The sequence below is a fragment of the Narcine bancroftii genome, chromosome 7 (genome assembly GCF_036971445.1).
Source record: "Narcine bancroftii isolate sNarBan1 chromosome 7, sNarBan1.hap1, whole genome shotgun sequence".
Lineage (NCBI taxonomy): Eukaryota > Metazoa > Chordata > Chondrichthyes > Torpediniformes > Narcinidae > Narcine > Narcine bancroftii.
In genome coordinates, this window is record NC_091475.1 from 42507170 (window position 1) to 43479095 (window position 971926).

The 971926-nt window shown below is 40.1% G+C and overlaps 5 protein-coding genes and 1 long non-coding RNA gene across 51 annotated transcripts; 2 read left to right on the forward strand and 4 right to left on the reverse strand.

The window, feature by feature from the left end:
- Window positions 1-58005: 58005 nt before the first annotated feature.
- On the forward strand, window positions 58006-169551 carry scml2 (Scm polycomb group protein like 2). Of its 3 annotated transcripts, XM_069889842.1 has the most exons (15): window positions 58006-58084; window positions 65043-65146; window positions 68398-68466; window positions 82889-82959; window positions 85924-86158; window positions 105739-105827; window positions 112042-112285; window positions 137711-137958; window positions 142148-142283; window positions 142826-143029; window positions 147068-147250; window positions 159250-159375; window positions 162318-162584; window positions 167584-167747; window positions 167998-169550. In XM_069889842.1, the coding sequence occupies exons 2-15, from the start codon at window positions 65122-65124 to the stop codon at window positions 168121-168123; spliced, it is 2187 nt and encodes a 728-aa protein (XP_069745943.1). In that variant the 5' UTR covers window positions 58006-58084; window positions 65043-65121; the 3' UTR covers window positions 168124-169550. The 3 variants fall into 3 exon arrangements, with proteins under 3 accessions (XP_069745943.1, XP_069745944.1, XP_069745945.1); XM_069889843.1 differs by lacking the exon at window positions 147068-147250 and having other exon boundaries at window positions 167998-169551; XM_069889844.1 differs by lacking the exons at window positions 58006-58084; window positions 65043-65146; window positions 68398-68466; window positions 82889-82959 and adding an exon at window positions 85328-85803 and having other exon boundaries at window positions 167998-169551.
- Window positions 169552-191608: 22057 nt separating this feature from the next.
- On the reverse strand, window positions 191609-237762 carry rai2 (retinoic acid induced 2). 2 transcript variants are annotated; one of them, XM_069889884.1, is made up of 2 exons: window positions 237500-237762; window positions 191609-201204 (listed from the first exon to the last, which is right to left on the reverse strand). In XM_069889884.1, exons 1-2 carry the CDS (start codon window positions 237515-237517, stop codon window positions 199444-199446), a joined length of 1779 nt encoding a protein of 592 aa, XP_069745985.1. In that variant the 5' UTR covers window positions 237518-237762; the 3' UTR covers window positions 191609-199443. The 2 variants fall into 2 exon arrangements, with proteins under 2 accessions (XP_069745985.1, XP_069745987.1); XM_069889886.1 differs by lacking the exon at window positions 237500-237762 and adding an exon at window positions 236512-236860.
- A 55702-nt stretch (window positions 237763-293464) lies between these two features.
- LOC138738828 (uncharacterized) lies at window positions 293465-419124 on the reverse strand. Of its 11 annotated transcripts, none has more exons than XM_069889861.1 (13): window positions 418409-419122; window positions 397623-397775; window positions 397077-397238; window positions 370912-371144; window positions 362359-362445; window positions 360193-360267; window positions 357448-357549; window positions 350504-351053; window positions 349556-349759; window positions 344808-344917; window positions 338071-338239; window positions 298593-298796; window positions 293465-293776 (listed from the first exon to the last, which is right to left on the reverse strand). In XM_069889861.1, the coding sequence occupies exons 3-13, from the start codon at window positions 397171-397173 to the stop codon at window positions 293592-293594; spliced, it is 2016 nt and encodes a 671-aa protein (XP_069745962.1). In that variant the 5' UTR covers window positions 397174-397238; window positions 397623-397775; window positions 418409-419122; the 3' UTR covers window positions 293465-293591. The 11 variants fall into 11 exon arrangements, 8 of the variants coding, with proteins under 8 accessions (XP_069745962.1, XP_069745963.1, XP_069745964.1 ...); XM_069889862.1 differs by lacking the exon at window positions 418409-419122 and adding an exon at window positions 417979-418067; XM_069889863.1 differs by lacking the exon at window positions 418409-419122 and adding an exon at window positions 398512-398577.
- Window positions 419125-438361: 19237 nt separating this feature from the next.
- LOC138738827 (BEN domain-containing protein 2-like) lies at window positions 438362-483604 on the reverse strand. 14 transcript variants are annotated; one of them, XM_069889854.1, is made up of 16 exons: window positions 483065-483400; window positions 481291-481382; window positions 479724-479855; window positions 472046-472263; window positions 470499-470654; window positions 467379-467578; window positions 465611-465700; window positions 462784-462858; window positions 460017-460121; window positions 457672-458218; window positions 455982-456185; window positions 455389-455504; window positions 449447-449660; window positions 443610-443813; window positions 439574-439700; window positions 438362-438741 (listed from the first exon to the last, which is right to left on the reverse strand). In XM_069889854.1, exons 5-16 carry the CDS (start codon window positions 470590-470592, stop codon window positions 438690-438692), a joined length of 2028 nt encoding a protein of 675 aa, XP_069745955.1. In that variant the 5' UTR covers window positions 470593-470654; window positions 472046-472263; window positions 479724-479855; window positions 481291-481382; window positions 483065-483400; the 3' UTR covers window positions 438362-438689. The 14 variants fall into 14 exon arrangements, 13 of the variants coding, with proteins under 13 accessions (XP_069745955.1, XP_069745954.1, XP_069745948.1 ...); XM_069889853.1 differs by having other exon boundaries at window positions 472046-472280; XM_069889847.1 differs by lacking the exons at window positions 472046-472263; window positions 483065-483400 and adding an exon at window positions 483473-483604 and having other exon boundaries at window positions 479704-479855.
- On the forward strand, window positions 483308-677257 carry LOC138738833 (uncharacterized). 11 transcript variants are annotated; one of them, XR_011341804.1, is made up of 10 exons: window positions 483308-483493; window positions 508589-508664; window positions 509357-509515; window positions 546590-546699; window positions 596473-596669; window positions 598012-598036; window positions 648203-648270; window positions 651928-653710; window positions 656846-657081; window positions 674173-677257. It is a non-coding gene; the product is annotated as an uncharacterized lncRNA (long non-coding RNA). The 11 variants fall into 11 exon arrangements; XR_011341805.1 differs by lacking the exon at window positions 508589-508664 and having other exon boundaries at window positions 483309-483936; XR_011341806.1 differs by lacking the exon at window positions 508589-508664 and having other exon boundaries at window positions 483309-483493.
- On the reverse strand, window positions 499630-943118 carry LOC138738824 (actin remodeling regulator NHS-like). Of its 10 annotated transcripts, XR_011341787.1 has the most exons (11): window positions 942699-943116; window positions 590889-591041; window positions 568357-568478; window positions 554754-554816; window positions 545980-546175; window positions 528541-528672; window positions 522987-525983; window positions 521304-521424; window positions 507636-508202; window positions 505919-506056; window positions 499630-499802 (listed from the first exon to the last, which is right to left on the reverse strand). XR_011341787.1 is itself a non-coding variant. In XM_069889837.1 (10 exons), the coding sequence occupies exons 1-10, from the start codon at window positions 942973-942975 to the stop codon at window positions 499754-499756; spliced, it is 4668 nt and encodes a 1555-aa protein (XP_069745938.1). In that variant the 5' UTR covers window positions 942976-943118; the 3' UTR covers window positions 499630-499753. The 10 variants fall into 10 exon arrangements, 7 of the variants coding, with proteins under 7 accessions (XP_069745938.1, XP_069745937.1, XP_069745936.1 ...); XR_011341788.1 differs by lacking the exon at window positions 505919-506056 and having other exon boundaries at window positions 507576-508202; window positions 942699-943115; XM_069889837.1 differs by lacking the exon at window positions 505919-506056 and having other exon boundaries at window positions 522996-525983; window positions 942699-943118.
- Between the last annotated feature and the right edge of the window lie 28808 nt (window positions 943119-971926).

The following is a 971926-nucleotide window of genomic DNA, read 5'->3' on the forward strand; positions in this document are numbered from 1 at the left end:
TTTTCCTTGATGCCAACACAGTTCTTTTAGCTTGTTCTGTTTTAAGTTGCCATGCTCGTAACTTATCCGTTTTTTTTCTCCAAGCTCATGATACTTCTGCTTTATTTTCATGATGTTCTTCTCCATCTTATACATTTGTAGTGTTTTGTATTTTATTTTTTTGTCCGCTAATTCTCTTCTTTTTGTTGTATCTTCCCTTGTTGCTAGTTCTTTTTCTGTACTTACTATTTCCCTTTCCAGCTGTTCCATTTCCCAATTGTAGTCCTTTATCATCTTAGTTACATAACTTATTATCTGCCCTCTGATGAAGGCTTCCATTGCATACCATAATATAAATTTGTCTTTCACGATTCAGTATTTATTTCAAACTACATTTTAATTTGGCGCTCAATAAATTCTCTAAAATTCTGTCTTTTAAGTAGCATGGTGTTTAATCTCCATCTATATGTTCTTGGTGGGATATCCTCCAGTTCTATTGCTAATAACAGCGGTGAGTGATTAGATAACAATCTAGCTTTATATTCCATTTTCCTAACTCTCGCTTGGATATGGGCTGACAACAGGAACAGGTCAATCCTTGAGTATGTTTTATGTCTACTCGAATAATATGAGTATTCCTTCTCCTTTGGGTGTTGCCTCCTCCATATATCCAAAAGTTGCATTTCCTGCATTGATTTAACCATAAATATGGCTACTTTGTTCTTTCTGCTAGTCTTTTGTCCAGTTTTATCCATCTTTGAATCCAAATTAAGGTTAAAGTCCCCTCCTATCAATATATTTTCCTCCATGTCTACAATCTTCAAAAAAATATCTTGCATAAATTTTTGATCCTCTTCATTAGGTGCACATATATTGACCAAATTCCAGAGCTCTGAATATATCTGACATTTTATCATTACGTATCTCCCTGCTGGATCTATTATTTCCTCCTCTATTTTGATTGGTACATTTTTATTAATATAGCTACACCTCTGGCTTTTGAGTTATATGATGCTGGCGTTACGTGCCCTACGCAGTCTCTCCTTAATTTCTTGTGTTCCACTTCAGTTAGATGCGTTTCTTGCACGAATGCTATATCTATTTTTTTCTTTTTTCAGCAAATTTAATAGCCTCTTCCTTTTGAATTGGTTATGTATTCCATTAATATTTATATAGTTCAACATGGCCATCTCATACTCTGTTTACATCTCATTTCTGCTTCCTCACCACCACCTTTCCTCTTTTCATTTCTCAGTTTTCTTTTTTTGAACGCCCTGCATGACAACACTTCTAAAACATAAAATATTTCAACCATTCCCACATCTAAAATTCCCTTAACCACAAGTTCCCACCTCTCTGAGTCGCCCCTCGTCCCTTGACGGGCAACCACAACTCCCCTCTCCATTTGGACTGCGAATTTGTTCGCAAGCGTCAACTGATTTCGCAGTGACTGTTACTCTCTCCCACCCAAACCCCCCTCCAGAAAAGATTTTTATCTTCACATTACAACAAAGTTCCGCCTCTTCTTTTTCTTTTTATTATTTTTTTTAACCCCTCCTCTTTCTTTTTCCCCCCTTCTCCCTTACTTCCCTTTTCTTCCCTCTTTTAGTTCTTACTTGTACATTATTTTTACATCTTTATATGTAGTTTGTCGTCGTTCTTTGTTCTTGTTACATCTCTTCTCCTCTCTTTCTGTCTTGCAGGTGTTCTGCAAATCTCGTGCTTTCTCCGGATCCGAGAACAGTCCGTTTTGCTGCCCCGGGATAACTATTTTAAGCACCACTGGATATCTTAATATAAAAGCCTTTTTCCATAGGATTGATGTTGCTGCGTTAAACTCCTTCCTCTTCTTTAGGAGCTCAAAACTTATGTCTGGGTAGAAAAATTTTTTTGGCCTTTGTATTCCAGTGGTTTCTTGTCTTCTCTAATTTTATTCATTGCCTTCTCCAATATATTTTCTCTTGTCGTGTATCTCAGAAATTTTACTAAAACGGATCTTGGTTTTGTTGTGAATGTGGTTTCGGGGTTAATGTTCTGTGTGCCCTTTCTATTTCCATTCCTTCCTGCAATTCTAGCATTCCCAGGACTTTTGGGATCCCTTCTTTTATAAATTCTTTCATATCTTTGCCTTCTTCAATTTCCTTGAGGCCCACTATCTTTATATTGTTTCGCCTACTATAGTTTTCCATTATATCCATCTTCTGAGCTAACAACTCTTGTTTGGTGTTTCTTTAACTTTTTTGTCACTTTCTTCCAATTTTCTTTTTAAGTCATTCACTTCCACTTCTACCGCCATTACACGTTCTTCCACATTTTCTAATCTTTTCCCTACATCTGTTATGACCAGCTCTATTCTACTCACTTTCTTCTGTACTTTTCATTTTTCTTTTCATTTCACTAAATTCTAGTGTCAACCATTCTTTTAATACTTTCATTTGTTCTTGAAAATTTTTTTATCAATGTACGGTCAATTCATTTTACCTCCTGTTCCTCTGTGCAGACCTTGCTGTTCTTCTTCTTCTTCTGTGTCTGCTCTTGGATTTGTGTCTTCTATTTCTCCTCCTTGTATCTGTGTCTCTTTTGACTTTCTTGTTGAGTTGCTTGTCTCAGTTTGTTGGGTATTTTTTTTCCATGATTTCTTGATGTTGTTCCTCTTCTTCTGGGCTGGTTATCTGTTTTGTCTCTTGCTTCCTTTTTTATTTCTCACCCCTCCCTTTCCCGTTGCTTTCTTTATCTTCCAGTTTGGAGCCCTGTTGTTGGGCATCTCTCAGCTGTTCGTGCTGTGGAGTTTCACTCACAGCTGGTCCCCCCTCCTGTCGGTGATCTCCTTGTCATGCGCATCGCGCATGCTCAGTTGCGCACCTCTGTTTGGCTCAGTGAGCCATTTTTGAAGTCCCGCGGTCGATGGGTCGCGACCCTGCACGGTCTCCACTAATCTCGGAGAGCGGGCTCCTCTTTCCACAGCGGATTCCTGCTTTTTCGTGCAGGTAAGGCCTTCACCTTTCTCCTCTGGCGTCTTTCCTTCTTCTTTCTTCCCGTTGTTTTTGGTTTTTCTTTCGTAGGTGCCATTTTCTCTACACCTTTTTTTTTATTTGTTGTGATTTGTGTGTCTGGGGCTTTGCTTTTTCTTTGCTTTTTTTCCTCATTTTTGGAGAGGGCTGGTATTCTCCTACCAGCCACTACTCCATCACGTGACTCCCTCCCAAGAATCTCCATGTTGATGCAAATACGAAGAAGGCTTGCCAGCAGCTACACTTTGTAAGGTGTTTTGAGGAAATTCAGTATATCACCAAAGACCCATGAAGACTTCTACAGGTGTACCTTAGAGAGCATTCTGGCTGGTTGCATCACTGTCTGGTACGGAGATGTCAATACTCAGGACAGGAAAAAACTCCAGAAGCTGTTAACTCAGCCTGCAATATCGTGGGTACCAGTCTTTCCTCCATTGAGGACATCTACAAGAGACAATGTTTTAAGAAGGCACCTCTATCTTCAAAGACCCCCACCACTCAGGCCATGCCCTCTTCACTCTGCTACCATCAGGAAAAAGGTGCAGAAACCTGAAGACAAGCATTCTGTAGAGCAAGGACAGCTTCTTCCCCGCTGCCATCAAATTCCTGAATGATCATTGAATCAAAGACACTGCCTCACTTTGACTTAACATGCACTATTTTTATTTATTTTGGTAAGGTGATTAATTCAATGTTTGCACTGTGGCAAGTTTTGCAACTTGTTCATAACAATAAATTCTGAGTCTGAGTCTGATTCTGATTACCTTTGCATCCCGCTCCCCCCTCCCCAACCAGCTTCTCTTCCATGGCCTTGCAAAATTTTCTACACCATATATTTTTCCAATTTCCTCTTGAAGGCCATAATGGAACCTGCCTCCATACATCTTCAGACAGTTGTTTTCAGATTCCAACCAGAATATGCGCAAAAAAAGTTTGCCTATGCCAGTCTTTATTTTCTTCTCCTTTGTGCCTGTGACCTCTTGCCCTTGACCTTTCCACCAACAGCCTCCTGCTATCCATCATCATCAAATCCTTATCCTCTCAGCTATAGAAATTAGTTCTACCCTCTATAATCTATCATTGCAGTTATAATAATCCCTATTTCCAAGAACCATGCTCATTTTTTTCTAGACCCACTTTTATGCTCTTACATTACTAACTATAATGAGACTAACCAGAATTGAACATAATTCTCCAGTTTAAAGTGGACAAGTGTAATAACAACGTAAATTGTTCTTTTTAGAAATTAAGTATTAAAATTAACTGCCAAATTATGAAAGTAACTAAACTTCTAAAGTACCATACTTCATTGGTTGTAAAAGATTATAGGAAATCCTGAGGTTAGGAACAAAGACATTTAAAAGCAAAGCTTTTATTTAAATGAGTTGCCATGAGAATTTACTTATTTTGGGGTAAATTCTAAATTTAATATCCACAATTAGATGATGAACATAGCTTATTTTGATTCACCAGGAGAGGATGGAATTGAAAAATTCGCAAATCTACTCCATCGCAACACCTACTGTCAACAATAATTAATTTTTCACCAGAAAAAATGAAAAACTTCAAAAATAATTTACAGTTGAATGTGCTGACAAATCACTTGGGTTAAAAAAAAGTTACAATTAAGCTACGGAAAGATCATTGGCAGGAAAACTATTGCAAACTGGATCTGGTTAATTTTTATGCATTTGGCAACTTCTGCAAGTAATACGACTGTATTTCAAACATGTTACTGAAGATATTACTAGGAATGCTTAGTAATTGTAAAGTGTATAAAAGGAAGCAGAGTCGACCGCTGAGGTCAGCTAATCTAACACATTTCTGAGGCAAAACATGGTTGTCAAAACTGAAGATTTGATGTTTCATTCTCCAGTCTTGTCACTGTAGATTTGTACAATGTACAAATCAAGTGCTTTCACACAAGAAAGAAAGGAAATCATGGGGGAAATTTTCATGAAGAATATTAATTTTTAAATAGAAGTCTGCAGTGACCTCAGCAATAAAGAAAATGACCTCAAAGGAAAGGCACCCAGGTAGATTTTCAGCTAATGTAAGATTATAAAATAATCACTTTTCAGATGTGCAGATCAGAAAATAGTGGCATTGTCAGATAGCTAGACCACATTTGTGAGGTGACAAAAACAAAATCAATGTTTCAGACTTCTTTCTGCAGGCTAAATAGTTTGTGAACTTCACTTATTGCATTGAGTAATAATGTGAAGAATTTAGGAAGTGAAGAGCTTTATTAACAGAGCATTACAGCAGGCAGAAGAACTTTAACAGAAATAACAGTTATGTTATTTTAGTGGTTTTTCAGTTAATCCAATGTTCAATTTTGTTTTTACTCAAGCACAGAAAAATAACTCAACTACATGCCAAACCTCTATACAATTCTTATCCATAGTTGTGCAAATTTACATTTGCTGAAATGAAACAATAATATCCGTTTTGACTGCATGAATAAAACAACTGTATGATATGAGTTGCATTTCAGTAAAATGGTTTCAATTATCCATCAACCTCTCATGATTGAGTTTTATTACTCTCTGTTGTAGTATTAATATCCCTTGGAAATGTCTTTAATTAGCCAGTGATATACTGATGGTCTGTTTTAATTTCCTCCAAATGTTCATTTGAGTAATGATTCAAATCACCAGTATTAATATGAGGCAACTGTATTCTGAAAGAACATAATAAGAGGAAAAAGTTTGAACTATATAATTTTCTTTGAATGTTCATGATAATGTAGAGCATATTTTAGGATCGGGTTACATCTGGCCTGAATATTGTTCAAAGGAAACTCAACCAATTTCTGGCACAGCTGGAAGAAGTGAAGTACAATTTTAGTTTTTGTTTGAACAAGATTTTTTAGAACACTGATATGTTAAACATTCAAGAACTTTTCTTGATCATTGAAAATTATAATGCTCAGGAATATTCTAATAATTTTAGCCTAGGACATCACCGTAACTGCTTAGTTATTTGAGGTTACATCTGTTGAAAATCTACTGAAACTATAGAAGGAAAATGGTTCCATTCAATCTGTTCATAGTTGTACTGGGTGGTCTTAAATAATTTGAATGATCCTTGTGGCTTGAACTATTTGAGCAAAGAATGAAAAACAATTTATTTTGTTGTTCAGGACAGAAAAGCAAGAGAGTAAAGCAAAGATTGGCTTCAGGAATATATAATTATTGCCCTTCATCTATTTTACCACAAGGTCTTTCAAAGCAGAATGAATAATTACAGGTATTTTAAGTAAGAGAATTTTAAGTCCACAGGTTTCCAAATGAAATAATTTGATTCATGTTGAACCTCAATGTAGGGTTAAGGTTAGTACTTAGTACTTAATACTGGACCCATTCAATTTCACTTCAACAGCACCACCATTATGCATTTGGCCTAAACCAGGGGTGCGGTGCTGCCGGAGCTCACTGGCATCTCACCAGGCCGCTTCGGGGCCAGAGGAGGTGACCCCCTCCCCCACCCCAACTGCCTGCCAGCTAAATGTTATTCTCTATTCTGGACATACCCGTTTCTTCTACGACCGGTCGTCCTACAGTGTCAAATACAACATGGTGGCCACCAAGGCCATGTCTCGCGAGACCTGCTTATCGCCATTTTGATGAGCTCCAGCACCTAAAAAATTAGCCCTGCACCCCTGGCCTTAACATATTGATAAATGTGCAATGACAATAGATGCATTAATAATTATCACCACAAAGATTTGCTTTCCAGTGTGGTCCAAATTCAATTGTGCATCTATCTATGCATGTGAGAATGTGGTAACTAAGAATTCAGTTATGCAAACTTGTTCTTTTCAGTAAAATCATTGTAACCTGTACCAGCAGTCCAACCAACAATCAGCTCTGCATGCTTTATTGCTGAATAATAGCAAAAATCTATCAGTTTCAGTTATAAATTAAGTGAACTATCATCATTTGCCTTTTCCAGGAGAATTTTAAACTTCCATCACTTTGCTTGAAGCTGTTTCCTAACCTCTCATAAATATCTTTATTGACCAAAACATAAACTCAAAACACTAAGAAGTCTCTTGTTTTCATACACTATTACTGTTTTGTATCACATTCAGTTGTACAATTATCCCCAGCACCAATTTCCCAGATTCAATGACCAACCCATTCATAATGGTGTTACCCCTGGTGAAAAGAATAGCATTACGAGGATGGATTGGATGCTACAATCAACATCATTCGCAGCTTGCATGAAGCTGGGGCATGGCACATATTGCTCAAGTTCATTCAGTGTATATTTTTTGGCCAGAATCAAATTTAACTTGCGTTGTCTGGATGGGACTCATTCCCGTTGCTTTCAAAACTTAATCAATGTTCAAAACAAGCTAAAACACGGTGCTAATAAAGATGGACTCATGGTCTGTTGTACAGTTTTGCATCTTATTATAGCAATGATGTTTCTGAAGCTCATCTATTAATAGCAAATTGTTTAATGGAAATATTTAAAGAATAACATGCTATTTCAGATCTTCAAAATGTGATCTATTCAGGTTATTCTTAAATATCTTGAACCAGATTTTGCCCTGAATTTTGTGTTGCTAGTGTTACAGAATTATGCTATTTATTAATCTTTACGTTTACTCCGTGGGTTTGGAACTAAGGGAAAGACACACATAACACTATTTTGAAGCAGACACTGAGATTCTGTCAGGAGAGCTGAAGAACCTTGTTTATTGTTCAGTTAAAAGTTGGAGAGTTATGAAACTCAGAGTTCATTGTTCCATTGAAATTTTTGAAACAATGGAGGTTTGCTCAGAAAGGCACCTGTTTACACAAGCAGCCATTTGCCTGTTGGCCTTTGTAGACAAGACGGAGACCATTTGCCATAAATCATGCTTTTGGAAAATGAAGTGGTTTCTGTGGTGGAATGCTGAAATGTATGCATTGTGGCTGCATCAATGTTACGGCAGCCATCTACCAGGAGGAGCTAATCAGGGACACGTGTGGCTGGCTTCAGGTCTGACTATATCAGACAAAGGCTCCTGGAGAAGGGCGATTGGACCCTGCAGGATGTGGTTAGTTTTGCCAAATCACTAGAGACAGCCCAACAGAACGTGGAGGTTGACTCCTCAGGCAATACATCCACCATATGGGGAGCACAGGCGCCACCATCTTATGATGCAGGGTTCCAAACAGCAGCTATTTTGACCAATCACTCGAAGTGCCATTACTATGGCCAGATGAAACCCCCATGCAAGAACAGCCCTGCCTGAAGCTCAACCTGCTCCAGCTGTGGAAGAAAAGGACACTATGCAAGGGTATGTAGGTCTAAACCTTCCCCCTGCAGTGCCTCATATGGGCAGCATCTATCGCCATCTTGGACTGTGTCATTACCAGCTCCTCTTCTGGTCACGGAGAAGAGCATAGCGGAAACCCAAGGATGATGGCTCAGGTTGGCATCACTTCCGGCTTCATTTCTGGTAGCAACCATGTGCGAACAGGGCAGACGTCTTGGAGGTCACCAATGCACACATACAGAAGTGAGTCGGACAACAAGCTGGCACTGACATCTATCATTCTGGACCAGAGGGGTCCACATCAATTAGCAAGGTCCACTGTGGACATCGAGGTAAATGCCACATGACCAACTCCTTGTTCGACATGGGAAGCACTGAAAGTTTTATACACATGGGTACTGTACAGCACTGCTCCCTCTCAGTGACCTCAGTCCAGTGTAAAATCTCATTGGCATCAAGGGTTCCCTTTGGAGTCACAAATGGGGTTTCGGTCTTCCAGAGGGAGGTGGACCGAATGGTGGATAACCAATAACTGAAAGCCATGTTTCCTTATCTGGACAACATGACCATCTGTGGCCACGACCAGCAGAATCTCAATACTAACCTGCAAAAATACCTCCAGATATCTAAAGCCCTAAACCTCCCATATAACCAGAAGAAATGTATGTTTGTACTTCACATATGGCTATACTAGAGTGTGTGTTGGAGAATGGAGTCTTTGAATCCAGCCAAAAGCATACGCGGCTCCTGCTGGAGCTCCCACTCCCCCTTAGCCTCAAGGTCCTGAAAAGGTGCCTGGGGTTCTTTTCATACTATGCACAATGGGTTCCTAATGATGCAGACAAAGCCAGCACTCTGGTAAAAACTGCCACAATGACAGAAGCCCAAGAGGTTTTCACTCTCATCAAAGGCGACATTGCAAGGCGGTGGTGCACACTGTAGACATCCTATTTCAGATGGAGAGCGATGCATTTGACTTCACCCTGGCTGCCATGCTTAACCAAGCAGACAGGCCAATGGCATTTTTCCCACATACCCTCCAGGGCCCCAAACTCTGGCATTCAGCCATTGAGAAAGAAACCCAGGCCAAAGTGGAGGCTTTGTGCCCTGGAGGTATTATCTAGCCTGCAAACCATTCACACTGCTGACTGAACAACATCCGGATGCATTCATGTTTAACAACAAACAATGAGGAAAAGTTAAGAATGACAAGATCTTGAGGAGGAAAATTGAACTGTCCACCTACAACTATGAGATCTCGCACCAGCCCAAGAAACTCAACGAGCCTCCCAATTCCCTGTCCTGGGGCACCTGTGCCAATATGCAAGCAGACTGCCTCCAAGCCCTTTATAACAGCCTCTATGTCACCCGGGGTCACCAGGCCATCAGGAAGCTGACCCACAGCTGCCCAGTCTGAGCTGAGTGCAAGCCGCACTTCTATCAGCTGGAGAAAGCTCACCTGATCAAGGCCACCTGCCCCTTCGAATGTCTAAGAATTGACTTCAAGTGCCCCCTTCCCTCCATGAACCAAAACTTGTATTTCCTCAATATTGTTGATAAATACTAACAATTCCCGTTCACCATCCCCTGCCTAGATATGACCATGGCCACAGTTATTAAATCCCTGCGTAATCTCTTCATGCTCTTCAGACACCCCAACTTCATCCATGGTGACTGAGGTCATCATTCATGAGTGAGGAGTTGCACCAATACCCTGCTGACCAAAGGCATAGCTATGAGCAGGACCACCAGCTATAAACTCCAAGGGAATGGCCAGTGGAAGGAGAGAATGACACCATTTTGAGGGCAGTCCTCCTGGCCCTTGTCAAAAGGGCTGCCTGTCTCCTAGTGACAAAAGGTCCCTCCTCTGTACTGAAACAAATGCTACCAAGCATGAAAAATTATTCTCCTTCTCCAGGAGGTCAGTGAACAGTCTGGTTTACAACCCCAGGCCTGTGGTACTCCAGAGCCACAACAGCACCCATAAAGTAGATTCCCTGGTCGAGAAGTTACACCTCATCAATGTGAACCCCCAGTATGCCTATGAGCAGTACCAGGATGGGTCGAGAGAGACACTGTCTCTGTCCAGGACTGGCACATGCAGGAGCCCCCACAACTGAGGCACTCGCTGGACCTCCCATGGTCGACCAACCAGCACCCCCTCTTCCCCCAGACTACCAGGGATACAGTTAGGTATCCAACCCCACCATTGGCACCAGTTGCACCACCCCAACCCACACCCCACCACAACCCAGCCCCAAATGATTCTGTTCAGTCATCCAAATCACAGCCCATCACACAGAGCACTGCACAGGAGCCAACATCTACACCACAGCTGACACTGTCAGTTCGATGGATGAAACAACCGGACAGGCTGAACCTATAAATAGACTCCTACACTTCACCCCATTGGACTTTGTGAATGTGGTGGAACATGCATAGTACAGGCTGGCCCGCCCCTGATACTGTAACTCCTCCCTCTCAGAATTTCTAATAAAGGAGGTACTACCCAATCCTCTTCCTCAGTACTGCCTTGGAATCGGGCCAATAGCATGTAAGAGATGCCTGTAAGTTTATAGCAATTAAACCCTGTTAATCTCGACTTTTGGTCTGTCAGGTATAATTGATAGTGCCACAGTTTCTGAAAAAATGAAACTTCAAAAAGAACCAGTAATTATGCCATTTCATGTGATTATGAGACCAAGAAAATATCTTTAATATGATCAAACAGTTTCATCTAAAGTCAGAAATACAGTAACATTCTGTGAGAAAGGACTGCTATTGTGTTCTCCTTGTCAAGGGAGGAACAGAGGATCAAAGAGGCTTCAGAAAAGATGGTCTTTCTTTGTGAAGAGCAGTGCTACTGTGGCCATTGTAATAGTCACTTCATCTAAAACCCTTGCCTGAGTTTGTGAAATCATCATGGAAATCACAAGTTCCATAACCTCCTTGTAAGAGAGGGGAATTTTGGAAAAATCATTCATATGAAGATACATTTCTATGAAAGCAACTCAAGAATTTGTGAGTTTTGAGAAATCTGATAATTTGGTGTCTCAACTACATAATTACTTCTGAATAAAAGTTTGATCCTGAGTTTCAACACAAAAGATTTGTAAGACTGAACTTTGAAAATTACTTTTCAGAATTGTACCTGAGCTGTAATGGGGTTAAGCTTAGAGTTAAGTAAGATTTTATATTATTAATAGTTATTAAAAAAGATTGTTTTGAAGATACCATTGTCTTCGTGAATTTCTATTACTGCTGGTCTAGGTCGTAAAACTACTCATATTATATCAATAAAGTGAGAAAATTGCTGGCATGGTACAGTTTTCTGTTTTGTTACAAGAACATGATAATTAAAATAAGTACATTCCAGTCGGTGATGGATGTGGTATGTATGAATTTTAGCAAGGGGTTTGACAAGGTTCCACATGGTAGGCTCGTCTATAAAGTCACAAGGCATAGGATCCATGGAAACTTGGCTGCATGGATTAAGAATTGACTTTTCCCCAGAAGGCGGAGGGTGTAAAGAAAATATTATGCCTGGTGGTTGGTGACTTGTGATGCTTCAAAGGGATCTACTCTTAGTGATTTTTATAAATTATGGGCAAAGAAGTGGATGGCATGAAAGTAGGAGGTGTTGTGGATAGTGTAGAAGGTTCTCAAAGGTTACAGCCAGATATAGACAAGATGCAGAGTTGTACAGAGAAGTGACAGATTGAGTTCAATTAAGAAAAGTGTGAAGTGATGCACTTTGGAAGTTTGAAGTTGAAGGCAGAGTATGTCGTTAATGGGAGAATTCTCAGCAGAGTGGAGTGGAGGAATAGAGATCTTGGGGTCCAAATCCATAAATCACTAAAGGTTGCTGCACTAGTTGATAGGGTGAATAAGAAGGTGCATGTCTTATGAAAAAAGGTTGACCAAGCTAGTACTTTTCCCTTGAGAACAATGACCAACCTTGTGTACAAGATTATAGCCACTTTCACACTTGCAAGTGATCCCGGGAAATAACCGCCAATTGGCCTTTAGAGTGTCATCTCACCCTGGCTCAACCGCTAGTACAATCCCCAGCATCGGCAGATGCTGGCTTTGCAATCAGGCAAGTGTGAAATGGGCAAATGTATTGTGGGATTGAAGTGACCCAAGTTTTTGCCTGAGTGCAGGAACATGAGGAAGAAAAGATTAAAATGAAGGTATAAACTTTGTCGTGGGAAATTCGTAGTGGGAGAGAGAAAGGAAATGAATAGGAATAAATAGCAATAGCAGATAATTTTTAAACAGTGTGGGAAAGTTGGCAGCGCTATAGCGCACAATTTATAAAGACCATAGAAAAAAGCAAAGCAGACCTGACCTCCCAGAATCTGTGTGGCCGAGAAACCCCTCCATGAATGCTCTGTGCATGCATACAGCCCTTTCTCTGCAGCATGGAATTCTGGGAAGGCAGGTCCGCCATCGATTTTTCTCATGGTATTTATAAATTGTATGCAATAATGCTACCAACTTTCCCATACTATATAAATTGTGCACTGTAGCTCTGCAAACTTTCCCACACTGTATAAATTGTGCACTAAAGTGCTACCAACTTTCTCACCCTGTTTAAAAATTATCCACTATTGCTATTTATTGCTAGCACTTTCCCACAGTCTCTTATAAAGGTTTATATGGGTTGGCACTACAACAACAGGGGCTGAAGGGCTCGTACTGTGCTGTTCATAAAGATTAATTATATTATAATTAGGCATGATTAATTTTGCTCAAATATATCATAATACATTGAACAGGTTTTAGGGCAAGTCCACCATCACTCAATCATGATGTCACCGGTAGAAGGAAGAACAGTCCTATCCCTGGGGAATGGCTCCTTGCAAGTGTGAAAGCATTCAGTGTTCCAGTTAGGAGTGGCCAAGTGTGAAAAGCCAAACCCCATTCCTATCCCAGAACAATGAATGCTAATTTAGTGGGATGCAAGTGTGAAAGAGGACTATGAGAGGCAGAGACAGGGCAGACAGTCAGCATCTTTTTCCCAAGGTGACAATGGCCAATACCAGATGATATCTGTTTAATGTGAATAGAGAAAAGGTTAGCCGAGCCATCTGAGGTGTGCTGGGTGCCTGGAATACACTGCCAAGAGAGCTTGTTCAAGCTGGTACAATAGGGTCATTTAAAAGACTTAGATAAGCACATAGATGTAATAAAAATAGGTTATGAGCTGTGAGGTTGGAATGTGTTAGAATGACAGTGGAGTTGGTTTGTATAGTCAATATGACACAAAGATTAGCGTAATCAGAGCCGTTGTCATACCCACACTCCTGTTCGGCTCCGAATCATGGGTCCTCTACCGGCATCACCTACAGCTCCTAGAACGCTTCCATCAGTGCTGTCTCCGCTCCATCCTCAACATTCATTGGAGCGACTTCATCTCCAACATCGAAGTACTCGAGATGGCAGAGGCCGACAGCATCGAATCCACGCTGCTGAAGATCCAATTGCGCTGGGTAGGTCACGTCTCCAGAATGGAGGACCATCGCCTTCCCAAGATCGTGTTATATGGGGAGCTCTCCACTGGCCACCGGGACAGAGGTGCACCAAAGAAGAGGTACAAGGACTGCTTAAAGAAATCTCTTGGTGCCTGCCCCATTTACCACTGCCAGTGGGCTGATCTCGCCTCAAACCGTGCATCTTGGCGCCTCACAGTTCGGCGGGCAGCAACCTCCTTTGAAGAAGACCGCAGAGCCCACCTCACTGACAAAAGACAAAGGAGGAAAAACCCAACACCCAACCCCAACCCACCAATTTTCCCTTGCAACCGCTGCAACCATGTCTGCCTGTCCCGCATCGGTCTTGTCAGCTACAAACGAGCCTGCAGCTGACGTGGACATTACCCCTCCATAAATCTTCGTCCGCGAAGCCAAGCCAAAGAAAGATGGCCTGTACAGTGTGGTCTACATTTTTTGCATATGCTGCTTAGTCCAGTGATTTTCTCCAACAACTAGTTTTTTGCTCTAGATTCCAGCATCTGCCATCTCTTGTGTCTCCAAACTTTACAAGACATCGGAGGACATTTGTACAGCTTCAATATATTTTAACGTGTTAGGATGAGTAAATAAAATTTAAGAACAGCCCTAAATTAAGGAAGCATAACACTAAAAGTCATAATGCTCAATCCTTTCAAGTCATTGGCAAGATCACACTCAGAAAAATTTCGAACAAACAAAATATTTCAATCATGCAATTATTGTTTTTGCAACATGTGGTAGAAGCAGCGTACTAACTGGCCAATCTCTGCTGCAAGCACTTTTAAATAATTACCTACACCTGCTGTGCATCTTTCACCTTGAGTTAAAATTTAATTTAATAAGGGTGCAGAAAATCTGTTCAGCAGATCTAAATTCAAGGAATGCTTACAATTAAAAATGAGTAGCTATGTATTGGGACAAACATGTTTATTAAGATTCTATGCGAGTTTAATATACTTGTCATGTGATTTACAAAGGAGAGGAGGAAAGAAGTCTTGGACATAAATTAAGTGAAAGGAAACTTAATGTGAAGGCAGAAAGATAACTGCGATAAAAGTTAATGCTTTACTTTAATCATGGTGTCTGAAGACTTTCTTGTTTTACTTCTGTGATAAAATGATTGAGTTTTAGGTTGATGGATAAATGGCCATTTAGTTTTAGGTAACCTTAAAGAAGATTGCAATACTGCACATTCTGTAAACATAATATGTTCACATAACTTGTAAGGCCTTGCCACCCAATTAACCTGCCAATACATCTCATTGCACTGCAGGATTCTGAAGCAAAGATGAGGAAAATAATGCTCACTTTGTCAGCTTCTTGTCAAGCCTTTCTTTCAATTCTAGTTGGAGCAAGTGTTTTACGTGAATTTTTCCACCTGTAAGTAATAGCCTTCTCATGATTACCCTTCATGATTACCTCAGCATTGCCCCAACTCTTGTGTTTAGAAATATGGCAAGTAGGCTTTTGTTGGTGTATTAATGTACCAGAAAAGGCTTTCTAGGAGAGTTCACACCAGATGGAATTATTTCTCCAAAACCAATGGTTAATTTTCAGTATATTATCAAGTAGAATCAACATTACATTAGGTTGGGCAAAAATCTGATCCAGCACTGGTTCATATCTGGCAGTGACAGGGGATTAACAATGTTTTAGGGTTTTTTTTTAAAGTTTGGATAATGAACTGAACTTTCCCTTTAACAGCTGTTAACTATTTTCACCTAATTACATATCTGAAGAGATCATTTCCTTCTGCACCAAGGCACAGTTGCTTTAAGTGCTTGACCTCGTGTTGATGAAATTCCCTCAAATATTTGCCAATCACCCTGATGGCACAACCAGTGCTGGGTTTGCATCAGTATTTATTCAAGAAACTGGCATAGTATATGGCAGTGGTTTTCAAACTGCCACTCCCCTTCCCAACTCCCATCTCTATGCCATAAGTGCTCTGTGACAATAGACAATAGACAATAGGAGCTGGAGTAGGCCATTTGGCCCGTCGGGCCAGCATCGCCATTTTAGATCATGGCTGATCATTACCATCAGTACCCCTTTCCAGCCTTATCCCCATAACCCTTAACTCCGTTACCCACAAGAGTCTTATCTAACTCTCTTTTGAACATAGTCAGCGAATCCGCCTCTACCACCCTCTGTGGCAGAGCATTCCACAGATTCACACTTCTCTGGGTAAAAAAATGCTTTCTCATCTCCGTCCTAAAGGGCCTACCCTGAATTCTTAAACTATGCCCTCTAGTCCTCGTCTCCCCCATCATTGGGAACAAGTAATCAGACTTCACCTTGTCTATCCCCCTGATGATTTTGTATACCTCAATCATGTCCCCCCTCATCCTTCTAAACTCCAATGGATACAAGTCCAGTTTTTCTAGCCTTGCTGCATATGACAACCCTGCCATCCCTGGAACTAACCTTGTAAATCTGCGCTGCACACCCTCTATAGCTAGTATGTCCTTCCTCAAGTTTGGAGACCAGAACTGGACGCAATACTCCAGGTGGGGTCTCACCAGGGCCCTGTATAACTGCAGAAGGGCGTCTCTATTCCTATACTCCAATCCCCTCTTTATGAAAGCCAACATTCCATTTGCCTTCTTCACAGCTTTCTGAACCTGCATGCTAGCCTTCAGTGACCGGTGAACAAGTACACCCAGATCTATTTGCACTTCCCCACTCCCTAGCTTGTCTCCATTTAAATAATACTCAGCTTTCCTATTACTTCCCCCAAAATGAATAACCTCACATTTGTTCACATTGAAATTCATCTTCCATTTAGCCGCCCACTCCTCCAGCCTGTCCAAGTCCCTCTGCATTTTCCTTACATCCTCCTCACACCGCCACCCAGTTTAGTGTCATCTGGAAATTTGCTCATGTTATTTATAATCCCCTCATCCAAATCATTAACATAAATTACAAACAACTGAGGACCCAACACCGATCCCTGAGGCACTCCACTCGTCACATCCTGCCATTCTGAAAAAGACCCATTTACTCCAACCATTTGTTTCCTATCTCTTAACCAATTTCCTATCCATGTCAGCACCTTACCTCCAATACCATGCTCCCTGATCTTGCCCACTAGACTCCCGTGCGGTACCTTATCAAAGGCCTTCTGGAAGTCCAAATACACCACATCCACTGGCTCTCCCGAGTCCACCCTCTTTGTCACATCCTCAAAAAATTCCAGAAGGTTAGTCAAGCATGACTTACCCTTAAGGAATCCATGCTGACTAGCCCTTATACTATTATTACTGACTAAGTGTTCTGCTATTTCTCCTTTTATGATGGACTCCAATATCTTCCCCACCACTGATGTCAGGCTAACCGGTCTATAATTTCCTGTTTTCTCCCTCCCTCCTTTCTTAAAAAGCGGCACCACATCAGCCACTCTCCAATCCTCAGGGACCTCCCCGGAATCTATGGAACTTTGGAAAATGTCGACCAGTGCCTCCACAATTTCCATAGCCACCTCTTTAAGCACCCTAGGATGCAGCCCATCAGGCCCTGGGGATTTATCAGCCCTCAGTCCCAACAATTTACTCATAACCTCCTGCTTCTGGATCCGGATATCCATTAGATCCCCTACCTCCCCAGTAAAGTTCCCCAAGTCTCTTGGTACCGCATGACCACTACCCCCTAACTGACTATAATCAATATCCTCCTTGGTGAAGACAGTTGCAAAGTATTTGTTAAATTCCTCTGCCATCTCCTTGTTTCCGGTAATAATTTCACCCTTGCCCATTTTCAAAGGGCCAATTTTAGATCGAACCAATTTCTTCCTCTTCACATACTTAAAAAAGCTTTTGCTATCCTCCACAATATTATCTGCTAATTTCCTCTCATACTTCATTTTCCCGTCTCTTATGGCTTTCTTAGTTACCCTCTGATGTTCTTTGAAGGTTTCCCAATCCTCTAATTTCCCACTCCGCTTCGCTATCTTATAATTACTCCCTTTGGACTTGATAATGCACTTGATTTCCTTAGTTAGCCAGGGCTGCCATTTGCATCTCCTAGAGCCTTTCCTCCACTATGGAATAAATTTGTCCTGAATCCTGTGAAAAATGTCCATAAAAACCTGCCATTTTTCCCCAGTTGTCCTCCCAGCTAATGTATCTTTCCATTTTATTTTGGATAGCTCCTCCCTCATAGCTGCAAAATTCCCTTTATTTAACTGAAGTACAGATGCTTCCGACTTCCTTTCCATTTCCCTTTCTAAATGCAGCTTAAAAGTAACCATACCATGGTCACTATTCCCTAATGGCTCCCCTACATCAAGGTCACTTATTAAGTCTGTGTCGCTGCACAGCACCCAGTCCAGAATCGACTTCCCCCTGGTAGGTTCCTCCACTAGCTGTTCCAAGAAAGTATCTCGTAGACATTCTATAAACTCGCTCTCTTGTGTTCCTGCCCCCGTCTGATTATCCCAGTCCACCTTCATGTTGAAGTCCCCCATAACTACCGTATTGCTACCACTTTGACATGTCACTCTTAATTCCTGATTTATACTACTACCGATATCTGAGCTACTTTTCGGAGGCCTGTAAATGACCCCCATTATATTCCTCTTGCCCTTGCAATATCTTAATTCAATCCAAGGGATTGCTTAAGGTGGTACGTGAGTGGGAAGGTTGAGAATCACTATTCTTGACCCAATTGTTACGGAAATATTTTGCTTGAGAAAAATTGACATTGGCCCATTTCCTTTGGAGTTATGAAACCGTGCACATAACGAGTCAATTAGGTACGATTAAAAGAGTGGTTTTCAAACTTTTTCTTTCCACTCACATACCACCTTAAGTAGACCCTACTAATCATAGAGCACTTATGGTATAGGGACTATAAGGTGGAATGTGAGTTTAGGGGGACAGTTTGAAAACCATTGGTGTATAGGGAAGGAAGGGGGAAAAAAGCAGGAGTGTCATGGAACATATAGAGATTAAAGAAGAGGTGCTTTCTGCCTTACAGTGAATAAAGGGAGATAAATTCACCGGGCCTGACATGATATTCCCTCAGAACTTGAGGGAGACTAGTGTAGAAAAAGCACAGGCCCTGGCAGAGATATTTAAAATGTCCTTAGGCATGAGTGAGGTGGCGGAGGATTGGAAGGTAGGTCATGTTGTTCTATTGTTCAAAAAAGGCTCCAAAAGTAAATCAGGAAATTACAGGCTGGTGACGTCAGTGGTAGGTAAATTATTGAAGGGTGTTCTGAGAGATTGAATATACAAGTACTTGGACAGCCAAGGGCTGATTAACGATAGTCAGCATAGCTTTGTGCATGGTAGGTAGTGTTTAACGAATCATGTAGAGTTTTTCGAGGAGGTTACCAAAAAGCTGTGGATATTGTCCACATGGACTTCAGTAAGTGCTTTGACAAGGTCCCACATAGAAATAGGAGAATAAGGAAAATGTTGGATGTTGTAGGAATGTTGTCTTATAAAGAGTTGAAAATAAGAAAACAGAAATGGAAAAGGAGGAAAGGTAATGATGGAAAAACGGAAAGAGAAGATAAACAAAATATAAAAGGGCTATGCTGAACTATATGTCTTTAAATATTAATGGAATACATAACCAAATTAAAAGGAAGAAACTACTAAATTTAAATGAATAAATGTATTCCATTAGAAAAAATAACATATAGGTTAAAAAATAATATTGAAATATTCGAACAAGTATAGGAGCCTTACATTAAATACAATAGCGAAAACCTACCGGGGACAAACATTACCTAAGTTGATGGAAGGAGAAGGAAAGAAAAGAATGGACTCAGTAGAATTTCTGGTGTAATTTTGTTGAATGACAACATTGTCTGACTGGCTTAATGCAACCTAGATTGTATACCTAAAATGGATGAGAGGGGGGGGTGGGGGGGTGGCTTGGGAGGAGGGAGGGGGGGGGGAGAAAAAGTCACTGTATATGTGTGAAAAAGAAAAAGTGTATATCATGGCTAATGTGATTTATGGTGTGAAAAAAAAAAAAAAGTTCAGAAGGTTATGACACTAGGTATCCGTGGAGAGGTTGTAAACTGGATTTGAAATTGGCTAAATGGGAGAAGACAGAAAGTGTGCATTTCTGCATTTCATTATTCCAAACTCAGGTGTGACTCCGTTTTCCAAGCAACTGCAATACACTTACTGGCTAATGCAATTTTAACAAATTCTATCTAGTATTTAGTTAATTTCAACTTGGGTCTAATGCCTATAATATTACCTAATAAATATAATTCTGGATTTTGTGGAAATTGAACTTCTGTAATTTGATCTAAAAAATTTCTTAATTCCAGTCAGAAATGTCTTACTATATCACAAGATCATGTTGAATGTAAAAAAACATTCCCACCTCTTCACCACATAAAAAGAAAAGCAGTGATTTTGATTTATTTAATTTTTGTGGTGTGAGGTATAACTGATATAAAAAATTTGTATTGTACCAGTCTATATCTTACATTTATTGTATTAATCATACAGTCTCAACATAAATCAGCCCAATTCTTCTCATCTATTATCACTTTTAAGTCTGATTCCCATCTTTGTCAAGATTTACGAATCTCCAGATTGGAGTAAATGATAAATTGTCGAAATAGATTTCTTTGTATTCCCTTTCTTATTAAAATCTCTATATCACTACACTTTGGGAAATACATTGCTGGATCCAGCTTACCTCTTAAATATGCTCCGATTTGAAAATAGAAAAATATTGTATTATTAAGAATATCATATTTATTCTTAAGTTGCTCAACTAACATCAGTTGCCCTTGCTCATAACAGTATTCAATGTATCTTATCCCTTTACAAGACTAAATTTAATCATCTTTTGATTATCTAATGTGCAAGGTACAAGTCTGTTATGTCAAAGGAGTTTTAAGAGATAAATTAGTCTTTATTCCAATATCTTTATTTGTATTATTCAAAATTTAAATCAAATGTTTCAATAGAGGAGTTTCTCTTTAAGCAGCATTAAGCATTCTCATCCCATTTATATATATCAAGTTTTCAACTTTTCTCTCTCCTGCTTTATCTAATTCTATTTTTACCCAAGCAGATTTTTCCTCCTCTTCAAAGAAGGAAGTAAGAAGTTTTTTTTGGGCTACTCAAACTTTATACCATAAACCACAAGCTAAAATCATAATCAATAATTAGATATCAGAGGTGTACCCCTTGAGTAGATTGAGTAGACTGTATCCCCAGTGCTTAGTATTTTAGCAAATGAATCGCTGGCTGAGATACCTACTAACCCTCCATACTCCGCATCCAACATATTCTCCTCCGCATTTTCCATTACCAACAACAAGATCCCACCAGCAAACACATCTTCCCCTCTCCACCTTCCGTAGGGACTACTCCCTACGTGATTCCCTCATCCACTCATCCCTTCCACTGATTGCCCCTTGGCACCTTCCCCTCTGACCACAGGAAGTGCCACACACCACCTCCCTCACCACATTCCGGGGTCCAACAGCAACACTTCACTTGTGAATCTGCGGGAGTCATCTACTGCATCCGGTGCTCCCATTGTGGCCTTCTCAATCGGAGAGACTGGACGCAGACTGGGAGATTGCTTCGCTGAACACCTTCATTCTGTCCGCATTAATGACAAGGATCTCCCAGTGGTCAAACATTTCAATTCTGCGCTCTGCTCTCATGCCAACATGCCTGTCCACGGCCTCATACACTGCCAAACTAGGGTCAACCGTAAATTCGAGGCACAATACCTAATATCTCATCTGGGAACTCTCTAACCGAATGGCATTAACATGATCTTCTCTGACTTTGATAGACCACTCCCTGTTCTTCCCTTGTCTTCTTTCCTCCAGCTTTCCAACCCCTTCCTTCTTCATTCAGAACTATTCCCCCATCCCCCTGTTTTCTCTTGTGTCCTCCTCCTTTTTCCACCTTTTTACCTGTTTCCTGTACTCCTCCCATTGCCCTTTCCTCCCATCATTTTATTCAGGGACCTGCCAGCATGCTGCTCATTGCTTGATGAAGGACTCAAGGCCAAAACATTTGTTATGTATATTTGCTAATATAAAGTACGCTCTGTGACCAGCTGAGCTGCTCCAGCACTGTCTTTTTACTTCAATCAGTGTGTATGCAGATTTTCATGTTTCAATCTATGTCCTTCCAATCTGTTTTCCAGTAAACTTCTTTGATTTGTTCACAGAGTCCCTGTAATAGCCTTGCCTTTGCCCAGTACAGAGGGCTACACTTTCTATTTCTTAACATTCTCCAATTTAATGTGCTTCTTCCCAATGAGAGCTCTATAAACTTCTGATCATTGTGTCCCTTCATATGATGGATCAGTAAGCACCAGTGGTAATAATGTCTTAATAAATTATAAAATAATTTTGATCATCTGAGGTTGTATATATAATCTTTAAAATCAGGTTCTTGCATTGCTCTCTTTCCCAGTGTTATACCAATTCTTATTTGTGCTTTTCCCTTGTTAACTTTTGCTCTGCCTTTAACAATAATAGTCCCAAACAAACTCCTGGACCTCAGTGTTAGTACCCATTTCTGCAATTGGATCCTTCATTTCCTGTCCTGCAGAATGTAATCAGTGAGAATTAATGACAACACTTCTTCACAATAATCCTTAACACCAGTCCCCACAGGATTTCATATTTAGCCACTTACAATACTCCTTATGCATACATGACTGTGAGGCCAAAAACAGCTCTAACTCCATTTATAAGTTTGCAGATGACATTTTTGTTGTAGGCTGGATCTCAAACAATAACATGACAGAATATTGATAGGGGATAGAAAATCTGGTGGCATGGTGTCAAGACATCAACTACTCCCTCAATATCTGCAAGATAAAGGAACTGGTCATTGACTTCAGGAAGTGGGGTGCAGCACACACCCATCTTGATCAACACTACTGAAGTGGAGATGGTGTAAATATTACCAACAACTTTTCCTGGTCCAACTATGTTGATGCTACAGCCAAGAAAGTGCACCAAAACCTCAACCTCCTCGGAGGTCTCAGGATAGCCAGTGTCCCTGACCAAATTTTATAAATTCACCATGGAAAAATAATTTCTGGTTGCATCATAACTTGGCATGGGGGAAGTGCTACGTCCAAAACTCCAATAAACTGCAGAGAATTGTGAACGCAGCTCAGGCCATTACACAAACCAACCCCCTCTCCATCAACTCCACCTAATCCTCCCATTGCCTTGGGAAAGCTGACATCACATTGAAGGACACATCCCACTCTGGTCACATGCTCTTCTCCCTCACCACGCCATCCACCCACCCAACTATCAGTTAACAAATGTACACATTTGAAAATATGCACCTCCAAGTTCAAGGAGAGTTTCTTCCATGCTGTTATCAGACTCTTGAACAGAATGAGTAAAAGATGATAGGAGTAAATCATTAAAGTCTGCTGATGCCGTGACTGAAATAAAAACACAATGCTGGAGAAACTCAACAGGTTAAACAATGTATTTTATATAGCAAAGAAAAATATAAATAACTAATGTTTTGGGCCTGAGCCCTTGGTCAAGGTATCAAGGAAGTGTTTAACTGTACTTTTCTTTTTAAATTTATACCTTGCTTTTTGTATGGTATGACACCATACTCTGACTTTTTGTTTTATTGTAATATCATCCATAAAGAGCTGGAAATCAGTTCACACAGTTCTGAAAAGGAGTATTTTGCTGATAAAAATCATTTAGTATTTGAGTGGAGAAAATCTGTATGTTCAGGTTTTTGTGAGTTCTTCAGAAAATCTGTCTCCTTATTTTATCAGTCAGATTTGTGATCTCTCTTGTACTTTTGTTCAATTTACAATTCCCCAACAGCAAGGGTTTGCCAATGCCATTTCATCTGAAACCATGCTAAGCTACATGCTGACAACTATGAGAACTTACGACACACATCAATAAACTATACATTGATGAAATCAATTATGTCAATTTCAGTGCAGTTTCCCTTCAGTAAATTTTTTTTTAAACTTCAGATCATATCCAAGATATCCTGCAGTGGGAGGGAGAACAGCTAGAGATTGTGGTACATATTGGTACCAATGACATGGGTTGGAAAAATGAAGAGGTCCTAAAAAAAATTACAGTGAGTTGAGAAGCAGGGCCACAAAGGTAGTAATCTCTGAATTACTGTCTGTGCCAAGAGACAGTAAGTATAGAAATGGAATGAGATGGAGGATAAATGCATGGCTGAGGGATTGGAGTGGGTGTCATGGGTTCAGATTTCTGAGCATTAGGACCTCTTTGGGGTAGGTGGGACCTGTACAAAAAGGACGGGTTGCACTTGAATCCAAAGGGGACCAATATCCTGGCAGGGAGGTTTACTAAGGCTATTGGGGAAAATTTAAAATAGAATTGTTGGGGGGGGGGGGTGGAACCAAAGTGAAAAGACTGAGGAGGAAGAGGTTAGCTCGCAAATAGAGAAGGCTTGGAGACAGTGTGTGAAGGAGGATAGGCAGGTGATAGAGAAGGGAAGCACTAAGACGGACAGTTTGAGGTGTGTCTATTTTAACACAAGGAGTATTGTGAGCTTAGAGCGTGGATTAATACTTGGAGTTATGAAGTGGTGGCCATTACAGAGACATGGACAGGATAGGTTACTTCAACTGATGGGCTTTAGAAGTTTCTGAAAGGACAGGGAGGAAGGCAAAAGAGGTGGGGCATGGCACTGTTGATCAGAGATAGTGCCATAGCTGCAGAAAAGATGGATGATATGGAGGAATTGTCTATGATGTCTCTGTGGGTGTAAGTTAGGAAGAGTAAGTGATCAATAACTTTACTGGGTGTTTTTTATAGGCCGTTCAATGCGAATATGGTTATCGAGGAGCAGATAGGGAAACAGACTCTGGAAAGGTGTGGTAATAACAGAGTAGTTGTGATTGGAGATTTTAATTTTGCAAATATTGATTGGCATCTCCCTAGAGCAAAGGGTTTAGATGGGCTGGAGCTTGTTCAGGAATGTTTCTCGGCACAATATGTAGATAAGCCTACAAGAGGAAAGACTGTTCTAGATTTGGTATTGGGAAATGAACCTGGTCAGGTGTCATATCTCTCAGTGGGAGAGCATTTTGATCATAATTCTACTCCTTTACAATAGCATTGGAGAGAGATAGGAACAGACAAGTTAGAAAATGTTTAATTGGAATAAGGGGAATTATGAGGCTATCGGGCAGGAAATTGGAAGCTTAAATTGGAAACAGATATTCTCAAGGAAAAGTATGGAAGAAATGTGACAAACGTTCAGGGGATATTTGTGTGAAGTTCTTCATAGTACGTTCCAATGAGACAGGGAAGTTATGGTAGGGTACAGGAACCATGGTGTACAAAGGCTGTACAAAAAAATCTAGTCAAGAAGTAAAGAAAAGCTAACAAAAAGTTCAAAAAGCTAGGTTACAAATCTAGATTATAAAGCTAACAGGAAGAATCTTAAAAAGGAAATTAGGAGAGCCAGAAGGGGCAATGAGAAGGTCTTCTTGACAGGCAAGATTAAGGAAAACCCCAAGGCATTTGACAAGTATGTGAAGTGCAAGAGGCTAAGACATGAAAGAATAGGACCTATCAAGTGTGACTGTGGGAAAGTGTGTATGGAACTGCAGGAAATAGCAGAGGTGCTTAATGAATACTTTACTTCGGTATTCACTATGGAAAAGGATCTTGGTGATTGTAGTGATGACTTGGAGCAGACTGAAAAGCTTCAGCATGTAGATATTAAGAGAAAAGATGTGCTGTAGCTTTTGGAAAGCATTAAGTTGGATAAATCACTGGGACTGGATGAGATGTACCCCAGGCTATAGTGGGAGGTGAAGGAGATTGCTGAACCTCTGGCAATGATCTTTGAATCGTCAATGGGGATGAGAAGAGGTATCAGAGGATTGGAGGGTTGTGGATGTTGTTCCCTTATTTAAGAAAGGGAGTAGATATAGCCCAGGAAATTATAGACTAGTGAGTCTTACTTCAGTGGTTGGTAAGTTGATGGAAAAGATCCTGAGAGACAGGATTTATGAACACTTGGAGAGGTATATGATTAGGAATAGTCAACTTGGCTTTGTCAAGGGCAGGTGTGCCTTTTGAACCTGATTGAATTTTTTGAGGATGTGACTAAACACATTGATAAAGGAAGGGCAGTAGATGCAGATGTAGTGGCCTGTCAGATATATTAGCTTGTTCTTTAAAAGTCGGCTTAGGTTCCAATCTTAAATGGGCTCAACCTATATCATGACATGCTATACTTCCAGGAAGTAAATTTATCACAATGAGACAGAATGTGATGCAGGACTTCAAGTAACCTGAAACCTCATTCATTTTATGATTCTTCATTGACCAATGTTTTGCATGGAAGAAGGCAGGGAGAAAGAATCAGAATTTATTGTCACAAAGAAGTCATGAAATTCTGTGTTTTGCGGCAGTGCCTGTGGTTCATTGATTATGCAGGAATCTGTTTGGTGGTCGTCTTTAGGCTCCTGTACTCTTTACCAATGGTAGTAGAGTGAAGATGGCATGGCCTAGGTGGTGGGAGTCTTTGAAAATAGAGGCATCTTTTTTAAGACACCACGTTATGTAGATGTCCTTGATGGTGTGAAGTACCTGTCATGTCACAGGCCGAGATAGCATGAGGTTGAATAGTATCAATGAGAAATCAATGTGAATATAAGATAAAAATCATACCTGTGCAGATACCCACTTTGATCACAAACCAAGCCAGTTTATTATATCCTCAGACATAAGGAAAAGTGAATCAATACCATTTTTTCAGGCTGCCTATAAAAACAAGTCATGATCTCTGCACATTTTCACAATGACCAAATACCCTTTCCATCACTTTTCACCCACATAATTTCCCAGCAAAGGGAAAAAATCCCAGCAGAATCTTCAGGCCAGTTTAGAATAAATGCTTAGAAAATTCTCCTTTAATGCATGAAGGCATTGAAATAGGTTCCAATTGTCCCTAGTGTTTGAAAGACATACCTTGCACAATATTTTACAATGCAGCTACAATAACAAATGATCTCTCATTAATTCCAATGTTATCTGAATGGGAAAGAATGGTCACCTGCCAAATTAGTCTTATATGCTTCCAAATAGGAAACCAACATCCGTACAACGTGGATTCCCCTTACTTGTCAATGATAAAGCTCGCCCCCATATCTCTCCATTTTTTATAATTTTGTCCAAGGACAGAGTCCCTCTCATCCTCACTTTCCACTTCACACCTTCCATAACTGACACATTATCTCTGACACCTGCCAACTTCAATGCGATCTCATCATTAACCACATCTTCCCCTCCCCACCCTATCCACATTGTAGGGATAAGTCTCTTTAAGACTTCCTGGTATGTTCTTTCTTCACCAAAGTTCCACCCCTTTGACATTTCCCCACTTCCTGCAGTAATCACAGAAAGTGCAAAACATGTCCTTATACCTACATCCTCACCACCATCCAGTGCCAAAAACAGATTTCAAGTGAGGCAGAGTTTTACATCCAGATCTTACAGCCAAATCTACTCTATGCGGTGCCCTCCTGAACATCAGTGAGACCAAACACAAGATTGGGTGACCACTTCACTGAACCTTGTTTGTGAGTCTTGAGCTTGTAATAGCCAACCACTTTCACTCACCCAAACAATAACATGTCTGTCCTTGGCCTCAACCATTGTCAGAGCGAGATGAAACATAAATTTGAGGACCAACACATCATATTTCTCCTAGGCTGTCTTAAATCAAACAGGATAAATATTGATTTTTCTAATTTTAGGTAATTCAAGGTTCTATTTATTGTCACATACTAATGCATTAAAAATATAACATACATGATACACTAACTTTTGTCTGCCATAAGGCAAACGAAGAGTCACCATGAGCCTGGCAACCCTAACAATAGGAGAAAGCAAAAGAGAGTACCTTCAGAGTCAGTGAGGGTCCATGGATTCACATCCAGCATTGCTGCAGCCTCTACAGCTTCACAGACTCCTGTTCGATTCATCGGTGACCCAAGTTCCAGATCCAAACCTCTGATATGATCAGGAAATCTACAGCGCTGGAGACCCTTCAGGAACCCTTCTTTACCTCAGTAACCCCTCATGGTTCCCATGAGCCAGTCTCCAGAAGCCCACAACCCATGTGGGTCCCATAACCGCAAGTCGCCTGCAGCCTGTGTGGGTCCCTCAGCTGCTGAGCCTGTTGCTGGTCCACTGCTTGTCTTTCTCAATGGGTGTGTTCTTGCCATTTTTAGTGCCATGCGCTGATCTGCTGCTTCCTGGAGTCTGCAACCCTTTCTGGCCACTGCCGAGCTCAGGAACCACTGTCTCAAGCACAGACTTTGCGGTTGTAGGATTTTACTTGCAAACTCCGTTGGCTGCTTTAACAGGCCATTTAAAGCCTGTACAGAGATGCTGGCATTAGAACCAGGCAGTTGAACCCTTCAGAGCAGCGCTCTGCCATCTGATTAAACTTTTCTATCTCTTCATTAACTGCACCTGTTGATTCTTTTCTCTTGAACTTTTCTTCTCCGCCCCACTTCCTCATAGTTTCTCCCTCTATCCAACTCTCCACCTCCTATACTCTCATCACCTCTGTGCCCTTCCCCCAGCTTCTTTCCCCTTTGTACAGTACCCTCCATAATGTCTAGGACAAAGAAACCTTTTTCCTTTATTTGCCCCTGTGCTCCACAATTTTAATTTTTCAATCAAACAATTCACATGTGATTAAAGTGCAGATTCCAGATTTTATTCAAGGTTATTTGTGTGCATTTTGATTTGATCATGTAGAAATTAAAGCACTTTTTATACAGAGTCCCCTCCTGTAAGGGCACCATAATATTTGAAGCATAGCAATAGTATGTATTTTAAAGTAGTCATGTTTTGTACTTTGCTGAGTGTCTTCTCTAGTTATACTCTGCTAGGCCTCTATTGCAGCCATCTTGAGCTCATGCTTATTTCGGGGACTTGTCTCCTTAAGTTTTCTCCAGCCTATGGAAGGCATACTTAACTGGATTTAGATCAGATAACTGACCTGGCCATTCAAGAATTTTTCAATTTTTAGCTTTGAAAAATGAATTTGTTGCTTTAGCAGTATGCTTAGGGTCATTGTCTTGCTGTAGGATGAAGCACCATCCAATGAGTTTGGAAGCATTTGCTCAAACTTTAGCTGATAAGATGTTTCTATACACCTCACAATTCATTTTGCTACAGCCATCAGCAGTTACATCATCAATGAAGATAAGTGCACCAGTACCTGTGGCAGCCATACATGCCCAGATCATAACACCTCCACCACCATGTTTCACAGATGCAGTGGTACTCTTTGGGAAGTTTCTTTATGCCTCCACACTTTGCTCTTGCCATCACTGTGATACAGGTTAATCTTGGTCTCATCTGTCCACAGACCTTTTTCCAGAATTCTGCAGCCTTTTTAAACACTTTGTGGCAAGCAGTATTATGGCCATCCAGTTTCTGTGGCTAACTAGTAGCAGTATTACCTCTGAATTTCTGTTCATGAGGTCTTCTGCGTATAGTAGTCATTGATGGATCTGTACCTGCCTCCTGACAAGTGTTTGAGGATTATTCTTCATTATGATGAGAATTCTTCTTCCATGAGCAATGGAAGTCTTCTTTGGCCTACCAGTCCCTTTGTGATTACTGTACTCACCAGTACATTCTTTCTTCTTAATATTCCAAACAGTTGACTGTGATTATCCTAAGGTTTGGACAATGTCTTTTACGTCATAATGGGTTCTTTGATTTTCATTGGCACAACTCTGGCCCTCATGTTGAAAAATGGCAACTCCAGACTCCAAAGGTGATCAAAAGCTTAGAAGCAAGCCTAGCTCTCTTCTACCTGCACCAATGAGGCAATCACAAACATCTGTGAAGCCAAATGTCCCAAATAATGATGGTGCTCTGAAATGGGAGAACTATGTATAAAAAGTGCTGTAATTTCTATATGGTCAAACCAAAATATATACAAATAACCATGAATAAAATCTAGAATGTGCATTTTAATCACATGTGAATTGTTTGATTACAAATTTAAATATGTGGAGCACATGAGCAAATATATGGAAAAAAAGTGTCTTTAACCCAAACATTTTGGAGGACACTGTATATCTAATTTTACCTGTATTTTAAGTCCTGAAAAATGGTCAGACCAGTAACATTGACTGTCTCTTGACCATTTCTATCCATGGATGCAGAATCTGCATCTATTGTGTTTCCCATACCATAAATTGACATGTAATGGGTTGGTTTAATCACCAGCAAGCCAAATCCAGATGGATAATAAATCTTTCTTTAGAATCTTTCTTTAGAATAGGTAAAGAAATACTCCATAATTGATACCAATAAAATAATCAGTATAGACGGTCTAATGATACCTTCGTTTAATGGCAAGGTACAGATGCAGACATTCAAGCAACAAAAAGGGTATGTTTGGTCTTAGGAGACCCATTTCATACTTTTGCACAGAATGAGACACATAATAATTAAAATAACATTGGTCATAATCTGAGCCATACCAAAACTATATTCTTCACTGAACTTAATAAAACCTTGAAATAAAAAATATATTCACACACCTGAATAGATCTGACAATTTAATCTCTTTAATTTTCTCCAGCCCTATTTAATTATCTAATTAAATGAGATATTTCCACTCCTCCAGTTCTGGAGTCTCATTCATTCCTAAATTTAACCTCTATTATTGACAATTTATGTCTTAAGCTTCCAAATCCATAAAGTCTGGAATTCCAATCCCAAATGTCTTTCTTTTTCTCTCTCCTCCTTTGCTTTACTAGAACTCATTATTTTCACCAAGGTTTTTTTTAATCATCTATAGCTTAATGTACATTTTATTCTTATTTGAAAACATTTCTCTGAAGGGTATTTGGATGTTCCTGCCTCACAAAAGTGCATACACCCTAACTGGAAATTGTTGTGGCCTGCTTACTTTATCTTTCCAGCTTCGCCCATGAGTAATGTAGACACGTAAATTGTCATTTGCCTCTGGCATAAGGATTAAACCACTACTTATGAGGTGCCAATTTGCCATTTGAAGTGAGTTATTTTGAGAGGCAGGTTTCTGACTCTGATAGCACCACTTTTAAATACATGTTACTTTATCTTGACAAGGGCAGGAAAGCCACATACATGCTTCATGAACTGCTGTATCTCAAACTCAGTTCAGTGCAAACTATCGTCTTTTGATTAAGACTTTTTAGTTCCATCTTCTCTCACAGGTGGAGGGTGAAAAAAGACTATTTCAAAAAAAGACTGAAAGATCTCTTTAAATTCTCAGAGATTATTTACTAAAGTATTATTACTAAAAATTAGTTATCTGGTTATTTTCATTTTTATTTATGTGATCTTGCTGTACATGATCTGTTAAATGTCTACCAATTTTTTTATTTCACAATAGTGACTAAACTTTATAGTCTATAACCTATATTAAACAAAAAAAATTATATCCCAGCAATCCAGCTACTCCCACTCCTGTATCCTCTCCCATGGCCCTTCAATTATTTTCCCTTCAGATGCATAGCCAAATGCCTTTGAATGTTGCAGTTAAATCTGTCTCCCTGGTGGTCCATTCCTAATCTTGACTACTTTATGTAAATACATTTTTCCTTGCATCAGTTTTTGTTGTTTTGCCAATCATTTTCATTCTGCGTCTCTTACTTTTCAACCTGTCTTATCATGAAGATGATTTCTCTTTATCTATTTTGTCCAAACATTTTGTGATTTTAAATATCTCTGTCAAATTATTTTGCAACCACCTCAGTTCCAAGAACAACACTATTTTCTCTAATCTATGTTCTGATTTAAAGACCAGCATCCATGAAACCATGTAGGTAACCCCGTTCTGCAACCTCTCTCCATCATTCCTTAATTGCCCCACCCATAACTCTACTCCAGTATTCAAGTTGCAGCTGAACTATTGTTTTGCTGCTGGCATGCTCACAATGTGCCAAATCGTCAACTTCAGTGATAATTTCGATGATTTTTGTATGACAAATTGGAAATGTGCTGCATCAATTCAGGTTTTTTTTTCTCATTGAGATGTTCTCCCACTTTAAACAATGAGATTCTTCCATTTGAAAAATGTGATTCTTTTTCACTATGTTCTGACTCAAACTGATCTTTTAGATGTTAAACTATAATTGCAGAAGCTAACAGCTGAAGTTCTTTTTTTTTACCCATGCCATCATCCCATTCCCAGTCTTCCTCAAAGAAAATCTGATGTGATAAAATAGAATTTGAACAATACACAAATTAAGGTTTATTCAATTTACTTGTCTACATTACTAATTACTGGTGTAAAAGAAATCAATAGAAATTCAATAACATGCAGGAGGGGTAAAGAGCTTATTTTACACACAGCTGCAATTTCTACTCAAGTTCTATAATATTGGGAATATGGACATCACATGCTGACTAAACTTTAATCACCATTTTAAAAGCTGAAACATTATGCTGCTGGCTAACCGTTATATCGTATTTCAGAAACAGAATCGAGGGTGGAAAACAATAAGAATGTGCAGTTTTGTTTCAAAAGATTGTCTCCAGGCTGAGCAGCTTGTTAATACAGGTAAATGAATGTCCCCTGAGTCCTATCACCATTTGTAATGCACTGAGTGAACCAAAACAATAATCTAACACCATAAATTCTTCAGAGTAGGCTCACTCACAGCAAGGTTCCTACTGTCAGCTTCTCCATTTGCAGTTGCTGCTTCACTGGTTTATTCTTACTGCCTTTGATCCAAGTTACTGATTTGGATGTTGAGTAGTTCAAGTTGGCAAAGGCTGAAAATTCAAAAGATGAGCACAAAACATTGGATTGATCAATCATCTCAAAAATCAAGCTTTCAATCGAAAAAAATATTAAAGAGCTTACATAGTCTGTGTACTTTTATTTATTGAAACACTTGTGATAAACAAATCACACACTCTGAACCAGACAAATATCTTTATTCTATAATGAGCAAATTGGAAGATTCAGATGGTCAAAAGAACAGACCATTGAAGAAAAATACAGACAAAAAGCCACTATTTTTATTGTAGGAAGTAAATTCAATAACATTCAAAAATGAGCAGAGAATAGGGATGCATGACTGACCTGCGCACTCTCAATGGAATGCAGCTGAAATGCCAAAATTATACTGCGCATTAATTAGAATAATTGAACAGTCCAGCTGTGAATGGTACACAACAGTTACATTTAGATTAAAGCTGGCATTCTGCTCTGACAGAAGGTTCATTGAGGTTGGAGCAAGTGCTCACAGGTTAAGGCTCAATTGTCAATTATGGAACAATATAGAATGAAGTAAGCTCAATGGCATTGGAATGTAGCTCCAAAGGTCTTGCTGGAAAAGGGAATTACTTCTTTCTGCAGAGGATCCTAAGATGGTCCAGACAGATACTAAAAATACGTGGGAACAAAACTCAGCAGTACATGCAATGCCACAAAATATTCAATTACCTTACACCTCAAGACGTCATTGAATGCATCTTCAAATGCCATATCCTTGCAACTGTGTTGGAAGCCCTAAGCACTCCTTAATGCACTGCATTCCCATTGCTCACCTACCAAGAACTTCTGTCAATCAGTAATGATACCAAACATTTCCAGCATCACTATATCCTCACACACTTTTCAATTTTGCAAGTTTTATAGCTTGCACACATCTTTTAACTATGCAACTATGCCAAATTTCTGTTAAATGTGTTTCTTGTACAAATACTATATCTATTTTCTCCTTTTTTAATGATGTCGATAATTTTTTTTCTTTTAATTTGGTTTTGTATTCCATTAATATTAATAGTCATAAATTTCAATGTATTCATTTTGTTAGCCCATATTTTCCCACATACCCCTCAGATCCTCCAACTTTCTTCCTCTGACCATACTCTTGAAAATTAACATTTTTTATTATAAATGATGACACATACACCATAAAAAATTAAGAACTATAGGAAAACTAAAGAACTGTAAAGAACGAAACAAAAACAAACCCCCCCCCCTCCATGGAGTTGACTTTACTAACTTGCAGAACAACCACAATGCCCTTAACTTGGTGGGTTGTGGTATAAACTGCAATTATCAACTGATTTTGCAGCAGGACTGTCCCTCCCCATCCCCAACTCTCCCCCAGAGAATTTACAACATATTTTTCCGAAAAACTTAAACAAAGTTTTCATGTAATCAAACTATTACCGTCCATTCTCTTTAACTGTTCTTCTGTTCTATCAATTACTCTTTTCCTTGCTGAATATTTGGTAGTTGATTAGCAAAGTATCGAGTCTTCCCTAGGTCTTCAAACAGCCTATTTTATCCGCCAGGAATATTTTTAACATTGCTGGGTGATGCAAGACAAAAATTGTAGCCTTTCCTCCATTATATGTCTTTTGTTGAGTTAAACTCCTTGCGCTTCTTTAAAAATTCAAAGCTTATGTCAGGATAGAAAAGTATTTTATTCCCAATATATTCCAATGGACTCTTAATTTCTTTCACTCTTCTAGCAGACCGCTCCAATATTTTTTCCCTTGTTAGATATCGTAGTAGCTTAACCAAAATGGAGCATGGATTTTGTTGCGACTGTGGTTTCGGTGTCAAAGCCCTGTGGGCTCTTTTGATTTCCATCTCTTCTTGAACTTCTTCATTCTCTAGAATTTGCAGGATTCATTTTTTAAAATGTCCTTTTATATCCGTGCCTTCCTCACCTTCGTTCAGGCCCACTATTTTTATATTATTATGTCTGCTAAAGTTTTCAAGAATTTTTTCAATTTTCTAGGCCAATAAATACTGTGAGTTCTTAACCTCTTTATTCCTTGCTTCCATTTTTTCCTTTAAAACAGTCATTTCCATGCCTTTCACTCTCCTACTTCTTCAAATTATTTTTTCATATCAATTATTACATTTTCCATTCATTTCATTTTTGTATGTTTCTAGTACACAGCCTCTATTAACTTTAATGTCTGCCTTCAATGTTCCCATCAGCACTCTCATTTGATCATCAAAGTACTTTATATCTACCACTGTGTTTGATTTTTACCTTTCATCTTCTTCTGTATCTTTCTTGTTTCTTCCAAATCTTCAGTCTCTTGTTCCATATCTTCACTTTTGGCCTACTTCCACAGCCGTTTCTCATGTGTTCTTTTCCATTAGGCTTGCAGCGGCTTGCTGTTGGCATCCGCAGTCCTCTGTGCCTTGATTGGAATGTGTTCTGCGCATAGACGATTCCTCGTGCACGTGCATTGGCGTTCCTCTCTCCGACTCTGCCAGCTACCACTGGAGCCTGCCCTGCAGTTCGTCACCCTGACACTGTTCGCCTAAAAGCTTCACAGCTTGGGCAGCCTTCCCCAGGAGAGTTCCTGGATCCGAAACACAGACAAAGCCTTCCCTTTTGTCTTTGCCCATTATTTTCATTTCTTCTTTACTATTCGATGCAATTTTCTCCTTCTTCAGTGCCATCCTCCAACTTTTCCTTCAGTGTTAAACTGCTGATTTTTAAGTTTTGTGCCTCTTAGTTTGTTTTTCTAACACTTTTTTAAAAAACTTTTCTCTGGAGAGAGCTGGTTTCACTGAACCAGTCGCTACTCCATCATGTGATCCTTCCGTGTTAAATCAATTCTGAAAGACATGGCTCTGTGATTTCAGCACATTTCACAGCATTACTCTGTAAATCTTTTATACAGGTACACAAATATTGCATAGGCATTGCAGGGTGAAAATTCATGTGATGAAAGCACAAGATTCACCAGTTTAAATGTCCATTGAAATGAGATCTGCACTGATTTCCTACCAGGGTAAATGATAAGGATAATGTTGGTACCAGAGAACTGCTGCAGAGGATTTGGGTCAGCCTATAGATAAAGGCTGCTAGATATGCAAATATGTGGTGCATCAGAAAACCTGCGAGAAAACCAGCTTTCAATTTCAAGAAACATGGGCAATCCAGTACCAACTTAACAGAACTTTGTGCAAAACTTACGTGTGTTCACATATTTGTGATGTACATCAAAAGGAAAATGATACAGCTTTCAATAATTACCTTTGGCAAAAACTCATATTGCCATCAAGTTTTAACAGTCCTTTCCTGGCTGCAGATCATAGTGTACAGTGTCAAAATTCCTTAGCATCAGAATAAATGCAAATAGGGCAAAGTCAAACCCATACATCTAACTCTGCAGTCCCAAATATCTGTGTCTGGAATCTAAAATGGGAGAATTATTTCACAAATTGGTCATGATATCCAGACAAAATAATCAGTCTCATGTAATCATATCTCACAACAGATATCTGAAACTCCAGAAATTATGTGTATAGTACACATAGAACCACCAGAAATGAAGGCACAATGCAGTCCTCATGAGGAAGTGGTGTAGGAAAACCTAAGCTCCTTTAAGAGTGGCTCAACATGAGGAGCACAAACTTCCTGATGAGTTCTAAAGCTCATAGCTGCAAAACAAGCTGAACTGATAAACCTACATGACTTTATCCTCATCAATCTACACATTGATAGCACATATGTTAGGTGTGAATGCTGCATTCTGAGTAGATTTAAGGACCTGTCATTATACTGTGGACACATTATGAAAATTGGGTGTGGCATGTCCATCAACTTAAATTCTGGAAATATCTCACTGTTGTAAATTGGGCATCATTAAAGTTATCTCGTAATTAAATTTATAAACAAACATTTTTCAGCTTCTTGGAATAATTAAAAGTGAATAGTAAATCAATCTGGAGATATCAATAGCTAATTTTTCATAAAAGTACACAGCCTAATGTTTACACACTTCAGAGAAAAATATCAGTATGTGGTTTAATGGTAACCAATACTTTGGGAAGATTACTGACCATTTCATACAGGTTCATGCAGTGAGGACGCTGTGATCCAAATGCATCAGGTCAGTGTTGCTGTATAATTTAAGCTGCTCATAACAATGGCAATGTTTTGGCAGAATTTCCATTTTAAACACAGTACATAGATTTGGAATGAATCAAGGGAAATGAGAAAGTGATTATTTTCCAAAGTTCAATCAGCTATGGTACTATAATTCTCGGATTAGTTTTGGATTGGCAAACACACCCTTATTCAGCAATCAAAATTCATCAAGAAAATAAACATCCAAATGAAAACTACGTAACATATAAATTGTTTCTTTTTACTTATGGGGCAAAATTCCATGAAATCAATAGAAATGTACTCTTAAAATGAATTTAATATTGTTTTCACAATATGGGGCTTTTGCCATGAGCTGTAATATTGTACAACGCAAATCTGACAGTTTGTTATATTGTGGAGGTTTTTGTATACAAATTTCTTGGAAGGTGTTTGAAGGCGTGATAAAGAAACTAGATTCTGGCAAAAGACAGCAAATTAGATTGATGGATAGGCAAGGTGGGCTGTAAAACAGAGACAGCCAGTCGCAACATTTTCAGGCTTCACTGACTTAAAGGCAGCGACACTCTCCAATCTTAGATAGAAGTTTTTAACAGAGGAGTTGGGATTTTCTTGTACATGTCTATCAGATTGGACAAAATAATATATTTAAGGCAAACACCTACAACATCTCCAGCCTAATTGTTTGTAGTTGTAGTCTTCAATTAGCAGCTGCACAGAATTTCACTGAGTTGTACATTCTATCTTCTGTATCCAGAATCAGGATAATAAATTAAACCGTTGCCAAATAAACACACTAGTGCCCAAATAATTATAGAAGTATTTCAGATTTGAGAAGGAGAGAGAAAATCTAGTTTTTAAGTGCAACAGTCCACCTAAAGATAGCCATTTAGAATTGAGGATTTAGATGGAACAAATAATCCTTGCTGGAAAAGGGGACTCCTGAACCACAGGGAAGGAACAGATAATGTGGCTCAGCCATACTATTCACAAGAAGATTGTTGTAGAATCACTGAAACAGACTAACCATTAGCATTTAAAACATCCAGAAGGTAGTAAATCTTCATTATTGAAGAGGATCTTGGAGCCACTTTAAGACAGAAATTAGTTTTTGGTCTTGCATCTATTAAATCTAAATGACTGTTATAATCATAATGTAAGATTGTTTGTCAATGTACTCAAAAGTTACAGACTGCAGTGGAAGAAATCAAAGGAGGGGTTAGCACAGGAAAAAAAAGCAGAGATAAAATATTAACCTTGATCTTAATAAAAGGCAAAGCAAGATTCAGGGCTGAATAGTAAACCTGTTTCAACTTCTGATATTCTTGTTAACTGAATGTTACTATATTATTAATTATTATTAATATTACTATATTATTAATAATGGAAAATAAAATCCGAAGTGTCACTTCCATCATTCTCCAATCACTAGTCACTAAAACCCCAGTTAGTTTCATTATAGCTGGCTGCCTTTGGGTATGAACAACTCATCCCAGCCATATTTTCCAAATGTTTTTCTCTTTGTACTCCCTTGTTCTGCAGACATCAATCAATCCCTTGGCAATCAGGAGATGGGAGTCCTGAGTCTGGCTTCATCTCTTTGGGAAATGGGAGAAACAAAACAATAGAATATAGAAAATGGAAAAGTGGCAATGAATACTTCTAAAATATTAACTATTAACAAAGGCAAACTGGATTAATTACAAAAACTTATCAATGAGGCATATCATGGAAAATGAACAAAAGAAATTGTCTTCATTTGTACACGTACCAAATATCCCCAAGCTACTTGCCGAAGGATAATGTAATAGTTTATTTGTATACAAAATTGATTAACATTCAATTTGACTACAAATTACTATGAACATTTTGTAAAATACAAAGTCTGCTGACTCAGCAGGTCAAACTATACTTTATATTGCAAAGATATAGATATACCCTGTATAACCGACCTTTCAGGCTTGAGTCCTTCAAGTTATGGAAAAATGTCAGCAGGCGTCTGAACAAAAAGATAAGAGGGGAAGAGCATGGTCCTAAAGGCAGGAGGTAATAGGTGGACAAGGGAGGGAGGGCATAGCAGTAAACAGAGGGAGGAGGGATGGCTAGGTGAATAAAGAGGGAAAGAGGTGGAGAGCTGAGGGAAGGACATGGTGAAGGGAAGGGAGGGAGAATGGAGAGTAGGTTAACAGAAACCGGAAGTTGATGTTAATGCCATATGGCTGGAGAATGCAGACAGAAAATCAGAATCAAAATCAGAATATATTGTCATGAACAGGTCATGAAATTAGGTGTTTTGTGGCAGCATCACAGAGCAAACATTCATATTATAACCATCTTATATAAATATAAATATAATAGAGCATGAAAAGTAAGGCAGTATCTTTAGTTCATTGATTATTCAGGAATCTGATGGCAGTGGGGAAGAAGTTGACCTTGTGCCATTGAGTGCTCGCCTTTCAGCTCCTGTACCTTTTTCCCAATGGTAGCAGTGAAGAGGGCATGGCCTGGGTGGTAGGGGCCTTTTGAGAATAGAGTCTGCTTTTTAAGACTGCCTCATGTAGATGTCCTTAATGGAGTGAAGTCTGGTGCCTGTGATGTCGCAGGCTGAGTTAACAACCCTCTGGAGTTTATTCTTGTCCTGAGAGTTGGTGGTGCTGTTCCTACAATTTATGGGTGATTTTAGTGGGATAGTATATGAGACCATGGGCAGAACTGAAATGGTTAGTCACTGGGAGGTCCCTGTCACTGATGCGAACAGAGCGAAGGTGGTCAGTGAAGCGATCTAGCAGTCTGTGCCCAGTCTCTCTGATGTCGAGAAGGTCACAAAGGGAGCACCACATGCAGTAAATCATTCCTGCAAATGCACAGGTGAAGTGTTGCTTCAGTTGAAAGGCCTGTTTAGGCCCCTGAACTATGTTAAGGGAAGAGGTGTGGGCAGTGGATGATGTCAGGGGTGGGATTGGGGTTGTGGGGGGGATTGTTGGGGAGGGATGAGTGCATGAGGAAGTCACAGAGGGAGCGGTCCCTACGGAAGGCAGAGATGGAAGGAGAGTGGAAGATGTGGCTGATAATGCGATCCTGTTGTAAGTGCCAGATATTCCAGACGATAATATAATGGATGTGAAGGCTGATGGGTAGTAAGTAAGAACAAGGGGAATCCTGTGTTTGTGTTTGTGGGACAGAGAGAGCCAGGACAGATAAGTGGGAATGAAGGAGATGTGGGTAAGGCTGAGTTGATGGGGTGGAGGGAAAGCCATATTAGTGGAAGAAGGCAGACATTTCAGATGCTCTAACCTAGAAGTCCTCATCTTAGGAACAGATGCAGTGGAGACAGAGAAATTTCAAGAAAAGAATAGAATACTTGCAGGGGACTGAGTGTGAGGAAGGGTAGTCAAGGCCATTGTGAGAGTTGGTGGGCTTGTCAAATATGTCAGTGGAAAGCTTGTCTCCCGAGATAGAGACAGAGAGATCCAGAAAGGGGAGAGATGGACCAGGTGAATTGAGATCAGAGGGAAGTTGGCAGTGAAGTGAATGAAGTTGATGAGCTCATTGCAGGTGCATGAGGTAGTATAGTGGAGGAAGAGGGCCCTTGCCTGTGAAAGCAGCATTGCTCCACAAAAAGACAGGTGTAGCTGGGACCCCTTTGATTTGAAGGAAGAGAGATGAGTCAAAGCAGAAGTTGTTAATAGAGAGGACAAGTTCTGCTAGGCGGAGGAGGGTGATGGTCAGATCTCTTGTCCAGAAAGAAGCAAAGTGCTTTGAGATCTTCTGTATGGGGGATGGAGTTATAAAGGTATTTGACATCCATAGTAAAAATGAGGCTGTCCAGCTCAGGGAATTTGAAGTCATTGAAAAGATGGAGGGCATGTGAGGTATCATGGATATAGGTGGGGAGGGATTGGACTGGGAAGAAAACAGAGAGTCAAGGTAAGACAAAACTAGTTCAGTGGGGCAAGAGCAAGCAGAAATAATGTGTCTACCTGGATGATTGGAATTATGTATCTTGGGTAAAAGGTAGAACCAGACTGTGTGGGGATGGGAAACAATGAAGTTGGAGGCCATGGGAGAGAGGTGACCTGAAGTGACGAGGTTAGAGATAGTATTGGTGATGGTGGCTTGATGAGCTGTGGTGGGGTCTTGTGGAAGGGGTAATTAGGAGATGTCAGAGCAGGTGAGGCAGCTGAGAACACAGTGTTTCTTTCAGGTGCATAAAAAGCTCCATTGATTCATTCTCATCAGTTTTTAAACTCATTTAATAGTGATATTATGCGATTCCAAATATTTACCCAACACAATGTGTTTCCAGATATTATTGCAACAAATTAGATAATTAAGCACAAAAATTAGTATCCAAGTTAATAGAATGATTGATTATGTGTGTTGAAAGATCAAACTATTAATCTTACCAATAAATTCAAGTGAAATGGTGGAATCAGTATTTTCAACAATTGTAAATCACATTTCCATATTTTGTAGTTCAAAATATCAATGAAAGAATTATATCTGGTGCATTTTTATAAATAATGGATGAAACATCTTGAATTTAATCACACTGAAATAATTTTACATGAGAAGTTCTTACAGCTTTACATTTACATTCATACAATTCTTGTGATTCTGTTGCCAAACCAAATTCAAAATAATTTGGGAATTGTTTTTTTTCTCTCTCTTCTTTGAGAATGTTGTTACTGAGACTTTAACACGTACAGACATTGTTGTTCAGACCTGAAAAAAATCCATTCACTAAAGAGCCTGGGGCTGAAAATAAAACATTCGACAGTTTTTCAGACATTAGTCCATTTACTGCTCTTTCTTTCTCTTTTCTAGTTACTCCTTTGTAGTTGATCCAACTTTCTCTGCCCCTGCAATAAACCTGCCATCTATATCAAAGGCTCACATTTGATCATTTCTGCTTTCCTTTTCCTCAACTTCACGTGAAAAAATAATTTAATAGAAATACTTTAATATTATGATGTGTAATGAAACTCAAAATTTAAATTCATATAAATATTGATCATTTTATTTAATTTCTGCTATCTTAAAAACACTGAGTGTCACAGGGGCACTGTTCTTCTAGAACAAAGCAGTCCTCAAGTACCATTTACTGCTCCAGCAGGTGTGGAGACATTGATGCTTAGAAATTTGATCATGTTTTACAAGTTTAGAGGCCCTTAATGGCCCAATATATTGCAGTCTGCTGAAGCTACCAGAGTGCTTTATACAAGGTAGATTACCTCTATTACATTTCCAATGGATAGCAAAAAAAAACATGAGAAGACTCCTGGATTAGTACTAGAGATTGGCCCAAACACACTAATTACAATACTTAGCAATGGCATGACACCTGTTGGAAGATGTAATAGGAAGAGCATATACATGAATCCTTTCAAATATTAGTAGGTTTCATTATCTTCCTTGAGGAGGTTGAAAAGGTACTAAATCCCACACTTTAAACTGACCCAAAATATATTTGTTTTGGTGTTAGGAATTGGAACACATTTTAATGGTTTCAAGAAGTTTCTGTTTTCCACTGTCTGGCTGGGACGTAACTTAACTTATAGTCCAGCAAAATCAATGACAATAGTAGGTTGGAGTAAATGAATTCTCAGTAGCAGGCTTGGTAATCAAGACACTTAAACCAGACAGACTGTTAATGATTTATCAACAGGCCTAGTTTATGGATTGAGACAAGACCATCCTCAAAGGGTGAGTGATTCTTCTCAATTAGTTTCGGATAATCGGTTTATGGTGTGAAAAATAATTTTTTTTTAAAAAACCAGGGTCACATGCAACCCACAAACCAATCAGGTGGGGAATGTCATTACCCAGCGTCACATGCAACCCCTGAACCAATCAGGTGGGGCATATCAAAAAAAAATTAGTTTCGGATAATCTTACAAGTCACCTACATGTTTCCTATATGGAAACAGGAGGTTTACTAATGATCTCATAGAACTGTATATAATTCAGCCAATTAATTACTGTGATATTTAAGATGAACTCACACCCTCTGTTCAGAGGCAACTGAACTTTTTTTTTTAAATGCTTTATTTTTGATGAGGATGGTGAGCTGCCTTCTTTATTCGCTACTGCCCTTCTCGTAAAAGTACTCTCACTATGCTTTTCAGGATTTAAATTTAGAAATGAATAAAAAAGATCAATATGTTTCCAAGTCAGGATGGTGTGCAACTTGTCGGTGTGCTCTTGCCCCTAATGCCCTTGACCTACTTCTTGGAGTTTCAGGTTAGAGCATTCTGAGATAGTGCTGGAACAGCCGAAGCAAGTAACTACAATGCTTTTTAGGCTATGTTTATTGCCCTACATCTGATGACTTAAGCCAAAATATATCACAACAGTGTGACAGGAATGAAGGAATGTTTCAGACCTCTAGTTTATTATGTAGCACATCAGTCACCTGGAACACCAGACACCAAAGGTACATACATCAGGATGCTCTTTATCAACTACAGTTAGCCCTTCAGCACCATCATCCCCTCAAAACTGATCAGCAAACTACAAGACCTGGGCCTCAATACCCCACTGTGAACTTGGATCCTGGATTTCCTCATCACACCACAATCAGTGAGGACTGATAAGAACATGTCATCCACAATTTCCATCAGTACCGAAGCACCACAGGATTGCATAGTTCCCTGCTCTACTTGCTTTATACCTGTGTCCGTGTGGCTCAGTATGACAGTAACACCGTCTACAAATTTGCTGTGGGTTGAATAAAAAATGGCAATGAGTCAGCATAAAGGAGGCTGAATAGTGTACTAACAACAACCTCACACTCAATGTCACCAAAACAAAGGAGGTAATTGTGGACTTTAGGAAGGGAAAACCAGTGTTGTACAATCCAGTGATCACTGTTGAATAAGAGATGGAGAGGGTAAACAAATCTAAATTTCTTGGAGTCACTGCCTTAGAGGATCTTTCCTGAACCCCAACCACTAATGTCATTGTGAAGAAAGCACATTAGTGCCTCTACTTCCTCAGGAGTTTGCACAGGTTTCGTATGACATTGGAAACCTTGGAGAACTTCTACAGTGTACTGACCAACCGCATCATTGGCTTGGTATGGGAGTACCAATATCCCTGTGAAGAAAGCCCTGCAAAAGGTAGTGGACACAGCCCAATACATCACAGACAAAACTTTTCCCACCATCAAGAAAATCTACATGAACGCTGCAGTCAGAAAGCAGCAACAATCATCAAGGATCCACACTATGGTCAATTCTCAGAATTACAATTTATAGTCATAAACATGTCACGAAATTCATTGTTTTGCAGGAAAATCACAGTGCAAACATTTATATAAAGCATTTTACCAAATTAATAAAAATAGTGCAAAAAAAAAATGTAGTGTCTGTGGTTCATTGTTCATTCAGGAATCTGATGGCAGCGGGGAAGAAGCTGTCCTTGTGCTGATGTGAGCTCGTCTAGGCTCCTGAACCATTTTCCAAATGGTAGCAGAATGAAGAATGCACAGTCCTTGAGGATAGAAGCTACTTTCTTAAGACACTGCCTCTTGTAGACGTCTTCAATGGAGTGAAGACTGGTAGCTCTGATGTCGCAGGTCAAGTTAGCAACTCTCTGGAGTATGTTCTTGTCCTGAGCGTTGGCACTTCCATACCAAACAGTGACACAAGCAGCCAAAATGCTCTTCATTGTTCTCACTACTGCCATCAGGAAAGAGGTATAGGTGACAAAAGGCTCATACCACCAGTTTCACAAACAGTTGCTACCCCTCCACCATCAGACTCCTAAACAACAACCTTAAACAAAGACTAATTTAAGGACTCTTTACACACGATTTATTACTGATTTTTTTTTCCCAGTATAGCAATTGTTTATATTTCTCTCTATTGTATATGCATCTTTTCTTGAGTAGTTTTATTGCACTACCAATACATTGAAATTCTGCCTAGCTTGCAGGGAAAAGAATCTCAGGGTTATGTCATGTCATGTATGTACTCAATAATTGGAGTGTTTAGCGATTACTTGGAAGAATAGAAATGTATTGTCTTTAGATAGGTGGTATTCAGAGATGAAGTTTTGTTTGGTTATGGAAAGAATATCTTTTTCTATACAAGATAAGATGTCTTTTTATGAGTTAAAGTCGACCCCATTCATTGATTATATACAATTTAAACAAGTTTGAATTAATAATTTTTTTTCTTTAAAAAAACTTTTTTTTAATTATATATTTTTTCTATATGTTTTCTTTTTTTTTCTTTTTTTTAGTTTTTTTATTATTAGTTGGTTTTTTTTCATTTAAGTTCTTTTTGTTTTTGTTTTTTCATATATATTCTTATATAATAAATTTTTTTGGATTAATAATTAAGACTTAATTAATATTTTTTTGTTTTTTTTATATATATCGATCTTTTTTTAAGATATATATTTTTCATTTTTTTATTATTATACTAATAGTATTAATTCTTCACTCTTTATCGTGGGGGTGGGGAGGGGGGGTTTAGGGGTTAAAAATAGTTTTTTTTAGTCTTAGTTTTTAGTTGTTAGGGGGAGATGCTGAGATTGGTATTGTATTAACGATGTTACTTTGTACTTGTATTACTTTATTTTGTATTTTTTCTGTACATGAATTACTTACTTTCTTCATATGTTCAAATTAATAAATAAAGTTTTAAAAAAAATAATTGGAGTGTTTGTGTATCAAGAAAATTAGCCTTAACGTTATGGTAAGAAAGGGCCTCTGAACATAGTGATGTGAAGTATTTTGACCCAACAAAAGTCTTGTCAGATGGAAATATTTGTCTAGATTTGATTTCAGATTTATTGTCGAGTATATAAATGACATTACATACAACCTTGAGATTCCTTTATCTGTGGGTAAGGCAGAATTATCACTTATTGGTAGGGCAAAAGATGTTGTACACAGCGTATACATGTAAATAAATAAAGAACTGTAAACAGATAATAAATGTAAATAAACTGACTGCAATATAGAGAGAATAAAAAAAAAAACACTGAAGCGCAGAAGTAAGTGTCTTTAAATGAGTCCCTGATTGAGTTTGTGTTGAGGAGTCTGATGGTAGAGGGGTAGCAGCTGTTCCTGAACCTGGTGGTGCAAGCCTTGTGGCACCTATACCTCTTTCCTGATGGCCACAGCAAGAACAGAGCGTGTGCTGGGTGATACGGATTCTTGATGATTGCTGCTGCTCTCCAATTGCACTATTCCATGTAGATGTTCTCGATAGTGGGGAGGGTTTTGCCTGAGATCTCTTGGACTGTGTCCACAACCATTTGGATTCCCATACCAGACCATGATGCAGCCAGTCAGCACACTTTCCACTACACATTTCTAGAAATTTGCCTTTCCTGTAATACTACTTTCATTGAAATAGATGCATCTGGGGGCGTGGCCATGCTAATGAGCTGAACAGAAATGTTTTGAAAGAGTTCTCCTCAAAAAGTATTAACAAGACAGTTTAAAAGCTCAAAAACCAGAATTTTATCATTAAAAATGGATAAAACTAGTGCTAAACGATTGAGGCAACCAAAAACAAAAACTGAAGAAGTAACAGCTCAGCGAAGAACATAGAGTGGAAGCCTAATGAGGAATGACTCAGCAGGGGCCTTGGGAATGGCTGAAGCCAGCAGAGCTGGAGAGTCAGCCCAAGATATAGTCACCACCCTGAACATGATGGAAACTTTATGCAGTAATTTTAAGACTAAGGAATCAGCAATGAGAGATAAATATCAGAGAAGGTAACGGATATTAAAAAAGTGATGGAAGACTTAAATGAACGAATGACTCATTCAGAGGCTGAGCTGGGCAAAACAAAAGGCAGCTGAAGGCACTGGAAGTAAAAGCAAAAATATGGGACACAGAAAAAAAGGACTGATGGTCAAGATCGACTTGATGGAAAATTTTAGCAGATATAACAATGTAAGAATCACTGGGCTGAGAGAAGGAAAAGAGGGAAAAGATGCGGTGAGTTTCTTTGAAACATGGATCCCACAAATGCTGGGACAAAATAAGTTAAAAGCAAGGCTGCAAATTGAAAGGGCTCATCGAGCCTTCAGAACCAGAAGAACCAATGAACAGTGACCACGACCCATCTCGTAAAGACTTTTAAGTTACCAGGAGAGAAGATATTAGTATTGAGAAGTAAGAGAGAAGGTGAGACAGAAGTTGGTTGGTGATGTGAAACAAGATTTATGGTGGGATAATGGGCAAATGGAACCAGCCTGTGGAATAGGAAAGATGAAGCAAAGGAGAAGAAATCCAATGGTGGCAGATGGAACCTGGTGGAGGAAGTGTGATAAGGCAAGGTAACGGGGGGGGGGGGGGGGGGGGAGTTGGTATCACTTTTATACCTTCTTAAAGTAATATCCATGGGAAAACATTTGTCATTTTAAGCTCTAAGATTCATATTCATCCACATTTTTTTTTCCAAGATCATAAATGAAACAGATTAGTGTTATGGACCCAAAGGACCCCAAAACCCAACAGTAATAGAAATTCACCAAGACAAATGGTTACTTCAACAAAAGTTGCTTTTAATTATCTTTAAACATAAAAACAGGATAACATTTTAACTTATTACTATAAACTTAAACCCCCTTCTAATTCTAAATGCACATGTATGTAATGTGTGTGTGTGTAAGTTCAGAAAAGTTCTTTGATTCACAGTCCAATCTCATTTCTCACTCTTCTAAGTTCACTCATTCCAAGAAATTTTAATACTGTACACAGAATTTAACATTTATGAATTTCACCAGGCTTTGGTGCTTGAAAGGTAAACGGTTACCATTCAGGAAGGTTCTTGCCGAAGGAACTTGCCCCATCAGGATTTTCCAGATGATAACCTCTTTCTTTCAGGTCACCACAGAGTTCCTTTCTGTTTCCCTTATTTCAAGTGAAACATTATACAGCCAGCCATCTCCTCTTGCATGGTCCACAAGGGCTTTGACCAGACTGACTAAGAACTCGCACCCCATCTTCCAAATGGGGTTTTCCACAAGCTTCCCAGCTTGTCCTGTTCCAGTCCCAGCTGCTGCTGCTGCTGACTGTAGAACTGAATTTTCTCTCTCTCTCTCTCACACACACACGCGCGCGCGCGTGCACAGACACGCATGCACGCACGCACACACACACACACGCGCACTCACACACACACGCATAGAGAAAACTAACTATATGACTTTCTTAGAACAGCAAACTTCAATCAGACAGCTCCGGACCTAATCTTCTGAGTTTGTTCATCTGTTGCTTTCCAAAACAATAATCCATTACTCCACAGCATGTCCAATTAACACCTACTTGTGAAGACCTTATAGGCATTCTTCAAAGTTTTTCCAAAGGCACACAGAGCCTGGACTGTCTGGATTAAGCCAAGCTCTTGCATTTTAAATGAGTTCTGTTTTAAAGTGCTTGTACTTGTTTGTGACCTACACTAAAAAACCTGCCACAATTTATCTCCTTTAAAACATATAAAATAACATATAACATAATCTGTCACATTAGCCAGTCATTATTTGGATGCTCCAGATTTTTTGTATTGTTTCCTGCATTATTACTTCCAACAAGGAGCTCATTGACTGTATAATACTGTGGGATGCTTGAAATTAACCAAAATGGAGGAAATGGCCAGTGAGTTGGGCAGTATTTGTCACAAAGAGAATCAGGATGAACTTTTATACAGTTACAGAAATAGGCCCTTTCACCCACCAGAACAATTTTTTGTTCATCTACACTAATCCCATTTGCCCGCATTAGGGCGATATGTTTCTACAAGTTCTCCCTGCTGTGTAACTGTGCTCTTCAGATGTACATCATTCATAGAAATTTAATGTTCAGATGCAGCAAGGAATTAGGAAAAGAAACATTATGTAAACTTTCAGTGACAGAGAATTTGAGTACAAGATGAAAATGTATTATTTATGGCCAACGCAAGGGCGCAAGATCATAGACTTAGCGGCGGAATTAAGCAACAAGTCTGCTCTACAATTCAAATCAGGGCTGATATATTTTTCCTTTCAACTCCATTCTCCTCCCTTATCCCCATAACATTTGATGATCTTACTAATCAAGAACCTATCTTCTTCTTCTTTGGAAGAACCTATCTGATGCACCATTAATCACTCAGGAAACTATTGGTGGAGAAACCAATAGACTTTAATTCACTTGAAAACAAAGCATAGTCCTACTGTTTGGTTGTCCTGCACTGAGTTGCAGGGGGCTATGGAAATGTCACCTTTATACAGGAGCCTGTGGGGAAGGGCCACAGGTACAACTGTCCAATAGGTATGTTTGACCAGATAATTATACATTACAGTGGTTTACCACATTGACCTTGTTTTTAAAAAAGAGTCCTGTGGGATGGTATAACTTACAAAGTTAAAAGTTTACAGTTTGAAAGTCATAAATTCAGCCTATCAGGCCGTCTGGTCGATCGCTGGGACACCGTAGAACTGGTTGTGACACAGCAGCAGAGTCCTGGACAGACTCGGGCACCCATTCATATTCATCAGTATTGTTCTGGTGGATGGGCACCATGCCTGGTGTATCCTCCATCAGGTAGGAGGCAGGATACCAGACGTCGGGTGCATCATGTGTGTTCAACAGTGAGGAGGGTGTGGGGTGATAAGCAGCAGTCTCCAGGGCCCCTGAGGGAGTCAAGTCCCTGATGGAAACAGTGTCCTCATGTCCATCCGGATATGCCACATAGGCATATTGGGAGTTGGCATGGAGGAGGTGGACCCTTTTCCTTAAAGGGTCAGACTTATGGTTCCTCTCATGCCTCTGGAGCAGGACAGGCCCTGTGGATGTCAGCCATACTGGTACTGGTAGTGTGGTCCCAGTCGCAGATTTCCTGGGTTGGAAAACATTCGTTCATGTGGTGTAGCATTAGTGGTGGGGCACAGCAGGGATCTGGTAGAGTGGAGGGCCTCCGGGAGTACCTCCTGCCAGCAGGAGACTGGGAGACCTTTGGACCCCAAGACCAGGAGGACTGTCTTCCAGACCATAGCATTCTCCCCCTCCACTTGCCCGTTACCTTGGGGGTTGTAATTAATGGTCCTGCTTGTGGCAATGCCTCTGGCAAACAGGTACTGGCGCAGTCATAACTCATAAAGTTTCCCAGTCGCTGTGGATATAACTGGGGAAGCCAAATAGACTGAAGAGGCTGCACAGGGCCTTGATGACTGTAGCAGTGGTCATGTCCGAGCAGTGGATGGCAAATGGAAAACAGGAGTATTCATTGATGATATTAAGGAAGTACATGTTATGGTCGGTGGAGGGCAGGGGTCCTTTAAAGCTAACACGGAGTCACTCAAAAGGGTGAGTGGCTTTAATAAGTTGTGCCCTGTCTGGCTGGTAGAAGTGCAGCTTGCACTCAGCACAGACCTGGCAGTTCTTTGTCATAGTCCTGATCTTGTCAATGGAGTACGACAGGTTGCGTGCTTTAACAAAATGAAAAAACCTGGTGACTCAGGATGACAGAGATCATTATGAGGTTTTGCAGTCGGTCGATTTGGGCGCTGGCACAAGTCCCACAGGTGTCTGGTGGCTCATCAAGTTTCAACATGAACGCGACAGTGCGCTGATCGATCAATAAAGTGAATCTCTTACTGTCCGGGTAATGGCATCAGTGCCGCACTGCCTCGACAATGGCTTGGGCCTCTTTTTCAACTGAGGAGTGTTGAATCTCGGGGGCTTTCACGGTTCATGAAAAAAATGCGATGGGTCTGCCAGCCTGATTAAGGGTGATTGCCATGGCGAAGTCTGACGCATCGCTTTCCTCCTGAAAAGGTATGGATTCATCCACTGCTTGCAGTGATGTCAAAATTGATGCAGTTGAAGGCTGCATGACCCTCCTCCACCAGAGGGAAGAAAATCCCAAGGCACCTCTTTAAGGCCTTGAGACTATGGGAAGGAGAAGCCTCAAGAGTGGTCACATGTGGTCTGGGTCCGGGCCAATTATGCCATTCTCCACGACACAGCCAAGGATGTCCAGGAGAGTTGTGCGGAAAACATACTTGGCCTTGTTATACATCAGATTAAGGAGCTTGGCTGTCTTGAGAATCCTGCAGGTCGTGGCCACAGATGGTGACGTTATCGAGATATGGGAAAATGATCCATTATGGGGTCCAGCTCCTGCTGGAAGACTGAGACACCATTCGTGATGCCAAAGGGGATCCGCAGGAAGTGGTAAAGGCGGCCATCCACCTTGAAGACCGTATACTGGCGGTCCTCTGGGCAGATGAGTAGCTGATGATATGCTGACTTTTGGTCAATGGTCGAAAAGACCCAATACTGGGCAATTTTGTTGACCATGTTGGTGATTCGTGGAAGGCGGTATGTGTTCAACTGAGGGCATCTATTGATGGTCTGACTGTAATCGATGACCATTTTATTCTTTTCCCCGTTCTACACTACCGCTACCTGCGCTCTTCAAGGGTTATTGCTGGCTTCAATAACCCCTTCCTAAGTAAGCACTGTACCTCTGCCTGGTTGAAGACCCTGTCCCCGACACTGCACAGTCTGCTTTTAGTCACAACGGGTTTACATTCGGGGGTGACATTGGTGAATAGTGACGGAGGGGCGACTTTAAGTATGGTGCATGGTGAGTGGTTTGGTTGGTGGACATGCACGGTGGGGGTTGGCCATCAAATTGCTGGTTATGAACAGTGAGAGGAGGATGGGGCCCATTAAACACCATTGTCATGCTTTTAAGGTGACATTGAAAATCAAGCCCCAACAGTACAGCAGAGCAGAGCTGCAACATTACCATCAGCCTAAAGTTGTCAAATACAGTACCCCGCCCTATTAGTCACAATACAGAAACCCTCAACGTTCACTGTCCACAACTTGGATGCCAAGGAGACCTTCTGGTTCACCATCAGTACTGTGAGGGAGAGGCATCCAGATGTATAAAACTTTCTGTACTCCTGCTATCAATCAACTCGTCACGTGGCCGTTTACCTTGAAATTCAACATCGACCTGACAAGTTGGTACGGATTGTCCTGGTTGAGGATGATGGAGGCTAGAGTTGGGTCGTTGAACCTCGATGCAGTAGAAGATGGCGACTTCCAAGCTGATGGCCCCCAGGGCCAGCATGTGGTGTTGCTGGATCCAGAAAGTGGAGCCCAAGATGGCAGCCTCCGCAGCCTGTACGTCGTACAGCTGGGTCCTGAAGATGGTGTCCAAGATGGCAGCCCCCATGGATCGCACATGGTGCTGCTGTCCCCAGGTGATGGCGGTGTTGCGGAAGACGGTCACACTATCTGCATGTGGCGCTGTTAAGAAGGGGGTTTGGACTTACACACTTTGGCAAAGTAGTCCTTTTTTCCACAGCTGGAGCAGATTGAATCCTTCACTGGGCAGCATTTCCTCTGATGTTTGCCCAAGCCACAGAAGTAGTGCTTTGGGGTTCCTGGAACACCGCAGCTGTGGTCGGGTAGTTACCAGAGCCAGTTGAGAATGTCAGGAGGCTTTCGCAGAGCACTACTGCTGTAGTCTGATTGCTAGTGGAGCGGGGAGGTGGTGACGCATCCCAGAATGGTGACCACGAAGTGGCCGCATTGTCAGTCAAGTAGGCCTCCATGTTCTGGAGAGCCACCTCCAGCATACTTGCTAGCTTGACTGCTCTCTGTAGACAGAGCTCCCCTTGCTCCAAAAGTCTCTGTCATACATAATGCGACCTGATCCCTGTGACTTAGGCATCCTGCATCAGGTCATCTGTGTACTCCGCAGCGGACATTACTTTGCATTTGCAAGCCCTGCTCACAGGGCCCGAAGATATTTGGCGTTTGTCTCACCGGTTTGTAGTTTTCGAGTCAGTATAAGGTATCTAGCATAGACAACAATGATTTTATGTAGGTATTGCCCTTTAAGGATGTCCATGGCCTCCTGGTATGTTGTGGGGTCCCTGATCATGGAGTACACCAGGGTGCCGACCCGGGAGTGCAGTACTTGCAGTTTATTGGTCTCTGATTGCATAATAGTAGAGCACAGACTGAATTTAAAGCTGGTAGACACCTCAGGCAATTTTGGTTCAATTTCCAGTTTTTCTGGTTTGAGAATCTGCTCCAGTGTAAAAAAATTCAAGTGAATTAAATTGATGAATCATTCAGGAGGCTATTGTGAAGAAACCAATAGGCTTTCATTCACTTGAGAACATATTCCTACTGTTTGGTTGTCCTGCACTGAGAGGCTTTCATTCACTTGAGAACATATTCCTACTGTTTGGTTGTCCTGCACTGAGTTGCGGGGACGATGGAAGTCATCTTTATACAGGAGCCCGTGGGGAAGGGCCAGAGGTATAACCAGCCAATAGATAATTGACCAGATAATTACATATTACAGTGGTTTACCACGATCAATCTCTAAATATATCCAATGACTTCTACATTGGATTCTACAGATTTGCAACCCCCTGGCTGAAGAAACCTTATCATCTCTGTTCTAAACAGGCATCCTTTTAGTCTGAGGCTGTGCCCTCTGGTCCCAGACTCTCCCACTACTGGAAACAACTTCTCAAAGTCAACTCTATCCAGCCCTTTCAGTATTCAGTATGTTTCAATCAGATTCCCCCCCTCATCCATCTAAATCCCAGTGAGCACAAGCCCAGAGCCAGAAAATACTCTCATATGTTAATCCTCTCATCCCTAGATCATTTTTGTAAACCTCTCTGCACCTTTTAAGAGGCCCACAATTGCTCACAATACTTCAAATGTAGTCTCACCAATGCCTCAGCATTACAGCTTTGCCTTTATATGCTCTCAAAAATGAATGGAAACATTGCATTTACCTTTCTCATTTCTGACTCAACCTGCTTGAGGGAATTCAGCACCAAGACTCCTAAATCCCTTTGGATCACCGCTTTCTGAATTCTCTCCTCATTTAGAAATTAGTCTATTTCTTTATTCCTTTTACCAAAGTGCATGACTATACATTTCCATCTGCCACTTCTTTGCCTCTCCAAACCTATCCGAGACAACACCTTGGAATTCATTGCAAAAATCTGGTTCTAGAAAGTGGTTGTATCCTTAGTTCAAATATCTTTAATCAGAAATGGAAAAATATTAGTGATTATAAACAAGTTTTAAGATATAGAAAAAGCAGGGTAGCAAGGGTACTGTATGCTCTAAAAGTCATGATTGTACAAGGCAGAAAGAAGTACCAAAGAGACACAAAGAGGAATGAGGAGAAAAGGCAACTCAGAACAGAAAAGACATTATTGAAATTGCAGAATGTCTGTGTCCAGTAATGTTTCTCTACCTTAAATAAAAAATTTAAATCCTGGGAATATGAACCACGACAGGTAGGATTCATGAGGGGGGAAAATGATTTTTATAATTCAGCTTGACAATCTCCTAATAGCACCTTAGTCAACTAAGTTTATGTAACAGCACATTTTTTTTCAGCCAGGTATATTACAGCTTAAATGTCATAACCACTATTGTTTGTCATTTATATTTTTAAAAGGAGACGGCAGACATTTATTTTGAAATGTTATCTTTGCTACTGTAGTAAATAATCTGTTCTATATTTCAGTAATATATCTCATCTGATATTTAATATTTAACCAGGCAGCTCCAGGTAGATTCCTCTCTGACCATGTATTCTGATTAAATGGACTGAATTATTTTTTATACTCAATGGTGATGAACTTACACTACCTCCCAGCTTGTTTTGAGGAATGCTGCTCTGCCCCTTTCTTCAAAGCCACAGAAGAACAAGTCTGAGGAATTTTCAACAATTTCTTAGAAACATTTCCTCTGCAAAAAATTCACATCCCCCCACCACAATTCCAAATTGCTTTAAGCTATGAAACAGAATCTCCTGCTGTTATGGGGTCATGGGGTCAATTCACAAAATCATGGAAGATAAATAACTAAATAGACTATATTATTGCGTTTGGTGATTGAACTCAGGTTTTGAGCAGAAAAGAATAATTCCAGCTGTTTTTTTTCATATGACAGACAAGTAAAGAAGCTCTTCATTAGAGATTTACAAAAATAAATATTTGAATTTGAGGTAAACTTAATCTGCCATTGTATTTTCAGTTTAAGCAATCAGATCTTTCATATGAATCAATTATTTCCTCTACTTTAATTAAGTATGCAATAGATCCCCTTCTACCCCTCCATCTAGTTTCTCAGCAGCTTTTATGTAATTTAAGATTTTTGTTTTCATTGAATAAGAGCAGTCTTTTCCTTTTTGAAGAAATATTAATTCATATGCCATCAGTGCAATTATGCCATGCATATAAATACACCATTCCTATACTGGGGGACACAAGAGACTGCAAATTCTGGAATATCGAACAAAAACTATCTACCTGAGGAACTTAGCAGGAAAGGCAGCATTGATGGAGGAAAATCCTGAGGCAGTGTCGACTATCCATTTTCTTGTAAGAATGCTGCCTAACCAGCTGAGTTCCTCCTGAAGTGTTTTCCCCAATGTTTGCCTTTTTTTTAACCATAATCTTCTCCACCAAACTGAGGTTTCTTGATGCCACTCCCAGCCAAAGGCAGCCTTTGTGATCAGAATGGTCATGTTCACCTTGTATCTGCACTTTATTTCTTTTATGATCAGTTGTAATTATGTTTTGAACTGAGTGGACTTGGCTGAATCCAAATAAAGTGAGATGACACAAATCTATATATTTCATCCCTAACGTCGAAGTACTCGAGATGGCAGAGGTCGACAGCATCGAGTCCACGCTGCTGAAGATTCAGCTGCGCTGGGTGGGTCACGTCTCCAGAATGGAGGACCATCGCCTTCCCAAGATCGTGTTATATGGCGAGCTCTCCACTGGCCACCGTGACAGAGGTGCACCAAAGAAAAGGTACAAGGACTGCCTAAAGAAATCTCTTGGTGCCTGCCACATTGAACACCGCCAGTGGGCTGATATCGCCTCAAACCGTACATCTTGGCGCCTCACAGTTTGGCGGGCAGCAACCTCCTTTGAAGAAGACCGCAGAGCCCACCTCACTGACAAAAGGCAAAGGAGGAAAAACCCAACACCCAACCCCAACCAACCAATTTTCCCCTGCAGCCGCTGCAACCGTGTCTGCCTGTCCCGCATCGGACTTGTCAGCCACAAACGAGCCTGCAGCTGACGTGGACTTTTACCCCCTCCATAAATCTTCGTCCGCAAAGCCAAGCCAAAGAAAAAAAATAAGCAACACAAATATTTTTGTATAGAGAAAGTACTTAGGGATAGTGTTTGCACCAGAATTGCAAATTGCCATGGCATCTTGGTACTTTAAGATAAAGACTTGGTTTAGAATGAAGATAAAGCCTAATTATCAGCAATGAGATGATAGCAATGGTCTTGACACCAATAATGCATGGGGCAAATGTCACCCAATATAGTAAATTAAATTAAAATTTTAAAAGTGACTGATCCATGCAATCTGAAATAAAAGCGTGAAAATGCTCAGTGTGTCAGACAGAATTGAGGAAAAGAGAAACAGCATTGAAGTTGTGATGGGAAATCCCTTTTTCAGAACTGGGAAGAGAAAAAACGTGTTAGCTTTAAGATGCAGAAACAATGCAATGGACAGGACAATGGGATAGGATTTTGGCCAGCACTATTGAAAGTGCAAAGGTAAATAGAATTTAATGAGAGTGATCAAGGCAAGAGATTAACATAAATCCCATCGGTGGGCAAAGCAGGGCTTTAATATTGGCATTCCTGGAAGAGGCATTGAATTCAACAGTAAATGAAAACCAAACCTGCTGATATTAGAAGTCTGAAAGAAAGAAGAAAATGTTGGAAACAGTCAGCTGCCCAGGCAGTTGGAGAATCCTTGTTCGAAAATGTTAACATTGTTTCTCTTTCCACAGACACTGCCTAATCTGGTGAGTGTTTCCTATTTTCTGGTTTATGCCATAGTAAGAATAGCAGTACCAATACAAGAGAAACTCTCCAGTGGTTGGAGTCACTGAAGTAACAAAAAGAAACTGTTAAAACTCCTGGCAAGTTAAATATTTTCATTTGAAGTATATTTGAAGTTCACGACAGCACTTTAAGCCCAACTACTAAGAATTTTATTCAATTACAAGGATAATAAATAGGGTCATTGACTGAATATTCTGGCCATCTATGCATAAAATAGAGATGACTGAAAAGTAGCAATTAAAATTTAAGCAACAGGAAGTTAGCAACCTGGGATTATCATTTACCTTTGTATCAAAATCTCAGGGCTAATTATTGATTAGAAACTCAGCTCCATAAAAGATTTGGTCACTGTAATTGATCAGATTGGCTATTTGGTGAGTGATTGAGTCCTGACTCTACTTCTTCTTTGGCTTGGCTTCGCGGATGAAGATTTATGGAGGGGTATGTCCACGTCTGCTGCAGGCTCGTTGGTGACTGACAAGTCCGATGGGGGACAGGCAGGCACGGTTGCAAGGGAAAATTGGTGGGTTGGGGTTCGGTGTTGGGTTTTTCCTCCTTTGTCTTTTGTCAGTGAGGTGGGCTCTGCGGTCTTCTTCAAAGGAGGTTGCCGTCCGCCGAACTGTACAATACCTCTCTAATTAACCATAAGGTCTAACGATAGAGCTTGTGGAATTCTCTTCACTTATCTGAGGTTAAATATTGCTGCACAAATCTCGAAAAGCTTTGACTTTCATTGAGTCGACCTTGCAATTTTAGCTCCAAGACTGCAATTGTGCTGTCTTCTAGTGTTTGATCACAAAGAAATTAATTCCAGTTCACATCTGCACTGTAAACGTTCTATATCTGTTTCGAGTGTCAAATCCATTGAAGCTTGATATTGACAATGATGAAGAGGGCACATCTCAAAAGACTTGTGCTTTGACATGGTGAGCAAGATATTGTGGGTAAGATACAAGCCATTAATAATGAGATTTGCGTGTTCATTACTTAAATGTCAAGTGAGATCTCCCAATTGACGATCAATGAACTCAAGAGCTGATCTATTCAGAATGTTGTGAAGACAACAAGTTTGAAGGGCCGCAGACTGGAAACGTGGAAGTGTTGAGACACAAGAGGCTGCAGATGCTAAGGGGCAAACAAACAGGCTGGAGGGAAATGTTTGGCCAGTGTTTCCTTAAAATTGATTTAAAATCAGCTTTATTTCATCTGATTCAAAAACACTTGGGGGTGCTTTCAATTTATTCGTTAGGCGGGCGACAACAAACATACTCACATTCGACATGTTATGGTCAAAGGAATCCAAAGCTGACTCACTCACTCCACTCCAAAGGCAAATCCGCTGGTCCCGGGAGCGCGCCGTGCCCTTGCGGCACGTGCACCTCCACCGCGAGCTGCCCCGCTGCGTGAGGAATGCGTGTGTGCGATGACCCTGACGTCGTGGATACGCAGCGGAACATGGCGGCTCAGTAGCGGGTGCGATTGCGGAGCTGAGCGACTCTCAGCCGCTTTTTACACTGCTGGTGAGTGATCTCTCGGGTTGGGGTCAGGTCGACTGGCCATTACTTCTGGAGGTGGGCGAGTGTGATGGGGAGGTCAAGTGCCGTCAGTCCGGGGGGGGGCTGGGGGGCAGCCAATTTGGCGACGCGAGGAAGCCTCATGTCCTGACTTTGTATCGTGAGCTTCAGCCGCCGGCTGCTAGATGCGTCTCGCGCCTGGCCAGGAGCGGACTGGAGCCGTCCCAGCCGAAACCTCGGACTCGCGCCCCTCCTCGCGGGGGCAACGGGGAACCTCGCGCCCTCCGCTCACCTGTCGGCTCGTCCTCGCAGGAGCCCGCAGCTCGGGTTCCACTCAGCAACGCGGGGGGGGGGTTACGGCTGCCACTGCAGGATGCGGACTGAGGGGTTGATGTGTTCTGGCAGAGGGATTGCTGATCTAGTGATCGAAGTTGCCAGTTGCTCCGTCGGGCCATCGCAGTTCCTTGGCTTGACTTTTGCCCATTATTTGTGTCATCTCCCCGCCTACCTACCGCCTCCTTTTTAAAAACAATTCTCTGCACACACCTGGGTAACTCGGTTGCATCAGTGACGAAAGTCTGAAAGCTCTGCAAACATTTTCCACATTTTGAGATATTTGCGTGCGAATAAAAAACCCTGATCTTCTGTCATTTTTAGCAGTTCTATTCTTTTAATGACTCGACGGCTGATTTCTAAGCGTGATACTTCTGTATTTGCAGTATTCGTTTTGCTAAAATTGTACTTTTTAAAAATAATTTCATTCTATAATTCAACAAAATTAGTGTGGTAGACCCCCAAGTTGTTTTTCAGTGCTTTGAATCGTGCAACATTAATATACTTTGGGAAATTACTTTTGCCAGAAGTTAGAATTAACTATGCATCTTTTACAAGTGGAGTTGATCCTCGCCCTGGAATTGACAGGAAAGATGCATGTTCAGTCTGCTTTGCCCTGTTAATATAACCGTTTGTAGTTTCTCCAATAAATCTAGAATAACTGACAAAGAAGTTAATTTGCCAGGTAGAATTGTGGATTTCTTTTTGGTTTGTTCCAAATATCTTCTAAAAAGCCCATGCATTATCTTTATTCATCAATACTGTGTAGGGGAAATCTTATAGTTTTGTGATAGTTGCCTGTCGTTAAACCCATCAAGATATGAAAGCATTGTCCATCTTTACTTAATTCCCATTTTGTGTTATGTTAATGTCCTCTGTATATAAGAATGCATGTATGCATTTGTTATTTGTGTCCTCGAAATATTGAGCCTTCCTAAGGAGTATATATAACTTTTTAAAAAAAAAAACAAATTCTGACACATGGCCAAAGAATTAAGTATCAGAACATTATAACTAAAAGATTTAATTAAAAGACTGGTGCATCATAATAGACCAATCCCTGTTCTTTCTTCCCTATTTCTCTTGTCTCCTCCAATTCTCCACTCTCTTCACTCTCCATTCACAGAGCCATTACCTCTTGCCTGTGGGACTGTGTTCCTCTCCTGTCCCTCCCCACACCATTTTATTCAGATGCCATTTTGCTCATTCCTTGATGAAGGGCTTGGACCTGAAAAGTTGGTTATGAATCTTTGCTTTATAAAGTATGCTGTTTGTACTGTTGAGTTTCTCCACCCTTGTGCTTTTATTTTGCATCATAATAGAGGTGTTTGGGCAGGGAGTTCAATCTTTGCATATGGACAACAGAAAATCTTCCAGGCAGGATGCTACAATTAAAATTAAATACACAGCACGCAAAGAAACCAGAATGAGAGGATTGCATTAATTTGGAAGGCTGAGGTGGGACTATTCAGATTGAAATGTTGTATGATCTGGTTTCCAGGTTAGGAACACAAATTCAGAGTATTTGTGAATTATAGGAAATACTGTATTATAGGAAAGCTATTCACAGTTAAACAGGAAAGTCTGAAAACACTAGGGTATTGCAATATACAAGTGCTGGAGACACTCAGCAGGTCATGCAGCATGCATAGGAAAAAAGAAAATTTGTCAAGGTGTAAAAACTAGGAAGGTGCCTAAATAAAAAGGTGGGGGAAGAAGGGGTGAAGAAGGGGCAGGGGGAGCACAGGCTAACAGGTTACTGGATATAGGTGGAAGGGGTTGAAGAGAAAAAAAACCTGAGGTGATTGGGGGAGGGGGAATAACTGAATGGAGAGGGAAGGGAGTGGGGAGATGGGGATAGGGAAAGTGAGAGACTCAGGGGAGGGGTTATGCCTGCCTTATTGGCTATGTGGAGCAATCCATGCCACAAGCCTACACAGGCAAGGCTCCTCAACTCTTCACTTCATCGATGCTGCCTCCTGCACCCATAATGAGTTCGTCAACTTTATCCTCTTTCCTGCTAACAGAGTGATGGCAAGAGCAATGTGTGGAGGTGTAAAGGAACTTCCTAAGATGCAAAGCATACCACCATTGCCATGGTTTGCATCTTACAGTGTAGCTCTGTATTTCTGCATATAAAGTCTTCTGAGGGCAGTAGTCATTGACCTATCCACACCAGCTTCCTGAAGAGTGGTTTCTGATCTGTCAGACGTGCGTTTGGGGATTTTTCTTCATTATGATGAGAATTCTTCTGACATCAGCAGTGGAGGTCTTCCTTGGAGTACCATTCCCTTTGTGACTATTGAGCTCACCAGTACGTTCTTTCTTCTTAATGATATTCCAAACTGTTGATTTTGGTAATCCTATGGTTTGGGTGATGTCGGTTACTTTTTTATTCTTGTTTTTCAACCTCCTAATGACTTCTTTGACTTCCATTGCCATAACTCTGGTCCTCATGTAGAAAAATGGCAACTACTGACTCCAAAGGTGATCAAAAGCTTAGAAGCAAGCCAAATTCCATTATACCTGCAATTAAACATTCTGGAGTAATCACAAACACCTGTGAAGCCAACTGTCCCAAACATTATGATGCCTTGAAATGAGGGGACTATGAATAAAAAGTGCAGAAATATGGTCAAACCAAAATCTATACAAATAACTTTGAATAAAATCTAGAATATGCATTTTAATTACATATGAATTGTTTGATTATGAATTGTTTGATTACAAATTTTAAATGGTTGAGCATGGGCAAATAAAGAAAAATAAGCATCTTTATCTAAAAAATTATGGAGGGCACTGTATATCCACATATCCCTTCTTACCTGTTAGCTTGTGCTCCTCTCCCTGCCCCCCCACCCCCTTTTTATTTAGGTGCCTGCCTGCTTTTTTTGCTCGTGACAAAAGGTTCAGGCCCAGAAGATTGGTGACCCTTTACTTACTTCTGATGCTATGTGTCTTGCTGAGTTTTTCCAGCATAAGATTGGAAATGGATTAGACGGTAGAAATGTTATTTGCCAAAAGGTCCTTGAGCCTCCTTCTTGTCACTTGCCTGTGCGTTATTATGAGGTTGTGCTTTGAATTCCTGTGCACTCTAAGGGAGAGTAAAGCACTATTAAAGATTTGATTATTTGCTTATTATAGCAGAAGGAGGCCATTTAGCCCATGGAACCATTCATCTGCCTACCTCCCTTCTCCCTGCAACTTGTTTCCAATCATGTTTGTATATGTCCTTGGCTCTATTAATCTTGAATTATGATAATTTTATTATGTACATTGTATAATATACATATGAACCAATATTTTTGTATATTGCAGCAAAACATACTTCATATAAACTAAAATTATATACATTAATTAACAAGATAGTAAATAAAAAGATAGATTGATAATATTGAGTTACCATAGAGCAAAAAAAAAGTTTTTCAAGTGCAGACAGGCATTTTTATGGTGTTGAAGTAGTTTATGATTAGTGCAGCAAGGACCTGTCAGTCATTGGAAAGAAGCTGTTCTTGAATCCAAAGATGACGATCTTCAGACTTCTGTACCTTCTTTGTGAAGGAAGCAGTGAGATGTAGTTCTGAACAGGGTGATGGGGATCTTTTATAATGTTGACTGCCTTCTTGAGGCAGTGCCTCACATGGATGTCTTCACTGGATGGGAGATCAGAGCCTGTGATGGACTTGGCTCTATTTGTTACATTTTATAGCCTTCTGAGTTCTTGGGCACTTGAATTACCAAAAGAAGCTGTGATGGAACCAGTCAGTATGCTTTCCACAGTGCACTTGTAGAAGTTAGAGTATTCAATAAGCTGCTAAATCTCCACAGATTTCTTAGAAAGTAGAAGTGTGGGTGTGCCTTTGACATGGTTGCCTCTGTGCTGGCTCCAGGAGAGATCTTCTGATGTGAGGAGTCCCAGGAACTTAAAGGTACTAACTCGTCCCATCAATGTGGATTGTTCTGGCACCATTCACTCAAATTGTCTAACTCCATCCTGTGTTTTCCAGTTATTTGGTCAATGACAGTGATGTCATCAATGAATTTATAGATATGTGGAGCCGAGCTTGGCAGTGCTGTCATGAATGCAAAATATGTGCTGGTAAGTTAAATTATTATTGTAAATTATTCTTTAGTGCAAAACATGACCAAATTAAAGAATCTGGGATTTGTTCGTCCATCTGCAACTGGATCCTCGACTTGTTCATCAACAGATCATGGCAGCACAGTTAATGCAACACTGGTACAGTGCCAGCAATAGGGATCAGGGTTTGAATCCTGCGCTCTCTGTAAGGGAATAGAAGGGGCCTAAACACACAGCTTTGGGGTGTCCCTTTGTTGGTCAGTTTGGAGGAGCTTATGTTGCCTAACCACGCAGATTTTAAATTTAAAATTTTAATTTAAATTTAGACATGCAGCACGGTAACAGGCCATTTCGCCCCACGAGCCCATGCAGCCCAATTACACCCAATTAGCCTACACATCAGTTCATTTTGAATGGTGGGAGGAAATTGAAGCCCCACAGACACAGGGAGAATGTACAAACTCCTTACAGAGAGCGCAGGATTCAAACCCTGATCCCTATTGCTGGCACTGTACCAGTGTTGCATTAACTGTGCTGCCATGATCTGTTGATGAACAAGTCGAGGATCCAGTTGCAGATGGACGAACAGATCCCAGATTCTTTAATTTGGTCATGTTTTGCACTAAAGAATAATTTACAATAATAATTTAACTTACCAGCACATATTTTGGTTGCAGGAGGAAATGAGCACAAAATAGAGTTGCCTAACTGGGCAAAGGAGAATTTGACATTTCACACATGCTGCATTTGAGGTGTGGAACATTCCCAGTGTCCTTCAAGCTGTGAGACAGGTGCACTAACTACTTCACTGTCATGCTACTCAGTCCGATTCTCTCTTCAGAAACGTGAGAGAAATGAGCTCCATCCTACCCAATATGTTAGCAACCGTCAGTTCAAAGTAGAACTTCACTCTACTTCTGAAACTCGTATCTGGAGACACAAAATACGCACTGTATTCAAGAAAATTTCCATTTGTTAGCAAGGTTTTCTTGCTTATGTATTGAATTCTTAATGCCATTTGCCTTTCTAATTACTTAATTCCTGTATTGTAATTAGGATAGTCAAATCCCTCTTCTAATACTTGGTAGCTTCTCATCATTTAAATTTTATTGTTCTATATTTTTTCCCAATTAAATAAATAGTTTTCCAGAATAAAATTCCCATTGGCCATCTTCTCCATTAATTTACTGTCAATATCCCTCACCAGGCAATTTGCATTCTCTTTGTAGTATATTGAGAAAATAAACTAATGTAATGTGCTTTCTTCATCTGGATCATTGAGAGAAATTGTAAAGTAACAGTGTTCTGATTTCAAGTCATTTATCCTATTGTTTTCTGTTCTTTACCAGAGCTCTATTCACATTAACATTTCCCCAACCCACTGTTCTTATTTAGTCTATTGGCATCTGTGGTCCCATACAGACAGTACTGGATTTGAACTGGGGTCACTGGCGCTGTGATAGCATTGTGCCCTGATATTCTCAGATGTATAGCATCCACAAGAAGAACGAGGGCAGTGAGTGCAGGGAAACATCACTACCTGCAGGTCCCTTGAAGTTGCATATCATCCTATCTTGGAAATGTATTTCAGCACCTTTCACTATTGGTAGACCTAAATTGTGGTACTCTTTATCCTGTTTCACTGTGGGAGTATCTTCAGTGGAAGGACTGCAGCACTTCAAAGATTTGTTCGCGACCACAACCACTACACTTTAAGGGCAATTAGGGTTGAGCAACAAATGTTGTGGATAACTGCAATGCCTAAATCCTGAAAAATTAATTATTGAAGAAATTGTAGCTGCTGACTCGAACATGCTGCTGTCAATTGAATCTTTGTGTTAAGTGTCAGTTACAGAGCTATGAAGAATTTACCCATTGAACTAAAATCTGACTGTGTCAGGTTTGGGATACTGTGTTTGTATATTTTGGTAAAACTTTGGGTATGTCATTTCCTATTTGTATTGCTGCAGATGTTTTTTTGATCCTCACCAAGTTTATAAATGGTTTGAGGTTCTTTTTATGTTGATGGTTGGGTATGGTATAAATTGTAAATATTCTTGGTTTCAATTAATTCATTATAGTTGGGTCAGTTTTTAATTTTGTTCCTACGCAGATCTTTAATGCTTGCACTCAAGCAATTATTCTTTATCATTTATTCTCAATAAACCAGGCCACATTTATATGCTTTCACAAGTTAGCTTTAACCATTTAACAGAAAGTAGGGAATAACATGCAATATATTAATTTGATATTGGAATGGTTTATATGAACTAAATGAGGAGTATTTTTTTCCAAGATGTAAGCTACGCTGTTTACTTTCTAAAGTTCTCTCACCACCTCTGGTCAAAGGTTGAACCAGAAAGCAAACAATGTTTAAAAAAAGGTGCAATTTCCTGGATTCTGGTGAAAACTCCATATTTCCTTCACAATGTATTGCACTATATTTTGTCACAGATGCTGTCTGACCTATTTGCTATTTCCAGCTGTTTCTATTTTTATAATTGATTGCATCCTCTTGTCATCTGGATAATATTTTGTAATTCTTTGCAGGAAATCATTCTTTCAAAAGAAAGAAGTTGATGTGGTTCCAGCTTTTGGATTGTGTGGAACATTTTGCGCAAGAAACATTATGGGGAGGATTTCAGCAACAAAAGGTAAGCATGACAGATCAAACCATTTTATCGATATGTCACCTTAACCTACAGCATGCTGATTGGCAGCTGCAATTCTTAAACTGATAAAACAAGTTCCGGAGAAGAATATGTACAGGGGTTGGAGTTTAATTGGGGCATTTGGGCGGCACAGGCTCATCGGCTGGATGGGTCTGTTACTGTGCTGTACGTCTAAATTAATTTTTTTAAACAGTAAATCACCAATTTTAAAAAATTTTTTGGTTCTTGGAGTCGAAATCATTTAATGTGGTATCATCAAAAAATGGATTTGCTGTAAAAAGCTTTCTGTGCATCACCGTCACAAATAAACTGCTGTCCAAAAAAATTTCAGATGAAAATAGCCATGAGAAACAGATGAGTAAAAATAGCAAAGTAGATTTTTGTTCAGTGAATCCTGAAGAGGGCGCACAAAATCAGTGAACCGGTGCAGACTCGAAAGGCCAACATGGCCTGTTTCCGCTCCGTAAATGGTTATATGGTTATATATGGAATTAAAAGTGCAAGAAAGAAGTAATACATTACATCCCTTTGTTTTCATTGGATCTTTTTTCTTGTTTCTTATTATGTGTCTATTGATCCAGAATTATAACATTAACATTTACTCAAGAGCTAGAATACAATGCTCAGGAACCATGCATGACCTTGTTTGGTCAGTGGGTAGCCAATTTCAAAACACTGGGTTTAGGGTCTGCCCAATGGTATCTTTTTCCAGTCATGTCAAGAAATTGCTTAATTGGGCTAATGCTCAGGATATTTACTGGTAAGGTCTGCTGGTTGTCCCTGACTAAGCTGCTTGTAGGTAAATGTAGGGGAATGCTGATTACTTGTGTAGTTTTGAGTGATTTTTGTGTGTTTTTCTGAAGAAATTTGATCGCGTAGAGGGTGTTTGGTATCTTCTGTTTGCCATTTTCTCTCTCTTCGCATCCGAGGGTCATTGGTTCTATTACAATAAGAATGATATTTGTTTTCTTAAGGCAGCCAATGATAAATCAGAAGCTGATCAACACCATGATTTTCATTTTGTGAATTCTGTTCTTCTATGGGACAGAAGTACAATACTAAAGTAATAAGGCTAGTGCCAAAGTTCTGCTGTCTCCATTAAAATTTGCATGCTTCCAGATGTTATCACAAGCACAGATCTGCATTGTTCTGTTCAGAATGTTGGGGGCAGGGGACTCTGTGATCTAAATTTGTGCATTTAGTGAGTAGGCATTGTTCCAGATGATTGAGGCTTTTTATTTGAATAACAATGATGGAAGAAGCTGACCATGGATTTGTTTTAAATTGACATCAATCTCGTTCAGAGAGTTCTGAACAAGACCATTGATTTTATGGTATATTACACCAGAAATGGCATGAAAGCTTGTCATTACCTGTCTTGGTATTTGGAGCTCTATGCAGTTGCACTTTTGAAGTAATGATGATTCTCGTTCTCTGAATATTTATTAGCTTTGTTTGATTGCAAGTACTCCTTTCAAAGTCAAGGATATGCTCATCTTGTAGTAGAAGTAGAAATATAAATTGCCATCATCAACAGTACAAAAATAAATATGGTAAAAATTAATGAGTGAATGACATTCAGAAGTAGTTTATCATCTGCCTTGTACTCAATATAGTTTCATTTTTTAATATATTTCTTACTATTTTTATAGTTATAATGGTGATGAAACACCCAACTTTGAAGGGTGCAGACCAAATATCATGATCTTTGCAAAATTTTAACTATGCTAGTACATTTGTATCAAAAGCAAATTGTATTAAAAAAAAAAGGGACATGAATGTTGATTATGTAGCAGTCGACTGAGAGAAAAAAAAATGGTGGAATTATTACATTTTCTTTTTCCAATTTGATCAGGGAATTATTGCGAGTTAGATGTAGTGAAGAGATCAAAAGCACAGTAAAATTTTTCATGGATCAATTGCAAGTATTTTTTGTAATAAAGTAGAATAAGCTTAATTCTTAGTTTGTAATGTCAACAATGTAAGGAAATTCATGCCTTCAGAATGATATCCCAATTCTTTTCTTAGTCGTTCAGGAATAATAAATAGAAGATGTAGTTGGTGCTTCTATTCCAGCAACATGGTGCTTGTTTTGGTTATGAAGTACAGTTAAGAAACAGTATAGAGTGAAGCTGTGGGGTCTGTAATTTTACTTCCAGGAGGCTAGACTAGTCACCGTAATTATCTTGGCATTGGAGGGAAAAATAATTGTAGGCCATGCAGGAAAGAATGAATAAATGGGACTAATTGTTCCACTAGAAGCCTGTACAGTTTCAATGGGATAAGAAGTCTCCACTAATGTCATAAAAATTCTTTATGATTATGCATTTTTTATGCACTGAGTTCCAGAAATCTAGGCCGCCTTTAATTCCACTGCTTGCAGTGATGTCTGTCACTCCATTCTGTTGCAAATTAAACTGGGGTATCTGCCTCCCTGATTTTGTGCTATTCAGATTTGACTTTGGGTCAGAAATACTTTTCGTTTCACTGGAGATTATGGGCTTGGATAAGGTAATCATTATTAAATTATTTTATATGCACATTAATCTGTGAACTCCTTGCAGTCTCAGAAATATAGAACTACTTTATGTCCCTGCAATGTTGATTCATTCTTTATTTCATTCTTCAAACTATTTTTCTGTAAATTGGTATAATTAACTTTAGTCCTATAGTTATCAACTTCATATTAATCAATTGTTTTTTTTCATAATTTACTGAATGAAAAAGATTTAAGCTCTGTAAAATTTCTATTTTCCTCTACTCTCAGAAGAAAACCCCAGTTTCCCTAGTTCTTGATGTTGTGCTATTAAACTCCTGCATATCCTCTCAAGGACATTGACATTGATTGCAAAATTGTTGTGCCCAGAATTTGATCTGCTATTCTAACTGAAGCTTGTCCATTGCTGATGTATTTTGTATCTGCATTAATTATTAGGTTGCTGAAGTATTTTTGACAAGCTTGTTTTAGGTAGCCATACTCCAAGTAAAGGCAGTTTACGATCTTGGTTTATGTAAATGAGATGTAAAACTAGACATTGAAATTTGTATATTTTTTAGTAATTTTTTTGTACACATGCTTTATCCTTTGATTCTGCTCTGAGTGTCTAATCAGAATATCTTTCAAAAGGAGTAAATTAATTATTTTGTATTTATTTTATTTGTCAAATGAAGGGATTATTCTTCTATAAATAAAATAAATGTATTAAAGCAAAATACATGCACTGTTTTTTAAGATTCAAAGGAAAGTCGAAAAGAAAAGTCTGGGAAGAATCATCTGCCAAATAATTCTGTTAAGAGCAATGGTAAGTTCTTATCTTTGGAAATTTTGACGTAAAAGCACCTGATTTATTCTATATTTTTTATTGCACTGTTAAGCTTGTTATTTTGCCAAAAAGTACATAATTTGGTTAAAATAAATTTGGTTAAAATGATCTTTCCCTTCATTTTTCATGGCTTGACTTGAAAATACTTTTTAAAAAAATTCAATATTGCAACCTTTTTCAAGTGTTATGGTTCTGTTTTTCTGTATTATTTATAAAACAAGTAAAATGTTATAATAAAATTTCTCTCTTCCTTAATAAAGATGTTATTTGAATTTTTACTTCAAATGAATGATTAAGTATTGTTGACACAATTTCTGGAAGAGATTGAGCTTATGATGAACTTTGTGGCACTTCACATCTCTAGGTGGCTTTTAACGTGACCAATAGTATTGGAAAGGATGCATTCATCAGATTGTCTCAACTTGGAGTTGAGAGTACAAGAAAGCTTTTACTCTAACCCAGTTACAGTAATTAAGAGTTATGTTTGGATAGTTTGTATCATTCAGAGAATATGGTGAATCAGTTTATATTTGGTTAATGCAAGTTCATGGAGCAATTAGAGTTATATCCTATTTTTTGCTATCTTTGCTGGGGGTGGTGGTTTCAAGTAGCTTGATAACTCATTTGGTAAACTAAATTGCTCAAAAATATTAGAGCTCTCTTAAGTCATTATTGTTTCCATCTTAAGATTTGTTTAATTTCAGCAATTAATACTAATTTATGAACAAACTTAAAATCACACTTTCTCTTCGGCAGGGGATGCCATAGGGGTTTCGGGGAGGTGAAATGGTATTTGAGGTGGGGGCCCTCTGTTAGAGCTGGTGGCGCTTTTGGCATGACATTTTGCTTCCTCTGAGCCGTATCTGCATTGCTAATTTTCTCTTTTGCCATTTCTACTAGTTTTACTGGTCATTATCACTGCTGCTCATAGGAGTTGCTTTTTGTGCAAATTGTCTTTTGCTTTTCCTTAACAGTGACCACATGTGAAAAGTACTTAATTGGCTGTAAATCTCTAGGTATATCCAGAAAGAGACATGAAATTTTTTTGTGCTTCACATTGTATCGTATTAATATCACTCCAGCTTTTTTAACTATTCTCTGTTTTAAGAGTTCACAGACATTTCAATTTTCGCCCTATTCAAGTATGTCCATGTACAATATTGTTTTCCTTTTGATTTAAAAAAAAAGCTCATTAATATTCATGCAAGTCTAATGGTCTGTGTGTGAATTTCTTTGCACTCTAGAAAGCTGATCTGCTGATTGGTTCACAAATCTTTGTGTTTGTTTGGTATTTCAGAACTTGTCTTTTAAGAGATTTTACACAGAAATCCTGCGATATTGCTGTAAGGAAGACCCAGCATTAGGCCGGATTTGAACTGAACAAAGCTGGCATAATGCCGGGTCAGTGTGTCTATTTACGCAGCAAGCCAGCATTCCGGGAGCATAAGAGGCGGGACATGTAACACAATGGCGTCGGCATCTAGTGTCACGTATAACATACTGTATTTGACAGCATGTAAGACCCAATTTTTGCCCCCACAAAAAATGGCTCAAAATTCTTCCCCTAGTCTTGTATGTGAAGTTGAAATTCTAATGACAATGGTGAGTAATGTCGACAGTGATCAAACTCGCAGCATGGCTCACTAGCATTACCGCTGTCTTATCATTGGGGCTGGTGGCAGGGCTGTTGGGAGATTCTCTTGGCGGCCCACTGTCAGTCCCCGCACTGGTCATTGCTGTGTTGAGAAAGGGTCAGGTTTGAGAGACAAGTCTGGACACAAGGGTTTGCGATCAAACTTTACTTTTATTAACACACAACAATTAATAGAAGAGCATGGGAAAATCATAGTGGAAATAAAACGCGCACAATTTTTAAAAGAGCATTGGGAAATCTACTGTAAATATTGATCTATAGCAGTGGATTTCAAACTTTTTCTTTCTACTCGCATACCACCTTAACTAATCCCTATGCCGTAGGTGCTCTGTGATTAGTAAGGGATATGTGAGTGGGAATAAAAGGTTGAGAACCATTGCTCTAGACCCAATTGTTACTGAAATATTTTGCTTGAGGAAAAATGGTCATTGGCCCAATTCCTTTGGAGTTATGAAACCATGCACATAACGAGTCAATTAGATACGATTAAAACAGTGACTTTTAATTTCCACTCACATACCACCTTAAGTAATCCCTTGTTTGGGTCTGGTTATAGGAGTTCTCAGGGGGGAGCAAAGCAGTGGGCTTCAGACTGTTCAAACTGAGGACAAACCCACAGACCAACTTGCTAACAGCACAAGGTGACTAGAGATACATGTGGACAGCTGAGAATGGGGCATTGGGATCAGCGTGGGGGCTGGTCTTTTAAAATAATGCCACTCCCTAACACTAATTTCTTCTCCCTTAATATTTGAAGCTCTTTCGTGACTGTCTTGAATACATTCTGTAACTGAGCATTCACACCCTCCTTTGGTAGTGTTCCAAATTCATTACCCTTGATAGACGACACTTTCAATCTTTAAATGTGTCCTAATTTCAAAGTATCATCTTCCAAAGCATGAGCTATGATATCCCAAATTTAGATCTCTTTAATCCAACAAATCAAACTCTATGGCTGTTTCTTTTTAATTCATTGATAGAACAGATAAACATTTTGCATAACTTCGCAACATGATTTTCATAATGATGAATAACAAAGCATTTACTGTATAATGATACAAAGATATATAAAGATATAAAAAATTTTTAAAGATACACAATGTATTTAAAGAGATACAAAAATTCAAAGAAAAATTTCTCGTGGTCACACTTCCTGCACATCTTGTAGAAAAATAAAAACACGCTGTTAGTCTGCGTGAATATTATGACATTAGATCATAGTCACTATGGTAACACTGCAAACAATAGTTTTCTTAAAGAGATAGGCACAAAAATTAACTATGGGTTTAAAAATAAGGTTTTAACCTTTACACCCTTTGATACAAAATTTTATCCTATTCATGAATGATCAAGCCCTATTTTGAAAGACCAACAGCCGTGTCTTATCTGTCCTGTCAAAACCATGAATTATGTACTTGTGAGTTAAATCATCTCATTCTCCTTCCAGCAACACATCAGTGCTTCAACCCATGCTCTTTTATAAATTGAGTGTATGTCTTATTAAATTGTACACATTCTTCCCCCCCCTCCACTATTTCATAAATTGTGCACATGTGTGCTTTATTCCCGCTATGATTTCACTGCTCTGAAGGTATGTAATACGTCACTCAGGATATCACCACTGAAGATTGGGGCCTCCCTTAGCTCTGCGATACTGGGTAGGTAATGTGAAAGGCCGCACACAACCGGTTTTTCTTGGTCCAGTGTGAACAACCCCACCGCTATTTCAAAATGGATTGTTCACATCCTATTTAGTAGTTTGCCAATGAGGAAAACTTACAATTTGCAATTTTTTTTCTCTGCACAAAAATTTAGTCAGTTAAAAGACGATAGTGCCCTCCACTGGAATAATTTTGTCAATACAGAGAGTCTCCAGGTTACGAATGAGTTCTGTTACCTGAGTCTGTCTACAAGCCAAATTTGTAATAAGTAAGGCAGAAGAGGTACTTACAGTTCTTATTTAGCTTTCATGAGGCAATATCATATGCATGCACAAATTGGGGCATAATGCGCATATGCCAATTGGGGGCACAGTGTGCAATTATGCACACGTGTGAATTGGGGCACAATTATGTGCATGTGCGAATTGGAGAGCTAAATTAGCAATCTGAAGCATTATGGAGGGCCTCTCATACCAACACTAAAAACTTCTTGAGAAGTTCATGGTATCATTTTGTGTGCACTGTTGCAGAGAATTCTTTGTTGAGTCTAACAGTAGGATCTCAGCTGCCAGTATTTCCAAGTCTATATTACCTTTGAAATTGAATGTGGCACAGGTTCGTTCTAAAAGATGAATAGACATTTAGACACTTTTACATTTCATTCCATGATGAAGGGCTCAGGCCAGAATGTCAGTTATGTATTTTTACCTTTCCTATATAAAGGATACTGCTTGACCTGATGATTCTCTCCACATTCTGTCTTTACATTTCAACATGCAATCAGCACCGTAACAGGCCCTTTCAGCCCATGAGCCTGAGCCACCCAATTGACCGATAAGCCTTGTACATTTTTGAACAGTGGGAGGAAACTGAAGTACATGGAGGAAATCCACACAGACATGGGGAGGGCGTACAAATTCCTTCCACACAGCGCCAGATTCAAACCCCAGTTACTGGCACTGTAGCAGCATTGAGCTAACTGCTATGCTAACCATAAAGCTCTATTGCTCTAAAGGAGATGGGCAATCTTTAGAATATTTACTTTATTCTTGCAGAGTTGTGGCTGTGTTGCAAGTCCTTAATATTTTAAATATTTTTAATTGTAATTTTAATTATACAGTTTCTAATTGCATTTGAAAGTCTATAAATGCAACACTCGAGGATACAGAAGAAATGTAGTTGGATTTTATCAACAATGGAGGATGGCAGTTGCATGTGAACAATGGATAGGCTGAAATTTATTAAATGGTATATTTAATTAATCTACATAAAAATGAAGCACCTAGATAGGTTACATGGTTCCCATACATTGATCACTTTGAGAAAATCCATTTCAGTTTTTTTGGGTTATGAGCATTTATTGTCTTTTGCTTGTTGCCCTTGACAGGCAGTAGAGAAGTAACTTGAAACCATTGCAGTCCTTCAGGTGAAAATACTGCCTCATTGCTGATTTGATCCAGCAATGATGAAAAAGTATTTGGTGGAGTGTGCCTGTTTCTATTATTCCTCTTGATCACTGCTTGGCAAGGTGCTCAGAATATTCTTTGGGATTAACTGCAGTGTACTTGATAGATTGTGCATGTTGTAGCCAGTGTTTTGGTGATTGGTGAATGAACACTTCAGATAGTTGATGGGATACCAATCAAGCAGTATGTTTTGTCATGAATGGTGTAAAGCTTCTTGAAAATTGTTGGAGCTGCATTCATTCAAGCAAGAGAAGTAACTCAATCCCTTTCACATTGCTGACAAATACTTTGCAGCTATGAGTCAGCAGGTGAATAATATCAACCTTTATCTGCCCTTGTAGACACAGTATTTATGTGGCTGGTCCAATTGAGTTTCTGATAAATGATGATTCCAAGAATGTTGATGGTGAGGAATTCAGCAATTATAATCCTTTTCAATGTTCAGGTTATTAATCAGATTCTCTTGTTGGAAACACCAATCAATAACTTCCTCCAATGTGCAAATGTTTTTTTACCACTTGTAATCCCAAAGTCTGGATGTTGTCTCAATCTTGCAGCATGCAGGTATGTAGTGTAGTGGGGTTTTTTTTTTTGCAGTGTTGCAAATGGAATTGAATAAACATTATGTCATGATCAGTAAGCATCTCAATTTCTGACATTTGGGTGCAGGTCCTTAATGAAGTAGCTGATAATTGGGCTTAAGATGCTGGCTAAGGAATTTCTCTTGTCTTAGTGTTTTAGGATGAATAATTTTCATCAACTAAAGTCATCTTGTGTGCAAAATATATCTCCAATCAATGTAGTGTTTTGCCTTTGATGTCCAAGTAGCTAGAGAGAAATTAAAGATATCTTTGCACACAGGTGGGTTAGATTCTGGGACTCTGCATGACATCTACATTCAAAAATTACTTCTTAAAGCATTTTAAATGCCATTGCACACAAAGTCATGGATTGAGGAACTGGAAGGTGGCTCTTGAGCTAGAAAGATTTTTCAAGCCAGCACAAGATCTATCTGTGCTTGTATTCAATGTTATTTTCAGCTGTTTAATAATTGTATTCTATCACGGGATAGGCCAGCATTTGCTCTGGCAACTCAAATTCTGGTCTGACCGAGAAACTAAATATAAAGACCCTCAAATGATTGTATGCCAAAACATAATTTTGCATGTTCCAGATCCCTATAGAAGTTGCATTTGTATATTTTTTTTAAACTCTAGGCATCGCAATTTGGTTTTCAGCCATTGAAGTGCATGGACTGTTGTTTATGAATTCAGACAACTGATTTTTACCTGGTAAAGTGTCACTCACATTAGTTAAGTAAATAACATGATCATTTCTTTTGAATAATTAGCCAGGATCTTGGTTTTTCCAGTGCCCATTTAGGACATTGCCATGTAATTTTTTTGTATGTTTGTATGTCACTTGAAAGATGTTGTTTGGAAGAGTATCCAATTCGGTGGGTCACACAGAGACAAGTTTGGACACAAGTATTACAATCACAGGTAACTTTAATAAACACACAGGAGACAAATAGGGGAGAACTTCAAACAATACTCAATTATGATATTACTAAACAACATATTATTATGATGACATGCTCATCGGTCCAAGGTTGGACTTTGATACCAGTGGCCTACATGCTCGTAGATGTGTGCACATTCTTCCGATGGACTTCCACACACACTCCCAGTTCCCTGTACCAATGGGGGTGAGACTCTGCAAGCCACTGATCTATTGCAATACTATGGCTCAGTTTCAGTGTAGTGCACACCTTACCCGCGGCACTTCCATCCATGTCCATAGTAATGACCTGGCAAGAAGTGATATCTGGGGCTTGGACCACGAGACAGAGAACAAGAATATGCTATGCATCGATGTTGTATGCAGTTCTGATCTGGGTGCCTAGTCAATAATGACCCTAAACAATTTAAACAAGCCAATGGTAAGGTGTGTACTAATGGGTGGCCGGAGTCCAACTTTGATTGACAGGTGATGTGACTTCCAAATAAGTTTCTGACAGCAAGGATGCATGGCCATCTGCAATCCACGGGTGAGGTGCCGGAAGATTGGAGGGAAGCTCGTGTTGTTCTGTTGCTTAAAAAAGGCTCCAAAAGTAAATCAGGAAATTACAGGCCAGTGAGCCTGATGTCAGTAGTGGGTAAATTATTGGAGTATGTTCTGAGAGATAGGATATACAAGTATTAGGATAACCAAGGGCTTATCAAGGATAGTTAGCATGGCTTTGTATGTGGTAGGTCATGTCAAGAGTTTTTTTAGGATGCTACCAAGAATGTAAATGAAGGAAAGGCTGTGGATATTGTCTATATGGACTTTAGTAAGGCCTTTATCCATGGAGAGGTTGAAAACTGGATTTGAAATTGGCTGAATTGGAGAAGACCGAGAATGGTAGTGAATGATTGCTTCACAGACTGGAAGCCTGTGATTAGTGGTATGCCTCGGGAATTGGTCTTGGGCCCATTGTTGTTTATTGACTATATCAATGATCTGGATTATAATGTGGGAAATTGGATCAACAAGTTTGCTGATGACACTAAGATTAGAGGTGTTGTGGACAGTGAGGAAGGTTTTCAAAGCTTGCAGATGGATCTGGACCAACTGGAAAAATGGGCCAGAAAATGGCAGATGGAATTTAATGTAGACAAGTGTGAGGTGTTGCATTTTGGAAGGACAAACCAAGGTAGGACAAACACCGTAAATGGTAAGGCACTGAGGAAGGACAAACCAAGGTAGGACAAACACTGTAAATGGTAGGGCACTGAGGAAGGACAAACCAAGGTAGGACAAACACCATAAATGGTAGGGCACTGAGGAGTGTGGAGGAACAAAGGGAATACAGATACATAATTTCCTGAAAGTGGCGTCACATTTAGACAGGGTTGCAAAAACAGCTTTTGGCATCTTGGCTTTTATAAATCAAGATATTGAGTACAGGTGTTGGATGTTATGGTGAAGTTGTATAAGATATTGGTGAGGCCAAATTTGGAGTATTGTGTGCATTCTGGTTGTCAAACTATAAGGTAGGATATCAGTAAGAATGAAAGAGTGCAGAGAGGATTTACTAGGATGTTGCCAGGTCTTCAGGAGTTGAATTACAGGGAAAGATCAAACAGGTTGGGACTTTATTCCTTAGAGTGCAGAAGAATGAAGGGAGATTTGAAAGAGGTCTACAAAATTATGAGGGGAATAAACCGAGTAAATGCGAGTAGGCTCTTTCCACTTAGATTGGGAGAGATAAATACGAGAGGATATAGCTTTAGGGTGAAAGGTTTAGGGGAACATTGGAGGAACTTCTTCACTCAGAGTGGTAGGAGTTTGGAATGAGATGCCATCTGACGTGGTAAATGTGGGCTCACTCTTAGGTTTTAAGAATAAATTGGATAGATACATGGATGGGAGTGGTCTGGAGGATTATGGAATGGGTGTAGGTCAGTGGGACTAGAGGAATGATGTTTTGGCACATACTAGAAGGACCAAATGGCCTGTTTTCTGTGCTATAGTTTTCTATGGTTCTGATCCACAATATTCCAGACAAGCCATGTGTTTCTGCACAATGTTACAGGAAAACTACAGCGATCTGATTTTGCATGCTTTCTAATTGTGGAGCTATTTTACTCAAAAGTCTTGAGTTCAATTTGAGTCCTGAACCATACAACTCATAAGTGCTATTCGAGTCAAAGCTGACATTTTTACTATGTACAAAAGTGTTTGAAATTATCCAGAATTAATATCACTCAGGGTTGTCAATCTGTTCTTCCTGTTTGGTCTTTTCAAAAGCTGTTGTATGCTTTTGCACTTACCTTGGTATCCTCTGAAAGTTTCCTATTTGAAAATTAAAATTGAATTGACTTAACTATTATTTCTGTTCATTACTGATTAAGGATTTTATTTTTTAATCGCTTAATCTTCTTGGTTCTTTAGGCCAGTTTCTGCTCTTTTATTGAAACTTGACCTAAACTTTTATTGTGTGTGCTCGGTGGTCCTTGGCAACGCTGTTTCATCGTGTTGTACAAGTACAGTCAGAGGATAATAAATGAACTCTTCATAATTGTGAGCCACTTTAATGAAATATCTCTTTAATATCATATTCTAATATGAGACATCTGAATTTCTCTGTTCTCCAGGAAATTTCTCATTTCAAGCACTGTTGCAAAAATGTCTCATTTAGCGTTTTCTCTTTCCCATTGTTGTAAAATGTCAAAGTTTATATTTAATTTAGGATTGATGATTTGTTCTAATTGGCTGCTGCAAATAATGACTAAAGTGAAAAGCAATCTGCTGGAGGAACTTGGCAGCATCAGTGGGTGAAAAAGAATCATTAATGTTTCTGGCTGGAACGTTGTCTTAACCATATAACCATATACAGCAATGAACAGGCTAGTTTGGCCCTACTAGTCCATGCCGGACGGAACAAACCCCCACCCTCCTAGTCCCACTGACCAGCACCTGGTCCATACTCCTCCAATCCTCTCCCCTCCATGTAATTATCCAGTCTTTCCTTAAATGTAAATAAGGTCCTTGCTTCAACCACCATTTTTGAAGAATTCCACACTAAAGCATTGGCTATTATTCCCCCCCCCCCCCCTATTAATGCTGCTTGATGCACTGAGATCCTCCAGCAGATTTAAAAAAAAAATTCCAGCATGTGCAATCCCTTGTGTGTTATGAGTAAATACTATAATCTCTAAAAATACTAGATTTTCTGTAAGGTGGAAGGGAAATTCTAATTGTGTAATGTCGTTATTTAAATAAAATGAAAAGGTAAAGTGTTGGATTTATGCATCAATGCACAGCTTCCTCACTCAAATGCATGACAATGAATAATCTAAATTTCCCTGCCTAATGTGAGTAGTTTACCTCCTCAATTTAAAAACTTTTGATCATGTTTCAACATCTTGACAAAACCTAGAGCTCACATAAAAATAAATCTTCTCCTAAAATAATTTGAGTCTGTGTAAACATTTTTTAACCTTTTAAAATTTTTATTAGATTTTTATATAGGAGTACATACAAAAAAGGAAAGATGTATAACAATGATACAACTGTAACAAAGCAAGCAAGCAAACTCACTATAACAAAAAAGATTTATTATGCAAAATATCAACTTGTTTTTATCCAATTATTAACCGTATTTATCTTGGACTATTTTTACCAATCTGAATGGGAAATCTAAAACAATACATTTTTTTGTAAGTTAATGTCTTAAAACCTATTAAGTTCTAAGTTTTGGTTTGCTTCTTCAGCAATCAATATTAATTGTACATTGTTAAAGTGAAATTTTACTGTTTGCTAACAATGCCTGTTACTAAATTATAGTAGAATAAATTGGATTAAGAACAGCTTTGAATTGTTTTAATGTCTGACACTGCAGATGCTAAGACAACATTATGAAAGTTTCTTCATGCCAGATGTGCTCATTTTCTAAATTAGCTAGGTGGTGATGCCATTTTCAGGTATTAAAACAAGTGCACTGAAGCATATCTTAATGAATGCTGTTAATCTCTCTATTATTTAATTTCATTTAGAAGAATGGTTCGGGATCCAAACAAAAGATACATTAAAAAAAAATTGGGACTACAGTAATTACAGGACACTTTCCAATTCCTGGTGTTTGACTTTTGTGTTGAAATGGCCAATAGAGCAGGATGGCTAATACATCAGTTCATTTGAACCAAAAGCAATTGAGTTAACTAGAAAACTTCTAGATATGGCACAAAATCAACTACAATAATATAAATGAACTCATTCCAATTTACTTCAGCAAGATATTTCTGTTTGGATCATTAACCGATTACCTCAGCAAAGCATGCCTTAAAATATAATATTTAATCTGTTAAAGTAATTACATGAATGCAAAATTTTCCTTTTCACATTAGACTTTTTTCTGTTAGTTGGATTTTCGTTTAGAATGCACCTTCAATATCATGATCCTTACAACCAATGCAGTTTAGTATTGCTTTTGCAAGCAATATCTTTTTAATCATGTTGGTTGAAGGATAAATATGCTTCGTTATTCATTTAGATGAAAGCTAGTTTTCTGCCGTGATTCTGCTGCCTGACGTGATTAACAAATGTTCAGGTCTCTGTTTTGGTTTCTGTCTTGTCTCTTTTGAGCATTTAAAGCCTTCTGGGGTAATTTCACAGAATTTTAGTCAAGTTAGTCACAAGTGAAGTATCAGCAAATGTTTGGTTACAAATTAAGTATCTTGTCTCACTTTGGAGAACTGATCTGCAGTTCCAGGCATCCTAGAGAGGCAGAATATTTCTGATTACACTGGACAACAATTTTTTTTCCAAAGGGCCTACTTCCTGGAAAAAAAATTGGAGATTATTAGAGACAACTTTAGAGGCTAAACACAAAGATCATTTCAGATGCTGTATCACGTAGGAAGTTTGAGAAAATGTTATTGAATGTAGCATGTTTAATTGCATAATGATGCTGACACATTGCATCAGTTCAACTGACCTAAAAATATTTTGCCGCTGTTTTTAGTTTGTACTCAGCATCCGATGCTTCTTGTGTCAGTGTGCAACGATAATCTGCCAGCATTCATGTATTTCAGTTGCCCGATATTTTTCCATGGTCACAACATCCTGGTGAAACCTTTTCACTGTGTTCATTATTGCGCTAAGATCAACAGAAAAGTCCAAATACAAATGCATAAAATTAATTTTTAATGACACGTTGCACTTCATGGCTTTGTCTGCTTCAAGTCGGCTTAAATGTGATAGGAAATCACAAAAATAGCTCAAATCTTTTTTAAAAAGTACATGATAGAAATATTTTGTTTTTTTGTGATTAACAGCCCAAAAGCCATAAAATATCACAAAAGTGTTCAGGAAGCCAAATCTTCATTGTCCAGTGTCATTGATACTGTCATATATTTGAAAGTACAGTACAACTTCAATTATCTGAAATAGTCAGGACTGGGCCTATGTCAGATAAACAGTTTTATTTTGGAAAACCAGTCATTTTTTAAAAAATAGCCCAGTAGCAACAGCAAATCACTTGTAACAGTGTTTAAATAACAACAAACAACAAGGGAAGGGAAGCATTAAAATAATGTTTAATTCTCACCAAAAATATTCAGGCTGCCAACACCTCCCTATTGAAGCCCTGTGCTCCTGCCTCATGTCTGCACTCCTGTCTGGATGGCCACTCTCCTTGATGATATTGAGTCAAGGGATTCTTCTGACTGCTTGCAGCTGGGAGACAGTGGCACACAGTTTGAGAGGGAGAGTTGGAGAGAAGAGTCAATAGGGAAAAGTAAAGGAGAAATGGAAAGAGAGGGGAGGGAGTTACCTGAAATGAGGACAGTCTTCGTTATAATTTCATGTTGAGTGAATTTTTTTTCAACCTGTGAGGTCAGCTCTGAAAAAATTTCAGATAAATGAGGATTTCTGATTTGTTTCAGATATCCTTAATTATCTGAAATGTAAAAAAATTTTTTGGATAAATGAGGATTTAGGAAAATACAATTTCAGATAATCAGAGTTGTATTCTCTGTTTCCTTGTGATTACACCTCATTCTTCTAAACTCAAGCCCAACTGCTCGATCACTTTCAACGTGCTTGATGGCATCACTGCTTACAAAATGAAATTTGTGATTGAAAGAAAAAAGAAATCCATGCCACTGATATTGATATTTATGGGCAGTTTTCTTTATTTTTAATAGCACCAGAATGTGACAATTGAGAGCAAAATCTGGGCAATTATATTTTGTTTCCTTCTTGGGCACTGTGGAATTGCTGCAGATGATCTGGATCCACACTTCGAATACTTCTAGTTACAGCCTGCTAACTTTTTTTTTCTTGTTTTCTGCACATGAATCAAAATTTGGTGGTTTTATCCTTCATTAACTACATGCGGCATCTTATTGAATGCTTTTTTGAAAGTGCAAATACACATCATTTTCTTCCTTTATCAGCCCTTTTTGCTGAAACATTAAAACTTATTTGTCAAAACATTTTTTTCATAAATCCTGTGTTGTTGTGCAGTCATAAAGTTGGCATTTTGTAATTTTCCAAGTGTTCAGCAATGGGATCCAATAATGAATTCTTGCATTTATTCTGAAATGCCAAGCAAGATAGCTTGTAAATAATGTCATTGCCTGTTTTTAAGTCAGGCAAATTGAGAAAGTGGAGAATTGGGTGGGGGGGAGAAGGTGATGTATTAGAGTTCAGTTTGAAATTTAGAGGCACTCTATCTACATAAAGTCTTGCTCATGTCAGCCATTTTTGGACCTGGAATAGAACTCCTGCAGATAATGCAAAAAATATACATTAGAATTTGTTATAATTATGTCACAAAGAGTTTTTTGAATATTTTATTTAAAAATTTCCATACATGTATTTAACTTTCAGTTAATACAACAATAAAGTTCAAAGTTACACTACATGTATTTATAATTCCCACACCCCCATAAAAATTATTTAAAAGTACAATAATGTAGTGGTATTAACTGAAAAGAAAATCTTCAAAGATTGCTCTGAGATGCATGATCAAACATGCAAGATTTTAGCCAATCTTCTATATAGTCAGTTTTTCGAGGATCTTTACAGGGCTTCAGGGAAAGAAAGAAGGGCATTGCATATTTATGCCTAATATTTTCATATACAGGTGCCATATTTTCAAAACCATATTTATTTCTCAAATTGAATGTAATTTTCTCTAAAGGAAGGCAACTCTGAATTTCTGCATGTTTGTATGCTTTTTATTTTCCAAAGTACTAATATCCACATTGCAGAAATGGCGGGTGTTCACAATGCTTCCTTGCATTGAAGTGTTGAATAAAATAATGATTTCAAACCCCATGGGGAAATTAACTCAGAAAAGGAGAACCATGCTGTAATGATATACAAATAATTATTTGCAGATATTGTATTAAGTTTCTCTGCTCCATATTCACATCTCATGATACACTTTTGTGCACAATTTCTCCATACAAGATTTGAATTTTATTTTTATTTTGCAACTTTACAGCAACAATCTTACTGGGAACAAATCAACTGTTTGAAATTCTTGGCTCCAGATCACCATAGAACTAATTGAGAGTATTATTTTAAATTATCCATGGGTCCTTCTCAACAGTGAAGGTGATAGTTGCTTGAATAGTGATTCAAATTTTCCTTAATATAGCAGAACTTGTGTATCACTTCTGCTTATACATATGAATAAGCCTGATTGGTTTTCTAGTGGTCCTTGCTTATTTAATTTATTGTAAACTTCATGATGTGTTCAGCTGATTTATTTGAACCTCTGAATCAAATGGGAGCAAAGAATAATTAATTTAGAACCAAAAGAACATTAAAATGTGATACCATGATACCTCTATATTGCTTAATAAACATATTATAAGATTGTGCACAAAATGAAGTAATTTGTTAATTTATAGGAAAATTTTATATTTATTTCAACAAAACTATGTTCATCTTTACAAGATTCTTTGAAATCTTGAAATTTTGTGACCCTATCTACTGTACTTGCAAGAAATGTCTAAGCATCCTTTGATCCTAAATACATTTTGGGTACAATAGCAAAAACACCAAGATCAGAACTTGTATAAGACTCCAATGCACAAAATTCTTCTTCTTGTTTGCAGAACATTTTAACTGGGATGATTACTTGAAAGAAAGTGGAGAAGTTCCAGCTCCCCCACATTGTTTTAGACAGGTATGTAACCACAGGCACTGAATTCAAAATAGATAATATTTTATAGGATAAAAATCAATTCTGTTTTGAAGCAAAATTAGTTATTCATTTTATGACCTGATCAAGCGGTTCAATATTTGATTTGAATTACCGGTAGCCACATTACCTACATCTTCATTCTCATGTTATTAACGTTCTAACACAATATAAAATTCAGGGTATCAATTGTAGTAGTTTTTCCTTTGTTTACAACCCCCTCATTTGTCTGCCAAGCTACATGAAGGTCTGATATTTTTCCTATTCTCATTCATTATTATTCAGCATTCAATACTTTGAATTTTCTATATTTGGTGTTAATTTTTCACAGTAATTGTATAACCAATCTTGTAGAATTTTTCGAGGAGTTTTCCAGGAAAGTTAACAAAGGAAAGGCTGTGGATATTGTCTACATGGACTTTAGTAAGGCCTTTGACAAGGTCCTACATGGGAGGTTAGTCAAGAAGTTTCAGATGCTAGGTATTGATGGTGAAGTAGTCAACTGGATGGGAGAAGCTAGAAAATAGTGGTAGATGATTGCTTCTCGGACTAGAGGCCTGTGGCTAGTGGTGTTTTTCAAGTATCGGTGGTGGGACCATAGTTGTTTGTCATCTATACCAATGATCTGGATCTGCAATTCCCAAACTGGGTTCCAAGGAAAGTCGTAGGAGTTCTGGGAAAGAAATGACAATCTGCATGGGTGAAGCCAGTGACTGTGGGCCAGAGTCGGCGTTGTGCCATTGCTGGGGTAACGTGTGCAGTGGTTTCTGGGGGTTGGCGGCGGCATGGGGATTTGCAATGTGTGCAGGGAGGGGGCTCAGAATACTGGTATCCAGCCTGTCACCTGCGGTAAGTGAACAGTGGGAGGGCTGGCGGTGTCTGATGCGCCAGGAGTGGCCAGGCTATAGCGGGGATCGAGGGACGGCAGGGGTAGCCAAGCCTGTGGCGAGAAGTGAGGGGCGGTGGGGGTAGCCTGGGTCCATAGCAGGGAGCAGTGGGGGTGACCCGGGGAGTGAGGGGTGGCGGAGTAACCAGGCCTGTGGTGGGGAGCGAGGGGCTCCGTAGGTAGCCAATCTTGTGGCGGGGAGCGAGAGGCAGCGGGTGTGACCTGGGCTGTGGCAAGGGGCAGCGGGGTTAGCCAGGCCTGTGGCGGGAGTGAGGGGAATCAGGGGTAGCCTGGGCCCATGGCATGGCAAGTTTGTGGTGGTGGGGGAGCCTTATTAAAGCTCATCTTAGGGCCCAGGTGGAAGTTAATCTGGTACTGGGGAGTATATCTACTTTCTTACTATGCTTACCAGGTCTTTAAACTGTAATTGGCAACTGGGTTCCACAATTTCCAAGTGCTCCACTTGACGGTTACATGAGCTGAAAAGTTTGGGAAGCCATGATCTAGATGATAATGTAGTAAATTGGATCACCAAGTTTGCAGATGACACTAAGATTGGGGGTGATGTGGACAATGAATAAGATTTTCAAAGCTTGCAGAGTGATCTGGACCAGCTGGAAAAATGGGCTGAAAAATGGCAGATAGAATTTATGAGGTGTGAGGTGTTGCATTTTGGAAGGACAAACCAAGAAAGGAGGTACACGGCGAATGGTAGGGCTCTGAGGAGTGTGGTAGAACAGAAGAACCTGGGAATGCAGATGCATAATTCCCTGAAAGTGATGTCACAGTTAAGTAGGGTTGAAAAGAGAACTTTTAGCATATTGGCCTTCATAAATCAAAGAATGGAGTATAGGAGCTGGGATGTTATGATAAGGTTGTATAAGACATTGTTAAAACCTAAGTGTATAGTTTTGGTCACCTAACTACAGGAAAGCGATCAATAAGATGGGATGTTGTCCAGACATCAGGAACTGAGTTACAGGGAAAGGTTAATCAGATTAGTTCTTTATTTCCTGGAGCATAGAATAATGAGGTGAGATTTGATAGGGGTATTTAAAATTATGAGGGGGATAGACAGAGTAAATGTGGATAGGCTTTTTTCACTGAGGGTGGGTCAGATACAAACTAGAGGACATGGTTAAGAGTGAAAGGGGAAACATTTAGGGGAACATGAGGGGGATCCTCTTTACATAAAGAGTGGTGGGAGTGTGGCACGAGCTGCCAGCTGAGGTGATGAATATGGACTAAATTTTAAGATTTAAGAAGAATTTGGACAGTTACGTGGATGGGAGAGATATGGACTGGGTGCAGACCAGTGGGACTAGGCAAAAAAAATAGTTTGGCACTGAGTAGAAGGGCCCTGCTTCTGTGCTGTAGTGTTCTGTGGTTTTAATTGGCAGCACACTATAGCTCCTTTGAAAACTGGTTCATTTAATCCCATTCGGATAGGTATTGATATTAATTTAGAAATGATAGTAAAAAATTAATGTTTTCTTTAACTTCAAAGATTTAAATGCTTTCATCTTTAGTCATGATTAATGCAGGTGCTGTCTGTAAAGTAACTTGAGATGCGCTTTTTACCAGTGTGCACTTGTCCTCTCTATCATGTCTTTTTCAAGAGAAAATCGAAAACTTTATTATGTACTAAATAATATTTGACTTCTTGATTTAGAAACGGTGACTTGCATACCTTTGATTCATTTTTAAGGAACTTGGAGCTTTCACCATTTGCCTTGTTTCAAGATGATATGTGAAAAATGAACAGCCCATTTGTGCAATATAGTACTTGAATCACTTCCCTTTTAGCATCACTCACCATTGAAATAGTTTGCATTTAGATTTGCAACAGTGCCTCAGCAACATCAGAATGGGCACAAGGAATCATATGATCTGGGAATTGGAGCATTTTGAGGGGTGCACTCTCATTTGGGCAACCTGAAGTGGTTAGTTGCTTTGAGTGTATTTCCATATAGAATTGAACTTGAAATGTATAATCTTTTCAAGAAAATGAAGACACAGATTTTCACTGAAGACTTGTGTTTGTATTTATACCTTTACTGCAGCCAAAAATTCCACCCAGCAATGAGTTCAAAGTTAACATGAAGCTTGAAGCTCAGGATCCAAGAAATGTTACCTCAATTTGTATAGCTACTGTAGTCGGAATAACAGGAGCAAGGCTACGATTGCGGCTTGATGGAAGTGACAACAAAAATGACTTTTGGCGATTAGTTGACTCATCTGATATACAACCGATTGGGACATGCGAGAAGAACAGTGGAATGCTACAGCCTCCACTCGGTAAGAAAGCCTTTGTTTGCAACTTTGAAATCTTTAGATCTTAAACATTTATTTAGACTGATTTAAATGCTATTCACTTTCTACACAACCAATTGGTTAAGTAAAAGATGTTAAATTCATTGTGCTGTACAAATTAATAGAAAAAAACTTTTTTTTTTGTTGTTCTTTGATAATAGTTACAGAGAAAAGGGTTACAGTAAAACCACTGATATCCAGAATTCAAGCAACTGGTTAAAAAAAAATTGAGGAAAATAAATACCAAAAATTTAAATAAATGAGAATTAAAAAAAACGTGCAAGTTTAAAATTGTAGCACACAAACCTTTGATGAAGATGGGAGTAAATATTCAGCCAGTGGAGTGCCTTGGTTGTGCTTTGCTTGTGGCAGCTGTTTAAATAAAGTTGTGTGAGATAGCATTGCATTACCTAGGATGAAGAGCTGGTTGATGCTGCTTGCCATTGGAGTGACTCTCAAAGAGTTTCCTTATCCCTCAGTAAGATTTGCCCCAGTCAGTAGCTATATCTATAAACTTGGGGGGAGGTAATTATCTATTGTACATCTTTCGGGCAGCTCTGTCTAGGGGGCATAACCTGCAGAAATGCTTTAAGGTTTATACAGTCCATTCATGCAAGTGATTTTTATTTATTGTAAGTACAATATAGTATTTCTGTCTTTTATACTGTGTATTCTTAATGCTAGGCATTGTAAGGGTAAGTCTCAAGCAACCGGAAAATACCTGCATCTACCAATCCCCTTAGGTACCAAATACTGTATTTTAAAACTTGTTTGTGCATTTGTTCCAAGACCTTCATGTAACATTTAATAAGTGGGTCCTTTCCCCAAAAACGTTGTCCAAATATGTACAATGTATATTCAATTTTGCAAGCCAAATGATGGAATCCTTCTTTCAAAAATTTATGTGGTTTTTTTTTATTTAAAAAAAAAATGAACATGTTTTAATTCTTCTAAGCACAAAAGAATATCTCAGTAATATTTTTGCAAAGAACAATCCAGTGAGGCCAGGTGGTGTTGATGGAAGCTGTTTGCCCTTTGATAGGTTTTCAGCTGGAATGTATTTGGTTTAATTTTTTTTTAGTTTAGAGATATGGTAACAGGCCTTTCTGGTCCACAAACCTGCACCGCCCAAATACACCCAAGTAACCAATGAACCTGCTAACCCTGTATTTCTTTGGGATTGGGAGGAAATTTGAGCACCCAGAGGAAACCCAGACACTGGGAAAATGTGGAGACTCTTTGCAGACAGCACTAGATTTGAACCCAGGTTGCATGTGCTGCAATAGCATTGTGGCAACCACTACACAGGACGAGGGCTGAAATTTTTGTGATAGGACTGCGGAGAATGTCTTCATTGGATGGGTGAGAATTCCTGCTGAGGGTTGAGGATAGTCTGTTGTTGAATATATCTAAAGCTTGTTGATTTTGTGTAGTATTGGATTTGAGTGACAGCAAAAAGGCATGAAAGTAGATTTGATTCAAAAGGTCATTGTGATAGTACAGACCTATCACCAATGTATATAGTTACAGTATCTAGAGTGTAATGACTGCTTACAGCGATTGGCTGAGAGCTTAGCCACGCCTACTGTCTGGGCCTTAAAGGGTTGTGTCCCTAGCCAGGTTGGATCATTCCGGACTGGTCGGCCACCTGTGAAGAGCTCCTGTCTTTTGCTAATAAAAGCCTTGGTTTGGATCAATAAGTCTTTGGTTCTTTTGACGAGCTCTACAGTCATCCACTATTCTATTGAATGGCAAGGCATGACAGAGCTGGGCTCGTAGCTTTTTGGCTTCGTCCTCCTCTTGTTATGCTTCAAAGAGAGAGGATAAAATTTATCAATTTGAATGGATTTTTTTGTTTGAAATAGCACAATGTGGATGGACGCTCTTACTGACTTTGTATTAATTGTGTAAAATGTTTTTTGCCCTTCAGTACAAACTAATGTATTGTAACTGCAGCTACACTGCTCCTGCAATAACACACAACCAGACGGGTTGAGCTCAGTGAGCAGACTGGTTTATTGCAGCCCGGACCTGACTGAGAACCATGCTGGAGGGTGCTGACATCACCCGGGCGTCACATGGTCCCCCAGCGCAGGTTTCTGAGCGCCATGCTGGAAGGAAGGGAACCCCCCCCCCCGACTGTGCCATTTTGGCCGGCTGCCCCATCGCGTGGCTTACAAGCGGGGCCAGTTCGCCTGCCTTGTGGTGAGCTGCCACAGTATAAAATTTATTAACTTTTCACATCAAACAGAATGTTGCTCAAATGTTCATTTTAAAATAAGATCAATAAAAGTTCCAGAAATACTCCCCATGTTATTCTTCATGATGAAGCAATTTAAAAATTTTATTCAAATTCCATTCAGGAATCTTACCAATATATTTAGTTGACATCTAAAGTACAATACTTTCCATAATGTTTGTGACAAAGATTTTTTCCTTTTATTTTTTGCTCTACAGTCTTAAATTTGTAATTGAACAATTCACATGGGATTAAAGTGCACATTCCAGATTATTCAAGGTTATTTGTATACATTTTGGTTTGACGTATATTGCGGCGAACAAGTCGATCAGAAGTCGAGTCCCCATTTTTGATTTCAATATTTTCATTACATTTTCAATAATAATACCAAAAGTATAAACCATATTTATCTAAAGAGGTAAATATGAAAAAATATTCAAAAGACAGACTTGTATAAGAAAAACTGTTACATGTAAACTAGATATCATAACAATCAAAAAAGGGAAATAATAGTAATCATTTAATCAGTTCCAACATGTAGCTAATTGAAAAGGATTTTTAAAAATAAATAAATATGTACTATACTACAAACCTTCCTCCTTCCCTTCCAAAGTTATTTGATAAATACATACAATTTCACTACCATTTAAAAAAAAAACACACACGCACACAAACTTTCAAGTCAAGATCTAAATGATCTTGTAGATTATGAAAAAAAATAAAAAGACCCCATAAGCTTGAAAAGTTCATTTCCATTACATCTGAATTTTTTTCCAATGTTAGACATGCCATTATGTCATATAACCATTGAGTATGAGTAGCAGGGACAGCATCCTTCCATCTCATCAATATTGAATATAAGGGAAGCGAAGACACAGTTAATTTCAAATCAATTTCCTTAGTTGATCCAAACAGAGTAATTAAAGGATTAGATATAAGATTTGCATTAAGAAGTGAAGATAAGGTGCAAAAGATATCTTCCCAAAATTTGGAAAGAAAGGAACAAGAGCAAGACATATGTAATAAAGTACCATCTTCAGTCTTGCATCTATCACAATTTGAAGTATTAGGATAAAACTTAGCCAATTGAACTTTAGAAATGTAGGCTTTATATACTACCTTGATTTGTAGAAGCAAAAGGTCATGACATTCAGCATCAAATGTTATCACAATTATAGTAAACAGTATTACAAGTCAATGCTAGTAAATACTTCTATAATAAACAGTAATGCAAGTCAGTCCAAGCTGGTCAAAAATCACTTTTGAACTTCATATGACATAAAGGTTAAATTCAATGTGGTCATGACATTCAGCATCAAATGTTAACCCTACTGAACCTCCTTGGACATTTCTAGAGTGCTCCATGTTAAACAGACAGACATGCACACATGTTATAATTTTCTTTGATGGTACTAAAACTATGTTTAAACAGTCAATACAAGTTGTCAGATCTCTTCTAAAGACTGCATTTTTGTAAAATAATGAAAATCAAACAGAAATGTTCATCTCAAACCTGCTGAGAAAATTAGCTATAACCTTGAAGAAAGATGTAACTAGGAGACAGCATGAAAGATGTCAACATCTACTGACTGCTTGCAACTTCCATTTTAACCCTTACAATGATGGTGATTTTGAAGGAGTCTAAATGTTTTTTTCAATAAAAATATTGTTCTAATTTACTGATAGCAAGAAAATTTGTTGTAGTTGTCTTTTTTGGGGTTTTTCAAGGGTTGACGTACACGGAAAAATATGGTATGTAGAAATTACAGCACTTCTTATACATAGTTCCTCCCATTTCAAGGCACCATAATGTTTGAGATATTTGGCTTCACAGGTGTTTGTGAATACTCATTATGTTTAATTGCTTCATTGGTGCAGATATAAGAGAGCTAGACTTGCTTCTAAGCTTTTGGTCACCTTTGAAGTCTGTAGTTGCCATTTTTCTACATGAGGACCAGAGTTGTGCCAGTGAAAGTCAAAAAAACCATTGAGGCTGAAAAACAAGAATAAAACCATAAAGAGACATCGCCCAAACCTTAGGATGGCCAAAATCAAGAGTTTGGAATATCATTAAGAAGAAAGAGCTCGCTGGTGAGCTCAGTAATGGCAAAAGGACTGGCAGGCCAAGGAAGACTCCACTATTGATGACAGAAAAGTTCTCATCATAATGAAGAAAAACCCCTAAGCGTCTGTCCGACAAATCAGAAACACTGTTCAGGAAGCAGGTCTGGATGTGTCAATTATGCTTTTTACACTGCCCTTTTGTTACGGGACATTTGCTCCTTTTTCTTGGAATGCCTGCTATGTAAAAAGCACTGAGATAAAATGGGGGGGGGGGGGGGGGGGTAGGGCTCATTCCATTCCTGGCTTTTTTTCCAGCAACGGACCTAGTAAAATTCCTGGAACGCCGGCAGTATAAAAGGTGCTTTCTGGCATTCCAGGAACAACTTGGGTAAGTAATATGACATGATGATGATGTATAATGTGCACAATGATTCAGCGCAAGATTTGAAAATTTTAAACCTACAGCCATTTCGCCACATTTAAACGACCATGATGAATGTCAATTGGGGTGATCCAGAGATCCGCAAACTCCTCACCATCTTTGCGGGAGAACAAAATAAACTGCCACATAATGGGCACGGTGAGGGATGGACCGATAATAGGGTCACTCAAAAAGTGAGAGGCGGGCTTTGCTCGGGACAAGACCCAGGTCATTAGCAAACTGAAATGCTTGCATAAGAAGTACCACCAGATAAATGACCGCAACGGCAGGAGTGGCAGGGGCGTTTGGACTAGCCGTATTTTGAACTTTGCTATGCCACTCAGCACATCCGGTTGCCTTTCAGAGCAACATGGAGGATCCATCATCCCCTGAAATTGTTCCAGGTGCATCTCCCTCCTGCAGCACCAGTCCTGATGTCGGGGTCCCAAGCGGCATGGAAACCGAGGCTAACAATACAGAAACTGCACCTCCTGAACCACCAGGTAAAAATTTATTTCTTCTCGTGATTAACAATTTTTGTCATGTGTTTTGTAAGTGTGTCTGCCCATAAAAAGCAATCTTGCTAACGTAGCTTGTGCTCCTTTGTTTTCCAGAATACTAGCTGTCTAAGAAGAAACAGAGACCTACTAAGGCACAGGTGGTGGCCCAGGAAATGAGGGAGATGTTACTCTCTTTGGACTGTGATAATGTGGGAGGATCTTCAGCAGGAGGTGCAGAGGGCCTGTGAGGAATGGATGAGGAGAGAGGCACAGGAGATGGAGATGGCAGTACATGAGGCTGAGAGACATACTTGGACAAGGAGATGACAGGGTTTGGACAAATGTTTAAAGACTTCCAACAGGAAATGCAGAACCAGGCCTCACTCAAGAGGGAGATGATTACTCTAATGTCATCCTCTGCTCGACAGCATCAAGCTCTCACTGCAGTGCAATAAACTCCATTACCACAGTACCACACTCATCAACCCCGTGAACAAGTATTTCTCTCAGGCACCTCTTCAGAATGACTTCATGCAACACTCAAACAAGCCATATGAGTCATTTCAATCACCTTTGACCTCCTCCTTCCTCCAGTTGCTGGAGTGATGAGTTTTGCAAATGGTTATTGATGTTTGGTTTTAATGCACTGTTGTAAATAGTTAAATGCAGTTGAATTAAAAGTTTTTATTTTCATTTACATGTATCCTTTTCACTACAATACTCTGGCAAGTGCAATAAACATTTACTAAATGCTGTCATTTACTAGCTTAAATTACTTAAAGAAGGGACATAATTGCCTTGGATTGCCTGATGACTGTGCTTGTGCACCCTGACAAGCAACCTGATCAGGCTCTTCAGGGAGGTCGGGTAAATCAGTGTTCCACTCAGGCAAGAAGTGTTCCTTGTTGATTTAACATATATTGTGTAGAACACAACAGGCAACAATAATGTCTGATACAAAAGAGGTACAAATATCAAGTCGCTTGGCCAGGCACTTCTAGCGATCTTTGAGATGTCCAAAAGCATTTTCCACCACCATCCTTGCTGAGTTCAAATTGAAGTTAAAGCTATACTGCAATTGATCCAGTGCGTGGTGTTTAGTGAACCCTTTCATCAACCACTTCCTGAGGGGGTAAACTGGGTCTCCAATTAGATGCATGGGAATTTCCACTCCGTTAACAGTTTTGGATTTCTGTGGGCAGAACAATATAGATGTCGAAGTACCTTATGAAAACTCTGAAAACACAATCAGTTCACTAATGATTTCTAGTGGCTGTTTTACATTAACAGGATTGAACCTGACCCTTCGACTTGTCATGAGTCTCATTTGAAGTAGACTCAGTCATCCATTCATTGAATTTAAACCTATAAACATTTCACTGTCATTGTATCATATATGGTTACATGTGACAAAAAACGCATTAGACTTATTGACTGAACGGCACTTAAATTACTGAACTGTATATTAACTTATTTCATGTGGAAAGAGATACCCGCCTTGATCCTCGGCCTTTTTGTAGATAGGCAATTTGGCTAAAACTCGAGCATCATGGGTGCGACCAGACCAACCCACGTATACATCTGTGAAGCTAGAACAACAAAGTATGTGTTTAGATAGAAATATGAAACATGCTAATTGATAAAGAGCAATAATTGTAACTCAGGGCATGATCCTTACCAGTAGTTGTGGTCTACAACAGCCTGAAGTACAATGGAGTGCCACCCTTTTCACTTGTAGTAGGCTAGTGGATCCCCATGAGTGGCTCTGATGGGAAGGGAATATGTGTGCATCAATGGCACCAGCAAACATTGGGTACCCCCATTCTGCAAATCCGTCCATTGACTTCTGAAGTCGAGCACCACTCGGCAGGTCAACAAAACATTTAAATAGGGCCCCCTTCAACGCTTCAGTAACTTGACATACTAACACACACACACACACATAGTGGCCACACCGATACCAAAAATACAACTTGTGGATCAATATTCACATGGGGTAGCATACCACCAAAATGGAATGGCGAGTCTAAACTGAGGTTCCAGAGGCTGTTGCCAGTTTGTTGTCTTGCGTCTTAGGTGTAGCTCAGCGAGTTCCAATACGAAGTCAATATACGGAAATGACCCTGTCACTCATGCTCATCAAAATTGTTTGGGACATTAGACCAGAACATGGGTTTATGTGGTCTCTCCTCCACATTTTTCTATCTGACAGCACAAGAAGGAAGCGTCTCCATCGTCTAAGGTTTGTGTGCATTTCTGCCTCAAACTGCTACCTGCTTCTCTTCAAATTCTCTTCCAATGTATTTCTGATCACACGAATACGTTGCTTGCACTGATTCTGCATCCATATATGCATAATGAAGTCATGTATGATGCTCAAGAAATTAGCCTGCGTTCAAAAAGTGCATGTTAATGGCTAGTAGTATAAACCCATCAAGATGTACTGCTATTTTTGTTTTGAAGGAAATGTCAGGTGCATATGTTATACATTACAGTAGGCGTCAATGCAGTGAAGTTACATTTCCCACCTCTTTTGCTCCCGCAATGCTGGCTTGTTGTGTAAAAAGCCACACTGACGCAGAAAATTTGCAGGCTTTGCTCGTTTCAGTGTAAATTACCAAAGCCGGCTTAATGGCGAGTCTTCGTTATGGAAATATTGTGAAAATTCTGTTTTTTTTAAAAAAAAGTAAGAATATTAACCACAGAACACTTCATGAACAGAAATACAGGCTATACTGCAAGATGCAAACCACTAGTTAGCCATAGAAACAGGATGGCCAAATTACAGTTTGCCAAGTGTAACGTTCTCCCATTTTTTAGTTCAGTTTATTGTGTGGTTCTCTCCCTTTAAGAGAACAGAATTAACAAATTGCCTCCAGGATTTGAAGTGACTGTGAAATTAGCAGCAGGGTTTGAACATCATATTCCTTTTACTGCATGCATTTGCAGAGTCAACACAGAAGCCCTGGAGAAGCCAGGTGCAGAGACCTTGTGACCAGCTTATTGAATGTTCAGGCCATTTTAAGAAGGCAGTACAAGAGTAAACAGCTCTTTATGACTGCCTTTGTGGGAATGAGAAGCCTGTTTGGCCTCATTATATGGTTATAGAGAGAATTTCAGATTTCCTCCATTTGCTTATTGAGGAATGAGAAGACTAATTCACTGACCCACGAAAAGGGTTCTAATTACAGAAATACTGCACTCTACTTTGACTGACCCACGAAAAAGATTTTAATTACAGAAGAAATACTGCATTCTACTTTTCAAAGTACCTTTGAAAAGGGTCCTGGATGCTTGTTGAACATCACTTTTTTCATGTCCTGTATGCCAAAGAAAACTTTGAAGCCCTTCAACAAGGATTCCGTGGGCTAATTAACACTTTGTCACTCTTTCACCCACTTCATAAACTGTTAATTTCATCTAAGGCCAGCGTGTCTCACCCATCTTAAAGCCTGCATGTTGCATCAATTTAAAGCCCACGTGCCATCGCTGAATTTGCGAAACTGAACTTTGAACTGCCTTCCAAGAATTGAGCCTTCAGCTGTAGTGGTTTGAGGTATTCCTCACACACCAATATATTTGTGCATAGTTAAGTTTCAATAAGTTAGTTAAATGAGATTAGGTGTTATATAATTGTTGATTAATTTAAAATTTTAAATATAAGTCTGGGGCTAATTTTTATCACTGCTGTCATGCATGTAACACAAGAAGTATTTAAAAGAGGCTGCAGAATTCCAGAAAAAGTTCTTCAGGGCAGATGAAACCAAGGTTAACTTGTATCAGAGTGATGACAAGAGCAAAGTATAGAGGCGAAAAGGAACTTCCCAATATCCAAAACATACCACCTCATCTGTGAAACATGGTTGTGCAGGTGTTCTAGCTTGGGGATGCATGGCACACTTATGATGATGTAACTCCTGATGGCAGTAGCAAAATGAATAGTGAAATGTATGGAAACATCTTGTCTGCTCAAGTTCAAACTCATCAGACGGCACTTTATCCTATAGCACAACAATGATCCCAAACATACCGCTAAAGCAACAAAGGAGTGTTTCAAAGCTAAAAATTGGAAAATTCTTGAATGGCCAAGTCAGTCACCCAATCTAAATCCAATTGAGCATGCCTTCCATATGCTTGAGAGAAAACTTGAGGACAAGCCCTGAAACAAGTAGAAGATGAAGATGGCCACAGAGAAGGCCTGGTAGAACACCACCAGAGAAGGTACTCAGCACCTGGTGATAACAGTGAATCACAGACTTCAAGCAGTCATTGCATGCAGTATATATGCAACAAAGTACTAAACATGACTACTTTAAAATACTTAATATTGCTCTATCCCAAATATTATGGTGCCCTGAAATGAGGGATCTATGTATAAAAAGTGCTATAATTTCTACATGGTCAAACCAAAATGTACACAAATACCTTTTAATAAAATCTGGATGTGCTCTTTCATCACATATGAATTGTTTGATTACAAATTTAAAATTGGAGCACAAGGCCAAATAAAGGAAAAAAATGTCTTTGTCCCAAACATTATGGCAGGCATATAGATTAAGTTACTGAGTTGAATATATATTTATAAATATTGTTTATATTGTATGGATATTTAATATATTGAAAATACCCTTTTCAAATTTATGCCTCATGCCACTCAAAAATTCTGAAATAAGATGAGTATGTAAATTTCACTCTGAGCTTGCTTCAAGACAGTCTCATCAAATCATGATTACCAGTGACAAGTATGAAATATTGGCAAAAAAGAGAAAAGAAAAATTACAAAATGAAAACCCATTTAAACCCCCCCAACCCCCATTCCCTACGTACCCCCACTAAAAACTATTAAACTAAAAAAAAACTAAATTGCTAAAATATTATAATAAACATAGATATATATTAAATTGGATTGCTTTTGGAAATACTCAAAGATTCCCCCCCCCCAAAAAAACAAAAGAACATAATTTATTAAGGGAAGACTTCACTGATCTGGAGGATTCAAAAGAATTATTTATAAATTCAAACCTAATGTTTGAGTACATGGGTTCCAAATCAGTAAAAATATAGAATATTCACCTCAAATTATATGTAATTTTTTCTCTAATGGAATACGACTTTGAATCCCTGTTTGGCATCTTCCTAATGTTAAAGAGAGAACTGGTTTTCAAGTAACACCAATACATTTCCTTGCTATCACCAGAGCTAATTTAACAAATTTCAATTGAAAATCTGATAAATGTAATTTAGGAGTTATATTTACAAAATTCCCCATCAAAATAACTCAGGATTCAATAGAAAAACAACACTTATAACCTGTTGCAAAAATTTACTAACAGAAATCCAAAAATCTTTAACTTTTGAACAAGACCATGAAGAATGAAGAAAAGTTCCAATATCTTCACCACATCTAAAACATTTATCCAATATATCCTATTTTCATTTATTCAATTTTTGAGGCGTAATGTTGATGTAAAAAAATTATACTGAAATAATGTATATCTTACATTAATTGTATCAGACATAGCATCTTTATATACATTTTACCAAATTTTTTGATATGTTAAATTTAAATTGTGTTCCCATCTTTCCTTTGACCCAAATAAACCTAATTTACATGTTTTCTTTTGTAATTTCATATGTGCTAATGAAATAAACTTCTTGACAATTCCATCAGTAATCAATTGTTCTAATTCCTTTAAAACCATCTCCAGACCTAGTTTTTCTCTCAAATAAGCTGTCAATTGAAAATAACAAAAAAGAGTATTAAGTGGAATGTTATATCTAATTCTCAATTGATCAAATGACATCAATCTACCACCCTCATAACAATATCCTATTTTACAAATTTCTTTACTATACCATATTCTTAAAAAAGGATAATCTTTTGAGAAAGTTATGAGGATTAATGGCATTTTTGTTGACAGAGAGCTTCCATCATTTTCTAATTTAATCTTATTCTAGATATTAATCAAATGTTTCAATAATGGGGCATTCCTGTCAACAGTGATTAACCTTGGTTCCCATTTATAAATTCTTTAGCTATATCCTCTTCAATTTTATTTAATTCAATTCCCACCCATGCTGGTTTAATATTTTCAAATATGGAGGCAATAAACCTTAACTGTGCTGCTTTATAATATTTCTTAAAATTAGGAAGTTGTAACCCTCCATGTTCATATTTCCACGTTAATTATTCTATTGATATTCTCGCCATCTCTCCTTTCCAAAGAAAATTTCTAACTTGTTTATTTAATTCCTTAAAAAAAAATTGTGGTATAGAAATTGGCAAAGTCTGAAACAAGTATTGAATTCTTGGAAATATATTTATTTTAATACAATTAACTCTTCCAATTAAAGTTATAGGTAAATTTGTCCATCTTTTCAAATCCTTATTTACTTACTTACTTAAGTAATGGAATATAATTTAATTTGTGTAAGTTTTAAAAATATATTATTTGTACATATTCCTACATACTTAATCCCAATGCTAGACAGACTATTTAAATTGAATATCTTTTTGACATTGTGAATAATCACCTTGTACTAATTCCCTAACTTCACTTTTATTCCAATTTATTTTATAACTGGAAACTTTACCATAATTTATCAGTTGCTTATAAAGTCTTGGTAATGATAATTGTGGATGAGTCAAATATACCAACACATCATCTGTAAATAGACTAATCTTTTGTTCGGTGTGATTTACCATAAAACCTTTTAACTGTTGATCTACATGAATCATTTGTGCAAGAAGTTCTATAGCCAATGCAAACAAAGCAGGAGATAAAGGACAATCTTGGCTACTTGACATAGTCAAATTAAATGATTGAGATATTTGCCGATAGGTTATAACTTTAGCTTCGGGACTTCTATTAAGTTCTTTAATCCAATTTACAAAATTAAACCCAAAACCAAATTTACCTAAAACTTTAAATAGAAAATCCCATTCTAATCTACTTCTGCATCCAATGCAACCGCTACATTTAAGTCTCTTTTTTTTGTGGTAAATGAACTATACTTAGGAATCTTACTAGATTTTCAAAAGTTTGTCTTTTTAACAAAACCAGTTTGATTGATAATTAATTCAGGAAGACAATTATTTATTCTATTTCCAGTATCTTTGCTGTAATTTTATAGTTAAAATTGAACAACAAAATAGTTCTATATGAAGCTGGTTTTAATAGCTCTCTGTCTTTTTAAAAAATAACTGTAGTTGATGAAAAAGTTTCTGGAAGAGCATGTACACTAGAAGCCTTTTCTATTACTTGGAATTATTAAGGAATTATTAAGTCTTTAAATTCTTTATAAAATAAATTCTTTATAAAATTCCACAGGTAATCCATTTGCTCCTGGAGACTTATTATTTTGTAAACTATTAAGTGCTTCCTTAACTTCTTGTTCAGTAAATGGTCTATCCAAATTATCTTTATCTTGCTCAGTTAATCTATGCAATATTATTTGTGACAAATAATTATATTAATATCATCATGTAGTGATTCTGAAGTATATAATTTTTTATAAAATTCCCTTAAAATTTCATTGACGGAACCAGACATCTGCTGTTGTTTGGAATCTTCTGGATTTTGGAATCATTTTAAAATGCCAGCCCCATGAAGCAAATGCGATGTTTTAAAATCGCACAAAACAGGGGACAAGGGATGTTAAATGAATTTAGATTAATGAAGACCATAAAAGGCCATAATATCACCAGTTTTTTTTAAATTTTAAAGTAAAATCTCAAAATAAAACTGACTCAGACTGCCATCCTCGCCCTCACTCTCTCTTACCTTTGGTGGAAAGGTGACTTTTGGACCCAAGCTTGGAGTTCACTCACGGTAGTGGCTGGCTCAATGTGGGAACAATGGCCATCTTCCTTACGCATAATCCCCCCACAGCTGGAACCGCTCTGACGCTCGGTAAGGAAGATGGTCATTGCTCCCTTATTGAATCATCACAAATGAACTCCAGGCTCAGCAGCAATGCACCCCTGCTGCCTCGTCGGGAGTTAGATGGGAGGGGAGGTGATGGACAGGGTTGGGGGGTATGGACAGACGGCCTGGGCAACCAACGACAGCTGGGGTGGGGGGGGTGACTGCCAGATGGCCGGGGACGAGGGGGTGACCGCCGCAGAGCCGGGGGCAGGGGGTGACTGACAGATAGCCGGGGATGGGACTAGGGGGAAGGTGGTGGCAGGGCCGGGTGGGGGAGAAGCTGGGGGTGGTTGGGCATTTTCATTACTGAAAGAAGTGGGTGGTTTTGGAGGTTTCCGCTGTACAGTATCCCAGATAAAAGGTTAAGCACCTGTAATGGATTTTTCTTCCAAAGTGCTTCAAATATAACAAAGGGAAGAAAATTACTGAAATTAAGCACGTGAACTTTAATTTAGCAAACCACAGTTTAGCAAGAGCAAGATATAGTTAATGGAATTTTAGATGTAAGGGTTTGTGTAAAGTGTAAAGTAGCTAGATTCAGAACTTTCTGAAAGTACAAATGCTTGAAAGTTAAGTAACATTGTATTCAAATTTAATCTGTAATTTATTAATTGTAACATTCCTTTTCTTGGAGCAAAGCCTAGAATGAAAGCATCATTTATCAGTGGACTTCACATTCCTCCCAAGCTTTGAATGAAGTAACTAGAAATAATTTGCAGGTCAAGGAGTAGTTGCAAAGAGAAAATCAGTAAACATTTTGGATCATGTGTTTTTATCAGAACTGTAGGAAGTTATATACTGCAGGAAACACGAAGCAAGCAGTAGGAGGAAAGAGGAAAACAAAAGGCAATGTCTGTGACAAAATGCAAAGTAAAAAAGATAACAATGCAAGACATAAAATGTCAGTGGGCCTCATGGACAGATTTGTTGCCTAACGTTCAGAATATTTGCAGATTATTTGTTGTTCTTTTTAGTGTTCAGCTGGCAATTCTTTTTTTTAAACTTTATTTATTCATTCAAAAAACAATATATGACATATACAGCAATTAAACATGAACATGAATATTTTTTTAATATATACATAAAAAAAGAAAAGACCCCCCCTTCAGCCAACTCTCCTAAGAAGAGCCATAAAAAAAGAAAAAAAGAAAGAATATTAAAAAAAGTTAAATATACATATTAAAATCTAATCAATATAAATTGACATGTAAATATTATGAGTATAACAATCACTTATTAATTAAAAAAATTATAATTATCGTGTGAAACATATGTAATTTTTTCCATTATTAAACAATATTTCATCTCATTATGCCATCTATTAATATCAATCATATTTCTATCTTCCAACGTACTAGCAATACATTTTTTCATTACGGATAAAGCTAAAAGCAAGCGGAAACTTATCTAATCCCAAGCCTTTCAGAGGTTGCAAACTACCCAATAAAAATACTGTTGGATCTAAAACTATTTTAATCTTATACAGATTTTCTAAAAACGATTGAATTTTCTTCCAAAAAGATTGTATATGTATACATGACCAAACAGCATGAAAAAAAGTTCCAACCGTATCACCACATCTAAAACACAAATCTGATTCATTAAAACCATATTTTTAAAAATTTTCAGGTGTCAAATATAATTGATGTAAAAAATTATAATTAATCATTGCATAATGTGGATTTATCAATCTAGTTACACTATCATAACAGATATCTAACCAATCCTCTTCAGAAAAAGTAAAACCAATATCCGCTTCCCATTTAATTTTAGATCTATCCCAACCCTTTTTATCCATACCATCCTGTAATATTTGATACATAAATAAAATATAACCTTTCTCTGGTTCCTTCATAAGAGAAGTCTAAAATTTAGTCATTTTAGGTAAATCATATCTCTACCAAACATACATTTTACCAAAGATCAAATTTGATAATAAAGAAATAAAGAATTCTTAACAATACCAAAATCTTCCCTCATCTGATTAAAAGATAAAAACTTACCCTCTCTAAAACAATCTCCCAAATTTTCCACACCTTTAAATCTCCAATGCAATAAACTTTGATTATGTATTGAAAAAGAAATAAGTTGATTATTATACAATGGAGTCAAAGCCAATAATTTACCCCTAGAGCTTATTTTATTTTTCTTTATCCATAACTTCATTAAATGTTTTAATATAGGCACATTATATTGTTGTAACAATTCATATTCCACCTAAGCAAAAATTGATGATTTCAAATTCAGAAATACTTGCCATTTCAATTTTAGCCCAACTAGGAGGCCGTACCAAATCCATCAATGAACTAATAAATTTAAGTTGGGCTGCCTCATAATAATTTTGAAAATGTGGTAAACGTAATCCCCCTAATTCATATTTCCAAGTTAATTTATTCAAAGCTACTCTCGAAAATTTACCCCTCCATAAAAACTCCCTAACCATTTTATTTAAATCTCGTAAAAAATTTTATCAAGTAAATACGGAATAGATTGAAACAAATATTGTATACGCGGAAAGATATTCATCTTAATTGTATTTATCTTTCCCATTAAATTAAAAGGTAAATCTTTCCATTTAATCAAATCAGTTTTAATTTTTTTCATTAACGGAGCATAATATATAAAGATTGATAATTAACATTCAAAATTATACCCAGATATTAAATTCGATCAGTCCACTTCAAATTAATAATATTCTTATAAACTGAATAATCTCCTTCACTTACCGGTAATATTTCACTTTTTTCTCAATTAACTTTATATCCAAAAAGACATCCATATTATATTAAACGTTCCTTCAAATGCAAAAGTAACTGAGCTGGATTTGTTAAATACACCAATACATCATCAGCAAATAAATTAATTTTATACTCCTCATCTAAAACTTTCATACCTTGTATCTGTGTATTTTGTCTTATCAACTGTACTAAAGGTTCAATCACTAACACAAACAAAGCTGGTGATAAAGGACAACCTTGACGAGTTGATCGAGTTAACTTAAAAGATTATGAAATCAAGCCATTCGTCAATACTCTAGCTACTATATAGAGCCCTAATCCAACCAATAAAAGAAGGATCAAAATTTCTCCAAAACTTTAAACAAAAAATTCCATTCAACCCTATCAAATTATTTTTCTGCATCTAAGGATATCACCATCGGATGATCTAAAGATTGTCGAAATCTATTAATCAAACTAATCACTTGCAAAATATTATCTGAAGCATATCTATTCTTTATAAAACCTGTTTGATCAATATGTATCAACTTTGGTAAAAATTTAGCCAATCTATTCGCTAATACTTTAGCTATTATTTTATAATCTACATTTAACAACGAAATTGGTCTATATGAAGATACCTTCGAAGGATCTCTATCTTTTTTAGGAATTATTGTAATTAAAGCACTAGAACAAGACTCAGGTAAATCATAATATTCTCCAACTTGACGTAATACATCCCCAAACACTGTAGATAAATCATCATAAAAAAATTCATAAAATTCAACTGAAAATCCATCATCACCAGGTGATTTACCATTTGGCATTTCCAGCGTAGCCATTTTAATTTCTGAATCAATAAATGGTTATTCTAATTCCTATATATCTCCATCCTCTAATATCGGTAAATTCAACTGTGATTTAAAAAAATCAGTCGATCCAGTTTCCTGTTTTCCTTCAGATGTATATAACTTTTTAAAATGAATAAAATTCATCATTAATCTCACGAGGTTTATAAGTAACGAGAGAATTCCATCTAACAGCATTAATAGTCCTCGATATCTGTTCTTTCTTCAATTGCCACGCCAATACCTTGTGTGCTTTCTCTCCCCATTCGTAATACTGTTGTTTAGTCCTATTAATCACACATTCAAATTGATAAGATTGCAAAGTATTATATTTCAGTTTCAACATAGATAATTCTATTTTCTGATCTTCTGTAGCATCTTTCTGAAATTCCTTTTCTAACTCATTGATCTGTTTCTCTAATTAAAGACTCTGATTTAATCGATTCTTTTTTATTTTAGAAGTATAACTAATTATTTGTCCTCTCAAATAGGCTTTCATAGCATCCCATAATACAAACTTACTTTGAACAGATTTAGAATTTCCTTTAAAAAAAATAATTTGTTTTTTCAAAAAATTAATAAATTCTGTAATTTTTAACAACATTGCATTAAATCTCCAACGATAAGCTATTTGAATTTTCTCAGAGGTTTCATATGTAAAATATAACAGAGAATTATCTGAAATCACCCTACTTTTATATTCCGCTTGTTGTATTTTCCCTTGTAAATGTGCCAGTACTAAAAAGAAATCAATCCTTGAAAACGATTCATGTCTAGATGAATAAAAGTAAAAATCTTTCTCTGTCGGATTAAGACATCTCCAAATATCTACTAAATTAAGATCTTTCATCAATGCTTGGACCTGGATTGCCATCTTGGATTTTTTAACTTTCTTTGGAGATTTATCTAATAAAGGTTCCAAAGCACAATTAAAATCACCAGCACCTAAAATATTATCATTAGCTTGACCCAAAAATGCATCTGAATAAATACTTCATCATCTGCATTTGGAGCATAAATATAATGCCCAAAATTCACTAAAAATCTTACAATTCATCCTGCCTTTTCATCCATTGATTGTAATTCAAAAGATAAATTTTTATGTATCAAAATTGCTACACCTTTAGCTCTAATTAAATGAAGAAGAATATACAAATATACTTTCCTTCACATTCAAATGTGTTTCTTGTAAAAAGGCAATATCAATTTTCATTTTCTTAATATACGCCAAGACTCGGTTATGTTTAATCTTACTATTTAATCCTCGAACATTAAAAGTAGCAAACCTCAACTTCGACATATCTACTATTATTACTAAATACCAATAATATCTTTATATAAAAACTCAAATCAGCATATATAAGGCCCTCCAATTAAAAAAATCACAAATTAAAAGCTAAGAAAAAAGTTTAAAAAAAATAAAAAAATCCCCCCCCCCCAAAAAAAAACTACCAAAAGGTAGTAATCCCCTAAACAAAAATTGGGTGTGGATACACCACCAGTGGCTGATGACTAGTAAAGAACTTAATGCAAATCTTCCCCTCCCCAGCCAAACAATCAGTAACATCCAAGTATCATAATAAAAGAAAAAATAAAATAAGAAAATTCTTCTTCTCATCTAAAAGACTCCAGTCTCGAAGGTCCCAATTTGGAAGGAGGTGGACTCTTTCCATTCCCATTTTTCCCATTTCTGCCATTTCTTCCATTTCCAGATCTACCAAATTTTTATTTAGGAGATAATGGTGAGCTACGTCTTTGTCCTCTTATATCCGGCAATGAGTCAGCAAAAATCATTGCTTCACAACCAGTTTCAAAAAACCGAAATTGATAGTCTCCGTAAAAGACCTTCAACACTGCAGGGTAGAGAAAAGTAGACTTATATATAACCTTTACGCCACAAAACTTCTTTAACTGGATTAAATCAACGTCGATTTTGAATGACATCTTGACTCAGATCAAGGTAAAAAAAGCTACTATTCTGAATCAATAATGGGGTTTGTCGTTGTCTCGCATTTTATACTGCAAGTCGAAGTATTGCTTCTCTATCCAAATAACTCAGACATCGAATTATTACCGGTCTCGCGGGTTGACCAGCTGAGGGTATTCTTAAAGCTCTATGGGCTCTTTCCAGTGCCAATCCCCCAGAGAAAAGTTCTTGCCCTAATATTTGCAGAAATCAGTCTTTAAAGAAACGAAGAGGGTCTTGTCCTTCTATACCTTCTGGCAAACCAACAATTTTCACATTATTCCTTCTGCTTTGATTTTCCAAATAATGTATTTTTCTTTCTAATCCTCAAATCTTTTTGCAACAAAGAGCAACATACCATTTGTCTTCCTACTATATGTGCATTTTTAACATTTTAATTTATTTTCAAAATAAGAATTGACGTGTCTCAAAGTTATGAGAATTTGGGCAAGTTCACAAATCCATTTGCGACATAAAAGCCTTTCGCTGTAAAGTTTTTGAGCAATTTTTGTTTGTTATTATGGTCTATGTTTCTAATTATTGATTGTCCATGTAAAAAACCAGGGGTCAACTTGAGAAAAGGTGGGACTCTATCTGGTATTGGACCTTAATTTTGCTATTCCCAACATCTTTTGTTAGATTTTCTATTTATGATGCAAGGTACTTTAATATGTTACATAATTTTGATCATTTGTACCTGTGAACTGGCAAGCAAAATGGCTTGCTTTTTTTCAATAAATCACTATTTAGCCACTTACGGTGGAAAATCCCAGTTACTAACAACCTTGTTGTGTAACTTGGAAGTGGCTATTTTTCCCATATATCTTCAGTTTTCAGTGCTGTTTGAAGTCTAACTTGTGTTTGTTTTACATGAGTGGACAGGATTCAGAATGAATGCTTCCTCCTGGCCAATGTTTCTGTTGAGAACACTAAATGGAGCTGAAATGGCCCCAGCATCTATATTTAAAAAGGTAAGACCTGTACTTTACAAAGAATGCACAAAATAGCAATTGCCATTTTATCTAGTGCCTGGATCTATAGAATTTTTATTGATGTGACCAACATTGTCCTACCATCAATTAAACAATTAGATTTCATATTTTATTATTTGGTGATGCTGGTCTCAAGAGGCTACTTTTCCATGAAAGAGTGTAACCCATCCCTGGAAACTATACATGGATGTTTTCCATGGAAGTGATGTAAACTATTTTAAACAAATTTTCATGCCTTTTCTTAAAATACAGTTACTCCCTGATTTAAGGCCTATGCAACTAAAATCGATGTGCACACATGACAGATATTCTACCCCCCCACCCCCCAGTGATGATCCTCTGGATCCCATCTCTCTCTTCCACCAAGGATGCCATTCAGTTCTCCAGGTGGAGACCATTCCACGACAGCCGCTTGCAGGTGCAGATGTATATTCGAAGCTCAGTGCCCAAGCACAGTCTGCCCCGGTCAATTTCCATTAGTTTCCCTCCATCTCCTCCCCTCTCCTTCCCTTCCTTCCTATCTGCCTCTCTCCATTCACTCCTGCTGCATGCAATCTGCAAATGCAAACCAAACTAAACTTCTGGCAATATCGCTGAGCACTGGTTGTCACTCCTTGGTGGATTCGGCCGGCAGGCCAGATGTCCTCCCAGCTCCACTGCTCCAATGACAAAATCGGCAACTTCACCACGAAGGCACTGCCACGCTGAGATAACGTGGGAGCTTTGACCCAATTCAGAGGGGGGAAAATAAATTTTAAAAATCTAAAAATTATGTGATTACAGGCCTATCTGTGGAAAATAACGGCAGTGGCCAACCTTTCACGAGTGCTGGCCTTGGTGGCCACCATGTTGTATTTATCAAACTATTAAAGGGTATAGGGCAATTCTGACATGCATCCATTTCCAAGATCCGACTGGATGCCCAGAATGGAATACGGACTTATGTCAGGGAGTACCTGTAGGAAGTGCATTACCTTAAAAGGTTAATAAAAAATGTCAGAATATTGAAAAGACAAATGTGGAAACCCTTTAAGTCATGTTGAAGACTTTCCTAATAAATGTAGAGGGGTTCACTTTTAAAAATATTTTTATTGAGTTTAACTTATAAATCCTACATACATAATCTTTACTAAATCAAAAACAGGTCATATATACATATGGATAGAAAATAAGTAAAATTACATTAGACTATCCCTTAATCTAAACAAAGGGTAGTTCTGTCTAGTTTATTGAAATGATCAATGACCATATTTAACAAGTTAATCAAAAAAGAAAAAAAACAAACCTAAAACTAAATCTGATCCATCCCTTCCCTCTAATCAAGATTACCTTGTAGAAAATAATGTAAAGATAGAGATCAAATAGCGACTTTCAGACACTAGACAGAGAATCACTGTATCAACCAAACTTCTTAAATCTTCCAATCATGATAGCATTCTATGAATGGGCCCCATATCTTTTCAAATTGAAACTTTCTATCTTTAATGTTGTATCTAATTTTCTCCAAGCTTAAATAGAACAGTATATCATGTAACCACTGAGTATGTGTGTGTTTATACTAAGGACACCTCGCATCTCCGCGATTTTTTGTCCCTCGCATCACTGCGCATTTTAGGACTACCCGAACTGTTTCTACCGAGCGATGAATACGCGGTGATTCAGGGCGATGCGAGGTGATGCAGGGCGATGCGAGGTGACCAGGAAGTCCGATGAGCAATCGAAAACCGCGGGTGAAAAATCGCGACTTCCGGTGAGTCACCCACGATGTTTCCACTGCGAGGTCGTCCCTCGCATCAACCACCTCAAAAGTAGGACACCGGAGCACCCTGAATCACCGCACATTGGCCACAACCGGATGTGTTTACAGTGCAGCCAGATTCGAGGTGTCACCACGCATCACCACGCTTCATCTCGCATTACCTCGCATCACCGCACTTTTCCTGGCTCAGTAGAAATACCCCCTATGAGTAAGTTTCATTTCATTAAAATTGTTTGTCTGGCTATCAACATGATAAAAAGCTAAAACTTTCTCCTGGGTTGCAGACAGAGGTATATCCAATTCGCGAGAAAAACTAAACAAGGCAATTAAAGGGCATGGTTCCATTTTGATCTTAAAAATCATTGATAAGGTTTGGAAAATGTTTTCCCAAAATCTTCCTAAATTGGGGCACTCCCAAAATATATGTATCAGTGAAGGGGTTGACTTTTCAGTGCACTGGATGCCATCTTAGAAATAAATTTAAATTTAGCCTACTGAGATGGATGTAATATTTCTTTGCAATATTTGAAGAACAGGGAGGTCCTCCAGTGGCCTGTGGAAAAATTCTTCCATTTGCTGGTATCACCTTCTAACAGATTATCTGGCCATAATCCATTTGCGGTACCAGAGATATCCCATGTTTACTGATGTAACAGATCACACTTGAAAAGGAATACAGTACATTAGGGTTTCATGGTATGATGAAGCATGATTTGATTGCAAGTATGGATCAGTAAGAAATAATGATGGCAAGATAAATTCAAAAGATTTATAAGTGCTCTGTAGAAATGATATACTTGGCTCATCCTTGTGCTGGTGAATTAACTTGAGCTGTAAACGTAGAGTCATAAACAACTTCATTAATCCAATATGACAGGGAGCAGAATGACATGCACTTTGGAAGAGAGCACCTCTTGGAGCAAAACAAATTTTATTTTGAGATAAGATGCTGGCAATACTTCTCAGCTTCAGGAATCCATTAGGTGCATTAAATATTTTCACCAAGAATATCAGTGCTTTAGTTAACAAGCCTTTAAATTCAGAAAATCTCACTTGATGACAAACTAAGGACATTGGGAGCTTGATAATTTAGAAAACCAAGCAAATCTGTGACCAAATTATTTTAATTATCAGCTGAATCCAGAGGTTAAAGTTAGGAGTTGGGAGAAAATGGTAAAATATCAAAGAATATGTCGTTAATAGTAGCTGTTACTTTCAACTTTTTCAGTTGAGGGTCTATAAAATGGCAGCAATGAATCTTGTCTCCCAAATTCAGTCCCTGATTCAGGTAATTGACTATACTGCCAATCCACGATAATTCTAAGTGACGGTGAAAGATATGAATTGAAATTTAAAGTTGTGATTTAATCTAATCTTTTGAGTAGTTTCTTCTTTCCAAATGCATCGCTCGGTTATATGGAGAACTTGCCATAATGTCTTATTTTCAGCTGTGAAAATGAATTGAAAATCTTATTAAATCTTCATTTTATTTTTGATTTAAAGCAAAAATGCATCTAACCAGATCAGGGTGCACAAGGCAGAGTGCCCAGTTTTAAGAAGGGACCTTAAAAAGAAGCATTTAAATTCAGTGAATGGTATAGGTGCAGTGGTTGAACAATTACATTTATAAATAATAACAGACCAAAATTTTAGGGCTGGGAGAGATGACTGAATATGGTAGAAGGTAAGCTATAGAATGATTTGAAAGCAAAGTTAACAATTTGAATATTGAAACATTGGATCAACATGCTAAACATTTGGGCTATGTGGAACTGTCCCAGTTCTAATCCCAGTTGGGTACCACTCCCCAACTCTTCCTATGTTGCATTGACAAATATTTTACCTCTTGTACCTGTTTAAAATTTTACAATTTTATTTAGTTCATTGCCAACATCCACTTTGCCCTTTTTCTGAAATCTCTTTCTTTTTCCTAGATTTTTGTCTCCATCTCAGGAGACAAATTATCCACAGACATCTTTTGCAAACTACGGACTGTTACTGGATTATACATCTTTCCATATGTCTGTTGTAAGGAAGCCATCCCTTTCTCCCAATTTGCAGCCATATCAGTTTCCAGCATGAGGCCTTCCACTCCCGGATATCTGAAAAAAAATTATTTTATAAATGTGGTGTCTACTCCACTGTCATTGAAAAAATCTGTACCTGTATATCTCTTGCACTTTCACTTTCACCTCATCTCCCCCAAGGCAGAACAAGGATGAAGTCCCTCTGGTCTTCTCTTTCCACCCCACCAGACTTCTCATCCTCCACGATTTATACCAACTTTTGCATGATCCCACTACCAACCAGATCTTCCCCTGTCTACTCCTCTTGGCCTTTCACTTGGATCAATCTCTCTGAAACTCTGTTTCACTCTTCCCACCCACCCTTCTGCCCCCTTAGGCATTTTCCACTAGAAGCAGAGAAAGTAGATATCTTGTCCTCACATCTCTCTCCTCCCCTCCATCCAGGGCCACAGACAGACTTTTCAGATGAGGTAAAGCTTTACCTGCATATTGTCCAACCTAGTATACTTCATTCAGTGTACTCAGTGTGCCTTCCTCTACATCATTGAGACCAAATGCAAGTTGGATGACCACTTTACTGACATCTGTGCTCTGCATGAACTTTCTATCACCACCCATTTCATTTATCTTCACCATTCCCTCACTGACATGCCTGTCCTGTCAGGGTGATCCAGATGTAAATTTGAGGAGCAATATGTTTTCTTCTTGAGCATCCTTAAACCTAATGGCATGTACATCAATTTATATAATTATAGGTAACCCCCCCACCCCCCCCCGTCTTTTTCCTCATATCTATTTTTTCTCTGCTATTTTTGTTCTTCCTTTTCTCTCTAATTTCCTCTTCCTGTCTCTTCACCTCTTTCGCCTTCTGTCGCCTATCGCCTCTCAGCCTACTTCCAACTTCTTTCCCCATTCATAAATATAATATTTACTGCCTTTTCCTTTTTTGCCTGATCTGGTGGGTTTCTCTGGGATTTCATAGTTTGCTGAAGATTCCATCAACTTAAGTTTTTATGCTTCTCTTAAGTTTTGGATGACCTCTGGTTTTAGAAGGATAAACCAGAGAAGACTGGCATATGTGCATTGGAATAGTGTCTGGCAGTGACTTGGACGTGGATGAGGATTTCAATAGCTGATAAACTAAGATTGGTTTGGAGTTGATTGTTGTTATGGAAGTGAATTTAATTGACCTTGGTGATGTAAATGTAGACTGAGCTCAACCTTGGTCAGATATCATGCAAAAATTGTGAATCATTTGGTACATTTAGATTATTACTTGAGATATGGATGAAGTTACAAATGGTCAGGATTGGGCCTATGTAGGATAAATGGTTTTCTTGGATAACTGGTTCTTTTTTAAAAACAGCCCAGTAGCAACAGCAAATCACTTGTAAGAGTGTTTAAACAACAACAAACAACAAGGGAAGGCTTTTTAAGCATTAAAATAATGTATAATTCTTCCCCCCAAAAATGCTGGCCACCGCCAATCACTGACATCTCCCCACCAAAGCCCCGCTCCTGTCTGGGAGCACATGGTTCCCACTCCTGCCAGGAGCCCAACATCCCTGCTCCTGCCCAGGAGGCCAGTCTCCTTGGTCTTGGTGACGCCGGGTCAAGGGATTCTTCCGACCACTTGCGGCTGGGAGACGGTGACACGCAGTTTGTGAGGGAAAGTTGGAGAGAAAAGTCAATGGGGGAAAGTAAGGAAGAAATGGAAAGAGAGAGGGGAAGGAGTTACCTGAAATGAAGACAATTCATCATTCTAATTTCATGTCAGGTGGATTTTTTTTCAACCTATGTCACTCCATAAAAAATTTGGATAAGTGAGGATTTCTCATTTGTTTCTGACATCCTCATTTATCTGAAATTTTAAATCATTTTTGGATAAATGAGTATTATAAAGAATCCGATTTCAGATAATCGGTGTTGTACTGTTTTTGTCTTTCCTCCAGATGCAGGAAATTTCTGTTCACCTGGTTCTGCAGTTAAAATGAGTTAAATAACATTTTAGAGTGAGGAAAGGGGTTATAAGATGTCATGGCAAGATGGACTTGGGTGTGCTTATTGTATTTATGGAACAATATTACTGTGGACAGGTATGAAATGTTATATTTCTAAATCTGTGGAATGAACATTTTCCATTGAAGAACCAGCCTTTAAACTTAAAAACTTTCCTATACTCCATATTTCTTTAAAAAGAAACAGCATTACATTCTTGGCCATTCATCTGCAAACATAATTAGAAAAATATTTAAGTGCACATTCAAAACTACTGAAGAGTGGCTGCTAAACTTTGATACTTCCTTTTGCACCAAAATTTGTTTATGATTAATGTAATGCAGTATTGTTTGTAAAAGCTTTAAATGAATGCATAACTTTTTAAAAAAATATATAATTTCTCTTGGAGGAACCTCCAAGTCCACAGCATAATCATTTCAAAGTTGGGATGAAATTAGAAGCTGTGGATCGGAAAAACCCTCATCTGATTTGTCCAGCAACTATCAGTGAAGTGAAAGGAAATGACATTTTTATAACATTTGATGGTTGGCGAGGTGCATTCGATTACTGGTGCAAATATGACTCTCGTGATATTTTTCCAGTCGGGTGGTGTGGTATGACGGGAGATGGGCTCCAGCCACCTGGAAATAGGGGTAAGTTTTTAAATTGAATTTTGTTTAATTTTAAATTTTGAAATGTACATATTTATATTTTTGAATATTTAACTAAAATTTGTATTGTTGAATGATGCAGAATATGTGAAAGTGTAAATTTTATCACCACCTGGCCAATTTTTATACCTCAACCAAAATATCACAAAATTACCCTTAATTCTTGCTATAATATCAGGAGAATAGCTTATCATTTTCTCTGATGCTACAACAATGATTATGATACAATGGGATTTCCTGAAGTCATGAAGTTTGCTTTCAAATAAAAGTTATTTTTCTAATTTAATTTAAATGTTTAATATCTTATCAATTCTTGCATTGCTGAAATGTTCATGTTGTTGACATTCAGCTGAAAATTAATTTATTGATTTTATTAGGATGTGGGAGCCTTTGCCCTGAAGAGTTTACAAGTATTGAACTTTATAATTGGCTCTGATAAATAGAATACCATATATACCGAAATAATTGTCGATACTGTGTAATAGTCCCTACCCCCCACCATTTTATGGCCTAAAAATTGGATGTTTTTTGTATGACCCATGTAAAAGTCAATCCCCCTACTTTTGGCCACGCCTATCCAAGCTCCCAGTTCTCTGACCGCGGATCCTCACCCTGATAGCCACCCATTCGAACTCCTGATCACAGATCCTCATTCCAGCCACCCACCCATCTGAGATACCGGCGCCCCAACCATGAACTTACCACCCGGACCTGGCCATCCAAGCTCCCGATGCCTTGAATGACACAGGTACTCATGAGGTTAAAAGTTTGACCCGTATAAAAGTCAACGTCCCTTTTTTTTGCCGCAAAAAGTGGTCCAAAAGTTCGACAATTACAGGAGTATATACGGTAATTTAAGATGTTTACTTGTGATCCAAATGTGGTAATTGATTTCCAAGATGTCAGTCTTCAATAAGAAAATAAAGAATAACTTTTTCAGGTTTTTTACATCAATACGAATTGACAGATAGCATTACCGGTAATTCAATTCAACTGATTTCCCATGAATCTGAATTTTGAAGTTGCTGCCAGATTTATAGTGCCGCGACAGTGAATGCTGATAGATTTTTTGATGTGGCAGTCGTAGAAAATGTGCTTCAAAAAAGATGGCAAAAAGCACTATTAAGACATTATTGAGTACAGAGACTAAGTGTGTGGTGCAATTGGTGATACAGGTATACATTGCTTTGAGAAGAATTCTTTCATTCTACATTTCTGTGAAATCATTTTTACAACATTGAACATGAAATCTTCTGTAAACAAGTTATTTCAAGCAATGCCTTTGAAAGTGTCATTTGCATTAAAATATTCTGGATACATTTGGGAATGCTAACTGATTAAGAGTTTTGCCAGAAGTTTAAAGGAGTTTTATTAATGCAGGTGACATTGGCTTTATCACATTTACTTGGAATCTAGATAAACCCTTGTGCATAAAGAGGGTTTAAGTAACATAAAATGTTCATTAAAACTGAACAGACCCACTTAGCTGTTTATTATGGATCAGTAGTCAATTTTGTATTTAAAACCTTTTCAAGAAGTTTATTTGTGAGCTTCAAAGAGGGTCCTAATAATGGACAAAATTGGTAGTAAGTCATGACAGAGATTAATTTGATCTGAGAACTTGACTGAAGTGATCAGAGCAAGTTTCAAGTAACTTTTTTAAAGATGGTACCAAGATCATGGGATCTATATTTATGCTTGATGTAATCTGGAGTTGAAATTTCTTGAGCTTTTGTATTGGTTTTATTAACTTTAAAATAAATTGTATTTGGAAAAATAACCCAACATAATGGAAACAAATGCACATTGCATTGCTTCATACATATTTTTTACAGCAGATAATTTATCTATTTGAGTCTTTCACATTGCATGCAAATTTATTTCAATATTTGCTGAATGTATTTTTTCTACCCTGAAAGGAAGAAAAAAGGAAATGAATTAAAGGGAACATTTATTTTTTTATTGGGGAGAGGCTTTGTGTTAAGGAGGATTTTTTTTTTGTTTTGCAGTATTCTTAGACTTGTAGGATGCTAAATATATTATCATGTGTGTTTGAAAATGCCTTAAGACTTGAAAATGCCTTAAGACTCTTCCCATCTAATATAGTGCACATTAAATGAAATTTAACATAAAACCAGATTGTCATAATATTGAAACTGGAAAATTTGCATGTTGGGAGAGTTACCCAGGTAATTACTTACATTCTCATCCCTGACCTTCCAACTGTCATTGGTGTATCTTTTAGCGATACTAATTTTTTCCCCCAGAAACAAAAAGATATGACAATTTTTCCCCGAAGGAGCATTGGATGATTATTTGAACTGTGTATTTTTATGGGAGTTATCATACCCTTGCATTAAATTTTCTTTTTTATCTTAGCATTTTTTTTAAAAACTAGAGCAAAATATTTGCTTTTTCCAGAAATTAATTTTGAGTATAAAAAGTAAATAACTTTTAAAACAAAAAGCTGGTTTTGGAAATTACAGGTATTGTAAAATTGATAAATTAAGATTTGGTTCATAGTATTTTGGCTGGTCTTTGGTTCTGATTAACAGTCATTTTGTTTTGACAGAACATGAGAATCAGATCATGTTTAATAGAGTTAGAGTTTAAAATGATGCTCAGAAGACACTTCAGTTGCATGCAAACACGTCAAATGTGAAAGGGAGGGAAGATGCAGCACATTCTCATCTGAGCCAATAAGCCAGAGGGTCCTTGTTTTCGAGGGAGTAAAACTCAAAAGTCTGCAAACACCATGATTGATGTAAAAACCTAATGCTGGAGAAACTCAGCAGGTCAAACAGCGTACTTTACACAGCAAAGATAAAGACACAAAGTTTTGGGCCTGAGCCCTTCATCAAGGTATGAGCAAAAGTAGGCAGGCTTTGCTATATAAAGTATGCTCTTTGAACTGCTGTTTCTCCAGCATTTTATTTTTAATTGTTTTCAAGGGAGTCTGATAGCATCATGGTGGCAGTGTAGAATGTCTGCAGTGAGCAATTTAACTTTTATTGGGTGTCAGCAGAATTATCTTCTGGAAAAAGGTTTGAACTATTTATTTGTCCTTCTAACTGGATGTTTGTTTATTTAAGTTTTGCTAGGATACTTTGAAGTGGTTTTGTGATCAAATTTAGCCTTTGAATACCAGTAAATTAAATATTCAAATTATGGATAGAAATACTTGCATGCTGTAGGTTACTCAAGTTGATACATGCTCATTTCTAGCCCTCTGTAAGTGCCTATCGTAAACTGCTCCTATCAGTTAATCAGAACTTCCTCCTCTTGTGACCAAGCAAATTTCTTTTAATTGTAAAAATGGACAATATTGTTTAATATTCATGGGACCTGGTATGATGTAATCATTGATTGGAAAAACAGAAGGTAGAAATAACTTATGAGCTTTACCAAGTATTTGATCATACAGAATTTGTTTGGGCTTTGGCAAATGTATATTTGAGTTTTAAATTTTAAGTTGTAGTAAAAAATAGTGCTCAAATTGATGAGGTTCATTGTGAAATAAATTTGGCTATTTTCCCTCTCTGGGAACTAATCCGATATTTTTATTATTACCAGCATCATTATTAGAAGCAAAGTCACCAATGCATGAGAAATTGATAGAAACATTTTTGGTTTTGTTTTATTGAAAATGTTTGGAATGGTTACCTTTATCTACCAATGCAAATGACAAATTTAGACTTTTATCATTTGTGGATCTTCGACCCTTTTTACCCTTTGAGCTTGTGCAAAAGCTGGGATGAAAATACTAGGAGTAGATGACCAATGAGCACTGTTGCTTCATTCTGCACACAGCATACACATTGGTTTAAAATGTTACTCTCTTTTCTACCCTTCCTCCACATACCCCCAGATCTCTAAAGTAATGCAAATATCATCAACATGCTATTTGGCAATCGAGCTTCGGACAACAAGGTCTTTGACATTGAGTTGGTAGGCAAAGGAACTGCATTTGACAGGAAATTTAGAAGGGAAATGCAGGTTTCTTAATTTGATAGGAATTGGTCTGAAAAAAATCAATCTATAATTAAACCACAGTAGACATTACTGAGCATGAAAATACTTTTATTTTATGTTATTAAAATGAACCACGGTTGGTCCTCTTTTTGTTTTGCCTTCTAACCAAAAATGTGATAAATTGATGTTTCAATAAATTTGGAGTTAGATCTGTCCATTAAAAATGATTATATATTTTAATGCAGTTGGTGGATCATATTTTGCATATTGTGGTGTTGTGCTTAATGATTCTTAAATTAACTTCATTGTCAAATACCGCCAAGCCTGCATCTTATTGAAGAACTTATTGAAAGATTTGTAATAGTCATTTGTTTCTTGGTAGATTTTTTTTGTTTTGCTAAAGTTTAATTGCATTTAAGATTGTAGTAATTTAACAAACTTAAATTTTCATTATTAAAATTTAGCAATATCAATAAAATTGAAAGTGCGAAGAAGATTTACTAGGATGTTGCTGGGATGTTGAAAATTCAGGGAATTTCATAACACAGAGAATAGTGGGGGTGTGGGACGAGCTGCCAACTAAAGTGACGAATGTGGGCTCAGTCTTAACATTTAAGAAAAAATTGGATGGATGGGAGGGATATAGAATGGGTGCAGGTCAGTGGGGAGTCGACAGAATAATAGTTTGGCACAGGCTAGAATGGCTGAAGGGCTTGTTTTGTGTGCTGCAATGTTCTATGGTTCTATTTAACAAAATATAAGTGATTTGGGGAAAAGGGGAAATTTTAGGGATTGAGGAGCTTTTATTTTTGCTGTGATCTTAATTAAATGTTTGAGTAGAACAGTAATTCTGTATGTGGCATTATGATTTGTGAAATTTTAATACATCATTTAATACTTTTATGGTGACCAGTTGCTTCATTTCAATTGCTAAATAATTACCTCTTGTTTTAGGCAGAACACAAAAACACACATATAGTGGAACCCCCTTATAAAGTGATGGTTTAGATCCAAAAAATCGGATCGCTATATAAATCGGGGTTTCACTACTGTATAATGTATACACATGACAATCATGGCAGCAACTCCACCACCACCCCACCTGTTTGCGGCAACACTCACCCCCACCCTCCATTCATGGCAGCACTCACCCCAACTCCCCATTCGTGGCAGCACTCACCCCCCCACCTTCTGTTCTCAGCAGCACTCACCCCTCCAACCCCCTCCTTTCGCGGCAGCACTCACTTCCACCCACCCCCACTCCCCCTCCCATTTATAACAACACTCACCCCCATCACTCTCCACCCTTCCCAACTCCCATTTGTTGCTGCACTCACATCCCCCCATTCTCAGCAACACACAACACTTCATCCCCCCTACATCCATGTGATGTATTCCCCACCAAGATAAACATTATTGTACTTTAATCATTTGAACATGCCACTTTCTAAACATCTACTGTGCCCCAGGTGGCCATCCCTGGCACTGCATCATTTAAAATGGGCTCGCTTAATGTCCTATCTCAAAGAATGGAACTTGGACGTTAAGGGGTCAAATGACTCATCGCGTTATATCCGAATTTGCATTAAATCGGAATGCATTAAATCAGGGTTCCATTGTACAATTAAAAAAGGAAACAAAATATTAAATTTCACAAGGAACCTTTATTCATCAAGATCTTACTTGTATTTTCAAAAAAGAAATGGGCACAGTGGCATTACTTATAAATTCAACAATTAATATGTTTTGTCTCTTAACTTTTTTTGTTTTTTTTGTCCCCTTAAGATTCTTCATTTATATGCTATATATGTGTAATAATCAGATTTTTTGGACCAATTTTTCTGGTCAAATTTTGGGAGAGGGGTCAAACTTTTGACTGCAGTAAAGTACCTGCAGTGTTGGTGCTGCGTAGTTGCTCAGCAAAAGGAGTTGTAATGCAATCCTTCTGTTCAATAGCCTATAGGTCACTCTTGGGCAAGGTGTAGTACCTGTTTAGCCTTCCAATCAGGGTCACGTGAAGCCATGGATTGCAGATGGTGGATTGCTTTTACAGGCAGATTCTACAAAGTGGAATTTATGGTTGTAAAATTAAAATCCCTGGGCAGATAAATTTGCTGATCAATGGTCAGAGTTACCCATCCAGTATGGACACTGCAACTGACAAGGCAACGGGAAACCACTTCATTATTTTTCCCATGTATAATCATGAACTCAACATCAACTACGGTCTCAGCTCAAAGATGGAGCCTTCACTGAAGGAGAGCCAGGGAGGCAACAACTGCAATTCAGGGGGTCAGAGATCGTGACAGATAGAGAGACATGATCGCCCATGCTGAATGGCAAGGCACCTGAATAAATGAATGAAGTACCTGCATTGTTCAAGGCTTCAGGAGCTCTGATGACTGGGACTGGGTGGTGAGTCAGCGTTTGGGGTGCCAGGAGCTCAGATGGGTGGGCAGTCAGGGCATCAGAAGCTTGGATCGATGGGCAGTCTGGGCCAAAAAAAAGGTGGTGGTCAACTTTTACATGGATCATATGAAAGCATGCAATTTTGGGGCCAAAAAAGGGGGGGGGGTCAACTATTACACGGTATTCGTGATTACAAGTATATACGGTAATTATTTAGAGGCAGTGGATCTACTTCATGAAGCTGTTTAGGTTAGATTATGAAATCCATTGTGAAAAGTATAATGACTAAAGTTTGCCATTCTTCCATCAATAATCTCCCTTCCCTGTTGGTAGTTTCTGTGAACTTTAAAAAATTAATTTACGTGTCAGAGATTGCTGGCAGGCAACCATTTATTGTCCATCACTTGAAGCACCATTTTTAACTGGTGCATGTAATGCAGGAACTCTGGATGTTATTGCATTCCTTCCTTGCATTTAAAAATTGCAGTCATTTTCATTTGTACTGCAGTGATTCTCATTCGTCTACTTTTCTTTCCATTGATTTCTCTTGATGGGGCTTTTGGTAAAGACCTTCCTTCTGGTTGCTAAAAGTATTGGAGGTGGGTGCCAATCAAATAATATTTTATTCAGATCGTGTTCAGCTTCTTGAATATTTCAAAAAGGTCAGTATAGAGTATCACATCACTCTCTCAATTTGTCACTGGTAAATGGTGGAAAGGGTTTGCAAGCATGGGGAGATGGTTAATGTGTCATAGAATATCATTCCTCATAGGTATTCTTCTAGTTAAAGTGGTTTGTCTAATCAAATTTTCTGCTCATCTGTGACATCAATAGTGCAGTGGTGATACCATTACCATTGGAAACAGTTATAATATTCCCTTACTGATGATAATCGTTGCCTAACCAATTGTGCAAACATTGCTTACCACTCATCATTTGAAGCCTAAGTGTTGCCCAGTCCTTGATGCGTTTCATTGTCTTGAATCACAAATAATATGAAACTCTTATCAACAATTAATTCACTTCTCATCTTGAGAGAGGTTGTTGAAGCTTTTAAAGATGGTTGTGCCAATGCGCTGCAGACTATGAAAGAATTGGCAGCTGAAACGATAGGCACCTGACAAGGCAGCCATTTTTCTTTGTGTGACAGTGATTCCAGTTGCTGTACTTCCCCCATCCTCCCATTGCTATTGATGAACTTTGCTAGTAAAGACGAAATAAACAGTCAATTGAGTTGCAGTCATGTTCACTTGATATCTGATGCTTAAAATTTTTGTCCATTTTCTAAGCACAGCTAATAGTAATGTTTCAAACCAGCTGTCTTTGGCAGTACAAAATTTAGAACCATAGATTACTACAGCACAGAAAACAGGCCATTTGTCCCCTCTAGTCTGTGCTGACCATCATCTCCCTAGTATTATTGACCTGCTCCCATTCCATAACTCTCCAGGCCTATCTCATCCACATACCTATCCCATTCATTTTTAAAACACACAATCGAGCCTGCATTAACCACATCATATGGCAGCTCATTACATACTCAAACCACTCTCGGAGTAAATGTCCACCTCAACCTTTTCCTTTTCATCTTAAAACTATGACCTCTCATATTTATCTCCCCCAATCTAAGTGGAAAAAGCCTATTCGCATTCACTCTGTCCATACCTCTCATAATCTTGTAAACCTCTATCAAATCTCCCCTCATTTTTCTTCACTCCAAGGAATAAAGTGCTGACCTGTTTAATCTTTCCCTGTAGCTCAACTCCTGAAGACCCAGCAATATCCTAGTAAATATTCTCAATCTTTTTCAATCTTAATGATATCCTCACCAATTTGGCATCACCAATGTCTTAGACAACTTCAATACAACATCCCAACACCTATTCTCAATACTTTGATTTATAAAGGCTAAGATACCAAAATCTTTCTTTATAACTCTGCCTACATGCATAGACAGCAAACAATAATGGTCCCAACATGGATCTTTGAGGCACTCCTCTAATCACAGGCCTCCAATTTGAGAAGCAACCATCCATTACCACCCCTTGTTTTCTCCTACACAGCCGATTTTCAAATCCACTTTACAACTGCTCCATGAATACTTAGTGTCCTAACCTTCTGAACTTACCTCCCACGTGAGACCTTGTCAAAGACTTTATACTACAGTCCATGCAGACAACATCCACAGCCTTTCCTTCATCTGTCTTGTTGGTAACCGCCTCGAAAAACTCCACAAGATTTGTTAAACATGACCTTCCACGCACAAAGCCATGCTGACTATCCTTAATCAGCACATGACTATCCAAGTACCTATATGTCAGAACTCCTTCCAATAATTTATCCATTACTGACATCAGTCTCACTGGCCTATAATTACCTGGTTTATTTTTGGACAACATGAGCTAGCCTCCAATCCTCTGACATCTCACCTGTGGCTAAGGACATTTTGAATATATCAGCCAGGGCCTCTGAAATTTCTACACTAGTCTCCCTCAAGGTACCAGGGAATATCATATCCAACCCAGGTGACTTATCTACCTTTATTCGCTGTAAGGCAGCAAGCACCTCTTCCTCCTTAATCTCCATTCATTCCATGACTCTTCTGTTTGTTTCCCTTCCTTCGTTATGCACTCTGCCAGTTTCCTGAGTGAATACTGATGCAAAACAAACTACTTAAGATCTCCCCCAATACTAGGGGCTCCGACATGGGAAGCAAAGTGTAAAGTGTAAGCATAGTTGATGACATTTACACAGCTCTGACTGTTTAAGAGATAATTGGATGGTTTAGATTGGACCTGCTTTGTTGAGCCAAAATTATAGTTGGTAATTTTCCACATTTTTGGATAGATGCTAATGGCACATCTTCACCAAAGCATTGCTATTTTGGTACTGTTGCTGGCATCATATTCTTGCTAATGCATGGTACTGGTTCAAGAAGATGTTACTGATAGTGGAAGCCTACTGTCTGAAGCTGTACTTCTGGAAGTGTGTCCAACTCCAACCCCCATCAAACTGCTTAAAGCTGTGATTGGACTCACTATGGAGTATCCAGAATGTGGAGTAAGTGGTTGATAGTGCCAGCTCATTGATTATGCTGCAAATATAGAAGCCAAGGAGATGGATGACCACTTCACCAAGCATAAGGGCAATCTGGAGTACCCTGTGGTTATTTCTCCCTCTAAATGGCTCTACCATGCAAGATATTGTTGGGGGAAGATGGGAATGGCCTCTAAGGGGAAAATGGCCTCCTTCATGGCACCATGGAGGGTTTTATTGTACATAAGGAGAGGAATAAGATGGGAGAGGGACAGTGTTGGGGGAAGAGAGGCAGATATGCATATTTGCATCTGCCAGAGAGTCTCCAAAATGGAATGTTGCTCAGTTCCAAAATTTCTCAGTGGTTACTGGTGCTCGAGTCAAGGATGTCAGAGTGGTGACAGTATAATTTGAAGCAGGATAATGAACTGATAGCAATATTGGTATATATTTGTTCCAATGAAATGATTAGGAGTAGGGCCTACAACATGAGTTTACAGAGCTAGATTGCTGGTTAAAAGGCAATACTTCCAATTGATTAATCTCCAAATTGCTTCCTGTGCTATGAGCTAGTGAATATTGGAATAAAATGATAGATCAGATGAATCAGGTTGAGAGGATGGTGCAGGATCTGGTTGCACCTGAACTGGGACTAATACCTTGGCAAGGAGAGTTGCTTTGGTCAATGGAGAAATTGGCAGGGAAATAGAGCTCAGAGTACATGTTCAGATGGGGAGGTCAGATACCTGCATGAAAAAAGGTTAGCAGCGCTGGCAAGTAAAAGCATATGAATTGAACTGCCTCTTGTCAAATGTACAGAGATACAAGTAACAACCTTAATTTTGTGTGTTATCTAGACATCAACTCATACAGCAATAGGTGCAGGACAAACAAATGAGACAGTGTAGGAAGTAGTGTTTCAATAAGACAATTTGTATAGGGTATAGAGAAAATAGTGTGAGTGGATCTTGTTTTGCTAGCATGTGATCTATTTAACAGTCTGATAACAGCAGGAAAGAAACTGTCTTTGAATATGGAGGTTTGTGTTTTCAAGGAATTGTATCTTCTGTACGACATAAAGGAGAAGAGTGTATGACTGGGGTGGGATGGGTCCTGAAATTTGTGGGCAACTTTCCAGGGGCAGTTTATATGGAGTCACTGGAGGAGAGGTTAGTTTGCATGAGTTTGCAAGTCTGGTTTCTTGTAGTCTTGGGCAGAGCAGTCCCTGTATCAAGTATGATGCAAACACACCGAAATACTGGAGGAATTCAACTGGTCTTTACAGCATCTATCGGAGACAAAGATATATTGCCATCATTTTGGGCCTGAGCCCTTCTTCAAGGATAAATCAGAAAAGGTAGAAGCAGGATATATCAGAAAGTCTCCAAATTCAAACAATGAGGGAGGAATCCAGACCAACAAAAGTTGTTAATTGGATATGATAAAGGACCAGGAAGAATTTATCATGTCTGTGTGAAGGGAGACAGAAAATGCAGAGAAGAAGGGGATGGGTGGGGGGTTTAAACAAAAGCCAGAAAGATTGATATTAATGCCATCCGGTTGACGGTGCCCACTCGGAAGATGAGGTGATGTTTCTCCAATTTGAGGGTGGTCCCAGTCTGGCAGTATGTGAGACCATGCACAGACATGTTGGCAAGGGAATGGGATGGAGAATTAAAATGGGTGGCACTGGGAGATCCACGCTATTGCAGCAGACAGAGCTGACATGCTCAACAAAGCAGTCTCCCAGTCTCTCCAATGTAGAAGAGACCATGGCAGGAGCACCGGATGCAGTGGATCACTTCTGCATATTCACAAGTGAAATGTCTCTTCACTTGGAAGTAATGTTTCGGGCCCTGAATGGTGCTGAGGGAGGAGGTGTAGGCACAGATAAAGCATTTCCTGCGGTCACGGGTAGGTTCCAAGCAGACAATTGGTGGGGAAAGAGGAGTGCACAAAGGAGTCACAGAGGGAGCAGACCCTGCGGAAGGTGGAGAGGGGATTATGTGTCTAGTGGTGAGATCACATAGTAGGTGGCAGAAATGCCGGAGAAGAATGTGTTGCTTGTGGAGGCTGGTGGGGTGGTAGATGAGGACAAGAGGAATCCTGTTTTTGTTGCGAGTGGTGGTGGAGGAGGCCAGGGCAAATGTACGGGTAATAAAGGATGTGCGGATGAGTGCTGAGTTGATGGTGGTAGAAGGGAAGCCACATTGTTGGAAGGAGGGCATCTCTGGTGATCTGCCATGGAACTCCTAATCCTGGGTGCAGATGCGATGGAGACGGAGGAATTGAGAGAATGGAATTGAATCTTTACAGGGGACAGGGTGGGAAGAGGTGTAATTGAGGTAGCTGTGGCAATTGGTGGGTTTATAGAAGATATCTTTTGAGAGTTTTTAACCTGAGATGATCGAGGAAAGGGATGGACCAAGTGAATTAGAGGTCAGGGCAAAAGTTGGCAGTTTGTGTACACCCGTGATCTCACCATGGGTACATGTGGCAGGGCCAAAGTAGTCATTGATGTAATAAGGGAAGAGTTGAGGGGGCTTGCATGTGTAGGCTCGTAGCATGGATTGCTCCACATAGCCAACAAAAAGGCAGGCATAGCTGGGCCCCATGTGGGTACCCATGGCTACCCCTTGAACCTGTAGAAATTGGGATGAATCAAAGGAGAAAAATCAAAGGAGAAATTATTGAGGGTGAGAACAAGTTTTACCAGCTGGAGGAGGGTGGTGTAGGAGGGGGACTGTTTGGTTCTATTGTCCAGAAAGAAACAAAGGGTTTTGAGGCTTTCATTATGAAGATTGGATATCCTTGGTAAATACGAGGTGATCGAGTTCAGGGAACTGGAAGTTTAAGTGATGAAAGGTGTGTGAAGTGTCCCAGATGTAGGTGGGAAGGGACTGGACCAGGGGAGACAAAGCAGAGTCAAGGTAAGCAGAGGCCAAATTGGTGGGGCAGGACTACGCTGACATGATGGGTCATCCGGGACATTTGATTTGGGTAGGAGGTAGAAACAGGTGGTGTGGGGTTGGTAAATAATAAGGTTGGAGACTGAGACAGGGAGGTGACTGAAAGTGATGAGTTCAGAGATGGTGCATGATACAGTGGTTTGATGAGTTTTAACCATATAACCATATAAAAATTACAGTACAGAAACAGGCCATCTTGGCCCTTCTGGTCCGCACCAATTTAAGTGAACACCACTAGCCCCGAATGCCCATAACCCTCCAATCCCCTCACATCCATGCACTCATCCAACCTTCTCTTAAATGACAAAATTTACACTGCTGCAACCACCTCTTCCGGAAGGTCATTCCACTCAGCCACCACTCTGTGAGTGAAAAAGCTTCCTCTTATGTTACCTCTAAAGTTTTGCCACCTAACCCTTAATGTATGACCCCTCGTTCCAATCTCATCTACCCTCAAGGGGAAGAGTCTATTCACATCTACTCTATTTATCCCCATCTGGTGGGGTCCGGCTGGAGGGAAGCTGTCAGAGTTGTTGTCTGGCTTCAACCAGATAGGTGACTGTGCATCATACCACAACAGGGCCACCCTTGTTTAATGGTGAAGTTCGGATTGGTACGGAGAGAGTGGAGGGCCAGGCATTTTGAGGGGTTGAGATTGGAACGAGTGAGGGGAGTAGTGAAGGTACGGTTGATGTCACAGCAGTATTTGGAAATATAAAGGTCCAGAGAAGGTAGAAGAGTGGAACAAGATGTCCAGGAGGAGGACATTTTAAAGCAGGAGAAGGGATCTGTAATATTGAGTGGAGAACCATAGTTGTGGAAGTAAGCATGGAGAGGGAACTGACGGAAAAAGAGTTCAACATTTTGGTGTGGGCAGAACTTGTTAGGGTGTGGGTGAAAGGGGATGAAGGTGAAGATGTTGAACTCTTCTTTCATTGGCTCCATCTCCATGCTTACTTCCACAAGCACGATTCTCCACCCCCCACTCCTTCTGGACACCTCGTTTCGGTTTTCTACCTGCTCTGGACCCTTATTTTTCCAACTGCCACCGTGGCATCAACCGTATCGAATTCACTACTCCCCTCACTCATTCCACTCTCACCCCCTTGGAATGCCTGGTCCTCCACTCTCTCTTCACCAATCCAAACCTCACCATCAAACATGTAGACAAGAGTGGTGCTATTGTGGTCTGGCGCATTGACCTCTATTTGGTCGAAGCCAGACGACAACTCTCAGATGCCTTACTTACCCCTCCAACAGGACCCAACTAAACTCATCAAACCACTGTATCACACACCATCTCTAAACTCACTTCCAGTTACCTCCATGGCACGGCCTCCAACCTTATTGTTTCCGAACTCCGTATCACCCATTTCTACCTCCTACCCGAGATCCACAAACCCAATTGTTCTGGCAGACCTATCATGTCCATGTGCTCCTGCCCCACTGAATTGGGCTCTGCTTACCTTGATTCTGTTTTGTCCCCACCTACATCCAGAACACTTCACATACCCACCATAACTTCAACAACTTCCAGTTCCCTGAACTTGATCACCTCATATTTACCATGGCTATCCAATCCCTATGCATTTCCAATCCCCTTAGTGAAGGCCTCAAAACCCTTTGTTTCTTTCTGGACAATAGAATTAACCAATCCTCCTCCTCCAGCTGGCAGAACTTGTCCTCATCCTCAATAATTTCTTCTTTCACTCATCCCAATTTCTACAGGTTAAAGAGGTTGCCATGGATACCCACATGGGCCCCAGCTATGCCCGCCTTTTTGTTGGCTGCATGGAGCAATCTATACTACAGACCTACACAGGCAAGGCTCCTCAACTCTTCCTCCACTACATCAATGACTACTTTGGTGCTGCCTCATGTATCCATGATGAGCTTGTTTACTTCATCCAATTTGCTGCCACTTCCACCCCAACCTCAAATTCACTTGGTCCATCTCGAGCAACACTCTCCCTTTCTTCAATCTCTCTGTCTCCATCTCAAGAGACAAATTCTCAACAGATATCTTCTTTAAACCCACCAACTCCCACAGCTACCTCAACTACACCTCTTCCCATCTGTCCCCTGTAAGGATTCCATTCCAGTCTCTCAATTTCTCTGTCGCATCTGCAACTGGGATGAAGAGTTACATATCAGATCATTAGAGATGTCCACCTTCTTTAAACAACATAGTTTTCCCTCTAAAAACCATCAACTTGGCACTCAGCCGCATATCCTCCATTACCTACACATATGCCCTGGCCCCAACACGCAACAAGGATAGGATTCCTCTTGTCTGCACCTACCATCCCATGAAACTCCACAAACAACACATCCTCCTCCGCCATTTCCGCCACCTTTTATGTGATCCAACCATTAGACACAAAATCCCCTCTCCACCTTCCGCAGGGTCTGTTCCCTCCATGACTCCCTTGTGCACTCTTTCTTCCCCATCAATTGTCCACTTGGGTCCTACCCCTGTAACCGCAGGAGATGCTCTATCTCCTCCCTCAGCACTGTTCAGGGTGCCAAACAGTCCATGCAAGTTTAGCAACATTTCACTGTGTATCTGCAGTCATCTACTGCATCTGGTGCTCCTGCAGTGGTCTCCTCGACATCAGAGAGACTGGACGCAGACTGGGAGATTGATTGTTGAGCATCTCGATTTTGTCTGCCGCAATAGTGTGGATCTCCCAGTGAAAATTTTCCATCGCATTCCCTTGCCAACATGACTGTCCATGGTTTCATGTACTGCCAGACTGAGACTACCCATACGTTGGAGGAGTAACACTGACTGGGAACCCTCCAACTGGGTGGCATTAATATAGACTTCCCTGGCTTTCATTTAAAAAAAACTCACGCCTCTCTTCCCTCATCATCTCTCCATTCCCTGTCTCCTTTCGCACAAACATGATAAATTCTACCTAGTTCTTTATCATATCCACTTAACACCTTTTGTTGGTCTGAATTCCTCCCCCATTTTTTGAATTCTGAGATTTCCTGATTTATCCTGCTTCTGCCTTTTCTGATTTTTCCTTGAAGGGCTCAGGCCTGAAACGTAAGCAATATATCTTTGTCTCCTATAGATGCTGAAAAGACCAGCTGGGTTCCTCCAGCATTTCAGTGTGTTTACTACAATCATAATGTCTGCAACCTATCGTGTTTCACTCAAGCTATTATGCACCTGGACAGGAGACTTTCTATGGTACATATGTAAAAGTTGGTAAGAGACTTCAGAGATGTGTTGAATTTCCTGAGACTTCTTAGAAAGTAGAATCTTTGAAATACTTGGTTGGTACAGGACAAGTTGCTGGGAACATGAACTCCTTTAAAGTAAGTTCACCTCAACTCCATTGATAAATAGAGACATGTGACTAGCTGCTTTGTTTTGCAGACATTGATTGTTATTGGTTGTTATTCCAACATGATGCCATCAGACTATCTCCTTTCTGAAACTCCATCCCTTTGGTGTTCAAGATCAGCCCACAACAACAATGCCACCTGCAATCTTTTGGATGGAATTAGAGCAGTGTTTGGACCCTCAATCATGAGTGTATAAGGAATACAGTAAGAGGCTTAATGTGCAGATGTGTGGGGCACTGGTGTTCAGAATTATCATGGAGTAAGTTTTGTCACCAACCTTCACTGCTTGCGGTCAACAGGTTGAGGATCTAATTGCAGAGGAGGTGCTGATACTGACATCTTGTAGTTTTGAGAAGAGTTTTTTTGGAACTCTCATGTTGAAGGCAGAGCTGTAGTCAGTAAATGGGCAAAGGACAAGTTTAGACCCACAGAGTTCTGATTGAGCTTCCTGTAGTCATTGATTTTAACAACCCCAAATTCCTCCCACACCCCACCTCTACTATAATTCTGTAAGTGCCCAGTGTAAAGGAATCAGTAACCAGAGGATAGGCCTTTAAGGTGAGGGTAGAGAGATTTAACAGGAACCTGAGGGGTAACTTTTTTTGGGAAGTGTCTGGAACAGGCTTGCAGAGGAGGTGGTTGACGAAGGTACTATTACAATGTTTAAAAAAAAACATCAACTGATACATTAGGATAGGTTTCAACAGATATGGCCCAATTGCAGGCAGGTGGAACTAGTGTGGGTGGGATATCTGGTCAGCATTGGCAAGTTGGGCGGAATGACCTGTTTCCATGCTGTATGACATTATGTCAGTGTTGTACTTTCCTATTCCTCCTGAACAACATTAACCCCAACGGCATGAACATTTATTTTTCTAATTTTATGTAACCCTACTGTTTCCTTCTCGTTTACATACTCCAGAACTTTTTTTTTCTCCCTCTAACTTTTCATTTCCTTCCCCCCCCCCCCCCCGATAGTTTCTTCCTCTGGCTGTCTCTCCACTTCCCACACCTTCTGTCCTTTATTGCCTCTGGGGCCTCCCACTTTATGTAATTTCATCAGGTGTATCAGTCTTGAGAAAGAGTTAACGTTGACTATCCATTTCAACCCATGAATAATGTCTGACCTGCTGAGTTTCCCAGCAATTCTTTGTCTCACCAGCATGCTGTCTGGAATGAAGAGAGGTTGTACAAACTTTGGTTGTTTTCTCTGGAGCACTGGAACCTAAGAAAGGCTTAATAAGAGTTTATAAAAAGATGACAGGAATTGATTGGGTAGATGGTCAGAATCTTTCTCCCAAGGTGAAACTGTCACATGCAAGAGGATAGGCATTTAGAGTGCCAGGGATAGTGGTAGAAGCAGATACAATAGTAGCATTTAAAAGGCTTCGAGGTAGACACAAGAAAATGCATGGAATAGAGGGATAGGTATCGTGCAAGTAGCAGAATTTTTTGTTTAAGTTAGGAATCATGTTCAGTGTAGACACATGGGCCAAAGGGCTTATTTTTGTGCTGTAGTGTTCTACACCAAAATCACATTTCATCTGAGGGTCAGATTTTGAGCATGTTTCCCAACTTTGCACCTTGATTTGTTGCATGGATTCTTCTGATAAAGAAACAAATTCACTTCATGAATGTTGGAATCATTATGGCCTATTCATATCTGTGATATTTGTGGAAGTAAGAATCTGCCTAGTACAGAATAATGTAGATTAATCAATTTGAATTAATATTCACATTTGCTTTGCTGATTTGTGAGGGAATGCAGGGAACATCATAAATACCATAACATATTGTGAGGCCCCACACTGCTCTTATCAGGACAAACCTTAGCCTGCTAGTAAATCTAGTGTTAGCTTTGAGTTCCCCAGATTATATGACTTGAAAAAAACAATTTAGTCAATTACCAGGTTACAAATTGAAATTGCAGAAGAGTGAATTATTCCCTTTGGATTCTTCCTGCTCTTTTGATTTCTCAATCCTTTTAAAAATTGTTAAAAAATCAATTCAATTATTTTGGTATTACTGTTACTAGAAAGATCACTAACGTTTAAGGAAATTTTTCTTTCTTTATTGAATCTTGTTTAAAAATATCCTTATCTCAATGATGTTTTCTATGGCATTAATAGAGAGGGTTAATATTATTCTTTTTGAAGTAAAGGCTACAATTCTTTTTTGAATTAAATTCAAGGAAATGTTTTCCTGTTGAGAATAACCAAGCAAAGCAATACAAGGGTAAGGTTCCACTTTGATCCTAAGAATCTCTGATAGAGTTTGGAAATATTATTCCCCAAAATCTTTTAATTTTGGACAATCTCAAAGCATATGAATCAGAGAGGCCTCAAAGATTTCACATAGTGGATCAACATCAGAATAAAAACGAGATAGTTTAGCTTTTGACATATGTATTCTATGTACCACTTTAAATTGTAATAAACAATGTCATGCTCCAAATGAGGTATTGTTAATCGGCTCAAGCGTAATATCCCAGTCTTCATCTGGAATTGATATATTTAAATCTCGATCCCATTCATTCTTGATTCCCTTCCCTGAACATATTTTTAGATCCATCAAGTTATTATAGATGGTTACTATCAATCTAACATGATAAAACTTATATCAAAACGTAAATCAAGGATAAATCAGGAATTCGAGGAAAATTAGGAAGTCTGGACTGAGCAAAATGTCTAATTTGTAGGTATCTTTAAAAAAATGCCTTTTAGCAAGATTAAATTTAACTGTTAATTGTTCAAATTAGGTGAATTTTCCTCGAATGTACAAATCCCTAAAACTTTTTATACCCAATCTGACCTACTCATTGAAACCTACAACCAAAATAGAGGGTTGAAAAGGATGATTCCAAGCAAGAAAAAAAATTGAGAAAGCCAATTTTTTTCCTAAATGATGGCCATATTCTTAATCTATGTCTCATTATCAGATTATCTGTCAGTTTCAAAAATGAAAAGGGTAAAGAAGTACCTAAAACGAGCAATTTTGATGAAGTGGAAAGTTAGTTTACCACCAACTCATATGCAATGGATACAGGACATTATATCTTGCTTGAGCTTGGAGAAAATTAGATATAACATTAAAAAGACCGTGATTGAACTTTTCAAGATATGGGGCCCATTTGGACTATTATCATAGTTTGAATACATAGGTGGGGGCATTTTGGGGGTTTCCTGTCCATTGTCTGGGAACCGAGACTTAATTCTTTACATGTTACAGTATTTGATGGTGACCGTGTTTCGTGGGAGGGGTAGGATTAGTGTGGGTTTTTTTCACACTAAGAGATTACTTTAATTCGATAATTTATCATGAATAAGTTATAATGTTAGAATGTGATATGAAGTTTTTTTAAGGGAATTTACATTGCATTTGAACATTGTATTTAAGATGATGTGCAAATTACTTATAATTCATATTGTATTCTAGTGTATTATGTTGTGTGATCAATATGTAATGTAATATTTCTCTTGTCTAAATCAATAAAAATGTGTTAAAAAAATATTCTTTTAAAATATTTTTGTTGAGTTTAACTATTATCTGATACAAAATTTTAAGGAAAACAGATAGCAAATCATCTCGTAATACATACAAATATAAAAAAAAGGATGGAACTACATTAAACAGGATGAAACTACATGAGACAGTTCTTTAATTAAAAAAATCCTGCCTAAGTTCTTGTATGTTTTTCAAGCAGTCCCATTATTTGCTCCCAAGTCTTTTTTTTTATTCATTAGATGCAATTATTTCCTTTTTTATATGGAAAAATAAGTGTCCCTGTTTGATTAAAAAAAAACTTTCAAAATACTAAGAGAAATGGGGGTTTGGGATTACCTAATTTGAGACTTTATTACTGGGGAACAAACATTAAATATATCATTATTTGGATATATCATAATGAATATTCAAGTGTCTTCATGATGGATTGACTTAGAGATTAAAACCATTAAAGACACTCCCTCATCTCAATACTAAACTAACTGATAATTTGGTAATTAGACATACTTTGCATATTTAGTTCCAATTTAGAAAGTATTTTGGTTATCATAGATTTTTTATTAATTAGTCCAATTTTATGTTTTTTTTAATCGTCTGTTCAAGACATTGGATATACTATTCTCAATGGTCTAGGTTAGATATTCAATCTTCAATGGACGTGTATATATAAGACCAAAACCTTGCCTCTTTTGAGCAATTATCTGCCAAATTTAAATTACTTAATCAACATTTCTTTTGCTATTTACAGATTAGGAGTTTCTTAAACTCCTTAACATTGAGGCTTCCCTAAGACTTAGATTTTAATCTTATCTGGGAAGTACATAATTTTAGACCTAATCAGAAAGGATTGCTTTCAGCCCTTTATGAACTACTTTTAAGATCCAGCAATAGTTCTTTATCTAACATTAAGAAAGTTTGGGGACATAACTTTCGACAACTGTTTCCTGAAGATACATGGGTGTCTATTTTGAAAAATGCACATTCATCCTCTCTGTGCTATAGACATTCCTTATTATAATTTCGGGCCCATTATTCCAAAGTTCAGTTAGCTAAATTTTACCCCAATATATCTAAATGTGATAAGTGTACAACTCAGGAAGTTACTTTATATCATATGTTCTAGCTATGTCCCTCCCTCTGTAACTACTGGAAAGAGACATTAACTGTGTTCTGAATTTTGGATTTTTACGGATTTCGGAAAGTCCACCCGAATTGTGCTGCCTATCCATCCCCATCCCCTTCCAGTCACCCGGCAGTCTCCCCCAACGGCTGTCTCCTCCGACCGCCGGTCCCTCGGCCGTCTCCCCCGATTGCTGTCCCTCAGCCGTCTCCCCCAGCCCCGGCCGCCGCTCCCTCTGCCTCCCGGCCGCCTGCCCCGACCGCTGGTCCCTCAACCACCCGGACACCTCCCCCGACCACGGACCTTCGACCACCCGGACGCCTCCCCCCGACCACAGATCCTCGGCTGCCCAGACGCCTCCCCCAACCGTGGATCCTCGGCTGCCCGGACGCCTCCCCTGACTGCCGGTCTCTTGGCCACCTCCCCCAACCGCCAGTCCCCACTTGCCAGATTTTGGAGCTTTCTGGATTTTAAGTGTCCGGATAAAGGATCATGTACCTGTATTTAAATATGGAAAGATCAACTCTTGAAGAGTGAACAAAATAGATAAAGCATAGACATAGCTGCACCTTCAATTTTGGACTTGCAATTCCTATTAAGGCAGGTTCAAAGAATCTTGTCATTGTAATGTTGAGGAATTGTATAAAAGAGCAAGAAGGATTGAGCTGTGCTTAAACTTGTTCACAGCCTTGAACTGCCTGTTATTGGGAGCCACAATATCAGAAGATCTTTCCTGAACCTGACACAATAATGACATTGTGAAGAAAGCATGTCAGTGCCTTTACTTCCTTGGGAGTTTGTGGAGGTTTGGTATGACATTGGAAACCCTGGCAAATTTCTGTGGTGGAAACTGTGCTGACTGGCTGCATCACAAGATGATATGGGTACATCAATACTCCTGAGTGAAAAGCCCTGAAAAAGGTAGTGGACACAGCCCAGGATATCATAGGCAAAACCCTCCCCACCATTGAGCACATGTACAGGGAATGCTGCAGTAGGAAAGCAGCAGCAATCATCAAAGATGCACACCACCTAGCACATGTTCTGTTTTGGCCGCTATCAACAGGAAAGAGGTATAGGTGCCACAAGAATCTTAATACCAGGTTCAGGAACAGCTGTTAACCCTCCACCATCAGACTGCTCAACAAGCTCAATCAGAGACTCATTTAAGGACTCTTACTTTTGCATTTTATTGACTTTTTTTCTCTCTATATTGCACAGTTTGTTTACATTTCTGTAATTTGTTGATATCTATGCATTTCTAGAATAGTTTTTTTTCCATTACCTCATCCTCAAGAAGAAAAATCTCAGGGGTGTATGTAATGTCATGTATTTACTCTGGTAATAAATCTGAACTTTAAACAGACTTTATTATGTGCATAACAGTCACGACTTGTGTGTAAAATGCCGCAGAGGAACTAACTTGAAGTACCTGTTAAATGGCTTAACAAACTTTATTATGTGCATAACTGTCACGAATTATCCATGCATTGGCTGCAGAGCAATTGATTGTGCGATCCTGATTACTGCCTGCTGAGCTGATCAAGGCTGAAATGCTCAAGACCGATACAGGACATGCCTGCAGCAGGAGGTAGCTGTGAACCCTTATTCAGTCGTGTCTGGCCAAAATACACAGACCTATCTGACAACTGATGTATAAGAAGCAGCCTCAGACCTTGTTCAGGACTCACCCTTGGTTTTAGATATCTAAGCTTATGAGCAGTACTCTGTATATCATCTGAGCAATGCAAGCTTGTGAATAAAGGGTGTATGGTATGTAGTTCGTCAGGTCTGAAGTTACTTCCGAGGTCTGAACGGTAAAATTGATGGAGCTCCGTAATGTCTGTCTCACCAGGGATGATATTATCTGTCATATAGAAGATTTATGAGAGAACTAGCTGTTCGAAAGATGAAAGGATAGCTCTTTATATAGAATAATAAAATAATGGTTACCAGAACATTCTTTGAATTGATTTTTGTAACATTTTTGTTACATTTGCTTGGGTTGGTAACCCCAACTTAATGGAAAGTTGGATTCACCTGAGGAATTCCAGCTTTATCAAAAATCATTGAAGATGAAGATAGCTCAGAAACAGAATACTATTGGTTATCTATTTTTGTTTAGAAAAGTTGTATAGCACAAGAGGTGGGGAGAAGGGAAACTCTGTTTGCTTTGAGAGCAATCTTGTATTACTTTAACAAATATGAAAAGAAGAAAGCAAACGAACCAGAGGGGAGATGATTAGCAATGATCTTGGACAACAAGTTATGGTTTGGCCTGAAAGTGCTGAATGAGGAAATTCAACAGTCATATCATAAGGGAAGTGGATATATGCATGAATAGTCAACTCTTTCAGAGGAATGGGGAGCAGCAGAGATGATCTTGGTTGGGCAGATCCTTCTGGATAACTTCATAATAGTTTTCTAAAGGTTGTAAAGTACTGAAGATAAATTGCTGGAAATATTTGTGAGAGGCTGAATTGTACAGGTAAGTAGATATAGTTACTTTTTTTTTCAGATCAACTTAATCCTCTAAACAAATTTATCCAACCAACTCTTTCTCACATTTACTGTCTATGTTATATTATTGACATGGGTATGAAAATATAATGGTTGAAAGCCTTGGAGAGGAGTGAAATGACTATCTGTGAATGAGATTTTTCAGATCTTAAACGTTGATTTCTTCTGAAATAACTATAAATAGTGTGACAGAATTGTGCTATTATTAATCTTTAGTTATAAAATATATATTTATTAGAAAAGGCTCTGTTGGTAGACAGGGACACACACAGATATCACAGAAACCATTCTGAAAGTCAAAGCGTCCGCTAAATCATTGTTGGTTGAAGCTGTGTAAACAGCCGTAAAACCTGAAATAATTGTCCATTGAAATGTTGAAGACAATAGTGCTTGCCGAGGAGAAGCACGTGTGTACACAAAGAGGACTTTTGATTCAGTGGCTAGCAAACAGAGATGAGTTATTTGCTTTTGAATTATAATTTTGAAATGGTTTGAAGGAACATCAAAGACAGCAGTGATGTGGGGCTAAGGGAATATTGGATGTGGGAGTTGTTGAAGTATTTTGTTTTAAATGTGTTGTCATACATTGAGTTTAAAAATGGAAAACTGAGAGACGAAAATGGAGAAAAGGGGGATGGTGGTGGTGAGAAAGCAGAAATGAGGCATAAACAGGATAGGAGATGGCCATGTTGAATTATATGACTATAAATATTAATGGAATACATAACCAAATTAAACGAAAGAGGCTATTAAATTTAGTGAAAAATGAAAAAATAGACATAGCATTTGTGCAGGAAATGCATCTAACTGAAGTGGAACATAATAAATTAAAGAGAGACTGGGTAGGGCATGTAGCGGCAGCATCATATAATTCAAAAGCTAGAGGTGTAGCTATATTAATTAATAAAAATGGACCAATCAAAATAGAGGAGGAAATAAAAGACAGCAGTGATGTCATGTGATAAAGACATTTCAGAAAGACATATTTTGTATTGCATGAAGAAACATCTGAGGTGAGAAATGCAGTAACGTTCTGTGAGGAATGCTTGTGTTCTGTTTGTCAAGGGAGGAACAAAGAATTGCAGTGCCTTTGGGAAGGATGGCCACTTTGCTGCTTCTCTTGGTCAAGAGAGAGGAAGCAGTGCTGCAGTGGCATCTTAAATAGCCACTTTTCACTGACGCAATTCTGAGTAAAAAAGAAAGCAAGATCATTCTTGTTTCTGGATCATATAAACTATTATGATGATTACTTCATCAGACTCATACCTGAATTTGGGAAATCGTGGAAGAAAACATGTTCTGAAACCTCCATGCAAGAGAGGAAAATCATTCATATGAAGAAACAATTCTCTAAAAACAACTCCACAAAAATTTTGAGTTTTGAGAAGTTTGATGCCTCACACCGACTCCATAATTACTTTTGAGTAACAATTGAAAGAATCTGAGTTTCAATACAAAATTGACTGAACTTTAAAATTGATTCATTTTACAGTTGTGCCTAAACTAATGGTTTTGGATCTCTCTCTCTCTCTCTCTCTCTCTCACTCACACACACACACACACACACAAACACTTGTTAAGTGAGAAGTAATAGTTATTAATAAAAATTATGGTTTTGAAGATACCATTGTTTTGGTGAATTTCTATTGCTGCTGGTCTAAGTATGTAAGAATAGAAATGGCCTTATTCAAGAGGGAGCATCAAGGATTGGTTGGCTTTTAATTCTCTGACATCAGTTTATCTGTAATTGCCAATAAAATAAATTAGCTTCTGTATAAAATAAGTAAATGGAATTTTGGTGCAAATACTGTTTGCTAGGATTAATTGAACTGGGAAGTTCAATTAGACCAATCAAATAAGAATAAAACTGGAATTCCTGCTGCTAGGCTACGATAAAACAAATAATAAATTTGGTTTCTTTAGAAATCTACAGCAAAGTACAGACCCTTCAGCCCACAGATTGCCTGCGGTTATCTGACATTATTTAAAGAATAGGTCAAAGATTCTTCTGATCCTGTTTATTTCCTAATTATGAAATAACTCGCCTTTTCTGACTTTAGGATATCTGAATGTGATAAGCAACCAATTAACTAATTTTTCAAAGAATTGCATGGACATGAAGACCATTATGCTTGTGCACAAGAATCTGCAAACAATAATGAGAACTGTTTTATTGAGTTTTAATAACTATTTCTGATGCTCTGTTTCAGTGCATGTGGTTGAGGTATAAACTTTTTCCAGAATACGAGAAATCCTCTGTTCTTAAGATCTTTTATATCCAGCTTACAACATTAAAATGTCAGTCTAGATTATATTTGCATCTCTGGAGTGGAGTTTGAACCCATGACTTCTGACTAGGAGGTGAGCATACCATTATTGAGGTCAAGCTGAGACTAGCATTAAAAAAAAGATGGATTAATGAATATCTTACTAGAATGCGAGGGAAAAATATGCAATGGTTTGTTGAGAACAAGAAGAATTTTTTTTTAAATGACATGGTGTTCTGTTTTTTTTCAGTTTCTATTCCAAAAAGTATTCCTGCAACTCCATCAACTCCATCCAGATTGACTAAAAGGACAATGCAGTCACCAGAGAAATCTGATGAGATTCCAACACAGAAAGGCCGTAAAAGCATTCGAGGCAAACGACCTAGGCAGTCCACATCAAAAAAGACCATACCATTGCAAATTAATTCATCACCTCAGTCAATTTCCAGTCCTGATCTAATCAGACCTGCTAAAAGAGGAGCAAAGCCTGGACTAAAGGTTTGTTTGGACATCTGCTTAAGCTCTTCAAACCTTTGTAAATGTAGTATACAAATCCAAAAGTATTTGTGCTACATGTTGAAAGAGACAAAAAGTGCTGTTTACGTTCCTAGATACAGTAAAACTCCGGTATCAGGTACCTATGGGGATTGGTAGATGCTGGATAAGTTTATTTTCCAGTTGCTTGAGACTTGCTCTGACAATGCCTAACTAATTTATCTTTATTAAAAATAAACAAGTTAAAGACAAAAATACTATACTGTAGTTACATTGAACAAACTTCATTTGCAAGAATATTTAAACCTTAAAGCATTTTACTTTATTTTCAGTCACATTCTTTGAAAAAATTTAATTGTCCCTGCATCTGCAGTTTTCCTCCCTCCAAACAGCCGCCCAAAGGTGAACAATAACATTATAGATAATTAACTCCCCCACCCCAAGATTACAGATAAAGCTTCTGACCAAGGTGAATCTTACTAAGAGATAAGGAGACACTTTAAGAGTCACTCCAACAGTGAGTACCATGAACCAGCCATTGTTGTTTCATGCAACCTTATTCAAACAGCTGCTACGAGAAAAGCACGACCAAGGCTGGCTAATCTTCACGAAAGAAGAACATTTACTTTGTTAATTTTAAGCTTGGGTATTTTTTGATTTTTGATATTCATGATTTTTATTTCCATTTGCTGGAGGTTGCTTGAATTCTGGATACCAGGGAGTTTTCTGTATTTAGTACATTGTTGTTCAAAATGTTCAATAATAAATTTAGATTTTATTTTAAAAATATGCTAAATGGACTTGAAGGAATGAGACTCTATATCTGTGCAAGTAAATTCTTCATGACCAGAGAGATTGTTTGCTAGTAATTAAGATTAATTACACTATTTTAAATTTACTTCCACATGAATATGTTATCCATAACTCATTTTTGTTATGTTCAGTTAGTATTTGTTTGGTATGAGTAATGACTTTGTCTTTTTAGATATTTTCATGCTGTCTGTTGACAATATCCTAATGCAGCAAAGTTTATGGATGTGCAGTGTATCTGATAATATCCTAATTTTCTGCATTTATCTGTCAGTGTGAAAAATTCCCTGCTCTTCAACCAGAAAGATTACAATGGTGTAAAAAAAAGTCGGCAATAAATAGTGGCTATACCAGTGATATTTACATCCTGTAAAATGATATATTATAAAAATAAGATAATATCACTGTCAAACTTGCACATTTATGATGACGACCATTTCTATCCTCTTTTACTCAAGTCTCAATATCTGGATTAATAAATCAGGCCAGTTGTATTGAAAATTTTTAAAACCTGTATTATTTCTGAAGTAAGGATTTTGAATTGAAATGGGATAGCATTCTGGATGTGTGTGCTAATCACGGACAGAGGAAGTGTACAAATCTTGCATTCTGTATAGTATTTATTAAATGCAATTCAATACATTTGTATTTGTTTACGTGGGAAAAAAAAGAAAAAGAAGAAAAAAAACCTGTATTATTTCCTGATTCAGTATAAAATAAATATTCAAGTTTAATCATTTTGATCAAATTCTTCTATTGATAGGAGTGGAAGCAGATAACATGCTGTCAGTGGCAGGCATATGGGAGAATTGTTCAAAAAGGAACTACTGAAAGGTATTCAGTGGCAGGAAGAGCTTTTTTCAATAATTATTAATATAACAGCAAAATATTCCAAATAACTTGACAAGAATTTTATCAAACAGAAATGAAATTTGATGGAGCATGTTGGCTCCTCTGAACTGATCATCTATTTGCTTAGCTGATGGCAGAGGAATTATATTCAAGGGTAAGAAAGGTTCCAGAATTAGAGAAAAAAATATATCTTGGTGAATTATTGGGTGCCGAGATATTTAAAAGATGGCAAATAAGACACTGCAGATGCATTTGACAGAAAGAGAACTTGAAAATCGATAAATCTGCAAAAGTTTCATTGCAATTGATTTACTGCATTTTTGTTTGTTTTTCTGATAAAACAATAAAAATAATTTTAAAAGAAAATCGAGATATTGCTTAAGCAGGACTCAGTGCAGATCAGGAATCATGGGTATTGTGGTGTAAGAGCGTGGAGAGTGGAGTTAAGGATGTCCTTAATATTAGACTCACTCTAATCAGAAGCTACAGATGACAGCAGAGGTGCATGTGCTGTTCAGGTACTGAGACATTGCCTTCAGAGCAGACAGCAAGGTACTCCTAGCTGCTGCAAGAACCAAGCTGTCTAAAGCCCTCAGGGAAGCAAAACGTGCATGTTCTGCGCAATCACAGTCACTTCCTGGACAGCAAAGACATGCGATTCATGTGGAAGGGCATCCAAGATATCACCAACCATGACACGACACCATCTGACTGTGCTGGTGATGCCTCCTCCAGATGCACTGAACAACTTATGCGTGCGATTTGAGGGGGGGGGGAAAATGACATGGCAGTGAAGAAGACCACCTCTACTCTAAATGATCAAGTGCTGTGTCTTGCAATAGCTGATGTGAAGAGAAAGTTAGGCAAGGTCAATCCACAAAAAGCTGCTGGACTGGATAACATTCCCGGCAGAGTGGTCAGGGTTTGTGCAGCTCAGCGAGCAGATGTTCTCACTGACATCTTTAACATCTCTCTGAGAAGCGCTGTAGTCCCAACGTGCTTCAAAGCTGCCACCATTGTCCCTGTGCCGAAGAAGTCATCTGTATCCTACCTCAGTGATTACCGCCCTATCCCACTCACGACCATTGCCATGAAGTGCTTTGAGAGGCTCATCATGGGGAACATCAAGCTCCTGCTGCCCCCGTCACTAGACCACCTGCAGTTCGCATACAGATCCAACCGCTCCACGAGCAATGCCATTGCCACCGCCGTCCATCTAGCTCTCAGCAACCTGGAAAACAAGGACTCGTATGTTGGAATGCTGTTTATTGACCTCACTTCGGCATTCAACACAATCATACCTCAGAACCAGATAAGAAAGTTGAGCCTGCTGGGGAAACTCCCCCCTCTACAATTGGATTTTTGACTTTCCTTCAGGGAGACCTGAAGCAGTCCGGATTGCTAACAGTATTTCCGAGACCATCGCATTGAGCACAGGGGCCCCCAGGGCTGCGTGCTTAGCCCACTGCTGTTCACTTTTTTGACTCACGACTCTGCAGCTAAACACAGCTTAAACCACATAATCAAGTTCACTGACGACATAACCATGGTGGGCCTTATTAGTAAGAATGAGGAGTCAGCGTACAGAGATGAGATGCCGTTGCTAATGGACTGGTGCAGAGCCAACAACTTGTATCTGAACGTTACTAAAACAAAAGAGAGATTGTCGACTTCAGGAGGGCCCAGGGGACCATGCTTTACTGACCATTGACGGCTCGACTGTTGAGGTCATCAAGAGTATTAAGTTCCTTGGAGTGCACTTAGTGGAGAATCTCACCTGGTCCCTTAACACCAGGTCCATAGTCAAGAAAGCCTAGCAGCGCTTCTACTTCCTGCAAAGGCTGTGGAAAGTTCATCTCCCACCATCCATCCCCACTACATTCTACAGAGGATGTATTGAGAGCATCCTGTGCAACTGCATCATCTGATTTGGAAGCTGTACCACCTCGGACCCTGCAGAAGATAATGAAGTCAGCAGAAAAAACATCTACAACACTCAATGCAGGTGAAAAGCAATAAAGATTGTGAAAGATTCGTCACATCCCTCATGTAAACTGTTCTCCCTTCTGCCATTTAGTAGCACTCGGGCCCTTACGTCCAGATTGGGCAACAGTTGTTTCGTTGTTTCCCCCAAGCCATCAGGCTCCTGAATTCCCAGAACATTAGTGGATAATGTACCGTGAACTTTTACTCTATATGTCTTAATATTTTAATATTACAACATGTTTAACTTTAACATATATTTATGTAAATATGCTCCATGGTCCTGGAGAAACGCTATCTCGTCTTTACTGTGCGAGCATGGTATGGACAATAAATAAAGGTGACTTGGCTTGAGACTCCTAAGGAGTAGAAATGAATGGCAGTGTAGTGGGAGCAAAGGGACTTCCAAAGACAAGTATTCAAAGATTAAATGAGTACTTACTTTGTTCCAGTAAGTTCCCATTATACATAAACAAAATAAATGCCTTTTGTAATCTTTTACATGGTATGAAAAAATTGTAAAATAACACTTATTTTTGTGCTTCAGAGAAAGACTCGAACAGTACAGAGTCCACTTCCTCCTTCACCCACCACAACAACACCCGAACCTGACATTAGCAGTGCCCAGGGACTTCAAAATACTGCCAGTATTTGCAATTCATCTTCATCAGTATTGTCCACAGGTAAACCTCTCTGGTCATTTAAAGAGACACAAAACAGTTGATGATTGGGGAGGTGCATTGTAATGCTCAGATTCCTCTTGTATTAAAAATGTGCTTTATTCTTTAAATTTACAAGTTACAATTCTAATTGTGTGTGCTTAACAAAGGTGTGAATTGATCATTTTAAGAACTGATATTTAATTTGAACTCCAGGCAGCGAGAACTAATTCATAGATTTTTCAGTAAATTTGTTTTCCTATTTACTTTGATATTTTAAAATAAATATTTGGACACGTTAACTTGCAAGTATTGGAATATTGGAAGTTTAATACCTGGCTAACTTCTCGGCTTGACAAATTTTATAATTCTGTCAGGTCACTCTGCTAAGCGTTCATTGATATTATTATGTAAAAGTGCAGAGAATTTTTGTTCTTTCTCATCTTTAAATAATCCTTTCTCATGGCATCTTGATATACAATGGAACTTATCCCTTTTTTATTAGTTTAACTATAACAACATTTAAATTTAAGTCTTTATAGTTGACAGCAGCTGTTTTGTTACAGTTTGTGTGTACGTTAACAAACATGGAAATTGTGGACCACATCTGAATAAAAAGAAAGTTCAGCAGCTTCCAGATCACTTTGGTCCTGGTCCTGTGCCAACTGTGCTTCAACAGGCTGTACAGGGCTGTGTCGATTGTGCGTACCAGGCAAAAACTGTTTTCTCATTTCTGAAGTCTGGACATCATGGAGGAGAGGCAATTACTGGTGAGAGGATTTGCAGTTACTTTTGTCAATTTTGATACATTAATTTAAAAATATTGGTAAAGCGAGATATAAGTATTTAATTTTTTTCAGTGTTATTTTATAAAGGAACACAAAGTTTCTCGTACATTGGAAAAAAGTCAGTTACCCCAAATTGATTTGTTCCATATTGTCATGGTTTAGATCCTCTTTAACAAGATCAGAATGCACTACAGCCAATAAAGGTTGGCCATTGTAAACTAACTTCAATTGCTTTGTACTTCATGATTTTTTTTTTTAATATTCTCAAAATGGAAATATTTATATGTATCTGGAGTCAAAAGATGGTGTGTTTTTTTCAATATGGGTAGCAGGGCAAAGAATGCCAAATGCTGCTGATCCATTGAAGGCGTAGAGACGTGTTGGCAGTTTATATTACTGTCACAAATACCGGTAATTACAAGTCCATCTGGCAAGTATCTCAGGCCAAACATTTTGATTTTGGCCTAAGATACTCATTCTGTATGAGCAGCTAGGAAAAATCCTTGAACTGTGAATAAATCACTTTAGAAGAAAATTCAGCATTAAATTCTGCATTTTATGTACTAGGTGCTTTTCTATTCATTTTAATTCCGTTGAGTTAACTTAAAGTAGTGATGCCTTGCATATGGGCTTTCAAATTTTCAATAAATTGTTCTAATTAAATCTGAAATTAACTGTACAGAAGGAAATTATTTAGAATGTGTGTGCCAGCTGCATCTCATCCAGTGATCTCATTTTTCTAGCTTATTCAAATACACTTCTTTTGTGATCAGTATCTCTACCTCAACCACAGTTTCAAGCAGTGTTTGTTCCCTCAATAACCATTGAATTCTTCTGCCAGTTCTACTCTCAAATTACTCCTCTACTAAACTATCTGTGTCAAGGTCCTCCTCCACCCCACTGACCTTACACCTGCCTGGACTTCACCATTCCCTCCGACCTTCCCTCCCTTGGAAGAATGCTCTGTTCTCAGTAGAGGCATCACCATCATCCCCATCTGCCCATCCCTCAACGAGTCCTGTACATGCCATAATGCTAAACTCTTCTTCTGTCAGTTCCATCTCCATGTGCAGTTGTATAACCAGAATTTTCCACACCCTCACTACAGATCCTTTTTCTCAGTTTAAACCTTTTTCCTCCTCCGAGGCACCTCGCTCTGGCCTTCTGCCTGCTCTGGAGTTTTATATTTCCAACTGCCACTGAAACATTAACTATATTGACTTCACCACCACACTCACTCATTCCATTCCCACCCCATCAGAATGCCTAGCCCTCCAATCTCTCCGCATGTAATCCCAACATCACCATCAAGCCTGCAGACAAGGGTTGCAGTGTTGTGGTCTGGTGCACTGACCTCAACCTGGCTGAAGCCAGATGACAATTCTCAGACACCTCTTAATTACCCCTTCAACAGTACCCCACCAAAACTCATCAAACCATTGTACCATGCACTATCTCTGAATTTATCACTTCCAATCATCTCCCTAGCATGGCCTCCAACCTCATTGTTTCCCAACCACGCACTGTCCATATCTATCTCCCACCCAAGATACCCAGACCGATCGTTTTCAGGTACTCCTGCCCATGAAACTGGTATCCGCTTACCTCGACACCGTTTTGTCTCCCCAGTCCAGTCCCTCTCCACCTACATCCGGGATATTTCACATACAACTCCCAGTTCCCTGAACTCTACCACCTCATCTTTACGATGGACATCCAATTACTCTACACCTCCCTCCCCATACCAAATGCCTCAAAGCCCTTCATTTCTTTCTTGACATCAGACCCTACCAGTACCCCCACCAGCATTCTTCTCCATCTGGCAGAACTTGCCCTCACCTTCAATAATTTCTCCTTAACTCATCTGACTTTCTCTAAGTAAAGGAGTAGCCATGGGTACCCCTTTTTGTTGGCTATATGGAGCAACCTATGCTACAAGCCTACACAGACAAGGCCACTGAACTTTTCCTCCGCTCCATCCACGACTACTCGTGAAATAGTCAATCATGTGTAATAGTCAACACCCCCCTTTCTTGCCCAATAATTACGTTTTTAGTATGACCCTTGTAAAGGTCGGCCTTCCCCTCCCATTTTTATCCCTGATTTCTCTCGCCCATCCAAGCTTCTAACATCCCGATTGCCTGCTTATCCAGGCTCTCAACGCCCTGACCACAGATCCTCACCCCGGCTGCCTGCCTGCCCACTGGAATTCCTGGTGTCCCGACTGCTGACCCTTGCCCTGTTCACACCAGCCCATCCGAGCTCCCGATGGCCCAAACACAGACTTGTCATCCGAGCCCAGCCATCCAAGCTCCTGATGCTTTGAGCGTCACAGGTACTTAACGCGGTCAAAGGTTTGACCATATAAAAGTAGATCCCTGAAGTTTGACCCAAAAAAATTGGTCCAAAAACCTCGACCATGATATGAGAATATGTGGAACTTTGATGCTGTCTTGGGCACTCACGATGAGCTCGTCAACTTAATCCACTTTGCTCCCAAGTTTCACTCTGACCTCAATTCATTTGGTCCATTTCTAGCAACATTCTCCCTTTTCTTGATCTCTCTGGCTCCATCTTGGGAAACAAATTTCACAAACATCTTCTACAAGCCCACTAACTCTCGTAGTTACCTCAACTACACCTCTTCACATCCTATCTTCTATAAGGATTCCATTCCTTTATCTCAATTCCTTAGTCTACTTCGCATCTGCACCCAGAATGAGGTCTTCCATGGCATATCATTAGAGATGTCTTCTTTTTTCAACAACATGGCTTTCCCTCTACCACCATCAAATATGTCCTCTCCTGCATATCCACATTTGCCCTGGCCTCTCCACCCCAAGTGCACCTCCCACTCTATCAGTCACCGCATCCAACATATCTTCCTCCGTCATTTCTGCCACCTGCTACATAATCCCACCACCAGACACATATTCCCTTCTCCTCCCCTCTCGACCTTCACAGAGACCACTCCATCCTGACCCCCACCAATTGGCACATAGCTCTGTGACCGCAAGAGATGCTCCACTTCCTCCTACACCTTCTACCTCACCACCATTTGGGGCCCCGATAGGCCTTCCAGGTGAAGCAGCAGTTCACTTGTGAATCTGTAAGAGTCATCTGCTGCATCCATTGCTCATTTTGTGGTCTCCTTTACATCGGAGAGACCGGACACAGACTGGGAGATCGATCACTTCATTAAGGACTTCGGCTCTGTCTGCTGCAATAGCGTGGATCTCTCAGTGGCCATCCATTTCAATTCCCTGCCCCATTCCCATTGCTGACGTGTATGTCCATGGTCTCATGCACTGCCAGACTGAGACTGCCCACAAATTGTAAGAACAAAGCCTCATATTTCTGACTGGGCACCCTCCAACTGGATAGTTTTAACATCAACTTCTCCTATTACCATTAGAAATGCCCCCACCCCCATATTATTCCCCTGAATCCTTACCACTCGCACTCTCTTGTCTCTCTGCCTCCTTTCACAGAGCCAAAATCAATTCTCACCTTTCCTCTCATCATATCCAATTAACTCCCTTTGTCTGTTGGTCTGTACTCCACCCCCTCCCATTCTTCCCTCTTTCTATCCCCAGTCTTTAATTCAGACATCTGTTTTTTCAGGAAGGGCTCAGGCCTGAAATAGTAATATATCTTTACCTTCTATGAATGCTGCGAGACCAGCTGAGTTCCTCCATTATTTCTTTCATTTGGCCATCATAATTATGAACATTTGAATCTCACTTCAATTTCCTCAATTCTAGGTAATGAATTCCAGGTAAACAACCCCAGTGTACCTGATCTTTGTTCATGACACAAACTCTCCAGCCCATATCAGTTTGAAACTTGCAAAAATAAGAAATTAAAAACATCTTAGACTGCAGTGGATAGTCATTAACTGAAATAAATTTAAAAGATTCTGCATTTAATTGTTTAAACCTAATTTCTTTATTGGTATGTACAATAATGTTTTGAATGGAACATTTAAGGCACATTTTATTTTTTCTTTTGTCTTTGTAGCTTTATTTGATGGAGAGAACCACACAGTGAAGCTTCCATCTGTAAATAGTGTTTCATTTGTATTAAGATTTCTGGAAAAACTCTGTTACAGTCTGAAGTGTGAGAACCTCTTTAGCAGCCAACCTTTCAGCCCGTATATAGGAAATACACATAGTCCAACAGAGTATGGGAGAGTAAAATCAGGTAAAGAGAATTCAATTTTTGTTCTTAAAATAAGTACACAATTATGACTTCAAACTAAAGCTTCAGATTTGGCAAAATACCATGTCTATCACTTTGCTTAATTAGGGTTTTGGGAAGTAAAATACAGGGGATATAGGCTGATATCTGCATCAGGAAATTGACTTAGATGTGTGAAGAATAATAAATTGACCATCCTTGAGAGCTGAACAGCGGATTTCTTCACATGATCAGTATTTTAGGGAGACAAGGCAATACTTAGATAATTATTTTCATCAATTTCACATACCTCATATTTGGCAGCACGGTTGGCGTAGCAGTTAGTACAATGCCTTTACAGGACCAGCGATCAGGACCAGGGATCAAATCCCGCACTGTCTGTAAGGAGTTTGTACGTGTCTCCCCGTGTCTGTGTGTTTTCCCTGGGAGCTCCGGTTTCCTCACACCGTTCAAAACGTACATGGGTGTAGATTAATTGGGTGTAAATTGGTCGGCATGCATCATGGGCTGAAATGGCTTGTTACTGTGCTGTATGTTTAAATTTAAAATAGTGAACGGTTTAGGGGCACCATCTGCTGACAGTGATGTGATTTCAATGAAAAGACTAATATGCAATATGTAACCTGAAAAAATCTTAAGATGAACTTGATTATTTTCTTGAAAGAAATCTTGCCAATCCCAATGTGCTGATTTTCTGGAGAAAGGGTTTAAATCATAATGAACTTCTGTGCAATCACTGGAAGATGATCATGTGTGTTCATTTTGATTAGAAGACTGTACCTGCTGAACAAATAAATTTTGAGATAATTTTGAAATGTGAAAAGCTTAAATAATGCATACATTATTTAAGTTTTCATGGAATAATAATACAGTAAAATCCCCGTTATCCGGACAGAGATCTCATTTGCTGGAAATGCAAATTTTCCATTTGATTGAGACTCACTCTTACAATGCCAAACTAATACACCTGCATTAAGAATACATTGTTTGAAAGACAGACATTGCAAATTGTAAAGTAATTTGAAAAAAAAATCATAGTATTGTAGTCTTTAATTGTGTTAAGATACTTTAACTTACAAAATTTAAATTTAAACCCCGGTCATTGGCGCTGTAACAGTGTTGCGCTAGCCACTGCGCTAACCGTGCCACTGTCATAATTAGCACCCCTCCTCCAAGTTTATAGATAAACATAAAACTAATAAAAACTAAATTCTTACCAGACAGGAATGGAGAGACTCTTTGGGAGAGTCGCCCCAGTGCCATTGACCGACTCTTCATCCTAGTGTGGTCAGACACTCAGTGCAACCTGACTCATTTCTACAGTGTCCTGGTCAGGCCCTCAGCACAGTTCGACTCACCACCACACCAGAGTTTCAGTCAGGCCCTTGGCACAACCCAATTCACCTCCATGCCAGTGTCTTGTTCAGGCCCTCTGCTCACCTTCCTTTAAGAAGTAAAACACAAAAGTCTGCAGACACCACGGTTGAAGTAAAAATACAATGCTGGAGAAACTCAGGTCAAACAGTGTATTTTATATAGCAAAGATACATAACCAATGTTTCAGGCTTGAGCTCTTCATCAAGATGTAGAAAAACCATTTTGTTCGGGCACCTTCTTTAAATTCGAACCCCATTTTCGAACACTAGTAGCGTTGCACTAACAGGTACACAAACCGTTCTGCCGTCATAATTAATCCCTCCCCCCTCCCCCCCCTTCCCCAAGTTTATAGATAAAACCTTACTAATATACAATAATATACTAATAAAGATAAAGACTCTTACCAGGCAGGGATAGGGAGACACTTTGGGACAGTCACCCCAGCAGTGAGCAGCATCGGCTGGCTCTTCATTCTGGGTGCTGTCATTTTATTCAAACACAACTTTATTGAAACTTTATTCAAACAGCTGCAGGCAGGGCATGACCAGGGCGATCTGCTGGCTGAATGTTTGCACCCAAGGGGTTGTGTGTTGCTTTGGCAAACATTTACTTTTACGATTTAAAACTTCTATTTAAACGTTTATTTAAAACCTTATGTATTCTTATTTTTAGATATATATATATTTATTTCCTCTGGTTTTTTTTCCCCTGTTGTTTGAGTTTCCGGTTGATTGAATGTCAGGGTTTCTTACTACAAGATAAAGTTTATTAAAAAGACTGCACAACAGATAATTCAGTGTTAACTATTCTCAAAGGTTTTGTTTTTCCTTGTGTATTCATATATTGATCATGTGTTGAGGTCACAGCTTAAAATTGGCAGACAAGTTGGAGATCACGTTGTATGAATTATGAATAATTCAATTGAAGTGTGTTACCTTAAGTGTCATTTTATTTCTTGTGTATATTAATAAGACACTAATTCAGAGCCAGCTCTTCAGCGCTTGACGTCCTGCTTTGCGGAAACTGCCAAAATGTTTGGCCTGGAAGTCAGCCTGAAGAAAACTGAGGTCCTCCATCAGCCAGCTCCCCACCATGACTACCAGCCCGCCCACATCTCCATCGGGCACACAAAACTCAAAACGGTCAACCAGTTTACCTATCTCGGCTGCACCATTTCATCAGATGCAAGGATCGACAACGAGATAGACAACAGACTCGCCAAGGCAAATAGCGCCTTTGGAAGACTACACAAAAGAGTCTGGAAAAACAACCAACTGAAAAACCTCACAAAGATAAGCGTATACAGAGCCGTTGTCATACCCACACTCCTGTTCGGCTCCGAATCATGGGACCTCTACCGGCATCACCTACGGCTCCTAGAACGCTTCCACCAGCGTTGTCTCCGCTCCATCCTCAACATTCATTGGAGCGCTTTCATCCCTAACGTCGAAGTACTCGAGATGGCAGAGGTCGACAGCATCGAGTCCACGCTGCTGAAGATCCAGCTGTGCTGGGTGGGTCACGTCTCCAGAATGGAGGACCATCGCCTTCCCAAGATCGTGTTATATGGCGAGCTCTCCACTGGCCACCGTGACAGAGGTGCACCAAAGAAAAGGTACAAGGACTGCCTAAAGAAATCTCTTGGTGCCTGCTACATTAACCACCGCCAGTGGGCTGATATCGCCTCAAACCGTGCATCTTGGCGCCTCACAGTTCGGCGGGCAGCAACCTCCTTTGAAGAAGACCGCAGAGCCCACCTCACTGACAAAAGGCAAAGGAGGAAAAACCCAACACCCAACCCCAACCCACCAATTTTCCCCTGCAACCGCTGCAACCGTGTCTGCCTGTCCCGCATCGGACTTGTCAGCCACAAACGAGCCTGCAGCTGACGTGGACATTTACCCCCTCCATAAATCTTCGTCCGCGAAGCCAAGCCAAAGAAGAAGAATTACTATGTAATCAGGAGGTGGAGAAAATGAAAAAAAAAACATATTGGTCAGAGTTTAACAGGTTGAAATTAAATTTAAATTTAATTTTTTTTAAATTTAGACATACAGCATGGTAATAGACCATTTTGACCCATGAATCTGTGTCACCCAATTGACCTACACCCCCAATAAGTTTCGAACAGTGGAGGAAACCGGAGCCCCCGGGGAAAACCTACTCAGACATAGGGAGAATGTACAAACTCCTTACAGACAGTGTCAGATTCGAGCTCCGGTCCCAATCACTGGCACTGTAAATGCGTTGCACAAACCTCTCTGCAATCCCTGCCGCCCATTGATTCTGTAATCTAACAATGGCATTCTGGAAAAAGTTTGTCAGGTGCCATGAACCTGTCATTGGCACAGAATGGCCTTGTTAACTAGTGTGGAAAAACTAATCTGCTTAGTTTGCTCCAAATGGAACACCTTGTTGAGGAGCAGTACCAGAATCACTGGAGGTGTATCTAATCCTGTTAAGTTTAATTATCTAGGAAAGTGATCTTAAATTGTATTGCCCATATTGAAGGATCACTGCAGCATTATGTATTTTTGGTGTTGGAACCAACCAAGATTTAAATCTAATGGAAACAAAATTACTTCATTTTTCCTCTCCAAGTGACAGTCCAATGTTCTTTTTAAAATTTATTCTTGCCAATAATATTACGAGTATATACAATAAAGTGTGGAAGATTAGTTTAATATTTCCATCTCAGCAATGCAGTGGTTAGGTTTCTATATTGGTCACTGTGACACCTGGGCTAAAAGCCAGAAATGCAACTTCAACTGTGGCAACTATGGTATTTAAATACAGTTAATATTGCACAATCCATATTTTTTTTAAAAAGTTTACTCTTTGTAATGATGAAAAGGAGACCATTGTAAGAAATCAAATTCACCACTGTCCTTAAGAATAGGAAGTCTACCATCCCGTACCTAGTTTTGCTTATGTGTGATGAATTGCTGGAAAAGACTGCACAACAGATAATTCAGTGCCTTACTAAATTCCTTACTAAAATGGCCCACTTAATTGTGTCTTTTGGTTGCAGTAGTTAAAATAGAAGAAAGGAAAAACCAGGCAAATCACCTGGATGCCAATACAGACACAAATCATTCACAGACAGTGGTCTGTTCCTAGTTCTCACAAATATCAATGGATTAATGCCAAAATTGGGAGAACTGTAGATTTAAAAATAGATATAACCACAGAATCATAAAATGCCAAATTCTCCCATCGTAATCCTTGAGTATGTGTCTCCTACCATCTGGGCAGATCAACCAGAATTGGTGGTATGTTTTGAGAGTTCTGCGAAACATTTCCAAAATGCACTGAAAGTAGCAAATGTATAGAAACTATTTTGTGTATGGGCTTAAACATCCATCACCAAGAGTGGCTCGATAGCACTGGCACTAAAGGGGAATTAAGGCTCTTGATTCTCCTCTAATTTGTATTCTGTGTTGTGCCATTCCTGAATTGACAACAGTTCAATAGTGAAACCATGAAGCTTGAAATATGAAACAGAAACAATAATGGTATCTCTTTGGAGGAAAGTATTAGAGGATGCATTGATCACTACCAGAACTACTAAACTATAGAAGGGAAGTGTTTTCACTAACCGCCATCTTCAACAAATATTATTTGAGGGTATATCATTTAACTTGGCTGGAAGATTATTAAGAATTCGATCTAAATCTCTTCTATGTGCTGTCTGAGTGATTTTTTGAAAAGGGGAATATGTTCCTGTTTCTGTGAATCTGAACCATTAACCAGATCAGTCTTTGAAGACCAGTAATTATTTCAAAATAGGAAATATTACATATGTGATGTATTTAAGATAAATACGAAGTGGAATAAAGAACATAAAGGAAAATATAAAATGGAAGACAGGAGGCATTAAAAGAAAGGATTGATGGTGCAAGGGAAAAGGGGAATGCTACTGAAGCCAATTTGAAAGATCAGCGTTTGGAGACTGCTGATATGTTATTAACCTCTGCTGACAGGAAAAAAAAACCCTCCTGAATTGGCCTGTTTTCTTGTTTATGTGCTCTTCCATATTCTAACTTCCAGTCATTCATCTCACTTTCCAACACATTCAGTGAAGTGGCTGGTTTTTACCAAGTTAATTTAATTAAGTTTTAACTATCTTACTTATTTACGAATGAAATCTCTCTCTTCCTTTCTTGCTTTGGCTAAATTTTCTTTGGAAAAAATCAGCACAAGAAAATCATTTTCCTCCGTCCTTAATTCTAAAGTTTGGAATTATATGCTTTCAATTAAAACAGAGTACTGGGATAAAATGAGCAGAAAGGCATGGAGTCTGATTCAAACTTTTTTGCAGCATAATGTATTTCGATTTGTTTCCTACTTCTTCAAATTTCCAGTAAACTTTGAACAAATATTGTTTTGACAACTGCCTTTCTGTTATCATACATTTTGTACCAAATGCTAACACTTTTCCACGTGTTGCTTCTGATGACAACTTTGACGCAATCCTAACGAAGAGCAACATTTCTCTGCTGAAGGGAAACAGTTGCAACTTGAAATTAATATTTAGCGCCCAAGCATATCAATCTTTCTGGAAAGAGTGAAGATGTATGCGGTTCAATAGAATCATTACACCAAAGGAAAGTTATTCAAGTAGTCAAAATATCATTGATCTTGTGCTAAAAACTATCTAGGTTTGGGCTGAAGTTTTGAAGAAATTTTTTTTTTTTAACCAACTCAAACACAAGATCAGGTTCACCCATCAGTATTTAGATTAATAAGATTTTATGATTGATTAATAAGTAACCTAAATTAAGAACAGAAATGCCACTACAGGGGACTAACCTTTTATCTGAAATTCGGAAACTAGCAACCTCCAAAGACCGGCACTTTTTTTGGTAGATGACATTACACATAAGAAATGTTAATTTCCCATAATAAATTTTCTGTTTTCAGAGTGAGACCCTTCCACCGCCCCCACCCCCAGTCCCATTTTCCCTGTCCTGGTGGGCGCCTTCTCTTACCTTCGGTGGAAATGTGATTCTCAGCCCCCAGGAAAGAAGCAGGCAGTGCCTGGCTCAATGCAGGAGCAATGGTCATCTTTCTTATCCATAATCCCCCAAGCAGCTGGGACTGCTCTGGTGCTGGCAGAGCAGTCCCAGCTGCATGGGAAATTAGGGATAACGAAGACAACCAGCCATTGGTCCCACATTGAGCCAACACCACGATCTGGTGCGGCGCTCCATAAACTCCGGCTCAGCAGCACTGCACGCCTACTGCTGCAATGAGGGGACAGACGGTGCTGCGCTGCTGGGGTGTGCCTGAGGGCTGGCCCGATAAGCTGGTGGAGCACCTAAAAAGCTGCCGTTGCTGGGCTCCACCGCCCCGACGGCCCGCTCCTCCTGCAGCTCTGCACCTCTTGTCCAGCTTTCTGCCCTGCTTGCTGCTGGCTCCAAGTACTTGATTTTGCCTGCCTTTTTGGCTGAGCTCTCAGGCCACCCTGTCGCTTCCAACCTCCACCTGACCGACACACTAGTCAAGACCCTCCTGTTCAACACATGTCGAAACCACCGCTTATCCTGGTCACTAACCTTCCCCCCCCAACTGCATTCACCAGCCAGCTCTCCACCCCCACCCACTGCACTCAGCCTGGCCTTCGGGCGCAAAATAGTCTGGCACTGGCCCTAGGGTGGGGGGACTGATGTTTGGATGGACAGATGGGGGGGGGGGGAATGGACGGACAGCCAACCAGGGGGGTGGGGTGGTAAAGACGGCGGGGGCAAGGTGCGAGGCATTTGCTTAAAGGGACCGATATCAAAATGATTCAAAAATTTGGAAGATTCTGAACAATGGCAGGTGCCTGGTCCTGATGATACTGGATAAAATATTAGGCAGCTGTACACCTTGAAAAATGAAAAATGCACATGTGCAATCACTGATTCCACTAATGCAGTGAGTTTTTACTATGTTGTAACTTTGTTGTTTACCCTGCAGCCAAAAGGAGCAATTCTTAAGGCAGCCTAAATTAGCTCTGCCCTAAATTAGGAAAATGTCTGACATGCTAGGCTTGACAGTTAGTAACCCAAGAGCGGTTTTTACAATTGAGGTCAATGATGCTGAGGAACTGTATTGCTTTTTAGCACCAATTTCAGTTGTTAGATGAAAGTGACTGTTTACTGATAGTTTTTGTATATGTAAATGTCATTGTATTGATGTATTGTGACAGTTACAAGCCTACATTTCCTTGCTGTTTTGCGTGCTCTGGACTCCTTGACCTTCATTAGTCTCTCAACGCATCTCAAAAGTACTCCAGCACTTCAGACACCAAAACATTTCAAAGCAAAGTAGCATTCAGACCATCAAATCATCTTGAACATCTCATTCTCTTCAATTGCCTCTTGTTCAGTAGATTAGTCTTAAAGCCACACATCATTAGAGCCATAAAAACACTACATTTATATAACAATAGACCCATAATGTAGCTCAAGATGATATAGAACATCAGACTCATGAAGAACATCAAGTAAAGAGAACATCTCAGATCTGTAAATCATCTCAAACTATTAGAATACAATGGAGGCATAAAATTAAAATAAAATTTTCTAACAGCATAACAACTCACCCATAAAACCCACAAAATCATTATATAACTTCAAGTCCATAATGCATTTGAAACTATTACAAACACTCAATCTTTAAAAGCTCAATTAATACAGAACCATAAACATCTCAAATTATTGCATAATCTCAAACAATTTTACAACATTTTTATCAAAAAAGCCCCTTAAACTGTGGCACCACATAAATTCATACTGTGCTTTGCAACCCAAATGAATACATGCAAGTCAGAGTTAAGGTATTTTAAATTATAAAACCTTGTACATAAAGCACCTCAAAGGAATACAGTAACCAAGTAAATCTCAAACTGTAACAGAGTCTAGGACCATAAAGCACCTCAAATTAATAGAATGCCACAGGCCCATGATTTATGTTAATGCAACATAAAGCACTCAAAATACAACACCTCAGAATCATTAAGCTCAAAAATTCCATTTTTCAGACATAAGCTATCCTGCATGTAATGTAATATAGCACAGCACAAAAATTGAAATAATGGGTTATCATAAATGCATAGAACTTATACATTTACAGCATTTCAGACCATAAGGATATCAAAATAAAAGAGCACCTAAAATGAACAAACCTGTGCAAGCTATTGCAGCATCTCAAAACAATAAACCTCTCTGGGTTTATATAATGCTGTTCCTTCCCCCACAGAATCTCTTGCCCTCAAAGAACCTGAAACTGTTCTACATAGCACTTCAGGTGAACTCGGTAATTTGTGTTAATTCCTCAACACAGACCCATTGTGCTAAATGAATTATTATTACAGTATTTCAGAACCAAGCTTAGCTTTTAAGATGCACACAATCTGCCACAGATTGTTAACGTCAAGGCTAAGTAGTGCTGATGTACCGTATTTTTGTGCATATAATGTATGCATTAAATGCTTATTTACAAATTAGGAACCCCCCCCCCCCCGCATGGTATAAGTGTGTGTGTGCACTATACGAGAAAATGTTCTTTCAACTTTTACATGTTGAAAGAACGAGCACAATTTATAGCGGGCGTGCAAAAATTGAACCAGCAATTTATAGCAGGCGTGGGAATATAATAGCAGAATTGAAAGAATGCACACAGTTTATAAAGGCTGTGGGAAAGGTGCACAGGTGATTTACAGCAAGCATGGGAATATTATAGCAAGCATGAGAATGTAATAGAAGCAATGATAGAATGCACAATTTATAGTGGGTGTGGGAAATTTTGATCTTGGGAATATTTCTTTGAACTGAATGCCATGGTATTCCTATAAGCAGGACATTCTGGCTAGGGCACTGCACCTTATCAATGTTAATTGCCCAGTCCCGTTTCTAAGGAAGGAGATTAATATATCAAGTGGCTCTGATATGAGACATTAGAATTAAAATCCTGCTTAATTCTGAAGTCTGTCTTCGATTTATTTAATTGATTCCTCTCCAAAGCTTGTTAATGTGTTGCAGCAGGATATCATCTATATAATGGGTGATTGACCCCTCTGGGGGAAGTTGGGAATTAATTGTGGGAGATTAACTGTGGCAGAAACTAGTAGGTGCTTTGTCTTCTGTCCCAGTTAAATGCAAATTGCTTTTGTCAGTTGAAATTTAGAATACTACACCTACACAGTATCTGCATTTGCATGTTATAAAAAAATATTTTTACACAATTTATGATTTTCTGTATGTTATATGCATGTGTGTATTATATCATGTCATACCCACACTCCTGATCGGCTCAGAATCATGGGTCCTCTACCGGCACCACCTACGGCTCCTAGAACGCTTCCACCAGCGTTGTCTCCGCTCCATCCTCAACATCCATTGGAGCGCTTACATCCCTAACGTCGAAGTACTCGAGATGGCAGAGGTCGACAGCATCGAGTCCACGCTGCTGAAGATCCAGCTGCGCTGGATGGGTCACGTCTCCAGAATGGAGGACCATCGCCTTCCCAAGATCGTGTTATATGGCGAGCTCTCCACTGGCCACCGTGACAGAGGTGCACCAAAGAAAAGGTACAAGGACTGCCTAAAGAAATCTCTTGGTGCCTGCCACATTGACCACCGCCAGTGGGCTGATAACGCCTCAAACCGTGCATCTTGGCGCCTCACAGTTTGGCGGGCAGCAACCTCCTTTGAAGAAGACCGCAGAGCCCACCTCACTGACAAAAGGCAAAGGAGGAAAAACCCAACACCCAACCCCAACCAACCAATTTTCCCCTGCAACCGCTGCAATCGTGTCTGCCTGTCCCGCATCGGACTTGTCAGCCACAAACGAGCCTGCAGCTGACGTGGACTTTTTACCCCCTCCATAAATCTTCGTCCGCGAAGCCAAGCCAAAGAAAGATTATATGAGTGAAAATACAGTACTTAGCCAACATGGTAATTTTAATTTAGAGGTACAGCATAGTAACAGGCTTTTCTGGCCCAAAACTACATTGCCCAAATACACCCATCTCACCAGTTAACCAACTAACCCTGAAAGTCTTTGGAATGTGGGAAGAAACCAGAGCACCAGGAGGAAATCCACATTCATGGGAAGAACATACAAATTCCTTACAGACAGCACTGGATGCACATACTGGTCGCTGGTGATGTAATGGCATTGTGCTAAACACTACATTATCTGTGCAGCACCTGTATATTTTAACAATTTTATAAATATGTTTGAAATTGACAAAAAGTGAACACATATGAATGTTTTAAAACTCTAATAATTTATTTTAATGAAGATTTAAAGCAAAAGGAACAACTAAGTAATTTTAAATTAACAATCCCTTTGAGAAACCATTGCTTCTACATTTCTGATTTTCATCACATTTATTTATCCTTTTGTATTTCTCTTTTTTTGTATTGACATATATTATGGTGTTTTAATTTGTATTATTGTAGTTAACATATCCTGTGTACCTCTGGCTTCAACAAGTAATAATTTCAGTGCATCTGTACATTGTACTTGTGTAGTCACAATAAACTTTCCTCATAATCACTGTCTAGCGTAGTTTCATATATAATAGTGAGATGGCTTAATTTCCTTATATAACACTTGTGTTATTTAGCATCAAACCACAGACTCAACTATCACTTGACACAGCTTGCAATTTGTCAGTTTTCAATAACACAATCAAATCTCTCAAAGCTGCTATTCATTTTGTAAAAATAATATTAAAATGTGGCATTGGCCTGTCAAAACTGAATTAGTGTATGAAAATAAATTAACTAAAGGCATTGGAAGATTTGTTTGTAATGGGTTGCTGTAATTTTAATCAATGAAATATGATCCATTCAGAGATTATCAATTCAATGTAAATTTTAACTTGTCCTGTTTATCAGTTTCAGATCACTGTATGAAGAAAGTACATGAAAGTTAAATTTGTTGGAAATTTATTGAATGTATTAATGTTTGTTTTTTTATGTGAAATGTTTTGATGAAAAAAACCCATCAAATTTAGAATAGTACCCAAAAAACAAGTACCATTTTTGAGCTGCCACCTGTCCCCTGTTCAAGTGAGGGAAATTATGAAAAAGAATCTCCTCTGTCACAAAATGTCTTCACTTACTGTATTTTAATGGACCAAAATATTATTTTTGTTCATAACCTTTTTTCCCCCAATTGTACTCTGTAAGTGCACAATAATTGCAGTCAAGTGCTTTTGTTTCAAACTAAATGGGTTATTATTTTTTTCACAAGGATATTTCTTTTGAACTTCTAATCCAAGTTCAATTTAGTTAAATTAACCAGAGGTGTAGCATTGAGATTCATTAATTTGAGATTCAAAAGTGGCATCCCAATGCTGCCATGAAGAAAGGCCCTTAAATTGGAACTAGAATTGCAGAAAGCTGAACAGCTGCAGTTTAGAAATGATGATACAGGCTCAGTTACAGCTTTTTAAAGAAGTACTGGATTATTTTTATGGTTATCATGCTAAATAACTGAAATAGTTCTGAAACAATTTTTTAAAAAATTCTACATTTTCAGTTTACCAGACTGAAATATCATACTATGTCAGTAATGTTATGACTGCTTTAATATATTCATGAGAATTCTGCATCTCTTTTCCTTAGCCAAAGAAGAGGTGTCAGATCAAGTGACACTAAGCAGGGGATTAAAACGATTTCCACAGGAATCTCCACCCTACACTGCTCCCCTCTCTCCAAAACTTCCAAGAGCAGAATCTCATCCTTCAGAAGGTACTGTATTGAAGGTGACCCATTAATTACTGAAAATAAATAATAGTGAGTGTAAAAGTTGTATAATTTGAACGCAAACTATGTTTATCTTGATGAACATTCCTTTTTGTGTTGTTTGCTAACTATTGAAATCCTAAAAGGGTATGGACTGGAGTAAAACTTGAGTTATAGTTTTCTAGTATTAGTTTAAATTACTCAGATTGATAGCGTTGCAGTTGATGAGATTTAGGATATTTTTCATACCATGAATATGTAAGGAGAAGATTGAGTTAACATTAATTTGGTCTGTCACTTGATTTGCTGCGTATCAATGTGAAAAGAATAGACTCGTACAATTCTAATACAGAATTCTCTGAGATTGGCTGTCACAGGGAGTCCACAGTAAAGCCCAGAGATCATAAGAATTTCAAGTTAGAACTTGAGACTTGAAAAATACACATTGCTGCTCGCTTTTTAATTTTAGGCCCGCTGGTCTGGCAAAATTAAAATTGGTTGTTAATGCTGACTAAATCAAAAATGCAAGGCTAGAAAGTTCAGATAGAATGTACATAGTAATTATTGTGCAACTGCAAATGATCATTTTGTATCTTAAAGCTAAAATAACAATTTGTCAATAGGTGGCCTTTAAACAGTGGATTTTGTTGAGAGTTCACATTTCAGAAATAATATTATGCATTAATTGCTGTAAATCTTGAAGTTGAAGTGCACTTTTTAATCCATGTTGCCAATAATTTCCTTGCATATATAAAATTTTCAAGAAGTATTTCACTTGTTCTCTCTTCTTAGTCATTTATATTGCATCTCCTGACAAGTTGAAAAAGGAAAACTTCCGGTTGTTTCCATTCCATCATTTCACGTTCACCCTCCTCAGGAGAGTACACTCAAATAGTCAACAAAGATGAATCTCTGTCTTGTCCAGCTATGTCAACTATGGAATGTCCTGAGTGTACCATAGATATTATCAATATGCACACTCACAAATTAGTCGCATGGCACCCCACACGAGTTGTACCAGAGTTTCCGAGTGGAATCCATGCCATCAGCCTGGTGAACTGAGTTTGAGGTTTGGCAAGCAATCCAGTAATACTGACCATCACATATTATGACTGAAATAACGTGGGAAAGATGTGTACTTTCAGTGGAACAATACACCCATTATTTTGTGTTAATTAGTAACTTAAGTTTTTGACACACTGGAAGGTAAATGGGCACACAATTTCCCTGTATTGTGACAAGTGGGCCTAAAATAACTGCTTGGCCTGCTCTAAGACAACAGCAAAAACACCATGCAAGGATATACTATATTTAAATGTTCCTTTTGACCACATTCTCACTCAAAATCCAAAGTTAGATTGTGGGACTGCTTGGTCGTCCTGCCATTGGCAAAGTATTATGCAGGCTTATGAGATTGAGGCCTTCTGCTCCTTCTGATGCTGATAGCCCAAATCCCTGACTTCCAATAGCAACTAGAGTGTTATTCGACAAATTCATGCAATTTCTTCAAGCTACCATATTGTGAATTACTGTAAGGCACATATGATACAGGCTGACATGAAATGTTCTGGCACCACCTATGTTGAAACAAAACTGTTATGGCTATTTTGGGTAGCCTGTTCATTCTGCATTTGCTGAAGATTTAGATATTGCACGAGAAGTTGGCGCTCACCTGATCATTAATAAATGTTGCAGTTTCTTTTAGTTTGCTTGAAAAAATCTGACAATAGTCACATATCTCTTGTTCAGGAGGAAAAATCACTTTTGTAAGTCTCCATCTATCCAAGGAGGTAGAAAGTTAAATTAATTACTTTATCTGTTTATCTATTGCACTTCTACTCAGAATCTTTTAAAGAATGACTAGAGCTATCACAGTCTAGATTGGTACAAAAAATGACTGTAATGGATCCACATTGATTGCTTTGCATCAAATTATTGTAGTGAGGTATAAGCTCATCCAACACTTTTTACTGTTAATATTTTTCTCTTGCTGCTTAGGCTTATTTAGGTGGTTTGCTGAGCCATATAAATCTCCCTTATTTTAAATAAGAACAACAAACAATCTGCTGGAGGAACTCAGTAGGCCAGGCATTATCAGTGCGAGAAAAAAAATGTTTGCTATTTCAGGCTGGAACCCTTGGAGAGTGTAGAAAAGAGATATTGTATCTAGTGTAATAAAGACAGGGAACAAGTGGTTGGACAGGCCAAGAGGGATTGGTGAACCATGGAGAAGTGAAGAATGACAGAGAGAGGCAGTTGATTGGCAAATGCCAAGCAAAGGAAGAGAAAGGGGGCAGGTGGAGGAAAACGAGTCAGACAAGGTGTGTTGGAGATCAGACATGGTAAAGGATGCCAGAATCTGATAAGGTAACAATCATGGTATAATGAGAGACCAGATGAAACTGAAAGGGGGTGGAGAGGAGAGAAAAACAACTCAGTGAAGAAAATGGAGTTGGCAGAGGGAGTGGGATATGAATGGGTGGAGTCAGGGGTGCAAAAATGGAAGTGGGAAAGGAAGTGAGTGGAAGGGTGGAAGAACAGTAGTTCGGAAAAAGAGAAGAGGGGTAGCTATCTCTTCTCAATTCTCTCTTGATGAAGTGTTCTGGCCCAAAACTTCAACCATTCATTTTATTCCATTGATTCTGCTCAACCTGCTGAGTTCCTTCAGAAGATTGTTTCGTTCCAGATTCTAGATTCTGCAATCTCTCTTGTGTCTCCAAAGGATGGGACTTGGCTTGACACTCAAGGTAATTTCTGTTAATCTCTTGTTTTCAGTCTCAGAATTTTTTTCTGAAGAAATCGATAAAGATTGATTATTATGTGCACTATTGAGTAGATGCTTGAGAAATTGTGATTTCAAGGCCATAAGTTCCAAAGCATAAATCATAGTGTAGAATGTAATTATTTTAACAGACAATGGGTTCTCAGCTTTTCATTTTCACCTTTAGCAGAGATATTGCCTGCAGAAGATAATATTACACCAAAGGAACACAAATATTCAGAGTCCTTGGATTCTGTTCTGAATTCTGCTGAACCACCTCAGCGAAATTCAAGTGAATATCGTAACTCAGGAAATAAACTTGGTTTCAGAAACTCAGTTATCCCATCATGTTCTACCTCAAACTCTGCTTCCTTTCGAAGAGTGGCTTCAAACTCCATAGCAAATAATGGTTACTACGATGTCAACCGAGCCCGAATGCAAAGGAGAATAGAAGGTTAGTACTATATACTGTATGTGTCAATGTATAAGGCAACTGAGTGTAGAAGTCGACCCCCAGAATTTCCACTTAAAATGTTGGTTTTGAGCTATACTCGCTGTATAATACTACCTCAGTCTAGCACTTACCACTAAGAGCTGACTATCCCAATAGTTCTTTACCATCCATCCCACTGACTAGTGTAGTGATGCTGTTAAGTACACCACTAAGCAACACAATCTTGCTTATTTAAAATTTAGCCAATTAATTTCAAGTAATGGCAAAATACTGTCAATTACCAACCATAATATGCATCAAACATTCACAGCTGTTGTAACTTGAATACCGTTGATGTCACTTCGGTGTCAATTTTTTTTACAGGAACATGCATGATGTCGAGTATAATTTTATCATTTATTTGAAATTGATTTACTGTTTTAAATATCGGTAGTACTTCAGTTCGAAGAAGAGGTTTGTGCAGTTCATCTGTGGATACCAAGGTGATTTTGCAGTCCCAGTCTGGAAGTGCAGAGTCTAGCACAATGGGAACACTGGAAGTCCATTTTTGTAATAACTGTGGCTGCTGCTTTGTGACGCCCTTCACTGTTTTCCATCATTTTTTGACAGCGTCTGACTTCAAAACTGGGCTCGTCAGCGGGATCTGTCAGCAGCCATAGCTTCTCGTTCTCTTGGCAGGACGCAACAGTAGAGTGGAGTTTCCTTCACAACGTCTTTATAGCGCTTGTGTGAGTGACTTTGAGGCCTCCTTCTGGACATCAGTTCAGCATAGAGCAGCTGGCGAGCCATATGGTGGTCGATCATTCTGATGATGTGTCCCATCCACCGCATCAGGTTTCTGATGATCATGGACTCATTGCTGGTGGACTTGGCATGACCCAAGACCTCCAGGTTGAAGACAAGGTCTTTCCAATGGATGCTAAGGATAGAACAGTGGGTGTGTATGTGGAATTTCTCCAGTTGTTTGATGTGATGTTGGTACAGAGTCCAGATCTCACATCCATATAGGAGAGAGGGGATGACCACAGCTCTATAAACTTTTAGCTTTGTGGAAATGCGAATGTGGTATTGATTGAGCCCTCTGGTACACAGCCTCCCCGTTGCCTGGCTGGCCTTGAGTCAATTTCTTTGTCCAAAGACCCATCACTCAAGATTATGCTCCCCAAGTATTTGAAGCTGTTTACATTTGTCATCTGGGTGTCATTTGCAGCATTTGATGTGTGTGTGTAATTAAATGCTGCAATATGCTTTCTCATGACAGAATATTTGTCTATTGTGTTAGACATTCTTTGTGATGTAAGAATACATAGTAACAGGAATGAAAAGGAAATATGAGGAGATGAATGGTTCCAGGTTGGTTGTAAGTTAAAGTAGTTGTTTTCCTATCCTGGAAAACTGTTCTCATTTTTGCAGTGAGTGACACACTGCAACAGCATTTAAAAATTTGTACTCTTCAGCACTGTGGTTTTGCTTGCTCCATATTCTGGAACCTCAATTTTTAAATGTAGTAATAGAAGAATGAATATTACACAGAACTATTCACACCTATATAGAATAAGAGCACGAAGTGTTGCATATATTCATTAGATCATGCAGAATGTGTAATCTGCTATGCGTTTCCACCAGTGTATTTGCTTGCATTTGCTGCGTTAGATGTAGTATCTTTCTGTGGACTCTGAACCACAAATTCCTTTTCTTCCTGCTCTGAACCCTCCTGCATACTGACAGGTGATGGGTCATGACTATGGGTTGGAGCTTGTAGTTGTAGATCCACACAGTTCCTTCTCAGAGGTGGCCCTCTCTCTGTCTGGATCTGGTAGGAATGTGGATCTATTTCTTCTTGCACAAATGCTGAAAAGGCCCATGTGCCAGTATTGTGATCTCAGATTCACACGGGAACTCCAGGCTTCAGGATTGGTAAAGCTTTTTGGAGTCTTGTAATGATACTGTTTCTGTTTTATTTTCACTTCCATTTTAACCTGTTTGACTATGTGCCCCATTGGGTGTGCATTGGAAGGTTGGTCCATATGTGTCAACCCATCAATACTTGGGCTGGAGAAAGGCCATTCTGTAGTGGCACATTTCTGTAAGTCATCAAACTTCTGTGGAAATCCTCTTGTCCATCATGCAGTTTCTTCAAGAGGCTCTTCACCACCTTCACAGAATTCTGCTAGGCTTAAAGTTACATGCTGAAGCCCCCAAGTATTGGCGAAGGACTTAAATTCACAGCTCAAAAATTGTGGACCATTGTCTGATACTATTTCACAGGGAACTCCATGCCTCGCTTTCACTTTTCATGAAAGCGTTAACTACTTTGCCAGATGTTGACTGCAGTCAAACAAATCTATTCCAACTTTGAAGAGCGGCCTGTCTGGTACAGGGTTTGGTGTAAGCAGTTCTGCTTGCAGCTTTGATCTATTGGCAAGGCATATTTCACATGAAGCAGTGATCTGGCTTATGACTTGGTTCATTCTTGGCCAGTACATCACCTCTCAAGCTCTACGTTTGCATTTTTCCTCACCAAGATGCCCTTTGTGTATCTTCTGGAGCAATTCCTTGCATAGCAACACTGGAATCACAAACCTATTCCCTTTGAAGACTAGATCTTTCACAACTGACAGTTTGTCTTTGTAAGCCCAGTAATCCCTGATACCCATTGGACAGACGTTCTTAGATGCCGGCCATCCTTTCTGTATTTACATGTATAATAACACAGAAAGGTAGATTTTAAAGAACATCTTATAAAGCAATGAGATTTGGGGAATTAATTCGTAGCATCTTGTCCAGACAGCTGAAGGAATAACTATTAAGTGGATCAGTGGTTTTGCTCAGGAGAAAACTTGATATAAGAGATGAAGAAAATTAATTTAAAGTATCCATTAATGTTAAGCAAGTCATCTAAAATTATTTGAATAAACCATTTTTATTGTATTCTGTCTAAACAAGATTTAATCAGTGTAGGGCAGTATATACAATACAGCCATTTATAATGGGGTGGCACAGTGGTTTGTACAACACTATTACAGCACCAGCGACCAGAATTTGAATCTGGCACTTTCTGCAAAGAGTTTGTACATACTGTTTCCATGTGGGTTTTCTCCAGGTTCTCTGGTTTCCTCCCACATTCCAAAGATGTACGGGGTTGGTAGGTTAATTGGTCTCATGAGTGTATTTGGGCAGCGTGGGCTCATCAGCCCGAAGGGCCTGTTACCTTGCTTATTCTAAATTAAGTAATCAACCATGGCTATAAATGAAAGTGTAGTGCCTCCCTGGAACCAAAGAAGTACACTGCTTAGCAAAAATGTCCAAATCTGTACTTTTTAAAAATTCCACAGGTGCATGAAAAGACCAATTTTAAGATTTGGCCTAATTGAGAAGAAAACTTACTGTTTAAAGTGAATTCCTTTTAGTCAATTTTTTTACCCCAATTATTGAGAAGCCAGAGACACATTAAGTTGCTGAAAAAGCTAAAAGACCATGCCTTGTGAGTCATACAGAAGAAATACAGGTACACGATCCTTTATCTGGACATGTAAAATCTGGAAAGCTCCAAAATCCAGCAAGTGAGGACCAGCGGTTGGGGGAGGCGGCCGAGGGACCGGCGGTCGAGGTAGACTGCTGGGCGGTCGGGGGAGACGACCGGGGGCGACTGTCGGGCGGCTGAGGGTCCGGCAGTCGGGGGAGGTGACCGGGGGAGACTGTCGAGCGGCTGAGGGACCAGCGGTCGAGGAAGACGTCCCGGCGGCTGAGGGACCGGCGGTCGGAGAGACAGCCGAGGGAGCACAGTTGGGGGAGGCAGTCGGGGAGACAGCTGAGGGACCACAGTTGGGAAAGGTGGCCAGGTGGCCGTGGGACCACGGATGGGGGAGGTGGCCGGGCAACTGGAAGGTAGTGGGGGTGTATACGGCAGCACAATTTTGGTGGGCTTTTAGAAATCTGGAAAAATCTGAAATTCGGAATACGCTGTCCCCCAAGGGTTCCGGATAAAGAATCGTGTACCTGTAATTTGGCTGTTGAGCACTATTTGGTAGTGTATCATACTGACTCGTGTAATTCCAGTACATTCTCATTAAATCCAGTCTGGCCTTTGACCTCTTCATTTGTTCTAAAACATAGAGTAATTGTTTTGTCCTTTTTAATAGATCATCTGACACCGCATCTCCGTTTGCATTGTTATTACCAGAGGCTCTAACTAAATTCCTAGAGTCTCTTAACTCTGACCACCACTCTGGCTCTCGTCATAATTTTTGTAATTACCATTTTGTCAATGCAATTGCTCCTTTCTCAATTCAAAGCACACACTTGATGCATATGTTTATATTGAACTTTGATCAAAGTTTAATGACTTGAAACATTTACTTTTTTTTATTACTGATGCCTCTCAGTGCAGAGCATTTCTAATATTTGCTGGTTTTATTACAAGCTGCATTGAATATTCTAAATGGGCACATTTGTACCACAAACTACTTCACAGAGAAGGAGTTGGGTAAATATGTAATTTTTGGAGAAAATTGGAATTTTAATTACAGAAGTGGTTCATTAATGAGGTTCCGGGGGGGAAAAAAATCTCAAATTATACCATTAACAGACATTTAAGAATTGTAGTTCAACTATTAATTTGGCTACTAATCAGAATTATTTCATTCATAATCCTGTTCCATGGTTTGAGTCTACTTTATAACACTTAAAGCTACATACTGAAATAATATGAGAGAGCTAATGAAATCCTTCAATTCTCAGTTCATTGCTGGCTCCCGTTAATTATTTTTTGGCTTATACTGTGTTTCAAAAACTTAGTGTTCACAAACTGGATATATCCAAAATAATATTTTAAGCATGGTTACCCAAAAAAAATCAATTAAAAAAAAACATAGTGAGCATTTCAATAATTGATGTTAGTTTAAAACAATTTTGCAGAGTTTATTGGGAAGATTCCAAAATTATCAACCCTGGAACTTTTCAACATCTGCTTGATATTGATTATATTATTTTTGTGTAGCTGCAAGTTCCACCACTGGACCTGATGTTCATTTGACCGAACGAGATTCTCCAAGAACTAATAGCAAAGATCCATCAACTTGGTCTATTGAAGAAGTCATGAAGTTTGTTAAGGATGCAGATCCTCTAGCTTTGGCACCACATGCGGATCTCTTCCGAAAACATGCAAGTCTTTTTCAGAACTCCTTTTTAAAATCTGTTTATCACCATGACATCTGTCACAGGATTTGCCTTAACATGCTTTTTTTAAATGTTTTTATTAGTTTAGAAGAGAGAAATATTACACGGCCATATATTGAGAAACAATATACAATAAAATACAGAACATGAATTATAAGCAAATTCTACATGATATTGTGTAACAAATAATGTCATAGAACTTGAGTTAACATGAAAATATGTTATGCTATTGCAGGAAATTGATGGGAAGGCACTACTCTTGCTGCGAAGTGACATGATAATGAAATACATGGGGCTGAAGTTGGGCCCAGCTTTGAAGCTTTGTTATCATATTGAAAGACTGAAGCATGGAAAATACTAACAGAAGAAAATATTTCTTTTTCATCATCCTGGTGGAAACTTTGATCCCGAAATCCACAAAATCCTCCTCTGTGTGAAATAATGTCCATATTTCTCCTGGTTTAAATCATGAAAAATGTACAGTTTTATCCTGCAATGTAGTATTTGGTGGGCCTTGTTTTAATCTTGTCAAAGAATATTTGTGCAAGTTTCATTGTTGCTTTAATATTTCAAATAAGGGTAAAAAATGCTAAATATTATGCATTGATAATTTTTTTGTAAATTTCTTCATTCTTGTGACACAATTCAGTCAGCAGTTAGTCTTACAGGTTGCACGCCTTTCATTTCTATCTTCATGCATTTAAAATGCAGTCGTGTGACCATATTCCATTTGCAAGTTTCGGATAATCCATAACTATATTTGGTTTCTTCTTACCAAAATAGCTAAAGTCCAAAGGATATCTACATCAGGATTTTGCTGTACTAAAATGTTTATGCAAAGCTTCTGGATTACTAGAAGATTTTTAAAAAATTATCAGGTGTTCTTGCCTTGGTAGCAAATCATGTGACTGTTCTTACCTAGCTCTTCCAGGCTCTGGTGGAGCAATCAGTCTTGAACCCAATGATTTTTATCATAGGACTAACCAGGCTAATACTGTCACCCTTAAAGGGATCAGACAGTGGTTTACACTGTTATGCAGTCATTGAGAATTAGACCAGCACAATCTTTTCAAAGGTTATATTTAGACCTTTGTACATTTATAGTATGTTTTTACCCTCATTTTTTTTATATATACTTTGTTGACTATATGGTTTAGTCAACTAGCCATGTTTTTATACACTGTGAGATCTAATATGTTGATAGTAATCTATTTTACTATCTGTGCCTGTGAAGATAAATTAAATCAGGGACAAGAATGTAAAATTTCCTAGCCAGTAACAGTTTGAATGTATTTCATAATGAGTAAATTAATTGGAAGAAATAACTATTTTACACAAGTATGTAGTCTGTGAAAATAGTTTATTTTGTTGTTGATTGCCTTTTTATACAAGGTCATTCTTTTTTAGTACAAAAAAAAACAATATTTTTTGCATAGGTAATAACACACTTATGGAAAAAATGCTTTATGCATAATAAACATTTTGTAGTTATACAACTTGTGTAAGTGTAGTCATGTTATAATTTAAATAGGCTCTTTGTCATTGTTTACGCACAGTCCTGTTCCTGGTTTTAACTGAAGATTTCTCTCTTGCAGTTCTGTTAAGCAGTACATAATAGGGCAAAATAAATGATTTTGGTCAATTACCTGTTTTGTGATTCACTATATTAATAATATGTTGACATGTATTCCATCTTTAATGTGAGCATTAAAAAGATATATCATCACATTTGAAACACTGGGGAAATAGTTGCAATATTCTGAAACGAGATAAAGCATCACGACTGAAAACTTAATACTCTTTCTCCACAGATACTATCTGACCTGCTGAGTATTTCCATGATGGGTTTTGAATGAATAAATAAAAACTTCCTGTGGCAGAATGGTCAGTCAGCATGTAGAGGACACAGATTTAAGGTGATTTTAAAATGAAAATAAAAGCAACTTAAAGAAATACATTTTACATAGTGAGTTGTTTACAATTCAATGCCTGAAGGGTAGGTGCAACCTGGTACAATATTTAAAAAATAGTTGCAAGAATAATTGAAGATTTTTTAAAAATGCATGACTATGGGAAAGATTAGAAGTGAAATTAATTGGATAGGTCACCAAAAAGCTGTGTTTTAAAAATTACCATATCTGTTACAAAACCAATAATGCTGTCATTGAGGGACATATTGGTGTTATGTTAATTCTGCAAGTTTATAGTTCTTTACTTAATTTGATAATGATGATGACCTGATACTTTTGTGGAATATTGAGATGTAAAAATGAGCAAGAGCAAAATTAATTTGTGATTAAAGCGAGGCACTCTGGTCTTATTAATGAGAAAGTTTACACAACTGATGGATTCTTCGGATATAAAAATCTTGCTTTCTGGTGAGTGAAAGATTGTATCCCTCTGCAAGATTCAAACATACATTCTAGGCTCATTCATTGAGGGAGTGATGTTCTAAGGTTTCTTGAATGGAAGTACACCATGAACAGAAACAGCAGAATGTGCTGTCTTGTGCCTCAACAGCCATGAAGTGAAATCACCAGTCAATGCATGTACACCCTCAATTCTCATGGTTGAAGGATTACAAGGTTGTCAGAGGTCAACTCTCTCCGCTTGGATCTATTTAAGGGTTCAGTTTCAATAGCACTCTTCATCTTCACCAGAGCACCACAGGGCTGTGTTCTTCGCCCCCTGCTCTACCTACACACATGACACCTACGACTGTGAGATTCAGTACGACAATAACACCATCTACAAATTTGCCACGGTAGTGGGTTAGATAAAGGAAAGAAATGAGCCAGCATAAGAATGGAGATTTAAAACTTGGCTGAATGGTGCCACAGCAATAAACTTGCACTCAATGTCACCAAAACTAAGTAGCTGATTGTTGACTTCAGGAAAGTTAGAGGTATATAATCCAGTGATCATTGGGGGATCAGAGGTGGAGAGGGTGAGCACATTTAAGTTCTTGGGATTCACTATCTTGGGGGATCTTTCCTGGACCTAACACACCAAAGGCATCGTGAAGAAAGCAGGTCAGTGCCTTGAATTCCTCAGGAGTTTGCGGAGGTTTGGTATAACACCAAAAACCTTGGCGAATTTCGACAGAGGTGTGGTGGAGAATGTGCTGACTGGCTGCATCACAGTCTGGTATGGGGATACCAATACCCCTGAGCGTAAAGCCCTCCAAAAGATAGTGGATACAGTCCAGGACATCACGGGCAAAACCTGAACACTGCTGTCAGAGAGCAGCAGCAACAATCAAAGACCCACACCAACCAGCACATGCTCTGTTCTCGCTGCTGCCATCAGGAAAAGAGGTATAGGGGCCACCAGGTTCAGGAACAGCTGCTACCCCTCCACCATCAGATTCCTCAATGGCAAATTCAATCAGAGACTCATTTAAGGACTTTCTTGATATTTTAAATTCTCTGTATTGCACAGTTTACATTCGCTATCTGTTTACAATTCTTATTTACATGTATACGCTGTGTACAGTTTTTTTGCACTATCAATTATTAGTAATTCTGCCATGCCCAAGGATAAAAGAATCTCACGGTTTTATGTGATGTCATGTATGTACTCTCATAATAAATCTGAAATCTGACTTGAGGATGAAATTTTGCAACATTCAAGAAGAAATTCCTTCTGATCTTAATTTGAAATTGTCACCCTTATTCATTTATGGTCCCTTAGTTCAGGACCCAGCCCATCAGGAGAAATGTCTACCCTATCAAAACCCTTGTAGAATCTTACATATTTCTTTTCTTAAAATATTTTTATTTATGTTTACATTATGCACAATTGAACAGTACAGTTTCATATTGGTTAAAAGCTGACAACAATCTGGAGATGATAATAGACCATAAATGAGCCCCACGTGATTTGTAAGTTAGTATCTGAATCTTCAATAGCATATCTAAATTTTTTCTAAACTTAAACAAGACATAATATCACTTAACCATTTTGTGTAGGTGGAGTATTTGTCTTTCCATTTAATCAAAATTACACGTCTGGCTATCACTGAAGTAAAAGATGAAATTCTGTGTTGGAGTCAGTAATACATCATCATCTTGAAATGATCTGAATAAAGCAATTAAAGGTTCTAATTTGAACTTAATAATCACCAATAATGTTTGAAAGATATAGAACCATGGAATGCTACAGCACAGAAAATAGACTGTTTGGCCCCTCTTGTCTGGGCCGACCATCATCTCTCTAGCCCCACTGAGCTGCTCCTATGCCATAACCCTCCAGTCCTCTCACATCCAAGTACCAATCCAATTTACTCTTAAAACACACTATTGAGCCCCACATTCACCACATCAGATGGCAGCTTATTCCACACTCACCACCCTCTGGGTGAAAAACTTCCCCCTAAACATCTCCCCCTTCAGCTTAGAGCTATGACCTCTTGCATTTATCTCCCCCAATCTAAGTGAGTCTATACCTCTCATAATCTTGTAAACCTCGATCAATTCTCCATTCATTCTTCTTCACTCCAGGGAATAAAATTCTAACCTGTCCAATCTTTCCATGTAACTCAACCCCTGAAGACCTGGCAACATTCTAGTAGTTCTCTGCACTTTTTAAATCTTACCCTTCCTGTAGTTTGATGCCCAGAACTGCACATAATATTCCAAATTTAGCCTTACCAATGTCTTAAACAACTTCAACATAACATCCCAATTCCTATACTCAATACTTTGATTTAGAAAGCTTTCTTTACAACTCTGTCCACATGTGACGCCGCCTTCAGGGAACAATGTATCTGCGCTCCTAGATCCCTCTGCTCCTCTGCACTCCTTAGTGCCTTATCATTTACTGTATATCTCCTACCTTGATTTGCCCTTCCAAAATGCATCACCTCACACCTGTCTGCATTAAATTCCATCTGTCACTTTCTAGCCCATTCTAGCTGGTCCAGATTCCTTTCCAAGCTTTGATAACCTTCCTCACTATCCACAACACCTCCTATAATTCACACCATTATCATCCAGATCATTGATGTATACAACAAATAACAATGGTCCCAACACAGATCCCTGAGGCACACCACTGGTCAAAAACCTCCAATCTGAGAAGCAACCATCCACTACCACCCTCTGCCTTCTCCAACACAGCCAATTTAGAATCCGTTTTACCACCTCTCCTTGAATACCTAGTGTCATAACCTGAACTATAATCCCATGTGGCACCTTGTCAAAGGCTTTACTAAAGACCATGTAGACAACATCGACAGTCTTTCCTTCATTAACCTTCCTGGTAATCTCAAAAAACTCCACAAGATTTGTTAAGCACGACCTACCACGCACAAAGCCATGCTGACTGTCCTTAATCAGCACATGACCATCCAAATACTTATATATCCTGTCTCTTAGAACTCCTTCCAATAATTTACCTACTACTGATATTAGACTCACTGGCCTATAATTACCTGGTTTATTTTTGGAGACTTTTTTAAACAATGGGACAACATGAGCTACCCTCCAATCCTCCAACACCTTACCTGTGGCTAAGGACATTTTGAATATATCAGCCAAAGCCCCTGAAACTTCTACAATGGTATCCCTCAAGGTTTGACAGAATATTCTATCTGGCCCAGGTGAATTATCTACCTTTATTTGCTGTGGCAGTAATTATCTCTTTCTCCTTAATCTCCATCATTCCATGACTCATCTGTTTGTTGCCCTTCCTTCCTTATTCTGCTATGCCAGTTTCGTGATTAAATACTGATGCAAAATAAAACTATTTAAGATCTCCCTCTTTTCTTGAGGATCCACATATAGGTGACCACTCTGATCCCCTAGGGGATCAATTTTGTCCCTTACTATCCTTTTAATATATTTTATAGAATCCCTTCCAGTTTATCCTCACATTATCTGCCAGAGCAACCTCGTGTCTTCTTTTTGCCTTTCTGATTTCTTTCTTGATTATTCCCTTGCTTTTTTTTTGTACTCTTCAAGCACCTCATAAGCTCCTTATCATCTATACTTGCTATACATCTCCCTCTTTTTCTTAACAAGGTCGCTAATTACCCTTGAAAACCAGAATTCCTTATTCCGAGTAACTTTGCCTTTAATTCGAACAGGAACATGCAAACTCTGCACTCTCAAAATTTTGCCCCTGAAGGCCATCCACTTTCCTAACACACCCTTGCCATAAAACAACATATCCCAATCCACTCCTCCTAAATCCTGTTTCCATAAAATTTGCCTTCCTCCAATTTACAATCTCAACATGAGGACCAGACTTACCCTTTTCCACAAATAACTTGAAGCTAATGACATTTTGGACACTGAACCCAAAATGTTCACTTACATGTACATCTGTTACCTGACCTGCCTTATTCTCTAATAGGAGATCAAGTACTGCATCCTTTCTCACTGGTACCTCTATGTATTGGAATAGAAAACTTTTGTACACATGTCACAACCTCCAAACAATCCATCCCTTTTACAGTATGGGATTCCTAGTCAATATTTGGGAAATTAAAATCATCTACTATCATAACATTCTGCTTCCTACATCAATCTGCTATCTCTGCAGATTTGCTCCTCCAATTCTCTCTGACTACTGGGCAGCCTATAATACAACTCATTCAGTGTGGTCACACCTTTTTCATTCCTTAACTCCACCCATATGACTTCTATAGACAAGTCCTCCTGGCTATCCTGACTTACACAAATGAAATATTTTCCCTGACTAGCAATGCCACTCCTCTCCCTTTCACCCACCCCCCCATCACATCTGAAGCAACAAAACCCCAGAAGAGTAAGATGCCAGTCTTATCCATCTTGCAACTAAGTCTCACTAATAGCAACAATATCATAATCCCATATGTCAATCCATGCCCTAAGTTCACCTGCCTTTCAAGCAATACTCCTTGCATTAAAATAAATACACCTGAGAAAATTTCTATCATGTATAAACCTTTGATTTTTGTCTATACATGCAGTCCTCGCATGACCTTTATCCTCCTCCTTCCCACTAATTACTATAACATACTGGTTCCCCTCCCCTTGCAAATCTAGTTTAAGCTCATCGGGTCAAGACTAACAAACCTTCCCACAAGGATATTAAACCCCTTCCAGTTCAGATGTAATCTGTCCTATTGGTACAAATCCCACCTTCCCTGGAACACAACCCAGTGATGTCAAAACTTGAACCCCTCCCTCCTACACCATCTCCAGCCACGTATTAAGCCACCTTATTCTCTTATTACAAATTTCTCCAGCACATGGCACAGGAAACAATCCTGAGATCCCTACCCTGGAGGTCCTCTTCTTCAGCCTAGTACCTAACTCCCTGAACCCTCCTTTCAGGACCTCATCACCTTTTCTACATATGTTATTGGTCCCTGCATGGACCACGACATCTGACTGATCACCCTCCCACCTAAGAATGTTGTGAACTTGATCTGTGATATCCCATACCCTGAAACCAGGAAGACAATATAACATCCGGGATTTACAATCCTCTCCACAAAACCTCACATCGAACTTCCTAACTATGGAATCCCCTATCACTACAGCCCACCTTTTTTCCCCCTTTCCTTCTTAGCCACAGCACCAAAATCCATGCCGGAGACCTGATTGGCATGGCTTTCCATATCTTTCCAAACTTTTTCTAGACTAGGGCAAGTCCAGAACATGTGAACCAAAGAAGCATCGCCAATTTTACATTTGTCACATAGAGGATTTATATCTGAATAAAAAAAATGATACAATTTAACTTTAGATATATATACTCTATGACCACTTTAAATTGCAACAGTGTTGTGCACAGGAGGTAGTATTATCAGATTACAAATAGAATCCCAAACCTCAAATGAGAATTAAAGATTCAAATCCTGTTCCCAATCCTTCTTGATTTTAACTAATGAGGCTATTCTTAAATCAAGCAAATTATTATAAATAAGAGATACTAAACCTTTAAGAAATTTGTAAATCAAAAAACGTATCAATGATGTTTGCCTCAGGGATTCACGGAAAGTTGGGGATCTGAGATTGAACAAAATGACTAACTTGTAAATATCTACTTCGATTTTTTTTGTACCCATGGTTTCAACTGGCATAACTGAGATTTCCATTTGCTTTTTTAATTATCTTCTTGACTTACCCTGTCACCCTCAAGGATTTATGAATTTTCACTTTTGGTTTTTAGCATTGCTGCTCCAACTTCAAACCAGTAGTGCAATGGAAAATGTCATTGAGAATCTAGAGGGGCCAAAAATTGATACGGTTAGCTGTACTTAAAAATTGAAGCATATAACATGGTTGAGGAAAGTAAAAGAGGAAGCTGCAGGTGTCCACCATTTGAAACTTTATCAATAGTGCCTGAGAACTGAAATGTATATACACACTTGTTTAACAAACCCAGTAGTTACAGGTCAATCAATATATTCTCAGTAAGATAAATTAAATAAACAATAATCAAGCATTGAATTTTCAGTCCTTGGACAAGTGTGGATTGATAAGAATGGATTTCTTAATTAGCCTGGTCTCGCTCACATGATAATTGTGTTTTTAAAGGTTAGGTGGTATTTTCTTTTCAATTCACACAGCTACCATGTTGGTATTTATTATATGAGGATTTGAGTGAAGCACTAATATCTCATGACAATTTTCTAGGGTCTTGGTGAGTCCAAACTTGGAGATCATACAATTGCAGGAAAGTTTGCAAGTGTTGCTCCAGAGGAGCAAATCCTTACAGGATTTGCAGGTGGATGTGAACCAGAGTGCCAGAACCAATAGTAGAGTGGAAGTGAAAAAAGATTGTGTAAAGACTGCAGACAAAGTCAGGAATCAAAGGTTTGTGCATGTTGAGAATAATGTTCTGAGGTGTGTCTACTTCAATGCAAGGAGTAAGGCAGATGAGCTTGGAGAGTGGATTGGACATGGAATTACATCATTGTGGCCATTGGTGAAACTTGGTTGCAGGAGGGGTAGGACTGGCAGCTCAATGTTCCATGTTTCCAGTGTTTCAGATGTGGTAGAGGGGATGGATGAAAGGGTGAGGGGTGGCATTGCTAATCAGGGAAAATATTGCAGCAATGATCAGACAGGATAGACTCATCATCTGGCGCTCTATGGGTGTAACTGAGAAATGGGAAAGGTATGACTACGTTAATATGATTGCATTATAGACCACCCAATAGTCAACAAGAATGGGAGGAGCAAATCTGCAGAAATAACAGACAGCTGCAGAGAACATAAAGTTGTGAAATTAGGTGACTTTAACTTTAAACATATTGAATGGGACCCCCATCCTGTAAAAGAGGTGGATGGGTTAGAGTTTTGTCAAATATGTTCAGGAAAAGTTTTTTTTTTAAATGGCAGCACTGGCACGGTGGTGGACCTGTGGGGAGTAGAGACACAACACTCCCCAACATCCCATTCCACCATTGTCTGCTCTTATCCAGGCTTTAAACAACTGTTAAAAGAGCCAAAGGTGGTTTAATTTAAAATCTTGCGACCTTGGGGTCTGGGCCCTAGATGGCAGTACCTGTGAATGGCAGCAGCCACAAGGGGTTGTAGACACCAGGAAAGCAGAGGACTGGCACAGGGCACCAGAAAACAGGGATACCAGCCCCAGTTTGAGAAAGAGAAGCAGATGACCCTACAGGATGGTAACCATAACAGTAGACCAACAAAGGGCTCTGAGGCTGAAGAACATGCACATGGTGGGCTGTTGGTGTGACAAGGCAAGGAACCTATGCAGGCTGCAGATGACTGTAGTCAAGGGACTCACACCAGGCTTCGGACTCCTGGAGACTGAATCAAGATGCGAGAGGATACCTCGGGTGCTGGAGGCTTCCTGATGGTGTCAGATGTTTGCACTTGAAGCTCAGGTTGCTGATGGTTTGAACTGAAGGCTGTGCGGCTGCAGATGCTACAGGAGGCGCTGGATGCAAATCCATGGACACTCAGTGACCCTATTTTGCTTTTTGCTTTTCTTTCTTCAAGTGTAAAGGGCACTTGACAAATTCTGTTGATGGTGAATCTTTGGCTTATGATAGACCAATGGAAATTTCATTTAATATCATTTTTTTTTGTTTTATTACATGACATTCTTGAAATCTTAAATCAACATGCAATACTGGATCTCCTATTAGGGAACAAGACTAGACAGGTGACAGAAATATGTGTTGGGGAACATTTTGGGTCCAATGATCATAATGCCATTAGTTTCAAGGTAATTATGGATAAGTCTAGTCCTCAGGTTGAGATACTCAATTGGAGAAAGGCCAATTTTAAGGAAATGAGAAAGAATCTAGAAAGCATGGAATGGAACAGGTTGTTTTCTGGCACTGATGTGCTTGGTAAATTAGAGCCCTTCAAAGGTAAAGTTTTAAGAGTACAGAGTTTGCATGTTTCTGTCAGGGATAAAGGTAAAATTAACAGTATAAGGAACCATGATTTTCAAGGGATACTGGGGATTTTGTTAAGAAGAATGGAGAGGTGTATAGCAGGCATTGGCATCAAAGGGCAAATGTGTACCTGAAGAGCATAGACCATAAGGTACAGGAGCAGGTGGAGGGCATTCAGCACACTGAGTCTGAATCCATGAAAATAAACAAGAAAGAAATTGGGAGGGCTAAAAGAAGACATGAGGCTGCTTTGGCAGACAAAATGAGGGAAAATCCAAAGGGGTTCTACAGGTATATTAAGAGCAAAAGGATAGTAAAAGACAAAATTAGTCCTCTCGAAGAATCAGTAGTCAGCTATGTTTGGGGCCAAAAGAGATGGGGTTGATTTTAAATGTGTTTTATTTGCATCTGTATTTAGTCAGGAAACTGGAAGTGGAAGGGAAGCAAACAAGCAGCGAGGTCATGGAACCTCTACAGATTAAATAGAGAAGTTGTTTGCTGTCTTAAAATAAATAAAGGAGGATAAGTCCCTAGGGCCTGAGAAGGTATTCCCTTGGACCTTGAGGGAGGCTAAAGTAGAAATTGCACGGGCCCTGGCAGATATATTTAACATGTCCTTAGCCACGAGTGAGGTGTCGGAGGATTGGAGGGTAGTTTCAACAATGGAGCAACATTGTTTAAAAAAGACTAAAAATAATCTGGGAAATTATAAAATGGTGAGCCTGACATCAGTAATAGGCAAGTTATTGGAAGGTGTTCGGAGAAATCAGATATAAAGTATTTGGATAGACAGAGACTGATTACCAAAAACCAACATGCCTTTGTGCATGGTAGTTTAAGGTTACCAAAAGGTTAATGAAGGCCATGGATGTTTTTTTACATCGAATTTTGTAAGGCCTTTGACAAGGTCCCACATGCGAGGTTAGGAAGGTTCAGTTGCTGAGTTTTCATGGTGCGGTGGTAAATTGGCTTTATGGGAGAAGCCAGAATAATACTGAATGATTGCCTCTCAGACTGGAAGCTGTGACTAATGGTGTGCTTTGAGGGTCGGTGCTGGCTCCACAGTTGTTTATCATCCAAGTCATTGATATAGATGACAATGTAGTAAGATTGGATCAGCAAGTTTACAGATGACACAGATTGGAGGTGATGAGAATAATGAGGAAGGCTTTCAAAGCTTGGACCAGCTGGAAAAATGTGCTGCAAAAAGACCAATGGAATTTGATGCAGATAAGTGTGAGGTGATGCACTTTGGAAGGACAAACTAAGGAGGACACACACTGTAAAAGGTAGGGCACTGAAGAGTGCGGTAGAACAAAGGGATCTGGGAACACAGATGTACAATTCCCTGAAAGTGGCATCACAGGTAGATAGTCATAAAGAGAGCTTTTGGCAAATTGGCCTTCATAAATAATTAAATATAGAAGTTTGAATGTTATGGTGAAGTTGTACAAGGCATCGTTGAAGCCAAATTTGGACTATTGTGTGTAATTTTGGTCACCTAAGCACAGGAAAGAGATCAATAAGATAGAAAGAGTGCAGAGGAGATTTAAAAGGATGTTGCCAGGTCTTTGAGAAGTGAGATACAAGGAAAGGTTAAACAGATTAGCACTTCTGGTGCACAGAAGAATTAGGATAGTTTTGATCAAGGTATACAAAATTATGATGGGTATAGATAAAAGTAAATAAATGCAAGCAGACTTTTCCACTGAAGTTAGCGGAGATAACTAGAAGACATGGGTTAAGGTTGAAAGGAGAAAAGTTTAAAGGGAACATAAGGGAGAACTTCATGCAGAATGGTGGGGCTGTGGAACAAGCTGCCAGATGAATTGGTAAATGCTGGATACATTTTGACATTTAAGAAAAGTTTTGACAGGTACATGAATGGGAGGGGTTTAGAGGGATATGGTCGAGGTGGGAGTCAGTGGAACTAGGCAGAGAAATAGTTTGACATGGACTGGAAGGGCCTGTTTCTGTGCTACAGTGTTCAATAATTCTAATTCTGGTCAGAAAGATGTTATTGCCAAAGAAGATTCACCAGCTAGTTCCAAGGGTGGCAGGTTTACTGTTGAATGGAAAGATCAAATTGACTAAGGCTGCAAATTCTAAAAGAACAAGAGGTGATATTTATAAAGTATGCACAATTGTGTGCTTAATTGTCAGATGTTTCAACAGTCCAGAACCAGGAACCTCACTCACAAAATAAGCTAAGCTATTGCAGATCAAAGTAAGGAGAAGTTTCTTCATTAAAAGATGGAAATCTTTAAAATTCTCTCCTCCAAGAGAGTTGGGGTTCAATCCATGAGTTTATTCAAAAGTTGGATACATTTTTAATGTCAAAGGATTCCCAAATGGATTGTTTGCTTATGCTTTTAGCTGAGGTGGGGGAAGGGGTGCTTGAACTAAAATGGCAACAGATGAACACCTGTAGTGGAGAAAGAAGGGCAAGCAATGATAGAAACAGACTAGAAGTTAAAGCCACAAAGCAGACACCCAGTGCAAAGTTAAAAAGACAAGTCTTTGATCAAGATTGAATTCATTCTTATGTACACAAAATAGTTGTACTTGCAGCCTTGGGCAGAGCAGTTACCATACCACGCAGTGTTACATCCTGACCCTACATGGTATTGTACTTTCAATGGTGCATCTGTAGAAATTATTGAGGGACACTGGTGACCAATGTCCTCAGGCATCTAAGGAAGTGGAAGCACTGGTGTGCCAAGGCCCTGAATTCAAGTAAATGGAACTACAGAGGTTTGAGTCAAAAGTTAGCAAAAATAGATTTTGAATAGATTATGCCAGTCTGGTACCAAATGAAAGTGGCTCAATTGAGATTAATAAGGGAAATGAGGACAGTATTGGATCAGAGGAGAGGCACAAATTGGCCAGAAGTAGAATATCTAAACTCAAGTGACTCATTAGGAGGAGAAAATTGAGAATGAGAAATAAAAGTGACCGTTAAATCTTATCTAGATACATGAAGGGAAAAAGATTAGTGAAGATACATTTTAGTTTCTGACAGTCAGAAACTAGGTAAATTATAGTAGGGAATAAAGAAATGTAGACTAACTGAACATACTTAGTTCTGTCTCAAAAAGGGACAAATATCCAGCCAGAAATATTAAGAAAGAAATATGGGATCTAATGAAGAGGAACTGAAGGAAAACAGTGTTAGGAAGGAAATTATGTTAAAGTTGATGGGAGTGAAGGCAAGAGCCAGCAAAGATTTAAGAAAGAGAAATGATGGTTGACAAATTTAATGTTTTTTTTATACAACTAAAAGAGTGATGGGGGTGGGGAGGAGACCATTAGATATGGTGTATTTAAAATTTCAGAAGGCTTTCAACACTAGTGTGCAAAATGAAAACAAATTGAGGGAGGGAGGGGAAATGTAATGATGGCAGACAAGAAAGTTAAGATGACAAATTAATCAGTCCTTTCCCTACTGTGAGGGAGTGACAAGTGGAGTGCTGCAGGATTCAATGCTTGAACTATATGTATTCACAACCTATTTAATTCTGTTGTGTAATCCATGATAAGCAGAACAGTGAGGGCAGATGTGAGCAAGAATGGCTAACTATAAATGTACAAGGCTTTGGTAAGATCACAGCTCAAGTATTGTGCAGCTTTTACCTCCTTATTTGAGGATGGATATTCTTTTTACAGAAGAAAAATTCACCATATTGTTTCATGGGCTCCCAGGGCTGATACATGGAGAGATTGTTCAACGAGTCTTTCAAGTTTATTATCATCTTGACTGTACACTAATTACAACCAGACAAAACAGTGTTTCTTTGGTCCATGGTGAACACACATAATACATTTCTCAGTAATCAGGTCCCTTGTAAATCTTTCTCCTTTCACCTGCAATCAATACCCTCCAGTTTTAGATTCCCCTACCCCGGGAAAAAGACAATGACTATTTAGTAGAAAGCCTAAATATTTCTACTAAATCATCAAGAATATTAAAGATGTAAAAAGATAAAATTATGATAACTAGAAAAATCAAGGCATAAAGGAAACACGGGTTCATCGGAATCTGGATGATCAGCCACATTTAAATTGAATGGCAAAATAGGTCTGCAGGGCCAATTGGCCTAATTGAGTGGTTCTCAAGCTTTTTCTTTCTACTCACAGACCACTTTAAGCATTTCCTATGCCATAGGTGCTCTGTGATTAGTAAGGGATTATTTCAGGTGGTATGTGGGTGGAAATAAAAAGCTTGAGAACCACTGCAATAAAGTCTGGTAGCAATTATTAAGTGCTAAATATTTTTCTGTATTTTTTTTTAAAGCAAAGAATTTTGAGATAATTTTATCAATGCAGAGTAAAAACAATGAATCCAATGTCCTTACCTTTTTAATCAAACAATTCTGCTTAAATTTGCATTTTAAATATTATTAAGGCATAGTTTATGCATAAATCTGTCTTGTTTTAAAAAAAGCACCCCCCCTCCCACCCATAAAATCAATTCTAAATGTTTTAAACAACATATACCTGCATTTCATGACCAGAAAATTGTTATGGTAAGAACAGCACTGATGATGCACTCTCAATTCAATATCTTTTTACAATTTCATTACCAGTAATATACTTGGCAATTTACTCCCAACCTTTTTTTTAAAAAATGCTTTAAGACAAACTTGACAAAGAAACAAGTAATTGAAATAGAGTATCAGAAATCTGAACTAGAATCTGCTTTGTAAAATTTGATTAGAAGAAACTTTTTGGAACTGTTTTAGCTGTAATATTGAATAGCTATGCTAATGAATGGAAACAACAAGGGACACCCAACAGTTGTGGCAGGGCCGAAGTGTCATAACCTGTAACAAAACCAAATCCAATAAAGTAGCAGATGGCAAAGTTTCTCTCCCAGAGGAATTCAATGCCTTCTACACCTGATTTGACGACAGTAACAGCGAAAAACCACTTCTCCGCGCCTCCACGTCCCCTGATGATCCCATCCCTCAAATACAGTCATGCGTGCTGCCTTCAGGAGAGTGAATCCAAGGAAAGCATCTGGCCTGATGGAGTACCTGGCCAAGTATTAAAAATCTGTGCTGACCAACTTACCAAGATATTCACAGATATCTTCAATATCTCAATCCAGCAGGGCATGGTACCCACCTGTTTCAGACAGGCATCAATCACACTGGTGTCCAAGAAGAGTGTAGTAACCTGCCTTAATGACCATTGACCAGTAGCACTTACATCAACAGTGATGAAGTGTTTTAAATGGCTAGTGTTGAAGCATATCAGCTCCTGTCTGAGCTTTGACATGGATACATTCCAGTTCGCCTAATGTTGTAACAGGTCTATAGTGGATGCCATCTCAATGGCTCTACACAAAGCCCTGGAACACCTGGACAGAAAAGATGCATATATCAGGATGCTCTTTATCAACTACAGTTCAGCATTTAACACCATCATCCCCTCAAAACGGATCAACAAACTTCAAGACCTGGGACTCAACACCCCACTGTGTAATTGAATCATGGATTTCCTCAACTCCAGACCACAATCAGTGAAGATTCAGTGAAGAACGTCTCCTCCACAATCTCCATCAGTACTAGAGCACCTCAGAACTGTGTTCTTAGCCCCTTGCTCTACTCACTTTACACCTACAACTGTGAGGCTCGGTACGACAATAACACCATCTACTAATTTGCTGACGATACCACAGTAGTGGGTTGTATGAAGGAAGGTGATGAGTCAGCATATGGGATGGAGATCGAAAACTTGGCTGATTGGTGCACTAACAACAACCTTGTACTCAATGTCATCAAGACTAAGGAGCTGATCGTTGACTTCAGGAAAAGAAAGCCAGAGGTATACAATCCAGTGATCATTGGGGGAAATCAGAGGTGGAGAAGGTGAACAAATTTAATTTCTTAGGAGTCACTATCTCGGAGGATCTTTCCTTGACCCAACACACCAATGGCATCATGAAGAAAGCACGCCAGTGCCTCTACTTTCTCAGGAGTTTGCAGAGGTTTGGTATAACAAAATTTCTAGAGGCACGATAGAAAGTGTGCTGACAACTGCATCATGTCTGGTATGAGAACACTAATACCCATGAGCATAAAGCCCTCCAAAAGGTAGTGAACACAGCCCAGGACATCACAGGCAAAACCCTCCCCACTAATGAGTACATCTACAGGGAACAGTGCCATTGGAGAGCAGCAGCAATCATCAAAGACCCTCACCACCCAGTACATGCTCTGTTCTCGCTGCTGCCATCAGGAAAAGAGATATAGGTGCCACCAGGTTCAGGAACAGCTCCACCATCAGACTCCTCAACAACAGACTCAGAGACTCATTTAAGGACTCTTACCTGTGCACTTTATTGATTTTCTTTTTGTCCTCTCTGTATTTCAGTTTGTTTACATTAGTTATCTGTTTACAGTTGTTTACATGTTTACACTGTGTACAGTGTTTTTTGCACTGCAAATTAGTGGCAATTCTGCCTTATCCACAGGAAAGGAATCTCAGTAGTGATTCTCAGTTGTACGTGATGTCATGTATGTACTCTGACAATAAATCTGAATGCTTGCCTCATTTCACCACCACAAAATGACATTTTATCTTTTTTTTTTAACTGCAACATAGTGAGATTCAACTATTAGCAAAAGGATCACATTGCATTACCAAAGTTTAAACTGCTGGAGCTAAGCCAGTGTTATGAATATAATAGAGTTGGAAGCACATAATCTTGCATAGCATAAGATCATTCAGATTTTTTTTTTGTTTCAAGGCCTCTTATTCCAAATTCTTGCTCTTTAGGTTTTCATTATTAAATGTTTTCATTCACTTTTGAACATTTCCACTGCATCTGCTTTCATCACTAGATGCTGCATCCATATTTTAAATTACTGGATTCTACATTTCCCTTCTAGCTCTTTCCAATAAAGTCAACAAGACAAAGCTAATATCTGCACAATTGCATCACTGTTCTATTGCAGAATTTTTCTGCTGAGTTTCCCCTCATTTTTAGTGAATGTACATTAAAAGTATTTTAGTGATAAATAATTGACAAGGAAAATGGGATTAGAGCATGGAATTTTTAAAGGTGCAGGAAAATGAATGGTAGTAATTGGACAAAAAAAGGATGGACTTTGAGATAGTATATTTAAGTAGTAGTAATAAATAGGGAAGGGTGGAAAAATCTGATAAATGCATCTATGACTGGGTAGATTCTCAACCTTTGACCAGCCTTTATCAAATCCACATCCAATCATTCTGACCTTGCCATCTACCAGTACCCACAATCCTACAGATTAAGATCTAAAGTTGTAGAGCTGAGATATCAACTTTTATTTTCATCGGTTGATGCTGCAGCATTGTTTGTTTTACATTTCATGGATCGTGAAGCAGTTTGAATGGCTTTAGGGATTCTTTGGCTTGGCTTTGCGGACGAAGATTTATGGAGGGGTAAAGTCCACGTCAGCTATTTCTTCCAAATATATCCAAATACATCAACTTGAGTGTTCAAGAGAAATTTTTTCATGCAAATGATCTTTATTGAGAATATTTTATAGTGAGTGTTCATTCAATTAAAAGCCTTTAAAGGACAGGAACAGCAGCTTTTCTATTGTGCCCCTAAAATGTCTTTAAGCACTTTATATGAATGGATATTAGAACATGGGGACGTGACTAAAGATTTTTACCTGAAAAGTCTGATGAGGACAATACAAAAGACAAATGAGAGGAGGAGAGCTAAAAAGTTTAAATATCTAAACCTTTCATCAAGGTCAAAATTACTGGAGTCACCACTAATCATGGGCACTTAAAAAATCTGAGCTATGAGAGGTACATCATCAAGTAACCATTGATATTTTAAAATGCTTCATATTTTCAGAAATGGAACATATACAGTAATTATTAAATTCAAACTATAACTTTATCTGCAAAAAAGTCTGACTGTTTAGAGTATGAATTCATTTGATTATTTTTAATCAAATCACCAGTCTTTTGTTGCATCAATAAAACATTATTAAAACATTCATCAGAAAAACTGTACTTGCAATACATTCAACACAAGAAATAAATGTGGTATTAAAAAATTTGTAATCTAATCTGGTTCATGTGCAAGGATGGCATTTCTGTACATGTTAACTAGAATAAAATATTGTTAGATACATAAAACAAAAATATCATAAAAAGAATATTTTCATACATAATGTTTCATAAATGATACAATTTGATATGAATTGGATATTACAGAATCCTCTTGATGTAATGAACACAGGCTGAAACAAACAATACTCCAGAGATTTGCAAATTGATCTATTTTTCATTTTAACTTTCAATCCAGAAGTTCAAACAATCTTTCTATTTAAATTAGTTATCAACATGCATGCAAAATCCCTTTACTGAGCTGTATTCATGTACATAAATCATTAAAATTAATTCAGATCACACCTAATGAATTGAATCTACAAATCTACATCAAACTACATGGTGCAAACATTTAGGAAAATGTTACATCTTCCTGGTACATTAAGAAAAGTAACATTTTCAATTAAATATTCTGCTTAGATACCTCAACAATATTTTAATCAGCCCAATTTTATGCTAGGCTTTGCAACAATCAAGAATTGATACTAAAAGGGAATGAGTGATAAAATGGTCCAGTCCAAAGAATCTAGAATGATTTATACTGTTTTATGCATTATCAAAATAAATGCTATTTTATCAATTCTATTATTCACATTCATAGTCTATGTCATCCATGATACAGCTATATGATACACAATGGATCACTCATGAAATTTCCTTTGCATCTGCAAGGATATTCTCAGATGGATTGAAAAGATCTACTGATTTGAAAATACCATCATTCATTCTGCCTTACTATATGTAAAGAACAATTTTCCAAGTCATATTTTCTTTGGGTTTTTATTTGTTGCTTTGTCATAACCATATGGTAGTTTCTGGATGAAGTAAAACTGTGCAAAGTAGAGAAATTAAATCCATCGTCAATTTTAGCACTGCACCACAATTGTGAAATATTTGGTCAGAATAATGATCTCCATGTAATTATTAATTAAGAAGCATTCCCTAACACTGTTGAATAAAGACTAGGGAACCCATCCATTTGAAGGAAGCAGACAGAAAAGTTGAACCATGATATAAAGTCAATTGCTTAAATAGCATCAAAATAATGGTAATGAAAGAATCTACCCATAAATAATAACTTGGAAAAAAATAACTGTAGCCCTTAAGGCAACAATTGGACAATACATTTGTGCAATGATACCTGGAAAATTAAAGTTTAAATTTGGAAGGGCATGCTTAAGAGAGCAAATTAATTTGGTTAGAACATTAGAGGATTTTTCTTGCAGCAAAAAAAGCAGAACATTTTACAAATTTTCAAGGTGTGTGCACAGGACAATGCAATGAGAAGTGTCATTAAGAGAATTGGTCTCAGCATTGGTTGGAATGATAGTGTTAAATGAAAACTTTGGAACCACACAAGATCCAAGTAACTTACTGTTTCAAACAAGTTTAAATTTACCTGCAATTACTAAAGAAAAATTTAATCTGTTAAAATCTCCACTTATGTGTGGGAAGGAGTATTTCAATACTACTCCACAATGGCTGAAACTAAGTAATAATACTGCAGGTTTGTGAATATTAAGCATTGTGTTTAAAAGCCTCCTATATTTTTAATCTGTAAACCTAACATACCTGGAGTTCTGATAAAATTATGCCACAAGACTAGGTTTAAATATAAATTTTATTGTCATTAGCCTGAAGACAATCAAATGACATTCCAAATCCTGTAATTTTATCTATAATCAACATTTGCACAACAAAGCAAAATGACGAGGTGCCGAGGTATAACCATTTCATTGAATTATTTTCACACTGAGACTTCAGTTTCATATCAACCAGGGTATTAACCACAGGCATGTAAAAAAAAGACAAAGCATGGCTTGAATCCAGAATTTAGCAGAAAATGCTATGGACTGTTACATTTCCTCTCCTTGGTTTAATCTGGGTGGAAGTAATGTTGCCTGTGGAAACCAGCAATAGCATGATGCATCTCAGTGCAATTACAGAATAGTTCTGCCAGGACATAGAGCGAGTTATACAGATTTAGAGATACTTATGTAGGAAAAAAAAAGTGTTAGGTAATGTTGACTGGCAGATAAAAGGAAAGTCTGGTGTGGTAGGAAACATGAGCAAAATTTAAAGATTTCCACACCTACCCATCATACCTAGAAAACAATAGAGTATTGTAATTAATTCCCAGTCTTAGTTAATAACAGGACTGCAGTTTGACTACTATATATAATAATTTATTAAAGTAAGAACACAATCACATTTACAATGATGCTAAATAACAAGCTGGATGCCAATTTTTGACCATCTTGTGAAAAAAATTATTGTCAAGGTTAACTTAATTTAGAATATATAAATTTCTCTCAATGTTTAACAATAAAATAAAAATTACATTTAAAAATTTGCCATAAATACCATTTTCAAACCACCATTATTCCATTTTGGTCAGTAATTTATCTTACTATCACTTATTGTTATCTAAGGCAGATTTAAATGGGTCAATGTGCAGACTTTATACCATTAGCACTGGGAAAAATATACAGCAATGACTGAAAAGCCAACCAAAATAAAAACAGTGCAGGAGTTAACTGGTCTCTATGTGGACCTTGTACATAATACCTGCTTAGCCAAATGGTCATATAGATTATCAAAAATCATTTACTACCAATGTTACATAAACATAGCACTTTGATAAATTGTCATAACTTATTCTAAACAGACCTTATCAACCATATTCCTTGTCGACCTCAGCACCAACATTTGCTATTTCCATATTACTTCCAAATCAGGTAGTGCAAGCTTAAATGCAGAGTTACTTTTAAAAAAAAAGTTAATATAACTCAAGAAGTGGCCACTTAAGACAATTTAATTCCAATCCAGGGGTAAATTTTGGATCCATGTCCAAATGCTCACTTTTTTTAAAAAAGAAACCATATTTATAGCTAACTAAGTTAAGATGAATTAAGATTGCTACGTTGTTTGGAATGACCTGGAATCACTGGAACAAACATGAATGCACTGGAAATTGTCCATTCCAGTAAGTGGTCATGTGCAGTCATTCTGATGTGCCATGGGCATAGGGAAGAGCGATTCATTACTGAAATTCATGGGACCAGTGGATGGATTAAGAACAGGAAGGAAGATCACACCAAACAGGAAAGTGATAAGAAGAAAAAAATGAAACCACTAAAGTTTTACAATAGACAAAAATGCTGGAAAAACTCAGCAAGTCATGCCAGCATCTATGGTAAGTAATGGGTAACCAACAATCCAGCCCTTTGACATAATTCCCCATGTCCTCACATACTCTACATCCGACTTATCATCCTCCACCCTTGTCCAAAGGGCTCAAGCCCAAAACATTGGATACCCTTTACTTGGTTGATGAGGTCTGTTTAGAATAAGTTATGACAATTTATCAAAATGCTAGGTTTCTCCGGTACTTTTGTGTATTGCACTACAATCAGTGTCTGCAGACTTTTCTGTTTAAGAGCCAGTAAGGTTGTTCCTTGTGAGTGGATAACATGTGTACCTTGCTAGGATCTTTTAGGGAGTGGCACAGTTGTGAAATTATCCATAATTGCATTGCAGTTCAAATTCAGGGCAGTGTTGATGTGCGAAGCAAAGTATTCAGGACAGGAGAAATAAAAATGAATGAGAGATGGTCACGTGGGGAAAAAAAAGTAAGAAAACCCTTGTTGGGAGTAGTTTCATCTGCCCCTTTTCTCAAGTTTACTGAGGGGAAGACAAACAATAGAGAAAGAATGGGCAATGTATGTGATCAAGGAGAGCATGGTTCACTGATAACTAGAATATATAGAAGGAATCATTTTTAATTGAATGATTACTTGATATTTTCTACAAGAAGTATTTTTATGGAAGGATAATCACATTCCATTCATACGAATTTAATATCAAACTGAAATTACCCCACCTAAAAAGCAACTGAATCAACAAAACTGGAGTCCAAGACTTAAACATTAGCTTATTTTAGTTAAAAAAAAATACATACAAATAACTAAATATTTTTCTTATATCTTCATGATTATGTTTCCAATATTAGTGGCTTCTTCATTTTTTAAGCTAGAGTTAATTCTTGCTCTAACAGTGCAAGAAGAATTGCTTTAATGACTCTGTGTGTGTGTGTGTGTGTGTGTGTGTGTGTGTGTGTGTGTGTGTGTGTGTGTGTGTAAGAAGAATTGCTTTAATGACTGTGTGTGTGCGTGCAAGAAGAATTGCTTTAATGACACTGTGTGTGTGTGTGCAAGAAGAATTGCTTTAATGACTCTGTGTGTGTGTGTGTGTGTGTGTGTGTGTGTAAGAAGAATTGCTTTAATGACTGTGTGTGTGCGTGCAAGAAGAATTGCTTTAATGACACTGTGTGTGTGTGTGTGTGCAAGAAGAATTGCTTTAATGACACTGTGTGTGTGTGTGCGTGCAAGAATTGATTTAATGGCTGTGTGTGTGCATGCAAGAATTGCTTTAATGACTCTGTGTGTGTGTGTGTGTGTGTGTGTGTCTGTGTGCAAGAAGAATTGCTTTAATGACTGTGTGTGTGTGTGTGTGTTTGTGTGTGTGTGTGTGCAAGAAGAATTCCTTTAATGACTGTGTGTGTGCAAGAAGAATTGCTTTAATGACTCTGTGTGTGTGTGTGTGTGTGTGTGTGTGTGTGTGTGTGTGTGTGTGTGTGTGTTAGTTAAAAATAAAATTTGATATTTTGTTTGTTACACATTCATACTTTTGACCTAATATGTGTGTCCATATTTCTGAGGCCATGGCACAATTTGACATCAAAGAAAATGATAAATTCAATGAACCAATCTATTATGTTAAACTGTACAATCTTGGAGTCCTTGATTGCTGAAAAATATTAAATGTTGCATTATTTTGGCTACATGATAAACAATATGTTGTTGGGTGGTTGTTACATCACCAGCAACCAGGACTGGGACTTGAATCCCACACAACCTACAAGGAGTTTTGTGTGTTCTCCCCATGTCTGCGTGGGTTTCCTCCCAAATTTCAAAATGTACCGGGAGTGCAGGTTAATTGGGTGTAAGTTGGCAGCATGAGCTTGTGGGCCTAAAGGCCTATTACCATGCTGCATGTCTAATTTTAAAAAATTTAACCTCAAATTTGTTTTATTGGTCTTTCTAATACTTTATTAATCATTTTTTTTCCAAAAGAGGAATATTGTTTGGCAATATCGTTAAGTAATCTCTTTAGCATCATGAGCAATTCAAATTTAGGATTCTTGAAAACAGCTCAATTTTATATTTTGTGTGCCAATTTTCAAAGTACTACATTCATAACATTTTAAAATAAACTGAATAAACAAAACTCAAATATATTTATCAAGATGTATTCAAAATTAAATTTCAAAACTCAAACTCAACTTACCTAAACAAGTAAAATAATTTTCATTTTTTCTGCTACTTTGTTACATTGGCTGAACGGAGAATACTGAAAATACAGCAGTAATTTAAAAACAGGCCTTACTCCTGGTTCAGAAGGCATCATCAACCTTAGTTATAACCGATGATGAAAACAAGAGTCTTGAAAGAATTTAACAAAATAAACTTTCTCCATTTCTCACACACACACACACACACACACACACACACACACACACACACACACACACACACACACACACACACACACACACACACACACACCATCAGCTTTCTGCAGTGATTATTGATGAGTGTTCCCCATATTTGCCATGATGCCAGAGATGTATGACTACTTTTCACTAATGTACAATAAGCTCACTAATTAATTGACATGTCTAAATAAATACCTTGAACATGTACTGCAGAATCTGCTACGTCTGGGCTTCTATTAATGTGAATTTGACTTTTACCCAATTTTTGCTAACTTAAATTTAGACCTACAGCATGGTGAGAGTTCCCTGCAGGTGGTGCATGGAGTGACATGCTTTTTTTTTAAAGCTGCTCTTGACCCTTTCAGCTCACATGCCTTACTTTTTTTTAAAAAAACTACTTTTTCCTAAATTTGGAGTCTTCCTTTAGTTTAATTCTTCTTCTTTTCCAACTTGTTTTACATTTATATAGTACGGATACTGAAGCTACAAGAAAGGAAGAAGAAACTTCTACCTCAGAAGATTTTACCTTCATTATGAGATATATTAAGAACTTGAGTAAAGATATTAAAGAGTTTAAAAAAAGATGCCAAATATATGAAAGCTTCTCTTGCTGGAAATATGGATGAACTAAGAGTTCTCATCCAGAATTATGACTCCAAAATTAAGGATTTGGAAACAGCTGCTGAGGTGCGCGATTCTCTGCTGGATGACATAGAATCCAATAATCTGGAATTAAGGAAATCTCATAATTTAATACTGAAGAAGATCACAGACTTGGAAATGAGGAGCATATAACCATATACAGCACAGAACAGGCCAGTTTGGCCTTACTAGTCCATGCCAGAACAAATCCCCATCCTCCTAGTCCCACTGACCAGCACCTGGTCCATACCCCTCCAATCCTCTCCCCTCCATGTAATTATCCAGTCTTTCCTTAAATGTAAATAATGCCCTTGCTTCAACCACCTCTGCCGGAAGCTTATTCCAGATCCCAACCACCCTTTGCATGAAGAAATTTCCCCTCATGTTCCTCTTATAATTTTCCCTCTGCAATCTCAAACCATGACCTCTGGTTTGAATATCCCCCACTCTTAACTGAAAAAGCCTATCCACGTTGACTCTCTCTGTCCCTTTTAAAATCTTGAACACCTCCATCAAATCCCCCCTCAATCTTCTATGCTCCAGAGAAAAAAAGCCCCAGGCTGCTCAACCTTTCTCTGTAACTCAAACCCTGACATCCAATTTATGGGTGGTCTTGGTGGGATAGTACATGAGGCCAAGGTACTCAGCGAAGCCATCTCCCAGTCTGCATCCAGTCTCTCCAATATTTGGACAGATAAATGCAGAGAATGGGTTGAGAGGAATTTGGATCAAACGCAGGCCGATGAGTGGAACATTTTGGCCTGATTCGAGACAGTAAGACTGTTCTTCCATTTTGTTCACTTCAGTGAATTTTCCCCAAACCCCTCTGTTTCTGCCAGTGATATCCCCACAGCGCATCTACTCATCCTCCTCCTTGCTCACAATCCCACCCACTTTTCCTCAGAAGAAACAATCTCAGATTTATTGGCTTAAAGAAGGGAACCAAATCAGGCAAGCCTTCCAAATTATTCGCTGAATTTCTCTGCAAGGTTTTTGGTCAAGATTTATTGCCAACTCTCCCTGAAGTCGATAGAGCCCATCGCTCACTCATCCCCAAACCTGCTCCTGGTATGAAGCCTCGATCAATCATTCTCTGCCTACATCATTTCCAGATCAAAAATCAGCTTCTAAGAGAGTTCCGACACAGAGGGACCTTACATTATTGTAATCAGAGCATTAGGGATCATGACCCTCCTGAAGTTATGAAAGAATGATCTGCTTACAAAGAAGTCATGTTCCAACTCAACAATGCTGGCTTCAAACCATCATTGCTCTATCCAGCTAGACTGAAAATCACTGTGCCTTAAAGTATTTGGAAGTGGTTAGTCTCTCTGAAAAAGAAACTTCTAATTCCAGCTTTTCAGTAAAACATTTACTTATTGACTTTTTTTGCTATTCTTTCTTTTTTTTTGTCTTTTTGCTTATTTTGAGATGAATGTTCTGTAAGATTTGTATGGTTTTTAACAAAAATTCCTTAGGGAAATCTCTTTTTTGTATAAAGAGTACTATGGTCTTTTAAGTCTTTTTTAACTATTTACATTTGTGGGAAGAAGGGTTTACCTCTTTTTTTAAAATTTCCCTTATGGGGTAACTAATGCTTTTGCTTTATAATTAATTACTGAGTTCTTGGGAACCTTAACTATTTTTTCTTTGTATAGACAGAGTTTTCCATCTGTGTGAGCTCCTTTATCTTTTATGCATAGTTTTGAGATAACTGCCAGCAGCGAGTTGAGGGAAATTACTGCTTTGTCTGTGAGCTGCTGCTATGAACAAAGGGTGGGGGGGAAGAGGTTTGTCATGTTAGTATGGGATTCTTTTGTGAGGGTAGATTGGCTTTTTATTACTGGGCATGCCATCACTTTTATAAAATTTTGAATTACTAATTTCTCAGATAACCAAAGATATTAAGATCTTATCTTGGAATATCTCAGGCTTGACCCATTCAGTTAAATGTCAAAAGATCTTTTCACATATTAGAAAGTTCCAACCAGAGATTATTTTCTTACCCATCTTCGTGTATCTGATACCTCACGCTTTTAGAAGGGACAGCAATTTCATTCAGCATTTATGGCTAAATCTAGGGGAGTTTCAATCTTGATTGATCAAAGTGCCATTCATTAAACACAAGGTTATTATTGACACTAATGGTCATTTTTTAAAATTCTGTCCAGTAATCTATACAAGCTTACATTTTTGTTAACATTTATGGTCCTAATACGGATGATCCACTTTTTTTTTAATGCCTCTTTTCTCTTTTACCTGATTTTAAATATGTACTCTTTGATAATAGGTGGCAACTTAAATTGTTGGCTCAATCCAGTACTTGACTGTTCGTCTCATAAAATTGCTAATTTAAACAAGTCAGGTATACTCAAATTCTTTTATGCTACAATCTGGTGTTATTGACATATGGAGATTTCTCCATCCTGATTATAAGGAATTCTCTTTTTATCCAAGATCCACCATACATATTGATTACTTTCTTACGGGCCAACAATTAATTTCTTCTGTTGACTTTTGTACTTATGAGAACATACTAATTTCTGACCACTCTCCAGTGATTTTATCTATTAATTTCCTGGATTTACCTAGACTTACTAAACAATTGGCTGTTGAACACCCTTTTATTATCAGACCCTGATTTGTTTTGAAATTCATGAAGGATCAAATTGCCTTTTTTTTAAAAAAAAGTAAAAACTCCTCTCTGGAGGTTTCTGTTTTAGTAATTTTGGATGTTTTTAAAGCTTTTTAATCAGAGGTCAAATAATTTCATTTCTGGCTAATGTTTAAGAGAAGACTAATTCTGAGAGATGATTTGGCTAATCAGCTGAAGTGTATTGACCAACAAGATGCCTCAACTCCAAAACCCAAACTTTTTAAAAGAAGGGTCAAACTTAAAGCTAAACACGACTTGCTTCTTACATACCCTATACAGACCCAACTTTTAAAGAGTAAATCAAGTTTTATGTGTATGGAGAAAAAGGCTGGAAAACATAGGTAGCCAAATTAAAAATTATACAGCTAAACACCTTATTACTGAGATTCAAAGAGATGGTAAAAATTACTAATGATTATGCTGAAATAAATGATATTTTCTCTCAGATTCAATCAAAGACCAAACTTCTATGTTGCATTTTCTGGATGGGTTGACTATTCATACAGTTTCTTCAGAGAGTAAAATAAAGCTGAAACAGCCTATATCTGAGCAGGAGATTGTTCTTTGCAGTTTGGTAAGCTCCCTGGTCCCGATGACTTCCCAGTGGAGTTGTATAAAAGGTTTTCCTATTTATTGAAACCTTATTTGGATTCGGTCTTTACTCAATCTTTAATTAGTGGGAAGTTGTCAGAAACTTTTTATGAAGCCTCAATTTCTCTTATTGCTAAAAAGAATAAGAAGCCATGAGAGTGTTCCTCCTACAAACCAATTTCCCTTCTAAATATTGACACTAAGATATTGTCCAAGATTTTAGCCTGCAGGTTAGAAAATATTATACTTTTTAATTATCTGAGGATCAAACTGGATTTATTAAGGGACATTATTCACACTTTAATATTTGTCGTTTGTTAGATATTCTTTACTTCCCGACAGTTTCACTCTCTGAATGTATTACTTCTTTAGACGCTGAAAAAGCTTTTGATACAGTGGAATGGGAATACCTATTTAGTGGGTTAGAGAAATTTAATTTTGGTTCCCTATTTCTCAACTGTATTAAATTAATATATTTATCTCCTACAGCTTCAATTTTTACTAACTCAATTAAATCCAAACTACTATTTACTTTGGCTTTAGAACTGCTTGTAATGGCCTTTTGGTAATTGGCTGATATCTCAGGATCCTCTAGGGCTGGAACTGTCCATAAGGTGTCTCTTTATACAGATGAACTTTTGCTGTATATATCAAATCCTGACCAATTGATTCCATCTATTTTATCAATTCGGTCAATTTTCAGATTATAAATTAAATTTGCAGAAAAGTGAGATGTTCGCTTTGGGTAAATCCTGCTCTTTAGACTCCACTATTTATTTTAAAATAGTTAAAAATCAATTTATCATTACTAAGAAATTTAATCATTTGTTTAAAGAAAACTTTCTTATCTTAATGAATCATGTCAAGATGTCCTTGATACAGTTGTCCCCTCTTTCAATTACATTAATTGGATGTGTCAATATTATCAAGATGAATATCCTACCTGAATTTTTATATATTTTTCAAGCTGTACTGATTTTTGTTCCCAAATCCTTTTTTGATTCACTGGACTCTCTCAACTCTTTATATGGTAAAATAAGTGCCCCCATCTAAAAAAGTTTTTATTCAAAATATTTTTTTTTAAATGGAGGCTTGGCATTACCCAATTTTAGGTTTTATTACTGGGCAGCCAATATTAGATATGTTTTTTTTAATCCATCATCAGGAACATCTAAGTGCTTTATGGTGGATTTATTTAGAAATGAAATCTATGAAAAAGTATTCCTTCAATGCTTGGAGTGTCTTTATCTTTTTTGGCTTCCAAATTGACTGATAATTTTGTTTTGTTGAGAATTTGGTTTCAATTCAGGAAACATTTTGGGTACCATAGGCTTTTATTAAGTTGTCCTATTTTAGGCAATTTCTTCTTTTTACCTTTGGTTCAAGATATTGGTCATCATCAATGGTATCCAATCTTTTTTAGATTTTTTTTATTGACCAAAATCTTGCTTCTTTTGAACAAATTATCCACCAAATTTATAATACCTGAACACCACTTTTTTTGTTATTTACAAGTTAGAAGCTTCTTGAATTTTTTAATTTTGAGGTTCCCTCAAGATCTGGAACTTAATAGGATAGGGAAGACTTATAACTTTAAACCTGATCACAAATGGTTGCTATCAGTTCTTTATGAACTATTTTTAAGAGCTAGCAATAGTGTTCCCTGGACTGAATTTAAAAAAAAATATGGGAACAAGATTTCCAACAGTTAATTTCTGAAACTACAGGGACTCTATTTTGAAGTGAGTGTATTCATCGTGCTAGACACTCATTTAATCAATTTAAGGTAGTCCACCAGGCCCACTTTTCTATAGTCTAATTAGCTAAATTCTATTATAATCTTTCTTCTAAATGTGCTAAATGTATAACTGAAGAAGGTACACTGTGACATATGTTCTGGTTATGTCCCTCTCTTTCCAAATTTTGAGAAAGTGTATTTTGTACCTCGTTTTTAGTTCTTAACATCCTTTTCTTTCTCTTTTTGGAACAATTGGACCAATGGGTCTGATATTGACTGTTTCACGATCCCATGTAGTTGGCCTTTGCCTCACTTATCGCTGGAAGGGCCATATTAATGAGATGGAAAGATGCTGTCCCTCCCACTCATACTCAATGGTTGTCTGATATGATGGCATGTCTGACTTTGGGGGAAAAAAAATTAGATGTTCCACTACTAAAATAAATTTGTAAAGTTAGATTACTTTTGATTTTTTTTACCCCATTGATTACCTTCCCTTTTTTATTCGATAGTGTACTGTTTATGTTTAACCAGCAGCCTCCGAAGGAAGGGGGTTGACAATTAGTACAGTGTTTTTCTTCTTTTCAATGTAACATAGGTCTTAACCACCATTTTTATTTCTGTTTGTGATGTAACATTTACCTGATGAAACCAATTTTAAAAAATTGAAAAAGACATACAGCATGGCCCTTTCTGTCCATGAGTCTCAGCTGCCCATTAAAACTTAATTGACCTATACCCCCAGTATAGATTTGAATGGTGGGAGGAAACTGGAGCAAACCCACTCAGACATGGTGAGCAACATACAAACTCCTTACAGACAACACAGGATTCGAACCCCAGTCCCAGTTGCTGGCGCTGTAACAGCATTGCGCTAACCTCTACACTAACTGTGCCAGTTGCTTTCACATGAAATATCTAACAATGCTGCTTGTGTATGCTACATCAAAGAAATGATTGTAATGGGTAGAATGTGAAAATGACTATTGGAATCCTCAAGAGTCCTTCACAGAAAGCTAAACCCTGTGATTGATGACAAAGATTCAGATTGAAGCTTCCCGATAACAGTTTTGGAAGTTGATGGTAAATCGCGGTGTTGAAATAGCAATCATTGGAGATGGAAGGTCATTTCTGGGCAGACATTGCCTAATTTAGCGAGGCACACAAAAAGTCATAAACATCGGTTTACACTATCACAGTCCTATTGTCTTCCAGCGAATTTGACTTTTGAGGCAGTTTCGGGTCTACTTCAGAATACTGCAGAGTCAGAATTTCAGAACAGCACAAATCATACCAATTTACTGGGCTACTAAAGCACAATTGAGGAGGCCTGTACTTGGGCTGCTATAATAATAACGTGCAAATCACTCATTATCAATTTCTTATAATTGTTTAAACCAATTCTAACAATCATAGATGACCAGGGGGAAAGCAAACCATTTATAATTCTTGTAAATTAAGCACAGCATTTAAAAATTCAGTGGGTTCAGACAAGACAGTTATCCCAATGAATTATGTTTTAAACAATTTGAAGAAATATACTCAAAAAGGACCACTGAAAATGATTCACTTTAATGTGGGATTAATCCCAATCACATGACAATTGGCTTATTCAAGTTGAAGATGGAGAGATCCGATTCTTGTATTAACACTTAAACCAAGGCAGGAAAGAGATTTAGCAACTGCAGAGTCAGTGGATCAACATGAAAAATTTCAGGATGTAAAATAATATACCTTGTGATTGTAATTATGTTTATAACAACTGGCAATTTTACTAAATCTCCAATGCCCTTTCTGAAGGAAGAGGAGGTCAAAAATAATTTGATTTAATCCCAATACAAGCTGTCGGCAAGTATCAAACAAAGCTTATTTAATAAATATTCCATAAAACTTCATTACCACAAGAATGAATTTCAAAACAGATGATTCAGCTAAATCTGTGTTAGATTTTTTTTCTGAAGGTTTCATTTTACTGGATATAGTTCCTGTAGCACTGTTAAATATCAAACATTACTTCCTTGCAAAAAAGGCAGCTAATCGTTGTTTTTTTATTGGGAGAACATGGAAATCTTGTGAGCTCATTTTCTTTAATTTTATGCCTCTATTTTTACTGGGCTTTTTGCTGTCTCTGAGTTCAAGTTGAGATTTGACATCATAACACTGTAAAACAGACTCCTGCGATAAATCGGTCTTATAAGAAAAGTTTTTTGTAGATACTCCAACAACAGTTTTTATTTTACCACAGAGAATAGCTGGGCCAGCATCCTTGACAGACACAATGACTTTTGCAGTATCTGTGCTGCTCAAGGTGTCAGTATTATTACCAGCTCGCGAGTCATCTCTAATTCTATTGTAGTTTTGATCCATTACCCACTTATGCTGGCTTGAAAATTCACAGCTATTAGACATGGCATGTAACACTCCTTCCACTTTTTGTGCACCTATCAGTGGCACTGCATTAGACCAGGATTCACCAGAATGAGACAGAGGTTCATTCAACAAATTAGCTGACAGATTAGAAGAAGCATTACCTGGTAGGTTCTGACTTTCTTTCATTTTCTTGGGGGTTGTAATTGACAAATCCAAAACACCATCCTGTTCAATCTGTTGATAAAAAAACTCATTTTTCTTTAACACAGATGTTCTTTTCATTGAAAGATCAAGAGCTTCTGCTTCAGTACTGAACTTACAATTGGTGTTCTGATAGTCCTGTACTCCTCTCTGCTGGATGCACTCTAAGAAATTTTGCTCTTTTTCAGTTGACGTCTGGGTTCCTCTGTTTGTAGTGCTGTTGGCGGTAGTTTTTCTCCAAATATCCGTCAATTTGTTAGGGTCTGAATCCTTGGCCATGGGGATAGGAATGGGGACAGGAATAGGAATTGGGACTGGAAGAGGAACTATAACTGGATATGGAACGAGAAGAGTGGCAGGAGGAACTAATGGAGAGAGCAGACTACTGAGATTCTGGTGTGGAAGTGAAGAGAATCCTGAGGACACGTTCTCAGGGCCCAATTGGATATTTGGTACTGGTGGCATGGTATGAGGAGGGAAAAAGTCCTGAACTGTTGGAAAACCAGGGATCTGAAGAGGGGGTGGTAGGTCATACTCCTGTGTTTGATTAGAGGATTTCTGGCCCAGTGGTTGAGGTTGAATGTAAGAACCAGCAGTGCCTTGAAGAATGTGGTTCTGGACAGAGTTCACAGGACTTGGGGTAGGAGAAGCCAGCAGGAGTGGAGAATTTAAATGCTGAATCAAATGCTGCTCCAGTAACACAGACAGTGGCACAGCACCTTGATTTGTCATTACCCATGGTGCATTACTACCAGGAGGTACCTGTGGTGTTGAACTACCAGCCACCTGCAAATGGATTGGTAGGACCATAGGATTATCTCCTAAACAAATTGGTTGCAGTACAGTGGCAGCCAGTTTGAGAGATACCCCACTTGTTGCGTCTGTCTGCGGTGTCATAATAGAAGAAGCTGGAACGACAACTAAAGGGGAATGTGCTTTTTTCATGATACCTGTAGGATTGATATTCCAAGCTTCTGCTGTGATGAGCTGCGTCACTCCATTCTCCAGCTTGCTGTTTGTTATTGCAGGGGATGGAGGGTCTGTAACATCAATCGGCAGGTTAGATTGAGACTCTTTGTAAAATCGATCCATCTTGTACTGGTTTAAACACTTCATGCTACAGAATTGTATCTTGCTCTCAGTGTCACTGGTGTCCACATTGTCTTTGGTGTGGTGAATATGTTTACACCAATTGCAGGCCTGCAAGTTAAATGGAAAAATCTTTTTTTTAGTTATCAGGGTCTTTTAGGATTTTTCGCCCTAGCTGGTGAGTCATAACTTTGTTAAACATAAAATAAAATCTCAACCAAGGATAGTGTACTCGAGGCACATTAGAATACTCAAGGTTAATTTAAACAAGTAATTCTTTATTCTCTTTCCTAACTAAATCCAGTGGTTCAGTGGACTAAACTGCAACCCCCCACCCCAAAATGATCATATAAATAACTTACTCACAGTTTTCTGCTCATATCTCAGATCACTCAGTCAGACACTGATCCCAATTCCTCAAGAGATATTTCCCTCATAATATCGTCCTTCAGCCTTGCACTGCCCACTTCTAATTCCTTCCCAAGTTCTGCAATTTCTTGGAAGAGCCATTGTTTCAGCCTATTCTTGCCTCTCCAAAATTTCTTCCAACATCATTGATGCCTTCTTCCCTTACCCTGTCCATTTATACTCATATCCGTAACATATTTAATCGCCTATGCCCCTTTAACAGTTTCCAGTTCCTAAGTGGTTTAAGGAACTTCACAAACAATCCCTCTACACCACCACTCCAATACTAGGATGCTTTAATCCCTTCTACTTTTCCTTTGAAGAGGCCCAACAAGTTCCCTTTTACTAAGATTCATTCTTACACTGAACAACTTTTATTTCCACTGGTGTTTTTCAAATCAGTGAATGTAGTGTTATGAATGAACATGAGTCTAAGCTTTCCTTGAACTAACAAGTAGAAGAATCCTCGAATCATCCCTATCCAGGAGTAGATTAGATGACTAGTTTGCAAAGTACCTCTGTCAGTAGGGTAACTCAACACTTCCACATCGGACACTTTAATTCTTCACCCCACTCCCACTGGTCTATCTGCTTAAGGTCTCTTAAGCTGCTTGAGGAAGAAAGTGATTTTGGTCTTATGTTGCAGCCTTCAGCCAACAAAATCTGCAATTTCAATGAACTTACTTTTTCTCTTTATATATATCTATTGTACGGTTATCCACCTGTAATATTAAAGAGCCTTTTTGCTCTTCACAGACACTGCTCAATGTGCTCGACTTTTCCAGGTTATTTTTAGGTTCAGCCAAAGATGTGACCTGCATTTCACCGTTTTATCATACCACTTTATTTTCTCTCTTTAATTATCCTCATTAATCTGTCTAATGGGACAGCCCTGCAAATATTGGACTTAACTGAACAAGCCTCACCTCAAGACAGATTTCCCTTTGTATTATTCATCCCACCTCCCATGAATAACTAACTTGTTCTTGTTTGCCTAGTTCTGATGAAAGAGTCTTTGAGCTGCAATGTAAAAGTTTCTCTTTTTAACAAATGCCACCTGACCTGTTGAGTGGTTCCAGTGTTCCCTTTTTGCTTCTGTTGACATTGCAACAAAAGATATGTTGTGTAAAAAACACAACCAAAGAGATTATACATTGAAGTACAGTTTGTGGAAAAGATGTTGGCGCCTTAGATTAATGGGTATGTGGTCTCATGACAATGTAGAATCACAGGTGGACCAAAAAAATGTGTTTTATTGATTCTTCTTGCTTGATTTATACATTTGTCTTTATATTAATATTGATATTGTCACATTCATTTTAATGGATATACCTAGTCAAAATACGTATTAATTGACAGAAATCTGTCAATTAATTGAATGACCCAATTAAGATCAGATTTTTGATTTAAACCAAAGCATTGAAAAACAAACACAACATGGGATTTATCAAAACTCCAACTTATCAAAAACATTGTTTTTAAGACAATGATTATTTTATGGCCAGTAATTTCCCTTGTGATATTGGGAGAACAGATATTGCCCCACACATCTGAGAAAAAGCTCATACTGTATATTGGCTATTATTACCTTAGCCCTTTTATTTTTCCATTCTGCCTCTTTTAACTGCTGTGACTTGAAACAGTTCAAAGAAAATTACATAACCTGTGTAGTCTTGTGCAACCGATCAATATCAATCAGCACAGTTCAATGGGCTTAACCAGTTCACTTCCAAGACAATAATGACTATTAAAACACATTGACAACTTTAAAAAAATACTTTGAAAACATGTCTTTCTTCATTTTCAATATTGAAATTGGAGACAATTAAAAGGAAACTTCAAACTAATGTTTTAGGATAATAGAATTAGGATAATAGAATTAGGACGACAGTAGTTTATTTAACATTTGCTCTTCCAGTATTCCAGGTGTAGAATCAGGGTTAATGTTTTTCCAGCTTTGTCAGTGAAGGGAGATAATCTGTGCTGGAACCTTTCCACATCTTTGTCAATTAATGATTGGCAAGCTGTGGGCAATAGTTGACAGATTCTCATCTATACCTAGCAACTCAAATGCAAATTATTGAAACTGACACAAAACCTATTAAAAACAAGTTCAGGTAACTGACAAGTTCAACCCCTCAGCATTCAAATTGAACCCCAGCATTCAATAAAAATGCCAGTGTCCAACATGCATTTGCTACATCTCTCCCACCATCTTACTTTCCCCAAGTGAGAATATGGCAAAGCCTGTTGCTGACAGCCAATGCAACCTGCAAAACCTATTGCATAAGACATTATAATTAACAACCAATATCAATTCATTAAATTGCCATTATTAATATAAAATAGTGGGTAAATATGCAGACAGCAAAAATTCTATAAGTACAAGTTTGCAGCATACCACATTTCAATTGGTTACTTTAAAATAGATGGCACAGGCTACATTGGAAATTGAGGAAAGTCAAGGAATGTCCTCTAGACGAGGCAGACAATGTGGATGATTCAGGGAAGAGCAGCAAAGAAGAAATTTGAATTTTTAAAATAAAACATATTTTGTTACTCTGGGAATCTACAGGAATGCACTAGATGACCAAAGGGATAAGTTAACAATGTGTACGTGTAGGTAGGAAATAGAAATTAAATAAATGGCAGCTCGTGTGTTTTTAAGTGTTAGTTAAAGAAGAGGAGACAAGGAGAATTTCCCTTCATATTTAATTAGTGTGCAGATCTTTTATATTCACCTAAAATGGCTTAAATATCTTAATGAAAAGGTAACAATTATAATAGCACTACACTCAAGATTCAGTGTATTGTCATAGTAATACAACTGTGTCCTATTACATGAAATTCTATTTTGCCACCAGTAGAAATCATCTAGGCACCTCTTACATTTCTTACAGTCCAAGAAAGAAGCAAAAGAGAGACCCCCCCCCCCCCCACCCCAAGTGACCCAGTGTCCATAGATTCACCTCCAGCACTTCTGCAGCCTCCACAGCCACCCATCGTCCAGTCCAAACCATTGGCAACCCGAGCTCCAGATCCGAACCTTCGACACAGTCAGGGTCCCTTCGGTGCCCTTGGCACCTCCCACATCCCAATTCCAATTCCGGGTACTCCTCCAGCCAGTCTCCAGTAGTCCATAGCCCAGAGCGAGTCTCCCAACTGCAGTCTACAGCAGTCCACAGGTTCCTCACCTCGAGTCGCCAGCAGCCCACTGCATGTACTAGTCCACCTCTGTGGTCACAGTCCTGTGGGTCATCTTCTTCTGCTTCTCCTTCTCAGATGGGGATTGGTCTTCCCATTCTCTGATGCCCTGCTCCAGTCCTCTGCTTCCCCGGAGTCTGCAGCCCCTCATGATTTCTGCTGATTAATAGGTGCTGCCATCTTGGGTGCAGACCCCAAGGTTGCCGAGATCTCAAATAAAAACCACAATTTGCTCCCTTAATGGGGCGTTCAAAGCCCGTGGGGAGCTCTTTCAGTTTCCACATTGAAATGCTAGCCAAGAAAGGTTTGGCTTGAAAGGGGGCATAAATCTACAGGCCTTAGAATCTGACACAAGGCGATTACCAACAAACTAAGGCTAATTACCCACGTAAAATGCAGTGTCTGAAGAAAGCAGTCTCTATCCTCAAGGACCCTCACCACCCAAGCCATGAATGCCCTCTTGTCACTGCTACCATCAGGAAGGAGGTATAGGAGACTGAAAACGAACACCCAAAAGTGCAGAAGTAACTTCTTCCCCTCTCTTATCAGATTTCTGAATGGATAATGAATTACAGACACTACTTCACTTTCTCTTCTTTTGCACCAATTTATTTTAAAAAAATATAATTTGTAGCAATTTTGAAAGTAATTTTGTGACATGTACATAACAATAAATTCTGCAAAAAAAATGAATTGATTTGAAATTCTTTTGAGTCATACTCAAATTGGCCATAAACCAGTTAGCAAGCTTTATATACACCATTAATAAATGTCATTTTAACTGTGGATTGTAGCAGCTGCTACTGCTGAAGAAGTTATGCTCAAAGAAGAGACACACACTACAGGAGCGAATTCAACACTGATTTATTGTGCTGGCAAAAAGGGCTCAGAAGCCCATCTCTGATGTCATCATGCCACCTGACTGGTGGCATTACGATCCACTTCCTGGAACTGGTGTCATTTAGTGCTGCCCGGGGAGTGGCCAATAATTGAGCCCCTATCATCCCCGGGTGTGGCTGTTTCCCTGACTCCACCTGATTGGCTGCCGCTGGCAAGCCAATCGGAATGGGGTGCTGCTGAGGCATGCGTAAACTTCGAAGCATGTAGCCCATCTCAGCTGGCTCTGTAGCCCGCGGGCTCCCAATGTCAGGTGGCCACTTCATTTTCAAACTAATTCCATCTTTGACTTCTCTTGCTAGCTACTGCCTTAATTATCATTATGCCTTAAGAGATAATATAGTATTTGTAAACTACTATTTATTCTTCTAAATATTATCCATTATTTCCTGTTCAACAAAGCAAATTCCTGTCCTCAAGTTTGCTTTCCTCAGATTTAAGGCCCTAGATTCAGAATGTACTAAATTATTTTCAATTTTATGTCAATAATCTGGTTACATTTTCGAAGTTACCACTGTGTACAAATAACCTTATTTTACACAGCAAGCTGCTGCAATCTGAAGCAAACTGACTGATGTATGCAGATTTTTTTTTTTTTTTTTTTTTTTTTTTTTACAGCCGTCAAAAGGTGATTGGGCATATAATTGAATTGGAAAAGCAGAGATCTCTGGAGAAAGATCAGGTGAATGGAGTTCATGTGAAACAAATTGCTCCTTTGTGTGCTCTAGGCACAGTCCAATACTATGTAATTCATTGTTCCTACTGAGTTAGTAATCATACCCAGGGGTAAATATTCTCTCGTTGTACTGTATTGTATGAGTCAACACCTTCACATTTGCATTAAACCAGTGCGGTTTCTACAGTTTAACCTCCAGTTATCCAAGGTTGCAAGCACTCCAACAATGGAATCATAATATATTTCTGTTAAGATAATGACTTAAAATACCATACTGAACTCTGAAGAGATTTGGCACATTGTCAAATACTTTAATGAACTTCTACAGGTGTGCTGGGGAAAGTATACTGTCTAGTTGCATCATGGCTTGGTTTGGGAATACAAATGCTGAGGAATACAGAGGCTGCAGAAAATAATAAACCAAGCCATGTTCATCATGGGCATTGACCTTCCATCCATTGAAGACATCCATGTGAGTTGCTGCCTCAAGAAAATGGCCCTCTGGGGGAGTCACATGATGGAGTAGTGGCTGGTCGAGTGGAACCAGCCCTCTCCAGAGAAAAGAAAAGTTTGAAAAAACAAAGCTCAATAAACATAAAATACAGGAAGAGAAAGGTAAAGTTACAGAGAAGAGACAAAAGATGGCATCAAAAGTATGAATAACAGAGAAAAGGGAAGAAGGAAATATCACTGGAGAAGAAAGAAGAAGGCCTTACTTGTACGTCGGAGCAGAGAGCCACCGTGGAGAGGGGTGGCCGATCTCCAATGTTGGTGAGTCCCCAGAGGAGCAGTGTCCTCCCAACCGGCGGACTTCAAAAATGGCTCTCAGAGCCAAGAAGAGGTGCGCAACTGCACAAAGAGTTGCGCATGCGCAGTGCGCAAGTAAAAGGTTAGCGCCAGCAGGAGGGGGACTCAGCTGAGGAGTAGCCAGCTGAGAGACGCCCAGTATCGGGGCATTCGGCAGGGGGAAGCAAACAAGAAAGAAGATAAGAAGAGTGATGAGAAAGAGAATGAAAGGTGGGAAGAGGATGAGCGGCAGGGGGACGACCTGCAGCAGGGGGCCCAGCAGTGGGTCAACTTGCAGCGGGAGGCCCAACAATGAGTCAACCTGCAGCAGGAGGCCCAACAGCAGGAGACACAGCAGCTGGAGGCCCAGCAAGGATACAGAAGCAGCTCATCAGAGAAGGATGAAGATACACAGATACAGAGAAGAGAAGATGACACAGAAGAAGAGGAGAAAGAAGACCATGAATTTCAAAGGAAAGAAGAAGGTAAAATAGAAGGACAAAATTTAGATAAAGCCTTTTTTGAAGAACAAATGAGGTCATTAAAAGAATGGCTAGCATTAGAATTTAGTTCAATCAAAAGAAAAATATAAAGAGCTGAAGACAGAATGCAAAGCTTAGAGTTGGTCATGACTGAAATAGGGAAAAGAGTAGAAAATGTGGAGGAACAAGAAGCTGATGTAGAAATGGAGATAAATGATTTAAGAGGGAAGTTGGAAGAGAGCGAAAAAAAAATTAAAGAGACACAAGATTTATTGTCACAAAAAATTGACGTATTGGAAAACTACAGTAGGCGAAACAACATAAAAATAGTGGGGCTGAAAGAAGGCAAAGAAGGGTCAGATGTGAAGGAATTTATAAAAGGATGGATCCCGAAGGTGCTGGGAATGACAGATTTACATGAAGAAATAGAAATAGAAATAGAAAGGGCGTATAGAGCACTAGTACCAAAACCGCCACCACATCAAAAACCGAGATCCATATTGGTAAAATTTCTAAGATATACGACAAGAAAGAACATACTGGAGCAGGCAAGAAAGAATGTTAGAGAAGACAATAAGCCTTTGGAATATAAGGGACAAAAAATATTTTTTTACCCGGACATAAGCTTCGAACTTTTAAAGAAGAGGAAGGAATTCAACAGGGTGAAAACAATCTTATGGAAGAAAGGTTATAACTTTATATTAAGACATCCAGCAGTACTCAAAGTATTTATTCCTGGGGAATGGAATAGACTGTTTTCAGACCCAAAGAAAGTCCAAGAATTTGTTGAACATTTGCAGGACAGGAGAAGAGAGGAGGAGGAGTGACAAGACCGGCAAGAAAAAATACAAAAATATGTAAAAATATAAAGATAATATATATATAAGGATTTAAAGGTGCATAAGAGAAGGGGAAGAAGGGGGAAAAGAGAGAGAGAGAGAGAGAGAGAGAGAGAGAGCTTTGTTATACGTATAGGAAAATAGTGTTCTCTGGGGGTGGCTGGGGTGGGAGAATAATGGTCACTGCAAAATCGGTTTACGCTTGTGAGCAAGTTCGCAAACCGAATGGAAGGGGGAGTTGTGGTTGTCGTCAAGGGACAAGGGGCAATCCAAGGAGGGGAGGTTCATTTGGGGTTAAAGGGTTATTGCTTGTGGGGATTGTTGGGATATTTCATGGCTTAAGTGCATTGTCATATATTGAGACTAAAAAGGAAAACTTAAAAAACAGTAATGGAAAAAAAGGGGATGGAGGTGGTGAAGAGGCAGAAAAGAAGTGAAAATAAAGATACAAGATGGCCATGTTGGACTATATGACTATAAACATTAATGGAATATATAACCAAGTTTAAGTGTATCCCATTGGAAAAAAAAATCACATATAATTTAAAAGACAAAGTTACAATGTTTGAAAAAAACCTGGGAACCATATATGGAACATAACAGAAAGAGCAGGCCTCGGACCACCACCACCTAAAATATTAAGATAAACACGATCAGATTTAATGTGTACAAGTAGATGTTACATCTTTTTTATTTGTATTCCTTTTGTATAAAGATATTGTTTTATTGTATTTTATATGTTCAATATTTACTGTTTTTGGAGGGGGGTGGGGAGGAGGAAGGGAGGAATGGGGGGAAAAAAGAGAAAATGTCACTGTGAATATTTAAAGAGATGCATCTGTAAATATAATGATTGATATGGTTCATAGTAAGATAAATAAAGAATTACAAAAAAAAAAGAAAATGGCCCTCTGAGGGTTTTCTATCCAATGTCTGAGAGCTGATGGTTAATTTTTTACAATTTATATTTATTTTTACAATATATTTACTGGTAGGGGTTAGATTAGAATGTTTTTTTTCTTTATTTTTTCTTTTGTTCTTAGTTTTGTTTTTTTTTACAACTAGAAGTGATTGGACTATTAAGATAATCACAATGTATATCTCAATATTAGAATACAAAGTGAAATTCTCATAAGGATTTTTCACTTTTTTCAAGTATTATATAAGACAATGTATAATTTAATACATATCTCATTCTGTATTGCATTATATAAAAGCTATATAATTAATTAATATTAAACAATATATGTAATATTTCTATCAAATTAATAAAATATTTTTAAAAAGAAAAAAAAAAGAAAATGGCCAACATCATAAATGATATCATTTGCACTGGTCACAGCCTCTTCTCACTGCTACCTTCAGGCAGAAGCCTGAAGTCCAGTACCACTACGTTCAGAAGGTTTTTTTTTACCCTCCCCCTCATCAGCTAATCAGGCAACTCTTATACTATTCCAATTTTAACCATAAACTACTCTGAGACCACAAAAAATCTGTTTGCACTATTGGAACCATTATATTTTCCCCTAATTGCAATCGTGAAATAATTGCCTATATGTTCACATTTATTATCTCTTCAAGCAGGAATGATGATGCATTGCAAGTAGTTCAAAACAACATATCCTTACTTCCTTTAGTATTATCTACAAATACAGTACAACCCCTGTTATCTGGAATTCAAGCAACTGGCAAAAAAAAAAAGCTAAACAAATAAATAAATAAACAAGCAAGCATGATCATAAATTAAAAAAAATAAGTAAAAGTTTAAAATTGTGAAAATAAATGTTCATTGAAGTAACACAAACCTTTGGTTAAGATGGGTGCAAATATTCAGCCAGGGGAGTACCTTGGTTGCGCTTTACTGTTTTAATCAACTTTGGTAAAAATTGTGCTAATCTATTAGCCAAAAATCTTATAGTCAACATTTAATAATGAAATTGGCCTATAAGATCCAGGATTCAAAGGGTCCCTTTCTTTTTAAGAATTACTGTTTTAATAGCTTGTGAAAAAGATTCTGGTAAAGATTGTGTATCTCTAGCCTGCTGTAAAACTTCAACAAACAATGGAAGTAATACTTTTGGAAATTTCTTATAAACTTCCACAGTAAAACCATCCTCTCCTGGAGATTTACCATTTGGCATTGAATTAAGAACTAACATAATCTCTTTAGAATCTATTGGCTTCTCCAATTGTTCCTTAATCCAATCATTCAAAATAGGTAAATGTAACATTTAAAAATCCATCTATTTTACTTTGATCTTGCTGCACTTCTGAAGTATACAATTTTTAAAATAAAATTCCTTAAACTGCTCATTAATATCCTGGGGTATTTTAAAGAAATTTTCAAATTTTTTCTAACTGTCTTTATTGTTCTAGATACTTGCTCAGATTTCAATTGCCGTGGCAAAACGTTATGTTTAGATCTTTGCAATAAACGTAATGTATTATATTCCAATTTCTTAGAATCTAATTGTGCTTATTTTTCTCTTTATCAAATTAATTCCTCTGTACCTCTTTTTCCAAAACATTTATATATTGCTTCTTGTTTAACTGTAAAACTAATAATGATCTCTTAAATACGCTTTTAAAGCATCCCATAATACAAACTTACTATTCACAGAATTTCTGTTTATATCTAAAAACTGTTGTATTTGTTTGTTAATATATTTACAAAATTCTTCATTTTTAATAATAAAGAATTAAACCTCCAACAATATGTAGAAACCATTATTTTATTTTACTGCATATGTTAATAATACAAGTGAATGATCCAACAAAATTCTAGACATTTTCAGTCAATACTACAGGCTGATAACGCCTCAAACCGTGCATCTTGGCGCCTCACAGTTTGGCGGGCAGCAGCCTCCTTTGAAGAAGACCGCAGAGCCCACCTCACTGACAAAAGGCAAAGGAGGAAAAACCCAACACCCAACCCCAACCAACCAATTTTCCCTTGCAACCGCTGCAATCGTGTCTGCCTGTCCCGCATCGGACTGGTCAGCCACAAACGAGCCTGCAGCTGACGTGGACTTTTTACCCCCTCCATAAATCTTCGTCCGCGAAGCCAAGCCAAAGAAAGACATTATCCAATAACTGAGCCGATAATTTAAAAAAATAAATTCTAGAATAAGTGTCATACTGAGCTGAATAGAAAGAATGGTCCCCCTCTTTTGGGTTTAATTTCTTCCATATATCAATCAAATCAAGTTCCTTCATCAAAAATAATATTTTTTTTAGCTATCTTTGTTCTCGGCATCATCTTACCAGATTTATTCACAAAAGGATCCAAACAACAATTAAAACCACCTCCTATCATGAGTTTATGATAAATTAAGTAAAAAGTCTTGAAAAGACTTCTCATCATCAATATTTGGTGCATAAATATTCACCAAAGTCCAAGATTCAGAATAAATTTTACAATTTACTAACAAAACTCTCCCTGTTGACTCATATAATGATTCTAAAATAAATGGCAATTTTTTAATAAAATAAAATTGCCACCCCTCTAGCTTTAGAATTAAAAAAATAGAAAACTTAACCCAACCAGTCTCTTTTTAACTTTTGATGTTCAATTTCAGTTAAATGAGTTTCTTGCAAAAATGCAATATCAACTTTTAATTTCTTAATACAAGTTAACAGTCTCTTACGTTTAATCAGATTATTGAGCCCATTCACATTAAACGTAGCAAATTTTAAATTAGCCATCTAATTTCATAAAGATCCCAGTCTGTGCAGCAGGGTCTCCATCCACATAGAAATTATAAAATTAATTCAAATCTTCTCAAAAGAATAAAAGATATATAAAAAACACCCTCTCTCCCCCTTAAGTATTAAAAGTACTACTCCCCTTTACAACATGGGTAGCAGCCTAACCCACTAAGTGAGTGATGGTGTCTGTTGAGCTACAATGAGATTTTGCATCTCTCCGAACAGAAATAACAAAAATATATAAACAAAAAATTCAGGTATGATAAGCTTCTTCCAAGCTTTTTCATCATCAATCAAAATATCTTCAGTATCACCAGAATCCATTTTTTGCATCTCCTCCAATCGATCTTCTGTATTTTCTCCTTCTGAACACCATTACCATTCTTCTTAACAACTCCATTTGGTTTTTGCACTTGAGAGGGCAAAGAATTTGCAAAAATCAAAGCATCACCATCATCTTCAAAAAAATGGAGATTCGTATTCACCATAAAAAAAACTTTCAAAATAGCAGGAAATCTAAAAGCAAATTTGTAACTTTTCTGCCAGAGGACTGTTTTTGCCGAGTTGAATTCTTTAAGTATTTTAATAATATTTTGACTAAGGTCCGCATTAAAAAAAGACTCTTCTGTTCTGAACCATCAATGGGCCTCCATATTGATGTGCATTTTGAACTGCCAATCTTAAATTCAGTTCTCTATCCTGATCAAAACAGATCGAAGTGGTTGAGCAGACAGTGGTTTCCTTCTGAATGCTCTATTAGCCCTATCCAATACCAATCCATTTGGAAACAAATCTGAACCTAAAACATCAGGTATCCATTTTTGAAAGAATTTTACTGGTTCAGAGCCTTCAAAATCTTCTGGCAAACCCATTATCTTCACAGTATTCCTCCAGCTCTAATTCTCCAATGAATCCATTTTCTTCAGTACATCACTTTTCTCTATCCTCTATCCAGTAAAAGAATCAACATAAGAATTCAACTTCTGTTGACACTAATCAATATCACAAACACAATTCTCCAGCTTATCTTCCATCTTCTTAACCTTCTCTTCTATTTTATCCACAACCTTTGCATATTTTGCAACATCATCTTTAACAGTTACAATGTCCTCCATAACATTTGAAAGCTTATCTTTAACAAATGTAAAACCCAAAGAAATCTGATGAGACATTGCCTGAAATTCTTGCTCAAAAAACATTTAGGTAAATTCCTACCCTGAGCTGCAATAGGTTTTTCTTGCATTTCTTCTTGTTCACTAAATTGAAGCTCTTCTTCTGAACTTGCATCTTCAAATTCTTCCATTGATCCTGCTCCCAGTTCTTCTGCTTCCACCACCATTATTTTTTTATTCCCCCCCACCACCCCCCCAGGTCTCACTGGATCGGCAAACACCAGCCCCCTCCCCCCAGGGAGAAAAATACTAGGGATAGTGTGCATGCACACAGAAGACTCTTCAACTTCTGTGGAAGAATGTCACTTCGCATCGGCACCCTCTTGCCCGGGACTACATGGCACAGGTGCTGGCATTATCCTCAGAGTAGCCGGCTGTCATCGCTGGGATGGAGGAGGAACATTACCTGAGTCGCCTGGATCCAGCCGTAAGGTAGGCTTCACCTCTTCCAAGCTCAACAATTGCTTTAAAATCGTTTTTTTCATTGTTTGGGCCCTAGTTTTTTTTTCGTAATTATTTCAGTTTGTTCCAATAGTGCTCTATTAAAAGTTATATTTTTAAAGGGGCATTTCAAAACTCCTTTTTTCACAAATCCGTCGAGAGAGATGACTCCCCATGTCTCTCTCCTACGCCATCACGCCTCACCCCCAAATGGATGGCTTTTTAAAAGCAGATGGGGACTTCTGACCATTCTAGTGAGAGGTTGGAAACGACTGCAAAAATTCCAGCTGGTAGTTTGCTCACGTTTTAAAGATACAGCCAGAAACAGGTCTGTGCCAGATGTTTTGAGGATTCAGCCTTCTGAAGGTTCTGCTCACGTAAGCCTCAAGTGAGTACACAGTTTCTGGGGGTTTGTGAGGGTGAATCACTGATTTCCGTTTTGAAGTGAGCATTAGAAAGAATTGACCTCATCCAGAAGAGATGCAATCACAGTTCATGGAACAACTTTATTTTGCCTTATAGGGTATGATGGCATACATGCCCTACCACAATTGTCAAGCATCCAGCTGAGATTCCAGCTTGATCTGGAATTGTCTTTTAATCATTACATCCATTAATGTCAAGACACTGATGTTGCAAGAAGTGTCTTTCTTGGATGAATTAATTGGCATTGATACACAAACTGAGTGGACGATGGCATGTTAATTTCGATGCTCACAAATGAGCCATGGTATCTTGATCCAAAAACCCCAGCAGATTGGTTTCACAATTTAAATCGTATTCAAAAGGAATAATTGGAAGTCCAAAGAAGTTTAGTTCACTAAAACATAGTAGTCAGCTACAAAAAAAAAATCAAAATAAGCCACAGGGCATTATCTTTCATAACTAATGAACTAGAGGAAAGATAAGGAAGTATTTGCATTACCTGCAATATAAAGCGAATACATGATTGAGAATTTTGAAGTTAAGAAAGAATCTATAAAAGAGACTAATATTTATCTCCTGAAAGTAAATCTGAAACAAAGGATTACAAATTGAACTTCAAACCACACCAGTGAGGATGGAATTTCAAAACTCCTAGAATAGTAAATACAGATTCCACCTGAAGTAACAATTATAAATCTCGGATGGACAACTTTTTTGGGCTAGATACTTATTAAAAAAAGATAAAACCACTTATAGTTCATTTTACCTTTGTCAATCCTCCTCTTGCTTATCAAATAATCTTTTGAAAGCACCAAAGATATTGGATTCTAGTTCCTAGACACCAGGCAAAAGTCATGCTGAATTATACAGAGCTCTAATTACTTGTATTTAAAAAATTATCTGAACACCATTGGAATAGTTAATAGCTTTATTTGTCCCCAAACAATTCAATAAGAAAGAACACGAGTGTCTAAATTCCAAATTCTTGCATCAAAGTCAAATCATTTAATTCATCAGATCCCTCAAGTTCAAGGTTGTAATTTTTATGTTGTTTTCAGTGACTACACTTAAGCTGTGACAGATTTCTGGAGTTATTAATTAATAACTTTAACCTTGTGTACCCTTATCTTTATTCCATTCAAAGTGATCTTTGAAACCAGAAGGCACAGTTAATCAGATGGTACACACCCATTAACAGACCTATTTAAACTTGGCATGTTGGGAGTTCAAAATCAGAATTTACTGTCATGAACAGGTGAAGTTTGTTGTTTTGCAGTAGCATCAGTGCAAATATTTATATAAATCACACAAAATAAATAAAAATTGTGCAAGAAAAAGAAAAACTCAAGGAAAGGGCAAGTGGGAGCAGATGGGAGACTCAAAAATTATCAACATTGATTTTTATTCGAATGGATTCAACCCAGCTGTTCTGTCAACTTACCATCCTCTGTGCTAAGAATCTTAAAAGGCAAGGAACAATTGCTGGGATCAAATGGGTGTGTGCAGGGAGAGGTGAGGGCATGAATTGGATGCTAGGTAACAAACTTATTATCTCTCCAGACCTGAGCCTGCAGTGCCTGAGGCAATGGTCATGTGGCAGGTTAAGATAGACAAAGGATTGACACAGGTACAAGCAGAGAGAAGTGACCAGGATATAAAGGAGTACTCACCACAAGTTAGGGCACAACTGACATTGTGGTGTCACTGGAACAGAGTGCTGAAGTTAAACAGACTTCCGACATAAGTACATTTGTGGCAATTTAGCAATAAAGTGTGTTGTGAGCAGAATTGGATGGGCAAGGCTTACTTCTGCCTGGACTGTGAACAGTCCTGCTTAACTTTGGCACAACACAACACTTAAAATAAAAATCAGAACCGACCAGACAAATGACAACTCAATTTCAGCTTCTATCCCAATCCCAGAAACAGTCTACTCACAAGCACAAAAACATTTTTAAAAACTACTTGCTCAGAAAAAGAACATCCATAATCAGAGATTAAATATGCTAAATTAGTGGTAATAGTAAATCCTCATGTAGACAATACAAAACTGTTTAAGGACTGGATAACACTGGACAACAAAGATTTTGCTTCCTGAATATTTTTGGGTTTATTTTATGGATTTTTGGATCATGAAAAAAATAACTAAATTTTCCTATCATATACCAATTTTTAGATGCAACTATTTTTGTGAGTTCCTATAATATTTTAAGGTTACCTCAGGCATTCAAAGACCATGAAGTACAATGTAATGCATCATTGAAAATTCAATTTCCGCATTCACTCTTGGACTTCTTTCCTGCCGATCTCGGTGCAGTCAGTGATGAACAACATGAAAGGTTTCACTAGGATATTGCAACCATGGAAAGGCGGTATCCATCAACACTGGCTGACTATAGTTGGACACTGACACAATAGACGTTAGATGCTGAGTCCTAACAACAATCAGTTAGTTGAACTAACTCAATGTCAGCGTCATTATGCGATTAAACAGGATCAATTCAATAAAAGTTAACTTAATGTTTTTCCTACTTCCTACATGGTACAGCAAATATGAAATTATCTTTGTGTTCAGCTTGAAGGTTTCTATCAGAATTCCCAATTTTTTTCAAGAAACAAACCTTTTGGAAAATTTGTTGTCCAGTGTTATTAAAGACTCTCTTGAAACATTTTCATAGAACAATATGATGGATTTAGATGGGGAGAGTAGTTCCAGTGGCATGGGGATCATGGGTAAAGAAGACAGCCATTGCTCCCACATTGAGCTGCAACCATGAACCAGAGCGGCATTCATGGCAGCAACTGCTCCGCGTCCCCCCCCCCCCCACAAAAGCGATCTTCCGCGAATGGGGGAGGGGGGATTGGCAACCAATATAGGGGCGTGTTTACCATGATAATCATTTTTATATAAGAGCTTCTTTCAGGGTGGTAGTTAAAATTAGAGATATAACCAAACCCTTAATTTACTAATACTAGTACTGTATTTGAAACACAGGGTTTTAGGGTGTCAGAAGCAATGCTGAAATGTTTTGATGATGTCATTAACCAATGCTCCAGAAATACACAGTTACGTGGTACATTTTGGGCAACTATTGCCTTTGGTTATCAAATCCTAAAAAGAACTATGTTTTCATAAGCTGCTCCAGCTTCGAGACTGCGTTGGAAGCTCGAGATGTGCAAATGCTGAAATGGAAGCAACTGATTAAATATCACAGATCGAGTGAAGGTATCATCCCCAATAATAGTGACGTGAGCTTTATAATAGCATCAACAACACATTGTAAGTTACTTTCAAAATGTATTGAATTAAAGTACCAACTGACAGCCGGTAACTCTGGTAAGTGCAGGACGCGTCACTCACCACACCATTATGAGGGAGGGATTCCCCCTTAAATTGCCAGGTTGGAGATTTATCAGGTAGGTCTGGCTGTGATTTGAAAGGTGCATCCTGCACCCATGACCCAGTAATCACACCCAGGTCCCAAGAGGGCTACCTGGGTGCTGAAATTTGAAAGCGCCTATTGAAACATATCATTCTGACAGGGCATGACAAATTGGGTGTGGAAAAGATGTTTCTCTTGGCAAGACATTTCAGGAGAAACTGCTTCAACAGAATGTGTAGCAAACCTGTCTTCCAAAGAAGGACATGGAAGTCAAGTCAGTTAATATATTTAAGATTGATAAACAGATTTCTAGATCCAAATGGCATCAAATGGCAAAGAGAGTAAGAAAATATGTCTGTGACAGACAATCAGCTATGATCATACTGAATGGCAGAGCAGGCTCAAAAGAGCCAATGGCCTACAGTATTTATGATATTTTATATTTCAATAGTTTAGCAACTCCATTACAGTTCACAATAAAGCAAGAGATTTTTTTTAAAATGGTGTTATGGTGTAGGGAGAAAACGTGGGAAAACTCCTCCCCCTGGCAGAACTACTCAAAATCCGTTTTAAAGTTTTAAAAATATTTTTAGAAAGTTTTAAATATATTGTTGAAGTATCTTAGGAGCAGCCATGAAGAAAACTAAAGCTACTAAACAGTTAACAACTGCTGAAGAATTTGGGCCTACCTTGCAAGTAGAGCCTCTGGATTCTATTCCTCCTCACCCTTGTCTACACCGGCACCGACTTCACACAGTGTTGCAGAAGATGGCGCTGGTGCCCGACATTGTCATCTTCCAGATCAAGAAGAACAATTGCCCAGTATGGCCCAGGCTGCGGGGGGACCTGACCTCCCTCGGTCTAGTGATCCTGGATATCAACAGAGGAGGAAGAAGTGGAAACAGCTGGTCTGGAAGAAGAAGGTGGTATGGAGGAGGAGGAAACTGTCATATATAAGGGTAGGTCCATGGTAAAGCAGGCCTTAAAGTTTAAGTCTGATCCTCACTAGTCAGATCCAATTTTACATTTACTTATCCAAGCAGATGGAAAATATGGCTATTCAGATGAGTCAAGGGTTTTCATCTATAAAGGAACAGCTTGTGGATATGAAGGGGGAAATATTCTCTATTAAATTGGATGTGGCAAAATGTTTTAAAGTGGTGGATAAGGTCCAGGATAAATTTATGAAGATTGAAGAAGAATTTATTGATTGTAAAGATGATGTGGATCCATGTAAAGAAAAGATGGAGCAGATGGAGGATTCATTTACTGGCTGGGAAATTCAGAAAAGTGATTTGTAGAAGATTGATGCTCTGGAGAATCAAAGTTGGAGAAATAATATTAAAATTGTCAGTCTTCCAGAAGATCTTGAAGGTCTGGACCCAGTTAAGTTTTTTCAGAAGTGGATTCCTGAGGTTTTGGTAACAGAATATTTTCCGAATGGTCTGGAACTGGACAGAACTCAGAGCAATAAGAAGGAAACCAGTTCCTGGTCAAGTTCCATGTTCTATTTTGATTCGAAGTCTGCGTTATCAAGATAGAGAGTTGATTTTAAGACTTGCTGTTCAAAATGTGAGAAGTAATCAGGGTCCTTTAGTGGTTAAAAATAATAGTTTTTTTAATGCTGATTTGAGTCAAGCTGTAATTAAACGCTGCAAAGAATTTAATTCTGCTAAGGCTGTTTTGTGGAAGAAAGGATACAAATTTGCTTTTTCCTATCCTGCCATACTTAAAGTTTTTTTAAGGAGATTATCAATCTCAGTTTTTTACTGATGATGCTGAAGCTCTTACATTTGGTAATTATTTGCCTGATAATAAGCAGGTGCAAAGTCAAGAAAGGTTTCCTCAACAGCCTGTTTTGGGGAATCTCCACAGTTGATTGATATTGGAATTGATGATGACCAGGTTAATCTGTTCGGGGGAGGTCGTTCAGCTACCAATCCTTCCGAAGTCATCGGCCACTTTGTGGCATTGGTCACTCCAGTATAACTGAGGTGAGGGGGGGGGGGGGGGGGGAATACTATTATAGTTTTTTTTTTCTTTTTTTTCTTTGAGGAAATCTTTGGTTTTGTATGTTATGTGATCTTCTTTTCTTTCTCTTCTTTTGGGGGTAATTTAGAGGGAGGTGGGGAGGGAGGTTGTAGGGAGTATTATTTACAAAAATATCATGTATGTATTTTGTTTTTCCGTTAGTTGTATTTTTTATTGTATGATTTACCATGATTAATAAATAAAAATTTCCAAAAAAATGTCTGCTTGATCTGGCTTGATCTTAAGGAATTTAAAATATTTGTTCATGTACAAGCATCCTCCCCAAGTTCCAGATCTTAATTCTCTGCCAAGTAATATGGAACAAGCATTATTGACTGGACCAAATAGCTCAATTAAAGCCAGAATTCCAAAGAGAGCCACTGGTGATCAGCTGTTTCCAGCTAAGTCGTTCATATATTTGTTCAGATTCATCCCAAGTTTGGAATCTACCAACACATCTGCCAATCTGATTCAATGTCAAGGACTGATCATACTGGAATTTCTCATCTTGTGATTGGGAACTTGCCTCTCTAAGCCTCTACCAGTCAGACTGGAATTTATTTGCTTATGTTTTAATTCTGTTACTCATTTCATCATTGTGAATTTAAAACAAATTTCAAGGATTCTTATTAGCTTTTAAAACCACTCTCCATCAGATGTGAAACTAGGAGGCTGAAGGTGAAAATCCAACCATAACATGACCATAAAACCGAATTTGATACATCTGGCCATTTGGAACTTTAAAAAAAATTACTATGAAACCTTCCAACTTCTAAAAAATCCAACTGTTCAAAACTGTCCCTCAGGAAAGGGAACCAAAAACATGGACCAACACTGTTTTGCATTTGATTGCAGTCTCATGACATCAGGATAATTTTAGGATGGTAATCCCCATACTGTATCCCAATACAAAAAAAAAGGCAGTTTTTTTCACAACTGGTTCTGAAAATATGCAAATACAGCCAAAATCCTATTATCTTTGACACTGAACTTAACCATGTGTATTTATACTGTGTTGACTTTTTACAGGCATTACTTTTGTTACTGGAGCCATTAGGTTTTACAAGTATCACATGGAGCAGGCAACATTTAATGGTCTATGTTAAGCATCTGCAAAGAACAATGATCAATGAACACATTTCATTTGCTGGCAGCAGATTCATGCTCTAACTTCAAGTTTCCTTTAATCGGACAGAGCATATAGTACTCAATCATGACTACACAATAGGTAATCAACATTATAATTATCACTTGAACACCCCAAGACTAAAATAGTAGTGAGCTAATAATTATAATAAAATTATATAAATACATTTGACTGGATTTTCAAATCAGTCTTCGAAATAGTAACCGAAAACAACACATCTGTTACAGACACATCTGGCACAAATTCCATTTGATACCCATCTGTACCTGACTAAATACTTAATGAATCACATTTTAGTTCAAAGTAATGCATGACAGATTTAAAATTCAGCTAAAAAGTTTAATTTACAGAATCATATTAATAATCTATATTCATACATCATGCAAAAGCAAATTTGTTCCAATCCTATAATTTTAAATTGGAATGAATACCTTAACACACATTACACCAAGTTAGATGTTTATTTAGAGGTATTTAAAAATGCTATCTTATCACATAAAATTTGGTTGAATAAAGCAAAATAAAATAAACAATCCTGACAATATAAAGGAAAAATATCTGCTTGGTGGAAGTGGAAAAATTGTGCAGAATTTAACAAATGACACAGAATTACACTAGTGACTACAAAACAAAAGAACCTCCTTCCCTATAAAATCCTCAGAGCATGAAGAATACCATTGAAAGTCTATATAGCCTCAAGTTTCTAAATAAATAAATTCCGAACAAAACAAATGCTGGAGGAACTTAGCAATTCAGACAGCATTCATTGAGGGAAATAAACAATTGATATTTTGGGTCAAAACCTAAAGAAACATTAAAGAGAAGAGGAGGTAAGTTCAGTTGGTGATAGGTGAACTGAGGAAGAGTGAAAGTACACTTAGATGGAGCCAGGAGAGGTGAAGTTGAGAGACAGAGACAAGTAGAAAGAGGAAGATAAAGGCAGATGGAACCCCAAGGGGAGGAGGAGTGAAGGTGGAAACAGCTACTGAAGGAAGGAAATAGAGGCCAGATGGGAACAATGGATGCAGTGGGAAGGGTGTTTGGGTGGTGAGCAGGTGGGGAATGGGAGAAAATGGGTAGTGAGAGGTTGGAGGTGTTTTGGAAAGATGTGTGAGAGAGAGAGAGAAAGACCTGGGGAAATGAAAGAGAGAAAGGGAACAACAGAAAGTAGATTACTTGAAACCAGAGAATTCAATGTTTATTCAACTGAGCTATAGACTACCCAGCTGCAACACAAGGTTCTGTTCAAACTGGCATTTGGCTTCACCCCAGAAATGGAGGTCCAGACATGGATGGGAACATGGAGGGGAGTTAAAATAGTTATCAACCAGGAGCTCCAGCTGGTGAATAAAATTCTGGAAGTTCCTTAAAGTTGGAGTTTCTATTTTACTGGAGATGTCCAATTTAATTCAAATTTTGTTACTGTTTCAACTTTTATCATTTTATGTTCTATTTAGAAAACATTGTAACATTCTACTTAAATTACATTGTTTTCATGACGTGCTTGAGTTGGTTTTAAAAGCATTATTTATTTCTGACTTTTAAACAGACGAATTACTAATCTTTCAAGGCTCATAGACCACCCAATTAGTAACCCTAAATATAGCAAGGATTTCCTTCTATGGTGGTCAAAGACTTTCATTTCACATATGGCACCTTTCATATCGGTAGAGAATGTTCAAAGGCACTTTATAGCCATTGAAGCAATATATCTGCTATGTCATCAAGCACTTAAAAGCCATTATGCAGCAAGAAAGTTCCTACAGAGAACCATGTGATGTTGAGGAAAAAATATCTTGTTTTATAAATGTTGATTAAGAGATAAATACTGTCAGAACAAGGAAGTAATCTCCCATGTTCTCAAGTTTTGAATTAATGCCAGTAAGGTTTCACATTTATCCAAGACAGCAGACACGGCCATGAATTATTGACATCTAAAACAATGCAGTATTCATGTAGTATTGAGACTTTAGTACTGAGACTTTCAATATAAGATTTTTGTGCTCAAGTCTCTAGAGACAAACTTGAACCTAAGTTGTAGGATCTACAATAGAATCATGTATAGAGGTGAATACAAAAGGCATCCAATACCCTTCATGGCTTTTTTATAGTTTTATAGTTGAAATTCTATTTGAGGCAGTGGTGTCACTGGGGTTGGTTTCACTAGGGTTGGTGTCACTAGGGTTGGTGTCACCCAGTGCAGTAACTCAAGGTGTCACTCCCCTTTCTATAATGAATGACAACATTATTAGTTACAACATTATTAGTAACTGGGCAGGCCTTTTTTGATTTTTCTCTTTCTTTTCCTTTAATTACTACTTCATTCTCAAAAAAAGTTATTGATATAGGTTCACAAATACTAATTAGCTCAATATTGCAGCTAAAACACTAGAAAATTCGACAAAAGCAGCAATTATAAGAACACCAGCAGCAATGAAAACAACAGCGTGTGCTTGTCGCACATGAAGACAAAACCATAAGATTTGAAGTGTCATTGTAATTGTGCAATAATGACAGCTCTGACTGGAGCCCATTAGAAGATTCAAAACATAATTTAGCATAGAATTTTAGCCTTGTTGGTATATTGATACATGTAAGCTTGGCTTACAAAAAATGTTTTTGTTGTTCTAACTAACTACAGGGATAATTAAAAAAAACATTTCTTCTGCAACCCTGTACAAAAATTTATAGACAGTCATTTTAATGTCACCCAGTATGGTCCGCACCCCCCTAGTGACGCCAGTGATCAGAGAATAGTTTATCATAGATTTGCTACTGATGGACAAACTATCATTTAAAATGCTGGTTGAATATTTAAGAAAAAGAAACATAAAAACCAAGAGTAGGAAAATATCTGAAGATGTCAACTATCAGAAATGTGGATTAATGGTTCTGTAGCACAATCTCTGTGACTTCTGTTTCCATATTCATTCAACGATTTATAATGTGTTTAATTATCAAACAGCTTTTATCAATACAAAAACAAATCGCAATCTCTGTTGGAAAATAAATCGACAGCTGAAGATGCTGAAAGCCAAACAGAACTTGCTTAACTTGTATACAAATGCTGATAAAGCTTCCATGCCTCATTAAAGCAGTACAGTTCTACCACTGGAGAAGGAGAAGCAGAGATCATCATACTGAATTTTAAACAACTTATCTCTTCTGTTTCATCCAATCACCATGCTCAAACATCAGGCACAACACAGTTCACAAGCTATCAGTTATATTTTTCTGGCAGCTGCAAGATCATTTCAATTTATATTCATTTACGGAAGTTGCATCGCTTTGTAATTTCTGGGTGCTACACAATTGTTTTTACTTTCCATATTTAGATTTGGGTGGTGATACACCACTAGCCTATTGCAGGGGGCGATCTCTGTACCTACAGGAAGATAACTGGAGGACAGACCACACCCGGCCGGCTGTCAATCAAATGCCCAGGATATAATCCTGAGTTGGCCCCTCCCGAGCAGTCACTCTGGAGCTACCAGAGCAGCTACCACTGTAGCAGAGACTTTTAACTGAATAAAGCCTGTTGTACAGTCTTTCTCGAGTTTTGTGTCTGCTTACTGCTGCAGCCGTGCATCACAATTTGGATTAGAAAATTGAAACATGTTGTAAACTCCATTTTATATTCAAATGGACAGCCAGATACAAACAAATAATGTAACAAACACTTCATCACATCATAAATAATCACCAACCGTGGTGGAAAAAAAAATCACTATTACGGAACTTGCAACTCAGCCATGTCAATGTCTTTAATATAAAATACCAAAGATATAGATATAAAAATGCAGCAATGTGCTGAATATAAATGTCTATGGTAGTTTGAATTTTTTTGTAAATTAATGCAATTTTATTAAATAATATAATTTTTAGTATTTGGAGAATATATAGAAGTACAAATTTATTAAAAACAAGTAACACTGTGAGATATAAAAACCAAAAAAAAAACAAGAAAGACCATACTGGAAGCTGCTATTGTTAACATAACATAGCCTTGTAGTCATTGTTGGAATACTGACAAAACCATCAAGTTTTCTACCTTAGTCCTATAAAAAAATCAAGCTAATCTGAAACTGTGCCCATTTAGCAGTTAATCTCCAAGTAAACCCTTAGGATGGTTTGGTGGTTAACTCATTGTCACACAAGGAGCTGTGGGGGCAAGGGTGGGAGAAATAAAACCTGACTAAATTTAAATGATCTTTCAGATGTAAATACATTCTATACATCTCGGTTCAAGTGAAGAATCAAACATATTCACAGAATTTAATTTAGTTTCCATTATTATCTATGACCATCATTCACAGATACTGGTTTGTAAAGTCACAGTTTTTGGAATCAAGTTCTGCATGTTTTAATGAATGTGTCAAATGTGTGGTATATGTATATACGTATAAATGCACTTTTTATTTAAAAAAGATTTCAAGAAATCTATAAAACTGATTTAAAACGTGCAGCACAAAACTAATTGCAGTTAAAAATACAGATGTCTATTTTTTGTGATAAACACTGAAGAACACAATAGTTGAAGTCCATTTCAATCTGATTGCAGATATTCACTCTATTGCTATTGAAAGTTTAATTCCGACTACATCAGTGATTGCCTCGATTTTAAATGAAATGATCATACATGCAGAGCCAAATTATAAGATTGCAATTTATTCTACTGAACCTCATTTTGTTTCAAAAGCAGCAAACTTTTTCAGATGTCCTTTATGAGTTTGCATGCAAATTCTCTTTTTTGTTCTGACAGGTTGCATTCCAAATAAGATCATTATAATTACATTATGTCCCTCTGGCTGAAGAAGCAATGCTTGGCAGGCAAATATTTCATGACATTAATCAATACTGGAGGTCTGCTTTCCATATGAAGACAGAGTAGTCAACATTGGTTGTCAAATGGATTTTATTGCTTTTCTGACACTATTCTTGGTCAACTATAGTCACTCAGCTGTTATTGAACACTATTTGAACAAGTGGAATTAATATAATTTGTCCTTCACATCACCTTTCTATCTTTGCATTTGACACCAAGAGCCAAGTTCCAACTCACATCAAAGCTGAAGATTAAGGCAGTAGCATGGAACAAGTATGGGCATTGGCTGGGTGCCGCTCTATTTAACTGCTCGACTGACCAATGCACACAAGATAATGCAATCTCTCCCTGCAGGAGTGGAGAAGACATATTTCAGCAGTTTTGGAACCCTTAACATCCTTTCATTATTAGATACAAGGGAAGTACTAGCCCCTTTTATACAGAGCATGAAAGCTAAGTTTTATCCACTTTGAGCTCTGCATCATGGAGAGAGAGAAAAAAAATCAAAGGTGGATTGGGGGGGGGGGGGGTCCTAGATTTACCCATCTTCGATCCGCCAGAGTAGATACTCTCAGTGGTGGAGAGTATCGATGCAGGACTTATCTAAAACAGTCAAGTTGAGTTGAAATGGCAAGGGAAGATGAGGTCGATGTTGGGTTTAAAAAAGGTTCAGAGTCAGAAGCAAGTAGACCACGGGATACTACTAGGTGCATAGTGTGCGAATGTCAGCACTGACTGATTGAATCAGATTCAGTGGGTCTGGACACAAGGGTTTGCCATCACACATAACTTTTATTAAATACAAAATTTGTAGAACAGTGTGGGAAAATTTTAATGGGAATAAAACACACACAATTTATAAAGGTTCTTGGGAAAATATTACGGGAATAAAACACAATTTATAAAAGAGCGTGAGAATATGTTAAACAGTACACAATTACTTCTATGTCTAATGGTCTTATTAAAGTATGCTAAAAGGGTGCTGTTTACAACATTTAGCACGCATGTGTTTGCAGATTGCTAAAAATCAACAGAATTGGTCAATCATTTATAAACTGTGCATGTGTGTTTTATTCTCGTAATATTTTCCTACGCTCCTTTACAAATTGTGTGCATGTATTTTATTCCAGTTAACATTTTTCCACGCTTTTCTGTAATTGTGTGTTAATATAAGCTACATGCGATGGCAAACCCTTGTGTCCAGACCCACCGAATCAAATTCTTTCTCAACACAACATGTCACACTAAGTGCCGATGCTGTTGTGCTACACATCCTGCCTCTTTTGGTTCAGGAAACCCTTTTGCTGTGTAAAAGGACTCATGGACCTGGCTTTTTTCTGTTGTGTGAACAGGCAAGCCGGCTTCCAAAGATGGGTTATGTATGTGGTAATAACGCTGCTTTTCAGTGTAAAATGGGCTACTGTCAACATTCTAGAGTAGGCTCCTAGCTCTTCCCACCTAGCTAAGGAAATTAGATAAGATATGTAAATTAATTTATAATGGAACAGAAACATTACAAACCCAATGAAATACATGTGGCTATAAATTAGATTGCAGAGATTTTTTTAATTGGATTTCTAAATTTAATTTTAAAAATGTAATTTAGTTTAATTTCATCATATTTTAACTGGTGCAGTGAGACTGGGTCTTTCTTGAGCAATCTAACAGGTCAATTCTCTAATTCACACAATCATAAAAAGAATAAGAACATAATTGGAGTATGGTGATGCAATGAAAAAAATGAACCAGCACAAAACAAGGGCAGCAGGAGAGCACTGCAGGCAAGAATCGGTCTTCAAATCTGTTGGTGCACAATTTCACATGTTTGAGCTGCTCTGCAATGGGGTGTGATGAGTCCTTCAGTATGCTGGCTGCCTTTCCTAGCCATTGAAAGATGTGGATGTTGGAGGGGAGGCAAGGTTACATGTTCTGAGTTGCATTCACCACCTTCTGATCTTGAACAGAGCAACTCTCATACTATGTCTTGATGCATCCAGCAAGCATGCTTTCAGTGGTGCACCTGTAGAAGTCATTGAGGGACATGCCAAATTTCCTTAGTCTTTTAAAAAGGTATTGAAGTCGATGTGCTTTCTTGATCATTGTGTCAAAAATCGCTGGTACAGCTCAGGCCACAGGAAATGTTTACTCCAAAGAACTTGAAGCTATCTATTCTTTGTACTTCAACACTATTGATGTGGATAAAGATGTGGTCTCTGCACCTCTCCTCAAGTCAATTATCATCTCCTTTGTCTTATTGATATTGAGAGGTTGTTATCTTGGTATTATGCCATTAGACCAGTGGTTTTAAATTTTTTTTCTAATCACATATCACCTTAAGTAATCGCTATGTCAAAGGTGCTCTATGATTAGTGAGGGATTATTTAAGGTGGTACGTGAGTGGTGAAAAAAGGTTGAGAACTATTGTTCTAGACCCAATTGTAATGGAAATATTTTGCTTGAAAAAAAATTGTCATTGGCCAATTTCCTTTGGAGTTATGAAACCACGCACATAACGAGTCAATTATGTATAACAGTGGTTTTCAAACTTTTTCTTTCCACTCATATACGACCATAAGTAATCCCTTACTAATCACAGAGCACCTTGGGGTGGGCAACCTTTTAATTTTTAATTTAGACATACAGCACGGTAACAGACCATTTCACCCCACAAGTCCATGCCGCCCAATTAACCTACAGGTATACTTATGGGCCAAAATGGCTTGTTACTGCGATTTATGTCTAAATTAAAAATTAAAAGGTTGCCCATCCCTAATGGCATAGGGATTACTTAAGGTGGTATGTGAATGGAAAGAAATAATTTGAAAACCTCTGCATTAGACTTTCAATTTCCTTTCTCTATTTCATATCATTATTTGATACCTGGCCTACAACTGTGATAATCGGCAAATGCAAGATTGAGTTGGAACAGTATTTCACTGTCATTGTTGATGTAAAGGGAGTATAGTTAGCAGACTCAGTGCACATTTATCAGTCTGAGATTCTACATTTAATGCATTACAACCTCAAATATCCTGGAAAACCTTTGTGTAAAATTTATAATAGCAGAGTTTTAAAAAAAACATAGTTGATATTAACTGGATATTGGCGACAAGTAAGGCTAATTTAAATTTTGGAAGGTCACCAGCACTCCCGTCAGGATCTTTGGACACTCCACCTATCAAACAATTCAAATTATACTAATTAATGGAAAGTAAATAATCTTTTTCGACAAATATCTGTCTTATCTACAAAGAAACCTTCGTGTCCCCCGATGAACGTGCCCCCTGCATAGTTGCAGCCGAGGTGAGGAGAATCCCACTAGCACAAGGCCGTGGTACCAGACAACATACCTGGTTGAGTATCGATGTACTGTGCAGACCAATTGACGGAGGTTTTCACAGACAGCTTCAAAACTTCCACTGCAGCAGTCCATCATTCCTGCAGGGTTCAAGGCAGCCACCATCATCCCAGTACCCGAGGGTGACAATAACAGGCCTCAATGATGACTGCCCTGTAGCACTGACCTCTACCATTATGAAATGCATTGAATCAAAGCACATCTCATACCTCAAGAGCCATTTCAATATGTCTATAGAAGAAACCATTCTTCTATATAAACAATGCTATAGCCTTGACCCTTCACTCCAACCTGACCCACCTGGAAAACAATGCCTCCTATGCCAGATCGCTGTTCATGGACTTAAATCAGCGTTGAATATGATCATTCTCCAGAGGCTGATAGAGAAGCTGTCATCGCTGGGACTCAACATCCTTTCTGCAATTGGATTCTGGACTTCCTAACAGAAAGACCACAATCTGTCTGGGTTGGTAGCAGATCGTCGAGCACTGGTGCACCTCAGGGCTGTGTGCTCAGCCCACTCCGGTTCATGCTACTGACCCACAACTCCATTGCTAGATCCATCTCCAATAGTGTCATCAAGTTTGCTGATGACACAACAGTAGTTGGCTCGTCAGCAACAATGAGTTGCATTACAGAGAACAGGTGGAAAATCTCATGATATTGTGCAAGAGTAACAACCAGGCTCTCAATGTGGACAAGGCAAAAGAGATGATTGTAGACTTCAGGAGAACCAGGATCAACCACCTTCCACTGCACATCAACAACTCTGTAGTGGAGAGAGTGGAGAGCACCAAGTTCCTTGGAGTTCACTTAACTAATGACCCATCGTGGACACACATCTCCTCACTTGTCAGGAAAGCACAAGAGCAACATCATTTTCTGAGAAGACTGAAGCGTGAAAGGATACCAGCCTCCATTATGTCAACCTTCTACAGGAGCTCTATCAAGAGCATCTTGGCCAACTGCATCATAGTGTGGTATGTTTGCTGCAGGGAAATAGATTGGCGGTCAATCCACAAAACTATAAGAGTGAAAGAGGATCACTAGAGTTTCCTCCCACCCACTCCACCCCAATACTGGGACTGTTGCCTGAAGAGGGCACCCAAAATTATTGAGGACCCCTTTCACCCAGCAAACAGCATCTTTCAGCTGTTTCAGTCAGGAAAGAGATACAGGAGGATCAGAGCGAGCACCACCAGGCTGAGGAACAGCTTCTTCCACAGGGAGTGAGTGCTGAATGACCAAAGGAACTGCTCACACTAACCATCCAAGACTCTCAAATTCATGAACCTGCATATGTATTGTTTGCCTTTATGTGTGCTTGTCTGGTTGTGCGTCTGCGTGTTTTGCACTGAGGACCGGAGAATACTATTTCATAGGGTTTTACTTGTACAATCACATAACAATAAACTTGACTTGAATTTATTTTTTTTTCTTTTAAGATTATCCTGCAATTATGCAAGGCTATTGCCTAGGAATACATAGTCCCTACTTTCTACTGCTTATTTTAAAGACTCTAATCTTTAATGCAGTGGTTTTCAAACTGTGCCCCTAAACTTACATTCCACCTTAAGCAATCCCTCTGCCATAAGTGCTCTGTGATTGGCAAGGGATTATTTAAGGTGGTATGTGAGTGGAAAGAAAGAGGTTTGAAAAGCACTATTTTAAACATACCTATTTGACTTATTATATGCATGGTTTCAAAGGAAATGGGCCAAATGACAATTTTTCTCAAGCAAAATATTTCAGTAACAGTTGGGTCGAGAGCAATGGTTCTCAACCTTCCCTTCCCACTCACATAACACCTTAACCAATCTCTTACTAATCACAGAGCACTTATGGTATAGGGATTGCTTAAGGTGGAATGTGAGTTTAGGGGGGCAGTTTGTGTGGGGAAAATGTATTCATCTTCTATATTTTCCTTAATCGGTTCAAAAGGTGTTATTGGTGCAAACACTAAAACACATGCTTTAAAGTCATCAAAAGGAGATGGAGATGCAACCTAAAATATTCTTCATTTAATTTTCTGAATTGATTATGTGCCATTAACAATAAAAATGACAGCCTCTCTAAAATTTTGAAAATGATCTCTGGCTCAATAACCAGGCTAATTCCATTTAACAAAACCTTCCCAACTCCTGAAGCAGCAACTGTTATGGGGAAAACACAGGTTTGAGTAATTATTTATTCACATCACCTTTTTGGTGTTTTGACATGTCAGTATATTTTTTATTCAAATGAGGGTACTGTCTGAAAGAACTTGTGTCTAAGATGAAAAGCAATTTCGTGAAGCTATCACTTTCTGACTGACTTGATTCAGCTGTTATAGTGTCACATGCCAAACAATACTACAAATTGATCTTGGTTTAAAAAAAAAGTTACAGAAACCTTTGTCACAGCATTAATTAAAAAGTCAATTCCTAGAATGAAATTCCATATTAGGTGCTTAAAAAACTATCAAACCTCAGAGGGAAAGATTATAAATGCCACTGCATATCAAGCATGGAATTGGCCCAAAGTACAATATATTATGTAATTTCATTAGAAAATAAGGTTACAAGTTACAGGCTGGCATCACAAGGTCACCTCCAATCATTGCATGTTTGTACATCAGCATTTTGCTGTTGGAAAGAATAATGACCATCAAGAACTATTATTTTTTCAGGGTTTCAATAGTTGAAATTGATTGGAGTGAAACATGATAGGGTGCAGAAACTGTGATTGTAGTAAACACACTGAATGCTGGAGGAACTCAGTTGGTCTATTCAGCATCTATAGGAGACAAAGATAGATTGTCGACATGTTGGGCCTGAGCCCTTCTTCAAGGGAAAAAATTCAGAAAAGGCAGAAGCAGGAATATAACAAAAAGTCTCAGAATTCAAACAATGGGGGAGAAATCCAGGCCAACACAGAGATGATAGAGGACTAGGTAGAATTTATCATCCGTGCAAAAGGAGACAGGGAACGGAGTGATGACGGGGGAAATGTGGGTAGATTAAAAAAAAGTCCATATTAATGCCATCCGGTTAGAGGGTTCCCAGTCAGAAAATGAGGTGTTGTTCCTCCAATTTATGGGTGGTCTCAGTTTGGCAGTACATGAGACCATGGACAGATAAGTCAGCAAGGGAATGGGATGGAAAATTTAAAAAGGGGGGGCCACTGGGAGATCCATGCAATTGCGGCAGACAGAGCCAAGGTGCTCAACAAAGCGATCTCCCAGTCTGAGTCCAGTCTCTCCAATGAAGAGAGGACCACAGCAGGAGCACTAGATGTAGTAGATGACCTCTGGAGATTCACGAGTGAAATGTTGCTTCACTTGTAAGGACTGTTTGAGGACCCAAATGGTGCTAAGGAGGAAGGTGTGGGTGCAAGTGGAGCATCTTCTTCAGTCACAGGGGTAGGTCCCAAGGGGATGATTGGTGGGGAGGATGGAGTGGACAAGGGAGTCACAGAGGGAGCAGTCCCTGCAGATGGCAGCGAGGGGAGAGGGGAATATGTGCCTAATGATGGGATCAGATAGTAGGTAAATTGATTGGAACCAAGCCCAATTCAAATCTGTGAAGGAAGATACAAACACTTTTTGCCATTGAACATTGGTATCTTGCACACGAGGCATTGCAAGAATATAGCCTTTGTCTTTCTCCTGTGGCTGTGATATCACAATAATTCAGAACATAGAAATCTAAAGCACAATGCAGGCCCTTTGGCCCAAGGTGTTGTGCTGACCTACTCCAACAACAGAATTTCCCAACTGCAGACACTGCATTTTTCTCAGTTCCATGTACCTGTCCAAGTCCCTGAAAATTAAGTTTTGCTGGTACAGTACATTCAAAATCTCACACAGTTTTAATATTTTTTAAACATTTCTTAAAATCTGCTCATTTAAAATTCCTGATATGTTTATCAGAGGCACCGATGAAAAAATGAATCTGCTAAGTTTCAGATAAAGTTTCACAATCATTCACCAGAAATACTATTTCAAACATTTATAAATTGATGGCTACAACTTGAAAATATTGCTGCTAATAAGGGTGATTAATAATTATTTTAAATATCATAAGGACCAAGAAGGAGAAACAAGAATAGCCCACATGACACCTTGAATCTGCTCCACCACTCAATAACACAGATGTCACACTTGCATCTTAATTCTCCTGAAGTCCAAAATTATACCATAGTCTTGAATATATCCAATGACCCAACCACCACAGCAATTTGGTGCACTGTTCTTCAGGTGTAATCTTACTGGAACTCTGTACATGTACAACAGCATTTTCCTGCATTTAAATATTCCACCCATTTATCCTTAAATACTAACATTATATTAGGTTTCCTAAATATTTAATAATATCTACATGCTTACTTTGCCCTTGCAAGGACACCCAGATACATCTGTACACCAGTATTTCATAATCTCATCCTCATTAAATATTCTATTATCTATTCTTCCCAAAAAAGTGAAGTAAATTTCTCTTCATATGATCTTAGATGTTTAATTTTTCCCCACTCATTGAATTTATCCATGTTTTGCAGAATTTCTGATCTCCTCACAATGTACTTTTTCCCACACAATCTTTGTAAAGTCAGGAAAACTAGACTAAAATGCATTAGCCCTTTGCCTAGATGGTAAATAATTGACACTCCATAGCATCTCAATAGTTAAAAAGTGCAAATCTGACAATGACCCATGTAACTATTAAAAAAAACTTGGATGTTGGATGGCCTACTTTTCTGTGAGTTAATCAATGCTAATCATGCATTTGTATTACCAACAACTCCAGAAACGGACAACTTTGAAGTGCTATTTTAGTGAGAAAACTTTTCATAAATTCAAATCCATTATTTACTAATTCCCTTTGATCTTTCTTGCTCATTGCATCCTCAGAGGCATGCTGACACTGCCAATTGGCATCACAATTTTCTAAATTGCCTGCTACTCTCTGCCACCAAATCACCATAACTTTAAATTTATTTTAACAGCACTCCTAACACCCCATACGCAGTATCCTCCAGCTATGCCCGTTACAACACAGACACAGAAGTATCAGAGCCAGAACCTCCAAGCTGAGGAACAGCTTCTTCCTATGGTCAGTGAGACTGCTAAAACAGATCTCTGTGTCTCTGCTATTTATTAAGAATATTTATTTTAATATAACTACATATGTACTGTGTATGTGTATATATGTGTGTTTATGTTTGTGTACATAGTTTGTCTGTATGTGCATTATGTCTGTATGCCTGTTTTGCACTGTTCTGCTCCATGGAGCAGAGAAGGTGGTTTTGTCAGGTTGTACTGGTACAATCAGATGAAAGATAAACTTGAACTGCACAATTCCTAGAGAATCTCATGGCACCTGCATTTAAAAAAAAATATATAGAGAACTCTTATTGCAGGCAACACAGAAATTAAAACCATCTCAATTGGGAATTCTTGGTTCACAAGTTTATACATTTCTTTATACACTAGCCAAATATTGCTGTTGAATATAGAGGATTGAACAGACCAGCACAGTTTGCCTGAAACATTGGTTTTGTATCTTTATCTTTGCTCTATAAAGTACACTGTTTGACTGCTGAGTTTCTCGAGGATTGTATTTTACTTCAATCTCTCATGTTTTATACTACAGTAAGGACCCTTCAGCCCACTACAAATCTAACCCTGCCCTCCCTCACAGCTATAACCCTCCATTTTTTTTTTATATTCACTGCCTATCTAGGAGTCTTTTAAATGTTCTTATTGAAGCATGCTCTTCCATCATCACTGTTAATGCATTCCAGGCACCCACCACTCTTTGGAATTTCCCTTAAACAGATGTCCTCTAGTATTGCCCATTGCCACCTTTGGAAAAAAATGTGCTGGTTGCCTACTTTATTAATGCCTCTCATAATCTTATGCAGTTCTATTAAGTTAACTCTTAACCTTCATTGCTCAAAAGAGAAAAAAACTATCTCAATCTTTCCTCATGACCCATATTCTCAAATCCAAGCAGAGTACTGGCAAATCTCCTCTACACTTTCTCTTAAGTTTCCACATTGTTCCTATAATGAGGTGACCAGAACTGAACAGAATATTCCAAGTGTGATCTAACCAGAGTTAGATGCAAAGTTACATCACAGGTCTTGAACTTAATCCCTGAATGAATGAAGACCAACACACCTGCAGTGTGGATTGTGGAGGGTTACATGACCTCTCAGTCGAGAGCCCCATTGGAAGACGCATCATCTGCCAATCAAGTTTGGACTTACATCCACCCATTGGTACACACCTGACCACTGGCTCCTTTATACACCTGGTGATTACCTGGGCTGGACCCTTCATCTTACTGTACTATAAAGTCCACCAAGTGAAGAAGCTCTTCCTCTTGGACTTTGGTCCTGAGACAAACACTGCTCTACTCCAGATCGTGAACTGTAAACAATGCTGGAGGAGTTGTTGGTCAGGTGTGTACTACATAGAGATCGGTGCTGTTGTACATTAGTGTTGTAGATAGCATTGGAGCTGTGCCCATGTTCAACAAGAAACAGCCAGTAATGTTGCAAGATTGTCTACAGTTGCTAATATTGGTAGTGTTAAGTCCGATGTGACTGGGTGTACTGTACTTGTACGTCTAAATCGTTGCTAGTATCAGTAGTGTTAAGTCCGATGTAACTGTGTTGTGTGATTAAGAGGACCTGTGTTCAGCCTATATTTAGACTCGTTATTTGAACCCACAAAACGGGTTTCCCTTCCCACACAACACCATACGCCTGGAAGAAAGGCTCAGACCCAAAACGTCAGGACGAGACCTTAACCTCCTGTGGGTGCTGCGAGACCTGCCGAGTTCCTCCAGCATTTTTGTTTTTATTCCAATCACAGTGTCTGCAGACTTTTCATGTTTCACACTATTAATTCAACAGCTGAGCCATTTCGTTTTTTGTTGCAAACTGGGTCTGTCATTTCACCTCATTCATTTGAGCCTGTATTACAGCTAATGTATGGAATAAATAAACATTTTAAGTTTCCATACGAGATGCCAGTATCAGTAACAGCATTTGTCCATCCTTGACTTCTGATCTTTGAAAGCTGCTAAAATTCAAGTTCTGAGGCTACCAGCAGCGTCCATTGGACAAGTTTAAAAGATTAAAATTTGACACGGCGCAATTGAGGCAGATCTTGACGAATGAAAAAGTACAACAGACTCCACAAAGTCCCTCCTCAACATTGTCTGAAGGACCATTTGGTGGGGTGTTCTTCACACAGTTCAAAGACTGACCCTGCCTGGAATGAGCAAACCCGCGAGAAATTTCCGACTTTTGAAGAAAAACAATATTTCGTGGAACCTGGCAGCTGAAGGGCAAGGTCTGAGTGAATATTGGAATATTGGTCATCCAGCCAAACCCTATTTCTCCCAATAACCGCAGCGTCAAAACTACCTCCCGCCCCCAGACAAAACGCATTGCAACAATCAGCCTGGAATCAATTAAAAAAAACAATAAACCGTTACAAATAGGTGCCTGACACACAAATGAGAGGAAACACCCGGCTCGCTCACTGCAAGCAATAAGAGGGTATATTTCGCGCGGTGATTTCAAACACCAGATGGCCCCTCAAACATTCTCGCTCAATCCTTCATCGCCAGAATCAAAACTCACCGACGTTCATTTTGGTGGAAATTGTCCCTCACCAAAAGCAATCTTCCTCCGAGGGATCAGAAACCAGACGCACCTGAAATTCTGCCGAAGACCAGCCAAATATGGGCAGCGTGTTGGTGGTGACGGTCTGGTGAAGGGTGCCGTTTGGGACTGGCGTCCATCAGTGTGTGGGGGGGGGGGGGGGGGGTGTTGACAACCGGCAGGTTGCAGAGGTCGCCCACCCCCACCAGGCGGCACCTCGTCAACGGGGCACACCCGCAGAGTAACAAGGCGGCCAGCCGCACCTTCCAATCCGATCGTCCGGGCGGCGGCGGTTCTTGCCCGCCTCAAAACACAGACGAGCTCCGGACGCCCGTCAGTGGTGAGAAACCTGAACGCCAGGGAGAGGGTGGGCCGGGCCTCCGGTCCGCATAAAGGTACGATGATGGAAAGCGTCGTTGACAGCCCTCAATAAACGGCCTTTATAATGGTAGGAAAAACAGAAGACCCAAACAGGGGTACTTCTCGCTTTGACGGGATAACGGCACCATTAATCTGATGGTTGGCTTTGAAATTTTAGAGGACAATGATGTGACCGCACTACGAGGTCTATTGGAAAATGAATGCGTGGGTTTACACAAATAGCAAGAGGGAGACCTCGATTTGGACAGAACGGAGAGTCTATTTACCCAACGCAGTGCTGGCTCAACAAAAGGAAGAAAAAAAACACGGCACCCCCCCCCTTCCCCCAGGAACAAATGAAGCGGAATATTACCGAGAGAGGCTTCGGGGGTCGGGAGAATTTCGACAGCAATGCAAGATATGAGTTTTTAAAAAATCCCATCTTCTCATGCAGACAGAAGGAAACCCGGAGCTTCCATCGCCCGGCCGCAGCCTGGTCGTTGGAACTGGTGCCAGTCGGCTGCTGAGTATTTGATGGCACTGGCTCACTTTCAATATTCCATGAAGGGTTTCCGTGCAGGATGTTGGCTCTTCTGAGCCCACTCACCTTGTTGTTGTCATTCATTGCTGGCGTTCAAGGAGATCGCGCAATATCCAATATTTAGACACAGGGGAGGCTTTGCTTGTCTTCGAGTTTCCTCCGGTTACATGTCCCTCTCTGGCTGAGCACGGTGGGTGACACAAGGGGGGGGGGGGGGCTTTCAACCGCCCGCTTTCAGGGGTGAGCGTTGCTCGCACTGTCAAAGAGCGCGGATGCCTCGGCCGTTCTCCGACACGGAGCCGCGTCGCTCGCCGAGGCAAAACGACAAGCCGTGCACGCCCCGCCTCGCCGCATCATCTCTCATCCCGCCCACGGGGGACTGCATTGGGACTCCCTCCATGTTGGGCACGTCAAGTCACGTTAGAAAGCACGGGTTTGCTGGAACGACACTGCCCAGCCGAAGACCCTTCAGAGGGGATGGGTGCAAGTCCCATTTTAGTCTTCAGTTCACACATTTCTCCCTCAAAAGCTCATCACGTTTGCTATTTTTCCACAACCATGCAGCCTTGCACGTTTCACTTCAAGGACCAATCGATTACTCGGTGAGACATATCGGTGGATTCTGCTCTTGAACATGAAACACAGAACTGTTTATTTTTAATGAGGACAAATGAAATGCGTTTTAGAGAGTTTGAACTTTCTCAAGTGCATTCTTTTTCTAAATATACGAACGATTTCGTTCTTTTAACGTCTTGTTTCATCAAGCGAATGCCCGCTCTTTAAGGCTAAGTTGAATTTTTACATGTCTGTCCGAGTCGTCTTCCTTCATCACCTTGTCCATCTGTGTTGCCACTTTCAAGGAACTATGTCCTTATAACCTCGGCCTCTCTGTGCCACAACGTCCCCTGTCTATTCCCTATTTATATCCTGCCCTAGTTTTAATTGCTCACTTGTCTGAGTTTATTTCGTCTGGCTTATTTTCCCAGTTGATCGAGATCAAGTTGCAATATTAGTCAATCTTCTTCGCTGTTCACTTTACAGTTGCAAACTTACCAATCATTCCACCTACATTCTACTTTAAGTTTAAACAAAATAATGGCATCTCATCCTTGCTTTAAAATCTATCCATTGCTGCTTCTGTCATCTCTGCAACTTCCAGCAAAACTGCCCTCCAAGATTTCTGTGCTTTTCAATTGTTAGATTCCTTAACTGTCTCAATTGCTACCACTGCCTTCAACTTCCCAAGCTTTAACCGTACCATTTTAACAACATCTCTCTTCTAATTACTTTGAACAGACTACTTCCTTGATCTAGCTCTGTGTTAATATTTATTTATGCTCAGTACTACATTTTGTACACATTTTGCAAGTACTTTCAGATGATTTATTATTTTAATGGTTTTCTACAAGTGAAAGCTCATCCTTTAAATTTTAGAATATGAATTACAAAATTGGGGCTTCATTAAGTAATAAATTGAAATTCACTACTCAGAAATAGATGCACTGAACCCTCGTTAGAACGCGATTCATTAATCTGCGGAATCACTTGTAGCGCGGGTGTCTGTGGACCCCAAACTGTAACATTTCTGTAAAATAAATTGATTAAAATTCAAAATACCTATATTAAAAGAATGCGCTTGCTTTCTTTCATTTAAATTGTTCGTTATAGATAACGGATCCTTCAAAAACTAATATTAGGGTTTGATTATCCGTGTGCACTGACATATATGCATCTGTTCTGCGACTCGGCTGGAATGTGGTATGAAATCTTGGACCCCAACTACCACATTCTAACGAGGTTTCACTGTAGTATGTAATCTACTCTAACAATTTATTGGAAAATGTCATGTCACTACATTTGTTAAATGTTGTCACAGTTCTGAAACAGGAAATATTAATGCTTTATTAGCAGTCGATATTTTTCAATTGAGCTCACTATCTAATCCATACATGTCTCCAAAATGACAATGTTGTGCCTTTTATTTTGTTTCCCTTTTCTTGTCTACCTTTTGTAATTAAAAACTAACAAAAAAATCTTCTATTATAGTTTGCTAGAACAATGTTCCACATCCAACTCACTGCAATATGATCATAATTGGTACTGAAACTGTTCTGCAAAGTTGATTTCTGTGATAATTAAATCCCTTCATCAAAAAAATGAGCAATGTAGAATGACAATGGTTAATGAGAAAAACAAACCAAATAAGATGGATATATTGAGGTCGTTCTTTGGCATAAAGATTTAAGCACCTGATTTTTTTGGGGGGGGTAATTTCTAACTCGTGTCATTGCACATCATAAAGTCATAAAGGTACATAGGACAGAGACAGCAATTAAACTTTTTGATTCCATTACTTCCAACAGCCGTGACTTCTAGATATCAAACACTCTATATAAAAAGCTTTCCCCTCCAATCCTCTTCCTCATATCAAATATCAGCAGCTGTTCTATCCTTAGCCCTGTGATATGTACACATGGTACATTTTTTCTGTGTTTTCTGTAACTATTTCCTGGAGAGAGAGAGCCAGCACAGCTCCTTTCCTGGTAAGAAAGTGATCCGTGGTAATGTTGACAACTTCATTCAGCATTTTAAAAAAACACTGCCAATTGATCTTTACTTAGCTAAAGTGACGGTCATTCTCAATTTATATTTTTTTGTCAGGTGAATCCTGTGATGGCTTCTTATTCCTGCTATTCAAAGTAAGCAAAATAGACTTTTCCAGTAATTGATTCCAGTTTTGTTCTGATAAGCTTCAGGTTGTGACTTTTCTAATTTAAAATTGAACAGAACCCATGTTCACAAAAACTAATCTGTGTTCTTAAACTCAATAGTTATCACAGATCATGTTCAACTCTGTAATCTTGTCTTTGAGCCCAGGTAATAATTGCAATCTACTTCAGTTTCATTTTATTGCTTTATGATATGTGAATCCTTTGATTGAATTACAGCTTTATAAATCTTGTTTTTTGTTACTTTATCTATAACAATGTGTTCTTGTTAGTAGATAATGTACTGAAACCTATTTATAACAAACACCTTTGAGAATGCGAGATACAATGGTTTTCAAATAAAAGTTAGTCTGTTTTCATTAACCATCAAGACTGATAAGGACACCACTGAAATTTTAATCATTATGAAAGAGCCATTGTTTGACTTCACATTGTTCTGAAATACCAAAGAAATGCTACTTTGTGCATTTTTCATTTTTTGCCAAAACCTTCAAACAAAGCAACTTGTTAGAAAATAGACGAAGAATTGTATTCCAATTTGAACAAATTAATTAAGTCAGGTGATATGTCACAGATGGGATTGAAATTGTTCCATAAGCCTAAAGGCATTTTTTTCTTATTATATTTTTAAATAGAGTATTTTGAAAATGAAAGAAACGGTCAATAGGAAATGAAATGTACAGCAACATTAAAGCTGCCATTTTAGTGTTTTACTTTGCAAAAAAAAAACTTCTTCCATTGATCCAGAAATTGGAAACAAAAGTTTGTCACAAAAACATAGGTGTAAAACAAACTGGTGGTAGCATTTTTCAACCCTACTATTGGCTAATGATTGGGTCAGTTACATAGACAAAATGTTGACAATTCACAAAAATACTGATGTCGAATGGAGGCATAAAACAAAATCATCTTCAAACAATTGAGATTTCTTTATATTTGTGGATGTGCTTTCAGTATTTTTAGTCATAAAATACTGCCGACGAGGAAAGCAGATGGCGAGGGATCAGTCGAGGGGTTCTGGTGACTTATTGGTCAGAAGCAGTTGTTAACGGGATTTAATTAGACCAATTCAAGTTGATTTTGGTTGACTCAGACATGAACAAAATTAAATTTAGGATGAAATAAGATCGGGCAAACGCAAAATGGTGTGCAAAAGTAAACGGAGATAGCTAATGAAGTTGCATCTTTCAAATACGTGGTCGTGGTTAGAAAAGGAAGGACAAACAAGTGACTTCGATTGGTCGCTTTTCAAGTCAGTTCGGGTTTTGTGCTGCATTTGTTGCAAAGGCATTGATCTTACGCTTATGATGTTCTGCGCGTTTCAGAAATCCCGAGTTATAGTTACACATTTCTTCTGAGATGAAATGCTTATTTGTTGGGAATGTCATTGTCCCAGAACGTGTGATGAATTTGCCTGAATTAGTTTAGGACACGCAAGAAAATGAAACAGCATGACTCCATTTCACGATGTATTGAACTGCTTCTCAGACCATGGGTCTTTGGTTTCGTAAAAAGATACATGACAAATAACACAAATAATCCCAGTGGATTTCAACGAGCTATCGAACCGGTGGGTTATTTCGCTGATCGTTTGAACTAATATGGAGACAGAATGATTCTCCGATGAAGCATCCGTGAGACCAAGCTGCTTCTCTATCGGCCGAAAGGGAGACATCAGCGTGGACATTAAGACTCCTAGAGGGCAGGTTCGCCGCGGGTTATTTGGCGACGGCCTGGGCGTGTAGAGAAAGATCGCAGCTCAGACCAGAGGAAAGCAGCAAACTGCTCTCCAACGTCTTTCACTGGGAAGGATCGCTTGCTTGTGCTTTTATTTCAGATGGAGAATTTTTACAATATGCAAATAAAATTGACTACCAAATGAAAGAGTTTGGAAAATGGTAATATAGGTCCCAACTCTCACCCGTTCACATAATACAAGTCGTTAACATAACGAACGGCTTCGTGGGGAAGGGCTGGGTGTTGGAGGTTGCTCTCGTTTCACGTGATGCCATTTGACTGGCCCCGGCCGGCACATTTACCCCACTGTTGGCTCCCCAGAACTTGCCGTCAATCAGGCGGTTGCCCTCGCAGAGTCTCTGTTCTCCCCACGGAAACTTTATCGCGAGATGAAGTCAGTGGCTTTGACGTCTCTCCACACTGTTTGGTCGGAGAAACGTGACGACCCACCAGAAAAGCACCAATTTAAAGGTATGGAGGGAATTTCGGCAAATTTCAATTACACCATCAGTTTTCGCGTGGAAATGTGCGTGTGTATCAGTGAGAGTTATTTTTAAAACAAAAAAATACTTGGCTTTCTTCTAAACCCCTGAAGAACAGGCCCATTGGGTTGCTGAGGTGAGAATCCTATCCATGGTGAACCCACACCACAAGATATACTAGGCAGGATACTGAAGGACTGTGCAGACCAACTTACTGAGATCTTCAATAAGTCACTGTGAAAACACCTAAATGCTGGAGGAACTCAGATGGTCTATTCAGCACCTATAGGAGACAAAAGGCCCTTTTAGACTGTGGGGGGAAAAATGCAACCGTAAAGGCGGAGATTCTCCACCCTTACATCATAGTACTTACCATCATAAATGAGCGGTTCCAAGGCGCCAACTACAATCCCTCTTTAACCTTGTGTCAGAGGTGGAGTGGAGCACTCTACTGTGCATCATAAATGTAGTGCTGCTGCAAGCGGCTGGCTAAGGGCGGGCTGATGATGTTCTGATGACGCCGTCAGCCCGTGACCCAGCAGCCACCATTGGGGCTCCCACGGTGATTGGTGCTGGGGTTAGGGCTCCCTCCTGCCACCCAGAAATGTCCTCCTGGTCTGTGTCCAGTCTCTCCGATGTAGAGGAGACCACAACAGAAGCCCCAGATGCAGTAGATGACCCCTGCAGATTCACAAGTGAAATTTTGCTTCTCTTGGAAAGATAGTTTGGGGCCCCAAATGGTTATGAGAGGCGGGTGCAAGTGGAGCATCTCCTACAGTCATAGGGGTAGGTCCCAAGGGGATGATTGATGGCGAGGCAAGAGTGGATAAGTGAGTCATGGAGTGAGCGGTCCCTATGGAAGGCAGAGAGGGGAACGTGTTTAGTGGTGGGATCATGTAATAGGTGGTGAAATGGCAGAGGAGAATTTTTGGATGTGGAGGTTGGTGGGGTGGTAGGTGAGGACGAGGAATCCTGTGCTCCTGCTGTGGTCACCTCTACATCGGAGAGACTGGGCGCAGACTGGGAGATCACTTTGTTGAGCACCCCGTCTCTGTCCGCCACAATAGCGTGGATCTCCCAGTGGCCACCCGCTTCAATTTTCCATCCCATTCCCTTGCTATCATGTCTATCTATGGTTTCATGTACTTCCAGACTGAAACCACCCATAAATTGGAGGAACAACACCTCATCTTCCGACTAGACACCTTCCAACCGGATAGCATTAATATTGACTTCTCTGGCTTTCGTTAAACCCCCACCCCACCCCCTTGCTTCCCCTGTTGTTTCTCCATTCCTTGTTTCCTTTTGTACAAACATGATAAATTCTACCTAGTTTCTTATCATATCCAATTAACACCTTTTGTTGGTCTGGATTTGAATTCTGAGACTTTCTGATTTTACTTTGAAGAAGGGCTTAAGCCTGAAACATCAGCAATATATCTTTGTCTCCTATAGATGATGAATAGACCAACTGAGGTTCCTCCAGCATTTCCATGTTTTCTCAACAATCACAGTGTCTGCGGTCTGTTGTGTTTCTCGCAGTCCATTGTCCGCTATTCAAAGCTATTACCGTCAACCTGGTTCCAAAGAGGCCGATAGTAACAGGCCTCAACAACTACTGCCCAGTGGCACTGTCCTCCACCATTATGAAATGCTTTGAGATGATGGAAAGTATCAAAGCACACCTCTCAGATACAATGAATTCATTACAATTCGCCTACATAAAGAATTGTTCCACTGATGATGCTGTGGGCTTGCCCTTCCACTCCATCCTTACCCACTTGGAGAATGATGCCTCATCTGCCAGGCTGCTGTTCATTGACTTCAGCTCAGCATTTAATACAATTATATCCCAGAGGTTGGTGGAGAAGCCGTTCTCACTGGGACAACATCCTCGTCTGCAACTGAATTCTGATTCTGCAGCAGAACATCGAACACCATCACATTTTGCACTAGTATATGTCAGGGCTGTGTGCTCAGTCTCCTCCTGTTCATGCTACTGACCCATGAATTATCAAGTTTGCAGATCACACAACAGTAGATGGCCTCATCAGCAACAACGATGAGTTCAAATACAGAGGAAAGGTGGAACAACCTGAGTCTCAATGTGGACAAGACAAAGGAGATGATTGTGGACTTCAGGAGGATCAGGGAAGGACCACCCTCCACTATACATTAATAGTTTGGCAGTGGAGAGCACCACGTTCCTTGGAGTCCATTTAAGAAGTGACCTATCCTCAACACATAACATTTCCTCACTTATCAGGAAGGCAGAACAGTGACTGAACTTCTAAAGAAGATGGAGGTGGGCAAAGCTTCCAGCCACTATTCTATCAACTTTCTACAGGAGTTGTATTGAGAGCATCCTGACCGACTTTATCATAGAGTGGTACGGTTGCTGTAGAACACTGGATCGGAGGTCAATCCACAGGACCATAAAAGCGGCTGAGAGAATCACTGGGGTTGCCATCCCGCTCATTGATGTGATTTACTGGGGCCATTGTTTAGAAATGGCTCACAAAATCAAGGAGGACCCTACCACCCCTCACACAGCATCATGAAAAAGACCCAGAAGTATCAGAGCTAGAACCATCAGCCTGAGGAACCGCTTCTTCGCTAAATGAATGCTAAAACAATTTTCGGTGACTGCTATTTATTTTAACATTTATTGTTTGTCTGTGTGTGCTATGTCTGTACATGTTTTGCACTGTTCTGCATGTGGACCAGAAAACACTGTTTCATTGGATTGTATTTGTACTGGTACATTTGGATGACAAGTGAACTTGAAAATCACAAGATCATGACCTATCTAGCCATGACATAAAATTGGAAACATTGCTTTTGAACAAAAGAAAAGCCATTCTTCACCTTAGTGATTGCTGACGTGTTCTGAATTCAATACTGCATTACGAAGACAGCTGATATTTTTATCTATGGCTACATTCTATGCACACTAAAGTTCCATCCTTAGTTTTTTGATGAATATACAGTGAAAGGAGATAATAACGGAAACTAACAAAGAACTAACAAGGCTTGATTCAGACTTTTGCAAAGTGAATAAGGAAAATATTTTCGAATAGAAGAATGAAAAATTGATGGTTACCTTTTAACACAAGCATTAATGAGCATTAATCAATTAATTGCTGAAGACCATAATTAAGGATAATGCTAAATCATAAGGAATGATCAGCATAGATTTGAAGAGAAAAAGTCAAAATAGCATTTTATGAGAATAGTTAAAAACAAGGTATCCATTGAATATAGTTTAGTTGGAAGTTAGTATTGCAAAACAAATTATTTAATAAAATCAGGATCCTATAATATAAAAATGAAAGTAGTGGTTCTGTTATGTGGCTGGTAAAGGAAAACAGCAAAGCATATTAAGAAATTGTTCTTGAATGATATTCTCTTTTGGGTGATATTAGTTTTCCTTGATTTTAATTTAGTCATTAAGGTTACAAATCAATTAACGCCAAGTTGAGGATGGAACAAATTGAAAGCAAAAAGAATGATGCAAACAGGTGCAAGAGCAAATATAATTAGAAGCAGCTATGATAGTAGATAACAAAGTATGGAAGAAAACCTTAAATTGTATCATTCTTAATGCAATACAGAAAGGAACTCGGCTGCACCATTTCATCAGATGCAAGGATCGACAATGACATAGACAACAGACTCGCCAAGGCAAATAGCGCCTTTGGAAGACTACACAAAAGAGTCTGGAAAAACAACCAACTGAAAAACCTCACAAAGATAAGCGTATACAGAGCCGTTGTCATACCCACACTCCTGTTCGGCTCCGAATCATGGGTCCTCTACCGGCACCACCTACGGCTCCTAGAACGCTTCCACCAGCGTTGTCTCCGCTCCATCCTCAACATCCATTGGAGCGCTTACATCCCTAACGTCGAAGTACTCGAGATGGCAGAGGTCGACAGCATCGAGTCCACGCTGCTGAAGATCCAGCTGCGCTGGATGGGTCACGTCTCCAGAATGGAGGACCATCGCCTTCCCAAGATCGTGTTATATGGTGAGCTCTCCACTGGCCACCGTGACAGAGGTGCACCAAAGAAAAGGTACAAGGACTGCCTAAAGAAATCTCTTGGTGCCTGCCATATTGACCACCGCCAGTGGGCTGATAACGCCTCAAACCGTGCATCTTGGCGCCTCACAGTTTGGCGGGCAGCAACCTCCTTTGAAGAAGACCGCAGAGCCCACCTCACTGACAAAAGGCAAAGGAGGAAAAACCCAACACCCAACCCCAACCAACCAATTTTCCCCTGCAACCGCTGCAATCGTGTCTGCCTGTCCCGCATCGGACTTGTCAGCCACAAACGAGCCTGCAGCTGACGTGGACTTTTTACCCCCTCCATAAATCTTCGTCCGCGAAGCCAAGCCAAAGAAACAGAAAGGAATTTCAAGCACATCATCAAAAGTAGATAAAAGGCAAGAATAGGCCTTTAAGCTGTTAATGATAATTAAAATTGATGTCTTGTATTGCAGAAGATTTTGTGGTGATGTATATAATGGTGCTATGCAATTGGAATCAGCAAAAGGAGGTGTAAGGCACTCCTTCTGTACAATAGCCTACAGGTTTTCCTTGGGCAAGGTTTAGTACCTGTTTAAACTCCCACTCATGGACACGTGAAGTTTTGGATTGCAGATGGTGGATGGTTTTTACAAGCAGATTCTACAAATTGGAATTTATGGTTGTTAAAACTAAAAATGTTGGGCAGATGAATCTGCTGATCAATGGCCAGGGTCACTCTTCCAATGTGGACACTACATCTGAAGAAGGCAACTGGAAACCACTTCAGTAAAATTTCCCTTGTATAATCATGAACTCACCATCAATTACGGTTTCAGCTCAAAGATGGAGCCTTCACCGAAGGAAAACAGGGGAGGCAACAACTACATTTCAGAGGGTCAGAGATTATGATGGGTGGAGAGACAGGATAACCCATGCCGAACAGCAAGGCACCTGAATGATGATAATATAATATCAGGAGAATAAAAGAAGAGGGGAAGTTTAGGCCAACAGCTCATAATATGTCAAAACAATAAAATTCTGATGCATAGATGATTGACCATATCTCAGTGATGGTAAAGTACAAATTAAGTCCTTACAATATTTAACGTATATGAATTGTAAAGTAAATTTAGCCTCAAAATAATTTGTAAATCATTATATACAGAAAATCATATTGACTAAATTGGCATTCTAAACTAGTGCCATTTGCCCACATTTGATTCATACTCTTCCTATCCCTTCATATCCATAAATCTGCCAATTGTTTTTTTTTCCCCCAATGTCAGAATTTTGCCCACTTCTAGAGTTTCCTTTGACAACTTGTTCCAAATTCAGACCATCCTCTGAGTGGAAAAAGTTGCCCCTCTTACATCTGTACCCTCTCATTTTAAATCCATGTCATTTCTAGAATCATCTCCCGTGGAAAAAAGATGGTGGGCCTTCAATTTATTCATATCCATCATGATTTTACAAACCTCTAAGATCTCCCCTCATCCTACTATGCTCCAGGGCAGAGCTGGCCAAACAGCGTCTTTCGAGCCACGTAGTTTTTACATGCTGGGCCTCTGCTTTGAGGCCGGTTGCAGAGGTGGATAAAAATGTTAAACTTACTTGTTCATGGAGCAAACCTGAAAGGCTGCTCCAGTGCTGCTTTTAAGCAAAATGGTGCCTTGGTGCATCATTCTGAACCGCTGTAAGCAGAGCGACTGTTGTCCGTCATAAATACGCTGCACAGCAATGGCCATTTTCCCTACCTATAATCCCCCATGCAGCTGGAACTGCTCTGTGTTTCCCAGAACGATTCCAGCTGCACGGAGGATTATGGGTTGGGAAAACGGCCATTGATCTGCCATGTATTAAGCCACTGGTGCCGATGAATAGCCCCAAAGGTCTGTCGCAGCCTGCACCCCCCCCCCCGAGGGGTTTATGGAGGGAGATGGATCGCGGGCTGATGATGTCACCACGTTGTCTTCAGCCTGCCCTTAGCCAGCGCGTGCAGCAGCAGTACATTCATGCAGGGTGGCAGAGTGTGGTGGTACATCACAGGCCTACTGCAGGGGGAAACCTCTGTACCTGCAGGAGTATAAGGGAACAGGACAACACCTGGCCGGCTGTCAATCAGTTGGCCTGAATGGATCAAGTCCCACCCGGTCGGGTGTCAATCACCCTCCGAGATATAAGCCTGCGCCGGCCTCCCGAGGCCTCACTCAGAGATGCTGCAGCCACAGCCAGCCCGGCTCTGTGGAAGTCTTTGTGGATTAAAGCCTGTTGTACTGTCTTGGCTTGTGTGTGTCTGATTCTGTCTAACGCGCACCACAATTTAATCCACAAAATATTCCCACGGCGGTTATGGAAAAACTCCTGAGCACAGGGAGCCTCGAGGTCGACCCACGCCACTCAGAAGCCCAGACACACTTCGAGATCTGGCAGCACGCGGTTCAAGGGAAGCAACGAGGTACACGAGGGTAACATGCTGGACTCCAATCGGAAGAGATTGGTCCTACTCTAGTCAAAGCTGGGACCCTGCGCCTTCCAGGTAACCAAAGGCTGTTCCACGTACAAGAGCACAATGGACACTCCCGAGAACTGGTACAAGCCCCCCATGCAAGGTACCTCCTCAACACCCGAGCCCAGCAACTCGGGGAGACGGTTGAGTCTTACCTGGGACACTTGCGAAAGTTGGCCTGACCATGCCTGGCTGAACCCGGGGTAGGTGTAGAGGAGGTCGAGAGGCTGATCCAGGACGCCTTCATCCGAGGGCTATGCTCAAGGGCCATCCGGCAGAAGCTGCTGGAAGACCACATCTATGCCCTAACCAGGACTGAGGAAGTGGTCCAAACCCTGGAAACAGCAGCCCTGCACATCGAAGCCTTCGATTCCAGGTTCCCCCAGGCTCCCTCATGGCCCTCTCACACTGCAGCTGCAGCCCCAGGCTGAGCTAGGGAGGAGAACATCGCTGCGGCAGGCGCCCGGCGCCCTTGTAAGTACTGTGGTCTTGGTGTGGATCAGATCAATGATCGCATCAAAACTCCCCAGCTAGGAACCAGTATTGTTCCCGATGCGGCAAGAAAGGCCACTTTGCAAAAGTGTGCCTCTCTAAACCTGCCAGTAGCTCAGCGGCCCTCTATGACCTCCACACCTCCCCCGCGCACCCCCCACGTGTGCGTGCCGGGCGGTACCATTGTCCCCGTGACGACTTCCCCTTCCCCGAATTCGACTGCACAACATCTGGCCTCCCCAGCGACCGTCACAGCGTGTGCCTCGAGCATCTGCACCAGCCCCCCCATCGCCAGTGTTGCTCACTGAGAACTACAGCGACGTCACTTCTGGCTCACAGAGTGATGTCACTTCCGGCTGACGTAACGATGTTACTGCCACCGGCCGTGATGATGTCACTTACCCCGGCGCAGCGGTCATGGCTGGGGAAGGAGGTCAGCCACTCAGTGGCCCCCCATGTGCCGCCGCCATCTTGGGCCAGGCAGCAACCAACACGGAGGGCCCCCGACAACATTGAGAACGACATGGTCAACACGGGCGATGACCAAGCTGCCCTACTGATGGTCCCCATGCCTCTGGAGGGCATCGGCTACCGCACGCTGCACCTCACGACCGATGTCGACGTGGTCAACACGGGCGATGACCAGGCTGCCCTATCGATGCTCCCCATCCCTCCAGATAGCGACGACTCCAAGATGGTCCTGGCCACCACCACGCTGAGCAGGGACATCCCCCACGATCTCAGGTGCTCGATGATGGACATGTGATTCAACAGGCAGGTAACAAAGTGCCTGTTGGACAGTGGCAGCACCGAGAGTTTCATTCACCCGAGCGTGGCCCACTCCTTAAGGTTAAAGGTCCACCCCATCACCAGCTCGATCGCCCTCGCCGCCAAGGATAAGATTGTTGGTACCCTCAGGCATTGCTTGGTCGATACAACGGTGTGAGGGGAGACTTACACAGGATTCAGGTTCCTGGTCGTGCCCAAACTCTGTGCATCACTCCTCCTGGGCCTGGATTTCCAGTGCCACCTGCAGAGTGTCACCCTTGCCTTCGGGGGGCCCCAACCTCCACTCACATTGCACAGCATGCCAATCTACTAGCCCTGGCCAACCTGCGGCCTCTCCACACTGCACATCACCCCACCGACACTCTTTCCACATCTTGCACTAGGTTGCAAGCTGATCGCCGCCAGAAGTAGGCTCTATTGTGCTGCAGATAGGGACTTCATCAAGGTAGAAGTGCGGCGACTCCTGGTGGAAGGCGTTATAGAGCCCAGTAACAGCCCTTGGAGAGCCCAAGTCCTGGTGGTCAAAGGGGGAAGTAAGCCAAGGATGGTCGTGGATTACAGCCAGTCCATTAATCGGTGCACCAGGCCGGATGCCTACCCCCTGCCGAGGATCGCCGATAGTCAATGAGATAGCCTGTTACCGGGTTTTCTCCACGATTGACCTGAAGTCGGCGTATCACCAAATCCCTATCCACCCGAAGGACAAGCCCTACACTGCCTTTGAGGAGGACGGGTGCTTGTACTAGTTCTGCCGGGTTCCTTTTGGGGTCACGAACAGGGTTTCCGTCTTCCAGCGAGAGAAGAATTGCATGGTAGACCAGCACAAGCTGAAGGCGACATTCCCATATCTGGATAACGTCACTGTCTGCGGCCGTGACCAGCAGGGCCACGACGCTAACCTGGAAAAATTCCTCCAGATGGCCATGGAGCTGAACCTCGCTTACAGCAAGGAGAAGTGTGTGTTCAGCACCACCTGCCTCACCATCTTGGGGTACATCGTGGCCCATGGAGTCGTTGGCCCAGATCCAGAAAGGATGCACCCATTAATGGAGTTACCCTTCCCCCCTCCCCCCCCCCTCCACTGGTGCCTGGGCCTGTTCTCTTATTACTCGCAGTGGGTCCCTTGCTTCTTAGACAAGGTCCGCCCTCTGGCCCAAGCCACAACTTTTCCCCTCCCACCTGAGGCGCAGGCAGCCTTCACCCGCATCAGGCAAGACATCGCGGATGCCACGATGCAGGCTGTGGATGAGGACTTCCCCTTCCAGGTGGAGAGTGATGCCTCCAAGGTGGCCTTCGCTGCTCAATCAAGGAGGGCACCCCATCGCCTTCTTCTCCAGGACCCTCCACGGCTCCGAGCTAGGACATTCCGCCATTGAAAATGAGGCCCAGGCGATTGTGGAAGTGGTCTGCTACTGGCGCCACTACCTGACCGGCGGGAGATTCACGCTCCTCACAGACCAGCAGGCCGTGGCGTTCATGTTTAACACTACCCACAAGAGCAAGATCAAGAACGACAAGATCTTGTGCTGGGGAGTCAAGCTGGCAACCTACAGCTAATTCATCCAGTATCGCTCCAGGAAGTTTAACGACTCTCTCGATGTCCTCTCTTGCACCTGTGCGTCTATGCATGACGACAGGTTGCAGGCATTGCATGAGTCCCTCTGCCATCCGGGAATCTCCCGGTTGTACCATTTCATTGTCCCAAAATCTGCCGTACACCATCAGGGACATGACCGAGGCCTGTTGGGTTTGTGCGGAATGTAAACCCCACTTCTTCTGCCCCCCCTAGGCCCATGTCGTAAAGACTACTTGGCCTTTCGAGCGTCTTGGCATGGACTTCAAAGGGCCTCTGCCTTCCACGAACTGAAATGTCTACTTCCTCATGGTAGTGGACAAGTACTCAAGCTTGTCTGGACACCTCCACGGCCACTGTCATCAGGACCTTGGGGCAGATTTTCACCATGTTAGGCTAACCTGCCTTCATCCACAGCGACTGGGGGTCTAGTTTCATGAGCGACGAGCTGCGCCAGTACCTGACGGTGAGGGGCATCGCAACCAATCACATGACAAGCTATAACCCGAGAGGTAACGGGCAAGTGGAACGCGAGAATGGGGTGGTCTGGAAGGCAGTCCTCCTGGCTCTCAGGTCAAAAGGGTGGGCCGTTGAGTACTGGCAGGACGCCTTGCCCGAGGTGCGCCATGCCATTCGGTCACTGCTGTGCACGGCTACCAGCGAGATCCCTCACGAATGCCTGTTCTCATTCCCCAGGAGTTCAACAAATGGAATGTCACTCCCAGCATGGCTCGCATCCCCGGGACTGGTGCTTCTGCGTAAGCATGTATGGACACACAAGGCCGAAGCCCTGGTGGAGCAGGTTTTCCTCCTTCATGCAAACCATAACTACGCTTACATTAGGTTTGGCAGTGGCAGGGAGGACACCATCTCAACCAGGGACCTGGCACCAGCAGGAGCACCCACCACACCACACCACCCTCCAACCCAGGATGATGCTGACTGGGCATACATCCCCGTCCCCAGGCAGCTATGGGGCACGCAGGGCCTCCTTGACCACCAGGGGCCTGCTTCAGCCTTAGGAGACGAACCTGTCCCCCCACCCATCCAATATGACCAGCATATGTCGACCATGGCCCCCCTGGTCACCCCTCCACGCGGTCCCACACCAGCCACACACCCCTGCCGCCAGCCCCCCCACTTCCCCTCTGACCAGTGACCAGGAGCCAGTCCTACGATGGTCACAGAGTCCCCAGCGGTCACCAAATCATTTCAACCTGTAAATATTGTATGTACATAGTGGGTGTGATTCCTTGTTACTCCCCTCCCCCGGGACAGTTTTAAAGAAGGGGTTGAATATGGTGGTACACCACCGGCCTACTGCAGGGGGCAACCTCTGTACCTGCAGGAGTGTAAGGGGACAGGACAACACCTGGCTGGCTGTCAATCAGTCAGAAATAATGGATCAAGCCCCACCTGGTCAGGTGCCAATCACCCTCCAGGATATAAGCCTGCGCCGGCCTCCCGAGGCCTCACTCAGACTTGCTGCTGCCACAGCCAGCCTAGCTCTGTGGAAGTCTTTGTGGATTAAAGCCCGTTGTACAGTCTTACCTTGTGTGTGTCTGATTCTGGCTAACAGCGCACCACACAGAGCACAGCACTCTGCTGCTGACCCTTCCCCTGAGAGGGATTGTAGTCGGCGCCTTGGAGCCAGCCAGGGTGCGTTCATGGAGGTAAGTCTCCAGATGTAAGGCCAGAGAACTCCGCCTTTGCACTCGGGTTTTTTGACTGTGTGAAAGAGCCGATAATGTGTAGCTCGTGGAACAATGTTGGTTGAGTGAGATAGGAATCTACTAGCCCGTGGTCACAATGGTACTGTCGTTTTTAATGGGCATGGCTTGTGATCATTTTACTGATTGAAACCCCTGGAAACAGCAATCTAACACACAAGGACTGCAATAGTTATATACACCACAACCTGCTAACCAAAAAGTACATTTTTCACTGATATTTACCATGTGTATATAACAATGTCTTCCTTAGCAATATTAAATTCAGTTTTATTAACCTGTCTATCTGAAATTAATAACGACTCCACTTTTATAGGATGATGAGGTTACTTCTAAAAAGTGTCATTACCTTTATATCACGAGTAAGTGTTAAAATGCATAAGACAAATTACATCTTTCCACTGGGATGGTTCAGTACAAGGTGTTGTTGCAAACCAAACACTGCTTCGCACACGCTATTACAGCCCTCCAAAAGAAATGTACACTGCAGTGGCAATGATGCACATGTTCGAGACAGGTGGAATAACGTGTTGAAACCCAAAACTGTGTTTATATAGTTTAATAAAATACCTTGGTTATAACCTTCAGCATTAATTGCATAAACATTCATATTTCATCCCGGTTTCCTTTTTTGAAAACCAAACCAGTGCAGAGGGAAAAAAATATCTGAAAGAGACCAGCAGACCTGAAAACAAATCAAAGCCCAAGTTGGGGCGGTGGCAGGTGTTGAATCGCTCGAGGTCTGAGCGTAAGGTTCAACAAGCACACACAGGGACTCCCGCCAATGTTTTGCAAAGCCGGACCAGTAAAACAAAACATTGATGGGGCTTCACTTCTAAATCTTGACAACGTTGCAAGCAGGGCTGTCTGTGGCTTAATAGATATCAGATACTGGAGCCACTTCGTAGTCAAAATGGAAAACTCTGCTTTGAAATGAAATAGTGAGAAGTGACTGTGCACAATTGTCGAGATACTCATGAAATAGTCCAAGTTATATTCCGGTAAAAAACAGATGAGCTTTCTGGCAAACCCGCTACATGTTTTCTCTGGTTTGGATATAAAAGCTAAGAAAATTAGAGATTAGACTCATAATTCAAATAACGATTTTAAGGCTCTTCGGCTGTAAATAAATCAGCGTGGCAGGTTGACAGCAGTGAGGCAATGTGCAGAATCAAATAATGCAAAGTGTTTTCAATTGCACATATCTGAGTTGACACCAGATCAACATTACAAAACGTGTCTTCCTAAAATATTGTTTATTTTATCCAAATTACTTTTTGCAATATGCAACTACAGCAAAATAAACCATTTTGATAGTGGTGGGATCAATCCAAAAATAAATGTAAATTACAACATATTTCAAATGAACATGCATGTAGGATTTGAAATGAGATGTAGCAACAGAACAAAATGAGTCATTACTGTTACAAGCCCAGCAGCAATAGATATTCACCAAGACAAATGGTTACTTAAACAAAAGTTGTTTTTAATTATCTTTAAACATGAAAACACAATCACACTTTAACTTACCACGATTGATTTAACTAACCTAACTTAACCCCCTTCTAATTCTAAGCGCACGTGTGTAATGTGTGTGTAAGTTCAGAAAAGTTCTTTGGTTCACAGTCTAATCTCGCTTCTCATTCCTCCAAGTTCACTGGTTTCAGGCAATTCTTATACTGTGCACAGAATTTAACATTTGTAAAGTTCACCAGGCTTTGGTTCTTGAAAGGTAAATGGTTTTCAGAGAGAGATTTGTTGTTCCAGGACATCCACAATTGATTTACTTCCATCAGACACTTCAGTGTCTTGCTGATGAAACTTTCCCCCTCAGAGTTCTCCAGATGATAACCTCTTTCTTTCAGGTCACCACGGAGTTCCTTTTTGTTTCTCTTATTCCAAGTGAAACATAAGACAGCTACTCCTCTCCTCTTGCATGAACCACAAGGGGTTTGACCAGGTCGAACCAAGAACTCACAATCCGTCTACCAAATAGGGCTTTCCACAAGCTTGCCAGCTTGTCCTGTTCCAGTCCCAGCTGCAGTTGCTGGTTGTAACACTGTAGAAGTGATCTCTGTGTGTGAGTGTGTGTCTCTCTCAAGGTATGGATGATGTCTCTTACTGTTTTATTCATGTTTTTTAACCTCATAATGGCTTGTTTGACTTTCTCTGCTTTCAAAACCACATGACCCTCTTAGAACAGCTCCAGATAATTTGTGGCACCAATGTGATCTTTCATCTGTTGCTTTTTAGTAAACAACAATCCATTAGTGAAGTTTCTTGGGCACTCTCCAAAGGTCTTGCTAAGGCTGTGGGGCCGATATGTCTAGCATTAGTCGAGCTCCAGTATTTCAAATAAGATCTGTTTTAAAGTGTTTGTATGTGACCTACAGTAACAAACCTTTCCCAATTTATCTCCCAAAAACATATCTATATACTCTGTCACATTACTCATTCTAGGTTTGTCAGTGATACAAAATAATATTGCTCATGTTTGCTTAAAGGAAAGACTTAAGTGGAGAGACATATATTTCTTAATATTTCTGTTCATGAAGTCCTCTGTGGACAGTATAATTGATATATCCTCACCTGCTTCCTGAAGATTTTTTTTGATCTGTCGGAGATACTTTTAGGGATTTTTCTTCATTATGATGAGAATTCTTCAATTACCAGTCCTTTTGCAATTACTGGGTTTATCAGTGTGCTGTTTCAAATTGTTGATTTAGGTAATCCCAAGGTATGGATGATGTCTCTTACTGTTTTATTCATGTTTTTCAACCTCATAACTTTCATTGGCACAATTCAGGTTCTCATGGTGAAAAATGTCAATACAGACTCTAAAGGTGATCAAAAGATTAGAAGCAAGCCTAGCTCTCTTATGAAGCAATGAAACATACCTGAGTACTTTCAAACACCTGTGAAGCCAAATGTCCCAAACATTATGGTGTCTTGAAATGTTGGGTCTGTGTATAAAAAGTGCAGTAATTTCCACATGGTCAAAATCTGGAATATGCACTTTAATTACATGTGAATTGTTTGATTACAAATTTAAAACTGTGTAGCACAGAGGCAAATAAAGGAAAAGGTTTCTTTGTCCCAAACATTATGGTGGGCATCTTCTAAAATTCTATTGGGTTTTTTGGGGTGTGATGGGCCCACCAATATCCTGGCAGGGAGGTTTGCTAATACTATTGGGGATGGGGAAGTTTAATCCAGATTCATGGGAGGGGGGTGGGATCCAAAGTGAAGAGGCAGGGGAAGAGGTGGTTGGCGCACAAGTAGGGACAGCTGGTAGGGAGTCTGTGTGGATGGACTGACAGATAGGGCAAAATTGCTACCAGTGGGATGAGTTGCAATGATTAGAGGTAATTAGTAAGTTTAAAGCCTTTGACACCGTGAGCAGGAAAGGGCTTTGGCAAATACTAGAGCGCATCGGATGCCCCCCAAAGTTCCTCAACATGGTTATCCAACTGCACGAAAACCAACAAGGCCAGGTCAGATACAGCAATGAGCTCTCTGAACCCTTCTCCATTAACAATGGCGTGAAGCAAGGCTGCATTCTCGCACCAACCCTCTTTTCAATCTTCTTCAGCATGATGCTGAACCAAGCCATGAAAGACCTCAACAATGAAGACGCTGTTTACATCCGGTACCGCACGGATGGCAGTCTCTTCAATCTGAGGCTCCTGCAAGCTCACACCAAGACACAAGAGCAACTTGTCCGTGAACTATCTTTGCAGACGATGCCACTTTAGTTGCCAATTCAGAGCCAGCTCTCCAGCGCATGATGTCCTGTTTTGCGGAAACTGCCAAAATGTTTGGCCTGGAAATCAGCCTGAAGAAAACTGAGGTCCTCCATCAGCCAGCTCCCCACCATGACTACCAGCCCCCCCACATCTCCATCGGGCACACAAAACTCAAAACGGTCAACCAGTTTACCTATCTCGGCTGCACCATTTCATCGGATGCAAGGATCGACAACGAGATAGACAACAAACTCGCCAAGGCAAATAGCGCCTTTGGAAGACTACACAAAAGAGTCTGGAAAAACAACCAACTGAAAAACCTCACAAAGATAAGCGTATACAGAGCCGTTGTCATACCCACACTCCTGTTCGGCTTCGAATCATGGGTCCTACGGCTCCTAGAACGCTTCCACCAGCGTTATCTCCGCTCCATCCTCAACATTCATTGGAGCGACCATCCCTAACATCGAAGTACTTGAGATGGCAGAGGCCGACAGCATCAAATCCACGCTGCTGAAGATCCAACTGTGCTGGGTAGGTCACGTCTCCAGAATGGAGGACCATCGCCTTCCCAAGATCGTGTTATATGGCGAGCTCTCCACTGGCCACCGTGACAGAGGTGCACCAAAGAAGAGGTACAAGGACTGCCTAAAGAAATCTCTTGGTGCCTGCCACATTGACCACCGCCAGTGGGCTGATATCGCCTCAAATCGTGCATCTTGGCACCTCACAGTTCGGCGGGCAGCAACCTCCTTTGAAGAAGACCGCAGAGCCCACCTCACTGACAAAAGGCAAAGGAGGAAAAACCCAACCCCAACCAACCAATTTTCCGCTGCAACCGTGTCTGCCTGTCCCGCATCGGACTTGTCAGCCACAAACGAGCCTGCAGCTGACGTGGACATTTACCCCCTCCATAAATCTTCGTCCGCGAAGCCAAGCCAAAGAAGAAAGAAGAAGAAAGTAAATTAACCATTAGGGGGCAGTGATCACAATATAATCAAGTTCAGTTTGACATTTAACAAGAAACTAAAGTCAAATCTGTCAGTGTTTCACTGGAGTAAAGGGAATTACAGTGGCATGAGAGTGGAACTGGAAGGGGGCAGAAGAAGGAGAAATGGCAGAGGAGCAATGGATGGGGTTTCTGCAAGAAATATGAAAGGTGCAAGATAAATTCATACCAAAAATAGGAAATGTTCAAATGAAAAAAAAGTGTGGTAAATCTGTGGAGTTGAGATCATTGGGTGTATAGGTTTTTGATTAGCCGGGGCATCAACGGTTATGGAGAGAAGGCCAGACAGTGAGGCTGAGTAGGGAAATGGATCACCTCATGATTAACTGGCGGGGAGACTGGATGGACTGAAAGCCATCCTGCAATCGATCCCTGGCAATCCAGTTTTTGGTATATTCAGTTCCTTAGGATCCCCTCCAATGTCAAGCTCACCGGCCTATAGTCCTCTGGCTTGTCCTTGCTGCCCTTTTTTAAATAACAGTGCAACATTACCACCCTGGATCCACTCTTCCAGCATTTCACCCAAAGACAAAGATAATGTAAATAATACAGCAAGGCCCTGAGGATTTGTCTTCTTTAATACATTCCAAGGCTGCAAATACTTCCTCCATGGTACTTGCATTAAACCATTGTAACAACACTGATTCACCACAGCTTACTAGAAATTAAGAATACATTCTCTTGTTTCTTTCAGCACGCCATGAAGTCGACTTTTTTTTTATTCACTGGTCACAACAATGTATTCTTCAATTCCCCAAACACCAACCAGATAAACTCCTCTGACCTTCGCAGTGGCTCACTGCCCCACAGGTGATCCTGACACTCTCACTCTCCCCCTCCTGCATCTGAGATGCATCACCCGTCTACTGACACGTGCACAATTACTCCTGTGCGTCACATCGCTTACATAATTAGCGGCGGCTAGCACCTGCTCCTGACGAAGGTAACTACGTGATCACAACAGTCCCCAGCCTCCAAGCCATGCAAAGAGGAGACTGATTGGAATTGAACTGCTGTGTAATTGTCCGGCGGGCTGACAGTCTACCTGACCTCGTATGATAGTGCAAGACACAAGACAGGAGATGCACGGTCTGACTGGCAAAGGTGAGACTGGCCCTCTGACTCTGGCTCCGATGCAGAACATGGACCATTGATATGTGCCAGCTTCAACCTGTCAATAGAAACCGTGTTAGCTTTTCTATTCCTGTCAATCACAAAAGTCTTTGGATGGCGCCTTAAGACCTGAAAAGGACCATTATAAACAGGCTGAAGTGGTTTGTGAACAGCATCATGCAGAAGGAACACATGAGTACAGTAATGTAAATCATTCAGCACATATTCTGTCTGCAGGTGATGCCTGCCACGTAGGAGTAGGTTGGAGTAATCTCATGTTTTCCTGAAGATGATTAACATAACTAGCCGGATCCTAGAGCATTGGACTTGGACTCAGATTCACAAACTGGCCTGGCGAGGTTAATGCAGTGCCACGTACTAGCTCGGCTGCTGAACCAGGGCCAGCGCCGAGGGGTGGCATCCGCGTGCATTTGCCTCCCCAAATGAGGTATTCTGACATCCTCGAGTTTCAGGCTTGTGGCAGCAGTTCTATAAGATGGGAATTCGTCATCCTGACACTGAGCTTTGGCGAGCACCATGTAGTCTACACCTGGAGAGAGCTTGAATGGAGGAGTGGGACAGGGCATCAGCCACCCCATTACTCTTACCGGAGATATGTTTAATCCTGGTTGAAAACTCGGATACATAAAATAGATGGCTTTGCTGGCAGGCTGACCAGGGATATGATGCCTTCTCCAAGGCAAACATTAGTGGTTTGTGGTCAGTAAAAACCGTGAAGTCCCTGCCTTCCAAAAAATAGTGGAAGTGTCTGACCGCTAGGTACAGTGCCAGCAGTTCTGTATTGAATGTGCTGTATTTCATTACTGGAGGTGCCTACTAAAACACGCTAGGGGCTTCCATTATCTACTGGTGTACTGTTCCAAGGACACTAACCTCCGTACCCATGTCGACTAGAAATTTTGTGCTGGGAGAGTTCACCCCAGATGTAGGTAGAGTAAGTGTTACAGTGGGCAGCCACTGTAGCCATTAGTGACAACTGGCCATGGCAATTTCCCAGAAAAGTGCAAGGAGGTCAGCAGCGGCAAGCTCCAGAACCCCAGCATTGATGGTAAAAACACCAGATGGTTGACATGGAGTCATGGTTATCCAGGAGAATATGCGCCCTCATTGCCAGTACTCGTGGAGCCTGGGCCTTTGGGTCTGACACAACACTAATTTCTGTGGGCCTTGCACCTTACTGTTTCATGTGCCACAGAATGTCTGCACAGGTGGCCACTGTTCGAGGTTTATCAAAGTCCTCGTCAGCCAACATGAGGTGATGTTTTCTGGCATATGCTCTATAAACAACTGCTCGAAGAGCAAGCAAGGCCTTTGGCCGTCTGCCAGTGCCAACGTGTCATTCATTGACTCTGAAGGGGCGTGGTCCCCAGGCCATTGGAGACATGTAGCTCACTTTCACCGTGAGAGACCGTAAATCCGGAGAAGGAGGGCTTTTATGGCTTCGTACTTGCCGAGAGCTGGTGGGTCCCAAAGGAAATTCACTACTCGACCAGCCATGTCCTGGTCAAGGGCGCTTGCCACATGATAGTACTTAATGGCTTCCACTTCTATCTTGTGAATGTGGAACTGCGCCTCAGCTCGCCTGAACCAAACTTCAGGTTAAGTGGTCCAAAAGACGGGCAGTTTGATCGAAACTGCTGTGTTGTCCATGTTGGGTCCAAAATCTGTTTGGGCCCATAGGGGTCACCAATATAGCAACTGTAACACAGTGCGAAATGAAGGATGAGAAAATGATCAGACATAGTCAAGTCAAAGTTTAGTAAAAGTCATTTATTCAAACAGTCTCACGTAGCTTTTTAAAACACCATGCGTTCCACATGACGTCATCGCATTGTAACATCATGAGATCACTCGGAACCTCCTGAGCCAGTTCAATTAAGCCTCTGGTGAGCTGTTACAGGCTCTCATTCTTGCTAAGCAGCCTAATGTGTGGCACCTTGTCAAAGGCCTCCTGAAAATCCAAATACACAACATCCATTGTATGTCCTTTATTTAGCCTGCTTGTCATTTCAAAAAATTCCTGTAGGTTTGTCAAGATTTTCCCTTAAGGAAACCATGCTGGCTTTGGCCTATCTTGTCATGTATTTTGTAACCTCATCATTTTTTAAAAATTTTTAAAATTTTCACACTATAAACCATATTGATCAAGATACATACATTTTCCTTCTTAAATATATACAGTGTCGTTTTCTCCCCCCATTCCCTCCTCCCCTCCCTCCCTCCCTCACCTCCCCTCCCATTTATTTAAAGTTCAGAATATAAGATACATTAAACCTGTTATACAATGTTGTCACTCAATAAAAATAAACAAGAAATTCCACTGAATCAGTTCTTTTCATTATCTTCTCCTTCTGCCATTTTAGGTGGTGGATGTCCACGGTAGGTTTTCTCTATTGTGTTTCATGTATGGCTCCCATATTTGTTCAAATATTGTAATGTTATTTCTTAAATTATATGTTATTTTTTCTAATGGAATACATTTATTCATTTCTATATACCATTGTTGTATTCTCAAGTTATCTTCTAATTTCCAGGTTGACATAATACATTTTTTTGCTACAGCTAGGGCTATCATAACAAATCTTTTTTGTGCTCCATCCAAATCGAGTCCAAATTCTTTGTTTTTTATATTACTTAGGAGGAAGATCTCTGGGTTTTTGGTATATTGCTTTTTGTGATTTTATTTAGTATCCGGTTTAGATCTTCCCAAAATTTTTTCACTTTCTCACATGTCCAAATTGCATGAACTGTTGTTCCCATTTCCTTTTTACAGTGAAAACATCTGTCTGATACTGTTGGGTCCCATTTATTTAACTTTTGAGGTGTAATGTATAGCCTGTGTATCCAGTTATATTGTATCATACGTAACCTCGTGTTTATTGTATTTCTCATGGTTCCGGAGCATAGCTTCTCCCATGTTTCATTCTTTATCTTTATGCTTAGATCTTGTTCCCATTTTTGTTTGGTTTTACCATTTGTTTCCTCGTTCTCCTTTTCTTGTAGTTTAATATACATGTTTGTTACAAATTTTTTGATTATCATTGTGTCTGTAATCACATATTCAAAATTACTTCCTTCTGGTAACCTCAGACTGTTTCCCAATTTGTCCTTCAAGTAGGATTTCAGTTGGTAGTATGCCAACATTGTATCGTAAGTTATATTATATTTATCCTTCAATTGTTCAAAGGATAATAGTTTATTTCCCGAAAAACAATTTTCTATTCTTTTGATCCCTTTTTTCTCCCATTCTCTAAAGGAAAGGTTATCTATTGTAAAAGGGATTAGCTGATTTTGCGTCAGTATTGGTAATTTGTTTTATTCCTTTCTACATGAATCTTCTTCCAAATGTTGAGCAGATGATGCAATACCAGAGAATTCCTAAGTTGTACCAATTTTTCATCCCATTTTATATAATATATGTTCAGGTATCTTCTCCCCTATTTTATCTAGTTCTAATCTAGTCCAATCTGGCTTTTCCCTTGTTTGATAAAAATCTGATAGTTATCTTAATTGTGCGGCTCTATAATAATTTTTAAAGTTTGGTAGTTGTAAGCCTCCTTGCTTATACCATTCTGTTAATTTATCTAGTGCTATCCTCAGTTTCCCCCCTTTCCATAAAATTTTCCTTATAATTTTCTTTAAATCCTTGAAAAATTTCTCTGTTAAGTGTATTGGTAATGTCTGAAATAGGTATTGTATCCTTGGGAAAAATGTTCATTTTAATACAGTTTATCTTTCCTATCAGTGTTAGTGGTAAATCTTTCCATTGCTCTAAGTCGTCTTGTAATTTTTTCATTAGTGGATAATAATTGAGTTTATATAGATGGCCGAGGTTTTTATTTATTTGTATACCTAGATATCGCATTGCTTGCGTTTGCCTTCTGAATGGTGATTCTTTCTTAAATTTTGAGAAATCCGCATTATTCATTGGCATTGCTTCACTTTTATTTGCATTAATCTTGTACCCCGACACTTCTCCATATTCCTTCAATTTCCTATGTAATTCTTTTATTGATATTTCTGGTTCTGCTAAGTATATTATAACGTCATCTGCAAATAGACTGATTTCTTTTATTTTATTTTCTGTTCTTATCAGTTCTGCTAGTGGTTCTATGGCTAATGTGAACAATAAAGGAGATAGTGGGCATCCCTGCCTTGTTGATCTGCTTAAGTTAAATTGTTTTGATATATATCCATTTACTGTCACTTTCACCAATGGGCGTAACCTCATCCTTGACAATTGACTCTAACATCTTCCCAACCACTGACATCAGGCTAACCAGTCTATCATTTCCTTTCTGCCTCCTCCCTCCCTTCTTGAATACTTGGGTGACATTTTATGATTTTCCAGTCCTCCGGGGCCATACCAGAATCTATTGATTCCTGAAAGATCATTACCAATACCTCTACAATCTCTACCGTTAATTCTTTCAGAATCCAAGGGTGCAATCCAACAGGTCCAGGAGGCTTATTCACCCTTAGACCATCTAGCTTGCTGAGCACCCTCTCCCTTGAAATAGTAACTACACTCATTTTCCTTTCCTGATTGCCTTTTACATCTGGACACTGATAATGTCTTCAACAGTGAAGACTGATGCAAAATATTCACCGTTCCTCTCCCATCTCCTTATCTCCCATGATTATTTCTCCAGCGTCATTTTCTAATGGTCCTATATCTACTGTCACCTCTTTTACTCTTTTTATACTTGAAGAAACTTTTTGTATCCTCTTTGATATTATTTGCTAGCCTACTTTCATACTTCATCTTTTCCCTACTTATGAGTTTTTAGTTATTTTTTGGAAGTTTTTAAAAACTTCCCAATCCTCTATCTTCCCACTAAATTTTGTTACCGTGCATGCCCTCTTTCATTTTCACGTTGTTTTGACTTCACGAGTCAAAGTCAGTTTTTATAATTTTTCATTTGAATATTACCTCTTTTTTTTGTATGTATTCATCCTGCACCTTCCTAATTTCTTGTGGAAAATCCATCCACTGCTGCTCTGCCATCTTCCCTACTAGTGTTCCCTTCCAATTTACTTTGGTCAGTTCCTCTCATGTAATTCCCTTTTCTCCAAGACATCTGACTTTAGTTTTTCCTTTTTAATTCTCAAATTGAATTCAATCATATTGGATCACTGCCCCCTAATGTTCCCTGTATTCTAAGCTCCCCCCAAAGTACCTCAACATGGTTATCCAACTGCACGAAAACCAACAAGGTCGGGTCAGATACAGCAATGAGCTCTCTGAACCCTTCTCCATTAACAATGGCGTGAAGCAAGGCTGCGTTCTCGCACCAACCCTCTTTTCAATCTTTTTCAGCATGATGCTGAACCAAGCCATGAAAGACCTCAACAATGAAGACGCTGTTTACATCCGGTACCGCACAGATGGCAGTCTCTTCAATCTGAGGCGCCTGCAAGCTCACACCAAGACACAAGAGCAACTTGTCCATGAACTACTCTTTGCAGACGATGCCACTTTAGTTGCCCATTCAGAGCCAGCTCTTCAGTGCTTGATATCCTGTTTTGCGGAAACTGCCAAAATGTTTGGCCTGGAAGTCAGCCTGAAGAAAACTGAGGTCCTCCATCAGCCAGCTCCCCACCATGACAGCCAGCTCCCCACCATGACTACCACCCCCCCTAATATCTCCATCGGGCACACAAAACTCAAAACGGTCAACCAGTTTACCTATCTCGGCTGCACCATTTCATCTGATGCAAGGATCGACAACGAGATAGACAACAGACTCGCCAAGGCAAATAGCGCCTTTGGAAGACTACACAAAAGAGTCTGGAAAAACAACCAACTGAAAAACCTCACAAAGATTAGCATATACAGAGCCGTTGTCATACCCACACTCCTGTTCGGCTCCGAATCATGGGTCCTCTACTGGCATCACCTATGGCTCCTAGAACGCTTCCACCAGCGTTGTCTCCGCTCCATCCTCAACATTCATTGGAGCGACTTCATCTCCAACTTCGAAGTACTTGAGATGGCACAGGCCGACAGCATCGAATCCACGCTGCTGAAGATCCAACTGCGCTGGGTAGGTCACGTCTCCAGAATGGAGGACCATCGCCTTCCCAAGATCGTGTTATATGGCGAGCTCTCCACTGGCCACCGAGACAGAGGTGCACCAAAGAAGAGGTACAAGGACTGCCTAAAGAAATCTCTTGGTGCCTGCCACATTGACCACCGCCAGTGGGCTGATCTTGCCTCCAACCGTGCATCTTGGCACCTCACAGTTCGGCGGGCAGCAACCTCTTTTGAAGAAGACCGCAGAGCCCACCTCACTGCCAAAAGACAAAGGAGGAAAAACTCAACACCCAACCCCAACCAACCAATTTTCCCTTGCAACCGCTGCAACCGTGTCTGCCTGTTCCGCATAGGACTTGTCAGCCATAAACAAGCCTGCAGCTGACGTGGACATTACCCCTCCATATCTCTTCGACCGCGAAGCCAAACCAAAGAAAAACAGCCCATCCCCTAGTAGGCTCATCGACTTCTCTAAAAAAACAATTGGTAGGTTTTCTACAAATTCTCTCTCTTGACCTACCAACGAACTTGGTTTTCCTAATTTACTTGCATGTTAAAATCTTCCATGTCTATCATAACATTGTATTTCTTCCATGTGTAAATTGTTGTCAACTTCCCAGCTACTTTTTTTTTGGAGCTCTGTATATAAAAGCCAACAGTGTCTGTTTACACTTGCCATTTTTTAACTCCACCCACAATGATTCTATATTTTCTGATCTTATGTCACTTTTTTCTAATGATTTAATGCTGTTCCTTACTAACAGAGACATGCCACCCCCTCTGCTTACCTGTCCATCCTTGGACATTAAGCTCTCAATGACATCCATCCTTTAACCATGACTCCGTGATGGCCACATCATCATACTGTCAGGGTGTAGCTGTATTACAAGGTCATCCGCTTTATTTCTTAAGCTGTGTGCATTTAAATACAAAACCTTTATTTGGCTTTATTTACTTTTTGACTCTGTGTCCCTGTTGCATTGCAACTCATCCCACTGGTTGCAATGTTGGCCTATCTGCCTGTAGTTCCACATAAACTCCCTACCAGCTGTCCCTACTTGCACATCAACTGCCTCTTCCTCAGATTCTTCACTTTGGTTTCCCCCCCCCCCCCCCACACACACACACACACACACACACACACACACACACACACACACACACCCTCTGGCTGTTCACCCTCCATCTTAAGAATATTCTGCACCCACACAGAGCCATCCTGGCCCTGAGCATCGGGAGCCAACACACTATCCTGGAGTCTATTTTGCGGCTGCAAAATCTCTTATCTATTCCCGTGACTATCAAGTCACTTATGACTTGCTCGATCTGATTTCAACCTTCTGAGGCTCAGAAGCAAAAGTGCTATTGGTCTGGCTGCTGTCAGGCCCAGTTAGCTCACTCCCTCAGAAGTGTCCAAAGAGGTATACTTGTTGCTGAGGGGAATGGCCACAGGGTACCCTGACTGTCTGCCTATTCACTTTTCCTCTCCTAACTGTCACCCAGCTATCTTCCTCCTGCCTCCTAGGTGAGATTGTGTCCCTGTAACTCCTGCCTATCATCCCCTCAGCCTTCTGAATGATCTGGAGTTCATCCAACTTCAGTTCCAATTCCAGAACCTTGCATGATCTTCTCCACAGTAAGAATTGATAGGAAATATTCATTAAAAATTCCACCAGTATCTTCTTGCAACTTCACATATAAATGGCCATGTTGATTTTAAATTCTCTCCCTCGCCATCCTGTGGAATCTCTTGGGATTCTATTTCATGTTTTTTCTTTGCCCTTCCTATTTCCCTCATAAGTATGCTCCTACATTTCTGGCACGCAAGGAATTCATTGAGCTGGATTGCTTAAGTGGTGTATGCTTCCTCCTTTTACCTGACTAGAGCATAGATATCTCATATCAACAAGGGTTCTTTAAGCTTGGCAGCCCTGTGCTTCACCCTAACAGAATCATTCAATGTCTGAATCCTTGCTATCTCACCTTTAAAAATTCCCACTTTCAAGCCATTCTCCTACCCGCAAACATCCTCTTCCAATCATCTTTTGCACAGATAGAGCAGTATTAGTGCAATGCTAATGCAGCACCCATCGACCCAAGTTTGAATTAGACGTTGTCTGTAAGGAGTTTGTACAGTCTCCTCATGTCTATATGGGTTTCCTCTGTGTGCCCTGTTTTCCTCCCACCCTCCAAATACGAATGGGGTTTTATTGGTATATTTGGGCAAAATGGGCTAGAAGGGCCTATGTTGTATGTCAAAAGTTTAAAAAAAAAATTTTAGGACTTTAACTTGTGGACCAGTCCCATCCTTCTCCAAAACTATTTAAAAACTAATGAGGTTATAGTCACTGGTCAACTTCTGTAACTTCTGTCACTTGTCTAACTTTGTTCCCTAAGAGGAACTCCAATGATAGGAACATAGGAACATAGGAAGTAGGAACAGGAGTAGGCCAAAAATGGCCCATCGAGCCTGCTCCACCATTCAATAAGTTCATGGCTGATCTATGACCTAACTCCACCTACCTGCCTTCTCCCCATATCCCCTAATTCCTCTATCATGTAAACATTTATCTAACAGAATTTTAAATATGTTTAATGAAGCAGCCTCAACCACTTCCCTGGATAGAGAATTCCAAACATTCACTACTCTCTGGGAAAAACTATTTTTCCTCATCTCTGTCCTAAATCTACTCCCCCGAATCTTGAGACTGTGTCCTCTCGTTTTAGTTTCCCCGGCCAGCTTAAAAAACCTTCCTACATCTATCCTATCCATACCCTTCATAATCCTATATGTTTCTAATAAGATCTCCTCTCATTCTTCTGAACTCATGCAAATACAATCCTAGACGATTTAATTGTTGTGTCTTGTCTAAGCAGGTCTTCATAATTTCTGAAGCTCTCTTGAGTGCACTTAACAAATTTCAACCTGTCCAAGCCCTTTGCACTATGTGTGCCACAGTCAAGATTAGGGAAGTCAAAATCTCTCAACAGTACTATCCTATTATTCTTACAGGATTATTTTTCTTAATATTTGTGTAGTTTGTTAAGCAATCAGGAATTGTTATGGAGAAAAGATGGTGAAATTCCATCAGGAAATAACCAGTAAACTGGCAGTTCAATGAACCGGTTCAAAATAGCATTTTTGCCATTCACACTGGATCAATGTTAACTAGTTCTCTGTTCCCTTTCACACTCACCAACCAGCATCCCAGAGCAAAGAGATGCCTCTCGTTCAGTGATGACATCCTGCACACCCCCCTGTCCTTGTCACCACTGGGCTAGCTGGTATGCAGACTCAAAACAAATTGGTGATGATACACCCTCCCCAGGCAGTTCATCCCCAGTGCGATCTAACGCCTGCAAGGCTGGTTCGCGAACATTCACACTGGCACATTAACCGGTAGATTAGCTGTTAATTACTGGGTTAAAGTGCCAATGTGAATGGGACTACTAATAGTACAATAGACTAGTCAACATTAGAAAAATGAATTCTATTAGCTAACAATTGTTATCAGAAATATTTACCATGTTTGAATTTCACCCTTAACTTTTATAAGATTCTGTTAAAACTGCAGTATATTCTGTACTTTCTGCTTCCCTGTTGCAAAGTCTTCAATTTCTTCTCTGGATTTCATTATCCAAATGTTTTATCCACGTGTAGAGAAAAAACTAGTTAGTTGTAAATTTCCTATTCACCATGTTCCGTGAATGGCAAGTAGTGGTTGGCGTTTCTCGCCAACCCCCAGGTCGGTTATTCCAAGCCATTGGCAACATGGCGCAGTCTTATCGTCATTTTTAGGCTGGATTCTGTCTTAGAGGCATTCAGTCATAATCCAGCGGATGGTAGCCTCACACCATTGGCTCCCCAACCAAGCGCACATACCAAGTGTCTGAACCTGCAGTTTCTCTCGTACTGAGTAGGATTACTATTGCAACAACACATTGTTAGTAGGGTAAAACTAACCTATCTCACGATGGTCTAACCCCAGCTCACGTTCCCTATTAATGGGTGAAGATTGCAAGGCTTTGTGAATTCTGCTTCACAATGATAGGAAGAGCCGACATTGAAAGATCAAAAAGCGACATCGCTATGAATGTTTGGCTGCCACATGTAATTTTTTTTCTTGTAATAAATGTTCAAATTTGGTGATAATCGTAAAATTAGGAAGTTTCCTATCAACTATTTAAAACAGAAGATGTAAATATATTTCAACATAACTCAAACAACAAAATTTAATGCATTACTTGAACAAAAATTAGTTTAAGCAAATTAAAGTATTGATTTTCAATAGATGACATAGCTAATCTCTAGAATGCCCCTTTCTGTTGCAAACAGTTGTTGGTGTATCATGCAGTTTTCCTCTTTGTACCAAGAACACATTTTAATTATTGTGCCAAACAAGAATGACTTTGTAGCCAACACTATTGTTAATTTATCTGTCACTTTTTTTCCTTCAGAATCTGCTAACTTTTGACCATAACTATTTTATTGCAGTTGGCTTATACAGAACAATTATTAAACAGATAAAGACCAAAATCTATCAAGATTTCTCTCAACTATCAAATCATTCTCATCAACCTCAGTCCTGCAACAGACCAAGTCACGAGGTAACGAAACACCGACTGATGGCAGGTATTATGAACCATAGGCCTGTAGATGCCTATTCCTGCTAAGCATGCTAAACTTGCATAAAATTAATGAAACACTGAACTATAATCCCAAGTATATCAAAATCTATGGAAGATTTTGCAAGTTCCTTGGCAATTATCCAGATTTTTATTCTCTTTGTACTGACTGCACATTTGATCTATTTTAATGATTAAGAAATTTTGGGGAACATTATACATTCACTATGGAGACCATCTGGCCTTCAGTTTTTGTTTAAAAGATGAAATTGTTTCAACTTATTTTCTAGTAAAGTAGAAGGACAAAACTGCATCTGGCACCCAGCCAGTACAATGAGAAACTAAAGTCTTAAGTTTGACAGAAACATAATGATCAGGAACATGAGAAACTGGAATGATAGCAGAATTAATCAGATTAAATCAATTAATTTGTATTTTGTGCTCCCATGTTGATGAAAATGTAGCTTTAATTTCTTCCATTCTCCCAGATATAATCAAACTTTTCTCCCTCATTCTGTCAAGAAGATTCACAAGTATGAAATTGTGTGCCACCAGATTCAAAGACTATTTCTTTCCTGCTGTCAGACTTGAATGAACCTCACATTAGCACAATAATGTTGTCATTGCTCCATTCTAAGAGATCTGTCTCTGTAACTCTGTACTCTGTACTGTGTTTTATTTGCTGCACTTGTGCATTGATTTGCTGGATAGCAGGCAAAAATGACAGAGGATTGACAAGGGCAGGGCAGTGGATGTTATCTGTGTGGATTTTAGCAAGGCTTTTGACCTGAAGATAATTTGCTCACAGAGAGGGTAGAGGGTGTGTGATTGAACTGCCAGAGCAAGTGTAGAAGTAGGTACAATTGTAATGTTTAAGATACATTTAGACCGATTCATGGATAGGTTTGGAGGGATATTGCCAAAATACAGGCAAGTGGGACTAGCTCAGAATGACAACTTGGCTAGCATGGATAAATTGGGCTAAAGACTCTGTTTCCATGCAGACTATACTAATGTCTCATTTAGAAATGTGGTACTAAGATAGATGTAAAAAGTTACTGCAGTTTCTTTGCCATTGACTGGATTATCCCATCTGATATCTCTCACTTCATACAATAGATAAAAATGTAAGATTGAGACCACTTGGCCACTGGTAAAACTAGTTGTGCCATGCAGTCCTGTGGCTCATCAGTCACCGAACTGGTGGAGAGTTTCTCCCTCTTTATGAATACTCCTGCTACTCTGCTGTGTGAAATATTCCCTCTTTATTAGGTTTTCCTTTTTATCTGGGGTTTCCAACATGCTTAATGATGGAAGGAATCAGTTTGTTTCAGCTGTGTTAACATTTAATGATTCCATAACACTGAAGATTTAATTTAATGACTAAAATTGTGAATTTTAAAGTGTTTGTTTTTCTTTGAATAAATAGAGAAATGGTTAAAATACTGAATGACTTTATGGAGCGGTGTTCAATTTTGTTCAAGCACCACTATAGAGCAGCCATGAAATGAGTATAGATTTTTTTGTAATAGCTGTGCTCCAAATCAAAACATTGCTTCAAAATTATTGTAATTTAGGTTGCTAAAATTAGAAAGAAACTTGCAGGTTAAAACTTGAATTATCACCATAATCTCTGGCTGAAACAAACTGAAAAACATTCTTATGTTGTTATAAGCTTAGCTTTTCATTTTATGTGTTGCTTAGTTGACCTTCTGTGGTAACCTTTCATTCTCCATGAAACCATGCTCTGATATAAAAAAGCACATTGTTAATAACATCCTGAAAATAAAGGCCATATAAAAACAGCTTTTTTTTATAACATTCATCAGATTGTTTTTCTGGATGGTTCCCAAATGGAATCTTTATTTAAAAAAATCTCTTCCTCTCTTGTAATATTGTTCTAAACTTTCTAAAGATTAAATCCATTATTAGGATTGACATTTCAAAGCAACATTTGGCAAGTTTTCAGACAAGCATGGAATAAACTGTATGCTCTTTCCAAACACCATGCTCTGGTAAAGTTGCAGTTTAGAATATTTAGAATATGAACTGTTGATTTTCGGTACTCTGTAAATGACTGTATTCTAAAACTGTAGCTGGTCCCAATTGCACAGTCCATGCTCTGCATATTTTCAAGTCTCCGCACAAAACTGATTTTAATTCTATCCCTGTTATAACTGTCAAAATGTATTACATTTATTCCACAATACTGTGTATGCTTGTTTGATTGGAGCTTTCAGATTTGCCACTGTTGTATTTTTTTCATTATACATGAATGTGAAAGGCCATAGAGTTACAGGACAGATAAACAAGTTTAATTGTTTGTGGTGTGTTGAGTGTCCTGTTCTAATCATTAGTTTTGCAACCTATTTAAACAACACAATAATCTGACAGTTGCAATGTAATGGAACCATGGGTGGAGCAAATCTGGAGCTGTCTGTGACAGTACACCATTTCACTTTTTAATTTCATATAATTTATGACAAATGATGCATGACTTGCTTTGGAGAGTTGAAGGTCAAGACACAGTGTCTGCAGCTGGGAGAGAGATCGCCTCTGGTTGCCCTTTTTATTCTAACTTGGACAGTAAGGGCCCACATTTCTGCTCAGGGTGGCAAGAGGAGAGTGAATATTAAAGATAATTTCCCAGTAAAAGGAATATGTTTTTGAATTGCTCCAAAATTAAGTACTGGTTGAGTTATTTTAGATTAACCAGAAAGATTTAGGCGACACAAGACTTACAGCACCAATAATTGGAACCGGTGTTTGAATCCCTTGCTGTCTGTAAAGATTGTGCCTGCTCTCCCAGTATCTGCGTGGGTTTCCTCCCACCATTCAAAGCAGGTTGTAGGTCAATTGGGTGTCATTGGGCGGGATGGGCTTGTGGGCCGAAATGGTCTGTACGTCTAAATTTAAAATAGGAATTTTTTTTTTTCAAAATTGGCCTGATTTCAGTGAGTAGAAAGCTAATAATCTCTCTGTACAATTGTTTCATTGGGTATATTAACTATCAAGGGTATAGATCTATCATGGAGTACAGGAGTTGACATCAAATATCCTGTAATTTTGTGCTCTTGCCTTTTAATGTCTTTAAAATGCATTTGAACATAGTTGTACCAAAACATGTGAACTAACAGATGTTTTACTAAGTTTCTTGAAGAATAAAGCTGGGAAGATGGTATCTTTTGTTTTAGGATCACCATATGCTGCATGTTTTATCTTAAAGCAGAGAAGGAGGAGATATTTAATAAAAATGTTCAAAGTTACAAAGTAATGAAAATTAAGAAGGATAACCTGATTTTACTGGTGAATTTGTGTCAGAGTGAAAGATTATTTGGAACTCGCATGTTAAGGATATAACTGTTAAGCTGTGGTGTTTACAACCATACAAACTTATTTCCTACATACTTAATCACATTCCAATGAGAATAGACTTTGTGCTATGTTGATATAACAAATGTTACCTTTGGAAGCCTTTGCTTCTAAACCATTATCCACTGCTCAGTCTCACTTGTTTCCAAGATTGGAAGTCCTGTCACATCATGCCATTAATTATGTATTTGTCATCTATGAACTCAAACTTGCTTTAAGTAGTCTTGATCTATATAACCTTATAACAATACAGTATGGAAACAGGCCATCTTGGCCCCTCTAGTCCATACCGATTTGTGATCTCTAGTCCCACTTACCTGGACCCTGTCCATAACCCTCCAGTTCCTTCACATACATGCACCTATCCACCCTTTTCTTAAATTACAAAATTGACCTTGCTGCAACCACTTCCTCCAGGTCATTCCACTCAGCCACCACTGAGTGAAGAAGCTCCCTCTCATGTTACTTCTAAACTTTTGCCCCTAACCCTTAACTGATGACCCCCTCATTCCAATCTCACCACCCTCAAGGGAAAGAGCCTATTCACTTCTACTCTATCAATCCCCCTCATAATTTTAAGTACCTCTATCAAATCCCCCTCAACCTTATACACTCCAAAATGGCCATTTCATACTTTGTTTACCTTTCGTTTCTGTTTTCTCATCACCACCTTCCCTTCTTATCCATTTCCGTTTTCTTTTTTTGAACACACTGTAAGACAGGGGTGTCAAACTCAAATTCACGGAGGGCCAAAATTAAAAACTTGGACTAAGTCGAGGGCCGAACTAAATATTTATTGAAAATTTTCAACAACATCTGCATGTTTTCTCTTCTTTCAACATATGTAATGTTAAACTTTAGGATATAACTTTAGGAGGATAATGTTACAGGTCAGAAGTAGGTAGCTCAAGTTCACCCTTTGCTTGATCTGAGGGAAACCTATTTGGTCCCTATGGAGATGTAGTCAGCATTCACAGGCTGTGTCCATTTTGGCCTGCATCAGGACTCAGCATTTCCTGCTCACTCCTCAGGCTCTAGGCCTCTATTCACCCTCGACCCACCATCCCACTACCTGACCAGTCCTTTACCCAACCTCTACTCACCCCTCACTCCACTCACTCTGCCTCTACCCACCCCATCCTATATACGCCCCTCTACTGCCTCTCCCCTCAACCTGTTCCTCCCTCTACCCGTCTCTCACCCTCTAATCACCCCTCCCCTAATCGCCCTGCCCCTCCCCTTTTACCTCTTCCCTATCCACCCCTCCTTCTACTCATCCCTCCCTCTAACTGCCCCTCGCACCACCATAACTTCCCCTGCCCATTACTCCTCACCTACACCCTCTGCCCACCCCTGCTTACCCACCCACTCAGGCCCAGCGCGCTGCCGATCAGCCTTTGCGGACAGCCACCATCTCTCTCTTCACGTGCAGGGCCGAACCAGCCGTCCCTGGGGTCCGCGCGGGTGCAAGCGCTGAAGGCCGTGGCGACCGGGAGAAGTGCACTCGCGCTGTGGAAGGGCCGTCCGGTGCCAGTCGCGCGGGGCTCGCGCTGCCCGGGGGCCGTGCACAGCCTGCCATGCCCGTCGCGCAGACAGGAAATCACAGGCGCTCACCCATCCGCTGCCCCGCTCGACAGGTGGGAGAAGTGACTGGTTGTGCGGGGAGCCTTCCAACTGGCTTGCCGGCTGATGACATTGACAGACTTCTCGTGTTACAATTTCTCGTGTTACAATGGGGAAGGATGTGCAATGAAGGGGGAGGATGGTGGGGGTGACATTACCAAAAAACAGCATCGGCTCTCGCTGCAGGGCGGGCCACCTCTAATAGATTTTTGAAATGATCTTGTGGGCCAAATATAATTATATCGCGGGCCAGAGTTTGACATGTGTGCTGTAAGACAACACTTCTAAAACATAAAATATTTCCACTATTCCCACATCTAAAATTCCCAACCCCAATAGTCCCTCCCCTCTCTGAATTGCCCTTTGTCCCTTGTCGGGCAACCACATCTCCCCTCTCCATTTGGATTACGAACCCACTCGCAAGCGTCAACTGATTTCGCAGTGACTGTTATTCTTCCCCACCCAGCCACCCCAGAAAAGATTTTAATCTTTACATATAACAAAGCTCACTCTCTTAATTCCCCCCTTACTTCCTTTCTTCCCTTTCTTTCCCTTCTTAGTTCTTACTTATACTTTATTCTTCTTCTTTACATCTCTTCATCTCTCTGTCTGTTTTGTAGGCGTTCTGCAAATTCTCATGCTTTCTCCGGATCCGAGAACAGTTTGCTTTGCTGCCCCGGGATAACTATTTTAAACACCGCTGGATATTTTAACATAAATTTATAACCTTTTTTCCATAGGGTCGATTTTGCGACATTAAACTCCTTCCTCTTCTTCAGGAGTTCAAAACTTATGTCTGGGTAGAAAATTTTTTTTTGACCTTTGTATTCCAGTGGTTTTTTGTCTTCTCTTATTTTCTCTTGTCGAATATCTCAGGAATTTTGCTAGAATGGATCTTGGTTTTTGTTCTGTTTGTGGTTTAGGGCTAATGTTCTGTGTGCCCTTTCTATTTCCATTTCTTCCTGTAATTCTGGCATTCCTAGGACCATGGGGATCCATTCTTTTATAAATTCTTTCATATCTTTGCCTTCTTCATCTTCCTTAAGGCCCACTATCTTTATATTGTTTCTCCTTTTATAGTTTTCCATTATATCCATCTTCTGAGCTAACAGCTCCTGTGTTTCTTTAACTTTTTTATCAGATTCTTCCAATTTTTTAAAAAAGTCATCCATCTCCATTTCTATGGCTGTTTCTCGTTCTTCCACCTTCTCTACTCTTTTCCCTATTTCTGTCATGACCATCTCTAATCTATTCACTTTTTCTTCTGTACCTTTTATTCTTCTTTTAATTTCACTGAATTCTTGTGTCAGCCATTCTTTTAATGCCTCCATATATTCTTGAAAATTTTTTAATCCATGTTCTGTCCTTTCCCTTCATCTTCCATTTCTCTGTGTAGAGCTTGACGTTCTTCCACCTCTTCCCCTGAGTCCACTCCAGGATCTGTGTCCTTTACCTCTGTCTCTTCTGGTTTTCTTGTTGGGTTGTTTATCTCCATTTGTTGGGTATTTTTGTTTTTATTATTTTTATTAAAGGTGTCTTGGTGTTGGTCTTCTTCCTCTGGGCTGGTCATCTGCTGTTTCTCTGATTTCCTTTTTTCACTCTCTTCCTTTTTGTTTCCGTTATTTTCTGTGTTTTCCTGTTGGGAGCCTTGCTGTTGGGTCATTCTTGTCTGTTCAAGCTGTGGAGATCCACTCCTCAGCTGGTCCCCCCTCCCGTTGGTGTTGTTTTTGTCATGTGTATCGCGCATGTGTGAGGATTCATGCATGTGCGGTTATGCACTTCTGTTTGGCTTCGTGAGCCATCTTTGTAGTCCTGCGCTCGGGGTTTCCACTGACCTCAGGGAGCGGGTTTCTCTCTCCACGGCGGGCCTCTTCGTACAGGTAAGGCCTTCACCTTTCTCTTCTGACATCTTTCTTTCTTCTTTTCTTCCTGTTGTTTTTGGTTTTTCTTTCTTTGGTGCCATTTTCTCCACACCTTTATTTTTAATTTGTTCTGGTTTGTGTGTCTGTGACTTTGCTTTTTCTTTACTTTTTTTTCTTTTCGGGAGAGGGCTGGTATTTTCTTATCAGTCACTACTCCATCACATGACTCCCTCCTATATGACTTTAAATATTAATGGAAATCATAACCAAATCAAAAGGAAGAAGCTGTTAAATTTACTGAAGAAAGAAAAAATTGATATAGCATTCGTGCAAGAAACACATCTAACTGAAGTGGAACACAAGAAATTAAAGAGGGATTAGATAGGGCACGTAACGGCAGCATCATATAATTCAAAAGCCAGAGGAGTAGCTATATTAATCAATAAAAATGTATCAATCAAAATAGAAGAGGAAATAATAGATCCAGCAGGGAGGTATGTAATGATAAAGTGTCAGATATATTCAGAATTTTGGAATTTGCTCAATGTATATGCACCTAATGAAGATCAAAAATTTATGCAAGATATCTTTTTGAAGATTGCAGATATGCAGGGGAATATACTAATAGGAGGGGATTTTAAAGATGGATAAAACTGGAAAAAAGACTAACAGAAAGAACAAAGTAACCAAATTTATGATTAAATTGATGCAGGAAATGCAACTTTTGGATATATGGAGGAAACAACACCCAAAGGAAAAGGAATATTCATATTATTCTGGTAGACATACTCAAGGATTGACCTGTTCCTGTTATCAGCCCACATTCAAGGGAGAGTTAGGAAAACGGAATATAAAGCTAGATTGTTATCAGATCACTTACCCCTGTTATTGGCAATAGAGCTGGAGGACATCCCACCAAGAACGTATAGATGGAGATTAAACTCCATGCTACTTAAAAGACAGGATTTTAGAGAATTTATTGAGCGACAAATTAAAATGTACTTTGAAATAAATATGGAATCAGTGAAAGATAAGTTTATACTATGGGACGCAATGAAAGCATTCATCAGAGGGCAAATAATAAGTTATGTAACTAAGATGAAGAAGGACTACAATCGGGAAATAGAACAGTTGGAAATGGAAATAGCAAGTATAGAAAAAGAATTAACATTAAAGGAAGATACAACTAAAAGAAGAGAATGGCAGACAAAAAAAATGAAACACTACAAACATATAAGGTGGAGAAGAACATAATGAAGACAAAACAGAAGTATTATGAGCTAGGAGAAAAAAACGCACAAAATACTAGCGTGGCAGCTTAAGACAGAACAAACTAAAAGAATGGTATTGGCATCAAGGATAAAGGACAAACAAATTACAGATAACACAATGGAAATCAATGAAAACTTCAGGGAATTCTACGAGCAACTATATCAAACTGAAAACGAAGGGAAAGAAGACAAAATAGATGAATTTTTAACTAACATTGAACTACCGAAATTGCAAAAGAGGAGCAAAATAAATTAATAAAACCATTTGAAATAGAAGAAATACAGGAGATATTAAAAAAAACTACCAAACAATAAAATGCTGGGAGAGGATGGACTCCCAATAGAATCCTATAAAACATTTAAAGACTTATTAATTCCTCCTCTCCTGGAAGTAATGAACCAGATTGAAAAGACACAAAACATGCCAGATTCATGCAAAACAGCAATAATTCTTTCTTTGGCTTGGCTTCGCGGACGAAGATTTATGGAGGGGGTAAAAAGTCCACGTCAGCTGCAGGCTCGTTTGTGGCTGACAAGTCCGATGCGGGACAGGCAGACACGATTGCAGCGGTTGCAAGGGAAAATTGGTTGGTTGGGGTTGGGTGCTGGGTTTTTCCTCCTTTGCCTTTTGACAGTGAGGTGGGCTGCCCGCCAAACTGTGAGGCGCCAAGATGCACGGTTTGAGGCGTTATCAGCCCACTGGCGGTGGTCAATGTGGCAGGCACCAAGAGATTTCTTTAGGCAGTCCTTGTACCTTTTCTTTGGTGCACCTCTGTCACGGTGGCCAGTGGAGAGCTCGCCATATAACACGATCTTGGGAAGGCGATGGTCCTCCATTCTGGAGACGTGACCCATCCAGCGCAGCTGGATCTTCAGCAGCGTGGACTCGATGCTGTCGACCTCTGCCATCTCGAGTACTTCGACGTTAGGGGTGTAAGCGCTCCAATGGATGTTGAGGATGGAGCGGAGACAACGCTGGTGGAAGCGTTCTAGGAGCCGTAGGTGGTGCCGGTAGAGGACCCATGATTCGGAGCCGAACAGGAGTGTGGGTATGACAACGGCTCTGTATACGCTTATCTTTGTGAGGTTTTTCAGTTGGTTGTTTTTCCAGACTCTTTTGTGTAGTCTTCCAAAGGCGCTATTTGCCTTGGCGAGTCTGTTGTCTATCTCATTGTCGATCCTTGCATCTGATGAAATGGTGCAGCCGAGATAGGTAAACTGGTTGACCGTTTTGAGTTTTGTGTGCCCGATGGAGATGTGGGGGGGCTGGTAGTCATGGTGGGGAGCTGGCTGATGGAGGACCTCAGTTTTCTTCAGGCTGACTTCCAGGCCAAACATTTTGGCAGTTTCCGCAAAGCAGGACGTCAAGCGCAGAAGAGCTGGCTCTGTATGGGCAACTAAAGCGGCATCATCTGCAAAGAGTAGTTCACGGACAAGTTTCTCTTGTGTCTTGGTGTGAGCTTGCAGGCGCCTCAGATTGAAGAGACTGCCATCCGTGCGGTACCGGATGTAAACAGCGTCTTCATTGTTGAGGTCTTTCATGGCTTGGTTCAGCATCATGCTGAAGAAGATTGAAAAGAGGGTTGGTGCGAGAACACAGCCTTGCTTCACGCCATTGTTAATGGAGAAGGGTTCAGAGAGCTCATTGCTGTATCTGACCCGACCTTGTTGGTTTTCGTGCAGTTGGATAATCATGTTGAGGAACTTTGGGGGACATCCGATGCGCTCTAGTATTTGCCAAAGCCCTTTCCTGCTCACGGTGTCGAAAGCTTTGGTGAGGTCAACAAAGGTGATGTTGAGTCCTTTGTTTTGTTCTCTGCACTTTTCTTGGAGCTGTCTGAGGGCAAAGACCATGTCAGTGGTTCCTCTGTTTGCGCGAAAGCCGCACTGTGATTCTGGGAGAATATTCTCGGCGACACTAGGTATTATTCTATTTAGTAGAATCCTAGCGAAGATTTTGCCTGCAATGGAGAGCAACGTGATTCCCCTGTAGTTTGAGCAGTCTGATTTCTCGCCTTTGTTTTTGTACAGGGTGATGATGGTGGCATCACGAAGATCCTGAGGCAGTTTACCTTGGTCCCAACAAAGCTTGAAAAACTCATGCAGTTTGGCATGCAGAGTTTTGCCGCCAGCCTTCCAGACTTCTGGGGGGATTCCATCCATACCTGCTGCTTTGCCACTTTTCAGTTGTTCGATTGCCTTATATGTCTCATCCAGGGTGGGAACCTCATCCAGCTCTAGCCTTAGGGGCTGTTGAGGGAGCTGGAGCAGGGCGGAATCTTGGACTGAGCGGTTGGCACTGAAAAGAGATTGGAAGTGTTCTGACCATCGGTTGAGGATGGAGATCTTGTCGCTGAGGAGGACTTTGCCGTCTGAGCTGCGCAGCGGGCTTTGGACTTGGGGTGAGGGGCCGTACACAGCCTTTAGAGCCTCGTAGAAACCCCTGAAGTCGCCAATGTCCGCGCTGAGCTGTGTTCGTTTGGCGAGGCTAGTCCACCACTCATTTTGGATCTCCCGGAGTTTGCGCTGAAGATGGCTGCATGCGCGACGGAAGGCTTGTTTCTTCTCTGGACAGGACGGCTTTGTAAGGTGAGCCTGGTGGGCAGCTCGCTTCTTTGCCAGCAGCTCCTGGATTTCCTGGCTGTTTTCGTCAAACCAGTCCTTGTTTTTCCTGGAGGAGAAGCCCAGTACCTCTTCAGTGGATTGCAGTATGGTAGTCTTCAACTGATCCCAGAGGGTTTCAGGGGACGGGTCCGTGAGGCGGGTTGCAACGTCGAGCTTTGCTTTGAGGTTTGCCTGGAAGTTTCCTCTCGCTTCTTCTGACTGCAGGTTTCCAACATTGAACCTCTTTCTGGGGGCTTTATTGTTCCTGGGCTTTGGCTTGAAGTGAAGGTTGAGCTTGCAGCGAACCAGCCGGTGGTCAGTGTGGCATTCCGCGCTAGGCATGACCCTGGTGTGGAGCACATCTTGTTTGTCACTTTCTCACACCAGGATGTAGTCCAGGAGGTGCCAGTGTTTGGATCGGGGATGCATCCAGGTGGTCTTAAGGCTGTCCCTCTGCTGAAAAAGGGTGTTTGTAATGACGAGCCGCTGTTCTGCGCAGAGCTCCAACAGGAGGCGCCCATTGTCGTTGCACTTGCCGACGCCATGCTTGCCGAGGATTCCTGGCCAGGTTTCTGAGTCTTTGCCGACATGAGCGTTGAAGTCGCCCAGGATGACAACCTTGTCGACTGTAGGGGTACGTTGGATGAGGTTGCGCAGGTCGGTGTAGAACTTGTTCTTTTCTGCTGGTTCCGCCTGGAGGGTTGGAGCATAGACACAGATGAGGGTGATGTGACGCTTGTTTTGAAGTGGGAGTCGCATGGACATGATTCGGTCCGAGATGCCTGTCGGAAGGTTTTCGAGTTTGGAGGCAATGAAGCTCTTGACCATGAAGCCTACACCAGATAGGCGTCGTTCATCCGAAGGCTTGCCAGACCAGTAGAGTGTGTAGCCCGCGCCGCGTTCTTGGAGGCTGCCTACATCTGCCAGGCGGACTTCACTGAGAGCGGCTATGTCGATGTCAAGTCTGAGGAGTTCATGTGCAATGAGGGCAGACCGACGTTCAGGTCGGTGGCTGTCAGCCTTGTCTAGCATGGTTCTGATGTTCCAGCATGCTAGCTTGAGTTTGTGAGCATCTTTTGAGGGGGAGGACGTGGAGGGGGAGGATGTGGAGGGGGAGGACGTGGACCTGTCCTCGGGCCTGCGCAAAGGAGCTTTTAGGTGGAGTGCAGTGCGCGCAGTACTGGCCCCACCCTTTACACCCATGGTTCGTGTGCCGTGGCCAAGCAAGCTGGGACGTGGCAGCGAGGTCCTTGGGTCGTAGGTTTTATATCGGAGTGGCCTTCTCCTATGCAGGTTTCTTACCCGGGCTGGAGGGGCCTGCCTCCCCTCCTAGGTCGGTCCATACTGCCCGGACCGGGGCCGAGGCCGCCGCAGTTCACCCTGTGCCTGGATTGGGGCCGCCACCTCCCACTCTCTGCCCGGATCGGGGCCTTCGCCTGCCCCACTCGACCGAGGCCGGGGCCGCCGTCTCCCCCTTGCTCCTGCCCGTATCGGGGCCGCCGCCGTCTACCCTTTGCCCGGACCGGGGCCGGGGCCGCTGCTGCTCTCCCTGTGCCTGGACTGGGGCCGCCGCCTCCCACTCCCACTCCCTGCCCGGACCGGGGCCTCCGCCTGCCTCACACGACCGAGGCCGTGGCCGCCGTCTCCCCCTTGCAGTAATACCAAAGACGGGGAAAGATCCACCAACACCAGCATCGTATAGACCAATATCTCTACTTAACACAGATTATAAGATAATAGCTAAACTATTAGCAAACAGATTGGCCGACTGTGTACCAAAAATAGTAAAACTAGATCAAACTGGATTTATTAAAAAAAGATGAACAACGGACAATATCTGTAAGTTCATTAAGTTAATCCATGCAGTACAAGGAAACAAGACACCAACGTGGTGGTTGCTTTAGATGCAGAGAAAGCATTTGACAGAGTAGAATGGAATTATTTATTCAAAGTACTACAGAAATTCAACCTACCAGAGAAATATATTAATTGGATTAAAACATTATATAAGGGACCATGGCGAAGGTGACAATAAATGGATATATATCAAACCAATTTAAATTAAGCAGATCAACAAGGTAGGGATGTCCACCATCTCCCCTCACTGTTTGCATTAGCTATAGAACCACTGGCAGAACTGATAAGAACAGAAAATAAAATAAGAGGGATAAAAATAAAAGAGAAGGAATATAAAATCAGTCTATTTGCAGATGATGCCAGGAATATCAATAAAAGAATTACATAAGGAATTGAAGGATTATGGAGAAGTATCAGGGTACAAGATCAACACAAATAAAAGTGAAGCAATGCCAATGAATAATGCGGATTTCACAAAGTTTAAAGAAGAATCATCATTTAGATGGCAAACACAAGCAATTCAATACCTTGGTATACAATTAGATAATAATCTTGGCCATCGATACAAACTAAATTATCAGCCATTAATGAAAAAAATACAAGACGACTTAGAGCATTGGAAAGATTTACCACTAACACTGATAGGAAGGGTAAACTGTATTAAAATGAATATCTTCCCAAGGATACAATACCTATTTCAATCATTACCAATTCACCTAACAGAGAAATTCTTCAAGGAGCTAAAGAAAATAATAAGGAAATTCTTATGGAAAAGGGGGAAACCAAGGATAGCACTAGATAAATTAACAGAATGGTATAAACAAGGGGGCTTACAGCTACCAAACTTTAAAAATTATTATAGAGCAGCACAATTAAGATACCTATCAGATTTTTATCAAACAAGGGAAAAACCAGATTAGAGCTAGATAAAATAGGGGAGAAGGTACTGAACATATACTATATAAGTGGGATGAAAAGTTGGTGCAACATAGGAATTCACCAATATTGCACCATCTGCTCAACATTTGGAAGAAGATTCACATAGAAAGGAATAAAATAAATTATCAACTACCAAAATTAATATTGACACAAAATCAACTAATCCCTTTCACAATAGATAACCTTTCCTTTAGAGAATGGGAGAGAAAAGGGATCAAAAGAATAGAAAATTGTTTTTTGGGAAATAAATTATTATCTTTTGAACAAATGAAGGACAAATATAGTATAACTCACGATACAATGTTTGCATATCGCCAACTGAAAACCTACTTGAAGGACAAATTGGGAAACAGTCTGAGGTTACCAGAAGGAAGCAATTTTGAATATGTGATTACAGACACAATGATAATTAAAAAATTTATAACAAACATGTACATCAAACTGCAAGAAAAGGAGAATGAGGAAACAAGCTGTAAACCTAAACAAAAATGGGAACAAGATCTAAACATAAAGATAAAGAATGAAACATCCGGAAATATGAGAAATACAATAAATACGAGGTTACGCATGATACAATATAATTGGTTACATCACACCCAAAAAGTTAAATAAATGGGACCCAACAGTACCAGACAGATGTTTTCCCTGTAAGAAGGAAACGGGAACAACAGTACATGCAATTTGGGCATGTGAGAAAGTGGAAAATTTTTGGGAAGATCTAAACTTGGACTCGATTTGGATGGAGCACAAAAAAGATTTATTATGATAGCCCTAGCTGTAGCAAACAAATGTATTATGTCAACCTGGAAATTAGAAGATAACCTGAAAATACAGCAATGGTACGTAGAAATGAATAATTTATTCCATTGGAAAAAATAACATAATTTAAGAAATAACATCACAGTACTCGAACAAATATGGGAACCATACATGGAACACAATAGAGAAATCCTACCATGGACCTCCACCACCTAAAATGACAGAAGGAGAAGACAACAAAATGAACTGACCCAGTATGTAAAAGTAGAAGACACAAATTTCTTGTTTATTTATATTATGTGACGACATTGTTTAACGGGTTTAATGTATCATATAGATTGAACATTGAATGAATTGGGGGGGGAAGGGAGGGGGGAAAAAGGGGAGAAAATGACACTGTGTATATTCAAGAGAAAAATGTCTGTATGTATTTTGGTCAGTATGGTTCATAGTGTGAAAAATAAAAAAATTTCTAAAAAAAACCTTATACACTCCAATGAATAAAGACCCAGTCTAATCAATCTTTCTTTGTTTTCCAAATACTGCAATCTAGGCAACGTTTTAGTAAATATTCTCTGCACCCTCTCTGCCTTATTAATATCCTTCTTATAATTTGGGGACCAGAACTACACACAATATTTCAAATTTGGCCTCACCAATGCTTTGAACAGTCTCAACATTATTTCCCAACTCCTATATTCTATGCTTTGATTTACAAAGGCCACCATACCAAAAGCCTTCTTTACCACTCTATCCACAAGATTCCACTTTCAAAGAACAATGAACCATTATTCCAAGATCTCTCTGTTCTCTGCATTCCTCATTGTCCTCCCCTTCACTGCATATGTCCTGTTTTGATTATTCTTTTAAGCTCTTCATACATTGGCATTAAACTCCATCTGCCATCTTTCACCCCACTCTTCTAAGCAGTCCAAATCCATCTGCAAGTCTCTGAAACCCATCTTCACTATCTACAACTCTGTCTGATCATCTGAAATTTTAGTTTCTTTCTGCAAAAATGTTCTCTGACCAGTGGAGTACTTTTTGCATCTTTAATGGTTTCCAGCTGATGTTCCCAAGTACCAATTACCCAGTATTGATAAACCTGATGCAGACCAATGCTATAAAGTTTTGGGGAATAGCTAATTACTTTTTGGACTACTCATCATTAGGTTTGAAGTTTTGTAGTGTTTTCATACTAGCTTTTAAATGGATGACCACATTCTGATTTTTTTTTTTCATTTTTCAGTTAATAGTATGTTTATCTGATCATTCAGAAATCTACACATCAAAAAGAAAATTTAGAAGTATGGGCTTAAAAAAAGTTAACTCTTCAAATTAACATTTTTTTGCAGAATGAGTTTGTATCTTTCTCTAATGTACAAAATGATTCAAACAGTTTATTGCACCAGTTAATGTAATGAAAAATCCCATTATAATGAAATCAGTATTCTTTACTCATAGCCCAGGGAAACTCCACAGCCGTACAGGTAACCCCTGCTAGAAAGTAGGGTCCATCAGTTTTCTGCAGTGTGAAGCCAGGTCATCTGCACTTGTATTAAGAAACAGGACTTGGTTCGGCTGGGAGTTGGAGGAGGAGCTTGGAGAGAGTCGGGCTGTGAGTCAGAGGAGGAGGAGCTTGCTGAAAGTGAGTCAGAGGAGGAGGAGCTTGCTGAAAGTGAGGAGAAGGTAAGCTATTAAAGTCAGGGGCTTACTGGGGCTTGGGCCTACTTGGTTCGGCTGGGAGTCGGAGGAGGAGCTTGGAGAGAGTCGGGGTGTGAGTCAGAGGAGGAGGAGCTTGCTGAAAGTGACAGGGTTAATTGGTCAAGAGGCCAATAAAAGGAGTGAAAGGGGGGAGGGAGAGGCCAGCGAGGAGTGGAAGCAGGCAAGGATAAAAGGTAAGCTGAGTTATTTGCCTTCATATTCAGAGTCATGCCAATAGGGTTAGTGTTCTGTACTGGGTGTCAGATGTGGGAACAATGGGTGACCTCCACCCTCCCAAATGGCCACATCTGCACCAGGTGTACCGAGATGCAGTTACTAAGGGAGTGAATTAGGGACATGGAGTTGCAGATTGATGACCTGTGGCTTGTAAGGGAGAGTGAGGAGTTAATCGACTCAACTTTCAGGGCGATAAATACTCCAGAACCCGTGTCAGGTAAGTGGGAAACCGTCGGTGGGGGGGAAAGAAAAAAGCGAGAAAAACGGAGAGCACACCAGTGACTATCCTATTCAGCAACAGTTATGTTGTGTTGGATTTTGTTGAGGGAGATGACCGGACAGAAGATGGCCACAGGCACCAGGTCAATGGCAATGAGCCTGGCAGAGTGGTGCAAAAGAAAAGGAAAAGGAGAAATGCAGTAGTTATTGGGGTCTCCATTGTCAGGGGTACAGACAGGAGGTTCTGTGAGCCAGATAAGTATACCCGCATGGTGTGCTGCCTCCCTGGTGCAAGGGTACGAGATATCACAAATCGGGTCCAAAATATTCTGAGAGGAGAGGGAGAGCAGCCTGATGTCTTGGTAAATGTGGGTACAAACGACATTGACAAGGAAAGGGAGGAGGTAATGAAAAGGGATTACAGTGAGCTGGGACGAAAGCTGAAAGACAGGAACACTAGGGTGGTGATCTCGGGATTACTACCTGTTCCAAATGCAAGTGATGAAAAGAATGTAAGGATAAGGAAAATGAACGTGTGGCTGAGGTGCTGGTGTACAAGGCAAGGATTTGGCTTCTTGGCTCATTGGGATCTCTTTTGGGGAAGGCATGATCTTTACAAGAGGGACAGGTTGCACCTAAATCCAAAAGGTGTCAACATTTTGGCAAGTATGTTTGGTACAGCAGTGGGGCAAGGTTTAAACTAATTTGGCAGGGGTATGGGAACCAGAGTGATAGGGAAATGGGTAGGGAAGATAAAGTAATGGCCAGGAAAAGTAAAATAGGAAAAGTAATGTTGGGAGGAGAAAGTAAAAAATCAGATGGTGCAGTGAGTTTTCGGGTCAATGATAGTGTTAAGAAAATTACAAAGAAAAATAGTAGGCAGAAAAATCAAAAGAAAAGGTTACAGAAGTCACTAGATATTAAAAGGACAAAGAGCATAAGGGCACTTTATCTGAATGCCTGCAGTATTAGAAATAAGGTTAGTGAACTTGAGGAACAAATCAGTACCCATGCCTATGATTTGGTAGCCATCAAAGAAACATGGCTACAAGGTGACCCTAAATGGGAATTAAACTTTCAAGGGTATCAGGTGCTGCAAAGAGATAGACAGGATGGTAAGGGAGGTGGAGTTCCACTCTTAATCAAAGATGAGCTCCAGGCAGTAGTGAGGGATGATATAAGATCTAAAGAGCATAATGTTGAGTCCATTTGGGTAGAGATAAAGAATAACAAAGGGAAAAAATTATTGGTGGGTGTTATCTATCGCCCACCAAATAACAATAGTTTAGTGGCACAGGAAATAAATAGAGAGATAAGTGAGGCATGTAATAATGATACGGCAGTAGTCATGGGGAACTTTAACTTCCACATAGATTGAGAAAATCAAGTTGGTCGTGGAAGAGGACTTCATAGAATGCATCCGCGATAGCTTTCTTGAGCAGCATGTTAAGGAACCCAAAAGAGAAAATGCTCTCCTGGATCTAGTGTTGTGCAATGAGATAGGTAGAGTAAATGATGTAATAGTCAGAGACCATCTGGGAAATAGCGATCATAGTATGATTGAATTTCTCATTCAGGTGGAAGGGGAAATAGTTAGATCTAAAACTAATATATTATGCTTAAACAGGGGTGACTACCATAGGATGAGGGAGGAATTGGGCAGAGTGGACTGGGAGCACAGGCTAATTGATTAAACAGTTGAGGAACAGTGGAAGATTTTCAAAGAAATATTTTGTAATGCTCAACAAAAATATATTCCGGTCAGGAAAAAGGGCAGCAAGGGAGGGAAAAATCAACCGTGGTTAACAAAGGAAATAAAGGAGAGTATAAAATTGAAGGCGCAGGTGTACAAAGCTGCAAAGAGCAGTGGGAAACTGGAAGATTGGGATAACTTTAAGAGACAACAAGGGGTTACAAAGCGGGTAATAAGAAATGGGGAAAAAGGATTATGAAAGCAAATTGGCACAAAATATAAAAACAGCAAAAAATTTTATAAATATATAAAACGGAAGAGGGTGGCCAGAGTTAACACAGGACCCTTGGAGGATGAGAAGGGAAAACTGGTAGCAAAAAATGAGGAAATGGCCAAGGCATTAAACAAATATTTTGTGTCAGTCTTCACGGTGGAAGACACGTCCAGCATGCCCAAGTGCGGAGTTAAGGATGCGAATGTTGGTGAGGGCCTTGATAAAATAGTTGTTACAAAGGAAGTAGTGATGGAGAAACTAATGGGACTAAAGCTAGACAAATCACCTGGTCCTGATGATATGCATCCAAGGATTCTGAAGGAAATGGCAGAAGTTATAGTTGATGCATTGGTGGTCATATACCAAAATTCCTTGGATTCTGGGCAGGTCCCGGCAGACTGGAAGACAGCAAATGTCACGCCACTTTTTAAGAAGGGATGTAGGCAGAAGACTGGAAATTATCGGCCAATTAGCTTGACGTCTGTAGTTGGAAAAATGCTTGAAGCCGTCATTAAAGATGAAATAGTGAAACTTTTGGAATGTAAGGGTTCAATCAGGCAGACGCAACATGGTTTTAGAAAGGGAAGATCTTGTTTGACAAACTTGTTAGGATTCTTTGAGGATATAATGGGTGCGGTGGATAGAGGGGAACAGGATGATGTTGTATATTTGGATTTCCAGAAAGTGTTTGATAAGGTGCCGCACAAGAGACTTGTCAGTAAGTTACAGGAAAGTGGAGTCCGGGGAAGTATATTGGCATGGAGGCAGAGAGTTGGGATAAATGGGAGTTTTTCAGGTTGGCAGAGAGTGGTAAGTGGGGTGCTGCAGGGGTCAGTGTTAGGCCCACAACTGTTCATCATTTACAGGAGGAGGGGACAAAATGTGGTGTAGCCAAGTTTGCGGATGACACCAAATTGAGTGGAAGAGCAAATTGTAATGAGGATGTGGAGAGTCTGCAGAGGGATATAGTTAAGCTGGATGAGTGGGCAAAGGTCTGGCAGATGGAGTACAATGTTAGTAAGTGTGAGGTTATCCACTTTGGCAAGAAAAATAAAAGAGCTGAATATTATCTAAAGGGTAAAAAAAAAACTGCAGCATTCTGTTGTGCAGAGGGACTTGGGAGTGCTTGTGCATGAATCGCAAAAGGTTAGGTTGCAGGTACAGCAGGTTATTAAGAAGGCAAATGGAATGTTGGCCTTCATCACTAGAGGAATTGAATTCAGGAGTAGGGAGGTAATGTTGCAACTGTATAAGGTACTGGTGAGACCGCACCTGGAGTACTGTGTCCAGTTCTGGTCTCCATATTTGAGGAAGGATATACTGGCTTTGGAGACGATCCAGAGGAGGTTTTCTAGGTTGATCCCTGGGATGAAGGGGTTGACTTATGATGAAAGATTAAATCGTCTAGGATTGTATTCGCTCGAGTTCTGAAGAATGAGAGGAGATCTTATAGAAACATATAGGATTATGAAGGGTATGGATAGGATAAATGTAGGAAGGTTTTTTGAGCTGGCTAGGGAAACTAAAACGAGAGGACGCAGTCTCAAGATTCGGGGAAGTAGATTTAGGACTGAGATGAGGAAAAATAGTTTTTTCCCAGAGTAGTGAATGTTTGGAATTCTCTAACCAGGGAAATGGTTGAGGCTGCTTCATTAAACAATTTAAAATTCGGTTAGATAAATTTTTACATGATAGAGGAATTGGGGCATATGGGGAGAAGGCAGGTAGGTGGAGTTAGGTCATAAATTAGATCAGCCATGATCGTATTGAATGGCGGAGCAGGCTCGATGGGCCATTTTTGGCCTACTCCTGTTCCTACTTCCTATGTTCTATGAGTTGAAAAAATTAAGTTTTGTGTTGCTTTATTTACTTTTATCCACCAAATTTCCATGAGAACAAATTTTATCCTCCATGCCATTTTGTTTTATTTTTAGGGGTACAGGCCCTTCTGGTCCCCAAAACCTCACTGGCCAAATATATCAATGAACTTATAAACCCTGTATGTTTTTGGATGGTGGGAGGAAACTGAAACACCAGGAGAAAACCCATGCAGGTCATAAGAATGAACAAGCTCCCCTGCAAGACAGCACTAGATGTGAACCCAGGTCGCTGTTGCTTTAATAACTTCGTGCTAACTTTGGGTAGTGTTTTGTGAATTCTATAAGGGTGTATTTCCATAACCTTAATTGCTGTAACACAGGAGTCACTTGTAGCTTCCTTATCAACATCAGGGATTGAGTTTAATTACCCAATTATTTTTCAATTGCTCTTCCATAGTCCTATTTTTGCTTAATGTTTCTGAGATAATTCATTTGATAAACTTGCTGCAACCTGTATTTCATTAAATATGGCTTTTTTCATCAACTGTGAGTATGTAAATATTTATCCAGCTCTGCTTCCTTTGATTGGTTCTAATTTCATGTCTGGCTGACACTTTAAGGTTAGCCATCTCCCAGTAAACCAAAATTCTTGATGTTGCATTTCAAATAAGGTTTAACTATAAAACAGTCTTTCACAATGCTGATGTAAAAGAAAATCTAACAAGTTTATGTTTTTTTTGGCTGCAGTTTCAATGCACATACTTGCCCATAAATAACCAATGACCTTGTACCTCACGAAACCTTCCCTTGACCATCTGCGGCTTCTGTATAATGCAAGGTTTCTTTTTAGACTTAAAAAAAAAACTGCATGAGTGCTGGGTCACATTCAAAGGAAAGGAATTAGTAGCTGAGTTCTTGCGCCTGAAATTAAGAGTATGGGAGCCTCCATAAAACCGCAAATGTGCCAGAATTGTGTAGATAGATTCATGAATAAAAGCAAATACACATATAAATAGACAAAATTAATTTTAATTTTAAAAAACATAGTTTAACAAAACAGCTACACAAAATGGATCTTTGAAAGAGACTATTAACTGGAACTCTAAAGACTAAACAGTGAAATACAGGCAAAACCAAAGGCCAGATAACCTTAACAGAATTTTAAAAAAAATTATTTATAACTTGTGATTTGGATTACATTTCAATCAGTTGGTAGAAATGGATTCTCCAGTAATTTTCAAATGAGAATTAGATGTGTACTTGTGGGAAATATTTTGTGGCTACTAGAAAAGTCCTAAGGGAATGGAATTAATTGGATAATTGGGCAGTACTGTTAGCGTAGCATTTGTACAATGCTATTACAGCGCCAACAACCTGGGTTCGAATCTGGCATCATTTGTAAGGAGTTTGTACATTCTCCCCATGTCTGTGTGGGTTTCTTCAGGATGCTTTTCCTCCCAACCTTCAAACTGCACTGGGGTTGTAGGTTAATTAGGGAATTTGGATATTACGGCCTTGTGAAGCAAAAGAGCCTGTTACTGTGCTGTACGTCTACATTTTTTTTTAAATGAAAAGAACTAGACAAAATAGCCTTAATTTCCTCATCTTCATTTTTTTTTTATGGTTCTATGTACTGTATTGCATTTCAGGATGCCTCAAAAATATTTTACAAACATGCAACTGTTAAATTACATAAAATGTGGCAATCAATCTCTACACAATGTTGCATATGAGATCACTGCAAAACAATTTAACCAGTTAAATTCTTCACTGGGAATTTTGTTTTTCAAGGCCTTGAGGAAAATTAAAATCTTGGTTTAATTTCTCATCAGAAAGACAGCATTGATGCAGTGGAAGTCGATCCAAGTGGTGCACTGACAGTCCTGTGTGTTTAGGTGTTCCAGGATTTGGTTTTGAATTTACATCTTTCGATGATGGAGGTGAGTGTACTACCCTTGAGCTAATGATATGTCTCTATTAACTTGAAATTGACTGGCTCATTATCTTTCGACAAATGCAGTGTCTTGTCTTGGCATAGCAATGCCTTCAACAGAAGTCACCATCAAATATAACACCACTCGGTTCTATTCTCTAATTTCTCAGGCATAGAAAAGTGATGATTTGAAATTTAAAACCTACTCCTTACTGTTGGTAATTGTTTTGCTAGTGAAATCAACTGGAAGTGCCTGGGGCTTCAATTTTAACCCTGGCTTGGAACTGAGCAGGTGGGCAGCAGAGACCTGGAACATAACTGTGAAATCAATAACCCCTGTTGAGATTGGTCGATTTTAAGTCTTTCTCACCTGGCTCATGTTTAGGAAGAGAAGGTGGAGAGTTTCCATAGCAGGAAAAAAAAACAAGCTTTACATGACTAAATACATTTATACTTCTTAAATCTTTTTAATGGATATTGATTTTCTGATTTCACCTAGCTTGGCAAGGAAGTAAAGGGCTCTCCTGCTTCAGTTTGATTGTTTCAGTTGACGATCAGTTATGTAATTGAGACAGAATAGTCATAACTATTTTGCTGAGCAGAAATGTGTCATTCAGCCCAACTTGTCTATCCTGAACAAGGTACCTGTCTAAATGTATTTAAACACTGTAATTACATCCACTTCCACCCCTTTCTCTGGGAATTCATTCCACATTACCAATTACTCTCTGTGTGGAGAAAGTTGTCCCTTGGGTCCCTTTCTCAATCTTCACCCTCTTGTTTTAAATCTGTACTCCCTTGAAAAAGAGACTATGATCATTTACCTTTTCTATTCTCCTCATTCAAGTAACTGCAGTGATTTTAGTTGCCATTTGTCTGATTTCTGTAGGTAGGGTTAAAGATCATTGACCATTGAACTCATTAGATGTTGTTGCTGCTCTGCTTGTAGCCCCATAACCATGACATAGATTTAAGTGACAATACCTTTCACAACAATGGTATTGGACTCTCTCCAAATGCAGGCTATTTTGTCCTTTTATGCAAGCGTCTCTAGTATTTTGTTTGTATTAGTCTTTTTAGTGAGGACTGTTTTAAGTGGACTATTTTCTTTGCAGATAAAATTAATGTGGTTTGAAAATTGAACTCTTGTATTATCATCATAAATCTTCATTATTGAGACCTGAGTAATGATTTTGTAACATTTTGAAAGATCACTGGTAAACAATAAATGAAACCACTTCATGTATAATAATGGATGACCACTTTAATGTTTCTTACATTCCATTCCTTACACCTCAGAACAGCATATAATTAATACTTGGATTTGGATGTATAACCATGTAATTACAATCTGCATTAATTTGCTTCTTGTCACTCCATCTCAACTTGACCCGGGACAGGTGATGAATAATGTTTGAGGAATGATCTTCCTTGTGGTGTCTTCTTTAGCTCATATCTGAGACATCGAATGACGCCATTAATTGCATCAACACATACTTTCCAGTCTTTGCCATCCTCAGCCAAGTCAAAACCTCCATAGTAATCCGCTAGAAATTCTGTGGAAAGCAGTCAAAATTAGTTTTTTTTACTTGAAAAATGACTTTTAGATTGTTTTAAAAGGTTTTATTTTTCCAGGCATTTTTAAAGAAAGGCACAAAATCCTCTGAGAAAGGTGTTTATGAGGAAGTTGTGTATGAGAAAGTAGTGGAAATCCTATTAAACCCATATAAAATGCCAGAACACCTTATAACCATATAACCACTTACAGCACAGAACAGGCCAGTTCGGCCCTACTAGTTAGTCCATGCCGTAGCAAATCCCCACCTCCTAGTCCCACTGACCAGCACCCGGTCCATACCCCTCTAGTCCCCTCCTATCCATGTAACTATCCAGTCTTTCCTTAAATGTAACCAATGATCCCGCCTCGACCACGTCTGCCGGAAGCTCATTCCACATCCCCACCACCCTCTGCGTAAAGAAATTTCCCCTCATGTTCCCCTTATAATTTTCCCCCTTCAATCTTAAACCATGCCCTCTAGTTTGAATCTCCCCCTTTCTTAATTGAAAAAGCCTATCCACATTTTCTCTGTCTGTCCCTTTTAAAATCTTAAACACCTCTATCAAGTCCCCTCTCAATCTTCTACACTCCAGAGAAAAAAGCCCCAGTCTGCACAACCTTTCCCTGTAACTCAGACCCTGAAATCCTGTCAACATTCTCGTGAACCTTCTCTGCACTCTCGCTATTTTGTTTATATCTTTCCTATAATTTGGTGACCAAAACTGTACACAGTACTCCAAATTTGGCCTCATCAATGCCTTGTACAATTTCATCATAGCCTCCCTACTCTTGAATTCAATACTCCGATTTATGAAGGCCAACATTCCAAATGCCTTCTTCACCACACCATCTACCTGAGTATCAGCCTTGAGGGTACTATTTACCATAACTCCTAAATCCTTTTGTTGCTCTGCACTCCTCAATTGTCTACCATTCAATGTATATGACCTATTTAAATTTGCCTTTCCAAAATGTAGCACCTGACATTTATCTGTATTAAATTCCATCAGCCATTTCTCAGCCCACACCTCCAGCCTTCCTAAATCACCTTTTAATCTACGGTAATCTACCTCACTGTCCACAACACCACCAATCTTTGTGTCATCCGCAAACTTGCTTATCCAATTCTCCACCCCTACATCCAGATCATTAATATATATAACAAATAATAGTGGACCCAGGACCGAACCCTGAGGAACTCCACTAGTCACCGGCCTCCAATTGGACAAACAATTTTCTACCACTACTCTCTGACACCTCCCATCCAACCATTGCTGAATCCATTTCACTACCTCTTTATTTATACCTAATGCCTCCACCTTTGTTCCTAACCTCCTGTGGGGAACTTTGTCAAAAGCTTTACTAAAGTCCAAATAGACAACATCCACAGCTTTCCCTTCATCAACCTTTTTTGTAACCCCCTCGAAGAACTCAATCAGGTTTGTCAAGCATGATCTACCCCTGACAAAACCATGCTGATTACTCCCTATCAATCCCTGTACCTCCAAAAATTTGTAAATAGCATCCCTCAGAACACTTTCCATCAACTTGCCCACCACAGACGTCAGACTTACAGGCCTATAATTCCCAGATTTGCATTTGGACCCTTTCTTAAACAGAGGAACCACATGCGCCACCCTCCAATCCTTTGGCACCACCCCCGTGGCCAGTGACATCCTAAATATCTCTGTTAATAGCCCCACTAACTGTCCACTAGCCTCCCTGAGTGTCCTAGGGAATATTTTGTCTGGTCTGGGAGATTTATCCACCTTTATCTTTTTTAACACAGCCATCACTACCTTAAGAAGGAATTGAGTGGAAAAAGAAGGAAAATGTATGTTGGAAATCTGGAATAAAACAAACTTTTGGCAACACAGATTGATTAATAGCTGAAGGATAATTATGGTTAGTAGTTTTTGTGTGACTGTCTGTTATTTTATAAATCCTGTTGTTTCACTAAAATGCCTTAGGAAATGAAATGTGGCAGGTTTGTAAATGATAGGAATGTGATCAAGACATTGTACAAGGATACCAGAAGGACAAAGGCTAAATGCATCTGTGACAGAATTATGTTATTATTAATCTTTAGTTATAAGATATATTTCATATATATTTGTGGGTGGACAGGGACACACACAGACACTTACACACAAACCATTCACTAGTTCATTGTAAATAGCCATAAAACCTGGAGTGATTCTTCACTGAAATGTTGAAAACAATGCCATTTATTCAGAGAAACACTTGTATAATCTGTACAAACGAACTTCAATGACCTGTGCAGACAGATTGGAGGCATTGTAAATGCTTTTGGAAGAGATGAACTTCAAAAAAAATCAGCAGTATGGTCATGTCATGTGATTAAAGACATTTGAAAAGCTGTATTTTAATATTGCGCCAAAAAACATTTAGATCAGAAACACAGTAGCCTCTTTTTAGCGAGGTACTCTTCTTGTTGTATTCTCTTTTTCATGGGAGATGCACAAAATCAGTGGTAAGGAAGAGCCACTTAAGCTGCCTCTTTGAAAAGAAGATAGTTTCACTGTGTCCATTTTTAGATGGCCACTTCATGTAATCCTTGCCAGGATTTGTGAAATTATCGTGTATGAAAACACAAGTACTGTAACCTCTGTGCAAGACAGGGAAATCATTTGTATGAAGAAACAATTCTCTGAAAACAACTCTTTAAAGGTTGGATTCTGGTTTTGCAAGCAGAGAGAGAAAATCCAAACAGGATTTCTCTTTCGGAGAGAGAGAAAAAGAGACAGTTCTTCAGTGACTTTTGGAAGCTGCAACATGACAAGCTGGCAGCTTGTGGAAGACCCCATTTTTGAAGATGGGTTGTGAGTTCTGAGTTCAGCCTGTTGAAAAATCCTTGTAGTCCTTACAAGATAAAATGGCCGACTAGAGTGTTTCTCCTGAAATAAGGGAAATGAGAGGAACTCGGTGGTGACCTGGAAGAAGAGGTTATTATTTGGAAAAAAACCATGATGGGGCAAGTTTCTTTGGCAAGATTGTGGGAAATCAGTTTGTGTGTGTCCAACGAACAACAAGTCTCTCTCTGAAACCAACTAGAACCTTCCTGAGTGGTAACCATTTACTTTTTAACCAGAGCCTGGTGAAAATTCATAAATGTTAAATTTTGTGCACAGTATAAGAATTGCCTGATACCGGTGAACTTGGAAGAGTGAGAAATGAGATTGGACTGTGAATCAAATAACTTTTATGAACATATACACATTACATACACATGCGCTTAGAATTAGAAGGGGAATAAGTTAGGTTCTTAATAGTAATAAGTTAAAGTTGATCCTGTTTCTATGTTTAAAGAAAATTAAAAGCAACTTTTGTTTTAGTAAACATTTGTCTTGGTGACTATCTATTGCTGTTGGGTTTTGGGTTCCCCTGGTTTTGTAACAAATGTGTTAAAAGAATGAATGTGTCCTCACAATTCATGCCTGTCACAAAGGAAGACTTGTGGTTACTGTAACAACCTAGGGCAATGGTCTAGAACCCAGCTATTTTACAAATGGTCTTTCAAGTTTAGGCTTCAAGTCTATTGTCATGTGTATCAATGTTCAATGGGAAAATTACATAATACAGCATATACATAAAACAGCAAGTAAACAGCGCACAAGTGTAGAATTGCAGAGAGAAAGATCAGTTATTCCAGACCAAAGGTAAAGTGGATTCAGGTGTCTGATGATGGCAAGAAAGAAACTGTCCTTTAATATGGTGATGCATGATCTCACACTTGTTAACTTTCTTCCTGATGGGAGGAGGAAATGTGGCTGGGTTGGGATTAGTCTTTTAATAGGCAGCTACTTTTTCAAGGCAGTGGGAAATATAGATGGAATCAGATTTCAGATTTATTTTCAGAGTACATACATGACATCACATACAACCCTGAGATTCTTTTTCCTGTGGGCCAGGCACAATTACCACTTATTGGTAGTACAAAAAAAAAACTGCACAATGTACACCTGTAAACAACTGTGCAATTGATGGCAGAGGGGAGGGGGTTGAACGAATATGTGTGTTCATTTCAGTGAGTCTGAGAGATACAGCATGGACAAAGGCCCTTTAGGCAACAGAATTTGTGTTAAGCATTCATTTATATTACATGAATCCCATTTTTCTCCCCCATCACCATATCAGAAGTCGGCTGAACACTGCTATCTGTGCCTAGCAAACCTCAGATAATTAACCATGCCAAATTATGGCAATATCAGGAATAATTTAAGGGGTGGGTTACTATATATCTGATAACATACCCCCATACAAGGTCTAAGCATCAATAATTTCCAACTGACCCACCTTTCCACCTCAACTTTCATGCAATTTTCATCACCTGAATCTCCCATAACATCCTTTGTTTTATTGACTGTAGGCTCAACTAGACCAGGCAGAAAATGGCAATAATTATTAAAGGTTTTCCCGAGAAAGGATCCCACTTATGACTCCTCCAATCCTTTACCAAATATAAAATATATTTCAGAAATATGATGGAATACTTTCATAGGTGCAACAACACCGAAGAGGATCAAAACCATGCAGTCCAAATGGAATCTCCATTACATTAAACACTGCATAGTTTGTTTAGTTGAAAACTAAGTTTGACATTGCAATGATGCAGTGGGTCTGAAGAACTTTTCAAATTTCTCTGGTTTTTTCATATAATTCACTTAAACTACAATGAAATGAAATTTTGTATGAATCTTACTATATTCTTTTCATACACAACAATCCAAATGATTCCCAACTTCAAAATTCATACGAAAACTGGACATCAAATTCAGTCAATTGTAGCTCACCTCTAACAGCATTTATCTTGTTACAGTCTAGAGGGGCTTTTCCTTTCCGAATTGCGCCATACACATTACTCCTGAGAAGCACACTGTCTGGGAAAAGGTGTCTGATGAGGAATCGGGCTGCCAGTTCAGGTCGTGTCCTCTGCTTGGCAAGATGGATTACAGAGGCTGGCAACTCTACTTTCCGGTCAGATCTACCGAGACACTCTAATAATGAAAAGATAAATTACATGTCATCAATCAAATTGTGAACATGAAGGGCAAATTTTTCAACCTGTGAAAAAGTCCCCAGTTACTTTTTCTACAAAACAGGGAAAGAATTGAATCGCCCAACGCAGTTTTACATTTACAAATCAAGACCACCTTATTGGATGGTAAAGTCTAACAGGCAAATTTCTGAGTTACAAATTCGTTTACCGTCAATTAATGCACAGATTCAAGTAAAAGTCAATTAGTTTGGAATACTTAAAAAAAAAATTGTAGTTTTTAAAAAAAAAAAAAAAAAATCAGTTTTGTTTTTAAAAGACCTCCTGTGTGGTGCAGAAATCAATGATTAGTCAGTTAGATGATTACTCGTGATCCACAAAATCCAGTTTGGCTCAAGTTACCTTGGTATATGCTTTAGTAGTTTGACTGCTGGTATTCTACATCATGCTGAATATTTGTTTACGAGCAAAACACTTTGAAGTCTAATACTGGCTACTTTGAAGGAACAGGATGCCAATAAGTGAAGAATTTCTATGGTGTTCCACTCCTGAGACCCCATCAGGTACCTCTTGTGTCTCTCTCTAATGCACACAATAAGTATTTCATATTGCCAGGTTAAAGGAAGGCAGGGAAGAAAAATTCAGTTAGAGTCAATGCGACAACTCAATCCAATTTTTGTTCAGTTTCATTTTATAAAAAAAATTCATTCAAGGGATGTGGGCTTTGTATAATAAATCAGCATTTAATTGCTGATCTCTAATTGCCCTTGAGAAGATTGTGATGAGGTGCTGTCGTGAACTCTTGCAGTCCCTGATTTATGGGTACACCCACAGTGCTATTATGGAGCGAGTTCCTGAATTTTGACTGTCCACACTGACCAAAATGTTCCACCCACACTCAGTCCAACTGCCTGCGTTTGGCGCACATCCCTCTAAACCTATCCAATCCTATTCTTAAATGTTCCAATAGTCACTGCTTCAGCCACATCCTCCAGTAGCCTGTTCCATACCTTATCACCCTCTGTCTAAAAAAAAATCCTCACATTCCTGTTGAATCTCTCCCAATCGCCTTAAACTCGTGTCCTCTGGGTTTTGATTTTGCATACCTGCTTGAGATAACCCTCATCCTACTGTATTCCAAGGATAAAGGCCTAGCCTGCTCAATCTCCCCCTTTCTCTATAGCTTAGGTCCCTGATCTTGGCAACATCCTTTTACACTTTTGAAAGTATAGATGAACGTTGCTAATGAATGACTAATGTAATGATGAGAAGGGGTTCGAGGTGGGGTAGCAGAGGTTTGAGAGTGCTCTTAGGAGCTCAGACGGAACAGAACACCCACAAAAGGTACTTGTTTTGTGCAAGTGTTCAACTGGGATTAGAGAGGATGACAACCAACCACTTCTGATAAGGTAAATTTTTGAATAACTGCACTTTAAGGAAAATTTCAATTCAGACAATCCCTATGCCTGCTGTGGTAGCTTCTAATGACTGAAGGTGATTCAAAAGTAATAGGGGTAATATAATTAAAACATGAAAAGGAAAGTTTACCCAGATGAAGTTTCTTAAACAATATCTCCAAAAAGTGTATATAACAATAATTTCCATTTGTCAAGCAAAACATCCTAGGAGATTTAAAAAAAAACTTGGGTGAAAGGTTCACCACCAACAACCTCACACTCAATGTCACCAAAACCAAGGAGTTGATTATTGACTTCAGGAAGGGAAAACCAGAGGTGTACAATCCAGTGATCACTGGGGGAATCAGAGGTGGATTGAATCATAGAACTCTACATCACAGGAAAATAAGGCCAATTGGCTCTTCTAGTATGTGCTGAAGCATCATTCTGCTAGAGGATTACATTATCCTCTTGATTTCTCCTATCCATGGATCTATCCAATTTATTCTTAAAACTTGACTGGAGATGGCATTCAGAATTAAGATGCTGTATTCCTTTAGAAAAAAAATAATGTGCAATTTGAGAGATAAAAACTCTACTTTTGGGAAGGTTTGGAGCCCATATATGGATTATTTAAATTTGAAATTTTAAAGATTTGGACCGAGCTGGGTCTCCCATCACATGGTTTGGTTTTTGTGGTTTTTGGTTATTTTTCCTTTTTTCATTTTCTTTCTTTTTTCTTCTTTTAGAGGTTAGTGAGGTTATGGATAAGGATTGTGATGTTGGGGGGTGGGGGGTAATGTTAGTATAAGGGGACAGGGGTAGATTTAGAGAGGTTTTTATATATAAACCATGTTTGTTTTGAAGGCATATTTTGTATTAATTATATTATGTGTGTAATCATGGTTGTTTAAATTTTAAATAAAATATAAAAAAAACAACTTGAGTGAATCTCCATTTACCATGTCAATTAGCAGCTTGTTCCACTTACCCAGCACTCTCTGAGTGAAGAAGCTCCCCCTAAACCTTTCCCCTTTCACCCTAAAGTCATGTCCTCTTGTATTTATCTCTCCCTAATCCAAGTGGAAAGAGCCTACTTGCATTTACTCTGTCTATACCTCTCATCATTTTGTAAACCTCTATAAAATGTCCCCTCATTCTCTACTCTCCAAGGAATAAAGTCTTAATCTGTTTAATCTTTCTCTCTAACTCAACTCCTGAAGACCCGGCAACATCCTAGTAAATCTTCTCTGTACTCTTTCACTCTTATTGATATCGCTTCTATAGTTTGGTGACCAGAACGGGACATAATAATACAAATTTGGTCTCACCATTGTCTATACAACCTCACCATAACATCCCAACTCCTGTAGTCAATACTTTGATTTATGAAGGCCAAGATGTCAAAAGCTTTCTTGACAACCCTGTCTACCTGTGACACCACTTTCAAGGAATTATGTATCTGTATTCCCTTTGTTCCTCCGCATTCCTCACTGCCCTACCATTTATGGAGTATGTCCTACCTTGGTTTGTCCTTCCCAAATGCAATACCTTGTATGCATTAAATTCTGTCTGCCATTTTCTGGCCCATTTTTCAATCCCTTTGCAAGCTTTCCTCGGTGATCACAATCTTAGAATCTAATTTACCACATTGTCATCCAGATCATTGATATAGACAACAAACAACAATGGACCCAGCACCGATCCCTGAGACACACCACTAATCATAGGTCTCCAGTCTGAGAAGCAATCATCCATTACCACTCTGTCTTCTCCAATTCAGCCAATTTCGAATCCAGTTTACAACCTCTCCACGGATATCTAGTGTCTGGACCTTATGAACTAACCTCCCATGTGGGACTTTGTGAATGGCCTTACTAAAGTCCATATAGACAACATTGACAGCCTTTCCTTCATCTACTTTCTTGGTAACCTCCTTGAAAAACTATAAAATTTGTTGAACACAACCTACCATGCACAAAGCCATGCTGACTCGCCTTAATCAGCCCTTGGCTATCCAAATACTTGTATAACCGATCTCTCAGAACACCCTCCAATAATTTACCTGCTACTGACAGAGGTATACAATCCATATAACCATATAACCACTTACAGCACAGAACAGGCCAGTTCGGCCCTACTAGTCCATGCCGTAACAAATTCCCACCCTCCTACTCCTACTGACCAGCACCCGGTCCATACCCCTCCAGTCCTCTCCTCTCCATGTAACGATCCAGTCTTTCCTTAAATGTAACCAATGATCCAGCCTCGACCAGGTCTGTCGGAAGATCATTCCACATCCCTACCACCCTTTGTGTAAAGAAATTTCCCCTCATGTTCCCCTTATAATTTTCCCCCTTCAATCTTAAACCATGCCTAGTTTGAATCTCCCTCACTCTTAATTGAAAAAGCCTATCCACATTTACTCTGTCTATCCCTTTTAAAATCTTAAACACCTCTATCAAGTCCCCCCTCAATCTTCTACGCTCCAGAGAAAAAAGCCCTAGTCTGCACAACCTTTCCCTGTAACTCAAACCTTGAAATCCTGTCAACATTCTCGTGAACCTCTGCACTCTCTCTATTTTGTTTATATCTTTCCTATAATATGGTGACCAAAACTGTACACAGCACTCCAAATTTGGCATCACCAATGCCTTGTACAATTTCATCATAACCTCCCTACTCTTGAATTCAATACTCCGATTTATGAAGGCCAATATTCCAAATGCTTTCTTCACCACACCATCTACCTGAGTATCAGCCTTGAGGGTACTATTTACCATCACTCCTAAATCCCTTTGTTGATCTGCACATCTCAATAGCCTACCATTTAATGCATATGACCTATTTAGATTTGCCTTTCCAAAATGTAACACCTCACACTTATCTGTATTAAATTCCATCAGCCATTTCTCAGCCCACACCTCCAGCCTTCCTAAATCACCTTTTAATCTACGGTAATCTTCCTCACTGTCCACAACACCACCAATCTTTGTATCATCCCCAAACTTGCTTATCCAATTCTCCACCCCTACTTCCAGATCGTTAATATATATAACAAACAATAGTGGACCCAGTACTGATCCCTGAGGAACTCCACTAGTCATGGCCTCCAATTTGACAAACAATTTTCTACCACTACTCTCTGACACCTCCCATCCAACCATTGCTGAATCCATTTCACTACCTTATTTATACCTAATGCCTCCACCTTTTTCCCTAACCTCCTGTGGGGAACTTTGTCAAAAGCTTTACTAAAGTCTAAATAGACAACATCCACAGCTTTCCCTTCATCAACCTTTTTTGTAACCCCCTTGAAAAACTCATTCAGGTTTGTCAAGCATGATCTACCCCTGACAAAACCATGCTGATTACTCCCTATCAATCCCTGTACCTCCAGATATTTGTAAATACCATCCCTCAGAACACTTTCCATCAACTTACCCACCACAGACGTCAGACTCATGGGCCTATAATTCCCAGGTTTACATTTGGACCCTTTCTTAAACAGCGGAACCACATGCGCCACCCTCCAATCCTTTGGCACTACCCCCGTGACCAGTGACATCCTAAATATCTCTGTTAATGGCCCCACTATCTGTCCACAAGCCTCCCTGAGTGTCCTTGAGAATATATTGTCCGGTCCCGGAGATTTATCCACCTTTATCTTTTTCAACACAGCTATCACTACCTTCTCAGTTATCCTTATATGCTTCATGACCTCCCCACTATTTTTCTTTACTTCAACTGGTTCAATATTTGTTTCCCTAGTGAATACTGAGGCAAAGAAATCATTCAAAATTTCCCCCATTTCCTATGACTTCTCACTCAGCCTACCTTCGCTATCTACAAGGGGTCCAATTTTATCCCTCACTAATCTTTTACTTTTAATGTACCTATAGAAACCCTTTGGATTTATTTTTACTCTGTCTGCCAAAGCCTCTTCATGCCTTTTTTTGGCCTTTCTAATTTCTTTCTTAAGATTTCTTCTACACTCCTTGTAGTCCTCCTTCAAACTCTCAGCTCCCTGCTCTTTATACCTCTTGTACACCTAACCAAATTTCCAATATTCCTCGAAAACCAAGCCTCCCTATGACTTCCAGCCTTTCCTTTGATCCTCACTGGGACATATCTACTCTGTACCCTCAAAATTTCTTTTTTGAATATCCTCCATTTTTCATTTACATCCTTACCTGAAAATATCCTGTCCCACTCAATACTCCCCAAATCCCTTCTTATTCCTTCGAAATTTGCTCTTCTCCAATCCAGAACGTCAACTTTAGGCCCCTCCTTGCTCTTCCCTAAAACTACCCAAAAACTAACAGTTATGATCACTAGACCCAATTTGTTCTCCAACATTAATGTCCGATACCCGACCTAGCTCATTCCCTAACAGGAGATTTAGTATTACACCGTCCCGTGTCGGTTCTTCTACTAATTGATTTAGGAAACAATTTTGAATACATTTAACGAACTCTAGCCCATCCAGCCCTCTAACTGTATGGGTATCCCAATCAATGTGAGGGAAGTTAAAATCTCCCATGATCACTACCTTATGATTCTCACACATATACGTTATCTCCCTAAAAATTTGTTCCTCTAATTTTCTTGGCCCATTTGGTGGTCTGTAATACACCCCTATTAGCACCAGTGATCATTGTGGGATCAGAGGTGGAGAGGATGAGCAAATGTAAGTTCTTGGGAGTCACTATCTCAGAGGATATTTCCTGGACCTAACACAATAATGGCATCGTGAAGAAAGAACGTAAGCACCTCTATTTCCTCAGGAGTTTACGGAGGTTTGGTATGACATCGGAAACCCTGGCAAATTTCTACAGATGTGTGGTGAAAGTGTGCTGACTGGCTGCATCAGTCTGGTATTAGGACAACAATACTCCTGAGTATAAAACCCTGCAAAAGGTAGTGGACACAGCCCAGGACATCACAGGTAAAACCCTCCCCACCATTGTGAACATTTACAGGGAATGCTGCTGTTGGAGAGCAGCAGCAATCATCAAGGATCCACTCTTCCCAGCACACGCTCTGTTCTCATTGCTACCATCAGGAAAGAGGTATAGGTGCCACAAGACCACTCCACCAGGAACAGCTGATATCCCTCTACTATCAGGCTCCTCAACAACAAACCAAATCAGAGACTTATTTAAGGATTCTTACTTTTGCACTTTATTGATTTTTTTTCTCTCTCTCTGTTGCATATTCAGTTTGTTTACATTTCATTATTTGTTTACATGTGTACGTTGAGTCAGGTTATTTATTGTTCTGCCTTGTCTGCAAGAAAAAGAATCTCAGGGTGGTATGTGATATCCGACAATAAATCTGAATTTAAGGCAAGAACATTAAATATGTTGCTGAGCCATATTAAGTGCTTTGGAGGCAGATAATCAAAGAATTTATCAAAGGTGGGTTGCATTTTATGGGAGAATTTCATGATCTCAGCTAAGGGGAGACACTGAATGAACTTTGGAGCTTGGGTCCAGGAAGCTTTTAAAGGAGAACAAAGAATGATGAGAGAGACACACTGCGCGATATTTTAAGATTAAGGCCTAGAAACCAAGATTATTGTAGTTGGAGCATTTAAATTTAGGGATGAACAAAAGGTTAAGGTTACATACATCAGCAAGCACAGGAGTGTTAAGTGAAATGGTGTAAAATGTGCTTCGAGCAGTATAGTTTGGGATAACATCTTGTGAAGGTGTCCAGCCAGAAAAGTCCAATCTAACAAAGGCATGTACAAAAGCATCAGTGGATTGGCTTGGGTAGTGTTATATAAACATAAAAATATAAATTATGTCAGTTAAATACTGCCTGTACAGTGAGTTTGGACCTACAAGTACAGATTGACCTATCAGGCCAATTATCAGAGTGTGTCCTGTGTCCTTAATTGAATCATTACCTTAAAAGGAAATGATAAATGTTAATGTGACGGAAGAGCTCTTTTAAGAGTGAGTGGAGTGCAGCTATGATTAAAAAAAACCTTGGTGTATAAGCTGACTTGTTTGGTGAGAACAATTCTTCATATGTCTATATTTATTAACTTGGAGTTTGTTCCAAAGTGGCCTGTTACTGCATAATTAACAGTTACAAGGTTCAATGACATTTTAGACTGCTTTTAATTTTTAAATCCTGAAACCTGTGAAATACTTCCAGAATGTTTTAATTCATGGAGCTGATAAACATAGATACTATATACAACTTAAAATAGATTTACTGCACTGAAGACCTTGAATGGATGTAACTCTTAATGTACTGAGTTCTAGCAAACTAAAATTCTGCTGTATTCTTATGCAAGAATAAATATTTTGCTTGCCAGTTCCCTGTACAAATGTTTTAATCTGCACAATTTATTTTACAAAACAAATCTCATTAGGGGATCACCAGTTTGGGGAAGCTGATGGTTAGAATGATGGTAATCTAGCTGTGGATGCAGAGTATTTAATTTCATAAAGAAAAAGAAGTTCAATTAGTTATTGGATGGAAAGCAAAGTGGTAACAAACAGATCCTTTTCAGGTTTACAAATGGATCAGTAGAGTACTGCAGGGATTGGTACTTGGGTCCTCGCTATTCACATTCTCTATCAGGAATTTGGCTGAGGGTGCAATATCTTATTTCTAAGTTGCCTATGATGAGATTGTGAGTGCAGAAGAGAATATAAAGAAACTTCAATGGGATATGGAGTAGGTGAATGGATGAGCGTGTGAATAAGGCCTTGGTCAGGCAGCATTTGGATATTGTGTACAGTTTTGGTCTCCCTGTGATAGGATGTACTTGCCATAAAGTGAAGTGCAGCAAAGATTTACGCCTGGCCAATGCAAATTTTCCTTTCCACCTACTTTGCTCAGCAGACCTCCTCTCTGGCACCTCATCGCAGTCAGGATCCCTTGACACTTGGTGTCTATTGCATTTCTTTCTAACTGCACACCATTTCTTCTTTATGCATCAACAGCCATTCTTCCCCACTGATTGAAGTGACATGCAAAACAGAATGGATGGATGCTGTGTTTAATCTTTTTACTCTCACTTCCACATGAAGAGTGGAATTCTCAACTACTGACTCACAGAAAGGTGATGACTACACATTTCTGGATGACCTCTGGAAGATCTTTCATAAGCGTACCAGGCCAATTTCCAGTTATAACATTGAGAAGACATCACAGTCTTGTGCACACTCAACCATGAAGAGATGAATTTTGGCAATAGAGGAGTATACCTGTATGTGTCAATGAACGAACAGTTATTATGACATTCACCACAAGTTCTTCCCTGTGAAACGATTCTGACAATTGCACAAGAGATGCTAAAATCCAGATCTATACAGACCTCATCTAAGGATGAGAGAGCTAGCTGGTGGTTGACAATAGCTTAAGAATTTGGAGGGGTATAAAATCATGATGCCTCCAGAAAGTTCTTCACATAACATCAACAGAAGCAATAATCCTTGTGCAGCAACTCCCCTGGTTTGGACACTGTCTGGAATGCCAGATTCTTGCACCCCCAAGAAAGGTAATTGTCAGATTCAAGGATGAAATCTCCCATGGCAGCAGGTTGTGGACTTAGAATGAAGATCTATCTGCACTTTTTGGGCAGGCTTGTGATTTCAGACCAAGGCTCCTGAGCCATGTCAGAACTATACATAAGTCAGTGGCAGTGATCAACTTTGAATCAGATGATTGCTCCTGCTGCTTTGTATTTGATAGAATAGTTTCATGTAAACCTGCTGAATTATATTCCTTTCTATATCAATTTTATTTATGAGAAATATTACATGACCACAAAGCTCTATTTTAAGTCACCAGTATATTGAATTTGAGCAAGATGAAATGACTATCCACAAAGGACCCTGTTTGTCTTGCATATTCAAGATTCCTTTATTGTCAAATAATAGTACAGAGGTAATATTGTACAAAATTGTCTTCTGTCTGCCACAAAGCAAACAGAGTCACCATTTGTGCCGTCCAGTGCCCCTTACAGTAAAAGAGGAAGAGAAGCAAAATAGAATCCCTTCAAAGTAACTGCGTCCATGGATTTGCCTCCAGCTCTCCCACAGCCTTTGCATCCACACAGACTCCTGTTCGATTCATTGGCAACTCGACTCCAGATCCAAACCTCTGACGAGATCAGGAAGCCTTCAATGGCTAAGGGCCTTCAGGAGCCCTTCTTGCCCTCAGCGCCCTCTCGAATCGTGGCTCCTATACTTGTTTCCCATGAGCTAGTCTCCAGCAGGCTGTATGGGTCCTTCAACTGAGTGAGCCCTCCCTTGTTCACCACAGTGGTCACCTTCCCTGAGGCATCATTTCCTCCTTCTCAACGGAGGTTATTTTCCCTGTTCTGGTGCCGTGCTGGTCCACTACTGCCCAGAATCTGAAACCCCTTGTCGCTGCTGCCAGAAACAAGCACTGTCATCTTGGGCACAGACCCTGCAGTTGCATGATTTTACTTACAAACACCGTCAGCTCCTTTTGAAGCCTATACAGAGCTGTCGGCATTAGGACTGGGTGGTTGAATCCTATGGAGCAGTGCTGTGTTTGAGCATAATAAATGCGTGTGCCCATGAAATTGTGCACCGCACTCTTTCATTCTCTTGGGTCAGGTGTATAGCCAAAGCAAGCCAATATAATAATGACGACCATACCACTAATTAAAATGCTTGCAAACTTTTCATATAAAATGAACAATGAAGTGCCACAAATTCCATTACAAAGTTTTTAAGGATAATTATTGTTTTAATGTCAAAAATATGAGTCAATTTTTAAATAATATCTTAAATCAATAATAATATGCTTAGCTGTCACTGTGGCACAGTAATTAGCGCTAATCCATCCCTGTTGGATCAATCCTGACTCTGGGTGCTGTCTGTGTGGGTCCCTGCTTCAGTGTGCTCTCACATCCCAAAGGTATTCTGGTAAGATAACTAGCCACTAAATAAGTGGCAAGCAGAATCAAAAGTCTTGTGCAAGAGAATGTTGCAGGGTTACAGGAAAATGAAGGGGGCAGGAATGGGACAATGGGAGGGGTGGTGGGTGCTCTGCTGGGAGTTGCCATGGAGGTGATGGACTGAAGCGCCTCCTAATGATAAGCAATAGTAATTAAGGCATGAGGGATAACACCTGTGTCATTTTTCAATCAGTCCCATTCACCTGACAGTATAAAGAGGGCCTTGTTTAACATAACATTCAACTGAAGAAAGATTCACTACTAACACAACACTGAACTATATAGCTCAGATTTTCGGAGTTGAACATGAACCTATCAGCTTCTGTCATGAAGGCATGAGTGCTGTTGTTGACAGTATTGAACCTTGGTTGACATCAGCTATGATACCTGCTGTAAATTTCACTACAGGGTACCTATGATTTCAATAGAGATACCAGGGAAATCCTGCTGGAACATACAAAGGATTTACTGAGCAAAATATGGAAATTATAGATGCCAAATACAACTATCTAATCCAATTTAGCATCTAAGTTCCATTATTGCTCGATATGGAGTTCCTAAACAGGAGACATCCAAATATCACATTTACTTTGCTAAGTATACAGGTGGATTTATTTTTCTACATTACAAGCAGACTCAGACTTTTAGAAAGCAATGGAGAAACAAAGTGAGTGGTGCAGTGAAAAATTTGTTTAATAAAGCAAATTCTTGCATATAGAGGAAAACAACTTGAAATATCTATTAAAAAATAGAGGGGCTGTTGCTGTGCAGACCTGGGAGAACAGACTCAGCACTGTTCTGCAGGGTTCAACTGCCTGGTCTTATGTCGGCAGCTCCATACAGGTGTTAAGTGGCCTGTTAAAGGAGCCGACAGTGTTTGTAAGTAAAATCCTGCAACTGCAGAGGTGTGTGCCTAAGATAGTAGCGTCTGTGCTTGGGAGCGGCCACAAGGAGTTGTAGACTCCAGTGAGGAGTGGACCATTTCAAGGCCCAAGAAACAGGAGAAAAAAGCCCCCAACCCCCAATTTAGAAAGAGAAGCCTGAGAGATGACCCTACAGGTAAGGTGACCATGGATAGCAGTGAAGCAGCGAGGGGCTCAGAGGCTGAGGGACCCACACAGGGGGACCCACATGGGCTGAGGGCTGCTGGAGATGGCTCATGGGAACCAGATATCAGAGTCAGGATTTGAGAGGGTGCTGAGGACAAGAAGGGCTTCCAATAGGCCTCAGGCGCTGAAGGCTTCCTGATTATGTTGAAGGTTTGGATCTGGAACTTGGGTTTGCCAATGGATCAAACAGGAGTTTGTGCGGCTACAGAGGCTGTGGGAGCACTGGAGGCGAGTGCATGAACACTCAGTGACTCTGAAGGAACTCTTTTGCTTCTCTTTCTCTCTTACCATGGGTTGGGGGGGGGGGTCAGACGACACTAATGGTGACTTTTCATCTGTCTTACAGCAGGCAGAAGGCAATTTTATGTCACATTACCTTACATGACAATAAAGGAATCTTGAAATTGAGAACAGTATTAAAAATTTACCTGTAAACATAAAATAACGAGAGTAAATAAATCAAATCAGAGCAAACTTTCACAACTCGCAACCCTGTGCCCAAAAATCCTGAAACAAGTGGTCTCAACAAGAAAATTGCTGATGAATGCTCGTTGGTGATAAGTTTAGGTAAGACCACTCACTCACTGAAACACAAAGCTGACTTCAACACTTCAACAATGAATCAAAACAGGATCAAAGTCTACACTGGGCTGCAAGAAACATTTGTCTCTCAATCAGAAACAACTGAAACTTTTCATCCAGAGAGAGTTGGCATCAAAATGAATTGCCTGGACTTCTTTCCTGAAAAGATTTCTTAGATTTAAGCCTTGAGAGACAAGAGGATCTCAACTGGGAGCACATGATGATCTCCCCCGTCCCAACCCTCCTCCAAAGCACTTTACTGTTAAGTGTACACTGCTGGTTCAATATTCATTTGTGCAATGAGTTACAGACCTACACTGGGAAATCTGGAAATTGTAAAGATGTCACACATCACAGCATATTGTCTGATTCTCATCCAGCAACTATATCCTTATGGGAATACAACAGGTGAATTAATTTTGTTTTTGGCCTTGATACATGGGTTCCTTCTACATGTATCCCTGATCTAATGAACCTTGAGCGTTAAAAGTTTGTTCTTTTGACCCCTGGGAACAGTTAAGTAAAAAACACTGTTCATAATCATTAGTTTGAGCAAAGATCTTCCTGTACTTCTTGCAACTTTTAAACAAAGAACTGGCAGAAACTGTACAAAACAAATTTGTAAGCCAAAAACTTAACTAAACTTTATTAAAAATTAAGACCTCGAAACATTTTGTTACCCTGTGCAAAAGCACAAACAACACTAGAATCAATAGTAACGAGAAATGCAGCCATCCATTGTTGGGACTGGAGAGGACATTAGAGGAAGTATTAGTCCTGTTTAAAAAAAAATGGTGAAAAGTAACTAAAATATAGTGAGACAACACCCTCTGAAAAACCATGTCAACTTATGAATCTTACCCGAAATTCTACGGAAATTAATTTATAAATATTGCATATGAAAATGCTGTCATCATCAGAATATCAAAAGCAATTATATCTGCTCTTAAAAAAAATTAAATTTTATGTACAATAAAGCCTTCAATACCTCCAACCCCATAACTGCTCCAAACCTGCCATCCTTCTAAAAATAGGTTCAAACAGGACTTGCATGATCCCCAGTCCTCAGCCCTGTGGTGGCCTTCCTAGAATGACAATGACTTCCTCTCCAACGTTTTTTTCCTAGATCTCCATCTTCTCATCTTTTCGCTTCCTTTGGCTCAGTCTGTTCCGCTCAAGACTGTGGACTACGTGTTCACGATTATTCAGAAATGCAAAAATTGCTTCTCTATTGTTGATAAGTCTCCTTTAAAAGCCTTTATGTTCAGGATCTGCTGATCATCACCCAAGTTTGAAGTTTTTCTTTAAAACTACTGAAAGGTGATCCCCTTGTAAAAATGCCAGAATATTTTACAGCAAAAATGGGATTTCCAGTAGTTGGTAATAGTACTTCATTTGGACCTTACAATGGCCAGTGCAGCAAGTGGCCAAAGAATAGGTTTCATCTGGACTAATTCTATGTGCAAATTTGTCCTTGTGTTGAAAGTCATCCAGTTAATCACATCCACTCCCAAGTTTGCAGTGAACTAACATTTAACTTGACCTCAAAATTGTACTTGGAGGAGCACGGATATGGCTACTTTATGATCATGTCAATAAACAAGACCTAAAACTATTCTGTTTTCTGTTTGAGAACTGGCGTGGTATAAAACTCAAACATTTACCATATGCAGGCTTTTTCAGAAACACAAGATTACTTTGGTTGTAAATTTGATTAATCCAGAGAAGTCCAAATGAATATATACCATTTCCTTTTCTCATCATTTTTCTTTTCTAATTTCCACAATCAAACAAACCTTGCATACATGTGAAAGAGCAGGAACTCTTCCCTTGGTCTTTTCTGATTTTTATTCATTATATTTTCTTGTATAGAATACATACAAATCAGCTCAACCTGTGGTATGAAAGTTTTGAGCTTGTATAAAGGCAAAAATATTAGTAGTACATTAAAACTTTTTCACTTCCACTGAGTACCTGTGGTAGCTTACTCCTCCAGTTAGCTGATGAAATAGCTGTGAATGTTCTCTTGCTTGAGATAGCCTGTTGAATGTGATGTGCACAATATGTAAATGTGGCAAAAGACATGGGACAATCTCAAAGGAAATAATCAAAAGCTTTCCAGAGACCACAGACTGCTGTTGTAACTGGTCCAGTAACACTGCCATTCAAAACATGTTACAGTACAATCTTAGATAAGCACACTCTCTCCACCCCAATCATCAACACTCTTCTCATTGTTCTATCTGGTTAAACAGTGAGATGATGAAATAGTGCTAGCATTATTTGAATTTACAGATGTATATTTATGATTAATAAAATGAATGAGAACTTGGCACATTCTTTCTGGGAGTTAAAGCATAGGATAAATCCTACAATTCAGTTTGCAAGTTATAGTGTTTATCAACGCACAATGCATAAGTCTTAAAACTTTTAAAAATATTTCTGCAAAGCTATGACGTGAATGTTACATGGCCTTGTAATGGATTCAAGTTTTTCAGTACACCTATTGCTGTTTGTTCAGCAGTATCCAATTTTTTTAAACCTCATTGCAGTCCCCAATAATGATAAAAAATGAGATTGAACTAATTTACACAAAAAAAGTACATGAATAAATATATTTTGGGATTCTGTAGATGTTCCTCATTCTAAGGCCACTGGCTCTCCCACAGAGTTGCTCATGAGAATTTTTTTTTTTAAAGTCTGCATTTTTACATTTTAGGTTTCTGTGCTTCCAGTCTATGCAATAGGTTTTCATTACACCTCAGGGTAAGAACAGTATGTAGAAATATTCATGTTTCTCTGGCTAACCCTCTTCTGTAAATTTGTACACATCCAAAACTTTGTTTATTGATGTAACTGTGCTGCCAATTCTAATCCATTATTGATCAAACTACAACTATAGTGTAACGGGTATGCAATATTATTTGATGGCATGCCTTGCCTATTGCAGTCTTTATGTTCCCATTTTGCTTCTGTAGCTCTGTCACAGGAGCTAATCAGGCATCCAATTACTACAATATTAAGACATCACCTCACATAATTCTGCATCACACATTTATGACAAGCCTGACTTTGTTTTCAAAAATTTGGATAGCAGGCTTGAGCTCCCACTAGCAAGAGACAATTGAAACAAACAATAAAATAGAAAACCTACCTATTATAACTCTAAACCAGGTTCTTCCTCTGCTTCAAATCATGGGATGTGGACCATATAAGGTCTGATTAAACATGGTTCTGTGAGTGATCTGTTGGAATCTGAACAAAGCAAATTTGCAAGATTTGGTGTTGAGGAAAATTACTCTGCACTGAGATTTACAAATTAAATGTGTGACAAAGCCAGGAAATGGTGGGGTTTAAAATAAAATCCATTGGTGGGAGTTGGTACAGTTCTGTGAATTCTGAGATCGCCATTGTGGAGGTCTATATCATTACTGATGACCTGGATGCAGAGAACTATGAAATAGAGCTTCAACAACCTATGTGCTTTTTCAACCTTTCCCTTGGGCAGGCTAGCCATCATGTTGATAGAGAGCCCTACATAGCAATAGATCTGTGAAAAGGTTATCTTTTAGGCTGTGCAGAGCCCTTTACTTAACCTTCAGCCAGAGTGTGTGATATTGCAGCATATTGTAGTATTGGTAGTAAATGAAATAGAAGAGAATTTTTGACCCATTGTGTGCAGATGGACAGTACAAGCTGCATTTGGCTTAATGTTTGCAGTAGTAGTCTCCCTGACTGCAGAAATGTTTCCATGGCAACAACTGAAGCACCACTATCAACGATAAGTGAAGCTTGAATCATTGTTATGACTCTCCTTGTTCAGTGTAATTGCCCAGGGAGACTCTGGCAGGCCCAAAGTGTAAAAGGACCTTAGTATACACAGATATGTGAAAGACTGCTATATCAAGTTTGGCATAAGCGATTGTCTTGAAACAGAAGTACTCCCTCTCCTACTTGAGACCTGGAAACTGCTCTGCATGACTGGATGTTGCTGGTTATGTTCTGGCTGTATGCTGACAGAGAAGACGCTGTTTCTTTTGGCATAAGCCACATCATTGTTTTGGGTGGCTATTTTGTGCCAACACTGTACAGTATGGATCAGGTAATATAATGGAATTGCAACATCTTGCACACTTTGATTGCCTTTCAATGGGAAAATGATTGAAGTGCTTAACCTGCTCAGTACATCAGTCCATACAAATAGGCCAAAATTCTTGTTATCCCTGGTGGAATGGATCAAAAGGGACTTTGATCACTATTAACCGTGTGATTTATCTGTTGTCTGAAGGTACAGTATGGCTCAGTAGTGAGGTTACAGTAGATATGAACAGTCCTCCTGGTGCAATCAATTATCTCTGATATTCCACATTGTTTGTATACTATGTAGGATTGAATATTTGTCACTTCAACTCCTTTAAAAACTGAAGCAGCACCTGTGAAGCTAGACCTGGAACCTACTTTTATTGCACCAAGGAATTTGTGAGCCAGAGATTTTAAATCTCAGATTTTAATTCATTTTACATTAAGAACACTACACCGATTTTAAACATGATCACAGAGACTACAAACTAATCCTTTTATCTGTATGACAGTCTGACCGAGAGGCATGAGTGAAATAAACAGGGTGGAAATGGACTGCCAACATGGAAGGCAATGGGGAAATAATTGAGGTGCAACCTGAACTTGCCTATCAGGCTGAATAATTCAGACTGAAACCTGCTGTCTCATTTATAAATCATATGTGACTGATATTACCCAACTTTGCTAAATGCTGATTTAAAACCATCCTTGAACAAAACAAAAATTGCAAGGTCTGTTAGTCAAAGGGCTATGCCTGCACAGCACATTTTCAAATGATGTTGTCAGCACAAATGACTGAAGTACAAGTAAATTAGATTCTTAATTTTCAACACATGCCATCAATGTTCAGTGTATTAAATGTCGTCAATCGGTTCTAATTATTGTAGATTTTTGATGCATTCATTGTAGACATTTTGTTTACTGTTTCTTGATGAACCTTTTTACCTTGCATTTTGATCTAGATCTCTGATAGCCTGAATGTTGCCTTATTGGTGTGGAAATTTGTTAAATTTTGCCACAATGCTTTTCTAAACACTATCTTCATTTTCCTGTTAAAGTTAGAGATCAGATGTCAAATATACACATGCTTCTTTGCCTTGGGTATGTGATATTAAGAGCCATGGTATTAGCAACACATTACAATTAATCATAATCTGCATCTAATATTAACCTATTTGGTCTTGCTCCATCAGAGATATTCCTTTTGATCTAATCATCCCTTTCCCACCTTCTCTGCAACCAAAACCAACTTGTTTTCTTTTCCTCCTCATTCTGACAAAGGATCTTGGACCTTAATGCTGTTTCTCTTTCCACAAATCTTGCATGATCCCTGAGTGTTTCCAGCATCTGCAGTTTAATTCCCTTTCATATAATTAGGTAATTGCTCGATTTTCTCTCTCTTTCTCTCACACACACACACAAACCCCACCTTATTCTGTCTGAAGATTAGCTTCCAGGCTATTTTGCAAGTAATGACTGTGTTAAAAATAAATATTATGCACTTTGGTAGGGAAATAAAATTCAAGGGCCAGATGGTGAAAGTTATTAGCAATGGCCAAAGAAAGTGAAAATTAAGCAGCATTTGCTAGAAAATTAAATTGCTTACATCAGCTCAAGGGGTTTAATGATCATCCCCAAATTAGCTCCACTTTTCTAAAATTCAGCTAGCCAGGAATTATATGACAGCTTTATGACACAATGGATGTCACTGTGGCAAAATAAGTTTATTACAATTATGCATAGAAGATGTGCATGTTACATTGTATTTTTAAGAGTTTATGTTGACATACAAGTTGAGTCTCTATGCAAGTCTCTATGCTCCTTACAGACAGCATGGGATTCAAAACCTGGACTTGATTGTTGGTGCTGTAAAAGCGATGGTCTAACTGCTAGGTTAACTATGCAACCCCTTGTTAATGGGATAGCCAGCAAGAATTTACCTCTTATTCTGAGGCCAAGAGTCTCAAGGATACTCTATCTGATATTAACTAAAAGTTCAGATTAAATATTAAATCTGGCACTATAGACTTGCTTATCACTCAATGGATGGTGGATGTAAAGACTTCAATATTTTTAAGTTAGAAGCAAGTAAGTTCTTGATAATCAAGGGGGTGAAGGATTTCAGTGGGTGGACTGCAATTTAAAGTTGAGGATACAGTTGGATCAGACATGATCCAATTAATAGGCTGAGCTGGTTTGAGGGGCTGTTTGGTCTATTCTTATGACTAATTTGTGAGTGTGTGTATACTTGTATCGATATTCAGGGTGGAGAATTAATTAATTGAGCCAGAGGGACCAGACTGACTGTAATTACCAATTAAGATCGAATGGGTTAATACAGACGGTTTGGCAAGATAGCCAAACAAATGCATATTTGTTTTAAAAGAAAGCAGTAAATACACTGCTGTCAGAAGCTTCTGTGTAATGTCTTACCTTTTTCACTAGTTTCTATCACAAAGGTGCTTCAGACAATGGTGAAATGGGATAGCAACAGAGTTAATGTACATTTTTCACTGTCATTTTTGCCATTCCTTCAAGATTAGAATTGAAGTGGAAAATAATAATTTTGAAATAGTGGTTTGTTGCTAACTGAATAAACCACCTTGGAAACAGCCTTGACATCCAATCAATTCTTGCTTTTTTAGATTTATTACGAATTCCTTGATTCTGATCATTTTGAGGAATTTAACATTTGGCTAGCTGGCTGTTCTGCTTGTTTCATATTTTCAATGTTATCTTACCTGCAGCCCTTGGGGAAAATGGATTGCAAAAAGTACACAGCTTGATAGAAAAACCTAACCCAGAAAAATACAGATAAGAGAATTTGTTACCACTATTGTACACTAGCCTTTTTTATTGACAAAAGGTCTGTGTTACAGATATGCCCCTCTGATTATACAGGTCGACTATTTTGGATAAGGTTTTTTCAAATCATTAACAGGCTGCTCTTAGTTCAATTGATAAACACATATCATAGTGCAATACTGAAATACTATATACAGATTGGACCCAAGATGTGAGCCAAGGCCAAGTGACCCGAGTTCAGAGGGACCCAAGCATTCGGCTGCAAATGTTTGATCCCTGTTGTCAATATACTCATTTAAACAAAGGAACTGAATTTCATCAAACAATGCCCTATTTACAGGAGCTGCATACATTTCTATGGCTCTTTTCTAATTCAGCTCTCTCCATTTAAAAAATGGCTAAATTTGAAACAGCATTGGTAATGTTGAAAGGAAATTCAAATTTAATGAGTTAGTTATGATGCATCCACAGAAAGCTGAAAAGATGCATAAATATTGGTCATTATAAAATATTGCGACTAACTCCCTTTATAATCACTTGAGCAATGCAGGCTCGTTAATGAAAAGTCTATTCTAAAGTAGCTTTGAGTTTTTCACTATTTGAACTATTAAAGAATTAAACCATACTTTTTAAAATATTTTATGTTTAATCTTTTTATATATTTAGTAAAATCTTCAGTATCACATTATAGTAAACTTTTTCATACAAAAAAAAACTAAGATCCCTCTCTTCCTACAAAATATAAAATTGCATACTGTTGAGCCCACACTCATATTATCCTTAAAACAAAAATCAATACAGGGAAGTCTCATCTGTTTATATTGTAACAGCATCTGTTATTATTATTATTATAATTGGGGCCTTATATGGTCCAAATATGGCTACCATATCTTGACAAGTGTTTCAAACTTAAAAAAAAAATTTGTATGTAATTTTCTCTATAGATATACAACTATTCATCTCTGCAATCCATTGTGCTATGAGTAAGGGAGATTCAGACTTCAAAATAATTGCAATAACCTTCTTAACTAAAGCTAGTTTGACAAAAGAAATGTGGAATTTAGTTAATTTATTACTTACTTAAATAAAATTACCCAAAAAATAAAGCTCAGGGTCATCTGCGAAGGCCACCCTTTATCCTTGTTAACATTTCCACAATATCCTGCCAAAAAAGGCCTCATCTTCACACACAACCACAAAGCATGTAAAAACTTTCCTGTTTCAATCCCACATCAAAACACATCTCCGATATTTCAGATTTTGACCTATGTAGCTTCTGTGGCATAAGGTATAATTGGTGTAGGAAGTTATACTGAATCAATCCATTTCTTGCATTTACAATTGATGTCATGTTATCCAAACACCAATCAGACCAACATCTTTCTGATATTACAACACCCAAGTCCAACTACCATCTCTCTCTCTCTTGATCTTTGCAAACCTGGTTTTGCACTTTCACTGTGGAGAGTGTAGCACATTTTTGTTATAAATTTGGGTATATTCCCTAGCCAGATCGTTCGGTCCATTTCACTAATTTCAGGTGGGACCAACGTTGGACCCCATTTTTCTCTCGGGAATGACTGTAGCTGTTTTAGTTGATCAAGAGACATAAAAATCTCCTCTGCATAGCTGTCTTCAATGTATCTTATTCCTTTGTCATACCAGGAGTTTAATATTCTGTTACCTAGATTCATAGGCAGAAACACATTCTTACATAATGATGTTCTTAATGATATCCCTTCTTCTTTTCCCCAATACACTCATTGATTTGTATTAATATAGGATTATCTGTCTTTTTGTTATTGACTTAACATTCCACTTACAGATAAGATCCTTTGCTGCCCCCTCTTTCAGTGAGTATAATCCCATTCGAATCCAAGAAGGGTGGGGGGCGGGTGCCTTCCTCAAAGATGAAAGAAATCTGGCTTGTGCTGACAAATAATACTTTCTAAACTTCAGTAGCCTAAGTCCTCCTATCTTATAATCCCACATTAATTTTTCCAGCCAAATTCTTGGCACCATATTATTCCATGAATCACCTAATGCAATTATTTAATAATTTAAATAATTTTTTTTGGCAAAGAAATAGGCAGTAATTGAGAAAAGATACTGTAATCTTGGCATCACTTTAAAACAGTTTATCCTTCCAATCAAATAAATTGGCAAATCTTTCCATTTCTGCAAATCCTTTTCTATCTTCCCTAACGTGGAGTCTAGATATGATTCCTAAGTATTCATTCCATCTACTTTCCATTTAAATCAATTTCCTTTTTAATATCTTTGATAATCAAAATTCATCAATAGCATTATCTCACTTTTATCCATATTAATTTCATAATCTGAAACTCTTCCATATTTTTCAAATGTTTGTAATTTCTCCAGAGACTCAGCTGAGTCAGATAAATATAGTAACACATCATCAGCAAATAGACTGATTTTATGTTCTTCTTGTCCAACTTTGAATCCTTTACTATCTGAATTTCTCCTTATAATCTCCGCCAGTGGTTCAATTGAAAGGATAAAGAGCACTGACGACAGGGGACACCCCTGTCTATTTAATCACGGGGAAAACCGCTGACATTTGACTATTAGTTATAATTTTGGCTTGTGGTTTATGATAGAGAGTTTTTATCCAATTTATGAATGTTTTACCTATTCCAAATTTTACCAACGTTTTAAATAAAAAAGACCATTCTAAGCGGCTGAATGCCTTTTCCGCATTGAGGAAGACAGGTTTTTAATAGGTCCTTGTTTTCTTTCGGCAGCACTGTAATAATAGCTGTTGAAAAAAGAGTCCAAGACTCCACTGCCTGGTCTAACACTTCCATTATAAGAGGTATCAAGAAATCCTTAAATTGTCCATAGAACTTGAGCAAGAACCCATCCTACTCTGAAGACTTATTGGCCTGTAGAGTGATCGGAGCCTTCTAAATTTCTTTTCTTGTTAAAGGATGTCTAACTCCATCTGTCCTCTCACCTCTAGTTTTGGAAGCTCAACGTTCGCTGGGAGCTTGTCCATCTCATTATCATCTCCTAATAATTCTGATTTATATAGTTTTGTATAGTATTGTCTAAAATTGTCATTAATCTCTTTTTGGTTGTACGTTAAAAATAGTTTTAATTGGATTTATCATTCTCAACAACTCCTTTGACTTCATAAGACCTTATGTGCTCCTAATTCTTCATATTTTTTAGTTTTTAAAATAATTTTTCCCATTTTATACATTTGTAATGTGTTATATCTCAATTTTGAATTCTCTAATAGTCTCTATTTTTCTTGTAAACCCATCCTGATATTCTTTCTCCAGTTCTGTTATCTGTTTCTCCAAAACATTCAATTCTACATTATATTTTCTTTTAAGATTTTTTGTATAAGAAATAATTTGCTCTCTCAAATAAGCTTTAAGTGTATTACATATCAAAAAGCTGTTATTGTTGGAAGAGAGATTTGCCTCACAAAATAGTTCGATCAGTCTCCTAATAAACTAACAGAAGTCTGTCCTTTTCAACAATGTGGCATGAAAGCGCCATCTGTACACATTTTCTTGTTTTTCCACTATCGCCATAGTTAAGTTTAATGGTGAATGGTCTGACAGTAGCCTTGCCATATATTCCATTTTTAACCACTCTGCTTTTTAACTGTACAGACATTAAAAATAAATCAATCCTTGTATGTGATCATGGACCCTTGAGTAGAATGAGTAGTCTCTCTCTGTGAGGTTGAGCTGATTCCAGACATCAATCAGATTTAAATCTTTCATAAATGATAGTGTCGCTTTTGTGACCTTCGCCCTTGTTACCGTTCTTGCTGATTTATCCAATATCGTATTCAGTCAGAAATTAAAATTCCCCCAATATATTTTGTCTATCTTCCACTGCTTTTAAAAATAAATCCTTCATAAAGGCTTCAGCGTCATAATTTGAAGCATTAATATTCATAAACGTCAAGGATTCTACATTAATTTTACAATGTACCATTACAAACTTTCTGGCTTGGTCAATCAATATATCTTCTACTATTACTGGAATATTTTTATTAATTAAAATTGTGATTCCTTTCACTTATGAACCAAAAGAAGAGGTATTACTTGCCCCACCCATCCTCTTTTTAATTTAGCATGCTCTAACTTAGTAAGGTGTGTTTCCTGCAGGAAAACTACATCCATTTTTAGTTTTTTTTATGTGTGCCAAGACACTTTTCTTTTTCAACAGCCCCTTTAGCCCATTAACATTCAGACTAATAAGGTTTTGTCCGTACCAGTTTTTAAACAAATACTGTTCAGCAATAAATTTTTTTTGATTATTCAAATAATAGTGATCTTTCCCCTTTAAAAAACATAGTGCCCCTGCTCTGATGGTGATGTTAACAAAAAAAAAACCAGGAAGCCCGTAAGAAAAGCCCGTGGAATCTTCCGAGAAAGAAGAACCTCCCCCTTTAGCACCATCTTGTAAAACTGCTCCTCTCCCGGTGCTATTATCCCCCTTAGACTAGAGTCTCCACCCTGCTACTATTTTTTAACAAGTTCTTGCTCTTTCTTAAGCTTTTGGTGCAAATTTCCATTACATTTAACAATAAATACAAGGCGGTTCAAAAAATACACTTTTTACTTGGTCCCAATGTAAACATTCTTCTAATTTCTTCTTGTTTAATATCTTTAATCACTTAATTATCTTGTAAAAATTCTTCCACTTCCTTCGTCTTGATAAAATGTCAGTTGCCATCCATTACTTCTACCCTCAGATATATCATTAAGTATTTTATCATCTTTGACTGCAGTTGCCTTTTTACATCATCAAACCCTTCTTTTGCTTAATCAAAGTTGGGCTAAGGTCTTGAAAGAATAACACCTTTCTGCCATCGATCTCAAGCCGGTCATTATGTTGCTTGGAGTAATGAAATGCTGTTCCCAAAATCGCTTCACGTTCCTGGTAGCTCAAAAGTCTTACCACGACCGGCTTCTGGGTCCGAGGGCATGATGAGCCATTTCTATTTGTAGTTTTCTGTTGAATTTATTTTCTCCCAACACTTGTGGGATCCAAGTTTCAGAGAAGCTCACCAGGTCTCTCCCTTCGGTCCCTTCCTTCAAACCAATAATCCGAACATTATTGCGTCTGCTAAAATTCTCCTTGTGGTTAATCTTATCCAGCATAGCTTGTTTATCCAAGTTCCACTTCTTTGCGTCTTCTCCCAAAGCTTTCAGGTGTTCTTATGTTTTAACCAAGTCAACTTCTGCTTGACCCATTCATTGCATTAAATCAATTGTCTTTTTAAATTCAGTCATCTTCTCTGATATATCTCTCATTGCAGTTTCAGCACCCATGAAACAATTACAGAAAATCTCCATCTTATCCAGGATTATATTCAGGTCTTGCACCAACCCCCCCAGCACTGCCGGGTTCAGTCGGTCCCAAGACTGCTCTTTGCTATACCCTTTTGGGGTTTCACTCAACGTTCCTGGCGGTCGGTGACTCTTCCGATTTTGTTTTTTGCTGTCTTGGATTCTTAGTGTTCATTTTGTTAATTCACAGTGGAATAAATTCTTAATTTTAAATGATCTTTTTAAAACTCTTCAGACATCTCATCCATTACACGTCTGTCTAGCTCCTTCACATGGCTATGCCCATCAATTAAACCATACATAAAACAATTAATAAAACATTAATACTTTCAAAATAATAGTCAAATAAATTATCTGGACCATCTTCATCTTACTCTGATCCTACACAGCACAAAAGCAAATTAAATACGGAAAAGACCTTGGCTTACAAGCTATTACTATAGAGACAATCCAAGAATTCATAAACAATATGCTAGCTGCTAGTTTCTTGCAAGTATGTGTTTGCAAGTCATTTTAACCATTACAATACCAGCCCTTAATTATTATATCAAAAAATAATTATTTATATAGAAAAAAAATCAAACATAGTACATTGGGTAAATGTTCAAAAGAAAGTGAAAGTCAATCATTAAAGTTTCCTGCTTCTTGTAAAAGACAGATTTTGGTAATTGGTCAGTGGATAAAGCCATTTTTAGTTTCCAAGGCACAAGATGAGTCTTCTTTCTCTTTTTCTTCTGCGATTGGTTATAGAAAAGGTAGGACTCAAACAACTCAAATTCATCAACAGCCACTCTGGATTCTATTGTCTTTTCTTGTAATTCTGGATTCAATTTTACAACTTCCAATTCAATCTAATTTTCTGACCATTTATCTTGAATTTTTTTATTAGATTCTTTCTCCGCAGTTATTAACTTGGTCTTCAGGAATGTAATTTTCCCTTCTTTCTGCATCTTCAAGGCACATTCTTCATTTTTATCAACAAATCTTCTCTGTTGGTTACTTTCAAAACTGAAGAATCATCAGATTCAGTCTTGTTTCCAAGTACAAAGTTAAAAACCCTTTAAGTCACCATTTACAGGAATATTTATATTTCTTTCTCAATATTTTGTACTTTGAAGGTAGTTGCACCATATTGTCAATCAAATACCATCAGTGCAATTTTTTGTATTCGCTTGTTTTAAAACATGCTGCAAAATTTCTTTCATTGATCTTGTTTGCTGGTGTATCTGGAGGTTTTTGATTGTTATCAAGGTGTTTAGGCAAGTCTGTCTTGAATGGTTGTTTCAATGGTTCGTTGAGTTTCCCAACAGATATATTCACGACTGCTTCTGAGCAATATCATTCTTTCTTTCTAATGGTCCTTTGATTGTCTATCCAAGTATAGTTTTAATAGCACAAGATCTATCCCTCACACTCGGCATTACTTCTATTGGTTCCAGGGCCTTTGGTTCATTTAAACCAATTAGCATCTCTATCTCAGAGCTATCTTCCGGTATGTAAACCTTCCTCAAATTCCAAATCACTGATCCACATCATTTTGATGTGGGATGTTTCCTTTATGCAGAGGCGTAGTCTTCTGGGTGTATATGTCTGGAAGATTACAAGAATTGTTGCTGTGTATTCCAGCCACCTCTAACTTTGAAACCATGCTAGTTTCAATGACCCTTTTTTTGGTCCCATGGTTTTCAATAGAATGTTTGTCTTTTTTCCTTGAAGATTAAGCTTATTCATAAGCATCACAGTGTAAAATGATGCAGGGTCAAGAAATGCATGTGTATTTAGCGTTGCATTCCCATCCGTGGCCTTTTAACTTGCACAGGCACTGTTGAGAGTATGCAGTTATCTGCACTGGCCCCAGAAAGACCACTTATCAATACTGAAGCTTTAGCCCTGTTTTCATCTGCTTCTTTCATCGATGTTTGTCCCTTTTCAGTATTCTTCTTTTCCTTGAAGATATGTAGCATCTTAGGATGTCTTTGATTACAAGTCGCAGTTGAGTCGCTTTTTGCAGGTTTTACTTATGTCCTTTACAGACAGCCAAAATACGGCCTTTTTTCCTTCAAAAAAGTAATTTTCTTTCATTATGCGTCTTTTTCCATCTGGGCATACGTTTCCAAATCATGCCTATCATTACACAACAAACATTTCTTTTCACAGACGAACTTTTATTTTCTTTAATTTCTTTATCCAAAGCTGTCAGAGAGTTGGCAAATGTACTTCTCTTCAATTTTGGTTGAGGATCCTGTGCAACTGCATCACCGCCTGGTTTGGAAGCCTGCAGAGGATAGTGAAGGCAGCGGAAAAGATCATAGGGGGCTCTCTTCTCTCCTTGAAGGACATCTACAACACTCAATGCAGGCAAAAGGCAATAAACATTGTGAAGGACTCCACACATCCCTCAAGTAAACTGTTCTTCCTTCTGCCATCTGGTAGGAGGTACCGTAGCACTTGGGCCCTTACGTTCAGAGTGGGCAATAGTCTTTTCCCCCCCCCCAAACCATCAGACTCCTGAATTCCCATTACGTATGTGGATAGTGTACCGTGGAGTTTTAATGTGTATGTCTTAATACACACGTCAAACTCTGGCCCGCGGGCCAAGATATAATTATATTTGGCCCGCAAGATCATTTAAAAAATGTATTAGAGGTGGCCCGCTGGCCGCCGCGCCAGTATAGCGCATGCACAGTAATACAACAAATCCCAGAATGCATTGGCGTCAGCCTGCTAATCGCCCCCACCTCCTCTGTTTACGTTGCAGGGTCTCACCGTGGACTCTGGTTTTGGGGCCTGGCCAGTGTCAGGGGAAGCCAAGGCCGCTTCTCAGCGCCTGGAACCGGGTCCCTGCCGCAGGCCGACCCACGACTCACGGTGACGGGGCTGCTGATCCGCCGAGATGCCGCCCTGCAGCGAGAGCCGATGCCCCCGCACTGTCGTTGTCCAACCCGATCGCCCGCAAACCCCACCTTCCCGCACACAGGCCTGAGTAAGGATTATGAACTTTAATCTCAGGATAAAACGATCTTCCAATAGTTTCATGTCACAGTGATAAATATATTCCTGGATACAAGCTCATTAGGCATAAAACTTGAAAAGTGTGTAAATCAAAGGATATCTGTACTAATGGAAAAAGGGCATGGCAAATAACCCTGCTAGAGTTCATGCCCACAATCAGTCACCCATTTGATTGTTTCAGGAATCATGTTATTTTCAATAGCCCTCAGATTTTACTATTCGATAGCACACTAGCAACATTTGACAAATCCTCTATAGAGAAATATTATTTATTGAATATTTTATTTCTCATTTGTTAATGTTTCTGGAAAGAGTTTATCCAAAACTATTATTAAACATTTATTTTAATAAGAAAAACATATGTTGAAAGAAGAGAAAACATGCAGATGTTGTTGAAAATTTTCAATAAATATTTAGTTCGGCCCTCGATTTAGTCCAAGTTTTTAATTTTGGCCCTCCGTGAATTTGAGTTTGACACCCCTGTCTTAATATTTTAATATGTTTAACTTCTATTCTAACATACTTATGTAAATATGCTCCATGTTTCTGGAGAAATTCTATCTCATCTTTACTGTGCAAGCATGTTATGAATGATAAATAAAGGTGACTTGACTTGGATACGATTTGGACTTCTCCACTTCTTTACTCACTGTTCGAGTACCTTTCACTCCATGCAATGGATCTGTGACAACATCCACTTGCCCTTCAATGAACTCCACCAAAACCTTAAAAGTAGCTGTCACATGGTTTCTTCTTTGGTATTCAACAACTTGATTTCTCCATAATTCTCTCACTCAGTTAGGTAATTTATTTACAATGTTTAGCATAAACTGAGGTATGTCAAGTACTCAAAGAACCAATTTCAGTCATGATGTTGCAACATCCTCTTAGAAAGAGGGCGGAAGCCTGTAAACCATTTGTGACCTCTGGTCTTATTAATGACCATTGAAGAGTCTTCTGTACATAAGCTCTAGAAATTCTATTCTTGTCACCAAAATGCTTCTCTAGTAAACCACTTAGCCTGTTTGGATCCTACTTCAGGATTCATATGTTGGCAACTCTTTATGAGTTCTTGTGGTGGCCCCTTTGTGTACTGATGCAAAAAAATATAAACAATCCTCCTGGCTTTGGGACAATTTCAATAGTGTATTCAAAGCTTTTTATATACACCAGTGGAATTCAAGGGGTTCACCATAAAAATATGGTATCTCTCTCTCTTAGGCAGAGAAGAGATTATATAACTGCATTAATGATGCAGCTATCTCATTTTGTCATGCCTAGGCCTACGTTACTTTGTCCACCCGATTTCTAATACTTGTCGGGAGTGCCTGGTATGACTCTGTTAGATGTGACATTTGGTTCCCATCTTTGTTCAATGTGGCCATCATTAGGATTTGATTTTTGGCTCCTTGGATCAATCCGGTTAATTTACGATCATCCATGGCACTGGTTCAACCCCGTGCCTTAACCTGCCTAGTTTAGGACCAAACATGTATTGTGCCTGTAGCACTGCCTCAGCACCGAGTCTTAATCTGCTTTGTCCTTGACCAAGCTTTGGTAATTAATGGTTTCTTTTTCTTTGAGCACCAAATACCACCGAGCCTTCTAGTTAGTGCCTGTGACCTGGCCTCATTAGCAGCAATTTTTTTGGTTCGGTTCCAGTTGCTTGTTTTGCCTTTTTAGCTCCATTCTTATCTACTCCTCGTCTTCTAAATCCATTTCAAACTGAAGCATTTCCTTTTCCACTTTAAGAGCTGTCAGGTCTGCTTAAATCTTTAAATGCATATATTCAGTACTTGAAACTCTAGAGGTCCTCCTGCTGGAAGTATTGGATGCACTATCACCAAGTCCTATCAGCTCCTGTGCCTCAGGTGATGCTTTAATCTCTAACCATGTCTCCATTTTGGATTATTCATCCCCCACCCCACCATCTTGTGGTATAACTTCAGCCACTAGTGAGAGGTTGGTCTCAAATTCTATTAATGGTTTTGCAGTAATTTTGTGGGATGTGTATCCTTAACAATTATATTCTCTTTTTTATCTCTAACCTCCCTCAAACTTGCTTGCAGAGCCACTTTGTTTCCCTTTGTATCTAATTTCCACATCTTTTTGACACAGGGCCTTAGCAGCTGCCTGCTGCTGTTGTTTCATTGTGTCATTTGTCGCACTTAGATATCAAACATCCACAACAATCTCTCCATAACCAAGACAATCCTCATAGGATAAGCGGATCCAATGCATCAAACTGTTTTTCCTTTGAATATTTTATTTTTTTCAAAAATATACATAATAAAAATTCAAAATCACAATATATTAAACTTTTTCTTAGTACACTTTCAGAGCTTATATATCCATGTTTTGTCTGCCAGATTTTTTAAAAAATGCCATATTTATTCTTTAAATTGTGATTTTTTTTCCATAGGTTTACAGCTGTTCATTTCCACAGTCCATCATGCTATATAAGTAGAGGGGAGTCGGACTTCCAAGTGATCGCAATAACTTTTTTTGCTACTACCAGTGCTATTTTATAAATGAGATTTGATATTTATTCAATTTGTTGCTTCTTTCCATAAAATTACCTAGTAGATATAGCTCTGGGTCACTCGTGAAGACCACTCCTGTTATCCTGGTTAATTTTTATTTGATGTCTTGCCAAAATGGCCTCACCTTCATACATGACCACATAGCATGTAAAAATGTTCCTCTCAGTCCCACATCTGAAACGCATCTCTGATATTTCTGCTTTTGATCTATGTAATTTCTGTGGGGTAAGAAATAATTGGTGTAAAAATAATTATACTGAACCAATCCATATCTTGCATTTACAATTGATGTCATGCTGTCCTTGCACCAATCTGACCAACTTCTTTCTGAAATCACCATACCCAAGTCCGACTCCCATCTTTTTCTTGATCTCTGTAATCCTGGTTTTGCACTATGCTCTGGAGAGCATAGTACATTTTTATTATGAATTTAGGTGTATTCCCCATTCACATCATTCGTTCAATTTCACTAATTTCAGGTGGGGTTAATGTTGGTCCCCATCTTTCTCTTAAGAATGATCTAAGCTGGAGAAAACAGAAATTGTCCCATTGGCCACTACGTATTTATGTTTGGCGGGCAGCAACCTCCTTTGAAGAAGACCGCAGAGCCTACCTCACTGACAAAAGGCAAAGGAGGAAAAACCCAACACCCATCCCCAACCAACCAATTTTCCCCTGCAACCGCTGCAATCGTGTCTGCCTGTCCCGCATCGGACTTGTCAGCCACAAACGAGTCTGCAGCTGACGTGGACTTTTTACCCCCTCCATAAATCTTCGTCCGCGAAGCCAAGCCAAAGATTTATGTTTTAATTGTTCGAAGGACAGAAGAGTTCCTTCCATGTAGAAGTCTTTAATATATCTCATACTTTTGTTATTCCACAAATTTAATATTCTATTGCCTATGTTCATAGGCAATAACACATTTTTACAGAATTGTGTTTTTATTGATATCCCTACTTTTTTTTCCCTATACATTCATTAATTTCTTGCCACGTTCTGATCATGTGTATTAGAATGGGATTATCTGTCTTTTTTTCTAGTGATTTGACACTCCATTTATAGATAAAATCCTTTGCTTCCCCCTCCTCCATTGAGTACATTCCCATCTGAATCCAACGGGGGAGGGAGTGTCTTCAAGGAAGAAGGCTGTGAGAAATCTAGCCTGTGCAGCTAAGTAGTACTTTTTAAAATCTGGAAGTGTAAGTCCTCCCAGCCAGTAGTCCCATGTCAGTTTTTCCAATGCAATTCTTGATATCTTATTGTTCCATAGGAACTGTATAACATGATTGTTTAGTAGTTTAAAAGTTTTTACGTAACGAAATAGTCAGCGATTTAAAAATGGTATGGCAGTCTTGGGATCACTTTCATTTTTACGGAATTAACCATTTCCACTCGTGTAATATGTAAGTCTTTCAATTTCTGCAGGTCCCTTTCTATCTCCCAAGAGGATAAACATAATTTAGTTTATTCAGATTTTGTAAGTTGTCATCAGTTCCTATTCCAAGATATTTTATTCCATCCGTCTTCCGTTTAAATTTACTTCCTTTTTGGTATCTTTCAAATTCAAAATGTGTTAATTCCATTATCTTACTTTTGTCCATATTTATTTTATAATGTCGCTGGGTAAGCCATGAAAACATTTAAAGTTTTTAGATTGCAATTGTCTCTTTACTTCATCAAATTCCTTTCTTTGTTTGACCAAGGAAGTGCTAAAGTCCTGAAAAAACATTACTTTTGCATTGTTCACCACTAGTAGGCCATTGTTATTTTCTGAATATTTGTATGCTGCTCCCAAGTTCGCATCCTTCTCCCAGTAACTTAAAACCCTTACCAGGACTGGTCGAGGTCACTGTTCTCTAGTTCTTCTGGGTACGAGGGTCTAGAGAGCCCTTTCAATTTTCAACTTTGTATTTAACTTGTTTTGTCCCAGCATTTGTGGGATCCAGGTTTCAAAGAAGCTCACCGGGTCTTTCCCTTCAATTACTTCACTCAGTCCAATGTTTCTTACATTGTTATGTCTGCTGAAATTTTCTATATAATCAATTTTGTCCATCAATTCTTTTCTATCTGTGACCCATGTTTTTGCTTTTTCTTCTAGAGCCTTTAGACTGCCTTTTGTCCAGCTCAGCCTCTACTTGAGTCATTTGTTCCATTAAATCTTTCATGATTTCTTTTATTTCCGATATTATCTTTTATCACTGATTCAACATTCATGAAACAAGTACACAAAGTTTCCATCTTGTTCAGGATGGTGGCTATATCTTGGGATGACCTACTAATTCTGCTGAGTTCAGCTGGTCCCAAGGCCCCTCCTCAGCCGTTCCTCATTGGGCTTTCCCTCGATGTTTCTGGCTGAGCTGTTGCTTCTTCAGTTTTTGTATTTGGTTGCCTTGGTCATTTAACACTAGTTTTTTTCCCCCCATTTTTGACGATAAAATTATTTTTTTGAGCTTTCAAGCTCAAATATTTTAATATTTATAGAGAGCTCTCAAAACACATCTGCTCAGATCCTCAGCATGGCCAAGCCCCCACCAAACTGTGCTCTAATCCGTAATAAACACCCAAAAGGCTTACCGTTTCTTTGATGGTCTTGGTTGTTGATGTTTGTGTCTCCTTATTGATCTGCTCTCACAGAGCCCAATCGATCCAGTCTTCTCTTCCAAATCTAATTTCAAACTTTCTATATCTTCAATTCCATATTCTATTGACTAATGTAATAATTCAGTTTTCTTTGAGTTCTCAGATGTCATTACCAATTTTTATCCCCAAATCTTTTATCAGCTCAATGGATTCGGCTATTTCTGTGTATATTTGGCAAGGGGGAAAAAATGTATAAACAAAGCCCATCTTTAACAGACTAAATTAAATGGAGGATTATCACTTCCAGATTTTAGATTATACTACTGGGCAATTAATATACGTAATTTATTTTTTATTATTACATCAGATAAATCAGTGAATCGTCCTTCCTGGGAAGAAATGGAATTACAGTTTACTTTTTTTAAAAAAACCCTCTATGTTGGCAATTTTAGGTTCCTTTTTACCATTTTCCTTTTCCAAATTAACAAATAATCTGTTGATGGAAAATAGATTGATAATTTGAACTCAGTTTAGGAAATTTTTTGGAATTAATGGTTTTCCAATTATAGATAACCATCTTTAATGTTTCAAGGAATGATATGGAAAAGCTATTCAAAGTTTCAAGGATCGTTTTATTCAAAATAATTTTGCCTCTTTCAAACAATCAACAGCCAATCCTTCCAATAGGCATTTTTTTTTAGATATTTACAAATTAGGCATATTGTTCAGTCCAAGCTTTTGGATTTTCCGTGAATTTCTAATACTAAGAGTCTTGATCTGTTTTTTAATATACGATTTTATTTTCATGGTGAATTAATAACATGTATTTTTAATAATTTACTGGACTGAAATCAGTCCCAATGGCTGGGTTCAAAAGAGATTGGGAAAGAGACTTGAATAACATTTTCAGATGAAGATTGGTCTCTACTCTCAGTTTGGTTAATGATTCCTCGTTTTGTGCAAGACATGGTTTATTACAAATTTAGGTGGTGCACAGAAATCATGCATCTAAATTTAAATGATCTCATTTCTATCCAGATATTGATCCTTTTTGTGAAAATTGTAAAATTTTTGAAGCCTCTCTGATTCATATGTTCTGGGAATGTCCAAATTTGGAGAGATTTTGAAAAGTTATTTTTCAAACTCTTATCAACAATTTTCACGATTAACTTGGAACACTGCCCGTTAATGGCTCTGTTTCGTTTTTCTCACAACTCAAACGAACCTAGCATCACCTCAGGAAAAAGTCTTAGCTTTTATTATATTGATAACCAGATGAGCTATTTTATTGAAATGGAAAGGAGATTCATCCCCTACTCATATATAGTGGTTATATGATGTAATGTCCTATTTAAGTTTAGAGAAAATCAGATATTTAACAGCCCGTGCGTGGAGATACAGACAGGTGTGCAAAATGGCTGGATATCGTGTCTGTCGCCAAGCTCATTTGGACATGCCTGTCTGTGGGGGTTGCCAGTAACACTAAATAGCAGATCAGGCTTGAAGCTCTTCGCCAGTGGTTCTCAACCTTTTTCTTTCCACTCACATCCCACTTTAAATAATCCCTATGCCATCGGTGCTCTGTGATTAGTAAGGGATTGTTTAAGGTGGTCTGTGAGTGGGAAGGGAAGGTTGAGAATCACTGCTCTAGACCCAATTGTTATGGAAATATTTTACTTGAGAAAAATTGTCATTGGCCCATTTCCTTTGGAGTTATGAAACCATGCACATAACGAGTCAATGAGGTCCGATTACAACAGTGATTTTAAACTCTTTCTTTCTGCCCACTACTGTTCACGCTGCTGACTCACAACTGCACCATCAGGTTCAGCTCCAACAGAATCATCACATTTGCAGATAATATAACAGTAGCTGGCCTCGAAAGCAACAATAAGTCATATTACTGAGCAGAGGCTGAAAGGTTCATAAAATGATGTGAGAACAACAACCTGAGTCTCCGCGAGGACAAGACAAAGGAGATGATTGTGGACTTCAGAACAAAGGTCAACCCTTCTTCACTAGCCATCAACAGTTCCATTATGGAGAGCATGAAGTTCATTGGTGTGCATACAAGGAATGACCTATCCTGGACTCACAGTCAGAAAGGTGCATCAACACCTACAATCCCTAAGGAGGTGAGGAGGTCAAGGCTACTGACTCCCATCTTGACAACTTTTTTACAGGAGCTGGCTGCATCATTGTGTGGTATCGTAGCTGCAAAGCATCAGACCTGAAGTCTATACAGAGTATCACTAAAACAACTGAGAGGATTACAGTCATGCGCCGCATAACATCCATTTGGGCACCGTCCATCCACGGTCCTAAGATTAGAATAGGGTTGTTCATAAATCCTAATCAGTGAATGGGACATAACTGGACATCATGAATGCAACAGCTTTCCGCACATGACACATATATCTCATGTCTCTCATATACAAAGCGATCGCGCTGCCAGGCATATAGTGATACAGTTATTTATATATACAAAACCTATAATGTGTCTTGATAGTCATAATAAATGCCTATGTTACTAGCTTATGTACTGTACTTTATCATTATTTTAAAATGAACTTTCCCTACTTACAAAAGGTTTACAGTATTGTACAGTATTAACCAACTTAACCCATATATTACCTTGCCAGATACATTAGCTGAAGTACAGTATGTTTACAGTATCTTGGCTATTTAGTCAATACAGGTACACTACAGTATCCCATATAGCTTTGATAAGTATATATGGAATTTGCACAACATTCACAATGCATAATGTTCTATTTCACAGAATGTATCGTGGATGTTAAGCGATGCATGACTGTACTGGGGTCTCCCTTTCCTCTATAGATGGCTTTTACTGGTAATCCAGTCTAAAAAGGGCTCAACGAATTATAGAAGATCCCTTCCATCCATCTTCAACGCACTATCAACAACATTAAGGTATAGAAACATCAAAATCAAGACTGTCATTTTTCCAACAGGCTATGGGACTGTTAAACAGTATCCTGTAACCAGGACAGTCATCCTGAATATATATTTATTTTGATTATTTATGTCTGGAGAGACGCTGTTTCGTCAGGTTGTATATGTACAACCTGATGATGATAAACTTGAACTAGAAATGGATGATTTACTTTCCTCTACTATTAGCTGGAATTGGAAGTGATATTTTCAAACTCCTCACTTAATGGTGCTGTGTACTGGCCAGAAAGCCTAAGGCCCAATAAATAAATGCACAATCCTATGATTTTCAACTTAAAATTTCACTAGATAGTAGTTCAATCTTTGACCAATATAAAAATTCTGTCCCCTTGCTTCTATGGTCAAATTCTAAAGAAAAGATTTGGGGGAAAAAAAAATCAGGATTTGGCTCTTCCATTATTTTATCTTCATTCCTGATCTTACTGGGTAAATAGTGAGTATTTTTGAACATACAAACAATAGTTGATAGATGACTCTTTCAACCTGAAACATAAACCTGGTTTCTTTTTCAGATGCTATTTCACATATTTTCTATTTTTATTTCAGGTTTTATTCTGGTACCTGCATTTTTTTTTGATTTTCAGTTAAGAATCTGATCCATCTGTTTCATCCAATTACACGACCTAATTTGTTCCAATACCTTCTATTCAAAGCCATGTGATCTCCAGGACTAGCACTCCTTGGCTCTCCCTAATGCAGTAAAGATTGGCCCAATTTCTCCATTTCAGCTTGTATTAGCTACTTTAAGGACTGAGGACTACCATACCCAAGTGTCAACAGTTAGTCCTATGCATCCCAGTTACATAGGCTTGAAGTCAATCCTGACCTTGGGTACTATCAGCGTACTAATTTCTGTGACCTTTTTTCAACAAAGTGCCTTAACTTCTAACCATATCCCATAGGTGATACAAGCTAATTGGCTACAGTACGTTACCTAGGACATACAAGAGGAAAAAGAATAAAGGGGAGTTGAAGGATAGGTGAAAGATCGAGGGAGGGGTCACAATGGCCTCCGTATGTTTGATGAATGCAAGATCTTAGAACCTTTATAGAAAATGGTCCACCAAACCATACATGGGGGGAGGGAACAAAGTATCTTTTTCTTCCCTTTGCCTGTTGAGCTCCACAAAGATGTTCTCTGTGCAATGCACAGGTCTTGAAATCTATATACTATTTTACACAACCTTTCACTGAATTCCATGTCCTGCTTGTTTACAGATTGCATTCCATCAAATAAATAATTTGCTGAAATGTCTCAAATCCTTCTAGTACCATTCAAGATAATGATGTAGCAACACTACCAAATACTTAGACATCTACAACTTCCAAAGGCTGCAAGATGAATTGGTTATGATAAATAAGAGAGATTAAACAAGGGAAAATTTTAAAAGAATCTGGAGTTGTGGGTGGCATTGTAGTTCAATTTTGAATCACCCATTTGAAATATACATAAAACCTACTTCTCTATGAGGAGATCTGCAGAGTCTATTCTCTATTTTCGTCATTTTCAATTGGGGGGGCATTGGGTCCACAGACTGAAATACTTAAAAGGTGTATGGGGGGGGTCACTGAACAGATTAAACTTTTTTTTGGGGAAGGAATGGACTTTGCTGTTAGGCTTTGCTGTATAGTTGCCAAGCAATGCAAGATTTTTTCAGGTTGGAGTCATTTAGAGACAGCCTAGAATGAGCTAGATAAATGACCATATAACAATTACAGCACGGAAACAGGCCAATTTGGCCCTTCTTGTCCGCACTGATCCAAGTACCCTCCTCTAATCCCACTTACCAGCACTCTGCCCATATCCCTCCATCCCCCTCCCTCCCAAATACTTACCCAACTCTTTCTTAAATAACAAAAATTGACCCTGCCTCCACCACCTTTCCCGGAAGCCCATTCCACACAGTAACCACTCTGAGTAAAGAAGTTCCCCCTCATGTTACTCCTAAACCATTGCCCGTCAACTCTGAACCCATGACCTCTTGTATCCATCCCTCCTACTCTCAATGGGAAAAGCCTTTCCACATCAACTCCATCTATCCCTCTCATTATCTTAAACACCAAATCCCCTCTCAGCCTTCTACATTCCAAGGAATAAAGACCTAATTTGCTCAATCTCTCCTTGTATTCCAGATGCTGAAACCCAGGCAACATTTTTGTAAATCTTCTCTGTTAAAATCCTTCCTATAAATCGGTGACCAGAACTGCACACAGTACTCTAAATTTGGCCTCACCAATGCCTTGAACAATGTTTTCAGAGAATTCCTTGCTTCGACGTGATTGCGTCTGACTGACATAGAACGGGCTATGACTAAGAACCGCCTTCCATGTAGTTTTCATCTTCTGTTCTATCACCTTCATTTCCAGGCAATAAATGTGCAGGCCAAAAAACTTTGCTCCCTACTTCTCACATCTGCAAACGCTGTCATTTTGCTTTGAGTTTTTGTGATTGCCAGTTAATGTCTCCTTCGGCTAGCTTTTTTATTGAGGAAGGTATGTATTGTTCATTAATTTCCATAATTATAAGCGGATTCCTGAGCTCACCCTTGTAAGAACTTTTTGCTTTATAATAGTTAATTTTTGTTACTTTCAGAAATAATTTCACCCACGAGTTCCTCTGCAAAATATTGTTGGCAGTCATCAAAGAAATACTCATTGTTTTGTTTCATTGCATCTCCACTAAATCCTTCTCTGCCCATGTGGTTGATTTATTTCAATATATTTTCAAATAAAACCATGAGGCCAAGCAAGCTGAAACAACATTTAGAGACTGTACATAAAGAGAAGAAAGATAAACCCCTTGGATTACTTCAAAACTGAGATAACTTCAAGAGAAGGCCAACAGATGATTATTGACATGTCACAGGAATTAGAAGAGTCTTCTTGCATGAAACAGGAAAAATGAATTGATTATTAAAATCACATTCCTTTCAAGACCACCTATTGGAGCAGTTGTGTGAAGAAAATGATGAGGTGAGGTAGCTCTCCAAAGGAAATACTGTTTCTTTCTCATAATGAGCATGGAGAAAAAGTACTTGATGCAAGTACTTGATACAAGGCAAGCTTATTTTATCTGGGAGACATCTTTGACAAACTAAATTTATTGATCAACCTCACTGATAGCAAGGAAGCCATTGTTTCTTTCCTTAAAAAGCTTGGTCTATTGGAGCAGAAATTTTACAATTTCTGAATCTCAACACCAAAGCAGAGGCTCTGAAGGATGATGACATTACTGTTTATGTGAAACACCTAAAGTAAATGCACACTGATCTGCAGGAAAGATTTAATGACCTATTAAACTTCAATATCCCATATGGAAGAAACCAACTAAACTCGACTGCTCACAGGGAGGGGGGCCCATAAATTCTGAGCAGAGTCCTAAGGGGGTGATAGCCAAAACAAAGTTTGAGGATGGCTGCTCCATTTGATACAAATGTCTAAGGAAACAATGCAGTTGAATCTTTTTGATTTGTGTGTGGTTTGTGTGAATTAGACAGAATATAAACATTAATTAAATGATACTGAAAACTAATTTATTTACTCTCAGTAATTAGAATTATACTATATTTTTCTAATGATTAGATGATCTTATTTCACCTTCAAATCTTGATGCTGATATCGACAATATGTTCTTTCCCAGTTGTGCCTAGAACATCTATCAAATTAATGCAACATTGAAAAGAGCCGACAAGAGAGGTAACATTCAGATCAAGAATGCCTCATTCCATCTCACACAGCAACTCAAATGAGAAAAGCCAAAACAATTTCAATGTGAAACAAAAAAGTGATGACAAGAGGTGAAATTTAATGCATACATTTGTGACTAAACTAAGGTAATAAACCATTGTGTGACCGGGCTAATTTTTGTAAAATTACAAAGTCTTAAATATTAGTCATACCTAATTTCTCATAGGGTTTTTGATTAGGAGAAGGAGATAATGGTGTCGAGTTCTGGTAAAGCCACCAGAGCTGATCATTTACAACGGAATCCGAGACAGATGGAAAGACGGTTGAAGTAGATGCTTTTTCTTCAGATAGATATTCTCTTTCCTGGTTTGAGCCTGTTTCCTGGAAACAAAGTTCAACATTATTATTACCACTTCTACCACTTATTAAATCCAACCTCATTGAATGACAAATAAATGGTGCCAGATATGATGATATTATTTCAAAATAGACCAGGAAGTTTTGGATTCCAATTGGCTCATGGTAGATTTGTCACTTCACATTTAGCTTGTTTGCTGCTTGGAAATGGGACATCAACTCATCAAAGCCATGTCTTTTTTTAAAAGCAATCAGGCAATGTAAAGTTTAGAGGCACAGATTTTCTAGCTCCTATATAGTACTCCTATATAATGGAATGCATAGTTTTTAGATTTTCTCCTACATATACTGCCTATTATTAATTGCCACAGTCATAAACTACATATACACCTGGATCCCCTCTCTCTGAAGAGTCTCGTTGCATGATTAAGAGTAAACACTGTGCTTAAGATTGTGACTCTCAAGGGAAAGATCACCCCAGGTACAACTGGTTTTACTCTAACCTATGCTCACACTCCAATATTATATGCATGTTGAAAATAATTACATCTAAGCAGAACAGCCTGGAAACCATAAAAATTAAAATTGTGAGAGTAGCTTACAAAAGATTAGTAGCTTATTTCTTGCTGATCCACAATATCTTAGTAGTCTATTTTTTAAAAAAAAACACAGAAATAAACAAAAATTTCAGTTTAAAAATGTGCATATTTACATCCAGGGTGGTTGTTTACACAGGAAGCACTCTTACACTGCATTCCTGTGTTGCAGTGTTTCTCAGAGATCATATTCATTAGCCCAGTTTCTTACAGAATGTCTGTGGTCAATATAGACTGCAGCTGCACTGTAAAAATGTATAGAGGTCTTGATAGAAAAATTACAGGATGGAATAGAGCAAATAAATTCTGTCACGACATTTTTACAGTGCCAGTGGAGCAGAAAATTTGCGCAAATTTTCTGCTTCTCAGTGGCTGTGTAGAAGTGCCTTATCTCAATATTTAAGAATGACAAAAGGTTGCAAATTCCTGAAATCAGAAAATGCATACAAGTTCTTGTCTTTCATCCATTATAGCCAAATTAAAGATGTTAAATACATCAATTATGTATTTATAACAGAAGAGGATATTATCATGCAAGTTTAGCCAGCATTGGAAATAATTGGACAAATACATCAAAATTAAGGCAGTTACTCTTTGTCATTCTTTGGTTGATTGGAAAGGTTTCAGTCAACTTTGCTGATGTTATCAGGAAAACTGAAATGATTTAATCGCAAACAAGGAAAAACACTTTTCAAAATGCACAGGATTGCGTTGATATTAATCCACAATTTTGATTAAAAAATGTACCTTTCAAATTAAACTGTGTCTGAATTCCACCACCCAGATTATCATGGGTCGAAGCACAGTACCATCCACAGAGACAGGGAAAAATGTCCTTGTTTTGTGTGGGGTGGTGGTGGTGGTTTAATGGAAACCAGAGAAGTCAATGGTAATGCCATCTGGTTGGAGGGTGCCCAGACAGATAGGAGGTCTTGTTCCTTTGATTTGTGGGTGCTCTCAGTCTGGAAGTGCATGAGGCTATGGACAAACATGTCAGTAAGGGAATGAGGCAGGGAAGTGAAATGGGTGGCCACTGGGAGATCCATGCTATTGCAGTGGACAGAGCCGATGCGCTCAATGAAGTGATCTTCCAGTCTCTCCAATGTAGAGAAGACCACAACGAGAGCACAGGATTCGTCTTGTCCTCATCTACCACCCCATGGTAAAGATGAGGTGGTAGAGTTCAAGAAACTGGAAGTTGTCTTGGTGATGGAGGGGATGTGAAGTACCCTGGATGCAGGTAGTGAGGGAATGGACTGCAGGGGGACAAAACTGAGTCAAGATACACGAATAACGGTTCAGTGGGGCAGGAGCATGCTGACACGATATATCTGCCAGGACAATTGGGTTTGTGGATCTTGGGTAGGAGGTATAAACAGGCAGTGCAGGATTGGGAAACAATGTAGTGAAGACCATGCTCGGGAGGTGACTGGAAGTGATGTTCAGAGATAACGCATGATACAGTGGCTTAATGAGTTTTGGTGGGGTCCTGATGGAGGGGTAAATAAGAGATGTCTGAGAGTTGTCATCTGATTTTGGACAGATAGGTGCCAGACCACAACAGTGCCACTCTTGTTTGCAAGTTTGATGGGGAGGTTGGGATTAGTGGGAGTCCAGGTGTTGCAAGGAGAGACTGGAACGAGTCAGGGGAGTGGTGAAGTCGATATGGTTGATGTCTCTGTGGCAGTTGGAAATTAAAGGATTAGAGCAGATTGAAAAGGAGTCCAGGAGGAGAAAGAAAGATTAAAGCAGAAGGAGTCTTTAGTGGGAGTGGAGAACCCTGGTGGTAGAGTTGGGCATAGAGACAGAGCTGAGAGAAGAAATAAAAGTAAGTACATCCTCCTCCTCCCCTCTCTGACCCCCCACTCTCCTCCTCCTTTTCCCCCTTGACCTCCCTAATCCTCCAAACACCTTCCATCTCTTCAATGACTTCAGATTTCCCTGAACTGGTCTGCCTCATCTTCATGATGGATTTCTATCCCTTTATACCTCCATCCTTCATTTCTTTCTGGATCAGAGACCCACCCTCCTCCGCCTGCCAGAACTTTTCCTCACCTTAAACAACTTCTCCTTCAACTCATCTCACTTCCTCCTTTTTGTGGGCTTGGTGGAGCAATCCATGCTGCAAGCTTACACATGCAAGACCCCTCAACTCTTGCTCCCATATATCGATGACTACTTCATGGCTACCTCATGCACCCGTGATGAGCTTGTCAACTTCATCCACTTCGCGGCCAATTTCCACCCTGATTTCAAACTCACCTAGTCCATCTCTGACAACACTCTCCTCTTCCTGGATCTCTCTGTCTCCATCTTGGGAGACAAAATTTCCACTGACATATATTACAAACCCATTAACTCCCACAACTACCTTGACTACACTGCCTCACACCCTGTCCCCCAAGGATTCTATACCCTTCTCTCAATCTCTCCATATCTGCCCTATCTGCTCCCAAGGTCTTCCAGTTCAGGTCTTCTGAAATGTCTGCCTTCTTCCACAAGCATACCTTCCCTTCCACCACCATCAACTCAGCCCTCATATACATCTCCTCCATTTCCCACTCATCTGCTCTGACCCCCTCTGCAACAAACATAGAACCTCCCACATCCTCAACTACCATCCCACCAGCCTTTGCATCCAACACATTATCCTCTGGAATTTCCAGCACTTACAACAGGATCTCACCACCAGACACATCTTCCCCTCTCCTCCTTTCTCTGCCTTCCATAGGGACCAGTCCATCCGTGACTCCCTTGTGCATTCTTCCTTCCTCAACAATTGCAACCCCCCTGTGGCTGCAGGAGGTGCTACACTTGTGCCCACACCTCCTCCCTCACCTCGGTCCATGGCCCCAAACAGGCCTTTCAAGTGAAGCAACAATTCACTTGTGTTTCTGCAGGAGTGATTCACTGCATCCGATGCTCCCTTTGTACCTTCTCTACATCGGAGAGACTGGGCAAATTGGGAGATTAGTTCACTGAGGACCTTCGCTCCATCCGCATCAGTAACAGAGACCTCCCAGTAGCCAACCATTTCAATTCTGTGTCACATTCCCATTTGTCCATGGCCTTTTGCATTGTCCCACCAAGACCACCCGCAAATTGGAGGAACAAAACCTTATTGTCTGTCTGGGCACTCTCCAGCCATATGGCATTAACATCAACTTTTCCTGTTTTCTGCTAACATGCTCTCCTCTTCCCCCTTCCCTTTTCCAGTTCTCTTCCCCCTCCCTTCACCTAGCCATCCCTCCTCCTCCTCTTGATCTCTGCTGTCCCCTCCCTCCCTCTCTACCTATCACATCTTGCCTTCCAACCACGCTCTCCCCCCCCCGCGCCCCCCCACTCTTTTGTTTGGACGCTTACTGACATTTTCCCACACCTTGATGAAAGGCTTAAGCCTGAAATGTTGATTTTGTATTTTTACCGTTCCTATATAAAGGACACTGCTTGAACTGGTGAGTTTCTCCAGCTTTGTTTTTTTTAAACTATTGACAGAAGAGTGTTCAGCATCATGGTGTGCATGGAACTCGCTGTGGTGTAGGCAAAGGGGGACGAAGGTGAGGTCTCTACTGAGGACGGAGCATTCTGTCTCAGAAAGAGGAAGGTCAGAGGGGCTGGTAAAGACCAGGCTGGAGTTGGGGGAGGGTCAATGGGGTCCTTTATCACAGTGTTACCATTTTGAACAGGTAGATTTTATACTGCTTTGGTAGCAGTGACTAGCAAGGTATCATATCTTTGTTCCGGTAGAATGTAATTGTCTGTATGATGAAGCAGAATCATTGTTTACATTTTAAGCCATATTTCTTGGCAGGTTGCTACTTACCAGTTTAATGGTGTTAGATTATCAAGACAAGTGCTGGCAATAAGTTGGAAAGGCAGGATATAACTGGCAGTGTAGCTCCTTGCATTGCTCGACTGATGGGCAAGGAGCTACACTGTCCAAAATGATCCTCAATACTGACCAATGGGAGGTGTTTTTGTTTGTATTCCAAGTGTGATCAATGAAATCCCAAAATTTTATTATACAGTACAAGTCTGTGCTCCTCCCATTCCTCTTCTCCGCGTCTGCCTGATTTTTGGCACTCCTGATGAACAGCTCAGACCTGAAACATCAACTGCATTTTACTTAGGAATGCTGCATGACCAGCTGAGTTTTGTTTACTGCATTAGGCCTCAGCACCTGAATATTTTCTTGTTTACCACCATGTTTGGTTAATTGCCAATTTAAATTTAAAAAAGTCATAAATACAGATCTAACCTGCCAAAACACATTCTTACTGCCTGAATCACTTCATGGGGAAGACAAGAGAAAATATCATGATCCACTTCCTCCACATGTTGTTATTAGAACCACTAATTTCAGCATACCTCATGGTATGCTATCTACGTGCACATTTCTAATATTTCATAAATTTCACCATATTATTGCATTTCCTCACTATGCGTAAGAGTCTTTCTACACACACCACCCATATAAATGTCTGAAGAGCAACTAGAGATGAGCAGGTAATTTTTCAGCATCACCCCCATCTTGAAAACAAGTTGTAAAACAAAGGCATTTTCTACCAGTATTACCAACATCAATTTGTATGTTCTTGTTGATAGACTTTCCTAGTTCTACAATTGCTGTTACATTTTAAAGGAGTATTATGCCATAGGTAACAAACTATGTTTCAGTTACTTACTTAATAGCCCAACTATTATCCCGTAATCTTCCTTTCTAGCCAACAACAGTCTTCCTCATTTGATGCCATGATTCAGTTAAACTTGACAATATCCAGATAACCTATTTCCTCCCCTAAATTCTCCCCAAAGACAGTCTGTCATCTTGCTGCAGAATTATACTGGTGTTTGAGATTCCCAAACAACCAAGTCTTTAGAGTTGAGCTTAAATAATGGGTGTTGAATACCTGCCTATTTAACTTGGAAAGCACAATGGTCAAGCATAATCACATAGTTGCCTGATATCTGCCCAGCTAGGCTTTCTAACTTAGAGAGAGCAGAACCCCTTTCAATACCTAGAGTAGCGAGATATTTGTCATGCAATTCCTTTGCTGTTGCCCCAACTGAGATTTATTAACTTTGTATAAACTCAGGATGAAACATGGGATTTTTGTGCCCTATGGTATATCTTAGTCACATAAATGCAGAAGATCACGTTTACCAAATATGCTGCCAAACAATCCAAATGCACAGGTGCCAGAAAACAAAGAATTAAAATTTTAATTATGTACAACATCAGTTATGATAATCGAAACTGGAAGTTTTGCAGGTCTGTTGTTTTAAAAATTGATTGGATAATTTGTCTGTTTAGATGGTCTTTCCCATCTGTTGTTCATGAAACCTTACTCATGGTATGTTTTCTAGCCCAAGGATAAATGAAGTGCTAAAAATTAGGTTGATAGAAAAAGAGAAAACCGAGAGGGTATATTAAAATTAGAGTTAGACCATTCAGAGATGTTCTGAAAACACCAACAAAGGAAAGAGAAAACTTGGACTGCCAAAATACTGTTGAGGTTGGGATCAGCTGAAGGTTTTAAAGCTCAGATAATAAATATTTTGCAAGATACAAATACTAAAGTTTAAGGAACTAAAGCCAGACATTCAAGATAACGAATAACTACAATCCAATTCCAAGTCAAATAGAGCTCTACTTCAGTCCCTACATTCTTGTAGTGTGACAACAGCAGACAATGAGTTGCATATTAGCAGTTCTTCAACAGAACTTGGTGCAATATACAATCCAGGAGAAAGACACTGGATTAAAGGCATTTATAAAATTCATAGGATTGAACCTGGCTTCTAAAGTTGCTATGGTTGAGCATTGCTTAGGATTTCAAATTGGTTTACTTGCTATGCAAGTAACTCTCCTGGTTTGGTAACTTTGACTCAAATATTAAGTTGTCTGAATTTCAGTGAAAAAGAGCAAGAGTGCAAATTTGATATTATTCTTTGACAGAATTTGTTCAATATTAACACCGCTGGTAAGAACTTACAACTCGTCTCCTTGTAGTACTGATCATATTGTTGATGGCTGAGATACAGATCTTCCAGTCTTTACCAACTTCAGTAAGATCATGGTGAGGGAACTGTTTGCTTAAGAACTCTGCCACAAAAATAATACACATTCTTGATTCACAAACTGATTCTGCTTGAAGATATACAGGCTAAAACATTGGAAGAATTCTTAATGTGGCTCTAGAATGGTTTCTAAACTTTAATATATCCAATCTAAATTCTACTCGAGTTACATTTTAAATTGACTCGTTTATCTTTGCACAGCACAGGACAGACCTTTCAGCCCCATCATAATTATCAATATTAGTGCCATTAGTCGAATGTTAATTTGCTTGTCCAAATGCTGCTTAAATGTCGTACAAGTACCTGCCTCTCCCACCTCCTCAGGCAGATCCAGCAGTCCAGATCCTAGTCAGTGAGGAAAAAATATCCCCTCTAAATCCCTACCTTAGACAACCCCAGATGGAAAAAAAAATTCTTGCTATCAAGCCCCTTCATAATTTTGCATAATCTTAATTGCTAACTATTGACGACTACACATTTAGTGATAGTCTTAAAGACAGCTACTAAACAATTAATTGAAAGCAGCCAGTATGATTCCCCAGTGTTAAAAGTTCTTAAAAGCTGTTTGAAAACTGCAAGGAGTGCAAAGTTCAAAAGAATGCCATCACTTAGAGTAATTGTAGAGAATTGAGAACCTGCACAGAAGTTCTGCATAAACTGCGGAAGGAATGCATAGCTTTACAAACTACTTCCCACCTATTGCATCAACCCCACAAACCCCATCTATGAAAAGGTCTGCACTTCCCACATTGGCCTCGTTAAATATCTCAGAAATCAGTGGAAACAAATCATCCTTGATCCCAGTGGACTGACTGAGAAGCAGCCGCCTACCATTTCAGTGGCAGAATATATATCAATTCATTTTTGTAATCCAATAACTAGTCTTCAGTTACCCAGAGAAAAATAAAACCTGTCAATTTGTAACGGAAAAAAAATATTAAGAATCGTTCTCTTAAGATCAAGGTTTGGGAATGATTTTTGGAGAAGCTGCAAGCAAATATGAACTGAGTATCCAGAACCGATAAAGAAAATAACAGGAGAATTTTAAAATTTAAATTTATAAGCTTGACTGTTTTCCTTGTATCTATCAATTTTTAAGTGCATGCAAACCGATTTAAACTAGTAATGTCTGTCTAAAATTAGCATGCTGTTTTAATCCAGTAGTGAGTCTATTTTCCCTTTTGATTATTCCCTTCTGATGGTAGCTGTCTTGAATGACCCCCAATGGTGTCTCTGTGTAGACCTTACGGTATATCACTGGGGAAGGAGTCATCTTAGATCACAGTGTTACGATTTATTGATTAGGAAGAACTACCCTTTCTCCTGGGCAATCAACAAGTCGTAAACTCCCTCCAATTTTTGCTTAATTAGCTATTGTTAACACTGATAAGTATTTTTTAAAGTCATGACCTTCCAATCACCAATATCTGTAATATATTTACATTGTAATTGAATATTTCACAATATCCTTTAGCATGATTAACAACTAATCACCTCAAATTTTCTAATTTTTCCAGTTGGAAATGTCAATAAAAGCCTTTATACTGGATCAAAAACTTGAATAACAATTGGGTTATTCAACCATACACCCACTAAAGATGGGCACGATGGTGCTGGCACGATGTGAAGTTGGAAATTTTCAGCATGCAATCTGTACCTCAGATGAAGGTGATTGACAAGAAAATACAATACTTATTGCAGGGGTGGCCAAACCGCGGTTCGCGAGCCACATCCAGCTCTTTGGCATGTCATGTGCGGCTCGCGGGAAGGGCAGGTGTCGGGAGTGGGGAGGGTGGCTGTCAGTGGGTCGCCAGTTGACTGTCAACAGCCTGCCCGCTGCTAGACACCTGAAACCTGCTAGCCGCTTTGCCTTGCTGCTTTCAGGTGCCTAGGGGGAGCACTTGGAAGCGGAGAATATACCTCCCTGAGGTGGTTTGAGTAAGTACACCTTCGGGGCCGGTTCTCTGCTTTCAGGTGACCTCCTGACATCAACATTTGGGTATTTTAAGCAGCTTTACATTCGGGTATTATGGCTACCTGAAAAAGGATAATGATAGTGTTAGAGGGTGTGGCTTGCAATTGCATTATTGCTACGGCTCCCAATATCTGAAGTTTATGGTATGCGGCTCTTATGTTAAGCAAGTTTGACCACCCCTGACTTATTGTATGGTAAAGGATTCTGTGCTCTGCCCCCCCCCCCCATTAAACTTGATTAAAATAAAGATTTGGAAATCAAATTTACTTAGCTTAACATTAAGCAAAGTTTCTTTATATTTCAAAATACTTAGGCAGACGAGGGTAAGTCTGGGCACTCTTTTTTGGTACATAAAAAAGTAGATTTGATTTTAAGAGAGTATTTATTTTGATTTCCTGCATTCTTGTTGTTGAAAATTTAAATTAAGAGACCTTTCTAATAAACATTTTAAGATAATTAAAATCCATGAAATCTCTACAAACTATTGTGCAGTTGGAATGTAATTTTGTTGGCTTGTGTTTATTAGAAGCTTTAAACAAGAAAATTACTCATGAACTTGCACTGGAGATGTAATTTCTATTTCCACTTAAGAAATTGTGCAACCCAATTCAAGACTGATCTATTAATCTGAAAATGTCACATTTAACTGTTTTAAGGAAGGGATACAAGAACAAAAACCTGGTGAGGAAGCTGATGTTCAGAATCAGAATTTACTGTCATGAATATATCACAAATTCATTGTTTTGCAGCAACATCTCTGGTGGAAAAATTGCTATAAATCACGTGCAAGAGGAGAAAGTGAAGTTGTGAATGTGGTTCATTATCTATTCAGAAATCTGATGGCAGAGGGGAAGAAGCTGTTTCTATACTGATGCATGTTCACCTACAGTCTCCTGTACCTCCTTCCCGATGATACCAGTGTGAAGAAGGCATGGCTTGGGTGGTGAGGGTCCTTGAGGATAGAGGCTGCTTTCTTGAGACAATGCCTCTTAAAGAGTCCTTAATGGAGTGAAGACTAATGCCCATTATGGTGTTTAATGAGTTCACAACTCTCTGTAGTCTTTTCTTGTCCTGTGCATTGGCATCTCCATACCAGACACTGAAGCAACCGGTCAGAATGCTCTCCGCGATTCATCTGTAGAAATTTGCAAGAATCTTTGTGATGACACAGAAAATCTCCTCAAACTCCTCACGAAGTATAGCTGCTAGTGAGCCTTTGTGATTGCATTGACATGAAGGCCTCAGGATAAATCTTCAGAGATATTGATACCCAAGAATTTTAAGCTTTTAACCTTTACCACTGCTCTCCCCTTGATAAGGACTGGTTTGTGTTCCCTTGATTTCTCCCTCCTGAAGTCCTTAGTTTTGCCAACGTTGAGTGTAAGGTTATTGTTGTGACACCACTTAACTAGCTGATCTATCTCACTCGTGTATTGTTGTCTGTGATTCTGCTGACAACTGTGGTTTTTTCAGCAAATGTTAGATGCTGCATACAGTGAGAATTCAAAAGCAGATGATTCAAAAGACAAGGTCAAGCTGGGTCTCATTCACTTGTGCCCACATTCCATTTTAGGCTGTGAGACCCTCATCTCTGTTGATTTTTAGGCTGCCAAATCCCATACTATTGAATCAGTACCCATAGTAACCCATTGACATTCCTTATTTTTCAAATTACTGCCTTCCCCCAAACTAGATAAGAAGATCATAATTTTTATCTCGTTATTAGCGAGTTCTTCAGTCTGTGATGCCATGAAACTTGCATTTCATTTGTGCAATCCAGTATGTTCTCCATCATGCAAGTGCTCACAAGACTTCTCTCACAATTTTCTCAAATCTCCTCTTCTTGTAATCACTGGACCAAATCATGTATTCCTAAATCTTTTTATTTAGTGTTCCCCAAATCTGAGATTTCCCTTCAAATTCTTCCTCAACTCACCACTGGACTGAAACTCAATTCCTTTATTGTTCAACCATGGTCATCCAATGTTGCTATGAACAATGATAATCTGAGAGGAATATCAAACACAAAAATTGAAAGAGCTGTTTACCTTTTCCTGTTAGAGGTATAATAGCCTGGGAAGGAGGAGCAACTGTCTGATGCTTCCAAAGACATCTTATTAATCCATGAAAAATGCAGAAAAAATGCCATAATGAACACCATCTTTTATCTCCAAGCTTGAAGAATGCCTGCTTTACATTCCCAGATATTGAGAATAAGAACCATGTTGAAAAGTCAGAGAGATATAGGACAAAAACAGCCCCTTTGGCTCACTGCGTCCATGCTGAACATCAAGAACCTATTTTTACTCTAATCCTACCCTAACCATTTTATTCTCCCAACACTCCACTTAACACACCTCAGATTCCACTTCTCGTGACACTAAGGGCAATTTATAGTGATCAATGAACTTATCAAACCACACATTTTTGGGATATAGGAGGAAGCTAGAGAACCCAGAGGAAATCCTACAGCACTGATGGTCTAGATTGAAACTGGGTTGCTGGAGCTGCGAGACAACAGCTCTTATATTTTGCACCTTTATGCCACCCACAAGTACAAGTTGTGCTCAAAAACATCCAAGTGTTGCTTTAGAATAACGCTACAGGATACAGGTTGCCTGCAATTAAAAAAGGCAAATCCTCTTTTCTCAAGTTCCATTCTAAATGTAGAAGAGTTGTTAAGCTCACCTCTCACAGCTGCAAGTTTGTTTGGATCCAGTGACTTTAGCCCATACTGTTTGTTTCCCAGAACACTACTTGATACAAGAACCTCATCAGTGAACAGATTTCTGGCCAAGTAACGTGCTGCTAACTTTGGCTGGGTCTTCTGACTGGCCTTCAATATAAATGCACCTGGTATTTTAACATTGCGCTTGGGATTCCCCAGAAATCCTTAAGAAAGCAAGAGAAAATGAACCTTAGGGTGACATGATACTTAGACTCAACTTCACTCATAAACAAAAGAAATCACAATCGATGTTTCACGTTAAATCCAAACTTTTGAGACAGATAAAATCTAAGAGGACATTTTCCAGGAAAATAAAACAAAATGAATTAGCACAAGGGTGCTTGATGATAGAATTGGTGGGCTGAAGAGCCTGTTTCTGTGCTGTATGACTAATTTCCAATGCATTAGTTACCAGGTTCTTTGGTGGTTTTAGTGTTTTTAAGTACTTCCTAATAATCAGTAACTTAATCCTTTTACAACGAGCAATGAATGCAAATAAGAAGCAGATATGATACAGATTCATCGCTGACAGGACATTTTACAGGAAATTTGTCACACTTCAAACTACCATAGAGAATCATTCGAAGGCTCTGACAGGATATTGGTCTTCTTCTTAAGTTTTTTTTTAGTTTTAGCATGATTTATAGCTTTGTCTTCTTAGATCAAACAAAACTTTTCTTCAAGGTTCATTACTTCTGAAGAGCTAACACATTTATCATTGAAATAGAACAAAGGGCAGATACTTAATAGAGTTCTTGTCTATACAGTTAACAAGAATTCTAAATTTATTCATAATTACATCTGAGCTAATGCATGTTGATAAAGTCCCTTTAGTTTCTGTTTACTAAAAAGGTTTGGGGGGTGGGGTGGGATGATAAAATGACTGCATTAAAGCAGTTCTGACTTACCAAAGCTGTTCTTTGAAAGATCAAAGGATGAATCTTGCAGCAACAAATCCTTTCTCAAAGTGTCCACATTATTACAATGATCAACTGATGAATCAATGTTCTGGTACACATTTTCCATGGTTTGAAAAGATTTTTTTATTTCTAACTGTTGAAGCACTGATCGCTGTGTGTGGCAGTTCAGAAGTTTGCTCATTTTATACGTGGCTGGTATGGACTGCAGCCTTTGGCTTGGTTGGTGAAAATCTGGATTTAGGGACAGGTGTGGTAACATTTGACTAGGCACTGCTGCGCTGGTCGGTGGCATCATGTTTTCCAGGATCTGTTCTGTAGAATGAAAGTTTGCTGATTCATTTGGTTTCTCATTATCTATCACATCAGCAACATCTTCTTCATCCTGAATTATTATTGGGTCATGAGAGTAATTTGTTTCACTCTGATAAGGGCTGGAGCAGGTAATTCTCTTCTTTCGCACATTCCCAGTGGATTTAAATGCCATTTTCCTCTTCAAGGTCTGGTTATAACCATTGGAAAGAGATGCTAAAACTTGCCTCTACAGTAAAAGTAAATACATTGAATTAATCATATGCCATCTTATAGCTACAATAGGAAAGAATAAACAGGCTGATAGCTCGTTTTCTCAAAAAAATGGGAAGCTGAGGGGTAATCTAATGGAAGTTTATAAAAATTGATAGAATAGACTGAGAAAGTATTTCCATTTGTGGATAATGCTAAAGCATTTTTATATAAATCAAGTGAATACCAATATATCCAATAAAGAATTGGGAAGAATATTCATTTGGATGCTGGTTAAAATGTTGATGCATTAAGGAAAAACTAAATAAGTACATCTTGCAGAAAGGAATAGAAAACAAAGGTAATAAGATGGCATGAAGTTGGATTTTAATCAGTTCAGGTGCCCTCTTTGGAAAGAGAATCAGTTGATGATGTAGGGCAGAGACCCTGTGTTAAAATGGGAAGATGCACAAAAATTGTCATTTTAATATGCAGAGAAAGTGGTGGGAATTGTGGACAAGATAAAGGTGAGATAGACAAGATGGGATGAGATCTGGAAAATATGGATAAATTGAATGATCAGAATGTGATTATGTTTCTTTTTCTGTGTAATATATTATGAATTGCAGGGCTGAGGAAAATGCCCAGAAGGCAGGCTATATTAATGGAGAGAGAAAAACTGAGCCAAAATTGCAGATTGATGGCTTACAGCAGAAATGGTCAGTTCTGATAAAGCCACAAAGACCATGTTACCTAAAGTTGGGAAATTCAATATAGAGTTTGGAGGGCTGCAATGTGCCAAGGCAGAGAATGGTGTTGTTTCTCAAGCTTGCAATGGGCCTTATTTATAGTCTAGGAAGCCACAAAAGATGAAGGATCAAGGTGGCTGGCAACCAGAAGCCCAAGATTGCTCCTGTGGACTGAATGCAGATGCTTTGCATTTGGTTAATGCCAAGAAGATCACATTTTGAATTCCAAAAGCAGTACACAGTACTAGATTGAAAGTAGTGCTACTTCACCTGGAAAGATGGTGAAAGGGGTTCTGTGGCATCACACATATTGCATCCCCCACAGTTGCATGGGAAAGAGTTGTAAGATGGAGTCATGGTGGGGATAAAGAGTGGATTAGGGAGTTGTGAAGGGAATGATCGCTTTGAAGTTCTGAAAGGGGAGAGGGAAGTGCAATGCATGGCTAATGATGGAATCCTATTGGAGCTTGTGGAAACTGAGGATAATGTATGATCTGTTGAATGTGAAGACTGGTGGGATTGAAGGTTAGGACTAGAAGAACTCTATATTTGCTCTGTTTAGGAAGAGATGATGGCAAGGGTTGTAGAGATTGATGAGATGCGGTAAAGGGTCTGTTCACAGATCAGGAAGAAGGAAGGCTTTTGTCACTGGAGCAAATTCAAAGCATAGTCACAAACTGGGAAAATGAAATGAAGCCCTAACATGAGGCAGGTTGAGAGGAAGTGAATCTGTGACATCTAGATATGGTTGTCACAGAGCATAAAATAGAAGTACAAAATCAAAACAGACTATTTGGCTTGTATGGCCTGTTTCTATATAGTTAAAACAGGCAATCTTAACTGCTTCAAATATGCTTATTCTTTCAGCATTAGTTTGAACAGTCAATATCGCAACTTATTGTACTCTAGAAGTCTAATTAAATCCATGACAAAGCAGCATGGGTTCTTTACAAGTTGTAACACTGCACCACAAGTGCATTTTGCCAGCAAATATACAAGTGGTAAAATTTTATCTTTTAGTTCAAATATATGCTACTGCTGGTCTCCTTTCATGAAATACTGAATCAGTAAATGACATCCAAGCTGCTTTGTGATTGTAATCTGTTATTATATCAGCAATAATTAGAGGTCAGCTCATTTAAGTTTTAACTAACAATTACACAGCAGGAGATGATGAGCAGGCTATCTTTATTTGCAAGGTGAACAAGTAGAAGTAGCTATGAGATGACAAATTGGCACAGCTGGCACATTTAATAAAACGTTGCCGGAGGTGTGGCAGCAGAAATTCCTCTCCTCTCTAAAGAAAAAGCTGCCCTACGGTGAAAGCCAAGGTTGGCATGAATACAATTGATACGGAGGACAAAATAGTAGGTCACATCAATCAGCAATTCTCTTAAATCCAAGTCAACAGTAGGTATCACAAAGAGCAGTGGTCCTACCTTTGACCATTGTGGACCATCATGGTCTTCATTCCTTGTACTGTTTCCCTTGAAACAACTATTTTCCTTGACAAAGTATTGCTGGCAGGTCAGACAACATGGGGCGACGTAGCGGTTAGCGCAATGCCTTTACAGTGCCAGCAATCAGGTCCAGTGTTCAAATCCCACACTGTCGGTAAGGGGTTGGTGCATTCTCTCTGTGTTTGTGTGGGTTTTCCCCGGGGGTTCCAGTTTCCCCCCATCATTTGTAATGTACCAGGGTTGTAGGTTAATTGGGTGTAAGTTGGGCAGCACAGACTCGTGGACCGAAATGGCCTGTTGCTGTGCTATATGTGTAAATCCACAGGTAGAAATGGCTTGTCTAAGTTTCAAGACTGAACTCTTAACACGGATGCTGTCTGACCTGTGGTGATCATCCAACAATTTTTGTCTATTCATGTTTCCAGCATTTACAACTTTTGTGTTTCTCTATTTTCAATGACATGCTACTTTCTGTCATTAAGTAAATAAATAAATAGATGTTTAAAAAAATATATATATATTTAAAATTGAAGGTTACATTAAATGTCCTATTTCAAGAGCTCAGTTAATGAGTCTTTAAAAGGCAACTTCCATGGAAACAGTATCTTTTGCATTTTCATCATCCCCTCTCACCGTTACTTCATCAAAAGAGAAATTAGTTTAATGAAATATGATATGCCTTCAACAAATTAAGCTGGTTCATCTGTGCTTGAATCAATTATATCTCACACCACAGAAATTAAATAAATTCAGACTTATCAGACCGATGTTTTAGATGTGGTGAAGAGAGAGGTAGGAACCCTTTTTACATTCAACCTGGTTATGCTCTAAAGTGAGACCTTTTTGGGTCGATCTAGGAAATTTCTTAGAACAGATTACATGAATTAACTTTCCACAAAACCCAGAATTATTCTTACTGGGTAATATAACAGGGATAAGACCTAGATTGAAACTACCTAAACATGAAACAGAATTTGTTAAAATTGGGTTGGCAGTGGCTAGAAAATGCAGTTGCATGGAAGCCTGATTCACATCAAGCTATGGCACGTTGGAACGCAGAGATACATAGTTGTATTCCCCTTCAGAAAATTACCTACAACTTAAGAAACAAGTATGATATTTTTACAAGTTTGGCGTCCATATTTACAATTTTGATGTAAATCTTTAATTGTGTTCTGCCTAATCCTCGAGACCTGCATTGATCTTCTCCAAAGAAAATTAAATTGAATATCAAAAGTGCAGCACCTTTCGGCAATCCATTCTACTTCCTTTTCTTTATCTTTTTCTCCTTTGCTTGCCTTTTCTTTGAGCTTTTTTCTTGATTGGGTGGGGGTTGGGAGTTTGGGGCATAACCATCATGGAGTAAATACTGGATAACATTTTTAATTTTGTAATTGATTTGCATGCATGGTCAAAAATTTTAAACAAACTATTTTTTTTAAAATGCCAAGAGCATGTTAATTTATGCTCCCGGTTGTTGTTTCTAAAACCTTACCCACTATTGATAGTGAACTGTAGTTATTAAGCACTTGTTTACATTCAGAGCCAGCTCTTCAGCGCTTGACGTCCTGCTTTGCGGAAACTGCCAAAATGTTTGGCCTGGAAGTCAGCCTGAAGAAAACTGAGGTCCTCCATCAGCCAGCTCCCCACCATGACTACCAGCCCCCCCACATCTCCATCGGGCACACAAAACTCAAAACGGTCAACCAGTTTACCTATCTCGGCTGCACCATTTCATCAGATGCAAGGATCGACAATGAGATAGACAACAGACTCGCCAAGGCAAATAGCGCCTTTGGAAGACTACACAAAAGAGTCTGGAAAAACAACCAACTGAAAAACCTCACAAAGATAAGCGTATACAGAGCCGTTGTCATACCCACACTCCTGTTCGGCTCCGAATCATGGGTCCTCTACCGGCACCACCTACGGCTCCTAGAACGCTTCCACCAGCGTTGTCTCCGCTCCATCCTCAACATCCATTGGAGCGCTCACACCCCTAACGTCGAGGTACTCGAGATGGCAGAGGTCGACAGCATCGAGTCCACGCTGCTGAAGATCCAGCTGCGCTGGATGGGTCACGTCTCCAGAATGGAGGACCATCGCCTTCCCAAGATCGTATTATATGGCGAGCTCTCCACTGGCCACCGTGACAGAGGTGCACCAAAGAAAAGGTACAAGGACTGCCTAAAGAAATCTCTTGGTGCCTGCCACATTGACCACCGCCAGTGGGCTGATAACGCCTCAAACCGTGCATCTTGGCGCCTCACAGTTTGGCGGGCAGCAGCCTCCTTTGAAGAAGACCGCAGAGCCCACCTCACTGACAAAAGGCAAAGGAGGAAAAACCCAACACCCAACCCCAACCAACCAATTTTCCCTTGCAACCGCTGCAATCGTGTCTGCCTGTCCCGCATCGGACTGGTCAGCCACAAACGAGCCTGCAGCTGACGTGGACTTTTTACCCCCTCCATAAATCTTCGTCCGCGAAGCCAAGCCAAAGAAAAAAAAAAAAAAAAAAGAAGAAAAAAGAAAAAAAAAACAATCTTTAAATGAATGTCATACTTTCCACCTTCCACTTCTCCAACATCACCTTTATATACACTAAAGGTCAGCCTTTTCACTATCTCCACCTCCACTTTCCATAGTAACCTGGGACACTCACAATCTAGACCAGGTGATATCCACTCTAAGCATATATTCTATCAATTATTTTTCATCCCAGCTACCATCCTTGTTGATGTAAAAACACAGCAAGTCAAACAGTATACTTTATAGAGCAAAGATAAAGATACAAAACTAACATTTCTGGCTTAAGCCTTTCAACAAGGTATGACAAAATGTAGGCAGGTGCCCGATCAAAATGGTGAGGGGAAGGGGAAGGAACACCACCCCACAGGCAGAAGCTATTAGGTGGATAAGGGAGGGAGGGCACACCAGAAAACAAGGAGAGAGATGGCTCTGTGAATGAAGAGGGAATGGGGTGGAGAGGACAGAGGAAATGGGAAGGGAGGGAGAGCAGGGAGTAGGCTAGCAGAAATCAGAGTGTTCAGATGGAAAATCAGGTGTTGCTCCTCCATTTTACAGGTGTTCTTGGTATAACTGTAAATGAGGCCATGGACAGACATGACAGCATGGGAGTGGGGTGCAGAAAAGAAATGGCTGGCCACAAAGATCCCTGTCATTGATGCGGACAGAGTGAAACAAACTCCCAGTCTTTGTCCAATCTCTCCGATGAAGAAAAGGCCATAATGGGAGCACCAGATGCAGTAGTTAACTCCTGTGGATACACAAATATTGCTTCACTCAAAAGGACTTTGGGGCCCCGAATAGTGGTGAGGGAGGAGGTGTGGGCATGTGTGGCATTTACTGCAGGGAAAGTGCCAAAGGGGTGATTAATTTGAAGAGGTGAGTGGACAAGGGAGTCATGGAGGGCGCGGTCCCTATAGAAGGCGGAGAAGGGAGGAGAGGAGGTGTCCGATCTGGTGGTGGAATTGCTTTGTAGGTGGCGGAAATTACGGAGAGATTATGTGTTAGATATTGAGACTGGTGGGGTGGGGACAAAAGGAATCTGGTTTTTGTTGCATTTGGAGACAGAAGAGGCCAGGGCAGATGAGTTGGAAATGCAGGAAAGGGGTGAATTGATGGTGATGGAGGGGAAGCCGTGCTTTTGGAAGGAGGACATTTCAGATGATCTGGGCAGGAAGACGTCATCTTGGGAACCGAATTGCTGGAGAAATTGACGTAAAGGAATAGAATCCTTACAGGGGAATGGGTGTGAAGAAGTGTAGTCGAGATCGTTGTAGGTTTTAAAAAAAATGTTGTTGGAAAGTTCGTCTTCCAAGATGGAGACATCAAGAAAGGGGAGTGTAGCCGGAGATGGAACAAGTGAATTTGAGGTCGGGGTGAAAGTTTGCAGCAAAGTGAATGAAATTGATGAACTCATCATGGGTGCACAAGGCCACACCGATATAGCCATCAATATAGCATAGGAAGAGTTGAGGAGCCTTGCAGCAAACATGTTTTACTCTATCCCTGTTGACACTGATATTTTGAAAAGTTTTGTATCATTATTTACTGTACATAAAGTACCTGTGAGGTGAAGAGGAATACAAGTGATCAGAAATGATCATATTTATGACTGGCATAATGGGATTAAACACAAGGTAAAATTGTGGAGACCTTCAATCAATGCACTGATATATTTCATTTGAGATTTACTCACTTGTTTAGCGAAGTATCTCGTTTTTCCTTGACGCAGATCAGATACTTTTCTTTGTATCATTTCCACTTTTCTGTCCATCCTTCGGATGGCAGAATAAATAACCTTCATGAAAAAAAAAAGTATTTGTCAATCAACAATCATTATCACAAGGGGTGGGTTTCAGGAAGACAGAAATTTTGATTTAATTACTTCTTAATTTTGATTCTACATCCTGCTACTTGTTTGCAAACTCTCCAAACCATCAAGGAATCCATGCAGGAGTGATGCAAAGTCAATGTAATCTGCAGATGCTGGGGTCGAGTGCAATACTAAACATACTGGAGAAACTCAGCAGGACATGCAGCACCCACAGAAAATAAAGGGTTACCAACATTTTGCACTTGCTTAATTCCTCTAGCATGTTTGTGTATTGCCCAAGTTTCAAGAGAGTGCAGGAATGAGTATTTGGAGGGTCAGACAAAGAAGTACCCAGGTATCTGTAAAACCTGATATGAGATTACTGAGTTTTATTGCATTTAGTTAAAAGAAAGACAACATTTGTTCTGAAATCCTGGGCCTATTAACCATTAAATGATAGAATTTGATAATAAATAAAATATTCTTCCACTCATATGGCATTGCCTAGGAATGAAAATTAGTCATATGTTTTCTGGCATCATCTAGAGAACAGATGTTTGGAAAACATTCAGCTGCCAACATTGCAAGATTTGCCAAGGAGTCAGCAAACTGAAAATAAACAATTTAAGATATTTTTCCAGAATAACTGGATTGCCAATGGAAGCACATAATTCTCTGACATTTCACTCTTTATTTTAGCTGCAACATTAACATTTTTATTGTAACAATAGACTTCAGCTTTTATCACAATGGTTACAATTTCAAGACAATTGTTTGGATTTATTTTCAAGAGATTTCCTTCAACTATGCTTAAAATTACTATTATCAACCAGGGAAAATCAAATCTCTAAGAGCTTGCTCTAAGAGATAGACCAAATCAATTATATTCGCCAAATCCATTGCCAATAACTTGAAAAATATTCTGTGAAAGGGTGATGAAAGCAAATTTGATAATTTTCAGAGTACTGAAGGGGGAAATTTCGCAGGGTTACAGGGAAAGGAAAGAGGAGTAGAATGAGGTGAATATTTCCTTCTGAACTCCATTATTTTTAGAATTCTCCTATTGATCCTTTGCATATGGGATCAATAAGTCTATGTCTCCACTATATAATGGCTTGGTTTGTATCGTGAAACAAACTAATCAATGGCAGACAAACCATTAACCAAGCTCAGGGTCCTGCTAACATTCACCACCTGGTTCAGTTTTACTCCACTAGTTAAAAGGATTATTTGATGCAGGTACACATCAAATGCAGGAAATCCAGTGCAATTCCAAAGTGTACCCATATGCCATTCATAATTTTGCAATAAAAGATTAATGAATAGAAAAAAATTCTGATTTTGTGTTACAAAAGATAATTTCTCCAACTGAGTCAGCATGCACTGGGTTTTAAAAGAGAAAATTGCCCTTGACTCTTGCCTTTCAAAGTTGTCCCTTGAAGCCCTATCCCAAAACTTCTTCTCATCCATTATTCCACTATTATGCCATTATATTCAGGTATTGATGAAATCACTTTAGTAATTACTAGTGAAAATTGGCTCTGATATCTGTAGTGGGCAAGAAAGCGAGAGAGTGGGTTGATTTCAAACAAAAGAAATGAGACTAAGAAAAGAGAATACGTATGATACACACGATATGAGCAAGGAATATGATATAGATGATTCATCAAAAATGCTAGCTGCAAAACCAAAAATATTGTAAGCTACTGGGAGAAATAGGACAGCTAATTTCCCCCTCCCCGCAGCTTTACCAACAAGGCTGTAATTTGGTTAGAGTGCTTTTGTCTATAAATTTGAATGAATGTGAGGTGCCAGGTCATTTTGCTGTATTACTGCCAGGATGGAAACAGTCGCAGAGAAGCAGAAAGGCTTGCAAGGCAACCATTCCAAAAGGAACAGGAAATAATTGTAACATTATACATAAGCAGAGATAGGACACTGAAGAGAAAAACAATTATCTGTAAATATCACAAAAGATTTATAAGTATGCACATAGAGCCCAATTGCATCCTCTAATTCTGCAAACACTGCATTGCTCCTTAATGATGTGTGTAGCTGGTTCTTGGCAGAGTGAAGATCTCCATTATTATTAGGATTCCAAAATTCTAACATGAGCATAAATTATAATTGTGTAATAGACAAACCAGAAATCAATGTTCTACCACTGGGTTAACCCAGCTTTAGTTTTGCAATGGAAGCAGCACTTTTAACTAAAGAAATGTATTTTCCTTAAATATTCTGAAAATAACACTTCAAATTCCAAAAGACAGATATGCATTTATTAAGTACCTCAAAGAATACAATTAAATCAGCTAGTCTGGAGCGAATAAGAACTAATTGCTCCACAGCTAAACTGATATTAAAAAAAAACATGTTTGTACATTTACAAAGATAGCTTAAGAAAAGGTGGGCACAACTTTCAGGCACTTTTCCCTGTTTGTGCTGTGGCATTTGTTTTGTGAGCTTAACAGTAATGATGCAGGTGAAGACATCTTAGAAGGCAGCTGCTTCAAGTATGAAATTGGTTTTATGTTCATCTAGCACAAGATGTACAGGGAAGCCACATAAAATAACCAGTTCAGGACTGTTAACACAGTTGGAAGGGTATTTAAAAGGTAAATTTCTTACCTGACAATAGTTGATAACTTCCATCAGTGAGGTTTGCTGACCTCCATTTTCAGAACTCTCCGATAAGTCACTTGCCTGATTAATTAAATAGCAAATTAAATAAGACATATTTAAATTAATGAAAAAGCAAATTAAAAAAAAAATCCCACACCAGAAAATTATAGCTCCAAAAGAAAATATCTTTCCCCTTCCAAGGAGAATGATGTGCAGAGAGTTTGTGTAAAATGAAATGCTAGTTCTTGAAATTACTTCAGCTATCTCTTGCAGTATAGTTTTCCTTTCAAAGGGGGAGAAGTTATCTTTCACATATCAAAATGTCTGCCTTTTAAAGGCAAATGAACTCTCATGTCATTTTAAATGCATTGCAATAGATCAGTGATTAGAAGGGTGGAAGTATGTAGAGGGCAAGAAATGGATGAAGAGAGAAGAGCTGGAGGGAGCAGTGCTATCAGGAAAGTGGCAAGTGATCAAGTGTTTTTGTGGAAAGGAGATGATTAATGATGGCAGTCTACAGTAGCCCCATGTGAAGCTGTACACCAATCTATCTTTCTTGAATGATATTAGCAGACTTACATTTTTACAGGAAGCAAATCATATTTTTCATTGTGAAAATAAGCCAATATCACTTTTAGGTACACACCATAAAGGTTTGTGTTTTGCCAGGGCCAAGATTATGGGCAAGGACAGCATTCCCCTTGTCCTCACCTACCACTCCACCAGCCTCTGCATCCAACACATCATTCTTCGCAATTTCCATCACCTACAACATGATCCCACTCCAGACACATCTTCCCCTCTCCTCCTTCGAGAGGATCTACTCCCTCCTTGACTCCATCAACCACTCATCCCTTCCCATTAGTCACCACTTTGGTACCTACACATATGCCCACACCTCCTCCCTCACCACCATTCAAGGCTCCAAACAGTATTTCCCAAGTAAAGCAGCACTTCAGATGATTCTGCAGGGTTATCTACTGTATCCATTCCTCCCATTGCATCCCATTGGACAGACTGGAGGCAGACTGGGAGATCATTTCACTGAGCACCTTTGCTCTGTCTACAGCAATGGCGGGGATCTCCCAGTGGTCATCCATTTTAATTCTATGCCAATATGTCAATGGCCTCATGCATTGCCAAACCAAGGCCACCCATAAATTTGAGGAGCGGCACCTAATATTCCTCTGGACACTCTCCAACGAAATTGCATTAACATTGACTTCTTTGGTTTCTATTGGACTGCTCTCTGTTCTCTCTCTCTTCCCCAACCCTCTGTCTCCTTTTCTCCAGCTCATTGCCCCCTCCCCTATCACTTCTCAGATTTTTTTCTCTAGTGTCCTCCCTCTTGCCTGTGAGCTTGTGCTTCTTCCCCTGCCCCTTCACTCACCATTTTATTCAGGTGCCTTTCCTTATATCTCGATGAGAGCTCAGGCATAAAACATTGGCTATACATTGTTATCTTTGCTACACAAAGAATACTGTGTGACTTGCTGAGTTTCTCCAGCATTTTTGAGACTGCAGACTTTCTTGTTTAACAAGATTGTGGGCTGTTTATTACTGTCATTTACTGACCAGATGCAGCTTAGAAATTTGTGTAGCTCCAGAAAAGAGGATGAAGAACCATAATACATTTCAGTGAAATACTGATACTGCTCTGATGTATTCTATTAAAATCTAAATATTTATTTATTTTTTTAAATGAAGGGTGGGATCCACTTACACCATTTATTTTTCATTTCCAGTTTTTCTTGAGAAGAGGTTGCTGGGGTATTCTATCCCAGTATGGTAACAATAGATTCCATTTTTATATCATAGCATAGCCAAGGCATTTAACAATTTGAGTAGAAAATAAGAAAAAAGGTCATTCAAAGAACAGAAGTTGAAGCATAAAAGAAGGTGACAAATCTTGGCATTAAGAAATATATAAAAAGTAAAAGACAAAAATTTCTTGTTCATTTTATTAAGTGACGACATTGTTTAACGGGTTTAATGTATCTTATAGATTGAACTTTGAATAAATGGGAAGGGGGTGGGGGAGGGAGGGAAGGGAGGAGGGAAAAAGGGGAAAAAACGACACTATATATTCAAGAGAAAAATGTCTGTATGTATTTTGGTCAGTATGGTTTATTATGTGAAAAGAAAAGAAATATTGCATTGTTTTCTGCTCACATTATCTGGCATTGCATCAGATTCCTCATCATAGAACTCCTCATAATCTTCATCATCTGATAGTCTCCTCGACACAGATGGTCTTGCCTGGATAAACAGAAATATCAGTAATTTATTGAAATACTAAAAGCACAGATTCAGATGCATGGGATTTGTATTATTTGGTATCAAAACTTCTGAAAGTGGAACTGCAATGCTTCTGGAAACATACCATCTATTTCGATGTAAAAGTTGAGTCTTGAAACCCTCAAAAATCACTCAAAAATGGAGGGCCAAATTATACATTAGATAGACTTTTGAGACCTTAAATTTAACTCAAAAAACCACTCAGCATTGATTCAGCGTATAAGTCAACCCTTAAAAAACAAAAAAAAACCTCAACTACAACAAATTTTCATGCTACCAGTGTATTTGAACAAATTTTTTTAATTGAAAAAAAAATTAGAATCCTTTAAAATCACTATCATCGTCTGAAGCAAAGATGGCAGCAAGCACATCCATAGTCTCACTGTTTAAACAGTCATCATATGGTTCCCATCTGTATCTGATGAGGTGGCTTCAACTTCGTGGTCAGTGTCCCACAATAAATCTTCTTCCATACCATCCATTGCACAAGAGAATCTGCATTTTAAAAATGGTTTTATTACAGTTTCTGCTTTCAATTTATCCCAAAGGCACACAGCACATCAAGTGATGCAGCATGCATTGCCCTGCCTTCTGTGAATAATTTTCCTACACTCGTCATCCATGTATTCCATTCTTCAAGCACATGGTCTTTGAATGGCTTGTTCAAGCAGACAATTAGCGGTTGCAATAGAGACATCAAACCACCTGGGATAACCACCATGTAAGTATTATTTAATGCTAATTTACTTTTAGTATTCTCAGTTATGTGGTTATGAAACATATTCCAGACCAGCAAACTCCATTCCTTTTGTAAACCATCTGTTCCATACATTGTCCATCCATAGTTTTACATTATTTTCATCCATCCATCCATCCTTTTTCATGAAAATGTACGAAAATACCTGCTGGGAATTTTATTTTAGGTTTAAGTTTGTGCTTGAAGATTACCATAGGTCTTAACTTTGTCCCACTGGCCATGCACGATAACACCCTGGTCCTTTCGTGGCCTGTACTTCTGGTTTGCACAGTTTTCACACCTTTACATTCCACTGTTCTATTGGGTATCATGTCAAAATTTATGGGGGTTTTGTCCATGTTTCTGAGATTTGCCAATGCAAACTGGTGTTTCTGCCAGTTACATATAATAAACTGGTAAAACTTACAACTTTATGATCAAGATCTTTTGGTACAGTAGTTTCTGAGCAATTTTTGTCTTTTATCGTAATACCAGATTTTTCCTGATCATGAAATGGTTGCACCAGGCTACTGTTGCTTCAAAATTTTTACTGTATTCTGGGTGTGACTTTGCCCATTTCAGTGCAAATGTTCTTATTTTATTTCGTGTGACTATGCAGCAATCTTGCCTCTGTTCGCCTACCCATTCTGTGACGCGATGTTCCAACTCTGGCCAACGAGCGATTTCTCTTCTCATTGAACATTGCCTTTTTGGTATTTTTCTTAAAGTCTCTTCTTTCTTTCTCCAATCTCTTCCCAACTTCACTTAGATCTCAAATTTTCTCACAGCAGCTCAGTGGCTGGATTTTTTGGTCATTTCTATCACTTTTAACTGAAAACTCACTTCACACTTCATTGTTTTGCCGGAACCTCCATGATAACAACCACCCTCAGCCAACGCCCAACAGCTCAGTCATCATGAATTTTGGGGGTCAACATATTCGCCCGATATATGATAAAACCACAAGTTAGGCTGAAAATGGGGACACGACTTATCTGCCAGTCGACTTGTCTGCTGAAATATACATTAATTGTTATCTGCCCAACTTGTCATGTAACAATGGTTACACAGTTGATAACATGTTTTTTTGTAAAATTGCTCAAAATGCATTGATTCACAGAGAGTTCTAATACATGAATAAAACTGGTAAGTAGCTCCATTTTATGTCAAAAACCAAAGGCTAAGTTACTTATCATAACACAAGCTGCCACTGCATTGACTAAAATATTAATGTGTTCACTTTGCCATTTAAATTTTTTCCTAGTATTTTAAGCCATTTTGGGATGATTAAACCCAAGATTACAAATCAGAGATGGATTCGGATATTATCCATCATGGTGTATTTATTTTAATACCAATATGAAGCATTGCTGTGATTAAGTGAAGATTCTCCTTTCTATCAAAGGAAGTAGAGGAAGGCTTCTACTTATTATGCTCAAGATCTAAAATGAATGAAAGGTTAGATTGGATCAGTTTCGTAGCATTGCACATTAATCTCCCAATCACCATACAATGGCACCAATAGTGGGTAGACATTTTGGAGCATAATGATTGATTTTGGCAAGAAATATGATTATTGGGACTGAACAAACTAATTTCCATTCTCTCTCTTGCAGCTAGGCAAGACAGAAGGAAAGGAAGCAAGTTCAACGCAAGATATTACGCCATCCATGGAAAAGTTATTCCAGAAGGCTCGCATCACTGTCACAAACTTACATTTTCACAAACTTGGTGAAATGTAATACATTCCTGAAAAGTCTGATTAAAACAAAGAAGAGCAGTTGTAATGGATGTACAGTATTGACACTTTTTCATTCAAATTGGTCAATTGTGGTGATTCAGTGATGTACTATTTACTACATCAGAAGACTTGCAGTTATTTGTGAAATCTCTATATTTTATAAACAACCCACAATAAATTATGTAATACAACATGATATAATTATAACAAATATCACAAATCTGCATTTGACCCATTTTCCACTGAACTTTTATCAATTATAATGGCAGGTTTAGCAACATCAAATGCATTTTACTCTTCTGTGACATTGCATAGATGAACTGGTCTTAGAGTAGACACCACTTAATATTTTCTTAGAGGTAGCTTGCTCCAGGACTCAATTTCATTACATCAGGCACTGTTTGATGTAGATATGGAGTTGGGTATAAAGAAAATGATTAATAACTTGGTAATACACAACGGATTCCCACTTTGAAAGGAGCATTTCCATAAAGCTCCAGTTGTGAAAAAGACAAATGCTAGAACATGTATCTGAACAAATAGCCACCAAGAATGCAACAAAACAAGTCCATTCATCATCAGCATTCTTTTCTAAAGTTCTCCAAATTTCTCTTCCTCTCCATCATCTCCATTCCAATATACCTGCTTTTAAGATGAAGAGAGAACACCTCCATGCATTCCACACACCACCTCTTCACCCTTCTCATGCAAGAATGAGGTGTTAACACTTTGGCAGGTTAAACTTGGGCAGAACCTATACAGTACATGTTGGGCCCAGGGGAGATCTTGCAGAAATGAAGATACTTGAGGATACAGGTACATAGTCCCTTGAAAGTGGCAACACAGGCATTGACTTGTCTTCATTGGTTAGGGCACTGAGTACTGGAGTAGAGATATCATGTTATAGCTGTACAAGATGTTGGTGAGAACTAATTTGGAATATTGTAGCCAGTTCTTGTCACCCAACTATAGGAAGGATGTTATTAATCTGGAAAAGATGCAGAAAAGATACAGCCCTGAGTTAGAGGAGGAGGATGGGGTTTTTCATCATAGTGTGTAAGAGGCTGAGGAGTGACTTTATAGATATTTATACAATTATGAGGTGCATAAATAAGGTAAATAGTCATGGTCTTTTTTTTCCCCTGGGAGGAGAGTCTAAAACAAAAGGACAGAGGATGATAAGTATATGGAATACATTTACACAGGGACACGGGTAAGATTTAGAGGGTTATAGTCTAAATGCAGACAAGTGGGATTATTTTAAGTAAACCACTTGGTTCAGCATGGACAAGTTGGGTCAAAGAACCCATTTCCATGCTTTTGAACTCTACGACTATCAACCTCAGGGGAATGGAGTAGATGGATGGAATTTCTTCACCAAGTTGCTCCAGCAGGCAAGCCAACAGAGGTAACTGAAGGATAGGATGAACCCAGTGCTGTTGTACTTTAAAACTTAACCTGGACTGTCACTTTTCTGCTTTATTCTCAGTAATGCCCATGATATTCATTAGAGTGGCCTAATGGGCTTTTTAAGGGCAATAAAAAAAAACCTTGGCATGTTTTCCTAAAATATATGATACTGCCACATTTTGGGACCACCGCCAGTGGGCTGATCTCGCCTCCAACCGTGCATCTTGGCGCCTCACAGTTCGGCGGGCAGCAACCTCCTTTGAAGAAGACCACAGGGCCCACCTCACTTGTGACAAAAGACATGGGAGGAAAAACCCAACACCCAACCCCAACCCACCAATTTTCCTTTGCAACCGCTGCAACCATGCCTGCCTGTCCCGCATCGGACTAGTCAGTCACCAACGAGCCTGCAGCAGACGTGGACCTACCCCTCCATAAATCTTCGTCCGCGAAGCCAAGCCAAAGAAGAAAAGAAGATGATACTGAAATGCTGATGATGCAGGCATGTTTTGCACCCATAAATTCATCCTGCCCATTTCTCAATCAGCTGTGTCGGTCTGCAACATATATGCACGCAAAAACACACAAAGGAGCAGAGAGAACCACAGCTTTACATCTCGCATTAAAGGGGGCACTTACGACAACATTATGGAAATTGTCCCAGATTTTCAGAACACCTTCCTTTTCTGAACAGTGCAAGTAAATAGTAACACAATTCGTTCATTTATGAAAAAGTTCGAACTCATTCTTTTTCCCCGATCATCCGAAATCAGATTCTCCAAAATCCTCATTTATCTGAAAGTTTTAAAAAATTTTGGATAAATGAGGATATCCGAAGCAAATCAGAAATCCTCGTTTATCCAAAATTTTTTGGAATCAAACTGACCTCACAGGTTGAAAAAAAATTCACCCGACATGAAATTAGAATGACGATTGTTCTCATTTCAGGTAACTCCCTCCACTCTCTGGTTTAATTTCTTCTTTAACATCCCTTATTGACTTTTCTCTCCAACTCTCACTCTCAAACTGCATGCTACTGTCTCCCAGCTGCAAGCAGTTCGAAGAATCCCTTGTCCTGGCATCATCAAGGAGCAGGACCTTGGGTTCAGTGGCATTCCCTCCCTCCTCCCTGAAACCGACCCCAAAACCTCCCCTTGACCTACTACCGCATATGCACACAGGACTCCCCAGTGTGCGGAAGGCCAAGGGGAGGATTTGGAGCTGAGACTCCGGCGTCGGAAGCTCTGGTGACCAGGAGAACAGGAGACAACCAACTCACCAGTGAGTGTTCTGGGAAGCTTCCCTGTGGATCAGTGGCAGTGTTGGGATCGCATCAGGGATTGACTATGTTTGGGAGGTCTCGGTGATTGGCGGTGGCCAGCATTGTTTTGGTGAGAATTAAAAAACGTTTATCCGACATAGGCCCGATCCACACCATTTTGGATAATCAGAGTTGTACTGTACTTGTATCCTGCTGGTATATACAATCTACACCTACTTCCTTGGCCTGGTCTGAGGAGACAGATCTGTCAGGTATTTCTTAATGTTTCAGGTTAGAAGACCCTTCATCAGAACTGAACTTCATCAGAACTTGATCATCAGCTCTGATGGATGATCAGTGCTTCCACCATTTTCTGTTTCTATTTCAGATTTCTAGCACTTGCAGTTTTGAATTTTTAGTTTATTAGACTGCAGATACAATCTTGAAACCCATTGCACCACTCCTACCATCAACATCACGAAAGTTTATGAAGGTTAAAAATTAGTGTTTCATCACACATACCGACACTCTTATTAAGATAGAGCTGCTATTATGAAATTACAAGCCAGTGCCAACCAAATATAGGTAATCCTCTACTTCCGACCTACGCGAGTTACATCTACCAGCATATATAACCAAATTTTAAAAAAATATTAGATAGAACTACACTACAAGTACATATTTTGTATTAAAAATACTGTATACAGTGATCCCTGCTCCTGGCGGCAGCCAAAGGTCCCTGAGTTACGACCAATCCGCGTTATGGCCAACCTGGCGGTCATAATTTCAGATGTATGTCGGGGACTAACTGTATACCAATGAATCTCCAAACTCTGTATGCTTTGAGGGTGAGAGGAAACTGGAGCACCCAGAGGAAATCCACGCAGGTCATGGGAAGAATGTTGAAACTCCTTAAAGAAGGACCGTTGCTCCTGGAAATTGGAAGATAATTTGAAAATACAACAATGGTATATAGAAATGAATAAATGTATTCCATTAGAAAAAATAACATATAGTTTAAGAAATAATATTGAAATATTCGAACAAGTATGGGAGCCTTACATTAAATACAATAGCGAAAACCTACCGGGAACAAACATTACCTAAGTTGATGGAAGGAGAAGAAAAGAAAAGAATGGACTCAGTAGAATTTCTGGTGTATTTTTGTTGAATGACAACATTGTCTAACTGAATTAATGCAACCTAGATTGTATAACTAAAATGGATGAGGGGGGGGGGGATGGGGGGGTGGCTTGGGAGGAGGGAGGGGGGAGGGAGAAAAAGTCACTGTAAATGCGTGGAAAAGAAAAAGTGTATATCATGGCTATTGTGATTTATGGTGTGAAAAATAAAAAATTAAAAAAAATAAATAAATAAAAAAAAAGAAGGACCGTTGCTGATTCTATAACAACATTGTGCTAACCGTTTCACTAACCTTGCTGCCTTCATGGTCATTTATTATTAGCATACGTGAAATTTCACCACTCTTATGAAAGTGTTAGAAATGGAAGACGATTATTTTTATTGGTGCAAACCATGCAGACACACAACCAATCACAACACACATAATATATCTGCAGGACAAGTATTTTATCCATAAAAATAAATAAATAATTGTTGCTTTGTGCAGATGAGTCTCGGATGGATAGTGTGAGCAGTTCCTTTGGTCATTCAGCACAGGTCTCACTGCCTGTGAGAAGAAGCTGCTCCTCAGCCTGGTGGTGCTGGCTCTGAGATTCCTGTATCTCTTTCCTGATGGGAGCAACTGAAAGATGCTGTGTGCAGGGTGGAATGGGCCCTCAGTAATTTTGCGCACCTTCTTCAAACAACAATCCCGATGCATCACATCGATATGGGTTGGGGGGGGGGGAGGGGAGGAGAGAGACTTCAGTGACCCTCTCTGCCACTCATGACCCTGTGGATTGACCTCCCATCCATTTCTCTGCAGCAACCATACCACACTATGATGCAGCTAGACAGAGTGCTCTTGGTAGAGCTCCTTTAGAACGTTAATATAATGGTCACCGTACCCTTGCCCACTTTAGTCTTCTCAGGAAGTGCAGTTGCTGTTGCACTTTCTTGACAAGCGAGTGGATGCTAAGTATCCACGATAGGCCACTAGTTAAGTGAACTCCAAAGAAGTCAGTGCTCTCCATTGTCTCTACTACAGAGTTGTTGTGCAATGAAGGATCGTTGTTCCTGGTCCTCCTGAAGTCCACGCTCTCTCCTTCATCTTCTCCACATTGAGACTCAGGTTATTACTCTCTCACATTTCATAAGATTTTCCACCTCTTCTCTACAGTGTGAGTCATCAACTACTGTAGTGTCATCTGAAAACTTGATGACACTGTTGAAGCTGGATCTGGTGACGCAGTTGTGGGTCAATACCGTAAACAGGAGAGGACTGAGCACACAGCAGGCTGAACTATTGACTAAAACTGATAAGGGTTCCAAAGGGATAGAGCAGCAAAATATTGTATGTGAAAGTCACATGAATCAGCTTTAAAATGTGGAATGCAACTGCAAAATAGTCAATCTACACCAAACACAACAACTGTTACATTAATGCCTCTAATAACTTTAAATACATGAAATACATTATGGTTCCTCTGGTAAGGTTAGTTGACTCAACATTTGTGAGGTAACAAAAGTGAGATTCACAAGGATGTCACCTGCAAGCACAAGGAAAAGGAGCCTCTCCCAAGTCAGAATTCCAGAATGAAACAGTTGGATACTTTGTGCTATCAGCAGATGTATGTTCAGATGTTAGATTGGCTACATTTACTGCCAACACTTAACTCCCACAGCACTTCTATATCCCAACTTGGCTCAGAAAAGCCATGTCAGTTCCTTCACTTCCAATTCTGTTGTCATTCTTTCACTGCAATATTCAGTTCCATAAACATGTATGGAATTGTACACATCATTTGAGTAATTTCCACTGTACATTGTGCTTTACTTCTGCATAATATAACAAAATTACCTAGATTTGATAACACCAAAATCTTGTGATATACAATAAAATCAAAAAAGGTCACAATCTGTCAAGATAATCTTTAACGGAAGCTGTTGAACTATGCAATAAAAACCATTCACACCACCCAGGGGGAAGTCGCATGCTGCACAAAATCAGTCACGCTTCAGCAAGTCAATTGGCATCATAATGTCTCATGCGCAGAATGCCTTTCGTACCAGGAATAAAAATAGGTTATATTAATATTAGCACAAATAAAAAATACATACACAAGTTCATTCTTAAAATTCTAGTTGACAGCTTACCATACTGGGTAGTCTTTTCTTTAATGTTGCTTCATCATAGTTGGGGTGTTTAGAGGGAACAAATGTTTTCCTTTTGCCTGATTGGAACCCACATGGCCGATGAGTAATGATCCCAGCGTGTCTATTCTCAGAGAGGGGTTGCTCCTGGTAACCAGTGTTTTCAGGTTCCACATCTGACAGATCAACTCCTAAAGTGCTGCATTCTCCAGGGTTATTGTTTCTTGTATTTTTCACTGCAATAAAAATCTTGGTTATAATATAAAAATCTCCCATTTGTATAAAAAAAAACATTCGTTTCATTCACGTGCAAAGTATCAGATATCTAAAATAATAAATTATTGAAATACATGTTGGTGGATTGACAGATGAATTGTATTTACAATAAATTCAATGAAGTTGAATGTGGATTTATTTGTAATGAAAGTACAGAAAATCTTTTACTAAATATTGAAGCTGAGATCCTAACCTTTAATTATGATGCTCATTGTTTATTGTTCCCTCATTAGAGAAAGCAACCAAGGAAATAAGCAACCTAAACTGTGGGCTATTAAGATGTAAATGATATAATGGTTCAAGTGCTTTCTTGCCTCCCTTTAAAAACATTCTTTAAATCCTATTCCATGGAACTAATTTTCATGAAGTGCTCATAAAGTAGATTTGACAGTTATCAGCTGACATCATTCTCAGTACATTAAAGGAAGTAAAATAGGCATCAACACACCAATATTTACTGCAATTGTCAGGATAACTACTGCTCAAGCCCAGGACATAACATTTCCTCCACAGTCTTCCAAAAAATACTCATTTTCTAGCAACCATACCCTTTGATACACTCTAATCAGAGCAGAGACATACTGTAGGCACTTTCAAATTGCAGCACCTGGGTAGTCCTACCCCCACCCCACCACGGTCAGTTGCCTCCACTCCTCGCCATCAGTAACACCCCTCCCCCCCCACTCCTGGAAACACCACTAACAACTGTCAGCCAAGCAGAATATATTCCTTGTTTTCTGATTCTCGAGCTTCCTACCAATCAGTTAATTCTCTACCCATACTAGCATGTTTTTGGTTATACTATGAGCTGCTATCTTGTTAAATAGCCTCATGTATGGTACCTTGACAGTGGCCTTCTGAAAATCCAAATATAAAACTTCCACTGCATCTCCCAGTCTGGGAGTGTGACTCAAAATTGAAATGGTAGGCACCCTCTGCCCCCAGAAACATAGAATCCCCCTCATCCTCACTTAGTACCCTACAAGCCTCCGCATCCAACACATTATCTGCCAAAATTTTCGGCACTATCCCACCAACAAATTGGAGGAACAACACCTTATTTTCTGTCTGCGCACTCTCCATGCAGATGGCATTTAACATTGACTTCTCTGCTTTCCGCTAAACTTTCTTGCCTTTTCTTTCCCCTCCCAGCCATTCCTCATCACTCACATTGCTGCTGTCCCCTCCCTCCTTTCTCAACTATCATCTCCTACCTTTGTCACCCTCCCCCTCTTTTTTGAATATTTTTTGATCTTTTTCAAAAATATACATAACATTTTCAGTATCATAATATATTAAACTTTTTATTACAAACAACAACAAATAAAAACAAAACAAAAACATATGCAATCCTTTTGGTCCAGGAGACCTATCTACCCTCAAACCATTCAGCTTTCTGAGCATCTTCTCCCTTGAAATATTAACTGCACTCACTTCCCTTCTCTTGTGCCCTCGACATCTGGCACTCTGCTAAAGTTTTCCACAGTGAAGACTGATACAAAAGACTCATTTAGCTTCTTCGCCATCTCCAATGTCTCCCACTATTATTTCTCCTGCATCATTTTCTAGTGGTCCTATATCTGTTCTCTTTTACTCTTTATATACTTGAAGATTTTTGTATCCTCTGATATTTGCCAACCTACTTTCATACTTAATCTTTTCCCTCCCTATGAGTTTTCAGTTGCCTTCTGCAAGTTTTTAAAAAGTAGCCCATCCTTCTATCTTCCCAATAATTTTTGCTTCCTTGTATGCCCTCTCTTTTGTTTTTATGTTGGCTTTGACTTCCCTTGTCAACCACAGTTGTGACATTTTTTCCTATTTGAATATTTCCTCTTTTTTTGGTTTGCATCTATCCTACACATTCCTCATTTCTCACAGAAACTCGTATCCATTACTGCTTTGCCAGCCTCCCTACAAGAGACCCCTTCCAATCTACTTTGGCCAGTACCTCTCCCATGCCACTGTAATTCCCCTGACTCCACTGAAATACCCTGTACTGACTTTAGTTTCTCCCTGTTAAATAACATATTGAGCTCAATCATATTGTGATCACTGCCTAATAGTTCCTATACACTAAGTTATCTAATCACCACAACACACAATGAAGTACGGCCCCCTCCCCTAGTGGGCTCATCAATAAGTTGCTCTAAAATACCATCTCGTAGGCATTCTACAAATTCTCTCTCGATCCTGTCCTAACCTCATTTTCCCCAAACTACTTGCATGTTAAAATCCCCTATGACTATCATAACATTGCTCTTCTGACATTCCTTTTCTATTTGCTGTTGTAATTTGTTGTTCATATCCCAGCTATTATTTGGAAGTCTGTAGATAACTGCCTAAAGCGTCCCTTCCCATTTCTTAACTCAACCCACAATGATTCTGCATCTTTTGATCTTATGTCACCTTTTCCTCATGATTTAATGTAATTCCTTACCAACAGAGCCATCCCAGCTTCTCTCCTTACCTGTCTATCCTTTCAATACACTGTGTATCCTTGGATCTCTCTCTTTATGTACCACTTTTTAAATTGTGCCTTTTAATTAATTCTTCCTACAAATATTTAAACTTTTTAAACATTACCTAGAAGAGGTGGCATCATCCATTTGTTTTTCATTTGCCACATATTTATAACATTCTCTTCTTTGGCTTGGCTTCGCGGACGAAGATTTATGGAGGGGGTAAAAGTCCACGTCAGCTGCAGGCTCGTTTGTGGCTGACAAGTCCGATGCGGGACAGGCAGACACGGTTGCAGCGGCTGCAGGGGAAAATTGGTTGGTTGGGGTTGGGTGTTGGGTTTTTCCTCCTTTGCCTTTTGTCAGTGAGGTGGGCTCTGCAGTCTTCTTCAAAGGAGGTTGCTGCCCGCCAAACTGTGAGGCGCCAAGTTGCACGGTTTGAGGCGTTATCAGCCCACTGGCGGTGGTCAATGTGGCAGGCACCAAGAAATTTCTTTAGGCAGTCCTTGTACCTTTTCTTTGGTGCACCTCTGTCACGGTGGCCAGTGGAGAGCTCGCCATATAACACGATCTTGGGAAGGCGATGGTCCTCCATTCTGGAGACGTGACCCATCCAGCGCAGCTGGATCTTCAGCAGCGTGGACTCGATGCTGTCGACCTCTGCCATCTCGAGTACTTCGACGTTAGGGATGAAAACACTCCAATGGATGTTGAGGATGGAGCGGAGACAACGCTGGTGGAAGCGTTCTAGGAGCCATAGGTGATGCCGGTAGAGGACCCATGATTCGGAGCCGAACAGGAGTGTGGGTATGACAACGGCTCTGTATACGCTTATCTTTGTGAGGTTTTTCAGTTGGTTGTTTTTCCAGACTCTTTTGTGTAGTCTTCCAAAGGCGCTATTTGCCTTGGCGAGTCTGTTGTCTATCTCATTGTCGATCCTTGCATCTGATGAAATGGTGCAGCCGAGATAGATACATTAACAATGGCGTGAAGCAAGGCTGTGTTCTCGCACCAACCCTCTTTTCAATCTTCTTCAGCATGATGCTGAACCAAGCCATGAAAGACCCCAACAATGAAGACGCTGTTTACATCCGGTACCGCACGGATGGCAGTCTCTTCAATCTGAGGCGCCTGCAAGCTCACACCAAGACACAAGAGAAACTTGTCCGTGAACTACTCTTTGCAGACGATGCCGCTTTAGTTGCCCATTCAGAGCCAGCTCTTCAGCGCTTGACGTCCTGCTTTGTGGAAACTGCCAAAATGTTTGGCCTGGAAGTCAGCCTGAAGAAAACTGAGGTCCTCCATCAGCCAGCTCCCCACCATGACTACCAGCCCCCCCACATCTCCATCGGGCACACAAAACTCAAAACGGTCATAACATTCTACACACTATTTATAAATCCATAACTTAACCCTCCTCACAGTTTCTCCCAGTCTTGTATGACAAGATATTTTCTCAATGCATCTGGAACACCTAATTCCAAGTTATTAACATCTAAGAAAAGCTGTGGTCCAAATACTGATTGCTGAAATATTTTTCTCTTTCCCACACTACCACTGTTACTCAACTAGTTTTCTGTTCTGATACATAATCATATCATCATGTCTAATTGACTATATGAAGTCTTTAGTTTGTCTATCATCCTTCAGTTTTTACATTTCTATATATATATTCTTTTGATCCAGCCCTACAATGCCTTCCCTGCAGAAATCTCTTCCTTTTTGAACTGGTTTTCTATGGTCACAGCAAGATTTCAACAACTGGATCCTGCATTAAATTCCACAGGGGTCAAATATCTCCACTAATACCACAAGCACGTTTCTCCACTGATAACTCATTCTCTTTCACATCAAAGGCACTACCTTTGGCATTCAGGAATGTAGTTCCATAGTTGCACGTCATTTCCTTGAGAACTCATCCAATCCCATTGCCCTCCTTGGGAAGTAAAATTTTTGTACCATTTCATTTCTTACAAATGCAAGAAGTGAATAGATGTCTTTTGACTGGTGATTCTCAGAAAAGGTCTGTTCCACAAAGCATGCATAGCTTACAACTTTCCAGAAACTCAAGAATACGGTAGTGAGATCGTGCCACCTCTTCTAGAAAATTTCTCTTACAGCAAGGAATGAACAGCAAAAATATTAAGGCTGCTAATATTTTCCCACCCAGCACTCCCTCTTCATAAATTGTACCCTGATGACATCTGCAGGTTCAAACCAGTATTGCCAAATATTCCACTCAAGTTTATAGTCAGGGAATAAGATGAAAATCTGATTTTATTTCATGATTTTTAGAACAATAGAACATTACAACGTAGAAAAAGGGCCCATTGGCCCTTCTAGTCTGTGCTGAACAATTTTTTTCCTAGTCCCACTAACCTGTACCCAGTCCACAGCCCTCCATACCTCTCCCATCCATGTACCTGTCCAAATTCTTATTAAATGTTAAAAGTGAGCCTACATTCACATCAGCTGACAGCTCATTCCACATTCTCACCACTCTCTATGTGAAGAAGTTCCCCCTAAACTTTTCTCCTTTCATCCTTAACCCATGTCCTCAGGCTTTTTCCATTGAAGGTAGGTGAAATTCAAACTAATCTACATTTACTCTGTTTCTCCCCCTTTAAATACCTCTACCAAATCTCCCCTGCAGGGAACAGTCATAACCTGTTTAACCTTTTCCTGTAATTCAGTTCTCTACTCTTTCTACCTTTTTGATATCTTTCCTGTAGATAGATGACCAAAACTGCACACAATACTCCAAACTTGCCTCACCAATGTCTTATACGACTTTACCATAACATCCTAACTCCTCTACTCAATACTTTGATGTATGAAGATCAATTCATAACCCTATCCACCTGTGACACCACTTTCAGGGAATCATGTATCTGTATTTCCAGATCCCTCTGTTCTACATCACTCCTTAGTGCCCTTCCATTTACCATGCATGTCCTTTCTTGGTTTGTCCTTCCAAAATGCAACACCTCACACTGGTCTGCAATTTTTCAGTCCATTTTTCCAGCTGGTCCAGATCCCTCTACAAGCATTGAAAACCTTCTTCACTGTTCACAACTCCTCCAATCTTAGTTTCATCTGCAAGCTTGCTGATCCAATTTACCACATTGATATAGATGACAAACAATGGTCCCAGCACTGATCTCTGAGGCACAACAGTCTGATATATTCAGTCTGAGAAGCAATCATCCACCATTACTCTCTAGCTTCTCCTGACCAGCCACTGTTAAAACCAGATCTGTACTTCATCTAGTATCTAAACCTCCCTGACTAACCTCCTACGTAGGACCCTATCAAAGGCCTTACTAAAGTCCATGTAGACAACATCCACAGCCTTTCCTTTGTCAACTTTCATGGTAAACGCCTCGAAGAACTCTATAAAATTGGTTAAACATGACCTATCACACACAACGCCATGTTGACTATCCCTAATCAGTTTTGGGTTATTGTAATGGATCTGGTTAATTTTAATATTTAGGCTAATGTTAAGCTATATTTCCTATAAATGTCTTCGGTAATGTAGTGGGTTTGGAACAAGGTTACACACGCCCGTACAATATATTCAGAAATTAGGTCATCTTTTGGAGTCGTGATATCTACAAGCCAGTTATGAAGGTCACATGGTTTTCAAGAAACTGTAGCTGGCAACTGTTGCTTTTTAAAATATTTTTTATTGAGCTTAACATATTAATCCTACATACAAAGTCAAATATAGCAAAAAAGCATATTTTTATCATAAATTAATATAAATGTAATTCAAACACATACATATTTGTTGATTAAATATTATTTCTTAAAAATAATTCTGGATGGAAACCAAATGAGTTATAATGTAGCAAGCCTTGGTCAAAACACAGTGTAATATGTCTAATGTGATAATATGATCTAGGACAACCATAATTAGACCCATATATATTCAATTAATCTAAAAAGAGAAATTAAAAAAAGAAAAAACCCAAAACTAAATCTAATCTACCCTCTCCCTCTATTCAACTGTTAAAGATTCCAGTAAATGGTCACATGTCTCATTGATGATGTAATGTCACATGATTTTGAGAACTACATTGCCAAATTAAGACATTTTGAGCCAGTTTAGAAGTCAAGACCCTGTGGAACACACATGAGTTGGACACTTGTGAAAGACAGGGTTGAATTACAGTAACCAGAAAAGGTGCTGTTATGTGTTAGTCATAATAAAAGGGGAATACAGAATTAAGTGGATTTCGAAAGGGAGACCACTTTCTGGCTGCTTTTCTTTTGAAGATAGAGTGCAGTCTCATTGGGTAATGAAACTCCATCACTCTTAAGATAAGAGAGAATTGAAGATCACTAGCGTGAGAAATTAAGAAGAAATCTCTTCTTGGAAAGTGGCTCAACAAGATTTGAGAGTCTGGGAAAACCTTAGAACTTGAATGTTAACAAATACGTTGTTATTGCTTTTAAGCATCAACTTACAGTGCTTCACTCTTGCCTTATAAATACTTCTGAACCACGATTTAAAAAGGATCCTCAAAGTTCAACAAAATGTTTGAAAATGGACTTTAAAATGGACTTTTTCCAGAATCAAGTTAAACTGTAATGGTTTTGGACTTTCACATACATTTAGGGTTAAGTTTTTAGTTAAGGTTAGATATTAAGTAAGAAATGTTATGCTATTAATAGTTTAATAAAAACTATTATTTTGAATTTATCACTGGTGAATTTTCCATTGCTGTTCCTTTGTTAGTACTAATAAGATTTTATTAGTTCATAACACTATCCAAATAATTGTATATTTGATCTTTTAGAACACCTTCCAATAATTTACCTACTACTAATGTTATAATTTCCAAAGTTGCTTTTGGAGTCTTTTTTTTAAAAAAAACAACATGATACCCTCTGGCATCACACCCATGGCTAAGGACATTTTAAATATTTATGCCAGAGCCTCTGCAATTTTAACACAAGCCTCATCCAAGGTCTGAGGGAATATCTTGTCAGGTCCTGTGAATTTATCTACCCTTATTTGGTTTAATACAGCAAGCACTTTCTCCTCTTTATCTGCATAGATTTCATGACCTCACTGCTTGTTTTCCTTACTTCCCACAACACTGCCCGTTTCCTGAGTGAATACTGATGTAAAAACATTTAAGATCTTCCCCATCTCCTTTTGGCTCCAAACAAATCCGACCACTTTGATCTTCAAAGGGACCAATTTTGTCCCATACTATCCGTTTGCTCTTAATATACCTGTAGAAATCCTTTGGATTTTTCTTCACATTGTCTGCCAAAGCAACCATAAGCTTTTTTTTTGCCTTCCTGATTTCTTTCTTGAAGTTTTCTTGCATTTTAGAAATACTCCTCAAGAACCTCATTTGCTCCATGTTGCCTATACCTGTTATACACCTCTCTCTTCTTCTGACCAGATCCTCAATATCCCTTGAAAACCAAGGTTCCCTGTGCCTGTTAACCTTACCTTTAATTCTGACAGGAATATATAAACTCTGTACTCACAAAATTTTACCTTTGAAGGTCCTCCACTTACTTTGTACATCCTTGCCTGAAAACACGTATCCCAATCCACGCATTCTAGATTCTTTCTCATTTCCTCAAAATGAGCCTTTCTCCAAATTAGAATCTTAACCAGAGGCCCAGACCTATTCTTCTCCATAATTAACGGTATTAATGCCATTATGATCACTGGACCCAAAATGTTCCCCAATACATACTTCTGTCACCTCTCCTGTCTCCCTCTCCAATAGGAGATCCAGTATTGCACTCTCACTAATTGGTATCTCTACACATGTATGCGCTGCTTAACATCCATTCAGGCAACATCTGCCCGCATATACATCCGTGGTCCCATAATTATTCATTTACTGCGAGCAAGTCTGCAGCAATTTAGAAAAAACGATCGCTAGTTATAGGAAATTGAATATTGTATACCCACACTGATCCCACTAACCCATTCTCTCCCCACAGCCCCTTGTCTCCCTACACTGATCCCACTGTCTTGCTCTCTCTCCCCACAGCCCCTTGTCTCCCTACACTGATCCCACTGTCTTGCTCTCTCTCCCCACAGCCCCGTGTCAGATAACACACTGGATCCACTGCTTTACTCTCTGCCTATAGCCCTGTGTCAATCCCCACAATGATGCCACTGCCCCGGTCTCTGCCCACAGCCCTTTATCAGTCACCACACTGATCCGTTCTCTGCCCACAGCCCTGTGTCAGTCCCCTCACTGATCCCTACTTACAAATAAAAAGTTTACATGTACACTACACTATCCCATATAGCTTTGCTAAGTATATAATAGGTGTTCGCACAATGATCACATGGCATAATGCCCAATTTCACAGAATGTTTCATGGATGTTAAGCAGCTCATACCTGTAGATTGATTTACAGAATTTTCCTTTTTTCGATTATTTTATTGAAAATCAACACATATAAAACAATAAAAAGCATATATCACATTGTTACAAATAATTGAATATATGGTAAACTATACAAAATGAAAAAGGACAAAAAAGAAAAATTACAAAATGAAACCCATCTAAAACCCCCTTCCTGATTCCCATCCCCTATCTACCCCCACTAAAAGCTATACTAAACTTAAAAAAACTAAACTGCTAAAATATTATAATAAACAGATATATATTAAATTGGATTGCTTTAGGAAACACTCAAAGATCCCAAAAACATTTCACAAAACAACATAATTTATTAAGGGAAGTCTTCACTAGTCTGGAGGATTCAAAGGAATTATTTATAAATTCAACCTAATGTTCGAACAAATAGGCTTCAAATCTGTAAAAATATAGAATATTTACCTCTCAAATTAGATGCAATTTTTTCCAATGGAATACAACTTTGAATCTGTTTGCCATCTTCCTAATGTTAAAGAGGCATCAATATTCCAAGTAACAGCAATACATTTCCTTGCTATCACCAGAGCTAATTTAACAAATTTCAATTAAAAATCTGATAAATATTACTTAAATTACATTTTCAAAATTCCCCATCAAAAATATCTCAGGATTCAACAGAAAAACAACACCTGTAACCTGTTGCAAAAATTTGCTCACAGAAATCCAAAAAGGTTCACCTTTTGGACAAGACCATGTAGAATGAAATTCCAATATCTTCACCACATCTAAAACATTTATCTGATATCCATTTATTCAATTTTTTAGACATAATATATAATTAATGTAAAAAATTATACTGAAGTAATCTAAATCTTAGATTAATTAGACATAGCATCTTTACATACATTTTGCCAAATTTGTTAATCTATTGATATATTTAAATCATGTTCCCATCTTTCCTTTGACCGAAATAAACCTAATTTAGATATTTTCTCTGGTAATTTCACATATGCCAATGAAATAAACTTCTTGACTTCTTGACACTTCCATCAGTAATCAAAACAGTAATAACTAATGGGCAAATATCTCAATCATTTAATTTGACAAAGTCAGGTAGCCAAGGTTGTCCTTTATCTCCTGCTTTGCAAGCATTGGCTTGCACAAATGATTCATGTAGATCAACAGTTAAAAGATTTTATGGTAAATCACACTGAACATAAGATTAGTATATTTGCAGATGATGTGTTGGTATGTTTGACTCAATCATAATTATAATTACCTAGACTTTATAAGCAATTGATAGATTATGAAAAAGTTTCTGGTTATAAAATAAATTAAATAAAAGTGAAGTTATGGAATTAGAACAAGGTGATTATTCACAATGTCAAAAAGATATTCAATTTAAATATTCTAGCACTGGGATTAAGTATTTATGAATACGTACAAATAATAATTTAAAAAGTTTATATAAATTAAATTATATTCCATTATTTAAGTAAGTAAATGAGGATTTGAAAAGATGGACAAGTTTACCTCTAACTTTAATTGGAAGAGTTAATTGTATGAAAATGAATCTTTTCAAGAATTCAAAGCCAATTTCTATACCATAAATTTTTTTTCAGGAATTAAATAAACAAGTTGGAATTTTTTTTTGGAAAGATAAGATGGCAAGAATATTGATAGAAAAATTAACATGGAAATATAAGCAACTTCCTAATTTTAAGAATTATTATAAAGCAACACAATTAAGGTTTCTTGCCTCCATATTTGGAAATATGGGTGGGAATTGAATTAAATAAAATTGGAGAGGATATAGCTGAAGAATTTATTTATAAATGGGAACCAAGGTTAATGACTGTTGACAGGGATGCCCCATTATTGAAACATTTGATTAATATCTGGATAAGATTAAATTAGAAAATGATGGAAGCTCTATGTCACCAAAAATGCTGTTAATCTTCATAACTTTCTCAGAAGATGATCCTTTTTGAAGTCTATGGTATAGTAAAGGAATTTATAAAATAGGAGATTGTTATCAGGGTGGTAGATTGATGTCATTTGATCAATTGAGAATTAGATACAACATTCCACTTAATGCTCTTTTTTGTTATTTTCAATTGAGAGCTTATTTGAGAGAAAAACCGGAAATGGTTTTAAAAGTATACGGAATTAGAATAATTGATTACTGACGGAATTGCCAAGGTTTATTTCATTAGCATATGTGAAATTAAAAAACTTTCCTGAACACATCTGACAACCCTTTTACAGTATGGGAGTCTTAGTCAATATGTGGAAAATTAAAATTTCCTACCATCACAACCTTATCTTTCCTTCTGCTGTCTCCTCCAATTCTCCTTGACTATTGAGCAGTCTTTAAAACAACTCCACGAGTGTGCTTTGACACATGGATTTAGGATTAAATGCCAAAATCTTGTGACGCTATAAACCATGGAGATGACACATTATTTAAAAGGGGAAAATTCTCATTTTTGAGCATTTACGCAACAATTCAAATGATGTGATCTTGACAATGTTCTGAGCTTAGATAATAAGGACAACCAAGATGTGGGGTAAAAAGGAAAATTACCATCTGACAATTTCCTTAATTGAATGTAATGACACATCACTGATTCATCCATTTCTGAATTTCCATCAATATGTGGCGGCGCACTCTCTCGGGGCAGACCGGCCCCGTGTGTAACGCCACGTGGCGGGGAAGCCCTGGAAGATGGCTCCTTTGGGGGTTCTTCCTCACTCAAACCTCCTGCTCAGCGCGCGCCCCAGGCAGTGATTATGACATCATCACACACGTAGTGACTGAACCAACGCTGCCCTTAAAGGGGCACACACTAAATTCAAATAAAACAGACTAACGACCCTCAATGTGGTGGCTGTGCTTTCTTCAGCTGTGCTCAGCACCACATTGGTGACCCCGATGAGCCTAGACATTTTTCTGGACTCTGAAACATGGATTCGGCAGAGATTAATGCCATAGCGATCAAGCTTTCCCCCTTTTGGACCCATCACCTGTGGACATGGTTTGGACAGGCGGAAGCACAGTTCCAGCTCCAAAACATCTCAGTGGACACCATGATGTTTTACCATGTCGTGAGCCCACTGGATCAAGACAGCAGCTAAAGTGGACGACCTCATCCATCACCCACCGGCTGAGGGTAAATATACCGCCCTCAAGAATTTGCTCCTCGGGACATTTGGCCTCACCCCCCAGCAACTGGCTTCCAGGCTCCTGCAGCTGGACGGGCTTGGGGACCACAGCCCCTCAGTGCTGATGGATGAAATGCTGGCCCTGGTGGAGAATAATAAGCTCTGTTTCCTCTTCTGCCAAATTTTCTCGAACAGATGCCGGAGGATATCCAGCTACTCCTGACTGACACAGATTTCATGGACCCTCGTAAAGCTGTGGCCTGGGCGGATGCCCTCTGGTGCACGAAGAGGGAAAACGAGGCAGTCCTCAACCAGGTTCCACGACTGGGAACCAGCTGACCTCAAGCAACCCCCAAGCACAAGCTGCAAGAGAGCCATTCAACCTGATGCCTTTATCACCAGCACTGGGGAGCACAAGCCCTTAAGTGCCAGCAACTTTCAGGGAAACGACCAGGCCAGCCGCCGTTGATGGCTGTGATGGCTGGCTACGTGAACAGCCTCCTTCACGTCACGGACAAATCCACCAGCCGGCATTTCCTGGTGGACACAGGGGCCAAGTTAAGCGTCCTACCCCCCACAGCTCTAGAGACTCGCACCTGATCTCACGATCCAACCCAGCGGGCGGCCAATGGTTCCACCATCAAGACCTATGGCACCCGCAGGGCACAGATCCAGATCAGCAAAGAAAAATTCCACTGGAGGTTCATGCTGGCCTCAGTGGGCACCGCACTGTTGAGGGTTGACTTCCTGAGAGCTCACGGCTTGCTGGTTGATATGAAGGGCAAGAGGCTGGTCAATGACCACACGTTCCACTCCGTGCGATTGGACGCCTGCAAGTCTGAGATCGCCGCCGTCACTGCCGCCAGAAACAAGTACTCTGACATACTTAATGAGTTCTCCACCATCTTGGAGCCACACTTCAATGCCACCTTACCCCAGCATGGAGTGTTCCACCACATCGCCACACAAGGCCCCTCCGCCCCACCCGCTGCACACCAGACCCAGACGGCTGCCGCATGAAAAGCTGCAACAGGTGAAGGAGGAATTTTCCAGGCTGCAAGAGCTGGGGATCGTCCAGTGCTCAGACAGTGCCTGGGGGCTGGAGACCCTGCGGAGACTACCGATGGCTGAACGACGCAACAACTCCCGACAGGTACCCTGTCCCCCACAATCAGATCCTCTTGGCCAACCTCCACGGCACGCAAGTCTTTTCCAAAGTTAACCTCGCGCAGGAGATATGACCAGATCCCAGTGCACCCTGACAACGTAGGAAAGACAGTCATCATCATTCCGTTCGGCCTTTTCGAATTCCTCCGTATGCCCTTCAGGTTAAAGAACACAGCCCAGACATTCCAGCACTTCATGGACACAGTGGGAAAGGACTTGGAGTTTGTGTTCATCTACCTAGACGATATTCTGATCGCCAGTCGCAACTGCAAGGAGCACAAGGCCCATCTCCACATCCTGTTTGCCCAGCTGGTGGATTTCAGCTGCACAGTCAACGCGGCCGAATGCCAGTTCGGCAAGCAGTCATTGCAGTTCCTGGGGCACACCATTTTAGCAGTTGGGGCTGCCCCAGCGCCGGAAAAGATGGCGGCTGTCCAACGTTTCCTCAAACTTTCTACCCTTAAAGGCCTGCAGGAATTCATGGGGATGGTGAACTTTTACCATCGATTCATCCCCGGGGCCGCCTGTATCATGCGCCCACTGTTCGCGCTGATCACTGCCAAGGAAAAGACTTTATCCTGGTCGGAAGAGGTGGACAAGGCTTTTGGGGCGACGAAGGAGGCCCTTGCCAGCGTGACACTACTGTGCACCCATGTCCGGAGGAGCACACAGCGCTCTCCATGGACCCCTCAGCCATGGCAGTCAGGGGAGTTCTGGAGCAATGGCTTGATGGACATTGGCGCCCACGGGCCTTTTTCAGTAAGCAGCTGCACCCACCGGGAACTTCTGGCGCTGTACTTGGCCATCCATAATTTTCGCTTCTTCCTGGAAGGCAGACCCTTCACGATCTTCACAGACCACAAGCCCCTCACCCAGGCATTGGCAATGGCCAAAGACCTGTGGTCAGCCAGGCAACAGCGCCACCTCTCTTATGTGTTGGAGTTAACCAGCGACATCCGGCACAGGGCAGGCAAGAACAATGTGGTCGCAGACACACCCTCGCCCCCGGCCTGGAATATACGCAACTGTCCCAGGCCCTGTGAACTGATGCAGAGATACAAACCCTCCGGATTGCCATCTCGGGCCTCGACCTCAAGGAGATCCAGTTACCCAACAGCTTGGACACGCTGCTCTGCGACGTGTCAACAGGTACACCGCGTCCAGTAATCCCACCACACTGGAGGGTGAGAGTCTTCAGCTTGATCCATGACCTCACTCACCCCGCGGTGAAGATGACCGTGCGGATGGTCGTGGATCGCTTTGTGTAGCACAGGCTTAAGAGGTGGCGGAGTTGGCTAGGAACTGCACCAGGTGCCAGACTTCCAAGGTTCACAGGCACACACAGGCTCCAATCCAGCACTTCGACTCGGTGGCACGGAGGTTCCAGCACATCCACGTTAATGTCGTCAGTCCCTTGCCGGTGTGTTCAGAGAGACACGTTACCTCCTTACGGTGGTGGATTGAGACACAAGATGGCCCGAGGCTATCCTCATCAGAGAAGCCTCTGCAGGGACATGAGCCAGGACCCTGGTCAGTCAGTGGTTTGCCCAATTCGGGGTCCCGGCGCACATCACCAGTGATAGGGGTGTCCAGTTCACATCCACACTTTGGGCTCAGATGGCAAAACTCCTGGGGGTAAAACTCCACCACACCACGGCCTACTACCCACAGTCCAATGGAGAGGTTTCATCAGCACCTGAAGTCCGTACTCATGGCTAGACTCAACGGCCCCAACTGGGCGGATGAACTACCCTGGGTCCACCTCAGGATCAGGACGGCACCCAAGGGGGACCTCCAAGCTTCAGCGGTGGAACTAGTATATGGTGCGCCACTCTCCCTGCCCAGCGGGTTCTTTGGCCCACAACCTGACACTGCACCCAAGGACGCAAACCTGCTGGCGGATCTCCGCAAGAGAGTGGCCTCCCTGGCTCCCCCACCCCCATCACACCACGGCACCCAGACTGTCCATCGCCCCAAAGAACTCGACTCTGCCCAGTTTGTGTTTGTCTGGAGAGGACCGCAGGTGGCACTGCTACAGCACCCGTATGAGGGTCCATACAAGGTCCTCCACCGGTCAAGTGGAACCTTACTCTGGACGTTGGTGGGAGGGAAGAACTTTTCACGGTGGACCGCCTGAAGGCGGCCCATTTGGACTTGCCGCAACCAGTAGAGACAGCCATGCCCAAACGGTGGGACGTGTAGCCGGTTCAGGGGGGGGAGGGGGTTGTGTGGTCGTGCACTCTCTCAGGGTGAACCAGCCCCGCAGGTAACGCCACGCACGTGGTGACTGAACCAATGCTGCCCTTAAAGGGTACGCACTAAATTCAAATAAAACAGTCGTTAACGACCCTCAGCACCACAAATAGTTTATTTTCCAATAGATCACACATGTCAATCATTAGGTGCACCTAAATGTCACCATTGCAATTCTCACAAGTTCCGTGACCTTCATCTTCTTGACACATAGCAGCAGCTTCAGCCATACTATCCATTCAGCCAAACGTCGTACTCAGATATCAAACATGCACAGCAATAACTAAAACCAAAACAGCTCTCGAAGGACAAGTGGCAGTTTCTCCTGTGTTCTAATTTGCAATAAATACACAGAAGGAATCCTTTAGTCAGGCTTACCACTTTTTCAATGGCCTTGGTGATACTGTTGACAATCAAGCCTCTGAGTTCGAAATGCTCTAAACAGAGCCCAATCAACCCAGTCCAAATTCCAAATCCAATTTCCAACTTTCTATTGTCTTAAATCTATATTTTAATTGACTAAAAATGGTATGACTATTTTTCTTTATAATCGCTTGGGGGATATTAGAATGTTGTTGCCAGTCTATTACTTGTTTAAACAAATCTGTACTAAAGTTGAGTTGAGTTTACCAGAGTTTATTAAACATCATTAACGTTATTATCAGTTGCAATACATTGCTGCATGCCATTAAAACCCTGTTAGATGGTACTTTGTTAAAAGGTCAATAAAATTGTTGGAACAAAACTAATTCATTCTATTTTGTAGAACAAAGGAAACTAAACTAACATGTGCAATCTTCAACAAGCCGCAAGACCTTGGCTCAAAGACATGGCTAAGAAGACACCCAAAAGAATATATAAACACATCTTGAAATCTGCATACAGAATTTTCTTGCAACTTTCACTTCATTTCAACCCTTACAGATTGGTTTGTGAGGTGCTGATCAACAATGAAATTACGTAACATGATTGTTCTGACAGTACCCAAGACAGTCACCCCATGAACACCCTGAAATGATACACAACCCAAAAAGTCTTCAAGTTTATTGTTACCTGATGGTACATATAACACACGTGTCTACATCATTAAATTGATGGAGTCGACTATTACTTTTAACTGGCTGAAATCCACAGTAGAATCTAGAATACCATATCAGTAGCAGAAGTCAAAATGATCTCTAAATGAACAAAATCACAATGAATTGAAGTAATAACACCATCTGCGCATCAAAACACATCCTACCATGTAACAAAAGCTGCAAGAGTAAAACACGAAAGTATGCAGACACTGTGATTGAAGTTAAAAATACAAAAGGTTAGGGGTGTGGAAAGAAAGGGGGAGCTCAAAGGAGGAGATGCAGGTTGACTAAGGAGAGGTGCAAGGTGTTAGAGAAAGGAAAGGAGTGGAGGTGGGGGCTATGAGTCAGTGGGATCCAGCAGCAGAGGTATCCTTGTGGAGGCTGATAGTGTGTGAACTGGTGAGGGTATTGGCGTACACACAGTACACCCTACACACAAATGAGTAAAAAAATAATTTATAGGTTTCCAAGATTGTTTAACAGACTCATCACCTTCAGGAAGAAGCAGTTTCCCAGCCTGCCAGTGCTGGTTTTTTATGGTCCTATACTTCTTCCTTGAAGGTAGTGTCTCAAAGATACTGCAGGTTGGGTGGTAGGGGTCCTCAATATTTCTCTGAGCCCTCTTTAAGCACCGCGTCTGTAGATATCATTGATAAAGGGAAAGGAGACCCCAGTGATCTTCTCAACATTTTTAATTACCCTCTGTACTGACCATCTGGTAGGAGGTACAGTAGCACTCAGGTTGTTATGTCAAATTGGGCAACAGGCTTCCCCCCACCCCCCTTGCCATCAGGCTTCTGCATTCTCAGAACATGCGGATAGTGTATTGTAACGGATTAGTGTTGACCTTTAATTTGGCGTTGAACTACATTTCTCATATATAAAATATTGTATCTGTATTAGCAAGTTAGTTGTGGGCTGGTACAGGGCCACACAGTTCACAGCATTTACAGAGAACCATTGTTTTCAGAGAAGAGTTCATTTTTGGAGTCGACGTGACAAAAGACAGAGCTAATGGATTTGAAGTGGGTCTTAATTATCGAAGGACAATGGAGTGTTTGCTTTATTAAAATCTGAAGTATCTAAGTACTCAATGAGAACTGCTGAAGGAAGCCATCTGCTTTTAAACCCAATAATTTAAGGCCTCTTGAATGAGAAATGAAACTCAGAGCCATGTGAGTGATACACTTAAGCCTTCGAAACAGAACTGAGGTAATCTTTCGGAGTCATGTTACCTACAAAACAGAAGTATGAAGATCACATGGTTTACAAGAAACTGGGGTTGGCAAATGTTTAAAATTCCAATTACTGATCACGTTTTCTAGGAATTAAGAACCTAATTGATTAGGTAACTGTCACATGGTTTGGAGAAATATATTATTGAGTTCAGTTTAGTTTGGAGTTGACAGAAGTCAAAACCCTGTGACACACAGGGATTGAAACCTCATGAAAGACCGGGTTGAGTTACATTTACCAGAATAGGTGCTTTTGTGTGTGTTACCCCTGTGTTTTGAAATAAGGAAGACCACTTCGCTGTCTCTTTGGAAAAGAGGACAGAATTCTTCTGGGTCTATTTTTGTATGGCCACTTCGCTTAACCGATGTATGGGTTTGTGAATTCATCATGGAAGAAAATAGCCTCATTCTGTGTCTTTGTAAAAGAGGATAGAATTGAGTTAAAAGACCTGAAGATATGATGTTTAAAAGAGCTTTGTAATTATTTCTGAACTGAGGATTTAAGAACTTCAAGCAAGACTAAAATGATACTGAAGTTTTAAAAATTGACTTTTCAGAGTGGGACTTTATTACACACATTTACATTTGCGCATAGTGGGGTTAAATTTAATGTTTAGAGATAAATACGAAATGTTATGTTATTAATAGTTTAATAAAAAAAACTATTATTTTGAATTTACCATTGCTGGTGAATTTTCCATTGCTGTTCCTGTGTTTAGTGCTAACAAAATCCCTTTAGTCCCAAAAATAATTAAGAGGGTTGTTAGTTCATAACAGTACAGCGGACCTTTACTGTATACATCTTAATATTTCAATATGTTAACTTCTATTCCAACATATATTTATGTAAATATGCTCTGTGGTCCTGGAGGAACACCATCTCCTCTTTACTGTGCGAGCATGTATGAACCATAAAGGTGACGACTTCTTATCTGATGCTTTACAGCCACCATACCAAGATTCAAAATCCAAACTTCCTTTAATGTTATGTAATAGTACAGAACATGTATTATTACACTAAATTGCCTTTTAACTGACAGAGTTGTAATTAGTGTTACCTGGCACTCATTACAATACAAGATAAAAAGAAGCAAAAGAGAGTTCCGTCAGAGTCACTGAGTATCCGAATTCACCTCCAACACACCTGCAGCCGCACAAACTCCTGCTCAATTCAGCCTCTGTGCCTAAAGCCCTTCAGGAGCCCTTCTTGTCCTCAGCACCCTCTGGAATCCCGGCTCTGATACCTGCTTACCATAGGTCAGTCTCCAGTAGCTCGCAGCCTTTGCGGGACCCCTCAGCTGCTGAGCCCTTCGCTGGTTTGCCACCCCGATCACCGTCCTGTAGGGTTGTCTCCTCTGCTCTCCTTCTGAACTGGGGGGTGACCTCCCTGTTTCTAGCTCCCTTGAACTGAAGGTCAATATTCTGAGAATATCCTACTTTTTACATTTAGTGATCAATTTTTAGTAACGACTCTGAACACCCAAATTTCTCTTTGCTTCCATAGTTCCCCAGCTTTCCCTCAGTTCAAAAATGGATATTCTCAGTCCCCCAACTAAATAATGGAATATCTCTGGCTGTCACTCCTAATTCACAACCAATTTTACAAGAATACCTAAAAGACAAACAATTCTATAATAACTTCTTGTGTCACTTCTCCTCTCCCTGCAATATGGCAAACTCCTTAAAAGTTCAGATTTATTTTCAGAGTACATACACGACATCACATATAACTTTGAGATTTTTTCATACAGTAGAATTTCTACTCATCGGTAGTGCAAAAAAAACTGCACTCAAGAAATCAATACACATACAAAAAGAGAGAAATGTGAACAAGAATGAGGTGCAAATAAACTATACAAAACAGAAAATAAATAATGTGCAAAGTAAATAGTCTTTAAATAAGTCTGTTGTTTCGGAGTCTGATGGTGGAAGGATAGCAACTGTTCCTAAAACTGGTGCTATGAATCAGATATGGCCCTACAACAGTACAAGGATTTCCTCTGAACAATTGCTGTTTTCTTCCCCCCATAACATATTTATTGAGCATCAAAAAAAACTTCATTCCATTATCAATTGCTACTTTCTAAGTGACCCATCATTGGTTGATCTATTCAGTAATTTTCCCTTTTCTGATTTAAATCAGAATTTAAAGCATACATATTAGGATAGAGAAGGGAGCCAGCCACTCATCATGTTGATACCAGCTCCAAGTACAATCCCATCAGTTCCCATTCCTCCTCATTTTATTCTCCTCTAGACTTGCAACTTATTCTCTCTCATGTCCTCCAGCTTTCATTTTTAAATTCTTTTGCCACTCACATACCAGAAAATGGAAATTTACAGCAGTCAATTAAAGTAAATTCACACCATAGTAAAGTGGGAGGAAAAAAAAGACCACTCTGTTGGACCCAGGTCGTCACAAGGAGAATGTGAAAACACTATAGATACATAACATCAGAAGCCAGGAAGCAATGGAGGCAGCACTGTTATTAGTCACCCTTCTCCTATCCTCTAACCTTGAATTGCTTGATTCAAAGCATTGTTCCAAAACTAGCAGCCCATATAAAACTTTGACAATTGCAATTTGCTAGTTTCTTTAAAAATCTAGCCTGTGGAGAGTGGTGTTGCTAGTGTCCTAATAATTCAGTTTATATTAAATACCTATTGTTCTCTTGAACTATTTTTAAAATAATTTTTTATTTAATACTTCACCATGAACCATGTCAATATATACAAATATTCATTATTTGAAATGGGTATAAAGTACTCATATAATAGGCCCTTCTTACATCTCATCTCATTGATACACCTTAATGTTATAACCCACCCACATTTTTACCTCAATGAAACAAAAAAATATCATCCATAATTTGGCAGCGTTGAATTTCTGATCGTCTCCAATCTTTATTTTTTGTCCTTTCCTTCACGGCTGTCTTTGTATGATTCATTCCACGTTCAAAAGTTCCTCCCAACCCATCTGTCCCTTCATCTCAATCTCATTTGTTAAACTACTGAAAAAAAAACTCACTTAAAAAAAAATCACCATCTACTCAGAGTTTTCTTGAAGCTTTCTTTTCCACATTGATCACTTTCCATGTTGACTCTGGGATGAAATGTTTTCATGTACTGGTCATTGAGAATCTGAATATTTTTTCACTTGCCATATACTCTTTGTTAACTTGTTATATAACACAGATGCAGTGGAGAAAAAAAAATGGACGCTCCTTGCCTTGTCTGCCTCTGGTTCCAGTTTTAGCTATCTCACATCACAAATTAATGGGAAGAACCCCACAACAATTCCCTTGAAATACTCAGTGATTAAGCCTTCACAGCTCTCCAGGTTAGAGAATTCAAAAAATTTCCTACCCTCAGGGTGAGGAAATTTCTTCTCATCTCTTTCCTGAATGATTTACTACTCATTATGAAATTATCATGTCTGGTTCTATACTTCAGAGTCTGGGAAAACATCACTCTTCTGTCTTCTATCAAGAATTATGTTTCAATGAGACAATAACCCATTCTTTTAAAGTCAAGCATACCTGCTTCATCTCTCCACACAGGACAAACCACAATCATCCACAAAATCATTTAGGTGCACTCTCTCTCTTTTTCAAGTACATCCTTGGTTCTTGATCCTCCAAAATATTCCATATGGAATTTAAACTTGAGGCAGGGGAAGAGATTTTTGAAGAGCTGTCTTAAATTTCATTGGGTCTGGATGTGTGAGTATGGTTGGGTGAAGATTATTCCATGCTTTAATCGTTCGGGGAGAAAATGAATTGCTATACACGTCTGTCTTGGAAGATGGCACTACAAATTGGGTTGCATGCCCTCCTCTGCTCTGAGCAGGCTTCGGTTCGGTGTAGTCTATATTGAGCTGGCAATTTAGCATTTTGTAAAAACAGGACAGGCAGTGTTCTTCATGTGGGCCTTGGAGAGAGCTCCACTTTAATGAATCCAAGAGCTTTGTAACACTCTCTTCCATATTCATTTGTAACAAATCAGGCTGCCAGTCCCTGGACTTGTTCCACGGTAGTAGTTTTATTGTATGGGTCCCATCCTTCCTCAAGTCACAATACCAGTCCTGAATACTACAAACAGGTACAATCTCTCCAGTATTCTGTACAATTTCTGTAATTCATCTTTACTCCTTAAATTTTGCCTCATTTTAGATTGAATTAATCACTTTAATTTTTATATAAAATATAACACAAGAGCCTAAAGGCTCTTTAACAACCAGATTAGTAATATTTCATTTTCTCTTCTTCAACATGATCCAGTGATCCATCTGTTATACATTGTATCAATGCATCTCCCTCAACATTATTACTGCTAATTTGGTTTGTCAGTTTCTACATAGATACAAGTCCAGAATCAGGAAGTATTATTATGAACAAGTCATGAAATTTGGTGTTTGGCAGCAGCGTCATAGGGCAAACATACATATTATTATCATTTTTATAGTAATGTAAGATGGTTATAATGCTACAAGCTATGGCTCTGCGGAGCCTACGGCGCAGGAGGTTATAGCTGTATGCAGGTTAGCTCAGAAAAAACATGCTGTTCCCAGAAAAATAACACAAACCCCAGTTGAGTGTAGTTAACACTGAGTTTTATTGGGTTCACAGCTCTACTTTTATTCTCAAGATGAGGGGCGTGGTCAAATCCCCCTCAGCGCTGATTGGTGCATTTGTGATCCGCTTTCCTTGATAGGCCAGTTAGGCTCCTTTAGTTGTGGCCAATTGGAGGGCAGCGCTGCAGGCCTGGTGCAGCCTGCTGGATCATCACTTTTGTCCTTCATTTTGTGAGGCTTCCCGAGGGGCCTGCGAGGGGCCGCCACAATAACAGTAATAGTACACAAAAAGTAAGGCAGTGACTTTGGTTCATTGATTATTTGGGAATTTGATGGCAGCGGGGAGGAAGCTGTCCTTGTGTCGCTGAGTGCTCATCTTTAGGCTCATCTTTTCCCTGATGGTAGCAGAATGAAGAGGGCATAGCCTAGGTGGTGGGGGACTTTGAGGATAGAGGCTGCTTTTTTTAGACACTGCCTCAAGTCATCGATGGAGTGAAGTCTGGTGCCTGTGATGTCACAGACTGAGTTAACAACCCTCTGGTGTTTATTCTTGTCCTGAGAGTTGGCACCTCTATACCAGGCAGTGATGCAGCCAGCCAGAATGCTCTTATGGTACACTTGCAGAAGTTTACAAGAGTCTTTGGTGATGTACCAAATTTCCTCAGACACCTCACGAAGTATGGTTTTGCTGTCGTTGAGCGCAAGGTTGTTGTCATTACACCATTCAATGAGCTGATCTATCGCCCTCCTATATGCTTCCTCATTGCTGTTTCTGATTCTGCCAATGTCATCAGCAAACTTGTAGATGGCATTGAAATTGTGCCTGATCACACAGTCGTGGGTGTATAACAAGTAGAGCAGTGGGTTAAGCATGCATTCTTGGGGTGTGCCAACGTTGACGATCAGTGAGGAGAATACGAGACGTTGTTTCCAATTTGTACTGACTGTGGTCTTCCAATAAGAAAGGATCCAGTTGCGGGGGGGGGTGGGGGGGGGGGCGGGGGCGGGTACAGAGGCCTAGATTTTGTAGCTTGTTGACCAGCGCTGAGGGAATAATGGTACTGAAGGGCAAGCTGAAGTCTATGTGGAACAGCCATATGTATGAATTGCTCTTTTCAAGCTGATCCAATGCTGAGAGGAGAGCCAGCAATATTGCATTGGCTGTGGAGCAATTGTGATGATAGGCAAATTGCAGTGGGTCCATGATTACTTTATTACCCTCATTATTTGCACCTCTAATCATTTTATTTATGTTATGTCTTAGGTTACCATTACAATTTGAGGGCCTGTAATGATCCAAATAATTTTTTGATTAATCCACCCAAACTTATTCATTTTTTTTCTATGTATGATCCTCTTTCTCTCATTATACAGTTTTGTAATATTCTTTTCTTTGTTATCAGGGATAAACTCAACTTTCTACCCACCCCCCTCCCCCCAACTACTGTGCCTACTTCTAAGTGTCCAAGGAGATGTAATTTTGAATATTGGTCACTTTGCAATTACATTGCAATTCTCAAATTCATCTGCTTGTTTTTTTTTAACTCCACGTGCATATAGATAGACATCTTTCAGTTTGTGTCTTCACTATTTTGCCTGCTCAGAAACTAATGAGAAGAATATTCTCATGCTCTGCCTCTTACTGATGGACCCTGTTTTTCATTTCCCTTGACCTACTCAATCCCCATCCTATTACTTTGTCCTTTCTCCCACTTTTATTTACTGCAACTCTAGCTATTCATTTCATTAGTCCCAGCCCAATTCACATGAAGTCCATCCGAAATGAATAGCTCCCCTGTTCCAGTGCTGGTGCCAGTACATCATCAGTTTGCAGATGAATCGACAGTAATTGGCCCCATGAGCAACAACGATGAGTTGCACTACATAGAAGAAATCGAAATCTCGCGAATTTTTTTTTCAATTTTTAGACATACAGCACAGCCCATGAGTCCATGTTGCCCAATTTACACCCAATTAACCTACAATCCCGGTTCGTTTCGAGCAGTGGGAGGAAACTGGAGCCCACGGGGAACATCACGTAGACATGGGGAGAACATACAAACTCCTTCCAGACAGCATGGGATTCAAACTCCAGTCCCAGTTGCCGGTGCCGTAACTACTATGCCAACTGTGCCACCAAAAATGGGGACGAGAATAACTACCCAATTCTCAATGTGGACATGACAAAGGAGATGACTATAGACTTCAGGGGGACTAGGGATGACCACCCTCCACTACACATTAATAGCTCTAGTGGAGAGAGTAGAGTGCACCAAGTTTCTAGGAGTCCACTTAGCAAGCGACCTATCCTAAGCACACATCTCCTCACTTGTCAGGAAGGCGCACTAATGACTGCACTTTCTGAGAAGACTGAGGCGGCAAGGCTACCAGCCATCATCCTGTCAACTTTCTATAGGAGTACTATTGAGAGCATCCTGACCAGCTACATCACAGTGTGGTCCAGTTGGTGTAGAGAATTGCATCAGAGGTCAATGCACAAGACTACAAGAGCAGCAGAGAGGATCACTGGGGTGTCTTTCTCTCTTTCCCCCCACCCCATCACAATTGACGTGATCTATTGGGATTATTGTTTGAAGAGGGCCCGCAAAATCATTGGCGACCCCCCATCACCCTGTATTCAATATCTTCCAGCTACTCCCATCGGGAAAGAGATACAGAAGCATCAAGGCCAGAACCACCAGATGAGAAACAGCTTCCCACAGGCACTGAGACTGCTGAGCAACTGATGAACAGCTCATACAAACCCTCTGAGATTCTACTATTTAAAAATATTTATTTTTATATATGTTTATTTTGTACTACTGCATATGTATCTTTGTCTGCATGTGTGTATGTCTGTATGTTGGCATTTTTTTTGCAGAGGACCAAAGAACACTTTTGTTCAGTTGTACTTATATAGAAGGATGACAATAAACTTGAACCTGAACACGAGTAGAAACTCATTTTTTAATCCCTTCACAGATATCTGAGAAATGCATTGAACTTTCTGATGGTATGGACCCAATGTGATGTCCTTAACCCTGATACCAAGCAGGCAGCACAGCCTTCAAGACATGATCTAACCTTCACAGAATTATCAATCCTCCTACCTGTATTATCTCACAATTACATTTATTTTCAATTCTCACTTTGCATGGACTGCAAAGATAGTTGGAAAAATGCAAGGGCTGGATCTCCTCAGTGATCCCCAAACCTGCTTCCAAAAGACACTGAGAACCACTATCGGGAGACAAGCTAATTCATGTCAAATGTCAAAGTAATGAAATGTCGAGGCAACAGTGGTCCTGATTTAAAAAAAATAAGCAAAATTAAGAAAACAATATGCAATTCTCTCACTCAGAAAATAAGTGTCGAATTAAATATCGAAGAAAGGACTGGGTCAGAAAAATGTTATAAATAATTGTCAATTATGCTTCTTTCAATTAAGCTAAAGCTGGTGAGAGGGAACTGTAATTTGATATTAGAGCTATGAAAATGTTGATGATAAACAATATCAATAATTTGTTATGTTTCTGATACTTTATAATGTGACTGGAATTCAGCTCTCAAAACAATAAGTTTCCAAGGTCACTTACAGTATACTAAGGTTGCCAAACATCTCCTTTGTTCATCGCTTTCATGAGAAGTTGAGGGGACGCTATTAACTGAAAGTACTTGCTGGGGAACTTGCATGTTGTGAATGTCAACAACCTCTGCACCATCAAAAATCAGCGCTTCGATTTCCTCTTCTGTTTTCACTGCAAAACAAAATTTGGAAGCAGTTATTTCAAGTTCTGTTTTTTTTGAAAAATGTTTAGTTTGTTAATCAAACAGAGCACGTTCAAGAACGTACTTGGAGTTGAATTGCATACAAATTGGCTAAGCAGTATATTTTTGTTAAAAATAAATGGTCGTGGCATCTTCAAAAGCAAGTCGGGTCCATCTATTTAAAAAATTACCACTCATTTTTGGTTCCTCTTAAATTAAATTGTTTATTACTGTCATGTGTATGGAGATTAAGTAAAAAACATTGTTCACTTGCCACCTCGGTAAATAAACCCATAATACAGCAAAGTATTGCAAAAAGATGCAGAACATAGTGTTGCAGAGAAAATGCAGCTAAAATATGCAAAGGCCTCAACCTGATATGTTTGTCAGATCATCCTTCAGGTGCAAGGGTCCATTTGAGGATCAGATAACAGCAGGAAAGAAGCTGTCGATGAAACAATGGTATGAGTTTTCGAACTCTTTTCTTCCCTCTCATCAGGCAGAAGATACAGATATGGGATCGGTTCCTTTAAATCGAGAAACAAAAGTGCAGATGCTAGAATCTTGAGCAGACAAATAATTGCTGGAGAACTCAGCAGGACAGGCAGCATCCGTGGCTAGAAATGGTCAGTCAAAGTTTCAAGCCTGAATCCTTTATCAAGACTCATTTAAAAATGTATTGAAAGGACCTTTAAACACACTGGCTGCTTTCTCAAATAGTGAGCAGTTCTGCAACATTTATGGTAATGTGTATGGCTGCCTCTTGGATAAAGTTTCAAAGTAACTTGATGCATTGTAATATCCAATTCTCAGGGGCCAACTCAAGAACTCTTCAGCAGAAAACTCTTGAGCTACGGAACTGACATTAGATGTGGTTGTAACTGTCTCCATCAGTAGCTTCAAACTATAACTGCAGCACATCACCTACCCTATCTATCTCACGCTGATATATTTTATTTCTTTAAATATGAAGATATATTGTTGCTGTACCTGCCCAAAGTCCATACATTGTGAACTCAGTGGGCACTGCCAAATGTCACCTTTGTTCACTACTTTAATAAGAAATTGAGGGGACGCTCTCAACTGAAAGTGCTCGATGAGAAACTGCAAAACAAGTCAGGATAATAGACAAATTATACCTGGATATCTCATTTATATATTGCCAACAATCTAGCAATGGGGCAAGAGGTCTAGATCAGCTTACAAGGATATATGGTTGCACTAAGCTGAGTGTATGAAATGGAGTTCATAGACAGTACTAACCAGAAACATATGAAGCCTCCATTAGACAGGCAGCAGACTGACAGAGACAGAGTCAATGCACAGTAGCTATGGTAAGTGAAAATAAGAATGCAAAACAGAAACAATAAATTCTGGAAACATTAAACATGTCATGCAGCATCTACGGAAAGAGAAAGAGAATTAATGTTATAGGTCAAAGAAACAATAAATTCTGGAAACATTAAACATGTCATGCAGCATCTACGGAAAGAGAAAGAGAATTAATGTTATAGGTCAAAGATCCCTCAACCAAATAAAGATTAGAAAAACTTCAGTCTGAAACTCTGTTTCTCTTTTCACAGGTGCTGCCTGGCCTCCTGAATGTTCCAACATTTGCTGTTTTAATTTCAGGTTTAAAGTATTCACAGTATTTTTTTGTATTTTCACAGGAGTATGAATTATAGGGCAACGCTGTTAGTGCAATGCAGTAACAGCATCGGTGACTGTGAGCGGGGCTTGAATTCCCGTGCTGTCTGTAAGGAGTTTTAAGTTCTCCCCATGTTATTGTGGGTTTCCTCCAGGCACTCCGCTTCCCTCCCATCGTTCAAAATGTACGAGGGTTTGTCAATTGGGCGGCACCGGCTTGTGGGTCGAAAGGGCCTGTGACTGTGCTTTATGTCTAAATTTACAATTACAGTGAGGGTTAGACACTGTCAATGACAATAAATAGAATTGTTACCCAAATGTCCCAGTTTATAATGCAAGATCCAATAATTTGATGAAAATTATATTTATTCCAAACCCTGATAACTATAATTAATTTTCTGAATACCACATTGATAATTTGTGTAAACTGTTGATAATCATCCTGCATATTATGTAATGCAATCCACCCAATTGTTCAGGTATTAAACCCCATCAAGGGAACATATATCTAAAACTTCACATTTCTGCTTTTGTTTACGGCTTCTGCGTGGAATTAAAAAATTAATCTGCCAATATTTAACATATTTTACATTTTTTTAAAATTGAAAAAAGTGTTAAAGTTGATATTTTGAACAACTTTACAGTAAGATTTTGCAAACTGTCAGATGCAGACTTCCTTCAGGTGTATATTGTAGAAGAGACTAGGGATTATCTAGTGCTATTTTTTTAAATCCATTTCTTTTCCTTCTACTCTTGTTGCCGTGGTGTAATATTCTCATTCATTTTCAGATAATAAGGTGCAGTACCGAATGATAAATAACACCAGAATAGAATTCAACTTGCAGCAATTTATTAAAATGCAAGTTATAAAAATGTTCCCAGTTAATAGATTGCAAAAGTCCCCAAAACGATGCCAAGAAACCTCTTGTTTCTTTTGAAAACCAGGCTTGAATGTACAATGATTTGGCCTCTTTTTTTAATAAAAAGTCCTGTGTTTCATAGCAAAAATGCAGGGTTGAATCCTCATTTTTAAAAATATGTAAACCAGATTTGGAGCTCCAGGTCAGTGTAAAGCATTCCTTGGTCTTGAAATCAAATGAGAAGAGGTATTTAATTAGCCATGTGATTTACAATACTATGAGATACTAAATAAATGCAAAATCTTCCCAAATGTCATCAACTTATCTGATGGACCAAAAGAAATTCTGCATTATCTATTTGAAGAATAGCAGTAGGTAACCAATGGTCTCTTCTACAACATTCACTTGAAGGCACACACAGCATCTGACTGGACTGACTTTTTGCAAGACCTTGCTGTACACAAAAGTACTGCAATGCCATTTAAAAAAGCACAGATATTTCTTCATCTGAGAAGCACCTGGAGGCATCCAAAATATGCAAAAGGTGCAAGGTATTTTCTCTTTATTCAAATAGCAAAATAATGGAAAAAGTTAATTCAACAAAAATAACTGCACCTTTAATTAAAAAAAAACCATTTAAATTGCAATTTAAAAGCAATTTTAACATTGAGAACATCTCAGGGCCGACTCAACTGAACCCAAGTTTACATATTATTTGCTAATTACAGAGAATGTGACCATAAATGTATTTGGAAAAAAAAGGTGCTTTTGTTTAACCTTTCCCTTCTGTTATTCATCATTTATAGATTTGTATTTGTACAGTATTAAAAAAATTATAGCGCTCTTTCAGTGAAATGTGTGATACACCTTGGGCCAGAGTGCCCTTTTTGGTCAGAGCAAAATGTAAATATTTCCATGTGCTTCAGGTACATAGTGGTTGATGTGTGTAGTGATAATAAACAGCGATCAACATTCCTGTCCAAAATTCTACCGTGCACACAGGGCAAAAAAAAAAGCAGCGGAGGGCTGGGGGCTGTTTAGCTTTAAATATCTGAACAGTTGCTGGAAAATAATGCAATGATCTTCCTCCATGTAGGTTCCCTCTAATCTTTCCACCTCCTGCTCCAATGAAGCCAATGTCATAAGACCATAGCCTGGTCCCAGATTATCCATGCAAATGTTTCCATTTCCTCAATCATTTCCCCCCCCAACCCCCCCACTTCCTACCCTGGATCATCTGTCCTAACTCCAATTCCTTTCCAGGATTGTGTCCAAAATATAGAAAATTAATCTGTACAATATTCTTGCTTCCCCACACCCCACAAACAGTGCTCCCAAAATATGATATGCTCCCCAAATCAAAGTGATCATCTCCACAATATTAATTCTCAGAGTAGGCAAGAGATTGTGGAGGAAAAGCCAATGGTTCAGACGTCATATGAGGGGATACTGGACCCTCACCTTCAAAACCACTTTTTAAACCAAGGTCTGTTGTGGACCAAATTGGACCCATTGGTCAGATCACCTTGGAAATGGGTAGAATTTATTCTAATAATAGTAAAGAATCAGAAAAATCTGGGTTGATTAAGCATACAGGAGCACTTACTACATAAATAGAGGCATCAAATTCAAGAGTTAAGAAGACTGTCTGATGCTGAAATCTGGAGCAGAAAACAACCTGCAACAAGAACTCAGATGCTTAAGCAACGCCATTGGGGAAAGGAAAGGAATTGCCAACATTTCAGGTTGAGACCCTTGACTAAGAGCAAAGATGAACCTTTATGAAAGCACTAGTTTGGCAACAATTGGTATATTTAGTTCTGGACACCAAATATTAAAGATATAAATCTTACAGAGGGTGTCAAAGAATTTTATTAGAGTGATTCCAAGCAGAAGGGAATTTAGTTATTTAAAGATTGGAGAATTTGGCTAACAAAGGAGGTTGAAAGTTTGGATATGGGTGTTTAAAATCATGAAGTGTATTGTGAAAGGGAAAAAGTTCTCTTGATCAAGGGTCAAGATTGAGAGGATATAGATTGAGGGTGGTTAGCAAGATAATCAAAAGTGATTATTTGATGTTCTGGTTCTGAAATGTTTGTATAGTATTTACTTTGTGTTGAAGCGTCATCCATCAGAAAGTTATACTAGGCACATCCTGTCATGATTTACTTCACTGGCTTCATTTTTCTGTCATATTTTTCTCATGCAATGATGCCATCTTTATGTCCAATTGAGCAAGTTTTTCATGACTAAATTTGGTGTTAGCGCCTTATTTATGATATCAAAATTACTTAAAGCCCAAGTTTTGACAATAGTTGTATGTAGTCCGGCTCTGAATGGTAGCTAGGGTCCAATGCATATGCTTCAAAACATTTTTCAAATGCTTTACCATTTTAATTTAGAATAACCATGATGATTCTTTCAAAATCTTAAATTTATAATGCAGAACTTAGTAGATGATATTGTGAGAAAATGAAATATTACACTAATTTTTAACAAGAATGAGGAAAATTCAATTACTTGACTATTAGTAGCAGGCAAATTTAAAAAACAGACAGAGTCTGACTAAGGAAATTTGACCTTATTTCTATTCTTATTCATGCTTGTAACACACTTTCAGCATTTCTCTGTCATTTGAAGATGAATCGTGCTATTTTATAAATAGCTTTGTCCTTTAAAAAGGCAAAGTTCCACGTGTGGAATTGGATCAGATTTTAGCTGTCATTGATTGATGACTGTGACAAGGGAGAATGTTCCATAAAGCAGTAATTCAAACAAATTTTACACTTCAAAACAATGAAATGCAAACACCATTGTGTTATCTGCTCCCAAGAAGCTACGATCATAAAGCAGCCCAATACTTCTTGCTTATGCATTATTTTTAAACTTAATATAAACATTGTTATACTTTGTTGCCAGTAGAAATTCTTAATTCTTAGATCTTTTCCGTCAATACTAATATCTTTTAAGCCTTTTCATAATGGCTTGATGTTTCACTGTGTCAAAGGCTTTTATATAGTCAATGAAACAGAAGTAGAGGTCTTGTTGTACTTCTATTGACCTTTTGATAATATTCCTGAGAATATAAGTGGTGTTTGATGATCCCTTGCCTTCAACAAAGCAGCCCTGTTCTTCACTATCTCTGGTTTAATTTTGCTTCTTATTCTGAGCAAGATGATTCCAAGTCGAGTTTTTATGAGGTGACTCATTAAACTAATTGTTCTGTGCGTTGCACCTGGTTTATTTGGCAGGGTCATGGATACTGTCTTTAAAAGGTCTTCTGGTACTTTGCCACTGTTATATATTCTATTCAATATGATTGCTAATTTCTCAACACCAAAATCTTCTAGCACTTCCTACAGTTCAACCAGAATGTTATCTGGTCCTGAGTATTTCCCCTTTTCCACTTTCTTCATAACATGTTGCACTTATTTCATTATTGCTGGGCCCTTGTTGTTGCCAATATCAAAGTTGTCCTCTTGGCCATTATATAGCTTGTACATTGTATAGCTCTTTGATATATTCTGATCATCTTTGCATTCTTTTTCCATAATTGAAGAGCCATCTTTTGCTTTCATGAATCCTATTCTTACTTACCCTTCTTTTCTTCTGTATAACCATTTACGCTGATTTGTGACCTCATTACTCTTGTGCATACGTGTTACTGGCAACTAAGTTCAGCCATACAGATAAACAAGATGGGGACCATCAGCCAATAAAGTGAGGAGTCAGTAAGGGTTGCATTCTATCACCAGACCTGTTCTCCCAGTACACCATACAAAACCTACCTGGAATAAGTATAGGAGGACACAATATCAACAACCTCCACTAAGCAGGTGATACAGTACTGAGAGCAAATAATGAAATAAATTTACAGAAATTAGTATCTACCATTAACACAGAAAATGAAAGACTTGACCTAACTTTAAACAAAAAGAAAACTGAAGTAATGGTAATATCAAAGAAACCTGATATTCCAAATTGTAGGATTGTATTGGGAAATGAAATCCTGAGTTCTCAACTTCAAGTACCTTGGATCATGGATAACATCTGATGACAAATGTGAAATAGACATAAAAGCAAGAATAGCAATGGCAAGAACAGCAATTATAGAAATGAGAAACATCCCAACAAACAAGAAAATAACAATTGACATCAGCCTCAGAACTCTCAGCTGCTACATTCTTTCTATACTGTATGGCTATGAATCATGGACCATCACAAATACAAATGTGCATATTATACAGACAGAACAACAAACACAGAAGTCCTATAAAGAACTAAAACAAAACCTACATTACTTAAAAGAGTGGTTTTCAAACTGCCCCCCCTAAACTTACATTCCACATTAAACAATCCATATGCCATAAGTGCTGTGACTGGTAAGGGATTGCTTAAGGTGGTATGTGGGTGGGAAAGGAAGAAAACCACTGCTCTAGAACCAATTGTTACTGAAATATTTTGCTTGAGAAAAATTGTAATTGGCCATTTTCTTTGGAGTTATGAAACAGTGTACATAACGAGTCAATTAGGTACAATTAAAACTGGTTTCAAACTTTTTCATACCACCTGAAGCAATCCCTTACTAATCACAGAGCACTTATGGCATAGGGATTACTTCAGGTGGAATGTGAGTTTAGGGAGGCAGTTCGAAAACCAATGACTTAAAAGAATCTGGAAACAACAATCAAAATTCTTTGGACACATCATGCGAAGAGATACATTAGAACATTTAGTTACAACTGGAAAGCAGAAAGGTTAAAGAAGCAAAGCAGACAGCAAATGAAAATGAGAGATGGATTAACCATGGTTAGAAACGGAGACAACAACTACAATTCAGAGGGTGAGACACCATGATGAATGGAGAGACATGATTGCCCACTCAAATGGCAAGGCACCTGAACAACAATTCCTATACATGTAATTATTGTTATTGAAACTAATGCACATATTTAAGTATTAGAACCATAGAGCTCGACAGCACAGGAAAACAGGCCATTCAGCACTTCTAGTCCATGCTGAAATATCATTCTGCTAGTCCCATCAACCTGCACACAGTCCATAAACCACCCATGTATCTATCCAATTTATTCTTAAAATTTACGAGGGAGTCCCTATTTACCACATCAGATGGCAGCTCACTCCACACTCCCACCACTCTGAGTGAAGAAGTTCCCCCTAATGTTTCCCCTAAACCTTTCCATTTTCACACTAAAGTTATGTCCTCTCAAATTTATCCCTCCTAATCTAAGTGGAAAGAGCCTACATGCATTTACTCTGTCCATACCCCTCATAATTTTGTAAACCTCTATCAAATCTTCCCTCATCCTTCCACCCTCCAAGGAATAAATTCCTAACCTGTTTAACCTTTCCCTGTAACTAAACTCCTGAAGACCCAGCAACATCCTAGTAAATCTCTGCACCCTTTCAATCTTACTGATATCCTTCCTGTAATTAGGTGACCAGAACTGCACACAATACTCCAAATTTGGCCTCACTAATGTTTATACAACCTCACCACAACATCCCAACTCCTATACTCAGTACTTTGATTTATGAAGGCCAAGATGTCAAAAGCTCACTGTTGCTCAAAGCTGTGGATCTCAAGAAGATACAAGATGAAAATTCCTATCTGAGAGGGGAAAATTCACACTAAGCCTTCTGCATATTTGTGGGGAAGGCCAACAGCACATGTTAATCTTCACCGATTTCCAGAAACCTTAGGCCAATATTTTCATTGTTTAGTATGGAAAAGTCAAGATGGATATTAGTGTGATAAATATTAATTTAACCCTATAAAATTCAAGTTTAAAATATATTAGAAGCACAAAAGTAAACAGAATTAAAAAATCTAATATTTATAATCCTCAGAAATCTCCTCCTTCCTTCCGAGAGAGAATGAGAGACTGTTTCATTGAGCACCCTCCACGATAGTTGCAGCAACAGGGACCTTCCAGTGGCCAACCATTTTAATTCCACACACCATTCCCATATTAACATGTCTATCCAGGACCTCATGCCCTACCAAACCAAAGCTACCCGTATTTGGTGACGTAACACCTAATATTCCAGAGAACATTACACCACAGAAAACAGGCCCTTCAAGTCTGTGCCAAACTATTTTTCTGCCTTGTGTCACTGACCTGCACCTTGTCCATATACCTCCCTTTTTTTAATTAAATGTTAAAATTAAGCCTATATTCACCATTTCAGTTGGCAGCTAATTCCATATTCTCACCAATGTGTGTGAAGAAATTTCCCTTGATGTTCCCCTAAACTTCTTCCCTTTCACCCTTAACCCATGCCCTATGGTTTACATCTCACCTAACCTCAGCATTTACTCTATCTATACCAATCATAAATTTGTATACCTTTATCAAATCTCCCCTCATTCTTCTACACTCCAGGGAATAAAGTGCTGGGTTTCTCCAGCACATTTGTGCATTCCAGTCTAACATGGTTTGGTTTGGTCAAATTGTTTAAAGCTTTTGTGAAGTTTTTTGCATTTTATCATGTAAAAAGTACTAATTTGCTAATGCTGCAACATGAGAGAAAACAGGTGAAAAGAGTGGTGCTTGAAGATATTGCTTGTATGCACACAAGAGTAATAACAATACGATTACAAAGCAAAATTATTGGAACGGAAGCTTCAGTACAGCCCCATCATTTAGTTAACTCTAGCTGTGGCATAGAAATTCTGCAATGAAGAATACAATAATAGTTTAGAAAACATTACCAACTTGTTTTGCTGGTTGATTAATTTATTTGTCAACATTCCATAGCTACAAGATAAAAACTGATAAGAATTGGATATGAGATAGATAGGTAGAATTATATAAAAGAAAATTGGTTGATTCATTTATTTGTCACATTCCATAGCTACAAGATAAAAACTGATAAGAATCGGATACGAGATAGAAAGAATTATATAAAAGAAAACTATCATTTTTTTTCCCCCCACAGGGCTGATTGAATAATTTTACATTAAATGCCAGCAGTACATGAATTACAATAGATTGGCCCTACCCAAATAATATGACAGATTCCATAACATCAGGCCTCCATTGCAATGGGCCAGATCTTTTTCAGGCTCTAATTTAGCTGCTTCCAGGGTTTCTAATCTCCTAGTCCATTGTTTCCAGGGATTGCTGTCTGATCACCCAAACCAAAACTCCCAGTTCCTACAACAGAGCTCACAAAACAAGCTCATCATAATGGACTGCAGTGCACTAAGGGGCATATTAAGAACAAATTTATTCAGTTAAAACATGCCACAATATATTTAATTGAATGATTTAAATATTTAAGTAAATGATTAAAAATATGAACTAGTTTTTGTGAGGAGCAATTAGTCTGCCAACTGACCTCTTAACATCACACACCAGGACTCAGATCCCGAGTGATCGATGAACCAAAGACACTGCCTTACTTTTTGTGCACTACTATTTTTTAACTATTATTGTTGTAAGATGGTCCATAATATAAATATTTACACGATGAAGCTGCTGCAAATCACCACATTTGTGACTTGTTCATGACAATAAATTCTGATTCTGTTCATTTGTGCTATGCTGGCTCCCAGCAGAACAATTACACCCCCCCCCCCCAACCAAATTGCCTCCATAATCGCACAACCATCATTTTCCCCCATTGATTCTCCTACTGACCATCTTACTCTGGATAAATGGGGGAAATACCATGCAAGCCTATTCTTTGGCTTGGCTTCGCGGACGAAAATTTATGGAGGGGGTAAAAAGTCCACGTCAGCTGCAGGCTCGTTTGTGGCTGACAAGTCCGATGCGGGACAGGCAGACACGATTGCAGCGGTTGCAGGGGAAAATTGGTTGGTTGGGGTTGGGTGTTGGGTCTTTCCTCCTTTGCCTTTTGTCAGTGAGGTAGGCTCTGCGGTCTTCTTCAAAGGAGGTTGCTGTCCGCCAAACTGTGAGGCGCCAAGATGCACGGTTTGAGGCGATATCAGCCCACTGGCGGTGGTCAATGTGGCAGGCACCAAGAGATTTCTTTAGGCAGTCCTTGTACCTTTTCTTTGGTGCACCTCTGTCACGGTGGCCAGTGGAGAGCTCGCCATATAACACGATCTTGGGAAGGCGATGGTCCTCCATTCTGGAGACGTGACCCATCCAGCGCAGCTGGATCTTCAGCAGCGTGGACTCGATGCTGTCGACCTCTGCCATCTCGAGTACTTCGACGTTAGGGATGTAAGCGCTCCAATGGATGTTGAGGATGGAGCGGAGACAACGATGGTGGAAGCGTTCTAGGAGCCGTAGGTGGTGCCGGTAGAGGACCCATGATTCGGAGCCGAACAGGAGTGTGGGTATGACAACGGCTCTGTATACGCTTATCTTTGTGAGGTTTTTCAGTTGGTTGTTTTTCCAGACTCTTTTGTGTAGTCTTCCAAAGGCGCTATTTGCCTTGGCGAGTCTGTTGTCTATCTCATTGCCGATCCTTGCATCTGATGAAATGGTGCAGCCGAGATAGGTAAACTGGTTGACCGTTTTGAGTTTTGTGTGCCCGATGGAGATGTGGGGGGGCTGGTAGTCATGGTGGGGAGCTGGCTGATGGAGGACCTCAGTTTTCTTCAGGCTGACTTCCAGGCCAAACATTTTGGCCTGGATCATTTTGGCTATTAGATCATGGAGAAGACCATACAGGCCACACTGGAAGTCAGTAGCCTTGCAGTTTTGAAGCAGTGGTGCCAACTGCTGTGTTTTCATGCTGTTGGGAACAGACAGGAGGTCGTGGTTTCGCAAGATCACTGAAGGTTTTGAAAACATGAGACTTTAAAAGCAAGCCATTATCACAGCAGTGAATCTTGTATAAATTACAACAGATGATAATTTTTTTTTAAATTTAGGCATATAGCACAGTAACAGGCCCTTCTAGCCCACTAGCTTGTGCTAACCAATTGACCTACAACCTCTGAATGTTTGGTAGGGTGGGAGGAAACCAGAATACCCAGAGGAAATCCACGCAGACACTGGGATACAAACCCCTTACAGATAGTACCAGACTCAAACCAGGGTAGCTGGTGCTGTAAGAGCGTTGCACAGTTAAGCTAAATGTAAAGTTTAACATGAGCTCAGTTTTATGGATGAGTTTTCACTTTGGAAAAGATTAAACTAGTCTGGAGACGATAAAGGATGATGTTGAGTTTCGATTATAACCGAGCTGAGGCAGGGGACAAAGGTATAGGACTGAAACTCAGCTCAGAACCAAATAAGGAATAATGATGGCAAATAAACTGATTGAAATGTTGAGAATGAGGGTTGAATTTTGTATCTAAGTAACAAGAGTTTACATAGGCACTGAATTTAACAGAGCATAAAGCACAAATTTCAGATGAGATATCAACTTCAAGGACTGGTAGAATCTGAATAGTAGTTTAGATGGGCAGTGGGTTTTTGAACTGCTGATAATAGCAGATTTCATAGAGAAAGTATAGAACCCAAGGCAGTAGCAACCTTTAACAACATCAAATAAAATATGGTGAAAAGGTTGAAAAACTTACTGGTCTGCCTTTTGGTGGGAAAGAGTGAACTCCAGAAAAAGGCAGGAGAGAAATACGGTACATAATTATCAAAAAGACAACTGACTGGATGACAATCTCAAATTCTCTGCATTTATTTCCTCAAAATTAAGCAACATCATGTAATGGAGGCTTTAAAATCATCTGTTATACTGAAGACCAACTGGGAGCAACTTTTGCCTTCCATGGAAATCGTGAAACATTGTTTTTTTTCCCTGATATAGGACAGTACACAATACTGATTCTCCCTGGAAGCAGCTAATTTGGAGACTGGCTACTGGAAAAGGGTCAGAAGACCTGGCCCATTGCAGTGGAGGCCCGATGTTATGGAATGTACTATATCATGATTAAGGCAAGGTCCTATCCATGCTATGCTAATGAAAAACAGAAATAATAGAGGAACTCCGCTAGTCTTGAAGCATCCAATAGAAGGTAAAGATCTTTTACAGACATTTTGAGTTTGAGCCCTTCAACATACAAGCAACAAAAAAAAATCAGGCTGGCAATTTAAAGACTAGAGAGCAAGGGACAAGAATGTGAGTGAGTGGGGTCCACACCTAACAGCCAAAAAAGTTTTAATTGGATTCAAGAGGAACCTAAGAATTGATTTTGGCTCTGTGAAAAGAGACAGAGCCAAGGTGCTCAACAAAGCAACTTTCTGGTCTCTCCTGTGTAGAAGAGACCATAAATGGAGCACCAGATGCAGATTCTCTTGGAAGGACTGTTTGGGCCCTGAATGGTGGTGAGGGAGGAGGTGTGGGCATAAGTGGAGCATCTCATATGATCATAGGGAGAGGTGCCAAGGGGAAGATTAGTTGGGGGGGGGGGGGAAGGGAAGTAAACAAGGGAGTCACAGAAGGAATGGTCCCTGCAGAAGGTGGAGAATGGAATATGTATCTGCTGGTGGGATTACATAGTAGGTGGTGAAAATGACAGAGGAGAAGAATTATATGGTTTCTCCAGTTTCTGTTAAACCACCCCTCTACCCTATCTGTGTGTATGTCTCTCTCTCCTTTCACAGAGCCAAAATCAATTCTCACTTTTTCTCTTGTATCCAATTAACACTTTTTGGCTATTAGGTCTGGACTCCTCCCCCTCCCATTCTTCTCCCTTAATCTCTAGTCTTTAATTAAGATGTCTGCTTGATTTTTGCTGATACCTTGAAGGGCTCAAACCCGAAACATCGGTAATATATCTTTACCTTCTATGGACTCTGAGAGTCCGACTGAGTTCTTCCAGCATTCTTGTGTGTGTTTTACTACAATCTCAGTAAAGTCTGCAGATGCTGAGATTGTCTATTCTATCTCTCCCATCTATTCTAATTATTGGTTTGTTTTCCACTCCAGCTTCAAATTCTTAGGAATAAATATTGGCAATTATCTGACATGGTCCAATCAGGTTGACTCAAAACCAAGAAAGCACACCTAGGATACAACTTTCTGAGAAGCCTAAAGGAAACTGGAAATGTCCCTGAGGTCTCTAACCAATTTTAAAAAAAACACAGATGCACCATGGAAGGTATCCTTTCCAAGTGCATCAGGAATGGTGCTGTTGAAGACTGCAACATACTAAAGGACCCATCCACTCCTAATTTTTCATCTCTTTCCACAATGCCCCTCTTCCACCGAAGGCCCTTTGTGCGAAATAAAATAAACGTACTTTGCAAAACCGCAAGAAAAATTAATTACATTTTTTGAGCATTTACCATTTGGTTGAACACGACTTTAATCTTGGAAGTCCTGGTAAAAGTCACGTGATGGAGTAGTGGCCGGTGGAGTCATACCAGCCCCCTCCAGAAAAGAAGAAAAAGTGAAAAGACAAAGTTCAATAAATACAATATATAAGAAATAAAAGATAAAGTTGTAGAGAAAAGAAAGAAAATGGCACCCAAGAAGGAAAAAGTAAAAACAACGGGGAAAAAAGAAGAAAAGACTCCGGAAAAGAAAGAAGGCCTTACCTGCATGAAGAAACAGGGAGCTGTGGTGGAGAAGAGCGCCTGATCTCCGAGGTTGTTGACGGACCCACTAGGTCGCGACCCCACCGACCGCTGGACTGAAAAAATGGTTCTCCGAGCCAAACAAAACTGCGCATGCGCAGTGTGCAAACTAAGGAGAAGGAGAACACCGGCGGGAGGGAGGCTTGGCCGAGGAGTGGGCAACCACAGCACAACCAGCTGAGGGATGCCCTACACCAGGGCTCTCAGCTGGAAGAAGAGGAAAGCGGCAGGAGAGGGAGTTAAAGGAAAGAAGAGCAGCAGCAGAAGGCTCAGATGAGCAGCTCAGAGCAAGAGGCCCGACAAAGTGAGACAAGCAACTCATTAGAAAAGTCAGAAGAGATACAGATAAAAAGAAAAGACGACACAAACACGTACAGACACAGAAGAAGAGGAAGAAGACGACCAAGATCTTCACAGAGAAATAGAAGGTAAAACAGATGGACAGAATATAGATAAACTTTTATTGAAGAACAAATGAGAGCATTAAAAGAATGGTTGTCATTAGAATTTAGTGCAATTAAAAGAAAAATGAACAGACCAGAGGATAAAATGCAAAGGTTAGAACTAGTCATGACAGAAATAGGGAAAAGAATAGAAAATGTGGAAGAACGAGAAACGGCTGTAGAAATGGAAGTAAATAACAAGAAGAAAATTGGAAGAAAGTGATATAAAAATTAAAGAGTCAAAAGAGTTGTTATCTCAGAAAATTGATATGTTGGAAAATTAAAGTAGGCGAAACAACATAAAAATAGTGGGCCTAAAGGAAGATGAAGAAGGCACAGATATGAAGGAATTTATAAAAGAATGGATCCCAAAGGTCCTGGGAACGACAGAAATGCAGGAAGGAACGGAAATAGAAAGGGCACACAGAACACTAGCTCCGAAACCACAGACACATCAATAACCAAGATCCATTTTAGTAAAAATTTTGAGATATACGAGAAGAGAAAATATACTGGAGCGGGCAAGGAATAAAATTAGAGCAGACAATAAACCATTGGAATACAAGGGTAAAAAAATATTTTTTTTACCAAGACATAAGTTTTGAACTCTTAAAGGAGTTTAATACAGCAAAATCGATCCTATGGAAAAAAGGTTACAAATTTATGTTAAGACATCCAGGTGTGCTTAAAATATTTATCCCTGGGGAGCAAAACAGACTGTTCTCGGATCCGAAGCACAAGAATTTTCAAAAAGTTTGCAGGACAGAAGGAGAAATGAAGAGATGTAACAAGAATGAAGAACAGCAATAAAACATATATAAAAATGTAAAAACAATGTATAAGAACTAAAGAAGGGAAGAAAGGAAATAAAGGGGAAAAAAAAAGGGGAGAACTTTGTTATATGTGTAAAACAAAGTGTTTTCTGGGGGGGGTTTGAGTTGAGGGGGAGAGAATAACCGTCACTCCGAAATTAGTTGACACTTGCGAACAGGTTCACAATCCAAATGGAAAGGGAGTTGTGGTTGCCTGGCAAGGGATAAGGGGCAACTCAGAGAGGGGGTGGGGGGATATTTGGGTTTAAGGGAATATTGGATGTGGGAGTTGTTAGAATATTTTATGTTTTAAATGTGTTGTCATACATTAAGTTTAAAAAGGGAAAACTGAGAGATGAAAATGGGGAAAAGGGGGATGGTGGTGGTGAGGAAGCAGAAATGAGGTGTAAACAGGATACGAGATGGCCATGTTGACTATATGGCCATATGACTATAAACATTAATGGAATACATAACCAAATTAAAAGGAAGAGGCTATTAAATTTACTGAAAAAAGAAAAAATAGATATAGCATTTGTGCAGGAAACGCATCTAACTGAAGTGGAACATAAATTAAAGAGAGACTGGTTAGGGCACGTAGCAGCAACATCATATAATTCAAAAGTCAGAGGTGTAGCTATATTAATTAATAAAAATGTACTAATCAAAATAGAGGAGGAAATAATAGATCCAGCAGGGAGGTAGTAATGATAAAGTGTCAGATATATTCAGAATTTTGGAATTTGCTTAATATATATGCACCTAATGAAGAGGATCAAAAGTTTATGCGATTTTTTTTGAAGATTGTAGATACACAAGGAAATATATTGATAGGAGGAAATTTTAACATTAATTTGGATCCAATGTTGGATAAAACTGGACAAAAGTCTAACAAAAAGAATAAAGTGGCCAAATTTATGGTTAAATCAATGCAGGAAATGAAACTTATGGATATATGGAGGAGGCAGCATCCAAGAGAGAAGGAATACTCATATTATTCAAGTAGGCATAAAACATACTCAAGGATTAATATGTTTTTGTTGTCGGCCCATATTCAAGGGAGAGTTAGGAAAACTGAATATAAAGCTAGATTACTAGCTGATCATTCACCCCTGTTATTAGCAATAGAACTGGAGGACATCCCACCAAGAAAATATACATGGAGGTTAAACTCCATGCTCCTTAAAAGATAGGAATTTAGAGAGTTTATTGAATACCAAATTAAAACATATTTTGAAATAAATACAGAATCAGTGAAAGACAAATTTATATTATGGGACACAATGAAAGCTTTCATTAGAGGGCAGATAATAACTCATGTAACTAAGATGAAAAAGGATTACAATCGAGAAATAGAGCAGTTGGAAAGGGAGATAGTAAGAACAGAAAAGGAACTAATAAAAAGGGATGATATAACAAAAAGGAGAGAATTTGCGGACAAAAAAATAACATACGAAACATTACAAACGTTATAAGGTGGAGAAGAACATAATGAAGATAAAGCAAAAGTATTACAAACTAGGAGAAAAAACACAAAACATTAGCCTGGCAACTTAAAACAGAACAAGCTAAAAGAACTGTATTGACATCAAGGAAAAGGGACTAACAAATTACATATAATCCAATAGAGATGAATGAGAACTTTAAGAAATCTTATGAACAATTATACCAAACTGAGAACGAGGGGAAAGATGATAAAGTAGAAGAGTTTTTAAGCTAAAATTGAACTGCTGAAGTTGCAAGAAGAGGAACAAAACAAACTGATAAAAACATTTGAAATAGAGGAATTTATTTTTTATACATATTAAAAAAGCTGCCGAAAAATAAAACACCTGGAGAGGATGGATTCCCAATAGAATTCTACAAAACATTTAAAGAGTTATTAATTCCTCCTCTCCTGGAAGTAATGAACCAGATAGAAGAAACACAAAACTTGCTAGATTCATGCAAGACAGCAATAATTACAGTAATACCAAAGACGTGGAAGGATCCATTAATGCCAGCATCATATAGACCAATATCTCTACTTAATTCAGATTATAAGATAATAGCACAATTATTAGCAAACAGATTGGCCGATTGTGTACCAAAAATAGTAAAACAAGATCAAACTGGATTTATTAAGAAAAGATGAACAGCGGATAATGTCTGTAAATAAGAAGCCAACAGTGGCTGTTGCTTTAGACGCAGAAAAAGCCTTTGACAGGGTAGAATGGAATTATTTATTCAATGTATTACAGAGGTTCAATCTACCAGACAAATATATTAATTGGATTTAAGCATTATATAATGGACCATTGGTGAAGGTAACAGTAAATGGATATGTATCGAACCAATTTAAATTAAGTAGGTCATCTAGGCAGAGATGTCCATTATTCTCCTCACTGTTCGCTTTAGCAATAGAACCATTGGCAGAACTGATAAGAGCAGAAAATAAAAGGGATAAAAATAAAGAAGGAGTATAAAATCAGTTTATTTGCAGATGACATCATAGTATACTTAACAGAACCAGAAATATCAATAAAAGAATTACATAAGAAATTGAAGGAGTATGGAGAAATATCGGGGTACAAGATCAACGCAAATAAAAGTGAAGTGATGCCAATGAGTAATGCGGATTGTACAGAATTTTAAAAAGAATCACCATTTAAATGGCAAGCACAAGCAATCTGATACCTAGGAATAAGGTGAGACAATAACTTAAGCCACCTGTACAAATTAAATGATCAGCCACTAATAAAGAAATTGCAGGAAGACTTAGAACATTGGAAAGAATTACTGCTAACATTGATAGGGAGGGTAAATTGCATTATAATGAATGTCTTCCCAAGGATACAATACTTATTTCAATCGTTACCAATTCCCTTAACAGAGAAATTCTTTAATGAACTAAAGAGAATAATAAGGAAATTCTTGTGGAAAGGGGGGAAACCAAGGATAGCGTTACATAAATTAACAGAGAGGTACAACCAAGGTGGTTTGCAGTTACCAAACTTTAAAAATTATTATAGAGCAGCACAATTAGGTATTTATCAGATTTTTACCAGACAAGGGAAAAACCAGACTGGACTAAGTTAGAACTAGATAAAATAGGGGAGAAGGTACCGGAACATATACTCTATAAGTGGGATGAAAAGCTGGTGCAATATAAAAGTTCACCAGTACTGCATCATTTACTCAATATATGGAAGAAGATTCACTTAGAAAGGAAAAAAAAAAGACCAAATACCAAAATTACTACTGACGCAAAATCCGCTAATCCCTTTTACAATAGATAACCTTTCCTTTAGAGAATGGGAGAGAAAAGGAATTAAAAGAATAGAAAATTGTTTTTTTGGGAAATAATTTATTAACATTTGAACAGTTGAAGAACAAATATGGAATAACTCATGGTACAATATTTGAATATCATCAACTGAAAGCCTATTTAAAGGATAAATTGGGAAACAAACTGAGATTCCAGAAGGAAGCAACTTTGAATATGTGATTACAGACACAATGATAATTAAAAGATTTATAATGAACATGTACATTAAGCTGCAAGGAAAATGATGAATTAAGCTATAAACCCAAACAAAAGTGGGAAAAGGATTTCAACAAAGATAAAAAATGAAACATGGGACTATGAAGAATATGTTCTGGAACTATGAAGAATCATGAAGAATATAATAAACACAAGGTTACGCATAATACAGTATAATTGGTTACACAGGTTATATATCACGCCTCAAAAGTTAAAAAGGGATCCAACATTATCAGATAGATGTTTTCCCTGTAAGAAGGAAATGGGAACAACAATACATGCAATTTAGGCATGTGAGAAAGTGAAAATGTTTTGGGAAGATTTAAATCAGATAGTAAATAAAATCACAAAAAATAACATGCCAAAAAATCCAGAGATCTTTCTTCTGAGTAATACAAGAAATAAGGAATTAGGCCTCAAATTGGATAAAGCGCAAAAAAGATTTATTATGATAGCCTTAGCTCTGGCAAAAAAATGTATAATGTCAACTTGGAAAATGGAAGAGAGCATGAGAATACAGCAATGGTACATGGAAATGAAAAGATTTATTCCATTGGAAAAAATAACATAATTAAAAAAATAAAGTCACATTTTTTGAACAAATTTGGGAACCATACATGGGACATAACAGAGAGGGCTTGCCTCAGACCTCCACCCCCTAAAATGAGAAGACAAAACTACTTGATCCAGTGTATAAAAGTAGATGACACATTTTTCTTGTTTATTTTTCATTGTATGATAACATTGTTTAATGGTTTTATGGTATATATGTTTAACGTTTAATGGGTTTGGAGGGGGGTGAGAAGAAGGGAGGGAAGGGAAAAAAGGGAGAAAATGACTGTGTATGGTTGATATGGTTCAATGTGAAAAATAAAAAAAAAATTTAAAAAAAATCTTGGACGTCCTTTGACGAAAAGTGATAAATCTCTTTCCTGGCCCGGACAGGTTTGCACAAAAAAAGTTCTCTCCCCCCCCCCCCCTTTCAGATGAATGCGTCGTTAGCAATGTTCCTTTTAAAGAACCAGAACACTGACTACCGGCCTGATTTACAGCCTTCCTCACTTCTTTCTTCCGATTGAGTAGATTCGTTTAGACTAAAGCCAAATTCAGTAAAGAAACCCCAATCCAGCAGAATGGATCTATCCTCTGAAACTATATTTTTTAAAAATGTGCACCGGATGCTTCACTTCCACTTCCACCCCGCAACGTTACCATCATAAACTGTTCGCCTCCGTGTGTTAAAAAAATAGTTAGCAATTACTTCAAACCCAAAAGTTTAGTCGACATTTGTGCCTGGGGGAACGTACAAAGATGACCACGAGAGTGTGGCCCGGGAGAGTGGGGGGAACGGAGCCCGGGGAAGTGGGGGGGGGACGGAGCCCGGGGGAGTGGTGGGGGGGGGGACGGAGCCCGGGGGAGTGGTGGGGGGGGGGGACGGAGCCCGGGGGAGTGGTGGGGGGGGGACGGAGCCCGGGGGAGTGGTGGGGGGGGGGACGGAGCCCGGGGGAGTGGTGGGGGGGGGGACGGAGCCCGGGGGAGTGGTGGGGGGGGGACGGAGCCCGGGGAAGTGGGGGGGGGACGGAGCCCGGGGGAGTGGTGGGGGGGGGGACGGAGCCCGGGGGAGTGGTGGGGGGGGGGACGGAGCCCGGGGGAGTGGTGGGGGGGGGGACGGAGCCCGGGGGAGTGGTGGGGGGGGGGACGGAGCCCGGGGGAGTGGTGGGGGGGGGGACGGAGCCCGGGGGAGTGGTGGGGGGGGGGACGGAGCCCGGGGGAGTGGTGGGGGGGGGGGGGGACGGAGCCAGGGGGAGTGGTGGGGGGGGACGGAGCCCGGGGGAGTGGGGGGAGGACGGAGCCCGGGGGAGTGGGGGGACGGAGGACTCGAGTCGAAGGCCAGAGCAACCACACCGAGCCGCCACGAAGAGCAGCACTTGACTCGAAGGTCGACAATAAACATCCCAGCCAAGTTTCTTCCCGATCCACCGTGGTTCCCCCAACAGGGGGAGGGAGAGAGACTGGTTCTCCACGGTCTGGCGGCGGTTCGCGTTCGACTTTTTTTTAAAAATTCCGTCAGGTTACATTTCAAACGTTTCTCCCCTGACAGACAAAAGGATTTTGTTTAAAAAACGTTGCTCCCAGTTTTGACGCCAAACCATAGGGTTCCTCTGGGTCCGGCGGCTCCACCGGGTGGGAGAAAGGGCGAGAGCCAGACGCTTTCGCGACAAACGGCCCAAAGCATCACCATTTTCGACGGTCTGATCTCGTGGAGAGCGATGGCTGCTATTTGACAAGTATACAGCCGGTATTAATCGGGGGTGGGGGATAAAAAGTCACTTACCGTCGGGCTGCTCTGAGGCGCTTCGCTCACACTCCATCCGTCGTGCGCCGGTGAGCCCGGAGGGCAGGCAGCAAGCGAAGGCGGCTGAGCGTTTCCCTCTTTGCCTGATGGCGCTGCTCCCTCTCTCGCCCGCGAACGCCTGATGAAGATGATCAGTCTATCCATCAGCATCATGGGCTTTCTCGCGAGGAGACTCTGCAGACACCGAAGGCGGAAGGAGCAGCCAGCCAGATGGGTGCAGCGTTGTTAGCCTGGCGCTGGGCGGTGAGCCACTCTTCCCTGCAGTTGTGGAACCAAACCACTCCCTCCCCATGCAAAAGGCTACAACCATTTCCAACAAAGAGGCAAAAAAAAAGTTAACGCTCCATTTTTTAAAGTTAACATTTTTGTTCAGGTGTCTCCATGGCAATGGACAAAAATACATTTCCTCTGTAGCAATAAACTGTGAAGGAGTCAGGTCAGGAATAATTGGCGGACTATTGATGACGATCTACAGGTTTTAAAGAAATGGTGTGTAGTTTCATTGTTTGAAAAATGTTGGGTCAGACAAAACCTGAAATATTAACTAGATAAAGAATTGGTGGAGGGAGTCAGACAACATCTGTGGGTAGAAATTGTTAGTCCACCTTTTGGGTTTGAATCCTTTACCAAGATGTGGTAAACCACTTATGCCATTTGCTATTGGCTGGACATGTCTGTCCAGACGGATCCAACATATAGCTCCCACTTTCACTTTGATCAATGAGGTAGATGGTTGTTCCAGTCTTTAGTTGATAAAAGCCTGTTAGTTTCACAACTCCAGTCTTTTGTGATTATTGATGGTACATAAATTTTATTAAAAAGCATGGAACAGTACCTGAAACCTGAGAAGCTTGACATCAACACTTGGTCGCCAAATGCCCTGAACACATGCGAGCTTTGGCTACGCTGCTTTGTAAACTTATTGGTGGCGGCCGCAAACACCATCATCACGGACGCTAACCGACCACAATTACTCCTCTCGCAGGTCGGGGCCCAAGTGTTCCCGATGATCAACAATGCCAGCTCGTACCAAGCAGCTACGGAGATCCTCAAGGCCTAGCATTGCAGGAAGGTTAATGAGGTCTTCACCAGGTAACTCCTGGCCACCAGAAAACAGTGACCTGGTGAGTCAAGCACTAAGTACCTGCAGATCCTCCAGAATGTAGAGGACCTCATCAGAGACACTTATGTGGCTGGCATCCACTCCAGGTACATATGGCAATGACTATTGGAACAAAAGTTATTTGATCTACAAAGGGTGGTTGAACTAACAAAGACACTGGAGGTGGCCTTCCTGAACTCAGAAGATTACTCGGCTTCTTGGTTGCCACTATCCTGGGACGGGGCATTGTCCCTCCCCATGAATGACTGGTCCCCTACACCGTCCCACTACTCGACCTCGGCCGCTGTTGAGGGTGATCTTCCCAATTACTAATTCTGTGGGAAGGGTAAGAACCTGAGGAAATGCTGCCCTGCCAAGGATGCAGTGTGCTCCAGTTGCCGGGAAAAAAGGGGCATTACACTAGTTTCCCAGTCTAAACCGACTGCGAAATCTAGCAGTGCCATATGCAGATAGTCTCCACTCCAGGTTGCGTGATCAACACCATCTTCCCTGCACATCAGTGACACCATCTGCGAGTCATGGGGCCGCCATTTTGGACTGCACACCAAACACCATCTTCCCAGACATACAACTCCACAAGGGGTCAAGGCCGGCCATCTTGGACCGAGGGCAGCCATTTCATGAGTATCCATCAAACTCGTACATACTGGCCTCCTTCACGCTGAAACAGGAGGCACTGCACAAACTCACCAGGTCCATGATGGACATCCAGCTAAATCGGCGTGTTATCAACTGTTTATTCAATAACTGGAGTACAGAAAGTTTTATCCAACCCGATACTGATAAACGACTGTCCCTTGAAGTACGGCTCACTAAACACAGGATATCGCATTCAAATCATACACAGTAACCATCCATGGGTACTGTGTAATGACCTTGACTGTTGGAGGTGTAGTGTACAAACACTTCAGACTGCTCATCAGGCCACAGCTCTGTGCCCCTTTGCAACTGGGGCTGGATTTCCAGTGCCAACTTCAAAAAGTCACTTTGCAATTTGATGGGCCCCTCCCCCCCACCATCTGCAACAAATAATTCACAGACGGCCACTACAGGTGACGTGTGTCCTCTTGACCCACAAGGTCACCCCTCCCCCACTCTATTCACCAATCTTACCCCTGATTGCAAGCCAGTGGCCACCTGGAGTTGATGGTACTGTGCGGCTGACAGGGTGTTCATTAAGTCAGAGGTTCAGCACTTATTGGGTGAGGGCATCATTGAGGCCAGCAATAACCCTTGGAGGTCCTAGGTGGTTATGGTAAACAATGGGGAAAAAATAGCATGGTCATAGACTGCAGCAACACCACCAACTGGTATACATGGTTTGATGCTTATCCCTTTCCCTGCATATCCAATAGTCTACCAGATTGCACAATATTGGGTATTCTCCACGACGGATCTGAAGTCAGCGTTATCACTAGCTCCCGATCGCCCAGACGACTGCCAGTATATGGTCCGGGTCCCTTACGACTTCACAATGGTCTCAGTCTTTCAATGTTAGGTGGACTGCTATGATCTGCAGGTCACTTTCCCATACCTAGTTAATGTAACTATATGTGGCCACGACCTGCAGGACCATGATGTGAACCTCTTTCAGTACCTCCAGGCAGCAAAATTCACAAACCTTATTTATAACGAGGACATGTGTGTGTTATAGACAACACGATTAGCTATACTTGGTTGCATGGTCAAGAATGGTGTCATCATCCCCAACCCTGACCGCATGCGTCTGCTGATGGAGCTATCCCACCCATGTACCCTCAAAGTGCTGAAGAGATGCCTCGGATTCTTATCATACTACGGTCAATGGGTCCCCAAATATGCAGACAATATTTGTCCTTGGTGAAAACCATCACGTTTTCCCTGCCAGCAGAGGCACTAGCTGCATTCAACCGCATCAAAGATTACATCTCCAAGGCAACCATGCATGCCATAGACGAGTCCACTCTGTTCCAAGAGTGATGAGCCTGACTTTACCCAAGCTGCCACATTCAATCATGCAGCCAGACCCATCGCTCTGCCACTCCTCTGTCAAGAAGGAGGCCCAGGCCTTTGTGGAGGCAGTACGCCACTGGAGGTACTACCTCGCTGGGAAATAATTCACCCTCCTATCACATTAGCGAGTAGTCGCATTCATGTTTAATAATAAAAGGGGGAAAAAAAAATCAAGAATGATAAGATCCTTAGGTGGAGAATTGAACTGTCCATTTACAACTCTGACATCTTCTACTGGCCTGGCAAACTTAACGAGCCATCAGACACTATATCCCATGAAACCTGTGCCAGTGTTCAAATGAACAGACTGCAGACTCTCCACAATAATCTTTGCCACCCTGGAGTCAAGAGGTTTTTCCATTTTATCAAATCTCAGAATCTACCATACTCTGATGAGGAAGTCTGGACAATGACTAAAAACTGCCAGTTCTGTGCCAAATGAAAACCGCAGTTCTACCGGCCAGACAGGATGCACCTGATCAAGGCTACCCGCCCCTTCGAGCACCTCAGCATTGATTTCAAGGGCCCTTACCTTCCTCCAACTGGAATGTCTACTTCCTTACAATGATCGACAAATATTCCCATTTCCCCTTTGCCATCCCATACCCAGACATGATCACGGCCACAGTTATCAAGGCCCTCTGTAATATCTTCATGCTCTTTGGGTACCCTGGCTTCATCCAAAGCAACCGGGGAATATCATTCACGAGTGAACTGTGGCAGTACCTACCATGAGCAGGACCACCAGCTACAAGAATAGGGGTAATGGGCAAGTGGAAAGGGAGAGTGTGATGGTATGAAAGACCATCCTCCTGCCTTTGAGGTCATGGGGTCTCCCCATCTCCTAATGGCAAGAAGTCTTCCCAGGCGCACTCCACTGCAGTCACTTTTATGTACAGCCACCAACATCATGCCTCATGACAAATGTTTGCTTTCCCTAGGAAGTCTGCATTAGGAACTACGCTGCCCGTCTGGCTGACCTCTCCAGGACAGTCCTACTCTGGAAGTACGTCAGGCAATCTAAGACTGACCTGCTGGTGGAGGTGGCCCGACTCCTCCATGCAAACCCCCAGTATGCCTACATTGCCTTCCCTGAAGGGCACGAAAACACGGTCTCAATCCAGAACCTGACACCATCGGGTGCCTCCCCAACCACCACTGACTTTCAACAGACACATCCCCCCCCCCCCACTTCAACCTTAGGGGTCCCTAAACCTGCAGCTGACCACCCCCTATACTTCCTTACTACCCTTCCTGTCCCCACCCCTTGACAAACAGTTAACAGGCCAACCTCACAAGCTACTCAGGACGCTACGGCAGCACTCCAACCATTGCCATGTCGCTTGCTGCGGCGGAGGAGACTCCCTGATATATTTTACAGTTTAAGTCTAATTGTTTCACCATTTCTTTTTCTCTCACCCCGCAGGACTCTTAAAAAGGAGAGGTGAATGTGGTTAACCACTATTATACCATGATTGACTGCTGCTGGCTAGACACACCTCCTGTGACCAATCCTACCCATAGACCCTTGTATGATCCCTCTTTCACTTTGCTTTGATCAGTCAATGAGCTAGATCACACATGTCAAACTCTGGCTGCGGGCCAAATTTGGCCCGCGATATAATTATATTTGGCCTGCAAGATCATTTCAAAAATGTATTAGAGGTGGCCCGCCCTACAGCGAGAGCCGATGCTGTTTTTTGGTAATGTCACCCCCACCATCCTCCCCCTTCATTGCACATCCTTCCCCATTGTAACACGAGAAGTCTGTCGATGTCATCAGCCGGCAAGCCGGTTGGAAGGCTCCCCGCACAACCAGTCACTTCTCCCACCTGTCGAGCGGTGCGGTGGATTGGCGAGCGCCTGTGATTTCCTGTCGGCGCGACGGCCATGGCAGGCTGCGCACGGCCCCTGGGCAGCGCGAGCCCTGCGCAACTGGCACCGGACGGCCCTTCCACAGCGCGAGTGCACTTCTCCCGGTCGCCACGGCCTTCAGCGCTTGCACCCGCGCGGACCCTAGGGACGGCTGGTTTGGCCCTGCACGTGAAGAGAGATGGTGGCTGTCCGCAAAGGCTGATCGGCAGCGCGCTGGGCCTGAGTGGGTGGGTAAGCAGGGGTGGGCAGAGGGTGTAGGTGAGGAGTAATGGGCAGGGGAAGTTATGGTGGTGCGAGGGGCAGTTAGAGGGAGGGATGAGTAGAAGGAGGGGTGGATAGGGAAGAGTTAAAAGGGGAGGGGCAGGGTGAGTAGGGGAGGGGTGATTAGAGGATGAGAGACGGGTAGAGGGAGGAACAGGTTGAGGGGAGAGGCAGTAGAGGGGCGTGTATAAGATGGGGTGGGTAGAGGCAGAGCGAGTGGAGTGAGGGGTGAGTAGAGGTTGGGTAAAGGACTGGTCAGGTAGAGGGATGGTGGGTCGAGGGTGAATAGAGGCCTAGAGCCTGAGGAGTGAGCAGGAAATGCTGAGTCCTAATGCAGGCCAAAATGGACACAGCCTGTGAATGCTGACTACATCTCCACAGGGACCAAATAGGTTTCCCTCAGGTCAAGCAAAGGGTGAACTTGAGCTACCTACTCCTGACCTGTAACATTATCCTCCTAAAGTTATATCCTAAAGTTTAACATTACATATGTTGAAAGAAGAGAAAACATGCAGATGTTGTTGAAAATGTTCAATAAATATTTAGTTCGGCCCTCGACTTAGTCCAAGTTTTTAATTTTGGCCCTCCGTGAATTTGAGTTTGACACCCCTGAGCTAGATGATTGTTCATCTTTAGTTAATAAAAGCCTGATAGTTTTACAACTCCAGTCTTTTGTGATTTTTGATAGTACATCACAAGACTATGACAAGATATATATACATATACATATATATACATATATATACATATACATATACATACATATACATATACATACATATACATATATATATATACACACACACACACATATATACATATATATATATATATTTCTCCCACTGGAAGCTGTCTGACTTGCCAAGTTCCTCCAGCAATTTGATTGTTCCAAGATTCCAGCATCTGTAGTTTTTGTGATTCTCTGAAATGTTCTCATGTTTTCTCTTTCCACAAAAGCTGCCTGGCCCACAGAGTGTTCCCAAATTGTTCTGTTTTTTTTTTGATTTGCAGTATCTGCATTTTTTTTAAAAAATGTTCATTTGCTAGCCTCCAGGGGCTACATTGAAGACAACACGAGGGGAATTTGTGGTCAGGAATACTAAATCAGGCTCCCAATCACTCTTGATCTTAACTAGTGAAGCTATCCTCGTCTATCAAATTATTAAAAATAATTGATATTGATCCGCTATGAGAAAATTGAAAGTCAAAAAGTAAATCAAGAATGTTTGTTTCAGAAATCTGTGAAATCAGAAAGTTTGGACTGAACAAAATGTCTGACTTGTAGATACCTGAAAAAAATGACTATTGGGCAATTAAAAATTTGTCCTCAATTGTTCAAAAGAAGCAAAATTGTGTCAGAATAAATTATCTTTAAAATTTTTGATACCCAGTCTACACCACTCCCTAAAATCTGTATCTGACAAACAAGGTTTTAAAAAAAAAAATGATTAGCTATAAAAGGACTGATAAAGCTTGAACGTAATTTTTCCAAAAATTTTCTAAACTAGGGCAAGACCAGAACATGTGTATTAATGAAGCCTCAAAAATTTTACACTTATCACATAATGAATTAATATCAGAATAGAAAAGAGATAACTTTTAAAATATGTTTTCTATGCACCACTTTGAATTGCAACGAAATAAATGTCAGGCACAGTTGAGGATACATTAATCAAATTTAGAACAATATCCCAGCCTCATCTGGAACTGACAAATCCAAGTCATGCTCCCAATCACTCTTAATCTTAACTAAGGAAATTGTTCTCAAATCACTATAAATAATTGATATTGAGCCTCTATGGGAAAATTTAAAGTCTAAAAATGAATCAAGAATGCTTGTTTCAAAAATCTGTGGAAAGTCAGAAAGCTTGGATGTACAAGATGTCTGACGTTCAGATATCTATAAGATCAAATTAGAACTATGCCCCTTAATTGCTCTATTTGGTTTTTCTCAAGAAGAGGAAATACTATTGACTTCATCTCAGAAGCTAATTTTAGCTTTTACCTCGTGGATAGAGGGACAGGCAATTTTGATGAAATGGAAAGACAGCACTCCACCTACTCGTATTCAATGGTTACAGGAGGTCACGTCCTTCCTACGTTTAGAAAAAAAAATCAGATATAATGTCAAAGATGTAGAAGTGAATTTTTATAAGATGTGGGCCCTTTTCCATATAACCATATAACCACTTACAGCACAGAACAGGCCAGTTCAGCCCTACTAGTCCATGCCGTAGCAAATCCCCACTCTCCTAGTCCCACTGACCAGCACCCAGTCCATACCCCTCTAGTCCCCTCCTATCCATGTAACGATCCAATCTTTCCTTAAATGTAACCAATGATCCCGCCTCGACCACGTCTGCCGGAAGCTCATTCCACATCCCCACCACCCTCTGCGTAAAGAAATTTCCCCTCATGTTCCCCGTATAATTTTCCCCCTTCAATCTTAAACCATGTCCTCTAGTTTGAATCTCCCCCTTTCTTAATTGAAAAAGCCTATCCACATTTACTCTGTCAAGTCCCCTCTCAATCTTCATGGAGTATTACCATAATTTAAAGAATTAGGGTGTCTGAATGCTCCTGACCAGAGTTGTTTCATTTCCCAATGTTGTCTTTTGTTTCCTATCCATTTTAAATATGCAAGTTAATCTTGTTTAGAGGAAGTGGTTTGATTAACAGGGTTTTCTTTCTCGTTTTTTTCTCACTTTCAAGTATTTTGAAAATGGGTTTGTTAAAGAAGGATACATACAATTTATATCATGTATGCTTAAAGTATTATTAGAGAACTACAAATTATCTTTTTTCATATATTTCATCCCATATATTGGATTAATGTTTTTTTTAAAAAAAGCTATATTTAGGATTGGCAAGAGAAAAGCTATGGATGCCAAAAAAAATTCTAAATTGTGCCCATATTCTCAGCCTATGCCTCATTAATGGGTTGCTTGTAAATTTAAAAAAAGATAAAAAGGACCCTAAGACTGCCAACATAGATTTTTTTTTTAAAAAGTTCAATTCCGCTTCCACTCAAGAAGGATGATCAACTAATTTATCAAATTTTAACATTACTTATATTGATCATCCAATAGTAGAATCAGAAATTTGGAACTGACAGTCCCCCATTCCTTTTAGAGAGGTTATGACATCAAGCGTTATGGAGAGGAGGCTGGGCAGAGGGGCTGAATGGGAAAATGGACCAGCTTGTGATTAAATAGCAGGGCAGACTTGATGGACTGGACAGCCTATTTCTGCTCTCATGTCTTATAGTCTTAAAGTAACACCACGAGTCAAAAGGATGTAGGCAAAAGGCAGGGAATTATAGGCCAGTTAGTTTAACATCTGTAGTTGGGGAAAATGCTTGAAGCTATCATTAAAGAAGAAATAGCGAGGCATCTGGAGCAAAATGGATCTATCGGGCAGACACAGGATGTATTCAGCAAAGGTAGGTCAAATTTGACAAATTTACTGGCATTCTGGAGGTCATAATGGCTGCAATAGAAAGGAAGGAGCAGATGGACATTGTTTACCTGGATATTCAGGTGTTCGATAAGGTGCTGCATAAAAGACGTACAGAAGGATGCATGGAATTATGGGTGATATATTAACATGGATAGAGAAGTGGTTAACCAATAGAAAAGAGTTGGGGAGCAGGGGTGTTTTTCTGGTTGGCAATTGGTGGTAAGCGGGGTGTTGCAGGGGTTGATGCTAGGCCCGCACCTATTTGATATAAACAATCTGGATGACGGGACAGAGTGTAGAGTATCTAAGTTTGCTGATGACACTAAATTGGGTAGAAAAGCAAATTGTGCAGAGTATATGGAGATTCTGCAGAGAGAGATATTGATAGGTTAAGTGAGTGGGTGAGAGTTTGGCAGATGGAGTACAATGTTGGCAAATTAGGTTATCCTCTTTAGAAGGAAAAATGGAAGATTTGAATATTATTTAAATAGCAAGTGATTGCAGCATGCTGTCATGCAGAGAGACTTGGGAGTGCTTGTGCATAAATTGCAGGTGGAGCAAGCTATCAAGAAGGCAAATGGAATGTTGGTCTTCATTACTAGAGGGATTGAATTTAGGAGCAGAGAGGTTATGCTGCAACTGTAGAAAGTACTGGTGAGACAGCATCTGGACTACTGCATGCAGTTCTGGTCTCTTTAGTTGAGGATAGATGTACTGGCTTTGGAGGTGGTGCAGAGAAGCTTCATCAGGTTGATTCCAGGGATGAAGGGGTTGGCTTAGGAGGAGAGATGGAGTCATCTGGCACTGTTCTCATAAGAATTTAGAAGAATAAGAGGGGATCTTAAGTAACAAAGAAAATTATGAAAGGTATAGATAAAAGTAGTAGTTTCCTTTGGTAGGGGAGACCAGGACTAGGGGACATAGCCTCAAGATTCAGCATTAAAAGATGAGGAGTAATTGCTTTTCCCAGAGGGTGGTGATTCTGTTGGATTCGCTGCCCATTGAAGCAGTGGAGGTGACCTCAGTAAATATATTAAAGACAAGGTTGGATAGATTTCTACATAGAAAGGGAATTAAGGGGTATGGGGAAAAGGCAGGCAAGTAGAGATGAACCTATCTTCAGATCAGCCATGATCATATTGAATGGCAGAGCAGGCTTGATGGCCTACAACTGCTTATTCTTAAAGTAACAACAATTAATGGGGTGGCAATTATGCATCAACAGTGGCCCGGTTTCAAATCTGACACTGTAAGCAGTTTGTACATTCTCCCCATGACCCTGTGGGCTTCCTCCAGGTGCTGTTTCCTTCCACATACCAAAGATATATAGTGAACTGGTTGCATGGGTATAGGTGGTATAGACCAGAAGAGCCTGTTGCCATGCTCCATCTCTAAATTTTAAAATTAAAAACATATACCATATTGTTCTAAGGTCACAGTCCAGAAATGTTGATCATTTCATTTTGCACAGATGCTGCCTTACCAGTTAAGCTTTTCCAGCATTTTCTCTTTTTATTTCAAATTTTCACCCTTTGCAGGTTTTGTTTTTGAACTTTCTAGTTGTCTCTTCTTAATCAAAACAAAAAAAAAACATTTTAACAATTTACAAATGTAACTGAGATACCAAATTCTCCATTATCTGATCTCCAGGGAGGTGTTGATATTACTTAGGTAGAAGTCAAAGATCCACAGGTATTGTTGGCATATTATCCAAGCTTAATAATGTTGAACCTGGATTCTAGATCGAAATGACACATTAATTTAGTGTAAATAATCTGTTCGAAAGCTTTCTCTGCTTCTCAACATTTCAGAGCCATCTGTTCAGTGCACCTTCTCACTGAACTAAATTCAATGGAAATGGAAGAGAGAATAGAATCCTTCTAGAAGGTAGCGGAAGAGGTTGTATATTCATCAGGTGTTGGAGTTTGTGCTTCTGAAAGATCTCCTTCTCCAACTGTGGCTTCCCTTCTACTATAGTGGCTATGAGGTCCTTGACCTCATCTGATCCATTTGTTACACCTGTTCTCCAACCTTCTCCACCTGAACCAAGAACAGAGTTCCCCCGGTCCTTCCATCTCATCAACTTCAACATTTAATGGCTCACACTGTGCAATTTCCTCCAACTCCAACAAGATTCCATTCCTGAACACATTTTCCTCCCCTTTAAGTACATGTTCTTCTCACCTACTTACACTCCCCATCATATGACACTTTCCAATGTAACTTCAAGATAATGCAACACCTGTTTTTTCACCTCTTTCCACCATCCAGGGATCAAACAGTTTTTTTCTTAGTGAAGCATTAATTTACTTGCACTTCTTGCAATCTTCTATACTGCATTCAGTGTTTACAATGAGACCTCCTCTTCACTGGGGAAACAAAACACAGATTGGGCTTTCATCGTGTACAGGAGTGACTCTGAGATTCTGGGTGCCTGCTAGTTTAATTCACAATTCGACTCCCACTCTGAACTCTTTGCCTGTGGTCCAACACAACTTTAAGGAACAGCATTTCATCTGGGCATGAACAGTCTATTTGAAATTAGAGAATTCTATACAATCACTTGGTTTCAGACCAGGCCATTTTGCCCATCATCACTTTCAATTGAATAGTTTGGCCTGGGGGAGGAGTCACATGATGGAGTAGTGGCCGGTCGGGGAACTCCAGCCCTCTCCAGAAAAGTAAAAAGACAGTGAAAAAACAAAGGCACAAACACAAAAACCAAAATAAAGTGAAAATAAAGGTGTGGAGAAAATGGCAGCGAAAAAAGAAAAGCCAAAAGCAATGGGAAGAAGAAAGGACGTCGGAAGAAGGTGAAGGCCTTACCTGTCCGAGGAGGCCTGCCGCGGAGAGAGAAGCCCGCTCCCTAAGGTCAGTTGAAGCCCCGAACTCGGGACTACAAAAATGGCTCACGGAGCCAAACAAAAGTGCGATGCGCAAGACAAAAATAACACTGACGGGAGGGGGGACCAGCTGAGGAGTCGATCTCCACAGCTGAAATTGACAGCCACAACAAAGCAGCAAGAGGAAAACACAGAAAATAACGAGAGCAAGAAAGAAGAGAGTAAAAAGAAATCAAAGAAATAACAGATGACCAACCCAGAGGAAGAAGACCAGCAGCAAGACACTTCTAATAAAAATAAGACCAAAAATACCCAACAAAACAAAAATACCCAACAAAATAAAACAAACAAACCAACAAGAAAACCAGAAGAGACAGAGGTAAAGGACACAGATCCTGAATGGACTCAGAAGAAGAGGAAGAACACAGAGAAATGGAAGATGAAGGGAAGGGCAAGACAATGGATATATTTTTTTTTAAAGAATATATGGAATCAGTAAAAGAATGGCAGTCACAAGAATTCAGTGAAATAAAAAGAAGAGTAAAAAGTGCAGAAGAAAAAATGAATAGATTACAGATGATCATGTCAGATATAGGAAAAAGAGTGGACAAGGTGGAAGGACGAGAAACAGCCGTAGAAATGGAAGTAGAGGACTTAAAAAAATTAGAAGAATCTGATAAAAAACTTCAAGAGACACAAGAGCTGTTAGCTCAGAAGATAGATATAATGGAAAATTATAATAGAAGAAACAATATAAAGATAGTGGGCCTTAAGGAAGATGAAGAAGGCAAGAAAATGAGATAATTTATAAAAGAATGGATCCCCAGGGTCCTAGGAAGACCAGAATTACAGGACGAAATGGAAATAGAAAGGGCACACAGAACATTAGCCCCTAAACCACAACCACAACAAAAACCAAGATCCATTCTAGTAAAATTCTTAAGATATACAACAAGAGAAAATACATTGGAGAAAGCAATGAGGAAAATAAGAGAAGACAAAAAACCATTGGAATACAAAGGTCAAAAATTTTTTTTCTATCCAGATATAAGTTTTGAACTCCTGAAGAAGAGGAAGGAGTTTAATGCAGCAAAAACGATCCTATGGAAAAAAAGGATATAAATTTATGCTAAAGTATCCAGCGGTACTTAAAATAGTTATTCCAGGGCAGCAAAACAGACTATTCTTGGATTCGGAGGAAGCAAGAAAATTTTCAGAACAACTACAAAACAGACAGAGAGAGGAAGATATGTAACAAGAACAAAAATGACCACAAACTATATGTATGTGTGTATGTGTATTTAAAAAAAAATAGAATATAGGTAAGAACTAAGAAAGGAAAGAAAGGGAAGAAAGGAAGTATGGGGGGAATTAAGAGAGTGACCTTTGTTGTATAGGAAAATTAAAATCTTTTCTGGGGGGGCTGGGTGGGGAAGAGTTACGGTCACTGCGAAATCAGTTGACGCTTGCGAGTGAATTCGCAAATCCAAATGAAGAGGGGAGATGTGGTTGCCCGACAAGGGACAAAGGGCAACTCAGGAAGGGGAGGGGATAGTGGGGTTAAAGGAATTTTAGATAGGAGAATAAGGGAAATGTTTTATGTTTTAGAAATGTTGTCTTATAAAGTGTTCAAAAAAAGAAAGCAGAAATGGATAAGAAGGAAAGGTGATGATGAGGAAACGGAAAGGAAAGATAAACAAAGTATGAAATGGCTATGTTGAACTATATGACTTTAAATATTAATGGAATACATAACCAAATCAAAAGGAAGAAACTGCTAAATTTACTGAAAAAAGAAAAAATTGATATAGCATTCGTACAAGAAACACACTTAACTGAAGTGGAGCACAAGAAATTAAAGAGAGATTGGATAGGACATGTAACAGCAACATCATATAATTCAAAAGCAAGAGGAGTAGCTATATTAATCAGTAAAAATGTACCAATCAAAATAGAAGAGGAAATAATAGATCCAGCGGGAGATATGTAATGATAAAATGTCAGATATATTCGGAGTTTTGGAATTTACTCAATGTATATTCACCTAACGAAGAAGATCAAAAATTTATGCAAGATATTTTTTTGAAGATAGCAGACATGCAAGGGAACATACTAATAGGAGGATATTTCAACCTTAATTTGGATTCAAACATGGTTAAAACTGGGAAAAAAATTAACAGAAAGAACAAAGTAACCAAATTTATAATTAAATCGATGGAAGAAATGCAACTTTTGGATATATGGAGGAAACAACACCCAAAGGAAAAGGAATATTCATATTATTCGGGTAGACATAAAACATACTCAAGAATAGACCTATTCCTGTTATCAGCTCGCATGCAAGACAGAGTTAGGAATACAGAATATAAAGCTAGACTATTATCGGACCACTCACCCCTGATATTGACAATAGAGTTAGAGGACATCCCTCCAAGAATGTATAGATGGAGATTAAACTCCATGCTACTTAAAAGGCAGGATTTTAGAGAATTCATTGAACGACAAATTAAAATGTACTTTGAAATAAATACGGAATCAGTGAAAGATAAGTTTATACTATGGGACGCAATGAAAGCGTTCATCAGAGGGCAAATAATAAGTTATGTAACCAAGATGAAGAAGGACTACAATCAGGAAACAGAGCAGTTGGAAAGGGAAATAGCAAATATAGAAAAAGAATTAGCAATGAAGGAAGACACAACTAAAAGAAGAGAATTGGCAGATAAAAAAATAAAATATGAAACACTACAAACATATAAGGAGGAGAAGAACATAATGAAGACAAAACAGAAATACTATAAACTAGGAGAAAAAACGCACAAAATTCTAGTGTGGCAGCTTAAGACAGAACAAACTAAGAGAATGGTATTGGCATTAAGAAAAAAAGACAAGCAAATCACATATAATCCAATGGAGATTAATGAAAACTTCAGAGAATTATACGAACAATTATATCAAACTGAAAACGAAGGGAAAGAAGACAAAATAGATGAATTTTTAACTAAAATTGAACTACCGAAATTACAAACAGATGAACAAAATAAATTAACAGAACCATTTGAAATAGTAGAAATACAAGAGATAATAAAAAAACTACGAATAATAAAACACCAGGAGAGGATGGATTCCCAATAAAATTTTATCAAAAATTTAAAGATTTATTAATTCCTCCCCTCCTGGAAGTAATCAACCAGATTGATAAAACACAAAGCTTACCAGATTCATGCAAAACAGCAATAATTACAGTAATACCAAAGACAGGGAAAGATCCACTCGCACCAGCGTCATATAGACCAATATCTTTACTTAACACAGATTATAAGATAATAGCTAAACTATTAGCAAACAGATTAGCCGACTATGTAGCAAAAATAGTAAATCTAGACCAAACTGGATTTATTAAAAAAAGACGAACAACAGACAATATTTGTAAATTTATTAACTTAATTCATGCAGTAGAAGGAAATAAAGCTCCAACAGTAGCGGTTGCTTTAGACGCAGAAAAGGCCTTTGACAGAGTAGAATGGAATTATTTATTCAAAGTACTACAAAAATTCAGCTTACCAGAGAAATATATTAATTGGATTAAAGCATTATATAAGGGGCCATTGGTGAAAGTGACAGTAAATGGATATATATCAAAACAATTTAACTTAAGCAGATCAACAAGGCAGGGATGCCCACTATCGCCCTTATTGTTCACGTTAGCCATAGAACCACTAGCAGAACTGATAAGAACAGAAAATAAAATAAAAGGGATAAAAATAAAAGACAAGGAATATAAAATCAGTTTATTTGCAAATGACGTTATAGTATACTTAGCAGAACCAGAAATATCAATAAAAGAATTACATAAGAAATTGAAGGAATATGGAGAAGTGTCGGGGTACAAGATTAACGCAAATAAAAGTGAAGCAATGCCAATGAATAATGCGGATGTCTCAAAATTTAAGAAAGAATCACCATTCAGATGGCAAACGCAAGCAATGCGATACCTAGGTATACAAATAAATAAAAACCTCGGCCATCTATATAAACTCAATTATTATCCACTAATGAAAAAATTACAAGACGACTTAGAGCATTGGAAAGACTTACCACTAACACTAATAGGAAGGATAAACTGTATTAAAATTAACATTTTCCCAAGGATACAATACCTATTTCAGGCATTGCCAATACACTTGACAGAGAAATTCTTCAAGGAGTTAAAGAAAATAATAAGGAAATTTTTATGGAAAGGGGGGAAACCGAGGATAGCACTAGATAAATTAACAGAATGGTATAAACAAGGAGGCTTACAACTGCCAAACTTTAAAAATTATTATAGAGCCGCACAATTAAGATACCTATCAGATTTTTATCAAACAAGGGAAAAGCCAGATTGGACTAGATTAGAACTAGATAAAATAGGGGAGAAGATACCTGAACATATATAAATGGGATGAAAAATTGGTACATTGTAGGAATTCTCCAGTATTACATCATCTGCTCAATATTTGGAAAAAGATTCATGTAGAAAGGAATAAAACAAATTACCAACTACCAAAACTAATACTGACGCAAAATCAGCTAATCCCTTTTACAATAGATAACCTTTCCTTTGGAGAATGGGAGAAAAAAGGGATCAAAAGAATAGAAAATTGTTTTTCGGGAAATAAATTATTATCCTTTGAACAAATGAAGGATAAATATAATATAACTCACGATACAGTGTCGGCATACTACCAACTGAAATCCCACTTGAAGGACAAATTGGGAAGCAGCCTGAGGTTACCAGAGGGAAGTAATTTTGAATATGTGATTACAGACACAATGATAATCAAAAAATTTGTAACAAACATGTATATTAAACTACAAGAAAAGGAGAACGAGGAAACAAATGGTAAAACTAAACAAAAATGGGAACAAGATCTAAACACAAAGATAAAGAAGGAAACATGGGAGAAGTTATGCTCAGGAACTAAGAGAAATACAATAAATACGAGGTTATGTATGATACAATACAACTGGATACACAGGCTATACATTACACCTCAAAAGTTAAATAAATGGGACCCAACAGTATCTGACAGATGTTTTCGCTGTAAAAAGGAAATGGGAACAACAATTCATGCAATTTGGACATGTGAGAAAGTGAAAAAATTTTGGGAAGATCTAAACCAGATATTAAATAAAATCACAAAAAGCAATATACCAAAAAACCCAGAGATCTTCCTCCTAAGTAACATAAAAAACAAAGAATTTGGACTCGATTTGGATGGTGCACAAAAAAAGATTTGTTATGATAGCCCTAGCTGTAGCAAAAAAATGTATTATGTCAGCCTGGAAATTAGAAGATAACTTGAGAATACAACAATGGTATATAGAAATGAATAAATGTATTCCATTAGACAAAATAACATATAATTTAAGAAATAACATTACAATATTTGAACAAATATAGGAGCCATACATGAAACATAATAGAGAAAACCTACCGTGGACATCTACCACCTAAAATGACAGGAGAAGAGAATGAAAAGAACTGACTCAGTGGAATTTCTTGTTTATTTTTATTGAGTGACAACATTGTTTGATGGGTTTAATGTATCTTATTTTCTGAACTTTAAATAAATGGGAGGGGAGGTAGCGAGGGAGGGAGGGGAGGAGGGAAGGGGGGGAGAAAATGACACTGTATATATTTAAGAAGGAAAATGTATGTATCTTGATATATATGGCTTATAGTGTGAAAAATAAAAAATAAAAAAAATAGTTTGACCTGCCGGGTTTGTGAACACATTGCATAGACAAAAGAGTTTAGCTGCCACATTATTTCACCCTTTCAGAAAAGTTCCCTCTGTTAACTCCATTGCCTTTTTCTCCTATGTAGACCAAGTGGTTTATTTTTTCTCAGTTGAAATGAACCTGAAACATTAACTTTCTCTTTCCACTGATGCTGTATGAAGTGCCAAGTTTTCAGTATTTTGTGTTTATATTTCATTACCGTTACAGTATCAGCAATTTTCCACATTCTGGCACCTACTCACCAACAGCTTACTTATCAATGTTCCATTTGGATTTTTACCAGGGTCACTTCACTCCAAACGTCTTCTCAGCCTTGGTCTACAGATCAAAGAGCTGAATTCCAATTGTGAAGTGAAAGTGACTTCCATTTGACATCAAAGTGATATTTAACTAAGTGTGTATCAAGCAGTCCTGCTAAAACTGAAGTCAATGGATATCAAATACAAATGTATAAAGTTGTATTCTGCTCAAAAAAGGTGGTTGGTGGAGGTAAATCATCCCAAAATCTTGTAGGAGTTCCTCAACACAATGTTTTTAATACAACCAGCAATACCTTCTAGTCAGAGATCAAGAATAGGAATGTTTGGAGATGATTGTACAATCTTAAACTTGTCACAACCCTCAGCTAATTAAATCTGTACAAGAGCCAATCATTTGCTGAAATATTTCTTCTATTTCTCCAACAGAAAGTAAAAGCAGCTCAATGTCATCAGTGCTAAGTAAAAGTGCACATAAAATGCTGCATTGTTTTGCACTATTCAATTCTATTGTGATGGATTAATCATATTTTATATTGTATATAGCTAAGTTTTTGAAGGAGATAGATTGTGGGAATAGTGTAGGTCACAAACAAACACAAACACTTCACCCTGATGGGGCAAGTTTCTTCGGCAAGACACTGAAGTAACTGATGGAAGTAAATGAGTTTGTGTGTGTCCAACAAGCAACAAATCTCTCTCTGAAAACCGACAAAAACCTTCCTGAGCTGTAACCATTTAACCGTTTCCACCAGAGTCTGGTGAAAATTCATAAATGTTAAATTCTGTGCACAGTTTAAGAATTGCTTGATACCAGTGAACTTGGAGGAGTGAGAAGTGAGATTAGACTGTGAATCAAAGAACTTTTCTGAACTTATACACACATTACATACACGTGCGCTTAGAATTAGAATTGGGTTAAATTAGGTTAAGTTAATAGTAATAAGTTAGAGTTTGATCCTGTTTTTATATTTAAAGAAAATTAAAAACTACTTTTAAGTAACCATTTGTCTTGGTGAATTTCTAATGCTGCTGGTTTTGGGGTCCTCTTGGCTCGTAACATTATTTTGCCATTTTACTCTACCAGTTAGCCTATGCCTTTTCACCTGCATGTACTGTATTGCTGCCTCCCACAATCCTCCTTTAAGTTCCCTTTTTGACCAAGTTTTGATTGGCCACTTTTTTTTTTACATCTTTATTCTAAAACTATTGCTTTGATTATGCAAAGCAACTTGATGTTTTATGCTACTATATACATGATAACAGTGTTCATACATTAATATTCGGTAGTTGTGTGCACTCTGTGACTGAAGGATCGTTCTCTGCCCTGCACCATTTCTGTGAGATAGAAGCACCCTTGTGTGCCACCTTATAAAATTCATTTTGAAGACCAAAATATTTTCACTAGTTCCATTTTATCTGTCTGCAGTTATGTCTTCAAAAAAAAGTGGAGTGAAGGGAACATATTGTTTTGAGGACAGAAACATTCAAGAAACCTTTCACATCCCAAGAAGTCCAACTTGAACAACTCATCAAATGATTTGCCAGGTTCTATAGTCCTGATGAGCCATCTCTTCTGTCTCTGGTGGGTGTATTCACCACTAGAGTACAGCAGCAACATTTCAATCCCACCAATCTAGATGATCATCTACAATCAAAACTAAGTATTTATAGCCAATGTGGAGCCAAGAAATATCTAATTTGATTTTACAACAGAATATGGCACTCTAGTTGCTGTTGGCTAGTCAAAGCTTACACAAAATCTTCAAAAATTTAAAAGTTAGTTGTGGTATTATGATACAAATAGCTTCTTGCCAAAAGAAACCAAGATGTTTTGTATTACTTCCTGTAAAATACACCAGTTACTCATTGAAATAACTGATGATTCTATCCAACAAATGGCATCAGGATCTACCTTCAACTGACTCAGTTATACTCGCTACTCACAATATGACAACAAGCCAAAATATCCATTGAGTACAGAGCCCAAATGATTGCTTGATCTTGGAAAATTAGAGAAATGGACATTAGAAAATGGGACAAGAATGTAGAATTCAGAAGGAAAGATGAAGAGTGGTGCTATGGCAACTTTTGATAGTACTTACACTCTTTTTGTAATCAGAATGCTGTACTAAATCATACCAGAAATTCACCAATCTATGACAATTGAGAAAATTAATGATGATCAGATTCAGCTGCTCAGACAGGACATTAATATATCAGAGTTTGCTGGGACAATGAAATGTGCCCAATGGGTCCACAAAATGTAAATATAATGGCGGGGGGGGGAGGTGGAAGCAATCTTCTACACTGGACATAGAAAACAAAATAAAAATAGATTCAGAAAATTTTATTATAGTTCTACAAGAATACAATTTGTAGTCTTAAGTTAATCACATATAAAGAATGCCAGCAGGAAATACATTTAACAAAATTATATTTAATTAAATTGACACTTAGAATTTTAGCATCATTCTTTTGAAAAAGGCAAAGCCCATATTTTATTCATATATAATGTCAACTTTCACTATGAGTTGTTTAAAAATCCAGTGTATTTATCAAATACCCAAGGTCAGGGATTGAATGATAGAAATGGAAGGATTACCTTCCTCCAAAATTACTCAATAAATGCGCAGGATTCAATGTTCATTGTTGTTCTCCATTTAAGAAAAATACTTTTTTTTCTTTCTTGGAACAGTCCTTCCATTCAGTGACCTGAAAATTTTTTATAAAAGATGTTCTCATTAATTTAGGATGATGTTATCAAAACACCACAAATGTTAAACTATAGCATCACCTGCCCCTCCCTTCCAATCCACACCTTTTACATTGTTTTCCGATTGCACTTATATTAAATAGAAATTCAAGTCCCAGGGCTTCCAATAGACTAAATTATCAAACAGAACTGTGAAACATTTTATCAGCTCTCACTTGGTTAGTTAAGATCAATATTGCAATAATGAAATATTGTCTTGAGGAAAAAAAGGGGAAAAATTGAGGTGCATCAAGAACACACATTATTAAAAAGGCAAAGATTTAAAAAATTTCACAGGAGCATCTCAAAAAGAGTTTCATAAAACATATAATTTGAAAAATGCCTTCTCTCCCTGTAAGTAAACTTCAGCAGCAGTTCAGTAAGTTTACCTCAAATATTCTGTTTAATTTCGCCATTTAGTTTGTGGGAGTATTTTTGCTACCTGTTTCACTATATCTTTTCTTTTTTTGGGTCATTTTGAAATTAATACTTTTGATTTCTGCATGAATTCCAACTAACAATCACACAAAAATAAAATTATAAGATTAAAGCACAACTTTATATACTCCAGGAACTCTCTAGGATTTTATTCTCTTACAATAGATTTATTTTGCCTCAAATTTGTACTTGTTTTTCAGTTTCAGTATTCATCCCTTTTAAAAATGGTGGTCAGAGGATGTTGGCATCCCCACTGAATTTTTCTTAGGGGTTAGTGCCATGAGGTTGCTATGACTCCCTGACCATTTCTTACAATACAAACCAAAATACTGAGGATGCTGTTTCTTGTAATACCCTGGCTGGGACTTCCTGAGGTCATGCCTTATGCTCCGAATTGAACTATTTATAGCAGCTACACAGGCTTTCCAGTCACGTCCTTCTTCACGCAAGTCAAATACTGGATAGACTTCTTCGAGAAATTCTGTCAATACAACAGAAACAAGTTTTAAATCTTGATACACAGATCGCAAATTAAAAGTTATAGAAAGTCAAATTTAATCATGATTATTTTCTTAATATTCAGGAGAAAGTACATAACCTGACTGGTCTTAGTTGCAATCAACTCTTTTTGAAACTAGAATAATTATTTTCATAATAATGCTGCTTAATACACCAACAGGATCTCTGGTGTTTAACCATAAACTACACACCAAAATAGAAATTTGATAACGTCTTGAAAATTCCTTCCTCTCATCATTTCATTATTCATTTTCCAATGCATACTATTATAATCAGTTCCCCAACACTCGCTTTGAAACAGTTTCAACTCTCTGCCATTGGCTTCTCCTGCCACAGCCACCTGCTCACCTTGTGATCTCTACAAAATTGCCAGTCACGTTGACTACAATTGGTTCTCAATGCTGGTCAAATCAAATGACGAGGATCCAAACAACAATGTAATTGTAAGTGGGCGAATCTGTATATTATTTCATGCATTCCCTTAGAAGTCACAGAGCAGAAACAAAGCAAACTTTAATGTACATTAAATCTCCCAAATAGTTACTTTGATGTAATCAATTATGACCAAATTTTTTTTTTTTTTTTTTTTTTTTATAAACACAATGCTGCTGGACATCAGAATTCCCCCATATTTGATTCCAAGCAACTTTTGGAAAGAAGAAGCCTTGTTTCTACTCATCAGTTAAAATCAAAGCCTGTATCAGCATTCTGTTTTTAAGCTAGATATCAAAGCCAAGCATGGGGGAAATTTATTCAAGCAATATCATGAGGACTGATTAAGACTTTATTTTTAAAAAGATGTACTTAAAGGTACAGGTAATTTAGAAAAAAAAACTTTCACAGATCGGCATCAGTAGCTTGATGGCAAATTCAAAAAGTAATCAACAAAAAGTAATTGGGATACGATAAATTTTTATGCGGCATTGGTAGTGTAAAGAATGCCCTGCCAAAAAAATGTTGCAAGTGTTGAAAATGCCAATTGACAATTTTGTCATGTGCTAATAATCTGCAGATAGTGCAGCCCATTGATGCAGAAGAAAACTTTTCAACAGACAAGACCTGAAGGGTTTCTTTTGTTAATTTTTTGAGGGGAGGGTGCAAAATTAGTGGGAATAGGTACCAGAGAGCAGAACTTAGCACAGATAATCCACTTCACATGAGTTATGGTGCCTTTCCCTCAACTATACCCTCAAAACAACTTGCATTCTCTATCATTTTCCCCACACAAAATTTAGTCTTCTTTCCCTAATTTCTACTAGCAGCCTGGTAAAGACCTTTCTCCAATGACCCAGACATCATGTGCCCTGGAAAATACATACAGTACTTCTTACTGCAGCAATGGAATTTGCAAAGGAAAAGCTTTTATACCTGTTAATCACACAGACATTAAAATTTTACAGGCAAAATTTCTTAGGTTGCTTCTTTCCAGTTGTCAAAAGTTTTTCTACATTTTAAAACTTTATAAATCAGGATGATGTCCTGCATATTGAAATTAGCAATAAAGATCTGGAATTTGAGCAGAGTCCTGAGGAGGCCATAACCCAAAATAAAAGATGAGAATGGTGGAGTCTCTTCTCTTTGGCTTGGCTTCGCGGACGAAGATTTATGGAGGGGGTAAATGTCCACGTCAGCTGCAGGCTCGTTTGTGGCTGACAAGTCCAATGCGGGACAGGCAGACACGGTTGCAGCGGTTGCAGGGGAAAATTGGTTGGTTGGGGTTGGGTGTTGGGTTTTTCCTCCTTTGCCTTTTGTCAGTGAGGTGGGCTCTGCGGTCTTCTTCAAAGGAGGTTGCTGCCCGCCGAACTGTGAGGCGCCAAGATGCACGGTTTGAGGCGATATCAGCCCACTGGCGGTGGTCAATGTGGCAGGCACCAAGAGATTTCTTTAGCAGTCCTTGTACCTTTTCTTTGGTGCACCTCTGTCACGGTGACCAGTGGAGAGCTCGCCATATAACACGATCTTGGGAAGGCGATGGTCCTCCATTCTGGAGACGTGACCCATCCAGCGCAGCTGGATCTTCAGCAGCGTGGACTCGATGCTGTCGACCTCTGCCATCTCGAGTACTTTGACGTTAGGGATGAAAGCGCTCCAGTGAATGTTAAGGATGGAGCGGAGACAACGCTGGTGGAAGCGTTCTAGGAGCCATAGGTGATGCCAGTAGAGGACCCATGATTCGGTGCCGAACAGGAGTGTGGGTATGACAACGGCTCTGTATACGCTTATCTTTGTGAGGTTTTTCAGTTGGTTGTTTTTCCAGACTCTTTTGTGTAGTCTTCCAAAGGCGCTATTTGCCTTGGCGAGTTTGTTGTCTATCTCGTTGTCGATCCTTGCATCTGATGAAATGGTGCAGCCGAGATAGGTAAACTGGTTGACCGTTTTGAGTTTTGTGTGCCCGATGGAGATGTGGGGGGGGCTGGTAGTCATGGTGGGGAGCTGGCTGATGGAGGACCTCAGTTTTCTTCAGGCTGACTTCCAGGCCAAACATTTTGGCAGTTTCCGCAAAACAGGACGTCAAGCGCCGAAGAGCTGGCTCTGAATGGGCAACTAAAGCGGCATCGTCTGCAAAGAGTAGTTCACGGACAAGTTTCTCTTGTGTCTTGGTGTGAGCTTGCAGGTGCCTCAGATTGAAGAGACTGCCATCCGTGCGGTACCGGATGTAAACAGCGTCTTCATTGTTGAGGTCTTTCATGGCTTGGTTCAGCATCATTCTGAAGAAGATTGAAAAGAGGGTTGGTGCGAGAACACAGCCTTGCTTCACGCCATTGTTAATGGAGAAGGGTTCAGAGAGCTCATTTCTGTATCTGACCCGACCTTGTTGGTTTTCGTGCAGTTGGATAACCATGTTGAGGAACTTTGGGGGGCATCCGATGCGCTCTAGTATTTGCCAAAGCCCTTTCCTGCTCACGGTGTCAAAGGCTTTGGTGAGGTCAACAAAGGTGATGTAGAGTCCTTTGTTTTGTTCTCTGCACTTTTCTTGGAGCTGTCTGAGGGCAAAGACCATGTCAGTAGTTCCTCTGTTTGCGCGAAAGCCGCACTGTGATTCTGGGAGAATATTCTCGGCGACACTAGGTATCATTCTATTTAGGAGAATCCTAATGTTGCAAAGATTTAAAAAAATCCTTTCTCCCACTTGAGTTCTGAATGTGCTGTTGATTTTCATCATAGTTAAGTCAAAAACGACATCCAAAACATCGGTTTTAAAATTAAGATTTTTTTTTAAAAGAATTGTTAGATTGAAAGCAAAGCTGCATTTTTCAGGAGCCGAATGACTATGACAACCAGTGGGCACCCATCTGTATCCCTCTCTGATGTGATCTGGAACCATGTATACACATTTTTGCAAAAGTTATTTCAAGCTATGAATATATCTTCATTATAAAACATTGTGGATTTTTATTTTATTTTCTTTGCCTGCAACTTCTAACTCTTAGCATGGTGCTCTGTATGACCAGGTGATTCATATGCCTGTCGAGATTATTTTAAAAAAGCTGTTGGTTTCTCTGCTTCCACTTCTCTCAGGCAGTGAATTCCAGATACCATTCTTTTGGCGAAAAACATATCCCTGAAATCCTCTCTAAATCTCTTGCAACTTACCACATATTTATGTCTTTAGTACCTCCATCACAACCTCCGTAAAACTGGCTTTGCTTCATTGAAAACAAACCTAGCTAAAAGCTGGAGAACTTCTAACCCCAACATGAACCACAATTTCAAGCAATGAAAAAAAAAAGTCACAATGGAAGTACACTCCAAATATCTGAATATTATTAATTTGATACAGCTTTGTCAGCAATTATACCTCTTCAGTCTTGACATCCGTTTTCATAGGTTTCCATACAAACTTCAAATCATATTGATAAACTATAAATACCTCGGAGAGCACTAATTTTGTTGCTATCCAAAGGAGCTATACCCCGATCTAAATTTCCGTGCACGTTGCTTCGGACAAGCACGTCCTCAGGAAATAGATGACGAACCAAGCATCGTGCTGCCAGTTCTGGTCTTAACCTTTGCTTAGCAACGTAAACAGCAGAATACGGGAGTTGGACTTTCCGAGCTGGATTTCCAAGAGTTTCTGGTGAGGGAAAATCATCAAAACTATTGTTAAACAAACACGCACACATAAATTTTCATACTTAATGCATGTTAATTTCTTACATGTTTCATTTAATTTGAATCAGTCTTGAAGCGCAATGACCAAATTAGTTTAATTTGCTTCATTTGATGGGCAGAGAAGTTTTGTGGTGGAGGCCTTGGTCTTCTGATCATCATTATGTCAAAAATCAAAATGCAGGCAGTGACACTATCCTCTTTCCAATGTTAACTTTGAAAAAGATTGTCAAGGGGAGAGATTAATGAAGGAACTTCTCAAGACATTGTAAATATGTCAAGAGCATTAGAATGGCCAAGGAGAAATAATGAATTCCTTTGTCAACTCAGTTCCTTAAGTTCTAAGTCTTAATTTCTGTGTACAGACAATCAACACGAGCAAGGTTTGGAATGAATACTTTTAATCTGTATACATCAAGGAGAAGGAGCTTGAAAAACAAGTTATGTACCTCTAAAATGTGGGTTCAGGATTACATCTGATCATTTGGAGCATTAGGGTTGATAAACCACAGACCCACTTGAGGTCCTTCACAGACTGAAATGGAAGGCACAGGATAATTGGGCCCAGACAGAGATTTATACATCTTTATTAGCCGCAGGTGATATGCCAGAAGATCAGAGGATAACTAAGGTTCCATTATTTGAGAAGGTGACTGGGATATGAAGGAACTTCAGGCTGGTCTGCCTTTCACAAGTGAAAAGATTCAGTCCAATGCATTCCCCAAAGGGATCGGATTTATGTACATTTCGTGAGGCAGAGGCTGATCAGGGATAGTCAACAACAGCTTTGTGCAGAAGAAATCATGTCTTACTAATTTATTGATTTTTTTTTAAAAAAAGGAAGTATCTGAATCTGAAAAGATTCTCCTAAGCAGGCTTGCCATCAATAATTTCTGTCTCTGATTCTATTAGAGCAAGAAGCAAAGTAACTAGGTTGTTTTAGGTGATATTTTAAGTAATAGATGTTTGACCCTTCAACATTAACTCTAAATGGTCAAAAGGTGAAGATAAAAGCTATGCATTGTTAGGAAAGGGGGAGTCATATATTCTCAAATACAGTCAATTGGATGTAATGGAAAGCAGTGGAGCAAGTTGCAACCTTGTATAACAGGAGAAAATTTGTTGTTTTTTAATCCTGAAAGGCAGGTGATAAATGCAGGAGGAATACGTAATTTTCAAGGAAATAAACTGACTGGAGAAACGCAGCTTCTCAACTGCTGAATAATACTGACAGAGTTCCAATTCCCAAAAGACAAATGGCCGCAACTAACTGACAATATCAGATTGGCTGAAACAAGGGAGGAACAGGAAGCTGACAAACAAGTAAGCTAACCTTTTCAGAACACTTCCTGTCAATTTTGCATTGTTAAGCAAGCAGCAACATATTGAATCAAGAAGACCATTATTGAGACCTAAGAGAGCAGATACTGCCATCTGGTACAGAAACAAACTTCAAGAGTCCTGATGAAGAGTTTTGGCCCAAATCTATTGCCTTAAATGACATTGCCTGAATTGCCGAGTTCCTCCAGCATTTTGTGCGTTGCTGCTGGAGGGACTCAGTGAGTTGAGCAGTGTCTGTAGAGGCAAATGGATAATTGATATTTCAGAACAATCCCCAGCATCAAGCTGATGTTTACACATTTTCTGTTTTATATCAATCAGCTTATAGCTAAAACCTCACACAGTTCAGCAAGAATTCTGCTCTCAAATGAATGTATTCAAAGACAGGCTTGTGCTAAAGTATGTGATTGATCCACTACATTGCAGATTGTGTGTATCCAAGAAGCTGTGAAAATTCTGTTCCCTTTTAAAATAAAACTCCTGCATGGACCAGAATTTGCTAACAATTTGAATATTTTCACATACAACCCGAAGAACATTAATTATTCAAGTACAAGTGACAATTTTTAAATAAAAAAAAGCTTGTGAACATCATTGGCAATGACCAGCAATAATCTTCTATACCCAAAAGCCCTTGAAAAGTTTGCAGTCTGTTGCCTTCTTGAAGCTCTGGTTCCTTCTTGGGCAGTCATCAAAACACTACTATTGGGTAGGGAGTTTTAAGACCCAGAAATGAAGGAAGGATTGGTGATGTATTTCAAGTCAAAACCTCAGATGCTGAAAATCTCAGCCAGTCAAGCAGCATCTGTGGAAAGAGAAACCAAGGTGGTTTTGCGGAAGAGAATTTGCAAGTAGCAGCATTCACATACATCCCCAGCATTGTTTTGGGAGGTAATATACAATTGCCTTGGCAAGAGACCAGTGTCAGGAAAAACCAGAGGAGGCGGCGTTTGTGTTGTCATAAATTCATTGTGGTGTACAAACATGCACCTGCTCCCCGACCTGGAACATCTGGTGATAAATGCTGCCCATTCTACCTGTCAAGGGAGTTCACTGCCATCATCCTGTTCGCAGTGTACATTCCACCACAGACTAGTACTGGAGGGATTGATCACTGATTAAATAGCCATGAGACAGCATATCCTGATGCCTTCCTGATCATCATAGGGGACTTCAATCAGGCCACCTGAAGAAGTCTCCAACGAACTACCACAAACATATCCCCTGCGAGACCAGAGGAGCCAACACACTCGACTACTGCTACACCACCATGAATGCCTACTGAGCCTTCCCACGACCACACTTTGGCAAGTCTGATCACCTGACTGTACTTCTACTCCCAGCGAAAAAGCAGACTAAAGACTACAGCACCAGTGGTGAAGTCAGTAAAAATATGGTTGAGGGAAACAAAGGAGCGTCTGCAGGATTACTCTGAATTGGTGGACTGGACCATATTCAATGAGTCATCCTCTGTCCTGAATTAATAGGCAACAGGCATCACTGACCCCAAGTCCAGCATGGACGAGTTTGTGCCCACATACTGGGAAATCCCCAACAAGAAGCCTTGGATGAATCAGAGGATTCACAACCTGCTGAGGGTAAGATCAAGGGTGTTTAAGGCCAGGGATCCAGATCTCTACAAGAAATACAGATATGACTTGTGGAAGGTTATCTCTGCAACAAAGAGGTAATTCTAGTGGAAGCTAGAGACAGAGACAGATACACACCATCTATGGCAGGGAATTCAGGCCATTACATACTACAAAGCGAGGGAAAACACCATAGATGGCTGTGATACTTCATTATCTGATGAGCTGAACACTGTAGTGCCAACAAGAATCCCTGGAAAGGCTGAGGTTGATGTCAGAACATCATTCAAGAGGCTGAACCTTTGTAAGGAGTGAGGCCCTGATGGCGTACCTGACAAGGTACAGAAAATCTGTGCCAACCAACTAGCCGGAGTGTTCAGGGACATTTTCAATCTTTTCACTGCTGCATTTGGAGGTTCTCACCTGCTTCAAAAGGGCATCAATCATCCTGGTGTCGAAGAATAGCAAGAGTAAACTGACTCAACAACTATCACCCAGTAGCTCTAACATTTACTGTAATGAATTGGCTCGAGAGAATGGTACCCAAGCAAAGGACTGGACCCACTGCAATTCACCTATCGTCACAATCGCTCCACAGCAGATGCAATATCATTGGCTTTTTACTCAAGCTCTGGATTACTAGAAAACAGCATCTCATACATATGGCTGCTCTTCAGTATACAGCTCAGCCTTCAACACCATCATTCCCTAAGTACAGGTCAACATGCTCCAAACCCTGGGCCTCTGCACCCTCCTCTGCAACTGGATCTTCAACTTCCTCATCGGAAGACCACAGTTAATACGAATTGGAAACCATATCTCCTCCTCACTGTTGAGCAGCACAGGCACACCTCAATGATGCGTGCTTAGCCCACTGCTCTACTCACTATACACCTATGACTGTGTGACTAGGCATACTTCCAATGCTATCTACAAATTTGCTGAGACAACAATTGTTGGCAGAATCATAAACGACATTGAGGATAGGTCAGCTAGTTGAGTAGTGTCATCCCAATAACCTTGCACTCAATGTTAGCAAAACCATGGAGAGGTTTGTGGACTTCAGGAGGAAGTCAGGAAAACATGAAACAGTCCTCGTCGAGGGGTCAGTGGTGGAGAGGGTCAAGATCTTCAAATTCCTGGATGTCAACATTTCCGAGGATCTGTCCTGGAGCCTCCATGTTGATGCAAGCATGAAGAAGGCTCGCCAGCGGCTATACTTTGTGAGGTGTTTGAGAATATTTGTTATGTCACCAAAGACATTTGAAAATATCTGCATGTATACTGCGGAGAGCATTCTGGCTGGTTGCATTATGGTCTGGTATGGAGGTGCCAACGGTCAGGTCAAGAAAAACCTCCAGAGAGTTGTTAACTCTTCCTGCGACATCTTGGGCACCAATTTTCATTCTATCAAGGACATCTACACGAGGTGGTGTCTTAAGAAAGCAGCATCTATCCTCGAGGACCCCCCCACCACCCAGACCACGCCCTCATCACTCTGCTACCATCAGGAAAAAGGTACAGGAGCCTGAAGACGAGCACTCAGCAGCACAAGGACAGCTTCTTTCCCTCTGCCCTCAGATTCCTTTATGAACAATGAACCACAGACACCATCTTACTTTGACCTTTTCTTACACTCTTTTTAATTATTTTGTAGTAATAATAATAATAATAATTATTATTATAAACGTTTGCACAGTGGTGCTGCAAGGAACAATGAATTTCATGACATGAATTTTGCTTATGCGAGAAGACGACTATTTATGATGGTGGGATTTGATGGGTGTCAATCACAGAATGCTGTTAATCATCTTGAGAATTGTTGGAACTGCAGTCTTGTAGACTGAAAATGCTTTGAAGGTCAAAAAAAGTGAATTGCTTATTGCAGGGTACATGCTCTTTGTGGTTGGTCCATTTATCATCCTGGTCCATAAAGCTCCTCAAGGTAGGGGATTTGACAAGTGAACAGATAATATGAAAATTCTTTCACACCATCTTTTTCTGAGCCACCTTAATGATAATGTTGCTGCTGTTCTACAGGAATCCTGCAGGAGACTGCTGAGATTTTTGAAAGCAGCTTTCAAAGTCAACAACAAGCAGTATCACTCCAACACCAATTTTAAACAAAATGTAGACATACAGCATGGTAACAGGCCATTCGGCCCACGAGTCTGTGTCACCCAATTACACTCAATTGATCTACAACCCTGGTACATTTTGAACGGTGGGAGGAAATTGGAGCCCCCGAGGAAAACCCACGCAGACGTGAGGAGAATGTACAAACTCCTTACAGACAGGATGGGATTCAAACCCCGGACCCGACTGCTGCCGCTGTAACAGCGTTGTGCTAACCATGACAAACTAGGCTAAGGAATCAGCAGCAACTGCAGTTGTTAATTCTGATTACCAGCAGAGTATCTCTCTTGAACCAGTTCCTTGACACTTTATTATCATGACAAAACAAAAGATAATTGGTTATAAACTCTGTAACCATGTCTTAAATTAAGTCCTGACAAAGTGATTACCTTTTAATTTAAAAATATATCAAGCATGTTAATAGTAAAATTCCTTAATGATTTGAATGAACAACTTACAACACTGCAGTTCTTGCACATTTGAAGTAGCTCATAAAACTACGAGTTTAAAAAAAATAAGCTGATCTCCACACCTCTTGGTAAAACAGCTCTCCGCTTATTATTTTCAGGTACAGTAGTGATGTTTTGCTGTTGCCATTCCCGCTCCCGTTGTTCTGGTTCAGCAGCAGTTTTGGGCTCCTTAGGTTTTTCTGAAGGAATTAGCTCATTTTCACAATCGGAATCCAAATTTACGCACACCTGTGCTTCTTCATGTCCTGGAGCTTTATCATTATCATTTATAATGTCCTAATGCCCAGAAATAGTAAACAGGATTAACATTTGCTTAAATTGCAATGAAGCACAGCATTTATTCTCACATGATTTGTGCTCACTTGGTTGCAGGACTCAAAACCGGATTGCTTTGTCAAATATACATGACAATATTACAATTCTACACTGAAAAGTTCCATCATATTGATATACACAGTAACAATAGCACAAATTAATTTTGTCCAACTTAATACCTGGATGTGGTCATTGAGCACAAGCAACACCATGGAAGGGTAACAGGCTCATTTATTTTTTGCCATGCGAGTGGCAAGCTCAAAAAAAAGTACAGCTGTCAAACAACGCCTTCAAAGTAACCTGTAACCACAAAGAAAACAAATGATTGCTGCTCATTTATTTATAGAATTGAATAGGTACAGCAAAGGAGGTAGCATTTGGCCCATTGCTGGTTTTGCCTTTGAGCAAATCCAGTTGAATTCAATTGGGTCTCTCTCTACTGTCCTCCAAAAAATTTTCCTTCCAAAGGGTTCCTCTGTGAAAGTCATGATCAATTCTGTCAATTTTTTCCAAATCGTAACCATTCACTATAAGCAGTGGCTAATTGGGCAGACAAGCACTTTGCAAAATGGGCTGCTCCTTCGATCATTTATGCCAGGATTTTGTGTGCTCCCAGCACAAAGTTCTTGATGCCATCCTGAACACTCCTACTCCATTTTGAGTTGCCATGAGCAAAGGTTTTTAAGGAGTCAGTGGAGAAGTTGTATTTTCAAGGAAGGTTTGGAGACATCCTTGAATCTTATTTTCCTGTCTGCCTGGTAATCTCTCATGAGAGCGATCAGAAACAAAATATATTTCAGGATCCTGTATCAAGCATGCTAATATGTTTTGCCTAATGTAATTCACCAAAAGTAACTCTTTTATTTAAAACATAGAATAGGTACAGCAAAGGAGGATGACATTTGACATATTGACCCATTGCTGTTTTTTTTTTGCTTGAGCAAATCTAGTTGATCACACTTTGATCTCTCAATGCACTTAAAAAACAAACAAGATTTGAATTAGTAGGCAATAAAGGGAATGAAAATCATGTTGGAGATGCTTGATTTTTGTTTTGTTTTTTCCCCATGGCACATCAATTTGTCAGGCTATTGTTCATAGTCTTCCAGTCTGCCTTCAATACGATGGTCCCTCTCAAACACCACAAATGACTGTGATGGTTCACTACCCAATGAGCTGAACACTTTTTATGCACGCTTTGAGAAGGAGAACTCAACAATACTCATGAGAATTCCTACAGAACTAGTCTCTGAGACCAATGTCAGAACATCCTTCAGGAGGGTGAACCCTCAGGAGGTGTCAAGCCCTGATGACATACACGGAAAGGTACTGAAAATCAGTGCCATCCAACTAGCTAGGGTGTTCATGGACATTTTCACTCTCTCATTGCTGCAATCAAAGGTTCCCACCTGCTTCAAAAGAGCATCAATCATCCTGGCAACAAGGTGAGCTGCCTCAATGACTATTGTCCAGCTCATCTACTGAGATGAAATGCTTTAAGAGGTTGATCGTGGTCAGAATTAACTTGCACCCAAATAAAGATCTGGATCCACTGCAATTCGCCTACTGTCACAATCGCCCTACAGCAGATGCAGTATCACTAGGAGTTTACAAATTGGATTGTAACACAAGTTTAACCTGCCAATTTGGCAGGTTTTCCAGCTGTGATCAAGCCAATTGGTGGGTAGAATTTAAAAAAAACTGCGCAGGTAGGCAAACCACTTGTGAGCAATGACTGTTTTCCTCATCCATAATCCCCCCACAACACTGGAAAGCCAGACCAGTTCCAGCAGCGATGGGGATCATGGGTAAGGGCAGCCATTGCTCCTGCCCCAACTCCGTTTCCTGCTGGCCCACTCCGCTCCCCGCTGGTCCAACAGCATTCCCCCCCCCCCCCCCCCCCGGCACCAACAGGGTTCTGACTCCCGCCCCGGCCCCAACAGCACCCCCCTCCCCGATTCCGTGCCCACCCTGGCCACTTACTTTTTGGAGGCCGTCAAGGAACAGGATTCCCTGCAGGGCCTCCAGCGACACGGTGAATACATGAAAGGACAGGAGCACCCTTAAATTGCCTGGTCGCCATTCGACTGGGCAATTTAGGGTCCAGTGCGTAAGGGGCTGCAGAAGCCCACTACATGGGTAGGATACACAAGTCCTGAACAGCCCTAGTTTGTAAATGCCTACTGTCTCACCACTCAGTTCTGGAGCACCTCCAATACAGCAATGTGTACATCAGGCTCCTCCTCATCAACTACAGGTCAGCTTTCCATACCATCATACCCTCAGTTCTAGTGAACAAGCTTCAAAACCTGGGCCTCTGCACCTCCCTCTGCAAATACTATTAATTGTAAACAATATCTCCTCCTCACTGATGATCAACACAGGTGCACCTCAAGGATGCATGCTAAGCCCACTGTTCTAGTCACAATATACCCATGACTACGTGGCAAGGCACAATTCAAATACTGTCAACAAATTTGCCGATGACACCACATTTGTCAGCAAACTCACAGATGGCAATGAGGAAGCATACAGGGGTGAGATAGATCAACTAGTTGAATGGTTCTATAACAGCCCTGCTCTCAAAATGAGCAAAACCAAGAAATTTGATTATGGACTTCAGGAAGGGGAAATCAGGAGAATACAAATCAGTCTTCATTGAAGCTCAACAGTGGAAAGGCTCAAGAGCTTCTAGTTCCTGGGTGTCAATATCTTTGATGATCTGTGCTGGGGCCTTCATGTTGATGCAATCATGAAGAATGCTCTTCAGCAGCTATACTTCATGAGGAGTTTGAAGAGATCTGGTATGTCACCAAAGAGTTGCAAATTTCTACAGGTGTACCTTGGAGAGCATACTGACTGGTTGATTCACAGAACAAGAAAAAAAACTACAGAGAGTTGGAAACTTGGCCAGCACCATTACAGGCATCAGTTTCCACTCCATCGAGGACATCAACAAGAGACAGTGTCTTAACAAAGCAGCCTCTATCCTTAAGGACCCTCACCTCTCAGGGCATGCCCTCCATACTGCTACCAGGTACAAGCAGCCTTAGGATGAACAACCAGTGACAAAAGGACAGCTTCTTCCCCTCTGCCATCAAATTTCAATGAATCACAGTCACTACCTCACCTTCTCTTATTTTTGCAGAAATTTATTTATTTTTAAATTCAATTTTAATTGCAATATTTGCACTGTAGTCCTGCTGCAAAACAACAAATTTTGTGACACGTTCATAACAATAAATACTGATTCTGAAACTTCAAGATCTGGGCCTCAGCACGACCCATCTACTCAACCCCCTGCAACTGGATCCTTGACTTCCTGTCTATTAGACCACAATCAGTGAAAATGAGTAACAATATCTCCTCCATAAATCACATTCAACACCACCACTCCTCAAGAGTGTGTACTCCGTTCCCTATTATACTCCCTCTACACCCATGACTAAACAAAGAAATAATGTTTTGACTCCATCTTTAAATTTGCCAACACTACAGTAGTAGACCAGGTATCTAATAACAATGAGACAGAATACAGGAAAGAGATTAAACGTCCAGTGCTATGGTACCAAGGTAACATCTTCCTTAATACCAAAAGGATGAAGAAGATGATGACCGACTTTAGGAGAGGGGGCAGAGTCCATACTCCTGTCCATTTTTATGGCAGTGAAGTCAAAAGAATAGATAGCCTGACGTTTTAAGGAATAAACATTTACAATGACTGGACCTGGGACAAATGCGTCGACACAATGGCCAAGAAAGTGCACCAATACCTTTACTTTCTTAGAAGACAAAGGAAGTTCAGCATGTCCCCTTGTTCCTTAACATCTTCCACAGGTGTAACACTGAAAGCATATTAGATGGATGCATCATAGTGTGGTACAAGGGCTGCTATGCTCAAGATTAGAAGAAACTACATAAAGTAGCAAATACAGCTCAGAACATAAAATCTTCCCTCTCTTTCATGGATTTCATTGACATCTTTCACTGCCCAGGAAAGATTGCCTAAGGAAAAACCTGTTACATTTCTCCTCACCCTCCTCCCATCTGGAAGGTTTTAGAGTATGAAGGCATGTACCATCAGGCTTAAAGACAGTTTCTACACTGCAGCCAACAGGCTCCTGAATTATCCCGAATACAGTACTATCATGCTGTCTTTGCTTTGTGCTAATTATTCTTTTTACTGCCATTCTATACTCTGTAAAAGTCCTCTTTACATTGCTGTATACACTTTACTGATAATTTGTCAGTCTGCTCATACTTGACATTTTGTGACAAATACACTTAAACTATCTAAATGCTATCTTTCAGCACAAAGACACTTGGAACAAATAATCCATAATCCTTCATGAAGCGTTGTGGGATAAAACAAATTGGAAAAAAAAAGAAATGAAACAAAAACAAAAAAATTATGGTATCCAAAGTCATCTGATGTTTGCTCATAGTATAGGGGATGTTATCTTCCATTGCAAACTCCTCCAATTACAGCGAAACATCATTAGAACGCAATTTGTTAATCCGCGGAATCGCTTATAGTGCGGGTGTCTGGATCCCAGTCATCAGCCCACGACCCAACTCCCCGCGCCTGACAGTCCCCCTCCCCACTGCCCCCTGGTGCGGGACGTCAGGGAGCCGGCCGCCCCTGCCCCGACTGACCCTGCCCCGAGACGGTCGACTCTGCTCCGACTATAATGCAGTATGAAATCTTGGACCCCAACTACCGCGTTCTAATGAGGTTTTACCTTATTTATTTCTAACGAGGACAAAGAAACAGTACACAAGGCAAGGAGTGCAAATCAATAATAATAATAATCAAATTCTATCAGATGAATTAAAATCATTTAGGAAGAAGTTACAACTTGCAGAAAATAAAACTCCAGTTTCAACTGTTTACTATCTGTGAAAGAGAGCCTGAATGGTATGGCGAGTACGTAATACATTCCTTTCATTGTTAAATCTATCCCAAACTTTCTGCAAAATACATAAATGAACAAGTACAGAAGCATTTTGAAATTAATGAGAAGGTTGCAGTGAGCTTGTATTTTCAGGAAACAACAGTGTGATGAAAATCATCCAATAGCTTGTGACAAATTGCAGCCAATGGGTATCTCCTATGGTCAGGAAATGCTGACTTATATATTAACAATGCTGTACATTAATATTTTCCCATAATACTTGGTCAATGTGCATTTTAAACAAATGTTATGATCTCGTCTGGCACAATTCAATTATTCTGGTAATTTGGCATCTTGTAATTTAGATGTATTTGGCTGGTCTATTTGACTGCTCTAGTTTCTGCTCAATGGGAGAATTTGGTGAATGTCAGCTGGATTTTCTATTATTGAATATTGTAATTTTCTGGCACGTGGCACAAAAACTCGAGAGGGAAAGATAAAGTATGAATGTTGATACCAAAAGGATACCAAAATAATATGAAAGAGGATACAAAAAGCTTCTTCAAGTAACATAAAGAGTAAAACAGAGGTGAGAGTAGATAAAGGACCACTAGAAAATGATGCTGGAGAAAATAATAATGGGAGACTTTTCTGAAATTTCCTTTTCCCTTCATTTTTTAGTAAACTGGTTTTTAAGTTGTTTGTTTACCTAGCTTCTGCATATGCTCAACCTGATGCGTACATGGCCATGAAGCTTTCAAGTAAAGCCTCTACTCTCCATTGATTCTACTTACTGTGTCTCCTTCACTACGCAGGCTGCGTATCATTGCATTTACACTGGTAATGCAAGTCTTCCAGTCTTTGCTTTCCTCATTCAAATTATACGTGGGGAAATGTGTACAAAGGAATTCTATTTAAAAAAAAAAATCAATAAGAGAAAAGAAAAAATAAAGTTTATTAATGTTTATCCCTAGCATGCAATTTTTTTTGTTCTATAATCAGAGGGATAAATACAATTTACTTGTTTTAAAATAGTTGTTTAAAAATTGCTTACAATGTAATAGAATCATTCAACTTTATCACACTAGATACATAGGCTGATCCAACATCAGTAGACAATTTATTATTGGAAATGGCAATACACCAATTAGTTTCCTAGGCATTAAAAAGCTTCATCTTACTCAAACTTTCTTGGAAAGTCTCAGAAATCAGGAAAAACCAATGATCAAAATATTAAATACCGTATCAAAATCTTGCAGGTTTGAATTTTAGATCTTGAACGTTCTAAAATAGGCAAACTGTATGCTGCACCTCACATAGTGACTGATTATAAATAATAAAATTGAGAAGGTTCAAATTCAAGCACATATGTCATTCAAACACTTACCTCGTAATGCAGCGATCCGATTCGGATCCAGTGGTTTGATTCCTCGGGGCTTGTCACCTTGCACATTACAACACATCAGCACATCTCTTGGGAACATCATTCGAATAAGGTAACGTGCTGCGAACTTTGGCTTGTCTTTTTGACGTGCCTTCATTAGGAAGGCAGCAGGCACCTTTATATTTCGTCTTGGGTCACCTAGATAGTCTGTAATTTTGATAGTAGTAGGTGGGTTACACATAAATGGCAGCACTTTAAAAAGGTCAACCAATAAATAAATACAAATTTTTAAAAATAAAAATTTAATCAAGTCATTTGGTTTCGAAAAGAAAATTGAAGTTAAAGTTCAACAAACAGCAAATGTTGGGGAAAATAAAACTTCTGTTGTTGCTTAAGCCACAAGTATTGAGGATGTATTTTTTCTGCAGTCTTTATCATACTTTAAGTCTACATATCTGAATAATTTGAACCAAATGCAACAGTACCAAATGTGCATGTCGAGATTTAAATCCCAACTTGAAGACACTGTAGAACAATCTGTAATCATCTTTTAAAAATATTTTAACATTCGTGGAATTCACACAATTTAAATGACTTAGATGTTGGCCTGTTCACAATCAGTGTTCTTTTTACAAGCTATATAGGTTTGAAAGCTGGCTGGTCCTCCATCAGCCAGCTCCCCACCATGACTACCAGCCCCCCCACATCTCCATCGGGCACACAAAACTCAAAACGGTCAACCAGTTTACCTATCTCGGCTGCACCATTTCATCAGATGCAAGGATCGACAATGAGATAGACAACAGACTCGCCAAGGCAAATAGCGCCTTTGGAAGACTACACAAAAGAGTCTGGAAAAACAACCAACTGAAAAACCTCACAAAGATAAGCGTATACATAGCCGTTGTCATACCCACACTCCTGATCGGCTCCGAATCATGGGTCCTCTACCGGCATCACCTAAGGCTCCTAGAACGCTTCCACCAGCGTTGTCTCCGCTCCATCCTCAACATCCATTGGAGCGCTTTCATCCCTAACGTCGAAGTACTCGAGATGGCAGAGGTCGACAGCATCGAGTCCACGCTGCTGAAGACCCAGCTGCGCTGGATGGGTCACGTCTCCAGAATGGAGGACCATCGCCTTCCCAAGATCGTGTTATATGGCGAGCTCTCCACTGGCCACCGTGACAGAGGAGCACCAAAGAAAAGGTACAAGGACTGCCTAAAGAAATCTCTTGGTGCCTGCCACATTGACCACCGCCAGTGGGCTGATATCGCCTCAAACCGTGCATCTTGGCACCTCACAGTTTGGCGGGCAGCAACCTCCTTTGAAGAAGACCGCAGAGCCCACCTCACTGACCAAAGGCAAAGGAGGAAAAACCCAACACCCAACCCCAACCAACCAATTTTCCCCTGCAGCCGCTGCAACCGTGTCTGCCTGTCCCGCATCGGACTTGTCAGCCACAAACGAGCCTGCAGCTGACGTGGACTTTTACCCCCTCCATAAATCTTCGTCCGCGAAGCCAAGCCAAGCAAATAGGTTTGAAAAATAAATCACATTTTGTGAATATTTTAAAGTCCAACATATGGCTTAAAATTATACACTCATGACTAATTAAACAAAATAACATCTCATGTACCAATATTTAATTGAATGTTCACAAAAATATGCCTAGTAAATAATGACATCTCACCAAAACTCGTATCGGCTTCACTTGACAAATGAACATAGGATGATGATTCAGGAAGATTGTTTTGCTGCTCAATTTCATTGGTAGCATTTGCATTAACAAATGTTTCTCCATCTCTGGAACTGCATCTATCTTGATACAGCATACCTCTGGGTATCACTGGGTCACTGGCAGCTGAAGACTTTGGCACCCTTGTGGCTTGCTTGACTATTGATTTTCCGGGAACAAAGTCAGAAATACCAATAGCTGTATTGAAATCTTGCATTGTTGGTTCTTGTAAAGAATGGACAGATTGAATAGTGGGTAGAGGGGGGCTTGTTCCTCGTGTGCAGGTATACACAGTCTGTGGATTGGTCACTGGCCTCATAGCTTTGCTTGGAATAGAAACACTCAATGGCTCTTTCTCTAGTTGTACCCTCAGTGGGGAAGAACGAAGCCGCTGATCAGTTGGATGCATCCGTATCCTCACTTCCCTTTCTGCTGGCTTTTGTATTTTCATTTTGGTGAGTGGCATCTGGTGTGTATTTCCATGTGACATTGTCATGTGTCTCTGCAAATCATAATGAAAACTGATGAGACAGGGAAAAAAAAGATAAAGTAAAACTCGCGTAACCTGGCATGCTCCAACTTTGATGGTGCTGGACTAGATTTTCCAGAGGAGAGGAAAACATAATTGCAATTTTTTTTTCCTTAAAATGTTAACCAGCATAACAATACATCTTCCAGTGAACCCTGCAAGTTTTAAGGAAGCAAAAGAACGGAGGAATTGCCACTCAATGAGTCAAGATGCTAAAACATCAGGATTTCCAAATAGTCAGAGAGCAAATTACTGGAGTTTTACTATACTCGTCTCTTATATTAGAGACAATCATCTCTCCCATTTAATACTTCAAAGTTCTGAAAATTATTTGCAACTTTATAATAGATGCTGCATCACAGGCATATGATTAAATCTTTAAAATACAACAGGAAGTAGAATAGCTGAAATTGATCTGCTTTCATCTGTTTGAGGTCACTGGCTATGTACAGCATTCTAAATATGTAAAATTAACCTCACCATAGGATCTGTGCATGGCCTACCTTACTGAGGCTAATTTTTTTGCTGCTGGATGGAGTTCAAATTACACACTCTACTTTTCAAGGAAAAAAAAATTACATTTAAATAATACAAGCAGCTCATAACTAAGCTTAAAGAAGGCATCTTTGAAAGATTACAAATTATAATCAAATGCTTTTGTGGTCCTGACCTGTCATAATACTCCATTGCCGGGGGGCGGGGGGGGGGGGGGGGGGGAATAAGCTTTTGGTGTCTCGGTCCAATCAAGTGCAAGGATTTCAGATGCCAGTTGCTTTTTGCTATTTGACTCCAATGGAAATGAATGTTGGGAAGAAAACAGAACTTATTTGATGCTCACATATGAACCACTGAAGAACTTCACCTATCCTCACCTTTGACTTTATACTAAATCTAAGGACTTTGTTTCAAGCAACAAAAAAAAGACTGCTAGAGGAACCTGATGAAGTTGAGAAGCATCTGTGGAGTCAAAGGGATGGTCGATGCTTTAGGTATACATCAGTTTTTTTTTGCCTCAACCACTTTATCTTTGTTACCAAATTCCTGGTGTTCTCAAAGTCTGGACAAGGCTTGATAGATCCTATCAAAGCACTCAGCAGGTCTTAATGTTTACATCACAGTTCTGTTGTTTTGGAAAAGCAGAGGTTAGCAAGACTCAATTCAGGTGACCACACAATCACCGATACCGAGAATTGTACAAACATTTTGGGTTTAATTTTCCTTATTCTGTTGTGCCTTTTATTGTCCCCTGGTCCAGGGCAAGCATTCACCATAGCTGCCATTCTAATTTCCACAGCAACTGAAGGGGGTGCCAGTAATAATAAATGGTCTTTTTATGCAGAGATACAGCCATTGTAGCAGAGGAGGGTTCAGATACATGGAGGAACTACAGGTCCCCAATGACTGGCTGAAGTCATAGGACACAACGAAATGCCAAGCAAGCATGAGGAGCTTCCAAGCCCCTCTCCTTTCACTTTATGGCAATCTTTCTGTAACTGCCACAATTTTACCTGGGAGCTCAGTTAAGCAGAATGGGTTTGGATGAAAAGGAAACAGGATCATATTCGCTCCCATTTGGTATTTATTCAAAGTTGGCAGCAAAGGAGGGAAATTCAGAATGAGGTTGGCTAAACAGTAGGATTCCTCATTGAATCCCCTTTTTCTTCAGATGCTCACCTTCTGCAGCTTTATCTGCTTTCCAAAATCATTTGACATTTTTGGTAATAGTAAATGCATCACACCATACTGTTATGGCAATATAAGCAATACTCACAGGCTTAAAAAACATGGGTTTCATTCTTCCTTGGTGCATCTCTGTGACCCTACGATGCAGGACATCAAATTTCTTATCTAGTCTTTGGATAGCAGCATACATTACCTTAGAGAAAAAAAATGAAAAGAAGGTTAAGACCTGACTTTTTTTTGTTGAAAAATAATATAAAAGTGTAGCAGAGATCATTTACATTTGAACAGAATTAAAAGTTATAGAGAATTGACAAATTGGGTCAATATTAATTTAAGAATAAATGAAATTTGATCCAAGACACTTTCAAGGTTAAATTGCCGTTTACCTAGGGAAAACTATATGGTGAGAATTTAGGTTAAGGGGAACCTATCTGAAATGGGTTCCACACACTAGACTCCGCAGATGGGATCTGCTCAAGTGGATTCTTATAACAAACCCAAGGAGTGCCTTCACCAGATCACAAGAAAAAGGAACAGAAGCAGGGCCATTGAGTCTGCACCGTGAAACCTAAACTGTTGTGGCATCTAGTTCCAAGTTCCGGCCTTGTCCCCATATCCCATGAAACTACCATCTGGCTAAATAAATTTCTCCTCATCTCTGTTGTAAATAGCCTTCTCATTCCTGGAATAATTCTGGTAAACCTCCTCTGTACCCTCTCCAACCTTGCTAATATCCTTTAAGATATGGGGCCCAAAACTGCACACAGTACTCCAAATGAGGTTTCACCAGTGCCCCATAGAGTCTCATCAACACCTCCATTCTTTTACACAATCCCCTTTGAAATAAATGCCAACATCGCATTCACCTTCTTTACTGCTGATCAAACCTGGCGGTCAACTTTCAGGATATCCTGCACAAGAACCCCCCAAGTCCCTTTGTACTTCTGAGGCTTGAATTTTCTCCCCATCCAAATAATAATCTGACCATTTATTTTCTCTACCAAAATGTACAACCATCTGCCATTTCTTCGCCCATTCTCCTAAGCTGTCTCAGTCTCTCTGCAAGCTTTCAATTTCTTCTACACTTCGTACTCTATCACCCATCTTGGTGTCATCTGCAAACTTTGCCACAAAATCATTTAATCCACAATCTAAATCATCAATATACATTGTAAAAAGTGGCCCCAACACTGACCCTTGCAGAAAACCACTAGTAACAGCCAGACAACCAGAATAGGATCCCTTTATTCCTATCCTTTGCTTCCTGCCTATCAGCCAATGCTCTACCCAATGTATTGTTTTTCCAGTAATTCCACATGCCCTCATCTTATTAAGAAGCCTCTTATACGGCAACTTATTGAAAGCCTTTTGAAAATCCAAATATACTACATCCACAGCCTCTCCCTTGTCCACCCTACTTGAGATTTTCTCAAAACATTCCATTGGTCAGGCAGGATCTTCCCTTCATGAAACCATGCTGGCTTGGACCTATCATGCCATGTACCTCAAAATATTCCATAATTTTGCCCTTGAGGATCGATTCCAATATCTTTCCAACTACCGAAGTCAGACTAATAGGCCGATACAATTACTTTTTTCTGCCTCCCTCCTTTCTTAAACAACAGAATTACATTTGCGACTTTCCAATCCTCAGGAACCATGCCAGAGTCTACTGATTTCAGGAAAATTAATTCCAATGCCTCTACAATCTCCAAAGCCACCTTTTTCAGAACCTGTGGGTGCACCTCATCTGATCCTGGAGACTTATCAACTTTTAGACCATTCATTTTACCATCTCTCTTGTAATCCTGACTGTACTTAATTCTATTCCCGGAGATCTTTGAATATCAGGTATATTGCTAATGTCCTCCACAGTGAAGACTGATGCAAAATATCCATTTAGTTCCTCTGTCATCTCTTTATTGCCCATTATAATTTCTCCAGCTTCATTTTCAATCAACCCTATATCTACCCTTGTTTCTCTTTTTTTTTAAATATATTTGAAGAAACTTAGTATCCTTTTGTGTTATTTATCCAATTTCCTTTAATAATTCATCTTTTCTTTCCTAATGACTTTCTTTGTCTCTCTATAAGTTTTTAAAAATTTCCCAGTCCTCTGCTTTTCCAGTAATTTTTGCTACCCTGTATGCCCTCCCTTTTGCTTTTGTTTTAGCTTTAACCTCTCATTAGCCACATATGCGTAATTTTACCATTCATAATTTTCCTTTTCCTTAGAATATATCTATCCTGTGCTTTCTTGTAGAAATATCAACCAATTCTGTTTTACCGTCCCCCCATCTAGCTAACTTTTCCAGTCAACTTGCACCAGTTCCTCTCTCATACCATTGTAATTCCCCTCTGATGGGCTGATCGACTAGCTGTTCCAAAGAGCCATCCTTTAGGCATTCTATAGACTCCTTCTCCTGCATCCTGTACCTTCCTGAGATTCCCAATCTCCTTTCATATTAAAATCTCCCATAATTATCTTGACATTTTCCTTCTGACACACTTATGTGCCAACTCAATGCAAGTTCTTGATCTCATGAAATTAAAAAAAAAAATTATGTTGCACTACACGATAGAAATTCTAGGTCACTATCAATTTACACTATGGGTCTGGTTATAGTTTTCAATTCACACTCTAAATTATCATGTGAATGACTTCTAACAAGGTTGGCTTATCTAAATGCGGTTGGAAAACACAAGCTTCACGTGCCTTACCAGATTTTCAGTGCCTGAGATTCTCACTTTTTTTTTTAAAAAAAGACATTGGGAACAGAAGAAAAATGAAATTTGCAAAAACATTCAAAATAACTGTTCAAGGAGCTCAGATTTTCACTGGGGGTAGCAGTTACCTGGCAGTAATTAAGAACCTCCACTAAAGTCCTCTGTTGATCTGTAATATACGAACCATCTGACATTTCACTGGCCTGTAGAGAAAGAAGATGGATTGGTTCATTGCAATTGGATAAAACAGTTCTGAATTACACAGTAATGATTATATATACAAAAGCTTTTACCCAAAAGCACCAACTAAATTCTTTAAAGCTTTCAATTTCTTCACTTTCCTCAAGATATTTAATAAATATTTTCCATTGATCCACCAATTAGAAGAATACAGAGTTTACCCAATTACTCCTCTACACAGGATCCTAATTGTGCTGTAAGGGAGATCACAGGGAACCTACCCAAAATATGGAAAGCCTCAGTAGTAACGTCCACTTTTGTTTCCCTGATGTCAGACTGCTCCAGGGAACAAAAAGGAGTAATACTTGACTATCTAAAACCCAAAATTTATATTTTCATGTCTGCCAAACTGTATCAGTCATATTGGGAATTTAAGCATTACCAGACACTAAGATGGACCTCTCATTGTCAAGTCAAGTTTACAGTCATCAGATTGCACAAGTACAACCAAAAAAAAGTGTTTTCTGGTCCTTGGAGCAAAACAAACAAATACACGACCAGACATAACACACACACAGACAAACAATACATATGCAGGACTAGTATTTTAAATTTAGCCATTCAGCATGGTAACAGGCCAATCACACCCAATTCACCTATGTAGGAGGAAACTGAAGCCCCCAGAAAAAACCCACGTAGACATAGACATAGGGAGTACGTACAAACTCCTTACAGACAGCAAGGGATTTGAACCCCGGCCCAAATGCTGGCGCTGTAACAGCATTATGCTAACCGCTACACTAACCATGCCACCCTTATGTATACACTGATATTTGAATTCATATATACAAAAAAAAAGTTTTATGCATATAAAAGACTTGAATGGTTAGTGTGAACAGTTCCTTTGATCATTCAACATTCTCATTGCCTGTGGGAAAATGCGGTTTCTCGGCCAGGTAGTGCTGGCTCTGAATCTCCTGTATCTCTTTATTTCCAACAGGAGCTGCTGAAAAATGTGTGCAGGGTGGAAGGGGTCCTCAATGATTTTTCCGCCCTCTTCAGACAATGATCCCGGAAGATCACATCAATGGGGAGCTTGGGGCATTGGGGTGGGGAGAGAGACTTCAGTGATATTTTCTGCCACCCTTATGGTCCTGTGGATTGACTTCCTATCCATTTCTATGCAGCAAACACAGCACACTGTGATGTAGCCAGCCAGGATGCTCGATAAAGCTCCTGTAGAGGGTTGACATGACAGTGGCTGATAGCCTTGCCTGCTTCAGTTTTATCAGGAAGTGCAGTTGCTATCGTGATGTGTGTTCAGGATAGATCATAGTTAAATGAATTCCAAGGAACTCTCCACTACAGAGTTATTGATGTATAGTGGAAGGTAGTCGCTCCTCGTCCTTCGGAAGACAACAATCATCTCAGTCTTATCCAATGTTGAGACTCGGGTTGTTACTCTTGCACCATACCATGAGATATTCAACCTCTTATCTGTAGCGCGACTTATTATTGTTGCTGATGAGGCCAACTTCAGTTTTGTCATCTGCAAACTTGATGACAATGTTGGAGCTGGATCTGGCCATGCAGTCATGGGTCAGTAGCGTGAACAGGAGCAGACTGAGCACGCAGCTCTAAGGTGCATCTGTGATCAACATGAGAGTGCTCAAGGTTCTGCTACCAACTTGGACACATTGTGGACACTGGTAAGAGATGATGCCCTTGCACCATTTTAAATGTACAGTAAAAATTCCCAATATCTGGATTTCAATCAACAAGAAATTCAAACAACCGGCAATAAAGGAAATAAATAAATTCAAATAATGTGAATGATACTCATGGGGGAGCGTCAAGACTTCATTGGACACAAGCAGGTTTTCCCTGATGAACTAGCAGTGCCCCTCAATGCGCGTGAATTTTTTTTGCTGTCACCACTTGCGTGGGGTTGAGTTTGATTGCGACGAGGGCCCAACTGGGACACTGGCGTGGAGGTGAGGTGGTTGTGACGAGGGCCCGACTGGGACACCGGAATGGAGGTAGTGGAGTCGCACTGAGGGCCCGACCAGGACACTGGCTTGGAGATATGTAGGTTGTCAGGGTGATGAAGTTGCGCTGAGGGCCTGACCAGGACACTTGCGTGGAGGCGAGTCAGGTTATGCTGAAGATCTGACATCAGAATGAAGAGCCAGTCAATGCTGCTCACCACTGGGGCAACTCTCCTAAAGTGTCTCGCTATCTTTGCTTTTCATTGTATCTTGGTACACATGAGAATAAATAATTCAATTTCTATCTTCAAGGGACAAATTGGTAACTGGACAGCAAAACAGGCAGTACAAAAAAAATGAAACATATTGCATCATGGATTGTAATGGCTCAAAACAAAGAAATGGTACATTAAGTGGCAGTGGGACATTTGCCACCAAGACTATTTACCACAGGACAAATTTGTAATTTGGGTCATTGAACAGGTAATAAAGGAGGAGAGTAAATCAACAAAATTGTGTTCCTTTGCAAGTCCAAAGTAGCTAACTAAAGTTCAATAAATTCCTCATTTTCTGCCCTTTCAAACAGTAACAACATGCAACAGGGGTACAAGATAATTAAACTTTATAAAAAGTGAAATCATCAATTCTTTAAAAAATATTTAAAAGATTTATGATAATGACATTAATATTTCTATTTTTAAAATCTAAGACTATTTCCTTAAAATACATTGGTGTCTGCCAAACAAGATAAAAGACAATTGGTTACAATAACATTAGAATTACTCACACATTCAAAGTCTGCACTGTAATCGTAAACAAGGTCACCATTCTCTTCATCATCAGCATAGTCTCCAGTGTCTCTTGTTCTCATTTGAATCTGCAGACAATGTGTACAGAAACATACAAATATTTAGCAGTAGAAAAAGACATGCATGATAACATTTTATTTTTCTGTACTATTTAGTGATATAGGACAATAACAGGCCCTTCCAGCCCACAAGTCTGTGCCCTCAAAATACACCCATTAACGTGGAAGAAAGCCAGATACTGAGAGAACGTACAAACTCCTTACAGATAGATTCAAACTAGATGAGAGTTTGTCAAATACACATGTTCATTTGCACCAAAATTCTTTCTTGCTGCAGCCAAACAGGTATGCAAGACACACCAACAATAAGGGTACAAGTTATTACCACAATATTTCAAGTCAGAAAAAGAGATAATAAAAATGAAACAATAACTAAATATTCAGCTGCAGTTCTTGCAAGAAAACGTGACATTCTGGTGGTTCCAGAATCGATTTTGGCTAGGGATTGGGTAATACAGATATAAAAAAGTTTTTTTTTGAATCTAGAGATGCTGGACTTCCTGATCTTCTACAACTTTTTGTTTGGAGCAAGGTTTTCTCTAGCAATAGTGTGGCAAGGTATCCAAGGATGAATGTGTTGGCATTGGAGAGAGTCCAGATGAGGTTTACAAGGATGATCCCCAGAGTGAAAGAGTTTTCATACAATGAGTATTCAAAGGCTCTGTGATTGTACTTGCTGAAGAATTAGGGATGGGGCGGGGGGGGGGGGGATATCACTTTAGTACAAAGATGACGAGAAATTTATTTACCCAGAGGGTTGGTGAATTTGTTGCTGTGGACAGCTGTCGAAGCCACATTGGGGATATTTAAGGTAGAGGAAATCAGAGGTGGAGAGGGTGAACAAATTTAAATTCTGGAGAGTCACTATCTCAGAGGACCTTTTCAGGACCCAATGCACTAATGTCATTGTGAAGAAAGCATGTCCTTGATCAGGAAGGAAATCAAGGGTTACAGGGAGAAGGCAGAAGAATGGGATTGAAGAGGATTGTAAACCATGCCATGATGGAATGGGGAGCAGACCCAATGGGCTGAAGTGGCCTAATTCTGCTCCTGTCTTATGATCTTACAGTAAAGGGACAGAGACAAAATACAAATGTGGCAGATTGAAGAGGATTAATCCTCTGTTCTTCATTGAACACAAACATACCTAAGGATAGATAACCACTTATAAAGCAAGGTAGAAAAAAAATACACCATCACATTTATCATTGATCAAACGTTCACTCAGCATTATCTGCTGTTGCAATTTCCCATCTTGTGGTTGCTAAATAAAAAAAAAATTCAAGACTTAAATCCATTTCAATTTGTAACATCTGATTTTTGAATGATACAAGATAGACACAAACAGCCAGCTGCATTCCAGAACAAACTTTGAAACACAGATTCCCATTCTTAGAAAAAATGTCAGCTGCCAGTGTATAAGTGTTTTCACATACAATGCTGTGCTCTGAATGCAATGCTCACACAGGCTGGGTAATAGTCAGACCCCACCTAGAGTAAATCCCATTACCTAGCAACACACAGATTCCAAAATTGCTTTGGTTAATAGTGAACACAAGCAAAATATAAATCCAGTTTAAATGTTAAATTTCTACTTTATTCTTTGATATTATTAATGCTTTTTGGTCTTTGAACGTATTTTCCCAACCTCTCCAAACTTTTCTTCTCATGAGGTAGCAATACATACTGAATCATGGACTGCAATTTTCCTTCTTTTTGGCCGATAAACATAGCCATATTCTCTACTGGAGTATTTAACCTCACATGAGCTGTTATCAGATGAAGCATCTATTCTATTTGGCAGACATTTCTGTTGCAGGTTTCCTGCTGATTCATTGGTATTCATGTCTGGACCATCAGGTGCACCTTCTACTCCCGATTGCTGTACTAAAAAGATGAATGGAGAAAAATGTGATATTATGCATCAATTATGTCCAAGACAATTCTAAATAGCAACATAACCAGTAAAAGCAGACAGGATAATAGGATGGAACAACCACAGAGGTTATCCAAGGCTTTACAGTGCACTGGCCAAGCCTTACTGAATGCCAACATCAAAATATTGACACAAATTGGAGAGCACATCATAGGCAATGAGAAAGATACAAGTTCACTGATGCCCACTCTTCGCAGATAAAGGACTAAATTAGGAACCCCTCATTCCAATATACAACAATTGCAGGTAACAATTGCAGAGCATCTTCAAAAAGTGAAGAACACAGCACATCCTCAAAGGGCTTTCACATAATCAACATCAAAAAAAGGTTTGGCAGTATTGGATTAAAGACTACCTCAAAAGTTTAAATTTATTGAAACATACAACCCTGAGATTCTTTTTCCTGTCAGCCAGGCAGAATTTCTACTTATCAATAACCGTAAATCATACCCAAGAAAAAATGTATACAAAAGAGAAATGTAAACAAAGAAAGTGTAAACTTAAAGGCTCAATATGAAATCTTCCAACTTCAACTTGCTCTTTCTTTTCCATTCATATCAGAACAGGCCATTTCTCACAGTCATCATTTTAGTTCCGATTTTCTTTCTCTGTGACTATAGTCTTGCCAGACTAGTATAATCCACAGGCTTACTATCAATAACATGACAAGTTAGCATAACATGATCTGAGTTACATCAATTCATTTCTTACTACATGGAAGATATTCCCTTTAATCAATCCAGCCTTCTCCCATCTTCTGAAAACAAACTTGCTTATTTTCTAGGAATACAATCCTCCTTGTAAAGTCTGCATTTCCAATGCATTCTGTTTTCATTAAAGTTCAAAGGAATCTACTGATAGAAAAGTGTAGGAAGAGAATCCTAAAACTATAATCACAAGCAGGTAAAAAGAATAGAATTCAATAGTGGAGTGAAGAAAAACAGGTAATGCACAAATATTAACAATTACTCCAAAGAGGACAATAAAGGACGAAACCAAGGTGCATGAAGATGAGATTTGTTTTAATTTTTAGAATAATCCATTGATCCAGGTCTAAGGCAGATGCCATCTTATTGGCTGTACATAAAACCCTGGTATACCTGGAGAGATGCATACATCAGGATGCTCTCTATTGACTACAGTTCACCATTCAACATCTTCATACCCTCGAAACTAATCAGCAAACACCAAGACCTGGGCTTCATTACCCACTGCATAGTTGGATCCTGGATTTCCTCACCTCCAGACTCCAAACAATGCAATTGCAGGAATATTTTCATCACAATCTCCATTGGTACTTGTGAGTGACTAAACAGATTTGGTAAGTCTCACACCCCACACACACCCCACAATGATCAAGGAAAAATCAGTACCCCACCCTTTAAACGTTCCCAACCTTTTTAACAGTGCACATCTTACCAACAGTTTCTCCAGTGCCCTTCCACATTTCTAGGCCTGGAGTGAAGCACGGTGGTCTCAAGATGGCAAAAAGTGAGAACAAAGAACACATGGAACCTTTATAGAGCTGGAAGGGTCCAGCCCAGGTCTTTAGCGGGTTTGGCTCAGTGCCAGGAGGGTTAATCCAATTACAACAGCCAATGGCCCAAGGCCAAGTACAGGCAGGCTGGAGAGTCCAGTCCAGGTAATTTACATGGATACCAATGGCAAGGTATGCACTAATGGGTGGGACAGAACCAAACCTTGATTGGCAGCTGGTGTATCCTCCAACTAGGTAGGGGGGTCAGTGCTGTTACATGACAGCCACAACCCTTTTCAAAACAGTACTGGACCCCCACAGTGCTGCCTATTTAACCCCATTCTCTACTCTCTTTGCACCCATCACCATGTAGTTTGGTATAACAACCATACCATTTACAAATGTGCTTCGATTCCACAATTGTGGACTGCATAACAAGGGGTGATGAGTCAGCATATAGGAGGGAGATTGAAACATGGTTGAATGGTGTACTAACACAACCTCACACTCAATGTCATCAAAACCAAGGAGCTGATAACAGACTTTAGGAAGAGAACACCAGAAATGTACAATCCAGTGATCATTAGAGGAAATCAGAGGTGGAGAGGGTGAACAAAATTCCAGGGAGTCGCCATCTCAGAGGACCTTTCCTGGACCCAATGCACTAATGTCATCAGAAGTTTGCAGAGGTTTGAAAACCTTAGCAAACTGTTACAAATATGTAATGGAAAATGTACTGATTGACAGCATCATAACCTGGTAAGGTGGCACCAATACCTTGGAGCAGAAAGCCCTGCAAAAGATAGTGGACACAGACTAGTACATCACAGGCAAAACTCTCCCTACCATTGAGAAAATCTACATGGAAATATGCCATCGAGAGCAATAGCAATTATCAAGCACCCTCACGTTGTTTTCTTGCTGCTGCCATCTGGGAAGAAGTATTGGTGCTACAAGACTCATCCCAAAGGTTCATTTGTTACCCCTCCACAATCTGAACCCTAAACAACAGACTCGGATACTTATTTAAGGAATCTCATTTTCCACATTATTTAATCACCAAATATTTTTTCTGAAGTGCACAGTTTCTTTACATTTCTCTCTTTTGTGTATGCATCTTTTTCTTGAGTATAGTTTACAGTTATCGACAAGTAGAAATTCTGCCTGGCCCACAGGAGAAAGAATCTCAGGGATGTATGTGATGTCATTTAGATACTCATACAAATATTGAACTTCAAAATGTTTTGGGACTTTGAGGGAGTCAAGATGCAAATCCTGGTCAACATTTTCTGGTATAGATAGCAAGACAAATAATTTTTTTTTTGCGACAGAAGGGAACAAAGTATTTGAATGCAAGGAACTTCAGTTTAAAAAAAAAATCAACATATACTTACCATAAACGACAGCAGCTAGGTATCTTTTCTGATTATTGTCTTGTGTCTGATCTTCAATGGCTGGGGATGAAGAACCATTCTGAACATCCACCATTTCAGCTCCATTAAATATCACTGCTTCTGCATCATCTTCTACTTTAACCCTAAGGTGTGCATCTGCAATAAGTTAAAATCAAGAAAGTTCACATTATTACTAAAGTTGAAACAGTGTGCTGGAAAATTGTTTTTGCCCTTATCTTTTAATACTGATCTCTGAACAAGGTTGTTAGAACTTGCCAGATGAAGTTAAATACAGCCTCACAAGCAAGGGTTTGAAATATAGCTGGGCTTGGCCCCCCCCCCCCCCATACAAATCCAATTAGGGAAGAAGCTAATAGAAGCTGCTCCCCACCAACCCCTCCCCCCACTGCACATAACACCATTAACAAACTTTAACAGAGGCAAAGACATGCTCCTTGGCTAAACCAACAGACCAAGCTGTTGGAAGAGCTCACTGTTGTATTATTCGGGAACATTCAAAGATGTTTCAAAGCATAAAAGTGTATTTATACCATAAAATACTGCTCCAATTCTATCTTGAATTCCATGCATGTCACCACCATTGTAGCCATGATTGCTAACAATGATGAAATAGTGTGCAGAAGAGAGGGGGGGGGGCATGTAGCTTGGTGCCAGAACAATAACCTCTCCCTCATTGTAAGCACGAACAAAAAGTCAGTTATAGACTTCTGAAGGAGCAAGCACAGCTCCCTCCACAGTCCACATCAATAGTGAAGATATGGAGATAATAGACAACTTTAAGTTCCTTGGGGTAAGCATCTCCAGTGACTTGTCCTGGTCCATCCATGTCAATGTAATGGCCAAGAAAGTGTAGTTCTATTAGGCATGTGAGTGAGGTCAAAAAAGAGCCAAGCCCTTGTGCTTACCAGTTTCAAGCCATTAAAGTAATTTTAAACAAAATCGCTTTTTTTTTTTTAAAAAGTACATCAAACAGACACTACCATATGCACTCAGACTCCAAGCCCCTTCCAGATCACCAGGCAGTACCTGCTTGACCTATGCTCAAACCAGAGTGTCTGGTTCGCCTGATCCCAAGCAGTACTTGCCCATACTAGCAACCAACAAGGCAAGCTGTGCCCTTTCCCAACTTGATTCCAATCCCAAAGAGGTAACTACTACTCTGCACCCAATCCCCAGGCAGCGGCCCTGCCCAACCTATCCTCAATCAGCAGGCAGCAACCTTGTCCAATCTGCACCCAACCCCAGAGAGTAACTGATCACTCCTGCATTGGATCTTTAAATATTGCCATCCAGTCCTGTGCCCAGCACCAAGAGGCAGAGGATTCTGTAACCCTCACCTTCTTTTCTCTCCCCAACCCTCTGGAAGGCAAGAGGCTCCTTCCTCAGGGTAGCCATTTCCTCTCTAACTCTGCACCATCCATTCATAGGCCAGCTCCCCAGCGCCATAAAGCGGGCTCAGGATTTCCTCCTCACAAACCGTTGTAGGTTGAATTTCAGTTAAGGTGGCCTCGAAATGCTGCAGTTACCTGAACGGAGCCGCTACTCCTGCCTCCTCAGAGGCGGATATCGGGTGACTGCCATGTGTTGACTCATTGTTCTCGCTTGCCCCAACTCTGTAGCTGGGCGTGCGCGGGCATGCCTGTACATTTACAGCCCACCTCTCTCACGGCGCACCATTCATGCATCATTGATTTAAACGATGAGGAAGGGAGTAGCGAGTGAACGATTGTACGACCAGTCACAGCTGTAGAGGCAAGAGTGCTGGCGAGCAAAGGGGTGAAAAACGCAGAAATCATTTAAAAAATGCAGAAATTCAATTTCAGAAACATGGAAAATTCACATGCCCATACTATTTCCTCAGATGCCGGAGGAAATGTGGCAGGTCTCCTGCACCACCTAAACCTGCAAGAACCCACTGAGGATTTGAATGCAGTTCAGGTCATCATACACAACCCCTTTCTCACCATCAGCTCCATCTATAATTCCACTGCCTTAGTAAAGAAGCAACATATTCAAAGATGCATTCCACCTCAACCACATTCTCTTCATCGCCTCCTTTCAGGAAAACTTCCAAGTATGAGAACATTCACAACTATTCTAATGAACAGTATTTTTTTACTGTTATCAGACTCTTGAACAAACCCGAAAATAATTAATCTAAAATAGCAAATTCTGTCTTTATTCCATACCAACTAATCTCTCTCTCTGTAACTGCACTTTGGAATGTATAACTTGGTTGTACAGGAATACGCTGCTTAGCATGCACAATACATTCTGTGAAATTAGGCATTATGTGATGTGGACGTTGTGCAAAAACCATATTATGTTATGAGCCCAGAGGACCCCAAAACCCAGCAGCAATACAAATTCACCAAGACAAATGGTTACTTAAAAGTTGCTTTTAATTTTCTTCAAGCATAAAAACAGGATCAAACTCTAACTTATTACTATTAGCTTAACCCCCTTCTAATTCTAAGCGCACATGTATGTAATGTGTATATGTTCATGAAAGTTCTTTGCTTTAATAGTCCAATCATTCACCTCACTTCTCCAATTCACCGGTATCAGGCAATTCTTATACTGTGCACAGAATTTAACATTTATGAATTTTCACCAGGCTCTGGTGCATAAAGGTAAATGGTTACTGCTCAGGAAGGTTCTTGTTGGTTTCAGAGAGATATTTGTTGCTCGTTGGACACACACAAACTGATTTCCCCACAATCAGTCACTTCAGTGTCTTGCCAAAGAAACTTGCCCCATCGTGGGTTTTCCAAATGATAACCTCTTCTTCCAGGTCACCAGAGTTCCTTGTTTCCCTTATTTCAGGAGAAACACTCTAGCCAGCCATTTCCTCTTGTAAAGACGACAAGGGTTTTCAACAGGCTGAACTCAGAATTCACAACCTGTCTTCAAAATGGGGGTTTTCAACAAGCCTGCCAGCTTGCCATGTTGCAGCCTCAAAAAGCTACTGCAGAACTGTAAAACTGACTTCTCATTCTCTCTCTCTCTGAAGAATCATATGATTTTTTTTCTCTCTGTTTGCAAAACCACATGACCCCTCTTAGAACAGCAAACTGCAATCAGACAGATTACTGGCACCAGAATCAGTTTCTGAGCCTGGACATCTGTTGCTTTAAAGACAATATTCCATTCATTCCACAACATCATTCCATAGGCATTGTTGTGAAGTCTCCATAGTTATTCTTCCAAAATTTCCGTAAAGTCACTGTGGACATGAAGTCTCTGCTTACGCATAGCTCTTGCATTTCAAATGTCTTTTGTGAAATGATAATGTCTGTTTGTGAAGTGACCTACACTAAACCCCAACAATCTATCTCTTTTAAAAACATATTTATATAGAAAATATAACACATAACACTTAGCAAAGCTACATGGGATACTGAACTTATGCTAAATTAAGCTGTTTAATTTTTTCCACTTTTTAAATGTTTATGTAAATGCTTTCTTACCCTATATCCCACACAATTTAACAAAGAGGATCAGGATCTTCTACGTCACTATTCTCAACTTCCTCAGCGTTCCACTCCATTGATGAATTATCACTCCGTAATGCCCGAAGGACCTGGCTGAGGCTCTTGGGGAGATGTTGGCTTCTTCAGGAATATGTCCAGTGTTGTTTGCCTAGTTTTCTTTTTCTTTTCTTCTTAAATTTCTTTATATGCAGCAAACACTGCATGAGCATTCCTTTCTATCAGTGAAAAACGTTAGATTTTTGGGTCCATCTCTTCAGCAAACTTAACAGTGAACCTCTTCTACACCTGTTCTTCTTCTGCAGTTTCCTTTTCCATTGCCTTTTCTTCAGCTATTCACTCTTGCTCTAGCTCCAGCAACTCTTCATTTGTTAGTTCCTCTGAAACCATCTCCAGAAGTTCTTCAATACCTTAATCATCCATGTCTAGGTTCAGGTTGTTGATGACCACGTCAACCACAGCTCTATTAATCCTCGCAATCACATCATTTTTTCCAAATCCCTTAAAGTCATGCACATACCACTTCAGTATTTTTTTCCATATGCCATTAATGCACTCTTTGGTCATATCATCCCAGGCTCAAGCAGGGTTATTTATGCAGTGGAAAATGTTGTACTGTACTCCTTTCAGAACTGCATCAGTGTCTTGCCAGTATCATCAACAACCTGAGCTGCAATAACCCCTTGGTCCATTAACTAGATTAAAGATATGGTGTTTGGTGGGAGGAACAGCATTTGGGGGGCGGGGATATGTCCTTGAGCATTCTCAACAATTAGCAAAATCTTGAAAGGTATGCCTTCTTCTAAAGCAGTACTTCACCATTTCACTGGCATAACAATCAAGAAGGCATCCTGAAACAGCATTTGTGTCATCCAGGATTTTTTATTGCTCCTGTAATAAACTGGTAAGATGTGTTTGTTAATGTTCTTCAAAGTCTTGGGGTTTTCACTATGCAAAAAGAAATGGATTTAACTTGTTGCCAGCAACATTGCCTCCACTGTCGGTCTTTAAAAGCCTTAAATCCTGGCATTGATGGCCTCCTTATGGATGAAAGTCATTTCAGCCATTCATTTCCAGAATAAGGTTTTGGCCATATTAAAAATTTGCTGGGCAAATAACCTCCCTCTACAATTAGTTTATCTAAGGTTTCAACAAATTCTACTGCTGCATTCGCATCAGCACTCGCAGACTCACCATTCACTTTCACATTATGCAGCGAAAAACGTTATTTGAAGCACCTGAACCACCTAGAGCTAGCACTAAACTCAATATCAACTGGTCCTGCTTTTTCTTTAAGCATCTAGAACAAGCTTCATGCCTTAGCAGTTATCATCAACATGCTGAGAGGGACTCGCTTTTGTGTTTGGTCCTCAATCCACGTCATTAGCAATTTCTCCATATTTGATCTAGGTCCTTCTCACATTTTCATTAGACTTGTAGCTTCCTTGTTTTTGACGATAATCGTGATTGTCAAATGCGACATGCCTAAATCATGAGGCATAGCATTCACTGTTTTTTGCACCTTTGTGTTTAATAATCTTTTATTTCAGTTCCAAATCAATACTACTCCTTTGCCTCTTGCTGCTGCTATCACTAGCACCAGTTTTGCTGCGTCTGGGGAGCCTTGATAGAACATACAGTACCTACATACATGTATATAAAAGACAAGAGATAAACATGTTGCGTGCGGGAAGTTGTTGCGTATGTCCGGTTACATCTGTTCTATTCTCCAATCAGGATTTCTGAACTGTATTGTAACGTTATGGGACCACGAATGACAGACGTATATGTGGTCGGACATTAACTGAACGGATGTTAAGAGCACATACCTGTAACTATGTACAAGATATCTACTGGTATGCCCACAATCAATCTTGATCACTGAATTTTCAATATGTTAAACTTGAACTTGTACTTTCCAGATGGTGGGGCTGCTGCCACTGCAGTGCTGATACACACCTAGCAAGAGTGTTGTCATGGACTTTCAACGCTTCACAAGTGTCCTGGTACTCAGCCATCAAACCCAATGACCTCATGCAGGTTTAAACTGCCTGAAGAATGGGGCGGAGGTCGATCTCAAAGTTGGCAGCATCCCCTTTGGCAGCATTTAAGGGTTGAAGGCTCCAAAGAAAAAGTGGATCAGCGCAGGGCACTAGAACACTGTTCTTCCACCCCCATTTAGAAGTCTTGGAGAGGACCCCACAGAGTAGGAAACCACAGCAGCAGATTAGGCTTCAGCTCCAGGCTCAGCAGCCAAAGACCTCACACAAGGCCAGTGGGAACCAGGTTTCAGGTTCAGGAATCATGAAGGTGCTGGTAGGAAGAAAGACTTCCAAATCGTCTAGGGCACTGATAGCTTCCTTGCAGTTCAGGAGTTTGGAACTAGGGTTCAAGGTGAAACCTGGATGCTTCAAGCTCAGATTCACCACTGGACAGGAGACCATGTGGCTCCAGAGATTACTGGGCCCCAGGAGATGACAGCATAGAAGAGGTCGTGGGATCCAATGGTACACAATATTTCTGAAGCCTCTCTCTTGTATTGACAGCACCTCTTTGTGTGCCTTTATAGGACAAAGATATATTTGGTACATGACAATAAATGGAGTCTTGAATACTTGCTTCAATTCCTCACATTCTTCTCCAGTGAAAAAGAAGTCTGTAAGAGTGGACTGCCTTGCAAAATTGTTGGGAAATTATTACTTGAGACCCCACTGCTGAAATCATAAGCAATCCACAAAACATCGAATAGATGAATGTTGTTATAGAACTGCTAGCAACCAAAGCTCTGAATTTCTGTGCTCACACAATTTCCCATTTCTCTTGACAGGACAAGCAGGCAGTTCCTTGAGGAACATCTGGCTATTTCCTGCCAATTTGTATTTTGGATTTTGGTTTGTGCACAGAAAGCTTTCAAAACCCCACTCTACTTCAAAATTCAAATGGTTGGATTCTTACCACTGTAGTGAAAATATACATGTGTGACAGAGTATATAGATATGTTTTTGGGAGATAAATTGGGAAAGGTTTGTTAGAGTAGGTCACATACAAACACTTTAAAACAGATCTTATTTGAAATACTGGAGCTCTGCTAATGCTAGACATATCGGCTCCGCAGCTTTTGCAAGAACTTTGTAGAGTGCTCAAGAGACTTCATTAATGGATTGTTGTTTACAAAAGGCAACAGATGAAAGATCTTATTGGAGCTGCAGATTGTCTGGTAATGTTCTAAGAAGGTCATGTGGTTTTGCAAGCAGAGAGAGTCAAACAGGCTTTCTCTCAGAGAGAGAGAGATCATTTCTACAATGTTACAGCCAGCAACAGAAGCTGGGACTAGAACAGGACAAGCTGGCAATCTTGAGGAAAGCCCCATTTGGAAGACAGCCTGGTCAAAGCCCTTGAGGTTCATGTAAGAGGAGAGGACTGGCTGTCTAATGTTTCACTTGGAATAAAAGAAACAAAAAGGAACTCTGTGGTGACTTGAAAGAAAGAGGTTATCATCTGGAGAACCCTGAAGGGGGTAAGTTTAGTCAGCAAGATGCTGGAGTGGCTGATTAAAAAGGAATCAGTTGTGTATGCCCTGGAACAACAAATTTCTCTCTGCAAACTGACAAGAGAATTCCTGAGTGGTAACCATTTACCTTTCAAGCACCAAAGCCTGGTTAACTTTATAAACTTGGAGGAATGAAGAGAGAGATTGGACTGTGAACCAAATAACTTTTCGGAACTTACACACACATTACATACAGATGCACTTAGAATTAGAAGGGGGTTAAGTTAGGTTAGTTAAGTCAATAGTGAAAAGTTAAAGTTTGATTCTATTTTCATGTTTAAAGATAATTATAAGCAACTTTTGTTTAAGTAACCATCCGTCTTGGTGAATATCTATTGCTGCTGGGTTTATTGATCTTCTGTGCTTGTAACACATGAAATGGTTATTTGTGCAAATCCTCCCTCATCCAATTTACTGGTAGAATGGTTACCACCATTATCAACAGAAAATCCCTCTCATAGATCAAAAGTTGCCAAAATAGGGGAATTGAACAAATCTTGTTTATTGTATTTCTCACATGTGGAAAAAAAAACTATATAGAACTCCTTGCAAGATGGATTCTCTGTGATTTCCCATTTAAAGTATGCTCAATGCAAAGCAATCCAGATTTGCACAGGTACAGTATAAGCAAAATGTCACAGGTATTTGAAGTCTTGAGTGAAAACAGGAAACACTGTGTTCCACCATTCAAATTCATGGCAGACAGTCTACCTCAGCTCCATGCTGACACACCAACTCCATATCCCTCAATTTCTTTAAGAGGCAAATGATAAACATGACAACTTAGATGGCAATCTCCTTTAGGTAAAGACTTCTAAAGATTGATCCTCCATTACCTATTTTGAGTCTATGATCCCTTGGATTTTGACTTTTCAGGCAGAGAAATCACCCTTGCTGCATTCAACCTATTGAGCCACTTTAGAATCTCCTCTCATTCTACCCTTTAGAAAATACATGCCGAGTTGTCTCAAGTGTTCCTCATGCAGTGAACATGCTGTTGCAGAAATCAATCTAGTGAATCTTCATGACATGAAATGGAATAGAAGCATTTTTTGCAATACATCGCAATTTTCAGGATTTTCCTGGAAGTTGCCTCAAACCTAGTTTAAAAGTTAATTAAATTCCTCAACTGGATGCAAGGAAAAAAAAACAATTATTCTCATTAAATCCTTGAGGATTTCCTGCTCGATTGCTGAAAGGTGAGATGGTGTTAGACGTCACTCATTTCTGACATTATTTTACTTGTTCGACTGAATGTCATTAACTTTCGATCCTATAGAGAATTCATATACCAAGTGTCCCAGTATGAAAAACTTATTTCCATGCATTGGATGCCATAAAATCTGATATAATACTTGACATACACAGCTGTTCTGTGAAAACAAAATTTCAGCATTGATTTCCAATTTAACAAACAGCACAACGACTCCTCATATTGCCTTGCTTTCATATCGCCACAAACAATTTTTGTGTGAAGACTTATTTCTACATTAATTCCTGGCTTTCCTCAAACCACAATATGCTGGTGGAACTCAGTGGATCAAGCAGCCTTTGCTGAGTTTGTCCAGCAGACTGTCTTTAGCTTTGGATTCCAGCATCTGCAGTCTCCAGAGTCTCTTTAAACCACTATTTGTTCCCAGATATACAAAGTCTATTTCTCCCCTGACAGATTTTGATATCATTCCTCATTCACCTTTGAAAAGGAATTCTTCTGGTAAATGACTGAACTCATTTTAAGCATGAAAGCTTGGGCAAGACTTGTGGATCTTCAAGAGCAGTTTATTGCAGAATGAGCTAGAATTTGTCAATCACATGCCCATACACACACACACAAATTTTATCTATTTAAATTATAAATATTTTATAGTAAATAATATGAAGTGAGCATAACACCATTATCTGAAAACTGCACAGGCATGCTGTGATTTATTTTATGCTCTTTTTATTGTATACTACTGCCAGTTTTGACATTTGTATTTAAAATTAGATTGATTTTGCTATTTCTAATTATCATACTCTTAAACTTCTGACTCCTAGTGCATGAATCCTTTAAGCTAGTGTTTCTCAATCTGTGGTCTATGGACCACACTGGTACTGCTGCTTGTTTATAGATAGTCTGTGGTGATAATATTAGCAGCATAACCTGGTGCTAAATTTGAAAACCTGTGCATTGTAATTGCAGTCAGGGTGATGCTAAACATTGGTTCCTCTCATTAGCTCCCTTGGGCTTCCATTATCAGCAGTTCTTCACGTCACCGCCAGTGAAGCAGTTTCCCTCTGCAGTGATCCAGGAGGCTGCAAGAAGGAAGTTAATGTGTGCATTTAAAAAAAATACTTATAACTGGAACACATTCTGGAAACAGGTAAAATGCTTAAAAGAGCAAAAGACAAACTACTGATATAATAAGTAATTCACGAAAGTTGCATAATTCACAAAAAAAACCTAGTAAAATGAAACAGAAAATCTTGGTGATCTGGGAAGGGGCTCGAGGTCATCAGCCCCTCCCACATTGATGGGTCACAGATTTGTTATAGGTGGTCTGCATTAAATAACAGAATACTTGAGATGGTCTGGCCCTTCAGGTCAATAGGGAAGGAGGAATAAGAGGAGATCTATAGCGATTGGGGATTCGAAAGTTTGGGGACTAGATAGGGGATTCCATAAACAATAATTTATAAAAAAAGACTACTGGATGATATGATGTATCCCAGGTGCCAAGTTTAGGGATGTCTCCGTTTGAGATCACAGCATTCTCAAGCAGGAGGGTGAGTAGCCAGATGTCATGGTCCATGTTGGTACCAATGACACAAATACGAAGAAGAATGAGGCTCTGAAGAGGGAATATAGGGAGTATGAAGGAAGCCAAAAGGAACCGCACGGGTGGCAATCTCTGGATTGCTACCAGTGCCATGTGCACTGGTAGGAATAGGAAGTTATGGCAGATGAATGTGTGGTTAAAGATTTGGTGTAGGGGCGGGAGTTCAGATTCACAGATCATTGTGATCTCTTCTGGAGAAAGTATGACCTGTACAAAAATGACATGTTGCACCTAAACAAGAAGGTGCTTGATATCTTGGTGGCCAGATTTGCTAGGAGAAGGTTTAAACAAATTTGGCAGCAGGACGAGAACCAGAATGAGAAAACAGGGGATAGGGCAGAAAATACACAAGTAGATACACTGTGTAATGAGATTGTGAGGAAGGATAGGCAACCAATAGAGCAAAAATGAAAGTGGAAGATTAAGATTTAACATGGAATACTTTGGAAGCAAAATTGAAAAGGGTGATGAATACAGCACTGAAGGTCTTGTATTTAAATGCCTACAGTTTAAGAAATAAGTATGATGATCTTGTAGCCACTGTTTCCTCTAAGCTATGCGCATGTGTGCGCGTACACACGTGCCGCAACCAGTGCAAAGGAAATTAATGTGCACACAAAAGGAACAACAAACTGAACAAAGTAGTTCAAAGTATAGAATACAATCTTAACTAAATACATTACTTCATAGAATGCAATCATACTTGTATTATATTAAAACATGCCAATAGTTTTATTAGCCACGAGAGATGGGCTGTGCCAAAATTATCTTTCTAAATATTTTAATTAAGTTTTACATAAGTAAACATATATACAGAAAATTTGTAAAATGCACAACAAAGATGTCAAACATAAAGAAATCTACAAAATTGTCTAATTTACAGAGTACATCTATAAGGAAAAACATCTTACAATTTTATCCTGAATATGATATTTTCTTTTTCTCCTTCATTTCTTGAGCTCATTACCAAACCGAAGTTCTATAATTAAAGTATACCTTGAACCTGGAGTAATATAATAAAGTGTTGGAAGACAGGTTTTATATTAAAACTAGAGGTTCTGAAAGTAATTCAGGAAAATTTTGAAACCTTACGTCTAAGTTATTGAAAGAATAACAAATCTTTTCTAGATTTAAACAGGACATAATATCCATCGGATCTTGAAACAATTTCAAGCTTACATTTGCACAAGCATTCAGTGCACACATTGTTTTGTCATAGGAAAAAAAATTTGCATGACATAAGATTTTTGCCCACACTACTAAAAATTAGAGGGAATATGGCTTGTAGCACAGCTGGAATTTGGAAGGTAGGACACTGTGACCTTCACCGAGTCATGGCTGAAAGATGAACACAGCTGGGAACTAAATATCCATGGATACACAGTGTAACGGAAGGACAGGAAGGTAGGCAGAGAGGGTGGGTTGTTTCAGCTGGTTAAAAATGGAATTTAATCTTTGGCAAGAAAGACATTGTATCAGAAGATATAGAATCTTTGTGAGGAGAATTAAGATACTGTCAGGGGAAAAAGACCCTGATGGGAGTTGAATACAGCCCTCCAAACAGAAGCCAGGATGTGGCATGTAAACTACATAGGGAGATAGAGAAGGCATGAAAAAAGGGTACTGTTACAATAGTCATAATGTGGTGACCTATTTACTAATAAGTGAAGTGGCTCCCAAAATAGCGGACACATTGCTACAAGAGCGGGAAAACAGCCTGCACACGGGATGGGTTTTCATCCTATCCGATGACTTCACTTCTGGTCCAAGTGATGGAAGCGAAAGGGTATAAAAGTAAAGGGTAAAGGCCTGAATAAATCAGTCTTGAACTCAGGTCTACAACCTGTACATCACTTCCTTTCATAGCTCAGTATCACTTCGCTACATTGGTGATCCAGAAAATATTTGGATCCAAGGATGGATCTTCACTCTCAGACCCAAAACATCAAACTCTTCATGGATGCTGTGTGACCTGCTGAGTAATACGCTGTTTTTTTCTATGTGACAACAAAAGCCACTGGTCGAGCTCAGATGTGATTCCACTGGACAGAGAGCAGAAAATATTTACAAGGGTAATGCCATGGCCAACAAAAAAATAGATAAGCCGGTGTTATTTTCTTGGAACAAAAGAATACTGAGGGAATCTTTAACTCGGATGATAAAATTACTCTATTCAAGATCCTCAAAATAGGGTTTACACTCCTTGGGCAACGTGTTAAAAACATTAATTTCATTAAACAGGTCATGAAGATATTTTCTTCCCTTGTCTGCCAGCCAGTTAGAAACTCACTGCCTGAGAAAATGATCGAGGAAGAAACCCTGGTGTTTAAAATGGAAGCGTTACCATGATAAAGATATTTAGGAATGGAGCGTTTTATTCGGAATATTTACTAAATTCCTTTATCGCAGCCACTCATCCATGGAAATTTAACATGGTAAGAAATAAAAAAAAGGTGAGGGCGGGTGGTGAAGAGGGCACAGGCTAATTTAAGAAACTATAAACTAAGACGGTTTGAATGCAGACCCATTTCCGCAGAGTTGGCGACGCTGCACCGACCCGCCATCAAACACAGATCGCCCAGTTTGGCCGAGCCTGTGGAAATAGGTCGACTTCGAAAATCGACAGCACCGGGTAAATTCACTGAACACATTGTGGTTCTCAATAACGAAAGAATAAAAAGGTACCACGTCAGAATTCATGATGGACATTAAATACATAAACGGATTTTCGAGAAACGGGCATTTTTAACGATCTACGTGGGCAGAACCAGCCATCGTTCGACCCTCAGGGGCCAGAGCCGTGACGCCACAATGACCGACGTGCGACTCGACGAATCGGGATTAGCCTCACGCCGCCAACGTTGCGAACTGACAGGCCGACGGCGCCTGAGCCGCCCAATCAGGCGGGGTTGGGCGGGTCGGCGTCGAGCGTTTGCGGCGAGAATTTGATGAGAGAACGCCTTTAACTGTTTCCGGGCTGCTCCCGCCGCCACCGCGTTGGAGGTTGTCGAACCGCTGGGTGGGGAGGATCGCGCACAAAGTCGCAGGTGGCGGAGTGAAAGGGAGGGGGGGGGGGGGAGAAAAACTCCCTACCGTGGCTAGCCGACATGGCAGGTAGCTGGTGGCTGCGTTCGTGGCGTCCCTGTCCCACGCTCCGCTCGAATGGCGTTTTAACGGGAGAGAGTGAAACTGACAAAATAAACCCTGCAGCCTCTGACCAATGACAGCGAGGCAACACTGCGCAGCCGTTAATGCGCGGCCAGGGGTTTGACGGTTGGTTGGCTGGGGGAGGGGAAGTGAGGTGAGGTGGAGGGAGGCAGAGAACTGCGCCGACGTGCACACATGGACTGTCCGAGCAGGCGTTTATTATCTTGCAAACGTTTCCAGGCACAGCGGCGCTCCGGGGCTAGGGCGTCACTCTCTCCTTATTAGTAGGCCCATTGCTGAAATGCATTGGTTGTGTTTGGGCTATTCCGTTGAAATCTTTTAATGCGTGAGAAAGGTTTGGCCTAACGTTTCCGGCGTTTGTATCGCCAAGAATTAAATAATGCACCCAGGTAATATTAATACCACGTTATTTTTTGTAACTCGGGCGCCGCTAATGCTCAATTAGAAAAACGGCAAAATGTGTGTGTGGGGTGGGGGGGGGGGGTGTTGAATAGGGTGTTATTGCTGCCATGATAGCGTGCTTTAAAAAAAAAGTTTCCCAAGTGAAAAGATTCCAGCGAGTGAGCTGAGGCACAGATGGATGAACAGGCTTCGCAGGATCTCGTTCTGCAGCGTTCGCAAACCAGCTGCAGAAAAGGCTCTGTCCTTTACCCCTTCTGTGGCCATTTTGCAACAGGTTTAGATCGTATGATCTACACACGTTGAAATGTGTGTCCTGCATCGTCACGATCCGTTGGGCAGTGAACGAAAAAGGTTATTTTAAAAAAATGCGTTTAAGCAAATTACAGAAGTTAACGTTCTGGAATTTGGTCCAAATCAGCAGATCACGTCAGGAAACAAAATGGCGCGGCTGTCAGGCAACGAGGAGCCATTCCACCCCGCGCCACTAGGGGGCTGCGGTCCCCCCAGGGTCACACCATCAGGGGCGGTGACACCAAAATGACAAATGTGTGCATTGTTTCAGCAGAAGTCTAATTTTTTAAATAAAAATATTCCTGTATTTTGTTATAACAAAATATTTTTCGTAAGTCCAGTTGACATGTACAGATATTAATAGATCTCCAAGGCTAATTTACTTTTTGAACCTTCTAATGTGCTCGGTTAGAGCTGTCATTATTACCCAATGCCGCTTTGAATCACGTGGTTTCGTCTAACGCGCTACCACACAGTTTTTTTGTTGCTGCTGTGTATGTGATATTATTTAAAGATGTAATTTTAATATTGCTAGTTGTTTATCTCACTATTATTGCCATTACATTCAGTGATATACAGGAATTGCTAAGGATTTGTATGGTCTGGTATAGTAGGAGGTACATGGTGGGGGGGCTGACACCAACCCTAGTTAAGCCACATCCCAGCACAAGCTGTGTTCTCTTTGCTACCATCATGAATGAGGTATTGGTGCCACATGACTTGCTCCACCAGGTTCAGGTCTCAATGTCGGAGAGACTGGACGCAGAATGGAAGATCGCTTTGTTGAGGACCTCAGCTCTGTCTACTCCAATAGCGTGGATCTCAAAGTGGCCACCCATTTCAATTCTCAATCCCAGTCCTTTGCGGACATGTCTGTCCATGGTCTCGTGCACTGCCAGACTGTAACCACCCATAAATTGGAGTAACAACACCTCATTTTTCAACTGGGCACCCTCCAACTGGATGGCATTAATGCTGACTTCTCTTGCTTTCATTAAAACACCTCGACCCCCCCTTCTATCCCCGTCACCTTTCTCTGTTTCCTTTCGTACAGGCTTGATAAATTCTCATCTGTCCCTTATCATATCCAATTAACACCTTTTATTTGTCTGGATTCCTTCCCCCATTGTTTGAATTCTGTGAGTTTTTGGTAGATCCTGCTTTTGCCTTTTGTGATATTTCCTTGAAGAAGGGCTCAGGCCCAAAACGTTGGCAATATAGGATATCTTTGGCTTCTATAGATGCTGAAAAGTCCGGCTGAGTTTCTCCAGCATTTCAGTATGTTTACTACAATCGCAGCATCTGCAGCCCATCATGTTTCACCCACCAGGTTCAGGAACAGTTGCTGGCCCTCGACCATCAGACTTCTAAATAATGGACTCATTTCAGGATTCTTGCTTTGCACATTATTTATTGCTGAATGTTTAATTATTTTCTATATTTGCATTTAGTTTGTTTACATTTATTTCTTTTGTATAAATATCTTTATTCTTGAGTACAGTTACCATAAGTAAAAATTCTGTATGACTAGCAGGAAATAAAATATCAGGGTTGTATGTGATGTCATGTATGTACTCTGACAATAAATATGGACTTTATAATGTGGATTCAGGACAGTGTGGAGCAGACACTCAGTCCTGATGTCAACAGTTCCATACAGGCTTTTAAACGGTCTGTTAGCAGAGTCAACGGTATTTTTTTAACATTCTGAAACAACAGAGTTCTGTGCTCAAGATGACTCCCATCTGTGCTGGGCAACGTGCGCCAGGAGGATGTCGACTCCAGGGGAATAGTGGACTGGCGGAGGGTACCAAAAACAAGGAAAACACCCCCTGTTGAGAAGAAGCCTGGAAGATGACTCTTCAGGGAAGGTAACCAAGGCAGTGAACCCAGTGAGGGGCTCAGCAGCTGAAGGACACATAGAGGTTGCGGGTTGTTGGGCAACTTGCAGTTGAAGGATTTGCACAGGCTGCAGGCTGTTGGTGACATGGCCGAAGGACTCCTTTGCCTAACGGCAGGCAAAAGTTGAAGTATATCTTGTATATGGAATTTATGTTTTGTATCATCTCCCATTTATATACCATGCCTATCTGCATCTCTCAGGAAGTTAATATCACAAAAATACAGACAAGTAATGCATTAGCCCCTTTTAATCAATGTGGGGAAAAAAAATTCTACAATTTTATAGTTTATGTACAGTTGATTTGTGTGCACCACTTACAGGATCAAATTAATCAACAGCAAATTTAATACTTATTATCTTATTTTTGCTATTTAACATATCCATTATCTGCATACATACATCCATACATTCCCATCACTGTATATTGTTACATTCATTTCTGTTTACACCTTTGCCACCACTGTGACACTTTGTTATTCCCCCACCACTCTTTTTTCAGGGGGTTTCCCTCAGTCTCAGCCCCTCAATGCCTAGTACTGGAAGGACCCTAAACACTGGTTCTTCCCCATGGTGTGCTTGTGTTAGCTGCACTAAGCCTCAGCATGCACTCTTAAACCTGGAATGTGTGAGTTGTGAGCATCCCGCATTGATATCTCCATGTGCTGAAAGACCAACAGTATCAGGCAGACCAAAGTGCATCTATCACTGAGTTTATTTTCTTACAACTGTTCTGGATGTCTGACTGTCCCCAGGAAAAGCTTGTAAATCAGAGATAGATGAACCGTGACCAGGAGTTTTGCATCCTTATCCACAAACTTTGGACGTGAATTTTCTGCAGATTTACGAATTTTAAAAATTGATATTCTGCGTTTTTCACCCCTTCGCTCACCAGTCTTCGCTGACTAGAGCTGAGGCAAGCGAGCGAAGTTAGTCAACACATATTGGCTGCCTGGTATTGGCCTCTAAGATGGCAGGAGTGGCAGATCTGTTCAGATAACTGCAGCATTTCAAGACTGCCTTAATTGAAATTCAAGCTGCAATAGTTTGTGAGGAGGAAATTCTGAGCCCATTTTATGGCACTGGGGAACTGGTCTGTGAATGAATGGTGCAATGAGGGCCTGTGGGAGGTGATGGCTGTCCCATGGAAGGAGCTTCTTGCCTTACAGATGGTTGGGGAGAGGAGAAGGCGAGGGTTGCAGAATTCACTATCTTTGGGTGCTGGCTGCAAGATAGGATGGCAGTATTCAAAGATCCGATGCAGGAATGGTAGTTACTGCCAGGGGATTGAGTGCAGATTGTAAGAGGGTTGCTGTCTGGAGATTGGGTTCAGGCTGAACATGGGAATAGTCTGGGAATTGGACATGGCTCAGAGAATTGGATGCAAATTGGGCAGGGGCTCTGCCTTGGGATTGGTGCAGATTGGGTAGGGGCGCTGTCTGGGAATTGGGTGCAGGGTATTACTACGGGGATTGGATGCAAGTTGGGCCAGGGCACTGCTTGGCATGCTGGGTGCTGGTTATGGGCAAGTACTTCTTGGGGTCAGGAGAACCAGATACTCTGATTTGAGCATCGGTCAAGCAGGTACTGCCTGGTGATGTGAAAGGGGCTTGGAGTCTGGGCACATATGGTAGTATCTGTCTGATATACTGTGCTCACACACACAAAAAGATTTTTTAATGTCTTGAAACTGGTAATTTTGTATGTACGTTTTCAAAAACATTCCAACTGGGGGGCACTGCCCCCAAACCCCCCGCAAGAGGCGCTGCACCCCTCTGCACGACATTTGGCTCAGGGACAATGCATTCTGGTTTTACGGGAATGATCTGACTGGGTGGACTGGTGCTTGTTCATGAGCACTGTTGAGGCATTGCACCAGATGACCTGGACTGGTCAGGGAGCCACCCCACCGAGTTAATTGAATCCTCATCTCTTTGTGTCTGCAGGATGATTGACGTCAAAGGTGTTGGTCTGGAAAAGCCTCAACGAAGGTCAGGTGGTGTAGCAAAGTCCAGCTGACTGGGACATTGTGTAGCGACAGGGCCAGGCCCATCCTTTGCAACTCCTGAGACAGGCAGAACTCAGCACACAATGGCACTTAGCGCCCTTGTATTTTGGTTCCGTGAACAGCTTTATGTAGCCATACAAAAGGTCATTAGGATGTGGACCATGTTGGGTATGTCCTTGCCCCTATTTGGTAACTTGAACATGGTGGTTCATCAGGTCCTTTTAATCTTGGATCCCCATAGGAACTGGAATACTGCTCTGGTGACTGCCAGAGCAGAGGTATGGGGACGAGTGTCAGTTCTAACAACAACTTGTGCCTGATGACCAGGTTCTTCCCTGTTAATGAGAGGGAATGCCATGGTCAAAGACCAAATTTTTGGTGGACTTTTGTGATCTAATCTAACCAATTCATGTTGCACACTTTGGCCCCTCCAAACCAGATCCCCAACTCCTTCAGATAATCCAGTCTTAACTGTGAAGGGGATGGTGAACATTGCCTCACTTCTTCCACCCAATACAGACTCAAAGTGGCTGCAAATACTAAACAATCTGCAGACTGATCATATGTCTGAACAGAAGGCATCAATGTTGTCCATGTACAGGGAGGCCTTGATCTGAGTGCCTACACTGGCTAGCAGCATTACTCCTCTTAAGGCCTTGTCCTTTTTGATGTGCTTAGCAAAGGGCTGTATGCAGCACACAAATAACTGGAGAGAGAGAGTGCGACCTTGCCTGACTGCAGACTTGATGGGGAAGCTATCTGTTTCCCATCACTTGATTTGGATGGCCATATAGAGCAGTTTAATTCAATTTTGGTGAACATGTTGATCCTACATGTGTGCAATATCTAGTTGAAAGCCTCTGGTCTAAACTGAGCAGGCAGGTATCCACCCCCCTGTCCTGCATATTGTCAATAATATCCTTGAGCAATGCCAGGATGTCAGAGATTTTCCTACCCATAACCATGCAGGTTTTGTCTGGATGGGATGGATCACCTGCTCCAGGGCAGACTTGACTCAATTGGTGCTGGCCTTGGACAGGAATTGTTGTCAACATTTAAAAATGATATGGGGATTCCAATTCCTGATATCCACCGGGTGATGATGCAGTTTCTCTTGAATTCTGACACATTGCCTGCCAAAAGCATAGCGTTGTTTACTTCCAGCAGGTCCAGGTCCACCAAGTTCTGCAGACCTGTGTAAAACTCAGCCAATATGCTGTCACTTCCAGGAGTCTTACTTAACCCAAAGGAACAGATTGAGTCCATCAGCTCCCCCAGGATAATTGGCTGGTCCAGACTTTTTGGTTTGCTGTCATCTAAGACCTTCATGATAGAGGACAGGAATTTTTGGGAGGTTATTCTGTCTGTACCATTCATGTACTACATTTCAGCATTAAATTATCTGCAGATCCTTTGTATCCCTGCTGGCAAGGATGGGACTGAACCATCCTTTTCCTTAGGGCTATGGACCATAGAGCTCTCTGTGAACCTTTTGGAAGAAGAAGTCTCACCACGTCTTATCTGCTCCATTGTGCAAACTCTGGATTGGAGGATACTCTTGGAGGACTCTGAAGTTTGAAGGTTCTTCACCTCTCAGAATTCCTCCCTCATATCCATCCCTTTCGAGGAGTAGCGGCAGCTCAGTTTGGAATTGGCTGAGTTCCCTCTGCTTGCTACATTATTCAGGTTTGTGGCAGTTTCTTCATGCCCTGGGCTGTCAAGCATAGACCAAGTACCCATGGTTCCCTCCAATGGCAAACAGTGAGGAAGAGGGGAAGGTGGATGATGGCCCCTTTGCTGTCCTCTCTCAGCTTAACCACTTCATTTTTGCTGGTCCAGATTCTAAACATGTATTTGACGTCCACATAGGTCCCGTCCCCATGACATAACAGCCCAGGAATGTGAGCACGTCAACAACAGCAACATGTGAGTTGAACACATGCACTGTTATCATTCGTTCCTTCTGTGTTTGATGGGTGAAGAGTGGGTGTGCCTTAAATAATGAAAGTGGAGCCACATACCCCTTCTGGACAGCCCAGAGCATTCTCTTCCATCCCACTGGAGTCTTGAATGTCACATTGAAGTGACTTATCCACCATGTCCTACAGGCAGTAGATAAATTCCATCAAGAATGTCCTGATGAAGAGGTCCCAGGAACATGAGGAACCTTTGTTCAGATCCTTCATTGCCACCTTGATGGTATTCCAGATTCTTTATCCTTCTGAGGAGCTTAGTGGCTCAGCTATCCTCATGAAACTGGTAGAGCTGAGCTTGCTGGTGGAAAGGGTATTAGATTGGTCCCCCAATCAGCATGGATCCACCCCTGTGACAGCATGCTAGCTCACACCAGACTATTTCTTATGCTCCAACATTTCTCTCAACTGTCTCCCTCTCCTCTTCCTTCTTGATGCTACAGCCTCTCACAGATCCAATTAATCAGCTCACAGTAGAGAGTCTGCACTCGATCTAGTCAAAAGGCCAAGAATGAAAGTGTTGTATCAGAATTGATCTCCATGCTATATCCAAGATGCAGTCTGACTAAAGTGCAACCTGAATGTATATTCTCTTGTGTACACTTCTTGCAGGAGCATTAACCTTGCAGGCTACACCTTCACATACTGGATCTCATTGTTATCTGTGTCCTCATAAAGCCTTGTTTACACTAGCACAGAGTAGCCTGCCCTGCTTTTACAATAGAATGCAAGATCACCCTTGTTCAAACTCCAGGACATATCACATAATTTGCTAATCTTTCTTCCATTAGGGTGAGATTATTAATTCTATTCCAGAAGACCTGACTTCATTTACTTTTCTGTCAGCCACAGCAGATAGTCTGGCCATGATTTTTTTTCCCCTCTGCAATGCAAACTTCCTCTGAGTATAGTCAATGACTGATTGCACTCTATGGTCATAGAAATATTCATGGTTCCTTCCTGCCAGGAGTACCTGACAATTGTCCTGGGAAACTTGCAGGTGTAGCCAATAGTGACTTTACATAAGGACCCCTATATCATCCTGTAAATATATTATTCAATATTTTGAAATCTAAATTTGATGTCTGCCTTTAATCTGGTCATTCCTTATTTAGTTCTTGTAATCCACAAGCCTTTTGAAGATCTCTGTCAGTGCACTTTAGTACCTTGCTGGCAGTAATGATAAATGTGACTAAATAATTATGTTATTCCCGAAGCAGAGAAGGGACCAGAAACATTGTTTTTTTTTTACCTGACACAAGATATTTTATGGTTTATAAAACAATATTAGAGAGCTATTCAATGGTGTGTTAACACCCAAAAAATAGATGCACATCAATTTTTGCTTCGAGTTCAAATCAAAATGAGCTACTGTTGTTTCTTTGCAAGATAATGGTAGGAATTGATTCAACTGAGTGAGAAGATTTGCTTTACTTAATATAAACATGCAAGAGAGACTAAACTTGTAAGATCAGAGACCTAAAATTGGCTCATCTAAAATTGTTTCCAAAAAAATGTTTAAAGTACTCAGGCAGCATCTGTGGAGGGAAAAAAAAAGACAGTTAATGTTTCAAGTTAGAGCCTTTTTGCCTTGAAACACCAATGCTGTTTCTTGTTCTTGATCTGCTGAGCCTCCAGCATTTTGTTTTTATTTCCACAATCTGTAGGTTTTTTTGGTATTTCGAAAAATGTATTTGGATATGGAGGCATGAGCTCCCAACTCAGTTTAAAAAAATCTTTACAATGGCAGGATGCACTTCCCTCCCCATGAGAACCGATGAAATCTAAACCTCTACATGCACCTAATCTTTCACCTTCCATTTTCAGCATTATGGTACAATGTAAATTAGACAGTACATATTTGTAGGTGGTAATGTCACCTACTGAAGTTGAATCTCATCATCATATTTTTGAGGTTGACCAGATGCAGAGCCTAAGGTGTATGTAACTCAACTTTTTCTTTATATTATATAATCTAACAATGAAATTTGTTGACTGAATGTGAAATGATAAAGGCGATCATGGAACTATTGAATTGAAAACTTAGTTGGTTACTATAAAACTACCAGACAATACTGGAGACTTACAAAATAACTAATTCTCAATGACAAGACGAGCAAAAATAACTTTTCTAGATGGAAACATATATTTTAAAAGGGATTATCATAGACAATGAAAGGGAAAATTGGCACCATATTGATTTCAATGCAGATGGTAATTTTGGCTATCATAAATTACACTTCTAAGTGAGTGCTGGAATCTAGGGGCCAATGATTGGATTATGAGGCAAATGGTACATATGCTGGATTAATGTAAGTGAGTATCTGATGTGTGGTGCAAACTAGGTGGGCTGAAGAGCACATATTAATCTATGACATTATGAGATTGCATATTTTGGGTGAAGATATCTGAGCATTTTGTAATTAAATAATTAAAAGCAGTGAAGATAGTTTTATGTGCAAAACAATCTGCTGAAAGAAATGTAAACACAAAACTCATCTGGTTCATTGATATCCTCAGAATTAAATCTTCCATCTTTTCCCAGAGTGACTTCAGATTATCAATGTATTGTCTCTTAAATATTTTGTCAATTCAGGGAGAGTTAGAGATGGACAATAAAATGAAAATAATCAAAAAGACTGATAGAAATGTAATTCCTTAATCAAAGAAAAAGATATCCGCCTCCTTCCAAAGTGAAGCAATTTTTTTTGTTTCAAGAAAGATCATAATAATGGTGAATTCTGAAGCAAATCATACCTATGTGTGCACATCTCTCTCTGTTTCTCTCGCTCTAGATGTTCATGTGTGATACACACACATACATACACACTAGCACAGTGGTTCCCAACCTTTTTCTTCCCACTCACATACCACTTTAAGTATTTTCTATGTCATTGGTGCTCTGTGATTAGTAAGGGATTGCTTAAGGTGGTATGAGAGTGGGAAAGGAAGGTTGAGAATCACTGCTCTAAACCCAATTGTTACTGAAATATTTTGCTTGAGAAAAATTGTCATTGGCCCATTTCCTTTGGAGTCATGAAACTGTGCACATAACAAGTCAATTAGGCATGATTAAAACAGTGGTTTTCAAATTTATTTCTTTCCACCCACATCCACCTTAAGCAATCCCTTACTAATCACAGCACCTATGGGATAGGGAATACTTAAAGTGGCATGTGAGTTGGAAGAAAAAGGTTGGGAACCACTGCTAGCAGGATACCCAGCATTGGCCAGGAAATTTAAAAAAATCTCAGTTGTTGTCTACATTGTTGAAACAAAATACCCATAAAACTTTATAGCCTGGTGTTGCTGTTCTGTTTGCTGCTGCTTGCACCTTGCCTGTCTGGAAGCTTGAGTACTGAGATGGGCATCTCGCTGCTGTTCTGTTTCCTGCTATCTGCTCCTTGCATGACTGGAAGCATCAACAGTGAGGTGAGATTGTTGTTCCTCTACTGCCTCTTGGTTTCTCTTTTGTCTAACTCTTCGGGCTTGTGAAGAACTTCTGCCAATGTTGCTTCACTTTTTTGGGGCCACATTGAACTGGGTTTGGCCACTTGTTTTTATTCTGAATGCACATTGATTCACAGCACTGTAACTAATTGAGGTGTCCCAAGTGCAAGTTCAGTTTAAAAAAAAATGTCATATGACCTTAAAGGTTAAATTCAATGTGGTCATGACATTCAGCATCAAATGTTACCACAGTTATAGTAAACAGAAATGCAAGTCAGTGCTAGTAAATACCAGTATAATAAACAGTAATGCATTTTAAGATGGTCAAAATAAAAACACTTTTGAACTTCATATGACCTTAAAGCAGTGGTTCTCAACCTTTTTCTTCCATCCACATACCACTTTAAATAATCCCCATGCCACAAGTGCTCTGATTAGTAAGGGATTGCTTAAGGTGGTTTGTGAGTTGGAAGGGAAGGTTGAGAACCACTGCTCTAGACCCAATTGTTACTGAAATATTTTGCATGAGGAAACTTGTCATTGCCTCATTTCTTTTGGAGTTATGAAACCATGCACATAACGAGTCAATGAGGGATGATTAAAAACAGTGGTTTTCAAACTTTTTCTTTCCAGCCACATACCACCTTAAGCAATCCTTTACTAATCACAGAGCACCTATGCATAAGGAATACTTAAAATGGTATGTGAGTGGAAAGAAAAAGGTTAAGAACCACTGCCTTAAAGGTTAAATTCAATGTGGTCATGACATTCAACATTAAATATTTTACCCCCACTGAACCTTCTTGGACATTTCCAGGGTGCTCCAAATTGATTTTCATAGAGAAAAGATATACCTGCAAATAGTTACGAACGTTTGACTTATAGACAACTTGTAATTACGAATGGACTATGTACGCCTTTGATGCATCAGCTTGAGTAAGGAGAATGCCGTCCACCAGTTTAAATCAGATCATGTTGCTGTTGACACTGTGTTGAGTGTGTCTACCTCAAGAAATTAACTCCAGTAGTTTTTTTTATGCATAGAAAGGTAAAATATATAATATATACTAAGACAAACATTTGACTGACACTAGATAAGAACTGCATGTACCTGTTCCGAATTACCTACAAATTTGACAAACACAGACTTGGGAATGGATCTTGTTCTTAACCCGGGCACTTCTTGTACATACACCTACCCACCCACCACAAAAAGGATAGATTACAGGTTTTAAAAGAGCCTGCAGAATTCTGGAAAAAGGTCTTCTGGATAGATGAGACCAAGATTAACCTGTATCAAAGTGATGGCAGGAGCAAAGTGTGTAGGGGTAAAGAACTGCTCAAGATCCAAAACACCACCTTTGCCATGGTTTGCAACTTCCAATGTATTTCTGTTCATTAAGCCTTCTGCGGATAGCTCTTTTCACACCCCCAACCTGCCTAGGAAGAGGGAATACTATTGGGAACGCTGCATCTCTGGAGCCTTTCCCACTGCACCATGATTTACTGGTAAATTGTCAACCCGACATTTTGAGGGGGAGTCCCGCCTCTGGCGGTGACATTGCCACCGATGCGTTACAGACTCAGGAAGTCTAATTGCACAGTTAATAATGGTGAATGGTAATGATTTTCAGATGCTAGCCCTGCAACTCTGGCTCTGTTGTAAAGCAGGCAAGTTTTATCAACATTGTTATCAATAGTACGTTGGAAACACTGGCTGAAGAAGACAGGTTGTTCATGGAACATATGAGGTTCATGGAACATATGAGGAGAATCAGGGAGATAGGCTGAGTTGTCTAGTTGTAGACGTAAATAGATGCTTATTCTGAGTCATTTTGAATGCTAATTTAAAACTAGAAAAATGTGGAAGAGATCACAGAGGCCTGTGCTCTGGAAAACCATCGAATGCAAGTTTAATGAGGAATGACGGGCACATTTTTGAATGTTTAAGAACACCTTCAACTTTGTATGTGAGCTCCCTGAGCCAGAATTGAGGCACAAGGAAACAAACTTCAGAAAACCTCCCTTGGGTCTGATTTGCCATCACTCTGTGATGGTATGCCACCCTATGTGAATATTGGTTCATCAGTGTTCTCTTTGGTGTGGATATTTCCACTCTGTGTACCGGCAGAGGGTAGGCGGCGGCGGCTCTGATCTGGGCAAGAGCGAAGGGGAGGCGGCAGCCCCGGCCTCGGTTGAGTGAGGCAGGCGGCGGCCTCGGTCGAGTGAGGCAGGCGGAGGCCCCGGTCCGGGCAGAAAGTAGGAGGCGGCACCCCCGGTCCGGGCACAGGGAAAGCAGTGGCGGCCTCGGCCCCGGTCCAGGCAGTATGGTTCGACCTAGGAGGGGAGGCAGGCCCCTCCAACCCGGGTAAGAAACCTGCATAGGAGAAGGCTACTCTGATATAAAACCTACGACCCAAGGACCTCGCTGCCATGTCCCAGCTTGCTTGGCCATGGCACACGAACCATGGGTGTAAAAGCTCCTTTGCGCAGGCCCGAGGACAGGTCCACGTCCTCCCCCTCCACGTCCTCCCCCTCCACGTCCTCCCCCTCCACGTCCTCCCCCTCCACGTCCTCCCCCTCCACGTCCTCCCCCTCCACGTCCTCCCCCTCCACGTCCTCCCCCTCCACGTCCTCCCCCTCCACGTCCTCCCCCTCAAAAGATGCTCACAAACTCAAGCTAGCATGCTGGAACATCAGAACCATGCTAGACAAGGCCGACAGACTTGAACATCATTGCACATGAACTCCTCAGACTTGACATCGACATAGCCGCTCTCAGTGAAGTCCGCCTTGCAGATGTAGGCAGCCTCCAAGAACGCGGCGCGGGCGACACACTCTACTGGTCTGGCAAGCCTATGGATGAAAGACGCCTATCTGGTGTAGGCTTCATGGTCAAGAACTCCATTGCCTCCAAACTCGAAAACCTCCCGACAGGCCACTCGGACCGGATCATGTCCATGCGACTCCCCCTTCAAAACAAGAGTCCCATCACCCTCATCAGTGTCTATGCTCCAACCCTCCAGGCAGAACCAGTAGAAAAGGACAAGTTCTACACTGACCTGCGCAACCTCATTCAACGCACCCCTACAGCCGATAAGGTTGTCATCCTTGGCGACTTCAACACTCGCGTCGGCAAAGACTCAGAAACCTGGCCAGGAATCCTGGGTAAGCATGGTGTCGGCAAGTGCAACGACAATGGGCGCCTCCTGTTGGAGCTCTGCGCAGAACAGCGGCTTGTCATTACAAACACCCTTTTTCAGCAGAGGGACAGCCTGAAGACTACCCTGATCCAAACACTGGCACCTCCTGGACTATGTCCTGGTGCGAGAAAGAGACAAACGAGATGTGCTCCACACCAGGATCATGCCCAGCGCGGAATGCCACACTGACCACCGGCTGGTTCGCTGCCAGCTCAACCTTCACTTCAAGCCAAAGCCCAGGAACAGTAAAGCCCCCAGAAAGAGGTTCAATGTTGGAAACCTGCAGTCAGACGAAGTGAGAGGAAACTTCCAGGCAAACCTCAAAGTAAAGCTCGAGGATGCAATCTGCCTCACGGACTCGTCCCCTGAAACCCTCTCGGATCAGCTGAAGACTACCATACTGCAATCCACTGAAAAGGTACTGGGCTTCTTCAGGAAAAACAAGGACTGGTTCGACGAAAACAGCCAGTAAATACAGGAGCTGCTGGCAAAGAAGCGAGCTGCCCACCAGGCTCACCTTACAAAGCCGTCCTGGCCGGAGAAGAAACAAGCCTTCCCTCGCGCATGCAGCCATCAGTGCAAACTCCGGGAGATCCAAAATGAGTGGTGGACTAGCCTCGCCAAACGAACCCAGCTCAGCGCGGACATTGGCGACTTCAGGGGTTTTTACGAGGCTCTAAAGGCTGTGTACGGCCCCTCATCCCAGGTCCAAAGCCCGCTGCGCAGCTCAGACAGCAAAGTCCTCCTCAGCGACAAGATCTCCATCCTCAACCGATGGTCAGAACACTTCCAATCTCTTTTCAGTGCCAACCGCTCAGTCCAAGATTCCACCCTGCTCCAGCTCCCTCAACAGCCCCTAAGGCTAGAGTTGGATGAGGTCCTCACCCGGGAAGAGACATACAAGGCAATTGAACAACTGAAAAGTGGCAAAGCAGCAGGTATGGATGGAATCCCCGCAGAGGTCTGGAAGGTTGGCGGCAAAATTCTGCATGCCAAACTGCATGATTTTTTCAAGCTTTGCTGGGACCAAGAAAAACTGCCTCAGGACCTTCGTGATGCCATCATCATCACCCTGTACAAAAACAAAGGCGAGAAATCAGACTGCTCAAACTACAGGGGAATCACGCTGCTCTCCATTGCAGGCAAAATCTTTGCTAGGATTCTCCTAAATAGAATAATACCTAGCGTCGCCGAGAATGTTCTCCCAGAATCACAGTGCGGCTTTCGCGCAAACAGAGGAACTACTGACATGGTCTTTGCCCTCAGACAGCTCCAAGAAAAGTGCAGAGAACAAAACAAAGGGCTCTACATCACCTTTGTTGACCTCACCAAAGCCTTCGACACCGTGAGCAGGAAAGGGCTTTGGCAAATACTAGAGCACCTCGGATGCCCCCCAAAGTTCCTCAACATGGTTATCCAACAGCACGAAAACCAACAAGGTCGGGTCAGATACAGCAATGAGCTCTCTGAACCCTTCTCCATTAACAATGGCATGAAGCAAGGCTGCGTTCTTGCACCAACCCTCTTTTCAATCTTCTTCAGCATGATGCTGAACCAAGCCATGAAAGACCTCAATAACGAATACGCTGTTTATATCCGGTACCGCACGGATGGCAGTCTCTTCAATCTGAGGCACCTGCAAGCTCACACCAAGACACAAGAGAAACTTGTCCGTGAACTACTCTTTGCAGACGATGCTGCTTTAGTTGCCCATTCAGAGCCAGCTCTTCAGTGCTTGACGTCCTGTTTTGCGGAAACTGCCAAAATGTTTGGCCTGGAAGTCAGCCTGAAGAAAACTGAGGTCCTCCATCAGCCAGCTCCCCACCATGACTACCAGCCCCCCCCCCCCCCCCCACATCTCCATCGGGCACAAAACGGTCAACCAGTTTACCTATCTCGGCTGCACAATTTCATCAGATGCAAGGATCGACAACGAGATAGACAACAGACTCGCCAAGGCAAATAGCGCCTTTGGAAGACTACACAAAAGAGTCTGGAAAAACAACCAACTGAAAAACTTCACAAAGATAAGCGTATACAGAGCTGTTGTCATACCCACACTCCTGTTCGGCTCCGAATCATGGGTCCTCTACCGGCATCACCTATGTCTCCTAGAACGCTTCCACCAGCGTTGTCTCCGCTCCATCCTCAACATTCATTGGAGCGACTTCATCCCTAACATCGAAGTACTCGAGATGGCAGAGGCTGACAGCATCGAATCCATGCTGTTGAAGATCCAACTGCGCTGGGTAGGTCACGTCTCTAGAATGGAGGACCATCGCCTTCCCAAGATCGTGATATATGGTGAGCTCTCCACTGGCCATCCTGTCAAAGTTGCACCAAAGAAGAGGTACAAGGACTGCCTAAAGAAATCTCTTGGTGCCTGCCACATTGACCACCGCCAGTGGGCTGATAACGCCTCAAACCGTGCATCTTGGCGCCTCACAGTTTGGCGGGCAGCAACCTCCTTTGAAGAAGACCGCAGAGCCCACCTCACTGACAAAAGGCAAAGGAGGAAAAACCCAACACCCAACCCCAACCAACCAATTTTCCCCTGCAACCGCTGCAATCGTGTCTGCCTGTCCCGCGTCGGACTTGTCAGCCACAAACGAGCCTGCAGCTGACGTGGACATTTACCCCTCCATAAATCTTCGTCCGCGAAGCCAAGCCAAAGAAAAAAAAAAGACGGTGTGGTATTCCAAGTTACTGTCGCTGAGATCGGCTCTAATGAAACATTTGTTTGACCTGCCAAGTGGTGCACGCTTCAAGGAGACTGTGAGTTTGCAGAGAAAAATTATCTATTGTGTACATATTCTCATCCTTGCCCCACAGGAGGACACAACATCCTACTACAATTGTAAAGGGTGGCACTCGTTTATTCTTCAAGCTGTTGTTGACCATGAGTGCCGGAAATGAACATCTTGACTTGGTTAAAATTGTTGGTTTGCGTCAATGAGCGTCTTCCGTATGACAATCAATCTATTTTGCTTTTGTGGTTTCAGCTTCACAGATGTGTATGTGGGTTGACCTGGAAGTTAAGGTGGGGGGGAGGGGATGACAAAAAAGTATTGTCAAGGTTTAACTCTTATAATAATAAACATTGCTAGCCGTTACCTTTGAAAGCCTTGTATAAGAGTGCAGCAATACTAAACGTTCACATTACAAAACCATGTACAAAAGGTTAAACACATAATAATAAACATTTTGTAACCATCACCTTGGGAAAAAATTTTTTTAACAAAAACTTTCATAGTACAAGAAATTCTAGTACAGACTTAATCTTTATACATATATCGCAGATTAGATGAGGAAGAGGAGGGAGTGAAAAACTGGCTCCCTTTCCCAGATTGAGGCCTGCTGTTGTGCTGGGGTGGCACACATGTAATGAGGGTGTTGCTGGGGTGCTGTCTTGGGTTCGATGGGGTGGATGGTTGTTGGAAAGAGACAGGAAGAATGGGAGATGGCAGAGGGTGGAAGGCGGATTTTTGGAGGGTGGAGGTGTGGTCGAACAGAATAATTCATCATGCGCATCATCTGCAACATACCAGTCTGCTCACATAAGTCATCCTGAAGGGTTGTCAGCATGCCAGTAAACCTGTTGATACTGTGTTACGAGCTCAGAGGAGCCATAAACCCAGCAGCAATAGATATTCACCAAGGGAAATGGTTACATAAACAAAAGTTGCTTTTAATTATCTTTAAACATGAAAACAGAATCACACTTTAACCTATCACTATTAACCTAACTAACCTAAATTAACCCTCTTCTAAATCTAAGTGCACATGTATGTAATGTGTGTGTAAGTTCAGAAAGGTTATTTTATTCACAGTCAAATCTCACTTCTCATTCTTCCAAGTTTACTGATTGCAGACAATTCTTAAACTGTGCACAGGATTTAACATTTAGAAAGTTCACGAGGCTTTGGTGCTTGAAAGGTAAATGGTTACCACTTAGGAAGGTTCTTATCGGTTTTCAGAGACAGATTTGTTGTTCGCTGGACACAAACTGATCCCTTCTAATCAGCCACGTCAGTGTCTTGCTGAAGAAACTTGCCCCATCAGGGTTTTCCAGAGGATAACCTCTTTTAGGTCACCATCTCTTATTTCAAGTGAAACATTAGGCAGCCAGTTCTCTACTCTTGTATGAACCACAAAGGCTTTGACCAGGCTTAACTAAGTTCTCACAACCTGTCTTCAATATGGGGTTTTTCCACCAGCTTTCCAGCTTGTCCTGTTCCAGTCCCAGCTGCTGCTGCTGACTGTGGAACTGCAGAACTGATCTCTCTCTTTCTTTTAGAGAAAAGCCTGTTTGACTTTCTCTGCTTGCAAAACCACATGACCCTCTTTGAAGAGCAACCTCCACTCAGACAGACTGCATCTCCGAGGAGTTCTTTCATCTGTTGCTTTTCAAGACAACAATCCATTAGTGAAGTCCCTTGGGCACCCTTCAAAGTTTTTGCAAAGGCATTTAGAGCTGGCCTGTCTAGCTCGAGCAGAGCTCCAGTATTTTAAATGAGAACTGTTTTAAAGTGTTTATATGCGACCTACACTAAAAATAACCTGCCGCAATTTATCTCCCAAAATCAATATAAAACACAACATATTCTGTCACCACTTCACCCCAACCCAACATTGTGCTTGCTGTGATGACCCCGATCCCAAGTTGTCTTCCTCTCCTGCCACAAACAGTCATGCTCCTGGTCCTTGTCCTCCATCTCCCTTAGGAGCCCAAGGATCCTGGAGTGGGTCACCTCTTCCCACTCCTCTCCTATCCTGCAGAACAATGGAACACATGTGCAATAACCAACAGGATCACTGAGCAAACACTTAGGAAAATTTGTAGTTATGTGCAATGCAATCTTGTTCCTGATGCGCCTCTGCCCTGGACGTGCATTCAAGGAGTTCGTGGACACGTCCCTCCTCACACTTGCTGATGGCATGGGCTCTGGGTTAGCAGTGGGTGTTGTGCTACTGGAGGGGCGCATCCATGGGGTCTCTAACCCACTATTCTGTGCTGCATCAGTGGGCTCAAAGGCAATGGGATGCGCGGAGGTTGGTTGTCACGCTGCAGCTTTCCATTGGGGTTCCAGTGTCACAGGAGGTAGCTATCATTGGAGGTGCCTGCCTCGTTGACACGGGGTTTGTCGCTGGACCCCGGCTTCTCCTTGTTAGATAGCAGGGCCAGAGGGGATATCCTTGGGCTGACATCCCAAATCTGATAGGCCAAGTTGAAGAAAGGCCACTCCATTCTGCCTTTGCCTTTCCTGCTGTTGTGGTCATTTACCTGCATGAACTTTTGCAGGTTTTTTTCAGTTTGTTAATTATCTGTGTTTTATTCTTCTGAAAGCCTACGTTCTGCAGCTTGACCACTATATGCTTGTACATCAGTCCATCTTTCACAGTCTGAATGAAAAATGTCAGGCTGCCCCCTTAATGCAAGCAGCTCCTTCATCTTGGCATCCCCCAGTTGCCAGCCATGATGTGATCGGAAAATGCTGAATTCAGATCTTTACTTTTAAAAAAATTATGAGGTCTGTGCTCTGACAGATGAAGTAAAATCCTTATTCTAGAATTAAAAGCTGCAATAGAACGATACTGAATGTTCACAAGCACATTTCCCAACACAAGAGTTCACTGGCCTTCTCTTCCGCTCTGCACACTACACTGACCTGGTAAAACTGGTGTCAGAGCCTGGTTGGATTTAACTTGCCCTGCTGGTTGGGACACTTTACACTGTACGATTACTGGGAATGGACCTGTTAAATTAGCCAGTCAACCCACATGAAATTGGTGGTGTGGAAGGAGCTATTGACACATTCATACCTGCCTCCTGAAGAATGTCTCTAATCTGTCAGACATGCATTTAGGGATTTTTTTCTTCATTATGATGAGAATGGCGATCTTCCTTGGAATACCAGTCCCTCCCCAGTATGCTCTTAATGATATTCCATATTGTTGATTCTGGTAATCCTAAGGTTTAGGTGATATCTCCTGCTGTTTTATTCTTGTTTTTCAGCCTCATAATGGCTTCTTTGAGTTTCATTGGCACAACTCTGGTCCTCATGTTGAAAAATGGCAACTGCAGACTCCAAAGGGGATCAAATGCTTAGAACCAAGCCTAGTTCTCTTATACCTGCACCAATAAAGTAATTAAAAATACCAGAGTAATCTCAAATACCTGTGAAGCCAAATGTCCCAAACATTATGTGCCCAGAAATGAGGGGACAATGTATAAAAATTTCTACATGGTCAAACCAAAATTTATACAAATAGCCTTGAATAAAATCTGGAATGAGCACAGTAATTACATGTGAATTGTTTGATTATATGTGTATTTAAAACACATTATATGTGTATTTTAAATACACACATACACACTATTAGACTTTCTCAGTGGATTTAGTCATTGCTTGGGACTGAGGTAAATAAATGTTATTTAAGTCTTTCTGGATGTGAACATTATTTCACAAGATGCAAATTAAATTTGATATTAAGCAATCATCTCCGAATATACCCACTTATTTTCAGGGAGTTAAAGCCTTTGATGAAACATCTGAATGTCACCCTGAGGACCTCAGCAATGTCTTGGGGCTGAGGTAAATGGTCTCCATGAACTTCAACCACCTCAACTTCAAATTAATTGCCACATTATTTGTTTCATGAGCAGCCAACAAGTCAACTCTAACATGCATACAAGTAGCACCAAGTAGAAGAGCAGGTATCAGTGTGTTGTGTTAAGAGTTGAAAGATAAATTTGGGCATAGCAAGGGCTATTGTGAGGTTCATTCAGTTGCATGGGTCAGTATTTGAAGGTCCAAGACAGTATTTGGGTTCACTAAGTTTTTGTGTTCTACTACTTTTACTTCCATTCTCTTCAAAAACATGGCTGGTTTCATACCTGGATCCATCCATAAAATGGTGTAACATGCTCTTGTTCTTTCTCTTAAAACAAAATCCCTTCTCAAATTAGGAAGCTTTGGTAGGTATTGCTGATAACCCTATGGATGTTGGCAGATACAAATAGCCATACAATGCTCCTGATACTGAATGCAATATAATTAAAGTGTTGCTGTCAGGCCTGTCTTGAAATGATATTCACTGATATGCATGTTCTAAACCTGGATTCCAAAAGTAATCAAACTTGAGAAGCTGGTCTCTTCATCTCCATGAGATCAGGGAGATTTGGGTCATTGCCGGGGGTCATGAGTTTGTTCCTTCCTGGGGCCTCATTTCTGTGAGGGGTGCTGGACAAAGTGGCAACTCTTGTCTTCTTTACAATAGACATGTAATACAACATTCTGAATGTAGTATTATGTGACACTGAAACCTTTACCCTTGCTGGTCTATCTGAAACAAGTTCATGTTGCACAGACTTGTGGTCTCATTAAACATTTAATTGGCCTTTATGCTTGTGGATCATTATCACAAAACCTAATAATTATTCCAGTAATTCATATGACATTCAAAATCACAAAGTAACCATACACTGTGCGTAAAACTGGTGTAAGGAATATATTTTGTTCTTCTGAATGCACAAAAAAAATATAATGAGTCCAACTATGCAATCACATTTATTGTCAGGCTCTATGCACACTGTCAAAGCAGCCAGATTTGACTGGCCAAATGTACTTGGGGAAAATTCACAAGGAAAGATTCACAATTTTTACTAAAAATAAATACAAGACTTAAAAGTGTTGCACAGCTCTAAAATATACAAAGGCTTAGAAATTAATTGTAAACTTTGAAAACATTTTACAAAAAAGCATCTCGGCATTTTAAAAAGTCCCTATTTACAAATATTACAAAAAAATTATAAAATGGCTGCAAATCCATAAACCGTTCTTGTCTTGCAGGTTGGACTGGTTTTAGTACCAATACAGTTACAATGTAACCTTTTATATTTATTTTTTATACAATAAACCAAAACCAATATTTTGTAATCTCTGCCAACTATGCAATAAAGATGCATTCATTCAAACTTTGGCAAAACCCCAGGCATTATTCTTTTATTTAAACTCTGCCGAACCTTGTAGTTGTCTTTTTATATATGCCAATAACAGAAAGAAAGCCTACATAAATTAGGAATCATCAGATACTACAAGAAAGCAGCAGCAGAACTTTAAACACTCACCGTCTTACACTTCAGTGCAAACAACAGAACACACATTGGAATGATGTTTCACAAAGTAATTCATACATAATTAGATCACCTTGTTCAAAGATGGCAGTGTTGTCAGAGCATTCAGTCATAATATGAGTGCTTTAAATTAAAAACTAAGCAGTTCCTTTTGCAACTGTGCATCATATTTTAACAAGTAAATTGTCCAGAATGATTTTTCTTCATTTCCAAATATTTTCACAAAGCCACCTGTGCTAGGAAAAAAAAGACATTGCACAAGACTGTGGCTATTGTAATTGAATGTGAGGTGATATATAATCTTTTGCTGAAGAATACTGTTATTAATTGATTGTTTTAAATTCCAAGTAAAAACCTGAATATGTTGCCTAACTCAGCCACCTGCAGTGATGCAAAGCTTTCAAATTACAAAATAAATTGTGCTCATTCATAAGATGGGGCTATTGCAAAAGTAGAATTTCACATATAGGAGGGAAATATTAGATATTACAGGCATTTATTCTCCCTCTACGTTTCTCATGTATGCCAGGCTCTTCAGCTTCCAATAAAAGCAAGGTTAACATTTCAAGATAAATTATGTTTTTTTAAATCAGATAATCTTTGAATTGTTATCTAATATTTTACCAAATTGATTGATCTAGCTGTGTTATTTCTGGTTCCATCATTTGCAATTTTTTGTTTTATTTAGTGTGGTAATTACTTTTGTTGAAGTGACCAGATATGAATGCTGTGACTTTTAACAGTCATTGCCTTCAAAGTGAAGTTGACCAAGGCTGATGTTTATATAACCAAGGAAATTCATCATGCCAAATATTCTTACAAATAGTTTCCTGTATTTTCTGTTTTGGGATTTTTCCTGAGCCTTTAGTGTAGCTATTTCAGTATCTGCACTTCTCTAAAATTCTTCAGCTTTCATTGTCAAAGTGGGATTACTGTCCTATTGATAAAAATTCTTTACTGAACGTATCTAGATCAATCTGCACTTTAGAAATACCCCATTTTCTTACCCATTCGCATATCATTCATCTCTCACAGTTAATCATCCTCTTTGCTCTTTTTGAATATTACATCTTCAACGCACATAAATAGTTCCTCTCACTTATCCATTCTTTTAAGTTGATACCATCACCAATTCCTTCCAAAACCTATAAGGGGATCATAACAAGCTTTCTCAACAGGAGGAAAACTCACTGGAGCAGATAGACAAATGGCTTAAGTTAAAATTGCCCCCATATACTTACTGCTCAACCTTTTTATTGAAGAACATAAAATTACAGAAAACTGTCTCTTTGCTGCCTTTTCAGTAAATCCCATTACTGACATCTGTGTACTAAACACTTGTAACGTTTTTTTTTCCCAGTATTACGGGGGAGTATCTCATAAAGAATGTCAAAACCTTGTTTAAAAAGGATCATTGCTTTTCTTTTCATCACTCCCATTTGCCCCAAATCAAAGCAAACCCCCAACCATCATTATGGTTCTGAAAATGCTATTTATAGTATTAAATGACACCACTTTTGCAAGCATGCAACTCTTTGTGTCTGTACACAAGTAATTCAACTTTAATCACAAAAATAACTATTTCATTAGGTTTCTTTTATATTTGTACAATAAAATTATCTTTAGTAAATTAAAAAAAGAGTAATAATGTTTATGACTAGGTCATACCATATTAATCCTTTGAGTTTAATCCTATTTCTTCAGTAAACAGGTTAATTAAAAATTTATGCTAAGATGGAAGACTGCTTGAGCAAATATAAAGTATTAAGTTCTTCAAACAAGACATTTGTATGATATCCATATATACAGAATATGCGTGTACATATATATTTAGCTCCTTGTTGAATTTATGTGAATGTGAAAGTTACATTTTGATTTGTGGAGGACAAGAAGCTACAATTTCAGGGGTCCATTCTGAAGAATATTACCCAATATATTATGATACTGAGTTACCATGAATGATATGTACTTGGTATGTATTTGAGCAAATGTCTTTGCTCTTGCGCTACTTCATCTATCACTGTCCTACTAAATTACAGTATAATTTTGTTCCCAGAATATATTGATGGTGCAAATAATGAAGAATGTTCATTGCTCAAAGGATTAATGCTTTCTATAACTGTCTAAAAATGATATTAACATTAGTTTCTAAGTTAGTTCACATACCACAGTGCTTAGAAAATCATGTTTAGAATACTAAGAACTCTAATGTCTATTTCTCACAACTGACCTTTGCTTAAGCACTTTTTTAAAATCATACCAGGTAATGGCCACCCCAACAACACATAAAAGTGGATAACAGTGCATACAATGTTGCAAAGTTAATCACAAGAGTTTGAATTGAATGTTTACCCAAATTCATAAAACATAGCCTTTGATTTTCTTTCATTAATGTCAAAATCTCTCTTCTGCTCTGATCTGTATCTGGTTTTATTTGGAGAAAGTATCTTTTTTTAAAAAAAAGTTTATGCTCATCAAATTACTAGCTGTTTTGGAAAAGGATTAAATGATTTATTATTTCAGTAGTTACTTGTTATTAATCCCTTGGTCAGCAGTATACCTGTATATACTGCTTCTGTTTATAACCTGCCTAGCTTTTGATAAAAGAAATCGCAGTCTAAACATTGCTAAACTAAACTGCATGCATGTTCATGTTTGCTTTACCATTGTTGCTGCCCTAGTAAATAATGTAACTGCCCCATTAATTCTGTGCCTGATCATTACGTGGGCGAGCTCCGATCATCATGTAGACTTCCATCTGAGTTTTCAGCTTCTCCTTCAGAGATGACTTGCATTGGTGCACTGTGAAGACGACTACGAGCACTGTAACGACTGCTGCCTGCTGCCGGGGGCGCTCGAGAACGGCTTGGTCTGGTAGATAGTGAGGCAGAGAAGCTCCGAGAGGAGATTCCTTCTGTACTAAACCTTGGGGAATATGGTGAAATTGGCAACTGCATTTCACATCCAGATGGGAAAGGGGAAGTGTCCTCAGAATCTTTAGCCTGGTCTGGGGAAATATCTCCAGGAGACTTGGGAGAAACTGGACTTGCACTTTTCAATATTTCTGTTGCTGACAATCGATAGCTTGAATCTGACCGGCTGCCTTTTTTGAGCAGCAGTAGTTTGAACTCCTCCTGTGAGGTGTTGGATTTGCGGACACTCCTATAAATAGGGCCAGACTGTTTCTGTACTGCTGGAGGCGTCCCGGGAGAACTGCTAGGGGTTGATTTCGGTTTGTTTACATTTGGCACTTCATCAGAATCTTTCCTCCCAAGTAGTTTCCTCTTTGATCTGAAAGAAAAAAACAATACCGGGTATATAACATTTTCTAAAGGAGTTTTGTTCAGTGTGTTTGTTACACTATTCAAAAATTAGTAAAAATGACTAATATTGTTTACATGTATTCTCTGAAAGTTTAATCAAATGACCTTTTTAATTTTCAGTCCTAAGGCTTTTTATCCATATGCCATGTCCTAGGAAATTTAAAAAAAAATGAAAGTATGCTGAAATTCTGAATCAAATCTGGGTAGGGGAGAGATGCAGGTTAGTTTTCAGGAGATAAGGTGAAAGAGGGATGAACAGAAAAAGGGGAATGCCTGTGATCAGATGCATTGAAATTGATTAATGGCAGTTTTAATTTTAGAATGGCTGACAAAGTTTCTCTGGTTTGCTTGCAGTGGTCTCCAGGAAACTAATTTTTAATTCTTGGAGACTCCAAGACAATCCTAAGGATTGAAACTTACCGGGCAATAGGTATGTATATGGGGCATATGATCAATTAACAATTGCAAGATTAAAAACATGTTACTATTTTACCCCACATCTCTATGGTGAATTTCAAACTTGGGAGGAGTTCACGCATTAACTCAGCAAGGATCAGTTGTGGCTCAGTGGCACCATTCTCATCTATGACTCCGAGGATTGTGAGGGCAAGTCCAATTCCAGAAAATTATCCACTATCTGGTCAATAATTATCCATTAACAAAAAGATAATTGACAATCATAATTTTTGAGATCCCACCCCAAAGAAATCAAGTTTTCTTCATTTTATCACTATTACAGTTGTTTGGTACTTGTATTTTCATATATCAATTTAGAAACGGACTTGAGACATTTAATACATCAAAATGTTGATTAATTGCTGATAGCTGTTGAGCACAACCCAACATCTGCGGCATTCACATTATGAAATAGCTGCTCACTTGGCACTTCCAAAGATGTGTTCCCTATGTGAGAAACATCAAATAATAGCTACTTATAATATTAATGAGGTATCACAGGGGAATGAACTGGTAAACTGCAGCAGTCACTTGCACAAGTCATGCAACAATGACTGCCAAATTCCATCAAAATTATTTTTGTTTATTTGAGGTTACACTGTTATGTTTTCATCTGTGACATTATGACTTCTAGAGAATGCTTGCTGATCATGATTCCATTTCTAGACTTCCAGTTGAAGAGCAACAAGAATGGCTCCTGCACATCCACAATTGTATTCCAGTACAAATGTCAGGAAAGGGGAAAATTTTAAGGGAAATCAAGAAGTAAAACACAAAAGTCTGCAGACACCTTGGTTGAAGTAAAAACAACGCTGGAGAAACTCGGTAGGTCAAACAATGTACTTTTATTTAGTTAAGGGAAATCAAATCAATTTGTAATAGTGTTGTGCTATATTATGCAGATACAGTATAATGGGTAAACTTGTGCAAGCAAATGTGAATTAAGGCAGAGATGGAACATAAACATCTATTGACTTAATATTGATGACCCTCATTTTTTTGAAAAGCTTTTTTTTCTTCTATCAAACTTAAATGTGCATTCTTTGATAATAGCCGGTGACTTGTTGGCTGGACCCTGTCTTTGACCTTCTAGAATTGCTAACCTATACTGCTATATGAGTCTGCTATATTCATAAATTCCTCTATGTTACAATCTGGTATAATAGATGTATGGAGATTTCTGCATCCTACTAACAAGGAATTTTCTTTTTTCTCTAATGTCCACTACACCTATTCACATATAGATTACTTTCTTATAGAGCAATCATTGATCTCTTCTGTTGATTCCTATACATACAGAACTTTAGTAATTTCTGATCATGCTCCTATGATCTTGTCTATTAATATATTGGATTTTCCTAAAGTAATCAAACATTGGCGATTTAACACTGTATTACGATCAGACTCCGATTCTTTTGAAATTTATGAAAGATCAAATAGCTTTTTTCTAGTAAAAATTCACTCCAGATGTATCCTGTTTAGTAGTTTTGGATGGTTTTAAAGCCTTCATTAGAGGTCAAATAATTTTTTTTTATGGCCAGTGTTAAAAAGAAAGCTAATTCTGAGAAAGATGACTTGGCTAATCAAACGTATTGATCAACAATATGCCTTAACTCCAAAACCCGAGCTTTTTTTTAAAAAAAGGGTGTAAGTTAAAACTAGACATGACTTGTTTCTTACCTACCCTAAACAGACTCAACTCTTAAAAATTAAATATAAATTGTTTGTGCATGGTGATAAGTCACAGAAGCTATTAACTAGACAAATTAAAAGTTTTACAGCTAAACAACTTCTTACAGGGATCTGTGAATCTGATGGTAAAATTATAAATGATCATGCCGAAATAAACAAGACTTTTTTTCAAGTTTTAATTTATACAGTTCTGATTCAGTTAATGATCGAACTTTTATGATGCAATTCTTGGAGAGATTAAATATTCTCCCTGTCTCTTCAGAGAACAAACTAAAGCTGCAACAACCTGTCTCTGAAAGTGAAATTGCTGCAGCTATTATCTCTTTGCAGTCCGGCAAAGTTGCCAGGCCAGATGGCTTCCCTGTGGAGTTTTATAAAATATTTTCCCACCTTGATACCTCATTTGGATTTAGTTTTATCTCAATCCTTAGCAAGTGGGAAGCTACCTGAAACTTTTTTATGAAGCCTCAATTTCTTTAATACTTAAAAAGAATAAACTGTTCCTCTTATAGTCCAATTTCCCTTTTAAGATATTATCTAAGAATTTAGCCACTGGGCTGGAAACTATTATACTTATTATCTCTGAAGACCAGACTGGGTTTATTAAAGATGGTCATTCTCAATTTAACTTTCGCTGTTTGTTAGATATTCATTACTCTCCTGTAGTTGCATTCTCTGAATGTATTATTTCCTTAGATGCTGAAAAGCATTCAACAGGGTGGAATAGGAAAATCTATTTACTGTGTGTAGTGAACTGGGATTCACTAGAAGTGTGCTGTACTGATGACTGGTCCTGCCTCTCAGCTCCTCCCCCTGGGGCCTGTATAAAATCCTAGTTTCCCATCTAAACCCAGACCCCTCTGAAGCCTATTCGTGAACCCTAACTGTATTGTAAGCTAATAAAAGCATTTGTTCTCCCTCCAGTCGAATGTGAGCTTTTATCTATGCTACAATTTTATTATCTTAACAAACAAGGATGAAGACGTTATTCAAGCCCAGTATGCTGCTAATAGACCTCTAGTCCCCTGACGCAGCTGAGGAGTTCGCATATTGGCTAGACTGCTTCCAGGCCTACCGGAACGCGACCAGGAATGTCTTCCATGCAGAAGGGGTACGCAGTCGTCCCAGACTGCCTGACAAACAAGGGTGCCATTGAGGCGCTGAAGGGCCGCTACATGAAGGCCCCAAATGAGATCCTAGCAAGGGACTGGCTTGCCCTATGCCGTCAACAGCCCTGAGAGTCGATTGACAACTAGCTGCTAGATCTGTGGATGCTGGTATGAGGCTGCTTCGGGCTGCATCTGGGAAGAACAGATCTGGGTCACTATGGTTGCAGGGGTCCGCTCGAGGTACATGAGTCAGTGACTGCTCAAATTGGAAAGGAAGGACCTCGCTAGCCACATCAAGCTGGCCAAATCACTAGAACAGGCCAGTCTCAAGAACGACAACCTCGAGGCCAGCGAACTCGCACTCTTGGGTGAGCACCTCTAAGGACCAGCTGTTCCTGTCATGACAGCTCCCATTCTAACAGCTGCCGCTTCTTGAGCCTGGGAGTGCTTTTTCTATGGCAAGGGACAGCACCCCCGTGCCCGCTGCCCGGCCAAAGACTCTGCGTGCTCCAACTGCAGGAAGAAGGGACATTGGGCGAGAGTCTGCCACATGAAGGGAGGTCCAGAAAAGTCTATGGCCTGTACTGCTCCTGGATCCAATTCCATCCCCAAGCCGTCTGTCCTGGAATCGCCCAAGATCGCCTGCTGCGCAACCTGCCACTTACAGAAATGACGCGAAAAGGCACAGCGGCCATCTTGGAGCCGTCCAATTTCAAATTCGGCGCCATCATTGTCAGAGGAGGAAGGAGGGTGGCTATTCCTGCCGCACCACGCGATCAGCGCCATCTTACCTGTGCAGGTCGACTCAGGATGGAGGAGATCACTCGAGGGAAGAATACAGTGTCTCCAGCGACCTGGCATCACTAGCCCTCGACCGGAACAGACCTCACCAGCTCAGCAACTCGATGGTGATGGTAAAGGTAAACGGACATTTGACCATGTGCCTGATTGACACAGGCTCCACGGAAAGTTTCATAGACTCACAGACTGTGCAAAAATATAACTTAAAAATGTACCTGTCTAATTACCAAATCTTCCTAGCATCCCAGTCCCATTTGGTGTGTGTACAGAAACATTGTATGTCATTTGAAGGGGGGGAATTTTGTAAATTTCGCCTGTACAATTGTGTTGTTGGGTCTGGACTTCCTGTGCCACCTTAAAAGTATGATCTTGGGAAATTTTATGGTCCTCTTTCCCTGGTAACGGTTCGGAATGGAGGACCCACTTGCAGCCTCTTCATGCTGAACATTCACACGCCCACCCCCTCCCCCCCCCCCCCCCCCCCCCCACCGTTCCTAAACCTGTCTGGCAACTGTTGGTCCATCGTCACCAAGAGCAGGAGGTACAGCACGGCAGACTGGGAGTTCATAAAGACAGAGATCCAGCGCCTGCTGGTGGAGGGGATCATCGAACCCAGCACCAGCCCGTGGAGAGTGCAAGTGGTGGTAGTAAAGGGAGAAAACAAGTCCAGGTTAATATTTGACTATAGCCAAACAATTAACAGATACACACTCCTGAATGCATACCCCCTTCCATCGTATTTCAGATATGGAAGCTGCCTATCACCAGATGCCAATCCGTTCTGAGGACCGTCCACACGTGGCATTTGAGGCTATCAGTTCCAGAGGGTCCCTTTCGGTATTACCAATGGGGTGTCTATTTTCCAGCGGCAGATGGACAGGATGGTGCACGAGTATGGGTTGAAGGCTACCTTCCCCTACCTCGACAATGTCACCATCTGTGGCCACATTGTGGAAGACCATGACGCCAACCTCCAGAGCTTTCTCCACGTGGCGAGAGCCCTGAATCTCTTCTGTGTCTATTACCGGCTTCTGATCCTTGTTCTCTTCATCCACAGACCCTGCATTCTGAAGGAAGGGGTGAATGTAGTGAACTGGGATTCATTAGAAGTGTACTGTACTGATGACTGGTCCTGCCTCCCGGCTCCTCCCCCTGGGGCCTGTATATAACCCTGGTTTCCCGCCTAAACCCAGAACCCTTCTGAAGCTTATTCGTGAACCCTACCCATGTTGTAAGCTAATAAAAGCATTTGTTCTCCCTCCACTTGCATATGAGTTTTATCTACACCACATTTTGTTAGGAAAATTTAATTTTGGTCCCCAATTTATTAATTGGACATGATTGATATATTTATCTCCTACAGCTTCTGTTTTTACTAATTCACTTAAATCCAAACCTTTTAAATTACGTTGTGGAACTGGACAAGGTTTCCCTTTAAGCCCTTTGCTATTTAGCCTGGTGTTGGAACCTTTAGCCGTGACCTTTCGACAATCAGATGAAATTTCTGAAATTACCAGAATCGAGGTGTCCATAAAGTATCTCTTTATGGAGATGACCTTTACTATATGTATAGAATCTGGATCAATTCTATCTCTTCTTCAGCAATTTGGTCCATTTTCAGGATACAAATTAAATTTATAGAAAAGTGAGATGTTTGTATTGGATTCTTCTAACTCTTTAGATTCCTCTGTTCTTTTTAAAATAGGCAGTAATCAACTTAATTATCTGGGCATTACCATCAATAGGAAATTTAATAACCTGTTTAATGAAAATTAAACCCAACTGAGTCATATGAAGAAGTCCTCGATTCAATGGTGCCCACTTTTGATGTCCTGAATTGGATGTGTTAATATTATTAAGATGAATATCCTGCCAAAGGTTTTATACATTTTTCAAGCTGTACCAATTTTTGTTCCTAAATCCCTTTTTTTTGATTCTTTGGGCTCTCTTCTATCTTCTTCTATAAGCTACCCTGTCTTTAAAAAAATCTTAATTCAAAATATTAAGAAAAATGGAGGCTTGGCATTACTTAATTTTAGATTTACTACTGGGTGGTTAATATCAGATACATTTTGTTTTGGATTCATCATAAGGTTCTTTCAGCTGCTTCAGGTTGGATTAATTTACAAATTAAATTACTAAAAACTTCTTTCTTATTTCAGTACTTGGAACTCCTTTACCTTTCTCTGCTTCTAGATTATTGGATCATTTTGTTGTTAGACGTAAATTGAGAATTTGGTTTCAATTCAGGAAACATTTTGGATACCATAGATTCTTATTAATTAGTCTTATTTTAAATAATTATTTTTTTCCTCCCTTGATTCAAGTTATTGGTTTTTATCAATGGTCAAATTTAGGGATCCAATCTTTGAACCGTTTTAATTGACCATAATTTTGCCTCTTTTGAACAACTATCTGCTAAATTTAATATACCCAGAAACCATTTTTTTCATTATTTACAGGTTAGGAATTTTGTGAGCTCTTTATCTTTGAGACTTCTTCAGGACTTGGAGGTTAATGTTATAGGGAAAATGTATAATTTTTGACCATAAACAACTGTTGTCTGCCCTGTAGGAAATACTTTTGTTGTCTAGGGATAATTCCCTGGATAGAATGAAAAAACTATGGGTATAAGATTTCCAACAAATATTTCCTGAGAGTACATGGGATTCTATTTTGAGATTTATTCATTCATCTTTTCTCTGTGCTAGTCATTCACTATTGCAATTTATAGTAGTACATCATTCCCTCTATTCCAAAACCCAATTGGCTAAATTCTGTCCTGATTTATCTTCTAAATGCAATAAATGTAAAACTGAAGGTGGTTCATTGAATCATATCTTTTGGTTATGTCCTTCTCAATTATTGGGAGGCGTATTTTGTATACTATCTTTAGTTCTTAATATCAATTTGGCCCCATCTCCTTTTATTGCCTTGTTTGGAATATGTGGGCCCAATGATCCAATATTGAATTCTTCACAATCCCTGATTACTTCCCTGATTACCAGAAGGGCCATACCAATGACTTTCTGTCCCTGACCCTCCCACTCACTCTAAATGTTTGTCTTCAGAAAAAATTATATGGTCCACTACTGTAATGAATGTAAACTTTATTTCTTTATGGGGTTCTTTCCTTAATTATTTCCCAAATCTATAAGCTTAACTAATTTTTGATTCTTGACCTCATTGTTTATTTACTTTTATTATCAGATAGTGGACTATGAATTTTGCCAACAACCTCTATAGGTAGGGGGTTGAATTTGTAGATTAGCCAGTTTCTTTTATTTTCTTTTTGCATGTATTCTTTTTTTAAATGTAACATAGGTTTTATCATTACTGATATTAGTATCATATAAATTTGATTATTGTTCTATTCATGTTTATTTACCTATGTAACATTTGCTAAATTAAATTAATGAAAATATTGAAAAAGAAGACTTAGATGGAGCAGAAAGCCCGAGAGTTAAAGCAGTTATAAATTTTAATTGAGTACATTAATCAAGAAAATTATTACAGGCAAGAACATCTGTAAAAATAACTATATATTTTAAACTACCTTCTTCCTAAACCCATATTAATTAAAATATATAACAATATTTAGTTCTGCTGATGTAAATCAAACAGAATTACAAAATTTCTCATGTTTTCCAACAGTTCTCAGTATTCAATGAGAACAATATATATTATTGGACAGTTAGCTAATGATTTGGCCAGATTTTTTTCTTCCAAATATATGGGAAATTCTCAATTATAAGATACAAAGTCGTGTTACACACAGAGTCTTGTCTCTTTTGTGTTTCCCTGGGATTTCTGGAGCACTTAAACCTAGCACAGGTGTTATCAGCATGTGTATTTCAAATGAAATGCTGGGGATCAAATTACATCACCCATCTTGATATCTGACTATCTTAGGAGGACAACTATAAAGGTGGATGATGCAGAGGAATCATCCTTAAGCCCTGAGTCTAAGATCAGAGTGGAATCTGGCAAACTTGGCCAGCCACAAGGTATGCAGTTTCCTTTTAAAGAAGTACATAGATTGCACAGTTTCTGGAATACAGAAAGCAAGCCTCAGATCTAGAAACTTTGACTGCAATTTCAAAAATAGCTGGATTTCAGTTTCTAGTTTCAGGATCAGACAAAATGGAATCTACTGATGTGATATGAAGGAGAGATTTGTTTTTTTCTGATTAATGCACTCATAATTCTGTTTGTAAATAACAGATTGGTGAAATAAACATTTTTCAATGGAGGAAATCAGTATTCAATCCCACAAAATTATTGTATTTTTCAGTCTGATCATAACTGAGCTCCACCTCAAGTCCGTTTAACCATCTCTGCTCCAAATTATTGCATCTTTTTACACAAAACGCCCCACTCATTTTGTCTTAAAAGACCCCATCCATCCAGCTCCACAGGATACTGGAGGATCAGATTTCTACTACCATCTGTGTGGAAAATGTACTTTCTGATTTTTTTTTCTTACTTGCCCAGTTAAAATTTTAAGGTTATACAGATGTAATTTTAAGATCATGTTTTTAAAAAATCTTTTAAAAATTTCAAATGCTCTTTTTCATTTAAATGTGTTTCTTGCTGAAAAGCTATATCTACTCCCAATCTTTTAAATATGTGTTATGACTTTTTATTTGGCCATTTAATCCTTTAACATGAAAATTTACAAAATTAATTACTTTACTCATCAGACCAAATATTAATTAATCCCTCTCCCTCATTCTGTCCTGCAGAACTCCTCACAATCCAACAAAAAGAATCTGTGTATCTGCATGCACCTCCTCCAGCAATCCAAAAGAAACAAATAAATAAATATATATGTATACATAATTGTACCTATAATAATAGAGAAAAACCCTCCCACTGAGTGTTGTCGAATACAACACTAATTTCCTCCATTTTACAGGTTGTGACCAAAGTCACAAGCACGAACTTAATCCCGCAGAAACCAACTCCCTTTATGTATTTGATATACAAGCTTTGATCACTTAATTAAATTGGTTAACATAAAAGGGAAAAAAAATCACCAAATTCTTCCATCTCAATTATGAAATCAGAATAAAGATAAAAAAGAAATAGTTCATTGCATCAAGTTTGTTTAACTAAAGGTTGAGCTTGAGGAAGACTCTGTGGTGCATTATTGAACAGAAGCAAACACACAAAACAAAGTCTGTTCTACAGGCTTTATTCAACATAAACTTCCACAGAGCTGGCTGTGAGAATGTTGTTGCAAGCTCTGAGACTGGCTTTGAAGGGCCAGATCTAGCTTATATCCCAGAGGGTGATTGGCAGCTGACCGAGTGGGACTTGGTCCATTCAGGTTGGCTGATTGACTGCTGGCCAGGGGTTGCCTTGTCCTCCAGTGCTCTTCTGCAGGTACACCCTGCAGTACGCTAGCAGTGTATCACCATAGACTCTGAACGTATTCTTCTACTTGAGCAAAGTTTGTAAAAAATATATTCTGCTGTCGTAGAACAAAGATCTTCAAGACAGCAGGGTATTGAAGAACAAACTTGTAACCTTTATCATATAGCACCTTAGCAGTATTAAATTCTTTCCTTCTTTTCAACAAATTTTCAATCAAGCCAGGATAGAACAAGATCCTATCTTCTTCCCATAACAAAGGAACTTGTAGTTCCTTCGCTCTTTTCACAGCAAGGCTCAAAACCTCTCTATCTTGATAACACAGCAACTTAATTAATATAGAACATGGCTTTTGATTAGGAAAGGGCTTAGGTCTCAGGGCCCCATGAGCTCTTACAATTTCAATCTTATTCTCAAAGTTATCTTCTCCAAATACTTTAGGAATCCAATCTTGAAAGAAATGAGTCACATCTGGGCCTTCTTTCCCTTCTGACAGACCCACTATTTTAATATTATTTCTTCTGCTAAAATTCTCCAAAATATCCACTTTATCAGAATGTTTTCATTTACTCTAATTAAATCACTAGTTGTAATTTCCACAATAGTAATCCTGTCTTCAACATGATGTACATCATCTTGCACTTTAGTAATTGTTTCTTCCATTTTCTCTAATCTATTCATTTTATTTACCACATCCAATAATTTATCAGTTTCTTCTCTTTAATTTCAGCTTTTATCTCAGTCTTAACTTCCTTTAATCCTTCTCTCATTTCCCCTTTCTTTACTTTAAAGTGTTCCATTAACTTTATAGATAAATCCTCTTTCTTAATATAAGAACCAAATTAAATTTCTTCCATTACCTCCTCTTGTATCCCTTCTGCCTCTTCTTCCTCAACTGAAGTCTCCTCTTGAGCCCAATTCTTCCTTCTCCTGTGCAGAAGTCGAGGTCCCCAACTTTTCTCCATAGGACTGCTGCACTCTCAGTAGTGCTTTGGGTTTCATTGCACTGCGCATGCGTGAATTTTTGCACATGCTTGGTTCACAAGGGTTCGTCACCGATCCCATTTCTCCACACTAGTGGCAGGGAGGTGCCGACAGGAGTCCCCTCCAACAACTCACCAAGTCAAGGTAAGCCCAGGTTATTTTTTCTTCTTATCTTCCCGTTGGGTTCCCGATATCATTGCAATCACTTTTTCTTTTTTTGGAGGCATCATAGGGATAGAGTAAGGAGGTTTAGATAGATGTTAAAAATATTTTAAGCTTTAAAAAGTGCTTGTATGAAACTTTTTTAACTAATTTCCCAAGGGAGTTAGGAGCCTTCATGTCAATCCTGCAGCATCACGTGACTCCCCTCTCAGATCTTGTTCTTAAAATCCTCCAACCTTCTGAACTCAAAGAAGTATCAATAAACAGTAACAAATGGAAATAATAAAGTTTATACAATTTCCTCTCTCAGCTTAATCCTATGTGCTCCATTAAGAATGTACCAGGCACTCGACTTGACCAGTTTAATTATCCTGAGATAATGGTACTGAAAGCAAAATGCAATATCCACATACTGAAGAGTAACGTCTTTAGCTTTAATTTCCAGTCCTCCTGAGGCATTGACTTTCTGTCACCTTAATTTTTGTAACCATTTATTGATGGAATTGACTACATAACCACCTCACATGGGAATTCCCCACTTACACACTTCAGCATAACCAAGTATATGAGAGCCGCTGCTTGCCATCAATTCCTTCTTCTTTTCAATCTCTTTCTCTCAGTTTTACACATTTTGGACTTCTCAATGTCTACTTCTTAGACGCTGAAAAGACCGGGTGAGTTCCTCCAGCATTTTGGAATTTTTTTACTACAATCACAGATTTTCATATTTCACTCTATTTATTTATCTCCTCCTTAGTTTCTGTCTTCAGCTGATTCCATTTCCTACGAATCTGGCCCTTTTCTAAGCCACATATGCTGTAAAATATTCTTCAATACATTGACCATCTATTTCATATTTATTTCTATGTCCAGTTCCATTTTCCATGGCTTTCCCTCGACTTACCATCTCTGCATCATTTGGAATTTCCATGTCCCACACAGTTCTTACATGTTTCAACTCTGCTTGACTATTAGTCTGGTTCTACATTTCACCTAATTTATTTGTTTCAGTAACAGTTATTGATTTGTTTCTGTTTCAGTTACCTAACTCCTCCAGCATTACTAAAATCTCTTCCTTTTTAAAATAATTTTCTTTATCATCCCTTGTCTCCCTCTGCTTGTTTTATGAAAACAATTGATTCATAATCAAGCATTGACCTATATTGCACTGGAAAATATAACTTCTGAAGATTAAATTAACTATGACATGCATCATTAATTACATTAATCATAAATAAATAAAGAAAAAAATACAAGTATCAAATGTAAGATATAACTTTAAACACAATTTCACAAACATGGGAATTCACTCAAATTTATCTGGACATTTAGACAAAGCATATCACTATTAGTTATAAATAAATACGGTAGTTATAGCTAAATATACAAATGAAAGTAACAAAAATTATTTCTGTTAGATAACTTGACAAATGATATGGATAGAATGAAGGATGGTAAAAAAACATTAATTATAAGGAAACACTGGCAAAGATGAATGAAGGGGCTAAAGGAGCGGATTTTGTTTTCTTTAACTGGCTGTGACATCAAGATAAGTACTGTGATTAGTTGCAAAATGTTAAGGTCTACATAAATTGCTTATCACATTTCAAAAACACCTGACATGACACTCATGACATGTTAAAAGAATATTTTTAATTTTGCATGTAGCTTTGTGTTTTGGTTATTTGTGGATATTGGGCAGGCTTCCATTATGCTGATTTCTGAAGAAACAAGTTATGCTTCCTAACAAATTCCAAAATGTTTGTTTTTCCTAAAAACACAGAATGCTGGAGGGCTCAGGCCTGAAATGTAAGTAATATATCTTTACATCCTGTGGAGGCTGCAAGACCTGCTGAGTTCCTCCAGCATTTCTGTGTTTTTACTACAATCAGAGCGTCAGACTTTTGTGTTTCACTCATGTGTTTCGTGTTTTATTTTTGCTATCTGCTTTTCCTCAAATGTTTTTCTTTTTAGGGTCTGCTAGACTTCACCAATAAGTTACTGTGCAATACCTTGATGTATGTAATCATATTAAAAAAGCTCAATAAATGCTAATTGTGTTTGAATTAATATTCATCCCACTAGCTATCCTTTGCCACATTTTTCAGACACTTGACTTTGCAATCTTGCTAGAAAAGGAAACCTGAACTGACTTAAACAAAAAAATCAACAAAAATCATTCAACGATATTTCCATTGTTGACTTTGAATCTTGTGCAGGATCTTAACCTAAACCTAAATCTTAACCTAAAGAGTTGACAATTCCCCCACACCACAGATGCTACTCAACCCATTGAATTCCTCCAACAGTTTCATTTCATTCCAGATTCCAGATTCTGCAGTCTCTTGTGCTTTCCGTAATGTTATTTCCTCTTCCTTTCAGTTCATGTATATACCTTGTAATCAACAGCAGCCACATTGAAACCACATGATTTGCTTATTTTTGAGTTATCAACCAATTCTTGAAAAATAATTGTAAAGCATTCTGACCTGTGAATCGCGGCAAAAAGGTCCTCTGTTGTGCGAAGTTTGTTTGGTGATATGAATACATTATCTTCGTTAGTTTGAAGATCCACAGGAGAAGTCAAATAATTTTCACCCTGTACCGCATCTGCGGAAAAGAACATTACATTTTAGCAGGCTACGTGTATGCTAATTGTGTAAGTACTTCGTAGTGATATTATAGTATGGTTAACTAACATACTTTTAAAAAGTATATCAAAATCTGGAAAAGGTACTTCATTTTACAAATTGTGAACAGAGAGAGTAACATTACAAACTAGATCCACTTAATTCAATCTGCATTTACATAAATATGTCTAAAAACTTGGATCAGTGAACTGTTTTACTTCAGATAATCCAGTTGTCTTCAATTGTTTATTCAAGACTTCCCAGCTTTACCTCCTTTTTGCTTTTGTTTTATTTCCTGTACAAATTCAAGTTGAGAATAGGCCTCCCATCGTTGCATAAAATACTTATTATTTTGTTTCCAGAAAAAAAAGATTCAATTGAGCATATAACTAATCTTTTGTTGCCTGAAAAAAAAATTTCACAATATAGAATAAGATTTAAGAGCATATCTTATTTTCAAATTATTTCTACAGAAAGATGGTGGGGAAAAATATAAAAAAGAGTGCAGTAGGTTTTTCATATTTTGTTATATAATATTGAATTCTTAAAATTAAACAGTGTAACAGTGGTTAAACAAAAATGCAGACTGAACAACACAAGGTGATCTCATTATACATTCATTGTAGAATGATTCCCTCAGAAATATGTCTACTTTATTATTAGGATTTCTTTTCCAATTGAAATTAAGAGATCAGCATATCCTTTTTGCAAAACAAAAGAGAGAACTCATGTTTTGGTCCATAGACCTCAACATATTTAAAAACATAGGTTGAGAATCCTATTTAAATGAGCTAATAAGAAAATTATTTTTTTTTCCCAGTTATGTAGCCAACTGCATTGGACATATTAAACACAGAAATGGACCAGCAACTTAAACTGCAACATTTCCTTCTCATTAATTAAATTTTGAGACTGGCATGCACCTGCCCAATCAAATTTCCATGTCTGGTCTACTTTACTTTGAATGCATTCTTGGTTGTCGGTAAAAAGATTTTTTTTTAAAATGCTCACCTATTGCAATATGCCTAACATTTCAGATCAAGTGAGTAAAGCTGGATATTAAATGTAAATCACTGCAGAGTGTAAAGCCCAATGATGAGAAATATCAGTATTTTGTTTAAGAAATGCATCAGATGCTTCAAATATTTAAAAATGGAACTAACCAACATCCAGGTCTACTTATTGCCAAATATAAAAGGATTAAAGAAAAACATTGGACAGAGAACTTGGTTAAATAGTGACGATGAAGCACCAGCTTGCGTTTAGGTGTGGATATAATATGTATCATTCACCATGTTTTTTTTGCACTTTAAGGGTTAAATAGATGCTTTAGTATATCAATGTATAGGTCTTTCTTTTCTTCTGGAATGGCTGAGTTTGACAAGATGTACTGAATACATTCAAAACATTTCAGACTTGCTGCAATGAAAGAATACATGCTGATGGAATCAGAATGTTTTATGTTTCTGCAACAATGCTAAATATTGAGCTTAACTATTTCCTCCCACAACCTGATATCGAAATAAAATGAGAAATTTTTACCCATGTGACCTTTGTTCTGTCCGGCGTCGGGTGTCTCACACAAAGCTTCCACAATTCTTGTGACATCAGCAAGACTTTCTGGATTGCCATCTTGCACTCTATTTTCTTCAACAGTCTCTTCACTCAACTTCTGTACATCCATTAATTCTGGCTGAATTATGTCTGGGAATGAGGTTTCATCATCATTAACAGAGTCAAAGTCAAGCTTTCTTTCCAATTTTTCTATGGTTACAGGTTTTGGTCGTGCTGTTGGTAGGGTTTCTGTACTGGTGTTACTTGATGAAGGCACTTTTTCATGTTTCTCTTCATTCCCTGTTTCCTGTTCAAGTACCTCATTCTGAAAGTCTTTATTGGAATTATTCAAATCTTGAATAATTTCCTTCACTAAATTTGCCTTGCTAATACCTGTGCAGGTACTGAAGACTGCCTGACAGTTTGCCATTGAAGTTTCGTCATCTCCAAACTCTTTATTCTGTGGACTTCCATTAATTTTTAAAGATTTTTCCACTGTAGAGAGCAAGGGTAAATGTATTAAACTTCCTTCATTTAGATTATTCTCTTGAAGTGAATTTATACTTCCTGCATCCAAAATGTTGGTGTTTGCTTCTAAGGAAGAAGATTTTTCTGACAGTGAAATGGGAAATTCATTGTGTGTATTATAACTACATGGTTCAGTTTTAAATGTTAGCGTGACAGACTCTGTAGAGAGTGGTTGTTCTGTTAGACCAGGTTCTTGGTGTTGTTGCCTGGGTTGCTTGGTTTTACTAACAGAGCGAAGCTGAACAGACTGTAGCACAGATGGGGTTATGGCAAGTGAAACTGATGGGCTGGTGTTGGATCGTTCAATTAGCTCACTCTCTGTGCTTTGATTTGAGATATGTAGTGGGTGTTTGTGAGCAGAAGGCTTGCTTTTAAACACATTCTGAAGAGCACTTAGGTCAAGATGTGTTGGAGGTATAATTGGTAATTTGAGGTCTTTCTTTGTAACGTTAGCATCCTTTGCAAAAGACGGCTGTAGTGAAGACCTCCTCTCTGGAACTTTGGGCTTTCTTTTTCCACTGTTTGGAGACAGAGCACCAGGAAACAGAGGTGTTGGCAAAGTTGAGGTTGGTGTTCCTGACTGGCTTGAATACCCACTTGATGGTGATGCCAAACCTGCCAATTTGTCAGGAGAAGACAACTTAAATTCATTGTCAATGGAGGGAAGGGATGGAGTAGTAGCACGCGATTCAGACTGGGATGTTTGCGATTCCGAACCTTCCGGAGACTTTGTGCATTCTATGACAGTCGTACCTGTTGCAGTACTGGAGTTTGATAATGATCTGTAGGGATCATTAGACTTTAAGTCATTCAAGAGCCAGAGGCCTGCATAATCTGATTGCATGGCACTTCCATCTTTAAATGATGGTGTTTCACATGGAGTGAATGGAGGATCTGATAAATCATTATCATTTGCATATGCGCTGCGACTATTCCAAGGAATATTTATTTCGTTAGGTAGCATGGGACCTTTGAACCCGTCAGATGCAAGATTTAGGTCAAGCTGCAATGACTTTTGTGCATCCCTGTAAGACACAATCCCATCTTGCCCATTGTTTGTCTTTGGTTCATTCTGATAATTCTCGCTTGTACAACTTTCATTTTTTCTCAAAGATGAACTGCGTTTTGGTGGGGTTGGTTTTGCCTTTGGTTTCTTGAGAGCAATGCTCTGACCCCGAAATCTTTGTTTTCTTAATTCTAAAGGATCCGGTGGCGGGAGCTCTGCTCTCTGCATTCCTTCAGAGCTTGTGGGTGCATAGTTAAAAATGTAGTTTCTGTTCGTTCCTAACCCACAGTCAAAGTGCATGGATGTAAAATAGCCTTCAGTATCCACAGAGAAATGTGAGCCTGAGTCAGTTCTGGTGGAGGATGGTCTCTCAACAAAGCTCTCACATGTCCCCATACTAGCAAAACTTGGGCACCCTAAACTATTGGACCTTGAAAGCCTAGGGCTAAAATCTTGATTGCAAGATGAATCATGGCAATGGTGTAAATAATTCCAATCCACATCACTTGCGTTACTTGTATTGAGATCTTCAACAACATCTGTTTCTGTGGAAGTAAAAGAATTTAATCTGTGACCTATGCCTTTGTCTTCTTGATAGGCATACTGCTCAAGTAGGAAACCTGGTGCATCATAATTAGTGTGGGCAGGTGTATTCAAGGATAGTTCTGAATCACAGTGTGAAGATCCTGTCAGTGGTGGTGAGGATGCAGTGTGGATTGTCTCTGATGTCTGTGAGGGGCATGTTGAATTACTTCCACTCCAATTTCCACTTGAGGATTGATGATCCTCCTTTTGATCTAACTGGTTGCTTAAGATAACTCCTGCACTGGAAAGACTGTTGACTGGACTCCCAAATGTATCTGAATTTGAAGAGATCTCACTGTTTCCGATGTCTGGCTCTGGCACAAAGTTGGACATTTTTGTCACTTGGTTCTTTTGGTCTTTTGTCACTTGATTTTGCTCTGGTTGAACAGTCACACCTATTGAATGATGTTCATGTGGGCTCTGATTAAACAAACTGGCTTCGCTGTCTTCCTCCTCTGCCTTTTCTGGGGTTGGCAAGAATTTTTCAGCACTAATGATGCTTTCGACACTATTGTCCTGACTTAATTCATGAGAAAGCAGTGGAACTCTGACACCCTCTCTAGAAAGGCTGCGGGAACGGATGTGGCTGTCGATTGGTGCAAGGAACATTGAGCCTGAGTCATCAGCCAGGGTTGTGATATTCCCATCTGAATGTGACAGTGAAGATGTGATGCCACTGCCCCGCTGGGCTCGGATCCGCCTTACTGATGGTGCTGCAATAAGGATATCCTCTGTCTGACACTCTGAGTCCTTGGTCCGTGATCGGGCACTGTTAGAATTCACTTCATCACCATGATAATCCAAGTTTGGGTTAATGTGAACAATTACATTTCTTTCTTTAGCTATTGAAGATTCATTAGAACCTGCTGACCAAGTAAATAAAAAGGTAGAATCAAAGAGTACCTCATGATAAATATAAAGTTTCAGAACATATACAAAGGCCCCAAATTTCCTTCCAATTCTGGTGGCTTTTTACAGGCAGCAATAGAATTGTGAATCAAAGGGTTCTTTTGAACAAATTTTTGAGAGGCAAGGCATGGAAGGAGTTTTAGTGACCTCTTGACAGAGTTCTTTCTGCTCATATTCTCCATTTGAACAAGTCAGTAAAAGATGTACAGAAAATGCTGCCACATTAAAGTTCACTTTTTTTTTTAAGGGGAATGAAATTCACATGTGGATGCATCCTGCAGTTGGCCGGGCCAGTTTTACCCACATACAGCTTGTAAATTATAGATTTTGCTCCCTAATTAGGAGGCATCTATACTGTAACCGCCTAATTTAAGGAAGTGGCCTGACCTTTGAAACTTTGGCCCCTGATGTTGACTTCAACAAATTTTCATCTGGAAATTGGAAGCATTAATATTGAGAATGATTTTATTTGTTCCTAATTTTTGCAAGTTAGAATGAAGGACAATGTTGATGTACGAATACACTAAAGAAGAAATTTTGGAGGGAAAAAAAGAGGCATGAGATACCCCTAACAGATAGGGAAAGTAGAATGCCAGAAGATTCTATTAGTAAATGAAGAGCAAAAGGGTGCTTCTTGACTTACTTATTGTGGAGGACATGGAAGCTCATGAATTCAGGGAAGAAACACATTTTATTAAGATAATTGATGAAAGCATGAGGATATAGTTTTATGGATTTTTAGAAATGCTTTTGACACAGTAGGGTGCTCCAGAAGATCATAATACATGGTGGGACAGCAAATGGGCAACAAAATTGATTTGGTGGAAAGTGGCAGAGGGGGTAATGTAGTGGTTTTTTTCCCCCAGCTTGGAGGCCCATAAGCAGTGGTGTGCTGCAGGGATCAATGCTGGATCCTTTATTATTTGTCATGGATATTAATAATCTGGAAGTATGTAGGTGGGATTATTACTAAGTTTGTAAATGAGAACAAAATTGTTAGTATAGGGAACAATAAAGAAGGCATCTAGATAACTGGAAAAGTAGACAAAGGATTGGTAGATGGAATCTAACTCGTCTGAGCATGAGATGATGCACTTCAGGAATTTAACCAAGGTCAGGGCATGTTAGTGCTATGAAGTATTATTCAACAGCAAGACATTGGGGTACATATATATAGTTGAAAGTTACAACACAGAGTGATAAAGACTTAAGGTGTCCTGGCATTTTATTGCCTGAGGCATTGAGTATAGAAGTTGGGACATCATGTTACCATTATACAAATTGTTGATTAGGCTGCTCATGTGTGTAATTTTAGTTGCCACTCTATAGGAAGGATGTGATTAATATACAGAGGATGCAGAAAGATTTACTGAAACATTGACTGGATGATAGGGCTCTAGATATGAGAGTTTAAATAGATTAGGTCTATCCTGGAACATTACAAGGGGCTTAGATAGGGCAGATAGTCACAGTATTTTTTCCCAGGTAGGAGAGTCTAAAACCAGAGGGCATGAGTTAAATGTAAGAGAGGAAAGATTTAAAGGAAATCTGATGAGCAAATTTTTCCCCACAGAGGGTGGTTGGTATATTGGAATAAGCTACCAGAGGAGATAATAGCAATGGATACAATTACAATGTTTAAAAAACATTTGGAGAGATACATGTTTAAAAAAGGTTAAAAGACAAGTGGGATTATTAGTTAGGCATCTTAGTTTGCATGGGTGAGCAGGGATGAAGGGCCTGTTTCTGTGCTGTGTAACTCTGAATTTATGAATGAGAATAAGACAAAATCATGGTTAGCCCAGAATAAGATTTCTCACCAAAAAATAAAATAATATTGGTCTGATTTTGATTGTTGAAGACATCGTCAGCATGGCACTTAGACAGTGGTCTCCCTTTTTAGTCAGGAAGTTTTGTGTCTCTTCAGACATAAAGCTGCCATTTTACTTAATGTGCTGAGGACCTATGTTTTAGATGAGATGTTCAACCAAAGTTCAGTCTGTCTTCTCAGCTAGAACCTTTTTCAAAACAAAGGAACTTGTCCAATATTTACTTCTCAACTTAACAATAAAGTGATTATTGTGCATCTGTTTGTTCAACTTTACACACATCAACTTTCTGCTTTTTCATTGTGACAAAACATGACAAGTAATATAAGAGGTTTGGATGACAAGGTCATGAAAATTTCTAAACAAATGAAAGTCTTCTTTAATGAGTGAGTACATCTGGTCTGATTTAGTGTTCAACTGGTTTTTTAAAATCACAGATAATTATTGCTAGAAATGTTTCTAACAGGACTGCCATAATGAGCTTGAAATATGAAAGTCTGTAGATGCTGTGATTGTAGTAAAAACACAAATGCTGGAGTGTCCATGGAAAATAAAGATATTTAACCAATATTCCCGGTGTAAGTAAAAAGCAGGCAGTTGCCAGAATGAAAAGGCAGGGAGAAGGAAAGAAAGAGCAGGGAGAGGAGCACATACCAACAGACAAATAATGTTTGTGAAGTTTTACCTATTTCTTGTTGCACACGCCTGGGAAGTCCACTAATTGTTTTTCGCCTCTTTAACTTCCGTCTTCGCTGCAATGCAGAATGAGGATGAGCAAAGGAGTAACGTCCAATGACCTGTCGCTCAAATCCCACTCCTGTATTAGTGAATAGAAACAAATTGCAAACTATAGCATATATACACAACCATTGCAACAATACAAATCAGTAAATTAGGCTTCTTTAACACATTGGTACCAAATATATAAATGTAGATTTTAGGCTGGATCATGTTCATTTAGTATGATATTACTAATCTTTCATCAACATAAATTTCTATTATTAATGGCAAGAAACCTATACCAGCCTAAAAATGGCTTACAATATTTTCTCCACAAACAAGACATAACTGTTTTAAGTACTAAAATTTATTATTAAAGTCCCAAGTTCTTTTCACAATTCAAGTACATTTGTTCAATGTCATGTAATTGCACCATTGCTCCTGATGATTAATGGTCAGTGTGGTGATATGTAATTACACCACTAGGTCACTAGCTTTCCTGGTTCGTCTTGCAGAGAGACAAGACCTCTTGGTGTACATATTAGTTTATTAAAGCTGTCGTATACTCACACTGCTGATGTGGTTATTGTCAATACAGTCAAGAATTGGGCTCACTTTAAAGAATGGTCATCTGAGTTACCAAGGCCCATACATCTTCAGTAAAAATGTGGATAAAGGTTTGAGAAGAGAGAATCACATTTGGCAAAAAAATTGTTGAAAAGGAAAATGTACTAGGTCAATAGTCAAAATTTGGGGTATGGTGTTGGCATTAGCAGTTAAAGAACAAGACTAATAATTCAAAACTACAGATTAACAACCAGAAATGGGAGTTCAAATCCCAAACCAGTTACTAGATCTTTGATTAAAAAAAGATCAGGTTGACTAATATCCATCAATGAAGCCTATCTGCCATGGTATGGCTGAAATGTGACGAAGGACGACCATATAGTTGAATGCCCAGTAAGCTACTTAGTTGCGCTCCAAATTACCACATTGAAACAGAGAAGGAATAAAACCACTATCAACTTAGGTAAGGTTGTTCCCAGCCCAGTCAATACTGCAGAGATCTCACAGATTATCACAGTAGCATAGTTAATAAATCAACAGCCTCATAGCTCCAATTCTTCCTTGTCCTGCTTGTGAAGAGTATGCACATTCTCCCATTATCACTGTGACTGCATGTGTTTCCTCCAGTTGCTCTGGTTTCCTCCCACATTTCCAAGGATGTGCAAATGGTAGTATTAGGGGTGGACGAAGGGGAAAAGGTTGATGGGAATATGAGGAGAATAAAATGGGATTAATATAGGATTAGTGCAACTGGGTGTAATATAGCCAAGAGAAAATACTGCACAGAAACAGAATCTTTGGCCCACCATATCCAGGCTGACCATCACAATAGCTTATGATTATGATAACTCCCAGTTATCATAATCCCACATTAATCCAATTTTTAAAATTTCTCCCCATCTTTTCCTCAATTGTTCCAGGATTTAGCTTTCATCTACATACAATAATTTACATTTATTGATCAATCTACCAACCTGGACATTCTTGGGATGCGGGAGGAAACCAGAAAACTTGAAAGAAACATGCAGACTCATAGGAAGAATGTGCAAACTCCTCATATTTAGAACCCAATGTCAGGATTGAACTTGGGTCTATGGTGGTGAGAGGCATTGACTCTAAGTTGGCATAAACTTAGTGGCTGAATGTGTCTGATTCTGTGCTGTATAACTCTCTATCTCTCTTGGGCTGGTCAATAATCTGACTTTGTCATCCTTACAGAATCGCATTTTACACACAGTATGGCAGGCTCCTCCATCACAACTTGTCCTACTGGAGAGAGCAGCACAGGTTGAAAGACCTCAACCCTGAATTCAAACTCCACATAAGCAAATAACCTCCTGTCCTTTCTTGTTATGCCCTTGCTTCTATCAGTGCATATTTAAAGGCATAAAATATGCCCAGGGTGGAAAACCTCAGTATCCGGCACCAAGAGTGGTTTGGTAGCAGACTTAATCCTGGAGGACATGGCTGTCAGTTTGGGTCTGTGGCAGGCATTATGGCTATAAAAGCAAGTCAGGCACTGAGTATTATACTGTGAGTCATTCACCTGACCAACTTGTCTTTGCACAATCTCAAAGAAGTAAGTCGTCCAGGACTGTGCTGGAATTCTCTTGTCTAGATAAACATAGCTTCAACAACTTTCAAGGAATTTGGCGCAATCCAGAACAAAATGTGAAGTTGCTGTGGGAAAGGACCAAATTTTGGAGTTCTTCTGTTACCAAGCATTGAGGGGCTGAAACAAGGGGAAGCCCTACAAACAACAGAGGGGGGAATAATGACAAAGCATCATAACGGTGGCAATGGTATAAACAGAAATAAATTTAATAAAGTACAGTGATGGAAATGCATGGCTATGAAACTAAGGGCAGGAAGAGTCTTTGAATGGTTTTCATTTTATAAATAATTTATCATGAATAAAGTTTATTCCAGGACAAAGCACCCTAATTATCACCCAAGCATTCATTCCATTCAACACCATCACTACTGTGGTTGCATGTTATCACCTTGGCTGCTACAACAGCATCTAACAGACCTGCGACCTTCATTGCCAAATAGAATGGCAAAAGGTGCATGGGAATTCTACCACTTGCATTTTACCAGACAAGTTGCACTTCAACTTGACTTGGAAATATACTGCTGGGCCGAAAGCCAGAACTGTTTACCTAACAATACTGTGTGAGTACCTTCACCAGAAGGACTGCAACATATTTCAAATTTATTGTCAGAGTACATACATGACATCACATACATCCAAGATTCTTTTCCTGTAGGCCAGGCAGAATTACCACTTAATGGTAGTGCAAAAAAAACTGTACACAATGTACATACATAAACAAAAGAAACAAATGTAAATAACTGACTGCAATTGCGGGGGGGGGGGGGGGGGACGGCGAACAAACAATAAAGTGCAAAAGTAAGAGTCGTTAAATGAGTCTCTGATTGAGTTTCTTGTTGAGCGGTCTGATGGTGGAAGGGTAGTAGCTGTTCCTGAACCTGGTGGTGTGAGCAGTTCGTGACAGTGGCTCACCACCTAATCATGGGAAATTAGGGATGGGTAATAAATGCTGGCCATTATAGATTTGAAAATAGAATTCAATTATTTTTATGATTATTGACATCTATCAAATTACATGAGGAATGAGTGGAATATTCTGAGAGTATAGACAGATTGTATTGTTCCAATTTGAACATTACAAAAGTACAAACTAATTGATCGTAACACAATTTTCAACAACAGTTAATGTTTAATGCAGCCTAATTTACTCGTACAGTAATACAACCTCTAAAATATTACATTATGGCGTGCATACGCATTTGTGGAAATGTGTACAGATGACCTCTAGATTTTCTAGAACTGCAAAGTATCTATAGCTGACTGAGAAAAAGAGGCTCAATATAGCTCAGAAGGTCAATACATCAAGGAGAAATTATGTTATTGAAATCACTGTCATTGACCTTCCTTGGTAGAAGAAGATCAATGAAAATATTTGCAGAATCATTGGGGAGAAGAATCATCAACCCATATGCAAAAATTACTTTTGTTTGGTTTGGAAAGGCCAAATGCCTACAGCCTTAACATGTTTGATAATTAGTGTGGAATTTGGTGCTTCTGTTTGCCTTCAACTCTTTAACTACACATATTGGTAAGAAAACAGCTTATTGGTAAGAAATGCAGATATCTCAGTCAAAATGTTCCATACCTGATCCCAAGACATGGAGTATAAATGGAAATGACAATGAGGTATCATAGTAAAAGAGTTCAACAAGAAACTCAATCAGAGACTCATTTAACGACTCCTACTTTTGCACTTTTTCATTGTGTTGGTCCACTCATGGGGAATAGTCACCCAAGTGAAATTTTGTGAGAGATATGTGTGGAACTACACCTCAGAGTAAGTTCCTGATTCCAGGAAAGGAGACTAATTTTAGAGGACGGATCTTTTCAATATTTGGTTACAAAAATAAGAATACGGAGGATCAAATGTATTGGCATGACACAAGAAGAAATTATTTTCTTTTTCTAAGATGAATCAAAGGGAATGGGGATGCAAGAGAGGATGAGAACTACTGATCTTGTGGGAAAATGACGACAATTGACTGTTTTACAAAAATAGACTAACAGTTTCCAGGACTCCTTGAATGGAAGGAACCATTCAAGGGATTCCTTCTATTCAAGGGGTCCTGGAAACTTAGTTTATTTTTGTGAAACAGTGAATCGTCTTCATTTTCCCCGCAAGATCAATAGTTCTCTGTTATCAGACAATGCAGGTGACTTACTCCAACAGGAGTAGGCAAATTAACGTTCCTATTGCACTTTGGGGAAATGCAACAAAAGAATACACATCTTTCCTTTTAGTCGGTAGTGTAAAAATGCTAACTATTGAAATAAATTTCTGAGTGGTGAGTGCACTTCTAGAAGTTAGGAGAACATTGTGACCTTGCAGAGTGTTTTCTACCATCATTGCTATCTTTTGATTACAATAGAAGGCACCTGACGTCCTGCTTCCTGTACAGAGTATTACATTAATGTTAAAAATATTTCCATGGCACCTGCCCTTGTGACCTCACTTCCAACACAAGTGAGGCTATCAAACAGAGCAGATATGTATATCTGTATACATATATAAAGTACTGTATATTTTGGCATATAAGTCGTTGTGAAACCCCCCAAAAAAATATAAAAAAGGGGTCAATTTATATGCCAGAAAAACTTTTGAGACCTTAAATTCAACTCAAAATCCAATCAGCGCTGATTGGGTGTACAAGTCGACCCTTGAAAAACTGATTCGACGTATAAATCGACCCTTGAAAAACCATTGAGATTTTTATTGAAAATAACAACACAATTAGTACCCTTCAAAATCATTATCGTTATCTGAAAACAACACATTTGGAACCATTCAAAATCACTTTTGCTAACATCGTCTGAAGCAAAGTTAACAGCAAGCACATCCATACACTCACTGTTTAAACAGTCATCATATGGGTCCCAGTCTGTATCTGATGAGGTGGTTTCAGCTTCATCATCAGTGTTCCACAATAAATCAGCTTTTGTGCCACCAATTGCACAAGAGATATTGTACTTTTAAAATGATTTTATCCCAGTCTCTAACTTTTACCCATTCCTTGAGCACAAAGTTACACAGCATATCAAGTGATGCAGCATGCATTGCCCCACCTTTTGTAAATAACTTTTCTGCACTCGACATCCATGTATTTCATTCCTCACACACATGGTCTTTGAATGGCTTGTTCAAGCAGACATCGAGAGGTTGCTATATAGACGTCAAACCACACAAGATAACAACCATGTATTATGTAGTGCTAATCCATTTTTAGTGTTCTCAGTTAAATGGCCGTGAAACATATCCCAGACCAGTAAACTCCGTTCTTTGCATAAACCGCCTGGCTGCCTGTTTGACACATCGTCTATCCATAGTTTTACACCATTTTCATCCATCATCCTTTTTCATGAAAATGTCCAAAAATACCTGCAGGGAATTTCATTTTGGTTTAATTTTGTGTTTGAAGATTACCATGGGTCTTAACTGTCCCATCAGCCATGCACGATACACCATGGTAGACCTGGTCCTTTTGTGGCGTGTACTTTTGGTTTGCACAGTTTAACACCTTTCCATTCCACTGTTCTGTTGCCTATCATGTTGAAATTCATGGGGGTTTCATCCTTGTTTCTGATATTTGCCAATCCAAAATGGTGTTTCTGCCCGTTCACTGGTGAAAACTTACAACATTATAATCAAGATTCTTTGGTAGTTTCTGCGCAATTTTTGTTTTTTGGCATAACACCAGATTTTTCCTGTTCATGAAATGATTGCACCAGCCGACTGTAGCCTCAACATCATCACTGAGGTCTGTATATGACTTGGGCCACTGCAGTGCAAATGTTCTTATTTTATGTCAGGTGACTATGTAGCAATCTTCCTTCTGTTCACGTAACCATTCTGCAATGTGATTTTCCAACTCTGGCTAACAGGTGATTCATTTTCTTAAAGAACATTTCCTCTTTGGTATTATCCTTAAGGTCTTTTCTTTCTTCCCCCAATCTCTTACCAACTTCTCATGCACATCAAATTTTCTTGCAGCAGCGCAGCTGTTGGTTATCTTGGCCATTTCTATCCCTTTCAACTTAAAACTCACTCCATATTTTCATTGTGTGCTGCATATTGGACTCTCCATGATAGCAATCACCACCTGCCAACGCCCAGCAGGTAAATCCATGCGATCTATGGGGGATGATGTATATACTGGTCAATGGCCCATCTCAGGCATTGCGAGTTTTTGGGGTCAACTTATACACTGGTCAACGGGGCATCTCAGGCTGCCAGAAAATGGGGGTCGACTGGGTATACCATAAAACCCTTAAAATAAGGCTGAAAAAGGGGAGGTCGACTTAAACACCAGTTGACTTATAAGCCAAAATATACATTAATCACATTCACAATGACCTAATTAAGTAGTTCATGAATTATAACAAATGATATTGGGTTTCAATTTAAATGTACAATGGGTTGCTTCTTATAAAACCAGAAAGATATTTACATTCTTGAAGTGAGCACATATTAAAATTCTGCTACCTATATACTCCATCCATAATAGTCAATGAATCCTGCAGGGCATGTTGACCTTGAATTTCTACAAAACACTGTCAATAGGCTCAATAATCATAGTGAAAGCAAATCGAGGGCATACAGGGAAGCAAATATTAGTGGGAAGATAGAGGATTGGGAAGTTTTTAAAAAGTTACAGAAGTTTATTACAAAAAACTCATGAGGAAGGAAAAGATGAAGTATGAATGTAGGCTAACAAATAATATCAGAGGATACAAAAATCTTCAAGTATATAAAGAATAAAAGAGAGGTGAGAGTAGATAGAAGATCACTAGAAAACGACACTGGAGAAATAATAATGGGAGACGAGAGGGCAGTGTAAATTAAATAAGTATTTAGCATTAGTCTTCACTGTGGAAAACATGAGCAGTATACCAGATGTTGAAGGGTATCAGACGGGAAGTGAGTGCAGTTACTATTTCAAGGGAGAAGGTGCTCAGAACACTAAATTAATGCTGAAGGGTGGATAGGTCACCCTTGGAGCCTGAAAGACGTAGTGATAGAGATTGCGGAGACATTGGAAATGATCTTTCAGAATTAATAGATTCTAGTATATTCCCAGAAGACTGGAAAATCACAAATGTGACCCCACAATTCAAGAAGGGAGTGAGGCAGCAGAAAGGAAATTATAGGCTAGTTAGTCTGCCGTCAGTAGTTGGGAAGATGCTGGAGTCGGTTGTAAAGCATGAGGTTACAGAATACTTGGAAACATATGTTGGGATAGGCTAAAGCCAGCATGGTTTCCTTCAGGTAAAATCCTGCTTGACAAACCTATTGGAATTCTTTGAGAAAATGACAAGCAGGCTGAATTAAGGGAAATGAAGTGGATGTTATGTATTTGGATTTTCAGAAGGCATATGACAAGGTGCTGCACATGAGGCTACTTAACAAGATAAGAGCCCATGGTATAACAGGAAACATATTAGCATGGGTAGAGCTTTGGCTGATTGGCAGGAAGCAGAAATTTGGAATATAATGATCATATTCCGATTGGATGCCAGTTGCTAGTGGTGTTCCTCAGGGGTCGGTATTGGGGCCGCTTCTTTTTATGTTGTCTGTTAATGATTTGAATTATGGAATTAATGGCTTTGTAACCAAGTTTGAGATGATATGAAAATAGGTGGAAGCAGATAGTGTAGAGAAAACATGGAGACTGCAGGATTTAGACAGATTAGAAGGGGCAGAGAGTTGGCAAATGCAATATAATGCCAGAAAGTGTATGATCATGCACTTTGGTAGAAAAAAAATGGGTAGACTATTTTTTAAATGGGGAGAAAATTGAAATTACGCAGATACAAAGGGACCCAAGAGTCCTCATGCAGGATAGCGAGAAGGTAAACTTGCATGTTGAGACGGTGGTGAAGAAGGCAAAAACAATGCTGGTGTTCATTTCAAGAGGATAGATATAAAAACAGGGATGTGATATTGAGGCTTTATAAGGCATTAGTTTGACCTCACTTGGAATATTGTGAGCAGTTTTATGTTTCGCATTTAAGTTATGGTGAAGTAGGAGAGGATTCAAAGGAGGTTAATAGGAGGACTCCAGGAATCAAAGGGTTATCATGTGAGGAGCATTTGACAGCTTTTGGCCTATATTCATTGGAATTTAGGAGAATGAGGGAGAATCTCATTGAAACATTTCGAAGGTTGAAAGGCATTGACAGAGTAGATGTAGAAAAGTTGCTTTCCACGGTAGGAGAATCAAAGACAAGAGGGCACAACTTCAGGATTGAAGTGCATCCACGTAGGACAGAGATGCGTGGGAATTTCTTCAGCCAGAGGGTGGTATATCTGTGGAATTTGTTGTCACAGGCTGTTGTGGAGGCTATGTCATTGGGTGTATTTAAAACAGAGATTAATAGGTTCTTGATTAGCCAGGGTATCAAAGGTTATGGGGAGAAGGCCAGGCAGTAGAGCTGAGTGGGAAACTAGATAATCTTTTGATTAAATTGCAGGGCAGACTTGATGGGCTGAATAGTCTATTCCTTCTCCTGTCTTATGGATCTCCCTCTGAACTCTCAGCCACGTTGAAGGGTTCTGGCCCAAAATGTTGACTATGCTTGACCCACTATAGCACATTGTTTGTTGCTCCAAGTTGCAGTATCTGCAGTTTCTAATGCATTCTCAGTTTTGTTTCAAGCTTAGCCAACACTTCTAACAGCACAGGCACACATTGTTTGCTGTTATGTGGAGCAAGTTGAGGGAATTCAGCAGCCGTAAGTTAGGAGAGCAAGGAGAGAGTTACCACTGTAAAAGAGAAGCTAAGAGGTTAAGAAGTTTGGTAACCAGCTAGTGAGTATTGCTGTTATTTTTCTTCTGAGCAATGTGGGGAAAAAATTAATAGCAAACATTAAATATCATTAAATGTCATGAAATTCAGATCACAGACCCTTCTTCAGAACTGAGCAAGTTCTGCCTAATGGTCTTCAGTCGAGGATGTAACTGAGTGTTTCCAGAATGATTTTATGTCAGATTCCCAGCATCTGCAGTTTTCTTGATTTTCAAGAAAACAAAGAAGATGCATGTAATCTCATGGTTAACATTTTTTTAAAGGCAAGGCTTAAATTTACATTCATTTACCAAGAGTTGCAGACCAAGATGGGTCAAACATATTGAGCAACAGATCAGCATCTTGAGCTTTCAAAGTACCTTGGAATTGTGTTTAGATCCTCTCAGCCTGATAATCATCTCTCCCCAGTGTAACCCTGGAGTTGATGTTATGTGAGGTCACAATGAAAACTGACACAGAGGCAAGGATCTGTCACCACTTGATTAGAGACAGATGGTGAAAATCATTGAATATGAAGGAATGCCTTTGTTTCAGAGGGGGAGGTGGTGAGAAAGGCTGTGGAGGTAGGTGGGCGGGGGGGGGGGTGGGAGAAGGGGACAAAAATAGGGAGAAAAGGACAAGAATGGAAGAATCATTTAAGAAAAGAGAGGGGACTATTTACCTGAAATTGAAAAATTCAATGTTCAAACCATTGGGCTGTAGACTGTATTGTAAGGTGTTATTCCTCAAGTTTACATTGGGCTTCACTCCGTCAGTGGAGAATGCCAAGGATGAACAGGTCATTGTAGGTAGGGAAGCTGAAATGGCAAGCAACTAGGAACTCAGGATGACCATGGAGAGATGGCAAATGTTCTGCAAAATGACGCCCTAAGTCTGTGTTTGGTCTCAACATTGTAGACTGGGGCCATCTCCTGAGCACCAAAAGCAGTAAATGAGATTGAAGGAAGTGTTCATGAATCTTTGCCTCAGCTGGAAGGGCTGGAGTGATATCATATGACCTCAAAGAAGACCATAGCAACAATGAATGAAACAAGCTGGCTACAGTCTCAGCATGAGGCAGCTTAAGGGATATGGTTTGTAAACTGACATGACAATGAGACATCCTCATGGGCCCCAACAGATATATAAACAATGAAGCAGTGTTGAGTGCATTATATCAAATATTAAATTTGGCATCAGCTAAGCAATCAATAAAGAAATCAGTAAAACCACTGGCATCTGGCACCTTTGGGAAATTGTAGATGCCGAATAAGTGAACTTTCATTTGCTTTAGATTGCATGTTGTGTGATTACCAAACTGACTGCTAGGGGTGCCAATTTTAAACTTTCATATTTTTAACCTATTTATTTTTCGCGATTTTTTTTGCTGATTGCTTGAGGCTGCCGGATTCTTGAATTGTGGATAACGGGTTTTTACTGTTTACGTATATCCAGAGACTCAGCCCCTGCAATACTAAATTCAAGTGTCTGGAGTTTTGTCCTTGGAAGCTTTTAACTACACCATGAAAATTACTTTGCCTTGGCAAAAATGTTTTTCCAGAGGCATCTTGTCAGTTACAATATGCTCCTTTTGTTAATACGTAATTCTATAAAGCCATGTCTAGACTAGAATGTTGAAATAACTGTGACTAATGTAAACTGTACTTATTCATTTGCTGTAATCTTTATGCTTGGAGTGTAACACCTCAGAATATTTTTGAGTTCAGAGAGGTGCTCCTGATTTTATCCAGGGTACAGGATTTCCAAGAGAGATATATTCTCCAGAACGTCTGCTCATCATGCTGAATAAATATCTTTTGCATCTACTGCTCCATGTGGCTCGCTTAAAATTTTAACCTCATACAAATCTGACTAGAAAGCATAGCTGGTGCTGAGTGTCAATGTGTACACCTTTATTATCAAAATGTCATGCCTGGACAGCCAAATTTCAATTTACTGTGTGAGAGAGACACTAGCACAGAGAGGCCACTGGGGATGCGTTATGCACTGATGTTCAATTGCCAGCATTTGTCCAAAATTCTGCAACACCTACGTAGCCCAGAGAACATGGGCAACACCAGAACATGTGTTAGAGGGGGGGGGCATTAGGGTAACCAGGGCAGCACAGTCAGACAGTTATAAAGGTGCTGGCGGCCTACCTGCTGAACGGATGTAAACCTCCTCTCTCCTTCTGATGTAACAGCTGAAAGCCCTGCTTTTATTACTTGGAGAGTCACTAGCATGTGATTTGGGTGCAGCAGGGGCAGGTCTGACAGCGAGAAATGGCCACGAGCATATGGGGAAGCACAGCACCTCGCTTGGGGGTGGGGGGGCAATGCACATGAATGCCCCTGCCCCATGGTGCTGACCCTGTGGGAGAACCTGAAGCAAATTGTAATGGAGGGTTGAGGCCTAAACTCAGTATTAAATACAGGCCTCCACTTCGTTTAGGCCACGCAAAGTCAGAGTATTTGTCTCCCTGCAGGTACCTGCCTTCTTCAACTCTCTAACATTTGTTGTTGCCACAGTCATCAGAGTGATAAAATGGCCATCATAGAATATCGTGTGGTGCAGCCTTAATGGACATTTGGGAGTTTCCACACACAAGAGAGGTCAACAGTCTGTAAAGTTCTCTGAGAATCTTAAGGAAGATTAAGCAGAGACACAATCAAAGTAGTGAATCTCAACCATAGATTGATCATAAGATTCTAAAATGCTGAAGAATTGTTTTGAGAAGCCATCAGTGGAAATCTGGGATATAAAAATAACTACAGACTAGAACCATAAAGGACAACATGTGAATGCACTGTGAACAGTCATGCATTCAAAAGTTAGGTTACCATGTTAAGACCAAGGTTTCTGATTCTTAATAAATCAGAAGAAATAAGATGACCCAGGTGGTTGTAGTGAGATAAGAAAGAATGGATTTATTCCAAGACATCATCATGGGCGTCCAAGACTTTAATGACATATAGAAGCGCTGACCATTAGAGCGGTAAATAAAGATAGAAGTCGAGGTTAAGACAGATAAATACTCCAGTGATGAGGTCTGATCGCTTGGACAATGAAGTCTTTGTATGGAATGTTAGCGATAATCGATTCCTGGAAGTTACTAAAAAAAATTACTAAATTGGTGAATGGGAAAATGGAGATGATTCTATGCTGATTAATAGTTCAGCTGCCACAGGACAAACATGAGACAATGCTGGACAGGACTATCCATGTGGTATTGTCTTATTGGATGAATTGGAAGGAATGAGGGAGATGGGTCTTGGAAACAGGATTTTATGAAACTGTAGAACAGAACAAGAACCAGGAATTGCAAAGGGTCCCTCAGAGGGAGGGTTGTCAAGTGTAGGACTCTCTGATTCAGTTCCTGCCTTGACAGAAAGACTACTCTGCAAGATGTGGGTGCTTGAATTATTTCTTTTCAATGAGGAGTTAAATAAAGTTAGGTCCATGTTTCATCAGTTATCAGTAGTGTGACTCCAACATAAGTCAGAATTCTGATTTATTTATTAGATTTATTATTATTACTATGTGTACCAAGATTCAGTGAAAAGCTTTCTTTTGTATGTAATTCAAAAGCTAGGAAAGAGTCACCAAACTCTCATAGCATCTTTCAAAAAATAGTCCTTCTTATATTTACTTAGACTTGTGGGGAAGGAGACAAGGACTGTGTGGTCTGAGATGTGATGATGTTGCCTTTGCAGGAGAACCCAGAAAGTGGTAACAGATGATTGCCTTTCAGTCTGGATAATGACTAGTGGCATGCCTCAGGGAATGATTCTGGGTCCAATGTCGTTTGTCATCTACATCAAAAACTGGATGATAATGTGATAACTTGGATCATCAAATTTGCAGGTGACACTAAGATTGGGGGTGTAGTGAACGCCAAGGAAGGCTTTCAAAGCTTGCAGCAGGATCTAGACCAGATGAGAAAATGGGCTGCAAAATGGCACATGGAAGTGTGAATTGTTGCACTTTAGGCAGGATCTAGGATTATAGATCCGTAATTTCATTGAAGTAGCGCCACAGGTAAATAGGGTTGTAAAGAGAGCTCTGGGCATATTGTTAAATCAATGTACAGGAGTTAGGATGTTTTGTTGAAATTGTATATGATATTGGTAGGCAAAATCTGGAGTGTTGTTTGCAGTTTATGTCACCTACAGGAAGTATATTAATAAGACTGAAAGAGTGAAGAGAATTTTACAATGCTGCTGTCAGAATTTGAGGGGGAAAGACTGATTTGGTTAAGTCTTTATTCCCTAAAGCATCTGAGAATAAGGGGAGATTTGACAGAGGTATACAACAGTTTTTTTTTCCACTGAGGTTGAGTGAGACAAGAACTAAACAAATTTAGGATGAAAGGTGAAATGCTTAAAGGGAATTTCTTCAATCAGGGTGGTGAGAGTGTGGAATATGCTATCAGTGGAAATGGTGAATATGAGTTTGATTACAACATTTAAAAGAAATTTGGATGGGTACATAGAAGGAAGGGATATGGAAGGCTATGATCTGCGTACAGATCATTTGGACTAGATGGAAAAATAATTTGCCACCTACCATGTGGGCCAAAGGGCAGTGTTCTATGGGACAGATTCTTGTTCAGTGGAGGACCACAAGTTGCACATTCAAGAGAAGTCAAACAAATTGAGTACCAGATCACTCTTATACACACTCAAAGTATCTTGAAATAGTGTTTACTTCCTCCCAGCCTGAAATTTTATATGGGCACTGAGCCTGAGGGATGAATTCAGCTCGTCCTATTGTTATCCTGGAGGTGAAGTCATGTGACCTCACAATGAAAACCATGGTAACCCAGAGGAAAGAATATCAACACTTGCTGAGGTTCAGGTGATGAAAACTCCAGTCAAGGAGGAAGGAGCACCTTTGGTTCAAGTTCACCATCACTTCTGACAGTAGGAGCACCATATTCTTTGCTGCTTTCTGTCAGTTTCTAATAAATCAGGAACTCGAAGGCCCAACACCATCAGTCTCCAGAATTAAGAGTGCAATCTAATCCAAACCTCCAAGGATCAAATGCAATTTGATCATTAAATTTTGAAACTAAATCAGTCAAAAAGAAAGCAGATAGAAGAAAACAGAAGAGGAAAGAGTTTAAATCGGTGTAAGAATGAGAAAAAAACTGAAAATTTAAATCAACAAAGGACTGAGGGAAAATTAGAACAAGATGAGAAAATTAAGCAACAGAAAATTAGGGAAAGCATGGAGAGAGTTTAATACAGTAAAAGGGAAGTCCAAGAGGTTAAAGAGATTGATGACCAGCTGGTGAGTATTGCTGTTATTTTCCTTCTGACGGTGTGGAATGAAAATTTGTAACAAACATTACGTATTTTTAAACTCCATAAAATTTTGATTACAATTCTGTTGAGTTGGAGAGTGAAGAACGGTTCAGGGAACCTCAGAGACTGATTCCTGCAAAAATGTGGTAAGTGATGAAGGGGAAGAAGAGACGTAATGTTGAGGCTTTATAAGGCAATGGTGAGACCTCACTTAGAGTATTGTGAGCAGTTTTGGGCACCTTATTCAAGAAAGGATGTGCTGATGTTGTTGCGGGTTCAGAGGAATTTCACATGGATGATTCCAGGAATGAAAGGGGGTTATCATATGAAGAGCATTTGACGGCTCTCTTGGCCAGTACTCGGAATTTAGGAGAATGAGTGGGGACCTCATTGGAATATTTTGAATGTTGAAAGACATGGACAGAATAGATGTAGAAAGGTTTCCCATGGTGGGAGAATCTGTGGCAAGAGGGCACAACTTCGGGATTGAAGGCATTCAGCTTCAAACAGATGGCTGGAATTTTTTCAAACAGAGGGTGGTAAATCTGTGGAATGTGTTGCTACAGGAGGTTGTTGAGGCCAGGTTATTGGGTGTTTTTAAAACAGAGATTAATAGGCTCTTGATTAACCAGGGGATCAAATGTTATGGAGAGAAAGCTGGGCAGTGGGGCTGAGTGGGAAAATGGATCAGCTCATGATTGAATGACGGGAAAATTTGATGGGCTGAATAGCCTATTTCTGCTCCTCTGTCTTATGGTCTTACTTCATATTTTCTTTTTAGCATTCAATTTCCTCCATCTCTTTTGGAACCAGTTCAATATTTACTGGAATATTTCAACATGCATTACTTACTTTCTGGTACCTCCATCAAATAACATTTTGTTTTATAAACCTCATCATTAAACAGCAAACAATAATAGGGATATCATAATCTATCATGTTCCAATGCTCACCCAACCCTCTCTTGCTGTTAAAGTTAGTGGATTGAAATCAAGAGTTTGCTACAATTTGGGGCTTTTATCATTCTCTTAGCCAGTATCATAGAACCCAACCAGTATCACTAATTTTCTCAATTAGTGAAGACAAATACATTGACTATTAATGACAACTACTATTAGAGCCATTGATAATGTTTTCATTAGAACAGAATATTTAAAAAATCAATAGGTGGGCTCCCCTTTGATTTACCTACTCAATGTGTTTCTGAAAAAAATATTAAAAATATTCTATGGAACTCAAATCTAATGACATAAACTGGTAATACTATAACCAGCTCTTCAGCGCTTGACGTCCTGCTTTGCGGAAACTGCCAAAATGTTTGGCCTGGAAGTCAGCCTGAAGAAAACTGAGGTCCTCCATCAGCCAGCTCCCCACCATGACTACCAGCCCCCCCACATCTCCATCGGGCACACAAAACTCAAAACGGTCAACCAGTTTACCTATCTCGGCTGCACCATTTCATCAGATGCAAGGATCGACAATGAGATAGACAACAGACTCGCCAAGGCAAATAGCGCCTTTGGAAGACTACACAAAAGAGTCTGGAAAAACAACCAACTGAAAAACCTCACAAAGATAAGCGTATACAGAGCCGTTGTCATACCCACACTCCTGTTCGGCTCCGAATCATGGGTCCTCTACCGGCACCACCTACGGCTCCTAGAACGCTTCCACCAGCGTTGTCTCCGCTCCATCCTCAACATCCATTGGAGCGCTCACACCCCTAACGTCGAGGTACTCGAGATGGCAGAGGTCGACAGCATCGAGTCCACGCTGCTGAAGATCCAGCTGCGCTGGATGGGTCACGTCTCCAGAATGGAGGACCATCGCCTTCCCAAGATCGTGTTATATGGCGAGCTCTCCACTGGCCACCGTGACAGAGGTGCACCAAAGAAAAGGTACAAGGACTGCCTAAAGAAATCTCTTGGTGCCTGCCACATTGACCACCGCCAGTGGGCTGATAACGCCTCAAACCGTGCATCTTGGCGCCTCACAGTTTGGCGGGCAGCAGCCTCCTTTGAAGAAGACCGCAGAGCCCACCTCACTGACAAAAGGCAAAGGAGGAAAAACCCAACACCCAACCCCAACCAACCAATTTTCCCTTGCAACCGCTGCAATCGTGTCTGCCTGTCCCGCATCGGACTGGTCAGCCACAAACGAGCCTGCAGCTGACGTGGACTTTTTACCCCCTCCATAAATCTTCGTCCGCGAAGCCAAGCCAAAGAAGAAAGAATCTTAATAATGCTTTCACTGTCAGATTCCTATCATTAGGATTCAATTTTAATCATTAAAAAATGTGCCACTTTTCATTATTCATTGACAATGCCTCAAATTTACACAATCTTCCGGATACAATCCTGGAAAACAAATAATGAACTCTATATAATATTGAATGCAAATTCTCATCCACTACTAAAAGAGACATTGACCCTTTCATGCTAAATACATTAATAATCTGTTAAAATAATACACAAATAAATTCTGCAAATCACTGTTTAAAAAGGAAAATAATCCATAATTTAAATTCCAGACAGAAACAGTACAAAATATAGTAAAACCCTGGTATCTGGTACCTATGGGGATTGGTAGATGCTAGATAAGTGAAATTTCTGGTTGCTTGAGATTGCATGTTGCGTGATTGACAAATTAAAGGTGAGACACACAATTTTAAATTATGTATTGTTTACCGCAATTTTTTTGCTGGTTGAATTCTGAATAACGGGTTTTACCGTAAAAAGTTTCAATGCTGAAAATTAGATTTTAAGCTATCACATAAATGTACGTTTTGTTAAGAGTTTGCTTTCATTGAATGAAGTCATGGGTTATCATGTAAACCTGTCAAATGCTGCTTTTATTCTTTGGTTTTGAGAAGAAAAGCCAGGTTTAAAAAAAACTTTATTTGCTGAAGATTATGTCTGCATTGAAGCAGACAAGAGTATGCATGAAGTTAGAAACTGATCGGAGCTATAGCGAGGTTCCACCAAAACTTCCTGTAATCACCCAGATTCCCCGCTAGCACTGACAATCAACAATGTATGACCAAGATATATCCCGGATACAGTTCTACCACGGAAGTGACATCATTTTGCACTAGTTTTACTCTTCTTAACAAATATGAAGACTTGGAACTGTACCAGTCACATTGATGGGAATAACAGAGGAAGATACAGCCTGGGCCTGCTGACGCATCTTCTGCTCTGGAGTAGGAAGAGGTAGATCTTTGCTCCAATTTGTTTGCCTGTCTAGTGTTGTAGGGATGTTCGGTATAGGATTTTTCGGTCTCTGACCTAAAGCGATCATGTCACTGTCATCATCTGTTAGTGGAATAGACTGTAAAAGAGTATAACAGTTCGATAAGATTGCATATTATGTAAAACAGCAAGAACAATTCATGATACAACTCATTTAAGTAGAACCTTGAAATGATTTTTGGCAGTTTTTTTTTTACAAACAATTGATATGACACATTAAATGTATTAACATTTAATTGTTGAGAAAATGATGTTCCCTGTCATTTTCTCCCTTTGCCTCCTGAAGGTAACAATGTAGTATTACAAATGCTTATCACAGTCCAGCAGTTCATCCAATTGCCCATTCTTTAAGGATGGCTAAAAGATTAAGTTTTAAGTACTAAACAGGTTGTCCAAACATAAGGCAAGCATTCAAATGTATTGTGGGCATCATTAGATAACAATCAAAAGTGGAAATCCTGCATAATTTTTTTTCTCTCCCTTTATACTACAGAACAAGATCCAGCTGTAATGTGATCAAACCCAGCTAATCTTGAGTTGTCAAATACCAGGGGATCAACATAGTTCTTCCTGGCTGTCCTGACTTTGCACATATCATTTGGGGTAAGTCATTCAATCCATTTGCTCTGCTCTCTTTCAAGTCACACATCAGTGCAACATTGACTGCTGCTGCATTGCTCCAGAAAACCAGGTTCTGTCCTGACATTTTACATGTTCTCCCTCTGACCATGTGAGATGCCCCATGTTGTAGTTTCTCAAAGACAAGCTGGGTGGCAGGATAATTGAATATTGTAAATTACCCAGCGTGCAGATGGGTGTCAGGTGCATAAAGAGGGTTGGTTGATGGATATAGGAGAGAGAAAGGATGATAGGGAAATTAAGTGGAAGAATGAAGTTGATGGGATTGCTTTGACAGCTGGCATATTTGATGGGCCAAGTGGCCTCCTTCCATATTGGGAAGATATATGAGGGTCAAACAAAGGATTTACTATTTTTTCATGAAACAGTGCTTCTTCAAGATTTTGTGAAGCATGAAAATCTAAATGTAACATGCATATGCACACACACACACACACACACACACACACACACACACACACACACACACACACACAATAAATCTGTATTAAGTTAGTCAGTCATATTAATGCAAGACCAATCACCATCTTATGATAAATACCATTTTACTTTAAACATAGAGCACTTATTTAAAGTTATAAAAAATTATTGTAAAGTACTGAATTTATGTGATAAAATTATTTTAGATTTAAAAAAAATTAACTTCTTAAAATGATATTCTTTACTTGGTCGGAAATAAACAAATTTGTTGTATATACATTATAAAATAAGTTGGAAAAATTGCAGCTGCAATTTAACAAAATAAACAAAATGTCATACATTGGTGAGCAAATTTCTTTTTATTTAAAGTTTTCCTGGTTGGATGGTTTTCATTTCATTTTCACCTTATTTTGCGGACAAAGTTTCAAAGAAAGGTAATTGTCAATAAAAACCTGTGGGGCATCCTAAAATTCTGAAAAATGTCTAAATACACTTTCTTTATCTATCTATGCACAACAGAGATAAGATAAGATGAGATGAGAGTTTATTGCCATACACATGCACACAAAGTACAAATGCTTGCAGCAGTAGCACAGGTACAAAAAATACATGAATAAGCAATGTACAGATTAAATTACCACACAAGATTCACAGTTGTAGTTAGTGCAAAAAATGTAATAATAGTGCAGGCAGATCCTTGATCCAGGAATAATGCTCTGGTTTGGGTCGTACAGGAAAATTCAAGAGCCTGTTAGCTGTTGACCAAAAAAAAACTGTTCTTGAAAATAGAGGGGCTGAACTTGGCTTCTTTAACTTCAACAACATGCTGAATCTCCTCAGACTCCTTATAAAGTTGAGATGTTGGTATGCTTTTTTCACGGTTATCTCAATGTCCTAGCCCTAGGAGAATTGCACTCATGTGTGGATGAGTAATCAATAACCTAAAGTAATTAACTTTCTTGAACACCTGCTAAAGAAGACAGGTACATGGCGTCTTGGCCTTCACTTTCTCGAGTCCACAATAAGCTCCTTGGTCTTACCAGTGTTGAGAGCAAGATTGGTGTTCTGGCACCATACAACTAGATCACACATGTCAAACTCTGGCCCGCGGGCCAAATTTGGCCCGCGATATAATTATATTTGGCCCGCAAGATCAGTTCAAAAATGTATTAGAGGTGGCCCGCCCTGCAGCGAGAGCCGATGCTGTTTTTTGGTAATGTCACCCCCACCATCCTCCCCCTTCATTGCACATCCTTCCCCATTGTAACACGAGAAATTGTAACACGAGAAGTCTGTCAATGTCATCAGTCGGCAAGCCAGTTGGAAGGCTCCCCGCACAACCAGTCACTTCTCCCACCTGTCGAGCGGTGCGGCGGATGGGTGAGCGCCTGTGATTTCCTGTCGGCGCGACGGGCATGGCAGGCTGCGCACGGCCCCCGGGCAGCGCGAGCCCTGCGTGACTGGCACCGGACGGCCCTTCCACAGCGCGAGCGCACTTCTCCCAGTCGCCACGGCCTTCAGCGCTTGCACCCGTGCGGACCCCAGGGACGGCTGGTTCGGCCCTGCATGTGAAGAGAGAGATGGTGGCTGTCCGCAAAGGCTGATCGGCAGCGCGCTGGGCCTGAGTGGGTGGGTAAGCAGGAGTGGGCAGAGGGTGTAGGTGAGGAGTAATGGGCAGGGGAAGTTATGGTGGTGCGAGGGGCAGTTAGAGGAAGGGATGAGTAGAAGGAGGGGTGGATAGGGAAGAAGTAAAAGGGGAGGGGCAGGGCGAGTAGGGGAGGGGTGATTAGAGGGTGAGAGATGGGTAGAGAGAGGAACAGGTTGAGGGGAGAGGCAGTAGAGGGGTGTGTATAGGATGGGGTGGGTAGAGGCAGAGTGAGTGGTGTGAAGGGTGAGTAGAGGTTGGGTAAAGGACTGGTCAGGTAGAGGGATGGTGGGTCGAGGGTGAATAGAGGCCTAGAGCCTGAGGATTGAGCAGGAAATGCTGAATCCTGATGCAGGCCAAAATGGACACAGCCTGTGAATGCTGACTACATCTCCACAGGGACCAAATATGTTTCCCTCAGGTCAAGCAAAGGGTGAACTTGAGCTACCTACTCCTGACCTGTAACATTATCCTCCTAAACTTATATCCTAAAGTTTAACATTACATATGTTGAAAGAAGAGAAAACATGCAGATGTTGTTGAAAAATTTCAATAAATATTTAGTTCGGCCCTCGACTTAGTCCAAGTTTTTAATTTTGGCCCTCCATGAATTTGAGTTTGACACCCCTGAACTAGATTCTCAATCTCCATCCTGCATTCTGATTCAGTATCTGTTATACAGCCAACATTGGTGGTGCTTTTAGCAAATTTAAAGTGCAAAACACAAACGTTCTGGAGAAACTCAGCAGGTTATGCAGCATCCAAAGGAAGTAAAAGGTAACCAACATTTGGGCCTGGGTCCTTTCTCAGACAAGCAAAAACAGGCAGGTGCCTGTAGGTGATTTGTTGGGTTTCTTGAGCATGTTTGAATATTGCTCTTGACCCTATCGTCTATAAACCTTCTTGTTTAACTCCAAAAAGCACATTTATAGATTGTATTACAGGCAAATGGCTGTAAAATCATCAAGGGAATAGAATAGGGGTGAAGCTGATGATGGAGAAAGTGAAGTTGTCAAATTCCATTGATTTACAATTCACTAATTTTTGTGAAACTAAATGATTTATTTTCTCTAAAATTAGTGAATTACTGAAACACAGATTTAATTCTAATTTTGACATCCCTTGGGAAAATTGACAATCACTGATGTAAATAAATGTGGGGCCAACTGTGACAGAATATATAGATATGTTTTTGGAAGATAAATTGGGAAAGGTTTATTAGAGTAGGTTACATACAAACATTTTAAAACAGATCTTATTTAAAATACTGGAGCTCTGCCCCATGCTAGACATATATGCTCCACAGCTTTTTGCAAGAGCTTTGAAGAGTGCTCAAGAGACTTCACTAATGGATTATTGTTTACAAAAGGCAATAGATAAAAGATCTTGTTGGAGCAGCAGATTGCCTGGAAGAGAACTGTTGTTCTAAGAGGGTCATGTGGTTTTGCAAGCAGAGAGAGTCAAACAGGCTTTCTCTCAGTGAGAGAGAGAGAGTGAGAGAGGGAGGGAGAGAGAGAGAGAGAGAGAGAGAGAGAGAGAGAGAGAGAGAGATCACTAATACTGTGTAAGCTTGTGGAAAGTCCCATTTGGAAGACAGCTTGGTCAAAGCCTTTTTGGTTCATGCAAGAAAGAGGACTGGCTGTCTAATGTTTCACTTGGAATAAGAGTAACAAAGAGGCACTCTGTGGTGACCTGAAAGAAAGAGGTTATCATCTGGAAAACCCTGAAAGGGGGCAAGTTTCATCAGCAAGACACTGGAGTGGCTGATTAAAAAGGAATCAGTTGTGAATGTCCTGGAACAACAAATCTCTCTTTGAAAATGAACAAGAACCTTCCTGAGTGGTAACCATTTACTTTTCAAGCACCAAAGCCTAGTGAACTTTATAAATGTTAAATTCTGTGCACAGTATAAGAATTGCCTGAAACCAGTGAACTTGGGGGAATGAGAAGTGAGATTGGACTGTGAACCAAAGAATGTTTCTGAACTTAAAAACACATTACATACATGTGTGCTTAGAATTAGAAAGAGGTTAAGTTAGGTTAAGTAAGTCAATAGTGATAAGTTAAAATTTGATTCATGTTTAAAGATAATTAAAAGCAACTTTTGTTTAAGTAACCATTTGTCTTGGTGAATATCTATTGCTGCTGGGTTTTGGGGTCCTCTGGGCTTGTAACACTACCTAAATTCACTATGACCATGCATCTTCAAATTAAATAGAATCTGTCAAATTAGTCCAAAATTCTCTAAGAAATTATCACTGTTATTTACGTGGGAACATCACAGGCATCAATGTCACTCTCTGCTGCTCAAGCTGAGATTATTTATATTTTTTTATTTTCTCAGTTTCTTCTGCATCTTAGGTGGGAATGACTGTGTGCTTTTTAATTGGGATATTTGCAACATCAGTTTGATTATAAGGACAACCAAAACCCAAAGTACAGTGAAAAGTATCCTTAGACAACTCAGATATAAATGAATGTCCATGTACATTTACAAAGATTCCAAATGACTTAAATGGAAATCAGTATCATTATGAATAGTTCACTTGCCAATTCTCACTAAAATTTCATGATGTTAACACCCCATCAATTTCTGGAAAGGAGATGCGTAAATATCAAACTTCAAGATTTTGAAATAATGTTAAAATGAATTGTGAAAATGACTGACTCTCCAATTGTTGCAAATACCTGTTAAAAAATCTGATCAAACTAAAGTCAAAACAAACTATCATTAATTTAAAAAGGAATATACCAGATTGGTAAATATTTACTGAGGCTATGCTGGGCATTAAAGATCATCTCAAACATTAATTTATAAAACACCAGTATTTGAAATACTCAATAGAAAACAAAAAAATGGACAGGACAAATAAGCACATTTACATGGCAATAACGCCTCCACGTACACCATGAACATTCAGCTCACATTTGTTATCTTTGCTCTGACATATCCTGACTCACCAACTGCTTCTCTTTAGCGGACCTCACATCTTTTATTTCCATTTGTGTGCAGCCATTTCAAAAAAAACATTAATTTTTAATATGAAGAGAAATGTTGGAAATCCCTTGTTCACAGCACAAGGGATAGTTCTACAATGGACTGTAAATGCTGTTTACCCAAATTCCCTCCACTGTCAGGAGTTTGCCCTTGTGACTAGCGGAAAAGCTGCCCTGGATTCATGCATGCTTAATGCAGCTTCATCACTATAGTGACCAGTGTTTTTGTGAAGGCTGCTATTTTCTTCTTTGGTACAACTCTTTGACGGTGCATATTAAGGACGCCATGGGGAGTAATTAGCTCTAGACTGGGTTTTCCAACAAGTTTATCGTCTTTCATAGATGTTTCATTCTCCAGTGATACAAAGAGGGTCTGTTTCGTCAAGATAAACCAATCTCTACGGACCCTGCAAAATATGCAAGGCAGTTGAAAATTAAGCTAAATACAGGTACCTACAATGGATCGTCTGTGACCTTATATCTTGCTGCTTTCATTCCATTAATTTCTTCACTCTCATCACAAAATAGTACATAAAGGGATCGCTAGCCTTATGATTATGCAAGTACAATAATTAGAAAATGATGTACTGTCATGGTTTATTTTCTGATTGCCACTGAAAACAAAAGTCAGAAGTTAGAAGGTACTTTACAGTACCAGCAATTAGTTGGAGAGCATCAGGTTCTGCACCTTCTAAAGAACACAAGATTTCTGGCATCATTTTTTGTTTTGCATTGTATAACTTATTTTGATGGTATTATGACTTAATAACATTATCATTAAAATCTTAGTTTGAAAGAAAAGTCTATTTGTTCAATGATTCGAGAACCTTAAAACATTTCCTTGTCTTATTGCTCATCCCCTCCTCACACATCACTCAACTAAATTCCATTTTCCACTTTATTCAAACAACAAAGCACAGCAAGTAGACTCAATGATGGTGACAATATTGCATTTCTCTATGACATTAAGTAATGAATTACACCTAGTCTAATATTAAATGGAATTGAATTAGTGCTGAAAACATAGAGGGTATAGTATTCTTAAAATATGTTGAGGAAAGTTTTGATTATACAGCATGTGCTGAATTCATTAAGTTTTAAGATATGAAGTTGTTTGGATAATAGCAGTGGTTATATCATTTTCGTGCCAGTGATTACTTCAGACAGGTTGAGTATAGTTATGGAAAATAACAGACGACATAGAAAATATCTCAATTAGGGCAAAGCCAGCTTGACTAAGGTGACATATGATTTAACAAAAGGCATGTGGAAACAGCTAGGTGAATTTAAATCCATGTGGGAGACATTCAAGGAGAGAGCAAGGTTTTAGGTGAAAGAGAAAAAGGTGCCCTGGACATCATGGAATATGAAGAATCAGATAAGTCAACAAAAAAGTAAATAAAACCGAGATAAATAAATTATTGAGTTTATGGGTGGTAATAGTCTAGAATTGTAAATGCAAATACAGTACTGTGGTTAAGCTTTACCCATAGATGTCGCTCAGCCCACCCACCCCCTCCCCACCCTTTACAGCCATTTGGGCTATGAAAATTCACCCTTACAAAAATCACAAAGTACTACCCAAAAATTTGAGCTACAGAACAAAATTTGCTCCCATGAAATTTATGAGGAAAAAAGTCAATAAATCAACACAAACTTTATTTCTTTATCTCAAATTTCTTGATAATGAGGTGAACTGCAATATGGGCACCTGTAACACAAGGCTCACCTGTATTGTTACAATGTGATCTGAGCTATAACTACATTGTTACAGTGTGTGGAATGATATGGTCTGAGATGAAACAATTGGAACAATAAGGGAATATGGTCTGTGCTGTCAATACATTATTATACCATGTGGGATAAAGCAGTCTATAAACCATAATTACATGGTCACAGAATGTAGTATAATGTCCTTAGACATTAAGGATCTGGTAAAGTATTTGTTTATAGTGATGTAGCCTTTACAGTTGCCATGAGGGACAATGTAAAGTTGAATAAGAAGACAATAACAAAGTGATAAATTAAAATGAGACAAGTCTCTGAATCTTTCAATTCCAATGCTACACATTAGATTTAAGCAAGAAAAAAACCTCCTTTGTTGAATTGTTTTAATGACGTGGTAAAGCTTTTCAACAAGTGCATTTCTGACAATAAGTCATCATGCCCTTGACCAGTCCCTTCTTAGCAATTTTTGTTTATTCCCATAATGCTCTATGTTCAGAGCTAGTTAGTACATTATAACATCCATCCATATAGCCTTCCTCAACAACTCATACACTGCATCCTGCAAAGATCACTACCTCATGCAAGAAATATAATCAATATATTTATATTTTTATCTGTATAATCATAGGATGTACCAAGCCCAACAAGGATGGGGCATGCCAGTGCTGCAGTTATTGGTGCTGTTCCACAGCTCCAGGGATCTGGGTTTGATCCAGAACTCCAGACTATATGAATGAAGTTTGCATGTTCTTCTTAAGACCATGTGGGATTTTGCTCGGTGCTCTGATATCCTTCCACATCCCAAAGATGTCCTCATTGGTTATCTGGCAACTGAAATTTAGCCTTTAGTGAAAGTAAGTGGCAAAAGAGTTAAAGGGGAGCCAATGTGCATACGAAAAAGAGTTGTAGAACAACTAAGGGAAATAAAGAGGGGGAGAGGGGACTGATGGAATTATTCTTATTTAGAATTGGCATGGACCTGATGGGCCAACTGGCTTCCTTTGTTAGGTAAATAAAAATCACTGTATCTCATTATACAAGTAGTGAAAAAAAAATTAAATATAGTCATAACACCAGCAACTGAATGTATAATAGTTCTCAACAACAACAAAAACACACACATTAACCTACTTATAATTCAGAAGATGCTGGAAAGGAACATGGTTAAGTTAATCTATAGCACAAACTATCAAAGAGCTAATGTAAGACTTGAGATGTGGTCCAGTACCTTTCTACTCCATGGGGTCATTTGGCAACATTCAGTGGGGGAGGATGAACGAGTGCTGTGAAACTACAAACAATACAAAAACATGACAGTGAAACATTGAAACTAAAAGAGAGACAAATATGTTAATAAGCATGAAAAACAAAATCTGAATGAACTGATGTAATGTAATAAATCACAAATGCATTAAAATAAAACATAGATATATCATCATTGATGTAGCATTTTGAAATGTTCATGACTCCAACAAGTTATATTACAGAGCATATGCTGTAATAATAATTGTTTTTGTTTTATGATTAAAGTATCCAGTTTTACAAAGTGTAAATTATAGATCACACAGTACTAATGGCTTCACGAATGTGCATTAAACAATAAATCTGAGTATTCCATTAGTTAAATTATTAAATTGAATTATGTTGGAGAGAGAAAGGAAAACAGTTTGACAATTGAGCTAGGGATTTTCACATATGCATTTACCTCAATGAAAATTTTCCACATTCCTTTACACTTGACCAATGTGAGGTAGAAGTACCAAGGAAGAGTAAATACAGTTTGAAATCCTCTCATCTGGAACCTCAGGGATACGACCAATGCTGGAGTTCAGAAGATGCCCCTGGTCATCTTCTGCTGAGCAGGATAACAGTTCATTTTAAGTACAAACACTCCCTAGATTACATAAATGTTCTGAAAGCCCTCCATAACCCAAGTGGCAGTAAATTGGAAGCACATATGGCTGTGATCACAAAAGATGTGCTGGTACATTAAATACTTAGAACACAAAATTAGCTACAGATTAGTGCAGATTTTAGTTGGTTAATTAATATAGCTCTGCTACAGATTCAAAACATGCCTGACCACAGGATATGCCAAGGCACAGAATGTGGACCAGAGAGGTTCAACGCAGAACCCATTTTAAAAATTGTAGAAAGCTAGATCTTAACAAAAATCCTGTTTGCTCTCTCGGGAAGTGGTGTAGAATTCCCATGGTAGCATTGTGTTTTGGAAAATTTCCTCTCTCAATATGTAGAAGGTCCTACAATGTATAGGGCAACACTTAATCTAGTCTTGGGAAATTGGGAAGAACAAGTAGATGAAGTGTTCCTGCATTGTTCTATTTATTTTAAGATAGTTATGGAGAGAGACAGAGCAGGATGAAGAGTTACAATTTGGAATTGGGGCAAGGCCAACTTTGAAAGTATAAGATAAGAACTAGTTTAAGTTAATTGGAACAGGTTGTTTGAAGGAATAGGAATGTTAGGAAAATGAGATGTTTTTAAAAGTGTGTTGACATTTTTTAAATATTTCTGACAGAGCCCCTGCAATTTCTACATTAGCATCCCTCAAGGTCTGAGGGAAGCTTGGATAACTAGAGAAATTCAGATTCTGGTCAAGAGCATGAAGGAGGATGGGACAAATAGAAGTAGCTGAGATCATATATACCTGTAGGAGTTTTGGGAACTGAGGAGCAAACTAAGAAAGGACATTAGGAGGGGCGGCAAGGTTGGCGTAGTGGTTAGCGCAACGCCTTTACAGCACCGGCAATTGGGACTGGACCGGGATTCAAATCCCATGCTCTCTGTAAGAAGTTTATATGTTCTTCCCATGTCTGTGTGGTTTTATCCAGGGGCTCTGGTTTCCTCTGACCATTCAAAAATGAACCAGGGTAATAGGTTAATGGGGTGTAAATTGGGCGCCATGGACTTGTGTGGCGAAATGGCCTGTTACCTTGCAGTATGTCTAAAATAAAATTAAAGGGGACAAGAACTAGCTCTGAAAGATAACATGAAGGAGAATTTTAAGAGATTTTATAAATACATAAAGGGAAAAGGGGTAACCAGATAATCAATGTGGTCAACTCTGTGCGGAGATACAGGAGATGGGTAAGGGCCTAAATAAGTACTTCTCAGTTTTTACTCTGGAGACAAACATGAGGACTGGGAAATGAGGCAGTTAATGGTAGTGTATTGAGGACAGTCAGTTTTACAGTTGAAGAAGTGCAGAAGGTTCTGATTGTATGAAAATAGACACATCTTCTGGGCCTGATCAGATATAACTGAGGACCATGTGAGAAGCTATAGAAGAAGTTACAGGTGCCCTAGTTGAAGTTGGAGGACTGGAGCATGGAAAATATTGGGTCTATTCAAAAAGGGCTGCAGGGAAAACCTTGGAACTACACGCCAGTGAATCTCACATCTGTGGTTGGTAAGTATTCTGATGGAGAAGGTAGACATAATTTCGTAACTGGGAAGTCATATCTCACAAATCTTGAGTTTTTTTGAAGATATTACCAAGAAGGTTGATGAGGACAGGGTTGTACACATTGTTTATATGGATTTCAGCAAGATATTCGATAAGGTTCAAAAATAATCTGTTTTGGAAGGCTAGATTGCATGGTTTACCAGGTGAGATAACAGATTAGATAGAAAATTGGCTTCATGGAAAGAAAGCAGAGGGTGATTGTGAAAGGTTGTTTTTCAGACTAGAGACCTGTGACTAGTAGTGTGCCAAAGGGTTCGGTGCTAGGCCTATTGCTGTTTGTCATCTATGTATATCAATGATTTGAATTAAAATGTACATGGCATGATTAGCAAATATGTGGATGACATTAAAGTGGTTTGTATTATAAATTATGAAGATAGTTGCCAAAGGTTTCAGCAGGATCTTGATTGGTTGGTCAGGTGGGCAGAGAAATGGTTGATGGAATGTAATACATAGGAATGTGAAATATTGCATTTTGGGAGATCTAGCATGGGTAGGACCAACACAGAGAATGGGAAGTGCTGTTGAGTAGAGGGATCTTGGAGTACAGATGAATAGTATCTTGAAAGTGGCATCACAGACTGATAGATTGGGTGGTCAAAAAGAGTTTCAGCACAATGGCCTTCATCAGTCAGAGAATTCAGGACAGAAGTTGGGAGGTCATGTTACAGTCAAAATAGAAGCTGGTAAGGACCCATTTGGAGTGTTATGTTCAGTGTTAGTCATGGTGCAGCAGGAAAGAAGTCAAATTGGAGTGTGTGCAGAGAAGATTGACGAGGATGTTGCCAGGACTTGGGGCCTGGGCTATCAGGAGAGGGTGAGCAAGCTGGGACTTTATTCTTTGAAGAGGAAGAGATTGGGTGAATGCATAATCTTTTGCCCAGAGCAGAGAAAATAGATAACCATATTTTAGATTTGGGGGGAGGGGAAGATTTAACAAAAACCTAAGGGGTACCTTTTTTACATAGAGGGTGGTGATGCATGGAAATGGCTGCCAGAGGAGATGGCTGAGGCAGGTACTATTGCAATGTTTAACAAAAAAATTGGATAGATACTTGGGTAGGATATGGACCAAATACAGACAGGTGGAACTAGTGTGAATGGGACATTTTGGTCAGTGTGGGTAGGTTGGGCTGTATAACTATGACAGTCATCAAGTTGTTCTTGCAGTATGCAAAATTAGATATTCTATTTACTTACTAAAAAAGATCACAATATTTCATTGTCTTTAAAGTACTTTGGGACATCCTGAATGGGAGCTAATAATCTCTGACATAAAAGCAAGAAATTTTTTTCCTTCCAGACTTAATAGTCACGGGCACCATGAGTTTCACACTTAAACCCCTAGCCAGATTATGGGACCTAGCCAATTTTAGGATTTTGAGTATCCCATGTATACCACAAAGAAATCTTTTATTTCTAGTATGTCAAATTACTCCTTTTTCCTCCCCAAGATCCACATCCCCACGCAAAACCCAGTGTCAACTATTTTTAGTAAATAATAGTTGGTTCCCATGCACATGCCACTCCCCATCCCTGTTTGGACATTTTAGAGCTGGACATCAGATGGAAATGTGCAAACGAGGCCTCATAGTGCCACTCAAAGGTCTCAATTAACTGTGGGTCAGCAGGAAATTCACAAAATTCTTGTGTTACCTGATGGAAATAAAACAGGCCACTCAATCTTGAGGTCACTTAAATTCTTTGAGAAAATAAAACTCAATGTTGCATAAGTTTGCCAACAATGAAAAAGGAGCAAAACCATTTATCCTAGATTAATTTTGTGATGTTTTTTGCCTCATTTATCATTGATTTTGTAGTTTTAACCTCAATGAAGTGTCAATATCATACATTTTGAATGCCTTATGTATTGTTCAATCTGCTACCATGTCAATGAAGTTAGTAAAGTTCCAAGATCCATGTTCTTATCAACACCTCAAGTATTTAAAGAGCAGAAAAAATGACCAGGGATCATTAGGTATATTTTTAAAAAACATTTCCTATAAATTTTAAAAAAAACACACAAATGTTGGAGAAACTCAGCAGGTCAAAAGTGCCTTTATGTAGTAAAGGCAATGTTTGACCTGCTGAGTTTCTCCAGCATTTATGTTTTTTTTCCACTGAACCATGGTGTCAACAGAATCCTGTGTTTCACCCCTTCCCGATAAGTTACTTCATTTTATTCATTCATGTTGTTTTGGAATCAAATCACATTGCTTTCTCCTACAGTAGCAATAAAGGGATAGAAATAATTCTTTCGCACCCTGGTTGGCAGCAACTAAATTTACACAGTCAGTAAAGTCCAAATGCTTTTCATAATGTGAAGCAACAGTCACAAAACAGCTTCAAAATATTTGGTCTCATTTTGCCATGAATGTTACTTTCTATTGAAATGGAGTTGAAAGAATAGGACATGCTAATATGGTTAGATTTCAGTTATGTATCAAGAATAACAGCTAGATTCTGATGTACAGATTATATGCAACACTAGCATGATCTTATAAGGGAACCATAGAAACAAAATTCCTTTAAATCATTATTTGCTTTGCCTCTGCAAAAATTCAAGGCATAAACAAGTTTTTGTAATTTCTCAAAATTTAATTTCTGAAAATAAGTTGTCACCAAACAAATTCATTGTGACTTTGTATTCCAATCCTTGCATTGAAATGTTTACGCTACCAAAAATAAGCTGCTTATAAATAACATTCTTCCTGCTTACAAATAAGTCAACAAAACTGGTGAACCATTTTGCATTGTTTTCATGGAATTTGCATCTGCAAGTCCATAAAAAGAGATATGTCAAATTATAGGTTTTTGTATCTTTTAAAAATCATATGTTAAAGGTGCCAGATTTTTCTTTCTTAAAATTAGATGCTTTGTGATGACCAACATTCACGGTTCAAGTTTTACAATAGCAAAAGCCACATTGTAAGAGCTCTTTAAAAAAAAAAATCCCTTTTAATGGTTCATTTATCAGTGTAAAATTTGCCCAGAAGTAAAGCATTTGGCAAAGTTTCCCATAGAGACATGTTCCATGAACCTTGGCTGTGTGGATAAAAAAAAAGTTGGCTTGCATGTAGAAAGCTGAGAGTAGTAGTGGAAGGAAAGTATTCTGCCTGGACATTAGTGACTAGTGGAGTTTGCATGGATCTGTTTTGGGACCCCTGATATTTGTGATTTCTATAAATGTCCTAGATGAAGAGGTGGAACAATGTTTGTGGATGATATGAAGGTTGGAGGAATTGTAGATGGTGCTGAAGGTTGTCATAGGTTACAAAAGGATATAGACAGGATGGCAGGATGCAGACTTGGGTGGAAAAGTGGCAGATAGAGTTCAATGCAGGTAAGTGTGAGGTGATGCATTTGGAAGGACAAACCAGAAGACTGAGTACAAGGTTAATGGTTGCTGCGCAGGTTGATAGGTTAGCTAAAAAGGCCTATGGGATGTTGGGCTTAATTAATAGGGGGATTGAGTTCAAGAGTCGAGAGGTCATGTTGCAATGCTACAAATCTCTGGTGAGACCACACTTGGAGTATTGTATTCAGTTCTGGTCACCTCATTATAGGAATGATGTGGAAACTATGAAGAGGGTGCAGAGGAGATTTAATAGGATGTTGCCTGGATTGGAAAATAAATCTTCTGAGGCAAGGTTAATGTGGTGATACGACCATCAGCCTACTGCATGGGGTGATCTCTGTACCTGTGGGAAGACCACCTAAAGGGCTGACTCCACCTGGCCAACTGTCAATATAAACCTGAGCCAGCCCTTCATGAGCCAGTTACATGGGGAGCCACCAAGGCATGAACTGGTGTTCAGACTTTTACTAGAATAAAGTCTGTTGTACAGTCGTTTCTGAGTTTGTGCTTGCTTGCTGCTACCTCAACGGACCAGAATTTATTCCAGTAAAATTTTAAAGAGAGACCAATGAGAAGTTTCTGATGATCAAGAGCCTGGAGATCGACCCCCAATACCCAGGCACATTTCGAGATCTGTAAGCAAGCGATTGAGATGATCATCCTAACACAAGTTGAGGTATCAACACCAACCAGAAATGGCTCTTGGTGCTCCATACCAAGCTGGGCACATGCACTTTCCAGGCCATCAAGGACTATGAACCTGCGATTGCTGTCCTGCAGAGCATGTACAAGCCCCCAACAAACGTGGTCTATGCCTGGTACCTGCTCAGTATCAGGGTCCAGCAGCCAGGTGAGATGACAGATGCCTATCTGGGGGCCCTTTGTGAGCTAGCCTGCCCGTGCCGAACTGAGACCAGGGTGACTGAAGGGGAAGTGGAGCCACTGATCCGGGATGCCTGCATGCGAGGGCTACATTCGAGGAGCACCTGACAGAAGCTGCTGGAGGAAAAAAATTGCCTCACTTCCCAGGACAATGGAGGTAGTCCACTCCCTGAAGGCTGCAGCTCATCATGCAGAGGACTTCAAGCCCGACTCTCCCAACCTCCTGCCTGGCAGATGCAAATGACCGCCATCACCAGAGGCCCTCCGCAGGTGCCTTGAGCTTTTCTCCTATTAATCCCTGTGGCTTCCCTTGTTTTTTGGACATGGTCCGCCCACTGGCCCAAGCCATCACCTTTCCTCTTCCCCTGAGGCGCGAGCAGCTTTCGCTCACATCAGACAGGACATCACCAATGCCACGATGCATGCCATGAACGAGGACACCCCATTCCAGGTGGAGTGTGATGCCTCTGATGTTGCCCTCGTGGCCACCCTCAATCAAGGAGGCCGACCCTTCTTCTCAGGACCCTCCATGGTTCAGAGCTCAGGCATTCCACCATTGAAGAGGCCCAGGCGATCATGGAAGCAGCCCACCACTGGTGCCACTACCTGGCAGGCAGGAGGTTCATCCTTCTCACTGAACAATGCGCAGTGGCTTTCATGTTCAGCACCACCCATAAGGGCAAGATCAAGAACAATAAGATCTTGTGCTGGAGATTCGAGCTGGCCACATTCAGCTACAACATCCAGTACAGACCGGGGAAGTTCAATGACTCCCCCAATGCCCTGTCCCAGACCTGCGCTAGACCGCAGTCCGACCAATACAGGTGCTGCACAACACCCTCTGCCACCCAGGTGTCATGTGCCTATATGTCTCAGAACCTTCCCTTCATCATCAAGAAGTCCAGACTATGACTGAGTCATGCATGGTCTGTGCAAGTGGAAACCGCACTTCTTCCGCCCGCTACAGGCCCACATCGTCAAGGTCACTCGGCCCTTTGAATGGCTTAGCATCAACCTCAAGAGCCCCTTGCCTTTCACAAACAAGAACGTCTACTTCCTCGTGGTCATAGACGAATACTCCCATTTTCCCTTCACCATCCCTTGCCCTGACACATCCACAGCCACCGTTATCAGGGCAGTGACACAGATCTTCACCATGTTTGGATACCCGGCATTCATCCACAGTGATTGGGGGTCTGGCTTCATGAGTGAGGAGCTGCGCCAGTACCTGCTAACGCAAGGCATTGAGGCTAGTCGCACAACTAACTACAAACCCAGGGGCAATGGGCAGGTGGAGCGCGAAAACAGGGTGATCTGGAAGGCAGTCGTCCTGGCCCTGAGGTCCAAAGGCTGGTCTGTTGACCAGCTCTTCCTGAGGCACTCCATGCCATAAGGTCACTCTTGTGCACAGCTGCTAACCAGACCCCTCAAGAGCGCCTTTTCTTGTTCCCCAGGAAACTGGTGACTGGGATCTCCCTCCCAACTTGGCTCAAATCTCCAGGACCGGTGCTCCTTTGTAAACACTGTGAGCCCACAAGTCTGACCCGCTGGTTGAACAGGTGCTCCTCCTCCATGCCAACCAGAACTAAGCCTACATCAGATACCCCAATGGTCGTGAGGACACCTTCTCAACCAAGGATCTGGCACCAACAGGGGTACCCTTGGCCCACCCCAGAGTCAGGGGCTGACCTCCTGCCTCTCTAGAGGACCCCACTCCTAACGGACCAGACCCACTGGGCCAACCCCCCTCACGGACAGACATACAGATAGACACCACTCTGCCTACACCGACGTCCGCCGCGGCTACGCTGAACCCAGCCAACTCTCAGGCAACCACCCCCTCGCCAACCTTTGACCAGGAGCCAACCCTGTGACGGTCCTAGAGACTTGGACGGCCACTGGACCGTTTAAATCTGCAAATACCACCCAGCACCGTTTTATACACCTCCCCAGGACTTAATTTTAAGGGAGTGACTGTGGTGATACGACCACCAGCCTACTGCAGGGGGCGATCTCTGTACCTGCAGGAAGACCACCTAAGGGGCTGACTCCACCTGGCCGACTGTCAATCAGCCGACCTGAATATAAACCTGAGTCGGCCCCTCCTGAGCCAATCACACAGGTAGCCACCAAGGCTTGAACTGGTGTTCAGACTTAATTTGAATTAAGCCTGTTGTACAGTCTTTTCTGAGTTTGTGCTTGTTTGCTGCTACCTCAGTGCACCACAGTTAGCAGAGCTGGGAATTTTCTCTGGAGCGAAGAAGGATGAGAGGAGACTTAATAGAGGTCTACAATATTATGAGAGGCATAGATAGGGTGGACAGCCAGGGCAGGAATAGCAAACACCAGAGGATATATTTTCAAAATGAATGGAGGGAAGTTTAGGGGAGACATCAGGGGCAATTTTTTTTTTACACTGCTGTGGGGGCTTGGGATGCCTCGTCAGTGACAGCGGAGGAGGCTGAAACATTAGCATTTAAGAGACACTTAGGCACATGGATAGAGGCTTATGAGGTAGGGAGGGTTTAGTACTTTTTAAAAAGGTATATATGGTTTAGCACAACATTGAGGACTGAAGTCCTGTACTGTGCTTTAATGTTCTATGTTCTAAGAGACAATGAGCACTTAAATGCTGACTTGTTTTACCCTCATTCTTCATTCCATTGATACACAGATCACTAGGGTCCCAAATACCCGGTGGTACTAAAACACCAAAATCTTGTGGAAATGTCTGGAAGGCAAACAAACACTACCATGGCTACCAAGGACATATCTGAAATTCAATGAGGAGAGATTGCTATGGTAGCTGGCAACATGCCAAACCAATTTTTCAAACAATAAATTACCACGTAAAGCCTTGTGATGGGAGATTCATGAATCAAAGAAAATCCCACAGGCCAATGGACACAATTTACTCTGAATTATAAAACAATATCAAAGTCAGCGAAAGGTCTGAATAGAAAACCTTTCAGAACATTCCCATAATGAAAGAATTGCAAGTGTTCATATAAAATTCAATTATATTTATGTTGGAGTAATTAATATGTTTTTTGCTCAAGTGTGTGTGAGTGTGTTCATTTCAGTACTTTAATAGCTATTACAATTTGCCTGAGACACAACAGTTAATTAGTGTAGAGAATCAAAAAATGTGCCAGACATCTTTCATGCCAAGAAAATGTCTTGTGAGCCCACAGGACAATAATAAGTGTCTGCACATTAACAAACTCACAGAGCTGATAAAAGTTCTTAAATGATTTGCTGGTTGCTTTGAGTTTCATGCTTAAATGCTGTTGCATGTCACCTCCTCTGTATTCTGTTCACGGATTCACTGAGCTAAGATACTAATGAATGCAAATCACCACTAATCCCTGCCTTGTAAATATGCAGGGAAAAAAGTAAAAGTTCCAGTCAACTTTAACAGTTATGCCCTTATTCTGCAGATTAGGATTTAAAATTGATTCTGAATTATTTATATTTTGGGTAGATGGACATCAGAAAAACAAAAAATCATGTAATTTCTCCAAAGTACTTACAAAGCCGTGAAGAAGCCAATACTTATGGATCGTGATTGCAGTAATTTTCTCAGACACTCTTCATTGGTGATGAATGGAGTAACAACACTGTCATATTTTACACAACTTTTAGTTGATAAGAAGCTACAACCTTATGATCAAAGTAGAGAATGATGCATTGTCCATCATAATTAATATTTCCAGTTTAACACCAAGATATTATGTGCAAATAAAAGCTGTCTGGGCCAGAATTTATCACTCTTATAGAAAATGGACGTTGAATCAAGTCATGCTTTTAAAATGTACTAATGATGGCAAACATGAGTTTGCAAAGAAAAACATTTGATCTCTCTCTCTCTTTGCCTGACAGAATCTCTATGCTAACATGTAAAGAATGGTTGTCTTGTGATAGTACTAAATGCAATGCCTGCCAGAAGCATTATGTTGCTGAGAAAGCAAAACAGAGAGAGGAGAAAGGGCAAAAATTTGGTTTTGTGTCTGCTCCCAAAGTGATGTGGAAGGAATGCTTAGGATTTGCACCAGAGGACCCAGGCTCACACCAAATCAAGCTCAGATCTTCATTTCCATAATATTGAGGGCAACTGGTACCAATTGCATGTGTCAATGGTGACGTTCCCAAAATGGGCTGGGTTGGACACTTGGCAGCTCGATTACACAAAATCTGGGCATGGGTGAAACAGTATATCTGTCCCAGTTCACTGGAAGTGGATATAGGACTTTCACATTAGGTTTTGAGTAGTATTAAATGAAACATGTCAATAGAACAAAAGTTACACATTGCCTTCAATAGCTGCCAGAATTTCAAGGCCAAAAACTAAAAAAGTCCACCTCACTCTTTTCATCTCTTGTTCTGATATGAGGCTTCTCCCTCCACAGATACTGCTGAGAATTTTAAACAGTTTCTGTTTCTAATTTCCAGCTCCCTTGGCTCTATACTTGCAAGGGCCTCAAATGCAGTCTCCAGCCTGACACTCAATCTCCAAGAAAACTTCTTACCCAGTCTTAGCCTCTACTCACCAATCTTTATACCAGTTCTATTTTACCAAGTGAGCTTCACCCTTTATCACTCCACCTCCACCAATTTCTACCTACATTTTTGGCTCTCCTCACTGCAATCTCCACCCAACCCTTATCCTCCTCTCACCATTACTAGCTTTGACCACTCCTGATTAGAAACATGAACCATAATAGATCCAAAACCTATTATATCAGCACCCTGAAATGATCTGATCCTGCTTCCATTTCACTTGCCCTCTCCCCCTGCACTCCCTCTCCTCTTTCATCAGATGATTTCATCTGCACATTCCATGATGAGAGAATGCAGAAAGAAATAGCCTTCAAGCAAACTAAGTGTGCAACACCTACTCAGATAGCCCAAGTACCTCAGTTTAAAACCCCAAAAGGCAGAAGATGTGACTGATATTGTACATATCCTTGACCTGTAGCAGACAGACATCATTCAATGCTGACTGTGAAAATAAAGGAAATCCATTTAGAAAAGGTGGATCTTTTTTGGAATATGAAAGCTTCTTTGGAGGTGCTAAAAATGGTGGCATTGTGATGGCAGGCAGTGCAGAGTAAATGCATGTTACCATGGAAATAGGAGAGGAGTAGAAACCAGACCATGCTCATTGAGTGCTGGTTGCAAATTTGTCTACAAGGCTGACATTAGAAGTTCAAGAGGGAAATGTTTATGTGTATTTTGGTCAGTATGGTTCATAGTGTGAAAAATTAAAAAAAATTTAAAAAAAGTTCACAGATCACTGACTAGGGATAGGACACTTAAAGAGATATTGCAGAAAAGATGCCTGCCTCCACTTTCAGTGCCTTGAAATGTGCCCATATCCTTCTGAGCTTTGGCTGGCAGTTCCCTGGAGAAATACTAGCTGTCTGTTGGCCAGTTGTCAGCTCACCTTTCACCTAAATTACTATGTATTTAAACACAAAACCAAGAAGAGTTGGAGATCAGATTCAACAACTCACCTACATACCTAAACCACATATAGTGGCCGATTAACCTACCAGCTTCCATATCTTTGGGAAATGAGAGAAAGCCAAAGTACCTGAAGGAAGCCCATGTGATCACAGGCAGAATTCGCAAACTCCACGCAAGACAACAGTGTCCCTGGCACTGTGAGGCAGTGCCTCTACTAGTTGTGCCACTATGCCTTATCATTCATTTCTGGATCTTAATGGCATTTTTAATTTAAATATATGTTTTAATTTGATTTAAATAATTACTTTGATTTTTTCTTAAATGTCTTTCAGTGGTATTTAAAAACACTCCAAAGACCTGTGGCAGGATATACTGCCGGAGGTCTGGTTACCACTCACAGCTCTTTCTTTTCGTGGTTTATAATTCCAGCTCAGAGGGTCAGCTCAGGCACAGAGGATCAATGTGGGTATATGGCCCCTGCAGAGAGCAGGCCCAATAAATGAGGACACTTGCCACGTGGTGGTCTTTTTATCAACATCATTCATATGGCAGTAGGAATAGGGGTGGACATGACTGCAGAATTCAAAAACATAAGGAGTAATTTAGCTCTAAAGGATGTCATAGCCAAAGGGTGGTAGTGGGGACGAGCTCCCACTGCTGCACAAATGTTCTTCATAACGTGCGACTCAAACAGCCTCTGACAACCAAGTTCAACTCCTGGCCTTCATATGCTCAGCAGAGCTGTTCTCACTGACAGAAGGGGCAAAGGCGGGTCGCTGGTGCCTTGAAACCAGTTGCTCCAGACAGATGGTAACTCATCTAGGAGAGTTTCACTAAAAGATCTATGTATAATACTATAATGATAACTTTAAGATGATTCTATTCATGGTCTTCTTGAGTATACATCCTGAATGCTAAGGCACCACTTTATTTCTCAGTTAAGAGTTTGCTTCCAAGTACCAATGCAACAGTGAAAACTGGTCAGCATTTCAGATCACATCACCTGACCACAGACAACTCTAATAGATTTATTATTTCTCATATTGATTAGGGGAATTGGGGGTTATGAGAAGTGGCAGGTTAATGGATCTGAGTCCACAGCCAGTTCACCCATTATTGTATTATGGTGGAGCATGCTCAACAGATCACCTATCTTACTTCAGCTCCTATTTCTTATGTTCTTATGAACTGATCTCCAAGATAATGAACTAAATTTTTATATAAATTATTCAGCTATTATGGAGTTGATACATTTTTTGCAAATTTACACTTTGCCTGAGTTTCAGAAGTATATGGGCCAGGATATTTTTTGTCCTAACACTGCTGTATCATTTAAATAACATCCTGTAATCCATATATCCCATGTTGAAAATATTTTAATCATGTTTGGGATATGAGTGGGAGCTATACACATTTGTCAACATCATGCTAAATGAGAAAGTATCTCACCTCCCCGTGTTTTTCCACATATCTCTGATCCAATTCTACCACCCTGTCTCCAGGGACAGTGCCAATCAAGTATGCTCAATGCACCTGTGTGAAGTTCCAAATGTACAAAGTACTGTGTGATCACAATCCAAACCTAATGCAAAACCAAACACATTGAGCAAAGTGTGGCTAAAGGCCTGAGTTTACCTTCGAGAGTTGTTGCTTCCTTTGTGCCCTGAGCCTGTTGCTGTGTTGTGTCAATGGCAAAGGTGGGGGCAACATTGAAGGGGGTTTCATTAATCTTCTCACTCCAGGTTGCCTCAGATGCTCTGTTAAGAAAAGAGAACACAAAATGAAAATGTGCCCTGTCAATTCTGCCACCTGTGAGTTGAATAAAAATTGTTACATAGCTGGTGATGCAAACTATACCTGCTCGCTTAAACCTTGAAATGCCTCCATCAGTCCAACACTTCAACACTTTATTTCAATGACTGAAAAATTATTTTCCACAGTGACTGTGTCTCTTCAGCACATTGTGTTTTAATTATTGATCGCTTCTGCAGTAAGTTATCCACTGAAGTACAGAAGGGACTCTCACAATGCCTTGGATTCAAGAGCTATGAACAAGTTCGTTGGATTAATTCCTTTGCTTGAACAATAACTGTGCTTCATAAAGTAATCAATCCACTGATGTTTTGAGATGATCTGAGCATCGTGAAAACACATTTATTTATTTCCCCTTTCATTCTTACATCACCTGTCATTTGACAGCACAAGATCACTTGCACTGGTTAAATCATTGCTTGGATGTATTTACAACTGAAGTGATAATTCAAACATGATATATAACAGGACAATCAGTAAATTATGGAACATTAGGACCTGCTGAATTTCTCCAGCACTTTTGTGTATTGCTCTACAACCACAGTATCTGCAGACTTTCCTGTGAGGAGAACTCTTCACTTGCCTGGATGAATCAAGCTTCAACAACACTCAAAAAAATAAATTCCACACTATATCCAACCAAGTCGGAAGGAGTTCATGAGAAGGTGCTGGTGCTTCACAAGGCGCAATCAACAGTTGTTCCAATTTCATTTGCTCCTGTTGACTGGGGGAAAGAAGCCAATCCTATTTTCAATGTAGAGGTCATGGTCATAATGAGGTTGGCATGATCGAGAGTGGACATTGGAAAGACACTAGTTCGGTGTGGACTAGAAGGGCCAAATGGCCTGTTTCCGTGCTGTAATTGTTATATGGTTATATGTACTATGGTTCCGGTCTAGATAGTCACTGTTCATTTGGCTTCTCACAACAATGGTGATAAGAGGAAGTCTCCAGTACATAATCATAACATTTATAAATAGGCCGACTCGTGATATGTGAGCCACCTTCATTGACAAGGCAGAGATAAGTTAATGATTTAAATAGTGTGGTTGACATGTTTTGAAAGACATGCTGCTTCTGTTCAAACATTACCCTCTTTATGCTTTTATTGTCTCAAGTTTTACTTAAACAACAGGTATCCCCTGAAAATGGCATATTTACTTCAACATATATTATGTATTGTAGCGGGTTGTGCATGAGCGCAGCAAAAAGACCGAGACAACAGGCTGAGAGCTCGAGTAAGACAACTGCTTTACTTTGAATTCCACGCTGCAGCCTTTAAGGCTGTGTCTGATCCCGCCCCTCGCATTCCGGAACTTGTGTCACACTGACCGGTCTGGACGGGAAGAGAAGGTCCTACGATGCCATCTTTGCTGCGGCTGCCCTGCTGACCGCGCATGACAAGCGGGGCCGGTTCGTTGCTACAACTATGTGCGTTACCCCAGTATAATCATAAAAATAAGAATGAAAAAAAGATGAAAAGTAACAAATGGCAAAATTGATTTTTCAAGCTGTGATTCAATGTGACTTAAATTCATCAGAGTTTGAAACATCCACCATGAATTCAAAGAGCATAAGTACATTCCAAAATGTAGTATGAACTTTTATTTGCCAAACTATATGTTCGCAAGAAGAAACTGTACAAAATGAAGAATGACAGGCAAAAGTTACAGTATTCATGCCCACTGCTACCTTATTTAAATGTGTAGCCCACTGTGTGGAACTAGAGAGACTTTCTCTGTTCTCAGCCAAGAAGCTCAATGACGAATTTCCATCACTGATTTGCACATATCTGAGATTCAAGAAGTAGCAAATCCTCTCAAAATGGTAAATTGTTCAGAGTGAAGTGTTTTGGTTATTCACATCAACAATAAGTTGACTGAGTTTAGACAGCTGTTTCTATTTTGGTGTACATATACATGTACAGCAGACACACGCGCGAGTCTGTGAAACCAAAATTAAAAACAAAAGCTTTTTGGTCAGCCTAAGTTTGAATGCAAACTGTACCTCTTTCACTCGATCTGTGATAGCGACCCATTGTGCCACGGACTGCTTCTTCTCTCTGCAGAATGCAGCCTCGCAGTATCGGTTCACAGCAGGTTTCTCAGCACCAACTTCATTCACTATGGCAGGACATGGAGCTGAGGCGCCAAATCCGCTGGCTGCCAGCTGCGCATTGGGTAACACCACTCCCAGAAAGACTATTTGCTTTGCACAGGACTTTAAAATGACAAAATGACGCAAAGTTGATTCAGTCAGACACAGTTTAGAATGAAGCCATCACGAGTTGCACCAGCACGGTAGTACAATGGAGCTGTAGTTGTTTCTGATTTTAGCCAGACAATCCATGCATTCCACAGAATGGGGTGCCTTATTTTTAAGCTTTCATTCATTAGGCTGAAAACTATGATTTCACAAATCAGAACTGAAAGAATTACTTTCACCATCTCTATTCAGACAATATTTATATTTAACCCTTATACTGAAGGGTTTATTGTGAGACTACAGCACTCACATAAAGAATCTTGTGATTTTTTAAATATCTGCATGCAAAAGTTGTAATTTATTGCTGCAGATGTAATATACTCATCTCTTCCAGAGTAAAGAGATGAGTTGATAGGAAGCTCTGAATGACTGTGTTCAGCTCTTTTGAACACTATGCCTGAACATGTAAAGAGCCCTTTCTTTGGCCTTGCATACCCAGAGGGCTTCTTTTATTTTAAAGCCCCTTCAAATGGAAGACTACAGTCTGTCCGGATCAGCAGCAGAAGGTTGAGCACTGTCACACCTCAGGGCTGTGTGCTCAGTCCGCTCCTGTTCACGCTACTGACCCACAACTGCATCGCCAGATCCAACAGAGTCATCAAATTTGCAAATGACACCACAGTAGTTGGCCTCATAAGCAACAATGATGAGTTGCCCCACAGAGAAGAGATGAAAAATCTCGTGTAAAGGTGCGAAACAAATGGACAAGACAAAGAAGATGATTGTGGATTTCAGGATGACCAGGGGTTACCATCCTTCACTCACATTAATAGCTTGGTAATGGAGAATAGACAGCACCAAGATCCCTGGAGCCCATTTAAGAGGTGACCTACTCTGGTCACATAACATCTCCTCACTTGTCAGGAAGGCACAATGGTGACTGCACTTCCTGAGAAGAATGAACCAGCCAAGGCTACTGCCCATCACTACATCAACTTTCTACAGGAGCTCTATTGAGAGTGTCTTGGCTGGCTGCATCACAGTGTGGTACAGTTGTTGTAGAGCATTGGATCAGAGGTTAAATGACAGGACCATAACAATGGCAGAGAGGATCTCTGGGGTCTTCCTCCCCCCCATGATCTACCAAGAGTATTGTTTGAAGAGGGCTCGCAAAACTGTTGAGGACCCCTACCACCCCATACACACCGTCTTCCAGGCTGAGAAACAGCTTCCCGTGTGAGGTGAGACTGCTGAACATAATGCATAGCTGTTTTCCCTGGAGTCATTAGATCTGGTTGGCCATGTATGATTTTGCAATCCTTAAACCCTGTCCTCTTGGATCTTCCTTCTACATCACTGGCTCTTGTGCTGCTCCCCATTAATCTTCCTCTCATAAAGTTTAACTCCTTCCAGATTAACCCTAACCTGGCTGAATTTCACTCCACTTTCATCACATGTCCATCACGTCCGCCTTGAGTAATTCTCTTCATGTTCCGTGCCTGTTCCACTAATACTCTTTTTTTTTTGCCTCTGAAGCACCTGACATTAATAGCATCCTGTTGAATGCAATTCACCTTTTTCCAGACTTTTACCATTACATCTTCAAGTAACTGCATACCCTTCCCCTTCTGCAATTTCTTTTAATATCTCATAACTCTCCAGTGTTTATTCTCCAGTCAAGACCACTTCATCCTTCCTCAATATTTACCAGTACAACGATTATTTCCTTTCTCTCATGTCTTTACCGAGCTTACCTTAACTATATTGACTTTATTTGCCTTTACTATCTCCTGTGGTAGCAAGTTCCATGTTCTCTGGGAATAGATGTTACCCCTGAATTCCCACTTAGATAATTTCACTACCACATCCAGCTTGAGAGGTCTGTCCTTTTTCAGATCTCATTCATAACCAGGGATTTTCTTCTTGCACCGCTCTGTAGAGAATCCTAGAGTCCTACAAGTAGAATCTTCCCAATCTGCACGAGGCTCCTTGTCTACTACTTCACCAACTGAGAAGCAATTCATTACAAATGCTGGAAGCAAAATCAGAAAATACTGGAAATACAGGTCAGGCAGCACGAGTGGACAAATAAATAATGTTTCAAGTCAACAATCTTTCATCTCAGTGAGGTAAAGTTAGAAAACACTGTTTTAAGTTGCAGGGGAGAGTTAAAAGGTTCTGGTGCAATGTTAATAAACTGAAACATTAATTCCCTCTTTCTCTCTCTCTCTCTATTGATGCTACTATCAGATATCTTTTCTTCAGAGGCTTTGTTAAACATGGCTTTGTCCATTGTTTTTGGCCTCTAAGATTAATTAATTAATACCCGCACCAACAATGCTTCACCTATGCTTGTTGATGTGTCCTAGGTCTGATTCCACCAGTGCTTCTGAATAGCAGCCTGATGTCACATTGATGGTGCAGCCCCTAGCCAGAGATATTGACTGAGTCACCCAAACTCACAAGATTTTTAAAAAATCCCTAAATCTAAAAAGTTAAAAAAATACCTCAAACAAACCATTTCTCATGATCAGTTATAAGGACTGAACGCTGCTGCAGTATTTGCACAGTTAATCAGAATGCTCATTATTATTGTGTCCCACCTTACACTGGTTGGCAAATTTCAAAAAGTGTGGGAAGCCCATGGATATGATGTTAACCTTAAAAATATGTTGAAGTATCAATCCAATTGAGCAAATATCATATGAGAGGGCAGTATTCCACTGCCAAAAGGACCGCATACTTCCTTATCAGCTTGTTAAATAAATAAGACAAACATTAAAGACAGCTCTCTAACATAATAGCCGCTTTCAGGTGGCCAGAATACCCCAACGTAAAGCCATCTAAAATACCTGAATGCGGCTGTTGGGAGGCCATCTGAAAGCGGGGAACCCTGACCCGAGGAGTACTTACTCAACCCTCCTCGGATAGGTGTATTCTCTGCTTTTGAGCGCTCCCCCTAGGCACCTGAAAGTGGGTGGGATTACAGTGACAGTCGATAGGAGCCGGTGTTTGCTCCGCGGCACCTCTCCCCGCTGCAGACTTTTCAGGTGCCAGAACAGTGCCGCCACCTGAATGTCGTTTCGCACACACCCGCAGCCGGCTCTACAGCCGCATTCTCCCAGCTATTCCACCTGAAAGCAGCTAGTGTCACATTCTTACCTTTGACTTCAGGCAAAGGTTCTATACATTGACATCAACAAAAGCTGATGGAAATGAAGGAAATAATTGTTTTTGTCTTTTTGATAAATTTCTCTTTTTTCAATATTTCTTTGAGATTAGAAATTTGCCGCAAAGGACAAAAAGAGGAGATTGCAATGTTCTGTTCCCAGGATGGAAAGGATTGTTATGGCCACTAGGTGGCAGGATATACCTCTGTGTGTACATCCATCTCAAACTCCGAAGCCTCCAACCAACCTTAAAAAACCCAAGGGGAATAACTACTGTAAGACAGAAAGAAAATACAGGCACTTGCCTGCTGTTTGCTTATGCCTTGACCAAGGGCTCTGGCCCGAAATGTTACTTACGCTTTATTTCCTATGGATGCTGTGTGACCTGCTGAGTTTCTCGAGAACATTTGTGCAGGGGTACAGTGCTGCTGGAGCTCTGGCACCTGCTTGTCGCCTTTTTGGTAAACTCTGGCACCTAAAAAATTAACACTGAACCCCTGCTTTTGTATACTGCACTACAACCATAGCATCTGTCGACTTTGCTGTTTAATGTCACTGATAGATACTCACTAACCTGAAAGGTTGACTTGGCTTTCATGTCATTCCCGAACCTGTCGGCATTTCCAATATTTTCTGTTTTGTTGTTAAATGCAGATTGCTTCACTTACAAAAACAAAGTAATTTTTGAAAATTAAGTTAATTTTCCTCTGGGAAATGGATCTTTTAAAAGATTTTTTTTGGATAAAAATGCATGTTATTACATTTTTGCACACTGTTGTTTTCAACCTAACTATTGTGTGAGGACAGAAGTAGAACAACAGAAGAAAGGCCATTTGGCCAATCTAGTCTATGTCATTGTTAATTTTCTACATGAAAATGTTGATTGAACATTTATCCATCCTAAGCCAGGGTAACTGGCACTTTCTTCTCAGCTGGCTGCATTCTTGCCTGTGAATCCAGAGGCTGCAGATTCTAATCCCTATCCACAGACTTGTGCATCTAATCCAGGTAGACAGAGCAATGGAAGTGCAACTGAAGTTCTATCTGTTCTCCTTGGTGAGGCAAAAGATTTATGCTCCATTCAGTCAATGACAAAGGATAGCTCACTGGCTAATATCTTAAAACATATGGAGCATGTCTGGCCCTCCCCTGCACCTGTGACTCCTCCCCTCAGAATCCCTATAAAGGTTGTGTTATGAACCAAGTGTAATGAGCAGCAATTGACAGTGTTTAATTTTAAAACACTAATTTTATTTCTAACTCTTAAATTATGGTCTTAACTTTTCAACTATGCTTAACACTAAATCTATCTCCAGCTATGCGCAGGTGTCTAGTGTGTGTTATACCCAAACCATTACAGTCCAGGCCAAAATCTCGCAAGTTACTTCAAAGTTCATTCTTTCATATTCAGTGTTGAAGTGTAGGCCTTTGAAATTTGATGCCCAGAATTAATGATAAACTGATGGAAAGATTGGAATTGTGGCTGAGACAGACTCATGAATTCTTGCGTTGCCTTTGAAGAAGTGTCCATCCAAATGAGCTGTGGTCACGACACTCCTGGTCCTTTTGTAGGCAAGACTCGATCTGGGCAGCCTCCATTAAGCTTCCAAGACCCTAGCATTAGTCTCTCCAAGTGACCTCCATTGTTAGTCACAATCAAAATGAAGCACTTTGCTTCCCAAAAGGCCCTCCTGGCACTGGTCAATCCACCAAAAAGGCCCAGTCATTCACAGAACATGTTTTGCTCTGAACTTCACAAAATGGCTGGTCACAAGAGCTGCTTTCAAAAGATGTTTTCTCTCCAGCAGTCAGAATGGTTCTCTTTACAAAATCACAGTGTCTTTGCAAATGTATCGAGTCTGGAACAGACTGTGACAAGCTTTCCCTCAGTTCTTCCAAAGTATTGAATTATTGCTGGGTTGTGATGATCCATGCGTGAAATGTTTACCGTGACCATTCAGTCCCTCCTGTCTATACTATCTCTTATGGTGATAATCCCATTTTATTAAAACAGGAGCTCGTAATAGCTGTTACGCCAAAACCCCTCCCAAAACCCATTAATCACAACTCTCAGCTAATGTGGTTAATCCATAGCGCTACAGAGCAATAGTGTGCTGCTGAAGAATTTGTCTTTTAAATAATCATTTTAGCTGCTGCATTTTCTACATTCTTCTTCTTTGGCTTGGCTTCGCGGACGAAGATTTATGGAGGGGGTAAAAAGTCCACGTCAGCTGCAGGCTCGTTTGTGGCTGACAAGTCCGATGCGGGACAGGCAGACACGGTTGCAGCGGTTGCAGGGGAAAATTGGTGGGTTGGGGTTGGGTGTTGGGTTTTTCCTCCTTTGCCTTTTGTCAGTGAGGTGGGCTCTGCGGTCTTCTTCAAAGGAGGTTGCTGCCCGCCAAACTGTGAGGCGCCAAGATGCACGGGTTGAGGCGTTATCAGCCCACTGGCGGTGGTCAATGTGGCAGGCACCAAGAGATTTCTTTAGGCAGTCCTTGTACCTTTTCTTTGGTGCACCTCTGTCACGGTGGCCAGTGGAGAGCTCGCCATATAACACATTATATAACATATAATGTATTTTCTACATTAGAAAATATGTAAACTTGGTTGGCAACTGATGGAAATACTGCAGAAAAGTAGAATTTGAAGGTTGGGGAAGGAAGGATGAAACCATAGGATTGTAAATCCTCCATAGTCTTGTGAATATACCACCACACACAATGGAGGGATGTTTGAGAATTGAGTGTCAAGAATTTTCACACCAGCAGCATATTTCATGTCTCAGAAAATATGAAAATATTGCAGAGGAGGTGGCATCTCTCAGCAAGATTTGCAACTATATCCATGACTTGGAGGACAATTTATAATAATTTCATCCCAAATTCAAGGCAGCCCTGGGATTAACAGCAGCTAAATTGTGCTTGGGCTTGACATGAATGATAAGAAAAATTCAATGATATTGTTAGAAATGTTCCTCAGCATATCTATCATGACGACAACCTTGATCATTGTTCATCTATTTTCTTTTGTAACAAACCTCCATTATTTAGAAGATAACTACAGATTTTTCATTCATTAGGATCATTCAATTGACTAGTGGGTTCTCTCTTAGACAAAGGACAGGATAACTTCCCTGTGCAACCTTAAGCAACCCTGCAAAATTGTGGCATTCCTACAACTCTGGCCTCTGTTACACCTTGCTTTTCACTGCTGCGGATGTGCCCCTGGTTTTCAAAGATGTAAGCTCTAGAGTTTCCTAAATCTATCAATCTTTTCTCCTCTGACCTTTCCTTTTGGTCACCTGTTTTAAAGCCTTTCAAGAGTCAAGTGCCATGTGATTATGTTCATGTGAACACACTCGGATGGGATGTTCAGCTGCAGGTAAATTGTGCATTCACAATGCAACCACCAGATGGTCCTATGGTCCCACTTGCTGATTAATCCAGGACCTGGAATTTATCAGGCTGTTCCTGACCTCAGGATGTCACAAATGCTCTTTCTACCCAATATGGTGTTTTGAGGGGAGGGGCTTAATTAAGAAATGTCATCTCTGCTGTGATGTTAGAAATGCCGCAGCCAATTTATGTACTACCACAAACATCAAAATGACAAAGTAATGATAATATATTTATTAAAAGCTTGCCTGAGAGTTGAGCATGAGCAGAACTCTAGGGAGAAAGGCGCTATTAGAATATTAATTTTTAATAGAATTTTAACAGGACAGTTATTAAAGTAAATGACAATGAACTCTTAATTACTATTTTCATTGACCTTTCTGCAGTATTTGCTTTAATGAATTCATTCTCTCATTCTATGCCAACTTACTTGGCTCTCACTAAGAGGCAACCAGTTGGTTACTTGCTGGGTTCGTCCTGCTGCATTTACTAATTATAGCGGCCCAATGCCCTCTGCCAGCCTTTCTCAGTCTATTATTCAACATATGCTTTTTCCCACTACTCCAACAAGCTGTTCAACAACCAGAAACAATATCTACCCAACCTCAGTGTGACAAGCACAGTTTAAAAAAGAGATTTACCTGCAGCAGTCAATTTCAATTAATCTTCAAATAACCATATTTTATGATCTTAAAGTGACACGCACTAAATTACAAACGGCTATTCGTCAGCAAAGGAACAAATGCATGGTCTCACACAGGAAAATTTGCAGATGCTGGGGTCTAGTGCAAACACAGAAGTGCTGGATTTATCTCCTTTGTTTACATATCTTTCTTCTTGAGTACAGTTAACAGTTGCTGACAAGTCGAAATTCTGTCTGTCCCTCAAGAAAATTAATCTCAGTGATATAATGTATGTACTCCAAAAATAAATTTGAATGAGACTTGGAAAATTACCATGTAAAAGACAGTCAACATTTCAGGCCTGAGACCTTCTCACAAGTGCTATAGTTTACTTCCCACCTTCCATAAATAGGTCAAGGGAAGATTCAAATAATGAAACAATAATGACCATGATAGATCCAAGTCCAGCAGTGATGCATAACTTTCTGCCGCAAAACCGGATAGACAGTAATGGTTCTTTTACATGAAGGTTGAAATTCCAAACCTCCTGAGAGGGCTTCAATGGTATAATTTCAACTGTACTCAGATGCTGGATTCCATCTGTTGTCCAGTTGTAAAGTGTAAATTTCCTGCAGTTTCTTAGTAGTTGCAGTGGGAAATTTAAGAACTGAATCTACCACACCATGTTAAATCTAGTGCTCTGTGATTTTGATCACACAGTGACAGGTAATTTTCATAGAGTTTAACTAGTTGTTCACTTAAATGTATTTAAAGGGTATTTAATTGTTTTTGTTTCCGATTATTATTTCTTTCTCAAAATCTCTAATTAATTTTGAATAAAGTAAATATTTTTCAGTGCCTGTGAATGTACATTTAGCTGGTGAACCATGATTTTAAGAAGGTTCATTCCATTAAAATTACATGAGTTATTTCATCATAGATTTTGTAATTTTCAAAACCCTCAGATGAATTCTTTTCAAATTGGACTGAATACAAACACGGCCTGTCCCTGAATCCCAGCACAACCCAGAATTACCTGCACCCAACTCAAAGGCCGTGGGGCCAGATTCAATGTCAACTGTTAATAGGGACAGGCTTGCTCTTTGCTCTTGTTAATCTGCTTGATGTGAAATGTATACCAGTGAGAGCTGTGAACTCGACCACCATTACAGCATTATTTATGACAACCAACTGCTGTCCATGGAAGATGCTATTCTGTCAAAATACCCATACAGAGCAATAATGAATGGAAGATTCAATTATTCCTGTGGAAAACCAGGTTACAAATCCAATTCAGTCTGATGGAAAGGACTTTTTGACTTTGTTTGGTGATAATAAAATGTTTACAATGAGTTGCTAGTTTGTTTATATAACTTTAACTTTCTTTAAAGGAAATAAAAATGGAGGGGGGGGGACAAAATGGATTGCTAAGCAGCTATGGAGCAAAACGGGAAAGTCTGTAGTAAAAACACAAAAATGTTGGAGGAACTCAGCAGGCCTTGCAGTGTCCATTGGAGGTAAGGATATTTTACCGACATTTTAGGCCTGAGCCCTTCATCAAGGTATAAGCAAAAATCAGGCAAGGATCTTAATTAGAGATGAGAGATTAGGGGGGAAGAATGGTAGGGGGTGGGGGAGTCCAGGCTAACAGACAAAAGGTGTTAATTATATACAAGATGAGAGGTGAAAATTGATTTTGCCACTGTGAAAGGAGGCAGACAGAAAGGGAAAAAGAGAGAGACAGAGCGAGCGGAAAGGAAACAAAGGCATGCAGATAGGGGAGGATGGTTTAATGGAAATCATAGAATTTAGTCAGAGGGTGGCTAGATGGAAAATGAGGTGGTCTCAGTCTGGCAGTGCATGAGACCGTGGACAGACACATCAGCAAGGGATTGGGACAGGGAATAGAAAAGGGTGGCCTCTGGGAGATCCACGCTATTGTGGCGGACAGAGCCAAGAGGATGGAGATTAATTTGGGCAGCATGGGATCATGGCCTGAAAAGTGCTGTTTGTCTAAATTTATTAAAAAAAAACCTTAGCAATGAGCTCAGGCCTGAAGCATTGGTTATACAGCGTTACTTCCTATGAACATTACAATATCTGCTAAGTTCCTCAAGATTTTGTCTTTTTACTAAGCCACAATCATCAGTTTTACATTAGTATAAGCAATTCAACATATCCCCTGTGGGATGAAATTCTTTTGTATTCACAGGTACAAACACTGTCCCTTCACTTCATATTGTTTGGAACAAATTAGGAATATGGCCTAATGAGATCATAGGGCAGTAGGTATGAGACGTATAAAAATGAACCCACCATAGCGTTGAAGCAAAACCATTCTGTGGGTAGATAATGTGGATTTGCTAAAGCTAAAGATGATAATTCACAGTGGGGATGCTTAATGCTGCCACAGGGCACAGAAGTGCAGTGAAATTCCATTCCCCTTCCACAACTTGATGATCAAAAAAACCCACAAAGTGTTGTGAGAGAGGGAAACACTTAATGCACCTGAACTTGTGTTATACAAAATAGCAAAAGACTTTAATTCATATTTAAGTAATCTTACAAATTAAATCTTCATGGCTCATGTCAAGAAACTCAAGCTGGTATAAGCTAAATTGGGAATTGTTCATGTGCTCAGTTCTAAAGTTACCTTTTGTAATGTATTAATGATGAAAACTGCCACATAAATTACTTTTTACATTGACCTTGGCAATATTTATAGTGATTTAAACATTGATGTATTGTCTGACACCACTTAAATACTCAGCACAAGCATGTAATCTGATAACAGGAAATCAGTTTTAACACTGGTTTACAGACTAAGGAATTGATTTATACTATCAAGTTGCTGCTCATATTTGAGTAAACATACATTTCCTGTCATGAAGAAGTGGGGAGTCCCTCCAAGGCCACCAATGAGATATATTACTGCTCTGTAAACAAAAATGGCAGCTTACAGTGACGACTCTTTGTGTACAGTTCTGATGGGAATTATTGCTTATTTCCATTCAGAACTATTGAATCTCAAACCCATAAACATGGGAAAGAATTTACCTGTGAATGAAGATGTCCTAAGATCGCTAGCAGATCTCGCAATTGACAGAAATGGCAAACCCTGTTGGACCATGGTAGCTTTAAACAGCCAATGCACAGGCAAGTTAAACACTGCGGGAGTTTCAAACAGCCAGCGAATGGCCCATTTAAACTCCACGGGAGTTATGAGCAGCTGGCACACAAGCCATTTGTACACCGTAGGAGATTTAAAGAGCCTGGGCATGGGCCATTTGTAGACCATGGGAGATTGAGCGGCTGACCCATGAGCCTTTTAAAGAAGTCCCAGTCCAGCTCCCTGACTTGGAACATCTGGCGAGCAAGGTAGTCCATTCTACCTGCTGAGGAAGTTCATCATCATCATCCCAATCAAAGTGTACATTCCGCCCCAGGCTAATATCAGGCTGGCACTAGAGGGATTAACAACCACAAGACAGCACATCCTGATGACATGGTAGGGAACTTCAATCAGACCAACCTGAAGAAGTCTCCAATGAATTACCACTAATATGTCACCTGAGAGACCGGAGTAGCAACATATTCAACCACCGCTACACCACCATGAAGAACACCAACTGAGCCATCTCACGTCAGCACTTCCGCAACTCTAATCACCTGGCTGTACTTCTACTCCAGATGTACAAGCAGAGACTGAAGACCACAGTACCAGTGGTGAAGATGGTGAAAGTATGATTGAGGGAGGAGCAGGTGCACCTGCAGGATTGCTTTGAATCAGTGGACTGGACAATATTCAAGGACTTATCCTCAGACCTGAATGAATATGCATCAAGCGTCACCAACTTCATCAAATCCTGCATGGATGTGTGTGTGGGCTGGTGGTATATCTAACCCTAACCCAAATAGCACTTACGGCATGCACTGAAATCACCCCTCCGTTAAAAAAAATCACACATAAAGTTGACAGTTGGGTGATTCTCATACACAATTGGTTGGCGCTAACCGCTACCTTGACCGTGCTGCCCAACATATCTTTGTAAATTTCACGTGTTGCGTTGTAATTTATTAAAAATGAACCAGTGGATTAATTCCCAGCCAAGTCCCTAGACTGAGCTTTAGTAAGTGAAAGGTCCCCCCCCCCTCGCTCTTCCCTCTCTAATGGGACCCTCCATTGCAAACCATGCCACACCACGTTGAAGTTTATTATTCCCAGTCACCAAGACATGAGATGGTCCAGGCTCCAGCCCATGTTCAAGTGACCCAAGCCTTGTGTTTATTACCTGTTGTTTCCAGCTGGAAGCTGCAGCCTCCACAGGCAAAATGGCCCTCTTCCTTACATATAATCCCCCATGCATCTGGAACTGCATATGGATAATGAAGACAGCCATTGCTCAGTTTACCCATGCCCAGGAGTTTGTGAATATTTCAATTCAAAAATTAAAAATCGCAGACAGAATATATACACTTTGATTAGGAATGCATTTTAACAATCTGTTCACTCACAAGATGACCAGTGCCTGTGCATCAGATATTTAACCATGTGAAAATACATTTTTAAAAATTGCTTTGCACATGTAATTATTGCTACTTGTTATTAAAAAGCCTTTTTATAACAATAGGTATCTCCCATGATAATCAGCTTCTTGCACTCGCACTCAGAAACACTGGAAATGCAAGTGTAGACAGCGGGAGAGGTGACAACACCCTTCCATTCACCCAGCGCCTCAGGCAGACTGCTTGACTACACACAGCACCGCAAAGATGCCAAACCCTTGTCAATAAGAGAGTAGGAGGCAATGCCAGCGACTGCCAGGGCACACAGATCGAGCTTGGTGATGATGGCCTGGCTCTCAGGCAGAAGCAAAGGATGGCTGTGACCTGACCAACACTGGAACTAAGACCGAGTTCCGCAGTGGGACACACATGTGATGGCCCTTGGCCCCTACATAACCAGCAGCATGCCGGACTGCGGCACCCTGAACCATCCCCAAAATCAATCACCGTGGGAGCCCTGGGTGGTGCCACCCCTGGGTAGTGATGGGTATGGGCTGCTAAGCAAATCAAACCAAAACACCCTCCTGGGAGTAAAATTCCAAAGTCTGCAGACACTGTGAAACAATGCTGGAGAAACTCAGCACAGCAGGTTAAAACAGTGAGCAAAAATATTGGGCGGGCGAGGCAAGGATAGTGGCGTCCACCTTTTAGTGACGCCCAGGGCTGCTTTACCCTAGATACACCAATGGTTTAGGTCCACGTTCACAAACTGGGAGTTCCCCAACCATAAACCTTGCAATTTAAGGCTAGGGATCCAGATCTCTACAAGAAGTCCAGGTATGACTTGCAGAAGGCCATCTCTGAATCAAAGTGGCAATTCCAGAGGAAGCTAGAGACAGATACACGCCAGCTATGGCAGGGAATGCAGGCCATTATAGCCTACAAAATGAGGGTGAACATAATAGGTGGCTGCGATGCTTCACTACCCAATGAGCTGAATATTTTCTATGTCTGCTTTGAGAAGGAGATCAACAGTGGCCTCGAGAATCCCTGCAAAGGCTAGGAACCTGTGTTATATGTTTCTAGAACATCATTCATGAAGGTGAACCCTCGCAAGGCGACAGGCCCTGACGACGTACCTGGCAGGGTACTGAAAACCAACCAGCCAGAGTGTTCACGGACATTTTCAACCTCTCATTACTGAAGTCAGAGGTTCCCACCTCCTTCAAAAGGGCATCAATCATCCCAGTACCCAAGAAGAGCAGACTGAGCTGCCTCAATGATTATCATTCGGTAGCACTAACATCTACTGTGATGAAATGCTTTGAGAGGGTGGTCATGGCCAGAATTAACATGTACTGTACCTAGGCAGAGTTCTGGACCTCTGCAATTCTCCTATTATCATAATCACTCTACACCAGACACAATATCACTGACTCTCCATTCACCTCTGGATCACCTCAAAAACTGCTTTTCTTCCTTCAACACCATTACTCCCTCAGTGCTGGTCAAGAAGCTACAAACTGAAGGCTTCTGTACCCACCTCTGCAACTTGATCCTTAACTTTCTCATCAGAAGACCACAGTCAGTACAAATTAGAAAGAATGTCTCCTCCTCCCTGACTATCAACAGATGCACACCTCAAGGATGCGTGCTCAGTCCACTGCTCTACACACTCTACACCCATGACCGCATGTCTACGCACAATTCAAATGCAATCAAAATTGCTAATGTCACCACATTTGTTGGCAGAATCACAGGCAACAATGAGGAACTGTACAGGAGGGAGATAGATCAGCTAATTGAGCAGAGTCCACCAACAACTTTGCACTCAGTTAGCAAAACCAAAGAGATGATTGTGGAGAACACGAACCAGTCCTCATCAAGGGCTCAGCAGTGGAAATGATCAAGAACTTCAAATTCCTGGATGTCGACATCTCCGAGGATCTGTGCTCGAGTCTCCATGTCAATGTAATCATGAAGAAGGCTCTCCAGCAGCTATACTTGGTGAAGAGTTTGGTATATTACTGAAGACACTCAAAAACTTCTACAGGTGTTCTGTGGGAAGCATTCTGGCTGGTTGCATCACTATCTGGTACGGTGGTATCAACACTCAGTACAAGAAAAAAACTCCAGATGGTTGTTAACTAATTCCTTGATATCAAGGGTACAAATCTTCACTCCATCGAGGACATCTACATGAGGTGGTGTCTTAAGAAAGCAGCCTCTTTCCTCAAGGACCCCCACCACCCAGGCCATGGCCTCTTCACTCTGCTACCATTGGGAACAAGGGACAGGAACCTGAAGACAAGCACTCAGTGGCACAAGAACAGCTTCTTCCTTGCTGCCATTGGAGTCCTCAATGAACAATGAACAATAGACACTGCCGAACTTTGACTTTTTCTTGCACTTTTTTATTGATTTTGTCAGGTGGTTTATCTGAATGTTTGCATTCTGATGCTGCTGTAATAAATTCTGATTCTGATCATTTCTTCACTTACCCAGTGGCATGAGCCCTGTGGAGCTCTTGATTCTGGATGCATGATAGGTGGGAAGTATGACTGGGTTGCATACCTGTCACACTGTAATGCAGGTGTCCCAAGGTGAGCTTGAGGAAAATGGAAACCTCCCTTGGGGCATAAGGGTAAAAGCTCACTTGATCTTGATTTTCAGTATGAATCAGACTGTGAAAGCGGAGCCTCACAATCATTTTGAACTTTTTGGTTTCAAGCAGGAGGTGTCAGAAAAGGTACCGCAGGGATAGTCGGCTTGTGGCAGCCAACCATTCATAGCAAAGTTGCACTTTGACCTTTCTATCATTGTGAAGCAGAATTCACCAAGCGTTGGATTGTTTACCCACTAACAGGGAATGTGATCTGGGTTTAGACATCATGAGACAGGTGAGTTTTACCTTATTGTGTTGTTGCACTAGTAACCCTTCTCAAGTATGAGAGGAACTGTAGATTCAGACATTTGGTGGTTGTGCTTGGCTGAACAGCCAATGGTCTGAAGTTAGCATCTACAGGATTTGTACTGAATGTGGCGGATCGCTGATTGGCCTGGGATATCGTCTGCCCTGTGGGGCCTGTGGTATAAAGTAATCCCAGTCTGAGTGGTCTTAGTCAGAGTAGTTCCAGCCTGGAGTGTGGACAAACAGGAACTGCATGTTCCTGGGGAATTTAGTGCCAAAACTGAAAGTCATCCTTTGAGCCAAACCCTTCGTTGGCAAACCATACAGAGGGTTTACTGGCCTCCTCTCAGTGGCTGCAGACCCCAAACACTTCCCTTCTCAGCCCCAGCCATGCCTATGTTCTTGGGCCCAGCCCGTCAGATCATACCGGGGTCAGGTGATGAACCAGAAGGAAATAGGATGGCAGCAGTGAGCACTAGCTGTCAATCAAAACCTGGGGGTGGGGAGCAGGAAGGGCGTTGCACTGCACTTGCTGTTTTCTTGGCACGGAGTACATGATCTCGCGAGGATCCCACCACACTGCTTTCTTCCTCTCTTAGGTGTAGAGAGGTTGACGGTGGTGGAGTGCAATGTCAGACATGCCTCATCTGTCTGGAAAATTAAGCAGCGCAGCTCCTCACCACCACTCCCCCACCACTCCCCCCCCACCCCCATTCTTGTCAGCAGTCTGGCCAGCTGTTTGACATTTGGGATCTGGCTCTGTTTTTCCTTCCCCTTTGGTTTGAACCCTGGCTAAACTCCCTCAGTGGGATGGCACCTCCTACCATGCCTGGTTCATGAATTGCTTGAGTTGGACTTGGTGACACTGGTGGAGTTGTTTCATGAGTTTGTACCCTCCAGCCTGGACGGAACTTGATACATGATCTGGATGGTTTTTGATTAATGATTTAGTCCCCTACTCTAGTCCTTGTGCACCCAAATTCAACTCCAACTTGATCTATATATTTGCTGATAACATGAACATTGTTGGCTGAATAACTGGAAATGATGAGTCAGAAAATGGGATGAAGACGAAAATCTGGTTGCATGGTGGCTGAACAACAATTTTATTCTTAGTCACTGAGACCAAGCGACATACTGTTGATTTTAGGACAGAATGACAGAGGGACCCATACCTGTTTGCATTGGTGGGAAGGAGGCAGAGAGAGTCAGAACCTTCATGGTCCTGGGAGTCCATACATCAGAAGATTTTTTCTGGAGCCAGCACATCAAGGCAACTGTGAAGAATTCACACTAACGCATCTACTTTTTAAAGATTCTGAGGAGATTTGTCATGCCGTCAGATACTATTTCAAATTTGTATAGATACACGGTGGAAAGTATACTGACAGGTTGCATCACAGTCCGGTTTGGCAAATCAAGAGCCCAGGAATGCAGAAGGCTGCAGAAGGTAGCAAGTATAATCAGGTCCATCATAGGCTCTGACCTCCCATTCACTGCAGATGTGAAGTGCTGCCTGATACCTTTGGGAAGAAGGTACAGAAGCCTGAAAACCAGCAACTCTTGGTTCAAAAACAGTTTCTTTCCAATGGACATCGGACTCTTGACCCTCCCCTTGATATACTCATCATAGACTCTGCACTATTGCAAGTCAGTTTTGTGCACCTGAATTATTGTGAATATTATCTGTCTTATGTATTCATTATTTCTTTTAACTTAATTCAAATAGTTTACTATTTTAATTTTTCTCTATAAGCGACTGTTCGGCTGCAGAAAGTAAAAGTTTTGGGCATATGTACATTGTATGATGTGTATCACAATAAAAAGGAGTCTCAGAGCCAGCATCACCAGGCTAAGGAAACAGCTTCTTCCCATGGGCAGTGAGAATGCTGAATGACCAAAGGAACTGTTCGCACTAACCATCTGAGACTCTTGTATGTACCAATCTTTATTATTTATTTGTACAGATGAAATATTTGTCCTGTATACCATATGTATTATTTGCCTGTATGAGTTATGTCTAGTTGTATGTCTGCATGTTTCCACCGAGGACTGAACAACATTGTTTCGTCGGGTTGTTCTTGTACAATCAGATGACAATAAACTTGACTTGAAAGTCATTACCCTATTACGATGATTCATTGTCACTGATAAAATTCTGCTGAACCTGAATACCATAGGTTTCCTCTTGTCCACACTTGTCTTAAAAGTCATGTGCACCCCAGTTAAGGGCATTAGGGCACAGCAGGCCTTAGCTATACCATCAAATTCAACAAATGTCTCTTAAATGCTGGGAATGGAGGCATGCATTTGTCTACATGACTGGGTGCAAAACTGGTACAAGAAGAGCCCATATTTATTTTTGATGAAGTTTTAGAGGCGCTGATACATGAGGTGAGAAGTGTTCTTTCATTTAGGAAGCAAAGTAATATTAAGGAAAGGTGCCCAACATTATTGAACACTAGTGTAAGAAAAAAACAATACCATAAGCCTAAGTCCTGGCTAGAAGTGTAAAGATTCACCAAAACTACCAAAAATTTTACTCTCTCTTTCTACTGTTCTTTATTCAACCCAGCAACATCCAGAACTTGTCAATGGTAGTTCGAATGTTATTTTCTCAGGTGTAAAAAGTGGATACATTAAAACACACAAAAGGCACCCATGCATGTCGGACCAATGTATAAATATCATATTTCAGCTTTGAGATAAATTGCAGACCTGAGCTTTGCTATTAATACTAACCAAGACAGAGTGTCATTTTTACAGTGCTTTTGATGGCCTTGGAAACACCAAAACTTTGCACAACTAATTCAATATCTTTCAAAATGTGTTCCTTCCAGTGACTTGTGAGTTGGGAATTGGACCACCAATCTTTTCACAGTAAGCACAGCCAATTGTCAATGTGATAATGACCAGAGAGTCACAATTTAATGATTAGATGAAGTGCAAGGTACTCAGCAAGGTACCAAAGAGAAGTCTCTCTCTCTCTCCCTGTTCTTTGATCTGCATCATGGGACCTTTCTCTTCCAGCTAGTTTTAAAGTTTCAACAAAAGCTGGCACATCCAACAATTCAGACCATCTTGTATGTACTTGATGATACAGTTCCAAAGACAATTCACCAGTTGTTTCTGTTTGGATGTTGACTTTCTGCCAGATGATTCTGAAACCACTGCACCTATATAACTATTCATTGAATAACAGCCTGGCCGGAGAACATCAGTTGGTAACTGAATCATAAGGAGTTTATAAGCATGAATATACTGCTAAAACAATTAGGTCATTCATGATAGTAGGATGAGGTGCATTCCCATTTCTGACTTTTTTCCCCTCAAATTCTCATCAACACCCCAAAATTCTACAATCTACCAACCCATAGGTCATTGGGAGGTGGAAGGGAATTGGAATTCATGGGGAAACCCATGGAGTCACAGGAAGAATATGTGAACTTCACACCAGAGTTAAGAAATAAATCTAGGTAACTGAAGCAGTGAGGCAACAGATGTACCAGCTATCCCACTGTGCCTTTCTGTAACACAGATGGCAGTCTCTTCAATCTGAGGCACCTGCAAGCTCACACCAAGACACAAGAGCAACTTGTCCGTGAACTACTCTTTGCAGACAATGGTGCTTTAGTTGCCCATTCAGAGCCAGCTCTTCAGCGCATGACGTCCTGTTTTGCGGAAACTGCCAAAATGTTTGGCCTGGAAGTCAGCCTGAAGAAAACTGAGGTCCTCCATCAGCCATCTCCCCACCATGACCACCAGTCCCCCCCCCCCCCACATCTCCATCGGGCACACAGAACTCAAAACGGTCAACCAGTATACCTACCTCGGCTGCACCATTTCATCTGATGCAAGGATCAACAAAGAGATAGACAACAGATTCGCCAAGGCAAATAGCGCCTTTGGAAGACTACACAAAAGAGTCTGGAAAAACAACCACCTGAAGAAACACACAAAGGTCAACGTGTACAGAGCCGTTGTCATACCCACGCTCCTGTTTGGCTCTGAATCATGGGTCATCTACCGGCATCACCTACGGCTCCTAGAACGCTTCCATCAGCACTGTCTCCGCTCCATCCTCAACATTCATTGGAATGACTTCATCACCAACATCGAAGTACTCGAGCTGGCAGAGACTGCAAGCATCGAATCCATGCTGCTGAAGACCCAACTGTGCTGGGTGGGTCACTTCTCCAGAATGGAGGGCCATTGCCTTCCCAAGATCATGTTCTATGGGGAGCTCTCCACTGGCCACTAAGACAGAGGTGCACCAAAGATGAGGTACAAGGACTGCTTAAAGAAATCTCGGTGCCTGCCACATTGACCACCGCCAGTGGGCTGATATTGCCTCCAACCGTGCATCTTGGCGCCTCACAGTTCAGCGGGCAGCAACCTCCTTTGAAGAAGACCGCAGAGGCCACCTCACTGACAAAAGACAAAGGAGGAAAAACCCAACACCCAACCCCAACCAGCCAATTTTCCCTTGCAACCGCTGCAACCGTGCCTGCCTGTCCCACATCGGACTTGTCAGTCACCAACGACCCTGCAGCAGACGTGGATATACCCCTCCATATATCTTCATCCGCAAAGCCAAGCCAAAGAGAGAGACTGTTTGTACACTGGTTTCAATTCACCAACTTTCAGGGGGCTTCTCCAGGTATACCTTATTCTCAGTTGTCTTTTGTCTCCTGTTGATGGAGAATCTGCACTGTTTGCTGTTCTTTGCAAAGATTCCAGGACCAAGTCAAGTCAAGCTTTTTGTCATCTGCTTACACAAGTACAACCCGATGAAACAACGTTCTCTGGTCCTCATTGCAAAACACGCAAACACACAACCAGACATAACACACATACAAACAATACATATGCAGGACGCATTCATAAACCCAAGTAAATAAATAAATATTGTTGTGCAGATATGAGACTCTCAAATGGTTAGTGTGAGCAGTTCCTTTAGTCATTCATTGTTCTCACTGCCATGGGAAGAAGCTGTTCCTCAGCCGAGTGGTGCTGACTTTGGTACTTCTGCATCCATTTCCAGATGGGTGCAGGTGAAAGATGCTGTGTGCAGGTGGAAGGGGTCCTCAGTTATTTTGCATGGTATTTTTCAGACCCTAGGTGAACAAATCTAGGTTTGGTACTGTGATCATGCACTGGGAAACTTCAAGGTTGATATGTAATGCACAATTAGTCCAAAACTTGAAAAATATACAAAGATATGATGAATACTCAATGAAATATTTCATTAAAAAGGAACATGGCTTTTTTACCTTTAATGAGAAATTCTAATTGGCCACTGTTAATAGAAAATCATCAATTGTTACATCATAGAAACCATTCATTTGACCTCTCAGGTCTGCAGAGGGATCTTTCTCTGCCCATGACACCTCATTTAATTCCACCCACCTGATTCCTAGTCATACACTTCATTTTCATGCAACCATCTAATATTAAATGGAGGTCCTGAGCCTAATATGAAAGGACAGTGAAGTAAATCAACACTGTCCCTAATTATAAAGTACATGCACACAATAATGTTTACCTCTAGGTTGGGACTGTAGTTTTTGTATGGCACATTGGTGAAGTTCGTCTATACATGGTGGTCTGTTTGAAGAATGAAATAGCTCTTCCTGCTGATGCCATGGAATTTGGAAGTGGACTGTTAGCTTACTCTCCCTGTCCAGGTTTGACACCGCTGAAACACAAAAACACCAAGTTAGTTCTCATACTGTACGCCCATTGTTATGATGCATTCAGCAATAGAAAGACTAGTTAACAAAACAAGATTCTGGCAGATGGAGTATAATATTGGTAAATTAAGAGCGATTTTCTTTGGAAGAGACAATCAGATTATTGTCTAAATATTGAAAGATTACAGCATGCTGTTGTGCAGAGGGAGTTGGGAGTGCTTGTATAAGAATCACAAAAGTTTGATTTGCGCATGTAATCAAGATGACAAATGAATTGTTGGCCTTTATTTTTAGAGGGATTGAATTTAAGAGCAGGGAAATTCTGCTGCACCTGGAGTACTGTGTATAATTCTGATTTCTTTACCAGGAAAAGTACACACTGGCTTGAAGGTGGTGCAGAGGAGGTTCACCAGGTTGATTCCAGAAATGAGGGGTTTGGCCTACGAGGAAAGAATTCCAGTACTTACTGGAATTCAGAAGAATGAGAGGGCATCTTATGGAAAGATAAAATGATGTAATATAGAGGGAGAAAGATTACAACTAGGGTAAATAGCCTTGAGATTTAGAGTAGTAGATTTAGGATTGGCACTCTCCTAAATAGACACCACATTTTATCTCCTAAATAGACACCACATTTTATCTCCTAAATAGAGACCACATTTCTCTCAGGTTTGACTTCCAACCTATGCCTTATAATCTGATCTTCAGCCAGTGGGAGTGCTTCCATGTTCTAATTATTCCTGGGGTATGGTGGGCTGGGAAGGTGGAGAGATTTCAATATATCTGATCTTTCTTTCAGTAAAGAATGTGCACTGGTAATCAGCATAACAAATCTTATGACAGGTTGAGTAGCCTCTGTCAGTGCTGTAATCTTCTTTGATTCTATATTTGGACAGGGATGCAGGCCAGGTAGAACGATAAGTAAATGGGAAAAAAAAGTGAAAATAAATGTATTGCATAACAAATGTAAAACGTTATATCAGTGGTTATCAACCTTTTTCTTTCCACTCACATACCACTTTAAGGAATCCCTCTGCCATTGGTGCTCTGTGATTGATAAAGGATTGCTTAAGGTGGTATGTGAGTTGAGAGTCACTGCTCTAGACCCAATTGTGACTGAAATATTTTGCTTGAGAAAAATTGTCATTGGCCCATTTCCTTTGGAGTTATGAAGCCCTACACATGATGAATCAATTAGGTACGATTAAAACAATGGTTTTCAACCTTTTTCTTTCCACCCACATACCCATGTGAGTGGAAAGAAAAAGGATGAGAACCACTGCATTAAATAATTTTGACTGAATGTTTCTTCCTTAATTATCATTAATTACAGATTTTCTCTAACACTAAATATAAAATGTTCCAACTAGTTAAGGTTTTGAATGAATTATGACCTCTTGTCATAAGGCAATAAATAATAATAGCCTGATCATAAGTATTCACAGAAGGTAGAGAAATGCAACTCAAACTACTATTGGCATAAATAAAGCAATTGTCACTTACAGAGATAATTAAATGTTCAACCATTAGCTTACAATACCTGTCCCATAATAATTCTTTATCCATCAATTTGAAACATTCCATAACTATCCCATAACAATTCAGCAAAAAAAACCCCAACTGTCCCCTATTAACAATGGGAAGGAAGTCAGGGAAAATCCCAAAAAGTACTTTTATTGCAAATCAATATGTGCAATTAAGGCGCAGACCCTTGCAGATTGCAGTTTTATAATTTGCAGGTCATCAAATCTGTTGATGAGATTCCTTGGTGTCTTCAATTCATAGAACATCACAATTTGGGATTGAGTCACAAAGTTCTAACTTAGAACTCGAGCCTGTTTGTTAAGGGGTTGGTATTAGCTGTGATTCAACAGTTAATGTTCTCATGTCTTAGTCAGTGTATTGTAGATTCATGCCCCATTCCAGATATATAGTGTCCTCCATAATATTTGAGATAAAGACACTTTTTTCCTTTACTTGCCAGGTGTTCCACAGTTTTCAATTTGTAATCAAACAATTTACATGTAATTTAAAGATGTGCATACATTTTGGTTTGACCATGTAGAAGTTTAAGCACTTTTTATACATAGTTCCCTCATTTCAGGGCACCATAATGTTTGGGATATTTGGCTTCATGTGTGATTGTGAGTACTCAGGTATGTTTAATAGGTTAATTGGTGCAGGTATAAGAGAGCTAGGCTTGTTTCTAAGCTTTTGATAATCTTTGGTGTCTGTTGTTGTTATTTTTCAATACGAGGACCAGAGTTGTGCCAATGAAAGTGAAATAAGTCATTATGAGGCTGATAAACAAGAACAGTAAGATACATCACCCAAACCTTAGGATTACCAAAATCAACAGTTTGGATCATTAAAAAGAAAGAGTACTAGTGAGCTCAATAATCACAAAGGGACAGGCATTCCAAGGAAGACCTCCACTGCTGGTGACAGAAGAATTCTCATCATAATGAAGAAAAATTCCCAAACGCATGTCCAACAGATCAGAAGCACACTGCAGAAGTTGTGGATATTTCAATGACTACTCTCCGCAGAAGACTTCATGAACAGAAATACAGAGCTACACTGCAAGATGCAAACCATGGAAAGGTGGTATGCTTTGGATCTTGGATAGTTCCTTCTCACCTCCACACTTAGCTCTTGCTATCATTCTGATACAGGTTAATCTTGGTCCCATCTGTTCACAAGACCTTTTTCCAGGACTCTGCAGGCTCTTTTAAATACTGCTTAGTAATCTGTAATCTGGCCATCCTTTCTGTGGATAATTAATGGTTTGCATCTCTGGTTTCCCCCAGAGTCACCGAGTATCCATAGATTTGCATCTAGCACCCCTGTAGCCTCTGCAGACACACAAGAGTCCATTCCAAACCATAGGCAACCCAAGCTCCAGATCCAAACGTCCGATATGATTAGGAACCCTTCAGCACACTTGGCCCCTCTCACATCTCAGATTTGATACTTGGTGCCCTTTCAGCCAGTTTGAGCCATCTCTAGCAGTCCACAATCTGCTGCGAGTCCCCTGACTGCAGACTCCAGCAGCCTGCAGCCTCCGTGGGTTCCTTGCCTCGAGTCACCAGCAGCCTTTGTGGTTCTTTCAGCTGCAGAACTCCTCACTAGTCTGTTGCTGTGGCCACCATCCCATTGCTCGTCTCCTCTGCCTCTCCTCATGGGGGGAGGGGGGGTGTGGTCTTCCCATTTTCTGGTGCCCTGCGCCAGTCCTCTTCTTCCATTGAGATTGCTGCCAATCACAGGCACTGCTATCTTGGCACAGACCCCCCACCCCCCCCCAGTTGTGGGATTTTAAATAAAACTATTGTTGGCTCCTTTAATGGGCCATTCAAATCCTGAATGGAGTTCTCGGCAGTTGGATTTGTCAGTTGGACCCCATGGGAGTATTGAGACTCATATCCACCCCCCCATCCCCCCACCGTGGGTCTGCACCAGTGGCAGCACTGCTGTTACAGCAGCTCCTGCAGCGCTGCCATTCAATTCCTCCTGGACAGCCCTAAATCTAAAGGCATGAACATTGATTTTTGTTTCTAATTTTAGATAACCCCCACGGTATGATTTCACTGTTTCCATCTCTTTATCGACTCGAGTAATATTTTTAACTCTACCTGCTGAAATCCTTCAATAATTCTTTGTCTGCAATAGCCATTGACAGTCTGTTCTAATGACCCTGATCAGTAGTTTCATAAACAATGACGCTAACTCTTCCTTGCTCTCCTCACAGAAGAGAGTATCTGTCTGCTAAAGTGAAAAAGCAGAACACATTCACAGCAAGTGAAAGAGCACTGCAGATAGAACAAGGGAGGACATTGCTTAAAGCTGATTATTAATTCTAGCATAGTCTGTGGAAAACTCCAAAAATAAGATAACTATTTTAAAAAAACATGAGTTGTAAATAAGATTTTAAAATATAGAGCAGAATGGTTTAAAATTACAGGTGGCGTGGATTTAGAAGCAAAAACAAGCACGTTCAACGGAGAAATTGCACTGAATGGTAATTGAGCACGCTGATTTCTGCCTTCCCACTGACTGCAAACAGAGCTGTGGAACATTTACTTTATTCAATTAATCTTGTTCAATCAAAACACCAAACAGTAGGGACAAAACTGTGCATGTAAACCTGGAATTACAATGACCAGATTTTACAGCGTTAATTGTGGTAAACCAGCCAATGTTCACTATAATTCTACTGTAAAACTGATTTTGTGAAATTCAGAAATGAGCAGTTACAAACAGAAATCTAGAAATTGCTATCATTGTTCTGTATCCTTCCCCAAAGTTATTCTCAGAGACCAATGCACTTATGATAACATATCACTACAAAGTACTGTACTCTGAAATTTCATGGTATAAGTAAAAACACAAGGCTGGAGAAATTCAGCAGTTCATTCAGAATACTTAATTCTTCTTCTTCTTTGGCTTGGCTTCGCGGACGAAGATTTATGGAGGGGTATGTCCACGTCTGCTGCAGGCTCGTTGGTGACTGACAAGTCCGATGCGGGACAGGCAGGCACGGTTGCTGCGGTTGCAAGGGAAAATTGGTGGGTTGGGGTTGGGTGTTGGGGTTTTCCTCCTTTGTCTTTTGTCAGTGAGGTGGGCTCTGCGGTCTTCTTCAAAGGCGGTTGCTGCCCGCCGAACTGTGAGGCGCCAAGATGCACGGTTGGAGGCGAGATCAGCCCACTGGCGGTGGTCAATGTGGCAGGCACCAAGAGATTTCTTTAAGCAATCCTTATACCTCTTCTTTGGTGCACCTCTGTCTCGGTGGCCAGTGGAGAGCTCTCCATAGAACACGATCTTGGGAAGGCAATGATCCTCTATTCTGGAGATGTGACCCACCCAGCGCAGTTGGGTCTTCAGCCGGAGGCCCGAGGTCCTGTTGCTGCCGCCGCCGGAGACCCAAGGTCCTGTTGCTGCTGCCGCCGGAGGCCCGATGTCCTGTTGCTGCCGCCACCGGAGGCCCGGTGTCCTGTTGCTGCCGCCGCCAGAGGCCCGAGGTCCTGTTGCTGCCGCCGCCGGAGGTCCGAGCAGTCCTCTGAAATGTTCCAGCATACTTAATATAGCAATGATAAAGATACATAACCAACGTTTCAGGAGTACGATGTGTGACTTGCTCAATTATTCCAGCATTGTGCTTTTACTTCAGTCACTGCATCTGCAGACTTTTGTGTTTCATTTCATGGTATAAATTAGGAATGAGATTCAGATGGTGTCTAAACCACAACTGCTGCTTTGCAACATCTGGGTCTAAAAAACTAATGTCATATGCGTAGATTGTAATTTCCTCAGGTTCATATTTCAAAATGTAATTGATGTGAAGCTAACCACAGAAGCATTTCTTATATACTCAGTAAAAATTTAGCTTCTATGTTAGACACATGCTCTAATCATTATTTTGTGCTTTTTATTTTCAAGTTTGATGAGAATTCTTCAATACGATTTGCAGTAAAAGGACAGACAGAAACCCTGCACAAGTATCAGGAGTGAACCACCTTGCAAATTACCTCCCTCCCTGCCATGTTCTCCACCACCATTGGCCTCATTAGCTACTTGAGAATTCACATTTCTGGAGAAGACATTAAGTTGCCTTTGATCTCCAAAGAATGCCTGAGGTGAAAACTTGTTTTTTCTCTCTCTCCTCTGTTTTAAAAATTATCTTGAGGAACTCAGCTTGAAGGTACCAGTTTCAAAGTGTTATTTTTTAAATTGGATGTGGACAAGGCCAACATTTATTGCCCATATCCAACTGCCCTTGAGATGGTGGTGATGACTTGCTGTTTTGAACCTCTGCAGTCTATCTGATGAAGCTACTCCCTTTGCACTGTTGTTCCATGATTCAGGATTAGTAATGGCTATATATTTCCAACCCAGAATGGTTAGAGGAGAACCTATAGAAGGTGATGCTCTACACATTAGCTCCCCTACATTTCTGAGAGGTAGAGGTCATGCGATTGAAGAACTGTTGAAGAAGCAATTGGAAGTTTAAGTTGCAGGTAATACACACAATAGCCATGTTGCACTGGTAACAGAAGAGGTAAAAGTTTTGGGGTACCAATCCAGCTGACTGCTTCCTCCTGGTTGGTGCCAAGATACTTTACTTCGGAGTTGCCCTTATCCATTTAAGTGGCCACTGATTCTTGTAGGCGGTGGAAAGATTTTAAACAGTCTGCAGTTCATTAACTCACTGCAAAATACTCAACTCTTAACTGCCTTTTATGGCCACAGCATTTACACAGATCATCTTATTAAATCTCTGTTCAGTTGATTTAGGGCATTTTCCAACTGGAATGGGGTTTAATATCATGGGGAAGTGGTCAGACTATGGAGAGGATCATTGCCTGGCAGTTATGTGGTACCTTCATAACCCTGAATCCGAATATCATCCAAGTCTTTTATATAAGTAGAGGTACCTTCATCTTCTAAGGAGTTGTGAAAGGAACAACATGCAATAAGCAGCAAATTTTCCCTCTGCTTTTATGATGTTGGAAAGATTGTTAATGAAAGCTGAAGATGATAGGAGAGGAATGAAGAGCTCTTCTATAAACTTCTGGGGGTCAGGAGGATTGGCATCCAACAGTTTTACCAGGGTTTTTGATGCTTGATGCACATATAGTCAATATGCTGCCTTGATATCAAGTTCGCATACTTTTATATCACCCTGAAATTTATCTTTCTTGACCCTATTATTGAGATCTGGAATCAAGTGATTATGGTGCAGCTCAAACCATCATCTGTGAGTAGGCTATTGTTGACAGAATGCACAATCTAAGAACAATGGCAGCTGCAATCAGGAGCCTGATATGTGGCAGAGGACAATTTGATTTGTTTCACCATCATTATATGCTCTTAGGAATAACATTAAGCAATGTGTTGTTTGACATTGTAACTGGAAAACAATAGCTTTGTATAATGTTACCAGATTTGTTTCAATTTATTTTACCATTACTATTACAGCGGACAGTATACAAAGTGTAAAAAGGTAAGCATAAAATTCCATTGTCAGTGCCATTAGCATCTCTCAACAATTTGCTTTTGAACACTCACAGAACCTTGAATGGGTAGCTTTATATTTCTTTAGTTGAATTGCTATTCTCCAGGTTAATTAGGTTTTACTTGTGCTATTTTTCACTTCATAACAGTGCCATGACATCAATTTAGGCTCAGTGATTAGAAAGGAAAGGTTGTGCTAAAATTACAGCAGCTATATGATAATTACATGAATATCAAGATACCTGATCACAGCCAGATCATGTGATCTGCTATGTTATGTTAGTTTAGCTTTATTCAGGAAATAGTTCAAATTCATGTTGCCTGCATATTGCAATTTCACTAGTTCCTTATTTTGTGATTTACTGGCAGGCCAGCTTTTATTATCTTTCTCTTATTAGCTTGGAGAAAGAATTAGCATAGTATCTTCCTCAATCACTGCAGTGCTTCTGATAAAGGTGGTCACTAATGTTGTTGGACAAGGAGTTCCAGAATTTAGATCTGGCACAATGAAGGAACAATGTTATATTTCTGAACAAGGATTGTGTGTGCCTTTGATTTCTGTGTCCAGCCAATGCTAATGTTCTTTACAGAAAAATGATGGAGAATCTCAATCTTCTTTATGTAGCAAACGTAAAGGTACAAGACCAATGTTTCAGGATTGATTCCTTCTCAAGGTATGAGCAAAAAGCAAGCAAGCACCTGATTAAAATGGTGGGGGCGAGGGACATGGGAAGGATCACAGGCAAGAGGTCATAGGTGTATATGTGTGAGAAAACTGCTGGGAAGTGATGGGGGAAGGGATAGCTCTCTCAGTGGAGAAGGAAAGGGGCAGAGAGCTGGAGGAAAGAAAATAGAGGGATGGGGAAAGAGAGGGAGATGGGACAAGCCTAACAGAAACTGGAGGTTAGTGTTAGATCAGAGAGTGCCCAGACAGAATATTGCTCCTCCAATTTGTGGATGGCCTCGGTTTGGCAGTGCATGAGGCCATGGACAAGCATTTTGGCATGGGAGAGGGGCATAGAATTGAATTGGTTAGCCACTGGGAGATTCCCAGTCTGCGTCCAATCTCTCCGATGTAGAGGAGGCCAAAACTGAAGCACAGGGTGCAGTAGATGACCCCTGCAGATTCACAAGTGAAGCAATGCTTCACTTGGAAGGACTGTATGGGCTCCCGAAAGGTGGTGAGGGAGGAGTTGAGGGGAAAGTGCAGCACTTCCTGAGGTCACAGGGGTAGGTACTAAGGGGGGAATTAGTTGGAAGGAGTGGTTCCTTCGAAAGTGGAGAGGGAAGAAGAAGGGGAGATGTAATTGGTGGTGGGATCACATTGTAGGTGACAGAAATTGCAGAGCATAATATGTTGGATGCGGAGACTGGTGGAGTGGTAGGTGAGGACAAGATGAATCCCCTCCTTGTTGCATCTAGGGGTGAAGATGGCCAGGGCAGAATATGGGAAATGGAGATGCAGGTAAGGGCTGAGTTGATGGTGGTGGAGGGGAAACCACGTTCTTTGTAGGAGGAGGACATGTTAGATGATTTGGAATGAAAGACCTCATTCTGTGAGCAAATGCTAATGCCCTATTGTTTGCCTTGCTGCCTTTGCTGGGGTCTCATCTGTAAGCAGCTTACGCCAAGATAGGGTGGGCTAGCTGCTAAAAATAGCTGGAAAAGGTGGTAGAAATTAGTGTGAACCATTACTCACCAAAAGGGTGATACAAGGAGGAGTGGTTTATCTGGTTTCAATGCTGTACTGGAAACTATGAACGAATAAAGTAGAGAGAAAGAAAAATGTCTAGTTTCTGGAGGTTCGGGAAGCTCTAAAGATAAAGGGAGGAGACAGCTGTGGAGATGAATGGTAATAATTATACTTAAGGACTGGGAGACAGAAGCACATATATCCATGATGGAATGCAAGTCTTGAATTCATTATCAAATATTTTATCCAGGGCTGGATTAACATAGTAGCAAGAGTAGCAAATACTACAGACCCCATAATTTCAAGGCCCCCCCATTTGTGTACAATGAATTATGAGAAATATTTTAATTTTCATCTTTATGCAGCGGCTATCAGATACACTCATAGTCATTGTTAATAACCTTGATTAAAGGTGATAATTGGCTAAAATTGCTAAACTTAAATTTAAGATTAGCGATTTTAGCCAATTATCACCTTTAATTGGGGCTATTAACACAGCATGGGTATGTTGTAATTTGTGCAGCGCTAGTGGTTCTGAGAAACCACACTGATAGTCTGTTAATAACCCCGATTAAAGGGATAGTTGGCTAAAATTATGAACCTTTAATTTAATTGGGTTATTAACACAGACTATTTCCGGCAGCTCACGCAACGGCTCAATGCGGGAGCAATGGCCATCTTAGTTACCCATAATCCCCCTTGCAGTTGGAACCACTCTGCCAGAGTCAGCACCAGGGAAACACAGAGTGCTTCCAGCTGCGTGTGGGATTATGGGTGATCAAGATGGCCATTGATTCCCCCATGCCACCAGCCGCTGCTTGTAAGTTTTGTTTTAACAGGGAGTGGTCACGTTCCCCAGCCCCATTTCCCCATCCCACTGGGCAGGGAGAGGTTGCATTCCCCAGACTGCCCTGCTGGGCAGGGAGAGGTTGGGTCCCCTGTCCCCATATCCTGTTCTGCTGGGCAGGGTGAGGTTGTGTCCCCCCATCCCCATCCCCCATTCCGCTGTACAGGGAAAGGTCCTCATCCCCAGTTGAAGGGAGGTAATTTCAGTGTAGGTGTAATTTCTTTTTTATTATTGTATTTTAGTTTTCACAGACTTACAAAGTCCAATAAACAAAGCCATCTATATCCAAAGTCTGTATTTGTCCCACCCCCCCCCCCCCCCCACCACTTGCCTCAGCGAATACATCCCTTACTACCTGAATTTGCTACCCCACTGAATTTGAAAAACATTTTATTCAACCTGCTCCTGCCCTCTGCTGGCAGTCATAATGTAATTTCAGCAATATTCCAGGCAGAATCAGGAAATGTACTGAACCTCAAATTCATTGATTATTATCTGACTGTATACATACAACCCGACAAAACGGCATTTCCTTAGACTATTGTGCACATGCATGCATGCACACACACACAAAATAATAATCATATATATAAAATTTAAAATAAATAGATCTAAATATATTCAGAATGATTTACTTGATTATAGGATTACATGATTACTTGGTTCATTCATCTTGCAGCCTGCAGGAAGAAACTATTTTCTAGCCTGGCAGTCCTGATTTGGATGCTCCTGTACCTCCTTCTTGATGGTAGTGGGTCAAAGATACTGTGTGCTGGGTCTTCTAAAATTCTTTGAGCCCTATTTAAACAATGCACTTGGTAAACGTCATCAATACAGAAAAGGGAGACCCCAGTGATTTTTCCCGATTAAAACCTGTCTGGAATCTAGTACTTTTTTTTGTCTGTGCACTATTGTTTCTGGGGGTTTCTCTGTCACATATAAAGATTTCACCTTGAGAAATCCTGACTATGATTCAGCCTACTCAAATGTTTTGAAAAGGAAACTGCTGTTTACAAAATATATTTCACAACTGGATGATGTTCCTAAGCACATTAGAACCAATGACTGTAATTACATTAAAATGTAGTTACAGTGGTAATGAATGAAAAACAACAGCTGAGATACGGATACCAATCTTCACATTAAACAAGATAAATGACAGATTCCTCAGCAAAGGGATAATATTGGCCCAAGACACCAATAATTCACTTTCCACAAACAGGTGGGCAGGGGGATATTGCAAGCCATAAAATCATGATCCTCAAAGATTAATGAAACAAACTGAACCAGCTTGTAAATGTGCTTGTGATCTTACCACAGACTTTGCTTGTAAATGGAGAACACTGTAACAGACAGAATACATCCCTCACAACATTAAGTGCCCTTTAGAAGGTCTTGAAATGGCTGTGTCAAATCACTCCATTGTCATTTTCTACGTTAAAGCAAATACCTCAACTGAACTTACAAACAAATCTTCAGAAATGCTACTTCTGCTTTATTTCACCTGTAGAGAGGTTTTTCCCATATGAGACAGAGGACAGAGTATGTAATTGAGAGCTTGGTGTGCTCCTAGTGCAATACATTGTGAGCAAACTCATGTCTGCACACAGGTAAAATCTTGTACAATCTTTTGGATGCTTCAAGGCATTATACAAACAATGGGGTTCTTATGAAGCACAATCTCTTTTGTGATGCAGAGAGAGGTAGCCCAACCAGCTTGCAACTGCTTTATCAACAGGCTCTTTCATACAGTGGAAAGGTTGGGATTCTCTGCCCTTATGTCAGGAGACTTACCTCCATTAATGCGCCTTGGCCGGCTCCAAGGCATTGACTACAATCCCTCTTGTAGAAAGGGTCAGAGGCGAAGTGCAACACTCCGCTGCCTAGCATGAATGTAATGCTGCTGAAAGCGGCTGGCTAGGGGCAAGCTGATGACATTGTGATGATGCCGTCAGCCTGCGACCCATATCCTCCTCTCTCCAACTCACACAGCCCTCTCCCTCCATGACTCCATCAGGGCAGGGGCGGCCGGCAGGGGCCAGCTAGTGCAGGCTGTAACAGCCCCACCAGCACTCCAGCACCTCACCGAGTTGGTTCGGCCGTCGGGGCTGCTCATCAGTGCCAGCGTCTCAAAGCGTGGCAGAGCAATGGGTGTCTTCCCTACCCATAATCCCCCATGCAGCTGGAACCATTCTTGGAAGCGCAGAGCGGTTCCAGCTGTGTGGGGGATTATGGGTAGGGAAGATGGTCATTGCTCTGCTGCGTATTTATGACAGGCGGCGCCCCGGAAACAGTTGCCCTGCCTACAACAGCTCCAGATGACTCACTGAGGCGCTGCTCTGCATAAAAGCAGCGCTGGAGCTGCATTTTCGGGCTGCTTCATGAACAGGCACATTTAACATTTTTATCCACCTCTGCAGCCAGCCTCGAAACGGAGGCCCAGCATGAAAACACCTGGTTCCTTCCATCTGAGGTTGGAAGTGGGAATGTGCATGGATGATTGCTCAGTTTGATACCTTTCACAATTTCTTGCCCAAATCAGCCCCCCGTGCCTGGATGTTATAGAATATGGACAACATCCAGGCATAGGCTAATAAATGCGGCACAGTTATGGGAATGTTATTACAGTGCTAGTGCCCTGGGTTAGAATCTGGTGCTGTCTGTAAGGAGTTTGTATGTTCTCCCCATATCTGCGTGGATTTCCTCCAGGTGCTCCATTTTCCTCTCACCCTTCAAAAATATGCGCGGATGGTAGGATAATTGGTGCATTTTGGGGGGATGGGCATGGGCTCATGGATTGGAAGGGCCTTTGAGCATCTAAAGAAAATTGAAGTACAAGTTATGCCAGACTCTTGCAAGGCAATGAATATCACTGGCAAAAAAAAATCTAACTACCTACCCTTAACATTCAATGGCCTGTTATGGCCTATATCATCCAAACATTCATTCATGCACAGTATACAGCAATTTAACATGCATTACAGTTTCTTGCCTAAGCTGCTCTGGCAGCACTTTCCAAAACCTAACCCGATGAAAGACAAATTCCTGAGAACACGATCATTTGCAGGCTTCCTCTGAGTCTTTCAGGAACTTGGTTTAAAAATATACTGTATTGTCAGTTCTTCATCATCAATGTCTTAATCCTGGAACTCCCTACCCAATCGCACAATGGGAGTACTTCCACGAGAAAGACTGCAATAGCTGAAGTACATGCAGGGTTCCCTCTGTAAAGGTGAGAATTCCTTCTGACAGGTTCAGCTTCCCTCTGCAGGCCATGGCTCCTTTTAAAAGATCAAGTCTGCAAGATTACAAATGCAACCCAATATTTTCAGAAGGAGGGTGAAAGAAACCAGGACCAGTGATCCTGACATCAGTTGTAGGAGAAATGCACAACTCTGTATTTAGGAGGTGGTAACAGAACAGTGAGAAATAATAACATATCTGGAGTTCATGTGGATTCAGAAAAGGGAAAATAATGCTTGATATATCTATTATCTGAGATTATTTCTAGCAGAATAGATAAGATATAACCAGATGGTCAAGGACATTTGAAATCTGTGCAAGCTTTCAATAAGATGCATATTGGTGACTTAAATAAAATTAGACCATATGGTATTCAAGCAATATACCGCCATAAGTTGAGAACTGGTTAATAGAATAAAAACAGTAGGAATATATGGGCCATTTTCAGATTAGGAAGCTGTGATTAATTTGGATCAGTGCAAGGGACACTGCTGTTCACAATCTATATCAATGATTTGTATCTGGAGACCAAGTGCATAACATCCATGGAATAGAGTATTTTGGGAATTCTCTACCACAAAGGATGTAGAGGATTATATTCTGGGTAACTTTTTTAAAAAAATCAATACATTTTCAAATAATAAGATTCAAGATTCTTTTATTGTCATGCAATAAAACAGAAAATGTAATGTAACACAAAATTTCATTTTGTCTACTGTAAAGTTTGCCTTCAGCATCCCTTAAGAGTCAGAGAAAGAGAAGCAAAAGAAACCCCCCAGAGTCACTGAATGTCCAAGGATTTGCCACAAGTGTTCCCACAGTCACACAGCCTTCAGTCCAGATTAGCAGCAACCCGAGTTCTACATCCAAACCTCCGAGATGATTAGGAAGCCCTCAGTGGCTTCCGCATCGTCTCATATCTCAGTTCTGATACATTGTGCTCCTTCAGCCAGTCTCGAGCCAGTCTTCAGCAGCCTGCAGCCTGGTACAAGTCCCTTGACCAGAGTCACCAGCAGCCTGCATGGATTCCTCACCTCAAGTCTCCAACAGCCTGCTGCCTGTGTGTTCTTCAGCCACAGTCACCATCTCATGGGTCATGTCCTCTGCTTCTCCTTCTCAAGTGGAGGGTAGTTTTGCCCGTTTCCTGATGCCCTACACCAGTCCTCTGCTTCCCTGGAGTTTGCAACCCCCCGTGGCCACTACCAATCATAGGCACTGCATTCTTGGGCCCAGTCCCAGCAATCACAGGATTTTAAAATAAACCACTATCGGCTCTTTTAATAGGCAGTTTAAAGCCTGTACAGAACCAATGGCAATCAGACTGGGAGGTTGGATCCTGTGGGGGAGTGCTGTGTCTCCTCTCCTTGTGGGTCAGATTTGCAGCGGCATTGTCACTACGGCACCTCCGGCAGTGCTACCTTTTTGAATATTTTATTTAAAATCAACACATATACCGCAACAATCAAACACAATAATAGAGTTTACAAATATATGCTGATTAATATATAAAAGAAAAAAGCCCAATGAATCCCTTCCCCCTCCCTAACCCTATTAAACTAAAACCTAAATCTAAAATGCATGATAACATTGATTTGGATGCTTCAGAGGATGCTCTAGGATCTCACAGAAAACATTTTTCACATAAGACCCTTACTTATTTTCAGGGAAAACTTCACCAGTTGGAGGACTCAAAGAAACTATTTATAATTTTAGTCTCATTATTTAAGCATAGGGGCTCCAAACTTGTAAAAATACAGAATATTTACCCCTCAAATGATATGTTTTTTTTTCTAAAGGGATACAACTTTGAATCTCTGTTTACCATCGTCCTAATGTTAATGAAACATCTGATTTCCAGATAACAGCAATATATTTCCTTGCTATTACCAAAACTAAATTGACAAATTTCAGTTGAAAATCCAATAAAGATAGTTTCGATGTTATATTCTCAAAATTTCCCATCAACAGTAATCCAAGATTGAATGGAAAAACAACACCCGTAATTCATTATAAAAACATACTAATAGAAGTCCAGAAAGGTTTAACCTTTGAACAAGACCATGTACAATGAATAAAAGTTCCAATATCCTTTCCACATCTAAAACATTGATCTGATGTATCAAATTTTCATTTATTTCATTTCTGAGGTGTAACATATAATTGATGTAAAAAGTTATAATGAAGTCGTCTATATCTTACATAAATCTTGCCAAACCTGCTGATCTATTGATATACTCAGATTTTGTTGTCATCTTTCCTTTGACTTAAACAAACTTAATTTAGGTGCTTTTCCTTGTAACATCATATATGCCATTGAAATAAATTTTGTAACCATTTCATCGACAATTCACTGTTCTAAGTCTGTAAGATCTTTTAATACCATATTAGATCCTAATTTTTCTCTTAAATAACCTCTTAATTGCAAATAACGAAAAAGTTTATTGTGAGGAATATCATACTTAATTTTTAATTGATCAAGTAACATCAGCCTACCATTGTCAATAACAATCTCCTAATTTAGAAAGTCCTTTATTATTCCAAATATTCAAAAAAGGATTATCTTTTGAAAAAATTAAGAGGATTAATCAATGGCGTTTTTAATGACAAACAATTTCCATTTAATTTTATTCTAAATATTAAGCAAATGTTTCAATATTGGAGCATCTCTATCAATTGTCATCAACCTTGGTTCCCATTTATAAATAAATTCTTCAGGTATAGTTTATCCAATCTTATTTAATTCAATTTCGACCCATGATGGTTTAGTTTTCCCAAATAAAGAAACAAGAAACTTTAATTGTGCTGCTTTATAATAGTTCCTAAATCAGGAAGTTGTAATCCTCATTTGTATTTCCATGTTAATTTTTCTAAAGATTTTCTTTCCATTTTCCCTTTCCAACGAAATTTCCTAACTTGTTTATTTAAATCTTGAAAATTTTTTTGAGGTATGGAAATAGGTAATGAATATTGAATTCTTGGGAAAATATTCATTTTAATACAATTGACTCTTCCAATTAAAGCAATAGGTAAATTTACCCACTTCTTTAAATCTTCTTCTATTTTCTTAAATAATGGAATATAATTTAATTTGTATACATTTTTCAAATTATTATTAGTATGTATACCTAAACAGTGTTACCTTTTTCTTAAATTCTATGTATTGACATGGATTCTCATTTCCTTCATGAATGTACCAGGCTGCAATGTCATTTATAGTAATGAGTACAAAATCAAGACTAAGGGAATCAAGTGATGCCATTGATAGAAAAGATTAGACATAATCTCACAGAACATTGAAGCAAAAAGATGTGGAAACAGTTTTCACACAGAACGGAAGAGGCCTGGAATTCTCTACCTGCAAGAACTGAGACAGAACCCTTCATTATATGTACAATGTATGTGCATTTGGACCTAGCTATGGACCTAGAACTTCAGGCCTGCATGCTTCAACTAGAACAAACACACTCAACCAAATGATCCCCACTCATGTCATAAATTTTCTACAATTAATTTCTTAGACTCTTTGACACAACTCCATTAATTGAAAATATTTACCTTGTAATTACAAGATATCTGTTTAAATAAAATGCAGACTTTCACTTATCATCATTTTCTTTTCTTAATTAAAATGTTGCAGAGTTTGGTGAGTTGTTCTTTGGGAAAATCAGGAAAATGAGAAAAGGCTGGTCTCAAACTGGAGGAGGACCAACAGTGCATGGTGAAAGGAATTCTCATCACTGGATTTTGCACATATTACCATAAATGGCCCAGTGCAGTCATGAAGGAAATGAAAATCCATGCCAATGCACGGAATGGAAAACAATCTCTGGAAGGTTATTTTCATTGGTGCAACAGTCTTAAAGTAGAAGCAGTGAGATAATTCACTCAAAGGGCAAAAAGCTAGAAAATACTTAACCAAACTCGGAAACTAGAAACTAATGCACTGAATTTAAACTGAAGTGAACCTTGTGCTACCATAATATATAATCTCATCACTACAACCTCAAGTACAACCATTTATCACATTATTCAACGTAAAAAACAGGTAACCAAAAACCTCCATTAGCAAGAGTGCAGTCTGAAGGGCACATTTTAATTTCCTGTGCACCTAAGATGGAACTTGTGTAAAAATAGCACACTATAAATCCATCTATATTCTGAAGGGATTATACAGATTTCACACAATTTACAGTATACCACTTGAAAAGTTACTCTCAATAATACTAAAATAATAGTGAAAGTATCAAAGAGCACTGCAATTGATTTAAGTATTACTGTTCATTCTAGAAAATGAAATGTTCTTGTTTGAATGATACATCAAATATTATGAATTAATATATTTTATATATTCACAGGCTGATCCATTTTCAGTGAGCAGCCTTTTTTTCATCCGTCTCTTAAATAGGGTTCAAGGCCCGCAGTGTATTGCGGGCGGTGATTTACAATAATAGAGGTAACAATGAAGAATTTTATCAGCAACTGATCTGCTTTGCAGCTGAGTTCCCTATTCCTGATGCAGTCCTTGACTTAGATCTCGCTTTACAGGATCTGGCACTGCAGTAGTAACAAAACCTTCTGTCAACTGGTTGTGAGCCAAGCATCTGACAGGTAAATGGTGGATAAATTGATAGCAGAAAACTCTAAACACACATTAAACAAAGAGCATTTTTTTAAAAAATCAGTTACCATAGTTAATTTAAGGAATAGGCAATGAAGGTAGTGAGCACTGAACTTTGATTTGCAGTGCAACTTGATTGAAAACACACTGTACTGAAAGTGAAGCAGGACCATTTCTGATCCATTTCGATGAGTCTTTGGAAACTTGAGCAACTTGCAGTGGGATTACATGAAGTTCAGGATGTGGCCAGGGTGGGAGGGGCACAGCAGCCCAACAGGACTGCTTTGACACCATGGACTGGAGCTGTTTCAGAGAGCTGGCACCTACAATGGTCATGTAAACATTGAGGAGTACATGAGCTCAGTGACTGGCTGCATTAGCAAGTGCATTGAGGATGTCATCGAGATTAAATACTTCACAACCAGGGGTTACCAGAAACCATGGTTGGATGGAGAGGTCCAGCCCCTTCTCAGAGCTCATGATGCTGCCTTCAGGACAGAGGCTAGGATGGCACTAAGATTAGACAGGGCTAAAAATTCCCATGCAATCTGGAAAGCAAAGTGGGGGTATGCACAGAAGATCCACAGACAGATATATGACACAAGGTGCATGTGGCAAGGGATCAAGACTATAACAGATCACAAGTCAACTTTGCAAGTTAAGGACAATGACTGAACACCTTCTATGCATGATTTGATGAGGCAAACAGGATGACACCAAAGAAAACTTCATGTTCCCTTGATGAATGGACCCCTTGCAAAGCTGTGGCTGAGGTGAGGAGAACCCTATCCAAGGTGAGCCCACGCAAGGCAATTGGCTACTGAAGGATTGCACAGTTCAATTGATGGAGGTCTTCACCAACATCTTCAACACTTCACTGCAGACGTCCATCATTCCCACAGGGTTCACATTAGCCATGGTACCCAAGAGGCCAAAGATAACAGGTCTCAATGATTACCGCCCTATGGCACTGACCTCCACCATTATGAAATGGTTCAAGCATCGAGTGATGGAAAGCATCAAAGTACACCTCCCAGAGACACTGGAGCCACTTCAATATGCCTAGAGAAGAAACTGTTCCACAGATGATGCTATAACCTTGTCCCTTCCCTTCATCTTAGCCCACCTAGAGAATGACACCTCATACGCTAGGAGTCAATGGAGTCTCACTTCCCCACATCAACATGATCTATCAGGATCGTTGTGTGAAAAGAGTGAGCAAAATCATTGAGGACCCCTTCTATCCTGCACATAGCATCTTTTACCTGCCCCTGTTGGGAAAGCGATAGAGGAATATCAGAGTCAGTACCACCAGACTGAGAACACACCTTCTTCCCACAGGCAGTGAGAATGCTGAATGTCCAAAGAAACGCTCACTCTAACCATCCGAGATTCTCATATTTATGAAAAAATATTTATTTAATTATTTGTATATATAAATACTTGTCCTGCATACCGTATATTGCGGTGTATAAGTTGAGTCGTGAAACCCAAAAAATCTCTCAAAAAATGGGGGTCAACTTATATGCCGAACATACTTTTGAGACCTTAAATTCAGCTCAAAATCTAATCTGTACTGATCTGGCATGTAAGTTGACCCTTGAAAAACTAATTCGACATACAAGTCAACTCTTGGAAAACTGATTTGGTGTACAAGTCAACCCTTGGGAAACTGATTCAGCGTACAAGTCGACTCTAGGAAAACTGATTCGGCGTACAAGTCGACTCTTGGAAAACCAATTTGGCGTACAAGTCGACCCTTGGAAAACTGATTCAGCGTACAAGTCGACTCTTGGAAAACCAATTCGGCGTACAAGTTGACCCATGGAAAATTGATTCGGTGTACAAGTCAATCCTTGGAAAACCAAAAATAACTCGACTGCGACAGATTTTCATTGAGATTTTTATTGAGAGAAACAACACAATTCGTACCCTTCATAATCGCCATCTTTGTCTGAAAACAACAACACATTTGGAACCCTTCAAAAGTGTTCTTGCTATCATTGCTGAAGCAAAGATGGCAGTAAGCACATCCATACCCTCAATGTTAAAACAGTCATCAGATGGGTCACAGTCTGTACCTGATGAGACAATTTCAGCTTCATCATCAGTGTCCTACAATAAATCATCTTCTTTACCATCAATTGGATAAGAGATACAGTGCTTTTTAAATGATTTTATCGGTCTCTACTTTAACTTTGTCCCATTCCTTGAGCATGAAGTTACACAACATATCAAGTGATGCAGCACACATTGCCCCGCCTTTTGTAAATGACCGTTCTGCACTTGACATCTGTGTATTCCATTCGTTGCACACATGGTCTTTGAATAGCTTGTTCAAGCAGACATCATGAGGTGGCAATATAGGCATCAAACCACCCAGGATAACCACCATGTAAGTATTACTTTGTTCTAATCTACTTTTAGTGCTCTCAATTAAGTGACTATGAAATATATCCCAGACCAGCAAACTCCGTTCTTTGCGTAAACCACCTGGTCCACACATTGTCTATCCATAGTTTTACACCATTTACATCCATCCTTTTTCATGAAAATTTACAAAAATACCTGCAGGGAATTTCATTTTTGGTTTAATTTTTAATTTGAAGATTACCATGGGTCTTAACTGTCCCATTGGCTATGCACAATACACCACGGTAAACTTGGCCCTTTCATGTACTTCTAGTTTGCACTGATTTAACACTTTTCCATTGTTCTATTGCCTGTCATACTGAAATTCATGGGGGTTTTGTCCATGTTTCCGATATTTGGTGATGCAAACTGGTGTTTCTGCCAGTTCTGTATAATAAACTGGTGAAAACTTACAACTTTATGATCAAGATCTTTTGGTGGTTTCAGCGCAATTTTTGTTTTTTGGCGTAATACCAGATTTTTCCTGTTCATGAAATGATTGCACCAGTCTCAAAATCATGCCTGAGGTCTGGGTACAATTTGGCCCACTGCAGTACAAATGTTCTTATTTTATTTCAGGTAACTATGTAGCAATCTTCCCTCTGTTCACGTATCCATTCTGCAACGTGATTTTCCAACTCTGGCCAACAAGTGATTCCTTTACTCAAAGAACATTGCCTTTTTGGTATGTTTCTTAAAGTCTCTTCTTTCTTCCTCCAATTTCTTACCATCATCTAATGCACATCAAATTTTCTTGCAGCAGGGTAGTTTTTGGTTTTCTTGGCCATTTCTATCACTTTCAACTTAAAGCTTACTTCATATTTTCTTCACGGGCTGTGTTGTGTCAGTGGACTCTCCATGATAGCAATCACCTCCAGCTGACACCCAGCAGATCAATCTGTGCAATCTTTGGGGGTTGATTTATACACCGGTCAACGGAGCACCTCAGGCAGCCAGAAAATTGGTGTTGACTTGTACACCATAAAATCCTTAAAATGAGGCTGAAAAAGGGAGGGGGGGGGGGTCAACATATACGCCGGTTGACTTAAATGCCAAAATCTACAGTGTATATCTGCAGTGTTTGTCTGTATATCTATTATGTCTGGTTGTGTGTCTGCATGTTTTTCACTGAGAACGCTGTTTCATCGGTTTGTACTTGTGCAATCAGATGACAATAAACTTGACTTGATCTCCATTAGTGATGTCAACTATCCAACATTCATTTTCAAGCACTACTGGGAAAATCAAACTATGTTGTCCTCTGAGTATTCCACAATCTACTATTTTTATTGCAGCTACTCCAGACTGTGATTGGCTAAGATAGGCCTCATTACTTACCTTCTGTCACTTGAGCCCAGGCCCCACTTCCTTTTCACCCATTAAACACCCAAACAAACCACCACCAGCCCTCAAATGATCAACTTGGGCCCCGACCCCAATTCTTCCTGGACCTGGCTTCCGAAACATCCCATCGATCTTCATTGTTCTGGGCCACCAAATTCTCCAAACTCAGAAACTCCCTGATTTTCAGACGTTTTGATGACCTGAATACTTAACTCTCAATTTCTCTATACCCCAAATTCTACATCTCCCAACTCTCCAAATTCCCTAATAAAACACTTAAATCCCCTACTCCCTTCCTTCTAAAGGGTGACAATCTCCACCCAGTTCAAACCAACTTCTGCTCAAATTAAGCATGCAATTTTCAAATGCTATCTCTACCATCCTTGCTGATGTTCTTGATCACTGCACCCATCTTTTCCCCAATCTGGCTACAGTTCTGCAGTTACATAAAGAAAAGCTTGAAATGATGATTCAGTAGCAACCAAACATTGGACATCACTGATTTTTTTTTGCAATGAGCCTAAAACTTCAATTGTCAACAGCATGACCACATACCACGTTTATACTCTATAACGATGTCATCCTGTAAGTTTATTTCTAGGGTCTGAACTCTAAAATAGCATAGACGTAAGGAACAAAAAAATTACTTTTTTGTGGCTGCAGACATCCTATTTCAAGTGATATTAGTAAAGCTGAGCAGGCAATGGCTCAAATTTGAAGTCTAATTTGATGATAATTCAGATGAGTGCATTTTCAAATAATTTTTCGTTTATATATGAAGTTCATATTTTGTGGCACCCAACTACTCCTATCTTTCTCTATACTGCAGATAGGCAAGGTCAAATAATTACTACGTGCTCTGTCTTTCTACATTCAAATGACAATACCCTAGCAGTAGCAGTAGCAATTTAAAATCAGAAATAATGCCAAATGTGGAGTAAATTTTATTAGCAGTTGATAGTGCATCTGTGGTTGGACAAGACAGGCAGTTATGTTCTACTGGAATCAACTTGTTTAAGTTTTTACTCTCTTGGGAAACATTTCTGGAGTTAAATCATTCTTTTATGCAGTTGCCAGGTTATGAAATGAGAGAACTTATAAAATTCAGCACTTTAAAAAGAATGTGATAAATGCTAAATTTTGCTACAATTTTCCATCTTGTTCATTTTTTATCATGTCTGGCTACATTAGTTAGTTTGGGTCGTAAATTAAGAATGGGTAAAAAGAAAATAGGAGCGCAATGTGCATCTGTATAATGTGTATGAAGTTGTTTTTGATGCTTAATACGTATATTTAGAAAAAAAAGAATGGAAATGAAGAAAATGTTGCAATCTCTGGATTTTGATCGAGGCAGTAATGGGATGTAATGCGGGGAAGAGTCAGTGGGCTGAATAGCCTATTTCTTTTATGTCTTATGGTAATAGTAACAGTGTTTCTGGCTGCAATGGTTGTGTTAAATATGGGATGATGGTTTGTGAAAGTATTGGCATTGATGTGATGCCTACAAATTAGATTTCACCATTTTGCTGCTCTATTTAGCACCAAAACCTAATTGGGTCTCTTTCAAAAACAAAATTTTAAGAATTGCCTAAAATCCCATTTGGAATGGCTTTTGGATGGTTTACATCCAGAAATAAATACTGAAATCTGACCTGTGTGGTTCTCAAAATTACATAATGTTCTGCAAGTCTTGGAACTTTACAGTCCAGCAATCAGAAAAACAATATCAGCCCTCAAAGATACACTCCCCATGGCAGCTGCATTGCAGCAACATACATTTTGGCTACTGTGGAGATAACAGAGGTTGCAAGACAGAAGGAGGTAGCTCTCATTTTCATAGAAACCAAATAATAAGCCATTGAGATTCAAGGCAGGAAAAGACCATCACAAAATTGTGTCATCAGCAAACTTAAATATTTACACTTCACAAGGTTTAGGAGCAGAAGTAGAGGCCCATCTTTCCATCAACTCTGCTCCATCATTCTATCATGAGTTGATCCATCCTCCCACTCAGCCCCACTCCCAGGCTATCTCCCCATAATCCTTGATGCCTTGACTAATCAAATATCTATCAAGTGACAATATTTGGAGTGAAACATGAAAGTGTGCAGATGCTGTGATTGTAGTAAAAACACAAAATTGCTGGAGGTCTCATGGCATCCATCAGAAGAAAAGATATATGACTAACGTTTCAAGCCTGAGCCCTTCATTAAGGAATGAGCAAAATGCAGGCAGTTGCCCGAATAAAAGGGAGAAGGGAAGAAAGGGGAGGAGAAGCACAGGCTAACAGGCAAAAGGTGATCATTAGACATGGATAAGAGGACAGATAAGGAAAGATGAGAGTTGATCAGGGGAGGGATGTGAGCTCTATGAATGTAGGCACGGAGGAAAGAAAACAGAGAGTGAGAGAGACAGACAGCTAGAGGAAAGGAGACGGGAGATTGGGAAAGAGAGAGATGGGGGAGAACTAGGTGAAGTCATTGCTAATACCATCTGATTGGAGGGTGCCCAGATGGAATATAAAGTGTTGCTCCTCCAATTGCGAGTAAACTCAGTCTTGCAGTGCATTGAGACCATGGGTAGAGATGTCAGTATGGGAAGGGGCCATAGAATTGAAATGGGTGGCCACTGGGAGTTCCTCGTTATTGCAGCAGAAAGAGCTGAGGTGCTTAAAGAAGCAAGCTCCCAGACTGTCCAGCCTCTCCAATGAGGAGGAGGCCACAACAGAAGCACTGGATGCAGTAGATGAACCCCACAGATGCACAAGTGAAGCGGTGGCTTCACTTGGAAGAACTTTTTGGGGCCCAGAATGGAGTTGAGGGAGGAGATGTGGGTGAAAGTGTAGCATTTCCTGTGGTCACAGGAGTAGGCAGCAAGATGACAATGGGTGGAAAGGGAGCAGTGGACAAGAGAGTCAAGGAGGGAGCTGTCTCTGCTGAAGGTAGAGAGGAGAAGGGAATAAGTGTCTGGTAGTGAAATCATGTAGTAGGTGGCAGAAATGGTGGAGAATGATATGTTGGATGTGGAGGCTGGTGGGGTGGTAGGTGAGGACAAGGGAAATCCTGTCCTTGTGCATGGGATGTTGGGGACCAGGGTAGATGTGTGGGTAATGGAGATATGTAGGTGAAGGCCAAGCTGATTATAGTGTGGAAGCCACATTTTTGAAGAAGGAGGACATCTCAGATCTCACATGGAAGACCTCATCCTGGAAGGAGATACAATGGAGATGGAGGAATTGTGAGAAATAAATGGAATCCTTATGGGGATGGTGTGAAGAGGTGCAGTCGAGGTAGCTGTGGGTGTTGGTGTTTTTGAAGAAGATATCTATTGAGAATTGTCTCCCGAGATGGAGACAGAGAGATTGAGAAAAGGGAGAGCGTTACTATAGATGCACGACTGAATTTGAGGTCAGGATGGAAGGAGGCAGCAAAGTGTATAAGTCGACGAGCTCATCATATGCGCATGAGGCAAAATCAAATTAGTCATTGATATAGCGGAAAAGAGTTGAGGGTCCTTGCCTGTGTAGGCTTGCAGCATGGACGGCTCCAGATGGCCAACAAAAAGGCAGGCAAACCTGGGACCCATGCATTTACCCATGGATACCTCCTTGACATGGAAGAAATGGGATGAGTCAAAGGAGAAATTATTGTTGGTGAGGACAAGTTCTGACAGCTATTGCTGAAGAAAAAAATGATAGGCTTTGGGCTTTCAGTGTGGATTATGGAGGTGTATAGCAATTGGATATCCATAGTGAAGAAAAGGCGGGTTATGTAACAGGCATTAATGTTACATTTGCTACCCTCTTCCAAATCACTCAAGATTCAAGATGTATTTTATGTCATGTAACAAAACAGTGTAACATTACATGAAATAGAATTTAGTCTGACGTAATGAAGAAAAAGAATCGCTATCAGCAGAAATTGCCTGGTGATCCTTACAGTCAGAGAAAGAGAAGCAAATGAGGGTGCACCCAGAGTCATTGAGTGTCCGTGGATTCGCCTCCAGCCACACATACTCAGTCCAAATCATTGTCAGACTGAGTTCCAGATCCAAACTTCCGATACGATCAGGAATCCTTCAGCACCTTCAGCATCTTGGTTCTGATACCTGGTCCACTTCAGCCAGTCTCCAGCAGTCTGCAGCCTGGCGTGAGTCACCAACAGCTTGCAGGGGCTCCTTGCCTTGAGTCACCAACAGCCCGCTGGCTGTGTGTTCTACTAAGCCCCTCACAGGTCCACTGCTGTGGTCACCAGCCCATAGGGTCATCTCCTCTGCTTCTCCTTCCCAAACAGGAGGCGGTCTCCCTGTTTGCTGGTGTCCTGTGTCAATCCTCTGCTTCCCCAGGTGTCACCATTTTGGGCCCGGACCCCACACATGAAGGATTTTTAAATTAGCCATTGTTGGCTTCTTTTACAGGCAGTAGAATCCTGTCTCCTCTCCCTGCTTACTGCAGGTTCGCACCAGTGGCAGTGCTGTCATATATTTCTTTTCATGTATGAGTCATGCATTGCATAACGCCCATTCGGCAATATCCGATTGCATATACGTCTGTTCAGAAATTCCATTTGGAGAACGGGATGTAGCAGACATATCTCTCATAATTGAGCCTCCTCAATTCACTCAGCGATCCTCTCAGTCACAGCCACCGTTTGTCATTACAGCAAAATGCTTCGTGTCACGTACACTGTTAGAACTACTGCCACAAGACTGAAGAACTCCAGGCATCCAGCAGAAGTGTTGCGGAAAATGAGCACGAGTCCACTTCTCCAGGCACTATGTTCCAATACAACATTAATGATGATCGAAGCTGTGATCTAGAAGGTGAAAATGTGCGGCAACAATTATTCTAATGCATGAATACCACAGCATCAAATGTTGCTGTCATGGAATGGGTTAATTACCCTGGCACCTATGCCATTTCTAATCACCTGTCATTAGTATATAATATTGTATTCATACAACGTCCAAATCGCATAATGTTCTAATTCACAGAATGTATCGTGGATGTTAAGCTGTATATCATTGATGAATATGTCCAGGAGACATATCTACTTATAAATTCACCGATGGTAAATGCATCAAGCTTCTTGCCTCCCATTGCATTCTTATTCTCATTCTTTGAAATGTTGGACGTCTTCCACTGTGAAGAACTACAAGTCATTCAAGGATGCAGCCATTTCCACATTACCCAATGTTATATTCCCTTTCTCAACTTCCTAGCAACCTTTGTTTGCTTTAGTCATTCTTTCTCATATTCTTTCTTTCTTTGGCTTGGCTTCGCGGACTAAGATTTATGGAGGGGTAATGTCCACGTCAGCTGCAGGCTCGTTTGTGGCTGACAAGTCCGATGCGGGACAGGCAGACACAGTTGCAGCGGTTGCAAGGGAAAATTGGTGGGTTGGGGTTGGGTGTTGGGTTTTTCCTCCTTTGTCTTTTGTCAGTGAGGTGGGCTCTGCGGTCTTCTTCAAAGGAGGTAGCTGCCCGCTGAACTGTGAGGCGCCAAGATGCATGGTTTGAGGCGATGTCAGCCCACTGGCGGTGGTCAATGTGGCAGGCACCAAGAGATTTCTTTAGGCAGTCCTTGTACCTCTTCTTTGGTGTACCTATGTCTCCTCGGTGGTCAGTGGAGAGCTCACCATATAACACGATCTTGGGAAGGCGATGGTCCTCCATTCTGGAGACGTGACCTACCCAGCGCAGTTGGATCTTCAGCAGCGTGGATTCGATGCTGTCGGCCTCTGCCATCTCGAGTACTTCGATGTTGGTGTTGAAGTCGCTCCAATGAATGTTGAGGATGGAGCGGAGACAACGCTGGTGGAAGCGTTCTAGGAGCCGTAGGTGATGCCGGTAGAGGACCCATGATTCGGAGCCGAACAGGAGTGTGGGTATGACAATGGCTCTGTATACGCTAATCTTTATGAGGTTTTCTCATATTATATAATCATAAAAACTTACCATCTGTTTTGATATTTGGTGTTAGTTAATCTCTTTCCTTCACATTGCTTGCTTAGTGGTACTTTGTTGCTTTTAAAGTTTTCCCAATCTTCCAGTTTCCTACTGCTCTTGGTGACTTTGAATGCATGAGCTGTTAATTTGATACCTTAATTTCCTCAGTTATCCAAGGCTCTCCCTGCCCTTATTATTCTTGTTTTTAACAGAAATGTACTTTTGTTGAGTGCTGTGAAAAATCCCTTTGAAGTCTTCCACTATTCTACAATTCTTCAACCATTTCACCAGTGTTCCTTGTTTACATTAGTCAACTTCTTTCTCATCCTGTTGTGATTTTCCTTGATCTGGTTTTAGATCAGACTTTTGTACCCTGCATTTGTTTGAGAAATTCAATCATTTTAACATTCAGAGAAGGAGAACCGCACTCTCCTCACAAAGCGATTTCCTGCTATCAGTTTAAACAGAAGAAACAATCATGGTGATCCCAATATTAGCATGCAATAATTTGCAAAGAATCACTTCTGCTTCATTTTCCATGAGTCCCCATCCAGGTGATGTTTTATGCCAAGTACCAGTATAGTGAGCATAAATGAAAACAGCTGAAAACTCAAATTAAATGCCTTAACTTTTGAAGTTTAGCAATCATCCTGCTCAGCCAATAAGCCAAGCAGACTTGTAAGATTCTAGGTTCAGTGCTGCTTTTCCAATCAAATGCAGGAGACACACCTATCCTTTCACCTCTTCCATTCCCAACAAGGACCTAGTCTCTCCAGCTACTCACTTGCACTTCTTCCAATCAATTGCACTGGACTTTGTTCCAAAAACAAACGGCAAGTGGAACTCAGCAGGTCAAGTAGCAGTTATGGAAGCAAAAGAAGCATCAACATTTTACGATGAGCCCCTGCATCAGGGCTGCCCAAAACATTGAGTATATCTTTGCCTCTACAGCAGCCATTCTCAATGGGGACCACAGCACATTTAAGTAAAAGCCTCATTTTCTTTTCACCTCACGTAACAGAAATAGTTTTTAATGTTTTAAATGTAGTTGGTAGAAGAGAAGTACAGAAAAAACCAAAACTTGACTGCTTCATAGGGAAGGGGCCCTATAAACTTTGAACAGAATCCGGTGGGGGGGGGGGGGGGTGGCCATAGCCAAAAAAGGTTGAGAATGGCTGCTCTACAGATCCTGCTTAACCCACTTTGTTCCTTCAGCAGTTTGTTTTATTCCATATTTCTGCATTTGCACTCTTTATTGTATCTGAACTGGACCTAGTATTTGAAATGTGGTTTCCTCTGCTCTGGTGAGACCAAAGACATTTTGGTTGATCATTTTGTGGAATATACCATTTGTCATGCTGCATATGTATGCTTGTTTTCCATGACTAATAAATGAGGACATCCAAGTCGGTTTTATACTCAGAAGCTAAGCAGGCACAGAACTTGGAGGACAGACAGCCTAGGAACACCAGATGCTGTAGGTTTCTGTGAGAGGCGCTGGACAAAAGTTAAAGAAGGTAGTATTATGTGACAACAATGGAGTCTTTACCTCAACATTTTCCAATCAACATACTACCTTTCAAATTGTTGATAAAATGAAGTTAAAAACAATAAAACCAGTAATTTAGACAAAATGCTGGAAATGCAAAGATCAAAAGTAGGTGGACAGTGTTAGGTCTGCTTTGTTCATGAATGAGTGAGACAAACACCAGGCTGAGTCGAAATCAGGGTTCTTTGTTCTTTATTACCGGATTGTAACACTTGCGACTAACAAAGTTAGTCGGAGAATGCATTCTGCCGTTATCAGCAAAATGGTGATTTTTTATACCCTTGGATACATGCTTAGAACATCATCATATCATTACTTGTCCAATGACTAAAACTGTTGCTATCCTTTCCCTGCTAGCTTCCTGCCTCTCAATCCATCAATGTCTCTCTTATCTTGTAAGTACAAGGATGCATTCACATCTTGTTACAGCCCTGTACATTCCCATCTCATGATGTTTTACCTAACAGGAGTACAAGGACACCTCCCCTTCTTGTTACTGCCCTGTACAGGGTAACTCCCTACACATTCCCATCTCATGATGTTTTACCTTACAATAGTCACATCAGTATTATAAACTCAATGGATAACTTACTGAGCAAATTTCCTTGACAAGATTAGTGTTTTGGAACACCTGATGTCAAGGAATAATTTCTTTTTCAGAATTTTTAGCATTAACAATTGTTCCTATTGACCAACTAAGTAACAGTCACTGCACGAAGCATATCAAGCCACTAAATGAGAATGTGCACTTCTGTTCACTCAGGAACTGATTGCAACCCAAAAATAATTGAAATGATCCTTTGGCAAAAAGGTTTAACTCTTGCGGACTGCTGATCAATTCTAGTTCTAGGCACTGCTTAATTCCTCAATACCTGGATACAACAGTCTGCTGCATGTACAATTATGCTGAAAATAGAGCCATCATTAAATATATCTTGCCCCCACAATTAGGGGGCAATCAGAGTTGGTCAAATTCAAGAATAAAAGAAAATCCTCCTTGTGCCAAACACTTTATACAAGCAGCTTCCAATTAGTGCTTAGTCCAACCAGGTTCATCTTTCTATGACACTGCTCTAATTTTCTACATCCTCCCTTATAATGTTCAGCCTTACTGACAGCCTGATATAAATGAAGAGGTAAAGTAGCAATTGAATAGCTATAATACTAAAGACCATTCAAGCTTTAATACTGGCTGATACTGGTTAATACTCAAGAGGTTATGCCTATCAGGAGAAACTGATAGGATGGAGGCACTTTTCTCCAAAATTGACATGGCTGAATCATAATCAGGGTCTTAAGAATTAAAAAAAAGACTCAACAGAGAAATGGAAAGAATGCCTTGAACTTTCCCCAACCTCAGTTAACTCCAAATTTCTAAAAACATGCTTTTAAAGATGTGACTGAGCATTAGAGACTAATTTTCCTTGAGTTCAAAGCATGATTTACCGAAGTGGAAGGTACATAACAATATTGTGATGGATCTGTGTTAATATTATTCGCCTCGGGCCGTGCATCTTGGCGCCTCACAGTTTGGCGGGCAGCAACCTCCTTTGAAGAGGACTGCAGAGCCCACCTCACTGACAAAGGGCAGAGGAGGGGGTGCCCGGCGCCCAACCCCAGCCAACCAATTTTCCCCTGCGGCCGCTGCGGCCATGTCTGCCTGTCCCGCATCGGACTTGTCGGCCACAGACGAGCCTGCAGCTGACGTGGACTTTTACCCCCTCCATAAATCTTCGTCCGCGAAGCCAAGCCAAAGAAAGAAGAAAAAGAAAGCTATATTTCATGTAAAAAAAGTCAGTAAAGTAAATATTGAATTAAAATATTGTATATGTATTCTTAGGAAGTTAGTTGTGGGCTGGTACAGGGTCATACACAGGTCAGGACATTTACGGATACACCATTGAACTCAGAAAAAAGTGTTCATTTTTGGAGATGCAGCATCTAGAAAGACAGCTGATAGAACTGAAGTGGGTTAATTATTCAAGAACAATGGAGTATTTACTTCATTATAAATGAGAGTTTCATTCTTTATATTACAAAATGAGAATGCTTCATTTGTTCCTTCCTTCAAGAAAACAGAAAAGCAAGAGCAGTACAATAGCATGGACAGATTGCACATCTAATCTTTTGTTTTGAGGTACCAGCAGAATTTTGGGTTTTTTTGTGCTCTTGAAGAATAATCCAAGAAAACCTTAATATTGTCCACTGCTCTTTATAATAGGGCAAGACCAGGCTTAAAATTGCTGCCAACCACAAGATTTTTAAAAATTTAATTTAGATAGTAACATGAACCCATGCCATTCAAATACTCCAATGAACCTACAACCCCTGTACTTTTTTCTTTTTTTTAGACCTCACTCTCAGTTTTGTTTTCGCCATGCATGAATAGATTCATAACAGGAGCAAATCAGTGGCTTGGGCAAAAGAAAAAGAAAAATACATATTATGTGTTGAGTAAAGTGATTAGAATTTTCTACATTCAATCTCAGCATGAAACGAAAAGAAAAAAGGAGATGGGGAAAGAGGGCGCTTTGATCCTGCCATGACAAGAATGTTTTCTATTAAAGTGGTTCACACATGTTTTTGTAGTCAATTTCTCATATCTGTGCAATACTTTGACAACAGCTAATATTTTTGGTTAAATTATGAATGAAATGAATATCTACCACATTTCACTTTTTTGTTTTAAAGAAAGATGGATGTCCTCAATCAAATATCAAGTTCATATGTTTAAAGTTGCTATTTAATTATACTCCATATCAACTACTTCTTCACTTTACAACACAGAAGAGCACGTGGCCTTTAGCTTTCATCTTAATGATGCTTCTTTGACAGTAGTTGAAACCTATTGGGCATTGAAAGGTTTATGTGTCCCTGAAAAGAAATAAATCAAGTCCACATCACCATTCAAGCTTGGAGGTACTGATGGCATTGTCAACACCGTAACAGCTGGATAGAATTATGAGGAGCAGCAGGAGACCAATTTGGGGTAAAACAACTTTTAGATTATTAAGAGTTAAGGGAAGACCCCCACTTGGCTGTGAAATGTTCCACGTTCCTTTTGATTCTGTAACTAATTAATTCCAATAGTTCATTTTTCACTGTCAAATTGCACATCATTTCAAGTCAAGTAGATTTGAAACAGGAATTAAAAGAAAATTATGTAGATGTAAAAGTCTATGATACACCAATTAGAAAAAAAAAGATTAATTCCTTCTCCTTTCGTATTGCTGACACTTGATGATTTTATCACATGACCTTTTCCTCAAAACTGCCCTCATCCACTTTCTACAGCTGATCAACAATATTCTCTTTTCAATGCCAACATTTATATAACTGATCAATAAACTTTGGAAAGATTTTTTTTTCAAGTACACCATGATTTTTCTTCTGGATTCATTCTAGCCAAATCCAGGAGATTAATCTTCAGTTACTTAACATTCTCTGGAATTCCCTGGGAAATTTTAAATCTGGTGTCAAAATGAGCCTTAAAAATTAAGAAAGATTTAAATCATCTATAAATATTTAATGTGTGAGATTCTTAAATCAGGCTCACGTTAACCTTCCATAAAAATGAAAAAGAGTTAATTTTTAAAAATCTAACAGTCTGCAAAGTAGAAACATTATCCTGAGCTGGGTAGAAGATATTAAGTAACAAGACAAGAAAATAAACTTCCTTGATAATTATCCTTATGCTTGAAAAAGTTGCCATAACTCACAAATGCATCAAAAAAAAATCAACTGGAGAAATCAAATGGGTAGAACAGCATCAATGGGAGCAAAATGGTCAAGGTTTCAGGGCTGGATCTCTTCATCAACAAGGCTTCGATGAAGGGTTCCAGCCCAAAACATTGATCATTCTTTTTCACCCACAGATGCTGTTCAGCCCACCGAGTTCCTCAAGCAGATTGTGTTTTTTTTAACTCCAGATTCCAGCATCACCAGTCTCTTTTGTGCCCTCTTTGTATGGCTGAGTGCAAGCTGCCTCTTTCATGAGGCAAATGCTGAAGGGGTACAAAATGCTCATCAAATATGGCCATTCACAATTCAAGGAATATCTCTTTGCCATGTTGGTTGGCTATTCAATCAAGTGCAAGAGCCAATGTTTTTAAGCTTATAGCAAAATCTGTGCTATTAGGATAAGTGTTCAAAATCTTACTCAATTTGTGGGAAGCCAGGCAACATATTACAAGAATGCTGAGTTTCAACAGACAGGATAAGACATGCTGGGGAAGATGTTCTGAAAAAAAGATGTGAGATAGAAAGAAGGTTACGTCTGGAGCTCAGATCAGGTTGAATAGACTATGGAGATTGAAAATAGACTCAGACAATGTGATATGGTGGTCAAGGCATGGGGCTGGAACCGTCAAGAGGATTGTGGTGGGCATTGAAGATGGTGAGTCTGGTTCTACCAATGCTCAAGTGAAAGAAATTGTGCCTCATCCAAGAGTGAAAGTTAAATGCGCTGTTTCATGATATGGACTCAGCAGAGCAATCAAGAGAAAGGGTGGAGAGGGAGAGTTAAGTTCACATGAAGCTGTACTCAGATCTTCAGATGATTCCTCCATGGACTAACATTCAGATTATAGAAAATAAAAATGGCCGAGGATCCATCATGGAATGACACCAGAAAAAAATAATGCAGGGGTGAGAAGAAAATCTGGGTGCAATGGAGAGGAAAGATCAACAAAGTGATGCCAGCCCTGCTTACAGATGCCACCCAATCTGCTGAGTATTTCCACAGTTTTCCTATTTCAAACTTCCACCTATGGTTTTCTTCTGGTCTTTCATTGGAGGATATGATGTGTTAAACTCTCTTTAAGATCCCAAAGATTTTCTTTTCAAAATTGAGTTGGAATGCCCACAATATAATCCAGGAATAAATTACTGATGGTCAACAGCTTTGTAAGTGATAATGGAAGTATTTGAAACTGACCTTTTTTTTACTGTTCCCAATGAGAAGACGACTTTGTTGCTCAATCACTGCCACAAGAAACTCCCATAATAGTGCTAATTCAGACATTTCTGAACAATGATTAATAAATAAATGACAAGATAAATCCAATTCGGGATAGCACGCAACAAGACAGGGAACTTGGTTATTGTAATATCCCTGCTCCTGTTCCCTCGGCTGAGGTTAGGGGGAATGGACATGCTATCCAAATAATCTTAATGAATGTACTCTGTGGAAGACAGCAAAACTATGATGTAAAGATACCAGAAGAAGTGAACATTAGCCCCATGTAATGGGAAAACCTGCAACAATTTCAGAATACAATGCAAAAAGTAGATTTGTAACATGTTAAAGAGTAAAAAGTTGATTGCTCTGTAAAAACTGAACAATGAGGTAACAATGCAAGGAGAACCAGGCATTTTTCATTGAAACCAACTGGTGGTACAGAGAATCTGAGCCTTTTTGGGCATGATTGTGCCTAAAGTCGCATGAAAATCATATATTATGCAATCTTCTATGATTGTGGGAATTCATAAAGCAAATGTTTGACTTTTCCTTCTTGGTGGTCTTGGATCTGAAAGTCTTTCCCTATATGTTTCTGTTTTTCCCTCCTCTCAAGATCTTCTGAAAACCTGAGGTAAAATTTGGTTTGTAAAAGTGAAACACCTCAGCACATCGAAGACAGTTTGGCATTCATCAGCATCATCCTCTCAAAATTGATCATGAAGCTCCAAGACCTGGGACTCGACACCCCAACTGGATTCTGGATTTCCAGTCTACAATTAGTGAGGATTGGTATGAACATCTTCTCCACAATCTCCATCAGTGCAAGAGCAGCACAGGGATGTGTTCTTAGCCCCCGCTCTACTCGTTTTACACCTATGACTATGGCTCGGTACAACAGCGAGTTCACTGACAACACCATGGTAGTGGGTTGTACAAAGCAGGGGAATGAGTCAGTATAAAGAATGAAATCTTGGTTGAATGGTGCCACAACAACAACCTTGTACTCAATGTCACCAAAACCAAGAAGCGGATTGTTGACTTCAAGAAGGGAAAATCAGACGTATATAATCCAGAGATCATTGGGGGGGGATAAGAGATGGAGAGGGTGAGAAAATTTAAGTTCTTGGGAATTGCCATCTTAGAGGATCTTTCCTGGACCCAACGCACAAATCCACATCAGCCCCTCTATTTCCTCAGGAGGTTGCGGAGGTTTGTCATGACAGATGTGTGGTGGAAAGTGTGCTCACCGGCTGCATCACCATTTGGCATGGGGGCATCAATACTCCTGAGTGTAAAGCCCTGCAAAAGGTAGTGGATGTAGCACAGGACATCACAGGCAAAAACCTCCCCACCATCAAGAGCATCTAGAGGGAATGCTGCCATTAGAGAGCAGTATCAAATCAAGGATTCACATCACCCAGCCCAAATTCTGTTGTCACAGCAACCATCAGGAAAGAGGTATAGGTCCCATAAGACTTACACAGCTAGCTTCAGGAAAAGTTGTTACCCCTCCATCATCAGATTCTTCAACAATAAACACAATAATTTAAGGACTCTTACCTGTGCACTTTATTGATTTTTAAAAATTCTCTCTGTATTGCACAGTTTGTTTACTTTCCTTTATCTGTTTACAGTAATAAGTTGTGTACAGTTTTTTTTGCACTATCAATAAATGATAATTCTGCCTCACCCACAGGGGAAAAGGATCTCAGGGTTATATGTGATGTTATGTATGTGCTCTGACGATAAATCTAAATCTGAATCTCATTTCACTGTGGTACAAATGCTATTGGTTTTAATTTTGCATACTCCTGCTTCTTGAAAGTTTTAATATTTGTTTTATCCCCTTCTATTCACTTCCTACCAGATGCAACATCATTCTGCATTGAATAGAATGAAAACACAATTTGTACCATTGTCATGAATCTCATCACTAAGGAAGAAACTCACCTCCACACACCCTTAGCAAGCAGAAATGATCCTGTGGCAAATAACTAGGGTGAATTTGTATCCCAAAATACAGCAGACCCCTGACATCAATTAGCTTGGTAGTGGGGAAAATGTTAGAGTCAGTTATTAATGATGTGATTGTGGCACATCTGGAAAGTGGTGAATTAATTGGTCAGAGCCAGAGTGGTTATATGAAGGGAAAGTCGTGTCTGGCTAATCTTATTGAATTTTTTGAGGACGTAACTCGTAGAGTGGATAGGGGAGAACCAGTAGATGTGATTTACCTGGATTTTCAGAAGGCTTTTGATAAGATCCCACACAGGAGATTACGATACAAACTTAAGGCACACGGTAAAGGGGATATGATATTGAGGTGGATGGAGAATTGGTTGACAGATAGGAAGCAAAGAGTAGGAATAAACGGGTACTTTTCGGAATGGCAGTCAGTTACTTGTGGGGTACCACAAGGCTCAGTGCTAAGACCCCAGTTACTTATGATATATATTAATGATTTAGATGAGGAAATAGAAAACACCATTTCCAAGTTTGCAGACGACACGAAGCTGGGTGGCATTGTGAGCTGTGTAGAGGCTGTTAAGAGTGTGCAGGGTGACTTGGACAGATTGGGTGAGTGGGCAAATGCATGGCAGATGCAATATAATCTGGATAAGTGTGTGGTTGTCCACTTTGGAGGAAAGAATGGGAGGGCTGAGTACTATCTTAATGGAAAAGGGGAGATGCAAAGAGACCTGGGTGTCGCTGTGCATCAGTCATTAAAAGTGGGCAGGCAGGTGCAGCAAGCAGTAAAAAAGGTGAATGGTATGTTGGCGTTCATATCAAGAGGATTTGAGTTCAGGAGCAGAGAGGTATTGATGCAGTTGTATAGGGCCTTGGTGAGACCTCACCTGGAGTATTGTGTTCAGTTTTGGTCTTCTTATCTGAGGAAGGACATCATTGCCATGGAGAGAGTGCAGAAAAGGTTGACCAGATTGATACCAGGGATGGCGGGACTTGCATATGAAGAAAGGCTAGAACGACTGGGTTTGTACTCGCTGGAGTTTAGACGATTAAGAGGAGATTTAATAGAAAGGTTTAAAATTCTTAAGGGAATTTGACAGGCTAGATGCAGGAAGATTGTTCCCAATGTTGAGCAAGTCTAGGGGTCACAGTTTAAGGATAAAGGGGAAGTCCTTTAGGACTGAGATGAGGAAGAATTTTTTCACTCAGAGGGTGGTGAATTTATGGAATTCTCTGCCACAGGAAGTGATTGAGGTCGGTTCCATAGCTATATTCAAGAGAGTGTTAGATTTAGTACTTGTGACTAGGGGGATCAGGGGTTATGGAGAGAGAGCTGGAATAGAGTGGATGATCAGCCATGATCAAAATGAATGGTGGTCTAGGCTTGAAGGGCCAAATGGCCTACTCCTACACGTATTTTCTATGTTTTTAAACAAGTGCCAGAGGGAAAAAAAACCAGAAACTGATAATGCCAGCTATTGAAAGTGAATAAATATCTTAATATTAATTTAGTGTGCAACCGTAGAGATAAAAGCAATTCTTTTTGACCCTTGTGATTTATGTGGACTCTAAAACCCTCTTATGGCATTATTTCACTTATGGTCCATAGGCTTCAATTACTGACAGTTAATTGTCTTGCACTTATTAGAAACTGCATTACCTCTATATTTGCCAACTGAAGTCCAATCAATCCAGTTGAATAATAGGTAAAAGACAGAAATAGATTGCTTGCATTACCAAACTCCCTCCAACTATAGAAGTGTTGACATTGAATAGCTGGCTCAGTTCCATTTTAAGAAATACCATCATCATGCATTACCTGAAGTCAGTTGTAGCCTGGCAACTGTAAAAACTTTCAAATGTAATTCTCGGTATCCTTAAACCATAATTACAGCCTCGAACAGAAAGATACATTCTGATTGCTAAAGCTTTCTCAATAATATGACCTAGAGGAGGATAAAACAATGATTAGTTCTTCTCCTAGAATAGTGACATTAACTGTTCTGTCCCTCATAAGGCAACCACTACAGTAAAACATAGCACTATCCAAGTAAGGCAAGTGTGGTAGATGTCATGGGGATAAGTGATTGTTTCTCTTCTCCACTCTGGAGATGGTACTGGAATACAATTAAAGTAATTTGTAAAAGGCACATGGAAAACTTTTTTTCCCTCCCACGGTAAACTGTTATGATCTGGAATGAAGTGCTTGAAGGAGTTTCAATAATTTTCACCAGCAAATTGGATAAAGACATAAAAGAGAAAAAATGTGTCAGGCTATGGAGTAAGAATAGCATTCTGAGACTAATTGGATAATGCTTTGAAATAGCCAGCAGATGGAATGGGTCATGGGTCTTCCTTTGATGCTCTTTTGTTCCTTGATCCTATAAGCTCAAAGTGTCTCCTAATTCAGCATCAAAACATGTTTATCATTAGGTTCAACTTGCGTTATCTGTAATTCTCACTCATGCACATCCTGTGTCAAAAGTGAGTGGAGAATGATCAGCAATAGTTAAAAATAGAGAATTCTGAAGAGTGAAGCAGGGTCTGTTTCTTTTTGTTGACCTCCTGCTCTACTGCCTTAGAGCAAATCTCGATTAAATGCAGAACCTTTTTTCTGCCTGTGTTCTCAACAATGATCCTCATTGGAGTTTATATCTCTTCCAATAACATCACAAACAGGGGTTTGTGGAGCTGCATGATGTGGTCAGTGAACAAGAGACGGACCAGCCCGATGCACTACATTCTCTTGACCAGGCCTGTGTTAAGAAACCCTGCCCAACTACCACCAGCACATAACCTGAAATATGGAACCTGCTGAGAGGCAGATCACAGGCATATGTCCAGAAATACAGATCAATATAGAAGGAGCAGGTATGACCTGCAAAAAGCTATCTCCCTGACGACGTGGAGATTCTGGATGAAAATGGAAACAACAAAGGACACCTGACAGTTGTGGCAGGGCCTAAATGCCATAATATGGTGAAGTAGCAGATGGCAAAGTTTCAGTCCCAAAGAAACTCAGTGCCTTTATGCTGATTTGACCACAGTGACAGCGAAGAACCACTCCTCTACATCTCCATATCCCCTGATGATCCTATCCTGTCTGTATTTGAGGGTGATGTGTGTGCTGCCTTCAGGTAAGTGGAATCCAAGGAAAGCATCCAGCCCAGATGGAGTACCTGGCAGAGTATTAAAGATCTGTGCTGACAAATTACCAATGTATTCACGGATATCTTCAATATCTCACTCCAGCAAGGTGTGGTACCTACCTGTTTCAAACAGGCACCAATCATACCCAAGAATACTGTGGTAACCTGCCTTAATGAGTATCGACCAGTAGCACTGACATCCACAATTAAGTGTTTTGAAAGGCTGGTGTTGAAGCACATCAGATCCTGACTGAGCAGTGACATGGATGCATGAAGTTACCATCTCATTGGATCTACACAAAGTCCTGGAACACATGGACAGTGAAGATGCATTCATCAGGATGCTTCTTATCATCTATAGTTTGGTATTTAACACCACGCAAAGCTGATCAGCAAATTCTTAAGACCTGAGATTCAACACCCATTGTGTAATTGGATCATGGATTTCCTCACCTCCAGACCACAATCAGTGAGGATTGATGAGAACATATCCTCCACAATCTCCATCAGTACCAGAGCACCACAGGGCTATGTTCTTAGCCCTCTGCTCTAATCACTTTACACCCATGACTGTGTGGCTTGATACAACTGCAACACCATCTACAAGTTTTTTTATAGTGGATTGTGTAAAAAGGGGCAAAGAGTCAACATACAGAAGGGAGATTAAAAGCTTGGCTAAATGTGCACCAACAATAACCTTGCATTCAATGCCAACAAAACCAAGGAGCTGATTGTTGACTTCAGAAAGGGAAATCCAGAAGTGAATGATCCATTGATCATTGGGGGATCAGAGGTGGAGAGGGTGAGCAAATTTAAGTTCTTGGGAGTCACTGTCTCGGAGGATCTTTCCTGGTCCCAACACACTGTGAAGAAAGCTTGTCAGCAGCTCTACTTCCTCAGGAATTTGCAGAAATTTGGTATGACACCTGGCAACTTTCTACAGAGGTGTCATGAAAAGTGTGCTGATTGGCTGTATAGCGATGTGTATGGCGACACCAATATCCCTGAGCATAAAGCCCTCCAAAAGGTCATGGACAGAGCCCAGGACATCACAGGCAAAACCTTCCCCACTATCAAGAACATCTATGAGGAATGCTGCTGTCAGAGAACAGCAGCAATCATCAAAGATCCACACCACTCAGCACACACTCTATTCTCACTGTTGCCATCAGAAAAGAGATATAGGTGCCACAAGACTCACACCACCAAGATCAGGAACAGCTGCTACCCTCCACAATCAGACTCCTCAACAACACTCAATCAGGGACTCAATTAAGGACGTTTACTTGTGGCACCTTATTGATTTTTTAAATTCTCTCTGTATTGCACATTTTGTTTACATGCATATGCTGAGTATGTTTTTTTTTGCACTACCAATAAGCGGTAATTCTGCATCACCCGCAGGAAAAAGAACCTCAGGTTTGTTTGTGATGTTATGTACGTACTCTGTCAATAAATTTTAAATCTTTTTCCACATTTTTTTTTATTTCAGAGTTGCAGCTTCTACAGTTTTAAGACTGCTTTATAGGATGCTGCCAGACTTGCTAAATATTTATCGCATTTCTGCTTTTGTTTCAGATTTAAAACATGTACATTTTTTGCACTTTTAGTTAGCATCAGATACTGAGATCAACTGGAGATGTTATTTTCTCTGCTCTTTGACCATTTCAAATATGGTTCTTCAAGGTCAGTACAATTCAGCACCCCAACAGACTCCTACTAAGCATTGAAGAAACTTCGTTGCATTACTTCTCAACCTAGTGAAATGTTCATTTTCTTAGCTACTGATGCTGGGAATAACAATAGACATTGAAGTCAATATAAAGATAAAAGATTGCTTTGTTGGGCAAAAAGGTTGTTGCTAACATGGATGTTGAGATGTGCAGATGTAAAACAATAGAAAAACCTGCCAGAAAAGTTAGGAGAAGTATGTGTGGAACATAACTATTGGAATAGACAGATGGAATTAATAGACAATTCTCTATTGTAAGTAAAATGTAATTACTCTCATCATAACTTGTGTTTCTGATCAAGCTTTCATATTTATGTAGATGTTGAACATTTGTGTCACAATCCATTTTTCATGGAGATTGTGCTCCCATGGATGAGGTGCACCACTCTGGGAGATTGAAATGTCCAGTGGCATATCTACAGCTTGTAATACAACCTTGTCCATCATCCATTAAAGTCACTGCATAACTTATTTTCAACCACTGTTTTGAGATGGCATAGGGTTGAATTAAATCCACATTTATCTGAGGGTTGACTCACTTCAGCTTGCAAAGTTATAGGTCAGTAGATAAAAGCCATAAAACCCAGTGTTGGCCACACCAGGATCTTAGAGTAGGATTTCCTCAGCCTTTATGATCTGCAACAATAGAGCAAAGCCCCCATCTGTGAGATAGGCTGCACTGCCCTCTGGGAGGATGGGTAGATGGTTACTGTGTTATCAACAACCATTCCATCTGAAAATGTGTATATTTTTTAAATCAAAGAAGTCAAAGTGATTATTTTTAATGATAATCAAGGTCACTCTTCTTTTCAATGAACTGACCTCTTTAGAGTAAAGCAGCAGACATGGACCTCATGTGATTCCACTTTTTTGTGACCAACAGCAGTGGATAAGTACCTTCTGAAGGCCTTTGGAATAAATGATATTCCATTAGCTCGGGACCAAGGCTTGATCTATATATTTCTGATCAATACTTCTCTGGAATAGTGTTCAGTAGAGGAGGTTGTAGCTTTGGCAGAGCAAAAGCAAAACAAAATTGTCACTCCATATGTGGGCAACATGTTTGTCTTAAATAATGCTGTATTAAATTACAGATATTTGCAAAATAAAATTTGAAAATCAGTTCAAATTATCTTCAAGCACAGATGCAATAACATTTTTTTTCTTAATTATACGAACTCCAATCTAAGCAGAGATTTAGGATGCACATTTAATGCTGCTCTTACCAGATCAATAAATGTCAAAGGACTGGCAATGTCAGACAACAGCAGTAATGAGCTCAGTGCCGGTGAATTATCTGAGAAAAATACTCAGAGCTGGTTCAGTGAAAACAATGATGTCAGGGCAAAGCAAACATTTTTAAAGTCGGTATATATTAATTTTCATGAGCTCAAGATGCCATGAATATCAGCACTCCTCCATGGGATCCTACCCTTAGTCTGTCTTGTCCAGAACAGGTTTGAACTGTAGAACTGGGCTCTCATCATTTTGTTTTTATACAAACCCATGGATGTCCATCTCCAAGAATGCAGTACCCATGCTCAACAGCCCAGAACACAAGGGGGATGCCAGAATTGAGAGCACCCCTACTCCCCCCCACCAGGAAAGGGAATCCTGGGAGAGGATCCTACAGGTTATTGAATCACAGGAGCAGACCAGCATGTGGATTGGTGGCCAAACAACTCACACCAGGCCTCATGTTGCTGGTGGCCAGCTTCTGGGAACCTAGTATCGTCTCTGGGATATGCATTGGTTCCGATAGTGAGCAAGGCTCCTGAAGCCCATCAGGCACTGACACTTACTTAATTGCATCAAGGTTTAGAACCAATGGGCAAGGGTGAGCGATACCTTGAGCTCAGGTTCAGCTTTGGAAAATGACAAGAGGCTAAGCGGCTATAGATTTTATGGGAGACAATGGCATCGGAGGAGGTGGCAGTTTCCAAGGACACTCAACATCTCGGAAGAGACTACTTTGCTTCTCTTTCTCGTAGTGCTGGATTATTGGCAGGGCAAACAAAGGAAATCAAATTTTGTGTATTTTGTTTCTACGACAATAAAGGAATCTGAAATCTTGATAATGGTACTTACTAACCAAGGGAGGTGGATCCATCCTAGAAAATGGGAGCATCTCACTCAGTCATCATCATCATTCAGCACAGAGATCAAAGTACTTTCTTGCCCAGAAACCAACATCATGATCTGAGGTACTTGATTGTTTACTTGGAGAGCTACAACCTGCATGGTAACAGACCCAATTTTGGTGGCATCAGGCTTGATAGAATTTTCTCAATCAATAAGATAGGCCAACTAGTCCTCTTCTACATCGAGAATTTTCCATGATTATGAGGTTGAGTTTTCTGGAGTTGATTGCTTCAGCAATATAAAAGAAGCTTCTAAATCCCAAGGGGTTGTGAACCCAAGTTGAGAGTCTGACATAGAAGTCCAAATTGTCATGTTCCAATTATTTAAGGCCATAACAAATCATGATTAGTATAGATGACCACAAAGATTTTGGATCACAGTTCGACAGCAGTTTATAGGTCCATATGTTGATGCAGCACGCATATACCAGCCATTTCTCCTTTGAACTCTGGTCTGAAACATGTTCAAACTTGGCTCAAAGGCAGCTCAGACCCAACAAAAACTATTTCTATCCTGGTTTCACTAGGACTCTATTTTGAAAAGGATCTGGTATCTTGATATTGTTGTAGAATCAAAGAATCCGGTAAATATTTGAAAATACTGTTGATTGTACAATTGGCCAACATTTACTCCAAACCAATTCCATTAAAACAAATTGTTTTGTCATTATCACATTGGTATTTTCAGAGTTTTACTATGTGGATTTTGGGTGCTTTGTACACATCCTGAGACTGGAAAGAACTATACAAATGGATTTTTTTTCCCCTATAACAAATATTTGGAACATCATGGATACATGTATATCTTGTATTCCTTTGTAGCAGATATCCCAAATTGCCCAAACATCATGGTTAATCAATTCAGAAAACAGTTCTTTAATGTGTGTGTTAAGTCAAATAAAGGCCAGGCTAGCTAAAGATGCATATTTTTCTGAATGACACAAGGAACAAAATTATTTAAAAAAATAATTTGCACATTTTATGTACTCTTTAAATCATTCTCTGTAATCTTGAAAGCTATCTCTATACAAGAGAGGAAATCAGAATGGGCAACAAACAAGGAGAAAGAAAGATGCATTAAAATGAACAAAGGAAAAATAGCAAAGAGTAAACAGATTCATATTTCAGATGTCAGAATTATTGTCAGCAATAATACATGACATCACAAAAAACCCTAAGATTCTTACTTCTGTGGATGAGGCAGAATTACCACTTATTAGTAGTGCAAAAAAAAACTGTACATGGTGATTACATGTAAACAAATAAAAAAAACTGTAAACAGATAAGTGAATGTAAAGGCCTCCAAAAGGTAGTGGACACAGGCCAGGACATCACAGGCAAAACCCTCCCCACTAATGAGAACATATAGAGGGAACACTGCCGTTGGAGAGCAGAAGCAAGCATCAGCACTGTTCCCTCTAAGCTGTGTGCGCACACATGGTTTGCGACCATCGCACAAAGGAAATTAGTGTGTGCACAAAAGGTGAGTTGCCTAAAATAATGTAGTAATTTATAATTATACTTATTGAAAATAATCTCTTAGCTAACTGTTTCTGTTAACTAGTTCGTTGGTTAAACAAGTAGTTAATCATACTTGTATTTTATTAAAACATGCCAATACAGTTTTATTAGCCATTTCTTTTTAATGTTACTGGCCCAGAGGTCCCCAAAACCAAGCAGCAATAGAAATTCACAAAGACAAATGGTTACTTAAACAAAAGTAACTTTTAATTTTCTTGAAACATAAAAACAGGATCAAACTTTAACTTATTACAATTAACTTAACCTAATTTAACCCACCCCCTTCTAATTCTAAGTGCATGTATATGTAATATAAGTTCAGAAAAATTCTTTGATTCAGAGTCCAATCTCATATCACAACCCTTTAAGTTCACTGGTATCAGGTAATTCTTAAACTGCGCACAGAATTTAACATTTATGAATCTTCACCAGGCTTTGGTGCTTGAAAGGTAAATGGTTACTGCTCAGGAAGGTTCTTATTGGTTTTCAGAGAGAGATTTGTTGCTCATTGGATACAAACTGATTCCTTCCAATCAGCCACTTCAGTGTCTTGCCAAAGAAACTTGCCCCATCAGGGTTTACCAGATGATAACTTCTTTCTTTCATGTCCCCACAGAGTTCCTTTTTGTTTCTCTTATTTCAAGTGAAATATTAGGCAGCCAGTCCTCTCCTCTTGTATGGACCACAAGGGCTTTGACCAGGCTGAACTCACAACCCATCTTCAAAATGGGGGTTTTCCACAAGCTTGCCAGCTTGTCATGTTCCAGTCCCAGCTGCTGCTGCTGACTGTAGAATGGAATTCTCTCTCTCTCACACACACACACAAACACACACACACACACACACACACACACACACACACACACACACACACACACACACACACACACACACACACACACACGGCCCTCTTAGAACAGCAAACTGCATTCAGACAGACTGCAGCACCGGATCCAATCTTCTGAGTCCGTTCATCTGTTGTTTTCCAAAACAATAATCCATTACTCCATTAACCTCTACTTGTGAAGTCTCTATAGGCATTCTTCAAAGTTTTTGTAAAGGCACTCGGAGCTTGGACTGTCTGACTTGAGCAGAGCTCTGCATTTTAAATGAAATCTGTGTTGTGAAGTGTTTGTTTGTGACCTACAGTAAAAAACCTGCCATAATTTATCTCCTTTAAAACATATCTATATACAATATAAAATATAACAATCCATCACATTAGATATATGTTTAAAGATAGTTATGCAGCCTGCAAAGCCCTGACCGACTCTTTGTCATGCCATTTAAAGATCAAATGCCTTGGATATTAGAATGGCCTGAAAGAAAGAAAATTGATCTTAACCTAAAAGAGAAAAAAGACAGCCGGTTCTTGTTTTAGATGAACCATAAAATGAAAAAGTATAATTCCATAATCACACTTTGAAGTAAAACCTGGAAGGTATTAATTCTAAATTAATAATTGAAAAGGAAGTGAACTTTTTTGTTACTACATGCATTAAAGTAATGATAACCCAGGAATTGTTACAGATGGATCTCGCCAACAATGGAATTGTAGCCCTGTGTGATATTACTTCCTTAGGAGGGATGGAAAGGACAAAGAAATGATTAGAATGTGAGAACTCAATGGTGGAATTAAACAAACAATTTAGAGACATGTTCTGTATAACTCTTTACTGGGAGTTAGCTACAGGGTACTGCACAAAATGGAATTCATCACCATAGCAGAGTCTCCTGCTCTACAATTTTTCTGATAACACAGGAATACCTAGTTTATTGGTAATATTACAATTATGAATGCTTCTAGTTCACCAAGTGCATGCAATATGTTCCTCTCCCTTCAAACTGGTTTCAAATTATAAACAATTTTTAGGGCTGCAAGCCAAATATTCCTTATGATGCATGGTTTTTAGAAATACAGTTAAATATTAAGCAGATCTATCAGAGGCAAGCAGTTGTTTAAATATTATGGCATAACATGAAAGGCATTTTTTAAAAAGTGACACTGGCAGAACTATTTTCAGCCATACAGATCTGCCGATCCTTCAGGATGGTTTTCAAAAGTTGAAGGTAAGTTTTCATGGCAGTATTATGACTAAATTCTGAACAGAACAATCATTGAGAGATCAGAACATTTTTCGAAAGGTCAGAATTGTTTTATTAGCTAACAGCAAAACATGGAAGACAGGGGGAAAAGGGCTCTTTGACTAAAGTTGAGAGTCTCTTAATCAAAGAATGAAAACTACATGCCTCTCCCTGGGCAAGGATGACTTGTTTCCACTCATTTATTTTGGAAGTACAAGATACCTTGCATTATTCCTTCTTACTTAGGGAATATTTCACTTGATACTCTCTATGCCACTGCATGGCACACATTCAAGAGGAATACTGTGTGAATAGCACTGCCCATCCTTTTGACGTCATCTTGTGGCATGGCACTAGAAAATTTATATATGGTACATATACAAACATCCAAAAAAAAGGAAGACTAGAGATGCTGATAACTCTCAGTAACAGTATTCTGTTGGGGAGCAGCAGCAGCCAGATCAGTGGACCACATATAGCTCTGAGGCTCAGGCAAGGAGGATGGAGTCAGAGCAATAGGATTAGGTGCTTCCATGGGTAGGAAGACAAGCAGAAGGTCCTGTGGCTACACAGCCAGGTTGTAAGTTGGCTCCCAAATACTAGGTCAAGGATGGTTCTGTGCATCATTAACATATTCTCGAGGGGGGTGGGTGAGCAGCTAGAGGTCTTTGTGCACATAGGTAGGAAAAGGGATGAAATCCTGCAGATGAAATATCGGGAGCAAGGAAAGAGAATAAAAAGCATGACCGCCGGGTAGTGATTTCTGGATTATTCTCAGTGCCACATGCTAGTAATATTAGGAATAGAAAGATGGGCCAGGTGAATGTATAGCTGAGGATTTGGTGCACCTGATCTGCATTCAGGTTTTTGATTGGTGTGATTCTTCTGGGGCAGAAGTGACCTTCAGAAGGATATGTTTCCCCTTTCCTGGAGGGAAGATCAATATGGTAAGGAGATTTGCTGGTGCTACTCAGGAGGGTTTAAACTAGATTTGCAGGGGTGGGGGTTGGAGGGATGGGTCGGGACTCCGAGTAGAGATGAGACAAATAAGAAGTTGGCAACTGATAAAACTGCAGCCAAAACAGACAGAAGAGCATGGCAAAGACAAAGGAAAGACTGGTGGTTTAGATAGGATTTATTCACAGCAATTAAGGCAGATGAAATCAGGGCATGGATTGGCTCAGGAAATATGGTGATTATACCCATAACAGAAACATAACTGAGAGAAATGGATACTGACAGCTCAGTGATACAGGGTACAGATGCTACATGCATATTGAAGTGCAAGGAAGAGAGGAGAAAGAGGTTCCTTTTTGATGAGTGGAACCATAGCAGTGATTGGAGAGGATATTCTATCATTAATGGAGCCTCTATGGATAGAACATAAATATGAAGTGTATACTCACTTTGATGGGACTGTATTATGGCCCACCCCCCCTTCAATAATCAATGAGAATTGGAGGGTCAGATATGGAAAAAGATTGTACATATGTTCAAGAATAATAGGATAGTATTGCTGGGAGATTTTATCTTCCCTGATACTGACTGGGCCACCCACAGTGCAAAGGGCTTGGATTTGGTGAAATTTGTTATGTGTATTCAAGAAAGCTTCCTAAATCAATATATTCAAAGTTCAGATTTATTGTCAGAGAACCTCAATAACATCACATACAACCCTGAGATTCTTTTTCCTATGGGCAAGCCAGAATTTCTACTGATTGGTAGTGCAAAAAAACTGTACTCAAGAAAAGATACATGTACAAAAGAGAGAAGTGGAACCAAAGAAAGAAGAGCAAACAGACTGTGGAAAAAAATATTCAATAATAAATAATGTGCAATGTGAGAGTCCTTAAATGAGTCTTTCAATGGGTTTGTTGCTGAGGAAAAGTTTCAACTCATCCTGAACCTGGTGGTACGAGTCTTGTGGCCCTATACCTCTTTTCTGATGACAGTGATGAGAACAGAGCATGTCCTGGGCGATGTGGATTCTTGACAATTGCTGATGCTCTCCAACAGCAGCATTCTGTATAGATCTTCTCGATAGTGGGGAGAGCTTTTCTTGTTAAGTACTGGGCTGTGTCCACTACTTTCTGCAGGGCTTTCTGCTCAGTTATAGGTACCCCCATACCAGGCCATGATGCAGACAGTCAGCACAGTTTCCACACCTCTGTAGAAATTTGCCAAAGTTTTTGATGTCATGTCAAACCTCTGCAAATTCCCAAGGAAGTGGAGGCGTTGATGTGCTTTCTTCATGATGACGTTCATGTGTTGGGTCCAGGAAAGGTCCTCTGAAATAGTGACACCTGAGAATTTAAATTTGTTCACCCTCTCACCCTTTGATTCCTCCAGTCATCACTGGATCATACACCTCTGGTTTTCCCCTCCTAAAGTTTTGGTGACACCATTTAGCCAAGTTTTTAACCTCCCTTCTGTATGCTGACTCATCTTCCCCTTTTATACAACCATTACAGTGGTATTGACAGCAAATTTGTAGATGTTGTACTGAGCCACATAGTCATAGGTATAAAGCAAGAAGAGCAGGGGGCTAAGAATGCAATCCTGTGGTGCTCCAGCACTGATGGAGATTGTGGAGGAGATGTTCTTATCAATCATCACTGACTGTGGTCTGGAGGAGAGGAAATCCAGGATCCAATTACACAATACCCCACTGTTCTTTGTCATCTTTATTAATGATTTTGAAGGCAATATAATTGACATGATGAGTAAATTTGCAGATGACACCAACATTGAAGCTATAGTAGACCATGAGAAAAGATATACAAGTTTATAATAGGATCAAAATCAGTTGGGAAGGTGGACCAACGAGTGACAAATGGGATTTAACTCTGACAGGTGTGAGGTGCTGCACTTTGGTAAGTGAAACCAGGCTAGGGCACACAGTAAATGGCAGGGCACTGGAGAGTGAACAGAGAACCCTAGAGGCATAGTTTCATTAAAGTGGCGTCTCAAGTGGAGAGTGTGCTGAAGAAGACGTTTGGCATACTTTGTATCCTTGGGCGAGGTATTGAACACAAACATTGGGATGTCATGATCCATCTGTAGAGGCATTGTTGAGCCACACCTGGAATATTATGTGCAATTCTGGTTGCTCACTTTTAGGAAGTATTTCAATAATTTGGAAGTGATGCTGAGAAGAATCACTAGGGTGTTCTGGGATTGGAGGACTTGGGTTAAAGTGAGAAGTTGGCTCGGCAGGGTCCCTATTCTATAGAATATAGGAGGCTGACATGACCTTATGGTGGTTTATAAAATCATGAGAGTCATTGATAAAGTGAACATTTATGGTCTTTTCCCCAAGGTAGATGATTCTAGAATTATGGCCATGGATTTAAGACGAGAGAGGAGAGACTTAAAAGGGACCCAAGGGTCAACTTTTTCATTAGAGGGTAGTCCATATCTGAAAAAAACCAGCTGGAGGAAACTATAAAAGTGGGGAAAATTGCAACGTTCAAAAGGCATTTGGACCAATTATATGAATCAGAGGGACTCCGAGGATATGGACTAAATGCAGGAAAATGGGACCAGTTCAGAATGTCAACAGGCATGACTATGGCAGAAGAGTCGGTTCTGTGCTGAATTACTCCATGATTCTAATCTGAGATTTAAAAATAAATGGAAAATGTTGAAAATATTCAACAGGTCATATCAACCACATTAAAGGAGGGAGAAATAGGGTTTCTCAAAGACAATTGACCTGAAATTATATTTTTTTCTTCTGTCTCCAGGGATGCTGCATGACTAGTTGAGTATTTCAGCATTTTATGGTTTTAAATGAAACACATACTTTTGCTTCATGACAGGTGTGTGCAAACTGGCACCAGAGGTATCAGTGTGTGCTCAACATAATTGGATTAGTGTGACTCAGTTTAATGTTTTTTTTCCTATTTGAGAGATGAAACAAACTTGTACAGAATTTTCTGTACCAAGTATCCTGGTCATGCATTTACCATGTTTTAAATGAAGCTACTCTAAGATTTTAATATCTGACTTCCCCTAGCTAATGTTAGACTATTGTCTAACTTTCAGAAACTTGGAGCAACATTTATGATCACTATGTCCCCTTTGCATACAGAGGGAGACCAATTATTGCCCTCTCTGGATTATGCTATTCAATAAGTATTTGACAGTGAATATTGATATTGCCAGATGTTACCAGCTTTGGAGACAGATAAGCTCACTATTCAAGCACGAGTGGCATTCTTAAAATTAAATATTATTCTGGTGTTTTATTTATGTCAAACAAATGAGAGGAAATAGGAACAAATGCAGCAATGGGAATAGTACATATTTACATAGCACCTTTAATGTGGTAATTAATTTACATAAAACTTGGGCTTGAGGCCAGTTTCCCTGGCAGCTTGAATAAGTTCAAGATATTCTAAACATTGTTATACTTTTTGATGCAATTCTATAGACATACCATTAAAGGCCCAAGGGTGCCTTCTTCCGTTCAAGAAGCATCCACTGGACAACAACATTTCTGGATTTATATACGATGATACAAAACATCAAAATTAATGACCTAAATGTTCATTGTTCATCACCAAGAACATGTGCCCAAAATATCCATTTCTGCATTTGTTCAAAGACAGGAAACAAGTGTGTTTTAAGGCCTGCACATGATACAGTTCAAATGTTCAAAGCTTAACTGCTTTCACGTAAAAACGAATTAATATTCTGTAATGCAGTGTATTTGAGCCTTAGACATCACTTCAAGTATTTGCAGCAATCTTTATGCAGTACTGTTTGGAAAAAAAGTAATATTGAGAAACTTAACAAGTGCTGCATTCATTTCCCTAAAAGCCACTGTGGCTATAATACATTAAAAAAATACTACATTTTGAATAGGCAAAAAGGATTGGTTGAGAAAGACAGAGGCTACTTTGCTGCGGGGAGAACCAGCATCATGGTATTCATTCGTACCAATATACCTTTTAAAATCATCCCTTTGAAGTCCACCTGCATGTACCTAAAGTAAACCAGCTGTTGGCCTGCATCATCTGTCCTTCCATATACCCAACTGCTCCACAATGACCCTGCAGACTCAGTGTACTGAGTCTGATTTAGACCAACAATTTGGTATCAATATTCTCTTCTGTTAATAAATTATCATCAATGAAGGCCAGGAGATATTATATTACCAATTAATTGAAGGTGAAGTAGACAAATAAGCAGACAAATAGTGCAGATGGCAGTTGACTTACACAGGATAAAGTGAGATTACATTATACAGTCAATAGAAAATAAAGACTTGAAAGGGAGACAGAACCTGTATTTATGCTGCATTTTTCGCAATCTCAGGTCATCCCAAATTGTTTGTTCATGAATTACCTTTTGAAATGCAATCATAGTGTAATTTAGAAATTTAATTTGCACAATTGAAGGTCCTTTAAACAACAATGCAATAAGAGTTGAGAATCAATTTTAAGGTGTTAGCTGAGCAAAAATATTGGTCAGGCCAATTACCCTGCTCTTTTACAAAATAGTCCTGTGGGATCTTACATATCCATCTCATTACAAAGACAGAGTTTCTGTCAGTGAAGCTCTCTGCACTGGAAGAATCAGCCAGGATTTTATTGCCTGGAACCGGAAATCATTTTTTTATTCCGATTCTCACTTGCATCACAACACCCATAGGACTCCAAGAACTGAGTGGAGTAATAAACTGGATATAGAATGAATCAACATTACTTGGAAGTGTGCAAGAGAATCTCATTTTCTATTCATCTGGCATTTGCTTCCTATGAAGTCTAGATCTCTGTGGAATCACAGGCCTATGCCAGGTCAGCTTAATTATGTTGCTAAGAGAGTATGCCACAATTGGTCTAAGGTGGCTTGAGTTAGAAAAAAAACCTTATAAGCATCTCTGTTGCAATGACTTTGCAACCACCCAACAGTGACAGCCCATGTCTGCTATTCTCACTGAGAAACTCATGCTCCAGAATGACAGGACCGAAGTGTGACACGTTCCATGGTTCACAAATCAAAGGTCATCAAGGGAAAATTACCCACTGTTACGTCTCAAACCAGCAACAACATAAGATACAATTCAAGAAGGTTAAATTTTAACTCTATATTTATTAATGACTATTAACAAAAGAATACCTTAACACAATTAACCTCATTATAAGTATCTAGAGCAAATATACAGATATATATTTCTTCTTTCTTCTTTGGCTTGGCTTCGCGGACGAAGATTTATGGAGGGGGTAAAAAGTCCATGTCAGCTGCAGGCTCGTTTGTGGCTGACAAGTCCGATGCGGGACAGGCAGACACGATTGCAGCGGTTGCAAGGGAAAATTGGTTGGTTGGGGTTGGGTGTTGGGTTTTTCCTCCTTTGCCTTTTGTCAGTGAGGTGGGCTCTGCGGTCTTCTTCAAAGGAGGTTGCTGCCCGCCAAACTGTGAGGCGCCAAGATGCACGGTTTGAGGCGTTATCAGCCCACTGGCGGTGGTCAATGTGGCAGGCACCAAGAGATTTCTTTAGGCAGTCCTTGTACCTTTTCTTTGGTGCATCTTTGTCACGGTGGCCAGTGGAGAGCTCGCCATATAACACGATCTTGGGAAGGCGATGGTCCTCCATTCTGGAGACGTGACCCATCCAGCGCAGCTGGATCTTCAGCAGCGTGGACTCGATGCTGTTGACCTCTGCCATCTCGAGTACTTCGACGTTAGGGGTGTAAGCGCTCCAATGGATGTTGAGGATGGAGCGGAGACAACGCTGGTGGAAGCGTTCTAGGAGCCGTAGGTGGTGCCGGTAGAGGTCCCATGATTCGGAGCCGAACAGGAGTGTGGGTATGACAACGGCTCTGTATACGCTTATCTTTGTGAGGTTTTTCAGTTGGTTGTTTTTCCAGACTCTTTTGTGTAGTCTTCCAAAGGCGCTATTTGCCTTGGCGAGTCTGTTGTCTATCTCATTGTCGATCCTTGCATCTGATGAAATGGTGCAGCCGAGATAGGTAAACTGGTTGACCGTTTTGAGTTTTGTGTGCCCGATGGAGATGTGGGGGGGCTGGTAGTCATGGAGGGGAGCTGGCTGATGGAGGACCTCAGTTTTCTTCAGGCTGACTTCCAGGCCAAACATTTTGGCAGTTTCCGCAAAGCAGGACGTCAAGCGCTGAAGAGCTGGCTCTGTATGGGCAACTAAAGCGGCATCATCTGCAAAGAGTAGTTCACGGACAAGTTTCTCTTGTGTCTTGGTGAGAGCTTGCAGGCGCCTCAGATTGAAGAGACTGCCATCCGTGCGGTACCGGATGTAAACAGCGTCTTCATTGTTGGGGTCTTTCATGGCTTGGTTCAGCATCATGCTGAAGAAGATTGAAAAGAGGGTTGGTGCGAGAACACAGCCTTGCTTCACGCCATTGTTAATGGAGAAGGGTTCAGAGAGCTCATTGCTGTATCTGACCCGACCTTGTTGGTTTTCGTGCAGTTGGATAATCATGTTGAGGAACTTTGGGGGACATCCGATGCGATATTTATAAAGAGTGTATATGTGCAAAACCCAGGCCATTACACAGTCTGTGCCCAATATTCAAAAAAGAAAAAATCCCCAAAACCCCAGGTCAGTCACTCAAGTAGGTCAGTCCAAAAGCACAGTCCACAGAATTTAATCTCAAAGTTCAATGTTCAAGTTCACTTCTTTAACTGATAACAAATGATGTTGAATTGAACGATGGAGAGAGGAAAATGATGTTGTGTTGCACTAAACTTATGAATACTTTGCAGGGTTCCTCGGATGACTTCCCCTTGGTCTCAAAGAGTGGTTTTTAATCACCTCACTTATGAGGTATGTGCATTTCATGCAGCTCTCCAAAACCTCTATGACAAGAGAGATTCACAGTGACCTTTTTAGTCACACTCAAATTTAGTCTTTCCACTGAGAAGGGGATCAGCCAAACACAGAGCATGTGGTGACTCTGTGTATCCTTCTTAGCTGTTCCAAGTCAAGCTCTTTGCTTCACAGCTGGGTTCTTCCCCGTTCTCAAAAATTCCAAGCAATCAATACATTTCTCTCTCTCTTTACTCAATGTCTCCTTCCCTTCTCTCTCTGCACAGCTCGACCTTGGCAAGTCAGCACTGAGCTGTACCACAATGTTACACAGTTGTTAGTAGAAATCCATCCTTTATAATGACAGTCCACAGTCCAAAAGGTCAGTCCATGATCCATAGCACCGGTTTCTATGGAGATCATCGCCTCATGAGCAGTCCATAATCTCATGGAATGTAAGTAGAGAATTCAACACCTCAAAAATAAATCTAACAGTAAAGCTAGTAGCAGAAAAGAAAATAATCTGGACCTGGATCTGCAGGGCCTAGTAAAGTCCCATATCATTGCACTTTTCCAAAAGTTACCAACTCTTGTTGGGCTTATCCCTATGAGTTCATTATATGGTTCCATATACTTTGCTCATGCAAACACATAGCATAAATCTGGCCCTAACCCTACTTATCTATACTGACCAAGCTAATCCTATTTGTCTGGGTTCCGCTCACATCCCTTAAAGCCTTTCCCATCCATGTTCCTAGCTAAGTGTCTTTTGAATGTTACAATCATTCCTACTTCTGAGATACATCACTTTCATGGTATGCTGCCTTCTGACGCTGATTAGAAAATGAAGCCACTTTTCATTACCTGATTTAACGATCATGGACTGTCAACATCCTTACTTCACATTCAAGTCTCTTAGAAAGAAAACAATTCATAGTGTCTTAAAGTTTACAAGTCTTATAACAGTGCCTGAATTAATCTTGAATTTCCTAATGATTGGGAAACCTAATTTATCCACACTCCCCAAACTTTCCATCAATGGGCCTTTTACTGAACTTCAAACAGTTTCAAAGTCAACCAGGTTAATGTCTAATGTGTAGCTGTCATTATTGATTAAAGCTCGCCTGAATCCACAATAAACATACAAGAAGTAAAAGAATCCTAGTGAATTCAGTTTAAGTTGCACATTATTTAAATAAAATGCTCATCACTGTAGCCATGTTGTTACTTCACTCAGTAACAATCCAGCCAGATAATTTCTTCAGAGCAAATGCCAGAAAGGTTCCATGCTGTGAGCAATGTGGAATATTTAATAACCAGGACAAAGTGTAATTAATTATTTTGATTTAAAGTTGACAGAAAAAATCCAGCAAGCCAAAGCTGGTGGTGGTTCTCCTCAAGAAAAAGAAAGTTGAATTATGCGTTGTCATGTTTAGGAGAACTGTGTCTAACCCCAGTGCTGTAAGCTTGTAGTCTGCAGTGGACTCAATATAAAATTAACCTTTAAATCATCAAACTTTGCCATAAAAATCAGATCTAATTACCTTAATGAAATGCAAAGGACCGGGTTCCGAAGAAATTCAATCTCTTTAATTTGAATTTGTAAACTTTAAAAAAAATTAAATTGTAGGGCACAAGATAACCAGCGATCTGCAGTCCTTCCAAACTTAACAGCAGAGAGTTGACACATACTTTTATGATGGCCTGCAGAAATGTGATATATTAAACCACTCAAATCTGCAACAGCCTGATACAACTCCCATCTCTTTCCAGCAACCAACTGGAAAGAGACATTTTCATACTCAAACAAGCTGGGCTATCATATGTACCCTGATTCAGACTAGCAGAGATCTAATACATTTTTCTAGTTCAACTAACATGGATCTGAAACATACCTCTGCTTAGACCAGTAGGGATATTGAAATGTATTCAGGTCAACATGATTCAGATCAGCAGGAATTACAGATACAAACCCATTCCAGATAATCAGGGTTATTACATATATTTCTCCTCAGAATAACAAAGATCTGTCTGTCGGTCACTACCCTCACATTTCTTTTTCTTTGAATATTTTCCATCAATGTAATTATATACTTTTACATAAACAAAATGTGATTAATTTGAAATCACAGTGATTACATGGTGATTACCCTCCCATTTCTGAGTGCTAACTAGCCCTGCATCTGTGGATATCCAATGCAGCCGATGCACCCCAGTAAATGTGCACCCTTACTACAAAACATATATATATTAATGTCACGTCTGTATTGCAACTATACCTCAAAACCTATGGATTTGTACCTTCATATCTGCACCATATTAATGTTGCAGAACTCTGCATCAATACTTCAATATCTACAGTATCAATGCAACTGTAATTCAACTCATCTGTTCCAGTATGCAAATATCTCTGCCACAACATCAATCCCACAATACTTATACAAATACATCTCAGCATCAGGACTCCAAAATGTGTATCTCAGCATCTTTGAAATCTTATTTGACAGCTCTGAATATAGTTGTCGAGAAGGCGAGAAGAAAATGATAAATAAACGAACAATTGCCATCTCATTGTGCCTACAGAGTTAACGTGAATCAGAAAACAAACAATATTATTCCATGATATAGCTTTCAAAAGGTCGGCATACTTCCAAGGATACAAACTGTGCTTTAATCTTCTGGATTTAATAAGTTTTGGTGGACTTACACAATAATTTCATTTCTTTGTTCTAAGTTCAATTGACAATTTAATTCCATCGCTCACCAGATGTAAAGGAGTGGTATGTCACTAGATGTAATTTATTAGAAATACATACAAGTTCTGTGGTCATCAAACACAGAATTTATGAGACAAAATTGTGCATTGTAACAATCCCGGAAAACTTAGCTGGGAACAGCCGCTACCTGGTTGTTTGTGCCATTAGGACTTTCATAAAATAAAACAGCCTGAAAAAATTCATCTCTTGTAATACTGACAACAGCTGTAATCACTCACAGTCACTCCTGCTGCAAAAATAGAGAGTTTTTGAAGAATTTTAGTAGAATCTATAATCTAATAACTAAAAACTAGTGAATCTTTGTTCAAGTTAAGTAATTGCTTTGATTTCAATGAAGTAAAAGTGATTCAAGTATCCACCCAGTTCATGATTTCTTTCATGCAGAGTCAAATTAACGTTTGGAATGGAAGCCCATTAGGGTGTGTGCAGTTGGGCAAGAAGCCCATTATGACGTGAGTAGTCTGAAGCAGAGCTGCTCCAAATTTTAAGTCTTCATCTTTTAGTTTGTTTGAAAATGTTCTGCTTATAATGTTTCTTTTGGCACAGCAATGGATTTTATTAATCTACAAATCTTGCATACATCATAGAACCCTGAAGACCCCACTGGAGAAAATCATATTTACAATTTGCTACAGGATATCTGCAGTTCTCAAGGCAGGCAATTTGTATCTAAGAAGTCCAGGTTCTTTTTCAAACCTCTTTCCTGAGCAAAAGCAAATTAGTCGCATTATGTACCAATTTTAAATATTTCCTTATGAAAATTGTATCCACGAGAAAATCTGAATTTTTTTTTACCCTGCTTAAAGTAAGATAGGTTTCCTCCTGCTTACAGGCAGCTGATAGGTAAAGACTTTGCTAATCTATTAAATATTAAAAATATACAGCTGACTCAATCATTTGGAGAGAAAAAAACATCCTTGCTGTCACTGATTGGGAGATTCGTTGTTCTTGTTGTACTTTCCTTGCCTCAACTTTTGTTTTCCATTGGACCCCTTCCCACTTTATCATTATCCATCTCTCCCTCCTCCTTTGCATGCCCTCAGCCCACGTTTTACTGTCCAACTGCCTCTTTCTTCTAGTTCTATACCATTAGCTTCTCTTCACACTTTAATTAATCAAACCTGAACAAATAGAAGGGCCTCAGTTTGACAACTCATCCGGAAATTATTAAATTTGTAAGTAGAATTTTCTTGTTTGTACTGTAGGGAAAGTTGCTTTGTCAAAGGTAAAAAATTCAAGGTGTGATGAGTACAGATGAGCAAGCACATAGGGGATCCAGGTAAATTTCAATTGCAGTGGCTACTGGCTGAAATCAACCCTTTCAAACTGAAGCACACATGAACCATGACAATTAAATGGAGGCATATTTTCAATTTGCAACTGAAATCTTTGGAAATTAAAATCAAGTTATTATAGAAAAGAGAAACAGATTTCAGATTATTGTCCGAGTATATGCATGACATCACGTACAACCCTGAGATTCTTTTACTTGTGGGCTAGGCAGAATTATCACTAATCGGAAGTGCAAAAAATCAGACTCAACATACACATGTAAACAAATAAAGAACTGTAAACAGATAACGACTGTAAACAAACTGACTATACAATACAGAAAGAATTTTAAAAATTCAATAAAGTGCAAAAGAGTCCTTAAATTAGTTGCTGATTGAGTTTGTTGTTGAGGAGTCTGATGGTGGAGGGGTAGCAGCTGTTCCTCAGCCTGGTGGCATGAGCCTTGTGGCACCTATACCTCTTTCCTGATTGTAGCAACAGGAATAGAGAGTGTGCTGGATGGTGTGGATCCTTGATGATTGCTGCTGCTCTCCAACGGCAACATTCCCTGTAGATGTTCGAGATAGTGGGGAGGGTTTGCCTGTGATGTCCTTGGCGGCGTCCATTACCTTTTGGAGGGCTTTACACTCAGGATATTGGTGTCCCTATTCCAGAACATGATGCAGCTGGTCAACACATTTTCTACCACACATCTGTAGATATTTGCCAGCACTTCTGGTGTCATACCAACCCTCCGTAAACTCCTGAGGAAGTAGAGACATTGATGTACTTTCTACATGATGCCATTGGTGTGTTTGGTCTAGGAAAGATCCTCTGAGATAGTGACTCCCAAGAACTTAAATTTGCTCACCCTCTCCACCAATGATCACTGCATTGAATACCTCTGGCTTTCCTTTCTAGAAGTCAACAATCAGCACCTTAATTTTGGTGACATTAAGTGCAAGGTTGTTGTTGGTGCACTATTCAGCCAAATTTTCAATCTCATCACCTTTCTTTATACAACCCTCTACCGTGATATCGTTGGCAAATTTATAGATGGTGTTGGTATAGAGTAAGTAGTGCAGGGAGCTAAGATTGGAGCTCTGTGGTGCTCCGGTACTGATGGAGATTGTGCAGGACATGTTCTTACCAATCCTTATTGATTGTGGTCTGAAGATGAGGAAATCCATAATCCAATTACACAGTGGGTGTTGAGTCTCAGATCTTGGGGTTTGCTGATCAGTTTTGAGGGGGATAATGATGTTAAATGCTGAACTGTAATTGATAAAAAGCATCCTGATGAATGCATCTTTACTGTCCAGGTGTTCCAGGGTTTTGCATAGAGCCAGTGAGATGGTATCTGTCATAGACCTGTTGCTGCAATAGGCAAACTGGAATGTATCCATGCCCAATGATTAAACAGGAGCTGATGTACTTCAACACCAGCCTTTCAAAACATTTCATCACTGTTGATGTAAGTGCTTCTGGCCTATGCTCATTAAGGCAGGTTATCACACTCTTCTTGGGCACCGGTATGATTGACACCTGTTTGAAACAGATGGGCACCACTCCCTGCTGAAGCGAGATATTAAAAATATCTGTGAATACTTTGGTAAATTGGTCGGCACAGATTTTTAATACTTAGCCAGGTACTCCATTTGGGCTGATGCATTCCTCGGATTCACTCTCCTGAAGGTGCCTCACATGTCATCCTCAGATAGGGACAGGATGGGATCAGTGTGGACTAGTAAAGGCCAAATTGGCCTGTTTCCATGCTGTAATTGTTGTATGGTTATCAGGGAATGTGGGAGTGCAGAAGAGTGGTTCTTCACTGTTGATAGCATCAAATCAGGCACAGAAGGCATTGAGTTCCTCTGGGAGAGAAACTTTGCTGTCTACTACTTCACCGGATTTGGTTTTGTAGCAGGTTATGGTATTTAGGCCCTGCCACAGCTGTCGGGTGTCCCTTGTTTCCATTTTCATCCAGAATCTCCACTTTGCCCAGGAGATAGCTCTTTCTGTACTGACGTAAATGCCTGTGATCTGGCTCTCAGCAGGTTCTGGATTTCATTGTTCATCCAGGGCTTCTGGTTGAGGAAATCTCTGAACAATTTGGTGGGGACACACTCATCCACAGCTGTTTTGATAAAGCCTGGAGTAATTGTTCAGATTCTCAGCTGAGATCCTTGAACATCACCCAATCCGATGACTTGATAAAGTTCTGTAACCATTCTTCAGCCTCCTGTGACCACCTTCTTGCTGCCCTGATCTCCGGAGCCTCTCTTTTTAGGCTACGACTGTATGAAGGCAGAAGGACTGCAGCCAGGTGATCTGACTTGCCAAAATGCAGCCTTGGGAAAGAACGGTAGGCCTTCCTTATCTTGGTGTAGTAGTGATCGAGTGTGCTGGGACCTCTGCTACAGCAGGTTACATGCTGGTAGTAGCCGGGCAGGATTTTCTTGACAAAGGCCTGATTAAAGTGACCGACTAAGATTTGTAGTGCATCAGGCTTGACCATCGCTCATTTACTGACCACATCATTCAGCTCGAGAAGTGTCTGTTTCTAATTGGCATCGGCAGGTATATAAACTCCAGTGAGAATCACTGATGAGAACTCTCAGGGTAGATGGAAGGTCTGCATTTAATCGAGATTGCTCTCAGGCAGTAGAGCAAGAGATCAATGTAACTCCAATGTCCAGTATTGATAAGATGTGACACTGAGATTTTAGCCAGATGCTATGTAGCATCTTAAGCATAATGTGTAGTAATTTAGGTCATTATGATTTTATTCCTTTGTTTTCATCCCACAGTGACTCAGTAACCCTTTTTTTTTCCAGCTTCTATAATGGATGATTCTCATTTAGAGCCATGCAAGGGTGGACTGACTGTTTTCTTTGGTAGCAATGAAAGTTAAGTTCCACTTTGTCTTCTACTCTTCCATTTTCTTCTGGTAAACATCCAGTGTAAATGCAACTGAATGATGGCACCTGATGGCAGATGATAAATGAACCTAATGTTGCAGTGTGGATGGGATTCAGAGCTGGCAAATAAATTCTGCATGCAAGCTTTTTTGCAAACATGCACAAATTATCGACAAGGATAAACTTACTTTAATAAGGAGAGAAAATTAATTTCTATTGTTACAAAATTATGCTACCCATTGTGGCACAGTGTTCATTTAATGTTTATTCTTTAAACGTGCTCATCATTTTACTGTTTATCATATATATCTTGAAATAATGATTGGATCCTGCAGAAAAAAAAATCAAACCGATCTGAGTCTGGTAATACGCTCATACATACCAATCCTGATATTGCTTTATGACCATAGTATTTACAGGCCTGAAATTTTTTTCTGCTAATTAATTACTGGTTCTTGACTCTGTGATCTTTGATCCATAATCTCACAGATTATGCAGACCTTCATGAGAACTTTAAAGCCAACTCTAGTTCTATCATAGTCTCAACCAGCATTAGAAATGCACTCAGAGGCTCTTCATACAGAAGCAAGTCATTGACGACAGCGGCTCCATCTGACAGATGAAACAATAAATCAAATCCTTTTCACTTGAGTGATGAATTTCCAACATGCCTTGTAAAACATGTTTCCATCTCAAAGGGAAGAAATTTAATCTGCCAACTACAAGAACCTCAAGTTTCTAACAAAATCTAACCAGCTTTGGGGCTTTTTGATAAGCATGACCATTGGATTGGTGAAACAATAAATGCCAATTTGATACCAATAAATGCCAATTTGAATCCAAGCTTGGCCAAGAAATGGAAAGAAAATGGTTGAAATGGTTGAAACATATTAATTTTAATAGCAAATTATAACAATGAATGACAATGTATCAAAAGATTTATTTATCCAACGCAGTACAAATATAGAAGAGGCAAAATGTTTTGGATTGTGGAAATTTTACTAGCCCATCAAGAAAAAATAATCAAATCTCCAATCTATTTAACTTGAGGGTAATCTGAAAAAAGACAGATGTGAGCAACAAATAGATTTTATCACAGCTAACATATATACATGTCATCCTGAGTTATGAACACCGGTAGATAAGTGCTAGCTTCCATAAATTCAAAAATCTGATGCATATGTTTGTTGCTACGAAGAGCAGAGTTTCCTTTGCACAGTGAGCAAATGAAAACATTTGTTGCCAACATAACTCAAGCTTCCTACACAAATGCCAGTCAACTTTGGAACCCCATATTGGACAGAAGCGCTTGTGATTCTTTACAAACTCTCTACTGTATAGTTCTTTGCAGCATTTTCCCATTAATGAATCTCCCAAAAGCAAAGAAAGTACAAGTGATGGTGGTGCATTGAAGAAAAGGAAAACCACTATAATGCAAATTAAAATGGATGCAGTTCCACAATTTGAAAAGGGAGAATTGGTTCAGTTGTTCAACAGCCAGTACCATTAGAAAGGACTAAACCCACATTGAGCAAATTAAAAGATCAACTCCAGTGAAGGTTATTGCAGATCCTTTGGTTGTGGTAAAGCAAACAAAAATGAATGGTGTATGAAAAAAAATTTTGCCCTCATTTTGTTCATACTTTTCAAGGTTTTTCTGAGATGGGAGGAGATGTGAAAGAGAAAGTAGTGGCCCTAGGTAATGAACTTCATCTTGATTCATGAGAATGATGTCATTGAGGTGATCTCATGCTGAAGGGCTAAGCAATGGAACTGTAAAAGCAGCTGTTAAAAGAGGAAAAGTGTGAGAAGTTAAAACCTCGGAATCTAAAAAGAGATTCACGACAAAAGAATTGACAGAATTGAAGAACCTAAGAGATAGGAAGAGGAGTAGGCCATCTGGCCTGTTGAATCTGCTCCACCAATCAGATTATGGATGATGTAGCCACGGACTCAGCTCCACCTTCTTGCCTTTTCTTCGTAACCTTTAATTCCCCTACTATGCATAAATCTTAAACTGTGTCTTAAATACAGGTATACCCAGCTTTAGCAAACTAGAGTATTCCTATGAAACCTTTCGTAAGCCATAATGGCTATTAAAGCCTATTTTTGTAAAAGCGAAAACCCATTCAAAATCCATTTAAATCCTCTCATTGAAGTGAATAGGGCTTCCTTTGTAAAAGTGAATTTTCATAATTTGAGTATTCTTAAAGTGGGGTATGCCTATATACTGTATATAATGAGGCAGGTTTCACAAGTTCCTTGAGCAGAGTATTCCACAGATTTCACTAGTCTCTGGGAAAAGCAGTTTTTCCTAATCTCTGTCCTAAATCTATTACCCAAATCTTGAAACTACGAAGCTTATCTACTAGTTGTAAAAAACTCACTGGTTCTATCTCTATTCCTTTCATAATTATATGTTTCTACGATATCCCCTTTCATTCTTCCAAATTCCACGGAGTATAGTCTTAGCCAACTCAATCTCTCCTCAGAGGTCAACCCCTTCATCTACAGAATCAACCTAGTGAACCTCCATTGCCCCACCTCCACAACCTAGTATATCCTTCCTCATGTAAGGAGACCAGAATTAGCATTCCAGTATTCCAGGTGTGGTCTCAGCAGTACCCTGTACAGTCAGTCGCAGGAGAACCTCCCTGCTCTTAAACTCAATCCCTGAAGCAATGAAAGCAATGAAGGCCAACATTCCATTTTCCTTCTTGATTACCCATTGCAACTGAAGGCTACCTTTTTCTGATTTTTGCACAATTTTTAGGAAGTTTTCAACTGTAGAACAGCAAGACCCCAACTTAACAAGATATGCCAAGGTTTGTAGAGATATCAATGAGAGCATTTGTAACAACAAATAAATTTAAGAAGTAAAAAAGTAACAATCTTAATTTAAAAAAAAGTTTGAAAGAAATTAAAAGCAGACACCTCCACCTCAACAGCATCACTGGAACCAGTTGTATCTATCTCAGTACTATGGAAATATGGTTACCATATCAAGTGATTTTGATGACGTATGGATATATTTTCAGACAAGACAATTTTGTCCATATGGATATCTATTAAAAATGGAACATATTTGTAACTTGGAGTTGACCTAAAACTACTCTCAAATCTTGTTGTTGCTGCCCTTGGATGTGTATGTACCTGCTGAAGTACTTCAGCTGAACAAGCCATTGCCTAAATGAAAGAAATGCTTTTTATTTCATGTAATAAATTGATGACATTTTCTACTTTTAATATGGCTTAATCGACTGTACAGGATCAGTGGTATCCTCGAGAATTTGCAGTGAATCAAAGGGTTACTGGTTTAAGTTTTCAATATACTGTGCCACAACAATCCTTAATGCACCATTTCAATAAAACAAGATGTTTTATGTACAAGATTGGATACTAGCCAGCAGAGACAACCTGAGAATTAAATTGGATGCAGATTATCCTTTCCCCATTGTGTTGACATAATGTGTATTCTATTTCAATCACTGCCAACAGCGTCGAAGCACGGTCCCTTCTTCCAAAAGTCACTATGCTTTTGTGGCTTTGTGACTGTGCAGGTTTGCCTCAAATTTGTTGAGCACACCTGGGATTTCAGGGCCACCTTCCATCTGCACTACATGAAAAAGGATTTCAAAAGGGAGGTTTGCATAAAAATAATATCATGTTCCAAAATAAAATAAATTATTTAAATTTTAGTAGTCATTGAATTAATTTTCAAAATAGCGTCTGATATGAAATTAGACAAATCTACAATCATACAGAAAAGGGTTACCCGGTAGTTTAGTCTGCTGTGCTCCTTTTCACTCCTTAAACAAGCTAGCACACTGAAAGTGGTCCACTGCTTCCTCAGTAAAACATACATAGCAATGTGCATGGATTCTGCAAAACAGTTTAAAGTGCAGCAAGGTTTTGCAACTTGCATTTGAAAGCTTTGATGAGGCTAAAAAAAAATGCTTGTACAATGAACCAGCTTGGAATTTTCATTGTGCTTGGGGTTTTTTTTGTTCTTGGGTTTCTTTTGGCAAGGTCAGCATTTCATGCCATCTTTGTCATCAAGAGACAGTGGTGAGAAACCTTCATGCATTCTTTCACCCATAGAATCACAGCCTAGCTACAGCTCAAAAAGGGCCTGTTTGACTCTTCAAGTTTGCACTGGGGCCAATCCAGCCAGTTCAACTCCCAACTACCAAATGCTCTAGATACTGCAATTCCTCTCTTATATATGTTTATCCAGCTCCCATTTATATGCTGAAATTGAATCTACCTCTATTATACCCCTACCCCAGGATTCCAAGCCTAACCTCCTGCTGTGTGAATATGTTTCCCCCCCCACCCCACCCCCTACTTTAGGTTTTTTCGCTAATTCATTTTTTAAAAAACCCTATTTTTGGCCCTTCCATCTTCTTTGTCTTTACCATTCATCATTTTAAATATCTTTATCAGATCCTCTTGAAATATGCTCAGTTTGAAGAAGAACAAGCCAGTCTATCCAAACAAAAATGATCCCAAACAAAAAAAAAGTCACATCACTTACCATCTTACTAAATCTCTTCTGGGCTCTCTCAAAAGAATTTAAATCTTTTGCAAGTGTGGAGCACAGAACTGGAAACCATACTTCAGTTGAGGACAAACTAGCATCTAATGGCTTTCTTCCTCTTGTATCTTCTCATTGCAAGCCCTGTCAGCCTTATTGATGTTCTGGGTTTTCGAACAAGGCATAATGAAGGAATTATAATTGATTTTCTTGACAGAATCTTGTGTTATTTGAAGGTAATTGGCAGATTGGGTTACTTTGATAAAATGGCTTTCCCTGTTCTTCTTGATGTTGCAGCCAACGAGTTTAGGAGATGGAACTGAAGAACCAAAAGTGAATTGATGCAGTGCAATGTGTAGATGACACATTCTGCAACTACAATGCAACAATGGTGGAGGTCATCAATATTTAATGTGGTGGATGTGCAATGCACAAAAGTGCTGGAGAAGCTCATCAGGTCATGCTGCATCTATAGGAAGCAAAGGATAACCAACAGCAGGAGGAAACCAAGATGGATCAATCACACACTTCTGGCAAGCAATCTAACTTAGTTTTTTGTACTCATACTCTATCATTATTAAGGGCAAGAATGTTCATGAAAGTGTTTCCTCCGATGGATATTTAATTATTCACCATCATCGTCACTAGTAGAAGTTTTGTAGAATTTTGATCTAATCTCATTTTCTGCAGCACTCATGTCATCCTGTGTTGGGATCTCAGCTTTCAGATGCCTGATGTTGATCCAAGAGTTCTTTTTGACATGTATGGCCTCTGCCAATAAATTTGAACTTTGAAGATCACTCCTGATCCAATGAGGAGTAAGTTTATTGGCAGAGGGCGTACATGTCACCACATATAGTCCAGAGATTCCTTTTTTTCCTGTGGGCCAGGCAGAAATTCTACTTAGCTGTAGTGGAAAAAAAAATGTACTCAAGATATGTATACAAGAGAGAAGTGTAAACAAACTGTGCAATACTGTGAAAAAAATATATAAATATTCAGTAATAAATAATGAGTAAAGAAAAGGTCCTAAATGAATCTCCAATTGAGGAGTCTGATGGTGGAAGGGTAGCAACTGTTCATGAACCTGGTGGTACGAGTCTTATGGCACCTATACCTCTTTCCTGATGGCAACAGTGAGAACAGAGCATGTGCTGGGTGGTGTGGATCTTTGATAATTGCTGCTGCTCTTCTACAGCAGAATTCCACGTAGATTTTCTTGATGGTGAGGAGAACTTTGCCTGTGATATTCTGGGCTGTGTCCTCTACTATTTACAGGGCTTTCCACTCAGTAGTGATGCCCCCATGCAGGTTGTGATTCAGCCAGTCAGCAGACTTTCCACTACAAAGCTGTAGAAATTTGCTAAGGTCTTTCATGTCATACCAAACTTCTGAAGAAGTAGAGGTGCTGACGTGCTTTCTTCACGATGACGTTAGTGTGTTGAGCCCAGGAAAGGTCCTCCAAGATAGTGACTCCAAAGAATTTCAATTTGCTCACCTTCTCGACCTCGGATTCCCCCAATGAACACCCCTGATTTTCCACTCCTAAAGTCTACAATCAGCTCCTTGGGTTTGGTGACATTGAGTGCAATTGTTACCAGTGCACCATTCAGCCAAGTTTTCAATCTTCCTCCTGCATGTTGACTCATCACCCCTTTTTTATACAATCTGTTACAATGGTATCATCTGCAAATTTGTAGAGAGCGTTGTTGTTGTACTGACCCATGCATTCATTGGTGTAAAGTGAGTGGAGCAGGGGGCTAAGAATGCAGCCCTGTGGTGCTCCGGAACTGATGGAGATTGTGGGGAAGATGTTCTTACTAATTGTCACTGATTGCGGTCTGGAAATGAAATCCATGAGTCAATTACACAGTGGGGGTTGAGTCCCAGGTTAGGAACAACCCAGAGCCACTGAATTTATTTAAAAAAAAATTTAGACATACAACATGGTAACAGGCCATCTTGGCCTACGAGTCTGTGCCGCCCAATTTATACCCAATTAACCTACACCCCCGGTATGTTTCAAACAGTAGGAGGAAACTGGAGCCCCTGGGACACGGGAAGAATGTACAAACTCCTTACAAACAGTGCAGGATTCGAACCCCAGTCCCGATCGCTGGCGCTGTAAAGGCATTGTGCTAATCGCTATGCCAACCTTAGACTGTAGTGAAATACAATTTTGCTGGTGACAGCCAATAATAACTCATGGATGTCCAGTTTTAGCTGCTAGATTTATTCTTGACCTATCCCATTATGATATGGCCACAAAAACAATGGAAGGTGTCCATTGTTTTTGTGGCCATATCATAAATACTATGTGAGAACCTCTGGAGGAACTATTCTGCTAATGACACAGGGCATATCCTGAGATGTTAATGAAGTACTTAGGATACTGATCCAGTCAGTCTGTTCAATTTTGGATTTGCGAAACACACTGACATACCAGTTTCAATTGATCTCTTTCTATTCTGAATGACGAACATAAAAATGCTCAACAGCCACAAGGGTCAAAAGTGGTATTGGAAGTGGAATGGGTGCACTGGTTCATCCACATCATCCTTGTCTTGGAGTAAACAATTGGCTTGCAAATGATTCACTGAATACAGAGGTTGTTTTCTCTTTCTCAATTTACTCTCTTAGGCCAAACAAATGCCACAAGTGGAATCAAGAGTTTTGAGAAGACAGACAATTAATTTTAAACTGCTTTCAAATTTTAAGAAATAAATCTGTCATTTCAAAAACATTTCAAGGGCCAAATCCTGGAACATGCTACTTAGGTCTTGACAACATCAGTGTGCCAGAAACAAAATACTTGTGATGGCTGTGAACTGAAATTCTTTCTCATCTTTAAAATGCATTTCTCTAATTTTCTGGTCCCAGCAGGGGAGTGGAGAGAGGCCTCTATTTGAGCATCTGTCTATCTAGTGCAAAATCACCCAGACAAAGACCAAATTTAAGGCCTGGCTCTCTCCCAAAGCAAAAGCTTTTTTGCTGACGGATGCTGGAACGTACCCAAGAAATTTAATTTGTGGAATTAATTAGAAATAATGGCATTCAGGCTGAAAATAACTTGCTTAGAACTTGAGAAAAAAGTGAAACAGAGCTCAGATTGGCAAGACTAAACCTGTACATGATTGCAGATGGCTGATCCAAGTCTGTGAGCATCAATAGCTGGGAGCATCAACGGTAAGATCATTGCTTTTCTCACAACATCTGGCCATGCCCATAGTCCAGGTTAGGTAACAAGAGCCATAATTCATTTCTCCCTTTCCAGACCTGAGTATTGAAGACAATTATGCTATCTCAATAATGAGCCAGCTGAGATCAATTAACAGGGCACAAAAAAGAGATAATTAATCTTGCTGCTTTGTGATGCCAGATTTCACATAAGATTGATAGAACTAACGGGCACAAAAAATGTCACTGGTGAAGCAGGCACTGAAGCATCCAATATGCCAGATATGGAATCAGAACTTATTGTCACGAACACGTCAAGAAATTTGTTGTTTTGTGGCAGCATCACAGTGTAAATATTTATATAAACCACCTTACAAAGTAAATAAAAATAGTGCAAGAAAAAAGAAAAGACAAAGTAAGGCAATGTCTGCAGTTCATTGTTCCTTCAGGAATCTGATGGCAGCGGGAAAGAAGCTATCCTTGTGCTACTGAGTGCTCGTCTCAGACAGCTGTACCTTATTCCCAATGGAAGCAGAGTGAAGAGGGCATGGCCTGGGTGGTGAGGATCCTTGAGGATAGACCTCTTATAGATGTCCATGATGGAGTGAAGACTGGTGCCTGTGATGTTGCAGGCTGAGTTAACAATCCTCTGGAGTTTTTTCCTGTCCTGAGCATTGGCAACTCCTTACCAGACATTGATGCAACCAGACAGAATGCTCTCCACAGAACACCTGTAGAAATTTTCAAGTCTTTGGTGACATACAGAATCTCCTCAAACACCTCACAACAGATACACTGGCGAGCCATTTTGTGATTGCTTCGATATAGAGACTCCAGGACAGATCCTCAGAGATGTTGACACCCAGGAATTTGAAATTCCTGACCCTCTCCACTGCTGAACCCTCAATGAAGACTGGTTTGTGTTCTCCTGATTTCACCCTGAAGTCAACAATCACCTCCTCGGTTTTGCTAATGTTTGAGTACAAGGTTATTGTTGTGACACGACTCAACTAGCTGATCTACCTCTCTCCTGTTTGCTTCCTCATTACTGTCTGTGATTTTGTCAACAACTATGGGGACATTGGAAAATTTGCAGATTGCATTTAAATTGTGCCTCGACAGACAGTCATGGGTGTATAGTGAATAGAGCAGTAGGATAAGCACGCATCCTTGAGGTGTTGATCATTAGTGAGGAGGAGAGTTTGTAATGACTGTGGTCTTCCGATGAGGAAGTCAAGGATCCAGTTGCAGATGCGGGTGCAGAAGCCCAGAGTTTGGAGCTTGTTGGTGAGCACTGAGGGAATAATGGTGTTGAAGGTTGAGTTTTAGTCAATGAAGAGCAGCCGCATGGGTTGCTGTTGTCTAGGTCAGTGGTCCTCAACCTTTTTGTTTCTACCCATATACCACCTTAAGCAATCCCTTACTAATCACAGAGCACCTATGGCATAGGAATACTTAAAGTGGTATGTGAGAATCACTGGCCTTGGGGATCCAGAGCTATGGAGAGCCAGTGAGACTGCTTCTGCTGGGGAACAATTGTGACGGTAGACATGTTGCAGAAGGTCCAGACTTTTACTTAGGTGCATATTAATTCTGGCCATAGTAGGGTGTAAGTGCTACTGGGTGATGGTTGTTGAGGCAGCTCACCCTACTCTTCTTGGGTACTGGGATGACTGAGCCCTTTTGAAGCAGGTGGGAATCTCTGATTGCAGCCGTGAAACATTAGGGCAGTGTGTCCTAACTATTGATAAAGGCATTCAAAACCCATAACTAAAACAGTTGTTGGTTTATTGAATTGTAGAGACCTGCACAACTGTTTGAGGACATCCTTCCAAATTTGGGTTAATTTGAACACCAGAAATGCCACGCAGCATCATTCAGGGGAATGGAGTCAATGTTTTGCCTTGCCAGTGAGCCTTAAAGTGATTGCTGCTTAATATGCCACTAAACACACACATTCATTGGTAAGTATTTACTTGAATGCACAGCTGAGGAAGAACTGGGATGGCCTTCCCATCTCTGATACAATGCTAAAAGCTGCCGTGAGCTCACCCAGTAGTTTTTGATTGTTTCCTCTCTTTCCCATCACTTCCACTCTTTTGTGATTGAATTATTCCTCCTCTCAACCACTTTCCCTTGCATCCTTCCAGCAGGCATCTTCAGGGTGAGAGCTAACCCAAAAATCCAGGTGCCTGGAGATTCACAGAATAAAGCTGCAGATCGCTTGTCTCATGGACAAAAATCTTGAGGCCCAATATAGGAAGGGCTTCCTGCCACTATTACAATGTGATAGTACTTCCCCAGCCCCATCCCTACCAAAACCTCCTCCACCCTGAGAAATCTGGCACGAGACAAATGTAGACTAATCTCTCTTGATACAGGCTTGGTTGAAAACAGCTCAGTGATTTATGACATCTGGAATATTGCTTTTTGGTTTATGATTTAGCGGGTCCAGTTTCCACTGCTGGAGCTGGGCAAAAGCAAGAATAAAATGGTCGCAAAGTATCATCTTCTCATGGACAGCTGATTTCACTAACAAGGCAAGTTAGAGTTTCAAAATTTTATGTTTAAATTTAATGTTTTACATCATATTCATGGGAGGGCAGATTTGATAGTTCTGTAGCAGAAGACTGCACACATTGGGAGCACAGGGGTTTGATGAGAAAGTAATCCTGAAGGAAATCAGTTGGTGAGCTCCTCCTACATCACATTTTGTTTTGTTATATTAACCAGAAGTTTGGTTACTGAGAGCCTTACTCCCATGACTCTAATTCATTTAGTTTATCAAACCCCTCCCATGTCAAAGTTCAGATTTATTGTCAGAGTACATACATGACATCACATACAACCCTGAGATTCTTTTTCCTGCAGGTCAGGCACAATTCCTACTTAATGGTAGTGTGTAGCGGCAGCTACACTGCTACTGAAAGAACACACAACCAGACGGGTTGAGCTCAGTGAGTAGAAAACTGGTTTATTGCTGGCTGCTGGGCTGGACTTATCCTCCCAGCCCGGACCTGGCTGAGAACCGCACAGGGGGATGCTGACGTCACTCAGGCATCACGTGGTCCCCCAGCGCGGCCTTTTGAGCACTGTGCTGATAAGAAGGGGAAACCCCCGATGGTGCTATTTTGGCCAGCTGCCCCACCGCATGGATTACAAGTGGGGCCGGTTCGTCTGCCTAGTGGTGTGCCGCCACACAGCCCCCCCAGAACCGACACCAATGTCCTTTTCAGCTGGGTGGCCTTGCTTCTTGGGCTGGGCCACAATCACTGGTTCAGTGGGGTCGAGGTGCGCTGGCTTCAGCCTGTTCACAGTAAACAGTTCTTGCCTCCTGCCGATGTCCAGCGTGAACGTAGACCCTGAATGCTGGACAACATTGTACGGCCCCTTGTAAAGTCTCTGTAGAGGTGCCACGGGCAGGACTCGCCAAATAAAAATGTACTCTGCGGAAACCAGCTCGTTGGGGATGTGAGGTGGCCATGTGCCGTGTCTGGGCGGCAGTGGGGGTGCGAAGGAGTCCAAGCGGGCCCAGAGGTGGTGAAGCAGTTCATGCGGCGACCGCTGGGTGTTGTGAAGCGTGTTGATGAATTCACCAGGAAGTGCCAGCGGTGCACTGTAGACCAGCTCAGCTGATGACATCTGCAGACAGATCCTCCTTGGGTGTGGAGCAGATGCCCAGGAGCACCCAAGGCCATCCGTCCACCAAGTTGGGACCAGTGAAGTAGGCCGTAAGTGCTGACTTAAGGTGGTGGTGCAGACGCTCGACCAGCCCATTGGCCTGTGGGTGATAGGCCGTGGTGCGGTGTAGCTCGATCCCCAACCTGTTGGCGAGCTGTACCCAGAGTGCAGAGGTGAACTGGTGCCCCGATCGCTGGTGAGGTGATTCGGAACGCCAAACCGGGCGACCCAACCGTGTAACAGTGCTCAGGAGCAGAAGTCCGTGAACAGTTAACGGTTGCCCCAGGAAACGGGTAAGGGCCCGACTATCTCCACGTGAATGTGGCTGAACCGTTTCCGGATGTGCTTGAACTCTTGCACGGGCACCCTGGTGTGCCTGTGTATCTTGGGCATTTGGCAATGGGTGCACGTTCTGGCCCAGCCCACGATCTGCTTCCACAGCCCATGCCAGACGAACCACTCTACCATCATCCGGACCATGGTCCTGATGGATGGGTGTGAAAGGTTGTGGATGTGATGGAAGATTTGCCTGCACCACTGCTGGGGAACCACTGGCCGCAGGGTGCCCATGGAGTCATTGCACAGGACGGTGCTTCCGCTGCTCGGAGTCAGGAGGTCTGGGAACCACAGGCCCGTGATGGCAGTCCTGAAGGCTCGCATCTCCTCGTCGGACCTCTGGTTCCGGGTGAGCTGGTCGAAGTCGAGGCTGGGCGTCAGCGCGCAGATGGCCGGTCGCGAGAGTGCATTGGCGGCCACGTTGTCCTTCCCCAGCCCAGACCTGGCTGAGAACAGCACTGGGAGGCGCTGACGTCACCCGGGCATCACGTGGTCCCCCAGCACGGGCTTGTGAGCCCTGTGCTCAGAAGAAGGGGAAACCCCCAACAGCACCATTTTGGTCAGCTGCCCCGCCACATGGATAACAAGTGGGGCTGGTTTGCCTGCCAGTGGTGTGCCACCACAAGTGCAAATAAAAACTGTATTCAAGAAAAGATGCATATAAAAAGAGAGAAATGTTAACAAGGAAAGGAATGCAAACAAACTGTGCAATACAGAAAATAACTATTCAATAATAAATCTAAGAGTCTTTAAATGAGTCTTTGATGAAGTTTGTTGTTGAGGAGTCTGGTGGTGGAGGGGTAGCAACTGTTCCTGACCTGGTGGATATGAGTCTTCCTGGTGGTAGCAGTGAGATCAGAGCATGTCCAGGGTGGTGTGGATCTTTGATGGTTGCTGCTGCTCTCCGATGGCAGTGTTTCCGGGCAGATTTTCTGAAGGGAAAAGTTTAGCCCGCAATGTAATGGGCTGTGTTCACTACCATTTGCAGGACTTTCTGCTCAGAGCTATGGGTGCCTCCATACCAGGCTATGATGCAGCCAGTCAACACAATTTCCGCTACACATCTGTAAAAGTACGCCACGTTTTTGATGTCACACCAAACTTCTGCAAACTCTTGAGAAAGTAGAGGCACTGACAGGCTTTCTTCATAATAACATTTGTGTGCTAGGTCCAGGAAAGGTCCTCCAAGATAGTGACTCCCAGAAATTTAAATTTGCTCACATTATCCACCTCTGATCACCCAATGATCACTGGATAATACACCTCTGGCTTTCCACTCCTTAAGCCCACAATCAGCTCCATGGTTTTGGGGACATTGAGTGCAAGGGAGTTGTTAGTGCACCATTGAGTGAAGTTTGTAATCTGTATGCTGACTTTTGACATAACTCACTACCATGGTAGGATCAGCAGATTTGTAGATGATGTTGTTGTCGTAGCGAGGCACACAGTCATTGATCTAAAGAAAGTAAAGCACGGTGCGAAGAATGCAGCCCTGTGGTGTTCTGGTACTGAAGGAGATTGTGAAGGAGATGTTCTTACTAATCCTCATTGATTGTGGTCTGTAGATTAAGATATCCAGAATCCAATTGCACAATGGGGTATTGAAGCCCAGATCTTAAAGTTTGAGGGGAAGATACTATTGAATGCTGAAGTATAATTCATAAGGAACATCCTCATGTATGTGTCTTTGCTGTCCAGGTGTCCACCTGTCCAGGTATAGAGCCAGTGAGAAGGTATCTGCTGTAGTCCTATTGCCGTGATAGGCAAATTTGAACAGATCAATACCGCTGTGCAGGGAGGATCTATTATGCTTCAACACCAACCTCTCAAAGTGCTTCATCACTGTGGATGTGAGTGCTATAGGTCAGTAGTCATATAATCACTCTTCTTGTGCAGTTATGATTGAGGCCTATTTGAAACAGGTGGGTCCCATACCTGCTGGGGTGAGATGTTAGCAAGTTAGTCAGACATAGTTTTCAGTACTTCATCCAGACCAAATGCTTTCCTTGGATGCACCCTCCTGAAGACAACCCGCATGACATGCTTGGATAATGACAGTATAGGATCATCGGGGGCATGAGGGTGTTGTGGTTTTTCATTGTTCTGGTGGTCAAATCGGGCATAGAAGTCATTAAGTTCATCAGAGAATGAAGCTTTGCTGTCTCCTACTGCACTCAACTTGGTTTTGTAGTAGGTTACTTTATTTAGGCCCTGCCACAGTTGTTGGGTATCCTTTGTTGTCACCATTCTCATCCAAAATCTCCACTTCACCTGGGAGATAGCTTTCTGTAGGTCATAACTGCTCCTTGTGTAGAGTTCTGGATCTCTGGACTTAAATGCTTTTGATCTCAGCAAGATCCAGATTTCATTGTTCATCCAGGGCTTCTGGTTAGGGAAAGCCTTGAATGATCTGGTGGGGATGCACTTGTTCACAGCTGTTTTGATAATGTTCATAATGGCCCTTGTGTCATCATCCAGATCCTCAGCTGAGTTCTTGAACACTGATCAATCTACTGACTCGAGGCATTCTTAAAACCATTCTTCAGCCTCATGCGACCGCCTTCTGGTTGTCCTGATCTCTGGAGCCTCAATTTTTAATCTATATGCAGGCAGAAGGAGCATAGTCAGATTACTTGACCTGCCAAAATGCAGTCTCGGGAAAGGTAGGCTTTTCTTATCTTGGTGTCGCAGTGATCAAGTGTGTTGGAATGTCTGGTACAAATGTGTTGTCTTGAGACAGGTCTGGTTAAAGTCACTGACTCTAATTCGTAGTGCATCGGGGTGGGCCGTCTCTTGTTTACTGACTAGGTCAATACAATTAAGTTTATGGTAGAAGAACCTCAATACAATGGTTTTGTTTACAAAACACCATTCAATTGACTGTGTGCACTGTCTCAAAATCCATTTGTATCCAACAGCTTCAAAGTTACTCCGACCTCTTATAGCAAATCAATGACTCCAATCAAGCTTCAGTCACCAGGGATGTAAATGTATGGCGCCAATGTTATTGAAAATGGCATTGCCAGTCTGCAGTTTTTGAATATCGTCTATGTTCTTGCCCAAAAACACAGGTAGAGTCGCAAATGACCTACTTCACCTTCAACTAAAGCTCAAAGAGTGGGAATGGAATGGGCAGGAGCTGGGAATTCATTTTCAAACTTTATGTTGTCCTGCATGCCACTTTCATGAGGTGAGAGTAGCTAGTGGGAGGGTACTTCAGCCCAGGCCACAATAACTTAAATCTTTTTTTTTAAAAACCAGGCTTACTGGTTTTCGAAGCCATATCCCAAGAATTAGTATTTTCAAAAGAGAAAAACAGGAGACATTTCGTGAAATAAACCAGCACGAGAATGGCAAAGAGATGTAAAGTTCACATGACAAATGAATGGGTGAAACACCATAATCTTTACTCCATGTGCCAGACATTTCAATAAAAGCAAAGGGCTTTTCTTCCGTCAAACAAAAAGAGATATGTTTGCTTAATGACAGAACTCGTAAAATCAATGTTATGATATAAAGGGCTGCCAATGCAAATAATTTCGATCTGACTTTAAGAATTGTGGATTTCTCACATGGTCAAAGCAACCTAATGATGCTCTTTCACAACAGTAAATAACTTCTAATTCAATTCCATGGCAACCATAACAGAGTAATGATAGTGTTTCAAGCAAGTAACAAAACACCTGGAATTCAGTCACTGCTGAGGGAACAACAATGAATCAGAAGCTTATTAGTTTGATAAGCCTTTCTATTCACTCTTGCAAAAGCAAAGCAAATTACCTATTGCTGTTCATTCTTGCCATGATGTATGCTATCAGTCACTCTGCAACTTAACTGCAACAAATTTTCTCCATCATTCACACATGCCTCAAAAGGTTTGTTCTTGGATTAGTTTAATATGTTAGATGACTGGAACATTAGTCACATTTTGTCTTTGTCACCAGAAATAATAGTGAAAGGGAGAATGGCCAGTGAGTAGAAGAAATGTTACAAGAGCTACATCACAAGGCATAAGCTAGCTCCAGCCTTTAATATCTAAAATGTCTAAGATGACCTGGTTATTATGCAGCAATCATCAAGGCATCTTTGCTTAGGATTTTTTAGGTATAAGATTTCAAATTTATTGTCAGAGTACATACATGACATCACATACAACCCTGAGATTCTTTTTCCTGCAGGCGAGGGAGAATTCACACTTGTTGGTAGTGCGAAAAACTGTACACAATGTACGGATGCAAACAAATAAAGAAATTAAACAAACTGTGTAATATAGAGCATTAAAAAAATCAATCAAGTCCTTAAATGCGCCCCTGATTAAGTTTGCTGTAGAGAAGTCTGATGGTGGAGAGGTAGCAGCTCATCCTGAACCTGGTGATGTGAGTCTTGTGTCACCCATACCCCTTTCCTGATGGCAGCAACAAGAACAGAGCATGTGCTGGATGATGTGGATCCTTGATGAGTACAGCAGTGCTCCCTGTAGATGTTCTCGACGGTGGGGAGAGTTTTGCCTGTGATGTTCTAGGCTGTGACCACTACCTTTTGCAGGGCTTTACGTGGAAGTGTATTGGTGTCCCCACACCAGACCATGATGCAACCAGTCAGCACATTTTTTAACCACACCTCTGTAGAAGTTATCCAGAGTTTTCAATGTCATACCAAACCTCCGCAAACTCCTGAGGAAGAAGAGGCGCTGACATGCCATTAGTGTGTTGGATTCAGGAGGGATCCTTCAAGATAGTGACTCCCAAGAACTCAAATTTGCTCACCTCTCCACCTCCAATCCCCCAATGATCACCAGATTGTACACCTCTGGATGTTATAAGAGCTACAGATAAGCTAGCTCCAGCCTTAAACATCTACAAGATTGACCTGGTTATCATGCACCAATCACTGGCATCTTGGCTTAGGAACGATAAAAGAAAGGAACAGAACCAGAGTTTTACAACAGAGAACTGTTTCACCTTGTTAAAATTACATTCTCTTATCCACAAACTATCATCTGCAATTAACGAGATACTCTGAGCTAGTATGAACTTCACAAGTCATTTAGTTTCTTTTGCCCTCCATCCTATCACATGCTTACTCTCTTCTTTTCATTCATCCTTTCTCTGCATCTTAAAGCAAGTTTGGTTTCTGACTTCCTCTTTAGGCTGATCTGCACACCACTTAACTGTCAGGTTTCGTATCTCCTTGCTGTCTGATGCTCCAGCACTGGCCCACCATGTTCATGTGGCATTCTTCATTCTGCTCTAGATGTCTCGATCACATTCCTGGCCTCATGGGCCATTCCCTGTTATTGGTGATCTGTAACAAACTGGTTTTGCTTGTTTATCTCCATGAAAGACCTCAACAATGAAGACGCTGTTTACATCTGGTACCGCACGGATGGCAGTCTCTTCAATCTGAGGCGCCTGCAAGCTCACACCAAGACACAAGAGAAACTTGTCCGTGAACTACTCTTTGCAGACGATGCCGCTTTAGTTGCCCATTCAGAGCCAGCCCTTCAGCGCTTGACGTCCTGTTTTGCGGAAACTGCCAAAATGTTTGGCCTGGAAGTCAGCCTGAAGAAAACTGAGGTCCTCCTTCAGCCAGCTCCCCACCATGACTACCAGCCCCCCCACATCTCCATCGGGCACACAAAACTCAAAACAGTCAACCAGTATACCTACCTCGGCTGCACCATTTCATCAGATGCAAGGATCGGCAACAAGATAGACAAAAGACTCGCCAAGGCAAATAGCACCTTTGGAAGACTACACAAAAGAGTCTGGAAAAACAACCAACTGAAAAACCTCACAAAGATAAGCGTATACAGAGCCGTTGTCATACCCACACTCCTGTTCGGCTCCGAAACATGGGTCCTCTACCGGCATCACCTACGGCTCCTAGAACGCTTCCACCAGCGTTGTCTCCGCTCCATCCTCAACATTCATTGGAGCGCTTTCATCCCTAACCTCGAAGTACTCGAGATGGCAGAGGTCGACAGCATCGAGTCCACGCTGCTGAAGATCCAGCTGCGCTGGGTGGGTCACGTCTCCAGAATGGAGGACCATCGCCTTCCCAAGATCGTATTATATGGCGAGCTCTCCACTGGCCACCGTGACAGAGGTGCACCAAAGAAAAGGTACAAGGACTGCCTAAAGAAATCTCTTGGTGCCTGCCACATTGACCACCGCCAGTGGACTGATATCGCCTCAAACCGTGCATCTTGGCGCCTCACAGTTAGGCGGGCAGCAACCTCCTTTGAAGAAGACCGCAGAGCACACCTCACTGACAAAAGGCAAAGGAGGTAAAACTCAACACCCAACCCCAACCAACCAATTTTCCCCTGCAACCGCTGCAACCGTGTCTGCCTGTCCCGCATCGGACTTGTCAGTCACAAACGAGCCTGCAGCTGACGTGGACTTTTACCCCCTCCATAAATCTTCGTCCGCGAAGCCAAGCCAAAGAAGAGTGGAGGCAGTAAGCAAACATCTCGAGCACACAAAGTTCTTGTGAGTTGTCAACTATTGGTACAGCTTTGTGTAGCCCATGCACATTTCCAATGGTTTCTTGCTGATGTATCTAGTTTTCATTGCATTCAGAAACTTATTCAAATTGAATAAAATGCCTAATGGGTATCAATTTGTATCTAAGTTCTCTCTGAGGCTGGAGGTAATCCAATGGTCATTTGGACAATTTACCTTGAAACAGGTTTGAATTTTATCTTGAATTACACATCCCCTTAAATACTTTAATTTCCCATCAGGATTAATACTTTCATTTTTCCTTCACTGACTTTTATTAATTTTTTACTCACTTTTTGATAGCATTTCAATGCAAGTTTTGAAAAGCGGAATAACTGCCTGTGAGATTGCTCAGGCACCCTACAGAATTGTTTTTTTCTAATTAATAAGATGTCTCTCAACCAAAACCTGCAGTTTCAAAGAGGCAATTATAATGTGATGGAAATAGGGCTGGTGAGCAAATTAACACAGAGACTTAACCACTTTCATAATGCTTCCTCCCTGAAATCTTCCTCTTTATGCTTCTAAACAGCCTTGAAGGACATCTTCTGGAAACTGGTAGTCATTCCTGATAATAATCTTCAAATGACCCTTCAGTCAATGGGCTATTTTAATGATAGACCTGGGTGAAAAAGACATTTCATTGATTTCATTGAAAGTGATGTAATTTTGAGGAATAACAAATGATTATATTCTCAGACCAATAATACCACTCAATAACTTAACTTCATTAAATCATCATTCATCATCTGTATAAAGTGCAGAAGCTTAAGCTATGATGCATGAAAAGGTAAATTACATGTAAAGATTAATGACATTAGACAAAATTCAGATAGACCCAAACACATACAGTATTACAGATGTAAATCGAGATGTAAATTTATTAATATTCCGGTTTTAGGTACTTACTACTGTTTCATTTAGCAATCTTTTAGCATTCCTCTGGATAATGCTTTGTAAAGTTTGATGTTAAGATGCATGGAACATGCCACTGTGCTTGGTTCAAAACCTCAGAGCTACTTCTGACCAATATTCGATATATCTTCCTCTAAGGGCCACTGGCTGACTTTAATAGTAACTATTTGTCTGCCTTACAGCATGTTCTGTCCTATTACATGACAATAAAAGAATCTTGAATCTCTCCTTGCAACTTTCCTAAGTGCTGCTAAAAATGGCAAGTAACAATAGCAAAACTATGTTGCAACCAAATTTCAGCTAAGTCTCAGACCTCATGGTTGGGACATTCAGCTTGATTTCTAACAGCAAGACTCAACATTGGGAATTGCCTGAACAAAATTACATTATGCACATAACTCAACTCATGCATGTGCTATGTGATAGAATCTCAAAGACAACCTGATTTGTGAAGCTTGATTGGAGTGAAACACGAAATTCTGTGGATACTGTGATTGTAGAAAAACATAAAAATGCTAGAGGAACTCAGCAGGTTTGCAGCATCTATGGAAGGTAAAGATATATAACCAATGCTTCGGCCCTGAGCCCTTACTGCATGGTTTCCAAATGGTGTTACTTTTCTTCCTGTTGCTTCATGTGTATGCCACAAAAACATGCAGAGACACAATTTATGCTGTGACTTCTTAAATATTTATTGGTACATGTGTGCACAGGATATTTCTCGAGGCACAGGATATTTTTCCAGAGACAGGCCATCACAAGACATGTAATGCTGGCGTCCATGTAACTTGATCCCGGATTGAGAGTGAAGTGCTAGATACATTACTCTCTCACCATCATAGGTGCATCTAGGGTATGGCAGCTAGGACCGAACTGTTCTGCCAGTGCCAGGGAAGCACAGAGTAGTTCCAGCAGCGTGGGGGATTATGGGTAAGGAAGATGGCCACTTTGCCCATTGATCCTGCTTTGAGTGAGGTGCCAAGTGGTGGTCTGGTGAGCTCCGACAGAACTGCATCCAGGGCCAGTGCTACCATTAGGTGAAGCAGATCTCAGAGGAGGTGATGGCGACCCTCTGAACAATCACAGATAAGACTTTATTTCTGCGTGACATGGCAGCAACATTTAGGTTTGAATCCTCCAAGGTGCAAGGGTAGAGATAAAGTGAATGGAGTGGGGGGAGAAAAAACCTGTGCCTGACTTGCCCAATGTTATCCATGGCCTGCAGCGGCCTCTTGAAAAACAAAGGGAGAGTCGGACTTTTCATTGAAGAAAGCAGGCGTTTGCAGCAGTGAGAATTCAAGAGTTCACCCCAACCTCCCCCATATGCATGATCTGTTCCCCACTGAAGCCGGGCAGAGTTATCCTGGGATGAGAAAGGAAGTTCAGGTACAGGCTGCCCTTCTCAGCTCTGCAGTCAGGCCTGTTCAGGGTAGCATTCAGTCCCTGTCAGTGAGACGACAGTTTACAGCAATGTGTTTGCAGTTCTCCAGACAGCATGCTCCTGTGCTTGGCTCTAGAGCGGCTGCACGTCATTATACTGTATATTCAGCACACTGGCTTCTCGAACAAAGCAAACGAGTCTAATTGCATGGCAGGCGCAGAGGCTTTAAACAGAGGGGGGGCGGGGAAGAGGGAAGTAGAGAGCAAGAGAGACTGCTTCTCCCTGTTAAAAACCTTTTGCCTGTCCCACTTCTAACCCTCTTATAATGAACCTGGCTATGAGGAACAGTGCTGATTAGGGAATGGAAATTCATGACCTCTGAGAAAGAGCCCAATATTCTCATGGCCAATCTTCAACACTAGTCCAATTGTGTGTGAAAACTGCCCAAATGTCAACTTTATGTGTGCTTTTTTAAACGGGGGGAGAACAATTTCAGTGCTTGACATAGGCACTATTTTACCTAGATACACCATTGCCCACCACACATCATCATTAGTCATTATTCCTCCCTACAATGGCTATGATTCCCATTCATCCTCAACTAAATTACAGCCAGACCTCCACCCCAGTACACCTCTAAAAGCCAGGAATGCCTAAGCCCAACACTCAAACTCCTGATCCTCACTTGAATGACGTATTGATTCTCTTCCTATCATCCAGTGCCCCACATAATTTGTCTCCGTGATCTGTTTTTATTCTTCAGTTTGCTCCAAAATGATGGAGAAAATTATCTTTAACTTTGTTAAGTAAGGGCCAATTTTACTGCACATGAAGGCCCCTGATCTTGAGCCTTGTGCCCAAAAGCATTGACAACCCACCAAACATTTTACCTCCCTATCAGGAATGGAAGATTTTCTTGGCCCAGATGTTTTGTACTGTACAAATATGATTCTCTGTAGCACTGAAAATGAAAAAAGTTTCCAGGTAAAAGTAAATGTTTTCAAATAATCTCTCAAATGTTTGAAAATGCTTGAATGGTGCCTCAAGTGAATTAATTAACAACATCTCATTAACAAATACTTCAATATCTTTTTAAATGCTCAAGTGTTGAGTCATACTGACGATTTCAAGAAATATTTGGGAGTTGGATGATTACTGAAGTTAACCAAAATCAATTTGTGATCATAAGAAAACTAATTATGAAAGAAAAAAAGTTGAAAATCTGGCACAAATGCATTAAATAAATGTATGTTGAGTAACGTGTGATACTATTTGGGGGAAATCTTGTAATTTAGTTAGTGGAGGAATCTCATTAATGATCAGGTGATACAATCAGTTCATGTCAATCTTACTCCATGTTCATTATCAAACAATGGTCCTCTCATTGCCTTAAACATGATGTGGTCACATTCAAATAAATTTGTTGAACTTACATTATACCACGCAAAAATTGATACGTGTATGAGGGACTGTTCTCATGGGACAGTGTCCCTGTGTAAATCATAGCCTTCAAATAAAGAGAAAAAAAAAATGCCTATTATTACGTGTTAGTGACACCACTATTTAACCAGTAACTTGAAAAAAGGTAAGATTTTGTAATAATTGGTTATTTTGTCCTTTTTCTTCAGGGATTTGCCAGTTCCCTGTCATATATCTTATCAAGGATCTATCGAAGACCAAAAGAAAACGGTAGAGATCTGATGACAGTACAAGTTTCCTGGTGGACCCACTGTTGGCATTCTTCCATCTTCCCTTTACATGCTAAATGATTGTTCAGAGCAGCCAGAAGGCGGGGATATCACACTTCTGATCCACAGATGGAACACAGCTCAGGCAGCTGGCAGGAAAGGTTATCTTCTTTCTCAGTTTTCCCTTCTGCATCCCTTTCCCCTCACCTAATCTATCTTTTTTTTGTTCTCTTTAATATTCTGTCATACTTACCGTAATGTTGAATTCTCCTACACTAAATTTCTCTATTTATTTACCTTCTTTCTCTATTTATTTACCAATCCTTTAATCTCCATTGTTATCTCAGACGATTTTTAAACATTTAAATGTGCCTGAATACATCCAACTAACAATAGGTCACACAATGTGGCACTTTTGCAAAATCGGGACCAAAATTTACATAGCTCATGCATTGTTCTTATTTGTGCATTTCCAGGGTTCTGATCTAAATTTCTTGATGTATGCAAAAAAGTAATATTATGAAACATTGGGCCTCACCAGATGGAAATGTGGCCATATGATATTATAACCCTATTTCTAGTCTAAGCTCCCTGAAGTTAAGAGTTTGAGGGGTGGGAGGAAGTTGAACTAGGCTCTTCGCCCAAATTGTCTTTGCCAGTTATCAAAAAACAATCTACACTAATTGGATTTGCCACACGACTAGGGTCCCCGACTATGCCTTCACGCTTCAATAGCCTACACAAATATATCTTAAATGTTGTGTGAGTATCTGTCTCCACCAGGCCCTCAGGCAATGTTTTCTAGACTTCAAGCACTTTTTGGTTCCTCAAATCTACTTTAAGCCTCCTACCACTTATCATAAAGTTATGTCCTCGTCTTATAGACGCCTTTGTTAATCTTTGTAATGCTCACCTATAATGCTTTTATGAGAACAGAAATATAAAAATGGGCAGATTACTGCATGTCTAAAGATATGGTTCGGTAGGCGGGGGGTGGGGGGGGGGGGGGGGAAGACATTTTTTGGACACCAGACAGCTCAAGTGCATGTAAAATTCAACTGCAGTGAGGGTGTCAAACAAGAAAAAAAATCAAAAACAAAAGGAGCAAAAAAGTCAACATTTATTTAACAAAAGAAAATGCTAGATCCACCATTCAAAGGGTCTACAACCTTTTCCGATTCATGAGATTATAAACACAAGGCAATAGAACAGTGTCTGATTAATGCTTTGTACACAAAGGGCCAGGGATATTTAAAAAAAACATTGTCCTCGGTGATGATAACTACTTCGACTGATCAAAGGCAAAAGACATTAAAGGCTGATCAAGAGAGATATCCTGTGCTGAGTGATAATAGCTGCTGGGTAAGATGCTCCCACTCTAGCAGAATGAATCCAACTCCATTGACCAGGGGACCGCACATTGGAACCCACCAATCAGTCCACAGAACAGTGGGAAACCACTATCTACCAAGATGGTGTAGGCTTAGGTGGCCAGTTGAATATGGCTAGGCTGTCAGGCTGCAAAGCTGCCAATACCATTTCAGGCCAATTGTTGTGGTAGTGTTGTAGCCAAACTTTGAGACACAAGATAAGCATGATATTTGGAGAGGATAGCTGTCTCTGCACAGTGAGTCTTCCTCTGGTTATTTTAAGAAGTTTGCTATTGGATCAAGAATCATTGTCAGCAATTTATACCTACTGGTGTGCAATGGCCATTCCATAGTAAAAGAAATCTTAGACAGGTACCTTCCACTCTTCATGTTCAATCTAGATGGAATACCTCGAATGAAGCATTGCAATAAAAACCTGACACCAGATATGGGACAAGATCGAAGTCTAACTAAAATGTCTTCAATAAAAAACAAGCTAAAATTCACCCTCATACCCATTTTAATTTAACCTTTGAGCTGTCAAAACGAATTCTTGTGCAGCTGTCCCTTGCCATTGAGTGATTGGTAAATTTGGTAAATCTGGATATCAATCAGTCCATTAGCAGGTTTTGTCTTGACATTTCCTTTCCTTCATTACTGTTTGATTTTTCTCCTCATGTTTCTCTCAAGACACGGTTACTGATGATTTCAAGCAGATTCTATTAGTCTTTCCATCAACTCCATTCCTCTGTCATAACAATATCTAAATACAATACTTTCCTTACATTTTCTCACTCTTATTAGTGCTACTGGAGACAAAACTCTCACACATCTCATTCTTAATTTTTTTTAAATTTAAGGCGTATGGCACAAGAACAGCAGGCCCTTCTGGCCCATGCCATTCAAAACACCAATTTGTCTACAAACCATTTCAAGATGTACTTTCCCCCCCCCCTCCCTTTTTTTTTTTGCAGCTATCCAGCTCTATCCTAGGCATTAATGATGCTAAACAATTCTTGCTGAACAAGAAAATTATATTCCTGTTTGAAAATTTGAAAGTTGTATAATAAAAATTGCTGTAGCTATTCAACACACAGATTAGTTTCAGCAATTCAACCACAATGGACAGACTCAAGTGCCATAACTCATTACTAACTTCACTTCCGTAATGTTTGAAGACAGACCAATACAAACATTAAGAGATACACTAAATGACCCTACAAATAAAAACTAACTATCTTCTGCTTCATTCCAATGGCAGAAAATAATCTCCTGCATAGAACATTCACTGAGGAACAATACAGTGAATTGCTTTTCCGATATATTTGTTAAGATGTGAATTAAAATAGCTTATCAATACCTTTAAATAAGATATCTATAGCAAAATCTGTTGAATTTACTATCATGGCACTTAAATGTTGATGGTTTCATTCCATTGTTGGAAGGTAAATGAAATGCCATTGATTCTAATCCCATTATTCGGTACTACATGAAATCTTACAAAATTCAATAGATTGTTTTAATTTAACATCATTTCTAATTAAAAATTACTGATGAATTCAATTTAAATCTCACGGAAACTTTTATCTATTTAGTGTGTATTAACGAGTCACATTGAGACTTTTTTGTGTTGTGATATTGTGAATCTCAATAAATGAATGCATTCTTTGAAGTCTGAGTGTACATCAACTTCTCTAAATTAATAATTCTATAATTTTAGCTTTTACCATGACTATGTAGAGTAATGTCAAGTGTGGTCTATTTTTTTTAAAGACCATATGAATCAAGATGACCTTTAAATTCTGATTTCAGGGACTTCAGTGATATCCATTTCAACAATCTTAGAACTGCTTTTGATAAGACCATAAAAATAGGAGCGAGAGCAGGTCATCAGGCCTTGTCTGCCATTCAATAAGATCATGGCTGATTTGATGATAGGCTCAGCTTCACCTACCTGCCTTTTCCCCATATTCCTTAATTCTTCTGCTTTGTAAAAATCTATCCAACCTTGTCTTAAATGTATTTACTGAGGTAGCCTCCATTGCTTCAATACGCAGTGAATTCCATATTGAAAAGCAGTTCCTCCTTATCTCTGTCCTAAATCTACTACCCTGAATCTTTCAATAACTTCATTTATGTTCCTATCTCCTGCTATGGAAGATTTGTCTCATATAATCAGATACTATTTATTGTCATGTAATAAAAACAGAAATGTAATATTACACAAAATTACCTTTAGTCTGCCATTAGGGAGACAAAGATCTGCCAGTAGTATAGGCTTTGCTTAGCACTCCTTACAGTCAGAAAAAGGGAAGCAAAAGAAATTTCTGAGTATCCATGGATTCACCTCCAACAGTCCAACAGCCACTGCAGTCACACAGGACTCCAGTTCAGTTCAAACTATTAGCAACCAAAGCCCAGATCCCAACCTCAATCACAATGAGGAAGCCTTCAGAGTGCAGGGACCTTCAGAAACCCTCTTTGCCATCCTCTCGAATCCTGGCAGCATCCAGCAGCCCAGTGTGAGTCCTTTGACCTCAAGTCACTAGCAGCCCACAGCCTGTGTGGGTTCCTTACCCACAGGTCACCAACAGCTCACTGTGTGCCCTTCAGCTGCAGAGCCCATTGCAGGTCTGCCACCGTGGTCTTCGATCTTAGGGTCATCTCCTCTACTACTCCTTTTCAAAGGGTTGTGTTCTCCCCATTACCAGTGCCCTGCAACCACTCCACAGCTTCACCAGAGTTTGCAATGCCTCGAGGCTCCTGCCGAATACAGGTGTCACTATCTTGGGTCCAGACTCTGCAGTGACAGGATTTTAAATAAAACACCATCCATTTCTTTAACGGGCCGTTTATGCCTATACAGAATCATCAGCAGTAGGTCTGGGCGGTAGGATCCCATGGGGAGCACTATGTCTCCGCTCCTCGCTCTCCCTGGGTCTGTACCAGCAACAGTGCTGCTGTTACAGCAGCTCTTGGCAACACCACCATTTGTTATCCTGACAAATAAGCTTGAGAAGCTCTTTGCTTTCACATGACTCAGGTCATATGTCCTCAGTGAGCAAGATGGTTGGTTTTGAGAAAATGAGCAGGAGTAGGCCATCAGGCTTGTTTAGCCCATTCCCCTATTTATTAAGATATTTATTAAGATCATGGTTGATCTGGCCATGGAATCAGGGACTGAAACAGAAAAGTCTGCAGACCCTGTGATTGTGGTTAAAAAAAAACACACACACACACACAAAAACGCTGGAGGAACTCAACAGGTCACTCAGCATCCATTGGTGCTAAAGACATATCAACAATGTTTCACTCTTTCCAAGAGGATCCTTAATTACAGGACCATTAATTTTACCCATGACATCACAGAGGACCAGATTCAATATAGAATGTCCCCTTGTAGATTAGGTAATATCCTGTTCAAGAAAGCTATCACAGATGGATTCTATGAGCTCTTCCTCAAGACTTCCTGGATTCACCAGTCTATTAGCTATGTGCACCAGCCTATGTGTAATCCTACCATTCCATTCATGCATACATCAAACCTTTCTTGGTTTATTGCTTGTGCTGCTGTAATATTATGCAGCGAACTATAGACTACACCCACCAATGATTTTTTTCCCCCTGTCGAGCTCGTCGAAAGAACCAAAGACTTATTGATCCAAACCAAGGCTTTTATTAGCAAAAGACAGGAGCTCTTCACAGGTGGCCGACCAGTCTGGAATGATCCGACCTGGCTAGGGACACAACCCTTTAAGGCCCAGACAATAGGCGTGGCTTAGCTCTCAGCCAATCGCTGTAAGCACAGTCTAGATACAGTAACTGTATACACTAAGTACATTGGTGATAGATCTGTACTATCACACCCCCTTACTATATCTAATCTCTACCCAGATAGATTCAGCATTTTGCTTCTGAGATCATACATCATCTTTTACTATCACCCTAATCACATCTTTAATTAACTGCTTTATCTTTGAAATCAAAGCGTTTGACCAATCTGTTTGCCGGCAGCAAAAGGAATTGAAGGACTGTACCTTGGACAAAAAGATCCTAAAGCACAGGCAGACATTTCAAAGTGTCTATAACGTTACATATTTCTGTAAGAACATATAATACTGTTTGGTGAACACCAATATTCATAAATGAGGTAACACTCAGCTTCTAACCAAGTTTTCCTGTGACAAAAAATTATGGTCAAAGCCAAATGACAAAATAAAAACCCAGAAACCTCCAATCCATCAGCCTAAGTACCATAACCTCTTCTGAACTTTTAGACAATTCCTTCACAGTGAACACATTTGGGGCGAGTGATACACTGTGTTGAGACAATGAAATTGAAATCAAGCAAAATTTGGAGTTATGGAAATTGGAGGTAAGGTGGTCACAATTTTTATGGTTGAATCTGGGCTGAAGGAAGACAAAATGTCTGAGCCACCGGTGGTGACAGGCAAAGCCATGATGGGGTAGTAAATGGCAATCTGAAACTAAGCATCCAAGTTAATTGAACAAAACCTTCCAATGTGCATAATGGATATTGACCTGGGTTTGTGGAGATTTGGGTTGGTTATCAAATATTATGGTGAAATATAATTGATAAATCATTTATGATGAAATGATAGAAATAGAGAATGTTACAGTGTTAATCAGAGAAAATTTACACAGCACATATTAGTGGTTATAGAAGGTCCTATGATTGTCAGTATTATAAATCAGAATTCCCATTGCTGAACTGATTTAAAGCATTTCATTTTGAAAAGGAAGAGATGTACTTTAATAGGAAATGTAAATTGCCCTGTCATTTACAATTTATGGTTAATCCATTCTTAGCTACTGCAGGTGAGCAATGCCACAGAGAAAAATAGTAGCACGAGTTTAGAATTTATCTTTGTAACAAATTATGTGCTAAAACTGGGAACTCAGCTATCTCACAAGAAAAAATCCTTTCTGAATCTAAGTCCTCACTGGCAGAGGGACTCAGAACTGATAATTTCCAGGATGTTCTCAATTAAATAGAATTGCAAAAAAAAATGAAAACAGTTATAAGAACGTGGCAATGTTTGTTGGAGATAAATCATTCCAGACTTGAATGCTGCCGCAAGAATTGGCTGGGATTATGTCCCAAGGCCAACCATCTACATATGCTTTCTTCCATCATAAAATAAGAAATGAGGAAGCCCTGATTACACCAGCAAATAAAGCATGTACAAGGTCCAGATAACAAACAAGTAGGGAGGGTAAGTGGCAAATTAAGTCCCTGGCAATAACTATGACCAACAAGTGAGAATACCTAATCACCTTCAATTGTTACTCAATGGCATCACCAGTACTATCCTTCATCAGTAACATTTTGGGGTTACCATTGACCAGAAACTCAACTGAACCAACCTATATATTGGTGCTATGAGATCAATGCTGGATATCCATTTGTGAGAAACTTGCCTCCTGATATCCCAAATACTTTACTATATTTACAAGCTATGTCAGAAGCATGATGGAATACTTGTCCTGATGAGTGCAGCTTAACCAACTCAAAATCATTTATTTGGTCCAGGACAAAGCAGCTGAGAATCAATGAATTATAGACTGGTTAACCATTTTTTTTGTGGAAAATCTTATTTAAAGATTTTATAAAACATTATAGAAAAATAATGCAATGCCCCCTACCCCCTTCTCCCCTCTACTAAACTATCCCATCCCAACCCCCCTTCACCCCTCTACTAAACTATCCCATCCCAACCCCCCTCCCCCTGGTTAACCATTATAATGGGAAATCTTTGAAATGGGTGGTACAGTTAGCATAGCGATTAATGCAATGCTGTTACAGCGCCAACAATCAGGACTGGGGTTTGAATCCCATGCTGTCTGTAAGGAGTTTGTACATTCTCCCCATGTCTGGGTGGGTTTCCCCGGGGGCTCCGGTTTTCTCCCACTGTTCAAAAAAGTACTAGTCAATTGGTGGTATTTGGGCAGCATGGGTTTGTGGGCCATGAGTCCTGTTACCATGCTGCAAGTCTAAATTTAGTTTTGGAATGTAAAATTTAATAATGCTTGAATATCATTAGTAATCTAGCTTCCTCACTGTCCCCATCCAGAAGAAAAAAATGATACACAACTAAATCCACGAAGAGGTGTCAAATTGGATCATTTAGCATGGAACATGTCTGATTAATTTTACTCTCGACACTGAGGTTGCTATTTTAATCAAAATAACAGTAGCATGTTACACATGACCCTTGGTTTGGGATTGGGGAAATAGTATGCATGTAATTATGAAAATAGGTCAGGTGACAAGATGTTCAGTCTTGTAATGACCTTGTGGTGCAATAGCCTGTTGATTCCTATCAGGAATGTGTGTAGAATGAGATGCTGTTGGTTCCAGCATGCTTGGAACAAACAGATTACATTATAGTTGTGGTTCTCCAGCAATGAACTATTTCTGGGTTTAAGGGAGACTTATTGATTGACTTATCATAGAGCTTGTCACGATGAGTTCAGAATTCCAATATCATTATACCTTGTCATTGTCAATATGGTAGAAGGTGAACGAGAGGGACCTTGATTTTTTTCTTTCTTGAAATCCAGATCATCCCAATAATCATTTGGAATATCTGGTGCTCATGGAACCAATGGCATTATTAGCTCAGGTTGGCTGGGGTAAAGAAATTAATAGCCTTATTTGAATTTTACCAGTACCGACTTGCCCCTTCTGCACGTTGCAGTGGATTATCTCAGCTGGGTTGAAGGAAATTTCTTCTCATGTCAAAAGCAAATTGCAATTGACCATATGCAAATACACGAGCAAGAAAGCATAACACATTAAAATGTTTAAAAAAGGTCTGTCTGAAATAAAAATCTGCTCACTTGCACAGCTTCTTTGTGACAGTACAGCAACATCAGCCCATTTTCGCTGAATGTACAAAATCAAACAGCCTCTTTCAGGCTTTCATTGTTTGCCTTTCTTTACCGAATAGACAGCTGTATAATATCTTGTTATCTTGGTTAAAGAACATTACTGCAACCATGAACCAGATAAATTACTGGTTTCATGTGAAAATACAAATTATAGATGTACTTGCAGTTGAAGTCATGATGCAAGAATAAAATCAAATCCCAAAAGAGATTGGGAAATGTGCCTATGTTAAAATATTCATCTAGCCCTGAATTGAAAATGGACAATGCACACAAAAGCTGTTCTCTGAGGAGACAGTCAAATGGATCTAAATCTCAAGAACAATGCACGATAAAACTGTCCTCAAAAACCATTTCCCCTATTATTATTCCAGTTGCACAATGATGCAGTAACTGAACGTTTTTTAAAATCGACCATTTTTATCCTGTCACTGTCAGAATAGCTGCATTTTTCAGCAAAATTAACTTCTAGCAGTTCACCTCTGTACTGAAAAACATGCAGAGATGCTCTGCGCACCACAGTAGCAGCATGGACTAAGCACTTACAAGTTAAAAGCAGCTTCAGTGAAGTTTCCTCACCCTCCCAGCAAAGTGCTTGAAGCTCATTGTGGGCACCTGCTTTCAGCTGCAGACGGCATCCTATGGCCAAAGCAGGATGTGCTGCTGTAATGGAGGATTGCACCTCAGCACCACATCAGCTTCTCTCCTCCAGCAACAGCTTGCATTTTAGTCACGCTGGTGATGTCGATACGCTATCCATCCTTTATGCGGCTGGAGAACTGTGCAGGATGTCAGATGAAAGAAATGGTGGGGTAAAAGATGGCCTGCAGCTCGATTGTTCAGAGCCACCCCCTGTCAGCTGCTGGGATGGTTCAGTCCACTTTGCTTGCTTTTTCCTCTCTTCCTAATCCCATCACGGCCAAACGGCAGAACAGATTCCCATGCAGTGGCTGGAGCTATTGAGCTTCATGCAGTACTAACTGAGCTGGGCAGGGTGGGGGGGGGGGGGGGCGGTGGGGGTGGTGGTGGCACTACTACATGCATCAAGCCAAACCTGCCTTATCCACACCCTGGAAAAGAATACAGAACAAGATACAGGCCGTTCAGCCCACCTGTCTGTGCCAAATAGGAGATCAAACCAAAACTCTACTGCTTTCACTTGACAGATATCTCTCCATCCCCTTTATATTCATGGGTCTATCTGGAAGCCTTTTAAATGCTACTATTGTATCTGCTTTCACCACTACTCGTGGCTGCCCGTTCCAAACATCCATCACTCTCTGTGCAAAATATTTGCCCGAAAATCTCTTTTAAACTTGTATCCCCTTACCTCCAGGATGTGACGCTTTTCCCATGGTAAGATATTCTGGCGGTGCACCCTATCAATGTCTCTCATGATTTTGTACACCTTTATCAGGTCTTCCCTCAGCTTCCAATGCACCAGAGAAAACCACCACTCCACAAAATTCATACCCTCTAATCCAGGCAAGATTATGGAAAACCTCTTCTGTACCCTGTCAAAGCCTCCGCACACTTCCTGTAATTGAATAACAGATTTACACACAGTATTCCAAGTATGGCCTAACAAAAGTTTTATACACTGCAACATGACATCCTTATATAGCGTTCAATGTTGCGCCCAATAAAGTCGAGCATACCATACACCATTCTTTAGCATTTTCTCTATTTGCATGGCCACTTTCAATGAGCCATAGACCTGAAGGCTCAGATTCCTCTGTACATCAATGTTTTAAGATTCTGCCATTAACTGTGTAGACTCCCATTACATCTGACTTCTCAAAAAACAGGATCTCACACTTGTCCAGATTAAACTCCATCTGCCATTGATCTGTCAATATCTATAACTGATCTATATCCAGTTGTATTTTTTGATAGTGTCCACATTCTGCACTGTCCACGTCTCCATGAATCTTTGTGTTATCTGTTAACATGCTAGCCCACCAGTGGCAGATTAACTACCACCCGGGCCCTAGGCTGAGCTTTAGTAAGGCCCCCCTCAACCTTGCTCCCCCCGCCCCTTGGCAATGTTGTGATTGTGGTAAAACACAGAAATGCTAGAGGAACTCAGCCGGTCTCATAGCATCCACAGGAGGTAAAGATACTTTGAAGAAGGACTCAGGCCCGAAATGTCAGTAATATATCTTTACCTCCTATGGACGCTGTGAACCTGTTGAGTTCCCCCAGTAATGTGATTTTACAACTCAACTTATAAATGCGAGTTTGGCTTCTCCCTTTCATTTTGCTGAGATTTCATTCAAACCTATTTATACATTACACGTTTTCTATAACTGTCGCACGAATAATAACAGACCAAATATCCCTGCAGTGAAGGAATAAATTAGGCTTTCATTTATTAATAAAACTTCATTATGCAAAATCACAGTACAATGATCATTAAAAACGTAGACATATTAAAGTTCAAACAATCGCTATCACCTTTGGTTGTATTATTTGAAGAGAAATCACTAATCTATTTTAATATTATAAATCCAACAATTAATTTAATCTACAACTTTTTTAGCTGACCCTACCAATTTCAATGAAATGTAAAAGCGGTGAGCCCATCCTCTGTCCTGCTTGGCAGGGAGAGGTTGCTGTCCCTCGGCCCCATCCCACTGGGCAGGGAGATGTCTCATTCCCCCGGCCCCGTCCTCCATCCTGCTGAGCAGGGAGTGGTCGCATCTCCCATTCTGCTGGGCAGGGTAAGATTGCTGTCCCCCGGCTCCATCCCACTGGGCAAGGAGAAGTCACCCTCCCCCGGGCGCGTTCCCCATCCTGCTGGACAGGGAGAGGTTGCCACCCCCCCTCCCCCAGCCCAGTCCTGCTGGGCAGGGAGAGGTTGTTGTCCCCCAGCCCCATCCCGCTGGGCAGGGAGAGATGAGTACGTGTTCATTTGCAGAGGAGAACACAGACCACTCCTACAACAGCCAGACAGAGAACCCTTCAGGGTAGTGTGATGCAATGGGACAACCTGTGTTTTGGACATTGGGGGCTGGGAGGAGACATTTACCATCTCAAACCGGCACCCCTGGACATTGAATGACCAGTCATTACTCCACCTGCTAGGAGGCGAGGCCAACCACACAAATGGACAGTACATAGGTTACGGTCCCTGTGCCTCCCATCGCCGGTTCTTGGTGGGGGGTAGGGGTCTATGAAGTGGCTCACCTGCCTGACAAGTGAACTGGCGCCATCACCCATGGGTAAGTCCACAGCCAGTGGCATCCACGGAGATACTCAGCGTGAAGCAAAGTTGCGGCCCAAAGGTTGTGTTACTTCCGCATTGCTGGATGCACTAAGGACTCTAGGCCTGGGCAGGCCTTTTTAAGCATATGATTTCAAACCAGTAAAGCAGTTACTCCAGAACTCTTCAAATATATATGCGAGTGTGTATGTATGTGAATCTATATTTTATATACACACTTTATACACACACACTTCTACAACTATCCTTTGTCTCTTATGAGTCAATCAATTCTCTATCCATCTAAAGACATGCCATTCATTTTGAGGGTAGCTGAAACATCAAAAGCTATGGGGAAAAACAAAAACTTGAGCATGGCAAGAGGTTTTGTGAATCACTACCATTAGTCCAAAAAAAAACTGCAAGGCTCTTAGAATGAATTGAGAATCCAGTGGCACCTGCAACCTTCACTCCTGTCCATCTTCTTGCCCTTCCCTATTCCTCTGCCCCATTGATTAGAACCTAAATCTATAGTCCCATTATAGATAGCCATCTTTTTCAGTCATCTGTTAGACACAGGCTTTTAAGGAATGGTATAGATTATGTATCAAAAGTTATAAAGATCTTTTTTGTTCAAGATAACTTTGTTTCTTTGAACAATGGTCAGCTAAAATTAATCTTTCTAATGGACATTTCTTTAGATATTTGCAAGTTAGGCATTTTGTTCAGTTCAAACATCCTGATTTTCCTTGAATCTCAAATTCTAATATTCTTGATTTATTCTTTAACTTAGAGTTCATTCACAGTGGATTAATATCATCTGTTTATAATGTCTTATTGGATTTAAGAACAGCCTCAATGGCTGGGGTTAAGAATGATTGGGAATGTGATTTGAATGTAACATTTTCAGATGAAGATTGGTACTCTACTCTCAGCTTCATTAATAATTCCTCATTTCAATTTAAGGTGCCACATAGAATACATCTGTCCAAACTCAAATTATCTCATTTTTATGCAAATGTTGATCCACTATGTGAGAAGTGCAACATTTTTGAAGCTTCATTGATTCAGATGTTTGGGAGTGTCCCAATTTAGGAAGATTTTGGGAAAATATTTTCCAAATTTTATCAATGATTTTTAAGATCAAAATAGAACCATGCCCTTTAATTGCCTTGTTTGATTTTTATCATGAACCAGATATACTTTTGTCTGCATCCCGGGAGAAAGTTTTAACTTTTATCATATTGTTAGTTAGACGAGCAATTTTAATGAAATGAAAAGATGTCTCTTTACATACTCATGCTCAGTAGTTACATGATGTAATATCGTAGTTAAGTTTGGAGAAAATTAGAGACAAAATTAAAGATAGAAAATTTCAATTTGAAAAGATGTGGGGCCCATTCATAGAATGATTGGAAAGTTTGGATGCTCCGCCGATTCTCTGTCTAGTTTCTGAAGGTACCTATTTGATCCGTGTCTTTACATCATTTTCTACAAGGTAACCTTGCTTAGTTTTTAGATTTAGTTTTTTTTTTAAAGAGCAACTTGTTAAATTTGGGTTTAAAATGATGGTTGTTATAGATCATATCATTAAATTAGACATAATTTACCCTTTGTTTAGATTAAGGGATTATCTAATGTAGTTTATTTGGTTTCTATCCAGAATTATTTTTCAGAAATATTGTTAAATAAACAAATTTGGATAGGTTTTTTGATGTATTAATTTATGATAATGTTTATGATATGACATGCTATTTGTTTTATTAGAGGATATTGTATGCAGGATTTATATGTTAAATTAAATAAAACTATTTTAAAAAGAACGAACCTAAACTGAACAGGAATCTTTACTCTGTGTGCATTTTCAAGTGTCTTTACAGTCATGTAATTCACCTATTTGTGGCACAATGACAGGTTTCTGATTGGTGCTACACTTGAAAAACTCAGCTAGGGCATTGCTCACCCTTTTCTGACCCAACTAACATTGCTTTTCAATTTCTAGATTATCTCTTCAGATGCTGCACCACCTTCAGCACCAAAAAGGATACGTGTTCTTTGCTTTTTGAACATAACTTTCGAAGCGGAGAGTACCAGTTGCTGAGCAGTAGAAACCCTGATTTTGAGAGTGGTCAAGGGTAAAAGTGTAACACAGAAGAGTCCACTCACCTCATGAGCACAATTAGATAACACCAAAGATAAGGCAATCTTGCATTAAGTCCCTTACCTCCAATGTGAACAGCCATTGCTGCTTTCCATTTGCTGTTTGGGCAGGATTGCCCTCTACACACAGTTTGGTTTTTTTAGAAAACGAAGCAGAACCACATCCCAAGGGAACAAAAAAAACCCCACAAAATGTTAGATGCATGTGTTAAGTTCCATCGCAACCTTGAGAGTGATGTGGCTCCAGACTATTGGCTAACTGCCTTCATCATATCCTCTTTTGGGAACAAACCTGGCAGGGTCATGTCATTTGTACAAGAAAGCATATTATTTGTTCATTGAATAATAGGATCTTGGGATAGAGAAGTGTTGCAGAGTTTTAATTATCTCACAGTTCGGCGGGCAGCAACCTCCTTTGAAGAAGACCGCAGAGCCCACCTCATTGACAAGAGACAAAGGAGGAAAAACCCAACACCCAACCCCAACCCACCAATTTTCCCCTGCAACCGCGTCTGCCTGTCCCGCATCGGACTTGTAGGCCACAAACGAGCCTGCAGCTGACGTGGACATTTACCCCCTCCATAAATCTTCGTCCGCAAAACCAAGCCAAAGAAAGAAATGGTCATTAAATTCAAACATTGCTTCTCAAGATTTTTGATCAGGCAAGTCGTGTAATGTAACAAAAATGTAATATGCATGATAAACTTCAACTTTCGTTTGCCTCAAGACAAAGTGTCGTCATGAACATTCCCTGTTGCTCCTAACAAAAGGAGAATGAGAAGCAAAAGAGAGTTCCTTCAGGGAGTATCCATGGATTTGCCTCCAGAGCTCCCACAGTCTCTGTAGCCAAACCATTGGTAGCCTGAGATCCAGATCAAAACCTCTGATACAATCAGGAAGCTCAGCTCCCAAGGCCCTTCGGGAGCCCTTCTTGCCCTCAATCCCCTCTCAAATCCTGATTCTGGTATCTGGTTTCCATGAGCAGCCTGTCTGGGTCCTTTGACTGCAAGTTGCCAGCAGCCCACATCTTGTGTGATCACAAGTCACCCACAGCCTGGAGCGTTCATGGGTCCTTCAGCCAATGAGCCCCTTGCTTGCCTTCTGCCATGGTCAAAATTGTGGGCTTGATGGACTAAAAAGAATCTTGTTCTGCATTAATTTTCTCCATGAGCTGCCATGATTCATATGTCAAAGTAGCTGCCTGTTTCATACCTCCTGGTGTCCCTGTTCCTCGACTACATTGTCTAGACCAGAAAAAAAGACTCTTGTATGATGACATTAAATGTGCAAATTAATTTGTGCTAATGCATGAATGGAGCATCACCTATTTAATTTTCTTATTTACAAGTAAACAATGCAAGTGCAACATTCACAACAGACTCCAGTTTCTGATGTGGGAGTTACAAAAACATTAGTGCTCCCTGGATGCATAGTTTATACCCGCCCCTTTTGGATACAGTGAAACTTGAGAGACTTTAAAAAAAACATAAAAAGATGTAGCACGGAAACAGGCTCTACAGCCTAGTGAGTTCACGCTGACCATCAGGCACTTGTATTTACACTCCAACAGTGCATGGCATCCACCTGTTTCATCAGGACTAAATCACATCGGTGCCCAAGCAGAGTGTGTTAATGTGCCTCAATGACTACCGACCAATGGCACTCATATCTACATTGATGAAGTGTTTTGAAAGGCTGGTGTTGAAGCATATCTGCTCCTGTCTGAGTGGCAACATGGATTTATTCCAAATTGTCTATGGGAGATGCCATCTCACTGGCTCTACACAATGCCCTGGAGCACCTGCTTAGCAAAGAAGCATACATCACAATGCTCTTTATTGACTGCAGTTCGGCATTCAACTCCATCATCCCTCCCAAAACTGATCAGCAGACTCTGAGACCTGGATCTCAACATCTCACTGTGTAATTAGATCCTGGATTTTCTCACCTACAGGCCACAATTAGCATGGTTTGGCAAGAACATCTAGTCCACAATCTCCATCAGCACCAGAGCCCCCTGCTCTGCTCGCTTTATGCCTTTAACTGTGTGGCTCGGTACAACAACATCATTTACAAATTTGCCGATGACAGTGGGCTGTAATAGAAAGGGATGATGAGTTAGCAAACATGAGGGAGACTGAAAGTTGCTGAATGGTGAACTAACAACAACCTTTCACTTCATGCCACCAAAATCAAGGAGCTGATTGTAGATTCTGGGAAGGGAAAACTAGAGGTGTACGATCCAGTAATCATTGGGGATCAGAGGTACAGAGGTGGAGCAAATTTTTCTCCGCGTATCAAAAACTAGAAGGCATTAATTTAAGGTGAGAGGAGAAAGATTTAAATGAGACCTGAGGAGCACATTTTTCACACAGCAATTGTCAGGTTATGGAGTGAGTTGCGAAAGATGAGGTGGTGCAATTATAACATTTTTAAAACATTTAGACAGCAACTGTGCATAAATAGGATCGGTTTAGAGAGATTTGAGGACTAAATCAAGTTGATAACTTAGTGGCATAGATAAGTTGGGCTGAAGACTGCTTCTGTGCTGTATTACTCTATTATTATGAGTGAATAATAAAAAAAATACTGCTATCGGAAGAATAATTCTACATTCAATTGACCCATACAGGAAGGGCTTGACTGACTCAAATACAGGATATCAACCCCAACTAAGGTCCCAGTATTATTTCTGGAGTTTGAAACCATGTTATATTCTAAGCCGATCCATGATGAAATATGATCAAATATATTCAGCATGCATAAGGGAAGACACAAATTTGCCCCTGACTATTGATAGAAACTATTTCACACAAGTGCACGAACAAACTAATTGCACATGCTACTGTGCAAAAACAAATCCTAGTGGAGTGTCCATAAGACAAGGAGTTACCCTAGATAAGGAACAGGAAAGACACCATCAAGAATTACTCAGAAGTTAGTTTTCAGAAATTAGTTTTCAGAAACTTCCTGTCCTGTTACAAGGACATTAAGTTCCTGGTAGTTACTTATTGCAGGGGACCTTTCCTGGAGCCAACACATTACTGTTAGCATGAAGAAAGCACATTAGTGCCTTTACTTCCTCAGTAGTTTGTGGAGGTTTGGTAAACCTCGACTGGAAAGTGTGCTGACCAGCTGCATTACAGCCAGGTAGGGAGGCATCAATACCTCTGAGTGGAAAGCCCTGCAAAAGGTAGTGGACACCGCCCAGTCCATTATAGGCAAAACTCTCCGCACTATGGAACACTGCTGTTGGAGAGCAGCAGCAATAATTATCAAGGATCCACATCACCCAGGACATGCTCTGTTCTCAATGCTACCATCAGGTCTAGGTGCCACAAGACTCCTACCACTAGGTTCTGGAATAGTTGCTATCCCTCCACCATCAGATTCCTAAACAACAGATAAAATCAGAGATTCATTTAAGGATTCTTACTTTGCACATTATTTATTATTAAATATTTATTTTTCTTGTGTTGTATAGTTTATTTTCATTTCTTTCTTTCTTTACATTTTTCTCTTTTGTATACTTATCTTTACTTGAGTGTTTTTTTTTTGCATTTGGCTTTTTATAGGAGTAGAAATGGGCCATTCGACTCATCAAGTCCTCTCTGCCATTCCACCATGAGCTGATCCATTCTCCCATTCAGCCCCATTTCCCCTACCTTCTCCCCATAACCTTTGACTATTCAGTTAGCTCTCAATCTCTGCCAAAAATACACAGCCGCTCATGGTAGCAAGTTCCAGAGGTTCACCATTCTGTGACTAAATAAGTTCATCTGTATCTCTGATTTAAATGGGTGCCCTTTGATCCTGAAGTCTTCCCCTCTTGTCCTACACTAGTGGTTTTCAACCTTTTTCTTTCCACTCACATACCACTTTAAGTAATCCCTATGCCATTGGTGCTGTGTTTAGTAAGGCATTGCTTAAGGTAGTATGTGAGTGGGAAGGGAAGGTTGAGAATCACTGCTCTAAACCCAATTGTTACTGAAATATTTTTTTGAGAAAAATTTCTATTGGCCCATTTCCTTTGGAGTTATGAAACCGTGCACATAATGAGTCAATGAGGTCCGATTAAAACAGTGGTTTTCAAACTTTTTATTTCCACCCTCATACCACCTTAAGCAATCCCTTACTAATCATAGAGCACCTATGGCATAGGGAATATTTAAAGTGGGGTATGTGGGTAGAAAGAAAAAGGTTGAGAACCACTGTCCGAGACTCCCTTACCATAGGAAACAATGTTGCTACATCTATTCTGTGCAGGCATTTGAACATTCAAAATGCTTCTGAGGTTCTAAATTCCAAGGAGTTAGTCCAAGAGCTGTCAAATGTTCCTCATATGCTATTCCATTCAATTCCAGGAATCATTCTTGTGAATCTTCTCTGACCCCTTTTCAATGCCAGAACATCCTTTCTTAAATAAGGAGCTCAAATCTTTACCCTGTACTCCAAGTGAGGCCTCACCAATGGCTTATAAAGCCTCAACATCAAATTCCTGCTCTGATATTCAATTTCTCTAGATATGAATGAAAACATTGCATTCACCTCCATCTCAACCTTAAGGTTAACCTTTAGGGTATCCTGCTTGAAGGACTTCCAAGTCACTTTGCATCTCTGAATTTTGAATTTTTCCCCATCCAAATAATAGTCTGCCCTTTTATTTCTTTTACCAAAGTGCATGACCATATACTTACCAACATTGTATTTCTTTTGTTGCTTCTTAATCCCCAGTCTTCTGTTCTAAGTCTCTCTGCAGACTCTTCATTTTCTCCTTTCTACATGCCCCTTCACCTATCTTCCCAACATCTGCAAACTTAACCCAGCCACAAATTCATTTATTCCACAATCCAAATCATTAACATACAATGTTTAAACAAATAGCCCCAACACCGACCCCTGCAGAACAGAACGAATAACTGGATGCCAACCAGAACATGATCCCTTTATTCCCTTTCTTGGTTTCCTATTGATTAGCCAATGCTTTACCATTGCCACATCTTCCCTGTCATTCCATGGGCTCTCATCTTGTTAAGCAGTCTCATGCGTGGCAGCTTGTCAAAAAGGGCTTTTGATAATCCAAATATACAACATCCACTACATCTCCTTTGTCTAGCCTGCTGTGGTTTCCTCAAAAAATGCAGTAGGTTTGACAGGCAAGATTTTCCCTTAAGAAAACCATGCTGTCTTTGGCCAATCTTGGTCATGCACCTCCAGAATTCCGTAACCTCATACAGGTACTTTATAATCGACTCCTACAACTTCTCCACCTCCGATGTTAGGCCAACAGGTCTATAGTTTCCTTTCTGCTGCCTCCTTCCCTTTTTAAATAGCAGAGTGAACTTGTTAATTTTCCAGTCCTTCAGAATCATGCCAAAATCTATTGATTTCTGAAAGATAATTACTAATGTATCCACAGTCTCTATATCTACTTCTATCAGAACTCAAGGGTGCATTCCATCTGGTCCGGGAAATTTATCCACCCTTAGACCATTCAGCTTCCCAAGCACCTTCTCTCTGGTGATCGTGATTGCACTCAACAGGCAAACTGCTCATGTTTTCCACAGTGATGACTGATGCAAATACAGCAAAATCCCTGTTATTTGGAACCTTTGGGGGATTGGTAGATGACAGATAAGTGCATCTGATTGCTTGAGACTTAGTCTTATATTGCCTAACTAAAACACCTGTATTAAGAATAAACAGTTAAAAATAAAAAAAATACTATTCCGTACATACACTAAACAAACTTCACGTATGAATATTTAAACTTTAAAATATTTTTTTAATCTTCAGTCACATTCTTTGGAAACATTTAACCGTCACTGCATCTGTAGGTTCCTTACCCACCACAGAGTCACACGAAAGACAAAAACGAACATTACAGATAATTAACCCACCCCCCCCCCCCACCACCACCCTAAGTTTCAGATAAAGCCTCTGACAGGGACAAGGAAACACTTTAAGAGAATCACCCCAAAAGTGAGTGTCATCAACCAGCTCTTCATCCTGGGTGACTCCATTGCAGTTTCACACAACTTCATTCAAACAGCTGCTACAAGCAAAGTATAACCAAGCCACTCCACTGGCTGAATATTTTCTCCCATCTTCAACAACATGTTATGTCAGAGAACATTTAGTTTTACAATTTTAAACTTGTGCATTTTTTTAACCTATTATTTTATTATTGATTTTAATTTTAAAAATTTATTTTCCTCAATATTTATTCTGGTTGCTTGAATTCCGGATACCAGGGGTTTACTCTACTCATTTTGTTCCTCTGCCATCCCCTTGTCTCCCATTACAATTTCTCCTGTGCCATTGAACACCTATCAACACTGGAAACTTACAAGGTTACTTTGCAGTGTTTTCTCCCCCCACCCCAGGAAAAAAACTGTAGTGTTTCAGTTCTTTCTGATAGATATATAGCAATCACAATAAACATAGAGGCACAGATTCCAATATTTGCCTTTTGAAGAAGGACCAATTCTGCCAGGTTTGAGTTTCCAAGGCACAACCCTTCAGTCCTGATTTAACAGTCTGAAATGGTTTCCTATTCTTTCTCTAGTTCCATATCTTCTACAAATAATGAAGGCCAGAACCTTGCATCGCACTTGAAAGTGTGGTGAATTAATTGGCAATTTAGTCAATTCAGCATAAACTATTATAAATTTGTTTCATTGTAGTTTGAGCCTCAGGAGATGTGCAGCACATGACTTAGTGAAATAAATGCTGTGCATTGGTAGTGGTTGGTGCTCAATTTTGATGAAAAATCTTGAACCTCAATTTTCAAGAATTTTTTTAAAAATACAACAATATTTCAAACGAGTCAAGGACTAAAAGCAACATGCACATCAGTCTCATTTCAATCCACATTTTAAAACATGCAATATATTTGAGGACTCAGGCATCAAGTATCCTAACTACTAGGATAGTTAAATAATCCAACAAATTTCCTCTAAATTATTACTTTTGATTTAACAAGATAGAAATAAAAGGTATTGTGAGAGAGTGGAGAAAAATTTGACAGTATATGAAACCTATTTTGGGGATAATTATGATCAGATTAGGTTTGTTTATCAGCTTCTGATGTCTTCTTCTTCTTCTTCATCTTTGGCTTGGCTTCGCGGACAAAGATTTATGGAGGGGTATATGTCCACGTCAGCTGCAGGCTTGTTTGTGGCTGACAAGTCCAATGCGGGACAGGCAGACACGGTTGCAGCGGCTGCAGGGGAAAATTGGTTGGTTGGGGTTGGGTGTTGGGTTTTTCCTCCTTTGTCTTTTGTCAGTGAGGTGGGCTCTGCGGTCTTCTTCAAAGGAGGTTGCTGCCCGCTGAACTGTGATATACCCACGCCAATGTCATGATGTGCCCATACATCTTCACAAATTGGACAGCCAAACATAGACTTATCCTTTGGCTTATCAGCTCAGCAGTGGGGTAGTAACTATCTTTGAAATGCTCAAAATAAAATGCTGGAGGAACTCAGTAAGTCAGGCAGCATTCATTGATGGTATAGACAGTCAACGACTTGGACTGAAATCCTTCATCAGGAATGTTGCAGCATGACATGGTTAGTGGAGTTGTTAGTGCAATGCTATTACAGTGCCAGGGACATGGCTGAATCCAGTGCTACCTGTCAGCATTCTGTGTCTGCATGGGTTTCCGCCAAGTGCTCTGGTTTCCTCCCACCTTTCAAAACATACAGGGGTTGTAGGTTAATTGGATTGTTTAGGCAGCATGAACTTGTGGGTTGGAAGGGCCTGTTACCGTGCTGTATGTCTAAACTGAATCTAAAATGTTGACTATCTAGACTATGATCTTTCATGGATGCCGTCTGACCCAATGAGTTCCCCCAGCATTCTGTGCATTGCTCCAGGTTTCCACCATCTGCAGTCTCTCTTGTTTACCATAGACAAAGTCTTGTTTTCTACCTGATTTGAATTGAATTTCTCCTGTTCATAGTGTCAGACATGATGGAAGTTGGCCCTTTGGCTCACTGATCATCAAACACGCATTTATTCTTTTCCATATGACCATAATTGAGTCTGCTCCATCATTCAAAGCATGGCTAATGTATTTTTTCTCTCAACCCCTTTCTCCTGCCTTTTACCCATAACCTTTGACACCCTTACTAATCAAGAACCTCTGCCTTAAATTCCCCACAGACAATGTGGCAAGGAATTCCACCGATTCACCACCCTCTAACTGATGGAATTTCTCCTCATCTCTGTTCTGAATGAATGTTCTTTTATTCTGAGGCTGTCCCTCTGGTCCTCAACTCTCCCTTCTAATCCCATTCACATTTTATACTCCTCACATTTCCATCAACACCCCCCGCCCCCTCCAGACTCTTCCACTCACCTACACACTTGGAACAATTCACAATGGCCAATTAATCTCCCAACCTGCATGTTGCTGGGAACTGCGAGAAAATCAGAGCACCCAAAGGAAACCCAATTAGCCACAGGGAGGACATGCAAACGCCACACAGTCAGAATGAAGGAAAGGGTCAAATCTAGCTTACTGGAGCTGTGAGGCAGAATCATTACTAGATGTTGTACCATTGTGATGTTCTTTAATTCACTCTAGTCAACCCTGGATTCTCAATGCACACAGGGCCAGTTTTCTAGAAGTTCCCTTTTCTTCACTGCTCTGTAAACAATTTGCATTTTAAAGAAAAAAAAATCAGGCTGAATTTTGCAGGAAACATTCCAACTATCTTTGGAAGCTCCAGTAAACTGCAGCCCACTTCTATATTGCAACAAAAGCAGTTCCTGCATTACCCTGTGAAGCTCACATCATGGTGGAGATGTGCTGCATGTTCCTCCAGTCATTTGAAGCAGGTTGTTGCAGATCAGCTCATGGCAAATTCATCAATGACCCTTTTCACTCCTCCGAGCAGAATATTAAAACTAGATGAAAGGCTCTGATGTAGTTGTCAGGAAACAAGCCTTTTGTCCAATTTTTGCATTAATAATTCAAATCTGGAGAGGCAGAGGAAATGTGACACAATCATTCAGGTGTAACCATACAAAATGAGATGGCATTTGTTTTTTTAAGTCGCTAAGTTGCCTTGGTACATGATGCAAGAAATTGACATTGCAATTTTCTCTCTTTCAGTCAGCCTTTCAAGTAAACCTTCTAGTGTATTATTGGTGAGGCCAACCGTAGATTGGGTGACCACTTCGCCAGCACCCATGCTCTTGTTTATGGGTGTAATCTTGAACTTCCTGTCAGCCACTTCAACTTGGCCAACTATTTCCACACAGATGTATCTGTCCTTGGCCTGATTTGTTGTCAGGCTGGAGATTTTACAGGCATTTGGATGGATATATAAAAGGAAGGATTTAGAAGGATATGGATCAAATACAGGTAAATGAGACTGAGAATGCTATCTTGGTTGGAGAGATGGATTGGACCAAAGGGAGTATTGTGCACTGAATGACTGACTAATCCCAATCAATGTATTTGATGAGCTCAACTACTCAAAACAGATTGCAAACCAAACATTTCCATTTATATATTTTATCCTCCCATTTTGCCATTGGGAGAGCTTTAATCATAGATTCATTTTTACAAGAATTTTTTTGAAACTGAGTGCATCCCAGACAACCTTGGCTGAAATTAAGTTACTAATTTACTGGTGAACATCTCATTTACTTCCAGGTGCCAAATCTTCATGCCTCAGATTAAAGAACACTTATTTCCCCTCAACAAGGAGAAAGGAGACAATGGCAATGTAGACTATATTCAATTGGGGAAAATATTTAAATTGAAAATAAGTCCCACTTAGAATTTAACTGCATGTGAAACAACTTCCTTTTATTCAGCTTCACAAAAATGTAATCAACAAGAAATTGGACACTAAGGATTGGATCTTAAGTCTGGACATTAACCAAGTATGGAGGAAGCAAAATTTAGACTACCTATCAACCTCAGCCTTTGTTTGTTTGACTCACGCAGGAATACTGCTTGCTAACAGCCTTTCTTTTTTAAATTTCTTTTAAATTTTTCACACTATGAACCATATTAATCAAAATACACACAAACATTTCCCTCTTGAATATACATAATGTCATTTTCTCCCCTTTTTCCCCCTCCCTTCCTTCCCACCCCCTCCAACCCATTAAACGTTCAACATATACAATACAATAAACCCATTAAACAATGTCATCACACAATGAAAGTAAACAAGAAAATTGTGTCATCTACTTTTACACACTGGCTCAGTTCATTTCATCTTTTTCTCATTCTATCATTTTAGGGGGTGGAGGTCTGCGGTAGGCCCTCTCTGTTGTGTTCCATGTACGGTTCCCAATTTGTTCAAATAATGTGACTTTATTTTTTAAATTGTATGTTATTTTTTCCAATGGAATACATTTATTCATTTCCATGTACCATTACTGTACTCTCAGGCTCTCTTCTGATTTCCAAGTTGACATTATACATTTTTTTGCTGCAGCTAAGGCTATCATAAATCTTTTTTGCGCTTCATCCAGTTTGAGGCCTAATTCTTTACTTCTTATATTATTTAGAAGAAAGATCTCTGGATTTTTTGGTATGTTGCTTTTTGTGATTTTGTTTAATATCTAATTTAGATCTTCCCAAAAATTTATCACTTTCTCACATGCCCAAATTGCATGTACTGTTGTTCTCATTTCCTTCCTACAGCAAAAACATCTGATAATGTTGAATCCCATTTATTTAACTTTTGGGGTGTGATATATAGCCTGTGTAACCAATTATATTGTATCATCCGTAACCTCATGTTCATTATATTTCCTCATAGTTCTGGAGCATAACTTTTCCCATATTTCATTTTTTATCTTTATGTTTAGATCTTTTTCCCACTTTTGTTGGGTTTCATCATTTTCTTTCTCTTGCAGCTTGATGTACATGTTTGTTATAAATCTTTTTATTATCATTGTTTCTGTAATCACATATTCAAAGCTGCTTCCTTCTGGTAATCTCAGTCTGCTTCCCAATTTGTCCTTCAAGTAGGTTTTCAGTTGGTGGTATGCAAACATTCTTATGTTCTTATTCCATATTTGTACTTCATTTGTTCAAATGATAATAAATTATTTCCCAAAAAACAATTTTCTATTCTTTTAATTCCTTTTCTCTCCCATTCTCTAAAGGAAAAGTTATCTATTGTGAAAGGGATTAGTTGATTTTGCTAAAATAATAATTTTGGTAGTTGGTAATTTGTTTTTTTTCCTTTCAGCGTGAATCTTCTTCCAAATGTTGAGTAGATGGTGCAATACTGGTGAACTTCTATATTGCACCAGCTTTTCATCCCACTTATAAAGTATATGTTCTGGTACCTTCTCCCCTATTTTATCTAGCTGTATCTTGGTCCAATCTGGTTTTTCCCTTGTTTGATAAAAGTCTGATAGATATCTTAATTGTGCTGCTCTATAATAATTCTTAAAGTTTGGCAGCTGCAAACCACCTTCTTTGTACCATTCTGTTAATTTATCTAGCGCTATCTTCAGTTTCCCCCCTTTCCATAAGAATTTCCTTATTATTCTCTTTAGTTCATTGAAGAATTTCTCTGTTAAGGGAATTGGTATCCTTGGGAAGATATTCATTTTAATGCAATTTACCCTTCCTATCAGTGTTAGTGGTAAATCTTTCCAATGTTCTAAGTCATCTTGTAATTTCTTCATTAATGGCTGATAATTTAATTTGTATAGATGGCCTAGATTATTATCTAATCTAATACCTAGATATCAGATTGCTTGTGTTTGCCATTTAAATGGTGATTCTTTTCTAAACTCTGTGTAATCCGCATTATTCATTGGCATCGCTTCACTTTTATTTGTTTTGTACCCCCTATATTTCTCCATATCCTTCAATTTCTTATGTAATTCTTTTGTTGATAATCCTGGTTCTGTTAAATATACTATGATGTCATCTGCAAATAAACTGATTTTATATTCCTTATCTTTTATTTTATTTTCTGTTCTTATCAGTTCTGCCTATGGTTCTATTGCTAAAGTGAACAGTGAGGGAGATAGTGGACATTCCTGCCTAGTTGACCTGCTTAATTTAAATTGGTTCAATATATATCCATTTACTGTCACCTTCGCCATTGGTCCTTTATATAATGCTTTAATCCAATTAATATATTTCTCTGGTAGGTTGAACCTCTGTAATACTTTGAATAAATAATTCCATTCTACCCTGTTAAAGGCTTTCTCTGCATCTAAAGCAACGGCCACTGTTGATGTCTTATTTCCTTGTACTTACAGACATTGTCCGTTGTTTGTCTTTTCTTAATAAACCCAGTTTGATCTAGTTTTACTATTTTTGGTACACAGTCAGCCAATCTGTTTGCTAATAGTTTTGCTATTATCTTATCATCTGAGTTAAGTAGAGATATTGGTCTATACGATGCTGGTGTTAGTGGATCTTTCCCCATCTTTGGTATTACTGTAATTATTGCTGTTTTTCATGAATCTGGCAAGTTTTGTGTTTCTTCTATCTGGTTCATTACTTCCAGGAGAAGAGGAATTAATAACTCTTTAAATGTTTTATAGAATTCTATTGGGAGTCTGTCCTCTCCTGGAGTTTTATTGTTCGGTAGCTTTTTTAATATATCCTGTATTTCCTCTATTTCAAATGGTTTTATCAATTTCTTTTGCTCCTCTTCTTGCAATTTCGGTAGTTCAATTTTAGCTAAAAACTCATCTATTTTGTCTTCTTTCCCTTTGTTCTCAGTTCGGTATAATTGCTCTTTAGCTTGTTCTGTTTTAAGCTGCCAAGTTAGTATTTTGTACGTTTTTTCTCCTAGCTCATAATAATTCTGCTTTATTTTCATTATGTTCTTCTTCACCTTATACGTTTGTACTGTTTCGTATTTTATTTTTTTCTCCGCCAATTCTCTTCTTTTTGTTGTATCTTCCCTTGTTGCTAGTTCTTTTTCTGCACTTACTATTTCCCTTTCCAGCTGTTCTATTTCCTGATTGTAGTCTTTTTTCATCTTAGTTACATAACTTATTATCTGGCCTCTGATGAAGGCTTTCATTGCATCCCATAATATAAATTTGTCTTTCACTGATTCCGTATTTATTTCAAAGTACATTTTAATTTGGCGCTCAATAAATTCTCTAAATTCCTGTCTTTTAAGTAGCATGGAGTTTAATCTCCATGTATATGTTCTTGGTGGGATGTCCTCCAGTTCTATTGCAAATAACAGGGATGAGTGATCAGATAACAATCTAGCTTTATATTCCATTTTCCTAACTCTCGCTTGGATATGGGCTGACAACAGCAACAGGTCAATCCTTGAGTATGTTTTATGTCTACTCAAATAATATGAGTATTTCTCCTCCTCCATATATCCAAAAGTTGCATTTCCTGCATTGATTTAACCATAAATCTGGGTACTTTGTTCTTTTTGCTAGACTTTTGTCCAGTTTTATCCATCTTTGAATCTAAATTAAGGTTAAAGTCCCCTCCTATCAATATATTCCCCTGCGTATATTTTTCAAAAAAATATCTTGCATAAACTTTTGATCCTCTTCATTAGGTGTAAATATATTGACCAAATTCCAGAGTTCTGAATATATGACACTTTATCATTAATAAATGATAAATGATCCCTGCTGGATCTATTATTTCCTCCTCTATTTTGATTGGTACATTTTTATTGATTAATATAGCTACACCTCTGGCTTTTGAGTTATATGATGCTGCTGTTATGTGCCCTACCCAGTCTCTCCTTAATTTATTATGTTCTACTTCAGTTAGATGCGTTTCCTGCACAAATGCTATATCTATTTTTTCTTTCTTCAGTAAATTTAATAGCCTCTTCCTTTTGATTTGGTTATGTATTCCATTAATATTTATAGTCAAATAGTTCAAGATGGCCATCTCATACTCTGTTTACATCTCATTTCCGCTTCCTCACCTCCACCTTTCCCCTTTACCCCATTTTCATTTCTCAGTTTTCCTTTTTTGAACTCAATGTATGACAACATTTTTAAAACATAAAATACTTCAACCACTCTCACATCTAAAATTCCCTTAACCCCAAGTGTCGTCCCCCCTCTCTGAGTCACCCCTTGTCCCTTGCCGGGAAACCACGTCTCCCCTCTCCATTCAGACTGCAAACCCATTCGCAAGTGTCAACTGATTTCGCAGTGACTGTTATTCTCTCCCATCCAACCCCCTCCAGAAAAGACTTTTATCTTCACATTACAACAAAGCTCCCCTTCTTTTCTTCTCTTTTTCTTTTTTTAACCCCTCCTCTTTTTTCCCCTCCTTCCTTACTTCCCTTTTCTTCCCTCCTTTAGTTTTTACTTATACATTATTTTTACTTCTTTATATGTAGTTTGTCGTCATTCTTCGTTCTTGTTACATCTCTTCATCTCTCCTTCTGTCTTGAAGGCGTTCTGCAAATTCTCGTGCTTTCTCCAGATCCGAGAACAGTCTGTTTTGTTCCCCCGGGATAACTATTTTAAGCACCACTGGATATCTTAACATTAATTTATAGCCTTTTTTTCCAAAGGATTGATTTTGCTGTGTTAAACTTCTTCCTCTTCTTCAGGAGCTCAAAACTTATGTCTGGGTAGAAATTTTTTTTTTGACCTTTGTACTCTAGTGGTTTTTTCGTCTTCTCTAATTTTATTCATTGCCTTCTCCAATATATTTTCTCTTGTAATGTATCTCAGAAATTTTACTAAAACGGATCTTGGTTTTTGTTGTGACTGTGGTTTCGGGGCTAATGTTCTGTGTACCCTTTCTATTTCCAATCCTTCCTGCATTTCCAGGACTTTTGGGATCCATTCTTTTATAAATTCTTTCATATCTTTGCTTTCTTCATCTTCCTTTAGGCCTACTATCTTTATATTGTTTTACCTACTATAGTTTTCCATTATATCCATCTTCTGAGCTAACAACTCTTGTGTTTCTTTAACTTTTTTGACACTTTCCTCCAATTTTCTTTTTAAGTTGTTCACTTCCATTTTTACCGCCATTACACATTCTTCCACATTTTCTAATCCTTTCCCTTCATCTGTTACGACCAGCTCTATTCTACTCACTTTTTCTTTTGTACTTTTCATTTTTCTTTTCATTTCACTAAATTCTAGTGTCAATCATTCTTTTAATGCTTTCATTTGTTCTTGAAACATTTTTTTAATCTATGTACTGTCCATTCATTTTACCTTCTATTCATCTATGCAGAGCTTGGTGTTCTTCTTCTTCTTCTTCTGTGACTGCTCTTGGGTTTGTGTCTTCTACTTCTCTTCCTTGTATCTGTGTCTCTTCTGACTTTCTTGTTGAGCTGCTTGCCTCAGTTTATTGGGGTTTTTTTTCATGGCTTCTTGATGTTGGTCCTCTTCTTCTGGGCTGGTTATCTGTTGGGCCTCCTGCTTCTGTTTTTCTTACTCATTCCTCCCTTTCCTGTTGCTTTCTTTTTCTTCCAGCTGGGATCCCTGCTGTTGGGCATCTCTCAGCTGTTCATGCGCAACTGTCCACAGCTGGTCCCCCCTCCCGTCGGTGATCTCCTTCTCCTTGTTGTGCGCATCGCGCATGCACAGTCGCGCACCTTTGTTTGGCTCAGTGAGCCATTTTTGCAGACCTGCGGTCGGGAGGTCGCGACCCTGCGGGGTCTCCACTAACCTCGTGGAGCAGGCTCCTCTTTCCACGGCGGGTTCCTGCTGTTTCGTGCATGCAAGGCCTTCTCCTTTCTCTTCCAGCATCTTTCCTTCTTTTTTTCCTGTTGTTTTGGTTTTTCTTTCTTAGGTGCCATTTTATTTCTTTTCTCCATACCTTTATCTTTTATTTGTTGTGTTTTGTGTATATGGGGCTTTGTTTTTCCTTCACTTTTTTTCTTCTTTTCTGGAGAGGGCTGATATTCTCCTACTGGCCACTACTCCATCACGTGACTCCTCCCCACTAACAGCCTTTCTTGAAGCCATTACAAAACTGGATTCCTTGTTTCTCAGCATGTCATTTAACTAACCTACCTAAAATGTGAAGAAACAGATTTCTACAGCATCTTTTATAACCTCAATATATTTTATAGCCAATAAGGTGCTTTTGAATGCTCGTCACTGTGGCAATGTGGAGAAATATTGCAGTAATTTTGTACACAACCAGATTACAAAAAAAAACCAGCAATGTCCTAATGACCAGTTTAAATTGTGCAGGGGAGGAGGATAAAATTTGACAATAATGAAATAAAAATGAAAAGTCATAGGATAGGAGCAGAAACAGGCCATCCAGCCAATCAAATCTGCCCCGCCTTTCAATCATGAAGGGCCTTCAAACCAAAAGGTTAATTCTTTCATCTTATATTGGGGTAAAATTACTTTATTGTATTTTTTTGCCTTTGAAGCAGATAATAATTTGAAATTAAAACAGTGAAAGAACTTCACATGTTGTCAGCCCAGTTAATGCCTCTGGAAAAGAGCATAAACCTGCAGTATACAGAATGTTCATAGGACTGGCCTGGACCTTCGAACTGGAGATGAACATACACCCAACCATTCAGCCACAAGTTAGTACTCATTATGCAACAACAGATATTTATAGAACCTAAGAAGGTAGTGGGGTGGGGAGATTTAGAACAGTATTTGGATTGCTCTCTACTGCAGTTTTGTGTGTGAAATATTCAGGTCACAAAATCTATTAATTTAAAATTTTGATATAAAAGCAGGATTTAAATTCTTCATCCTTGACCTACTTCTTACTTCACCTGAACCAGAGAAGGCAGTCTTTTTAGAAACAATAAATCCAAAAGGATGCACATGATTGCATTATAATCTTCAATCAAACTGCCATCCAGGATTGCCTTTAAATCTATGGTTTTCTAGACTTGTATTCAAGACATTCATTTTGTTTCAGCAGTATTAAGGTTAAATATACTGTTCCTCCTTGCAGCCTTTATCCAGCTTTGTCGATAATAATAATGACTGGACTCTTCACAATATCCCTCCATAAAACTGGTATGCTATTGAAATCCCAGTAGCTCTCTCCAGCACAGCATGCAGGTAACTGATTTTAATGCCATCTAAGTTGCTCTACATTTTCGGCCTTTGGTCCTGTATTTCTGGATCAGTGCTTGTTTAGGTTTTGTGATTTATGTCATGCAGGTGAAATTTCTTCGCTAATGATTGAAGACTTTTTTTAAAAAATGTAACAAAAGACTCTTTTATCATGGAATTAATTGGATAACACAAAGCCAGAGTGTGAATTTCAGAATGATTGTCAATAAGCTCTCAAGTTCCTGATATGTTTTTCTTCATCAGCTCTTTCTAAAGGCCGTCTAATGTTAAACAGTACAGCAGCATGCAAGGCCATCTCTGCTGAAATAGCTACTTTGTCCATTCCACGTGGACAATGGACCAACTCATGCCTTGCACCATTAAAATCTTGATAAAGATTCCAATTCATGCACATGATGTTCATAATGTTTGAAAGTTCAATGGGCCTTGGCTTTCTTCTGGTATCATATCCAATAACAACAGGCCTGCTTTCCCAATGATCCTCATCCATGGACATAGCATTGTGAAATTTCTTGTGGAATTACACAAACAGAGCATTATATAGGAATCTTTGCAAAGGATTGCAAAATTGATGCAAAAGCTATATACTACAGACGCTAGAATTCTGAAATTAAAACTAAACACTTAAACTATTCAACTGGATAGGCATCATCGATGGAAAAGAGAAAAGAGTTAACTCTCATTGGCGAACAATGTTTACCAGAACCAGCTTTTCCAATCTGTATTTAACAAGATAGAATCCAAGAGTGTTCAAGAAATAATGATTACAAACATGTTGGAGAAACAGAGCAGGTCACACGGCATCTGTAGGAGGAGGTGTGTATATGTGTATATATATATATATATATATATATATATATATATTTATAGCCAATGTTTCGGGCCGGAGCTCTGCTTCAAGTTACAAATAAAAAAGACAGGTGCCTGAATAAAAAGGCAGGGGGAGAAGAGAAGAAAGGGCAGGGGGAAGAGCACAGGCCAACAGGTGATAATTGGACATGGATAGGACAGGAGAGGAAAGGTGAGAATTGATCAGAGGAGAGGTGGCTGTCAGTGCAGAGCTGGAAGAAAGTAGATGGGGAAAGGAAAACAGAGAGAGGGAGGGGAAAGAGAAAATAGGGATAAGGGAAGGGCAGAGATAGTGAGGTAGGGGTGCTAATGGAAACCAGAGAAGTTGATGTTAATGCCATTTGGTTGGAGGGAGGCCAGACAGAATAGGAGGTGTTGTTCCTCCAATTTTCGGGTGGTGTCAGCCTGATAATACATGAAACCACAGACATGTCAGCTTGGGAATTGGGTGGGGAATTGAAATGAGTTGTCTCTGGGAGATCCCTGCTATTATGGCAGACAGAGCTAAGATCCTGAATGAAGCAATCTCCCAGTCAGCATCCAGTCTCTGCTATGTAGAGAAAGCCACAATGGGAACATTGGATGCACCAGATGACCCCTGCAACTCACAAGTGAAGCTTTGCTTTACTTGGAAGGACTGTTTGGGGAGGTTAATGGTGGTGAGGGAGGAGGTGTGGGCACATGTGGCACTTCCTGCAGCCACTTGGGATGATTCTCTGGCCCATTCACATGCTGAAATATCTGTCCATGTTCTCGTACTTCCAAACTGAGACCACCCACGAACTGGAGGAACATAACTTCTCATTCCATCTGGGCACTCTCCAAACAAATGGCATTAACATCAACTTCTCTGGTTTCCATTTCTCTCCCTTTTTCCATCCTTATTTCTTCTTTGCTTTAACGTTTTTCTGTTTCTCTTTCCCTCAGTCTCTTTTCCTCCAGTTCTGCATTGACAGAGCCACCCCTCCACAATACTCACTTTTCCTCTCCTGTCCAGTTGTCACCTTGTGTCTGTTGGCCTGGGCTCCATCCCCTGCCCTTTCTTCTCTTCTCCCCCAGCCTTTTTATTCATGAGCCTGCCTGCTTTTTGCTTATACGTTGAAGAAGGGCTCAGGCCCAAAATTTGGTTTATATCTCTTTACCTGGTGAGATCTCCAGTATTTTTGTGCTTTTACTACAATCACAACATCCGCAGATTTTCGTGTTTCATTCCAAGGAATTGATCAGGTTGGCCTGTCCTCTCTGTAGACTAGAAGAATTGCAGATATACTCACTGAAACACAAAATTAGGAGGGGGCTTTACAGGATAGATGGAATGAGAATTCCTTACCCACTGGGGAAATCTAGAGTGGGTGACAATGCCTTAAGATGAGGGGTTGACCACAAGACTGGGATGAAGAACCATTGGAATTCTCGCCCCTCTGACCATTGTGAATACTGAGTCATTAAATATATTCAAGGCTCAGACAAGTTGTTAGACTATAGGGGAAATCAGGGGTCATGAGATTCAGCCTGGAAGGTTGACTGGAAGCCAAGTTCAGATCAGTTTGACTTTAATTGAATGTGGAAGTGGGCTTGTGAGGCTAATTGGGCCATTATTGCCCTCATGTGTGTTTTCCCAAACAAAACAGTATTTCTAAAATTTGATCTTGGTTGGCGAGGCTCCCAAGTATGAGAATTATGTGGAAAAAAACACTTAATTAGTGTGAACCTTGCCATTATAAACTTTGTCAAGATGTTTGAATAAGGAGGAACCAGTCAAGTTTATTATCATCTGATTATCATCTGATTGCATAAGTACAACCTGGCGAAACAATGTTCTCAGTGGAAAACTTGCAGACACACAACCAGACATAACTCACATACAGACAAACAATACACGTGCAGAGGAAGTATTCATATATACAAATAAATAAATAAATATTGGTTTGTAAATATGAGAGTCTCGGACAGTTAGTGTCAAACATAATCTCACTTTTACTGATGAAATCTCAATGTTCTATCCTAGCTGACTTTTCTTTCAGAAAAATGATCAGAGAGCAAAATAAATTCTAACATGTTCTCAGTAATGAATCAAGCACCATCAAGGTTTTACAGTGGTGGAAGGTACAGCCAACTTGTGGATAAGTTTTTGTAAACAACAATGTGATGTTCACTTGATACTGTACTTTTTAAGATTGGTGTAGGGTTAAATATTGAACAGGACCCTGAAAAGAAAACTACTCTCGTATGTCTTCAAATAGTTTCCTGGAATCTTTTTACATCCATCTTAGGCCATTTGCAATCCCCAAAAGACAAATTCAATTGTTACCAACCATCTCGGCATAGAGAGTGGATAAAAGTAGAGGCTATTCTGACTTGATTAGCTCAGAAGTACATTTACCACTGAGACACATATCTGGCCTTGGCTTATTGTGATAAATATGGTGTTGAAAAAATATTTTCAAATTACATCTTGGATTAATGCAAACAAGCTTCAGCCCCTCTTTAGGATCAGAATTTGGTTTGATTTTAGAGTACAAATTTTACCTGTAGTTGAAAAGGTTTGAAACTGACACCACTTGCTGAAGAACAATAAATACTTTCATTTGTGTCTGAGTTCTAAATACAGAAAGAAAACTTCTTTGTAAACCTTTCTATCAGTCATTTCAAATGAATTACAGTCACTTTTTTCTCCCTTGTTATTCCTCATTATCAGTAAAAGAATATTTGATCCTGTCTTTTTTCTAATGGGGTGGGGTTCGGGGAGGGGGGGATGGTGTATATCGTCTCTCGTGGAGTAGTCTGCACAAAAGAGAAGGGGACTGTAAAAGCTTTACTCAGAAACCAGTGGATTAGGACTGCAGATTGGAGGATAGAGACCTACAGAAGGCTTTTGTTTTCCAAGGCTTTCTTCCATCCACACATTATTCATATTCTCTGAATAACAGACATCAGATGCAAGTGTCTCCAAAAATCAAAGGACCATTGACAGTCTTCCATCTAGAAACTACTTCTCAAACTATTCACCAACAATTCAATGAATTCTGCTGATTTCACCTCACCTTGACTCAATTCATGGTTCATGATGCTGGAGAAATTGTGATGGTGACAAGGAGATGGCAGAGGAACTGAATAAGTATTTTGCATCAGTCTTCACTGTAGAAGACATGAGCAGTAAACCTGATTTACAATGGTGTCAGAGAGCAAACATGAGAGTAGTCATGATCACCAGTGAGAAGATGCTTGGGAAGCTAAATACTCTCATGGTGGATAAGTCTCTCAGACCAGATGGAATGAACCCTCGGGTTCTGAAAGAAGTAACTATAGGCATTAGTAATGATCTTCCAAGATCCTGGCACAGTTTCGGAGCAATGGAAAAATGCAAATATCACACCGCTATTTAAAAAGGGAGGGCAGCAGCAGCAGAAAGGAACTTAGAACTGTTGGCCTAATATTGGTGGTTGGGAAGTTATTAGAGTTTATTTTCAAGGATGAGGTTATGGAGTACCTGGAGGATCATGACAAGATCTGCCAAAGTCAGCATAGGAAAATCTTGCCTGACAAACCGTTTATTTTAAAAGTTTTCCATACATGTACTCATAGCCGGATACAAAGTACACAATAATGAGAAATCAATATTAAATCCATTTCATGATGGTATAATCCCTCCCCCTAAATAAATCCAAATAGCAAAGAAAAAGAAATAAAAAAAAGGAAATAGAAATAGCATAGAAAGCGAAAAGAAACCTGGCTGTCAGAGGACCCCTTTCTCCACATGGCATCAACCAGTTACTTCTTTGAATACATCTAAAAGAGGTTAATGAGGATCAAAATTTAAAGAAAAGATTTATAAATTAATTTCCTCAATTTGTGGATATGGGCACCAAATTTTCAAAAATACATCAGACCTATTTCTTAAATTCTAAGTAACCTTCTCCAGGGGAACACAGCTGTGCATCTCCGCATTCCACCATTTCATACCCAGGTGGGTATCCGATTTCCATGTCACTGAAGTAAATTTTCTTGCTACTGGTAAAGCAATCTTTAAAAACTCTTTTTGATATATAGGTATTTTCAATTTGGGTCTTATCCCTTCAATATTACCTAATAAAAATAACACTGGATTTTTTTGAAATTTTATTCCTGTAACTCATTCTAAATAGCTTGCCAAATTTAATCAAAAAGGTTTCACTTTGGAGAAATACCAAGTTCAATGTAAAAAATGTACCCATCTCCTGACCACATCTAAAACACTGATCTGATAAATTCGACTTCAATCTATTTAACTTTTGTGGTATAAGTGGCATAAACAAAATTATATTGATCTATATCTAACATTTTATAGTATTTGTCATACTATCCCGACACAAATTTGACCATCTAGTTTGTGTCCTAAGGCTAAAGTTGTTACAAATGGGCAAATCTCAATTCTGTTTTTGTTAACTCGATCTGGTAGGCAAGGATGGCCTTTATCACTTGCTCTATTTATCTTACCTACTGAAATTTTTTGAGGATATCGCAAACCGGCAAGACAAAAGGAAATACAGTGGATGTTGAATATTTGGATTTTCAAAAGGCTTTTGACAAGGTGCTGCACATGAGGCTGCTTTACAAGATGAAAGTCCATAGAACTACAGGAAAGATACTAACATGGATAGAGCAATGGCTGATTAGAAGGAAACACAAAGTGGGAATAAAGGGATCCTATTATGGTTGGCTATGGGTTACTAGTGGTTTTTCGTGGGGATCGGTGTTGGGGCCATTTCTTTTTACATTGTATGTTAATGATTTGGATTGCAGAATATATGGCTTTGTGGCTACATTTGCAATGATTCAAAGATCGGTGGAGTGGCAGGTCGTGAGGATGAAAAGGAAGGGCTGCAGACAGACAGATAGATTTGGAGAAGGGGAAAAGAAGTGGCAAATGAAATAAAATGTTGGAAGGTCTATGGTCATGCACTTTGGTGGAAGGAACAATAAGCCAGTCTATTATTTGGGTGGGGAGAACATTCAAAATTTGGAGGTGCAAATGGATTTGGGTGTCTTATGAAGGATACCCTAAAGGTTAGCCTTCAGGTTGAATTGGCGGTGAATACTATGTTTGCCTTCATATCTAGAGAAATAGGACATAGGAGCAGGGACATGATGTTGAAGCTTAATAAGGCATTTGTGAGGCTTCACTTGTGGCCCTTCTATATACCCCTTCAAAGAGTTCAGAAGAATGAGGGGAAATCTTATAGGATCATTTTGAATCTTGAAAGGGCTGGACAGAGTAGATGTGGCAAAGTTGTTTCCCATGGTCGGGGAGTCTAGGAAAAGAGGGGACAACAGGATCAAAGGGCACCCATTTAAAGCTGAGATGCAGAGGAATTTCTTCAGTGGTGAACCTCTGGAGTTTGCTACCATGAACAGCTGTGGAGGCCGGGTTTTTTTTTGGTGTATTTAATGCAGTGATTGATAGGTATCTGAATAGTTATAAAAGGTGGTGGAGAGAAGGCAGGAGCATGGGACTGAGTGGGAGAATGGATGCGCTCATGATGGAATGGTGGAGCAGACTCGATGGGCTGAATTACCCATTTCTACTGCTATATCTTATGGGTTTATGGTCTTATGGACTATTAAAATAGCAGGTGTTTGTTTAGAATCATATTAACATATAGACATAGGATCACTCATATTTCTGAAGCTTTTATCACAAGACTTCTTGTTATAATTGGATCATTTAATTCAATAGAACATTTTGGCCCCATTTGTAATATTCCTCAAGCTAATAAAAAAGCTGAAAGAATACTTTAAAAAGTCACCATTTAAAAAAAAATATGCTCATAAATTTTTAAATGTTTCTCCAGGAGATAAGTTTTAACAACCAGTATGTTTTACAAAATCATAAGGTCATAGACATCAATAGGCTGGAACAGCACCACTAGACAAGAAAAATAGCAAATGATCATGGATACTGTCTACATCAGGGTGGCCAAACATTTTTCGTTGTAGGCCACAGACAGAAAAATAAAAGGAGTCACAGGCCAAACAATATTAAGCCCAACAGTTTTTCTTGAAGTGTAACTGGTTGAAAACTGTTTTACAACCAGAAAACCCCTGCACCATCAAAAAATAATTTTCTATCAAAATAGTTATACAACACTACTGAACATTGCAGTAGATTGTTGATGTGCTCAGATATTACAGTAGGGCTTTCTGTATCTGCTGCTCTTTAATTTAAATGTATATAATAAAACTCTTTAAAACTCTCATTAAAAAGACAGTGCAAAATAAAAATCTGGGTGCAAAGTAAGAACAGGAGAAAAGATCAAGGGACAAGACAGTCTCCAACATTCCTCCATAATTCTCAGTGAATACAGTCCACTTTAATGATTATGGTGCAATATGTAAATCTGTAGATAGGTTATTAAAGTTAACAGGTTCCTTACAGATCAAGCACACTTCCCCATGACTTCTATGAAAAATATTCATTTTCCCATCGTGTCTAAAATTTTCAGGACTTTCTCTTGCTATTTTCCGATTCTGCCATGTTTAATCAACAGAGGTAAACTTTTTTTAAACTGCGGTAAATGTTTTAATTGATGAGTAACATTACATCAATCGGACTAGTATTGTTCAAAATGGCAGCGACATCTAGTGTTGAAACTAAGAAGTCCAACGTACATGCAGTGCAATGTTCTAATGCGTCAATTCCACTGTATTATTAAAATTCACCCTGGGCCACTTAAAAATGGGCAACAGGCCTCAATTGGCCTGAAGGACATAGTTTGATCATGACTGGTATACGTAGTCATACTGTTGCAACAAAAAAAATGCCTGTAATTGCTCAGGGGCTTCTTGATGAAAACCCAGGGAGACAGCACTGCAGCTACAACCATCCGTGAGATGCCCTGGCTGATGTGACATAGATCTTGTTGGGGGGCAAGAATGACACTCAGCACATTTAAACATTGCTAAGGATTTAAAGAGACAGCACAGACAATTTAAACACCATGGGAACTACCAGCAGCGGACCCACAGTCCACATAAAGACCAGATCAAGTGGATGTCGGGGGGTGGAAACAGGTCAGGCTGAGATGACAGGACTTGAGGCTTCCACTCCCTACCATCATCTTGGCCAAAGTACAGTCCCTGGAGAACAAACTTGATGAACTCCAAGCTAGACGTCAACATCAGAGAGACATCAGGGAGTGCTGAGTGATGTGTTTTACAGAAACATGGCTAAATTCAAACATTCCGGACATGGCGCTGCATCCCAAGGGTGTGGTGGTACATCACCGGCCTACTGCAGGGGGCAACCTCTGTACCTGCAGGAGTGTAAGGGGACAGGACAACACCTGGCCAGCTGTCAATCAGTCGGCCTGAATGGATCAAGCCCCACCTAGTCGGGTGTCAATCATCCTCCAGGATATAAGCCTGTGCTGGCCTCCTGAGGCTTCATACTGAGTTGCTACAGCCACAGCCAGCCTGGCTCTGTGGAAGTCTTTGTGGATTAAGGCCTGTTGTACAGTCTTTACCTTGTGTGTGTCTGATTCTATCTAACAGTGCACCACAAAGGGCTACACTCTTCATCTCACTGACTGAACACCAGTGCCTGGAAAAACCAGAGGAGGCAGAAATTGTGTCATCATCAATTAATTGTGGTGCACAGATGTGACGGTCATGTCCCAGTCCTGTTCCCTCGACCTGGAACATCTGACAATCAAGTGTGACCCATTCTACCTGCCGAGGGAGTTCACCGCCATCGTCCTGGTTGCAGTTTACATTCCACCCCAGGCTAACGTCAAGCTGGCACTGGAGGGCCTGAACACTGTGATAAACAGCTATGAGACAGCACATCCTGATGCCTTCCCAATCATTGTGGGAGACTTTGATCAGGCCAACCTGAAGAAGTCTGACAAACTACCACCAACATATCACATTTGAGACCAGGGTGGGGGGGGGGGTGGCGGGGGGCAACACACTCGACCACTGCTACACTACCATGAAGAATGTATACTGAGCCATACCACGATTGCTCTCGCAAGTCTGATCACCTGGCTGTACTTCTACTCCCAGTGTACAAGCAGAGGCAGAGGACCACAGCACTAGTGGTGAAGACGGCAAAAGTATGGTCGATGGTGGCAGAGGAGTATCTGTAGGATGGCTTTGAATCTGTGGATTGGAAAATATTCAAGACGCATCCATAGACTTGAATGAATATGCAACAGGTATCGCTGACTTTATCAAGACCTGTGTGGATGAGTGTGTGCCCACATGCAAACACCAAGTGTTCCCTAACCAGAAGCCCTGGATGAATCAGAGAATTTTTCAACCTGCTGAGGGCGAGAACAAGAGTGTTTAAGGCCAGGGATCAGATGTGGAATGCCATTTCTGAAGCAAAGTTCCAATTCTGCAGGAAGCTAGAGATAGAGACATATACGCGCCAGCTATGCTTTACCATCCAATGAGCTGAACACCTTCGATGCCCGCTTTGAGAAGAAGAAACAAACAGTGCCAACTAGAATCCCTGAAAAGGCTGAGGACCCTGTGACATTGGTCTTGGAGGGCGACGTCAGAACTGCATTCAAGAGGGTGAACCCTTACAAGGCATCGGGCCCTGACAGCGTACCTGGCAGGGTACTGAAAATCTGCGCCAACCAATTAGCTGGAGTGTTCACGGATATTTTCAACTTTTCATTGTGGCTGTCAAAGGTTCCCACCTGCTTCAGGAAGAGCAGTGTGACCTGCCTAAATGACTACTGCCCAGTGACACTAACATCTACTGTGATGAAATGCTTTGAGAGGCTGGTCATGAATTAACACGTACCTAAGCAAAGATCTGGACCCACTGCAATTCACCCATTGTCACAATCACTCCACGGCAGATGCAATATCACTCAGCCCGCGATCACCTCAAAAACATCAATTCATACATTCGGCTGCTCTTCATCGACTACAGCTTGGTCTTCAGTTCCATTATTCCCTCAGAGCTGGTCAAAAAGCTATAAATTCTAGGCCTCTGCACTCCCCTCTGCAACTGGATCCTTGAATTTCTCATCAGAAGATCAGAGTCAGTATGAATTGGAAATGTCTCCTCCTCACTGATCATCAACACAGGCGCACCCCAAGGATGCGTGCTTAGCCTACTACTCCACTCATTATACACCCATGACTGTATGGCCAGACGCAATTCCAATGCCATCTACAAGTTTGCCGATGACACCACAGTTGTCGGCAGAATTACAAGCAGCAATGAGGAAGCGTACAGGAGGGAGATAGATCACCTCGTTGAATGGTGTAAAATCAACAACCTTGCACTCAACATCAGCAAAACCAAGAAGATGATTATGGACTTCAGGAGGAAGTCGGGGGAACATGACCCAGTCCTCATTGAGGACTCAGTAGTGGAGAGGGTCAAGAATTTTAAATTCCTGGATGTGAACATCTCAGAGAATCTATCCTGGAGCCTCCACTTTGATGCAATTATAAAGGCCCACCAGCAGCTATATTTTGTGAGGTGTCTGAGGAGATTCAGTCTGTCACCGAAGACTCCCATCATCTTCTCTAGGTGTACCGTGGAGAACATTCTGGCTGGCTGCATCACTGCCTGGTATAGAGACACCAACTCTCAGGACAAGAATAAACTCCAGAGGGTTGTTAATTTGGCCTGTGACATTACAGGCACCAGACTTCACTCCATTGAGGACAGCTACATGAGGTGGTGTCTTAAAAAAAAAAATCAGCTTCTATCCTCAAAAACCCCCACCACCCAGGCTATGCCCTTTTCACTCTGCTACCATCAGGGAAAAGGTACAGTAGTCTAAATACAAGCACTCAACGGCACAAGAACAGCTTCTTCCCCACTGCCATCAGATTCCTGAATCTTTGGCTTGGCTTCGCGGACGAAGATTTATGGAGGGGGTAAATGTCCACGTCAGCTGCAGGCTCGTTTGTGGCTGACAAGTCCGATGCGGGATAGGCAGACACGGTTGCAGCGGTTGCAGGGGAGAATTGGTTGGTTGGGGTTGGGTGTTGGATTTTTCCTCCTTTGCCTTTTGTCAGTGACTTCTTCTTCAAAGGAGGTTGCTGCCCGCCGAACTGTGAGGCGCCAAGATGCACGGTTTGAGGCGATATCAGCCCACTGGCGGTGGTCAATGTGGCAGGCACCAAGAGATTTCTTTAGGCAGTCCTTGTACCTTTTCTTTGGTGCACCTCTGTCACGGTGGCCAGTGGAGAGCTCGCCATATAACACGATCTTGGGAAGGCGATGGTCCTCCATTCTGGAGACGTGACCCACCCAGCGCAGCTGGATCTTCAGCAGCATGGACTCGATGCTGTCGACCTCTGCCATCTCGAGTACTTCGAGGTTAGGGATGAAAGCGCTCCAATGAATGTTGAGGATGGAGCGGAGACAACGCTGGTGGAAGCGTTCTAGGAGCCGTAGGTGATGCCGGTAGAGGACCCATGATTCGAATGAACAAAAGACACTGCCTTACTTTTCATACAGAAACTACACTGCAAGATGCAAACCATTGGTTAGCCACAGAAAGGATGGCCAGATTACAGTTTGCCAAGAGTATTTAAAAGAGTCTGCAGAATTCAAGAAAAAAAGTCTTAATAAAGGAAAAGGAGTCTTTGTCCCGAACATTATGGAGGGCCCTGTATGTGACCTATCCTCAAGGTAGTGGAGCAACCAAAAAGATGCATGGTTCATATTTCACTTCAGTTGTAGGCCTCAGGAATCCTAGTCCACGTCATGTCTTAGCACAATATGAAGGCAGTGTGTGGCCATCCAAGTTGTCTGCTCCTGCAGGAAGCTGCACTGTTACTCCAATCTTTATGCTTACCACCCCCTCCAGCCTTCCCCTACACCCCGCCACTGACAAGATCTGTAAGCCACAACACCCATAGCATCTCATCCATCCTTGAGATGCTATGACTGTTGAGGCTTGCAGATTTTATAGCTGTAGTGCTGTTTCCCTGGGTTGTCATTAGGCCCTGGGTTGTCATTAAGTCCTGGATTGTCATTAGGCCCTGGGTTGTCATTAGGTCCTGGGTTGTCATTAGGTCCTGGGTTGTCATTAGGCCCTGGGTTGTCATTAGGCCCTGGGTTGTCATTAGGTCCTGTGTAACCTCAGGCAATTTTTACAGCAATGTGGCCATGTAGACAGTCTCTGTCAACCTCTGCTGTTTCTTTTCTCCTTGGCTGGCCACAATTCTCTGGGTGTCCACAAATACAGAAGCTTGTTGATATTGATGGACTTCAGGCAGCTAGAGATACTCTGAGGTTACCATTCAACTGTGTTTTGTTTTGTTTTGTGTGGGCAGTGTGCTCAAATACCAGAAAACATTGGAGTGAGATTCTCACCATGGATAGGTGTGCCCTCGGTTTTACATTTGCAAGCTTGGAATATGGTATTATTTTCAACATTTTAATGTGCCTTTTGTAAGAGTATGTGGGTTATGAGCTCCAAGATTCTCTGAAGTAAGCTGGTTTGTACAGTAAGTGAGATAGGCATCATTACAGCTGATAAAATTTAAAATTTTAATTTTAAATGTAGTCATACAGCATGGCAACAGGGCATTTTGGCCCACGAGCCTGTGCCACTCAGTGACTTACAATCCCCAGTATGTTTTAAACGGAGGGAGGAAACTGAAGTACCCAGAGGAAACCCATGGAAACAGGGAGAATGCACAAACTCCTTATAGACAGCATAGGTTTCGAACTCTGGTCCCGATCATTGGCGCTGTAACAGCAGTGGACAAACCGTGCTGCCCATTGTTGGTAGTTAGTACAGTAGTTGGGATCATCAATGCAACATGATCCATGCAACACCATCCACTATGAATCTTGTTTTAACTGCAGGACTGGCAATCCAGAGCTGGACAAATTACAAAGTCTAATCAAAGCAGCTTAGAGATTTAAATTTCAGTGAATAAAACAATCGGAAATTAAAAAAACTCAGAATTGGTGATTGTGAATCTTATAGTATTTATTTTATAATGTGTGTGGTTGACTATTGTTCTGTGAGGAAGGAATCCTGACTCTGACAGATTCCAAGTCAGAAAACCAGTGGTCCAGAAGTTTTCCAACTTGGGCATTGAGCCTTGGCAGTTATTCAAGCACTAATTACTTCACAGATGAACTCAAATAATTTCTCCAAATATATCCCTGCTTTATAGTTAATGGCAACAATTGGGAAAAGATTGGGACAATCTTTTCGCAGACAAACACATGAACTTATGCAAACAATGGAACAAATCAGGAAGAACCTTTGAAGAGAAATGGACAATCAATATTTCCAGTCAGGATCCTTGACAGAGACCCCTTGTAAAATTGTCCTGAACTGAAACATTGACTGTTGACTTCTCTCCACAGATGCAGCCTGTCCTGATAACATTTCTCCGGTTCCAGCGCAGGCAAGCCTCATCTGCGCTGAATTTAGCACCTCTGTAGTTGATTACAGCCGTGAAGACACTAGATGATTTTTCTCTTCCTCTAAAACAGCTCACCAAAAGTGACCGGTAACCTGTAAGTGTTCGATTTAGTCTTTGACTAAAAATAATCAATCTGTCCTGTGACACATAACTGTCTCTGCAATGGCTAGCACCATTTACTGGTCAGTGCTGATAGATTTTTGAGAGAATTTCTACAGAGGTGTGGTAGAAAGTGTGCTGACTGGCTGTATCACAACCTCATATGAAAACACCAATACCCCTGAGCAAAAAGCCCTCAAAAGGGTAATGGACACAACCCAGGACATCACAGGCAAAATCCTACCCACTATTGAGCACATCCACAGGGTACATTGCTGTTGGAGAGCAGCAACAATTAAAAACTCACACCACCCAGTACCCACTCTATTCTCGCTGCTGCCATCAGGAAATAAGTATAGGTGCCACAAGACTCACATCACCAAGTTCAGGAAGAACAGTTACTTCCACCATCAGGCTCCTCAAGGACAAACTCAATCAGAGACTCATTTAAGGACTCTTGTGCACTTTATTGATTTTCTTTTTGTTCTCTCTGTGTTGCAGTCAATTCGTTTACAGTTTTGCACTACTAATTAGTGGTAATTCTGTCACACTTGCAGGAAAAAGGAATCTCAGGGTTGTATGTGATGTCATGCCCGTACTCTAACAATAAATCTGAATCTTAAATCAACATCCTGTGCTGAATAAACTATGTGCAGATGGACTATAATTTCTCATTTTCAATATGTTACCTTGATTCGTGGTCAATAAAATGGTAAAAGTATTATCAAGCATTAGTTTAGGTCTTGAGCAATATCACCACTAGAGGCCTCCGATGCTCTATAGCACCAAGGTATTGAGGCCAGAATGAGGGCACACTAAACATTTATACATTAATCCTTGAGAAACGCCCCTAAGCTCAACACACTGTTTCAAGGCAAATTCGCACACTTGTTTTCAGGCAGAGCAATTCATTTAACAGAATTAGATGAGTTGCAAGAATATGCTCAATTTACATAGTAGCAGCATTTTCTGAATCAATCCACTCTTTACTTGTGGAATGCAAGAAAATGGGTGAGATTTGTAGTGCAGGCCAGTCAATTACTTGGAAATTTCTTTCCAGAACCCAGTGCTGCTTGGAATTTCCCTGTGGCCTAATCGTGACTGATCCTCTGCCTGCCTGAAACACAGTCTCCCAAGATCAAGAGCTGCCACGTTTAGTCACACAGCCCTTCAATCCAATGTGCCCATGCTAACAAAAATGTCCCACCCTAACCTGCTTAGGTCTGGCTCATATTTCTCTTAATCTGACACATCCATATATCTGTCCAAATGTTTCTGAAACATTGCAATATTGCCTCCCTCTACTACCTCCTCAGGCAACATGTTCCATACACCTACTATTCTCTGAATTAAAAAAGATTCCCCACAGGTTCCTATTAAATCTCTCCCCATCCCCCTCTTCCCCCCCACCCCACCTTCAACTCATGAAAACCTATGTCCTCTGGTTCTCAATTTTCCTACTCTGGGTAAGAGATACTGTACGATCACCTAATCTATTTTTCTCATCACTTTACTGAAGAATAGGAGCCCAATCAGTAATTCCTCCAGTGGATGAAGGGGACTAAACCACATTCTTGGCCTGCAGAAGTGGAGAGCATCTGGGATGAAAGGCATCCTGGTCTTGACTACAGATCACCCATATCCAATCCAAAAACAATCCAGTAGCTCTTGCATTTGATTAGTAGAATGGTTATCAGAGTTGAGTATTCATTGGCATTCACTGGTAAAAGATATGAGTGAATGAAAAATTTCATGCAGACATCAGCAAAATAATGGATGCTCAGAATGGAACCATTTGCATTACTGTTTTTAGGCAATGGACTGGCCATCTGGAAGTTCAAACAACTGCCAGAGGAGCCTAGATACTCAAAGGTCAGTGGGCCAGTCCTCGTGAAAAGAATAAATCGAAGGTCAATGTCAAAAATCACAAACCACCTATCCACTCCTTTTTAAAATGTAATTTTATTCTCTTAGGCTTGCCTGTGTTATTTATGACATTGCTGCGTTGTTAGTTCCTGCTAAGCCTTGCCTTTCAATGAGACTTCATCTGTGATTTCCACTGAGTAGCCTGATTAATTGTGCATTACTTGAAACCACCAGATGATCTGAACCAGGCTAACCCAGAACATGTTGTCAAAAATATGAGCATTAACTGGCCCAAAAGACAAAAGGTAGGGCTGAGAACATCAAAGGAAAATAAGACTCAGGAGAGGAATACAACTAAATGTGTGAAAATAACTGATTTGTTCTGTCCTCATCCACCAAGCTAAAGTAAGCCTGGATCCAAGGCGAGCACATCTGCTGAAGGTATTGCAAGGCTGAGGATAAAGAGCACATCTGCTGACGAAAAGGTCTCAGAAGCACAAATGATAGGCAGGAGGTAAATGGTGTTATTGAGGAAAATAAGTCAGGATGAGGGGGGGAAAAAACCTGACAAAAACCAAACCAGTAATGTGTGCAAATTATTTTAGGATTTCATTCTGTTCTAAAATAAACATAAAAGAATACTTCTGAGCTATGAAACCAGTAAAAGAGATGAACAGAAACAAACTACAGCTAACTATTTAGATTCTTTCTTTTATTAAAAATCTACTTATGCTCAAAAGACAGATGCAAATTAAGCACTGAAAATTCATTTGGCATCGAGCCCAAAGCTTGAACTAGGGCCAGAATGCTTTAAATGCCAGGACCAATTTTTATTCTAGCTCGTCATTGGCCTTTATTACCATGCATATTAATTTGAGCAAACCTCCCACTCATCTGGAACACCTTTTTTAAATTTTTTTTGCTTACTTCACTTGTGGATAATAATTTAACTTACAAATAAATTAAGATTGCAACACCTACATTTCTAAACTTACATTTATACATTTCAAAGAACTAATTTGCAACCCAAGTCCCTGAAACGTCAGCTGTGTTTCACTTGGTCATACCGTCGGTTGTCGTGGGTTCAAGAGTGCTCCACATTTCTGAGCATAAGAATCTAGCCTCTTGCTAGAATGCAGTCATTAAAAGTCTTCAATATCCACTTTAGTCAAGATGCTGAGAGCTGAGAAATGCCCAACACAGAGTTGGATCGCGGTGGGGAAAAAGAGATGAAAATCTTTGCTATAATCTTCCAATGGAGCCCAATGAAAGAGAAAGACTGACCTGGCTCCATCCACGTCCCTTTCAGAACACCTGGAGGTGCCAAAAAGCTAATGAAATTTTGAAGTGCAGTGCCTGCTGTCTTGTATTAAATATAGCCATCAGTTTGTAAAAAGCAAGGGCCCATAAATAATATTTTGATGATCAGATCATTTGTTGCTTGAAGAATAAAAAGTGGCTGTGACAAGAGAGAGAGAGAATTGAGCAGCTCATCCATTAAACAATAGCTCTATACAGCAATACAACCTCAGTATTCAAGTACTTGTGCAAATTGTTTTGGTGAAATCTGCAGAACAGGACTCAAACCAATAACCTGAATTGGAGGAGGGAGTGTTACTCACTGACCCTTAGCCAAACTGAGGCTCCAGAAGATCGTGACGAGACCTCCCTGTAGCGAGTGATATGAGCGGTGCAGTTGTAGACAAAGCTCTTGAATCCAGTGATGACCACTGCCCAGATGCTCTCACTTCCTGATACAACTGGCTTAACACGTGCATGGTGCATGCTGGACCTATGTCAATTCATCAATGAATTGGATTTCTTTTGATTACCCCTTTGAGTTGGTGAATCAATTACTGCTGGATGACTTGGCACAGCCGAACTTAAGTGGTCTTCGCTATTTGAGACAGAAGTAGAATTTAAAATCTCTGCAGGAACCTTTCGAAAGCACATCGTGATGTGTTTTCATTTTATCCAGGCTCATCACAGTAACTGAACTCTGTAACAATAAATTAACAGTGTCATCTCCCCTCTACAAATAACGTCAAGGCCTCAACTCTAACCAGTGATTCTTCTGAATGGCATGGAAACCAAAATAAGTTCAGGGTACACTGTGCGGTCTTTTACAGTTAAAATAGTTCTTCACTCTGACTTATGTGTGAAAGAAGAACAATTGACAAAAGGCAGATTAGATGAGCCATCCTCCAACTGATTTAGTGCTTTGCAAGATAAAGTTGAGATGTGGCAGCTGGGATTGAGTGGGTTTTAATTGCTGTGAATCTTGGTCGTTAATGGAAGGCAAGTTGGGAGCTGATCCTTGCAGGCAAACCATCTCAATGTTCGCAGTTATCCACTTTGACTGGAATTCCTAACATTCAGGGTGGTCCCAAATGAAAGAAAATTGATTCCATGTAAGGAAAGCACAAGTTCAGCTTTGTACATGATTTTTAGTCCTCACAAAAAAAAATAAATGGATTCCAAATTGTTTTGCAAACAGGGAAGTAATTTGGAGTGGCATCAATTTTATAGGGAAATAGGGCAACCAATGGTTCACCAGACGGCAGTGAAAAGATGAGGAAATAATTGGTTTTAATAATTTTGATTTTGCCCAGGATATCAGGGAGAATTCCTTTACTTTTTTTTTCACTTTGGATCCTTGGGATCTTTTGCATCCACGTGAATGTGAATGGGGCCCCAATGTGATGTCTCATCTGATAGATGCACCTCCACCTGGGCAGTGCTCCTTCAGTACTGCATGGGAGGGAATGTCAACCTAGGCTTTGGTGCAACATATGTCACCATGGAAATGGATTGTACGGCAACAGTATATTTGATGAAATATTTGATAAGCAAACCAAAACATGATTTATAAGAATTAACATTGCTTTTTTAAAATATACTCTAGAAAGATTTTTGATTAGATCTGAAGCTCAATTCAGAACAGAGCAAAAGGATATGATAGTGTTGGAGAAATGCAGTAGGTCATGCAGCGTACATAGGAAGTAAAAGGCAATTAACGTTTCAGGGCTGAAACTTCCCATGCATGCTGCACTTCTGGCATTCTCTAACATTTTGTGGTCTGCTCTTGGCCCCAGCATTTGCAGATTTTCTTGTTTAATTCCAAAAGAATTTGATATTCAATTCTTGTTTAGTATTGATTTCATGGCCTCATGGGAAGGGAGGAGGGTGGGTGATGCTAAATGTCGCAAAGTTGATTAGTTATCCTCAACTTGAAAAGCAATGAGAAACACTCCATTCTATTCATTGAACTGGGAAAGGTTGTATTTTGGTTTTGGGGAAGAAAAGAAAACTCATCCATGATACAGACTGTGCCTAATAGTGAAATGGTGAAAGAATTACCAAGCTAACGGCATGTTCTGGAGATCAGAAAAATGGAAGATTAAGAAGAGGCCTGTTTTAGAGACAGAGAACTCAATAGCCAAAAATAGGTCCTTCAGCCACAACTTGTCCATGCTGACTGTTGTAGTCAGCGGTGACAGGCTCAAAAACCACTCCAGACTCTTGAATATACAGTCTTGGCTGATACTGTAACACAGACAGAATACTCCAGAGTTGGACATGTTGCTTTCTTAGTGAGAATGTAAACCAAGGTTTCCTTCATTCTCTCAACAGAACAGAAAAGATTCGATTAAACTAAGAATGGACAAGGGAATTTTATGGTGCACCATTTGGCAATGGCAATTCCTGAACAACCACGAATATACCTGAGAATATTACCATTCTTTCAAAAATAAATAAAATGCTTGAATTACTCAGCAGGTCTGTAAAGTATATGTGGAAAAAGAAACAAAATTAACTTTCTTCAGTCAACATCCACCATTGATTAAAAAATTCCTTCTGATTTTCTGTTTATGGATGCTGACTGGCCTGTTGAATAATTTCAACATTTTTCATCAATTTTGTAACAAATTTTCAACATCTGCAGCTTTTCTTTCAAGTATCTTTCTTAGGAAGACTTTTGGGTCAAGGATGATTTGCTTTCATTGCACCTCTGTGGGTTCTGAGTCACTTTATCCCTATGCAACAACAATATAACCCTACATTGCCATAGAGATACAACACAAAAACAGGCCGTTCAGCCCTTTAGGTCAATGACAAGTGTCAACCACCTATTTATGCTCATCCTACATTAATTACATTTTTATTTTCCCTGCATTCTCTTCTACTTCCCCAGATTCTATTACACTCATTTACACACTAGGTCACACTTTAGAGTGGCCAATTGATCTTGCAAACAAGAAACTTTTGGATTTGGGGATGGAGGTGGGATAAAATCCAGTAAGTCATGGGAAAACCATGTGGTAACATGGAGAGCATGCCCACTCCAAATGGGCAGCTCCTGAGGTCCGGTTTGAATCTGGTCTCTGGCACCGTTAGGCAGCAGTTCTACTAACTTTTCAACCCCTAAGGTGCTTGATGAGATGGGCAGGTGGTTTGGAGTTTTAACGTATGCACTCCTGCCATTTTTGCTTATCCAAATACACCTGAAATTTCCTAATTGTTTGTTACTTGCTAAAGACATCCTGCAGTTATGTAAAAAAATTGCGTTGGCTTAAGACTTCCTTTAGAAAAAATGTAAGAACAGGGCCAGAGGTCATCCGACTGAACAAGCCCATCCTTTTTGTCTTGTGCAGCCGTTAGAATGTTTTTCAATACCTGTGTAAACTTCATAGATCTGGCCAAAGATTGCAAAGTGTGTGCATGCAGCTGCACCCCCTATCAAGGAAAAAATTTAATTAAAATTTACAGCACACAAAACGTGAGATCTCCTAATTATACTTCTTCAACAGTGTATGAATGCCTGCACAGAGTGGCAAGGTCCTTGCTTGTAATTATTAAATATTTTCAAATGGTAATGTGATAGGCTGGATAGTCGTGGGAAGTCTTGGTTGTAGTTAGGACGATGATTAGTTGGAACGATGGATAGAGCTGCCTTTGTTCCTGTTTCATGCTGTAGTACCTGTGGAGGTGTTTTCTCACTCAATGGTTGAACTGTGGCTGAAGAGAGTTAGTCTGTGTAAATGAGAATAGTTCTTTAGTTCCCTTTCAGTTTGTACCATGAAATAAGGTAAATGCCTCTTTAAAAACACCTTTTCTTAAAGCCATGTTGTCGTTTTGAAAATGTATTTACCAAATCCACCTTTGTCACATTGAAATACTGCATCACAAGTCTATGACTGGCAAAAATAGATCTCAGCTTTTTAAGCCTTTTGTCTGAGGAACTGGTGTCTCCTGAAACAGTTAATAAAAGGATAAGCGATTAAAGTCAGAAAACCTCTCAAGAATCCAGTTGCAGAGGAACAGTATTCCAGTGAATAACTTGCAAGACTAGTTGTGCAGGTAAATAGGTAATTAGGAAATCTAACAGAATGTTATCATTTACTGTTAGGGAAATGAAAACAAATTAGAGAGCTTATCCTTCATTTAAGCCACTGGTGAAACTACATCCAGTGTATTGTGTAGAGGATTGGTCCCCTTGTCTAAAAAAGAATGTTAACACACAGGAAGCAGCTTTATTAGACTGAGTGGGTTGGCTCATGTGGAAAGGTTGCATGGCTAGGCTTGCATCTGCTGAAATTTAGAAGAGTGAGAGAAGGCTTGATTGAAACATGTCAGATCATGATGGGTCTGGTCAGGGTGTAGAGGATATATATAAAAGGGGTTACCCAACCAAGACTGAGATCAGGCATCTATTTTTCCACTCAGAGGATATGAGTAATTGTGTTCTGCTCCTGGTCCACCTGAAAATAATTGGGGCTTCTATTTGAACTGTATGAGAAAACCTGCCAAGATAACATTCCCCATCTCCATTTAGGCAAGTTTCTCTTCACTGGATCAATGAAGCTGATGCCATCTGCAGTAACTCACAGATTCATTTAAAAAATGATTAATTCACTCAAGCCAGGATATCTCCATCCAGGGGTCACCTGTGCCTCCTTCATTTTCATACCACGCCAGATAATCTGGTTGTTCACTGGGTGTGATAGTACAGATCTATCACCAATGTATATAGTGTATATAGTTACAGTATCTAGACTGTGCTTACAGCGATTGGCTGAGAGCTTAGCCACGCCTACTGTCTGGGCCTTAAAGGGTTGTGTCCCTAGCCAGGTCGGATCATTCTGGACTGGTCGGCCACCTGTGAAGAGCTCCTGTCTTTTGCTAATAAAAGCCTTGGTTTGGATCAACAGTCTTTGATTCTTTCGACGAGCTCTACACTGGGCTATCAAATTATCTGAATCAATAGCCTTTGCCCATCTGTGAACGGACTGATGGATTTTGTAGAGAATAAAAACATTTAGCTTGGACTTGTCAATGAAGAGATGCCTGTTTCACTGTAAAGTATTCTGAACATCAAAACAAGTTGGAATGAAGAGCACAAAGTGAAAATGGAAACTTTTTAGCCCAGGACATTGTTCTGGCACAATAAAGGGTAAAGTACCCTTAAGGGTAGTGCCATTTAATCTTTACATAATTGAAAAAGAAGAGGCCACTCAGATACTCAGTGGCTTTGCTCTATGTATCAGATGCGTTTTGAAATTCTTAGGATAACTAACTGATTATTTTGTTACATTTTTTTGAAATGTAATGAAATTAATCACTGAATAATATTAACTTAAGATTAATCTTGCTGTAAATGATCCGGAACCTGTCATTCAAATGCAGAGCTTGATCTTGTCACACGCCCTGCACATATTTTTTACATTATGAAGCAGATGGGAGCTGTAGCTCCTGTGAAGGCCGTGGCCTCTCCAGAAAACGCTTACAGATGATTTCCACGTTTCTGTGACCTACTTCCAGTACTGCTGCAGCAATGATGCTCAGATTAAATGCGCTCCTGAAATACTCATGCACACGGTTTTGGAATTACAAATAACCTGCTGGTCCCTTTGGATTGGTTTGGCATGCCTGTGAAATTTTTGCTTCTCAATTATCGAAACAACAGTTTTCATTCTGTCCAAAACAATTTTTTTAGTACTGTAATATCATCGTTTTACTTGACCTGGCTATTGAGCAGGACTTTTTATTGCAGAGAGGTGAGTCAGGAGTTGCAGCAGATGAAAAATATGCAGCTGAAAAAGAGGTCCTTTCTTTAGAAACTATTGAAGTTTGTATCTTGGGATATGATAGGGCCTGGACAGTCACTCCATAATGCATCTTAATTACATCAGCAAATGCAAATGAACCTGTACATACCTGTGGCAAAAACAGCTAGTAGGATTTTGTGCTTTTTATTATGAATGTGTGTTACTGGAGTGCTGAAGACCCCCCCCCCCCCCCCCACCCTCCCAGGTCACAGAGCTCACTGAGCTGCAGCAACTTATCCCGCTAAGCTGCACGAAGCTCTAAACAGAGAAGCACAAGTGACAGTATTGCTCTTCAGTTAAACTGTTAATTCTAAGAAACCTCTATAAACCTCAGTGTGCCTGGGATTGTGTCTCCGACAGTGACAGGGAATGAAAGAAGTTACACTGATCCAGTGAATTTTGTCCCGTCCACAGCTGCTAATTGCAGGGTCAGTTGTCACTGCAGAGAGAAACTATTCTCTGCGTGTCTAGCCTGTCACTATTGCCTTGGGTTGTGATTCCAATACACAGAGGAGCTTTTCATTTTCCATAGATTTCAACACAAAAGAAAATTCATGGCCATTGTTCTGTGCAGTGTCTGGCATTTAATTATGTAATGCTTGGATGCATTGACAGAAAACAAGTGACAAATGCACTTATTTCAGGAAATGTAATCTTCTAGCAACTCATTTTTTTTATTAACTATATATCTCAATGGTTCATTGGAACCTTGTTTAGAAGTACCTTTAGGCGCATCATACATTCAAAAGAAATAATTCTTCCTTCAATTTAAGCCAATGCAGTTACAATGTAGATTCTATGTAAAATTAGGTTTTTTGGCAATCCCACTAGGATTTTTCCCTTCTCTCCTCATTGCTTACCTCTCATTCCGCCTTTGTTTCAGATTTTCAATTTTCTACTTGATGTTAATAGTTGATATCAATGGTCTCAGATCTCAAAAAGGCAATCCTGTCTCTGACTGCAAGTGAAGGGTATCAGTAAAATTATCACAGAGATAAGCAGAATGTTGACATGTTCCATAAAATAGGACCAGGCATTGCATATTCCTTTATGTTTGGGACAGATAGATGGGAGAGATAGCTCTGAATTTCTGAACTCTCCTATCTCAGCCGAAAGACCAAATTTATTCCAGAGTCCTGGGCAAGAGATATCAGGTTGAAGCCACCATGTTTCAGCACAGGGCACACTGGCAGACTTCAGGTTGGGGGACCACTGGTGGGGGGGGGGGGGTTGTGGAGGGGTGGAGCAATAACATTATGTGATTTAAAAATTGTTCAATTGGCATAGCTGGCTGGGTACTCTTTTACCAGGCCAGTTACAGAGGAAAACACGTTGTTTGCCTTATGCCCTGCAATCAGTTAGTTGCCAGTTGTGCTGTCTAAGGCTAACAATCTGTATCCAGAGTTCCTCTGGCAAACTACTTCTTAGAATAGGACTTCCTCCTCCAGTATCAGTAGATAACAGGCTGAGAAAAAGTGGGGCCATTGCACCTGTGGTGGCTATTATTATCAGATATTTCTGCATTTTTCTTTGTTATAAATAAATTACTTTTTGTAGTAAATATGGTGTTCTGATGCCTGCAGCCCACTTCGCTGTTGTGAAATGTAAATGTCTTTGTAACTCCTCCGTTTATTGGATTCAAGCCATTGTAAACATCATACTCTTTTAATACTTCCAACCATTGCTGCCAGTTGCAAGCTCATTTGTAAAATAACATTCTTTTTCTTCTTCAGCTTTCTTCTTACAATTTCTTCTTCCTTTTCCTTTTTTTTGCCACCTCCTTGGGGGGTCAGGGCTAACTTGCTTTCAATCTAGTTCCAAGGGGTCAGAGGTGACTGCTGAAGTCAAAGGGTGGGGTCTGCAGACTTTGCCACAGGTGGAGGGTGATCTGGGGGAAGGTTGGGAGTCTGGGAGATGGTGCACTCCTTCTGCTGTTGTTGTTGGCTTGCACATTTTCCCAACAAAGGGCTCAAGGTTCTCACTGCCAAATGCTCCTTCTCCATTCTGAGCAGCCATGAGCTCCAGATTTCCACAAGTTGGGGGTGCCGTTACCCTTTTCTATGGAGGTTTTGAGTACAATGATGAATTTATTTATTTTTATCCAATTGGTGCCTTGTCAGGGTTTGGAGGCGGGACCCTGTTTATTGTTTCAAGCTCACAAATGGTGGCACCTACCCACTGGAGACATCTGAATGTAATTCTGAACGTTTTAGTTGGGGATGTTAGCCTGAGAGAATATTATGTCAGTTGGCTTATCCTTTCAGTGGATTTACACAGATATTTTGCACAGTTTCAGTTCTTTGAGATGCATTCTGAAGGAGGAGCATGTGTCACTTCAGTGGCAAAGAGGGGTGGAGTCACTGCTGCTTGGTAGCCCATGAATTGAATTTGAAGTCCCAAACCTCCACCAAAGGCTGTGCTGAACCACTGTAGGGAATACCAGCCTTCATCGAGAGGTAGTTCCCAATGTAGAAAGAGGGTCAAAACCTCCAGGATCTTGTAATGAACTGTATTATTGGGGTCAGTATTGATCAGTGGGAGATAGTATTGGTAGAGAATTTAATGGAGAGGGAAGGGAAGGGGGTGGGGAGCTGGAGGAAAGGATACAGAGGGATGGGGAAAGAGGGAGATTTGGGGAGGAGTTAATGTCATCTGGTTGGAGGGTGCCCAGATGGAATATTAAGTGTTGTTCCTCCAATTTGCAGGTAGCCTCTGTTTAGCAGTGCATGAGGATATGAATAGATGCATTGATCCATTGTCATTGGGCCATGGAATTAAATCTACATTTTCTTTTTATTTGCTAACTTGGTGATACTAACTCCGACTGCTGGGCACTCTTCAAAATAAAATCCTTGCTGGAATAATAAAATGCAGCATTAAGGTCACTATGACATGAGATGGCATGATACCAACATGACCATTTGCAAAATATCATTTGATGGCAGATAGAACATCAAATCCCAATTCAAATGATGCTGAAAATTGTTGAACTGCTGGATTATTATATCTTCTGCTTGAAGGCTCAGCTATTGAATAGTTCTGAACTTTGCTTCTTGCCAGCTGCAGTATACTGGATCATTAGTGCAAGATACATTGCAGAATTGTGCTACATGCTTGGAGTTTCTTATTCCTAACCTTCATCAAGTGTCAGTAGAAAGGGCAAGGGGAAAATTTTGAGAAACAAATAAAACTATGTTTCTTGTTCGTCTCCTTTGTAAGTCTTTACCAGATATCACCAAGTGGAATAGTTGACACATGAAATGTCCATTGAGCATGACTTCAGATATAATTCAATTTAAAGATAGCCAATAGTTTTATAAATTAACACTAGATTCAATTAAATTAAGCGGTGTCTCAATTTCTCTTTGCATGAGCAGTTTGGAGATTAAACACATTGCGAGCATCCTTAAAGAGTGATTTTCTCCTCCCATGTACAATCAGACAGAGAAAGGAAATTGTAGGTGTGGATGTACATACAATAGCAGTCTGAAAAGATGGCTTGAATCCGCTTCATTATAAAAGACCTCATAGTAAATTTGCTTCAAGCTCTGTGTCGCTGTTAGTCTGCACCAACCATCTCTTTGATTGAAAGGTCGCTCGTAGTGCAAGGACACAATTTTGATTAATAGCTGTTATGCTCAGAGGCAATTTAGTCTTTGCTTAAAGCTCTCACAAATGTAAAGTTGAAATGAAAAATACAGCCATTTGTTGTGAATAAAAGATAGGTCGGGATGGATTAAATGTAAAGGAATTATGTGTCATGCTTCTTTTCACCCAATAGCTCATTTCCATGACATGCTAGTTTAAAATATCATTTTTGTTCTTTTTTTTCTGCTCTGATTATCCATATAATCAGTTACATTACAACACTGGAATCTCACTATAGCTGGGAGGACAGTTTATTGGAGCTGAATGAGAATGGTGGCTACCAGTTTTGAAACATGGCTACATTTACAGTATAAGTATATTCTTTTGTCAAAACATCTCAGTGACTGGGTATCATGAGAATCGAATATTGTTGCACACAGATAAAGTATATTCTTCGACCCACTCCTCCCCCACAGTCTTTGAGCTTTAGGCCCATTGTTGATTGCTGGGATCCTTCCCTTAAACCACCACTAGCTCCACCCCCCCACCACCACCTGGGGGTTCAAATTTCATGGATATAAAACCTCATATTTCCAAGGACAGGGAATTTTGCACCTTTCTACCACATTCCACATCCAATTCTTCGGTCACCACTCTGCTTAATGCCTTCAACTCCATCCTCCAAATTAAAATTGAACCCCAAAATTGTGAAGGATATTTAAAAAAAAGGGAAAGATATTTATACATAAGGACGCAAGTTTGAAAACAAGATCCTGGCCAAATAGCAAGCACCTGTACTCCTTACATTCTTAGTAACATTAATTAAACTGCAATTTGGCTATTGCATTCAATTTTCCACAAATCTTTACATGACGGTGTATCAGAGCAATGGAAAAAAATGTGAACAATAATATCATGGCAGTTATTAGAGCAGCACAGTACTGCAACTATTACATCTTCTACCTCACTGTACCAGAGACCTGGGTGTAATCCTGACCTTGGGATGTTTCTCTGAGGAATTTACATATTCTGCCTGCGACCTCGTGGATTTCTTCTTGGCACTCTAATTTTCACTGAAATCCCAAAGATGTACTGGTTAGTACACTGGGCTGGTGGGTAACCTACCTGGTTAGTCGATTAATTGGGCAAAGTAAATTTCCCCTTGTGCGTAGATGACCGATAGAATCTGAGGTGTGCTTTTTTATTGGGGTGGGGGAGATTATGAATAGAAAGAGAATAAATATGGGATTAATATGTTTAGTGTAAATGGGTAGTTGATGGTCAGTTGGACTCATTGGGCTGAACACCTTTATCTCTCTATGGTTAACAGTTGAAAGAATAATACCATAATTTACTGTTCTCAAAAGGATCGAAGAATTCACTGAAACAGATTTGGTTCAAATAGATGTAATTGTGGTTTTCAAAATTATGCAAACTGTCGAGAGAAGATCAATAATATAATTCCAAAGTTTGACCAATCTGTGACATGGGAGCATGAATGAAGACAACTACTGAAAGCCAAAAAGAGAAGGGAGATTTTTTTTCACAAATCAACTTATTGGAAGAATGCTTCATTAGACTTGGCCACTGATGCAGAGAATGCAGATGATTTTCAGTGTAATAGTGAAAGGACAAGGAAATTGGATTAAAAACTTAGCTCCAGTTAGTGAGCTAGATTTAGTTAGGGTGGAATGAATGACAAGCCCCTTTGACTGCTTTTCTCCTGATTTGATGTGTCTTTGGGCACAGGTGTTTGGTTGCTAACCAGTGTCCAACAGCTGCTGGAAGTCCTACATAAGGTTAATGAAAATGTGGAAGCTGCCCATGTTTCGTGCTTTTGATGTTTAACTGACAAGCAAAATAATGTCTGGATAAATGCAAACTCATTATCTATCCAACATCACAGAGATGAACTCCGTTAGCAGAAAACTTGGATGGTACAATAAATTATCCAGAATCAGTCTGGCAAGAGGAGGTGTTCCACTTATTGTGTCTGTGTTGGCTCTTTGAAACAGCTTTCCAATTATTCCCACTGTTCTTATCTTTCAACATGATCCTGCAATTATTTCCTCTTCAACTGTATATCCAGTTCCTTTCTGGAATTTATAATTAAATCTGCTTCCATCAGCTTTGTAGGACCATTCGAATCTTAATGATGTCTGCACAAAAAAACCATGCTCCAAATTTCCTACTTCTTTTTCTAGTGACCTTAAAATTCTGTCTTCTTGTAACTGGCACTCGTCTAATTAAATACACATTAGTTCCATAAGCCCTACCACACAGCATGTTCTGATCTGTAATGTTTCATGTATTGTTTTTACAATGTCCATATATTGGCCATTTGCCAGTTTGGATTCCGTGAACTAATAACAACTCTTTTGGGCCAATCATTATCCCGACAATCTAGCAATGACTGTAGTTATATTAATATCAGTGGCATTAATAACTAGCCACTACAGTCATGAAGCAGTAAATCCCCCTTTTCATTTATTGAATGTTATTATATTTCCTTTGATGTGAATGACAGTTGGGTTATTAACTTGGACAATCTTTCTTGCTTCTCCACATTCCAAACAGATGTGCTTATATTATGACCCAAAGGCTTGGATGCTCTACAGTCTGGTTAGGTGGATCTAGATATTTTACTGCAGTGCCTTTTGAGCATTCCCACATGGCTGAAAAGAAAACCAGTGACAAAAGCCATTTCAATCCATTTATCAGCAGTTCTTCTTCCAGTAACAATACTTTAAGGTTTGGAAAACTTCCACAATATTTACCTCATCTTTCTGCTGATTTTTTTTGTTTGTGCTTCATTGCTAGATTTACCCGGAAATTTCCTTAGAAAAATAAGTGTGATTAAATGCAGCACCTTAATTTTATTGCAATAACCTGTACTTCAAAATCATACATGAAGTCACTGGACATAGCACCAATTGAATTGCTGAAGACAAATTAAGCAGGATCCTAATTCAGTTCCTTCAGGTGGAGCAGAAACTGAAGGATTAAAAACATTTCCTGATGAAATATATAAATGGCACCTAATGGTGCAAACTATATCTGAAGGAATAAGCCTAGTGCTGCAACTAAGATCTGCATTTATATCACCTCTTTCATGCTCCTTTTGTGATGTCCCAGCCAGGAATTATGATTGGTAGGGTTGTGAAGATTTCAGTCAGCTTTAGGCGAGCTGGTAGCAATCTTGCTTCCTATCAAAATGTCCAAGAACCACTCCTGAAACATGTCAAAAATACTTGGCTGTCATTCCAGAACAATAGTGAAGGCAATAGTGGAGGAACTCAATGGGTCAAACAGCACTAGTGCAGGCAGAAAGATGGTCAATGCTGTGGATTGAACCCCTGCAACTGGTCTGAAGATGAATACTGAGGGTGTGCTGCATTGTTGAGGTGGCTGTTATTCAAGACCCTCCACTCCTTGGGCTGAACGTGGAAAGCTAGGAGAACCATTCCTCATAATCAACTAATTTGTAGTGTCATACAAAATCAGTGGTGACTGACACATTGCTGTTTGTTGGACCTTGGATGTGAGCAAATGTCTGCACTAGTTCCGAGGTTCTTTTTTAAAAGAATGCGAATATCACTGGCATTGCCAGCATTTCTATTACCCACTTAATTGACTCTGATTTGAGGAGTGAGTTAAGAGTCAATGACAATAGTGGTCTGGATTCATGCTGGAGCTGAATGAGTTTGAATCTCTCAAGGACAACAATGAACTAGAGAGTTTAGAGATAATCTGGCAGAGTGATCGAGTGATGCAGCACAGGAACAGTGTTTCAGGCCACCGTGTCCATAGTGATCACACTAGCCACACTGATTCCATTTACCAATACTCAGTCCAAGCCTATTGCACTTTGGTGATTCAAATGCTGATCTAAATGCCTCTTAAATATTGTGAGAGCACCTACCTCCACCTCTCGCTGAGACTAACTTTATTTCTGGTATGTTATGTAGGACCAGATGTTAATATCCCTTATTGCACTCCTGAGACTTGCTGCCTAGACTCTGCAGGGTAGCCAAGTGAGCGGTGGCTTCTTCTGGGTTATCAGGTGGTTGCCCTCCTTCCTCAGTGTTTCACTGATAGACCCTCGACACCTCTGGAGGGTTCAGCAGTGAATCCCGGCGTCCTGGGCTCACCCCCTTGGGGACTCAGGTGGAATCTTTTCTCCTCATCCAGAGCCCCTGACTTCCCTTTTCAGCAGCTTCGGAGAGACCTTTGGCTACTTGTTGGTGTATCTTTCCTTACGCTCCCAACTCCTGGAGTAGCCTTGATGTCGATGTGGCTACAAATCCTCTGCGGCCTACTTCATCTGGTCAGACCCTTGCCTTCCAGCCATGTTGCTGCACATCAGCTTCATGCTCAGCCTACCTCAGTTTCTTGTGCTCATAGGTCTGCTCCACTGCATCCTCCCAGGGCACTGTAAACTTGATGATCCAAATGAGAAGGAGTGAGGCTGATCACAACACATGGTCTGGTCTGAGGTTTGTTTTTGCGATTCGATTTAGGAAGCAGAACCTCTGGCCTGTCTGCTGCCATCTTCCAATCATGTGCCCTGCCTAACTGCCTGGAGTTTGATCTTGGACCACATTTTTGGGCCAAAAAAGGGGCAGGGGGGTCAACTTTTACATGGGTCAAACTTTTGACCTCGTAAATACCTATGTTGCTCAAGGCCTCAGGTGCTCGAATGGCCGGGACCAGGTGGCAAGTCTGCAGTCAGGGCATGAGGAGCTCAGATGAGTGGGTGGCCAGGTTGAGGATCTGCTGTTGTGAACTTGGATGTGTGGGCGACCAGGGCATTAGGAGCTATCAGTGGGCAGATGGCCAGGGCAAGGGTCCACTGTTGGGGTGTTGGGAGCTCTGGTGGGTTGGTGTCTGAGGCAAAGGTCCACTGTCGGGGCATTGGGTGCTCAGAAGGTGGGTGGTGAGGACCAAAAATAGGGGGGGGGGTGTCGACTTTTACACAGTTCATACTAAAGCACCTGATTTTTGACAAAAAAAAGGAGAGGTCGACTAATATATGGTCTCAACAATTACATAAGAATGTACTTAATTTTTATGATCAATTCAAAATTGAGCTCTGCAGTTAGCAGCTAAAAATTGTTTTTAATTACCCAGAGATCCATCAGAAAAGCTCAGGATATTTTATGCACTGCTTGATCAAACCTGGTGGTTTCTGCTGCATTTTAATTCTATATAGCAGTTTCTATGTAATATAGCCGCCAAGAGAGGCATTGGGTTACCTTGATTTTTTTCTTTGCTTTATTTTATAAAAGACCTATCTTTGCCTTGAAATAATTTTCAAAAGGCCCTTGTTTCTTTCACAGCAGGTTTTTCCAACATGATGATTTCTCAATTTCAGCATGGCTTATAAATAAAATGGCCAACAGTGATAAAGTGCTGAGCTGCACTAAGCCAGAAGCACTCCCAGGATAAAGGGGCAATGGACAAAAATAAGTATGTAATATCCAGCATCTATCGTCCCAATCTGATGGAAGAGGGAGAGGGCAATTTAAATGCAAATGAATGTTGGAAGCAGAGCTGAACATGCAGTTGTTGCTACATTGAGTGTCTATGTATGTGACCAGGGACACATATTAACCTACGCATTTTCAAAATCATCATTAAGAATTATCAATATTTCTCTTGGAATTAAAAATCACAACTGCAGTGAATGATTTTGGAAAAACATGTGTTTTTCCATTTTGTTTTGTTTATTACATAAAAAATACTGGACTTGAAAATTAGATTGTTTGGAAATATTGAAAGAATTTGATGAAGGTAGAGAAATGGATGAGGTGTGTATGGATTTCAGTAAGGCATTTGACAAGGTTCCCAATGGTAGCCTTATTCAGAAAGTCATTTGGCATGGGATCCATGGAACTTTGGCCGTCTGGATTCAGATTAGCTTGCTTGCAAAAGGCAGAGGGTGGTAGTAGATGGAATGTATTGTGACTGGAGGTTCCTGACAAGTGGCATTCTGCAGGGATCTGTTCTGGGACCCCTGCTCTTCGTGATTTCTATAAATTGCAGACAAAGGAGTGGAATAGCAAGTCAGTAAGCTTGCAGATGATACCAAGGTTGGAAGTGTTGTGGATAGGTAGAAGCTTTTTATAAATTGTAAAATGATATAGACAGATTACGGAGTTGAGCGGAGAGATGGTAGATGGAGTTCAGTTTTGATAAGTGTGAAGTGATGCACTTTGGAAGGTAAAACTTAAGGGCAGAATACTTGGCCAATGGTAAGATTCTAATCAATGCAGAGGAAAAAAGGGATCTTGGAGTTCAAGTCCATAGAGTCCTCACGGTTTTGGCACAAGTTGATGGGGTGGATGAGAAGGCATACTGTATATGTGAAGGCCTTCACTAGTAAAGGGATTGCCTTCAAGAACCATGAGGTAATATTGCAGCTTATAAAACTCAGGTTAGACCACACTTGGAGTATTGCATGCAGTTCTGCTCACCCCATTACAGGAAGGAAGCTTTAGAGAGGGTGCAGAGGAGGTTTACCATGGTGTTGCCAGGGAATACAATGGAAGATGTGTCCTATAACAGTTAATATTCCCTAGTGGTCATCCTCCATTATTATAATTAAAGCAATCAACCGTACTAACTTGATGAGAGAGGATCAATCTAACCAATACTTGAATGTCAGGGATTGTAGCTTGTCATCTGAAGCAAGGGTGATTGACCTAGGGCTTTTCTCTTTGGAGTAATGGAGGATGACAGGAGACAATAGATAGGGTGGACAGCCAGCACCTTTTTGCCCAGGGCAACAATAGCAAGCACCAGAAAACATCTGTTTAGGGTGAGTGAAAGAAAGTTTAGGGAAGATGTCAGAGATAAGTTTTACAGAGAGTGATGGGTTCCTGAAATCATTGCCAGGAGTGGTGGTAGAGGCTACTGCAATAGGGACATTGCATATGGATGTAAGAAAAATTGAGGGTTATGGGTATGTCCTGGGTAAGGGTTAGATTACCCCTCTACAATCAGACTCCTCAACAACAAACTCAATCAGGGACTAATTTAAGGACTCTTAATTGTGCACTTTATTGATTTTCTTTCCTTTCCCTGTATTGTACAGTCAGTTTGTTTACATTCATTACAATTGTTTACAATCGTGTCTGCCTGTCCCGCATCGGACTGGTCAGCCACAAACGAGCCTGCAGCTGACGTGGACTTTTTACCCCCTCCATAAATCTTCGTCCGCGAAGCCAAGCCAAAGAAAGAAAAGAAAGATTATCTGTTTACAGCTCTTTTGAATGTTTACATGTTTACTCTGTGTGCAGTTTATTTTTTGCATTATCAATTAGTGGTAATTCTGCCACAGGATAAAAGAATTTCAGGGTTGTATGTGATGTCATGTATGTACTCTGACAATAAATCTGAAATCTGATTGTTGTGGAGTAGGTTTAAATTGTTATGGAGTAGTTTTACATAGATCGGCACAATATTGTGCGCCAAAGGGCCTGTTTTGTGCTGTAATGTTCTATGTTCTTAATATGACAACCCTCTAGGAATATGTCCAAGCAAAGGTGGGTACCCTTCGGCAGATTGCACACCACATAACTTTACTGGAAAAGGCACTTTCACTGACTCACCTATCAAGATGCTGATATAGAGGAGCTTTGAGAAGGTAAATCTCAATGGCTGCTTTGAACTGACATTTGATAATACTATAGAATGAATACATTAATAGATTTTAAAAGTTTTAAAGAAAATATTTGCTTTATTTTAATGTTTGAAAGTCCCAGTCCCTGTTGAATATTGCAAGTGGAGGGAAATAATTAGTAAACAAGTCAATAATGCAAACAGAAGCAAGGCCAACATGTCACTTCTGGCATGAATTGTAAGAACATGAGACATAGATAAGGCTACATGGCCAGAAAATAGACATTGGACTCTTCTATGTTTAAAGTTAATGCTCTGGATGGGCGGGAAAGTTCCATTATTTGTTTCATGCCCTCCCAAGCTTCTAGTTTATAAAGTGGAAAGCTTAGTGATACTCAAACCAAGAAGATCAAAAAGATCCAAGGAAGAAAATGGGGAAGTCTATAATCCAAGACACACTGTGATATTGCTTTGAGTCATTGCCTGCTTCTCTGCCTTAACCCCGTTGGAGACCCCAGTTACAACAAATAATATCTTTCTGCTGCAAAGGTACTGGATACATTAAAAAAAACACCTCTTCCTCTGTGAAGTTTTACCCAGGGGTTCTTGGATTTCACAGAATATTTTTCTTATTTAAAATGCCTTACAATCTCCAATTCAACATTTCACAAAGTGACCTCACATATTCTATAACTAAGATTTGTTCACTGCTGACTATCAACAGAAAATCACTGCAGATGAAATCCTTCAGATGAACTATTTTTAATAGTAATGTAAGTCATCCAAATCATTTTGCTGGTTAACCCATATATTGAGCCAGGAAATATAGTTGGAGAACCAAACATTGGAAAGGAATAAACAAGCGAATATGAATGACTCAACATGGATAACGGAAGGGCAAGAGTAATTCAGAATAATATTTAAAATGACATTTTTGCCTAAAAACTCAAGCATTGTCCAGCAAGATGTTTGCAAGATTAATTCACGATCATAAGATGTTGATAGATTCCAAATTTAAACAGTTTTACTTCAGCAAATCCTTTTGATTATAGTTACAGGGACTTGTTAGAAAGGGAAATAGGCAAATTAATTATTTTATAGGGTGGTGTGTGATGGAGATGTGAGAGGAAAAATAGGATTGGTGGAGAGTGATGCTTGTGGGCATAAGCTCCTGCTTCCAGTAGATAAGATCAGATAGATAAACGTGATTCTGCTAACGATACTTGTCTTGCATCAAAACAAAGCCATAAATAATGAGGATCTGTGAGCATATAAACTGTTAAACACTATCTTCAAAGACTAGATCATAGAGAACTTCATGTTAGCTATACATGAGGAACATTTAATGCTAAGCTCAGAAATAAATACTCCCAGTGGACTAAACATCATCAAAAAATTCAAGGCTCTTGGTTAAATCACCTTGGTTCATTTTCAAATTGTCAACAAAACAGGCAGCAATAAATAAGTGATGAGATAAACATTTTTTTCAGGGGAGAAAATCTGATCTGATGCCTTTCAAAGAACTCCTGTTTGCTATGTTCCCTTTCAATTGATAAAATGTGACAGTTCTTGGTCAATATGTTGAGAAATGCTAAATGATCACCAGAAAGTAATTGGTAAGGCATCACCCATGGACTATTAGAAACAAAATTTAGGTTCATTCTTAAAGCTTTGGGGTGGCAAGTAAGAAATGAAAATAAGCTCTTTGCATCCCAGTTTCCACTTGTTCTTTTCATGACCTGATTTGACTGTGATGAGCCATGATAATGATAAGATTATGAGAACTTATTGTTATGTGCATAAGTAGAATGGATGGGTCGGTGGTCTGGAATCATGTCTGCTCCAGCTAAACAGGTATGTAAAATACACTGACAAACAACAAGTATAAATTAAATTATTCCATGCCTTCACTATGAATGACAGTCAGTTAATCAACTACAAGGAGCAAAATATGCACACACCTGATCCAATCTTTAATTAGTCTCTCGGCATACCATCTTCCAGAATGGATACTATTCGTGATCAGGAGTAGGGAAACTCATTTCCACATCTCCAAACTCAAGTTAATTATAGCTCCCTAACCCAATTCATTCTGAGCTAACTTAAAGCAAGAAAGGAAACAGGCTTTGTGAGGTTATACTCCAAGCATTGAGTTGTTAAACAAGAGCAAAACTGTGACTTTATCTTCTTTAGTTTCTTGACTGCTGGGCAATGCATATGATGTACAGTCACTGAAGATGTAAGAGAAACTCATGGAATCTTTTTCTTAGAAAGGGAACTAATACCCTGTCAGGTGTTAGGAATAAACTGAATAATCCTTTGTCCAGTGACACAGCACACTGGTGTTTTGTTGTGCATCCCATGTAGCTATATGTTTGAAAAACCATTTGATTAGTTCCTGCACTAAAATGCAGGGAGTTACATTGAAAGCAATAGCTAGCTAGCTCCATGTCCTGGGAGGAAACAAGAACCTATTGTTAATTTACTTCACCATCTTGGAGCTCAATGCTAATTGATCAAGTTTGCAGATGAAAGGAGAGCTGAATCTGATGAAACAGCTTGGGAATAGCAAGTTCAGAAGAGGCAAAACATAAAAGTGGAGAACAAATGACATAAAATTTGGCATGAATAAAGAATAGACACTGACTGTACTCCATGAAATATGCTGAAGAGGCAAAGGAGAATTGAGAGAGATTTGAAAGTTTTGGTCAATTTATCATTAAACATAATCAATCATTGCTAAGCTACTTTGGAATTAACAAAGCAAACAGAATGATGGACAATAACAGCAGGGCACAAGTCATGATAAGCCATGCCTAAATGGTGCCATGTTCCAATTAGACTGCACTGAAAATGTTTTAGTTTCTGGTCACAGAGATGTTTGCATTATGACAGGAATTCAAGGAGTACCACAAGGAGGAGACTGACCCTTGGCATCACAGGGCCAAGTTCAGAGAAATACCAAAACAATCTCATCAATCATCCTGGAACCCAAGAAGCGTAAAGTGGGTTGCTTCAATGACGACCACCCAGTAGTACTAACTTCTACTGTGATGAAATGCTTCAAGAGGCTGGTCATGGCCAAAATTAACATATGCCTGAGCAAAGATCTGGACCCACTGTAATTTGCCTATCATCACAGAGGATCCAATGTCATTGACTCTCCACTCAGTTCTGGATCACCTCGAAAACAGCAATTCATACATATGGTTGTTCTTCATAGACTAGAGCTTGGCTTTAAATACAATTATTCCTTCAGTGCTTGTCAAGAAGTTACAAACTCTAGGCCTCTATACACCCCTCTGCAACTGGATCCTTGACTTTCTCATTGTAAGACCACAGTCAGCATGAATTGGAAACAATGTCTTCTCCTCACTGACCATCAACACAGGCACACCTCAATGATGCATGCTTATCCCGCTGCTCTACTCATTTTTCACCCACAACTGTGGGGCCAGGCACAATTCCAATGCCATCTATAAGTTTGCCAATAACACCACAGTTGTTAGCAGAATCATAAATGGAAATGAGGAAATGAACAGGAAAGAAATAGATCAGTTCATTGAATGGTATATTGACAACAACGTGCGCTTAACGTCAGCAAAACAAAGGAGATGACTTTGGACTTCAGGAGGAAGTCAGCAGAATACAACCCAGTCCTCATTGTAGTGGAGATCATCAAGAACTTCAAATTCCTGGGTGGAAACAGCTCTGAGGATCTGTCCTGGAGTCTTCACTGCCAATGGCTATACTTTGTGGGGTGTCTGAAGAGGTTCGGTATGTCACCGAAGACTTTTGTAGACTTCTACAGGTGTACCATGGAGAGCATTCTGACTGGTTGCATCATGGCCTGGTGTGGAGGCACCCAACTCTCAGGACGAGAATAAACTCCAGAGGGTTGTTCACTCGGCCTGTGACATTACAGGCACCAGACTCCACTCCATCAAGGACATCTACATGAGACAGTGTCTTAAAAAGGAAGCCTCTATCCTCAAAGACCCCACCACCCAGGTCATCCCCTCATCACTCTGCTACCATCAGGGAAAAGGTACAGGAGCCTAAAGACAAGCACTCAGTGGCACAAGGACAGCTTCTTCCCTGCTGCCATCAGATTCCTGAATAATCAATGAACCATAGACACTGCCTTACTTTTCGTGCACTCTTATTTTTCCTTTTTTACAGTAATGCCATAGGATGCTTATAATATGAATGTTTGCTCTGTGATGCTGCCAAAAAACAATGAATTTCATGACTTGTTCATGACAATAAATTCTGATTCTAAGTCCTTGAGATGGATTGAGATGTCTTGTGGGTTGTATAAATACAACAAATGTTGCAAATGCTGTATAAATCAGCTGATTCGGACATAAAATGGATGGGTTAAGTAGTTGGACATCAATCCACATTCAGGCGAGAAATAATCACTTGGGGAGGAAAACATAATAAAAAATAGGCACTTTAAACTGCAGGCCTTTATACAGTACCAAGACTTTAGATTAATTTTGGTGCATACAGGTTTAATTAGGCAATTCCACTCTCTCAGCTTCAATCATCTTGAGTCTTAGATGAGAGGTTAAAAATGCTACATCCCTGAATCTTGAAGAGAAAAACAGGTACCTGTATAGTGACTTCTACAAGCATATTGCTAGGTAACCCAGTCTATCTCATCATTATCATCATTCAGGAACTTCCTGCAATTTGAGCTGCAGGAACTGTGCCCTGTAATTATTTCTCTTTCCCAGCTTCCTTCTGATTGCAAAACAAAAATATGATACAAATTGTTAGCAGCCCTAAATTTCATGGATTAACTGCTTGTGGACTTAGTGAATTTATTTTCTTGTTGTAAAAAACCTTCTTGGTTAAATCATCATTGTATTTGTTCGATATAAATGAATACCCCCATCTGATGCAGACATTATGTACCACATTATGTACCACATTATGTAGTACTACACTGGAGGGCGGGGGCGGAACTTATTTAAAAAACTCACATTCCACCTTAAGGATTCCCTATACCATCAGTGCTTTGTGATTAGTAAGGGATTGCTTAAGGTGGTATGTGAGTGGGAAGGGAAGGTTGAGAATCACTGCTCTAGACCCAATTTTTACTGAAGTATTTTGCTTGAGAAAAATTGTCATTGGCCTATTTCCTTCGGAGTTATGAAACCGTGCACCTAATGAGTCAATGAGGTATGATTATAACAGTGGTTTCAAACTTTTTCTTTCCATCCACAAACCACATTAAGCAATCCCTTACTAGGAAATACTAAGCATAGGAAATACTTAAGGTGGAATGTGAGTTTTTTATAAAAAGGTTGACCACCCCTGTACAACACCAATAAACCAAAGCCATTGTAAGAGTTTGGACCATTGAATTAGAAAGCCCAACATGTTTATACCAATCATCATCGATACCAATCCCATTTTCCAGTAGAGTCGATAGCTTTCTATGCCTTGGCCATTCCAATGCCCATCTGTTAAATACTGCTACGAGAGTCTCTACCTCCATCACCCACCTCGGGCAGTGTGTTCCAGAGTCAAACAACACCCTTGAGTGAAATAATCCATCCTTAGATCTCCTCTAAATCTCTTCCCCTTAGCTTAAAGCCATATCCTCTGATCTACTTTGTCAACTACTGAACCACAACAGTGAAAATGAAAGAAATGTTTCATTTTATTTGAATATTTTATTTAAATTTTACATACCGAACGTGGAATCAACAAGTTGAATAAGAGTAAAAATAATAATCTGATATATGATGGCTGTAATCCCCATCTCCCTCATCCTCCACCCATGCATGAAAAGTAAATAAAGAAAATTAAACCGCAAAGAAAGAAACGAAGAAAAAGAATAGAAAGAAAAAGGAAAGAAAGAAACAGAGATTGTTGAAAGTCCATCGTCTATCCTGCAAATTTCACTTTTTCAAAATTTACTTAGATCGCAAAAGGGGGAATTAGCATGGGTCTTGTGGATGAGATGGGATGCAATTAAATATTTGCACCCCCATTTTGCAAATATGGCTGTCATATTTGTAAGAGGTTATAGGTAATCTTCTCAAGGACAAAATACAACTATGTATTTCCACATTCCGACAGGCTATACCTAGGTGTGAATCAGACTTCCAAGTAACTGCTATACATTTCCTGGCTACTGCCAATGCAATCTTAATAAATATTGTTTGATGTTAGGACAATCTCATTTTAGGTCTTATAGCTGCAGAATGGTGGGAAATCCTAATCCTATTGTTTGATGGTGACCTGCAAAGGAATTTCAGATGAAAGAAAAGTATTGCAAGGGGTGGTTCTGCTTCATGTGTTTTAGCTTCGATAGGCTTTCTACAACAAAAAAGAGTTAAGATATTTAATAAACCAGAAGGGTAGAATTCAAGAGATTGAAAATAACTTTTACACCACCAGACCACCAGAATGCAGCCAAATGAAGGAGTGTGCTTCTCTCTCCCAGATGCATTTCAAATAAGTAACAATATGCTTATGTACAGGACCTTTAACATAGAGAAACCTCGCAGGAGATGTACCAGATAAAATTTGATACTAAACCATATAAGGAGACAAGAACCAGTACTGACTTGATCTATATACTCTGTTTGCTGCTGGAATTCATGCTCCTACAGGTATTTCCCAGTAAAAATGCCAGTTCAGGAGCTATTTTGGCAAATGTCTGAATCAGAGGAGTCTTGATTTTATGAAATCACTGGGGAATGAAGTTAAGGTGTGCTGTAAATTATCTCTGAAGTTTATTGGTGGCTAAATCACATTTGAAAACAGAAAGATTTTAATATTGCATGTAGCTCTGAAGATTATATATATTAAATTCTTTTCCCTCCTGTAAAAAGTAACTCTTCTAAAAATCTGCAGTTTTCTTGCTTAACCCACAACATATGTTCAGAAATTGATTGGCAGATAGTTGGAATTTTGGTCCCTGTTGCTGTTCACTTCAGGGGCTGGTCTTGACACACATTGTTGGGACCCCTGAAGAATGGGCCTGCCTTGGAAGGAAGGCATGCCACAGCTATTTTAAAGATACAGTCCAGTATTTACAGTGGCTGCCTTCCATAGGTTATCATAGGGAGCATATTCTAAGCTTGCTGGAACTCCTGTCTTGTCTGGGCTTCCAACCTTCCACTTGTGTTTCCCATGTCTTTGTAGGCTGATGGGGTGGGAGAGAATGAGATTGCTGCTCAAGAATTGTTCTAAGAATGGTCCTGCAAATCTGGAACAGATTTTTCATCGCAGGCTGAATGCTATCATAGAGTTGGGATTTGTCCTCTGGGAATCATTAACCTTCTTGTTATTCTTTGGCATGTCATGTATGTGCTCAAATTTAAGAGTTTGACTTCTCATTCCTGCAGTCTCTTGGGGAGAAAATCTTCATTTATATTACCAATCTACAATGTTGCAGCAAAATACAGAATTTATGAATTAAAACATTTATCTGGTTAAAGTACCAATCCTAATCTTCTGGACATGTAGTATCACAAACAGTCTGACAACGTTTTGATCAGTGGATGCCTACCTAAGTACTCAATCCTCTCAGAAATGGGGTGGGGGAGATATTAAAGGGGCCCATAAACCTCTAATGGACCGAGGTAATATACTTTGAAAGTTATGGCTCAAGAATGGCTTTGTCTCTGTGTGGAGAGCACAATTTAAAGAGTAGTGGATATTCAAAAACTTAGTATTCCTGGCCTTTGGCCTACTATTGACCCTTTAGAATCTCTGGGAGAATCCTTAAAAGGAGTGGCTTATGGAGTCATCAGAATGTGAATGTGAAAAGATTCAAAATTCTTTTATTGTTATGTAATAAAACAGAAAATGTAATATTACATAAAATTTCCTTTAGTCTATGTTAAGGCAGACAAAGAGTTGCTATTAATATTGTCCAGCACCCATTACAGTAAGAAAAAGAGAAGCAAAAGAGAGTCCTTTCAGAATCATTAAAGTGTCTATGGATTTGCCTCCAGTGCTCCCGCCACCTTTGCAGCCGCATACATCCCTGTTCTGTCCATTGACAACCTAAGCTCCAAATCCAACCCTCTCATACAATCAGGAAACCTTCAGAACCAAGGCCTTCTGGACCTCTTGCCATTGGAACACTCTCCAGTCCTGGTTCTGATACTTGGTTGCCATGAGCCAGTCTCCAACAACCTGCAGCTCATGTCAGTTCTTCGACTTTAAGTCACAGCCTGGGTTGGTCCTTCAGCCGCTGAAACCCTCGCTGGTTTGCTGCAATGGTGACTGATTTGTAGGGTTATCTTCTATGCTTCTCTTCTCAATGGGGTGTTCTCCTCATTTCTGGTACGCTGCGCCGGTCCACTGCTCCACCAAAGTCTACAACCCCTCAAGACCACTGCCAGCCCAAGCGATGCTTTTTGGGCACAGACCCTACAGTTTCAGGATTTTAAATAAAAACACCACCAGCTCTTTTAACTAGCTGTTTATAGCCTGTGCAGAGCTGTTGGCATTAGGTGATTGGACCCTACGGAGGAGTGCTGTGTCTCTACTCCCCACTCTCTTTGGGTCTGCCTCAGTGGCTATGGTGCCTTTGCAAACAAATATGGTCTTCATTCAGAACATTTGGGATCCTTCAATGAAGATGATCCTAGATCCCTTGCAAGATTCCCTCAGCTTGAAAATGAGAAAAGAAGTTACTTCTATTGAAACACAGCTTGAAACTCTAGGATTTCCCCACAGTATTATTTTCACAGCAATATTTACTTTGCTTTTGTAAACAATAGTAATTGGAAACTGGATATATATTTAATTCAGAAAGAGGTTACAGGTAATTACAAGAGATGAGTCACAATGATGGAAGATGTCATTATGAGGAAAACATATGGTAGCATGGCAAGGGCAAAACTTTGATTGGATGGATTCAAACAACCACTTGGGGAATGCTAGGCAGATATTTTTTTGAGGGATAATAATGGAAGATTTATTGAGCGACCAACATCATTGACAATAATAAGTCAGATGGTCAGCAGTTTTAAATGAGTTAACGGAGACCATGGGGAGTAGGAGAAAAAATATGAAAGGTTTTTATGGTTTGCATCTGAGTTTTCTCAAACTGCTTGAGTCAATTGCTCTGCTCTTATTCTTCTTTCTCAGTTTATATCATGTCCTGGTCTCCATTTTAAAGGGCTCTTCTCAGTATTAGTATTACTTTCCTCCCAGGAAATAGAAAACATAACAGAGACTACTCTAAACCTTCAGTAGTTTTAATGCAGAAATAGTATCAATTTCTCATTAAGTGTGCCCTTGAGGTCAAGAATGGCTTGTCTCAAGGTATGTGGGTTCTAATGAGGGCAATGTGGGATCGTAGACTCTGCCACATGTGGTATAGGATGTGGTTATGGTGTGGATAACAGTGATAAGGCAATGAGCTCCTTTCATCATTTTTACTGGGTTTCAATATGCTCCTAACAAAGATACTTCCTTGATGCTTCTATTTCTTACTGAGTTGGCATGGGTAAGGATTAAAGTCTGTGAGGATCAAGGTTCTAATTACTGTGGGCAGAACCTCATTGTTTGCATTTCTGACACCAAACTCCCAGAAAGAACAATCCTTCTCTGGCCAAGATATTACCAGGAAATGTAACATATAAATGCACTCAAATAAAGAAAGACTCTTCACTAGATTGCTTAAGGTTTGGATGTTTCAAAGCATTGGAAAGTATTTCTGACCAAACTGGCACTACTAAACTGAAATTAACAACCAAATTTCACTCAGTTTTGCAATTCTACCACTTTTTCTGATGGTCTATCAATTAGTTTATTGCTTAATTTCTTATCAAAGCTTGCACAATGCTTAAAAAAACAGCATTCAACCTCTAAACCTTGCGGTCCCCTGCATCACCATTAGTTCTATGGACACGATTAGGGAAACACATCAGGCAAGTAGATTGGTCTGCAGATTGGGTTAAAAACAGAAAATATCCTGAGAAAGGTTACAGCAATTCTGATAAAATATATTGTATTCACCAGCAATATAAAGCTCTGCAGTGGTCAGAATTGAGAAATAAATCAACAGAGAGCAGGGCTTGTATCTGGAGAAAGCTCAAGAATGTGCAAACAGGCTTCAAGGCAGTTTCTTCCCACATATGCTGCCTTTATTTGCTACAAATTTATCTTTCTTTATCATTTTAAATCTGTATTTTGTATATTATTCTTTGACTGTATGAACGTTAGGGCTAACCTGTTCAATTGCTCAGTGCACTAGGTGTTATGCGACAAATAAAATGAAATGCATTCATTTAGCTGCACACTTCTAATTACAATTGAAATTACAACCTTACAATTTTTTTACACCCTTCAAGCATATATCCAGTTCCCATTAGTAAAGTACCACCCATACAATTAGAATTGCAACAGCACTACACAAAATGAGAATTCTATCATTCTCTCTGGTTTTGTTGCCCATGGCCTTAAATCTGCTCTGGCTGATGAGTTGGTCAATGAAAATACATTATTACATCCTATACAATGAACGATGAATGTTAACGATTGTTAAACATTTTGGTTAGTTAGCAAACTCTCGTTAACACGAATCAAACAGCTTTCAAAAATAGTATTGAAAAGTAGTAACATTCCTACACTTATTACTTATCTCTTTGGGGAGGTTTCCCTAATAAGTACCATAAGTACCATTTAAATCTCCAACAAGAGTCACTGCAAGTCAATTAGGACCATGCTATAACGCATTCCCTCAAATCTCTTATTTGATCGGCCTAGTTTGTGTAGCTGATATAAATGACACCCCAGGTGGAAATTCTATCTTTTGCACAGCAAATAAACCAAGTTCATTTTAAATCACTATTGTACAATGAACTGTAATTAGGAAGAGATCTGTAAGTACAGAGAACTTACAAACTGAGAAACATAAAATTTAACAAACTCTCACTTTTTGCTTTAAATATTACTTAAATTAAACTGCATAAGGAATGTAAACAACTTTTCTACATTCAAAGATATGTGTACGTTTAAACCATCAAGTATTGGTTCAAATGAATTTCAATATGCTTTGCTCTTTTCCAATATTGAAACGAAGAATTAACACAAAAGAATGGCAATTGAAGCAGTTTGACAAATAGTATCCCCTTCTTGCCTCCACATAACCCCTTTCTTGGCCAAAATTCCAGTCAGGAATTTGCATCCAACATCGACTAATGGCCCTTTTTCCCCACTAAAGGATTCTGTTTCAAACATTCAACTCTTAATACAGCTGAGATAAGGAGAATGATCACAAAATGTCATCTTACTCTTACCCTCTACCAAGTATTTGCCTTCGAGTTATGGCAGGCTACAGTTGAGCTTTGGCATTTACCAGTGCTGCACTAATCAGGACCAGAAGGCATAATTTTACACCTTACTCCATCCTTTGTAAATTAAATCAACAAAAACAAGTGGTACTTCACAAATTTTGATGATCACGTTGATGCTTGCCCATTGTTTTTTTTCCCACAGCATACAGCCTTTCTCTAAATATGCATGAAAAAGGTACCCAGAATGATTGCAGCTCCTCATATTCAGTGGTAAAGAGAAAAGATGGTTTGGGTGAATCTTATCGAGGCTTATTCAATGCCAGAGAGGATGACCCAGAATATTATTTTAAGGCATGATTATAAATAATTCCAAACACAGTCAAACATATCTCTGAAGTTATTTTGCTTAAAGGGGTGATTGTAAGTGCCTCTCTCAGATGTAATCAGGGTGAAGTTGCCCTGTGGACTGGGCCCACCTCCTGGCTCCACCCCTCTTTACCCATATATAACCCTGGTTTCCCACCTAAATCCAGAACTCCTCCGAAGCCTACTAGTGAACCCTACCCGCTGTTGAAAACTAATAACAGCGTTTGTTCCCCCTCCAGTCATGTGAGAGCTTTTATCTACGCTACAATTTTATTAGCTTTTAAAACAAGGATGGAGGCATTCTCAAGCCCAGTATGCTGCTAATAGACCCTGTGATAGTACAGATTCTATCACCAATGTATATATGTACAGATGGTAGTGTAGGGTGACTGTGATTGGCTGAGAGTGTAGCCATACCTACTGGCAGGTCTTAAAGGATTGCTCCTAGCCAGACCAGGACATTCTGGACTGGTCGACCTACTTGTGATATGCTCCAGTCTTTTAGTTAATAAAAGCCTTGGTTTGGATCAACAAGTCTTTGGTTCTTTCGATGCACATTACAGACCCCTAGTCCACCGTCATGGCTGAGAAATTTACATATTGGCTAGACGGCTTCCAGACCTACCTGAATGCGACCAGGGACATCTTCCACACAGCTGAGCTCCGGAGGTCAGCGCTCATCTTCAGGGTAGGAATGAAGGGGTATGCAGTTGACAGAGACTGCCAGACATACAAAGCTGCCATCGAGGCGCTGAAGACTCGCTACACGAAGGCCCCGAACAAGGTCCTAGCGAGGAACTGGCTCACTCTACGTTGCCAATGGCCAAGGGAGTCGATCGACGACTACCTGCTGGATCTGGGGACACTTGCTAAGAAGTGCAGGTATGAAGTGGCTTCGGGCCGCAACCAAGAAGACAAATAGACCCAGGACACTCTGGTCACATAAGTCCGCTCAAGGTACGTGAGGCAGTGACTACTCAAGTCGGGAAAGAAGGACCTTGCTAGTCACGTCGAGCTTCACAAATCTTTGGAACAGGGCAGGCTCGAAAACAACGATCTCGAAGCCAGCAAACTCATGCTCTCAGGTGAGCACCTCCAAGGACTGGCTGCTCCCGCTACGGCTGCCCTTGCTCTAACAGCTGCCACATCCCGCGCCATGGAGTGCTTTTCCTGCAGAAAAGATCAGCGCCCCCAAGCCCATTGACTCACTAAAGACTTGGCATGCTCCAGCTGCGGGAAGAAGAGACATTAAGCAAGGGTCTGCCACGCGAAGTTAAGTCCACAGCCTGCACCTCTCCTGGATCCGATTCCAGCCCTAAGCCGTCTGCTCCGAACTTGTCCGAGATCGCCTGCTGCGCAACCCGCGGCCTTCGGAAACGGCACAAAAATGCTCGGCAGCCATCTTGCTGTGGCCTGAATTCAAATTCTACACCATCATTGTCAGAGGAGGAAGGAGGGCGGCCATCTTGCCACGCCACGAGGTCGGCGCCACAGGTCGATTCAGGATGGAGGGGGCCACACGAGCGAGGAACAAGGCATCTCAGGCGAACTAGCATAGCTGATCCTTGACCAGAACAGACCTCACAGGCTCAGTAGCTCTACGGTAACAATGAAGGTAAACAGACATTCTACCAAGTGCCTAATCAACACGGGTTCCACGGAAAGTTTTATAGACTCATGGACTGTATGAAAGTATAATTTAAAAATGTATCCTTCTAATTATCAAATCTTCTTTGCGTCTCAGTCCCATTCAGCATGTGTACAAAAACGTTGTATCGTTCATTTATTGTTTGAAAGGGGAGAAAGTTTGTGAATTTTGTCTGTATATTTTGGATGAGTTGTGCGCTCTGGTACTGTTGGGTCTGGACTTCCTGTGTCACCTTAAAAGCGTGACCTTGGAGTTTTCTGGTTCCCTCCCCCCGGTAACAGTTCAGAACGGAGACCCCTCAAAATCAGGACCCCCCTTGCAAAGCAAGTGGTGGTTGTAAAGGGGGAATACAAGACCAGGCTAGTAATTGACTATAGTTAAACAATTAACCGATGCATACTACTGTATGCATACTCCTTCCCCTGCGTTTCGGATATGGTGCAGTATCGGGTCTATTCGACCATCGAAAGCTGCCTATCACCAATTGAGGACCTCCTGTACCCAGCATTTGAGGCTAACAGTTGACTCTATCAGTTCCGGAAGGTCCCTTCCAGCAGCAGATGGACAAAATGGTGGAGGAGTATGGGTTGAAGGCTACCTTCCCCTACCTTGATAATGTCACCATCTGTGGCCACACCGTGGAAGACCATGATGCCAATCTCCCTCCCACCTCCCGGCTCCACCCCCGTTTACCCATTATAACCCTGTTTTCCCGCCTAAACCCAGAACCCCTCTGAAGCCCACTAGTGAACCCTACCCGTTGTTGAAAGCTAATATAAGCGTTTGTTCTCCCTCCAGTTGTGTGAGAGCTTTTATCTGCTCTACACCCTGAAATCCCACAAGTCACTTAGCATCCTATTTAGATTATGGTTTGAGCTGTTACATCATGGACAGAGAATAGATACAGATATCTGAAGTGCCTGCCTGACGTCAGTTTCATGCATAAATATTCATTTCCTTGCTTCACAATCCAGAAGCTGCCTTTGGTTGACTGTTTGGCACTAGTACAAATTTGCACAATTCATTGTACTTTAATTCTGTTCCATCAGAATGATGGTTCAGAAGAATGTGCATGCCAAGTGCAGTTTGTTTCAAATCATTTCAGTCAGTTCCACAAAATTCATGCAATCCTTTCTACATGGATCAAAAAATGTCTAAGCAATTTATTATAAAGCTAGAACATGAGTGATAATGTTCATAATCCATGCAAGAAAATCTCTTCAGTTTCAGGGCATGACTGTGATGCCATGGGGCATTTTGCAGAGCAACAATTGAGATACAGTTGGCTTGTGCCTCTTTAAAGGACTCTTTAAACTGCTTTAGACATTTTAAACCACTGCCATGCCCAGGGGATCGTGGGAGCAGGAACGGAAGATAAATAGGTACCCTGACTTTGGGGATGAAAGATATCGACCAGAAGTGCCCTGCTAAGGCACCCATACTTTTTACTCATACCTTAAAGAAGGGCTCAGGTCCTAACCGTCGGTTATATCGCTTTACCTCCCATGGACGCTGCGAGACTGGCTGAGTTCCTCCAGCATTTCTGTGTTTTTACTACAATCACAGCGTCTGCAGACTTTCATGTTTCACTGCAGTCTACTTTGAGAACATTTCAAATCCCAGTGAGCTAGGGGTGCTTTTTAACAACAGGAAGTGCTGGAATGATTTAAAAGTAGAAACAGACAAATCTGCAGCACTTTATTCTTAAGCCAAAATGATCTGGCAGAAATACAAATACCAAAAATCACACAGAATAGCATTTCACGAGAATGTTACTTGAATTAAAGAGAGCCTGGATAGGCTGGGACTTTTCTCCCTGGACCACAACAGACAAAGGGTGGACATGATTGACAATGATAGTATCAGGAGAGGGTATAGATAGATAAATAGTCACAGCCTTTTTCCCCACTAGGGGGCATAGATTTAAGGTGAAAAGGGAAAGATTTATAGGAAATATAAGATATATGTTTTTCACGCAGAGTATGGTAGTATATGGAACAACCTGCTAAAAGAAGTTGTAGGGGCAGGTACAATTACAATGCTTAAATGACACTTGGACAAGTTCATGGATTGGAGATGTTCATAAGCGAAATGCAGGCAATTGGGACCAGCTCAGGAAGGCACCTTAATGAGCATGGATAAGTAGGGCCAAAGCCTCTTTTCTGTTGTATGACAACAGCCAATTGTATCCAAGACCATTGAAAACTTTAACCTATGCTGTCAGGAACTGATGATCACTTCCAACACAAGGCACATTTTGCACTCCTTTAATTAGCATCGATTCAACCAGAAAGTAACTTACTTTTCTCTTCATTTCCAAATAAAATCTCAAAGTACACCACAGGGCAAGGAAAATAATTGGTATGGTGTAGAAGAATAAAGGAAATGAAATAGAAGCATTGGCAGGAGAATCATGGCTTTTGAACAGGTGTAAGATGGAAAGGCAAGAAGTCCCTGAGGGCAGGAAGATTCATGGCTGAAAGAACACCATTAATTGTGAAGCACATTGGTCAAGTGACTAGATCAGTAGCCAGAAACCTAGACTATTGAAGGTTTGAGTTCAAATTACACCAGAGTAGTCAGGGAATTCAAATTTAAGTGATTTAATAAAAATCTGGAATTAAAAAAGGTTAGTTATGGTGACTGTGAAACTATAGGATTGTGACATAAACTCACTGGATTCACTAATATCTTGTGGTGAAGAAATCTACCACCCTCACTCCCGCCAGTTTATATGTGCCTCCAAATCCACCCATGTGATTGACTCATAGCTGATTTGAAATAGACCTGGAGCAGATAGCAAAAGATATATTTTCTAGGGAGTGGCATTCCTAGAAAATAGTTCATATGTGATTTTCCATAATGTGAGGCCCCATCACCTGTGCACGCATTAAGAAATTTGAGTTTTAAAACAATTGTTCATCTATGTCTATTTATGTTCACTTGAATTCAGAGAAAGCAAATTTTATTTTTATCTCAAAATTTTGAGTAGTAATGAGTGAATTCTCCAAGGGTGAATTTCCCTAATTAGGACCACCAATAATGTGTTAGTGGCCTGTATTGGCTTTTTGACAAATCGTAATGAATAAGTTAAGATAAGAAGAAATAAATACTGAGGTGCAGTTCAGAGCTGGAGGTGACTAATGTCGTGGAGGGAGATGAGTCTGGGGAGCAAATTAGAAACACAAATAAGTATCTTCAGCTCCATTTATTGGGGCACAGTTTATATTCCCCTAATGAGCCTTCTATGGGAACCTGCATGCAACTAACATGACATGTCATTGATTTGCCATTACAGTATTCACATTCAAAGATTAGTGCAGTCAGGGCTACTGATTTTCACCCATCACCTAGCATTTTCCAAAAACATCAAAGATGATTGGGTGATTTCCCTATCAATCAAGTGAACATCCAGTTGCATTTGTTAGTTTGAGATTGACCATCTAACTTGTGACATACGTCAGAAGAAATTACTCTACTTTGAGGGGGATATTCATTTTGTTTGCTATAAAGCAGGCTGCAGTTCCTCTAAACTACTGGCTGATGTGGTCTTGCCAATCAGTTGGTGTGGTAAATTTAAAAATAAATCTAGTACATGAAGAAAATTTTCCCTGACTCTTTTCAAAAATCAGGCTCAAGAGATATGCATTGAGGACATCCATGACGTCAGCATCCTTCGTCTTATGTTTGCGTTTCACTAATGTCACAAATGTAATGGATGCACATTTATTTATCATTGGCAACACCATTTAATTTTTAAAAATTATTATTTTTTTAAATTTAGGCATACAGGACGGTAATAAGACCTTCTGGCCAACAAGCCCATGCCACCCAATTATACCCAATTGACCTATGTTTTGGGGGTGGAAAGAAACCAGAGGCCTTGGAGGAAATCCACGCACACACAGGGAGAAGGCACAAACAGATAGCATGTGATACGAATGGGTTGCACGAATCGCTATGCTAACTGAGTCGCTTTTATAAAGGTATTTGGATCATTCATTCCTATTACTTGAGGACCAATTTGGCAATGCTAACTGATCTTTCCTGGTTTGAGTAGCTAACATACTAACACAGTTACCACGGAAAGACATTTCTTGAGACTAATAATCAAAGAATCACACATCAAGGCAGTGATTACTATGTTAGAGGTAAAGATAACAGGAATTCATCAATACAGGAATTCAACTTGAATTTGTGATGAGGTGCATAAAGGGTCTCTGTGAGCAACATAACTAATTGTAGGTGATGATAATTCAATTTCTTGTGTTTTAGATTCTGAAAAAAAAAATTCTCATTTCCCATTTTTGGCTCCCTTTTATTTGTTTTTTTCCCTTTTGTTGTTTTATTTTGGACCAAAGACAATATCAGGAAGGAGTTAGGCAATTAAATTGGATTATGAAAAGAATCATAACTTTGCTGTCACCCAGTTTTCATTATTTAAAAATCTTTGTCCCCTCACACATGCTCTGCAGTGTTTATTCCTTGATTGGATAAGGGCATTACAAATGGCTGAAACCAAGATTCACAATCTTCTTCTGCTTTTGTTGAGTTACAAGCTGAGTGGTGGGAAAGGGATCAATGCCAATGGCAACAGATGCCTTTGAATCTTTAATCTCTTCCCTGTAAACACATTACTGTACTGAAGCTGTCCAAAAGTCACTAGACATGGAAATATTTTTCAATGTTCTCACTAGCTTCAAGAATGAGATCCAGATCTTCTCTGAAGTCCAACCTAATCAAGCTAAATGAGTGAACAACAAAAACAGCAAGAGCTTTGCCATTTCCAGACATTTCTAGCTGAATTTAATTGCTTAGGATCTATTCAGAGACAGGCCATTCATTCGTGAATAGCACAGCTTTAATTAATCAGTCCTGAAGAAGGGCTCAGACCCAAAACATTGGTTACCCTTTATGGACAATGCGTGATCTGCTGAGCTTCTCCAGCAGGTTTGTATATTGGCTTGACCCCATCATCTGCAAAAGTTCTTGTTGAACAACATTAATCCATCCAACCCTGGTCTCTAACAAATCTCAGGACAAGAATAAATTCCAGAGGCTTTTTAACTCAATCTATGATATCACAGGCACCAGACTTCACTCCATTGAGGACATCTACGTGAGGTGGTGTCTTAAAAAAGAACCCTCCATTCTCAAAGACCCCCACCACCCAGACCATTGGGAAAAAGGTACAGGAGCCTAAAGACAAGCACTCAGTGGCACAAGGACAGCTTCCTCCCAGCTGCCATCAATGAATAACCAATGAACCACAGACACTGCCTTACTTTTCATGCACTATTTTCTTTTTCTTTTTTTATAGTAAGGTTGTAAGATGGTTATAATATGAATATTTGCTCTGTGATGCTGATGCAAAACACTGAATTTTGTGACTTATTCATGACAATAAATTCTGATTCCGATTCTAAACTCTCTGGACACCTCACTTCATGGAAATTGTAAAGGCTTTGGAGAGAGTGCAGAAGAGATTTACCAAATGATTCCACGCTTGAAGTGGATAGACTGTAGTGGCTGTGGTTGTTCTCCCTGGAAGAGGAGGTTGCAAGGAGATTGTGATATTTACAGTCAAGGAGGGAACAGACAGAATGGAGAGAGAATCACAAAGGTTATAGATATAGTAGGTCGAGAGAAATCATTCCAATTGATGGAAGGTTCAACAAAAGAAAGGTGTGAAAAAATATCTTGTATAACAATTGATGAGGGTCTGATTCAAAAGAAATTTCAGGTATATAAAAGGAAAGGAAAGAAATTCACAGGACTGTGGGGAGAGGTTAGAGGAGTGGAACATGGTCGGTTGTTCTTATATAGAGCTGATCGAAATTCGATGGGGCCAGTGGCCTTTTCATGTGTGACTATTTTGTGATTCTGTGGTTACTGGTGCCAAAATTTCAACTGATTACACCTGACAATGAAGATTTTTATTCCCTGAACACTTTTGGATGTATTTTATGGATTTTGGGCTGCTGATCACAAAAATCACCTTAGAATTTTCCTACCATGTACCGTTTTTTAGATTTAACCTATTTTTATGATTTCCTGACATATTTTAAGTCAACTAGCATTTTAGTCAGTCCAAGCATGTCTGGGCATGCTCTAGTGCAGGTGCTATGCAAATGTTGTCTTACTCCTAGGCATGCAGACAGGCTATAAAGGCACCTCACATATACAGATGATGTGCATTACATTGATATAAATTGAACACATGTTGATGCCTATGTTTTACAGAGTGAGTGTACTTAGCAATAGTATTTATTGTCTTCTGGAAGATTCTACACAACAGAAATGTCAATTTCGCAACAGCTGCAATACATTCTATTAAATTTGTGGTGAGTATATGCTTAATGCTCAAAGAAGCAGAGTGAGTGCACTTATTAAGAAAGCCTATGAGTTCTACTTCAGTTGTAAAATTGGTGACCAAGACAAACCCCGAGCTTCTCATAGTTGCTGTGCAACAAATGCTGTCAACCTGAGAGCTTGGCTCAGAGGTACATTATGTGATTAAACATGCTAAATTCAATAAAAGTTAATTTAATGTGCCTCCAACTTCCTTTGCGATACAGCACATCTGGAATTATCTTTGTGTTCTGTCTAAAGTTGTCTATCATAATCCCCAATTTTTTTCAGAAAGCAAACGTTTTGAGAAAAAATGTTGTCCAGTGTTTTCTGCCTTCAGCCACAGTCCCCTTCCAATGGTCAGTTCTACTGAAGTCAGTGAATATCAGAAGGGGAGTTGAACGGTAAGTTTTCTTCAGTACTTGTTCAGCCCCAGCATTCAAAGATGAATTCTGATCCCAAGTTTTATAATTTGGCATGGTAATTATCTTCAAAGACCAGATATGAGATAAGTCTTTCAAATGATTTGAATAGTCATTTTCTTCCTCAATATTTCCTCAAACTCTTAACAATTTTATATATACCTCAAAGCTCTGTCAGGTCAGCTCCACACACTTTTGAGGCTTTGAGTGCTTCATTGACAGAACACATGTTCAAAATCAAACCTCTCTCAGGGTGTCTTAGACATGGAGAAAGGAAAAAAAAATAATCGAACTTCTTGAACACAGTGTATGAGAGAGTTTTGGTGGTAAGTTTTCATCTGATCATCCTTTCCCTCAATTTCTTGACTGTCATCATGTCTAAGGGCAGGGCTTTTGCCAAATTACAATCTTTCTCTAATTTCATTTTGCAGGATGCCTGTGATGCTCCGAAGAGTCCATACAAACTGCTCACACCTAGAATCCAACTTTGCTGTCCAAAATCTTGTTTGCACTCCATCCTCATCCGTCTTTTATCCTCCACTGTCACTCCATTGCTGTTGATTTAAAATCTTCATCCTTACCTATAATCCCCTCTAAAACCTTATGTATTCCCTATGTCTACAACTTTTTCTTTCCCTATTTAACAGAATATCCTCAATTGACTCTGATTCCCAAAAAACATCTCCCTTCCCCTAATTGGTTGTCAATAATAGAGCTTTAAACAGCGTTGACTCCACTTTTTGGGATGCTCTCTATAAACCTCATCTCACCATCTGGCCATTCTTTGCCTTTGGTCATCTTGTTTCCTGCCTGGTGAGGTGCCTTGACATTAAAAACACACCATATAAAGCAAGTCATTGTTGCTTTCTACCTACTACCGTATCAAGTGGATACAAGGACTTTCATTTCCCCTTCCAAAATTTACTGCAATTGATAATCATTTAATGGCTAATCAAAATTTAGAGGAAGTTGAGGAGAAAAGGTTAAATCCAGCAGAAAGCAACACAAAGAATGGTGATATCAAAAATATTTTAAAAGGACCTTCTATTTATTCAGGCATATACAATGTAACAGGATAATAAATTATCCCTTTTGAGTCAGCTTTTGACAAGGAAAATTAGTGCAGTCACATACCTTCCACACATACAAAGATATTCAAGCAGGACTGCATAGGCTTCTGGTTCCTGTATACTGATATAATAACATTCAGCACAGAATATGTGCAAAAAACCTAAATACTATAACTTCTGTAAGAAAATACACTTGTGGAATGAAAGCTCTACAAAGACTGATAGTAGCAGTCCATTGTGACAATGCAGTCCATTGTGACAATGAGGTTAACATACCTAATGCTGTGATAAAGCCCAGATTGGGTTCTGAAATTTTATCACATTCACAGACTATACAACTGTTACATGACATATACTGCAGATCTAAGACATTGATATTAAGTAAGTGTATTCAACAGAATTTTTAGGCCAGGGTATATGATAGGCCTTTTTATAGTGGAAAAAAAAAGCGAATGCAAAGGTGGATATTCTCCACCGTTACATCGATTCACCTACCTCTATTAAAAACACTGATGGCAGACGCTGGATGCGGACTCTGATCCGTCCAGGCTGTAGTCTCAAAGGTAGAGTGAGTCACTCCACCTCGCTTCATAAAGGCAATGCCATTGAATGCAGCTGCTTCGGGGCAAGCTGATGACGTCGCAATGTTGCCGACAGCCTGCGACCCAGGAGCCACCACCAGGGCTCCCACGGTAATTGATGCTGGGGTTAGGGCTTCCTCTGCCACCCAAAAATGTCCTCTTCCTGTTCCCAGAGCGGTTCCAGCAGCATGGGAGATTATAGGTAACAAAGATGGCCACTGCTTGGCTTGTATGTTTGACCTGAAGGCGACAGGTGGTGCAACTGCACCACTTGACCCACCTCCCTCATCTCTGGAGGATGGCTCCCGACGCCGTTCTCTATAAAAGCAAAGCTGGGTCAGCCTTACAGGCTTTCTCCATAAAAAGGCAAGTCCACCTTTTCTTTCCCCCAATGGAGCCGGCCTCATTGCGGCGTCACTCCATAAAAACACCTAATGTTAGTATGTAATTGGGAAACTGCGACGTGAAAAATTCATTGCATTTGAACATTTTACTGAAGTAGATGCCAATAAACTCACATTCATTCATCCATTCTTGCAAGAATCACTGGGACAAATGAGAACCTTTAAATAAAAGTTTGTGTTCAGCATTACTTAATTCTACAGTTTAATTTATTTTCCCCTTTCCATTAGAAACAGCTGGAAATGTTTCATAAACAAAATAGTTGATGGCTCACAAGAATTTGATGCCAACCTTTGTTAGCAGCCCTAATAGGTCATGACCTCTACTTTCTAATGACTCCCTCTCCTTCAGTGGTGCCATTAATCATTACCATTTCCACTATGAATTCATAGGTTTATAAAGCTTACCTGCAAACATTCATGATGCTACAAAACCAGATAGTTATGAGAAGAACAGCTGACTTATCAAAGCCTGTATGTATTTGAATCTGGAACACATTGCAATTCAATGTGGTGAAGTTAATTCCATTGTGGCCCTCAAGAGGGAATTGGAATAAATGTATGGCGTAGAGAAATTTACAAGTAATTGCTCTGGTAGGTAACTTTCATGGATATGACTGGTTGATTTTCCTCCTTCTGTAACCATTCTGTGATTCAAAAAGACAGGATCTTCAAGACTTAAACACTTCTTTCATCTCCACACTACTCACTCCCATGTGTAAAAAGATAGAAAGTTTTTTAGAGAATAAAAATAGTTTGGAAAGATCTTTCCTCATCCTTATCTGATTCAAGAGATGTTCTGACCCTTAAGTTACCCATATAGAAATTTGCCTTCTATGTGAGACATGAACAAGCTAAGTTTCCTCTTGAAGGCACCTTGAGAGTCAGCATTGACATATCAGGTGGAAATGCACATCAGAGAACCATTACCAAGAAATAGAATGATAACAATTCCATGCATTAAATGTGACATCATGGCCAAAAAGCAGGCAATGACAATTTGATCACCCATCATACATCTTGTCTCATTTCCTTTTCCATTAAAGTCAAAGGAGAGAGCAATCAAGAGAGGTATAAAATCAACATCAATTCCTGAACGCCAGAGTGAGGAATTAAAAATGGCTCAGATGGTATCTTGAATTGCTTTTGAACAACAAATTAAGACAAGCCTTTTGAAAACAAAATGTTCTACACGTCTCTGAATGGCATTTTGTAATTTTGTTCCATAGCATCTGAGACAACAGCTGGCCTCCATCAGCCTATTACCACAGCTTAACTCAGGGTCCTTGATAATAAGGCATATAGGACCAATGCTGAAGCCCTCACATTATGACAAGCACCAGCGTATCTTGCAAATTATTAATACCTGATCCTTCCACATCCGATCTTCTTTGCATGGCCAGAGTCTCATCCCTGCTACACACTGCCCTCATAATGGCTGCAATGAATATGATATAATGATCCACCTCTTCACAGACAGCAAGAATATCTGAAAAATAATGGGGTAGCCCTTGTCAGGTTCGTCGTGAACAGCTGCATAACTGAGGATACCTCGACCTATGAGTTATGTTCAGAGATACAGACTGAGGTAAACATCAACTGCCACGGAAAGACTCACTGTGATGTGCCCAAAATATCCACAAGTAAATGACACCAACTGGCATGTTGCAGTGTGCAGCAGTACACACTGATGAATGCACTGTAGAGTCTATGAGGAAGGACCTGTCTGGACTCTTGCCACCTGTGAGGGCCAGGCCTTGTGTAATAACCTCTCAAACACTTCACATTTATATTATTTGAGAAAATATTGGCATTGATACATAGTAAGATTTGGTGGACCAGGAATGTGGAGAAAGACAAGAACCAATTGTATTTTCTCCATATCTTTTCTTTGGCTTGGCTTCGTGGACGAAGATTTATAGAGGGGTAAATGTCCACGTCAGCTGCAGGCTCGTTTGTAGCTGACAAGTCCGACGCGGGACAGGCAGACACGGTTGCAGGGGAAAATTGGTGGGTTGGGGTTGGGTGTTGGGTTTTTCCTCCTTTGTCTTTTGTCAGTGAGGTGGGCTCTGCGGTCTTCTTCAAAGGAGGTTGCTGCCTGCCGAACTGTGAGGCGCCAAGATGCACGGTTTGAGGCGAGATCAGCCCACTGGCGGTGGTCAATGGGGCAGGCACCAAGACATTTCTTTAGGCAGTCCTTGTACCTCTTCTTTGGTGCACCTCTGTCACGGTGGCCAGTGGAGAGCTTGCCATATAACATGATCTTGGGAAGGCGATGGTCCTCCATTCTGGAGACGTAACCTATCCAGCGCAGTTGGATCTTCAGCAGCGTGGATTCGATGCTGTCGACCTCTGCCATCTCAAGTACTTTGATGTTAGGGATGAAGTCGCTCCAATGAATGTTGAGGATGGAGCGGAGACAACGCTGGTGGAAGCGTTCTAGGAGCCGTAGGTGATGCCGGTAGAGGACCCATGATTCGGAGCCGAACAGGAGTCTGGGTATGACAACGACTCTGTATACGCTAATCTTTGTGAGGTTTTTCAGTTGGTTGTTTTTCCAGACTCTTTTGTGTAGTCTTCCAAAGGCGCTATTTGCCTTGGCGAGTCTGTTGTCTATCTCGTTGTTGATCCTTGCATCCGATGAAATGGTGCAGCCGAGATAGGTAAACTGGTTGACCGTTTTGAGTTTTGTGTGCCCGATGGAGATGTGGGGAGGCTGGTAGTCATGGTGGGGAGCTGGCTGATGGAGGACCTCAGTCTTCTTCAGGCTGACTTCCAGGCCAAACATTTTGGCAGTTTCCACAAAACAGGATGTCAAGCGCTGAAGAGCTGGCTCTGAATGGGCAACTAAAGCGGCATCGTCTGCAAAGAGTAGTTCACGGACAAGTTGCTCTTGTGTCTTGGTGTGAGCTTGGAGGCTCCTCAGATTGAAGCGACTGCCATCCGTGCGGTACCGGATGTAAACAGCGTCTTCATTGTTGAGGTCTTTCATGGCTTGGTTCAGCATCATGCCGAAGAAGATTGAAAAGAGGGTTGGTGCGAGAACGCAGCCTTGCTTCGCGCCATTGTTAATGGAGAAGGGTTCAGAGAGCTCATTGCTGTATTTGACCCAACCTTGTTGGTTTTCGTGCAGTTGGATAACCATGTTGAGGAACTTTGGGGGGCATCCGAGGCGTTCTAGTATTTGCCAAAGCCCTTTCCTGCTCACGGTGTCGAAGGCTTTGGTGAGGTCAACAAAGGTGATGTAGAGTCCTTTGTTTTGTTCTCTGCACTTTTCTTAGAGCTGTCTGAGGGCAAAGACCATGTCAGTGGTTCCTCTGTTTGCGCTAAAGCCTCACTGTGATTCTGGGAGAACATTCTCGGCGACACTAGGTATTATTCTATTTAGGAGAATCCTAGCAAAGATTTTGCTTGCAATGGAGAGCAGCGTGATTCCCCTGTAGTTTGAGCAGTCTGATTTCTCGCCTTTGTTTTTGTACAGGGTGATGATGATGGCATCATGAATGTCCTGAGGCAGCTTTCCTTGGTCCCAGCAGAGCTTGAAAAACTCATGCAGTTTGGCATGCAGAGTTTTGCCGCCAGCCTTCCAGATCTCTGGGGGTATTCCATCCATACCTGCTGCTTTGCCACTTTTCAGTTGTTCAGTTGCCTTGTATGTCTCTTCCCGGGTGAGGACCTCATCCAGCTCTAGCCTTAGGGGCTGTTGAGGGAGCTGGAGCAGGGCGGATTCTTGGACTGAGCGGTTGGCACTGAAAAGAGATTGGAAATGTTCTGACCATCGGTTGAGGATGGAGATCTTGTCGCTGAGGAGGACTTTGCCGTCTGAGCTGCGCAGCGGGCTTTGGACTTGGGGGTGAGGGGCCGTACACAGCCTTTGGAGCCTCGTAAAAACCCCTGAAGTTGCCAATGTCTGCGCTGAGCTGGGTTTGTTTGGCGAGGCTAGTCCACCACTCATTTTGGATCTCCCGGAGTTTGCACTGAAGATGGCTGCATGCGTGGACCAGCTTTGAAAGCTGATGTCCAATGTAGTGTCATGGCCACAGAGTTATACTCAGGTACAGCTGAACCCATCCTAGCTAACAGCCACCCTTTTGCACAAATTCAACATTAGTCTCATTTTATTCTCCCTACATATTCACCAATTCTTCCAGACTCTTACCACTCCCCTACACACTAGGAAAAATATACAATGACCAATTAGTCAACCATCTTGCTTGTTTCTGGGATGTTGGAGGATTTGAAGGCAGGCCATGCAATCACAGAAGAAACATTGCAAACTATGGGCCTTTTTTTGCTGGGAAGCAAGAGGACCGAGCATCATCGGTGGTCACTAGAAAATTAGTCGGGTAATTCCTAGTTAATACTGGGGACAAGGCTTCTTTTCTAGATAGGAAAATCAATGAGGATTCCTGCTTTGGATCACTGAGGTACGATACTTAATGAATTATTGTCCAGTTCATATGGGAAAAGCTTTGCCCAAGGTATTCAATGAACTGTACACACTGACTAAAACATAAATAGCTGTTTTGGAGATGAATTCACCCACGAATTTCGAACATCTGCGGGAGTGGAAGAAGTTTCTTTATCACCAATCCTTGGATCTTCTGGTATCACAACCAGGATGTAAGAGGATATTGAAGGGTTCCTAATCGAATCGGAGGTTTGGATGTGGAGCTCAGGTTTCCAATGGTTTGGACCGGACTCTATGTGACTGGGGAGGCTATGGGAGCACTGGAGGTGAATCCATGGACACTTGATAACTTGGGGGGAGGGGAACACTCTCTTTTACTTCAGAAAATTTCTGCTGATGGCGAATCTGTCTGCCTTACAGCAGACATGACAATAAATTGAATCTAGAATCTTGAATTCTTTTTGTGCCTCTTTTTTTTAAAAAAGAATTCAATAGGTCAAAGCATCTCAAAAGGCCATTCCCATAATCAACTAAGAGCTGGACCAGGGCCAATACAGGCACAAAGTAAACAGGTAAAACAGCAGAGAAATTAAGTGCCAATGACAGCATTCAGTTCAGCTATAACCAGCTAGCACTTAGAGAGAGAGCAGCTGAAGATTTAAATTGCATTATTTGTAAAATTAAGGATTGACTTACACAAACCTTCTAGTTGCTTTGTCACCACAATATATACTGCACAATTAAGCACTTGTTCCTGGCCATGACACCATTTTAACCCACCATATGACTTACACTTCAATGTTATCACTGCATTTGCCCAGCATCATTAAAGTCTTATGAAAGGTTTCAAATTAAACCAAAAGAGATCAACATCCTTTTTTTCCTTCTCAGAGCAGATTGAAGGAACAACTGGCCCTTTATAGTTTTTTTTAAAATTTCACTTGAAATAAGCGTTTTGAAAAGCTTGATTCAGCTCCATCATTACTTCGGTAACAAAAGTCAAACAACAGGCACAATGGATCATATGCCTCCCTTTGGATTTCAATCATTTGAAGTTGTTCAAAATATCTACAAACACAGAAAACACTGGTTAATTCACTTTTCCCTGTTAATGGCTGATTCAATAGAACATTAGAACACTACAGCACAGACACAGGCCTTTTGGCCTATCCAGTCCATGCCAAATTAGTTTTCTGCCAAATCCAATCAACCTCCACCCAGTACATTGCCATTCATATCCCTAAGATGCATGATTTTCTTAATGAAAACCAAAGTCTCATGTTGTTGCAATATAGTCTGAACAAATCTGAGACTTGGAACTCTGCAATTAAGATATTAAGCTGCCTGTCGAATTAGAATCATGGTGCTACACTCCAGCAGAGTCTTTGTCATAATTTGTCTTCTAAGAAAGATCTCATTTGTTGGAAGCAGACGAATGTTCTATTGAATAATCCAAATTTAATTCTCAATTGTTCAAATGACATTAGTTGTCCTTAATCATAACAGTCCTTGATACATACACCTGATCACTTTCTGGCACCAGGTGTCCAGAATCCTGTTGTCCAGTGACATGGGTAATAAACTGTTCTGGGTCAAGGGTGTATTAGGAGACAGCTCCACCTTCAATCCAATGCAATGATGTATTTTTTGCCATATTTGGTAAATGTTTTAATATGGGGTTAATTGTCTTTTTGAAAATTAAGTTGGTGTTCCATTTATATATAAATTCTCCTGCTGTCCTTAAATCTATTTAAATTTATTTCTAGAATGTATTTTGTACTCCAAAGTGAGGGCCTGAAACTAGGATTACATCAATCGAAGGAGAGATGGGAGTCGGACTTGGGTACAACAATTAATGAAAATTGATGGGAAGATTTGTGTCTAAACAGCAAGACAAGGATTATCAATGCCAGATACATGCTGGTTCAGTACAATTGTACCTCACATTGCAAAAATTACACAAGTCAAAGTCAGAAATTTCAGATATGTGTTCCAGATTCAGTGTAGATGGAACCTGTAGATGGAACAGTGTAGATGACTCCACCTGGCTATGTACGAAGGGGAGATCCTTCTGGGTAGTCCTGGGGAACATCTTAAAAAAATTTACAAAAGCAAAGTTTCCACAATATGCAGAATTATTCCTTCTGGGAGATATTAGTGAAATATAGTTTAGATTATCCAAACACCAAATTCAATTTATGAAAGATCACTTTGTCAGTAACCAGGAAGAATATAACCGTTGCATGGAAGACCAATATTCAACTTAGTATTACACAATGGAATAAGGAAATCCAGCGTTTCATTCCCCTGTAGAAGATTTCTTATAACTTGAGAAAGAAGTATGACATGTTCATTGAAGTGTGGCAGCTGTACCTGAGGCACGTTGGTACACAGATATGATCTATACTTCCCCCCCCTTAATAAGTTAAGATACAAACTGTCCTGAAAGATAAATAAAGAGACTGAATTAAGGTTGTAGTACAGACAATATACTTTAAATTTAGTTTTAATTTTTTTTCCTCTGCCTTTTATGGTTTATTTAATATCTGGGGAAGGAGAAAAATACTTTATTTTTATTATATTATTATATACATGTATATATATATATATATATATGTGTGTGTGTGTGTGTATGGATATTATATTGTGTGATAAGAAAATGTGTTATATTGTTTGTATATATTTGCTTGAGTCTTTTAAAATAGAATATTTTAAAAAAGATATTAAGCTGCCATATGTCTACATGATCTGGTCTATTTGCTTCAAATTGTGTTGTTAGATTTTGGGTGCTGAAACATTAGGATAATAGGATGCATTATGTGAAGGACCTGGTCGAAGAAAAAATGTTTGCAAAATTCCTCTTGATTAGTGTCCAGAAGTAGCATCAGCAAAAACAGTAACCCGATTGTACAGCAGGCACTTAGGGCTTACACAGCAGGAGAGGGAACAATCAGAGGTAGCTAGTTGACATTAGTGGGGCATTAGGGAAGAAAAGAAATAGTCTGAACCAAGACCAACATTTAGAAAGACTTGTGTTTCCATTGTGCCATACATGACTTCAGGATGTCCCAATGGTATTTTCATCAAATTGGAGGCAATGTGGAGTCATAAATATAGTAGCCAGTTAACACATTGTAAACTGTATGGGGTTTGTAGGTTAATTGGTCTATTTAGATGCCACAGGCTCACGCTGTATCTCTAGATTTAAAAAAAATTAAACTGTCACCAACTGCATTGTGACTATGACTAAGTAATCATTAGTTGAAGAGGGATAAATATCACCCAAGACACAGGGGGAGTGAGGGAGAATCCTTGCTCTTTTCCAAAATCAGACCATGAGATCATCTAAAGTCCACCAGAGACATGAACTCAAAGAGCCACCACCTCCAGCAGTGTAGCATAGGTGTGCACTCCAAGTATCATGAGTAGAAGGTAGATGCAAAACCTTGAAATAATTGGCAATCACCAACTATAAGCAGTCAATTAGATTGACCTGAAATGTCTGCAATCCCTTTGCTTCCACCCCCCTGAATTCCTCCAGCAGTTTGTTTTTTGTTCCTAGTTCTAGCATCTGCAATCACTTTTGTGACAATCCTGTGTAGTCAATTGGCTTTTTTCGGAAGGTGCATAATCCCAATGTATTTGACTATAATGAGAAGTCTTTTTTCGTTTATGTTTGTGCATGCATTTTAGCTAAGGTTCTTCCCGTCAGACCCAGGGCAGGAATTCCTGTACCTCTGGTACACTGCGAGTGTGACTATTATTCACGTATGAGCTGAAACAGCATGTAAACTCTGGGAGGATTGAGGTTGTGCTGCCATTTCAGCTTTTAAATGAAGCATTAAACCACTGACCCATGTGGCTTTCCAGATCCCAATGCACTAATTGAAGAAGACCAAAAGAATTTTTACTTCCATCCTGGCTGATGTTTATAGAGTCATTGAAAATTACAGCACAGAAGGAGCTCATTCCAGAGATATCCATGCCAACCAAAACTTGGCTTTAGATTAACCCCACATCCCTGTCTATGTCCATAGCCCTGTGATTTATGGTTCTTCAAGCATGGACCTAGTTGATTTTTAAAACTGGCGCAAAATCTCCCTCTACAATTCTTTTAGGCTGCAAGTCCCCACCATTTTATCCCTTAGTGAGCTTCACTAAAACAAGTTATCTGATTATTCTCACATAACTGTTGATGGCGAGGTGGCTGTGTGCAAACTGGCTGTTGTCTTTTCTCCAGTACATAAGTGGCTACATTCAAAACTTACTTCATTAGGTTTAAAACAATGAAACATGGAAAAATGTGACACAGAAATCCAGCTTTTCTCTTGACTGAGTGCTTTCAGAGAGCAAATCGTCAAATCCTCTCTAATGTAGTTTATCTCGCTTCTCCCAATCCCTTAAAAGGGAGACATGCTAACAAGGTTTAATGTACAGAAGCATCTCCGCAAGTCATTGTGTATCAATTCACCACTGACATATCAAAACTCGCCTTGGCGTGTTCATTGATCAATGTCAAAAAATGATGATTTCACCAGAGATAACATTTTTTTATAATTAATAATTCAAATTCATTGTTGGACACTCCAGGACAAAAGACCTGAGCATTTTTTTGCATTTTACCTTTTTCTCTTACAAACTTAATGTCAAATTAACATGATCTAAAGAAATCTGGGACTGTTCATTCCCCTTTGGGACGACAAAAGAGACCTGTGTGCACAGTTGGACTATTTCATTTATTAAACCTTTCTTTCCGCACAAACTGTAACTGTGAATATTTATTATCTATCCATCGATTATAGTTATTATCTCTTTCTGTATTTAGGTAATTTAATGTATACATTGTATTCCTTTTTAACAAAACAAAACCTGTTTGGCTACAGCAAGCAAGAATTTTGGTGCATATGTCCATTGTACTTATGTGTATGATAATAAACTAATTATTTTTATTATCAATGCTGGTATGCTTTATTCATAGCAAACAGTGAAAAGTTAGAGGAATCCAATAGGTCAGGCAGCATCGATGGGCAAAACTGGTCAGTTTTATTTATATGTGGATTTTATTTTGTATTTGCCAGGTCATTTTATTAAACTTCTGATGGAAAACTGTGATCGAAAAATTGTTTGTTCTGATCCTTGGCCACAATTATTCACAATACTGAGGATCCAAATTGATGAAATCAAAATACTTTGTTTTGAAATTATTTTTTAAAAATCCATTGATTACTCTCTAGTCAAAGCATAAGGTACCATAATATGGGCCAGGCAAGAGATAACCAGTGCTAACAGCATTTTATTTTATCTGGAATTTTCATTCATCTACATATACTAATATATTGCTGAGTGGGACAGCCTGATCATTTAAACGATGGTGTCTTTTCAAAACCAATTTTCTCAGGCAACTGGCAGTTGTCAGAACTTTCCACAAGCTTCAAAATTTGTAGTTGGCAAGCATTTCAACTAAAGGAGTCATTGCAGCTGCTTCTGATCCCTTAATCCACACACAAATCTGGGAAGAGTCACTGGAAAGTGATTAACAACAATAACTTCTATTTACTGCATCTACTGGTGTAATAGTTGAATATTGTGGACCAATGTTTTAGGGTAAAATTTAGGGAGTCAGCTAATACACGCATACTACTTTTGACTGCAGTAAGAACCTGCATTGTTCAGGTTGTCAGGAGCTCAGATGGGCAAGCAGCCAGCTGGGTAAGGCCACAATCGAGGTGTTGGGACCTCAGATTGGTGGGTGGGCAGTGGATGGCCGAGACTGGGTGGTAAATCTGTGTTTGGGGCCTTGGGAGCTCAGATGGGCAGGTGGTAAGGGCCTAGGCAAGAGTCCGTGGTCAGGGTATGGGGAACTCGGATGGGTGGGCAGCTGGGCCGAGGAAAGAATCAGCCAGGGTGTCAGGAACTCGGATGGGCAGGTAGGCAGCTGGGGTCCAGGTGAGAGTCCACGGTCGGGTCGTTAGGACCTCCAGAGGGTGGGTGGATGGGGGTCAACTTTTACATATGATATATGGGAAAAAACAGGTTTGGGGTAAAAAAAATGTATGATATCAACTATTACACGAGCATATAAAGTATATGATTACTTTAATACAGTAAATTGCATCATTGATTCATCCAAGTCTACAATACTGTGGAGTTTAATTTTAGTTTAACTCAGTGTCTGAGGAAATATTGGGGCATGCGGATCACAGAGGCAGAATTCAAGGAAAAGAGAGAGGTAGCATGATCCCAGATGAGAAAAGTGTGGTGAGAGAGGAGTGGCCAGAGTCAGAGAAACACAGGGGTCTTAGAGAATTGTATACTGGAAGAGGTTACTGGTGTATCATAGACCAGTTAGATGCATATGAATGGCAATTGTTTCAGGCAGATTTCCATGCCATCATTTTATTTTTTAGGATGAAAGTAAGGAATATTTGCAAACCTTTGCAATAATCATTTCTAAATATGATTTGCACCTTTGCAGATTTTCTGAACTGCTTGGGCAGAAATGCATAGATGTGAAACTTCCCTGAAAACTCATATAAGAACAGCATTACATTTATCAATGCTGCTTATCTCCCTACCAGAGCCATCAGATTTTATCAGTAACAAGGTGTTTTTGGCAAGGGGAACACACTGTCAATACTCTGCACTTCACTTTTAGTCAGTTTGGAGCAATATCAATGAGGTGTAATAGCAATATAAGATTTGGTGCATGTTATTAACCATGATCGATATTTATTATTGATCTATCTTTTGTATTTATTGACTCTTTTTAGTTTAATTTTGTGTAGTATAGAGGTCTTTTTTGTGTGAAGTACCTGCTTTGTTGCATATGTACATTGTACAATGAAAAAGACAATAAAGGAATTCTTTTCTTCCAATATACTGTCATTTAGCTAACATTTACTTTTCATTTCAATGGCTTAGCTATGTGCGGAGCACTTTCCAAATGCTTGCAAATCAAGCATCAGGGTCACTGAGACAAATGATTGCTATCTTTGCAATTTCCATTGCCTTATTTAGAGCTCATTCTTTTCCAGAAGAGAAGTATCTCTCACCAGAGCCAAGAGAACTCACATATGTTTGTTGAAACCAAGAACAGGGTAACTCAAACCATCTCTCTACTGAGGCACAAACACAAGATTTATCAGCATTGCTGATAGTAAGTATTGTCCTTGTTCATTAATATTGTGATTAAATTTTTACTCCATCATTCCAAAGCACTAGTTTGAGAAAACACAGATGTAAGCTCATATCAACTGGGGCCATTTAAATTCAATTTATCAAAGTTTGGAATTGTCAGTACATTGAATTGGTAATGAAGACCATGAAACTATTTGGTTGTCATTCTTTAGGGAAGGAAATCTGCTACATCCAATGTGACTCCAAACCTACAGCAAGCAATGTGATTGGACATTGGCCAAGCAAATGTTCATTTGAATGAGCAATGAGCAAAGGCTATTAAGTGTTGACCTTGGAAGCAACATCCCACCCTGTTAATGCGTAATGTAAATGTATTCTGCGGATATGACTGGCCCAAGGATTAGTTCAACAAGTCTGCCAAGTTCACATTCTGTCTTCCCTTGCCAACTGCATCATCTTGTCAGCAACCCAAACTCAGAGAGTAAATAGCTGCAGCAATCAAGTCCAGTCAACTAAATGGAATCGAGCATGATGCACTTCAATGGCTGATGACATTAATAATACAGATTGCATTGGTCAATTTTCCCCAAATGCAGAAGGATAAGGTAGCAGAAGTTACAGAACTGCATTGGGCTGACAGTGAACATGAATTTCTGGCTTGAAGCCTGTATGTCTGAAACAAGTAGAAGCTTTGATGTCTTTGTTGCTAAACCGCACAAGCTTGTCTCCACTTAAAATAATTTCACCTAGAGAAGACAATATTTGATTTATTTACTTGCTGTGGGGAATGGGTGATCCAGGATATTTCCTGCTTAATTCTATTTTGCCTAGAGGAGTTTGTACAATTTATGGAGCTTACACTTCCCACCATCCCCACAGCTTGCAATGATTACACGATTAAATCAAAATGTTTGTGGTGGGCCAGTGCACTGGCATAACGTGATGTGAAATGATGATAACTCCCATAGACCATTAAACACCTCTTAAATAGAACCATACAGTTAAAAAAAAATCTAACTATGTAACAGGCCAGCAACTTGCACTAGTTATGAAGTATTAAACGTAGTTGAGCAGCATTGCGGAAATACTTCATCAGAAATGGAGACTATACTCAGAGATGGCTCCCAACTACCATCTCAATTGGAGATGAGCAAAAAATGTTGGCTTTGCTAGCAAGCCTCTCATTTGAACAATAAAGTGCAAGTGTCCAGATGCTTTTGTTTTAGAATTCAGGTTGAGGCAAACTTTAAATAAAGTCATTTACAACTGGGGATCTCAATGCATCTTGCATCTAATTATGTGTTTTTAAAGTCAAGTTATTGATGTTTATACAGAAAACATTTCCCGCAACTTGGGCAAAACAATGCAATATATAATGCTCCTTTAAATCAAATGTTCCAAGATCAGGTCATCTACTTCTGCAACGTTCAATCGAAATAACACAAGGGCAACATTAATAACTCATGAAGTCATAGTTAACAGGCACCAGACAACATCTCAGCCCAAAGATGGCATCTTCAACAAAGTTCCACTACTCGGTTTGAGCCATCATTCTATGAAGGACCTCCTCCCTACAATTTAATATCAATCCCACCACCAAGGTAATACATATATCTGACTTTCAGTTGGATTTTAGTGAATGTACTGGTAAGCTTTTCAGATTCCCCAGATTTCCAGACTCTCCACTCATTTTGGGTTTCACAGACAAACCATTCTTGGCAGGACCCATTCAAACCACATGCCTCCACCCCCACCCCCCCCCCCCCCGCCCTCCAATCAGACACATTCTCCCAAGTGACTGCATGGATTCCCCCAAATGTTCCAGTTAACTCACATAATCCAAAAGACATGATGTTTAATTGGTGAATGTAAATTACTCCTAGTGTATGTAGATGGTAAGAGAATTGGGGAGCTTCTCATCTCTTACATTTCCTTATGACATAGAAGGAGGGCATTTGGCCCACTGAGTCCATGCTGGTTCTCAAAGCATTTCCATCAGACTCATTCCCCACTTAGTACTGTGACTGAAATGTTATTATTAATCTTTGGTTAAAGTTATATATATTTCTTAGTCAAGGGATTTTGTTGGATGGACAGGGATACACTTACAGACAAACGTAATTATACAGAGAGAAGCCATTTTCGGAGACGTAGCATCTGGAAAACAGAGCAATAAAAATTAGAATTGAATGATTCATTCAATTGCTGGAACAATAGTGTTTGCTAAGGAGAAGTACCTGTGTACACAAAGGACTTTTGATTCAATGGCCAGTAGACAGAGAGGAGTCATTTGCTTTTAAACTATACTTCAGACTTGGTTTGAAGAAATTTAAAAGACATCAGTGATCTCAGGTGATAAAGACACCTTTAATATTGTACCAAGAAACATATGAAGTCAGAAATGCAGTGGCCTCTAGTGAGAGAGGTACTGTTCTTATTGTATTTTCTTTACCACAGGATATACACAAATCAGTGGTAAGGAAGAGCCACTTCAGCTGTCTCTTTGAAAAGAGGATATTTTCACCGTGTCCATTTTAACATGCCCACTTCATATAATCCTTGCCTGGGTTTGTTAAATCATCATGGAAGAAAACACAAGTTCTGAAACCTCCATACATGAAAGGGAAATCATTTGCATGAAGAAACAATTCTTTGAAAACAAACCTACAAGAATTTGTGAGTTTGAGAACTTTTGAACAGCGGTAAAGACTTTGAGTTTCAACACTAAAGCTTTCTGAGACTAAACTTTAAAATCAAAATAATACCAAAACTGTAATGGTTTGGGTTTTGCTACACACATTTAAGCATAGTTAAGTTTAGAGTTAAGTAAGAAGTGTTTTGTTATTAATAAAAATTATTGTTTTGAAGGTACCATTGTCTTGGTGAATTTCTATTGCTGCCGGTCGAGGTCGTAACAGTGCACATACCTATCTACTCACTCCTGATTCTCTGACCATTCTCTGACCATACTCTGAAACCAGGGGAATTTACAGAGGGGAGGAATCTCATACACAGAGCACACCTGTGATCAGGTTCAAACTCAGAATGCTGGATTCATGAGGCAGCAGGCTCTCCTCATTGTGCCACCCCTGGGAGAGAGCCAATAGGTTACAGGGAAAGCAGTGGAGCAATGAGATTGATGAAATGAGAATGTATTGGGAGCTGGATTAACCAAATAACCTCCTTTTATGTCATAAGGGAAAATGAAAATATGAGATTCATTCAAATAAAGCAGTTAATTCCAGTGATTGATTAATTTCACACTCTTTAGTTATGATCACCAGACCAAAGAGCAATCACTGTGAATAATATTGTGCAAAAAGGATTAAACCTTGTGATTAAAATGTTCTATTCAAGGTCATTAGCATGCAACCCCCAGTTACAAATTATTCTTCCATCTTCTTCCCAGTGGGAGATTAACTACCCCGAGGCCAAGCCTTAGTAAGGCCTCCCAGAGTTGGCGTTGTGGAGGAATATTCATGGAAAAAGTGCCTGTGGCAAGCACTGAAATTGCCCCCATATCCAATGCACCAATTCCCTCTCCACCACAGCCCAGCCACCCCCAACCCCTTCCCCCAGGCTGTACCTGCAGATGCCTCTCTAGTGCCACTGCTTCTGGACTAATCAATGCTGAACGGTGTAACTCTGCAGCCACCACGGCTCCATCACCTTGAGGGCCTAGCAGTGGCCCTGACCCCCATGGCTCTCCCACATCTTCGCTGTTTCTGAGCTGCATCTGGCTCCTTTGCTCCCTCCCTCCTTGGTGGCACAAATACACTTTAAGGCCAGGCTGCCATTTTGTGGGGCTGAGCGGCAGCCCCACTCCAAGCCGTGACGGTACTGGAGGCAGTGCAATGGTGCATGCTGGTTCTTCTTCTCCCCCTTCCTCCCCCCCTTCACCTGCCCATATGGTGTAGCCTGACAGCAGATGCGCATCACCAGCTGCCTGATGATCAACTGGGTAGTGAGCCAGTGGAAAGTGAGCTCAGTGCCAGTACAGCTAATGGGAAGCACGGAGGGGAGGGGCCGACAGGCAACATCACATTGATAATCCACTACCAATTTCAGAAATACATTCACATGGCACTTTTGTGTAGATGGGCAGAGAGGAGCCGGGATGTGTTTGAGTCCTTGGCCTGTGTATTAAGAGTGGATTTTATCTTATTATTTCAAAGAAGCATGATACATCCAAGGCAGCCAAATCAGATCAAACATTTTTATTAATATTAGTTTTCCAGTACTCCTTCCCCAGTGCAATTGTATTTGAATAGAAAATAAAATTTCCTGAAGTGTATAGTTACCTGCAATTATGATTAAAATCATTGGAATTAACACTAATAATGACAAATGGGTAAATAGTTATGGATAGAAGGCAATCGACGATAGGCATGCTCGTTTCGCTGGCGCTGGCATAGGCAGAGCAGTTCCAGTTGCGTGGGGGATTATGGGTAACAAAAACGGCCATTGATCCCACATTGAGCCGCCCACCCTGAACAGGCCTGTTGTTTTTTGATTTCAGTGAATAGGTGAAAGCCAATTGACAGGAGTGTTGAAAGCTACAGTTTGCTGCAATTTTAAATACTTTTAACATTGTGGCTTAGTTCCCTTTGGCATCGTTAAAGTAACATTTCTATTGCTGTATCTCTTATTTCTATTGTTGTTTGACAGGCCCCCTTACCTTCCAGGCCCCTAGGCTTCAGCCTAGTATACCTAATGGTTAATTCGCCACTGCTTCTTTACCCTGTTTCCTATCTCTAGTTCTGTCTGTCTCTCTTCCTGCTTCCTCTGTCTCCTCTCACAGAGCCAAAATCAATTTTCACTTTTCATTGTATCCTATTAGCACCTTTTGTCCCGTTGCTCTCTCCCTTCCATCCTTCTCCCTTTCTCTCCCTAGTCTTTATTCTGACGCCTGCCTGCTTTTTGCTTATACATTGAAGAAGAGCTCAAATGTCAGTAATATATCTTTATGTCCTATGAATGCTGCAAGAGCAGCTGAATTCCTCCAGCATTTCTGTGTTTTTACTACAAATTATTCAATGATTGATTCCCACTTGAGATCAGCAGAATGCAGTAAAACCACTGACCACTTGTTTAGTTTTGAGGGAAGCCATTTACTCTGAGAGTAATATCTTTGTGCTATTTAGCAATCATTGGAAGGTGTGCATGGAACAGTCAACAGGTCTGTGCGTCCTTTTGAAGTATGATTGCCAGCATTTCTTATCCATATTTATGGTTCCCTTCCAGCTTGGTTCTGGTTCAAATGACTGAGGTCTTCATGTATGATTCCAGGGGTTTAGATTTTGTGGTTCAGCTGTTTTTTAGAAAAAAATGATTGACTGGCATTTCCAAGACAGTCTTTTGTGAATGGTGCAGTAAGTGTCCTGGCACCAGCTCTAGCTGACTAATCAGTCTACAGAGATTGGAAGTGTTGTCAACACATGCAAATTCTGTCAAGCTCAACTTCATTCATTGAAAAGTGGTAATCCAGGCATCAAGCTGACAAGCATGCTTTAAAGTGACACCATGCTATTGTATACCTCCATAGGGGCCTTATTAACCCTTTGCCCCCTCAAGGAACCTTTCAAGAATAAAAGTTTATTTTAAGTATATCTTTCTCCTCTGGAAAAGGCCCCTCGTGTAATAGTTAAGTCATTCTCCGGTTCTCACACGTGTTCATTTTCTTAACAGATCCAGAAAAAAATGATTCTGAAAGAAAACACTGGGTCATTTACCAAATATTTCCTAAAACACAGCTGTGGAACTAGCATATTTTAAAGAGAAATAATTTGCCTTTCAACAAGATATAGCGGGTGAAGTCCCACATTTGGGAACCTGCTCTCTCACATTCCAAGGCCCAATCATTTTGTTATATACATGCCCACTTGGTAAAAACAAACAGACGAAAAGATCCGTGAATTTGTAACTTTGCCACTCCCTGTGCATTACTGAACATTTCACAGCAGAAGAGAGCTAGCCTTCCAGCTGGATTTCACAATTCTATTTCATAATTCAAACTTACTTATAAGGATTTTTATTCCCTAGTGACAGTCAATCTCAACATTACGTCTGGACTGACTGTGATTCATGTGACAACAGCTTCACAGACTGAACTCCCACCCATTGCAGACATTGATGTGAGGCCCTGCCTCAAGAAGGCAGCCAACATCATAAAGGACCAGAAAGGGCAGAAGGTACAAAAGCCTGAAGACCAGCACCTCTAGGTTCAAGAAGAGTTTCTTTCCATCATCTAAAGACCTTAATGTTACAACAACAACTTCTAAATCACTGGCTTCAGTGTTGTAAAACATTCTAAATAATTTCACAGGGATGCTATTAATCAAATTTTAACACTGTCCCACATAAGAAGATCATTTCAAATATGATTAAAGTGGCACCATTTGACGGTGGCACAGTTAACGCAATATCGTTACAGTGCCAGCGATCAGCTATCCGTAAGTATTTTGTACATTCTCTCCATGTCTCTGCGGGTTTTCCCCGGGGGCTCATGTTTCCTCCCACCATTTAAAACATACTGGAGGTGTAGGTTGATTGAGTGTAATTGGCCTGTTACCATGCTGTATGTCTAAATTTTTAAAAAAACATTAAAATTTGGTAGCTGCAGGATTTACAAGGTCAGCCAGCAAGGTCATCAATGGCACAGCCAATACTGACTTTCTGTATCTATCAGCGAGGCAGAATGATTCTAGATTCCATTATTACCATGTAATAAAGACAGTACAATATTACACGGAACCTGTTTTCATCTGGCATAAGGCAGACAGATTCGCCATCAGCAGAAATTGCTTGAAATGCCTCTTACAGTCAGAGAAAGAGAAGCAAAAGAGAGTCCCCTCAATCCCCGAGTGTCCGTCGATTCACCTCCAGGACTGCTTCAGCCTCACAGAGTCCAGCCCAAACCAGCAGCCAACTGGAGCTCCAGATCCGAAACTCTGACGTGATCAGCAAACCTTCAGCACCCTCGACACCCTCTCACATCCCAGTTCCTATTCCTGGTGCCCCTTCGGTCAGTCTTGGATGATGTCAAATGGGAGTCTGATCTGTTATTCCATAAATTGTGTGTATCAATCGTAGGTCTGGAGAAGTTTGCCCTGGTGCCCAAAGCACCAGAATGATAATCCACCACAGTGTGTGACATGTTTCATTAGGCATCACGGATGATTGGATGTAGGACACACAGTTGCATCATTTATATCAAGCTCAAAATGGTTGTTGACCTCTCCCTGCAGCTGTGAATTTCTTCTTCCTTTGTGTTCCTACATTATTACTTTCCCAGCAAATGTTTAACAGTAGTTCAAACTGACCATTCTAAAACTGATTCAAAATATTTCTGAAGCATTTCATCTGCTTTATCTTGTCTGCATCAATTAAACTACTTCAGACCAAATTGTGTGAAAGGGCAAGTTGGAATGTGATACATGGTCTCTTTGAGTGTGGAACTTGCAGCTGCTGACCTGTGCCTACGCAATATACAGTTGCTCTAAGGCTGGGTTTGCACAAGCTCAGTCTCTATTTTGGAAGAGAGTTCAGGGTCCCAAAGAAGGATAAAATTCAGAGCTCTGCAGTCAGTCTCAGCTCAGCTCAACTGAATTGTTGGCCCATTTCAGTAACTGCCCACAGTTGGTGCTTTATCCTGGCACACGTTTACCTAATCAGAGAACAAAATAACAATTCTGCACCAAAATTTGATAAACATAAAGAACACCAATGACAATTATTTTTTGTTCATAAATTGAATTGCATAACTTATGTAAGTGAAACTATATATTTCCAAATTGAAATATACAATGACTACTTCCAGGTCAATTCATGCTTCTTCAGGATTTGGTTGGTCACTTTCTGCTGCCAGATTCAGATTGATTGTCAGAGCACATACAACCTTGAGATTCTTTTTCCTGGGGGTGAAGCAGAATTACACTTATTGACAGAAATGAGGACAATTCTTTTTCTCTCACTGATGCTGTTCAACCTGAAATGTAAACAAACTGACTGTGCAATACTGAGAGAGAGAAAGAAATAATCAATAAAGTGCAAAAGTAAAAGTGTTTAAATAAGACCCTGATTGAGTATGCTGTTGAGAAATCTGATGGTGCAGCTGTTCCTGAACTTGGATGTACCAGTCTTGAGATACCTATACCTCACCCTAATGTCATGGACGAGTAAAAATGTCATTCAACATGCATTTCTCCTTTTGGAGCATTGCAGATGAACTTGGGCCCTGGGAGCAGCTGTCTATGGATGGCCACCACTGGGGCAACATGGACTCATCAGCACAGCACTGAACTGGGATGCCTGTCAGGTGCATAAATCTTCAACTTGACCTCAGCCCTCCAAATTACACTGATAGCACCATCACCTCCAAGTCTCCAGAAGGTCACTGGTACTTTGGTCTAGAGTCCTACCAATCCTGTGATTTTCCCTTCCACCCACAATGTGCTACTGGTATTTATACACACCCCCATCTCTGAGGTGACCGATTCTGCTTTCCACTACCATCCACATCAACAGCCAACTTCCCACCCCGAACACATTCCCCTCTCCTCACCTTCCTGAACTGGCATTGCCTTGTTCCCAAACCCTCCCCACAACATGGATAGCTGATTTCCCAGTACTTGGATCACAACACTTCCTTCTCGCTCAGATGTATCCCTTTGTATCCTGTGTTCATTTACAACACCAGCAGCTGGTCTCTACTCCTGATCCCACCCCCATCAACAATTCCTGTTCCTCATTTTCTCCATCATACCAACAAATAAAACTTTCTGCACAGCCTTAGACCAACTAATCAGCTCATCCTGATTGGAGTACCTGTTAACACACATTCAGATTTGCAGTAGGGAAATTCTAGGCAGTTGGTAGAGCAGGTTATTAGATTGGCCCACACTGTCAGCCAAAGGGCTTGTACTGTTCTATAGACTTCTATGCTCTATGTTATAAAATTCTTCAGAGCAGATGGAGTTTTTTTAACTTTCAAAATGTAGAAGAAATACAATTGATTAACATTCTTCTCTAAGTTTATTGTGCAATGCATCAATGCCATTTTTGTATCCTCCTTAAACAATACACCCATTAAATGTTATGATGTTGTTATACTGGACCCAGTCCCTAAGAGTCCAGTAGTGATAGGTCCCTAGTCTATGATCCTTCCTCTTGGCATCTCTGTGGTGGCTGCACCGAGCTTCAGTACATCCCTCAGCACATACACTTACACCTTGGAACATGCCAGTCAGCAACATTCACCTATAGATATCTCCTTACTCTGCAAGACCATCCACCTTTGGGGAGACCAAACTCCATCTTTCAATGACTAATGACCTTCCAGCAGTCGGTGATGTCTGTCTCAGGGTATGGCCCTGGGAACAGCTTGAAGTTTGACTTCAACTATTGAATCTCACAGTCTAATGCCAAGGTGCATGTATACACAAGTCCAAGCTGCCTGTTCTGTGCCACACTTGACTTAGTCACACATTAAATTTTAAATCTACATTTAAAATTTGATCCTACATTAGTTGAAATTTTGAGATATAAAGACAGTCAAGCCTAAAAGACTTTGCTTTTCTTTTCAAAGATTATTATTAACAGTACTGTTACCAACATTATGTTAAAAGAGCAAGAAAGAATCAATTTTTCATTCCAAGAATGACTAGAATAGCTCTTTGTGATTATTCACAAAATTTTGAATGTTATCCACCAGACAGTTTCATAATTGCTCGTTTATGTAGAACTTAGAAAGCTAATTGATAGCAGAAACATTATTAAATAAAAGCAGTAGTGGATTACCCATTAGGCTGAGTAGGCAGAACCCTAGGAATTTGCAAGGTAAGGGGGCCCGGCTTTGATTTGCTTGATGTCCCCACAGGCTAATGAAACACTGGCATCACGTGGAGGGCATCACGAAAATAGATGTTGGGGGTTGCAGGGGCAGTAGCATCAAGCAGCCGATGACATCGATAGAAATCTGTAGCAAATGTTGCCTTAAAATAAATGCCATATTCAGGGTAGCCATGGAGACTGTTACTCATCAACAGCTTGGACATGGAGGAAGGTGAGTACAGCTGCACCATTGGTATCGGGCCACAACTGGATCCTGGAGTGGGTGCCTCTGCTGTGGGCAGGGATGGCAGCGGTTTCCATGGCCCCTCAGGAGCCATGCACCGCCCCGTTCTGTGTTTATCATGTCTGTTCAGTGTGCCTAGGCTAAGGAGAGGGTTCAGCGTCAGCGGGAGCTCCGATGTAGGCCAAGGTGAGGGTTCGGAGTTTTTTAAGATATGCATTATTTTCTAACATCTCAATATATCCAATACAATGTTAGATATGACTATTTTAGGGTTATATAGTGGCGAGGACAGGTAGGGAAGGTGAAGTGGATGGCATGGCGGCAGCGAGGGATGGTTGTGAGGTGAAGGGTTAAAGTAAGTTTTAACAGGGGACGCAATTTCAGTGTGTGCCATAGGTGCTATTTTCCCTAGATATGCTATTGCAGGGGGTCTTTACTAAAGCTTAGCCCAGGGCCCAGGTGGTAGTTAATCCGCCACTGAATATGAGACAGCAAAACTCAACTTATCACCAGTCACTGGTTCTTTTCAAGTGAATCTCACAAATCTGTTCTAAGAAAGCAATAATGTTTGGAAATCCCTCTGGGCATTGTGTGCTCACACTAGAGATTTTCTCAGCTATTTAAATAGATCCCAGTAATTTTTCTAAACAGTCTTGTATAATATGACATTTTTTTTGTGTGTGTATTCAAAAGTTAAAGTTCACAGTTCATTAATTCAGCTTCCCTCCAACTTCCTTCCTTCCCTTTCCAAAAGTGCCAACTTTCTGGGCTTTGGGCAGAAAGATCCAGGCACCAAGGAAGCTCTGGTCTTTCTCTATGCATGAGGCAGTGAACATTCGAAGATGAGATGGATCACATTAAAACCTTTCCCTCATGTTCTTATGAACTTGTCTGCATCTGTAATTTTCATCAGAGAGAATGGTGAGGAATAATAATCCTGGCAGCTTTTGCCCTGCTTAGCCCAGGAACTCTGATGGTAGCATTCCTGCACCTGTCTTAGTGCAAGCAATTAGTTCAGTAAATATCCTTCATACCTTGGGCCACAGTTCTTGTCTAGCTAAGCTCCACTCTCAATTATGTATTCACTTGTGGAGCATTCATAATCATGCAATTTAGTTAATTAATAATAGGTTGTTCTTGATCACTGAATAATTTATAATTAGAACAAATTTACATTCAGACCCAGCCCTGTCCTGTATACTGCTGAGATGTGTACTCATGCTAATAGACAGCTTGTTGATTAATGAAGTGTAATCCTGCATGTTTTGGTTTATTTATTCTCCAGTATGTGTTGCCATTGTTGGAATGGATAATAGTATTATGAAATAAATCGTATTCTAAAATCTAGAGAAAACTGGGAGCGATTATAAAGTTGCAATCTAACCAAAGGGCTTTCATTTGATAACCCCTTGTCTAAACCCCTCAAATCTCTCTGAATAATCATTTTCTTGACATAGCAATATTGCTAAAATATTGAGGGAGATCAGCTGTGACCTGTTCTTGTGCTGGGAGTAGTTGGTAATTTTAATGTTGGCTGCCATAACTGAAACTTTTCAGGGACACTCAAACCATAGGATCCACACCATGTAATAGTGTTGTAAGTATATTGAGAAGCAGATAAAAATTCCCTACCAAGCAACATTATGGTCAATGTAGCATAGGTATTTTAACAAGCAAAACATCCTTATAAGAGTATAACTTTCCCTTTTCAGACTGCATGTGTGCACTGTCAATTGGTGGTATTTGTAAGAAATTATATTGGATTTTAGAGAGTTAAATGATAACGGGTTGTGTCAACTAACCTTGAATTCAAGAGAGGAGAGAATATAGAGAGAGATCTCAAACCTGAAATATTAACTGTTTCTCTTTCCATAGATGTTGCCTGACCTGCTCTGTTTCCCAGCATCTTCTGTTTTTATTTCAATTTTGCAGCATCTGATCCTAGGTATAGAGGGGTGAGGAATGGTTAAAAAAGGCTGGGGAGTTAATTATTGAAGTTTTGATGAATGACGAGAGGATGTTGTCTGTCAAGGAAGAGACCAGAGACTGAGGTCTCAAAATACACAGGCATCCATTTAAGAAGGAGATGGAAAAGAGTTTCTTTCCTCAAGGGGTTGTGACGAAGAGTCATGCGCAGAGTCCTTAGCTATATTTTAGGGTGAGATAAATACACAGCAGGTGAATTAAGGTTGAAAGTCTGAAGGTTTAAACTCTGGATCTCCTCGAAAACAGCAACACATACATATGGCTGTCCTTCATCGACTACAGTTCAGCCTTCAATACCATTAATCCCTCAGTGCTGATCAAGAAGCTACAAACTCTGGGCCTCTGTACCCCCCTCTGCAACTAGACCCTTGAATTTCTCATCGGAAGACCATAGTCAGTACGAATCGGAAGCAACATCTCCTCCTCACTGATTATCAATACAGGCGCACCCCAAGGATGAATGCTTAGCCCATTGCTCTACTTACTATACATCCACGACTGCATGGCCAGGCACAATTCCAATGCCATTACAAGTTTGCTGATGACACCACAGTTGTTGGCAGAATCACAAATGGAAATGAGGAAGCAAACAGGAGGGAGACAGATCAGATCAACAACCTTGCACTCAACGTTAGCAAAACCAAGGAGAAGATTGTGGACTTCAAGAGAGAGTCAGGGGGACACGACAAGGTCCTCATCAAGGGCTCAGTCATGGAGAGAGTCAAGAGTTTCAAATTCCTGGGTGTGAACATCTCCGAGGATCTGTCTTGGAGCCTCTATGTTGATGCAATCACGAAGAAGGCTCACCAGCAGCTATAGTTCGTGAGGTGCTTGAGGAGATTTGGTATGACATTGAAAACTTCCCAAAAATTCTACAGGTGTACCATGGAGAGCATTCTGGTTGGTTGCATCACTGCCTGGTATGGAGGTGGCAATGCTCAGGACAAAAAAAAACTCCAGAGGGTTGTTAACTCGCCCTGCAACATTACAAGCACCAGACTTCACTCCATCAAGGGCATCTACAGAGGTGGAGTCTTAAAAAAGCAAAATTCCCCCCCCCCACCCCACCAAGGCCATGCCCACTTCACTCTGCTACCATTAGAAAGGAGGTACAGGACCTTAAACACGAGCACTCAGCGACACAAGGACAGCTTCTTCCCTGCTGCCATCAGATTCCTGAATGATCAATGAACCAGACGCTGCCTTACTTTTCGTTCACTACTATTTTAATTTTTTAAAATATATTATTGTAAGATGGGTTCATAATTTGAATGTTTGCTCTGTGACGCTGCCTCAAAACACCGAATTTCATGACTTGTTCATGACAATAAATTCTGATTCTGAAGGGAGAAGGGCAGGAAAGTAAATTTGAGGAATGTCAGATCAAACATTGAATGTTGAAGCAGGTTCAAGGAACTTAATGGCTTACTTCATTCCTTCATCTTATGGTTGTGTGGTCTTATGGTAAGAAAGACTTACCAGCAGAGCAATGTCACAAGACTAGAATCAATCACTAGAGCTGCCTGCTGAACGCTTTCATTCATAATAGTCAGGAATCTCTTCAAAAATAGCCTTGATGCAGTCTGAAGATGTTTTAACCCCATATGCAATAAAAAAATGTTGGAGGAACTTCAGCAGGTTGAACATCATCAGTGGGAGAAAAAGAATTGTCCTTATTTCTGGTCAAAACCCTTCATCATGACTCAAATTCCATGCCAAAGTGTCCAGCAAATTGTTTTTGCTCCAGATTCCAGCATCATCAATCTTTTATGTTTCCTGTTAGTCTGTTGTGACTGTTCCACAAATATTGAGGCTCCACAATGTACAGGGAGTAAACTGTATTCACCAATATCTTCTCTGGGGTATCAGCTGCAGCATGAAAAGTACTCATTTATATAATGTCTTCTGCAATGTAATGCCAATCTTATCCCAGCTTTCTCTATGTATAACTCTGGAAATTTGCAGGAAAAGGGATCATCTTTTTTTGGCTCGAGTAGATGTAAAGGAGATGTAAAGCCAGCCCCTTTCCCTGTCTACTTTTGATTTGTTACTTTCTAAGGAGAAAAGTGAAGATAGGAGAGAGCTTAACTTTATCTTCATCAGTGCGCATAGGGAGGGGGGATGGAGGGCTATGGATTTGGTGCAGATTAGTGACAGAATAATAGTTTGGAACAGACTAGAAGGGCCAAATGTCCTGTTTTCTGTGCTGTAAGATTCTATGATTCAGTGATTAGGTTTAAGCAACAGCCACTTGGGAAATTGCTGTGCAAACTATAAGCTAGAGTGTTTCAAGTAAAAAAATGATTTGCATTTAGATAGCCCCTTTCTTTGTTTCAGGGTCTCCAAATGTTCTTTACAGCCAATGAAGCATCTTGGAAGTTGAGTCTGCTGCAATACAGAGGAAAAGCCATTGATTTTGTGCACAGCAGAATCAAACAGCTTCATATACCATCTTCTGTAAATGTTCAACGAGAGATAATCATTGATGAGGGCACCCAAGATAAATCCCTTGCTTTTCTTTGAACTGGTTCTATGGAATCTTTATTTCTATTCCGAGAGAACAGGTGTCTTAAAAGAGGTGACATTGCTGTGACCCAGATTGATGCTGACCTCTGGACATGTCTTCGTAAAGTTTGCACGTCCTTTCTGTGAATATGGGGGTTTCCTCTGCTGGTTGATGGGTGAATTGGCTTCTATAAAAAGCCCCACACTTAGGTGGCTAGTTGAAGAATAAGGGCAATTGAGAGAGTACAGGGAAAAAGAGGGGGAAATGGGATTGCTCAGAGAGTTGCAAAGACCTGATGGACTGAATGATTTCCTTCTATGTTATATGAGAACCATAACATAACATGTCATCTTGGAGATGGAAGCTCTGACTAGAAGCAATAAAATGTTATTTATGTTAGGAGAAATTTCAAAAACTGAAAACCTACATAATGAACAGTGTCAAGGTTCCTTAAAGCAGTGAGTATTGTGTGTCAATCTTTAATAATCTAAATATACAGTATGAGCCATACTACCTGCAGAGGGATTTAAAAGGTTTGATTTTTTTTCCTATTGACAGCAGTGTTTAACAGCGCTGAAATGATAGGTGCTGACAGGAATCCACATATTTAAATAAACATTTTTCAGTCAAACATATCAACTAAAAAGCAGATAACCATTTTATATGACATTATCTAATCAGAAGGCTTTCAGATCAATAAGACAAATCCACCTTGTGTCAACAGCTAATAGCTCATCTGCTCACACCCTTATCAAGAAAAGCAAATAACACTGGACTGAGGCATCATTTATTGTGTGCAGTGAAGCTTTTTCCAGATGAACTGTTGAAATAGGCTGTCAAGCCTTGATGGTTTTATCACATGACATGGTAGTGGTTTATCTCTCCTACTAGAGGAACATATCAAAGAGGAATTAATCCTATATTACAGCTGTTTTTCTTATATACTCAATCAGTGTCACCTTCAGAGTTCTTCTCTCATCATTATCCTTTGTCTTATGTTTGTCCTTCTTTCTGCAAAGATGTGATTCAAGATCCCTTCACTGTCATGTATTAATACACAATATGTACTCATACAAAAAAATCCATCAAACTTTGCCTGCCATAAAATCACACGAAGAGGCATTTCTAGCATTGCCCAGGGCCTCCAATAATAAGAGAAAGAGAGTCTCTTCAGAGACACCAAGTGTCCATGGATTTACCTCCAGCAGTCCCACAGCCTCTGCAGCCACACGGCCTCCTGGCTGATCCCTTGACAACCTTGAGCTTCCACATCTGAACCTGTGATACAATTAGGAAGCTTTCAGCTTTCAAGGCCCCTTAAGGAGTCCTTCTTGCTCTTGGCATCCCTGTGAATCCAAGTCCTAATAATTAGATACCCATCAGGAAAGAGGTATAAGAGGATCAGAGCTAGCACCACCAGGCTGAGGAACAGTTTCTTCCCACAGGCAGTGAGACTGCTGAACGATTGAATGAACTTTTCATACAAAACCTCCAAGACTCTACTAGTTTTTAAATAATATTTATTTATTTTTCTCTATTTATAGACGTATTGCATATGTGTCATTTGTTGTTTGCATGTTTTTGCACCAAGGACCTAGGAACGCTGTTCCTTCAGGCTGTACTTGGGTCTTTTTTTCTTTGGCTTGGCTTCGCGGACGAAGATTTATGGAGGGGGTAAAAAGTCCACGTCAGCTGCAGGCTCGTTTGTGGCTGACCAGTCCGATGCGGGACAGGCAGACACGATTGCAGCGGTTGCAAGGGAAAATTGGTTGGTTGGGGTTGGGTGTTGGGTTTTTCCTCCTTTGCCTTTTGTCAGTGAGGTGGGCTCTGCGGTCTTCTTCAAAGGAGGCTGCTGCCCGCCAAACTGTGAGGCGCCAAGATGCACGGTTTGAGGCGTTATCAGCCCACTGGCGGTGGTCAATGTGGCAGGCACCAAGAGATTTCTTTAGGCAGTCCTTGTACCTTTTCTTTGGTGCACCTCTGTCACGGTGGCCAGTGGAGAGCTCGCCATATAATACGATCTTGGGAAGGCGATGGTCCTCCATTCTGGAGACGTGACCCATCCAGCGCAGCTGGATCTTCAGCAGCGTGGACTCGATGCTGTCGACCTCTGCCATCTCGAGTACCTCGACGTTAGGGGTGTGAGCGCTCCAATGGATGTTGAGGATGGAGCGGAGACAACGCTGGTGGAAGCGTTCTAGGAGCCGTAGGTGGTGCCGGTAGAGGACCCATGATTCGGAGCCGAACAGGAGTGTGGGTATGACAACGGCTCTGTATACGCTTATCTTTGTGAGGTTTTTCAGTTGGTTGTTTTTCCAGACTCTTTTGTGTAGTCTTCCAAAGGCGCTATTTGCCTTGGCGAGTCTGTTGTCTATCTCATTGTCGATCCTTGCATCTGATGAAATGGTGCAGCCGAGATAGGTAAACTGGTTGACCGTTTTGAGTTTTGTGTGCCCGATGGAGATGTGGGGGGGCTGGTAGTCATGGTGGGTAACCATATGACAATAACGGTGCCACGAGCTAGTCACCAGAAGCCCAAAACCTATGTGGGTCCTTCAGCCATTGTGCCCCTCACTAATCCACTGCCTTGATCCTCTTTCCTGTAGGTACATATCCCAGGGTTCCCCCTCTCAGCGGTGGAGGGGGTGGGGTCTGGGAGTGTTCTCCCACTCAGGGGCCCTGCACCAGTCTGTTAACCCCACAAAACCTTAATGATTTGCTGCCAAGCATGGGACCACGATCTTGGGCACATGCCTCTGTGGTTTACAAGATATTAAAATGGCCCCATTAACAGGTCCACACCAGCAGCAGTATTGTCATTACAGCAGCTCCAGTAGCTCTACTATTTTTCCAGCGACCCCAACTGGAGTTGGACAATGCCAGTGCTCAGCCATAGTACCTGGTTTACATGAGTTTAGTCTGTTGCTTGGGCTATTTGACATCAGAAGATAATATTACTGACCTGGTCCTGCTGACACACACAGATAGAAAATCATGACCTCAGGAGGAAGTCCAAACTCTGATAACTATACCCAGTCTGTGAGATCAGGAAAAGGGGCAGAAATTGGAAAAAGAGAAAGAAAATAGTCTTGAACATGCTGGACAAAAATGGTCATCTGAACATTGTTTACTTCAATGAATGAAAATTAAAAATCTATAGATCACAAAAGTTTGAAATGCTGGAAATACTTTGGGTCAGACAGTATCTGTGGAGAGATAACAGTTTCAAGCCTGGGTCCTTCATCTTCTGTTTCTCTCTACACAGATGCTGCCTGACTTGAGTATTTCCAGTAGTTTCTGTTTTTATAATAGTGTTTTTTCATCTTATTAATTTTAATTAAAATTAAATTTTAACACTATTGAAGATAAAATAGACAGTTTCAATGCAAGTGGCACATTGAAGGTGATGTTACAAACAATACACCAGTATTTACAAGCCAGAGTGAGAATGGTCAGAAAACAAGATGCATCCAATTCAAGAAGCAATGTGTTTGGTGGCTCACTCAATTTCTGAATGGATTTCTCAACCATTTCCATGGTTTCATTTCCATGCCCTTGCCTGTGTTGAAGAGGCAGCTGTGACTTTTTTTTCAGCTCCAAGGTAAATAGATTTATTTTACTGTTTGACATGAATCATCCACCTTCCAATTAACACTAGGCTTTACATTCCAGTTAAGTCCTTCTAAATGTTGTGGTTATTTTGTGAATCCCCAACTTCCAGTAAGCGGGTTAAACAAAAGAGTTCTCTAAACTGAAATGTTTGAAATTGTGTTATACTGGCATTTGATAATCTGCTCAGTAAATCAGAAATTAGGTCACCTTGAAACAGCAATTCCTTGGGAAATAGTTCCAAGAACAACTTCCTTTCTTTAGTGGAAAGAGAAGACACAATGTTCAGTGAAGTAAATATGATTTCACAAATTAAATCTAAAAGCCTGAACCTATTGTATATTTTCCACAGTTGATTTGAATTTACCAATATACAAACTTTTATTTGTTTTTATTTAGCTGACATCGCCTCCAAAAAATGATTAACTAATAAGGATGTACTTTCCTGAGTATATATTTAGGGGTGTTAAAATATGAGGTTGGAACAATTAATGCCTTTGATAGGACTGACAGACAGAGAAATTTCTTTTCTCTGGAAAAGTGTCCAGAGCTGGAGGCGATGAATTTAAAATTAAATTAGGCCACTCAGAGTAATGTTTGAAAGTTGTTCTTCAGTGGAAATCTGGGATTCCTTCCTCATAAGAAGTTGCAAGCTCTGTGCAATGGAAAACTTTATAATTAAGTAACTGATTGCTGTTGGGTAAGGGTATCTATTGGATAGACAGTATCAAAATGCTAATCAGACATATCTAACTGGCAAAATGTACTAAATGGCCAACTATTGTTCCATTGAATGGTTGACTCTTAGTCCACTAAATGGTCTGCACTTGTTTCACTGAATGGTTGACTCTTCTACCACTGAATAACCCATTCCTCTTCTTCCATTCTCATTATTTTTGTAAAATTATAGAAATGCCATTTATGGCCTCTTTTGCAGCCTCAATGCTTACTGTGGCCGAGCATTGAGCCACATACTTCTTTGTCTTTAGATTCATTATGCACTGAGTACCAAGGATCTGCCAATTAATTGCACTGTTACTTCAGATGGTATCAGAGCTGTAAAAGAATAGAGGGAGAAAGAAGGGTAAGGATGAGAGGAAGAGGAGTGAAGATGGGAAGGAGAGGACAAAGGAGGAGAGAAGAGAGGTATAAAGGGAAGTGGGAGGTGGAGGGGGAAAGGGAGAATGGGGAGGGAGGGGAGGGAAGAGTTGGAAATCCTTCCAAGGATGAGTTGGGTTTTGACTGGAATGGTCTGATTGTGAATAGATTGCCAGAGGAAGAACCAGCAGTTCAACAATAGGCTTTTTCAGGTGCATTCTTAGCGTAGAATGCACCTGAAGAAGCAGAAGTGGCCCTTTAAATTGCCGTTCAGGTGGCAGCATTTAAAGCGCAACGCTGGCCACCTGAAGGACACAGATGCGACTCTGAGCACACTCCGGCTCCTGCCCAGTGTCAGCTGTGATCAGCATCCTGACCCTTTAATATCCGCTTTTAGCCAGCTGCATTCAGGTGGCTGGGGGAGCCACTGAGCTGAGCTGATTATCCCTCTCAGAGGAGGGTTACATAGCTCGCCTCAAGAGCGCCTCCTGCACATTCAGGTGGCCTCAAAACAGCCGCATGTTGCCTAAACATACGGCTTTACATGCGGGGCAATTGGCCACCTGAAAGTGCCTAATGGAAACCTCCTGAAAAATTGCTTCACAGGAGCAATATTAAAGAAAAAATGATGTTATGTTGCTGAGTAAAAACTTAACTTTGAGGAGAACCTTTAATGAAGGAAGGGAGGCAGAAAGACAGGGGATCTAAGGAGAGAATTCCAGGACTTAGGGTTTTAACAACTGAAGACAGAGATGCCAATGTGAAATGATTCATAATTTGGGAATAATCTGAAGGACCACAGAGGTGTTTTGGATCATAGGACCAAGCAGAGGAGGAAAACTGGAACCAAAATAACATAAAAATACTATATAATAAAGGAGAAACTAACCACCCCTTCTATTCTCTTGAAATACCATGTGGGTTGCCATTTTCAGAATAGGAACTGACTTTCCACTCCCCCTCCCCCCCAATGCAAGTTAAGAGTAGACATTTCATGCAGCTACAAACATTGACGAGAGCCTCCAACTGGCCTGTTTGGTCCAGGAATATATGCTCACACACCAGGTGATTGTGCAAGTGGGACACATGCTCTCCAGTGGGAGTTTTGGAGTCCACCTTGTCTCTGAGACCTCTGGCTGCAATAGGAACTATATTACTGGTGCCCTGAGGGAATAAATCTTGGGAAGTTGCATGAAGGCTGCAGTTTGAAGTATAACCAAGGAAGTCCATGATACTTAATGGTAAGAATTACAAGCTGCTGATCCTCCACCCGTCACTGCCTTTACAACCACCTTCTACCTCTCCACGTAGCTCTGGTCTCGTTGTGGAGGATAGCCAGAGCTATGTGACAATCCTGATTTCATCTCATTTTCTAGTCTGAAGAGCAGACGAGCTCCAATGGAACCCTAGACTAGACATGAAGTTCAAAATTTGGCTGCAGTGAGAAATGCGAAAGAGCAGGTCCTGAAGTTTCCTTCAATTCCAAATGAAGGAACTTTTGCAATGAAGATAAACAATAAAGGCAACAGAATCTCACTGTCAAAAATCAAACAAGACTTGATTGTGGGAATAAAGCAAAAAGAAAAGCAGCCTCAATTTCTGTTGAATATTGAAATAATGACCAAATAGAGTTAGCTTGGCTTTGACAGGTTTAATTTCCATTAAGCTTTTTTTTAAAATTATTTGTACAATATACTCATTTCAGTGATTGAAATGTGACCAAAACAAATGCAATGCAGAGAAATGAAAGGCCAGAGAATTTAAAGCTTTCCTTTTTAAGATGAGAGGGAAAATTGATTGCCGTTGTCCCATTTACCACTTAAAGAACAATGTTTGGGAGACCAGCTTCCATACCTACAGTGGACAGATCCCAAGTGCATGACCTAATAGGTGTAATGCTTGAGATTGGGAATCTCAAAACAGCCAACAATTATATTAGGATCTGCCTCCAAAATTCGTCAAAGGTGTCAGAAACATTTTGGGACAACCAAGGCCAAGTCTTCAAAGAGAATGCTACAAAAATAATCTGCTCTTCCTGGTTTTTCATCAATCTTGGATTTTGCTACTGGCAGAGAAACACGCCTGTGCAGAACTTCCTATTTCTTTTAACTCTCGGTCTTTCCAGGACCAATGGGAATAATGGTTCTATATTGGTTCTGATGACATATTCAAGCAGATGCTCCAAGATTTCTGACTGGCTGCTTAGTCAGCTTGACCTATTAAATCTCAAAGATGCAAATTAACAGCAAGATATTGTCATTGTACACAAGTATACCACTCATTGCTGACACGAAATTACTTATTTTTATTTTGAAGAGTAATCAATACCTAACATTTAGTGACACTGACATTATTTTTCAGAAATATCCCAAATTAATTTTGCATCTTATCAGGTTATTATTCAAAACAAAATCTCAGTGATACGATATGGTCTATTGCTAAGGTTACGATTTCAGATAGAAGTTTCTATCTGAGTTGGGAAGATCAAGGATCAGCTTGTGTTTCTTCCCATAAAGAGAAGGGGAGAAGATGGACCTCAAGTGGGAGATCTGTCCCATTCCCTCCGTGTGGTTGAATAACACTTACCAACAGTTAGGATTGTTCAATGATGCACAGTTGGGGTGAAACACTGAAGGTTTCCTGATTTTTGTAACAAAGTGAACAAAGTGTCAGGACTTGGAGAGGCAGGGAAGGAAATGGGCAATGAAAATGAAAACAAAAATTATGCCACACACTTCATGCCTTTGAATTGATTTTTGATAAAGATAATTTAATTTAAATAAATAAATCCATTAAATTATTTATGGTTTTTTGTGATCATTGACAAGAATGAAATATAGGCTACAATTTTCCAATTAGAATGCTGACAATAACTCACTTGAGTTGAATGGATTATAATTGAAACATTTCGTTCCAAATGTATATTTTGTTCTTGGGGCTTTGATCCATTGTGAAAGTTCACTAATTTGACCACTAGTCATTAGTTTGCTGCACTGTGTTTTTATTTTATTTTATTCCCATAATACTTTACTGCTTGTCTGGTTTTTAAATGGGGTTACCTTAATGCTCATTGACAAATGACCATTTCCAGTTCTAAAGAAGGGAACATTAAGCTGACCCAAATTCACCACTCTTCAGGGTTTATACTACAGATTAATTGGCTGATTCCAGAATTCCTTCATTCCAAAGCTGGAGAACAAATCTAAAGCAACCTAAAAGAAGACGTCAGTGGAAGAGAAACAAGAGGTGCATGCTTGCCACCAGGAAAAGCTTCTTTCACAGGCTCAGAACACTGTGAATATTTTATAACCAGAAGGAAATGAGAGTTTGCTTATAAATATCAGGCTGGGAATTGTTGTGTGCCAGTAACTGACATGCTGTATGGTCACCAACCCAGATGATGAGACAATGAGGAGAAGGTGAGGACCTGAGTTGATCAGGTGATGAGATCAGTGAGAGTTGGAGAGAGCCAGGACTATGCTGCAGAGGGATTAGGTGGCTGAAGTTGGGACTTAGACCATGACTGTACGATGAGAATGCAATGGGTGCAATGGTTCAGGGACAACTCTCAGGACAACAAGGAATAAAATTCTCAGGAGTGCTCCAAAAGGAGCATTATACAGAAAATGATATCACTTGAGGAAAGTCTGGTTCATGTTGGATAAGACCCATCCAGTTAAATTTGGAGGGTGACAGAAATATTAGTTGCACTCATTCCAAAGCACTTTTCAATCCCATGTTACTGAAGCAAGCAGTGTTATGCAATTTGAGTTCCAAGCTAGTGATGTTGTCTGAGGGATAACTATCAGCCAGGGTTAGGGTGGGAAATCATTACTCTTTCTCAAGAAACAATAGGATGATGGAACATCTCATTTTATTGATATGATGCAGTAAAGGATCTGCTCTTATCAACAGCACCAGATTTTCTTGAGGCACTAGCATTTTAACTGCAATGTAGCCATACACCTGGTGATTGATTAAAACCAGATCTAGCTTATCACACAGGTCTTGGGAAGACTGCAGAGTGTGAGCTTAACTGCTTCTTGCAATCTGCTGCTAAAGTAAATCAAATTGTAGTTGATTGTGCAACAAACCAGTTTTTAGGAAATTATGATATTCCCTCCTTTGTTGATGCTGGACACAGAAGGGCTGCAAACACATCAAGGAGGAAAGCAGAGACTGGCATTAAATTAATGGGTCTTTAATTCATTAGTGAAAGAGAGTATGGATACTTTCAGGGACCAGCATTTTCACTTTCAAATCTCTGATGCATCCCCAAATATTTCCAGTGAGCATGTGTGTTTTGGTTCAGTGCAACTTAATCTGTTAAATGTCAAATATTTCAAAGACCCTTCATCTGAAAGGAAGGTTTTATCTGTACAAAGGAATGTGCTATTCACTTCAACACATCCCAAAACAGGTGCTATTTTTGCCAGATCTTTTAAGAAGTGATACATTGAGAAGGATGGCTAGCATTATTTTCTCCACTTTACTCCCAATTGTAAGCAATCAGACTTTGTTTCCAGGTACAAATCCACCAGATGTTCATGGGTCTCAGTACCTGACTTGTATTGAAGTAAGAAGGAACCCTATGAGAGATATCAAAGTTCAAAAGAGATGATCAATGGTGCTTATTGCTAAACCAATAAGGGGTTCAGCAACTGGATGAACCTACATTTTGCAGGTAGGAAAATGGGTCGGTTGTACCACCAATAATTACAATAGACTGATATTGTGAAATTAACAGGAACTACCTACAACCGCATCAGCTGATCGAAGCAAAGAGAAAGGGGAACATGCAAGGGGCTATGGGTAGGATCAATCTCGAGAGCCGTGTCCAGGCGGCATCAGTCAATAATGGCATGACAGTGGTTTACCACAGGGCCAATGGAAACTTCCCAAAACAACAGGTGAGTCTTCCTGAATCTCAAACAAGTTTCAGTAACTCCCCATGTTATTCTTAATTCTTCACCTCTTGGGAGTTTCTTGTTCCTGAATGTCTGATAACTGCCTGAATTCCTTTGTAACCTTTGCCCACATTTGGACTCCCTCACTGTGAGCTTAGAGATTGATTGATTGATTGGCCAATCATTTGCATTGCGGCTTCACTCCTGAGTCCAGCTCTGGCCCGAGAGAGCAGCTGACCTTGAGCTGACTTTTGTATGTGGTTAACTGAGGTCAGGAAAAGGTTTTGGCCCTTTCTTGCTCTCTGATGAAAGTTTCAGAGAAGCACTTCTGTGTGTGTGAATGGGGAGAGGAAACAAACGGGGTGTAGAGCGCGTCGAAAGAACCAAAGGCTTATTGATCCAAACGAAGGCTTTTATTAACTAAAAGACTGGAGCATATCACAAGTAGGTCGACCAGTCCAGAATGACCTGGTCTGGCTAGGAGCAATCCTTTAATACCTGCCAAGTAGGTGTGGCTACACTCTCAGCCAATCACAGTCATCCTACACTACAATCTGTACATATACACATTGGTGATAGAATCTGTACTATCACACAGGGTTAACTTGCGAACAAACACAAAGCTTGAATGACTTGAGTACTAATTACCAGGAGATACCAGTCTGTGTGCTGCTTCACTACGCTGCCAAACAGCCTGTCAGCAAACATTATCCATGCTTGTGTATCAAGAGCGGGTGCTTGAAATGGGTGGCAGGAGGCTGCTGTTACCATGGAACAACGTTCATTTAGGCCAGAATGTGGAAAGAGAAAAGTATGAGGGAGAGAAGAAACACACTTTTTCATTCAGGGAGTTTCAAGTTGGCTAAAATAATTATCTCTGCTTCACCAACAACATCAATCCTTTCTGAAGAAGAGGTGGAAACGTGTATGGTTCACAGACTGTGGTCTTGCTGCTTTTTTTTATGACATGCAGCAGTCAGGGCACTAGTTTCCAGTAATCAGTCTGTCTGTTTATTCTTTTTGAGCATCTTCCTCCTTCAGACAATAACCATACATAGTTCTACTCTACAATTAACCTATATCCTTGCTGCTGACTGGATGGCTAGGTTTCTGGCAGGATGATTAACAGTCAATTGGAATAACGGGAATAAGATACCAGGGATAAGAGCCCAGGGTATAACTGGAAGCATTCTAGTGTGGGTAAAGAGTCAGAATATAGTGATCATATGCTGGTTGACTCCCAAATGCTAGTGGTGTTCCACAGGGGTCGGTTTTGGGACTGGTTCTTTTCATGTTGTATATTCAATTATTTAGATTATGGAATGAATGGCTTTGTAATTGTTTACAGAAGATAAGTGCAGGAGCAGGTAGTGTTGAGGAAACAGGAAGGTTGCAGAAGGATTTAGGCAGATCAAAAGAGCAGTGGCAAATGAAAGACAATGTCAGAAAGTGTACGGTATGCACTTTGGTAGGAAATAAGTGGGCAGACTATTTTCTAAATGGGGAGAAAATTGAAAATTCCCAGATGCAAAGGGATCTGGGAGTCCTTGTGCAGGATTTCCTGAAAGTAAACTTGCAGGTTGAGTTGGTGGAGAAAAAGGTAAATGCAATGCTGGCATTCATTTCAAGAAGAACAGAACATAAAAGCAGGAATGTGATGTTAGGCTTGATAAGGTGCTGGTGAGACCTCACGGAGTATTGTGAGCAATTTTGGGCTTCTCATTTAAGATGTTAGAGAGAGTTCAGAGGAGCTTCACAAAGATGATTCCAGGAATGAAAGGGCTATGATATGAGGAACATTTGATGCCTCTTGGCCTGTACTCTTCACAATTTTGGAGAATGAGAGGGGATCTCATTGAAACATTTTGAATGTTGGACAGAGCAGATGTAGGAAGGTTGTTTCCCATGGTGGGACAAGAGGGTACAACTTCAGGATTGAAGGGTGTCTACTTAGAAAAAAGATGCAGAGAAACTTCTTTAGCCAGAATGTGGTGAATCTGTGGAAATTGTTGCTACAGGTTGTGGAGACCAAGTTGTTTGGTGTATTTAAGGCAGATTGATTTGGTTATTGATTTGCCAGGGTATCAAAGATTAAAGAGGAAAGGCTGGGTAGAGGGCTATGGGAAAATCTTATGATTGAATGGCAGGGAAGAATCAATCGGCTGAATGACCTATTTCTGCCTCTATGTCTTAGGATGATATGGTCTTATGAAATGCATTGCTCCATTCATTCTCTGTTGTTAATTTGCTACCACTTTTAGAAAACATGGCTAATTTGCACAATGACCGAACATTCACACTAAACCACGTGACCATGACCTTGTAAAGCACAGGTTGTATACCACAGCAAACAGACAGAGAACATCAAACTGATTGCCACCGTCACGCAGTGGACACTGTGCCAGCTAACTCCATGGCAAACTAGGAGTTGTGCAAATAGGTGTAAGATTTTCTTCATATCAGTAATGTCACACTCACACACATATTGACTGACAAAGGCAACATGAACAGCACGTGCAGACACACACATACTCAGGCAAACAGACACAAGCACACTTATAATGCACATCTACAAAAGCAGATAGCCACAGTGAAATACTTGCATACACGTAGCATGCATACACCCAACTACACACTGACATATGCACACACACACACACACACACATACACTTGCATGCAGACATAAACATTCTTTTCCATGGCAGCATAAAGAACCCCTTGTTGTAGTCATTAGTCTGAGCTGTGGGTTGCACTGATCTACTCTGCAGTGATGCCTGTCAACACTGCAGGTTGTGGGGAGGGCTCAACAGTAGTCTATATCAATAAATAGCTACCAGAGGTGGGATTTACATAGAATTTTGTAAGATGGTAAAAGAACCAGTGGAGAAAGGACACAGCGAGAGGTTCATATACATGGTGAGCTGTTCAGATCTGGAAGAGCAATGAAACAGTGACTTCAAAAGGAAATTGGATAGATTGTTGAAAGCAAAAATTTGGCAGGACATTCAGAAGTGTGCAGCTAAATGTGAGACTCATCAGATTTCTCGGTCAAAGAGGTCCATTGAATGGGTTCCTTCTGTGTAGTTAGATTCTCACATGCGCTCAGAGACAATAAAGTAAATGCTAATTGAGTTTAGGAGATTTAAATCAAGCACAAAAGCAAATCTTTTGCAATTTGGTTGTATCTAATAAATGGTCTGGAGATTATTTTTAAATTGTAATTTTAAAAAATTTAGACATACAGCTGTGCTAACTAGCCATTTCAGCCTACGAATCCATGCTGCCAAATTCACACCCCATTAACCCACACCCCCCAGCACATTTTTGAATGGTGGGAGGAAACCAGAGCCCCCAGAGAAAACCCATGCAGACACGGAGAGAATGTAAAAATTCGAACCCAAGTCCGGTCCCAATCGCTGGCTCTGTAACGGCATTGTGCATTTTAGATCATCAATCCCTTCATTGAATCCTTGATCCCTCATAGACATGTACCAGAAATTTTAAAAATTGATAATTAATTAAGTAGATGTGCAGTTTCCATATAGATCAGTGAGGGAAACTGAATACCAAGCGATGCGAGACTGTTGTTCTGTATCCCCTCCCCCTATGAATATCTCTCATGAAATATAGGGACACAAAAAGTAAAAACTTTCCTGTCATTGTGGAATCATGAAAAATGTACAAAATATTGAATGTTATGTTGGAATTCAACATAAAAGTATTCAAACTTATCAAAATAAGTGGAAATACAGCATGATAAATGAATATGTTGCATATGTTTCAATAAACAGAATATTAAATAAATAGATAAATTGATAGACAACAAAAACTAATTATATATAAATCTAAAATGTGTATCAGCAAGACTCCCCGCCAATTTTCTGCTCAACGCCTCAGAGTGGTTGCAAGGGCCATGCCAGAGACTGGTGTCCAGGCCTCCCTGCAACAACCCAAACTTTGTTACAACACCACATTCACCAAGTAACAAATCTGTCAATTAAGTAAGCAAGTGATTACAATAACAGTAACAAAAACCCTTTGCTTCTGGCTATGAAGAAGCCAAACAGAGCTGGGTCCAAGTCTTCAGCACTGGCTGCAGCCGGGGTTGGCGACTCCATTCTCAATGCATCGAAGAGGTTGCCTCAGGCTCCCGGGACGGAGAGGGGACCTCGGGATCCTGGGCAGCAGCAGGGACCCCGGGCTCCCGAGCAGGAGGGAGATCTTCGGTCTCCCGGACAGGATGGGGGACCTTAGGCTCCCAGGCAGGAGCAGAGACCCCGGGCTCTACAATTCTTTCGATCCCAAAACTTCAATCAACCCCCCAGCATTTATCAACCCCCTGTTGACCCCCTGACATTTTCAGACCCCCTTGGATAGTCCCATTGACACCCAGGGGTTGTTATTGAACACTTTGGAGACCCCTATGTTAACCACTATGCCAACTGTACCATGCCTTAATCTTAAAATAATATATAACAAAATAGTTCTGTGAAGTGAAAGTGAACACTGTAAATAATTCTGAAAACATTTGCTTGTGTCAGGTGTGGCTCAGTTGAAGTTCAGCTCATAGTGCTGAGTACTGAGGTAATAGGGAGTACACGGGCAGAAGAACTCTCTTTTCAATAAGATCCTGTTGCACCCACATTCAACTTTAAAGGAGAAGAGAAAAGTCATGTCCAATGTGCTATTTATCGGTACAAATTTATTACTCAATCAACATTGCCAAAACACAGATTATTATTAGATTGCTGACTGTGGGGATTATTGTGTTACAATATATTAACAATGACAACACTTCATAATCTGCGTAATTGCTTGTAAGGTGCCTGAGAGGGACATGAACACAGTTATATAAATGCACGTCATTGTTTTCACTGAACATGTGGTGTACAGATTTGGAGCTTAAGACGTGGTCTTAAAATGGTCTTTAAGACATTACTAGCATAGAATAGTAGGGTTTCAGAATTCAACACTTTTGTTTAAGCCCTCCAATTTTATCTTATTCTCTCCAGTGGACAGGAAGATTTTTACAAACACAATTTTTAGCTCAGCTTGTGGCAACTGTTCGCGCATGGGCATGGACAGAGATAGAGGCAAGTCCAGACCTCCAGACCTGATATCCAGATGATAGGCATCCACTAGAAACCATTGAAGGGTAATCAGTACATTTGTTGGCATTGCCCAAAATAGAGGACTGTGATGGGAATGGAGGAAAAAGTGCAAGCAGAAATCACAAACAGTCCTCCTCAGTAATCATCCAGGTGAGGTTATGCTTGTACCACAACATTAAGCCAGCAAATTTTCAGACATGCCCATGTCCCTGTTTAGTTAAAATTTCAATTCACAAAGACTAGGTGAAACCAAGAGCCTTTCCACTGTCTATTCTGAACCCCTACTATTCTATGCTAGTTACGTCTTAAAGATGATGTGTTAGCTCCACATTGTGCTGGTATTGGCAAGGGCCCAAAGTTGCCAGTTACTTGGTATCTGCTCAGCAACTCAACCCTCAGACTCTAACCCAGGATCGCTACAATAACAACATTAGCCTCAAGTATGGATTTAGACTCAGATATGTTTCCAAACTATATTAGCTTCAGGTCTGACCTCTCATTGAGAGCGTGGATCACCAATGAACATGTTACAGTGACAATGAGGAGTCAGGCTCCTGGGAATTAACTCTAGAGGGAAGGCAGAGTCTTCTCATGAAAGATATGCTGAATATTTCTAATTCTCAAAATTTAAAAAAAGCAGATGCTGGAAACAAAACAGAAAATGTTGGAAATATTCTGCAAATCAGGCAGCATCTGTGGATTGAAAATCAAAGTTAAAGTTTCATCAGGACTGGTCATTGACCTGAAATGTTAACATATGTTCTCTGAGATGCTAAATATTTCCAGTATTCTCTGTGTGAGTCTCTCTCCGCACCTGTGTCCCTGTGTCAGTGTTTGAGTGCATCTGTCAGTATACGCTTGCATAACACCTTGTCTGTGTACATGCACGCATTACATGTATGTGGATGTATCTCCTTATCCATATGAACTTTAATATCTATTTTTAATTTAACGTATACTATTGTAGTTGTTTTATTTCATGAAATACCTGTTCAGCTGCAGCAAGTGAGAATTTCAGTGCATATGTATATGGTACTAAATATATGACAAAAAAATGCATTATCGGGGCTTAAAGTAAGCGTGTGTGTGCTTTCTGTGCTCAACAGTTTGGGTGCATATGTGCGTGTTTGCTTAGATACCTGTCTATATGGCTGTGCACATCTCTGAGTGTATTTATGTATTGGTGTTCTGTAGAACCTTGGTGAGATTAGCTGCAATATCTTATCACCTCAATAGTTATCGTGTGGACTCATAGAACAAAGGGATAATCTTATGTATCTGTGTTCCTGACCTGGTATCACATATCAGGAATTTAATACCATCTGCCTCTTGGTTGTTCATGGAGGCCGATTCACCAGTACCTGCACCTGGGCTGCTGTGACAACACGAAGATCTGCTGCTTTAACAAAGTCCAGATTGTACCACTGGAGCCGTAACTCAGCACTTTCAAAGACAAAGGGAGCAAGTATTTAAAGAATACAAAGGGAAGAGAATCCCACAGGTTCTGCTCCGACTGTGTAGAAAGGGAATTCCATCTGTGAATATCTTTGGTGAAATTTAATAGCTTTTACCGGATCTGTTATATGCACCTCATTTTATATCATTATTTAGTTTTGATCTGGCATTTCCTGCACTGTAAAAAATAGTTTGCAGTTTACAGAGGAACCTCAGTGCTGCTTAAAGGGACCTATTTATGGGTGGATGGAAATGTAGGTCCAGGATGCTTCACTCTGCATTTCTTCGACCTTCTCAAATTCAAATCAAGTTAGTGATACCCTTGAGAGATTCACATGGATTGTGATGCATTTTCCCCGGTGGGAGTCCTATAGACAGAAATGCTCAGTGCAGCCTGGCCATGTGTGTTTCCTAGAGCTGAGATTTTGCAAATAGCCCACCAACTTATAAACATTTTCCTTGAATTAATTTTACGGCCAATTATTATTTGTGGTGCGGATCAGTCCAGTCATACAGCTGGGTTCACCCATCTGTTCAAGACCAGACCAAAGGATTCAATGAAGTAAGATTTGGCACATTGGGGATTCTGCATGGAGATCGGCAACAATGCTGAATGTTTCTGCTCTGGCAGCATTTAATTTTATGCCTCATAATGTAGCTAGAAACTCCCAATAATTTTCTCTCCCCAATTTCCTAAAAAGAAGAACAGTTGATGCCAAAAATAATGTTGCAGAGTTTGACAATATACACTGCAGCAAACTGTAAGGTTCACCCCAGCTCATGCCTCAAACTGGCAGTGAACACCAATTAAGCCACATCGCTGTGAGCCAGAAAACAGAAGCAAAAAATAAACTTGCCTTGTCACCTTTTCAGTGAGCTAACATTACTCCAGTAACATGTATCACAAGCACTGAGAGTCATCCAACAAAAATCCCTTGAAGTTACCACCATTTGGGGGATGTTAGAAACTCTTACGCCACCATTCTAACCATAATTCAATGGGTCTCCAATTTATGACCCCAATATTTTATCTCTCCAAACTCTCTCAACTTGTTACTACTGTCAACTGATGATTTTATGCTTTATTAGCAACACTAATATTTGTATGAGATAGTCGAATGATTGATTGCTAATTACACTCCTGTTTATTTCATTACCAATGTGGAACATTTTAATGTACTTCAAGAAATTTTTAAGTGTTCATCTAAAAAGTAGTCAGGAGCTATGAAAACCAGAATTATACTTCAGCGGACATAATAAGAGATAAACAGCAACTACTTTTTTCATGTAATGTTTCACATGTGTATTATGAGCATACTCTTCACAATAGGCCATAGGTCCAATGGTGCAGAATAGGTTCACAAAGATAGTGCTGGGATAGGAGGGCTTGTGTTATAAGGAGAGATTGAATAGGCTGGACTTTCCTTCCTGGAATGAAAAAGGCTGATAGGTAAATTATAGATGCTTACAATATCATGAGGGGTATAGATAAAGTAGATTGTCTCAGTCTTTTCCCCAGGTTAGGGAAAGCTAAAAATAGAGAGCAGAGGTTTGAGGTGAGTCTTGAAAGGCAAAATAGTTAAAGGGAGCCTGATGTAGTATAGAGAACTCCGGATGAAAGGCTCAGGCTGAAACATCGACTGCCTTTAAATTCCTATGGATGCTCCATAACCTGCTGAGTTTCTCCAACACTTTCATGAATTGCACTAGACCCCAGCATCTTTTTCTTGTTTACAAAGGGAACCTGAGGGACGCTTTTCACAAAAGATATGCATATAGTGAATGAGCTGCCTGTGTAAGTGATTGAGGCAGAGACAACTACAATGTTTACACGACAAGTACATGGGTAGATACTGTTCAGAAAGATATGGGCCAACTATGCGCAAATGGGGTTAACTCAGGAAGGCTTGATTAGTTTTATGAGTTGGGTCAAAGGGCCTGTTCTTCTGCTGTATGATACAAATGGAGAAAGGAAAAGGTTTTGATGGAAGATTTTTAGAGAGATTATGGTGGAGTAACAAAGAGGGAACAAATGGTGTGGAGGAGGGCAATATTAGTGGATTGCAGAGTAAAATTGGGGAAGATCATGCAGGTTCAGGGAAACAAATTAGTGATTTAAAACCAGGGAGGAGACCTTTGGTAAGGAAGGAATTTGAGGGACGTTGGGAGATTGGGAGTGAAGAGTTAGGATTTAGTGTGATGGAGAAGAGTGCAACTTCGAGATGAGTTAGACTCTGTGGGAAGTCCAGATTTAAGTTGCACCATGCTGGATACCACTTGATTCAGCAAACTAATTTTCAAATATTTAGATCCTTAAAATGAGCTCCTTATTAAAACCAGTTCATAATTCTTCAGCAAATATCTTATTGTGAGGTTGATTTGTGAAGAGCTCCAGTTCAAGATACTATGTATCAATCAATCAGTTGTGAGGCAATCAATTCAGAGATAAATGTATCAATGTGCTTATAGTTTAAACAGAGCTAACACATTTAATCAACACAGCTCTCGCAAATGGCATTTAGACAGTTACCTTATTTCTTTTGTTTGATTCATTATTTTGTGTTTCTGTTTTTAACAAGGCAGCAGCTTCTTAGGCACAGTTCATATAATGTCTTTGTGGGGGTGCTAATTTTCAAACCTGCAATTTAGTTCAGAGGCTTAAATGTATCCCAGTACCACTGCCAGTCTCTATTATAATCTGCCCAAGTTACTGGATGAGCATCAACAACAACCAGACACAGCACGGAGGAGCAGCTGTTTTCATTACATACAATCAACCATGGTTGGTGGAGATTTTATCACATGATCCATCACCTCCAGCTACTCCCCTTAGACTAAATATTGCAATAATTTATGTTAACTTCCATAATATTTTCCCTCTGCATTGATTGAAGCAGTGCCCAGGAGATTAATTTTAAATTCTCATAAACTCTAGTGCAATCCAGATGAGAAGACAACCCTGTATGGGATGGATAGCTAAAAAGTACAAAACTCCAGCTTCAAGGACAGTTTCTCTCCTGCTGTTATCAGATTCTTAAATTGTCTCTTCAATGGTCAAAGATTATGCCCTTGCACTCTTTTAGCTGTACCTTTCTCTTCACCTTGCACTTTGTCTTTGTAACACTACAATCTACACTCTTTTACTTACTTTAGCACTATCTGCTGTACTTAAGTATGAGTCAACTTTCCTGGATAGCACACAAAACAAAATTTTGCACTGTATCATAGTACATGTGGCAACAAGCAATATAATTCATTCAATATCTGGAAACACAACTCCTGACAGAAAATTCAGGTCCCAAAGCCATCTCTTGGAGATAATATACATTGTACTTCCAATCATCTGAAACATTAACATAGCCCTTTGAATACCTGGGCGTCCCGCTGGGAATGAAATGTGCTGAGATCAACTGATCAACTTTCCCAGGTGGAGGATTAGAGAAGATACAGTTAATGCAGTGTCACTGCTTTAGGAAGAAGCAAATCATTCAGGTTTGGGACCCTTGGGATTATCCTGTAAATATTCCAATGTGTTAATGGGGACAGTGGAATGGCATGATGTGATTTAAAGATCGCTGTTAAATGCCACACAACTGAACAGTTGGTTCTTAGAGTGGCAGAGCTTATAGAGGTGCTGCCCTCATGGTTCTTGTGACCTGCATTTAATCCTGCATGGGTTTTGCACATTCTCCCTGTGACTGCATGGGTTTCCTCTGGATGCTTCAGGTACCTCCACATTCCAAAAAGGTTGACAGTTAAATTAACCACTATTGAATTGTTCCTAGTGCGCCAGAGAATGATAGAGTTTTGGGGTAAGGGGATGTGGGGAAAAGGGGAAAGAGTTCTCAATAAGATGAGAATAAAATGTATTCGGGTGACATGAGTGCTTTTTGTTCCTGTGCTGTTCCTTTCTTTGATTTTATGAATAAACACCCTTGGGTGAATAATAGCCAATGGAACAGTAGCTCAGAAATATAACCAAATCCTCCAGTGGAGTAAACTTCTATTAAAAAGAGCAAACAGCATGCAATAATTTTAACCTCAAATTTCATCAGTAAGGCAGAGAAGACCACATATGATTACAAGGATATCTAAAATGGTTAAGAAGAAATTTAAAGCATGAATATTCCTAGCCGCTTGCAAGAACCAAGGATCCAAGTTAAATCTTAAACAACACAGGGTCTGGAATCAGTAATGCTTAATAGACTCACTGTTTGAGTCCATTATTGTCCAAAGTTCACATTACATGTCCAAAAGACCAGTTCAAAGGTCAAACATTTCAGCCTTGGCAATCAGGTCAATTAGTTCCAAATGGTGGATTGTAAAGTTTACAGTCAAACCACTTACTCACTGAACCTGGTTCTATACAAGCAATGGGAGATAACATTTAGTATGTGCTTAAAGAACTTCAAACTGATAGCAACCAGACCACCCTCAATGAGCAACAAGGGCACTTCAATCACAACTGCTCGTGTGTGTGCATAGCCAAAATTGATTTATGAGTATCAGGGTCAGGGACATGAAGAATTCCCCAGTTTTAATGCTTGCTTCCTCCTAGCAAAGGATAAATTTAAGATTTTCCAAGTTAGGAAGGTAAGGTTGGTGAAAACATAAGAATAAAATGAAATAGGAGCAGGAGAAGGTCATCCATCCTTGCGAGATGAGATCACAGCTGATCTGATGATAGGCTCATCTCCATCTACCTGCCTTTTTTCCCCATATCCCTTAATTCCCCTACTATATAAAAATCTATCCAACCTTGTCTTAAATATATTTACTGAAGTAGTCTCCATTGCTTCAATGGTCAGGAAATTCCACAGATTCACCACCTTCGAGGAAAAGCAGTTCATCCTCATCTCTTTCCTAAATCTACCACCCTAAATCTTGAGGGTATGTCCCCTAGTTCTAGTCTCTCCCACCAATAGAAACAACTTAGCTACCTCTATCTTATCTAGCCTTCCATAATTTTATACATTTCTATAAGATCCCCTCTCGTTCTTCTATATGCCAGTAGGTACAGTCCCAGATGACTAAATCTCTTCCGAAAGGCTAATCCTCCCACCTTTGGTTCCAACCTGGTGAACCTCCTCTGCACCACCTCCAAAGCCAGTACACCCTTCCTCAAGTAAGGAGGCCAGAACTGAACACAGTACTCCAGGTGTGGCCTCACCAGTACCTTGTACAGTTTCAGCATAACCTCCCTGCACCTAAATTCAATCTCAGCCAGAATCCTGGTCCTGAATACTCAACATGATTCCTGCTGGAAGTTCACAAATGGGACAGAAATGACAAGAGCTGTGGCATCCTTGCCTTATATCCACCATGATTGGTGGAGTGTCCAAGAGAGGTGGTGGTCCAGATGGGAAGCTGGCATTGTTGTGAAGCCAGAAGTGAGTTGCTAATTGATATCACCAAATGGATGAAAACTGAGGTGCAACAAACATGGATCTTTGGTGTTCTTTAGAGTCAAAAGTGTAGGAACAGGAAAATAATCCATTGCAGGAGATCCTAGGGCTGCAAGTGGACAGACTGGAATGGAACAAGGAGATATGAAAATCATCAGGAAAAATGATTGCTGAAGAAGTGCGATTTGAATAGGAAATTAATCAAAAATGAAGTTAAGGAGGTTTGGTGACCCAGATTACAACTAGCCTCCAAAAGCAACAACTCACGCAGAGCTGGCACCTTAATGCACATCTGACACTTACATACTCACTCTGCAACAATGGGGCTGGACTGAAATGAGATGTGTCACTACAGGCTGGTTTTCCTCCTGCTGTTCCGACAAGCAATTGGAGTATCCTCATCACTAAGCCCAACCATTAACATTGAGACCTCAAACATGAGAAGGCTGTCTAGATTGCATTATCACTACAAACTCAATTCTGATTTTCACACAAGCAGTCCCATTCCAGTTATCAGGATTCTGTATGGAAGAGAGTTCCCACAAGCCACTTCTTCAATGTGTGTTTTGGCACAAGTTTCAAACTGACCCTAATGCAAACAGTTGAAGGCTCATTCAACACAAATGTTACTCACAGAAATGTTCGACTGGGGGGAAAAATGAAATCACAGCACACATTCAGAGTTTTGCAGCTAAAAGTTCGGCTCCTCATGAGGCACCTAGTTTGATCACAGGAATATAAAAATGTGTTCCTTGAACAGAAGATCCAGTATGAAATATGTTGTTCTTTTGAAGCTCCCTCCTGACTGTGCCCCATTCCTTTCCCAATTCCATTCATTCAAGGAATGTGACCTTCACAGGCTGAACCAGCATTTCATGGCCCACCCCTACTTGTCTTTGAGAAGATGGTGATGAGCTGCCTTGTTGAACTGCCTTTATTCCACTCCTACAATGCTGTTAGGAGGGAATTTCAGGATTTGGACCTTGCGTCAATTAAGGAGGGAAACTTCAAATAATTTTTTTTTTAAATTAAGGAGGGCAACTTCCAGGTGCTGATATATCCATGCTATTGCTGCCCTTGTCCTTCCAATTGTGGTCATGGGTTTGAAGGGGGCTGTCATCTAACATTCCTGTTCCCCACATATATTTCCCACCTTCCCCAACTCTATTTTTTTACTCCTTAATGCAGGGATTGGCCAATCTATGGCACTTGCGCCAAAAATAGTCCATTGGATGATTAGAAGTGGCGCATTGCACCCCAGTGATAATAATAATAAAAAAGTAAGTCCACTCATGCAAAAAATATTAACCAAAAACTGATTTTTAGAAAAGAATCCATAACCGAAATTCAAGTCGCTTTGAGCTAGAAATGGGTTTTACTGGGAATAAATCTAAAGCTTGCCAGTTATTTTTAGCAAAATCAAAACAGACTCAAAAGTCTCATTAAGGTAAGTAGTGTTTATCTTGATTTTATGTATCATGTAAAAATGGTAAATATGTCTACATTAACATATTTTTCCAAGAATTAAGTGAGGGTACAAGAGTTGCATGGCACATTTGAACTTGTGCGTGAAAAAATTGGCACATGGAATGTAAAATGTTGGCCACCCCTACCTTAATGGATCACCCTGATGCCTTACTTCCCCAGTACACTAGTCTCTAGCCAGGAAGGTGGACAAAATCACATACCACTGATATTATCGATGAGACAACACACAACTGGGCAGGAAACTGGGATGCGGAAGAGGGGGTTTCATTCAACCCACCCTTTTGTATAAACATGCCAACAATGGCCAACGAGAATGTTGTCTCTGGCCTAGGCAGCCCATGCCATAAAAATGTGTAAACTGCTCTGTGTGAGCCACTATATGTACACATCTCTCACTGCCCAGTCTCTTTGGGAGATGAAAAAGGGCAGATCTTAGATGTCTAGGCAAAATTAGGGTGAATATATCTGTAAATAGCATTCTAAAAGAAGCTAGGGAGAAGGGGTGAGCATGAGATCAAGAGAATGCAAGATTGCAGGTAAAAATATAATCTCCAATTCTCTAAATCAGACCAGATGCGGAGGAATCACATGATGGAGTAGTGGCCGGTCAGGGAATTCCAGCCCTCTCCCGAAAAGTTAAAAAAAAACACACAAAGCACAAAGGTACAAGATTAAAATTTATAATAAAGTAAAAATAAAGGTGAGAAGAAAATGGCAGCGAAGAGAGAAAAGTCGAAAACAACAGGAAGAAAAGAGGAAGAAAGAATGTCGGAAGAAGAAGGTGAAGGCCTTACCTCTCCGAAGAGGCCCGCCGCGGAGAGAGAAGCCCGCTCCCGCAGGTCAGTGGAAGCCCCGGGCTCGGGACTACGAAAATGGCTCGCAAAGCCGAGTAAAAGTGCGCAACCGCGCATGCGCAAGGAGTCACGCATGCGCGATGCGCATGAAAAACAACACACTGACGGGAGGGGGGAACAGCTGCAGAGTCGATCTCCACAGCTGAGAGAGACACCTGCAGCACAGCAGCAGGTGCAGAACACAGACAATAACGACAACAAGAAAGAAGAGGGTAAAAAGAAAACAAGGAAACAATAGATGGTCAATCCAGAGGAAGAAGAAGAAGAACAGAAAGAAGTGGAAGAAGAAGGAAAGGCAAGACAATGGATGTATCTTTTTTAAAGAATATATGGAATCAGTGAAAGAATGGCAATTACAAGAATTTAATGAGATAAAAAGAAGAATTAAGAATGCAGAAGAAAAAATGAATAAAATGGAAATGGCCATATCAGAGATAGGAAAAAGAGTGGAAAATATGGAAGAACGAGAAACAATTGTAGAAATGGAAGTAGAAGACTTAAAAGAGAAATTAGAAGAATCTAATAAAAAAGTTAAAGAGACACAGGAGCTGTTAGCTCAGAAGATAGATATAATAGATAGATATAATAGAAGATAGATATAATAGAAAACTATAATAGAAGAAATAATATAAAGAATATTTAAATAATATAAAGGAAGATGAAGAAGACAAGAATATGAGAGAATTTATAAAAGATTGGATCCCCAGGGTCCTAGGAAGACAAGAATTACAGGAAGAAATGGAAATAGAGAGGGCACATAGAACTTTAGCCCCGAAACCACAGCCGCAGCAAAAACCAAGATCCATTTTAATAAAATTTTTAAGATATACAACAAGAGAAAATATATTGGAGAAAGCAATGAAGAAAGTAAGAGAGGACAAAAAGCCACTGGAATATAAAGGTCAAAAAATTTTTTTCTATCCCGACATAAGTTTTGAACTCCTGAAGAAGAGGAAGGAGTTCAATACAGCAAAAACGATCTTATGGAAAAAAGGATATAAATTTATGTTAAAGTACCCAGCGGTACTTAAAATAGTTATTCCAGGGCAACAAAACAGACTATTCTCGGATCCAGAGGAAGCAAGGAAATTTGCAGAACAACTATAAAACAGACAGAGAGATGAAGACATGTAATGAGAGTAAAAATGACCACGAACTATATGTATGTGTGTAAAGGGGTATATGTGTGTATATAAATATATATATATATATATATATCTATATATACATATAGTGTGTATACATGAATGTATCCGTATATAGAGGAAAATATATAGAGTATAGACAAGAATTAATAAGGGAGGGAAAGGGAATGGAGGGAATAAGGAGGGAATTGAAAGAGTGACCTTTGTTACATATGAAAATTGAAATCTTTTCTAGGGGGGGCTGGGTGGGGAGGAGTTACGGTCACTACAAAATCAGTTGACGTTTGCGAGTGAATTCGCAAATCCAAATGAAGAGGGGAGATGTGGTTGTCCGACAAGGGATAAAGGGCAACTCAGGAGGGGGAGGGGAGAATGGGGTTAAAGAAGTTTTAAATAGGAGAATAAGGAAAATGTTTGATGTTTTAGAAATGTTGTCTTATAAAGTGTTCAAAACAAGAAAGCAGAAATGGATAAGAAGGAAAGGTGATGATGGAGAAACGGAAATGGAAGATAAACAAAGTATGAAATGGCTACGCTGAACTATATGACTTTAAATATTAACGGAATACATAACCAAATTAAAAGGAAGAAACTGCTAAATTTACTGAAAAAAGAAAAAAATTGATATAGCATTTGTGCAAGAAACACATTTAACTGAATTGGAGCACAAGAAATTAAAGAGAGATTGGGCAGGACACATAACAGCAGCGTCGTATAATTCAAAAGCAAGAGGAGTAGCTATATTAATTAGTAAAAATGTGCCAATTAAAATAGAAGAGGAAATAATAGATCCAGCAGGGAGATATGTAATGATAAAATGTCAGATATATTCGGAGTTTTGGAATCTACTCAATGTATATTCACCTAACGAAGAAGATCAAAAGTTTATGCAAGATATTTTTTTGAAGATAGCAGATACGCAAGGGAACATATTAATAGGAGGGGATTTCAACCTGAATTTGGATTCAAATATGGACAAAACTGGGAAAAAAATTAACAGAAAGAACAAAGTAACCAAATTTATAATTAAATCGATGGAAGAAATGCAACTTTTGGATATATGGAGGAAGCAACATCCAAATGAAAAGGAATATTCATATTACTCGGCTAGACATAAAACATACTCAAGAATAGACCTATTCCTGTTATCAGCTCATATGCAAGATAGAGTAAGAAAAACAGAATATAAAGCTAGAATATTTTCGGACCATTCACCCTTAATATTGACAATAAAGTTAGAGGACATCCCTCCAAGAATGTATAGATGGAGATTAAACTCCATGCTACTCAAAAGGCAGGATTTTAGAGAATTAATTGAAAGACAAATTAAAATGTATTTTGAAATAAATACGGAATCAGTGAAAGATAAGTTTATACTATGGGATGCAATGAAAGCGTTCATTAGAGGGCAAATAATAAGTTATGTAACCAAGATGAAGAAGGACTATAATCAGGAAACAGAGCAGTTGGAAAGGGAAATAGTAAATATAGAAAAAGAATTAGCAATGAAGGAAGATACAACTAAAAGAAGAGAATTGGCAGATAAAAAAATAAAATATGAAACACTACAAACATATAAGGTGGAGAAGAACATAATGAGGACAAAACAGAAATATTATGAACTAGGGGAAAAAAACACACAAAATTCTAGCATGGCAGCTTAAGACAGAACAAGCTAAGAAAATGGTATTGGCACCAAGGAAAAAAGACAAACAAATCACATATAATCCAAAGGAGATCAAGGAAAACTTTAGAGAATTCTATGAACAATTATACCAAACTGAAAACGAAGGGAAAGAAGGGAAAATAGATGAATTTTTAACTAAAATTGAACTACCAAAATTACAAACAGAGGAACAAAATAAATTAACAGAACCATTTGAAATAGTAGAAATACAATTTAACTTAAGCAGGTCAACACGGCAGGGATGCCCACTATCATCCTTATTGTTCGCGTTAGCTATAGAACCACTAGCAGAATTGATAAGAACAGAAAATAATATAAAAGGGATAAAAATAAAAGACAAGGAATATAAAATCAGTTTATTTGCGGATGATGTTATAGTATACTTAACAGAACCAGAACTATCAATAAAAGAATTATATAAGAAATTGAAGGAATATGGAGAAGTGTCGGGTTACAAGATTAACGTAAATAAAAGTGAAGCAATGCCAATGAATAATGCGGATTTCTCAAAATTTAAGAAGGAATCACCATTCAGATGGCAAATGCAAGCAATAAGATACCTAGGTATACAAATAAATAAAAATCTTGGCCATCTATATAAACTCAATTATTATCCACTAATGAAAAAATTACAGGACGATTTAGAGCATTGGAAAGATTTACCATTAACACTAATAGGAAGGATAAACTGTATTAAAATGAACATTTTCCCAAGGATATTATACCTATTTCAGACATTGCCAATACACTTGACAGAGAAATTCTTCAAGGAGTTAAAGAAAATAATAAGGAATTTTTTATGGCAAGGGGGGAATCCGAGGATAACACTAGATAAATTAACAGAATGGTATAAACAAGGAGGCTTACAACTGCCAAACTTTAAAAATTATTATAGAGCCGCACAATTAAGATACCTATCAGATTTTTATCAAACAAGGGAAAAGCCAGATTGGACTAGATTAGAATTAGATAAAATAGGGGAAAAGATACCTGAACACATATTATATAAATGGGATGAAAAATTGGTACAACATAGAAGTTCTCCAGTATTACATCATCTACTCAATATTTGGAAAAAGATTCATGTAGAAAGGAATAAAACGAATTATCAATGACCAAAACTATTATTGATGCAAAATAAGTTACTCCCTTTTACAATAGATAACCTTTCCTTTAGAGAATGGGAGAAAAAAGGAATCAAAAGAATAGAAAATTGTTTTTCAGGAAATAGATTATTATCCTTTGAACAAATGAAAGATAAATACAATATAACTCAAGATACAGTGCTGGCATATTACCAATTGAGATCCTACTTGAAAGACAAATTAGGAAGCAGTCTGAGGTTACCAGAGGGAAGTAACTTTGAATATGTGATTACAGATACAATGATAATCAAAAGATTTATAACAAATAAGTATATTAAACTGGAAGAAAAGGAGAATGAGGAAACAAATGGTAAAACTAAACAAAAATGGGAACAAGATTTAAATATAAAGATAAAAAAGGAAACATGGGAGAAGTTATGTTCTGGAACGATGAGAAATACAATAAATACGAGGTTATGTATGATACAATATAACTGGATACACAGGCTATACATGACACCTCAAAAGTTAAATAAATGGGACCCAACAGTATCTGATAGATGTGTTCGATGTAAAAAAGAAATGGGAACAACAATTCATGCAATCTGGACATGTGAGAAAGTAGAAAAATTTTGGGAAGATCTAAACCAAATATTAAATAAAATTACAGAAAACAACATACCAAAAAATCCAGAGATCTTCCTCCTAAGTCACATAAAAAACAAAGAATTTGGAATTGATTTGGATGGTGCACAAAAAAGATTTGTTAAGATAGCTCTAGCCATAGCAAAAAAATGTATTATGTCAACCTGGAAATTGGAAGATAATTTGAAAATACAACAATGGTATATAGAAATGAATAAATGTATTCCATTAGAAAAAATAACATATAGTTTAAGAAATAATATTGAAATATTTGAACAAATATGGGAGCCTTACATGAAACACAATAGAGAAAACCTACCGGGGACATTCACTACCTAAATTAACGAAAGGAGAAGGAAATGAAAAGAATTGACTCAGTGGAACTTCTTGTTTATTTTTATTGAATGACAACATTGTTTGACTGGTTTAATGTATCCTAGATTTTGTACTTTAAATGGACGGGGGGGTGGGAGGTAGGGAGGGTGGGATGGGAGGAGGGAGGGGGGGAGAAAATGGCACTGTATATATTTGAAAAGGAAAAAGTATGTATCATGGTCAATGTGGTTTATGGTGTGAAAAATAAAAAAATTAAATAAAAAAAAATCAGACCAGATGCCATGATAGAGAAAATCCACAATTACCTAACATCCAGAGTTTTGCAGCTGGAAGTTCAACTCCACATTTTTGGTATTTTGCATTAAAACCATTGGCTGGGAGCACATACCTCTGATGTACAAAGCCATTTTCCACTTCGATGAATAGCATATCACACTTTGGCGGTGATGAACAGTAAAAAATATGGAGCGGCTGTAGCAGCAGCGCTGTCACTGGTGCGGAACTGCGGAGAGTGGTCTCAGTGTTCTCCCGCGAGATCCAACTGTCCAATCCAACTGCCATTGGCCCTGTACAGGTTTTAAACAGCCTGTTAAAGGAGCCAACAGTGGGTTTATTTTAAAATCTCGCGACTGTAGGGTTTGGCCCAAGATGGCAGTGCCTGTGTTCAGCAGTGGCTACAAGCGGTTGCAGAATCCGGGGAGGTGGAGGACTAGTGCAGGGCACCAGAAAATGAGGAGACCCCCCTCTGTCTGAGAAGGAGAAGCGGAGAGTATGACCCATGGGGCTCTGAGGCTGAAGAATACACAGGAGGCAAGCTGTTGTTGACTCGAGGTGAGGTACACACATAGGATGCAGGCTGCTGGCAATTGCAGTCAAAGTAATCACACCAGGCTGTGGACTGCTGGAGACTGGCTTGAGATTGGCTGAAGGGGTACCAGGTATTGGAACCAGAATGCAAGAGGATGCTGGAGGCTTCCTGATCATGTTGAGGTGTGCATCTGGAGCCAGTGCTGCTAATGGTTCGCACTGAAAGCTGTGTGGCTGCGGAGCCTGTGGGAGAGCTGGAGGTATTCAATGACGCTGGGAGGACTCTCTTTTGCTTTTCTTTCTTTGGTTGTAAGGGGTGCTAGGCAATTTTTGCTGATAGCAAATTGTTGTCTGCATTATGGTAAATGAAAGGAAATTTCATGTAGTATCAAATTTTCTGTTTTATTACATGATAACAAAATAATCTTGAAAATGCCCATAATGCATTTTGCCCAGAGTTGCCAATTGACATTTCCCTCACTGAAAGGTCGTTCAGTAGGATAGCTGCAATGAAAAAATAGCTGAACCCCATATTGCTGTCAGCCGACTTCTAAACTTTTCTTCCCACAATCTCCACCTGCAAGAACCTCTCAGCACACCTCTCCAAATCAGGAACTCACTGTAGACAGTAGTTACTCCGAATGCCATCAGCACCTAGAACAACAAAGTTGATTGTTGTCTCCACACACTGCCAGCACAGTCACAAAAGATCAAGGTCTTAGTAAAAGAATGAGATTGAATTTTTTTAACTGCAATGAGGATAGTTGATCTGGAATGCACTGGTTGAAAGGAGGTAAAATTCCTTCCCTAATCCTCTCTACGTCTCTTCCTTTTAAGCGCTTCTTAAAACAAACCTCTTTGATCAAATTTCTAGTCATGTGTCCTTGTATCTCTTTCTATGAGTCGGTGTCAAATTGTGCCCCATATTTGTGGTTGTGCAGGACCTGAGATGAGTTACGTTACTGAGAATGTTACTTGAATACAAGTTGTTGGATGCGTATTCAGCGGTTACTTGCATATGGGAACTGGGTGGATTCTGACAAAAGAGAAATTTACCTGGCTTTGTGAAGAAAGTAGTGAGTGACATTAAGTCAAAGAGTTAGCCCAGTGACTATAGCCTGAATAACCAATAGAAAATTAACATTTTGTAGATTGCATGAGTGTGCAAAATAGTTGCAGACAAAATATATTACATGACAATAAAATAATCTTGAAAATGTCCATAATGCGTTTTTCCAAGTCCTGACAATTTATAACATTTCCCTCACTGAAAGGTTTTCCAGGAGGACAGTTGCAACAAAAAAAAAACTGAACCCCACATTAAGGACTCTTAAAGAACCTCTAAATGATATTCTTCCTTCTCACTAGAATTTGTCAATGACATATCTTGCGGTGACACTGACCATTTCCTGTTGAGAATTCCGCTTATCCCTCTAACTGCAGTACTCCACTTGCTAACCATCAAACCCACTATCATCCCAGTCAGCCCTGTAGACATTGGAACCATGTGGGCTACCCGGTCCTGTTCACCCCTCCCCCATGAAAAGTTTAGCTTCATTGTTCTTTACACAGATGTTGCATGACCTGCTGAATGTTTCCAGAAATATCTGGGTTTTTTTTTGCAAATATTGGTGTCAGCATTAACTTCTGTTCCTTGCTATATTCATATTCATCTGGAAAAGAAAAATAGTTAACAGATGAATAGAAAAATGCAGTTGACAAGATAGTCAAGAAAGCATTCAACCAATGAGAGCCTTCTTGAGTATCTTGACAATCCCATTGATTCATTCATCAATGGCATGCTGTTTATACTTCCAGATATGTCAAGCATTGTTCAGCACCTCAGAAGCAGGTGGTGTACTCAGAAAGGAGCAAGTGTTCATTGAAAAGATTGTGCATGTACAATTCAAATCGCTGCTCTATTAAACATAAGAGAATGATGTCACAATTACCATTGGCAACTCTATATAAACTTCATAAATTTTGAGAAGACGTCTGACAACCTTTAGAAGACCAAACACTCATGCATTCTATGGGCTGGTGGGATATCTCTCTACAAAATCAATATCAACAAAACCTTAGAGATCTTGATTTTGTGAATGATCTCACTCTATAGTTATGGTAAAGCCAAGACAATATGGATATCATAATTATCAGGAAGCTTGTAGATGGATTGAACAATCCTTTGAGTGGAAGTCAGTGACATCATGATGAGGTGGATATCTGAAGGCAAGTGAACCTGAAGCTGCTGGAAGTGGATCTGTCAAGGAGTGGTGGAAACGGAGCTGGAAAAGCTGGCACGACACTCAGACGGGTCCGATTTGGTTGCCTTTGTGTATTAGACAATCAACATGTGGTAAAGCAAGCAATCAGACAGGCACAATGGTCTGCTTCCCTTTATCATAAAGGCATCAAAGACAAAAAAAAAATCAGGTTTTAATTGCTGCTTTGGTGATTCCACACCTGAAATGTGGTATCCAGATGTTCTCAAATACAAGAGTGGATAGTTTAGCCTTCAACACTTCACAACAAAAAATTCACCAGAATGATTTGCATAGTGGTTCTAGCAGTGTGGGATTATCGCAAGGACATGAATTGTGATCTTATTGTGCAGTGAAGCAGATATGGGCATAAATGCCCCATTCTTGGTCTTAGTTCTTCTTTCCTCATAATACAGAAGAAAGACCTTCAGCCCATCATGTCTATGCTGGTTATGCCATTCCTCCTCATTTCTTTCTCACATCTACTAGCTTCTTCACAATCTGGAGCCTCCTGACAACTATGGATAGAAACCAGTGCCAAATTAGTGTTGGCTACCCACTAATCCAAAACCACTATTCAATTCATTGGTGCATCTTTGGGAGGATGGATAAAACTGGAGTACCCAGAAGTCACAAACTGAATGTGTAAACTCCACACAGGAAGCACACAAAGGGTTTGGTGTGACACCGAGAAACATGGGCTACATTCCCTGGAATGAGGACATGTTCAAGATGATACAAAAATAATCAGCTAACATTTACAGTGCTGCCATCCTTTGTTTTGATGTCATCATATACTTCAGTTAATATTTACTTTCAACACAGATAATCATACTGTCCTGTTCTCTCGTTGAATAAGGTGCACATTATTGGGATTATTCAGGGATTTGGTGCAGTCAATCATTCTTGGTTCAAACAAATGACCTCATAACTCAGTTACAAAGTAGGCAAGTTTTATAATCTTATATAACACCCTGGCATCTTGCCAACCATTGCTCATAAATTTAAAAATTAATCAGTCTTCAGACTTGTAGAAAATGTAAGCAAGCTATCCCATCTAATAGATCTTTGTTCTTCATTATTGAGAAGACATTATCTGTACTCTGGCAACATAAACACCAAAAAAGAATAAACCAAGTGTTCATCAACAAGTATATCTCTTGTCTAGAAATTTTCCCCAATGTGTGATGGACAAGTCAGTGTAAGTCAATGCAGGAAGTGCTGTAACTGGGTGGATCTGTGTTCAACTTATCTTTCTTCCTGTTATTGATGAGCATGAAACAGTTATTTCCCCCTGCTCCCCACCACTGCCCTCTGCACCTGGAGCAGCACACTCACTTGTCTTTCTTTCTACAGGACATGAACTTTTTGCTTGCCCTGGTTTTGTTGGTACAGGAGCTCCTTGGGCTGTGGTTCAAGAAGACAGCTCATCACCAACCTCTAAAGGGTAGTGAAGGCTATAAATGGGGACCTTGCCATCCTTGCTCATAAAGGAAATGCAAAATCTCTGCTCTGATATTCATGTGCAAAACAAGGCAATGTGAGAGGGCAAGGTGCTTGACCTCTGTGGAGTGTTATCATTTTGCTCTACCCTGGGCTCAGCCCCATCCCAGAAGGGGGTCACTGATTAGTATTAAAACTCTTTGGCTCATTTGTCTTCTCTCTCTCCACGAAGAGCTGAAACAAGTGGTTGCTTTCCATCCACCCGTGTCCTTTTCAACGAACATAGCTCCAGCTGAGACCAAAGAGAAGTCTATCACTGCCAATGCAGCTTTGGCTCTTACTTCAGAAGGATGCAAAATCTCCATTGGCAACTCCAAAAGAGCTCCAACCCTGTCATTCTCTGTGATGCACACAAGACTACCTCAACATGGATATCGACATCAGTCAGCAACATACAAAGGATATGAGGCTTTTCCAAGAACAACAGCAGAATGTAGATCTTGCTGTTCAAAATAGATCAATTGAAGCTATCCATTGAATGTGTCTCACAGTCAGTGCTCTTTGAGCCCAGCAAACAAATAACATCCCTGAGAAGGAATTTCAATTTAATTGATCCATTATATTTGGAGTAGTAGTACTATATTGCTGTTATAAGTTGGAGCCAAAAGCAACACAAACTCTTCCTTGGTGGTAGAGAAGATGGGGGTGTCAGACAGGTAGGTCTGGGTAACTCCTCAAAAATATTCACATGGAATGCACCAGCAGACCTCAGATAATGCCTAGTCACACGAACAGAATGCAAAGAAAGAAGCTGGTGACTTTTAAACAGAAAAAAAATAATCTGTCATATATTAAAAAAAAGCCTTGGCCGACACTTGTTCCATGTTTCTTTATGATATTTTGGCCCATTAAGTCTGCACCAGGTCACAGAACAATCACATTTATCCACTAACCTATCTTCCCATACTCCTATCAACTCCTATCCACCCTCCTCTGCTAAAATTCCAGCACTCGTCTACACATTGGAAGCCATTACAACTCACAAGTCTTTGAGATGTGGCAGGAAACTGGAGCATCCAAAGAAAACACATAGAGTCAAAGGGAGAACATGCAAACTCCACACAGGCAGCATTGGAGGTCAGAATTGAACCTGAATCTTTGGAGCTGTGAGGCAGCGGGTTCACTAACTGTCCAATGCCTCCCTGAATGCTTCTTCTCAGTTTGTTGCAGGTATTCCCACAAGTTAATGGATATTATATTTGAAAACAAGTCTTTCCATTTGTTTGGATCAAGTAAAATTCACTCACACAAATATTTATTATGAAGTGATAACAGCCTCAAGGCGCATGAGACCATCACTTTCATTGCCATTCCCAAAGCAGGATGTCTGCATTAGTATAAATTGTCCTTTGTGGCTGAATCGTTTATGTGAAATGTGTTACAAAGTGAGTTTGAATTACAACAGTTTTTCTGTTTTGCAGCAACTCTGACATCCTGTTTTGAAAAGTAAAAACAACATGACACAGGCATGAAAGGGTCTCGGCACAAAACACATACAGTTGTTTTTGTTGCAGATAATTATTCCATTGGTTAGAAAACAGACGAGGGCCTTGGGGAATTTCAATAAAATAACTTCAAAAATGAAAAACAGGCAGGGCATTCTCATCCATCCCACCATCTCCCACCAAAGTCTTGAAAATTCACCTTAAAGTTCAGGTCCATCAATTCACCTGGGTTGTCACATCAATGTTAGCACCTTTGCCTTTGGGACCATGGGTTCACACCCACTCAGAGCCTCCCCAGTCAGTGTTTCACTGGCTTTTGGACAGGTCTTTAAAATAGAGGCCCTGCCTACTCACTCTCTCTTTGGATTTAAAGATCCTGTGGTTTTATTTCTAAGCAGTTGTTCCCAATGCCTTATCAATATGAATATTTCATTCAACGTTACTAAAGCAGATTATTTTTCCATTCCCAATTTGCTCCTTGTGGAAACTTGCTGTGTGCAAATTCTGACATTCCAAACTTCAACTTCATATCAAGAGTATGTCTCTGGAATGTCCAAAGAGTGAGGTGGACCTCTCCACATAAATGCAAGCTGTTTTTTCAGGATGTTAAGGAACTGCGTTGAGCTTCGTCGTCCACAGGAGGTAAAGCAGGGATGACTGAGGGAGAATGCCTCTCTGGAGGCACAGCAATATAGTCAAGATTGACACTGATAGTTCCAGTTTATTTTTCCTTTGGAATCAGTGAGGATTGTTCCTCCTCTGAAGGAAAGATGTGAATCTAACCTCAGTACATCTCCAGAGAAGAATCGGCTGAGCTCTAGTTCAGATCTTTGGATTAATCCTGAGTCTCCGAAAATGCTTCTGTTAACCTGACTTCTTCTTAAAATTGGTTGGCTGTTCGGGACCACTGAGCTCCTGGGATCAATACCTGGAATGATCTATTATCAGTTGAGATGATTTGGGGCTCTACAGCTGCCTGGTGTCAGGGAAAGTGGGTAAAGAAATGTGGAAATAAATCAGAATCCTCAATCTGGACACAACCTTGTGGAGTAGAAAATGCACCTGAGAGCCATAAATCTAATCAGTGGTCAAAGAATCAACACAAGGAAATAAAAAAGGAAATTGGTTCAATCTGCAATATGGTTCACCTTTGAAACTCGTGGGACAATTCTACAACAAAAACAGACTATTAGATCATTCTTGAGCTTTTTGCCCTCTTCTACCTGATTGGCAACACTGAAACCCGACTGCCCTGTAGTTCAGACACCACATCGTCTGGACCTTTGTGATGCATTAAGGATTGAGCTCTAGATAGGCCCATTGATGGTTTAAGCACAGATAAAGGAATAGCCCAGAAGTTTACAACTCTAATCAAGACTTCAATAAAAATATGGTCACAGTGCTAGAAAGAAGCCTCTAATTTTGAGCCTCCTTTGTTGCTGATTTGTATTCCTTAATCACCCTTTCCCACACACTGCTTGGAGCTGGACGATGCTCCCCACTGACCCTCCTTTGTTTGATTGAAGCACTTTGCATCTTTCTGCTTACTTAGACTCTAGTTTGTCCTTACTTGGCTTCTTGGTTAGTGTCCCAGCTGCTGCTAATTGCCAGCCATGATCTAAGGTGATGGCTATCTCCACAGGGGGGCACCTCAAGGGTTTGTTGGATCCCAGCATGGCATTCGACTGGTCAGACATTATCCATTCAGTACCCAAGCCTTCCTGTTAGATCCAATATAGCTCAGTGCAAGTTACTGAAGCAGAAATCAAAATAAAACCCTCTGAACAACTTTCTCACTACTCATTGTCCACCTCTCATCATTTATTGGGTTATAATAAAAAAGATGTGTAAAGTAAAATGTTTTACAAGTTCATTATTGAATTTGACACAAAATCTTAATTGACTAATTTCATTGGACTGTGGGGATGGGTTCGGATCAGATGAAATCCATCACGGAATTATCTCTAATTCTCTTGATGCTACAGCAGCTGTGAATACACAGAAAGCCCAATCAGAAATCAGCTGTTTCCTCATTATGGACATCTCCTGTGGCCATCTTTCATTATTCATTACACAATATTCAAATGTAATAGAGATTTACATTTTGCGTGGAAATCATGAAGGAGTATTTCTGTGCAATAATGAACTGAGCAGCTAAGTAACAAGGTCTTTGAAAGGGAACTGTATTGAAGCATGTACAATATGTCATCCTGTCATGCCTCCCAGGCTTAATAACATCTTATCCATTGAACAGGATTGTGCAACTCAAGAAGGCTCAGCCAAAGACCTCAATGGTATCAGGGTCCTTCGCGACTGGAATCTTCCACTCTGTGATTCTTGTGACCTCTGTGAGTACTAGACAACATCGTAAAGGTTGAAGACAACCTGATCAAATGAACTCTGTAGCATTGCATGAAAATATCTCCCACTTGGATAAGGCAAACTCCCAACATCCAGGAAGTGTTACGTTACGTGTGGCCAAGCATCAGCACCAAGGGGAGAGGAGGGTGGAGGGAAGATAATGGAGGTAGGCAAGGTGGGCTGGAAAGGTATTAGGAAATAGCATAATGAGTTCCTGGGAGTGTGATGAAAAAAAATGCTGTTCCCTTTCAATTCAGATGTCAAATTAATTTAATTTACCCCCCAAAAATCTATTTGGACAAGTACAATAAAGAATGATGAAAAACATTCTGTTTCACTGTTAATTATCTTTTGCATAAAGCTGAACATCAAGCTGTAAAATGTGTTTCTAATTTAATACCCAAGTCTTAAAGCAGTTATTGGCTCCAAGACATCTCTCTCACCTTCCTGAAAGCAGAAAGTAGCTGCAGGCAAAATACATGATTTATCAAGAACATTCCCTTTGCTTGGCTGTTTAGTTATTACATTGAAGAAATATAACTTAATATTGCTTATACAAGGATGAAAAGAAGTTGTACATGTAAAATCCATTAGACACCCTTAAAAAGGACAGAACATATCAGTTCAGGACAGAATGTTAGTTATGTGAGATGCTGCCTCAAGAAGGCAGCCAACATTCAAACAGGACCTCCACTGCCCTGGTCATAACCTCTTCTCACTGCTGCCTTCAGGCAGAATTTTTTAAAAAAACATTAAATTTTAATGGCACAGCACAAAAGAATGCCCTTCCGGCCCATGAAATCCATGGCACCTCACTGAAACTAATTCGCCTACTAACTCTGCATGTTTTAGAAGGTGGAAGGAAATAGGATCACCCAGAGAAAACTCATGCAGATCACTGGGGGAATGTACAATCTCCTTGTAGATGGCGGCACACTTGAACCTGGGTTCTGGTACTAACTGTACGCTAACCATGCTGCTCACAGTTAGAGAAGGTACAGAAGCTTGAAAACCTGCACCTCAAGGTTCAAGAATAGTTTCTTTCCAATAGCTATTCACTAGTTACATTCATCATGGATTGCCTGCACTGTTACCAGTCACTTTTTTGCACTAAGTTACTTTGAATATTTAATATCTATCTCATGTATTTATTGTCTCTTTCAGTTCAATTAGTTTACAATCAGAAATTTTCTTTGTAAGTATCCGTTTGGCTGCAGCAAGTAAGAATTTCAGTGCATCTGTACATGTACAACGTTTATGACACTAAACTCATCAATTACACCACCAAAACAGTATAACAACATTTCAGCCCCTGTCTGCTTTCCTTTCCTGAATGGAGTTAAAGTACCTTGATATTTTAATACTTAAAATAAATGGTCCTTTTATTTCTCTCTCACCAGTTGCATTCCTTTTTGAGATACAGGCTACAGGACCTTTTCTTTATCTCTAGAAAACAGTTGAGTGAAGGAAAGTGTCACAAATGCATAGTTCACCTGGTCTAATCCCATCCCCAATACTTTTCCATCCCTATAAATGTGCTTCTTTTTGAGCAACAATGCTCCTTTGAATGGATTTTATGGAATCAGCCTCCATATTCAAATCATCCTTTGGCAAGAAATGTACTAATATTTGGGTTTTATTTCTATAGCTGAATAATATCTATATATATTTATGCCTGTAGGTCTGTTTGTTTGTCTGTTGTCCATGTAAATCAATATGGAACACTCTAGAAATGTCCAAGGAAGTTCAGTAGGGGTAACATTTGATGCTGAATGTCATGACCACATTGAATTTAACCTTTAAGGTCATATGAAATTCAAAAGTACAAAAATATTTTTGATCTTGCATCAGAGACACCTCAATTAGTTACAGAACTGTGCATCAATATACATTTAGAATGAAAACAAGTGGCCAAACCCAGTTTGATATGGGCCCAAAAAAAAAGCAACATTTGCAGAAGCTCTTCACAAGCCCATAGAGTTAGACAAAGGAGAAAGCAAAAGACAGCTGAGGAACATCAGTCTCGCCTCACTATTGATGCTTTCAGACATGCAAGGGACAGGCAGCAGGAAATAGAACACCAGGTCCGCCTCAATGCTCAGGTCTCCAGACGTACACAAATATATATAAGATTATCATGAAGTTTTGTTTCAACCATGTAGTCAACAACTGAGTGTTTTATTTTCCGGGCAACGCTGGGTATCCTGCTAGTCTTAAATAATAAGGGAGTTTGCTATTGCTTCAGTTAGAGGAAAGTCTAGTGGAAATTTCCTTGTTGCAATCCTTTATAATCTAGAGGACATTCACCATGTTTTCTATTCCCCTCTTCTATTTAAAATGTTATTAAGAGGCATTTTGTTGTTCCATTCATACTTGAAGAATCCATTTTTTTATTAGACTGCACCAGAACCATAAGCTTCGATTAATGCTTCACCTACCTAAAGGTAATAACAGCTGCTCCAGTGCTCTTCTATTCAAGCTGAGACTGGCTACCTCAAAACGGTTTAGGATAAAATCTATATATTATTTACGCAGGACAGTATATTGTAATATAATGAGTCTGCAAACTCGTTTGTAGAACCTCATAAATCACACATTCTTATCCTTTGAGTATGGGACTGTAGGACTTCCAAAAAAATAAGAAAGATCCAAAAGAAGATAAAACAGTGTAATGTTATAGCATTGCAGTTCGGGGAGTTTACTAGCACACATAACAAAGTCTTTAAAGTAGGAAAAGGAAAAACAAGTGGATGATCTGTTTTATGAATAAATGGTGACAAGCGAATAGAAAATATTACCATTTTATACCTAACAGCACTGTGTATTTTTTTTCATTTGTAAAAATCAACTGGATTTCAGCTTAATGTATCATCAGAAAAATATTATCAGTGGTACAGTGATTCCTTGGTGCTGCATTGATAAATAGTGCTAGCATGGGGATCAAGGCATACAAAACTTCAAATTCAGATGCCAAAGCATTACTGTATTCCTGAACCACTGGGGTACCCTCCAAGGATGATGAACAGCTCGCAATCCAAACACTATTCATCAGCCTGATGTATCACTATAAATCTTTTAGGAGTATTCTTTTTATTTACTCATTTCCATATTTACAGGATGTGGGCATCACTGGCAGAGCTGGACTGAAGAAGCAATTGAGAATCAACCACATTTCCTCCCCTGAGAACTTTAGTGAATTAATTTTTTCACAATGATTCGATAATTAGAACCATCGAACACTACAGCACAGAATAACGGGCCATTTGGCCCTTCTAGTCTGTGCCGAAACATCATTCTGCAGTCCCATGACCTGCACCCATTCTATAACCCTCCAGACCTCTCCCATCCATGTATTTATCCAATTTATTCTTAAAACAAGAGTGAGTCTGCATTTATGATGATGGTTTTTTTTTGTTTAAATTAGTTCTGGATTTATTTCTTTATTTAGTATATTTAAGAACTGAAGCAGTGATCAGAAAGATTTTTCTTTTGATGAAAATACTGTGGAGAAAAGAACTACTCTGATCACACTTGCTCAATACCATAACTAAGTGAACAATGAAATTCATCCCAGATTACTCATGCATTCCTCCTTTAAAGTATTAGCAGTGGCTCAGATGGTCATGCTGTTGCCTCCAGTCAGAAGTTTGTGGTGTCAAATACCCCCTCCTCCAGAGATTGATCATAAATCTCAGCTGCCAATGCACTGAAGTACAAAGGGAGAGAAACACTGATGGAGGTGATGGCTTTCAAACATAATGTTGAACAAACTCTCAACCTGAAGATCATGGTGGTCACCCTTTCCTCTCTTGATGACACTTACCAGGACTGTTGGTTAAATAGGGCTCAAAGAATTATAGAGGACCCTTTCCTTCCAGCACCCAGTATCTTTGACCCTTTAACCTCAAGAAGGAGATACAGAAGCATCTAAATCAGGACTGCCAAGCTGGGAAATAGCTTCTTCCAGTGGGTGATAAGATTGATGAACAATATCCTGTAACCAAGTAAAGTATCCAAAAATATTTATGTATATTTATTCTAAATTCTATCTTTATGTGATTATTATGTGGTGGGTGTGGGTGCATGTGTAAGAATACCCACTATGATCTGGAGAAAGAAGGTTTCATCTGGTTGTACATGTACAGTCAAATGATATTAAGCTTGAAGTTGAACACAATGAACAAGAACAAAGAGCAAGTATTCCCTCAAATAAAAAAAAATTGCTAGAAATATCCAACAGGTCAGTTAATACCTGTGGAGAGAGAGAGTGAGGAATAGAGATTTAATATCTCAGGTCACATACAGCCCTGAGATTCTTTTTCTCTGTGGGCCAGGCAGAATCACCACATTCTGTTGGTGCAAAAAAAATTGTACCTAATGTACACATGTAAGCAAATAAACAAATGTATACATCTCTGCATACAGAGAGGAGAAAAAAAAGTACAAAAGTATAAGCTTGTTGTTGAGGGGTTCAATGGTGGAGGGGTAGCAGCTGTTCCTGAACCTGATGGTGAGAGTCTTGTGGTACCGATACCTCTTTCTTGATGGTAGCAGAAAGAACAGAGCATGTGCTGGGTGATGTGGATCCTTAAGGATTGTTGAAGCTCTCCCACGGCAGTGTTCCCCATAGATGGTCTTGATGGTGGGAAGGGTTTTGCCTGTGATGTCCTGGACTGTGTCCACTACCTTATGGAGGGCTTTACACTCAGGGGTATTTGTGTTCCCATAACAGACTGTGATGCAGCAAGTCAGCACACTTTATACCACACATCTGTAGAAATTTGCCAGGGTTTCTGATGTCATACCAAACCTCCATAAACACCTGAAGAAGTTGATCATTCAGTTTCTTTCTTCATGCTGGCTGATTTGATGGGGTTCTCTGATTTTTTTTTTTGCTTTTAATTCAATTTTTTCTTCTTTTTTTTTGCCATCCTGTACATTGCAATAAAACAGAATCTTACCAAATATCATTTTGCTATTTGATAGAGTTTTCCTGTGATCAAATTCAATCTTCCTTTTTTGTTACTTTGCAACTGTGTACACACCTCAAAAAATTTCAATAGCTATAAGGTGCTGAAGTATTATGAAAGGCACTACTGGAATGCAGGTATTCCTTTATTTGTTAAACATCAAAAACAATCTGTTATGCAAATTATTAATTTCACTTAAACTAGCTACAGATGACAGAAACAAGCCTTTTGGTCCACCTGTTATATGTTGACCTTCAAGTACTCCTCTCTTTGAATCCCAATTACCAGTGCTTGGTTCCTAGCCTGCTACGTCTTGACGATTCAAGTATGCATTAAATATTGTGAGAGTATCTGCCTCAACATCTTCTCAGGCATGCCTTCCTGATTGTAACCAATCACTGGGTAAAAATATTCCTCCTCTGATCTCCTCTAAATCTTTTACTCTTCACCAAAATTTACACTGCATGATCTTAGACATTTCTGTCATGGGGTAAATTTTCTACTATCTACCAGATACATACATGTCATAATTTTGCACACTTCTTATCAGGTCCCCACTCAGCCTCTCCTGTTCCAAGGAAAGCAAACCCAGCATATCTGGTCTTTCCTCATAAGTAAAACATTCCATCCCAAGCAACACTCTGGTAGATCTCTGCTGCATCTGTTCCATTGTTGTCATGTTCTTCTACAGTGTGGCGATAAAAATGGAACACCATATTTCAGCCATGGTCTAACCAATGTTTAATGAAGTTGAACAAAAGACATCCCTGCTCTTATTGGACCAGCCACATCCTGACCAAAATATAAGCTAATCAATATAATTCTATAGTCTAAAATTATCTTTCTCCAAGACCATGTCATCTGCAAAATTACTAATGAAACATCCAATGCTCGCATCGACATCTAAGTTGTCTGGGGTGCAAAGCGCATGATAGGCTGTGGTTAGGGCAAGATGTGCAAGTCCCATATTGGGCTCAGCCACAATATATACACAGAACTGGAATGGAAACAAGCCATCCTGCATGTTGAAGGGCTCCTGAAGAAAGAAATGGGCTGCATTTGCTCCAGTCCATGAGCTGATATCCCATATGAATGTGACTGAATAAATTATCCCTCCTCATTCATGACCTAAATGCAACCTTGAACACATTTGGTCAAATCTCCTTTCAAGATTTTACCACTGATGCCCAGTCCAATGGTCAAATTCCTCTCTTCTCTTCAGATACAAAGGCAGAGAATTGCCAACAATAGTTTCTCCTCTTACTCCTGCCCTACATCTCTGGAGTACGTCAAGGCATCCCATTTATTGGGTGGTATTATCTGGAAATAAAAAGCAACAGGCTAAAAGTACATAGCCAATGGCCACTTCTACAATTCTAATTTCATAAAAGGATCTTGACCTGCAATGTTGACTGACAATTTCTACCCATGGAGCAGCTCATTGCTTGCTCCCAATTCTTCCTCACCGCTTCCAAACTTCCCAACACCTTGGACCCCAACTTTTAGTTTTGAATGGGGCTTCTAGGCTGGCGACTGCTGTACCAGGACCAACACCAGGCACCAAGTACCTGTCTGTACCTGAAGATGCAAGCACCCTGTATCATTATGGAACTGTATTTGAAGGGGGTGTGGGGGGGGGGGGGGTCTCATTTACTCATGTCCTCCAACACTGTGGTGTACTTTTAGACAGAATCAGACTGGTAAAGACTGAACAACAGGCTTTAATCCACAAAAACCTCCACAGAGCCAGGCTGACTGTGGCTGCAGCAACTCAGTGTGAGGCCTCAGGCTTATAGCCCAGAGGGTGATTGACACCCGACCGGGTGGGGCTTGATCCATTCAGGCTGACTGATTGGCAGCCGGCCAGGGGTTGGTTGTCCTGTCCCCTTACTCTCCTACAAGTACAGAGGTTTCCCCCTGCATTAGGCTGGTGGTGTACCACCACAATCACTATCAAAGGCATTTATGAAAATGGCAAGAGGGGCTCAGATTGCCTCTATCACTTGTGGATGGCCTGAAATCAACCCACTAATAAAGTTGAAATGGGAAGTTGATACAAACTTGGAAAGGATTGCTGCATACATGTGAAAAATATACAATCAAGTTCACTATGGTTGGGGCCATTAAACCAAGGGATGATCTTTCTGATACAAAGGTGGATTCCAGAGATTAATGATCCAGGCATCTCCTCCAAGCAGGAAATGCTTTGCAGCTGTACAACTGATAACAGCTGAGGTTCGATAGACTAGGCTTTAATGTAAGACAGATAGATAATAATTGCAAAGTGCTTTGTTGTAGTGATTACACAGTCAATGACTGCATAGTTTGAGGAACCTGGGCCAGGATCTACCTGATGAATGAAAATCCTTATCTGTTCAATCTTATCCTTTAAAACTTTTGAAGCTATTTTAGTGCAGGGCCCACTCCAATCCAGTCAGAGCTTCATTCATTGCTGGTCTCCTTTGGTCTGTGGATGTTGTGGCTGCAATAAATCACACTTTTTCAAAAACCATGTTTGTTCTGCCTTGTATTTCAAAATTAAAGGCATGACCGTTCACAATGAATCACCTGGGAGCTGTTGTGTCTAAACTCCCTCCATGTTTGGTTTAATCTGGAGTACGGACAGTGTGGAGGGATGAGTGTCAATTTTGCCAAATTGAGATTAAAACTGATTAGAAAAAGACTTTTGTTATCTTATTCTCATTTAAAATGATAATTTTATTATTTGATGATCCGCTTTTAAAACAACATACAGTGACATGTTGGATCCTTCAAAGAGAATTCTCAGGAAATACTTGTTTATTACCTGGTAAAAATTTGTGTTAAGTAGAATTTGGTCCATGAAATGGAGCTTCACGTTTGTTACATCTACAATTTTAGCAATGTCCTGGGTTCTCTCTGCCAACATTAAGATCCTTTATAAAGTAATTGAGTTAAATTGTCCATCAACCCCTGCAGGGAAGATTGAAAAATGATGCATGGTACTGAATATCTTCTAATCGGATGACAATAATTATTCAGTCAAGACGGGAGGAATTTGAGGGGCTGTCAGTGTGTGTGTGAAAAGGTGATTCTGTGAAATAGTTTCCACTCTTCAAAATTTGTCCAAGTAGGTATTTTTTAAACATTTTATTTAAATTTCCATACATGCATTAATGTCCAAATACAGAAAAATATCCATCATACATCTCAACTCAATAATATATGCTATTATATACTCCCAACTTGTCCCACCCTTTCCTTCCAAATAATAACCCTAAAGACCAGGAAAACAAAAAGAAAAAAAGATTAAAAAGAAAAGAAAAAGAAAGAAATACATCTGGTTACTAAAATTTCAATAGATTCAGTCAACTTTTGCCTTTACATTATTAATCATATACTAATTACAAAGAGTTGATAATGTTCTCCAAGGTTCAGGGGATACCTTTCATAAACTAATGCCTACAATGTGTAAATATGGGCACAAAAATCTTTTAAAAGTATCATATTTATTTCTTAAATTATATGTAAATTTTCTTAAGGTATACAACTATATTTCTGCATGCCACCTATCCATTCCCAAAGGCAAATCTGATTTCCATGTCACTGCTATACATTTTCTTGCAACTGCCAATGCAATTTTCACAAATTCCCTTTGAAACATATTGTTTTATTTTTGACCTTATCCCTGATATATTACCTAAAGAGAAAAGCATTGGATCTTGACAAAATTTAACTTTAGTAACCCATTCTAAAAATGCTCCTACTTTCATCCAAAATAGTCTCAATTTTGGATTTGATCATATGGAGTGTCAAGTTGGTATTCTTGGTGTCAGAGGTATGGAAGTAGGTTGCATCAAGCAAAATTAGCATGAGAAACGACACAGACTTTATTTTTTCTGTTGTAACTCAATGCTCACACATGGTTGGTGGTCTGAGACTAACCACCCAGAATTCTGGCTGATATCCTCTACCATATACCATGGACATTTGGATCAACTGTTATAATCACCAACCTAAATGTGAAACTAAAAAATACTAAGCAGGCATTTATGAAGGGAGAAACAAAGCTAACATTCCAGTTTATGATAACAATACCACTTACAATACTACATTAGTGAATGTATTAAAATGGATGATGAATCAGTATACAGGAGGGAAAAAGAAAAAGGCTGAATGGTGCAATAACAACAGCCTCTTATTCAATGTCATCAAAACCAAGAAGTTGACTCTACACTCCCTAGAGGTGTATGGACCAGTGATTATTGGGGGATCAGAGGTGGAGAGGGTGAGAAAATTTAAGTTCCGGGAAGTCACTACCTTGGAGAACCTTTCCTAGCCCCTACAAACTAATGTCATCATGAAGAAAACATGTCAACACCTTTACTTCCTCAGGAGTTCTTAGAGGATTGGTGTCATCAGAAACCTTAGCAAACTTCTACAGATGTGTAATTTAAGATGTGCTGACTGGCTGCAACATGGCCTGGTTTGGGGGCACCTATACCTCTGAGCAAAAAGCCCTGCAAAAGATAATGGACACAGCCCAGAACATCACAGGCAAAACTCTCCCCACCATCGAGAAAATCAAGAATCCATACCACCCTGGAGATGCTCTGTTCTCGCTGCTACTATCAGGAAAGAGGTATATGTGCCACAACTCCTAATACCAAGTTCAGGAAGAGTTGCAACCTCTCCTTCAGACTCCTAAACAATCAGAGACTCATTTAAGGACTCTTAATTTGCACATTATTTATTACTGAATATTTATTTTTATCTGTATTGCACAGCCAGTTTGTTTACATTATTCTCTCTTTTGCATATGTATCTTTCTTGTTGAGTACAGTTTATAGTTACTGGTAAGTAAAATTTCTGCCTGGGCCACAGGAAAAAAGCTCAGGTTGTATGTGATGCCATGTATATACTCTAACAATAAATTTGAATTTGATGAGCCTTCATCAAATTCGATGAAAGAACTAACGAGTTCTAATGAAAACTCAGCAGTGTGAAACATGAAATCTATCTCTCTCTCTTTTTCTACACAGTTGTTCCCCAACTTAATTACTATATACTGTTTTATTTCAGCTCTCCAACATCTCTGGCATTTTAGTTCTGCTTTTCTGTCAACATACATTTTTGCATATTTAACTTGGAATGCTGGAGAAGCTGAGTAAAATATAATTCAGAAGTCAATAAGCCATTTTAACCTACATTATAAATTTGAAACATAATTGCTGTTTATTTCACTCTTATCTCATGGGTCATCATATGGGCTAATTTTTGAGGAGATGGAGTATCTCTTGTTCACTATTAATTACTCTCTTTTTGTTGAGTGGAAGATAGCCGGAGATCAACATGGGTGAAAAATAACAACAAAAAGTGAAATGCCAAAGGCCCTCATTCACTGTAAGGTGTTTTGCCAACACTGGTTTCCATTCCTTTCTGTGCACGAGTTTTATAAATTTGTTACCATTCTACAGCTTGAAGCTTCAGAGATAGGTGTCTGCCCCATAGGCCCATTACATCTTAGAGTGTTAACAGAAAGAGGGCACTGAAAGGTTATCACTGTGGGGAATTCCCAGAGGAATACATGTCCGCTGGCAAACTCCCACTGAGCTTCTCATTCATTCCCTGGGATACTGAAATTAGGAGCTTGGTCTCATATATCAATTCCATTTGAATGATTGATTTAAAACAAAAATCCATCCAAATAATCTATACTACAGAAAACTAGTCTATTACTTAAGCGAAGTTATCATTTACGTTTGACTTAAAAGTAATTTCTTCTCCTCTAACTTGCCTAAAATTGATTTTGACCAGGCATGATGGCACACATGGTTTCTTGCAAATGAGTGCAGGTGTTTTTTTTTATATATAAAACACCTTTCACAAATTTAAGACATACATGGGCTGCTTAGGTCATGCTTGGATTTTCCAACAGAACTGAAAAATCACACCTGAAGATCAACTTAGAAAAATCAGGGGTACCTTTGACTGATAAAATCCCATGTTGTAATAACTGATGTGCAGTTTAATTCATTTGCTCCAAGAATTCTGGCTGTAACTTTCAAAGAGCTCATTCAGCCAACCCCATAATTTTGTCGGATGTGGCTGTCCCAGCGGACAGCAGTACATTTCTATAGCAAAATATTGCACAAAAATTATATTTAATCTTCTTTTTACCCTTGAATGTAAGCATTCTTTGACTCCAGTTTTAACATAAACAGATACTCACTCAGTAGAATAGCTACTCAACTTTTCCTGAACAGATTGCTTGTGGTTCCTTCAGCTTCTACAAGTGTGCCAGTTTAGTAAAACTGCCCCTTAAGAGTGGTCACAAGCAAAGCCTTAAATTTGAACTTTGGTGGATTTCCTTTACCAAAAATGAGTGTGAATGGGGCACACTCTCTCCCCCCCATTGTTCATGCTCAGTGAAAGGCTGCCTGCAGGTCCCCTCCCACCGTCTGGACTCAAGGAGGCTTTCAATGAAGCAGTGACCCTGCTCCGACTGCAATCCATCACCAGCAGGCATGACACATGCTGAAAACAACGCAGGAGGCTGCACAAATATCTCCCCCGTGTGCATCACTGGAAAAAAACTCTCTATTGTTCTTGTGCTTGTAAAGGTTGGATCATCGACAGCTCTTTGCTTTAATTTATTATTGGTGTTTTCTTTCTTTGGCAACACTCATGATTAGCAGCTTGGTGCTCAAAGCAGGAACTAAAATGTATTCCTTGGAGACTAACATGGGCTGATAACAACATGGGGTTATCTCTATTTGTTGTTGCTTTAACTTGTCACCCTTCTCTTTCTATCATTGTGGAAGCATGTGATAAGGCAGATGTGAAAAATCAGTTTCATTTTCTGGGTAGATCCAGACAGATGGTTTATAAATAAAAGTTGGCAACTAATAGATCAAATTAGGGGGTTCTTTACATAGTGGGCCAAGGCAAATGTGGAACTCAGTTGCCAACACTGGATCAAGCAAATTGCATTCATGCATTTAAAATGCAGCTTAATGTATATGTGACCAGAAAAGCTGAAATGGGAATGGTAGGATTTAGTCATTAAAGTGGCGTGGCTGGGACAGAATCAACTATCTCTGAATAGTGGACCATTTCTGTGTTGTAGGTTCTCTGTATTATGTCTGTCTGAAATTTACTCTTTTGTGGGTCTCTGCTTTTTCAAAAACAACTCTGGTATACATAAACAGATTATTTAAAACGGAATCAGATATGCTTTGGTGTACTGACTCCTCAAACAGTAATGTATTTCTCATTTCTCTGGAGGCTTTTACCAAAGATCAGTTCATGATTCTTGAAGGTGTGGCAATGGGAACCTGCTGATTTGAGGATTCAATGTTGCTCCAAAGAAAAATGGCTTGTTTTGAGCCCCTGAGTCATTTTCTAATCACACAGTTTGTGCTGCTAATCACAGGTGGTGTTGTACAATTTCTCAGTATTGCAAACTGAGAAGGTTGAAACCTCTCCATGGGATATCTTTATTGCATTTTGATGACACTTGTTCTGCTGAAGTCACTCAATTTTGAACTGATGAAAGTCTCAGCTGTTATATAAATTAGAGAAAGGGTAGGCCCTGCTTTACTATTCTACACAATCAAGGCTGATCATTCATCTCAATATCATATTCTTGCCCTCTCCCCATTTCCCTTGATCCCTATTGCATCTGGAAATATATTCATCTCTTTCTTACCGATATCAAGCGACATGAACTTCTCTGCTCTTACCGGTCACAAATTCTAAGGGTCCACCACCACCTCAGTGAAGAAATTTCTCCTAAATTTTTGGGCTCCCCAACCTGACTCAGTCCCCCTTGTTCTAAGCAATGCACACAGGGGAAATCACCCTTCGATATCCAGTCTTTCCAACCCTGCCAGAAAATTAAACTTCAATAATATTCCCTACCATTCTTCCAATCTCAATACAAACTTGGTCAATCCAGTCTCTCCTCATATGGCAATCCCACCATTCCATGAGTTAGAATGGTGAGCTGTCAGTTCTGTTTTCTCATGTCATTAAACAAAAAAAAATGCATTTATACAAGGGCTTTCATAATTTCACATTTCACCTTACAATCAATAAAATACATTTCAAAGAATGGTAACATATTAATAAACAGATCACTTGATTGACTGAAGTTGTTTGAGGATTAAATATTGGCCTGGGGATGAAGGAAAATTACCCTATTAGTCTTCAATAGGTTTTTACTCATCCTTCCTAGATAGGTTTGGATCGACACCATGATATTTGGCAGCATCAGTATCAATACATCACAGTGTCAGCATCACACAGGCTGAGCACCATGCTGTGCAGAATCTCTTTGGAGGGTTTCTGAACCCTCTACCTTCTGACCTTGAGGACAGAGTGACACCATCCAGCCACAGCTCATGCAAACTCCACTTGCATTAGTGAAAAAGCACTTTTCACCACCACCTTGACATCCCATCCAAAGTATGGCAACTCTGACAGTCTAGCACTCCCTCAGCTCCGCACCTGAATGTCCGTAAAAATTGTGCGCTGAAACCTCCAGAGAGGGTAACTCAGACAAATTGCCAATTCTAATGCATGCTGTTCCATTTGAGGTGTCTACCTGCTGGTTGACATCTTAAGTAGATTCTAATTTGAAACATATGTTCATTTCTTTCTACATATATGTAGAAAATATATGTCTACATTGTGGGAAGGACATTTAACTGCACAGAGGCAGCTTCTTATGTCATTTAGTCAACCAGAGTGGCATACTTTTGTTTGAATATTTCATTTAAAATCAACACATATACAACAACAATTAATAACTCATGAATCTCAGTTATAGAATTTACAAATATATGCTGATTAATATATAAAAGAATAAGAAAAATCCCAAAAAACCCAACGAATACCTCCCCCTCCCTAAAACCTATTAAACTAAAACCTAAATCTAAAATGCATGATAACATTGATTTGGATGCTTCAGAGGATGCTCTAGGATCTCAGAGAAAACATTTTTCACATAAGACCCTTATTAATTTCAGGGAAAGCTTCACCGGTTGGTGGATTTTAACAAACTATTTATAATTTTTATTTGAGCATAGGGGCTCCAAACTTGTACAAATGCAGAATTTTTACCCTTCAAATTATATGTAATTTTTTCTAAAGGGATACAACTTAGAATCTCTGTTTACCATCTTCCTAATGTTAATTAAATGTCTGATTTCCAGGTAACAGCAATATATTTCCTTGCTATTACCAAAACGATATTGACAAATTTCAATTGAAAATCTGATAAAAATAGTTTAGGTGTTATATTCTCAAAATTTCCCATCAACAGTAATTCAAGATTTAATGGAAAAACAACACCCATAATTCGTTATAAAAACATACTAATAGAAGTCCAGTAAGGTTTAACCTTTGAACAAGACCATGTTGTGATAGTACAGACCTACCACCAATGTATATAGTTACAGTATCTAGAGTGTAATGACTGTGCTTACAGCGATTGGCTGAGAGCTTAGCCACGCCTACTGTCTGGGCCTTAAAGGGTTGTGTCGCTAACCAGGTCGGATCATTCCGGACTGGTCGGCCACCTGTGAAGAGCTCCTGTCTTTTGCTAATAAAAGCCTTGGTTTGGATCAACAAGTCTTTGGTTCTTTCGACGAGCTCTACACATGTACAATGAACAAAAGTTCCAACATCCTTTCCACATCTAAAACATTGATCTGATGTGTCCAATTTCCATTTATTCAGTTTCTGAGGTGTAATATATAATTGATGTAAAAAGTTATAATGAAATAGTCTATATCTTACATAAATCTTGCCAAACCTGCTGATCTATTGATATACTCAGACCTTGTTCCCATCTTTCCTTTGACTTAAACAAACCTAATTTAGGTACATTTTTTGTAACATCATATATGCTATTGAAATAATTTTTTTAACCATTTCATCAACAATTAACTGCTCTAAATCTGTAATATCTTTTTAAATCATATCAGATCTTAATTTCTCTCTTAAAATAAGTTCTTAATTGAAAATAATAAAAAAGTGTATTGTGAGGAATATCATACTTAATTTTTAATTGATCAAGTGACATCAGCCTACCATTGCCATAACAATCTCCTAATTTAGAAATTCTTTTATTATTCTAAATAGTCAAAAAAAGATTATTTTTTGAAAAAAATAAGAGGATTAATCAATGGTGTTTTTAATGACAAAAGATTTCCATTAATTTCTAATTTAATTTTATTCCAAATATTAAGCAAATGTTTTAATATTGGAGCATCTCTATCAGTTGACATCAACCTTGGTTCCCATTTATAAATAAATTCTTCAGGTATAGTTTATCCAATCTTATTTACTTCAATTTCAACCAGAGTTGGATTCTGACATAAGAATATTTTCAGATGCCAGCTCTTGTCAGCTTTCATTTATTCAGTTGAAGATTTTGCTGAGATTGTGCAAAGTATCCTTCAGGAATCTCATGAGATTCGATGGTTGAGGTTTTCAGAGGTGTGGTGGGAAGATTGCTTTGAGGTCACTTGGCTCTGTCCCTTTATCACTCTGGTGGAGTGCCTGGATCATTTCTGCCCCTGACTAAGTAGATGAAAGCAGCTATTCAGGTATGGACGGATGTAATCACAAATTAATGCCAACATGTAAACATGCCTCCTGTTCCTTTCAGAAGCATAGCTTAATACTATTCACATCTGGTTACAACATCTGGTTTGAGCTATTTAGATTCCAGATAGTCTTAACAGTAGGCAACAATTATAAATTAATGGTGGCATTCAATGGCTGCATTGATAACAGATGGTACCAGTAATTCTAGTCTGTGTACGTTCTACCCTTAGTGTAGTTAGCACCAGATCCTTATCCATACTTGTCTGGTTCACATTTCCTTTCTTGGTCAGGTTTCACCAAATCCTAGAAAAGCAGACTTTTCCCCCTGCGTCTGCAAAGAATCTGTGAAAAGGGAGGGCAGCAAAATGCTTCCTCAGCATCATGGCATGGAGGTATTGCACCAAATGGCAGCTTCTGTCTGCACAGTAATTCTGATCTGCACCAAGATAATCTGCCAATGAATGAGAAGCGCAAACCGACCACAAGAACTTGAAAAGCAAGAACAATTTAAAAGTTTCCTGTAGCAAATATATTTTAAGGAAACATACACAGCTGGAGCAGAGTTTGACAAAAATGCCAAAGAAACAGTAAAATAGAAATGCACATTCAATGGAAAGCATAGGATCATGATCTCTGGAACCAAGGTTCAAATTCAGCCGGACTCCTGGAATAAAAAATGCTTTTCTATCTGCTATTAGAACTGATATAAAATGAGTTGTCTCCAGCTGGTAAAAACATGGAGTAACTCAGCAGGTGTTGCAGCGTCGATAGGAGGTAAAGGTATATAACCGATGTTTTGGACCTGAGCCCTTCTTCAAGTTACCTCCCATGGATGCTACGAGACCTGCTGAGTTTCTCCAGCATTTCTGTGTTTTTACATCAATCACAGCATCTGCAAACTTTTATGTTCCCCCACCCTCACCCTATTTCCACCCGGTTCCTGGGCTATTTACATTAATATAAGAGAAGTATTGTGTTATTCATCAAACAAAATGCCTGAATCACAGGTCATAAATAAGGAAAAAAAAACAGAATAAATGTGGAACCTTAGTGCATGAATTAAAGTTTGTGTAGAGTGGGTATGGGCCCAGAGAAAAAATTTGAAGAAACTTGTGCCCAGAAATTGGATTGCACTTTTATGTTCTATCCTAAAATATTTTCCCCTGCTTAAATCAGATTGCAAAATTGACCAAAATCAAATCAGTTTTGATTTTTATTGTGCGATTGTTCTTATCAATAAGGAGTTTGAATAGGTCAATATGCTTGGTCTGGCAAGTCTCATCATTCATGGTCAGATAGAACACACACATGCTGTAAAAAAGTTTCTTCTTCTCTTCCTCAAATGTTTCTTAGCTCCAACCACAGAAAAGCCAAAAAATATAGCCTGTCCATATCCTGGACCAGTTGCCAACATAATCTATGAACCAATAACTAAATGAAATAACCATTTATTTATTTGAAGTTTATTGAATGGGGAGGTAAATTAATCGGTCCCTGTAAACTATTCCTGATGTTTTGTTTAGTGGTTGAACTTGAGAGAGTCGATGTGAATGTGGAGGGAACAGATAAGCTCTTTGGTCTGCATTGATGAGTTGGGCTGAAGGGCCTGTTTCCCTGCTGTATAACTCAATGACAAACAGGTGGCAAGGAAATGATGGTAGAATTAGCTTCCTTCTATGTCAGTGGTTCCCAACCTTTTTTATGCCCCACACCCCTTAAAGTAATAATTTATTTAAGAATAAAGGTGAAGGTGACCAAAACAAATTTGTATAATCAATTTTTAATAATATATAAACAAAAATGAAACATATGGAAAAGAAAAAAATATTACAACAAATTAAAAGTTGCACAAACCCTACAAAAAAATTAAATTTTCATCCATGCACGAAATTTCTTTAAAAAAATTAAAGAACTAATGTTCAAATGTTCATCAGCCAATTTAAATTTATGACTCTTTTGTTCCTGTTTATTGCTTAAGAGTTTTTCAAAACATGGCACTTTGTTGCTAATACCAATCCCCACGTCTGCCTGTGCACCCAAGCGATTTCTAGATTTTGTCTTGATTGACAAAAGGGCACTAAATCCAGATTCGCATAAGTATGTCGTCGCAAATGGGATGAGCACAGTTCGTGCTTTTTCACAACGTCTTGGAAACATGTCCATTGCCGAACACCAATATTGTTCCAAAGTTTGGCTTTCAAACTGCATTTCAAGAACACGATTTGTGCGCAGTTCAATAAGATCTTCCTTCAGCTCTTCATCATCCGACATATTATCCAAATTGAAGGAGTATGGATTTATTAAAAAAACTGAAATGTTTTCTCACACCCCCTGGAATGCTATCTCGCCCCTGGTTGGGAAACCCTGTTCTATGTCATAAAGAAACCGAAATGTAGCAAAAGCAGTTCAGAATGTACAGAAGTCATTAAGATCTTTGTTCTATGAGGACAAAATACATACTATTCAATTCAGTCAGAGGTTCAAAGGGGAAAATGTCAAACAGTTTCCTTGCATTGCTGATTTGCATTAATGTCATGCAGGTTTCAATGAAGCAGAGATGATTTTCTGAATAGTATTTACTCCAATCTTGTGATTAACAAACTGAACGAAAGCTGAAGCTGAGCCTCCACTAAGATTACAGGGACCTGCAGCACAGTGAGACCATGGCAGTGGCAGTGAGACACAGAAAGGTCGGACACAGTGTTGCTTTTCTGTGGTTGGGGCTGAGGAACTTCATTCGGTGGGGAAGAGAAGGAACTTAATTGCACAGCTTATGTATTTTACCTGACTCAAGTTTTGAATAATGAGAAGGTTTGCTGAAACTGGCAGTGTATTTCACCCACTCGCTCATGTACAACATAAATGAATCAAAAGTTGAGACAAAGAATGTTAAATAAAATAGTTACAACAGCAGCCATGCAAAATGTAGATTCAATTACAGACTGAAAATTTAATCAACTTATTTCACACGAAACTAATAATAATGTTACTAAGATGAATGTGCCTGTAATATGTGATAGAGTTAACCATCTAGAAATTGTGGGATGAAAATCCACTATAACAGTGAGATGGAACTCAATGCTTCTGTGAAAGAAGTGTTGTGCTATGGTAAAAACCTAACTGTAGTACTGGGTGGGGGTACTTTATCCAACGCATCCTGAACGTGATTCTAGTCCTGTACTCTGTGGTTAACTATCATTAGGCACTTAGTGAAATGTTGCTCTCATCTGAAGAAAGAAAGTCAATTTAAGTAAGATTTGCTGCACTTACAAATCACCTTACATGACCTTAGGACAATCTCAAAGTGCTTTATAGTCAATGAGTTGTTTTTTTTTTGAAGTCTAGTTCCAAGTCTGATGTCGAGATTTGAGAATGGAACGTTAAATGTTGAGGGTTAATCACCAGCATTTGTTTTAATGAAAGGTCACCACCCTGGGGCATTTTTTTCATTGGATTATTTTTAATAATGTACCATAGCTCACACTGATGAGTTGTGACTCTACCGGATTAATCTATGTAATGGTTCAGGTTGTCACATCTTACACTGATGGATTGTAAGTCTATGGGATTACTCTATGTAATGGTTCATGTTACCACAGTTCACACTGATGAGTTGTGAGTAGGTTCCTACATTGTTACTCGTGATTTCAATTGTGTCAATTTATGAAGTTGCCATAAGAAAACAAGACATATCCGTAAAGGAAGAGAAAAAAATGCCAAGACCTATAGATACCCCTAATAAATACCGCTGTTGTCAGGTTGCTCTTGTGTAATCAGATGATACTAGACAGCCTTGACTCTTCATAATATTCCCTACTTTTCCCAGATAGATGACAGAAAAAGGAGGACATTCAACACTGAGCCCTGTCTTCTCAACTTAATTTCCTTAGACAATGCTTGAATGATGTTCTTACACAGGATACTGCAGATCCTGAAAACTGGAATAAACATCAAACTACTAGAGAATCTCAGTGGTTCAGGCAGCATCTGTCGAGGGAAAAGAACAGTCAAGGTCCTCATCCATACTGAAAGAGTAGTGGCGTGGAGCTGCCAATATAAAGAGGTGAGGGGGCAGCAGAGCAGGTTGAGTTCCTCCAATAATGTGTTTTTTTTTGCTTGATGTCTACTTGTATGTGGTCAAGCCAATAAACCGAAAATCACAGATAGAGTTTTTATGGATCCGTGAAATGGACAGGAATGGTAAATCTAAATATTTATGACTTGGTGCTAAATTCACATTTTGATTTTAGCTTCCAAACAAGTATTCCATAATTCTGCTTGCAACAAGAATGTTCAAATTCTGCTCCACCCACACTGCTTTTGTCCATCTTGGCACTGTACAAAGGTACTTTTTTAATAGCTTTTTAAAATGAATAATTGTATATGTGTAATAGTTGTACAATTACTGTTTGCCAAAGTAATTGAAACTTGATCTTCTGCAAACTCCCAGACATGAAAGTAATTCCTCCTGTTTATACAGCATCTCCCTTCTGGCTCTTATTTCAGGCCTATAAATAACGTGATAGAAATGGAATATGCAAATCCTGTCCTCTCTGATTTCATCCAAAATTGAAGCTTAGTTCAGTGACCTAGTTTACTCAAACCCTGCAAAGTCTGTCACACTGAAAATGAACAACATTAAAGACTGATTCCACAGAAAACGACAACAATATGTAACAAGAAAAAGTGAAAGCAAGAAATGTGGTAATTGATTAATGGGAAATTCACAGGTAAAATTATTGTGGCATTTTAATTTTGCCACAAGAGCCTAATCTTAAATGCAGAAGTAAAACAGTTGTTAGCACAGGATTAAGAGGTATAGCCTTCTCAATAAATTTCTTTCTGGATTTAAAATGAAGATTTTCTTTCCTCTAACATCTGTTCAAAAATCTGGTGAAACTGAGAAAAATAGATGCTGGGTCCAGACTGTCTTGTCAAACTTGGCATTTCAATAGGATGGAATGAAATTATGGTTGTATGTGGCTGTGTAATGAATGGTTCATTTCCTAAATTTGATATTTACAAGGATGCGATAGGAATAGGCAATTGGAATATGTGGTCCTGGTGTGAGAGAGAGGACATTCTGGAAGTTTTAAAGACAAGGATAAGGAACAATTGAGCTGCTATTGCACAACTGGGGCTATTCTACGAGGCTCTGTATAATGGGAGCAATGTTAAGGAACTAACTTGCAGGGAATTTAAAGAGATGTGCAAGAGCCAGAGAGGAGAAATGGAGGGACTTCAACTGTCCAAATTTAGACTAGGATATCAAAAACAGAAGGGACAAGGGAGGGGGACTTTGTGACTCTACTTCTTGTAGAAGGTGTGGAGAGTTGTAGAAGCTAGATCGTTGGAGCTATTGAAAGTGGAAATGGAATCATTAGAACCACAGAATGCCACAGCACAGAAAACAGGCCATTTGGCCCATCTAGTCTGTGCTGACCATTATCATTACAGAAACATTTGTAATAGTTTTCCCAAGCATTCTAGTTTTATCTTGCTTCCCAATGGTAGTTTAATTAGGCATTGCAAATTGTACATTAACATCTATCAGTGACTATAAACTCAACTGATATGTAGATCTCACAATAAACAAATATGTCAATTCCATTTATAAGCATCAGCTTAATAGCTGATTTGTTATGTTTATTCATCAGTAAAACAGCATTTTGTGTAAGGCTATTTATTACCTTTGCTAGTACTTCATATATGCTTGAAGGGAACATCCTTGGATTGCTCCATCAACTCCCCATCCATGAAAATTAACACTAAACCAGCTCAACCTGTACTGGCAGGTATTTCATTCAGATGAAGGGGAGTTACTGTAGCCTCAGCTGCTGAGGCATGTGCAGAGAGTGAGTGGTCCTGTTCCATCCACCCATTGACCCAGAGTGTTTGCAGCAGAAAGCTGCAAAACATTCCACTCACATCCAGATCACAGGTCTTGCTTTATTGTGCCAACAAAAGCTTTGCTCCTTTGCTAACACTTTACACAGAGCTATGAACGAGTCAAAACACTGCCGTAAAATACAGTCTGGTGAAACAGGACCAGATCAAACACCATACAGTGAAATGCTAAGTGTATTATTGCAAGGATAGTTTCTGAAAAGAAAAATCCTTCCACTCCTCTCATCCCAGCACTCCCTGCAACGTTCATCCTATGCAGATGGTAGTCGCTTACATCAAGAGCAATTTTTATCCTTTGTTTTCTTAATAATGCAGCCCTCATGAGATTTCTTCAACCTTGGGGATTAACAGACAATTGAACTGGATATATTGACTATGTTAAAGCCTTTTCATATGCACACATACACTCTGCCTCATCACGAATACTTATCAGCTGTGGCCACCCTTGCTGATTGGTCTTCACTGACGCAGACCAGCTGCGTGTTGAAATCAATTAATTTAGCACAGACGTAGAAATGAATCCATGATCTTTGTATCCCTACATCTCGGGCTCACTCCAGCTCAATATAATTTCAGTCAAGTTTGGAGTTGCTGATGGTCGGGAACACGTTGGGATGACTCATTCTTCAGTCTGCTATAAACTTCCATTTGAGTGTATGATGGCAGAGCAGCAGTTAAGTTATTGGCCTAATAATCCAGAAGCCTGGAATAGTAATTCAGAGACCCTGGTTCAAATCCCACCATAGTAACAGCAAGTTAAATGCAGATGATCTAAAAAAAGAAAATACATTAGTATCGGTAATGATGACTGCCCCAAAAAAATTAACAAAAGTTATCAAAAAAATCTGCTTTACTAATGCCCTTCATGGGGAGAAAGTAGGACTGACGAGGCTCCTTAAACGCTCTCTGACACAGCAATTGGGAATGGCTTACAAAAGTTGCCATTGCCAGTCACAGTTACCTGGAATGTGATGAGGGTGCCACAGCTTCACCACTATTTGAAATAGAAGAGGAATAAAGAAAAAAAAACCACTTACAAACCCAGTCCAGTCGATTGTATTAATATCCAGTGAGGATGAGCCCAGTCTCAATGATCTCCTCGTTCCACTTCTCTGGGTGACATTACACCTGGCCGAAGGATGTGCCATTTATTTAATTTGGAGTGAAAAACAGGACTTTACAATGGATAATGGCCATTCTTTGCTTGGGGGTGAGTTGAAGATATGTCCCAATACATTTAGGTCTTGAGACAAAGGAAAGCTCCAGTATATGGTCTCCCTTTCAGGACATTCATCAGATTAACTTGTCAGGTCCTTGTGAGCCTGTTACTTCACAGCTAGAACAACTGCTGTGATTTCATCCTGCCTTATTCATATCACGTTCCTCCTGCTCAGAATTTGCTAGAAAAAAATGTACCAGTGCAACAAAGTCAGAGGTTTGGCACTACAAACTAATCTTGGATAACCTTTCATAAGTGCCAACGTTGTGAGGTTTGAAATCATGGGTCAGAACCATGTTATAAATTACTATTGAAATTAGATAGAATTTGTAGAAAGAGAAACAGAGTTCATGCTTTCAGGTCAAAGACTCTTCATCCGTTCTGATGAAAGGTCCTCAACCTGAAACATTAACTGTTTCTCTTTGGATGGATGCTGCCTGAACCACTGAGGTTTTCTGGCAATTACTGTTTCAATATCAGAGTTCTAGTGTTCGCAGTTTTTTTAAATTTTCAGGTACAACCTGGGGACCCTGCACCATTGACGCTATCTCTGGCTAATCCTATACCAAGGCTGGCAGTCTAACTTGGCCATGAAGGATCTAATATACTGAAGAGGTTGAGCAATAGTTAAGGGTGCTGATAGATTAAAAGACAAAACCCCCAATTCCCTCATCTGAGAATCGTCACTGCTTGGGAAATCCTTGTTTCTGCTGATTATGTCATACATTCTATCCACCTCGTCAAACAATCTTTCTACTATTCCCCCCCCCCCCCACCCCCACCCACCCACATATAATCTTAAGTTAAAGAGAAACTGGTCTTTCAAACGCAGGGCTTGAAATTTTCCCATGGGGCACAATGTTATTGTGTGATACCGGATTCAATGCTATCTAGAACCTGATGAAATCCTTGATGGATTCAATCCAGGTCTTTGTGAAGCCATTGGATGTGAGAGGCCACATTAAATGTTATGCACTGCAGCTTCTATTATCATGCTGTAATTTATTTTGTTCATTTATGCTCAAGAATGGTATATGCTCTCACAATGAAGCAAAGAATTTGAGAGCTGCTCTGGCACTAACACAAGTAGACTATCCTTACCTGCTCTCCTGCCATAGAGACCAAGCTACTGATTTTTTTTGTAATTAAGTCTTCCTCTAGGTATGTTCTTTGGTCTTCGCTCCTACCATAACCTCATTTGTCCACATTCTGGCTCAATCATCCCTATCCAACCTGCACATGTGAATCCAAATGAAGGAAGTAGACAGTGAACTGTTGCCTGATGCAAATAACATCAGATTTTGCTTCCTGAATACTTTTACGGATTTTTGGGCAGCTGATCATGAAAATCACCTTAAAAATGCCTTATTATGTACCTTTTTTTAATATAACATATTTTTGTGATTTACTATCAAATTTGAAGTCTACTTCAAGCAGGCAAAACCATGAGGTGCAGTATGTCATTAAAAATTCATTTTCTGCATTCACACTTGGACTTGTTCCCTACTGATCTTGGTGCAGTCAATGATGAACATGGTGAAAGGTTTCACCAGATCATTGCGACCATAGAAACACGGTATCGGGACAACTGGAATCCATGAATGCTGGCCAACTACTGTTGGACACTGACACGAGAGGCATCAGATGCAGAGTACAAATGAGAATCAGTAGCAAAAGATTTTTAGATCCGCTGTACTAACTACTGATGATGCCATGTGTCAGCATCATTATGCGATTAAACATGCTAAATTCAATAAAAAGCCATTTTACTGTTTCGCCAACTTCCTATATGATACAACAAATATGAAATTATTTTTGTGTTCAGCTTGAAGCTGTTCATCATAATCCCCAATTTTTTTTCAGGAAGCAAACCTTTTGAAAAAAATGTTGTCCGGTGTTATGGAATAAACTATTTATGCAGCTGTACTGCTGCTGGGTTGCATTCATAGATCAACCCATCAAGAAATCGGATAATATCTAACTGCATTGATAACAGATCAGGTGAGAATGGCATCAAGGCATTTAAAGTAATTGGTTATGTGAGGACACAACAAGGGTCAGTGTATTCTGACTAATCTGCCACACCAGGGCCCATTGCTTATCACTATCCAGGATGTAGTGGAATGTGCATACATTTGTGTTCATCTGGGTGATCATATCTATGTGTCTGCACACATACAAGCATCTGCGAACAGACTTGGAAGTATCCAATAGTACAAAGGTAAAATACTGTATGTGTTGTAAATACGGGGAAAACTTCACAAGCAGGAAACATCTGTGGAGAACAAAACAAAGTTCATCTTTCTGAACGCTTAACAGAACGACCAGTCATCAGATATGACAAATGTATCTTGAGATCAGTGCTTCAGTGACAGGGCTAGGAGAGGGAAGACTTCCACGTAAGACCCAGTCAGTTACACAACGATGCCTAAAGCTACCTGAAGGATAGAATTTCACAGCCTTGGATGCAGCTGTCAAAGGTCCCCATTTTAAAATGCTATTCCAGGTGCAGATGAATTTCTCACTGGAATTATTTTTTGTTTCTTTCTCATTTGTTCGCCAACCATGTCGCTCGTTGTATATCCAAGAGATTCTTGGAAACTTCAGGGTTAGCAGGCCATAAGTCATAAAATTATGGGCCCTCTGCCCAGATTCACTGTTACAATTTCCTCCTTAATTCTCCTTGTGAGGGGTGCTCATTTCTGGAACTTTGTAGAAAAATCAACCCACAAGAAGTACATTAGCCATGTGCTTTATGCACTTCCACTATTATGTCTACTGATAACAAACAGGTTTACAGGGATTTTCTTCCAATTTACAATATTGTAAATGATAAATTTCCACAAATTTTTCCCCATTTACATCCTCAAAAATTGATCTTCACATTGGTTCTTTTTGAACAAAAGACTCGTGTTACTCTCAAAAAGATGCATCTTTAGAAGGGCAGAAATGGTCCCCTTAAATTCCTTGCTGGCTTTTCAAAAGATGTTAATGTAAGTGAATGAGAGCTGATGCATTGGTGCACAGAAAATTTGAAATCACAAACAGGAGCACTGGCCTTTATGAAAATGTCACTAAAATCAATGAACAAAACAAAATCAGCCACGTAAAGTTCTGGTAAAGATGAGGTTGGCTCGATGGGAAAAACAGGATACAAAGAGCGTTCTTTAGTTCCTACTAAGTCACAATTCACACAAATTCAGTCACAACCCAAATCTCAACAGAGACAAGATGAAGGAGGTGATTGTGGACTTCAGAAGGACCAGGAACAAATACATGTCAATAGCTCTGTAGTGGAGAGAGCGGAGAGCACCAAGTTCCTTGGAGTTCACTTAATTAGTGACCTACTGTGGACACACATCTCACTTGGCAGAAAAATGCAACAGTGATTACACTTCCTGAGAAGACTGAATCGGCAAGGTTACCGGCTACCATCATGTCAACCAACTATAGGAGCTGTATCGAGAGCATCCTGGCTGGCTTCATCACAGTGTGTTATGGATGCTGCAGAGAACTGGGATCGGAGGTCAATCCATAGGACCATAAGAGAGGCAGAGAGGATCAATGGGGTCTCCCTCCCCTCCTCCACCCCCATTGACGTGATCTACTGGGACCGTTGCCTGAACAGGGCGTACAAAATCATCGAGGACCTCTTCCACCCTGCACACAGCATCTTTCAGCTGCTTCTGTCGGGAAAGAGGAGGATCAGAGCCAGCACCACCAGGCTGAGGAGCAGCTTCTTCCCACAGGCAGTGAGAATGTTGAACAACCAAAGGAACTGCTCACCTAACCATTCAAGACTTTTGTATTCATGAAACAATATTTATTTGTTTGTATACAAGAATACTTGTCCTGTCTATGTATTGTAGTCTGTATGTGTGTTATGTTTGATTTTGTGTCTGTGTGTTTTGCACTGAAGTCCGGAGAACGCTGTTGTCGGGTTGCACTTGTGCAATCAGATGATAATAAACTTGACTTGAATTAATCGTCCAAATTCTCATGTACGACACTTTAATTAAGTTTAAAACATTATTAGCGATGCTGTTAGAATTACCAGTTACAGAAATTTGATCCTCACATTAAAAGAGGTGTGTCGAAAATAACAGGGAAATTGTCCATTCTTGCTAAAAAAAAATTAATTTTCAGTGCCAGAGGGGCAGTTTGGCAATAAATAACACATAATCTTATTAAAAGGGCACTTCTTATGAAAACTCAGCAATTTCTGACAAACCAGATGAACGTATTTCCAGCGACTTTATGTGTCCCATGCATTTCAATGGTAAGTCTCTGCAATGTGCTAACTCTATGGTAGAACCTTTGCAGGAGCTAGGCATCTTTGAGCAGCAAGTTCCTGATTTATGTATCCATCTGTGCATGAGTAATTACTGGACCTTCCTGTCCAATTTAAATTTAATAATCAGGATGTTCTAGACCTTTCTGCGGTTTTCAAGGGCAAACTGCTTCCAAAGAGGGGGAGCTGGGGACTTTGAACATGATGGTTAAAAACATAAGATCACAAAGTGATAACAAACCCTGCAGTTTAGAAGCTTCCTTTGCTTGTTGATCTTCACTCTCTTATTCATTCACCCGTTGACTTCCAGCACAAGAAAACAGATACATTCCAAAAACTACTTGGCCATAATGTGTGTCGGCGTATCGTGTTTTTTAAAAAAAAATTTAGACATACAAAACAGTAAAAGGTCCTTCTGGCTCACAAGCCCATACCACCCAAATATCCCAATCAACCTACAATCTCCGTGTGTTTTGAAGGGTGGATGGAAATCATAGAACCCGGAGGAAACGCGCACAGACATGGGGAGAACATACGAGCTCCTTACAGACAGCAACAGATTCGAACCTGGGTCGCTGGTACTGTTTCAAATCTGGCGCTATCTTTAAGGAGTTTGTCCATTCTCCCCATGTCTGTGTGGGTTATATAAATACAAACCTTTCTTTCTTGCTTTTCACTAATTATTACTTGTCAATCTTTCTACAGCAGGAGGGACAGAGGACTGGGGTTCCAATCTGTCAAATATTTGGCCTCCCTATTGTTGATTTTTCAAAAGGCTTCTACAAGAAGAAGAATAGCCTGCCGGCTAACAAACTATCAAGCCAAAGCACAAAGAGAAACGTGTTGCATTTCATCAAGTACTCGGGTTTTCTTCCAGATGTCTTGCTGAATTTCTACACAGCGTTGTTCACAATTACTATTTTGTCAAGTATATTTAAATGTAAGATAACATTAATGATTAATGGAATTTGATGCGCCTCAGAAGGAACAAGACAGAAAAGAAATGTTACACATTCAAAGAGTTTTCTTTCACTCAGTAACTGATACCTCCACAACAGGAATCTTCCCTAATGGCCATGTACCTTATCAATGAGGGAAGTGCCAGGTTTGACACTGGCTGCAGCAGGAGATTACATGAAGGTCATCAGCAGGAGGAAAGGTTGGGGATGGGGGAGGGAAGTTGACAGATAAACAGAGCATTCAACCAGAACAGTAATCATCCCAACCTCATCTACTGACTTGCATTTCCTGCCATTCTGTACTTAGTACAGTTGGCAAACTCTAGTTGCAAAGTTTATAGGATTGATCATGTCATACCAGACAGTTATCTACCACTGATATTAGTTAAAGCCTGGAGGCTTCAGCACATCCATGACACTCATATTATTTCAAGAGATAAAAGGATTCAAACAAGGTCTTCATTGAATTACTGTCTGTCTTCCTTCAGCTAATTTATTAAAGCTTTATATATTTTGTTTTCCATTTCTAATTCTCTTCTCACCTCTCCTCGAGGCATGGACCCACATTGATATGTGACTACAATGTTCTCAGGCACTTGGTGTCTCACCCAAAGAACCATTCTCCATCCCTCAGTCTAGATATCAAGTGTCAGCTAATTGTAGTGCCCTTGTTTTCACCCCTCAACTAACAAGCTGTGGCTCAGTTGCTCCAACTCTCATTTTTTGACTAAGATTCTGGGTTCAAGCCCTACTATAGACACTGAAATACAAAAATCTATGCAGCCTTCTGAGTGCAGCCCTCCAAGTGCAGCCCTGAGGAGTTGATGCACAGTTTTTAAGGTGAACCGTTAAGCTAACGTTTCATCCACTGTCTCACAGTGGAGGCTAGAGATCCTGAGACAATAGCTCAAAGAGCTGGGGAGCTCTCACTTGCATCCTAGCTTACACTTGCCGTTGGGGCTACAGCTCATTATTGTTATGGCAGCTTACTGTGATTCCTGCAATGACAATAGTTCAGGAAGACTGCTTTCAAATGTTATAATGTCAGGACAGTGGCCGTGTACAGAAAAAAAACTTGTATTCGTTCATTAATCACAGATTTGGGGAAGTGGATGTGTGTGTGGTGATGTCTGGGAACGTCTGGAAGACTTGGCTGCACAGTAAACAATGTTTTCAGCAAATGATGCAGCTGGAATACTTAATTTATGATGGCTTTATTATGTGTAAACCTACTTTTCTTATCCAAACAAAATAACATTTTACTAATCTGTGCTCCCAGAAGAGGTGTAATGCAATACAATCCAAACACAAAATGTCAATCCATAAATTTTCTTATCTGGCATGAGTGTGACACTCAGATCCCACGATCTCATGAGAACTATCAGCCAGGTGGAACCATAGGAAATTGGGAAGATACTCCTCCAAATTATTCAAAGATTTTGGATCATGTTCCTGCAACTTTGAATTACAGCAGCTTGTGAGGCCAGGGGATGCTGCTCACAAGGGAAATTTGACTCAATGTGCATGCGGTTCACTTTTTACTTTATAAACATGTGTGTTGGAGTGATCTTTATGAAAAGAATGGACAATACCAACAACCATTTCCATTTACCGTGCACCTTTAACACAGGAAGGTCTTCGAGCCGCTCATACAAAATAAAAGTTGATGTTGAACCACAGAGATGTCAGGGAGAATAGAATCAACTCAGTCAGCGGTACATTTTTTGGCAAGATCTTAAAATAGGCCCCATAAATAACAAAATGTGATTAGAATGTTCAATAATTCAAAAAGACATTAATTCATAAAGTAATTTTTTTTTAAATTTTCTAAAATAATGCAAAATTGAGTACCAAAGGCTTTGGCCTTCAGAACACTTTGGTACTTCTCAGGGTGAAATGCACAAGGGCACATATTCTCGTCTCTGACATTCTGACAAGGCTCTGATATTCATCATCAATGAAACAGGAGGTCAAAACCTGCAGTCTCCATTTGTTAGCCTTTCTGAGGGAGAATCATGTCACAATATTATTAGCAAGTTCCATTGCAATATGAGGGAATTCACACCTATTCCAAAGATAGGCGTATCTAGGGAATGTCAGGTGGGGCACAGAACTGGGGCACCACTGTCCTCACCTTACCCACCCAATATCTGAGTCCTTTTAGTCCAATACGGCCATTTTGGGGCTGTTCCAGCATGCAAGTGGCACCTGGTAGTGGCTCAATGGGCAAAATGGCTGTCTTTCCTACTCATAATCCTCCATGCAGCTGGAACCGCTCTGCAAGTGCCAGCACCAGCCAGGGAAACACAGAGTGGTTCCAGCTGTATGGGGGATTATGGGTAGGGAAGACAGCCATTTTGCCCATTGAGCCGCTGGCACTGAAGAGGGGCCCCAAAGAGCCCAGTGAGGAGCCAATGGCTGGAGAAGCCCAGTTGCCGGGCATCCAGTGGGGCAGGCTGTCAGTGGGCGGTCAGCAGGGTTGTCAGCCCACCCCGGCCACCCACTGATAGCACCGCCAGCCGCCCACTGACAGCCCTGCTGGCCACCCACCCCAACTGCGTAATGGCAGATCTACTGACAGCCCACCCTGACTGAATGAATGACAGCCCTGCCAACTGCCTGCACCAGCTGCCCGCTGATGGCCCTGCCGGCCACCCTGTGACAGCACCACCAGCCACCCACTGAAAGGCCTGCCGACTGCCTGCCCCAGCTGCCCACAGAGATTTTCAATTTAATACCTTGCCAATCTCCCTGCAGCCTGCCTCATGTCCCACTCCTAAACAAACCTCTGACAGACTTCCATTGCCAGAATGTGGACTCCCAGTGATCAGGAGGATGGAAGGGGTAAAGACAGATTGGCATCTTGCAACCTGTATCCACAACCTGTATGTGTGATGGTGTGAGGGGTGCTTAAAACATCAGGCAGCAGCGGCACAGTTAGTGTGTGGCAGTTTTTGTGTGATTTGTTTTGAACTGTGGCACCAATGTCAGCGGCAGCCCTAGAGGACCACGACCTTGATACTCCACTGATCCCAAACAAAGCATTTTATGTCACACAGGAAGGTAAATTAATATGTTCATTTCAAACATTCCAGTTTTACTCTTTGGAGACAGTTTAAGCAATCTGAGGGTGCCAATTCGAGGGATTAACATGTATTTTTATTTTTATCTTGTACAAATATAAAGCTGGCTTGAATCCCATAGTGCAGACATTGGATGAGTTGTCCTGAAAGATGACTTGCTTCCTGGGGTTCCACTATTTTTTCTTTGAATGTAGCCACCAAAAAGCAAACGTGTGCCCGGCCAGTTAATTCTTCTGAAACTCCGCCCTTCATGTCAAATCACTCTGCATTTGTGAAAAGATTTTAATTTTAGATTATTTAAATCCACAACAAGCAAATGTTCACCTCGAGAAAGGATGAATTATTGGCAAGAAATTGTGGATTCCCAACAACCTGGTAAACAGATGGCGCACCATATTACGCAGAATAAACCCAGCATGTCCTTGCTCACACCTGCTGCTCCCCTCTCCCTCTCCTCCCTTCTCGGCCTCTGCAGGACCACTCCCTCCATGATTCCCTCATGCACTCATCCCTCCCCACACATTGCACTCACAGCGCATCCCCTGTGCCCACAGGAGGTGAAACACTTGAGCTCACACCTCATATCTCATCATGGTCCGGGGCCCCAAAAACATATGATGCACCTTTGTGGCATTCTCTACATCAGAGAGATCGATCACAGACTGGGAGATCGCTTTGCTCAGTATCTTTTGTTCACAACCACAGTGACCTCCCATTGGCCAACCATTCCGATTCTGAGTCACACTCCCTCACTCACGTCCCTCCAGGGCCTTATGTACTGTCCCATCCTGACAACCCGCAGATTGGAAGAAAAACACCTTATTTTCCATCTGGGCACTCTCCAGCCACATGGCATTAGCATTACTGCTTTCCACTAAATCTGCTCGCCATTTCCTTCCCCTTTTCCTGTCTTTCTAGTTTGTTCACCCACACAGCCCTACGATTCCCCCTTCCCCCTCATTGCTGCTGTCCCTTCCCTCCTTTCTCCACCTATTATCTCCTGCCTTTGCCACCACCACCCACCTGCCCTCCCCCCCATTCTTTTTGGCATTTTATCGTACTTTGATGAAGGGCTCAAGCCCGAAACATCAGTTATGCATCTTTGCTTTTGCTACATAAAGGACACTGTTTGACCTGCTAAGCTTCTCCAGCATTTTGTGTTTTTGTAGCATCATTGATGGGTTCGACCTTCATTGCCAAGACATTTTTCTATGGAATTCCCTTCTGAGGCAACACTACCTGTTTGCTCTTTAAAACATAGGTAACCATAAGCCATCTTAATGTGAAAGATTGAATAACCCAGGCACTACAGCTATAGAATGGGTTTCAGTGAGCAAAGGCTGAATGTGAAAGTTTTAAACTCCCCCATGTCTTATTCCTTTGATAGCTCTACAATCTTACTCATATCAACCACATCTCTAATCTCCAGCCTCTTGCAACTCCCAAATTTTCACTAGCCTGTATTTTAATCTGGGGAATTCTTTCCAGAAATTTCTCCCCCTCATGCTTTAAGGCATGACTGAAAATTACCTCTTTGACCAAATATTTAGGCATCAGTAAAATTATAATATCCTTCTGAGGTTTAATGTCAAACATAACCTGTTAATTGGCTCGGTGTCAACTCTCTGGGATTCTTGTCAAGGGCACTTTTGCTGCTTTATAACAAAATAGCTAAGAATATAGTTAAAAGAGGTATAGAATTTTTATTTAGTTTTTAGTCCAATTTTTGCAGAACAACAGTCAACAAAGACAATAAATATTGAAGAATATACTGTAAGTAGGAAGAAGCCATGATGAAGCACAGTTGTACTCTGGTCAAGACAGGCCATGTGCTAACTTTGAAGTCATCAGATGAAAAACTGGCGAATTAAACACAATGCATAAAAGAGCTGTATGGGTGCCCTGTCGCACCAGAGACAGTTCCATCTTGTGAGACTTGGATTTTATTGCCTGGAATAGGAGGCAACGACAGAAAAATCTGATTCGCTCACCACAAACACTTCCTAACCTCTGAGTATTTTCAGTTTATGGGACTCTAGCTATAAAAGAATGCTGTGAATATTGCAGAAAAAAAGATTATTCCTGTGAATATGACCAAACTACAAACCGGCACAAAGTAGGGGGTCAAACTGATATTACACTAAGAGGGATGAACACGAACATGAATATACCAGCAGCTCCATGAAGACAGAAGCCTTGGAGATATTTGGGAGCATTAGATGCAACCAAATTAGGCACTCCAGTGTTGCATAGATAGATTAAGAAGCACAAATTCATTTTCGCCATCCATTAAGGGCTTTGTAACCTTTCTGGAATTCACCTTTTACAAACAAGTAAATCACATTACTTCCTTAACTGCAAAGGGACTAAGCTAATTAATAAGTTTGAAGCAGACTTTCTAGCAGAGGATAAAACCTTTCTTTTTAATTAGTAAGATCTAGTAATGGAACACTTGGTTGCTTTTGGTCACCGATGGGGAGTTGCATGTCATGGGCTTAGGATCCTGCTGGACTGGGGTCTGCTCTGAGCAAGAGCCATATGGCTAAATGACAGCTCATGGGCAAACAAACAAACTCTACCTCACCAAATCTCAGCAAAGAAAGGTGCTGGAAGCTGATTATTTTAAAAACATTATTAAATAATTATCGATAATATTGTGGGATCAGTTACTCTTTAAGAGATAAATGTTACTGGCTAATTGTCTCTTTTCAGGTCTGCCCGACTCCTTAACTAACAGAATATTTTGAAATAGTTGAATAATATATCACTGCCTCACTGCAGGTGATGTTCCTTATTTCTAGATGATGTGATTATGGTAAATTTGGCTGCCGCAATAAGTAGTATATATTTCCAGTCTTATCAATCTGTTTACAATATGTGTGCATTACTGACAGTGTCAATATTGTTCTTTTTTCACAATTGTCTCTTGTGTAAGGAGGCAATATTGAGTGTGCAAAAAGCTATAGAGAAAATTCCTAAAACTACTTTAAAATTCAAGCCTGGAAATTTAATTCCTCGGCTCTGATTATTATACAAAACCATTAAGAATGAACTTTGGGTGCAACACAACCACTATTTAAAATTTGACCTTGATGAAGGGCACAGTCAGAAACTGGTTACCCTTTACTTCCTGTGGATGCTGGATGACCTGCTGAGTTTCTCCAGCACGTTTCTGAATTGCACTCAGTCCTAGCATTTGCAGATATTCGTTTTTTTAATAACACCATTTAAAGTTTGTTTTGAATTTCACTAGACATTTAACAGTTTATCTTCCTTGACCATCATATTTCCCAACCATGATCATGAGATATTCTACTTCAGTTTTCAGGTATTGCTTACAAGGGCAGCATTTATTGCTTTGAGTAGGTACTGATGAGTCAAATTCCCAGATGTAAAAACACTTGTAGATTTGCACTGCCTCAGGTAGCTCATCCATATGGGAGTGCAGCAAAGATTCACCAGACTGATGTATAAAGAAAGGCAGGGTAGATTAGGGTCATACTTAATGGAATGTGGAAGAACAAGAGGGGATCTAATTGAAATATAACATTTTGACAGACTAGACAGTTTAGATGTGAGAAGAACATTCTCAGTGTTGGGGAAGATCAGAACAAGGAGTCATGGGCTAAGGATTGAGATGAGGAGAAACTTCTAGAGTTGTGATTTTGTGGAACTTCCTGCCACAGAAAGTTTTTGAACCTGGTTCATAGAATACATTCAAAGGGAGTAGGAGAGAAAACAAGAATAGGGGACGGAGGTTGTACAATCGGATATGATTGTACTGAAGGTGGTGCAAATTTAAAAGGTGGAATGGCCTTGCTCTGCATCCATATTCCAGGATTCTTGAATCCCTGTAGCCCTTCTGTTAAATATGTCTTATGTTGTGCTCTTGGGCAAGAGATAAGGACTGGTGATGATGAAGCACCAGCAATATATTTCTAACTTTGGATGATGTGTGACTTGAAGGAGAATCCTACATTCATGGTGGTCTGCATGAAAAACACAGAAACTGGATTAGACAAAGCACAACATATGCTGCAATGAGCCCATTAAGTTTGCAGAGAAACACAAAGATAAACTATAAATAGTTGTTTATTTGAAGAGAAGTCCACTCTCTATTGCATGTTGAAATAAACAGAGCAAACAATCAAATTTGTGGACACACACAACCTGCATTGAATCTGACATTTTCACTAGTTTGCTGGCTTTACAGGAGCTAATGTCCGAGGACCTATCCACGAACTAAATTAAATTTTATTTTGCTATTATTCAGACCAGATTTTGTGTGTGTGTGCGCGTGTTGATGTGAAGTTGGTCTGTACAGAAAAGGATGGAAGAATATTTTGATTTTTATGCAAAGTATTGCTTGAATGTGGGATGTCAGTCAATGGCTATGGAAAGGCATTTAATATACCACGAGATAGGTTAAATCTTGTAGAAAGAGGATCAGAGATTAATGCATTTCATATTTTTCTCTCTATCATTTCTGTGTGATCCAGGTTTTATTGTCAGATCTGTGACATAGGACCTGTTGGAAGTCAACCCTGGACTTCAGATCACTGCCAAAGATTGTATTCTGATTTTAAGCAAAGAGAGCAGGTTGTGCAATGAAGGCTGGGCTCATGCCAATGCAACACCATGGAAGCTCCATGATACTTTTCTAGCAATTTAACTTAAAAGGAAGCAGTAATTAAAAGTATAAAACATGACATGGGCAATAAAAGAATAGAGAAAATATTCCTAACAATGTTTTTTTCTACCATATTTATATGAATTGAGAAGTAGTGGAACTGGACTATTGGTGATGGGATCACTTCAATTTTAATTTAGAATGCGGTAACAGGGCCTTCCAACCCATGAACCCGCATCACCCAACTACATCTGTGTGGCTAATTAACTACTACCCTGTACATCTTAAATGTACAGTTAAAGGAACATTTTGCCTGGACATATTTCACTGAAGTAAACTTTATACAGAAACTCCTCAAAAGATAAAATATAAAGTAGAAACCATCATCACAAATATCTAATTAGAAAATAACAATAAAATGTAATCTAATAGCATCACTTTCTCAGGACTGATGTTCCTTTTGCTTATAACGTGGGAGGGAATTAAAAATTCCACAATTACTCACTGTATTTGCACATTTCATTCTGCACAGTAGAAAACTGCAATTTCTCCTCAAAATGAGATACATAATCCCAAACATAGGGATACATTGTTGCAGCCTTTCTCTATATGGAATGAATTGTTCTCACGGAGATTTCAAGAGTAGTGAATTTAACGGAGAACTGAATGACCTATTTTGACATTTATCTCATGTTGAAGACACTGCACAACCCATTTGTAAAGTGATTATAAAATGAAACATTGTTCCCTCTTCAATGGGAACCAAGTAATGTATCCATGTGAATATGTACAGAACAAATCTCAGTGGTCTAATATACCCCATGTATCCCTCAACACTTGCTCCAACAAAAACTCCTTTATTATATAAGGCAAAGTTGAAACTTGCAGAAGTGATGCAGTGATAGCTAAAGCTTGGTTGGTAGCCACTCAATAGAAGGATCAGTTATGTGTTCAACTCTGACTCTGGGCATCTTAGCCCAAAGTCTATCCCAATGGTTCTCAACCTTTTTCTTTCCACTCATATACCACTTTAAGTACCTGTAATCCCTATGCCATAGGTGCTCTGTGATTAGTAAGGGATTGCTTAAGGTGATATGTGTGTGGGAAGGGAAGGTTGAGAATCACTGCTCTAGACCCAATTGTTACTGAAATATTTTGCTTGAGAAAAATCATTTGACCCATTTCCTTTGGAGTTCTGAAACCATGCACATAATGAGTCAATTAGGAATGATTAAAACAGTGGTTTTCAAACTTTTTCTTTCCACCAACAGACCACCTTAAGCAATCCCTTACTAATCACAGAGCATCTATGGCATAGGGAATACTTAAAGTGGTATTTGAGTGGAAAGAAAAAGGTTGAGAACCACTGGCCTAAGCCTGATCCTGCAGGAGTGAAGGAGTGCAATGTTGATGGACATGCTAATATTTGAATGAAACGTTGCACAAATTCCTATTGGTTTTCTCAGGAAGGTCCTTAGACTAGCACCATCCAAATTTCCTCCAGTATATTACAACAGTTATTACAATTCATTGGCTATAAAATAATTTAGAACATTTTGGTGTCCTGAGAGGCTGTGCACAAATGAAAATCTTTCAGATGTGGGTGCTCTCTGTTAGACATTTAACAGCACTATTTGCCCTGGTCAATCATTGAGGAAGCTTTAACAACTTAGGTGGCTTCTTCTATAGACCTTTGTTTTTACACCAAACTTTCAGAAAGAAATAATTACGTCTTTGGACAGAATGATTTATTTAAATAAGCATGACCTGTGCCAGTTCAAATGTGATCTTACAATCTTGGGCTGTTGACTCAGTTCCAGATGTTCCACTTTAAGAGAAAGATGTGGCATTTAATTGCTGAAGAAGCCCTTGAATTGCTACTTGGCTGGTCAAAACAAATGTGTGTCCACATAAATCAAGACACTCACATTGACTAGCAGAGGCTGTTTGTTTACTTGGTGGGAGTGGGTGAATTCTACAACCACTGAGATGACAGATTTTTGTGGTAAACGATCCAGCTATTGTATCTTGGTCTCGAGCATTTCAGCACAAGCAAGTTATGGCATAACATTTCCTCTGTTCTGTCAAAGTCATCTCCCAATGTATCAGTGACTCTCTATTCCATAAACCCAACCCATATGACCAAAAAGTGCTGGAACTGCTCAGCAGCTCAGGTGGCAAACAACTCTATTTCCCCATGCAATGAAACAGCCCGACCAGCCAAACACTTCCAACATTTTCTGTGTTCATGCTATGAATGTTTTTGGCTTACTGGGGATGGAGAAAACCTAATGCTTCTTTGTAAAATGTAGATGGGTGCATACGGACAGCACAGACTCGCCAGACCCAAAGTCCTTGTGACTCAGTGTGTACGACTCTGTGATTGAAAGATCTAATTTCTGTAATTGCTGAGTACAAGCAGGTTGCTTCATTGAAGCAGAAAGAGGAGAAACCCCTTTTCATTGCCTTGTCATTTTGTACTTGGCAGATTCATGTGAATCTGACAGTATCTTGGCACACAAACTCTGAGTGTCTGTGATCCCCACTTGTGAGCCTGTGGATTCTGGGTTTTCTCCCACTGTTCACCTTCAGCATGTCCTCACATGCATAATGCATCACTTTCCACCTCCAGATGGGCAGAGGACCAGTGGCTGACGAGAAATACAAAACATTTAAAATTCATCCATGCAAGTAAACATGCATTTACACCAAATAGGAAAGTTCACAGATCCCTGGATTAATTTATCCTTCAAAAGAAATTTTAACTTTTCCCAAACACTCACTTTAAAAAAAATCTTTTTGTTTTTTTTAAACAAATCTTCTTTCTTCTTCTTTGGCTTGGCTTCGCGGACGAAGATTTATGGAGGGGGTAAAAGTCCACGTCAGCTGCAGGCTCGTTTGTGGCTGACAAGTCCGATGCGGGACAGGCAGACATGGTTGCAGCGGTTGCAGGGGAAAATTGGTTGTTTGGGTTTGGGTTTTTCCTCCTTTGCCTTTTGTCAGTGAGGTGGGCTCTGCGGTCTTCTTCAAAGGAGGTTGCTGCCCGCCAAACTGTGAGGCGCCAAGATGCACGGTTTGAGGTGATATCAGCCCACTGGCGGTGGTCAATGTGGCAGGCACTAAGAGATTTCTTTAGGCAGTCCTTGTACCTTTTCTTTGCTGCTCCTCTGTCACGGTGGCCAGTGGAGAGCTCGCCATATAACACGATCTTGGGAAGGCGATGGTCCTCCATTCTGGAGACGTGACCCACCCAGCGCAGCTGGATCTTCAGCAGCGTGGACTCGATGCTGTCGACCTCTGCCATCTCGAGTACTTCGACGTTAGGGATGAAAGCGCTCCAATGGATGTTGAGGATGGAGCGGAGACAACGCTGGTGGAAGCGTTCTAGGAGCCGTAGGTGATGCCGGTAGAGGACCCATGATTCGGAGCCGAACAGGAGTGTGGGTATGACAACGGCTCTGTATACGCTTATCTTTGTGAGGTTTTTCAGTTGGTTGTTTTTCCAGGCTCTTTTGTGTAGTCTTCCAAAGGCGCTATTTGCCTTGGCGAGTCTGTTGTCTATCTCATTGTCGATCCTTGCATCTGATGAAATAGTGCAGCCGAGATAGGTAAACTGGTTGACTGTTTTGAGTTTTGTGTGCTGAACCAAGCCATGAAAGACCCCAACAATGAAGACGCTGTTTACATCCGGTACCGCACGGATGGCAGTCTCTTCAATCTGAGGCGCCTGCAAGCTCACACCAAGACACAAGAGAAACTTGTCCGTGAACTACTCTTTGCAGACGATGCCGCTTTAGTTGCCCATTCAGAGCCAGCTCTTCAGCACTTGACGTCCTGCTTTGCGGAAACTGCCAAAATGTTTGGCCTGGAAGTCAGCCTGAAGAAAACTGAGGTCCTCCATCAGCCAGCTCCCCACCATAACAAATGCAATACAATAAAAAAAGGGAATGAAACAAAAAATACAAGTGTGTATGTGCGTATGTGTGTTTTTTTTAAGATAAAACTTCAAACAGTATAAACTCGGTCCCCTCTCCACTGCTCTGGGTGAAATATTTTTTTAAATTAAAAAGCTCAAAAATATATAAAAACCCCATCTAACCTACTCCAATAATAAAAAAGAAAAAACTAACTAAAACAGCTGAACAGCTTATCCTGAGGGTTACATATATTTTGTAGTTTTTGGTTCATACCATGAATCAAAAAACAAAGGTAAGACTGTATCTTATCTGGAAGAGTGAGTACATCTAATCACATAAAAACATTTACATCAAATAAACATAAGACATAAAAGTTTGCCATGGATCTTCAAATTTTACCGGTGAATCAAATACATGATATCTAATGTTTTCTAAACTTAAACAGGACATAATATGATAAAACCATTGAAACACTGTTGGAGGTCTAGAGTCTTTCCATTTGAATAGGATGGCTCCTCTAGCCAACAATGTAGAGAAGGCCACAACCCATTGGACAGGTACACTAATACTCACTTCTTCTTTAAGTTTCAAGCAATAGAGTCAAGATATCCTGATGGGTGCAAATACTTTTTTAGGATAATTCATCACATAGTAGAGAACATGAAGAGCAAAGTACAAAAGTTGGCATAACAAAGCATGGGGTACAGTAGGAATCCAGTTTCTTTCTAAGCCATGTTCCAAATGGTACTTTGCATGATCATTTCTAGTTACATTTGTTTTTTTTAAAAGCAGAATAGACAAAAGCAATAAATTAGAAAGAAATAATAAGATAGTGAAAAGGAAAAATATAACAGCAACTGAATTTAAATGTGAGAAAATGTGAATTGGTAGACTTTGGACCTAAAGAGGATTGAATAAATGCCGAGATATTGATAGCTCAACAGCTGAGCCAATGGTGTTGTATATTCTTTCTTTCTTTGGCTTTGCTTCGCGGACGAAGATTTATGGAGGGGGTAAATGTCCACGTCAGCTGCAGGCTTGTTTGTGGCTGACAAGTCCGATGCGGAACAGGCAGACACGGTTGCAGCGGTTGCAGGGGAAAATTGGTTGGTTGGGGTTGGGTGTTGGGTTTTTCCTCCTTTGCCTTTTGTCAGTGAGGTGGGCTCTGCGGTCTTCTTCAAAGGAGGTTGCTGCCCGCCAAACTGTGAGGCGCCAAGATGCACGGTTTGAGGCGATATCAGCCCACTGGCAGTGGTCAATGTGGCAGGCACCAAGAGATTTCTTTAGGCAGTCCTTGTACCTTTTCTTTGGTGCACCTCTGTCACGGTGGCCAGTGGAGAGCTCGCCATATAACACGATCTTGGGAAGGCGATGGTCCTCCATTCTGGAGACGTGACCCACCCAGCGCAGCTGGATCTTCAGCAGTGTGGACTCGATGCTGTCGACCTCTGCCATCTCGAGTACTTCGACGTTAGGGATGAAAGCGCTCCAATTAATGTTGAGGATGGAGTGGAGACAATGCTGGTGGAAGCGTTCTAGGAGCCGTAGGTGATGCCAGTAGAGGACCCATGATTCGGAGCCGAATCATGGGTGTTGTATATTAACAGCAGCTCATTGTACTCTACTTCCAAAATGTGGTTTTCATGAAGTCAATTAACCTAATTTTGGAGGCAGAGCTCAATGTACGGCTGCAGTCCTTTTGGTGTTCTTACATGAACATTTGGAATAGTGGAGGTTCAATAATATATGGCAGTCCATTTACATGAATCAGCAAAATGTCATGTACAAGTATAGGAAAAAAATTAGAATTTCAAAGGCTGATTCTATTCTGTCCTTCATACTTAAAAGACCGGTAGAAGTTATGTTGTAGCTTTACAAAGCCATGGTTAGACCAGACCTGGCGTATTGAGAACAATACTGAGCATAACCAATTAGGAAAGATATATTATTATCTGTGCAGGAGGGCAGTGTAGATTTATAATGTTTATACCTGGAATGTTAAATTATTCAAAACAAGGTTTATATTCACTAATGTTCAGATATAAGGAGTGAATAGGATAAACATCTGAGTTTGAGTGTTATAAATACATGTACAGATACACTCAAATTCTGAGACATTTCACAATATTAAAGGGGAATTGAATGGATCAGGAGAGAGAAATTATTTTGCTGGATGGGGAGCCAAGGATTAGTGGTCATAACCTAAACAGGACCAAAAATTGAAAGAATAACAATGACCACCAGATTCTGTTAGCTCACACCCCACCCCCACTCAACCCTCCATCTTTCCCTATGTCTCCTTTTCTCTAGCTCTGCCTCTCTCGGTCTCCTTTTGCAGAGCCAAAAACAACCCCCCCCACCCCTTCCAACAGACCCCCTCCCCTACTCAATTCTCACTTTCCCTCTCTCCTTTCCTCCAATGCAATTAACACATCTATTGATCTGTACTTCTCCACCTGCCCATTCTTCTTCTCTCCAACCTTTTAATTCAGGCACTTTCCACTTTTTTTTATTCACATCTTAAAGAAGGAGTTAGGCCCAAAATGTCAGTTATATATTTTTACCTCCTATGGACACTGCATGACCTGATGAGATCCTCCAGCAGTTCTGTGTTTTTATTAAAATCACAGGATCTGAAAATTTTTGTCTCACTCCATTCAGTTGTTCCACTGCGAAATCTTTTTGAGGGATGCCTACCCTGAAACACTCCTCTCTTCAAAGGGAGTTCTGTGAGAGGCTCTCTCACTGCTCCCCATCTGCACTCCCTGCTGCTCTCAAGCTCTTTGACCATGTACTCACCTATCATTTGACCAGCCTCCATATCCAATGGATACATCATCCTCTGCCATTTCCATCACCTACGACGTGATCCCACCACCAAACACATCATCTCTTCTCCTCTTCTCTTCACTTTCCACAGGGACTGCTCCCTCCACAACTCCCTCGTCCATATCCCCTTTCTTACCAATTGCCCCTTGGCACCTAACCCTGTGGCCGCAGGCAGAAGGTACTGCACTTGCACCTACACCACCTCCATCACCACCATTCAGGGCCTCATACAGTTCTTCCAAGTGAAGCAACATTTCACTTGTGAATCTGCTGATGTCATCTACTGTTCTCCCTTTGTGTTCTCCTCTACATCTGAGAGACTGGGAGATCACTTCACTGAGCAACTCAACTCTACCTGCCCCATTCCCTTGTCCACAGTCTCATGTGCTGCCAGACGGAGACTTCCCGCAAACTGGAGGAACAACACCACATAATGGGGGAAGGACCAGAATATTCAATTTTCGAAGAGTAGCTATGAAGTATTGAACTGCACGTTTCACAAACATTTCTACGACTGATTCCACCTGCATTGAATTCGTCCATCGTTATTGAATGAAGATCTACCGGGACCAATGCCTGAAGAGGGCGCACAAAATCAGTGAACCGGTGCGGACTCGAAAGGCCAACACGGCCTGTTCCTGCTCCGTAAATGGTTATATTCCATCTGGGCACCCTCTAATCAGGTGGCATTAACACCAACTTTCTGGTTTCCATTAAACATCTCCCCATCTTTTCCGATGCTTTTTTTCCTGTAGATCTCTTCCTTGCCTTTTCCCTCTGTCTCCTTTCACAGAGCCAAAAGCAACCCCCTACAATAACCATCCTCCCCAAACCAATTCTTACCTTTCCTCCCTCCTCTCCCCCAAACATATCCAATTAACACCTTCTGTCTGTTGGTCTATACTCCTTCCCTTGCTCTTTCTTCCCTTCTCACCTGCCTGCTTTTTACTCATACCTCGAAGAAGGGCTCAGGCCCAAAACATTAGTTATATATCCTTTCCACCTATGGATGCTGCAAGAACTGCCGAGTTCCCCTAATATTTCTGTGGTTTTTTACGACAATTACAGCGTCTGCAGATTTTAGGGTTTCGCTGTGATTTTGCAAAGAGGAATGCTTCCTATCGTGATCAGGGTCCGGCAGTTTATGGAAGGGCATTGGAATGGAAGCAAGGAATCTCAAGTGGATCGAGAGTTCATGGATGAAAAAGATGTTTGGGTCAGATGGGCCACTTGGCAACTATAGTGAGGTGTTTTATTACAGGGGAAAAGGCCTGGGGTGGATGGCAGCAAGTAATTTATTTAGGTCACAGCCATGTGACTTCAGATAAACAGCTTTAAGCAATTGAATTTCCCAGCAAAAAAAAAAAAATCAAACTTCAATTTCAGTGAAACAGTCCAGAAAGCCAGAGGTCAATGTAAGTTTCAGATTTGTTTGCTGCAGCAAACAGTCAAAAAATACTGCAATGAGCAAGCAGTTTGTGGCAATTCAGATTTTGAAGCTCTGAGTATTAATGTGATTAGCAGCCATACCTGCTGCAGTGTCAAGAATCACACGGAGAGGAGTTGAACCTGAAACTTCACTGGACACCTGACCAATTGATGGGCTGCGCCTGGGCAATTCCATCTGTTCTTCGATGACTTTCTGCTATAGAACGCTCCCAAGTAAGTAGGTGGTTGACACGCTGTGATGCGCTTCTAGATCATCAATGTGGATCCTTTAATTAGAAAGGACATTGTAAATCTACTTCAAGCTAATATTAAAAGATGGGCTACCATGTGCAAGCCTGAGGTCAAGGGAGTTTCATTACTTTTTTTTTTAATGGCTACTTTGAAAAATGGCAATTTCAAAGCAAATTGAGAAGTATCCATCCAGATGCATACTTCAACAATCAGAATTTATTGTCACGAACATGCTCAAAATTTGTTATTTTACAGCTGCATCAAGGTGCAAAGAAAAGTATATAAACCACATTATAAAATAATTAAAATAGTGCAAGAAGAAAAAGACATAGTAAGGTAGCATCAATGATTTATTGTTCATTCAGGAATCAGATGGCAGATGGGAAGAAGCTGTCCTTGTGCTGCTGAGTGGGCGTCTTAAGGCTCCTGTACCTTTTTCCCCCATTGGTAGCAGAGTGGCCTGAGTGGTGGTGGGTCCTTGAGTATAGAGGCTGCTTTCTTAAGACACCACCTCTCATAGATGTCATCAATGGAGTGAAGACCAGTGCCCGAGATGTTGTCGGCCGAGTTAACAACTCTGGAGTTTTTTCTTGTCCTTAACATTGGCGCTTCCATTCAGGCAGCGATAAAACCAAAATGCTCTCTGTGGTACACCTGTAAAAGTTTCTGAGTTTCCAGGGAAACACCGTATCTCCTCAAACAACTAATGATGAGGCCTTCTTCATGACTGCATCAATATGGATCTCTTATGACATTTAACACACCTAGACAGAAATTTCTTAATTGCAAATGTTGTCCCTTTTCCTTTTTTGCAATGCAAGGAAATGAATCTGGAAGTTGAAGCTGGAATGTCCCTGAAAAGTATTTGGTATATCACAGTTGGAAGAGTGCGGAAAGCTTGGTGGAATTTACCATAAACAGCATTTGTTTTCTTACTAAAAGTGCTATAACTTTAGGCCAGATTGTCATTCAACAGTTTTATTGCTATGGCCTTATGGAGTCTGTAAACAGATTGCTCAACGCAGTTTGCAAAGCGCAGGCAAAGTTATGACTTCACATTCACCAATATCAGTAACAAAACAACAGGACAATTAAGACAGACTATTAAGAAAATGCACAGTACAGCCAGCTTGCAAGAAGCTAAATCATTTGCAGATGGACCAATAAGCCCTTGTGACCTTGGGCGGCTTGTGATCATCTGGTTTCATTCACTCTGATGAGAAAATGACTCAAGTCACTTCCCAATAAGTCCTCTGCACAACAATCCAATCTTTTTCCATCACAGTACCATGGTCTCATTCAGACACCCCCTTCCATGCCCTGTTCTTCTCCCCTCTGTGTGCTTGAAGAAACCGAGCATTCTTTCTGTTGAAGATGGGGGCCCATGAGAATAGGCGTGCACTTGTGAAAGGAAGGGAACATTAAGAATCTACGCAATAGGGACTGAAATAAGCTGCTAGCATGCTCCCCCATTTAATAAGATTGTGTATGACTTGATCTTGGCCTCAGTCCCACATACCTGCTAGTTTCCCATAATCCTCAACTCCTCCATTATGCAAAAAGAATTTCAGCCTTGAATAAATTCAGTGACTCGGCCTCCCCAGCTCCCTGGGACAGAGAATTCCAAAAGTCGATAAGACACTGAATGAAAAAGATCTTCAAGTCTGTATTAGTTTTGAAACCATGCTGTTCAAGACTCGATCCCTCACTGAAGAGAATCCTACCCTCTGGAATCCTTCAAAATCATCATCATCATGGCCCATCCCTTCATCACAAGTGAAAATGAACATGGTGCCTTATAGCTCTTCTGTCCTCACAGAACTTTTGTTCTGTTTTCTGTGTGCCAGGGCAAGGACTTGGAGGCCAGTGCTTGCCCAGGACAAATGCCTTCCTCTGGGTCCCACGCCACTGGGCTTGGCAGAGTGCGAGGCATGACAGCCAGAGTGACGCGGGATTGCCCCGCAGTAGTCTGTCCATGACTGTGCTCACTGGCCATTGTCCTTACGGATCCTTCGCCAACCAAGTTTGCTGCTGCAGACCACTAGGGAAACTGCTTCCCATGCTCTGACACAGCTGCCAGACTAACAAGTGCTATTTGCCTATTGCTGGGGCCCTTTCTAGGTACTGACAGCTGGGCTAGCCAAGCCCAGGGATTTGAAGTCAGAGTTACCTTCTCCTAGCCTTTGCCTGAAGAGGCAAAACCTGCAAGGCAGCTTCAAAATAGAGCCTCTTATTTTCCCCCAAACCCCAAATACTTTAACCCCAACTTGCTCAACTGTTTGGAGACAGCCTGGGCATTTCACCACCAGTTTCTTCTTTGGCTTGGCTTCATGGACGAAGATTTATGGAGGGGTAAATGTCCACGTCAGCTGCAGGCTTGTTTGTGGCTGACAAGTCCGATGCGGGACAGGCAGACATGGTTGCAGCAGAAAATTGGTTGGTTGGGGTTGGGTGTTGGGTTTTTCCTCCTTTGTCTTTTGTCAGTGAGGTGGGCTCTGTGGTCTCCTTTAAAGGAGGTTGCTGCCCGCCGAACTGTGAGGTGCCAAGATGCACAGTTTGAGGCGATATCGGCCCACTGGCGGTGGTCAATGTGGCAGGCATCAGAGGGCTGCCTTCCTCAATGCTGCTTTCAAATTTTAGATTATTGTCAGAGCACATACATGACATCACATACAACCTTGAGGATCTTTTTTCTGCAGGCAAGGCAGAATTACCACTTATTGGTTGTAAAAATAACTGCACACAGTATATACATATAAACAAATAAAGAACTGTAAACAGATAATAACTGTAAACAAACTGACTTTATAATACAGAGAGAATAAAAAAATAAAGTGCACAAGTGAGAGTCCTTAAATGAGTCCCTGATTGAGTTTATTGTTGAGGAGTCTGATGGTGGAGGGGTAGCAGCTGTTCCTGAACCTGGTAGTATAGTCTTGTGGCACCTATACCTCTTTCCTGATGGCAGCAGTGAGAACAGAGCATGTGCTGGGTGGTGTGGATCTTTGAGGATTGCTGCTGCTCTCTGACGGCAGAGTTCCCTGTAGATGTTCTCGAATAGTGGAGAGGTTTTTGCCTGTGATGTCCTGGAGTGTGTTCGTTACCTTTTGGAGGGCTTTACGCTCAAGAGTATTGGTGACCCATACCAGACCATGATGCAGCCAGTCACCTCACTTTCCACCATACATCTATCAAAATTTTCCAGAGTTTTTGGTGTCATACCAAACCTCCTGAGGAAGTAAAAGTACTGATGAACTATTGATTACGAGTTCAAGGATTTGATCCAGCAATACGAAGGAGAAATGTTCAAGTCAGCTGTGCCACCTGAAGCTAACATATACCCATTCTTCTTGGGCAGCAGAGAAGCATAGGTGGTAGAACTGGTACTTCAGATCCAACAACCCATGTTACTCCCAACCTCTATCACTGTCTGCATGGAGTTTGAATGTTCTTCCTCTGACCACACAAGTTTCCCCCAGACGTTCCAGTTTCTCCTCGAATCCCAAAGACATGCCATCTGGTAGATTAACTGGCCACCTTAAATTGTTCCTAGTGTATGGATGAGTGGTAGAATCTAGGGAGAGATGGGAGAAGTGATGGGAACTGTCGGGAGGATAAAGTCGCAGTGAATGAGATGGCTCTGTGAACCAGCATAATCCTGAAGGATTGAAAGGAAGTAAACAACTGCAGTGCTGCCATAAGACCAGGGATACTTGCCTGGGTGCTTTGCATTCACAACTCGATTTGTTAGTGCTCAGCAGATCGCGATTTTTGTCCAGTATGGTGTTTGGAATTTTATTTGCTGCTGAATAACTCCAAACTTGGCCCATCAAGGCTCAATGACATTCAGTCAGAACATGTGCTGTCATCATTGCAGTGAACATTCAAATTCACCTGAAGTATAACAATAAAATAGAACCAAGAGCATTTAGAGCAGCTCAATTAATGTGTCAGAAAAAAACGATATTGGGGCCAGGATGTAATCTGGTTATATAATAAACTTGACAAATAATTCCGTGAGCATAACATAAAATGAGGCCAATATAAATGTGTCAGGGAATTATATTATATTTGATTAAGCAATCCTGAGAATATCTTGCTAAGAGGAGTGCTACTGTTTGACAGATATACTGGTTCTTCATAAAAGAATAGTCTGTCAGCTCCGTCAATGTTTCTAGCTTTCATGTAGAATAATGGCATTTTTTTTAAAAACTTTTATTTCTCATGGTTGTCAAAGATCCTTTGTACATCATTAATATGTTTTAAAGTTGTGTGGTTGTTAAAGATTTGATATCATTGTTAATAACAACTTGCATTGATAGAACATCTTTAATGTGGTTTAAAAAAAATGATGGCTCACGATGCACCAAACAAAATTGGTCACAGACCAGTAAGTGAAAAGCATTTAAGGAATAGTTTGCAAAAAGATGGCAATAAGAGATTTTCTGTTAATTTCATAGCTTAGGGTTTAGAAAATGAATGGTGGGACAAATAAAGAAGGGTGCATCAAGGGCTTTTGTCTTTTAAGTTTTTCTTCTCTTCCTTGTCTTAAGCAGCACTCAAGGTTCCTTTGTGGATAGACCAGCACGTGTGCAAATAGGTGGTGATATTTGCCACTGAGGCTTAGCTCACCTGCCTTACAAATCTATTCCCCAATGATCTGGGCTCAGGAGAGGAAAACTAACCAGCGACCAGAACACTGACCTACAGCTGAGTCAGGGAAACCCAATGTACAGTGGAATGGATGGTGCAGTGTGAGATCTGCCCTAGTTAAGGTAGCACTTTTACAGACAAATTTATGGATCATTATTTCCCTGCTGCAAATAAGAAAGGACAGGTTTACTTTTGAGCTGGCTTCAGTAAACCAATTATCAGGAGCTGGCACCAAATAGAAAGAAAAATAAAAACTGTGCTGGAGGTTCAGGCAGTGGTATCAGTGCAGGGCACTAATCATGGTACTTTGTACTGTGGAGATAGCACTACAAAGGAATCCCATCTCTCCTGGTAACTGTAAAAACCCTCTTGTTCCACAGCTATTGGAGATGCCTGCTTCAAACATGACCCTTTGATTCAAGTTCAGATTTATTGTCAGAGTACAAGCATAACAGCACATACAACCCTGAGATTCTTTTTCCTGTAGGGTCATCCCTGACGAGTCATTTCACCGTTGATGGGAGTACAACAACCCTGAAGGCCTTAAAGTCCAACATTCTCTCCATCCCTGCCCCCTTTAAATCGATGCCTTTAAACCTACTTTAATCATTCTAATAAACGCTGCCCGAGTGCCCCTTTATCCTTTGACCCTATGAACATAAATGCTCAGATATTGCCACACACTTTCAAACCTGAACAGAAATCCATGCGCATGCACATAATGACGCGTGCACAGATATACTTACACATATGCACTCATGTGCCCTCAAAGATAAATAAATTTCACACACACACACACACACACACACACACACACACACACACACACACACACACACACACACACACACACAGAGTTCTGGGGTGGAGGTGATGAGAGGAAGAAGTAAAGTCAAGGAAAGACTGGAAAAACAAGAATGAGATCAGTGCTTTTTCAGTCAGTGCTTGTTTGGACAAGGAGCGGGTGAGTGAACACAGGGTGAAGGGGAGGTGCAGAAGGCAGAATATGGGATATGCTCATGCCTGCTCCATACCAGTTCTTGCCTGACTTTCCTTAAATTCAAATCACTTGCATTTAAAATCAAAAAACTAGTAGCTGGATCAAAATCAAACAGGAAATAGACATTTCAGACAGATCACATTAGTATTATGGAAGAGCAAGCAAAATACAAGGATTAACAAATTAATTATTGCTATTTAGAGTCATTCTACTCCCAGTCCTTGCATTTTACTTTTTCAGCTTTACCGGTGATAGGACAATGAAAACAAAACTAAATTAAAGTAAAATAATCACATACAAAAAGCAAAGGGAGGCCTGATCATAGTCCAGATTTCATGAAAACATAACACACCAAAGCAAGTTTGGAAAATTAACTTGCCCTCAGGTGGTGCTAGAATAACAAGTGCCAATGTATCTCCCAGCTGAAGCAACGCTAATGCGGAAATGAGGAAATGGGCTAAAAGGCTGTGGCTTCCTGCTGACAAAAATCATTTACTCTCATGCTCTAACAGGAGCTGTTGTGAGCATCTATCATGTGCTAGGAGCCAGTATCGAGAAGTGGCCCAGAAGAATCAGTGCATTCTTCTCCGCTTTCCCACCCTGCTGAACCTTCACAAACTTGAGCCACCAGGTGAATTCAAATGTGGCTTCTTTGGGGACCTGTCAACCCAACATCTTTTTGCGAAGAAAATCAAAAAGCCAGAGTTGAAGGAAAGGTGGAAAGAAAGGATGTCTTGGAACTGGCTGGGATACTTCTATCAGACGGCATGGGTTCAGTCACAGCTAGCAGCTAGTCCACATGGAATCAGGAAAGGACGCCAGGCTCCAATGCAACTGTTATGTAGAGTGGGCAACTCTAGTCAAACGCTTTGTGAAGGTCTCATCAGACAAAGTCCTGTTGCAACTGTATAACTCCCATACTCCAGCTGTTGGTCACTTCCCCATCAAGTCTTAGAGGGCACCTTCCTTTCTCGTGCCAATCTATTCTCTACCTGCCAATTGACAATGCATGATCACATCAAAAAACCTTTTAATCAAGGAAAATGCCACATATTCTCAGTAGGCAGTATTTCTGGGAATATGCAGAAGATCATCAACCTAAAATGTTCATCCCATTTCTCTTGGTTCGGATGCTGCCTGACCTATTGGATGTTTCCACATTTTCGATGAAGATGTATTCAGCTTTAGTAGTATTAGAATTTCATCACAACTATTCTTTTTAAAACTTAATAAGAAGAAACTCCTTTGATTTTTATTCCTTTGCCCCATTCTACTCTCTGACTCCCTCGAGTTGGTTTATTCTACATTTTAATTTGTATGCATTTGTTTTACACAGGGAATTAAAAAGGCAGGAATTACAGTAAACAAGATATTCCCACATATATACTTAACAAAACAGACTAAATTGCTGGGTTTTTTTTTGTAAAGCGAGGACTTTTACTTGAAATGAAATGTTGGCAGGTAGTGGCAGGCTGTAGGTTGTGCAGCCAGAACCTTCAATCTTCACAAATTACCACCTCAGCTTGCCTGAAAAAATACTGAAATGTAACCAGTGAGCCTGTGCCATGTGGTTCAGATGGAGAATCAAAACATTAAAACTCAGACATACTTTGTAGTGGCAGATAGGAATGAAAAACCATGGATGCATTCCATCCTATTTTCACACAATATCTGACATTCGTTTTGTTGGTAAATATAAATAAGTGCTTAGTGAAATGCACCAATTAGATAATGCACGTGAAGTGGGTCTCAAATAAAGTTATCTGCTGAAGAGTGCATTCACCCAATGTAGGTGACTGTGGATAAAATGATCCAAGGGTAAAGGTTAGAGCTGCAGTAAGTAGTCAATACAGCTTCTTGAACCTACTCCATCACCAAAAGCATCAATAATCTTATTGTCCTCAACACCTATTTGTCTGGTCTCAGTAATCTACATTCAAAAAACTGTCTGTTTCAGCCTTGAATATGCTCTGTGACTCAATTGTCCCAGCTCTTTTGGAAGAATTTCAAAGATTCACAAACTTAAAATTTTTCTCATCTTCTCTTGAGACCATAGCCTCCAAATCTACATCGCCCCACAAGATGAAACAACATACTCTGTCAAGGTCCATCAGAATGGCATTTATGTAAATAAGGTCTCCTTTCATTCTTCTAAACTCATGGGACTGTTTCTCCAATTGCTTCAATTTTTTTCTCTGATAAGAATTTCTTAATCCTTGATCAACAATGCACAGCCACTGGTTTAAGAGGAACTAATAGTACCAGCAAAAATACTACTGATGGAAGAAATCCGCAATGCAAAGAGCTAGATAGCACTCACAGGCCAAGATGCAAATGATTAAAGGCCTGAAACTATAGGACATTTCATGTCAGGCCTTCTCCTGGAGGCCGGCTACAAGAGTGGATGGAAAACTTAAAACTTATCTTTCAGACAGCAGCCCTAAAAGGCTTCTCCAGTGTCCCATTCATATCGAGAGGCACCTCAGAGCCCTCCGGAGCCTATGGGGCAACTGGCGCCGTGGTGCCACCCGTCCTAAATACGCGCCAGAGGAATGGCTGTCTTCCCTACCCATAATCCCCCACACAAATGGAACTGCTCTGCCGTTCCCAGAACAGATCCAGCTGCAAGGGGGATTATGGGTAGGGAAGATGGCCATTGCTCTGCTGCATTTTGAGCCACAGAGAGCAGCCCCGAAAAGACGAAGCGGCCTGGCCCACACAGTCCACCCCCTGCTGGCCCCCCACTGACAACTCCCACTGCTGCCCTAAGGGTCCCCACCACCCCCTCTACCTTGAGGGGGACATGGAGGACGAGGGGTGAGTGGGGAGATGGGTCGTCGGCTGACAGCATTATCAGCCCACTCCTAACCAGCCGCTTGCAGCTGCGGTACATTCAGGTCAGGCAGTTGAGTGCAGCGCTCCGCCGGTTATCCTTCCCCGAGAAGGGTTGGAATTGGCAACAGACATGGTGCATTTAGCCGCAAGGGCTAAGAAAATCCGCCTTTACAGACTTGTGTTTTCCCTGCTTGAAAGAGCTCATTGTTTGCTGTATTGTGTGCCATCTACAAAATACACCGCAGTTACCTACTCAACCACATGCAGTACAGCTCAAATCATCGACTTCTGAATGAAAAAGCTAAGGGCAGAAGGTTTATTTTCTCTGGGTTCTCCACCAGAAGGACTGCAGCAGTATAAAAAGTTAGCTTAGCACCACCACTGAAAGTAAATGCAGCCTCTTTACCAGTTGATCTCCTTCGCTCCAGATCTTCCTGCCATTTGGAACAGTTCTATTTAGCACCATAATTTTGAACATTTATATTCAAACCCTTCTTGACCTTTGTTGCTCTAACAAGGATGAAACTAATTAATTCAAAAGGACATAATCCCAAGCAATCACAACCACTGATTATGACTGCATGTGTTTTTATTTAACATGCAGAAAGTACTACTTTAATGATGAAGGAATACAAAAGAAAAATCTCTCAGCATTGTAACCAAAGCACAAGCTGACTTTTAGAAGGATCTTTTGCTGAGAAGCGGAAAGGGAATCTACCACCCACATCATTCTGTTTTATCTGTGACAGTGTATACAATTTAATCTGCCCCTCCAACTTGAAGAAGCCAGTTTCCGTCTACACAAACTAAACAGATGAGGAATACCACACCCCAAATTAACTTTCACAAAGGGAAATATTATGATATTTTGGAACATAACTTGAATTTTAACTGGGAAGAATAAGCAAACACAATAGGCTAAGAAATTATTTTGCAGTACAGTATCTTCATGCTACACCAAGATTGAAATACCAGTCTGTTCTTGCACGATGGAAAGTTGGTTTGAGGAAATTCTAAGCTCGTGTAGAGGTGTTCAGATATATACAGCAGCACCAAGTACATGCAACATGTTCTGACATCATTTTTGTCAGATTGATTTGCATGTGCAGCTGAACAAGTCTGATTTTCATGCAGAGGTTGACAGACTGTCACAAAATGCATCATCTGCTTCAGCACAAATGAAAATAATTGGAGGAGATGGAGTCCAGGGCCAATTTGATGGCACACAACACCATCATAATATTACAGAAGGTTCTAAAGTCCCATAAACTCTTGCCCCTTGAATCTCCCCAATACAACTCTTCTTTTGGGGCCTGGAAAAAGTTCAGGCCCTCGCACTTTTATCCTGAAAAATCAAACTAGGATTCAGCTACTTGTCTAACACAAAAAGGTTTCACAACAGAAGCTTGGTTGCCTGGCATCTACATACTGGGCTTGACAGGTACCGACCGATTAGACAAATCTTCCCTGTCACCTTTCCCCCATCTCTCTTCTCTCTTCCTCTCCTTTTCTCCCTCGCCCCCCCCCCCCCCCCCACAGAGCTAAAGTGAACTCTCCCCTCTCCTCTTTACATGTCCAATTAACACCTTTTGTTGCTCTGGACTCTTCCCCCTCTCATTCTTCAGACTTTATTCTGCCTTCCAGTTCTTTGTTTATACCTTGAGGAAGGGCTCAGGACATCTCCACCTCCTATGAACACTGCAAAACCAGCTGAGATCTTCCAGTATTTCTGTATGCTTTTACCAGTTAGACAAATAAAATGATGCACCTGACCCCAAAGTGTTCTTTCGAACAACATTGCCTCTGGTTCTTAACCCAACACCAACCTTAGCTCTCCCTCAGTAATGTCCCAATACCAGCCTCATGACTAGAAAATAGTCCTCGTGCCAGTTACAAGAGACTGCTGATTAGCAAAGTACCAGATAGCTAATCTTTTACTGTATGTGGAAAAGGCTTCTGGGAATTACCTGGGGTAATGACTACAATCCAAAGGAGTACGGGAAGCTGGCAAGCTAGAGATACCATCATGCTTCATGGAAGAAAAATTAAATTTTTAAAGACATCACACAGTTACACTTGACAGATGAATGCTCTTTTAGTGACCCGACTGTTTAATGCAAACAATAGGTTAAATTAATATTTACATCATCATGATACAAATAGATTTTGCTCACCTCTAAAATTAAAGCACAAATCTCACAGGGTTTTATGAAGGGGAACTGTCCATTAGACATTTAGATTCTGCACAAGGATGAGTGGCAACCAGATGCTATCATAAACTCGATGACAAAAAATCTCATTCCCATGATGGCATTTACTAAGAATTTAAAATTTGGCTGGTAAAATATGAGAAGACTTCATCACAAGGTTGCTCATGCATTCACAGCAGAGGCTGGCTCCCCTCCAGAGTGCACTGGAGTCTTCAGAAATACAAAATTGCTTCCCAATAGGCAGAGGGAGTGTACACTCTGCTAGCCTCAGTAACTGCAGGATACTCAATCAACTTTGTACTGTACTAATACCAAAGGAGGTGACCCAGACAAGTCACTCTTGCTTCTCACTGACTATTCATTTAAAACAACGATCTGAGATGCATCCATAATTGATAATAAAAAATACTCCCTAAAAAGGTTACTTACTGTCAACTCTAATACCTTAAGGGGGCATTACTCCATCTCAGAGAATTCTATTTAAAGACACAAACAAAGCTTCAAGGCAAGAGATAAGATGCACTGTTCATCATTTATCTGAGTGCTACCAAGTAATTGATATTTTCTAGTCATGACCTCATTGCAAGAACTGATAATTTTTTTTTCTGAGTAACTGATCTTCATCAGATCTATAATCTGGATCTGGAAGATGAACGGGTTAACCCAGTGGCTCTCAACCTTTTTTCCACTTGCATACCACCTTAAGTAATCCCTTACTAACCACAGTGAACCTCTGGCATCCTATGCCATTAGTGCTCTGTGGTTTAGTAAGGGATTACTTAAAGATGGTATGTGAGTGGGGAAAAAAAATGGTTGCGAACCACTGGGTTAATCCAACTTTGAAGCTAAGCCTTGACACGTGGAGAACCAGAGATTGTTACAACAGGAAAAAAAAAATTCTTTACATAAATTATGATTCATTGCTGTGATATTCTGGGATTTGGGAAATAAGAGCAAAGTTATTGGAGATGGTGGGCAACTCACAGCTTCAGATACTGTACCTGGATCCAATTCTGACTTCCAGTGCTGCCCATATGGAATTCACGTTCTCTCTGAGATCACTTTGGCATCTTCTGGATGTCCCTGGATTCCTCCCAAATCCCAAGGATGAGATTAATTTGCCACTGTAGGTTGCCCCTAGACTGTTGGCAATTGTTAGAGTTTGGCGCAAGTCAATGAAAATATAGGGAGAATAAAAAAGGTATTAAGGTAGGATGTTTGTAAATCAATGGCTATTGGTTGGCACAGGCTTGTTGGGCTAAAGGGCTTGTTTCTATGTTATATAATTCTATGACTACTGTGCCAGATGAACGTAGATGGTATGATGGGGAAGGGATGCAGTTGACCAAGGAATAAGTTGATGAGTAGAATATGTGTTTACCATTATGGCCATCAAACTCTGTCAATTATTGGACCAGAATATATTTTATGCTAATAACATCATTGGGTGAAAAAAGACTTGAAAGAAAATGTGTTGTGGATGGAACAAGGAGCTCCAAATTTCAAAGTGACTATACAGAATGTCTATTCTAAAGGGGATCCTGAGAGTTGGTTGGCTCTCCCTGGCTCTACGTCTCACTTGGGTTAACCCAGGAGTGAAGTTTAATTCTGGTCAAATGTTTGCAGCTGTAAGAAATCTTGAATTAAAACAGAAAATGCTGGAAATATTCAGCTGGACAGGCAAGAACTAAGGAGATAGAAACAACAATAAATTACTTTTCAATGGAAGCTGCTTTTGATAAAAAAAACTATCAATTTGAATCATTAATTCTGCTTCTCTCTCCACAGATACTTAGCTTCCTGATACATCCAGCATTTTCTGTTTTCAAATTTAGACATACAGCTCTGTCACAGCCCATTTTGGCGTTCAATTTACACCCCATTAACCTACACCCCCGAAATGTTTTGAACAGTGGGAGGAAACTCTTGCAGACAGGGGGGGGGAATTGTACAAATTCCTTACAGACAGCGCAGGATTCAAACCCTAGTACGGTCCAGACCGAAGGCTAACTGCTACATCAACCATATTGCTGAGTACTGGACAGTTAGATTAAGGTCTAGTTTTGAGCAGGGCTAGTGAGGCTGGCAGCAATAATTGGGCCCTCATAATACTGAAGGCCTTGAATGGCAAAGTACTAATGACCTACAGTCCTCTATATCTCAACCCATGCAATTAAACAGTACTCCCATACATCAGTATCTACTGTAGTCTTTTAAAAGCCACCATGAACAATGAATACATTTGCTCCACAAGGTGCAATCATCAGAATTTGTTTCTATTACATAATTACTTTCTTTTCTAGCAGAGCAAGAAATATTTTTTTAATTAATTGGCATGATGCCTCTTTTTGCCTCCATGGACCTTTTCCCAGCACAGAAAAAGTTTGAGATGAGAGCCAAGATCTGGAATTCCTTTTTATGAACTTCCACTGAACTTTTATTAAAATAAAAAGTACTAGCAAAGACCACACACAAAAAAAATGAAGCTGTACTTAACACCAGGTATGAAGATGTGACAATTGAAGACACGATGAGGGAGGAAAACACTCTGCAGGGACTTGTGACCTGCACTAACCCAGCTGGCTGCATGCCAGCACTTTATTGACTTAGTGGCGAAATCTAGAAATCTCCACATCTTGACCTGTAATCTCTCGCAAGATCAAACTCCATTTGTCACCAGTCAGGACTTGCGCTGTAGTGCGCATGTTTTTAAAGCAAGATATTATTTTTTCTTTTACAGGTGAAAAATAAAATGACAGAAACTGGAATGAAAATGTCATGCCTTGTCCACCTTTGTGTCTCTTGAATTTTTTTTCTTGTCTAACAGTAGAAAACAACTGTCAGTCACTGAAAGCATAAAGCCCTTACTGCTATAATATTTAAAAAACAAAACCAAATTAGTAGTGAAGCTGTTCCTGGGTTTCTTCATACAAGGTAATATATGAATGTACATAAGATATTCAGCTCCCCAGTAAACCAGTGCCTAAAATAAATTCTGCATTCAACACAGACAAATGCACCAGGTAGATTCCATTTTTACCAAAATTATAACCCACTTTCTCCAATGAAGTTCCTTAGTATTTTTGCATATTCATCCACAGCATTGTTTCAGAACTTGCAATTAAAAGAATGTCACTTAATAAATGTTTTGTGCTGTATTTTCTCCTCTAATTATATCTTTAATTGCAAAGATAAAGTAAAAAACATTTATCATCTTTGGACTGGTTTGCAAAGAAATGCTGAGGAAATTAATTCAAAGAGTTCAGGTGGGCAAAGACTTTTACTGAAGTGATCAATGGGAGCCAGCTAGTACATTCTGGTGCAGGCCATACTGAAGGAATCAGAGAAATGTTTCACAATCATTTAAAACAATTATTACCCATTGCAGTGGGAAGAGCTTTGAAATGAATAGAGAAGTCCTGAGATGCAAAAACCACCATGTAAAAGTGGTCAGACACACCATATGGCAGGTTTTGTTTTCCCCTATAAAGTATGCAGGTAAATATTGTGGGTGTTTTAAATATGAAGGGAAAAACTTTGCTGGCAACTTTCAGCAACAATCAAAGAGAAGTCAGAGGGACTCAGCAGGAAAGGCAACATCTCCAGGGACAGTTGACATTTTAAGTCAGGACCTTTTTGAGACTAAGGTGGGAAGGGGAGAGAGCAAGCATAAAATGGAGGTGGAAAGGAAAAGCCAAGAGGTAATAGGATAGCAAGCAAATGAGGGTGGGAGAGGTAGAGAGACAGGTGGGTAATTGTGGAGTGGGAGATAGGGTTAATCTTTTCTTCTTTTGGGATCAGTTGCTGGGACACCAATAATGGAAGCTTTAAAAATATTCCTACACTGCATTAATGTTATTAATGACAGAAACTTAAAAATTGAACCATAAGAATAAACAAATAAACTAGATTACAAATGTTTACCGAAGCACTGTACAATTACCATAAATTACCACAGGAATAATAAGCTATTTAGTCTCACAGACTGCTCCATAGCCGATTAATGACATTGTTTCTCTACCCTTACTGGATTTAGTTCTTAATTAGGATTTTTAGACTGCAGGCATGTATCGGCACAATCAACGAAATTTGCCGTTACATGGGCAGTCTAAAAAGGAAAGTGCAAGAATTTTTAGTCAAGTCCTGCACCGCGATTTATCCTGCAGGACCCCTACTATTTTTCAGGATAAAGCCTGCAGTCTAAATCACACCACAAACAAATCTCATGAATTCGATGTCCAGCTGATGGCGCAGGCCACGTTGCTCCATGTAAAAGCACTGGGACTAACGCACACAGGAACTTGAGGAGTGCAGTGTAAATTACCACAAGGTGAGTAATTATGTTAATTTAGTTAAATTTTTCACAGATTTTCCAACATTGCTGTCAATCCAGCTGGCAAGTGTTAATGGTTATCTTAGCCGAGGAGAAGAGTTAAGTTCAGTGCTGGCTCTTCCAACCTGGAGTTGGGTTATTCTGCAATAATGGAGAAGATCATTTGCTGCTCAAAACCACTGTCTGCCTCCCTGTGAACTAAAGTACCTTATCCTGCTTGAACCACCTAATGTCTCAAGTCCCCATTCCTGTGCCGACATATCTGTCCACAGCCTCCTACACTTGCCCAAACCAGGGCCACCCGTAAATTGGAGGATCCAGCATCTAATATTCCGACTGGGCACTCTCCAACCGGATGACATTAACATAGACGTCTCTGGTTTCTGCCAGACCATTCCCTGTTCTCCCCCTCTTCCCTATCCCTCTGTCTCCTTTCCTCCACCTCCTCCCCTCTTCATTCACAGTCATCCCTCTCTTGCTCCTCCTGTTTTCTCTGGTGTCCTCCCTTCCTTATCCACCTTTTTTGCCTGTGGGCCTAGGCACCTCCCTCTGCCCCTCCTCCTTCCACCATTTTATTCAGGCAACTGCCTTCAATTTGCTTATAACTTGATGAAGGGCTTAAGCCTGAAACATTGATTATCTTTGCTATTTAAAGTATGTTATTTGACCAGCTGAGTTTCTCCAGCACTGTTTTTACAATGTCTCAAGTCAGTGAATGCTACACATAAATGGAGTTATAACTGGAATTTTGTTCTACTTTCTTTCAAATGGTTATATCTAATGTAGCTATAATCAAGTATTTACAAAGTGTCAGACTTCAAATGAACGCCAGACATTTCTAGAGTGTTCAGACACAAAGGTGAGCACTAAATTATTGAGCTTAGCATGCACAATCCATATGCACCATCTTAAAATTGGCCAAAGGCTTAAAAATCAAAGAAACTTCCACTGTTAATTTTAAAGCAGTTAGCCCTGGTGTGCTTTGTTTTGTCAAATTTTGGCACTCCTTCAAAGCAAGGCTGAGAGACACATGCACTAAATATCCAAACCTGCTTTGGCAATAAAGCAGGCCCATTTTTATTTCCCCTGTAAATGATGCAATAAGATCACAAAGAACTTCCTGAATTGGAAGAGAGTGAAAAAGCACCCTCGTTAATCACATGGATTCAAATGCAAATTGTTGCATTCTTACTGCCACTTAAGAACTTTATCCAGAGACTTGTAATGGTCCACCCACATCACTAGGTCACCATATATCGGTCTGGCTTCTTGAGCAGGTCGAGGCTGTGGCTGGTAGTTACAGGAACTAAAGTAATGACAAAATATACTAAGACTGGGAAGGGAAAGCTTACTCCAGACATCACTAGATTAGAAACAGCCAATATTGAACACCTGGCTTTGATACAAATAAAAAGTTGAAATTTTTTTTTTTCTGGCTAATAGCCCATTTCTTGTTTAAGTGGGCTGTCTATTTTTACACGGTCGGTGCCAAGGGGAAGGCATTCATTGGCACAGTTCCACCTTGCAAGGTGCTGTGCCCCATCCGCTCATGGACATGGCTCGCCATCAGACCCACCCCTGCCCACATCACTAGCGTCCAGCTTGATGCATGCTTGTGACTCTCTATGCAATAAAATTGCTTTCGGCTGCTACGTCAGAGGGACAGAGGAGGTTTATGTCCACTTGGTCGGTAGGCCACCACCAGCACCACTTCCCCCCCCCCCCCACACAACCACTGATCAAGTCTTCTATTACTGTTAGACTGTGCCCCATTCAGACCTGGTAGGCTCTCTCCCCACCCCCTCCACTGATGAGCGAGTTTATGACTATAGGACTGTGCCCCACCGGTTACCCTAATGGCCTCCCCTAACACTCATTCTGGCACCAACTCTGCAATTTTATTATTTAAATTGAGCAAGATAAATAAATGTTCCCAGTGCCTGTGGTCTGGTTCTCCTCCAAGTGTCAAGGTCACACACAAGCCCTTTTTATGCTGAATCCCTCCATTACAGCCAGCTCAAGTTTTTAAAAAAGGTGAATTTACCTTTTTTGGTGATGACCCATAATGTGGATCCTGCAGTGCCTTTATGCAGAGCTGAACTGGGAGCCAAAGGAGGCAGGACAAAGTGGTGCAGTAGTGCCGCCCGCCGCCGGGAACTCAAACATATGTGCCAAGGGAAAGTGGCCTATACTGGAAAATGGCAACTGTCTACTTGAACTGATTGGAGTCTGCCGATGAGAAAATGGAAGATCCAGCTATAAATGGAGGAAGAGAGTCCCAGATCCCCGAGTTTGATTATTAGTTTTGCTGATGCGTTCGTGTTAAATACGGAGCTCAAGTCAAAGAACAACAGCCTGATGTAGTCAAACAAGAACATCTGCAGTTGCTGAGGTTGAGTACAATGCACAGAAGTGCTGAAGAAACTCAGCAGGCTGTGCAACATCCATAGGAAGTAAAAGGTAAGAATGTTTCAGGCCTGAGACCTTCATCAGAAATCAGAACAAATGGGGAAGATGCCATAATAAAAGAGGTGGGGAGAAAAGAAGGGGAAGGGGGAAGAGCAGTCTAACAGGTAAGAGTTGGATAAAAGTGGGATGGTAGAAACTGAGAAGTGATAGGGGTGAGGGCAGAGGGCTAAGAGGGGTAACTCTTCTTTGATAGGAGAAGGAAGGGAAGGGGGTGGGGAGCTTGAGGAAAGGGGCAGTCGATATTAATGCATGGATGGATCCTGCCGAGGTTTGTTCATCCAATTTGCAGGTGGTCTTGATTTGGCGATAGGCGAGGCCATGGACAGACATGCTGTTGCAGGAATGGTGTGTGGAATTAAAGTGGTTTACCACCAGAAAGTTCTTGCTGTTGCAGTGGACAGAACAAAGGTGCTCAACAGAATACCCTGCCCTCAAATTCACTTGGTCCATCTCTGACAACATTCTCTCCTTTCTCTCTCAAACCTTTCCTCAGAGGCTTCATTCAGGTCAACTCTTCACCTTCACTTTTCCATCCTCTCCTCCTCTCCATGTAACAATCCAAATGTTAAACTTGTTTCTTGAACCCCAGAAAGTATTCAAGTGAACAGCGCCACAATGAGGCAAGTTGAAACCAACAAATAATTTTAAACAATATCTTGCCGAATGTGGATAGTCAGGGAAGCCAACAGTATCCCTGATGACTTCATCTATGAGAAGTGCATCCAACTGCAGCTCCTTACAAATCCTGTTAGGGAATTGTAGCTGGAGTTCGATGAACTCGGATCATTCAGAAGACTGAGGGGTGATAGGAGTTACAGGGATGAAATCATACCTAGGAGGCAGGTAGCTGGGTGACAGAAAGGGAACAGGCAGGCAGTGCAGGGTACATGTAGGGCCATTCCCCTCAATAGCACTTTAGATACTGTTGGGGGAATGATCTACTAGGGTCAAGCCACAGTGGTCAGGTCTCTTAGCCTGTGGCTAAGAAAGGGAGGGAGGAATAGAGATGAGCTGTAGTGATAGGGGATTCAATAGTGAGGGGAACAAGTAAGAGGTTCTGTGGAAGAAATTAAGAACTCCAGATGGCATGTTTCCCCCTCAAGGTGCCAGGATCCAGAATATCTCAGATAATGTTCACAGCATTCTCAAGAGAGGGAATGAGTAGCCAAATGATGTGGTTCATATAAGGACTAATGATGTGGGTAGGAAGGATGACGAAGGACCTGCAAAGAAAGTTCGGGGAGTTAGATGAGGAGTTGAAGGACAGGTCCTCCAGGGTTGTGACCTCAGGACTGCTAACCATGCCACATGCTAGTGGGTTTAGAAATAGGAGGATAATGCAGCTTAACGTCGCCAAGGAGATGGTGCAGGAGAGGAAGCTTCAGATTTCTGGATCTTTGGGCTCTCTTCCATGGAAGGTGGTACCTATACCAGCAAGACAGTTTGCATCTGAACTTGAGGGGGGACTAATATCCTTGCGGGAAGGTTTGCTAATGTTGTTCCAGGTGGTTTATACTAAATTTGCTGGGGGATGGTAGAGTGGGAGGGATGAAAGGGGGAGGGGGAGTATTACTTGCCAGGGAAAATTTCACAGCTGTGCTCAGACTAGACCGACCAGAGGCTTCCTCTAGCGAGGCTAAATGGGTGGAGCTGAAGAATGGGAAAGATATGACCACATTAATGTGGTTATATTATGGACCACCCAATAGTCAGTGAAGATTGGAGGAGCAAAACTGCAGGGAGATAGCAGACAGCTGAATGAAACAAAAAATTGTGATAGTAGGTGATTGTAACTTTCCACATATAGATTGGGACTCCCATGCTATGAAAGGGCTGGATGGCTTTACATTTGTCAAATGTGTTCAGGAAAGTTTGTTTTAAATCAATATATCAAGGTACTAACTAGAGGGAGTGCAATACTGGGTCTCCTATTAGGGAACAAGACAGGTCATGCAACAGAAGTATGTGTAGAGGAACACTTTGGGGCTCAGTGATCACAATACCATTAGTTTCAAAATAATTATGAATAATGATGGATGTGGTCCTTGGGTTGAGATTCTAAATTGAAGGAAGGACTTAGAAAATTAGAAAGGACTTAGAAAGCATGGATTGGGCTGGGTTGTTTTCTGCCAAGGATGTGAGAGGTAATGGAAGGACTTCAAGGTGAAATTTTAAGAATACAGAGTTTGTATATTCCTGTAAGGATTAAAGACAAAGTTAACAGGCAGAAAGAACCTTGGTTTTTGAGAGATATTGGGTTCTGATTAAGGTGAGAGAGAGAGAGAGAAAGAGAGAGAGGTGTATAACAGATGTAGGCAAGAAAGAGCAAATGAGGGACTTGAGGAGTAATAAAAATGCAAGAATAAAACTAAAGAGTGAAATCAAGAGGGCTAAAAGAAGACATGAGGTTGCTTTGGCAGAGAAGGTGGAGGAAAATACTAAGGGCTTCTACAGGTATATTAAAAGCAAAAGGATAGTAAGGGACAAAATTGATCCTCTTGAAGATCAGTGGTCTGCTCTATATGGAGCCATAAGAAATGGGGAAGATCTTTAATGGGCTTTTTTGCATCTGTATTTACTCAGAAAACTGGCAGAATCTAGGGAAGTGAGGCAAACAAATAGTAAGGTCATGAAACCTATACAGATTAAAGAGGAAGAGTGCTTGCTTCCTTAAAGTGAATCAAGGTGGATAAATCCCTAGGTTCTGACAAGTTATTCCCTCATTCTTTGAAGGAGTAGTGCAGAAATTGCAGGGCCTTGGCCTATACATTTAAAACATCCTTAGCCACATGTGAGGTGCCGGAAGATTGAAGTGTAGCTCATTTTGTTCTTTTGTTTAAAAACTCAGGAAATTATAGGCCAGTGAGCCTGACATCAGTCATAAGCAAGTTATTGGATGGTTTTCTAAGGGATTGGATATACAAGTGCTTGGATAGTCAAGAAATTATTAAAGATGGTCAACATGGCTTGGTGTATGATAGGTCACGTTTAATAAATCTTGGAGTTGGTCAAGGAGGTCACCAAGAAAGTTGATGAAGAAAAACTGTGGATGTTGTCTGCATGGACATTAGCAAGGTATTTGACAAGGTTCTCCATGGGAGGTTAACTAGGAAGGTTCAGTTACTTGGTATTCATGGTGAGGTAGTAAACTGGATTCGACATTGGGGTTTATGGAAAAAGCTAGAGAGTGGTCGTTGAATGATTACGTCTCTCCCTTGAGGCCTGTGCCGAGTGGTGTGCCTCAAGAACTGGTGATGGAGGAGGAGTCACGTGATGGAGTAGTGGCCGGACGGTGAACTCCAGCCCTCTCCAGAAAAGTCGGGAAAAACAAAGGAAAACACAAAGGCACAGAAATAAAAGTTACAGAAAAGTGAGTATAAAGGTGGAAAGAAGATGGCGACAAAAAAAGAAAAATCGAAAGCAACGGTAAGAAGAGAGGAAGAGAAGACAAAGGAGGAAAAAGGTGAAGGCCTTACCTGTCCGAAGAGGCCCGCTGCGGAGAGAGAAACCCGCTCCCTCAGGTCGGTAAATAATGGACTACAAAAATGGCTCGCTGAGCCGAGTAAAAGCGCGCAACCGCGCATGAAAAAAAACACACCGACGGGAGGGGGGACCAGCTGGGGAGTCGATCTCCACAGCCGGCAACGACAGCTGCAGAACACCTGCAGCAAGAAGAGACCACAGAAGACAATAGAAACAAGAAAGAAGAGAAGGAAAGGGCAACAAAGAAACAACAGATGGCCAACCCAGAGGAAGAAGAAGAGGAAGAGGAAGAATACAGTGAAATAGAAGAAGAAAAGAAAGGCAAGATAAAGAAGGTACTTTCTCTTATTAAAGGATACATGGAGTCATTTAAAGAATGGCAAACACAGGAATTTAAGGATTTAAGAAAAAGAATAAACAACACAGAAGAGAAAATGAATAAAATAGAGGCCTATTGTAAATGGGAAAGAAAATGGACAAGATGGAAGAGCGGGCAGTAGCAGCAGAAATGGAGGTAGAAGACTTAAAAAAGAAATTGGAGGAATCTAATAAAAAAACTAAAGAGACACAAGAACTACTAGCTCAAAAAATAGATACAATGGAAAACCATAACAGAAGAAATAACATAAAGATAGTGGGCCTTAAGGAAGATGAAGAAGGCAAGAATATGAGGGAGTTTATAAAAGAGTGGATCCCTAAGACCCTAGGATGTCCAAAACTACAGCAAGAAATGGAAATAGAAAGGGCACATAGAGTATTGGCCTCTAAACCACAACCACAACAAAAACCAAGATCTATTGTAGTAAAATTCCTAAGATATACTACAAGAGAAAAGGTACTGGAGAAGACAATGGAAAAAGTAAGAGAGGGCAACAAACCACTGGAGTATAAAGGGCAAAAAATCTTCATTTATCCAGATATAAGTTTTGAACTCCTAAAGAAGAGAAAAGAGTTCAATACAGCAAAGGCGATTTTATGGAAGAAAGGGTATAAATTTATACTAAAGCATCCAGCGGTATTGAAAATATTTATTCCAGGACAACAAAACAGACTATTCTCGGATCCAGAAGAAGCACGAAAATTTGCAGAACAATTACAAAAATAGACTGAGGGAGGAAGACGGGTAATGAGAGTAAAAATGATCACGATTGATATGTATGTGGGTAAAGACAAAAATAGACTGAGGGATGAAGACGGGTAATGAGAGTAAAAATGATCACGATTGATATGTATGCGGGTAAAGAGGTATAAGAGTGAATAGAGACAATGTGCATAAGTGAATGTATCTGTACTTAGAGGAAAATATAGATAGTATAGACAAGAATTAATAAGGGAAGGTAATGGAATAGAGAGAATAAGGAGGGAATTAAAAGAGTGACCTTTGTGACATATGAAAAGTGAAATCTTTTCTGGGGGAGGCGGGGTGGGGGGAAATAGCGGTCACTGCAAAATCAGTTGACGCTTGCGAGTGGATTCGCAAATCCAAATGGAGAGGGGAGATGTGGTTGTCCGACAAGGGATAAAGGACAACTCAGGAGGGGAAGGGGAGATTGGGGATAAATAAGATAGAAATAGGAGAATAAGGAAAATGTTGGATGTTGTAGGAATGTTGTCTTATAAAGAGTTGAAAATAAGAAAACAGAAATGGAAAAGGAGGAAAGGTAATGATGGAAAAACGGAAAGAGAAGATAAACAAAATATAAAAGGGCTACGCTGAACTATATGACTTTAAATATTAATGGAATACATAACCAAATTAAAAGGAAGAAACTACTAAATTTAAATGAATAAATGTATTCCATTAGAAAAAATAACATATAGGTTAAGAAATAATATTGAAATATTCGAACAAGTATGGGAGCCTTACATTAAATACAATAGCGAAAACCTACCAGGGACAAACATTACCTAAGTTGATGGAAGGAGAAGGAAAGAAAAGAATGGACTCAGTAGAATTTCTGGTGTATTTTTGTTGAATGACAACATTGTCTGACTGGCTTAATGCAACCTAGATTGTATACCTAAAATGGATGAGGGGGGGGGGTGGGGGGGTGGCTTGGGAGGAGGGGGGGGGGGGAGAAAAAGTCACTGTATATGTGTGAAAAAGAAATAGTGTATATCATGGCTAATGTGATTTATGGTGTGAAAAATAAAAAATTTAAAAAAAAAACAAAAAAAAACTGGTGATGGATCCATTTTTGTTTCTCATCTCCATCAATAATCTACATGATAACATGGTAAATTGGATCAGCAAAATTTGCAGACGACACAAAGATTGGAGGCATTGTGGACAGCAAGAAATGTTTTCAAAACTTGCAGAGGGACCTGGACCAGCTGGAAAAATGGACTGCAAATGGCAGATGGAATTTAATGCAGGAAAGTGTGACATTGCATTTTGGAAGAACAAGCCAAGGCAGGACATATAGGGTAAATGATAGGGCATTGAGGAGTGCAGTGGAAGAGAGGGATCTGGGAATACAGATGCATAATTCACTGAAAGTGGCATTACAGGTAGGTAGGGTAATAAAGAGAACTGTTGAAGCATTGGGCTTCCTAAATCGAAGTATTGTGTACAGGAGTTGGGATTTAAATTTATTATTTTTTACATTTAGACATACAGTATTGTAATGGGCCCTTTTGGCCCACGCCACACAACTGACCTACACTGACCGGTACATTTTTGAAGAGGAAATCAGAGCACCTGGAGGAAACCCTCAAAGGCAAGGGGAGAATGTACAAATTCCTTACAGAAAGCACCAGAATCAAACCCCAGTCGCTGGTCCTGTAACAGCATTGTGCTAACTGTTACATGCTGCCCTTACATTGCAGTAAAGTTGTGTAAGACATTGGTGAGGCCAAATTTGGAGTATTGTGTGCAGTTTTTGGTTATTTAACAACAGGAAAGATATCAATTACGTTTAAAGAGTGCAGAGGCAGATTTACTAGGATATTGCTGGGACTTGAGAAACAGGTGAAGACTTCATTTTCTGGAGCATAGAAGAATGAGGGGAGATTTGATGAGGTATACAAAATTATGATGGGTATAGATAGATTTAATACAAGTAGGCTTTTTCCCCACAGATGTTAGGTGAGATACAAATCAGAGAAAATGGGTTAGGGTGAAAAAAAGTGAAGTTTAGGGGGAATTTCTTCACAGAGTGTGGTGGGTGTGTGAGGGTGTGCCAGATGAGGTGGTGAATGTGGGCTCAATTTTAACATTTAAGAAAAATTTTGACAGGTACATGGATAGGAGGAATATGGAGGGATATGGGCTGGGTGCAGGTCGGTGGGACTAGACAGAATAATAGTTCAGCACAGACAAGGACCTGTTTTCTGTGCTGTAATGTTTTATGGTCCGTCTCCCTCCTCAGTTGGCAAATACTGATTAGCACTAATTAACAAGTAAACGCAATCAGCAAAAATATATTTTTGAATAATTATACATCTTCCAGAATATTAAAACAAAATCCCTGCAATATTTCATTTACAATTGCAAAAGTGATCCAGGTCCAAAATAACTCCAGTGAAAAGTAGAGTTGTATTTAAGCATGCTGGAGAATTAATAGATAATCCAAATATTCTCCATGTGACATCTGTCAACAGTCTTTAATATTTCCCCGACAGACCCGGTTTCTGATCTTTGGTTTGAACTTGGCCTTAATATGCAAGAACCCAGAGTGAAATGAAAAGAGCCAAAGCAGCTTGCAGAAGATTGCCCTCTCTGGGGCTTTTGCAGTCACAATGCTAATGTTATGATAGATATGAACTTAGTTTATTGTTTTAACTATACATGCCAGTTTGGACTGACAAATTATACTTCCAATGATGCCTCTCAGATCAAAGTAAAAATTCTTTCAATCACAATCAAAGAATGGAAATGAGTTCAGAAGGGATGTCAAACATCAATGGCAGGTTAATAAATATTGATTAACAGGAGAATGCCCTCCTGGGCAAACTGCAGAACTAAAAAACTTGAAATCTTTCTGGCCCTCAAGAAATCTCAACATCACCACATTTCGTGCTGGGAGCCACTTTAAAGGTCAAATGTTAGCTGAGTTTAGGTCAGGTCTGTTCCTTCAGTCTCAGAGAAGGAGCAGAAGTTCTTGGCTTTAAATTGGTTCAGACACAAAATTGTGTGTTCCACATTGAAGAGAATTATTGGCTTGAAGAAACAGTACAAAATCCAAGAAACAGAAATGCCAGAAAGAAAAATAAAGATGTTTCTTAGTCCATCTCACGAAACAGGCAGTCAGACTATCAGATCAATAGGAATGATAAAAGATTTTTAAAATTCCAATCTAGTGTATTGCATTCAGTGCTCAAATGTGGTTCAGAGTTCCTTTACTGTCAGGTACACAAAATTTGTTCTCCCTTGTTTGCCCTGCAACGGCACACAAAGGTAAGCCAGGTTAGAGTAAAGGTTAGAACAAAGTTCTGTTACAGTGCCAGACCGGGTGTTCGAATCTGGCGCTGTCCATAAGGTGTTTGTATGTATTCCCCGTGTCTGCTTGGGTTTCCTCCCACCATTTGGGGATTGTAGGTCAATTGGGTGGCACAGGCTTGTGGGTCGTAAGGGCTTGTTACCATGTTGTATTTCTATATATTTTAAAAAATACACCACAATTCCAGCAGCCCTGCCAAAAAGAGAGAGACCCTTCAAAGACAGAGATCTGTGAATCCTGCCACCTCCTGCAATTATGTAACCTCCGCAGCCGGTCCAGCAGTAAGCCCAAGCTCCAGGCACCCGTCATTGTCCTCGGTTCCTTGATCCAAACCTATGATGCAATCAGGAAGCTACAAGTGGTCGAGGCCCTTTGGAAGTGCTGATCACCAATGACACCCTCACAAGTCCTGGTCCCGATACCTGGTTCCACATGCCAGTCTCTGCTATGATGTGAATTGGATATTTTCCAATTCAGCGTGTTCAAGATTCTTTTTATTGTCATGTAATGATACAAAAGATTAATATATATGAAATTCATCAACTTTTTCCTGCTGTAAATGCAAACAAATTAGTTCCCAATAATAAGAGAAAGAAAAGCAAAAGACAGTCCCTTCAAAGACACTGTGTCCATGGATTGACCTCCAGGGCTCGTGCAGCCTCGCAGACTCCTGTTCAATCCATTGGCTTCCCGAGCTCCAGATTCAAACCTCCGATACAATCATGAAACTTTCAGGGCCTAAGGCCCATTGGGAACCCTTCTTTCACTCAGCACCTTCTCAAATCCTGGTTCCAACAGCTAGTTCTCGTGAGCCAGTCTCCAGCAGCCTACAGACTTGTGTGAGTCCTTCAATTGCAAGTCACTGTCAGCTTCCAACCAGTGTGGGTCCCTCAGCCACTGAGCCCCTCATTGTGTGTGGGTGTGTGCAATGCATCCTTACATTGTGGTCTCTGACCTCTCATATTTGGAAATACTATTTAGCTCCAATGATAGGAAGTAAACCCAATGAATAAAACTTATAATCATTCAAAAATTATCATTTTCCTGAGCATTAAGGTAAACATTGATTGGATAACTACTTAGCAGAATATATCTGTCCATTCCCCTCTAATTCTCCATTGAACTCCCAGCCTGACACTCTGCAGCTATAACTAGTACAAAGTAGGAGAATAGCACCTAACCTTCATACAATATTGAAGCTTAATATTGACCTTAATGATTTTAGGCAATCCCTTTTTTTGTGGCTGGCCTTTTATATCTCTGTATCATTTTTTTTCCAACTGCTGGTTGTTACATTAATTGCTTCCTTGGCAACTTTGGCATGCACTTCATCACAGGCATTCCCTGTTCTCTCCATCTCCTCCTCTCTGCAATTTTATTGCCACTTTTCTCGTTCTGATGATTGGCCCTAGACCCAAATGGCCAACTACTTCTCTCTTCACAGAAACTACCCAAATTAATGAGCTCTGTTCCCCTTTGCTTTAGCTTCATTTATACTGGATTTATCAGAGATGTCATCTGTATGCCAATTAATTATCCCCCCAGTTGGGATACCGAGTAATCTGAAGTAGACAATACCCACTATTGTAAAGACACAAATGAAGGAGGAACTCAGTCGATCTCGCAGCGTCCATATAAAGATATATTACCAACATTTTGGGTTTGAGCCCTTCTTCAAAGTATAAAATCACATCAAGCATGTTCTGACTATCAGAAATATATTGATTTTAAAGATTACCTGAGGAAGACTTTTAAAGAAAACTCCACTGAGGATGTTGGACAGCAGCAAGTGACAGGGATATTGTCCACCAACCCTGGCTCACTTTCCCTTCTGAGCTGATAGGCTGCTCTTGGTCTTGATTAGTTTTGACCCATGATAACTCATTGACTAAGGAGGGATAACGAGTCCCTGGCTGCTGCTCATTGAGTTTCTGATGGATGATTGTGCAAGTGGGTTGGAGTGAACACATCTGCCAATGGACACCCCTCATAATTCTCAGCTCATGCATATGAATTGTTCTTCGGACAAAAGGGCACCCATGTAGCTGGGCAACAGCAGAAAAAGATTCCTTGACAGAAGGAGAAAAATAATGTGGAGTGTTGAGCGTCCAGGTAAATGGTACTTTTTGTATTTCTGTTGACTAGACACAGAAGACACAAATGAACAAAAAGCTTGACTCACACTTGTTGCATCTGAAATAATGGAAAGACTCACATGATCACTCGAAGAGTCTGTCTGCCCCTTACAATTGCTGAGGGACTTTTATTGCTAATGCTTCCATGACACCCACAAAAGAATGTCAGTCAGCTGGGCTTGAAGGAATGGTTTTAGGCAAGCCATTGTTGATGAATGGGTTTTAAAAAAAGACTGTCATTCAAGAGTTGAGTCATTCATTAAAAGCAGCCAAGTGGGTGGGTAATTGGGGGTGGGGCACAGACAGTTCTTGCTTCGAGGTCAAAATGAGACTGGTTATCAGGAATTACTAATGTGTAAATAGATAACTACAAGCATTAGTGAATGATCAGCCACAGAAAGATTTCAGATCAGTGGCAGCTCACTCTAAAATATCCAGAATTTTGCTTGAAACTCCAAGGCCAAATTCAAATCAGGCTTTGAAATGAAGGAGGTGTCATTCTTAAAGATGTTAGAAGTGAAGCGGGGTGCTGGGTGCTAAAGCCAGCAATAGGAACAACAGAAATGAACCTTTGACACACAGAAAGATCTAGAGACTCTTCGTATGTCATATAACCAGGAAAACTGATATTGAAAGGGGAAAGATTAGGCAGGGTAAAATAAAAGCATCATCATAAGAATGGTTCTTGAAAAAGCCTTTAAAAGAGATGAAAATGAAAAGGGGTTTAAGAAAGGGGCCCCAAATAGAGAATAAATTTAGTTATCAAATCGAGACCAAACACTCAAAATATGTATTCCAGTTAAGTTATTTTTAAAATATGTTGATCTTTTTAAACTGTTTGAAGTACAATTATCTGAGAATGCAGTTTAATAGATACTTTCAAAGGTAATTGTCACAGTTTTATTACTTCTTTACTCATTAATATTTAACAGCCAATTCAATGAAAAGCAGACTCTCATTTCAAAGAAGACCAGCTGGAGCAATGCCTCTTTCACGTAGTGCAAGGATGGGATTCCATCCCCTTCTCTTCATCTTCCACTCTACCAGCCTCTGTTTTTAACCAGTCATCATCTGTAATTTCCACCAACTTCAGCACGGTTCCAATAACAGACACCCTCTGGCCCTTTCCAGTCACCTTGCTAAAGAACTATTCTCCCTGAGAGTCTCTGGCTTACTCTTCCATCAATACCGACTTTACTTCTCTCAGCACTTTCCCATGCAGGTCGGGAATTCAATTACCCCCCCCCCCCCCCCCACCATTTTACCTCTCCATTCCCCACCCCACCATTTTACCTCTTCCATTCCCCCCACCCCACCATTGAGAAAGCAAATATCCTTCCAAGTACTGATTCAATGTACTTCCTCCAATTTAGTGTATTGTATTTAGTGTTCTCAGCATGGTGTCCCTGACATTGGAAAACCAAACACACGAGTGAGCAGTGCAGAAGGCTGACAGTTCCTGTTGGCCTATTTCTCCATCCCATTCCCTCCCTAACCCTTTGCTTTGGTCTTTTGAACTGTTTCAATGAAACCCAACCAACTCTTGCAAATAAATAGAACAAACAAAATGCCTGTTTTATGTGGCATGCAAAATGGTATTTCCAGAGTTGATTGAGAAAAATAATATTCTGAAAAAATAGAGGAATATTTGAGGCAAAGAACCTTTCCAAGGGCTTCCATCTTGGTTCTCGACTGGAAATGATGCCCAACTATAATCACGGTGGAATTATTGGTCAAAGGATCAGGAAGGAAGTGATGGTGTTTTTTTAAAAAAAAATAATGCAACCATGGGGTCTGTGCACAAAATGGCAGCACCTGCGCTGGGCACTGTACCACGCGAGGTTGCAAACTATGGAGGAGCAGCAGACGGATGCAGGACACCAGAAACATGCTGAAACCCCCTCACCCATTGAGAAGAAGCATATGACCCCACAAGATGGTGACCAGGGCAGCAGACAAGCTGCGGGCTGCTGGAGACTGGCTCATGGTATCTGGGTCCTCGCTGCTGGAGACTGCCTCATGGGTCCTGGATCTTGAACCAGGATTCAAGAGGGTGCTGAATGCAAGGTGCTCCCAAAGAGCCTCAGGTGCTGAAGGCTTCCTGATAGTATCAGAGGCTTGGATCTGGAGCTTGTGTGGTCAATGGATTGAACGGGGGTCTGTGCAGCTAAAGGAGTGCTGGAGGCAAATCCAGAAACACTCAGTCTTTCTGAAATGACTCTCTCTTGTTTCCCTTTCTCCTGCACTGGGCAACCTCCAGTAGGAGCTGATCTGTGTTACTCTTTTGTAGCCTAGTTCCCAAGATTCCTGTGGCTCATCATTGCTTCTGAAACCCCAACCTTCAACACTTCAGTGAAGATAGTGACTCTAGCTCAATTTTGGGTGTGTGGGCAATGTGACGAGTTGGAAACTCAATCCCAAACAATTTTCTGAGTTCAGGCAATTCTATTTCCTACCTGTTCTGGGTAGACAAGTCAGCAGGTGTAATTCAGGACAGACGGAGGCTAAACAGCTACAAAGAGCAGGACACTCAACATCTATGCATTTGCTGATGTAATGCAAAGAGAACTCTGGCTGTTTTGTTTCCCCCTTTGCTGCAAACATGCAGAGATGTGCACTTTCTCCATTGTTTTTCTGGCCCAGTGCTGCCAAAAGCAGAGGAAATTATGCCTTTTGTCTTTTCAATTGTTGGCTGCATTCTAGGGCCTGATTCAATGTCATTGTGGGGCTCAGCAGCTTTGTTTTAATTTATTCAAACAGATTACTGGTACTTAAACCCTATCTTGAAGTGGTACGAACAGATTGGAGTGATATAGAACATGACATTCCCCTGGATAAGCATTATACAACCACCTGAATGGAGGAAGATATAGGTAGGAATGAAAAGTAGAGGCAATGAACCAAGCCAGACCTTCCCAAATGGGAGAGTAGACTGGAGGGACCACATGATACAAGTAAAACATGAAAATCTGTAGACACCGTGGTTGAAGTAAAAACATGACACAGTTCTTTCCCATCATTCCAATATTCTTTATCAGCTCACAATTAAAAACTCCAGATCCTTGAAGTCTCTGTGACTAACATTATCCATAATTGCCAACATTCTCCACCTCCCCCTTACTCCCCACACACAGTAATTTGGCAATATTATACCATCAATCAAAGCTAACCTTCCTGTTTATCTGTTAACGTAATAACAGTTGCTGGTCAGACAAGGTTCTTAAAAGATCAAAGGATTTTATGACAGTAAATTACCAGCATGACAAGGCAGTTAATCAATAAATATCCTACCAAACTAACAAAGGCTCAATGAATTGTGGCTAAACTGCCAATAAAGTAAGATTGTCAGTTAAATATCAATCCAAACAGAGAACAGTTTCTTAATTAAGAGATTATGTTGCTTCATTTACCTGTTCCTACCTGAAAATGGTTGCTTTAATTTCTAGTCTGCCTTAAAACACCAGCAGGAGATACAGTTGCCTTAATTAATCCATTATGGAAACCAGTATGTGATACCTTGCACACAGAATTAACATATTCAAGGTGGTTTATTATTCTCTTAGAAATCTCAGATCATTGTGCTTCACTTTTACACATGCTCAGAAGAAACAAAAAAATAATGATTGAACATCTCTCCCCCACAGAGACACATTTCAAACTGTTCATGGATTAATAAGTGATTGGTTAAAGTTATTTCTTCTGAACTTGTAACACAGGCAACTTCAAAACAGTACAAGAGTATGTACTTAAGCCCTTGTCAAACATCCAATCATCTACAGATAAGTTGAACTGCCTTCTGATAACAAGTTTGAGCTGCATTTTAAATGGCTCTGATCATGATTAGAATCTTATAATCCTGCATATTTCTGTTTGTAATTACTTACAAATGCAGGGACAAGTGTTCATCTTAATTGAAATGAACTTAACATGAGACACAAAATGAAAATCAAATATTGCAGGCATTATGTTCAGATCCAGATATTTGCATGCAAAAGCACAATTCTACAATTGCAAATTGTATCTTCCATTTTCACCCACAATGACAAAACTGAGGACTTGCTGGTTAGAAATGTGCATTAGGGAGAGCAAGTTACAAGGAGCAAAGTTCTACAGTTGGTGGAAGTAAATACAATAATGATATTTAAGAAGTTTTGACTGGCACATGAACATGTAGGGAATGGAGGATATGGATCACATACAAGCAGACAGATAGGATTAACTTAATTTGGCATTGTGGTCAGTGCAAACATGATGGGCGGAAGGGCCTGTTCCTATGCTGGAAAGTCCCATGTTCTTAGTGTTTTGAATTCACCCAGGTAACTCTGGGATTCCCAAATCACAATTACATGGATGGATTAGAAGGAAATGACAGTTGCAGAAAACAAACGATTGTACTGTTCAGTAATTACTAAACTTTGATTTCCGATTAGGACTACAGTGACTAATAAAGCACAACATGCTATTGCCATTGACTGTCTTATCATCAATATAATCAATACTAGTGTCAAGCACTCAAGCAAGCCCACCACATAAATACTGTCATTCTTAAAGAACATTGCCCTGTTAAAAGTGACAATCCCCAAACATCCTCAAGTCTTTCCATCATTTACAAGGAATAAGTCAAAGTGTGATGACAGCTGGTGAAAGGGGAAAGATTTCAGAGGAACCTGAAGGGAAGCTATTTCACTCAAACGGTCGTTCACATCAGTAGCAAGCTGCTAGAGGAAGCTATCAGAGCAGGTGCAATTACAATGTTCAAAAAGCATTTTGACAGATATGTGGATAAGAAGGGCTTAGATAGAAGGATGTGGATTAAATGCAGGAAAATGAGACTTACTCAGAACGCCAACTTGCTCCACATGGATGAGTTGGGCCAAAGGGCCTGTTGCATGCTGTACAACTCTTGAGTTAAAACAGAGCTGGAAAACTCACCAGGTCAAGCAGTATCCTTGATATAGCAAAGGTAAAAATACATAACTAATGTTTCAGGCTTGAGCCCTTCATCAAGGTATGGGAAAATGTCGACAGGCATCAGAACAAATAAATGGGGCGGGAGGAGGTGAGGTGGATGCAAAGGCAGGAGGTGATGGGTGAAGAAGGGAGGGAGGGATGGCTAGGTGAAGGGAGGGGGAAGTGAGGGAAGAGAACTGGGAAGAAGGGAAGGGGGAAGAGGAGAGCAGGTTAGCAGAAACCGGAAAAATCGATGTTAATGCCATCTGGCTGGAGAGTGCCCAGACGGAAAATCAAATGTTGTTCCTCCAATTTGCGGATGGTCTTGGTGGGACAATGCACAATGTCATAGACAGACATGTGAGTGTGGAAGTGTGACACAGAACTGAAATGGTTGGCTACTGGGAGGTCTTGGACACTGGTGTGGATGGAGAGAAGGTGCTCAGTGAACCAATCTCCCAATCTGCACTCAGTCTCTCTGATGTAGAGAAGGCCACAAAGGGTTCACCGGATGTAGCAGTAAACCATCCCTTTAAATGAAATGTAGTTACAATTGATTGCAAGGCTCCACACTCAACCAAGCCCACAGGCTTTAACTGGTACTAAGAGCTTTCCATTAGAAATCTATGGAGTCCTTCGTTAACCATACAGAGCAGGCCCAAAATTATTACTGCCGTTTTGTGAAAATTGTGTGAATCATGTGTGCAGAAAAGACTGGATTACACATTGATGGCTTATGTATTCCTATTGTCTGGCAATGAAGTGGATATGAACATGGGTCCGTTTAAGTGGTCCCCTTTCAAGTACACTGCATTGACTAAATCAGGACCATACTGAATCAATATCCATAATCATAATACCTTTGCCCCCATCATGTTTCCAACAGCCAGACATTACCTTGCAAAAGATAAAAATCATACATTTTGAGACAATTTCAAGAGCTTCCTCTAATGTAGTTTACAATTTCCTAAAAATGTTACGTCTTCTTTCTTTGCCACAGGCATTAAAAGCCGCCTTCGCTTGACTGTTTGATGTGTTCACTGGACCTGTAAAGGCCTGTCCCTTATAGGAAGACACCTCCAATCTGTTAACAAAACAGATCTAATGGAGTGTTTCCTTACAAAAGGAAAACTCACAGCTGCCATCAATGACTTATCTTCACCAGAGGCCAACTTCAACACCTGGACAGTTGTTATGGCAAATGATCAGTTAATGAGTATAATTAGCCCATGACAGCAAAGGGCTGGCAGTGAACCCTAATTAAAACTTGGGTGCCCAGAACAAGGCTGGACATGCTGTGCTTTTTTTTTGTTTAAGTGATTAAGGACTTTAAAGGAAAGTTTGGCTAAACTCCTGAATGTTAATTATAGACTAATCTATCAATAGAAATCAGTGACCTCAAAACAAAGCATTTTTTTTTACTTAACACCCTTGTTCCTTCATTTACCTTGGCACTGAGGAATAATCGGGTAAAGCCAGTGATGTAACAATTGCCACCACAGAGAAGATTTGATGCAGAAAAGATGATTTGCCTGGGCCAAACAAAAGTTCCCAACCCCTTTTTACACTGAAAAATTATGTTATTGCCATTTACACAATTTGTCTCTGTAAGCTGGCTTACTTGTTCACACAGAACTGAAAAAAAGTCGGCTCTGTGAGTCCGATATGCTCCACCGCTGAGACAACCTACCTTGGCGGATCGAAGCCAGGTAAGTCTAGACTCCCCCAATCTGCTTTCAATGCTTTCACACAACTGGATAAAACTCGGCTTTCAAGCACTGAGTAAAAGGGGCTCCAGAATGACTTAATTTATTCAATGACATGATACATTCTATCCAGGAAGCAGCTGAAGTGCACAGACCAAAGGTGACTTTGTATCAGATGCTGGAGCAGTTCATATTGGGTCAATCACATAACAAAGTAAAACCAAGCTGAGGTCTGACTTACCAAGACAACAGATGTCAGGATGTTCTGATGTCATCCTCATGACCCAAAGAACAGGCGTGCAAAATATAAACTTGCCTGAGGTAGTTTCCTGTCCGAAATGAATGAGCTGAGAGCAAAGATGAAACAACTTTCATCCTGTTGTTAAAATAGAGTTGTTGCAAGGAAAGCTCTGATAGAAGCAGTGGTTTCTTCCCAAACCGAGCACATGGCTCTCAGACATTGTCAGGGGAGAACACAACCAGGCGAGGGAAGATCCAGATTTTGTTGTGATGCCCCCTCTCTACCTTACATCGAGTGGATGACTGACATTGACCATCATGGCTCAAACACTGGTGATTAATTTGAGTGAGGATGGAGAAAATGCTTGCTATAGAGGGAGTGCAGCACAGATTTACGAGGTTAGTTCCCGGGACGGCAGGATTGTCATACACGGATAGGTTAGAAAGACTTGGATTATATGCGATGGAGTTTAGAAGGATGAGGGGAGACATGATTGAGGTATTTAGGATTATCAAAGGGCTTGACAGGGTGAAATCAGAGTACATGTTCCCAATGATGGGAGAGACTAGGAGTAGAGGGCAAAGTTTAAGAATACAGGGAAGGCCATTTAAGACAGAAATTAGGAGAAATGTTTTTACCCAGAGTTGTGGATCTGTGGAATGCATTGCCACAGAGGGTAGTGGGGGCAGATTCACTGGATAGATTTAAGAGAGAGTTGGATAAGGCTCTTGTGGGCAGGGGAGTTCAGGGTTATATGGATAAGGCTGGGATTGGTTATTGAAAGAGAAAGATCAGCCATGAACTGATAAATGATGGTACTGACTCGACAGGCCAATTGGCCTACTCCAGCACCTATTGTCTATAATTTTCATCATGGTCCAAGGCTGAGAGTATTTATTAGCATGCTGAACTGCTGGCCAGCATTCAGCTGGGTCCGTAACTGCTGCTTCTGGTCCTGACCATCAGACCTGGGAACTTGAAACTGACAGAAGTCTCTCCGAGCCTTAGCCAGAGATGGTGGGCCATGAGGAGGATTCTTCTTTCTCCCATAGGTGATTTCCAACCTGGCCTTGCACTTGTTGGACAAGATACACAGGCTAGTGTCCCTTACTTTGAGCTCAGCAACAGCCCCAGAACAACCATCCTGCAGGGTGTGAAGGTAGGCCATGACCTGCCACTGCTGCCATGTTATGTGGCCTCTTCCATCTCGGTCTGCATAAGATCAACATGCCAGGCTTCTTCTAATTACCACTCTGGATCTGACAGGTGCCTTCGCTCAGTGGTGCAGGCCAGCTCCCGATTATGACTGGGGCTGCCCCTCCAGGCCAACAAAAATTGATACCACAGAGTGAAAACCCAATGCTGGAGAAACTCTGCGCTAGATGAATAAGGGAGGGAGGGCATAACAGTAAACAGGAGGGGGGGGGGTTGACTGTGAATAGAGAGGGAAGGGGCTGGAGAGCTGGAAGAAAGGAGAAAGAGCGGATAGAACAGGGGGTGCAACTTTAGGAGACTGATTAAATCCTCAGATTCTCCTATACTGATTGATGCTAGATTGAGATTTATTGTCAGAGTACATACACAACATCACATACCGTACAACCCTGAGATTTATTTTTTCCTGTGACTGAGGCAGAATTACACTAATTGGTAATGCAAATTCTAAATTAACAATGTGATGTAAGGAATGGGTGAAGAACTACATAAGCTATAAAGGGGAAGACTGAGGGAAAGGAAAAGGGAAGAAGGAATAATTGAATTGCTTTTACAGAAGGCGGGTGAGGGGAATTAAGTAATTAAGCTGAAGTCCTTCTACTGCAGTGTATGGTCTTAGGTTCTCCTCTCCTGGAAGCAATTCAATGAAGATTTCCTAGACCAATCCATGAAACAATAGAATGGCTAGGCTTACATTCACTGGAGTTTGGAGTGAGAGAGAAGCAACTTAAAAGATGAGAGGGAGAGAATGGAAAAGGCTCTCAGCCATCAAGTTCATACTGACCAAAAGCACACCTTCACAATAATTCCACATTAATCCCATTTGTATTTATTCTCCCCAGGCTCTCATCAACTCCACTACTTACTTACCCATCAGGACAATTTATAGTGGCTAATTAACCTATCAATCCAAGCATCTTTTGGATGTGGAAGATCCACAATGTGGGATACCAATGCTGTTGGAGGGACAATGGGTAAGCTTCACACAGAAGCACCAAAATCAGCATGGAACCTGCTTTTCTGATGTTTCGAAGCAGTGGCTTTACGAGCTGTACTTCTGTCATAAATTTCTTTTCAGCATTTGCTAAATATCAGCATGCAATCCAAAGCAGGCAATCAATTGATAACTGTAAATGGGTCACACTCAGTGTAAGGAGGTAACTTTAGATGTTTTTTAATGTATGGCTGTCCCAGGCTCGTTTTGTTCCAGTACTGGGTCTTATGGAGAACCAGCTCTTGTTACAAGTGGGCTGCCTGGAACTAAAGGGATTGGATCAGCTGCCTGATTACCTGTGTTTTGTAAGAAGGGCATAAGATGACAGAGTTCCGCTAATTTGGACTTACTAACTTCAAACATGCCATCAAGACAGCTACAGGATAAACATCAGTAAAACTATCCTGAGCCAAAGGGAAAGGAAAGGATAGACAGAGGCAAGTAGCTGCTCTCTCCCTGGCATCATTCTATAACAATGAGGATGTTCCTAAATGGTGCATGAGTGCCCCAAATGAAGCCAGAATCTGTTGGGGCCCAAACACAGAGGACCAAGTTGGGTGGGGGGGGGGGGGTCAGCAATCTCAGGTTCGGGGGTGGGGGTGGGGAGGCGGGCGACTGCAGAGGTCCTGCTCAGGGAGAGCAATCACAGGGGACTGGAATTCATGGAGGGGGGGGTGGGGTGACCACAGAGGGCCTGTTCTGGGGGTTGGGGCTTACACAGAAGGCCCAATTTGTGGTGGGGTCTAACAGCAGAGAGCCCAAGCTGAGGGGTCTGCACATAGAGGGCCAGGGATGGGGTCCATATACATCAAAGCCTGAGATTATGTTTCCCCAAATGAAGACTGAAAAAGTAGGCTTTAAAAAGACAATTTCAACCTTGGTCTAATTTGGTCAACAGGAGTCTGTTTTACAAAGTTCAGCCCTTGATGAGCCTTTGACAGCTCTTTACTGAAGGAATCTGAAACAATTCCTGTCCATCCCTCCCCCCCCCCAGTACCTCATGATCTTTGCTTTAGATGTCTCTCTCAACCACATTTGTCTTACAAGCTCCTGTGGTCTCTCCCTCAAATGCACCCTGAGGTAAAGCAATCTATGTTCTGACAACACTCTCTGTCAAGATAAGTCTTTTAATCACTTGCCTGACTGTCTTGTTGACAATTTTAAACTGATGCTCTCTCATCACCAACTCCCCAGCCAAAGGAAATAGTTATCATAATTTTGAAAAGTGAAATAAAATTAAAATATTTTCATTTCTGAAGTGAAATAAAGTTTGCTTATATAGATTAAGGACTATCTCAGAGGTTCATCAGTTTTTCCAAGTTTGAAGTTGCTTTGGTGGGAAAAATTATTGTTGTTTCAAAAATGTCCTGATGTTCAAGAGCAAACAGGACAAACCTACATCATGTACAGTGCTCAAAGCCAGCACTTTCTTCAGTCATAGATGCATGCACTCCTTTTGTGTTTCAGTCTCCTTATCCTCAGGATCTGTCACAAAACCAGGATTGCAGTGTACATAACCATGGAACGTGTTCAAAATCTGGAGAGGGATAAGTTTCATTTTTCCACAGTTACGTAGTTATTCAAGGATGTCTCTCTGAACATTCCACCACAAGTACAGCAGAAATGTAGATTACCAAACATGGAGGTTCTGTTTTAGGTAAACAAGAACATCTGCAGATACTGGGATCTAGTGCAGGAAAGAAAAGTGCTGGAGAAACTCAGCAGGTCATGTCGCATCCATAGAAAGTGAAAGTCAGTTGATATTTTGTTTTTGATTTCTCTGCTTTGCAAACTTTAAATAGAAGAGGAAAATAAATATCATTATCTCTAAATGGCTGAAGGAACTTGGCAGGGTTTCATCAAATGAAACACCAGCAGTAATCCTGAAATCTTTTTAACCCATTGGTACTTCCCATTATCTATTTTCACTGCCTTTTAAAAAGGGGTTAACAAATAATGTTTATTTTTAACCAGAAAATATCTATATATTTCAAATGTCATATTTCAAGAATTTGTTGATTTTTCAATACACTGCTCTTTATTTCAGATTTTAAAATAATTATTGTACAATAGAAAAACACTGCTATCCAGAATTCAAGCAACTGACAAAAAAAGAAAATAAATAAATAGTATAGATAAGAACAAATAAAATTTTAAAATTGTAGAAATAAATGTTCTATGAAGTAACACATAAGCCTTTGGTGAAGATGGGAGCAAATATTCAGCCATCAGAGTACCTTGGTTGTGATTTGCTCATAGCAGCTGTTTGAATAAAGTTGTATTTGAATAAAATGGCACCTTCCAAGATAAAGTCCCTGCTTAGTACCGGTAGTCTTTATCTTTATTAGTATATTATTAAGTATGTTGGTAAAACGTTATCTGTAAACTTGGGGGAAGGAGGCTTAATTATTTATAATGTTATTGTTCGTCTTTCAGGCATCTCAGTGGATGGGGGATTTGTAGAGAGAACCTGCAGATGCAGTGACAGTTAAATGTTTTCAAAGAATCTGAGTGAAAATAAGGTAAAATTCTTTAAGGTTTATATATTCATGCAAGTAAAGTTTGTTCAGTGTAAATATAGAATAGTATTTTTAAACTGTTCTATTCTTTCTTTCTTCTCTTCTTTGGCTTGGCTTCGCGGACGAAGATTTATGGAGGGGGTAAAAAGTCCACGTCAGCTGCAGGCTCGTTTGTGGCTGACCAGTCCGATGCGGGACAGGCAGACACAATTGCAGCGGTTGCAAGGGAAAATTGGTTGGTTGGGGTTGGGTGTTGGGTTTTTCCTCCTTTGCCTTTTGTCAGTGAGGTGGGCTCTGCGGTCTTCTTCAAAGGAGGCTGCTGCCCGCCAAACTGTGAGGCGCCAAGATGCACGGTTTGAGGCGTTATCAGCCCACTGGCGGTGGTCAATGTGGCAGGCACCAAGAGATTTCTTTAGGCAGTCCTTGTACCTTTTCTTTGGTGCACCTCTGTCACGGTGGCCAGTGGAGAGCTCGCCATATAATACGATCTTGGGAAGGCGATGGTCCTCCATTCTGGAGACGTGACCCATCCAGCGCAGCTGGATCTTCAGCAGCGTGGACTCGATGCTGTCGACCTCTGCCATCTCGAGTACCTCGACGTTAGGGGTGTGAGCGCTCCAATGGATGTTGAGGATGGAGCGGAGACAACGCTGGTGGAAGCGTTCTAGGAGCCGTAGGTGGTGCCGGTAGAGGACCCATGATTCGGAGCCGAACAGGAGTGTGGGTATGACAACGGCTCTGTATACGCTTATCTTTGTGAGGTTTTTCAGTTGGTTGTTTTTCCAGACTCTTTTGTGTAGTCTTCCAAAGGCGCTATTTGCCTTGGCGAGTCTGTTGTCTATCTCATTGTCGATCCTTGCATCTGATGAAATGGTGCAGCCGAGATAGGTAAACTGGTTGACCGTTTTGAGTTTTGTGTGCCCGATGGAGATGTGGGGGGGCTGGTAGTCATGGTGGGGAGCTGGCTGATGGAGGACCTCAGTTTTCTTCAGGCTGACTTCCAGGCCAAACATTTTGGCAGTTTCCGCAAAGCAGGACGTCAAGCGCTGAAGAGCTGGCTCTGAATGGGCAACTAAAGCGGCATCATCTGCAAAGAGTAGTTCACGGACAAGTTTCTCTTGTGTCTTGGTGTGAGCTTGCAGGCGCCTCAGATTGAAGAGACTGCCATCCGTGCGGTACTGTTCTATTATTGCCACATAATAATACATTTAGAATGTAACATACATGAAATTCTTTAACTTTGTCTACCTTAATGAAGACAGAGAGTCGCCACTTTGTACAGCACCCCTCATAGAAATGAGGCAACCCTTAGTTTACAAGATCAGAGCTCTAATCACTGAGCTATTGGAGCCTTTGCTGTAGATGTATTAGTAAGAGTGAATCTCAAGCAACTGGAAAACTTGTTTATCTACCAATCCCTCTGTAGGTGCTGGATACCAGGGGTTTTACTGTATTCACTATTTATAGCCAAGTAAAAATGTACTAGCTTCAATTATTCCAGCAGTTTTTCCTCAGTAAGACGATGATTTCTGCAATGTTGACTGATGTTCATTTTCAGCAGTTGTGTACATATAAAAGGTCCATTAAGCTCCTCAAATCTGTTCTGTCAGATCCTGCCTAATCTCCAATTCAATTCCATTTACCTGTCTGTATTCCTAGAGAAGCAACAACTCTCTTTTTCTTATTTCAGGCTTAGAAACTTTTATTTGCATAGTATTATAGTCTTGTCCAAGATTTATGATCCATAGAAAAAGGTCTGAAATGTCCATGGTCAGAATTTAGATTGAGATTTTGCTTAGAGGTGCACAGCAATTTACAACAATTGTTTTCAGGGAATCCTTTCTGCAATTGAATGAGTTAACCGTAGAAGCATTTTTGAAACAGAAGTGCATAGAACGATAAGGGTTCCTGCTATCGTTCTTGTCTGTGCTGAGTTAGTTCATCTGTTCTTTGATAGGAGGAGAATTTGCTCTTGATAGAGGTTTACTGACCTGAAACTTTAACTCTGTTCTGTCCTCATTTGACCTGCTGAGTTTTTGTGTATCTTTGAATTTATTTTGCTCCAATTCTTTTCCAGTGGTACCAAAGAACTGATAATCTTCTACAGCATATGTATATAACGAGCATCTCTGGTTGACACAGAAGATGAAATAGCTACTTGCATGAGGTTCTGGAGGCAAAGTGGTTATTTTTGGACCTCTTCTTCTTCTTTGGCTTGGCTTCGCGGATGAAGATTTATGGAGGGGTAATGTCCACGTCAGCTGCAGGCTCGTTTGTGGCTGACAGGTCCGATGCGGGACAGGCAGACGCGGTTGCAGCGATTGCAAGGGAAAATTGGTTGGTTGGGGTTGGGTGTTGGGTTTTTCCTCCTTTGTCTTTTGTCAGTGAGGTGGACTCTGCGGTCTTCTTCAAAGGAGGTTGTTCCCGCCGAACTGTGAGGCGCCAAGATGCACGGTTTGAGGCGATATCAGCCCACTGGCGGTGGTCAATGTGGCAGGCACCAAGAGATTTCTTTAGGGAGTCCTTGTACCTCTTCTTTGGTGCACCTCTGTCTTGGTGGCCAGTGGAGAGCTCGCCATATAACATGATCTTGGGAAGGCGATGGTCCTCCATTCTGGAGACGTGACTGACCCAGCGCAGTTGGATCTTCAGCAGCGTGGATTCAATGCTGTCGGCCTCTGCCATCTCGAGTACTTCGATGTTGGTGATGAAGTCGCTCCAATGAATGTTGAGGATGGAGCGGAGACAACGCTGGTGGAAGCGTTCTAGGAGCCGTAGGTGATGCCGGTAGAGGACCCATGATTCAGAGCCGAACAGGAGTGTGGGTATGACAAATTGGATGTTGGATTTTCTCCATCAGAACAATGATGGCACTTCAAAAATATCCCAGTGGTTATCAAGTGATGAGGCATGTTATAATTAATGTAGACCATTCCTTTATTCTTTTCACCTGTTGTTTTCCCAAGTGTCTCAGGAAACTTAGATGTAGTAGGCAGGCCTTTTGGGGGGCTCTTCCTTGCATATGCAAAGGCCTTGGCCCCAGTTCCAAACATGGGCTTTGCATGAATATCTTGAAAACCTTTTAACAAAACAAGGTTCAAAAATTTTCTCACACAATGTCAATTATTGGAAATTAAAATGGTGCCCAAACCTTTGATGTGCATGCTTATTACAAGCTTAAAATTCAGGGTTGAATTGCATCATTAAAAGGTTTTCAAATATTCATGCAAAGCCCATGTTTCGAACTGGGGCCAAGGCCTTTGCATGTGCAAGGAAGAGCCCCCCAAAAGGCCTGCCTACTACATCCAAGTTTCCTGAGACACTTGGGAAAACAACAGGTGAAAAGAATAAAGGAATGGTCTACATTAATTACAACATGCCTCATCACTTGATAACCACTGGGTTATTTTTGAAGTGCCATTGTTCTGATGGAGAAAATCCAACATCCAATTTGCATGGAGCAAGTCCACACAAACCATAACATAAGGGTCAGATGATTAATCTTGAACAAGAGAGAACCCTTTGCTCATCTTTAAGATACTGCCAAAGAGACAGGCATTAAGACAGAGAGAGAGAGAGAGGGGGGTACAACATGGAAACAAGTCCTTTAGCCCATGATTCCAAGTCAACCATCTACACCTACATTTGGATGAATCCTATCCCAATCCATTTAATTGTTTCCATGTTCCATGATCCCTCCCACATCCTTTACTCTTGCCCACACACTAGAATCAAATTTGCAGTGGACAATTAATCTAGGAAGCTGGAGTATGAGTACAAATCAATGTGGTCACAGAAAGAATGTGCAGACATCACACAGAAAGCAACAGAGGTCTGGATTACGCATTGTGAGGCCTGTGGGCACCTTGGCATCTCATACATCCAACCAGTGGAGCAGCACCAAGGTAAAAACCACAGAAGGTGTTTGGCTGAATACAGAGCAGAGTGCTCAACTTGCCTCCTCTTCCCAGAGTGCGGGCAATAAGCGGCCACTATTCTGCCCATCACCATCTTCAGCTGAATTGCTCGGTATCATCACCCCAACAGCCACTGTCATTCACCACTTCTCTGGCAGGCCAACACTATTCAGTGATCCGCCTGCTATCACCCACAGGTCGCTTTTCAATTCTAGTGAGAGTCTCACCATTAGCCCTGTGTTGGAGTTCTGAGACATCACTGGGTTAGAGGGATGGAAAGAAACCAGGGAAATGTCATGCTAATACATCCTTCCCTGGCGACCAACAATGCAAAATATCCCATCAAAAAAAATGCAGCTTCTCTTTCAATGACACCCAGAGAAGCCAGTGAAATAATTGTAGTGAACTCCAAAGTTATAGCAGAGTTCATATAAACAGTATATCCCCACTACACTCTCAGCTGCTCATTCAGGAGGTTTCAAAAACACAAACAGAAAGGAAAACAACATGCTTTAATGATATCATTGAGAGGAAACTAAAACACCAGTCTGAAGAGGCAACGAACATCTGCTGGCTCTGAGCAGCTGGCCTGGTTCCTAGATCAACTCCAAAGACCACCAACAGATCAAAGGTGTAACATTTCATCTTTCTCTCATCCACCATTGCCACTGCCCCCACCCCTATTATCTCTTTATCTGGAAAAAATGCAGACTTTTTGAAGTGTATTTATCACCAGTAAAAATAAATTTAAACACTGTGTGTGTCACCTCAGAAAACCACAATGGATGTTCAGGGTTTTCCAGAGGGTCTCATAAAGTTTTTTTTTTAATGAGAAAGAGCTTTCTACAGTAGATTTCATTTCAAAGAATGTGCTCCATGTTATTTTTGGACTTTTATTTTCATTTGCACAAAAAAAATTAAAATTGTCTCCAGATGTCTTTGAATCTTAAATGTGCCTGGTGTTGTTTTCCTTTCGTGGAATATCATTTTGTTTTATTACTTGTCACTTATGTGGGGCAGCTCATGAACCACCTGCTTTCACAAGGTTAGACTTCAAACCATCCTGTAAAAAGAAATGGCCCTTAATACTTTGCATCTTCTCAGTCACAAAGTTTCTTCAAATCCACTCACTTCTACAAAAGTATAATCCTGAGTTTTGTTCATTAAAAACTGCAACTCTTCACCATCTAAACAATTGCCAATTAAAAGTCAAAAATGATGGGTAACACTCCCTCATTGTGAACAAGTTGTCTCATACAATTAACCACTGATTAACACCAAGTTGGCAAAGTCCAGACAAATGAGCTGGGTTGTAAAAGACTCTGCATCAGACCCTGGAGGGCATTCCGACCCTGATCAATGAATCTCCTTTTTTTGTGTGTGTGTGTGTGTGCCAGAGCCTTCCAAACAGTTCTCAGATGCAAGATCCAAAAGTGGAGAGGTTTAATTATACATGCAATACACTATTGCATGATACAAGCAAAAAGGCATTAACCTGCCTCATACCAAAAAAATTACTGATTGCTGCAAATTAAACATCATATACTACTGAAGTTATTGAAATTGTTAACTAACTAATAAATCTCCCAGCCTTGATCATGATCAGTGTAAGGAAAGATGAAATTAAAAGTCGTTATTTCCATGATGTATAGCCAATTCATATATTCATTTGACGTGTTAAGTCATAACAGATGCATATTTGCAAGAAAGTCCATTCAAAATAATTGTTGAATTTTGAGCAACTGGCAACTTAGAAGAAGCAATAAAATTAGGAGATTTTTTTTAAACAAAGCATGTTGTTATGATAGGAAAAGCAATACCTGAACAGACAATGGGAGCAGATTCTCAATGTAACTTCAAAGAAGAATTTACAATTAAGTGCTTGAAAGGAGAACAAAATGCAATGTGGAAAGACAATGGATTAAGACTGGAAACAGAAATGTTAAGGAGAAACTCGGGGATGTAAAAGGCAGTCGACATTTTGGGCCTGACCCCTTCTAGGACTTTTTGGATAGATTTTAAAAGAGTTGGTACAGGTATGATGGGCCATTTGGCCTCTAACGTAGCCAATGTACAATGATGGTAATGGACATTTAAATAGAAAAGTGCTGTGGTGATATGTATATACTTTTCTGTGCTGTCCTGTGTGTAAGTGGCTGGCCCACCCACTGATGACTCGATCCCCTGTGACCTGGCAATAAAGGTCAACCTCCCTATTCCCTTCCATTCATTGAGCACATGGAGTTGGGACAACTGAAATCTAATGTGTATTAAAGCCCATTGTTCCTCACTTAGTCTTTGGAGTCATTGATAGAGCGTATCAAGCGCCTCTAAAGAAATCACGAAATTTCAAAGCATTTTGTAGCTATAGTAATGTTCATGAAGTCTGTTCATGAATAGCAACTGGGCTTTTGGACCCCTGATTGTTATTCACACTAATCCTACATAAATCCCATTTTATTCTCCCCATATTTCCCTCAACTTGCTCCAGATTCTCCCTCTCACCACATAGTAGGGGAAATTGACCCTATCAAGTCAAAGCACCTGGAGCACAGGATTGAAATCAAATTATTGGAGCTGCAGGCTTGTGGCACCAGTACCACCATACCACCGAACTACTGTACCGACAGTACCACCCTTCCACTGTACTATCAATACCATCGAACCACTGCACCACCAGTACCACCGAACTACTGTACCAACAGTACCACCCTTCCACTGTACTATCAATACCATCGAACCACTGTACCAACAGTACCACCATACCACCGAACTACTGTACCAACAGTACCACCCTTCCACTGTACTATCAATACCATCGAATCACTGTACCAACAGTACCACCATACCACCGAACTACTGTACCAACAGTACCACCCTTCCACTGTACTATCAATACCATCGAACCACTGCACCACCAATACCACCATACTACTGTACCAACAGTACCATCCTTCCACTGTACTTTCAATACCATCGAACCACTGCACCACCAATACCACCATACCACCAATCATCATCCAAAATGTTTGGCAGTAATTGGGTATAGGTTATCCAGCCTTTTAATTAGAACTTCCTTCGCCTTCCCTTCTCCAACAAGCACACAACCATTCCCAACTTACTCCCTGAGGGTTTATTCGTTCAGGTCATCATTTCAATGAGTAAAATGAGTGAGGGGTAGGGAGGAGTGATGGGACAACAACAGTAATCTGTCCCTCATTTCTCTCCTTCAATATTCTCATTCCTCATTTCCACAAATTTTTAATTTATGGGTCAAGGTTGGTTTGAAATGCACTGCTGACCTGATTTTACATATGTCCTGGATACATTTCAGCCCATTTGGTGGCCAAAACAATGATTGTCTCTGAGATATTTTAATGATGGATGACAACCTGTTTGTAAATCCTCCCAAGGGACAGGGAAAGGAGTACAAGCCATTGTTACAACAGGGATACAGGTTCTCCTTTGCCTCAACTTTCATCCACTGGTGTCCATTTTTCATGGTTCATCCTCTTGCAGTTTCTGAACCTGCCAACTCCTTCCCTTTCAACACTTGGAGTCACAGAGAGATACAAGGCAAAAACAGAGCCATTAGACCACACCAACCATCAACATTCATCTACACCAATCCTACTCTAGTCCCATTTTATCCTCCCCACGCTCCCAGCAATTCTTCAACATCTAACTTGGTGAAATCCAATGCAGAATGGCTGACTCACTTGCAGAACACCTGAGCCTGAAGGATCCTCCAGTTGTTTGTCATTTTCATCCTTTATGTCTTCGTGAGAACATAAGGATCTGCTGCACTTTTCCTTGTGATCAGTGAACAGATGCAGAACGAAATCTATAATCTTCATGTTCAATTCGGCGCACAGAGCGTACAATACCTTATACTAAAGATTATATTCTCTAATGGCCACACAGATTACCAATGATAATTAGCACGTGACTGGGATTTATTGCTCAATCAGACATGGCCCAAAATTATTCCCTTTGCCTCTTAAAATTTTAATTTGAGATCAGGTTCCCAACCACCCACACGTGTCTCAGAAAACTAAAAATGTTTAGATTCTGGCCTCATAATATGAAAATGTTTTCCCCTCTCCTCCTCAGCATATTCCATTTCATGAGTAACCAATACAAACTTTAACACAGTGGTTCTCAAACCTTTTTCTTTCCACTCACATGCCACTTTAAGTATTCCCCATGCTCTGTGATGAGTAAGGGATTGCTCAAGGTGGTATGTGGGGAGGAAGAAAAAGTTCGAAAAAAACCACTGTTTTAATCGTCCCACATTGACTCGTCATGTGCTCGGTTTCATAACTCCAAAGGAAATGGGCCAATGACAATTTTTCTCTTGCAAAGTATTTCAGTACAATTGGGCCTTGAGCAGTGATTCTAAACCTTCCCTTACTCAAATTCTAGACAGGGTTGATGGTCCACATCCCAGATATCATTCCTATACCACTCGAGAAAAAGGTCTTTGGTTCACTCCTTCTGAATGGATAGGCAAGAGAACAAGGTGTTCTTTTGATTTCTGTGACAGTAAACAACTGTAATCAGCAGCCATGGGCAGCAGACAGGGTTGAATAGACAAAGGAGATAAAAGAACAAACTTGGAAAGATTTTTAAGAAATGTATGAATTTGTCTTTTTAATTCTGGTCACTGATGCTTCAACATCAGCAATAACGATGAGCCGAAATACAGAGAAGAGATGGAAAATCTTGTAAAAATGTGCGAGAGTCTCCACATGGACTGGACAAAGGAGATGAATGTGGACTTCAGGAGGACCAGGGATGACAACCCTCCACTACACATTAAAAGCTCGGTAGTGGAGAGAGTAGAGAGCACTATTCCTCAGAGTGACTGCACATTAGGGTCACACAACATCTCACTTGTCTGGAAGATGCAACAGCAACTGCACTTCCTAAGAAGACTGAGGCGGGCAAGACTACCAGCCACTACCCAGTCAACCACTACCAGCCACCACCCAGTCAACCACTACCACCCACTACCCGGTCAACCACTACCGGCCACCACCCGGTCAACTTTCTGCAGGAGCTCTATGAAGAACATCCTAGCAGACTGCATTACACCAAAGAGGCCCTCTCTCCCCTTGATGTGATCCACTGAGATTGTTGTTTGAAGAAAAATTGTTGAGGGCCCCTATCACCCTACATGCAGCATCTTCCATCTGCTCCCGTCAGGAAAGAGATACAGGAATATCAGAGCCAGAACCACCAGGATGAGAAACCATTTCTTCCCACAGGCAGTGAGACTGCTAAATGATGCTCATACAAACCCGCCAAGACTCTATTTAACAATATTTATTTATTTTTATATTTGTTATATATGTACCACGTATGTGTATTATGTCTGTATGTGTGTTTGCATGTTTTTGCACAGAATTTGGGAGAACACTGCTTCGTTGGGTTGCATTTGTCCAAACAGATGATAGAAAACTTGAACATTTAACGTGCGTCTGTGTGTATGTGAGTGGTGCCTGTTTGTCTGTAGTGTGTGTGTGTGTGTGTGTGTGTGTGTGTGTGTGTGTGTGTGTGTGTGTGAGAATGCTTTTTTTTTCCCCCCTGTGTTTTTCATCCTCTTTGCATGTGCCTGTGTGCACGAATGCATCTCTATCTATCCCTTTCTGTATGTGTCACAAATCAAAAGGAATTAAACATTAAAATCCTGTCAAAATCTAAAAGTGGATCTTCTGAAAAGTAGGCCAGTGGCTGCTTTTCAACAAAAACAAGCTGCCTGACTGAAGATGAGAAGATCTGCCTTCGTCCTCTTCGAAGCATCATCTTTGCACATGAAGGACAGATGCTCAGAGCTCCTATATTGCAACATGCAGTAGTATACCTTTACCTCTTCTCCATGACCTCCAAAGAAGACAATTTTAGGCTCCCGTTAACATCACTTTTACATAGTTTATGTAATTCATTGAAAACTAAGTTTTAATAGCATCTGACGGAATTGTTTCTCTGTCTCCGACATCAAAGTCGGACTATTCTCTCAGAGCTTTGTAAGAAATGTGTCAGGTACTGTCAACATTTGGAAAGAAGCCTTACTTGACAAGCATTGTACCTGAGATTGAAACAACTTTATTTCATACCATTATCCATGCCTCTGAAGTAACATTTCAACCACACTCACACTTTCAGTTTTACTGAGCCCTGTTTGAAAATATGCCAATTAATGCAGAAAGTTGTTTTCTCTTTTTCACTACATGCTAATAATTGAGCACTCCCATCTGAAGCAAAGAATGTAAAATGGCATCCTAATGTCTGAATATATGATGACTACAAATCATTATAAAACAGTAAAATACATGGTTCAAGATGTCCATTGGGGAAAAATGATTTTGCCTAAGCAACGATTTTCCTTATAGCATATTAAACTAACATTTGAGGTGCAAAACTTTCAATGGTAATCCATATGCAGTCTCTTCAACAATCAACGTATATAATTTGATATTTCATTTGTAAACTGCTCAGCCTGAATCATCGAGATATCCGGTAATTTCCATTTCCTCAGCCGATGATTCACTGAATTTATTCAAAAGAGCCAGAATGATTTTAATATATTTAGTTGATTGGTCCTGACCAGGATTCTCAAACTTGTCTCAACACCTCAGAGATAAAAAAAAATACAGATCAAAAGCAATATTGGTTAATAAGCAGAAAAAAATAACAGTCAAAGCATTGTGGTTCATCTCGGGACTGACAGAGTTTAAAGGGTGAGGTCACATTAAACATCTGGAATTGCACCTGGAATTGAGCAAACGGGTTTGTTCTTCATAAAAGGAAACAGAAACAAATTCATACTTGCAAGGATTCATACTTAATAGACTTAACATGCTGGGGCAATTCTCGCTCAAAGATATAGCTGAGCAGTGACACGATGGTGGGCTTTAAAGATTAAGGAAGTGTTTCATCAGTTAGACATAGAGTAGATAGAGTGTGGAGATTAAAATCTGGGTCCTGAATATAATGTAGCTACTGGTAAACCAAAGAAGGAATTCAGAGAAGTTTCTGAATGGCTGGAATGTAGATTTTGCTCTGCATGTAATTGAGGCTTAGTACTGTATAGTCAAGAGCATTTAATATTAATGTAAAAGGAGAATAGACTGGAAGGAGATTTTAAAATTCTTGGATGAAGAGGTTTGCCATTTGAGGGGAATATAAACTGGTCAGAGAGAATTTGGATATTAGTGTAATGGCTGCAATATTAAAGCTTGTGAGTGACAACAACTAAAACAGTGAAAGGTGCTCTTTGAAAATAGAAGAGGAAAGTGAGAAACAAAAATGACAAGGCTAACAAATGCACCTCCACTATCAATTAATCTTGTGGGTGGTGGTGCTCAAAGATACAAACAACCCTCCCCTGCACATTTCAGGGAGGCATTTTCACATGTGGATTTAAATGCAAATTTCATCATAGGGGAGCTCCATCTCACATTCCTCTGGTATCCAACATGCAGAGTTTCAGCACTGGCTACTGGATAGCAACAAGTATTCCTTCTGAGAGTTTATTACTTCCTAATCCAATGGCATTTAACCCTACCAAGGAGCCCAAATGTCCATCAACTGAATAAGTAGGAACCTTTTTTTGCCCTTGAAGCTAAGTACCAAAAATTACAATTAATTTATTGAGTGAACTGAGAAGTAAAGAACATTGCAGCCAATCCTTGATTTACAGCCAATCTTTAAAAGGATATTATTCAGGAAAATAATTTGCAAATTACAATTTTGTAAACCAGGATGTCTGAGCAGTGTGCATTATAGGAACTTCAGCACAGTCTATTCCAATACATGCAACTGTCATGCAGCAGTTAATGCTGCTCCCTCACAATCAAGGGGACGTGAGTATGATTCTGACCTTGGTGCTGTCTGTGTGGAGTTTGCATGTTCTCCCCTTGACCGCCAAGTTCACTCTCCTCCCACAACCTAAAAATTTCCTGATAAGCTAATAGGTAAAAGGAAAAAGAATGGAGAGGAATTGATGGTCATACAAAAGAAAATAAGTTGAAGGGGTACGGGGGGGAGGGTAATAGAAATGATGGGATTGCTTTTCTGAGAGCCAGCATAGACTCAGAGGGATGAATAGCTTCCTTCTGTGTTAAGGTCAGTAAATCATTTGTTAAGGAGGAGAAATCAAAGACACATGCACCCCCCCCAAAAAAAATCAATGGTGCTACAGTGAAAATTAGTAAATGAGAAATTGCTGTTGATATTACATTTCTCAGTAGTTAAGGACATGCTGTTGATCAATGCTTTCTGGAGGGGAAATCAACTGCAGTTGTTGAGACAGCACTGGGAGGTAAATTGTAACCTAATCTGCCCGTTTCGAAACTGAAAAGATCAGGTACAAAAATTGCTTACTCCAAACTGAATGCTGCATTCCATGCACATGGAATGTGCTATTGGATTTGGTGTAAAGATGCATTCCAGCCAACACAGTGTGCTTCCCACCCAGAAAATTAGGCCAAGTTACTCTGCGGAGTCCATGATAGTTTAAAACAGGCATACATTCCAGAGGCTAGGAAAATTCTCCCCTATCCTAAACAGGTAGAATTGTGTTCCTGGTGACATTACAAAATGCATTCTACATGACCAGAGAAAGAATGATTGGTAGCTAACCAACAAACTGGAGGGGCAGGTGATATACTCACCTGGAGACAGCAGCAAAAGGAAATGCCGCTCTGGGTTCTTCTCCCCTGACCTGAGTTTTGAACACTGTGTGACTGCTTGGAACCGGTATGACCCGAGTGAACCAGGCTACTTGGGTCAGGGAAGAGGCACTGCAGACTGCTTATTAATGAGATTACTTTTCCAACATAAAATTGGAGTTGAAAAACATCAGAGGTAGCCCAAAAGGCAAGACTGAAACCACTCAGTGGTTCAGGAAGTGTAATTCAATAGACTTGCAAAAGACAAACTGGTCCAAGAACTGGCTTCCCATTTGGGGTCAGCAGGTCAGATTTGCACTCATGCTGTTTAGTGCAATTTCCAAATTAATTATTTCCATATGAAATAAAATGAACCAATAAGTACGTGCAGCCACTTGGACTTTCATTACATAATAGAATTGATTTTTTTTTAACTGGTCTCTGCTCCCTCCTGATGTCTCAGGAGTTCATGGAGAACTCCTGTTTCCTACCCCCCCCCCCCCACAACCCTGTCCACTGTGGATCTTGTTCCTCCCCGCTGTTGATCCTGTCTCCCCCCCCCCCCCCACCACTATGGATCCTGTCGCCCTACTACGGGCTTGCAACCTATTCTCCTTAATGGGCTCCGAAACAAAACCCCTAACAAGTTCACCAGAATCCTGCCCCCACCATCTTCAATCTTCAGCAGGGACCACTCCCTCTGTGACTCCCTTATCCACTCCTCCCTCCCCACTGATCGTCCTCTTGGGATTTACCCCCATGACTGCAGGAGATGCTCCATTTATGCCCACACCTCCTCCCTCAGCACTATTTGGGGCACCAAAAAGTCCTTCCAAGTGAAGCAACATTTCACCTGTGAATCTTCAGGGGTCATCTACTGCATCCAGTGCTCCCGCTGTGGTCTCCTCTACATCGGAGAGACTGGACACAGTCTAGGAGATCGCTTTGTTGGCACCTCAGCTCTGTCCACTGCAATGGCTTGGATCTCCCAGTGGCCGCCCACTTCAATTCACTATCCCATTCCCTTGTTGACACATCTGTCCATGGTCTCATAGACTGTCGGACTGAGACCACCTGCGAATCTTCCAACTGAGCACCCTCCAACCAGATGGCATTAATATTGACTTCTCTGGCTTTCATTAATAAAACCCCAATCTGCCCCTCCCCAATTCTTCTCCCAGCTCTGTCTCTCCCTTCCATCACCTTTGTACAAACATGATAAATTCTGACCTTGTCCCTTATCATATGCAATTAACACCTTTTGAAGGACTGGGGTTCTTCCCCAGTCAGCATTGTCTGAATTCTGAGACTGACTAAAATTTCCTGCTTCAGGCTCATTCTGGTTGTTCCTTGAAGAAGGACTCAGACCTGAAACGTCGGCAATATATCTTTGTCTCCTATGGACTGTGAAAAGACTGGCTGAGTTCCTCTAGCATTTTGTGTGCTTTGTGTTTTGCTCACCAGAATTATATGCCAGAGTGAAATGTGATTTGCAAGCTTGATACTTTGATTTGTCTTACTCCTATGTGGAGCAGCTCAATTTAATGCTGATAGAATGAAAATCTCAATTAGCCAAGGAAATGTAAATGGGGAGGACATTAATCCATTGTTTGCTCAAGGAAGCTCTAGGCAAACAAAATCATCAAGAACCTTATCTGGTTCCAACACTTAACTTAATAGCCTTAATATTTGCACCTGTAATGAATATTTTCACCTGTAAAGCTGCCACAAAACAAGAATTTTGTGACATGTTCATGACAATAAATTCTAATTCTATCCAGTGCTCTCGTTGTGGCCTCCTCTGCATCAGAGAGACTGGACACAGACTGGGAGATCACTTCATTCCTCATTTAGTTCTGTCCACCACAATATCAGGGATCTTCCAGTGGCAACTCATTTCCATTCACCACCCATTCCTATGCTGACACGTCATTTCACGGTCTCATGCACTGCCAGACTGAGACCACTCACAAATTGGAGGAACACCTCATATTCCATCTGGGCACCCTCCAACAGGAGGGCATTAACATTGACTTCTCTGGTTTCAGTTCGCTCCTCCCCCATCCTTCCCCTTCCCTTTCCCTATTTCTCCTTCCCTCTAGCTTTATCTCTCTCTCTCTCTCTCTTTCCCTTTCTCTCTGTCTCCATTTCTCCAACTCTGAATTCACAGAGTCAATTCCATCCCCCAATCAATTCTCACCTTTCCTTTCTCCTGTCCTCCTATCCATGTTCAATTATCACCTTGTGTCTGCTGGCCTGTGCTTCACCCCCTGCCCTTTCTTCCCTTCTCCCCCAGCCTTTTTATTCAGGCGCCTGCCTGCTTTTTGCTCACACCTTGAAGGTGGGCTCAGGTCCAAAATGTTGATTACAATCTTTACCTCCTGTGGCTGCTATAAGACCTGTTGAGTTCCTCCAGTCTGCTTGTGTTTTTAACTGGTTCCATGATCATTCAGTTGAGAGCAGTTAATTATCTTAACTGAGGCCAAGGAACAAACAGTTCTGGCACTCTAAACCTATAGAGCACAAGTACGATCCAGTAACTTGCAACTATCTGGTCAGTTATGAAGATATCGACTCGCAGGTGACTATTTTTGCTGCTGTTCAAAGCTAGAAAGGGAGATTATGAAATGAAGAGGGTAAAAGCTACACTACTTTCTCCAGTCCTTCTCTGTATTGGAAAAGCTATACTTGTAGAGTAACAGTGTCACAGTCATCCAAGACAAACCCCTACAGCATAACCAGTCTCCTTCGACATTCAGGTTCTCTCAAAGATAAGAAATTTCCTTTTTTTAATTTTAAAAAATTTAGACATTCGGCTCTGTAACAGGCCATTTCAGCCCACGAGTCCATGCTGCCCAATTTTTACCCAATCAACCTACACCCTTGCTATGTTTGGAATGGTGGGAGGAAACTGGAGCCCCCAGGGAAAACCCACACAGACATGGGGAAAACATACCAACTCCTTACAGATATTCAAAGCCCTGTCCCGATTGCTTGCGCTGTAAAGGCTCTGCGCTAACTGCTACACCAACCATGATGCCCAACTTATTATGGAATGTCATAGACCATAAATGTAACAGAACTCCACAAACACACCACTTGATGATTTGAGGATTGCCTTATACGTTAAACTTTTTAAAAAATAAATGGAGTCAATTTATAGTGAAAGTTAATAAAAGTTATTAACTGTAATCAGCTCACTAATTTCTGCAAACAAACCATGTTCACGGCACCATGTACATTTACTAAACAAATAAATTACATTTTTACGATGAAGAAATTTACCTCAGTCATTCTACTTTAAAAGAATGCTTCAGTGCCCCTTTTGCAGGTCTAATTTTTCATGTATTAATACACTGCCATCTATTCAAAACATTATCATAATGAGAATGTATCAAGAGTAAATGTAAATAATAAACACTAATGGAAGGAAAGGACATTAATAATTTCATTATAGAATGTTAGCAATTAATTATGATTTTTAATTGCACACATTCTTTTCTGCAGTTTCTAAGGTTCAAAATATCAGCAACTTCGATGAAAATGCCCCACGTGTTGTTAAGTGTCAACAAAAAAGATACAGTTGCCCAAAATACTCATGTGTTGCTGTCCTCGTCACAAAAAAATTCTACTGGACACAAGGTGTAAGGGGTTGTGCACGACAGAGTTAACCTCTCAGATTTCATTTGCACAAAGACCTAACTTCTGCACTTTGCCGCAAGGACCGGGTTGTGCTATTAGTATGGAGGATTTTGGTAACCTTCATTATACCTCCAATTAGCATCTAAATCTTTTTAGCAATCAATCTTCCAATGAAGTTATAATGTGTAGCACCCAATCATTATTCTATGTCAGTCTTTAAAGTAGCTAAACATCCTAATACAGATTGATTAATATCTGTGAATAGCTTTAACATCAGGGCAACTGCTTCCTTTTTGTTTTCAATATCATTCTCATCACTAAAATCTCCATCCACCATCATCCATCACTAATTCCTCCAACATTAATGTCCTGTAGTTACCATTGGCTGAACTGGACAAATTACTTAAATGTCGTGGTGCATGGAGCAGAATTGCAGCAAATGGCTTGCTTCTCAACTTCTCAACGTACCTCCTGCATCCGCAAAGCACAAGTTGGAAATAAATACTGACATTACTCATTTTAAGAGGAGAATGATTAGCCATGAGAATAATCAGTTCTGCTGAAAAGACCAATGGTACGAAATGGGAAGGATCATTTACATCATCCAGAGAACATGCTACTTTCTATTTCTAGTTTACTTCCTCAGACTTTCAGCTTTGAGCAAATTATGGATAAAATTGCACCTTTCATAATGGTTTATTATACCATTTCCATTCAAACTTGCTTTCACATTGGCACAGATAACTTCAAAGGAGTTGGGCTGTATTAGTGACTTTAAAAACTATAAAAAAGCCTCTTTAATTTATGAATCTAATGTGCAATTAGCCAGATATTAAATCATTTGAAAAACCTTTAAAACTACAAGGAATTATTTGTTATTTATATCTGTGTGCTAATCAATTTTGTAGTTTTTCCATAATAACTATTTTATCCTGGTACCAATAAAACAGATCCTTGAAGGTAAACAAGTGCCAACAATTCATGGAAAAATGCAATGTTAATTAACTTGATCTGCTGACATGGACAACGTTGAGGCAGGATTAGCTTCCTGAATAAAGGGTGCAAAATTGGAACAGAGAAAATACAGAGGCTTGGTTGCCACTGAACATAATTTGTGCTTAAAATTTTGCACTATTTTACACTGGCTGTGGTTAAATTACACAAATAATCAATGCAGTTAAATGAAAATGTGAGGCCTTTACATTTCCTTGACAAAACTTTCATTTTTCTGTTCTTTATTTGATATTTCTCTGGAGGCCTCATCTGGTGGTATCTCATTCCACTGCAAACATACCCCCTTTTTTATACACCCTATTAGGAACAATCAGTCTGAATTTATATTCACACCATATTAAATGATCCAGTAAAATTTCATGCCTTAAATGACCTGAGCAAATGTTTCCCCTCAGACGCTAAAGACTGATGCTTGGATACCTATGTGTTGATGGACCTCCACACAGTTGGGTAATGACCAGCAGAAGAAACTATGTAACTGAGGAAAGTTGTGGCTTCAATGGCTCGTATTAAGCTGGGAATTTAATGGAACATTTTACATCTTTAGAACTCCAGTTTGGCCACTAGGGAGACTAAACATTTTTCTGCAAATCATGTGAGAGGTTTTAAAATACCTTTCCCCAAATATTAATCCCATGCCCAGTCAGTGTGTATTAAGAACAGGCGAGAGGGACGTTAGGTGAAAGGAGGATTAGATTTTGACGTGATTATCTTTCCGGCAAAGCCTGGCTCCACCTGCATGATAATAGCCACCTGGGGAGATTTAACTGCAGAGAAGGAAAATCATCATACCATTCCAGAAATTTCCTAAATGCAAAGATGCCTCAATTGGAATCCACCAATGTAAATGTGTCAGTAAACTCTGTCAAAAGAGGGAAGCTGCTCTGTTTAATTAAAGCCATTTGTTTTCCAGATGTGTTCCCTCTGTAGACTCTATATTAAATACACACACTCTACTGTTTAGTAACAAAGGAAGAGAATACCAACTATGGTTTATCTTTTCTTGATAGAGGACAGAAGAATGGCAAGTTCAGACAGGACAAAATTCTTGAATGAGAGATGGTGGGCAAAACCTTTGTCTTTGGTTAACCCTGAAAGCAATTCAGGCCAACCTCCTCTCCAATATCAATGACTTCCCTTTGTAGGATGTCTCCAGGCCAAATCTAAAGAGTTCCCTGCTTTGTCTACTGCGAGCAACACCTTGTTGGCAAGATTTAACAGAGCTCATAACCAGTAACCACCATTTTGTATACAAACAAGACTCTGCTTTAGCCCCATTTCTCAAAACTTGGAGACCTCAGTATTCCATATGATGAATCCAGTTTGGCGTTGGAATGCTCAAAGTCAAAAGATATAGGGAGAAACAAGTCTCTTCTCACCGGTGTTAAATAACATGTCAGCTGTCCTTACCCCACACAGTTGGTTCTATTAAGTTGCATTAATAACTATACAAATTTTATTCATAGCCAAGTGCAACACAGCAACAGACCCTTCAGCCCTCTGAGTCCTTGCTGACTATCAAGCACACATTTACACCAATTGTACAATAATCCTATGTTTTTTCTACATATTCCCAAGAACTCCCCCAGATTCTATGCATCATCTATCTTCAGTGGTCAACTAACCTACCAACTTTGTGATTTAGGAGGAAACTGGAGCACTCTGAAGAAACCCATCTGGTCACAGGAAGGACATCCAAACTCCGCACAGACGGCACCAGAGTTCTGGGTTGAACCCAAGTCAGCACTGCTAGTTACGTCACAAGACTCAAACTGTAATAAAATGTTAAAATGTAACATTAATTGCAACTGTTTATGTAAGAGACTAATCACTTTAGCCTGTCTGTCGCAGTTACCAGCAGGTGCCAGTTACTCACTCATTGCCTGTGGATGTTTCTACACATTTTAGAGGAGCAAACAAGAGAGACACAGAAGTCTCTAGGGTTTCAATAATTCTCTTAAATTACTGGAGATTCCAGGTCAAATTCAGAGAACTTGCCAAACCAGACTGATCTCACTTGCCTGCAACAGGAACAAAAGTGAAAATCTGAGGAAGTCTTCAAAATTTATCTCCCCTCAACTCCATTTGATGTTTCTACTAATGGCTGCATGGCTCAATACTGGAATTGTGCCCCACATTCGGGGTCAAATGACAATGCTCAGAAAAAGTTGGGTTTAAGTTCCATACAAGGAGTTCAACTAAATTAAGTTGCCAGTTTAGCACAGCAGTAAGAGAGTGCATCATTGTTGGAGACATTACTCTTAAGGTGAGTGTTAAGCTAAGGACCAGGGAAGGTAGAAAGGTCCCAAAGTAATATTCCAGTGGAGGCTTTGGAGGTCTCTCTTCAGCCTGACCAACATTTTCTTCATAATTCATCCTAACACCAAAAAAACACACTGACTTGCCATCGCTCTCATTGCTGTTCATGAAGTCTTATGTTGTACGAGGTGACTGCAAGGTTGTTGCATAGCAGAGACTACATATTTGTTTGTAAAATATTTTGGGATGATTCTGAAATGCTTGATTAGGTGTTAAACAAATTATTCTCTTCTTTCAGCCATTTCCATGCCTTCATTCAAATACTACTTTTGCCAAGAAAAAGTACATTTTTCTAAACCTTTTCTCCTAAAAGGAATAATTGGGCAACACCTGAAAACAGGTGCAGCTCCTTCCTACCTGCTACATATTTTGGAGGAGGAATGTGCATTATTGCTTTATAAAATATGGCTGGATTCCTAGTTGTGAATGGAGCATAATTAACCCCCTTCACTTGAGAGTCTTCTTCTGTGCTGCAGTATAAGATTTGCATTAATTTTGCAAAACCACTTCTAAAAATTTAAAACCCTATGCTTTCAAGGACCTTTTGCAAATGACAAAGTACTGGAGAAAAAGACACAAATTTACTGGAGCACCTACTTGGCATAAAATGGATCAAGGGGCAACTTATAGGTCAATATCTATCATAACATTCAAGCCTCATCTGACCTTGTACGTGGGCTCGAATCATCCGACCTTGTACGCGGGCACGAATCATCCGACCTTGTACGCGGGCACGAATCATCCGACCTTGTACGCGGGCACGAATCATCCGACCTTGTACGCGGGCACGAATCATCCGACCTTGTACGCGGGCACGAATCATCCGACCTTGTACGCGGGCACGAATCATCCGACCTTGTACGCGGGCACGAATCATCCGACCTTGTACGCGGGCACGAATCATCCGACCTTGTACGCGGGCACGAATCATCCGACCTTGTACGCGGGCACGAATCATCCGACCTTGTACGCGGGCACGAATCATCCGACCTTGTACGCGGGCACGAATCATCCGACCTTGTACGCGGGCACGAATCATCCGACCTTGTACGCGGGCACGAATCATCCGACCTTGTACGCGGGCACGAATCATCCGACCTTGTACGCGGGCACGAATCATCCGACCTTGTACGCGGGCACGAATCATCCGACCTTGTACGCGGGCACGAATCATCCGACCTTGTACGCGGGCACGAATCATCCGACCTTGTACGCGGGCACGAATCATCCGACCTTGTACGCGGGCACGAATCATCCGACCTTGTACGCGGGCACGAATCATCCGACCTTGTACGCGGGCACGAATCATCCGACCTTGTACGCGGGCACGAATCATCCGACCTTGTACGCGGGCACGAATCATCCGACCTTGTACGCGGGCACGAATCATCCGACCTTGTACGCGGGCACGAATCATCCGACCTTGTACGTGGCCACGAATCATCCGACCTTGTACGTGGCCACGAATCATCCGACCTTGTACGTGGCCACGAATCATCCGATCTTGTACGTGGGCACGAATCATTTCTGGACACCATTGTGAAACAAACCTGGAATATTTCATCATTGCCCATTTTTTTTCTCATACAACAGTACTAAAATAGACTACAGTATTTGGCAAATATCACATTGCTATTTGTGGGAACTTGAAGTATGCAAATTGTCTGCAATGTTTCCTTCATTACATCGGTGACGAGACCTCAGAGACCCAAAGAAGCTATTGGTAAGTGGGCATACTGCCCAAAGATCATGCAATGTTTTGTGGAGTTAGCTGACATCTGCTGGAGTAACAAGAAGGACACTACACTGGGCCTTCACATGAACACACTCTTTTGGAAAGAGAAGCATGAAAAATGCTCAGAATAAAGTGCCCATGTTATCACTGGATTGCTCAAACCACAGGGAACTCCAATCATAAAGTTCTAGACCATCATTGTGCTTTATAAAACCTGTGAAAGAACCTGAGGCAGTGTCCAAGGAAGAGTAGAGCCTGCTTTATCTACTATATTTAAGACAGAGTTCGATAGTTTTTTGTATCATAGGAGAATTAAGAGTTATGGGGAAAAGCAGGTTGATGGAGCTGATTCCGCAGCCAGATCTTGTTGAATGGGTAGCGGTGACTTCACAGGCCTACTCCCGCTTCTATTTCTTATGTTCTTATTCTTAAACCCTGACATGCCCAGTCACAATAATTTAAGCTACTTTGGCATTCACCAAACCTCCAAAATGTCATGGTATTTTGGACTATCACTCAGACACGACCTGTATTTTGAACACATCAGTGAAATGTTGAGAATGTAATGCCAACAATGACCTCCAAAGGTTGATATCAGTCAAATGCATTCAAATACATCTAGATCTGCCTTGAACCGGCAAACTAAGCATTAAACATACCCTCACAAAACCAGAGAACTAATAGAGGCCACTCATCCTATTGTTCTCATGCTGGCCCTTTGCTTCCCAATTGTTATTCATTATTATTATTGTCACATTCCATAGGTATAAGAGCCATCATGTCAACAATCTTACCACGAACGTGAGGAGATGAAATACTTCCCAGGCTGCATCGCAACAGCTTCCTTGTCATTGCGACATAGATTTCAATGAAACAAAACACCAATATCTTTGAGCCAGCATAATCAGAGATTTATAATTTGACATGCATGGCAAACTCCATTTTCACAGTGATATCAAAAAATCATACAGATGAAGTAACATGAGGTGCATTCACGATTCATGAAATGCTACAATTCAGTTGAATGCAGGAAATGCCTGTGCTGTGAAAACTGGGTTAATTAAGTTATTTAGGGTCACTGTAATTAATATGTTATTGCAGAAATAAATTAGTTTATTGGTTTTGATTGCGACCCTGCTGATAAAACCATCCCCCCCAAACAGTACTTGGTGAGCCAGGTAATGTTGTGCTCCAAATTTCTCTTTAAGGAGTTCAATTTCTAACTGTTGTGCACTCAGGACTCCCACTCAGTTCCCTCCCCTGTAGCTCTTCCCATCCTGATCTAATTATAAACCCACCATTCATTTATAAGTCCTCAGATCAGACAGGCAGCATCTGTATCCTGTGAACACCTTTGCAAAATAAATTACTCAGGGAGATCTGTCCTTTCATCCTGATATCTTAAATGTGCAGCAAGCACAAATTTTCATGAATTATACACACTATAATGATTGGGTAAGGTTTTGTTTTGAAAGAACAAGAGCTACTCCCTCTTGGATTTCAGTATACATCTTCCATGGCCAACGAACAACAAATTCACTTTGTACCTTCAATTCACCAACACTGGCTTTTTAATAATTTGGCAGCTGTCAGAATTTCCCTTTGAAAATCATCAATTCTGATAGGAAAAAATGTTATATTGAGCTTTCAAGAAATACATTACTGCTAATTAAGCTTTATTGCAATGTAGTTACTCGACGAGGCAGTTGTATCAAGATACCACAAACAACCATGAAATACCTGATTAAGTTATCTTTTTTACTGGCTTTGCTAATGGTTTGATCACCAACTCCTGTTTGGTGTCTGGTTATAACATTGGAATTTTTTTTACATTCAACTGAGTACAGTTGAAGTCCTTAACATCTCATTGAAAAGGTAGGAGAATAACCCTCCTCATTGTCCTGGAGAGTGGATTATGCTCTCAAACTTTTGGAATCTCACAATTAATTGACTGCTAGTAATGAGACACAGCTAAAAACCTGGCTTTACATTTGAAAAAAGAGCAATAACATTGGGAATACATTTTTCAGAGATCACTGTTGTAGTTACTCCTACCATTGATCACTGTGTTTGTTGTGGTGCAAGACCATCAACAGTGCTTTGGTCACCACAGAACCCACAAAGCAGGAGAGGCAGTGAGTCATCCTCAACCTCAAGGGAATGCCTCGAAGGAAAAATATTTATGCATCCTTCGGTTGGATAACGTGGAATTCTGATACATATCTTCACTCCTGTAAAAAACTACTGTTGCAAAGAACCAGCATCTAAATACTAATCCATGCCTGGAACTTTTCCATTTGCACAAGATCCACCAATTGAAGGACTTGGGAATGGAAATGAACTATCCATCTCCATTGACTTGTCCCATCTTTTAATAAAATCTTGGTTACTCTGTATCCTAACTCCAATGATCCATAATTTTGAAATAATCTTTACGATAAACAGTTCCACATTTGTACCACTCTTGTGTTAACAATGCCTTCAGATCCATATTCTAATTTTAAGATTAATTTCCCCCACATTATGGGCTCAACCATCAGGGAAAATAGGTTTTCTTCATTTATCCTCTAAATTCATTTCTGTTTCTGAAGGACTTTTAGTGATATTCACTTAATCTTTCATGCTCATAAATAGGAATTATGCCCAAGAGAGGAGTTAGCAGTTTCAGAATGACCAAAAGGGATTTTTAAAAGAGAAACAACATAATATAAATATTTGATTATTCTCATGTCAAACATAAATCTTTGAAAATATAATTGCCAAACAGTATTTCGGTATACCTTCTCCCTGGTCATACAGTATTTCGGTATACCTTCTCCCTGGTCATACAGTATTTCGGTATACCTTCTCCCTGGTCATACAGTATTTCGGTATACCTTCTCCCTGGTCATACAGTATTTCGGTATACCTTCTCCCTGGTCATACAGTATTTCGGTATACCTTCTCCCTGGTCATACAGTATTTCGGTATACCTTCTCCCTGGTCATACAGTATTTCGGTATACCTTCTCCCTGGTCATACAGTATTTCGGTATACCTTCTCCCTGGTCATACAGTATTTCGGTATACCTTCTCCCTGGTCATACAGTATTTCAGTATACCTTCTCCCTGGTCATACAGACTGTGAAGTTGTACTCTTCAACATACATGGCTATCACTCTCTCTGCAAAAAGTATGATCATATTCTCCCTGAAATTGAAAATACTGGATAGTATTATCAGGCTCACAGTAAGTGTTAAAAGAAGTAACTATTTTCCTGAAACCAAGTCTCTTTATTAATTACACCCCACTCTCGCCCCCTCCGCCCCCCCCCCCCCAAGCCACCCCAGTTGGTGCCTATCAACATATTTAAACAGAATGTAAAATATTCAGACAAAATAAATATAATGCAATAGTGTATAATGAAAGCCTTATTTAATTGGAGTTATGCTTTGACCTCACCAGGGATCATTATCCAATAGAAATACCCTGATGATAAAATACTCACATGCAAAAATGTCACCAACATTTTTTTAACTGCATTATTTTGAGAGGATGCAGTTATCTGAAGATTATTCTTCAGTCAGGTTTGCAACTGTGGCTGGCTATCCACCAAGTGTTGTCAGACAATGAAGTGCCACACAAGGATAGAGTGAGATATGTGTGATACTTCCCCTGGTGAAAGATTGAAGTCAAGTTCAAAGTTCAAATTTATTGTCAGATTACATACATGACATCCCATCCAACCAGGAGATTTTGTTCTCCTGTGCGCCAGGCAGAACTTTTACTGATCGGTGTTTGTAAATTGCACATAAGAAGAAAGACATGTATACGAAAGAGAGAAATATAATCAAAGAAAGAAATGTAAACAAATTGACTTTGCATTACAAAAAAATACAACAATAAATAATGTGCAAAGTAAGAGTCCTTAAATATGTCTCTGATTGAGTCTGTGGTTTAGGATTCTAATAGTGGAGCAGTTCCTGATCCCGGTGGTACAAGCCTTCTGGCACCTCTTTCCTGATGGCAGCAGCGAGAACAGAGTATATCCTGGGTGGTGTGGATCCTTGATAATTGAACTTGCTCTTTGACGGCAGCATTCCATGCAGATATTCTTAATTGTAGGGAGAGGTTTGACTGTGATGTACTGGGCAGTGTACACTACCTTTTGCAGGCCTTTCTGCTCAGAGATACTGTGCCTTATACCAGGCCATGATTCAGCCAGTCAACACACTTTTCACTACACATCTTCCTTTCACATACTGAAGCTTCCTTTCACGTACTGAACCTGAGGAAGTAGAATCATCGACAAGCTTTCTTCACAATGACATTAGTATTTTGGGTCCAGGAAAGATCCTCCAAGTTAGTGACTCCCAGGAATTTAAATTTGCTCACCCTCTCCATGTCTGATCCCCCACTGATCAATGGATCATACATCTGTCATTTTCTTTTCCTAAAGTATACCATCAGCTTCTTGGCATTGGCGACATCAAGTGCGAGGTTGTTGTTAGTACACCATTCAACCAAGATTTCATTCTCCCTCCTGTATGCTGACTCATTGCCCCTTTCTATGCAGCCCACTACTGTGGTATCACAGTAAATAAATTCACCTTTAGAGTATAACCAATTGATTGGTTAAAGGCAGACAGAACCTCAGAATGACTTTCCTGGCAATGGGTTATCCAAAGTGCTCCACAACCGACGAAGTGTGTTCTTCTAAATTGCAATCACTGTTGTATGGTACATGGTCAGAAATACAGCAGCCAATTTGAGAACCACCAGGTCCCACAAACAGCATTATGGTAATGACGAGAGAGGATGGAAGTAAATAGGAACCGCTGGCAATTTCTTACATCAATGGAACGGATCAACCTGCCAATATGAACAATGAGAATTCTTGTTTATTTTGGCTCATTGCTTCCTTGCATTGTGTCTTCAGTGGCATAGACAAGTAGGGATAACCAGTAGCTGATGTGGGTTGAAATGATTGACTCAGACAGCTTTCAAGAGCTAAAGCTCATAATGGTGATGTTGAGCCGTATACAATAGAGCACAATGCTGCTGACATCAACTTCCATTGCAGCTCCTGGTCTTTACTAAAACCAAATACCACATGTAATAAAGGGGCTGAAAAGAATGAAATGCAGATGTGAGTTATTAAAGTGTATGCTAATCACCCCATCTCTCTGAATGCCAGCCAATATCCATTTCCTTCAATCCCGACAATGTATTAGAACATAGGTAATCCTCTTGTTAAAGCCACTTTATGGTTTTAAGTGCACCTGGAATGTGACTTCAGGGTCTGTACTTAACCAACAGATTGCATGGTTTGAGGCAGTGCAAGCATTTAGTTACCAACAGCTGCCAATATATTTAGTGATACAGATAGAACTGGTGAATCAAATCAAACAATGTCATTGCTGACATAGCTATTTCAGAGACTGAATGGATGAGGATTCGAGCGTGATAATCAATCTCTAAGATCACAATACACGGTGGAAGAGGGAGGCTCTTACTTCACCGAACTGGATATTATTCAGTGGTAGCTTTGACCAGAAGTGGTGCTAGACTTTTCCACCATAGGGAATCAAACAGGAATCTTAATTGCTGTCTCTCATATTGATATTCAAAGCTACACTTTCACCAGGGATTGCTGAATTTTGATTAGTACTGGGAAAACCTGAGCAAGTTTCCTCTCAAGGATATGGAGGCCAAATGGAACACCCCCTAACCTTAGCATGCTTTGCTTGTTCTGTGGAATGTAGCAATATCCTATAGCATCAGGATGGCTGATTGATGAGCTTCAAATGTGTGTACACTTGTACAAAAGGTTACATTTAAGTAAGATAGATTCTGTTGGGTTTCAAGATCAACATCCAATTTAGTCAAAGGTTTATATGATACATTCCTCACTGTCCTTTAAGCTTAATTTATACTACAGCCCATTGCAGATCACATTTCTTACATGGAGCTTAAGTTCACAGTCTTAATACTTGCTTCATGCACTGGCCATTATTGCAGAACCAATCTAATTCATACATTGAAATTGTGCTCAAGAGGGAAGAGATTGCCAGCAGCTAATTATAAATTGAAAGAAGGTGTGGTTACCATGAATCTTATGGTAACACTTCGATAGTATTTGTTATTATCCAATTCAAAACCATTAACAGATGGAATATTTATTATTGCAATGCAAACAAGGTTTCCCTGCATAGTCCAGAGATAAGCTATCCAGAGTCATAGCATTGCTGTCCAGATGAGAAACTGGGAGCTCTTTTATATTGAATAGATTCCACTTTTACTAATGACTGGGTGTCTTTGATCATAGAGCAAAGGTTTTTAAAAGGCACCATTTTGTGACTAAATGTCCATTTTGTGACTAAATGGCATCACGGTGCCATTTAGTACATTCGTTTTAATGTTAGCTTCATGATGCTTTATTAATGTTGATACACGAGCTCCAGGAAGTCAGTTCTTAACAGTTTATTCTGCTCAGCGAGACTTGACTTTGTTTACATTTCATTATTGCTCTAGTATGTCTTTTATAGTCCCTTCTTTCATTTTCTGTATGGGACTTCATTTGAGCCCTTTGTAGTAGGAGAGAGCTTATCGAGGTATCAAGGGCAGTTTTGTTATACTAACTCTAAAATTCTACTGGTAACATTTTGAAATTTTGTTTTCTGTACATAGATTCTTGACACATTTTATGTTAATACTGTTAAAGCAAAATAAAAACAAATAAAGGCTGGTGCAATAGGTGACACCTAGCTCTCAAAGCAATTTGGCTAGTGTGGGAAACTGAATCAGTTTTAACCAAACTTAATTTGAACACATCAGTAATATTAAGTAGTGCTGAAAAGATGTCTGTATTACGTCATACTGGTGTTAAATTGACTTCTAATTTCCACCCCACAACAGACACATCAATATGAACTCCAATTTCTGTTCTTATTTCAAAAATTACAGGAACTGTCCTGAGCCACCCCAGTAACTTAGAGATAAAATATCTGCAGGAGGAATTTGTCCTTCATCAATGGCTCTAAACTTGTGTGGGAAGATTGGTCACTGGTTGTATTGGCAACCTCTTCGCTGACCATCACCTCTCAGGGGCACTCCAAGAATGCATGCTTAGTCCCCGACTCTACTCCCTGTATACCCTTGACTTCATTAACCAAGTTCAGCTGTAACTCAATCCATAAATTTGCTAATCACACCACCGTTGTTGGTCAAATAACTAGAAATGATGAATAAGAATACAGGATGGAGATCGAAAATCTGATTGGGTTGTGCCAGAACAGCAATTTTGCTCTCAATGCCACTAAGAATAATGAGCTTATTGTTTATTTTAGGAAAGGGAGGCTGAGGGACCCCACATCTATCTGCATCGATGAGACAAAGGTAGAGAGCGCTAGTAGCTTAAATTCTTGGCAGTCCATATACCAGAAGACATCTCTTGGAGCCAACACATGGAGGAAACTATAAAGAAGGCCTGCCAACTTCTACACTTCCTAAGAAGTCTGAGCATGTTGTCAAATAGTTCATCAGACTTCCACAGGTGCATTGTGGAAAGTATTCTGACTGGCTGCATCATTGCCTAGTTTGTTCATTTGAATGCCCAGGAATGCAGAAGGTAGGCTAGCCATCACAGGTTCTGACCTCCCATCTACTGCAGATATTTATGTGATGCACTGCTTTAAGAAGGCAGACAACATCATAAAGAACCCCCATCACCCTGGTCACAATCAAGTAGAAGGTAGAGATACCTGAAGAGCAACACCTCTAGGTTCAAGAACAGTTTCTTTCCAACAGCTTTCAGGGTCTTGAACCTTCCCTGGTTACACTAATCCTCAACTGTTCCAACATCACAAAAATGACTGTCTGCACTACTGTAACACCAGTAATTTTCTTGCACATTGGCTATTGAATATTTGTTATCTATCTTTTGTATTTTTTTTAATTTAAAGTATGCTATTAAGTTTTTTTTAATTGACAAAATACCCATTTAGCTGCAGAAAATTTTGGTGCATATGTTTTGGCAATAAAACTCATTACAGTATCATTATTAATTGCCTTCATTCAGGAATCAGAAATGCAGAGGTGAGTATAAATGGCAGCAAATATTCTTGCATATATTAAGGACTGGCAACTAAATGTTAAAATCTCCCCTCAATCTCTGAGCCCAAGACAAAGATGATTTTGAGTTTAACCCCATCAATCCTGATTTGAACTGGTTCAGTGCCTCAAGTGGCCACAATGTCAGAAGGTAAAAAATTATATTGATTATAATTGTTGCAGGTCCATGTTGTCCAGCAAACCACAGTGTCAACAGAAGAATACCATCACAATTTATCAGCACCAAAGACATCTTATATCCCAGACTCTTTCCACCATCTCGTGTGGGGTGTGGGAGAAGGGTTCCCCATGCCCTGCATAATTTTCCTTTCTGCTGCTGCCTGTATATCCTAGAAAGTCAACATGTTCAGGAGCAAAATGGTTAATACTTTAGAATGTTTGCTTTAAAACACTTTCAGGTATGAGAGAATCTCAATGCTCCTGCATCTGGTAAGAACTTGAAATGAATGGTGTTTGATACAATTTACATGATATTGAGATACTTTGATTGTTCACTCCCCTTATTACAAACTACATGGAGTATAGGACAAACATATCCAACAGGATATACACCGTATGCAGTTGAGTATACGTTGTTATTCTTGGGGTAGAGTGCCAGCTGCTTCAGTCTGAGCACACAGCACTTGAAATGATCTTGCTGATCTGGCTTTCAACCAATTTTTAATGCTTGACAAGCAAATCACTGTGCTATATATTTAAAAGTGAATGAGTACTAGAACTTGTGAATATACTATCAATTTTTTGCCTGCTTATCCACTCCTGGCAACAAAGAGTTGACCCTTGCAGCAAGGTGCTGTTGGAATAGTGACAAAATGCAATAGGAAGGCAGTTCTGTGTTTGTAGGGAAATGCCCAAACAAAATGCCCTTGAAAGGTGTAAGGTATTGAAATGTGAATACAACCAGGCATAATTTTTTCCCCCCCTAAAATTTTTGTTTTGTTAATGATAAAGGATCCATTCATTGTGAAGTAGACTACTGTTCTAAGGTTAATCTGAATTTGTCATACATCTTTAAGCAGAAGGGCATGCATCTACATCCTGGAGAAAAGCACGAACTCTCATATTCCCAGCCGCTCCCTCCCCCCCCCCCACCCGCCCCCCACCCCCCCACAGAGGGCATTCACTGTTTTGTAGTAGAGCAATGACAGTACAGTCTGAAAACAGATGCTATCCTTGTAAATGTATCATTCAATCCTCTATAACAGCATTACATAGACTACACACGGCACAGCTTAATTAAAGAATCAGTGATTATTCACAGTGATAATGCAGTAGTGACTGAGGCACCATTTCGTACTACCATTTCATGAAAAATTGGGAATTTAAAAAAAAAATATTTTAATTTTTTTTCACAGAAATAGATAGAAAAACTCTCCAAAATTACACACACACACTTTACAAAACAAATCAAACCCCCTCACCTTTCACAGTATAAATCCACACACCATCAGGGCTCACATTTATGTTGATCATCAAAAATTCTAAATGGGGAAGCCACTGGCATTTATATTATAACAACATTTCTTATTATCCTTTTTATTATTGCATTTATAATTACAATTGGGCCGGAAAAGAATATTTATTGTGAACCAGACTAATGTTCTGAGACAAATCTGAATTTGCTGTGATTCATTCATTCATTCAAAGATCACATTCTTAAATCCAGCCATAAAATATAATCATTGAGGAAATTTATTTTCCCTTTTGTATTTATTCTGCATGATTTCCTCAAGGCTAAGAATTGCAGACATTTATGAAAAATACTATCAAGACTCAATGACTATTCCCAGGACACACCCACAGTCTAGCTCCCAATGAAAACAATGGCATTTTAATTTAGCGAATAATTTATGATCAGTTGACTTGATAGCCTCGGCAGGCAAAAATGGCCATTAAAAGTAACTGATGATATAATTACAAAATTTAAATCTCCAGATGTTACCAGCACTGCAAAAGATTTAGTCATCTGCCAGTATTTTTTTTAGTCCTGTCATACTAATATTTATTGATCCAATGTTGACAATAAACTAAGTATATTTCAAAGACCTTTTTTCAGACACTAGTCTTCTAGAAACTTGAGAACCAAATAGAGTGTTTCGGCTGATTCTTTCAATTACATATTGACCATACACTTTAAACAAGATCCACTTTAAGTGGTAATAGATGAACTTCAAAACTCCCCAAGACTCTTTGAACTTGCATCTTTAGATATCTTCCCTGCTGCAGCTGTTTGAGTTCCTTCAGAACTCAAGAATCTTACTCTGCAGAATTCAGCAACAATTTCTGAGATGCAAAGTATACACAGGGTACAGACCTTACGCCTCCAGCAGACATACATGCAAGTGTTTGATATGTGATCATAGAATTTAACAGACTCAGGTAACCGAGAAAAGACAACCTTTCATCCCAGACCCAGTATTTATGTGCTTCTGTCATTCAGGCAGTGATCATTAATGTTTCTTGTATATAGTGGCGTGTGACTAACATATCACGAATGGGGTTTGCCTTCCTTACTTCACGCCACGTTTCTTTACAACCTAGAAGGAGGCAATTGCAGGCCATTAACTGTATGTCAGTTCACTGAGTGATTCCATTAATTTCCCCTGTAACCTATTCTCTCCACATTTCTATCATTATATGACTCCCCTGCATATGAAGGACCAGTTAACTGACTAAATCACGTCTTTGGGATGATGGAAGAAACATGGGGGAACCCACGCAGGCACAGGGAGTATATGCAAACTCCACACAGCACCCATCAGGATTGAGCCTGGGTCATTGGGTGAGGCAGCATCTCTACTATCTGTGTCACCACTGTGCCAAAGAGAACCTGTCTCCTTTCATGGCTACTTTTTTTTTTAAAAAGAGATACAGCACAGTAACAAGCCCTTCCAGCCCCCAAGTCTTTGCCACCCAAATACCCCAATTAACCTACAAGCCCCATACTCTATTCTCTTCATTTAGACTGCAGGCTAAAATTTGATAGCTATTGGCCACCTCCTCAGACATTAGTCATGGACAGGCTATCCAAGGCAGTACAAATCTACAGACCTCTTTACCCCTTGTGGAAGGAGTAGGCATCACCACCAGATCTGGGCTTCTCCCTTCCCAAGATCATGATTTTCGCTCATATTTTTCTCTGTCTGAGGAACCTCAGACATGTTTCCCATCTTATCATAGGTACCATACATCTTTGTCTGTTGTAGCACCCTGCCAGTATCTTAGTTGAGAACAGATAGGTCAGTGAAGTTGGAGTCACATTTCAAATCTTTTGAGAAGCTCTTATGCAGGCTTGAGTCAGAAAGTATTTTCACTCATGGGAATTAGATTTTATAGCCTTCTGGAGTTGTGTAACAAGAGCACTCTATTCAAATCCCTAAAATAATCTTAGAAAGTCACACAATTTTGTTTGAACCCCCCCCCCCCCCAGCATTTATATTTATAATGATAATGGCTTCATACTTTCAAAGCAGTTTCACAACAAGTCCCAGCAGCAACCCCATTACTTCACTGTGCCACTTCTTACTTATGGTGATGGCTCAGGCAGGGACTAGCATCATTTTGTCAGAAATCAAACCAGGACCATCGTCATCTGGTATGCACAGAGAAAAATTTCGAGCCAACTCAAACAAGTTGGAATTACTAATGATTTAAGATGTACATACTGGACTGTCTGGACATTATTAATAAATTGTTCTTTCTTGAAGATAGCTGTCAATTTTTCCACTCAGAGTCCAATGTACAGTGGATACACAAGAAACAAAAAAAAACCCCACATTATTTGAATTATTCCCTGGACAAAATCATGTTCAGCTCAGCATAATAGTATAAGCTAGCAATCCAAGTTTCCAGCTGCCTCAAAGATGACTGATTGTAATCAAGTCAAACTTTTGAGTAACATGAAAAACAGTATCCCTTCAGCCATTCGTCACAGTGGGGTCTTTCTGCCTGTGTGTGGAAGTACTTAGGAGGATTTGCATTTTTTTTTGGATGTCTGGATAGGTTAACTGAAGTATGTTGACATATGCACATATGAAGTGTCATTTTGAACCATCCCAGATTTCTGTTGGTTTTGATAAGATTTATAAATACAATCCTCTATCTGGTATGATGTCAGCACTGGGTCCCATCTTACTGAAGGCTCCATAAATCCATGATGGTATCCATTCAAATGATTAACTCAATACAACACCAGCCTTGAAAACATCAGAATGCCAGCAACAAATCAGGCAATTATCAAACGACTGGCATTAATTAGCCTGTCATGGCTATTTAAATTCTGTATCGATTTACATGAAAAGTTGCCTGATCAACTGATTTGAGCACAGTCCTTACGTTCCTATCTAAACAACCTTCCAGAATTGAAGCAAAGGAGGAGTGAGGGGTGGGGGGAAGGGTTGAAAGGGTTGGATTCCAACAGTCTGGGTGGGATGGTTTGAAAAATGAACTGTCACTTTAACCTTTGGTTAGTTCCAGTCTGACAGGGCAAGGTTGGGAGCCGGGATCGGGTAAACTGGGTGGGGGGGAACATTGGGAGAATTTGAACCATACTAAACTGAAGTGATGTCACTCGGTCGGTTGGTTGATCGCAGGTCCTCAGCTGATGGGACCCGCTCTCATTCTTTTTGAAGGAGGCGCCACTGGCTCGGGTGAGTGGGAAGCTCTGAGCTAGTGTTAAGTCTTCTCTAATGTTCACTCATGTTCTTAGGACCTTCTCAAGTTTGGTTGGGGGTTGTGGTGGGGATTTGGGGGAAAGGTGGGTGTGTGGGGGGGGGGGGGGCATCAAAAACGCCCCGTCACCCTGTCAACTGAGTTGATCGCTCGCTCGCTGCGTGCTCCCTCCAGCCACAGAGCCTCAACAAAACAGTGCGCTTCAAATACCATCGGCACAAAGAGACAGCCTGCTAACACCGACTCGTGTTCACTGAGAGGGGCTGGAAACCCACCAGAAACCCTGACAAACTTTAACAGGGGCAGACCAACTTCATCTCTCCAATACCAAAGGACGTGTATTCCAGATTCGCGCTCGCAACTGCTTGACATGGCCAGCCCTCTGCGTGGTATCTTACTGCCGGCCGGGCCGGGGCGGGGGCGGGGGGGGGGGGTGGTTTCCTCTCTCTTTGCCTTAAAAGGTACATTTCAGCAACTCGAAGGAAAAGCACTGACATCGACCCTGCAGGTTTCTCTTCACGGAATGGCCACACGCGCCGTCTAACAGGAACTAAGTCAAATGGGAAATGTGTGTTTGTCACTTCAGAACAGGTTTGCTCCAATGGCATAAAATCCGCATCTCCCGCTGCACGTTGTGTTTTCGCTCCCTCCGATGTTTGGTGACAAAGTCGGAGTGGGGACACTCATTTCAAGGACCGGGTGATTTCCAGCCCAGCCTGTTACTTTCTTTCAAGCTGTTTCTCACACAAACCAGTGCTCTTTGAGCCAACGCTCAGAGCCGAGGCTCTCTCTCTCTCCTTCCCGGGCAGGGAGGCGGCCCTTGCTCTTCACGCCTCTCCACCTCCCTGGCCCGAGGTTCGTGGCACCTGCTCAACATCAGCATCGCCCGTTCGGAGCCCAGCGTCGAGGCGGATCTCCACCAACAACCTGCCGGAGGCAGCGGCAACTGGCCAAGGAGCGCGAAGCCCAAAGTCGTGGGGAAAGTGAGAGAGCCAGGCTGCAGGAAGCCCCGAGGTGGCCGAGTGTTTGCGGTGGTCGGGAGGAGTTTATCGAATGGCGGGCGGGGAGAGCGGCCACACCGGAGGCCACTGCTTCTGCGGACGCCGAGCGGAGAGGTGGGGTCGAGGGAAAGTCCGAAAATAGTATCACGTTGACACAACACGTGATCACACTCCTGAAGCAAACAGTCCCGGCACCATCTCCTCACAGGCAGATCCCCCAAACTTTCCCCAAATGCCTGGAGTGAATGGTCGGTGGGGGACCCCCGTCCATCATCCAACAAAACACGCGAACAGAAGTGGCGGGGACGAGCGCGGATTAAGGGGAGGTTCCCCCCAAACCGAGTGACAAGACAACCGCACTTCAGTTCGCGGCGGACAGGGGTAGGGGTGGGTTTCAGATGGACAGGACCAAAAATGCGCGCTCGGTACAAACACATCTTCAATCGGAAAATCTGACAGAAACCTCCACTTACGCACTGTTTCCTGCCGGGGGTCCAGAGCGTTCACGGCTGCCCCGATGTCGCTGATCCTCCGCTGGATGGTACCGAGCCGGCGCTGGACTCCCAGCAGCTCGTCCTCGATCTCCTGGAAGAGTCCGCAGGCGTGCTGGGCCAGTTGGGCGAGCTGCCCCAGGGTGCGGGCCAGCGTGTGGTTGCTGACAGCGGGCAGTTCTTCAAACACTCGGGGCCGCTCAGCAGAGCCATGGCGAGTCAGGATCAGCGGCTCGCAGATGCGCTTGGGGAAAGGCATGTCTCTCCTCTCTGTCTCTCCGGCTGCAAGATGCGGGAGAATAAATGGGAGAGCCGGACGAAAGTTTTCCTTCTCTCCTTCCCCCCGTCCCCGCCCGCTCCTCACTGCAACCTTGCGGGGAACGGCATTCTACACCCCCGCCACTTCGCCGAGAGCAGCCCAGCCTCTCTCCGCCTTTGCGATCATCAGTGGTCGTTTCGGTGCCTTTTTTTTAAAAGAAGTTTTAAATGTTGCGAGGAACACGCGGAGCGGATCATCTGGATCTGGAGTGGCGCGATTCCCACTCCGCCTCCTCCTTCCTCACCCCACCCACCTCGCTCTGCTCCGATCCCTCCACCTCCCGTCACCCTCACAGCTCCGAGCTGAAACAGTTCGGACAGTGATTCTGGCTGCGAGTCATGTGCCGCCTGGGATTCCCGTGCTGTGGCAGCTTTCGGGACACCTCCGAAGGACTTCATCACTGGCTCCCCTGACAGAAGTGCAGGCTTGGTGGATATTTTCTGCGCTGATGTCTCCTCCTCGGTCAGGAGATCGCTCCACGTTTCCGTGAGCGAACACAAGAAGTTGGTGTGAGCCAGCCAACTCCTGGAGCCTGCCTGGCCTGTCCACAATTTGCTAACAGATCCTCTTCGTTTACTTGTCTTTGCTTCTTATTTCTCGATGAAAACATTCATCAGCCTCGCAGCATGAACAGACTTTCAGGGGACTTTTAAACTCCGACCACATTTTGTGTGAATGTGTATTTTCTCAACTTCAAGGGGCCAGCTCTAACTTTAAGATTTCGTCTTTGAGAGGACTTAGGAGAGCTCGAAGGGGACATGAGAAGGCTTTGTCAAGTAGGATGAAGAAGAACCCTAAGCTGTTCTATGCCATGTGAAGAACAGATGACAAGAATGCAGGTGGAGCCACTTAAGAATAAAGGAGGCAAGGTGCCTGGAGGTGGAGGAGGTTGGAGAGGTCTTAAATGAATACTTTGCTTCAGTATTCACCAGAGAAGAGGACCTTGATCAGGGTGAGATGGAAATAGAACAGGCTTGTGTGCTGAATTATTTTGAGATGAAGGAAGAGGAAGTGTTGGATCTTCCTGAAAACATTACAATTGATGTCCCTGAAGTTGGACTTGATATACCTCAGGTTGCTGTGGGAAGGGAGGGAAAGAGATTGCTGGGCCATTGACAATGATCTTTGCATCCTCCTTGGCCACAGGAGAGGTGCAGGAGGTTTGCAGGATAGCAACTGTGGACCATTTGTTTAAAAAAGGAATCCTGCGAATTATAGACTGGTGAGTCTTACATCTTTAATGTGTAAACTATTGGAGAGGATTCTTAAAGATAGGATTGATGAGCATTTGGAGAAGTAGAGTCCACTCAATGATGGTCAGCATGGCTCTGTGAAGGCCTTGCAAGCCTAATTGAGTTTTTTGAGGAGGTAACAAAAGAAATTGATGAAGGAAGGGCATTAGATGTGGTCTTTATGGATTTTAGTAAGGCATTTGACAATGTCCCCCAGAAAGATCATGGAACTTTGTGATTAAAAAATTGGCTTGCAGGTAGAAAGCAGAGTGTAGTAGTGGACCAAAAATATGCTGCCTGGAGATCGGTGACTAGTGGAGTGTCACAGGGATCTGTTCTGGGATACCTGCTCTTTGTGATTTTTGTAAATGACCAAGATGAAGAAGTTGAAGGATGGGTCAGTATGTTTTCAGATGATGTGAAGGTTGGAGAAGTTGTGAAGAGTGCTGATGGTTGTTGCAGGTTACAAAAGGATACAGATTTGGACAGAAAAGGGGCAGATGAAGTTCATTCTAAATAAGTGAGAAGTGATGCATTTTGGAAGGTCAAACCAGAAGGCTGAGTACAGGGTTAATGGCCAGATACTTAAGAGAGGAACAGAGGGACCTTGGGTCCAAATCCATACATCACTCAAGGTTGTCACATGGGTTGATAGGATAGTAAGAGGGCCTATGGGATGCTGGGCTTTATTAGTTGGGGGATTGAGTTCAAGAGTCGAGAGGTTAAATTGCAACTCTACAAATCTCTGGTGAGACCATACTTAGAGCATTGTGATTAATTCTGGTCATTATAGGAAGGATGTGGAAGCTATGGAGAGAGAGGGTGCAAAGGAGATTTATCAGGATGTTGCGTGGATTGGAAAATTAAGCCTTATGAGGCAAGGTTAGCAGAGCTGGGACTTTTCTCTTTGGAGTGAAGAAGGATGAGAGAAGACTTAATAGAGATCTACAGAACTCTGAGAGGCCTTTTTTCCAGGGTGGGAATAGGAAAGATCAGAGGATATCTGTACAAGGTGAAGGGAGGAAAGTTTAGGGGAGACATCAAGGGTCTTGTGGTGCTGGAGGTTGAAACATTAGGGGCATTTAAGAGAATCTAAGCAGGTATATGGATGAAAGAATAAATTGGCCAATATGGTAACTCAAGTCCTCTATCACTTCAACACCATTTACTCCTGAAATCCTGAACTGTTACCTCCAGACACCATTCCTTAGAGTCATTTGTCCAGACTCCAACTTTCCATCATTTGTACATGTGCAACTCATCTAAAACTCTGCTCCTTGTCCTCTAACCTGCACTAAATCCTATTCACCTTACACACTTCAGCTTGCTGACTAACATTGGATCCCATGTGGCATTCCCTCAAATTTTGAGACTTTATAGATTCAAACTCTTTTCAGCTGAAATAAAGTTTGTTTCTTTCCATTGGTTCATGTCTTCTTATTTTAATCTCTGCAGACCTGCAACCCTCTTGAGATTTGTACACTTCTTGGATTTTAACCTATTTATTTCAAATGATCAGTGCTCTGCTATTGGCATTCCTATGGTTTTATGCACTGGCGTTCTCAGCAAAATTCTTTGATGATCCTTAAAAGATCCATTCGTGGCCCATATTTTGCCATCCATCTTAGATTTCAATCAAGTTCAAATTTATTATCACGCTATAGTGAGGATTCTTCCATGAATGGTCCAGCAAGTCAACTCTATCATTCAAACTACTGTACAGGGTAGCAGGGCAAATGCAGATACAGGGCATAGGGTTACAATGAAAAAGAACAATTAAAACATAGCAAGGTAGTATGAGAGCACTGTCTGTGGGAAATAAACTGTCCTTAATTCTGTTGGTGAGCATCCTCATACTCTTTGGCCATCTCCCTGATGGACAAAGGGGGAGAGTGTGGGGGTGGAGGGGTAGAGGTAGAGAGGGTCCTTTCTACACAATTATGTTAATGGGGTTGGTCCAGGTCAGGTCATTGGAAACATTTACTCCTGGGAACTTGAAGCAAATGACCCTTTCCACTTCAGCACCATTGACATGGGCAGGGTTGTGGGCACTACCCCTTCCCCTGATCTCTATAATTAGCTCTCTTGTCTTACTGACTTTGAGAGAGAGGTTGTTATCTTGGCATCATGCCACTAGACTCTCAATCTCCTTCCTGTATTCTGTCTTGTCATAATTTGCTATTTGCCTACAACTGTGATCGACGGTCATTTTTGAAGATGGAGTTGAGACGATATTTGCTGTACGGTTTTTGGAGCAGAGGGAGTATAGAAGAGGGCTGAGTATGGGTTTTTGTGGAGCATCAGTGTTGAATGTGAGAGTGGAGGAAACGTTGCAGTCCACCTTCAGCGATTCTGTCTGTTTGACAAGAAGTCGAGAATCTAGTGGCAGAGGGGTGCTGAGGCCACAATCCCAAAGTTTGGGGATGCAATTGCTGGGGAACATCAAGTCTGCATTGAAGGCAGAGCTATTGTCGACGAACAGCAGTCCGACATAGATGTTTTTGGTGTTCTAGTATTCCAGGGTACAATTTCAGGTGAGGAATATGGCACCCGCTGGGCGGCTAGAATTCATGTAAGCTATGGCCGGCTCTCAAAGCACTTCATGATGGTGGATGTCAGAACAACAGTTCAATAGTAAGTTAGGCCTTTATTGTGCTTTTTTTTCCCTGGTACTATTATGATGGTGGTCTTCCTGAAGCCGTTGGAAAGCACAGTCTGTTGGAGGGAGATATTAAAGATATCTGTGAAGGTAACCACGAGGTGATCTGTACAGGCTCTCAGGACATGTGGAGACTCCTGAGCCAGTTTCTTTTCACTCTCCAGCCTGCCAATCTGACTTCAGCAGCAGTGATCAGAAGTGCTGGAGTGCACAGAGCAGCTGGGGTATATGCCCCTGTCTCTCTGGCTCCCAGTTGAAGTGATGTGGAATGCATTAAGCTTGTCGGGCCTTGTTTTGTACTCTGCATGCATACCCTGTCATAGTCTCTGTGTGTCTGTGTTGTTCTCATGGTGCTATCTCTTGACTTCTCTGATGGCTTTGCAAAGATTACTTGGCTTTCTAATAGAATGTCATCTCCTAACCTGAATGTCTCTAACCTAGCCTTCAGTAGGGAGTTGACTTTGTAGTTCCATCAATTGTTTCTGATTGGGGAATACCTTTATTGACTTCCAAGTCATGAAGCCTTCGACACAGTTGCAGCTAAGTTGATAATGGAACTAGTTTATTCATCAAGGTTTCTCGTCGAATCCTTGAATACAGACCAGTGTACTGACTGGAAGCAGTCACATAGGATTTTATCTTTTCCCGTTAACTATTGTTGAATGGCTTTCTCCATCCTCCTCAGCTTTTGTTTTTATGCTGGTAAGAGCAACACAGCTTATGCTCTGACATTGAAAAGCAAGCAACAAAAAAAAAACCAAATGCAAGAACCCTTTAGTGGATCAAGCAGCACCATGGCCATCGAGTTCCACTCTGCTTCCTTATTTACTCCTGAAATCCAAAGTTCTCATGTTGTTTATTACCATGAGCGAACAATAAACTGCTGGAGAAACTCAGCAGGTCAGGCAGCATCCATGACAGAAATTATCATTTTCATCCATGTTTGACTTTAGTCTTAATAAAGGGTCCTGATCCAAAGCGCTGACTGACCACCTCTGCCCTTTGATGCTGTCTGACCCACTGTGCTCCTCCAGCATCTCATTGTTTGCTCCAGATTCAAGCATATGCAGTATTTGTGTTTCTCCCTTGTTTATTACCGTTCTTGGTCTAGGTGCAGTGGGTAACCTATCAGTTTAGTAATCAAAAGACTTAGACAGATTGGATGGAGAACCAATTCAAATCCTATAGTGGCAGCACAAAAAAAAACACTAGCCATTGACAATAAGCACCATGAAACCACCACACTGTGATAAGATAATTTGCTGCACTAAGGTCCTTCAGAGTGTCCGTACTTGCCCAAAAGTGGCTACTAACCTACTGCAATGTTGCTTAGAAATTCAAAGGGTGCAGAGATAATTGGGATGGTCAATAAATGCTGGCTTTGCCAGGGATCCTAAGAAGTTATTAAAAAGACTCAGATCGTTGTTTTTAAACATACCTTTCCAGAAGATCGAGTGTTCGCTTCACAACAGTTTTCATTATTTTTCACTCTTCTTACATTATCTCATGATTTACGTGTGGTGCTTTGCTGCAAACTGCCAGAGTCTTTCTTGGAGACAGGGCTCCATCACGTTCTAATGAAAAAATAAACACAACCATAAGTGTCAGCGGTTGGAATATTTACAGAACAAAACCCGTTTATGGCGCATTTTAGATAATTTTCTCTCCAGTAACAGGATAGTCAATTTTTTTAAATTGGCAAATATTTAGCATCTTTCTTAAAAAACAGGCCTGTAGGTAAAACATGTCCAGGATTGCTGCAGCAACCAGTTTTGAGAGAGTCAACAATTACCCATTTGGCAAAAAATGTTTGCAGAGCAAAATTAGATTTTCATCAGTAATAGGTCAAAATTAACAAGCCTGTGTGTAGAATTATTTCAAATGTGATGGGAATTTAATGTGTAACATAATTAAAGAATTTCAGAAGTTCTGGAGAGTTTTCTTGTGTAATATTCACTGGGCGAATGTCTCTAAAATTGTAGTTTGAGGGAGTACTGGTGACATTCCCTTTTTTTAAAAAGGGCTCTTCAAGAAGTAAAATTGATACCAGTACATTGAACGGTGTGGCTTTCTTCACTAAATTTGGGTATCTGCCAATTAATCTGGAGGTTATAAATATAATGATATTTTACCCATGGAGGAGGGACATGTTTTGGTGGGCACTTGGCAGTGGCGGATTAACTATTAGGCTAAGTAGGCTGAAGCCTAGGGGCCCAGAATGTAAGGGCCCGTCGTAACCAATGTAACCACTTGTCAATATGGGCTTGTGTTAGTCCTGGGTCCACCCGTCAATCAAGGCTTGCGGAAGTACCGCATTCACCAAGTAGGGTCTCGGTCCCATCAATCAACTTGGCCTCCGCTGGTCCCAATGCTAACTGTCAATCAGTGGTCACATTTGTACGCACGCAGAAGTCTGAGGTCTGCCGACTGCCTCCTGCAGCAGAACTTGGCTCATGCAGCGTTGCTTATGGGAGGTTTACTTTTTTAAAAAAGACTCTTCCTTCTCCTGTTATTTTGTATCAAGACTTTTTTTTAAGAACTGATTTTATTTACCCTTTTGTAACTAACAGACTTTTTAAATTATTGGGATAGCAGACGGCTTCTGTAAGGTAAAGTTTTGTTTGATTTTAATTAAGTTTTTCCTCCCCTCCTCCAACTAAACACCAACTGGTATATTCTTAGCACAAACCTGGCAGATAAATTTAGAATATGTGAGGGCATCTTGACCAAAGGCTAATAAATGGAACAATTTCACTTTATTCTATTTAACAAAGGGTGGGGATTGTGAGGCAGGGAGGAAAGGTCAGGGGGATCCTTACCAAAGCTCAGTCTAGGGTCCAGATGGTAGCTAATCTGCCAATGGCATTTGGCCTTACACATGTCAGCATCAGGAATTCTGCGGGTTCATTGGCAAAGAAAGCCTACAATCCTGTCCTCTCTCTGGCCAAAAATACCATTATCAAGGTTTGTCTCAGCCTTAAAACAGACCCAGAATAGGCAGTATGCATTAATCGCTCATGCCAAAAGGAATGATAGAATAATTCTCGTCACAGGGACCATTTCTTGGCTGATATTTGTTATTGCATCAAATAACACAATTGGCAACCTTTACTGTTAAATCCAACAATAATACAATGTATAATGGGAGCTTCTTGAAATGGCATCTGGTTCCATCCAAGCTCTGCCTCATGTAGACTCACGCATGCGCAATAGCTCTGCGGCGAGTACGGTGGCTGCAGCGAGTGTAGAGCAGCTGATTGGAGTAGCTTTCTACATCCCCTTTCTTGAGCAACCCCTCCACGTACCACAATCCATGTGGGTTCTGTACATCACAATAGTTACAGTTCAGCAATGAACAGCCAGTCCAGTTTAGTCCTGTTATTTTGGGTTAGTACTCCTGGAGTGTGTTATGTAGTAGCCATTGGTGGAAGTGGGTGCTTGGGGTGCTTCAGCTTGAGAGATGAGCCATTCGTGATCTCAGGGGTGTGGCCATTTGTTTCATGGGTTGAGGGAGCCCTGCCTACCCCGGGTTCACGTTCCAGATCCTGGCTCATTGTCTCATCAGGAATGGTTCGGGATGGAGGTGGCTCTCTTATGGGTAGGATGTGTCAACGGTTTCTCCAGTACACCCTTTCTTCTGATTTTACCAGGTATGACCTGGGATCCTGGCAGCTCCTCCTGTGGAGTCTGCATCCTTATGAATTGCCTAATGGCTTGAGCTGTTTCTGTCGTAGCACCTTTCCTCCTGTTCAGCAGCTGGGGCTTGATTTCTTGTGGGTTCTTTAGCTAAGGCTCCAACAGCCTCCTTGCCACTGGTAGGGTTGTCCATGTCTGCCTGGACATGAGTCTTTTGCACCAGACAGCCTAATGTGGGATGTTCCTTCAGTTCAGCAGGTTGAGGAACACATCTCTTTTCTCTCTGTGAGACTTCTCCATGCGCTGCTTCACGCTCCTCACGACTCTTTCAGCCAACCTATTTTACTGTGGGTACTCCGGAGTCCTAGTGATGTGGATGAAATCCCATGTTGCCACAAAGTGTCTGAATTTCTCACTGGTGAACTGTGTGCCATTGTCTGATAGCGAAGTGTGGGGTGCCCCATGCACCGAAAAGTGTCTCTTCAACTTAGTAATGACTGCTGAGAAGGTGACTTCAGGTAGAAGGTCTATCTCAAACCATCCAGAGTATGAATCGATAAGTACCAAGTACTGCTGACTATGCCACTCGAAGCTTGTATCTCCTGGTCAATGTTCTCGGTCATCCCTGGCCAAAAAGCGATGTCTCTTGCCCTGTGTTTGGTTGCTTCTGCCCCTGGGTGACCTCTGTGCAGGATGCTAACATAAATGTTTTGCAATGAACTCAGAACTACTGCTCTCAGGCCCTTCATTATGATTCTGTCATCGATGAGTAATTCATCCCGGAATGGGAAGTAGGATTACACTTCAGGTGGAAGGCTGCGGTGCTTGTCTGGCCAGCCACCCTTGATAAAAGTGCTCAGGGTCCTCAAAGTTGTGTTTTCAGCTGCACGCTGTCTCAGTTCATCCAACCAGGAGAAGGAGATGCGGATTACTGTCATATCAAAAGTATCCTCTTCTTCAGCTTGCTGGATCATGCATTTTCTGGGAGCACAGGATAGCACATCGGGTAAGTGCATTTCTTTTCTGCACTTGTAAACCAAAGTCAGGTTGTATTTCCGAAGCCTGAGCATCATCTCTGTAATCGTGCAGGGGCTGCGTGAATTGTCATCTTCAGAATTGTGTCCAGGGGTAAGTGGTCAGTTTCTATGGTCACTGGTCTACTATAGATGTAATCATTGAATTTTTAACAGGCAAAACCTACTGCCAACAACTCCTTTTCTATTTGGGTATACCTGATCTCCTTGTCAGTGAGTGACCTGGATGCATAGACCACTGGATTTCCATCTTGCACCTAGACCATACTGCGATGCATCACAGGTGAGCATGACTGGTCTTCGTACTTTGTAGTATGATATAACAGGTGGGCATGCCGTATACCTTTTTAATGCATCAAATGTGTTTTGTTGTTGCTCATGCCAGGACCACTCCACGTTTTTGTGCGTCTTCTGCCTCAGTGGAGCAGTAAGATCACTGGACTTCAGGATGACCTTGCCCTGGTAGTTGATCATGCCCAGGAAATGTTGTAGAGCTGTCACATCTGTCAGTACTGGCATTTCACTGATTGCTCTGGTCTTTGAAGGGTTCGCCTTCTCCTGTGAAAACATGGCTTACATAACCGACCTGGTTCAGCTGAAAACTTCACCTGGGGGATTGAGCTTAAGATTTACTTCTTGGTTCTGTCGACTACCTTGTTTTAAATTTGTCCTTGCCACCTATGAGTATGTCATCAACAATGATGGCACAGGGGTACCCTGCAAAGATTTGCTCCATTGACCTCTGAAATATCTTGCTGGCTGAATGGATTCCGAATGGCTTTCGCAGGAATTTGTATCGGCTGAAACTTGTGTGGAATGTGGTCAGCAGTGATGACTTGTAGTCAAGTTTGATTTGCCCGAAGGAATTGTTTGCGTCCAAGACCAAAAAAACGGTCGCACTGGCCATCTGTGCGGCAACTTCCTCCACAGTTTGCATTGGATAGTGTGGTTGTTTTAAAGCTGTATTGAGATCTTTTGGGTTGATACAGATTAACACCTCCTGTCCATGTTTTTTTTTAGCAGCCACCATGGAGGACACTCACTCAGTGGGCTCAAAGTCTGGAGTAATCATGCCCAGGTCCTGCATCCTGTCCAGCTCGGCCTTAATCCTATCCTTCATTGCTACTAGTGTACGGTATGTCAGATGAACCACAGGCCTCACTTCCGCGTCGAGCTGCATGGAGTCTGTCACTGGCATTTTCCCCAGTTCCTCCATAAAAAGGTCACTGTACTCAGAAAAAATTCTGTGTATCAGATCATCTTCAGTCGGACTGCTGAACGAAACAAATCCCATATCCATGCTTGCGCTCAGGCCCAGCAGAGGCATGACGTCTTCTTGGCTTACGAAAAAAGTTAGTAGCACTCCTTGTACATAGCATGGCAGTTGCACTGTGTCATCGATTCTAATTCTGCTGCCCTGTATGCTACTAAGTTTGTGGAGTTGGTGTATGGTATGATCTGTTCTGACTTCCTCAGTCTGTTGAACATTCTTTGTGACATGATGTTGCACCTGGCCCCAGTGTCAACTTTCATGTCTTTTGTTTTACCATTGATCTTCATTGTTACAAATGCTTTGTTGTTCCTTCTAATTCTTGCTGAGCCTCCTGCCATCTGTAGAGACAATCCATCAACGTAGTACTCGTCGTCCAAGTTGGTTTGTGCTTGCTCAGGTTCCAACTGGCTAATCATCCTTCTGTATCTGGGTCTCAGGGTGAGTTCCACACAAGTTTCAGCCGATACAAATTCCTGCAAAAGCCATTCAGAATCCATTCAGCCAGCAAGATATTTCAGAGGTCAACGGAGAAAATCTTTGCAGGGTACCCCTGTGCCTAGCTCTGCAGCACCTGCTAAAATGGGTCAATTTCCGGCAGGCACTGCACTGTTGACCGAACACTGGGCACATCTCCCGTCTTGCCACATGGTCGTCACCACAGTTACTGCACTCCATCCTGGGTGAGGGCGTAGTAGGGCTTGGTTGGCTTCTTCTTCTGGCTTCTGTCCACTGCCTGTTCGCAGGTCCCACCTCGACTGTGTCTATGCTTGTGCCTTGCTGCTGTGGAGGGGATAGCTTTCTGCTGTTCCCCTCCATGATTTCATAGGCCAGACATGTGGAGATGGTCTTTGTGAGTTTTAGTTCACTGTCGCTCAGCAGTGCCTTTCTCATGCCTTCATCATAGATGCTGCAGACTATCCTGTCTTTAATCAACTCTTCACAGAGCGCTCTGAAGTCACACATCTTTGCCCTGTTTTTTTAAGTCACTGATGTACAAGTATGTCGACTCGCCAGACCTCTGGTTTCTGGTACTAAATCTGTGCTTTTCCATCATTAAGTTCTTTTGTAGATTGCACATTTCTCAAAATTTTCATTTTAAATACTTGTGGTCCTCTCTTGACTCAGCTGGGCTGATAACAATACTCCCTTCACGCACCTTATTTGCATATACGAATGATCTTTCCCTTTTGATGGCCTCGGGGCCTGCCAAATTTAGTAAAATATATGCTCTGACTCGGGCAGGCTTATCACTGCACCGCCATGATGAAAATGTCATATTCTTGATTGAATATGTGCCAATTCTCGGCCACATTGCCCTCAAACACGAGTGGGGTGAGCCTTCTGAATCCATCTGCCATTATGGTGCAATTACAAACGTGTTGCAAGTGTGGCGTTGGTTACCCACTTTTCACTTGAAGGCTTCAGGCTTGGGATGCATGTGATCCTACTTCTGACACCATGTTTGTTATTGCACTGAATAACCAGACAACACAAGCGGCAACCTCTGACAAACACTTTACTGTTAAATTCAGCAACAATACAATGTATAATGGGAGCTTCTTGAAATGGCATTTGGTACCAGCCATGCTCTGTTTTTAACTAATGTGCTTCGTGGGTCTCGCATATGCGCAATAGCACAGTAGCGAGTACGGTGGCTGCAGAGCAGCTGATGGGAGCAGGTGTCTACAGCTGATAACCACCCAAAAAGGAGAAGGTGCATTTGGGACAGCTCGAAAACCATCCTTGTCTTTCTTGGTCATGAGCGCACGTTTCCTGGTGCAGGGCCCTGTCCCACCTATGGTGGAGACTGGTGGTGCCATATTGATCTCACTGCCATGACACATCTACAGAACTACAGTTGAAACAAGTCATCATCGAATGGAGGGCGTCCTGATGAAGGATGTCCCCCTTCCCTTCTTTTTCTCTGAAACTTTATATTGTTCCTGCTCTAGTATTTTCCATGGATCATCGTCATTATATTGGTTTGGGGAGAATTAAAACGTAGCTGCAGTTATTCACTGGCTGAAGTATGATCAAATATCAAAAGCTCCAAGTAACCAAACTTTGGCTCCAATTCGTTCATGAGGGATTGTTAACTATTGTTCAACATATACCAGCTCCTATTTCTTCCTTTTACACATATAAAAACAGAACTGCGTTTCTATTCCCAAGAGTGCAGGATGTGGAAGTTCTTTCAATCAAATAATAAAATAAACAAGTACAGCATCAGCGCAAAAGAAAAGGTGACTGGAAATTGAATGCAGGCAGGTAATTAAAAGGAAGGTGGTGGGCTGTCTAGACGAAAGTGCTGCAAGTAAGGCATTTGAAGAGATGAGTGGCTGGAACATTCTTTCAACTCGGCAGCATTTTAGTTAGTTCTCGCTCAGATGTATTTTAATTTGTGCACGAAAACAGCACTAATGATGGCACAAAACCCAAGAAATACAAGCAAAGGTCCACAGCTGATGTTGGCTGAGATTTCTGCACCTTGTAGTTCTTTCACACAGTCCGACAATATGAGATACGTTGCTCAGAATATGAAGACAAGTTTGTGTCAACAGAAATGGATAGTTGAGTCGGTACCAGATTTCGTTTGCATGCTTGAAGAACAAAGTAAACGCGATGGGACTGAACGACTGTAAAATGGAACTATTGCAATCCCTAATAATAAACCGGACATAAATAAGTTGAGGGGGGAGGTGAAGTGGCACGGATCTTCTGTGCACAGGGGGAGGAAGGATGTTAATTGTACATGAACAGACGGCCTGTCAAGGTGACAAAAGGAATGTACCATTTCACAAAACACCATCATCCATCTGCCTTGTCACCCATTTCTGTCTCATCTGTGGACAAGTTTGCAGTTCTCACATTGGCCTCATGAACAACCCCATTACTGGGGCTGAAGTAAGATATCCTTGATCCCAATGCTTAAGAAATGTCAATCATCCCAGCATTGATGGACAGCTGGTGGACATATTAGTGAATGGCACGATTTCTGAGGTTGAACATTCTTTCTTGCTCAAAGTGGCCACTTATTCCATGAGAACAACATGCTCCTCATTTGAAACAAACTGTCATACATTGTGACAGTGAATGTTATAATTCCTGTCAGGAACCAAAAAGGCAATCTTGCCTCCTTAACCCCAAACTGCTGGCTGCAGGTGATTCCTGGTAGAATCTAGAGATTGCACATGCTGAAATTTGGAGCAAAAACATCTGCTGGAATAGCTCAGTGGACTGAGGAGCATTGGGGATGGGGGTGGTGTTGAGGGAAGGAGGGGAGGAGTGTAGTGCTATCAATTAGACCATGGTCAGTTCAGCGAGCTCCTCAGTCCCAGACAGAGACAGTGTCTCTCTGCCCAACCTGGTACTGCACGTAGGCATACTGGGGGTTCAGATGGAGGAGGTGAACCTTCTTGACCGGGGGGCTGCTTTGTGGGTTTCAGATGTGTCTCTGGAGTAGCACAGGCCCTGGGGTCATTAGCCAGACAAGTAGCATTGTTCTCGATGCCAACCTCCTAGGGAAGAATTTTTCATGCAGGGTCGCATTTGTTACTGTACAAAGGAGGGACCTGGTACCGTGGAGCACCTCTGCTTGGGCCTCTTGCCACTGGGAGATGGGCAGTCATTTTGACTTGAGGGCCAGGAGGACTGCCCTCCAATTGGTGCCATTCTCTCTTTCCACCTGGCCATTCCCTCCAAGATGGTCCTGCTTGTGGCTATGCCTTTGGCCAGCAGGCATTGGTGTAACTCCTCACTCATAAATGAGGATCCTCAGTCACTGTGGATATAACTTGGGTATCCGAAGAGCATGAAGAGGTTATGCAGGGACTTAATGACAGTAGTCATATCTGGGGAGGGGATGGCGAACGGGAATCATGAGTATTTATCAACAATTTTGAGAAAATACATATTCCTGTTCATGGAGGGAAGGGGGCCCTTGAAGTCCATATTAGATATTTGAAGGGGCGAGTGGCCTTGATCAGGTGAGCTTTTTCTGGCTGGTAGAAGTGTGACTTGCACTCTGTGCTGACCAGGCAGCTGCGGGTCAACCAAGTATGGGAGGTTGCTGGTTCTCACAAAGAGATAGAGCCTGGTGACCCCGGGGTGGCAGAGGCTGTTGTGTAGGGCTTGGAGACAATCTGCTTGCTCGTTGATGCAGGTACCCCGGGACAGGGCATCAGGAGGTTCGTTGAGTTTCCTAGGCTGGTACAAGATCTCGTAGTTGTAGGTGGACACCTCAGGATCTTGTTCTTAATTTTTCCCTGCTGTTTGTTGTTAAACATAAAGGCGACTGCATGTTGGTCACTCAGCAGGGTGAATGGTTTGCCGGCTAGGTAATGCCTCCAGTGGTGCATAGCTTCCACTATGGCCTGGGCCTCTTAATGACCAAGTGCCAGAATCTGGGGCCCTGGTGGGTATGTGAGAAAAATGCCATTGGCCTGCCCACCTGGTTCAGCGTGGCAGCCAGGGTGAAGTGGGAAGCATTGCTCTCTACCTGGAAATGGGATGGATTCGTCTAGAGCATGCATTGCTGCCTTGGCAATATCACCTTTGAAGGCCACTTGGGCTTCTGCCGACGAGGAAAAGTTTTTACCAGGGGCCGGGCTTTGTCTGCATAATTTGGGACTCATTGTGCATAGTATGAAAAGAACCCTAGGCACCTTTTCAGGGCCTTGCGGTTATGGGGGAGTGGGAGTTCCAGCAGGGACCACATACACTCAGGGTCAGGTTCAATTTCAACACCTCCACCACACACCCAAGTATAGCCAGACATGAGGTGTGGAACATGCATTTCTTCTGGTTGTATGTGAGATTTAGGACTTTTGCTGTCTGGAGGAACTTTTGCAGGTTAGCATAGTGATCCTCCAGGACATGGCCACAGATGGTAGGAGAAACGTAGCTTTCAGTTGGTGGTCATCCACCATTTGATCCACCTCCCTCTGGAAGATCGAAACTCCATTCGTGACTCCAAAGGGGACCCTGAGGAAATGGTAGAGGTGGCCATCCATCTTGAACACCATGTATGGGCTGTCCTCCAGGTGGATCAGGAGCTGGTGAAAAGCTGACTTGAGGTCAATGGAAAAGGCCGGTTTTGGGCAATCTCGTTCACCATATTGGTGTCCGAGAGGGTGAACTGATTGTCTATGACCATCCTGTGCTTCTCTCCGCTCTTTACCACCACTACCTGCTCTCTCCAAGGGCTGGTACTGGGCTCTATGATGCTCTCTGCCAGGAGTCACAACCTCATCCTTGATAAAGGCTCTGTTCCCGGTGCTATATCACCTGCTCTTAGCATTACTGTGCAGCTCTTTCAGATTTTGATCGAATGGGACTTGGAGGCCAACGAGATTTTACACTGGACTGGGGTCACTGTAAAGGAGCAGTGCTGTACAGTACCTGGGTGTATGAAGCTTTCAGTGCTTCCAGTGTCAAATAAGCAGTTCATAAATGTGACCTTCAATGTCCACAACTCTTAGTCTCACAGGTCCAATCATCTGGAAAACATGGTGGCTGACCTGTGCAAACAGTAGGTCTCTTATTGACTTCTTCCCGAATGTTGTGATGTCTCATAAAGGTGTTCAGGCAGTGCAGCCACTGATTGAATTTTATAGAGGCCTCTGGATCTTTAGGATCAGTGTACAGGTTCTCTGCTCGAATAGCCTTGTCCATGGCATGTAGGTATAGCGATTAAATTGTAGCACTATCACTTAGACCGAACAGTCCAGAAGATGAGATAATAGACTTTAATCGCTATAAACTGACAGTCATATCTTACATGCCATTGACCTGATTCCAAGGCAGTAATGAGGGAGGGGATTGGGTGACACCACCTTTATTAGGAAGCCTGGAGGGGGAGGAGTTACAGTATCAGGTCAGGTCATCCAGAACAATTACTGCAATACTGTGTTTCACCACAGGAAAAAGGAATTGTTGTCCTTCCCAGTTGAAATCCTTCAACAAGACTTCAGGAAGAAATCTATTTTTCCATTCTGCACACTTGTTACATGTGCATTATCCTCAGCATCTGAACAAGATTGATTCCTGGGATGGAGAGATTTGGTAAAAATTAAGCAGACTGGGCCTACACTCTTTTTTATTCAGAAGAATGAGAGGTGATTTAATTGAAACATCAAAATTCTAATGGGGCTTTACAGGATAGAAGTAAGGATAATGCATCCATGGTTGTATTGTCTCGAACTAGGGGTTTGTGGCCTTATGGGAAATGATTGACCATTTAGGACTGAGATTTTTTTTTAATTCTTCACCCAAAGGGTAACAAATCTTTGGAATTCTCCACCAAGTACACTCAAGATCTAGATTGGAAGATTTTTGGATATTGAATCAAGGATTAGAAAATTAAATTTAAATTTAGACGTATAGCATGGTAACAGGCTTTTCTGGCCCACAAGCCTATGCCACCCCAATTAACTGACAAACCCTGTACATTTTTCAAGGGTGGGAGGAAACCCATGCAGACACAGAGAGAATGTAGAAACTCCTTCCAGACAGCACTGGATTTGAACCCGGTCGCTGGCACTGTAATCTTTGGCTTGGCTTCGCGGACGAAGATTTATGGAGGGGGTAAAAAGTCCACGTCAGCTGCAGGCTCGTTTGTGGCTGACCAGTCCGATGCGGGACAGGCAGACACGATTGCAGCGGTTGCAAGGGAAAATTGGTTGGTTGGGGTTGGGTGTTGGGTTTTTCCTCCTTTGCCTTTTGTCAGTGAGGTGGGCTCTGCGGTCTTCTTCAAAGGAGGCTGCTGCCCGCCAAACTGTGAGGCGCCAAGATGCACGGTTTGAGGCGTTATCAGCCCACTGGCGGTGGTCAATGTGGCAGGCACCAAGAGATTTCTTTAGGCAGTCCTTGTACCTTTTCTTTGGTGCACCTCTGTCACGGTGGCCAGTGGAGAGCTCGCCATATAATACGATCTTGGGAAGGCGATGGTCCTCCATTCTGGAGACGTGACCCATCCAGCGCAGCTGGATCTTCAGCAGCGTGGACTCGATGCTGTCGACCTCTGCCATCTCGAGTACCTCGACGTTAGGGGTGTGAGCGCTCCAATGGATGTTGAGGATGGAGCGGAGACAACGCTGGTGGAAGCGTTCTAGGAGCCGTAGGTGGTGCCGGTAGAGGACCCATGATTCGGAGCCGAACAGGAGTGTGGGTATGACAACGGCTCTGTATACGCTTATCTTTGTGAGGTTTTTCAGTTGGTTGTTTTTCCAGACTCTTTTGTGTAGTCTTCCAAAGGCGCTATTTGCCTTGGCGAGTCTGTTGTCTATCTCATTGTCGATCCTTGCATCTGATGAAATGGTGCAGCCGAGATAGGTAAACTGGTTGACCGTTTTGAGTTTTGTGTGCCCGATGGAGATGTGGGGGGGCTGGTAGTCATGGTGGGGAGCTGGCTGATGGAGGACCTCAGTTTTCTTCAGGCTGACTTCCAGGCCAAACATTTTGGCAGTTTCCGCAAAGCAGGACGTCAAGCGCTGAAGAGCTGGCTCTGAATGGGCAACTAAAGCGGCATCATCTGCAAAGAGTAGTTCACGGACAAGTTTCTCTTGTGTCTTGGTGTGAGCTTGCAGGAGCCTCAGTTTGAAGAGACTGCCATCCGTGCAGTACCGGATGTAAACAGCGTCTTCATTGTTGAGGTCTTTCATGGCTTGTTTCAGCATCATGCTGAAGAAGATTGAAAAGAGGGTTGGTGCGAGAACACAGCCTTGCTTCACGCCATTGTTAGTGGAGAAGGGTTCAGAGAGCTCATTGCTGTATCTGACCCGACCTTGTTGGTTTTCGTGCAGTTGGATAATCATGTTGAGGAACTTTGGGGGACATCCGATGCGCTCTAGTATTTGCCAAAGCCCTTTCCTGCTCACGGTGTCGAAGGCTTTGGTGAGGTCAACAAAGGTGATGTAGAGTCCTTTGTTTTGTTCTCTACACTTTTCTTGGAGCTGTCTGAGGGCAAAGACCATGTCAGTGGTTCCTCTGTTAGCGCGAAAGCCGCACTGTGATTCTGGGAGAATATTCTCAGCGACACTAGGTATTATTCTATTTAGTAGAATCCTAGCGAAGATTTTGCCTGCAATGGAGAGCAACGTGATTCCCCTGTAGTTTGAGCAGTCTGATTTCTCGCCTTTGTTTTTGTACAGGGTGATGATGGTGGCATCACGAAGATCCTGAGGCAGTTTACCTTGGTCCCAACAAAGCTTGAAAAACTCATGCAGTTTGGCATGCAGAGTTTTGCCGCCAGCCTTCCAGACTTCTGGGGGGATTCCATCCATACCTGCTGCTTTGCCACTTTTCAGTTGTTCGATTGCCTTATATGTCTCATCCAGGGTGGGAACCTCATCCAGCTCTAGCCTTAGGGGCTGTTGAGGGAGCTGGAGCAGGGCGGAATCTTGGACTGAGCGGTTGGTACTGAAAAGAGATTGGAAGTGTTCTGACCATCGGTTGAGGATGGAGATCTTGTCGCTGAGGAGGACTTTGCCATCTGAGCTGCGCAGCGGGCTTTGGACTTGGGGTGAGGGGCCGTACACAGCCTTTAGAGCCTCGTAGAAACCCCTGAAGTCGCCAATGTCCGCGCTGAGCTGTGTTCGTTTGGCGATGCAGGAAAATGACACAGAGGTTAAAGATCAGCCATCATATTTATGGAATACTAGAGCAGGGAATAAGGGGCCAAATTACCTAAAGCTGCTTTAATTTTGTATGTTCTTACATCCAGAAAAGGCACTAGAAGCATTCTTGTATTTTTGAAGACACAGAGCTGGATGCTAGTCAGTGATGGAGTGGGATCTGATGTCAGTGACAGGAGACAAATGTGCTGTTCATCCACTGAACCTATACAGCAGTGCATCCCTTCTTCCCCACCCTCTCACTGGGAAGTATATACCTCATTTTTCATATCAATTTCAATGAATCTGATCCTGGATATCACAATAGGTGTCAAATATGGCGTCTTGGCAAGTATAAAAGAGGAATCTGACCATTAGGAACATCTGACCTCTCCTGTAATCTAATTCTTGACCTAATCTTTCAGTGGAGAGAATGTATTAGCAGAGCTTTCTTTGGCATTGCTTTTCTACAATTTAAATTTTAATAGTTTCTGCTTTCTAATCTTACATTGTCCACATTGGACTACATTCCTATTTAAATAAAGCAAGTTCAGAGAGTGCAGAGAAGGTTTACCAGAATGTTACCTGGGTTTAAGCATCTAGAGTCTAGGGAGAGATTGGACAGATTAGGTCTTTATTCTTTGGAGCGTAGAAGGTTGAGAGGGGATTTGATAGAAGTATTTAAGATTATGAAAGGGATAGACAGAGTGGATGTGGATAGACTATTTCCGTTAAGAGGAGGAAAGATTAAAACAAGAGGACATGAGTTAAGAATTAAGGGGCAGAGGTTTAGAGGTAACAAGAGGGGGAACTTCTTTACTCAGAGAGTGGTAGCCGTGTGGAATGATCTTCCAGGAGAAATAGTGGCGGCGGAGTCAATTGTATTATTTAAGAAAAGGTTGGACAGGTATATGGATGAGAAGAAGATGGAGGGTTATGGGCATTGTGCAGGGAGGTGGGACTAGAAAGGGGTGTTTGGTTCGGTGCGGACTAGAAGGGCCTAATGGCCTGTTTCTGTGCTGTAATTGTTATGTTATGTTATGTTATATTGGCATGGTTTGCAGCAAAAGTGTCTCATTGCAATTGGCCTGTAAACTGAAAAGCATCACTCTTTTAAAGCTTGTGCCAAAATCTTGCTGTGCAGTAATCAGAGACAATGTTACAGTGATCATGGTTGGTATCCATGCAATCTCAGAAACAACTTTGCATTACGTCAGCAGGCAATCTTGCAAATGCTGTGGTTAAAGTTGTTGTCTTTGTTTCCTGTAAAGTGGGTACATAGATTCTTTTCGTGCCTACCAACAACTTTAAAGGTTTTGCCACAGCCACTGACAAAATAATGGGAATTGCTTGTGAGCCCCTCCTGGTATCATGGTATTTTTCACAGATTTGAGACACGGAAGGAAATCACTCAGCCGATCAATTATGTCAGCTCTTAGCAGAGCAATCCTGTTGATCTCTTCTTGTGGCCCATAAACCTGCAAATTATTCATCATCAAATGTTTGTTTGATTGTTGTATGAAGGTCCTGATCGCCACCTTGACCAGCATTGAGTTCTAAATCATATCTACTCTCTATCCCATACTCTAAATCTTCTTACTACCTTCTCATTCTTTTGAGTCAAATCTTAAATCCGCTTCCCCTGGTCCTCTCCAACTAATCTCAACATTTCGTCATGTTATACACTTCTATCATAACACTAGCCATTTTTGGAAGTTGAAATAATCCCATCTTCTCTATTTTAACCTAATGGCCGAAATTTTCAACTTTTTTGCACTTTCTCTTGCACCATTATGTCCTCCTAAGTTTGGGTGACTAAAATTGGATGTAGTATTTCACTTTGATAAAAGTTCAATTTTAATTCTTGCTTTTACACTCCTTGACTCTATTTCTGAATTCCATGTGTATAACTAACCATTCCTTCAACATACACTTTCACTTTGCTAAATGCACTCTTTAGGCTAATGTAGTTTTTGATCCTGTATTATTGGGTTTAGTAATGCTTAAAATTTCTTGGAATGGATCTAATTGATACTCCTCAGCATGTCAAGTCCCCAAACAACAGAATCTGGTCATAATTTGTGGATTAAAAACAAACTTTTAATTTCTATAAGGATCTCTTTCTTTGCCTCACTTCTCCCCTGAACCTGTTCAAAGTCCCACTGTAGTAAGAGGTAGAATGGAATTGAATATATCTGCAGTTGCATAATGCCCACGATGATCCGTATGGGATGAGGCATACTAAGAGTCAAGTACTGCATGCAAGATGATGACGCCATTTCAGGATTGAAGAATGCAGGATGTGGGCTTGGTAAAGTGTACTGTTTATGTGAAGGTGACTACAAGACCTTGCATTCTATAGAGCAGTGAGATGAAGATGCAGATAAGTACTTGAAGGCTTCACTGGCATATTCCAGCTGCAATCTCCTGCCCTAGTTTGGTTCAGCTAACATTAAATAAGACACCCACTTAAAGGGATCATGAAGTATGTGTACCTTAGTTGTTGGATTTTTTTCCTCTAGGTCCTCATGCAATTATACAGTTAGTTGTAAAGATTTTCTACACTTGGCTCTCTTGCATATTCAGATGCCCTGCAATGCAATACAATGTCAATTTAGTCCACAGAAGAATCAAAGTATTTCTTGCAACCACGATGCATCTCCACTTGAAAAGGAGCAGACTGCCTTTGAGTAATGCTAGCCATCCATGATATCAGGCCCCTTGCAGGATTGAGCTGGCTGTAGTCAGCAACCATATAAAACAGCAGGCATTATATGTTGTTTTTAATGGGATGAGCAGACAATCACAGTTGCAATTCCCATTTTTTTCAGGGTTTGACCCTTCTCCCTCCACAGGTTCCAAAAAATAAAATAATGATCAAAACTGCCAGACCACCAATGATACTCTTTAGGGTGATTTACTTGGTCTGATTGGCAGGTTAATTCAAACCCTGACTATGCAGTACACAATGTCCTCTGTAAAAACAATGTTAAGGAAGCCTAACATCACCTTTTCTGAGTTGCAGGGGAGGTGTGATAAATATCATGTCAGTGCCATTAAAGTCATGATAAATAGTAAAAAGCAAATCTCTCCTTGTCCTCCTCACCTTTGGTTCTCTTTCTCACTCTTCACTGGTTTCGCTCACTCTCCACTCCTGTACCATTGTTCTCTGGGAAATAGTTCACTATCTTTCACTTTTGGGAAGCAGTGTCGTAATGCCATTTCTGTGACCAACCTTTGGACCCATGGTAGCAATAAATTCATGCTTCTTAAGGAATAGAATTTGAAGATCATGCGCCCTATCATGACTGTTGCCACTTTAACTTTGAAATATCATAATATTAATAGGGCTGAAAATAATTACTGGTTATTTCAGATCGCAAGCCAGTGAGCTCAGCATGGATTTGGAATCAAACTTTTGATCTTTTATGTGCTCCCCACCCCAACTGTCATATCCCTCAATGCCTTTTGTTATCACAAATCCACAATTGAAATTAATAATTTACATAATTTCAATGGTTTTTGCAGCTCTCCCTTACATCAGATGGAAGATTAGGCTCCAGTTTATGTTTCTAGCTCTATTCTCACCAACTGCTGGAATTAAGTTAACATCAGAGCTCAAGGTCACTCTGGTAAATCCACCCTGTATTTGCTCTGAGGCTAATGCATCCTAGGTATCTCCTGGGTGAAGAGGAGATTCCGGTTGTAAATGGAAAAAACAAGGGACACTGCACAGCTGTGGTAGGGCCTGAATGCCATAACCTGCAACAAAACCAAATCTGGTGAAGTAGCACATGGCAAAGCTTCAGTCCCAGAGGAACTCAACGCCTGCTGTGCCCGATTTGATGACAATAATAGTGAAGAACCACTCCCACATCCCCGATGATCCCATCCTCTCTTTATCTGAAGATGATGTGTGTGCTGCCTTCAGGAGAGTGAATCTGAGGAAATCATCCGGCCCAGATGGAGTATCTGGCTGAGTATTAAAAATCTGTGCTGACCAACTTACCAATGTATTCACGGATATCTTCAAAATTTCACTCCAGCAGGGCATGGTACCCACTTATTTCAAACAGGTGTCAATCCTACCAGTGCCCAAGAAGAGTGGAGTAACCTGTGTTAATGGCTATTAACCAGTAGCACTTAAATCAAGTGAAGTATTTTGAAAGGCTGGTATAGAAGCATATCAGCTCCTGTCTGAGTGGTGACATGGATATGTTCCTGTTCACCTATCATAGCAATGGGTCTACGGCGGATGCCATCTCACTGGCATTGAACTGGATGTTCTTTATCAACTATAGTTCAGCATTTAACACCATCATCCCTTCAAAACTGATCAACAAACTCCAAGACCTAGGACTCAACACCCCACTATGTAAATAGATCATAGATTTCCTCACCTCCAGACCACAATCAGTGAGGATTGGTAAGAACATCTCCTCCACAATATCCATCAGTATCGGAGCACCACAGGGCTGTGCACTTAGCTTACTGCTCTACTCAATTTACACCTACACCTGTGTAGCTCAGTATGACAATAACACCATCTACAAATTTGCCAACTATATCACAATAGTGGTTTATATAAAGAAAGATGATGAGTCAGCATACAGGAGGGAGATTGAAAACTTGGCTGAATGGTACACCAACCACAACCTTGCACTTAATGTCACCAAAACCAAGGAGCTGATTGTCGACTTAATGGAAAGGAAAGTCAGAGATATACAATCCAGTGATCATTGTGGGATCAGAGGTGGAGAAGGTAAGCATATTTAAGTTCTTGGGAGTCACTATCTCAGAGGATCTTTCCTGGACCCAACACTCCAATGGCATCGTGAAGAAAGCATGGCAATACCTCTACCTCCTCAGGAGTTTGCAGAGGTTTGGTATGACACCAGAAATCGTGGTAAATTTCAACAGATGTGTGGTGGAAAGTGTGCTGACCGGCTGCTTCATGGTCTGGAATGGGGACACTAATACCCCTGAGCATAAAGCCCTCCAAAAGGTAGTGAACATAGCCCAGGACAACACAGGCAAAACCTTCCCCACTATTGAGAACACCTAAAGAATGCTGCCATTGGAGAGCAGCAGCAATTATCAAGGATCCACTCTACCCAGCACACGCTCTGTTCTCACTGTTGCCATCAGGAAAGAGGTATAGGTGTCACAAGACTTGCACCACCAGGTTCAGGAACAGCTGCTACCCCTCCACCATCAGAGTCCTCAACAGCAAACTCAATCAGGGACTCACTTAAGGACTCTCACTTGGGCATTTTATTGATTTTTTTAATTCCCTGAATTGCACAGTTTGTTTATATTCATTATCTGTTTACAATTCTTTATTTGTTTTCACGTATACATTGTGTACATTCTTTCTGCACTGCCAATAAGTGGTAATTCTGCCTCACCCTATTGAAAGATAGATCACCCTAAGGAGGTATGATAAGGCAATGTTAAGATGTTTTCACTGGTGGAAGAATCTAGAATGAGGAAACAATATCTTAAAACTGAGATATGTGGATATATCTTCTTGCAGAGGATGGTGAAACTCTGGAATTCTTCATCCTGGAGGGTTGTGGTCACTAGATCAGTAGAAATATTTGAAATGGAGGTAGTGTGGCAGCCCAACACTGCAGAGATCGAGCCAGAACATCGCGCGGTAGTAAACTGCAACATAACACACTGTAACGCGTCCCTTTACACAGCGAACTGGCGCGGTTGAAAGCTGGAGCAGTACAAAACCAGCAGCCCTAAAATGGTGCTGGCCAAGCTGCCAAGCAACAGATCAATAACAGGCTGGGGAAGAAGGGTATTCACATGCAAGAATGTTCCCGCCCACTATTGTTATTCATGCGTCTGGTGTCAGCCCAAACAAACAAACCGCGGGAACTCCAACTGTATAAAAGGAGCCTTTCCAGCCTCAATAAATCTCAGAGTTTAACCTCCCACACTGCGAGTGTATGTGTTTCTTTGTAACAGTCGGCTACAGTAGATACATTTCTGAAAGACTGGGGGATTGATGGCTCTCAGGATCTGCCACAGTGGAGGAGTTAACAATCATACTGAATGATCATACAGGCTTGAGGGGCCAGATGACCTTCTCCAGCGACTATTTCCTTGAGTTCTTGTCTCCAAGACACCATTCATTATTGTGCTTCTAATTCTGAGTAAACAGTGAGATATAAAATGCTTGGACTGGATACTTGCTGTTTTATGTAAATGAGATAGACCTGGAACCAGTGTTGCAACTATACTGGAACACAGTCTGTCTGGAGGTGTGGCTAATTCTGGAACACAATGACCTCTACTGCAGCTGAAAAGGTATCTGCAATCATGTTATTTAATGTATCTTATATTCTTGAACCTTTCTTGTATCACATGGAGTGAATCAAATTGGCTGAAAACTGTCCTTTGTGATGAATGGAATTTCATCAGGAGGAGACTGAGGTGGACCTTCCACACAGACCTTCTGGCTGAAGGCGGTTCCTCAAGTGATAGCAATGTTCTTGGGGCCTTGTCCTGCTTTTCTTGGTTTAATTGTCCATTGCATTCATGATTGAGACACATATCCATTCCAATTTGTCAACTGCAGTAACAGGTCTACAGCAGATGCCATCTCACTGGCTCAACACAAAACTCTGGAATACATGGACAGCAAAGATGCATACATCAGGATGCTATTTATGGACTGTAGTTTGGCATTCAACACTATCATTCGCTCAAAACTGATCAGCAAACTGCAACACCTGGGCCTCAATACCCCATTGGGATTGTGTAATTAGATCTTAGATTTCCTCACCTTCAACCACAATCAGTGAGGATTGGTAAGGACAACTCATCAAGTCTCCATCAGTACTGGAGCACCACAGGGCTGCATTCTTAGCTCGCCTATTTTACTCACTTTACTGTGGCTCAGTATGACATTAACACCTACAAATTTGCTTAAGATACCATAGTAGTGTGTTTTTAAAAAGGGCTGATGAGTCAGCATATAGGAGGGAGACTGAAAACTTAGCTGAATGGTACACCAACAACAACCTCACACTCAATGACACCAAAAGCAAGGTGCTTATTGTGAACTTTTGGAAGGGAGAACCAGAGGTGTACGATCCATTCATTATTGGGGGAATCAGGGGTGGTGAGGGTAAGCATATTTAAATTCCTGGGAGTTACTATCTCGACCTTTCCTGAACGCAACAAATGTCATCATGAAGAAAGCATGTTAACGTCTTCCTCAGGAGTTTACAGAGGTTTGATATGACATCGAAAACCTTGGCAGATGTGCAGTGGAAAGTGTGCTGACCAACTGCATCACAGCCTAGTATGGGGGCACCAATACCTCTGAACAGAAAACCCTGCAAAAGGCAGTCGACACAGCCCAGTACATCACATAAAAAACTCTTCCCACCATTGAGAAAATCTACATAGAATGATGCCATCGGAGAGCAGGAGCAATCATCAAGGATTCACATCACCCAGGACATACTCTGTTCTCGCTGCTGCCATCAGGAAAGAGGTATAGGGCCACAAGACTCGTATCTCCAAGTTCAGGACCGGTTGCTACCCCTCCACCATTAGACTCCTAAACAACAAACTCAGAGACTCATTTTAGAACTCTTACCTTGCACACTATTTATCGATAAGTAGAAATTCTGCCTGGCCTGCAGGGTAAATCTCAGGGTTGTATGTGATGTCATGTACGTACTCTGACAATAAATCTGAACTTTGAACTTTGACATGACAGGAATATATAGCTTAGATATGTTCTGTTGGCCATACATTAACTTACCATTTATACCATGGTGCTTCTGCTGTTCAACATATAAATGCTGGGGCTTCTCCAGGCTAACTTTTCATCTAAGTTGCTTGACTAGCCTGTGGAACATCTCTCCAGTTAAGTACAAATCTCTATCGGTATGAGTGATGAGCATTTTACAGGGTGAACTTGGCTGGGTTATATGGATTGTAGGCATCTGATCATGATCCATAGAGTATCTAATTAATTACAACCTTCTAACTTTGAAAGTCCAATTATTTAGTACCTGCAGACTCAACAAATTTTTTAAATATGATTTTACTTTCATAAAATTATACTGACTCTGCCCAGATATTTTATAATTTTGTAACTGCCTTCTTTCTATCCATTGGCATCTGGGGAATTCTGGAAAATCAAAAGCTCTGCTTTCACTATTTCTGTGGGAACCCATTGGCCATAATGTCCAAGGGTCTTGACAGCTTTTTAATTTCTCCAGTAAGATTATGTTACTTTTACTCATTGCTTTAAATCCTTCATGCTAGTAAGCCCACGGGTCTTCATTTTTTCTGGAATGTTTTCTCTGTCTTCCATCATGAAGACAAATGTGGAATTAGGCAAGGGCATTCAAAGTTAGGAAATCAAAATTGTTAGTTGTGTTAAGACGTCGCTAAGCACTATGCTCCGGAACTATGAGAAATACAATAAACACAAGGTTACGCATGATACAATATAATTGGTTACACAGGCTATATATCACTCCCCAGAAGTTAAATAAATGGGACCCAACAGTATCAGATAGATGTTTTCGCTGTAAGAAGGAAACGGGAACAACAGTACATGCAATTTTGACATGTGAGAAAGTGGAAAAGTTTTGGGAAGATCTAAATCAGGTATTAAATAAAATCACAAAAAGCAACATAACAAAAAATCCAGAGATCTTTCTTCTAAGTAATATAAGAAGTAAAGAACTAGGCCTCAAATTGGATGAAGCACAAAAAAGATTTATTATGAAAGCCTTAGCTGTAGCAAAAAAATGTATAATGTCAACCTGGAAATCAGAAGAGAGCCTGAGAGTATAGCAATGGTACATAGAAATGAATTAATGTATTCCATTGGAAAAAATAACATATAATTTAAAAAATAAAGTCACAGTATTCGAACAAACCATACATTGTACACAACAGAGAGGGCCTACCGTGGACCTCCACCCTCTAAAATGACAGAAGGAGAAGAAGACGAAATGAACTGACCCAGTATGTAAAAGTAGATGACACAATTTTCTTGTTTATTTTTATTGTGTGATGACATTGTTTAATGGGTTTATTGGATTGTATATGTTGAACGTTTAGTAGGTAGGGAGGTGGTGGGAAGGAGGGAGGGAAGGGGGTGGGGGGGGAAAGGGAGAAAATGCCACTGTGTATATTCAAGATGGAAATGTTTGTGTGTATATTGGCTGATATGGTTCATAGTGTGAAAATTTAAAAAAAAAGTTTTAAAAAGATGTGGCTCAGCGTGATTTCATTGACGAGAAGAGCAAACTGAAGAGCGTGAATATGTTGTTCTCCTCTTTCTGTGTTGCAGGCTTTGAGATTATCCAAGGTGTAATCCATGCAAAACCTTCCCCACCATCAACAACATCTGCAGGAAATGCTGCTGTGGGAGAGCAGCAACAATCATCAAGGATCTACACCACCCAGCACATGCTCTGTTCTCGTGGCTACCATCAGGATAGAGGTGCAGAGGTACATAGTTGTGCCACAAGACTCACACTACCAGGTTCAGGAACAGCTGCTACCCCTCTACCATCAGACTCCTCAATGACAAACTCAATAAGGGACTAAATTAAGGACTCTTACTTCTGCAGTTTATTTTTTCCTCACTGTATTGCACAGTTTGTTTACATTTCTTTATTTGTGTGCAGTTTTATTTTGCACTACCAATAAGTGGTAATTCTGCCTTGCCCACAGGAAAAAGAATCTCAGGGCTGAATGTGATGTGAGGACAATACTCTGACAATAAATCTGCAATCTATATACTGTATATGAATGCAAGAATTTTCTTTCTCTATTTAATGCAGGATACTTAAAATCAGATGTGGAAAGTTAAGTATCAGATTTGAAAGAATAGTTTATTAACCTTCTGCTGCTTCAATCCCACAGATATGCCAAAGCACTTTACAGTTAATGGAATGCTTTTGGAGTGGAGATAACAAAGGAAATGCAGCAGTAAATTTGTCCATAGCAAATTTATATCAAGAGCAGAGTGGATCAGGTGAGGTATTTAAAAAAATGTTGGTTAAGGAAGGAATGTTGACCAGGGCACCAGGGACAGCCAGCTGCCCCTTTTTGGTGTAATGCCATGGCATCTCTTCATTGGTACTTTGTGACTTATTGCTAATTTTGGGAGCTGTCCCACAGAGAAACCAAGCAGTAGCACATCAAATTAATGCTTCATCTGAAAGACAAAACTTCCAATAATACAGCACTCCCTTGGGAAATTCTGTTTTCTCTGAGAAACCTGTGCTCCATTCTCTTCATCAGGACTTGAATTCCCAGGCATCCCGCTGAAAACAAAAGTGCTACCAACTGAGTCATTGTCGACACAGTGACCTTGGCAGCATTCAAACATGTCTGCACAAGTTCCATTATCCAACAGCGTTCCAATTAAAAGCTTATTTGGGGTCATTAAA

Excerpts from the sequence above, each read along its gene's own strand:
- scml2 (XM_069889842.1), top strand. The coding sequence starts at position 65,122 with ATGGGGAGGATTTCAGCAACAAAAG. Across the intron at positions 105,828-112,041 it reads CAGCATCTATATTTAAAAAG|GAACCTCCAAGTCCACAGCA; the intron begins GTAAGACCTGTA and ends TTTCTCTTGGAG. Across the intron at positions 142,284-142,825 it reads TTCATCAGTATTGTCCACAG|TTTGTGTGTACGTTAACAAA; the intron begins GTAAACCTCTCT and ends GTTTTGTTACAG.
- LOC138738828 (XM_069889859.1), bottom strand. The coding sequence starts at position 418,027 with ATGTTTATTGTCGACCTTCGAGTCAAGTGCTGCTCTTCGTGGCGGCTC. Across the intron at positions 351,054-357,447 it reads CGAGATACTTCGCTAAACAA|AGGCAAGTTTTAGCATCTCT; the intron begins GTGAGTAAATCT and ends CTTTTACTGTAG. Across the intron at positions 349,760-350,503 it reads TCTTTCAAAGAACAGCTTTG|GATTTCTGGGGAATCCCAAG; the intron begins GTAAGTCAGAAC and ends TGCTTTCTTAAG.
- LOC138738827 (XM_069889848.1), bottom strand. The coding sequence starts at position 479,761 with ATGTTTAGCATCACCCTGACTGCAATTACAATGCACAGGTTTTCAAAT. Across the intron at positions 455,505-455,981 it reads TCGGATCGCTGCATTACGAG|AATTCCTTTGTACACATTTC; the intron begins GTAAGTGTTTGA and ends TTTTTTAAATAG. Across the intron at positions 449,661-455,388 it reads TGCGTAGTGAAGGAGACACA|GACATTATAAATGATAATGA; the intron begins GTAAGTAGAATC and ends TCTGGGCATTAG.
- LOC138738824 (XM_069889835.1), bottom strand. The coding sequence starts at position 942,975 with ATGCCTTTCCCCAAGCGCATCTGCGAGCCGCTGATCCTGACTCGCCAT. Across the intron at positions 554,817-568,356 it reads GGAAGCAACAACTCTCGAAG|TTTCACAGCACTCGTTCATC; the intron begins GTAAACTCAGGC and ends TATTGTTTGTAG. Across the intron at positions 546,176-554,753 it reads TGACCCCATGGAGTAGAAAG|TCTATTCCACTAACAGATGA; the intron begins GTACTGGACCAC and ends ACTCTTTTACAG.